Source organism: Lissotriton helveticus, chromosome 4_1 (genome assembly GCF_964261635.1).
Source record: "Lissotriton helveticus chromosome 4_1, aLisHel1.1, whole genome shotgun sequence".
NCBI lineage: Eukaryota > Metazoa > Chordata > Amphibia > Caudata > Salamandridae > Lissotriton > Lissotriton helveticus.
Window position 1 is genome coordinate 251,849,512 of NC_136063.1, and position 1,153,433 is coordinate 253,002,944.

General features: G+C 45.2%; 3 protein-coding genes across 7 annotated transcripts in view; 1 reads left to right on the forward strand and 2 right to left on the reverse strand.

Annotated features, from left to right (window-relative positions):
* Positions 1 to 60,315: 60,315 nt before the first annotated feature.
* Positions 60,316 to 885,516, reverse strand: TG (thyroglobulin). The gene is made up of 48 exons (XM_078686739.1): positions 885,401 to 885,516; positions 883,973 to 884,081; positions 876,158 to 876,255; positions 871,309 to 871,512; positions 867,005 to 867,164; positions 720,945 to 721,051; positions 717,910 to 718,053; positions 714,661 to 714,846; positions 704,624 to 705,721; positions 702,632 to 703,219; positions 682,859 to 683,101; positions 670,028 to 670,168; positions 656,781 to 656,858; positions 656,096 to 656,208; positions 652,887 to 652,998; positions 650,902 to 651,108; positions 636,979 to 637,188; positions 633,784 to 633,938; positions 632,656 to 632,812; positions 621,027 to 621,242; positions 600,442 to 600,591; positions 590,873 to 591,043; positions 585,278 to 585,397; positions 584,047 to 584,162; positions 581,437 to 581,545; positions 566,644 to 566,841; positions 546,716 to 546,883; positions 524,642 to 524,761; positions 517,790 to 517,870; positions 517,459 to 517,596; positions 492,819 to 492,995; positions 483,833 to 483,944; positions 479,391 to 479,470; positions 476,250 to 476,390; positions 464,888 to 464,953; positions 390,300 to 390,434; positions 389,907 to 390,071; positions 382,236 to 382,455; positions 349,514 to 349,604; positions 338,036 to 338,195; positions 315,989 to 316,182; positions 157,828 to 157,992; positions 153,381 to 153,548; positions 139,516 to 139,697; positions 134,060 to 134,167; positions 67,461 to 67,601; positions 66,005 to 66,195; positions 60,316 to 60,779 (listed from the first exon to the last, which is right to left on the reverse strand). The coding sequence occupies exons 1-48, from the start codon at positions 885,483 to 885,485 to the stop codon at positions 60,658 to 60,660; spliced, it is 8,400 nt and encodes a 2,799-aa protein (XP_078542865.1). The 5' UTR covers positions 885,486 to 885,516; the 3' UTR covers positions 60,316 to 60,657.
* SLA (Src like adaptor) lies at positions 208,865 to 300,381 on the forward strand. Of its 2 annotated transcripts, none has more exons than XM_078686737.1 (8): positions 208,865 to 209,199; positions 247,992 to 248,080; positions 267,655 to 267,754; positions 289,437 to 289,523; positions 293,379 to 293,482; positions 294,538 to 294,669; positions 298,709 to 298,841; positions 298,939 to 300,381. In XM_078686737.1, exons 1-8 carry the CDS (start codon positions 209,141 to 209,143, stop codon positions 299,168 to 299,170), a joined length of 936 nt encoding a protein of 311 aa, XP_078542863.1. In that variant the 5' UTR covers positions 208,865 to 209,140; the 3' UTR covers positions 299,171 to 300,381. The 2 variants fall into 2 exon arrangements, with proteins under 2 accessions (XP_078542863.1, XP_078542864.1); XM_078686738.1 differs by having other exon boundaries at positions 208,999 to 209,199; positions 293,379 to 293,473.
* Positions 885,517 to 970,524: 85,008 nt separating the features above from the next.
* The window catches only part of PHF20L1 (PHD finger protein 20 like 1), an 813,558-nt gene continuing 630,649 nt past the window's right edge, over positions 970,525 to 1,153,433 (reverse strand). For all 4 annotated transcript variants that reach the window (XM_078686744.1, XM_078686740.1, XM_078686743.1 and 1 more), the window contains 4 exons: positions 1,144,770 to 1,144,965; positions 1,057,820 to 1,058,192; positions 1,019,641 to 1,019,803; positions 970,525 to 970,810 (listed from right to left, as the gene is read on the reverse strand). In XM_078686744.1, the coding sequence (XP_078542870.1) occupies positions 970,668 to 970,810; positions 1,019,641 to 1,019,803; positions 1,057,820 to 1,058,192; positions 1,144,770 to 1,144,965 (875 nt within the window). In that variant the 3' untranslated portion in view covers positions 970,525 to 970,667. The remainder of the gene's footprint in view (positions 970,811 to 1,019,640; positions 1,019,804 to 1,057,819; positions 1,058,193 to 1,144,769; positions 1,144,966 to 1,153,433) is intronic.

A 1,153,433-nucleotide genomic window follows, 5' to 3' on the forward strand; every position in this document is an offset into this window, starting at 1 on the left:
GGGGTGGGGGTCTCTGGGACGGCCCTGAAGTGGTTTGCGTCCTTTTTGGATGGCCGGACGTTTGAGGTGTGGGAAGGCCACGAGAAATCATCATCGGTCCCTCTCCAGTGTGGTGTGCCACAGGGCTCATCGTTGAGCCCTACCTTATTTAACATTTATATGGCCCCCCTGGAGAGTGTGATACTGCCCCTGGGTATCAAGATTATCAGCTATGCTGATGATACCCAGCTGGTGGTAGGGCTTCCCCAGTCGGCTTACCATCCCGACCGGCTGCACACGTGTTTGGTTAAGATCTTCACGTGGATGTGTAGCTCAGCACTCAAGCTTAACGGCTCCAAAACGGAACTGATGATGTTGGGGAATTCCCCTCCCTCCTTATCTCCGAGCAGCTGGCCTAGCTGCCTGGGAGCGGCTCCCACCCCCAAACAGGAGATCAAGAGCTTGGGGGTGTGGTTGGAGCAGGACCTTTCTTTTAAGACACACACTAAAAAGACCGCAGGCGTGTGCTTTGGGCAGCTCCGATCAGCCCGGAAGATCCTACCTCTCCTCCCAGTGGCCTCTAGGAGGTTACTCATCCAGGGGCTTATCATCTCTCGGCTGGACTTTAGTAACGCGTTGTTTCTGGGGGCTACAGAGTCCACCCTAAATAAACTGCAGCAAGTGCAGAATGCGGCCGCTAGGCTCCTGATGGATCTTCCCAGGCGTCAGTCTGCCCGACCTGCGCTGAAGGCGCTGCACTGGCTCCCTGTTAGGGAGAGGGTGAAATTCAAGGCACTCTGTATGGCCCATAAAATCTTGCAGGGGAAAGGTCCACCTATCCTACGGGACATGGTTCAATCATATAAGGCTTCCCGTTCCCTCCGCTCAGACCATCAACATCTGCTGCAGGTCATGAGGGTAAGGAAGGTAAGAACTGGTGGCAGAAGATTTTCCATCAACGTGGCCATCTTGTGGAACTCCCTTCCTCTGCACTTGCGCTGGGAATCAAGCTTCTTACGCTTTCGCAAGCTGTTAAAAACCAATCTGTTTCCTGCTTAATTCCTGTGTTGTGTGTCATGGCGTCTCTTTCTGGATAAGCGCGGGGATGCCCAAGGGTAACCAGGCGCGGTATAAAACTCCTTAATAATAATAATAATAATAATAAAGTGGAAAGAGAAGCAATGATGAGTGACAGGGCCGTAAAACCATAGGAGATGGATTTGGAATAGAGAGAGGAAGATTTAGAGACAAGTCATATAGTAAAAATAGGGGCAGACATTTGAGAGGAGCAGAGGGGTGAACAACCCAAATCAGATGCAAACAGGGAAGGGTAGAACTGAGGTCAAAGGTGAATAGTGTGGATAGGAGACAGCGGAACAGGATAGAAGATGCATGGACCGTTTACATCTTGCTTCCAGCTTGAGCTATTCCTTTATTCAGGGTTTGCTTGCCCCAGTTGGTTCGCGCCAGTCTAATCTTACAGGTAATTCTGTCTGGTTTGTGGTCTCTGTTTATGCCTGGTACACAGATGTTATAATGTATTCTGAGTTTCCAGACGATGATTCAAGCCCTCTTTTTGAACCATGCTGTGTACACTGCTCGAGTCATGGAAATATTACACAAATGGGCATTCTCGTTCATTTTGGAGAGGAATACCAATTTAAATTTTTTTTACATGTGCAAGTAAAAGATCAGTTACTACCTAATTGTTGTGGAGAGAGTGATTTAGCGAACTATAATTGTGTTCAGTTATAATTGCGTTGAAATGCTTTCCAATTTTATGAGAGGCTTGCGCCGCCCCAGCGTCACTTTTTACTAAGCTCAGGTGACGCAAGCTTCTCAATCATATCTAAAAGGCCACACACCTGGCTTTGCATGGCCTCATAGGTATGGAGTAAGACAAAGCTGTGCAAGTTGTTACAGTGACTTACTCTGCGCCAGGGAGGCGTTGTATGGGCATTACAATGTGTTTTCCCACACAACACCCACGGATTTTGATGCGGACCCATATTTACTTAATCATGTGAACCTGGGTCAGCGCCAAAACTTTACGTCTTCCCAGAGCAGACATAAGGAGAAGAATGTTTTCTTTCTTTTTTTTCTTTATTTCTTTATTTCGGTTAGAACAACCATGAAAGAAACAATACAATAAGTTTATACATTCATCATAAAATAAAATAGGGTGCCAATAAAAAATGAGCTTGGGACAACATACTTAAAATAGCTACCCAATTAGGGATTAACTTTCAGGGACACATAATTTGTCGAAGTAGGAAGTCTTACAGACACAATATAAATTCATATGTCGAGGTAGTACATATTTTAAAAAAGATAAATAAGTACATCGAGTAAATCTAAAAAAACTTAAAAGATACCAGAAACTAGTAGATTAAAAAATATACGGTAAACAAGTATCAGATCATAGCAGTCTGGAAACATTATGCAGGGAAGAGTTAAAACTTAGATATAAAAAGTGACTTTAGTACACGACCCTTTTTGCTTGGCCTATTGCAAATCAATAAATTAAATTCAAAACCCGATCATGTCCTATTATACAATCGGGGATTGAGGCAACAAGGCCCGCACTCAACCAACTATGGGGATAATCAAAGACTGATTATGGTGCACAGAACTGGAAGTTCAACTCCCCTAAACTTCCTAAGTTCAAGGAACCATTAACTCATCAATCAACACATAGTGGTTCAGCACCCAACATTATATCAATCAAATATTCTTCTATTAAGTAGGAGTTCAGCAAAAGCACTTTGGATAGTGTGATACAAATTACACGTTTCCTTTATGCAAAACACCAATTGGACATTTTTAGTTTATGATCCTTTATTCTTTTATCTTCATAGTCATTAAAGAACCATAGCCAAAGCCTTTCATCCTCTCGGACTTCTTCAGGCTACAACAACATACATAAATAATTATTTAATTTTCAATATTTACAAGACAATAAAACAAAACATAAAACGCAGCTTGTTCAATTCTAACATGACATAATTGCTACACAACATTTATTCTTGTGAATAATAAATCCTCATAATGCCCACACGTGAAAAAAGAGAAATGCAAAACAAAAGCACCTTATATTGAACTAGCTGAACTCATTTGACAGTAACATTTCCACCAATACATTATAACTTCAGTGGTTTCGTTTATCTTTGGTGCCTAGATTTCTTTGCCCTCACTTCGCATTCCAACCAATTTATTTGTATATTTGGTTTAATTTTTGCTAATTTTTGGGAGATAGAGCTGAATATATACCCAATGTCATATGTAAAAAACCTTTACCTCTCAATTAGATTTTCTCAATTTGACTACAAGGTATGTCCTGTTAGTTCTTCTATCCATGGCCATTTGGTTTTATCCTACAAAAGGTTTTTGAAAAGATATATAAGTAACAAAACCAGGGGGGTGGTAATAGATAATTCTGTTACAGTATGCTCTTTTGACCTTTAGATCTGTAGAATGCAGGATTATTTATAATTCATACCTCTCAGATTGAGGTGCGTCCGCATAATAGTTAGTCATGAAATAGTGATTATAAGAGATATAAAAATGTAATCATCTAAAATGTCCAGAATGAGCTTTCCACTCCAGTCGGTGGCTTCCTATGGTTCCAGGACCGACAACCAAAATTGCCATTCAGTGATTAGGAAGTATTTTACTAGTCTAAAACAAGTAAACACTTATTTATAATTTTCTAAACAAGTTCCATTTGAGTCAAACTCTTTGGAACAAATTTTGTTTCACAGCCCTATTGCGTCAAATGGTAACATAAACTTCTTTCAACACCCATTGATAAAGAAGAAATGACAAAAAAATACAAAGAACCGTTATGAGTAAGAATGCTGCATAATATCACAAAGGGACAATTTTCCATGTGCTGTTACTTTCAATCAAGACAGCAAAGTACATTGCTCAAATACTTTGAACTTGTCATAGTTGATCTCAAAAGCATAAATAAACAGGCACCATCTATAAAAGTACCATAAAATTATATATCTAATTGAAAATTTAAAACAATCTAATATTGCCACGATATTAGCAGTAATATATATGCATCGCCACTGGCAATAATGCGCAGTACTAAAGTGCAAGTGCTCCTACTGTAAATTGTGTTTATGGATTGGTGTTTCCATGATCAGCTTATTTGATTTACTCTTAAGTCCCTAGCACAGTGCACTGTGTGTGCCCAGGGCATGTAAACCAAATGCTGCTAGTGGGCGTACAGCACTGATTGAACCACTCACACCAACAGACTTTAGAAGGGTTCTCAGACATGCCAATGCGGTGCCTGCACCCAGATTTTACTGCCATGTCCACCTGGCATGTGCACCTTCCTGCCAGGCACTAACTTCCCCTTTTCTCACATATAAGACACCCATAAGGATGGCCCAAGGTACCCCTGTAGGCAGGGTGCAGTGGGAGGGAAAGGTAGGACATGTACTGGTGCATTTCGTTTTCACTTTTGAAAGTCTATACCTCCCATAGGTTAACATAGGAGCTGCTTTGTAACACTTTTACAAATGTAGCTTGCCAGGGGAAGCTGATTGAAAAGTAAATGTAAAATGTAAATGTAATTGAGCTTATATAGCGCACAGCTACCCGCAGTGGGTGTCCCGGCGCTTGCTTAGGGAACCCTTCCTGGTATTCCCCTGTGAGATAGCAGGGTATCCACAAGGTGAAAGTCAGGCATCCCGCCGCGAGGGGCCTTTGTGGAGATTAAGCAAGCTATTGCCCAGAGTTGCAGAGTGTGAACCCGTGAGTCGAGGAGGCACCGGGGCGAGAATTATCGAGTCCGTGGAATTTTTAGCCCAAGACCCGCCGAGGCGGAGAGTTGAACCCTGGTCCAGGACCGAACTCAGCTTCCGGGTCTGCTGCCTCTAACCCCTCAGCCACACTTCTCCACGTGGAGTTTGGTATGCCTGAACCCAGGAACTAAAAGTGCATCTTTCAGTAAAGATGATTTTTATATTATATGTTTGGAAATATTCCTTTAGGATTACCATTAGCCACCTGGAGCATTTACAAAAGCACTGTGGTGCTGCATAGGAAATAGATGTATAAACATCTACAACGGGACCTAGCTGGGCTACTCTGAACCACTTCCACCACTCAAGGTTGGAAGATACCTGAGCCACTCCTCTTAGTATCATTCCCCAATGACTTTCCAGACCCTCTGGAATACACCTAAAGGTCTGCCTCCAATGTGAGTTCCCTGGGGTCAGAGAACTCACTCTCCAACAGGTGTTGTCATAGCTCTGGAAAACAGGGACATACAATATGCTCTCCCACAACTGGACCACGCAGCCCCCCACAGGGTTAACCAAACTATCCCTCACCTCACCATCCAGTGCCTCGCGCACGTACTCCACACCACTCGCCTGAGATTGACAAGACAGTATCTGACTGTCTGTGTCATTCAACCCACACTCTCCGGTCCTGGGAAGGTTGATTCTGGTCCAGGGAAGACATGGTTTGGCAGTTCGGGCTGGACTGTTCCCATGAGGCACAGGGTTAGACTGATTTGCATATGGCCATTTCTGAACTGGTGTGGCGGAGTGAGGTAAAGAACGGTGATGGATTAAACCCAGATCAGTTGACTGAGGGTGAATGTTTGTATTGTCAACGCTCCGTCCATCACCACCTTTGGTTTTTCTTTGTTCGCCCTAAGTTGGCGGGGTATGGTCAGACGTGAGTCCCTTGCTCACTTTGCCACTGGAGTCAAGCAAGCCCGGCTGAAGACGGCTGTAATGCCAGAAAACGGTCCTGGGGAGCTTGATTCCGGTCCAGGGAAGACATGGCTTGGCAGTTCGGACTGGACTGTTCCCATGAGGCACAGGGTCAGACTGATTTGCATATGGCCATGTCTGAACTGGGGTGGCGGAGTGAGCTAAAGAACGGTGATGGATTAAACCCAGATCAGTTGACTGGGGGTGAGTGTTTGTATTGTCAACGCTCCGTCCATCACCACCTTTGGTTTTTCTTTGTTCGCCCTCAGTTGGCAGGGTATGCTCAGACATGAGTCCCTTGCTCACTTTGCCACTGGAGTCAAGCAAGCCCAGCTGAAGACGGCTGTAATGCTGGAAACCGGTCCTGGGAAGCTTGATTCCGGTCCAGGGAAGACATGGCTTGGCAGTTCGGGCTGGACTGTTCCCATGAGGCACAGGGTCAGACTGATTTGCATATGGCCATGTCTGAACTGGGGTGGAGGAGTGAGCTAAAGAACGGTGATTGATTAAACCCAGATCAGTTGACTGGGGGTGAGTGTTTGTATTGTCAACGCTCCGTCCATCACCACCTTTGGTTTTTCTTTGTTCGCCCTTGGTTGGCAGGGTATGCTCAGACGTGAGTCCCTTGCTCACTTTGCCACTGGAGTCAAGCAAGCCCGGCAGAAGACGGCTGTAATGCCAGAAACCGGTCCTGGGAAGCTTGATTCTGGTCCAGGGAAGACATGGCTTGGCAGTTCGGGCTGGACTGTTCCCATGAGACACAGGGTCAGACTGATTTGCATATGGCCATGTCTGAACTGGGGTGGCGGAGTGAGCTAAAGAACGGTGATGGATTAAACCCAGCTCAGTTGACTTGGGGTGAGTGTTTATATTGTCAACGCTCCGTCCATCACCACCTTTGGTTTTTCTCTCTCCTATGATAATTGCCTGCATCTTCCAAATATTCTGGTCCCTATGAGCTCAACAAAAAAGATCCATCAGAGGATCTAAATGCCATGCTAATGGTGGGTAACAGATGAAAATATAATCTGAATAGGGTGTATTAGAAAATGGGCTCAATGTTGTTAGATTATTTTATGTAGTAAGAACATTTTTGTGAGTTTTCTGCTGCAACACATGCTTCCAAGAAGATCTTTCTGGTATGGATGTGCATGGCACAGAAAACAGGCAATTATGGGATGGGGCCTGGTTTCTCCAGCTATCGACGGGGCTGAATCCTGTGCACGCATTGGATTTCGAGAGGGGATGTGAAGGCAAGCCTCATCACTTTGGGGATAAATTCCAGCAGGAACCCACAAGTGTAGGTTCCCTTCATCTTCTCCGGAATGCCGTTTAATGAGGCATTATCACGGAAGGAGCGGTATTCAGGGTCAATTCGTTTCTGTTGGATTCGTCATATGTCCTATTGAGAGGCCTCAAGAGATGCCACTTCCCCTCTTTCAGTGAGAGGCATTGATGTAGAGCAGCCAAAGTAGAGTGGAAGAGCCCCATATCTGTTTTAATAATCCTCACATTCTTGGGTAAGATGAGCGATCTTTGTGTCCATTGCAGTGAGGTGGTATACAGCCTTTACAACAAAACTTTTACAACAAACTACCATTACAACGCAACTTTTACAACGCAAACCATTACAATGCATAGTGCTGGGGGGCACTCTAGGATAGGGATTAGGTTTAATGTACTATTCAACACCTTCCCTACTATCCACGAGGACTGGAGTTGGAATAGTAAATTAAACTATTCACTATCCAGCGCCCAAAAGCATTATGCGTTGTAATGGTATGCGTTGTAAAACTTACGATGTAAAGGTAAGCGTTGTAAAAGTATGCGTTGTAACGTCATACATCCCAGTGAGGTGGGTACCTATGGAGGTGAGTTCTTTTAAGACGGAGTCCAACGGATCCTCCAATGGTGAGGACGGGAGAGGCTGAGCTTCAGTTGTAGGAGCTTTGGCTCTGCCAATGGCCGCCATAAAAATAAGTTATCACGAAGGCTTGCCGGATGCAATTCTTTGATAGAGTGGGATGTGTAGCCATAGAGGTACCAGAGAGGAGGAACAAGGGGAGGGAGGGTCACTGACTCTGGTAAGGCAATTACAATCAAGAGAATTATCAGAAGACCACAGAGGCACTCATCAGTAGGGTTAGCCCCGGGCCCTACCTCCATCAAATGGTGGCAGGCAAGTATGAAACAGTGGTCAGTATACAGGCTGTGGGATGGGGGCAGGTCCCTGCAATTTTGCCAAAGTCAAGGAAACTGGAGTCTCCAGGAGGGGCCCCAGGGGAGGGCCACTAGGGAAGGCCGCTGAGCAGGGTAGAAGACTGCCCCACCAATGGTCCGCTGAATGTCCCTCTCTCAAGGCCCAGAGTCTACGTGCACTTCCAATGGGGCAAGGTCCATCAGAAGCGGAAAAAAATTGGATACTGCCTAGCAGAGGCCTGGGTACCTCGGGTCTCAAGTCCACGATCACCTGTAGGCACTCACTGGATGCCTGTGGGGAGCGTGGGCGAATACGGGTGTCAGCAAATAATTGGATTGTGGAGGAGGCAACTAGCCTCATCAAATGCGGACTGAGGTCCTGGCAGGGAAGGTAGAGCACTTGGTCCATGCTGTTGGTAGCTGCAAGATGACTCAAAGAATGGGTCGGTAAAGGCAAAGTCAAATTGGTGGTCTTGTTGCAGCGGGGCATCCCCAAATTAGTGGAACAGGACAGTGAAGGCCACAGAAGGAAAGAAGGTTGGGCTCTAGTCCAGGCAGGTATAGAGGGCGAAGTGTCAGCAGTTCAGCAGCGTCAAGGCCCCTGGCTCTGGGAAATTGAACCGCAGACCAGGCCAAGCAGGAGAAGAGCAACTGTTGGGTCAGGCATGAATTTTAGTGCAGGTCGCTGGAAGAAAATGTGCGAGGCCGCCGAGGAGATGGCAACTCTACTTACTGACATGTAGCGTGTGCATATGCCCTTTGGCAGCTCCCAGGTAGAAGCGCGGAGGAGTAGATGTCTTGGGCCAGGAGAAGGGAGTGCCAGGAATGGTGCCCCGTAGCTACGCAGTGCCCAATCTGCCTGAGTAGAGTGGCTGGGCCATGCGAGGCATCAGTGGTCGTCAGGCAAGCCTTGCATAGAGACCACTGGAGAAGGCCATATAGTGCTCGACTTGCGCCACCAGCAGCGCCAAGACTGTCTAGTCTAGCAAGGGCAGAAGAGTGGTCACCCCAGACAGGGTCATGGTTTGCTCTGGGGGGTGAAAATGGGGCCCCCACCAATCTGAAAGGGCCGAGACATCAGGTAAGGTAAAAGATTCCCTGTGGTGGAGGAGCTAAGGGGAGAGTGGCCATCCTAGGCAGTGGTGAGACTCCGCCCTCAGTGCCATACCTTACTTGATGTGGCTTACTTCTGCTTTCACTGTTTCACACAACGTAGCAACTTTGCTTGGTGCCTGATGTTGCATGAAACATTAGTAAACAAGCGCCTTTATGTAAATAGCAAATTTGTTCGGGTTGGACTGTTCCCATGAGGCACAGGGTCAGACTGATTTGCATATGGCCATGTCTGAACTGGGGTGGCGGAGTGAGCTAAAGAACGGTGATGGATTAAACCCAGATCAGTTGACTGGGGGTGAGTGTTTGTATTGTCAACGCTCCGTCCATCACCACCTTTGGTTTTTCTTTGTTCGCCCTAAGTTGGCAGGGTATGCTCAGACGTGAGTCCCTTGCTCACTTTGCCACTGGAGTCAAGCAAGCCCGGCTGAAGACGGCTGTAATGCCAGAAACCGGTCCTGGGAAGCTTGATTCCGGTCCAGGGAAGGCATGGCTTGGCAGTTCGGGCTGGACTGTTCCCATGAGGCACAGGGTCAGACTAATTTGCATATGGCCATGTCTGAACTGGGGTGGCAGAGTGAGCTAAAGAACGGTGATGGATTAAACTCAGATCAGTTTACTGGGGGTGAGTGTTTGTATTGTCAACGCTCCGTCCATCACCACCTTTGGTTTTTCTTTATGTAAATAAAGCATTTATTTTATCAATCAATCAATCAGTCATTTGTTAAACGCACTACATACCCGTAAGGGTCTCAAGGCGCTTGGGGGTGAGGTGAGGGCCGCTACTGATCAAACAGCCAGGTTTTTAGTATCCTGCTGAAGCTCAGCAGGTCTTGGCTCTGTCGTAGGCTCAGTGGGAGGGTGTTCCATGTCTTGGCGGCAAGGTGGGAGAAGGATCTCCCGCCGGTGGTTGTTCTTCGGATGCGCGGGGCGGTGGCGAGTGAGAGGTCGGCGGAGCATAGCTGGCGGTTGGGGGTGTAGAAGGAGAGCCGTCTGTTGAGGTAGGCTGGGCCGGTCTTGTGGAGTGCCTTGTGTGCGTGGATGAGGAGCTTGAAGGATATCCTCTTGTTGATGGGGAGCCATTGCAGGTTTCTCAGGTGGGGGCTGATGTGGCCATGTCGTGGTACATCGAGGATCAGTCGTGCTGAGGCATTTTGGAGGCCTTGTAGTCGATTGATGAGCTTGGGCGGGGCTCCTGCGTAGAGGGTGTTTCCGTAGTCGAGTCTGCTGCTGACGAGGGCCTAGGTGACTGTCTTTCTTGTACCTGTCGGGATCCATCTGTAGATCTTGTGGATCATGCAGAGGGTGTTGAAGCAGGAGGAGGAGACGGCGTTGACTTGCTTGGTCATTGAGACCGTTGAGTCGAGGATGATTCCCAGGTTGCGTGTGTGGTCGGTGGGGGTCGGGGCTGCCCCCAGTGCCGTTGGCCACCAGGAGTCATCCCAGGCTGACGGCTTGGAGCCGAGGATGAGGACCTCCGTCTTGTCCGAGTTCAGCTTCAGACGGCTGATCGTCATCCATTCGGCGACAGCATTCATTGCTTTATGGAATTTGGCTTTGGCGGTAATGGGGTCCTTGGTGAGGGAGAGGATCAGTTGAGTTTCGTTGGCGTAGGAGATTATGTTGAGGTCGTGCTGTCGGGCGACGTGTGCGAGCGGGGCCATGTAAATGTTGAACAGTGTCGGGTTGAGGGAGGATCCTTGGGGTACGCCGCAGATGATCTCAGAGGCTTCAGAACCGAACGGGGAAGGCAGACACACTGGGTTCTGCCGGAGAGGAAGGAGGTGGTCCATTCCAGAGCCTTGTCTCGGATCCCTGCGGTGTGGAGGCGTGCGTGTAGTGTGCGGTGGCAGACGGTGTCAACTGCTGCAGTCTCCCCGTTGTCTAGCAGGGTTCTGATTTCGCCGGTGGCGGCGATGAGGGTGGGGTCTCGGTGCTGTGGTTGCTGCGGAACCCTGACTGGGAAGTGTCCAGGATTCTGTTCTCTTCGTGGTATCGGTTTAGCTGTCTGTTAACGATTTTCTCGATGACCTTGGCCAGGAAGGGGAGCAGAGAGAAGGGTCGGAATTTCTTGAGGTCTCTTGGGTCTGCCTTGGGTTTTTTGAGTAGGGCGTTGATCTCGGCGTGTTTCCAGGTCTCTGGGAAGGTCGCGGTCACAAGGGAGAGATTGATGAGGTTGCGTAGGTGGGGTGTGATGGAGCTGCTTGGTTTGTTGAAGACGTGGTGCGGGAATGGGTCTGACGGAAAGCCAGAGTGGATTGTGCTCATGGTCTTGATGGTGTCATCGATGTTCACGCTGCTCCAGGTTAGCAAGGGGACGTGGTCGATAGTGTGCAGAGGGTCTGTTGTGTTGCTGTTTGTTGGGGCTGTCTGGGTGTTGAAGCTGTCGTGTATGTCTGCTATCTTGCGGTGGAAGAAGGTGGCGAGGGAGTCGCACAGGGCTTGCGACAGCGGGATGTCGTTCGTGTTGGAGCTGGGGTTGGAGAGTTCCTTCACGATGTTGAAGAGCTCCTTGCTGTCGTGTGCATTGTTGTCGAGGTGGTCTTTGAAGGAGGTCTTCTTGGCAACCCTGATGAGGTGGTGGTGGTTGCGGACGGCGTACTTGTGTGCTGCGTGGCTGTCCGGAGTTTGTTCACTGTGCTATTTCTTCTCTAGTTTCCTGCAGGCTTGCTTGGAATCTAGGAGTTCTGGGGTGAACCAGCTGGCCCTCCTGCTGGTGTCTCTGTGGGGGGTTTCTTCAGCAGGGTGAGGTTGTTGGTGCAGTCCTCAATCCAGCATCTGAGGTTGTTGGCAGCAACATTGGTGTTGGAGGGTTCGGTGGGTGGGCTGAGAGTGAGGTTTGCATGTAGTTGGTCTTCGGTGATTTTGCTCGAGCGGCGGAGGGGGATCTGTTGGGTGTGGTGGTGTGTGGTGGGTTTCTGGAAGGTGAAGTGGATGCAGCGGTGGTCGGTCCAGAGGAGTTCGGTGGTGTGGCTGATGGAGAAGTGCGAGCTTGAGGAGAAGACGTGGTCGAGCGTGTGGCCAGCGGAGTGGGTGGGCTATTTTGATGAGTTGCCTCAGTCCAAGGTTGGCGAGGTTGTCGATCAGGGTGGTGGAGTTGCTGTCGTTGTTGTTCTCAATGTGAAAGTTCATGTCTTGATGAAGGATGTAGTCGGTGGAGGTCAGGGCGTGTGTGCTGATGAAGTCGGCAATGGAGTCGCTGAACTGGGGGCAGGGTCCGGGGGTCGGTAGACGAGGGTGCCTCTGAGGGTGGAGTTGGGGTCTGTGCGGATCTGGAAATGCATGTGTTCGGCGGTGCTGAGTGCATCGTCGGTGCTAGTCGAGACCCTGATGCTGTTCTTGTGGACTATGGCGATTCCTCCTCCGACTACGTTGGTGCGGTCTCTGCGGGTGATCTTGTAGCCGTCTGGGATGGCTATGGCGTTGTCAGGTGCGGAGGAGTTTTTCAACCAAGTCTCTGTCAGGAAGGCGACGTCCGGGGAGGTTGTGTTGAGCAGGTCCCAGAGCTCGACGGTGTGTTTGCATGCGGAGCGGGTATTCAGTAGTATGCATCGGAGGTGGTTGAGGTCATTCTTGGCGGGTGGTTCGTCGGCTCTGTGGCTGGTGTAGCAGCAGTTCCGGCAGGTGAAAGGACCGTGTGTGCGTTTCAGGGGGGCCTTGAAGCAGTTGTCAGTCCATCCGGGGTTGAGAGCGTGCAGAGTGCTGGCGTCGTAGTGGCGGTGGTCATCATGGCGGGTGCGGGGGCCAGGGGTTCTGGCATTGGCGTGGTCCAGGCGCGGACAGGCATGACCGCGCAGCGGCCGGCATGTATGGGGAGGTGGGAGTGAGAAGCAGCTGGGAGGCGGGGTCAGCGAATGGGCATTCAAGGGGGCGGAGCCGCAGGAGACGCAGCGGCGGGGGTGGTGAGGGGCGATGAAGGAAACAGAAGGCAAAAGGGCATAACAATTGAGGGGGAAACGAGTGGCACAGAGGGCAGAAAGGTCACAAAAAGGTCACAAGAATACATGGGAAACGAGTGGCACAGAAGGCAAAAAGGTCACAAGAAGGGCAAAAAGCTCACACAAAACGGGGGGATATGAGTGGCACAGAAGGCAGAAAGGTCCCAAGAAAGGGCAGAAAGGTCACGAAAAATGGGGGGTAACGAGTGGCACAGAGGCAGAGAGGTCCCAGGAAAGGGCAGAAGGTCACAATAAAAATGGGGGAAACGAGTGGCACAGAGGGCACAAAGTCACAAGAAAGGGCAGGAAGGTCACAGAAATACAGGGGCAGCTAAGCAACAGAAGGCAAAAACGGGCAGCGAGACACGGGCCGCGAGGGGAGCAGAAGGAAAAACCGGAGAGAGAGACACAGGGGCAGCGAGGGGAGCAGAAGGGAAACCGGGCAGAGAGACACGGGGGCAGCGAGGGGAACAGAGGGAGAGAACGGGCACAGACCACGTGGCAGCGGGGGAGACAGACAACAGCAGTCACAGACACAACAATGAAAATGCAGTCACTACAACGGGAGCAATGAAAGAAAATACAGGCAATACAATGGAGGATGAGCAACCCTACGGCCTACCACTGGCCACCAGGGATGTTGCGCAGGTGGTAGCCTGTGGGTGGAGGAGGGCCTCGAACTTCCACAGCAGCAGCAGCTGGGCAGGGAGGCACACGCGGTGCTGTGCAGAGGGGGAGCGACCTACTTGGTGGGGCCAAGGGTCTCTCTCCTCACCACGCAGCGGCCGGCCTATATGGGGAGATGGGAGGGAGGAGCAGCTGGGAGGTGGGAGGTGGGAGCAGCAAATGGGCAGTCAAGGGGGCGGGCCGCAGGGGACGCAGCAGCGAGGGGTGGTGAAGGAAACAGAAGGCAAAAGGGCACAACAATTGAGGGGGAAACGAGTGGCACAGAGGCAGAAAGGTCCCAGGAAAGGGCAGAAAAGGTCACAAAAAAAGTGGGGAAATGAGTGGCACAGAGACAGAAAGGTCCCAAGAAAGGGCAGAAAAGGTCACAAAAATGGTGGGAAACAAGTGGCACAGATGCACAAAGGTCCCATGAAAGGGCAGAAAGGTCACAAAAAACTAGAGGAAACGAGTGGCACAGAGGCAGAAAGGTCCTAGGAAAGGACCAAAAAGGTCACAAAAAACGTGGGGAAACGAGTGGCACAGAGGCAAAAAGGTCCCTAGAAAGGGCAGAAAAGGTCACAAAAACGGGGGGAAACGAGCGGCACAGATGCACAAAGGTCCCAAGAAAGGGCAGAAAGGTCGCATAAAATGAGGAGAAATGAGTGGCACAGAGGCAGAAAGGTCCCAAGAAAGGGCAGAAAAGGTCACAAAAAAATGGGGGGAAACGAGTGGCACAGAGGCAGAAAGGTCCCAAGAAAGGGCAGAAAAGGTCACAAAAAACGGGGGGGAAACGAGTGGCACAGATGCACAAAGGTCATAAGTAGGGCAGAAAAGGTCACAAAAAACGGGGGAAACGAGTGGCACAGAGGCAGAAAGGTCCCTAGAAAGGGCAGAAAGGTCACAAAAAACGGGGGGAAATGAGTGGCACAGAGGCTGAAAGGTCCCAAGAAAGGGCAGAAAAGGTCACAAGAAAGGGCAGAAAGGTCACGAAAAACGGGGGGAAAAGAGTGGCACATATGCACAAAGGTCCCAAGAAAGGGCATTAAAGTCACAAAAAAACAGGGGGGAAACGAGTGGCACAGAGGCAGAAAGGTCCCAAGAAAGGGCGGAAAAATCACAAAAAACGGGGGGATACGAGTGGCACAGAGGCACAAAGGTCACAAGAAAGGGCAGAAAGGTCACAAAAACAGGGGGAAAGGAGTGACACAGATGCACAAAGGTCACAAGAAAGGGCAGAAAGGTTACAGAAATGCAGGGGCAGCTAAGCAACAGAAGGCAAAAACAGGCAGAGAGACACGGGGCCGTGAGGGGAGCAGAAGGGAAACCGGGCAGAGAGGCACGGGGCAGCGAGGGGAACAGAGGGAGAGAAGGGGCACAGACCACGTACAGGCAGCGGGGGAGACAGACAACAGCAGTCACAGACACAACAATGAAAATGCAGTGACTACAACGGGATCAATGAAAGAAAATACAGGCAATACAATGGAGGATGAGCAAACCTACGGCCTACCACTGGCCACCAGGAATGAGGCGCAGGTGGTAGCCTGCGGGTGGAGGAGGGCCTCGAACTTCCTCAGCAGCGGCAGCTGGGCAGGGAGGCAGAGGCGGTGCTGTGCGGAGGGGGAGCGACCTACCTGGTGGGGTCAAGGGTCGCTCCCTTTCACTTTTTGTTAAGTTTGGTTAACTAGGTAAAGGTGAAAGCCAGCCTACTATGAGAGCACTAAGCAGATGGATGTGTATGATTATACAATACGCTAATGTGAAAGCAGATGTGTTTCTTCTGGGGCAGATTTATGCAATCTCTACCCTTCAAATGTCTACATCATGAGATGAAATTAAAGGAGTGTCACTTTAGGATATTTGTTGTGCAATCACTTGGGCAGTTTCCAGTGCTTTTGGTAAATATTATAAGCTGGTATTTAGGAGGGCCCAAGAACAGCGAATTTTGGTCCTGCAGCATTGAGTGCTATAAAAACAAACTATTCAATGTTTCTGAATAAAATGTGTTTCAGTACACCATATGTAAGTATTTTTCATTTAATATAAAGTTAGGAACTTGGCAGCCCATGGTGAGGGTGTAGTATATTTAAAAAATAAGACTTTTCTATTAAGTTTTACATGTCTTAGTAGTAAATTCCAATTGGGAAGAGCTGGAACCCCAAGTTTGTTGTCTCTAGAATCACAATTTAAAATCCTAACTAATGGTGGAGTTAGATTTTAAATTGCAATTCTGAAAATGCCGCTTTTAGAAAGTTGTATGACATTGTTCTGCATTCTGTCCATCAATTGTTCTTTTTGCATTTATCATCCCGACTGGGACTGGTATGCCCAGACATGGATCCTTGCGCTCTCCATGCCACTGGAGTCAAGCTATCCTGGCTGATTAGGGGTGAAACCCGAAACCGGTCCTAGGATGCTTGTTTCCAGTCCAGGGAGGACCTGGCCTGGCAGTTCGAGCTGGACTGTTCCCATTGGGTGCAAGGTCAAGACTTATTTGCGTATGGCTGGGTTCCAACTGGAATGACATGGGGAGCAAAATATTGATGGATTTAGGCCCAGATATCTGTACTGGGGTGAATCTATGACATTGCTCTGCATTCTGTCCATCAATTGTTATTTTTGCATTTATCACCCCGAGTGCGACAGGTATGCCCAGACGAGGGACCCGTGCTCTCCATGCCACTGGAGTTAAGCTATCCTGGCTAATGAGGGTGAAACCCCAAAACCAGTCCTAGGGTGCTTATTTCCAATCCAGGGTGGACCTGGGCTGGCAGTTCGGGCTGGACTGTTCCCATTGGGCGCAGGGTCAAGACTTATTTGCTTATGGCTGGTCAAACTGGAATGGCATGGGGAGCAAAAGATGATGGATTTAGGCCCAGATCTTTGTACTGTGGTGAATGCATGATATTGTTCTGCATTCTGCCCATCAATTGTTCTTTTTACTTTTAGAAAGTTGGCATTTTCTTACTTTAGCCATTTAGTGCCTTCTGCCTGTCTCTCGATACACATCTGGGGTGGGTGACAGCTGGGCTTTGTGCATTCCCTCTAGACAATCACACGCAGAGGGAGCTTAGGTGTGACTGATGGGCCATCACATCCTGATGGGCCATCCTGGGCAGGATGGAAGGGAAGAGCTGGCACTTCCACCTAAATAGGATGTGTCCTCCCCCTACACAAAGAGTTGCATACCCCCTGTAGTGAGTCTGTCTGGAGCCTTTCCTTGGAGTCTACCCCACTTCAAAGGCACAACTGTGTATAAGTACTAGACTTCTGACACCACCAACTCAGTACCCTTCTGGACCCATGAAGACTCTGCCAGGAAGAACTGCTGTGCTGCTGAAGGACTGCCACTCTGCTGGACTGCTACTATGCTGGACTGTTGCCTTGCTGAGGTACCCTGCTGACTGCTGTTCTCCTGCCTGATTGAGAAGGACTTGACCTGCATCACTGGCTCCAAGGGCCTGCTGGCTTGCCTCCTGTTCTAAGTTTAAGGACCATCAAGACTTCAACTGATCCTGCTATAGCACCTGGACTTATTTGCTGCAGGTCTGGCCCTGCCAAGTGGTGCCATCTCAGTCCTGGGTCCTTTGAAGTGGGTATAAAGTGTTGCTTTAAGCAGAACCCATGCATCCTCTTCAAAAACCACTGCCTTTTTTCGACTTTTCGGGAGTCAGAACCAGTGCATGAAGCTGACCCGGCACATCGCCATACAGGCAATTTGATGTTACACAACTGTCTAAAACTTGAATTCATCCAAAACCAAAGTACTTCTTTTCGGTAACAGCTCATCAATCTAGACAGACAGTTGGTGGCCCTCCAAACTGGGCCTTTGCCAACCCCGTCAAATAAAGTACAAAATGTTGGCGTACTATTCTATACCAATTTGTCATTTGACGCTCAAATTAACCACACTACTTATGCTTGCTTCTTTATTCTTACAGTTCTGAGAAAAATACTTAGTCTAATATCTTTTGATTTGGAAAAAAACACTAGTCACTGCACTATTTCATCTAGGCTAGACTACTGTAATGCATTGTTCACTAGTATCCACAAGCTCCAGCTGGCACACAACGCAGCAGCTCGGGTACTTCTGGGGATTACGAGATTTGCCTCCACATCTGATGCCCTGACTAAACTGCACTGGCTGCCAGTTTCTAAAGCCTTATGCATAGCATTTAAATCATTGCATGGACTAGGGCTGGAGCAGATGTCACGGTATCTGAAGCCATACATCCCGGCTAGATCATTTAGTTCAGCGGATTGCGGGAACCTTGTCACCCCTAAGTTGCGACAAGTCAAATGGGGGGCAAAAGCTTCACTCATACCATGACCAGACTCTGGAACTCCATGCCAACAATAATGAAAAGAGAAACTAAGTTGGTAAAATTCACAAAGGGTCTAAAGACTTGGCTTTTTAGAGGGTGAGTCTAAGCTAACTCTATACAATTCGATACTTCTGAAGGTAGCACCTAGACACTTCCAGGTATATGTAGGGCTCAATAAATGCCTCATTTCCTGGCTGTGGTGCCACGTGTGAAAAAAGCTCACATCGGAGGTCGTTCCTTTGGACTGCGGGCACCACAGTTGTGGAACTCTCTGCCGCTGACACTCCGGGGCGCCACCAGCCTACTCGCTTTTAGGAAGGGTCTAAAGACCTGGTTGTTTACTTTATAGGCCTTGTTTCCTTCTTTCACTGAACTTCCCTTTTTTGTTTTATTGCCGTGTTATGTTATTTCACCGTAGGTCTCGCTGCTAAAGCGCCGGGATACTCTTTTTGAGTCGCCGCGCGCTATACAAAAATAAATTTAACATAACATAACATTTAATTTAATTTGATAGAATGGTTAACACTAACAGAAAGGAACATACACAGAAAAGACTAAAACAAATCACAAGCAGGGCGAAACATACACACATGCAAAGTGAACATACATGCTCATACACACAAACAGGTTGAGAGTAGAAACGTACATAGAGGCACACACAATCACGCTCACATATCAACATTATACAGAGAAGAGGACAGCATCCACGTAATCCCTCTCATGCACATAAACATGCATATCTCACCCGACACAACTATAAGCTAGATCAGTCGTCGGAGCACTGTAAACGGGCACCTCCATAATAACACAATGGAAAATCATCCACTGTGGTGTACAGCAGGAGTCATAAGAATGTGCACAACACACAGCTCCCCTGGCACGACATATGCAGACATGTATGCACTGGATACCGGCTAATTAACTAACCCCTAAGATTACAAGTTTACAAACACCTCAAACAGTACTGCGGGGTAGAAAGAGGGAACTGTGAATTCAAGCCCACCTTGAAACGCGCTTAGATGAGTGGACTTTTAAAATACATTGGGATAATAATACTGCATTAAAACTGCACATTGTTACTCCAATGATCTGACTATACAGAGACAGCATGTTCACTTGAACGGAGCTCCTTGAAAAAGGTAGAGTTTTGAAGGAACTTGTTTTGCGTGATTACGCTATTTGGTGAACACATGTAGAATTGCACAAAGACGTGTGTATGTGTTTATTTAATGTATGATCACATAGGGCCTGATTCACAGAATGAATTTAAGACTAAATCCTAAACTTACTACTATTTGGTATTCACAGAGTGAACTTACTACTTTCGGGATTCACAGAATGAACTTTTTTCTTTCGGTATTCACAGAATAGATTTAAGACTACTAACTTTACGTCCGCACTCGGGGTGGAAATTCCGTCCCGGAGGCGGAACTTCCGGCATGGGGCGGAGCTTGCGGCCCGGAGGCAGAGCTTTCGTCCCGGAGGCGGAGCTTGCGGCCCAGAGGTTGAGATTTCAGCCATGGCTAAATCCCCACATCCGAGCCGGAACCTCTGCCTCCAAACCACAAGCACCGCCTCCGGGCCAGAAGCTCCACCTACAGGCTGCAAGCTCCGCCCCCATGTCGGAAACTCCGCCTCCGGGCCGAAATTTCCGGCCCGAGTGCGGACGTAAAGTTAGTAGTTTTAAATCTATTCTGTGAATCCCGAAAGTAGTAAGTTCAATCTGTGAATCCCAAAAGTAGTAAGTTCACTCTGTGAATCCCGAAAGTAGTAAGTGTATTCTGTGAATACCAAATAGTAGTAAGTTTAGGATTTAGTCTTAAGTTCATTCTGTGAATCGGGCCCTTATTGCTTAACCCCTTTCACGGAAATGCTTTTGTGAGTAACCACCAAAAGCTGTGCGTGAGGCGTTGCCAGTGTATGGGGTTAATTGCCAGGATATGGCACTAAGACACCGCAAAACACATTGGAAAATGTCCAAGCATTTTCTTTTAAATAACTTTGTATCATGCATGAATACAATGAAGGGGCTCTTTGAAACTGAGGGGTATATTATAAAAAATGTCAGAGCATGGTGCTTCACCAAATTTGGTAACACCGTGCTCCAACATTTTTAAAACGCAGGTATGCACTATATTTACCAAAATACGATACACCCCTGCATTTCCCCTACCCCTGATGCTAAAAAAGCTGCCAAGCGCCAGCGAAGCCACCCTTGCGCCAAATTGCAAGGGTGCTTCAGAGGCAATTGCTTATATGCAAGAAGAGACCCCTTCCTGCACACAAACAATCAAAAATGCAGCACGCATGGAAAATGGAAAAAACAAAGAGAAATTTATTATTTCTCCTCGTATCGTCATTCGAAGACTGGCCTATGTTTTTGGTGCAGCCCCAGCCTTGTAAATCTGGGGCAGCTTCAAAAAGAAATGGGTGTTGTGATGGAACGCCCACTACAACACCCATTGCCTGCCCCTTTGCCGCAGCAGACTGTGGCAGACAGGGGCATATTTACAATGTGGCATTTAGCCACATTAAGTGGCTTAATGCCACCTTGTAAATATGTGAAATGGCGCTACGCCACTGGAGCATCAGTAAAATTGACGCTCCAGTGGCGAAAGGGGCTTGTAAATATGCCCGTACATTTCTCTGTGCCAGGCATGGTTTGTTTATTGGGCTCCTGTGGCTGGCGCAGGGGCTGTGAAAGAAGCAGTACACACTGTGCAGGGTGTTATTCTGCCAATCATTAAACCAGGGGGGCAGCCCATGTCCACGGCTCTATTTACATCAAACCTGAGTCAGCATGTTTTCATTTTGCCTCTTTTCAGTGCATTTACGCCGACCTCTAATCCACACAGAACCAAATAAATCTCGTATATCTGTTTCTTTTTGGGGGGAGGGTCGCCAGTGGAGGAAGTGCATGATAAGCACTGTTTAGCACACATTGTTTACCCAGGGAAACAAGAGCTTTTCGTTTCTTCTTTCTTTCCCTCTTTCTGCCTTCCTTGCCTTCGTTCTGTCTTTCTAGCCTTATTTCTTTCCTTCCTTCCCTCTTTCTTTCTTCTTTCTTTCCTTCTTTCTTTCATGCCTTCTTTCTTTCTTCTTATCCTATTCTCTTTTCCTTACTTTTTTCTCTTTTCTTTCTTTCTTTCCTTCTTTCTTTCTTTCTTTCCTTCTTTCTTTTTTCTTGCTTCCTTTCTTTCCTTCCTACTTTCATTCTTTCCTTCTTTGCCTTCTTTTTTTCTTTCCTTATTTCATTCGTTCCTTCTTTTAAAAAGGCAAGAGGCTGGCAGTCACTGGTGTAACCACTGACTTTTTTAGGTCAATGTTGGGTAAGACCTTTTGATTTCACTACTTTCTTTATTTGCTTCCTTTATTCTTACCTTCTTCCTATCTTCTTTGCCTTCTTTCTTCAGTTCTTTTTTCTTTCATGACTTCTTTCTTTCCTTTTTTTTTATTTATCTTACTTTGCTTCTTAACTACTTTTTTCCTTCTTTCCTTCTCTGTTTTTCTTTCTTTCTATTTTTAAGACAAGAGGCTGGCACCCAATTGCAATAACGATTGGATTTTTTTGATCTATGTTAGCAAAAATCTTTTGATTTCGCTAAAATTATGTGTATGACATAGTTATTTATACAGGTTTTCAGCCACACATCTTCCATTTGTCTGTGGATGTGTCATTCACATTGTAATTCCACCCTCTCCAGCATGCGTTGCGGAGCAATGTGTCAGCCCACTTCAGCCATTGTTTGCCTTCACTATGAGTTACGGCATGCTGCCCATTCACAACAGCAGCATACCATAATTCATCCACACACAAAGAAGTTCCCTACAGTGCCAGGGAGTACCATGTTAATGTGTGCATTTTTTATACCAAATAGCATTGTTGCCTTTCACCAATGTTTTTCTTTAGATTAATGAGGACCCTGCAGCTTCCCAATCAATAAAGTTTTGCAAAAATCATGACAAAACAAAACAAGAATTGCCAAAAGTTTGGCGGCTAACGCTAAAGCTATTGGCTTTGTCAATGGTTGTTGTGGTTAATATTGCAGAACGAGGGGAGTTATGGGGGAAGCATTAGCCAAACAGGGGTGGACTAGAAGTATAAACATAAAGGAAATACTTTTAAGAGCATCTTGCCAAATCTGTCGCCGAGTGAAGACCCTCACTCATGTGTAAGAACTGAGATCTGGCAGTCTAGTAATGATGTAATGAGCATTAGTTGTAAGTCATGTAACCACATGCACCACGTTTGCACATGGACAGCATAGCCTTCCCAGTCCCTGATATATTTTTTTATTTATTTTACAGGTTTTATATAGCGCTGGCTAGACCCGGAGGTATCAGAGCGCTTTACATGAACATCAGATCATAGTTACAGGTTACATCTTTACAAAGGTTACACAGTTCTTAGAGCATGGCAACATAGTTACTTGTAAGGTCGAGATAAACAATAAGCACAAATCTGTAAGGGGAAAAGCAGGCAAGGGGAGAGATTCAGGGGAGGGGGGTAGGAGCAGGGGAAGTAGACAGATAACGACAGCGGGAAAGAGGAGGGGAGGGTGAGAGACACAGCATGGGAAGAGGAGGGGAAGGGTGACGGGGACACAAACTGGTAGACGAGTCAAAGCAACGTCCAAAGTCCAGTAAGCTGTGATCCCAGAGGAAGTGGTATCAGTTCCCCATCTCTGTTGCGAGAGGCTCCCTTTACGCAGTGGACTCTCTCAGAGGGGTCTCTGAGACTCCAAGGCCTACATACTGGATCCTTCCCTAAAAAGGAGAGAGGGAGTGCTTTGGCAAGGGGTGCCATACCATGCCTCAAATGTGAGTGGCTCCCTTGGCGCAGTGGACTCTCTGAGCAGGTTCGCTTAGACTCCAGAGTATAAATATTGGATCTTTCCCCAACAAGGGGAGAAGGAGTGCTTAGTCAAAGGGCACAAAGGACAGGGGGCTAGGCAGAGTAGCAGGCAAGGGGAGGGATTCAGGGGAGAGGGGATCTGAGCTAGGGAAGTAGACAAAGAAAGAAAGATTACTAAATGGGAGCATATTTAATTAATGAGTTTTGTATAGCGATGGCTAGACCCAAAGGAATCAGAGCGCTTTACATGAGGAATAATAATGTTGTAATTTACATCAGTTAAAAGTTAGATAAGTATCAAGAATAGCATTTAAAGAACATAGGGGACAAGGTGGATGGAGCACAGAAGGGTGAGGGGATAGGGTAAAGGGGTAGGAGGAAGATAGTACGTAGAGACAAGGGGAAAATCTGCCCAAGGTTCGGCTGGGTAGGTGACGGCAGGGGGGAAGTCCACAACCAATCTCCTCTTTTAGCTATCTGGTAGCTCCACCGGGCATCAGCCAAATCACTTGGTCTCCACAGTCTGGGGTAAGTTCCACAGATTCAAGCCCTGATATGTAAGCAGGTTAGGGGATAGGTTCAAGGCCTCCTCAGGATTTTAATCTTGTCTGAGGGGGTATCTTACATTCATTTTGTATAAAACTATTGGCGCTCGGTAACCTTTGGTCTCCTACACACCTTGCTATGAGGAAAACCTAGTGGCACTATTGAGCATGGCCAGCTCCAAACTTTCCAAAAGAATAAGCAGGGAAGCAGAAAGAGCACTGACAGGTTTCAGGTGTGGTCTGATGTGCGCAACTCTCCACTTTCCATTACCTTGCATGCTTTTCAATCAGGCAGCGGCATATCAACCTGAACGCTGCTCGAAGGCCCTATTGGACGTGAGGAGTAGAAGGACATTGTGGAACTGGACAGTAACGGCAGCTCACTACCAACATTGACTCGAGCGTTGCCTTTGTCCATTTTAAAAGATCATAGGAATACATGATGCACTCTAATGAAGTCAAACAATAAGACACGTGATACAAGGTGAGGTGGGTATGTTTAAACACAATACCGTCAAATGTAACGCTAAAAAGTATCTCCATTTCCTGTTCTTGGTCTGTGTCATTCCCATTCATTTACCAATCTCCCTTTTCCTCTGCCACAGCACACTTGTCAACTTGGACAATCAGGAACTTCCATGTGATCTGGCCCTTGTGTAACAGCTGTGTCGAGTAGTGTGTGTATCTCAGCCTTGCAACCAGGCCTCTGTGAACCTGCCCCTTGTATTTGCACCAGAAATCTATACAGTATTATCTGTAAAGATGCCATTGAACTCTTCAAGTATTGCAGGCTAAATGCTGAAAATGCTGGTCGTTCTGTTATTACATAGCCATAAACTGAAAATGTACCTTACACTTCTTTCCCATTACCATTGGCCGTTAGACACACGACGCTGTTCAGTATGGCACAGTAAATCTTAGAAGACTTTGTAACCTTATCTCCCAGATGTACCTACGATGCATTCAACTAACTCCCCATGAGACTCAACACACTGGTCCTGTCCACTGTTTCTCCATGAACTTCTTATTTCGAGGTGGAAAACCAATCTTTCTAACTGTAACATGTTTTATTATGTCATATTGGTTCCCATCTGATCTATATTTGTGAGGAAGGTAAGGATAGAGTTTACAAAGTCCCTTTTGCGTTCACGTATGCCTTGTGAGTGACACAATCACCTGGTGCTACCTGAAACCCAAACGGACGTTGATGACACGTAGATTCTCCCATCTGTGTGGAAAAAATATTCTAATCAGCATCCCAACCAATGCGACGTTTCAGAATGTCACATTCTTACTTACAGTCATGGAAGCAATAGAGAATATTGTACAGACAATAACAGAGGTTTGACTTCTTTAGTAGTGGACATTCCAGCCCTAAAATTCCTTTCCATCTACCCAGGTATCAGAGTCAAGAGCCAGTCCTGATAACCCTGGTACAGTCACAGTTAGTTCCACTTCACATGCTGCGCTGGTGTTTTTCTCTCCTAAAAATGAAATCTCTCATGGTGACAATATAGTCACAGGATCACAATTTTGGGGGGAATAAGGGCTATATAAATAACTTGGGAGAATGGTGTGGTTTAGCTCTCTTTAATAGCTCCGCTATGCATTGGGGGTATTTTCATACTTTATTGTAGGCATTTGACCATTGGCCTATTTTTGTTACTCCGTAGTCTGGCAGGAGGCCAGCAACAAAGGTAAACCACATTTAAAGTTCTCCCTCCAGCCTCGGCGCGCAGTTTGTCTGTCTGCTTCTGTAATATGCTCCATTAATGCTGCTGCTGAGGGAGGAGATGTCCGAACATCCTTAAATCATACAGACCTGCACCGGAGTAAACAAGCGCGAGGCCTCCGTCACAGGCACTGGATGTCATTAGGAATAAACCAAGCTTACAGGGGGGGATTAGGGTCACCCAGGGTTCGACGAGGCTCTTTTCCATGGAAAAGATTAAAACAGATGAATGCGCGTCTAGCAGTTTTAACGCGGCGTTTGCCCAGACTGACGACGTTTTAATAGAAAATCTCTGTTCGCCTTAAATGTCCCCTTTGCAAAATGGCCGTTCTAATAAAAGGAGCAAACACGGGGCAAGCTTTTATAGCTTTAGCGTGCCTGGGATTTTCAGCGCCTCTGCGCCAAAATGTCGGAATAATAAAAATGGACTGTACTTGCATCACAATAATTTAAAACGTTTACCTTTTGCTTTGTATGAGAAAAAAATGTCTGAAAAGGGTAGACACAATTGCTCTACAATTCATTTGTTTTAAGATTATCTGTCCCTGGAAAGCTCTGTTCTTATACTTTGTTCATCCGGTTCTAATCCTTTTATCCTAGGTCCTGGTGAGGCTCCGATTTATTTTGATGGCCGCATTAGACAAAACTCTGGACTTACATAGAGTCTTAAAGGGGTTTCCAAATGCTCTCTGTCAGATGGATAGACAAACAGAAGCTGCTGTGGAAGTTATAAACAGGACCTATCATGTCTTATCCTATCATAAATAGAGGTTGGCATAAGAGTTGAAATAAATTGGCGGAAATCTCAAACTGAAAGGGCTGCATTTGCTCATTGTCAGGGGGCACTGGGCAGTTCTACATATTCAAATAGAAAAAAACCACATCGAAATAGCCCATACGGATCATTTTACCCGCCTCTTAAGTGAAGCAGAAGTTGCATCATATTTGCTTCCCCATGAAATTGATTTGTATTCCTATGAAATTTCACAGGATGTGACATCATGCAACCTTTCACCCACATGACATGCCATTGTCCATTATTTGGAAGCAATCTTTGTTGTAAAATTGATAACAGACACAGCTAACCAGGCACTAGCATTTGCTGAAGATGTGCTCACTCAAATATCAGTATTTAGATTCGCCAAATCGCAGGTCACTCTACAAGGGCTGTAAAGAGAAAAATACATAAAAATGGCTTTCCCAGAAAACCATTAGGATGCATAACAAAAACAAAATGGCATAACACATTGAGAAGAAAGAAAAATTCGAATCCCATCTACAGGTTAATCCATCATAGTGAAATAGTGTACTGGCCTATTTTAGATCCTTAAGTCATCAGCAGCAAAGCGTTTACATTTTCGGAGAAACCTATTGACCTCATTTAGAAAGGAAGCTAGGTGGCACAATAAATCTGATTATGTACCTCTCTGTTCATTTTATCCACAGTGACCTGCTGCAAGTGAAACCCTGCATTAGTGTGTCGCAGTAATGCTAATCACACATTAATTGACTAATCGACTAGGGGCTCTGCTATAGCACCCAATGCCTGAAGAGGTCCTCTTAGTCCCCTGCAGCATAAGGGTGTAATTATTCGAGAACCAAGCCTGCTACTCAGATGGTAATCAGGTAATACTCACTGGTGAACAACATGAAAGCACACACCGTAAAATTGCAAATCTGGTGTGATGGTTACTTTCCCCCCTCCCTACTTTTTTTTATTGCCAGCATATGCATACAACTGCTAACATAGGAAAACATACCACTATCTATTTGTGCTCCATATAATTGTAATACATATATTCATTGCATTACATTTGCTCTGAAAAACCAACCATTGCAAATAGTATATTATGTGTTATGTGTTTTTATTTTTATTAAAGAAGGATGTCGCAACATTTAAAACGTCCTTCACACCAGACAGAAAAGGATTACATATGTGTGCTAAAAACATATACAGTTGTGTCAAGGAAGGGACAATTAAAGCCAACTGAATGTCTTGGATTAGTACATGCCCTTCACGGTCAGAACGCACATAGGCAACCCAACTCAACACTATTTAAAAAGTCAATAATTATCACTTACTCTTAAGGTTAGTATGTAAGATCTGGGTGAAGCCCTGAAGATTCCTATGTTGAATTGCTCTTTGAATTCTAAAGGTAGCTTGCTCCAGGTGGAATGGACCCTCTGTTGAATTACATAACTACTTCATTTGACTTTGAGCTTTGGAGTCACAGACATGAGAGGTAAGCATAGGATCCTGGAGGCAGAAAAGGTGAAAAGCACCTGAAGTAGAAGGGCCATAAACCTTGCTCTTTGCCACATCCGATCACGAATCTAGTGAAAAGGAATGCGCGTTCAGGACATAAAGGAAGGACTGCTTCATGTTGAAACATTGAGGGCTACAAGAAATATGACTACCTTTTCTAAGACCATGTCAGTGCTGTGGAATATTTAAAGTCCATTGTTACAGAGAGAAGGGATGCTGAAGGAGGCCTGAGGTGTGGAGTAGAGAAGATGGAGAGATGATGGCTTCTATAAGAACTCGAGGGGTGTCTGTCATTTCAGGATGGCCTGGCCACACATTAACAGGTGCACCGTGCACATGAGAAGTCACATTGCTAATTTTCTGTTCTCTTCCGCCTAAAGCAGGCTCTGGTACAGACCCTTTTGTTAGGTATGCCAAGAGTTCACTGAGTTGTTGCACATAACCATTAAGGACGCTTCTAAGTGGGACAGCCTCCTAAAATTGGCATGATTTCTTTAGGGTTTTTGTTTGGAATTGTATGTTGCCTTTTGATAACTTCGAAGCACTGACAAGTATGGACATTTTATTTGATTATTGGTAGGGGAGGTTAGCAGCCAATCAGATTATAAACTGGGTTGTAGTTGAGGATTTGCAAAGGGTGGGAGGAGGGCACTTATCGGGTGTTGCTGTAAGATTCACAAATGTTGACAATTTTTGAATTTGACGAACATTATAAGGATTAACAATGTTGCTGAGACGAGTGTGGATTGCTATTTTAGGCATTAAGGTTGGCCAGTTCATGATAGATATTAAATACATTTTGGATTGATTGGGTGACTCATTAATCTGTTTGCCAAACGTGTACCAATTATTGTTATTCTTGTATAAATAAAACAGTAAACACATAGCGGCACATCAGTATGGTGGCAGACTTTGTCCGCCCGCCATATCAGAGGGAAATGGGACCGCCCCCCATCGGTGCGGGGGTCCCGTTAGTGGTATTAGGATGCGCCCGCCACAGTGGAGGGCGCATCCTGCATTCCTAACATTGTGGCGGGCAGTGCACTCAGCACCGCCCGCCTCAATGCCAGGAACGCATGTTGTGCATGGAACTGCTGGGGGGTACCATAGGTACCCCCCATGTGCACCCCGACCCCCCAGAGTCCCTGGGAGCCTGCAACGGGCCCCCAATGTCAAACAACGCCTGCCTTTCCGTGGCGGCAACGCCGCCACAGAAAGGCAGGCGATGTTTGAAAGGCATGTCCCAGCCTGCATAGTAATATGGATGGCGGTGTCTACCAGACACCACCATATAAACTGCTTTTCCACCCGGTTGGCAATCGGGCGGATTGCCTACCGGCGGAATATCGTTGGATGGTCTTCCCATCCGCCGGGGTCCTCCCTGCCATGGTAATGTGGCAGGAGGAAATCAGTAGCGGGCAAAGGTTTTTGGCGGGCGGATCACCACCGCCATACGGGCGGTGGTTATCCGTCCGTTATCCTAATGTGCCCCATAGTAACCAAAAATGTTACATAATAATCAATCAAAACAAACACAAGGAGATGATGGACGGAGTGCTGAAACTTTTCAGACACTCACCCCCTGTCACAGATATGGGTTGAATCAATTATCATTCTTTAGCTTACTTTGCCACCTCAGTTCAGACCCAGCCGTATGCAAATCAGTCTTATGGTAACACCTCTCTTCAGCCAGGCTAGCTTGAATCAAGGGGCAAAGTGAGCAAGGGGGTAAAACCCCTTCAGTCAGGCTAGCTTGAATCCAGTGGCAAAGAGAGCAAGGGGATATAACCCAGATCTGTGACTGGGGGTGAGTGTCTGAAAAGTTTCAGTGCTCCGTCCATCATCTCCTTGTGTTTGCTTTGTTCGCCCTAATTTGGCATGGTGTGCCCAGACGTGATGAGGACTGTTAGTCCAAAACCGGTCCCAGGATGCTTGTTTCCAGTACAAGACATGACTTGGCAGTTTGAGCTGGACTGTTCCCATGAGGCACAGGGTCAAGACTGATTTGCATATAACTGGGTCTGAACTGGGGTAGGCGAAGTGAGCTAAAGAACGATGATGGATTCAATCCAGATCTGTGACTGGGGGTGAGCGTCTGAAAAGTTTCAGTGCTCCGTCCATCATCTCCTTGTGTTTACATAATAATCAATGCCACTCTATGAAATTCAGTCAGAAAAAGGCTGTGTAGTTATGGGTATTTTATTGGGAGAAAAGCTAAAGTGAGACTGAGCTTCTCAGCTCATGAATTGCCCTGTCCGCCTTCTACTGCACACTATCCATCTCACTTTCACAAAAAAAATTGATTTGATTGTTAGGAATATTAAATGGTGGTATTAAGACTCTTCCGACTATCCCTAAGTCACCTTTTTATATCAATTAATAACAGACAATTTTTTCAAAATAAATGACTACTCTTCAAAATAAATAATTGAACACTTAGTTGTAGAAAGGTAGGGCCGAATTCGACCAAGAACCCTTCAGTATTTGCCCGGCGTTAGCCGCCTCTCATACCATTCGAGATTACCAAACAAAGAGGCAGGCGCTGGAGACAGAAGGCAGGAAACAGGAGTTTATTCCGACGGAGCAGAACACGTCAAATCAGACAACAGGGTATCTTCTCGAGGTGCTCTAGACGCATCCTTGAGGCCTGGCCTCTTATACACAGGTTTATTGCTTTATTACATGAAACACATTCTTGTCAATACTTTAATGTACGGAAAGACATCCTCGGAATCCCCGCTTCACCCCTGTTCCCACACATATTTACAGTAGAGTTCCCACCTCAACCTCAGCATGTGGTGGTTGTCGCGCAGCTGGACATTCCGCTGGGAACGGGAAAGTGAGCGATCGGTCGGATCTGGAGGTGTGAGGGTATTGATTAACCACCGCTCCTTTGATGTGAGAGGAGGTCCTACTGTAGGGGGCAATAAACTGCATCTGTCGGGCTAGGTGATGACCAGGGATCAGGCTGGACAATCGGGCAGGGAGGAAGAGGTTATCAAAAGGGCCTGTTCTTTGAATGAGATGAAAGAACGAGGGGGTTCAGCACGGGATGTGGCTTGGAGACAGGGTCGCGCTAGAGGTGCGCTTATGGCCCAAGCAGGAGAAACCGGGGGCTGTCGGGGCGCGGGGGAATGCTTGCGAGGCTGGGGAGTGAAGGGGAGAGACGCGCAGGCTATTGGCAGTGGGCAGAGAGGTCGTGACACACAAAATGGCTGCCACCTACGTTCGCGATGGGGCCTAAAAGGGACAAGATGGCGCGGCTACTGTTTCTTGATTGTCGCTTTACTTTCAACAGTGGCTGTGGTGAACATAAATGAACGCCGCTTATGTATACCGATTTTAGTCATTTTCCACAGTCCCCAGTTTTTATCATAAGTTAGTTCATTTCTGTTTATGTCTGAGGTAAGGACGTACAAGCTGACATCTAGTTATACTAATAAGGGAAGCATGTGGCTGGGCTATCTATTGAGGTCTTTGGTAGCCCATATGCCTTACGGGCAGATGGAAATAATCCTGCTATCAATGTTGACAGAATCGTACATAACCACATGTAGTCAATGCGATAGGCGAGGAGGCAGTGCATACAAGATTACATTAGCAGTGTCATATGTTAGACCTTGGACACGGGGACATTATTTAGATGATGTAGGAAATTCATTTGAATACAAACATGATGTCATACAAAAATGTTCTGGTAGAATAAGGGCTATTATCACTTGAGGTCTGGACTCCATGGGGATCGAAACTAGACAGTATGCTCATGTGCATAACTGGTGTTCTACAATCATCATGATACAGAGTTAACGCTTTCTTAGTTATCCATGTACAGTTGAAAGTGACCGATGTAAGGTTTCGAAAGCTCAATTGGGTGATAATCAATACAAGTGGTTGGGAGAGGAATTCAACTTAATACCAGGGACAGTCAAGGGGTGGCAATGTTCAAAAAGGGTTCATCTGTCCAGTGTCTTTTTACAGCGAGCCATGACTGGTAGGCTCTCATTGTTTTTCTTCTTTCGTTGGCACTGTTGAGCACCGGCGGTGGAGCTATGCGTCCAGCTCTACTTCAGATCTCGCGTTGCAGGGTGTGGCCATTCTTTGCTCTTTGGACCACAATCCTGTGTTTGTCCTGTTCCCTAACTAACCTATCATAGGTACCTTAGGCGGGGTACCCGCATTCCGTTCTTCCTTCGTGACAAACCCTATTCTATCTTTTGTGCTGTCTTTCTTCTCAGAGTCAAGTTAAAAAAATTCCATATGAAAAAAGGGGGGTGATGGGGGCGTGCTTTGGGAGGCCGAGGGAAGAGAGGGTGGAGTGGGATCAGATCTGAAACGGACCAAGGAGGGCAGAAATTTCAAGCAAGTGGGCCAATCAATCGGGCACAATGGGCTGGGACTTCCGGCACGAGCTCATCAATGTGCAGGGGCTTCTGGGCGGCCCTTCTTTCCTTCACTTTCCACGCTGAGAACGGTGCCTTGTCCCGCAACTCTTTGCTCTGTGGCTCCACCTTGGTCGAGGTCATAGATATTCCCCTATCTGCAGCTAGGCTGTGCGTCACATCCGGCCCCTCTCCTCCGACGGCTGCACGTTATCCTTAAATGAGTATAAAAAAAACAGGTTTTTTTTTTAGAGGGTTGGCAGGGGAAGACGTTTACACACTTTTAATTTCTCTCCCAACCCCAAGTAGTTGGGGAAACGTTCATTGGTCACGATAGGGTGGATGCTTAGTAATCCTTACATCGGTGTATGGTGTTAACCCATGCATCATTGCTGTAGTGCAGGTCGGCAAGCATTTTTTATTTTCAAACAACATGTCTGTCTGGCGTTTTACTCTTGTTATATTTGCGAACGTGGCAAGAAGTCTGACATCTAAAAATTACATAGTTTATCGAATTCAAACCGGCTCCTTCAGTACAGACTCGCGTTTGTCTAAAGCAAATCCTGTTGAGCTATCTGTTTCTTCAAGGTCTGTTAATTTATAAAAATGTGAAATGCTGTTATCATGGGACTATAGCTACAGCCTTTAAGATTTTCTGGGACGGTTGGTACAGAACTGGGACCATTCTGGAGGAACGGGGACGTATCGGACATTCTATGTTTGTACAATGGGCGGTGGTAATCTGAACGATGAGGGTGGTGTTACCAAAGTACTTAAGACAAAAGCCACTGACATATAGTTCCCTTTTAAGGGTCAGATTAGGGGACATCAGTCGTCTCACCTGTCCTCTCTTTCTCAGCCAATTAAGTTCCATCATTTTACAGAAAGGAGAGGTAGTAATATGGATAAATATGATTGTTTTGTTTCTGTCAATTTGTTCAAACACTGTCGTGTCTAAAGCCAATTATACCTGTACCGGCGAGGTACAGTGTCGTCATCATTTAAAAAAAAAAAAAAAATTTCACAAGGGAGCAAGGGAGCCCTCAGAGGGAGAGAGCGTCGTGCGTACCAAATAGGCTATTAGTACACGTACAACATAAAAAGAGAGAGAGAGAGAGAGGTGTATAATAATAGGCTATTCAGTGCACACACATATAGATCAGTACGGGTCAGTTTCACGTATAAAACACAAGCTGAGGGAAAACATAAATTCATAGTTTACGTATACACAAATACCAGATAGGGTGCGACAGTACATACATCAAGTACGAAAACTTAAGATAAAACAGAGGGCTATTTTGGCGAAAGAGCCTTTTCATGCGTGTTGCATATTTTCAGTACTCCATTTAATTCATTTGGGGGTCGAGCTCTTCGTTCTCCTTCCTTCCTAATAGCAGACAATTTCTGTTGGTAACCTCGCTTCAATAAATACTTACTCCTTTTAATTGGTCGGACACTGGTCCAGTCGTGCTTATACTCACGGTGGGGTCTTCCAACATCTAACAAATGACGATCCAAGTTGAGGTAAAGGAGGGGTGTCTGTCGGATGTGCGATGGTGCAATTCTGTCTTTTCTATGAGGATGGAAGAAGAGGGGGTGAATCTAAAACATGACAATATCCCTAATTTCTGGGCTGAGGGGGGGGTTTTGGATGAACCCCAACCCGGGGTATCCTTAACTTTTCTCATCTAGTCCACACATTAAGTTGACTCACTGGTGCGCGTCATTTAGGGCGTTCATTTGGGATATCGGTTGGGGTTGGGTTCGTCGTACTGATATAGGCCTTCGAGTTTCTGGCATAGGCCACTCCCCCAGTCGATAGCTCCAGAGAGAGTCGTTCCTAAGTAAGGAAAGTGCTATATCTTTATTCGTTTTTCACATGCAGGTACCATGTTCGGGCTTAATTTTCCTATCCCATTGACCGTTCGATCAACACCTTAGTCATACAAAAAAAAGCATTCGTTCGTCAACCCAGATGTGCGCCACACATAAGCATTCATACGACACTAATCGGGGCCCACGCGCACATTCACACCATACATTTCTTCTTCTTTCTGCGTGGAACACGGTGCATTCTGGGTCTTCTCCATACTTCAGCTGAAATTCCGATATTAACCTGTAGAGAAAGAAAAAAGGGGGGGGTGCGACAGTGTTCAAAGCACATCAGCGCGCAAAAACACGAAAATGTTTTTACCTACCACGTACCTAACTTATCTTCTTTGGGATGCAGTACCTTGCCTCTCGGCCTTGAAGCCCAGAGGAACTGGTCTATTGTCCTATTCATAGATATATCTAAATATCAGGATCTTTTACCTATTGTTTATGCTGCAGAAATGTAAAACACGACAGATCCTGACTATTCCTTTCGCATTATTTCTATGCACCATGTCTTTCTAATTTTTCATGACCAAAATTGCTTCATTTATCTTGTCCCTTTCTTTATTCGAGAACCTACCAATCTAAGTGACTGTTATGAGGCTAGTTCCATATATTTATTTGTGAGGATGTCAGCATTCAAATACGGGCCTCCAACCATGTAGGCCAGCCACGGGGCAGACGGGAAACGCATGAGGTAAGGAGACATTACACTGTAGTATAGAAGTAAGCAAAGGACGAGCCATTTAATTGAAAAACTAAACGCGACTAACGGTTGCAGGACCGGTGAAGGTTTATTTTATAGTTGGGAATATAACAGGATCAGTTACAATAAAATTGTCCATATGTACACCAAGGGCATGTATCATTAGTAACATCATTTCGGAGCTTTAATAATACAAAAATGACAAAGAAAACACATCGATAGGGTTGTTCGTATGTTCAGTCTGCACCCTTTTCCGCCCGCCACGTGTACAAAGACCGCATACATATCCCATAACATCAAGGTTTAGGCAACTGTGCCTGGACAGGTGGTGCTAGATTCTTTCCCCTGTCTTACTCCGGAGACTTTCAAGATTTTGGCTCTTCGAGTCAAATCTGGGTCGCCGGCAGACCCACTCAAGCCAGTAATGTTTAGAGACTTGACACTCTCTCACCCGGTCCGCGATTTGATTAATATCTCGCTTACATCTGGCCGGGTGCCTTCGAAGTGGAAGCAGGCAGTAGTAATGCCCATTTTAAAGAAGCCATCTCTCGACCCTAGTAAATCGGAGAACTATCGTCCCATCTCACTTCTCCCGTGGCCAGCCAAACTCGCGGAGAGGCATGTTAACATCGCCCTCACTGACCATCTGTCGCGTACCAACGTTCTGGATGATACGCAGAACGGTTTCCGAGCTGGCCACAGTACGGAGACAGCTCTCCTGTTTATGGTCGAGCATTTGAGGGCAGTGCTTGATGCAGGTCAAACGGCGGCGCTTGTTTTGTTAGATCTGAGCGCCGCCTTTGACACTGTCTCGCATGACATCCTCCTGCAGCGCCTTGAGGAGGCAGGTGTGACTGGTACTGCACTTCAGTGGTTCCGTTCGTTCCTAGCGGATCGTTCCTTCTGTGTGGCTGCCCCGCCCTACCAGTCCAAATTCCATCCCCTGTCGTTTGGGGTCCCGCAGGGTTCCTCGCTGAGTCCCACGTTGTTCAATCTCTACGTGAGGCCGCTGGCTGAGGTTATGAAGCTCTGCGGTTTGACTATGGTGTCATACGCAGATGACACCCAGCTAGCACCCAGCTAGCGGTCACGATCAGCGGGGACCCCGAGGTGGAGGCCCCCCGATTCAGGGACGGACTTCGGGCGGTGGCCAGTTGGATGACGTCCAACTGTCTCCAACTGAACGCCAATAAAACAGAGGTGATGGTCTTCAGCAAGCGGACGGATCTCTGGGGAGATACCTGGTGGCCTTCTGAGTTGGGTCCCACCCCCACTCCGGTTTCGGAGATCAAAAATCTGGGGGTGTGGTTGGACCCCTCACTCAGCTTTGTTGGTCATACCAAAAGGATGGCAGCCTCCTGCTTTGGCATTCTGCGTAATCTGAGACCTGCACTCAAATATTTTGATGCCGCAACCCGCCAACTTGTGGTTCAGGCAACGATATTGGCTCGGCTAGACTATGCCAGCTCCCTTTTCATAGGGCTAAATCAGGCCGAGCTGACTCGTCTCCAGCGAGTGCAAAACGCAGCAGCCAGAGCAGTTGTAGGCCTCCCTAGGTTCTGCTCGGTCTCTCGCACCCTGCGTGCTCTCCACTGGCTGCCGATCAGGCAGCGGATTCATTTTAAGGTGCTTGGTTTGGCTTTTAAAATCCTAAAAGGCCCGTCTGCTCCCATATTGCAGAATCTTCTGCGCCCATATATCCCAGGCCGTTCCCTTCGCTCCTCGGATCACGAATTGGCAGCAGCTCCACGCTTCAATCGTAGTCGAGCTGGGGGACGTTCCTTCAAGGTGCGGGCAGTAGCTCTGTGGAACGCATTGCCTCGCGAAATTCGGACCCTTGCCGACCTGCTTTCTTTTCGCAAGGCCGTTAAGACTCTCCTGTTTCCTTAGCCCTGTTAAAAACTCGAATTTTTAAATAAATCTGCTCCTTGGTTATGTTGTGTGGCTACCTTGTCGGGCGCCGGGACGCTCCTTCGCTGGAGCAGCTGAGCGCATTACAAATACCATTAACATAACATAACATAACATAACTAGAACGTCATAAGGAATTGCGAGTCCCACCCATACTGGCGCCATTTTGGTCGAGGCCGGGCGGGCCCAGAGCATAGTCCGAATGCCTCCAATAACAAGTGGTCGGACCAGAATCCCTCTCGGTAGTTCAAAAGATTCCGTTAGTGCCAGCAGAGAGGGCAGGCGGCGTGGACTGCGGCTTAAAGGCGAGGAAGGCAAAATCTTCCCTTCCGGGTCACGCTGAGGTCCCACCGGAGCTGATCGAGTTGGCAGTCTACAGTGTCTCTTAGTAATTCAGACAAAAGGCCGGTGTCAGCATGAGAGCACCACCATCTTGTGACAACGCTGTGGCCACTCCGGAGAGCGGGACAGCAGGTGTATCCCTCCACAGATACGTTGAATCAGTCTTTCCTTCGACACCAGATGTGGATAAGGTGGCGGTCGCCCGGGGCAGTGGCATATCCATGGGGGATAATCGAGCAACAGTGGCGGTGGCCCCCACCGGAAGCCTGCGGGAGTCGAGGGCCAGTGACTTTCGTAGAATTTTTAAAACTGAGAGGGCGTCTTCAAGAGTGGGGCTCATGCCCGAGCAGGCAAGCATCCGAGTTCCAAGGTAGCCCAGAGCCATTCTAATGGACCAGGCCCAAATCCGGGGTGTCGGCCGCCATTTTGAGCGTTCCGCAGCAGCAGCCGCTCTTCACCCCGTCCACCAGAGCGGGTCCCCCCGGTCATCCAACCGAGTGGAACGCCAATGGCAGTCCTGGTGCAGCCGTCCGGCAGGTGAAACGTTAAGGGTCGCCCCACTGCAGCTGGCTGGCGAGTGAAACGCTAAGGGTCGCCCCACTGCAGCTGGCTGGCGAGTGAAACGCTAAGGGTCGCCCTGCTGCAGCTGAGGAACCTCCCCCCTGGGGAGGTGGGGGAGGCCCGTTCGCGTCGCCGCCCCCCCAGGGCACCCCACGCCATCTCTTGGCGCAGCATTATAGGATGGCTGGACCAGGCCTTGGCGCGTTGGGTAGCCTCCGGCCTATTCGCTCAACGGGCCGCCACCGACGCTACCTCGCCGGCTGATGGCTTTTGTAGACTTTTTTATAGCCCAAAACCTACTAAAAAGTAGGTCAAAGTAGCCCAACATTGAAGGCGGGACAGGAACAGCGTCAAGCAGACAGCAAATGCATTTGGGTTTGTTGTTGCAGCCGTTGCCATGTAAATAGTTGTTTAATAAAAAGTTTTAAATAGTTGTTTAATAAAAAGTTTTAACATGTTACTTTGCTGGAGTGTTGTATATATTTATAATATTTGCATAGGGTTTTGTCGTTGTTTGGGCGAGGGTGGGCGGTGGAGCCGAGCTGTCTTGCAGCCATCATGGCGTCGAGCTCGATTCTTCTCACTAGTTTCATATTTCTCGTGAGGGGTTGTTCCTAATGTTTCTATTTTAGCGAGGTCAAAAAGAGATCCCATCAGTGGCCTACTGATTTTGTTCGATTCCTTTTGTTTTCCCTAATGATTTTTCTGTTATAGTTTGCTAGCACGATACAGCGGCTAATCCGCATTTTTATATATATGTCCTTTTTATTAGGGGTGTCCTCCGGTGGAGCCGGATGATCTACCTCTAATAAACGGTCCGGGCTGAACCAACTACCAACAAACGGGGCAAAGATAGGCATGACGGGTTACAAAGGGGACAAAAGTCTGCACTACCTATCCTTCACTATTCACAAAGACTAAACAGAGCATGGCGACCATGTGCTTATTTGTAAATAGAGAATAACCCAAAGAGAACCAATTCCGAACGATCAATGTTCGGTCAAACAATCAATCAAATGAGGGATAAAAATAGGCACGACGTATTACAATGGGGGCAAAAGCCTGCGTTACCTATCCTTCACTATTCACAAGGACTAAACAGAGTTTTGCGACTCTGTGCTTATTTGTAAATAGAGAATGATCCAAAGAGAACCAATTCCAAAAACAGTAAATGCTTGGATAACAATCAATCAAATGGAGAGGGAAGTAGGCACGACGGATTACAACGGGGGCAAAGGCCTGCGTTACCTACCCTTCACTATCTGCAAAGACTAAACAGAGTATGGCGACTCTGTGCTTGTTTGCAAATAGAGAATCTCTCAGAAACAATCAAATGAGTAATACTAGTATTTTCAAACAATCAAAACAATCAATTCGCAATTCGTCGTGTTTACACGACCTTACCCGGACCGCATGGACAGTTTCTCGTCTTCCGCTTCCAGCTCCTGATAGTCCTCTATTCTCCGTAATTGTTGTGGCACTCCTGATGGTTCCCAGTCAGGACCGTAGATCACTCAAGAGAGGTCTGCTCGGAACCGGTGAAGTTCGGATGATCGGCTGCCAGACGAGGGTCTATCGGGCAGGTGCACTTCCTGATCGTTGCAGTCATTCACTCTGTCGTTGGGACCTCTCTCACTGGATCCACGCGTCGCTGATGGGCCTCACGTTTGGGACGCCAATTGTAGAAAGGTAGGGCCAAATTCGACCAAGAACCCTTCAGTATTTGCCCGGCGTTAGCCGCCTCTCATACCATTCGAGATTACCAAACAAAGAGGCAGGCGCTGGAGACAGAAGGCAGGAAACAGGAGTTTATTCCGACGGAGCAGAACACGTCAAATCAGACAACATGGTATCTTCTCGAGGTGCTCTAGACGCATCCTTGAGGCCTGGCCTCTTATACACAGGTTTATTGCTTTATTACATGAAACACATTCTTGTCAATACTTTAATGTACGGAAAGACATCCTCGGAATCCCGCTTCACCCCTGTTCCCACACATATTTACAGTAGAGTTCCCACCTCAACCTCAGCATGTGGTGGTTGTCGCGCAGCTGGACATTCCGCTGGGAACGGGAAAGTGAGCGATCGGTCGGATCTGGAGGTGTGAGGGTATTGATTAACCACCGCTCCTTTGATGTGAGACGAGGTCCTACTGTAGGGGGCAATAAACTGCATCTGTCGGGCTAGGTGTTGACCAGGGATCAGGCTGGACAATCGGGCAGGGAGGAAGAGGTTATCAAAAGGGCCTGTTCTTTGAATGAGATGAAAGAGCGAGGGGGTTCAGCACGGGATGTGGCTTGGAGACAGGGTCGCGCTAGAGGTGCGCTTATGGCCCAAGCAGGAGAAACCGGGGGCTGTCGGGCGCGGGGGAATGCTTGCGAGGCTGGGGAGTGAGGGGGAGAGACGCGCAGGCTATTGGCAGTGGGCAGAGAGGTCATGACACACAAAATGGCTGCCACCTACGTTCGCGATGGGGCCTAAAAGGGACACGATGGCGCGGCTACTGTTTCTTGATTGTCGCTTTACTTGCAACAGTGGCTGTGGTGAACATAAATGAACGCCGCTTATGTATACCGATTTTAGTCATTTTCCACATAGTGATATTTCACAGAGAATGTTTGTTTAAACTCTATTTCCTGGACCAGAAATATCAGTATTAGAGCAAAAGGACCGTGATACAGTCAAATTAGACTTTAAGCAGGTGCCCACCCAACGTCGTATTTATTTATTTGTTTTATTTTATTTACAAAGAACAGCCATCATCCCCATAGGGATTTCCCTGTGCTAGATCACACACCCAGAGGCTCCGCAAAGTCAATGCTACTTGAGAGTGTAAAGCCAGGTCTTCAAGTTCTTACAAAGTGCAAGGAGATCCCCCTTGAGGTCATTTCCACAGGTAGGGAATTCCAATGTTGTGTCGCTAGGGGACCAAACGAGCCGCCACCCATTCTGTCTTTCCTGATTTGTGTACTGCGGATCAAGGTTGGATGAGAAGAGAGCAACACTCCAGTGGGTTTATAAAAAGCCACTTTGCCATGCAGTGTTGTGGGCCCTAACTCATGTAGCAGAGTAGTTTAAACCTGACTCTTTCACAAACTGGAAGTTAGTGCTGCTGATTGAGGCAGGCTGATGCTGAGCTTCATTTGGGGTAATTACAGATCAGTCTGACTAACTTGTTCTGCATGACCTGCAGATGGCTAAACAAATAATCAGCCATCCCTAAATATAGGGCATTGCCATAATCTAGTCTGCTCAGAATGATAATTGTTCTGCGCCAGGCTATAAGGATGCATCTAAATAGCTTCCTCAGCATGCAAAAGTCCAAAACGTCTCCCACATACCATGTTAACCTGATCTTGCATCGCAAGAGAGTCATCTAACACGAATGCCAGATTCTTGCCAGCTCTTTTGTGTTTCGGGCCCACACCAAGAGAAGTGCCATTCTACACTTTATTAGCCCCTCCAAACAGCAGGATGTCAGTTTTCTCTGTGTTCAGCTGCAGACCATGTGATCACATCCAGCTAGCTACGCCAGAGAGACAGACATCATCATTTAACCCATGAACATTGGTTTTGAAAGAACAAAAATCCATTGTTGTGTTTGTCTTATAGAGAAGATCAGGTAACTCCTTATAATCTCTTCTTATGGTCTCTTGTCTGTATCGCGTGTATTATCACCCAGAATAGTACCACATCCATGTAGAATGAGTTACCAGTTTAGTGGTTTACGTACCAGTTTAATAAAGCTGCAATCATCACTGTAGATAACAAGAGATTCAAATTGGGTCAAATAAAAATGGCATGGCTGGATGCCAATGTGGCACCCATGGACATGCCACCAACTCACCAGAAGAATTGCTATTTGACTTTGTAGTGTGTTTATTGTAAGTGTACCTCCAATGTACAGCATTACAAACACTATGCGTGTTTCATTGAACTATTCTGAATTCCTGAGAGACCGCTCCACTGCTGTAACAGTTGACATATAAAGGAGAGTGGTGTAGATGTTGTGCCACTCACCTGACTGTTGTCTGCAGAGATGATAATGGACCTCCTATCTCTCCTAGGATGGCATCTGATCAAGGATTTGTAACTGTGAATCAACTGCCGCCCCAGAGGGGAAGGAGGTTGGGACAAAATAACAAACAGAGACACTTGCGTGCCTTCGAGCTCAGCTACTGTCTTCTTGGAGTCGCACGTACAAATCTTCTCAGTTCTGGAGAGCGTCATCATGATATGTAGGTAATGTAGTGTTCTTTGAGCATACTGCAAATATAAGTAGAGAGGTTATTATGCAAATGCTTAGTTGTGAAATATTCCCTCCTGCCTTTGACATGTGTTCTAACAGTCACTTACACGATAATGGATCTATTGCTGCATAGAACTTCCAATATTCAGCTGTTACCCTTGGAGTTTTGGCACTCCCAGCAGAAGCTATACGGTGTTTTCACATCACACACTAAGGTGCACCTTGTTTGTTCAACACTACGTACAAGGTGTGCAAGAGTGGGCTTTTGAAACCACAGTCTACATCACAAGAAAGGATGGCATCTAAGAATGTCAGTGGGCGCTCATACCAAGTGCTCAGTATGCACGTTAAATAATACCCACAATGTCTATATGTGCAAGAGTTGTCTGTTTTCTGATTTTCAGCATCATAAAACAAAAAGTCAGCCCAAATATCCCCACAGTCATTTGCCTATGGTTGAGCCCGAATATCCCCATAGTCATGTGCCTATGAGTCAGCCCAAATATCCCCATAGTCATGATGAGTCAGCATGAAGGCCCTGGGAGATGTTACTGTTTGTACTTCGGTGTGTCATAACGCAATGGCTTTCCAAGAACATTGTCAAGCCTCCTGGGCAATGAGTCCCATAAACAGCCAGGGAGGTATTGGGATGTGTGCTTGATCCTGTAAGCCTCCCACACCCAAGGTATAGGAGGAGTGAGAACACGAGGAGGTCGGGGCATGACAGTAGAGGTGTTGTATATCAAAAGTTTCAGTTCTGGGGGAGGAGCTACGCTACGAATCAAGATGGCCGCGTAAGCTCCCGGCTCCGCTGACCTCTGCCAGCAGCTCGATTATCCTGTCTTCAATCCTGACCTTACACCTGATTTTCTTGTTTATGAAGGTCTACTGCTTCTAAAGGTGCAATCCCGAGATTTCTACCTCATCGGCTGATGAAGATACGCCGTGTTTCCATTCTCGGCCTAACAACGTGTGGAAGCCGGGGCCTCGATTTCTAGACTATCCGGGTCAGAGTTGAACAACATCGGCCGTGAGACCTGGACTGAGCCCGGTCTCCCGAAGAGTGCCTGAATTGTTGACTTTTTGTGACGATCCTTTGAACGATCTACACCGAGGACACACCAGCGTGCCACGCCGGCTGCTGTGGTGGGGGTCCGGTGCCCGGAGACCCTGCTGCCCTCCCGGGGTCGACGGGCTGGGGCCCTCTCTGACGGCGAAGGTGTGTTCTGTAAGACGAGGAGCGCCCATTACTTGATATCAGATTTGCGTGGCCTGCGACTCCGGAGCAGCCGGCCTCCGGGGTTCAAGTCCGGCTCTGTCGCCTATTGAGAGGGGATGGAGCAGACGGAAGGCGCGCCATCGCTGCAGGCCGTTGTGGCTGCCATTGGGGCGCTCCATTCGCACACAGTCGCTGTGTTCCGGACACTGATGGTGAAAGTGGACGGTATCCTGGAACCTGAGGACGACACCTCGATTGGTTTCCAGCTAGAGATGGTACCAGCGGTGCATTGCACATCAGAGGTCGAGGTCCCCGTGCATAACCCGGAGTTCATGAACCTTGACGGTCCCCTATTACCGACAAGCCAGCCCGTGCTTCTCGCTAGAGTCTCTTGCCTGATCCTGCTGCCGCCTAACGCATCTATAGACGGTCTTCCATGTGGCTACGAGTTCCTTGGTGATGGTTTGGGATACTCGCTGTTTTTGGACACCTTTCCTCGTTCGAGCCGTGAATTTTATCCTGTATTCGATCCTCCTGTGCTGACAAGAACTTTTGTGGACGCTTTGCCTTTTCCTTCAAAATGGCGGCTCGAGTGGCAAAGACTCTTATGACGGACCGTACTGGCCAGGGCTGAACTTTATCGCTGGGTTCCGATAAAATACCTTTTAGCGATGCCGGGGTTGTGCCTATATTGTGACGAGAATTGGGTGGTTGTTGTTTATCCTCCCCTGACTGGTTTGCATAATTGCTTAATATTGATTTTACCATGTCTCGGGGTGGTCGCTGTTGGCGGGGGGTACGGGAGACCGGGAGTGTGTTTGCTTTCTCCTCCTCCGCTTTCTCTTTTCCCTTCCTTTAGGGTAGTTCTTGGGCGACAGGCACGCTGCTAGTGGGGTTAGGCCGTAGCCATTGCAGGGGTGCAGGGTGGGGGGTTAGGGGTGGGGTTTTTTATTTTGCCTTCTTTTGTTCTATGGCCCCTTTTGTCTTTTCTTTTTCCTTCTACGAGAGATGGGCTGTTTATTTTTCACGAATCCTTTATTGTCCGGGTGTCTTCGCTGGCTTAATTATCCTGTAACATTGTGGACGAGGTCACGCGGGTGGGATTGCTTTGATTGCTTAATAGATTGCTTATTTCCTATTTCCGTTATGTGTACCCGTGATGGGCCTTTTACTTCTTACAGTGATTATTGTTTGTATATTTCCCCCGCCTGGCCCTGTTCTGTATTTTACTGCGAAACACCTGATATCTGTATTGCCTGCTCTTGTCTTACTGTTAAAATAAAAAAAAATAAAAAAAAAAAAGTTTCAGTTCTTGGGTTAGAATCTAGATATAATGATGTTCAGAACCTGTATAAAATCTGTTGAACATTAGTGAATGTTAATTACCAATTTGTGATAAAAGAAATCCGTGAAATTGGACTTTGGTTCTACATTAGACCTATTCCTGATCCTCTAGGCCATTCATATGGAGGATAAGTATTTGTGTGCATTTTCAGAACAATATAGAGCCATGGTGTTCTATAATTACATTCTATTAAAAAGAATGACCCTTCTTTTTGTGATCCAGTGGTTGCATTGGGTTTTCTTGAGCAGAAAATTGATCAGATCGTCTTCTCCCCATGGGTTATTTTTTGTAGCTGTCCAGGTAACTGTACAATCTGTAAAGTTCACCCAAGTGTAAGTCTTATGTAGGATAAATGTTGCCCTGCCTTCATTTTTGGACTTCATAATAACAATAGGATTGTCATTGAAAGTCGTTATGAATACGCTACCTATGGATGATAATTTCTGTAGAGCTTGATAGGTTCTGATCTTAGTTCATTTTGATGCCATTTTTGTAGCCTGGTACTTGATGACAGTTTTATCAACCATTCTTTAAAACAGCTAAAGGTACACTGGATTGTAGAATCTCTTTGCTTTCTATTGTTTCAGTTAGCAGCTCTTCTGATAGTTCTTTCATATTAATTTAGCAATACAAGGTTGGTAATTAGGCTCTATGTATTTCAAAACTCTATATAATAATAGCGGGTTGAAACTGTGTAGTTAATGCAGCTGTAGCTGTATATGTTCCCAGAAATTCCATCATGAACACCCCATGAAGCACTGTGAGGATCGGTTTCTTTTTCAACATAGAAAAAATGTCCTAATCATTAACCTAAATATTTACTCTGGCTAATTCACTATCATTTACTAATGATGGTGCTGGCCTGATATTTCTGCTTTTAAGCATCACTAAAACGGCAAGTAATTACTCTCAATAATAGTAGAAGTAGAAGCTTAAGCTGATAAATTGTGTCTAGAATGGATCCTGCATTGTGGAATGGTTCTTGTATAAGTCATCCTGTTTTTCACTGAGAGTAGGTCTTAAACTCCCAGTCAAGGAGGTAGCCAGAAAATTATAGTACCCCCACTTTGATCCAAACCTTGAATGCCATTGGTGGGTGAAGTGAGTATGCCCTACCCATTCTAGATTAGGGCCTTTCATCCCACCATCCATACATCTTTCTCTCCAAACTTTAAGCTTTTCAAGCATCCATCTTTCTATCCATCTCTTCATGCTTCTATCAATCCATCATTTCAGCATTCCATCCATACTTCCTTTACCTTTCTGTCTATCCACCCTTTCATCATTATACACTTCCATTCATACTTCTATCCTTCCGTACACGCTTCAAGCCATTCATCCATCCTTTTCCCATTCATACATTGTTAGACCTGTTAGCCTTAGGGTGATCTCCCCCAAACATTTTGCCTTACTTATCCTGTTTTTGATTAATTAATTTGTGTTGGCTTAAGGACTCTGCACACTTTACCACTGTTAACCAGTGCTAAAGTGCTTGTGTTCTCTCTTTTACACATGGTGAAATTGTCTTACCCCCAACTGGCACATTTAATTTACTTGTAAACTCTGGGGCAGGGTGCAGTGTATTTAAAATTTGAACATGTACATTTAAATTTTTGATGTCCTGATAGCGAAAATCTCTTAAATTCATTTTTCACTATTACAAGGCCAACTTCTCCTATAGGATAATATAATGTTACTGTTAGACCTGCGAGCCATATGGTGGTCTTCCCTTAAACGTTTTGCCTTCCTCCTTCATTTTCGCTCATCTCATTTTTGCTGGTCTTAGGACTCTGTGCACTTTACCACTTCTAGCCAGTGCTAAAGCGCATGTGCTCACTCCTTAAATCATGGTAACATTGGCTTATCCCCAATTAGCATATTTAATTTACTTACAAGTCCCTAGTAAGTTGGTACTACATGTGCCCAGGCCTGTGGGCCTGTATCAGTTATTGTTCCACCCACCTGAGTAGCTCTTTTAAACATGTCTCGGCCTGCTATTGCAGCCTGTGCAGTGTTAAACTGACATTTTGACCTGTCAAAATAAACCTTTTACCAGGCCCAAACCTTCCTTTTAATACATAGAGGTCAACCCTAAGGTAGGCCCTGAACAGCCCAAAGGGCAGGTGCAATGTATTTAAAAAGTAAGATATTTAGTTTTAAGTATTATATGTACTGATATTGAACAACTCTTAAATTCATTTTTCACTATTCAAGGCCTACTTACCATATAGGATAACATTGGAGTTACCTTATTACATTTAATAAGCTGTCTTTTCCAAAGGGTTACAGGTAACCAGTTTATGTTTGGGATCTTTGGAAGTGTAACAAAAAATCCTCTCTTACGATAAAGTCCGATTTTAAGTTACAATTTTGAAAATGGCACTTTTAGAATGTTCGCATTTTCCTGCGTTAGCAATTTAGTGTTTGCAGCGTCAGTCTCTGGGTCACATGGCTGGGTGTAGTTGACAGTTGGACTTTGTGTATTCCTCCTGGACAGCCTCACATAATAGAGAGCTTAGGTGTGCCTGATGGGCCTTCACTGGCAGGATGGAGGGTAGAGTTGGGCACAGCGCTAATTATACCTAAATAGGCTGTGTCCTGCCTCCACATAAAGGGCTGCATACTCCCTATAGTTAGTCTGGATCCATGGCAGAGGCGGCAGGAAACCTGTGCACTTCAAAGGGAAACCTCTAGAAGCTTCTCCACTTCAAAGGAGGCACTTGGTATAAATATTGGACCTCAGACAGCAACTACTCAGTACATTTTGGAACCTGTGGAGACTTACTTCCAGGAAAAGAACGGCTGTGCTGCTTTAAGGACTGCCACCCTGCTGGACTGCTGCTCTTTTGTACTGCTTCTTTGCTGGACTGCTGCCTTTCTGGATTGCTGCCCTGCTGCCCTACTGCCTGAGTAAGAGGAATTAAACCCAGGACTCCCAGAGTGACTCCAAAGGCTAGTCTGCTGGCCTCATGTTCACAGCCACAGGGACATAACAGGCCCCAACCATCTGAACCAACACCCAGATCTAGCTGGAGCAAGCCCCTGACCCCCAAGTGTTGCTCTCAGGTTCTGGGCCATTGGTGTGGCGTCAGATTGGCTGAATTAAAGCTTTTGGGCTCTTCATGACCATTTGTTGGTGCCAAAACCTTGTCACTTGCACAGCCTACCATCGCGAAGTTCCATCAGCTGACCCATCATACTACAGCAAAAACAGCTCACGGGGAGCGTCACCGCAAAGCACCAATCTGACCAATCGTGACAATAATAGAATCTTCATGCTATAGCAACGCCAGACTACAAGGACAGGCATGCACTTTGCACTACATCAATGACCGATCGAGATGCTTCCCTACTACTTGCTGCCCCATCCACCGTGAACAGGACTCTGCACAGGACTGAGAAGGTAACATGTCAGCGGGACTAACCTGGTCCCTATATCCATACCAATCGTGGTCAGCCTGAACTTGTGATTTCTCCTAGAGTCGCACAACCAGATAACAGTGAGTGCCGCTTTGGTGTTTTGGCACTATTTTCACCTAAATCTTTCAGCTATAATTACATATCTCAGGTCCTACTGATTGGATTGTTGTCCTTTGTATGTCAAATGAATTAACTTAATTTCATTATTTTTCTAAATTTGTGTGGGATTTGTTTTGTGGGGTGTTTACATTTTATTGCTATTTGAAGTGCTGCATAAATACTTTACACATTGCCTCTAAGACCAAACTGCTCTGTGCTGAGCTACCAGACGGTTGAGCACAGATTAATTTGAAGTTTGGTTGTGACTTGACCCTGACAATAACTGCGGTTGCTGCTTGAGAAGATTTTCATTCCCCTCAACCTTTAAGTAAATTTATTAGAGTTACCTTATTACTTTTAATAAATGATACCTTCCAATTGGGAGCACAGAATTCTAATTTAAAACCCTCTTTAAAGATAAAGTTGATTCTAAGTCACAAATCTAAAAATGTCACTTTTAGGAAGTTGGCATTTTCTTGTCCCAACCATTTAGTGTCTGCAGCCTGTATACTGGTCATATGACTAGGTGTAGCTGGTAACTGCCTTTGTGTATTACTCGCAGACAGTGAGACAAAAGGGGAATAGGTAGTGTTGGAAGGATGAGCCCTCTCGGAATTGATAGACTGGAGGAGTTATCACCCACCACACTTACACATTACAAAGGCTCTGTCTTAGCAGACACGCAAAGGATTTCACACTAGTCTTTTGTGCCTCCAGATAAGCTGGGCAAGGGCAGGGAGGTAGGAAATTGCAAACACCTTTGGGGTGGAAACCTTCTCCTACCTAAAATCTGGAAGCAAGTATACATATTAGACCATCAGACTCAACTCTTCAGAACCCCCTGGATCTGTAGAAGCCTCTGTGGTAGGCTGCTCTGTTGCAAGAAGGACTGCTACTCTTCTGGCCTGCATCCTGAGTGAAAAGGACCGGACCTACATATTGAACCCAGGACCTCCAGAGTGACTCCAAGGGCTAGTTGACCAGCCTCCTGATCAGAGCCTCAAGGACAGAAAAGGCTCCAACCACCTTGAGCCAAGCACCTGGACTCTGTCTGATGTGAGTCTTGCCCCCAAGTGGTGTCACCCATGTCCTGGACACTTAGAAGTGGGCATGAAGATGCTCATCCTCCCCAGCTGTTGTCCAGGCAGAACCAATGCAGCGAGACACATTGCCTCACATACTCACTTCTCTGCTGTTCATCCCACACACCGGACCTCATAGTTCTTTGGAACAGCCTCTGCATGATGCAGCCTGGATACAGGGCCTCACATCATTGCCCCGCAGCTCCTAGGAGCCACTGCTACGTGATGCAGGACCTCGCATCCCAGCCTCGAATCACGGCTGCATGACGCATCCTCGACGCGGGGCCTTGCAGCTCTCCACAACCAGTGTCATCTCCTTTAGGCTAGTCCTGTCATGTATACCCCTTTTATCATACATTGTCCCATCCACGCAACAATAACAGTTCTGAACAAGTGATCTTTTACCTAGTGGCTTGCTCCTGTCTCTTCGATTCCAGCTCTTGGTATTTCATCCTAATCCCTGTACCTGACATACATAAACATTTCCTTAGGCACGGCATAATTACTCTGTATGAGGGTCACCGTTTTTTTCTTCCATCCTGGCCAACAGCCAGCTGTGCATGATCAAATTTGGAAAAACATTTATGATTGATTTCAAAACAGTTATGACTGTTTTCAAAACATATTGATTCTAGAAGAAACCCTGGAGCGACCACTCTAGTATTTAAGACCTTATTCATCCCTGCAAATTAGAGGAGAATTCCTTCCAAGCTGACACGGGGTCCTGCATGCTGAATCTTCGACACACAGTGGTCTGACATGCCTTGGGGGATGTCATCCATCAGGTGAGGGGGATGGTTTTTTTCCCTGGGGGATTCTTGGCTACATATACACGCATATACATGCTACACATACATATTTAGGCTAGGTACATTTAGGCAAAATACTTAGGAATATGCAAAACTACTGTTTTTATCTAAACTCTATGGGGCAGATATACAAGAAAGTGATGCATCTCTAGAGATGTGTCACTTTCCCTGCGCCACCATGCAAAACCCTTGCGTCACCATGGATGCGCCGTATTTACAATACGGCGCACCATGGCGCAAGGATTGACAGATGCGTCAGAAATTCTGACTCATCTGTTGACAGAAAAGTCACACATTGCTGGAGTCGTGTTGCAAATGCGACGCGGCTCCAGCAATGCTCAGGGGTGCCCTATGCCTAACGCGCTGGGTCTCTCCTTACGCCTGCTTCAAGCAGGCGCAGGGTTTTGACGCCGCATGGACGTAAAAGTGACTCAGTGAAATCTTGTAGATTTCACTGCGTCACTTCTACGAGGTGTTCCTGTGACGGAACGCCCACCCTGCGCCGAAACGCCCACATGAAACCTAACGCAGGTTTCATGTGGCGCAGGGCTTTACAACGTGACGCTTCTCCCTAGATGCGTCATGTTGTAAATAAGGCGCAATGTGGCGCATGGTTTATGCCACCGCTGCGTCACAGAAGTGATGCAACGGCAGCGTAAATGTGTCGCAAGGGGCTTGTAAATCTGCCCCTATATGTTCATCTTATTAGCACTATGGTAGAAATGTATCTACTTTTTACTATATTAGTACTTGCGATTTCTTTCATATGCTTCTATTTCCTGATTGTCGCAGCAAATATGTGTAACACAAGACTGATGCTGGACCACTAAATACTTATTGAATAGTCCTAATCGCCCTCCTGTGTATTTCCTGAGAATAAAAGCAAGCACAAGTGACTGAGCTGAAAGTACTGTACTGTTTTCCACGATCCCTGAGGAATCAGGGTTGTCATGTTCAGTGGTTGCCAGAAACTACCTACACCACTGTAAGGTGGGTAGTGGCACTGTAGAGCTAGCTGGTCTAACGGCTGACATAACCTGTGGGGGTGGCCGGAAGCTTTTGGGACACTAATCCCTCAGTTTAGGTCATCCAAAACGTGCAGATCCTGTGGATTCTTAGGAACCACACAAAACCAGGATTCAAGGTACTTTTTTCAGTGGGCCCAACTTGATCCCTGTATCTGGCCCGAACTCCATCGCAGTTGGCCTCAAATAGTGACTTTGTCCTGGCCCGGTGCTTTGTGCTTTTAAGCACTATTTCTACTTAAATCATTAAAATTGCATATCTCCAATTCTACTGATTGGATCTTTGCAGTTTTGGTCTCAAATTATTTATTTAATATAACTACATATTTCTAAATTGTTATGGGATTTTTATTGTGTTGTGTTTTCTCTTTATCACTATTTGGAGTGATGCATAAATATTTTATACATTGCCTCCAAGTTAAGCCTGAATGCTCTTGTGCCAAGCTATCTGAGGTGTAAGCACAGGTTAATGTGGGGTTTGCTTGTGTTTCACCCTGACCAGTAATGTGGTTGCTGCTTGAGTAGGGTTTCAACCCCTCAACCATAACCCAATTCCTACATACATACATTAATTTTCATCCATTCATAATTTCACCCTCCTTTTTTTCAATCCACCCATCCATCCAGACTTTCATTCATCCATCCAGCCATCCATCAATGCCATTCTATTTCACTGATTCATGCAATTGTTGTTTTACACTACATCCATCAGTCCTTTCACCATTCCATTAATATTTTAATGCTTTGGTTGTTTCTTCTTGTCACAGTTCCATTTTCTTTCCAAATGTCCTTCGTTTCACTCCTTCTTTCAGCCCCCCTCTCACAGACACTCATTAGCAGAGTCAGTGTAAAGTGGGCTTTAGTGCAAGAAAAGGAAATGGGCACCCAGCTGCTATTTGAGTCATAAAATATGATACACAGGCTTCCGTATGCCCCTCGGGCCTCTGGGTCCTGGTGCCCCTGCACACCTTTTATCTCTCTTTCTATCATCATTTCAATTTTTGATCTTCCTGTACTATGACCAGCATCACATACCTGACCTCTGTTATGGTTTTCCCCTACTTTGGCTTTTTAAGAGCTTTTCTCTGCAGAACTGCAGGCAGAACAGGTTTATAAATGATTATAAGTGTCAACATCACACTGCTTAACCTGTGAAAGCTGGGGGTTCACAACACCACTGCTCCCAGTACATTTTCATTACAGATTTGTGGGTGGTATACTACCCATAGTACACTCCTACTGCAAATATACTCCTCAGCAATAGGCCTTAACCAAGAGGGAGGGGAAGGGGTAAAAGCCCATGAAATCATCTTGTTGCAGGGAGGAGTCACAGAACTATGCTTGGGATCATATGACCCTAGTAGGAAGGGACTGAGTCATCCTATCACCTGAGTACCAATGAGCCCGGGACCGACTAGTTGTAGTGTCTCACTTGCCTTCCTACTCACTCATAGAGCAACAAGTGATTAGACAACCCTGAACACAACACTCCTGACCCCCTCAGGAATCGTGGTTACAGGACACACCCTTTCGCTCTCACACTCGTACTAGTCCACAATAGTTCTGACAGAGACACGGGGAAAGTTTAAAATGTTTATTTTAACTATTGTGCTCTATTATGCGGTATACATGCCACAACAAGTAGAAAAATACACAAATACTGTTAGCATAGCAAGTAGCCAGTAAATCATAAATGGAGCAGTCGTTATAAACGACAGTGTACCCTAACCTCCCTCCCTTTCTACGGAAGCAAAATAATTATATATCAGAAGATCTCTAGGTGTTAGCAGCAGACCCCGTACCTTGGTATACACAGATAAAAGTTCTATATCTTAGGTGCTGTCATGATCTTTTCCCTGGAAAGGTCCCTCTCCAAGAAGGCACTTACTCATTTCCTAAAACTCCTAAACTGAGAAAAATCCTAACTTTAAGACTTTCGGTATTCACAGAAGGCATTTAGGAGTCCTAAAGTTAGGACTCCTAACTTTACTACTTCTAAACTGAGAAAAATCCTAACTTTAAGACTTTCGGTATTCACAGAGGCATTTAGGAGTCCTAAAGTTAGGACTCCTAACTTCTGTGAATACCGAAATGAGTAAGTGCCTTCTGTGAATACCAAAATGAGTAAGTGCCTTCTGTGAATACCAAAATGGTAGTAAGTTTAGGGTTTTGTCATAAGTTAGTTCTGTGAATCGGGCCCCCTGACTTTGCTGACACTGAATCTTAATTTTCCCAACCTATGTGTCTTTGTTATCAGGCAATGCGTCGCTTGAATAGCTCAGAGGGGGCAATCTCAATGCAATTACAATTGTGTAGGACGGTCCATATGCATTTATGTTTTTTTAAATATTTGCATTGCACACATTAAAATCAAGAGCATCACATATCCTTGCAATGCAGGATGGGCATGTTTCTGCACCATTGCATTCCCTATTTATACAAACTTTCTTCTTAACCAAGGCAGGGTCCTAAACTTTCCCTACAGGCCATTAACTCTCATTCCCACCTTTTAGTAGCTAAAGAAACACTTACAGACAGCACATATGTTATGTTAAATGATCCTGGTAAAACTCTCAGGGGCAGATTAATACATTATTCACCCAACGCAGTGAGCCACCTAGCTGCCCTGCACTGCGTAACAGGGAAAGGGCAGGAAGGTGCAGTATTTATAATTATTCGGCTCATTCTTGTCCTTTCCTAGCGCTACTGCTCTTTTGACTAACTAGCACCAATGCAGGCACCCTTGAGTCATGTTGCAAGTGTGCCTGCATTCTAGGCAGGAATGTTTTGTGCAGGAAGGGACACCGTGCAACACAAAACCAATCCTCAGAGGCATTTTCCTCTTTCTAAGATGCTGCAACATGCAGAACACTTAGAAAGGAAGCGATGAGGAGAAAGAAAGATATTTCTCCTTGTTGTGCATCTGGTGGGGAGGAGAACAATTCTGACAAATTTTCAGGTCTACCAACATTGGTAAGTCTGAGAATGTGTCAGAATCCATGAGGGGATTCCAGGGAGCACCCAGGCACCAACCATGGAATGGCTCCTTGTTGCAGAGTAATGCAAGGCAGCGATTTGTGCTGCCTTGCATTACTCTAAATGTATCAAGCCAGGCAAGGTGGCCTTGTGTGGCTTGATAAATCTCATTTAGGTTTTGCGTCACCCTTGTGTCCCCTTGCTTGAAACCCTGATAAATATGCCCCTCAGTATCTAACAAACTGATTGTACAATGTATCTCATGATAACAATCCAAATGGGTACAAAATAATGTAAGAAAGTTCCACAAACAGATGTACCTGAGCACTATCATCCCTGAAGTCACTACTCTGACCGGGATTGTCAGAGCAAAGAACAGCAAAATGGCCTGAATAACTTGACCATCACATGAACAACGGTTATGATTGAGTTGCTTATTAAGCACACACAAAGGTGATTATTTATGTACATAGAACTTGTGATTTGAAAGAGGAAACATGAGATAATTTAGAGAGTAGCATTTACCTAACTAGAGAGAAATTGTGAGTTGGGGACCATAGTCAATTTTAGGTTCTCTGTCATACTCTTATGTTCGGCCACGTTTCCATGGATAGAACGGCTGTCTTGGAAATCCTGCTATCTGTCACCTTGGCCTAGGATGTGAAATAATATTCGCATATGAGTTGCTTTTCTTTGGTCACCGTGTGTTGGCTTCACTTTTTTTGAGTTTAACCCTCCTCTACAGCATGGCCCAAGTACTTGTATCCTTCCGCTGCTCAGGCTTTCAGAGCTACTTTTTTCTTTTGTTGAAGCACTCCATAAAAGAGCATGTGGTTACAGGTTGTACTTGTATCCCCCTCCGTGTTGTTGCTTGCCCAACCCACCATCAGTTTTGTTGCTTTCTCCCAACCACCGCTATTGTTGTTGTTGCCCCACCCACCGTGAGTGTTTTGCTTGCCCCCTCCCGCCCACCCTGTCTGTGTTTTGCTCATAGACATTGACTGGCCTCTACCTTTATCCCTGTTCAATCATTAACCCTGAGCCTCCGCAGTCCAGAGATGCCCTACTGAGCATTCTAGACACTGTAGAACAAACAAACCCATTATAGCTCGAGATAAATAGGTTGTATTGGCGTTCGCCAATATGTATGCAATACACATGCTTCTGAGATCTGTGTAATAACATACAGGTCACCAGTTAAAATGCCAGTACTTAGTCAAGTGGATTAATGTGCACTACAGGCTCAAGTACCAGTGGATAGGTAATGCATCTGCGACAACAGAGTCCATACTCTCGAGAGAAGTGCTCCGTTTGGTTGAGCAGTTGCACTCATCAAAGTAGTGTCCTTTGAAAGTGGTGGACTGCAGCTTGTCACCTTTGATGTTGAAAGTCCTGTTGTTGCTGCCCCTTTCTGCCCTCCAAGATGTTGCTTGCCTTCACCCACTCTATGTGTAGTTGCTTGCACCCTCCAAACCTCTGTTGTTTCGTGCCACCTCCTGCCCTTCATCTTGTTGCTTGCCCCTACTTGTCATGTTGTTGCTTGCCCCTCTCACCCTTTATTTTGTTGCTTGCCCCCTCCCACTCTCTTTGTTATTCTTTGCTCCATTCTGCCCCCTCTCAACCTCAGTGCTTTTGGTTGTCTCTTCCGCTGTTCAAGTTGCCCCCACCCGCCTTATTTAACAAAAACAAAAGTGCTATTATGTTTCAGATATGCACCCATCTGAACTGCCATTGTTGCTTCTTGCCCGCAGACCCGATCATAAGAAAAAAAGGTATTACGACACGGACATAGCTGGCTGCATAATAGCACCTTCTTCCACCACACCCTACGTGTTGCCGGTCCTCAATCCCTCTGTGACGCCTCCCGCCCTATTCTCCAGCCAACAATGAAAAATGCACTATGATGTCATGACGCGGCCAGCACTGGCCATGCCACCACCTTTTTTTTACCTTTAAATCATTCCACATAGCAGCTGCACTGCTGTACAATATGAGATAAAACATTGACCAAGCCAATAGCTTTCTGGTAAGCAAGACCGACTCGCTTTCCCAGAGCTTGTTATTTTGTTATATTTAAGCATCCCTGCTTCACTAGTGCTAGCACCATGCAGCTTGTTGGAGTCTATGCGATTTATAAATATAAAAGCAAGGGAGCATATTTACAATCCCCTATCACCACCACAGCGTCACTTTGAGTGACGATGTGATAGCAATAGGGGCCTCGCCTTATTTTCAAAGCAACATTAAACCACTTAACGTGGCTTAACGCTGATTTGTAAATAAGGCACCCTTTCACGCTGTAGTCAGCGTGAAAGGGGAGGGCAATGGGTGTTGCCGTGGGCGTTCCACCGCAACACCCATTGATTTTGATGCTGCCTCCTATTTACAAGAGCAGCGTAAATAGGAGGCAACAACAAAATTAAGACCAGGGAAAACCTGGTTTTAAACAGGCAAAACGAGTAGAAATGCTTTTCTTCTCCTTGTTTTTGCTGTTTCCATAGGTGCTGCCTTGTGCAGTACACAAAGAAACAGCAAATTGCCTATGATTGTTTAAGTGCAGGAAGGTCTCTCTTCCTGTACATAAACAATCATTTTTAAAAATAAATGCTGTTTTCCATGTTCTATGTGTGCTGTATTAAGCTGCAAATGCAAAAACAACAGTTGATGGACAGAATGCAGAACAATGTCATACATTCACCCCAGTACAGAGATCTGGGCCTAAATCCATCGTTTTTTTGCTCACCATGCCATTCCAGTATGAACCCAGTCATATGCAAATCAGTCTTGACCCTGTGCCCCATGAGAACAGTCCAGCCTGAACTGCCAAGCCAGGTCCTCCCTGGACTGGAAACAAGCATCCTAGGACCGGTTTCGAGCTTTCAGCCCTCATCAGCCAGGATAGATTGATTCCAGTGGCATGGAGAGCACGGGACTCACGGCTGAGCATACCCATCCCACTTGGGGTGATAAATGCAAAAACAACAGTTGATGGACAGAATGCAGAACAGTGTCATACATTCACCCCAGTACAGAGATATGGGCCTGAATCCATCGTTGTTTTGCTCACCATGCCATTCCAGTTTGAACCCAGCCATATGCAAATCAGTCTTGACCATGTGCCCCATGAGAACAGTCCAGCCTGAACTGCCAAGCCAGGTCCTCCTTGCACTGGAAACAAGCATCCTAGGACCGGTTTCGGGCTTTCAGCCCTCATCAGCCAGGATAGATTGATTCCAGTGGCATGGAGAGCACGGGACTCACGTCTGAGCATACCCGTTCCACTCGGGGTGACAAATGCCAAAACAACAAATGATGGACAGAATGCAGAACAATGTCATACATTCACCCCAGTACAGAGATCTGGGCCAAAAGCCATTGTTTTTTTGTGCAACATTCCGTCCATCATCTTGTGTGTTTTGCTGTTCACCCTATGTGGGAAGGGTATGCCCAGACGTGGGTCCCTTGCTCACTAAGCCACTGGAGTCAAGCTATCCTGGCTGAAGACGGCTGATAGCCAGAAACCGGTCCTAGGATGCTTGATTCCGGATCAGGAAAGACATGGCTTGGCAGTTCAGGTTGGACTGTTCCCATGAGGCACAGGATCAAGGCTGATTTGCATATGGCCATGTCTTAACTGGGGTGGCTTGGTGATCAAAATAACAATGTATTAATCCCAGATCTGTGACTGGGGGTGAATGTTTTGCCATTGTGCAACGTTCTGTCCATCATCCTGTGTGTTTTGCTGTTCACCCTATGTGGGAAGGGTATGCCCAGACGTGGGTCCCTTGCTCACTAAGCCACTGAAGTCAAGCTATCCTGTCTGAAGATGGCTGATAGCCAGAAACCGGTCCTAGGATGCTTGATTCCGGTCCAGGAAAGACGTGGCTTGGCAGTTCGGGCTGGACTCTTCCCATAAGGCACAGGGTCAAGACTGATTTGCATATGGCCATGTCTGAACTGGGGTGGCTTGGTGAGCAAAATAACGATGGATTAAACCCAGATCTGTGAATGGGGGTGAATGTTTTGCCATTGTGCAACATTCCGTCCATCATCTTGTGTGTTTTGATGTTCACCCTATGTGGGAAGGGTATGCCCAGACGTGGGTCCCTCGCTCACTAAGCCACTGAAGTCAAGCTATCCTGGCTGAAGACGGCTGATAGCCAGAAACCGGTCCTAGGATGCTTGATTCCGGTCCAGGAAAGACATGGCTTGGCAGTTCAGGCTGGACTGTTCCCATGAGGCACAGGGTCAAAACTGATTTGCATATGGCCATGTCTGAACTGGGGTGGCTTGTTGAGCAAAATAACAATGGATTAAACCCAGATCTGTGACTGAGGGTGAATGTTTTGCCATTGTGCAACATTCCGTCCATCATCTTGTGTGTTTTGCTGTTCACCCTATGTGGGAAGGGTATGCCCAGACGTGGGTTCCTTGCTCACTAAGCCACTGGAGTCAACCTATCCTGGCTGACGACGGCTGATAGCCAGAATCCAGGCCGAGGATGCTTGATTCCGGTCCAGGAAAGACATGGCTTGGCAGTTCGGGCTGAACTGTTCCCATGAGGCACAGGGTCAAGACTGATTTGCATATGGCCATGTCTGAACTGAGGTGGCTTGAGGAGCAAAATAACGATGGATTAGACCCAGATCTGTGACTGGGGGGGAATGTTTTGCCATTGTGCAACACTCCATCCATCATCTTGTGTGCTTTGCTGTTCACCCTATGTAGGAAGGGTATGCCCAGACGTGGGTCCCTTGCTCACTAAGCCACTGGAGTCAAGCTATCCTGGCTGAAGACAGCTGATAGCCAGAAACCGGTCCTAGGATGCTTTATTCCGGTCCAGGAAAGACATGGCTTGGCAGTTCGGGTTGGACTGTTCCCATGAGGCACAGGGTCAAGACTGATTTGCATACGGCCATGTCTGAACTTGGTGAGCAAAATAACAATGGATTAAACCCAGATCTGTGACTGGGGGTGAATGTTTTGCCATTGTGCAACATTCTGTCCATCATCTTGTGTGTTTTGCTGTATTAAGCTTCAAACATAGAAGTTACAAAACAGCATTTAAAGATTGTTTATGAGCAGGAAGGGGGATCCTCCTGCACATAAACAGTCTTCCCCTCATCTCAGGCATCCTAGCATTCAGGGCCGGACTGGCCATAGTGGGCACCGGCCAATCCCCCGGTGCGCCGCACGGGTGAGGGACGGTTTTGGGCCCCTGGGGGCCGTTTTTATGACAGGGCCGTTTTTGCAGCATAGCTGCAAAATCGGGCCTGTACCTAAATCGGCCGGCAAAGAGCTCGGCGGCACCTCCAACCCCCCCGAGTGGGTGGGGGGGGGGCGAGCACTTTGCCAGGGCAGGTTGTGGTTCCCAGTCCAGCCCTGCTTGCATTGGTGCTGGGCAGCTAAAGTTAGCGCCAGCTCAGGATGGAACGCAGGGCTGCACCATATTCTCGTAAATAGCCTGTGTTTCGAAAGTGATGAAGCATATCGTTAGCCTTCTTGGCTTAACTGCATGCTTCGCCACTTTATTGTAAATATGCCCCAAGGTGTGTCACGTAGGTACTATGCTCCAAAATGTACACCACACAACCAGATTTGACTGAAGAGTGCATCATGTACAGTCCCTAGGACTGTTTTTAAAGTAATTTTCAGCAGCTCATTTGAAAGCCGTTTCAAGATATTCTGAGTTAAGGGAAGACCTGCTCAGCCAAGCAGCTTAAAAGGCAAAGGTCATTTTTCAGTAGGGGTGTGCGAAGTCTGCGTAATCTCCTTTTGCATAATTTTCACATTTCTGCAAATTTTGAGAAATTACGTGCAATTGCATTAAATAGATACCTGTCATTTTGCACTATATTTCAACGCGAAATGTGTCCTTATGTCAATTTTTCATAGGAGGACTAATTTCACACTGGCGAAATAGCAAAAGCACTGCGAACAACAGCCATTGCTGGGGTAGCCATGCGCTATACAAGATTCCTTAACATAACATAACATAACATTTGAATTCTGTTCCTATGCTATTTTATGAACCCATGGGTGTAATGGAGTAATTTGGGGAATTTCACTTCACAAGTGTGATGCGAAATTCCTGAAATTATGCAAACTACATCGGCATAATTTACATTTCGCCCAGGGCTATTTTTCAGCTGCATAACTATATAGGAAGAAATACATATCACAATGTCTCAGGGGCTGTCTAAGAGCAGCGCGTTGCAAGAAAACGTGGAGGTACCGACAAAATGGTTACAATTCTTTCTCCCTGTCACACTTGAACATTCTGCTGTCTGCCTGCACCCTGGTGATGTGTCTGCCATACACATGTGAACAGTTCCCTGGAGGGTTTATCGAGAGGTTCTTGTTTCTGGGGGGCATATTATCAAGGCGGGCGATAAGAGATTATCACCGCTTTAGAGGCCTTTTTCGGCCGCTAAGCGGCGATAATTCTATCGCCCTATTAGCAAGCTGTCGCTAACAGCAGTTAGCGACAGCTTGTAGGGGATAGCAAGTGGTTTGGGGCCCGCATTGCATGTGGCTAATGACATGCAAAGTGGGCGTACCCAACCTGTTAGCGACTGAAAGCAGTCGCTAACATAGCTATCGCATATTATCAACGCAGGCATAGCGATGGAAATATTCGCGCTAAGCGCAAATATCTCCAAAACCTAATGCCTGCTCAGACCAGTTCTTAGCCATTATATCCAATGGGAGGTGGATATTCTGGCTAAGTCCCCATTGGCGATAATGCGTGAATAGATATTCACGCATTTCGCGGCTAACGCCGGAAATGTTATCGCATTTGAGATAAACGTTGCTAATAGCACGTTATCTCTGCGATAAAATCCGGCGATGCTTGGCGATAAAAAAAATGTTGCTAAGCCTATTTAGCGATAAATGTCGCTAGTTGTTGATAATATGCGCCCCGGTTCCCAACCACTTCATACAAAGACAGCAGCAACAGGATTTATTCATTTATTGACAAATCGGTTTGCAGTGAAAATAACAGCCATACAAATTTCCCAATGTGCACACGTTTATATATTTTCACTTATTATGTTGTACAGAAGCTTTTAAACACTGTCCACAGCTCGAAACGCAGAAGCATTGTTCGGCCGACTTGTTAGCAGAAAAAGTAATACACATGTACAATTTTAGGAACAAAAAACTTTAAAATAATAAAATATTTCATTTAAGAAGAAAATTGACCAACTGAATAAGGCACATTTGATAGTATCACTAACAAGACGTTCTTTTGCTCAGCCCTTTGATGAGAAAACATGACGGTGGTATCGAGTGTGCATTAATTGTAAGCATCAGCTCCTTTCATTGGCGGGCTCTGTGTAACTTGAGCAAAGGGGCTTGAGCCATTTACTGTGTCCTTGAGACTCGATTCTGTAGATTGTTCTAAAGGTAATTTTGCACCTGAAAAGAAAAAGAAGCATTAGCAAAGGCAACAGGTCTGGCTTGCATTTTGAGTCTTGACTCAATTATTTAAAAAAAAAATGCTCCCTGCAATGAAAAAACAAAACACGGATGCTGTGTAATGTGCATCTATGAGAACAAGTATTTATCGTGCGATGATTTTGAGATGTAAGATAGCCCCCCTTGAATTGAAATCAATGCTCTCTATAGGAAGCGAAATGATATACCAAACAACCAATAAATTGAAGTAAGAGAGTTATACTCTCTGGGTGGAACCAAAGTGCACTCTATTTATATTTTAAAGAATTTGCAACAAGTGCAAGCACACCAAAAGAGACCTAAACATCAGTAAATGGGGGTGCACTCAGATAGATACATTGCAATGGTAACTGAAAACAAAACTTTCCAGGAAGTATGACACAAACGTTTTTGAAGTTGACACCAGTATTGGCAGTGTCATGTAAATAGATTTGTTTTGCATGATATGTATTTGCCAATGACAAAGCCTATTGGCACTATTTTAATTTGTTGTGCAGAAAGATTTGCAATGAAATACCACTAGCAACAATGAAAAACACATTATATGCTTCAAAAGGTGCTTCAATCAAGTTCTGCACAATATACGGCTGCCATACCACAGCAGGTTTCTTAAGCCTACAAATTTAAATAACACCACCACAAATCTGTGTACTTGATAAGGGCAATCCCACTGGCAAATCCAGATATCGCAGACAGAAATCTGTATGAATGGAAAATCCAGTACCACTGACATCTGTACTCTGAAATTCTAGTGGTAGTACTGTATTTAGCTTCTTATGTCAGTGCTGTGCAGTATCATGCAACGTTTTTCATTGAATAACAAAATACAAATTTCTCTCCCATGGAAGACCTCTTCTGAACCCCTATAAAGTTCCTTTTCCCACCCTGGGGTAGTTCACTGGCTCTCCAAGCAAACCGCCCTTTGCTACTAACATCTCAGCCACCCATTCCCCCCATGTGTACATAGATTAACAGTTGCAAAAGGTTTTGTGAATGGGGCCAAGAGAACCCGACTGTTAGTTGCCAGCCAAGCACCAAGGGCAGACACTTTACTTCAGATCTAGGGTTAGGAATCGCAATCCTACATTGCAGCTCCAGCCTATGTGAACTGCTCAGCAGCCTAAGCGATGCAGCTGGTCTGATTACTCATGCTATAAAAGCAAAAGGCATTTAGCTTTTGTGTACTTTCACTAGCTTGCTTAATATGACTGCTTTCAAAACTTTTTATACTAACACACACGACGTACAAATTAGTGGTCCGAGTGTAAGCGAAAAAAGAGAGACAAGACAAGAGAGCACTTCGCTGATAGGATAAGAATCCTCACTCATCCGAAGGTGACATGCTTCATCATAAGCTCCTCACACTGGGACAGCAAGGTACCCAGGTGCATATTATCAAGGAACGGCGTTAAAATTATCACCGGTTGAGCGGCAGAAAACGGCCGCTAAAGCGGCGATAATGGGCTTGATAATATGCCCTTGTGAATTCCCATAGAAGCCCATGTTCTGGGCTAAAGCGGCGATAATTTCAACACCGTTCCTTGATATTATGCCCCCCAGTGTGGGCTATAGGTCCCCAAAGAGCAAAGGGGAGGAGGGAGGTGTTCTGTTTTTAAGATGAGCAATGTAGATGTATGAAAGTGAGGGGCAAAGTGCAAAAATAGTATGGATAAAACAATCTCATGGTGGGCGAAAATGGTCCTTTATTCTAGTGCCCCCATTGGATAGAGTTAAAAACTGAGTATACAGGGGTAAATACCCCATTTAATTGGGCAACATGCCAGGAAAGACTCAATAAAGTGTAATGGCATTCGTAAGGACCAAAAGATATATGTTACTCTGCTATTTTGTTTTCATAAAAGAATTTTAAGTACCAGCCATACATTCGACTTAGCAATTATGTGTGTGGCCGCGTCACAGCCGTAGGGTCCACGTATCTTGAGACTCTGCTCTCCTTCATCAGTCCCCAACTAAATACAGAGCTTCTCAGCTTCTGTATCCCGTTCCGTGTATGGGGCTGGCAGAGAAAAACTTTTTGACATCCTGTAAGTGTAAGTTTTCAAAAAAGAATCTTGAAAAAATCATTTTGTTTACTGTTTGTGCGGTGTCATCTTCTGTGATGTTATTGAGGGTGAAAAGACGTAGTGTCACATGCATTACTACTTGACTTTAGTGTACAAGTACGGAGGAAGTTAGAAGGAAACGTAGCGATGGATGTCAATGGGAGAATTAATCAATCTTAACTAATGGTCATTGTTGGACTTGGCCTTTTTTGCAGGGTCATCCCTAAACTTTTTGCCTTTCTCCCCGCCTTATTTCCGACATGATCTTGGTGGTTTTAGGCCTCTGGGCACCGTGGTCCAGTGTAAAGTGTGTGCGCTCCTTGTGTTACATTGCTGAGATTGCCCTGCCCACCCATAGGAATGCATTGAGGATTCTCTGATCAGTGTTTGTCAGTGGTAATTCCTGGTATGGGAGGAGCAGTGTGGTCAAATCTGGCATGTATGAAATTGGAATAATAAAAGCTGCGCAATGGTGTGCGCATTTTTATTGTGACTATTTGGGAAATCCAACTTTTAGAAGTTGGCATTTCTGTGTGGTATGTGTCTGCCTGCCTGATGTAAATTGCATGTCTGGCTTGTGAGTGACAGCGGCTGGGAGGTGTGTGTGGCTCCAGGAGGGGCAGGGTGAGTCAGCACTAGGATGAATGGGACATCTGGGTTGGGAGTAGTGGGAGGAGTAATCCCCTGACTCTTAATAGGACTGTGCTCAGCCTGTACAATGCTGGCTCCGCCCCCTCTGGTGTGTCAGATCACCTAGCCCCCACCTGACAAAGGGGAAGAGGAGCTTGGAAATCATAGTGCTCCAAATCCCCCCTGAGCCAGTTGCATCTGGTTCACCAAGCCCTGCACTACAGACAAAGAGATTATGTAGTATAAATATAGGGGCTGTGACCCCATGAGTTGGTTCTCTTCCATGATGCTGGTGTGCTGTTCCTGACTCCTGTTGGGGCGTGCTGCTGCTGCTGGGGCCCAGGAGGAACTGCCACGAGGGCTTGCCTCTCTGGGCCCTGCATTGCCCCCTTGATCTCCAGGACCTTAAAGGACTTTTTGACTGCTTCTAGCGCCTCGTGAGCGCTGTGGTTTGTTTTCTAATTCCCCCAGGGAAGGGGAGAGCGTATGGGCTGCGCAGTGCTGAGCTGCAGCCCTTTAAGAGGGAATCCCCAGCGTAGGGATTGCCCCGTGATGCCAAGAGGAGCGGGTGCCCACCCCACATATTTGTTGCAGAGCGGAAGCCTACCGCTCTTTATGGATGCTTAAAAATTGCGGCTGCCCACCCCGCATTATGGTGCCTTTTTGCGGGTGCCCATCCCGCAGTCTAGAGAGAAATCACTGCACGGCCTGAGCCGCCAAGAAGAGAGTGCAGAAGACAGTAAGTCAGGCACCAGCGCCTGACTGTGGGCGGGGCCTGTCAGAGGAAGTGCAGCCGAAATCGAGGGAAAGCTTGGCTGCGTGCAGAGAGGAGGACGGGTGCAGGGAGCAGAAGCCAGGCGGGAGTCCACCCCGCGCTGGACGGTGCTAAGAGGAGAAGGAGGCGAGGCCCCTGGGAGCAGCGCCAGTCAGGGCACACTGCCGTTACCCTTCCCAGCGGCATCAGAGGAGCCGAGAGCCCTGAGGTGTAGAGAGGAGTGCAGAGTTCCACTGAGAGCTGTGAGCTGTGAGTGGGGCTGGAATCAATTGAGGTGCATTCCGAGGCACATTGTCAGTGCCTGAGCGGTCCCGCCGTTGTGGGCCTCTCCTACGTTGGGCACGGTTGTTTTCAAGAGACCATGTGGCTCCAACGAGGGGGCAAGTTTAATTAAGTAGAGCCCTACAGTGGGGCTCAAGGGGTGCCGCGGAGCCCAGGGTGATGCCAAAGCTGCTCCACCAGACAGTGGGCAGCTGCAACGTGATGTTTATTTTGTTGTGAAGTCCCTGAGTGGGACAGAGGAGGCACAGTGGTGCCAGGCCCCTTTACTTTCTTCCCACCTGCGCCGCCTCACTGCGGGCAGCTGCAACGTTTTGGGCAAATTGTCTAGACAGTGCTTAATCTTTGCTAAGAAAAGTACTTTATGAAAAACACAATAATACACAAGTACAGGGACAGTGATGCGGGAAAACCCTAATCAACTATGGGAGAGCAGACAGGTAATGTTCACAGTGATTGTTTAATTCGGCTTTTGTCTAGAAAGTCAAGTCTGTGGTGAGTCCATAAGACTCTGGTGCCCACGATTGTGTCTGAAGTGCTCTGAAGGCAGATCCACAGCTCCTCCAGAACTCTGTAGACTTTACAGGTCATGTCTCCTTGCCTGGCTAGAAAGCCGGTTATCATCTGCGAGGTGGCACCCAGGCTGTGAGAAGTCCTGGAACACTGACTTGGGGTTTGAGTCTCCTTCCTGGGGGAAAGGCTGCTTCAGTGCTCTACTATAAGATTGTAAAGTTAACAACTCACAGATAAAGCAGCACCTCGTGCCACGCGCGTGTGTGTTTATAGATATCTGGGCTCGGATTTAGCACGGCAGGCTTCATAAATAAATATTTGTTCTGGACTGCAGAGGTATTTCTTCCACCTCAATCTTGTTAGGCACGCCTTATATAAACGACAGGGCGAAAGAAATGGGGAAATTGCACTAATACATGAAGATGTACCTAATGTTATACCTAATGAGTTCTATCTCTTATGCAGGTCTTAGCATACCTTGCATTACCTTCCCAGTCAACCACATTGTCTTTGGTGCATAAAGATCTTGAAAGGTGCAGGAGATCAAAAAATAAAAAGAACATATTGCTCATTTTTAATTTACACTAATAAAAATTTACAACTCCCACTTCCTTAAGTGCACATTTTGTTGATTGCTATGATCTTCCTTGTGCCAGAGAGTAGCTGTTCCTGCATTTCAAACAGGTAAGAGTTTAAAAAAACAAATAAGCCTTAGGATATAACCCCAAAGATTAACTGATGGTATTTTAAGGCTCTGAAATGACTAACTTAGTATTTCATTTTGTGTGACAATCCCGGAGACCTGTTGACTACTATATCTGCACATTTTAGAAGCTACATTGATATCATACCCTCCACCATGTAAGTGTGGATCACCAGAACAGGATCCATTGAAACCCTCTGTGAAAGACTAGGCTACAACTTACTAGTTGATGCCTTTAGCGCTGGGATGTACTTGTTCCAGAAGGAACAATCGGCCTTCTTCAGCCCTTTGTGATTTTCCAAGGATGCAGTGAATTCTTTGTAGTTGTCTCCATCACTGTGCGAGAGGTACATGGGCCATGGTGGTAAGTTGCTGGTGGCTTTTCGTGAGAAGTCGAAAGAGTAGTTTGGATTCCTAAAGAAAGACAACCGACAGTCAGGTCCTAATACCCATGAGTATTCAAAGAAGAGTAAGAGAATACTGCACAAGGAAAATACACCTCCATATGGCACAACAATTTAAGCTGTATGGATTTTGAACACTGTGAAAACCAAACAAAAACACTGGGTTTGCACACCTGCAGATGTTTATACCGCAAGGAAAATTGCTATTTCTCTTCAAATACAAATGAATAAGGTAAGCAACATTTCACTCAACCTTTAACGTTGATACACTTTTTTTTTCTTGTAACATAGAGCAGTTGTATCCAATGTAGGTCGAGAGGGACTTGATCCATGTCAGACTGTCATGATATCCACATTAGGTAGATTCACATACAACTCTTAGCGGAAATTATTTACATGTTATCCTAAGCATCTGGCATAGAATTGGTCTTTTTGACGCTACATAGCAGAACCCTGGTCAGTAGTGAATCCAAGCCCCGGGCACCAACATTGACCACTAATAATAACAAGTTATTTGTATGTTCAGCACATATAATCAATTTGCTGTTAGCAGCAAATTATAGAAGTAAAGTCATTTATAATAAAAAATTAATTAATTATTCTTTTCCCCGAATTTGAATATTTCTTAAGCACAAGGAAAAAGAAGTAGTTATGCATATGCTCAAATCAACTTTAGCTCAAAAAGACAATAATCACCTCTGTTCAATTAACTTACAATTTCTAGGCAGCATGTAAGAGTCAGACCAGATACAGTGCTTCATTAAGAACAGCAGCCTTGTGTAGTAATTTACATTTTTTCAAGTCAATCAAGATTTTCGCAGTCCATTACTTAAGGCCTGATTTAGATTTCGGCGGATGGGTTATTTGGTCAGAACGGTGATGAATATCCCATCCGCCGAAATATAAATCCCATACTATCCTATGGGATTTACATTTCAGCACACAGGATATCCAGCATCGTTGTGATGGAGTAACTTGTCCGCCGAAATCTAAATCAGGCCCTAAATCTGTGTCAACCGATTTCAGTGGGAGCCATTCAGGCTTTCAGGATAGCCATAATGAAAATGCCTGAGAAACAATTACATAAAGTGTATTTCAATGGAGATTGGTTGCATACTTGTTGATGTATCTGAAAACCAAAATTGATTTTACTGTACGGTTGATCTCTGGGTCCACCCGTAGTTGATGAAGCAATCCAATGTTATTTCATGAAAGACATTTCAATTTGTGTTAACCAAATGTCCAGAGGCAGACACTGAAGACATTTTTACATACCCAGACTTTACAAAATTTGCAGCGTATTGCATGATCTTTAGGGAAAGTCTTTTTTCTTCTTCTGTAAATTGCCTCTTATACTGCGGGCGTAGTGGGAGGCCAAGTATGAAGACCACGTCCTCTGGAAGCTCCAAGCCAAAACTGGGAAAAAAAAAAGAAAGGCACACTGAGTGTCTGCTGTGTTTTCAGCACATTTGTGCTGATCAAACTCGAACCTATCAAATATAATCTTCAAATTTAATTGCACCATCCCAAGGAGACATAGCAATCACTACAGATTTATTTTCCAGTTTTATGTAGCGTAAACTCGACCTTGAGCGCTGTACATTAGCACCAGTTGCATTACACGAAGTCAAATTCGTGGATCAGTAGCCAAACAATTAGGCAAACTGAGACCATCACATTCCATTGTGTGGCCTAGTAGCAAAGCACATGACTTGCTTTGTGGACAAGGGCAATTGCAAAGAAAACACCAAATGCATGGATTCAAATCCGACTGGAAATGAGGGCACAGACTGATTCCACATGCAGGGATTGGATTTAATTAGAAACGCAGAAAAAAGGATTCACATGTTCTGCACTGGCATGTGTTTTTGTACAGTACATGAAATGTACGTTTGAAACACATGTACATCACAACAAGAAGTAGTATCATACATACTGGCTATTAAACTATCAGTTATTGATTTTGCAAATGTAAAAGAAAGTGGCCATACCCCTCACTATTCTCTCATAAATGAGAATGTTTTTCTGAACTGTAAATTGACCACTCAGCAGGGGTCTACTTGGATCTCTATTCTGGGGGTCTTGATAGATCAAGGAGACCTTTGAAACCTTGAACAGTGTCGGGATCTGAGTGACTCTTTTGTAGGTCTCAGGTTCCTCTATGACCACACGCCTACTGGGAAAGCACATTGAGGGTCGAGGTACTTGGACTCTAATAATTAGGAGGTGGTGCACTAGAGCAGAGAAAGGACCCCAATGATTGTCACTGTCCAGTTAGCGTCATCAGTATCAGTAGCATCTGCTCCTCATCCTCTTCTACTTGCTTACATTTATATAATGATCACCCGTACGACTGGGCACTGAAACCACATTATTATCTTCGATACTTAAAGTACATAATGAAGAGTCAATCGTTGAGTAATTGACTGCCACGATGCAATATAACTGTACCAAAACAGTTCTTTGAAGGGGTCCTGCTTTCTTAGTATTAGAAACAACACGCCCCTGCACATTAAACTAGCCTCTAATCAACAATTGACACCTCACTCAACTTGGACCGAGTGTCATTTGGATTGCAATAATACCCCCGTTATACCTCAATGTGCAGCAGTTGAATTATGTAGTTAACTATCCACAAGAATTGGGTCTGAAAAAGTTCAAGCAGACAAAAAAGCACCAAATGGATTGCTTGAAAAGTTGGAGTCATTAATTCCCAAGGATCAATATATATTTACTTCTACCTGAGAGCTAAATATTTCTCCACTCCCAGCCCACTTTACTTCCAGTGGTAAGTCTCATGGCTCTTGCAATTGACGACATATTGAGCAATGCAAGTTGGTCATATTACCATCAGTCATCTTTTCATCATTCCCTCTCTCTTTCATCTACAATGCCAGTGACGTCTTTCATGACCCATTGCCCTGACCACCTACTGTCAGTGGACTGAACTTTGAGGGTGCTAACTTGTGCCTTCAGCTTATCTGATCCAAATAGTAAGTTTAAAAAATCAGCATCACTTACCCCTGTGCCTCGTCGGTAACAACACAGACAGACATAAGCCAAAGCATCCCTGCAAAACCGTCTCCTCGTCACAAAACCTGCCCCCACCACTCCAAAACCACCCCTACCCTTCCAGCCTCCCAGGCAAATGCCCGATGCCCGCAATGGCCAGTCCAGCCCTTTAACCCTTGGCCAGGAAGGTGCTACTAATGTCCGTCTACCTCATGATTACAAGAACTGAGAGGCATATTATCAAGGACAGGTGTTAAAATTATCGCTGTTTTATCGGCAGGAAACTGCTGATAAAATGGCGATAATGGGCTTGATAATACGCCCTTGTTAATTCCCACAGAAGCCCATGTTAACACAAGAACATGGGCTTCTATGGGAATTAACAAGGGAGTATTATCAAGCCCATTATCGCTGTTTTATCGGGGGTTTCCTGCCGATAAAATGGCGATAATTTTAACACCGGTCTTTGATAATATGCTCCTGAGTTTGGCCCTAAAAACCACAAAATACAGGCTACATCAGTGGCAAATATTATCATGCATTGAGTTAATTTGTTCAGTCTTTCATGCAGTCTTTGCATTTGTGTAATCCTGCTTCGATTCTGCAGTGTTTGGCCGGATTGATTTACTAAGTTGAATTAATGGCAAGAATTAATATTGTTTTTCCAGGATGCTCTCTTCAATCAATCATTCAGGGTTCTTACAGAGAGAGACTATTCACCTGTGAAGGTCTCAAGGCACTGAGTGGGGGTGAGAGGGTCTGCGGTTCAGTTGAAGAGCACATAGGTGCTCTCTTAAAAATGAGGATGAGTTACTATTACGCTATTTCTGCTGGCGAAATGCATTTTTTCCAGGAATGCATGAACACTAGGCGTTCTGAAAGACAAGTTTTTGTGCCTTGGAAAATTTGTGACATGTGCCACATTAGCATAAAGATTTTGGTTTGTACACCAAAAGTTATCAAAAAATGTAAATTCTGGCTGTTTTTGCCAGAGTCTAACAAAGAAATAGACCTCTGTTTGTGGGATAACTAGGCCTGGGCGGAAAATTCCGTTCCGCTCGCAGAATTTGGGTAATTTGGCTTTCTGCGGAGAACGCAGAATAGGCAAAAATTCTGCGATCCGCGACCGTGAAATTTTTTGCTCGGTTGCTTTTTTTTAAAATGTGCGTTCGCCAGATATTCTCCCCCCCCTCCCTGAGCACGCAAACAGTGTACGCGAACAGGAAAAAAGCATCGCTATCGGGCGGAACAAGCAATTCCGCGTGTTCGCGGAACTCTGTGTGCTTGCGGAGATTTTTTACCGTTTCGCAGAGCTTTGTGTAGCGCGACTCCGCAAATTCCACCCATCCCTACGGATAACTCACAGGACTCATACGTCACCGTGCTTGATTGATCCACCATTTTAAACCCCTTTAATTTTGGCTGGATCCAGACATTCCCCCTGGAGGACTCCACCAGCTCCACTCAAGTTCTTCACAGGGTCCAACAAAACTTCCCCCTCATGGTTCCTGCTGAATAGTATCCTGGACTGTACTCATTTTGAAATGAAAGCGATTGCCCACATTGGTAGTCGCAAGAGGAGGTAATAAATGAGGGAGGCTACACCTATGCACTCAAGTTAGTTTTTTAATTTCGCTAATGACAATTTTCTGTTTCTGGGCATGGATGTTACCTAATTGAAAATACCTTACACCCCAGAGTTGACAAAAAATAACATTTTTAACAACTTTTCATGAGAAGAACGCAATTTGCCTTGTGTTTGCTCACAGTCACTATACTATCTACATTCGGAGTATTTTTATTACAGTGTTCTCTTGACTCTGTAATTATTTATAAGGGAATGTCGAAAAATGCATGCCAAACCCTAAAACAGGTGATTATCTGTGTCAAAGAGACCACTTCATGTTTCTTGTGCACTAGACTGTTTTGCTATTATGACGTACTCACAGCAAGCCAGGACAGTGCGGTATATCTTCCAAGAATTCCTCAAACCTGGTCAGATTAAGGCCTCTGCAATATGTCATTTTCTGCATTATTTCTAGTATTGAATTCTTGCCTGAACTTGAAACTTGTAAAATTGTCAGCACGCTTGTTAGGAGCTCACCAATAATTAATCAAGGACATTTTAAAGTTTGAGTATTTGAAGGAAAAATGTGGAATACAGTTTAGCGTTCCACTTTTGATAATATAGTAAAGCACACTGTCATAGAGAATACTCGGCTGCCCACTGTGTAAAAGGGCCAAGTAACTCAAGCTTAATGCTTAAGGAAACAACAGATCCACATTTTGCAATGAATCTTAGGGGTACATGTACTAACAATTTGTGGCAGGTTTGTGTCACAAAGATGACAAACTAGCACAAATTGTTGAATTTGGTTTTACTTTCCAGTGCAGAATTATATGTAAGCTGGAAAGTTGCCTTAAAGTAACGCTAAACTATGCATCTTGGGTGCATCCTTCCTATAAATCCATCCATGGTTTTTAAATATTATCTAAGTATAGTATTTTGTACAAAACCCTATGCTACAGATCACTCACACACCTTTGCACTAGGGTGCTAGGCCATGTGTCTGGCACAAAGCAAGCTCAAAGGCCATCAACGCAAGCCAGAGCGACCTCTGGCGGCAGATCAATCGCCCACCTCGCCGCCAAGACCTGGAACACCCTCCCCATCCACCTACGACAGACCCAAGACCTGCTGACCTTCAGAAGACTCCTCAAGACATGGCTTTTCGAGCAGTAGCAGCATTCCCCACCCCCCAGCGCCTTGAGACCCTCACGGGTAAGTAGTGCACTTTACAAATGCTATGATTGATTGATTGATTGAGTCACACATTTTTCTCAACCGGGCATTTCCCCCTTTGGAGCAGTAGTTAATTTGTAAAAAAAACATAAGTGCAATCGTCAGGAGGCAGCTTGTGCCAGCCCATTTCTCCTGTTAGCTCTACCTAAAATAGAGCCAACTACTAACCATAAAAATTGGGGGATGATGTGGCATAATGGCCAGAGCTGCTCACTTCAGAAGACTCCTCATGACCTGGCTTTTCGAGCAGTAGCAGCATTTTCCACCCCCCAGCGCCTTGAGACCTTCACGGGTAAGTAGTGTGCTTTACAAATGCTATGACTGATTGATTGAGCCACACATTTTTCTCCACCGGGCATTTCCCCCTTTGGAGCAGTAGTTAATTTGTAAAAAAACCATAAGTGCAATCGTCAAGAGGCAGCTTGTGCCAGCCCATTTCTCCTATTAGCACTAACTAAAACAGAACCAACTACTAACCATAAAAATTGGAGGAAGATGTGGCGTAATGGCCAGAGCTGCTGACTTCAGACGACTCCTCAAGGCCTGGCTTTTCGAGCAGTAGCAGCATTCCCCACCCTCCAGCGCCTTGAGACCTTCACGGGTAAGTAGTGCGATTGATTGATTGATTGATTGATTGAGCCACACATTTTTCTCCACCGGACGTTTCCCCCTTTGGAGCAGTAGTTAATTTGTAAAAAACATAAGTGCAATCGTCAGGAGGCAGCTTGTGCCAGCCCATTTCTCCTGTTAGCACTACCTAAAACGGAACCAACTACTAACCATAAAAATTGGGGGATGATGTGGCGTAATGGCCAGAGCTGCTGACCAGAATTGGGGAACCAGGTTCGAATCTCAGCGTTGGCTCAACATCCTGTGATTTTGGGCAAATCACTTCATCTCCCTATAAATGAAGGTGTCCTTAACTAGTGCTCATGGAAAGCGTCAGTGCTGATGATTAAATGCCGGTGCTGATCACTGGAAACCACCAGCTCAAATTAAGCACTGCGTTGGAGGCTGGTTTTGAAAGCCAGAGGGTGCTCCAGGTGCCTCTGTCACTTTCCTCAGGTTCCTGAGGTTAATTGCAGCAGGTACAAGGAGCTTCAGGAGAGACAGATCAAGGGAGGGGGACAAGAGAAAGAAAGCGATCATTTAGGGAGAAGAAAATTAATTGATGGAACAAGAGCTTAAACAAGGAAACAAAGGGAGCGGGCTGGTTTGAGTATTTTTTGCTAGGGCGACTTTTGGTTCCCAGTCCGCCCTGGCCGGTGCTCGGGAATAAAGAAACAATACCCTACTGCAGTAGATATGGCTCTGTTCTGCTCTCTCCCTTTCATGCAAAGCAGAGCACCATTTTTGGTTGCTGCTCCGCTCGAAATTTTGATAAAGTTACCTCTTCGGGGCCGATTCCGATCCTTCTGGAAAGCATTCTGACCGAATCGGTTCCGGAATGCTTTCGGAACGACTCAGATCGGGGGGTCTGACCGAAAAATTTGGATGCATCCGGATTCTTCCAGATACGAGTCGGTAGGACTCCAATTGACTTCTATGGGAGCCTGTGTTCCGAATGAGAACACAGGCTCCCGTTAGAGAAAGGGGTGGCTGGGGAAAAGCGTGCACCCTTTAGCGGGCACCCCATGGTGCCTGCCACACTGTGCATGTATGGGTACGGGGGACTCATGAGTACCCCCACGAGCCCGATTCGGAGGGCCTGTGGGAAGGGGGGCTTGCTATGGGCCCCCAAAGACCAATTCTAGCAGCAGATCAGTTTGGGAGAAACCGAATCGGAATAGCTGTCCAAATCAGTCACCATACTTCCTCGCTCGGAAAACCGAGTCCATAGAGCTGTATGATTTGGCTCCGAAAGGCGCGACATGTCTGAATGCCTTTCAGAACTGATTCAGACAGCCCTCACGGTTTCCAGGCCTCGGTCATTGGGAAGTGTGTCCGATTCGGTTGGAAACAAGGGTTCCAAATCGGATTCGGCAAACATGAATCCGATTCGGAGCGCTTCTGAGTGGCATCGGAATCGACACCTTAATTGTTAATTTGTTCTGCAAGTGAACTGTATCCGCATGTGTCCCTTTGTTGGTGAGTTCGTTTACACAGTATGCCTCACAAACTGAACGTTATCTCACCCTTTTATCAATTTAAAAAGGATGATCAGTAGAATGTGCTATACAACGATTGAACCGGTGCATGTTACATGTAGATCTTTTTAAGCAGGCACTAAAATCCACTAAGGATTTCTCGGGTTGCTCAAAAAATAGTAATTAAAAAGTAAACCAACTCCAAACTATTATATCCTTTACCAATAAAGAATAATTTGAATGCAATAGTACAAATACAATCTAGTTCGAAAGTAAGTGCGTAAAGTGATTATCCTCTATGTAGTACATAAATGCCCATGCAGTCTCCTTCCAAAGGTAATGGGAGTTCTACGTTGTAATAAAAGGCATAGATCTCTTAGCTTACTGTAAGTACCTTGCCTCATTACATTCAATTGGAAAGTGACACACATCAATGATATCAAAAGAATAGGTTTTTCTCACAAGCTGCACATGAAGACTTATACGGTGCTTTCAAAAGTAAATATTTATATGTATGCTATATCTGGAGCAAAAACTCATGTTTGTTCTCTAAATATACCAAGGGGCACTGATTTCTGAATATAGTTGCATATATTTCTACGGTGCTTTAGCCCATTTCTTTTTGCAAACTATCCTGATTTGAGAAGAAAAAAAAACAGAAATACAATGCGAAAAAGTGCATTATGACCCACGACTGGCAGTGCCACTGCAAACGCACACTGAAAAACATTTGAGTCACAGGGCAGAGAGGATGGCAAAGAGGCATACCCCGTTTCTTGAGCATTTAAGTTTTTTCCTGTTAGGTCAAATTAAAAGAATAAAGATATGCTTTTTAAAGTGATCGTGGTGGAGGTCACATAGCAACACAATCTCAAATTGCACAAGGTGTGGTCTTGAACCTCACTACATGGCTGATCAGTCTGTAATCTTGAAGGTAAATGTGTAAGGTCTTCTTGGGCACATCCTTCATGTACTTTGCTCTTGCACCAACATTTTAATTGATTAAATCTGGCATTTTTGTTTAAGAAGTGTGAGTTATTCTGATGCCGTAGCCTGCCATAAAGATACAGCAATTTTTAGTAATCATCCCTTGTTTTATTGTGTCACCATATCATAATCTTTTTTAGACGTTTTCTTTGTTCTCAAATTAAAGCTCAATGTGAATGTAGGCTTACATAAAGATGCAAATAAAATGCTACACTACTATTGTCACAATATTATTCTGTCTTGAACACTCCTTGAAAACATGATCAAATTGTGATCCTCTATAGTCGTAGCATCTTTCCTGTTTATGAAATGTGTCCTAACATCATTATCTGCAGTGACTGCTGACAAAAAAGACGCTAGCATTTCTGGTGTCTTTAGTACTGGTTTCATGTATAATTAAGGATGTATGATGTTACAATGCATGCTTTTACCACGCATGCTGTTACAACGCAGTTTTTACAACGCATACCATTACAACGCATAGCGCTTTGGGGTGCTGGATAGTGAATAGTTTAATTTACTATTCCAACTCCAGTCCCCGTGGACACTAGGGAAGGTGTTGGATAGTAAATTAAATCTATTCCCTATCCTAGAGCGCCCCCCAGCGCAATGCGTTGTAATGGTTTTCGTTGTAAAACCTGCGTTGTAATATCACTGTATGGTAAAAGTTGCGTTGTAAAGGATGTTTCCCATAATTAATATGGTGAATAAGTGGGATAAATGTGGCTAAAGTATGTGCAGTTTGCATTCTCTATGACAGCTTGAACATACAGTCATTAACAGAGGTTTTACTTTTTCTTTTATTTCTTTTTATTTGCTTTTGTGAGTAAAGGTTGACAGGCAGGCACAAAGGCTTTCTAAAAGATGCAACAAATTTACTGGACTTTTATGTATGTTACGGTACTATTGCTCCTTTATTCTTTTGTCATATGTAGTCTTTGAGAATGTGTATAAATTGGGGCCATTGTCAGTGCCGTCTTTAATATATTCGAAATTATATAAACCTGCCATCGGTACCTGGAAGCATGCCCGAATGGACATTTGCTCACTAATGTTGACTCTATTGCCAATTTCCACGATAATTAATATGCAGAATCAACAATTAGTTTGCATAAAAACTATTACAAATGAATGTCATTCTGGATTAGCTAACATCTTTACACTACTTAATACATACCAAATGTACCACTTTCATCTTGCAAAAAAGTCTCATTTGCTAACATGTGTACACATACATCTTTGCCTCATTGTGCAATGCCATATCTAACCACCCATTCTTTCATAATACTTTTCCATTAACTTTCACTAGCTACAACTTTCTTTTTAAATTGTTTCTTTTACTCATAAAGCAATGCATACTGATTTTTCTCCCAAATGACCCAAAACTGTCAAAACAAAAAAAAACAATATGCTTCCTTACAAAAACTCTGTTTACAGTATGCTTACAGTTATCAAAGACAAAGCAAATTAGTATCCATACGTAAATGTTTAAAATGTTAATTCCATAGGTTTTTCATACATCAGCAACTACTTTGCTGCTTGTGCCACCACTATTGTTGGCCACAAAAAACAACACCTCTGTTCATGCACATTGTTAGCGGATTTTGAAATTATTTTGGCCACCTTGAGTGTGGAAGGGTATGCTCAGACATGAGTCCCTTGCTCACTGCACCATCAGGATTCAAGCAAGCCGGGCCGAAGACGGCTGTAATGCCAGAAACCGGTCCCCGGAAGCTTGTTTCCTTTCCAGTGAAGAATTGGCTTGGTAGTTTGGTCTGCCCTGTTCCCATGATGCACTGGGCCAGGGACAGACTAATTTGCATATAGTCAGGTTCTGAACTGGAATGGTGCAGTGAGCTAAAAAACGGTGATGGATCAAGCCCTGATCTGTTGACTGGGTAGGAGTGTTCTGATTAACTCAGATACTATGTCCATCACCACCCCCTTTTTGACATTATTTTGGCCACCATGAGTGTGGAAGGGTATGCTCAGACATGAGTCCCTTGCTCACTGCACCATCAGGATTCAAGCAAGCCGGGCCGAAGACGGCTGTAATGCCAGAAACCGGTCCCCGGAAGCTTGTTTCCTTTCCAGTGAAGAATTGGCTTGGTTGTTTGGTCTGCCCTGTTCCCATGATGCACTGGGCCAGGGACAGACTAATTTGCATGTAGCCAGGTTCTGAACTGGGATGGTGCAGTGAGCTAAAAATCGGTGATGGATCAAGCCCTGATCTGTTGACTGGGTAGGAGTGTTCTGATTAACTCAGATACTCTGTCCATCACCACCCCCTTTTTGATATTATTTTGGCCACCATGAGTGTGGAAGGGTATGCTCAGACATGAGTCCCTTGCTCACTGCACCATCAGGATTCAAGCAGGCCGGGCCGAAGACGGCTGTAATGCCAGAAACCGGTCCCCGGAAGCTTGTTTCCTTTCCAGTGAAGAATTGGCTTGGTAGTTTGGTCTGCCCTGTTCCCATGATGCACTGGGCCAGGGACAGACTAATTTGCATATAGCCAGGTTCTGAACTGGGATGGTGCAGTGAGCTAAAAAACGGTGATGGATCAAGCCCTGATCTGTTGACTGGGTAGGAGTGTTCTGATTAACTCAGATACTCTGTCCATCACCACCCCCTTTTTGTAATTATTTTGGCCACCATGAGTGTGGAAGGGTATGCTCAGACATGAGTCCCTTGCTCCCTGCACCATCAGGATTCACGCAAGCCGGGCTGAAGACGGCTGTAATGCCAGAAACCGGTCCCCGGAAGCTTGTTTCCTTTCCAGTGAAGAATTGGCTTGGTAGTTTGGTCTGCCCTGTTCCCATGATGCACTGGGCAAGGGACAGACTAATTTGCATACAGCCAGGTTCTGAACTGGGATGGTGCAGTGAGCTAAAAAACGGTGATGGATCAAGCCCTGATCTGTTGGCTGGGTAGGAGTGTTCTGATTAACTCAGATACTCTGTCCATCACCACCCCCTTTTTGAAATTATTTTGGCCACCATGAGTGTGGAAGGGTATGCTCAGACATGAGTCCCTTGCTCACTGCACCATCAGGATTCAAGCAAGCCGGGCCGAAGACGGCTGTAATGCCAGAAACCGGTCCCCGGAAGCTTATTTCCTTTCCGGTGAAGAATTGGCTTGGTAGTTTGGTCTGCCCTGTTCCCATGATGCACTGGGCCAGGGACAGACTAATTTGCATATAGCCAGGTTCTGAACTGGGATGGTGCAGTGAGCTAAAAAACGTTGATGGATCAAGCCCTGATCTGTTGACTGGGTAGGAGTGTTCTGATTAACTCAGATACTCTGACCATCACCACCCCCTTTTTGAAATTATTTTGGCCACCATGAGTGTGGAAGGGTATGCTCAGACATGAGTCCCTTGCTCACTGCACCATCTGGATTCAAGCAAGCCGGGCCGAAGACGGCTGTAATGCCAGAAACCGGTCCCCGGATGCTTGTTTCCTTTCCAGTGAAGAATTGGCTTGGTAGTTTGGCCTGCCCTGTTCCCATGATGCACTGGGCCAGGGATAGACTAATTTGCATATAGCCAGGTTCTGAACTGGGATGGTGCAGTGAGCTAAAGAACGGTGATGGATCAAGCCCTGATCTGTTGACTGGGTAGGAGTGTTCTGATTAACTCAGATACTCTGTCCATCACCACCCCCTTTTTGAAATTATTTTGGCCACCATGAGTGTGGAAGGGTATGCTCAGACATGAGTCCCTTGCTCACTGCACCATCAGGATTCAAGCAAGCCGGGCCGAAGACAGCTGTAATGCCAGAAACCGGTCCCCGGAAGCTTGTTTCCTTTCCAGTGAAGAATTGGCTTGGTAGTTTGGTCTACCCTGTTCCCATGATGCACTGGGCCAGGGACAGACTAATTTGCATATAGCTAGGTTCTGAAGTGGGATGGTGCAGTGAGCTAAAAAACGGTGGTGGATCAAGCCCTGATCTGTTGACTGGGTAGGAGTGTTCTGATTAACTCAGATACTCTGTCCATCACCACCCCCGTTTTGTAATTATTTTGGCCACCATGAGTGTGGAAGGGTATGCTCAGACATGAGTCCCTTGCTCACTGCACCATCAGGATTCAAGCAAGCCGGGCCGAAGACGGCTGTAATGCCAGAAACCGGTCCCCGGAAGCTTGTTTCCTTTCCAGTGAAGAATTGGCTTGGTAGTTTGGTCTGCCCTGTTCCCATGATGCACTGGGCCAAGGACAGACTAATTTGCATATAGCCAGGTTCTGAACTGGGATGGTGCAGTGAGCTAAAAAACGGTGATGGATCAAACCCTGATCTGTTGACTGGGTAGGAGTGTTCTGATTAACTCAGATACTCTGTCCATCACCAACCCCTTTTTGAAATTATTTTGGCCACCATGAGTGTGGAAGGGTATGCTCAGACATGAGTCCCTTGCTCACTGCACCATCAGGATTCAAGCAAGCCGGGCCGAAGACGGCTGTAATGCCAGAAACCGGTCCCCGGAAGCTTGTTTCCTTTCCAGTGAAGAATTGGCTTGGTAGTTTGGTCTGCCCTGTTCCCATGATGCACTGGGCCAGGGACAGACTAATTTGCATATAGCCAGGTTCTGAACTGGGTTGGTGCAGTGAGCTAAAAAACGGTGATGGATCAAGCCCTGATCTGTTGACTGGGTAGGAGTGTTCTGATTAACTCAGATACTCTGTCCATCACCACCCCCTTTTTGAAATTACATTGAATTTAACTAGCACATACTTCATTCACTGTTTTGGGTACCACAATTCCATAATAAAGTGGACAGTCCAAACGTTCTCGCATTTCAGTGAAACATCTAACACGGAGGTCACACAAAAGTATATACTATGTAATATTTTACAATGTAAGCTTCTTAAGTTCACCACTAACAACGTAATCTTAATCTTTTAATTTATTTTCATAACTTGTGTGACGATACAGCTTAGCAAAGCTAAGCTGCTGAAATGTGAGGGTTTTTTGGTGAAACATGTATAATTTTCCCAAATTACATGTATTGCATGAAACACATTTTGCTGTAGTTTGAGTCATTATTTTCCATAAAGGCATACCTCACACAGAGAAGTCACACAAGATACCCGCAAGGACTAGTGAAAAAAATCCCTTGGTTAAGGAGAAAATGTTTCTTAGTTCCCCATGGGAAAATATTACTTGAAATGCAATATTTTGTGAAACAGCAGTAACTGGGCACGTTTCATACTGGAAATTGAGGAATTACAAAAGTTTGGCACACAGGTATTTAAATTGCAGTTTGTCCAGCGAAGGGACTGTACTCCTAACTTACATGTTGCAACATATGTTGATTTATAATGACATCTAGGCCAGCTGGGGTAAACGTACACAAACATCTAACTATGACCAACTACTTCCTCTAAAAATAACACGTGCCCAGTGGCTTTGCCAATGCTTTTTATACCTTATAACCTGCCTCTGACTTTCCGAGACGGCATTGATTGTTTTTACTACGAGTCCCAGTGCCTGCAGGTATCTCGGGTCTCGTGTGTGGCATCAGTCCACTCCTCTCTCGGTACATGTCATTGTCTCCTCATTAAACCTCATATCAGGCTGGTTGAGTCTTTGCAAAGCTTTGGAGATGGGGCCATAAACCATACAGGGAAAGATTGTGCTGTCAACCCTAAAGAAAGACAGAGAGATTGCCGTGCAGGCAGCCAGGCAGACAATGACAGACAGACAGACAGACAGACAGACAGACAGACAGACAGATAGATAGACAGACAGACAGACAGACAGACAGATAGATAGATAGATAGATGCCCACAGCCAGGTTGCTAGACAGAAAAGAAGTGTTGAACCACTGAAAAATAATAGGATAATAAAACCATTTTATTATCATTTTAGTTTTCTAACCTTATTGCCAGCCAAGGTTAGGGAGAAGGCAGAGGCGGGGCCACAATGACATGCATCACGTTTGCAGTAATGTGGAGTGGTAGACACTTAAGGTCTTAGGCGGCCAAACAGACACGCACACTTGGTTTCTCCAACCCAAGTGTGTTGTACAGCCGGGTTGGAGAAAAGCTGCAGGCTCCCTGTGCCTGAGCGAGAATTAAACTAGCCCGCTCAGGCCAATCCAGGCGCTGCTCTCATGATCAGTAGAGCATGGGAACAGCATATGGAATGGGTGGGGGGCCTGTGCGGTGAAGCCCGTCTACTTCTGGGACAAGAGGGGCTACAAGGTGGCCAGGAGCGGAGCGGCAGGTAGGTTTTAAAAAAAAGTTTGTTTTAAAAATCAAGGCCCCCTTGTACCACTTTACTATAGTGGCAGCCACTACTGGGAATAGTGGCTGCTACATCACATATCAGGCATGTGTAGTTCTTTGACAATTTAGAGTGACCCTGATTTAATGAAATATGTAAAACTCACTGCTGTCGCACATTATGACTATGTAAGTCATCAGGTTATGTCTGTTTGGGTTATTTAATAAAGTTCACTTCTCCATCCCTAAACCTGCCATAAGGTAGGACTCCTGCTAACCATAGTCAGGAGTGCCTGGCATTTACTAAAATACATCTACATTCTGCATCTGTTTTTTAAGGCCTAGGTTGGTGTAGTTCACGTGTTATGCAAGCACCTGCAGACCTTGTGGTGCATAGGGCCCCAATGCAGCCTAAGACCTATGCATTTTTTGTGCCATCACCAGTGGCATGACAAAACCTTCAAAGTACATGGAGGGGCCCCCCACGCTCTGGACCCAGCTAGTAGCTCTCATGCCAGGGTCACGCTGCCTGTGCACAATGCTGGACGAAACCCCCTGGCGCTCAGGCCCCCCGCACCCAGCAGGGGCAGAGAGAGGCAATGTTACGCCACAGGCCGTCACCACATTCTGCGGAGGGAGCCCATCATTTTAAGTTGAGCTCGGCTGGAGGAAGAACCTTTTCCGACCTCGCGGCAAAGGCCTGGAACTCCCTGCATCTACACCTCAGGCAATTACCATCACTGACCCAATTCAGGGAGGACCTCAAGACCTGGCTCTTTGACTGAACCACAGACTCCCCCCCCCACACACCACTGCACCTTGAGACCCTAACGGGTGAGTATTCGTGCTTTACAAGAAACCTGATTGCTCATGTAAACAAGATAAGGTCCTAACCAGCATCACTAATGTCTAGGGTGGCCGTCCGCTGATGTTACCGCTGCAATAGGAAGGATGCAACCCTTCATCTTCATCTTCCTAATCCTCCTCGTTCACAGACACAACCAGTGCCTATGTTACCTTACAGCACAAAGGTACAGTGGATGCCATGAAGGAGGCGTGAAGGTACAGCAATTCTTCTTCTTTCATCAGTCCAAAGAACAGTGATAGACTGGATTGAAGAGCAAAACCAGGAAAAAATGTGTTACTAGGCACATTATGATTTAAACCACATTAGTTATGGCTTCCACAGGCAGAAGTCAGTAAATATATGTTTCAGCTTCAAATTAATGCCAAAGCGAACTCTGGAAGGATCCAGGGAGTGCCAGAAGGATACATTTTAAATTACCTTCATGCAAGGCACTTAGATGCCACAAGCACACTACATTTACAGCCGCTTGCTTTACGCATACCAGGGGCTTGAACACTACTACTGAGATAGATGATTCTTCAATCATCAGCATGGGACAGTGCATACCCAGGCAATGTACCCAATCTCAAATTTCTCGGGCATTGGACTAAGCGATGAGGAAGGTGAATGTTCAATCAATCAATCAATCAGAGCATTTGTATAGCGCACTACTCACCCGGAGGGTCTCAAGGCGCTGGGGGGGAGGGGATCCGCTACTGCTCGAACAGCCAGGTCTTGAGCTGCTTCCTGAAGGCGAGGTGGTCCTGGGTCAGGCGGAGGTGGATCGGAAGGGAGTTCCAAGTCTTGGCGGCCAGGTAGGAGAAGAACCTTCCTCCAGTGGTGGCTCTTCGGATGCGGGGGACGGCGGCGAGGGCGTGGCTGGTCGATCGAAGCTGGCGTTTGGGAGCGTAGAAGTTGAGGCGGCTGTTGAGGTATCCTGGTCCTTGGTTGTGTAGGGCTTTGTGTGCATGGGTGAGGAGCCGGAAGGTGATTCTCTTGTTGACCGGGAGCCAGTGCAGGTCTCTCAGGTGTCCGGAGATGTGGCTGCGGCGGGGGATGTCCAGGATTAGTCGTGCTGAGGTGTTCTGGATCCGCTGGAGTCTTTTCTGGAGTTTGGCGGTGGTTCCGGCGTAGAGGGAGTTGCCGTAGTCCAGACGGCTGGTGACGAGGGCCTGGGTGACCGTCTTCCTGGTCTCGGTGGGGATCCATCGGAAGATCTTGCGTAGCATGCGCAGGATGTTGAAGCACGACGAGGAGACGGCGTTGACTTGTCTGGTCATGGAGAGGGAGGAGTCCAGGATGAAGCCCAGGTTGCGTGCGTGGTCAGTTGGTTTGGGTGCGCTGCCCAGGGCGTGGGGCCACCAGGAGTCGTCCCAGGCGGAGGGTGAGGGTCCCAGGATGAGGACTTCCGTCTTGTCTGAGTTCAGTTTCAGGCGGCTGTTCGACATCCATTTGGCTACGTCTGTCATCCCTTCGTGCAGGTTGGCTCTGGCGGTGGCGGGGTCGTTAGTGAGGGAGAGGATCAGCTGGGTGTCGTCGGCGTAGGAGATGATGTTGAGGTTGTGCTGGCGTGCGATGGCTGCGAGGGGGCTCATGTAGACGTTGAAGAGTGTTGGACTGAGCGAGGAGCCTTGAGGGACGCCGCAGATGACTTCGGTGGCTTCCGATCTGAACGGAGGGAGGCGGACTCTCTGTGTCCTTCCGGCGAGGAAGGAGGTGATCCACTCCAGTGCCTTCTCCTGGATTCCGACGTTGCTGAGGCGCTGTACTAGGGTACGGTGGCAGACAGTGTCGAAGGCCGCGGAGAGGTCCAGGAGGATGAGGGCCGCTGTTTCTCCGTTGTCAAGCAGGGCTCGGATGTCATCTGTAGCTGCGATCAAGGCGGTCTCGGTGCTGTGGTTGGCCCGGAAGCCAGACTGCGAGAGGTCGAGGGAGCCGTTCGTCTCGAGGAAGGGGGCCAGTTGCTTGTTGACGGTCTTCTCGATGACTTTAGCCGGGAACGGGAGCAGCGAGATGGGGCGGTAGTTCTTGAGGTCGGTGGGGTCGGCTGATGGTTTCTTGAGTAGAGCGCTGAGTTCGGCATGCTTCCAGCTCTCCGGGAAGGCAGCGGTGTCGAAGGAGGTGTTGATGATGTCCCGCAGGTGGGGTGCGATGACAGCGTCGGCCTTGTTGAAGACGTGGTGAGGGCAGGGGTCTGTTGGGGATCCGGAGTGGATGGAGTTCATCGTGCGGATGGTGTCTTCGGTGCTGATCGGGGTCCAGGCGCGGAGGGTGGTGGTGGGGGGCGGTGGTTCGGTCGTGGCGTGCGTCGGTTGAGTGCTGAAGCTGTTGTGTATGTCCGCGATTTTGTTGTGGAAGTAGGAGGCGAGGGAGTTGCAGAGGTCTTGCGAAGGGGTGATGTCGTTGTTTCCGGCGTTGGGGTTGAAGAGCTCCTTCACGATGTTGAAGAGTTCCTTGCTGTTGTGTGCGTTGTTGTCCAGTCGTTCCTTGAATGCGGTTTTCTTGGTGGCGTGGATCAGCTGGTGGTGTTTTCGGGTGGCGATCTTGAGGGCAGTCTTGTTGTCCGGTGTTGGGTCTTTGCGCCAGGTTTTCTTGAGTGCTCTGCAGTTCTTCTTGGAGCTCTTGAGTTCGTCGTTAAACCATGGGGCTTTCTTGCTTCCGGGTCTACTCGGCGGGGTCTTCAGCGGGGCGAGGTCGTCTGCGCAGTCGCTGATCCATTTCGTGAGGTTGGTTGCTGCTTGGCTGGGGTTCGTAGTGCTGGTGGGAGGGTTCTTGCTCAGGGAAGTAGCGAGCTGGTCTGCAGTGATCTTGTTCCAGCTTCTGCGGGGAGCCTGTTGCTGGTGATGGTGGAGCGTGGTTTTTCTGTAGCTGAAGTGGACGCAGCTGTGGTCCGTCCAGTTGAGTTCCGTGGTGTGGCTGAAGGCGATGTCCTTGCTGGAAGAGAAGATCGGGTCGAGTGTGTGTCCGGCGTAGTGGGTGGGGGTGGTCACCAGTTGCTTCAGTCCGAGGTTGGCGAGGTTGTCCAGCAGGGTGGTGGTGTTGCGGTCGTTGTTGTTCTCCAGATGGAAGTTGAGGTCCCCGAGGAGGATGTAGTCAGCGGAGGGGAGGGCGTGCGGGCTGATGAAGTCGGCGATGTCTTCGCTGAATTGTGTGCGGGGTCCCGGGGGACGGTAGATCAGGGTACCTCTGAGGGTGGTCTTGGGGTTGACGTGGATCTGGAAGTGCAGGTGTTCGGCGGGTGCGAGGGTGTCGTCGGTGTCGGTCGTGATGCGGATGGTGTTCCTGTGGATGATGGCGATGCCTCCTCCGGTCTGGTTGGCGCGGTCCCTCCGGATGATCTTGTAGCCGTCCGGGATGGCGATGGCGATGTCGGGCGCTGAGGAGGCGTTCATCCAGGTTTCCGTGAGGAAGGCGACGTCTGGGTCTGTGGTGTCGAGCAGGTTCCAGAGCTCGACGGCGTGTCTGTGGACGGAGCGGGTGTTGAGCAGGATGCACTTCAGGTGGTTGCTGTTGCTGCTCGTCGAGGTCTTGAGCACTGCCAGAGTGGAGCCGGTCCGGTTGCAGGTGAACTTGCAGGCGTTGCAGATGAAGGGTCCGTGGGTGCGTCTCGGTGTGGCTCGGTAGCAACCCGGGGTTCGGCCGCTGTTGAGAGCGATGAGTTCGGTGGCGTCGTAGGTCCGTCTGGTCGGCATCCGGCGGTGGGGGCCAGGGGTCCTGGCACTGGGCGCGGTCCAGGCGCGGACGGGCGCAGACGGGCTTACCTTTGGCGCACCTTCGGCGCTCATTCGGTGCTCCCACTGCGCGTGTCCGCTGCGCGGTCGCTGGGGGGGCGACATAAGAGGGGAGCCGGGAGGGCGGGTCAGCTGGGAGGCGGGGTCGCGTCCACCAATCGTATGGCGAGGGGGCGAGGCCGCCGGCAGGAAGCGGCGGGAAAACGGGATCGGTTTGAGCGGGCGGCCCTGCGGCGGCTGGGGCGCTGCGCTCGGCGTTGGTGAAGGTCTGGCACAGCAGGGGTCTCTGGAGCAGGAGCGCGGAGGAGCGAGGGGGCAACCAGGCCAGAGGCGCGGTTAATTCAGACATGGCCAAATGCACAGAATCACTCAGCCTTCTGCTCCTGAAAATTGCCTGAATCAATCAGAGTCCCGCCCCATTATACACTCATTACCAAATTTACTCAAAGACCTAGCACTGAATAATGTCCTTGCCTAGTTCATTCCTTCCTCCCTCCTCATGGGCCGGCCCCTCGCTCATGTCCAGTGAGTTGTGCTTTGAGCCAGTCTATTCAACCCTATTCTCAAAATGATGACACTGAAGATTCTGAGTTTCACTGGGCGCTTTCTTCTTGAACTCATCCAGATTAGCTAAAAACTCTGCTCCTGATAATATCCAGATTGTGCTCCTGAAACCAACCTTTGTCAATGAGAGCGCTGTCCCGATACTCTCCAGAGTCACTGCAAATACCCATCAGATGTACTCAAACCTCTGCCTTTGGAGCATATTCTCTCTATGGTCACACTCCCCATTTTTGACCTGGATCTCGTTTCCAGAGAAATTTGCCTTCTGCCTCCTACCTTCCACTGCCTCCCTTTCAGGCACTGACTCTTCATTTGTTTGTTGCTATTGCTGATTCCTTCTATCTGTTTCACTCCCTCGGTATTAGTTAGTAATACCAGACTTCACATACTTCCTCAGTGATCACTGGTGTCCAACGAGCAAGTAGCCAGTGCGTTAAAACACAATGAACACTCTCCACCACCCATGCTCAGCTCCTAAGGGCGCTGACTCAGCATCTCATCCTTGGAATGTTCATAGAGTGAGCACCGTTCGAAAACCACAACATCTGTTATTTACATTGAAGACATGTTGCAAGTCTGGGGAGAAATCACTGTATTTATCACTGTCTGACTTTATATGTGTAGCCCTCTGCTTTATCCGCCTCTGTGTTTTTTTTCTGTTGCATTCTATGTTTTCTGTTTTGTTCTTCTAGATCCAGTGGCCCTTAAACATGTCTTTCTCCTTCCGACCTACTATTTGTTTTTAAGTTCCCCCTTTGTTGCTCTTTAGTTCAGGAATTGAATTCTAATCCCATCTACTCCATTTTATTTGACTGTGGGATTCTGACTTTTTCCTGCAAATCAAAGCCCCCCTCAGTGTCTGTGAGAAGCAGAATGAACGGTTTTTCTCAGTCAAGAGATGAATCACTCCTATGCTTCCCTGTTGCAGGGGCGGCCTTAGGCATGTGCAAGCTGTGCACCTGCACAGGGCCGCCAAACCCCAGGGGCCACCACGCCAATATATATCCTTAATATAATAATCCTCTGAGGATGGATACATATTTGCATGGCGGCCCCTGGCAGGGATTTGGCGGCCTCCGGCTCTGTTCCACTTCCAAACACCCTGACCCCCCTCTCCTTCACTGGCCTCCGCGCCTGCGTTCCCCCGGGGGCCCCTACCTACGCTCCCTGCCCAGGGCCACCAATAGCCTAGAGCCGCCCCTGCCTGTTGGCTCCTCTGCTGCCCTTCGGTGGACATTTCTACGTGACATTGTACAACCTAAGATGTTAAGTAACAGCACACATGACTCCATCTATGCCCCAGACTCTGTGCACCCCTCCGTGCTTTAGCATAACATGGGTATTTGTAAAGTGCACGTTCACCCAAGGGTATCTTGGCAGTGAATAACAGATGTTTATTGTTACCCAACTCAATAGTACTCATGTTATTGACCTCAGAAGGATGATAGGCTGAGTGGACCCACCAGGATTTGAACCTCTGCCCATGAGGTCGAACACAGGCCCTTACAGTGGATGTATTAGTCCACTGAGCCACCAGACCGGCACCTCAAGTTCTGACCACTATGCTTACACTTCAGCATCGAATCTCACAGACTTCACCTAAAGGATCCCATACCGGTCAAACTGCATCATCAATCAATCAACCACGCACTTGAAGGGCACCCAGGAACCCAGTGCAAGTCAGAGAGCTTTGCAAACTCATCAAGGGTAGGATGCGTTATCTAGCTACTTTCTGAACCCATAATGCACTTCGGGCCACTCACATAGTGTAAAAAGGCAATGAAACACAATATAAAGATTCCATTCACAATGCTTCACTGTGCACCTCTTCCCACTATTTCCCATCTTTGCTTGTTTCTTTTCCCACTTGTCTGCTTATGTGCATTCTGTCTAACAGAGACTCTGGCTGGCCTTGCTTAAAGCAGTCAAATGCCACTGCCCGTTCTCAGTTCTTTTGAGAAACATCTTCAAGGGCTCTGTGAAGGCCAGGTCAACTAAGACAACTAGCCTCTGACCCTGGCCTTTATCTCCTCTTCTCCACAGTGGCACCGGAGTCTGCTGTTAGGAAATACTTCTGTGTTCCCAACAAGGTTCTCTAATGTATCATCAGCAGTGGGTGAGCTGAGCTCAGCATCATTGCATCCACTTCCGGTTACTGTTCATATATTTCTTGTTCTCTTTTGTGGACTGGCTTGCTGTTGTTTTTATGTATCTGACCTTTTGTTGCTTCAGAAATGTTAACTGTTTGTTTCTTTTAACTGTATTTTAATATGCTGCTTCCATTTTGAGAATTTTCCTAATTTATTATTCCCCCTTGCATCGTATCAAAGGGGTTCTATATGGTCCTTCCACAACATTATTGATGCATACAAAATTCCCGATATGAATAACTGTTGCAGTAATATCCTCACTGATTAACACAGCCACTGAGTTCTGTATGCCTGTTAAGTATTATGATGGAGTAAAGCTAATTTGTACCATTCTTAATGTCTCATTGCTCAGTAAAGTGAACCGGATGGAAATACAGCGCCCATCTGTGGCTTGAGTAACATTAGCAAGATCTCTTTATCCTAGTGTTTCAACACATCATTTGGGAATAATCCTTGTCCTGATGAAAGTCCAAGCAAATATTATGTAGACTGAAACCTGTCAACAATATTTCAATTGACTACAAATTGTGCAGAATGCATACCCACACTGTGCAGAAATTATGTGGATGCTTTGAATTGCATTCAACAAGGAGTCCCCTCACTAACCATCACTACACGTCTAGTTATCTGGTTTATAATTGCGTGAGTGAGCATGAAGTGCTTACACCACAAAGGAGAGGGTTTGTCATCTGCTGATATATGCACATTAATGCCAATATTGATACCATGTTAGGAAATGTTACACTTTTGAAATAAGTAATTGGCGTTTGCAAGCAGAGTGAGGTATGTTTAGAATCCCCCCAACAGTTGGTATGAGCAGTAGGTACTGTTGTTTTGAAACTAGCACATTTTTGCATTTGCCAATAGTATTTGAGAATTAAAATGTATTTTGCAAGGTCAACAATACTTTAGTCTTTCTCTTCTAGGGAGGCTCTGCAGTTGGGGCGTAGAACGTGTATGGTAAAGTACAGGTAATCACTAAAAAAGTTTATTTAATTAAAAAAAATATTTCCAAGCTTAATATTAATGTACATTAATTGTATATATTTATTGTACATTTATAACAAAATATAAAATGCTTCAGCACTATAACTTTATTTTTAAAAGTGATGTATAGAATTATTCATAGGTAATTTAATTTTTTTGAAAAAAGTTACATTCCATTTTACATTAAAAGAAAGGTTAATAAAATATGTTATAATTAAATATTAGATATGTACTATTTTTATATATTTGTCAACATTCTATTACATTTATTTATATTTTTACCATTAAAGAATACTTTAACTTCTTAACCGCGGCGCAAATTCTGCCGCGGTGTGGGAGTTCTATTAGGTGGGCAGGGCTGCGTCGGCCAACGGACGTGCACACCACTACCGGCCACGCAACGGGTTAACATTATTTCCTATGGGTTTTTTTTTAAAGTCCCTACCTCCATTATTTTCTATGGGATGGTGTTGCAGTACTAGTGGCTGGCCATATGTACCAAGTTGAACTTACTGCTACTTTGTCAGTAGTAACTGACGCTCATAAATCTGAGTCCATCTTTTTCAGGGGGACACTTTTTAAGTAACTTTACACTAGGATTATGCGAATAGCTCAAAAGTAGTGAACTTACTCAAAAGTGTAAAGTACTCAAAAGTGTAAGTTACTTTTTTGAATCAGCCTCAATATGTCTGTCTCAAATAGGTTTAGAGTCTATTCATTAGTATTAATATATGCCAATGGGACTACCGTTATAAGTATTCACTCTTTGGGACACCCTCTTTCTTAGCCGCATAATTCATTTGAGGGGAGAGCATATAACACCTTATAGTTCCTGCTCTTCATTTGTTTACAATCTATTTCTCAACGCTCCTTATTTTTCAGACTTTGATTTCCAAAATTTTTTTTTATTTTTGTTTTCAACCCAGACAGAAAAATTCGGCTCGTACTATTCACCTTCTAATGCACATTACAAAGCACAAAGCTTCAAAAAAAGGCAAGCGAATTATTTGCAACATTATGGAAACATCAGTCATTGTGGAACAGGTGCTATCATTCAAACGCACTAATCCTGGTGGTATTTTGACAGCCTCTGTTTCTGGCTTAAAGGATTATCACTTACACATGTAAACAGGAGGTTTTACTAGAATACTTTGAAAAGTCAACCATGTGTCTACCATGTGTTTAACCCTGTCACAAATCACCCCACATTCTTTCTATTAAGCTTTAAATTGAGAGGTTAAATCTTGTGAAATAAGCTCCTGAGTCTCTGTGGAATAAAGAGCAGGAATAAAGAGCAGGAATAAAGAGCAGGATGATTTAGTGTTGGACTTGCAGCCCGTCCAAGTCACATAGGATCAGGTATAAGTTGGGAGTCAGTTAGTTTGTGTTTGGCCCACTGCTTGACATTTCTGCTTGTTCAGAGTTGCATCATTCCTATCTATTTATCGAAAAAGTAATAATACCAGCTATTTCTGTCACACATATCTTGATAGCAGCACAAACTGCTTCCCTGTCTAAAACTGCAATGGTAAGAACTGAGGACATTAAGCAAAACGTTCGAAACTGTTTTACGATCGCAAAGCTTGTGATCCGCAAAATCACTGGCCTTGTGACCGCAAAACAGCAAGTCACAATACTTTGAGAGTCAGAAATATGTTTTTGACTTGCCAAGTACACTTTAGGACTCAGTGCGACTTAGAAGGCGGGGGCATTAAAGGGGCAGTCACATTCCGATTGGCAATGCAACTTATCAGTGGTTTGGACAGTGATTGTGGTCACACAATAATGGCAGGTGTTGGACTTGGCCCTTTTTGCACGGTCATCCCAGAACTTTTTGCCTTCCTCCTGTATTTTTTCTGACCTGTTGTTAGTGGTTTTATGACTCTGGGCACTTCATCACCGCTGATCAGAGCTAAAGTGCATGAGCTCTCTCTTGTAAACTTGGTAAGATTGGTCTCCACCTGTTTGGCATATTTAATTTACCTATCAGTCTCTTGTACAATGGTATCCAATATACCCAGGGCCAGTAAATTAAATGCTACTGGTGGGCTTGCAGTGCTGCTTGCAGCACCCACTGAAGTAGCATTTCAAACCTGTCTCAGGCCTCTGCCACTGCAGGGCCTATGTGTGCACTTTACTGCCGTTGTGACATGGCATATCAGTCACCCCTAAGGTAGGCCCTAGCTAGCCCTATGGGCAGGGTGCAGTGTAGGTAAGCGGTAGGACATGTGCCTTAACTGTGTGGCATGTCCTGGTAGTGACAAACAGCCTATTTGGTTTCTCACTGCTGTGAGGCTGCCCTCTCATAGGGATGCATTGGCGATTCCCTGCTATGTGCTTCAGTGGTAATTCCTGACATGAGAGGGGTAGTACAACCATGTTTGATGTGTTTGGAATAGTAGTGATAAATCCTGCTTATTGGTGAAAGCAGATTTATTATTACTATTTTAGAAATGCCACTTTTAAAACTTGGCATTTCTGTGTGCTATGTGCCTTTGTGCCCAGCCTGATGTGAATTGATCATCTGGTTCTGACTGACTGGGGAGAGGGGATGCACATTCACTCCAGCAAGTCCCTGGGGGGTGAGGTGTGTCCTGCCTTGCCTGGGTGACTCAGTGCTAGGCTGAATAGACCTTGGCTGAATTTAGAATAGCTGGAGGGGTATTCCCTTGCACCTGAATAGGACTGATCTGCAATTGGAGTGGTGGGAGGAGTATCACCTGCAGCTGAATAGGTAAATGCATTTTTACTTGACCCGAAACAAAGACATTTTGAACTATAAGTAAAGGGGCTGTGACCCCAAGAGAAAAAGAAGAAACTGATTGGGACTGGTGATGAGGTGCTGTTGGGCTGGGAGAAGAAACCGCCATGTGGACTTGCTTGGTGTGATGATCTGGGGCTGCTGGGCTACTGGAAGGACTGCAACCTTATTGAATAACCCTGATGTGCTGGCCTGCTGGCCTACGCCCTACTCCTTGATCGTGCTCCAAGTGTACCCAGGGAGCATCGTTATCCCCTACCTCTGCCAGTCAGCGTGTGGTGAAGCACTGCTCAGCTGCGGTGATTAGTATCTCTCGCATTTGGGAGCTCCTCACTCTGGTTAATGGAGCCCGAGGCGAGGGCTGGCTCTGCTCTCTGATCAGTGGGTGCGGAGAACTTAATTTTTTCGGGCTCGGAAGCGCTGTGCCTACATGACAGCAGATACTGCACGGTTGGGGCTTGAATTTTTTTTTGGGGAGCCCGAGATGTGGGCACACTCTCCGAGAATAGCGGGCCAGAGGTGTGCATTCGCGCTGTGAGGAGATGCCGCAGATCCGAGGTCCGGAAGAAGGGAATTGCCCAGAAGGTGTGGCCAGGCAGCCAAAGGGTTTACTCGCTAATAGCTGGGGACACGTCGGCATTATCAGCCGCCCCAGCCACGGAGAGCTGTGTGGCTGCGTCCAGCCCAGGGATACAGTGCCACCCGAGGTAGTCTGGTAGGGAGGTGAGTGCCTGCAGGACTGGCATGTCCCGAGCCGTGCTGTCTTGGGCGAGGCAGCTGGAGACCAGTCGAGATCTCAGGAGCGCCCTTTGGAGGATGCGGGCCGCACTGTTCTTTTGCTGCCCCAAGGGGCCTCTTGCAGATCCCACTCAGGTGCTTTCATAGCACCGAAGTGATTCCTGCATTTCCCGGCGTAGATAGGCCAGGTACCTGCCCTCGTTGTGCTTTGTGCGGCTGGCCTGGGCCTGCGACACCTCTGGCTGCACTTGGGGTGGATTTGGAGGCCTCGTGCTCAGCTTCTGCAGACTGGATGGGAAGGAAGCATCTACGGAGGTCCCGGTCCGGCTGAGGCTGTTACAAACACCAGGCAGGTTAGTGTTGGGGTGTGTTAGAAATGGGATTTGTGATTGGCTAGGGAAAGTGCCTAAGCCAGGCAGAAACCACCACTCTAGTCAGGACAAGGGAGTTACACACTGAAAATAACACCTGCTCACGCCCTTGGTAGCTTGGTAGAGGAGTCAAGCTTATCCCAGAGGCAATGTGTAAAGCATTTGGACAACACACTCACACAGCAGTGACATACTAGGCACATCACATAAGAAAATCCACAAAAGGTTATATCAAAAATAGCTTTTGTATTACTCATAAAACACATTAGAACGCAATCACAAATATACACTGTGCCCCCTGGCACTGGGTGTTACTTTACAGGCAAGGATTATATACACTACAGGGCCAATTGGGCCACTGTCATAACCATTAGAACACCCAAGTAGTGAAAGTAAAAACAACCAGTAACTACTGGCAAACTTTGCACTGAGCATAAACACTTTAGGCATTACAACCTAACATCACTTAGTACAGCATATTAGATAAACATTAAAAACACATTATGCCTCTCTTAGGTCTCTACCTAATCAGCAGGGCACAGTAATCACTTATTATAAGCACACCTTCCACCACAGCATACACACATAATGCATAGACCTCCTAACAGTACTTGGCAGAAATGCAGGGTAACATCGCCACATTGTATGCCCCTCTTAGGCAGAATCATTACACACAATAGGCTCCATGTCCTGGAGAGCCCACTGGCTTCCAAATGGCAGCCCCAGCACTTCTGCGCTCTCTACTTGGACTGCGTGGCAAGTCTGTGGAGGGCCTTTCCTCCGCCAAGGCTCGCAAACTGGCCCCCTGTCTCTGGAAGGTCTATGCCCTACAGCCTCCTCTAGGCGATGGACACCTCCGTTGCGGGTATCCACTAAGGAACACGGTACTGTACCCCAAAGAAATGCCTCCAACATCTGGTAGGGCTGCAGCTGCCCGCATCCATGCGGTGAGCTTCAAACAAAGATGTGGGAAGTGCGTTGGTGCTACAAAAGCCCCTGGGTGAAGTCCTCCAATGGCACCTCGGTCATGGTCACAACAGTACTGCCCACACCCTTGAAAGGGCACTCGGTCCCCCAGACACTCACCCGCTCACACTGGGGCAGTCTTAAAGAACCCAGGAGATTCAGTTGTCGGCCCCACGCCTCCAGCAGCAAGACTTCCAACGGGGTCCCCGCCCATGATCAGCCTCGTTCGGCACGGCACAGTGGCGGTGGGACCCAGAGTGAAGTGCCCGTCTGCATCATCTCCTCCGGACTGCAGCCACGCTTGTAGCCACGTGGGGCTCTCCTCATCTCCCGGGAGCCCTGCCCACAACCAGGCAACTGCTGCCTGACTTCCGGTCTCCTCTTGTGGCCCGAAAATACGGAGCAAAGTCTCCATCGGGTCTTGGTCCTTTTTTCAGCACGATCTCCTCCGGCTCCTCACAGGACACTGAAGACGGTTAGGGCTGAACGCACTGTCGACACCCCGGAGCACCCACCAGGGGTTCACCACAACAGTGCTCCGCTCGTGTTGCCTATTTTAAAAAGGAGATCCCATAGGTAGGGTGGGATGGAAGGTTCTGTTGCACCCCAGAGCACTTCAGGGCCTAAGACAAAAATCAATCGCTTCGCCTGCCTCCCCCGCCAAGGCGCAACCAGGGAGCAGGCAGCACTTTTCTCTAGGGATCAGACCAGGGTATAGCTGGCACAGGCAGACCAGCACGTAGGGTCTCCTCAGCGGAGCAGCAGTCCCTTCAGCTGCCAAGTAGAGCAGCAGGTTTGTCCCCCAGCGGCGGTTCCTCCTGGCCCTCCAGCAGCCTGCCGGCCGCAAGTTCCCAGAAAACACCAAGCACACTTTTCATGGGGTCACAGCCCCAATATTTATATGGCAAAATGTCTTTGTTCTACCCCCGGCACAGGGCTCTGTGCCCGGTCTAAACCAGTTCTGGGGGCACTGAGAAACATCTTTTCGGTGCACAAACACCCTCCTTTGTCAGTGTAGGCTCTGGCCCCAGACACCACGAAGGGGGAGGAACCAGCATTGTGGAAGGCAGGCATAGTCCTCTTCAGGGTCAGGTGCTACTCTTCACACTACTCCAAAAGCAGATTGACCTATTCAGCCTAGCGCTGACTCACTCAGCCCCTCTGGAGACACTGCACTACCCCAGCCCCTGTCACTCCAGAGCTAGACATGCAACACACAACAGGCAGGCACAAAGACACATAGCACACAGAAATGCCCACTTCTAAAAGTGGCATTTATAAAATAGTGATATTACATCAGCCAACACCATTACACAGCATTTATTACCACTATTCCAAACATACCAAATTTGACCACTCTACTCACCTTGTGTCAGGAATTATCACTGAAACACATATCAAGGAATCTCCAATGCATTCCTATGAGAGGGCAGCCTCACAGTAGTGAGAAACCAATATGGGAGACTTTTGTTTGCTGACCGGGAGCAGCGGAAACACCGGCCGACACCGCCAAGACACTTTTGCCCACGCTGGAGCGCTGACAATCCTATTGGACCCTGCGGGACGCTACCACCACCCGTACCGCCGCTCCGGGACCACGAATCCCGGCTGCCTCTGCGGTGGCGCGCATCATTCACGTGACTTCTGCGCCAGGAGGGGCTACAAAGCCACTGACCCCTCGGTGGAGCGGGGAGACTTTTGTTTGCTGACCGGGAGCAGCGGAAACACCGTCCGACACCGGCAGGACACTTTTGCCCACGCTGGAGCGCTGACAATCCTATTGGACCCTGCGGGACGCTACCACCACCCACGCCGCCACTCCGGGACCACGAATCCCGGCTGCCTCTGCGGCGGCACGCATCACTGACGCGACTTCTGCGCCAGGAGGGGCTACAAAGCCACTGACCCCTCGGTGGAGCGGGGGAGACTTTTGTTTGCTGACCGTGAGCAGCGGAAACACCGGCCGACACCGCCAATATGGCTGCTTGTCACTACCAGGACATGCCGAACAGTTAAGGCACATGTCCTGCCTTTTACCTACAGTGTACCCTGACCATAGGTTAGCTAGGGCCTACCTTAGGGGTGACGGATATGTAGTTAAAGGGGAGTCACAGACGTGGCAAACACCACTTTATGTGTCACATCACAGTGGCAGAAAACTACACATGCAGGCCCTGCAACGGCAGAGGCCTGAGACAGGTTTGAAATGCTACTTTGGTGGGTGGCACAAGTGGCGCTTTAAGCCCACCAGTAGCATTTAATTTACTGGCTCTGGGTATCTGAGATACCACTTAACAAGGGACTGATAGGTAAATTAAATACGCCAAACAGGTGTAGACTAATCTTACCACGTTTACCATAGAGAGCACAGGCACTTTACACTGGACAGCAGTAATAAAGTGCCCAGAGTCCTAAAACCACCAGCACCTGGTCAGAAAAATACCAGGAGGAAGGCAAAAAGTTCAGGGATGACCCTGCAAAAAGGGCCAAGTCCAACAGGGCGAATGGCCCTGGGTGCTGGTATATGACTGCCAGAGCAACATGAATTACGGCCCCATATGCCCTGAGGATCTCATGAAGTGGGTATTACATTGTCGGGGCTGCACCCTATGTACCGTAATGGTGACCTGCATATACCTAAGAGGTGCATGAGGTGTTTATGCAATGTGCACTGCTGCAAGTGTGTACTATGGTGCACTGTTGCGAATGTTTAGGAATAATGTGCTGTGCTAAGTGCAATCCTACCAGTAAGTACTGGGTAGCCTAACTGTAATGTTTATGACAATGGCCCGATTGGCCAAGTGATTTCTGTAAATCCCTGTATTTGTAAGTTATGACAAGTGCCTAGTGGCACGGCAATACATTTTTTATTGTGTTCTAATGTTTTTTTATGGATAACACGAAGGGTATTTTTACATAACTTTGTGTGGAGTTTTTTTTGTGGTGTGCCTAGTGTGTCACTGCTGTGTGTGTGTGTGTTGCTCAAACGCTTTACAAATTGCCTCTGGGATAAGCCTAACTGATCTGCCAAGCTACCAAGGGGGTGAGCAGGGGTTATCTTTGGTGTGAAACTCCCTTGCCCTGAATAGAGTGGGCAGATAGTAACCAACAAATAACAGATATACAATATGGGTTCAGGGAGGGAAGGTCAACCACGGATCAGTGCCTGAACCTATACCTCTTGATTGCAAAGTACACTATAGCCAGCAAGGAGGCGGTCTATCTAGGGTTCATGGATCTCTCCGCGGCTTTTGATCACGTAAATAGGGAGAAACTATGGGCCCTGATGATAGACCTAGGGGTGGAACAAGATCTAGTTGATATCCTCAAGGCCCTACACTGGAATACATATGCGTCTGTCCGCTACAACCAAGATGGAAGTAAGACCCTACCATTTCCATGCACGAGCGGAGTGCGGCAGGGCTGTATTTTAGCTCCATTTCGGTTCTCTTTGTATATCAACAACCTGGACAGGGAAGTATGTAAACTTGGAGTGGATTCCCCCCAAATAGGCTCCCGCCCAATCCCCGTCCTGCTTTACGCAGATGAGGCGGTGCTGTTAGCTCGAACACCGTCAGGGCTCCAGAGGTTGATTGATGGATTCGTAAGTTTTATGGCCGCACTTGATCTGTCAGCAAATCTGGACAAGTCATATGTTATGTTAGCGGGGGCAAGACCAAATAAGAAATTTGCTTACAAGATAGGCCCCCATAAAATAGGCCTGGTCCAGTCCTTTTCTTACCTAGGTGTACTATTCGATGGGCTCCTAAAGTTTAAATCCCTGGTGGATAAACATGCTGCAAAACTGGTGGCCTCGACAGGGGCTATAATGGGCTATGGGAGAAGACTGGGTAAATGGTCCCCGGACCAAGTGATCAATTTGTACAGATCAATATGCTGCGCTAAAGCAGCCTATGGGTCGGAAGTTTGGGCTTTGCAAAAACATACCAGGTCCAGGCAGAAGAAAATACGTTTTTTAGAAGGATCTTGCCTGAATCGTGACAAAGGGAGCTCCATCCCATGGATAAAATATGTAAAAGACACCTTAGAGGCCATTGGATGTAAGAACTTTTTCACCGTGCCTGAAGCCCTTAACGCCCAGAATAAGACAATGGTCAAGAAACTGTTTGGCGAATGGACAACCATGAGTAGGGCGGCTACAGAAGCGCGTAAATCCACGGTTGTGTCCTACAGATCATTGAAAATGGAAAGTGGAATGGAACCCTATCTATCAGTGATTCACAATGCACAAGATCGATTTTACATGACCCGCCTCAGGTTCAATATGTTGCATCATTTATTGTCTGTTCCCTCTGGTTTTACTTTAACGGTGGAGCAGAAGAGTACCTGCGGCTGCGACAATAGGTCTCCGCAGGATACCCTTCACTTTGTATTGTTATGCTAATTTTACTCATCTCCCAGGCTTAAGTTCCTAGTGGGAATTTTGAAATAAGCAAAATTTAAACATGCCAAGGCAGCCCTATTGTTTTTGCAGAAGGCCACAGATGCTTACACACTGTCTTGTATATTGAGTTTTATTAAGGTGGCAATGAGATTAAGGAATATGAGAGAGATAAGTGAGTGTAATGCCCTGTAAACAGAGACTGGATAACAGGAAATCTCCAATATGTTTGAATGTAATGGTTTTTATTTTTTTAATGTGGTTTTTAAATGTTTTAATGTACTTTTATGGTATCTTTTGAAGTGCCGAATAAAGATATTTGATACTGATACTACTACTAACACTGAGTGGTTGGTTCGGCCTGGCTTAGGTGCATACCCGAACCAACCTGAAACCCCATTTCTAACAACAGGTCATCACTTATGAAAGCAAGTGGTCTTTATTTGCATTGTGGCAGCTGTCTTTGAATCACAGCTTCCTTTTTGTGAAATACCATTGGCAGCATCGGAGGAGCAGGCAGTGGTCCAGGGGAAGCTGCTTACCCCACCCCCCGTTTCCATCCACAGAACTTCTATATTTGGTAAGTCCAGTCTCTGACTATATTAAGGTGAAGGTGCTGAAATAAAAAGGTAGGTATTCTGCAAAAGCAAATGGGTTGGGTGAAGACTGCTATTCCCAATGAGCCTCGAAAGAAAACCTACTTCACAAATATTCATAAGGCAGCACCTGTCCTTTTTTGACTGGATGTGACTGGCAAGTCTGTGCTGCAACTAAGTTGAAGATCAGTCACAGTGCAAATAAAGTTCAGGTCACCAAGCAGTCACTTTACATCATCTAACATCAAGTCCCATATTTGGTCAAACTTCAGACACCTTAGCAGGAAGATTGCCTGCATAGCAGACGTTCTGACTTTGTAAGTCTAGTGGTTAGAAATGGGATGTCAAGGGAGTGCTGCCAGACTGGGGTTTGAGGCAAAAGAAAAAAGCTTGAAACAACAATTTGATATGCCTCTAACACTACAGACCTCCAAATTACAAGTGCAATTGTTGAAAAAGGGGAAGTATGAAGTGATAAGGAAGGTTATGCATTACTTTGAAAAGGCCAATTCCAGAGGCTGAAGATGTCCTTGAAATATGTAGTAAGTCTTGTTGAACTGACAGCTATCTACGCCTGGTAGCAACTGCCAATCACAGAGGGTCCCACATAAACTCTATTCCAACAGAAGATAGAACTCCCATAAGGTTGGACAGAAGCCAACATATTTTCCATCCTTAAACAATCATCTCCTGCAGGCTATGAGCACCAGGACAAACTTAAGTGTATGACACGGAACTCCAAAAAGGGCCCAAAATATCTAGGGCCTGTTTGTTCAATGGCACAGCTAGACCCACCACAGGAGTCACTGAGGAAAGACAGTCACTTGCATCTTGTCGTTCAGAACACACAACAACACACTCTTTGGCATTGAGTTCAACTGCCTTGTCCACCCCCGGCCACCAGAAATCTTCTTTCAACCTACGCTTCATGGAGCGGGTCGCAGCATGATCTTCATGAGCAAGTTTTAATACCCTGCTACGCAGTCCTTCAAAATTGACTAAAGACCAACCACATCTAAGAATTCTATTGACCACTGTTATATGAGAAGGTCGTTCAGGAAGCAAGTTATGCCATCAATTCATTTCCACAGGTTGTTCGTCATCCGTTGTATAACAGAAGACGCAGACACCGGCCCAAATGGCATGTGAACAGAGTGGAATGCTCCCTATAGAGTTACGAATGATGTGAGGTGTCTGGAATCCTCAAACAGCTCAATCTGATGGTAGAAGGCATATACTTCAAGGAAAGTGAAAACACTGCCTCTTGAGCAAGCCCAGCATTTAATTTATGTTGGCAATCAACTCAAATATTGCAACTCAGTTTTGCAGATGCACATATGGGGCTAAGTCTATCAATATTTTATGTCAATGTTGAGCCATGCAAGGGGACGCAGGGCAACACAAAACCTAGATTCAGATTTACCAAACTACACAAGGACACCCTGCATGGCTTGAAAACTCTGGTGTAGAGTTACACTGCATAGTGGGGGGTGTTACATTGGTGGAGTGTGGGTGTTGCCACCCATATACCTATGTATTCTGACACATTCCCAGATTTACCAGCATTAGTAGACCTGGGAATGCAACAGAATTGTATTCCTTACCACCAGAGGAGCAACTAGGAGAAATATCTTTATTTCTTCTTGTTGTTTCCTCTTTCTGAGTGTACTGCATTAAATCCCCTCTTACATTTAGAGGTATCTTACGCATGTTGTGCACAAGTGGTGTGGCATTGTTTTTCAGAACTGTATGGTGCTAGAACACTCTTAGGTTGCCCAAATTGTCACATAAACCCCAGGATATTCTTCTACTTGCTATCACAGGCCAATCTGTCCAACCCCAATGTATGTCTGTTTTGATATAACATGGTCCGGATGCTTAGGAGACAGTATCATGTCAATGTCACCTTGCTCATCCCACTCCAGCACACTGGACCCACTCCTAGCTACATATATCACACCTTTGTCCATATTCTCCTCAAATTGTAACTCAGCCTCCAATTTACCAATAACATATACCTTCTTTCCTACATAAGCAAAAATTTAGAGTTTCAACTCCTCGATTCACACTTGACAAAATTTCTTACCCCCGATAAGAGTAAACTGCAACCCAGAGTGTGCCATAACCTTGAACAACCTGCCCATATCTACACAGTACAACAGGGTGGTTTCCTTTTTCTCTTTATCTCCACAAATGCTATCTCAACCACAGCATCCTACTCCATCTCAGGATTAGATAATACAGCAACAAAACTCTCTCCATCTTCTTGTCCTGCATTATCAATCACTCTAACGGTGTGATTAGCACGCCACTAGTTACACACATTAGATTTGCACACATGCACAACATGCCCTCTTTTGCTACACTTGAATCATACCTAATTTTGGACTAGGCATGTACTGCCACACTGGAAGCATACAAGGAGGCATATTTATCAACTATCTCCACAGTATTGCCTTCTTCACTAGTGCATACTTTAACCACCTTTAATGGAAAAATATTTTAAAATACATCTACCTTCAGGACCTAAGTTGTATATGAGAAAGGCCTTTTTGTTCTTCGAGGTGAAAATGCCCTAGTCAGTGGCATCAAAGTCCCCCTCAAATGCCTCTCACAAGTTCAATGGGATTGCCAAAAAAGGAGGAGGTGATGTGCTATTTTCCATGGTGCATATGTGGTAAGGTTCAACACAATGAATCCAAAAATAAGAACAAGATTGCTCTAACACATCATATTCATCAACATCAATTGGTGAGTTGTTGCACTTAAGTATATGTACACCCTTCTTTGGCAGTTGTAGTAAGCCACCACAGTAATTACTTTATAGAAGTCAAAGGTGTTGCCTGTCATAGTGGAATGATGTCATATGATGAAAGGAACAAAATTCACTGAACATGCGTGTCTGTCACAGTGTAGTAATAGCTGAGCAGAACAGGAGATCATAAATTGAAGCAAATACCAACTTCCACTATTTGACTACAGTCAAAGTACTTTTGTGGTGAGATAGGCTGTTAAAAAGAAGCAAACTCCTTTAAAGTCAATGGGTAATTACCAAGAATTTAAGATGGCGGCTACATTGATATAGCACTTCACTTTAATTTTGTAAGGCGCTGGACAAGGCCAGACTGTGAACAGCAACCAGCCCTGGCAGTGTGCTCAACCGGCCCCAGGAGTTGGGAGGGGGATTTGGGGGTGTGCTAATGAGAAGCACCACTCCTGCTTTTGTTTATAAGGGCCGATATCGCAGCATTGCTGCAAAACTGGCTCCCAGTAACAAAACCGCCCCCATGGGTCCAAAACCGGCCCCCACCCTTCCGGCCCACAGGGAAAACGCCTGGTCCCCGCTACAGCCGTTCCGGCCCTGGAGCTTGTACTGCGTGAAACACAGAATGCAAGAATATGTGTTTCACTGTGCCACTCATAGTGTTGTCACATGTCACCAGGGGCAATGGTGTTTATGCTATGATAAAACATTGAGTCTTAGTTTCAGGGGCGATTGAATTTGTGTGAGTGTGGAACACACAACTTGCATTCCACTTTGGCCATGACAAAGGTTGTGAAAGGTGCCAAAGCAAGCAGAAATGTGTTTAGCCAATATGCAACGAGGGCTGAAAATAAAACATTTTTGCAACTGGGAACAAATGGTGGAACCTTGGTGGAGAAAACATCAGCATGAGTAAGCAGGGCAACACAGGAGGCGATCGTTGGAAACGTCAATCACAGGAAGACACGGCAGGGAGGGGACTCACTGGAGCTCAACTCATCACCTTTACAAAATATCAATATCAGAGACTGAAGTTGTCCTTGAGGTATTTATTAAGTGTTGTACAGCCGTCAGATATCCACTGCTGGCACCACTACCAACCACAGAACCTCCATTACATCTCCCCAATCATAACAGTGCACAACATAGAATCCCTATCTGCTGTGAACAGATTCCCACACACTTCCATATTTCACAAAGAGTACGAGAGAGAATATTCATCACCTCAAAATATATATTTCCAGGAAAAAAGCTCAATCTGCTCATGCTGCTCTGCAGAAAATCTGCAGGAGTAAATTTGGAGGAGTAGGCCTGGAAATGTACAATTTATGTAGATTTGGATGCAAAAACCTGGATATTCTTAGGAATCCCTGATTGTCAGAAATAGAGCACCTTTGCCAATAATCAGAATTTCATTCCCAGGTATATTCCACTACGCAAAGGTCATCATCATTGTCACCCTAAATTAAACCACTGCCTTTCTTTATTCATAAACACGACAAAATAAACAATGCATGTTATCTTCTTGTTTAGGCAAATCATATTATATTCGGCCAATACAAATCTATCATTTGCACCAGAACAACCCAAAGTATTATTATTATTGTGCCATTTTAGTTTGTTCCCTATTAAGATATTCCTCTTTATACTTAATGCCTTTGAGTGGTGCAATAACATAAAGGAAGTTGCTCAGAAAATTTGCAATGTTCAGAAGACTGACAAAGTTCATAAAAACCAAGAGGAGTGTAGTATGTCTCACTTACATTACCACTATAATCACTGAAATACATGTTTCAAAAGGAAAAAGTGAAGACCTGATATTTTCTCATTTAACATGTGTCCACTATTTTTTGGCCAAGATCATATTTGGATATAGTTACTTTAAAGATATTATGGAATTTTCACATGAATTGAAAATAATCTATCTCACACTTTTTCTCTTCACTTAGTACACTCTAAGCAACTTCATCGATCTGTATCAAAATGTAAGCCTCTGACACATCTTTTCGGGCTCCTTACAGATGCAAAATGTTTCAGATGTGTATTCCTGAGCTTTCTTAGCTTAATATGATCTCAAGTACATGCATGTGATGTATGTTTGTTTTCCCCCAAACCTTTTGCCTGCCTACCTGCTCTTTTTGCTGTATCTTTTTGTTGGCCTAAGGACTCTGAGCATTTTATCACTGCTGACCAGTGCTAAGGTGCATGTGATTCCCTCCTAAACATGGCGACATTGGTGTATACATGATTGGCATATTTATTTTACTTGTAAGTCCCTTGTACAGTGGTATACCATATACCAAGGGACTGTAAATTAAATGCTACTATTAAATGCTACTAGTGGACCTGCAGCACTGATTGTGCCTCCTACCCCAGTAGCCTTTCAATCCTGTCTCAGGCTTGTCAATGCAGGGCCTGGGTGTGCAATTTACTGCCACTTCGACTTGGCAGTTAAAACTACATATATCAACACAATACCCTCAGTAATAACTAGGGGAGGTAACTAAAGGCTAAGGGGTCTCTAGGGTGAGCTGGCCTCCAAATATACTATACACACACTGTTGTAGCTTGCATAAAGTTATAATCACTTACATTTGATTACTGTGTCCTATCCTAAATAGCACAACTTGATAGGAGTGCTGGGCATATTGTGACTGGCTTTCCTCACACACCACCATGTGTCATGTTTCATCATAGGCAGCTCTCACTCTATAAACACTGGTTTGATAGAGAGCAGGCCTAGACCTGAAGAAAGGGAGGCACTTCTAATCATTAAAGTGGGGGCCCGCGCAAATAGTGAGTTAAAAAACAGTGTAGTACCCCAATGTGCATTTATTAGTAGGTATATATGGGCTTTGGGGAATGGAGGAACTATTACCCCATCACCACCTTTACCGTCGTCAACATGTTTCTGCCTTTGGCTCTAATGAGTCCACGGCATTCTTCAGGACAAGAGTTGGGCTCCTGGTTTACAATATGGTATTAGATATTGCGACCTATGTCTGCCTCTTAGCTAACGTTTTGATTCTAAGATACCCCGTGATTTGATGGTCGTCGGGGAGAAGGAGTGGACGTACTTAGGTGTACAGCGAGAGATCACTTTGAAGCAAGTGTGACTACAGGGGTCCATGAACACTCGTCCCATGGGGCAAGAGTAAAAGGACTGGGCCTATTTCACATGAACCCAGAGTGACTCCAAGAGCTTGCTGGCTTTCCCCCTGTTCTAAAGTCTCAGGGCCATCAAAGACTTCCTTCAACTCTGCAACAGCACTTGGACTCTGCAATCAGTCCTGGGCCCTTGAAAGGTGATTTCTGCTGCCCATAACCTTCATCGGCGCAGTGAAGACTTCGGAACCAACGCATTGCTCCATGATGCTGATGCAGGAGTCAATCGACAACATCACTCCGATGGACTGTGCAGCTCGACAACGACAGAATAGGATGCAGCACCTGCATCGTAAAGGGCGTTCATCAACAAAGCATTCATCGTCTGCACGGATTGGAACAGATGAGTCGAGTCTTCGACATCGACACTTGCTCCATCCAAGGTACTTTTTCAGTGGGACCTGCATGAGTCCTGTAGCTAGCCTGCCTTCCATCGCAGTAGGGCTGAACTTTGGATTTACTCTGGTCCAGCACGACCTCAAGGAACCCCTATGTGCCATTTGCTTCTAAGCACTACTTTTTGTTTTATTCTTTGAAAATTGATAACTAGTTCTACTTATTGGATCTTTGTTGTTTTGGTCTTGTTTTACTTATAGACATATAATCGATTTATCTAACCCTGTATGGAGTATTTTTGTGGTGTTTTCATTGTATGACTATGTGTGTGTGTGTGTGTGTGTGTGTGTGTGTGTGTGTGTGTGTGTGTGTGTGTGCGTGAAAGATAAAAGTATGTAGTTTGTCCACTTGGTTTGTCTGCACGCATGCATAGACAGGAGTTTCAGTGACAGAATGTGCTTTCAATCCACAGATCTTCAATTATTTTCCACTGGGAGCCTGCTCTGAAGCGCAATCAGTCTTTTCCAATGTCTTGTTTTCAGAGGTCACCTCTAACAATGCTGTAGCTGGTAGCGCAAGGCACCTCAGCATCACTCAGCACTAGTGCAGTTCCACCTGAGCACCACCTGAATATCACTTAGCACCAGCACAGCACCTTCTCAGCATTACTCCGCACAACCTCAGCAACACTCAGCATTAACTCACCATTACTCAGCACCAGCACAGCACCACCCGGTCACCACCTCTGCATCACTCAACACCAGCACAGCACAACTTTAGCAAAACCTCAGTACCACCACAGCATCGGTGCAGCTCCACCTCAGCACCAGTTTATCAGTGCAACAACACCTGAGCACCAGTGGCAGAACCACTTCAGCACCAGTCACCATCACTCAGCACCACTGCAGCAGCACAACCGCAGCACCACCTGAGCACCAGCGCAGCGCCACCTCATCACCAGTGCAGCACCACCTCTGCACCAGCACATCACCACCTCATTACCAGCATAGCACCACCACCTCAGCATCAGTACAGCACCACTTCAGCACCGGTCAGCATCACTTAACACCACTTCAGAAGCACCATCACAGCAGCACATGAGCATCACTCAGTAGCCCCTGAGCACCACCACAGCACCTTCTCATCCACAGCTCCACCTCAGCAGCAGCACAACACCACGTCTACACCAGTGCAGCACCACCTCAGCATCAGTGCAGCACCACCACCTCAGTATCAGTGCAGCATCAGTGCACCATCACAGCATCACTCAGCACCACCACAGCACCAGTGCAGAATCTCCTCAGCATCACTCAACACAACCGCAGCACCCCCACAGCACCACCTCACCATCAGCAAAGCACCACCTTCACTTCAGTGCACCACCACCAGCGCAGCACCAACTCAGCACCAACGCAGACCTGCCACAGCATCAGCGTAGCACCACTCAGCACCAGAGCAGCACCAGGGCAGCACCAACTTTGCATTACTCAGCAGCACCTGCGCACCAGCATAGCAACACCTGAGCACCACCAAAGCATTACTTAGCATCACTTGAGCACCAGCTCAACACAAGCACACCACCACATCAGTACCAGTGTAGCACCACCTCAGCACCAGTGTAGCATTACCTCAACACCACTACAACACCACCTCAGCATCAGCCCAACATCACTTGAGCATCAGCACAGCACCACCTCAGCATCAGCGCAGCACCACCTCAGCACCAGCAGAGCACCACCTCAACATCACTCAGCACCACCTCAGCCCCAGCGCAGCACCACCTCAGCACAACTTCACCTGTGAAGTTCCCCAGCATCATTTCAGTGTCTGAGAGACCAGCAGACTAGTGGTATGCGGCAGACTTGGCTATTTAAGACTATGCATTCAGTTAGTTATTGTGACGTGTGTAGCTGAGCAGTGATGTTATTATATCTAGTAAGATTCTAATTTAAGTCACCTTCAGGTAAACACATATTAATCAAATCTACATTGATTAAAGTATCTTAGAGTAAACTTGAAAACTAGTTTGTAGGTAAAGCAACGTGGCAACATTTGCTCTACTACATAACACATTGCAAAAGCCAATAGCTCTGGCTAAACACTTACAAGGTCCCAAAGGCGAGACCTATTGGCTATCCCAAAGCTTGTTTATAAATGTGAGGGGGGCTGTGAAGAAAGTGGTTCATTTTATGTGTGATTGTTAGAACTCATCGTGTAATAAACTCACCAACCCCTGTCAGGTACAGTCAGGTTGGTTTAAAAAACTCTAAGCTCAGTCCTGGGTAGCTGTGGCTCAGAGCAGTCAGGCTTTAGCAAAGGAACAAATGTAAAGTATTTAGAAGTACCAAAACAGTTAAGTTAGAAAACGCAAGACAATAAAAACCTGACACCAATTTACAAAAATTGGTTGTCATTTTATTTTTAAATAGACGCCTCAATGACAAAAATCCACCAGAGGGTTCGCACAATAAATCATTGCAATCTACTGCAACTCACAGTTTAGGGTTAGCCACAACAAGTAACTTGAAAATGTCTATAAAGGTACTCTTTACTGGCCAACTCCAGCAGGGAGACAACAGCATCCAGTAACTCACTGTCAACGCAGTCTCCAGTCCATTTCCAGGCTCTATGGATGTACCGCCATAGACTTCAATGGAAGGTCCTGATACAAGGGATACACAATGCTGAAGATGCTCAAGGATGCTGAGGAAGCTGAGCCGGTGCCAGGGGTTTTCCTGGAGCCACCCCTCAATATACGGTCCTGGTGAGCCGATTTTGGCCTCAGAGGTCAATGTTCCTCAAAGTCTGGGTGAATTCCAGCCACAAAAACTGTTTCCACTGGTCAATTGTTCTCCAGTTACAGCAAAAGCAGTGGTTCCCTTTAACTGGCAGTCGTTTCCTTGCTAGGCAACCAAGTGGAACTCCAACGACTCTCCCAGCTCCAGCACACTTGACTACAACTTTTGAGGATTGGACTCGGTCTCCAAAACTACACTTCATGATCAGTGGCAGTCAGGCGTTCTTGGCTACCAACTCACCAAGCCAGGCTTCTTCAGCTTTCATGGCCCTTTGGATGTAACAAGAATTCAGCCAATTGACTGTTGGGGTCAGCTTCTCTGCGGTTCAGGGACAACTTTTGCTCGAGTGGGACACCACAGGCAGAGTCCTCGCTTTGCTAGCTAAAGGTGCAGCAGATGAGTTACAGTCTTTGGTGCAGGCTGGGCCCAGTGAACAACAGGGCAGTCCTACTTTGGTCCTCTCTCCAGTACAAACATTATCCGAGGTATGGTTGCCAGGGGTGCCCCTTTTATGCCCGGGTATTGCTCTCAGGGGAATGCGGTGACTACTAGCCAATGGGCTACCTGGTGTCCTCCCACCTAGTTTGCAGTAATTGTTCTTTTCTTGTTAATTGTTATTATTCAGAAACACAGTCATTACGTAGTATGCAAATATTATGCATCAGCAAGGTATATTTTGGTAATAGGTTTCTGTGACATGGGGCTTGGCTGGACTTGTATTTGCCTTGCATCATATAGGCAACCTTAACAATCCCTTGTAGTTATTTTTGACTTGTATTTGCCTTGCATCACATAGGCAACCTTAACAATCCCTTGTAGTTATTTTAGATATTGACTACTGCTGAGCAATATGAAGTAGTTTGTTGTTTGGGACATTCTCAAATATTGCTCTTTACCAACATATATATGTTGATGTTTGTGTTTGTTGCAAATTTGCCTTTTTTGCACTCTCTCCCCTAATTTGTTGCCTTTCATGGACTATACCTTATGCTGTTATTATGACAGTGTAATGCGACAATTGCACTCATTCACAGTGCATGTGCTCTGTCCCTAAAACTATACTTTTAAATTTGCTACACCTAGGTGGATTACTTATTTCCATCAAGGCCGTGGTAAGTTAGCCAATACATGTATCATCGGCTTGACAGTTATATGTCAAATGGGGGCTGTAGAGGGTTTTACACCTCCTTCATATGTGAGAAAACTGTATGACTCCAGAAAGCAACATGGTGGTCTAGCTGGTATGCAGTTTAAAAGCACTGCAGTGGCATGTGGCAGGAAAAAGTGCCCTTATGGGTCCCTTGTACAACCACAAAGCTGGATGCTTAGCACATAAAGTGGTACATGCTAGATAATAAGAAGTATGCACCCACAGGGAACAATTACAAAAAGCTGGTTGGCACTGTATAAGTGAAGCTGTGAATTTCTTAACAACTTGGAAAAAGCCAGCTGTCAATCAAAGTGATAAAAGTTATTTTCAACTTATTTTTAAAATTGAGCATTGAGGGTGAAAGTAGAATTTGATAAAGTTACTGGAAAAGTAACTTTGAAAATGTATACTTAGAGCTACTGGAGAGGAAACTAGTTTAGAATTGGTTGGCCCAGTAGTGCTAATTCAGAAGCTGAATAAACATACCATTCTGGCTGTTAATGAGACTCCTCCTAGAGGGCAATGGGCTTGCTGTGGGAGCAAGCAGATGGTGTTGACAGTGGCCAATTAGAGTGGATTATTTGGCAACACAACGGAAAGCTTTCACATGTCTTTCTTTTTTAAAGTGGAGATACCAAATGGGGATCGCAGGAAATGAGAATAAGGAGAGAAGGTGGTCTAATTGCTAGGGCGTTTGAACTTGGAGCTGGTGTTCAGGGTATGGGTATGGGTTTGTGGGTATGAGCAGGCTGATTCTGTTTGAGTTGGGGGTTGGGGTTTGACGTTTTCATAGAATACTGAGATCTTGTCATGGAAGAAGTCCTCTAGGGTGTCACGCATTTCTTGGGAGGAGGCGATGCCGTTATTGGCGGCTATGGGGTTGGAGAACTCTTTTATGATGGCGAAGTTCTTTTTGTTGCAGTTGGTGCTGGCTTCTATGCGGTCTGCTAGGTTGTTCTTCTTTCTTTGTTTCAGGAGGCAGTATTGGAATATTAGTGATGTATGTAAGATAGTGAGAGTGAAACTGATGATTCTGCCCAAAGGGGCTTTCTGATACTTGATGTGTCTGTCTTAGCAGGCCACAAGACCAATAACATGCTCAATTGAATTAATGATTGCCACTTTTAAAGTTTTGTCTTTAGCCTTCCTGGACCACACCTGACCAATAAAAATATTAGAAATGCTCAGGTTTCTCCCAGCAACAAACAAATATGAAGGGTGTGGCAATTTTCATAAAAACATCTAAAACAGGAAACACATTCCAGTTTAAAAAGACTCACACTGACAGCGATCACCGTGTAACTGATCACCGTCACATTCTTAAAAATGAAGCTGACTAGCTGTCCTCAAAATACATGGTCTCTGGTGTAAAAAAATATTGTTTGCTCATCTTTCCTTCAGGTGCCTAGTTATATTCAAGGCATGCAGATCTTGGGGTGCTGACCTTAATGTGTGACATTGGACCCAGACACTGACAGGTACTCACCTTGCAAATGTTTTGCCAGACTTCCATCTTCTTTTTACAGAGCTTGGATGCTTTAAACCTAATCGATGGCTGGAGATCCCAGCAATCAGAGTAAAGAGATTTTAACTTTGCCTCAAATGTCCACAATATGTATTCTCACATTTACTGCCTCCCACTTATTGCGCCTCTTGACATGACCAACCTTTTCTCCTCAACAGGGCATCAGATTATTTCACATGATGCTCCGGTGTCTGTGTTATCAGGTGACCTAGAGGAGAAGCCCTTTTAATTGGACCAATGTAAAAACAAGGTAGCATTTTGTGTTGAGGTCTGGAAAGAAAACATTGGCGAAACACTAGATCATTACCTTGCAGAGAATGTCATGAAGGGTAGGCCGGGAAGCAAGATTTGGAATGCAGCCAAGATAATAGACTCAACTTTTTCACCATTGAAGTCTGCTAGAGACCCTGAAAAGCTGTGGCTCATAGCTTTACTAGCATTGCTAGATTTTGCTAGAGGTTTTTTTGTACGATGTTGTGCCCGCACTAATTTCCTCTGTCAATCAGACTTCATAACAAACAGACAAGCTGCTGATAATGTCAGAACTTTCCTCAGTAAGTCCAGCAAGGGTCTGAGTCATGACAGAAGCCAATCCTGTTTGGATGTTCTTCCTAACTCTCCAGTGAGAGTGTACAATTGTCGTACTTCTGACATAGATTTGATGCACCCGCTTTTTCTATTGAGCAAAAAATGCTGTTGTCTGGCTGCCCATGGATGGAGGTCTCTAGTGCAAAACATGTCAAAGTCTCTTGTTCAACAAGACTTGGGTGTGGGGGGGGGCAAATGTTGGTCTGTACAATTATCAAATATTACCTTATTTTCAGAGCAGAGCTAAGAGCAAATTACTTCACAGAGGATAGCCAAAATTGTTGAACCAAAAAGGGGGGCGGGTTAATAGACTTAGAGGCTGATTCATAAACTGCATTTTGTAGCATTTAAAGTAGCAATTCACAAACCTGCAGGTGTATGGGAAGATTCTCACGCATGTAATTTTAGTAGCTGGAGGTAAATGTGGGGAGACCAGGGGTAATGACTGGAAAATGGGGAATATTTTATTCTAAATTGGAGGGGGTGAGGGAGGAGAAAGGAAGGGTTTAAGGAGGGAGTGACACCCATTCCTGCAAAAGTAAGCCCATTGCTATTCATATACTGCACTTCTACAACTGCTAGAAGGACCCAAAGCAGTCCTAGATGTACTCCATCTCAGACCCGGATTAAATCCAGCACCACAAATGGCCATCCACTGGTACAACAGCACCCTCTCTTACAAAATAACGGAGGCAGGGACTTAACATAGAATGCATTGGAAATGATGTTCAAATAAACTCATTTATTGTAATTTTTTTAAATTAATATAAATTGAACTACTGTTGAAAAATATTTAAATACTAAATACATATTATTTTATGGTAAATTATTTTAATAACCGTTTTAACTTAAAAAGAACAGTAACTTTAAAAAAATGAAATAAAACTATTAATTCAAAGCATAACTTTTTAAATTAACATGTAATAAACAAATATGGTATTCTTCAGGTGGGACTTTTTTAATACCACTTTAAAAAACATTTTTAGTTAATTTAACATATTTAAATAAAGAAATATATAATTCATTTTGTCCCAGAAATAAAATATATCTATAAAATTAATTTACATTAATATTTAACGTAAAAATATGTTTACAATTTTCTAAAGTTTAATAAACTTTTGCCAGTTTTTAACAGTTTCTCATATTCTTTACCCCACTGCAACGGAGAGCTCCATCTATGTGTGAAAAGTTACTAGTTGTAATTTTACACTCATAAATGTGGCTCCACCCCCAGTATCAAAGTGGTAGAGACAGGTAAGCCTACACTTTGTAGTAAAGTTATACTCAGCAATGGTAAACAGTCTAAAGTAGCACATTTACTACAAGGTGTAGAGTAAGTTTATGACAGCAGATTTACTCACGTAAATTTAGCTTTGTGAATAGACCCTAAAGTTCTCTAAAAGAAAAACAGCCAACATATCTTTCGCATCTGATGAAAAAGGACACAGACGCACTCTGATCTCTGCCATACAAAATTAATTCTAGGTCTTAGATCTTAGCAGGTCCTGTGCAATTATGTCTCTTCCTTTTTCCTGCTTTCTGAGAAATTCGTTGGTCCTTAATGGAAATCTTTGTTGCACAATCAATGTAAGAAAACATATAATGTATTAGTCATAATGAATGCACAAAAAGCCCAACTATAATTTAATGTACTTTTGTCTCTTCCCAAGCTGCCAAATAGTTGTCAAGAAATAACAAATGTGCATTATTTGGCTGGAAAGTTTGAAATGACAGAAATAAAAGAAACTGCTCCTGAGAAAGAATGTGTGCAATGGAGCCAAGTACATAGTATATTATATTAAAGAGCCTCATATTGAGGTGATGGAGGGAAAATTAATTTTGAAGTGAAGTGCAGCCCTCTGAAGTTTATTTTCTTTGTCGTTAATCAATATTAAGTATCCTTTAGGGAGAAGCTGTAGTGATCTTAGATATATTAATATTATAATTCATTTGTATTATATATATATATATATATATATATATATATGTGTGTGTGTGCGCATGTGTTTGTATAAATGTGTTTTTTTCTATAGCACCCACATGTTGCCTCGTGGTTGCTGCACAACTCTTGTCCTTAAAGTCGGTCCATCATTATTATCTGATTCAGGTAAGGTATGGTGTGTCTTTTGAGATAATATTCTTGCTCCAAGACAAAGCTTGCTTTGTTTTCCACAAAATTAGGTAGCAGTGAGGAGTGTGTAAGTTCACGTTTTGAGTGTTTTGTTCATCACACCAGTGAACAGATGTTTATGTGCGTATGTGCGTATATATGTATGTATACTGTATTTTTATAGTACAAACCTAGCTGCAAGCTAGCATGCATTATACCGGGTCAAAGACAAGCATGAAGCCAATGAGTGATTGGGGAGTTAGCTGGGTAGGAGAAAGTTAATGCACTGTAATGTAGAGTTCTTTAAAGAGGTGAGCCTACAACTTTTTCTAAACTGGAGCAGTGTTTGGGTGGTCCTAATAATTCAAGGATGTTCTTCCAGACACTGGAATAGATGGAAAAGGACCCTTGTCTTCCTTTGAATTTTCTACACATCATAGATTGTAGTCTGATGGAATCCTGGATACGGGTGTGGCGAGAGCCACAAGAAATGGAAAGTCTGTCTGAAAAATAATAGAGGTTTGAGGTCGTAATGGCTTTGTAAAAGATACTGCTGTTTTTGAAGTTGGAGGGGGCCAGAAAGGGGAGCCATCATGATAGGGGTGATGTGAATTTGGTAGGGCTGACAGTGACTTATGTGGTAAGGGTTGCAGCTGACTCTGGGAGTTATACCACAGTGTTTGGATGGGTCCCAAACTCCGTCTGTTCTGGGTAGGGGTTCATAATACTGTAGCTATGATCACTGAGGCCTCACTTGATTTGTTCTAAACTTATGGAATAGATAAACCTACATCAGAGTATCTTAAACTGTTCCATGATCTGAGTTTAATAACGTCACTTTGACATTCACAGGAGATGGGCTAGTGATGAGGTTCAGATAGTTGAGGAATGGCACTCTAATAAGGACCACTGCATGCAAGCCAAGAAATGTATTAATGAGGAAAGGGGTTGCATAAGAAATTTGGGGAAGTTGGGAACCACTGGATGAGAACCCTTGGAAAGTCAAAGGTGGGTCTTTTAATTTCTCCCGTGATCCCCACCTCCTGCCTCCCTTCATTAGTCCCTTTCTCATCCGGATACATTCTTTCCTGTACGCATCAACTCCTATTTTATATGGCTGGCAGCATGTGTTTCCTTTTTATGTACAGATTGTGTGGAGGTGGATTGCAACGTTTTTACTCACAGACTACCTGCTGCCTACTGTGGCACATTTGCAAATAAGTATTTCAATAGTTGTTCTCTATTTGTTCAACAATGTCTATAGCCCTTGTCAGCTTTCATGTATTTCGTGTTTGACTTTTATTTGCTGTTGTTTTAAAACAAAAGAACAAAATACATAAAACTGTTTAAAAAAATACTGTGTGTTTTTTCCCACATTTTTCTGTTGTGAAAGCTCCGACATTCGAGTAAAGCACAGTCACTGTGTGTCAGTACAATCAAACATGACTTGGTTTATTTGAAGAATGTGGTCTTAAACTGTATCGATAAAATAAAAGGTAATTAGAGAACATATGTCCTAAGTAAATGTATTTCTTATGACAGCTAGTATTTTAATAGGTCTAGCATTGGATCCATTTCGGTCACAACAGCTGCTACTTGGTGCAGGTATTTTGGTCCCCATATTCCACAACTCATTGATCATCTTGCAAAGTACCTTTAATGTGATCCTGAATTTGAAAAGCAGCCAAAGGAGTGTGTTAAGTTTGGGTGTGATTAAAAAATCCTTTTTATCAGATCACAGGTCAGTTTGGCTATTGCACTATGTTGATTCATATTAGTACAAAAGCAGTGTGGATCACTTTGCGGTAGTCTAACCACACCAGAATGAGAAACATTTTGTAAATGTCACATGTTCATTTTGGAGAATAGAATGACTTTTTACAGCACTGGTAGAGAAAAATAGAATCTACTTCATGGGAAAAGGAGAGATTTGTATCGAAGACAGCACCGAGGTTTCTCACATTCGTGGTAGGGGTTGCTTTCAGTTGTAAGAATTTATCACCAACCTGTTGGTGGTGTGCTTTTTCTGTCCTTTCCTGCTCTAAAATCACTGAGTTATAAGCCCAAATGCAGATATTCTATTTTCTTATTTAAGTTTCCAGCTCCACACCATTGACTGAATCAAATCTCTGACTCACGTGGGTACACATTTACATTCTAAGTGATGTCACCCAATGTGTTTGGTTAGTTGGCACATATACATGTTGAATAGTAAGGGTCATAGTTGTTAATCCAGGACAGTAACTCCATGACGTATTCTCCATCTGGAAGACTCGACTAGCTCAATCCCGAGCATAGGCCCCTGTTCAAAGTAAAACACTGAGAACCAAATTTACTATCCTTTCACACAGGGCAGTAAAGCAATTTGCTGAACTGTGTGAAAAGGCAAGAGCAGAAATGCACTCTATCTACTAAGATATAGAGCACTTTTGCTTTTTTTTCATAGTGCTAGCACACTACATGCAGCTTAGCACCAATGTAGGCACCTTTGCACATGTATAACGGGCAGGATTGCTTTCTCTCTGAAATATATTTTGTGTCGGGCTGCTTTAACAAAGGGATGTAATGCTGACGTAAAATGTTAGTAAATCTAGGCCTGAATCCGCTCCACAACATCCCAAGGTTTTCTTCCGCTATCTCAGCCATTTTTGATGGGTATTATGGCCTACTTTGTCTTTTGATGCGTAAAGTTTGAGTTACATCAGGGTTGCGTGATAATCATCATCTATGGTGATGAGAAGCCATCTTGTTCGTTTGTTCTAATGATCTATCTCAATTACATGAAGCTTGATTGGTGGTTGCCGGGTGATTGTTTTGTTTCACATAGTCTTGAAGCTGACTTGTGACTTCTCAACCAGCATTATGTGTGTATGGAAGAGCGTGCTCTGCCATTTGTATTACAAATCGTATTAGACGAGTGTCTCATCAGAAAATGAATATATAAATATCAGTGGTGACTCAAGTCTAAATCTGAATATCAAGGTTCGCAGGTAATATTCAAAGGACATCTGCATATTTCAAACTTCATCATCCGAATATGGATGAATAATTGGCAGCTGATCTAGATTAGAAACGCTATCATTGTCCTAATTCTCTGTTTACTTTGGATACATTTTCCACAATTTCCACCAGTGTAGATCTCAAACTGAGCAGCAAAATATCAATCTGTAGGAATATGGATTTTAAACTCAGTATCAAGGAAACAACCCATTGCAGGGCTCAAACGCCCTATGGCTGACACAGATTTCATTTGATAGTCAAAATAGTTATGATTTGTGTTAAACATTATATACAATAAAAATGCTTTTACCTGCATTTTTAAAAATAAATTATACTTTTAATCTGATTATTATTTCCCCACTGCTCCCTACTTTTAGGTTGTAATGGCGTGGAAAAGCGTTGTGTGCTATTTTTATTTTTTTAAAGTACATTTTATTTGCTTTCTTGGACGCTGTTTATGTTATATTTTTTAATATGTTTTTTTTTTTCGGAAGAACCACCTCTATGCCATCCATTTGCTTTATCCAGCATGTGCTTGTGAACTTGGTGTTTTTTGTACAGTTTACAGCTTTTGTTCATAGGTAGTGTCTACCTGTCCTGTGACTGTAGGTGGTACACCGAGCGTTAAGACCTTCGTGACGTCCACGGCTAGACTCAGCGGAAGAGATATAATACTAGCATTTCAATGACAGAACATTAACTGTCCAGCGAGACACCGACGAAAAGTTAAACCAAGAAAAATAGTCACGCCACAATTAAATCTAACATTTTAGCTTAAACAAAACAGTCAAAACCAGGATCAAATGAAAAACTAAGCATGAAAAACCACGTATACTGTTTTATAAAAAGTTCGGGAATTTCATCGGCTGGTCAAATTTGGCTACTCGCTTACACACATGTAAAATCTTCATGTATGTAGTATATAAATCACGAACTAGCGCAGAGCGGCCATGAACTATACTTTTCCTCACAGTTTGTCTTAAGTGTTTTTATACGTGACAATTTCTTTTTCTCACGTTAACACTTTTTTTGCTAAGGTATCCTTCAGTTTCACCATGGCCTGTGTTTGTTTGTGGTTTCCCACATCCTTCCTTTTCTATTTTCAGGCCTTCTTACTTTAGAGTTGTACATTTGCAGCTCCAGTATGAGCTTAAAACATTTAACGTTTTCTTTTTATGTGTTTTTTGGCCCTGCTGGTTGTATGACTTATGCACTCACAGTGAGGCAGGCCTTTCGGTTTAACAGGGGTTCTATTAATAAATATTAATATTCATTAAAAAAAATTCAAAGGGTGACGGTGCTGGATATTGGATACAAATCTACCTACGTCACAGGCACGGTGTAAAGCCAAGAGCGAAGCAATGATTGCGATGCAACAAATATGGGGCCATTTTAGTTTTTTGTCTTAACATCATAAGCAGTGTATGCACTGGTGAGCAATGTAATAAAGCATAAATGTTTGCATGGGAGTATTGAAATAGACTCTACGTATGTCCCCTTTTACAGAGAAGGAATAATAAATGTTTTACATTTGCCACTGGTGCATGTTTTGTATGTCTGTCTGTTCGCTCTGGCTGCCTTCTATTCAATGAGACTCTGGGAAGTAATTATGCATTTGAATAAAAAAATTCAACATATGCTTAGTGCCTGTTTATAACTTTGGCAGTTTGGGCTGCCCCTCCGCCGCCTCGCTCCCACACAGCTAAAGTCCACGGCTGCTCACCAGATTACGAGTATTCTCATTGTCTGACGGGCAGTCCTTTGGCGGTTACACGGCCGTGCCTTTGAAAAGGGCACCACAGTGGGAGCACAAAATCCCATGCCGAGTTTTTGCCGTGCAGGAAAGGAAGTGTATGCACACAGTGGGGCACAACATGTGCCCCCCTGCATGCATCCTCATGCAGGGGGGTCAGTGAGTGCTCAGACGTGAGTCCCTTGCTCACTATGCCACTGGATTCAAGCAAGCCGGGCTGAAGACGGCTGAAATGCCAGAAACCGGTCCTCGGAAGCTTGTTTCCGGTCCAGGGAAGGCATGGCTTGGCAGTTCGGGCTGGACTGTTCCCTTGAGGCACAGGGTCAGACTGATTTGCATATGGCCATGTCTGAACTGGGGTGGCAGAGTGGGCTAAAGAACGGTGATGGATTAAACCCAGATCTGTTGACTGGGTGTGAGTGTTTGATTGGTTCAGATGCTCAGTCCATCACCACCCCCTTTTGTACCGCTTTGTTCGCCATAAGTTGGCAGGGTATGCTCAGACGTGAGTCCCTTGCTCACTATGCCACTGGATTCAAGCAAGCCGGGCTGAAGACGGCTGAAATGCCAGAAACCGGTCCTTGGAAGCTTGTTTCCGGTCCAGGGAAGGCATGGCTTGGCAGTTCGGGCTGGACTGGTCCCATGAGGCACAGGGTCAGACTGATTTGCATATGGCCATGTCTGAACTGGGGTGGCAGAGTGGGCTAAAGAATGGTGATGGATTAAACCCAGATCTGTTGACTGGGTGTGAGTGTTTGATTGGTTCAGATGCTCCGTCCATCACCACCCCCTTTTGTACCCCCTGCAAGCATCCTCATGGCATGAGGCGCCAGGGCCAGTCCTAGGATTTCTGTTCCAAGGAGGACCTGGCTTGGCAGTTCAGACTGGACTGTTCCCATGAGGAGCAGGGTCAAGACTGATTTGCATGTGGCTGGGTCTAAACTGGGGTGGCATGAAGATCAAAAGAACAATGGATTTAACCCAGATCTCATGACTGGGGGTGAATGTTTGATTTGTTCTGCATTCCTTCCAACATTTGTGTGTCTTTTGCTTCCACACCCTAAGTGTGCCTTATATACCCAGACGTGCATCCTGGGTTCACTGTGACAGTGGATTCAAGCTAGCCTGGCTAATGGGGGGTGACACCCCGAAACGGATCCCAAGATGCTTGTTTCTGATACAGGGAGTGCCTGGCTTGGCAATTCGGCTAGACTGTTCCAATGAGGAGCGGGTCAAGACTGATTTACATGTGGCTGGGTCTAAACTGGGGTGGCCTGGTGAGCAAAAGAAGGATGGATTTAATTCAGATCTCTTGACTGGGGGTGAATGTTTAATTTGTTCCGCATTCCGTCCATCATTTGTGTATCATTTGCTTTCTCGCCCTAAGTGCTCTGGGTATGCTAAGACTTGGGTCCCGGGCTCACTGTGCCACTGTATTCAAGCTAACCTGGCTTATATGGGGTGAGTCCCCTAAACCGGTCTCAGGATGCTTGTTTCTGGTCCATGGAGAACCTGGCTTAGTAGTTTGGGGTGGACTGTTCCCATGAGAAGCAGGTTCGCTACTGATTTACATATGGCTAGGTCCAAACTGGGGTGGCATGATAAGAAGAAAGATGGATGTAACCCAGATCTGTTGACTGGGGATGAATGTTTGATTTGTTCCTCATTCCTTCCTTTATTTGTGTGTCTTTTGCTTAACTTTATTAACACAGGTGAAGCATTCAAATGCATTACCAAAATGTATTAACAGTAAAGATTAGAAATTGATACCCATGTACACTAATGTTCAGTTTAAACATGAAGGCATGTATTCTTTGTACATGTTCTTCACTTAAATTTCATGTTACATTCTCATTTATTCTTAAAGCTACACGTGCACATGTATAATCATATATGTGAAGTGCATAGTAAATGAACTAAAGTTAGCCTGACTACAGGCCTCAAATTAAATGCATTTTGCTTTGCCGGCATGTTCTAATTTTCTGTACAGTTTTATTATTATGATTCTTGTTAGTCACAGAAAGGCTTATTGTCTGTATTAGACTGCTGATAGAGAGGCTTGGATGGAAACTTGGAAATGAATGTGGAGAGTTAATATTGAAAAGGACCTGCTGTTCATCATGTATCAGGATGGAGAGATGTTCAAGGTTGAGAGCCGTAGTTTCAGTTCAATGTAATGAGAAACTGAAGCCATGTTGCAAATGCACTAGAGTAATGATTTTGATTGCTCCCTGGTGGTGTGAACAGAGAGAAGGACGTTTCTGACTCTCTGGTTACTTTCCAATTGGTGTTTTCATAGTTAGAGTCAGAGCAGATTCCCTTTAAACTTTGAGATGTACAGACCTCTCAGCTTGCCTTATTCTTGCAAGTGTGAAGCTTTATGCTGAACACTTATTTTCTTTTCCCACAACTTCTACTGACATCTGATCATGCTGATAATTGCATGAGTGTTCTATGTTTAGGAGAGAGAAGGGAAGTTTCTTTATGGAACACCTGTTTGCTTTAAGCTGTTTCTATACCTTTATGGTTATTGCAATACAACACTCTATTCTGTTGTGCAATAAATTTATTGAGATGTTTCAGCTTCCCTATTGTACTGCTTCAACTAACTGAAATTGCTCCTGGTTTGCCTATATACTCGATTGATTGGTAAACCAAAATAAACCCCTTTAACTATATTTAGCGACTCTTGGTCCTCATTGTGGAGTCTCATTCGCTTCACAAATCAGAAATGTATCATTCATGTTTTCTCCCTCTCAATGCTTCATGTCAACCAACAAAGGTCCATATGACCAATAGGATAAAATATTTGATGATCTGACTCACTTACTAAATTATTCTAGAATGGACTCACCAAAACGTAAGGAGTATTGCCATCATGTTCCCTTTGACCCCTATAGACTTCAGAAGGCCGACCCTGGTCCAAAAATCCCCACAACGACCTCTATTCTGTTGGTGGGGGTAGGGTAAAGCGAGGAAGTGGAAAAATCTTTGTAGGAGTCTCTGAGCCCTGATTAACCTCTGATCCCTGACCACTGCATTCATGACTTTGAAGCTGTAGGCAGGAATTGGAGCGCTAGAAACTCTTTCTGTATGTGTCAATTCCTTACAATGCAATAAGGTATAGAAACTCCTCCTTACCCAGAAGTACGATTATTAATAGTTTTTCCAAGCAATGATGTATGGAGATTATATCCATGTCCAACCTGCAAAGAAACGTGTTGCACACATTTGCATTAAGAAAGGCGAATTCATTCTAGACTGCTTATTCACAGATATGTATGCATATGTGTGCTGCAGCAGGTGCCTTTTTAGGTTGAGTATCATGTATACCATGGGTTGTGAAGCCTACGAGCCAGAAGGCAAAGGGGCTTATTTAGAGATGGGCAGTAAAGCGAAACACCCTAAAAATTGGTGCCGTCTTTGACCAGCATACTTTTGGTTTCGCCACCTAATATTGAGGTGGGGAGGCTGCACAGTTTCTAATGCCCAAGCAACAGTCAGCTTTGCTGTCAGAAACACCCTGCTGGTGGGCTAGTGGCCACAGTATCAATGTCTCAACCGTTTCAGAAGGCTCACACTCTTTAGGGAGGACCTTTTGGATGCTGTCTTTTCACTTACGCAACTGCTATGCAAAGCTCAAAATATGGATGACCGGGTGTTGAGTAGCCACTGATGGTCAAATTCCACAAAATCAACTGTGTGAAGGATTTCATCTCCACAGAGAGGAATTGCTTAACCTGGAAACACAGATACTTAGTGGGCAACCGGTCAGTTATGCACAGTGAGTTATCACTAAGGGCTTCCAAACTCATTGGTGAGTTAGAGGGCACTGAGACAATTGCATGCTGCCACACAGACACTGGTCTATATTCCATGACTCAGACTATTGTGACTTCAAGTGAAAATCATTGTTACCAGCCCAACTTCTATGTGGGTGCAAAAAGAAACAAGGGAAAACTCGCATGACCAGTTGTTTGCTTCTATTTACTTTTCACTGCCCAGAAGAAGTACAGAAGATTACTGTGACAGTTTGCCACTCAAGGAAAGTTGAGGCACCCCCGCCTCGATACTTTTAGCATATTATTCTCAAATCAAACTCTCTCTCATAAGGCGATTGAGAGAGAGTTTGATTTGAGTATAATATGATTAAGTATATTTTTTCTCATGCTAGTGTGTGTCTGACTTTCTGTAGATCCATGAATACACCTTTGCAATTTCACCCTGTCGTCCATGGGATGCAGTGCATAAACTATGGGGCTCATTTAGATACCCTTAAGAAGGCCAAGATGAGTCTGGTGTAGCAGAGGCAATATATCTGCCATCCCAGCTGCAGCCCACCCTCGGTAACTAGGCTTCCCTGACCTACTGGCAGGGCATTTTGGGCAAAAGAGCTTTCACAAACACAGTGAGAGCACTTTTGGTGAAAGTGCTCATTGCTGACCTACCTGTCATTTCATGGCAAACCACTTGGCATTTTCCTTGTCTTCCAAAGAAAAACCCCAAAAGTAGGAGTGTGTATTTTGAACAACAAAAAATCAATCTGCCTGATATGATGGGAGTGTTCTCCCAGCACCTGTGGGACTTTGTTGGCTTTTCCATGCAACATACCACCATGCAGTGCAAAAACAGTTGATGACCACAACATTGTTAAGCCCTCCCTAAATAGGTCAGGCTTCTGGTATAATTTCACCAGTGTTTGAAAAGTTGCACTACTGGATAGCGATCCCCAGAATTTAGTGGTACAAGAATATCAAAGAGAGAATATTGAGGGACAATATATATATATATATCTCCAAAGAACATGTATTAGAAGTTAGGTATAGAAAATCTAGACTTGCGCACCCGTTTTTTATTTGTAGACATTTTGTCCACGATATTGGCTTCTATCAATATTAAGGTGTCAATATTCAGGATGCACCTAGCTGGTGGGCATTCTTTTCCTGTACGCAGATGCACATTTGGGAAAAGAGTGGTTTCCGCATATTTACATGAGCTGGTGAAAAACAATAGGAGATATCTTGACTAGGGGAGAATGTTTTGATTTGTTCAGCATTCCGTTCATCAATTGTGTGTCTATAACCTATTTAGACCTGCTGACCTGAATTTCAGGGCCAGAACCCATTCTGCCTAGATAAGGTACCCAACACTATGTCCCAGAATGCACCACTATATGTGCCTAACCCATGTCCACACTGAGACCTCACAAGCACATACACTCTACTCATGCATCCAACACCAACAACCTCATCTACCTACTACATTATACAAACCTCTAACAAAACATAATCTTCAAGTCATGTTTATCAATGCGCACACCACAATCACTTATGTCCCGACAGCCCTCACACTCACCACAACCTAGGAACTCTCTTCATCACAAAGACCTGGCTCACACCCTGGACTACAAGCATTCTAGACATGCTGTCCCCCAACAGGCCGCAGCATCCAACTAAAAGATTGAACATACAAAACTGAAGGGGGACTCACATTCATGTTATGTTATGTTAACAAAATTTATAACGCGCACAGCTACTGATGAGTGTCCCGGCGCGAAAACCAGTTAGAAAGAAACGGAAGAGTGTTCTTAGGCAAACAGTAGACTTTTGAATCTTTTTTTGAACATGGAAGGGTCTTTAATACTGCGTAGTTCAAGGGGGAGAGAATTCCATGCTTCAGCCGCTTTGAAGGATAGAGAACTCCCTCCAATCCTTGTCCGCCGAAAGCGAGGAATCGATGCTAGGCACTGTGATTCAGAAAGCAGTCAGAAAGCAGATGCCTTCGTGGAATATAAAAACTAAACAACTTCCTTAGATAAAGAGGCCCTCAATAGTAGAGAGCTGAATGGGCCATTGTAAGAGCCTTAACTTTCACTCTTTGGGCCACAGGAAGCCAGTGCAAATCCTGCAGATGTTGTTTAACGCTGGACCAGCCCGGAATACCCATCAAGGCTCGTGCCGCAGTATTCTGGATGACCTGGAGTTTCTTAAGCTGGTATCCTGGTAGGCCAATATAAAGTGCATTGGCATAGTCTAGGAGGCTAAGAATCAGGGCACGCATGACCATCTCTCTAGCGGGCCTAGGTAATAGGGGAAGAAACTTCTTGAGAGACTTCAATGTACCAAAACGTTGGCAGGCAAGTGTTTTTTACATGTGTGAGGAACCAAAGGTTTTCCTCAAACCAGACACCCAGGTTCTTAACTGCCTGTCCCGAGGTGCTAGGGAGTGAATATTCTGGGGGCCAAAGTGCTTCCCTGAACTGTGGGGGAAAAGATCAGAATAAAAGAATTTCTGACTTGTCTTCATTACATTTTAACTGGACGGCTGTGAGCCATTTGAAGACAGCTGACAAACAATTTTTGGCTTTCGTTGGGGAGGTATCTGAATCCTTCCAAGTGAAGAGAAGCTGGGTGTCATCTGCATATGTGATGATCTTTGCTCCCAGCTCCTCTGCCAGATAGACCAAAGGGGTGACATATATATTAAAAAGGAGGGGACTCAGGGTAGAGCCCTGAGGAACACTAGTGGTCACCATTTGTGGGTTAGATAAAAAAGGAGGTAGCCACACTTGTTGAGATCTATCGGCCAGGAATGACTTAATCCAGTCCCTTGCAGGGCCGATAACAGGGGGTGAGGCACCGCATCGAAGGCGGCAGAGAGGTCCAATAAAATTAGAGCCGTTCTCCTGCCCTTGTCCAAGCACTCTCTAAAGGCTTCTACTATTTCCACAAGCGCCGTTTCTGTGCTATAAGTAGCTCTAAACCCTGACTGAGTGGGATGTAATGGTCCTGAGTTCTCTAAGACTTTTGGCTATATTAATAGAAGCGTAGTATCCTTTCTGCGCATTTCTAAGTGCAATCTTCGCAAGGGGCAGTAGGCCACTCTTTTTACAACATTTTTTTTGCTCTTTGAGCTCCATTGAGAACCATGGTTTTGATGGAGAAACTCTAGCTTGTTTTACAGCACCAAGCAGAGCTAACTGTTCCTCTGCCTGTGAAATCCACCCTCTTGAAATTTTTCACCGCTTCCTTCAAGCTAATAGGAGGAGGCAGCTAGGAATCTATCAACAATGAGCGCAAGGCTGAGGGATCAATTTTGTGTGGGCTTCCCCTGGACTTGTTTGCTCAAAGCATTAGGCGCCTGAGAGTTCTAAGAGAATCTGATCAAAAAGTGATCAGACCAGGTTACTTGAAGGGGTTCAGAAGTACAAATGGGAAAGTTAGAGCAGATCAAATCTAACATGTGCATTTACCCATTGAGTAAGTTGGGCGATGTTCAAGGAGTCATAAAGCTCCTTGGTGTCCCTCCCCTCCAAGCAATCGGTATGGATGTTAAAATCACTGAGGAGAAGAAACTTAGAAAAATGCAATGCGTAAAATGCGGCAAGATAATAATGGAGAAGTCAAGAGCTTCGCCTCCTCCAACTGTGAAGACCTCGCCCCTCCGGAGAGCCCACTTTTCTCTAAACACAACGGTAACACACCCCGCCCCCCTTCCTATTTTACTATCGGCCCTGGAGATCTTATATCCCCTTGGAATAGCGAACTCAATAGTAGGGTTAGAGAACTCATTGAACCAAGTTTCTGTAATAAAAAGTAGGTCCAATTGTTCGTCTGAGAGCAATTCAAATATTTCCTGGGTGTGTTTCACCACAAAATGTTAATTGATCGGTGCAGCCTGGATGGTGTGCTCTATTGAGGGGTTGGCTGTTCTGGGACCCTGAAATTTGGGATTGGTCCCATTTGTGTGTAGATGGAAATTACAAGTATCACAATTAAGATACTGATTATCTTTAATAGCCCATCCACCTACACACTTACCACCACAATAGCGCAGAGCATGCAGATCCTTGTAGCTGTAGATAGGACCAGAGCCGGTCACCTCTGCAGGCAAACCGGCTGCAAGGCTGGCGCTGGACGCTCCCGGGATGCGGAAGGGCGCAGACGGGCTTGCCTTAGGTGCGACTTCGATGTGCCAGCGGCGCGTCTGCTCAGCGCGCCTATTTCAGAGCATTCCCCGGTGGAAACTAGAGTGCTGCCTGCCAAAGACGGCGGCCTCTATTGTCGATCTGAGCCCACCCGGAAGAGTAGTAGTTCAAGTTCAAGTTCGAGCATTTATATAGCGCACTACTCACCCAGAGGGTCTCAAGGCGCTTGGGGAGGGGGTTCATTATTGGTCGAATAGCCAGGTTTTAAGTTCTTTTCTGAATGAGATGTGGTTTTGAGTAAGGCGGAGGTGAAAGGGGAGTGAGTTCCAGGTCTTGGCAGCCAGGAAGGAGAAGGATCTGCCACCCATGGTGGATTTTCGGATGCGCGGGACTGTGGCGAGGGCTTGATTGGACGATCTTAGTTGGCGGGTGGGTTTGTAGAAGGATAGTCGAGTGTTGAGGCATTCGGGTCCTAGGTTGTAGAGGGCCTTGTGTGCGTGGGTGAGAAGACGGAACGTAATTCTTTTGTTGACGGGAAGCCAGTGGAGGCCCTTTAGGTGTCCGGTGATGTGATCTCGGCGAGGGATGTCCAATATGAGTCTCGCTGATGAGTTTTGGATGCGTTGGAGTTTTTTCTGTAATTTTGCTGTGAATTCCGGCGTACAGAGTGTTACCATAATCCAGCCGACTCGTGACCAGTGCGTGGGTCACAGTCTTTCTTGTTTCGAGGGGGATCCAGCGGAAGATCTTTTTGAGGATGCGAAGTACGTTGAAGCAGGAGGATGAGACTGCATTAACTTGTCTGGACATCGAGAGAGAGGAGTCTAGGATGAAGCCAAGGTTACGTGCGTGGTCTGTGGAGGTGGGTGCTGTGCCCAGAGCAGAAGGCCACCAAGAGTCGTCCCAGGCAGAGGGTGAGGATCCTAGGATGAGCACTTCAGTTTTGTCTGAATTGAGTTTTAGGCGGCTCTGTTTCATCCATTCGGCTACTTCTTTCATGCCTTCGTGAAGATTGGTTTTGGCGGTGTTCGGGTCTTTGGTGAGGGAAAGGATTAATTGGGTGTCGTCGGTGTAAGAGATGATGTTGAGGTTGTGTTGGCGTGCGATGGATGCGAGTGGGCTCATGTAAACGTTGAAGAGGGTGGGACTGAGTGATGACCCTTGTGGTACTCCACATATGACTTCTGTGGCTTCTGAGTTGAATGGGGGAAGTCGGACTCTTTGAGTTCTCCCGGCGAGGAACGAGATGATCCAGTCCAAGGCTTTTCCTCGTATGCCGATGTTGCTGAGGCGTTGTATAAGGGTGCTGTGGCAGACCGTGTCGAAAGCGGCGGAGAGGTTGAGTAGAATGAGGGCCGCAGTTTCTCCGTTATCCAGTAGTGTTCGGATGTCGTCTGTCGCTGCAATGAGGGCAGTTTCGGTGCTGTGTTTGGCTCGAAATCCGGATTGAGATGGATCGAGGGAGTTGTTGGATTCAAGGAAGGCGGCGAGCTGGCTGTTGACGGCTTTTTCAATGACTTTGGCGGGGAAAGGGAGGAGGGATATGGGTCGGTAGTTTTTAAGTTCAGAGGGGTCTGCTGTGGGTTTCTTCAAGAGGGCGCTGAGTTCGGCGTGTTTCCAGCTTTCTGGAAAGGTGGCAGAGTTGAACGAGCAGTTGATGACATCACGAAGATGGGGTGCGATGATGTAGTCAGCTTTGTTGAAGATGTGGTGGGAGCAGGGGTCGGTTGGCGAGCCAGAATGGATTGAATTCATAATGCGGATGGTGTCTTCAGTGGTTATTGTGTTCCAGGCGCTAAGGTAGTTAGTTGGCGGAGTGGGATCAGAGGGGTGTGGGGAGGGTTGATCGTTGGGAGTGTTCTCGAAGCTGTTGTGGATGTCAGCGATTTTGTTGTAGAAGAAGGAGGATAACGCGTCGCAGAGGTCTTGGGAGGGGGTGATGTCGTTAGATGCTGCGGTGGGGTTGGTGAATTCTTTGACGATGTTAAAAAGTTCCTTGCTGCTGTGGGTGTTGTTGTCGAGACGATCCTTGAGTGCTGATTTCTTAGCGGATCGGATCAGTTGGTGGTGGTTGCGGGTGGCTGCCTTGAGGGTGGCCATGTTGTCGGTGGTTGTGTTTTTTCTCCATGTTTTCTCCAGGGTGTGGCATAGTTTCTTGGATTTTTTGAGATCATCATTGAACCAGGAAGCCTTTTTGCTGGCTGATTTGATTTGGTACTTTTTCAGGGGTGCTAATTCGTCAGCACTGTGGGTGATCCATTGCTTGAGATCGGTGGCCGCTTGGTTAGGGTCTAATGAGAGGGTGGGAGGATTTTGGTTGAGTGATGAGAGGAGTTGGTCGGAGGTGATTTTGTTCCAGTTTCTCCGAGGAATGGGTTGTGGGCGGATGTGGGTCAGGGTGGTTTTGTAGCTGAAGTGAACACAGCTGTGGTCCGTCCAATGGAGAGCTGTGGTGCGATCGAAGGAAATGTGCTTGCTGGAGGGAAGATAGGGTCGAGCGTGTGTCCGGCTACATGAGTGGGGGTGTCAACAAGTTGATTGAGTCCGAGATTGGCCAGGTTATCCAGAAGGGTGGAGGTGTTGCTGTCGTGTTTGTTTTCAAGGTGGAAGTTGAGGTCTCCCAGCAGAATGTAGTTCTCGGAGGTGAGGGCATGTGGGCTGACGAAGTCGGTGATGTCATCGCTGAATTGAGTGCGGGTTCCTGGAGGTCTGTAGATGAGGGTGCCTCTAAGTGTGGTCCTGGGGTCGGTGTGGATCTGAAAGTGGAGATGTTCGGCGGTTGCAAGATTGTCGTCCGAGCTGGTCGTGATTTTGATGGTGTTCCTATGGATGATGGCGATGCCTCCTCCTGTTTGGTTGGAGCGGTCTTTGCGGATGATCTTGTAGCCGTCCGGTATGGATATGGCGATGTCGGGTGCTGGTGATGTGTTCATCCATGTTTCTGTAAGGAAGGCGATGTCCGGTGACGCAGTGTCGAGTAGGTCCCAGAGTTCGGTAGCGTGTTTGTGGACCAAGCGGGTGTTAAGCAGGATGCAATTCAGGCGGTTAGAGTCGGAGTTGTGTTTGGAGGACGTGGGTTTGGTGAGGGTCCTGAAGCAGTTGAATTTGCAGGAGAGGCAGGCGAATGGGCCGTGAGTGCGTCCTGGGGTAGCTTCGCAGCATAATGGTGTACGTCCGGGGTTGAGGGCGAGGAGAGTAGCGGCATCGTATGTGAATTTAGGGTGTTGGGGGCTGTCGCGGTCCAGGCGCGGATGGGCGTAGACGGGCTTACCTTTCGCGCACCTTCGGCGCGCATGGGGCGCGACCGCTGCGCATGAATGCTGCGCGAAAACGCATCTGTCATATGCGGATAGTGGAAGGGGAGGGGTGAGGGAGGGTCAGCTGGGAGACGGGGTGGAGGTCAGGGGAAGGAGGCAGGACAACAACAAGCAAAATGGCAGCAAGCAGGCAATGTCCAAACAACACTGGGGCCCAATGTAAGCTAGCGCGATCTGAGCGGCGTAGGCGCAAATACAATTTACAATTACAGGCACAAATACAATTTCAGGCAGCACAGCACAAGAACTGCTGTTGCACAAGCGCACCTAGGCAGTCGGGCGTGACGATCTAAATGGCCTCGGCAGTTTCAAACAGTAATGCGCAGCAGGCGGGGCAATCTAGCGCTACGAGCTAGCTGGATGAGTCTTTGATTATGCAGGCTACAAGTCACTTTAGAGTACTCCTCTAAAGTGACTTGTACATGAAATAGCGCAGATAGCAGATGTCTGCTCAATTTAAAGTGGTTTTCGTTTTCCACTTTTCCACAATTTAGAAGTACAAATTCAGAAGTCAATTTGTAAAATAGCAGCAATGACGAAAATGGTAACAATTATAACAAGGCTAAAAATACAGTGTGGTGATTCATACGCAAGTCATGATGGCACTGCACATGCAACAACACCATGACAAATAAGAAGCTTTTCTGCCAATTTCCTCTCTCAGCCTATAGGACACCCTCCTTTCATATAATCTGCAGACCACCGAGACACTAAAAGCACTTCATGTTAGAACTAATGGACCTTTCCACCTTCGCGTCCATTCAACCCTTATATCTAACCTTCCTCTGAGACTTTAATCTACCTGGTTACTCCATCACCAAAATTATTTTGGAAGCCTTCAACATTCTACTTAACACCTAGGAATAAAATCATACATCACCAACTTCCAATTAAACCCACCTCCCTTTTGTTGAAAAAGTCTTTGAGAAGGTAATTGCCACCCAGATACAGGACACATCAGCAATATTAACCTGATTCAAGACTACCAACTAGTCAGTACAAAAACAGCATAGCCGCAAGTGGTTGATGATGACTGCCTCTTCAGCAACAAAATCAATCCCTCTATAGTTCAGATTTAGGGGCCTCCACCCCTTCCTTTTTTAATATTTTCCCTGGTGTCTAATGGGTTTTCTGTCCCCGAGCCGGGTAAAACATATCATTCTGCCCACCAAGGGTAAACCCCCAAACTGCGGCCCGAGGGAGATCAGAAAGACTATTGGAGATATTTTGTATGGGGGCATGGCCCAATGCCAGGGCAAGCCACCACCACCATTTTTCTTATTCATATTCACTCTCATCTGGTGGGCTTTCTGCCCCTCAAAACCCACTTTCCAGTGGAGAAGCAGATGCTTGTGCCTGGGAGGCCACTCCCAAGATCTAGTGGGTGGATCCCTGATTGGGGATTGTGGTCCTGTGGCAAACTCCAAGGGAGGACCCACTAGGGAGAGAAATTGCTGAAAAGGGGACCTTGTCTCCTTCCCAGCTGTACCTCTCCCACTTGGATCCCTGCTTGGGGGCTAACATATGCCTCCCGAGCACCGATCAAAGTGAAACCAATTTAAGCCAGTGGCGCAGACTGGTTTCACTTTCAATCAATGTGACATCAGCGTGATATGTGTCTCAGTGATTGACATGTCTTTTTTATCTCTGGATGCAGGGGAATATTTACCCTTGCATCCCAACATTAATATTGAAAAGAAAATCCTTCTGGTGTGAGCACCAGAAAGTTTCTTTTAAGCAATGCGGTGTTCACGGCCACCACACTAGAAAGATCCTCTGCATTTAAGTGGTTAAATATAATCCTGTTAACCCCTTCGACGCTCATGACGAGCTGGGCTCGTCATGGCGTAGCCTCCTCGCACGCTCATGACGAGCCCAGCCTGTCACGTAAAGTGCGCTTTTTAAAAACCCTGCGTACGGGCGGAATTCCGCCCGCACGCATGCGGTTAAGGAGCTCTATCTCTAAGTTCACTACTACATATCACTCTACCCCACCCATGTGACCTCTGGGCTAGCGCCTTTTTCGGTGCTCTGTTGATTGCTAGGTTTGTACTTTGGAGTTACCAAAACATACTTACATAATAGATGCAATGAACTGTACTACATGACATTTAGTCTGGTTTTAACCAATGAGACAGCCCAGCACAGCAATAACAACTGAAAATGAATGGCGAAAGCAATCACGGTGTGCTGATTCATGTTTAAATGTTATCACCCAATGACACAGTAGAGAAAAGCGTTTTCCTAAAATGTCTAAAAGAGTGGATAGGAATGTCTAGCACCATGTTTGACTGGTTCTAATAATTCCTCCACAATCATAGTCAACTGACTAGGCTCAGCCTGGTAAATCACTCAGAGGACAGCTCTCGTCTGGTGAAAGTGATGAGGACTGTCCTTGAAATTGATAGGTCACCCTTGCTATTTAAAATATAGATGTACCTTCAGCGTCACTCAACTGGCCAACATATTAGACAATTTTAGACGTATGCAAACATTTTCCCATGTTCAGATGTTAATGTTAATGTCTGGAATTTTTAGAGTGCACTGTTACCGAACTGTGCCCTGGCGGTAACCTAAGATCAAACCGGCGAACAGAAATCATTACCAATAATCGGATCTGCTAAAAAGCCAGATTTTCAACTCTCGTCTAAATTCAAGGAGGGAAGTGGCTGAACGGATAGATAATGGAAGTTTATTCCAAATGGTAATGGTGCCCAAATAGAAACTTCTGCCACCCCCGATTGTTCTTTTAAATCTTGGTACCCTCAAAGTTCTAGAATTGGAAGATCTAAGTCACCTAGTGGGAGAGTACCATCTGTACTGAGCTAAGTCTTGAGGACCCAAATGTGCCAAGCCTTGTACCCAAAGTACAAAGCTTTGAGCTTTGAATTGGATCCTCTCCTTCACAAGTAACCTGTGACCACTGACCAAAAATTTTTTGGGAGTACGAGTAAGGACTCTCGCAGCTGTATTCTGCAAACCCTGAAGTACCCTGACGTTTTCTCAAATGTTGGGCCTGCATATTAAGATAAAGACCATTGCAATAATCTAATCTGGCCAATAACAAAGTTGATATAACCAGTTTTTGATAGTATATCGAGATAAAAGGAAGGATCTTTTTATTTTTTCTTAAAACGAAAAAGGTGGCCGAAGTAAGAGCGTTGACCTGTTTAGCAAAGGTACGCCTATTGTCCACAATTACCCCAATATTTTTGGCCTTTTCAACTGGTTTCGGTAAATCACCTAAATTTGTTGTCCACCCCTCCGGGGTCCAAAAGGAAGGGTTGTTACCAAAAAGGACCACCTTCCATTTTATTCTAATTCATTTTTAGACTATTCGAGCTCATCCATAAACGTATGGCTGACATACACTAGTCAGATCAGAGTGAAATACCCCAGACAGTTTGTGGTGTTGTTGTGACTCACTCAAGAGGGTCACACCAGCACCAGAAACGTCCTGGACCACATCTGTTATTGAATATAAGAGAGTTTCTTGAACCTTGCTGGAAAAAAAACCAATCCTGGTGCTGATCAGCAGAGATTGATACTCATGACAAACACATCAGTCAACTCAGACAACACATTATTAATCACCTGCCAGCAGAAGTGCAAGAGGTTAAATATTGAGGCAAGTAATTAGAATAGAAGAGACAAACTCTGAATAGCTCTCACACTGCGAGAGCACAACCAAAGAAACTCATTATTGATACATTTCTGAAAACTGAACTTGTCAAGCAACTTGTGACTAACAGGTTGAGTTTTAAAATGCATTAACCAAATACAGCCACACTGACAATACTTCCTCAGAGTGGCCAGACTCAGGGAGCTTTTAAGCCAAAACACAGTGAGTAATAAAAATTAGATTGAATCCATCACACATATATGGACAGTTAGAAACTGTAACAGCTGCTTCTGCAAAGCCATCAATCATTGTTACTAACTCCTTCCATTCTGAGACAATGGCTTATCTCATAGCAGTTCTCAGTGCTGAATATAATATAGGGATACATCTTCCCACCTAGCCTGTTGTGTGTGCCGTTCAAATGTAGTATTAGTACAAATAATTAATTAGGACAAACAGCAATTTGAATTGGACATTAGGCAAAATATTGGTGCTAAATGCAACAACAACATAGCTAAAACAAGTTGTTAATACATAACAGTCATTATTTGAGCCAATGCTTTCAATTCCCAGTTAAAGGGCAGCACCTTACCTGCTCTGAAGAGCACTCTCGGGCACATAGTACATGAACGTATTACCCCTGTTCGTCTCAGCCCAGTGCCTGACCATATTTATCGCAGGGCAGATAACAAAATGATCTCTAAACAGAAAGAAAAATAAATTGTTACTCATTAATTCTCCCGGAGAAGCATCATACCAATACAATAGTTGACAGTGCTTACTAATAATTGATTGTATGGTTTGTCTGACGCAATAAGGTCAAATTATGATTATGATAAAAAATATTGATCATCATCATGCAATTTCTCAAATATGAAGGGTAACTTTGTCTCCTCACATCTGACCACAACAAAAGGCATACGATTGGGCAACAATGCTGAAACATGTGGGGATCCATAGCATATTTTGTGGGAACGCAGCTGATATCTGGGACCAGTAAGACCATTTGTACCAGAGAGGCCCCTTGCATCAGCTTCATGCAACAAGTGACAATGACAATTTATGACAAACGAGCACATTAGGTAAATAAGCAAGGCTAGAATGAGAGTGGTGTGCTCTGTCACAATGATCCTCATTTCTAATAGATTGTATTTGCCACGAACTTGAAACTAAGAACCTGAATACGATCTAGGACAATGGGATACTCAGTAGCTATTGTGACGGATATTCCGCCCGCTGTATTACAAGTTCAATAGGATATAATGATATTGTAATTTGGAGGACGGGATATCTCTCAAGTTTTTGACTGAGTAATCCTGTCCGCCAAGACAGAAACCAGGCCCTCAATTTGGCTTCTTCATTTTTTTGACCATAAACCAGATTCTTCAAATCCATGCAGGCTACAATACAGTGGGGACTGGTAATTCTGTGAAGTGGTAATACCATGGTATTATCTTTTTGACTTTGGTTGTCCCCAGAGAAACAGGGAACTACAGTGAAGTCAGTTTCTGCACCCAATTCCCCAATACTCATATGGTGCTGTTTCCCGCTAGGACATCACAGCACCTATTTGCCGCTAAAATGTCGGAGACTGAACCAGTGGAGAGTCATATTTTCCATCTACTAGTAATATTGATTTGGCCGATACTTTATGTTACCAAAGTGACTGGGCCGAACTCAGCAAGATGTTTTCTGTGATAATTGGCTTTATCATCTCAAAGAGTCTACCTTTAAAGCAGTCCATTCCTAAAGCAAGTAAGACCGATTCTAGGATCATGTTTTAGATTACAAAACAGTAATCTTTGACCATTCATGTTCAACTGCATTGCACAAGGCAAGAGTGTGGACATTTTGCTTGCATCATTTATGAAGAGCAAGTTTCTAAATGTGTTACACATTTTAAAATTGACAAAGCCATTGTAAGCACACACTGTTTCACCTGTGAAAGGTACATTTGTTGTAGCCACAGGCTCAGATTTCTTCTTAAAGTAATTTTAATCGTAAGCTGTATTTATCTAAAATATTTCCGAAGAAGTTGCAAAGCCAAAGGAGTTTCTTATGTGAAGGTTACTCCTGGCCAAATTACACTCTGTCCCTGAGGTGACCATGGTTTTGGCCAGATTGACTGAACACTGCAATTAATTAGTTTTGTGCCCACTGTAGTTTATGACAAGCCATGGTTACAGCTAATTGAGCACACTGGCACATCATTGTGGCTATCAGGAAAAATTACCGAAGAATTATCCAGTAGAGTAGACAGCCTGGACGCTTTTTTAAAATAGTTTGCAGACGTCCATTAGCCGTATGTCCTGGCTGATGTTAGAAAGGGTGCAGATCTGGATAAAGGTACCTAGTGTCTCCCAGAGCAGGTTAATTTCTCAGACAAAATATTCAGCAGGCAAAAATCTACAGTATCCTCTTGTCACTAACTGTGTCTAACTTTTGTGAGGTATGTGGTGTGATGGGGATACAAACAAGCGGGTCTGTTTCTCAACCCTGACTGTCTTTTCAGTCAACATGTTTCGACACTCAAAGAAGATAAGGCACTTTCATCAGGACAGCTTTCTAAACTGTTAAAGGAGATAACAATCAGAACGTGTACTCTGCCAGAACAGATATTGTAAAGTTAAACAACAACGGACCTTCTGATAAATATTTTAATCTTGAGAAATAGGAGGTAAGAATAAATTGAGACCAGAGAACAGCCCCGACCTACACAATTAGAAACCCTGCCACCACTGTCTCTTCTCGCACATTTATACCCCATTACACCACATACCCAACAAAAGTTCAACAGAACCATGTGGATAACAAGTGCTAGATGGGAACCCAAATATAAACATGCCACATTAGGGGGGTGAGGGTTCATCATTCTGTAAGCAAATGCTGTCCCTGACTTACTTAAAGGTACTGGCTCTAGACTAACTTACTTAGTTGAAATCTTTTGTGCTTGAAGGTTTTGTAAATGTCTCCATATTTTTCATGTGTGTCTTCTTAAGGAGGTAATGTGCTTTTCCTCTCATTCACATGTGCTAGTTGTACCCATGACTGGTATGTACAGATCAAAGTTACCCCTATTGATGTCTCCATTGGGGACCATTATAGTGGCCTTGAGTCAATCGGTGCAGTTGTGATGTATATGGGTTTGTGATTGTGTAATTGAATAATTGTGTGCATCAGAGTCTTCTGGTTCCTTGAACCATCTGCGTCCTGCAAGTTACTCATGAGCTCTTTCAAAGCTATGGTGTCCGTTTGAATATTTTTTTTACTGAATATGTGATGTTTTGTGGTCTTAAAGGGTAGCTGCTGAAACCATTTTCGAGTCCTGTAAACATGGAAGTAACACCCAGAAGTCCCCTAGTTTGTAACATGGAAGAGTTTTCCTTCTTTTCCATTTGTTCTTAGATACTGGTAAAGCTAATGAAGGTGACTATATAACTGGTGTGTTTGATGCAGAAATGCATTCCATTTAAGGCACCCCAAAAAGGACTTCCCAGAATTTGTGTTCCTCCAGACCTAGATGGTTTGCTGCTGATGGAATACAACCTTGTTTTTGAATTAAGGTATTGCACTGTAAGTGCTTAAATCATTTAAGGCAGATCAACTGCTGAAAAGCTGATCTTTGAAAATCAGCAAAAACCATGAAATGTACCAAACGAAATTGCAAGTCAATGTGACAATAACTTTGAGAACAAAAAAACAGAAAGATTGTGATGTGCATGATTGTCAAAATACTTTGTAGTATTAAAGGGTGGGGTCAACACTTGAATATTATAAATGCTGAATATGTCTTTTATGAGCATAACCACACCTCCTCTTCAAGAAAAGAAGTGGCACCCAGAGGGAAACTAGAGAGTCGTTGGCCCAGAACCCAACCTGACAGTCACCTTAATCATGCAATAATACATTCATATTATAGGTGAAGGGCATATACCCAATGTCATTCTTTTGGTAGATCCACAGCACACATGGGATAACACCGGATAGATCTTCGATAGAGAATCAGTAATGCATGTGCGGTGTTGTGTAGACTAGTTTGGAGTGCCAAAAGCTTGTTGAATGGAGATGATTGTGTAAGGGCCTATGGACTGACTTTTCCTGTTAGCCAACATCTGCTTGATCTTGCCTTTCTTCTCCTACTGGCATATTAATACAGTTATGTTTGTAATTGCCTCCTTGTTCTCCCTCTCTGTGCCTAGATGGGGGTGTTTAATTCCTCATTCGGTCTCTGTGCGCTACCTCTTTCTTGGTGACTGGGGGCCTTTATGGGTGTAGCAGAAAGCATATGCATTAGGGCATATTGTGGCACGTGTGTCAAAATGGTGCTACTGAAATTGTTTCCACAGGTATACTGCACATGCCTACTTTTCTCCTCTCCTTCGTGTCTTCTTGGTAGACCATGTCCCCAGGTTTGTTCTGTGTGCTCCTTCCCCTCTTATCTGTTATTGTTAGGTTGTGTGCTGTCTCAATGGATGGCTCATAAAGGTTCTGGTCTTGAAAGCCTTTGCCTTCTCATTCAGGTATGAGTGGGGCACCTTTGTGTGAGTGATGGTGTGTATGCCTGTGATACGCAGTTCAGTGTAGTTGGGTTAGCTGATGGCCCTGGTATCCTAACCTTTTCGTGTGTCTTTGCTGGAATTGTGCCTCGCCATGTTTGTTTTCTTGGAGTTTCATAACTCCCTAGATATGTATGAGACTGGAGGTCCTCCCCATTGATGTTGCTTCGGGTAATTATTTCTTGTAGGCAAATGTGGGTGTCATTGGTGAATATCTAAAGAGTAATTTTATAACAATAACATGAATACCCTACTCTTGAATCTAACATTGCGTGTGCTATAGGGCCATGTCATATTTATAATAGATAATAACGCTTGTATCTGTGCAGTCGCAGAACAATGTACACAACTGGCCCCTCTTAGAAGTATGTTCTAGTGTCCAGAGTCAATGCACGAATCGCTGGTTGTTTTTAGAAGTTTCGAGGAATGAGAAGAGGTCTGAAGGAAATTCCCAGTGGCTTCTGAAAGAGATGCTGGAGCCATGTGGTGGTATCAAGGCCCCAAGTGGCCCTTGGGCTTTAAAGACCGGCCTCTGATGGGCTCCAGCCCACCTGGGAAATGGGCAAGGGAACAAGTGACTACTGTCCCTCTGATAATGACAGGCCCACGCCTGAAGCTCTCTAAAAATAAGCAACTGAGTGAGGCAGGGACAGAAAGCGAGACACGAGGCGCCAGGGCTAGCACTTTCACATGCCTGTAGCATTACTCGCCTTTGAACAGGTCAGTAATGCTGGGTATTCCCCATTATAGCTCTTCTAACACAGATTCAGGTGAAGGCCAATAACTAGTGTTATTATTAAATGTGTGTCTAGAATGTTTCTATTGCAGGTAATGTATAGCAAATGTTACTGAGGAAACGGGAACCAACACAAAGGAAGAGCCTATTCCTATGCTGCACTTTTATGACAACTTTACATTTAGTTTCGGCCCGTGTCCCCGCGCACCCTCAAGCTGCCTCCTCACCCAGCCTTCGGAAGCCATTTTCCGCCACGTCGTAGGCGCTGGCTGTGCAGACCACATATGATGGCGGCACCCGGGCCTCACTCCAACTCCCTCGCGCTAGCAGGGCCTGTCAGCTACAGTGTGTCTTGAAGAACTATTTAGGATGGCTCCGTGCCTTCTGTACTCCACAGGTTGCCAAAGTCAACGCAGCACGCAGCTGTGGAGGGCCCAGGCCAGGTGCTGCGCGAGACACCAGCCCACGTGCTAAAAAAAAACACTGAACTCTGGACACAGACTCTTCAATCCATCACCCCGGTGCTTTGACTGAAACTGACCTGAAGACGGAGTGCATTTCCACGCGAGGACAAAAACAGGCAATTTCTGGGTTGTATGAAAATTAAACGCTTCCGGTTTTGGCGGGTGTTCTACCTGCCAACCACAGCACTTATATCCTCTCAGGAGGAAACGATTAATTAATTTACCATGTGAGTGTGGGGATCGGGCTGCAGAGCGGCGTCGCCACCTCTGGCCCCGTGCCCGGGCTCCTTACCGTGTGGAGTTTTCCAGAGCCCTGGAAAACACGGAATAGTCGTCGCTGGAGTGCTCCAGGGAATAGTACCAGACGGCGGCGTCTCTGACCAGCGGGTTCAGGCTCTCTCCCCCCAGGGAGTTCTGCAGGGCCTGGTAGAAGGCGGTCTTGCTCTCCCCTCTCCCTTGGCTCTCTTCGAATTTCTGCAGAGCACAAACAAATTATTGCATGTTTAGAGAGGCATCGAAATTCCAGAGCAATGTAGTAATTTGTGGTTAAGAAAAATACACATATGAGAAAAAGCAGCTGTTTGTGTTTATACAGTAGCTGCAAGGAGATGAGCTACTGGAAACATCTGACATAATACTTTTGTTAACACCTTCCTCTGCGTTTAGGGAACACATTATCTTGAGTTTTCGCTCTTTCTGCACTTGCAAATACATCCTGACCCTTGTGCAAGGAACCTTAAGTAGATACAAAAGGCATTTACTCCATTTGAGGGTTCATGCCGTTCATTTTCAAGGTTTGAATTATTGTTCCAAAAATAATTTCAAATGGCGCCAATTCACCAAATGCTGGGGGACGGAGGTGAGTTTATGCACCTTTTGACCTCAAATGACATAAGAGGGTCACCCTTACCCCACTTTTAGACCCTGAACAGACAAGTTGACAACTTACAGAATGTGTTGTGGCTGACATAAGAGAGGAACCTAAAGAAAGTAGACACTTCTCTAGGAGCCATGGTTACTTCCTCTTCCTGGCACTGCCTTCATGAACCCTGAAAACAACCGAAGAAAGGGCAGGGCCAGGGCAAATTATAGGCAGCTGCTGATATCACTGACTTCCCAAATTTTACAACAATATGGCACCTTGTAGATCATCCAGTCTAGATATTTTTGTTTAAAATGAGATACACATGGCAACAACTACCAGCTTCCTAGGAAAAAAACAGTACCGGATGTGATAATCATGCATGCAAATGGGGCGCTTGAGTGTGCTTCTATGCCTTTTTCCTTGGGTTTATGCAGCTCTCAGACATGCCATCAAACCTTTAAAGGGTTTCTATACTGGAGATTCCTGTTTTAATGATCCTTTTCTTATAACTATGGGGCTCATTAGGATGGCCGAAGGCCCGCCACCGCCAACCATGCGGTGGCGGGCCCTCCGCCATCTGGCTGGCAATTTCCCACGCCACATAACGATGGTGATGGGAATCGTTCTGCAAGCATGGCAGGTGCAAAGACCGCCCGCTACGCTTTCGCCACAGCCAATCATCACGATTGCCTGGCGGAATGGACAGATGGATGTGAATGGTTGCGATGCCTAGCAGACACTGTCCGCCAGATCGCAATGCTGGCCTCAGCCAGCCTTTCCATGGCGGGGGAACTGCCATGGAAAGGCTGGCGGAGAATGGATTTGGGGGCCCGTTGCGGGACCCTCTCTGTGGGGGGGGGAGGGTGTTTGTGCACTGGGGAGAATCCATGGTACCCCCCTGCATTTCCCTGCACAAAGTGGCAGACACCACATGGTATATACAAAGGTTGTCGTGTTGTTCCTCATGAAAGAGAAAGGTATAGATACAGTCTATAGTGCAAGTTGGATTAGAACAGGGTAGCCAGATGGTCACCCTGGGAATCCATTTTGTTGGATTTTAATGCCCTCACACACCCTTTCAGGTGTCATGCTTCATCATTTGGACCTGCTCCTCGTTGGGTCGGCGGTGCAATACCCAACTGGCAACACCTCATAGAGGGGCTCTTTAGCGGAGATCTTTTTCCAACTGCCGTATGGATGAAGTGCGGGTATGGGGCCAGAATTCAGGGTAGACGTGATTATGTAAATTAAAATAAAGCTAGTGTTACCAGGAATGCTTTATTCAGAAGGGACACTGCTTTAGTTAAAAACGATTTCCTAGAGGAGAGCAGTGGAAAGTGATGTTTCCCGCTCTCGTCTGGAATATATTACAGTCCGGTCAACATGTTTCTCGCTACTCTAAAATTTGTTGAGCGATTCTTCAGGACCAGAAGGGGACTAATTAGCAAGTATCTAGAGATGTATGTAACTGTCTACACTGTTACCACGAAGTATGGTGTATGTAAGCTCGTTTGGCTACCACACTGGTGGGTGAAGGGGAGAACAATATTACATTACCCTTCTTCAGTTGTGATTGTTAATACCTAAAGTTAAAAACAATCAGACAACGACAGTGTCCAGCGGGTAAAGCTTCAGGGAGATCTTCCACCACAATGTTGGTGAATACCTGAGCTTCGTTACAAGCACCTACCCATCGCCGCTGGAACCGGGTGGAGCACATGGTGCCTGCCACGTAGTGCAGGGAAATACACTACGTGTCAATTTCGCATTGCGAACTGTGCTGCAGCCAGCAGCATCGTCTGCAATGTGAAGGGCCCTGGATGCGCCTGCCATAGTGGTGGGCGCATCGTAATTAGCTTAGCGGGACCGTCACCTTACTAACGGGTGGTCCCAAGCACCGCAACGATGGAGGGCAGACTCAGGTCCGCCCGCCATCGTAATTGGCCCCTAAGGACGGGGATTATATGACCCATCAATAGTGCCCATAACATTTGTTAAAATCAATTTCTTGCCTTCAATCCAGAATCCCCAGTAGACCTATAGTGCTTGGCCTCCATACCTGAATACCCAGAAATCATCTTGGAGTTCATAGTCCTTCTAAGATATCTGAAGTGTTCCTCAATCAGCCTCTAAATTCAGTATATGATGTTGGTTGATATCCCTCGTTCTCTCCTTCCTCTGCATGGGCCTTTCTTACCCTACCTACAATATCCAGCTTCATTTTCTCAATTGTGATCGCTGCTCAGATTTGCCAATATACATTTCCTGTGTCTGCCTGTTGTGCTCTGATCTCCATCCTAACTAGGTATGCACTCAGGAGTCCGGGGAAAACATATTCATGTACAGAGTTTCATGCATATGCCCCACCAGGCGGGAGACACTACAATAAATTCTAGCACACCTTTCTGTGCTTTTGCTCACAAATAGTCGAATTTATTTATTTATTTTGAAGGTTTTATATATAGCACGAACAAGACTCTTGCGGGTATCAGAGCGCTTTATATGTCATATTAGAAACAAGTATAAGCATAAGAACATACAATTAGAGGTGAATTAGATATATGTTGCTCAAAAGTACAAACTAGTAATTACAATATGGTGCTCAATAAGACAGACTAATAATTAGAATACAGTAATAACTAAGTAATTCATGTGAATTTAGCCATGAGAATCGCTTTCACTTCTTTTTTGAAGGAGGCAGTGGAGGGGTTCATTCTATTTTCTGTGGGCACAGCATTCCAGATCCTGGGAGCCATTCCAGAGAAGGATCGGTTATAAGTTTGTTCTTGGCAAAGCGGTTTCAGTAGAAGATTCTTGGAGCTTCTGGAGGCTCTATTCCCAGCATAAAGTACCAGTTTCTGAGCAAGGTAGCTCGGAGTATTGTTGTGTAAGGCCTTGTGCGTCATACAGGCGATCTTCAATTAATGTTGTTTTGTTGACTGCAGGCCCAAACCAGACCTGACCAAGTTATGTCTGGCTTTGGTGCGGTGTGGGTCAAGCTTGGGGGATTATTTTGAAAGTTGTGGGTCAGATGTTTAGCATAGGATTCCTTAGGATCTGCTGGTAGAGGATGACTTATGTCCTGTTTCCGTGATTGCTGAGGGGTGATGCCATCAACTCTAATCCTTATGTTATTGTGAAGGTGTTTCTTTTGGGGGTGTCATATACCCTGTTTGCAGATAGTTTAGCGTTCTTTGAAGCTTACATAACACATTGGTGGGGAGATCTCCGGAACTGCTTTCGCCATAATTGATACGCAACAAGTCCGTGCACAGAGGAGCAATTCAGTTGTTATCAAGAGAAAGATCATGCGAAGAGAGCAAATGTGGAAAACACATTTTTAGACACATTGTTAATTGGTGGGATCCATGACAACTCTGAGGGCGAAGAGAACTGTGGCTGAGTTTCAAGTCACAAGGTGGTGGAGGGTGTACTTTAGGAGTTAAAAAGGGAAGGACATGATGTGAATGGAACATTGACTTTTAGGTGTCTTGTCCTTGCGGCCCAGATATTTGGAGTTTCTGTTTTTTCTAACTCTGTGGGCTCTGTCTTTAGGGGGGATAACGTAGCAGGAGAGGGTGGCTCATTTCATATTCAATGGGATTAGCCCATTTATTCTTTATTGTGTTTTTTCAGGATGTGATCCTACGACACGTTGTCTGAAAGAAAGTGGGAATAACTTCACTTGAGGAATGTTGTGACACAGTAAAGTGACCTTATCCTAAGTAAAAATAAAGAATGCAAACAGCATGCCAATTTGTATTTCCTCTATATGGGGTTGATCATAAATATGAAAGCTTTGGAATGGAGTAGCAGTGAGCTATAATCACTGATATAGGCCCATTGCTATCAATATTTCTATTGCCATAATTTGCATCCTCTTGCTAAATAGCCCAAGCCTCCTAGATATATGGATTGCACAGAGGAATTATACCTTACATCCTCGTCTGTCTTCCTCGCCACAGTAATTATACAATGAGCTTTTGCTTCCCACAGAAACTCCCAAAAGTTTGCATACTAGCATCCGATCCCTCCAATATGGCTGACTTCCTCTTCCTCCTCTAGGGAGGAAGCAAATCCACAGCACATCCTGTTTTTTGATTTCTGAGAAACCTTGAGTGGTGATTCTGCAATCCACTATGCAGGTAAGCGTTATGGGGCTGAGGTCTGGCTGTAGGCAACTTATTTGTGCCCAGCAGATCGAAGTCTGGCACTAACAGACCCTGGTCTAGTATTTGTTGTTGTTTTACCTGGTTTATGATGGTCTCATGAGGGAGCTGTTCCCGCTGCGTTGTTGACGTGCATGACCCCAAGTGTTTCCAGTTACCCAATTGAGGTCCTGATAAGCGGACCCGAGAGGGCTTGTGTGCGTCCCCGCCCCGCTTTCTACGAACCTCGATAGCTCAGTTTAGGTCTGAGGTCGGTGGTAGCATCTCTGGCGTCCTCAGGTCGCTGGTTAATTTCTGGCTCAAAGGAGTAGTGTACCTGCGAATACCAGGTGCTGTAGGCTTATTAGGCCCGGTATCTTCATTGTTGGACTGTGGATCCCAGCGGGTGCACGCAGATCAGTTGGGGGCTCTCTGCTTGAGAAATTGCACTCTGGCTCATTGTGCCCGTTTGAAGGGGAGAGGTCTGGCTATGGTTTACTCTTTTATACCCAACAGTTGGTGTTCTAGCGGTAGCAGCCCCTGCACTGGTATTTATGGCTTTTCTTGATTTGTAGCAGGTTCATGTTGGTGTTGTTACCACTGATTTGTTATTCACACATGGCCCAATGTATTTCCCATTACATGTTTGCGGTCGGGCTGATCGGTCCTGAGGCACTTGTGTTTGTTCCAGCCCCACTATGACTAGTGCAGTGTGTTAATTGCCGGGTGCTCTGCTTGGGCAAATGAAGGCTGACTGACTAGTTCTGTGTCCAGTTGACGGATGGGAGCATGGTGATTGATTGGAGGCGCTCTGCATGTGCAGGCGCATGTGAGTTATTTGCATGTCTGTATACACGCTCTCTATTGTTTGATGACCTCTCCAAGGGGCACAGAGGCTCTCTGCTTGCAGTAGCTTTTTATCAGTTGCTTATGGGCTAATGGGGTGACTCCTATGAAGACCCATCATTTGGTAGGTATGTGCCCAGTCCAAATTTTACAGTGGTCCTCTGATACATTGGGATGTACATGTCTTTTCCTGATGTGGTTTTACAGGAGTATGTGGATTCTTTACCAATACTTTTGTCATGTTCCATTGCCCCTGCTGCTCCATTCCTCTTTACAGATGGTGCTTGAGAGTGTTGAGTGGGAGATGGACATAGGTGTTTGTTTCTGTGGAGGCCACCACAGATCCTGTTGTTATTGGGGTGGATGTGGCGGTTATGTGTTCTTTTGTCGATTAGCACAGCAGCCTATTCTTCTTCTTCTATTCTGTCTCCACTGTAATACTCTGATCCCTGGTGGTGCTGATGGAAAAGGATGTGGGCTTCTCTCCTGCCCTTGCCTTGTTGTAAAGCAGGTTTGGCTGTTGTCTAAGAATTTCTATGACTCCCTGGGTGCAGCTCCATCCTCTGCGGGGTCGCCCATTGTGATTAGGCACCAGTGATGGTTTAGTTCACGGTAGTCTGCTGCGTCCCAGGGGCGTTATTGGTTCCCTTTCCTTTCTATGGGGTTGGGTTGTTAGGGAAACCCCTTGGTGGTTGTGTTCGAGTGGGCAGCTGTGTTTCGCATGCTGATGGCCCCAGTTATGGCTGTGAGGCAGTCACTTTTTGCCTATGTGAGGGCCTTTGGTGCTACCGGCCGGGAAAGCCCATTCAACCTTTTTGTGGTAGGAGGGCGAGGCCGGAGTCCCCCTGCTGCTAACAAATCCAGGTTCGGCATGCAGCTGCCAGCTATTGGACCACCTGAAACCCTGACTTTGTGTCAGTGGTTGTCACCCAGATAATAGGTTCGGAATATTCTTGTTTCCATTGTTTTGGGCCGACATTATGGCAGCTCAGTGGGTGAGTCATGTGGTGAGGGGAGCGTTCCTGATTGGTTTGTGGTTTCCCCCACATATTTTAAGGACTCTCCTTGTCCATTGGAGAGCAAGTTGCCGCGGGTTTTCATGGATGGAATTCAGTTGATCCGCTGACGGGGCTCTCATTCCTGGCCATCCTTCTCTAGTAGGAGGGGAGGTATGTTCTCTTCTCTTTCAGGTGGATTGACATTCCAGTGTTCTCTGTCCTGTGGGGATTTGCAACCCTTTATACCTCATGTGTAGTTCGAGATGCTGTCTCTTCTTGCCATGGGTTGGGGATTATGCTCTTCCTTATCTGTATGCCTTGCTGATCTGTGCTTCTTTTTCGACTGCAGCATGCAGGTCTAAGTGGTCTGCAATGCGCTATAGGTTCATGGTATCTTGGTGTTCATCAGGTGCTCTTGGCTGGTCCGGATGCAGGTTTTGACTGTCATTGGGGTGCTTATCAAGTCATTTGGTCAGGTTGGTTTTCCTATCGGTGGACCGTGTGATATCCTTGGTGATGGGGGTTCAAGGGTGGCTTGCCCAGTGGTGTCACCCAGTGACTCATTGGCTATAGCGCAGGGCTTTTGTCTGCTTCCCTTATGGTGCCTCGGTGGGCACATCTCCGTATATGTCCATTGCTCAGGGGTGTCCTTTCCAACTGGTTGCCAAGTTCTCTGGCTTGCACTCCGGCTTCTCCGGTGATGCCGCTGGTGTGGGGGGTTTGGGGTGGTGGCTGGACGAGCTGATGATTCCTTTCTCTACGCTTCATGCTCAGTGTGAGGCTCTTGGGGCATTTGGGTGTCCTTTTTTTGGCTCTCTGGAGCCCCTTGTGTCCTGCTTTTTGGACTCTTTTGGGCATATGGTGGCGGTGTCTCCTTGGGTTTTGACTTTGGTATTCTGTGCCTTGCAGAGGGTGCAGTTTGTTCCTCTGGAGTCAGTTGGCCTGTAGTTCATGGCTCAGGCTCTTGAGGTGGTATTTTTTGTAGCCTGTATGCCCGTACGTGTTGGTGTGTTGGGTTCCCTTTCAGTGGTCAGATCCTTTTTTTTGTGTGTTTCTGGCTGCTGGGTCAGTCTTTGTTCTGATGGTTGCCTCTTATATCCACAGGTATGCATTGGTTGTCCTCTCTGTTTTTTTGTCTTGAACCTCTCTCTGGGGTCAAGGTTTTGTTCTATCTGTTGGGTGTGTTTCAGGTGTTGTTGATGTACCTATCCCGGATGGTGCAGTTCTGGTGCTAGTTGGTTTCTTTGTGCCTTTTGGCTCGGTGTGGAATGGGTTGATACCCTTAGACTCCACTCTTGGTGTGTGGATTATACGGTCTCTTCTGTTGGGCTTCTGATTCCCTGTGCAGTCTGGGAAGGTCTGCTGAATCTGTGGTTGCTGCTTGGACTGCATTCGAAGGGGAGTCTATGGTGGGGGTGTGGCAGTCCAATATTGCAGTCGCATAATCAACACTCTCCTGGACCCTGGACTGAAATCCTGATCAACTCCCCCACAATCCTGGGCGATCGGGGCTGAGGCGCCGGCGCATCATCCAGTGTACAGAGGTCTACGGAGCGGTTTCTGTGCATTGTGGCACCCAACCGCTGCAGCAACCTGTGATTGGCTCTCTGCAGCCCAGAGTGGGAAACTGTTGCTGACCAATGCAGATGGCCGCATGAAGGATGGGACTGCGGCCCTGGCTGGAATGCCCCACTGCAACCTGCCCCTGGGGGCAAGGTACTGAACCGCTGAGAATGGAAGCTGGCACGGAGGATGATTGAGGCCCAGCGACTGGGGAGATCGGGCCAGAGAGTAGAACCACTTACCCCTCAGTTTCTGCCGCAACAAAGAGGTACTGAGACGGGCCCTCTCTCTCTTTGGTAAAATCATCTGTGGCTCTGGCCGACAACACTGACGCTGCAGAGAGGCCTGAGAGAGGCAGCCTATTGCCGGGAATTCCCCTGCAGTGTGGTTGTGGGCCTGACTGGGGCCGCTAAAGGGGGATCCGGTGAGAGGATCAATTGTAGAGACGGTGTAGTGCCGACCCCCTTGGGCAGGACTGTAATACTCCTGCTTTTTGAGAATATAACCACAGCACTCTCAGTGTGGCCCAATCTTACGAAGCAGCACTGGTCTGATTTGAAGCACACGAGAAGGCCTCCAGCCCTGGGACTAATAGACTGCTCCTTGTAAATCATTGGGGGCGTTGCCTGAGAGGTGGTTCTGTCTGCCTTCACGTTACCTTGCTGCGTACCTCGGCATCTCGGCAGATGTTGGGAGTAATGCCCACTAGGTTGCCTAATCTACAGTCCTGCAGGAACCCCACACTGGATGGTTGGTAATAACAATCCCCACATAAACTCCCACCCTGGACATTTTTGGCAGCCACCACCTGCTGGGTCTCAATGGGAGGGCCGCCTGGCTGCTGACTCTACTGTATGCTGGGTGACTTACTGGTCAGCGCCACCACCGCGGGGGCCGGGTCTAGACCTTCGGACAGAGACGCTGATTGAGGGCTGATCTTCTGGAACTACCATAGCCTTACCAGGCTGCCCGACCCCGTGCTGAACTTCAGTGGCTACTATCTCAGATCTCCCAAATAAAGGCCATTCAAGGGTACTACTCTAATGGCCTGTGCGGAGCTGAGCCAATCAGTGGTGACAGATCTCAGGTTTACCTTGTTTGCAGTCTTTTTTCACTGCAGCTATACAGTGGAGAAAGCCTGACCTCAACCAAGGGGGTGCACAAAACCCAGGTCGGGGACACCCATGACGAGAGTCCACTCTCACTCCAAACCATCAAAGGCCTCTCTCACCCACTCAATTTGTCCAGTCCCCAACTGGACAAATTGGATATGATCTTTCAAAGGATCCGTGAGTTCAGATTGGCCATTGTACAACAGCTGAGGGTGATCACTACTGAGCTTATCCTGCTAAAGAACAACCACTGCAAATTAGCGGCTAGAGTTAAAGCTAATGAGGCAGTATTGGAGGCGATGGCTCGTAGCTCCAAAGAACATTCGGTCCAGCTTTCGCAGCTACGCCACCAGGTAGAACTACTTCAGGCTTGTGTGGAAGATGCTGAGGGGACGTCCTGACAGAATAACCTGTGCATATTGGGCCTCCCTGAGGAAACAGAGGCCCTTGCATGACTCTCTCCATAGAAGACTGGCTTAAATCAGCGGTGTTCCCCTCAGAACTCTCAGATCTATTCACAGTGAAGAGGGGGAACCGTGTACCTTCCAGAAAGCCAGTCCCTGGCGCAAATGCACGTCCAATCATAGCAAAAATTCATAACTTCAGGGACCGAGACCTGCTCTTACAGGCTACCCGTGCCACACGCCCCATATTGGTCAACAACACCGAAGTCTTCATATTTCCTGACGATACCATGGTGGTGCAGCGCAAACGCTCTTCATTTCAGGACGTTAAAACCCACCCTACATTTGCACTTCTTTTCCTGGCTAAATTGAAGGTACTTCAGGGTCAATGCTCCCACTTCTTCAATACTCCCAAGAGTGCTTGGGACTGGTTGGAGCAGCAATTCCCAAATTCCTTGGGGGTGGGGGGTTCGGAGCACACAGGGAACCGCCGAAGTCACATCCCGCCCCACGCAGACATAGAAGAGCACTTGTCATGCAGGAGAGCCTCAGCAGAGCACCCTCCCCACCGCAGGCCCTGGAGGGTCGAAAGGAAGCGCTGCGCTCTGCATCCACATTGCGCACAACCCATCTGCCCAACAGTTCCAGTTCCTCACAAACTAAAGCATCGGACTCTGGGGGAAGTATGGCTCTGTTCCCTGTTGGCGTCCCCTCAACCAACTAATGATGAAGTCTCATGCACCCCCAACTGCATGCACCCTCAATTAAGACAGGACCATGCAAAATGTTTTTTTGGGGGGGATGGTTAGGGAGTTCGTTTTCTGGATTGGGAAAGGTTCTTGCACTTGGTAGCAGCACATATTTGTCTACAATATCTGACTAATGTTGTAACTCTGTAGATTGATTTGTTTTATTGCACAATGCTGTATACACAAACTTGCATCGATGAAACAGGATTGTAAGAATGAAAGTTACAGATAATGCAATGTCGATAAACGAAATACCAATAAAATATGTTTTATAAAGAGGGGGATGGGATCTATGCTGGGTGTCTGTGTTGCAGCCATGTGGGTGACTCCTCCTACCTTATGATCCTCTTTCAGTTGGAGGATGGTTGGGGTGCCTCTATGTTGTTTGCTACTTCTGTATTACATTCTAGTTTGTTGTAGTGTATATGTGTGGGATTACATTTTACTCTTTTGTGTTGGAGTGCCGTCTGCAATTTCTTCCATTGGTTTATGTTTTAACTGTGTTCTTGCTTTGGTATTTGCTCATTGTGTAATTACTGTGGCGAGGAATACGGAAAAGGAGGCAATGCCCTGGTTACAAACCGGTAATCTTTAGTACTCTGAGTCCTAGTCTTCCTTACCACAGTATAGTTTCCCATCCTTTCATACCCTGCTGTGTATGGCTTCATGTTTTTTGTTGTGGCTTTGAAGACATGAAGTGCTGTTCTAGACTGACCGAAAAATACATGCAATTAACAGCATTTCAAATCTCTGCTATGTTTCCGGCCAAATCCTCATTATATGCAAATGTTGCCGTTTTTTATGTTAAGATTTTTGCAAATAGTTGTGAGAATACAGATGCGTAGCTGGCTTCATGTTTCCATGATTACCTATATGGCTTTGTTAAGGCCAAGTTCCTATTTTGCCTTAATGGTTCCATCTTGCGGATGTTCGACATGCTGAGGCACACCACTTTTGGACAATCTGTTTTTCGTTCTAATAACATCTTTCTTCAGAATGCGATTCGCAATTTGAGCCTGCTGTTGGAATGTTTTCAGGAACGACTGGCGGATGACCATAAGATATTTAGAGATCTCTGTGCCTTCAGAGGAGCCGCAGCTCCTCTGCAGGCATTGTAGCTTTTCTAAACACCAGCCATGTTTTATGTGGCTGCTCAACAAAGGTTTTTGCTAGTTTTAGTCTGAATTAGTTTTTGAAAAACAAAACAACAAATGGCTGTGACACCCCTGGAGTCTTCTCCAGGGTGTGGGGGGTATTTTTCTTTTTTTCTTTTCTAGACCATCAGGCTTTTACTGGCAGTCCAGCACAGGAAAAAAAGAACACCAGAAGGTCGATCCTAAAGGTGAAGATGGTCTTAGGTACTTTGACTGACTTCCCAACGGGGGTCTTCCAATGGAAACATTATGGTTCGACCAACTCTAAATAGAGCAAGTGAATTGACAGTTTGGTGGACAGAGTACTCTTGCATGTTTGTGGCAGTGTGCCCTGTCCCCCAAACTCCAAATAAGACCCTTAATCAAACATGAGTCTTGCCATGGTCTAATGTCTACATGTTCACACTAATTTACAGGAGGTGGCTGTCTGAAAATGCCCCTTTTTGAATAGTCACCTCCAGTTGTTTAATGAATAGACTTTGCACTTTGGGACACTACTGTTTAGTGCCCATCGTATGTACGATGACCCTTAACGCAGGTAGAAATTAGCTAATCCTTGTTTGGCTTATATAGCTCTCCTATAAGGGCATAGTACATTGTGTGGAAACTAAAGTCAGCATCATCTGGTCTATTGGTCATGTTTTGTTGTGTTTAATGCTATTGTAACAAGTACTTGTAGCCATTTTGGCATTTATGAGATGTGATTTTCTTTAATTTGATAACTGATAAGGCATATTAGCTCATCTGGAAACAGAGCAAAGCTCTGTTCAAGTGAGGATACTTCAAAAATACTGTTGAAAACTTTCCTGGGATTGATCTCTTCTTAAATCCCTGACGACATATCCAGTTATATTATGCTCTTCGAATGGTGAATAGAAGCAAGTAAGACAAAGGGCATGATTTTGAGTTTGATGGATTGGGTACTGCGCCCTAAACATGATGGTTATCCCAACAGCCTTATTACACATGCATTATATTCTATGACACTTCTAATGAGTGGGACAAGATATCCGTCACGTTAGTAACAGAGTAATTTGTCCAACCAACTCTAAATCAGGCCCAATGTTCCAAACAGCGCTTAAACACAGTTTGGGGAAAATCTTCTTCACGGGGGTACTATGGGTACAGAATAATGTCTTCTAATTTCTGGTTCAAAAGATATAAGAACGTCGATTTGAAGAACCCTTTAATCTCTAGAATTCTATAAGCCATATGCTGGGTAGGAAGGTCATTCCCAGTGAAGTTCAGAAGCTCCATTAAAAACATGTTTACTACAAACACATAAAACTTTCTGGACAAACTCGACTTCTAGGGAAGTTACATACTGTTGTTGATTTTTGGCCTTTCTTGCTGTATACTGTGCAAAATGCTTTGAATGTTTATTGTACTTCACCATACTCACATGACTCTTGAGAGACAACACTAAAAAGAACATTGCATTTCTCACTCCTCATTCATCAACTCATACACCTGCTATTAGCCCTGTCCTTGGGACTGTCAGATGTCACATTTACAACAACTGCACTGGCTAGATTTGGGTAATCCCAGGAACCTACCAGTTCTGGACAGCCTTTGTAATTGCTAAGATTACCTGTCTTAGCATGCACAAGCAATCTTCTGAAAATAAGAAGTTCTAGGGACACAGCAAATGGAATCCCCAGTACTACAGTAATACTGAGGGGTGCTTGTGCAACCTATTGGTGGCAATGCCAGAGATTACCAACTTTTGCTGGAGTACGGTGGTGAATGTGTGTCAGGGTTTGGTAAGACTGGTGGAGCTGCACCCAGTTGACGGAATGGGACACTAATGCAAAATTAATGGAACTACCCCCCACCAACACTCTACTTCACTATGCACGCAAGCTGCTACACTATTCCAACAAGGAGAGGCATCAAATGGAACTACCACCTGATTAGAGGAATTCCTGCTTTCGCTCCACCTTCCATTTAGGGGTCTGGTGGTGGAAAACAACACCACCCCACACCATATTAAAATAAAAGTGGTGCAAGTTCCATCTGGAAGTGTGATTTTTTTCACATGTATAAAATATCAGGTGGGTAGGAGCTGGTATGTCGCCGCTCTAATGTAGTAACTAATAATAACAATATAAAACATGAATAAAAATCCAAAATAAATATTGGCTCCTAATAACAGATGCTACTCTCGCCAATGTATTTAACCTCAGAAAGAGGAACATTCAAACTGCCCTTACTAGGATTCCAAGCTCTAATGTGTTGGCTGGGATGTACAGTAGACCCCCCATTCAGCTAATCTGTCTCACTAGATCAGGGACAGAACACAACAATGTCAGACTTACTTTAATAGCCTTAGCTCTTCTGATCAGGCCATCCTGAGCTGCACTTCCAATAAGTAAATCGATCTTCCTTGTTGCTGACCGTAGCAATGTGCTAGATGGGGGCTCCCGGATATAAACGCCATCCACAACGGGGCCCCACGATTGGAATGGTCCATTCTTGGCTAATAGCTGTGTTAGGAAAAGGAGTAATAGTAAAATTAATTATTATACATGTTTGTGACTCTACCTTTAAACAGTGGTGTGTTCAATACACCGTTTGTATGCATTGTTGGAAACACAAATTACCCATTTTTGCTATGAGATCTGGGGAAAGACCAAGTGCAGTGGGTTCTGGGGACCCAGAGGCCAGTAGGGGGGCACAGACCCTACTGCACAAGGCCAGGTCCCATGCAAAGAAGTGTCTAGCTTTGGCTTTAGAATTACGATGAATGGAAGTTATGATTCTTTATTGTGAAGAGAAAGCAGTGATTTTTATTAAAAAATAACATTGTAATTTCACAAATTAAATTCAGTTTTAAGGGTTGTGCTGTTGCGATGCAAAACCTTCTGCAATTAACTGCTGCTGCCCTAATACAAGATATCGCGATGACATCACAAATAACAACATCTACAACATCAATGACGAGGAAAGTGAGTTGTTGACAAAACCAAGTCTTGACCCGGAATGTACTAGGCATAGCCAATTGATGACTATAAACGGATTCTGGGAAAGTGCTGATGGGCATTTGGATAGAAAATAAAGCACTCAGAACTTTCTAAATCTGTTCCTTCATTGGGCACTGTTGCTTGTACATCCACTCCTGGGCTGTACTTAGGAATAATTTATACATAACTTTGAGTTACAGTAAAGATTTTATGAACAAGTCATACAAATAAACAGCAACTCGACAGAACACACAAATGTAATAATAAGTTATCCACATTTGGACATTGAGATGGATACAAAGATCACTGTTATGATTTGCACTTAATCCAGAGCAATGACAATAGAAACAGAATAAAAAAGGTTTCATTACACGGACCAGACAGAGGATTCATTCAGACACACAAGGCGGAAGTCATTTGTGAAAGTGTACATTGTAGAGCTGTTCTTGGGTCAGAAAACACCTCATGTAGCCCAGCATCTCAGATGTCCCATTGTTGTTGGCAACTAGTAGAGTTTTCATAGGCAATCAAGAAGAGTTCTACCACTGTTTTCTCTTGCCTAAGATGTTAATCAATTTACTATGTGTAGGATATTTCTTTAACAATATCTCTCTGTTGTTACTGTAGAATCACATAAATCAGTCAATCAATTTTATTTTTAAGTGATAATATAAGTAGTTCATTTATTTCTTTATATTCAAGAATTTTTTAATAATGTAAAAAGAAGTTTGCATATGAGGATAAAATAGATAACTTCCCTATCAGAATGGATAGATTGAGTCCAATAACTATTTGGTGCAGTCTTATTTGTTAGGACATGACATGCGTATACTTAGCATAAATGGGTTAAAGTACTGACTCGGCAGACATATTCAAGCTATGGTGTCAAGTAGCTTGCAGAACCCTGATCATGATGCCAGGAATGCCCGTCAATTCACCACTTACTAAACATCATTTAATTCATGTTACTAATGCCTGGTTCCTTTATTGTACTAGATAAAGATGGGAGTATGACTGGTGATTAAGTGTTGAGAGTGAGAGGTTGAGTGATTCATTAAACCGGTTCTAGTTGGCTTGCTTGAGCTATGATTAATGGTGTCTATCATCTCGAATATGGTGTTACTGACTGTTGAAATCCCCTTTTGTCTAGATTTTACTATTACAACTAAATCTAACCTTTAAGACTGCACAGAACCCTTAAGTTCCTGTTGTTGAAGAGTAGAAGTGAAGCCTCAATACACTATTGTTGCAGCACAGCATGCATTTCCCTTCGTCCATCTTTCGTAGCAGTTTGATAATGCCTGGAGGCTAACAGACATAGGTCTTCAGCTATCTTCTCCATCCCATGGGTGAGTAAGAAATCACTCCTTAGTGAGCTCAGTTTGCCTCCAATTTGTAGCTGAATTTAGACTCTTCTTACGACTGGCCTGGGAACAGCTTTAGTTGTTTGCCAGCCTCATATAATCCAAAAAATGTATAAGTAAAATATAGATACACATACATCGAAGGTCAACCCTATCATCCATTCTTCTATTTAACTGTTATTCATATTTTGCTTCCACCCACCAGAGCATAGAGATTTGGGTAGTGGATCAGCCTACTTCGGCTATCAACTCCCTGGCACTATGAGTAACGGCAATGTGCTCAATCACGTGTGCATGCTCACCTTAAAAGTAGTAAAACATCAGCACCAGGGCGAGTGAGCTAATAACTTATTTCCTATTTGTTCCAGTTCTGTATGATTTTTATTATTTTTAGTAAAAAAAAAGATGTCTTTGTCTTAAGGTAGCAGTAATTTAAAACCAAGAATGATTTTTCTTTGTGTCAATTTGTATCCTCTGATGTGCATTAAAAATGAAAGGGTTTAAGTACCCCTCCTGCTAAAAAGAACCTATAGTTTTCTATTACAATTACAGTGACAGTAAATGTATTTTATAATGAAAGTGACAGGAAATATATTTTTGAATGTAAAAATTCTCTTGTATGCATATGGCCGCCGCATTTAGGTAGCTACCACATATAGGTAGCTGCATTTTTTCTTCTTCTTTTTACTTTGCGGTATAGTCTTGCAACAAAAAAATAAAAGAAATTGAACTAGCATATAAAAGGCAGACCTATTGTATAGCCAGTGCTTTTTATCTCTGTGCTAGTAGCTTTTGCAAGTTATAGTAATCAAAAGGGCACCACAAGCAACTCTGTGCTCTGTTCACTGCTTTTAAAAATCATAGAGTATATTATGAATATCAGTAACATGTTATGGGGCTTGAGGAGGCACTATCATACCCTCCATGGCGGATCCTAAGGAGATCAAGCCACAGCTAAAGCTTGGGGCTCTTAAACTCTTTTAGAATGAAGTGGCAGTGTACCCTCCTTCATATGCCCTTTCCAGTTCCTATCCACACTTCTCCTTAAGGTGGCTTTTAAAATGGAAGATGGGGTGATTGGCTAGAGCGAGGGGGATTCTGTTAGCAGAACAGACCAGACACACCGACTAGGATACCGACCTAGAACACCGGTCCTCAGTGGAGCTGCTGCTTCTCCTGGTATGTAGTCTGTCTGCTCTGCTTGTTAGGTTTAGTGGTGTCGGCAGTCTCTCATCAACACTTCAACCAGTCTGTGGTTGTTCACTGTATCTTGCTACCTTGTTTATCGGCTTATGGGCAGCTGGGACCCCTCACAATCACAAGTGTTCAGGGGTTCCAGCAGTCAACCCACATCGGCACCTTCTTCCGCATGCAAGGCTATCTCCCTGCACACACTTGAGTATATAGTGTGCACCACCACACGCCGCTTCCACTCTGAGGACAGTGTTACAGCAAAACTACGCAAAAATTGACACATACTAAATGTACTCTTTGGAAGGCATGTCTGAAGCTGTTCAACAAAATTAAGGACAAATATGCATTCCATTTGACATTTTGTTTTGTTACGCAATAGCTACATTTACTAGCCAAATTTCCCCAAATATATACGTATTGCATTAATCAAAATAACTGGGCAGGTTTTACTTGATGTAACCTTGTGAGCAAATAGCATGTAGTAATTTATTTGCGCTTGGGTAAATAACACAAGTACATTTCTTGTCTTTGCAAATGTCCCTCAACCTGGAATTCCCATTTTTGTACAAACCGGATTTTGCACTCAAAAATTGTGCACCTCTTAGTTTTACCCAGCACTTGAAGCAGAGGGCACATTCATATTGTGTTCCACGTGTCTTCAAATTGCTTTTAAACATTGATAGACATGTGTACAGCAACATCATGTCCATATAGTCTTGTAATGTTTGCGTAAATGTTGTGTTATGGTTATGGAATCGCATCTGATTACTAGTACTATACCTACTGGCTTTGCCAAATCTTGTTTTGCAAGAAGCGATAAATCAACCTTCTGGGTTGTACTCAAAGTTTTTTTTCAAGAAAAGGGTGAATTCACAAACGCCACTTGCCAGTCCAGATGTCTAGACTCCTCTCCTGAGTACAGAACCATATGCAAGTAGTTTGAAACCTTAGTGCACTCTCAGAGGGTAGCCATGCACAAACTCAGCAGGCTGTGGAAAGCAGCAGCTGGTTTACATTGAGGAAGGAGGGCATCTGCCCACACGTCTTCTTTCGAGGGAGGGGAGATGGGCAAAGTAGAAGGAGGGGAAAAAACTGTCGGGAGAATTACAAACCCCTGCCACCTTGGCAGACATAGCCCACAGAAGACTCAAAACTAACTAGCTAACTAGTTGTGCATTTCCTACCTTGAGAATTGTCATGCTCATGAAACTAGTAAAGAGTTGAAATGAGAAGTAAGAACAAACCTTGGTCTGAGCAACATTGAGGGCATCTGCAGGCACACCACGCAGACAGGATACCACATCTTCATTATCGGTGAGAGGGCAGCCGACGTCACTGGCCACAAGTGACGCGAGTTCGCGGGCGCTCTTCTTGCTAATGACAGCCACAGGAGAAAAGGCAGATCCTCCCTAGATTGAAGAGACAGCATGAATGATTGAATGCACTAGGTTTGGGGATATTCATTGAGCAAAATGAACTCTTTTTTAAAATTAATTATATGCCACCATTTAATGAAATATAATAAAGCAGGGTGTGCAAAGGTCCCTTCATTCTGCCACTTTCTACTGGCTCACGTCACATAATTGAACACGGTTGGGGAGCAACCCAGTACATATTACTGAGGTAAGGAAGTGCTAAACTACCCACAAATAGCCTTAATGCCTGCTTTCTGTAACAGGAAGCAGTGGTACATCAAAGGCCGCCTAACACCTTATGTGTAGTTGGGGTCGTAGAGCAAAGAACCAATCTGCAAAAAGTGTTTGCAAATTGCACATTGACTTTTTACAAATTGATTGTAAATTTAAAAATTGACCTGTGTACTAATAGCTTAGTGCACAAAATCACCATTCTGAGTGGATTGCAATTAGAACTACTTCTTCAATATTCATGAGGTAGGTCGTAAATTGCAAGTCACTCTGATTGGATGCTATCACAGGAATGGTGGCCTGCTGGGATCATCAAACCACCATGTCTATGATCACATTTCAATATTTTTACAAATTCAGCCCATTTACCTTGTAGGAAACAGGTCTACATTTAAGAGAAAAAAAATACTTTTTTTTAACAAAGTCTACTTAAGAAATGGCAGTAGTCTCCTGGATCATTGCCCACTTCCAAACAAACTTTGTTTTTAACTTTCATAAAGGTAAACAAGTTCCCACTCCCCCTTTGCAAATGGGCTACTACCTCCTTTGAAGAGTCAATAACCAGTGCTTTGAGACTGAAATTATGATTTCAAACAATTGACACATGGTATTCCGCTGACAAGCAATTCGGAAGGGATGCCCTAAACACACTGCTCCTATATTATATTGCAATTCATTCCCATTTCTAAACCCATTTAGCAATTTAGTAAGCTTGTACCAAATCGTAAAATTGGTTTACTGTATTTTTAAAAGCCATTTAGCAGTGGCAAACTCTGTGATTTAGCACTCCTAAATGACTTTGTATATCTGCCCCCCTGGTCTGCTATGAATATGTTCAGCACTACAGAGTTATTTCACCAAGATTACTAAGATCTTTAGCGGGATTAAAATACCATATACAAATCAAATGACGGCGCACAGGACGCGTAAATATATACATACTGACTATCATTACACAGATTAAACATCGTTATTCATCATTTTGTGTTATATTACAACCTAATAAGTTATCTTCTTTAGAAAAAGATAAAAAGTCCATTCTCCAGTCTTTCTACAATTTGCAACTTATAGTTAACATTACAAACATCATTCAAAGCCAGCGATGGAGAAGCCTATCCTCTGGGCTCTCATCTCTCTTGTGTGGGGTAGGTTAACTGTACTTCTGACTGTCTAAATATCCAACATCTAGGACCTATATCTGCCCTCTCTGTTTGGACAGAATGATGAGAGGCAATACATATTAGAACAGTATTGAGTCAATGAATAATACAAATTCTTTCACAGGTTCTGTTTGTTGTGCATTGCAGATTCTTTATTTCTTATATTCTTTTCACAGTTTGGTATAGCCAACGCGTTTCTCCCTAGAAAGGGCTTTTTCAGGCATTAGTGTAGATGATATAGAACGTAATCAATTCTGTTATCTTAGTTGCATCTGGCGTTTCCAAGTCTGTAAATTCTTAAAATTCGGATTAGTCTTCCCCTGTGTACAGTCCAACGTAAACTAAGTTGTACCAAACTGCTACAGTACATTCTGACATTGCTACAGTAGGGTGACAGCTTGGGACAAAAGACCAACCAGCATGTAGCTTTACCAATGGCTTGGTTCATGCAACATTACAATGGCTTATGGAATTTGTTAGGGCTAGGTTATTTTCTTGGTGTCATGCTTTAAATACCCTTGTGTCTGAGTGTCATGGGCTCAGTCAGTCCGCACTTGCCTCATTTGAGGTCTAGTCATAGCTCCACAGAGAACATAAAATCTGTTCTACATTTTCCAAATTTGTATAATTTGCACAACACATTTGGCTGCTGGGAAGTGATATTTATAAGGCTCGGATGTTGTAATTAGCCACACTGCATATATGTCAGCTGAATGAAAAACGGAGAGATGTTGCACAATCTTAAAAATGTAGACTTTTAGAGTTCATTGTCTTCAGAGTTGCTTCATAAATGCCAAATTAACTTTCTGATCAACTGGGTCACGAGTCACAAAGCCATTTAGGTGTATAATTATGCCTTACATACGAATATATCTGGATTTACGGCAGTAAAATATTCACAAAAGGGGACCTCACACATGGACTTCGAATCACCAAAATACCAGGGGCAGCAAGTGACATCACATACCATTTGACCTTAATGACTTTCCAGAAAGTGACAACATATGACCCTTGACACTGATTGTTCCAGGAAATCATTTCACATTAACTTACCTTGATGACATCACGATAACTAAAATCACTGAAGTTCCATAATAACTGCATAATTAATGTAACAACACAACACAGACAAACGCCTGTTTAAAATAACACCTATAATGTAGTGCTGACTTTATCTTTCAATGTTCTTTGGCATAATATGTTCTCCGAAATGTAGTTTGCGAGCGGAAGGAGTAAGCCAGACATCTTCTTGGGGGTTTCACACCCCTACAAAGTTTCGAAAAGATATGTATCTAATAGTGCATTTTAAAGCACAATTTTCACAGAAATTTGCTAAAATGCAATTGACTTTAAATACACATTCATTGCCAAGCTTTTGAAACCTGACACACCTCAGGAATTGACCCAATTGTTTCAAAATGTGCTATGGATCCCCCAACATGCCAAATATTGTCTCCATTGTGCCAAGGCCCGCATTCTGTCATGTGGCCTCATGTGCCATGGATGGCCCCAATATGCCAGTGCTGGACTGTTTCCATTTATACTGTCCATGTGCCAAAGGAGACCCTAATTTTATACATTCCCTCTGTACGCCAGGAGCAAATTGTTGTCATTGTTGCCATCCTCCCATATGTCAGGTTGTCTTCCGTAGTGCCAAGAATTACCTCCAATGTGATAGTACCAATGTAGATGCCCATATGACAAGAATTTCCTCAAGTATGCCAGAATTTTTCCACAAGTGCCCCATATGCAATAATTACCTCTAGTATGCCACTACCAGTATTTTACCATGGGTGCCCATTAGGCCAAGAATTCCTGCCAGTGGCAGTATTTCATTGGTGTCTGTCAAGTTAAGAACTGCTTCAAGAATGCTAGCGCTAGTATTTTCCATGGATGCTTCGGTAAGACAACGTTTTGCTTAAGTATGACAGACCCAATGACAGACTCACAACACCACATTCTCACTCACGTTCTATAACACTCTTTTACTCTCATTCATATTCTTTCTCACACATTCTCACTCACTACCTGTGACTCTCACATCCTTTTACTCACACACATTCTTACATTGACACACATAACGCAACTAGACACTCATGCTCACAAATACAGATGCCCTCTCTCGCATAAACACACTCTCACCTCCAATCAGACCCACAACATTAATTTAAAAATAATTTAACTTATCTCAGCTGGAACCAAAAGACCTTTTCCACCTAATTGTGCTCCTGTTTTATTAACCGAGTAGTGGTATAATAAAACATTACCTGAAAGCAAAGACTGTGCAACTCCCCCTGTGTTTTGCAACACTGATTTTGCCACTGCTGACGCCATGGCTCACAAAATCAGTTCCAAGCAACACGAGGGGCTTCCCAGAATACACTAGTGACTAGACTGGGTGGCGCAGTGTTAACAAACCTTGCTCCCATCCTGTGCCTTGAATATCTGGCCTGTCTGCCAGGCTCTCCGAGGCCTTCCCATCCATTCTCGATGCTCTCATAGGATTCTTAGGCTAATCCCCATTCAGCCATATCTCTTTCCCATTGGCAGCAGAGCCAACGTAAAGCTGTACGGCGCTTTGCCAGCGCGGACCCCAATGTTGCAAATTTATGGCCAAACCTACCCTTCTTGTACATATGAATAATCCCAAGCAGACAGTGTTTAACTGAGGTTGATGCCTGTCATCCACCATAATCCTATCACCCCTTCCTCTCAGTACTCCACTGTAGTCCCACAATCCAAGGTCCTATGAATATATGAAGCTTCTTGGCACCCACACCTCAGGCAAACAGAGGGCCTTTCAGGATATTGGGGCATATTATCAAGGGATTTATCTCCGCTTTTTTGGCTTTAAAAGCCAAGAAAGCAGAGATACAATTATCTCCCTATCAGCAACAGGGTGCTAACACGCAAATTCGCATGTTAGCACCCTTTTTCTCTACGCTTCCCCTTGCATCTCTAATGAGATGCAAAGGGGGCGTTCCAGAGAAAACTAATAGGAGAAATGTTGTTAAGCGACATTTCTCCTATTATCAAGGATTTCACTAACCCTGTTAGTGATAAAAAAGCCGCGCTAACCGCCATGATATCCTATGGAAGGTGGATATCATGGCTAAGTTTGTGAGCCCCTATCATCAAGCTAACGCCAAACTTCGAGAGATTATCGTTGGTTCTCCAGCGATAATCTCTCATTTGGCAGTTAGCGCGAGGATTTTTATCACTTCTGAGATAAACCTTGCTAATAGCAAGTTATCTGTGCGATAATTTCCGGCGATGCTTAGCGTTACAAAATGTGTTGCTAAGCATCATTAGCGATAAATAGGGCTAATCGTTGGTAATATGCCCCATGGTTTTATGTTTCAATGGTATTAATCATGCAAAGTTAAGGAAATTAATGTATATTAACATGAAGGTTGCACCAAAAGATTCACATTCAATGTAGCAGTAGTCAACTTCCACAGCCCGTCAGTATTGCCTAGCTATCAGAGGTATCCTTTTGGTATCAAATTTCAGGGCCTCTATACAATTGGGAGACCTGCCCAAGTCCCCATCCCAGTTCTAAGATTAACTCAAGAGTATATGAAAGCTAGGTGCACTCCAATATTCTGTCAAGAACTTCCTTGCTGTCTTGGCAAGTTTAGCATCTTGTAGGAACTGCCTAGGTCTAACTCCCAACTCCTACTGTATATATGGAAAGAAAATAAAAGCCTCTTGCAGTAAGAGATCTTCCAGGATGACACACCTGCCTTCCCTCCCTTGAGCAATAGACAAATCTTGACTTGTATGTCTGAATGGTTGTAGTACTCAGAAATCCACTGCCCTGAGGACTGGCAGTCATCCAAGAACTCTCTTTGTTGCTGTCTCCCAGGGTTGTCCAGCCTGCCTCACAATATATAGATTGTGTGGGTGTATAATACCCCCTCCATATGTAGATCGAGCCCCTTGGTTCCTTGGAACTGATTTTGCGAGCCCTGGCATCAGCCATGGTAAAGTCAGTGTTGCACAGCCTTTGCTTTCTGTTATTTTTTTATTATACTACTATTTGTGTAAATGGGTTAAGGTGCCCCCGGAGGCAGAGGCTAATCTTTAAATATCTAAAGCTTTCAACTGCCCAAGTCTGTATGTTGCAAGAGACCCACCTGAGCTTCGAGGAAAGTAGCGTAATTTTCTCCAAGGTTCCTTGGGTTAAAAGCTTTAGTGCTTCACATCAGACATCTCAAAGTAGAGGGGTGGCAATTTTAATTAAACAAGGAGTTCCGTGCACTATAAAAAACCACAATCGGACTCCACGGGAAGGTGGTTGGTAGCCCAATTGGCATTTGAGAACGCAGACTTAATATGTGCCTCTTTTTATGGCCCCAACATGGACGATCCGACCTACATATATAAATTACAATCAGCATTGATATTGGAATCTCCGCCCTATGTTATCGGGGGGAACTTCAATGTTCTGTCGGATCCGTTAAAAGACAGATCCAATTTGAGTCATTATGTAGGAGCAGTTAAGATATGTCGAGCACTACTGAACATGATACACGATATGGATTTGATTGATCTATGGAGGGCCCAAAAAGGTGACCAACAGGGCTTTACTTTCTATAGCAAAAAGCATGGTCACTCCTCAAAGATTGACTATGTCTTTTCAGACAGAACCTTAACAGATAACCTAGGGAGGATATCAGTTCTCCCGAGTCCCCTCTCCGACCATGCACCTCTACAATTTATATATCAGAGTAAAGAGGTGCAGCGGCAGCCATCAAGATGGACTCTCAATAGGGCCAAGCTTTTAGATTCTGAGGTCATTGAGGCAGTGCAGGCCCCCTCTCTGGAATTTTTTTCATTGAATATGGGCTCCACGACATCGGATGTTATATGGAATGCATATAAGGCCTGGTTAAGGAGGAAACTTCACGGAATAATCTGTTTTAAGAACAAGGTTGAAGCGGAGGCATTAAAGGGTGTTGAGGGAAAGATAGACAAACTGGAGAAAGAAAGAAATGGATTAAGTAACAGGGAGTCGGAGCGGCTTTCACAAGTCTTGAAGGATTTGGATGAGGCAAGATCAGAATATAGAGGGAAGTTAGATGCCAAATGTAGAGCGCAGTGGAACACCAGAAAGATGCAGCATTTTGAATATGGGGAGAAGGCAGGCGCCCTTTTGGCCTGGAAAGCGAGAATTGATCGCTCTAGAAATGATATAAAAGAACTAACCATCAATGCTAGCGGGGTCACCTCAAGCAGGATTGAGGATATGCAGTCCTGTCTCCTTTCCATTTTTTCGGAACTGTATAGAGAGGATCTTGCACCTCTACCGAGTGTTATCCAGTCATTCCTGAGGAATAAACATCTCCCCTCCCAGTCGGAAGAAAGTAAGAACGAATTAGACGCCCCCTTTACTTTAAAGGAGATAGCCGATCAAATCAAAAAGTCCAAGAACAAAAAAGCTGCAGGCTCGGACTCACTTCCGAGTGAAATTTATAAGTATAAGCTCCTTAAAGAGGAGTTGATAACTGCAATGGGGGTCACCTTTAACTCGGTCTATTGTTTAGCCGGAAAGGTGCCCAACCTGAAAGGAGGCAACAATCGTTCTGATCTTAAAAACTAGTAAGGACCCTAAAAAGGCAGACTCCTACCGTCCAATCTCCCTGCTGAACGCCGATTATAAGATCTTTATGGGCATATTTGCCGGGAGATTGGCAAAATTGATTCCGAAGTTAATACACCCGGAGCAGAAAGGGTTTGTTGCAGGGAGACATATTCAGGAGCAGACGCAGCTCTTAATAGGTAATATAGATCTGGCCATTCAGAGGACTGAACCCTTGGCCTTAGTCGCTCTAGACGCGGCCAAGGCTTTTGACAGAGTCTGTTGGGTGTACCTTTGGGAGGTTCTGAAGGTACTGGGGTTTGGTTCCATCTTTATACAAACCTTGCAGAACTTTTATCAGGGTGCCTCCGCCCGAATCCTGCTAAATGGGCTACTTACACCGAGCTTTAATATCCAGAGAGGGACCAGGCAGGGTTGTCCGATCTCGCCCCTTTTATTTAATATATATATGGAACCATTGGCACAGGCGATGAGATTGGACGATCTAATTCATCCCTTTAGATCTGAACAATATAGTTCTAAAATAGCCCTTTATGCCGATGACCTAATATTATACACGAGTGACCCCGAGGTGGCGATCCCGAGGGTAGAGGAGCTTACGGGTGAATTTGGGTCCTTATCTGGGTATTTAGTCAATAAAACAAAGACAGAGGTGATGTGCTGGAATTTGGAGTGGTCAGGAAGAGTCAGCGCAGAGCTGAGATATCTGGGGATTTATATCGTAAAGGACTTGGAGAAAATACCTCAGATAAATCTCAATAGGGTCATTAAAGAAATAGATGGCCTCTTTAGTAGATGGAGGAACCTTCCCTTAACCATTTATGGAAAAAACAATTTGGTAAAGATGGTCATTCTTCCCAAGCTGTCTTACTTATTTTCCTCCATACCATTAACATTCATGAAAAAAAGCTTAAGTAAGGTACAGAGCAAGATTGGAAGCTTTGTGTGGGGAGAAAAAGGGGTCAGATTGGCGTGGGAAAAACATAGACGCAGATTAAAGAAAGGCGGGCTAGCCCTTCCTGATGTGAGGTTATTTGCAGCAGCATTCCAGTTTAAAAGCATCCGGATGCTACTTGTTAAACCAGAGGAGTCAGCTTGGGGCAGGCTGTTAGGAGAAATGGCGAGAGCGGAAGGAGGAGGAGATGGTGAGGCTTTTCTATATAAGTTTGGGTCGCCAAAATGTTTTAAGCGGGTACGTCTGAAGGTTTTGAGGGCGGCCTTGGAGCTATGGTATAGGCTCAGATGCAGCTGGGGCATAGGATACTATTCGGACAGAGCCCCGGTTTGGGATGCACCCGGAACACTGGGATGCCTCAGAGACAGTTTGGCGGTGCCTATAAGAAGGGCGGGCATCACTATCTGGGCCGAGCTTGTAGACTCTGGGGGGATACACCCATGGGAATACCTGAGAGCAAAGATTGGGCCAGGTTTCTCTAGATTTAAATATCTACAGTTGGTGTCATGGAACGACGCAGAAAAGGGGGAAGTCAGTGGGAATGGAGAGATTGAAGGGCTGTGGCAATCTATCCTCCCAATTAAGAAGGAAATCTCAGTGTGGTATAATAACCTGTTGGAGGAAAAAGATACTGCTGACAACGGGGGAAGATGGCGGCTGGGTAGGACGCCCAGCCGGAGAGCTCCCGACTCCGTGATTCCTCTGACATGAGGTATCGTAGCGGAGCCTGTTAAAGCACCACACGCATGAAGATAAGGTAACGACAGACAAGCGGAAAAGCAAAAAAAAAGGATTTCTTACTGTTTGCACAAACCACGGGATGGTTTCTTATCTGGTATCGGCATCGGCAGTAGAGTGCAGAGTCTCGGGAGGAGAGTCGTGCTCACATCGCGGCATGCTGGGGGAGGCAGAGCCACAAACTCCGGAGAAGAGACGCTGTTCTGGTCTTTGGGCAGCCGCTGCGAGAGCAAGGACATGCTGCTGCCGGGCCTCCAGGAGACTGAGGTATCAGTTCCGGGGCGCGAGCGGCAGAGTAAGCGGCAGAGTAAGCGGCAAATTCTGCCCAAGCTTCGAAGGGAAATGCGGAAGTAAAAACTTGTATCGAACGCCTAGAATTTTGGAGTTTGGCTTAACCGGCACGGAGGGAGTGTCATATCTACAAGGTAACAGCGGTCAGGGCAGGAAGAAAGGAGAAGAGTGCAATGAAATAAAAGCCCTATTTTCTATATCAGGACTCGAGGAGTGGCTGTCGAACATCGAAATTGAAGCAGGTAATTTAAAGAGAGACAAGTGGGCATTGTTTGAATCCATACGCTTAATTACCACAAACATCACAAATATCTCCCAAAACTTGCACATTAAAATCCTGAGACTTAACACAGATAAACAGCATATGAGTGACTCATTAAGAGCAACAAAGGAGGGTGGTAAAAAGGACTGCTGTGAACTGGAGGAAAGCCCCCCTCAAGAAAAATTAGCAGAAGCAAAGATCCAGGGAGGGCGATCCTCAGAAGTACAGAGGAAACAGGTTATATCATCATATAGCTTGCGGAACAGGAATTTTTTGAAGCAAGAGCAATACCCTAAGGGCATATCTCCAAGGGAGATCAAAAAAAGGCACAGAAAATTGGCCAGGGAGAGCGCCAAGACAGCTCCTGAAGGTGGGTTAATCACCTCCAAGGGAAAAACAGTTTCCTCGTTGAAAGCCAAAATAAAAGTGACACCTTCACTAAGAACCTACTTCAAAGTTCAACAGCAACAGGGCTCATATACAGAAGATCAGGCCTATATGCAGGCACAGTCCTCTACAGAAGGCCCCTCACTTTTGAGGGAAAAAGGAGATACTCTCTCCCCAAGCGTAGTAATACCACCCTCTCTTTTGGTGAGCCCACAGACAGTGCTGGAACCTGAAAAAGTGGCCCCAGATAGTACAAAAAAAGGAACAAAAATAAGAACAAAAGCAAGGTTGAAACAAAGTGTTTGGAGGACATCTGGAAGACTAACAAGGAAAGCAAGTTGGAAGAAGTAGTTAACCCTCAAAAAGTACTCATGGCGGAGGGGGGTGAAAAGGAGATCACCGTCGAAATAACACACGAGACTACAGATGACGAGGAAAGATTACAAGGGGGCAAAAATAATCCCAAAAAAACCACACAGACGAATTCCTAGAAAAAATATGTACAGAAATGAGGGAAAAATTTTCAATCTCAGAGGCTAAACAAGATAAAATTCAGGAAGTCTGTGAGAAGTTGGACAATAAGCTAAATGCACTGGGTGACAGAGTGATGGCGGTAGAAAGTGAAGTTGTCGCCCTGGATAAAAGGGTGGAAAAGAACCGGAAAGAAATAAATTCCCTGAGGCAAGAGAGTAAGATAATGAATGAAAAGATGGAGTCACTGGAAAACCAGGCAAGAAAGAACAATATCAGGATTTTGAATGTTCCGGAAAATCAAGAGGGAACAGACATGAAGAAGTATGTGGTAGCACTACTGGCAGAATATTTCCCTTGGGCCGACGAGGCATTGCTAGAAGAAGATATACAGAGAGCACATAGAGACCCATTTGGGAAAAACAAAGAGAGGAAAACACCGAGGAAAATACTTGTTAACTTCAAAACTTACGTGCTAAAAGACAAAATTTTGGGAGAGGCATTGAAAAAAGGTAACTTTAATAAAGATAACTGGACCTTCAAAATAAGATCGGATATGTCGAAGGCCTCCCAAACCAGGCAATGGGAACTAGGAAATTTAATGTCAGAGCTTCAGCAGTTGGGTGCTACGGTACAGATGAAATTCCCACCATCACTTAGGATAATGTGGCGGATCAAAATGAGAAACATGAAAGATCCGGAAGAGGTTAAATCTCTCATTGAACTAATGCGGGATCAAACAAGGTCAGAAGAACCATTGAGCTAACGAGAAATCCTTTGCAAACATAATATTGGACACATTTTAAAAGTATAACGGTGTAAGGCTAATAATAACTTTCTTTATGTAAAAAGTCAAGAATCACGGGATAGGGAGTCACGAAGGGTTACGAAGATAACCGAAGGAAAAGAAGAAGGAGGCTTTCCCGGGGAGGGCAACATACAAACACAAAAAAGAAAATATAAAAACATCACAAAAAAGAGAAAGGGTGGGGAGCAAAATAGGGGGGAAAAAAATAATCCTCATACGCTGGAGTAAAAGTAAAAACAAAACTGAGTTTCATTTCATAAACAATGACATAAGCTATGTGCAGAAGTGGGAAAGTGTCAGAAGGAACAGAATGAATGGGGAGCATAAGTAGAGACATCAAAATACTCTCTTGGAATGTAAATGGACTGAGGACGAAGAGTAGAAGGAATAAAATCTTAGAGTATATTAGAACATCAGAAAGCGAAATAATAATATTGCAAGAAACGCATCTCCTGAAAGAAGAATGGGCTCAAATAACAAAGACCCTAGGCTGGGTAGACACATATGTTTGCACCACACAACAATGTAATAACACAGGAATTGCGATAATTATAAAAAAATCACTGAAAGCTGTCGTGGACTCAGTAGAAGTGGACAATAAAGGAAGATGGGCGATTGCCAGAGTAAAGATTGAAAATAATCCTCTCACGATTGCAGGATATTATGGCCCAAACTTAGATGATGCAGATCCCTTACGAAAACTTTATTCGCAGTTATTATTAGCCACTTCACCGATAATACTGGGAGGCGGTTTTAATTTAGTAATGGATCCCAGATTAGACAGGTCACCACCAGGGAGACAGGCAAATCTGCCAAAAATGAGAGAGTGGATTGGCTTTTATAAAAGAGATCTAGAGCTGGTTGACATCTGGAGGGATAAAGGAGAAACTAAGCAACCTTTCACTTTGTACAATAAAAAATTGGGACACAGGTCGAGGATCGACTATTTTCTTACCGACCGAGATCTGTCAGGAAGTATAAAAAGTGCAGCCCACCTCCCAGCCCATATATCAGATCACTCGGCTGTACAACTAACTCTACAGGTTAGAACAACAGGAATGATAAGGAGATTTACAGTAGAGAGGGCTATATTACAAGACCAGCAGATTGTAAAAGAATTGGAAATCGAAACAACAAACTTCTTTGAACTTAACAAAACAGGCACCACAAAACAGATAACTTGGGACGCGTATAAAGCCGTGTTAAGGGGGAAGTTGCTGAGTCTAGGGGCTTATAAAAACAAGAAATTAAAGCAAGAGATCACAGATCTGGAAACTAACATCAACACTATAGATACTGTAATATTAAGGGAACAAGATACGAGTAGAAAAGAAGAATTATTGCAAGAAAGACCACATAAGAGAGAAAAACTAGAAGGCATCTTGGAAGAAAGAGTGCGAAAAAAGTGGGAGTCAAGCAAGCTAGCAAAACATGAATATGGGGAGGGATGTGGAAAGTGGCTGGCGTGGAAACTTAAAACAGACCTAGCCAGAAATAAAGTAAGGAGTATACACCAGGAAGGTCAAACAGTCCAAAGCACTGATGAAGACATAATCAGGCAAGAATTCAGGAATTTTTTTGAGGAACTATATACGGAAGATACAAATCCGCAAGAAACCCTGATCAACACCTATCTTGAGGATGTTCCATCCTCAGCACTAACGGAAGAAGACAAGAGAGAACTAAATAAGGAGATACTAGCAAGTGAAGTAGAGGAGGCTATTAAGAGTTTGAAGAAAGGGAAGGCAGCAGGCCCTGATGCTTTACCAAACGAGTTTTACATGGAATTAAGAGACACCCTGCTCCCACATATCACGGATCTGGCAAACTTGATCCTCAAGCAAGAAGGTAGTATACCAGATTCCTGGAACGACGCGATAATCACCATCATCCTAAAACCTGGTAAGGACCCTGCTAGATGCGAATCATATCGTCCGATATCGCTGCTAAACTCGGATTATAAAATCTTCACTAAAGTCATGGCAGCACGGTTAGGAAAAAGATTGCCGCAACTTATAAACCTGGACCAAAAAGGATTTATCAAGGGGAGACAACTGCATGAAGTCACACAAGAGCTTCTGACTGCAATAAACATAGCCACGCAAAAGAAAGCCCCTCTTACCATACTTACTGTCGATGCCGCAAAGGCATTCGACAGAGTTAACTGGGCCTTTTTAGAAAAAGTTATGATTAGAAACAACATTGGCCAGCCCTTCATGCATGTTGTGAAACAAATATATAAGACACCAAGATCCAAAATTTTAATCAATGGCAGTCTCACAGATGATGTAAAGATAGGCAGAGGAACGAGGCAGGGGTGTCCCCTCTCGCCTCTGCTCTTCAATCTATATATTGAACCGCATGCAAATAATCTAAGAAATGCTAAAGGAATCACTCCATTTAAGTATCAAACTTGGGAGAAGAAAATAGCATTATATGCGGATGACCTAATGATTTTTACGGACGATTATCCTAAAGCCAAGGAAACGATTGAAGAAACCATAAGGGCATTTGGGAAGGTCTCTGGTTATCTGGTAAATCATACAAAAACGGAAATTATGACCTGGAACACTCAGTTTAAAAGCCCAAACCTTAAGAAAGAAATAAGATATTTAGGAATCTTAGTGAATCATGATCTAGAGAAGATTCCGCAGCGTAACCTAAATAAGGTAGCAGGAGAGGTGAGAAAGCTGCTTAAGGTATGGTCCATCTTACCACTAAGTTTGATAGGAAGATCCAACATCATCAAGATGTCAATTGTACCAAAGTTCACATTCCTTTTTAATACAATTCCTCTGGAATTTGGAAAATCATTGTTAAAAACAACACAGAGGGAAATCACAAGTTTCATATGGGCCTCGAAGGGCACAAGGATGTCATGGAGAAAAGTTAGGAGGGGGAAGCAAGATGGAGGACTTGCTAGCCCAGATTTGGTAGAGTATCACAGAGCGTTTCATTTCAAAAACATCCGAGTGCTATTAAAAAGTCATCAAAACTATCCAAGGCACCTACAAGTAACGACAGAATCAGTTGACCACTTCTTATTTAAATTCGGACATCCCAAGTATTTCAAAAAAAATAAAACTGAAGATCTTAAGGGAGGCAGCAAAAATGTGGGTACAAATCAGAGTAACTTTAAACATCCCTTACTATAGCGAAATGGCCCCCATCTGGGGTTCACCGGGAACTCCAGAATGCCTAAAAGACTCATTGGCAACTACTTTGAAACTAGCAAACATCAACTACTGGGGACAGCTATTAAACGGTTCAACTCTGAATACATGGTCAGAACTTCAAAAGATGACTAAAAATTTAATTTCCAAATTTAAATACTATCAAATCTTAAGTTGGTCTAAAACAATACCCACATATAACAAAGAAAATGAAAAATTAGAAAAAGAAATGGTAAGGATTACACCGATATCTAAAGAAGTGGCAAAGTGGTACTGGGCGTTAATAACTGCTGGAGATAGAAACACGAGTATAGAAGGTCAAATCTGGGGGAAAGACTTACTAACAACTGACTTGGACTTAATTTGGGAAAAGTCAGTGGGGAAATGTTGGTCGACTCTTAAATCTGCGGCACTGAAAAGAAACCATCTATATACCGTCGAGCTTATTGGACGCCAAAAAAGTTATCCAAATTTAAAAACGCAGGAGCAAAGAAATGCCCGAAATGTGGGGAAGAAAAGGCAGACGACATTCACATGTTTAGAAACTGCCCCCTACTAAAAGAATTTTGGAATGAAGTTGGTAAGACCTTGAGCATAATCATGAACAAACAAATAACTGTAAGTACTACCCTTACTCTTTTTGGGATCGAAGATACAGCAGATGGAGGGGGTCTAAAACAATGTCAAGAAAATCTACTCTTTGTGTTAATTGTACTTGCAAGGAGGGAGATTTGCATTAAATGGGTTGGATCTTCCCCCCCAACACATGGAGAGTGGATGAACTCGGCTGTAAGGATTAATAAACTAGATAGAAAGGGAAACATCTGTAAGAGATGTAAGTATTGGGAAAGTTTTGAAAACCACCTAAATCCTAATACAGGGTAAAAACATCGGTCCTATGATTAATGCGAAACAACTTCTGGCGAACAAGTATGGTACTTGTTGAGTAGCCAAAGTGGCTAGCTCCCTCCGTTTCGAAACCAGAGTTTACATTATGTGACGGCCTAAGGGTACTCCTCTAAAGATCATCGAGAAGATGATAAACTCCCCAGACAAGAGAGACCAAGGGGCAGAATCGGAAAAGAACAAAAAACTAGAGGCAGACACCTGAAACTCCGAACACATAGAGCTTCGCAATATGAGGACAAAAGAATAAAAAAATAAAAATAAAATAATAATAACCTGTTGGAAGCTGAAGATCTTGAGGTCCCCCTTTTAGCTGCAGCATGGACCGAAACTCCCCTTGGGCCATCAATAGAGTCCTTATATGAGCCCTCTTTAAATGTTTTGTATAAATATGTTAAGCCTGCTTGTTTGCAAAAAAAAATCATTTTTTCGTTATCAACAGGCTCTACTATACTCCCGCTAAGATCACCAAGTTCGTCCCGGAGCCACTCCCTAAATGTCCAAGATGTCTGCTACCCCTAGCTAACGGCTGACATGTCTTTCTAGAGTGTCCAGTACTGGCAACATTTTGGACAGAGGTGGGCGACACTATCCGAGATATTCTTAACACCACTATAGATATCAACATGTCATTGGTATTTTTTGGAGATGATGGCCGACTCAGCCAGACCCTCTCTCAGAAAAACAGAGGTTTATTAATCTACTTGGTATTACTGGCCCGAAGGGAAATTTGTAAGAGGTGGAAAGACCCCTTACCACCAAAAAGGGAGGATTGGCTCAAGGCCTCATTCGCCATGGCTCGTCTAGACTACGAGAGCACAGAAGATAAGCCATTAAACATCTGGTATCCTTTTGTGTGCTGGGGCCAAAATTTAAGATTAATATAATTGGTCTAATGATTACACCAAGCTCCCTCACAAAAAGAGATTGGTCGGACGACTCAAGCGAGTGCGGTAAGTCGGAGGGGCCACATATCGTAAGAGCAGCTTCGTAAAACCCGCAGAGGCTTGATAGGTGAGATGAGGACCAAAAAAAAACTCAAAATGACCAAACTACTATTTGTGTAATAAAACAGGAGCACAATTAGTTGAAAACGGTCCTTTGGTGCCAGCTGAGATAAGTAAAATTCCTTTTAAATTAATGTTAAGGGTGTGCTTAGAGGTGAGAGTGTGTTTTTGCGAGAGAGGCCATGTGTATATGTGAGCATGAGTGTCTAGTTGCGTTATGTGTGTCAGTGTAAGAATGTGTGAGTGAAAGGATGTGAGAGTAACAGGTAGTGAGTGAAAATGTGTGACAAAGAATACGAATGAGAGTAAAAGAGTGTTATGGAGTGTGAGTGAGACTGTGGTGTTGTGAGTCTGTCATTGGCCCTGTCATACTTGAGCAAAACGTTGTCTTACCGAAGCATCCATGGCAAAACACTAGTGCTAGCATTCTTGAAGCAATTCTTAACTTGACAGACACCAATGACAAAATACTTGCACTGGCAGGAATTCTTGACCTAATGGGCACCCATGGTAAAATACTGGTAGTGGCATACTAGAGGTAATTATTGCATATGGGGCACTTGTGGACAAATGCTGGCATACTTGAGGAAATTCTTGTCATATTTACATTTATGACAAAATGTTGGTATTATCACATTGGAGGTAATTATTGACACTAAGGAAGACAACATGGCATATGGGAGGATGGCACCAATGACAACAATTTGCTCCTGGCGTACAGAGGGACTTTATAAAATTAGGGTCTCCTCTGGCACATGGACAGCATAAATGAATACAGTCCAGCACTGGCATATTGGGGCCATCCATGGCACATGGGGCACACATGACAGAATGCGTGCCTTGGCACAATGGAGATAATTTTTGGCATGTTGGGGGACCCATTGCACATTTTGTAATAAATGGGGTCAATTCCTGGGGGGTGTCAGGTTTCAATAACTTGGCAATGAATGTGTATTAAAAGTCAATGGCATTTTAGCAAATTTCTGTGAAAATTGTGCTTTAAAATGCACTATTAGATACATTTCTTTTAAACATTTTCTAGGGGTGTGAAACCCCCAAGAAGATGTCTGGCTTACTCGTTCCGCTCGCAAACTACATATCGGGGAACATATTATGCCAAAGAACATTGAAACATAAAGTCAGCACTACATTATAGGTGTTATTTTAAACAGACGATTGTCTGTGTTGTGTTGTTACATTAATTATGCAGTTATTCTGGAACTTCAGTGATTTTAGTTATTGTGATGTCATCAAGGTAAGTTAATGTGAAATGATTTCCTGGAAAAATCAGGGTCAAGGCACATATGTTGTCATTTTCTGGAAAGTCATTAGGGTCAAAGGGTATTTGATGTCACTTTTGCTGCCCCAGGCATTTTGGTTAATCGACGTCCATGTGTGAGGTCGCCTTTTGTGAATATTTTACTGCCGTAAATCAAGATATTTTCGTATGTAAGGCATAATTACACACCTAAATGGCTTTGTGACTCGTGAGCCAGTTCATCATAAAGTTCATTTGGCATTTATGAAGCAACTCTGAAGACAATGAAATCTGAAAGACTACATTTTTGAGATTGTGCAACATCTGCTCTGTTTTCATTCAGCTGACATATATACAGTGTGGCTCATTACAACATCCGAGCCTTATAAATATCACTTCCCAGCAGCCAAATGTGTTGTGCAAATTATACGAGTTTGGAAAATGTAGAACAGAGTTGATGTTCTCGGTGGAGCTAAAATGAGGCAAGCGCGGACTGACTGAGCCCTTGGCACTCAGACACAAGGGTGTTTAGAGCATTACACCAAGAAAATAACCTAGCCCTAACAAATTCCATAGGGCCAATGTTGCATGAACCAAGTCATTGTCAAAGCTATATGCTGGTTATTCTGTTGTTCCAAGCTGTCACCCACTGTAGCAATGCAAGAACCCTCATGGTACTAATGTACAAATAAGGGCATTGCTTGGCATGGAGAACATATGAGGATCAAACACATTATGAGATATAATCCTAGTGATCCGACGACGGGCGAGTTTTTGAAAATGTCAAATTCTATGTATCTACAAATGGCATTGTTGAATGTAGAGCAGCACCAACATGCCACATTTTGCTTTGGAGCGCGCTGAGCCAACAGCAAACACAATTCAGGGATCCAAGGATCATGATATGATGTATCCACCATTGCAAGCAGCCATCAGCACGGACTACTGTGGTTGCCACCCTATGGAGTTGTCCTTTTCAATGACGAGGTTCCTGAGTCAACTCCATTGAAATGTAGAGCACTCGATTGGTCCCTGATTGGACTTTTGCAGCTCTATGAATATAACAGATGTGCTTTGCTTTTTTCAATTTATTTTACATAAGCAGATTAATGCAGCGAAGGATTGCTCGCCAGTTGTACCATATATAGTGCACGTAGCTTGCCAAGTGCCATTTTAACTATGCATTCTGGTAATCGCAGCCCACCTTTTGTCTCATAAACAAAACAATCTACAAGCACAGAATTGAATGAAACAAAAGGACTGAATAGGTTACTTGTCTGACATGGTCAATTTGGAACTCCTATATGTTACGGTTGTTTTTCTAAATCCCAATCTAGCTAACCAGTGGCATACTGGTCAGATGTTCCCATGTCCTTTAGGATTCAGTGCGTGGCGCATATGATGGACAGATCTGGTCTTGCACCACTTGGTTCAGAACAACCTGTGGGAGGTAAGCCAGAGCCTCTCCATTCAAGGAGACGTTTGGTGGGGTCTGAGAGAGGCTGTTATGGCTTTATTTTGGTTGTGGCGCTTTTCTTGCGAAGTAAATTGTGTGTATTTCACCTACAGTTTATTTTGGTTTGTTAAAGCATTGTAAGCCAAAATATAGTAGTCTCAGAAAACTCGGTATCAAATACAAAAACTCAGCAAAATATGTATAACAGCGCCAACTAGAGCTAAATGTGAGCTGAAAAGAAAAAGGTAACTTTAATAGAATTAATCGAGATTTGATCTAAGCACCTTGACCTACGTCTGAAAAGAGTAGGTTGTAGGCATCTAACTAGTGGCTTAGGTTGGAGAAGAGACTGCAAAGGTGGTGCATGGGTGTTTGCTAACCATGCCCCTGCTTGAAGAGGTGGGAGAGTCAGTGTGGTATCAAAGGTGGACTGGGAGTAAGTTCACACAGATGATCCCTGTGCATGGAGGATGCACAAATATCTCTATCGGAATGACCCGAGAGACAGTAGATTGAGAAGTGCAGATTGTTGGCTTATGGCTGGGTATTAGGGCTCAAACGGCTTGTAAATGTAAATGTAGTTGAGCTTATATAGCGCACAGCTACCCGCAGTGGGTGTCCCGGCGCTTGCTTAGGGAACCCTTCCTGGTATTCCCCTGTGAGATAGCAGGGTATCCACAAGGTGAAAGTCAGGCATCCCGCCGCAAGGGGCCGTTGTGGAGATTAAGCAAGCTATTGCCCAGAGTCGCAGAGTGTGAACCCGTGAGTCGAGGAGGCACCGGGGCGAGAATTATCGAATCCGTGGAATTTTTAGCCCAAGACCCGCCGAGGCGGGGAATTGAACCCTGGTCCAGGACCGATCTCAGCTTCCGGGTCTGCTGCCTCTAACCCCTGAGCCACACTTCTCCTTGGCTTGACCAAGTTGACTTTTTATTGACCATGTAATGCTTAATGGACTATACAGAGGGATTCCATAATTGTTCTTTCGTTTGCGGGGCACCACTGATGGGACATCAGAACCCATTGAGATATGAACATTGTGAATACAAGAGAAGCAGCATTAATCTGGACTCTTTGAACTTTTGTGATTGATTTATTGGAAAGGTCCATATAGAGGCTGTTGCAGTGATCAAGGCAGGAGATAACCACTGCAAGAATCATAGACATTTTCTGCGGGAGGTAAGTAAAAAAGTGGAAGAACATCTCTTAGCAATCATAGGTGTAGAAAGCTGGTGTACTGATGACATTTGTCTGGGGCGAGATCGTGAGTTTGTTGTGAAGCAACAAAGGGAGGTTGCACGCTTTTACAGCTGACTGTAAGGGAAAGCTTAGGGCCTTGGCTCAAGCAAAAGGTAGTTGAACAAGACTAAGAGTCCCCTGGAGCAAGAGTTCTGTTCTCTCTTTATTTATGCATAAACTGTTTAAGACATCCAACAGTGGATGTGGGAAAGATCCTCAGATACACTGGATAGGTTGCTGGTGATGTCTTCTATGTAGCATTAACTGTGTGTCGTCAGCATGCATTGTGAGATCCATTTGCATAGTAATACAGGATACTGGTATAAGAGAAAATGTAGATGTTGAATATTGTTGGTGAAAGTGTGAATCCTCAATGTGCTCCACTGGTGATGTTTCAGGATCTTGAAAAATACACCCCTTTAACCCGGTGGGTACAATTTGGCACAAAGGGAGGAAAACAAGGAGAGGACTGTTGTACTGATGCCTACTGAATTTTTCAGATTATCAAGATAGAACTCGGTGTCAGTGGTGTGAATTGCACTGAGAGATCCGTCATAATCAGGAAACAGAGTTTGTCTTGGTCCCCTGTGTGAAGTACTTCCATCCAAACATTTTGGTGCCCAGTCTAAATCCTGCTGATGAGATTATTTGATTCCAGATGAAAAGAGAGTTGGCTTCCAATACCTTAGCAACATTGTCTGGAGATATACCTGTAATATATAAAATTATCTGGGTCTGCTGTAGAATTCTTTGGAATGGGAGCGATTGTATGATGCTTTAGAACTTATGATATGGTCCTGTAATAGTGGGAAAAATTGATCAATGTGGTGATTACTGGCATCGGTGCTGAGAGACCCAAATTGACTTTACCATTAAAAGCATCCAATATTTTTGACAATAGGATTTTTCTCATGCCATCTTCTGTGGTTGATGTAAACTCAGCAAATTTGTGTTCAGGAGTGATCTACGGTTAGACCTCTTGAAGCAGAGGGCCAGATAAAAAGATGCCATTCCTTAGAGGTTCGGTTTCGTTGATGAATTATAGGAATTTGTCACAAAGATTATTTGATGGTACGATGTGATAGGAAGATGGATTGGGGGTCACCATTACCCAAAAATACAAAATTGTACTTTATTTGAGTTGTCATTCTCTGTGACACATGCTTGAAAATATTTCTTCTTTGGTTTTCCTCCATGCTAATTTGCAGCATCTGAAGTGACCTCTATTTGTGATGCAAATAGATAGTAATTTAGTTTTGTTCTAGAATTTTTCTAGAGCGCTGACTTGATAGAGGTTATGTGTAAAACATGTGTGGATTTTCAATGGGTTCTTTTTGCATGCGGAGTGCGGAGCAAAAGTATGTTGTTTAGAGGTTACATTTAAGATATCATCTGGGGACTCCAAATGGAGATCAGGTGCTTCAAGAAGCAAGCAATTGAGAGAAATCATCAGGGTGCAAGTTATGGGCGCATTTGTTCTTTACTGAGATCATTTTCAATATTTAAGTAAATTATGCTGTGATTACACTATGACAGCTGAAAGACACTCAGTAAGCAGAAATAGGACATAGTGTGGAACAGGCAGCCTTATCAGTAACTGGACTATTTAAATGGTGCAACACATCTACAACTATTTGCCTCAACCCTTGATTCTCATTTTTAGCTTCAGTTATGATTTTCTGAATATCCTGTAACATTTTTCCTAATTGACTAATGTGAAATCACTGGCATCTATGACACCCAAGAGGTCAGTTAGTGTGGATTTACGAAAAAGTCAGTAATTATGATCAGTACATTAAGTCTACTACCAGGATGCTATGCATTGCAGCTGAGATTTGAGACCTTCGTCACCTGAGCACCCATAATCCATATGTAGTACAAGAGTTCCACAGGGAATGTGAAATGGGAAGAGAACCAGCGGTCTGATCATGGCTACTGAAAGTGTTTGATGACACTGCACTACACCACCCAAATGGTATGCATCTTTTATCATGCATCCTTTACCACGTTTGACCCTTACCAAGCAGTATTTTCCACACAGGTAACCGTGTACTGTAGGGGTTTACCTATACCATGCATCCTTTACCACTCTGTACTTTAACAAACAAGCTTTTATTATAAAATAACATCATTTTATGGTTTTTTTTTAAGGGTATAGGTGCGGGTAGAGGTAAAGGGTGGCATGGGTGATTTTAGGATTTAAGGGTGGGAAGAGGTAAAGGAAGATTAGTAGGGTTAAGTGGTAGGTAGAAGTAAAGGGAGGGTAAAGGTGATTTGAGGGTAAGGGGTGGGGAGAGGTAAAGGGCGGTAAGGGTGATTTGAGGATTAAGGGGTGGGTAGAGGTAAAGGCAGGTAAGGTTGATTTTAGTGTTTAGAGGTGGGAAGGCGTAAAGAGAGGTTTAAGGAAAAGAGTGGTTTTGCGGGTCCCCCAAAACACCTTACTTTTTTAGTGCGGATTTTTCCCAGTGGCGCTCACCACTAGGTAGTTACAGGTAGGACCTGGTTTCCATAGGCAAAGCATTTTTGGTTGGCTAATAACTTTGGCACCATTTGATGAATCTTCACACACATTTTTATTTTTATTTCATCCACCTCAGCTGCTTCCCCGAAAGTTCTGGGGTGATCCATCAGGCTGGGGGGGGGGGGAGAAAAATCAGGAGACCCAAAACATGTTTACCCCATGCCATTTTCCATATGATACCGCAAAAAGGGCAGAACACAATTACCAAATTGTTTAGAATGCTAGATCTTGTTCCAGAAAGACTGTTTTTTATGATTTGGTGTAAATACAGTTACTAGTTTTTGAGAAATGAAGGGTAAAAATATTTGTATATTTCTCACCGCAGAGGATCCGTGGAGTCAACAGCTGCCACCACATCAACAAAGAAGTGGCGGAAGCTGTTTTAGGACTCGGGGACTGGGTGCTCTGCCCTGCAAAAATCGAAACAACATAGAGGTGGACTGGGCAGGGATACCCTGCCTCTGTAAGCCTGATGGGGAGGGGGGTTACTGGGCCCAAAAACATAATTTCATTTTTTATTAGCCCTGCAGATCTACAGATTTGCGGTGCTGATCAACAAAAAAGTGTGTTCCTGCCTTTTTTAAATAGATTTGACTGGGGTGGTCCAGGGCGAAGCCGCTTATTTTTTTATTTGGGGAGGGAAATCATCCGCTGTGCTGCATTATCTTTTAATAGGAAGGGTTAGCAGCCCCCCTCCCCGAGCAATCTTCAGGCCCGACGACCCCATCCTCCAGGTTATCATTACATTTTACAGGGAGCAATGCTTGCTGGCCCCACAGGCTATTAGGAGGCCACTGGGACCCCTCTGTAAGCCTCTCCCCAAATAAAATAAAAAAAACCTGTAAATGTAAATGTAGTTGAGCTAAATGTAGTTGAGCTTATATAGCGCACAGCTACCCGCAGTGGGTTTCCCGGCGCTTGCTTAGGGAACCCGTCCTGGTATTCCCCTGTGAGATAGCAGGGTATCCACAAGGTGAAAGTCAGGCATCCCGCCGCGAGGGGCCGTTGTGGAGATTAAGCAAGCTATTGCCCAGAGTCGCAGAGTGTGAACCCGTGAGTCGAGGAGGCACCGGGGCGAGAATTATCGAGTCCGTGGAATTTTTAGCCCAAGACCCGCCGAGGCGGGGAATTGAACCCTGGTCCAGGACCGATCTCAGCTTCCGGGTCTGCTGCCTCTAACCACTGAGCCACACTTCTCCACAATGTGGATGTGGATGTGAAATGAGCAGAGTACCCACTTATTTCACATTCACTGCTCTACCTGGGAAGCACCGTATAGTGCCCTGCAAGGATTTTTTTAAATATATTTTTTAGAACCAGGTAGGACCCTTGGCACCACAAAGCATTTTTTTTTTATTGTGGAGGGCTGCAGGGAGTGCAACAGCCTCCCAGCAACATTCGAAAGTAACATAGTAAGTCTCCTGGGTCATTGAATTCATTACCCCAGTAGAGCTTACCACATTACTTTAAAGCATTGGTCATGAACAACCAATTTCTTACCATATTACATTACTCATGACATGCTCTATAGCATAATTCATAGCATCACTGTTGCATGTGAAATGGCATAACTGATTACAGCACTGTGTATGGCGGGGGCATGACTTATAGATGCTTTAAGGCATAAGTTGCAGTTATTTAAGTGCTTTTGTTAATTTAAACAGTATGTTCACCACATTATAACCACATTATAACATCCCGTTAACCTTTTCTTTTTTCATTGAACACGTATATGTATAAGATGACATCCCTGAATTGACTGAGTACTACAAAACGTTGCAAATGTCAAAACATTTTAATAATCGCGTGGTGAAAGAATAAATGGAATGACATGGTAACATCTGATATTCAACCTGAATGCGACAATACAAGAAGTTTTATGTATCTTCTTATAAGAAATCTTTATTACTAATAAACAACGTTATCACCTCACACAGAATTTCTCAACTGTTTCATTATGAACAACTTTAATAAATGTGTATTCATTGATTCAGTTGCACAACCTTCATTACATAAATACCTATTAGTAGAGGTTCCAACTTATGCCTTTGGATATGTATTTGTGGCCTGTTCATATGTTGTTTCAATATATAAATCACTCTTATTCAAAGCTCTTCATTTGTATCATTTCTAGACTGTGTCTCTTCTATCCTGTTGCATCATAAGGCTGCATCGAAAGAATATAATTCTTAACCATCAAATTGTATCATACATTGATCTTCAGAAATGATGCACCAGGTAAGTAAGAATATCCTAATGCATCGCATATTCTGCTCCACGTAGCTTTAGCAAGAAGTCCCTTTGCCGAGTGGCAAACTCCTATGATGAATACCGATTTTCAAAGTTTCAGTCGACTAAAGCTGCCACTAGAAGTACTCCTTGTAAACCACCATTACACTGCTGGACAACTCATTATGTCCTAGTTTACTAAAGTGTTCTACCTCTAATGAATGGGATTCCACCAATGCAGCTCTCAAATGCAGGTAAAAGGAGCTGGCCGATTCAGGGCTTGTGGACGCAAGTGCATTGACTGTTCCATACATCTGACCACAACAGTTAAGGGTAAACTGCACATAGTGTTTTATAAATACTTGTCACAGAACGGACAGAATGTTGTTTTAATGTGAGGATATTCTTGGCGTACTTTCAAAGGCCGAAACAGTGACCGCTTGGTTGTGCTGCGACATTGCCTAGTAGAAGAAGCCTACAGCATCCTATTCTTCAAAGGTATTTTGGCTGTAAGAATTGGATGGATCAATTGCACAAACATTACAGTCGCCAATAAAGGCAATGGAGAGTATTGAGTGAGATGTAAGAATCAAGAAGGAAACGTGGTGAAGCACTTCTTAGGAGGCGGTAGATCACTCCACAAATACATGATGTGGTTAGGCTGGTGACCATCTTGGAAAGCACATATTCAAAGAATACAAAGGGAGGGTTAATTAAATCTTTTGCTGGAATTGAGCTGTAGTGAATCAAGGAAACCCCACCACCTCTACCATACTTTCTGTCCTTACTGAGTATGTTGCAATTGGAATGGAGGAGACATTCTATATCTGGTATGGGGAAACCATTGAACCATGTTTCAGTGAGGGCAGCAAATTGGAAGAGTGATGTATGATGAAATCATGGATGTCATACATTTTTCACCACTTTATCTGTGCTGAGGTGGGCACTGTTTTAGGTACTGATAGGTATTTAAGACCCTAGGATTTTTTAGAAGGAAAGGTGGAGGAGGTGGTATTAGATGTTTACTGGAAGTAGGTTTAGGGGAGTTATGTGTAGGATGAGTTTTGGAATATGCTGGCAATAGACCAGAGGGAAGGAGAGGTGAGGGTGTCATCTGTCACTGTCAGAAAGAAGCTTTCTGATGCCGGAAGAGAATTAGGGCAAGGTAATTTCTTTTAGCTTATAAAAGGTGCATTGAAATTTATGAATATTGGGCTGATTGTTGTGAATCATTATTTTTCCATCATTGTAAATATTTTTAGTGAGCAAGTAGTGTGTGTTTTGTGACATAACAAGCTCCATGCCAGGAGTGCATGTAAGTTACAAAGTCTTCACACAAGTAGTACGCTTGTCATAGTTGGACACAAAATTTGTTTACTGACCTGCCTTACAGTCAGATGACAGAAGAATTGAAAGGATCAGTGAGATTATGGTGTTGGCTATATGATCAGACAGATGATATGTTGGGCCTTAGCAAAACTGGCATCTCGAGGTCCGACTGGGGCTAATGATAATTTAGCAGGTGACCCTGAGGTCCTGAGGTGTGCCAATGAGTTGTGTAGTAGTGATGAATTCTATTTTAGTAGGGCTCCGCAGTGAACCATATTTCAAAGCATTAGAGGAGATGTGAGAGAGGCTTTTGATCTTTAAAGGTGGGTCCTGAAGTGTTTAAGGCAACTTCATGCAGATCATTAGTGATGAGATACTGACACATGATTGAGAGGTGGTCATGTAATAATAGATATGGTGATTAAAATTTGCAAGGCAGAACATAATATGCATTGATAACGTTGTATTCAGTAATGTTAAATATCAAGCCTCCACCTAAAATTACCAATAAGATCACTTTTCAGTAAATTAAGAACCTATTTCTGTTGATTTCCAATAGGGCCATCAATCAGAGACATAGGAGTTGGTGAGATGAAGTCCAAGGTATAGCAGGTGATGTAGCTAGCTTATGGCGATACATGGGGGCAACGTAGCCAGCCACCAAAGGAATCGGTGAAGCATGATGGTATGGACTTGGTCAGTATCCCTGGACAGAGTATGAAGCATTCTTAGGGCTACTAATGGCTTCAATAAAATACTGCACAATGCAGAACTGGTTACAATGCAGAGGATGTCCAAAAACAGCATCTGGCACATTAGGGTGGGTGTGAGGAGGGGAATGGGGGGGTTTCATAGGCACTGGGCTCCATATGGCCTGGTGTGATCCAGAGTCTCCTCACATGCTCCCAACACCTTTGGACAACCATTGGCAAATGATAGTGCCCAGACTGATCCTCTTGTCCAGCATAGGCAGCGTGCGCAGCTTAACATCCAGCATCCTGGAGCATTGTAGGTAGGGCACTGAAGGATGGCCGGGAATACTGCACAAGAAACCCAAGAGGCACGAGCATCACTGCCGTCAGGATACTTCAGAGACTCTGGTGATCTCTGTGAAGTCAGTCTCAGTCCCTCTGCTATCTGTTTTGCAGTGAGTTGCATTGGCAAAGCTGCTCCAACAACAGCAATGCTTTCATACAAAATTAAAGAACTGCCAGACAACTTTACAGTAAGTGCCATCATGAATGCAATCACCACACATAAGTTGTGGTGCTCTAAACTGAGTTCTGGTGCTGATCCCTGGCAAAATTAAGCAAAGCCCAAACATCACTTTAAAACTCTTGCCACATTTAATGGCCCAGATTAACAAATAAATCACCCAGTGCATCACAGCAATTGAAGTTGCTTCTGTATATTGTTTGAATGAGAGAGAACAGGACTGTTCTATAGATAAAACTATATGCTGCTGTTCTTCTCTCTCGATGCACTGGCTCACTTCATTCTGCTATGCACTAATGAAGACATCCTTACATTACAGTGAAAGGCTGGTGACATTATGGTCAGCATAGTTTTTGAGCAGGAATGAGTCCCCTCCATCACAAACAATGCTAAAAGGCAATTTGTATGTGTGCTGTAGAATGTAGCAGACATTTGAAAAAGAAAAAACGTGGAGAACTAATTTTATTTCACCTCGTTATGCCAGCCTCCGGGAGGTGGATGATTTTGGCACAAATCCATATGTACAAGTCTTTGTAGAAATTGATGTGCATCAAAATCAACGAGTGACTGCACCTTGGAGTGCCATGCACCATCCATGGAACGCCTCCTTGTAATGCAAGGCCGCATATTATGTGGTCTTGCCTCACCATGTATTACAATCCAACACTAATACAAATTGTGATTTGCGTTAGACACTTTGGGGCAGATTTACAAGAGAGTGACGCATCTATAGAGATGCGTCACTTTCCTTACGCCACCCTAATAAATGCTTGCGCCACCATGGATGCGCCATTGGCGGAAGGATTGACAAGTGTTTCCAAAATTCGGACGCATCAGTTGGGGCCAAAGTCACGCAATGCTGGAGTCGTGTCGCAAGCACGACGCAACTCCATTAATGCATTTTCTGGCCTATTTCCACTACACTGTGTCACTACTTACGCCTGCTTTGAGCAGGCATAAGGTTTTGACGCAGTGGCGTCCTAGAAGTGACGCAGTGAAATCTTGTAGATTTCACTGCGTCACTTTTACGAGTCTTTCTTGCATGGGAATGCCCCCCTGCATACATTATACCGGACGCAGGTACAATGTGATGCAGAGCTTTACAACATGACGCATCTCCCTAGATGCATCACGTTGTAAATAGGGTGCATTGTTTGCGCCGCCGTTGCGTCAAAAAAAGTGAAGCAAGGGCGGCACAAAGAGGCGCAAGGGGATTGTAAATCTGCCCCTAAGTTTGGGGTCTGTGCTAAAAAAGTAACACAAACCTGACGCAAAGTGTTTGTAAATCAGTGCCTCAATGTTTGCATAACAATTAGCAATATGAAAATGAAATAACAACCTCATAACACTATTCTTTTATGTACATTGCTACAATGTGCTACAAAGGGCACTAGATTATGCATTCCATTAGGTTTCTCAAAACAAGCCTCGTCAGCAAATATAAATACAATAAGTTCAAATCCATCATCAAGACAAGTCCCACCCAAACAAGGCTCATACCCAGAGCAGCCACGTGAGCAGGCAGTGTCAGGCCACTCCAGTTGTAAACCAGTACCGTTTGGGCCAGTGTGCATCATCTTCAATATGTAAACCTTTGCTCATTTCTTTCCAATCACTGTGGTATAATGTATGCATTTTCTGATTCAAAACATAGCGAGGCACTTCAGTCTTCACGTTCTAAACTCTACAAACCTTCCATTAGTTAGTACTGTGTGTGGTTGTCTGAATATTATCATGTTTGTCAAGGTATTATTATAAAACACAACTGAATACATTAGGGTGTATTTTGATTACCATTCTGTAATGGCATCATATTGTCTCGCCCTTTTTAAAATAACATGTTATTGTGCCAGAGTTACTGCTGCTGCATCTCATTACTGCCTGATTGTACTGTAATTTGGTGCCTATTATCAACCACAGTTCATTCTCCTAGATCATAGGTTTCAAAGGTGTGTGTGTCTAGTTCACAACAAATGACACACCTAGTAATGTGATGCATGTAGGATGCTTTGTGTATTCTTACACAAGAACCTAATATGGAAAAATAAAAACATTGCCAATAAGCTAAAGAGTACAAGCATAGCCTCCAGGAAAATGTGATGAAAGAATAACACTTTTTAAAAACATTTTCTCACTAAACCTATATGAAATTTAACAAAAGAACCCAGTTCGTGAAGGGCTTGGAAACAGGAAGAATATTGCTTCTGTTGAGTTGCTCTTTTTTTTAGAAGATATGCAGCATTTATGTATGGGTATGGGAATGCCTAAGTTTATTAGAAAAAAACGACTGGAAAGTTACAATAGTTGTGCATTTCAGTGAGTATAGGCATGCAATAAAAGTATGCATTTGCAAACACCACCTCGGAAAAATTCAACATGAGTAAATGTTGCATTTTCACTACTACTTCCCAAAAGGGAAAATATGTTTTAATTCTGAGAAAGATCTAATACTTTACCAAAACTACATATAAGTGCATGTTATTTTCCCAATCCTACTCTAAAACGGACTTGTTCGCTAACAATAAAATATTTATCATTTAAAGCGATGCTAATAAATCTAAACTGTTCCTATCTGTGCAAAATAATGAGGGGCAGTTCTTCCTTTTAAAAGCCAATGGCCTCATTTATGAAAAGTGACGCATCGCTGCATGAAAACAGCGATGTGTCACTTTTCACTGCGCCCTCCTTGCGACACCAATGATGTGTCATATTTACAGTATGACGCATCATGGCGCAAGGAGTTACAGATACGTCAGTATTTCTGACGTATCTGTAGGCGCAAAAGTGTGTCACAAAAGTGACGCAACTCCAGCAATGTGTCCTTTCACATGGGGCAAGCCCCATGTGAAAGGACCTGCGTCAGTCTTACGCCTGCTTTGAGGCAGGCGTAAGAAATTGATGCATTTGCATCCTAGAAGTGGGCAGAGAAATCCAATAGATTTCACTGCGTCACTTCTATGACCTTTTCTTGCGTCAAAACGCCCCCCCTGCATACATTATACCTGGCGCAGGTATAATGTAGCGCAGGGGTTTACAAAGTGACGCATCTACCTAGATGCGTCACTTTGTAAATATGGTGCAACAAGACACATTTTTTACGCTGCTGGTGCGTCAAAAAAAGTGACGCACCGGCGGCGTAAAATTGACGCACGGACTCATAAATGAGGCCCCAAGTACATTGAACTGGAAGTGTTAAGTGAGATCACTAAGGTGCTACATTACTTGAGAAATGTTACTGAGCCTCCTTTTGTAGGATAAAGAATTGTTGTCAACATTCCCAGTTAAAACTTTAACAATTGCATTAGTGCCCAGATTATTATGTTTGCTAAGCGGCGGCTTCCCAAAATAAAGCCACCACTTTCACTGTATCAGAAAAATATATCCTGAGCTAAACAAGTACATCAGCAAAAGCAAACAAGTTCCAAAAGATGAGCAATCTTCATATCTTCTTTTATTTCAAGTTTTATTCTTCAAAAGACACACAAGCCGCCGCCAACACGTGTTTCATCTTGGTCTGATTAGCCATAGACTTCTTCAGGGCTATAGCTAGGATTCGTATGTTAACTTGACGCAAAGCTCTCCAAAATTCATGAGAGCGTAAAGAGAAGTTATTTCTTCGAAGGCTCCTAACTCAGTGTAGATATTAAATGTCCAATCTTTTTCTCTGTAGTCATCCCCCGAAAACCTTTAAGTATAGGATCGAAAAGTACAAGGAGAGTGAACCGTGTCACGCCACGGTTCACTCTCCTTGTACTTTTCGATCCTATTACACTCGTAATCCGACGGGCGGGTGCACCAAAGGGTTGGCGGTCTTCCTGGGACCGCTGTCGTTGAGGTCCCAGTGGAAGACCGCCAAACTTGTAATAAGGCCCTTAGAAGGTATTTATCTACATGGAAACTATTTTCTCATTGGAGGAACAAAAAAAATGTCAACTAAAGTATATTTTCACATAATGAATTTTCAAATTGCTTCAAATTGTTGAAGTATATTTTTAACTCGTGCAGACGGACAGCTTTAGCTGTCTGGAGAGAGTTCATATCATCATACAATACACAACATTCACATACTTATACAAACAGCCCCTTTTAGCCATTGGCCGTTGGCTACAGATGTTCAAGTGGCTTTAGCACTGGCTTTAGGTGCTGTCCATCAGTGTCAGTCAGCCGTGGTCTCTGCAGGTAACAATGGTGAGGCAGTGAGGCCGCGTGGGTGGGGGATTTTGTGGGACGATGCAGTGAGAAAATTGTTTATTTCATTAATTTGCCCTCTGCAGCGTCCCTCGAAATCCCCAACCCACGCGGCCCCACCACTGTTACCTGCACGGACAGTGGCTGGTGTCAGTATCAGCCCACAGCATTTTGTGAATGTGAACTACTTTAAAAAGCACTTCCTACATACATTGCCATTGATTCATTTTCTAACCTTTATATTTTTTTTATGCTAGGGAGCTAAAGGCCATTTTAGAAGAGTGAGCTATAAAGCACTGGCAGAGTCAGTACTAAAGCCCTCGCCTCTAATAGGCGTGACTTATTGGCTTTGCCAATGCTTGTTTTATATATGAGCGTATTCCAGGAAATCAGTGACTGATGTAGATCACCATCAATATTCGTAGCATTTCAGACATAGAATTAATCCAAAATGAGTACTTTTCTACCTTTAAATTGTGTCCAGTGGAAAGGCCTAACGTGATAGGCTGCAAAAGTACCTCCAGTACAGGTAACACTGCCAGGCCTCCAACAGGTGGGATGTAAACAGAAGGAGTCAGGATGTTATTTTAAGATTTTATTACATTGTACAGTCAAAGTTCATAAAAACATATCCCCTCCATCGAGTTCACGATTAATAATATCAAATTAAGAAGCAGAGGGTACATGTGGGGAGTGTGCCACACGTTTGAGACAGTCTCACTGATTTTAACTCTCACACACATTCCGGTCAGGATGCGAACACCCAACAAATTGTCAAACCTGTGTCTAAAGCAGGTGTTTTTTTGACAGACGCCGACAAGTAATTAGCCGTTTCCAATAAGAGATGATTCTTTAATAGGATTAAAGCTCTGTATTTAAAGATTTGGTAGCGCCTGACCCGCAGGCCTTGTTTACGTTGAAATTATAGCTCCTTAATCTTCTTATGGAGCTATTAGTGTTCAGCCCACGATTATGTGTCTACCTTCGACAACATTGGTGGGAGTAAAATGGGGGCGCAGCATTAGAAGAGACATTTTTCTCGTAGGCGGCGAGATACTGATGTTTACAGCGTGGGCCAGACGGGAAGCATTTTAAATTAAGCAATTTTTCGTAAGTATTCTAAACCGATTGTCTGAAAGTTACTGTAAAAAATAAAACTCCCGAAAGAGGGATACATTTTTTTTATTGTCAACGCTAAATGTATTTTTAGAGTTATGATCTTTTAAAAAAATAGTTTGCAGAAAAAAATGGCTGAGCTTTACAAATCGATAATACATGCCAACAGGCAGAAGTCTCACACTCCATTCAAATATGTCTCCTGTTACATCGTTCTCTCCCCTTTACCACCATCTAAACATCTGTTATTCAGCGCCAAGAAACCCTCGGGTGCACGTGCGCTTTACAAATATACGTTATGTTATCTCAATCACCGCCCGCACCCTTCTACCATCAAATCCGATATGGAAAGGAAACGCTTCTGACATTTGCACTGGTGTCAACCTCAGATACTCGCTTTCACAACAGCCTTGAAGGTCACTGAAAGCGCCAGTAGCTAAAAAAACATGTTTATATATTTGGGAGGTTAAATAGGCAATCTTTGCGTCCAGACTTGCTGCAGCGCTTAGAAACACAGGAACGAGGAGCTTGCACAGACTCATTCGACTTTCAAAGTCCCTTTCAGCAGTTGGCTACTGTGGTTCAAACGACTTCAGCCATTGGCTTTAGAGGCTGTCCATCACCGTCAGTATCAGCCCACAGCATTTTGCTTCTGTGAACTACTTTAGGCTTAAGGCTTTGACTTTCAAAAGGTATCGAAGTCCAGCATCCCAGGGGGTGGCGTACGGAAGAATGCCCACTTCAGGCAGCACACGTATCACTCATAAAAAATATTAAGTACAAACAGTGTTATTGTTTAGAAAAAACGTATACAACTTTTAGCATTAAGGTAATATTCTCATTAAGATGTTTTATGGCATTAACAATTCTAAAACCAAGAAGATACACACAGCCTGATTCATCAAGCCGAAATCGGCTCGCAAAGGGCCAGATTCTGAGAATCTGGCCCTTTGCGAGCGCTATTTTTGCATTTGGGATTCATCATCCCAAATGCAAAAATCGGTAATAGTGATTACGCTATTTTGCGAGCAATTACATTTAAGGAATCTCTATTTGAGATTCCTTAAATGCAATTCATCATCCATTTAAAAATTGCGAATTCGCAATTTCGGCCCGCTATTTACCGCGAGGTCAAACCTCGTGGTAAATAGCGAAAACTTAGAAAAATGCTTTTAAAAGCATTTTTCTAAGTTGCATGTTGCACACACACATGTCCTGTGGACATGTGTGTGCGCAACACCTGTCTCAATTTGCATTTAAGGGGTGCTACAGGGTGTCCTTTGGACACCCCTGGCACCCTTTAAATCGCTATCTTATTTGCGATTAGCTAATTGCTAATTGCAAATAAGGAATACTCCCCATTCATTCCTATGGGCCTTTTGGCCCATAGGAATGAATGGGGAGTTATTCCTTATTTGCGATTAGCAATTTGCTAATCGCAAATAAGGAATGTGTAGGAATCGCAATTCTTTTTGCGATTCCTACATGAATCCCGTTTTGCGAGTCTGTAATAGCGATTCCTTATGAATCGCTATTATAGACTCGCAAAACGGGTCTTTGATGAATCAGGCTGACAGTTCCCCAAAGGAAGGATGGGGTGGTAGTTTAAGCATACCAAGCAAAAGAGGAAGAGGGGAAATTCCCCTTTCGGAACTAAAACCCTCACACACCCAGCAAGCTAGGTGTCATGCTTCATCATCTGGGTTTTGCTCCTCGTCAGACTGGCGCTGCATTGTCTGACGGGCACCCATGAAGGGGCTCTCTGTCGGAGATCTTTTGTTCCTGCCAGTTGGTGCATGTGGATATGAGGGTTCTAGGTGAGGTGTAGACGTGGAAAGTGAGTGAAGGTTAAAAAAGATTAGGTAATCCACGAAGCATTTTAATGGTGTGGTTTACTACCTCAGTAAAGACAGTGAAGGAAAAAATTACACACTGGTGCAATAATCCAGTGGTGTATTTTCTACCTAGTGGTCGACATGTTTCATCCTCTAATCGTAATTCAACAGGACCTAGAAAATAAGAACTGTGCTACACAAAGCGGAAGGGGCAGTAGTACCATCCACTGGAAACTTATGGGCAGGCCACAGGGTCCTGCTTTCTCCTGTGTAATGGCACCTTAGTGGTAGGTACCTGTCCGCTGAGAGGGCTACACCAAACACACCTACCCCACACGAGGTTCGGCGGCGGTGGGTAGGTGTGTTTGGTGTAGCCCGCTCAGCAGACAGGTACCTACCACTAAGGTGCCATTACACGGGAGAAGACCGTTGAAGCCCACTAGTGACCTTAGTAGGGTCTCACTAGAAAAAGCAGGACCCTGTGGCCTGCCCATAAGTTTCCAGTGGAAGGTAGTATTGCCCCTTCCGCTTTGTGTAGCACAGTTCTTATTTTCTAGTTCCTGATGAATTGCGATTAGAGCATGAAACATGTCGACCACTAGGTAGAAAATACACCACTGAATCATTGCACCTGTGTGTAAATTTTCCTTCACTGTCCTTACTGAGGTAGTTAACCACACCATTAAAATGCCTCGTGGATTACCTAATCTTTTTTAACCTTCACTCACTTTTCACGTCTACACCTCACCTAGAACCCTCATACCCACATGCACCAACTGGCAGAAACAAAAGATCTCCGACAAAGAGCCCCTTCATGGGTGCCCGTCAGACATTGCAGCGCCAGTCTGACGAGGAGCAAAACACAGATGATGAAGCATGACACCTAGCTTGCTGGGTGTGTGAGGGTTTTAGTTCCGAAAGGGGAATTTCCCCTCTTCCTCTTTTGCTTGGTTTGCTTAAACCACCACCCCATCCTTCCTTTGGGGAACTGTGTATGTTCTTGGTTTAACATAGTATCAGGGCTTATACACTGGACCCCGTTAAAAATAGCCCACCTCGGTTCCCCTCCTTCTGTTGATATTAACAATTCTTACACATGTGTTTCTCTGTAACAGGGGAGAGGATGTGACCTAAAGGCTAGAGCAGTCGACCTCAAATCTGGGAAACCAGGTTCTAGTCGTTCAGCATCCTTTGATTCTGGCAAATCACTTAATCTCTTCGTGCCTAACAAAAACAAGCATTTGCAATGCAATAGGTCTAGCGGTACTAAAGTTTGAGCTATTGGCATTGCTAAATAATTCAACACCAATAGGTCAAACTTTAATCTAAGCTGCAACGTCTTTCATTCCTTCCTGGAAGATGAGTCTGGTGGTTTCAGGAGAGGAAGAGCTGGGTATCGTCGGCGTAAGATACTATGTTGAGTCCATGCTGTCTGACGATGCCGCCGAGGGGGGCCATGTAGATGTTGAAGAGCCTGGGACTGAGCGATGATCCTTGGGGTACTCCATAGTTGATCTCTGTGGGTTCAGAGAGGAAAGACAGGAGTCTGATCCTTTGTGTTCTGCCATCGAGGAATGAGCGGAGTCAGTCGAGGGTAGTTCCCTGCATGCCGGCGTCATGGAGTCTGGCTGCGAGAGCACAGTGGGAGACGGTGTTGAAGGCTACAGAGAGGTCTAGCAGGATGAGGGCCACGGTGTGGCCTTTGGTCAAGGAGTGTGCGGATGTCATCTGTGGCAGCGAGGAGGGTAGCCTCGGTGATGTGGTTACTGTGAAATCCGGACTGCCAATTAGAGACCCCCATTTCTAACACTTATCACGTAAGTTCTATAAAATGTAGACGTAAAATTATTGCATACACATCTAGGGTTTGTCTAGCACTGTTGTCTACGGCCTGTGACTGTGAAATCTTCATGATAATTAATCTGCCCAACCTGCCTCTTCTGAGTAAATTATGTCATTACATTTGACTAAGAATCAACTTGCAAGCAGCAGAATGGAGAGTGAAGTGGCAAAAGATACTTTGTAAATTTAAAAAAAGGATAGGCCACATGACATAGCATAACCAGAAATTTGTTTGTCGCCTAGAGCATTTTTGCCAAATATTAGAATAATTATGCTGGAAATTCGGCTTTTTTGCTTCAAATTTTTCACAGTCTCTCAGGGAGGGTGAACTTCAGCACATTTGGAGAGGATATTGCTTGCTTAGCACCCCACTCCGGGACTGGAACATTTTATTTAGTGCATATTCAGAAACTCTAGATTTTGGATCAATTTGTGGGCAATAGTCTGTAAAATGCACATTTGGCCTTGTGTTTTTTAAATTCCCTCCATCCCTCATGAAGCCAGGCTTACTCTAGCTCACGCACATTTAGAGAGCTATATGCATCCCTTGATTCCAAAGTTCACCAGCTGCCGCTGCTTCAAAGCAAAGCCCTGGAAATGAGATCATTGAAAGGTGTAATAAAGTTAGACATAATTGCGTATTTCGAAACTAACGAGGGAACGATTGACTCATATGCCTCATTGCTGGAGTATCAAAAGCGTGCCCTGCATGTGGGGTTAGGCAATCCTTGTCTAACAGGATATCTAGATTAGAGGGAGGCTCTGGTGCACTAAAGAGGGTGACAATTTGACTATGAGAGTCAAAGTATGGGAGATTTTAGCCAATAAACTGAAGCAAATATAAAGTTTGGACCGTCAAGGAAAGCATGACTGTAGCCACCACTACATGTGAAAGGAGACATTGCAGAATGCATGTTAGTCCAGCTGGTAAACAGCTTGTAAATAGATTTTTTTAAAGCCATCGGGGAAAAAGAGAGACCCTTAGTGGTAGAACAAATAAACAAAAAGACAAAGATGTGAAATTTGTCTAGGGAACTGGAGGCCCAGAACATTTCTGAGTTTTTGCTACTCTTTCTCGAGAAAAATAGATGAAATTATTGTATTATTCACAAATCTGGGGTGCAAAAATAGGAACATTTATCGGGTCTAAGTATAACCTACCTGGCAGTGTATAAATTAGGCTGGCTGGTATTACCTCCTGGGATTATGCAAGAACTGGAAAGAGGCCATGCCTATCTGTTTCACAAATGCAAACTGTGTTTTGCATGCTATGCAAAGCTCTTATGACGCCCACTTGGCCAAGCACTCACTACATAAAGACAATACAATGAATACATGAATAAGCTGTGTTTGCATGCTGCTTGCCAATGACCTTCTGTATCTGGGCTTCTGTTATCTAAAACAGAACTGACTTCCTGGTCTGCAGATCTCGCTAGCCAGGGAATTAAGGAAGTTAAGGTTTGTGTTTTTCTTTAGAATTTCAGCATGATTGTGAAATGTTCCAGCATGGTGTGCTATACATGTAGGTGTTTCCTATGTTATCATTATTTTAATGTAACATAGGTAACACCTCATATGTTTTACAACGGATTCTGCTTTTCTCCTAATGGGTCAGCCTTTTAGGAGAATAGTGATAGACAGCCACCTCATGTTTTAATGTTTCAGTTTAAGATTTTAAGAGCCGCTGCGAGTAACTGTCAAAACTAAACCACGCTACACAGACTCTTTTCTCCTATCAGCCATCAGTGCCGATAACAGTACAATGTGCAGACATCTGGGCTTCAGGAAACTGCCCCTATTTCACAAACCATAGCAGGTCCCATGTCTAGAGCGTGTAGAACTGTGTACAGTGTTAATGGCCTGAACACGAGAACATTGAGTGTTTCCTTCATTGATTGTAGTGTCCCTGATGCAGAGCCATGTCTGCTATGAAGATAGGCCTTGCAAAGCGAAAACCTCATGCATGACCTTTGAACTACTCCCATCTCGCACACTATTTTACCCTTTTAAAAATTACTCCATTGCTGCATTTACACGTCTATGAAAAGAGGGGTGGCCACCACTAACCCTTATCAAATGGCCAATAGTCGCAATGTCTCGAAGAACACCCATGGCAGGGATAAAACCACCTCAGCACCCTGTCCATGCTACACAAGGATCAGACCACCTCAGCACCCTGTCTGTGTTACATAGAACTGTATTATGCCCAGCACAGTGAACCTTACAGCATCTGACACTTGTCCATTTCTCGCAGAACTGACCTTTGGCACCGTGACCTGAGAACAACAGCAGTGCTGCTTGCCTTCAGAGGACACACGGACACTAGACATAGCATGGCTCTTTGCTTCAGTGGTCTAAGTATACCTCCCACTCTACTGATTGGTAATATCACTCACTAGCGCCAAGACGCTTCGGCATGTACACGCTTTAGAAAAAATTTACTTACCTACTTTAGCCATACAGACATGATATTTCAGTAAACAACATGAGTGCGAGTTCATGTTTGCATCATGCAGTATATACCCGCACAGGGTCACAGGTTAATGACAGGTTTGTCATCAGCTGTATAATGCTCGTCTTTTTTATTCGTTATGTTAATGTTAACTGGATTTGTCAAGCGCAGCTGCTACCCTAAGGTGTCCTGGCGCTATGCTGAGGTCTTCCCGTGGAATGTCAGAGTGGGAGTAGCAGGTTAGTTGTTAAAGAGCCATGTTTTTAGGGACTTCCTGAAGGCCAACAAATTTGTCATGCTTCTAAGATATAGGGGAAGCTTGTTCCAGGCCTTTGCTGCATTGGTGATGAAACGTCTGCCCCCCATTTTGCTTTTTTTATACTTGGTGTTGTTACCAGCTTGGCCACGGATGAACGGAGTGTTCTTTTAGGTATATACCAGCGGAATTGTTGCTTTAAAAAATCAGAACCAGATCCTTGCAGGGCCTTCAACACCAGGCAGAGTGCCTTAAATTGGGTGCGTTTTTTGACTGGAAGCCAGTGGAGTTTTTTTATAGATGGAGAAATAGATGCATACTTGGGGATACCTGTAAGGATTTCGCCGCAGCATTCTGCACCATTTGCAATTTATGCATGGAGCCTTCTTGCAACTTAAGGTATAGACCTTTGCAGTAGTCCAGCCTGGACAAAACCAGGGCTGAAACTACTATTTGTTGTGCAGCTTTCGGAAGTAGGGGGATTATTTTCCTACAGGTTCTAAGAATGAGTGAGGTGCTTGAGGTCACTGCGTTGATCTGGTTCTTTAAAGCCTAAAGTGTAATCAATCCAGATTCTCAAATTCTTCACCTTTTTGGTGGGGGGTGGTAAAGGGCTAAGTACAGAAGGCCAGCAGTTTGGGGTCCAAAAGGAGGTGTTGTTGCCAAACAGTGCCACCTCCGTTTTGCTGGAATTGAGCTTTAAGCAGTTCTGGTGTCATCCACTCACTCACTGTATGCATACAGTTCTGCAGCCTCGAAGCAGTGTCACATTGTTTATTGGGTCGAATATTGACCACAATTTGGGTATCGTCCGCGTATGATGTGAGATTAAACCCAAAAGTCTCAACAAGCGGGGCAAGTGAGGAAACATAAATGTTAAAAAGTGTGGGGCTAAGAGAGGATCCCTGGGGAACCCCGCAAGGTAGGGTGAAAGCTTCCGCCTCAAATCTATCTAGTTTAACCATTTGAGTTCTGTTAGAAAGAAAGGATTTGAGAAGCGCTTGTGCCGTATGTTTGACGCCTATTTCTTCCAAGCGGTCCACCAGCAGGGTGTGGTGGACCGTGTCAAATGCCGCCGAGAGATCCAGCATGATCAGGGTGGCACTTCCTTCCTGATCGAGAATGACCCTGATCTCTTCCGTGGATTTGATGAGTGCCGTTTCCATACTGTGCCCTTCTCTAAACCCATATTGGGTGGGGTTTAGTGTCTCGGATTGAATGAGGAATTGGTTAAACTGGGCATTCATGTTTTTTTCAATAAACTTCGCTGGAAGGGGCAGTCTGGATATGGGTCTGAAACTGTTTGGATCCTTGGCGTCTAAGTTTTTTTAAAAGGGGGAGGATAGCAACCTGTTTCCAGTCCTTTGGGTAGTATCCTTCCTTGTACATAGTATTAAAAATCGATGTGAGTTTACTTGCCACTGTCATAGCAGCAAGTTTTACAGTTTCAATCGGGCAGGGATCGAGAGGAGAGCCTGACTTTGCCTGGATAAGGATTTTAAAGGTGTCTTCATTTGTAAGGGGGTTAAAAGAATTCAAAATTGTGTTGTTTTTAGGGTCTTTAGTATACTTAAAAACTGTGGAAGATGAGTTACTATATGACAAGTTTGAGAAAGCTGAAAAAATGACATTAACTTTATCAAAAAAGAACTTTGCTATGTTGTTGCACAGGTCTTGACTAGTGGGGGTGGGTGCAGTAACAGGATGAGCTAATGATTTAACAATTTTAAACAGGGTTTTAGGTTGGTTATTTGCCTCCTGAAAGTTTGTTGTGAAATATTTTAGATTAGTACTGTGAAGTAGCTGTTTGTACTGGGCAAGCCCCTGTTTATGAACTTTTTTCTTTTCTTCATTATAGTCCTTCCTCCACCACCTTTCCTGATGCTTGCAAGCCAGCTTTTGGTCCTTAAGTTCGCGGGAGTACCAGGGAGCTGAGGGGCGCTGTCTGTGGATGCGTACTTTTTTCATGGGGGCTAATTTGTTTCCTGCTTTAGTTAACCAATTAGTCTAGCAGTTTGTTGCCTGGTCAAGGTTTGAAGGAAGCGGAAAGTTGTTATCAGCAAGAAATTTGTTTAGATCTTCTGCCTCAATGTTTTTGAATGTCCTAGTTTCGAGGTATCTTTTGTGGGGTTTGTGGATTGCGAGGTTATGTGGGTTTTAACCACACGATGCACCCAGAAGGCACAGCCTAGCAGTTGGGGGCAAAACATAAAATGATGCGTCTAGGCAGTGACAAAATCGTGATTCAGGATGGATAAAAAGTGGCGCCCTGTTGTCCGACTATAACCCTACTTTGGTCTTCAGCCAGTCCTAAAATCATTGGTGTGAGCAGTATGAAACATAAGCTTCCTGCCTGTGAGATGTGGGTTGTTGAGACAGTTGGAATAGAAGGAGATAGTTCCTTGTTTCCAAAGGAGAAATATGGCAGCCCAGGGTTCTTTACACTTCCTCGGGTAAAACTTGTGAAGGTACTACCAGCCCAAATTTCCGTGAACAGCCTAAGGTGTTCCATTTTAATATTGGGGCGAAGCCCTTCTCACTGCTGTAACATTTTTTAAATTGAAGTTTGTGCTCTTTTATTATAGGCAGGACTTACAGGGCTATAGGAATGAAAATGTATTGTGAAATGATGGAAACATTACAAAATATGTTTGTCTTTGGCTGGAGTGGTATCAAATAATGCCCTGTTGCAGGACAAGGCCACACCAACCCTGTGTCCTTATCTGTCTCTTTTTTAGAACCTATTCAGGGCCTGATTATGAGTCAGGTGGAGTGGAATTACCTTTTAGACTTCCATCCATCTGACCATGAGTGTTCCAGTGTTCCAAACCGGCGCTGCCCGCTGGGCAGGCTCTTGGCCGGAGTTCTTTTCTGGTTGCCGTCGTGAAGCTAGGTGTTATGAGGGAGCTTGTGTGTGGTGCATAGAAGTGAAAGAAAGAGTTTTGTGATTTAAAAATAGCTATGAGGAACTCCAAGGGTAATTTTAGTCTCTGGGTACACACAAGTTCCCTCTTAACACCTAGCTTCACGATGGCAACCAGAAAAGAAGTCTGTTGGGCATTGCAGCGCCGGCCCAACGATGAGCTGCCCTATTATGAAGCATGATCCCCCTTGGGGTGTGTGAGGGCCCTTGCTCTTTATAGGAGCACTCCCAGTGCGACTATGCACTCTCTTTCTAGCACCTGGACTACACATACAAATCTCCTTTTGCTCCCTTTTCTTTCATACCCCCCCAGGAACAGCATACTCCTGTGTTTTGTACTTTTGATTAGGGCCCGTATGCTGGACCCCCCAAGCCCTTGTCCCTCACCGTGCGATTGATATTCCCACATCTGATATTCCTGAGGTCTGGCGATCCAGAACTCAGGAATATCAGATGTGATAACATCAATCACACAAGGAGGGACAAGGGCTTGGGAGGTCCAGCATACGGGCGGTAATTCCAGCCGCTCAAATCTCACAAGGCCTTGACTGAAGCAGAGCCGAGTCCCGCCTCCTGATGTTTTATTCTGTCTGAGGGAGCACTCAGTGCTCCACTGTGCCGAATCTTTTCTGTTCCTTCCGGTCCCTCCTCCCCCATCCAATTCCACACAGAAGCCCCACATACATTTGCCACCTGCTTAGTGCCCGTGGCAAATTTATGTGCTAAACCCTAAAGAACTTGGAATTCTGTGTTGTATCCTGGTAGGTAAATCTGGTTCCATAGTTTCCCTAGGGTAATTACCTGTGCTTCATTTCATAATTGCAGGGTACTGTGCAACTCATAATCAGGCCCTGTGTCTTCATGAACCTACATTTCCTAAAGGTGCTATGATAAAGGTAAATATTGTAGGCAGCCAATAAATATATGTGGGTACCCTACTGAAACTTTAGCAACACACTTGAGGCACCAGGTGATATAAACTGGAATCCAAAGAACATGAGATGGGGACATTGGCTCTTCCACATCTACTATTTTTAGTTTTGTATATTTGCGCTCCTTAAAGCCCCCTGGCAACTGGGAGCGGGGTGCACATTTTCCAGGGGTCAAAGGGGCTTACTGCGATAAGGCTTACCTTGTCATGTGTGATTCTGGCCTAGAGGTGGTGGCATATATTGTTTTTGTGCTTATAAATAGTCAGGGCCACTGGAATTATGCATAAATGAAGGCCCAAATTATGTGGCATGAAAAGGAAAATTATGGGGCATAATGCTGCACATTCTTTGATAGCATTATTTGATTATGTTGTTCTTTTTACACTTTTTACCACTATCTAGGCATTGGTTGCACCTCATTAGTACTAATTCAATATAATCATAAGCAACAGAAAGGGGACCAGTCAAGCTTTGCAAAGGGCCTTTCACTGTGTAGCAACTCATATCACTGCGTTTATAGTTACTTTGTAAACTATTTGAGCTAGAAACATTTTTTTTGTTAAAATCTGCTGATTATGGAGCATATATGATGGATTGTGTGGCAAATGCAGCAAGTCTATAACTGTGCAAAAATGCTGGGGCTGCAAAATCGCATAATTGCTGTGGCCCTGCAAATAGTGTATATTTAAGGATAGTACTATTCATGTATGGTAGATGAATGGACCTACATTCGCAAATGTTATGCTATTTTTATTGAGAAAACTAAACAACGCCATTGTGATGAGGAATCTCAATGAAAGATCCACACATGTAGTCTGTTTTCACGTGCCTTCTTTCCTCGCTGTAGTAAACTAAGTAAATATTCTGGCTCTATTATTCTGTTCAGGTAAATTGTTCAACCTGCATAACCCTCCACTGATATTTAAATGTTTAGGGTTATCCGATTTCAAACTCCCTGCACTGCTCATCCACTAACCCAGTAAGACCTTGTGATTCAGAAATGAAACAATGTACAACAGAGAGGTGTGTGGAGCACCTACTTGCACAAACAATAATTTCTATTGCATAATGTACTTTAGTCATAAATTGTATTGAATAATTTCATATGAAAAAACATCTAAACATATATAAAATCCTTTATCACATTTATACACCCATAAACCATTGTAATCCTACAATTTGTTCACTGCTATCTCATTGGTACCACACTGCCCATCCAACAATTGAAAAGTTATTTCTTATCCTCGAACAATTATAATGTCTACTTGTATCATCATTACAAATACCGAATTATTTGGAATTGTAATGAAACTCATGATCATAGTTGAAACCTATAGGTAAAATATTTTTAAAGAGAAGAGTAGGGTTTTATAAAATTTATATTTTACTCAACCAATACTTTAATATAAACTTTTTTTTTTAGCGTGTGAAGTAACATGACAATATGGGCAGCGCTAAATTGTGTAGCGTAACAAGCCTGCCTACGTGTCCACCTTTGCTCACAGCACCTCTTCATCTGCTATGTCTAGACAGAGAGCTGCTTATGAGGGTGGCAGATGGGGTCAGGTAAGATTTGGAAGACATCTGCTACCTGCTGTCATACAAGTGTACCATGGGCCCAAGTACAAGCGAGGAAAATGGACCCCACACCTCATAGGATGCCCGATGAGGAGCATGCCCTATGATGAAGCACGACACCCAGCCGGGTTTGTGAGGGCCCTACTTCCCAAATTGGGAGACACTCTGTCTCTACCATAGTGTCAGGGTAGTATACCGACCCAGCCTCTTCATCTTCTCTTATTTTCTCTCCAAAGAACTGCATACCATTTCTGCTTACTAGAATAAAGCCACAATTGAGGTGTGGTGGATTCCTCCAGCCCCAAAGCTCCAGTGCCACAGCACCTGCACCTCTATTGATAGCTACGCCCCTGAGCCTACCCTTACAGATTCAACATCCACCTGAGAACTGATCCTAGACATTAGCAGCAGCCTTTAATCTCCCACAGTGCTTAATCTCTCAAGGAAAATGTTGTTCTTCTCACAATGCCCTAATCATCAGCAACAGATGGGCTCATCTGAGGGCACTGCAGCCTCATTGGTTGGAATTGAGCCCCCTCTAGGAAGAATTCTTGTGAAAAAAACATTGTTAGCGGAAGTAGTCTTCCCCTGGAAGCCTGTTGGATGATTGCTTTCCTGATTTGAAGAAAAGTCCAGGAAAAGAAGGAATTTAGTAGGGCGAGGCAGCAAGCTGTGGCCGAGGCAGCACTGGATGTAAATCTTGGTGAAGCTGTCGACAATGGTGGGAAAAAGCTCAGAGCCGGAGAAGCTGGAGATCACTGTCATCAATGGAGAGCCTGTTGCCATCGACCCGGTGAAGATTTTTACCTTTTTAGACAAGATTTTTTAAGTCGAAAACCTCTAGTGGGACGGAGCTGGCCTTAAGCAGCAGGCCAGTCCTCTGAAGGTCCAAGACTTTCCTTCTGAAATATTACGCATGTCCAGGAGTGTACTCAAAAGTTGTTCTGATAGTTCAATTTTTATACCTGGTATCACCCTTTGAGGTGAGTGAATCTTCCAGGCTACCTCCACATCTGGTTCTGGAAAGTTTCTTCCTTCCCCTACCAAGGCTCCAAGAAGTCTGAGGTGACAAAGACTAGTCAGGGTCCTTTGTAAATGTCCTGGAAGCAGCCCTTTGAAGTCTAAGTGGAACAGGGAACAGTTACGCTCCAGCAATCCTGGTAGGATGACACATCCTGACCTTGTCCCCTTTTATCTCACTGTCTGCGAGGGAATACACTACACCCAACAGCTAAGCAATTCATGTTCATGTACCCAGGACACTGGCAGCAGGCACCAAATGGTTGGGACAAGAAAATCCCAACTTTTTTAAAAGTGGCATTTTCAGAAGTGTAACTTGAACAATGACTTTAATATTAAAACGCATTTTAAATTACAATTAATTTGAGTCGAAACATGACACTTTTACTTGTTCTCAATCAAAAGTTAGCACATATTAAATGTAGTAAGCTACCCCAATGTTATCCTATGGGAGAGGTAGACCTTAGAGTAGTGAAAACCAATCTAAGAATTTGTAACCACCAGGAAAATTAAAATAAAAAATATATGTTGCACCTTTTCTATTTAATGCACCCTACCCTGGGCACTGTTGAGGGCCTACCTTAGGGGTGACTTGTATGTGTTAAAAGGAAGGTATACATCTGTCAAAAGGTTTATTTTGCCAGGTTGAATTGGCAGTTAAAGGACTGCACAGCAGGCTGTAATGGAAGGCATGAGACATGTTTTACAACGCTATTTTAGTGGGTGGCACAGTGAGTGCTGCAGGCCCAATTGTAATATTTAATGTATAGTCCATGAGTGCAGGTAGTACCATTCACAAGAAGCTTCCAAGTAAGTTAAATGAGCCAGTTAAGTGTAGTCCAATTTTACCATGTTTGCACTAACTAGCTGCACTAAAGTGCACAGTCATAAAAGCCAACAAAAACGGTTCAGCAAAGGAGGGGAGTGACTACAAAATGTATGGGGGTGACCCTGCAGAGAGAGCCAAGTCCAACATAAACCAAGCAACAACTTCCTCTCGTACAGTGAAGATAGTGTGCTTCCCAAAGAGGAAGTCAGCAATACTAAAATAGTAGCCTTTGGTCAGCCCTTCCTAGTATCATTATTTGAAACTTTCTGTGTCCATGTTCACTTGAATCCATTTCAAAGAGGTATGTGATCTGTTCCTTAGGAGACTAACGAGCAGAAAAAAACATCACCATTTTCACTATAGCCATGCCAACCGTGGGACACTTAACAAAATTTTGTAGCACGCCCTGCATCACATTTTGCGATGCAGGGAGCGCAACAAAATTCGTTTTATTAATTTAATTGTTTACTTACCTGCAATCATCCATATTCCTGTGTTTACCACCCCCCACTCTGCCCCACCCCCGCCTCGCCTGTCTGCCCCACGGAACTCCCTCCACGGGCCGCGGCTGCTGGCTACCCGAAACCATGTGAACTTCTTCCACAAATTAATCATCTGTCTGCTAGATGACTTAAGCGTAGAGGCTCTGGGAATGACATAGAGTGGTTGCGTTTCTCTAGGTTCTATGGTTCAGTGGTATAAGGATTTACTAGTCCAACTCATTATCTAAATCCTCAGTCATTTCTTGAAGGTGGTCTAGCAGCTATATGAAAAGAAGATCTATTTGGAGGGACTAGCACTGTGCAGGACTTTTACTTGCGAGAAGCGCAGGTACTTCATTGTGAGTACCCATCACCTTGCTACGAGTACATCACAAAATCTGCAAGCAATCATTGTCACTGACATGATAATACTCGGAAAGGAACCTAGCTTTGAAAAGCTATCTACTTTAATGTCAATAACCATACATCAAAGCGCTGCATCTATCTACCGAAGCTATACGCACTATCGACTAAAGTTTGATTACTTATGTATCAACATGATGCTCAAAACACGTCAGGTACATCACATTCCTTACCTAAAACTTTAGGTGCATTACAGCCCAAATCCAGGGGCGTAGCTATTATTGGGGTTATATGTGGGGTACACACTTACGTAAACGTTATGATATAACTGGCCCAATATAGCAAAATAACTCATTTTTTAGGTTTCCTCTATTACACCGTTACCTCTATCGATTTATAGTTTTATCAAGTATGGCACAAAATACTGATTGCTCTAGCCTAAAGCAATACACACAATCCTGAGAAGAAATGCTGTAACTCGAAACCAGGTAAAATATCTGGGTTACATTACTGGTGGTGGATTTATATAGGCACGAAAAAACATACACCACCTTCTACAAAAATTATGTTGGTTCCTTTCTAGGCTTGTTTGATTAATCAAGAAGGTTGATTACCCACAGGTTCTCTCAAATTCCCCATCACTCCAAGCGTTTTCAAAATAATGAACTCAATCCGGTGAACGAAGGAATAAATACATTTTCTTTTAACATTCATAAGGGGTGAGTGGCCCGCATACAAATGGGCTAACATGTCCTTTGAGGTGTCAGTAAAATTTCAATGTCCTGCAACTGGATTTCAGTTGCAGAACATTGCTACATACCTTATTGAATTGCTATTCGGAAGGCACACTGAAAGAATTCCTCTTCCAAACAGCGAATAGTTATGGGTTTCTAAACTAATTTAGCAATTTGGTAACATATTACAGAATCATAAAATGTGTTTAGTATGTGATTTTGCGAATCGTAGGCTTTGCGACCACAAACTGACTTTATACATCAGACTTTTCATTACCACAGATGATACTGTACGTAAACGTTGCATGTAATTACCCTCAGTACCTCATTCTCTGTATTTCCTATGTTGGCGAGCATTTTAGGTAAGTCATTACATGGCCCCCTAGCTGATGCAGGATTGTAGTCCTGCTTCTATGTTTGTGTAAAGTCCCGGTATTTGTTTTTCAAATTCTTGTCACCCTCCCCAGTTCGGATTCCACTGTGGCCCTCCCTATGCATCCCACCCCTGCTCCCAATATCTCCACAAAACACTTGCCCTTAGCAGAGCTTTGTTGATCCCTGATATATACTCCTGTCAGTGCCAGACTACTCCTGACCTTGAGACAGCGCCAGGACGCTGAGTTCTACTTCTCGTTTTGCACTTGCATGCGAGAGGCGGGTGTTGAGTCTCATCTAGAGGGAGCCACCACTTCTCCAAGCCAGGTTGAGCAGCGAGAAAGCTCTGAAGCTGGATGGGGAAATACCCCAAAATGGTTGCATCTAGATAGCACTGGAAGAGGAAGTGGGTAGAGCCAGCTGAAAAGTAGTAACTCCGCACTTCTTTCTGTGGTAAGAAGGAGTCCAGATTCTTATTTCCTGGCTACTCAACACACTGTGCTGTTCCTGGCTACTGTGTTGAGTAGCCAGGAAATAGGAATGTTGAGCTTTTACGAAACCCGCTTTTACGAGAATTGAGAAGGGAACAAGGGCTGGAGACATCAAGAACGAGGAGGGACAGGTGAGCGGTAGAGAAATCACTCTGTGTATTTAAAATACCCTTAAGTCCTCATTTACGAAGCCCCTTGAGTCACTTTTGCGCCATCTGAATGTCACTTTTTGACGTTCCGATGGTGCAATGTGCCATGGCGTATTTACAAGAACTTGTAAAGCCACTTTGCGTGGCTTTTAATGACCTTGTAAATATGTGCCCCTTTCATGCAGAACACTGAGTGTAGGGGCGTTCCATGGGTATTGCTGTGGGTGTTTCCAAACCACATCCATGGAATCGGAAGCATTTCCAGATTTACGAGAAATCGTAAACCTGAGAATGCGTCAGATTCTAACACCACCCCAAGCCAGCCACGGTCGGCAGTAGGAGTTCCTGCAGGACGGTGACGTGGGGAGGGGGAGGGGCAGGATGGGGGGGTAGTAATGTATGGATTACGGAGTTTAACAGGTAAGTAAACATATAAATAAATAAAACGTATTTCGTTGCATGCACTGCATCACCAAATGCGATGCAGTGCGTGCAATGAAATTCGTTTTATTTATTTATATGTTTACTTACCTGTTAAACTCCGTAAACCATACATTACTACCCCCCTACCCACGTCACTGCCCTGCAGGAACTCCTACTGCCGACCGTGGCTGCTCCAAGCGTTTCTTCCTGTTTCTATGTGTGCTGCATTCTGCAGCACATAGAAAGAGGAAATCGCCTAAAATTATTAATATTGTGCAGAAAGGTTTCCCTTCCTGCACAAAATCAATCAGTCCCGCAATGCAAGCACCCTTGCACTATGGTGCAAGGGTGCCTGCATTGTGCGCCAGCACAGGGGAAAAGGGCAGAAATGCACCGTATCCTATTCCTGTCCTTTTCATTTGATGCAGGGCAGTGCATCAAGATTCCTTGTGGTGCTGCCTTGCACCGAAATCCCCAAAATATTATTTTTGTGTTGTCTTTTATTTTGACCTTCGAGTAGATTCCTACTCCATGCAATAAGAACACGGAGATCTGGTCCAGGACAAGGCAAGACCAAGCTGACATCCACCCATGCTTCAACCCAAGAAGGTCTTTACAAGTCACCTGTTCTTTTTCTGCCTCTTACATCGGTACTCATTCCAGACCTGCCTGGCCATCCTGCTTGGAAGACTGCCCCACCAGTACCCTTTAGAAGATACTATTTGTGATGTGTGTTCCTGTGTCTGCAAACTACTTCCCTCATGTGGTGGCTTGGGCCCTAGGCCCTCACGCCACTAGAATAATGACATGGAGGCATAGCTGTAGTAACTGGAAGTGGCCCAAGGCACGCGTGCCCATCCCCTTTTATTTGCATGGTCAACTGACCGGTGATACCTGTTATGGATGGATGTAAGTGCGGGAGCCAGCCCTTGGGGAGTGGCTGGTTACATGTCACATTTATTGGAACACTAGAACGTGTCCCGCAGAACACTAGAACGTGTTACACCTTGTTGCTGTCACATTTATCGGAATATTAGAACAGTCCCGCATGACACTACACCTTGTTGCTGTCACATTTATTGGCACACTAGAACGTGTCCCGCAGAACACTAGAACGTGTCCCACCTTGTTGCTGTCACATTTATTGGAAGACTAGAACATGTCCCACGGGACACCACACCTTGTTGCTGTCCCATTTATTGGATGACTATAATGTGCCCCGCAGGACACAACACCTTGTTGCTGTCCCATTTATTGGATGACTAGAACGTGTCCCGCAGAACACTAGAACGTGTCCCACCTTGTTGCTGTCACATTTATTGGAAGACTAGAACGTGTCCCACAGGAGACCACACCTTGTTCCTGTCCCATTTATTGGATGACTAGAACGTGTCCCGCAGGACACTACACCTTGTTGCTGTCCCATTTATTGGATGACTAGAACGTGTTCCGCAGGACACTACACCTTGTTGCTGTCCCATTTATTGGAAGACTAGAACGAGTCCCGCAGGACACTACACCTTGTTGCTGTCCCATTTATTGGAAGACTAAACGAGTCCCGCAGGACACTACACCTTGTTGCTGTCGCTATTCCTTCCTTTTAGGCAGGTCTGCTAAAAGCATTCCACTATATCTCTACATTATTCCGTTATTCCACAGAGAGGCTGCAGTTATGCTGCAGGCATAGAACGCAAACAGTAGCAGCACAGCCGGAAGAGGTAAAACAGGAACCTCGTCTTTAGCAAGCATGCGAAAAGTTCCTTGTTCTAATACAGGAAGTGGGTGACCGGTTTGGCAACTGCCGTTCTACATCAGTGCAGGAACTGCACAACAAAGTGCCCTGATGCTGGCGCGCCACAGTGCTGCCTCGCGCTGCCGCCTGCGCCCTTGGACGACGAGACCTTGGGACTGTGATGCCAGGGTCTGCCCTTGAACCAGGAGGAGGCAGGAGGTTGTTTTTTTCACATCTGAGGTAAGGCTTCTCGCGTGCCCTGCTTCACACTGCTGCTCGGAGTTCACAACAAACAAAAGTCACGGAAAAGGGGATATGCAAACCCATGAATAAAAGAGAATTCGCGGCATCACACGTGCGGGGGGAGAGTGGAGTGAGCGGTCGGTGAGGGGGGGGGGGGGGTATGGAAGAGGGGGCTCGTTGACTTATTGCTGAGTTTAGCTGAATTTGTATTATCGGGGAGTTCAACCTGTCAGCGCTGCACTGACAGTGCCTGGCACTGATCTGCTGCGCCTTTTAAATGCATTACAATAAACGAACACACATTGTGAATGCTCACAGCCGGATGCTCACTGTTAGTAAATGGGGAGGGGGCGCATAATCTTATTTAATTACGAGTCAAGGCAAACACACGTTTAGCCAAAACGAGGACCCGTGGCTCTGACAGAATCTCTCAGACCGAAAATGATAATTGTTTTATGTAAATGGAAAAAGAAGTGATCACCAAAGGGCTGTTGGTTTCCATTCTTAGCTTATCGATACAAGACTTGCTGGGATAAACACAGCTAGCAGTGAGAATAATGCATATTATAAAACATATATAAAACATACTCATGAATATTATGTGCCAGTAGGCTGAAGTGTACAAAAGACGCAATGGAGATGCCGTCTGTGGGATGTACATTCAGATGCGTGAGCACCTTGGACCACGTCACATAAAGCGAGCAGTGGGGATGCTGGGGCAGTCTCCGCCTCAGCTGTGGGCTGGGGGTGTCTGGGGCAGCGCTCTTTTGCCACCTCAAACGTTGGTATGTGGGTACTTGTTGCAGGTGCTGCTTTTGGTGGCAGTGTATTTACATTTAGTGACATAGCTAAAATAAACAACAAAACCTTCCACAATATCATACAAAGAGTGATATAACGTCACAGCTAGAACATAACAGGACATATCACGACTGAAAACAGTCAAAATAAAATACAACTGCAGAACAAACCAACAAAATCACATTGCAGCAATTATACGCAGCTACACTAAAAAAAGACAACATCACCACCTCAACAAAATGTCACACAGCAAATATACACAAATGTTCTTGTCACACATTACCAGTGCCAGAATCCTGTTATCATATGTTGATGAAAAGTGTTTCTACCAAGCACTGCCTTCACTCACCGCCAAGGACATACAATTAAGCCAGTCAAAAATGTTTTGTGGCACAGCCCTGGAGTTACCCTCTGGGAAACAAATCAGTTTACCTACATCTCTAACTTGGCACTTCCATCAAGAACAAAATGATTCCCCAGGGGCATCTGGATTCAAAGTAAAATACGAAATTCACAAGAACAATTCGTCAAAGTCTCAATATGATCAAATAGACTTATGAAATTAATTAAAAGCTATAATGATAGAGTTGGCAAGCTTGGTAAAAATACTGCTTAAACCTAACAGCCCCTTTTATTGTACAAATCCTTATTGCCCAAACCACACGGTTCACAGAAAAGGGGAAAATAATGTATTTCTACCTATCCAAAATAAGGACAGAGGAACATGAAAGGCATAGTAGGCTCCACAGTAAGCATCCTACAATTAATTACAAGCGGTCTGCAGTTTGAGGAGGAGGAGTAAAGCGGGAGTATGTCTCAACTATCAAGTCAGTCAGTTGCTGATGGACTCGGGTATCTTTAGTCAGGAGTGTCTCTCTGCACCCTGAGAACATGTCCACCAGAAGCGGTCTTAAGCTGTCTCGTCTCTGCTGTACCGCTCCCTGGCGCGCACTCACACCAGCGAGGAGTTACTTTCCTTGGAAACGGAACAAGAGAACGAAGGTCTGAAAAGGGAGAACGAAATGAAAACGAAGACAGGAGAAAGAGATTGCAAGAGTGGGATAAGGAAGGAAGAAAGAGGCAGGGGATGGAATGAGATTTAGGCAGCCTTTGTATCTGGCGTCCCCAGCACGCGGCAGTGCCAATGGTGGCTCATAAGTAAGACTCTGGGTCCCTGCACTAAATAATATTATCATTATGATTGACAAAATAAGCACAGAAAATGTTTCAATATCCTTTAAAATCTCTGGCACAAATAGGGCACATGGGCCTATCCACACACAAAATCTAATAAAGTTCGGGGAACAACAGTCTTTTTTATCACTTGTGCAATTATGTCCCCAAATGTTAATGTTTGTCATTTGATGGAACATATTGCCAAAGTCCCAGAAACGTTTTAAAGAATCTATCTCTTTTTTATGCACAGTAATGAAATCCATTTAACCCCATTTCCAGCTTGTATCGAGAGCAGCAGCCCTGCATCTTGTCTTATGAGTGCTTAAAATCCTATGAGCTAGTTTCCCGCCAACACATCTTATACCAATATACTTGCATTCAGTAACTCAAACATCATGCAGCAGCGCAGTACCATAGTGTTGACTGTGTAGAGAGTGGTAAATTATGTGGCAATAAACATCACCTCTTTTTATTAATAACAGCTCTGTGTATACGTTTCCCAGATATCATATTTACCATGTATTAGTCTCACCAGGAGGTACCTAAGGGTGCAGAGCGAGGAACATAAGAAGAGAGGCAACATGTTTGTCACTCTCCTAAAATGTGGGCGTCCTGCTGAAATATCTGCAACTTTGATAACTTTGTGATGTGTACATTAATTGTTGTCAACAGTGGAAAATGATTAAGACTGAATCGTTCTTTTCACTCTACTTGAATTACACTGAAATGTATTTTTTTTTTTTGCTTCATGCTTCATGGGGGCAAAACAGTGCTTAATTTGTAAAAGAATAGGTGCTGGGTCCCAAAATGTTGCCAAGAAGCCAGCGTTCGGCACTAGTGAAAGCGGGGTGATGAATACAATGGTGCGCAGTCTTGATTCCACCTCATGCCTTATTAATTCACCACCATTCTGAAACTTTTACTAATCTTTTTAGTTGTTTTCTACCCCTTGCTCCCTCCCTTGGTCGATGTTTCCCTCTCGTTGTCTTTGTGTGTTTCCTTGCTCTGTGTCAAAGCCTGATGAGAAAACATAAATTCCGGTCACCAAAAATGAGATCCGGCGGCCCCCCTGCAACCACCGGCTCACATTAAGCACTGCAAAAGCCCTTGAACCAAGTCCATCAAATGGTGATGTTTACACTCTCTGGACAGTAATGTTAATACATGTTTAGCGATAGTATTAAACAGCTAATCATGTGACTTTTTATAAAGTGAATGGTTCTGCATCATACCCAGTGCGCGCCAATTTTAATAAAAAAAATTGCGTTAACTGTAGAAACATTTTTTTCTGTAAAAATGTCAATTTATGTAGCATATGTCACATTAGCTGACTTGTGCGTCACAGCCATTTTTACGCCGAAAAAGCGGTGGCCGCACTATCGTGTATTTGCAGCTGACGGACTTATATAATCAATAAAATAAGTGCACAGAGTTACAGGTGACCCCCTCCGCCCCCCATTGAAAGCACAACAAACCAAGAATTTCTTGCGTAAGTGAGGCAAATGCTTGGAGATTGTAGGATTTCTTTCTATGAAAACACATTTCCCACGATGTTCGTTCCAAGGAGTTTTGGTCATTTCTAAATCCTGCACTTGCAGATTTCACCAAATTAAGTTTCTGAGATGTTACACTTCCGATGTAATTAGTATCAGCTAAATGTATTTTTATTTATTTATAGTGATTCATTTTATGGAAGTTTGAAAGTTCGATTAATGACATTTCCAGAAAACTGGATACGCTTACATTTTATAGTCCAATAACTCGGTTTGCCAGACTCCAGCCTTTCAAACAGAATTATTCTAGCTAGCACTGTCTGTTTACAAAACCAGAAAATGAAATTCTGTGACCACAAACAGGGTCAAAACACTGTTACTCATAATGAGTCTCACTGCAAGTGAGTGGGGATTACTACAGCTGGATATTACTCATAATTTGGGAAATTACAATTCCTAGGTGTGGGAATTCCTCTAGATGTTTTGCTGGCTCAGATGGGCAATATCTGAGGAAGTGCAGTAGCTGAAGCCTCGTCAGGTCCCCAAGCCATGATGAACAGACAACAAAAGTGAGGTGACAGTCCAATGAAATTCCAACACTTTCTTCCATTTATTTTCCAAGTTTAAGCCATGATTCATCCATTTTGAACAGTACATATTTGTATTCCAGTATTTCCTCTAAAAGTTCAACGAGTGCCTGTCCAGGCTTTACTTAAGAACACGTGGTGATTCACCATTCCTTATGATACAACGTCCATGAGGTAAACCCAATGGTTTTCGGGCAAAACTGCCCTTCCTCAGGGGTAACTATGATAAAAAGAATCACATGAGAGCCTTAAATAACCAGCTCTTAAACACACATCCTGTTACAGAGGAAAACATCCTTTACAACGCAACTTTTACCACGCAGTGCTTTTACATCGCAACTTTTACAACGCAAACCATTACAACGCATTGCGCTGGGGGGCGCTCTAGGATAGGGAATAGATTTAATTTACTATCCAACACCTTCCCTACTATCCACGGGGACTGGAGTTGGAATAGTAAATTAAACTATTCACTATCCAGCACCCCTAAGCACTATGCGTTGTAAAGGCATGTGTTGTAAAAACTGCGTTGTAAAGGCATGCGTGGTAAAAGCATGCGTTGTAATGTCATACATCCTGTTACAGAATAAGAACTCACAAATGTGTGCCCTTATCTGCAACTGCAGCCAGACTGTTTTAAAGACCCCCAAAAGAGAGTCGGTGCAAAAAGGCCTGACGCGCACGCATTGGTTACTGGTGAGGCAAATAATTACATTTAAGGCTCTAATGATTACCCAGGGAGCCTTGTACAAAAAGGCCCATTGTATATTCAGAAGAGAATAAACAAATACACACTGCTGAGAACACACTGCTTTGAGCACTTCGCGCTACAAGTCACAATCCCCTGTGTGTCCCCAGGATACACAAGGCGAGAGCAGGTGGGAGGTCTTTGCCTTTAAGGCTGCTGCTCTATGGAACTCCCTGCCCGAGCATCTTCGGGGCATAACTTCCAAAACTATTTTTAAATCAAATTTGAAAACCTGTTTGTTTACAGAAGTATAGAGATTGTTTTTGGGAGAGGGCAATTGTTATTGTTCTCAGCTTCTCTACATGCTTTAGCACCGGGATGCTTCCTGTGGGGGCAGCTGTTTGCGCTTTACAAACTTTTTTCATTCATTCTCTGGTGCAGTATCCCACCTACTCCCAAACAAAGTTGGACCCAAATGTCAAGAGGACCAACAGAGTTATCTCCTTGAAGCTGAAAGCTCAGTGCTCGAAGCCCAAATCCCAGATGACAACATCAGCAGCAGGACATTTTACCAAAATATTGTCTACATTTAAAGTTATTCTATCATCCAAGTTTTCATCCCACCTAAAACCTCTAATAAGTGCACCTCATGTCATCCTGCAGGCTAGTGGCTCTAGCGGCAATGTAAAAAGTAATGAAGACTAGCATACATGTCTTGTACATCTCAATAGTTGAAAGTGATGTGATAAAACCCCAGACACCCTGACTTTGGCTACTATAGTTCATTTTTTGTACACTTAGGTTGACTTGATTACAGGAATAGAATCTTTAATAATTCCATTGTGTTAGACCTGTCAGCCTTAGGGTGGTCTTCCCCCCAACATTTTGCCTTCCTTCTCCACTTTTTCTGACCTCATTTTTGCTGGTGTTAGGACTCTAGGCACTTTATCACTGACGACCATTGCTAATGTGCTTGTGCTCTCTCCTCTAAACACAGTAATAATGACTTATTCCCCAAGTGGCATATTTAATTTACTTATACCTTCCCAGTAAAGTGGTACTACATGTGCCCATGGCCTGTAAATTTAATGCTTATTGTTGGCCTGCAGTACTGAATGTGCCACCCACTTAATTAGCACTTTAAACATGTCTCAGGCTTCCCATTGCGGAACCTGTGTTTGCAGTTTTAAACTGCCATGTGGGCCTGGCAAAATAAACATTTGGCCAGGACCAAACCTTTTTTTAATGCATATAAGTCACCCCTAAGGAAGGCCCTGGACAGCCCAGAGGGTACAGTGCAAAGTATTTATAAAGTAGAACATGTACTTTTAAATTTTACATGTCCTGCTAGTGAAAAACTCCCAAATTTGTTTTTCAGTACTGCAAGGCCAATCTCTCCCAAAGGATAACATGTTAGTTGCCTTATTCCATTTCATAAGTGTAATTTTCAAATGGGAAGAGATAATCGGTTCATGTTGGGTGTCTCTGGAACCACAATTTAAAATCCTAACTTATGATGAAGTCGGATTTTAAATTGTAATTCTGAAAATGCCACTTTAAGAAAGTTTACATTTTCTGTCATTAGCCTATTGGTGCCTACAGCCTGTGTCTTGTCACATGACTAGGTGGAGTTGACAGATGGGGTTTGTGTATTCATTCTAATCAGCCACACACAATGGGAGCTTAGGTGTGGCTGGATGGGCTATCACTGGCAGGATGGGAGGGAGGAGCTTAACCCAGCATCACACCAAAATAGGTTTTGTCTGGTATTCACATAAAGGGCCTAATTGTTATTATTATTATTATTCAGATTTATAGAGCGCATGAGCGTCCCAGTGCTACGCTACAATGCGGTAACAAGGAGCACAGTAGAAACTGGTTTAGGTGCCAGAGTTTAAAAAGAGCCAAGTTTTGAGTTTCCTGCAGAAGATTGAGAGTAAACAACATGATCTAAGCTCGGCCGGGAGAGATTACCATAACTTTGGACATAAGAAAAGAAAAGTCTTGGACTCCTTGTCTAGCTCTCTTAACTCTAGAAACTACTATGATATCCAAGTTACTTGATCGTAGGGAACAGCTGGGAGTGTATGGCAGTAGGAGGGAAAAGAGTTCGACAGGCATCTGTGTACAAAACACAGTGCCTTAAATTGGATACAACATTCAACAGGGACCCACCGCAGCTCGCAAAGCAGGCTCGCAGTAGAGTAGAACTTAGGGGGATGAAGTAAAAGTCTTGCTGCTCCGTTCTTCACTATATGAAATCGTCCAAGCAGATTCTTTGTTACTCCAAGATACAAGATATTTCTGTAATCAAGCCTCGAAATCACCAAGTCTTGAATAACAGTTAATTGGGCCGAAAACGAAAGACACCCAAATATTTTTCTGATTCATCACTAAATGCTGACACAAGTAGCGGCCACTTTAGAGATTTGATGACTCATAGACAGAATTGAGACGCTGAGATTTTTGACTACTGGGACAGGGGCGGGTTTGGTGCTCATCACCTCCAGCTCAAAAATGCGGGGCCAGAGACGGGGAAGGTTTTCCAAAACATGTACCTCAGTATTGTCTCCATTTAACTTCAAAGAATTAGAATTCATCCAGGAGCAGACTTGAGAAAGAGAACTATTCATTGTTACTGCGCTCTGATTTTCCTGAGAGGACAGGGAGACAACGATCTGGGTGCCATCACCATAGGATAGAAGTGTAAAGCCATGTGTTCCACCACGCCTGCAAGTGGCCTTACATATCTAATGACCCTGCACTGTCACTTCAGCCAGCTTGGACCCAGGACAGGGGAATCAGGGAATTCTGTGCAATTCAAACCCACTGTCTAGAAGCTTCTCCCACCTTCCAGAACCAGGGCACCAGGGTATAAAAGATGGACTTCAGACATCACCACTTCAGCATACCTCTGGACCTGTGGATACTCCAACAGAAAGAAGGACTGCTGTGCTACTGAAGGGCTCCTACTTTGTTGTGTGACCTGCTGTCTGCTGACCTCCTGCCTAGGTGAAAACGACTGGGCCTGCATCTCTCGAACCCAGAACCCAGAGTGACTCCAAGGACTAGTTGGCTAGCCTCTTGATCAGAAGTCTCATGGACATAACAGGCTTCTAACCACCGTGCATCTGCACCTGGACTCTGCCATCTGTGAGTCTGCCCTGCCAAGTGGTGCAACCCCAGTTGTTGACCCTTGGAAGTTGAGCTGAGGCACTTTACCAGCCTGTGTTTCCAGCAGAATCAACCCATATCCTTGGCTTCACAACACAAACTCAAGCAGAACCGACGAATTGCCACCACTGCATGGATCAATCAATCAATCAGTCAATACATTTATAAAGCGCACTACTCACCAGGTAGGAGAATGATCTTCTTTCGGTGGTGGCTCTGCGTATCTGTGGTATGGATGAGACCCTTTGCAAAGACTAGCATCACTGCCACAACAGCACAGCCTTCTGAACCACCACTTTACAAGGCTTCCCTGGGGCTGGCCCTTGCATCTCTCGGCAAAGGCAGCCATGACGAAGGAGGTCTCAAAGCTATTCACAACCGACGCATCGCCTGACTACATGTCGCATCCCTGAGAACCGGACGACACATTGCATATTCCGTTGATGGGATCCTCAATGCCGACGCAACAGAACCTCGCATCGAAGCCTCGCTATATCTCAGAATCGATGCATAGTGGGGGCTGCATGTCGCATCTTTGACATGGATCCACACAATTATATTTAACTTTGATTATTATGGGGTGTTTGCAGGTGCTCAAATCAAATTGTGTTTAATTAATTTAGTACATTATTTGATCTACATTGTGACCTCGTGTGCCTCTACCACTCAGCCCGAACCACGAATGCGTCTTAACCATGCATTCCTTTACCACTCATGCCTTTACCATGCAATTTGATGGTAAACGCATAAATGGTAAGGGGGGTATGCATGGCTAGGGTCGCCACTACTCCGAGACTCCTACCCCCAGCCCTAAGCCCTAAATTACAAACCCTTCCCCTGTCCTGAGTCCTAAAATCCTGCCCCTTAACATACACTACCCCGAAACCCCCACCCCTGTGCTGTCCCTAAAAGGACCCCAACCCTTCCACTGCCCTGAGGCCTAAATCCTAACCCCTAATTAAAAATATTACCCGACCCCCCTGAGCCCTAAAAACTACCTACCCTCTCCTAGCCCTAAAAACTACCCCAACTACCCATTCCCCTCCCTCTGCTCTGAGGCCTAAACCCCTGCTCCTTAATATACAATACCCCAACCCCCCCAACCTGTGCTGTCCCTAAAACTATCCCAACCCCTCCCACTGCCCTGAGGCCTAAAACACTAACCCTAATTAAAAAAAACTACCCGACCCTCCCCAAGCCCAAAATGCTACCCTGCCCTTCCAGCACTCAAATACAACACCGTCCCTTACGAACTACCCCCCAAAACCTGGGCCCAGATCCACTTACCACACTGCATCCTCTGGCTCCTTTGTCGGCATCCAATCCTTCCTGCCTCCGCCCGGCATGCAGCAGCAGTTAGACAGCGCAATGCCTTAACCACGCATATGCGTGGTTAAGGCATGTGCATAGTTAAGGCAAGCGTGGTAGCGCTTGCGTGGTTGGAACACAGGTGGCTCTGCCCGTGTTGTTCAGACTGGTTCCCTTAATTTCAACATCATGCCACTTCTTCTATCACAACATCAGAGTAAAAAGTCAGGAGCTGTCATTAGGATAAAGTGATGTCACTTCCTGTGATGTCCCAGAGCATCGAAGGACACATGATGTCACTTCCACTACCCCTAGCATTATGGTGATTTGACGCCTATGGAACAGAGGTTGTATTTCCAGGTAACAAGTGCAAGAGAATGGAAGGATTCACTTCTGTAGGCAACGGATGATCAGGTGGTGTTTTCATTTGCTTTGGAAGACCTGATATAATTGAGCGTCCTTGTTTTCAGAAGACAGGCCACTCCAGAACATGAGAGGCATTTCCAGAGAATGAGAGAGATAGAGTTGGGCTTTTCTTGAACCAGAGTGTTTTGAGTTGGAGAGCTGATTTGTATTTGAGATGTATTTTCCATTTGAGTAATATTTCTAGGTAAAGATGTAAATTAGTGAGAAGTCAGTTCTATTACTCTTGAATTGGTATGTAAAACGTTTGCACTTCTTTCTTTGAATTTGTCTTTTGTGTTGAAATGCTTGCTGATCAGAGTATATGTAGATATTGCTAGGCTGATTTTATTATAGACTAATGCATTAACATGCTTTGATTATTTTTACTAAACCTTGGTCAAATGTTGAATACCCCCTAAAAGTGGGTCTAGGATATTTCTAGGATATTTTTGTTCTCGCTTTCTGGTCATTTTCTGGTAATGGTACAGTGGTAGTTCAGTTAAAGTGGCATTAAGGGGGGAATCTATGGCCTACATGCATGGAATATGACTGCAGTTAGAGCGGGACCTCACCTTCTAGAAGATAGGCAGGCGGGCTGGGACCGGGCACTGACCGGGACCCTAGTGTCTGCCAGCATCTGACGCAGATGAGACACTTGGCACAACTCGAGAAATAATCCCACACCCAATATAGACAAAAAGTATTTAGGGAAGGTGATAAGGCAGTCAGAAGTGTGGCATGGCTGTTAAAAAGAGGTAGGCCACAGTCCCATATTCTTTCACTGCGCAAGAGCATGGGGGGTTATGGTGCCTTACGACCAGATAAATGCCTCCTAATTGGAATATCTGCAGGAAAGCATCTCTTAGATACCACTGGAAGGTACAGATGTTCTGGAGGAGAATCTCCAGACTGCTACTCTGTCCAGGCTGGTCCAGGAGCATCAAACATTCATGAAAGCCCATCCTAGAGTTGGAAGAGCTAAATGAAGCACTGGTGGATTTGAAGCTTGGGGAGACCCCAGGGACTGATGGCCTTCGCGGAATTGTATGCTGCTGTTGGTCATACTCAAAAAATTATTAAAAGTGTACAGGGTGGTGAGAGAAAGAGTAGTTACCACAGACTATGAGACAGGCAACGATAGAGATGCTACCTAAAGAAGGGGAAGATCCTGCGGAGCTCTCTTCTTATAGACCCGTGTCAATGCTTAACATGAACCTTAAACAACTGTGTAAGTTGTTGCCCAACAGACTGCTGCGTGTGGTCCAGGCACAGATACACTCAGATCAAACTGGGTTTATCATGAAGAGGAGCACCATTTTCAACCTTTGGTGTTTGAATCATTATGCTTATACTGGCCACCTCCATGGATAGTTACGCGGGGGCAACCCTCGATACTGAGAGGGCATTCGACACAGTAGGGTGGCAATATATGTGATCTGTCCAGCGACATATGGGGTTCGGCCCCAATTTTATTCACTGTCTCCGGCCATTCTTATACATGCGGCCAGTGGCACGGAGGGGCACTAGTGCGGAATTTTGGACTCTTGGGAAATGAGGCAGGAGAAGACGCAGGGCTGTCCTTTGTCCCCAAAACCTTGGCATTGGCAGTAGAACCACTGGCATACGTCTGGAAACTAGGCTGCATGAATGTGTACACCAATTATGGACAAATATATGGTTGAAAATATGGTGGGCTGGTCCAGTGGTGGGGCGGGCTTTTGAGAATCACAACTGAAAGGAATTGTAAAGTATTGATAAGTGGATTGGGTGAAGGTGTAACATTGTTTTGCTATGTGTTTTTCTTGGAAAATTCTAATAAACAAATCTTTAAAAAATAATGCGGGTATTTACATCTACTGTGCATATCAAACTAGGTTTCTCAAACTCAGCAGTTTGTATAGCTGACGGCTAAAAGAAGGCTTTTAAAGGAAAATAGAACCCTCTTTATAAAGCTGAAATATCATACTTTGACATCTAGGAAGTATAATTCAACTGTTTTCAATCCCTGTAGAACTTTAGAGCATATTCTAAAGTTGGTAAACTAGGACATCACCTTTTTGTAGACCTGCATTTTGCTTAAGGACTGTCCCTGGCTTGTAACTGGGGCTCAGCCTAACCAATGAAATCTATTGCAATTTTATTGAATATAATGGAATTAAGCTTCAGTCTTATGGTGGTCACATTTAAGATGTGCAGATCAGTAGATGTCAGTATTCTTCTGCCTTTACAAGATATGTTTAACGTTTCTGGAGCCACAAGAATATGAAAATAATAGATTGTTTAGTCCTGCATACGTCATTTGACTTGACCCAGACTCTATGTGGTTTCCTCTTAGGTCTGAAGATTGCATAATGATCAAAGTCCTGTTGACACTAGCTACGTTGTCAGAGAAAATCGATATTGCCACATGCCTGTACCTTTACCACCAGCAGCGTTTTGCATCCAAATAATTTGGAAGGTTACGCAATGACATATTTTTCTACATCAGACGAACAAGAGCTTATTGTTTAAGATGCAAAAGCAGAACTGCCAAAGTACAATCCTCCTAACTTGGTGTGCAACCACAGTCACCACCCACAAACCCAGGCCTTTATTGCACTCAAAAACAGAAAACTGCCCAACAGAATATTTTGGAATGGTGGCTGGCTTTGTTCCCACATACAAAGGTCATTGACACCATCCCAACTGTTGCTTACATCAAACAAGCTTGTCATAGTGTGAGAAGGGTCCTAAAATCTGTGTGAACTCATAAGGAAAAAAATGGCCAGGACTGTAAAGCAATGCTGCTAAATGGTTCTGAAGCCTGCTGCAATCCAATATATTTTCGAATAGTGCTAATGTGATCACTAACATAGCTATTGTGTAAAATATAATTTACAAATTGAATCAATGTAAAGTTGGATAAGGAATTGTGATTCCACTTGTTTGTATCAATTATTGACCAGATGCATAATGTTCAGAAATGATTGTCACACTGTGCAGGTTTCCGTAGTAATCACACCCAAATTACCTGAAACAGCTTTCAATTGTCGAAGCCTGACTATTCATTTGAAAAAATAGATTTCTAAAATGGGTTTCCATTTTTGCTTTGTGAACTGGAATCTATCAAACCCATTTAATCACTGCGCCAATGGAATCGAGCTGCACCCGACTGAAGAGCCCCAATCATGGCAAAATCAGACTTGGGTTGCTTGTGTTCCAGTTCAGCGAGGACTTAGGCTTGCAGTAAGGGGCATAGTTTCTGGGGGTGTGGCGGGTGTGATAGTTGGGTATGGGGGGCCATGAGTCAGGTCTGCTACGGCTGTGTTGGTTTTTCTTCTTGTCTTAATTTCACTTAAGAGTTTTTAACTTATTCATATTTTGAAATTAAATATATAAAATGCCCGGTTTACCAAAAAGTAGCAAATTTGCACACACAGAAGTACTCCTCAAATGGATGCAAATTACACTACTTTTTTGGAATTCACAAACATTGGCAACAGTAGGCCTCGAAAGCTGCACCAGTGTCAGGTTTGCAGTATAGTAATGAAACCCCCAAAAGTAGATGCGATAAATGCTTTGAAATAGTCAAATCACTGGCAATTGCTTTGGGTGACATTCCAAAACATTGTTTTGGACCACTGGGTCATAGTAGACTGGGGAGGGGGCCTGATTTAGGGTTAGCAGATGGGGAAAGGCAGACAGGGTTGGATGACTTTACATCTCCCATCCTGTCTTTACTCCACCCACCAAATTTAGAAATGTCTATGCATTGGCATGAACCTCCATCATGTCAGTTCCTGTCAATGGAGGAAAAGTTTGATTGACTCCGTCAACATGATGCCCAGCCGTCAAACCTTTCCAAGATTTTGTATTTTTCAAACACAAACTCCCAAAGCAGGAGTTTGCTTAGAAAAATAAAAAAACAATCACCCACACACATTCTTCACTGCCAGAGTAGACCTGGGTAGACCTGGCAGTGAAGGACAGTAAAAATAAAGGTAATAAGAACTATTACTCGCTCAGAACAGAACTAAGAATCAGACCATCCACTCTAACTAGGCCTTACTCGATTGGGCCGTTGGAGGATGTTTTACACCAATGGTGTACAGTTTACTCTGTCACTGAAAACTTGCAGTCTGCCCAACTTAAAAACAGGTGAGTAGACCTTGAATTTGGTGAACAGGATACTCTGTTGCCATAGCAAGTGAGCACCTGCCAACCAAACACTAAATGAGCCCCTCATGCCCACGTAATGAGAATCTGTACTGGCCCAGCTCCTCTTGGGTACAGTCAATTCAAAACCTCAGTCACCTCAGCTATTCATCCGACAGCTCACTGCTTTTTTAGTTGGGAAATTTGAGATTCACCCCCACCCCGTCCCCCCTGAATTGCAATGACTAACCTATGCTCCTGCTGGTAGTTTGGGCTGGACTGTTCTCATTGGAGCAAGACTGACTAAATTACATGTGCCATTGAATTATGTTTCGTTGACATAAGAGTGGCCATTCCTATACATTTTGGGGCCGACCTCCCACCCCCCCCCCCCCCCACCAAAACACTTGGGCTGTCTCGCCGAGGGTCCTGTTTTGGGGTGGGTAAGGCTGCCATAAACACAACCCTTGACCCTCACAGTGACACCAAATTCAAAAAGAAGCATGTTTAATTGGCCAAATATCAATGAAGATGTCAAGGAAGATGCAAAGTTGATTTTGAAAAATGTGTAATGATGTGCCAAGAATGCTTTAATTGCCTGCAACACCTATAACGTCTGAGACGTTTTTGAGGGTGATTGTGCTGAAGAATATCATCCCACTAGGGTGGGTTGAGGCTTGCTTGCAACTCCATGAACATACCGGCTGTTCCTGCCAATACATTATAAACGGCCTGCTTGGCCTTTATTTATAAATGTGGCCGCTCCACCAGGAACAACGTGCCATCAGCCCATATATAAACTGGCCCCTCTGTCTTTTAGCTACTTCATGTTTGTATTTACGCCCCACCATTTCCAAAGTTTCCTGGCTCGCATTGCTTTTATATGCAGTCTCACTGTGTATGGCAATCACAAAGCACATTATGTCGAAAAGAATGAACAAATATGCTAAAATCGTTATTTATGTTATTTAAATATTTAAACAAGGGTAGAGCCAGAGGCGTAGCTAGAGCTTCTGGTGCCCAGGGCTATCCCCCAGATTGCTGCACATGGCAAGTAGCGGCGGGGAGGGGAGGATCTGGGGAAAAATTACTGCAAGCAGCAGGGGTGGATTGGCAGGGTTTAAGTTACGATGCCACTCTCTACTCCACTGCATAAGAAAGGGCGTGAAACTGCGGCGTAAGCATAGAGCAAACCTCGAAGGTCAAGTCTCAGTTGATGAAGACCAACCAGCACTAAAATGGTAACTAAACGCATAAGTAAATGTATCCCTTCCTCTTCTTTACACCACTCCATACTTAACTGCTACTACAAGACCACAGCTGTAAAACCACCCGCTAGACATCAAGCACAACACCAAAACAACTCCCACATAGATCACACTCTACACCCACACTTCACCAAATAACAACAGTATTTGGAAACATAAGCAAAGCTATAGCTATCTCCTTTTTGCTTCACTCCATGCATGTCATGTAAGAAAAAACCCTCAGTTCCTTATGCATGAAACCAATGTCACATAGGCCACACTATACACATTCATTCTCGAGAAGGCCACTGAAGTTGCACAGCGAGATAGCAGTACTTGAAGTGCAGGGCTCCCAGGCCTCCCTGATCCGTGGGTAGTTTCAATTTGGAAAGGAACGTGCTACTCTGCACCATTCATTATTTCAAATTAGATCCCCTAGCATGGCAACCAGCATGTGGAAGAGGCTCTTGGATCTGGGAATTGGTAAGTTTGAGAAACAGTACAGTGATCTTGACAGCATCACCATTTTAGTCAGGTATGCAACAGACCTATTATGTCTGCTAGGGTTTTTCACCCTCAAAATGGTTTTAAAAAGGAGGTTAAATAGTGCATTTTAAAACAACAAAAAAAACATAGGTTCTATAGGGGCGATGATTAAATATTCCAGTACTTTCAGGGTCTGCCTCAGCCCACTCAGTCACCCTCCTGTCAGCTTCAGAGGAAGCTGGTGATCTAAAGCAGACACTGGTGGCCTGACATGCACCCTGCAGTGTTTCTTAAAAAAATCATAGTACCACCAACACTGATAATGAAAATATAGAGAAAATATGAGCAGTGACCAGGGACAAAATATACCGACTTATAGGTGGCAGGGATTGACATTAATTGGTCCTAACAATTGCTTCTGCAGAAAATTAAAGTAGTCTCTAATTTGAATTAAAGTGCTGATGCCTCCAAGCAAGCAAAGCAAGTGAGCTGAATCCGCAATAGAACAGCTTTCTTGTCTCTTCCATCCATGCATCTATCTATTCATTCTTTCACCCTTCCACCCCCCCTACTGCCATCCACTATTTCACCTTTAGATTCTGTCATCCATTGATTCTTTCCTCCATCATTCAATATTTCCCCATTCTTTCCATCCATCCATCCATCCAATTTGCCATCCATCGATTATGCCATCCATCTGCCTATCCATACAGTCTAAAAACCAACCATCCACTCTGCCACCCATTGATCCATTCACTCTGCCATCCATTCTCTTTGCCATACATCCTCCACTCTGTTATCTTACCATCACCTCTGCCATTCATCGATCAACTGCCATTCTTTCATCAAGTCATTAACTCTTCCATTCATCCACTTGGCCATCCATCAGCCTACTCTGCCATCCATCCATCCTCCTATCCTCTCTTCCATCCTTCCATCAACCAAATCTGTCACTCACCCTCTCTGCCATCCACTCTGCCACTCATTCACCATCCATCCACTCTGCCACCCATCCATTCATCAACTCTTCTATCTATCCAACCACCCATCCGCTCTGCCATCAATCCATCCACTCTGCTATTCAACCAACCCACTCATCCACTCTGCCATGCATCAATCCCCTCTGCCATCCATCCATTCTGCCATCCATCCGCTCATCCATCCATCCATTTGTCCACTCTCCCATTCATCCCGCCATGCATTCATCAATCCATCCACTCTGCTATCCAATCATACATTCAGTCACATTGCCTTTAATCCATTCATGCTGCCATGCATCCATCCATTTACTTTGCCATGATTCATCCAATCTGCCAACCACCCCAGGGCCAGGATACACATTAAGTTCCACACCGGGTCCTTACCCCAATAGACTGGAGGGGGGGGGGGGGCGTTTCCCAGCACACCACTCTTGTGGAGTTCCTGTCGGATCCTGCATGGCCTTAGCAACATCTCTGGATCTTCGCTTAACAGATTCCCAACACAGCCCAGGAGCCAGCCTCGCCCCTGCTATTAAGCAACGGTGCCACAGACCATACACGCACCTCCCGGAGGAGCTCACAGGGAAGCCTCCAGGCCTGTATCGCTTTTTTGCCAGCTTAACCCCCTGCCTCAGACTCACGAGGGGGCTTGCACGGCTGGAGCAGCGCAACCAATGCACACTCCTGCAACCGACTGCCTCAGGCACCTCCTACGGCCGGCAGGACCTCACCCCTTCACCCAGGGGTGCCGAATACCCCACCTAAGCCACAGGGTCCTCAGGCCCGGGCCGCCATCCTGCCAGATTTGTGCGGCCTATCATCTCAGTCTCTCAGGATCTCTGCTACCGATGCACTGCCAGGGGGACACCGCACCTCCTCTTCTCGGGTCCGGGCAGACACCCGGGGCTTCGTTCAGACCTCTCACAGATCAGTCCATCACCGGAGCCGGACGGGAGCTCAGAAAAGCCCACATGCCATCTTTGCTCCTAACTAAAGCTTACCTGGGAATTCGGTGCTATTTCACTCTGGCCGATTCAAATCGCTAGGTCCTCCTTATGTAGGCAGCTTGGAGCAGTGGTGATCGGTCTCAAACTGAGACTGGTGTTTTTCGCCCAGCAGCACTGCTGAGACTTCGAGAGCGCATAGTGGTGGCACGTGAGCGTGCGCATGCGCATTACTGCTGCATTTAAACAGCACAGTGCGGGGGCTGGGCCAAAATGATGCCCACAGCCCTGGGACCAGGAGCGCTTGCACTTATATACACGTGACTTGTGCAGTGCTGCTCGACTATGTGCCCAAATAAATCCTGGGCTGCCACCACAGTGCCACGCAGCTGCCGCCGGCTGCCGGCCGCCTCCAAAATAGTGCCGCCTTGGGTGGACCACCCCCCCTAACTACGCCAGTGGGTATAGCTCAATCTTTTCAGTGCTCTGCTTCTTTTTGGCTCTGTTTGTGATATAGAAATACCATATGCATCTGTATACACACAAACACATGCATACTACATACGTACTGGAACCTAGTGGATTTTATGAAAAACTGGGATATTTCATTTGACATCCTGACCAGCAAACTCCTTGCTGGAGCCTTTAAATCTTCATTGTTGCATTAAAATAGGCTGTTTTTGCACACATATTCAGGCCTTAAGGACTATTGGCAACTTTGCTAATATGATCATCCCTCAGGCCTTCAACAACATGCTGTCATATAAAGCACTGCCATCCACCTTCTACGCAGGCACCATATCCTCTTCACCTGGACCTGTATTTTGTGATGGCGGAACCGCACAAAAGGCACTATGTACTAAATCCTCCCTTTACTCGGATTTATCTGTGGATCACTTTTGGCCCTGATTAGTGTTTCATGAAACAGTATAACACATCCCATCTCAAAACCCCATGGGAGTTGCCATCCTCATCACTCATGAACCAGCACCAAAACTATGGGCTCGCATTTAACGTTCAGCAACCAGTGACGGAAGGATCAATTAGGAATTTCAAGGTCCCAGGACATTGGTTCCTTTACACCATGATTCTATTGCCATCAGCGTAGATTATTTAAGCAGTACCCTGATATATGTAGAAACTCTGTGGCACATATATTGTAAAATCTCACAAGTACCCATTGTATCGCAAACTTGCTCCACAACTCTAGGGTTGTTTGCAACTCACAGTACTTCAGCGAAAGGACACCATCCATGTTAGATCAGTGAAAACAGGAGTCAACTGAGGAAGTAAATGAAGATATTTGCAGCGACCTGCACAATCTAGAAACATTTTTAAATAATACAGAATCTGCTAGTGAAAGGAGAGGTGTGCTATTGCACAAGGCCCAGCACTAACAAGAACTGACAGGCAATTGAATTGCAATAGAAGAACGGAACAATAGAACTTTCTCATCCGTTATTGTTGCAGTCAAGAAATAGTAAGTACAAATACCAATGAATAAAATGCATAGAGACGGGGAAGGTCTATGAGGAAAGCTGCCATGAAGGATTACTGGAAATGATGACCTTTCGCACATCATGATAATCCCTCAAACACCCTTTGGGTTCCTTTTAACTGCAGAGCAGCCGCCGCCCGTGCAGGTGAGAGCAGGGGGGCCGGGTAGGGGAGGGGGGGATTTCGACAGATGATGACGAGACAAAATTAATTATTTATTTAATTTCCCCTCCTAGTCGTCTGTCTAATCCCCTCCAGCCAACCCGGCCCCACCACTCTTACCTGCACAGGCCGCTCCTGCTGCAGAGACGTGTCTTCTTTTGGCTAACAAAACCCAATAGAGTTTGCAGCTGGAGGGGGAGGCACAGAGAGCGCACAGTCCTGACAGTGTTGTGTTCTCGTGTTGTGGAGAGATGTGTCCATTTACTGTGATATTCTGTCTCTCTGTTGTGTTATAATGGCAGTCCATTGCTTACACTTTGATGCTCCTACAACCCCCAGCAATAGCCCACCATTTTGCATCTCCAACAAACCTACTGATCCCTGTGTTGTTATATACAGCTTTGAGCCTCCGCTTCAGGTGTCTCAAATTAAGTTATATCCATTTTGGATTCAGGGAATTACCCAAAACTTGCAGGTGTTGATTCACACCTTAGATTAGATTGGGTCTTTACATTTGACTACTTGGGAATATGATTGGCTCTTCATGGTAGTTGTACAAAACTGGTCCTGCAGAGTGGTGTGTCATTGTCAGTCAGTCAAATACACTTTATTTGATTTGTTAAAATCATAAAAGTCATAAAAGATTTACATACATACATAAAAACGGATAATTCATATATTTACAAGCTCAGTACAAGGCCCTTATAAACAGATCACTGTAGTTAGTCAAGTTAGAATCAGCGTAGATAATACAGTTAGTTAAGGTAATACATTAGGTGGCACATTATTTATTTTAGTTCTAATTGCTGCCACTAGAAAACTGGCCACACAAAATATGATGCGGGTGCTACTCAACAACTGGAGATAGGTTAGTGCGGGCCTGACTTGAATAAAGCCGGCCTCTCTCAGGTTTGGTAACAAATATTTTTTCCTTATGACCGAATAAAACCCGCAAAACATGATAAAATGCATAGTATCTTGTTGGGAAAATTTATCACAGTTACAAGGTGGACCCACTTCTGGTTTGGTCCATGATTGGTAGCTACCCAGGGAAAGATGAATCAGGTTGAATCTAAATTTGGTCAATAAAAATCTATGAAAAGGTTTGGTTACGATTTTAAGATATGGCTCAAGTGAGGGGGGAAATTGATAGCATATAGTGCAATCTAACTGTAGGTTTCAACAATTCCTGCTCCTCACGAGCCAATCTAGCCCTATCTATGAAGTGCTTCTTAATCCAATTAACGTCCTCCCTCCTAATGCTAGATGGTGACAGAAAGAGTTCCGGGCGTCCTAGCAGTGAGAAAGCATTTCTCAGGTATTTCAGCCAGGGTATTTTTTTTTACGTGATCCAATGCCATGACATCAATCAAGATAGCGTGATTCAGAGTTAATTCTTGATTGAGCCATGTTTTTGCCCAGAATGTTAATGGGGCCAATTTCAGCCTGTCTGTAACGTAGTCCAGGCCCACCTCAGAGTGGATCGAAAAGGTAGGGGTGGACTGGGGAACAGACAAAAGGTATCTCAAAAACCCATTTTCCACTCTTTGTATCTTTTCGTGAGATACATAGCCCCATAACGGTGAGCCATATGTGGCAATTGGAATGCATTTGGTGTTATAAACTTTGTCATTGAATCATATTGTTTTGGCTACTTTTGGTTTTGTTGGAAGCTGGATTCCCATGTTAGCTCACCAGTCATTGAGGTCCACAAAGCCTTGGCACAATCAGCTACCCTATATGGATCAGAACTATGGAAAGCCACAAATTTAGCAAAAATGTAAAGTGGCAATGAACTGGCTTGAGAAAAGTTCACTAAAATTACCAAGAAGCATGCCTTCTGTGCCACTGGCTATTGATTTGAGGATCAGAAATGTTCTGTTGTGAGGTTGACTCCAATAATGTATTGGATTAGACTTTGAAGAACATTTCACTTTGATAGTATAATAATGTGCTGCAAGGGGTTTTGGCCATTATTAAGCTACATCCTCTGCCTTGGTTTTCCTACATATGCTAAATCCTGGATGGACCGGGTCATTTTTGAAATAACCAGTATTCTATAACATTCACATCGGGTAGTGCAACTAAAAAAGTCTATGGGATAGATATGTACAGAAGCAGGCTGCTGGATAGTACACAAGGCATCCTCACTAAGATATTGCTAAATTATAAATATTCCCCTTCAGTTTGAAATATATTTAGATAGTACTGACCCACAATTCACCAAACCTCGGTACTCCTTTGCACCTATTTAAAGAACACTACATCACAACGCAGTAACAGTCCACAAACCAGCTGTCTGTCCTATCAGCTGTTGACTTTATGCTCATCTTTGACCCTGTACATTGCTGACTTAGGATAGGTTCATGCTATAAACTACCACATAGATACATGCATATATTCTGTATTTGATAGAGGATTTTGCCCCAGTAATGTTACAACTAAGTGAGCTACTAATCAGCTGCTCTTGAAACAATGGGTCTGATTCACAAGGGTAAACGTACACTTTTGTGGACATTTACTACTTTTCTGTATTCAGAAACTACATGTGGAGCTTTACGGCTCTGCACTCCTTACATTTATGGGTGTGGAGTTCACTACACCCAAAGACCCCGCAATCCAGGAAGACCTCAGAAAGTCTGAGGTTGCATCAAAATCCATAGGTGGACGCATGGGATCACTCATGCTCCATCCATGGAACGCTGTTTCATCCTGCTTTCATTTCTTCTCTGTTCTTCTTTAGTGTTTGTCATTACTTGCTCAGCAGGCATCTATGATGTCACTTAGTGTTCCAATTGTGTAGGCTTGAAAGCAGGGACAGTTACATCTGAGGCTGAGCTGGAGGCCATCTGCTCCTGGTGGGGTTTCTATTACTGGATCTACTTTATTCTATTTTATCTACCTGACCTGAATCTTATCTTCAATAAACCTGATCTGTTTCATATACTGGACTTAAAGACTTCAATTTGTTACAAACGCATTCTCAACGCAGAGTAACCAAGGCATCCATTTGTGCACAGTGGCTTTGTGTGGATTAGTAAAACCCACTTAAGGGCTTCTTTCGCCTTGTATTGCTTTGCATGATGCAAGGACAATGGGAGTCCTTAGTAAATCTGCCCCTAAGTATCTGTTTTCCACTTCATTCTTCTCCTGAAGACTTATGAATGTTGACAGCTTATGCGTAGACACGTTGCCCTTTATGATTATTCCCATGCAGCAGCTGGCAATATTAATTGTTGCTGGCATTTTAGAACTATTATTTTGTCTACTTTAGGCGTCTGAAAGTATTGGTTGTTTGGTTGAAACTACTTAATTGATGATGTCACATTTGTTTGTTATCCATTTTAACTTTGTTTCGAATAAAGATTCATTGGAATGAATGATGTAAAATGCCCTAATAGTTTACTGGTGATTTTCCCATAAAATACATGGATTGGCCAAAGTGCTGAAAACCTTTTGTTTGGCCCTGATTGTACTAATCATCTTCCACGTTGTGTTACCCTGCTCACTGCAAGTCTTTTGGCATGTTTGGCAATCTGAATCCATATCTGTATCATTGCCTCCACAACATTTCGTGCAACCCTCTGCTCTCTTGTCAAGTCAAAAGCACCATTGTCATCATCCTTCACAGTGCCGCTGTGATTTTAATGCAAGCCACATGCCTCCACTAAAATCCACACTCACGTATGATACAGCATACTCTATAGAGGCAAACTATGCTTAGTGTCACTGTTCATATTGCTGGGCTCAGCTTCATCAACAGGGGAAATAGATGCATCTTCAATTCACGTTTATGCCTGCACTGAAAGAGTCAAATGTTATTTGGCGTCCATGTATAGGGAGAAAGATGGGAATAGCCACAGCATGGACTGGCTATGATAGAATCATATGGGCAGCATTAAGGTAGCCACAGATAGTACCTGGACAGGAAGTACCTGGAAGAGAACCTATGTCTGAGAATGCAACTCAGAATATGGTAAGTTAAGAACAAGTGTTCATGTATTGTTCATGTATTGTTACAAAATACTATAGTCCTCATTACAAGCGGCCTGTTTATCCTGTTTTGGCAGGTTACAAACAAAATAAATAATTTTGTATTAAGGCAAAATATATTTCCATCTGCAGTAATGGAACACAGGCACATACTGTCCTGCAGGAGTACGGTCAAACGTATGGGTATTCATTTGGAAACCACTGTGGCAACAATGCTTGAGATATGCTATTTTCCATTCCATATGGCTCTATAAAGTATCAACTCTTGATTCCATAGTAATACCGAAAGCCAGACTTATCATTGCCCCCAGTATGTGGGCCTATGACATTGTTTGAACCACAGTGGAGAACTGATAACTGCCTGAAAGATCACAAGGCAATTCATCCTGGTCCATGTTCCATTACTGACACTGCCTCAATTCATGTCTCTTGCAATATAATATCCCCTTGAGCAATCCCTCTCTGGTGCCAAGCCCACTTTCTTCAAGGTATCATCTTGCACAGGGAGTGGGTGCTCTTCCAGTCTGACATTCAAAGTACTGTTCTCATCATTCTCACCAGTGCCAATGTCACCATCATGCACGTCACTTGCACTATTAATATACTAACACCCTCATCCACTCACCACATACCTTCCCCAAAGGAAGTCATAGGTTAGTACTCACAAAGACAAACACATGTGAGCAAATATACATGCATTAGTTAGTTTAATTTTACACTTTGTAATATCTGCACTACTTTTCGCTATTCACCATGTACGAATATACATTTTCTACAAACTGTAGGCTTACAATAGCTCCAGCCCCTAAAACCAGACACACACCCTAATATACAAGTGTAAAGTTACTACTTATACATTTTTACATGTAAGGAGAGAGTTCCATCACCACGGGGCGAAGATCTCCCTATGGTAAAGTATAAGAAAAAGCTTAAAAGTAATTAAAGTAAAAAATAAATGTTGAGACATTTTATAAAGAAAATATTAATGTAAGTAAATGTAATATATTTCATTCAAATGTAGAAACAAAAAGAAAATGCCACCGTACTAAAAAGTTTATTTTAAATTAAATATATAATTTAAATATATTTCATTAAATTAAAAATTATTTATTAAAGATTTATTTTACAAAATAATTAATCTGAAGTAAAATGTTTATATTAATTATTATTAACATTATTAAATGTTGGGTATACAATTCATTTAAATTATTGTAATTAAGGTGTTTAAAAACAAATTTACATTTATTTTAACATATAAAAAAGTTATTAAAATAATTTGAAGTAAACTAATAATTATTTCTAATTTATATGTAGTTTATTTTACCATTTAATTAAATTGGCCATGTGTAGTATTGGAATTTTTCCAGGTCTGCACTTGAGTTCATCGACTTCTGCTTTTGGTCCTTTCAGCTGAAGTAACTTTAAAAGTACAGTTTGTGCATAGCAATAGGCTTCCTCTTTTGTGGGTGCATATCCATCCCTAAACCCTCAATATTTCTACCTAAACCCCTCCCCTTTAGTAAGTGTTCCCCATTTTTCAGCCACTCCCTCCATCCCTCCCACATGTACTACTAAATATAGGTGTACGTGTGCAGAGATCTATGCACAGAAAAGATCAGAGAGGCGGAGGCACAGACCTCCGCATGGAGGTATGTGAAGCATTTTGTAGTAGTTGAATAGGATATTGTAGTAGTACTAAATGTTTACAAAATGCAGTTTGTGAAATTATCTAAGCCCACAGTACTTTTTCCATCTTCATTGTCATATTGCATCATCCACTTCATACCTGAGTCCATGTACTACACTTGAGGAGACAACCAGGTAGCCTGGTTCTACTGTGAGGAGAGACAGATAGGCATTGTGTCCATGTACTCGATGTAACTGTTTTTATATCTGCAGTAGTGATGTGACAACAGAGAGCGCTTCTGGGGTGAAGGTGTAGGTCTACTACAAGGTTATTTGTGCCTGTAGAGCACGTGTTATCTCTAGCTATGGCCTCACTGATTTGTGCTATTATAGTTTCATTTTTTGCTCTGCAAGCATTTGCTGTGCTTTTGTTCTCTGGCACTTTGAGCTTGTCTGATTCACTGTCCAGAATATTTTATTACAAGGCAGTGTTTATTTGAATGTTAATGCATTTAAGTCTATTGCACTTCTGTTTAGTCTATTGAAATTCTTGATAATTAAAATTGCAGTTATAGAATGTTTTTCTCAAATGATGTATTGTTGGTGCTAATCTTTATAAATTTGGTGCTTGTGGAGGGGTGTATGATGTGTGTGTATTTACGAAGATGTATGAGCAAGTGAGTGTTTGTTTTAACTATGCACCTTAATAATTGTCTTCACCAATATTTTCCATGGACGTTGTAAGACTATTTGTCCTTAACTCCCACTAACACATTGTTTTCAAATTCTAATGATGTTCTTTTTTGCATTTTTGCCTCAACCACAATTACAGATTTCTTAACATCAGGTCCGGGAGTATAGAAATCAAAAACATGTACATTTTATATCAGAAAGCAAAGATAGTAACAATAATATAGTTGTTAGTTAAAATCCATAAGGATTTTGAATAGTCACCCAATTGACTTATTATTTTTATGAACTGGTCAATTACAAGAAAACTTACAAAATGTATTGTGGTAACAGTTTCAACTTACGTAATGGTAGGGCATACTTTCTTAAATAAAATAGAAGAGATGGTAACTTTAGTTACATGTATTTGTATATGTCAATCCTTCACTAAATACGTTTTAGACGGTACAGAAAAAAAGATATTGGAAAGCAATGTACTTTGAGCAAATAATGTTTCTTTGGTGCTGTTGACACATTTTATTTTGTATTACAATGATTTCATAAGCTAAGACAACAGTTATTACAATTAATTAGAACATCCGTGGGTACATGTACATGCCATCAAGTCTGAATATATTTCGGTTCAAATTTGAGAGCAAATTTATTTTGGAAAACAGGCAATGATGCACTAGTTGGAAGGATTTTTCATTACAGCATGATTTATTTATGGTATGGTCTCGATTAGAAACAATTTGCAAGAAAATGGTAAAAAAATGAATATGCAACATGAGAGCATTAAGTTTAAGAATGACTGAGATTACCTACTTGGATGATAAGATCCTTTATCGAAACCGAAAATGGCAAATACGTTTATACAAGAAAGTAATAGCAAGAAATAATGTATTACATTAGCCAAACTTACATCCAGAGGCATTAAGGACTTGACATGAAATTAAATCTGTATGTGTTAGAGTCAATTTTGGGGGCCACAAAGATGACAAGGGCTACTAGGCCACAGGTTTGCTGTTTGAGGTCTTTTGCCTCGGTTGTCCTTAGGTCCACCCTGCTATGGCTCTGCCAACTGTGTCAAGAGCACCCTTTCCACATTTGACTCTCAGAGTAGTGTGGGTGAACACTCAAATGCCTCTCAAGGAAGTAGAGTGGGGGGCTAGAGCACAGAACTCAAGTAATTTTCCATCCCAATGGTTATATTTTAGTTAAATAGAAAATACTTTAATCTTACAGCAAAACAAGATACTACATACTCCAAGGATTGTTCAGCTACAGGCTTGCCAACTCACCTATGAGTTATAGTAAAGTGCTATTAACTATCTCGGGCCTTCTCCTCCCTGTAGGAAGTTCCCAATGTCTATAGTAACTTAGACAAAGGCATTGATTAAACAGAGGTGTAGATCACTATTGATTATCCCAATTGGCAGTACATAGGTTTGTCTGAGTTTGTACTGGCAAAACTTTAAGGTTTAACAGCCGGTTTCACCTTTGCACAAATCAGGTAGTCTATCAGGGTAGATGAGTTCAGCTTCAGGTTACCTGTTCAACAGCTGATGGGGTCAATGAGCTCACACTCTTAGGGTCAGCATCAGCGAAGGGGGACCACGGACTGACCTGGGGCGTAACACAGGCCCCCGCAGCCCACGCTGTGCATGGGGGGGGGCACTAGCTCCAAGGGGCCCCCTCGGCACTGAACTCTGGCCCGGAGAGCTCCTGATTGAGCCCGAAGGGGCCCCCCCTAAGTACCGTGCAGGGAGGCCATCTCACTTTTCGTTACGCCAGTGGGATGGACGTCTCACTCCTCCCTTGACTACCAGTGTTGAACAGGACGTCAGGCCTCAGTGAGCACGTCTTCAGCTGTTGCAGCCTCCCAGTCATTGCACACAGACACTCATCTTCAGCAGTTATGGCTTCCAGGCCAGTGCAGATGAATGCTTGTCTTTTGCAGTTGAGACCTAAAGTTCAGTTAAGATAGATACTTATGTTCAGCGGTTGGAACCACCAGGAGGTTGAAGCAGCTCCTCACTGGTGAGAACCTCAGATAGGCAGTAGCAATATAGTCCTTTAGTGTTTTCGATGGAAATACTGGATGGCATTCTGATGGTTAGCTTCTTTACACAACTCACTACAACTACTGCACTGGGAGAACGGTGTCCAGCAATTTGCAGAGTTCAGGTGATGACCCCTCACTTCTGGAAGATTGGCTGTCATAAAGACATCAGCCCTACTCATACAGTAATCTGTTGGTACTCTGTGGTGCAGTTTCTTATTTGGCCAAGAAGATCTTGGAACTGGAACAAAATGGTGTGTCTTGGGTCCCAGTTGTATACTAATCGTCTAGTAAGAGGATGTGGAACTGCTGTCTATGATTTCATGGGCGGTTTGTGTTATTTCTGTTTCAAATTTAATTTTCGGGCTGCCTTGAAAATACAGCCTTTGTACAAGGTGATGACTCTCACAGCCAGTAGCATTTATGCTGATCCCGAGCAGAAATACCCAAAATGAAGGCAAAATGAAGTGTAAAATCTCTGCACTTGACAGACAGCAGCCTTCCTAAAGCACTAAGCTGGGACAAACAAAAAGACACCCCTGCCTAGAAACCTTTTCACCTTGAACACAAGAAACTGCAGTTCGACCTCTCACCTCTTCAGTCTACCAAATGGCACTACTCAGTAAGAAATAATCAGCAGTCTTTTGCTAACAAGGACCCCATTGATTTTCTAAGGGTAGCTCTGTCTCCATCCTCCCTCACTTCCAAATCTAGGTCTTCGCCCTCTAGTCACAGGAATGCAGTTAAATACACGTCTAATGTCGGAAAGCTGTATCCACTATCCCTTCTGTGCCAGGCCTAACATGGGGCCATTCAAAATGGATCCCACTGGTCAAAGTACTCAGACTCTTACCATACAGAGTCCTACTACCACACATATACTGCCCACCCACTGCACATACATGCACTCGACATGAACATGGAAAGTCAGTGCAAGGGTCTGAGGCTCACAACAAGTCAACCACACTCTAATCTGACACAGAAAAAGGTCTGCTGAACGATTCACTAAACTCGGTACACTATCACCAATGCTTTTTGTGACTACCGCAGGGCATGGACAGTAGTCCCATGCCAGCTAGAAGGGTGCATCTTGTGCCCCTTCAGGTCACTGAACAGGTAATGGACCTCCCATTACTATGAACAGGACTAGGTATCTGTGCACTTGCTAGTTCATCCAGGTTACAGATCCACACAAAACATCAATATACCAGTGGCATATGCAGTTTGGCACTCAGAACAGGGGGTACACTCCTGATTACCATCATGGGACATTGCCGTCCCAACAATATGTGACAAGAAACATGTGGCTGCATTGGTGTTACCTAAAGAATTAGGTGGCAAAAAGCAAACAATCATAAGAAAAAAGGTAGGTATTGTTATAAACGAAAGAGAAGGAATCACAACAGGTATTCGTCTCAACATATTCAGCTCATGCAAAGGAAAAGAAAATGTTCACCCAGAAACAGTGGACGATACAGGAAGTAGTAATGGTGATGCCCATGAAAAAAAGCAGGAACGTGAGAACGAAGGCATTAGTAAGTAAACTGAGAAGTGGGACTTATACATGTCTAAATTGTTCTAATTGTTCAAATGTAATGAAGGTATGTGTATACACACACAGAGGAACACAATACATTAAAAGACTATTCAACATGGGAAACAGGCAATGGCATATATTACTGTCCTAGTGGGAAAGAATATGTAGGGATAATAGAACGTAAGACCCAGTTAAGATGGACAGACCATGATCATACGATGAGAAGAAAAAGTAAGAATGACACATTAGCTGCATCTTTCGTGGAGACGGAATATAATAGACAGCAAATGAGATGTCAAGTGTTAGTGATCGTACCAAGGCATGAACATGGGTAAGACAGAGAGAGGCTCCTACTCCTGCAGGGGTTTCTCAGGCTTTAAAGATCAGTTGTAATGATCCCAAAAGGTTGCAATGACAGATTAGATTTAAAATGCTACTTGCAGGAGTTAGAAAAGAATACACCTAAAATAGAATCAGAAGTAATACTTGTGGTAGAAAGGAATTAAATGCCCCTATGTAATGTATTTAACACTTGTTTTACATGATCTTTCAATAGTGAGATTGGTGTCTTGATGGCAGAAAAAATGAATCAGTAAGTATGATTTGATGTAAGGAAAGTAACTGAAAGTTGAAAAGATTATGTGGCATTTAGTTTGCTATATTAAGAAGATGAATAAATTATGGGTGTTAGAACTTTCAACCTTAGGGTGGACTTCCCCCAAACACTTAGCCTGCTTATCTCCACTTTTTGCTTTATCTGCTTGTTGACAGTAGGACTCTAAGCACTTTACCACTGACGTCCAGTGCTAAAGGGCATGTGCTTCTCACCTAAACATGGCAACATTGATGTGTACACAATTGACATATTTAGTTTACTTGTAAGTCTCTTGTAAAGTGGCATACCATCTACGCAGGGCCTGTAATCTAAATGCTACTAGTAAACATCCAGCACTGATTGTGCCATCCACACAAAAAGCCTTTCAAACCTGTCTCAGGCCTGCCATTGCAAGGCCTGTGCATGCAGTTTACTGCAACTTCGACTTGCATATAAAACCATTTGCCAAGTCTTAAACTCCCATTTTTATTACATATAAGTAACCCCTTAGTGGGCCCTGGGTACCCCTAAGGGCAGCGTGCTATGTAACTAAAAGGTAGGACAGTACTCTTAAGTTTTACATGTCCTGGAAGTGACAAGCAGCTAACTGTGTTTTTCACTACTGCGAGGCCTACTGCTCTCAGAGGCTAGCATTGGGAATTCCTTAAAACAATTCCTGCTCAGAAAGGAGTAGCTGCATAATGTTTTATTTAGATGCCACTTGTAGAAAGTGGTTATTTCTCTGCTCTTACTGCTCTGTGTTTGTTACAGCCTGTCTCCAATACAAGTCTGAGGTGGGTGACTTACACACCTTGTGCATTCCCTCGATACAGCCCTAACATTGGAAGGGTGGGTGTGAAAGAGAACTCATTTGGATTCTGCTAGCTCTCCCTGGGCCGGAAGAAAGGGGAGCTGACACTTGCACCTGAATAGGCAGTGTCCTGTTTCCCACACAAAGGACTGATTGCACCCTACTTATAGTGTGGAGCCACGACTGAAAAGAAAGAAGGACATGTGCACGTCAAGGGCCTGCTTTGAAGTCATCCCCACTTCAAAGGCACAACTGGGTATAAATACTGGGGCTCTGACCCTACCAAGCAGTACACTAATGGACCTGTGAAGAACTCTGGCTGGAGTAAAGACTGCTGTGCCACAAGAATTGCCAATTGCTTGACTGAGTCTCTAGAAGAACTGTTTTTCAGCTTTGCTGTGCTGCCCTGCTGCCTGCTGAGGACAAGAACTGAACCCAGCTCACTTGAACCCAGCGTGAGTCCAAGGGCTTGCTTGCCTGCCTCCTATTCTGAAGTCTCAGGTCCATCAAAGACTTCCTTCAACTCTACATCAACACCTGGACTCTGCCATCTGTGAGTTCTGCCCTGTCAAGTGGTGACAATCCAGTCCTGGGCCCATAAAAGTGATTTCTTCTGTCCAGAACCATCAAAATCGCCACAGTGATGAGTTTGCACTGATCGGAACTGACAAATTGCCCTTCAACTGCGTGCTGGGGCCAATCAAAGACATCTCTTCAATGGACTGCATGGCTCAACGACGGTGGACACCACAGCTCGAAAACGATGACACAGTGCCTGCAAAGGGGTTTGTTGGCACAGATCAGAACCAATACATTAATTCTTGAATGTAGACACTTGCTCCGTCTAAAGTACTTTTTCAGGGAACATGCGTGAGTCCTGTAGCTGCCTGCTCTCCATCACGGTCAGCATGAACTTTGCTTTTACCCCGGTCCAGTGTAACTTCAAATAACCTCTAAGCTCTATTTACTTCTAAGCACTACTTTTTGATTTATTCTTTAAAAATTAATAACTTGGGTTCTACTCATTGGATGTCTGTCATTTTCATCTTGTTTTACTCATAAAAATAGCTATTTTTCTAATCCTGTGTGAAGTAATTTTGTGGTGTTTTCATTGTGTTGCTGTGTACTTTACACATTTCTTTAGATAAGCTTCAGTGCTCTGTGCTAAGCTACAAGTTTGTGTGATCACAGGTTATATTTTAGTGTGTATCTAGCTTACCTTGACTAGCATGGTGGTTCCTGCTTGGGCAGGGTGCAAACCCCAAGTTCTGTCACTGGACTTTATTTCTTTGCCGCCACGACCATGAATCAGCCATCCCGAAGAAAGGCGATTTTGCACAATGCATTGAGATTGTATAAGTCTAACACTGATTAGTTTAAAAAATCACAAAAAAGTAAGTGAATTTGGTGAAGTGACATTGCGTTGAAATATGAATGTTGAAAGGAAAAAAGGGAATACATTTTCATTGAAAAAGTGTACCACAGCTCGGTGCAAAGTATAAACCAGCAGATGATATTCTGAATTGGCTAGATATTGAAAAAGGCTTATGTGGTTGCTTGAAAAAAAAAATTGAAAAAATTATATATAAGTTTTGGAACATTGAGGAGTTTCACATTAAATAACAAATATTTAATATGTAGATCACACACACACTAAATGGAAGACTATTTGCAGCACCTCAGGAAATAGCAATAGTATCACGAGGGCAGGGGTCTAGCCCTAATCTCTTGACATCAAATAGGAGACTGCAGACTGACAAAGGGTGAAATAGTGGATTTAGCTTGTTATGTCACCTTTAAATAAAAGGGCACTTTGCCTCTGATAGAATTTTGGTGAATCTTTGGCTGAGAAGAGGTTCCTGCCCTGAGTAAAAGAACAAATATAAAAGGGAAACACATGATAACATGTTAATAAAAAGGCTATCAGATCCCCTTCCAATCTACAAATAGAATAATTAGGTTCACTGAAAAATGTCAATATCTTAAAGAGTCTCAGACAGACATTCTATCCCTTATAATGGAGCATAAGTCCATTATTTTAACTGGGAAAACATTGAGGAAAAAAAGTGCCCGTTCAGAAAGTACCTTTTTTATCTCACTTCTTCATCCCCTTATCCATACATGTGAGAGGGCTAAGCATGCTCACATGTAATCCTATGGAGGCAAAAGTGAGAATTGGAGATATGGGAATACCAATAAGTAATTCAGCCATTCTACGAATCAGTTAAGTGCCTACTAGCAAAGTTATAAAGTTGAATACTAGTTCCAGTTTTCACACATCACAAACATGTGCAACCATACACTTCTCAATGTGCCCCACATGTCCCAGAGTAAAAAACTGAAAGCTTTGCATTAAAACAGAAAACAGGCATGGCTATTTCAAGATAAATGACCATTTACAATGACATGCACTTATACTTGACATGCTAAGATATTTTTGCACACCAGCTCCCCAACAAGATCTCTCTGAAGTTAACCCTGTTAACCGCACACACTGTTCTAAATTTGGCTGATGGAAACATTTGCTGCAGACTTCATATCCACTTCCTCGTTTGTGGCATCACTGCCCGGCCCAGATAAATTGACATACATTTCACACTTCTGAGAATAGACTATTATCAACAGTAACGCTAAAAAGAAAACTCTCTAGAACTTTAATGAAGGCTCTGAGACGGGAGATGTTTTGGGAAAACTGTAAAGCTTAAATTGAAAAGCAGTACTAAATGCGTTTTCCTCCTCCTCTGGTTCATAATATAATTCCTATCCCAGTGGAATCCAAACGACCACCTTCTGTCATATCCTCATTTGCAAGAGAGGCTAAGTAGACAAAGGCATGTTTCTTGTATGCATATATTTCTTTGTTTGATTATCGGGCTGTCCAACACACTGCTGGCACGCCAGGGGCAGCTGGTCTCCCACCATGCCACCCTATGCCAGCTTACTGTAGACTATCAAACATAACAGGTCAAACATGGACAACGTGTGAGACAGTCTGAAGGTTCTGTCATTTTTTTGTTCCTTCTTCTTGAAAAGGTTCAAAAATGAAAGGGTGAGTGCTGCTGTGTCTAGGCACATTAACTCCTTTTTGTACCAGAAAAATAGTTGATGGAAAGAGCCGTACTTTTTCAAATATATGAACATCAAATGATGTCCTCTGGCTTCCTAATGTCTATAATCTAACTACACACAAAGCTTAATTTGAAGTGTCAGTTGGGATTTTGGGTTGCGGTGAGATCACACTCCACCAGGAGTTTGATATATATGATTCATGATGCCTTAGAAATGCTCTTCATTATGTACCACGGAAATGTCCTATCCCACCTTCTGTCAGAGGGAGGATACGGCATGATATTTATGGGCACTGAACCAGAACTCAGACTAAAGTCATGCACAACGAGAGCCCAAAGTGCTCACTCAGCAGCAGACAGAGTGCGAGGTATCTCTTCGTTAGTAGGGGGAAGGCACTCTTAGTAAAATAAAATTAAAAGTTCAGACCGAGAAATATTAAATAACAAAGACTCTAATTAGCTAAAAAGTAAGATATCAGAGCCACTACTTAAAATAGGAAAAATGAGCCCATTATATTGTTTAAAACCTTTGGGAAGGAATACAGGTGAGAGACATACCATACAAAATGGTCTCCGCTGTGAGGTGCCATTGGGTAAACAACTTTAAATAGTGACCAAGACCAATCACCCGGGATCTGTGAGTGGTAATAGCTCCAAATTGCTGTCTATCTGTGGCATGCTTTCAGAAATATTTTTTTTGATGCTGTCTTGGGAAAATGGCAAAATATCCTAAAACAATCATAGTAACCCACTTAGTGCACCAACACAAAGGGGCCGATTATGATAGAGGATTTTCCGCCTCCTCCGGGCCGGCGGAAGCCACCGCCGGCCCGGAGGAGGCGGAAAATCCTCTGCGGAGTCACCAAAGACCCACCGCCGCATTACGATGGCTGGTGGGTCTTGGATTCTGTCCGCTGCTTTTCCGCCGCGGTCGGATTACAACCGCGGCGGAAAAGCTCTCCTTTGGCTGGCAGTGTCTATCAGACACCGCCAGCCAAATTAGGAAGCATTAGTAAACATGCTTTTCTGCGGCGGTTTTTCCGCCGTGGAAAAGCATGTGTACTTTTGCTTTTGGGGGCCCGTTGCTGGCCCCCAGGGCGTAGGCGGGTGGGGGGTGCACATGGGGGGTACCTATGGTACCCCCCAGCATTTACATGCACAAAGCGGCAGGCACCGCGCGGTGCCTGCCGCTTTGTGCATGTAAATGTTACACATGCACTTTTAACATTGCGGCGGGTGCTGCTTGAAGCAGCACCCGCCGCAATGTTAAATATCCAGGATGTGACCGCCGGGGTGGCGGTCACATCCTGATTTGCACGGAGGGACCTCCGCAGTCCATGCGGACGGTCCCTCCACCTCTGGGATGGCGGACGGACGCAAGTCCGTCCGCCATCCTAATCGGCCCCATTATGTGTAAAAATTCAGTTGACAGGGTGTGTTTGTTGCACCGTCAGTAAAGCTCTCCCACTAGCAAATCTGTATAAGGTAATCATTCATTTCAATCTTTATTTCGATCGATTAAGATCATAAAAGAAATACAAACAGATTTTCAATGACAGTGCAGATGAAATACAATAAACATCATTAAAAAGCATTCCAAAAGCAGATTTTAAAATCATTTACCATATGTTACAATTAAAAATCATCAGTGCAATTCTTTTATCCCGCATCTACCTCATCTTTAAAAGGCGGGAGCGGATGTGCCACATCGCAGTTAAACATTTTGCTACAGAAAAGACAGTCATAGGTGAAAGATCCGTCTTTAAAATTCTATATGCAGGAAAGTATCGGGTGAAGCCTAGATTTTTAAGAAGGGGGAGAAGCCAGTATTTCCTCGATCTTTGGTAAGCCTCACAAAAAAATATAATATGCAATTCATCTTCCAAATTATGTGAGCATGACGGGCACTGTTCGCCAAAAGGAGACTGGGCCCAGTGGTTTGTGAATGCCCCAATAGGAAGTGTACCATAACGCCATTGCAGAAATAATTTTCTAGTAAGGACGGAAGCAATGCTATCTAGCACACATTCAAGTTGGTATAAGTCTTTGGATTTGATAAACAAATCTGTCAAAGACCCCTCCCGTATGTTCCCCTTTGAAACTGATAGCTTCAGTTCGAAAAAATCCCTCGTAAGGTGTTTGCGTGGGATCCTACTACATGCATTACCTGGATCTAGCCATAATTCAGGTCGGCCCAATGTCTCACATGTTTGTTTAATGAACCTGAGCCATGGGATTTGTCTTGATTTAGATAGACCAAGAATCTCCTGAAGCTCGTTCCTATTGTTCGTAAGTTCCGGTGTGCACCAGATACGGCGCCAGAAGATTATTGGTCTTAATCCCAGCTCCTCCGAGATGGGTCTAAGACCCAAATCAAGTCTCAGCGGAAGAAGCGGGGTGCTTACAAGTAATGCCGCCAACTGTCTAATAAATTTATTTTCGGTGGTTTGGAGATTTTGGACGGTAGTATGACCCCACAATTCCCCTCCGTATAGCACTGCCCCTCTGGCCTGCATTTTATAAATTTCGAAGGCGGCACCAAGTGGTTTATAGGTCGACCCGCTTGCCATCCTACAGATGCCACCCGTTAGCTGGGCCAATTTCATGTTAGCGTTGTTCCGATGCACATCCCACGTCATGTCCTGATTAATGGTTACACCCAGATATTCGAAGGTGAATACCCTCTCTAATCTTAGTGAACCTATAGTAGGGTTGGGGCGTGTTGAGGGAGGGGGGTTGAGGATCATATATTTGGTTTTTGTAGCATTGATCTCAAACCCCCGCTCGACACAGAAGGCTGAGAACCCATCCAGGACCCTTTGTATTCCCATTGGGGACTTGGACAGCAGCAGGGTGTCGTCCAAAAACATAATAGCGGGCACCCTATATTTGTTTTGATGCTGTCTTGGGAAAATGGCAAAATATCCTAAAACAATCATAGTAACCCACTTAGTGCACCAACACAAAATGTGTAAAAATTCAGTTGACAGGGTGTGTTTGTTGTACCGTCAGTAAAGCTCTCCCACTAGCAAATCTGTATAAGGTAATCACTATTGATAAGTCGGTAAATCCACCCTTTAGGGAGCAAGACTTCTACACCGCCACATACTGATGTGATCTTGACCAGGAAGGAATATTTTCCAGGCATATAAAATAACTATGATTGACCATGCAGTATGGAAGCAGGGGGACACCATAACCACCTCTATGTAAGTGCAAATGAAAGTGCTGGTTTGAATCAAAATATATTTCAGAAACGATTGTGTCATAATAACCTTTTGTTAATCTACACTTTGATGTGCTGGTTGCTGAATGCGTCCTTGTTAATATGGTTGAAATAAAGACTCTGATTGTGGAGGTATGCTATAAAATTTGGAAATGATTACATTTCCCCATAACTAAATTCTACAACCTTACTGATATGATAAATGGAACAAAATGGGGACATCTTTCTCTCTCTCTCTCTCTCTCTCTGACCAAGGAGGACATCGACAAACTGGAGATGGCTCCTCCATATTACAATCTTCCGTCCTCTCTGTCCCAATAGGTGCTGACACACAGAAGCTGCATCAGATTTGTATTTATTGATAGGCTGTCATAATACATTTTCTGCTGCAGATACAGCCATGTTCACACACCAAAGACGCCATGTTTTTCCTTTACATTTGTTCGTGAACAAATGATTGCCAAATCATTAAAATAAAAATATACTATATACAAACACAATTAGTGTCACCAACAAAGTGTAAATAAAAAATATATATAAACCAACTTAATTTCGGTACATCGAATATCAGATGAATACCGGGTGCTACTACATTACATGATTTCACGGGGGAATCAATTTAACATTGAATCGCAATGCAGAGTAAGCAAAAATTGCATTGAAATCTCTGGCATAAAAACTATTTCATCAATCTATGAAAATCAATCAAAGTGGGACATAATTTCATCCCTTTTGCTATTCCAGTCTGAACAGATGAGCACCCATCTAATCAACATCTCACTGCCACATGGTGGTGTATCCGCCTATGTACCTGATGCATAGTGCTTACTACATATACCAGGGCACCAAGGCAGGTCAATACATACACAGCATAATCAGTTTTACAATCGTATGCCCCTAATACTTTCATGGGTTTCTTCTCTAGTGGGGTTGAAGAACTCAGTTTTATTCAGCCGCGGGCGATCCATTGGGGCTGAGGGGCCACGCCCCTCCACCTTTTGCCCCTCATGAACAGTGTCTGTCAGGCTGAAGAAAAGTCAGCCTGACAGACACTGTTCCTTTTCAGGTCAAGAAGCCAGCAGCCAGATATACACTAAATGGGCAGGCTCCTGGCTGCCTGAGCTGAACTTTGCTGGGCTGAGACAGTCACAGCTCCTTTGAGAGTGATCTCCTCAACTCAGCAAAGGACCTCGAGGCCCTCCCCTCAGTGACGAGGGTTAGCATCACTGATTGCCTCACACCTGGGTGCTTCAGTTTTAAGCCCTGAAGCACCCAGGGTCCAGTGTCAATCAGTAGCACCTCATCACAGAGTGGGGTGGGGTCAGCAGTCTCACTGACCCCATCCCACTCTGTGATGACATTCGGACTGATGCCTTTCCCCCTTGGCTGACCGTAGGCCAGCCAATGGGACCTCCAAGGCAGAGAAGCAGGTAAGTGTGTATTTAAAAAAATGAATAGTTGGATGATATAGTCGACGTTTCGGTCTTCTATCGTGCAAATCCTTTAGACCATCTTCAGGACAAACTTAATCCGCATTATAACAATGACCCCTGTTATCTTCAGTTCTCAGCCCATTCAGAATACGATCTCCAATTAGTCTCTTTTTAGGCCTATTGTCATCCTAGTAGTTTTGAGTCAATTTGCTTAGTAAAGCTGATAAAGATCCTGGCAGTAATCCTCTCAGTATGCGAATTTCAGGGGTCATTGTTATAATGCGGATTAAGTTTGTCCTTATGATGGTCTAAAGGATTTGCACGATAGAAGACCGAAACGTCGACTATATCATCCAACTCCTTATGTATTAATTTACATCAAGTGACTGTTTTATTTAGTGAAAATATTGGTCACTTTTTTTTTATTTTATTAGGAGAGGATTTTGACATTAGTTCTCGAAATAAAAATAAAACTTATGGCCTTGGTTTGTTGCACCAGGTGCACTCATGTACTATTTCCATGCAAAATGCAATTATTCTGCAACTAACGGACAATGTCAGATGCCCTTTCCACCTTTTATGAAACTTCCGAAAAAAAGTATCCAGTGTGTAACCTGGAGGTAACAGTGTATGACTACATTACCACATGAATTGACTAAGTTGCACTTGTTTTGCTTCCTGTCATAGATCAGTAAAGTTCGGCAAAAAAGAAGACATGGGAAATGTTACAAAGACTCCTACTGCACCGACAGAAACAAGTGAACCTTACCAGGAGGGTGAGTATGCACTCATTTATTACTATGCGGTTCGGTTGTACAGTGAGTATTATCTAGGAAGGAAGACAGCAATGGTGACTAGTGAAAAAGAGTCTGTTTTCCTTCCAGACAGAACCCTTCACACCCTTGGTTTATAAATATATCCACTTGTCGTACCTGCAACCTATGCATTACTTTTATCATGCCTATCTCCATTTCGAAGCTCTACACCTTTCTCCACCACTGGAAGGAGATGCAGATGCAATGCAGAAAAATCTTCTGGTTCCGTCCTAAAAATATTCCCATTCTCACTCTGTCATTTTCTTATCTAGACTCTTGAGTCTTGATCCTGTCTCCTCTGGTTTCTCGGCCCATGTTCTTGCTCCATTTTGGCCAAACTTCAGGGCTGCGTTAGTTTCAAAGCACAGGAATGCGACATATTTACAACAATATATTGCATCTCTGTGTTTCCCCCTGCGCTGGCGCACAAACTGCTGCCATGCGCCAGTGCATGCACCATAGGGCAAGGATGCCTGCGTAGTGGGGAGAACCTTCCTGCACAAAAACAATCAATTGAGGTGATTGTGTCTTCCAATGTATGCTGCAGCACGCATTGAAAGAGGAAAAAAACGAGAAGAAATGAAAACATTTCTCCTTGTTGCACCGTAGCATTGTGACGCATTTCCAGATTTATGATTTCTCATAAATCTGGAATGCATCAGCGGACATGGGTTCTGCTTGGGAACACCCACAGCAACAACCATGTCATGCCCCTAACACGCAGCGTTTGTTGCGTGAACAGGGATGATAATTACACGCACAGGTAAAGTCATGGAGGGTGACTTTACCTGTTCTTTTAAATATCACTTAGCAGGCTGCGCCATCGGTGCGTCACGCAACGTTATTCATCGGCGGCGCTTGTAAATCTGCCCCTTCGTCTCCTGTATTTGTGTTTTCTTCTCTTGGATGCCTATTATCCAGATCCTGTCTTCCCTCTTTTCAACAGCTACCTTTCCATTCTCCTCTCCTGTTTCTTTTCCTGTGTTTTGTCTTTAAATGTGCCCAATATCTTGCCACCACCTGGTGTTTCCTCTCTTGTCTCTGTCTGCATATCAACCACGTACTTCCACTCTGCTTCCTAGCTTCGTCTTGTTCCTAATTGCCCCCAACCCTCCACTTCACAATTTTTCCTTCACTTTCTCACTTCTTGCTTCCACACACTGGAGTTCCCTTGCCCTCTGTGCTCGTTGCACCTGCCACTTTAACTTTCTTTCATATCCTCAGTGAATAACATCTTTCCTCTGTTTCCTTCTCTTAACCATTAAGATGATGCATTGTATCAGTTCTTTCAGAGCTTTTCCAGGCGGTAGAAATGTCATAAGTGCATGTTTGCATAAGTTAAGTCCGGCGAAAGTGCTCTATACATTTTACAAAATAAAAATGAAACTGTACCCCACTATCTCCTATGAAGTCATAGACCCCCTGTCTATGACTTAAAAGAAGGAGGGGTTTAAAAATAAAAAAAATGAAAAAGAATGAGGAAAAACACCTGCATCTAATTTTATTTTTGCTGATGAGAAAGCAAACTCTGCAGAAAAACGTTTTATGAAAATTAGATGCAGGGCCTAAGGAACCCATAAATTCTGCCAATGATGCATTTATTGATTTGCCACTTCACAGACATGCTTTAAGTTCAAGACAAGATCAGAATTGCTTCAAGTATTGCCATAGCCTAGCATGTATCACGGATGCCTCATTCTGGTGTACTCTCACGCAAACTTTGTTTTCCATCACGCAGACGGCAATGGAAAGTGACTGAGTCACTCAAGCGTGAAGGATCAACACCAGCTTTCTAGAGTTCATGACACGCACGAGCGGCCAGCAGTACACGGTGCAATGCCCACACGCTGCGTCACGTGATTGTGGACAGTGAGGAAGCCGCTCATGGTGTGATATGTTAGTTCTCACCCGCCACTCACACTTCAATCACCAAACATGTTCCCACGTCGGAAAGCCGAAGCGTGGAGTCGAGAACAATGTATAAACTGTTGCATTTTGTCTCATTAATGGAGGAATGGTCTTTGACTTGAGGCAGGCTGCATTAAAGGTTCTAGGGCTGGTCCCTTTGGGGCCCAACGGAGGGGGGGGAGCAGCACCGACCACAGACTCGCTTATATGGTGTGACAAAGGCCACTTTATTGGAAGCAGGTGCACCTTACACAAACAAAAACCCTTGGCCTGTGCCGTACAAAACTAAATATATAATTTTCCTAATAACCCCCCACCCCATCCCTAAAATGGTTCCCCCAGATAACAAACATGAATACAATTTGCAAACTTCAACTTGCCTCCCTACCTAGATAATACCTTGTTGAACTTAACCCCCGATAATCAAACCAGACCTCCTAAGATTCCCCCATAACTTAGAAGAACCACCCCAACGACTTAACAGCACACCAGAACCTGTTCCAGCGACACGAAAGAAACCCTCATACAAAAAACACTCCTGATGCACCGGCTCCCAAGAAAACCCTTCCAAAAACCCACCTCACACCAAAAACCCTCTTACCTATCAACCGGAAAACCCCCCCAAAAGCCACCAAAAAACCCCAAAAAGCAAAAAAGGGGAGGGAGGGAGGGAAAATTAATTGGAAACACCACAAAACTCCCCCGCCCGGCTACCGTGTCACTGCCACAGAAATGGTGGCCTGTGACGTAAAATGGCCGGCTTTAACTCCACCAGCCCAACAGCCAGCCCAACATAGCCCAACCCAAGCCCAACAACCACCAACAACCCAAAACCAGCCCTCCTGCGGCGCTGCCCAATTTCCCCCCTTCCCCTGGCCCCAAAACCCCCCTGGGGGCAGCAAGGCAAGCTGCTCCATTGTGTAGAGTGAAGCGGAATAAGATGAACTGCACCATATTTACAAATGCAGGGCCTCATTTATGAGGTTTTACCGCAGGCCTTCCTGCTGCGCTGCTCTACGGTAAAAGAAAAGGGCAGGAATGTGCTGTATCTATAAGATACTGCCCATTCCTGTTCTTTTCCCCAGCGCCGGCACAAAATGGGAAGCCGTGTGCCAATGCAGGCACCATCACTCCATGGTGCAAGGGTGCCTGCGTTGCAGGGATGATTATTTCTGTGCATGAATGGAAACCTTCCTGCACACAAACAATCAGAAGATGTTTTTTCCTCTTTCTATGTGTGCTTCAGAATACAGCACACACAGAAAAAGAAAAAACGAGGAGAAATAAAGATATTTCTCCTCGTTGTGCCTCCCTTATGCCCTGGGGAGGCGTACGTAAGTTTTAGTCGCTGCCTCAGATTCACGATGTCTCAGAAATCTGGGGCAGTGTCAAAAAGCAATGGCTGTTCCAATCCTGGGAAACCTCCCAGCAACACCCATTACACGCCCCTTTAACGCAGAAAACTGCGTTAAAGGGAACCATATTTGCAAGGCAGCATTAAGCCAAAACTAGCATTGGCATAGCCAATAGGTCTCGCCTTTGGGACCTTTTAAGTGTTTAGCAATGCTGTACATTATCCCCCACTGGCATGCCCACATACTCTTAGCATTTTTTAATAATTGTATACGTTTTTTTCTTCTTTTTTTAAAGTCGATATGACAAAGGAGAAGGTTTGGCATAACGGCCACAGCAGCCAACTTTGGACCGGAGGGGACCAGGTTGGAGCCTCCTCGGCTCAACATCCTGTGAAATCATTGTTATCTCCCTATGACCCCCTGCCAAAACAAGTAAAGCTATTTACATATAAATGTAAAGTAAATGAGCCAAGACTGGCAGCCAGCAGGGTGTCAGGTTTTGCACCACTATGCTATAATTAGGGGCAATATTTAATTAAGAAGGTGACGTTTTGAATGGTGATGATTGTATATACATCACTGCTGCTTTCGCTTCTCTGCCTCTTCTGGTCTGACACCAAGCAGCGAGGAGGCTGGCAGCCGTTTTGCTACATTAGCTCTAAAGAAATCAAACTACGTGACCTGCCAACAAGGCATTGAATAAACGGAGTAACAAATTCCCACCTGAACGTAGCCCGTCCCTAGGTGCCTCTGAAAAACTCAGGTCCGGCGGGTGGCCAATGTCCAGTTTGCCGCAAGGTTTGCATTTTATTCAACTCGATAACCCATATGCAAACAGCCTACGTCAAGGTATGCAAATGGGTGAGGAAATAAAACCTGGCCTCTCGAGTGGAGTTAAAGAATAAACACCTCATTCTGCTCGAGGGAACGGAGCAAAGTCACAGAATGGGAAACACTGACCACACGACGACCCCGTACATGTCATCAAAGGAGGCGGGCACTGATAATAAATAAACGAAGGCACGCGGTGAATCTGGGGCAGCATTCGATTAATTTTTAGTTGGGCCTTACCTTTAAAGAAGGAGATTAATTGTATGCAACTCAGGGAAAATGCAACACAAAAGGAGCAGTCTACGCGAGCTACAAAGGAATGTACCATATGCACAGAGAATATGCAAGGCCCAGGGCAGGCATGTTTTACCCTCACTGGACCTTTTTAGGAAGGTGCGCATTGAGGGCCAGATTTACTACCTGTTCATGCAGGGCAACTTGCTGCACTGCATTGCATATAAGGGAGATAGCAAAACAGCTGCATATGTAGCGCACTTCTGCTCACTAATAGCGCTGGTGCACCTGCAGCCTAGCGCCAACGCAGGCACTCTAGCACTATGGTGCAAAGGGGCCTGCATTATGGGCAGGATTGCTTTTGTGCGGGAAGGGGCACCTTACTGCACAAAAACAATCCTTAGAGGCATATTCTGCAGATGCTGCATACATAGAAGGAGGAAGTGAAAAATGACACAACCCCGATGCAAAATGTTAGTAAATGTGTGTCTGAGTCTCTAGCCTCAACAAGTCAGGGGGTGTAGGTTTGGACATACTAACTGTATCTCAGGAGACTCAACTGAGAACAATTAATGTGATAGTAATGCTCACTATTGCACCACGGAAAAGGGCAGAATGGTGTTTTTGGCTTTGAGGACTTTACTATGTAGAAATGAAGATTCAAACCATTCTATGACATTACACTGCCGGAAGGTAACAGCCGCATGAGGGGGCATATTAGCAAGGGCTGGCAATATAATTATTGCCGCTTTCGCGTCAGTTTTTGGGCAAAAAACGGCGATAATTATATCGCAATATCATCAAAGACACGCTAGCGCGTGTTTCCTTGATGTAGAGCCCGTTTTTTCACAGCCTCGCCTTGCATCTCTAATGAGATGCAAAGAAGGCGTGGCTGTGAAAACAACACATGTTAATATCGTGATGGCAGCTTTGAGATATTAACAAGGAGGTGTAGCGAGATAAAAAAATCGGGCTACCTCACCCTTAACTCAGAAATTTAACATCTGTTAAATTCCTGACTAAGGCATACTTAATGGGAGATGGATTATGCTGATATGACCAAAGGGTCGTATCAGCAATGTTATCGCTGTTTTTAATGGAGCATCGCTGGAAACCAGCGATGTTCCATTGAAAACACCGCTATCGCTGAAATATTATCGCCATAGAGCTATATGTTGAAAATACAGCGTTATCATGCCAATAATGGTCAGCGATAGCCAGCGATAATATTTCTATCGCTATGTACGGCCAGCAATAATTATCGCTGGCCGTTGATAATATACCCACAGTACGCTGATGACGTTCCCACAGCGTCTTTGCAGCAAGCGTGCCCTCTACTCATACAAAATGTCTGCCACCTGTCCAGTTTCTCTTGTTCTGGATGAACATGGCCGGGAGACTGCCTCGATCAATGTAGGTGGGCTGCGTAGCTATGGAAACTGGCCACACCACAGAAATGAAGACAGGGCTTGCTCTGCAGCCCTTCCTCATGGGGCTGGTTGTGTCATCTGCCCCCCACCTTACGTGTATTTTTTTGTTTAATTAGGATGTCCCTTCTTCCCTCCACTTTCTTTCACTAAGGTGTTTGCACGCATCTTTCTTCTTCACAGTGCACGCCCTGGAGGCCTCTGCTTCACCTGGTTCCTTTTCTATTCTTAATAATGGACTACCTGCATCCTCGCTTAGTCCCTCGTACTGTTTCGAATACTAGGGGCTCTATTCCTGAAATAAGTAAAAGGTACAGGGGGAGATTTACATCCACACCTGAATGTAATTTTATGTTTTTTTTCTTCTATTCAAAAAAACTCTCAGTAATACATCTCAGAGTTACACCAGGAACAGGTTACTAGCCATGTCACTGGGGATATCATGTGACATCTTCCAAGGACTGCTATTCCCCTTTGCAGAACTCTACACAGCACCGACTTCCACACAGGGGAAATGCAGTAGACCAAGCAAATCCTAACTTGTTTTTCTTTTTTATTCATGAGAAAAACAGTTTCCCTGTGGAAAAAATCCTACACCCCCACATTCAATAGCATGCGTTCAGAAAATGAGATGCTTCTGAGCAGGCACTGACAGGGGCTGGGCGTATAGCGTCTCAACATCTGAAGGGTGTTCAGATGTTGAGATGCTATACGCCCCGCCCCTGGAAGGCTTTGAGGCTCAATGCCATGAGTGCAGTCTTTGGGGTTCATCCCTTCCCATCCTGGAAGTGGATTCAGCCCATTCCCTGACTAGAATCACTTTACAGCAAGTTCCATGGTGGGAAATGAGTGTTTGGGAATGCCCACAAACATACATGTGAGCGTTCCCACCCTTACGAGGTAACCGTGACTTGGACATGACGATCCCATCCCATAAGCGTTGTTTAGGACTGTGAATTTCTCAGCAGTTATGGCAGTATTAAATCCATGCAATGCTTAATTTGAGCTGGTGGTTTCCAGTGCTTAGCACCGGCACTTAATCATCAACACCGGCGCTTTTCGTGAGCACCAGTTGATGACACATTCACTTATGGTAGACACAGGGAGATTAAGTGATTTGCCCACAATCTTAGGATGTTGAGCCGACGCAGAGACTCGAACCTGATTCCCCAGCTTCAAAGTCAGCAGCTCTGGACATTATGCCACATACTATCCCCACTTTCATGGTTAGTAGTTAGTTTTGATTTAGGCGGCGCTAACAGGAGAAATGGGCTGGTGCAAGCTGCCTCCTGACGAGAGCCCCGGCACTTATCCAAGTATGCCTGCCAGGAACCCTACGTACGGTTAGAGCTGAAAGTACCTTCCTGAACATAGCCATAGGTGCTTGAGTAAAGCAACATAAGCAGAGAAGGCAGGAGAATTCGAGGGTTGTGTGTCCAGGAGAATAAGCTGGAGTAAATGTAAATGTAAATGTGCTGGACTTGTAAAGCGCACAGCTGCCCGTGAGCGTCCCGGCGCTTGCTTAGGGAACCCGTCCTGGTATTCCCCTGTGAGAAACCCCGGCAGGGTGTCCACAAGGTGAAAGCCAGGCATCCCACCGCGAGGGGCCGTAGTGGAGATTAAGCAAGCTATTGCCCAGAGTCGCAGAGTGTGACCCCGTGAGTTGAGTAGGCACCAGAGCGAGAATTGTCGAGTCCGTGGAATTTTTAGCCCGTGACCCGCCGAGGCGGGGAATCGAACCCTGGTCCACGGTCGATCTCAGCTTCTGGGTCTGCCGCCTCTAACCACTGAGCCACGCTTCTCCACTCAGAAGGTGACTGTGGAATGTCTGCATGATGATTGGCCAACTCACTTCATAATACAGATATGTAGAAGATGTTACACCGCTTACCATGGCTTCTGATTTCAGCTATTTACAGTATGTGGTGTCTATCTTCTTTTTCACCGTGTTTTTTTTTTTTGTTTGAATATCTTTTATTGCATTTTTACATTTATATTGTATAACGCAGTAGCAAACGTACACTGTGTTTACATCATGAAAAGAAGCAGGAGAAAAGAACTCAAGGTTGCACAGAAGGACATGTGTTGGCAGCAACAGTTCGTCGCATTGCCATAGCTTGCCGTTCAACAGTTGTTAATCGGTTATACAGTTATAATTATTTACATCTTGAAAAAAAGGAAAAGAAGAAAAAGGAGGTGCAAGCAGCCTAGCAAGGGGTATGATTACACGGAAATATTAAAGAAAGCTTCATACAAGTGAAAGCAATACCCCTGCCACAATCGTGCCAGTCGGCCGCTGAGTACTTTCGTGAAATCAAAGGGTGAACAGGACTCATAATATCACGGTCTCCCCAGCTGCATAGTCCACTCAGGCCAATAATGTCCACATAAGGGGAGTACCTTCATCATCACATTACTTAAGTAAAAAAAAAAAAGGATCAGGCAGCCCTTCGCCAAGTCAGGGCATCAATACAGTTAGGCCTGTACCTCCTACCAAAATAGTGGGTCTTAAATATAAGCACAGTTGTAGTTCGATATTCAAATCATTTTATTTGCTAATTCAAGAACTGCAAAACAGGAACATGCTAAAGCAAAACTATGTGAGAATGCAAAAGGAAAGGAAAAAAATGTAAACCAGTGATAAGGAAACGAGAAAAAGGGAAGAAAGAAACGTGAAGAACAGAAGATGGTTGATTGTGCGTGTTGCGCTATCGTGCGTGTGGATCATCCGGGGGGAGAGAAAGAAAAGGGGGAGACGAGGGCCGGGGGAGGAAAGGGCACCCTCATCGCGCCCAATATTGTTGTCATACACCAAAACACCACTAAGGGAGGTGTATCTAAGCCAGTCCTTGTTGGAGGCATGCGCGGTGAAAAGCAGCTAGGGTGTCGCCCCAGGCCTGGGATATGGGATACGCGCGAAGCCCCGCCGTTTCCTCCCTGTGTAGGACCACGCTTTCAGCTCTCGCCCAGTTATCGAAGGAGTCGCGCCATTGTGTCATATGAGGAGGATCGCTGCCCTTCCAGCGCTTGGTAATAAGCCGTTTCGCTGTTATGAAACCGAGGTCGCAGAACCTATTAGGGACTCGGGTCAGTTTTGTCTGTTTGCAGAGGCCTAATAAGCATGCTTCCCATGTGCATTGTAAATCCCCACCCACACTCGCAGCCAGTAAGGCTGCTACCGCGCGCCAGTAAGCATGTAGCGAGGGACAGGACCAGAGCATGTGTAAAAAGCCAGCGTCAACCAGCCCGCATCTCGGGCATGCCGATGTGGCAAGTCCAAAATATCGGTTAATCTTGTCCGGGGATAAATATGCGCGGTGCACAATGTAATATTGGATAATCTTAAAACGGGAATTACGTGGAACATGGACGGCGCTAGCTAGCACCATTGCCCATTCCTTGTCTGTCCAGACCCGGCCTCTGTCTGTCGCCCATCTGTCTCTCAAGCGCTGGGTGGGAAGTTGAGTGTGAAGCAGTAGGGCCTGCGCCAGCCAATGGACCACATGAGACCCTCTCCCCATCACATGCATGTACTGCACTAGCAAGTGGGTTGGCGGTTCATCTGAAAGATCGCCCCAGGCCCGTGTCAGTGTGCGTATTATTGCTGCATGAGTAAGAAATTGTCCTGTAGGGAGGCCCGTGTCGGCGACCAGCGCCTCGAACGGGCTTAATGCCCCCTCCGTAAACAGGTCACCAACCGTATCTCCCTCAGCTTGTACCCAACTAATCAGCGCCGCCTCCGTGAATACTCCACCCTCCCTGGGCGTCCCTAGTAGAGGCAAGTTCGGGGCATATGGTTTCGTGGATTTGGTGAGCTTCAGGCTCCTCATATAACACCTTCGTGCTACTGCCAGGTGCAGCTGATCTGGGCAGCGGACCTTAGCTAAAGGGTGAAACATTGCTTGTACCTGTGCAAGCGTCTGTATCGTGGCGTCTGTAGCCGTGTCTCCCAGGTTTGTCCCTCTCAACCAGTAGGTCACCCATTGCAGCTGCGCAGCTAGGTAGTAGAGCTCCTGATTAGGAACTGCCAATCCCCCAGCCTCCGGGGACGCATAAAGTGTCCTCAAAGCCACTCTGGGTCATCCCGCGCTCCAGATCAACCTCCGAGTTAGGGTCTCCAGCTCGCGGAATATGCGCGCGGGAACATAGACCGGGAGATTGGCGTAAAAATACAACAATTTGGGCAGTGCTATCATTTTCGTTAACGTTATTCGACTGGGCACATTCAGAGGGAGCGTCTGCCAGAACTTCATCTGCGCCCGCAGGGAGGAGATTGCTCTTGTCAGATTGCCTTCTAAAACATTAGTGTGGTCGCGGTACACCCGTATCCCCAAATAGCGGAACGTGTCTGTGTACCAGACAAGCTGTTCATCCTGGACCTTGATAGCATATTCGGGTGTGGCATCACTGAATGCGTATATGCCGGATTTAGTCCAGTTGACCCTGAGTCCTGACATTTCCCCAAAGGTACGAAAGATGGCAGTGAGAGCCGGCGGAAAATGAGTAAAATCCCATATGTATAGCAATAGGTCGTCAGCATATAGCGACACCGCATGTATGCCATCCGCTAAGGGAATGCCCCACTCCTCGCCAGAGGCTCGCAGCAGCACCGCCAAGGGTTCCATCATCAGTGAAAAAGTTCAAGGAGACAAGGGGCATCCTTGCCGGGTTCCTCTGTGCACCCTGATAGGGTCAGAAAACAGCTTGCCCATGCGGACCCTGACAGTGGGTCGCTTATACAGAAGCTCTACCATGTTGATGTAATCGTCCCCCAATCCGTATTTCTGCAGCACCGACATTAAGTAAGGCCATTCCACAGAGTCAAATGCCTTCTCCAGGTCAAGCACCCGACACCCAGAGCGTGGCCATTGGTTTATGGCAACGCTCTGCACCCTAAATAACCGGCGGATGTTGTATGAAGTGCTGCGGGTTGGGACAAAGCAGCTCCCCTTCTATGCGTTTCTGCATGCCAGCCTGTGTGCCTAGGCAGTGGCCCCAGGCGACGACCTCAAAGGCATCCCATTCGAGTTGCGGATTAGAGGCAGTACCGGTATTCTCCTCGAAGTACTGCAAAATGTGGGCTGAGAGCGCCTCACGGAAAAGGGCATCCAAGAGCAGATCAGGCTGTAGCCTCCAAGTGGCTATCGGAGGGGGGGGACATTCCCATCTCAAGTCAAGGACATGCGGATTATGATCCGAGTGAGTACGACCCATGTAGTACGTGTCTGCGACATGGGGGAGGAGGTCGCTGGTCAGCATAAATCTGTCTAGTCTGACATGTATTGTGTGCGCACCTGAATAATAGGAATAAACCTTGGTGTGAGGGTTCCGGTGTCGCCAGACATCATGTAAATCCCACTGTGTTGCCCAGCTCGTGAGTGCTCTCGCGGCCACCCTTACCGGCGCGCTAGCTAAAGGTGGGAAGGAGCGGTCAAGGGTTATATCCAAAACACAGTTGTAGTCTCCCCCTAGCTACAGGGGCATTCCATGCCAGGGTGCCAGCACTGTCGACAGTCGTGTAAAAAAAGCGCCCTGTTCAGTGTTGGGGGCATAAAGGAAAGCAAGGACCACCAGGCGGCCGTCCAATTTGCCGTGCACCACCACATATCTGCCCTCCGGATCCACCCTGCAATGTAAAAGTGCAAATGGGACGCCAGGACGTATTATTACCAAGACCAGCGCGCCTCTTGCATATGCAGAATATCCTGTAGCGTACACCTGTCCCCTCCATCTACGATATAGCTTCTGAGTCTCAGGGCCGGTCAAATAGGTTTCCTACAATAGGGCTATGTGTGTGTGTGATGTCTTTTGAGGTAGGAATAAATTTGGTAGCGCCATGACGGTGTGTGCATCCCGCGCACGTTCAACGTGCATACTCTGATCTCAGCCATAACACCTCCAAGAACTCCCCACCCCCCATCCCCTCGCCCATCCCCCATCAGCAGTCCACACATCCCCCCATCAAATGGTACTTCCACAATCATCTTTGAAAAGCAAACACGCACCGTGTAATCAAGTAAAGGAACAGCAGATACTGAGAAGATATCAACCATCACTGTTAACAAACTTAATGAAATTACAATACCAAAAGGTCGACAGCGGAACTTATTGTCGTCCAAACACATTGATGTGCTAATACAGTCTGTATTCCAGGGGAGGCCACTAAGCACTCGGACTGACCATTACAGGTGTGGTATATGAACCGTTGGAGAGTGCCCCCTCCTCTACAGGCGTCCTGCAGTAGCCAGACCCAACCCGGCCAGTTCTCATGTGGGCAAAGGACCAGGGCCCACCTGGGACAGTGTCAAATTATCGGGCACAGCTCAGGAGTGAGGCAGTTCACATCTTACACCCCCAAGGGCAGAGTCCCTCCCAGTGTCGGAGCGTCTCAAACACCTGACAGGGCCAAGACATTCCCATCGTCTTTGCTCCTATGTTACTCACTGCGCCAGTATAGTGGAAGACAGAAACTCAGTCTCGATATGAAGCTCCACCATCAACGCCCCATGGGCGTCCCTCAATGATCGGGTCAAACAGGGCAATACTGGCCGACAGATGCGGTCCGGACATACCCGACAGCTCGTTCCCACATCAGTTGAGCAGGTCAGCAGTTTGCGGAGTGACAACCGGCAGATCCATCGACACCTGCGAGTCCGGTATGCCATAAAGATGCTCATCGTCACTGGGCATCTCCCGTGTGCCATCCTCCAAGGCGGCGTCCTCACCCAAGGAACCACTGATCTCCGCCACCATCTGAAGGGCCTCCAGCTGCTCGTTGCGGACAAGGTCGGCCGGGGGGGCTCACCTCCGCTCCTCCGTTTCGTCGCCCCGTCGATGTGGATCTGTGTCTACGGCGGCGTCGGTACCCCCGGGGACGCCGCAAGGGTGACGCCAATGCTGAAGCCCCAGAGTCCGCTCCCACTCCAGAGTTCAGCCATGCTTCTACCACCTCAGGGGTATTAAAGAAATGGGTCTTATCCTGGGCAACCACGTGCAGCCGTGCCGGGAAGAGCAAGGAGTATTTCAAGGTCAGCTGGCGGAGCCGTTGTTTTACCGCCAGGAAAGAGTGTCGCTGGCGCTGCACTTGGACCGTATAGTCCGGGAAGAGCATGATTTTTGCATTCTCAACCCATATCTCCGACAATTTCCTGGATTCTCGCAGAATGGCATCACGGTCCCGGTAGTTCAATATGCGGATGAGCATGGGCCTGGGGTTGGAGCCCGCCGGTGGCGGACGAGTCGGCACTCGGTGTGCCCGCTCCACTACAAAATATGGTGAAAGTGTGTCCTCCAGAAGCAGGCCACGTAACCAAGTCTCCATATGCTGTTCGGGCTCTCTGCCTTCCCATTTCTCTGGAAGGCCCACAACATGGTCGTTATTTCGTCGCGCTCTCCCTTCCGCATCCTCCGCGCGATCTTCCAGGAATTCAACTCGATTAACAAGGTCCTGCACATGTTTGTCTGTTTGCGTGATCTTAGGCGTAATGTCCTTCACGGTAGCTTCCAGGGCGGAGGTGCGGTCCGCCAGCTTCCTGTGGTCGGCTCGCAGGTGCGTCAGGTCTATGGCGACACTGTCAATTTTCGTCTCGAGGGAGGTGCGGGTCAGCTGCACCGACTCCTCTAACCGTTCCATCGGAGCCAGCATCGCGTCTAACTTGGAGGCCCTCTGTTCTTGGTCTACCGATTTCGGCGCCTTCTCCATTTTTCCCTTGACCTGGGTGCCTCCGGCGCCAGCCCTTGTTCTAGCTCCCCCAGACATGGGCAGCGCAGCCGTCGTTGCAGCGTGTATGTGGCCAAAGGCGTTCCCAGGTTCCAGGGGATGTGGTTCGCCTCGCCCCCAGGACCAGCGCACGTAGGAGTCACTGAACAATTGCGCCGTCCATATGCGTAGCGAGGAAGTGGCGATAACACCAGGGTCGGGAGCGAATATGGATACTCTCTTTCAGCGCGGCCAACGCCTTCCGGGCGGTCCAAGCACGTAGATCTTGCTAACTTCCGAAGTATCAAGAGGGCTCTAGGTGCCACGGACCTCAGCCAAACTCTCCTCTGGTATGGACAGCTGTGGGACCCTCAAGCTGCCCCGAGCAATGGGGCTCTGCAAATGGCGCCCGCGCCCAGGTCCCACTCTTCAGGGCGCAGTCTCTCCACCTCTAGGGGAATGTGCCCATCAGTCCCAGAGGCTGCACCTCAGCAGCGTCAGAAGGGGAGAGGAGCGGACCACCGAACCCCGATCCGTCCCCAGGGGGGGCTGCCACTCGTGGGTCTCCAAGCAGGGGCCCAGGGATGCGAGGCCCCGACCGCGCCACCACTTCTCAGGGGGGAGTCGTGCGGGGGGAGGGCGCCTGATGTCCGCTGCAAAGGGGGCACGCACCCCAATCGGCGCCCAGGTGTCCGGCGCCCTATGTCCGCCGTGAAATCGCCCCAAGTACAGCCAGACTCGGGGCCTCTATGTCAAGGCCGCACGGCCGCAGTCCATCCCCGGCCTCGCGTGGTCCCGGAGGCTGGCAGTGAGATCCGGCAGATGAGACAGGCAACTTGTTCTCCAGCGGGAGCAGCCAACTATCGTTTCCGTGGCCCCAGCTGCCATGCTGACATGTACGGCTTCCCCACGGAGCTTCGCTCCAGGTTTGGGTCCGTACAGGAGAAATGTGGAGGAGTATGGGCCCGCAGAGGGGGAGCTCAGTGCGGAGCTTCACTCAAACACGTCCGCTGCCATTGCGTGCTTAGCCACGCCCCCCTTCTTTTTCAACGTGTTAACCTACATTATCTATTTACGTGTTTTATTTCACTTTTTTGTCTTCTAAGATCACATTCTACTGACCATTACTTCGCAGGTGCTTTCAGCCACGTACATAGCTGCCAAGGTTTCAGATTGCTATGTGTGACATTTTCAAAATATCGGTGTAATTATGAGTGACATTTCAACGACTAGGAGTGACACTTTCTCGCAAGCAAAATCAAGCAATGAAGATGTGGGAAACATGTAAATATCAGAAATTACACCCATTTGAGCAAAAAGATACTCCAAGAACAGCTTAAAAGTGCTGCAAAGCACCAGAAATGGTCTCTGTCCACATGGGACCTGGCACAACCGGAAGGATGGATGTGTGAGGCACCAACATGAACAAGTTACCCACTGAGCCATCTCAGTTGCCTAAGTGTCATGCCTAAGTGTCACACTGTGTCAGCGGACACATGCACAGACAGACTTGCCTCGCACCATTCTGCATTATCTTCACAGGCTGATGCCGGTGCAATAATCTCCCATTCAACATAGATGATAGTTTATGGCTGTCAGAAATCTGTTTTAAATTACCTTCGGCAGTTTCGAGAAATAAACTACACATGGATGGCACAGAAACACACACTTGGTCACAGCTATTATCATTCTTTTAGCACTAAAGTCACAGGGACAGTGGCAGTGCATACCATGCTGTTACATGCTGTTTTGAACATGTCCGGTTTTCAACATGCTGTAGAATATAGGCTGTTCATAAAGACATCACATGACATTCACTGCAGACTATGTATGTATACATTTCTAAAAGGTGGAGGTAAAGGGATGAGAAGGAAGAAGAGGACAAATTGAAGGAGGGAGAGGAGAGCGAGACAAGGAGGGAGACAATGGAAGTAGGGAGAGGGGTAAGAGGGGAGGAGGTAGACAAAAGGAGGAGAGAGGGAGAGAGTAAAAATAAGAAGGGGTATAGGTGAGATTGGCGGAGAGAGAGGGATGGCCAAAGTAGAAATGGAAGTGGAAATGCAAATGTGAGGCACTTGACATGGCTATAGCAGCAAGTAAATATAGCCATTCGTGCACTGGCCAGCTCAGTTGAATTAGAGAGAAGATCTCAGTTTTGGAATGGAAAACTGATGTGCTCTGCTGCGAATTACTATACTGTTCCTTGGAAGCTGGAGAGCGCCATGCACCTTTCGAGTACAGTGATAAGTAGTGTCAGTGGGCCCCCAAATGTGAGTCATTCAATGCGAGTTCCATCTCTTGCCTGAGGGTCCTCGTCTTTATGTGCCCCATAGGTTCCACTGTGCATTCTAACCTAGTACACGCATGCTAGGATAAACGAAATACTTCTGGACATTGAGGTTGCCAGGGAGTGGTGAGCAGTAATTGTTCAGGGGCGATAAGTAATCCTTTATATGTTTGCTTTGTGCTCTACATTTAAAGTGACAGTAGGCAGCTTGAGTTTCAGACTCTTCTCCGAGTCGGTGGAAATTGCTCAAACACTGAGCTCTTTCCCAGTTTCTGAGAGATGATTCCAAGATTACCGGACCATAGAAAGCCGATTCTTTCGAAAAGCATGCTGCAATGCATGCATAAAAAAAACTTGACAGTTCAAGGGTAATCCCGCCTGGGGCACGAGGCGCCACTGATAGAGGAATGCTGAGGACCATGGTGTGTGCTTATTCTTGCTCACAGGATCTCCATGCCCCATCTGCATACCTATATTGTATATCCTCTTTCCCACGTAAAATGGTTCACTTTTTATGTGCTCTAAAGAGAGGCTTCGATGCCCTTCATGTAACCTGCCTGGCCATCTTGTTGCGCTGCGGGCCTCTGTGTCGGAGGATCATGCGGTCCGACCCGGGCTATTAATTGCATAACACCCTCACGATTTCTTTCAGAGACCCTGTTGCCGGCAAAAAATACCTGTTTGAGTCGTTAACGCCCCCGCCCCCCACACACACACATGATGAGAGCAGACAGAGACAAACTGTGCGCCCTGCCTGGCAAAACACCCACCACCCGTCGTGGTAATGGTTCTAGCTGAAGACAAACACTCTCAGTTTCGTTTTCATACTGGTGCTCAATACCTCTGAAGGAAGACTCACAGAGCAGCCCTGCTGCTCGGCCTGCAGATTAAATTGACGAAATACATGCAGATTATATCATTTTGCAGATAAACCTCACACTCAGACAGGATGAAGAGCCAGAGCAGCGGAGACTTTCTGAACACCTACGTAATGCGAATATCAAAATCCACAGGAGAATTTGGGAACGGGTTTCGAAACTATAGTATTTTTTGCATAAATAAAAAATATCGAGTAAAAAGCCGTAATCTCCACCTGCTTCTCATGAGGCATGCGCGTGGCATGCTCCTGGGAGGACAATCCCACACCCATAACTGTGCAAACACTTCACATGATACCGTAGGTGCTGCTGTGTGACAGTGCCTCACCTTCAGGCTGGCTGGCCTACCGGTACCCAATTTCTTTGAAAACTACTGTTGCCTCATTCGCAGCCTCTTTCTGCCTTTTTTATAAACGCATGTCACGGGGGAGGCAAGCGGCTACAAAGAAGTTACCGGCTGCTCAGAGCTCTTGCCAAGTGTCACTTTTCTCTTGTAACATTATACTTTGTTGTTACCTCCTACATTTTGTTTGCTTTAGACACTTGCACGAGTGCCACCATTGCCTATGTAACGTTTGTTCTTGTGCTGTTGAATGTGTCTGCTATTTATTGCAGTATTATCTATTCCTTCTACCTGTGTACTCTTTTGTAACATGCACACGTCGTCGTGACGTCACTTTTCCCTTGTAACACACTTTGCTACCTCGTACATTTTGCTTCAGATTGCACACATTGCCGCGTTTCTTCTTTGTGTTTGAGTGCTTGCTGTCTGCCATTTAGAACAGTTCATAGGCTCTACTAACTTTACACGTTTTTATTATACTTGTTGCACGCATGCCACTTTTTCCTCTTGTAAAGCACCGCGTTTCACGGTTTGCTTTTGTTTGCTGACGATTCTGTCACTTTATTTTGCCTCATGTAATAAATTAACGTACGTTTTGCTTTTGTGTAATATGTTGTAGTATTGTAATGTTACGTTCTCCTCATGTCAGAGTCACTCAGTACTGTTCCTATTCTTCTGTGAAGCGCTGACGGCGCCCCGGGGTAAAGGTCCGCGCTAAATGCATAACATTAAATAAAATAAAACCATTTTGAACACCCGGCTGACACTTACTTAGTTGGTCTGAGCTGCTGCTGCCCACGGCCACCCAGCCACGAATCAATTTATCGGTCACGGTCCACTACTCACTAGACTGTCCGTCGGGCTGGGCTCCGGCTGGGCTGTGCTGCCGCCACGGGGGACACCGCCGCCGGGCCCTCGCAGTTTTCTTTCCTGGTGGCGGCCAGAGCGGTGTCCTGTTGGCGGCCGGCTCGGGCTCAGCTGAGCTGCCTGCCACAGTGGTGGTGACCAAGGTGCGCTGCAGACCCTGCAGCTGTGTTTTAGCGGGGGGGCTGCTGCACAGAGGGCCGCCGCGCCGGCGGGTGGCCATGCTTGAGAGTCACTCAGGACTCATGCGCGCTGCAACCTGCCTGCACTGACTCTCTCACCCGCCGCTTCTGAACTTCCTGCAGGCTGCTTCCTCCGGACGTTACGGCCCATCCCAGGCCGGCACATCCGGATCCTGGCGCCCTGTTGCGCCACCTCACCGTGATTGACAGCTCTGTATCGACTCTGAGCTCAGCGGGCAGGCCAGGCGCCGGGCCGGCCCCTGACTGAAATGATCGCTGTCTAGATTCCAGGGCAACGGAAGAGAGATACATTGTAGCGCGGCGGCGCCGCTCACTAGCTCAGAGAGCTCAGCTGCTGCAGTGTCTGTCTGGTTTCTGTTTAGGCTGCGCACACAGAGTCGGGCAAAGCAGCAGCATAATAAACTCTCAGAACTGTAGAGCCCGGGCCCACAGCTGCTGGCGGTGCGCTGGCACAGGTGACGTCGGTGGCCAAAATGCGTGACAAATTCATTCAGTGCGGGGATGTGGATCACCGCACTGAAATGCGTGAGTGTCACGGCTGTTGCGTGACGCTTGGCAGGACTGCACGTAGATGTCTGAACATTGCCTACAAATTCTTGCTTCACCCTAAAAATAAGTCTGTACCACTGGCGTAGGCGCTTCCCAATGTTTATAATCTCCCACAAAATATTTTTAGGGGAAACAATAAAATAATGTTCAAAACATTCTTTTGAGTTTCTTCCGCATTAGCAAAAGGAATAGCCAACTTAGTAAACAACTGTAGAAGCAAACGATTATCTTTCCTGATTCCTGAATCTGTTCAAATGCGCACTTTACTAAACAATATATACACATATATGGTTTTAAACTCAGGGTTAAAAAACGCCGGGTGCTTCCAACTACACCTGTACATGACGTTGTGACCGCCTTTGGACTGTACCTCATGCTCTGGTTTTGCAGTTGTATAACCCACTCTTTTTTAGTGGTGCAGAAATGAAGCAACTTCATTTTGCATCATTTTCGCATCTTGTGTAATATGGCCATGAATTATATTATTTCCCTTTTGAACAAAATAATAATGCTGTTGTACTTTCTTCATGCTTTTGTAATATTAGAGAAAATAGCCTTACTCGGCTATTCAGATGAGAATTTTATATTAGGCCTGGATGAAGGCAAATGCGAATGGGGACAACAGATACCAGCATCCCACATTTCTCTCCCCACGCACAGCTGGATCTTATAAGTAGGCCCGAAGAAGCGTGTTAGTGACTAAAAATATCCCCCCAGCTTACCTGCCATGGAGTACTCTCGATGCACCTACCAATGCTTTAAAAACTATTATTTCATTTTGTGGGGAGAAAATGCCTTTAGGAAACTGATTGTGCTCGAGCAAGTGAATGGTGTGCATGCCCTTTTCTGCACTCTCTTATTAGAGGCTTACTGACTCATTGATGTGGCAACCAAGTTCATAAGGATGCTGGATAGGTGTTCAAAGGAAACCTTCCCATTTCTGTTTTCTTTTCTTAGAACAAGAGAATGAATTCCTCGCTGTCCTCTGTGACTATCCTACCCCAGATGTGAGCCAACCAGTATTCAATTTTGGGGAAAAGCTTCGCGTCATATCTAAGTAAGTTGTGCCCTTTGTTATTTAATATTTGTTTGTGATGGAAGGTCTGTAAAGTGAGTGAGTGTCAAGGGCGCCCAGGCCCTAATACAAGCAAGTGAGTGCCCTCCCACCCCATAGTTTGTAGTGAAAAACAGCCACTAACTGTGAAGTGGACCACCTCCCACTACTGGGCCCTTGTGTCACTGCACCTGCTACGCTATTGATAGCTACACTCCTGATTCTTTATCTGAAAACAATCCAAATTCTTATATCTCTCTGCCCTACTGGTTAAAAGGCAAACGTATGTTGTAATACCATATAGAGATCTTATTGCATTAAAAAACCAATAAAGTTATTGATCAGGCACCAGGCGTCAATGGGAAACATTCTGGATAAAACAGAGACCGGGCTTCTTGACCATATGCGCATTCTGCTGGAATCTTCCATTGTGGTGAGGATCATGTATCAAGAGGCTGGGCCAGTCAGAGGCCCAGGTCCCAATTACTTGTTACACAAATTGCCCCACAGCTGTCTGTGTGATCCCTTCTGTAATAGGTGTTGGCAGGAGCCAAATTAGCACCCACAGAATGTAATGTGGGCATTATCTCTTTTGCATGGAGGCGTGGTCCCTTACAGATGAAGTTGTGCTATTGTCTGAGCGCCTTCTCCATGTCACTAATGCATGTGCACAAGCATGATGGTCCAGGAGCAAGGCCTTACATCTATGCCCCCAGGATGTGGCACATTTGTAGTACACCATTTAGGAGGGAGCTTAGAGGGTCAGAGCAAGCCAAGAGGGACCACCATGGGGATTTCAAGCATACTTCCAGAGAGAGGACAAAGTGTCGCAAAGCAGAGACAAACAGTGGCTGCACTTCAGGGTAAAGGCGCCATGTAACCCAGCCCGTGAGTGTAGTGGGTGCGGTCTGTGACTACCCTCGCTCCCATTGGTGCATTCAGTGCCCGCATTAAAGGTCAGAAGTTCACCTGCACTAAAACACAGAGGGGAAATGCACCACAGATCATGGTTCAGTTCTGAGTTCTCTCAAAAGTAAACACTAGCTCCCTAATTTGGGGCGAGAGCAGAAGTTAAAGCGGGAGTGTTGAAACCTTCGCTTCCTGTTTCACTGCAGACATAGGACGGTGTGACTGTGACTGAAATCCCAGCTCCCACTCCACTCATTGTGAGTCCCTGGGATCCAGTGTGCTCTCTTCTCAAGCATCCATGTGGGGCACAATGAGCGAACATTATCGTCAAGGTACTTCACAGTAAGTGTACGGCCCCAAGGGCGTTTCTCCTGTGCATATTTAACAGGTCACAGGCACATAGGCAAAGGCGTCTGAATGATGCCACATCCTTTGCAATTGAAGCAGCATCTCTTTGCATTGCACAGGCACTACCCTACTCATGTAGGGTCGACAGCATGATGTGTTGGGTAAAGAAAATCCACAGTTGGTTTAATATTGGTTGCAGCACAGTTTTCAGTAGTTGTTCCAAAGTTAACAAACATGGAAGGAGCAGCAATAGATAACGGACGTCGGAACACTTGGGAGTCTATTATGATGGCAGGCGGACATCGCCTCAGGAAATTGGACTGCCCACTAAGGGTGCGGCGGTCCTGCATGGGCAATTAGGATGTACCCACCACACTGGCAGGCGCATCCCGCATTTTTTGCATTGCGGTGGGCGGTGCTGTCAGCAGCACCCGCCGCAATACAAAAAAGGCATGTGTGCATTTGGAACCATTTGTGCAGAAAGTATAGAGGGTGCGGACATCTTGGGAGTCAAGCTCTGTTCTGCCACCAATTGCCTGGCGATACTCATCGTCTATCGCCCCCCTAGAACTCCCCCAGCCTTTCTCGAGCCTTTTTTGTGACTGGTCCACGACCTTCGCACAAGGTATGAGGGTCTTGTGGTAATGGGAGATTTCAATATCCACTGGGAGGAGTCCACTAAAGACGCAACGTCCAAACAGTTAGAAGAGGCTATGACCGCGCTAGAACTAACCCATATAGTGACAGGCCCAACACACAAGAAAGGTCACACATTGGATCTGATTTGGACCTCAGTCCCGGTGCTGAGCCCTGTCACTATCTCGCCTTGCATATGGTCGGATCATCACCTGCTGCAGGGTAGATTAGCATTCCCGGGGCAAGGAGGAATCCCCACCGCCGAGTGGCGGGTGGTGAGAAGGTGGAATTCAATCGATACTCTATTATCTACATTAGAGAAACCCTCCCACCTTAACAGACTACCAGAGGATGACGTTGAGAGGGCCAGCCTCAAACTATCACTAAAACTGAAAAATGCCATTGAGGCAGTGGCACCTGCACGAAGGGTAAAATTCGGGGACAAAGGAAAAGGGGCCCCCTGGTTCAATGATGCCCTGAGACTCCTGAAACGCTCCCTGCGCCAGAGCGAGAGAGCTTGGCGAAAAGGGTATGATCCTAATTCCCAAGATTTGTATGCAAAAAAGCTCACCACTTACAAACAAGCTATTAGGACTAGGAAAGGTGAGTTTTACGAAAGCAGAATTGCGACAGCACCCAATCCCCAGAAAGAAATTTTCAACGTCCTTACAGAACTGAGAAAAAAGAAGGAACAGCCCCCCTCCTTCACGCAAGAAGACTGCCATAAATTCCAGTCATTCTTCACCACCAAGATATCTGACCTCCTGACAGAAATCGAGACCACCCCTAGACTGGACTGCCCGGGAATCACTCAAATACATACCCCCACAGTCATCCAGCCCCTAACTTCACTACCCTTACTCACCAAAGAAACTCTGGAAAGAGTGATGAGTCAAGTCAAATCAGGCTCACCGGCTGACCCATGCCCTCCGAGGATCTACAAACAAGCCTGGCCAGGACTGGAGGATGACATACTATCGCTCCTAAACAGTTCCCTCACTTCCGGACAGGTCCCTTCTAACCTTAAGGAAGCCCGATTGATTCCTCTCTTAAAAAGGCAGGGGCTGATACCAAGATCTTGAAAAACTATAGGCCCATTTCACAACTTCCTTTTTTGGCCAAAATACTGGAGCAGCATGTGCTGCCCAGCCTCTCTCACCACCTTGAGAACAATTCCTTGCTGGAACCCAACCAGGCCGGTTTTAGGGCCCACAATAGCACAGAATTGGTCATGCTTTCCGTGCTAGATGACCTGCGACTTAAAGCAGATAAAAAAGACACTTGTGCCCTGGTGCTGCTTGACCTCTCCGCGGCATTTGATACGGTCAATCATGACCTACTACTGTCGCGGATGTGGGACTTCGGTATCCAGGGCACGGCTCGTGCCTGGCTGACCTCGTTCCTCGGTGAACGGGTTCAGAGAGTACAACTGGATGACCTGGTATCAGAGGCAGCAAGGATCACATGTGGAGTCCCACAGGGCTCGGCCCTGTCACCCTTGATGTTTAATGCATATCTGCAGCCCCTCATCTCATCATTGAATCAGATGGACTGCAGTATATACAACTACGCTGATGACACACAGATCATCATTCAAATTGGTAACACTCCAACAGCAGATCAAAAATTGCAAAACATCTTAAAATTTACCGTCAATTGGATGACGGCAAATTCATTAAAGATTAATCCTGATAAGACTGAGGTGCTTGCAATTACGACATCATCTAGCCCTTGGAGTGACCTCTTATGGCCCACTGAATTAGGAAACCCCCCAGTACCGGCAGAAACAGTTAAAAGCCTAGGCATAGTTGTAGATGCCAACCTCACTATGTCAGCCCAGGTCTCAGCTGTAGTGGGCACTTGTGTGGGCCTAATGAGACAACTGCGCAAACTGTCTCCCATCCTGACGGCGGACACTCTCAGGAGAGCAGTATCAGCATTAATCCTGGCACGGCTGGACTACGGCAACGTCATGTATGTCGGTACTCCGCAAAAGCTAATGAACAGACTTCAGATTGTCATGAACAACGCGGCCAGACTCATTTTCAATAAACCAAGAAGGACCCATGCCACCCCCCTTCTTCGCAAACTTCATTGGCTGCCAGTAAATCAACAGGCCAAGTTTAAGGGCCTATGCATTACGCATAAAGCCTTATATGGGCAAGCCCCTAAATACATTAAGGAACGTCTTGTCCCGTATGCCCCTAGCAGGAACTTACGATCAGCAGAGGCCGCACTATTGATCTGCCCACGGTTCAAACTGTCCTCTTTAGGAGGACGCACGTTCTCCTACACAATCCCCAGTGCATGGAATAAACTGCCAGAGAACCTGCGCAAAGAAACAAGTCTGTTGCCCTTCAGGAAAAAGCTAAAAAACGTGCTGTTCCAGGAGGCATGGGGTACCATCTAGCTTGCTCCCCTAACAACTCTGTGTCCACTCTCCGCTACGCGCTTAGAGACCCCTGGGTGATAAGGCGCTCTACAAATCAAAAATACAAATACAAAAAATACAAATTTGCATGCACAACGTGGCAGGCACCGTGCGGTGCCTGCTAGGTCGCCCATGCAAATGTAGGAGGTACCCCCCATGTGGCCCTCCCCACCCCCCCAACATCCTGGGGGCCCACAAAAGGCCCCCAACTAAGGAAAATGCATGCGTTGCCGCCACGGAAAGTCTGCTTTCCGCTGCCATCATAATATGGATGGCGGTGTCTAGCAGACACAGCCACCATATTCAACCCTTTTACACCCCGTCGACTAGTTGACCGGGCGGAAAAGCGACGGCAGGTCTTCCCGTCCGCCGTGGTCCCCCCGCCATCATAATATGGCGGGGGGATATGGGAGGCGGGCGGGGTATGATGTGGCACGGATTGTCACCACCAAGCGGGCGGTGGCGATCCGCCCGACATAATAATAGACCCCTAAGAGTCAACTGTCATTATTAGAGTGTGTACCGAGGGCAATGGTAGAATGCATTATGCTAAATTTTCATTTACGGTAGTTCCAAAAACTTAAATTAAAACATGATTATGAAATGAGAGGTAAATCTATCATTCAAGAGTAATATTCTGCTTTGGAAGTAATTAATTGATAATGACTAAGGGCCTGATTTCGATTTCGATGGATGGATTACTCAGTCACAACAGTGACGGATACCCATCCGCCAAAATATAAATCTCATAGGATACAATGGATTTTATATTTGGACGGACAGGATACCCATCATTGTTGTGAAGGAGTAACCCGTCCACCGACATCTAAATCTGGCCCTAACTCTAAGATTTTAGTCAATAGCAAAAGTATATTCTTCCTTGGCATTATGATCTGTATAATTACTTATTTAGATGCATGCATAATCATAGATATTTACTAGGGTATGACAAATTAATAATTACATTTTTGAGGCAATTTTGTATATATATGTATACAGTGATTTCAACATTCTAGATTATTTTACGGGCAATTGGTAAAGCATAAACCAACTGAACTTTAGACATATGTGGAGCAAGTTATAAGCCAACCAAGAAGGTATCTTTCTAACTTCACCATTTTATAAAAAGAAAATCCTTTATAGATCCACACAAATGTACAGGAACTGTGCAAGCTCTGGTGCTCATGTCAATTGATGGCGGCAATGCATTACTGTCAGGCCAACCCCTCTCTTCACTGGTACCCCTAAAAACCACAATGCATGTTGCTACTTGGCTCTTCTAATGAGTAAACAAAGCTACATCAGATCACTCCTATTCTAAAGGATATACACTGGCTATCCTTGAAGCAGGGGTAATGTTTCCTGTAATATGTACACGTCCACCTACCTGGGTCTACCATCATATCTGAATAGCGAATTACACACTGTTAGAAAGTCTAGCAAGATCAGGAGCAAACATTCACTTTTTCCTCAAACCTACAAATTAAAAAAATACAAGAAACAATCAACCAGGCAACCTCTTGCTTAGTACCAAGGCGCCAAAACATCCTAGCTGAACTATTAAGATTGGTACCAGTCCACATGCATTACTTGGAAATCCTGTCAATTATTCTCTTCAAGATTCTACAAATATCCACCTATCATTGATCCCTCCTTCCTACTCAACAAGCTCAAATAGACAGATGAGAGCTCTGGACTGGGTTGGGAGCACGGCCCCCCTGCATGTACTTCGCAGGGGGGGCCCTCATAGTACAACAAATGAAAGATCCTGGGTTACATTTTGGGAGACCCAGGAAGTAGAACGAGGAGGTAGAGGAATTGCCCCAGACAGATTTGTGGAGTCCTGCATTCCTGTGAAAGCCGGGTGGAACATACACTGGAGGAAGGAGAACCAGGCTCTTCAGTTCACTTCAAAGGGTGCTTTCTGATTCAAAGAGAGGCTGTGGCAAAGGACCTGGCTACATCTCAGGAAGGAGATGGGGCAGATAAGGGAATTATAAAGAGCAGGGCTTGGACCCCGTGGTAACCTTCTGATATATTAGATTTGGATTTGGAGTCGCTCCTGCTTTTTGGAAGAAGGGCAATACAGAGGAGGGGCTCTTCAAAAAGAAGCAGGCATCAAATGCAAAAGTCAAAGACTCAGACCACAAATTACATTTGGTGTTTAGAAATGGACTATAAGAAGGGGAACTCAATGCCCCTCAAAATTGTCATCTGTCAGGTTGTTTGTCGAGGAGGAGAAGATCTGCAAGACTCCTGCCTGTGACCAGGATTGGGGTCTAATTTCTGCCAGTATCCCAGCAGGGTGAGGAGACATCATCCAGGGAAATCCAAGACCATAAGCCCCTGGAGCTTGGAGCACCAGTGCCTGCCTGTTTTCCATGATCAGTGTGCCCTGTGGGGAAGAAGAGATCTCTTGGAGGGAGCGACCCTCAGTGTTGGATTCTGGCGAGTGATTTCCTGTCGGGAGGTATGAGGGAAATGCTGCTGCATGCATCTGGTTCTCACCCCTGTGCAGATTCAGGTTGGCACTCCTGCGTGCCAGAGGGTATAGCCATGAAGTTAGTCGTAGTTGCGGTTATAAATCTGTTGTAAGTATGCAGAGTAAATATGTCATATACTAGAGGTGGCTGCTGTGAAGTTGGCTTCACTGTGTTCCAGCCATAGCCCGTGCATGGAGTAAAGTTGGCAACCCCTTACGGCAGAGAGGACAGGCCTGAAGATTGCATGACTGCTTTGTCGATTGGGCCATCACCCTTGTGTGGAATAAAGTTGGTTACCACGTATGCCAGAGGGAACCACCGTGAAGAACAAGGAATGTTGCCTGGTTCCGCCGTTGTCAAGAGGAGAGGATGCTGTGGTGACCTGTGCGAGCCATGGTCTTGATTGGAACCCGAGCGATTGTCTCTCCTATCTATGAGAGGGATCAGAGAAAGTTACTGTCTCATTGGCGGAAGGCAGAAGGCCCTGGGGGAACGTGTTCTGCTGCAAAGCGCTTCTGGCACTGGATTACTTTTGACTTTAGAAGACTTGGAGTGAAACTAGTGAGACTCAGACTACTAGTGGGGCTTAACCTACTAGTGGGGCTTAACCTTAATGTCACCTTAGTGGGGCTTAACCTGAATGCCACCTATAGTGAATGGGAATAACCACTACAGTTTGAGACAGGGAAGTGGGGCTTAGGGACCTGCCTATAGGACACTAGTGCCCTGACCTCAGGAGACTGTGGGGCCAGATGTACGTAAGTAGTAGTTTGCGATTACCAAATAGCGAATTTTTGCAATTCTCTATTTGGTAATCACAAACACCCATGTACAAATGTGTGGTTTACACATATTGCGATTCCTACTGTGTGGCTAATAGACCTACCTCATTAGGAATTGCAAAAATCACACGGATGGTGGCCTGCTGGGGTCAGCAGACCACCATGTCTGTGGTTGCTTCTAAATAAAGCAATCTTTTTTTTTAATGCGTTTAAAAAAAAAGAAAGGTTTTCTTTACAGTTTTTAAGAGTAGTCTGGTCCTAAAAAATGTTTTAACAAACATTGACAAAGGGGAAGCGCTATTACAAGTATGTCGTACATATGTTTCAATGTATGTGATGTATACCACGAGTCATGCTTCAAAGCAATGGAGCACTCTACACTATTGAGGTCTCACAGTGAGGAGTGCAAATGAAGAGGGAAGGAGGGAGCAGGTACACAGTGTGAAGGGCTTTGGTTTACAGTGGAGAAGGGAGGGTGCTGGGTGACTCCTACAAAGATGATCAGGGCAGCAGTGATAAAAACAGATACTGATGCTATATGCAGATAGACTAAAATAGCACGTCTGCCACATCTGATATTTTGCTTTTAAATAGAGAGTTTCTGTGCTTCGATCAGCAGATGTTATCCATCCTCACCAAACACTGAAGAAAGCTAAGTTGTCTTCCTGCTGAGATGGCATAAAGTATTATTTTGGCAACAATTAAATTGAGATCACAAAATGTACAAGGGGGCAAGAATGTGAGGTGGTGTCTAGTTTGTATTGTGGCAATTGTGTGAAAGTGCCAATGTCAATAAGAGCCTGTGAACTATATATTTGACCCTGCATTAACGTTTTTAGCACGTTGTAAAGAGCAGCATCAACATTTGCTGCGGTGCATTGTTCAAAGAAGATAAGGCACAGTCATCTCTACAAATATCAGCTTCTGCTAGTGTCATCAGGGGGACTGGTGCACAAACAGGCTGCCTTGGGAGGCGCACAGCCTCGCAGGGTGGGCCAGAGGTGATTGTGCGCTGTCTACCAAGTGTGCCCTGTGGGGTGGAAGCGAGGTCCAATGGAGGATCTGGAAGTAGATCTCTGTAGCGGGGTGTGAGGAGACGGCTGCCTCACTGGTTGGGTCGTCCCCTTGTGCAGATTCAAGTCACTGCCCCATATGCCAGAGGGCTCCGGCCGTGGAGTTGGCATTAGCCTGTGCGCAATTAGCAGCACTTTTGTCAAATAAATGTGCCTTTTAGGCAACAGTTTGCACTTGAACTGAACTGTGCACATTTCATTTCAGAGTATTGTGATCATGCCCACTCTTCTGTATCTAAAATGTACCATGGTGAGTAAATGTGCACTATACACCACAGCCTAGATTTACAAGTCTTTGTGCAGGCACCAACGTGATGCGAAGCAGGTCACAGTGGCACTTGCTATTTACTATCTATCTCAAAAGGACTTTTCTATTGGGAGGGTGAATTTTTCACAGTGCAGAAACCTCTTCAGTCTACTAAGAGAGCCAGATGCGCCTTTGCATCAATATATAACGCCCACTGGAATCAGGCGTAAACAAGTAGAAATGTTTTCAATTCTCTAAAGAAACAGAACATTGCATGTGTGCTGCAATGAACAACACACCTCCAATGTGTGTGAGCCTTCTGAGTTGTCTCTTCATCAGAGTTAGTAATGGAAGGGCATTCCTTCAATACAAATCCTTGATCTTGGCAAACAGGCAGGTACTTGTGCTCTAGGGGTAGGTGGTTTTGGATTTCCCCGGTGAATGCCCCTTCACATAGCTAAGAGACTGGCAGACCTTAGCCACAAATCCTGGTCACAGGCAGAAGTCTTGCAGAGCTTCTCCTCCGTGACAAACAGCCCGATTGGATGCTTGATAGTAGAGAATTTTGAGGGCCCTGAATTCCCCTTCGTATAGTTCATTTCCAGACAACAAATGTAATTTAGAGTTTAAGTCTTTGAAGTTTGCGTTGGGGGTCGGCTTCCTTTTGAAGTGCTCCACTCTTACCCTTCCTCCAAAATGCAGTCTGTCACAGCAGGAGCGACTACAAATCTGATGCATCAAAAGATTACCCCGGGGTCGAAGACCTGCTCTTTATGATTCCCTTGTCAGCCACATCTCCTTCCTGATGTGAAGCCACACCCCTTTCCACTGACTTCTCCCTGAATCAAAAAGCACCATTTCAAGTGCACTGAAGACTCTGTCTCTTCTTCCTCCAGTGTATGTTCCACCCGGCACTCAGGAATGCAGCACTCCACAAATCTGTCTGGGGGATTTTCTCTACCTCCTCATGCTCCTCCCTGGGTCTCCCAAAATGGAACACAGCGTCTTCCTTTTATTGTAGTATTCGCAGGCGCACAGATACATGGTGCATATATGCAACCATATACTTGCTGCACAGCCCTACATACTAACTTGATGCATGCTAAGTGTGAGTTAAGCACACAGCAGTGGAACTTTAACTGAATGAGTCTGTAGGTCCCACTTCAGCGACAAAGGTAAAAAGGCCTGTTAACTCTTGCTGAAAACTATACAGTATGCTACCACCACCAAGGCTGTGCTACCTAACTCCTGGCAATGGCATTATCCTTTCACTACTATAGGAGTAGCTTGCATTTTTACCCCTCTCTCCCTGTCCAACAAGACCAATGTCTGTGAGACAGGACTATGTGATGGATCTATGTCTGCAAATGACAGCAAAAATCAGCACCAGGGGTCCAGATATCCTTGCAGCTGGGGCAATAAGGGCAGGGGTGCACGTCCATCACCATGCGAGGGACTTTTTTGTCCCAACACATGCAAACAACTGGTGCACAAGTGCCATAGAATGTGCCATCAGGGAATATCGGAAGGGGTAGAAGGCAGGAAGTCACACATGAAGAAACTCCTAATTAGCCTTTACCGTGCATCGGGCGGCCCCGGCCGTCTGACGTCACGGTGGGCGTGTGCGGAGGGCGGCCGGGGACCGTCCGAACTGCGAATGTGTGGAATTCCTCCACACCGCGGGGTAATTACGGCTGCAGCGAATCAGTTAAAAAACAGGCAGAGAGGGGCAATCAAAAGAAGTGCTGTTGAGGAGGTAATAGGCTATACAAACATTGAGGTGGGATACTATGTGTATGCTCATCTATGCTTGCTTCCACAACCAATCTTTTGCTCTGCACTCTTTTGAGTGCTTCTTTTAATAATCCTAAGGCAGGAAAAAAGGAATGACTAGACCAGCATGTATAGGATCAAGCCATGCTGGATGAAAAGAGGGAGGATGTAGATTATTTGAGGGATGGCTTGTAGAGTCTCCCCACACATAGCTTAAAGCCAAGACTTTTATAATCACATGATTAATGTGGAATATGACAGTCATGGTGTACTTTCTTAGGATAGGTTTCTCTTGAGTACGTCAGAGCAGACAGGGGTAGCATTATGTATTTTGTGTTGGTATTTTTGCAATAAAAGTGAAAGTGCTCAAGAGGGCATTAAATGCTTGTGGCTTCAGCTCTTATACCCTCAATACAAGTTCACAGGTAAATTCTGACCACTGTGCAAAGAGGAGTTTGCACAAAGATCAGTTTTATGAATTATGTGATAATTATCATACTAATGTAGTTTTCCCCTGATAGATTCCTCCAGGTCACACCTTTTGAAATGTATAAATGGGAAATGTCCCCAAAATATAAAAACAGACAATTTGATGTGTTAAATACAAATTTTGTAATGTATTCATACTTTCCAAGATGAAAACACACAGTAGAAAGTATCTGCCATAACTACTAACCAATTCGCCCAATGGTAATGGGGTTTACTGGGTCTGGTGAGTACATTATTTAATTAAGCACACTTTAGGTCTTGGTCTAATAGGTGCATATACCAATGGAAGGATGAGTAGTGATGAGCTGGCATATGTTTTCTACTTAATTCTGATTTAGGCCCTGATTACAAGTCTGGCGGTGTGGGAGCAGACTGCCACACCACAGCCTGCTCCCACACCACTAAACCCGACTGCCGCCAACCTACCAGATTGCAAGTAATTTTGTTTTCTGGCAGGCGAGCGGTGATGTGGTCCTGTGGTGGTGCAGTATAAACGCTCATTCCATCAAATGCCATTGATAAAGTGCCTGGTTACAGCGATGGTGTGTCCACGCACTAGGATCGTGGCCTCATAAAAAAGAAGAGCGCTATCAAGAAGGATACAGAATGAGAATAAGGACATTGAAGCCAGGATTAAGCTGCAAATAACCAGGTTTTCAATTGTTTGCGAAAGGTGTGTTCCACGGATTCAGATCGCAGCATTAAGGGCAGGGTGTTTCATATATTTGCTTCAAGAAAGCTAAATGAGCAGGCTCCCATTCTCGACTTTATGAATTTTGGCATGGAGGGTTCCACTTGATCTGAGGTTGCTAGAAGGAGTGTAAGGAAAAATAAGGGATCGGAGATAGCTAGGGCTCTTGGTCCACCAGATTTTATGGCAGCAGCACAGAACCTTATAGCCTTATAAATAGTTCTCTTCTGAATAGGTAACCAATGGAGGGTGTTCAAAGCCTTAGAGGCAGAAGATCTCCTAGGGAGATTAAGAACTAAACGCGACACCGCATCCTGAATGCGTTGACGTTTGGTAAGACTTCCTTTGGCTGCTCCTAATTACAGGATGTTGCCATAGTCTAATTATGATGTGACCAAGACATGAACAATAGTTTTTCTGGCTGCTATGGGGAGGAGATCGATAAGTTTCCTTAGAACTTTATGGATTCCAAAACACTTGCCAGCGACTCTCCTAATTTGGTTATCGAAGGAGAGTTTCGAGTCAAACCAGACCCTCAAATTTTTTGTTTCTGTTTTAGGGGTGAGGGATTCAGGCCACCAAACTGAGGTCCAGATAGAGGGAAATTGCCCTACTTTCAGTACCTTCGCCTTACTGCTATTACGTTTCAGACAATGGTTGGCCATCCATGTAGCTAGCTCTTCTAGGCATAGGGAAAAACAATAGGCCGAAGCCTCAGTGTCCTGAGATAAGGTGACAATTAGCTGTGTATCATCAGCATAGGACACAATTGTTACATTGTGTCTTTACACAATGTCTGGAAGTGAGCCAATATAGAGATTGAACAGGGTAGGGCTTATAATAGAGCTCTGGGCAACTCCTTGCTTAAGGGGAAAGCTTTCTAACAGAAAAGGATTCTGAGAGACCTGGAAGCTACACTCAAGAAAAAAAGACCATAGCCAGCACAAAGCGTGACTTCCAACACCGCATTTTTTTTATACGGTGTCAAAGGCCGAGCTTAAGTCCCGTAGGACTAGTGCAGCTGTTGGTCCAACGTCAGCACACTTTCTTAGAGTTTCAGAAGCTAGCAAGAGAGCAGATTCCATAGAATGCGAGGCTCTAAAATCTGACTGAGTTGGATGATATAGGTCATTTGTGGTGATATATGTAGTTAGTTGACTGTTCACCACTTTCTTAGAGATTTTAGCAAATAGCAGTAGCAAGGAGATGGGGCGTAGGTTATCAAGTGCTGTGTGGCCAGCAGAAGGTTTCTTCTGGAGTGAAAGGACAATAACCTGCTTCCACTTCAGGGGGACCTCGCCAGCATGGAAAGAGACTGTGAGGAGTTGTTGAATGTAAGGGATTATAGTGTTCATCCCTTGCAACAAAACCATCGGTGTGGCAGGGTCCTATGAGGATCCTGACTTGATGCCTGCCGCTATGTTCTTCAGCTCATCCAGGTTAGGAGCCAAGAATTCCTTAAAACCGTTCACTCTAACTGGTTCAGCTGGGAGGGCATCAAAATTGATGGAACCACGTGCCTCTGGTGGAAAGGTGTCATAGATGGTAGCTACTTTGGACGCAAAGAAATGAGCAATCTTATTACAATTCTCCACCAATGCTGGAGTGGACGCTGTAGTTCGGTCCAATGACGAGAGTGATTTGAGGATAGAGAATAATTCTTTGCATGAGTTATACACAGTTTCTATTTTTTCAGTGTAGAAGTTACACCTAGTTCTCCTAAGAAGCGCGTGATACTTTGATACCCATTGTGCGCCTTATAACTCCACTGCTGCAGGATTGCCAATGGACGTTCCTGCACAGAATGGACTGAGCAGTCTATTCTGTGCAGGAACAGGGGTGCATGCAAGAAGGGGGGCACCACATATGCCCCCCTGCATGCAACCGCATGTTCAGGGACATAAGGGGTCCCTGTTGGGCCCCCTTTGTCTTCACACCACCAGCCTTTTAAATGGCGGGCTCACCTTTATGAAAAGGCTGGCGGTTAGAAAACTTGTAATATGCATGGCAGTTCGGCATCGGCATCGGCACCGCCATGCATATTCCTTCACCAGACCACAGCGCCACTGCCAGGGATCGCGGATCCCTGGCGGTTGTGGCGGTCCTAAAGCGATCTGACTTCTGTACTCGTAATACGGCAGTTGGACCGTTGGTGTGGCGGTCCATGACAGCCACCGCACCTCCACCCCGAGTTTGGCAGTCCGATGGACTTCCAAACTGGTAATCAGGCCCTAAGTCTCCACTACATTTGTGATATATTGTAATATAAATTATAACCTCTGTTAAGTTATGTTCTTAACAAAAGGACTCTCCAAGGTTTACAAGAACACCACTGAGGTATAGCAGGACGGTAAGCGAGCCTTAGCGCTATTACAAGTATGTCGTACATATGTTTTAATGTATGTGATGTATAGCATGAGCCATGCTTCAAAGCAATGGAGCACTCTACACTATTGAGGTCTCACAGTGAGGAGTGCAAATGCAGAGGGAAGTAGGGAGCAGGTACACAGTGTGAAGGGCTTTGGTTTACAGTGGAGAAGGGAGAGGGCTGGGTGACCCCTCAAAGGGAGTCAGGGCAGCCGTGATAAAAACAGATACTGATGCTAAATGCAGATGCTGGTAGACTAAAATAGCACGTCTGCCACATCTGATATTTTGCTTTTAGATGGAGAGCTTCTGATAGTGCTTACTTTGCTTCGAGCAGCAGATGTTATACATCCTCACCAATCACTGAAGAAAGCTAAGTTGTCTTCCTGCTGAGATGGCATAAGGTATCATTTTGGCAAAAATGAAATTGAGATCAGCAAATGTACAAGGGGGCAAGAATGTGAGGTGGTGTCTAGTTTGCATTGTGGCAATTGTGTGCAAGTGGCAATGACAAAAGGAGCCTGTGAAACATATATTCGGCCCAGCATCAACTGTTTATCACAATCTAAAGAGCAGCATCAACATTTGCTGCGGTGCATTGTTCAAAGAAGATAAGCCACACAGTCATCTCTACAAAGATCAGCTTCTGCTAGTGTCATCAGAGGGACTGATGCACAAACAGGCTGCCTTGGGAGGCGCACAACCTCGCAACGTGGTGGAGAGGTGATTGTGCGTTGTTTACCAAGGATTTGTGTTGGAGGACTGCCCTTCCATTACTAACTCTGATGTAGAGACAACTCAGAAGGCTCACACACATTGGAGGTGTGTTGTTCATTGCAGCACACCTGCAATGTTCTGTTTCTTTAGAGAATTGAAAACATTTCTACTTGTTTACGCCTGATTCCAGTGGGTGTTATATATTGATGCAAAGGCGCATCTGGCTCTCTTAGTAAATTGTGCTTTCCTTCAAAATCTATGAGTGTTTGCATTGAACCACCCCCACTAATGTCCATGTAATGTCATTTTAATGCAAAGTAGTGTAAAGAGGTTTCTGCACTGTGAAAAGTTCACCTTCCCAATGGAAAAGACCTTTTGAGATGGATAGTAAATAGCAAGCGCCACTGTGATAAAAAGAGATACTGATGCTAAATGCAGACGCTGATGGACTAAAATAGCATGTTTGCCAAATCTGATATTTTGCTTTTAGATAGAGAGCTTCTGATAGTTCTTACTTTGCTTCGAGCAGCAGATGTTACTCATCCTCACCAATCACTGAACAAAACTAAGTTGTGTTGTTGCTGAGATGGCATAAAGTATCATTCTGTCAAAAACGAATTTGAGATCACAAAATCTACAGAGGTGCAAGAATGTGAGTTGCCTGCAGAAAGCCATGTAAATCTAGGCTGTGGTGTATAGTGCACACTTGCTCACCATGGTACATTTTAGAAAACAGAAGAGTGGACAGGACCATGATACTCGGCAATTAACTGGGTACAGCTCAGTTCAAGTTCAAACTGTTGCCTGAAAGACAAATGTGTTCGACGAAGTACTGCTAATTGCACACAGGCTACGGCCCGAGTAGCATGGCAGTGTGCTAACTCCATGGTGGAACCCTCTGGCATACAGGGCCGCTGACTTGAATCTGGACAAGGGCGACGGCACAATCAGTGCAGCAGCCGTCTCCTCACACTGCGCTACAGTAATCTATTTCTAGGGTCCTCCACTAGACCTAGCTCCCTCTAAGAGCTCTCCTCTTCCTCACAGGGCACACCGGTCTTGGCAAACAGGCAGACACTGGTGCTCCAGTGGTAGGTGGTTCCCCTTTGATGGGAATAGTTACAGACAGAAGCGTGTTAAGTACTTGTAAAGAGAAGCAAAGCAGTAGGGTGAAATGCTGCTCTGTGTTTGCTACTGAAGTCTGTCAAGTAGATACAAGAATGCATGCACTGGAGAGATAAAGTATTTTTTCTACAAATCGGGCACGCTAGCCAAGTCTATCCATTTTTTAGGTCTGGTGTTAGCAAGCCCTTTTGATTTTACTACAATCATGTGTATAACATATTTACTGATAGGAGCTTTCTTCCAGCCCTCTTCATCCCTGATATTGTGTTAGTCTCATCTTTTTTTCCACCCACGACAGCACATAGCATTGGCAATAGGTCGTCCCACGTTAGCCATTGGTTAACTTTACTGTGAGTGATGGCATTCCGCTCTTTCAGAAGAAGCACACCCACACTGAAAGTAGTCCCTTAGTCTGCCAAGGACCACTATGGCCACTATGGCAATGTGTGGCAACACTTTTCCTTTTACACAATGTTTTTCTTAGATTGACAAGGACCCATCACCTTCCCCAATAATAACGTTTTCCAAAAAACAAGACAAAATAAAACAAGCATAGAAAAGGAAAGACTGGTAGGCAACCCCAGGCCTACTGGCTTTGCCAGTGAAATGAGTGAAATCAGTCTACAAAAAACGCCCAGTTTTTCTCTAAGGCAAACTAGAGCTTCAGGGAGGATGCATTACGTGTAATTTTTTTTAAAGACAGGCTGAAATACCTTCCTAATATAACCCCTCGCACTAAACTCTCCAAAAGCCAGTAGCCCTGGACAAACTTAATGTAATCTTTTCACATGGTAAGTGCAGTGGTCTGGCATGTCTATTTCATGAGCGTGTCCTGAGCAATATTAGAACACTGGAATGGTTAGCGCTCCATTAAGAACAATGGAGTGCTCCGGGCTTCTAATGGCCGGTAGAAGCCCGGAGCAGCAACATACCAATATTTGTTCATAGCTTTTGCTGTGAACAAAGACGTCACGGAAATCGAGGGGATTTCAACCCACTCGGGCTCCTTGAGACAATTGTTTTACTATTTAGAACATTCTTACCTCTAGGGGCGGAATGTTCTAATAGCCTTCGTAACGGGCTCTACTGGCCATTTAAAGGCCTGCTCCCTTGTTAGAGGCCAAGCTGAAAGGCCGGTAAAGCTACGCCGGGCTCTAAAGCCATATTAAAGACCACAATAAGTAACTCATGACCGTAAAGAAGTGGTCATATATTTGTAATACTTTAAAGACATTTATGCACTCTAAATGCATCGTTAAAGTGTGTTTCCTCTGCATGCACATCACCTCAACATAGACTCCCATGTTCAAGCGTCGTGTTACAGTTTTTGATATAGTTTTGACTGATCGACGAGGCACCCAGAGCGTACCTATAGACATCTACGCAGTGTTTCCACAGTGGGTGCTCTGAATACTCTAGTGGTCCATTGTGGCCCAAAAGGATTTAAAATCTCAGACCACAAAGACAGAGCGGAAATTGTTCACTGCTGTTAATGACGTACTAAGAATGTGAGGTGGTGAGTGAGTAAAGCAACCGAACAAGCTGAGTAAACTGGTGAGTTAATGTCCTGAACATGTCAGCCACACTAGTACAGTGCAACTGCCAACTCCCCAACATTCAAATCGTTATAACCTCACATGAAGGTTCCAGGATTGAACCTGATGACAGAAAGACAGCAGCAACACAAAGAGAGGGACACAACATTTCTCCCTCCTTAACACAGTTATGACATGTAAAGAGAGAAAGAACCATAACAGATTTAGAGTGGGAATAAAAACTTGAAAAAAACACAATATTGAAAACATAAACACTGTAAGTAGTTATCCACTGATATATTCATCAAGATACACTGGTCTTATATGCAAACTAGTACTTGTTCGATCTGACATAACATACTGTATTTGAAAATGATATATCACAGTTTTCCTTTGGAACATTGCACAACCTCTTCCTGCACAAACCATCATCAGTCTTGACAGCATCTTTAAACATCTTCCCCACCCTTTTACCTCTGATGTACTTGGACCACAGGCCACATCCCGCACAATTCCTCAATTCAGGAAGGACGTCAAGATCTGGCTCTTTGACTGAACTGGCTCTTCGTCTGAACTGCAGACCCCACCCCCAACACCTAGAGACCCAAACGGGTGATTAGCCGCTCTCTATAAGAACCCTGATTGATTGATTTATTGATTGACACAAACCTGTGCACCTTTGACCTTTTGTTTGTCAAAATACTGTGTTCTTTTGTGTTGCAAATTGAACTTGCTTTCTCTCCAGTCTCCCTTACCATTTAACTTCACACCTTTTTCCTAACTCATCCACCCTGGACCCAGAGCAGTATTGGGTGCTCTCCGTTTAAAAAACTCAAAATGGGTTTTATTAGTGGTAAAATGAGTAGTAATATGATAGGAAGTGAATCTCTGTTGAAGTTCTTTTTTCCAATCTAGAGTATTACTTCTGGCTAACTGGATACACTTCTTCAATGTTCTTTCAATTCAGCCGAGTTAGTTTCTGGGTGACTAATTGAACTTTTCTTGTGAAGAATACATAAGGACGTATTATAGGCTTCAATCTAATTGCAACAGAATTGGGGGCTGTATTCGGAGAAAATGACAGTGGAAACACGTTCTCATTTAAACACTTCTTCCAAAAATGTCATAATCCCTACACACAGGAAACCTCCCCCCCCCATCTTGAATACAAATCATGCAACACAATAAGATAGGGAGTTTGATGTTCACTCCTTATAGGTCCAATTATGTCTATGGCAACTTCCTCCCATGGGTGATTAGGAAGTTCCCTTACAAACCATAGGCATGGGCCCTTTCTGCAGGGTCATCCCCAAACATTTTGCCTTCACCCTCCTCCTGTATTCAGAACCCAATTTTGTTGGCTCTTAGGACTCTGAGCACTTTACCACTGCTAACCAGTGCTAAAGTGCCTGTGCTCTCTCCTTTAAACGTGGTGGAATTGGCTTTAACCAAATTGGCACATTTAATTCACGTGTAAATCCCTAGTAAAGTGGTACTATATGTACCCAGGGCCTGTAAATTAAAGTGCTACTAGTGGGCCTGCAGCACTCATTGTGCCACCCATTTAGGTAGCCCTTTAAACATCTCTCATGCCTGCCATTGCAGCCTGTGTGTGCAGCTTCAAACTGCCAGGTCAGCCTGTCAAAATAAAGCTTTTGAAGGCGCAAACCTTCCTTTTTAATACATAAGTGTCTCCCTAGCATAACCCCTGTACAGCTCAGAGGGTAGGGTGCAGTGTATTTAAAAAGTTGGACATGTACTTTTATGTTTGACAAGTCCTGGTAGTGAAAAACTCCTAATTTTGTTTTTCACTACTGCAAGGTCTACCTCTCTCATAGGATAACATTGGGTTACCTTATTACATTTAATACGTGATCAATTGCGAGCAGGTAGACAGGTTGAGTTTGGGGTCTAAAGAATTGGGAGTAAAAGTTCTCTTCAATGGTAGAGTGGGATTTTTAGTCCCACTTCTGAAAATGGCACTTTTAGAAAACTTGCATTTTCTTGTCCTAACAATTTGGTGCTGGCAGCCTGTTCATGACTAGGTGTAGCTAGCAGTTGGTCCTTGTGTATTGTTCCCAGACAGTGAGACAAAGGGAAGCTAGGTGTTGGCAGGATGGGCCACTCTGAGTTAATGAGGGGGAAAAGCTGTCACCTGCAACAATTGCACTTCACAAAGGCTCCGCCTGAACATTCTAACAAAGGTTTTGGCACTGGTCCTTTGTGACCCCAGAAAAGCTGTGGCCAGGACAGGAAGGAAAGTGATGCCTGACACCTCTGGGGAGTGGAAACCTCTGGAAGCTTCTCAAATGTCAAAGTGGGCTCTGCCAGGAAGGACTGCTGTGCTGCTGAAAGGATTGCCACTCTGCCTGACTGCAGGCCAGAAGAACTGCTATCCTGCTGCCCTCTTGACTAGGTGAGAAAGACTGAACCCGCATCTCTACATACAACGTGAAGCTCAAATAATGACCGTCCGCGATGCCTGATTAGATCGTCATGCTACAGCAATGACTGTCCACAATTCTTGGCCTGCTCCTTGAGCTAAAGCGACAACCATCTGCAATGCTCTCCCTGCTCCTCGAGGCCACCTCCACCTTAAACGTGACTCTGTGCAGAGAGTTAGTTCCAGGTGTGAGATGTTCTACTGTATTGTGATACTTGTGTAGCACTTTCCTAACCTGCCTGAGATTCATAAAGTGCAGTCTAGTGGTAGAGTAAAAGACTACTCCATTGTGCTGACTGGTATAGTCTAATTCTTTATTTTTTTTGTGTGACCTATTAGAGAAGTACTTTGGTGTTGTGCATGAGGTTTGGAGGAGCCCTAAAAGATTTCGGAGCAAACTTGGAGTATGCTAAATCATGGCATATAGAAGACGCAAGTGTCAGGGTTAGCATGTGCGTACCATAATTACCTTGTCAAATTGATAATTTTCTTGGAAACGGGTAAGCTAATATAATAACAAGACTGTGTCAATCCTGAATCGCTGAAAGGTACAACCGAGAAAGTTAGAATGCACCATTGATCACTGAGACTGAAGAACCTAGTCATAAACAACAATTGCATAATCCAGGGATAGCCGGAAACATCACAGTAGTGCATCTATGGATCCTATCCAGAAACAGAGATGGAGCCTCCTTCGGAGAAGCAGAACCATGCTAATAATGGGACATTGGGGTCCATTTAGGAACAGACATGGAACAACTAAGGACAGTCAGAGATGCTTAAGTACTTGGTCTATGAAAAATATTTAGATGTAGAGCTAGCAAAACCCAAGAACTGACAAAGGGCATCACATTAGTGGGTCTGTGGGGTTCACCAAGAAGTGGAGCTTGTGCTTACCAAGGACAACCACATACATCTCAGAAGTGGAGCTCAAGGTTCAAATGGAAGCATACAAGCATAACAGCAGAAAGAGCAGCATTGGGTCTGTATGGTCCATCCAGAAGCAGAGATAGTGCAATTCAAGGAAAACCACATACACTACAGTAGACGGGGCAAAGGCACAGCCCCAGGATTGGGTGCTACTGGGGAACTGATGCGAGGAGATTATAAAATGTAGACGTGTGGAGAGATGTGGTAGCTAGAGTTAAGATGAGAGAAGAAGAGGGCAGAGAGGATGGGAAAAGAGTGATAATTACCCAAATATTAAAATGTTAGGCAACTGAGGTCCTACTTCTATTAGAGACCGGCAATAGCGGAAGAGGAACTAGAGATACCACAGAGTGCAATTTCACCCTGCTGTGATTTACCCTCACTGAACATGAATTCTGCAGGGTAGAATGAAGAAATGACAAAGTAATAATACCATACACTGTCCCTTGTTCTGAGTTGCAACCCTCAGAATGCTGCTGTTGACTAGTATTACATGGTAAGTGTGTTCATGGAAAAAATGAGAGGTCAGTGTGATATTTGTGCACATTAACTGCGACGCAAATTGGGTTCTACACCCAATTTAGCATAACCACGTTACTCAATGTGCAGGGCAGGGTGCTTGTGCTTTTTGCTTTTACTCTCTTGGTGTGTTTTCAATCTGTTAGCATCATTCATGATAGAAATTCTCATTCTGTTCACCCTACAGTGAGGGAGGCTGGTGGAGAGTGATTTCCCTAAACACAGGTCGAGAAAACTATATTCCCTCACAATACGTAGCAAAGGTTTACCATGGGTGAGTACTCTGTATGCATTCTGTAACCATCTAACGATGTTTAATATACTGAACCTGGTCTTGAACATGCTATGTTTAGGAATCCCACTTGACATATTTAACAAATTATTTCCCATAATTGACAAACATTGCTGTAGAAAGGCATATAAACTAGAAACAAATATAAAATATTTGTAAGTGCAGGTCCTTAAGCCCACCACCATGATGCACTCTCAAAGATGAATACCATGAATGGCACCGGATGAGGAACAAATATAGTAATATCAGCAGAGGCATGGCTGTTTCCTGAACAGTTTAACAGTATACCTGATGCATATGATATGATATGAGTCACTTAAGGGTCTATTCACAATAAAATATCGAATAAGTGCTTTCAATCTCATTTTGCACCTGGATTAACAACACTTCTTCTGTGATCTTCAGTTTAGGAATTTCCAGCAATCTCAGGGAAAATGCCAATTCTCCTTGCCATGCTCCATTTACAATTTAAATCAACAAGGACAGGGTTCTCTTCTTGAATCATTTGCTCCATGGAGTCTAGGTGGCTCATGACAAGCAGCCATTGTATCAAGCACTCTGGTCTGCTGTATAGTATTCCATCTCACTTGGCCAATCCTTGATTATTTTGCTAAAAAACCTGATTTGGACCCTATCAAGATCAGCCCCCTCTTGAACCCACTACGGTTACCACAATCACTTTGCTGCTCAGTATTTTGATAATTTATACACGTTCCATCACCTCACAAACAAACAAAACTGAAATGTTATTATAGATCAAACAAATAGCATAAAGATCACGTTGAAATGGTTACCAGCACTCTGGAACAGTTTCACTTCTAACCTAAAATACTGGCGTCATACATGTATTACTTGACTCATATCTGTCCATCGCACAAGAAATAAATGTTGTTGTAAAAGATTCAACTTCCAGTGATCATAGTCCCACAAGGTTCATTTCAACCGCTCCTTCAAAAAACACATTAAGTACATTTTGTCATTAATTGTCATAAGCAGAATAAACTCATAACCCCATATAAACACTAGCCTGGGTCTTGGGCAAGCCATGATCAATAAACGTTAGCGGACATATGCAAAACCAGTCCAGCTCAAAGACCAGTAACACACACAGGAATGTCTCTTTGGCCAATTCAAAGTTCACCCAAAGATCAAATGTACAAAAAACGGAAACGTGGTACTGATCCTTGGAAACACAGGATCCTAAGCCATGCAAGCACAGCCACGCTACTAATTCTTCTGAAATTTACAGAAGGCAAAGCTGTTCAGTAAATCATATGATTGTTATTCGAGAATCCAAGGAAACAACAAGAAATGCCAGAAAGAAGGATTCTTGCTTATGAAGAACAATTCCTCACATATCAGAAGTTTTCTCCATACTCCAGCTACTCATGACCTTCTATCCAGAATCCAAGCGTATTTGCTTCAAACTATTTACTGAGTTGTTTGCTACAGTCAAGTTACTAATCAGCTACATTAACTTTAACCTCTTCGGTGGTCATGACGAGCACAGCTCGTCATGAGTCACACTGGAGCTGTGCTCATGATGAGTTGGGCTCGTCATAACGACTCTGCGCCGGCCACGCGCGATTGATTCCCCGCCTGTGCGGGCGAATTAATCAGTGGGCGGGGTTGTGACAAAGCTCCACTGTGACTCATAATGAGCTGGTCTCGTCATGAGCACCGCGGCACCCTGCTCAGCCCCCTCATCCCCCTGCACCGTGGGGGAATTAGCCCCGCAGGGAAGGGGTTAATGTGTAGCCTACTGTAGCCCAAATGTTGTCACCGACATTTTCTCTTTTCATTTATTATATCAAGTGTGCAAATAACTTTCCAAAAATGATGATACATTGTTCTATTACCCATAATAATGACAAATAAATAAACATAAAAGTATTGACCAAGCACTTTGTGACAATAAATATATATAATTCACCAGAGAATAATAAAAAACTAAAATAGATACTATGGTGATACACATTATGCATGCTAAAAACAATAAAGGCAGAGTATAAAATGTTTGATTCATATGTCAAGGATGAGTACTTGGCTAGCAATATGCATGAAAATCCTGCCTAAAGAATTATTATTATATCATTTTAAGGCCAGATGAAAGAAAAACAATATGAAAGACAATGTTATGTCAGGAGAAGCTACAGTGCCACAGAGAGAAATTCAAAAGCAAGACTCTCATCTTGATGGATATCAGGTATAGCTAGCTAGATAATATATTTGCTTCTGACTACCCGGATCCTTCCAGAGATCTTAAGTTTGGTGGCCAAATTAGGGGTGATGTTAGGACAAAGAAAGTGTGCGAAATTAAAAAAGCATGTCCACAGGATCACATTTTATGTCCCTTGAATTATTAAATCTATCAACTACAATGGTTCCCTAGAATTGCTTGTATTACTAAATATCGACTTCCAGAATATCGACCTACATAAATATTGTGGAAAGAATATTGAGGGCCAAAATATCGAAAAAGTAAGTTCATATAGGGAAGTATAGATGTACTAGTCCTAATTCAATATCTATATCCCTTAAAGACATATGTCGGCAAGTCGGATATGTGTGGAGTTTGGTACAAAATGTCTCCACTTATGTACCTGTCAATATTATGGATCTGGCATTTTGCCCACAATTTTCTGTGCCATTACTATTCTGATTTTGATATTCAGGGTGTACACCCTAAGATTAATTAGTAATATAATGTAAAATTTCACAATGGCCTGTGAGTGACATTTCTAAAGATATGTAGGTGGGGTTAAAAGCCAGTATCCCTACTCTTTGCAAACGTACCCATAACACAAATCACTGTGAGACACAGAAAAAGAAATAAAAAGAATATCCATTTTGGAAGGCTTGTGATTTTGAAAATGACAAAACTTATCATCAAACACACAAGATAGACACTGGGACAAGTCAAAGAGCATACCAACAAATACCTTATTTTTTCTTTTTGCTCAGGTCGTACATGTTTATTTTCAGATCTCACTCTGGGAAAATGTTAGGACTACCAAGCTCAGAAAATTCACCTGTTTAGAGAAAGCATAGTAGTGGAGGGATTGGTGGCAACGTTCTACAGAAATTCTGCTTTGGTAGTTGGCTCCATGATCCTCTATTGTTCAGGGAGTGCCGCCATCTTGATGGAATTCCCTTCACTGTAGGCTATAAGGAACACCTCTATGGTTTTGGGGTGCTTCCTAACCATTTAGACAAGAGGGCTTAGTGAGGTACAGCTTATTTTCAGGAATGCTGCTTTTAAAAATCTTGTTAGAATGCTTTTAAAAATGTCCACACCTATTCTGCATTGTAAATAATATCAAGATAATTGATGAAGTGGGAGTCTGTACGGCCTGTTCGAAGCATTTATGTGTCTGCCTGCTCCACCTTTAATGAACAATTTTAGTTCACTGTTTCCCCCTGATGAACATTTATGATAAAGGAAATGTTTTCCTACAGCTACCTTTTTGAAATAATTTCTGATTATTTAATTTGCTCAGATAATGATATAATGTTTCATCCATGCACCATATTTTGCAACTTTATAGACTTTTATCTAAATTTGGCTTGGACCTGCAACATCTTCCTGTGTTAACTACATTGCTCTGTGGTTGTGTACTTTGACAAATAGCCTCATGAATTTCCCTAAGGAATTTCAAAATCTAGATCCTTACGAAACACCAAGGAACCCTGTGTATGTTGAATCTCTCACTGTGCACTGGCCCCTGAACCATTCATTAGCCAACAAAACAGTTTCTCAAACTAGCCATTTTATTTTAATCTAATCGCCGATTTTCAACCTTTATTGGCCTAATAAATGTCACTGTTTCTGTGCAGATGGTTATTTGAAGGTGTTAGCCGACAGAAAGCAGAGGAACTTCTGCAGCTTCCGGAGACCAAGATGGGCTGTTACATGATTCGACAAAGTGAAAGTAAGAAAGGTGAGGGGGGTAAGACTTCATTTTTACAATAATTGATAAGGTCAGTGCACTTACTTTTTTTGGGAACCTATGACCGTCATGAGAACAGTGAGCCATCTAAACGAAGTTACATGCCACTACATTTTTTGGACATACAATTGCACACCACATTAAAAAATAAGAAAGCATCAGTTCAAAAATGATCCTGGCACAAATAATATTTGTGCATCTCATTGAGCATGTATCTGCACTCAATTTTTAAATCTGTGTGATAAAATGGTGACAAATATGCGCATACATTTTTGTCGACCTTAATTCCCTTGCACACTGTTTTGCAAGTTTGGTTACCTACTAAGGGCCTGATTACAAAGTCGCCATGGCCTCAAGACCGACCGACCTCTCGTCGGCTTTCCCCACACAGCCATTACAATGAGACCACACATGGTGCAGTCGCATACTCCCATTTCTCTATGGGAGCTTGTGCTAAGGCCGTAAAATGGCCATAGCACAAGCTCCCATGGAGAAATGGGACATTCTGTTAATCCCTGGACGGTGTGGCAGGCTTAAGTGCCTGCCACACAGTCCAGGGATTAACAGAGGAGCACCATAGATGCCCCCTTGGCCCAAACTGGAGGCCGGGTAAGATTGAGGTATTTGCTAGGAGCCCCCAAAGTCGCTTTCCAACATGCTTCTCATGTCGGAAAGCCCGACATGGAAAGCTTGTTGGAAACCCGACGGAGGAAACGCCACCCTCAGGGTTTACGTTGGAGCCTCCGACTGGCCGTTTTCAATTCCGACCTCCTACATTGTTATTACGTGGTCGGAATTGAAACCAGAGATGTTGGTCGGAGATTTTCTGACTGACATCATAATAGGCCCCAAAGTGTCTGATCAAAAGAAGGGTGTGCACAATTTGTGCTCAGCCCCTAATGCAAGTACTAAACCATTCACTCTCAGTATCAAATGCTGTTTAAAAAAGATAGACCTTTTTCACTGTTGTACATCTTCTATCTGTCCCTAGTGAATTGTGAATATTTTCATTCGCCTAGTGCCTCAACATTTACCACTTTCTGCAGGTCTGTATTCTTTATCGGTGCGGCACAGACAAGTGAAGCACTACCGCATCTTCCGCCTCCCAAACAACTGGTACTACATCTCACCGCGGCTCACCTTCCAGTGCCTTGAGCACCTAGTCAATCACTATTCTGGTAGGTGTACAGTAGCTCTACTTAAATGAGTATGATTGGGAGCTGTAGTTGGTTATTGGATTGATACTGTATTGTGATGTAGTGTTCATTAAAGAAGTGTGTCCTCAACTGTATTCTAAATTGGAGCAGCATTAGGGTGCCCCTTTTGGATAGAATGATGTTGTTCCTGATCATGTTGATGGAAAAGAGCTATTGTATTTCTTTTCTTTTTGAACATTTCTTTATTGGGATTTATTTTTCATACAAAATATATTGCAAGTACATCCTCATAGGTCTCTGACCTCTCTGGTATAGAGGGGAAAGGAAGGAAAAGGAAGAACACAAGAAAAAAGGTAATAAGTGAGGGGATCTCTCAAGCAGATAACCCAATAACTATGGTAAATTGGTGTCCAGCACCCCACCCAGTCCCTTTTAGGCTGACAAATTGGTCAACAACATCCACTCGGCCTCCTCCCTCTCCACCTGCAGTGTGTACACAGGTCCACCTCTAGTCAGAATCCTTACTACTTTTGGTCAGGATCGGGTATATAAAGTGTATGTATTATCAGCCATAAAGGAAGGTGATGATTGCCATGGCACTTTACAATATCTTATACTGTCTATTGTTATTTTCAGTGGTCAGTTGCCCCTGAGTGCACACTTTCACCCCAACATTTGCACATGAGGTTGTGAAAGGAATGTGCTGGGGTAGATATGATTTCTATTGGGCATCCTGCTTATGAGTGATGGGAGAGCATGTGGGTGTTTGTAATTGCGATCAGGACACTCCTCCCTGTGTGTAATGTTCTTTGTGCAGACTTGTGCCATAGAGTCTAGCGTCCCCCTCTTCTTGCTCCTAAATGTCTTCTAATGGAAGGCAGAACTATGGCGAAGCTCATGACCGGGTTAGGGGAGAGGAATGCATCAGAAGTTACCATTCAGTGAGTAGGAAGAATAGACTTCTAAAGGAATGGAATTGTTGGAGTCGATATTGTGCCTTGCATATGCTTCATTCATAGGTGCCCAGTTGGAACAGTTCAGTCATCCATTCCAGGTCAGTGGGAAGGCTCAAGGAGTGCCAATGACGAAGCATACATATCTTCGCCATCAGGAGTGCCGTTGACATCCACTGTCTCTTTGGAGAGGTGGCGTCCTCACAATCTGTTGTGTTGTGTAATGCATTTCTTTTCATTTTTTACACTACTTCTTACCAGTTCTATGGTTATCTGGCTGTGGGTGGGCCCAAAGCCACCAGAGATGGTCTACACAATAAGCAGAGGTAACGGTTATGATGGTTTTCTAAATGAAGCAGCTGGTTTTGTTGATGGTGTGGGTCAGTAAGGAGAGCCATATGAGTTAAAAAAGGATTGGGGTGAAGTGATCATATTTCTTCCAGGCCCCGTTGGATGTATTGAAGCATTTAGGATGCTCTTAGGCAGTGCCAGTGTAGAAGACAATGGAGCAGGATGTTACCACATTCAGATGCGAGAATAAAAGAACTTGAACAGAAATTCAGAAGTCGCTTTCTAGGAGTTTCACTCACTTTAGAAGAGAAAGCCGGTACCAGGATGTCTTTGACGGGTTTTTTGTGTTTTAGAGGCACGGTTAGTTTCCAAGGTGATTCCAAGTGACCTGGCATTCGGTGAAATTTGGGGTTAGAATCCATCAAGGTTCATGTCACTGAGCCAGGTTAATTTTATTTATTGTCTGTTATTATTGGCAAATAATAGGAACTCTGTGCGCTTTACAAATACACAAGTTGTGTTATGTTACGATAGGCGCTGGACATACAGGTCTGGATAAGGTGAAGGCAGTGTTGAGGCATTGGATGTCTGGAGTAGAGGAGACTTTCAGGTAAAGTTGTGTATCATCGGCATACTAGTGAATCTAGATGCAATTTTCTGTGAGTAGAGCCCTTAGGAGCTCCATCCTTGTGCCGTAAAACTAGTCTTTCATCATAATTGTCCCGGGCTGAGGGACATATTTACAAAGAGTTCATGCAACACAGTGCAGCAAGTAAAGTTGCTGTGCTGTGCTGCCAATGCAGTCACCCTTGTACCATAGTGCAAGGGAGTCTGCATTGTGCTCAGCATCCTTTAATGCATTTCCTCTTTGTATGTGTGCTGTATAATGCAGCACACATGCAAAGAGTTCAGAAACAGGGAGAAATTAAAATGTTCTAGTTTATTACACTGCCTCGGGGAGGCGCAGGATATTGGCGCTAATCCTTGTCTACAGTTCTTTGTAGGTAGGCATTTTCATCAAAACCTGTGTTTGTGGTTATATGGCAATGCCTATGCACCACCCAAGGAATGTCCCTGTGACACCGGTAACAAACACCCAGGGGCACAAAACCAGCCGTCACCATGGCGGACCACCAGGGAAACGCCCGGTGCCTGCTACGGCCAGTCCTGCCCTGGGTCGAACCTAACCTGAATTGAGAAAATCTTCCCAAAACGTTTGATATTGCAAGTGTTGTGACTAGTAGGGCTGCACATTGTTCAAAAGTTTACAAAAACTTCACTTGTGGGTGAAAAAAAACCCTTCCAAGATGTTTATGACACATGTTTTTGTGACTAACTTTTACTACTTAAAATATTGTTTTGCTTACATTTATTTATGCAGAACATAGTTTAATTTTCCTGACAATTTAAGCTACGCGAAGTTCACGAGGCTTGAAAAGTTTTAAAGAATCTGTGCTTGGACAGGGGAAGTTATGAAACTGGGCAGGCATATGTAATTGAAATAAAAGTGGGCCATTATGTTTAGCTATAGTCACTGGTGTTAGAAAAGCTTAGTATAGTTGTGAAGTTTTAGAGAATGGCCTTGCAAGTTCCTGATCCTAAGTCATGAGTTTCCCAAAGTATTTATAATGCACATATCAACTGTACTCAATCTGCCAAGAAGAGCAGGATGGGGTTTTATTGAGAATTCTCCCAGAAAATGAGGTGGCCATTGAAAGATAATTTGAATGCAAGGTGGTAAGTGACCGCCATTAAATGAAGATTGAAGGTATTCCAGAATAAGGGAGCTCGGAAGGCTGGAATCTTGAGATTGAAGAGATGGGTCTGAGATTGATAAGAAAGACCTGCTTTTATTAATGCATGTGTCAACTCAAGCAATGTGAACTGAGAGCCAGCTTACCTCAAGCTGATAGGAGAAGGCTGAGCTGGAACATGGAAGGCTGAATAGAGTGTGGATGGCAAAGCTTGCAACCTTATCAAGGAACAGGAAAAGGAGTCTTAGAGACTAAGTAAAGACTTTTACAATAATCTACTTTCATTACAAGAGAATTAATGTTGTGTTTATTCTTGAAAGTAGGCTGTAGCTATGTAATAATCACAGTGGGCATCTGGGTATTCCACCGATGTTAGTTGCTCACTGGACACTAATGAGGTGGGATGTGTTGGCACTTACTTTTAGTTATGAATAAAGTACACCTCCAACAATATATTGCCTGGATTCTTGCAACAATTATTAAATGCCTAGGAAGACTGAATTGTGGCATGGATATATATGTTAGAAATGTTAAGAAAGATGAAACATGCATTAAAAGTGTTTTGACTAAAGTTGAGTGGAATGTGTATGACGCTGCTGAAGAGGGTTCTTGCCTGAGAAGAAGGGAGTTATGAGGTCACAAGAAAGGAAGAAGGCAAAGGGCAGTGAAGGCGAAGCAGTGGACGAATGGAAATAGTTGGCTTTTCCTGAAAGGAGTGAAGACTTATTGAATGCTCAATTGCTGCAAAGCAGACAGTAATATTCCCTGTAAAGGAGAGTAAATGAAAGCGAAAAATATTGAGCTATGTGTAGAGGAGTATGGGTTGACCGTAAAGCTCCCGTTTTGGTTAAACAGCCACCGTTTGAACTGAAGCCTACGGGTTTGCATTAATTGGGATATATACCGGACCAAAATAATCTATTTACTTGAGTTCAAGGAGGTAGTGGCCCAGTCTAAGAAAGGATACTTTGTTTTAACTAAAAATCTTGATAAACCATGTTGCCATGTAACAGCGTGGTCACTGTTGGGAATAACAACAGTATCCTTATTTGCGTCTTTCAGAGATGGCAGATGGCCTGTGCTGTGTACTTACTACCCCGTGTCTCACTCAATGCACCGTCAATAGAGAAGCACAACCCCAAGTGGAGCCTGTGGTGATGCGACGAAATCAGTTTAATTGGAGGAGTACAAAACAGTGAGTATTATACCATCCAGCAAGCACTACTGTCCTCTTTGTGGCCACATGTGTGTACTTGACAGCAAGTGTTTAACTGCTAACAACTATTTTCTAGGCCTCAGCTGAATCAGGAAGAACAAAGACTCTCTGTTGAACATAATGATCCCCTCCTCAGCTATGGCCTCAGACAAAGCATTGCCTCATACATGTTACTAGTGGGAGAGAACAACCCATCCAATTCCAAAAACAAGAAAAAGGGACGGCAAAGTCAAGTGATATCTGAGGCACACAATCGAAGAAGTATCAGATCGCAGTATTACGAAGAAGAAGATCTGCAATCGCCTTAGCGCAATCGAAGCTAGTGTGATAACAGAGACACACATTCTAATGGAGAAGGACTAATGAAGAATTACGGACACAATGTGAAAGATTTGTTTAGACGATGAACTGGATGACACCTGACCAAATCACAAACTGTGGAACCTGCAGGGTTTTGACCTTCTGAGAACTTTTCAGAAAGTACTGTTTATAAAATGCACAATTTTTCAAAACATGGTTGGTCACTAAGGGGCTGAGATCAGGAATTACAGGAAGAATTCAAGACCATACACTCTGATTATAAGTAGGATGGATTTAGGATATGGGATAACAGATGGCTGGTATTTACAGTTCCACCCAGAATCTCTGTACCTAAATCCAACTATTCTGAGGTAATCTCCATGGAATGGAGAATAATTTGGACCTATTTTTTCCAGGTGAACATCTGCAAGGAATTCACAATTCTGTGGGGATTAACCTACACATGTTCCACCTGCTCTTAACAGGTGAAAAAGAAAGGTTAGGGAGGGGCTGGTGCTGATGCTGGCAAGGGTTGGTGGTATGAAGGTCTAGGGGAGTAGGTGGTCAACACAGGGAGAATTACATGCACCGTATGTGCATTGGGAGTGGGCCAACAAAAGGACTACACTAGAAGCCCAAGACTAAAGCAATTTTACCAACTGAACTGCCTGACTGGTATCGGGGAAGGTGTTCCAGTACAATGCAAATCCAGTTGCAGGACAGAGCAGTATCCCACTATAGTTGGGCTGAGCGGTGTCCCACTGGGGGATAACGCTCTGCTCAACCTGTAATTGGGGCCAATGTTTGGACTCTATTTTTTGCTTCTTTTTCTGTATCCACCTGGTTGGATTATTTGCCTTTTTTAAAGGCAGATGCTGTAGATAGGGAATGTTCCTACATGATATGATGATGCAGAATATTCACCACACCCCATACAGCACTCTGTCAATATAGCGAAATGTGTAGCAGTCAACCAGAAAGGGAGGAACAAAAGTACAGGCCTATATTGGAAGTTCCTTTAAGGTCTGTACAAAATTAGCATACCACTGTCACACTGTACAGGTCACAAAATAGTGGAATGACTGAGTAAAAATAATGTTCATGTATATTCCTATAATTGTCTTAAATATATATGAAACTTTAATGTATTTCTTTGAAAATATGAATAAAAAAATTAAAACGTTAGACATAAATCCAATAAAATATGTTTTTGATGGGAGAGTAGAGCAAAAGTTAAAATATTTATAGTAAAGAGCAAGATATTTTATTTGTGTATAATGTATATATTCTCTTTAAGTAAACTTCTGAAGTGTCCATCCTAGTACAGATCCTGTCTACATCATGGTTGTTGCTTCCCTAGACCAGTGAATACTTAACAAGGCATTGTCACCAGTGCTATTAATAATGGGACTCAGCTGTTACCACTCTGTAGCTGATTAGACATCAAAAAGAATGCCCCAACCCTAGTATCTTGATAAAGAAGAATCTATCGGATGGAGACCAAGTGCAACTTCATGAAACTTGGTACGGTACTTTTATTTATACCAATTTTTCTTATTTTTTAAATTATTTTTTCAAAGGGATTTTATCTTTTAGCAAAAAAGAACACAATTACACATTTATACAATATTTATACAATATTTGCAATTCTAGCAACAAGACAATAAATCAAAGTAATATCACAATAACACAAGACAATATATACACAATATACACTTTCATCATTGTTTTGAAAATGAATTTAATGAATAAAGAAAACAAAGCAATGTGAACTCAAGAGCAAGGACGAAATTCCACCGTCTTTAACTTAATCATTCAATGATATAACTTGCTCTTGTGGATGTGCCGACGCGTTTCAGGTTCGAATGCATAGTTTTCGAACCCTCATCAGGGCTTTGTTATTCGTCTGTGTGAAACACAAAACAATAATAAAATTTTGGTGAAAGCCTGTACACCTCAATAAACTGCCTCCTGTTACATGTTCTGATTCGAGAGAAATTACCTGTATTTTTTTCAAGCAGGGTATCTTTTCATCTACACATGGGGACGTTGCTTCAAGCTTTTAATTCTGAAGCAAATAAAATATTGGTCATGTACCTGAGTTCTAGCAGAGTCCCAAACACCAGTGTAGCGGACATATGGTTTATTTACCTAGCTGCACAACGTCAGAAGTCTCGTGGAGAGAGGGGATTGTAGCTGTCGGGCTGACCTAATCGAAACAGAAAAGAGCGATTAAATTTGCTGTTTGTTTACATTATTCATGGCGAATTGCCAAGGTTTATTCGTTAAATTCATTTTCAAAACAATGATGAAAGAGTATATTGTGTATATATTGTCTTGTGTTATTGTGATATTACTTTGATTTATTGTCTTGTTGCTAGAATTGCAAATATTGTATAAATATTGTATAAATGTGTAATTGTGTTCTTTTTTGCTAAAAGATAAAATCCCTTTGAAAAAAGAATTTAAAAAATAAGAATAATTGGTATAAATAAAAGTACCGTACCAAGTTTCATGAAGTTGCACTTGGTCTCCATCCGATAGATTCTTCTTTATCAAGATACGAGGGTTGGGGCATTCTTTTCGATGTCTAATATTGTATCTGGTCCAGCTCCTCCCTCAGTCCCATTAAGGACCTAACTCCTTTGTTTCCACTCTGTAGCTGATGACATAGACATCTTAAGAGTGTAGCTATGGTTTGTAGATTATGGTAAGAATACTGTTTCTCTACTCATAAGTGCTCTCTTCAGTTTGTCTCAATGAAGGAATCTCCGGTCCACATGTTTCTTTCAACACATTTAGAGAATTGCATCTGGACAGGGGCTATTGTGGGATTCACAGCTAATGCTGGGTCACCTGTTAAAGCTTTGTTGCCTCAGCACCTATCCATCACAGCCTGAAATGACTACCAGTGTGGCTGACATCCCAAGTAAGTTTGTCTTATTGTGTCAAAATACATCTCCTTGCTTAGTCCATGGTCACTGTCTGTCATAGGCAATATGATCCCAAAGTACCACTTGGGATTTATCAACTGTGTGTAAGTGACTACAGCTTCTCCAAAGTGGCTTCTAATGACCACTGATCTGGAGGCGCCCCAGGATGTATCTAGTGTGTCTTTAGGTTGTTCACGCATGCCATAACCCTCATTGTACTTCCCTGTCTGTATATATTGTTTTTTTTGTTGTTGTAATGATGCTTCAATACATTTTATTTATGTCTTAGTGACCTCAGCGTATGAATGAATAAGATTGGCAATTTACAATATGTAAGCAGCTCACTCACCAGCCTCTTCGGTATGCTGATGACAACTAGCACCTTGAAGGTGTTTGGCACAATATGAATTTAAATGATACAACACACATTCTACAGAGCACACCTACCACATGACCACATGGTTCTGTATTAGATACAGTTCCCCAAGGTGCAATGGGCATATGCGCCTGCTTTCTGCTCCCCGGGGCACTTTGGTATTACAAAAGGGGCTGCAAATGCTTGTGCCGCCTCTTCTGTAATACAGCCATCCCAGCGCACTTACAGTGCCGATGTTCTCTTAAGGGGCTGTGGCCTTATTTGCATAGGGGTATGGCAGCATGCAAATGAGGAAAACAATATACTTCTGCACCCTCAACACATTATGGACGAGGCGCAGACTGAGGCCCAACGGACTTCAGGAGGTGCACTCACTGTGCACCACAAAGAAGAGTGAACCCTGAGGTAACCCTCCTGAGGAGGGGAAGTAAGTCCCATGGATGCCTCCGGCATCCACCTGCAGGTGGGTGCAGTCACTCACTGCACTCGCCTGCAAGAGAATCCTTGTTAACCCTTAGAAATACAGGGGGTACCACCTTAACAGTGAAATACATAGTGGTTGCTTAAAGCAGCTTCCTTGCCTTTCACTAATGCACTGTCCCCATGGGAGGCCCAAGTTTGCGACTGTTATCGCACAGTGCACCTGTTTAAAGGTGCACAATGGAGCAAACAGGAAGAGTGCACTTATTATATAATAGCAGCCCAGATAACATTATTGAGTAGCACAAAGAACAACAAGCAAAAACTGATTTCTGCACACCAAAGAATGGGCATCATTTTTTTAACATTTCCAATATTCCACTTAGAAGTGTCTAAAAGTCTCTTGAAGGGTGGATAAATGTCTTTATTATGCTAGGATGGCATACAATTGTATTGTATGTTAGTATTTTTCTGGTTAGTTTTGTATCAGTGAAACATCTTGTACCTTAGAATACACAGGAAAGCCAGGCTAATAGGAGTCATGCTCTGATGTGGTCCTAACACTACTAATTCTGAAGATGCAGTATTACTCCTTGGACCGGGATAATAACTTGCTTTAATGTTACCAAGGGATGTTTTGTAAAGTGCATAGATATTACCACATCTGTGCTAGTGGTGACATGCCACAGTTTGCAATGCTGTATGTTAGACCAGGTATCCTTGGTGTGGTTTCCCCAGTCTTTTTACCTATACCTTCTGTGTTTTTACTGTGTGCTGGACTGTGTTTTTGTTGGTTTAGATCTGGGCACTTTACTACTGCTGATCAGTGTCGAAGTGCAAGTGCTCCCTGTGTAAATTGTGATTCTGTTTGGTTATCCATGATTGGCAGATTTGACTTACTGGTAAGTTCCAAATAGAGTGCACTATGTGTGCCGAGGGTCTTCAAATCAAATGCTACTATCGGGCCTGCAGCAGTGGTTGTGTCACCCACATGGGTAGCTCTGTAAACTTGACTCAGGCCTGCCATTGCAGTGTCAATGAGTGCAGTTTTTACCTGCCATTTCGACCTGGCAAGTGCATCCACTTGCTAGGCCCTAACCTTCCCTTTTACTACATGAAAGACACCCCTAAGTAACATTTTACAAGTGTAGCTTCCAATTGGGAACAGCTAGAGATTTGGAGTTTGCGTTCTCTGAGCTCATAATTTAAAAACACATCTTTTAGTAAAGGTGGTTTTTAAATTGTGTGTTTGAAAATGCCACTTTTAGAAAGTGGCCATTTTCTTGTTTAACCATCCTTGTGCCTCTGCCTGCCTGTGGAATCAACATATGACAGGGGCCTGTCTGTGCATTCACTCTAGACAGTCACACAAAGAGAGTTGAGGAGTGCCCTGCATATGCTGATGGCAAATCACCAGTCTGAAGGGCCTTCTGAGCTAGAGTGGTGCGAGGAGCTGTCACCTTCACCTGAATAGTGCTGTGCCTGTCCTCTCACAATGCGGTCTCCACCCCCCTGGAATGTGGATGGTGCCAAAGCCAGAAAAGGCAGGAACTTGTAAACTGCAAAGACTTCAAGGGCCAAAATGGGTACAAATATTGGATCTAAAACACCAGACTTTTGATGCTTCTGTCTGTGGGCAATGGAAAGGACTGAACTTTTACTTTGGTGTATCATGCTTGAGAATATTTTCCAAGGGCTTAAAGTAGAGTTTGCCTCCTGTTAAGAAGTCTCAGGGACACAAGAATTCACCTGCAGCATCCTTGAGCTCAACTGCTGGGAGTTCCGACCTGCCTTGGTGCATCAAAAAGACATCAAAATCGACGCATTGCCCTTCCAGTGCCTGTTTTTCTGACACAGTGACACCGCGCAGGAGAGATTTCCATGCACCACTGTCATGTGGCCGAAAAAATTGACGCAGCGCCTGTCAGTGGCTGATGAAATCACCGCAACCCAACTTCAGTGCACAGTGTGTCCGAAGTCAGAGACCCCTGCACTGACTCAGACGCAGGTCCTGCTGTGCCGGTGAAAGAATCAACACATTGCGGGACCGCAGCTGAAGAAATTGATGCAGCTACTGTTTGTCAGCGCTGCATAGACCTCCAGCGTGCCTGGATTTCCATGCGTCACACCGTGCACCAAGTTATTCTGACACAGCACCTGCAGACCAGAGCCATCTTGAAATAGATGCATCACTTCCCCCTACAGTCCAGATGCATCACTTCTCCTGCGTGCAGCACAACTGTCGTATCGCCTCCCCAAGGACACAGGAACCAACACATCGCTGTGCTTTCCAGCGCTTGCCTCCTCTTCAGCTGTTTTGCCTTGTGGATTTTAGCGCATTTAAGGTACTTCGTGTAAAAAATCACGCATTCAGAGTGTTCTATGAACAGAATTGCTTAAAACTTTAAAAAGTCACATTTTGTGTTGTGTATGTTGGATTTTAGTCGTTTTGGTCTTGTTTGGTTTACATAAAGATACTTTATTTTTCTAAACTGGTGTGGTGTCCATTTATAGGGTTTTCACTATGTTACTGTGTGTTATGTACAAATACTTTACACATTGCGTTTGAGATAAGCCTCACTGCTTGTGTCAAGCTACGAAGGGGGTGAGAAGGGATTATCTAGGTGCGTAACTCCCCTTTCCTTGACTAGAAGGAAGGGTTCCTACTTGGACAAGGTTTATACCACTGTCCACTAGAGACCCCCCATTTCTAACACTGTAATGCTGTATTATCACAAAGGTCATATTTGTTGCTACATGACTATTGGCCATATGTATGAAGCTCAAATGGGTTCGCAAACGCCGAAATTCACAGAATTTCGGCGTTTGCGATCTCATTTTCGCGAAATAGTATGTATGTAGCAAATTTGAGTGCAAAATAAGGAATCGCAAATTTGCAATTCCTTATTTTGCGATTGCATTTAAGGAATCGCAAATTTGCAATTCCTTAAATGCAATGTATGAAGCACCCAAGTTGTGCGACTTCTCATTAAGAAGGTGGTAATTTGCGATTTCTTTCACAAAAGCACTTTTTTGCATTTGTGAAGGTGCCATGTGGCGCACATACATACCCTTAGGGCAGGTATATGCACCATATACGCACACATGTGAATTTCAGGGGTGCATCAGGGTGTCCTGACACCCTTGCACCCTTGAAATTATTCTCAATTTGCGATTCTCAAATTGCGAATCGCAAATTGAGAATAACTTCACATTCTTTCCTATGGGCCTCCTGGCCCATAGAAATGAATGGGAAATTATTCCTTATTTGCGATTCGCATTTTGCTAATCGCAATTAAGGAATTTTAAGAAATCGCTAAAAAATGTGAATTTCTACATACATACCAATATGCAAATCTCAAATAGCGATTTCTAAAAAATCGCTATTTGAGATTTGCAAATCTGGATGTTGATATATCTGCCCCTATAGGTCCACTGCAATGGGACAATGCAATCAATGTGCAGCAGTGCTGCACAGCCATACCTTTCCTTCAGCACTCTTAATAAAGGCCATTTCCCACAGTGTTTAGCTGACTTCAAGAATGAAGCTACTGGTGACAGGCTTTCATCTATGAAAAAGCAGCACATGCAGGGGCGTAGCTATCAATGGTGCAGGAGGTGCAGTGATACCAGGGCCCGTAGACCCGAGGGATCTGCTGAACTTCTACTACTGCAGTTTTTACAACCCAAGCAGCAGACAGGGGCCTGTTATTCTTGCTTGCACTATGGTAAATTTGTAACGCCGCTAAGCACAGAACATTGCCGTGTTTTGTTAGTTGAGCGGGATTGAAAGTCAAGGATTGTCAGGGCTCAGTCGTGTTCTGGAAAGTGAGGACACCAGTCGGGATGCTGCTCAGATTCAAGTGCTGAGAGTTTGATTCTAGAACGCGTTCACAGCCTAGCCTTGAAATCCACTCAGTTCAACGTCTTTATTCGAATATTTCATCATAAAAGACTTCCATAAAACACAGTATATCAGAAAAATAAAATATGATATATACAAATCACAATACTATCGCACTAAAGCAAAATGTGACAATTGAAAATCCACTCATTTTGGGGGAAGTGGTATATCCTGACAAGAATCCATGTTGGAATCCCCTTGACAAAAGGCACCTGCCAAAGTAGGCTTATTGCATTTATAAGTTCTGAACAGGGTTCTTTTTTCTTTTCTTTGTTTCTCACAGAAAGTCATGGCTATTATGAAGGCATTTGTTAAGTGGTGTATCTAGAGCTTTTGCCGCCTGGGGTGGTACCTGAGTTTGCCGCCCCTCATACACACCAAAAATGCTATAGTGGCTCTGACTGGAGCACTGGTCCACGGACTGCCGTAAGTGCATAAGCAGTGGATGGCTCCCCTGTGACAAATGGAGGCAGCCGGCAGTAGGCCGGTGCGACTTGTTAGCTCGTTCGGAGGTGGCTGCCTGATCACTGGCTCCCTCTCTTGCATTGCCTGCACGCCAGCCAGCCTCCTGTCACATGCCAAATCATTTGCATGCCACTCCCCTCAGCGCTGTCCCATATTTGGCTACCACTCCTCCTGCCTCACCACAGACACACCGCTTTTCAGGGGGTGGTGCCAATCACCTCACATGAAGTGCCGTCCCCCCAAAAAAAGTGTCACCCTGGGCTGACCGGCCCCTCTGCCCCCCTCCCCTAGCTACACCACTGCATTTGTTGAATCCCACCTGGATTGTGATACTTCAATTTAAATGGGCACGCCTAGAATGGGACATTAGAGGACTTAAGCATATTCAGAATACAGCTGCTAGAACTTTGTTAGGTCTTAACAAACGTTAATGTTTCAGACGCATTGTGGCAGCTCTATACGCTTTCTTTTGTGCACTTTATATACACCCAAAACAACCTTAAGATCAATGGGCCAAAGTCCCCAAATTCAGGCTGTTGAAATGCTGTGGCGACTCTTTCTGAGCACTAGGAGTTTTGGTCTGTTCTGTTAAGCATCCATTTGGATACTGGCCACTAAAAAAAAAAAAAATAAAGAGTAAAAACGTGGCTGTTTTCACTATAATTTATTATTATCATTTGCTTGTTCACGGTCTGTTCTGTAGCACCAAGATACCTATTTAGGCTGTATATATGCACTTTATACAATAACCCATGAATTAATAACTAAATAATGACTGTGGTGGAAGAAATTCCACTGGTGGATTCTTCTCTGGATTCACCTACAAATCAGAAGGATTTCCCATTGCTACCCACCTCTCGGCCATTCCCAATGTAGATTGTTGTTGCAAAATTACTGAACTGAAGAGATGCAGGGGGTGGATTTGCAAAGAAGTTCCAGTGAGTGAACCCCTGACTCGCGCACTGTTTGGTTCCAATATGAGTCATATGAACACTGGACCGCATACATTTCACAACTCAACCTTTTTTTAAGTATTTATGTGTACATCACTTTATATGCTTCAAGAAACTTTTTTTGCACAAAAGTGCAGGCTCGCGTCGTTTGATTGAGTTATACCACAAACTATTAAAACGGACTTCGATTCTTAAAATATGGTCCTAAATACAGACCGTCTTATCGCAGTCCAGCCTATAGGAACACAATATATTGGTCACTGGTTTGATGTTCAGCACAAAAGATAATTATGGGTGGAAAATTCTAGAACAGGTCACATATGACAGCGGCCCCTTTCTGCATCAAAGAACTTCCTTTCGAGTGATGTTTGGTGTTTTGCAAAGCAGCATTGTATTAATCAGAACACGTTATCTGATGGTCTTGCACGCTATGCCTTCTGTACTTTATCTGCCACTTCTGTGACCCGTGGGGGTGGGGTGTAATTTGTGTGGCAGGCTACACTGTGAAGGGGGGCATTGTAGCATTCGAAAACTGACATTCCTGACTGTATAGCCATGCACAGCATTACCTTTGTACCCGACTGGTTCTTCCCTTGTTCACTGGGCTATTGGTTTAGATGAATTTTTAGAAGGATAGCCATGAAAGCATTAGTTAAAAGAGCTTAGCTACTAAACAAGAGGGCGGCTCATTGCATTGCCATCAATGTACACATTTTGATGATTGCTTATAAGATGGAGTTGGGTCACACTGTTAATGGATGCATGTATAGCATCTATTTTCTATATGTCTCTTCTAATTGCATGGCCACCTGGAAGTACACATTCAGTAAGCCTTGTTTCCTCCTCGCTGGTTTGTTAGCTGGACACTAAATCAGCATTTATACATTGTTGCAAATCTCGACTATGCGTGCTCCTTGAGAGCCGCCATCTTGAAGAAGCCAGGAGTGAACAGCACAAGATACACTTCACAACAAAGTTATTCCATTATAACAGAAGCATTGGAGGGCTAACTCTCTTTATGTGTCAAGCTGCTTGTAGAGTTGCGGCCTAGTGTTTATGCTACGCGGTGACGTAGCGTGAACTGCGGCCATCTTAGGTTCGCGCCGGGAAAGCGCGAGTCGGGTGCCGGAGCTGCTAGAAGGCAGCAGCATGCTCGGCGCTCTCTGTGGAGCGATATATATTATAATAAAATAGCGTTACAATCCACAACGGTGTCCTGTCATCATTGCAGGCAGTACCATCACTACACTGCTCACCACAGAAAGTAGAATTTGAAGTTGCTGTCAATGTACTAAATTCAACAGCGACCTGCACTCAAACACTTCCCGTGCTTAGTTTGTCAACAAAGAGTCTCCGGTCCGAAATCTTTCTTAGGAGCAGCCACCTTGTTTTCAAAAGCCAGAGGTAAAGCAAGCTAGAGCTGCCAAATCTTGACTCCACCTCATGTCTCTTTTTCCCACCACCCTGCACTTCGTGCATCTGGCATCACTCTCTCAGGCTCTTTTTCAAACATTCTTTTTCCTTTTGTCAATCTTTTCCTTTTTTTCTATTCTGCTTTTTTGCTCCATCTTGTGACTTTCTCTCTTGCTCTGGGTCAAAGTCTGATGATGAAAAATTAGTTCTGGACACGAAAACGAGATCTGATGCCCACCAACATGCAGGTTGTAATGCAGCCTGCGTGGAGAACAGGGAAAGTGCGCATGACTGTATCCTCCTCCCCTGCTCTTCAGCCCTGCCCAGCTCCTCCCACAAAGCTGCCGCAGCAGGAGGAAAAAAGAAAATTGTAATTACATTATGTTATTATCATTTTAATCTTTCCTTTATTTTCCTGCTTGAAGGCAGTGGGGCGACGCTCCTTCGCCTAAGGGGAGGAGCCGCCATTGTATTTCATCATCCTTATTTTCCCACTTTTCTGCCTTTCTCAGTTTTGTTCTGCCTCAAAGTCTAAAGAGGATAAATAAGACTCAGCACCCAAAAATCCAACTGCAACCACCGGCATAAATTCAGCCGCAGGTCCTCTGCTACGGAGGAGGAGCGACAACCACCCTGCCAGCACCCTCAAAAACTTAAATAATAAAACGGTAATAAAACAGGTTTAAAACCCGATTTATTATCACTTTATTTTTCTAGTGCTGAGTCTTTGGGGTGGGGCCAGGGTGATGACAGGCAGGAGGGGGAGTGGTGGGCACTGTCTTCACTGCACATGTAGGTTTGGCCAGCCATCTGAGGACGGCCACACCCACATGTCCAGTGAAGCTCTCTCCAACCCCAGCTGCATTGCTGGGTTGAAGAGAGCAGGCCCAGTCTCCCAGTCTGTCTGGGAGCGCAAATCATCGGCGCTCAGGCCAATCCTGAAGCTGCTCTCATGCATGAGAGCAGCTTCAGCATTGGCCGCAGGGCAGTCTGAGAGCCTGTGCCTGCCTGCAGTGGAGAGGAACATGATCATGGCAGTTTTTTTTTTGTCTCAGTTGCCCTCCACCTACCCCCCTGACTCCCTCCTGTGCCCCTTTTCCCTGACATGAGTCGCTCCTGCATAAATTAAGTTCTGTACCCTCCCCTTAAATTAATGAGCACTCTCTCAGTTACTTACTTTCTCTTCCTGACTTCCAAAGTCTTATGTCAACATATTGCATTATAATATTGTTCTAATAAAAAATTATATTTTATAAATTGAATGCAGCATAAACTCTACTGTATATCTCGTGTTATATACTTTTAATTGTACATCGCTCTGACACCACCTGGGACTGGACACCTTACAAAATGAGTTTAAAGAAAATAAACTTTAAACCATGGGTTTCTTCTGGCATATTAAACTTCAGGGCTAGTGTGTTTAATTACATTTTTTTTTTTTTTTTTTTTTTTTTATTTCTGTATTTTTTATTGAAAATAAAGAGCATATTTACATGGTACTGGGTGGAGAACACATGGGGAAAGAGAAAGAAGAAAAACGCACCGGGGGGGGGGATTTTTTTTTAATCTGAATTGTAGCATTTGTTTCCCCACTTTTTGCCTTGCTTTTACTATTGTTCAGAATCATAACTAATTGAAAGCTTGAGAGTTTTTGGTTGTTTAAGCCCATAATTATATGTATACCTCGGGTTAATGGGACCTATTTTTCCTTCGTGCTCACGTTGAACGCTGCTAAACATTCTGGGAATAGCGAATGAAAAAGGCGTTGCGTCGCACATTTCCCCAAAGATGCAGCACCTATCTGAGTTAACCGTCATACTTGAGACAAAATATACTTCATAGCAAATATGCAACATTTGATCGCTCTTTATATCAGCAGTACTAAAATATAACATATTTTTTTCATGGATGCACCATAATCCACCTGAGTCGAAAAAACCATGTTTGCACAAAGTGCCTGTTGCAACAGTCACTAGCATTTGTTATACTAAAAAGTTCCTCTATATTTATTTTCCACATTAAATAACTCAATAAATAAAGAGCTGTGAGTAAAGAGCTGTGAGTAAAAATCTTCTGCTGGCTGGTCAATTCTTTCAATGGAGTCAACAGCTAACACACCCAAATCCAATTACCAAATGCATGTGTCAATGCTCATCAGGATATTCCAGCGATACATGGGTTTGAATTGACCAGAAACATTACGTGGTCCTCAACTAAGGTTCAACTTTCTGCACTTGAAAACAGATTCAAACTTGTGTGTAATGTGCGACTAGACCCACAAACGTCAATGTGCATGTCTAATGGCTATAGTAGAAAGGTTTTTAGAGCTGAGTTTGCCAAGCCGCACTGATGCTCAGGAGGGACAGGTGTTGATGATAGCTGCATGAGGAGAAAGCGTCAGCCACTGCTCCGGGTAGCTGGTAAGCCACACCACAGACTGCATGCTAATCCAGCTGCTAAAGCAGGCACCAGCAGTCAGCAGCAAGGATGACTCCAATAATGCCCTAGAGCAGATCCCAGCAGCCACAAGGCCCTGGGCATTGATAGGTGGCCCAGTGTCGAAGCAGAAGGAGGCGCAGACGGAGGTGCTTACAGGGCCGGACTGGGAACCGAAACCGGCCCTGGCAAAGTGCTCGGCCGGCCCCCCCTCCCCGGGGGGGGGGAGGGAGTTGGGGGTGCGACCGCGCTCTTTGCCAGGGCCGGTTTTCGGCCGTTTTCGTTACAGAGCCGTCTGTAACAAAAACGGCCCCCTGGGGCCCAAAACCGGCCCCCACCCATGCGGCCGACCGGGGGATTGCCCGGTGCCCGCAACGGCCAGTCCGGGCCTGGGTGCTTACCCAAAACTTGGCCTTCGAAGGTGGTTGAGAGAATGGGTGGTGCTGGATCATGGTTCATGGTGGCTGTGCTGCTAAACTCGACTTTAAGAACAAAATGATCTGTAGACTCATTCATATCCTACACTTGTCAGCAAAAAGGTCGGTGCTCTGCTGATGTCAGCCATAAAAAACACATGGCTGCCATAAGATGCAAAAGTAGAAAAAATCCTGATGTCATAAGTGTAACGATTCAACTCTCAACTAAAAATAGTGAGACTAAAATTCTGTTGTAGTTGAGACAAATACACACAAAATTAGACAGGAAGCCAACAAATCATAAAAAAGGGAGAAAAAAGGCAGCAAAATATCAACTATCGGATGACTCAATGTATAGGTTTAAGTACTGGTAATATTCTGCCTGGCACACCTCTACAGCTGTCTGTAGCCAGACCTAAAGTGGTTGTCGGCTAGATGATCCACATTCTGGTGTCGCGGCTTCATTAAAAGCCTGGGTTCCATGTCTAAAGGAGTGAGGCGGGACGGTGGTGGGAGGGTTCCTTCAGGAATTTATGTCACACCATAAGACCGTTGGGTCTGCCAAGTGATTCAAGCTGTATTGTTGGACCTTTTCCCTGTGCATCATTTGCATGAGACGAGGCGTGATTTATGTAGATACCTGCCAGAAATATCATCTTAAATGAATGTCTGTTTTTGCACCCACAACTGAAAATCAGACATGCAACTTTTGCATAAAGCATTTAAGCAAAACAAAAATGTTCTTTCCAATGTGATGAGATGGAGAAAGCTACAAATAAGGGTGAGCAAAACACTCTGCTTTCAATCAAACAACATTTTGAGAACATGGAAAGTGTGGTATATCTTTACATTTGGTCAATGTGTTCGTAATTAAATGTTGTACATTTGAATCACTGTGGGCCTAATGTATAAAGAGTCCCAGGCAATAATTAGAAATGTGCTTCCTCCTGGACTTTCGCATTCCAGAATTACCGATACTCCTGGCATCAGTAAAAATTTGGATCAGGGGTACCGCAATACAATTACTGAAGTACTTGTGAGTCCCACAGTATTTGCAATGCCTCTAGGCCTCTTATGGAAGGGAGAACAACATGTGTAAATCGTTATTAATGATTATTAATATACCAATTTCTTCATCGCAGGCTTCACCTTAAGGATTTTTGTCCATGTAAACCAATTCAATGATAGCACATGATATATGTTTGAAGGGAACTCCTGTTGCTGGCCAGAGAGGTGTTGAGACCCCCCTCTTGATGTGGGTCTATTTTCAGGTGCATAGGTAGAAAAACTAATTCTGGGTGGATTTCTCGCATCCACCGAATTCTAAACTGGCGGATGTCGCACCACCCTACTTAGAGTGTATTTGCGTACACACTCCAAATAGGGAAGGTGTACACATCCACCAAACTTAAAATATCCCTGAGGTTACTTTCTTCCAGAGCCTCTGCACTTATCACAAGTTGAGGCCAAATGTAGTATCAAAGGTCCTATCAGTGTTCATGGCTGGTGCGGATGTAGGAGGGGAGTACTATATTGAGAATGGAGTCTCGTGGCTTCGTGTGACCCCTGCAGGGCTCTCCAAATGTAAATATATATATTTATCTGACATGGCATCAACAATATACATCTTTGAAAGCATTTACAGGTGTTTTTTTCTTTCATCTGACACTGAGAATTGGTGGGAGCCATCAATGGCACAATATCCCGCCCTGAAGATGTTCTTAACATTTAGTGGACAACCCAGCGAATCAGCTAGGATGCGAATTGGTAAGAGTAAATATTAATTTTATTACACTTGAATACATGTTGACGAAACATGCCCTATTATTATGGGTAAAATCATGTTAATATATTCTTAGTGGAGTGGAAATAAAATACATTATTTAGTAAAGAGGACACTGTAGGGGATTCTCCTGCTTTCTAACATGTACGTTTTAAATGTGTTTATGTATGTAAGTACAGCACGAACAAAGCCAGGGGTTATGAGGAATGTACAGAGAAAAAGAATACAAAGAGAAAATGTTTCCCAGGTGGAGGAGGCTTGTGGTTTCTGAAAATGCAGAGTATTTCCTTTGGAGCGCTCTCCAATCCCTCAATATTACAAACTACCTCTAATAAATGAAAATCATCCCAAGCTTCTAACAGATATTCTTGGTGTAAAAATAGTGATTGCCTCAAACCTATCAACATTAGTGGGCCATGCATTCGGGAAAACACATAGTGACCGCACCAGAGCATCAGACAAGGCAGCATTTCTAGCGGTATTCTCATTAAAACATTTAGCGATTTGATATATTTTGGAAATGCAACCATCTTGTTTCCAAATAGCAGCATATTTTTTTTAAGCAATATCATTTTAATTTAAGCAAATTGCATATTATGCACACTTTCATTTTTATTAAATAATCTTAATCCCCTAAAAGAAAAGCGTGTAAATTTCAGGAAAAAAACATTAAATTATCCTCAATATACTATTTTTAATTTTTAGTAAAAAGATGCTTGGTCACCAAACATAAGATTGTCATTTCCATCAAGAACTACCTCAAATGATCCTGATTAAGCCTGAGATGTCTGCATAAAGACATCATCATACCATTTGAACTGCTGCCTGAGTCTTAGCAGTATCTTTCCTGTGGTGGACTTAGTAATGTGATCTTTACACTTGCACTTCTATATCATACTTACATAAATAACTCTTACAGTGTACTCCTTGCCATGCGCGGAGTTGAGATTTCAAGATTGTTGCAAGTGTTTTGGAGTAGGCAGGCAATAAACCTGTAGAAGGCCTTAATACCTGACCAGTTGAGTTAGTTGCTGGGCAAGACCAGCTTGTTCTAAAGCAACTGCTCAAGACAGGAAGTGGACACGAAAAACTAAGAAACCGCAGTCGACTGTAGAAAATCAAGCACATGGATGTTGGTACACTTAAGATGTAAGGCAAGCATAAGTGGGCATGGTGTTACTTGACAGTAGGGAAAGCATCAAAAGACCCGTTACTCATTGAGTGGTGCAACTATAACGCAGTCTGTAGGAAAGCAAGACTCACATGCTCTTTAAGTGAATTTAGATTTTGAAGGATACTCTTTGTGATGTACAACACGCTGCACAAGAAGCTGAACAGATCCTTCGATCAGAATTAACTCCCTCAATGTACACATTTTTTACCTATAGCGCTCCCTTCTTTTAAAATAAGCTTCACATTTATCAAAGTATTTGCATAAAATGATCTATGAATCATTACTTGTGAATTTTAGTAGCAAAACGTATTCACAACCTACAGGATCACAATCACAGTTAACTGTGTGGAGCATGTGTCAAGAACATCTACAGAATCCTGGTCACCACTGACTCCTTGGGCGCAACTATTCCTTTGAATTCATTATAGGCCACACAGTCACTAGTGGAATCTAAGGAGTATACCATACAAAGATTTGGCTTGGGAAATTGAACATGACCTCAGACAGCGTGCCCTCTTCAGAGCGCAGCATGCTGGGAAATAAATGGGCTTACCATCAGCACGGCTCTTTGGAAGAGGTTTGTATCTGTTCTTAGTACATGAAGGCTGGCAATGTCCGCTCCACCACGTTCTGCAGACAGGGTCACCATGGAAGGGTCACCTCCAAAACTGGCAATGTTTCTTTGGACCCATTTTAGCGCTGCCGCCTGATCGAGCAGGCCCCAATTTCCACTTGGCAGACCAGAGTCTAGGAGTAAAGGAAATGCGCAAAATTATAGAAAAACATTAAATGTAGACGTTTGTAAGTAAGGCAAATCTGCTTCATTTTTACATACAGTTGTGGATCCTTCTCACACTGACATACCAAAACACATAGGACTTGAATCACAAAAGGCCTCCACACTCGTGGAGGAGGCCCCACAGTCGTGGGGGAGTCTCCGCACTCAGGTCGGAATCTCTGCAATGAGAATTCTACAATGATGTAGCTTAAATGGGCTGTTTGTTTCTGGTCCGCAACAGCCCACTGGACCAAAAAGCAGCTCACACTCTAGCTCTTTCAAGCTGGCCCATCTGACAGTGCCAGACAGCATGAAAGTCCAGTTTAAAACTGGCCATAGTAAGCAACAGTCCATCCAGAGAACGTCTGCACAAGTGTAGTCTTTGAACTGAGCTTGCAATGATGACAATTCATTAACTAGCTCGAGAATCACTTGCCAACTAGCCCGAGAATCAGTTAGATGGGTGTCATGTGTGTCGGCGTAGAATTTTAAACCATAGGCATGGATAAGGATGGCCAGAGAGGAGGCACAGATGCTTAAAAAGGGTAGGGCTTATAGCAGAGACCCGTAGAACCTGCAGGGATCCTTTTAAGATAACACGGATGGAGTGAATTAGTTCCACCTTGAGAGTTATTTATTAAGGAAGATTAAAACCATCTCAAGGCAAAGCCAAAGTCTTCTAAACTAGCTAGCTGCAGAGTGGTCCAAAGGAATCAAGGCGGCTTCTCCTTCAGCATCAGGTAGCATGCAGGTGTCATGAATGGCAGATACCGGGGCAGATTCGGTGCTCTATGAAGGCAGAGGCTTTGGTACTAAGAAGCTAAAATAGTTATGATTCTCTGTATGTAGAGGGCTATTGATTTACGACACAATACGGTGATTTTTAGCAGCAGAGGGTAGTTTTGAGATAGGTTTATAATAAGAATATTTGAATGGTCCCAAGACCCAGATTCAGGGAAAGGATGCATTGGAAAAACCTCAAACAATGAGTGGTTATGAGTTGAGCATCAGCTTCATGTGCACTCACGTTCGTCACATCTCTTCAGTCCACAGTCCCTCTAGTCCACAATCCAATCACCTCTCAGCACTACTGGTCCCCAGAGATGGTAGCAGTCTGACCGCCATCCTATGTTGAGTTGCTTCCTTATTGGAGGTTACTCTAGCCGCTGCCTCTGCAGTTGATAGTGGGGGGCATGCCCGACAGAGCCAGAGCATACATTACAATCACAGCATAGCACACACTCTGCTACTTGCCAGCTTGAGTCCTGGGGCCACAGGGAAGGAAGGAGTAGCCCAGGAAATGCTTGGTGATGGGCAATCAAAAACCCAAGATTTGGTGGGTAGACAAAACACACACTAGACAGGTGGATGGCCTCCCCCATCGAAGCCCATCATATTGAATCAATGACTGATAATGAGATGCTGCTAAGTCGGGTGTATCTGTGAAAGCACTGCGCGAGAAGAAAAAAAGGCACGTACTGTAATTCGATTTCTTTTTATATATGACAAGTAAGTGGAGTAGTGTGGCTCACTGGTTAGAGGCAGCAGGCCTGAGAGCAGAAGTCAGCCCGGGACCAGGGTTCAATTCCCGACGTGGCAGGGTCGTGGACCTTGGTCAGCGGACTTGATAATTCTCGCTTCGGTGCTTACTCTAATCAGGGGTTCCACTCGGCAACTCTGGGCATTAGCTTGCCTAATCTCCACAACGGCCCCACCAATTCCGGGGATGCCTGGCTCCACCTTGGGGACTCCCAGCAAGGGACCATCCCACAGGGAAAGCCAGGACGGGTTCCCCAGAGTTATACAGCGCCGGGACGCCCCGTTGCTGGGGCAGCTGTGCGCTTTACAAGTATACTACATTTACATTTACATTTGAGTCATAAGATTCTTCCCCTTGCAAATAAAGGCTTACAAAGCAATGTGCGACATTTTACAGGGACTTTATTAAAGCAGGGCACCATCAAAACCTCAGCCCCATGCTACCAGAAATAATCACGTCTACATTACCTACAGAAGCCTCTACAATCTAAAAGTAAACTTGCAATGAAGAGCTATAGGCAAATTGACCACACTCAAAATGCCCATCGATTTAGAATCCATGGCTTAGGGCCGATGCCTAAGATTGGTTTGTTTCCAGTTAGAACATTTCTATGGTTTTCTACCCTAACCTACTATTGCACGATAGCATCACACGACCTGGGCTAATTAATAAAGGATGATTCGTGAATTAGGACAACAGATTCTTTTTAATGACTACCCGCTTGACTGTTTGCATTGATCACCTGCAGATATACAGGATATTTTGATTTGCTTACATGGCTTGTATTTTTTTCTTTCTAACCCTATCCCCCTGGCGCTCTGATGCGAATTTATTTGGGGACACAGCACCTCACAAAAATAAAAAATAAATATTTAAGCAAATACCTAGTTCCGATATTATTTAGTGTTTGTACTTTTGGCAAGCCACACTAAGAGTGAAGCCAACGAGGACATTCATGGTACATTATACAGCTGCTTATAAATATTCCCTCTGCTCCGCCCTTCCTGCCATGAAGGAACCAGATGTAGACAGTGACCACAAAAACCCATATTTAAAGCCCATTCTATGAAGTAAACATACAGTAAGGTTTAATTGGTTCCGCACAGCAGAATCAGAGAGGATTACATGTAAGACATACAATTGGTTTACACTAGGGGTGTGCACACACGAGTAGCAGCTGGAAAAAAATAACCTTGTACTGAGCAAAAGGGTGCTGCTGAAGGATGTCCCTCGTGAGCCTGCAGGCTCTGAAAAGTAAGACGATCAACTTAGGAACAAAATGATATAAACTTTGCACTACATTTATACTGCTCACCAACGCAAACACAGCATTTCTGCATGCACATCACTAACATAGACAATTGCACCAATAACTGGTGTCCATATTACATGTTGCCACTGGTATTTGGGTGCAAACATTGAATTTTTAAGGACCAGTTGAATCACATGTTGGGACACTTTACACTGTGGGTAGTTAAAGGAATGTAACCCAAGTTAGGTGGTGCCTTTTGATAATTTGAGCCCTGGTTTGAAGATGGATGAAAATTAAAAGAATTGCAGCCATTCAGGGGCATATGTATGAAGGTTTTGCTTCACCCTTGCACCAGACGCAAAACCTAAGTCAGAGTAAATTCAGAGTAGCGCAACACAGAGCAAACCGCTATGTTGCGTTACTGTGTCCCAGGGAGGCATTCCATGGGTGGACCATGGGTGTTCCCACACATCCACCCATGGATTTTAACGCATTCCCAGATTTACCATTACTGGCAAAGCTGGGAATGTGTCAAAATGTTACGCCTCCCCAGGGGAGCACCGAGGTGAAATATCTTTATTTCTCCTTGTTTTTTCCTCCTTCTATGTGTGCTGCATTCTGAAGCACACATAGGAAGAGGAAAATGTCACAGAGGATTGTTTTGTGCAGGAAGGTGTTCCTTCCTGCGCAAAAATAATCTTGCTCACAACGTAGGCACCCTGCAGATTTGTGTAGAATTGGCGCTAGGCAGCCAAAAGGGCTTAAGCACAAGAAAAAGGCAGGAATGTGTCACATTATGTTAAATGTGGCACATGTGTACCATTTCCATTTCATGCCCCTACTTTGTAACCAGGGCATGCACCTACGGCAAATATGCACACATTTATGCATGCATACACGCTATTAATCATGCACATTACCACACATACATATGTGCGCATACCCGAACGTGCATAGACAGACTAGCATACACAGTCACACATAAAAAATTGGGGATAATGTTACCCAGTGGATCTGGATGTGCAAAGCAATACAAAAAAAACATTGGAATGTTAGTTATAAAAGGAAGATTTTATATAAAATTATGACTTTTGAAACTGGCGCAGCATTTCAATCAGTGGCAGCTCCACTGCTAAGGCGGAGGAGCGTCACCCCACTGCTCAAAAGGGAAAATAACATGATAAGAACTTACCGTTATTATCATTTTATTTTTCCTATTGAAGTGGCGCACGGGGCGGGGCTGACTAGAGCGGGGAGAGGAGTGGTATGCACTCTTCAGTGCGCATGACAGTCCTGTGCACTTTACATCTTCCCCACCAGGCTTGCTTTACACAGATTAAGTATAGTGCCCAGTTTCCATTGATCTTTCCACACAAGTACATTCACTCCTTTTTCAGCCATATACAATTTTATCTGAGATTTCCTTCCTTTAAATTCTAATTCAACTGAAATATAACAAATTATATAAATGGTAGTACCATCAAAGCTCTCAGCAATAATGTCTGAGGCTCTCAATTTATTAACATCCAACACATCTCTAAACCTTTCTAAGAAATACTTCTTGGTGCTGATGGTCCATGGAGAACCTGAATCGGCAATAAGTTCCAATTCAATAACACTTTAACCGTGTACTTAGGCAGCCCATAAGGCAACAGGTCAGCACAACAACCAAGGGATTTCAATGGTGGTTCCTCCAGGCAGCAATGCAGTTTCTTCTGAAAAGGTACAGTCTGTACAGCCAGCAGCGTCTGGTTAAAAGTCCCAAGCAGTGTCTAAAATCATGGGGTCACATCCCTGTACCTATACTCATGAAGTCTTTACTCTGGGGGGCACTTCAAACAACGTTTAGAAGTGCACAAGACCCCCATTCAATCCCCAGCCCTGGCTCCTGACACACTACCAGGGAGCGGAGACAGCATTGTGAAAGGTAGGCATAGCCCTATTTAGGTGCAGGTGACAACTCCATCCACCACTCTAAATGCATACCAAGCCTATTCAGCACAACTATGAGTCACGCAGGAAAGGAAGGACACAGCTCAACTCCCCTTGTGACTGTATAGAGTTAATGTACATCCCCTGCTCCGGTCAGTCTAAACCAGACGTTGAATACGAATCTATGACATAATATCGACAGACAGAATATACCCCCAGATTCATCAAAGTCATGTTTTGCGAGTCCTTAATAGCAAATTTTAAGGATTCGCTATTAAAGACTCGCAAAACGGGATGCATGTAGAAATCGCAAAATTTGTAGCGATTTCTACTGTATCCCTATTTGCGATTCGCTAATTGCTAATCGCAAATAAGGAATGGCTTTCCCATTCATTCCTATGGGCCTAAAGGCCAGCGACAAGGGCTCAACACAAAACGTGACCAAAAAACAAAAAAGCATCCAGTGAGTAACCCCAATCACTCTATCACACGCTCTCAAGAATTATTGAAAAACTTGATACCAGATCTAGAACCAATGCTAACATTTACCCCGAATATGAGTCAAAGGGCCTGCATGACATTCTAAACAGAGGAAACTTACTGAAATTATTTGGACTTGTTCCCGAGCTTAGAGGTATAACCTCTCAAGACCTTGTCTCAGTTGTGTTCGGCCAAAAAACAGATCATACAAACATCGAAGTTTCGGTTAAAACCTGGGCTACCAAGGAGATAGCCGCTAGAATCTTTGAAAACAAAGGATCATTCGAACACTGGGGAATTATCATCACACAACATACACGCAAGAGATATCCCTTCCCGCTTGTAAAAAGTTTGCAGAATACAAGCAATGAGGACAGAACTAACCATAAGCAAACCTCGTGTCTTCATGGTGCCCTCTCGGCTACACTAGCCCAAGAGAACTGTGGTAATGATATATTCCAAAAGCAATCTTGTTCAGGCGGGTCCAAAACCCAGGACTGGTCATGGATCCCGTTAACCTTGAATCAAAAGTACACCTAAGAAAAATGTACTTTTAAATCAAAGTACACGGCCAAATCTTGTATTCAAGGACGGGGTCAAAATGCCTAAAATAGGCATCTGCAGTTGGAATATTCATGGATTTAGTAGTATGGATCAAGACAGTGATACTCAATTGTTTTTTAACAAACATGACATTCTACTACTACAAGAGACCTGGAATCTGGTATACCCTGCCATTCCTGGCTTCACCGAATATCACATCCTTGCCGAGAGAACATCCAAGTTTGGGCACCCCAGTGGTGGGTTATCCACTTACATCTCGCAGAAATACAATTGGGAGCCGGAAAAACAGGACGTGGGACTAAACTGGGTGCAGGTAACCAAGATCTCTATAAAACCCCGGCACCAATTGTTATTAATAAACATTTACATTCACCCTGATCGAATGAAAAAAAAGAGAAACTGGCCGTGCTTGCTGAACTTATAAAAACACTCCAGAAATCAAATTCCCAAAGTTTGCTGATTCTATCAGGCGACTTTAATTTAAACCTAAATGAGGACGATTTACATACTCACATCTTTAGACAAAACACCCGGGCTGCGCCCAACTCATCAATCTCAAAACAACTGACTACGTTGGGATTAACTATCTTAAAGTCTGAAACAGTAGGCGGATTGACAACAGCTCCCACATACATGAGTGGCAAGGTTTTGTCAACGATCGACTTTACCTTAATCAGTAACAAACTGATCGACTTAATGGAGGGCTATGAAATAGTAATGCGATCTGAAAGTGACCACTTTCCTCAAATTATTTGGATCAACTTAGGGGTGCCGGAGTCTACCCAACTAACTGCTCGCTCTGCTCATACAGAGAAATTCAATTTACGAAGACTGTGTTGGAGGGGTTGCGGAACCAAAGCCATCCACGAAACCGCAAGCGCCTTCTTTGCTCTACATGAAAATGAACAAAGAGAAGATCCGGTTTCAACTTGGGAAAATCTGTTAGAGAACCTGTCCATTCAACACTCGGTACCCCTTGCCTCGCATCAAGTCCCACTAGTTTTACGGGAACCATGGTTTAATAATAAACTAAGACAGGAAAAGAGAAAATTAGCCCAGGTGCAACGGAAGGCAATAAGGAGTAACATCGAGCGCTCCTCACTAACCTACTCCCTTGTTAGGAGTATGAGAAAAAAGTATCGTAAAATGGTGTGGAAAGCCAAGAACAAACAGAAGGAAGAAATGTGGGCGAAATTGCTAGTAGCCAGTAAGAAGCGCAACACAAGGGACTTCTGGGGTATTTTTAACAAATTAAACAACGCAGAAGTAATATCCCAGGATCCCGGCATTAGCAAACAAAGCTGGGAAGACCATGTCAAAAAGCTCTATTTCAAAATGGACGAATCTCTTTCTGAAAATTATTGTTGCTCTAATCCCACCACGAATTCAATCCACCTGAAAGGAGCAGTAGAAAACTCAACAAATAACCGAGATATAGGAAGGCTCAATGACCTGCCGATACAGTCTGACTCTTTTTCCAGCGACAGAGTCAAAAGGTTTATTAACAAACTTAAAACAGAAGGGGCACCAGGACCCAACGGTCTTCCTAATGCAGTATTTAAATATAACGCTGATTTTTGGGCCCTCCAGCTGTCTGTCCTGTTTAACCAAGTTTTTGTCCGTAAGCAGCAGCCTCCATCATGGAATGGTAATATCATCCACCCCATTTTTAAAAAGGGGGACAGGAGACTGCCACAGAACTATCGTCTAATATCTTTGATAGACGTGGAAGCCAAACTATACGCATCCTGCATTCTGGAGGAAATACAGGAATGGGTGGATAATAACAATCTAATCCCCAGTTATCAACCAGGTTTTCGAAAAGGGACAGGAACAACAACAAATCTCACAGCCCTAGCACTCCTGATAGAAAGAGCCAAAACAAAGAACAGCCGGTTATACGGCTGCTTTATCGACATCAGAGCCGCCTTTGACCGAGTTAGTAGGGGGAGATTTTGGGCAAAACTCAAGAAGTGGGTGCTGTCAACAAACCTTCTCAACTCTAATGCTCCTCTACACGGACACTTGAGCAAGGGTCGAACAAGGACAGGGCACAAGTCTCACGTCAAAAATTCCAACTGAAGACGGACTGAAACAGGGCTGTGTCCTGGCTCCTTGCTTATTTAATCTATACCTCGCCGATCTAGGGAAAAAACTTGGTCAAGTTGTAAGTCATGCTCCGAACCTCTGCAACACCCCAATGCCAATTATTCAGTTTGCAGACGACATTGTCCTTTTAAGCCAAACTCCAATCGGGCTGCAAAGGTTGATAAATGCTCTACAACTCTACTTAGATGAAGAACATCTGGAACTTAATAGAGACAAGACAAAAGTAATACGTCTTGTAGAGCGAAAATCAATTAAATACAATTGGACATGTAACCACCTTGCAATAGGGGAACAACCGCACTATCGGTATCTGGGGGTCACCATCGGCAAAGATAATTAAAAAAAACAACACTCTGCGGTGTTAAAAGCTAAGTCCCAGACGTTAATCTATGGATACAGGCGTCTCTTGCAAAAACTGGATGGTCCAAATTATACCCATCTTTTAAAAGTAATGGCCGCTCAGGTTTTACCCACATTATCGTATGGGCTGGTAACATGGCTTGGAGGGGAGATCGGTCTACTAAATACTCTACAAAACAACATTTATAAAGAAGTATTCAAACTGCCTAAATGCTCCTCACCAGCGCAGGTGAGATTAGAATTCGGGCTTCAGAATCAAATCTTCAGGGCCAAGTCAACATTTGTTAAATTGTGCCACATACTTCGTGCCCCCGACCCAGACACTCTAAATAATCTTTGTTGGCAAGCAATTAATACAGATCCCACTCAGCCCTGGGCCATTCATTTGGAGAAATGCCTTGTGGACTTTGATCTGCAAGTAACATGGAATAAAAAAGTTGATCAAGCCAGTTTCTGCAAAATAGTAAATTCTATTGCTAAAAGGAAGTCTGTTCTAGAAGACAAACAAACATTGTCCCATCGACGTCATGCCTGGTCAGTCATTTCTTCTTACTCACTCCAACAACCTCAGGCCTATTTGGCAACCCATTTTAGCCACTATTTATAAAAATACCTTATCAACCTCTGTATGGGCCTTCACGAATCTAAGGATTTACTACCTTCCTGGAAACCCCCAGATGATTGCCCAAAATGTTGACTCTGCGGATATCATACTGAATCTCTAGTTCATTTGTTTTGTGTATGTCCATCCCTTATGGTATCTAGAAGACGCTTTATACGGGACATATTGAACAACCTGAAAATAAGAACATGTCGCCAGGCCGTTATTTTCTGGCTGGGAGGTTCATCTCCAATCCTGACCTGTCGGGGTCCCAAATTTATGATGGAAATTAGAAAGTAGCTACAGGCCTCCCAGTGATCATTTTACATATTGCCTTGCCCCTACCCTCTTTGCTAGTGAACCCCTGCCCACTCTATAAATCCTTATCCTGTAAGAGGGGGCGGGTCTCGAGTAGAGCTCTAGTTTTACCTCTTTTTAAACTGTTATCTTCTTGTTTTTTATAATGTAACCTGCGTTGCAAACACTGGTTAGTCTTACCTTTCTTATTGTAAGGATTTTTATTAATTCAACAATAAAAATATTTTGTATTTGTATTTGTAAATTTGAATGGGGAGTCATTCCTCACTTGGGATTCGCAATTAGCGAATCGCAAATAAGGAAGCAATTTCAAGGGTGCCAGGGTGTCCAAAGGACACCCTGTTGCACCCCTGAAATGGTAATGTACACTGGTGTTGCGCACACACATGTTCCAAGGACATGTGTGTGTAACATGCAACTTAGAAAAATGCACTAAAGTGCATTTATCTAAGTTTTTGCTATTTACCACGTAGTCAGACTTCGCGGTAAATAGCGGCCCAGATTACGAATTCGCAATTTTTAAATGGTTCATGCATTGCATTTAAGGAATCTCTAATTGAGATTCCTTAAATGCAAATAATCGCAATGTAGCGATTTCTAAAATTGCGATTTTTGCATTTGGGATGATGCATCCCAAATGCAAAAATACCACTCGCAAAGGGCCAGATTCTCAGAATCTGGCCCTTTGCGAGCGGATTTTGGTTTGATGAATCTGGCCCTTAGACATACAAAAATATCGACACAAAAATATCGACATCAAAAATATCGGAGTTCTATCTTCATAAAGGTAAGTACAAAAATATCGAAAAAAAATATCGTAGTACAAAAATATCGAAGTTAAAAATATCGGTTTTTTAAATGTATTAATAATAATGTAAAAAGTATTTAAAAATACATATAATTTAACAAATTATAAATATAAACATTAAAACATATAAAAAATAATAACTAATACATATACATTTAAAATAAATTAAAAACTCTACATATAAATTAATATATATACTTACTCCACATATTGCAACAGTAGGAAAAGCGTTGGATAGCGTAGGGGTAAAAATTACTATTCCCACTCCAGAGAGTGCAGCAGTAGGGAAAGTTTTGGATAGCGTAGGGGTAAAAATTACTATTCCCACTCCAGAGAATGCAACAGTAGGGAAAGCGTTGGATAGCGTAGGGGTAAAAATGACTATTCCTACTCCAAAGGGTGCAACAGTAGGGAAAGCGTTGGATAGCGTAGGGGTAAAAATTACTATTCCCACTCCAAAGGGTGCAACAGTAGGGAAAGCGTTGGATAGCGTAGGGGTAAAAATGACTATTCCCACTTCAGAGGGTGCAACAGTAGGGAAAGCGTTGGATAGCGTAGGGGTAAAAATTACTATTCCCACTCCAGAGGGTGCAACAGTAGGGAAAGCTTTGGATAGCGTAGGGGTAAAAATTACTATTCCCACTCCAAAGGGTGCAACAGTAGGGAAAGTGTTGGATAGCGTAGGGGTAAAAATTACTATTCCCACTCCAGAGGGTGCAACAGTAGGGAAAGCGTTGGATAGCGTATGGGTAAAAATTACTATTCCCACTCCAAAGGGTGCAACAGTAGGGAAAGCGTTGGATAGCGTAGGGGTAAAAATTACTTCCCACACTACTCCCCCTTTAACACACAACACACTACACATACAAAAAAAACACAATTAGTATAAATATCAATTAATCAATTAATAACAATTAATATTATTAAATTGATGTAATCATAAATTGGCTAATTAACTCATATTAATTACCAATTAATTAACAATAAATACCAATAAATAAATACAATCTCTTTAATTAATTTAATTTAATTATGTCACACCCTATTCCCCTATAGACACACAACCTACTACACATAAATAAATCACATAAAAAATGTAATTGTCATTTAATCCCTTAATAATAATTAATTACCAATTAATTATTAATTAACAATAACAAAAAATAAAAGATATTAGGACATTAACTCTAATTAATTGTATTAAATAATTAATAATAATTAATTACCAATTAATTATTAATTAACAATAACAAAACATAATACACATTACTACATTAACTCTAATTAATTTAATTAACTAATTAATGATAATTCATTACCAATTAATTATTAATTAACAATAACAAAAATAATAAATACTACTACATTAACTCTAATTAATTCAATTAGCTAATAATAATAATTAATTACCAATTCATTATTAATTAATAATTATTTATTAATCAAAAATATTTAGAAAAATATGAATTAGTTAATTATAATTAAATTACTTCCCACCCTATTCCCCTATAAACCCTCAACCCGCTCTGATACTAAAACGCAAAATGTAAACAAAATTACTAATTTCTAAACATACATTAAAAAACATGTTTAACAAACATATAAACAACATAATAAAATACATAACACTAAACAAAATTTCGATATTAGAAACATACATACCTTAATATCGATATTCTGTCTATCGATATTATTGCACATTGATATTCTATACCATCGAAATTAAAACATCAATATTATTGTATATCGATATTTTAATTTCGATATTTTGTCTCTCTACCGTTGAATACACAACCAGGCATGGCACAAAGAGTCATAAGCACACAGAAATGTCCACTTCTAAAAATGGCATTTCTCAAATAGTAATAACAAATCCGCTTTCACCAATAAGCAGGATTTATTGCTACTATTTCAAACACGGCCACGCTACCCCTTTCATATCAGAAATAATAACTGAATACCCAATGCAAACCTATAAGAGGAGCAGCCTCACTGTATTGAGAAACCAAATAGGCTGTTTGTCACTACCAGGACATGCCACACAACAAAAGCACATGTCCTACCTTTTACCTACATAGCACCCTGCCCATAGGGCTACCTAGGGCCTATCTTATGAGTGACCAATATATAGTAAAAGGGGAGCTTCAGACTTGGCAAACACTTTAAATGCCACGTCCCAGGCTCAGTAAACTACGCAAGCAGGCCCTGCAGTGGCAGAGGTCTGATAAAGGTTTGAAAGGCTACTTCGGTGGGTGGTGCACGCAACGCTGCAGACCCACCAGTAACATTTAATTTACAGGCCCTGGATACATGTGTTACCATTGTACAAGGACTAATAGGTAAATTAAATATGCCAAACAGGTGTAGACCAATATTACCAAGTTTACCAGAGAGATTAGCAGTGGTAAAGTGCCCAGAGTAATAAAACCAGCAACAAACAGGATAGAAAAACTACAGGAGGAAGGCAAAAGGTTTTGGGATAACCCTATAACAAGGGCCAGGTCCAACAGGGCCTACCCTAGGGGTGACCTTTAAGTATTAAAAAGGAAGGCTTAGGCCTGGCAAAAGGTTTATCTTGCAAGGTTGAAAAGGCAGTGTAAAACTGCACACACAGTCTGCAATGGCAAGCCTGGTACATGTTTAAAAAGGCTACATATTGGAGTGGCACAATAAGTGCTGTAGGCCCATTAGTCGCATTCAATTTACAGGGCCTGAATACATGTAGTACCACTTTACTAGGGACTTATTAGTAAACTAAAAATGTCAATTGGCCATAGCCCAACTCTACCATGCCTAAAGGAGAGAACACAAGAACTTTATCAATGGTTAGAAGTGGTAAAGTGTGTAGAGTCCCAAGGCCAACAAAAATGAGATCAGCAAAAAAATGGAGGCGCAATACAAAAGGTTTGGGAGAAGACTATCCTAATGCTGACAGGTCTAATACTGTCTATTAGTGACACCTCATTACAGGGTAGAGTGGGGTCAGCAAATCTCACTGACTTCATCCATCTCTGTGAGGAGCTAGAGAAGGTCCTCTTCTCATGGCTGACCCATGACAAAATCAGCTATTGACAGCAGGTGGAGGGATCTTCAGTCCCTTCCTTCCCAAAGCCTTCAGCAAACATGGAGGCATTCCTGCTTCTCTCTCTGCCAACTGAAGTTTCTGCCGCACCCCAATAAGTGCTTCTTGAATGTTGGACACTTTCATGCATGTATAAATGTATAGGCATCTTTGCTTACATGCTGTGAATGGGTCTGTGTGTGTGTATGTGATTGTGAATGGCAGGTGTATGTGTGCACACTTGTGAATGGATGGGTGTGAGTGTGCATGTGGTTGGATGGGTGTGTGTGTGCATGTGGTTGGGTGGGTGTGGGTATGTGCTTTTGTGAGTGGATGGGTGGAGGAGAGTGTGTGTGTGTGTTTGAGTGCCCACTCCCTAGTTGTGCACATTACGGGCTGCAACTGACAACAAACCTGACCTGTGGAAAGGGTAGGATGTAGGGGGTGCAGTGCCTACCCCAGCTCTAGTCTAGTATTTGGCATCATGTTATTGCAGAGGTAAATGTTATATGAAATGGTCCCTGAACAAATGTCTAGGTTTTGACCAGTTTAGGTAGAGGGAAATTGGCCAGGGCTTACTACTTGGATAGCTATTATCTTGCGACGGCTGCTCTTCTGTAGAAGTGCTATACATGGCCAGTTGCTCTCACTGAGTGAGTAGATCCACTACTGTAATTTGAAAGACAAAGTATTTGATATTTGATATTTGAGGGGTATTTGTAGAGCGCAACGTTCGCTCCGGAGGGAGCATCTTGGCGCTAAGAAACCTAAATGAACCAGTCCGGGGGGTTAGATGGAAGCTTTGGAGTACTCGGCCGGAAGATTAAAAATCCATGTTTTTAGAAGCTTTCTGAAGGGTTTTTCCTGGGTTTGTTGTCTGAGAGTTTTAGGGAGTTTGTTCCAGGCTTTAGATGCAAGGAAGCTGAGGGTTTTCTCACCCTTCGTTTTCAGATTGTATTTCGGGAGAAAGATGAGGTTGTCATCGGTTGAACGAAGGTGACGGCTGGGCGCGTAGTGGGGAAAACGCCTGGTGAGGTATTTGGGGCCTGTTTTGTTATAGGCGCGGAAGGCTATAATCAGGATTTTAAAGAGAATCCTTTTGTGAAGGGGGAGCCAGTGAAGTGAGTGAAGCGCTGCAGAGATGGAGGATCTGCGGGGTAAGCCCAGGACGAGACGGGCAGCTGTGTGAAGTACACTCTGCAATTTAAGGAGGGTGCTCTTTTTGACTCCTGCAAGCATGCCGTTGCAGTAATCCAGTCGCGAGATTATGAGTGCGACTGTCACCGTCTTTCTGGCATTGATGGGGAGAAAGTCGAAAAACTTTCTGAGGGATCTGATCGTTCCGAAGCATTTGCCTGCGATGGTTCTGGCATGCTGGTCAAAGGAGAGTTCAGAGTCGAAGATTACGCCGAGGTTCCTGGCTGATGACACCGTCTGGGGGGGGGCAACAGAATTATCTGGCCACCATAGTGCTGGACAGAAAGAGACATTTGTGCCAATCGGGAGGATCTCTGTTTTGCTTGAGTTGCATTTCAGATGGTTGTTGTCCATCCATCGAAATACTTCGGTCAGACAGTGTTTAAGGTTGAGTTCAGCTTTGGTAGATAGTTTGTCAAGTGGCACAATGAGTTGTGTATCATCGGCATACGAAGTGACAGGTATGCCGAATGATTCTATCAGATTAAGGAGGGGAATGAGGTATACATTAAAAAGGAGGGGGCTTAGGATAGAGCCTTGCGGGACACCTGAGGGGACAAGTTTGTTTTTGGAGTGGAATGGGCCCAGCGTGACGGTTTGGGAACGGTCCGAGAGAAAAGACGTAATCCAGGATAGGGCGGTGTCGGAGATACCAATGTCCCTGAGTCTACTAATGAGAATGGTGTGGGAGACGGTGTCAAACGCCGCCGTTAGGTCGAGAAGGATTAGGATGCAATTCTTTCTCTGATCTTGTAGAGTTTTTATGGTGTCGGACAGTTCAATGAGAGTGGTTTCTGTCGAGTGTTTGGGGCGGAATCCGGATTGTTGGGGATGGAGAAGGTTGTTATCATCCAGGTAACGTTTCAGCTCGTTATGGACTAGGTGTTCCGTAATTTTACCCAAGGCCGGGAGTAGCGTAATTGGGCGGAAGTTGGTGAGATCCGTCAAGGGTTTATTTGCTTTCTTCATCAGGGGTTTGACGATCCCTTTTTTCCAACGGTTGGGTACTGATCCTGAGCTAAGTGAAGAGTTGATTAGGCTGTTGATGGTCGGGTTGACCTCATCAATAAGTTGATGAAGTATCATGGGGGGACAAGGGTCAGACGGGGCACCAGATTTGCAGGCCAGGATGGCTTTTTTCGACTGCTCAAGAGTGACAGGGGAGAAATGGCATAGTGCAGGGCCTGGGGGGACCAGTGGAGGGGACACTGGGGGGGCAATGGGGGGGGGGGGGAATTGATTTGGAGCGAGGCGATCTTTTCCTCGAAGTAATCAGAAATTTGATCGCAAAATTTCTGGGAAGGGGGAATTTCAGGCTGGAGTACCTTTGGATGCGTGAATGATTTAACGATCGAAAACAGAACTTTTTGATTTTGGCCTGCGTTTTTTATGGCATTGACATAGTGGTTTTTTTTTGCCAGTTTGATTTCCGAGAGGTAGTTTTTCCTTGTAGCAATATAGGAGGAACGGTTAGTAGCCTCGTATGTCTTCCGCCATTTTCTTTCTGCTTTTTTACATAGCAGATGCGTTTTTGCAAGGTCTGGTGTGAACCAGGGGGCATTAATTTTAGTTTTGGTTTTGCGCCGGGAAGTGCAGGGGCGTGAAGGCGGAATTCTGGATTTAATTTCTTGAGTAATCCATTTTTGGAAAAGATCGGCATCAGTGTCGACATTGCCGGAGAGGGTGGGAACTTGAGTTAGCATTGAAGGATTGAGAGCAATGTTATCCTGGACCTTTTTCCAATTGATATGATTATCAGGGTTTAAGGCCACTTTGTCACGATTGGGTAGGATTTTGTTCAGGATATGGAATGGGATCAGGGAGTGATCAGACCAAATCTGGGGCAGAGGGGAAAGGGTGATCAAGGAAGGGGAATTAGAGCAGACGCCATCAAGGGTATGACCTAGAGAGTGGGTGGGTGAGGTGATGAGTTGCCTAAAGTTGAACATCTCGAGAGTTTGTAAGAAATTGATGGTATGGGTATCTGTTTTCGATTCTAGATGGAGGTTAAAATCACCAAGGAGGGTGAAGAAAGGGTATCTAAGGGAGAGTTGTCCTAAGGAATCGTACAGAGAGTCGAGAAACTCAGATGCATTGCCAGGTGGGCGGTAGATAAGTCCGCCAGAGAACGAAGTGTGTTCGTTCAGTTTTATAGAGAAACCTAGTCCTTCAGTATGTTTCAAAGGCTCTAGACTAAAGGTGTGGCAGTGGAAGGAATCTTTAAGGATAATTGCAACACCTCCGCCTCGGCCCTTGGCTCTATCTTCCCGAAAGATGGAGTAGCCCAGGGGAAGAGCAACAGCAATATCAGGGTTACTATCTGCTGTAAGCCATGTCTCAGTTATCATGAGGCAGTCGAGGTCGGACTCCAAGATGAGGTCGTGTATGTCTTGATTGTGCTTGCACATGGAGCGAGCGTTGATCAGGCCACCTTTGAAGGAGGGTAGAGGGGCTTGAAGTAAATTGGCAGATGGGACAGCTGAGTGGAGCTCAGCGGACCAGTGGCAGAGTTTGCAACTGAGAAGGCCTGGAAGTGCGGTTGGATCAAGTAAGCATGGACAATGCCTAGAGGGCTGTAGTTGAAGAAGATCGCTGGGTTGGTAGGAGATGCGGGAAGTGAGTTGGGCAGAGTTTCCTGCGCCTGTCGCGGTCTTGGCGCGGACGGGCGCAGACGGGCTTGCCTTAGGCGCGCCTTCGGCGCGCAAACGGCGCTCCCGCTGCGCGTCCTATGAATGCACATTTGTAGGGCGGGTGAGGGGGCGTGGCCTCCAAGGGGGCGGAGTTAGCACGCACGCCGCTGGTGATGGCGGCAGCAGGCAAGGACCTGAGAAAGCGCGAGCAGCTTTTGAATCAGCTGAGCGCTAAGGTAAGAGCGAGCGCTAAGTTGTGCTTCGTATCCACACTTCTCAGCAGGATTGCAAAACGTTCAATCAGAGAACACCAGTACTTCCAGCAGCAAACAGGTACTCTGGGACAGTGAGCACCTGCACTGCTATATTGCCATTTCGAGTATTGTTCAAGAATGGTAGTTGATTAGGCCAGAATCTGGTTGGGGCATGTCTGCCAACATTTCCAGTATAAAGGCCAACCTGATAGTAGATGCCGTAGACCTAAACCTGGAAGGAGTATGGACCAGTCCATCTTGGTCATCATACACCATCCAGGCGTTAGGGTTCACCAGTATTGGGCTAAGGTTGACCTTGTTCAACTTATATAATGTAGGGACTACAAAAGGAAATAATCCTACATTACAGGAATTAGACTATAGACTCCATCAGGAGCTAGCCCACAGAAAAGGGGCCTTAGAAACCACTATATTAGTAATGGGTGATTTTAATTGTCATTTGTGTCCAACCCTGTTCCCCTTGAACGCAGATTGGTCCCGATGTCCCATTGAGAGGGGCCCACATTTTGAACATTCTCCAGAGGGAACAGCCCTTAGTAATCTCCTAAAGACCCATGACCTGGAACATACTATCGATCTGGTTTGCCTGGAGGAAGATGGGTCCCTTATTCCAACTTTCAAAGGGAGAGGATTCTTCTCTTATATAGATTATATTATGGCGTCCAGGCAGGCAAAAATTTGGATTGGCTCAGTGGGGATCGACTGGAGCGCATTTAGCAACCATAATCCTCTAACCTTAAAACTTATACAGCAGGGCCGACCCAAGATATGCTCACAGGTGGATAGTGAGGTGAGGGTAACTGATCAGGGAAGGCGGCTCAGATAGTCGAAAACTGATGATGAGGCATTCTATAAAGAATTAATGGTAAAGGAGAAAGTACAGATTGATGAATGCCTATATCCCATGAGAGAGCGGAGCAACTTGGTCAGGGCGTTTAGGTCAGTGACTAAACTGGTAGATGGCCTATTGAAGACAAAAGCACCCGTGAGAAAAAGTATGCAGCCGAGATGGTTCGATAGTAAGTGCTCGCGAGCCCTGAGAGACCTAAAATTTAGTTTAAAATCTAACCCCAGGGATAATTTAGGAATAGTTCAGTGTAGACGGACATATAAACATGCACTGAAACAAAGAAAGATCACTCTTCAAACTGAAGCATGGGCAGATCTAAGGGAGGCTGGAGAAAGAAGGGACATGACATAATTCTGGAGGATTATCAATAATCCATGTTTTCAGGATAGTAATACCCCTGGGACTGGGACAAATATCTTACCAGAACAGTGGGTATCACATTTTGAGGGATTGTACAATCATAACCAGGATATAGAGCTGAAGAGGGGGTGGGTTGAACTACAGGGCCCAGTTATTGAGTTTTCTCTAGCAGAAATAACAGAGGGGATTCAGGGCCTTACCCATAATAAAGCCCCAGGCCCTGATGGCTCATCACCCGACCTCTACCTGAGTAACATAGATTTGTGGGCCCCTATTCTCACAAGAGTCTTAAATGCGGCCGTCAAGTATGGTCTACCTCGCTCATGGTCTACTGCAATTATTGTTCCCATCTTCAATAAGGGCAATAGGGACAATCCCCAATGCTATAGACCAATTTTCCTGATTGATGTCTCAGTCAAAATCTTGGGTCGGGTAATCTTGCAGCGGCTCATGGAATGGACAGAAGACCACCACATAATTATGGATATCCAGTATGGCTTTAGGATAGGGAGGTCCACAAGTGACCAATGCCTCAATCTCTATTTGCTGGTTGCAAAATACACTAAAGCCAGCAATGAAGCTATGTATTCGGGGTTCATGGACCTAGCAGCTGCTTTCGACCATGTTAACAGGAAAAAGCTATGGGTCTTGATGAGGCATATGGGAATTGACCCAGGTCTGATCAACATCCTTAGAGAGTTGCATCGGGACACCACAGCCAAAGTCGGCTATAATACGGAGGGGGGGAACACAGAACCATTCCCTTGTACTAGCGGAGTGAGACAGGGCTGCATTCTTGCCCCTTTCTTGTTCTCGCTTTTCATTAACAACCTAGAGCAGGCCTTGATCGCTTTAAATATAGATTGCCCAAGAGTAGAAACGCATCATATACCGGTGCTTTTATACGCGGATGCCGCGGTCCTGCTTGCCCGCACTCCAAGGGGCTTGCAATGCCTAATCGATGGTTTTGTTAAATTTATGGACACCTTGGACCTGTCGGTGAACCTGAGCAAGTCCTTCGTGATGTTGGCTGGAACTAAACCTTGTAGGAAGTTCTCATATAAAATAGGGAATCACATACTAGAAAAGGTGCAGTCTTTCTCTTACCTGGGGTTGCTATTTGATGGAGTACTGAAATTTAGATTCTTAGTGGAGGAGCGCTGCACAAAACTAATATCCTCAAATGGCGCTATAGCAAATTTTGGCCGAAGGTTGGGTCGCTGGTCCCTGGAACAGGTCATGATCCTTTATAGCTCTATAGGCTGCTCGAAAGTTACGTACGGATCAGAAGTAAGGGGTTACGTTAATGTTGAGCAATTGCAACTGGAGGAAAATAAATATATGCAAAGGATCTTAAAAGTCCCCCAGAGTACCCCAGCTGTAATTGTGCATAGTGAACTGGGGAGACCTTTCATTGAGGACCAGGTCAAGCTAAGACCCATTATGGCATGGCTAAAAATCTGGGTAAACCCTGAAGCAGACTTAAGCAGACACATTTTGAGAGACTGTCTGCACAGGGACAAAGGGTTACAAATTCCATGGCTCAAGTATATCAAGGTCACTTTGGAGGGTATAGATCGGAAGGATCTCTTCATTAACCTCAGTACAATTTCACACCCTGACAAATTGAAAATCAAAAGATTGTTGTCTGATCAGTTTTCCACACGTAGAACAGAAAGGGAAATGACCAAACACTCAGTAGGTGTCCACAGTCTTAGAAAGAATAACGAGAGCATGGAGCCATACCTGTATTTGATGCATAACGCACAGGATAGGTTTTTAATGACTCGATTTAGACTCAATTTATTATCACATATACTGGCTGATCCGTCAGGTTTTACATTGACAATTGAGCAGAAGGGTGCCTGCGGCTGCGACAATCGGTCTCCGCAGGACACCCTTCATTTTGTACTTTGTGCCCCTTTTATAAGTATCCTAGGCGTAAATTTCTGGTGGACATTTTAAAACAGGAGAAGTTTTGTCATGCCAAAACCGCCTTACTTTTTCTGCAAAGAGCAAACGATCCATGGACACTTTGTTGTATTATGAATTTCATCAAGGTTGCTGTGAGGTTAAGAAATACAAGAGGAGAGGGCTAACCACTGGACCACTAAAGAACATACTTTTTATCTAGATTTTATATGTAACTCAAGATGCTGTTCAGATGCAATTTAATTCTATTTTAAACTTTGTATATATATGTACTTTTATGATGTTTTTTAATCATCGAATAAAGAATTGCTGAACTGAACTGAAAGACAAAGTATCCACACTTCTCAGCAGGATTGCAAAACGTTCAATCAGAGAACACCAGCACTTCCAGCAGCAAACAGGTACTCTGGGACAGTGAGCACCTGCACTGCTATATTGCCATTTCGAGTATTGTTCAATAATGGTAGTTGATTGGGCCAGAATCTGGTTGGGGCATGTCTGCCAACATTTCCAGTATAAAGGCCAACCTGATGGTAGATGCTGTAAAATATAGATAGAACCAGTGAGTCTCTTGCAAAGAGTCCTCCTCTTCTGATGTGGTGCAGGAAGGGTTGAGCACTAATGTTATTCAGAGGTCAACAGGTGTTGCAATTGCTTCCCTCTACTCCTGTTTGTAACCCTCGTTGACTCCTTTGTGATTGCTGAGATTAATCACATTTTTAGAAGTCTAGCTACATAAAGATCATTATAGGCTGCCATGGTCACAAAAGGACATTGACAAGAAAATAGAAAACCACTCATGGTAACACAGCTTCTCATCTGTGAAAATGCTGGTGAATAGGCCTTAAGACCATGGGCGAGTGAACAGTACCCACTAGGGCATGCCTACGGCCGGACCCATACCCGACAATGAGAGTGGTGGTCACTTGAACCTCACTTTTGGAAGCAGTCCCACATGCTGGAGATAGAAATAAGAGATTGGTGTTGTTTGCATCGACACGGGGCAGGAAGCAGGAGGAGCCATCCTGCACACCTCCTATGAGAGGAAGATGGCATGCCTTCAAAGCTGAGGATGCCCCTGCTTAAGCTAGCTGACATGTTTTCGTTAAACCAGAGAATAGCCAAGACGGAGTGAACACTCACCCTCAGAGCATGAATGACCACATATGGGCTGGGGCTGCATCGAAAGTAGATTCTATGTACCATCGCCTCCAAACATAATTTTTATAGCGTCTATACACCATACGTTAACATCAAGGATAAAGTGTAGAAATTTCACGAAGAAGACAAAAGTAGTGGGAGATAGAGACAATTGGCAAAACACTCGAACCAGATAGTAAGATGACTTAAGATAATATTGATAACAAAGATGTGGGGAACAAGTAAATACCTAATGGATTTTTGTAGGAAGAGGGCACACAAGTATAACATTTTGCAGAAATTAGGGAAGACTGTGAGGGAAAAGTTAATATTTTTTTATTAAAACCTGCAGATTCATCTCTCCCTGTTGCCTTACAAATGGGACATTTGCAGAATTAATAGGTGAGACTTACCTGTGGTAAGAAAACCGAAGATTCCAACCCTGTAGCTTGCAGTGACGACAATAATATCTCCCACAGCCGCTAGGTATGATCCATCCACCATTGCTTGCACTTTGCCGCTATAGTCACTAGGACTGTTGTGGAAGAAGACCAGAACTGGTGCATTTCTGACCTGCAAGTAGCAAATGCAAATTACTTCATAATAAAAAGATAATGCTATGAAAATGTTGTATTTTAATCCCAGTGATCAATTCTTGAGGGACACCTACAAGAACACAGATGAGGCTATTCATTGGCCAGATTGGGCAAAAATGTTTAAGACCCTTAGTAGTGTGGAGAAGAATTCCAGTGTGGAATTTTCTTGCACACAATTATATTTTGGAAGTTGTTTCCGCTCCCAGATTTTTCAGGTGCAGGATTTTCCCAGTTGAAACTTTAGGCGTGCACAATCACTTTCAGAAATGGCTGAAAGGCAGTCCGATCAGTTTCTTGTCCACCACCCAACCCTCAGCCAAGGTATTTTCCGCTGCTAGGCGGCATCTTCCCCATTCCTTCTACCCATCTTTCCCAACACCCTCCCATCCTCACCCCTCCTCCCACAAAGGGGAACTCACAGAGCAGATGGTAAATGTCTGCATTAAACCCCACTGAATTTTTTATTTCACGAGGAATGCCATCTGGAAAAACAATTGCCCATAGATAGCCCCCTTTCTCTGGGGTGCAACTCATAAGTGAAGGAATCCCAAGTGGAGATGCTGGCTGTTATTGGCAACTCCAGGCGTCCAGAATGTCCTCAAGGATTTCAGATAACTCATTAATGTTGCGTGGAGTCAAATTAAAATTATATCCCAATTTATTTTTCAGGCCAATGTGAATTTGCATTAGTACATTTAGACAATAATGAAGGTAAGCTGTTCATTTCAGTGCACCCGTTCCTGCTTTCTATTTTTTTTTATCATTGCTGCGTAGCACCCGCGAAAAGTCAGTTTTTAAACAAACCAGTACTTATTAGTCCAGTGTGTAGAGAGCCACCCGGCCTCTAAACAACATTGTATCCGATACACACACACGCATGCCTTCACCCTCGGGACGGGCACGCCCCGAGGTATATAATAAAAGCGTGGAAGACCGCTCGGGGTCTTTCCGGCATACCCTCCAGCTAGTGTGTGTGTCCAGTCATTGCATTACTTATACCACGTGCGAGGCCCTGACCTCGCGCACTACACTGGCGACGAGGCCGGTTCCGCCCCCGCGCGTGCCTGGCTGCCTGCTGGAGCTGCTCGCTCCTTACCTGCTGCCGACTACCTGCTGCGGCTGCCTGGTGTCATCTCTGGCCGCGGAGCTCGTCCGCCGGCCTGCTGCCTTCGCTCGACGTCGGCTCCCGCCCGCGCGCCTCCTGTGACGGAGCGTGTTCAGCCGGCGGGAGCTGCCTGGTGAGTGCACAGCCCCGCGGCCCTGTCTGGCCCCCTGCGCTATGAGCTCTGCTGCCTGGGGGCTCGCCCCCCCCCCGATCTGCACGTAGCGCGAGCGCGCTTCACGAGGCATGCTGCCCCGGCGGGGGAGGGGCGAAGTGGGGAGACGCTGCACATCAGCCCCGAGGCCCGACCACGCGGAGCCTCCAACGCCTACCCTGCCCTCCGCCCTCACACGCTGCATTCTACGCTACGGGGACAGCCTGCTCAGGGCCTGCAAACAAGCACTGGCTAAGCCAACTGCTGCCCTACCTTGGAAATAAGTTCAAGGCGGTTGAACAACCACAGTCCACGCCCACATCACCAGAGGACGTCAGTGAGTGTCCATCTGCCCACACGGTGTGCTGGACGCCCGCGCAGGCACCAACCCTGCCCCATACCGAACAGCGCGGCCTGCGCAAGAGGGGAGTGAACCCAGGGAGGGGTCACCAGCATGAACGACGACGTCACGGGAGGCGCGCCCACAGCGCCTGCCACGAATGCCGCAGTGCCAGGGCCCGCAGGCCCACCTCAACGTCGCGACGCCGACACGCACGTGGTCAGTCATGCCCATACCGGGGTGGCCCCCATTCCACCGTTTAGCGAGACTGCAGACCCCGCAACTGCGGCGCCGCGATGGAAGGCGTGGCTGGGGCGTCTAAACTTGTACTTTAGAGGGACCCGAGAAACCGATGACACCGTGAAGAGATCGCTATTGATCCTCTATGGAGGCCCGGAAATATACGACCTCTTCGAGTCTCTCCCGAACACCGGAGAGGATGATGACTACGACGCGGTGGCCGCGCTGAATACCCACTTTGACCCCCAAGTGAACACCGACTATGAGAAGTTCAAATTTAAGCGGGCGTGGCAGACCGAGACCGAATCCGTGGACATGTACTACGCAAGGCTGCGCCGGCTGGCCAGCAGCTGCCCATTCGCCGACCCGCGTGAAGAAATCAGAGACCAAATCATTGTGGGGTGTAGGTCGAAACTACTCAGAAAGCTCATCCTCAGGCAACCGGGAATCACGTTGGACGCCATTCTTGTCCTCGCTCGCTCCCACGAACTGTCAGACTCAAGAGCGGATGAAATGGAGATGGCGCTCCGGTCCCCCATGGCCCCGCAGGCCGCGCCCAAAATGGCGCCCATCAAGGAGGAAACCGTCGACGCGATACAAAGAAGGCCATCGGGCGGAAGAGCACGACAGTGGCAACCCCGGGATACTCAATGTGCATACTGCGGTGGGGACCACGCAGCGACCGCCGTGTGCAACGCAAAAGGCAAGACCTGCTCGAAGTGTGGCAGGCTCAATCACTTTGCCGCCGTGTGCCAAGGAGGAAGATACAGGCCCAATGCACAGAGATCACGAGGCGGATATGGGCCTCGGTCGATGACTTCAAGGGTAAGACAACTATCACTAGAGCCAGAACACCCACCTCCGGACACGCATGCCCAAGACCGAAGGCCGCATTATGAAGATGAGGAGGATGACGAAGTGTTTGTAATATCGTACGTCAGCCGGATTTCCACCCGGAAGAGGCCACCCCCCATGTGCACGATATCCGTGGAAGGCTCAGAAATCAGAGCACTCATTGACACTGGAGCCTCCGTGAATGTCATGGACTCTGACCAGTATGACCAAATGTCGCCTAGACTCACACTTACCCCGTCGAGCGCCCGAATATACACCTATGGGGGCACAGAACCCCTGCCGCTGCGCGGCGTCATTAGCACCACCATCAGCAATGGAGAGTACACCACAGAGGCCCGGTTCCACATAACCGAAGGAAAGAAAGGAACATTGCTCAGCTGCAACACAGCGGAAGATCTGGGATTGGTTTTCTTCGCCAACCAGGTCCATCAATCACACGCCGACAACATGTTAGAAGAATTCCCTACTCTCTTTAGTGGCCTTGGGAAGCTCAAAGGCAAGAAAGTCAAACTGCACATAGACACCTCCATTCGTCCTGTCGCGCTGCAACACCGAAGAGTACCGTTTAACCTCTGTCCTCAGGTGGAAGAGGAGCTAAAGAGGCTCGAAGACCTCGAAGTCATCGAGAAGGTGTCGGGACCGACTCCATGGGTGTCCCCACTGGTGGTAGCCCCCAAACCCAAACAGCCTGGTGCCATCAGGCTGTGCGTCGACATGAGACTGCCGAACGCTGCCGTGAAAAGGGAGCGTCACATCACGCCTACCATGGATGACATCGTCGCCGACCTCAATGGGGCGAAGTGGTTCTCCAAACTTGACCTCAATGCGGGATATCACCAGTTGGAACTTGAACAAAGCAGCCGATATATCACGACTTTTTCCACTCATGTCGGGCTCCGCCGGTACAAGAGGTTAAGCTTCGGAGTGTCATCATCGCCCGAGGTGTTTCAGAACGCTATTAAGGAAGTTCTATCTGGGCTGAGCGGGGTCATCAACTTGAGCGATGACATTCTCATCTACTCAAACACACTGGAGGAACACCACGCCCATCTCAGGGCCACCCTACAGAGGCTACAAGAGCACGGACTAACCCTCCACCGAGCAAAGTGCTCATTCTATCAAGAAGCCGTGGACTTCTTTGGCTACCGGTTCACGCGCGAGGGGCTCCGAATAGACCCGAAAAAGGCAGAAGCTATCCAGAATGCCAGCACGCCCAGGAACTCTTCCGAAGTAAGAAGCTTCCTCGGGATGGCCACGTACTGTGGCCGATTCATACCCAACTTAGCTGATCTGGCTGAGCCCCTCCGCACACTCACAAGACAGGATCAGGAGTGGGAATGGACATGCGCGGCGAACCAAGCCTTCCAGGAAATCAAGGCGAGCCTTCTGGACAAGGCCACGATGGCCTACTTCCAACCGCGCAGGAAAACCGAACTGGTCGTAGACGCCAGCCCGGTAGGCCTTGGCGCAGTCCTGCTACAGGAATATGGCCGGGACGAGTGGAAGCCCGTGGCGTACGCGAGCAAGGCCCTCACAGACACCGAAATGCGGTACACTCAAATCGAGCGAGAGGCGTTAGCCATCAAGTGGGCCTGCCACCATTTTCACTTATACCTCTGCGGCCAGCCCTTCACCATCGTAACCGACCACAAGCCGCTCTTACCACTGTTCACCGGATCCTCCAGACTCGCTCCCCCGCGAATTGAACGATGGGCAGTCCAGCTACAAGGTTACAACTTCACCCTGGTCTTTCGGCCGGGCGCCCACAATCCAGCAGACTATCTGTCCAGACACCCAGATGTAACCAGGAAAGCAATCCCGCTGGCAGATGGGCAAGTCGTGGAAGAATTTGTCCACATGGTGTCCATGGCTGCTTGCCCAGAGACACTCACCCTGCCGGAGCTAGGGGAGGCCACCGCTGACGATGAGACGCTGACCCGAGTCAAGAAAGCCCTGGAGAACGGAAGCTGGACTCGGTTTCTGGATGGATCCCAAGGACTTCGACCGGAAGTAAGCCACGCCCGACAACAGCTATGGCAGATCCGCCATGAGTTGAGCATCGGAGATGAAGGAATCATACTGCGAGGACATCTCATTGTGGTGCCCGCGAGCCTCCAGCAACACATACTCAAGATAGCCCACGCGGGCCACCAAGGGACGGCCAAAACGAAAGCCCGATTGCGCAACAAAGTATGGTTTCCAGCCATGGATCGCATGGTGGACGAAATGGTGCGGTCCTGTCACGCCTGCACCATTACAGGGTCAGACCCAGCTCTGGCCCCAGTCATCACTGAAGAAGCGGCGACAACACCCTGGACTCAACTGAGCATAGACTTCGGGAGCTTCCCGGATGGTCGACACACGTTGGTTGTAGTTGACTCCTTTTCGAAATTCCCTGTCGTGGAATTGCTCTCCTCCACAGCATTCGGACACGTCAAGAAAGCGCTGGACCATATCTTTGCCACAATGGGACTCCCAGAGGAAGTGAAATCGGACAATGGGCCGCCTTTTCAAGGGAGAGAATTCCAAGCATATCTGGAAGGACTGCGAATAAAACACCGGAGAATCACACCGTTGTGGCTGCAAGCGAATGGCGAAGTGGAGAGACTCATGCGGACTCTCAATAGGGCACTCCGCATCGCTGTCAACGACGGCAAGGACCCAGAGGCGCGTTAGATCAATTCCTGAGTGCATACCGACAGACTCCACATAGTACCACACAATGTGCACCCGCACATGTCCTGTTCAAGAGGGCCCCAAGAGGTAACATCCCCACGTCTTCTACTTGGACCCCGGAAGAGAGAGACAGTGCTGCAATCCAGTCGAGGAGAACAGTCACAAATTAGAAAGCAAGCGAGGGGAGACATGCCAGACATCCTGGATTACAGGAAGGAGATACCGTGGTGGTGCAAGATCGCCACCCAGGATGGAAATTCAGAACCCCGTTTGAACCGGAAAGATGGACCGTTGAGAAGATTCGGGGAACGATGGTGACTGCCCGTCTCGGCCAACAGACTGTCACCCGCAACGTGTCCTGCTTCAAAAGACTAGGGAGGCCGGATGGTGTTCCCAGAGACGCTGATGAAACAGTCGATGCCGACTCAGGCTGTCAGGACGATTTAAGACCCGGGAACCACAATTCAGTGCCCCCCCCCGAACCATGACAGGCCAAGCGAAGACGGGCGTCAACTCATCAGGCCCCGAAGTGAGGAATCTGAGCATACACCTTCCGCCCGGGACGACGAAACAACCCCGGCCGAGGCTGTTGGATCTCCTGTCCGGCACAACCACAGGTATCACCTGCGGCCCAATCCTGGGCCCAGCCAAAGACTCCGAGACTTTGTGTGGACTTCCCCTTAGCTATGTGTAGGAGCAGTCTGTAAGATTAACTAAATTGAAGGAGGGATGTAGAGAGCCACCCGGCCTCTAAACAACATTGTATCCGATACACACACACGCATGCCTTCACCCTCGGGACGGGCACGCCCCGAGGTATATAATAAAAGCGCGGAAGACCGCTCGGGGTCTTTCCGGCATACCCTCCAGCTAGTGTGTGTGTCCAGTCATTGCATTACTTATACCACGTGCGAGGCCCTGACCTCGCGCACTACACAATGAAAGCAGCTCCTATCAATTTTTTCCCCGCACCCTGCCTGTCCTGCCTCGTTTCTTCCTGCAGTTTGCTTAAACACGCTCTTAGATCTGTGCTCCTTCTTTTGTCTGTGTTTATCCTCCATTTTCTAGAGGTGCGTTGGCCTTCTCTCACAAGCACTTGTTTACGTCATGCCCCCTCCCATTTATCCTACTTATTTTCTGCGTTAACTGTGTTGTGATTGACTGAATGAGTCCACTGTGTTTTTTCAAATGTTTACTCAGGGGACAAGACTACAGTGTGTTTGTCCTCTTTCTAAGAAATCTGCTGGCGGCACACATACATTACAGCCCTTGAACTCAGATCGCCGTGACCATCAGCACTGATGTGACGTCATACTGCTCTCTTTACAGATGCTTTGCTGATGTCTAAGGTGATTCTGACAGGTCAAACATTGAAATGTTCCAATGGACATGCCTCCGACAGAGTAGGGTGACCAACCGTCCGTAAATTTCACGGACAGTCCGTAATTTCGGCCGTCTGTCCGTTGTCCTTGAAGTATTCTTTAACGGACGCCATTTGTCCATAATTTTAACCACCCACCTCCCGTCTTGACTCCGATGCTGCTGAGGTCGGGTGTAACAGACTCCGATGCTGCACCAAAGCTCAGATACCCAGCAGCATTGGAGAGTCCAATTGTCCTGAAGTTTTGTCCTGAATTTTGACCTCCTGTCCTGAATTTTTACACTCACCGTCCTGAATTTGCGCAAATGCCAGTTGGTCACCCTATCCTACGACAGAGAGCACCATAGGCCAAGGCAACGGAACAGAGGGGGGTGTTCAATGTCTGGGAGCGCATTTAGGAAGGACAAAGCTGCAGTTTGGAACCGCCTCCATATTTCAATGAAGGGGGGTGAGCCTCTGAAGAAAGTACAGGGATCCTCAGCTGGAGGGCGCAGTAATTAACTGCACCCAAATTCAGGGGGACGCCTGGTGGGGTCCTAGGACACCCATCCCTCTCTCCCACGGAGCGCCCTCGGGGTGAGCAGGGTGCATGTGTCCTATCTTCTATGTGGTACCCAATCAGTGACCTCCTAACAGCTTATTTACCACTGCCCACACGTCTGTAATAGGGTGCAGGCACAATGGTAAAGGGTCCCCTCATCTGCATAGTCCACAGCCCCATCCAAATGAGGGAACTACCCTATTGAGAGCATGCAGATTATGCACCAGGGCAACCAAATAGCTATAGCACATGAGCCGTGCAAGCATCTGTGACCCCTTCTGAAATAGGAAAGTGCCTTAGTGGTGCAGACAACACATGCACGCCTGGACCACTTTTGATAATGCAGCCCTTGTTCTCCATTGTATTTGCTACAGAAAAAAAAGATTTTCAAAAATAAGCCTTGGACAAATTGTTCCTGTGCTTGCAGGTTTTTGGATTTATATACAAAATAAGCAAGCTCGAAGATGTGGTTCTTGATTCCCTAACGGCCTTTATCCAGTCTGGAGGTCCACACTATAGATGTGTGTGTCAAATCATATTACTGCTTGCAAGAATTATCCTCCCCTTTAGCCTGAAGAGTTCTCTATAAAATTACTCTGATATTTGGAGAAACAATACAACATTTTAGGAATTCACAAGGATTCTCTGGAGTGCAGCTGGGATTGTTCGGCTGTGGTAGGTTTAAAACAAGCATTAGCATAGCCAATAGGTCTCGTGTCTGGGACCTTATAAGTGTTTAGCAACGCAACAGTTGATGTTGTTGCACCAGGGATATTGTGCTGCATAACTAAATACTTATAAGGTCCCAAATGTGAGACCTATTGGCCATGCCAATGCTTGTTCCTCTTGGCTTTTATATGGACACTGGATTTGTTTGCACAATTTATTGTAAAGCTAAAGCTGGTGCGTATGACTAGCTCGCACACAAAGTGTAAATAACCTGAGTGTATTTCACACGTTGATTTATTTCGAATTTATTGAAGACTAAGAAAAAAGCTGACGCTCATCTATCAAGCACTGGCGTTGCCAATAGGTCTCGCAGTAGGAAAGTTGGAGCTATTACAATTGCAAATAACAATGCCTTTTATTTTTGTTTTCATTTTAAAAACATAAAGGGCTTTCTCATTTACAAAACCAATAGCTCCAACTTTCCTACTGCGAGACCTATTGTGCACTGCACAGTGTGGGTGAAAGTGGCACTGCGTGTGTGTGAGTGGCTTTGAGTGAGTGGCGTTGCGTGTGTGAGTGGCATTGCGTGTGTGAGTGCCGTTGCATGTGTGAGTGGCGTTGCATGTGTGAGTGGCGTTGCGTGTGTGAGTGGCGTTGTGTGAGTGGCGTTGCGTGTGTGAGTGGCATTGCATGTGTGAGTGGCGTTGCATGTGTGAGTGGCGTTGCATGTGTGAGTGGCGTTGCGTGTGTGAGTGGCGTTGCGTGTGTGAGTGGTGTTGCGTGTGTGAGTGGCGTTGTGTGTGTGAGTGGCGTTGCGTGTGTGAGTGGCGTTGCGTGGATGAGTGGCGTTGCGTGGATGAGTGGCGTTGCGTGGATGAGTGGGGTTGCGTGGATGAGTTGCGTTGCGTGTGTGAGTGGTGTTGTTTGGGTGAGTGGCGTTGCGTGGGTGAGTGTGGTGTTGCGTGGATGATAGCGGGCTTGCGTGGGTGTGAGTGGCGTTGCGTGTCTGTAAGTGTTGCTGTGTGGGTGAAAGTGGCACAGAGCCTTTGATGTGGCCACTTACTGATTAGCATTATTAAAATCTGCATGAAAATGTATTTTATTATTACTATTAATTCTTTGCCAAGCACTCATCACTGATCTGGGCAGCAGTCAAAGTGCATAAATAAAAGGAAGTGAACTCTGATCCTGGGGGATTTTGGTAGATGTTTACGACATACACAATACAACGCACATACCTTAAATGGAAAATATAAATGCAACTTACCTTTATCTGTCGGGAAAAAAAATTGGGTAGGAAAACTATTTTGGTTAATGCAATCACTTTAGGCCCCTGCATGCTACAAGCGGGGACGCATTTTTAGTTTGAAGAATGTGATAAGCTGAAGGAGGAGGGGGTGCGAGGGATGAGGGAACACGGCCTGGGGGAAGCTGGCTGGGGAGGGGGAGGAGAAATGCAAGGAAGTTAGGGGAGGAGAAGCCGAGAAGCCGCAGAGCGCATGCTGGGCGAAGCCCTTTGATGTGCTGTGCGGCAAATGGAGGGACGCTGATGCGCGTTCATGTTTGAACACGTGGTTCACATGAACTGCATGAAAACGCCAGCAAAAAGCTGGTGGTTTCATGAGCATTTTGAGCACTTGAATTCTCGTTCCTCAATGCGCTTGCGTGCATTTAAGGTCACAAGACCTAAAAATAACCACATGACTAGCAGTCTACATATCCACATGCAGAAATGTCTCGGGAAAGTGCGTTTAAACTTAAAACTGTTTTTTAGCTTTTTTCTCCCTGAGAAATATTTTTCTCTGCGGAAAAGAAACTACTGACATTGACGGGAGCAACTTCACAAGCATTTCTGTAGTGGGACGTTGTTGGTGGATACCCACACACTTGGGGACTGTGGGTGTTCACATCTTTGAAATGTGGATACGCATTGGAAAGCCCACAAACTCACCCCAGCAGTAGATTTACTCAATTTGAAATTATACCAAAGTCACAGAGCTTCTCTGTGAGCAAATCCCATGTACCAGGGCACCATTTATGTTTATGTTAATTAGAACTGGGGTCTTCCCATCACAAATAATATTCTGTACGCACCTGAATTTTGCTATGGTGCACAAATACTTTTTTTGAATCATGCTATGAGTCTGTACCATACTGCATCCCAATATTGGTTGTGGTCTGGATTACCTTGAAAGGTATATCGAGCGGTCACAACATTGTGACAAAATATCACGGCAGTAAGTGTACATAGGGAGGTATACTTGTATTATTCGTAACTCCACATCTATCTACCCAGAAAATACATACATCATCAAGGTATGTAGCTGTGGAGTTAGGAATAGAAAGTCTGGACATACTTGAATTTACATATTTTGATCCTCAATATTCTGGTCATGATTTTGTGAGCACTTTATATTCCTTCTGTGATATTGGACTCACCTCGCCAGTGTTGCTTTTTCCTGCACCAGGTGCTAGGAAATTTTGTCCCCTGGACAATTAAACATGATGATCTCACCTTCAAGAATCTGACTGCTTTCCTATTTCTGTCAATTATGGGGGAATAGCCACAGACAAACACCCAGTAGTGGAACAAATGCCTGTGCCTCTTTGCACCGAGACTACAGCAATCCTTTGGTGAGCAGGTCCATGCTATCCCTATTTAAAAAATTCCCCGATGATGATTGTCTCATTTCAAGCCTTATTAGTGACACGGACACAGAGGGTTGTGTGACGGAACCATGTATGCCATTACCACACATGCCGGTTCAACACGGTCTTAACCATGCAAGTCTTACCCACACATATGGCTTTACCACGCATGCCTTTACAACGAAATATGCATTGTTAAGGCATGTAGGTTATGTGACGGAATCACGCATGCCATTACCTTATATGCCGGTTCAACACTGTCTTATCCATGCAAGTCTTAACCATGCATATGCTTTTATCACGCATGCTTTTACAACGAAATATGCCATGAGTGCATACAGGTGAATAGTACATAGGAGGATTCCGTGCCACATCAATATCTAGGACACAGAAGCCCACAACTACCTGATGGTGGACACTCTCTGCTGGAAGATGCAAGGACTCTGTTGAGTGAAGGTCAAACAAACTCTGAACACAGGCGTAGCAGACTCTTTCTCCTCCTCTTATTAGAGTCACACGTTCTTAGAACAGCGTCCACATTTAGAAAAGTGTATTTCGTGCCATAGGGCCATGCTTAAAACATTGATGGAGAGAGACCAAAGGAAGTGATGGTGACATATGAGGCTTCATGAACAACATTACATATATGTTTAGATTCAAACACGGATATTCATAATTCAGAACTTACTGCGGTAGGAGCGTAGATATTCAAGTATAAACAATCTTCACTAACAGATGAATATTGAGCCTTCCCATCACCTGGTTGCCAACACGTGGCTCTGAAAAAGAAGCAGAAGTGCATATGTATATTAGAAAACAGGTTGAAGAACCAATGGTTGCTTTAAGTGGAATTGTTGTCACTGTATACAATACAGTTTTTACTCATACAAGCGTTTAGGGGATTATTTAGCAGATTTAATTAATGCTCATATGTTTCAACGCCCAATCCATGAAGATGCTTTCCAGTCACCTGATTTAACCAGTCGAGCAATACTGAAAGAATTACATTGGCTGTCACTAAATGTAGTAGGTGGCTAGTTGTGGCTGTTACCTGGCAATGTCGAATGACATTCTATCCTTGAATTTTCAATAATAATTGTTAAACAATTTTATATATACATATAGACCGTCCTATTTTTTTATCCTGTGATGCACTGCGGGTGTGCTAAATTAATAAATCTTTAAACTCTTACCTCTGGAGTGGTGCTGTGTACTATATATACACACACCTTTATTGAAAAGAAATGTCGTGTAAAGTCATGTTCTGTGATGTCACCAGGGTTTAATGATACTTCATGTCACTCCACTACTTTCATTGGTTTGTTCAAAGTATGGTACTTGGCAGCATGTCTCTCCATGTCATAGAAAGGGCAGATTCAGAGTCATAGAAACATTGGAAGGTGTTGCATGCAAGGGCCACCAGAGTGAGGCCGTCTTGCCTACGTCCCAGTCACCTCATAACACAGAAACTATGTAGGCCCTAAATCCGGTCTTGCTTTTTTAGTAGAATGCTCTCCTATTATTAGGTCCAGGAGCTTTCTAAATATAACGAGGGAGAGATTTACAGAAATTTTCTAGTAGAAAGTGACGCAAACTGGTGTAAAATGTTTATTTGGGAATTCATTTCCAGAGCAAAACTTGCACTGGAAAGATGGCTGAGAGTGATATAAATAAGTGCTTTGCGCTGCCGTGAATTACTTTGCATCAAGGTGGTGTTCCATGTGCGTTCCCATGCAACTACCCATGGTTTTTAAGCAATGTCCTGTCTTCTAACAACGGCAGACAAGGCTTTGTGCCAGTAAATATCTCTTTGAGACTGATATTAAAAAAGAGACATATTTTATTTTTCCAAAGCTTTCAGACTTTGGATGTGCGCAACTCTGTACAGCACACGTCCAAAGTGGTAAAAAAAATTAAAGTTTATTGCGGTAAAATCTTTTGTACTGGAAGGCTACCTTTCCACTATAATACAAGGCATGGCACATACTCTGCAAATATGTGTATGAGTGTGGTACTAGGCAGCTTGATTGTGCATCAGCACAACGGATAAAGCATGAAATTACCATATGTAGGTAGATATGGTGCAGTCCTGATCTCTTCCCTCTCACTCGATGCAGCACAGCAACTTTAGTAACTTGAGCAACTAAAGCTGCTGTGCTGAGTGAGGTTTTAGTAAATCTACATCTAAGTGTCTTGGACTCCACCATGCTCAGGACAGGGTCTCCTCTCTGCACTTATGGTTCCTCACCTGAGGTTTGGAGGATGGGCCTTCGCTAAAGCTTCCGTTCCGTAGCGCCTGGGTGGCAGTCCGTTCATGGCATTTTAATTTTTTCTTTTGCAGTTTTATATAGAGTGAACTTGACCCGCAGGTATTGGAGTGCTTTAAATGAGCACCAGTTACATTACACAAGGACACATTCATCTTTGGTAGGCACAGGGAGATTAAGGGCCAGATGTACGACCCACCAATTTGCGACTGGCTAATTAGGATGCACAACAGTGTCTGAGACACTGTTTGCGATTTCCAATGGGATGGCATATTGCATGCCTCATGCATAATAATGAGGCTGTCGCTGGGGTAAGCAGACCTCCATGTCTGGGACTGCTTTTAAATAAAGCAGGTTTTTGTTGCCTGTTTTCCTAAAAGAAAAACGGAATGCATTAAAAAAAATTACAATAAAACTTTTTTATTCATTTTTTAAGGGCTGATAGTTGTCCCTGGGACCACTGCCTGACATTAAAAAATATTTGCGGATGAATTCCCAAAGGGGAGGGGGCCCCTGGGGCTCCCTTCACATTTGCGAGTGCTTCTGAGAAGGGTGGTAAACTGTGAATGTTTTGCGAGCGCAATTGCAGTCGCAAAGCATTCATACATACCTTTTGAAGTCGCTATTAGGAAGGTACGGCCTTGGATCGCCCCTTCCTAATAGCGAGTCGCTAATCCTATTTTGCGATTCACCAAATCAATTTGCGACTCGCAAAATGAGATTAGTACATGGGCCACAGGTTTTTTTGCGGACGCAAATGGGTCTAAAACCCATTTGCGCACACAAAAAACTGTCGCACATCTGGCCCTAAGTGATTTGCCCAGACTTACAGGCTAATGATCCGACTACAAGACTAGAACCTGGTTCCCCAGTTCCAAAGTTGGCAGCTCTGGCATTTAGGCCACATCCTCACCCCTCTTTGCATTTGAAAAGACTAGTTTCTCCTTCCACCCTTTACATGGATTATTTCTCAGGCTTTGTCTTAATGGCTGCAGTTTAACACATGCATTTCTCTTCTGGATTACTATGATGTATATTATATGGGGAATAATGGTTTAATATAACTTTAATTAGCCACAATGTATAATGTGACTAAATGGACTCATTTTCTAATCTGAGACCCACTTTTCATGGATGCTGCCCGGATCTATGTATTTTGCCTTTCGGTTGGATTCCTTTCTGGGTTTGTTCTTATGCCTAAACTGGGAGCAAGGATTTAACTGAAGGAAAACACAGTTGGCGTTGGTGGAAACCTAGTTAGCTCAACTCATCTCATGTCAGGGCTAAGTCATCTAGTGAGAATTGAGTAAATCAAGGGGGCATTCTAACTCTGACGTTTGTTTGAAATACGTTCAGTACATCGTTTAAGTCCAATGCATGAAACTGCTTGCCATGCATTGGGATGCATCACATTCATCTAATCCAGAACGCTGTATTTATTTATTTTATTAGTGTATTGCTTGATTCACCCAAGGGAGCATCTTTGTGGTCAAAGATACACGTCTGAACATGCCAGACAGAGAAGATCTAGTGCATGGGCGATCAGGAGAAATATATAAGAAAAAAATAAGGACTTCCTGAAAGACAGGGGACTACGATGGTCGCGTAGTTGGTAGGTGTTCCATAGATTTGACCTAGATGTCCTAAGGACTGACCCACAGTTTGTTTCTGGTTTAGTGCAGAACATGAAGCAAGAGGAAAGTGTTGGAAGGAAGAGCCCTGGAGAGACGTATCTGGCATACTAGCCCTCAGTACATGGAAACGCTTGTGCATAAAGCACAGGACCTAAACCGCATCCATGATTCCTAAGTTCCTACCCTTCTACTTATTATGAAGTTCTGAATATGCTCCAGTTTGGAAAGGGCAGCGTTAAAAGGGTCAAGTTATAGACTTTTACAGTAGTCTATACCAGACAGAAGGCAAGCTTTGGACGACAAGATGTGGATCATCCCCATCCTGTGCAGTGCATAAACCAGAGAGGAGACATGGTGCAGGTCTGCGCATTCAGAGATAGCTCCTCCTTAAGAAGGCCTCAGGGTTAAGGTGGACCTCTATGGGAGGATGGCCAGGTGGTGTAATACCAGCAGTGTTTATTTCTTCAGTTTTATTTCCATTGTGTTGTAAAAACTTGTTCCTCATCCTCTGTTGGATGCTGCGTAAGCATCCATTTAGATCGCATAGGAAGCCTGAGGCCTCTTCATCAAGGGCACGGGGCCTGATTTACAAAGGTAACTTGCACTTTTGTGTAAATTGGCTGTTTTTCAGTATTCACAAACTACGATTTAATAGTAACTTGACAAATGTGGAGACCCCGCAGTCGGGGAGTGTTAGAACCGGGGGTCTCTGGTAGGCTAAGGCTGACGCCAAAGCCAGGCAGAAACCACCATTCTAGTCAGGGCAAGGAAGTCACACGCCAAGATAACCCCTGCTCACCCTCTAGGTAGCTTGGCACGAGCAGTCTAGGCTAAACTCGGAGGCGATGTGTAAAGCATTTGCGCCAGCGCACCACAGCAACAACATACTAAGCACACCACAAAAGAGACTCCACACAAGGTTATATTAAAATAACTTTTGTATTGTCAAAACATATCAGATAGAAATCACACATGTACATTGTGCCAACTGGCACGGCAATATTCACAAGGGATTATTTACAAGACAGGGCCACATGGGCCACTGTCAGAATCCACACTTTGCAGATATAGAAATACTTGTCAGAAATTAGAATAAAAGTATATAAAATCACTGTAACACAAAGTAAAAGTTATAGATCACATCCAGTAACTACTGGGAACAGGTAAGTACCTCCTACACAACCCTAACCACCTTAGGTGAATGTCACGCCGGGGACCAGGACCTCACTAGGACCACCTGTACTAAAAAGAACAACCACCTAAGTATCACACAGCATTTATGGGTCTAAGAAAGAACACATTACCCATGATGCATAAATATACATTCAGAGGAGTAGTAAAGAGAAACACATAATGTATAAACTTACACATTCAGCGGTGTTAAGAAGAAAGCACCTGATGCAATAAAAATACATTCAGAGGTACCATAACAATACAGTAGCGCAAAAGTCACATGATGTCTAAAAACATTCAGAGGTGCAGGAATAAAAACCATACAATGGCGCACAAACTCACATAAGCCACCACCTGTGGCAGTCCCTAGGCCAACTGGCCTTGTTGGGGCAAAGATGCCCTGAGTCTCAATGTCAGGGCGTGCTGCCATGCAGCGTCAGTCTCAGCATAAGCCTAAACGTAGCAGGTGCCCACTACTTGCTGGGCACCTGGGAATCACACAAAACCTAAACGGTGCAGCTGCCCACTAATTGCTGGACAGCTGTGACAGGCCGGGCACCACTGTGCCCCCTCTGTCCCACACAGGGACTCTCTCCAATTGCGCCTAAACGGTGCAGCTGCCCACTAATTGCTGGGCAGCTGGAGAATCATCAACACTGCGCCAGGGCCCTCACAGACCCTCAGGCGCAAACTGCGCCACGCTGGAGCCCCACAGGTTCAACAAACATCTAGGTCCACGTTGGAGCCACACAGGCTCTGGCATTACTCTTGCCCAACGTTGGAGCCACACAGGCTCTGGGCATCACATGCCCCACATGTAGCCACACAGGCTCTGCACCCACGGTGGGGCGCCCCACTGCCATTTGGGGCCGCCCTTTCTCAGTGCCTTGAAGCGGCACCAACATACAGCCGTGCGGGCCCTCAGGAGCCCCTCGCGGGCTCTGCAACCACGGTGGGGCGACCCACTGCCATTCGGGGCCGCCCTTCACTCAGTGCCTCGGCCGGCACCACACGGAGCTTCCCCCCCCCCCGCAGCCCTTCACTCACCGGCTCTCCCCTTTGCTCTCGCCGGTCTTCGGTGCGGCGGGGGCGGGCGCGTCGGCATCTGAGGAGCTCCTGCTCCTCGCAGACTCTCCTCGCTTTGCCCGGTCCCCCGTCTCGGGACCGGGACTCAGGGTGGAGCGAGCAAGGCTCCCGGCAGCAGTCCCTTCTCGCGGGGGTGAAGGCGGGGCTCTCCCGACCGCATGGGAGCCTCGCTACTCCCGCGCCGGACTTCTCCCTCTCTGCAGGGCTCCCTCGGCACACGGGAGCCCTGCCAACCGGCCGCCTCGTCTCCTCGGGGCTCCCTCAGCCGAGAGGAGCCCCGTGAACGGCCGCCATCTTCCGCCCTTCTCCTTTCTTCTTCCCCGGGCTGCGGGGGCGGGCACTTCCGGCCAGCCTCGCTAGGATTGGCCGGCTGGCCAACCGCTTCCGGGTCGCCGCGGGCAGCGCAGCGGCCCTTCTCCTTAGGCAGGCAGGCGGGGGCTGATTCCTCTTACGGCCAACAATTAAACAGCGCTCTCAGCGCTGGGGGGAAACAAAGCGCGCCAAAGCGCTTTGAACACAGCTAGAGCGCTCCCCGGCGCCGAAGGAGATTTAAAGCGCTCCATGCGCTAAAGGGCAAAACCACGCGCCCAAAAGTACAAATAAAGCGCTATCAGCGCTCAGAATCCACATACAGCGCTAGAACCCAAAATAAAGCACCCTTTAGCGCTAGAGCTCCATCCACAGCGCTCCCAGCGCTAGAACAGCAGGCAGAGCGCTTCCAGGCTCTCAGGGGGAAGCACAGCACCTCCAGGTGCTAGAAATACCACTCCAGCGCTCTTCACAGTAAAATTCAGCCTCTCCATGCTGCAACGGTCCCAGAGCTTCCCAGGGGGGGCAAAGCCAAGTCCCCCCATCAGCCCAGGCAGGGCAGAGGGGTCCCCCAGGAGTCCAGGAATCCAGGCATCCAGGGGCTGGGCAGCGCCCACCCCTGGTATATTCAAGTCAGCCTCAAGAGCAAAAACAAGAACCTTTTGGAAGAGGACACAGCCCCTTCTTATACACAGAAAAGCCTTTTAAGTCCTTTGAAGTCTTTGTGCACGTCGGCCCTGAGCCCTGGGTGTTTCTGGTTTCTCTCTCCTGTCAGCCTCAGGTCAGAGGTGACAGTGGGCCATCAGGAGGGAGAGCCAGCATGGTGGGCAGGCAGACACAGCCCGGCACCATCTCCTCCCGCCTCCCTGATAGCAGATGTGGCCTTTCATCCTTGGGATGGCTCCGACCCCCTCCGGGGCCCGCAGCCCCTGTCCCACTCAAACCAGACAGTAAATTCACAAGCAGGCCCAGGCACTCCTGGGCCAGGCTCATCACCCAATCACGTGCCAGCAGACTCACCACACAAATATGCCAACTTCTAAAAGTGGCGCTTCTGGACTAGACACAGCCATGCCGCATATACCATTATGCAGCACTCATTCTCACGAGTTCATACATATCAAACTCGACCCTGCACTCCCCACGCATCAGGAATCTACCATGGGCATACATATTCCCCATTCATTCCTATGGGAGGGCAGGCCACTTACCACACATACACAGAGAGCACACGCACTTTACACTGTACCACAGTGAAAAAGTGCGCAGAGGCCTAAAATCACCAATCCAGGTTCCAGAAACAGGCTAGGAAAAAGCAAAAAGTCTCGGGGTGAACTTGCCCAAAGGACCGGGTCCAACACGACCCCCTTCCAGCCAAAACGCAGGGTAGACCAATCACACCACTGATGGACTTCACTGCTTTGGGCGACAAAACCACGGACACGGGCCTGCACGGCAGGGACACCTTCCAGTTTTTCGCCACTCTGAACCCACATAGATTTCCCTCAACAAAAGCTCTCTGGCACAACTAGGATACCCCACGGGTACACACTAGTCATCCACAGCCAGGACCAGGCCCTAGGCCATCCAAATATCACAGGTCCTAACCAATCCACAGAGTGGGGGCAGTAGCCCCTGGCACACAATAGCCAATCTCCACTCTCTCAGGGTAGCTACACTACCACTGATCCAACAACCTAGGGACCACACCCTCAGGTTGACCGGAGGTCACGGCAAGAATGCCCCATCCTACCTCTACTCCACCAATGTTAGAACTGGGGGTCTCTAGTTGGCAGAGGTAAGTACCTTAGACCAAGTAGGGACCCTTGCTTCTAGTCGGGGTGAAGGAATAACCCTCACAGGGAAGCACTCACCAGAACACAACTCTCCTACCAGATCAGGACCTCACTCCGTCACTGGTCTACCACCTGGAAACTATTCCACTTCTGAGGTACAAAGCACACAGCACAGTCCCTCTTCAAGCAGGTGGGGGGGCACAGCACACAGCAAAGCCCCCTTTCCTCTACCTTAGTGGAAACAACAAACTGCAGGTGGGCCCCAGAACACACAGCAAGGGCAGCCCCCTCAGTCTCTTCAGCTGATCCAATTTGGTAGAGATTCCTCTTGACCTAGAAGTTTCCTAATCTCCCAACCTAGGATCTAAACCCTCAGGTTGCACCGGGGTCAGAAGTACACCGTCCTTCTGCACCCCCTTCCAGTTCCGTTATTACAGGCCCAGTATGTCTCAGGCTAGACAGAGCACACGCCAGCAGCGTATCAGCAACACACTTTCCTCCAGTACTCCCTAACACAGTGGGATTCTCAGTATGTCTCAGGCTAGACAGAGCACACGCCAGCAGCGTATCAGCAACACACTTTCCTCCCCCCGGGGTCAGAAGTAAGGACACCGTCCCTCTGCACCCCCCTCCAGAGTTCTGCACCCTCCCACCTTGGAGCGGTACCCCTGGAAGCCAACACCAGGTCAGGGCACTGATTACAGATGCCCTTCCCTCCAGGTCAGGCTGAACCTGAACCTGGCCTCCCCCCTCCTCGGGGAACAATCTCCAGAGGCCCCAGAAAATGGTCAAGCACTCTAGACGGTCAAATGCCCAGCGAACCAGGACTTCTACACCCTCCACTTAGGAGCGGTACTGCCCCACACCAGGACCGCCGGAGTTCTGATTACAGACACTACCCGTCCTCTAGACACAGGAAGCTCCTCCTCAAATGACTTGTAAGTACAGCCTAGGCCCCTGACCTGGAGCTCCCTTAGGGAACCCTCCAGGCCCTGAGACAGGGTTTCGGGCCAACGTGGGACACACCGTCCCACACTCACTCCGCCTCCACTTGAGACAGGGCGTGAGCCCCTACACCCCTACCATACTAATGGGACCTAGCTGGGCTACACATGAACCTCTTCACCTACACAGGATCATCAGATACACAAGCCACTACTTTTAGAATCACTCTCTAATGCCTTGGCAAGACATCTAGCCCACCGCCAGACATCCACCTTCTTGTCCAATGCCTCTGCAGGACCTCCTGCACACCACCAGAGGTATACCTCACATGCAAGCTCCTTAAAAAAAAAAACTCACACCAACTCCTCCAGTTCAAGACACCACTCATCCACACACTCCCCCTCCAGACTGGTGAGACAGTTCCTCACTGCCTCTGACTCTCAACCTGTCACCCTCTTACTGAGCACCAGGCACCATACTCTGGGAACTGGGAATGGGAATTCACGCACTGGACATATTTAAGCTGCCACCACTGGATCCTACCATACTGGGGAATCCAGACACACACACTACACTCAGGGAATAACCACCCTCCTGAGCAAGCAATTTCTCCTCCACACTCCCTCTCTTCCATCTACCCACACAGGGACAGGAACAGGAATTGGACACTGGACCCAGCAAGGGATTCCTAATCTATGGGAACCTCCCCTCTCTACTGGCGTCCCGCCCTGTCATTTTCTCTCATCTGCCACTAAACATAAAGCGCAGGAACACCATCTGAAAATGACACTCTTGAGGAAAAACAACATCAAAAACAATAATCCCAAACATGTGACTATCTGAAAAATGCAGAGTTTTGTAATGTAGCCAGTTGTCGCTATGGCACTGCGCAAACACAAGTCCAAATCCGCACCGCTGACCCACCAATGTTAGAACCGGGGGTCTCTGGTAGGCTAAGGCTGACGCCAAAGCCAGGCAGAAACCACCATTCTAGTCAGGGCAAGGAAGTCACACGCCAAGATAACCCCTGCTCACCCTCTAGGTAGCTTGGCACGAGCAGTCTAGGCTAAACTCGGAGGCGATGTGTAAAGCATTTGCGCCAGCGCACAACAGCAACAACATACTAGGCACACCACAAAAGAGACTCCACACAAGGTTATATTAAAATAACTTTTGTATTGTCAAAACATATCAGATAGAAATCACACATGTACATTGTGCCAACTGGCACGGCAATATTCACAAGGGATTATTTACAAGACAGGGCCACATGGGCCACTGTCAGAATCAACACTTTGCAGATATAGAAATACTTGTCAGAAATTAGAATAAAAGTATATAAAATCACTGTAACACAAAGTAACAGTTATAGATCACATCCAGTAACTACTGGGAACAGGTAAGTACCTCCTACGCAACCCTAACCACCTTAGGTGAATGTCACGCCGGGGACCAGGACCTCACTAGGACCACCTGTACTAAAAAGAACAACCACCTAAGTATCACACAGCATTTAGGGGTCTAAGAAAGAACACATTACCCATGATGCATAAATATACATTCAGAGGAGTAGTAAAGAGAAACACATAATGTATAAACCTACACATTCAGCGGTGTTAAGAAGAAAGCACCTGATGCAATAAAAATACATTCAGAGGTACCATAACAATACAGTAGCGCAAAAGTCACATGATGTCTAAAAACATTCAGAGGTGCAGGAATAAAAACCATACAATGGCGCACAAACTCACATAAGCCACCACCTGTGGCAGTCCCTAGGCCAACTGGCCTTGTTGGGGCAAAGATGCCCTGAGTCTCAATGTCAGGGCGTGCTGCCATGCAGCGTCAGTCTCAGCATAAGCCTAAACGTAGCAGGTGCCCACTTGCTGGGCACCTGGGAATCACACAAAACCTAAACGGTGCAGCTGCCCACTAATTGCTGGACAGCTGTGACAGGCCGGGCACCACTGTGCCCCCTCTGTCCCACACAGGGACTCTCTCTCCAATTGAGCCTAAACGGTGCAGCTGCCCACTAATTGCTGGGCAGCTGGAGAATCATCAACACTGCGCCAGGGCCCTCACTGACCCTCAGGCGCAAACTGCGCCACGCTGGAGCCCCACAGGTTCTACAAACATCTAGGTCCACGTTGGAGCCACACAGGCTCTGGCATTACTCGTGCCCAACGTTGGAGTCACACAGGCTCTGGGCATCACATGCCCCACATGTAGCCACACAGGCTCTGCACCCACGGTGGGGCGCCCCACTGCCATTCGGGGCCGCCCTTTCTCAGTGCCTTGAAGCGGCACCAACATACAGCCGTGCGGGCCCTCAGGAGCCCCTCGCGGGCTCTGCAACCACGGTGGGGCGACCCACTGCCATTCGGGCCACCCTTCACTCAGTGCCTCGGCCGGCACCACACGGAGCTTCCCCCCCCGCAGCCCTTCACTCACCGGCTCTCCCCTTTGCTCTCGCCGGTCTTCGGTGCGGCGGGGGCGGGCGCGTTGGCATCTGAGGAGCTCCTGCTCCTCGCAGACTCTCCTCGCTTTGCCCGGTCCCCCGTCTCGGGACCGGGACTCAGGGTGAAGCGAGCAAGGCTCCCGGCAGCAGTCCCTTCTCGCGGGGGTGAAGGCGGGGCTCTCCCGACCGCATGGGAGCCTCGCTACTCCGCGCCGGACTTCTCCCTCTCTGCAGGGCTCCCTCGGCACACGGGAGCCCTGCCAACCGGCTGCCTCGTCTCCTCGGGGCTCCCTCAGCCGAGAGGAGCCCCGCGAACGGCCGCCATCTCCCGCCCTTCTCCTTTCTTCTTCCCCGGGCTGCGGGGGCGGGCACTTCCGGCCGGCCGCGCTAGGATTGGCCGGCTGGCCAACCGCTTCCAGGTCGCTGCGGGCAGCGCAGCGGCCCTTCTCCTTAGGCAGGCAGGCGGGGGCTGATTCCTCTTACGGCCAACAATTAAACAGCGCACTCAGCGCTGGGGGGAAACAAAGCGCGCCAAAGCGCTTTGAACACAGCTAGAGCGCTCCCCGGCGCCGAAGGAGATTTAAAGCGCTCCATGCGCTAAAGGGCAAAACCACGCACCCAAAAGTACAAATAAAGCGCTATCAGCGCTCAGAATCCACATACAGCGCTAGAACACAGTGAAAAAGTGAGCAGAGGCCTAAAATCACCAATCCAGGTTCCAGAAACAGGCTAGGAAAAAGCAAAAAGTCTCGGGGTGAACCTGCCCGAAGGACCGGGTCCAACAGGGAGCAAATCTCCGCACATAAAAAGACAGGACCGGCCTTTCCTAGCATGAGTTATCCGTCCCGATTGCAGAGTTTCCACAGAGTTTCCACAGTTTGTGAATACTGTGAAAGAGTAAACACAAATCTCAGTCACCAGTGTATGTTGGTACCAAACTTACAAAATAAGTAATCAATTGTGCATAAAGCAAAAATTAAAAAGAATGGATGAGAGCAAATAGCCCTGCGGCCCTTAAAAGTGCAAGAGTTGAAACAAGAAAGGGATAGAGTTTGATAATGTTCCTCCATAAATTTGGAGAATGATGAAGCCTCTGTCCTCCTTATTCAAGCCTCAGGAAGCATGGAATTCAGATTTGAATGGTACACCTTATGGAGAGTCACTTTCAATTTAACAGTGGCCAAGATTAGCTTAGTCTTGGTACCTCTGCATGGATGGACACTCACCTGCTAGGGATACTGACCCTGGAAGCCGCCAATTTCACTAGCACCCTCGGGGATTGCATGCTAAAGCCTTTCACATTCTGAGAAAGCTGCTTGCCAACAACTCCTTAGAGGATTTTGCCTAGGGTGAAAAGGATGGTAATTGGACTTTAGTTGTCCATAGTCATACTAACAAGTGGCTCCTTCTCAGAAAGGGACTGGTGATGCCCCTTTCAGTTCCATTGGGACCATTCCTGATGACGAAGAGAGATATCTCATTAAACCTTGAGTTACTGCCAGGTGCTCACAGTTTGAGCACAGAGGCTGGACATGAATCCTCCAGAGGTCCCAACTTTATGTTCGGCAAGCCTCACAGTAGTTCCTCTAGAGACGACGCAAAGCAGGACCAGCGTCAACTGGTGATAGTAAAGATGGTGGCTGATTGCTGACCACATGAGTTATCTGAATGCACTACTACACATTTTGAATGTTTTCAATAAAGTACGTTGAAAGTTCCTCAAAAATCTTTTGAGATACTATTGTGCCTATTGAGTTAACAAACTTCCCTTGCAGGGTATCTTAAGGTCATCTATGTGTAGAATAAAGTCATAGAAAATGAAGGCCTTGGCAGACTACAGTACAGTCATTCTAACTATTGCCCTTAAAGCCTACAGCTTGCATCTAGAAGACTATATGTTAACATTAAAGAGAAAGTAACTTCTGAGAAGGAACTACAAAGAAATATTTCAGGGTAAAATTTACCCTTATCGTGACACAACCTAGACGATAGAGACAGCGTTCCCAGGCAATGGAAGTGTATTGCGTGTAAACCAGTTGCTTGAAGGTGGAGATTCAGACACTGAACTGATGAACAATCTGTTAGCAAAGGGGCTGCTGATTAGCTCTTCGTGAGCACTGCCATTTGTTACATGGTAGGGTTGAAGGGTGGGGCTGTAGTTTCTTGTGTTTAAGATGAAGATGTTTCTGGCTCAGGGCTGCCCTTTTGTCTAAACCTGATTACTGCTGCAGAGAGACTGTTGATAGCCAGGCCCAGAAACCTTACACTTCATTGTGTCCATGTTGAGATGCTTAAGTTTGGTGACAGTCCCTGTGCTACTGGCTGTAAGAAACATCACTTCACACAAAGACTTTGAAAATGTGTATTATGTTGGGACTTTAACTGCTCCACTGGGTTCCAGTTTTAAGTTCTTCACAACCAAGGAGGGGGGTGCCCTGTAGAGTAATGGAAGTATTGATGTGTGACTAGGGCTGGTGTCTGTCTGACACCCAGTCTATCAGGGGTCAGAGGCCATCACCTGAGGTCCATGTCTGCCTGCTGAAAGAAGGAAGATATCTGCCTGGCCTTGAAGGGGGAGAGACTGTCCAGCAAACAAATTTTGTTGCGTGCACTGCATCACCAAATGCGATGCAGTGCGCGCAACGAAATTCATTTTATTTATTTATATGTTTACTTACCTGTTAAACTCCGTAATCCATACATTACAACACCCCACCCTGCCCCTGCCCACGTCACCGCGCTGCAGGAACTCCTACTGCCGACCGCGGCTGTCTCATAATCAGGCTCAATACCTAGGGTATAAGAGCAGGTTGGTTCAGAAATAAATTACTGAGACATTGACAGCAAAAAGTTATTTTTCTGGGAAAAGGATAAGTCGGTGTTACAAGGATCCATCCTTGGTCTGTACTCTTCAATCTGTTCATGCATAATTTCTTTCTCGAGATGGAAGTAGTATCCAAATGTGGCTGCGTGAGTGTGTGACTATTGTTAGGTAGAAACATCTCACTTTTCTGGTACGTGCATTGCACTGGTGCCAAATAGAATGCTCACAGTTCATTGTTTCAGAATCCTTCTCTTTAAATTACAATAACTTTACGCAGCTTAATACTACTTATTACACTGAATTATAGTAACGTGATTTACAGGACCTAGAAATGAAGTTCTTTATAAAAACAAGTGTTTCTTCTTCTTCTATTATGATTGTGCTCCCACTTGAACACATTGTTCATCCAAGAACAGTTTCTTTGTACCCTGACTATTTTACTCCAAAAAGCACATTGTTCATTCACTGTCCATTTCCACATTTATAGAATTGTATTATTAAATGTATTTAATTCTTAAAGCATCACACGATAAACCACCCGCATCTAAATGTTGCAGGAATATGTTCCGCTTTGTTCGCCATAAGTTGGCAGGGTATGCTCAGACGTGAGTCCCTTTCTCACTTTGCCACTGGATTCAAGCAAGCCTGGCTGAAGAAGGCTAAAATGCCAGAAACTGGTCCTAGGAAGCTTGTTTCCGGTCCAGGGAAAGCATGGCTTGGCAGTTCGGGCTGTACTGTTCCCATGAGGCACAGGATCAGACTGATTTGCATATGGCCATGTCTGAATTGGGGTGGCAGAGTGGGCTAAAGAACGATGATGGATTAAACCCAGATCTGTTGACTGGGTGTGTGTTTGATTGGTTCAGATGCTCCGTCCATTTCCACCCCCTTTTGTACCGCTTTGTTCGCCATAAGTTGGCAGGGTATGCTCAGACGTGAGTCCCTTGCTCACTTTGCCACTGAATTCACGCAAGCCTGGCTGAAGAAGGCTGAAATGCCAGAAACCGGTCCTAGAAAGCTTGTTTCCAGCCCAGGGAAGGCATGGCTTGGCAGTTCGGGCTGGACTGTTCCCATGAGGCACAGGATTGGTCTGATTTGCATATGCCATGTCTGAATTGGGGTGGCAGAGTGGGCTAAAGAACGGTGATGGATTAAACCCAGATCTGTTGACTGGGTGTGAGTGTTTGATTGGTTCAGATGCTCCGTCCATCACCACCCCGTTTTGTACCGCTTTGTTCGCCATAAGTTGGCAGGGTATGCTCATACGTGAGTCCCTTGCTCACTTTGCCACTGAGTTCAAGCAAGCCTGGCTGAAGAAGGCTGAAATGCCAGAAACCGGTCCTAGAAAGCTTGTTTCCAGTCCAGGGAAAGCATGGATTGGCAGTTTGGGCTGGACTGTTCCCATGAGGCACAGGGTCAGGCTGATTTGCATATGGCCATGTCTGAATTGGGGTGGCAGAGTGGGCTAAATAACGGTGAGGATTAAACCCAGATCTGTTGACTGGGTGTGAGTGTTTGATTGGTTCAGATGATCCTTCCATCACCACCCCCTTTTGTACCGCTTTGTTCGCCATAAGTTGGCAGGGTATGCTCAGACGTGAGTCCCTTGCTCACTTTGCCACTGGATTCAAGCGAGCCTGGCTGAAGATGGCTGAAATGCCAGAAACCAGTCCTAGGAAGCTTGTTTCCGGTCCAGGGAAGGCATGGCTTGGCAGTTCGGGCTGAACTGTTCCCATGAGGCACAGGGTCAGACTAATTTGAATATGACCATGTCTGAACTGGGGTGGCAGAGTGGGCTAAAGAACGGTGATGGATTAAACCCAGATCTGTTAACTGGGTGCGAGTGTTTGATTGGTTCAGATGCTCTGTCCATCACCACCCCCTTTTGTACCGCAGGAATATGTTTGGCACTGAAGAAGGAACGTGTGGTTTACTGATGCCAAGAAGTCTAAAAGTGCTTTAGCACTTACATATCCTCCTACCATGTCTGGCATATCATTATGAATTAACACCTTCAGAATAATAATAAAGGGTTTGCAAATAAGGCAAGTAGCATATTGTTTTAGCTAGAAAAACATATGTCTGTCTGCGCTGTGGCATTGCCATAGTAAGATCAATACAACATTGACCAACACAGCAACATTTTCTCAATAGATTTTCATTCCTTTTCAGAAGCCCAGAACCAGGTTACTCTTCTCTCAGATACAACCCTAGATAAATTCCATACACTGATGGCCTCATTTGTGGCAGTTAGGTGTAGGGCAGCGCAAACAAAGCACCTTACTGCGCTGCCCTACGCCAAAGTGAAAGGGCAATAATGCACAGTATTTAAACAATACTGTGCATTCTTGTCCTTTTTCCCTGGCTGGGGCCGTTTTGGCAGCCTAACGCGAATGCAGAAACACATGCACCATGGTGCAAGGGTGCCTCCGTTGCAGGCAGGATTGTTTTTGTGCAGGAAGGTACACCTTATTGTACAAATACAAATCTATGAGGCGTTTTCCTCTTTGCATGGAAAGAGGAGAAAATTAAGAGAAATAAACATATTCTACTCATTACACCTCACCTCAGGAGGCGTAAAAATGTGCTGCTTCCCCAGGTTAATATCACTGGAACACCTTAAGGGCGCAGAGTAAGGTGAAGCAGTGATCTGCCCTCCATTGACTTACTCATGATTTATGAGGCAGCTCAAAGCCACTGCATTCTCCCTCCTCTGGTTGACTTAGCTGAAATACTGATTGACAGGAAAAATAGCCAGGCTTATCAGGATGTACTAACAGACTTACTAGCTGGGATAATGTAGATGCTGGCTAATGTTAGTGAGATTAAGGCTGACTAGCCTGAAATTCTTAATGATATATTTGTGTTATTGGCTGACGTAGCTGATATTCGGGGTAAATTAACTGATCTCCAAGCATAGGAAATTAGGTCCCAGAAGACTTAACATAGATCCTTTCTACCAACTGAAATTGTGTTTGATATAATTGTCTTGAATGACTCAACCAGGGCTCTGGATGACTTAACTTCATAAGGCTAATTTAACTTCTGGCTGATTTAGATTAAGTCCTGACAAATTCTAGCACTGATGTTGTATGTATTGGTATTTGCACATCGTGAATTCAGCTGAAAAGCAATGAAGTGGTGGACAGGCGGTGTAGGCCCCGAGAATTGATTTTTGATCATTCACAACATATGGGGAAAGTTTAGTTCTTATTGTGAAGGGATCTTGGGTGCTCCAAAACAGAGATGTTTTAAGTCATGGCCAAAAGTGGGCAAAATGTCCAAGGTCCCCAGATTCCGAGGGGCCCTTTTGGGAAAGTGACTGACACAGTAAGAAGGCTCTCTTTACTCTTTCTCTATTTCAAACTCCCTAACTCTACATCTGACCCTGTCTCTCTCTACCTCACCAATCTGATTCCAAGCTAGTATTTCTTTAAGCTACCTATCTGTTGCTCTTTCATCTCTCTCACCCAAAGCTTGTTTACCCCTCTTTTGCAATCTTCCTTCTTCTACCTCCCTCAATGTACTCTTTCTTCTCTCTATTTGCCTGTCTTTCTACTTCATGGCTCAACCAGGACACTAATCCACCCATTGTGTTGTGTTATTTGCAAGAGAGCAGGGCACCCCGCTGGGTGCAGGCACCTCAGTGCTGATTGACCTGTGCATTTAATGTACTTCTTATCTGGTGCTAGGTGACGCAAAGAGGGGTATTACTGGCACAGTGAGTGATATGCACTGTAAGTAATATCATTGTCAACATATTGTACTTAAGTAAAAGTGCTCTGTCAGGCACATGTATAATAAACATATGCTTTAGCACCTTTCTCTTCTGTATGGCTCTGTTTCTAAAGAGTTAACAAATAAATCACTATTGTTTGGAACCATAAGGGCTTGAATTAGCTTTGAATGGGCAATAAATGTAAAGTTGATCCAAACCCGGGGCCCCAAAGTATGTCTTGCCCAGGGCCCCAAAATTCCTGAAGATGTTCCTGCTCTGAAAAGGTTCTTCAGTTCTATTCTGTATATATTATATATATATATAATATAATATATATAATATTCTATTCTAAAATGCCCTCTCTCCCCATTTCTTTTTAATCTTGCCCTGGAACCTTTCTTATCCAGAATACGTCAAAACCCGAACATTCATGGCTTCCCTCTTACTCACTCGCAAGTTAAGTTGGCTGCCTACGCAGATGACATTTTACTTTTCATTTCGAATCCGTCTGTCTCCATCCCAGCTTTCCTCGCTGAAGTTCATACCTATTCCCATCTCTCTGGTTATAAGCTCAATAGCGATAAATGTGAGATCTTACCTCTCACCAAATTCACCTTTAAACCCGATTTTGCTGCATCTACTTTCACTTGGAGTCCATCTCATATCAAATACCTCGGATTGCACATTACTCCTTCTGTTTCAGATACTATTTCGTTATGCCTTACTAAATGTACCCAAAAGCTCACTGACCTTACTTCTAGATGGCACCCCCTATACCTTTCTTGGTGGGGCCGTCTCGACACCATTAAGATGATGCTCTCCCCAATCGTCCTTTACACCATCTCTAATTTACCGATTTCCATTCCTGTCAAATTTTTCACTAAAATTCATTCCACACTCTCCTTATTTTTATGGTCCGGAAAGAAACCGCGTATGTCCTTATCGCGCCTACGTCTCCCCAAATCGGAGGGCGGAGTTAACTTTCCAAATTTTCCTGCTTATCATAAAGCATTCCTCCTCAAACAGGCTGCCGTTTGGCTTACAGATCCTGTTCACCCTCTTCCTCTCTGGGCTGAACTTGAGCGCCTTTCTCTCTCTCCTTTCTCTTTTGCTGAGTATCTAGCCTTTTCTCGCAAGCCCCAATTCCTGTCCACTCCAATTCACAAATATACTGCGAAATTACGTTTAGCCATTACTCCGGCTCCTCCCTCTTCTACTACAGAACTTCTCGCCACCACGATTTGGTATAACAACAGCATTCTTATCAAATTGAAACCCTTTTATTGGAAAACCTGGCGGCAGCGTGGCTTAATCTGGGTCTCCCAACTTTTCACTGGATTTGTCTTCACCCCTTTCCCAATTCTTAGTCGACTCTTCTCCCTCCCTGCCTCCTTTCTTCACAAATACATCCTACTCAAAAATGCAGTTATGTCTGCATACGAATCTCTTTCTCACTCTACCTCGATTGTGCCCTCTTCTACTCCCGTTTCTTCTCTGCACATCCAACTCCGCTCCAATCCCTCACCGTCATCCATATACCATTCCTTTCACAATCCTCCGTCACCCAGACCTAAATCCAAAGTTGAAGAGCAATGGGAAGCTGATCTTACTGTCTCATGGCCCACATCCCTATGGGATAAAATATGGACTAAGCTTCGCAAGTCCTCAAGAGCAGCCTCTCTCACGCAAACACTTTTTTTCCTGTACAATCGACTTCTTTACACGCCATCTCTTCTCCACCAACGTTTTCCCCTGACTCCGGATCTTTGCTGGTCTTGTTCTGCCCCTCACGCCACACTTTTTCATATGCTTTTCACGTGTCCTCTCACGCATGCTTTCTGGACTAAAGTCTGGAATCAAATCAATTCTATCTTCCAAACCTCCATCCCCTTTTCTATCACTGACATTTTCCTTGGCTCACTTTCCTCCTCTTGGATTGATGTTGAAGCAAATGTTCATATTGTTGATTTATTATTGGCTGTTGCGTTTCAGCAAATTACTGTTAACTGGAAAGATTCTAAGGGCATTACTTTTAAAGCTTGGTGGTTCAATGTATGTTATAATCACAGACTGGACACTGCATTTGTTCATCCCACTACCCTAGCCCCGAAAAGACTCGCGTTATGGCTCCCCATCACCCTTTACCTGGATGCTTGTGCCAAACGCTCCTTTCCTCTACCCCTCATTCAGCAAGAAGTTTTGAAACCCCCATGAATGACCTTTTGTTCCTTTTCTTTTCATTCATGTTTATTTATTCGCATATTTGTGCGCTGATTGTCATGTTATGTAGCTTCAATGACTGTAATTTTTAAAGTTTTAGCCTCATTGCTATTTCCTTTCCCTTTTTCTTTTCCCTCTCTTCCCTTCCTTTTCTGCCCCTTCCACTTTTTTATCTTATTATACTTTTTATGGTGTTCTTGTTTATTATCCATACTATTCCTGATGTTCTTTCTTTATCTTTTGTAATGCCATTGCTTGTTTATCTTAATAAACTTCTCTTTGAACTAAAAAAAAAAAAATGTATTTGTCCAGCATTTATGTTTGTTCACCATATATTTTTTATATTTGCCCATTCTGATATCAGTCTGCTCAGACCCGAAGTGAACTACTGCATGTGCTCGTATGAATTTGGGGCTCAGAAAGCCTGAGGGCCTTTGAGAAAAAGAGAGAAGCGTGAGAGTTTTAGTGCCACCAAAGAATAGAATGATTGTGGAGTCATCAATCTGATTTTATTGTAGGCAAACAGAAAGGAGTTTATGCAGGAATAGCAGATATATATGAATATATGTATTCACTTAGAAACCCAAAGGTTGCAAGTAGGTTATAGTTAGGAAAGAACACTTAAAAAAAACTTGGAAATTCACTGGAAAAAACAAAGGTTACAGGAACATTATATTTAGGCTCAAATTTCACTCATACAAAACCATTGAAATTCAGCAGTTAGAGTTACCTAAGCTAACTATAACATATGCTCCCGCAATGCACTGCTTATGTCCATACATATTACATCACTCATGACATGGTCAGTGACATCACTTATGACATCATTGATGACATCTCAAATGGCATCACTGATTACATCACTGTGAAAGTGGATCTTTTCTAAATGTTTATGAGTGTTAAAAATATATACTAAAGTACCACAAAAGTTAAATTAGTATATTTCTGTACTAATGAGTAATTACATTTATTAGCATAGATTATGGGAGTGGCTGTGTGACAGTATGTATCCTCGTGTCAGTGGGTGTCTGGGTGCCTGTATGGGTGTGTGAGTGGCTGTATGGATGCATACATGGGTGTGTGTGAATAGAAGTGTGGTTGACCTAGTGGGTGTGTGAATGGATGTATGGGTGGGTGAGTGGGTGTGTCAGTGAATGTGTGGGTGAGTGAATGTGTAGGTGAATTTGTTTATGAGTGAGTGACTGGGTGTGTAAGTAGCTGTATGGGTAAAAGAGTGGCTGTATAAGGGGGTGTTTGGTTAAGTGAGTTGGTGTGGAAGTGGCTGTACTGGCGAGTGAGTGTTTGTGTGCATGGCTATATGGGTGAGTGAACGGGTGTTTAAGTGGTTGTATGCATGTGTGAATTGGCATGTAAGGGGTTGTGTGGGTGGGTGAGCAATTGTGTGAGGGCTTGTATGGGTGAGTGGCTGTGTTGAGACACTGTATGGTTGTGAGTGTCTATAAGAGTGAATAAGTGAGTGTGTGAGTAGTTGTATGGGTGAGTGTGTGGCTGTGTGAGTTGCTGTATAGGGGAGTGAGTGGCTGTATGAGTGAGTGGGTGAGTTAGTCGCTGTATGGATGAGTGAGTGCGTGTGTGTGTGTGAGTATCTGTATGGGTGAGCGACTGCATGAGTGAGTGGATATGAGAGTAGTTGTAAGGGTCTGTGAATGGATATGTGAGTGGTTGTGTAGATGTGAGAGTGGGTGTATGAGATGATGTATGGAGGTGTGAGTGGATGCCCAAGTGTTTCTGTGGATGATGTCATCAGTGATGTCACTGACCATGTCATGAGTAATGTAATATGTGAGGTCATAAGCAGTACATTGTAAGGGAGTAAGTTATAGTTAGCTCAGATAATTATAACTGCTCAATTTCACTAGTTTTGTACGAGTGAAATTTGAGCCTAACTATAACATCCCTGCAGCCTTTGTTTTTTTCTGTGAATTTCAAAGCTTTGTTTGATTCTATCTCCTAACTATATCATCCCTGTAACCTTTGGTTTGTTCAGTGAACGTCTACATTTTTTAAAAATGTTGTTTCCTGACTATAACGTCCCTGTAACCTTTGGTTTATTACGTGAATTTCTAAGGTTATTTAAATTTTATTTCCTACCTGTAACCTTTGAGATTGTGTATGTGAGTGTGTGCATGAGTGTCTCAGTTGGTGTGTGAGTGACTGTGTGAGTGTCTAAATGGGTGTGTCAGTGTTTGTGAGGGTTGGGAGTGGCAGCATAAGTGTCTCACTGGGTGTGTGAGTGGGTGTGTGAATGTCTGAGGGGGGTCAAAGAGTGGGTGTGAAAGTGTCTAAGTGGGTTTGCGAGTGCCTCTATGAGTCAGTCTGTGAGTGAGTGCATGAGTGTCTGAGTGAGTCTGTAGGTGAGTGTGTTAGTCTCTGAGTGGGTCTGTATGTGGGTCCGTTTGTCTCTGAGTGGGTCTGTAAGTGGGTGCATGAGTGTCTGAGTGGGTATGTGAGTGGGTGTACATGTCTGAGTGGGTCTGTGAATGGGTACATGAGTGTCGGAATGGGTCTGTGAATGGCTGTGTAAATGGCTGTATAGATGTATGGGTCTGTGAGTGGGTACATGAGTGTCTGAGTGTATCTGTGAGTGGTCGTGTGAGTGAGTGTATACATTTCTATGTGGGTATGTCAGCTGTGTGAGTGACTCAGCCACAAAGGAACCACACCTGACCTTTTATCCAACAAGGGTCCACAGTTTTGCACAAAACATCTACCCAAGTGGAGTACTTTCTATTGGTAAATTACTAAGTGCTACCTCCTTGGGTAAATGTCCAGTACATATTCTACACTACAGCTGCGTAATGGAGCACAAGGAAATGTCACCAGTGACCCAGTGTGCGTTTTGGCACTGTGATTGTTCCTGGTGTGTATTTATCCAGAAATATGATATAACATGAATACTACTATATAGAAGACAACAAGACTACACAGAGGTAAATCTCCACAAGACAAGGGTCTTTCCTCTTAACTATATGAAGTAAATGCTTCTTTCTTCAGAAGAGATGTCCTCATATCCCTCTGCATTTAGAACTCTTCACTGGGAAATGTGCCGAGGGCCGCTGATTAAGCTATCCATCATCCAGGCAAAAGGCATACCATTAAGGTGGGCGGGGCCAAACAGGCCAAGCTTCCAAGTGATTTGTACATTTCCATACTCATAGTAATTTAAAGGGAGAACCATGGATTCTCACCAGGAGGACAGCACCACAAAGAACCCACCTGTCACAGTCACATACATGGAACTCTCCAATAGATCACTGATGCATTCACTTTAACAAAGTATTTCAGATCCTTTTTCAATATGGAATTGCAGAAACACACTTGCTCTGTCTTCCCCAAGCCCAGGAATTAGAATCATTGTCAATTACAGAAGTGGAGCTTCGATGGGGGCACCTGCTATGTTTTTCTTTGTAAGTGCATACCGTTGAGACTTAATTTCTGTGAAGTGAGTATTAGGGCCAAAATGGCCTGCCAAAATGGGGGAAGGGGGCTGTGCGGCCCCTGCCCTTGAGCTGATTTCGGCCCATGGGACCCCATCTTCTGGGGTCTGTCCATAATTCAACAGGGAAGGGGACTCGCGCAGCCCCACTCCCTGGGATGATTTTGGCCTCAGTGGTCCCATTCCCCGGGGCCCAGCCATGTTTCACTGGGTGCCCTGGAGTCAGCTAGAGCACCCAGTGTGCATTTTGAAGACTGCAGAGGGAGCCTCTAGTCCCCTGCTGTTCCAGCTGGCTCCCTGCCTCCTTGGGAGCTGGCAGTGCTCCTGCATGCACAGAGCTGCTGGAAATGCAGCTCCCTACATGCAAGACCAATAGCTTCATCTCTTTCCCTGCCTGCTTGTCTGTGGGCACGTAAAGAGATGAAAACTCCTCTTCAAGCAAGCAGAGCGTTTGCTCTAACTTTGCAGGAGCTGTCACAGCTCCTGCCAAGTCCAAGCAAACAGCTATGTCACAGGGGTGGGCACCATGTGACATAGCTGGAGCCAGTCCCCCTCCTTCTCTATGCACAGGTCGTCCCAGGGAGGTGGTGGTCCCAGGGGCCGTATATGTTCCAAGAGGGGGGTTGCACAGCCCCCCTACCAGTATTATATATTTTAAAGGACCGTGGGAGGTGGTGGGTCCTGTGGCCCCCATAAATTGTTTAATTTTGTGCCCTGGGGAGGTGGTGGTACCCAGGGCTTCTCTGAAGCTCAGGAGGGGGACCATCCAGCCCCCCATTCTAACAAATAAAGCCATGTAGAGTTGGTGGTTTCCAGGGCCCAAAGGGCCTTAGGAGGGGGGCCCCATGCACCCCCCCTTCCTATTATAAAAAAAAGCAACCCCAGTTTCTGACCCACCTGGGGCTCTTTTCAAAACAAACACCGGGGACCACACTTGTTTTTTTTTAATTCACATTGATATTCAAAATTATCATATTGAAATGCTTTTTCCCCTGCCAGGATCCCTCTGGTGCCCCAGGACTAATGCTAGGCGGTAAGGGTATTCGTATTTTCCTTGCCCCCTTTTAATTTTTTTGTGTTTTGTTTTGGGACTCAGCTGAAGCTGAGTCCCAAGATGGCTGCCAACACTTCCTGGTCAAAGTGTTGGCAGCCAATCAGAGCTCTGCAGATCTCTACACGCCCTTGTCATTATTCGCGTAGGCTTCGTAGTCGTAGATATACAAATTTGGATTTCTTTTAACTACTAAATGGATTTACACCAAAGACCATCTGCATAATCTGCGGGCCAAAAGCTACATTTCTGCCAAATTTGGTATAATTCCATCCAGTGATTCGGGCTGCTGGCAGGTCTAAAGACTCTATAGGAATTAACATGGAAAACACACTTTTTGACCCCATCTTTTTCTTCGCCCCTGCTTGATGGATCACCCGAAACTTTCTGTGCACAATTAGAATGTCCAGCGTACTTCTTGGGGAAAGTTTGTGATGATTAGTCAAATGACCCCAAAGTCAAAAAATGTTTTTCCTATGGAAACATGGTCCTTTTATCATTTTGACACATCAAGTACCCACAAATAGTTTTTCAAATGACAAAAGAAAGGGAGTAACAAATGGATTTTGGCCATTCCCTCCCTTGCGAAACACTAGAGAATGTATCAATGATCTGCAGTGGTTGCAATGAAATGAAAGTTTACTAACTGTTCTTGTCAGTGTAAAGTGGGATCTCTCTGTGAGGGGCAGCTTCTCCTGAGTAACATGAAGCAGTAGGAATGGGGAGGACGACCACACTGGTCCATGTACTACTGCTCCTACAAAAGTCCCTTTGTGATGGGCCATTTATTAGGGAATTGTGACCCCAAGCCTTTATTGGAGTGTGGTTGCAAACCAGGGATATTGTAAATGAAAATGCAGGGATAATGCAGAGATCTGCCCCATCTCTGCATTTGAAGTCATTCACAAGGATTTACATATGTAATCTAAAGAACATATAGGAATAAGGATTTTTACAAATGCTTATGAATTGTTTCTTTGTACTGTGCAGATTAGTATACCTGGCACAGTGCGATGAATTGACCGGCTCATCATAGAAAATAAAACAAACACACCACTGGGAGGCAACCTGGACAGTGCCTGGCCAATGGTACATTCTGACCAATAATTGCAGTTGAATTAAGTCTATAATGTAGCTGTGAAAATGGTTCTTCAAACTACAGGTCAAAAAAGTAGATTCAACATTAAAAAAATTATACTGTAGGAAGGAAGGGTTAGAAATATGAGACATTCAAATTTTTGAAAGGTATACCCAAGATGCAAAAAAGAAATGTATATTCCAAATATTAGAGGCTATTGGCTGAAACCAGGCCAAAGAAATGTGCTCATCGGCAAAATAGGTACATATATTTTTAGAAAATGGTAGTGGAAGCACAAACACAAGAAACAGATTTCATAATTGCTGAAAAATATTCGGAGGCTACTTCCCTCCTTAATGTTTAGTCAAGTCGTAAACAGTTATAACATATTTATATCACATATTTGAATGACAGTAGGTAGTTTTACACATTTTTGTACAACATGCAGTCTGGACATTATTGCAAGATCTTTACTCGAATGTACCCAGCATTTAGCTAACCAGGGGACACATAAGCTCGATTCTTAACATCCTGGATGTTGTCTTGGGGTAAAAACAAAATAGATCACCTACTTAGATTCCTAGCACTTTGGGCCGTGAAGAAGGAGTCTCAGTTTATGAAACAAATCGCGTTGGATGCTTTGGATGCTGTTAAATCAGTTGATGTAAAGGAAATCAACCATACTAACTCAAAGGACCCTTACCAAGACTTTACTTCAGAAGGCTACCTTGGTGTAATCAGCATGTTTTTGTCATACCCCAGTTAAACAGAGTGTTCCTTTCTCATCACTTTGTATAGTTTTCAAAATGTGCCTTAGTTAATTTGATCTCACCAATATAATGCTATTGTAGTATAGCAAAAATGTGGATTGAGAAGATTTTTCAATATTTTATGGTCACTATACTTTTGTCATCAGGATACCTGAAAGGAGTGACATTATTTTTGTACTGTCCCACCATTAAAGCAGCTTAAGGTATCTCAGCAGACTATTGTTTACCACAAACGTCCTACATAATCTACATATAAAGAAGGACTTTTGGTCAGTAGGCTTCATCCATGGGTCTGTTAAATTGTCATTTATATTCTGTTTCCACCCACCAGAGCATACCGCATGGGGCAATGGGTCAGCCCTCTTTACCCATTCGCCCCCTTCCAATTAAATGATTGAACAAAGCTTTTGCACATTTTTAACATTCGCTTTAAAAGAGTTCCTTTCCTTCAGTCACAAAGGGCAACATGTACGAACCATTTTTGTTGTGGCAAATAGCCTGATTCGCAGAATCGAGGTAGGTCGATTTGCGACCCATTTGGAATCGCTATTGAAATCTATTAAGTTACATTACGAATGCCTATTTCCTAATTGCAATTCACTAAGGATTGCAATTAGGAAATCGCAGTTCCGAAGTTTTGTATATGTGGCCCAAAGCTCTTTTACAGAGTTAGCAATTTATTTATTTTTGCTTATTAGTTTTAAATATTGGTGCTCCAGTTATGCACTGATTTACTTCATATGTCCTTTTAAAGGTTGGAGTTATAATGAATTTCTAAGACATTTTAGCAGACTGCAATGTGAGTGCTTTGTTGAGTGATATTTCTACACTTCACCTTTATAATAAGTAATGGTAAAATGTATGACACAACTGAAATGCTTTAAAAAAAATCTCTAATAATTTTTTTAATGTAACAATATTATTGTCCGCACATTGTGGCCACATTTATGTGGCTACGTTTTGTTTTCTTTTTATTTTTGTGGCATATGCTGAATTAAGCAAAAAGTAGCCATTGTACCTCAATGCCAAGGCCAGACATATGCGCTTTGTCACTGCTTGTTCTTGTTGGTTTAGCTAGGATTAGGAATCTGTGTGCTATGACACTACCATTAAATGTAATAACACGTGTCCTTTCTCCTTAAACATATACTATAAATTGGTTACACACATGTGGCTTATTTAACTTTCTATTTAGACTAGGGTAGCCTTCTGTGTATATTTAAATTACCCACATATATGAGCAATATATATGGCTATAGAAAAAAACATTTTTCCAGAGTAGACTACAATTTCAAAACCACTGCAGTGAGGCACGGCTAGGAAAAGTGCTTTACACTGTTAAAAAAACATATTTCTACAAACTTGCTAGGTCACTCTTAAGAAGCAGAGTGCTAAAGTGAAAGGAAATGATACTAACTATTAAAGGAAAGTGTGTCTCAATAATGTAATGTTGCCAAAAATGGTTTGTCACATGTCCAGTTAAATTTCCATGAACAGGTCTACTTTTATTAAACGTTGTTTTTTACAGCTCAGCCTAAGAAATTTTTTTAAAGCTTGCTTAAAAGGTCTTTTTTCACTATTTGCTAAGAAAGCACATTCAGTGGTTAACCTAGGTTTTGATAAAGGCATTGGGAAAGTGTTTTTAACAAAGTGCTTTGAGCTGCCTGAAAATAAACTAAACCAGTTCCACCGGCCTTCTTTTCTCCCTGCATCTGTAATTACCATCCTAATAAGCCCTGTACTACTGGGCTCCTGAAGCACAGCCCAGGCACTTCTAAGAGCAGATAAGTGTTGTTGCGTAAACAATTAATTCCTTAGCAGGGATGAGTCTTTGAGTGGGTGCAGCTACAGATGGCAACAGAAAGGACTGCCGAAGCTGCCTCCTTTTTCGAGTGGAGCTACAAAATGGAGACCCAAGTTACAGAAACCTATTCAAGTCCAGGTGTCTCACAGGCATTTATCTCTGACCACAGTGGACAGAACGTTGCTCTTACACTAGGAGGGTTGGGGGAGGGGTTTCCCACTTCTAGGGAGATGGACCTGAAGGGGACCAGGCTCTTCCTTTATTTATTTATTTTATTTTTATTTAATGTGATTTTCTATAGCGCAAACTTTACCCGAAAGTGTCAGAGCGCTTTACATAAGAACCAGTTGCGATACATAAGGACTTAGGATTACATGCGTTACATAAAAGATACAAACAGGAAAAAAAATGTAAAAGTATACATTGTAAAGTCACACAAGGAAGAGATACGAACAGAAAAAAAAATGCAAATGTACAAATAGTAAAGTCACTCAAGGAGGAGATACAAATGGATAAACTCTAAGCGCCACATAGGAATTGTAGAGAGTACAATTGACTACTACATATACTAGTGATCAGAGCTATCTCTATATACATAAATATACAAATAGTAGATTGGAAGGGAGTAGGGAGGGTGGGGGTATACAAGGGTATGGAGACAAGGCAAAGAAGAAAAGGGAAGAAACATTTGAGGATCGTCAAGGGGGAAACGAGGGAAAAGGGTAAAGGACGAGGGAACAAACAAGATGGCGGACCAGGGTCAAGAGAAAAAACGGCCGAGAGCAGCAGCAAAATGGCGGCCAGGAAAAAAGAAGCGAGTATGACCCAAAAGTGCCAGGAGAAGTCCAGGGGGGGGGGTGCAAAGTTAAAAATTCTAAGTCAGGAAGGGAGAGGGGGCATGTGGGCTCGGAACCACTGGAGCAACGCCGAAAAACCATCTGCTGGTCGTGGCTCCCGCACCCTCATACCTGGGGAAAGTTCACTGGGGTCCCCAACGTCGATGACGGGGCAAGGCAAAATCCAGGAAGATTGACTGCATGGGGAGGCAGCAGGTGGCGGGCAGCCAGGGGGGGGCACATCAGCAAAGACGTCTCGCTGTACCGGGAGGAGGGGAGAACATGCCACAAAGCCGTCCCACATCATCTGGGGCCATATGAAGGAGCCGTAGCAATGCTGAAGCTGGATGGGCACAGGAGGAGGCACAGGAGAAGGGCACAGGAGGAGGGCAAGCTCTTCAAGCGATGCTTTGGCAGCAGCCGATCACAAGCTTGAAAGTCCGACCAGGGAGTCATTGGCACTGATGTCCCGAAGGCGCCACCATTTTGGGGTCAGGCGAGCCGCTGGGTAGAGCAGACTGGAACGCATCTCTGGAGAGAGCAGCGAGGGCGCCCCGTTCGTCGAGATGGGGCCCGGCTCACCTCTAGTGCTGGTGTAAAATGGGAGGCCAAGGTCCTCAGGTGGCAACCTCCGCTGGCACCACAGGATCCGGTGAACAAAGCCACCCGGGAGCCTCCATTTTACCTCACAGGCACGGGATCCCTCCGAGGTTGCTTCAGGGACGATTCTGCGTCTCATGAAGCATTGTAAGCACTCTCCAGCGGTGCGCTACACCTTCCCCTGCCGAGAAGTGCTGGAAACAGCCCCCGAGAATGTTTACATTAAGTTAACATGCTTGAAAAGGAGGTTTGTTTTTGGTGGGAATTCTGCTAAGATTGGGCATGGTGAATAACCAAATCACTGGCTAGAACTGAGGATAACAATAGCGTCCATGTCTTCATCTTGACCTGAACCCTTGAAGAAGAAAATAAATCTGCTTGACTTCTGGCAAAGACGACTGAAGGATTTCTGACTCTGTTGGCTCCCAGAGACTGGACCTGCCTCCAAAAGTCATTTAGCTAGCCTCCTGCCCACTGCTGCAGGGACACAAAAGGCACAAAGGTTTTATTTTCCAAAAATGATCCAGCTGGTAAGTTCTGGGTGGAAGCTGCAGGACACCTTGAGAGATTCCGGCCCAGAGAGAAACCTAGGGCTTAGATGTATATCCTGGGACACCTCAAACAAATAATTCAATTTCCAAAAGTAAATTCTCTGAAAGTGTCAAATTTGTACAACATATTTAAGTGAACTGGACTACATGACACTGTTATATGGTTTCTATTTATTAATTTACATCTAAATTAATTTAAATCAAATAATTCCATTTCTGACAGATTACGCTGTTACACAAGACATCAACAGACAAAGAGTACCTATAATTTATGACTATTTTTTACAACTGCACAGTGTTGTGAATAAATACTTTTAAATACTGTTGATAAATCAACTATGAGTAGAATTCACAAAAGTGTCTAAATTGTATTACTTTTCATAAAAAGCCAAATATCATTAAATATAAAGACATCATGTAAAAAATGTGATTATGACGAAACCTAAATGTGTATTTTAGAAAGGACTGTGTGATAAATGTAGGTGTGGACAAGTCTTTTGTGCTTCATACAATGTATGTATTATCATTTTTTTTTCATTTTCAATCTTTATTTCGATTGATTTAGATCATAAAAGAAATACAAACAATTTCCAGTATAAAATCCAGTTGGTATGGTTAAAAAGCGTACAATGAACCTTTTTAAAATCATTTGGTATATATTATAATTACAAATCATCAATACAGTTCATTTATCCCAAATCTACCTCATATTTCAAAAAGCGGGAGCGAGTGTGCCACATCGCAGTTAAAAATTTTGCTACCGCAAACACTGTCGGAGGTGAGAGATCCGTCTTTAAAATTCTATAAGCAGGGAGATATTGGGTAAAGCCTACGTTTTTAAGAAGGGGGGCAAGCCAGTATCTCCTAGATCTTTGGTATGCTTTACAGAAAAAAATAATGTGCAATTCGTCTTCCCGGTGGTGTGAGCATGACGGGCACTGTTCTCTATTTAGTAACTGGGCCCAGCAATTTGTAAATGCCCTAATTGGGAGTGTGCCATAGCGCCATTGCATAAATAGTTTTCAGGTAAGGACAGGAGAAATACCGTCTAGCACACACTCAAGATGGTACAAATCTTTAGATTTAATAAACAGATCTGTCAGGGACCCATCCCTTGTATTCCCCTTTGTGGCCGATAGCTTCAGCTCCTAGAAATCCCCTATTATCAGATCGCCTATTTGGAGATCCAATACATGTACAGAGGCTTAATCAGCATAATAAAGTGTTGCTGACTCCCAGTCAAGCTATCAATAAAGTTTATTATTTTCTGACTTGTGACCCCAAACCAAAGGTGAGGATCTATTAGAAGGGTGAGAGATAATAAAGATGCCTACATGGTTACCATATTGAAAAGTGATGTGATTCCCAAACCGAGCTCCATCTCCAGGGCTTAGTTTGTAAAATGAAAAACAAGTGTCAGGGACCTCCTTAGGAGGCCACTGCAGCTTGCACGACATATTGTCCCTGCCAGCGCTGCCAATGACTGTAACAACACAACTACAAACAATCCCGCTCTTACAAGTGTGACAATTCAGACTATTTCAGGGCCCTAAAGCTATAAGAATGGCTTGGGCAGCAAAATAGTCATTTGCAATGTATATTGAATTAACTGGTGTTGTGGTCATCTCTAAATTAACCAAACGGCGCCACCTTGTGGTATACTGTCACAAGCACCGGTGTTGAGAATTAAGTGCTGGTGCCGAGCACCGAAAACCACCGGGACAAATTAAGCACAGCACCTCTCTCCTGCACTTCCATTAAGTACCTCTTACCCCTTCCAACAACATCCTCGTCCAGCACTAATATTCTTCTACTCTTCATCTTACACTTATCCCAAAATGCATCTGAAGGTGTGCCATATAAGAGTGCTTTGTGCAGACACTGTGCGCATGAATACAAGATACTCTGCAGACCATGTTGATTGCTTGCTTAGGGTGGTTCCTGGAGACTCCCAGAAGGGTGTGCGCAATCTGTGATCTTCGGGCCCTCAGAGACCAGGTAGAAGAGTGCACATTTAAACATACAAGTAGCAAAACCACAGATACAGTGAAAACCTGTGCACATGCAGGGCCAAGCTGGCTGTTCTGCCACTCTGTGCCAGTGGTCTGCAGGGGGCTGCTTCCCTGTGGACGGGAGGGGTGGGGGGGCTGCTTCTCAGTAGGGTGGGCTGCTTGACCTAACCATGCCTAAACATACCCCCATGGCCCCATTCTAGTTATGGGTTCCTGTAGGATAGGGCTGGCTAGAAGGTTTTTGCCAAGGATAATTTTGATTTCCAGTCTAGTCGTTCATTCGTGCATTATCAGCTTGGCTCATATTTACAAGAGTGTCATAGCTCCCAGGGAGGGTCTCAGTGTCTCAGTAGCAGTCTGCAGTTGCTGGGCCCTCATAATAAATAAATAAATGCCCAAAATATATAATGTTTTAATAGGGAGAAAGATAGGGGGTGGAATAGGGAGCATCGTGGTAGAGGAGGGCTAGTAAAATAGAGTAAAAAGCAAAGATAAGTAGAATGTAAAGTAAATAAAATTAAAAAACTGTAACAGGAAGGAGGATTAATGGCACTAGCAGTTTGATAGCGGGGCTTAATACTCATCCAATATAAGAAATCAAACATATGAAAAAAAGACAACAGAGGCATCTATATGTTATAATATCTGTACACCTTACTGTTATGGGTACTCAGTTCTATCTAGTTAACTAACCAGTTATTTTGCTAGAGTTGGGAAAGCAGGAGACACAACCTCTGAATCCACAAAGCATCTCATTCAGTCATAACATGAGCTCCATCTACAACCTGGAGTATTCAAGTGGTACCCTGTGGCTGTCTTACCGAGGGGCAGTCGCATTCCAGGATTCCGTCCAATTGTAGGGCTCGGGAGAGCTGAAGCGCTTCTCAGCAGTTGGAGCCGCAGCGTATGGGATGCCCAGGAACTGACGGATACTCTTCCATTCGGGACCAATCTGGACAGCTTGGGATTTTCCTAAAACAGTCCCATGTGAAGCAATAAAGGCTGAAGTTGCAATGGACTCAGAGCTGCTTACTGACAGATCTGTTTGAAATAAGAACATTTTGGAGAGTTAAGGTCTGACATGTTGTGACAGGTAAGCCTTCAAAAAAGGGCATAATGGATGAGATTTTGCCAAAAAGCTAATGTCAACAAACTAATACACCAGTCTCAGGTTGCCCAATCTACCAGTATCATTTAAGAGCTTGTAATGGGTTGTTTCATTGTTTTCAATTATCATCAGTCAGTGAAGTACAGATTTGTATGGGACATAATATCTTCTGAGCAGTATGGAAACAACTGAGTATATATCGTTGTGTATACTGTGGAGAGATGGAACGATGCCCTAATCCACTCTTTGAAATGTATACATTTTCCATTTGATCAAAATCATTTGCTGATTTGCACCGACCTTAGATACGAAAAGGATACACAGATCTTTTTAATAAAAAAAGTAGCAAATCAACTCTGTTCGGTCATAGTCTGAAGGACATGTTCTCCCAGAAACACCATAACAAGCTGATGTTTAACGCTGGAACAAATGAAATCATAGTATATGTAGGCAACATCCGCCCTTTCCATAGGAATTTGGACCACTCTATTAAGAAACTTGCTTCTCTCTCATAAGAAATCTGTAGAACAAGCCTCCAAATTCGCAAGCACAGTTAGCTAAAAGTATATTATACCTAATCATGGGCACAACAGTGATGTTTCAAATTCATAGACTTCATCACAGGGAAGAATTCTGCCACAGTATGTTTTCAGTTTTATATAGCACACACTTGGCCCAGAGGAACTGTAGCGTTTACGAGAGAACCAGATACACTACTCGTGTTTGTAGGCACTTGGAGATTAACTGATTTGCCCAGAATGAAAGGATGTTGATCCAATCCCAGGATTCAAACCTCGGGCCAATTTCAACACTCTTTCATGCAACGCAGTGCAAAACAGCAGCAAGACAGCTTGCTGCACTGTGTGAAAGGAGAGGGCAGGAATGCACCATAATCTAGCAAAGCAATACATGGTGCATTCCTGTCCTCTGGCTGCGCTGGTGCACTGCAGTCTAGCACCAGCGCAGGCACTCTTGCGCCATGGAGCACGGCTCCCTGCGTTACAGGTAGGATTGTTTTTGTACAGGGAGGGACACCTAGCTGCACCAAATCAATCCTTAGAGGAATGCAGCTAACATAGAAAGGAAACAACGAGGACAAATAAAGATATTTCTCCTCGCTGCGGCTCTGGTGGGAAGGCGTACAATTCTGACGCATTCTCAGGGTTACCAATGTTTGTAAATCTAGGAATGCTTCAGGATACATGGGTGGATGTGTTGGAACACCACACTCTACCCATGTAACGCTCTCACCATGCAGAGTAATGCAAGGCAGCAACTTGGGCACCCTTGCGTTACTCCAAATTTACCAAGCCATGCAAGGTGTTCTTTCATGGCAAATCTCAATATAGGTTTTGCATCACTCTTCGTCCCCTTGCATGGTGCAAGGGGAACACAAAACCTTAAAAAATCTGGACCCTGGTTCCTCAACTCTAAAGTGGTCAGCTCTAGCTGCTAGGTCACATCTCCTTCTCGAGTTTAAATATTTTGTTGCACTTATATTTGCTCACAATATTGACTACCATCAAATCGATAAGGTAAGTAAAACTCAAACTAACAATAGTAACTCCATACCACGTTATAGGTTCCTACCTTGACCATTTAATCGATAGGTGATAGTTGGCAGTGGAGTCAATCCGTATACAGTGCAATGCGTTTGACCTCAATGTTGTCCTGTAGAACATTTTGAGCCTGTCCAATTGTGTCTAGGCGGATTGTTGAGACCCACACAAGTTTGTTAGTTAGGGCTGCAGGTTTTAATGAGATTCTCCCTTGTACAAGTAACAAATGCAGTCTTTCCAAGAATGGCTGGTTTGCTTTCACTTTGATATGTAAATGACCACCCGAACTGCAGCAGTCTTTCAATTAACTCTAGGCACCACTAGGTTGAGGTTATCTCAGTAATAAATTATCTCTTAATAAAGTCCTCATTTATGCTCAATGGACCTGATCAACAAGCCTTGCCTGGAATATCACACTAAGAGACACCCAGGATGTGCATCCCTTTAAAAATTACCCCAAATGGCAATGTTGATGTCCTACCATGCACAAAAGAAGCATGCAGGGTTCAAGCACAGCATGGGGAACCTGTCACTCGTCTGACTCATCAATGGGCTTTCCGTTAAATTAGAGGTGAAGAAACCCATCCCATCCACCTTGCCTGATGCCACACGCTCCGCGCTCTTAGCCTGGAGGGCGGCTTAAAGACACACCCAGTGGACACACACAAACTCACCCAGCACACGCCTCTATGGCATGGTACGTGGCTCAGGGAGGTCAGTGGGATACAGGCGTTTCGAGCGTGGGATCTAATAGGGATCTCCCAGCTCGGTGATGTGTGGGCAGGCGGCCACATGCGCTCCCTTAAAAACCTTCAGTCCAGATACTCCCTGCACCCATCCCAATTCTATAAATATTTACAACTCAGACACGCCCTCCACGTACACATACCGGCTGCTACAAGGATCCCTGAATACAGTCCGCCTGAAGCGCAGACAATGCTAGGCGATTTGGGGAAGGAGGGTATTTCCCGCATCTACCGGACACTGTTCCACAACACCCAACCTCACTGGACCACCTCAGGAACCAATGGGAGGAGTGGATAGGTCCTCTGGACAAGGAGGATTGGCGGGATGCCCTCATGTCACCCAGATTGATCACCACTTCCGCTAAACTCCGCTTGATCCAATTATACTATTTGCATGCCGCCTACTTAACTCTGAAACGCCTACACCGAGCTGGCCTCTCCCCATCCGCCTCGTGTGCGAGATGCGGTTAAGAACCGGCCGACTTCTTCCACATGGTGTGGGCGTGTCCACAATTGGCTCAAATCTGGGGTGAGATCAAAAGTGAGCTGACCGAGGTCCAGGGGTGGGAGGTCCCTCATGATCCACGTCACTCCCTTCTCTGGATTACAGGCGGGCTAGACGGGTCCAGAAATGCGAAACTATTCTACACCTCCTGGAAGCTTCCCACACCACCAGGTTCTGTGAAATGGCGAAGGGGGGTGGATTGCTGTGTGCCGCAGAAGAAACCCTTGTATGAGGCACAGGCGTGTCCTAAGAAATACCGGAGGGTCTGGGGCAAATGGCTGGGAGCCGTGGTATAGCTTGCACTTTGTACAGGACGTTTGTATCTACTGCTGCATGGCGGGTTAAAAGTGATGTATTTGCTCTTTACGTGTCTCGCAACACTACTGGTACTACCTAATGTCGTATTGCTGGTGCATGTTTTTCCTTTTTGTAAAGCAATAAAAGTGGTTATCAAAAAAAAAAAAAGAGGTGAAGAAAAAATTGAGAGACCCACCATTCTTGAGTGTAGTGGAAGGACAATGTGTGATTTGACCACCTCGGATCAAATCTTTCAAGGTCTGACTGTATCACATTGTGGTAATGTTAGATATTGGCCAATTTAAGAATATCGCTTTAATACTGTACTGTAAGCTTGAAAATTGGACCAAGAGGGATAAAACATGATATACGTGAAGGGACCATCATCCATATTGTTATGTCTGGCAAGCTTCCACTTTGCACCTAGATCATATCAAGCTGTTCAAATCCCTGACCCGTTTCCTAAGTACAATTTCTCCCCATATCCTCTCCTTTTCAGCCATTAATTTCTATACACTCAGTACTCCCCTCATGAGTTGCCATTTCCGGGGGGTTGGCGACTTGGCGGCCGTAAAAAGTTAGCCTCAGAAGAGGTTCCATTTGTTCATCCGCAGCAACAGTATGCTGTAGTTTGGGGTAAAATCGTGCCAAATCCCTCTATCATGCCACTACAGTAGTTTAGGGGCCATATTTAGAGTTTGTCGGACAGAATACTCCATCAAAATGTGAAGGATATCCCATCCATAGTATTACAAGTGCTATAGGCTTTAATGCACTTGTAATACGGTGGCCGGGACATCCGTCATGTCTGTGACAGGGTAACCAATTCACCAAACTCCAAATCAGGTCCTTAATGCCTGATTTAGAGTTTGGTAGAGAGAATGGAGTACCATTCCCACTAATCTGAAGGTCTGCCCACCTCATTTACAGACAGATGGAACTTCATTATGTCGACTGAGGAGACTACTTTGTCTCCACCAATGACATAAACCTCCAACAGCAAGATGGAGTAAGTGCTGTCAGAGATAAGACAATTTGTCTGCCCACCCAAATTAGAGTTGGCAAACACTTGGCCAATTTTCAACATCTGTGACAGTAAAAGCCAGTGAAAACTGCAAAGAGCCCCCCTTGTCATGGTTCGGATGACACTGACTGGCAGTGACGCTGAAACGCATAGCGATCGGAGGATCCCAATTAAATTGGGGCTTCTGGTTAACACAATTTTTATCTTGGTGAGCAGACTATGGGCATCATATTCCGACAAACCCCAGCATTGAAGGCTAGACACAGCTTGGAAGTGCTTATGCCAAATGGCATGGCTTGTCCTGAGGAGACCCACTGGTTTTAGGGTGTGGGTATAACTGTTGACATTGGATTAAGTATTGCCAGTTTACATAGGATTTAAGACATAAATTAATCTGTGGATATTCCTATTGTATATATGTATCATATTTTATTGTTCACACCACTGCACCTATGAGCACCGTGCTGTCTACACATTTGCAATTTATGAAGCACCTATTGGGAGAATAAATACTAGAAATCATTGTAGACATTAAGGCAGCAGTGTTTCCTATCTTCATATCAACTTATTAATGAAACCCACAGAACTGTTGTGTCCATTCTACTTATGAATGAAACCCACTGAACTGTTGTGTCTATTCTAATATATCCCAGGGTTCTATTTATGAGCAAAAGGCTTTGGTACTGTGTATCTTATTATCTTCACATGACATGGGAGGCATTGTTATTTTTACTTTCCAAGACAAAATCCTACTTTGTGTTCTTGTTTTGGAAAATAATTAAAAAAACATTGTTCATTTGTCGTGTGCTCCATCATGTTGACGGACCCATTATTTAAACTTACAATGCATTCATAGGAATGGAGTACCATCGACACTGTGGATCCTACCAATGCTAGAGATGTCTGCTGGGCTGCTGAATATCTCAGAACTGTTCAGACAAGGACTCCGTAAGGGAGACGTGTGGTTTACTGCATCGCCTGACAGAGTAAACCCCCATCCGCAAACTCTAAATTAGCTTGTTGGTCTCTGATCTAGTGTTTGGTAATGTGAACTGTTCTCCTACCCCAACAAATAGCTACTCTTCTCTTAGCTATTTGTAGGTAATTGCAAAAAATCACCTTGTGGATGTTGGAACCTCTGCATATAACACCTCTCTATTAGGGATATGAGCCACGAAGGTCTGTCCCTATAGTCTTCTTGAAAGGATTGTATAACTAATACCGTACAATACTGGCTGAGGCAGTAGAAACAGAATCTCAAAATCTCTAACACAGAGAAACAACAGTTTAGGAAATAGCGGACAAGGGATAACAGAACATGGGACAAGAAAATAAGAGAATTGGGCTAAGAAGAGGGCTGATCTTTCCCAATTATAGGGTGACATGCCAGCTCTGTAAGCTCAGGAAACAGCACCTCAGACAAGAATCGAAAGATACACAAACTAAATAGAAAAGTTCTTAAACACACCCACATAGATCAATGTAAGACCACAAAACAATTCACTCACTGCGAGATTGTTGAGAGTCCAAGAGCAATGGAAAATCACAGCCATTGTTGATATGAATTATGTAGATGGTTGCATGACCCATACCCATTCCACAAAGGGATAACCAATATCACCGTTAGCAACGACGTGTTAGGTTGGAAGGCTGGAAGGTCGAAAGATCCGCCCTGCCAACTTCACAAACGCACTATTGCCAAAATTCTCCACCAGCAAACCACCCACACATGGATCTAGGAAGGTTGTTTGCCCCATGTGACCACTTCCTTTCTCTCTCCTACAGGGTATTGCTACATCAGGAAATGCCACAATTGCAGACATTAGTCTGCCCAGGAGTCTAAAGCACCTGGCACCAAGGAAGTGAAGCATGCTGGGACAGCACCAACATAACATGGCGACACACAGACAGCACAATAAGGTACAGGAGAGGAGATGCCAAAGACTAACATTAGAAGTAAAAGGGTGGAGAAGGTGTATTACTACCACAGAGCACGAGTGACAAAAAAGTGTGCAGTAAACTATTTCAAGAAGTGCTTTTATACTGAAGCATGAGAACAGAAGTGATGAAATAAGCATGGGTAAAGTTGAGAGCATGTACTTCTTGTGTGCCATGAAAAGGCACGAAACGAGCAGAGCAGATTAAAATAGTCGAACTTAAATCACGGTGTTTTAAAAATACCTTTATAGAAACAGGCACCTAACTCAATAGGCCACAACATTACCATAGAACATGCAGACATTGACACACATGTCACATCCCAACTACAAAGCACTAGCTTGACATGACTTCAATCTTCAGCTAGTTTAACACTTTGATGGAAGGCCACAGCACCAGCCCCTCAAAGAGACGTCATTGATAACCCCACACCCAGACAAGGGCAGCGGTGGACACATGGACATTAAGAGAGAGATCACCCAATCACTAAAGAAACCACAACAGGTGCACTAAAAACATAACATAACATGCGTATTTGTAAAGCACACGTTCACCTGGGGGCATCTTGGCGCTGAATAACAGATGTTTATTATTATCCAACTCACTGGTACTCATTTTATCGACCTCAGAAGGATGAAAGGCTGAGTGGACCCGCCAGGATTTGAACCTGTGACAACGAAGTTGAACACAGGTCCCTGCAGTGGATGTATTAGTCCACTGAGCCACCAGACCCGGTTAAAAACACACCACACCACGACTGACTCACTCTCTCAATCCCAGAGAACACTCCATTGGCTGTACAGGCATGCACGTGTGGGTAGAGACTTACAGTCATGTGACACAACCTTCATGTGAGCACCCTCGCTTCTGGCCCACCCAGCCACCAGCGCTGTCAACGTTCCCAGGTGCGTGACTAGCTGTTCAAACCAGGTGCTTTCTTTGCATTATGAAGCTGGTAGATGTGTTTATCTCGTTATATAACCAGGACTGCAAGTCTTAGAATTCAAAGAGAAAGCCTGGAGTGGGGCGGCTAATCACCAATGAAAATGGGAAACTTGGTAGCTATGTGTACATACTGTGGTAAGAAATAGGGGCGGCCGCACTATTCAAAAGCTTCTAAAATAAACCCACATTGTCTTGGGTGATTAAAATAAGTTGATAAAAATGGTAGTTGATACTCCATTTTGAACCTTCTGGTGAATCTGATTTTGTTCCATCCAGAAATGTCAAGGTCAGACAAAGGGCACTGTTCAGACTGATTCGCTTTTGCTGGGGCTCCAGAGCAGGAGAGGGGTGTGTAAGAGACCAGCCTTACCTTGCCTCCTATAGATATAGGCAGCTGGCTCCTTAACCAACAGCTGACAATGGTGGCCTTCCAGGTTGTGCGTACAGGTCTGCGTCTCCGGGTAAAAAACACATCTCACAGCTGAGGGCAGCACATCAAGCGTAGTTACAACACAGGAGTAGTTTTGGGAACACACTGAGAAAAAGAGAATAATGAAAGCAATGTTGAAAGTAATAGAAATTTAGGAGGAGAGGTGTGTGGAAATCTAAGTTTGGACAAGTCACACATTTTATGAGATTTCACAACATTTCTTTGTCGAGAGTCAAATTCAACTCACAGGCACAACACAACAGTCATAAAACATGTTCCGGTATAAAACGCATATGTAACTAAAACCAACAAATGAGAAATTGTAATATTTACCTGATAAACAGTAATTTCTGGCAGCGATAAATTCACTGGGCTGATTTAGGCTGATGTGTGCAATGTCAAAGTTTAGAAGAGATGCATCAACAAGAGTGGATGAGGAATCCAGGCGCTTCCAGGCATCTAGAGGCACTATAAGAAAAACAGTCATTTCAGACCAGCATTACTTACAAACGAAACACAGCAGAATTGCAAGGCATGGCGAATCTGGCTTCACAGAAAAACTGAACTTCAGTCATTCAAGGACATGAAATAACACTTCAGATATTAGTTCTGGCTAGACAATGCAGCTGCCTGAAGACCTATTGCTAACAATTCTTTGAAAGGAGTGGTATTGGCAATTTGTTTCATCATTCCACCCTCCAGGAAGTGCTTCAGTTGAAATGTGAGTGGGGCAATTTTACATCTGAAAAGTGCGCGCTGTCACCATGTTGTTCGTCACATTCAATTGTTTATCCAACAAGCATCCTATTCAGAAAGTAATAGCATTGGTTACTTTTTTCCTCAACATTGGGAAAGACAATGAGGCGGGAATTAATATGAGAAACAGCATTTGTGAAAGCCAAATCTACAATGTTTCTTTATACGATATTTATTGATGTTTTAAATCATTTCCAGAGTGCCTATAATTTGATGAAGTGTTGAACAGAGATTATAATCCATATCTCACAGTTCCAAAGTCACTAACTTGGCACATCTAGAAGTGGAACATAAACTGGATGTAACTAGGCCCCAGATTCATCATTGTAATGTTTTGTGAGTCCTTAATAGCGATTATTAAGGAATCTCTATTAAAGACTCGCAAAACGGCATTCATGTAGAAATCGCAAAAAAATTGCGATTTCTACAGCTTCCTTATTTGCGATTAGCAAATTGCTAATCGCAAATAAGGAATGACTCCCCATTCATTCCTATGCTAATCGCAAATAAGGAATGACTCCCCATTCATTCCTATGGGCCTAGGCCCATAGGAATGAATGGGGAGTCATTCCTTATTTGCGATTAGCAATTTGCTAATCGCAAATAAGGATGCAATTTCAAGGGTGCCAGGGGTGTCCAAAGGACACCCTGTAGCACCCCTCAAATGAAAATATAGACTGATGTTGCGCACACACATGTCCAAAGGACATGTGTGTGTGTAACATACAACTTAGAAAAATGCACTAAAGTGCATTTTTTCTAAGTTTTCGCTTTTTACCACGAAGTCAGACTTCGCGGTAAATAGCGGCCAAAAATTGCGAATTCGCAACTCTAAATTGGTTCATGAATTGCATTTAAGGAATCTCAAATAGAGATTCCTTAAATGCAATTCCTCGCAATATAGCGATTTCGCAATTTGCGATTTTTGCATTTGGGGTGATGAATCCCAAATGCAAAAATTGCGCTCGCAAAGGGCCAGATTCTCAGAATCTGGCCCTTTGCGAGCCGAATTTACTTTGATGAATCTAGCTGTAGGCATCTTCATGGTCAAAACAAAATAAACTCTATATTAAGAAAAGAGGTTGTAAATCTAATTTAAGCAGGCCGAGGTCTGCATCTGTTGCCCCCATACATAAACACAGGCAGTGCCTTGGGGACAGAATATTGGCCACTGATAACTATACAATGATGTAGTACCGTTGGATTGCTATTTTTGTACTGCGACAAAAGTACTAATCTCGCAAAAGACCCTTCGGTAGGATTCGGAGGAATACATTGTACGTAGTGATGAGGTCGGATTCCTTGTGTGCATCCTCCTGATTGGCTGAGAATGCACACAGGTAGTAAGGGAGTCTGTAAACGAAGCAGATCTCCACCACTGCATTAGTATTCACAGAAAGAAGTGACTGCAGCACTTGGGAGAGGGACTGCATGGACAACAAAAACTGCACTTGTGTAAAGGACATCAGAGAAAGCATGAAGCGATCATGGGGACTCAGTGGCGTAATGAAATTTGAGCGGGGGGTGGGGTCCCTTTAAAGGGCATGCAGGGGGCCCAGTCTGGAGAGCTCAGGCCAGGGACCCACTAGTGCCTGCGGGGACCCCGGAGCTCGGCCAATCCCCCCCGCACCGCAGGGGCTTTTGTTACACCACTGCGGTAACTCCTGTGCCCTGACCCCCGATGCCCACAGCTCTATTCACCAAGTGGAGCTGTCACTCAAGACAACTTCTGCTCTGGGATTTGAGAGGAATCCTTTTCAAAAGTCCGGGGCCAATCAAGAGTTTATAGCTGGAACTGAGGCTGCAAACCATTCGTACACACCCTTGTGAGTTGCAGAGAACGGGTGAGGGGGGATACATTCATGACGCCATTTCTCTGAAAATCACAAGGAGTCGCAATCTGGGGGTTGCAAATTGCAAATCTACTCATAGAACACGTTTAATCAATTGTGTTTTTTTTTAAATTCTCTTAGGTTGCAATTATTTGCACCGTGGACTGTAATATACCAGGCTCTTATCGGGTGCAGACTCCAAACTGTGATATACCAGGCTCTTAGTCGGTGCACACACCAGACTGTAATATGCCAGGCTCTTAGTCGATCCAGACTACAGACTGTGATATACCAGGCTCTTATCGGGTGCAGACTCCAGACTGTGATATACCAGCCTCTTAGTTGGGTGCAGACTCCAGACTCTGATATACCAGACTCTTATCGGGTGCAGACTCCAGACTGTGATATGCCAGGCTCTTAGGGGCCTATTACGATTGCGGTTTTTCCGCATCCTCCGGGCCGGCGGAAGCCACCGCCGGCCCGGAGGACGCGGAAAAACGGCAGCGGACTCACCAAAGACCCACCGCCACATTAGGATGGCTGGTGGGTCCTGGTTTCCGTTCGCAGCTTTTCCGCCGCGGTTGTCTTACAACCGCGGCAGAAAAGCTCTAATATGGTGGCGGTGTCTCTCAGACACCGCCAGCCATATTAGGATGGGTTTAAAAAAATGCTTTTCCGCTGCGGGTTTTCCGCCCTGGAAAAGCATGTGGAACTTCACTGCGGGGGCCCGTTGCGGGCCCCCTGGGTGAAGGGGGTGTGGGGGTGTACATGGGGGGTACCTATGGTACCCCCCTGCATTTGTATGCAGAAATCGGCAGGCACCGCACAGTGCCTGCCGCTTTCTGCATACAAATGCAATGTATGCATTTTTACCATTGCGGCAGGTGCAGCTTGGAGCCGCACCCGCCGCAATGGTAAAAATAGAGGATGTGACCGCCAGGGTGGCGGTCACATCCTAATTGGACAGGAGGGAACTCCGCAGGCCATGTGGAGGTTCCCTCCTCTTCTATGGTTGCGGACGGACTCAAGTCTGTCCGCGATCATAATGGGCCCCTTAGTCGGGTGCAGACTCCAGACTCTAATATACCAGACTCTAATCGGGTGCAGACTCCAGATTGTGATATACCAGCCTCTTAGTCGGGTGCAGAATCCAGTCTGTGATATACCATACTCTTATCGGGTGCAGACTCCAGACTGTGATATACCAGGCTCTCATCGGGTGCTGACTCCATACTGTGATATACCAGACTCTTATCGGGTGCAGACTCCAGACTGTGGTATACCAGCCGCTTAGTCGGGTGCAGACTCCAGACTGTGATATACCAGACTCTTATCGGGTGCAGACTCCAAACTGATATATAGCAGGCTTTTATTCGGGTGCAGACTCCAGACTGTGATATACCAGCCTCTTAGTCGGGTGCAGACTCTAGACTGTGATATACCAGCCTCTTAGTCGGGTGCAGACTCCAGACTGTGATATACCAGCCTCTTAGTCGGGTGCAGACTCCAGACTGTGATATACTAGCCTCTTATCGGGTGCAGACTCCAGACTGTGATATACCAGGTTCTTAGTCGGGTGCAGACTCCAGGCTGTGATATACCAGGCTCTTATTGGGTGCAGGCACCAGACTGTGATATACGAGGCTCTTAGTCGGGTGCAGACTCCAGATTGTGATATACCAGGCTCTTATTGGGTGCAGACTCCAGACTGTGATATAGCAGGCTCTTATCGGGTGCAGACTCCAGACTGTGATATGCCAGGCTCTTATTGAGTGCAGACACCAGACTGTAATATACCAGGCTCTTATCAAGTGCAGACTTCAGTCTGATATATGCCTCTATAGTCCATACGGCCTCTGCAGAAACCGGGTAACTGTTCTCGAGGGGAAAAGCTGTGGCGGGTATAAACGCCGCGTTCACGAATCCTGCTGCTCGAGTGACACTCGGCGTTAACCTCAGCAGATGGGGCATAACCCACTGAGCTCTTTTATGTTGATATCGTTTCTCCTCACAGGTTCCTCAGGAACATATGAAGGATTTTAGAGGCCTTGGGCCAAACATGTTTGGGGGGGCCCCTGTTCGGGACAATTTTGAAATGATGATTCAATTTCAGGTCTTTCATGCCCTCTTTGGCCAAGTCACTCCTTAGCATTCTAAATGTGTTTACATCTAATATTTGGAGATAGTGATGTGTGTTTTCAATATTGCAACCCAGCAGCAGCTCACTAATATTACTGGAAATAATCTCTGTAACACTTTCCTATTTCTCAAATGTGAGGTCCTGTTTTGATCTAAAAGAAACTTTTATATGGATGTTACATGAAACATAAACAGAACATTTCTTTGCAAAATGTCTGTAATAGACTCACAAATCACTCACATTAAGACTAAATTAAAAGAAAGCAGTATTTAAAATAATCTGTTTAAGAATTATTCAAGGGCATCAGGCAAGACTCTCTGCAGAGCAGAGCTTGCTCTATCTAGGGCCCCCTGAATGGATGGGGCCCTGGGTCACAGCCCACTTTGACACTGCCTTAAAACGTCTCTACCCCGCTGGAGGTTGATATATTCATACTTTAGGAGGTTTTATGTAGACGCGAAGCCATTTATCGATATGAAATTGACCAAATAACGTCGGCGAGTTATACAGATTTGTCAAGGCGGGAAAAACCACCGAGAAGTCTGTCTGAAATGTAAGTGCCTGTCTATACTTGGTGACACCTTGGAACCCACGCTAAAGATGTTGGGTCACTGTCGGGCTTCAACGTCAGTATGAGAATATTTTCAAGAAGTACCAATAGCTCGATGATTTAACTCTCAGGTTATTCCCGTCTGCCTTCAGGCATGCTGCTCGTATATATTAGAAAGTGTGGAGAACTGTTGCTGGTGCGGGAGTCGCTGAATGGACCTCCTTCTGCAAGGCTAAAGCATAACAAGGCTCACGATGGACGCAACATCAGGCATCGTGCTTTTTATTTAAACCTTCTGAGACCGCAACAGGGAAAACCACCTACAAGGCTGACGCACAGCTCACAATTAAACACACCGATAGTGCTGTTTTTTCAAAGGTTACAGGGGCATATTATCAAGCCCAATTTCGCCACTTTAGTAGCCCTTTTCGGCCGAAAAGCGGCGATACAAATATCGCTCTATTATCAAGAACATGCTCACGCGTGTTTCCTTGAGTAAGCAGCCGTCTTTTCTCCACTTTGCATGTCAGCGATTATGATCGCTAATGACATGCAAAGTGGGCGTTCCTCACAGAACAACATGGGTAAACATCGCTAAAACTACATCGCAATATTTACAAGGATTACCCAGACCCGCGAATCAATGATCAAAGTCACACTAAGGCCCCTTTATCGCAAGATTTTAACTCCTGCTATTAATACGACTTAGCCATCTGTAACATGGGAGGTGGATCTGAGGGCTAAGTCCACACCTGCCTATTATCAAGGTTTACATTATCACAGTTCATTTTTCGCTGCTTTTTTCACGCTAATGCATGTTATCACCCTCTATCGCTGGATTTCACATCGCCTGGGTGAAAAGCGTTAATAATATGTTGCTAACCCGGCGCTGAAATCCAGCGATAGACGCGATAATGAAAATCGCGCTATGCACGATTTGCAATAATTATCGCATGTGCTTGATAATATGCCCCACAGTGTCACATTGAGATGCCAGTGATAAAAATAGCCCGTCTTCTTCTGTCATGCAGTTTTTTTTTTTTTTTTATTTTTTTTTTTATTGTTGCAAGCAGAGAAATAGTGTACATTGTGATATCATTGTCAGTGCCGCCTCAATATTCGGCTGCATCCGACCATTATCGCAACTTTTCTTTTTTATAACATAACGTTCAACTGTAAGGTCATAGATTGGCAGGTAAGTAGCAGTGTGCATATAGAGTATCACTTCCCATTGTATCAACCTATCAGTTAAGGCCTATTGATCCACAGGTAGTACATTCATCCTCCATGTCCGGAGGGCAAGGGAAACTCTGTACCCTCCCGCTGCGCTTGTATCTCCCTCCTTCTTCCCACACCTATCCCATATCCCCTTCCTCATCCGAACTGTCTACATCTTCCTCCTCTGGCAACGGTTCACAAATTTCCCCTCGATATGTGTTCCATGGCATCCATATCTTGTTCCATTTACGGGGGCTGACTCTCTGCTGGTATACCGCCCGCTCCGTCACCATTAGCATGTCCATGTTTCTGCACCATTGCGTCAAGGTCGGTGTCTCTGAGGCCCCCCACTTCTGAGCTATGTCTCGCTTTGCTAGCATCAGTCCGATGACCACCCATTGCCGCCCCTGTGGAGTCAGGTTGTTCGGGCCCCAGACATTCAGCAGACAGATTCTAGGGTCAGGTGTGAATGGGAGCTGCAGAGTCCGGGCAATAGTACGTGTTACCCTCCTCCAGTATTCTACCATGCTGGGACATGTCCATAGGGTGTGAAACAGTGTGCCCTCCTCCCCACAATTTCTCAGACAGTATGGGTGATTCGCCCTCTGGATTTTATGTAGGGTGGTGCGTGTGTAGTACACCCGGTGTAATATTTTGAATTGCACTAAGCGGAATCTCATCGAGATACCAGCTTCTTTAGGCGACGCTAGCGCCTCATTCCAATTTGTCTCGTCCAAGTCCCCGAGCTCCTCCTCCCATGTATTCTTCAGTTTCTGTAATGGGTCAGGCAAGTTGTTCACCAGCTTGCGATACGTGAGGGAGGTGGCGCTGGAATCCATGTAGTCTGTAAGGAGTCGGTCCTCTAAAGGAGCCGATTCCGGGACTTTAGTGCCCGGTGCAATGGCAGCCATTAGAGCATGCCTGATCTGTATGTATCGGTATGTTTCGGTATCGCCCAGCTCATATTGGTCTTTCAGGGTCGTGAACGGAATGACTTCATCTCTCAACCACATGTCTCCCACCGTGGAGATCCCTATATTGTCCCATTGGGTAAAGCCCTTACTGTGTCGTAGATTGCCCAGGGCCTTGGAGTCCCACAGAGGTGTAAGCCGTGTGATCACACCCTCCCAGTGTAGACGTCTTTGAGCCTTGTGCCATAGCGTGACGGTGTGCTTAGTAGGGCCTATTAGTTTCGCCATTAACCCTTTGTTGTAGAGCGGGGCCAGAAGGGTAGTGGTGCCTAGCTGCCTCCTGTCAGCCAGGTAAGCCGGGTCATTCTGTGGTGCATGTAACCATTGGTTAATCACCTTGAGGTGTGCCGCCCAATAATATAGTTCCAGGTTCGGGAGCGCAATACCTCCACTGTACCAGTCTCTATGCAACTTCGCTTGAGCGATCCTGGCCGGTCTGTCTCCCCACAGCAGGCCTGACAGCTGCCCTGATACCTGCCTAAAGAAGGACGGCGGGACTATCGCGGGTGTATTTTCCAAGACGTAAAGAAAACGGGGCAACGCCATCATCTTGAAGAGCGCCGCCCTTCCCAATAACGTTAATGGGAGGGTCTTCCAGTGTCGGACATCCGCTTTTAGTCTGTCCAGCAGTGGCTTCAAGTTCCGTTCCCAAAAGGCCACGTGGTCCTGGGAGATTTGGATCCCCAAGTACCTGAAGGAGACGGTCTCCAGTAACAGAGGACAATCACCGTGCAAGTGCGGCGGTGTCCCATGCAACATGTAGAGCACTGATTTCGCCCAATTGATTTTATATCCTGAGGCTACACCATGTCGTTCACACAGCGCCAGCAATACCGGAAGTCCCTCTGCCGGGTCAGTCAGGTACACCAGCATATCGTCGGCGTATAGTGACACTCTATCTTCCCAATCGCCACCCCAATCTATTCCTCGCAGTAGCCGGGTGGTTCTAATGATCGTGGCTAACGGCTCCAGCACTAAGGCAAACAGTAGCGGCGAGAGCGGGCAGCCTTGTCTCGTGCCCCTTGCTATCGGAATGTCTCTTGAGATGTGACCATTCGCCGTCACTCGCGCCACCGGGTCGCTGTACAATAACTTGATCCACGCTACAAACTTCGGGCCAAAGCCCATATGTTGTAGGACCGCAAAGAGATACCGCCACTCCACCAAATCAAACGCCATTTTGGCGTCCAGCGAGAGGATCGCTGTAGGTTCAGTCAATAATGGGGCTCTTGCCAGCACTCCGTGCAGGCGGCGGAGATTCATCGCCGTACTTCTATGAGGCATGAACCCCGACTGGTCCGGGTGTATCAGATGAGTTAGGTGCGGCTACAACCGGGTGGCCAGTAGTTTCGCCAGTATTTTACTTTCGGCGTTGAGGAGGGAGATCGGTCGATAGGAACCGCAGTCCTCAGGCGGCTTGCCAGGCTTTGGGATAGCCACGATGGTCGCCATGCGCTGGTCAAGCGGTAGCTGTCCCTTATCCAGACTCTCTACGAACATGTGAAGCATGGGTGGAGCTAATGTCTCCGACATGGCCTTGTACCATTCAATCGGAATCCCATTGGGGCCTAGGGCTTTTCCTGAGTGTAGCGCTGCGATGGCCAATTGCAGTTCTTCAGTAGTGAGGTCTGCCTCCAGTTCTGCCATCATGTCCTGAGACAGTGCACGGGTGGGCACTCCCGCCAGAGCCGTCTCCGCCATTTCCCGCGTCACGTCTATTTCAGGGGCATACACAGTTTGAAAATGATCTACGAGCAGTTCGGTTATCAGTGAGGGGCGAGTGTGCATTCCCCCTTGCGGGTCCCTCAGTCGCAGAATCGACCTCTGCCCCTCCCGTTTCCTTTCCAGCCACGCTAGGAGTTTGCTGGCCTTATCCCCTATATCATATATTCTGTGCGCTGTGGCCGTCATATTTTCTACCACCCTTTGGCGTAAAAAGTCAGTATGGCGTCGCTGGCACAATTGAAGTGCGTGCAGCGTGGTACTTGTCGGAGTAGCCATGTGATCGTCGTTGGCCTTAGTGAGTTCGTCCTCTAGATGTATCAGTTCTTGTTTTTGAGTGCGTTTATGCCTCGTTATGGCGGAAATCGCTTGTCCCCGGAGCACCGTTTTGTATGCCTCCCAGAGGATTGAGGGAGAGGAGACAGAGCCTTCGTTCTCCGCGAGGTAACTTCTGGTAGCTGTCTTAAGTGTTTTGGTCACCTGGGGTACTTTAAGATACCCCGGGTATATCGGGTAAATGCGATTTCGGGACCGTTCCGGGTTAGAAAGAGTCAGCGTCAACGGGGAGTGATCCGAGACACCTCTCGGTCCAATCCGTACGTCCTCGACCGTCAGGAGTCCGTGGCCTAACGCCAGGAAGTAGTCGATCCTTGAGAGACTATTATGGACCGCAGAGTGGTAAGTGTATTGCTGGGCTGTCGGGTGGAAGCTTCTCCAAAGGTCTTTCAGACCCTGTGCTTCGAGGAAGTCATTCAGTCGGGACGGTCCGGGAGCCTGAGCTCTTACCGGGAATCTATCCAAGGTATTGTGTGTCACTGCATTAAAATCCCCTCCCACTATGAGATCCCCTTCCGGGAGGTCCAGCAGAAATTTCCCTAGGTCAGGGAGTGCGACTGCATGCAGAGCCGGCGGTATATACACCGATACCACATTCAGTGGCCTCCCCTCCCATTGTCCAAGAGCAGCTGCAAAGCGCCCCTGCGTGTCCACTCTCGTGTTCTGAACTATGTATCTGGAGGATCGGTGCATTAGGATCCCTGTACCACGAGACCCCCTAGTAAATTCCGAGTGAGCAATCATGCGGTAACCTTTTCTGTTGAGGGCTCGTGTGGCAGTGCCCGCTAGGTGTGTTTCTTGTAGCAGAACTAGGGCCGGGCCCAGTCTCTTTATACTTTGCAACACTAGGCCTCTCTTGATCTTATCCCCCAGGCCCCTCACATTCCATGACAAAAGTTGTAAAGGTGCCACTGGTCCCGATCCCGGGTCCGCCCCCCCTACGTCATTTCGAGTAGTGTGCGCCATAGCTTCTGCGGTGAATAGTGTTTATGCGTCATCGTGAAAATAGTGTGGGAAAGTGCCTGGAGCCTGCCATGTTGTGTACGTGTGCTTTGCCAATCCAAGTCTGACCTATGAAACAGCCTAAAAAACATACAAACCTCCCTACCCCCAACTCCCCCCCTCCCTGCCCCCCTGCTACACGGACTCAGAACTGCCCGCCCCCTAAACTCAGCAGAGTGCCTAACCCGAACCCAAAACACAGTACTTGCTCGTTGGGGTGAAGGACTCTCCGGAGTCTGTGGTCCTCCAACATTTCCGCGGAGGTCCTCCGCCCAGTGTCCTTGGCGGCCCACCCAGTCACAGTTTTAGTTAGTCTGCCATTGTAGACCTGGGAAGTCATTGTTCTTCTTCGTCTTCACGTTCTTGGACCTCGCTCAGGGGTGGATGCTGTGTCGAGTCTCCCTCAGAGGCCTGTGAGCTCGGTCGCATGCCATTATTGCGGTGCTTGTTCGGTCTGTTAGAACGGCGAGGTGGGCCCGTTGGTCTCCAGCCCTCCAGCCAGTCTCGTGTCGCCTCCGGAGTATCGAAGAACCACGTTTTATTGTCCGCCACTACCCTCAGTTTGGCCGGGAAGAGCATTGCGTACGGAAGTTCCCTCGCTCTAAGTTCTTTTTTCACTTCAAAGAATGTCCTCCTCCTGCGGGCAACCTCAGCCGTGTAGTCCGGAAAGAATGCTAGTGTGGAGTTTTGGACTTTAATTGGGGGTGAGTTTCTTGCCGCTTGCAGAATCGCGTCCCTGTCCCTAAAATTGAAGAGGCGGGCAATGATCGGTCGTGGAGCTACTCCCGTTTTCGGGCGACCCCCTGGGACTCGGTGTGCTCTTTCAACCGAGAAAAAGGCGGAGAGACCCTTGGGCTTAAGTTCTTGCTGGATCAGCTCCTCCACATACAGGTCCATCACCCCAGTGTCTTCCGATTCCGGAACCCCTATTATGCAGATGTTGTTACGTCTCGAGCGCCCTTCCTGCTCGTCCAGCTTCTCACGTAGGTCTTTGTTTTCTTTCGAGATCCGCTCCATACTGATTTGCAGTTCTGAGACATCCTCCACTAACGACTTGGTTACAAACTCCATCGAGTTCACTTTTTCGGCCATTTTGTGGAAGTCCGCTCTTATCAGTGTGATTTCCGTTGAGATCGACCCCACTGTCGTCTGAACCTGCGCCAGGGCTCGCATCACGTCCTCCAGGGTTGCTTTCTTCCCTCCTGCCGAGTCTACTGTTTGGCTTGCCTGCGACTTCGCGTCTGTCGGGGAGGACGCCGTCTTGTCAAACGCATATTTTTCAAGTCTTGACTGCGTGTTGCCGCCCTTCGGGCCTTTTCCCGCCATCCCAGCCTCTGCCGCAGCGGTGATAAATAGGCGAACGGTGGCCGTGCACGACGCGTCCAGGGAGCCGATTCCAGCTGGGGGTGTGTCCGGCGTGTGCCTGCTGTTTCCAAGATAGTAAGGATATTGGTCTTCCTTCTACCTGTCCGGAATCCGACAGGCGTTATTTATGGTACCTCCCGCTCGCCATGTGTAGACTGTCGGTGGGACCCACGGCCCTGGCCCTATCACAGTGTGGCTCGCTCGGGATTTTCCCCTTCCCCGTCAACCTGGCGCAGTTGCACTCCGGTCCGGTGTTTCTGGCCGTTTCTCCACTCAGCCTGCTCTCACACCGAGTTCTCACTCCGCAACCGTCGAGCGGTGCGGCCCCCGGCAGGTCCCGTCCCCAGCTGGGTCCGCTGTCGGCCTCTTTATGAAGGTGTCCACCTTCCAGTGTAGTAGCCGGGAGAACAGTGCCCCTCAGCAGCCCCTCTCGGCGGTGACTCCACCTGCGATGCGGCTCACTCCCCCACTGGGCTAGGAACAGATGGCGTGTGTAGTCCGTGGGGTGCGGGGACCCTGACCTTGGGGTCCGCACCAGGGCTCGGTGTTTGGGTTACGGTGAATGGGCCGGAGACGTGCCCTGGCGCATTACAGAATGTCCCTGCGCCGCTGTTGTAAGGTACAGTGCACCCCCGTTCCAGGTGACCCGTGATCCGGGCAGGGACCCCAATCTGCCCCCACGCTGTCTGCAGGGCGCCGCGCCAGGACAGGTGCCTCACACGTAGCTCCGCGCCCCTGGTGTATAGGTGCCTGGGTCTAAGATGGCGGGTCCGAGTCCCGATGTGGCTGGGTCTTCCGCCTCCGCACCGCGATCTGGGAAGGTCCCTGGCGTGCGTCGGGTCACAACGGACATCAGCCAGTCTCCCGGCCACACATACCTGAGTCTCAGTGCCGTCGGACACTCCCCGCAGTCGGAGCTCCACCACCAGCGGTCACTTCCGGTGCCTGCACGCCCAGACCACAGCACTTCCTGTCGGGTCCCGGATCACACCACCTCCCTGCTTCTGCTCCGCTCCGTGGCCCGAGCGGGTCGAACGGCGATCTTCACTTCCCTCAGGCGGATTCTCTCCGTTGTTTTCGCCGGGTGTGCCGCCCGGTCCTGGGCTTCGATACCTTCCCTCTGGGAATCTGTAGTCGACGGATTATTGATCGGATTTGCGAGGAGGCCACTCTACCTTCGGAGCTCTCCCTCTACGCTGCCGCCATCTCCGGCTGCTAGCCACGCCCCCTCCTGTCATGCAGTTTTGTGGTGAAATAAATGAAGGCTGTCTAACACTAAATGACAGCTACCGTCCAAAACACCTGTGTCCTGTGCTGTCATCAGCACCCACCCGCACAGCATCTGGGGTATGGGCACTTTAGCAATAAATTGTTTCTACAGAGCTATAAACAGTGCACATCTTGTACACCCCCATGTCCAGAGTGCCATTCCTGCACTCTCTGTGCGCCCTCTACTTACAGTTTCCCAGGTGTCTTCTTTTACTCCCAGGTTCATAACTGCTTGTACCCCCGAGCATTCCCTGCTCATGGCTTCACTGGTACAGCCCCTCCAATGCCTGGCCCTGTATACCCAAACTGTTGGCCTGTCTCGGTGCCTCATTGGCTGCCCACAAGTTTACACCGATCTGCCTCCTTGGGATGCCCATCTGCTCTTTCATGCCACTGCCAGCATATTTCTCCTGGCACAGTGCACCTTTCAGCCACTCGCACCTCAATGCCATGTAATCCATTGATGATACCACACCGCGAGGCTCTTCACTTTTGTGCCCAAATGTATGCCCCAGCACCCCTGACACTCCTCCATCTCTCTGCCCCTGTCTGTGGCTCCTGAATCACCTTCTTTGAGTTAAGTGCTTCTCCTTACTCCTTTCTCTTCCACGTAGTTCCTTATCCTGTGTATCTTATGTGACTCCTTGCACTTTGGAGCCTCCTGCCCATGTGCCACACCATGCAAATAAAGCCACCAGTCTTGTGACACACTGTCACACTTGTTACTCAAAACAAGAGGAACACGCATGCATGTAGAGCGAACAGCAGTCTGGTTGCACAGACATATTGGGGACATGTTAAAAGCTTACCTATTATGTATCCCCTCCACTGCTCTCCATTGGCTTTGTGTTTTTAACTTTAACAAGCCTCTTGCACCACTTTTGCGTCACTTTTAACATGGGAAAAGTGACACAAAAGTAGCACAAGGGGCTTGTAAATCTGCCCCTCTGTACTTGCAAGGGCCACATGTGTCATCACATATATCATATATTTGTTTACTCTGAGGAGCTAATTTTTTGCACTTCATGCAATATTGTCTCATAATACATTTTAAAGGGATTTTCATATTGTATTGTAGCATTAATATAGTGCTTCATACTCCTACTCGAGGATGGACTGGCAGCAGCCCTGAAAATGTGTTCATGCCAACCCTCCTTTATAGTCAGTGATTATTGAGTTTCAGGTCGACCACCCCCAGGAGGATTTAGGCAGAGGGGGAGCATTCTGTATAACTGTGTTGAGACTGGCCTGTCCCCTGCATGGTAAACAAGTGTGTATGCCTGGCCTGAGTGACCGACCGCATGCTAAACTAGTTTTTAGACTTTTTGTTGGCCCAGCTGACATGCTAATCTAGCATGTTCGCTGAAGGCCTAGGCCTGTCCATGGTGATTCCAAGGTCCAGACCTTGTTCTGTAACTTGTAGAGACACACTAAGCATGCCCCTTTCATTGACATGTTTTCACAAAGACAAGGGAACCCGAAAGGTATGTCATAGGGACCTTGGGCAGTATCAATTTACAAAAAACAGTGGTCCCTACATGTGGACAAGATAACATACAAAAAACAATAATCATACACCTGATAAGTAGTATGTCTTTTGTCCAGCCAGACAAGAAAATGTATTTTAAATGTTCTGGTTGATAAAGTGAATTTTAAGAACCAAAAAAGATAACAAGTGGGCACAGCCGTGACCCACAACAATCAAGACAAAACAACAAGGAAATGGCCAAAAGGGCAAAGCGAAAATCTGTCTCCCACCGTTAACAGGCCATTCAAAATGTGGGAATTGCATTTATTGTGACTCCACCATTGAAGGAAAGTCTTTTGAATATGGCACTATTAAATTTGACCGCAGATACTTTTCCAACTGTAACTCTGCGAATTTGGTATATGCAATTCTCTGTCCCTGCATGCTTATCTATATAGGGCAGACGAGTCAAAAAGTAAAACTAAGAATCGGCCAACATCGAAGCAGGATCCGGTGTAACACAGCCAATGCACCACTTGTGGAACATTTCTAGGAAAAAGGCCACAGCGAGGAAGAATTACTTTGAACAGTTGTTTTTATCATCAAACCACCTCCCAGAGGAGCGTACCTTTCCCAATTGCTCAATAAAGAGGAACTGCTTTGGATTTTAAAAACTGACAGTATCAGAAAAGGCCTCAACGGCCTTGAAGACTGGACCTCCTTATTGTAATCTTTCTTATATGTCATTATGTTAATGAAAACCGTTTTTAGAAAGTCACCTGTTGCCCTTAGTGCATGCTGCACTATTAGTCTCACACAATCACAATGATCTTTTCACCACTCCAAAATGGCCGCCTCACTGCTGCACATTCTCCACCAGATACCAAGTCACAGTAAGTCCCTCATCGGTTTCCATGGACCATGTGGCTTGAAAAGCCTGTTCCTCTGGCTGACCGGAAGATCGATCCCATCGGACTGCCGTATTCGCCATAGCGCTCCGGCCATCACAAGTAAGTGACTCTCGCCATTTGGTAATTAAGCAAGGAGCAATCTGATACACTGCATCGCAGGTATCTAACTCTCCTACCCCGCTCCATTTGTTTAGATTGAGCCATCACGCTCCTTTCCTGGCAAATCCATACAAACCTGATGGAAGCCCTGGACTTGATGTGAAAGGTAAATATGTCCTACCCCCTCACTCCGGCACTCCGCCTAAGATAGACGACCGGAATCACTAACCCCACGCCTTTTTTTCCTCAGAAAGCACATCTATCAGCATTTACTCATCAGTATTCCTGAACCTACGAAGAAACCAACATGTAGGTAACTCGGTTCTTTCTCCTGCCACCGCCCACGATTATTGTCACATCCAGAGACCTATTCACATTATTTCTTCACGTCATTCACGACCCAGCCATGCAATTGCCTTAGACTTATTTCCATTCGATCACCAGAAAGACCGCTTAGTCATAAAGCCAATATTGATTAAATTATTTCTACCTCACATCCCATTGATCTCAATAGATACTTTGAACTCATGGTTATATTACTATCCCCTTCACTCGCCGATTACCCGCTCCGTCCAACTACACGCCTGCCTGAACACCTCCTAGGTCACAATCTTCACCTCTTCACTCGCCGCAATTCTCAAGTCACTCTTTTTTTTTAAAAACTGTCTCCAACATGCCTAAACTGATATATATTTCCTGTTTTTCCTTCGCCCTTGCCTCCCATTTCCTTCATGTAAAGTAATGCGATAATAGGCATTGTGTTAATAACTGTTGTACAAAACAATAATGTTGATAATTCTTGTCCTGATGATGATGTCACAAATGTAAAAAGGCATCGAAACGTCGTCGACTAAAAAACCCCATATGCAATATGATAATGCTATATTATTTGATGCAATGGTATGGTTATGTTTAAGAGATTGAGTCTGTAGCACTGACCACAAGTATACAGACAGATTTTCGCTTTGCCCTTTTGGCCATTTCCTTGTTGTTTTGGCTTGATTGTTGTGGGTCACGGCTGTGCCCACTTGTTATCTTTTTTGGTTCTTAAAATTCACTTTATCAACCAGAACATTTAAAATAAATTTTCTTGTCCGGCTGGACAAAAGACATACTACTTATCAGGTGTTTTTTGTATGTTACCTTGTCCACATGTAGGGACCACTGTTTTTTGTAAAAAAAAAAAAAAAAATCCTTTCATTGAGATGGCACTACTGGCTATGGCCCGAGTTGTAGTGGGAGGCGGTGATCTCAGCATACCGATACTTTTGTGGATTGATAAAACAAATCAGACCTTTTTTCTGGTTCATGACGAATGCGGCCAACCTACCACACTCATGTAAAGTAATGCTCAAATGTGGCACTCAGACTCTTGTGTTGACATTCCATGTGCATGTTGAGTCTGTTTATGTACAGTGTGGGTGGTAGCAAGACTCAGTGTTATGGTGAAAGTTATATTGCTGGAACCATTGAAATCTGTTTTAGAGAGTCCTTGGTTTGACATGGCACAAGATGGAGGGAGGGGTACAGCTTACCCAGTCAGCAGAAGGGTTTTGTTTGCATTCCTGCAGCTGAAGATAAGCGACCCAGAGGCTCAACTAAGGGAGGATGGAGACAGGGCTACCCTATGAAATTCTATGAGATCTTTTATCCAGGGATTGCTGATTTTCCTTCCTGAGCACTGCCATGTGGGTGGATGGTAGGGAAGAGGAAGTGAGTCAGCAGATGTTTTTCTGTTGAGAGTGAGGATTTTTTAGGCAGATTTTCACTTTTGTCTTTCCCTCATTGCAACTTCAGGAAGGATTATGACAACCATTGTCCGAGTCTTTACACATCATTGTGCCATGTTTTGGGATACCCCTGCTCAGAGCCAGCATCATCACTACCTGTTGTAAGAGCCATCACCTTTCACAAAGGCAGTGTCCATACTGTAGCCAGAAAATTACATTTGAAAAGAAACTGGTCAAAAGTAGTTTTAGGACTTAAGATAGTGGATGAACCACCCCTGTCTAGAACCACCCCACAGATTATTTAAAGAGTTGCTGTGATCTAGGGCTGGTGCTTGCATGACAGCCAGTCTTCTAGAGTGAGGGAACATCATCTGAAGTATCACAGCATTGCTGTAGGAGTTGTGGGTCTGTCTAGCACCTAGAAGCCTGCCTGATCAGAGAGGAAAGGAGAGTGTCTGGCCTTAGAGAGCACAGACTATCCCGCAGGAGAAGCCCAGTTGTGTTTCTGGGGTGTGCAGCATCTAAAAGATGTCGCGAGCTAAGAGGATAACACAGCCTTCCTCTGTGGTGCATGCAACAAACTGTGTGACGTAACAACAACTCCCTAAGTACCAGTGTGCTGTCCGACCTTGCCAAGTATGCAACCAATCTTTACAGTGCTGCAACGTGCAGTGGAACAAGACATCATCATCTCTGTAGGGGAGAAACCCATAACAGCTTGGACGATAAACTGCAAAAGACAGGTGACTGCTGACAAATGCCTGCCATGCTGCTTTGTTTAGCTATGAGATCCAAGCAGCAGGGGCTGCCATCCCGACCCTGTGCCTACTGGTGGAGATGTCACCCATATGACCAGAGCTAAGCCACATTCTCATGTATAGGTAAACACAATGTCGTGCTAAGAACTTGGGAAACTGTGTTTACTCAGAAACTGCACGTTGAAAGCAAAATTATTGCCAATATAAACTCGTTTGCAAGATACAAACCGAATTGACTTATAGGTCCCAGAATTTAGTGATTACTCTCTGAGGCGAAGTAGTGAACTTGCACCTCTGCTGATTCTACCCCAGGAGATTGCCTTTCCTGCTAGGTCACTGAAGAAGTTTGGAAACTGCACCCCTGTAGAAGAATGGCGTAGAGAGGTAAGAACTGTCACCACCCCACTAGGGCAGTATGAGAGCTGTATGGTTTGTTTTGGGCCCGTGGCATTCTAGAACCATGTAGCCGAACTCCCATCACGATGAGTTGCGTTTTATTTTGGTATGCTACTTATGCGCTTCTCTTTTTCTAAGACAAATATTAGACTGGACAGTATGCTATTATGCCTGTTGTTTCACTGTTGAGTTCCGACTCTATCCCTCACACTACCTTCTTTAGAAAACTTTGTTTGCTCTCCCTCCCTACCCTGAGAGTCAAGTGTGGAAAGGTGCACTTGGCTCAGTTTGCAGAGCGACAGTAGGGCACACCCCAGGGCACCAGAGGCAAAAGATCGCAACCATCACAGTCCTGTCCCTGTTGCCCCTGCCGGCGCCTGCTCTGTGGTCCCCCAAACAGGGCCTGACCAACAAGAACATTGTGTGCATTCCCCAAGGCTGGATGCCAGGCTGGATGGGTGATGATGCTTCTGTCCATCTGCCCCCTGGTCCTCAGCCAACTGCGGATTTTCTCAGGGGCAAAGCATTCGTATCCATACCCGGGGCACTAAAGAGCATTTTGGGATGAGTAGCATGCTACCACGCGGTGTAGTTCACAATGATGGCAAAGTGTTCTGTGTATTGTCATCCTATGCTGGAAGTGGTTGGTGTCATGCAGGAGGGACCAGAAAGGTGGCCGTATCTGGTCTTTGGGAGGGGTGTGAGAGATAGATGCACAAATTTACATTATCACACACCATAGTCAATCTCCAATTTTGAGCATATTGTAGGGGTTAGAGAATTTAAGGGTGTGCATTTGACAAAGTCTTTCCTATTTATTTTCATTTAACTTAATAGTGACAGAGCCACACGGCCATAAGCGCACTGTGTACAAAATATCCTTTTTTGCAATCAATGTCTCAGCTGTGGAAAGCCGTGTGGAATTCAACGAAATCATTCATTGTAATGTGATTTAGTATTAGCATTACTTTAATGATCAGTGTCTGAAACCACAACCAAACAGCAGCTCGACAAACGAGTGAGGCGTTTATAATTCATGTCAGTGTTTTAACTATTTCCAGGTGAGTGTCATCGTTAATGATATATTTAGGAATCGTTCTCGGAATATACACCCAAGTTCTGGCGGAAATACCACTTATAAATAGGTTCTACTGGTTCCAGTTGTTGTTACGAGATTTTGGAAACCGGATACATATTTAAACGTGCAGCATCAAAAAATCAGAGATAATTTAGGTAGCTTTCCTTGTGGTGGTTAAATGCCACGCAACCAACATTCCCTTGTTGTCGTTTTAGTTTACAACCACATTTGGATGCATGGTTACGTCATCTTTTGGAAGGGATCTCGGGAGCATGCAGTGAATGCTATGTTTAGGTTTGCCACCCTAGGAATTTGCTGAACTGGATCCATTTGCAGAATATCTATTTTTAGTCTAAAGCAGTATGTATCTGTCAGAAAAAACATGGGAGGTTCTCTAACTGAACTCTAAACATCGCAGCTGGAACTGACCAACAAAATTAAACATCAATAAAAAATTCCAACTGGAAATAGAAAAACAATGACGTTTTCTCTGAAACAGTTACCCTGGTGGAGTGTGAATGACAGGATTATGTGGCAGAACAAGCTAAGCATCAGTGTTCCTCTCTTTGTACTTGTCTTTGACCATGTAAAACGCTCCCTTGCCTTTTGACTAGGTGTGCACTATAGAAATACCATATACATGCATATATACATACTTCAAATATGCATGTTGCCTTTTTATTCATACACCACCATTGTCCTTGAAAGTACACTGTAGTACTGTTGGGAGGATAAATAGCTATTCACAGTTGTAGTCCCATATGTAATTGGCACTACAAATTGTTCTGCACCCATTGCAGTTGAATAAAATATACATTTTTCACTTTGGAAATAAGAGAAAACCTAGCAAACAACAATTTACCCTAAAACCAGACTTGAAAATATGCGGCCGCACAGTACAAACACCCAATTTCATGGTATCATCTTCAGATGGAATAAAAATGCTACTTCTCCTTTGTCTGCCTGCACACTTGTTCTTGACAGTATGTCGTACCACAGAGTGGCGTAGAGACTTAGGGCCTGATTTAGAGTTTGGTGGACAGGGTACTTTGTCTGCCCACCTTATTCTGAGTCCAGCCGACCATCAGTTAACTGACAGTAGTGGCCCACTGACTCGGATAGAGTAAGTGCTGTCGAAGCATGGGCATCAGACTGCCCACCTTATCTAGAGCTGACAGTTTATTGCAATTGTTTCCTATCCATCACTCCAAGGTAAAACCTGGTGGTCACAAACATTAAACAATCATTGGTAAAGCCAGTAGGTCTCACCTATTGAAGAGCTATTGGCTTTGGCAATGTGTTTTTGCCATGTTGTACACCAGTGTGGTTGTTGTTTAGCATGGCTAAATGTTAGTTGCGTGGAGTGTCCTAGAGTGGAATGGAGTATCATAGACTGGATTTGTTGGAGTAGAGTGTCGGTGAGTGGAGAGGTGGGAGTAGAGTGTCGTAGAGTTAAGTAGAGGGGAGTAGAGGTCAGTGGTTCAGTGGCAGAGAGTGTCGTAGAGTGCAGTGTCATACAGGGCATTGGCGTATAGTGGAGTGGCGTAGAATGGAGTGGTGCAGACTGGCATAGGGTGGAGTGGCATAAGTGGAGTGGCATAGAGTTGAGTGCCATAGAGTAGAGTGGGGTGGAATAGCTCGGAGTGGGTTAGAGTGGATTGAGATAGTGGGGTTGATTGGATTAGAGTAGACTGGGATGGACTGCATTGGGGTAGAGTGGGTTAGACTGAGTAGAGTGGGATGGATTGGAGTGGGTTGACTGGATGGGGTGGATTGGAGTGGAGTGGATTGAAATGGGGTGAGGTGGATTGGGCTGGGGTGGACGCCCGCAGTTCAAAGCCCCGAAAAATGAGCTGGAAAACCAGTATTTACAGTGGTCTTCAACTCTTTTTCCCTGCCATCATGTGATATTGGCTCCTCACCGTGTGACCATGTGATGGGAGCCGATATCTTGTGTCACTTGGTGGCACTGTTTGATTTGGCAGGTATACCGTTTGTGCACAACTAAACAGTTACATGCATGTGGGTGTTCATTCTCAGCACCAATAGAAGCCCGTCCTCTGCCAAAGTGGCAGCACAGTCTGAAGGGAGGTGGGTGGGTTCGGTAACAAAAAAAATTATGCTAAAATAACTTACCCAAAAGCCGCAGCTGCCAGCCACATTGAGCTCTTCAAGTCCTCTTCTTCTGGGCACAGGCTCCCAGACTGCACTGCGGCCAATCCTGACGCTGCATGAAAGCAGCATCAGGATTGGCCTGAGGGCTGTCAACTTGCGCTCCTTGTTAGACTGGGGGCCTGTTCCTGCTATCACAAGCCTCAGCAACGAAGCTGAGGCTAGAGAGAGCTTCAGTGCGCATGACGGTTTGGCCTGCCTGAAACGGCCGCCCAGTCCGTCATGTGCACTGTAACAGTTGCCACCACTCCCCCACCAGCAGTGTCATCCCCCTGTACTCACCCACAAGACTCGTCAGAGTCCTGGGGGAGGGCACAGGGGGATTAAAATAAAACGATAACAAAACAGTTTAAACCCCATCTTATTTGATCGTGCTGGCGAGGGGGGGGCGGCGAGCTTCAGCCCTAATGGAGGGGCCACCGCTGCTTGGCATGGTCGAATACCTACTCTGTGAATGGCAGCAGCAAATCAGTGTCCAAAGAGGGAATGAGGAGAGAGCACCCCATAAATTGTGTGGGTGTCGGAGAAGGGAATTTCCGCAGGGAAAAATGTTTCATGTGGACATAAAAAAAAAAAAAAATCAAGTGCAGCTGCACTACAGGGTTTTGTTAATGCTTAGCAGGAAACTGATGTGAGTACATTTCTGACTTTCTTTTTGATTCAGGTCCATAGTTTACTACTACAGACAGTATAACACACTGAAGCGGCATTTACACCGTTCTTTTCACCGAGCAAAAAACTGGAGAAAATAAGCATACCATATTTAAGGAAGAAAACCCTGATAGGACCCATGTGATAGGCTATATTTAAGATGGGCCGACTGTGCCAAAATGCACTGAGAGATGGAATTTATCTTAATTATAGTTCAATGCGGCACATTCATTGCATATCTTGTGCTGTGAAATGGTTTCTTTACTGCAGAGGTGGTTTCTGTCGTCCAGCTGTTCAGACGTGGTTATTTCAGGCTCTAGGGAATGTTTTTTTGCTTCGATGATTTTAGATGAGCGAAAGCCACAGCAGTCTATGGCATTCGTCTATATGCTGTGTCAGCTATTTCCTTGTACACTTGTCACTCTACAGGGAGGTGAACATTTAGCTAACTGCGCCCTTATATTCACGGCTCTGGCTTCTAGCAAAACAACTTGTTTAAATGCTAATGACAGTCATGCTCATTTTTATTGATGAGTGGGTGTATCTTAATTTCTCTGCATCTTTGTGCCTTTGCATAGAGTGTGGCGGGAGGAGACTGACGACTCCTCCCACTACCAGGTTGGTCTCCCTGGTTTATTCTCGCCTCACTCCCACCACATCTGAAGGGGGAGACGGATTTAGAACTAAGCAGAAGAAGGTAGAAGAGAGTGGTAGGAAAACTACTGCCTTGCCATACCAATTTCGCATTTGCAACGCCCCTTTCTACTAACCTCTAGTCTCGTCACCCCTCCCTAGCCACATATGTACAGCAGATCCTATATATTGAAGCCATGCTGACAGGAAATACGGAATGCTGAGTTAATGTCAACATTATCTAGTGCACTTTGAGGTAAACCTGATTCATCCCAGACTAATAGGGGTGTCTTGGAATTATAGCAATTTAACCTCCTGGAAATGACATAATAGGTTGCTACCACCAGCTGCAGAAGGGGCGCTTTTGTTACATTTTCGGCGTAGCCATAGCCAACAATATCAAATTAAATGTCAAATTAAAGCACAGGGTGTAACAGGCGGGCTGTGACTGCACATCAGCAGCCGATGGAAACTAGTATCACCAAAATGAGGGAGCGGACACAATTTCAAGTAGAATCATGTTTGTGGAACATTGTACAAATCTGGAATGATATCCTGAATAAAATCAGAGCCAAATAATGAGAAACAGGGTTCTAAATTTACAGTGGTACTGAAGTCCCAGTTCTGCCATTATGTAGCTTATGTATGTATATATGTAAGCATGTTTTGGATTTTTACATAGTATGAGCCTGACTAGGGAACAACGGAGCAGTGTACATTACATTGGGATTTGTACCTTTGTTTACATTAAATGGGGATCACACTTAGTGAAGAGAGCCATCTTGCAGACATTCAATCAAATATTGTGGAAAAGCTATGACCTGTTTCTGTTTCTGTTCATTAAATCAACTCATTACATTTTTTTTAAATGGTTTCAACATGACAAGAGCGTACAGGACAGCCTACCTATTTGTTTGGTGAAGATTAAAATATTAACACTTACTCAGACGAAAGGCTAGGGTACTGTGATATGCAACGTCTATACATACCACCATCTAGCACTTCTATCACTAGAACACCCTCCCTCAGGCTTCCATCTTAAAATCCATAATGATGCCCTAGCTAAGTACTAACAAGGAGCTACCGATAGAGGTGGTTCCTCACAACATTCAGGTTGGCTGGAATACCAGTTTGTAATTGATATTTGCAGCCAGAGGTAAAATCTCGCTACGACGCTACTGCAGAAGAGAAAAACACTACTCAGAGTTCAGATGCTTTTCACTGGGTTACTGATAAATTTACAAACAATTATATCAATTGTATGATCAACAGATAAATTAATCATAACACAAAATAATGCCAGAAAATGGTAGAAATGAACAAGCTACTGAAATTAGAAGACCAAAAGAATGGTAATAACTGGTAGGTTCACAACAGAGAGATGTTTTTTTTTCAGTGGGCTATTATTCTGAAACGATGTATTTAGTGGTTGATTAATTTCTATCTATTTAAATGTATATATATATATATATATGCAAAAACACCATCGACACTCTAGCGACACTCTAGATCTGCTCACCTCAAATGTCAGACATTTGAGGTGCGCAGATCTAGAGTGTCGCTGGTTTGAGAGTGCTCTAACAGGAGCTGTTTTCCACCTAAACTTGAGAACTACCCAGAGTTCTCACCTTCTTTTTTACATAATTTATGCGTCACTCTATGCCTGAAAGTGTTTTGTTTTGACTTATACTGGGTGCTCCCTTGTGCCTGGACAAAGCTATACCTCTCTGAAGAGCTCTAATTAGAGCGAAACACTGTGTTAGGGGTTGCTTTTACTCATTTCAGGTTGGCTTGAGTTGGTATTTTATCATTTCAAAGCTGTAATACTGTACCTGGAGTGATAAATGGCTTTTGTCATTTTACAGCTCGGCAAGGACAGCACTGTGTTAGTCTTATGCTTAAAGGCGTTGCTGTAGAAATGGCAAAAGACTTTGTCCTTTTCTATCTCGGCTTGGATGGCACTGTGCTAATCCTATGCTTAAAGACTTTGATAGAAAAACAGACATTTGAGGTGAGCAGTTCTAGAGTGTCGCTGGTTTTGAGAGTGCTCTAACAGGAGCTGCTTTCCACCTGAACCTGAGAACTACTGGGAGTTCTCACCTTCTATTTTGCATAATTTATGCGTCACTCTATGCCTGAAAGTGTTTTGTTTTGAAATATATATATATATATATATATATATATATATATATATATATATATATATATATATATATATCCAAGCCATAGCAGAACCCTCATGGAAAAGAAGCCTCACGAAGGTAACTTTGGCACCCTTCTTTATTAAAAGTAACAGCCTGCCAGCAGGATAGTTCATGCAACCTTCATATAGGGATTAAAGAGCCAGACGCGTTTCAGGAAATCGTGTTCCTTTCTTCAGTGGCGTGAAGGGCAAGTGTCAGCTGCGGGCGCTTGGTGAAGAGTACTCGGTAAAACATCACCTGCTTATGTAGGCGTGGCCAAAGGCCTTCTGGGTGATGTAGTCCTCTTCTAGTCATACCGCTGTGGGCGCGCCTGCATGCCAACACTGAGTAAAGCCAGTCTTTGGAAAGTAAAAATGAAGCCGCCTGCTCGGCTTTGCGTGCTGTTACTTGGGGCTGGAGCTGGAATCCTCTGCAAGACCCTTCGCTCACACCTTCGCTCCATAAATGAAAACACCGGTCGGTGCTTCCAGGATCTGCTGGGGCGACAGGCTTCTCCTCCGCGACCGGGACGGCCGCATATTATCCAAGCCATAGCAGAACCCTCATGGAAAAGAAGCCTCACGAAGGTAACTTTGGCACCCTTCTTTATTAAAAGTAACAGCCTGCCAGCAGGATAGTTCATGCAACCTTCATATAGGGATTAAAGAGCCAGACGCGTTTCAGGAAATCGTGTTCCTTTCTTCAGTGGCGTGAAGGGCAAGTGTCAGCTGCGGGCGCTTGGTGAAGAGTACTCGGTAAAACATCACCTGCTTATGTAGGCGTGGCCAAAGGCCTTCTGGGTGATGTAGTCCTCTTCTAGTCATACCGCTGTGGGCGCGCCTGCATGCCAACACTGAGTAAAGCCAGTCTTTGGAAAGTAAAAATGAAGCCGCCTGCTCGGCTTTGCGTGCTGTTACTTGGGGCTGGAGCTGGAATCCTCTGCAAGACCCTTCGCTCACACCATCGCTCCATAAATGAAAACACCGGTCGGTGCTTCCAGGATCCGCTGGGGCGACAGGCTTCTCCTCCGCGACCGGGACGGCCGCATATTATCCAAGCCATAGCAGAACCCTCATGGAAAAGAAGCCTCACGAAGGTAACTTTGGCACCCTTCTTTATTAAAAGTAACAGCCTGCCAGCAGGATAGTTCATGCAACCTTCATATAGGGATTAAAGAGCCAGACGCGTTTCAGGAAATCGTGTTCCTTTCTTCAGTGGCGTGAAGGGCAAGTGTCAGCTGCGGGCGCTTGGTGAAGAGTACTCGGTAAAACATCACCTGCTTATGTAGGCGTGGCCAAAGGCCTTCTGGGTGATGTAGTCCTCTTCTAGTCATACCGCTGTGGGCGCGCCTGCATGCCAACACTGAGTAAAGCCAGTCTTTGGAAAGTAAAAATGTAGCCGCCTGCTCGGCTTTGCGTGCTGTTACTTGGGGCTGGAGCTGGAATCCTCTGCAAGACCCTTCGCTCACACCTTCGCTCCATAAATGAAAACACCGGTCGGTGCTTCCAGGATCCGCTGGGGCGACAGGCTTCTCCTCCGCGACCGGGACGGCCGCATATTATCCAAGCCATAGCAGAACCCTCATGGAAAAGAAGCCTCACGAAGGTAACTTTGGCACCCTTCTTTATTAAAAGTAACAGCCTGCCAGCAGGATAGTTCATGCAACCTTCATATAGGGATTAAAGAGCCAGACGCGTTTCAGGAAATCGTGTTCCTTTCTTCAGTGGCGTGAAGGGCAAGTGTCAGCTGCGGGCGCTTGGTGAAGAGTACTCGGTAAAACATCACCTGCTTATGTAGGCGTGGCCAAAGGCCTTCTGGGTGATGTAGTCCTCTTCTAGTCATACCGCTGTGGGCGCGCCTGCATGCCAACACTGAGTAAAGCCAGTCTTTGGAAAGTAAAAATGAAGCCGCCTGCTCGGCTTTGCGTGCTGTTACTTGGGGCTGGAGCTGGAATCCTCTGCAAGACCCTTCGCTCACACCTTCGCTCCATAAATGAAAACACCGGTCGGTGCTTCCAGGATCCGCTGGGGCGACAGGCTTCTCCTCCGCGACCGGGACGGCCGCATATTATCCAAGCCATAGCAGAACCCTCATGGAAAAGAAGCCTCACGAAGGTAACTTTGGCACCCTTCTTTATTAAAAGTAACAGCCTGCCAGCAGGATAGTTCATGCAACCTTTATATAGGGATTAAAGAGCCAGACGCGTTTCAGGAAATCGTGTTCCTTTCTTCAGTGGCGTGAAGGGCAAGTGTCAGCTGCGGGCGCTTGGTGAAGAGTACTCGGTAAAACATCACCTGCTTATGTAGGCGTGGCCAAAGGCCTTCTGGGTGATGTAGTCCTCTTCTAGTCATACCGCTGTGGGCGCGCCTGCATGCCAACACTGAGTAAAGCCAGTCTTTGGAAAGTAAAAATGAAGCCGCCTGCTCGGCTTTGCGTGCTGTTACTTGGGGCTGGAGCTGGAATCCTCTGCAAGACCCTTCGCTCACACCTTCGCTCCATAAATGAAAACACCGGTCGGTGCTTCCAGGATCCGCTGGGGCGACAGGCTTCTCCTCCGCGACCGGGACGGCTGCATATTATCCAAGCCATAGCAGAACCCTCATGGAAAAGAAGCCTCACGAAGGTAACTTTGGCACCCTTCTTTATTAAAAGTAACAGCCTGCCAGCAGGATAGTTCATGCAACCTTCATATAGGGATTAAAGAGCCAGACGCGTTTCAGGAAATCGTGTTCCTTTCTTCAGTGGCGTGAAGGGCAAGTGTCAGCTGCGGGCGCTTGGTGAAGAGTACTCGGTAAAACATCACCTGCTTATGTAGGCGTGGCCAAAGGCCTTCTGGGTGATGTAGTCCTCTTCTAGTCATACCGCTGTGGGCGCGCCTGCATGCCAACACTGAGTAAAGCCAGTCTTTCGAAAGTAAAAATGAAGCCGCCTGCTCGGCTTTGCGTGCTGTTACTTGGGGCTGGAGCTGGAATCCTCTGCAAGACCCTTCGCTCACACCTTCGCTCCATAAATGAAAACACCGGTCGCTGCTTCCAGGATCCGCTGGGGCGACAGGCTTCTCCTCCGCGACCGGGACGGCCGCATATTATCCAAGCCATAGCAGAACCCTCATGGAAAAGAAGCCTCACGAAGGTAACTTTGGCACCCTTCTTTATTAAAAGTAACAGCCTGCCAGCAGGATAGTTCATGCAACCTTCATATAGGGATTAAAGAGCCAGACGCGTTTCAGGAAATCGTGTTCCTTTCTTCAGTGGCGTGAAGGGCAAGTGTCAGCTGCGGGCGCTTGGTGAAGAGTACTCGGTAAAACATCACCTGCTTATGTAGGCGTGGCCAAAGGCCTTCTGGGTGATGTAGTCCTCTTCTAGTCATACCGCTGTGGGCGCGCCTGCATGCCAACACTGAGTAAAGCCAGTCTTTGGAAAGTAAAAATGTAGCCGCCTGCTCGGCTTTGCGTGCTGTTACTTGGGGCTGGAGCTGGAATCCTCTGCAAGACCCTTCGCTCACACCTTCGCTCCATAAATGAAAACACCGGTCGGTGCTTCCAGGATCCGCTGGGGCGACAGGCTTCTCCTCCGCGACCGGGACGGCCGCATATTATCCAAGCCATAGCAGAACCCTCATGGAAAAGAAGCCTCACGAAGGTAACTTTGGCACCCTTCTTTATTAAAAGTAACAGCCTGCCAGCAGGATAGTTCATGCAACCTTCATATAGGGATTAAAGAGCCAGACGCGTTTCAGGAAATCGTGTTCCTTTCTTCAGTGGCGTGAAGGGCAAGTGTCAGCTGCGGGCGCTTGGTGAAGAGTACTCGGTAAAACATCACCTGCTTATGTAGGCGTGGCCAAAGGCCTTCTGGGTGATGTAGTCCTCTTCTAGTCATACCGCTGTGGGCGCGCCTGCATGCCAACACTGAGTAAAGCCAGTCTTTGGAAAGTAAAAATGAAGCCGCCTGCTCGGCTTTGCGTGCTGTTACTTGGGGCTGGAGCTGGAATCCTCTGCAAGACCCTTCGCTCACACCTTCGCTCCATAAATGAAAACACCGGTCGGTGCTTCCAGGATCCGCTGGGGCGACAGGCTTCTCCTCCGCGACCGGGACGGCCGCATATTATCCAAGCCATAGCAGAACCCTCATGGAAAAGAAGCCTCACGAAGGTAACTTTGGCACCCTTCTTTATTAAAAGTAACAGCCTGCCAGCAGGATAGTTCATGCAACCTTTATATAGGGATTAAAGAGCCAGACGCGTTTCAGGAAATCGTGTTCCTTTCTTCAGTGGCGTGAAGGGCAAGTGTCAGCTGCGGGCGCTTGGTGAAGAGTACTCGGTAAAACATCACCTGCTTATGTAGGCGTGGCCAAAGGCCTTCTGGGTGATGTAGTCCTCTTCTAGTCATACCGCTGTGGGCGCGCCTGCATGCCAACACTGAGTAAAGCCAGTCTTTGGAAAGTAAAAATGAAGCCGCCTGCTCGGCTTTGCGTGCTGTTACTTGGGGCTGGAGCTGGAATCCTCTGCAAGACCCTTCGCTCACACCTTCGCTCCATAAATGAAAACACCGGTCGGTGCTTCCAGGATCCGCTGGGGCGACAGGCTTCTCCTCCGCGACCGGGACGGCTGCATATTATCCAAGCCATAGCAGAACCCTCATGGAAAAGAAGCCTCACGAAGGTAACTTTGGCACCCTTCTTTATTAAAAGTAACAGCCTGCCAGCAGGATAGTTCATGCAACCTTCATATAGGGATTAAAGAGCCAGACGCGTTTCAGGAAATCGTGTTCCTTTCTTCAGTGGCGTGAAGGGCAAGTGTCAGCTGCGGGCGCTTGGTGAAGAGTACTCGGTAAAACATCACCTGCTTATGTAGGCGTGGCCAAAGGCCTTCTGGGTGATGTAGTCCTCTTCTAGTCATACCGCTGTGGGCGCGCCTGCATGCCAACACTGAGTAAAGCCAGTCTTTCGAAAGTAAAAATGAAGCCGCCTGCTCGGCTTTGCGTGCTGTTACTTGGGGCTGGAGCTGGAATCCTCTGCAAGACCCTTCGCTCACACCTTCGCTCCATAAATGAAAACACCGGTCGCTGCTTCCAGGATCCGCTGGGGCGACAGGCTTCTCCTCCGCGACCGGGACGGCCGCATATTATCCAAGCCATAGCAGAACCCTCATGGAAAAGAAGCCTCACGAAGGTAACTTTGGCACCCTTCTTTATTAAAAGTAACAGCCTGCCAGCAGGATAGTTCATGCAACCTTCATATAGGGATTAAAGAGCCAGACGCGTTTCAGGAAATCGTGTTCCTTTCTTCAGTGGCGTGAAGGGCAAGTGTCAGCTGCGGGCGCTTGGTGAAGAGTACTCGGTAAAACATCACCTGCTTTTGTAGGCGTGGCCAAAGGCCTTCTGGGTGATGTAGTCCTCTTCTAGTCATACCGCTGTGGGCGCGCCTGCATGCCAACACTGAGTAAAGCCAGTCTTTGGAAAGTAAAAATGAAGCCGCCTGCTCGGCTTTGCGTGCTGTTACTTGGGGCTGGAGCTGGAATCCTCTGCAAGACCCTTCTCTCACACCTTCGCTCCATAAATGAAAACACCGGTCGGTGCTTCCAGGATCCGCTGGGGCGACAGGCTTCTCCTCCGCGACCGGGACGGCCGCATATTATCCAAGCCATAGCAGAACCCTCATGGAAAAGAAGCCTCACGAAGGTAACTTTGGCACCCTTCTTTATTAAAAGTAACAGCCTGCCAGCAGGATAGTTCATGCAACCTTTATATAGGGATTAAAGAGCCAGACGCGTTTCAGGAAATCGTGTTCCTTTCTTCAGTGGCGTGAAGGGCAAGTGTCAGCTGCGGGCGCTTGGTGAAGAGTACTCGGTAAAACATCACCTGCTTATGTAGGCGTGGCCAAAGGCCTTCTGGGTGATGTAGTCCTCTTCTAGTCATACCGCTGTGGGCGCGCCTGCATGCCAACACTGAGTAAAGCCAGTCTTTGAAAAGTAAAAATGAAGCCGCCTGCTCGGCTTTGCGTGCTGTTACTTGGGGCTGGAGCTGGAATCCTCTGCAAGACAGGCTTCTCCTCCGCGACCGGGACGGCCGCATATTATCCAAGCCATAGCAGAACCCTCATGGAAAAGAAGCCTCACGAAGGTAACTTTGGCACCCTTCTTTATTAAAAGTAACAGCCTGCCAGCAGGATAGTTCATGCAACCTTCATATAGGGATTAAAGAGGAGGAGAAGCCTGTCGCCCCAGCGGATCCTGGAAGCACCGACCGGTGTTTTCATTTATGGAACGAAGGTGTGAGCGAAGGGTCTTGCAGAGGATTCCAGCTCCAGCCCCAAGTAACAGCACGCAAAGCCGAGCAGGCGGCTTCATTTTTACTTTCCAAAGACTGGCTTTACTCAGTGTTGGCATGCAGGCGCGTCCACAGCGGTATGACTAGAAGAGGACTACATCACCCAGAAGGCCTTTGGCCACGCCTACATAAGCAGGTGATGTTTTACCGAGTACTCTTCACCAAGCGCCCGCAGCTGACACTTGCCCTTCACGCCACTGAAGAAAGGAACACGATTTCCTGAAACGCGTCTGGCTCTTTAATCCCTATATGAAGGTTGCATGAACTATCCTGCTGGCAGGCTGTTACTTTTAATAAAGAAGGGTGCCAAAGTTACCTTCGTGAGGCTTCTTTTCCATGAGGGTTCTGCTATGGCTTGGATAATATGCGGCCGTCCCGGTCGCGGAGGAGAAGCCTGTCGCCCCAGCAGATCCTGGAAGCACCGACCGGTGTTTTCATTTATGGAGCGAAGGTGTGAGCGAAGGGTCTTGCAGAGGATTCCAGCTCCAGCCCCAAGTAACAGCACGCAAAGCCGAGCAGGCGGCTTCATTTTTACTTTCCAAAGACTGGCTTTACTCAGTGTTGGCATGCAGGCGCGCCCACAGCGGTATGACTAGAAGAGGACTACATCACCCAGAAGGCCTTTGGCCACGCCTACATAAGCAGGTGATGTTTTACCGAGTACTCTTCACCAAGCGCCCGCAGCTGACACTTGCCCTTCACGCCACTGAAGAAAGGAACACGATTTCCTGAAACGCGTCTGGCTCTTTAATCCCTATATGAAGGTTGCATGAACTATCCTGCTGGCAGGCTGTTACTTTTAATAAAGAAGGGTGCCAAAGTTACCTTCGTGAGGCTTCTTTTCCATGAGGGTTCTGCTATGGCTTGGATAATATGCGGCCGTCTCGGTCGCGGAGGAGAAGCCTGTCGCCCCAGCGGATTCTGGAAGCACCGACCGGTGTTTTCATTTATGGAGCGAAGGTGTGAGCGAAGGGTCTTGCAGAGGATTCCAGCTCCAGCCCCAAGTAACAGCACGCAAAGCCGAGCAGGCGGCTTCATTTTTACTTTCCAAAGACTGGCTTTACTCAGTGTTGGCATGCAGGCGTGCCCACAGCGGTATGACTAGAAGAGGACTACATCACCCAGAAGGCCTTTGGCCACGCCTACATAAGCAGGTGATGTTTTACCAAGTACTCTTCACCAAGCGCCCGCAGCTGACACTTGCCCTTCACGCCACTGAAGAAAGGAACACGATTTCCTGAAACGCGTCTGGCTCTTTAATCCCTATATGAAGGTTGCATGAACTATCCTGCTGGCAGGCTGTTACTTTTAATAAAGAAGGGTGCCAAAGTTACCTTCGTGAGGCTTCTTTTCCATGAGGGTTCTGCTATGGCTTGGATAATATGCGGCCGTCCTGGTCGCGGAGGAGAAGCCTGTCGCCCCAGCGGATCCTGGAAGCACCGACCGGTGTTTTCATTTATGGAGCGAAGGTGTGAGCGAAGGGTTTTGCAGAGGATTCCAGCTCCAGCCCCAAGTAACAGCACGCAAAGCCGAGCAGGCGGCTTCATTTTTACTTTCCAAAGACTGGCTTTACTCAGTGTTGGCATGCAGGCGCGCCCACAGCGGTATGACTAGAAGAGGACTACATCACCCAGAAGGCCTTTGGCCACGCCTACATAAGCAGGTGATGTTTTACCGAGTACTCTTCACCAAGCGCCCGCAGCTGACACTTGCCCTTCACGCCACTGAAGAAAGGAACACGATTTCCTGAAACGCGTCTGGCTCTTTAATCCCTATATGAAGGTTGCATGAACTATCCTGCTGGCAGGCTGTTACTTTTAATAAAGAAGGGTGCCAAAGTTACCTTCGTGAGGCTTCTTTTCCATGAGGGTTCTGCTATGGCTTGGATAATATGCGGCCGTCCCGGTCGCGGAGGAGAAGCCTGTCGCCCCAGCGGATCCTGGAAGCACCGACCGGTGTTTTCATTTATGGAGCGAAGGTGTGAGCGAAGGGTCTTGCAGAGGATTCCAGCTCCAGCCCCAAGTAACAGCACGCAAAGCCGAGCAGGCGGCTTCATTTTTACTTTCCAAAGACTGGCTTTACTCAGTGTTGGCATGCAGGCGCGCCCACAGCGGTATGACTAGAAGAGGACTACATCACCCAGAAGGCCTTTGGCCACGCCTACATAAGCAGGTGATGTTTTACCGAGTACTCTTCACCAAGCGCCCGCAGCTGACACTTGCCCTTCACGCCACTGAAGAAAGGAACACGATTTCCTGAAACGCGTCTGGCTCTTTAATCCCTATATGAAGGTTGCATGAACTATCCTGCTGGCAGGCTGTTACTTTTAATAAAGAAGGGTGCCAAAGTTACCTTCGTGAGGCTTCTTTTCCACAAGGGTTCTGCTATGGCTTGGATATATATATATATATATATATATATATTCACATATTTATTACCTACTGGTGGTCACCTGTAGGCAGTTATATTTAGCACCTAGTTTTCATAGGAAAAACATTTTTTGGTTTGCTTATAACTTTGGCACCATTTGACAAATCTTCTTGAAATGTTTCCAAACCAAGTGGCCTGGTGTGTCTAGTTCTGCATGGAATGTTTCTGAGTGACCCGTCAAGCGGGGGTCAAAAATGTGCATTTCCCATGCAATTTCTCATAGGGATTTTGAACAAGACTACAGCCCGAACTGCTGGAAGGAATTACACCAAATTTGGCAGAGAGTAAGCTATTGGTCCAGAAACAGCCTTTTTGTGATTTGGTGTAAATACATTCAGTAGTTGCGGACTTATTAGAGGAAAAACAAAATTGTATATCTAGGGACGCTCCCCGAATCCATGAAGTCACGCGCCACCAGCAATGCAGTTATTAGTTGACCACAACCTGATCGGGAGGTTGTGGCCACCATTTTAAGTATTAGGAAATAGTCCCCGGGTCTATAAATGAATCTGCAAAATGATTAAAGGGATCAGGATAGAGGTTCCCTGACCCCAAGGGTGTGTTAAGAGAAGTGTCTGAGGGACCTATGTTTGGTAAAAAATTGAGTTATATCAGGTTTATTTTTCCACTGCAGGAACCTGCGGATCCCCCACAAGGCATAGCCCCCTGTATAAATCTGCAACGGATCCGCGAATTTTGATGCACTTTGAGAAAAAAAAACACTTTCAGTCACCCATACACGTAATCTCACATCCATTTACAGACCCGCATAGGCAGTCCTGCATCAACTCAAAGAGCCATGTAGGCACTCTCAGACTCATTCACAGGCCCACATAGGCACTTACACATCCACTCATAGACCTATGCAAGCATTGACCAATGCAGGTACTCACAGACCCACTCAACTACCCATGTAGGGTACTCACATACCCACACAGGGACTTGCACACCCCACAACGACACACACACCCACTCACATACTCACAGACCCACACAGACATTCACACATCCACTCACAGATCCACATAGGCCATTACAAATCCATTAACAGACTCACACAGGCACTCGCACACCCACACACAGACCCACACAGACACTCACAGACCGACTTAGTTACTGACACACCCACTCATAGACCCACATAGACACTCACACACCAACTCACAGACCCATGCAGGCACTCACAGACCCACTCACATCCCCATGTAGGCACTTTCACACCCACTCACAGACCCACACAGGAACTCACATACCAACTCAGTTCTATGCTACCCACACATGCACTCTCAAACTTTTTAAAACCACTGACAGAACCACACAGGCACTCCACTGACTGAGCCACGCCAGCACTCACATGCCCACTCAGAAATGCATGCAGGCACTGATAGACCTACTCACACACCCACAGTTACTCACAGACGTATGCAGGTACTCACATACCCACTAGCAGTACAATATGTTCTCATATACCCAGCTGCAAGTCGATATAGCTATTCACACACCATCTCAGACACCGGTACAGCCACTCACAAACCCACTGACACACCAACACAGCAACTCACACACCCACTCACACACCTATACAGTCACTATCACATCCACTCACACACTAATACAGCTACTTACACACCCACTCTCACACCCATACAGCCACTCACACACCGGTACACCCAATCACACACCAATACAGCAACTCACACAACCATACAGCCACTCACACACCCATACAGTCACTCACATACACACTCATATACCCACTCACAGACCCATACAACCACTTACACACCCACATAAGCACTCACACACTCACTTACAGACCATACAGCCACTTGTGCACCACTTCTCAAAGGTTACAGGTTACAGTTAGGACATACAATTTACAAAAGCCTTCAAAATTCACTAACAAAAACGTTATAGTTAGGAAATAACATTAGAAAACATAGAAGTTCACTGAAAACACCAAAGCTTACAGGGATGTTATAGGTAGGCTCAGATTTCACGCACACAAAACCATAGAAATTCAGCAGTTGCAGTTATGGTTACCTAAGCTAACTATAGCGTACGCCCCGGCAATGCACTGCTTATGACCAAACATATTACATTTCACATGACATGGTTAGTGAAGTCACTCATGACATCACTGATGACATCTCAAATGACATCAGAGGTAATACATTACAGTAGGAATACTGTTACTGCAATTGTGAAGTGTCATATAACTCGATTTAGAGATGTTGATCCTGCAATGGGGAAAACCTGAGTTATTATTGTGATTACAGTTTTTCTCAGTTTATGAGTGCAGTGTTACCACCTGCCATTCGCCAGCAGTAACCTTACATAGTATTTAAGTGCTCGAAAGTGGCATTATATGATTACCGCATTATTGATAATATAAGGGAATGGCATAGGCATGTGGTAACACCAATGTCATATGTTTCTAACATAAATGTGATATTCTAAATAAGGCTACAAGTACCATTTATCAGACACTGTCAGGTTAATGAAGGGTAATGTGGAAAAGAAATATATGTAATTGTGCTGGCAAACGTTTTCCCTACAAGAAATTCCAGTTCACCATTTAGAACTGGGTTCTGGAACCAATTAGAAGTATATTGGCTTTGAGAAATGGGGGCAGAGTGTGGCTTGGTAAATCTCATTTAACCCCTTCGGCGCTGATGACAAGCTCAGCTCGTCATCAGTTGAGCCGCTCGCACGCGGATTTTTTTGAAAAAAGCCGCGTAGCGCGAAAATCGCCGCAGCGCGCATGCGGTTAAGTTTTGCTCCACCCTGGTGTTCCCTTGCATGGGCCACACAAAACCTTAATAAATATGCCCCCCAATTTCCAAACACAAAAATGCAAGGATGATGTTTTGGACTAATCAAAAAGTGGTTCATTTTTACTTCGAATATGGACAGGTACGTTCTGGCAATTTGCCATTGTCTAGATATTTTAAACAACTAACACACTCTGTTGCTAAATCATAAATTCATACTACAAGCACGTTTAACATTGTGCTTGCTATTACATTGAATTATGAACATTATTCCCTGAAGCCTGCAATGATAAATTCATCCAGCTATCAATTTGTGGCTCGTTGCCAAGAACCACATTCCATAAACTCTTTTGGACACGAATATCTGTGCAGTATCTGTAGCACTGTAAAATGTTGAACACAGCAGCACTAGACGCATACATTGCCGTATAGTCATTATTATGCATGAGTTGTTAAAGCATGCCAGGCTGAAAGTACTGGTGCTGGGAGAAAGGCAGTGCAGACCATGCCCCCACCAATCTTCCAAAGTCTTGACTGATCAGACGGTCAGGAACTTGACTTCTTTATAGTAGTTTAATCATGAACTCTGGAATTGAGGTCATCAGACAGCAAACCAGAGGTTAGGTAACCTTCAAGTTCCTCATACCTCCCAACAGTCTCTGTAGCCTTGAGGATCCTCATACCGCTCAACACTCCCTGTAGCTTTGAGGTTCCTCATACCTCCCAACTGTTTCTTGGGGCACAACATTAGGCCTGATGGATTTCAGTGTGGTTTACATCACAGTTAGAGATGCTTAAGCACTTTAATTTCATTACATTACAATTTGTTGATGACAAATATGAAGTTGAAAGTTACAATCAAGAGTGATCAGTTTCCACGATGCAGTTTGTTTAAAAGGAATCCGGTCCAAAAGCTGTATGATGTTGGATGTCCAGACATAAAGTCTGCCCATTCGCCAAGTTGAAGCACCAGTCACAACGAAGCTGCTGCTAGTCCTACGCAGGATGTCATGATGTTCTATGCTGCGGTGAACAAAGAGGGTCATCCTAGGATCCAGCAAAGTGGCATTCCACTTATATGCAATGTCATAGTGAGTACCACTAGGACAATCTAGGCAGATATGGAAAAGTTAGCTTTACCCATTTTGACAATATGCAGCAGAAGGATGTCACTAGCAGCAGGATGCACGGCATCAACAGAAACCTATTAATAGCATCCTTAAATAAAATTCCAGAGTCTTTTGATTAAAGCCACGCCCTTCTTCTAAAACAAATGTGAATTTAAAGGTAATGGGCCAGGGCATGATAGTCAATGCACCAAACAAGGTGACCACGGGAAGGAATTTCTAAGACTGACTGATCTCACATTCAGACCCACATCCAACGTGTTAGAAAAATAAATTCCCCCAAAAATTGAATATCTTCAAAGAGGAGACTCAGTGTGCTCCCCGTCTCGGACTAAAGGCCTGACCAATTGAGTGACAGCAATATTGTCCAACTGATAAAGTGTGGATTTTTCAATGGGTTCGTCATGTAGAATCTTTCCCAATTCAGATGCTGTGTAGTGGACTGCAACACTGTCCTCCGGCAGTAGCTTGGGTAGGTCAACCATAGGTGGACAGTCCCAGAGAAAACCAGGTGTGTCTACTTCACCCAAGCAGTGGCAGTGACACGGAAACAAAAGTTTTCCACATTCTATTCCTCTTTCCCAGGGAAGATTTACACAATAGGATGTGTTTCCCACAGCCAATAAATACAGCACCCTGGGGAAATGTTATTGAGTGAGTTTGTTCAACTCTTAATTAGGCCACATGTCTCTGAGCTGAGATCTCAAACTCAAATATATCATAATAACAAGGAATAAAGCAAGTTCTCTATGCAGACTTTGGTGCCATGATGTCAAATCCTTGGAGCCTAATGGTAACTAGTATTTCCTACTTCTTACAAACACAGCATCAGCCAGAGCTAACAGCAGCTACTGTCCTTGTAAAAGAAAATCAGGCGAATGATCGAATTGTGTGTGTCACCACTCATTCGACCATGAACGAACGCATAAGGCAAATCATCAATGCCAATTGGCATATTTTGAATTGCAATCCGTCTTCTAAGTCTGCCCTAATAAAACCCCTATTTGCGCACAGGAGAAACAGGAATTTGAAAGATAAAATAGTTCATTCTAAGTTCAACTTCAAACAACTGAATGGTAATCAGACCCAAAGATCACTATTAGCAAATCTACCAGTACGGGGCACAGTTCCATGCTCCTCTTGCAAATCTTGTAAGAATATCATAGGCGGCGAGACGTTCACCCACAATGGTTCTACTTTTAAAGCCAATGATCTGTGGAATTGTAAAACCACCAATGTGGTCTATTTCATCAGTTGCCCGTGTGGTATGGGCTATGTTGGTGAGACGTGTAGGTCTCACCAAACACGTCTCACTGAACATAGATCAGCCATCAAAACCCAGAAACTAAACGCACCACTAGTGAAGCATTTTCTGGATTTACAACATAAACCGGAAGATGTACACTGGCGCATCCTGGAAAAGATTAAAACCCCAGATAGCGGGGGGGAGGAGCCTAGCTCGCGACCGTGATGGCCGCGCTTTAGCTCGGCTCCGTTCGCCCGCCTGTGTTTTCACACTTATCCTGTTGTTATCCTGCCCCGGGAAGCCCCTTTTGCTGTGTGCTGGTGCTACAACGCTCTGCAGGCACTTACCTCTTGCTCCGGTTGTCCTGGCTGCTGTGGTTCCGGTGCAGTGCCTCCCCGATTGTCTTGGGGAGTGGAGGGCGGACTGGCCTGGATCTTCTTCCCGGCTCCCGGGCCGGACAGAGCCTGCGGATCTCCCCTTCGGGGCGCTGTGGAGGTGGTCGGAAGCCCGTTGTTCGTGTGGGCCGGAGGTCCTTACTGGCCGCATCCCGTTGGAGGGAGACCTATGTTGGAGGCGCTGCCTTCCGTTGTCGGAGCTCCTTGTGTGTCCGGCTTGCTCTCCCATTGTTCTCCGGTCCGGCCATTTTGATTTTACCGCCCGGGCTCGGAGAACGGGACCGGCGGCGTTGGGCGGCCGGCGCACCCCTTTCTTCTGGTGGCCCTCCTTCCTGCCTGGGGTGCTCTGTTGCCGGTCGGCGGGACTTCCCTTGCCTTGCTGCCGCCCCGGCGGAGTTTGTCGACCGAGCGGCCTTGTTGGACTCTCAAAATGGCGGCCGGCCCCGGGTGTCCTGGCCGGGCCTGGGCGAGCGCTGGGGGCCCGCCGCATGACCCGGGTGCCGGACACTGTAAAGGTTTTTCTACACTTAATGAGATCCTGGACGCCTTGCTCTCCTGGCTACTCTGTACAACCGCGACTGTTATGGCTTCGGAGGTGGTTCCTCACGACGGGCCTCTGGGGCCCCCACGGCTGACTGCGACTTCGACGCCGCGGGGTGCGGCTGGAATTATCCTGGCGGGATTGGCTCCGGTCACGACCGCGTCTGCGGATGTGTGGGACTTAATGGCGCCTCCTCCTCCTGCGCTCTCTCCTTTTTCTCGGGCCCGGGAGCTGGATCTTGTTTGGCCTGACCTTCATGACTCTCCCGCTTCCTTTCGGCCGCCGCTGCCCGGCGATGTCTCCTGTTCTGGCCCAGATGGGTCGGTTTCTCTGGACATATCCTTGGACTTGTGCCTGCATCGTTTGCTCCACTTAGTGACTTTCCTGGATCTTCCGTGTCTCATTTCCCGTTCCTTTTCTGGACTGCCGTCGGATCTTCCTGCTGTCTGTCTCCTGTTCTTCGTGGCCTGGTCCTCGCTGGATCGGGAAGTTTCCACTTTGGACAAACAAGGACAGGGCTGATGTATGCCTGAGTCTGTGTGCGGTAGTCTTGCACTGATTTGGAGGGTCAACATGTCCCGGTATGGTTCTGTATGACTGGCTAGTGCTCCTGGACTTTACCCGATGATTTTTGGCTTCCCGGGTACCTGGTTCTTCATTCAGGCGGGTGATGGGGTACGTTTACTTCTGTCTCCCGGCCCTCCCCCGTATATGTGTGTGTGTGTGTCTCCCATCCCCTGTTCCCCTCCCTTCCTTCCCATTTTTGTCTTTTGATTCCGACTTCACTTTGCTCCGCTATATTTCGGGTTCTATTTAGGGCGACAGGCACGCTGCCGGGGGGTTGGCCGTAGCCTTCTGCAGGGGTGCAGGGTGGGCTTTCGGGGTGGGGTGCGGGGGTCTGTCTGCATTGGGGGGTCTTTTTCCTCCCTTATTTTCCCTTTTTTTTGTTCTATGGCTCTTGTGTGTTCACTTTTTCGGGACTCCGTTTCCGCCTGTGTCCCCCTGGGGAGTTTCTGTGACCTTTGTAATCCGGTGGGTGTCTGATTGTGGCTCGCTGGGTTATTCGGTATCGATTTTTGATACGTTGCTGGCCGGATTCTATTATCCTGTTTTATCTCCTGGGGGTGCATGGTTTGGTGGGAGTCCCTTCTTTTATCCCTTTTTCTCTCTCCTTTTTTCCTCCTTTATGAGGGTCCTTTTATTTCTGTCGGGGTGCGTTTCGTATTGTTTTTACACTGCGGGCCCTTTGATCATGCCTCCTCACTTTGGGTGGGGGCGGTGATGGATGGGCGCGGTTTGATTATTGCCATTCTCGTTTCCTTATATTCTGAATTTGTTTCTATTTTGGATAGCGATGTTTGTATGGCTTCTTTTCATTCTGTGTTCCTAAGATGGCGGCTTGCCGTGGCCCCTCCTCCCTGGTTGTTTCCTACATGGCCCGTTGTTATTCTGTACCCCGCCCCGCATTAGAAAATTAACCTTTTATTATCCTGTTCTTTCTGATTGCTCGATGTCTTTTATTGTTTTACCTGTGCTCCTGATATCGTATCCTGTAAAGAACGTATTTTCGGTTGTTAAGTTTTCTACCATGTGGTGGCCAGCCCTGGTGGGTTGTAGGCCCGTATTTGTGAGCTTCATTGTACAATAAAGGTTTTATAAAAAAAAAAAAAAAAAAAAAAAAAAAACCCCAGATAGCAAAGGAGGATGCGCCATCCGAAAAAAACGTGAAGTTTTTTGGATTTTTGTTCTGGACACACACAAAAGGGGATTAAATAATGAAATTCCTTGGGAGAACGCCATCTGTCTCTAAAAAGAAGTACTATTCTAGTTGGTAGTTCATACGATCATTCCCCCTGTGTCAGAATCTCTGTATCAATCAGAATATTTCTTCTAAAGTAAAAATGCACCATTTATCTTGTAAGTCCAACATGGCGCTCTTTTCATCACCTGTTAACATTCCCTAGTGCACTGCGAGGAAGATATACATCCCTTCGGAATATAATAGGAGTGTTGAAACCGATCTTACAATTCGGAAACTATCCTCTTTTTGTTGTTGGACATACGTTCCGTGTAGCTTTTCTCCCGTATCTTTAACTTTGAGACATGTCTCCTTTAAGCAGAGGCTCTGACGAACTGACCATTCAGCATAGGTAATCGTGTTACACGTATTTAAGAAAGGGCGGAGTAGCTTGCTAAGCTAATCACCTTTTCCAACGGCTGCGGGACGCCAACAGACACGTCGATTGTGGCGCCCGCAGGTTGATGTTAACGTTCGTCTTACGACATTCTCGGTAAGCAATCAGCACCCCCCTTTTTGTAATTTTACTTTAGATTAGTGCAATTTTATCATCCCGAATCCTTTGAGTAACTGCAGGTTTATTTTATTTATTTTTGCCTGTAGTATCGAAGACATCGTTAAGGGACGCGAGCAAATATCTTGAATGCGGTTCCCCGTTATTTTAATATCATCTGTCTATCCATATATTTTTGGTAAGTCCTGCCGCTTTTATCTGCAACATTGTATCGACAAATTTCCATCATTTTCGTATCCGCGTTCAGGCGGCTCTCACGCGCCGCGCTCCTCCCTCTCCTTTCCCCCCCCCCCCTTCTCCCACCGTTCCCGTACTTACACGGTAACAGTGCAGTTACTATCAAATAACCCTGATAAATGTAAGTAACTGCAGGCTTGTTCACTTCTTGCCTGCAGCCTTGAAGAAATTGTCAAGGGACACGAGCGTCAGTTCTGAAAGTAGCCGTCCCGTTTTGGTATTAGCAACTACCCTGTTGCACATAATTGGTAAGTCTCGCTGCTTTCATCCGGCGACATTGCAGTGACGATTCAAATTACTTCCGTACCCATCAATGATTAATCGTTTGGCTTTTTATTTTGAATTCTAGTACTGAAGACTATTGGAGGCTCCATCATGTACTAAGTTATACGTATCCATTTTTTTATCCATATTAGGTAAGATTCTTTACATCTGTAGCCTGATACTAAATTGTTGGAACTATACATAGAAGAGCCTTGAATGTTCCATATAATTTTTTGTCGTTTAGTATTTCGGCTTGATGGTTGGTTACAATGATAAGCACCTGAGTCATTCTACCATTCTCAAGACTGAGAACGGGTCTTTCTGCGTGGTCCCTTTATCATTTGGAATCACACGTGCATCCAGGTTCTTGGTAAGAAAACTATGCTCAATATTTATTAGAGCTTGACATGTATTGATATGAAACAATCTCAGTTTCTAGAGTAAAGAATTACTGATAGAGAGGAATCCTCTAGATGTGGAGGCACTAAAGTAAACCAAAATTATATAGAAACTCCTGATAGTTTGGAGGACCTTTTTTGTCTTCTCTATTTGCATATGTGTTGTTGGTTTCCAACATTAGTTTTATTACAATAATTGATAAAATAGGCAATACCATACCTGCATACCTGTACTAAAAATCTTTGATACCAACCGATAAATACAGTATCTGGAACTGCTATGTGTTTCTAATAGCCATGTTCTTATCACTCCAGATTACAAGTTGTGTCTAGTGAGATGTGATTCCACCCAGACGATAGGAATTTAAAAAGACTACACTTCCATTGGGTCTTGAGACATTGATATTTGGAATTCAGAGTGAACACTTATCCCGTGTTCCCACTGGCCAGGTATGAATAGAACAGCATATACATGCTCATAGTTTTTCACTCTGTCATTATGAGTAATATGATTCCATTGAACTAGGTTCACTAAATGGGGGGGCAATATTTTAGAGGTCAGACTATCTTATCTGTGTAGTATCTGGCCCTTCCCTATAAACACCATACCACTGCTCAAATATAAAAATTTATAGTTTGTACCTTATGTAGCAATATGGTTTAGCTAGATAAGTAGGGAGGTTTTGATGTGTAAGCACAGACATAAGCACAGTTACATGTACATATATTGAGATATTCACAATAGGCGAGTGGAATTCTCTTGTGTATGATTTTAATTTGTTTTATATGTTTTCCAGATTTTTACGTGGCTCCTGAAGAAGGCGTTCTTGTTAAAACGCCGAAACGCGCGTCGATGACTATATTTGTCTGCCACTGTTTTATGAATTTTTATTTAATTGTGTTATAAATATTTTTCATTTGTAATTCATTGATTGTCCATTTAAATTATTGGTGGTTATGTGTCTGAATTAAAATGTTTTTATTATGAGTATGTACACGTATAAATAAATACAATGTTGTACTTTTTAATTGGTTGTTGTGCTTTGCATATGTTTTTCTCTCCCTGGTTATATTACATTTCGTGTTTTTTCTTACACTGGCTACTGTCCTTGTAGACATCAGTCATGTAACTCTACAATGTTATCATAGTAATGTGCCTGAGAAATCCTCAATAATCCACTGAGGTTATACAAAACAAACCCAGTGAGGCCCAGAGGTATTTGGGCCTTCTGGGATGATAGGGCCTGGAAACTGTTGGAAGGCATTTATACAGAACACATGTCGTCCTTTCCTGTAGGATTCCTAGAATTACCATATTTTTCATATTTCCTAGTCTTAATCTTTGTATCTCTTGAAAGTAATACATTTTAATTGATGTATCTTGGTGAGGTTTTAGAACCCAGGCCCTTGATTAAAAATATTGACATATTTTCAATAAGCTAATGATAGTAACATGCATCCTTGCATACAGTGCAGGCACTATACATGAACATGTCAGATTCCAATTCCGGATATTATTGTTGGCCCAAAACCCTTTACAAGTTGGAGTGTTGGTCAGTAATAAAGAAACTGCTGAGTGTTTGAACATATTGATATTTAGAGAACAGGATCTTGACTGGTCATCCATAAAGAACCATGACAATAGAAGACAGTGTACTTTGAGCCCAATCTACAAGTTTGCAATGGGATCAAAAGCTCCTGAAAGAAGTCAAAATTTCTGGGTGGAACTGCAGGGGACAATGAGGAAGTATCAGCAAGGTCGAGCACATTATGACTTAGTTCCCCTGTAATTTATTATTTCAACCTCAGCTTCACACTTGTAATCCCTGATAACTTTGTACCCCGAATGTTACCAGTACCCATGACACAGGAAGCTCTGTAGGGGGAGCACATCTTTCAAGTAACACATTTGCTTCCTACAGATGTATGTTTTTATAAAGAAGTTGATATGATATGCCCAAAACCACTCATTCCTAGTCTAGTGCCAAGGTCGGCATTTGAACCCTCAACCTCGAGTCAGCAGCGTAGCCACTAAGCCACATGGACGTTTTTAGGTCGAGCCTTGACAGCGCTTGCGCTGTCGCTTAGCGACCTTTTGTAGACGCTTTGTGGAGTTCTAACTCTACCCATTATTTGACTTTGCTTTTCATTTGTCTATGTCATTGCAATTTAAAAATCTTTGCTTGCTAGTGGTCTGTTGGGCCTCTTTGTCCCTCCTTTTTCTCTTCCGTTCCTCTCAGGGAGCAGAGACTAAGTACTGTCTCATTACGCTATGGTTATTTATCTGTTCTTTGAGGACTCTTTTTTTCTTTGTTGCCTGCTATGTTAGTGTTTGCCTGTGTTCAGCTTCCGCACCAAAGCTGCTTACATTTAAATATAGTATTCCTCCCTCCCACCTCCTCTTAATGCCACAGTTGTGTTAGTGCTGCCTCCCAAGCCGTGCCTCCCGCTCTGTTTTATTTCTTTTAGCCTTTTTGCAATCTTGGATGTCACCAGTTAGGCCGGCTTTTTTAGGTAGATATGCATTTGGTTTTGGGCTTACTTTTAAGGGGGATTGAACTCATTTTTTGTTGTTTCTTCCTTTTCTTGTACTGTTGTGGACAAATGTAGTGAGCTGTATGTAAGCGTCAGTATTACAGAGTGATAAAAGAAGGACTATTATGGCTGATGTTTGCTGTCATTCTAAGACATTCCAGGGGCCACCACAAAATCGTTTTGCTCAACCCAATTTTCACTCACATTTTGAACTGTTACAAATATAAACATAATAAAGCTGCGTTCTTGTTCGCTGTAAAATAGATATATTTTATATTAAGCGGTTAGGTTTACGATGTATCGTAATAATATGGTGCAAAAATATCTGCACATTTATACCATGTTAAAGACGGGCAAGAAACGTTTATGGTTTTCACAATGGTACTCTTATTTGAACTGTAGCTGTTTATTTAGCTTTTGTACACAGCAATAGCGTCACACCAATATGACTACTGAGTTTATGCAGAGCACAGGGATGCTTGCTCTTTTGGAAGTATTTCCTTGGTTGAGGGTTGCTTAGTGTGTTGACGCCAGCGACCCAGAGCAGTAGGTATCCCTCATTCTACCTTGACAAATTCTAAACAGCAGTGAGAAGTGCTCTGTACGGGGTAAGATGGGGGATATGCGGCTATCTTTCAGAGGCCAGGCATAGTTAATTCAGCCATGGCCTCAGCGAGAGGGGCTGACACTGCCTCCAATGCCTCTTCGGATGAGGATACAGCAAAGGGAGGCGAAGGAGGCACTGCCAAACCTTCTGGGTCCTACCACTGGCATCCCCTGTACAACTGGCAGGGTACCTACATAGTGGGCAAGGATCACACGGCACAGCGCATCCTGGTGCACAAGTTCATGTTGGCTGCTGGCAGTGCTGTTTTTGAGGCCATGTTCAATTTGGGCATGGTCACCAGCTCCGCCGAGATCGAGATGCCTGATGTGGAGCCAGCTCTCTTCCTTGCAATACTCACAAGCTAAATTTTCTGAGATAAGAAGGGAGGGCCATGCTGCTGACTGCCAAGCCAGGCCGGGGGAGGATGCTATATCCATAGAGCCCATGTCGGCCTCATATACCGCCCGGTGAACCACATGTAACTGCCCCAATGAGCCGCACTTCAAAACCTTAAATGGGCATGCATGAAAACCTACCGGTGGCATTTAGGAGGCAAATCAAGGTTCAAAATAGTCTTGATGAAAGGGCTTTGAATACATACATTTTAGCAGTACAATAGAGCATGAATGAAACGGTTCTCTGGTTTGTTTATTAGAGAACTGATGTGGGCTGGAATTAGACCTTGACCTGGCTTCTGAGCTGATAAGGCTGTAGTTATTAATGTAGGAGACTTTGCAAGTGTGCTGCCGGGGTGAAGTATGGAATTACGTCCAGTCTGTTAGTCACAAAAATGACTTTGTTTTACACGTATAGTAATTTAGTGGCCTCCTCTTTTCTTTGTTTTATCTAACATAGATTTTATGTAGTTTTTGCCACAGAATGATTAGCTTTTGGGTTAGTGTCTGCACTGTTTTGTAGTACATTGCTGTATGCTGCTGAAAGATTCACGTGCTCTTCATACAGCATCAAGTTAATATTTGTACGGTAGCCAGTCATTAAACTGAACCTCACTGGGTGAGAGATTTGCCCTGATAATTTTACTTGATTCACTCCCAGCTTGTAGGCAACTTATCAAATGTTGAGTAAGACGTTCTTGTTATCCATCCGAGTGGGGTCCTTATGACTGGTAGCCTTGTTCACTATCAACATTGCACTGTTTCAGGCAGTGAGGACAGAATTGCAATCTGTCCGCACTGTTCCCCATTAGCACTTTATAATGTCTGCACCCGTATTGCCCTCTCATCTATGAAGGTATCCAAGTGCTCTGCTTGAAGACCTTCCTGGGCGCTACCAATGCAGAATGTGCACTGGTGGCTCTGCACACGGTCAGTCAATCCGTCACACAAGCAGGACTATCAGCTCTGCACTCCTGGTGTCAGGAGTTTATAGAGTCCAGAGTATAATATAATATTAACACACCTGAACACAAAATGCCATTTCCCTTCAACATACTGTTTACTATCTACTACCCCAAAGCAAATATGCAGTAACAAAGCAATGGCTCTGCACCCACATATTAAAGGTTAGACCTATTGACTTTGCCTGTGTTTTTTTTATGAGACTATGCTTGGATTAGATTTTGCAAATTAATTTTGACCCCCCACTGTGTGATAATTTACCACTGAGACAAGAATAGACGTTGTTTTTCATTTTTAGTGCAGCAATATTATCAGAAACTAACTGCATGAATTGGGGTATTGAGAGAGCAAATAGAAACAATTGTGGCATTTCTTGCTAAAAAGTGGACTGAGGTACCGGTATTATACACCCAAGATGGAACAGAGGCATGTTAGTTTTTAATGGTGATGAAAGATGATTTTTGTATGTCATTTTGTATTGTGGACCAAGGTTAATTTAAGGAGCAGATCCCTATAAATTAACTTTGGTCCACAATACAAAATGACCTGCTCTCCCCTTCTTTTTCTCTTTCTCACACACTCTCTCTGCTCCTCCGTCTAGAGTTAATTCACAACTTCGTGCACAAACTACCTAGCCCTCTCTATCTTCCTTTCTATCTATTCTGTGCAGCTTTCACCCCATCTGGTCACCATGCTACATAATTCCACTAAACAGATACATTACACACCACACAATGCCACCCCACAAAATTTCACAACAATTCCAATTCAACCCACATAATTCCACTCTAAACCATTTACACCCACTCCACTCCAGAACCATAACATATGGGTACAACTCCAGTAGCATTAACTCTAGCGGATGCGAGACCGGTTGCATTGCAAAAGCCTGTTACCCAAGTTGGTATCGTGACTCAAATAGCATGCCTGTCCCCAGGGGCCGAAGGACGCGCACACCACAAACACCTTTTTAAATTTCCACCAGCTGACTAGAACGAGAATATGCCACTTCCTGTAACCTACAATTGCTATAATTAGAATGCCATGTCTGCCACTTACTTCCAGCAAAGATGTTATTTCGGGCTTCTAGAAGGGTTAGCACGCTAACACGCAAACGTGACGTGCACGCTCGAATGTTCTCGAAGATGCCGCTTCCAACCCAGAGTAGCAATAATGAAACCAGATGTTTATTGCGAGTTGTAGCCATTATTGTTATATATAATATGTGCCCGGCAAAGAACGCAGTGGATAAAGCAGGACCCCACTCTGAGGGGAAGGGATCTTGAAAACAGACTTTGTTTGTGTGCAGTGCAGACCAATCGTCTCCATAAATGTACAGATTCAGACGAGCACGAGGAGGTGTTTATCAGTGTCTGCTGTGAGCCTCTCTCTTTATGTCAATGACTGGGGAATCCGCACTCACGAGAAGAGTGTGCCCGGGGTGTTCCTTGTTTCACATCAGGATGGGCTGAAATATACAGGTGATAACTAGCCATAATTGATCCGTTCTCCCGCCAAGGCACCATCCCAAGCTGACACTGTATTTTGCAAAATAGTTCAAAATCTCCTAAGTACAAAATAAGGTTTTAATTACATATATATATATTACTTTGCAGTGGGCATTACATTACAGGTAGGTTAAAGTGACATTTATACATATATTTATGTATATATATTTTTGATATACGTGTGTGTGTGTGTGTGTGATTCTGCGGACGCACTTTTTTCACACAATTATGGATTTTGCCATATACATTAGCAATATTTTTTTTCCACCTATAAGCACATTTTTTATTTTGCAAGTAAATTTTACGTTTTCAGATTGGGCAAATATTTGTTTAAGCAGACAAAGCGCTTTAAAGTCCGAGTAATAAAGTAAAATAGATATGACCAAAACGTAGACAGATGTAAGCTCTTGAATACTACAAGTAGAACACTTTAGAGATGCATTATTGGATGGTGAGGCAGATAACCGTGTAAACAGTGTCATACGTGGGAAGGGGGAGATTAATTGTCCAAGAAAAAAAGTGCAGATCCAGGGCAGATTTTGAGAAAATGAGTTCTCAGAGTGGGGCAAAGGAAGGGTTAAGTTTTATTAGGATACAGTGGTGAAGAAATCAAGGCCAGAAATGGTGTGGATGCGGATGGCGAGGGTAGAGTGGAGCAAAAAAAATGACATTATTCAAATGATCTGTTGTGGTTGGAGTAGTTATGGAGGATGAGGGTTTTGTTGGTCTGTTTTCCAATGCAGAGAGAGTGAAAACTCATCAGAACCATACAGGATATTATTCTATATTCGTGGGGTGAAGCCAGATAATTAAGGGGCAATGATGGATTTAAAAGTGGTGCAGGCAGGAAGAATAGGCCATAAATGTTAATCCTTTTAGTGATTTAAATACTGGAGCAATATGATACATTTTCCTAAAGATGGAGATAAGTCTGTGTACTGTGTCCAGAACTCCTTTTATGGGAGAAAGTTGATGAGTTGAGTTTATTAATCCAGTCTGAATATAACCCATGACAAGTAATGCTTGCTTTTGGGTCCTCTTAAAGGATTTGCGTTGTCTCAGTTCCAGATGTACTCTAATCACCATTGCTTTTATATGTAGATCTATTCGTTTTATTGTCTAAAGTGAAGGACAGTGGTTTTGCCCTATGGAAGATCCTAGAGCACAGTGCAGTATTTATGAGGTTCCCACACCATTTTTATACTACAAGTCCCATTATAAGTAAACCAGCAATTGGAGGTGGATACCGGGACTGAAGATATGGAAACCCGTTGGTCTCTCCACCCCAGGTATCTGCCATTATGCTTTTTTGGACCCTGAATCTGAGAAAAGATGTGGGACATGGATTGAGTTTCACATTTCAATTTCACATATTTTCCTTGATTCCAGGCCCATTTCCGTGCACAATTTCCTCCTGATTTCAGCAGGAAGAAAATATGGGAGGAAACTCATTATGTTGTACTGGGTGCTTTGCTACATGAAGTAAAACTTGTAATTACCCAGCATTATTCATGGCAAATATTTCTGAAGATAAAAACAACTTCCTCAATTATTGTTTGTGTTAAAGACATATCTCAGTGGCCTGATAATGCCTGCGATTCTTCTTTTTCTTAGAAGGAGGAGGGGTGCGGGGAAAAGCTGTAGAAGTTAACCACAGCATGGAAGAAGCATGTCTGCGTTAAGAACACATTGTGCTGTTGACAGCCCCATAAAGAAAACCCTGGTCACTTTGCATCCTACCCCAAGCACATTAACTAGTCTGTGTCATAATCCAGAAAAGAACATATTGCCCTGTTTGCACAATTCATCAGTAAAACATTTATTTCAGCTATTAAAAAAGTACAGCAATAAATTCCCCGATTAGCACAACAGCCATATCACATAATGTCCATTTCTCACAATCCCAAAGTTGAGCATGCTCCCCTATGTCTTGTTATTACGTCAGCTGGGGGCCAGGGAACAGGTCCAGGCTGCAATGCAGTCCTTTTCCAAACAGACTTTATTTCTGGATGGTAAAATCGAATCCACCGTTCAGGCACCTGAAAAATCGAACCCCTCATAGTTGTGCGGGAAGATCGAACCCCTCATAGTTGTGCCGGAAGGAATTTCACCTGGATTGCTTTGAAGGTGACCCAACCTGTGTAATCAATAAACTTGCGGCAACATTTTGCTCCCAAGAGCTGCCAGTGTCATTTATTATATACAATGCTTGATGTTATAAGCTTGCTTTGTACCCACAGCCTCCACTGACTTGTAGTAGGAATGCTATGGGCTGAAAGAAGACCCCAGGGTGCTGAGATCACAGCATTATGTAGTCATGGTCGGTGATGAGACAGAGTGTCGAGTTTTAAATATCGACTGGCAGAAATATCGAGTCACAAATATCATGAGTGAGAAATATCGACAGCAAGAATATTGTGGTCAAGAATATCGACTTAAGGTAAGTAATATCCATTTAAAAAATACTGAAGTATTTAATATAGTTTGCAAAAATATAGTTCTTGAAAATATCGATTTATTTATTAGTTATGTTTTTTAGTATATATTTTAAATGTTTGTGATGTATTATTTTGTGCAGGATTTTTTTAATATCTGTGTTACATTTTTAGTAGTTATACATTTTTATTTGTTTGAATTTTGTTTTTTTTAGTTCCGTAGCAGGTTGTGGGTTTATAGGGGAATAGGGCTGGAAGTAATTTTATTATAGTAAATTAATGATTATTTGTTATTTATTAATATTTATTTAATTGAGATGTTATAGTGAAAGTGTGTAAATTAATGTATTATTAGATGATTAATAATCGGTTGTTAATTAATATTAATTATTGGTAATTAATTATGGTAATTGTGTAATTAATTTTAGGTGTGTGTTTTTGGGTTTATAGGGGTAAAGCGTGGCAAGTAATTTAATACTTTGCTTATTAATAACTATTTGTTAATTGTAATTAATTAATGTAATTACAAACTAATGGTAATCGTGCAATTAATTTTAGGCGACTTGTGGTGTTTATAGGTGTAAAGTGTGGGAAGTCATTTGTGCTTAATTAATTAATATATAGTTGTTAATGGTAATTATTGGATATTTATTTGGGGTTTTTTGTGTGTTGTTTTTACTTTTAAAGGGGTAAAGGGTGGGTATTAAATACATTTTACTTACTTTATAATTAGTTAATAGTAATAGTTTGTAATTTTAAAATGAGTTTTAATTGTGTAATTTATTATTTTACAGTTCAATTTAGGTGTGTGTTGTGAGGATTATAGGGTTAAAGTGTGGGTAGTTAACTAATTGTTATTAATTATTTCTTTATTACTAATACTTCTTAATTGATAATTATGTTAATTATGGAAGTATATTTTTTTCAAAATTTAGAAGTGTGTTGTGATTTCTGTGGTGTTATAGGGTAGGAAATAAAATAAATACATTTAGGTAATAATGTTTTTGTTTGTAAATATTTTCTAGTTTAAAATATTCATTTTTGGAAATGTAATTGCAAATGTATTTTATATAATTGTAGGTATTTGTTATATGTAATTAATATTATAATACGTTTCTTTTTATATATGAAATATATTGGTATTTTAATTTTTAACATATGTATACATGGAGAAGTGTGGCTCACTGGTTAGAGGAGGCAGACCTGGAAGCAGAGGTCAGCCCGGGACCAGGGTTCAATTCCCGGCTCGGCGGGGTCTTGAGTCCTAAAATGTCCATGGACTCGACAATTCTCGCTCCGGTGCCTACTCGATTCACGGGTTCACACTCTGCGACTCTGGGCAATAGCTTGCTTAATCTCCACAACGGCCCCTCGTGGCGGGATGCCTGGCTTTCACCTTGCGGATACCCTGCCGGGGTTATCTCACAGGGGAATACCAGGACGGGTTCCTAAGCAAGCGCTTAGAAACCGCTTGGTGATTTGCGCTATATAAATTCCTGTACATTTACATTTACATATACATTATTTATTAATTTATTATTATAATATTATTTTTAGATTTTTAAATATTTATTTTGTTATTATTTTTTGACTGACTGGAGTGTGAATAGTAACTTTATCCCTTTGCTATCCAACACTTTCCCTATTGTTGCACTAACTGGAGTTGAAATGGTACATTTCATCCCTCTGCTATCCAACACTTACCCTACTGTTTACTCACTGGAGTGGGATTAGTAATTTTTACCCCTTCACTATTGAACACTTTCCCTACTGTTGTACTCATTGGAGTTGGAATAGTAATTTCTACCTCTCCGCTATCCAACACTTTCCTACTGGTGCAGTGACTGGAGTTGGAATAGTAAACTTAAACACTGTGTCAGGGGTTGCTTTTACTCATTTCAGGCTGGCTTGGTTGGTATTTTACCAACTCAAAGCTGTAATACTGTGCCTGGAGTGGTAAATGGCTTTTGTCGTTTTACAGCTCGGCATGGACAACACTGTGCTAATCCTATGCTTAAAGACCTTGATAGAAAAGCAGACATTTGAGGTGAACAAATCTAGAGTGTCACTGGTGTTGAGAGTGCTCTAACAGGAGTTGCTTTCCAGCTAAATTTGAGAACTACTCAGAGTTCTCTGCTTCATATATATATATATATATATATATATATATATATATATATATGTATAAATTATTATGTTTGTCTGTTTATCTTTTTAATTAAGTTTCTATGTTATATTTTGGTAAAATGTATATTAAATTTAATTTATGTTGTTAACATTCATTTTATATAGTATAGGAGTCGATATTTTTGTAGTCTATATTTTTTCATCGATATTTTTTACATCAATGTTTGAGTCATCGATGTTGTGTCAGTGAACCGTCATGGTCATCACCCAGACATCGGTATTTAATGATGCCCGATGCAACAACCTGGTGTTTTCAATTGTTACGGTGGACCGTTTTGTGGAAGGAGCCTGGACACACAGTCAAAGTCTATTGTTCAGAACTAATCCAGATTATAGTTGCAGTAGTGATTTCTGGGGGGGTTGGAGGGCGCAAACAGGAAGATTATCTTGTGATCAGGGACCAAGTCATTAGTGTAGTTGCTGAATAGGCATGCGGCAAAGCTCCTTCACATTATGGTGTTGCCAAGGGTACTAATCTTGCACTATTTAAAGTTGAAGAACACGCTCTCAGCCCTTTTTAGGTCAAGCCTAGTGTCAGTGTGTAAGCGCTGCTCTGGGAGACTTGTTGTGGAGTATGTAATAGAAGCTCTGCCCACTCTCCGCCCATGTTTGTCATTGACTTGGGTCCTTGTCCTTTGTAAATGCTGGCTTCTGATTCGTAAATTGACTTGCTAGTCCCTCCTTTGAACCACCTTGACTTCATTTGTAACCTTCCATGGTGACTAGCTCTTTTATTTCGGTTGTTACATGGGATGTTTTTTTTTAATCTGTAAGCACTCTTTTCTTTATTGAGTTTCTCTTACTTGCAGGAACGACGTGCTTGGCTACATTCAGCGCACCATGCCCACTTTCTGCCCGCTTTATGCCATGCTTGCCCGCCCCACCACTGTTCCGAGATCGCTGTTTCTTATATATTTTTTTGCACGCGGCCACCCACCATTTCCTTTCGTTTTCATTACTTTTGCTACAATCTCGGCACCAGCGCGGGTGCCACGATTAAATCAAAAGTTTGATGCGATCGTGGCACCCGTGCCTGGACCGAGATTGTAACAAAAGTAATGAAAATGAACGGAAATGGCGGGCAGCCGATTTCAGCTTGTAAAAAAATAGGAAACAAGTATTTGCAATGCAATAGGTCTCGCATTTACGTAAGTTTAAGCTAATAGCATTGTAAATGACAATGGCTTTTATTTATGTTTTGAAAACCAAAACATAAATAAAAGGCATTGTCATTTACAATGCCAATGGCTCAAAGTCACCTAAATGCAAGACCTATTGGCTTGCAAATGCTTGTTGTACAAGGTATCAACTGATTGTGGATGCTCTCTCCAATTTAAACTGCGCACTTTGAGGGAGTTAGCTTCAGATGAGGATGCCAGAATGCTGAACTTTCTGCCACCCTCACTTTTTCTTAGCACTGTCCTTCATAACCAGCAAGACTTTTGTAGGTCTGAGGTGGGGTCTTAAACATAAAAGAGTGTGGTTCAGAAAGATTGGGTGCTGAGTGCAGTGGCTTTCAGTAAAGCTTCAGGTCGGTTCCTGTTATGTGCTCATCTAATGGGTATGAGTGGGTGGCTGGCAGTCAGGCTGCTTCATATTTCATAACAGAAGCAACTACAAAAGCTGACTTACCTACATGACTTCTTCCCAGAAGGATGGGTGTGGGATGGGCTAGGTTCAGGAAAGTAACTCAGGCAAGAGATAGGAAATGTTGTTTCCCATATTAGATGGTAAAGTTGACATCTGCCAGTGCTAGGTACATTGTTTTATGATGCACTATTATTTCAGCTCATGTACACATTGACATTCATTGTGGGTCTCACAGAGAGTGACGTAACGGGGTCAGCGGAAGACCGGTTGAGTTTTACGATCCAAAATTCCCAAAATAGGCTTGTCAAGGCAAGGATTATGGATCACACCACAGGCCAATTTGAGGGGGCAGAGGTGCATGTTAAGCTAGACCATGGTGGTTGAATGGGGATGGTGTGTATAGATGAACATTTAGGACCGGTTGTTTTTACTTAAGTTTGGAATAGCTAAGCTTCATATTGGGCATTTCAGCTTAATGGTTGCTGGTGGCAGCCCACAATCAGGCGGATACGTTTTCAGCAGCCAATTGGTTGCCTTTGGCGACATAAACGGTGTCACCTGATTGCATTAACTATTTTAGAGGTCCAGATGACACCTGATGTGGCATTACATGTTATGATTTTGGGGAATTGTGGGCTAGCAAAGTTTTGGGGATTCTGGTTCAATGGTGATGGGTAAAAAATCCCTCTATTCACCTGTACGTGACTGAATGGTTGTGCCTAAATTCCACTTACCTTGTCAATGAGCTAGGACATTTTTTTAAAAAGTGAGGTATTTTCAGTGGCACAAGGATAGAGCTAATATCTTTTAAATTCAGTAAACTTAACATTATAATCAACATCAATTAATAGCCCACCATAAATGAACAAGTTGCCTTTAATAGTACAGGAATTCCTAACTCTGTGGTTGTTCCCATAGAATGTCAAATCTTTCTAGTTTCTGAGTGACTGACTGAGTGTGTGCAGTTACAGGTACTCAACGGTAGGTCAGGTTGATCCATGGGTGCAACATGCCTCAATTTGTCACAACAGATTTGGGTGACGGACCATTCAGTTGCTGCTTTCTACAGGACAGCAATAATCAGCAATGCCCCCTTTCCCTTTTTATTTTTTATTTATTTATTTATTTAATGCATTTTTATAAAGCGCGGACTTTACCCGAAGGTGGTAGAGCACTGTACAATAGAACCCGTTACGTTACATGAGAGAACTGTTGTAGGAATAGAGCAAACAAAAATAGCATGAGCAGTCTGTATAAGCAAAAGTAAGAATAAATATGACAACGGTGCATGCCAGGCTGTTGATAAAATTCTCGACACAGATGTGTTCGGAGTCTGGAATTGCAGCCTGCAGGTAAAACCTACGTGGGTGGGTCCTCTTGTGCTGTTGATGCCACGTCACATTAGCAGCACAAGAGTGGAAGTGATACTGCTTCCTTCTGAAGAACCAACTCCCCTCTTGATATAAAAGAAAAAGTCTCAAACATATACCCCTTATGAAAATATAAGGAAAACAGTGGAATGAAGACCATTCGCTGCTTCTCACACAATGATTGGCCATCTCCCTGTCCAGACATCACCTGCCACCATTCAATCAAGTGAGGGTGATAAACACACAAGAGAAGTGAATTTAATAGTTTCTCTAGTGCTCATTTTTGTACTTCATCAGGGCCTTAAGTGGGAAGAAAAAGTGGGTGGTCTCTAAAAGGGTCATGGCTTATGAAGAATAACTAGGTATCCATTCCGAAAGGCATGGCTTGTATGATTTGGGAAGAGGCTTAAAACAAGGAACTAAAATCCTGTGTTTCACATAGTTCTACCGCCCGACCAGTAAGTTGGTGCGTCTCTGTGAACTTTGTTATTGCACCCAGACATATCACATCGCAATGGACATGCACCTATAAAAAGCCAAACATATTGGCTTTGCCAATGCTTGTTAGCAGTATCAGATAAAAGAGTAAAACAAAGATTGATGTCTCGTAGCCATATATCGAAACTATGATCCATGCGCAAACTAGTACAAAAAAACCCTACGTCGAGGAAACCTAGTTTACTTTCTCATAACCTACACAATAAAGTTAGATGTTATATCTGTACGATTCAAACGTTGTCCTTTTTCCAGTCAGCATCAGTATTATCTGAAAAAACACAGCTGTTGCTAACTTTGAGCGTGCGGGTGGTCGCATAAAAAGACAGGTTTAGAGCACCAAACATTATGGCAGCTCACCCGGCTGCAGAAGGCGAACTTTATAATTATATGTTGAGTAAATGCCAAGAAATGTTTTCTTCCTGATATGAATATGCATGCCTCCAGGCAAGGTGGGCTCTGTGCAATCTAAGCACAACAAACCTGAGGTGCATTCACATGTTAGCATCACACAGCTCCCTGCAGGGCAGGTGTGCAACGATCAAACAAGTGATAAGTCACATTAAGAGAAACGCAAAACTACTGTTTTTAAGCTGAAAAAGACATTGTTCCATGAAAAAAAGCTGTGTTTATATGTGGATTTATCCAATGATATATTTTGGCATGCAACTCAGTATTTGTGATGAGGATAAATTACTCTTGTGCCTGGTGATAATAGTTAAGGGATAAGGTGGCATATCGAGAAAGTCATGTGCAAAGTTTTCTATATCACTGTACTAAAGAGAAAATGACTCCTTTATGCAAATGAAGGCTCCGTACTACCCAACTCGATTTGTAAAAATAAATATGTGCCAGGGCTCTCAACAGGAGACCACTGCAGCTTGCACCACACATTGCCCCTGTGATGCTGCCAATGATAGTAACAGCACAACTACTAACCATCACACTCCTACAAGTGTGACAATTGGGCCTATTTCAGTCCTCTAAAGCTGTAAGAATGGCTTGGGCAGCAGATAATATTATTTTTTAATGTACAATGATTTAATAATTACCTGTTATTGTGGTCATCTCCAAATTAGACAGACATCACCACCTTGTGGCGGGAGACAGCCTTTACAACAAAACTGTTACAACGCATGCCTTTACATCGCATGTCGTTGCAACGCAAAAGGTGGGCAGTAGTGGGTAAAAGGTGTTGGATTTAACTCCACTTCCCTACTGTTGCACACACTGGAGTTGGAATAGATAATGAATCTATTCCAACTTCCAGCGCCCCCGACAGAAAGTCGGAGTAAAAGTTTGCGTTCCAATGGCATTCGATGTATTAGCATGCGTTGTAACGTTACCTTTTCCCCTTTGGCAGACTGTCACAAGCGCTGGTGTTGACAATTAAGTGCCGGTGCCAAGCACTGTAAAGCACCAACTCAAATTAAGCACTGCTTGTACCATAGAGCAAGGGTAGCTGCATTGTAAGAAGGATTGTTATTGTGCAGGAAGGGGCTCCTTCCTGCACAGAAACAATCCTCTTTCTACTTCTATGTGTGCTGCCTTTTGCAGCAAACATAGAAAGAGGAAAAAATACGAGAAATAAACACATTTCTCATCTTTACACCTCACCTGGGAAGGCATGGGTTTTTGGCACATTCCCAGATCTACAACGTCTGGTAAATCTGGGAATGTGTCAAAATCCATGTATGTTACATGGGAACACCCACACTGCAAGGGCGAGATTTTGATCGATACCTTATCACTATTGATCTAAACCCCGATCTGGTCGACTGAACCTTTGTTGCCTGTCATTGAAGGAAGAAAGTGCCTCTGTTACCAAGCTAGTTCACCCAATAAAGGACCCCGCTCCAAAAGATCACAAACAACTTCTAGCTTTCAAAAGTTTATTGTAAGGATAGGATAAGCTGCAAATACAGGCATCTCAGAATGAGATTCACGAGATACACAGGTCCAACTACATACATGTGCTCTCTGAAAGCCCTCAGACGAGCAACGGAAATTACTAACACAAGTTCTAAGAATAATAAAGCTATCAGCATTGACGCATATCTCTCCTTCATTTAAGTTGGAGGAATACACACAGGTTAGGCTGTCCCTACCCTGCTCTAGATGGTATCCCTACTTAACCAAGTCTCAACCTAACAAAGGTGTCAGCAGTGAATGACCCCCAAGGGAAGTCACTCACTCTAAGTCTCTTGGTGAAAACCTATAGTTCTCCAGTCATGACCCCTCTCTGCCTACCCATCCGCTCTCTAAAGGGTCCTCAGGCATCTGCTCTAACTCCACCCAGGGGTGCTGTCCCTAATACAAAACAGTCAACAACATTTGAGACGCCCCTCATGAGACGCCCCTCACGTGGTGTAGCTTCTGGCTTTTTCCATGCTGCTTTGTATTGGGCCTCATACGTTGGAGTTGACCTTGCTTCTCAGACTCTTCTCCGGCCCGCTGATACCCCTTAAACATTCCGGAACCCTCCTCCATGTCTGGGCCGTCTACTGAACAGACCTCTATTCATATTATTTATAATCGGATCCTCCCTTTCTCTTGCAGACAGACATCTGCAGCCAAGAACCCAACTCTCATAGACTTCCAAAAAGGTTCGCAACATTTCTTGGCCCAGACATGTACGTGTAAACCAACGTTAAACATTTCAGGCCTACAACATTTCTCATAATGATTATAGCATTCAACTTCTTCATTAATTAAAGCATGTTAATACTCTTATTCTATTATTCAGTAAACACATCTATAAATCATGGCCCATTAATGCAATGACCAAAACATTAGTTCAATCTATGTCGTGAAAAGAAACACCTTCCCCTTCCCTTCTAGCTCTGGCCCTGAGGCCTACCACATTCTGCGTTTAACCACATGCCATCTTACATTTTAGCAGCTACACGACATGGATTCAGGAATAATCACATCTAATAAAATCATATAGTGTCACACATTTCTGTATTAGTTCCACTTCTACTTAAATCTCTACATTAGCTATACATTCAGAATATAATTGCAGATACTATTAGCACTCATGGCATTTCTCCTCATGATTTGTGCTTACTACAGGTAAGTGTGATGCACTCATACATTTAGGTCAGTTTGCGCTCTCTCAGTTCCCCCCTTTGATGACCTCTCGGGGTCATCACTAACATTTAAACTGCAGTTATTGCTAGCATAACTTGTCTCTGCGTTTCCAGAGCCCTCAGACTCCTGTACTGATTATCTTGTATGGCAGCCAATCTCTGCAGCTGCTCTCTTTGGGCCCTTTCTGACCTTCTTGCTCTGTACCATTTGAATACCCTTACCAATCCCCACAATATGATCCCACAGATCAATATTATGATGATAGGTTTTAGTATATACCACACAAAGCTTTTGCCTAAGGCGGAGATCCACCCTCCAACTTCACTCATTCCGTGGCCCACCTTTTCCCAGACATTTTCTCTACTCAAGTCTTCGATCTCCTTGTGAATATCAGTTATGTTCCTAATAACTTTCCCACGGGGCTTCGAATTGTCTGGAATGAAAGTACAACATTCCTGGACCTTCAAAGCCTTACAGACTCCGCCCTCTTTTGCTAGTAGGACGTCTAACGCAAGACGGTTCTGAAGAACCATAGCCCTTATCGATTGCATCTCTCCTTCTACCAGCATTAAGGACTGAGCAGTGCTGGCAGACAACCTGTCGACGACTGTTGCCAGTCGTCTAATCTTAACATCATTAAGGATTACTCCCAAAAGAGGGAACATAGCTCCAAAGACATCTCCAACCATTTCTGCATCTCCTATATCTCTCCTTCCCCTCGATGATGTCTTGCCCTCAATGATCACTAAGTCTTGTGCATGATATATTTTGGGGAAGACAATTGCTAGGTAACATGATCCATACCAGTTGTCAGGTAGTCTCACGTAGGCATTTCTTCCACATACAAAATACACATTTGGAATCACTTGCATTCCCTTCAGGAAATCTTTAGTATAGTACTCTATATTGAAAGCATGTTCACAGTCGACTTCTCCCACGTATACATTTTCATAATACGTTTTGGCTCGGTGAAGACATAGCTTTCCTCTCTGCGTCTTATCTAAAGCTATTGGACCACTACTACCCTTTCTCTTGTGTGCCTTCTCTTCCTCGGTCCAATCTGTTTTCCATTGTCCTGATTTTTTCAAAATCTTTTGTCTCCTGTAACGATCATCCACCTGCCCTATGAACTTCTTCTCGACTTCTGACACTTTGCATGTCAGGTTATTTCTACGGGCATGTGAAGTATCTAAGGTAATCCAAGGAATGAAGAACTTGGCCAGTCTGTCTTCACTCTTCCAGTAGTCCCATTTGTTCATCTGCTTATAATTTGGGACTTCTGGCAACACTGAATCATAGTTGGAGAAATAGTATTCAAAACTATCTCTCTCATAAAATATACTAAGCAATAAGCTACATGTAATGCCATATGTCAGCGGGAGGTGATGATATCTAATGCCTTCATCTACAGACGCCGGCAACTGCATGCAGACGTAACAGTCCTTAACCTCCATGGCATCCACGTATTCATATAAGAGTTTGGCATAAGCATTTGACCTAAAGTCTCCTTGGGACTCATCTACGTGTAACCTGCGGGCTTCTGCAGCTAATAACGCTTTCTCTTGAGTGTTTTCCCTTTTCTCACCAGCAACAGGGGGTGTAAGCGTTTCTACAGATTTCACATCAGTTACCTTCGCCTCTTCCTCATGTCCCTTTACATAAGAAATTGTTACCACTAAAGCTATTAATATTATCACTCCTACTATTAGTGTACCTATTATACATTTAGCTCTGCGGTTCTGGGTGCCGGCTTCCATTTCGTCAGACAATATAGCTCTCTCTTATCTTGGCACAAAGTTCCTTTCTTCTCGTTCCTTTACAGTCTCTTTTTACTCCTTTTGTCTTTAGAATCCACACAACTGGAAGCTGACAACCTTTTTCGCAAAAGTCCTTTAACAGTTCAATAAAGACAACCCTAGCCCTTCTCCATCAACTCAAGGGAAGTTCCCTAATATTCTCTGCTTCTTGGGCGCTAGGTAATCTTCTTTTTCTGCTTGCTTTATTTACAAAGTCCTTTAAGCATCTACTATCAGGTTTGTGCCTGCAGCTTCGATAGCAAAGTTCAGTATTTCCAAACGAAGATTGTGCTCTTCATGGGCTGTTATCGTTGTACCAAAGTCGGGGAATTGCAATTCTGAAAGAAACATGTGTTTTAACTTGCTGAGACGGGGAGGTCTGGGGAGCATGAATGTTAGTGACCCTTCTTGTTCGACTCCGGGTACCAACAGTCGTATTTCCACGGTGACGATGGGCTCAGAACTGGACACCACCACCGCTCGAATCCTCCCTGTCTCCTGTTTCAAAGACATTTGTCGCCAGATATGTCCACTCAGGGGTGGAGTATCTTCTGCTAGGCACACGCACTCTTCTTGACCTTCTTCGGTCTGGTGCTTCAGCGCCCTGAGCACCTTCTTCCGGGTCTGAGTCTTCTGATATCGGAGGAAGGGTTATCTCTGGAGTTGACCTCAAGCTAGAGCTCCTTCTTTGCGGCCAATTAGCTTCTCCACGTGCCCTTCTACTCCTTCTCCTTCTTGTCTGTTCTCGCTCTCTGTCAGACCTGTCAGTGTCTGACTCGTACTCCCAGCTACTTTCTCCTTCTGTAGCGTCGTCTGTTTCGCTGTTGTACTGACCGTCCTCAGCTTGGTCAGACTCGTTCCCTGCTTCCGCTGGCACCTCTTCAGCTTGGCTAGCCCCCTCTATGGCTTCTCGGTCCTCTGCTGGACGTCTATCCGAGAGAGGAGCTGTTTCTTCCCGAGGTGCTGGAACCCTTCGCGTATGTGATGCGTGGATCCAATTGGGCAGGCCTCCCACCTTCACAGCCGTATTCGCGATCAGGATGATCTGGAAGGGCCCACGCCAACGAACATCCAAGCAGCTTCTTCTCACATGTTTTTTCACCAGGACCCAGTCCCCAGGATACAGGTCATGGCACGGGCCCTGGCACGATGGAACCTCGGCAGCCTGCACCTGAAGGGACACAGAATGAATGGCGTCAGACAGCCCCTTACAATAGTCCAGGATCATATCATCTGTGATATTTAACAGTGCAGTAGTTGGGACAGATGGCAGCCTCATTGCTCTCCCCATTAACACCTCATGTGGTGACAACCCCGTTCTTCTGTCTGGGGTACTACGAAGGCTCATGAGGACCAATGGCAGGGCGTCAGGCCAACTCAGGGTCGTTGAGGAGCACACTTTTGCAATTCGGGCTTTGATCGTGCCATTGATCTGCTCCACAATTCCTGAGGCTTCTGGTCGGTAACTGCAATGCAATTTCTGATCTATGTTCAGAGCCGCACAAATCATCTTCACAAGCTCGCTGTTGAAATGCGTTCCCCTATCTGATTCCAAAGAGGCCGGCACCCCGAAGCGCGGAATGAGTTCCCTAAGCAGTAACTTGGCCACTGTGAGGGTGTCGCACCTACGTGTAGGGTATGCCTCAACCCACCTGGAGAATACACAAACAACCACCAGGACATAGCGGAGGCGGTTGCACCTCGGCATTTCAATGAAATCTATCTGCATTCGATTGAATGGACCTCCAGACCTTCCTATGTGACTCAGTGCAACTGGTGTTCTTTTCCCTACGTTCAGCTGCTGACAGGTCACACAACGCTGGCACACTGCTTCTGCTGCTATTCTAAACTTAGGATTGTACCAGGTCTGTCTAAACACTCTCAGCATAGCGTCTCTCCCTAGGTGTACGGGACCATGTATGTGTCTGGCCATTGGGCTCACCATCTCATTGGGCAACACTGCTCTGCCGTCTGCTGAGACCCAAAAATGGGACTCACCCACTACACATCCTGCCTTTTCCCATGTTTCTTTTTCAAAATCAGGAGCATTTTCTTGCATGTTTGCCAGTTCGTCCCAAGTATCAACAGTTTCCAATATCATGGCTAATTCGGTCCTTACATTTATTCCGCCCACTTCCACCTCTGTGAAAGAGTACCCTTGTTCTGCGCAATACCGCGCGACTTCGTCGGCATATCTATTGCCTTTCGAAACGAAGTCCTCATTTCTGGTATGTGCGGTGCACTTTACAACTGCGATACCTGCTGGACATTGCAACGCCTCTAACAACAGGCGCACAAACTCTCCATTGCGAATGGGAGAGCCTGAAGAGGTCATGAACCCTCTTTGAGACCATAACTGCCCGTAATCATGAACCACCCCATAACCATATTGGCTGTCGGTGTATATGGTGACTCGAATTTGATTGCTTGCCAAGCAAGCACGTGTCAAGGCAATAATCTCGGCTACCTGAGCGGAGTGTACTCCTTCCAGGCACCCAGCTTCCACAACTCCAGTAATTGTACAAACAGCGTAAGCTGCTCTCAACTGCCCAACTTCGTCTCTTACACATGAGCCATCGACAAAGAAAATTTCATCTGGGTCAGTCAGTGGCTCATCTACGATGTCGGGTCTGGGTTTGGTGCATAGTTCAGTCACATCGAGGCAGTCATGGTCTGTACATTCATCATCATCCTCGATATCATTTGGGAGTGGCATCAAGGTGGCAGGGTTCAAAACAGAGCATCTCTTGAGGGTCACATTCTCTGCAGCAAGAATAACTTGCTCATAGCGCGTGAGCCTGCTGTTGGTCAGATGCTGTGTTTTGGTCCTGGTCATCAACAGTTCAACAGAATGGGGCACGCACACCTCTAACGGGTGCCCCATGACGATATTTTCACATCTCTCAATGCTGACACCCGTTGCAGCAACGGATTTGAGACATCCGGGCAACGCTGCGGCTACTGGGTCTAAAGTAGCCGAGAAATAAGCAACTGGTCTACGGGCATTCCCATGGATTTGGACTAACACAGACAACGCGCAACCTTCTCTCTCACAACAGTAAAGCAAAAATGGTTTATTGTAATCAGGCATTCCCAATGCCGGAGCACGACACAGGTCCTCTCGCAGCTGTAGGAATGCCATCAAACAGTCTTTGTCCCATGGTACCGGATCGCTCACCTCCTTATGCGTCAGTTTTTGCAAGGGCTTTGCTTTCAGTGAAAAGTTCGCGATCCACTGTCGGCAATAACCCACCATCCCTAGGAACATCCTGACCTCTCTCTGTGTCTTAGGCGCATTCATTTTCATGATCACCTCTATCCTGTCTGGTGACACCTTTCGTTTGCCTTTCTCTATTCTGTGTCCCAAGTACTGCACTTCTGTCAGGCAGTACTGCAACTTTCCCGGGGACACCTTGTGCCCATTGGCAGCTAGGTGATTTAACAAAGCAATGGAGTCCTCCCTGCAAGCTTCTTCTGTTTCTGACGCCACGAGGAGGTCGTCTATGTACTGGACCAGAACTGACTTCTGGGGCAGCACTAGACTTTCAAGATTTTTCTTCAAAAGCTGGTTAAAGATCGATGGGCTCTCTGTATACCCCTGAGGAATACGACACCATGTTAGAACGCGACCTTCCAGCTTAAATGCGAAAAGAAAATGGCTTTCTTCGTCCAGAGGGATCGAAAAGAAAGCCTGACAAAGATCAATCACAGTGAACCACTCAGCTTGGAATGGAATCTGAAACAGTATCACTGATGGATTCGGTACCACTGGACAACACGAAACGACTATGTTATTAATCTTTCGAAGGTCCTGCACTATCCGAAATTTCCCATTTGGTTTCTGCAGACCCATAATCGGGGAGTTGCATGGACTACCCACGATTTCTTTCAGTATTCCCTGTTTAATCATGGACTCGATCACGGGCTTTATGCCTGCAATCGTTTCTGGAGTCAATTTATATTGGGGTGTTCTTGGGAACTCAGCATGCGGTTTCACTACAATTTTCACTGGGTCCACCCCTTTGACCAATCCAATCTCTTCCCCAGTGAAGTCCCATACTTCTGGTGCCACTGTCTCTCTCAAGTCCCAGGGGAGCTCATCTACTGTCAAAGTAGGGTACAGCTCCACGCATATTCTTGAGTTTGCAACTTTGAAGTCTGCGTCATCATCATTGGTCAATACCTCCACTCCCTGAGGTGTACAGTATATTGTACAATTCAATTTACACAACAGGTCTCTGCCTAGCAGACACACAGGACTTGAATCGCAAACCACAAACTGGTGCTCATCGCTGTACTTCCCTATTTTCACCTGTACTGGTTCTGTCAATTGGCTGGTTATTCTCCTGTTTGCGACCCCCACCACTTGTATGGTCTCTCCAGACATGGGCAGGTCTGGAACTGCAGCTGATCTGATCGTGGACCTAGTGGCTCCTGTGTCCACCAGAAATGTCGTGGGGCACCCTGCTACTTCTGCTTCGACATAGGGTCCCCTCTGGTCCACCTCCAAGGCTGCCCCGAGGGTGCAGTCTTCTCTTTCCACTCTCTGTCCGGTTAATGGGTCCACATAATAGCACTCTTCTCCTTCTACAAACAGGGGCATCTGTCTATAGGTCTTACCCATAGTCCCTACTCGAGGAGGTTGCGGGAACTGGGCTCGGGGAGGAGCCCCCCCCCCTTTGAGCACCTTTCCCTGGTATGGCGTCACCCCTCTTGTAGGCGCGCTCTGGACCTCTTCCTCCTCTATCTCTTGTTCTCCTATCTCTACATTGTAGGGACACTCGCGTTTCCAATGCCCCACCTCGTTACACTGGTGGCACCTAGTCGTTTTCTTCAAGGCAGCTATGTCTAATCTGGGTCTAAAGGTGGAACTCTCCTCATTGCCCTTGTTCTGACTGTACTGCTTCTTTCCTCCTGTACCTATTCCTTGCTGCTGTTGCTGCTGTCCCCCCTTTCCTGCTGCCTGCATCTGTACCACCATCAACTTTTCTTTTAGTTTCCTAGCCTTGGAGTCTATCTCATCACAGCAGTACCTGGCATACCTCAGTATTTCGTCTAGGGGTTTATTTTGCCAACAAATCGAGTGTTGCTGAATCATTAAACTAATATCCGGTCTCAGTCCCAGGACGAACTTGGACACAAATTGCCCTATGTCTTTTGGATCCATTACATCCAAGCCGCTATACTGTTTAAACGCCTTCAGCAATCTCTCATAATATTCGTGGACTGTCTCTTTGGGTTCCTGTCTGGTTCGGTCTATTTTGACCCAATCTATGTCTTGCATAGGCACTTTCTCTTTCAGCCAAGTCATCACTCTCTCGAATTTTGCCATCACAATCTCGGACGGCCCATTAGTCTTAGCATCTCTCTCTGGCTCCGTTGTGGGCCACTCAGCGCTAACCTTGCATGCTGTCCACAGATCTCCTGGTACTACAATGTCAAACAGCGTGTTCAGATCTATCCATAGGACCTTTGAGATTTTTACAAATCTCTCAACTTGCTTGTACCACTCCACTGGGCTTTCCCGCAATTTGGGGAAGGAGGTGGTAAAAGCAGCTAAATCTCCCCTACTCCAAGGGACATGCACATAATTCCCATTTGCGACTTCACGCAAAGGGTATGCTTCTATTCCCTGCAGCCTTCCTGGTGTCGTACCAAGCGTGCTTCTCCTGACGGTCCCTTTCTTGGACCACCTCTCTTCCCACTTATCTAGTGCCCTCCATGTCCTTATTCCCGTGATCAGTTCCCTTATGTGCGTTTTCAGCCCAATCGTTCTCCTCTCATCTAGGTCTCGATCTGTATAATGTAGCCTGTGGTTACCCTGTAATGCTTTGGTTCTTGACAGGTCCACCATATATTTGCCTGCTAGTTCGACTAACTTCTCATGGATTGCTCTCGCTTTTCGAGTGATGTCCTTTGCCATATACAGTATTTCATCCTGCTCATACATTTCCATTCTTTCTAAAGGCAGGGTACCATCTATCATGTCATCCAGGTCTGACCTTAAGCTGGCGACATCGAGTCTCTTAGCTTTTATCTCAGCTCGCAATATGTCTTTCGAAGGGGGCTCACTGGTCTCCCTACCATCCCAACTCCGAGCTCTACGTTTGGGCTCGGGAGAGTTAATGAGTGCTCTCCCTTGCTCCCATCTCTCCAGGTCCCATGCTCGGCCATCCGATCTTGGAAGGTGATGGAACACGGGCCTGTTACCCCCACTCTTGCTCTGCCCACTCTCTTCTTCTTTTCTCCTTTCGCCGTACGCCTCTCTGTTATTTTCCCTCTGGTCGCTACTCTCCCTTTGCCTAGTATCGCTCAGTATCCGATACGATCCTTCCTGGTTCCCCATATTCCCTGGGCTGCGCTCATTTCCGTCATCACAGGGACTATGGTGCGACCTCTCACAACTCCCATTCAGTTCTCTGGTGCCGGGCACACAGTGTGGACACTTAAAGCTGTTTCTGTACTCTTGCGCTCTCCTCTCCCCTTCACTGAGTATTGGGCACGCCACCCCTCCACTCCCGGGGCCCCCGTTTTCCAGGTCTGTTCTATCTCCACTCCGGGCCCAATGGGTGACTCCCCTACTATCTCTCTCTCTACAGTCCCACTCCGGGCTGCTCTCCCCAGCCCCGCAGTGAGTCCGAGCTCTGCTGTCCTGACTTTCCCTTTCAGCTTCTGCAGCTATGATGCTCTTGTGAGCCTCCACTGCCTCATCCCACTTCTTCATGTACTCATTTAGCTCTTGAAAGGATTTTCGTCCAGTTCCCCTCAGATCCGCTGGCCATCTAGGGCCCCCAGGATCCCCTCCTGGGTCCCCTGCTGTGTGCATCGGGGTGCTCCACTCTCTCGGTATCGGCATCTGACTTGGGGAATTGATCGTATCGTTCCTCCTTGCCGTCTCTGCTCTTTCTCTGTCCTTCCGTACCCGTTCTTCCCCTCTTGCTCTCTCTTGGTCATATATCGATATTATAGGACCTATGGTAACAGGTACCTGTAGTGCATCTGGTAATCCGTAGGATGTGGCGCACTCCGTTTCCGGCGCTCTTTGTACCACAAACCTCCCGACTACCTGTTGCACCTGACTAGGCTGGGACAGCTCTTTCTTTGCCTCGGGATCCCACTCTGAACTGGGAAGCGGTCCATGCTCTCCTGCATTGCCCCCCTTTTCTCTTTCACTATGCTCGACCTCTCCCCCTGCTCTATTATACGGGGGTGGCCTGTCTGTCAGTAATCTGTTTATCAGGCTGTCCTCTGTTTCGCTCTCATCATCTTCTTCTAGGGGGCTTTTATTACCGGGCACCTCTAACACTGGGTACAGTTTATTTACTTCCATGTTATGCACTCTCCATCTTTTAGCATCCGCATCCCACCTGGCATCCTGCACTGCCCTTACCGATCGTTTCACCCTTTCTTGTCGTCTGTTCATATTCTTTTCATGCGCTGCCCTAATCCATGCATCAAGAGCTTCAAACTGGGTCGGTCTAGGCAAGGGTCTCATTGAGGTCATGACTGATTTTAATCGATGTAACACCTCTAATCTGAACGTCCCGTACTTCGGGAACGTCAGTTCCTCATTTCCTTCCGTAATCTTACTCCACTCTGATATCCAAAGGATCGTATGCAGCCCAACATTCACTGCCATGTAACGAGCCGGCGTACCCTCCGGCGGGGCTTCTTCCCCCTCATACGATCCCCGCTTCTCTTTTTTAAACGCCGCTCTCAACCATTTAAAACACTTCATAATTATGCGCACAATATCCAGCCTCGCTACTCTGTTTACTTCCTGATGACAATCCACCAATCCTGTCGCGGCTTTGCTAACTTGGCCTATCGCAGCGCGGTCTTTCTCCGGTCGGCCAATCACAGAGCGACACTTTCTGACGTCTTTGCTAGCTGGCCTATCACAGCGCGGTCTTTCTCCGGTCAGCCAATCACTGCGCGACACTTCCTGACGTCACTTTTCTCCGCTTCGCAGCAGCACCCCTCCTTTCTCAACTCGTCTCCCGGTCATGCATGCGTCCCATTCATACACCGAAAAATGACTACTTCCGACCAAGCGGTCACTTCCCTCGACTGTACGTCCACAGTCTATATGTAATTGTCAACACAACTGACGAAATGTCTATCGTCTCTCTGATAGGTTGCTTACACACACAGTAACCTCCGACCAGCGTCCGTTACTCACGCACTCACTCTTACGTTCCCCCTATCTCGGTCTTTCGGGTGATCAATGGTACCTCATGACCCCCTTCACACTATTTGACAATTACTCTGGGTGTCCGATACACCCGAACCACTTAAGCTCTCCTTGAACTTAAGATTTCCACCGGTTGCGCGCGCTCACAACCTGTTCCACAGTCACTCTACAGACATTCAACTCCGCCAGACATTACAACATAGATACAATACAAAAACACCGCAATCTAACACGCATGACCCTTTATACTCACTCTCGACCGATACTGCTGCTTTTTCTGTCTCACGTCATCCGGATCTTCTTCAGCGGGCGGTTCTTCCGATCATCGATTTCTAGGGGCCTTGGGGTAAGCTAACCTGGCCTAGGTCACCGTCCTCAAGAAGGCAACCATCCTCTATAGCTACCAACTGCAAGGGCGAGATTTTGATCGATACCTTATCACTATTGATCTAAACCCCGATCTGGTCGACTGAACCTTTGTTGCCTGTCATTGAAGGAAGAAAGTGCCTCTGTTACCAAGCTAGTTCACCCAATAAAGGACCCCGCTCCAAAAGATCACAAACAACTTCTAGCTTTCAAAAGTTTATTGTAAGGATAGGATAAGCTGCAAATACAGGCATCTCAGAATGAGATTCACGAGATACACAGGTCCAACTACATACATGTGCTCTCTGAAAGCCCTCAGACGAGCAACGGAAATTACTAACACAAGTTCTAAGAATAATAAAGCTATCAGCATTGACGCATATCTCTCCTTCATTTAAGTTGGAGGAATACACACAGGTTAGGCTGTCCCTACCCTGCTCTAGATGGTATCCCTACTTAACCAAGTCTCAACCTAACAAAGGTGTCAGCAGTGAATGACCCCCAAGGGAAGTCACTCACTCTAAGTCTCTTGGTGAAAACCTATAGTTCTCCAGTCATGACCCCTCTCTGCCTACCCATCCGCTCTCTAAAGGGTCCTCAGGCATCTGCTCTAACTCCACCCAGGGGTGCTGTCCCTAATACAAAACAGTCAACAACATTTGAGACGCCCCTCATGAGACGCCCCTCACGTGGTGTAGCTTCTGGCTTTTTCCATGCTGCTTTGTATTGGGCCTCATACGTTGGAGTTGACCTTGCTTCTCAGACTCTTCTCCGGCCCGCTGATACCCCTTAAACATTCCGGAACCCTCCTCCATGTCTGGGCCGTCTACTGAACAGACCTCTATTCATATTATTTATAATCGGATCCTCCCTTTCTCTTGCAGACAGACATCTGCAGCCAAGAACCCAACTCTCATAGACTTCCAAAAAGGTTCGCAACATTTCTTGGCCCAGACATGTACGTGTAAACCAACGTTAAACATTTCAGGCCTACAACATTTCTCATAATGATTATAGCATTCAACTTCTTCATTAATTAAAGCATGTTAATACTCTTATTCTATTATTCAGTAAACACATCTATAAATCATGGCCCATTAATGCAATGACCAAAACATTAGTTCAATCTATGTCGTGAAAAGAAACACCTTCCCCTTCCCTTCTAGCTCTGGCCCTGAGGCCTACCACATTCTGCGTTTAACCACATGCCATCTTACATTTTAGCAGCTACACGACATGGATTCAGGAATAATCACATCTAATAAAATCATATAGTGTCACACATTTCTGTATTAGTTCCACTTCTACTTAAATCTCTACATTAGCTATACATTCAGAATATAATTGCAGATACTATTAGCACTCATGGCATTTCTCCTCATGATTTGTGCTTACTACAGGTAAGTGTGATGCACTCATACATTTAGGTCAGTTTGCGCTCTCTCACAGCGCAGAAGGACTCTGGGAGGCACCGACGGACAGAGCGGTGCTCCTCTTACCTGAGCTGCAGCCAGGTGGGGTGAAGCATTATCCCCACACCAAATAGCGATGTGGAGGATTTATTAACAAAAAGAAACCTGGAATCAACAGGTGATATAATTATTTTTATTCTCACTACTTGTGCAGTAGCAAACATTCTGGTCCTGATGAAAGCAGTGGCGTAACGGCCACTTTTGCTGAAACATGTTTACCTCTATTGCAAAACACATATTATGTTAAATCTGTTGGTATGTTACACTTCTTTTAAAATTTGGAGGAACTGAGAGAATTATTAAAGTTCACTCTCTACTCAGTCTTATCCAATTTTAACACTTCACACACTCACTTTTTGCACTGCTATTCAGTTACGCACACTAAAATACAAGTTTTGGTATCACCAAGTCACCTATACATTCATCAATGGTCTAGGTCCAGCCACATCTTTTAGGCTGTGGACATTTTCTCCTGGGTGTTAAGGAGAACCCATATGATGTAAAAGGGTGGTTCAGAGTGGCAACTGATGGGAATTTTTCCCATATCCTTGAGATTTGTCTTTATTATTAGTTCACAACATATATAGACACGTATTGGTTTATATTCACTTCGTCAGTAATTAGTTGTGTCTTGGACGGTTCATGTAGTCGAGTTCCTTGTATCTGACCCCTAGACTCTCTTTGTTTTCAACACCCACACAATGCCCATTTAAAAGCATCCCTGGGGTTATGCAACGTAGGGAATTGCGTTGCATTGCATTACTCGAGATAACGCAGCGATTTTAGCTGCGCTGCATTACTCGAAATTTATGATGCCACTCAGGCCATACAAGGTGAACTTGCGTGGCTTCATAAATCTTGTTTTTAATTTGAGTCCCTCTTGCACCACGTTGTTGCGTGGTGCATGAGTAAACATAAAAGGGCTTGCAAATATACCCCACTTTTTGGAGCTGCAACTGTGTCCTAGAGCCACTTGATCATAACACCACCTGCCTTGGAATGGGTGTCTTCCATCATCAGTCACCGACGCAGCACCACTTAGAGTAATCAGTTATCATAATAAGTAACTCTTGGAAAGATGTATGACCATTGAATTTTGCATTTCATAAACTGCGACAGATTGCAACTCGCAATTTGCGAGTGGCAAAATTCAATGTCCAACAGTGTCTCAGACCCTATTTGGGATTTCCAATAGGGTTGCAAATTGCATGCCTCATGAAAATTAATGAGGCTGTTTCAATTTGCAACCCCATTGGGATGGTGGCCCACTGGGGTCAGCAGACCACAATGTCTGGGACTTCTTTGTCAATAAAGCAGTTTTTAAAAAAAGATGCAGCCGGTTTCCTTAGAGGAAAACGGGATGCATTTAAAAGTGAAAAATGAAACTTTTCAGTATCATTTTTTAAAGGCAGGCAGTGGTCCGTGGGACCACTGCCTGCACTTAAAAATTATTTGCGCAACCATTTACAAAGAGGAAGGCGCCCCCTGGGGACCCCTTCCCGTTTGCGAGTGGCTTACCACCCTTCTGAGAAGGGTGGTAAACTGCAAGTGTTTTGCGTCTGCAACACAATCATACATGGGGTATGAACTCGCTACTAGGAAGGGATGCTCTTGGCACGCCCCTTGCTAATAGCGAGTCGCTCACCATATTTTGCGAGTTGCTAACAGGTTACTGACTCGCAAAACAGAGTTAGTACATTGGGCTGACCTTTTTAGCAGTCGCAACGGGGCCGAAGTCTCCTTTGCGACCGCAAAAAACAGTCGTACATCAGGCCCCCTGTGCCTTATAATGCGCATATGTCACTTATATTTTTTATGTTGTGGTAAAATTAATAAAAAAATAACTAAATCAACTTGGCATATATCCAAAATCTGCAATTTTCTAGTAGACATGTACCTATAATAATAATAATAATAATATAATAATAATAATAATCCACATTTGTAAAGCGCACAATCACCCGTAAGGGTCTCTAGGCGCTGGGGGCCGTCGGGAAGATTAAGCAAGCTATTGCCCAGAGTCACATAGTGCTGGGCTAACCTGCCGCCGGAGCCGGGGATCGAACCCTGATCCCCAGATTCCAGCGTCAGTCGCCCTGGCCGCGGCGCCACACCTCTCCCTGGCGTGACAGCCCACACCCTCCTGGAGAAGGTCTGACTCTGTACATTAGGCGTGGGGATGAACACTTTTTCCTGGGCTGCATTTAGCTCCCAGTCAACAAATGAGCTTCAATGGGGTAAGATGGGGAGGGGATGCGTCGCGTTGGCGCTGCACTTTGGTTGAGGAGTCTGGTCAGGAGTGGATACAGTATTGACAGGAGTGGGAGGGGCTGTGAGAGCCTTTCTACAGCGGGGCAGAAATGCCTTAAAAGGGGGGGTGGAGATATCCGATAATTAGAGGAAGTTGGAATACTCACAAATTGTGCTGAGGGTTTATTTGGGGGGGTCAGAGAGATATCATTGGAAGAGCAGTGTTTGGAGTTTGTTACTAAAGGTGGTAAGGATTATGAGTCTGAAGCACAGGGGCTGACGTATCTGAACACAATATATATCATACATACACACCAGGGTTGATTCTGAGAGTGAGATGAAGAACTTATATTTTTTTACTTTTTCTCCTTCTTACCTCTCTCAGGCACGTAATGTGGGAGGACAGGCGGGCAGACGCTTGAATCCTTGCTCTGCTGAATCTCTACAAACAACAAAAGGTGAACATAAATCACACACAGTACAGTAGATACGTGACATTGTCTTGTTTACTAAGAGTGTTTCCATGGAGAGAGGAAAGCACAATCGTCTCCTAACCTTAAATGGAAAAGATACATAATGTAGGGACATTAATATTGTAAGAGTCAGAAAGCATGTTGAGTTGCGCGTTACAAGCATTTTACAAAAATAGAAAATGTCCGTCAGCTTTGCGTTTTCCGGGTAAGTACTTAGGGGCCGATATAGAGTTTGGTGCAGAGGGTTTTCTGTTGCAAAGGTGATAGAGAACCATCACCGCCAAACTGACGTCTGACATACTTAAGGGTGGACCCTGACATAGTTAAGGGTGGACCTAGGTATGTCAGGATTGACGAGTACTCAATCTCCGTCACTGACATACTCCTCCGATGACCCATCAGATAAAGGACCATCGCAGGGGTGGCCATTCAACCGCCAACCAATTTAGAGTGGGTGGTCAAATGGGCAGTTTTTACTCTCAATTACTGCTGTGAAAAACGTGGTAGTAAGAGACAGTAAAATGTTTAAATGACCCCCACACCATGGGAGAAAATGTTTGACAGAGCCGTCCGTCAAACTTTAACACATTAGAAGGACCAGGCATGACAACAGTTCCTGTCACTGACCCCGCATCCTTCGCTTTTAAAATTGATGTTAGAATTTTAAAATCCCTGCACTTACCTGGATTGATCGTTTTAAAATTGATGTACTCATTTTGAATCACTCTTTGTAAATTATTGAAGCACCAGCGCCTGACAGGGCTCAGAGGGGCTCCCACGGCATCATCTGCTGTCTTTGCCCATTACTCAAGCCTGCCCGCCCCGGTCCGACTCGGTAGCCTATACCGTTGAGCGGAGGGCGGGGCAGGCAAGAGCAAGACACGCCCAGGAAGGCGAGCGGTTAGCGCTGAAGCTCTCCACTCCACAGGGCTATATAGCCCTCGTCGGCCCCAGCGCGCAGCGGTTGCGCGCAGCGGGGCGCCGTAGCCAGCGCCGAAGACAAGCCAAAGACCTGCCCGTCTGCGCCCTTCCGCGACAGGACGGGGCCAGGGGCCGGAGGTTATGGCGATACTCTCAGACGCACGACTAACCTATTCATCACAGGTACTATTAAATATCCTACACCACCTACCTATGGAATGTCCTAACAGGGTGGAGGACAGTTTAGAGGGTCCATTCACATGCCGCCATTGTAAATCTCAATTTGAGGCTCTCGCTGGGCCCAGATACATCTCTGATTCTCTCCCTGAACATTGCGTACTAGGAAACGGCATATTGCCTTACAATCCAATCCCTATAAATAAAAAGGCTACCAATACTCCTTTGAAAAATAAAAATCTGTTATGTAACATCAGATCACTGCCTAAACATGCCATAGAAGTATGGGATCTGATTTCCTCTGAGGAACCAGACCTGTGCTTCCTGACAGAAACATGGCTAAAACCTTATTCAGTCCCTGCTATAACGCTGAGAATTCCAACGGGCTACAAAATCGTTAGGCTGGATCGTCCCATAAAAATTGGAGGTGGGATAGCGATTGTACATAAGTAGGAAATTAACGTTACTGTGCTGGTTGAGATGTGCACCCCTGAATTAGAACTTATGATTTTTTAAATTCATTTCTCATCTAAAATGAGTAGAAAGGGAGCATTAATTTACCGCCCCCCCGGTCCATGCTCTAATATATCTGTAGCACTGATGGAAGCACTAGCACCCCATATACACGATAACTCTGATTTCCCACTGCTAGGTGACTTTAACGTCCACAGTGAGTTAGACAACAGTACCGAGGTACAGACATTCATGGCAGACCTCAACTCACTGGGTCTAAAACAGGTCAACACTGGGCCCACTCATCAGGCATGACATACGCTAGACTTAGTTCTAACCAACTCCCTACAGGTCGAGTGTACCCCCCCCTACCCAGTTGAATGGACAGACCATTTTATTATTGAATTTTATACCCCTATTCCTGCCTCGCATAATAAGGGACACATTGCCATATCAAGTAAAAGAAGACCTTGGCATAAATTGGCCCAGCAAGATTTAATAAAAAATTTGTAGCACCGACACTTAGCAGTAGTGAGAGCATTGAAAACGCCTTAAACAATTACGAAGATACGCTACTTACAACCATAGATGGGATCATTCCTCTAAAAACTTTTAAACCCAGACCTGCACATAAACAGGAAATCTGGTTTTCAGAAGACCTCAGACTGCTCAAAAAAGTTACAAGAAAACTAGAAAAGAAATGGAGAGCTTCCCACCAAAACAGAGACAAACAACTGTATAAAAGTTCCCTGACAGCATACCATAAAGCTATTCGCCTGGCGCGAAAAGACCATATAGCATCACAATTACTGGCAGCTGGTAACAACCCCAAAGCATTATATCAGATCTTACAGACTTTTACAAAACCTATAGCTTGCGAAAGCCCGTAAGTGGCATCACAGCAATTATGCGACAATATTTCTCAGTATTTTACTCAAAAAATTGATGCTATTTACGACAAAATCATACATTCACACCAGACCAATAGCAATGATAATGCCCCTATTTTAAATACTGAAATACAACCTCCAGCCATGCATTCCCTCTCTGCATTTCCCCCTATCTCGATTGAGGATGTATTAGCACTTATTTCCCAGATAAAGAGTGGGTGCCCGATGGTCACCATCCCTGCACGTATTATGCCCACTTTGGCAACAGATCTGGGACCTGCTATACAGAGGCTGATAAACCTCTCGCTAAGTACAGAGCAGGTTCCGCAAGGATGGAAAAAGGCATTGGTTAAGCCACTCAGGAAAAACACCACAATTCCCTGGAACGAGCAAGCCAACCTCAGACCGATATCTTTGCTTCCTTTTCTGGGCAAAATCATTGAAAAACATGTAAATAGAAACCTGTCTAGATATATTGAATCCGCAGGAGTGTTGGACCATTCACAATCGGGCTTCAGGCCCAAACATAGCACTGAGACCGCCCTGATGTCAGTCGCAGATGATCTACATATGTACTAGGATGTGGGGCCTCTTCGTTATCCTGGTACTACTGGATCTGCCTGCGGCATTTGACACCGTATCTCATTCCATTCTGACGGGCAGGCTAGCTAACAACGGCCTGAAGCACGAAGCCCTGGCATGGTTGAGGAGCTTTCTAACAAATTGCACCAAGCAAGTAACTATGGGTGCATATCGGTCAGAGGAAGTTGAAATCTCTAAGGGGGTGCCACAGGGCTCATGTTTGAGCCCAACGCTTTTTAACATATATGTGGCACCCCTGGCTAACATCATGAGAACGTATGGATTCGTCCCGATATCCTACGCGGATGATAACGCAACTCCTCTTTCCTCTTAAGATCTTTACGCCCGAGGTCAGGAACTCCTTCTCTCAGGGCATGAAAGCAGTGGCACACTGGATGTCTTCCAACTACTTACAGTGTAATGTTGGAAAGACAGAAGTCATGTTGTTTGGTGAGATAAAACTACTCTGGACTCCGGACTGGTGGCCACAAGATCTAGGCTCAGTACCCAAGCCTAAACAAACAGTCAAGAATCTGGGAGTTCGACTAGATCAGGAACTCACTCTCAAACAACATGGCAACCAAGTGGTGGGAGCCTACTTCCATGTAATTAGCATGTTGCGCAAAATGTTCCCCCTTTTACCAGATGCAACTAGGAGGACGCTGGTGCAAGCTCTAGTCCTGAGCCGACTAGATTATTGCAATGGCCTGCTACTATCTGCTAACGAGGGAGTCACAACAAGACTTCAGGTGGTCCAGAACACGGCTGCTCGCTTAGTTCTGAACGCCCCTCCTCGCACGCCTTCAAAACCTCTATTGACAAAACTACATTGGTTATCTGTCAAACAGAGGGCCAAGTTCAAGGTATGCTGCACCATACTTAAAAGCCTCAACGGTACGGGCCCTGCATACTTGTCCACCAAATTTGTCCCCTATATACCCTCTCGGTCACTTAGGTCAAGCAAACAAGGCCTTCTTTGTGTACCTAGAGCAAAGAAGGCAAGACACGGAAGTAAGGCACTTTCAGTGGCAGGGCCCTCCCTTTGGAATAGTCTCCCAAAATCTCTCAGGCTATGTGAAGAACACTTTCCTTTTAGAAAAATGCTGAAGACTTTCTTGTTCCATCACTAGAATAGCTGCTAGACTAGCTCTTCCCCTAAACCTTTCTGGTAGAAGCCAAAGGCGCGGAGATACTCCCTCGGGAGTCGAAGCCAGCGCGGTATAAACCTGCAATAAATAAATAAAAATAAAGGTTGTCTGCTAAGCCAGTGGACAACTCTAAATTCTGAGTATGGGAACTCTGTCAGAGAGATAGAGTATTTTAGTCCTTTGGCCCTGATAGAGTACAATTGGTACTCTAAAAGAGGGAAGTTAGAAAATGGAAGTATGTAAGAGTCATCAGCAGCTTTAAAGAGCTGTCCAAAATAGATTTAAATAAAAAACGTCATGATCACGCTGTTAAACTGAAAGAATGAATACATTTACATGGAGCAACACTGTAAGGTGAAATATCACGCAACGCTTATATTTTGGAGAAGTTGATGTATGAAGAAGTCAGAATAGATGGGGATTGAATTGTTATTAAATGTGAGGAAAAGTGTGAGAAATCAGCTTTCCATAGGTTCTCTAAATTAATTAGTGTTAGCAGGGTATATTGTATTCTTTATTGTTAGAAACATAAGAGATATTTTTTCTCCTGCACATTGAACAACACGCTGCCCCCTTTTTAACAAGTTATGGCGTACATATTTCCAGAATGAACTACTGCCACACATCGAAGTACAAAATCAACCACACTGTTTCCTACTGGATAAAAATCGATTACATTTTATCCATTCCATATGTCGACTAATAACACCGTGCAGAGAAACACAGCTGACTGTTCTTCTCAAATGGATCTTGCCACAAGTCAGAGATGTATCTTTGTGCATTCCCTGAACAGAGGAACACGCAATGCCGGTGCTACTGATACACAATAAACTACCCTGACCGCCCGTTTCTCTGCTAGATGACATTATCCCACCAGTAGCGTTGCAAGTATTCCATCGGTCCTGATGCAAAGCACAGAAAATGGCTCCTTTGACTGCTCTTGAGTTAGAGAAACACAGTAATTGGCATGGTTTAATGGGTCGCTCACGGATCTGGGCCCTGGTGCCACTGCACCTTCTGCCCCATTGGCAGGTACACCACTGCAATCTACAGGGCTGTATTAGACATGAAGTCCTGAGATTCAGTGAGTAGGCCTCTTTGATAGAGAATCCATAATTTGTATGAAAAAAATGCATGGGCCTAAAGTTTATATTAGAAAACCATCACCGGCACTGCTGAATGTTTATGATATTTCAACAATTGTGTCTTCAGGTCACACACTTGCCATTCTTTTTTACTTATGTTGTATGCAGGTATGCTCACAACTCATATACCTGAAATATCCATGGGTCTACACAACTATTCTATACAAAGCAAAGTCTGCAGAAAAAACACACACCACTGAGACACCGCCGTAACTAATAAGAAAGAAGTAAAAAGTGCGGAAAAATATTAACTAATTTTCCGGATTCCCATCACTCACCAAGATGGTGACATGCTTCATCATCTGGGTCTCCTTTTGGTAGTCACACTAGTGACCCTAACGGCTACAACCCTGTCATAGTGAAGGGGAGTGCGAGGATGTTTTAATATGACACCTAACAGATGAGAGTAGTAGAGTGTATGGGAACTGAGTGCAGTGCATAAGTGAAGAGTGAAGATTAAAATTAAGTTATGAGAGACAACAACTGTATTATAGTCTCTCACAATTCAAATTAAAAACAGTGCAAGAAAGACAGTCTTAGCAAATAGCTGTCTTAGAAATTGTTTGGTAAAGTGGTCATCATGTTTCAGCACAGTCAGACAGCGTTCTGTCTAGTGCTTTCATCAGGACCCACCTAGTAATGCTACTACAAAATGTGAAACCAAAGTGAAAACTAATTATATTCAACAATAGTACATATTAACCCCTTCGGTGCTCATGACGGAACGGTTCCGTCATGAGCGTCGGTTGGCCTGTTCTCATGACGGAACCGTTCCGTCATGAGTCCATAGGTTCTTTAGAACCTTCAGCACTGCAGCGGAATTCGCGCAGCGCTGAAGGGGTTAAATGGTTGGCAACGATACAACCAAACCACCTTTTTGTAGGTATGTACACTTCTTCCTTAGCAATCACCGATTATATTAATGGCATCTTGACATTGCAAGGAAGCTGCCTCACCTCACCTGGCAACTGCTCAGGACAAAAGGGAGGCACCGCTCTCTCCGTCGGTACCTCAACGGCTCAGCTGACCGCCCCAAGGTACCGACGGAGAGAGCGGTGCCTCCCTTTTGTCCTGAGCAGTTGCCAGGTGAGGTGAGGCAGCCTCCTTGCAATGTCAAGACCCCATTAATATAATCGGTGATTGCTAAGGAAGAAGTGTACATACCTACAAAGAGGTGATTTGGTTGTATCGTTGCCAACCATTTAATCTGTACTATTGTTGAATATAATTAGTTTTTACTTTGGTTTCACATTTTGCAGTAGCATTACTAGGTGGGTCCTGACGAAAGCACTAGACAGAACGCTATCTGACTGTGCTGAAACATGTTGACCACTTTACCAAAAATGTTCTAAGACAGCTATTTGCTAAGACTGTCTTTCTTGCACTGTTTTTAATTTGAATTGTGAGAGACAATAATAAAGTTGTGGTCTCTCATAACTCTAATTTAATCTTCACTCTTCACCTATGCACTGCACTCAGTTCCTATACACTCTACTACTCTCATCTGTTAGGTGTCATATTAAAACATCCTCGGGCTCCCATTCACTATGACAGGGTTTTAGCCCTTAGGGTCACTAGTGTGACTACAAAAAGGAGACCCAGATGATGAAGCATGTCATTATCTTGGTGAGTGATGGGAATCCGGAAAAGTAGTTATTATTTTTCCGCACTTTTTACTTCTTTCTTATTAGTTGCGGTGGTGTCTCAGTGGTGTGTGTTTTTTCTGCAGACTTTGCTGTGTATAGAGTAGTTGTGTAGACCCATGGATATTTCATGTATATGAGTATTGTAAATTGGGGCAGAGTATCCAGGCTGGTCTTTAAAGCTTGCCTCAGACCCTCCATAAATCTCTTGTTCTTTTTGGTATGCTCACAACACCGAGTCATGGCCAATAGTTTGCATCACAGTGCTCTGCAGATGAAGAGAAGAGATGTTCTAGGTTTGGACCGAAATCACAGAACAAATATCCATAAATACTGGACTCAAATATTCCCATTGCAGATAAGGAGTTATAAAGCATGTGTATAGATGAGAAATACTCTCATGTGGTCAGGCATCACCCAGTAACTCAGGGTGGGTACTCTTTGAGAATATGTTTTGCCTAGCTGCACCTATGGTCATTCAGCAAAAAGATATAATCACGCAGATATCTACCCTCTAAGACAAGAAAGAGGGGAAATATGAAAAATAAATCTCTTCAAATCTCACCCCCTTTGATGTCCAGGGCATGGGCAGATCTGAAAGGGAGCACCAGCCCAGGTGTCCTTTGCAAAAACATCCAAGACTTCACAATTTCAATATCCTCCCCTTAATTCATCCTAATCTTTTCCACAATATGATGAGGAGATTGCAACTGAGCTAGGCCTTAGCCTCAGGGAAGCAGACATATACAGACCTGGGACTTATGTCATATATATTCCTCTCAATATTTGGGCAAGTATTGCTAGTCAGTTTCTATGGTTGTGAGGTCGGAGGACAATTATGCAGATATTTGATCAAATATGGAGAACCCAGCCAAGACTCTAACAAGTGAGGCATTTAACGATCAGATGGCTTCAGCCCTGTATTTTGGGGCAGTTCGCAGACAAATTAATTTCAGAGATTGGAGAGAGGTAGCAACAAATAGCCTGTTTTAGGCAGCTTTTTCAATGACCCAGAAGGTTAAGGAACAGTTTGAAACATTCTGTAAATATGTCAAGAATAATATGCATGCCCGATCCTTCAAAGAATGCTCAACACGTGAGAATAACTAGAAGCATTCCTTTCCCAAGCAATTTGCAAACCACCATCCAATGAGGATCATTTCCAGACCAGAACATTGCAAGGGGAGAGTATGAAATTAAGTTACTGGTTCAGGGTGATGAAACCCTACTTAAGCAGCAACCACAACCTCTGTCTGAGTGAACCACAAGCAAACCCCAAATTAACCTGTGCTCAGCCCTGTGGTAGCTTGGCACAAAAGCAATCAAGCTTAACTTAGAGGCAATGTGTAAAGTGTTTATGCAACACTTTATACAGTAATAAACTGAAAACATAGAACAAGAAAAATCCCACATCAATTTAGAAGCATAGAGTAACATTTTATAAATTATTTGAGACCCAGATGACAAGAATTCAATCAGCAGGGATATGCAATTTTAAAGATTTAAGTAAATTAGTGCCTAGAAGCACAAAGCACCAGCGGTTCTGAACAAGCAGCAGGGCTATGGTGCGGAGTCCTACATCCTTGAGAGAATGCAGTCAAAAGACCAATGCTGAGGATGCATGATGAAGCCATGGTTCTAAAGAAGCTCTAGGGCTGGGAGGAGAATCCTGCGTTGTCAAGGATGCTGTCGATGAGGGGCCTGCGATGGATAAGTCATTCAGCTGCAGTTCTGAGGAAGCTGCAGGCTGTGAAGTGAGGTCCTACGTTGGGGATGCACAGCTCAGAGGAAGTTACAAAATAAGTGCAAGGAGATGAGCTGCACTGCATTGGTTCTGCTGACAGAAACACAGCTGGGCTAGCACAACTTTTTTAGGCCCACTTCAAAGGGTCCATGACTGGGGTGGCACCACTTGGAGGTAAGAGTCACAGCAGATAGAGTCCACATGCTGAGTCCAATGTGGTTGGCGTCTTTTTTGTCCCCGAGGCACTGGTCAGGAGGCCAGGCATTTAGCCCTTGGAGTAACTCTGGTGGTCCTGAGTCAAGATACAGGTCCAGTCCTTTCTTTCAGGCAGCAGGGTAATAGAGTATCAGTCCTTCTTGCAGAGCACCACAGCAGTCCTTCTGAGACTTCCACCGGTCCAGAGGCATACTGAAGAGTTGGGTATGAGGGTCCATTGTTTATACGAGATGCTCACTTCGAAGTAGGAGAAGGCTCTGAAAGTTTCTACTACCAGAGGTGTTTGGAATTTCCTGCCTCCCCGCTCTGTCCCTATCTTGTCTGGGCAGACCCTTCATGATGTTCAAGTGTGGTAGTTAACAGTGCCTCCCCCTCATCAAGTCAGAGATGGCCTATCCTGCCAATACCTTTACTCCTTTGTCTTACTGTCTGGGAGCAATACACAAAGACCACCTACCAGGTCCCCCTAGTCATGTGACCCAGGATGCAGGTTCCAAATGGTTAGGATAAGAAAATGTCTACTCTTCTAAAACTGCCATTTTCAGAATTCTGACTTAAAATTCAACTTTACCATTATAGAGTGTTTTAAATTGCAATTCTTTAGACACCAAACCTGATATTCCTTCTTTCTCCCAATTGCAAGTTAGCACTTATTAAATGTAATAAGGGAACACAATGTTATCCTAAGGGAGAGGTGGGGCTTGCCGTAGTGAAAATCGAGTGTAAAGGTTTTTCACAACCAGGACATAAAAAAGTTAAAAGTACATGTCCAACTTTATAAATACACTGCATACTTCCCTATGGGCTGTTTAGAGACTACCATAGGGGTCACATATATGTAATAAAAAAGAATGTCTAGGGCCGGCAAAATATTTATTTTGCCAGTTTGAAACTGCCATCACAGAGTGCAGCTGCAGGTCTGAGATATGTTTAACCACTTGGCTGCTAAGGGGTGTGCATGTAGGTCCATTGACTTTCCATTGAAATCAATGGGCCCTACATGACGAGTTACCCTTGTCATTAGCACTGAAGGGGTTAAAAGGCTACTTAAGTGGGTGGCACTCTCAGTGCTGCAGACCCAGCAGTAGCATTTAATTAACAGGTCCTGGGTACATGTAGTACCACTTAGAAGTAAATTAAATGTGTCAATTGTGTGGAAGCTAATTTCACCATATTTAATGGAGAGAGCACAAGCCCTTTAGCACCGGTTAGCAGGGGTAAAGTGCACAAAGTCCGAAATGCCAACAGAAATGGGTTCAGGAAACAGGACTGTGAAGTCTAAAATATTTGGAATGACCCTGCTGGAAGGCCACGTTCAACAGGGAGACAAGCAGCATCATTCTGGGTTGGTGGGAAAGTCTTAGCAACTCTGAAGACTTATCGATTCCTGCAATTCTGGTGAGAATCTCCAGCAGTAGAACAGAGGTCATAGCCTCCCCTCACTTGGCCTGTTGGTGGGCAACATGCTGCCCTAATATTGATGGCCATAGTAACTAATGGCTTACATAAATCCAGTGAAAAATTACAATGTAAGTGTAACTGATTCATAAGTTCATTTCTAAATATCTAGGGGTGTTTGAATCCATTCACTAATATACATACTAGGACTGCAATGCCCTCAGACCCAGCATTAGAAGCAATCTTTAAGCCAGGGTCTACATCAAAATACCGTAAGCATGTTATCTTGATGAAATTGTCTCAATTGATATTCAAGGCTTTTACTTTATCAATTATTTTAAATACTCCGACCATCAATTAATTTTCAGTGTAATCATATATGAGCAAACTTTAAGCAAACGTTATACTTGACAAAAGTTCCATGGTGAAGATAATCAGCCCAAGGACTCTTGCCTCTTGAGAAGGAATTAAAAATGTTGAAATATTTTAAGTGTTTCTTTAAAGATGCCTGTAAAGCTGCTCTTTAGTCACTTGATTAAACATTATACTGGAAATGTACCACTGTACCCTATTCTGAAATATTTCAAGTGTTCCTTTAAACGTGCAAGTAAAACAACTCTAAGTCCATTTCTTAAACACTGTCCTGGAAATGAACCATTTGACTCTTTTTTTAATACAAATTTCTCAGGGGGAGAGACTCCTCAAATCCCCCTTTAGACAATCATGCATGCTCGCTTGCTGCGCTCATTCGCCGAGGCTTATTTAGGATTGGACCCCCACCCATTAGAGTGCCCCAAATCCGTCCAAAGACTTTGGATATCCGTGATGTATGGGAGTTTCAGGGGCCCGACACTACATTCTGCAGGGATGACCTATCATTTTGCATTACACCACTGTCCTAAATCGATTATTGTCTGCCTTAAAGTACGTCTAGTATGGAACGCTTACCAGGTTTCTGAAACCAGCCAAATGGAGCAGATAGTTTGCCTGAATCAGAGTCGCATTCTGTAGCACGCCAAGATCCCTCAACTTCCTCGCTGCAGGTCTGAATTCCCAGGCTGCTGAGCATCAAGCAGAGCACTGTATCACCTATAAAAGGTATGCAAACTTTAATTTTCAGTATTGATATTAGTCCCATTGTTTTGTTAGAGCAAACAGTATAAACACATAAGATATTAGACCACCGATAACAATAATCAATAATTTACTGTTATGTATAATGTAGAAACTATACAAAAAAATATATAATTGTTAGAACATTGATAATGGGAAATTACAGTGCACATTCTTGAGGATTTTCTGATGCAGCTGATAGAGCGTGATGGTGCTCTAAAATTGCAGGGGTGCATCATAATCATGGATAGTCTGCACCCGCATATATTTTTGTGTTGTATTAACCTGTGGTTATTAGAACATGGTGTATAATGATGTGATGTTAAAGGATAGAAATGTATTTGTGCTATACAAAGGGAAATGAAATGACCTTCATAACTGAAAGTGTAATCTTGAGTATGCTACAATTGCTTAACGAAAAGTTTCTGTGTAATGAAATGTATTTTAGTTTAAATGTGCACTAAAATGAAGATTGCACGAAGAAATAATGTGAAGTGCTTAATGCGTATTAATTATAGATGCTGTAGTGCAAGGTATTATTAACTTGAGTGTATAATTTGAGATGTAAAAGGCCTAAATTAAATGTTCACGTTGAAATGTGAAAGGCCTATTCGTTTATTCTTACGTTGGCCAAACTGTGTAGGCCCAAAAATGTATTTTTCCTGGTGTGCTCTCACATTTAGACGTAGTCAGCTAATTTTATGTGTATGCAAGGATTTTTTGTTTCCACGTTTCGGTTGCAGGTGGAAGAAGCTGTCTTTGGGAATCGGTGTTCTTTCTCACTGAGGAGGCCTGGGAATCAAGGTCAACATAATCCATATGGAGAAGACGGTGGAAAACTACCTACGAAAGGTGTCTGATAGTGAGGTGATCTGTGGGCGTGTTTTACATTTTTGCATTTTGTATTAGGGAAAGCGCCCGAGGAAGGAGAGGCAGAAGGAGAAAGAGTGAGGTTCAGAGAGGTAGAAGAAGATAGGTTGAGTTAGGAAGGGGTAGAGGACTGATTTGGGAAGAGCATCTTAGAACAAACTCTTTAGCTTTAGTCATCTGATTCCCATTGTGAATGTGTTTCTTAGGAAGTCTTCACAAGCTGACACCTTTTAATGACTTAGTCTGGGAAAGTAGGGACGTCACCTTAGAAATAGTGTGGGGATAGTCTAATGTTTTTTTTCCCTTTATAGAGACAGATGAAGTCTGACTTAAATGTTGGAGCAGTCCTTGCTTATGTTTTATTTTTGGAATTGTTTAGTCTCCTCATGATCTACCGGAGCAGATTAATCAATTGATTCGGTTTTGTATTAGGTTCTATGTATTTCGACAACCTCGTCTTGAGGTGCTTGTATATTCAGTTGTTTTTGACATCGTAATGAACCCCCCTGAACTGAAGTTGGAGTCAGTGGTCTTGAGTCCTGATTCGTTTTGGAAAAGTTAATTTGTGATGTCTTATTTCTCCCCTTTACACTTCTCAGCAGGTAAAAAGAGACATCGACCTAAGGTTCCATGTAAATTTCTGTAGTGGAACCCAGCCTTATCACAGCCATTCTTAACCTGGGGTTCACAGACCTACTTAGAGGATCTTCAACTGTTTAGAAAATTAAATAATATTTACATAATAATAAAGTATACAAGCATAGAAAAGCTAAGTCTACAGGTATTTGAAAGTATAGGCTAAAAATAAAATTGGTATCCATATCTTGATGTTTGAGAAGAGTGAAAGGACAGCCAATGGAATCTAGCATGGATGATTGGCAGCCTCAATTGAAGCACTGGTAAACACTGACAAAAAAAGAGATTGCATTAGGGAGCGAAAGAGCAAAGGATATGCTACGGTCTGGCATATCTCATCATCTCTTAAAAATAAAACTACATTTTGTTTTGTTTTCAAATAAAAATTTTGTTTTGGATTTTTTTGTAAATTAAATAAAATATTTAATCATTGTGTATTTGTTTGATAAATAATTGATTCCGTATTTCTGTGCATTGTTTTGAGGTTTAAATCGTAGAAATTGCTTAGGCAGGGGACCCCATTCTTCAAGTAGTGATTCAGTGGTGGTCCACAGAAGTTGAAACGTTAAGAACCACTGCTCAAATGCATAATTATATTAAGGTCTATAACTGCTAAACGTGTTGACATTTTTAGGGCTTCTTCTGTACACAAAAACATGATCACAAAGTTCGGAAATACAGATCATGCTTCAAGGAATCAGGATTTGCTGATATCCGCAAATTCACATTTCCGTAAGACACGTGGATGAAATGAGGACTCATGTATGTAAACCCCTGTGCAGGGCACTGTTACGGTGTCAATTTCATGTTTCCTCGACACCTCCGTATTGCATCCCAGTTTCTATAATCTAGTGTCAAACAGATTCTTCATACACACTATCATTTTCCGTATATCACCTCATATCCAAAATGCTCCTTCTGCGATGCAAATGGTTTGCGTACAACTCTTCGCTGTGCTACATCACAAACATAAAAACAATAGAAGTCCAAACGTTCCTCAAACTCTTCAGCAATGTTTGTGATGGTAGAAACCCATCAGTCTAATTTGATCTAATATGCTAGCTTTCATGCTCTACCGAAGAACCTCTGCATGTAAATATTTTGTAGTTTGATTAAGCGACACTTCACCCATCTGGTTTACAGATAGCACATCCACAATTATGCCCTATTGCTGCTGTAAATAAAGTATGTAGAAATTATCAGATTCCTTGTAAGGTTCATTGTGTTACAATTCTTACTTCAATGGACAACATCTTTAAGGGGCCCTCCCTGACTAGTGTATGTGGGTCTTAAGGTAACAGGCTCAGTTCAACACATAATAAATTATTATAGCCCAATCCAGACTTCAGAAAATTTTTCTTTATGGTTTGGTCTCCAAGCTGCCACAAGCCATAATCAGGTTTCTAGCAAATATAGAACTCCTAAGCACATTAACTTGGGAGTGACATAAGAAGTATGAAACCACCGTACCTGGGGATCCGGGAAAAGGCAAAAATCCAAATCCTTTGCAACACACATCGGCATCACAGTGACGCTCGCAATCAAAGAATCTGAGAAGAGAAGGAGAAACAAACTAAAGGTGAATATACAGTCATCAGCAACGATCAGGGTGCCTTTGACACATGTTCGTACAATAACAGGATCAGTATGGCCACTGGTCTAGAGTATTCCCATGCGGATTTAGATCTTTGGTATCTGTTCCTAGAAAGTCCCTCTTGATTCAGGACAATAGGGTATTTCCCAAAACCGCATAAGCTTTATATCCACCAAGATCTAAGAGTTGGGCAATATGAAACCTCTGACCACAGAGACTAGGACTTAGATGACAAACTAGAAGAAACAGCATAGGGAAAAAAAAACTACAGTGGAATTAACTCAAAACTCCACTTCCAGTGCAGATAATTTGAAAGACAGTCCTTTTCGTGAGCAAGTACATCCTAAGGGTTTGCTGGTATGTGTTCTGGTGAACACATTACAGGCTAAAGTAATAGAACATTGATTAGCAGTTCAGATATCTTTATCATCTTTGACTTCTTGTTTTTTCAAGACTCACCAGGGCAGTTGTGATACACCATGTACAGGCTGTTTCATCCAAAGGAAAAGACTTATGTTCCGTCAAGAACAACATAAAGGGAACAAATCCACTTCAGGTGACAAAGATACTAATCTTTCCTACTTTTGTCACCTTAGAGATCCCTGTCCAAAAGACCTTTCTTTAATTCCCCTCCACTTGTTTGGACTTTCCAAGCTGGTGATTGGTAGCAATGCAGAATCTATGTTACTGAAATGTGTACTTTCAGGGACCAGATGAACTGTGCATCTGACAATGCCACTGCTAAGGAAGAACCTACGTACTGCTGGGCACAGTAACAAAACCACGTCAAGAGGCAGGCTAGATGCTCTGTCAAGAAAGATGTAATTGTTTGAGGAGAAGATCAAACATTTGAGATATCAGTTATTTCCAAGCGGTGCAAGACCCAGAGGACTTGGTGAACCTCTGAGCCTTTAACATTAAATCATTCTGGTTTCTGGCACTTTGGTCACCACTCGCACAGTGGAGGTTCCTGGGGTGCTGGCATCACCTACATGATATCTGCTGTACTCCACATCCCTCTGCACATGAACAGGGATGTCAACCATCAGCACCACATTAATATCCATATGGTTATTGTTGCTCCACAACAATAACCCAATGGATTGGTGACTACCCGTTGTGCCATTCCAGATCTGGATCTTATCAGAGTGCCATAGATCTAGCTACATCCGAGTAGTAGGCATAGTAGATTACCGGGGACTTTGGAAACTTCTGCACTGGATCCATCCATATTTTTCATTTGGGAGTGTGTCAAGGGCTATCCTTCCTCGCATATCTATAATTTTGGGATTATGGCCCACAACTCCTTCCTTCACCCATGGATCATAAAGACTACGGAATGGCACATTTGACACTATATCTTTTGATTGTTGACATCCACATCTAGGCTGCACTAATTTCCGGTGTATGGAATAGTAAGCATGGGAAGGATGAACACCCTGTTCTTAAAGACAATTACTGGAGGATATTGAGTCCAGACCTCCTCAATTGACCTACACAATCAGTTTCTGAGTGTGCTTTCAAACTCTGTTGATGAGGGAAGTTGACGTGACATCCTACATCCATTCTGAGGCATGTGACCCAAGGAGGTGATTGTGCTGTGTATATTAATTGCTGTGTAGGGGCCATAGTAAAGGTAATTGTGAATCTAGTGATGGCAGTGCTGACAATGCACTTCAGTGTGCCAAAGTGGAAGAGTGTGGAAATGTATGGAAGAGAAAGGGTGAGTTCTGCAAGTAGTATGATAGTGAATTATAGCAAGAGTAAATAGTCCTGAGAAGGCAAAATGATTACGCAGGAGCTACCTTCTACAGCAAAGTGAATGAGTTACCCATTGAGGATGAACATGGCACACTTTCAATTGAAATTTGAGGAATATGATTGGATCAGTGGATACGGCACAATTGGCATGAATCACAAAAAAGGTTTCTAGAAAATTTAAGGTTCTTGAAGGAATGGTGGGCAGGGATGGATGCCTCATATGAGTAAAATTAGCTATGGTGTGTGGGAGAAGGTAGGAGCTGACTTTGGAGATCATGTGAACTGCACTGGCAAAAGTGAAAGAATTGATTTTGTCCTGGTGGGTGATTGTCACAACACATTGGTAGAGGTTGAATTTTCTTTTAGAGTTCACCACCAGAAGGATACAGAAGTGATTAAAATAATCTTTCCAAAGCAATTGTGTCTGGCAATTCTGTGCATTTGTTTTCTTGTTTTCTTAAAAAATTCAATTTTTGTTAGAAATTGTGTATTAATCACCTTGTCACTTTATACAAACTAGTAGTAAGTGGACAGAGAGAATGAATCGTGTGTTCGTTCAAATGGTATATGTGAGTGGTAGTAGGGTCACAGATGCAAGGCTAGTTGTGCACATAGGATGACCAATACTGTCCTTGACATGAATATCGTCAGGTTGGTGAGCAGAGGAATAGCGGGCGAATAGGCCATATTAGAATGAGTATAACATTTAGAATTAGAGACGTGGAGGACGAGCAAAGGAACAGATTAAGGCTTAAAATGCAAAAACGGTGGTTACTGAGGACATAATCTTAGAAGCTCACGATTTAGTTATGATCAAGTAAGCGAGGTTCAGGAATGAGATGGCGTAGTTCTCAGAGCCTTATTTTGTGAAGGAGAAATTGAGCAATTGTGTCACTCGTACAAGGGCAGGATTGGAATTTAAGCAAGTGTCTGTATGAAATGAAAGAGGAAGCAACAATTTAGACAATCGGTCGAAAATCAAGGGGAGAAGAATGAAACCAGGTTTGGTACGTAGTTTTGATGGTGTTGAGTGGCATAGGAGTAGGAGACCGTTGGTAACTATTCTGGAATACGACTGCTGGTAAATATTCATGAATAAACCTTATATTCAAGTCTTGTGTATTTTTATTTCTGTATAATGTGTCTTTGTTTGTGTACAAATAATTATTTGGATGTTTTTTGGCCTTGTGACATATACAAAACCAAGCCAAACAATTGGAATAAGCAGGTTCGCCGTAAGCCCACTCTCAGAGCACTCCATTGGCTCTCGGAGGAGGCTATGCTCAGATTCAAAGTTCTATGAACAATGCACAAACTGTTCAAGAACAAGGTCCAATATATTTTCAGTGCCGTATTTGATGCTCCAACCAAGAGCTTCCATCCAGCCAACTCTAGGACCACTTAATAGACAAAGTTCAAAAGTCTGAAACTCAGGAGCACAGGAAGAAGAGCTCTATAAGTACATGAACAACGTATCTGCTCGTGCCCACTGCCCGCCACCACCCATAAGAGCATGGTCAAATGATATACTTTTTAGGATACTGTCGATTGCTCAGTGAGTCATATAGGGCTCAGGTCGAAAGATTACCGGGCACAGTAAGGCCTCATGCTGGATGAGTGAGCCTTTAGTGTGCGGGTCTAATCAAATGTTCACGACAATACCTGCATCTACCCCGTACCATACTAGGTCATTAAGTCTACGCCATACACCAGCACTGCCAACCTTGGGCTGACTGCCTGATTTCAGGTAATTATGGACCCTGGCTTGTGTTGTGAACTTTTTACCTACAAGCCATTGATTTCAGGTGTGTCATTCTAATTAGTTCAATGGAAGCAAACCAGGAATACAGCCACGAGAATGCATCAGATTAAAACACAAGGAAACAATATTCTGGATGACCTGGATGGAGAGCACCCGAACCAAATTTGTACCGCCTCTTGAGCATTGATAGGGCCTAATATCGAGCAGAATCTAATAGTGTGCCTTAATTCTGATGTTCCCTGTTTATTTATCTAGGGTAGCTGGTATGTGACTTGAAAGCTTGTTGACAACAATAATTACAACTTAACTTGTCCATATAATTATGCATTTGTTCTGAAGTTGTGATGTTTGGATATTAAATACATTTGTGTTGAATATCCTTTTATGTGAATGTGAAAACGACCAGACACATGTTACTCCTAGTACAGAACTCGTAGGTCAGTCCCTACGGCCTCTTGTCTCCTAGGATGCCTGGCCCTATAAAGTGACCAATGGGCAGCTTTTTGGTGCAATGGAAAGCACCCCAATAAACCAATATCTTTAACCTTACCCGTTTATGTTACATTTATTTTTAGGGGAAGTCTAAGTATTTAAGTGAATTGCAAATGCGAGGTCTTCACTAGACGATGTATTGTGCACGACCATCGGTGCAAAATAGACACACTACGGCTAAAAGGGAAGGAAATGATGGAGATAAAACCAGACACGCAGACAGGCAAGGCAGACAGACTTTCAGATCAAAAGACGATGTGAAACAAATACTGATACAAACGTAGTTTTTTTTTTGTACATTACCCGTTCGAAACAGATTTTCCAGAAATAGTAATTTTGTTTATTGCAGAAATTCCTGTTAACTTCCGGAAGGGCAACCGACTGTAAAAGTTCTTAGCGGTTTCTTCCAAGACGACTAGAGGCAAAAAAAGAGAGGACAGTTTACCAGTTAAGTTTGGCTCAACATTTAAAAACACTTTTACAGCAGTGCAATAGCCTAGTTGCTACATCCCTACTTCCTAATGAGATCATTTAAGAAGAATGATAATATCGAAATATCATATTGATATTGTGAGTGAAATAGTCCGATCTCAATAAAAAAGGAAGGGATTACAGAGGAGGGCTCGACTATGGGTAAACATATATACAGTACACACGACAATAAAGTGAAAAGAAAAGAAAAAACTTGAAAGGCAATTTCTAACTATTTTTCAACGAGGAATTCTCACCAGCAAGACAAGAAACATTTTAATGGATGGAAAAAACAAAGGGAATATATTCACGCAAAAGGGAGAACATATGGTGGAGTAGCTACCACATTTACTGATACCATTCATTCTGTCATTCATTCATTAAAAGGCCCAAAATTCCATGCTGATCTGGAAACAAAACACTTTTGGTTGGAAGGGACCAAGGTAGTTTCCACAGGTGCAGACACCATTGTGCTGTCAGACATCTATCAGAGGCAATGGGAAAGGGGAAAGAGGTTCCACTAATCGGCATCTGCGCTTATTTGTCAACACCAGAATTTAGGACAGTCTGCCACATGGTGGCGCTGTGTGCATAATTCAGAGATGACCAGAACAACAGTTAATTATTAATTCAATATGTTACAAATTACTATTATCTGCCGCCCAAGCCATTCTTTTAGCTTTAGGGGTCTGAAGTTGTCTGAATTGTCACCCTTGTAGTAGAGTGATAGTAGTTGTGTTGTTACTATCACTCGCAGTATGGCAGGGGCAGTGTGTGGTGCAAACTGCAGTGGCAACGTGACAAGAGCCCTGGCACTTATTGTTTTACAAATTAAGCACCGGAAGCAGGCCTGAATAACACCCATTCAGTCACCTTAAAATTATATACTTTTCACCCCGCACAACAAGACCCTCGCGAAATCATTTCATGAATCCACTGTTTTAAACTATTAATGGAATGTTTGTGAGATTAACATAATGTACTTCATTTAAGCATCTCACTCTCAGGAGGCAGCACAACGCAAACATTTTCCTAACAAATTCTAAAGCGGTACCGCACATTCCTAATTAAAAGTACTAGGCACTATAGAACGTCACATAATCTATTCCAGGTCCAGTGTAATTGAACATCTCATGGAATCTCTCAAAATGAGCCAAATCCTCTCCTCAAACAACAAAACCAAAAAAAGCCCAAAATGAACTTTGTTAAGTGTAAATTATGGGTTTTGTTTGCTCATAACACAGCAATGTGTGTTTAAAAAACCTCAGAAGTTTCCCTTAACAACAGTTACAGTGAAGGCATGGTTACAAAATAAAAATTCCCTCACAAGGGCCACCTACAATTAGCTATATAAACCAAAATGTGCACCCCTGCCATGCAAACCAAAACTCGCGGACCAAATTCTCTGCTCATGGCATCACAACATTTATATCAATAAATAACAGAACCCAACACGAAGAACAACATTTATAAAAAATAAAAGCTATGGTGTTTTCAGATGTATCCATAGTGATGTCATTCATAATGTCAATGCTAAGGTAACAGTGATGTCATTGATGTCATTTGTGTTGTCATCTCTCACATGTGTCAGATAATGAGTGGTACATTTGATTGGGGAGATTGCCCACCTGTGAGGTCCTCCGTGTGCTCTTCTGCCTGGCCTACAGCCTCCTCTGTCCCATAGCCATCAGCCCCCCAGTGTGCCATCCTGCCTCGCCTCTGCAGCTCCTGTGTGGCAAACCCTGCTTTATGTACCTCTGGTCCCCTACAGCCCTTCTATGTCCCCCTATAGCCCTGCAACACTGGTTGTCCGCACTACCCCTATTGTGATTCTGTATGTCCCCATTCCTGAAAGGCTGCCATTCCATAAACATTTGGTGGGGAAAAAAATCATTTAGAAATCACATTATATGGGTGACTGAAAAACAAATTTGGAACCCCCTTAAAGCGTTTGCACCAAATTTTGCATGCTCTTGTATCTCTCCCAAAAAATATCTCCAAGCTTAGTGCAGATTGGTTAAAGGGGAGAAAATGTGTTAAGGCTGCAAAATTGGGTTTCCACTGGAGTGGGGTGTGACACAAATTTGCCTCTGTGTACATATATTGTTATATATTTGCCATCTCTTGAGTCTGAGAAAGTACGCCTCCATTGGTTTTGTGGTTTATGATGTAACTAGAACCCCTTGATGCCAATACACAACTTAATTACTCCATTACCCATTATGTACCTCATGATGCATATGTAGATGTGTTTGTGTGTGTGTAGACGCTGGCTTCACGGAATTAAATTTGAATTTGCACCAGCATTTCTTTGGGTCGGCTCTTTGTTGTACAGGATCTCTTCGAGCAACAACTTGTGGAATATATATATATATATATATATATATATATACTAGCAGCCCGTCCCGACGTTGTCCGGGAGCAATTAGGCTTCAGGGCCCCCACCCGGCCCGACGTTGTCCGTGGATCCCACGGAGCCTTTCTCCATATATTGCAGTATTATACCTCTATGTTTACTTTGTACGCTTTTGTAACCTGCACACGTCACTTTTTCCTCCTGTAATGCAGTATTATACATCTGTTTACTTTGTACGCTTTTGTAACCTGCACACGTCACTTTTTCCTCCTGTAATGCACCGTTTGGCTCACTTTTGTAATGCACCGTTTGCTTCCTCTTGTATTTTGTTGGCTCATGATTGTCATTTTTGCTTGATTTAAAGTAACGTTTGCTTACTTTATACGCTTTTGTAACCTGCACACGTCACTTTTTCCTCCTGTAATGCACCGTTTGGCTCACTTTTGTAATGCACCGTTTGCTTCCTCTTTTATTTTGTTGGCTCACGATTGTCATTTTTGCTTCATTTAATGTAACGTTTGCTTTTGTATTTTGCCGCCGCTCACCGCTCCTAAATAAATAAATAAATAACCTACCTCATCCGCCGCTCACCGCTCCTCCCCGCCTGTCCGCCGCTCCTCACCGCCTGTCCGCCGCTCCTCACCGCCTGTCCACCGCTCCTCACTGCCTGTCCACCGCTCCTCACCGCCTTCCCGTGGCTCCTCACCGCTCCTCCCCGCCTGTGCGCCGCTCCTCCCCGCGCTCATGTCCACCGGTCCTCTTCGCGCTCCTGTACGCCGCTCCTCCCCGCGCTCCTAACGTCAGCACGCACGTCGCGGTCGGTGCTTCTTCCAAGGGACTACTTTTTTTTGGGGGTACATTTTTGGAAATTCCGTATATTTATTAAGTTTATATAGCCTAAGTCCATCTGCACACCCTGACGATTACAACGATGTATCAGTTGTGTGGATTGGCGCTGTGGTTCCCGAGTTTACCCGCCTCAAAGGTTCAAAGTTCTTCCTTTATAATAGTAGTATAGATATATATATTTTATATATATATATATATATATATATATATATATATATATATATATATATATATATATATATATATACACACACATTTGTTTGTGTGTGTGTATATATATATATGAAGAGAAGCAAATGGAGCTTCGAAACGCGTCGGGCAGATCCTGTACGGAGCGGCGTCTACGAGTGGATCCCCGTCCTCACCTATACATAAACCAAGCTGCTGTTCGCGTGCTACTCAAAGGTGGACACCTTCGAGCATTGATTTATACACGGCCGTCCAGCCGCGGAGTATGCACCACCCCGGTACCCTGGGGGTCACTAAAGTGAAGCAGCAGTCGTACTTGGAATCGAGGACGGGCCCACTTGTGGAGTCCATACAGGACTTGATTGTGTGGTTCCCGGACCACACTTCCCAGAATGCACAGTCTCATTTGAGCCTCCCATCGGTGGGTGTGTTATATATAAAATGGAGAAGTGGGTCGGCGGTTGCGCACACTGCTTCCGTTAAAGCCCCTGAAGAGAAGCAAATGGAGCTTCGAAACGCGTCGGGCAGATCCCGTATGGAGCGGCATCTACGAATGGATCCCCGTCCTCACCTATACATAAACCAAGCTGCTGTTCGCGTGCTACTCAAAGGTGGACACCTTCGAGCATTGATATATATATATATATATATATATACACTGGTTACAGAGACGTTATAGTTAGGTTCACGTTTTAACCACACAAAACCATAGAAATTCAGCAGTTCTAGTTATACTTATAGTTATACTTATGTTAAGAAACTATAACTCGTGACTTAAAGTTACTTAACGGCTCCAGTTATAGTTTCTTCAGATAAGTATAACTATAAGTATAACTATAAATGCTGAATTTCTATGGTTTTGTGTGTGCAAAATAAAAATCTAACTAAAACCTCTCTGTAACCTTTGTTTTTATTCTGTGAATTTCATTTTTTTAACATAACGTAATATGAGTGAATGAATACATTTGAATGAATTTAGGATTTATAGAGCATCTGGTTATTCCAATGGAGTGTTCCCACTCTAAGTGGTAGCCGCGTTTCCGGGTCAGAAATAGTCAGAAACAAGTAGGCCCCAATGCTCCTTCTAACTCTGCCTAAAGAGCCAGGTCTACAGGTTTTTGCGGAAACTTACCTCAGACTGTTCAACTCTTAGGTTGAATGGCATTGAGTTCCATAGCTTGGCTGCACGGAGACCAAAGGAACAACCCCTCCAATCGTGCACGACCCAGTCTTGGAATCACTGCCAGATCTGTTTCCCCAGATCTAAGTACTCTGGAAGGGGTGTAAGCATTGATCAAGGGGAAGAGATAACTGGTACCCCTCCGATTCATTATCCTGTGTGTAAAACACACAGCTTTAAATGAGATTCTGTATTTAACAGGAAGCCAGTGAAGTTCAGCCAAACCGGAGCTAATGGTGGTCCATTTCAAAATTCTTAATAGCATCTGGGCTGCTGCATTCTGTACTCTTTGAAGCATTGTCAGTCTGCCTGTAGAAATCCCTAAGTAGAGCACATTGCAGTAGTCAAGCCGAGACACCAGCAAGGCCTGTGTTACCGCTTTTTGCGCGGAGTCCGGTATTAGCCTTAAAAACATCCTGACAGCCTCACCACCCCAAAAGAGGTGCCCACTGTGGCCCTGATCTGACTTTCAAATGATAGCTGAGCATCAAAGAGGATGTCTAGATTTTTCACTTTAAGTTTTGGAATATGGGGTGGGGCCCAGATCAGCATGCCACCACGCCGAAGACCAGATAGAGGGCTGTTTCCCAACCACCAGCACCTCTGTTTTATCTGCATTTAACTTCAGGCTGCTGCCCTGCATCCATGTGGCTAGGTCAGCGAGACATGATTTAAAATTTACTGCAGCTCTGTCGGCATCATTAGCTAGTTTGATAACTAGCTGAGTGTTATCAGCATATGAAACCATTCTCACTCCATGGGCCTCGATAACGTCAGCCAGTGGGCGGAGATATTAGTTAAAAAGAGTAGGGCTAAGTGACGATCCCTGGGGCACTCCCCGCTGTCAGAGGTATATGGCTTCTGAGTTACCTGTAAAGAGAGCTGAAGGAGAAAATCTGTAATCCAGTCAAAAGCTCTACCCTTTATGCCCTGTGTCCACAATCATTACAGTTGCACAGTGTGCAAGACTGTATCAAACACTGCGCTAAGATCCAGATTGATGGGAGCTCCAGTTTTCCCCTTGTTGGCCACCCTGCCTAGCATCTCTGAGGCCAGAAGCAAGGCAGATTCTGTACTATACCTTGGCCTGAAACCCGATTGAGTCTCATGAAGGAGATTGCTCTCTGTGATGAACTCCATCAGTTGGGAACTGACATGCTTTTTAGCCAGTTTTGCCAGGAAAGGAAGCAGAGAGATAGGGTGAAAATTCTCTGGTTTACAAGAGTCAAGAGATGTTTTTTTTAAGGAGCGGAATCACCATTGCGTGTTTACACTCAGCCGGAAGGAGGTCAGCGTCAAATGACATATTAAGCACTGAACATAATCTGGGAGCAAGTGCCGTTAGCCCATTTCAAAATAGCCGGAGACACAGGGTTTAGTGGGGAGCCAGATTTGTTTTTTGCCACAAGGGAGAATAGATTTTCCACTGAGATGCTCTCCATCTTGAAGGAGCCAACTGGGAAGGGATAGGAATTCCTAATTGAAGAAAGGAGGCCGTGATTCTTAGCAGTTTCAGGGAAAGAAGCATATAGCGATGAGAGATTTTATCAGAGAAGTGGGCAATCTCATTACAACTGCTCATACTAGGTGCCCTGACCGCAAATACCGTGTCCAGGGATGTAAAGATTTAACAATTCTAAAGTTCTTTCGAGGAGCATTCTTAGCCTCATCAATCTTTTATGTGTCAAATACAGTGAGAGCCACCCTAATTTTCTTATGGTATTCCTTTAGCATAAGCAGGTAAGTCTCTTTGTCTAGGGAACAGTAGTTTTTCTGCCAATTTCGTTATAGATACCTGCATAATTTTTTAGTTTGTGAGAGGTCCTCCATGAACGATCGTGCCGAAGGTCTGGAACGAGAGAAATTTTGCGTTTTTCGAAGCGCTATCGGATCTAATGCTTCCTATAACCATGCCGACAGCGGCATGTTGGCGGTTTTCTAGGTATGGAGGAGGATAGTGATTGGACCAAGCAATAGTAATTGGGGAAGCAACTTTCACGAAAGCAGGATTAGCAAAAATGGTGTCAAGAATGTGCCCTGAGTATGTGTGGGTTCTTGTACCAACTGTTGGAGCTGAAACGACTTTAAGTCCTCCATTTGGTCTACACCAGAGAGTGAGGTTCGATCATCAAAATGTAGGTTAAGGTCTCCTAAAATTAGGAAATTCGAATGCTGCAAAGCAAAGGCCAGAGTAGTATCAAGTAAGGTTGAAGTCAAGGAAACAGCAGCTCCAGAAGGCCTATAAATCAGCAGGCCATTGTGAGAAGAGCGGCCTGTGATGGTTAGGGAGAAAAAAGGCTGCGTATTCGATAAATTGCAGTGCAGCTGTTGTTTGTATATCACTGCCAGTCGGTCTGCCCTCCCCTGAGGTCTATCCAACCTAGTACCAAGCCCGTAAGAATGGCATCTAAACTGTCCGGAGAGATCTGAGCATGAAGCCAAGTTTCCACCAGGAAGAGAGCAGTCATCTGTCTAGCCACTATAAGGTTGGCAATTTCAAATCTATGCTTGGGAAGGGAGCAACAATTTAGTAGGAAATATTGGGCAGCCTTCGAGCCACACAAAGATCTTGAAAGACTCGGGCATAGCACATAGGAACACCCAGAGCATGTACTTTGCCCCATATCAACCTTTACCGAGTGCTGACTCATAGTTCAGGGAGTGTAACTCGTCTGATGAAATTTGCACCAAACCTGGGGTAAAAGAGTCAGGGTGTCTGGCCCCTGGCACCATCCAGCCGCAGATGGTCCATGAAGTAAGTTCCATTAGTGTGTAGACTAGCGTTTTCACTGAAAACAATACGAAGAGACCAGGGAACTAATATATCCTTTTTTCAACAGTATTTATATAACGAGACAACAAAGTGAATGTGATAGAATAACACGTGAGTGAAGATGGTTGTTGTATTTAATTTTTTGTCACCGAGCACACTCGGGGCTGCACCATGGTTTGATCATGAATGGTCACTTGTTTTATTGTATATACATGATTTTGTTTGACATATGGTTTACAGACCTTTTGAACAGTATCTAGTGTTTGTCCCAGATTAAGGGCTTGTCAGCCCGAAATGCATTGGACTGAATAAGTGATTATTCTCATTGAATGCAACGTACTATACAAATGTACTGCATGAAAGAAATATGAACTTATGACCATAAAATAAGATCATTTTTGTGCAAAAATTGCTTATGAACTTTTATTTACACTCATTTGGAGTTTTTCAACCACATAAGAGTGAGCGCCAGGGGATGCTACCAACATCTGTTGGAATCACAGTTTTAGATGTTCCTAATCGACGTCCATGACGAGAGACGCCACCCGGGCGTCAACCTCATACCTTGAGAACATTATAAAACCATTTGTATGAAATTTGTTTTAATAAATCCGAGCTGTGCAACTCTCCATTACTTTAGGTTACCATTGGTGCATCAGCGGCACGCCCGCTGCGCTCGTCTGCTGCGCTGATATATAAATACCACACGTTTAATACAACCACCGCTGCGCACTGCCTTTGGCCGTGCTCAGTTAGGTGGGCCACAGGGCCTTTGGACCAAAAAAAATCTATTTGCTATTTTTTTTACTTAGAGGGATCCTGCACAGGCTCCTGTATGGGGTTAGGATGCCTCTACCCTGCCCCCCTATTTTATTTTATGTCTGACTGAGAAACAAAATGTCAGCCGCAACTTTCCTTTCAGGTTGCGGCCAGACTATCAGTTAGGAAACTTTACTTATGTTTGGTATACAAACACTACTTAAACTACTCAAACAATAGAAATTCTAAAGTTATAGTTATCTCTGCAATTCATGATTTCTGCACCACTTACACACTTATTTATATCTTCTTTGCGCTAAACACACTTTAAACTAAACTACCGTAACAAATTCAAAAGTTATACTTATCTGTTAAATGTATCATTTACGTAGCACTTTTCAAATTACTATTAGACATGCTAATAACTTACATTTATACCCACGCACCACCTTTATATTATTATCACTTGCGCACCTCCGTACACAGTCTTGTCACCTCCCTTGCCATGCTACATTATCTATAATTCGCCACTGTACCAGCATTGTGTTCTAGTAAATAATATAAGTTCATATTTCATAAGTGTTTTAATTAATGCAACTTGCCCATCACTGACCACTACCCTCAGCTGTGACGTTATTTTACTCTTTTAAATATTATTTGAAGCCAATACTTCAGATATTCATGCAGCGTAGAGAAACGTAATTAAACTCACCCTTTTTCTTATACAGAAGCTGTGGTTTCTGAGATAGCACAACATTGCAGTTTTCATGGATTGCATTAGTAGAGTTATCACAGACATAGGCCTGTGAATAGAGGGTACACGTGAAGTACAGATTGGAAGTGTCCGTCAGATCTGCCAATTGGCAAACAGCAGCTTCATCCGCACAGCCTACAAAGAAGAACAACAGTTGTACATAGTTAGGCAATGTTGATGGCTGTGTGTGCAAAATATCAGTTTAATTTAATCCACAAAAATCACAAAAGAACTCCAATTCGCTGTTCTACGTATATGAAAAAAGCCATCCCGCCAAAAATATTATAGATATATTTTCTAACTGAAGGTTGTTCTATTTCTGCTACTGCGAAAGAAATCCCAAAATAATTTAGACTTTTGTATAACATAAATATGGGAGGAGCATTTCATATTGTATATTGCTTTCGTCAATAGTTCATTCTGGAGGGCCTCTCTGCTTTCTGTGCAATAATTGTGACAACATAGATGTTAGAAAATGTAATTCTGCTGCAGACATGTTTCTAGCTACCTATATTACCAGAGAGGCAGAGAGAGAAGATTAATGAGACTATCACATATCCACTCGTACATCAACTTAGCCTACAGAAAGGTGATGCAACCTTGTGAGTTTATTTGTATATTTTCACACCTGTACAACAAGTTACAAAGGACTTAAAACACTAACCTTCACAGGCCCCGGTTACGAGTCCCATGGTACTGGTGGGGTTTGAAAAGTGGCACCCACAAACAATAGCATGTGGTGACACCATGCCACTGCCATGCAATTGAGTTAAACCCCAAGAGAATGGAGAATAATCGTGTGCATTTTTCATTACCCAGGGGAATTCTGAATTATTTGGGATTTACTACACCCAATTACTAGGAGGTGGTAACCATGTACTGGAGGTCTTTGCAAGGAGTAGGACGTGTAGGTGGACAGGGAAAGGGAGGACGTTGCCTGCAAGGGAACGCATTACATGATTCCCCATGCCTTGGAAGGGGTCTATTGCAGCCCATTCCCAAGTTGATTTTACTGATTACATCTTTCCACCGGGAATATTGGTTTGTGTGTATCACACCTGGAAAATCTGGTGCTGGAACACCGGTGCACTTATAATGGAGCAGGGTGAAATTCTACCCTGCAATTCTTCCCTGTTCAACTTGTTACCAGGTCCATAGCATAGCACGCTTCCTTATAGTGTTTGCCTATCCAGCGCTCAGTTACATCCTGTCATATGCTAATACGACGTCTACATTTGGGGGTTGTAATCCTACCCACTACTGGGATCACTTTTCTTGTAATCTTTACATAGGTGTCCCTTTTCACAGAGGCATCCTGGTTATTTCCTATCCCTATTGATTTGATATCAATCTGAGGAGATCTTTTATTGTACCTTTTTATGAAATCGCTAAATTTTAATCAATGTAGGCCTGCGTTTTTGTACTTACAACTACTTCCTGATTTGTTTACATGTGTGGTGCTAGCAAGGTTTCTTAAGGCAGTGTTAGCTAGAAGAAAATCATGTTTTGCTGTATGTTAAATTATGATTTTTTTTAAATAATATTACTGTTTTTGGATCTTATAATATACTGTTGAGATGTGCGCTTTTATGATACACCATGTGAATCGAATGAAGATGAATTAGATTACCTTGTACCTATCAATAACAGCATAAGGGTGAGCAAGTAAAACCTTTACTCATGCCTCCCTATCACATTATTAAAAACAAAGAAGGTTGAATGACGGTCTCTTCATGTTTAGCTGTGTACATTATTTATGAGAATAATTTGTCAAAACAGAGTCAGGCATATTCGTCAGTACATAAGGTGTCTGTTAATCTTACAGTGCGACGCTACCCCTATTCCAGCCGGATCCTGTATAGAGTCTGGGGCTGTTCATTCCAGGGTTACCAGCGGAGACCATGGTTTCACCATATTAGAGAGCCCATGTGACCTGGTGTGCCTTCAGAGGCCCACACCTCAACCAGATCTAAGGTGATAGCTAATCAGTATCCTTTTCCAAGCTTCCACAACACACAAATCGGAGCTAATCCCAGAAGGTAGCCAAAGTCTCTAAAATATATTTGTAGCATGTTATAGCTCCAAACTTCACCTTGCGATAGAAGGTGAGAGAATTACGATAAAAAAAACAAAATAGTTAACAGATAAAGGGCTAGATGTAGGTAAGTTGTATTTACCGATTCATAAATACCGAATTTTACCGATTCGGTATTTATGAATCGGTAAATATGAAGGGGGGAGATATAGGTATTTCCAGATGTGGAAATACCGATTCGGTAATATTCGGTATTTACCGATTCGGTAAATACCGAATCGGTATTTCCTATTGATTCCTATGAGCTGTGAAGCTCATAGGAATCAATGGGAAATACCGAATCGGTAATTACCGAATCGGTAAATACCGAATTCTGCAAGGGTGCAGGGGGTGTCACTTTGACACCCTCTGGCACCCCAAAAATAGGCATGTGCGCCATGTGGCACACAGACATGCCCTAAGGGCATGTCTGTCTGTCAAATGGCTAGGTGTGCATGCACACATGTGCATGCACACCTGAGTTCGGTATTTTAACACCCAATTGGATTGGGTGGTAAAATACCGAATTTGTAGGGCCTTTGGGACTCAGAAGAGTCCCACCTACATCTGGGATTTACAGAATCGGTAAAAATACCGATTCGGTATTTTACAGAATCGGTAAATTTACAGAATCGGTAAATTTACCGATTCTGTAAAATTATGCCCCTACATGCCAATTCTTAAATACCGGTCGGTAACGGCCGAAATCGGCTGTTACCGACCGGTATTTTGGCTCCTACATCTGGCCCAAAGATTTTAATTTAAAGACATAGGACTATAAAAAAATAGCAAACATGTATGAAATAGATATTACTAAAGTATCACTGGTAGGGATTGAAGCAACCACGAGAAAAATATATTCAACCGGTTTTGGGATAGGATGCTCTAATAAGGGGTTTATTTTAGGGGGCTCATTAAAATCTATGTTAATTAGTAATAGATTGAAAGTTCTTCTAAGGCCTGATCATGATGATGTTGCAAAACACAGGTCACATTTAATGGGACTGATGTAGTAAGCAGTTGCTTTGTCAAATGCACATTCACAAAAGGTCACACAACTTCTTGCCTTAATATTATGTTTGAGGTACAAGGCATTTTGCAAACCATAGTGAATGCGGCAAATCTCAGAATGGAGTCCTGAAAAAGACAGCAGACATCCATTCCTACATAAGCATCTCCTGCATGTCATAATTACTTTGCTTTAAAAAATTAACAAGGATTACATTGGACGGTAGCAAGTAGTGGTGCCATAGACAATTGTCTTCTTCCCAAGGCCCCACATACACCATTCAAGGTGGAAACTGCCCTGCATCTTCCACTTTGCAATGGGTTACCACCCATTGTCTGGAGTTGGTAACATATCAGGGATTTGTGACTGCAAGTATAGTTACAAACCATTGATGCATATCATTGTGACTCTAAGTGAGGAAGGAGATTCACTCTTTCATGCCCCCTCATCTTTGTCATTCAGAATAAGTCTCAAAGTACCTTTATTACATTGTTATTGGTGCTTTTATGGTCACCAAGTCTGTGATTTTGTGAATTGCAGGGTTTGCAGGCAAAGGCACATCGTAAATCAGGGCTTAAGTTGTGTACTTCAGGTTTGGTGGATGACGAATGAAGTGGCAGGAGAGATTCACAATGGAGAATTTGGAGGACTTTAGAAGTGCAGGGGTTTTTAACTCTTATTATGGAATTTTGAACTTATGTGTTGGTTGATTTAAATAAGGAATCTACATTATGCTGTCAGTCATGAGTTATTGGTTATCAGATATTGGTGTGGGTATGAGTTTAATATAATCAATTAGCTATCTTGTAATTGTTCTGTGTTTTGGAAAACTGGATTACTTTTTGCTTTGTTGGCTTCTATTTAAGGGAGCCCATCTCTAGTGTAAAACAATTTTCTCGTGAATACATTCCACTAGGAGCTGCACCCTCCCCCTCACCCCCACGCAGAGCCTTGAGACCCTCACGGGTGAGTAGCACGCTTTATAAATCCCTGATTGATTGATTGACTAGGTAATGTCATTACTTTTTCATAGGATTCTATCTCTTGGCAGTAATAATAATAATAATACTGTATTTTATAAAGCGCGAGCGGCTACCTTCGGAGGAAGTGTCCCAGAGCTAAAGTAAGAAGGTACCATTCCAACCTTGGCAGCAAAAAGAAGGTAGCATTATTACACTCAGGAAGTAACAGGAAGACTTATCTAAAATGATTGGTTGAAAAGGAAATTTGTATGCCTTCCCATAACTGAAAGAGAATGATAACTTTTCCTAAGTTTGAGAAGAGAGTTCCAAAGGTACATGGCAAAGTCAGAGAATGAGTGACCTCCGGTTGTGGTTGTCCTAATAGTGTGAGGTGTATTAGCAGCAAATTGTGATAACACCATTGGAAAAGCTACGCTAATCCTACCATGTCATTGGTAAAAGGTTAAATGAAGTTTGATAGAGAGAAAGGAGCAGAACTAATGGCAGGAGTGTTTCATTTATATGCTATATTATATTACCATTGCTTTACATAGGGCACATATTTTATTGATGTGGACTTACTCAGGTATGTGTTTCTCTGGCCTGGAGTCTGTATTGTGGGATGGAGTACCTAAGTCTCTGCTTGTTGGTGTCTACCTTCATATATCTCTCATCTTTTCTGTGACTCCATATATCTGACCCTGATCATGTTTACCTGGGCCCATATCTCTCAGTGTCAATGTGCAAGTACCTCTCAGTATCTATATCCCTGTTTGTCCTTGTTTCCCAGTAACTCAGGTTCATGCCCTGTGTCAGGTTATCTAATATCTTTATGCCCAAATTTCTCCCTTCTTCTATGTCTTCCCATCTAAGCAAAGAGGTTCAGGACAGAATATATATATAGTGAGCAAGGCGGACTTGTCCGCCGAAACTCGTCTGGTCGTTTTTCTTGTCAATAAATACCCTTGATTAAGAATCCCACGGAGTCGGTGCCTGCTTTCTGAAAGGAATGAATACCGGATTGTATCCATATATATATCCTGGCAGAATATTGCATGCTGGGACCAGTAGTTCCTATCCACTTTGGAAAACCCGAGCAGGTGACACTGATTACGGCTAGGGGGTGGAGCTAATCTGAGTATTCACCTGAGCGTGGTGGGGCCGAACTGTTGAGAGGCGCTTTCATCTCCCGTATTACACGCTGGGCGCTGAGGAGGCCACACGGCCGAAATGCATACGCCCGCCCGCGACACTGTGCTTGTGCTGCATTAAAGATTCTCCGCTGTATTCCCCCCAAGTGGCCTCAGACTCTTCTTTTGGAAGGTGATTGGACATATTTTGCACTACCTTGCCAGTGTAGTGGTACTGGGGCCCCTGCACCTTTGCTGGCTTGATCATACTGGCTGCGATGTGCTCCGGCGCATCTTTCCTTTGTTTCCGAGGCTTCGGACAGCATCAAGCCCACCACTGCACACAGGAGGAAGAGACGCGGTGGCAGAGTCACTGAACTCTGCTCTGGACTCGGCGCACTGCCGCACGGGTCCCCGTGGAGTAACGTACCTGGATGTGATGGTTGTGCAGTAACGGGGGGCACAAGGAGGTCTTTGGCTGTGGCCGGCAGTGCGGGTCACGAGGAGTTTTGCTGCCCTACAGTCCTGCCATACCCGCTGACACTTGACCATCCTGGCAGAATATTGCATGCTGGGACCAGTAGTTCCTATCCACTTTGGAAAACCCGAGCAGGTGACACTGATTACGGCTAGGGGGTGGAGCTAATCTGAGTATTCACCTGAGCGTGGTGGGGCATAACTGTTGAGAGGCGCTTTCATCTCCCGTATTACACGCTGGGCGCTGAGGAGGCCACACGGCCGAAATGCATACGCCCGCCCGCGACACTGTGCTTGTGCTGCATTAAAGATTCTCCGCTGTATTCCCCCCAAGTGGCCTCAGACTCTTCTTTTGGAAGGTGATTGGACATATATATATATATATATATATATATATATATATATATATATATATATATATATACTGTCACGATTTATTGACAATGTATAATTTTCAATACCTTCACATTGGATCTACACCATTCCAATATGGCGCCTATATTGGCGCAAGAGGGTTGAGTCCTATGTCAGTGTCATTGATTTTTCTAAAACTTTATTTAACATGCTGTGTTGCTGGTCACAAATGACACTCTGACGAAGGCTCACGCCGGAACGCGTCTTGTGCTTTTTCCCTGTAAAATAAATCACCGTGCATCCCTTTCCCTTGAGTGCTGCTGATCTTTTCTTTTGACCCGAGAGAAGTGTGAGCGCAATATATACCTATACTATTACCTCAACAAAGATTTACCTCATCCAACAGCACATAACAAAATGTTGATCGAAATGACCAAAATGTGCTTGGAACAGAATTTTTTCATTTTCAATGGCATAATACATCATCAGATAAGGGGTGTGGCAATGGGGGCCTGCTTCTCACCCAGCTACGCGTGTTTACACGTTGGGCTGTGGGAGGAGCAGGTCCTTGCCACCCAGCACCATGAACTCGTGTGCAACAACATTGCCCTATACCTTCGTTACATTGACGATGTTTTTATTATTTGGAGAGGCAATCAGGACAGTGCCAGGGCCTTTGTTAATTTGATCAATGTGAACAATGTTAATCTCAACTTTACTGCCAAACTAAGTTCTGAATTGATTTGTTTTTTGGATGTGGAGATATTTGTGAGAGATTCTGCCCTGAACACTCGGCTTTATCGAAAGCCCAGTGCTGGCAACACTATATTGCATTCCAACAGTCAACATCCTGCCCATCTGATTCGAAGCATTCCTTTCGGGGAAATGCTCCGAATCCGGCGGATTTGCAGCACTGATGCCGAATGTGCAATTGCACAGGAGGCATGTAAAGTACGTTTCCTTGAAAGGGGCTATTCCTCAGAAATTGTCATGAAAGCCATCAGACGCTCTAACTCAATAAGCAGGCAGGAGGCATTAATCCCCAAATCCAAGAGAGTTAATATGGTGGATCTAACAACAGATAAGGGACAAATGAGTTCTCCACGACTCATCCTAGCATTTAATCGACAACATGGTGCATTACGTAAAATCGTAAACAAGAATTGGAACTTGGTCCGTAGTGACCCTGTAATTGGTCACAAAATAGGTACCAAACCCATCTTGACTTTTAGGAAGTCCCCTTCCATGTCCAAATCCTTGGTGAGTAACACCTTAGAGCTCAAGGTCTCTACTACTTGGGGGGCATTGAAGAAGGGCTTTAAAACATGCCCTCAATGCAAAGCCTGCCGACAGGGTATCAACAGAACCCACTTCCAAAGCCCCTTTCAACAACATCCTACTGCCATCACAAAATGGCTTAACTGTAAAACCGAGTTCGCCATTTATGTGTTGGAATGCCCTTGTGGGCTCCAATATGTGGGCAGCACTAAGCTGCCCGCTCACAGGCGCATACTTCAACACATAAGGGCAATAACGGGGCATGACCAGAACTATCCGGTTGCCAGGCATTTTCAGGAGAAACATCTGGGTATCCCTGACAAATTCCAATTTTTCCTAATTGACTGTGTTGAGCCCTCAAGGAGGGGAGGTGACCGTGAGGCCAAACTCCGCCTCCTTGAGATGCGATACATCTTGGAGCTCAACACCAAGAACCCCAATGGCCTCAATGACAGAGAGGATCTTTACACCTGCCTTTAGGATTTTTTGGAGTTTCCTATTATTAAGACCTGTCCGGATGCAGTAATTTTCATTGATCCCATTATATTCTGTTTCTGTATTCTATATTTTACAATTTGGGACACTGTGGCATATGTTTTTAACATTTGAGACTTTTTTAATTGTAAGCACTTTACTGATATTTGCACTATTTTTTCTCGCACTTTTGGCTATTTAAGTCTTCTTGATGTGACTTGCCCACTTGGGCCTTACTTCTGAGATTCAGTTCCATAAGACATTGGACAAACGCTGCTATCATTTATTTAGGAGCTATTTTCAAAGGGGTTCTACATGAATAGGGAGAAATAACTCACTGGTTATACATAGATAATATTAATTGTCATGTAAATACTTTGTTTGTTCTTTCATCATGTTATTTTGCCCGACTAATATGCTCTTTTTCCATGAATTCTGTGATATTGGATTTTATGGATTGTGCTTCTGCCAGTTATATATTTGTTTCATTGTAAACATTGCTTTGGCTAGGTTGCACGTTAGCGGCGTTTTCACTATATAGTATTTTGTCCATGTCCATGACTGAATTATATTGCACTGTCACTTTAAATAGCCTCACAAACCATGTGTAGTTTGTCATGTGATCAAGCCTCCCTGGAGGCGAAACGCGTCATGGCGGCAGCGCTGGCTTCACTGGATTAAATCTTACTTTGCACCAGCATTCTTTGGGTCGGCTCTTTGTTGTATATTACTGGAGGTGCACGTTTGTCCACCGGGAGCAACAACTTGTGGAATATATATATATATATATATATATATATATATCAAATCACTTTCTCCTCCGTTACGAGTAGACCACAAGGGACACAGCGAGACTTCAGCAGTTATTTATTGGGAACATAGGCATGACCGGTTTCGGCGGATTGCCTTTCTCAAATGCCACAGTCCATTTGAGTAATGCGAACACCCACTCCAAAGTTGTAAAGTGCAGGCTCCTCCTTCCAAGTGGCAAGTGGGCTCACCTGCGCTGGACTACTCTCTGCTCGCATCGATCCCAGGGACTACCAGTCCCATAATACAGCGTGCTGGAAGTTCAGTGCAGTGTAGTGGGGTATCACAAATTGTTTTTAAATGTTGCAGCTGAAGTCCCATACTTTCTGCCACGAGCCTCTGAAGCATCAAATCTGAAGGCGCAGGTACGTTAGCAGCGTTTCTCTGCACGATCTCCGCCTGTTGTAATCAGCTGCTTGATTATGCCTCAGGGGATGCAGTGGCGGGTCATGGAAGATCCGACTCCTCGGTAACCTCACAAAACTTCCCATGTTTCCATGACCTCTAAGCGAAAGGGTCCCTCGTGCGCGCCACAGGGAACGCGCTAAACACCAAATCACTTTCTCCTCCGTTACGAGTAGACCACAATGGACACAGCGAGACTTCAGCAGTTATTTATTGGGAACATAGGCATGACCGGTTTCGGCGGATTGCCTTTCTCAAATGCCACAGTCCGTTTGAGTAATGCGAACACCCACTCCAAAGTTGTAAAGTGAAGGCTCCTCCTTCCAAGTGCGCTCACCTGCGCTGGACTACTCTCTGCTCGCATCGATCCCAGGGACTACCAGTCCCATAATACAGCGTGCTGGAAGTTCAGTGCAGTGTAGTGGGGTATCACAAATTGTTTTTAAATGTTGCAGCTGAAGTCCCATACTTTCTGCCACGAGCCTCTGAAGCAGCAAATCTGAAGGCGCAGGTACGTTAGCAGCGTTTCTCTGCACGATCTCCGCCTGTTGTAATCAGCTGCTTGATTATGCCTCAGGGGATGCAGTGGCGGGTCATGGAAGATCCGACTCCTCGGTAACCTCACAAAACTTCCCATGTTTCCATGACCTCTAAGCGAAAGGGTCCCTCGTGCGCGCCACAGGGAACGCGCTAAACACCAAATCACTTTCTCCTCCGTTACGAGTAGACCACAAGGGACACAGCGAGACTTCAGCAGTTATTTATTGGGAACATAGGCATGACCGGTTTCGGCGGATTGCCTTTCTCAAATGCCACAGTCCGTTTGAGTAATGCGAACACCCACTCCAAAGTTGTAAAGTGCAGGCTCCTCCTTCCAAGTGGCAAGTGGGCTCACCTGCGCTGGACTACTCTCTGCTCGCATCGATCCCAGGGACTACCAGTCCCATAATACAGCGTGCTGGAAGTTCAGTGCAGTGTAGTGGGGTATCACAAATTGTTTTTAAATGTTGCAGCTGAAGTCCCATACTTTCTGCCACGAGCCTCTGAAGCAGCAAATCTGAAGGCGCAGGTACGTTTATTTATTTATTTATTTATTTAGAAAGTTTTATATAGCGCGAATGTGACCCTTGGGTATCAGAGCGCTTCACATAATATATGAACAGGAGGTATGTTAGAAATACAGAATACATATACATGAGGTAGATTAGACAAACCATTCACATAGCGTTACCTAAAGGGAATGAAGGTAGGTAGTTATAGTTCCATACATTAGGTGTAACCTACTGCTACAATTCACCTAGCATTGTCTTACTGGACTATGGTAAGTTATTTATACTTTACATAACTAGGCGTATCATATTGATATGAGGTAGATGCGGTTAGTGCTAACACCAGGATAGCATAATGCTAAAATTTTCAACCTGTGTCTGTCCCCAAGTTGACAAAAAGTTTATAACTTTTCTCCAATATCCTGTTAAATTCAATGCTGAGTTCCTGAGTAGACCATACTGTCTTGGCTTTGATTATGCAACTTCATCTAGTTCTCTCTGTGCTCTAGCCTCTGGGTCGTTACTGCTTACTGGACATTGTTTCTAGTTTCCATTCGATGCTCCGTGTGGGCCCTTTCCGATGCAGTGACGTTGAGGTCCGTACTTGACTATGTCAGGAACTTGTTCATTAGGAAGCTCTTAGCTTCCTTTTTGAATGTAATAATGTTAGTAATTTTTCTGATCTTCGGAGGGAGTGAGTTCCATACTCTGGGGGCTGCCCCAGCGAACGCTCTGTCATAGGTTTTCTTTTTCCTGAATATGGGTGGCCTCAATAGCAGCTCCTTGGCACTTCTGGCAGGTCTGCAACCTCCCGATATCTCAATCTTCTGGGCCAGGTAACTCGGTGTTTTGTAGTGGAGTGCTTTGTGTGTGATACATGCCATTTTAAATTGGATTCTCGCTTCATATGGAAGCCAGTTTAACGCTTTTAGGTGAGGTGAAATATGGTCGAACTTCCTCGATCCGGTGATGAGCCTTGCCGCTGCATTGAGGCATGCTTTTAGCGGTGCCGTGGACATTTTTGGTAGACCTACCAAGGTTGTACATCCGTATTCAATCCTTGAGATAACTAAGGATTGAATTGCTAGTTTGAGGTCTGCCGATGAGATGAACGGTTTCATTTTCCTTAAGTAGTTCAAGTGAAAGCGCGCACTTTTTGCCATTATTTTGATGTGTGTTTTCATGTCTAGATTCTTATCCAAGGTGACTCCTAACGATTTGGCTGAGTCCACCAGCGTAGGGGTGCAGTTTAGTGCTGTGATCATTTTGGTCCACTCTATCGTCTCTGAATTGATCTTAGGTGGTGAAATTAATAGGAATTCAGTTTTTTGAGCATTCAGTTTCAGGTGATTACTGGTTAACCAAACATTGTCTTACTTAACGCTTCATTGATTAACTTGATGTCTTCTAGAGATGCTACTTTGATGTAGATCTGCGTGTCATCCGCGTGTCATCCGCGTACATGTGATAGGATATGTTTGCGTCTTGGAGGATTTCTGTCAGAGGTTCAACGTATAGGTTAAAGAGTGAGGGAGATAAGGTAGATCCGTGAGGGACCCCGATCGAGTTTGGACAAGAGGGGGATAAAGATTGGTTGACCAGGAATCTTTGTGATCTGTTCTGAAGGAAGGATTCAAACCATTTCAGTACCAGACCTGATATTCCCATCCTTTTGTGTAGCCTGTCTAGTAGTTTCTCATGATTTACCGTGTCAAACGCTGATGATAAGTCTAGAAGGACCAGTAGACATGTTCTATTAAGATCTAGGGCCTGTAAGGCGTCATCCGCGATATGTAGGATCGCTGTTTCCGTGCTGTGTCCTGTTCTGAATCCTGATTGGCAGTTGTCCAATAGTCTGAAGTTTGTGATGTGTTGGCTTAGTTGATTTTGTACGCATTTTTCGATTAACTTGGCCAGTAATGGAATATTGGTGACTGGGCGAAAGTTATTCGGATCTGCTGGGTCCGCTGTTGGTTTCTTGATGATCGGTGTCACTTGGCCTGCTTTCAGGCATTCAGGAAGGACCCCTTGCGATAGCGATGCATTTATTATTTTTGTCCATATTGGGATGATGACGTGATTGATATTTTGTAAACATTTGGTGGGGAGTGGATCATTGAAGTGGTTATTTGGTTTGATGTCCTCTAGTGTTTTGGCGATGGTATTCTGATCATACGTTTTGAAGGTGTCCCAGTGTGCTTTGTTTTTAGTTTCCTCAAGGTCGTTTGTCTGAATGTTATTGTGTAGACTGTGTGGTTGGATGAGTAGATTGTCCGCTTCAGCTTTGAGCTCTGTGTCCAATGTGATGGCCTTGTCGGTGAAAAAATTAGCGAATACTTCACAGCTCAGAAGGGTTTTAGTGGATTCTTGGGCTGATTTTGCCGATTTGTTGGATTGTTGCTTTAGGACCTCGAATAGTTTCCTTGGTCTGTTTTTGGCGTTATCCAATTCTGATCTAATATATTCCTTTTTAGACTTCAGGATCTTTTTGTTGTATTCCTTCCTTATTTTCCTTAATGATTTCAGCTCTGGAGTTGCCGGGTTTTGTCTCCATTTCCTTTCGGCCATTCTCAGTTTCCGTCTATCCTCGTTCAGATCTTCATTAAACCATGGGTTTTTGTCCTTTTCCGACACTCTTTTTAACTTTAGTGGCATAGTGGTGTTAACTAAGTTTGTGACTGTTGTGTTGAAGTGGTCTATTAGGTCATTCACGTTCTGCATGTCCTTTGGTAACTTGAGATCTTTCTCACATTCTTCTACTAATCGTTCGATATTCGACTCTTTAGTCTCCCGTGTCCACTTCTTGAGTTTAGTAGGCTGCTTAGTCTTTCCCCTTTTCAGCGTTGGCATTAGGAAGGTTATGACGTGGTGATCCGACCAGTCGCATGGCATAACTGATTGTAACTGTATGATATTGCTTCTTGAAAGTATCCAATCAATAATTCCTCCTTTCGAGTGTGTTGGTTGTGTGCATGCTTGGGTAAGGTTTAACTCAGTCAGGAAGTCCTTCAGAGTGTTGATCAGTTTGTCCTTATTGTCGTTCCAGTGTAAGTTAAAATCACCTAGGAATATGTTGTTAGAGTGGGTGTTAGAATTTTCCGTGATAATCTCCATTAACTGGTCTATAAAGGTAGCATTATTTCCTGGGGGATGATAGATGACATGCAGGATGCAACTTTGAATGCCTGTAGATCGAACATTAAGGCCTAGGTATTCAAAGCCTTCCATAGGGTCGGATTGAATTTGGTTGATTTCTATATCAGATCGGTGGATGCAGGCTATCCCTCCCCCAATCTTTATTGGTCTGTCCAGTCTTACTATGTTATACTGGGGGGGCACTAACAGGTCTATGCATGGTGATGATGATTCCGAGAGCCAGGTTTCAGTTAGGATAGCTATATCGATTTCCTGGTTAATGATAAGAGCAGCAACGTCTGATGCATGCTTTACAGCTGACCTGCAGTTGAGCAACATGCATTTCACTGGTTTTCTTGCATTATTAGATTCCTGTTCACTCAGGTTCGTGGATATATGGACTTGCTGCAGGTTGTTGAAGTCTAGTTTCCTTCCATTTTGTTTGGATATTCTGTTAGCATCAATCGGAACAGTTTTAATTATCTCCCCTCTACTGTGTTCTTCGGGTTCGTAACTTCGGGTTCGGGTTCGTACGTTAGCAGCGTTTCTCTGCACGATCTCCGCCTGTTGTAATCAGCTGCTTGATTATGCCTCAGGGGATGCAGTGGCGGGTCATGGAAGATCCGACTCCTCGGTAACCTCACAAAACTTCCCATGTTTCCATGACCTCTAAGCGAAAGGGTCCCTCGTGCGCGCCACAGGGAACGCGCTAAACACCAAATCACTTTCTCCTCCGTTACGAGTAGACCACAAGGGACACAGCGAGACTTCAGCAGTTATTTATTGGGAACATAGGCATGACCGGTTTCGGCGGATTGCCTTTCTCAAATGCCACAGTCCGTTTGAGTAATGCGAACACCCACTCCAAAGTTGTAAAGTGCAGGCTCCTCCTTCCAAGTGGCAAGTGGGCTCACCTGCGCTGGACTACTCTCTGCTCGCATCGATCCCAGGGACTACCAGTCCCATAATACAGCGTGCTGTATATATATATATCCAAGCAATTCCTCAAACCTCCACACACCGTGGCGAAAGAAGGGGACGGACCCCACGGCTTCAGGCAAGATGTTTTTTTATTTGAAACCTTTCAAGCGACGCGTTTCGAGTAGCAAGTACTCTTGATCACACACCTGATTTAACGGTCAGCTTGCTTTTTTAATGCTGTGTTTCCCTGACCCCTCCTAGGGGCCACACCTCCTAAAGTGCATCACATGATCTGATTCATGAACATAGAGATAGTGCTCATTGCAGATGGAATATGCTGAACGACCTCTCGCGTTGAATTGAAGTTTACAAAATGTACTGTAAAAATGCATATATCTAAATGGAACAAATTGCATTATATTCACTTAAAATGGCTGTCCCATAATTGTATAATGTTGTAAAATCACATTAAAAAAATAGTTTTTTCCCTTATTTGCAAAATTGCACAAATTTCAATGACATCCATCTTTCACAAATATCTTAACTGCAGGAATACAGATACCAACAAGTATATAAAATGACTAGTGCTATATTTTGCGAAATGACAATACCTTCAATATATTGCTTATCATCCTTCTACACAATTATCATATATTTATATATCTCGCAGGCTACTACGGCTCGATATATTACATTTGATGTATGTTGAAAATGGAAAGGCGCACACTTTTTAGGAAAAGTGATGGGTGAGGAATATAAATACTGGGTCCGAGATGCTGATGGGATTCTCCTCATGTCATGTATTCATCCCAATTGAGAGAAGGTGCAAAGGCAATGAGAAAGTGAAAATGTCCCCTTCTTGTACACATTTGTTGCTAATCAGCCCTTTGGGTCCCTAGGGAATAGAAGGAGCACTTAGAGTTGGGCCTATAATATATACCTTGTATAGGACTTGTAGTAGAGAGGATTGGAGGAGTATTTACATTTTGACTGAGCCACTATCTTTGTTTATGTTCTCTAGACAGAAAAGAATAATCGTTGTGTAAGCATGAACTCCAGGTTCCTGCTCGTTGAAGGGTCTAAATGATATCATAGATTGGAAAATGGCGCTCAGGTTATCTAAATCTGAAGTGGAAAATCCCCATTGTTGTCTTTTACCCAAGTACTGTTCTACGGATTGGAATTAGAACACATTAGAACAAATGCTGAAGGTGTTGGGGTGTAGTAATTTATGGTCATTATGCAATTATTCATGAAGAGGTTAAGTTTAGGAACCTCGTTAATCAATATTTTGCGTTTTCTTTATTTTTCTTTCTTTTGAGCTACCACTCCACCTTTAGTTTACCATGGAAAGGCAAGCAAAATAATTGTGTACGTTGTTGGATATCATTTATTACCGATATGGTTTGTGGGATGCTTCGTAAGGTATGGATAGATACTTGGTTATCTTAACTTTTGCTGATACAAGCGGAGATTGTCATCTGTGTAAGGATTCAGTTTGAAGTGGGTATCTACAATTCAAAACTTGCCACCTGGTGTTAGTCCCTGCTCAGGTCTGAGTCATAAGATTTTGTGACTTCTAAATGTTGTCTTCTGTCATTTCCTGGAGAGTAGGTAGTTTGGCTAGGTTACCGTGGCTGACATAGAGAGCACTTCAAAACCTATGGGCTATACCACATTGGTCAGCCACTTGAACAATGATGGGAGGATAATCTGCCGTGGCTAATCAGAGTCTGTCTGTAACGAGGAGACATCTCTTTATTTACCCTAGCCTTTTCCTCTATGTTATTTCCTCTACGTGTGCTGCATTCTGCAGCACACATAGGAGGAAAATGCCTCCATGGATTGGTTTAACAATCCTGCCTACAACGCAGACACCCTTGCACCATGGCATGAGCTGCCAAAACGGTGTCAGCGCAGGGGGAAAGGACAGGAATGCATTGTATTGGATGAATACGGTGCATTTCTTTCCCCTTCACTTTGACGTAGGGCAGCGCAGTAAGCTGACTTGCTGCGCTGCCCTATGCCAAAACCCCATAAATTAGGCTCTAAATGTATATATTTTATGTTTTTGCAGGTAGTTTTCTTGCGGCTTAATTAAACCCCCTATAATGTAGAGTGTATCAAATATACTATTTCCTCAAATGCAAGCTTAGGGTTGATTTATTTACCTCTCCATGAAAATGATTGGATGAATTCCAGGTGAACCAATGTTCTAATTTTATGTTTAATGCCCAGGTACTTACTGGTGTAGGGGCTGCTCTTGTTACAGGTTGTATGATAGATTCCACTAGCATTATCTTTGATGGTTAACAATCAGAATGAAATAACGCATGAATTCATAGCATTAACCATGACTGATAGGGAATTGCTTCCATGTGTGTGGCAAACAACCAGGAACAAGCAAATGTTCTTTTGAGCAGCGTAGAGTACTACTAATGTAAACCAGAACAGATGAACAATAGGCTGCAAGTCATTACGAATCAGATCACCTTTATCAAGCTTTTAAAATATTTCTGACTAGGAAACCCGAGAACATATCGTATTTAATTTATTATGCTTTAGAAAGCATTTTATAACGTACCACACATCCTCTTGGATGCTTTATGGGCAGGAAGTAGAAACTCGTTAAACTTTTTGTGCCTGTGCCCAATAATTTCAATAGCAGACATGGCTTTCGTGCTCTTTTCGGTGGGCTGTTTTGGGATTATATATCAGAATATTGGGTACAAATATATCATATGACATAAATGTTGCGACCTAAAAATCTTTTACAAAAACATAGTTCAATTTTATGACGATTTTCTATTTTTAACTCTAATATTTATGTAGATGATATTTAGGACACAATATTTATGTCATGTAATATTCTGACAATGATGTACAGGTACCACACTTGTGTGGTTTAGACTCATGTGAATGTTTTACATATACATCTGGTACTCCTTAAAAAAATAGCGGGAAAAGAATACCTAAGGGCTCATATTTGAGAGTCTAATTGGAATCTTGCAAGAGCTCTCCTAGGAAACACAGTAAGACAGGGATAGGACTGTATGATACCCAATTAGCATTCAAAAACAGTGAGGGTGTCTTATATTTGCTTTCCTTCATGATTTCCTTATGCATAGCTGCCAAGGGTTCAGATTCCCATGTGACATTTTCATAATTTCACTGTTAATATAAGCAGCTGCGGTTCATACAGGTAACAGCGGTGGGGCGATGGGGCTAGGTGAGGGGCTATTTCGAGGGCCACCGTCCAGGGGAAATTAAATAAATTAAAAAAAAATGTTCCCTTTGCATCAGCCCCAGAAATCCACCCTCACCCGGCACCACCGATGTTACCTGCACGGACGGCGGCTGATTATAAGTGACATTTCAACGAGTATGAGTGGCACTTTCCCACGAGCAAAATTAAGCAATGAAGACGAAGACGAGGGAAACATATAAATGTCACAAATTACAACGATTTGCGCAATGAAAACCTCTACACCAGATCCTCAGTGCACCCCGCTTCCCTCTGTTGTCTGTTGCAAGGGGTGAAATGTCTGGCAGGCAATAGTGCACTGTGTGAGGTGGACATCAATGAAGTTTGAATGGGAGCTTCTGAAGGCTGCGAAAGGGCCATAGGCAGCGGAAATGTGCACACTCCCCTTTAAGACAAGGACAGTTCTGCCAAGTACCATGCATCAGGTGTAAGACTAACGTATTTGAGTGTGGTGCTCCGCATCAAGGCACTGAAATGCATTGTCACGCATATCTGCATTTGTCTCAGCTATCACTGAAGGGCTGCAAACTGAGGTACTTGGCAGGACTGCTAGCTGAGCGCTAAGGTGCTGGCAGGCTCATAGTGCTACAATGTATCTTCATCGTGATTTGCGTCGTGGATCTCTGGGTCGGACAGCCTGATGTCAAGGCCGAGTAGTGCCCAGTAGCTCCTCATATAGCCGGAGCCCAGTCAGGTTGTTTGATACATCAAGTGTGGCCAGGGCATTGCGGGGGGACGTCACGTTCTGACTCCTGCTGCCAGAATGCCGCGGGGAGTGTGAGAAAGCCAGGCAAGTGGCTCACTGGTTTGCGGGTGTCGCAGGCTGCAATCATCATGGTGCTCCGCTCACAGCGCTGCTGTCTGCTGCTGACTCTAGTGCTTAGACTGGCCTGCCGACGGTAGGTTTATCTTATGGCCACCGCCCAGCGAATTAAATAATGCCGAGCCCAGCTGAGGAGGAGTGCAGTGCTGAACATCGTCAGAGTCATGATTGACCAACCGTCACTCTCACAGACCAGTTACAGCAGCCGCCCGGACAGCCAGGACTCACAGGGACAGGCCAAAGCCTGGACTAATGCAGGTGCAGGCGGCAAACCGACATGATTGCCGCAGGGGTGGCTCGAGGCCTGCCTGAGCCTGGCAGCCTGCTGCAGAGAGTTCAGACGACAGTCAGTCATGCAGCGCTGCTTGGCTGAAGATCAGCAAGAACAGTTAGTAAGTAGTTACCACTTGCCACCTACCGAGAATCTGTCAGTGTGTGTTAATTATATTTCCAATGAGCGCGTGACCAGGTAGCTGCCGCTGCCTGCAGTCTGAGTCAGTGGGTGCTCACATCGACATAGGTGGATCCGCACCAAATAACTGTTCATGATGTTGTTGGGGCCCTGGCCTGTTACAGTGCTGTTGAGCCGTCTTGGTCATATCAGTCACTTGTGTCAAAGAAATAGAGGCCTGAGGGTGCTCTCCAGATTGATTTTGCCAGCAGGGAGGGGTAGTGCACCACATTGACTGGCAATCTGTTTAGTGTTTTCTGCCGGACTGCATGGCAACAATAGGCATCAGTGTGTTGTTGCAGTTGGGCCCTCACACAACCTGTTAGGACCGGGTCCAATGTGTAGTAGAAAGGCCTGGCCTGGAGTGATGCTAAGCTGCACAATTTTTGTGTCCCTATGTTTTGGTGTGACTTCGCTGTGCCTTTCTACCCTGTGTCTGCATTAAGTCGTAGTGGCAGTCTGCCCATGTCTTTTTGCCCCCTGTCTATCTCTCTAAATGCCACTGTCTGTAAATACACGTCTGTTACTGTATCTGTGTCCTGGTGTCAGTCAATCCTAGGGCACAAGTGGGGGGACTAACCAGGTTAGGCAGTATGCAAGTAAAATCATGATGCGTGCCATCACAGCGCTTGATGTCACGACGCATGACATTGCACCTGATATCACATGAAGTGACCTCACTGGAAGTGACATCACAAAAAGTGACATCAGATATTAAGACTGAAACACATATATTTATCAGGTATGTAATGAGTACATTTAAGAGAATTATGAGATTTAACAAATTAGATTTGGCACTGGGGTTGTGTCAAAAAAGTGGCGCAATCCCGATGCAAAATCTAGGCATCAACTAACACATTATTTTTTTTAACCCTGCCATAAAGAAAATGGCAACAAGGAGAAGTATGGTAGTAGATTTATTATGCTTAATTGGTTGCAAAATCTACGTTTTTTAATATTTGGTTGGGTTAAGGCATCTGCTGTGAAGGTGCCCAGTAATTCTCAGGGAATGTAATAATGGTGAGATAACTCTGGTGGTTATTGCACTTGCTTGAAAGATCTGTGTTTTGTGAAGTCCCAGATTCTAATCAAAGTAGTAGAGAAGGTAAATGTGTCTCCTGCAAAGCACATCATCTAACTCGCAGATGACAGATGTTTATTTTATGAAGCTAGTAAAGTGGGTAAATGCTTAGATCCTTTTGTTGCGTGTAACAAGAGGGAGAGAGAGGACTAGATAGCTAGTCCGAGTCCCCGAGGGTTTATATGTGATTAAACAAAGAGGACTAGCTTAAGTTGACCAAAGTGTTGCAGTACTCTAATTAGTTCTGTCACGGGCACCTTGTTGGTCTATTCATGAAGCCCTCACCCACCAACCTAGTTGGTGGCATGCTTCATCATCGGGCCCACCCAGTGACACCTAGTATGTCCCGGGTGTGCTACAACGCCTCATTACAGCGGAGCTGGTATATTGCTGAGAGTGCAGTGAGTGAGGTTGAGTGAGTTGTGATTTAAAACGGCTTGGTGGTGGTCCCAGTACCCGAGGGTAAATTAAATTTTAATAACTGGGCTGTCACCAGCAGTTAAAAGTAAGGCTACAGGACGCGTGAGGGTGGCGAGTTACTGCCCCCTGCGTCCTTCAGATGGTCGACATGTTTCAGCCAGTGCCTTAGAGTATTCTGGCTTTCCTCAGGACCGTTTTTTAAAAAGGTGTAGTGAAATAAAACAGACTTAGTGTTGTGGTACAGACTATGTGATACACTCACTAAGGCGTTTTTCTATATGTGAGAGGGGGATTCCCTTCTCATGCATACGCTTTGGGTTATTAGCCAAGGCTTCCTGGAGGGAAGCGGTAAGGGGATGACCAGTCTTTCTGGTCAGTGCCTGCCTTGTACCTGCTGTCCCGCCGTCGTACTACCGGAGGACGACGGCGGGACAACAGGTACAAGGCAGGCACTGACCAGAAAGACTGGTCATCCCCTTACCGCTTCCCTCCAGGAAGCCTTGGCTAATAACCCAAAGCGTATGCATGAGAAGAGAATCCCCCTCTCACATATAGAAAAACGCCTTAGTGAGTGTATCACATAGTCTGTACCACAACACTAAGTCTGTTTTATTTCACTACACCTTTTTAAAAAACGGTCCTGAGGAAAGCCAGAATACTCTAAGGCACTGGCTGAAACATGTCGATTATCTGAAGGACGCAGGGGGCAGTAACTCGCCACCCTCACGCGTCCTGTAGCCTTACTTTTAACCGCTGGTGACGGCCTAGTTATTAAAATTTAATTTACCCTCGGGTACTGGGACCACCACCAAGCCGTTTTAAATCACAACTCACTCAACCTCACTCACTGCACTCTCAGCAATATACCAGCTCTGCTGTAATCAGGCGTCGTAGCACACCCGGGACATACTAGGTGTCACTGGGTGGGCCCGATGATGAAGCATGCCACCAACTAGGTTGGTGGGTGAGGGCTTCATGAATACACCAACAAGGTGCCCGTGACAGAACTAATTAGAGTACTGCAACACTTTGGTCAACTTAAGCTAGTCCTCTTTGTTTAATCACATAGATCCTTTTGTTACCTGCAGTTCAAAAATTTTAACCTTTCTAATAGACCACAGTGAGGTATGAAGGACATGTGACTCCTACACCTTGTAACCCCCACTGGCTCATATAACTCATCTTGTACATTGATTTACACATATACATGATTTATTGTCAATTTATAATGTGTATGTTACGTAAAGAGCTCTGACACCCTGCAATGGGTTGCATAGCGCTATAAAAGAAATAAAATAGTGCTATTGAAATTGTTATTTATGTAAATACTCGAACAGACCAACACATCTGACATTCTTACAGTGCATGCATCTCTTATACAAAGGGACTGAAAAAAGGCAAAAGCATTTTTTTTTTATTTATAAAGTTTTATATAGCGCAAACTAGATCCCGAAGGATATCAGAGTAAGGTAACAGATCACAACATGAATCAATTGGGGAATCTAAGAGGCATTGAATTAAATAGTGCACACATAACAGATCCTTTATAAACCTGGGGTACCGAAGAATGGGCTAGACGATGAAAACTTAATGACATAAGGGGAGCAAATACAATAATAATAAACAGGATTAATAACCAAGACTGTAGTTTTGTCCGATGTCATAGAGCTGACAATAGCCCCTCCTGTTAAGGTAAGAACTTTTCATGAGGAATCTTTTTGCTTCAAGTTTGAAAGCAACCTTGGAAGAGATTCTATGAATTTCCCGTGAAAGAGAGTTCCAAATTTTTGGTGCAGAGCCAGAGAAGGCTGGTTGGCATGTTCTCTTTTTGTGGAAGATTTGAGGTTTCAAGAGGAGGGAATTAGCACTCCTTGACGGTCTACCACCTCCGGATAGTTCTAGCTTTTGCGCAAGGTAGTTGGGGGTTTTGAAGCGGAGGGCTTTGTGCGATAGGCAGGCAATCTTCAGTTGAATTCTAGCTTCGTAGGGCAGCCAGTTTAGGGATTTTAAGACCGGGGAGATGTGGGCATTTTGCTTCGTGCCTGTAATAAATCTGGCTGCCGTGTTCAGTGAAGCCTTTAGGGGTACAAAGTGTATTTGGGGAGGCCACATAGCGTAGCACTGCCATAGTCAAGACGCAACACTACGCCCACTCCGTGGGCGTAGCGAAGTCCTTCGACCAGGGTTACTGAGAACCACCTCCTGCGAAACACCTCTAAAACAGAATTCCTCCTCATTTCTCCCCCGAACCATACTCCTAAAATCGATCTCTGGATGAACCAAGCTAACCACCTTCTGAGAACACTCAGGAATCTAAAACCTTTCCTACCTCAAGCAGATTTCAAGCAAGTGGTCCAAGCGCTTATTTTGCTGCGTCTTGACTATGGCAGTGCTACGCTATGTGGCCTCCCCAAATACACTTTGCTCCCCCTAAAGGCTTCACTGAACACGGCAGCCAGATTGATTACGGGCACGAAGCGAAATGCCCACATCTCCCCGGTCTTATGTGCTTTTTATTTACTTTTCTTTTAGTATTTACACAAATTAGGTATGTAGGGGAGGGGGGCAGGCGGCGCATAGTGGGGCTACGCGAAGTGCGTAGTTGGGCGTAGTTTCTCGCCCACTTTGCGTAGCTTCGCGTAGCCCTATTACGCATACTACGCCCACCCTTAGTTCTCAGTCAACCAGTTTTGGGTAGTCAATAGGGTGGAGTTGAGTGACGTGATGTCATCCGGGGAGAAGATTTTCAGATAGAGTTGGGTGTCATCTGCATACATATGGAAGCGAATGCCCCTAGATTTTAGAACATTAGCTAATGGTTCCAAGAACAAATTAAAGAGAATGGGAGATAAGGAGGACCCTTGGGGAACCCCCATGGTGACTGGGGATGTCTGGGAGAGTGAGTGGTTCGCTTTAACTCCTTGGGACCTGTGCAGCAGGAAGAACGAAAACCAATGCAGCACCTGACCAGAGAGGCCCATTCTATGCTCCAGAATGACTAGGTTGTTTTCATGATTGACAGTATCAAATGCGGAGAATAGGTCGAGTAGGGTAAGGAGGCAGGATTAATTTCGATCAAGCATTATTAAGATGTCATCCGTTACATGAGTGAGAGCCGATTCAGTGCTGTGCCCACTACAAAAGCCAGATTGGTGTTGGTCCACGAGATGGAAATTTTCGATGTGCCCACATAGTTGTGACTGGAAGCATTTTTCAAGGATTTTGGCTAGTGTGGGAATGCTGGAGATAGGTCGGAAGTTGTTAAGATTTGTACTGTCAGATGTAGGATTTTAGGTCTCGCTGAAAGCCATCCCGTTAGGGATACTTTGGCACGATTAAAGTAAGGTCTATCAAAAGTGCACCCAAAGGCGGATTGCCTACAGTGCATGTGAGCCAGGCACGTGCACATCTCACACCATTTGTTATCAGCTTGTGAGCCTCTGCATCAGATTTCAAAGAAATCCGCTCCCCCGCAACCCCCCCACCTCCCGAAGATCTTAGATGTGCTCCCGGTAGCTGCCAGGAAAACCCTGGTCCACGCACTTGTCACCTCTCACTTGAACTACGGGAATGCACTCTATATTGGCGCCAGTAAAAAGAGCATGCAAAGATTACAATACATCAAAAACGCAGCTGCCCGCCTAGTCCTGATGCTTCCCTGGAGAGCCTCGTCCAAAAATGCCCGAACTACTCTCCACTGGCTCCCAGTAAAGGAAAGAATTATTTTCAAGACCCCATGTATCAGTCAGCAATTCTTGATGGGGAAGGGCCCGAACTACCTTTACAACCTACTGTCCCCCTATACTCCTACCAGGGCCTTACGTTCTTGGGGTTCAGGGCAGGTTCAGGTCCCAGTTATAAAAATAATGAGAATGAGGGCTGATCCTTCCGCTACCTGGCTGCTAAACAGTGGAACCTGCTTCCCCTGGAGCTTCGGATGGAACAATCGGAAAAAACCTTTTGGAAAAAGCTGAAGACATGGCTTTTTCAGTCATAGAGCTTCTTTGGTTTCTGCCTGGTCTCGCATCTCATGTAGCAACCTCTGGCCGCAGCGCAGGTACACACTAATTAGTGTAACCAGGCTTTATTATTATTATATACAGCTGGAGCCAGCGGTGACAATCCTAGGCTTTACTGCCCAGCTCCCTAGATTCGTGCGCAGACTAACCTGTGAAGAGATAAGAAGCTGTGTGCCTTTGTTCCCCCTCTGTGGCATTTACATGTAAGTGTGAGGTTCCAGGCCGTCTCCAGTCAGACTTGAAACTCCAAACCTCGCCTGCCGCCTAAAGGCTGTCTTTAGTATTACATGATAATGGTCCGGCCATTATTTTCTTCTCCTCCCTAACACATATCCTAAATTGTGGATTTAGTTTGCAGAGGCTGTCAGATGTATGAATACACCGTCAGCTAAAACTCTATTGTGGAATTGTCTTGATAAATCAAATTAGAGCAGCAAAAGGAGTATTTTAAGAGTGCTTACGTGTAAGGCACCAAAGGCCCGCCTGTTTGGCGGAGTGTGCGTGCTTGAAGAGCCGGTACTGCTGCTGGGGCAAGGCGCGCTTTGGTTCCACCAGTATTTCACTATTCTCCACCAACTCGAAGAGCTGCGTTGCAGAATCTGACACAAAAAATGAAAGATGTTTAAACGAATTTCAACGATATTAAACATTTTGCTATTTGTTTCTTTACTTTAGGCCCAATATGGAAGTAATCTGAACTTAAAGAGCCACCTTATAAATCGTCCAAACATAGATGCCAGTGACACACGCGCAGGTGATTGTGCACAAGAAAGGAAAGGCTAAAGGAAGTACCTGGCAATGAGGTGTCATTCTGTGATTGGACAGCAAGGATTCCGCACTGGGATGGCGTGGGGCGGCTCGCGACGTTTGAGTCTGGAGATAAAAAAAAAGACACAAAATCAAAATTAGCAAAGAAAAAATACCAGTTTAGGTGCAGTAAAGAACAGTTTCAGGAGACACGCAAGAGTGTTGCTTCCCAGAAAAAAGGATACCTTGGTTGTCAGGTCACCGGGAGACCGGAAGTTCAGCTAGTGCTATATTTGTTATGTAACGCTTTTGAGCATAATTCAGAGAGATCCTTCAGTGTCATGGCTGACAGAGCAAAAAAGGTGCCAATCAAGTGCCAGCTAAAGCAGATCCGAATGCAGATTTTTCTAACTAGAGGGCATCCACCCAACGATGCACTGACATTTTCCTGAAATTTAAGTGGTATTCAACTGGCTGTAATAGATACGTTACAGCTTTGACTGCACCATTCTTTGCACTGGCGAATAGTCTATTTTTGAACCCACGTTTGTGATGGCTCACTGCAAAATGTAATTTTAATCTGATTCGGATCTCATTTTTACACTGATCAGCAATTGCTGTCATTTTTTTTTGGGGGGGACATATATCGTCACTGTAAAATTGCCAAGTCATCAATGCAGTGCGTCTAAGCTATATGGAGAAGTGTGGCTCAATGGTTAGAGCGGCAGACCCTGATGCAGAGGTCTGGCCCGGGACCAGGGTTCAATTCCCGCCGTGGCGGGTCTTGGGCTCAATTTCCTCGGACCTGATAATTCTCACCTCGGTGCCTATTCTAATCATGGGTCCCACTCTGCAACTCTGGTCAATAGCTTGCTTAATCTCCACAACGGCCCCAACAGCGCTGGGATGCCTGGCTTCACCTTGGGGGTGCCCAGGAGTGGACATTTCACAGGGAAAAGCCAGGAAGGGTTCCACAGCGATATGCGTTACAGCACCAGGACACCCATGGGTATTAGTGCGCTTTACAAGTACAAATTACATTTATATTTACATTACATTTACATATAGCTACAGTTCTTTGTGTATATGACTTTGCTGCATCTAAACTGCATTAGCAGTATCAAAAAGAACTGGCGCAAACCAGCACGTCATACAGTGATGGAAAGCCCCTCAGCTCAGTGCAATGTTGTCTATTTGAGTTTGCCTGGTCATTTCAGATAAACATAGGGCCAGATGTATGACCGAATTTTGCGGTCGCAAAGGGGATTAGCCCCTTTGCGACAGCAAAAAATGTCAGACCAATGTACCAACCCTATTTTGCGAGTCTCTAATCAATTAGCAACTCGCAAAATTGGGTTACCGACTCGCTATGAGGAAGAGGAGTGCCAAGGGCGTCCCTTTCTAATAGCGACTCCAACACCCATGTTAGAATGTTTTGAGACCAAAATTACAGAATTGTTGTCTCTAACGACATATGGTCAACAGATAACCTTGGTCGTATGCAGGACTGTCTTAGTCCCAAACTTAAAACTTAGGTTGGTAGTCTTGTATTTTGCTGTGATGAATCACGTTTGCCACAAACCTAATCAAAAAAATTCCTGGGAAGCAGATGTCAAGCAGATGATGTCACATGATGGGTCAATGAGCTGTACTAATGAATTTCCAAATATTGGGCACCGTCATGTGTTAAAGGGAAACCCTAATTGATATTTCTGTCTCTCTCTCACTCTCCAGGGGAAATGCAATCTTTTGATACAGGATTACAACATTTATCACTTACAGAATATGTCTGGAGCCTAATCGATTAGAAGTAAGATTTCCATAATGAAATAAGATCTGAGCACTTGGAAAAGTAGGCATAGGTTAATACTGAGCATCTGATATTAAGATACCTTTCCAACTGTATTCATGGTTCTTTGCAATAACAATGAAGTTGGCATCTCCTTCTGAACACCTTGAGATATTCTTGGAGGCGCTGTTGCCGGGTTTTTAATACATATTTTTAAACAGGCAGCTACTTTAATTGCTTTCGCTTTTCATTAATGCTGTTGTAGTGAATATTTTAAAATATTCTTCATGTATTTTTCATTTAATATTATGTATTTATGAAATATGTGACATTAATTAAGATGGTTTAATGATGATGATTAGTGTATATATATGTTGTTTTCATGTACGGCAAACCTAGTCAAATAAGCAGCGGAGCGCTGTACAGGGTCAAAGCGTGAAAACGGGGGAACCCAATACACCCTTGGAGTTTCTCTACGGGTGAGTCTAATTAGATCACAAACCCAAATTTTCAATTGAAACAATCAATAAATGAGTAAGAAAAGCACAAACACAGGAGTATATTTTATTGAATATACAAAAATATTTATATGTATGGATCAAATTAAAAAGGGAGTACAAATGAACAATGAATTCAGCAATAAATCATGAAAGAGGTAAAGTACAATTAATCCTTCAATTCATGAGTAAAACATCTATTCCAGTAGAATCACAAATGACATATCTCCTAGTGAAAATAATGGTCAGTTGAAAACATTAAGGGGTCCATTAGGATGGCGGGAGGGCCTTGCCCGCCCGCCACTCTATCGGAAAACGGGACCGCCCGCCTGAAGGGCGGGGGTCCTGGGGGTGCCATTAGGATGTGCCCGCCACAGTGGCGGGCACATCCTGTATTCTCAGCATTGTGGCGGGCGGTACTCTCTGCACCGCCCGCCACAATGCTGACAATACATCACAGCATTTTCATTTCCAAAGCGGCAGGCACCGCGGGGTGCCTGCCGCTTTGGAAATGAAAATGAAAGGGGGTACCACAGGTACCCCCCGTGTGCACCCCCCCCACTCACATTCACTCTGGGGGCCCGCAGGGGGCCCCCAGAGTGAAGACCGCCTGCCTTTCAATGCCGCCACGGAAAGGCATTGCACTCTTGCCATTTTAATATGGCTGGCGGTGTTTCATAGACACTGCCACCATATTCAACATTTTCCGCTTCGGCCGCAAGGCGACCGGGGCGGAAAAGTGGCGGGCGGTGTTTTCTTCCGCCGTGGTCCCCCCTGCCATACTAATATGGTGAGGGGGAATTCAGGGAAGGATGTCTGGCGGCGGCAATCCGCCCGACATCCTAATGGGCCCCTAAGTGTTTCGGAAGTAGATGGTAGAGTCGACGTTTCGATCTTAAGTGGCGTCAGTCCGTCGGACCATCTTCAGGACATTAGATATTGCATTTAAAAAAAACTTATCTGGCTGAATGGACTCAACACGATTAAATCCTTTTTGTGGGAGTAAGTTTCACACCGCTTATATCAATAGCGGAGCTATCACTGATTTACAGATCAAGGTTGTTGCTATCGGACTGACGCCAGCACTCGAATAACGTATTGACTGATAGTCACTGTCAAGATATTGTAACTGGAGGTTGTTTGACTTCCCTGTGAAAGTGCCGCCACCGTGCTGGACTGACCTTGATCTGTAGAAGTGTCAAAGTGCAAGTGCTCCCTGTATAAAGTGTTATGGTAATTGGTTGTCCATAATTGGTATGTTTGTCTTACTAGTAAAGTCTCTAGTAAAGTGCACTATGTGTGCCAGGGCTGGTAATGCAAATGCTACTAATGGGCTTGTAGCACTAACTGTGCAACCCACACAAGTTGTTCTAAGAAGAGATCTCAGGCCTGCCACTGCAGTGCCTGCAAGCAGTTTGTTAACTGCCTTATTGTCCTGGCAAGTGCACCCACTTGCCAGGCCTTACCTTCCCTTTTTATGCACATCAGACACCCCTATAGTAGGCCCATGGACCCCCCTGGGCAGGGTGCAGTGTATGTGAAAGGTAGGACATATATTAAGGGGTGTACCATGCTCTAACAGTGAAATACTGCCAAATCCGTTTTTTACTGTTGCAAGGCCATCTTGCCCATAGGACAGAATGGGGAATGCTGTGTCCCATGTTTCTAGCATATCTTCCCATAGGCATAAGATGGAGGGATCGAGCTTAGTGTGCCTGGACTTAGAATTCAATAACACATCTTTTATGAAGATGGTTTTTGAATTGTGTGTTTAAAACTACGCTTTTAGAAGCGGCTGGTTTCTTGTCTTAAACCATCCGGCGTGCCTCTATCTGGTTGTATGTTGCCTGCCTGGATTTGGATGTGACAGGGTCTGGGAAGTGTCCTGACCCCAGGGAGGAGTAAGTGAGACATCAACAGGCTGGCCTGCGCTTGATGTGGGAGGAGGAGTAGCCACCTGGATGTGAAGAGGGCTGTGTTGTTGCCACCAGTGGATGGCTCCACCTCCTGCTGAGAGTCTGGGCCCAGACCCCGACTATCAAAGGAGGGGGGTGTGCACTGTCAGGAAGACACCCAGGTCTTTTTTGGACCGAGCCCCCTGAAAACAAAGACTTCAAAGGCATTTAGGGTTAAGAGCTTAAACCCCTGAACTCAAGACTGAAATCAATACTGAAAAAGGATTGAAACTACTTTGTGTTCAAGAGGAACCTCTGTCAAAGAGGAACAGCTGAAGAGACTGAAGAGAAGGACTGCCCTTGCTGTGTGTTCTGGGGCTAGCCTGCAGTTTTCTGATTTGACTAAGGAGAGAACAATGGGCTTTGCTGTGTGCTGTGATCCCCTGCTTGAGAGGACTTTGCTGTGTGTTGTGTCCTGAAGTGATTTGTCTCCAAGGGCCCGAGGAGAGCTGGTACCCTGTTGTGGAAACTTAGGAGCATACAAGTTTCCAAGTGTGTCTCAGCAACGCTGTGCGTGTGTGCTTTTGCACACCTGAGACTGCCGTGTGGTCCGTGGTACTGGTTACGAGGTACCCCGGACCGCATTGCCCCCACAGTGTGAAACATCGTCCACGCTGCTGCATTGCTGTTTGTGGCCCGAGTGACATCGTTACTGAAGCTGTGAGTAAACATCGCCGCCGCCGGCCTGAGAAGGACTTTTTGAAGCTAAGGAAGCTACAAGGTGAAAGGGATTGTGATCGTTGTTAGTCGAATGGAATCTGCGCAAGATCATCAACAAAGGAAAAGGCAGTGCCGTAATCCATCCGGCTACAGCGTCGCCTAGCAACAGTGCCACAACGTGATCTGGATTGTCCAGCAGGACGTCCGACGAGCGGAGAGAGAGAGCGAGGCAACGCACCCCCCCCAGGTAAGGCTTGTACTCCGGTCGGGAGCCGCAAGCGTGTGGGGCCTGGGGAGGCGTGCAGGAGGAGTACAGGAGTGCTCTGATCTCACTCCCGCTGCACCGCGTTAGACACGCTGAGTCCTTGAGCGGCCCGTACCTGCCCAGCAGTACCGGGGATGCCCCTTTAAGCTTACGACTGTTGTCTCTGCTATTGGGGCCTAGTCGTGCCCGAGTTGACCACGCAGATTGGCCTACCGCATTATTCTTGCAGTACAAACTGCCTGATTTTTGCATTACGAACCGCATTATTCTTGCTTTACGAACTGCCTGATTCTTGCATTACGAACCGCATTATTCTTGCATTACGAACTGCCTGATTCTTGCATTAAGGACTGTCTTATTACTACATTACGAACTGCATAGCATTGCATTAGTACCGCAAGAACCTAGAAGTGATTGCTGGCCTAATAACCAGACAAATGAAATATTAAAAATAAGCATATGTTGGATTTCCATCGTTTGGTCTCATCGTATTCCTTTTTATAAAGATACAGCTATTTTTATGAAACCAGTGTGGTGTCCATTTCTGATGTTATCACTGTGTTACTGGGAGTGTGGTTGCAAATCCTTTACACATTGCCTTGGCGATAAGCCTGGCTGCTCATGCCAAGCTACCAGGGGGTGAGCAGGGGTAATCTAAGGGTGTGTCCCTCCTTACCCTGACTAGAAGGAAGGGTCCCTATTTGGACTAAGGTACCTACCTCAGCCAACTAGCAATCCCCAGTTCTAACAGTATGGTACTGTGCATCTAATATGAATTCAAGAGTCATCTTGCATTAAGGCACCTAATTACAATGCGCTTACAAGTAACTCCACTTGTAAACATGTGAATGTACACTGTAAATATGTACATATCTATTGTGCAGTGTGCTGTCCAATATAGGCCCAATTACATGCAGACCTCTGTCACCACCTACTATTGCACCCTGGTTTCAGTAACCTTGTTTCAGTAGGACCTCACACACCAAACTGTGCACAACATGTCATTTCATATCACTTCTACTACAAAAAAAGCTTTGGCAATGCCAATAGGTTTGGTTTGCATCTTCAGTCCTGACTAAAACATAAAAAACAGCTGCATCGAAAAATATATATATATATATTGTTGTTTGTTAAAAAAAATATATGTATCTGTAAGATAAATAATTGAATGTGCCATAATTTGGTTTCCTTTTGGGATGTAAACTAGTCCTTGCTGCATTTCAAAGCACACACATCGGAGGCAGGATATTAAATAAAAAATCAAATAATATGCGGTGGGAGGGTCCTTCTCTGAATGCCCATGGTATGTGTCAGTTAATAAATTGGTAACAATAGGTTAGCCAGACCTAACAATGTCTCTACTACTACTTTGAGGGTGAGATGTGCATAATCAGAAATCTCCAAATTTCTCAGTATTTCAGTTTGGGAAACAGGTAATGTTTATTACACTAGTACATAGGATTTTACTCAGGGTGTTGTCAATGTGCTGAAATTCTGGAAGTTCCTTTGACAACCTAATGCATTCTCGGTGTCGTAGTCTTGGTTGTCTTCAACTAACCAGTTACACTAAAGCTCCTGGTAAGAATTAATGCAGCACAAAAGACCAGGACTCAGTCGGGAGTGATATGACCATATGGAGCGAGAGGCGAGACAGGCTTGCCCGTTCTTTAATGCTAGTAAATCAAAGCACTCCCTTACTTAAAGCATGTAACACCTCAATGGAAAACTCACCCCTCCACAGATAGACTGACTGAAAACTGGTGAAGGACCTCTGGATCTCCTCTTTGGTCTCAGCGCTGAGCGTTGTACTGTACTCCACCGACTTTATGCTTTGTGACAACAACGAGTAGGCTGCAGAACAAAATTAATTTTTAGCACATATGCGATCAGTCATGGTACAATTACTTACTTTCATCACATGCAAGTTCTCTCCATCATTTAAACGCTTCTGATTTTCAGTATCAGAAACTTGCACAACACTCATAAATAGTCGTGAATTGGTTTCGTACACCAATATATTGAGCCTACTGAACTTCAGCTGGATTCACAAATATTTTGCTGTAATTGTGATTTACTCTTGTAGCACTCCTGGCTTACTACTGAATTACAGGACCCCATCTGGCTTATTGTTGGCTTACTCCTAGAAGTCAGTGGTAAACCAGCAGGGAAAATAGTCTTTCCAATGCAGGCATTATCATGTAATGCCTTTATCATGCTTCATTTTCCACACATTCTTTTACAACGCAATGACTCAACCACGCATATACCTTTACCATGCATATACCTTTACCACACCTATACCTTTACCACGCATGCCTTTACTATGCAATGTAAGTATATTTAAGGTAGGTATGTGTATACGTATGTGTGTATACATGTATATGTGTGTGTCTATAAAGATATATATATAAATTAGGATTTAAGGGTCGGTAAGGTTATGGAAAAGTAAGGGTTTTTTAAGAATTTAGGGGCAGGTAGGAGCATACAGAGGTAAGGGTATTTTTAAGGGTCAGGAGTATAGGAGTGGGTAGGGGTACAGGATGGTAAGGGCATTTTAGGGTTTAGGGATGGGTAGGAGTATAGGGTGGTAAGGATGCTCTTAGAGTTTAGGGTTGGGCAGAGGTATGGGGTGGTAAGGGTATTTTTGGGCCTTAGTGGTGGGTATAGGGTGGATAAGAGCATTCTTGGGGCTTAGGGGTGGGTAGGGTACTGAGTGTTCAAAAAGGCCAAAAAAGTTGAATATATATTTTCCACATACATATTACATGAGACCAGGTTAACATCTGATTATAAAATTGTCTACAGTATCCGAAAAAATGCAAACTTCTATAAATTAAATTCATTCCTGTGTTATTGAGAGCTATCTGCATCTGGACAACACCCAAAATGAGACCATAATGGCCCATCTGAGGGAACATTTCCCTTCCCTTGGCCACAGGAACCCTCTGACATTGTGAAACATCTTAGGCATTCAACTGATCCGGAAATTGTCGTTTCCGATCACAACTATTAAACTAAGAACACACTTCAACCTAGGACACTTAAAAGGCTTCGACCACTCCTTACCAAATGATCACCTGCATCCCACTGCCTTCGGGGATGGACCGGTCATCATTGACTGTGCTCAGGAGCCCATATAACTTGCGATGAAGTAGGAAAGCAGTGGTGGACTCTCAGCCACCATGACATGAATCATTCCTGTTACCACTGGCTCTCTTCATGGGTCACACAATCCCATTCTTATGCATCTCAAAAGTAGCCTCAGGGCGCTATATGCTGCTTTGTAAAGCCACAACAGAAACCAGGAAATGTAATACCTTCCCAACAGCGCAGATTTTTAGTCTTTCAAGCTCTGTTTGGGTCTCTTGAGCATTTGCATTCTTTACTGCCCTCTCCAAGAATACTCAATGTTCAGCATATTCAATTCCTATGTGTTATTTACAAATGCATTAAGTAATAAAGTCACTATTATTGATACATGTTCTCATATCAGGAAACTGGCGTTAGGAATAATTGCAACATTAATGAGATATTTCAGCTGTAAAAAATACTACTCATCACAGAATAAGGAATGCCACTTGGTCACTTTACCACAGAGAGTACAGGTACAGGTGGCACTTAAAGCATCACTGCTGCTGCCCAGGGCATTTCTCTGGGTAGTCCCCAAAATATGAACAAAGAACACCAGAAAGAGGTATATTTAATAGCCGACTATTACACTAGCCCTCTTTTCTGTCTTATTAAGGGTGATACCATTAGCAGCTTCTGTAACATTAGCCATTACTATGCACCCACACAAAGGGCCAAACTCTCGTTTTTTGGAAGTGAATGACAAGTTGGGAGGTTTTACCGGAATTACTGGGCACAGTAAAGCCTGGACATAATTCCACCGGTCACACGCATTTGGAACACGTGTTGGGTAACATATGCATAAAAAAAATGCGAATACTCTACACCCGGTAAGTTATTGCCCATTCCAGGCCAAAAAACATATAAATACATGGTGATGGTAGGGTGATCCCATAGGGAAGAGGTAATATCAAGTGCAAGTATACAAAACCAATCTCCTTTGACCCCTGTACCCAGCAACCATTGAGTAATTTGGGGCGCTTTACAGGTGTAAGGAAGACTTGCTGCACTCCAGAGAACAGGATCACATTTAGACTAGTGAAATTGTGGCTGCATATTGGCTGCTTATTGGCTGGCTTTACTATCATTGCTATGGTATGACAGGGCATAACAGTGCTCAGTACTGCTCTGCGCGACTTGAGGAATACTACCACAAAATCGTAATGATCAGCTTTTTTGCGTATTATTTAAGTAGGAAATGTAAATATTTTGAGCATAGCTATTCATACATACTATTCAATAACATTATTTAAAATGTATTAAGTGTCTCTTATTGTCGACCATCAGTATTGCCAGTCACCCAGCTTCTAAGACCAGCAGAACCTCTGTAGGCCAACGCCCACATTTATACACTGGCACACCTTGGCAAAATAAAAGCAAAGTATGAGAGGATGACGAGAGACCTGCATCCAGCACCAGTTCTCAGAAGCTACCACCTGGAGTTATCAAGAAGACAAGCCCCGAGGCCATAGACTCCGATCCCTCTGGGGGTAATTGATCTCTTGGTGTAAATGTCTCACAAAACAGGAAACGTCGTAAAACGCAATGATTATTGAAAGGGAATTTGTCGAAGTAAAACAAAACTCAGGAAAAACATTTTGACAAGATCAGACAAAAGAAAAGTGAGTACCGAGGGAAAGACTGCATTTCTTATTTGGCAATCAAACATGAAACCATAGACAGACGCGCAGCTGCAAAAACACACGTGTTGTCCACAGTGTAAAATGAAGACAACATGATTTTGTAAAACAGACACCAATCCAGTATGCCTAATGCAAAAACAAGTCAAAGAACAATCAGTTGTATTGCTTGACCTGTCAGAGACTTTTATTCAGGTGGTACCTATTGGCTCAAAATGGCTGTGCCCTGGAATCTGGAGGCAGGAATCCCTAGCACTGAATATCATGAGCACAATATCGAATGTAAGTATAGATCTTCTATACCTGACTCCCCATGTATGTCTCTTGACGATATGTCTGTATCTTCACAGTGCATAGATGTGGAGTTAAGAGTAGCAAATCTATGCATCCCTATATGCACTTACTTTCAATATCTTGTCTTTGGCTATGATATTAGTGTATCTCGATATTCCTAGCCTCGATATCCTGTAGTACAATCTTCAAAATGAATATGATGAGGACAAGTCTTCCAGAGTAGTGTCAATAAAGCATGCTGACCTGATCCCACATGCTTACCTTACACTTTCAACAATTCTGCTTACAGGATTTTTAAATATTGAACATGTTTAAGTTTTAATTTCTGAAAACTGATTTCCGTCAGTAAAACGGGGTATACTAGACTCTGAAATGTTTCTTTTATATCTCTTCACATCTTTGGCATCTCTGCAATGGCTGCTAGCAAGTCTGGGTTGGGCTGCATGTCACTTCAGGAAGGCACAACTCTCCCAGGACACCAGATCCTGGGAGACCCACGTCATTGATAACTCATATGACTAACATAGGAGGAACTATTTTGTATTTCATGGCAATGTTTAGTATTTACTGCTAGTTGTTGAGCTTTCACGTGTCCAATTCCCAAAGGATACTTGCATTCCCACAATTTCTCCTTTTGCTTTGCTTCAGAGGTAGCATTTGTGAGGAAGGACTGAGATAGGCTGTAAATACTATTGGGTAGGAGTGATAGGTACCCCTCGCCATTTGTAGTGCCTTGTGTAAAAGCCCTAGTGCCCTCTAGTACAGGGAGTATCCTCCCGACAAAGTGACACCCTTGCCCTATTTGAGCATTAATGATCACCCCCTGAGGGCCTGCCATTCTGAGCGCCTCGTTGACATACCTGAGTAACATGCCAGGCGCACTGGTGCGTTGCGCGTCATTTTACGAGCATTACTCCAGGCAGCTTGAACAGCGTTCTAATGTAACTGGTCGCAGTGTTCGGTAATTGAACAATGGTGGCCTTCATGAGTTAGATGTACCTTGGCAGGTGATGGAGTGTCTGACAAAAGCATCACATTTAATAGTAGGATGTTTTGTCCCACAGACATTATAATGGTTTTTTAACTGGCATGAAAACAAATGTTGGCATAATGTCGAGGCTTAGAGTTCAAATTTGTTGTATTTCCTCTGGCACAGCATTTTTGCTTTCTTTTCCCTTTTCCACACATGGTGTTTTGTTGTGCATCCAATGCATTGGATTTTGTTACAGGAATATGCAGGAGAAATATTGCCCCTGGGGTCAAATACAAATTTCTAAGTGCCGAAATATTGAATAGGTTCCCATTCTGAACTGTTTTAAAATGGTTGACTTTAAGCTAATATGTTTGGAAATAAGTCCTAGAAAGTACAGCCCTTAATAAGCAGTCCCTATACTACTTCTACGGGTACAATATCCCCAAGACCATAATGGGAAGGGCCAGGCGTCCTCTGTCCTCGTGCGCTCAGTGTAATGCGGGATTAATAGAAATTATTTTGCAAGAGCTTCTTTTGATTCCAAATCACCTGTACTCAGGCATTAAAAATAAATAAAGAGAGCCATGATGTTAGCAAACAGCTGTTATTTACCTTGCTTGAAAAGCCAGTTACTCAATTCCCTATGTAAATGATTTGTACTTTAACATGAACATTTAAGCAGGAATTAAAATCAGAGGTGGATACCAGAAAAAATGTAAAACTTCAACTGTTGTGGAGAGCCTGTAAACCACCAATCGTCTGTTTCCACGCTGCTTCAGGTTTTTATTACTTGTATCAATAGAGAAAGACACTTTCAAGTAGGGTATTGGAAAAGCGAATAGCTTTAATGTGACAATGTATGCAAACAATAACATGCAGACATTAAGTTTCCAAAACTACAGCACATTAAAGCCAGATGGGGTTTGCCAATGTTTGGATGAGATGGTCGAAATAGTGGTGATTGTGGTTAAGAATTGGTAGTGATATTGGCAATATTGTTGGTGGTACTGGTGGTGGTACTGGTACTGCAGTGGTGATGTGGTTGGTATTGGTGGTGGTATTGATGATACAAGCGCTGTGGCATTTGTGATATTCGTGGTGGCACTGGTGGTCATGGTACTGGTGGTGGTATTGTGCTGGTAGTGGTTGTCTTATTTATGGTGGTATTGCTAGAGGTGTATTGGTAGTGATGGCGTTTGTAGCGGTACTGTTAGTAGTGGTAATGTTAGTGGTGGTGGTAATATTGGAGGTGGTGGTATTGATGATGGTGTCGGTAGTATTGTCGACGTGGAAATGGTTGTGTATTACTGGTGGTACTGGTATTAATATTATCAGTGGTGATACTGATGGTATGGATCTTGATGGTGGTGCTACCCGTTACATTGGTGGTGGTGGTATTGTGGTTGTGTTGCTAGTATTGGTAATTGTGTAGAAAAAATCCTTTAAGGAGCTATTATTCAGTTAGGCCTCAGCCTAATATTACATGATATTGGTGATCATATGGCATTGGTGGTGGTGTGTTATTGGTCGTACTTATGGTAGTATGGGATTGGTTGTTGCGTTAGTTTTGTGGTAGTAGTATTGGCTGTATTTGTTTTAGCAGTGGCTGTACTGATGGGGGTTGCAATTGCATTGGTAGTGGTATTGATGGCAGTGTTAATGTTGGTGGTGGTATTGGTGGTATGTGTATTGGTGGTGGTGCCAATTTTCCCAAATAGAAACCAATGCAAGACTGTAATCAAGAGTAGGCCCAGGGAAACTCTTGAGAGTTATTACTGTGCCTCCTTCAAATCTGTCACTCAGGAGAGGTGGGTGCAATCTGCTGCATTAAACGAGCCATCCCTGGGGAGCAGCATCAGTGACAAAGTATGGCTAGAGCCGGAGCATTGATGGACTGTAGTAATCTTCTGCAATATACTTTTAAAGTTAAGGATACTGTATGGATCTGCGTGGATTACATTCTGGATTGCCCCAATGGAGAGTCTAACACAGACCAGAGGCCTGGATCTTTTATTTAAATTGGTGTTTTACAGTGCATTTGGCATTTAGGACTTTCAGAAGGTGGAAGAATGCAGGTGGTGACTGGGCCTATTGTTGTGGAACTTAATGAAACATTGAGGCTGTCTGACAGAATAATTCTTCTGTAACAAAATGCAATTTTTGTGTCCCTTGTTCTCGTTGTGCAATTCTCAATTATATGTCATTAACTCGGCGCCCTTTCTGAGAGGCCAAGATTTATTATGGTTTAGTCTAGTTTTGAGGCAGCTATCATCAGTGTTACTGCCAGTTTAATTATAGGTGCTAATTTGAAAGATTCATGGCATCTAATTTAGAACTAAGAAGGTGCTATCCCCACTAAGGATCTGAGTAAACTAGCTCTCGCTGATTAAAGTCCAATCCAAGATGGATCAGCCACAGCTAACATAATGTAGGTATTCCTGTTCATATTTCATTCTTACCAGTTAAAGCCTGTGAAACAAAACTTCAACTTTAAGTGGCCTTGTTTGTAAAGAAGGACGCTCATTTGTATTCCCAGCACTATGCAATGGAGAAAGGCTCGTGGATGGCATCAACCTAGGTTGTATGGATCACCTGCCAGGGTGAAACAACTCCTATGGCAGATATCTGATGAGGGTCAACGTGATTCTAAAAAGCTATTTAAATTCATTCTGAATTTGTTTTTACTCATTAGCATCGGCTACATCTTGAGTAATATTATTTAATATTCATGAAGGGTCACTTTTTCTCGCCCCACTTCTATTGCCAATTTCAAGTAGAACTGAAACTCTATCCTATATCCTATCCTAAACTATATCTAGACCACCCAACCCTAATCCATCGACTGGGAGAGATCGGACTAAAGGGTACAGCCCTGAAATGGTTAGAATCCTTTTTATCAGGACGCTCCTTTCAGGTGCGGGAAAATGACAGCTGCTCATCCATCTTCCCCCTCCGGTGCGGAGTACCACAGGGCTCATCCTTGAGCCCCACGTTGTTTAACGTGTACATGGCCCCACTGGAGAAGAGGGTCAGTTCGTTCGGCGTGTCAATTATCAACTACGCCGACGATACTCAGCTGGTCGTAACCCTCTCACATCCCCACCACGCCCCATCGGATCTCCACAGCTGCCTCTCCAAGGTCCACCGATGGATGAACCTCTCTTCACTCAAACTGAATGGGTCCAAGACCGAGATCCTCTTGATGGGCCACAAGGGGCTCTCTTTACCATCTCACCTTTGGCCTAGCTGCCTAGGTGATCCTCCATCACCCAAGGAAGAGGTCAAGAGCCTTGGTGTATGGATTGAGAAGGATATGAGCTTTAGAACCCAGGCTAAAAAAACGGCGGGGACATGTTTTGGGCTACTCAGAGCCTGCAGGAAGGTTTTCCCCCTGCTCCCTGAGACTGCAAGGGTCTAATCCTGGCAAGGTTAGACTACTGTAACCCCATTTACTTGGGAGCCCCTGAAGCCACCTTGAACTCACTACAAAAAGTCCAAAACGCCGCTGCCCGTCTACTCACGGGCACACCAGGAAGATCTTCCGACAGGCCGGCTCTCAAATCCCTCCACTGGCTCCCAGTCAGAGAAAGGGTCGTCTTCAAGGCCCTCTGCCTGGCCCACAAAACCATCAATAATAACGGTCCCCCCCTTCTTAAAGAATTTCTAATCCCATACAAAGCGGAGAGAGACCTCCGGTCCGGTGCAGAAAATCTTATCATAGTCCCGAGAGTCAGAAAAGCCAAGACCGGTGGCCGTCGCTTTTCGGTTCACACGGCAAAACATTGGAACCAGTTACCACGAAAACTTAGGACAGAACTGAACTACCTCCAGTTCAGAAAAACCTTAAAAACCCTCCTTTTCCCGCAGACATAAGCTCACCATACAGCTGAAATCCTTGGAGAATCAGGTCAGCGCTGGGATGCTCTCTGAGTTACTACGCGCTTTACAAAACCATTAAATAAATAAATAAATATCCACCACCCAGAGAGGGAGCACTTTAACACTTCTTAACCATAATCCAATCAGGTAAGCGAGCATGGCCTGCGTGTAAGACGAAAACATGTCCCAACTAGCAGAAGCTTATCAAGAAGACATGTCCCAAACCTGACCACGCTGATTCCACCAATAGCAGCAGCTCTTTTGGTGTTCATATCTCGTGATACATGAACCATCTCATGACCTCCATGAAAAGCATTTTTTTGAAGAACAATCAAAACTCATTCAAAGAAACCAAAGATCAAATCTAACTTATTTTGTCAAAAATAAACACAGAGGAGAAAATATCTGGGATAAATATGCATTTGTTTTTTGGCAGTCAAACATAGAAACTTGACCCACTCGCACCTAGAACATGACATGTTGAAGCAATCAGGAGTAATGTCTACTGCGATAAATGAAGGGGAAATTATTTCTTAAAACACACACCACATTAGGATTTAGAAAATATGTATTTTTTAAGTTACTTGAGATGCGGTTAGCACACTGGTTCATGCTGCAAAAGTCTCTTTACAAGACATTTTCTGCTGGAATCAGGTTTCTATAAATTATGCCACACTGTATGGCATGAAAAATGCTAAAACAATTCCACATTTTGCACAATAAAAAAATTGGGAAATACACAAGATTAGACCAACAGAACGAAAAAAAAAACGTGGGGGCAGACTTTACTGTGGAAAAAAGCAGGTAAAACATGTATCAACTGTATTGTTTTACATGATTGGCAATGTTACATTCCTATAGTCATGTGAATGTAATTGCTGATGTACACAGTACATAAAACAGGACAAGCTTTCCAGAATTCCCAACATACAGCATGTAGAAATATCTCAACATATTTATCTTCTATTTAAACCAATCCCTCTAACACATATCTTAAGTGCTAAACCATTTTCTGTTATGATATAAAGACTAGCTCACTAACATCTGTGTTTTGTACAAGATTCGTAGTAATGGTTGCCAGCAAGTCTGACCCATTAAATCTATACAGCAACCCATACATAAAATCCCAGTAGGAACGAGGTAACTGGGTAACCATGTATGCCATGCTACGGTACTTTTTGAGTAATACTGGGGGCAGTTTTAGTTTATGAGAAAAGTCTCAGATTTTGCACGGAATCTCACTGTCTAGAAAGGTTCTGCTCCCCACTGTGTGTTTGTATGTTATTTCTGGGGTGCTTTGATTCTGAAGTGAAATTGTTCCACAAGGACTGCAGGTGTGTAATCTATTACAAGGAGTGTTCCTTTTCTACTGTACATTCTGGAAGATATTTTTACATTGTTTGCTTTACTGAAATACTTAGGTTGACAATGCTGTCAACAAAGCCTGCTAAAATGTCAACATCAGATGATGTCTACAGGCTGCATTGCTTACATTGTAACCTTTAGACTTGGTGCAAAGGGTAACAACTGCAGCTTTCTTCACCAGATCTGCCAATTTCCATTTTCCATCACCCCCATACGTTTCCCTCTTTATTTACATTCAGTTTAAGTAGACCCTAATTTAAGAGATCACTCAAAAACAACTACAGCGCTCCCCAGGGGCACACTTCGAAGACCATCACGAACAAAGGGGGTAACCCTCCTCAACCCCAGGTTCTAGCTAGTGGGGTTTGCAATGGTTTTGCACTTAACCAGTGATTCCGAATGATCCCCCATCCTCCACTCAAGTAAAGTAAAAACCAGCCACTGCCCATAATGGGGACCCATTTTGTTGTTTCATTTGTGTATGTGTAAAGGTGGTTCCTAAATACAGGGATGGGGGCGTGGCATGATGCCCGTGGAAGATGGCGACGCCTTAAGGAGACTCCTTGGGGCAGCGCAGACCGACCGCATTATAGAGTCATTTCAAGAGACATGGTAAGGAGCTCCTAACGGCGGAAGCTATGCTGTCACAGTGGCTATCTTTTACGGACACTTTTTTAAACGCACAACCTGTTTTCCCACATTTTGAACTTCTGCTTCAAGATGCGCTGACCGCGGCCACCATCTTAGGCGTGAAGTCTCCTCGTTCCTCTGTTGCCTAAGTGAAAACATTCAGCGGTTCCTGTCTCCATGCATACTCCATTATGTGGTGTTTTCCACTGAAACTGTACTACAGAGAAGGGTAGCCTCTACAGCTGTTGTTCTTTTTTTGACCTTGTGGCTCGACCCTCTTTTACAGAAATACTTGCATCAGGGCAATATTAACTACAACCGCTATTGTGACTGATTTGATTCTTTTATGATAACATAGTCATGTAAGGAGATTTAAAACAGTATTCCTTTCTTTTTTTTCTACTTCCTGCAAATTTAGTTGTGAGGCTTTTTATATCACTCATCTCTGATGAAAGGATGGCTTCCCTTTTAAACTAGTGAGGGGATTTCCCCGTAATTCTTTTCCTTTCATTTTTCAGGAGAAGGAGCGTATACTTTTGATACACTGATAAAACTGTTTCCATTGTGGCTTCTTTTTCTGAGGGTGCACATTTCTATTCCTTAACATAGTTGAGATTTACTATCCTATTTTCCACTACTTTATATGGGAAGACTGAAAAAATTGGGTCCCCCGGCATCACGCTTTACGAAGTTCTTCATTACAAATTCTAGGATCTTCACAGAACTTTCCAAAATGGAGGACACTTTGATGTCTCCTTCTAAAGGCTCTTCAACCTCAAGCTCTACCCCTCTTGCTACAGGAAAGGCTACTACAAAACACCTGAAAAAGTATCCTCCTTCTCCACCAAAGCCATCTTCTCCTGTCTACTTAGAAATGTTGCTGGAGGAGATACATGCTCTTCGTCCTTTTATGGAAGAAACAACTACCAAGTTGCAGTTTCTAGCAGACAACTAGTCTCAGTTGACTGACATAACAGTGGAACATAACTTTATCTTCAGTTAGCCCAAAAGAAGATATGCTAACGCTCTTCAATCTCAGGTCTCTTCACTTCAGCAGCAGGTCGAAGACCTTGAAAATCGGACCAGAAGAAATAATCTTCATATCTATGGTCTGCCAGAAGGTTCAGAGAGCTCTGACCCCCTTTCTTTCTTCAAGTCCTTCCTTCCTAAATTGCTACATCTACCAGAAGAAACACTGCTTAACATTCAACGTGCTCACAAACTTGGCCGTCAACAGACCAGTGTGTCTAATTCACAGAGCCCAAGAGGAGTCATCCTTTATTTTCTCGAATACACGGATCTGCTCAAAGTTCTCCTAGCAGTCAAATCAATTCAGCGTGTTTATGGCCGGGCTCCACTTTTTTTGCTGAAGACTATGCCAGAGCCACAGTGAAAAGACACAAAGAATTTCTCAATATGAGACTTGATTTACGTTCTTTGGGGGCCCGTTAAAGACTCTTTCATCCCTGTCTCTTTAAGTTCACCTATAAGAACAAAACCACAACATATGAAGATCCAGTCAAATTGCAGAGCTTCATTAATTCCTTTATATCAGAATCCATGGATTTCTCTGGAGCCTCAACATTCAGAACATCTAATGTTAACAAACTTTCATAGTAGTATTTTTTCTTCAGAACTTTGATGTGTAGTTTACTAGTTTTACGCTGTTTGTTACCTTATATGTCAACAGTTTATTATGTCTCTTTTTTGTTTTATACTAACTGCCTTTTCTCCTCATTTGCAGGGTTCCTGATGTCTGTGCCTGCTCTGTACCCTTTATTTTATTTATTTGCAAGCTTATACCGCGCTGGGAATCGACTCCCTGGGGAGTATCTCCGTGCCTTTGGCAACAACAGAAAGCAAATAGCCCAGTCATGTGTAAATAATGTTCCACAGTATCAATAGTTAAATAAAAAAGTTTTTAATTTTTTCCTGAAAGGAAGATGTTCCCTGCAAGCTCTGATTTCCAATGGAAGTTCATTCCAAAGTTTCGGGCCAGCCACTGACAGAGCTCTACCACCTTGGCGTGTTTTCCAGAATCTGGGGACACATAGTAGTTCATGGTCTCCCGATCTCAGAGTTCTTGCGGGAATATATGGGATGAATTTGTCTGTTAGGACCTCCGGGCCACTACCAGACAGGCACTTGTGGATAGTGCAACAGATTTTAAACAGCACTCTCTGTTTTATGGTGAGCCAGTGGAGTTTTTTAAGAAGCGGTTTTGAAGTGGTCCTGGCCGGGGCATTAAGAACAAGGCGGGCAGCCGTGTTCTGCACAACTTGAAGTCTAGCGATGACACCTTCATTGGCGGCTAGCAGCAGACCGTTGCAGTAGTCCAGTCTACTCAGCACGAGTGACTGAACTAAAGTTTTTCTGGTGGAGTCAGGTAGCATGGGGAACACCCTACGGAGAAGACTAATAACATGAAAACAGGAGCCTACTACATAAGTAGCGTGATGTTTTAAAGTAAGCTCCTGATCCAGTTTGACTCCCAGATCTTTCACTACCATTTTTGGCTCTGGGACTGGGCCAAGATCACAGGGCCACCAGTCCGGAGTCCATGGTCGTTTTGCTTCCCCAAAGAGCATCACCTCCGTCTTGGAGACATTGCACTGAAGGAGATTTGCTGCCATCCAGTGTGCCACTTCTTTCATCCCTTGAGCAAAGGAGTGGCGCACTTCAGGAGTCAAGATTTTAAAGGGAAAGAGGAGTTGTGTGTCGTCTGCATACGATACAGGGATAAACCCGTGGGATCTAACGATGTTAGCTAGGGGTGCCCTAACTGATGTGACATGGTCCCTCCTTGTCCTCCGTTCCATTGAGTTTGAGCGTGCCATCTCTTCCATGTGGTTTTATTTCCCTCACTCTCTAATGGTACTCCTAGGAATGTTATACCTTTCTTGTCTTCGCATCTTTGTCTTCCTCTCCTCTTTTTTCTCTTTGTCCTATTTCCCTCCTTGTCTTCTGTTCTACTTTTTCCTCGTCTCTAGGTTCAATGTTTCATATTTATATTTGTATTCACTCTTTTAATCTCTTAAGTATTGTTTTTATTATTTTCTTATATGGTTGGGCTGATATAAGGTTTGTCTTTTGCTTCTTGATAGTTTTCCTAGAACATTGTCTTTTTTCTTTCTCGTTGTTATTTCCATGTCAATGAAGATGATCTTGTGTAACGTCAGAGGTTTGGATTCTCCCAATAAAAGAAAACACATTTTATCATATTTGTCTAAGTTGGAGGCTGATATAGCTCTTATACAGGAGTCTCATCTCACAGCAAATGAATCCTTGAAACTGGAAAGGGGTTGGGTAAGGAAAGTCTTTTTCTCACCAGGTGCTGGCAAACAAAATGGGGTATTAAGTCTTTGTCGTGAATCGCTTTCTGTTACATTTCTTTCTCAGATCTCCAATGTTGATGGAAGATGGTTGTATACCAATTTGATGATTAGGAATGTTCCAGTTTCTTTGTTCAATATTTACACTCCCACTGCTGGAGACTCTTCTTCTTGGACGTATTTTTCTCAAAAAAGTTCACATTGCTTTGATGATAATTTCATCCTTGCAAGTGACTGCAATCAAGTTGCAGATCTTTTCATAGATCGCAACTCGCTAGTCTCCTTTACATCACATAACACCCGTAAATTATTTGTTCAAACTATTCAACAATATAAGCTTATTGATGCTTGGAGACTTTGCAATCCCACCCTAATCCTACTATTCTCCGGCTCATCAGACCCAATCACTAATAGACTATTTTATATATCACACAATATCTCCCAAACTTTAATATCTGATCATACCCCCATCTCTATTCAATTGGATATTTTGCAAAAACTCAAAGTGCCTAAGATGTGGCATTTTAATAATGCACTCCTCTTAGATACAAAGTTTAACTCCTCTTTTGTCTCCTTCTCTAATGAATATTTTCCTTTAATCAGACCGATCCCTTACTATTATCCATTATTTGGGATGTATTTAAAAAACTGCTAGAGATTTTATTATTGGCTTGGTTTCCCAAAAATGCAACACTTCACATAAACTAACCAACGACCTTTCAGCTGAGATAAAAAGCTTGGAGCATTCCTACTATTTTTCGAAATCGAAAAGATTGTTTATCTGAACTTATTAGTTCAAAGTTTACATTTCATATGGAATCAATGAACAATGCCTAACTTTATTTGATAACATCTAGTGAAAAGTTCTGTGGTGGCCAAAACAAAGCTAGTAAAATCTTAGCAAACTATTTGAAAGATAAACATAACAAGCTTAATATTGAATCTATTGTGGATGAGCAAAAAACATTGAGGTTGAAGATGAAAGATTCTGAAATTTTAAACAAATTTCTTCTTTTTTATAAATCATTATACACACCAGAAATTCTGGCCTCAGAGCTTCACATGTCTCTGTTCCTTTCAGGCACTCAACAATCTTCTGATACTCAAATAGAATTCACCTCTTTAGAATCTGATATATCACAACAGGAACTCCTTACTGCTTTACAAACACTAAATAAAGACAAAGCTTCAGTTCAGATGGTTTAACCTTGGAGTTCTTCACACATTTCACACAACTACTTCTTCCCAAACTGCATACACTCTTAGAATTTTTTTTTCACTCAGGTGAATCCTCTTTCTCGTTTTTGGATGCCCCAATTTGCCATATTCCTAAGAGGAGAACAATTTAAAATACTGCAAAAACTATAGGACTACCCCACTGGTCAATATAGATTACAACACTTTTGTAAGTCTTTGGCCATGTGTTTGGAGTCCTATCTCTTCAATTACTAGGCGCGGAACAAACCGGATTTGTTAACGGTCGCCTTATCTCAGATAACACTCTCCTGTTTTTGATAGTTTGTCAAAATCCTCCCACTTACCTTACTCCCTACCAGCAGTGGTCTTAAATGCGGAAAAAGCATTTGACCAAGTTGATTGGTCTTATCTTTTTCAAACACTTAAATAGGTCGGTTTTGGCCCAAAAATGATATCCTTGATTTTGGTTCTTTACTCTAATCCAAGGGCAACCGTATGTGTAAATGGCAACACATCCCCATATTTTGGTCTAGGCAGGAGTGTTCGTCGAGGTTGTCCTTTGTCCCCGTTCCTTTTTAATTTAGCTTTTGAACCTTTTTTGTCTAGAATCCATCAGAATCAAGACATACCTGGATTTGGCGTCAAAAACAAATTAAATTGGGGGCATATGCCGATGATGTATTATTATTTATTTCACAACCTCAGTCCTCTTTGCCTGCCTTTTAACAAGAGGGTGAGCTCTTTGCTTCTGTTTACGGGTACAAACTGAATAAAGATAAATGTGAAATACTGCCTTTGACCACATATACTTTCAATGATGATTTTACTACCTCATACATACTTGGAATCCTCATCATATAAAATACTTAAGATTATATTTTACTCCCCCAATCCCAGCAGCACTTTTTCTGTGTAAGGACAAGTGTATATAGAGAATTTCCACATTAACTACCAAATGGTACCCCTGGTACCTCTCACGGTGAGGCTGTTTAGACACCATCAGGATGATGCTAACTCCCATAATTTTATATACAATTTATAATATTCCAGTACCCATTCCCTTAAAATTCTTTAAAAAGATAAATTCTGTATTATTATCATTTTTATGGAACAATAAAAGGTCTCGCATGTCATTACTAAAATTAACATCCACAAAGTTAGAAGGTGGCGTTAACTGATTTTCCCACTTATCAAAAATCGTTTTTACTCCACCAATCCTTGAGATGACTCTCTGAATCTTCTTTGGATTGTCCTTTGTGGGTGGACTTTGAACCATCTTATTTATTTCCTTTTCCATTTCAAGAATATTTATCTTTCACCCGCGAACCACAATCTATATCTTCTCCTATCCTTAAATATACATGCAAAATTTTAGAGTCTGGTTCATCAATACCTCCTACAGATTCAGTCTCTTTTCTCATAATAAGTTTGTACTGATTCGCATCAAACCCTTTTATTGAAAATCTTGGAGACACAAGGGCTTAATTTGGGTACACCAACTTTTTCTTCAAGATGAAGTCATATCCTTCTCACAGGCTAGTTTGCTTTTTGACCTACCTCCCTCTTTTCAGTCTAAACATACTCTTCTGAAACAGGCTCTTTACATTGCGTATGCTACATTTTTATCTTGCAACCCTCCTGCCCCATACTCTGTCAACAGTTTACACACTCTGCTTCACATTTGTCCTAAAGCTTCTACTATTTACACTCATCTTCATACCTCAAATACTGCTAGAAAAAAAACTAAGGTAGAATTATCTTGGGAAAGGGATTTAGAGGTGGACTGGCCGACTCTTCTGTGGAACAAAATATGGACTAAACTCAGTAGGTCCTCTAGAGCAGCAAATACTGCACAAACAGTCTTTTTTAAATTTACAATAGACTTCTATTATGTCCGGTTGCCTTAAATAAAAGACATTCCTGATACCTGCTGGACATGTTCCTCTTCATCCGCTGATTCAAATCATTTACTTTTTGCATGTGTACAATTTCTGGAAAAGTGTTTGGTTCTCAAATTAACTTAATTTTTGGTTCCAAAATCCCGTTCTCCATCGTTCACTTATTTTTGGGAAGTTTATCTCCTACTTGGAATAATTGTACTTCTAATATAAAGATTGTAGACTTATTGTTAGCAGTTGCCTTTCAGCAAATTACCAAAAACTAGAAAGATTTTACCAAACTAGCCTTCTAAGCCTGGTGGCAGGCAGTATGTCATAATCATAGATTGGATACAGCTTTTGTACACCCTACTCATATTGCTATAAAACACCTGAACTTATGGTCACCTGTTATAGTGTTCATAGATCCCAGTGCCAAACGCTCTTTCTCCCAAACCCTATTCAACAAGAAGTTTCTCAACCTCTGTGACTTTCCTCATTTTAGTGACATCATATTTTATTTCTGTTAATATCATTAATGTATTTTTTATAACAAATGTAATATCTCATTGATTATACTAAATTAATTCTCATTTTCTTTTCTTTCTCTTTTTCTTTCTCTCTTTGCTTTCTTAAACCATCCCAACCAGGCTAACCTGATATTTTTACCCAACTATTCTACTTCAATGCTTAATTCCTATCTATATGATTATTTATCGCTTCAGTGTATTATGTATTTCTATTTCATGCTCTTTCAATAAACTTACTTTAAGTGAAAATAAATACAGGGATGATTATGAGCTGAATGCTGATCGCAAATACCAGATTGAATGAGGGCAAGCAGTGATTGCAATCCCATAGAACACCCCTCTGTGCAAATGGTGAAGAGTGGAGGATGGATTCTGGCTAAAAAATATAAACAGAGTCCGTGCATTTCCTGCTTCTTCTTCTACTAATGCAGGAACTCGGTGGGAGGGAAAACATATTGTTTCCGGTCACAGAACCCCTCCTTCAAGTATTACATGTAGCTGTCAGTTCCGGCAGGTTTAGAGTTCGACGATTCCACTCTTTTAGCAACACATTCTCTTTCCCTGAAGTGAGAGCCCTATTCCTGCCTGGTTGGCAGAGATTTTACAGCTGGAGAGTTCTCTGTGCTCGGTAGTGGGTTGTCATTGACCGTGAATATAAGCTGGAGCTCCACTCCAGTACATCAAAGAGCTAATAATACCTGACTGGACCCTGCCTTGGTACTTTCTGGACATCTGAGGTAATATTTGCCCAGTTGCAGAATGCTACAACTGTGCGTACACCCCTGCAATAGTCCTGTCACCTGCCACACATCTGACGTCCTGCCTGCATAGATGACCCAGCAAAACATAGCTGTCAATTGAATCTGAACGAGATATCCCAGAAGTCCTACCTTTCCCTCACCTGAGATTGGAGGATGAGTGCAGTGAGTCTCCTGGATCATGTACTCTGGCTGGTAAGCAGCTCCCCTGGACATGGCAACTTCTGGATTAGTTTGCTGGATCCATCAACCTTGCCCATCCAGATACCCTCTGGCAAATGTGACCAGGGCATTGGAGAGAGATGTCGCAACAGCAGGAGGTCCCCAGAATGGCTGTTCCCAGATCCAGCATTCGGATGACCTGGGATCTGGCCAGATCCAGAGATTGAGGATTGCACATGTGAGGTCTTTTTGGTGGTCATTTGTCCTTGTTGGCTCAACCACTATTTAAATCCGAGGGGCACATTCCATCTTGCTACTGCACCTACAAGATTCAGCCTATATAGCACTGGAACTGCTCACCTATTGACCGTAGCACCTTTTAATTTTGGTATCAGGGTTTATTGTCCTTACAAGACCCTAAACCTAAAACCTGACTTGCTTGGCATTTAGGGGATTTCTTGGCAGAAACATACAGTTAAATACCTATAGTCATTTAATGATTTGGGTTACCACAGTGCTTGGTTAGCTAAGCCAAGAGCCCCTGGGTAACTCAGGTTGGAATATTTTTCAGCTGCGAAGAGTGAATTTCGAGATATTATTAAAGCAAGCTCTGAAACCCAGAGTTGCCCTTAAAAACTGAACCACGAATTTTGTGTCCAAGATATACAGATTTCTATCTAGTATTGTGCAGATTAATCAAAGTAAGGATCAAATGTAAATTGATCGTGTTTGTAATAGGCTTGTTTTGCAAAAGTTACTGTCAGGAGTTTAGAGGTTTGGTAGGCCGAGTAGACATTGCCCCATCTGGATTAGTATCACTACAAAGGTACTCCAGGCGCACCACTACTGGAACTCAATTTAGGATACATCAGCACTTTGGACGGCGCCAGAGCTATATATTGTTATATTATCTTGTATGGTAACAGTTGCCTATTGTTTCCTATGACAGAGAACTGCAGTCCTTATATTTTGTGAATATAATATTTGGAGGCTGTAATTTAATAGTATGTGGTTTATGATTTGTGATTTCTTGTTGTCCTTTACACTGTGTGATCACTTTTAAAGTGCTATAAAGTTATAGGCCATTTTTTAACCCTATTTATACATTCCATCTTCATGGTATTTTTTTTCTGCATCTACCAACACCTTTCACACTAGCTCATAGTAGTCCTTTACTGTTTACTCCAAAGAGTCTGGGAAGGTTTGAGGGCCTAGCTATAAGTCTCAGACCAAATGGCCAGCGTCCTGCACAGTAGGAAATACATTCAATCTCACCTTTGATATGGATAGGTGATATATGAAGAACTTCAAGAATGTGATGAAAATCTTGGCACCTACGTTCTAATACCAGCTTCAGTACTTGAACAAAAATCAAAAGATTCTGGGAAAAACACCTAATTTCCACTGTGGCTCAAATTGTGACTATCGGAAAGTGTAGATCATCTTGAAAGGTCCTCCAACCCTCCATTTATATATACGGCTCAGTTCCTCCTTTACACATGCCAATACATATGCTTAAAGGTGCAGTCAACACAACGGGGAAACAATTAAAAATGTGTCCATCGATGTGACCTCCAGCCTAACACACGTTATTTAAGAACCAATGTTAATTTTTCTCAATGCTGTTCAGTTTAAGTGCGATAAAATCAATAATAGGGCATTTTATGTGCACAGTGCAACTCAATATTGTGTGAGCACTTAATGGGAGTGGATTTGGCTGGTAACCTCTAGCAATCAAAGAAACGGTGTGACAAATGTTATAATTATATATCATAGCTTCAGTTTTCAATTACCTACAAGGTATTCAGCTCCAGAAATATATACCTATATGAGGCTTTATTATATCTGTGATTCATTCTTGAGCATCCTTCAAAACTTGCATGCTATGATCCCATGACAACATAGGTGGCAGCATGTACAACTTGTGGCACTCTATCCTTTGCTCTGTTTCCTTTGTTAAGGCCCGGTGAAGCACAATACAGAAAGTGGGGTTTTGTCAGCTTCTTTTTGAGCCATTAGTTTGTGTGGGCCAGCTTCCATCTGACCCTCATTCTATTGGCCGTTATGTGGATTCATCCGTGGCCTAGAGGGAACTTTTCCTGCAATGGCGGAGGTGAATTTCTTTCAGCACATGATGAGGACTATTTGGTAATATAGACACCATTATGAAAAGAAGACTTTTAATTATAAAAGCCACGCATTCTGCAATATAACAAAATGCTTACTTCAAATATTATCTTAAATAAATATGTTAATGCTCTATAACTTATGCCTCATGTTTATTTATTTATTTATGAAGCTTTATATAGCGTGAACTTGATCCCGAAGGATATCAGAGCGCTTTACAATTTGAGAAGGAACTAGAACAGCATATACTTTTAAAGAAACTCTTTTGTATTCACAAAGGAACAAAAAAATAAAAAAATATAATTATTTAAACAGAACACCTGACAAATATTTTAGATCATTTATTTTAGATCATTAGATCTTTTATATTCTTTTCTTGTCCATTTAAGCAGTTTTTCTTATTTCAATGGTATTCCTAGACTGCCTGCAGCATTTCCACAAACCTAAAATGGGCAGCATATTCTACTTGAGGGCAAAATGTGCAACTCTTTCATGCTTTCCTTTTTATATAAGTTCTACAATTTGTTTATAGACTACTTACAGAGGAAAGAGTAAGGCTTTAAATTTGAGGCAAACATTAGCGAGCAGAGCTTCTTTACTGAATAGTTCACATGCATTGTAGAAGTCCAATAATAACGTTTCATTTTATGCGCATGTGTATCATAATTATAAAAAAAATTATAAAGTAGTGCTCCGCATAATACTGCCAGTTTAAAGTGCAGCTAATCTCATGCAGGCAGCAGGCAGTGTTGTTTGTACTTGGAGCATTCAACATGCTGCAGTATGTGTATGCATAAAGAAATGCACTCATATCGCTATTTCGTATTAAGCATTTATTAGCCCCAGAAAATCGAGGCCACTGTCATGTTTCCAAGGTAGTTGCTCTATTTCCTGTCATTTTAATAAAAACTTGTTTTTGTGAAGAACTTCCTCGTGCACTTGTGGCTTTCATAAGCACTGTAAATAAGACTAAACGGTAGCATGAGTTTACACCAGGAATGTTTGGCTGCTCAAGATGTCCCACACCACCCTGTTCTACAGTGTTTCTCAAAAGGACCCACACCACCCTGTGCTTCGGTTCTTCTCAAGATGCCCAACACCACCTTGTGCTACTGTTTCTCAAGATGTCCCACACCACCCTGCGCTACAGTGTTTCTCAAGATGTCCCACACCACCCTGCGCTATAGTACTTCTCAAGATGTCTCACACCTTCCTGCGCTACAGTGTTTCTCAAGATGCCCCACACCACCCTGCGCTACAGTTTCTTAAAAGGACCCACACCACCCTGCGCTACAGTGTTTCTCAAGATGTACCACACCACCCTGCGCTATAGTACTTCTCAAGATGTCTCACACCTTCCTGCGCTACAGTGTTTCTCAAGATGCCCCACCATACCCTGCGCTACAGTGTTTCTCAAGATGTCCTACACCACCCTGCGCTACAATACTTCTCAAGATGTCTCACACCTTCCTGCGCTACAGTGTTCCTCAAGATATCCCACACCATCCAGTGCCACAGTACTACTCAAGATGTCTCCCACCTTTCTGCGCTACAGTGGTTCTCAAGATGCACCACACCACCCTGTGCTACAATACTTCTCAAGATGTCCCACACCTTCCTGCGCTACAGTGTTTCTCAAGATGTCCCACACCATCCAGTGCTTCAGTACTTCTCAAGATGTCTCACACCTTCCTGCGCTACAGTGTTTCTCACGATGCCCCACACCACTCTGTGCTACAGTGTTTCTCAAGATGTCCCAGACCACCCTGTGCTTCACTTCTCCTCAAGATGTCCCACACCACCCTGTGCTTCACTTCTCCTCAAGATGCCCCACACCATCCTGTGCTACAGGGTTTCACTAGATGTCCTACACCACCTTGTGCTTCAGTGGAAACACATTTCATGGACTTACTTCCCGTGAACTCCTGTCCTCCCAGGCTGAATGAAAATTGCTTCCGCTCTTTGTTCGATTTCACGCCTTTGCACACTCCATCACCACCAAGTTTTGATGTTTTTGTCCAGTCGTTTCCATTGCAGAGAAGCACGTCCGGTGAGCTCATTAGCCCACAAAGGATGGAACCTACATTAAAAAAGATAAACCAAGTGTAATTAACAGCTTATACTTTTCGCCAAAGACATTAAAAAAACACTGCTAATAGTGGCCATCCATCGCAATCTTTCTTTGCTAGTTTTATGAATATCCTTGTAATCCCACACCTGCAAGCCTTTGGTGAGAACCATTTACAATTTAAGTTGTTTAAAGGTGATAATAGAGTTTTTTCTGAGGAACTCATTAACACACATGGGTCAATGGATGAAGGACTCGGATGATGGGGTCTTTCTGGACCTACTGTTTTCAAATGGTTTAAACTATAAGGCAGGGCCAATTAAACAGGTCTTGGAAGAGCATCCAACATGGCCATCAATGCGTGCATGTCCCTTTGTTTCCCAATAAGGCTAATAAACACAAAAAGCGAGACTGAGCATCAGGAAAGGGCTATGACATGGGCAAAATGAAAAATTGTCAGCAGTCATGATCAATTTATTTCAATGATTGACCATACTAAGATTTCTAAGTATAAATAAAATAAGGAAACAATGAAGAACACTGAGCCCTGCCTAGGTACCATTAGCAACTGGAGGAATAATGAAAAGGAGATGAATTGCAGACACAATCATATTTTTGTTAAATGACCGAACTCAACCGGACTGAAAGATAATACTGTGATTCTCATAGCACATAGAAGCTATAATAATCATATTCTTTTGTTTTTTACTATGTGTTTAATTTTAGTGCTCCATATTGCACTTCTGCTGTTTCTAAGTGCTGTAAATAAGAACTTTTACTATTAACCAATTTAATGGCAACCAGGTTACCAACGGTGGAAGGATGAAAGTTGTGTCAGCTACATACAATACTTCTTCCGCGATGCTCAGATGCCGCAGCCGAGTTTTATCGGACTGTGTGGTTGTGCTCATTGATCCAGAACTACTGGTCTCTCGTAGTATGGGAGTTGTCAGGTGTGCTGGACTGGGAGGTGCCACTTTCACCCTTAATGCTGCTGCTTGGTGTTTTGGAGAGGCCTGGGGCATTGAGGCCAGCTAGCAGATTGGGCGCTTTTGGGAACAGCTACAATGGTGGCAAAGAGAGACATTGCAGCCCATGGAAGGCTTCTGCTCCCTCTACGTTGTCACAGTGACGACATGATGTGGATTGGTGTGCGTAAAAAGAGAAGCATCTGTTTGAGGTCCGGGGATGCCCTTCTAAACACGAACGTATTTGAGGGAAGTGGTTGGGCCCATGGAATAGCCTTATATTTCCTGGCATTGCATAAATATGTCTCCTTCCTCCATGATGCTCCGCCTTGCCTATTTGTCCTGTGCATTATCTGAAGTATTATATTACTTGTCAACTGAATACGTTACCTATATGCAAAATTCAATAAAGTTGTTTTTCAAAAATATATATATATACTTCTCCTGTATCTAATATTTTTCGAGATCTTTGGCTGTTGTTATTATATGATATATTTCATTTACCATCTTATGAAACTGAAGAAAATAACTACAATTATCAGGACTATGAATCTGAGAGGAGCTCATTATACACCGTTTCCATGTTGTCTCCGCGCTTTAATGTGCTGGCGTTCAGGCACGTGTAAGATCCTGGCCTAGTCACAAATCATGCAAAACATCTGCCCCTCAAATCTGCCTCCACAAGACAAGGGATCTCCGAAAGCTGGAAACAGATGTTGACTTGGTGCCTTCTGCCAAAGCAATCACATAAGAACAGGGACACAATGTCTTACTATCAGAAGATGAGGGCTGACGTGCCAAGAACGTACACAGAAACGTTTGATACGGTTTTAAAGGGGAAAATAGCTTCATATGCGGGACAGAAAATTGATAATTTAAACATTTTTAGCAGCCCACAAACATCCGGGAGTTTGTCCTTAAAGCCCGTTGTTCCTAATAATTTCTTCCATTCTGCTTTCTACCATTCTATAAGATCCCACATGGTTTATGTCAGTTATAAAAAACAACAATGAGATTAAACTGATACCTTTTGATTTATTGTGGTCTTCTCAGGATGCAATACTGACCACCAATCAACATCTAGATATTACAGACAATCAACATGCCAGCATCTTTACATTACAGACAATAAGCATTACAGCATCTATATATTACAGACAATAAGCCTGACTATATCCATTTATCTACTGATAAACTGGGTACAAAACTCACTGTAAAATTGAAGTTAAATGAAAGCTAGGGTTGACATGGGTGTTAAAAGTGGCTACAGCAATAACTGCAGAAATACTTCACATTAATGAGGTAAGGTAATGCCTTGACCTTGTCACCCACCCCACCTTATGTTCTCACTGCCATGCCCCAAGAGTGGATCAAACTTATTAAGGGAGGGCAATTTTATTAAGGGTTCCAAAACATGATTTCTATCGAGGATGGTGTCAGCTTTAACGACAGAAGCATGGTATGCCTTTGCAATAAATAGAATCCTTGTAATACATCTAATATTCATATAAAGCACCTACGTATATGGCTTATTGATGTATTTATTGCTAAGCAATCAAAGCAGTGGTAGCCATCTCAAGGAGCTTTTCAGGTTAAGGATGTTATGTGGGGTTTTGTTGGTCTCCGAGTCAACTGTGGTAGAGTGCCATACATGGACGATAACAAAGTAATTCTAAAACTTTCCTCATGGGGGAAAAGTTTTCTCAGCACAGTTCAGCTTGTGGTCCTGGACAGACGTAAGATCCAAGAGTCAAAGCAGTTTTCATGTTCCTAAAGCAGACTGGATAATTACTGGAGGCAGGGCTTTTTCAGTGGCCGAACCACTCAATGGACTACCCTCCCACCTGCCATACGTCTAGAGCCAAATCTGCTTACAATTTAGAAAGCCTTAGAAATCCGGCTGTATCCGTAGAAATAGTGGCCGTAAAGATCTGTTCTGCTGTCTTAGGGCCACCGTGCCTTCCCGGGGAGCAATGCTTTACAACCACCTTAAAAGTAATAAAATAAAGTCAAGTTGTGGGATTTCCAAATCTTGTGCGAGACTTCCTGGCTGATGACAGCAGATCACTGGTGAAAAGAGGCGCCAGTGCACCAGCTGATGGGTCTTAGGCTACTGGCACGCCTGCTGCCCCCTCTCTACCTGCAGGGTGGAGTTCAAGATTCTTTGAGTTCTGCTCAGATATAGGCTAATAGGAAATGGTGTGTGTTCAGTCCTCTCAAGACCTTGAGGAAGTTTCATGAACATCTGAGGTGCGCGGACTGGATTTGCCAAAGTGTACAGCAAAGTGTGAGCCGGGCTGCCTTCTGTGTATATTTATCATCAACACGTAGTTTTTTATGCCTCACTTTAGGAGACAGGATAAGTCTATTATTGCTTTCTTTTCTTCACTTAATTGTGATTTGGACTAATCCATACATTCTAACTAATACCTTTTTTCCCTTATTTGTTCTGTTTATTTGACTTCAGAACTTGCAAATGTATCTATTGTATTGGATACATATGCATTTATAATTTCCTTCTTTAATTCCTTTGTATGAAGTCAGGATGCTAAAGAAAGTGTTCTTTGTGGAAGGACGGATTTACAACATTTACCGCACATATTCCATGTTCATGTGTATTTGTATGACTTGCAAACATACTTGTGAACGTCCAAAGTACTATTAAGACCTATGTTTCGGGTTATCCACAGTATAACAGGCGTATTTGAGACCATCCTGGGCACAAGCGCTGACACGTATTGCACTCTGGGGAGACGACCAACCCTGGAGTTTATTCAAAGGCATATGGGGATTCTTGGATTTTGCGCATAGTATTTGTCAATTTAACCAAAAACCTGAGTAATTTTGTTATCCTTTTAGAAACATAGTTAGACACCACCAGAGGGGTCGGGCTGCCCAATGCATGGGATGAAAATGCCCCGTGGTGTAGTCAACAGGCCGGTCATTAGCCTGCGCGTGAAGTCTGTGCTTGTATTGTACGCATGAACCACCCCAGAACATTATCTAACGTCGCTTCTCAACAAGTATCTGCAACATAAATCATAACAGAACGACAGTAATGCAAAAGTTGTCAGCAAAGAGCTCACTTCACATCTCCAGTATCAATATGCTTTGTGATGCCATGGACGCGTGGAGTGACCTCAGATCCTTTAATCCCTATTTGGCGGCATCTGCCTGAACCCGGATTACTGTGGACGTCATAGTGTGGCCCTGGGTGTGTAACACGATTCACTTGGAAAGCTTATAGTACAGTATTTTTTCGACTTCCAAACATTGTGGGTTAGGAAATACAGATGTATTTCCCTCTATCCCACATGATGAATTGCAGGGCATTCTGTAGACGGTTTAATTAGTTGAGGAATTAAATATCTTCCTTTCATCCATATTTTTTCCATAAATCAACAAACCAGCACAATGGAAAATGCAGAGTGATACTACTGCTCTCGTGGCATATGCTTTTCATTGTCCTGGAAAGGAAGGTAGCCAACAATTAAGTATTTTAATAAATCAGGATGTTTATCTTGGTAAATAAGAACCAGGCCACTAGCTAGGTAGGTTTCCAAGATATTGTAGTGGACTAAAATGACAGGCGGTCTAGGGCTTGACAATGTAATATGTATTCTAAAGCAGCACCTTTCATTGCCATACGTACTCATATCATAGGTACCACGCATACCGGCGTCATGAACATGGGGCAGCCCGCTCACATCAAAAAGGTATGGCATAACATACTCCATCTCTATCAATGGCTGAATTTTAGGCAGTACTTCTAATTTGGAAAGACTCAGTAGAAAGGAAAACTGTATAGAATAACATGCTGCCTCTGTTCATATTGTTTATGTTCTCTTCATTCTTTATTTCCACAATTGTGACATTTGGTACCATAATCCTGCATATAGTCTGCGCTAGATTGGCACCTAAAAAGCTCATACTTATACTAGGCCCAATCTCTTGTGTGTGTACTCTCTTCTGGAAAAGGGTGAGGAAAACAGAAGAAACTACCTGTGGTCTCTTGCAGGTAAATTCATTGCTAACATGGACTCCTTCCAGAGAAGGTTGGGAGAGATTTATGGGACTCACTCTAACTTGTAATTTGGTAGACCTGCATTGCATGGGGCTCAGAAGATTGTACTGAGCCAGGACTGGGCCGGTACGCAACATTCGGAATCCTATCTAATCTAAAATGAAACAGACGGAAGAATTGCAGTAGAGGTGATGATAGTCAGAGAAAGGTGATTGAGACTGGTACGTGACTATACATCAGTCTGGGCATGTAAAGTTTCATCCACACGCAATAGTTGTCGCGCTGCTAAGGCCTGGCATGATTGGTGAGATGGCTTGATCATCAGCCGGGGGGAAACTAATGAGAAAAGGTGAGTAAAATGGGCATCTGGCTTTACACATATTTAGTCATATCTGCATACAGAAATGTATGTATATGTAAACAAGTGTAAATACAACAAAGAGTGCATTTGTACTGGGGCTGTGATAATGTGACCTGCTTGGGAACTTTGGGTTTGTTAAGAGAAGACTTAAGTTCTCTTTGTCACATGGATTACCTGTGTTATGTGATTGGAATATGCTAAGCTGGAGTTGAGCGTGCCTGGGGCATTCCAGGGTAAGTCAATAAGGCATGCATCTACCCATTTGATGGAGAAAGGAGTCATGTCGCTGAGGACGCACAGGCAGTTTGAGAGTCTAAGCAGATGTCCAGAGGTCTGTCTTCCAGCACTCCTTGAAGTTTGGTGACAGGGATGCCTTGACGTTTAGTACTAGAACCCTGAATTCTCTTACCAGTTAGGCATGTAAGATAATTGAGGCAATGATACTGGTGTTGTGATATCTGTAATGATCCAAGCCCCGCAAGAGCAGGACCTGGAGCCTGGCCCAGAAGGACTCACCAAAAATGTATCACTCTTTGGCCAGGCGGGCCTGAGGGCTTAAATAAACGGGCAAGGATCGCTCGAGGTCATTCCGCCCATACACACTAACCGGTGTGTGCATGTCACTTTATGTTGTCCGAGAAACCCTTTCAGAACTCTAAGGAGTATTAAACGTCATCGACAACGTACTAATACATTCGTCAACCATTGAAGAACATTACCACCACCTTCAAGCAACTTTGCAACGGCTCTCTGATCACCGAGTAACTCTCCACAAAGACAAATGTTAATTTTTTCAGAATTCAATCATATTCTTCAGATATGTCTTCAGCTAGGACGGAGTACAAGTGGACTCACGTAAATCGCATGCCATACAACAAGCTCCAGCGCCAACCACAGTGTCAGAAGTGTAGAGTTTTCTAGGAATGGTCATGTACTGTGGGCGGTTCATACCCAGCCTAGCCAAGGTAGCAGAGCCCCTGCGGACCGCCGAGCTGATAGTAGACACCAGCCCCGTGGGTCTTGGGGCAGTTGTCATGCAAGAAACAGAACCAGGCAAGTGGGAGCCCCTCGCATTCGGGAGTAAAGTCCTCACACCAACCGAAGCATGATGCTCCCAAATTGAACGAGAAGCGTTGGTGATTTAATGGACCTGTAACCATTTCCACTTGTATGTCAGCGGGCACCCATTCAGAGTCATGACCGACCATCAACCACTAGTCCCGTTATTTAGAGGCACACCCCATATCCTCCGCCGAGGATTGAATGATGGGCAATACAGCTGCAACACTACCAGATGAAGATTGTATATCGGCCCGTGGTGAAAAATCCTGCAGATTTTCTCTTGTGACACCTACCAGATCCACTGGGAGAAGATAGCAACAGCGAAGCAAAGACTGAAGAATATGTTGATATGGTTTCCCAATGGGCATGCCCCGCGCTCTCACCCTTGAAGAAATTAAAACAGCCTCCAGGAGCAGCCCGGTTGTAACCAAAGTGATGGACTCCCTGCAGAAAGGGTCCTGGGAAGATTTCTTGAACGACGCAAACAACTGGAGCGGACTAGACAGGGAACGGCTCGAGAAGCTTTGGAGAGTGTGAGACAAACTAAGCGCAGTGGCAGAAGGCATAGTTCTGAGAGGATCCCGAATCATGATCCCGGAAAACCTCCAAGTGAGCGCAATAGCCCTCACCCACGAGGGGCATCAAGGGACAGTGCGGATGAAGTCACGCATGAGGAAAAAAGTGTGGTTCCCCGGGTTAGAAGCAGCAGCGGACACCTTGGTACAAAATTTTCGCCCCTGTCAGCTCACAAGCATCCAAGAATTGCCTGCCCCTGTGCTAACCGAGGTGCCTGCCAAAACCCCATTGTCGTGGGTAACCCTTGACTTTGGAAGCTTCCCCGCCGGAAGAGTGACCGCCGTACTCACTGATAGCTACTCCAAAAACCCAATAGTCGAGGTGCTTGTATCTACTTCATTCGCACACCTGCTACCAGTTCTAGAAAGGACATTTGCACTTTTCGGTCTGCCACGCGAACTCAAAACAGACAAAGGACCCCCTTTTCAAGGCGGAGAGTTCAAAGACTTGCTCACGTCACTGGGAGTGCGTCATCATCGAATTACACCCCAATGGCTCCAAGACATTGGCAAAGCAGAGCGTTTTATGCTCACGTTGTACAAGATCCTATGGCGAGAATACCGCAGTACTACTCACTGCACACCCCAGAGGTCCCCTTGCTACCTGATGTGTGCCGGACACTTGAAGGACACCATCCCTGTAGCTGAAAGTTGGGTCCAGGAACCGTATGAACCAGCAAACACCCAAACTCGACGGGCTAAGAACAATGATTGGGCCAGTCAACGACAGAGGGCGAGTGCCAGGATCATTGCACCTAGGAGCTCATTCTTAATCCGAAACCGACGCACTGGTGGAAAGTTTAGACCGACCTACGAACCAGGGCCTTGGACTGTCGTAAGAATGAATGGAACGGCAATCACTGCCCAACGTGGCACTGAGATGGTCACCCGGCCCGAGGAAACTGACCCCGGAGATTCAGAAACCAGAGATGCATTGGCCAGAGAAGCACCCTCTCTCGGTGCAGGAGAGCAAAGCATGGCAGTCCCCCAAATCAGTGACAAACGTCCTTGAAAGAGATGAGAACTTGATCACATCATCACCACGAAGCCCGCAGCTAAGCCAATGATCCAGCCAACGGCTTTACGACCTGAGGTCGAACCTAGCTCCCAGTCAGAGGTTCAAAGACTTTATTTGTTGATTAGTTGTTGTCATGTTTTGAATACCAACTTGGGAAGGGATGTAATGACCCAAGTCCTGCAACAGCAGCACCGGAAGGGCTCACCAACAATGTATTACTCTCTGGCCAGGGCTGAAATAAACGGGCAAGGATTACTCGAGGTCCTTCCGCTCATACCCACTAACTGGTGTGTGGGTGTAACTTTATTCCAGGTCGTCACCAGGCCTGTGCACTCCAGAGACGCCGTAACAATATCATCTTGTGGTTTGATTGTAGGACTGGAGTTGGAACAATAACATGCAACTGCGCAAAAGCTAATGTAATTGTGAGAACATTTGTATGTTGCTGCTAGGTGACTAACTAGGTGCTAGTTATACAGGGTTCTGTGGCAGGCGAGATGAAAACAAACAGGTCAGGAGTTTTGCCTTAAAGCTGTCAACATAAGTTACCAGTTTTAATAATTAAGTAGTGCATGCCACAGCTGTGCTCCAATATAGGCTATTCTCCATGTACAAATGTGAGCAAAAGTAAGTGCATGACCACGAGTGTTATGGTCTGACTTGACAGCGCAGGTGTCGCCAGAGAATCATGTGAGAATCACCCGGAGAGAGGGGCTTTAGCTCCACCCACATGTTGGACCCTAGGAGAACGTTTTTAGAGGTCAAAACTTGTGTGCTTGAATCACAAATTGTTCACCTTTCACACAGCTTTGATCATTTTGTTTATTTGTCTAGCTGTCTGAGCTTGAACTTCCAGGGGTACACACATGACATTAGTGTGTTAGATAACAAGACTTACACCAATATCATTATACAGGTCTTTGCTCCCAAACAAATACATATCCTTTACCAGGCTAGCTAATTGTAATGCTTCACATTACCATACAACATTCCTTTAAAGCTAGATCTATTGACATTGCCAATGCATGTTTCATTTATGGCCAGCAGAAGCCTCACTATAGGTTAGTCAACCAATTCAATTCAAAAAGTCTTTATTACGATTGTTCATCTTAAAAGACATATAAACACACATTTTATCTTGAACACCATAAAACCTTATATTAAATACACATTTATAATACAATGTATAAATACCTATAATAGCAATTTAATATAGCGTATACAAAGACTTTCAATATAATAAGTAATTTAAAAGGCAGAAGCTATCAATTCATATGCTCGCCAGCTAACAAGATCCCACTGTTTTTCTCCCGTATAGCCCAGGACCAGCTCAAAAATGTGGCAACCCCTATGACTATGATGTCATTGCACCCAGTTTTCAGTAGCCTTTTGGCACATAGGGCTGAACTGGTTCCCAGGGATCTGCACAGTGGCTTAAGCCACATAGTTTGCGGTTGTTGATAAGCAGGGCAAACGTAAAGGAGATGGCCAATATTCTCGATATGCTCGGGACAAAACGGGCATTTATCTCCTATACCTGTTGCCCACTTGCTTGTGAACTTCCTTAATGGGAGACACTCAACTCGAAACTGATGGTAAAGCTTGTGATCTCTCGGTTTCATTATTAGATCCCAATAGCTTTTCATACTAGGTACGTCTTTAAACTCACAGAAATCACTAGTCAGGGTAGAGCTGGACAGAGATGAGTACCTCATCTCTTTAATAAAATTCCAGTAAGCTGCTTTATAGATTGCTTTAGTTGGAAATTCAACAGTCTCAGGACTATCCCACAGGTCCCTCATCCCCATATTAGTAAGTAAGGTTTTAATACTAGTGAACCATGAGATTTTATTAGAGCCTTCCAGTCCCCTAACTTCTATCAGTCCCTTAGCAAATAGAGATAATTCGGGAGTTATCCAGAGCCTTCTCCAGAAGGCCAGCATTCTATAGCGTGCAATATCCTCTATGGCGTGGCAGCCAAGGTCAAGCAAGAGGGGGGTCCGTGGGGTTGATTTCGGGTGACCCACAATTGATCTTAAAAATTTGCTCTGGGCAAGTGCTAGAGTGTACAAGTTAGTGGCTCCCCAAATCTCTGCCCCATAGAGTATTGCCGGAATTATTTTGGTGGAATACATTTTAACCACAGGGGCTATAGGCTTGGTATATGACTGCATATGTTCCTTAATTAGTGCGCCCACTAATTGTGAATGTTTGAGTGCCATTAACTTCAGTTGAGGTGACCAACTCAGTCTATCACCAAACTTCAGTTGAGGTGACCAACTTCAGTTGAGGTGACCATTTTTTCTTTAGACACACAGTCAGTGGAACTTAATTTTAGCTTAACCGAAAGCCAGTGAAGTTATTTTGCACCCTTTTGCTATATGATTGCTGTGCATTAGGCCAGTTGAACTATTTACGCATATGTTCTTGATTTAATGCAAATTGATTAAATGTTTCGTGCTGATTAGCAGATATAATGCATTGACACACAATTGACAATGATTCTCATAGCTGTTAGCTGAGGACAGCTGGAACCACCTCAATATTTTGTTTTACACGTGAAAGCTATAACATGATTTTCCTGTTTAGGAGGCTGATTTGCTGGGTTTTTATCAATGAGGACACTATGTGTTTCACGATTGATAATGTCATGATTTGCTGTCCAAACAGATTAGGAAAAGTTGGTGATGAATCAACTGTGTGTTCAAAGGAATATAAGCTTCAACTATGCCCCATTTATGTAAAGTCATCTGTAAGTCATTCAAGATTCGGCTTGTGAAAAGCACTCTGGTAGGTAGTTAAAATGATCATGAACCCTACCTATTTTCAACCTTACCTTGGAAACCTCCCCATATAACTGGCATTCCAGCGCATGATTGTGGTGACACCCAGTAGGGTTTGCTGTATTTAAAGAACAAGCAGGGGCAATAAGGGTAACCACATTGGCACACTAGAATTCAGAGATTTGAGAAAAAAAATTTGCAGTCCAACTGTTAGGACACCATCCCAAACAAAGGAGAAAAACAGTGAAAAGCTTCGCTATAAAACAAGAAAGCATCAGACGTAGTAAACAGGTAAACTATGGATGGTTACACCAAAAGCAGTTGACAGGCTGAGTATTTTTGCGTTATAATATTTATTTTTATTTATTTATTTTTACCATTTGTTAAGCGCGCTGTTACCGGGCGGTGTCCTGGCGCTGAAACGATACATTATCTCCAAGAGGCAGAGAAAGTTACTGGAGGTTAAAAAGCCATGTTTTGATATTTTTCCTGAAGGTCAGGAGATCATTGCTTTGTTTTAGGGCGAGAGGCAATTCATTCCAGATGTTAGATGCTCCGTGGAAGAAGCTACGGCCTCCCCAACGGGCTTTCGTAATACGGTTAGTCATGACCAGGCTTTTATTAGCAGATCTTAGTTGTCGCCCTGGTTTGTACAGTTGAAGGTGTTCTTGAAGGAAGGATGGACCTATTCCATTTACTGCCTTGAATACCATACAAAGAGCCTTAAACATGATACGTTTCCGTATTGGAAGCCAGTGTAGATTTTTTAATTCCTGAGTTACCGATGCAAACTTAGGTAGACCAGTAATCAGTCGGGCTGCAGCATTTTGTAGCGTTTGCAATTTATTCAGAACTCCCTGCTGGGCCTCCAGATACATGCTATTGCAGTAGTCAAGGCGAGACAGCACAAGTGCTGTCACCACCGTTTTCCTGCTATCACTGGAGAGGAAAGGAAGGATTTTCCTAATAGTTTTTATTATCCAGTGAATGGAGGATGATAAGGCATTAGCCTGTGCTTTAAAGGAGAGTTGAGAGTCAATAATTACCCCCAGGTTTTTTACTGTAGTGGCTGGAATGGGTAGGGCTCCCATTTCGTGAGGCCACCAGTCAGAGGTCCAGAGATTGGTCACATTTCCAAAGAGAAGAACCTCAGTTTTAGAGGAGTTCAATTTAAGACAGTTCTTAGCCATCCATGAACTTACTGCCATCATGCAGTCCTGGAATCTGGCCGCAATTCCTTCCTCTCGCCCCGGGAGCAGAGATACCACAATTTGAGTATCATCTGCATATGATGTTAATTCGAAGCCAAACGACCGAATCACCGGGGCGAGGGAGGTAACATAAACATTAAATAGGGTAGGGCTCAGGGAGGAGCCCTGAGGAACCCCTCCTGGAAGGGTAAAAGGGCTCGATTCAAAATCTCCCATGGCCACCACTTGTATCCTGTCTGCTAGAAAGGATTTCAGCATGGTCAATGCGACTCCTTGGATTCCGCAGCCCTCAAGACGGTCCAATAGAATGTCATGGTGGACCGTATCAAAGGCTGCGGATAGGTCCAGGAGCACCAGGACTGCCCGTCCTCCAGCATCCATCACTTTCCTGATCTCCTCAGTGGATTTAATGAGGACGGACTCGGTGCTGTGACCTTCCCTAAACCCATGTTGAGCAGGGTCCAGGCCCCCAGAGGATCGGAGGAAGTCACAGAGCTGAACGTTCATGATCCTTTCAACAAGCTTGGCCGCTAGAGGGAGTCTAGATATGGGTCGATAGCTACTAGGGTCATAAATGTCTAGATTGGATTTTTTCAGCAAAGGAGCTATTGAAACTTGTTTCCAGCATAGTGGATATGCTCCCTCTTTGAACATTTTATTGAACACATCTGCTAGCAAGACAGATATAGGGGCGGCTGCCAGATGAGCCACTGAGACTGGGCAGGGATCCCGGGGGAGCCAGATTTGGTTCTCAGTAGTAGTTTTTTAACTACTTCTGTTGTAACTGGCCGGAATTCCCTGAATTCCAAACTATGTGGGTTTGTTGGCGTAGTCGTATGTGCTCCCTCGGTAAGAGTGAGACCCACAAGAGGTTCAAGGGCTGTGAAGATTTGCTCCACTTTATTTAGAAAGTACTTGGCGAGGGTCTCGCAGAGCTCCAGGCTGGGGGGGATAGTGACAGAATTTGGGGTGGACAAAGTGGTCACCGTCTGGAAAAGTTCTTTGGAGGAGTTTTTAGCTCCCTCAATTCTAGCAGAGAAATATTCAATTTTTGCTTTTTTGATCATTTCTTTGTATATCTTTTGGCTTGATTTGAGTTTTTGTTTATCTGCATGTGAGTATTCGGTACGCCATTGGCGTTCGAGTTTTTTGCAAGATACTTTGTAATCTCTTAATTCCACGGTGAACCAAGGGGCAGATGGTATTGTGCGAGTTGGACGAGATAGTTTGGGCTTAACTAGAGATGTGCATGCATCTTTTATCCAGATAGTGTATCTCTCCGTAGCCTCGTTTACATCAACCGATGGGGTAAAGGTAGAGGCTGCCAGACATTCCTCCAATGCTTTCCCATCCAATTCCCTCCATGGCATATAGAGCTTGGCAGGTTTCCTTTCCTTCCTTGCTCTAACTGGCTCAGACGGTTGAATTTTAAAAAGGACTGCTGAATGATCTGTCCATGCTAAAGGCTCCGCATGGCTAAACTTAAGGTCAGGGTTATTTGTAAAGATCCCATCTAGCGTATGTCCCTTTATATGTGTGGAATCCCTTACCATCTGAGTTAGTCCTGCCGTCAGCATGGAGTCTACCAGAATTGCCGTCTGAGGGTCTCAGTTTTCCTCTGGGTGAAAGTTAAAGTCACCCAGAATAGTGAATGATTTGGTGCAGAGGGCTTCTTCCAAGTAAGTACCTATTTCTACGAGAAATGAGGCTTTAGGACCAGGAGGTCTGTATAAGAGGCAACCTTGGAAAGTGTTATGGTTAGAGATAGAAAGTTTAAATCCTAGTACCTCCGTTAACTGGCAGTTCAGTAACTGAAATGTGCCATGGATCGAGGCGTGGTAGATAATGGCTATCCCACCTCCCCTTTGACCGGGTCTGTCCTGTACCCGACAGCAGTACCCCGTTGGAGTGGCCATAACTAGGTCTGGCCCTGAGGCCGCATCAGTCCAGGTCTCCGTGATAAATACGATTTTAGCCTTCTTTTCTAGGATCAGGTCGGCACATTCAGAACTGTGTTTAACCAGTGATCTGGCATTAATGAGGAGGCAATTAATTATGTTTTCTTCTCTAACGTTTTTTATCTGGTAGGGGTTACTTAGATCTTTAATAGGTGTCCATAAGATAGCAGGTAGGCGAGCATGACATGTTAGACATACCTTGGACGTATCAGGCATATCATTCATACAGCATTTAGTAAGTTATCCTAAACGTCTATGGGGTCTACCGTAGCATCACTGCAAGGGCAGAAGCTCTATTGGAAAAAAGATGCCAACATTTCCCACATGATCCTGAAGCTGATCAGTGGCAAAAGATTCTAGGATTTTTACTCATCACCGGCAACTCATCAGAGGGTATAATGTAACTTTTAAGTTAGATTTTGTTCAATGAGATAGGCTATGTATTTGTTTAAAGCGTTTGGCAGTCTTTGCACGGTGCCCAAAAAGTTTTACATCCTTTGCAAAATGTTCTGTTTACTAGTTTAATCAGTTTAGTGGTACTGCGTTTTGAGTTTCATTTTCTTTTTATGCAGCATAATAAGATGCTTGGTACTTCTTGTTTACATTTCTCAATAAATTGCCTACTGATTGGTTTCAATGCTTTTCACAGCTATGATCCATGCACTTCTGCATGTTTGAGTGACACCGTAGCTAGGTGCGTTATAAATATGTGCTATTATTTTCCTGGCAGGCATATATCATCAGGAAGCAAAGAATCGGATAGGAAAAGAGATGAAGATCAAAAGGTAATGTTTGGATTTCTTATTAGAAATCTCAGTATTTAAATTTTCGTTTCCTTGTCTCTATATTTATGATCCATCTTTCATTCCAAAGCTCTTCTCCAAATGTCTTCTTAGGTAATTACCTTGGAAGGGTTGAGGTTCCGGGCTCCTTTTATGGGCAACTGCCTGTGCAGGAAAGTAGTTTAAGGGGTAGAGGTTTGTTTAAAATTTCAAAAAATGTAGCTACAAAGACTTTATAATTTTCCAGTGATCGTCGTCTCCGATTAATCCTTACCACGAGCCACTTCCCGGGACACTCCTTGGAGTCGCTGTGCACGGTATAAGATGCTTTCATTCATTCATTCACTTATTAGCTATATTTGTTTTATGTAACCTTAAGAGGTAACTACTGGAATAAGAATGGAAGAATAAAAATAAGGAATGTTAGAGCTAGGGAATCCAACTGATAAGAGATATGCGATCATGATAAGTCAGGGAAGACAGGCACTGGAAAAACGTAAAGACTATGCAGGGCATGGAGAATATGAGGACAAAAAGGGCGAGTAATCTACTTTTTGATCGAAAAGAATGCAAACCAACGGGGGGGAGGGGGGATACACGTTGAAAGCTAGATTAATTCCATGATTACCAGAAAACAGTAGCAGGGATGCACAACAGTTTTGATCTACGATGCACTTTAGAATTAAAACAATAACATCCATTGCTCTGCAAATACAATTTATGTTATTTCCCTATCGGGTCTAGAATACTATTATAGATTAAGAAGTTTCCTGACAATTCTAATAACTATCCAAAAATGGCTATGTGTGCATGCATCAGAGAAGTTGCAGCGATGAGTTATTTGAGGAGATCTGCCATTTTACTTCCATAACAATGACACAAAAAATCCTGATGTCAACATGGTGAGAAAATAGTATTTTTGCATGTTTGCTTTACAGTACTAAACTCCAGCCCTCACTGTTTACACTTCACAAAGAAATCCTGAGTCTCAGATTCATTTTCAAAATATCAATCTACTCTTCCAGTTTTTCAGAAAGAAAAATGCTCAAATATTAACTGTCCTGTGAAACGTGGGTAATTGCAGAATAGATTGATTTCCGTTTTATGTCCGGCTTGACAGCTCAGCTTTCTTCTATATATTGTTAACAATTCTTTAAATTGTGCATGTTACATTAAGTGGGCTTAGCTAAACCCAGAGGAGTATTACATGAGCACCTGACGTTATTATTGGCTGTTCCTTCCAGATAGTGCTTTCATTGGGATAAAAACAGACTCAATCCCTATTGCCTTCTCTTTTCCTATTAGGAATTAGGCAATAAGAGGGCCAATGGAACAGGCATTATTGCGCTAAGGAGCACATGTACATGCAATGCACGTAATTAGCATCTGCATGCATCGGCACATTAAGGCCCGATCTCTTGGCATTGCCACTGCTTGTTCATGTAGGAATTTATTCCAACAATACACTGTATGTCGACACATTTCTACCCACTGTACTGCAGGAAAAAACACATCTAGATAATGCTGAATATCCCCTGCTCACTCTAAACGAAGCACACTGATCGAAAGCATACTGCAATTATTTGCAGAACAATAGTTTATAAAGAATTAAAGCAGATAATAAATAATAGCAACACCCTGCTTGCTTATATGACTATAATCCTCCAAATCCTGTCTTTTTAAGATCTTCGTTCATAACAGAAATCACTTTTTTCGGACTGTGATATGTTGTCAAAATTAAAAAGAGAAATCTTGTTTCTCACTCGTCTGAATAATGGTGTGTGAAACTTATAAATTGGCAGCCTTTGGCTGAGTTTTTTTACAATCTTGCAGAAAACAACACTATTGTCCTTCATCTTGCAACCTTGCACCGCCTGCAAATGTGGAATATTTGACTGAAAGCAGGTGCACTAAGTGGCTACAGATTCCAACTTTCAACAACCATATGTCAAACCCCTAGCCTTCCTGTTAGATAGGACTGTGCTTGAGGGACAAATGGGAGAGATCCAAAGTATTGAACCCATCTGCATACCCTCCACGCTATTACACGCTGATCTCAATGCATGCCGGGGATCACTTGGTGTCTTCCACTCAGATGTAAAAAGGAAGCCATGTGACTGGGTTAGATAGGTCAGTATCTCAACATCAATGTTGAACAAGCTGGGCGACAGGGTGGAGACCTGCCAGGGACCAGATGTAAATTATTTCTTGCCACGCCAAAAACGAAGACACCCCCCCAAGCTTTATCGGTAAGACAAGATTTAAAGCATAGGAGAACAACCCCCTTAGGTGAGGTTTAATAGCCTGCAAGAAATCCATTAGCATTCTATGATCGACAGTAAGTAATAGCGCGGAAAGATTTAACGTAACCAGAGTACTGACATGGGTGCTCTCTAGTAACTTGTACTATTATGTGTCACTATTTGGGCAAAGGCTTCCTGAAAAGAATCCAATTAATAATAATCCAGAGCAAAAATCTTAGCTGTCCCTCTACAGTAGATTTAAGATATATTTTGCTGCCAGAAGCAGCAGATCACACACCCAAAGGACTCATAGACTGTAAAGGGAGATTGAGGCTGGGTTTAGTGAGGTGGTAGATGTAAAAGAGGCTACAGAGAATGGTCTCATTAGCCATGAGCAGTTGAGCTTGGCAGTGGACGGTGGTCACCTTGTGAGAAGATGTGACGCGAGCCTTCAGATGTGTTATGCTTAGGAGTAAAATAAAGTGGAAGATTGAAGTGGATGGCACTTTATGAGATGCTGGTCATTTAGACGCACTCAGAAATCTATGTGCAGCGAAGTGCAGTGGTGTGTACTGTCCAGAGACATGTGGGTGAAATGAAAAGTGAATACTGTTGTTAGAAATTGGCTTACTGGCTGACTGGGGTATGAGTCCTGGTCAAGCAGCAGCCACCATCCTAGTTAAAGTAAAGCCACTGCGAGTTTGCTAAAGCCTCCCTCCATTCCATAACTTTTTCACCCCATCCATCAATCTGGACTGGAAGCAATCATATGCAAATCAAACCTGTTCCTGCTCCAACAGAATGCTCACTAGTCTGGGGTTGCGTCTGGGATTGCTTCTGCATCTGTCTAGAGGGCACCTTGCCTAGCAGTTTGTGCCAGACTGTTCCTATTGAACGAAGATCAGATCTGGGTTGCATGTGGTTGGTCTCTGTAATGGCATAGCATAATATAGAATGGAGTGACTGTCTTCTTGGTGCTCCTTTTAGCAGGCAGCCCCTTCTCCTGTCAAAACTCCTTGAGCTGAGCAACAGTGTAGTTCTCCAGGTTGATAAGCTCAAACTTCATCTTTGCAGGTGAGGTCACAGACACAAACAGTCAGGTAGAGTAGGAAAGAATATAAAACAAACTTAAATTGTCTCAGATCTGGGTAGGTAGTGTACACCAAATCACTGTATGACACTGCTCAAACACAAGTTGCATCCTCATCGCTGATCACCAATGTTAGAAGTTGGGTTACTGGTTGACTGGACTGTAAGCCCTGGACAAGCAGCAACCACAATCCTTAACTTAGAGGCAATGTGTAAACTATTTGTGCAGCACTTCAAACAATAAAACAGTGGAAAAACTACAAAATGACAAAAATCCAATTAGTAGGATCTGAGTTATAAATATTTAAAACTGTAAAATAGCGACTAAAAGCATAAAGCTCCAAACGCAGCTAGCTGGTTGCAAGGGACGGGGTCAAAGTCTGAAGTTCAGGCTCTCTGCGATGGAGTGCAGGTTGGATACAGTCCCAGTTTAGTCCCGCTGAAGTTTACCTCCTCGTGTTTTGTGCCAAGAGTCCCATTCGTATTGAAGAGGGTTACAAGGAGCAAGAAGAGCATCACGGGTGGCAGTCGGTGTTGTGCTAAGAACAGACCAGGCATCGCAGACAGGCAAGTTGGAGCTTCCCGCTGGCAGTCACCTGCAGGCTGCCTACGCTGCGGAGATGGACTGGCAGAGTCTTGCACACAATTTTGTTGATATCAACGTGGTCTCAGAGCGAACGGGCCCGTTTGCAATTGTGGAAAGCCCAAAAGCTTGATGTCAAGCCACACCAAGGGTCCAGGACCTGTTTGCCACAAACCAATGGTGCAGTCGACGCACTCCCCCTCCCCATGGCGACTCTCTGGAGGGTGGACATGGTGTCTATTTGACCAGCTTTCAGTCATTCCCCTGCAGGTGGGTGCAGTTTCACCACACTCACTTGCAGGGTGATCTCTGTCCCACTTGAAAGTGCCGGCCAAATACCACCTACATATAGATAGATGGGTCAGCTGCTCCAATTAGCAGGTCCATCTTTCACTAATGTGCTGCCGAGTGACAAGCACACATTCACCCCCGGGCTATATGAAAAAAGAGCAAAGAGCCCTGTGAGATATTCTGTTTTAGGATAGGTTTAGGTAGATTAAACAAATTATATATCCTGCTATCAACCCCAGTAAACATATTTTTCCTTTATTTTCATAATAAAAATGGAATTTATTTGCATGCATTATAGACGCTGAGTCAAAACCCCATTTAATTAACAATTCAGGCTCACACAAATGCTCCAGGAAACTTCTAGTGTTGCAGGCTTTTATACACAAAACATCACTGTTATACTTTATTCATCATACAGCCACCCTGTAGCTTGTTCATTCCAAAATCAAGGTGGACACTATGTAGGTGGCTATGCAATCTCTCCTGGTGGGTGGCAGGAGCCAATGTAAAGGTTACATTTTGGTATGCGTGGTGGTACTGTGATATTTCTTTTACTTACTTCTTTATTCCAATGTTGTCCTTTATCTTACTGAAGATTAGCATTAATGAAATATGTTAACCCCTTCAGCGCTGATGACAAAGCCAGCTCGTCATGGGCGTTACCTGCGCTACGCGGATGACGAGCTGGCTTTGTCACGTTACGCGCAATTTTCAAATTTCAGCGCACAGCGGGAAAACCCGCTAGCGGGGTAGAGGTTAATAACATATGGCAAATGGGGTGCATGGCTACAAACAATAACTACAAATTTAAAAAAACATCTAACCTCCATTGAGTATGATCTGGCTCAATATGAAGCCATCGCAGCAGGAGTCGTGTTCACAGGTCTGGCGACAAAACAAGTGAGCGTCCGTCAAAGTTGTGCCAGCGGCGGAGAAAGCCAAGGTATTGTAGACCCCAGAACGGGAGTTCTTAAAGTCAGTCTTCTCAAAGGTCTTAAGACCAGAGGTGGTAAATTGATGTCCTAGGAGGAGAGATGGATATACATATGAATACTGTGGCACTGAGGTCAACTCTGCCAGATTTGCAGTACATAGATGAACAAGGCTACAGAGGGATACTTTAATTGAGATGATAGAGGAAGACGTTGGGGGAGATGATCAAGACAACAAACACAATTACTTATTTAGGGAGACCACAAATAGTGCTGCAGATTCACAGAGTGAATCAGATGATGAGTGACCATGCAAAGTTATTGAGAGGAGGAGTGAGACCCACCAGCGAAACATAACTCAGCAGTAGACTTACCAAAAGGTGCAGAACTGGAATACACCAAATGTACTGTTATGCAAGACAAGGAAATAATTCACTGAGAGGTTGTGATAGCAAGCATTGAAGGTATTAGGCCTTACGTTCAATGTTAGTGTGCCCTGGTGCATTAGTGCAATGAGACTATGGGCCAGATGTACAAAGCTTTTTGTCACAGAATCAGCCTGTTTGCGAATGATAAAAGACATTTTTCGATGTCCAAAGGCCCAATTTGCGATGCAATAACTTATTACTGAATCACAAATTGGGCATGCAATTCAGTATTAGGAATGCACACGTTTAAGGCATCCCTTCATAATACCGAATCGTAGTGGAATTTGTGAATGTTTTGTGACCAAAATGCGCTTTTTACCACTTACTCCAAGTAGGAGGTAATCCATTCGCAAATGGCAATGGTTCCCCAAGAGACCCCTTCACCTTTTGTAACTTTTGTAAAAACTTTTGCGCAAAAAATGAAAAGATTATTTTTTTCTTTTTGAAATGCATTTGGGTTTCCTTTAAGGATTAAAAAAAAAACATTGCTTTATTGAAAAGCAATCACATACGTGTTGGTCTGCTGACCCGAGCAGGTCACCATCCCTATGATTTTTGTGATTCCCAATGAGCCATAAACCAAATCCTATCTCATGAATATTAACAAGGAAGGTTTATTTGCGACCCACTGGTAACCGCAAAATGTGTCAAAGAAACATCTGTACATCGGTGTTTGAGATTACCAAACAGCGAATCACAAACATTCACTATTTGGTAATCGTAAATGATTACCAACGTACATCTCGCACCAAAATCAGGAGGATGCAAAGAGAGGTTGCTGGTGTTAAACAAGTCCTTTGCGAGGGGGGGGCGGTGGATGAGAGTGGTGAAGGAATGGATCAGAGTACTGAGGAAGATGTTCTGGCTCAGGCTGCAGACCACAATCCATCACTGTTTTCAAGATTCAGGGAAGGACACTAATCCTACTATAACCTCACTTGAAAGAGGAGGGTGAGGGAAAAGCAGAAACCAAAATTGTCTAACCCCAAGCACACCACAGTGACACGAAGGCAGACTGACCCGGCATGCCCACCATCGCCGGTCATTGATCCTTGGGACAGTGGGTGCCTCAGTGATCTTTTGGATGACAAACTACGCATGGTCTATGACAGGCTTGTTGCCATTGAGGAGAGTTCAAGTAAATTGGTAAAACCAGGGAAGGGAGGCCCTTTAAGTTTACGGAAGACTCAACATCCTAGAGTTACCGGTATAAACTCCTCATCAAACCCTATAATATCTGCTCCGCAACCCACAGCCATTAATAGGGAAAGTAGGGAAAGTGATGGTGCTGACATTCAGAACTTGGCTATAACTCATGAAGTAGCTCCCAACTTGATAACTCGGGCAGGGGCCTCAGCCCCCCCTGATACAATTAAAAATTCAGCCAGATAGAAATCACATAAGATCGGATTCTCTTCCAGCGATTGACCTTCCCCCTGACTCCTGCCATTATCTAATTGTTTTAGCCAATGTACCAATTTTGCCTGCTGGCTCCTCTGAATCAACATGGGCACTTAAGAACAAAGTGATATATTAGTTGAGTCATATGGTGAGCCGCCAGTGGGACTTCCATAATGAGATCCTATTGGTATGCCAATAAACAACTGTTAGACCTTCGTGTCGACCCTGACATGATTTGTACTTTGCTGCACCCCCTTTCTATGGATAGTGCATCTGGAAATTGCAATAAATGTGGGTTTACATTGACCCCTTCAACCCTTAAAAGACAGCCTGTCTTTAATAACTCCACGTATACCAACAGACGTGAGACTAACAGTACTGCTAGGAATTCTTTCCCTAAGGATGTAGAATTTACTTTTTTTAGTGTTAAATGTCGCTCACTTCCAAAACATAAAGCGGATATATTTGACCTTTTAAATAATGATCACCCAGACGCCATCTTTGTAACGGAAACATGGCACCACGAAAGCTCAGGCCCCAATGTAGCGGCTGCGCTTCCTGATGGCTATTCTATAGTTAGAAGAGACCGTGAAGGTAAAACAGGTGGTGGGTTGGCTATAATTTTTAAAAATCAGTATAAGTGCAAATTTGATAAGCTAACCTGGAAAGATAGTGAGGCTATGCCATTCAAACTTGCCCTCAGTTTACCTTCTCAGGAATACTACTTTATCGCCCACCAGGCCCTGTTGGCCTGTGGGCCTCTACGCTCCCTGATTCGGTCACTCCCCATTTACTCAGTGCAGCTAACTTTACTATTTTAGGTGACTTAAATATTCATTTTGCCCTGCTAGCATATCTATAATTTCTGATCTAGCGGCTATGAATTGTGTGCTGACTAACTCAGGTCCGACTCATGAAGCAGGACATTTATTAGATCTAGTTTTTTCAAATATACTCAGCTTGCGCTGCATTTCGACCCTCCCTGTCATCTGGTCTGATCATTTCATAGTTGTCTTTAGGGTTACGGTAGAGCAGATTAATCAAACTTTACCCAATTTGGGGAATAAACGTAATTCTAGAAATTGGAGTAAACTTGACAGGGATCTTTTTAACCATCATTTAATGGATACCATGCCCGCCATCAATCAGATCTCTATGACCGATTTGGGGACTATTATGAACTGGATTTCTAATTCTGTTAATATTTGCCTCCATCTTTCCTCCCAGAAAGTAAAAAATCATCGTCCTCCGGCTCCCTGGTTCTCATCTACTTTACACAAAGTGAAGAGTAGGTGTAAAGCATTAGAGAGACACTGGAGAAGAGATTATGCCTCAGAATCTAAAGTGATATATAAACAGTCAATCAGAGATTATCATTCTCTCTGTAATACTGCGCGGGCCGAGTATGTAAGTACTACTATTTCTAATGCTCAAAACTGCCCTAAAGTCCTGTTTAACTTGGTTAAGGAACTCTCTGGTGCTGTTTGTCAAGCTCCACAACTAATTCTATTAGAATCGTAATGTGAGGAGCTTGCGATATTGTTTCTTGATAAAGTGGAGCAGATCTATTCTAGATTAAATAGCTCTATGACTTCTACTCTACAACAATGCATGGCCACTACTGTTTTATCTAATCCTGGAATTCAGTCAGAGGTTCAGGAGGAGACCAGTATAAATAAACTTGAACAATGGACTCCGTTTGACACAATCTCTTTTAATCATATTTGAAAAAGTATTAAATCAGGTTCCCCTCGGGACCCGCTTCCTATTACTATACTGCAAAAAATGGACTTTACAATTTATTAAGGAGCTACTTAATGCTTCCTTACGCAAAGCCCTGATTCTTCCTGAATGGAAGCATGCAAAGGTTTTTCCGCTGTTAAAGAAACCCAATGCTGACCCAGCACAATTATCCAACTTTCGACCCATTTCCCTGCTCCTAATTTTCTCCAAGTTACTGGAGAAACATGTGAATTCGTAACTAACTCACTATGTGGAAACCCACAAGCTCTTACACCCATCTCAATCAGGGTTTAGAGAATGGTACTCCACAGAAATCACACTTCTGGGAGTTAGTGAAATGTTGCGTAGTCGTTTGGATGTTGGCGACACTGTGGCGCTCATATTGTTAGATCTGAGCGCTGCATTTGACATGGTGTCCCATACCGTGCTCTTGCAAACACTCTGATCCATTGGGGTGACTGGAGTTGCCTTGAAATGGCTGGAAAATTTCTTGTCTGATCGCACGTTTCAGGTTTCTTCCTTGAAAGCAGTCTCTAAAATCCATGCCACCCCCTATGGGGTGCCACAGGGTTTGATTCTTAGCCCCTTATTGTTTAACATTTATGTTAAACCATTGGCTGACATTGCTGAGGAGGCAGGACTGTCAATTTTTTCCTACGCTGACGACACTCAAAAACTCTTCTCCCTTTCTGCTAAAGGAGCTTCTAGGCCCTCTTCTCTTCGAGATGGGCTGAGTAAAATCATGCAGTGGATGCAAGTTAATTCACTTAAGCTCAATGGGGAGAAGACAGAGGTGCTCATCGTAGGGAAAAACAAAGAGCTCTGGGGCCTCCAACATTGGCCCCCTGAATTGGGTTCCACTCCTCAGCCTACTAAACAAACCTGTAATTTGGGATTCATAATAGATGATCATCTCTCGATGAGGCCTCAAGCCATAAAGGTGGCTGCAACATGCTTCTCCATACTTAGATGGCTCAAAAAGATTTTATGGATGTTGTCGGACTCCACAAAAAGAACGGTAATCCAGGCTTTGGTCACCTCTCACCTGGATTACGGCAACATCCTTTTTCTTGGAGTCAATAAGGAGGTGATTCATGAGTTGCAAATTGTCCAAAATTCTGCTGCTCGCCTGCTCTGCCAGTTTCCTAAATTTACATCTGTCTCTAGTTCCTTGCGTGATCTCCACTGGTTGAAAGTGGAGACTTGCATTAAATTCAAGACCTTAACTTATATGTATAAGACTAAAATAGGTAAGGCCCCTCAATATCTGAGATCCATGGCTCAATTGTATGTCCCTCCTTGTCCTCTCCGCTCAGCCAATCAGATAAAATTTGTGGTCCCAAGATATAGATTATCCAGGGTAGGTGGTCGATCCTTTTCTTATTTGGGTCCTACTTTGTGGAATTCTCTCCCTCTGCCTTTGAGCAATGGGCCTAGCTTTGTGCACTTTCGTAGGATGTTAAAAACCTGGATTTTTAATCAATAGGTTTCCATCTCTCATTGGTTCTCAGACCTTCTTCAGGCGGCTCCGGGAAACCCTTGGGTAGCTGAGCGCCTTATAAAATAAATAACATAACATATGCCATGTGGGGGGCATTGGGCCTTTGAAAATTCAATAACCAGGTGGTACCATAATTATAGAACAATTGGGCTCAAGCTCCAAATTAATTCTGATCTTTCTCTTACAAACAGATTTATGGCCCTTTCTGGCTCAATACATAATGATTGACTTTACATAGAGGAGCGTGGCTGTGTTGCGGTTGTAGCAGACTTTAAGGCCAGTATTCATCTGCCGCATATCCCCTTATGTGGTCAAGGCATGCAGTTTTTATCCTGGAACTTTGCAGGTATTCGCCAGAAACATTAAAATGAGGATTTGTTGGAATTTATTCAGAACATTGATATAGCATGTTGCCAGATGACTTGGGCTTTTGATTCTATTGCTATAAATGGGTTTAAGTCCTATTGTGTTGATGCAACCCCGTCAGCTGCTGGTAGAGGAAAGGTGGGATGGGCAATTTTTGTTTCATGTACCATCAGAAACCTGAATGCCAAAGTCTTAGTATCCAGATCATGTTACCACATTTTAAACCTCTGTTCACCAAAATTGTTTAATATAGTCCTAATAAACTTTTATTTTATTTTCTTCTCTACACAACTCATAGGTATCATACAAGAGCTGTGGAAGTCAGTTTCAAACTTTGTGCATACACGGGAAAATTATGTCTCAATTGTCTGGGCGGGCAATTTTAACATCACTAAGGGGCAGATGTATCAAAGCAATTTTTAGTCGCAAACGCTGCGATTCGCAAAAAAGCAGCATTTGCGACTAAAAATTTGATAAACGGTATGTATGAAGGAAATTGCATAGCAAAATTAAGGAATCGCAAAATTTTCGATTCCTTAATTTTGCGTAAGCATTTAAGGAATCGCAAATTGCGATTCCTTAAATGCTATGCATCAAGCATTCAATTCTTGTGATTTCTCCTTAAGAAATCGCAAATTACCACCAACTTCAAGTTGGTGGTAATTTGCGATTTCTTTCACAAATGCACTTTTTGGCATTTATGAAGGTGCCATATGGTGCACATACATGCCCTTAGGGAATGTATGTGCGCCATATGCGCACACATGTACTTTTCAGGGGTGCATCAGGGTGTCCTTATGACACCCTTGCATCCTTGAAATTATTCTCAATTTGCGATTCTCAAATTGCGAATCGCAAATTGAGAATAACTTCACATTCATTCCTATGGGCCTCCTGGCCCATAGAAATGAATGGGAAATTATCCCTTAATTGCGATTAGCAATTTGCTAATCGCAATTAAGGAATTTTAAGAAATCGCAAAAAAAAATTGCGATATTTTTATATACATACCATTTTGCAATTTTCAAATAGCGATTCTCAAAAAATCGCTATTTGAGAATCGCAAATAGGTATTTTGATACATCTGCCCCTAAATGTACTCATGGTGGGAATCACATTTGCGGGTTTTCTAACAATCAAGGTTATGACCCCAGCCACTATGTAAAGCTTTAAATCAGATACTTTTCTTCAGATGTTCAGGGACAGGGCAATACAAACCCTGCGACTTTTATAGGAAGAGGCAAGAGTAGCACAATACATGTTGTTCTTCTATTGATGGATTTGGCACAGAATCTCGTTAGTCATGAGGTGAGCCCCTTTTCTCAGTGATTACAACCCAATTATGTTATGGTTTTGAAGCACTCTTCATTCTAGTACACTAGGCATGACTCAGACACTTGTTAGTCACTCTGCCATTAAAGGGGTTAGATTAAACAAATCAAATATGGTTTTTTAACGAGCTGGTCACTAAAGCCTCCAATGACATTTTCTGCTGTCTGTCATCTGACGCTGACCCTAATAAAATCCGGAACATCTTTATAGGAATGTGTGGGTTCATTTCACGCAGTCTTTACACATACAAACACCAAAAGAGCGCATAGCTCATTCATAGTTCAGTCTGGAGTGTACTGTAGCGCTCAAAGCCCTAAAAAAGGCTACGAACAGGACCCCACTTAATACTGATGTCATCAGACAAGCGAGAAATATTTATAAGCGAGCCATTGAGAAAAGGAAACAAGACAATAGAGCTAAGGCATGAGTGGTCCTGGGAAAAGTGTTTTTTTAAAGGATAATATACTCTTCTGGGTAATAGTAAATCACCCTTTCTTCTCGGAAAGTCTAGCTGCCAATATTGAATGTCATATCTCAGAGCAGGAATCGATTGACCATTTTCTCCTCATTTTTAATCCAAATAATGAGGTGGTGCCATAAAGATCCTGGAGTACATCCCCAGCACATTAATGAGCACTGATTATTTTATCTCGTAGATTTAGCACCTGAAACTAGAGCTAATTTGAGTGCCACTAGTAGATAGGTACCAGGGTCTGACAGGTTCCAATAGATTTGTTTAAACACAATATAGATGTCTAGTCTGCATTAGTTACAAATGTTCTGAGAGCAGCAGTCAGGGGTGACCTCATTGATTCCTGGAAAGAAGCTCTCCTACTACTAATTTACAAAGTAGATGAACGGAATTTACCCGCATGTTATCGTCCGATCTCATTAAAAGATTCCACAGCAAAGATTTTAGGGCGGGTAGATTGGAGAAGTGGACAGAGGCCAGTTCTTTATTTTCAGCAGTGCAATATGGCTTCCGACCCTGTTTAGGGACTATGGAGCAAGCTCTCAACCTATTCCAGATTCTGGGGAAATGCGACAAAGCCAGCAGAGGTGCCTTGCATATGGCTTTGATGTGCTTCTTATTCTGTCCTTGTGACTCAGTAGACAGTGGGAACTGATGAAGCGGGCGGGGGTCAATCCAATTTTGTTGGACCTAGTAAGGCGCTTGCATTGGGATACAACAACAGAAGCTTGTTACACACAGTATGATGATTGTACGCACCCAATAAAGGTTGCTGAAGAGATTAGGCAGGGGTGTATACTAGCCCCCTTCCTGATTTTATTTTATATTAATTCTCTTGATACCTTCCTACGGTCCTGTACTAAAAATGTACCAAGAATTGTCCCCCATGCAGTCCCGCTGCTCCTCTACGAAGACGATGAGGTTCTTTTAGCACAGCCAATGGCATTTACAAACTTTTAAATGGTTTTAATAATTTCATGTCATAAATAAATTTCAAAATAAATCTGCAAAAATCATGTTTAATGACTTGTGGACTTAAATGTACAAAGTCCCAAAACTTTTATATTGATTGAAAAAGTACCTTCTTTCAATTAAGTAGATATCCTTTTGGATGTTAATGGGGCGTTGGATAACCAAAGAATGCAAAAATTGGGGGCAGCCTTTCACACGATCTGTAGATTTATCAAAATGTTAGGCCACAGGCAAATTTAGGAGGTGCTCCAGCTCTAAAGGAGCAAGTGTGTTCCAGTTGGCACATATGGAGCAGGAGTCTGGGTGTCACGCTCACCCAGCAAAATTACAGGTAGCTGGAAAGAAATTTTGATGTATGCTTTCAGCCATTCCTAAATTTACCTCGAGCTTTAATTTGCATTTGGAATTCGGAATGGGCTTTCTGGAGGTTCAAGCCTCTATTATTGTGGCTGAAGTTATGGAGTAGTCCTCAGGCAGGATTTTCAAGACAGATGTTGGAGGGTTGCCTAAACCTATACAATATGATCGCCATTCAATAGCGGACATATGTTAAAAATACTTTTTAACATCTTGGGATGTAGGGCCACACGTACGACTCATTCATTTTCTGTGTTCCTAATTGCAACGTTTTGCGACTCGCAATTAGGCAGCCGCAAAATGAGATGTACTAATGTGTCTCAGACACATTTAGCAAGTCCTAATGGGGTCGCAATCGACTTACCTCATCAATATTCATGAGGTAGGTCATAATTTGCAACCCATTGGGAATCCCTAAAAACACAGGGATGGTAGCCTGCTAGGGAAAGCAGACCACCATGTCTGTGTTTGCTTTTAAATGAAGCAACTTTTTTTTAAATGCAGCCTGTTTTCCTTAAAGGAAAACGGGCTGCGTTTCAAAAGGAAAAATGAAAAGTTTCAGTTTCATTTTTTAGGAGTATGCAGTGGTCTGCAGGACCACTGCCCTGCTCTTGAAAAACGTTTTTGCAACCGTTCACAAATGGACAGGGTCCCCTGGGGGCCCCTTCCTGTTTGCGACTGGCTTACCACATACTTTAAGTAGGTTGTAAACTGCGAATGTTTTGCAACTACATTTCGGTCACAAAACATTCATACATCCCCCTGTGACTTGCTATTAGGAAGGGACGCCCTTGACATGCCACTTTCTAATACCGATTTGCAGACCCTATTTTGCAAGATGGTAATAGGTTACTAACCCACAAAAAAACGGTTACTGCATGTCAAAAGGCTATTTAGCGGTCACTAACTTCCACTCTAGTTGCAACATCTAAAAACTTTTGTTCATGTAACCCATAGTCACCTCTTTGAGTCGCCTGAAAGTATTGATTCACAAACTAAAGAAATGGTTAAAAGAAGTTCTGAATAACATAGAGAGGAAATTAGAATAGTGAGGTCTCTCGACATGGGCTCAGTTATTAGTTACATGCAAATTTGTACTACCTCAGGCATGGAACCTTATTTATCTTGGATTACTAATTATGAGAACAGAGTTTATTTGACCAGGTTGAGACTGAATATGGCCCACTTTTCAGTGGCCTTCCGTCCAGGTGGTACTTGGTTTGCCTCTCATCCACGCTGTCCATCTGAGGCTACCACCGCCCAATCTACCCTGCGCTTTATGCTTTTTCGCACTTTGTATTGCAGAGAGCATTTCTTATGTCTAAATCTTCAGCACAAGCACTTTATTTCTTATAGAGATAGGCTGATTTATTTGCAAAGCTTAGCTTCGCCTGAAATTGGTTCTGCTGAACTTAGTTATATTCTTGCTGCTATGAAGATAAGTAAAACTTATGCATCTTAATTGAACTATATGGAGATCTTATATCATGGCATTATAAAATGATCCTTATTAATTTATGTTTAATTGTATGATTGCTATGATTGTTGTGTAATATATTTTATTCTGTGTGCTTTTATGGCCACATTAATTTAAAGACACTTTGACTAAACTTTTAACAGGTGGAGTCGCCGGGTGATACACCCCAGATCCAGGGAATTACTGTGGATATTGCAATTCTGATTCAATTTACACTACAGGATGTAACCAGGATTATTGGGCACCTCAAAATCAGGACCAAAGTGGTCATCAGGGAAGCACAATACATTGTTAGGAAGGGGAAGTTAATGAAAAGCCTGTTTCATTCTATGGCCCTTGCAAAAGGCTACTGGGGGCAGACAGAGGGTGTCACTGAAACATTAGTGTACTATCTACAGGTTTAAGGTGGATACATTTGGAAGTTAAAAATCAACATGTTACTGAGCTCCAGGCCCTATGATGTGCTAGTTGTAAATAGCGATGAGCCAAATGTGCTCGGCTATTTGAAATTTACTGAGTGAGGGCCAACAATGTGGCTGAAACTGTACCACTTTTAGAGGAATCATTGAAATTGGGCTTGGTAAAGATAAAGAAAACATATGAATTGTATATTACACTCCTACCCTTAGATTATTATTTATTAAATTGCAGACTAACGGCCCGGCTACTGATATGGTGATTATCCTGCCTATGTTAGCCCCAGTTCTATGCTTCTACCATGAAGCTGGAATCACAGAGTAAATAACAAACTATCCTTTTCCTTTGGAGAAATACACGTAATACTTAGAGTATGCCCCTTTTCACAATATTTTTCTGCAAAGATGAGAAGCTTTCTAGCTAATGTACTTGCTCTCTCCATCATACCATCTACTAGGAAAAAAACATTGTTGAGCCTTTTCTCCTACGCGATGTATATAGTCATTTGCAGTGAACACATGTATTTTAATTGTATTCAAATCCCTTGTATGAGAAACTCTGGATGCAGTTAATGAGGCCAAATATTAGATCATAGGTAGTAGAAAGGTTTCAGGGACCAGAAGTGGATGCTATTGGTGAAGAATGGGAGAACAGTTTACACCACACATATTGGGACCATTTTGGCTTTTAAGGTAGACAGATTTACTATCTCAGACACTAGAATAGGAATTACTTTGCCCAGAACCACAGAATGTTTGATCGAGTACCAAAGCCAGAATTAGAATCATGGTCTCTAGGTTAGAAGTACAAAACATAAGTCACTACACAAACCTTGGCGGGTGAAAGAGATGAGTATACAAGTTAGTGAATAAGTAACACAGCTCTGTGGCAAAGGCTGCAAGCCCCTTTGGGACTGTGGGTGAAAGGGACCTGGAACCTCAAAGAGCCTCCTCTCCAATCAATCTTCATTTCACAGTCCAAAGTATTTCGTTTATCTCACATCCACAGATAGACAGCGTCTAACCTTTAGATGAATTGAGTGCAGTTAGCCAAATTTGTTATGCAGATCACTGCATGCATTACACCACTAATCTGTGTGTGAAGTAGTCTTAAGAAACAGAAACTATAATCACTTACGAAATTGGACATAGATCTGCTAATTTCTTGCCAATGTCTAGTCCTCACGCAAGCATGTCTCCAAAAAGGAGTGTCGAATGACCTACCCAATGTAGGTTCTTTCAACTGTCCCTGCCTCCTAGTAACTATATGGCTTCTCTTTCAGGAATGAATATATCTATATATATAGTTCTGAAACTGAGAAATGGTGTAGAGAGAATTAAAGAAAGTAATAGCGGGACAAAGGGATGCAGGAAGACAATGATCAAAGGAGGTCTGGAACGGGGTAGGACGAGAAAGTAAAGTCAGAGAGAAGAAAGAACAAGGAAGAAACAGGAGGGATTGAGATAACCACCTGTTTGACCTGTCAGCCCTTTGGGTGGTCCCTCCGCTTATTTATTTATTTTTGTTCCCTTTTTGCCCCTCAATTCCTTTCATTTTTATGTCCACTGGAATTTTTAGGTGTTGTCCTGGGGGTTAGGTACTCCTTGACCCTATAGTTCCTCATAGGCCTTGAAATCCCTCCTTTTCTAGGGCAAGTTTAGCTACACAAAATGGTGGCCAGTAACTGTCACAACGGATTACCTCAGGGACTGGCCCATAGACTTATATGGGGGATCTAGAACCTTCTGGCCTGTTCTGGACACTTGGAACTAGGGGTATAAAAAGGCCAACTGTAGGGCGGCCATTTTAGACACAGAGAGAGTACAGTGAGGAGTGGGGTTAGTCAGGAGTTAAGGCTTCTAGGTGGGGAGGGTGGCACACTAAGGAAAGGTTTGACAGTCTTCGGGCCTGCTATCCTCCTTTGCTGACGTCCCCCCTACCGGATGACCTAGCCCTGTCTTCATCCTTTACCCCGGGTCCAGCGTCCTCTTGTGTACCCCCTCAGAAAGGAGCTTTAATCCAGCCCTAGTGGGTGAAGACCCATGAGCCGGGAGTTGGAGGGTGCGAGAAGTTGCCACGATAGGGGCCTAAGTCCTTGCCTTAATTCTTCCCCTCCTGGCTGCCAACCAGAACCCTGAAGGGACTACCCTGAGACTGTACTTCTAAGCCTACTATTGTAGTTGCATCGCAGAAGTTTCATCAAGACTGACCCCGGGCTGTGTAGCGCTTCTCGCGCTTGGTTGAACTCACCGCCACTCGATCAACAGCTGCTGGGGTAGTGCGCAGTCTGAGCCTGCCTGTTCTGTGAGGCGACCGGCATCGCCGTGAAGTGTGAGAGCTGCTTCCACGATGGTTGCCTGGTAACAGAGGCCCAGCAAAGCTCCGCCCGACGATCCAGGAAGAGGCGAGTCGCCAGAAGGTGAGGGGCGGACAGTGAGGGGGCCGGGCCTAATCGGAGCACTTCCCGAGTTAACAAGTGGAGGGAGAGAGTCGTGGAAGAAGGGGAGGGAAGTCCAGAATCGACCCCCCCCCGACAGGGAATCAGTGCGGGATCAGCCTCCGAAGTCCTACGGACGACGCAGAAACGATAACGGAAGTCCGAGACTCTGTCAAGTGCGCTGCATGTACTGCGGGGAATATCTGTCAGACCTACCATCATTAACGTAAGCGGGGATTGTGAGGTGGAGGGAGGGACTCGGTACACCATAACTTTTGCCAGGCTGGTTCTCTGAGCAGTTGTCTGGCCCTGTGGAAATCGTGACTGGAGTGCCTGAAAAACAAACCCAACCGATCTACAGCACGATCGGCTGGTAAAATTACGGCAAGGGAGTGTACAGTTATTTATTGCAATCATAAGCGAAGCCACAAGCCAGGGATAGATTGAGAACATGGTTGCTTGATGCAGGAAATAGATAACCAAGCCTGACGAGGAACAGGAACCCCACATTGATGTTGGAAATTGAGTCCTATTTACCTTAAGTGAAAGTGAATACAGTCCACTTAAAGATTGTTTACTTCAAAGTATGGGCCTGATTTCCTGAGACACATGTTATATGGAACCAATGCTTAGATAATTTATCGTTTTGACCTATCTTTATCATTCTAGGCAGTCAAAAGTGGAATAACTGCAGGGCTGCTTCTGGATCTTGTATTTCTCTCATGTGTGATGCAAATGTGTGCTTTAACAGAAATGTAATTCCTACACCTGTCTGCTCATGACTGTTATGATTATTTATGGTCAGCTAATTTAATTAGATCTTATGCTGTTTTTATGAAGTAACAAAAGAATGTAAATTATTGGCAATGTATAATATGTAAATTTATAAAACGGTGAAGCAACTGAAAATCTAATTGAAAGGAAAGATAAAGCTTTCCACTTTTTCGAAAACTGGTGTAGTGTCATTTTTGAATGGATGGACGCTGAGTTACTGTAAGGGTGTGACGCAAGCTTAACACTTTTGCCTTTGGATTAGATCTTTCCACTCTGTGCCAGGCTACCCTATGTGGACTGGTAACCCCAGGTCTAACACCACCACCGAGAGAAGAAGCAGAAAAGATAGATTTTAGAAGAAAGGGTGGAAGCGACAAATGTAGAGGAGTAGTGGAAGATATAGAGATCAAAAGGGTGGATACTAGAAAAGAACTGTGTGTTCGGTGGAAACTGCTGGACCATGATCCAGCGTGAGGAAAGTTTGGGTAAGTAGAGATTGGAAGAGCCATTACAACAAACCAAAGAAATGGATGTTGGAGAACAATTCAAATCAAGGATAGCAAAGAAACTGACAGATACATTTCTATTGGTTTGCACGTAAAGCACGTAATGCAAGAGGGAGAACATCCCAAGTTCTGGATAGTAACCGACAACGTCTTGTGGTATAACTAAGTGGAGACTCTGACAAATACACAAAGTGGTGGTAAAGCCTTGGAGAAAGGGTAACAGTGTCTGGATTGAAAAGAAAAGTGTCCATTGGGTTATTTTATAGTGAAATCAAGAGGGCCTTTAGACCCAGAATTAAGGAGCTTTAACCAACAAAAGGACAGAGCAGCACTGTTGGAGGGGGAGATCCTGGAAGGGAAATGTCTCACAAGGAGAGTACACAATGCATGTTGCATATTTTAACTGCATCTTTAGAGTCGTCTATTAGGATGGTGGGTTAGGTAAACTGATCTTGGACAGGTTTCCACGTAAGTATTGTTGATACTAATACTGCCCACTTACCCTTTTTCCGGAATGCGGTTATCTTGTCAGTGTCACTCCTTTTCACCTTAAGCAGACAGCGGACGAATTCAAAAGCCATGGAAGCAGAATTTCCTAAAATGTTTTGCCCCTGAAAAATACATTATCAAATTAAATTAATAGTACACTTGGCATTGTAAGGATAACATCTGTGACCTGTGAAAAGAGTTTTTTCGTGAAAGGTGCATTTATTCACAGACACACTAACTCTTTGTAAGAGAACATCAAAGACAAAATCCTTTAAATAGAAACAACTCAAGGGTCATAATATAGCTAAACAGAATCGATGCTTGACCAGTATGAAGGAATTTAGTGTTGGGGGGGTCATAAATGGGACAGTAACCAATATTTGTGGAGATAACAACAACAGGATGTTTTTTACAGGGAGAGGATTATGTTTGGTTTGCAGCGACTCCAGACAAAGGTGTGCATTAAGTGCAATCTTTTTTTTATTTTTATCTTTTTATTGAAAATTAAATAAACAAACAAGGCAATAAACACGATACAGTAGGATATCTGTCCGAATGGGGAGGGAAAAGGCAATACAATAAGGTATACAAACAATATCAGGGGAGGGAAGCAGGGGAGAGAAGAGATCAAACAAAATATGCATGATATAATACAAGGAATGGCAGGTCAGGGGGAAAGTTGAACTTCAAGAGTATCCACAATTAAGTGCAATCTTGAATGGTGATTGGGAGTATATAGCCCTAACCTTCAGGCCCTCATTACAATTGGCGGTATACCACCGGAAGCAGTAACTCCAGTAACCCCAAGTGGATTTCCGCCCCTTGCAATTGAGTGGCTCTGAGTCTCTGGGTCCTGAATTACCATTCCGCAAACTCTGAATTTGGCAATCCTTGGCCTGCATACAATGAACCCAGGCATCCCTGGCCTTGAAGGCACTGGGGCGGGACTCCAGATGCGCTCTCGATGAATCCACTACAGTGATAGGGTCTGCAGGCAGAAGCACTGCCTGGCGCAGCCCAACCATAGAGCCTACAATGAGCCCCCTAGTCAGGACTCGATGATCCCGATTCTAGGGACATAACTCGGAATAAATGACACTTGGTGCAAGGATATCAGACCGAAAGTAGATTTTAGCCCCTGGTATTCCCTCATCAAATTCTGAATAACCTGTAATAATAGCCTAAGTGTAAGCGCATTGTAGTGTAGCAACCACCAAGGTGGAAGGAGGAAAAGTTAGATTTTGCACAGGTAGGTTTGGAAACAATGAGGAGGTGAAGGTTGGCAGTGTGCAGTGTATGGGGAGGTCAGGAGAGAATTTCAGCTTTTAATAATAAGTTGAGGTACTTATGTCCTACTGCTACTGGCTGAGGGAAAACCAGTCAGCAGTATCTTGAAAAGCTAAGTGATAGTTTTCTTAAGAGGTAGAAGGTGTAGGTCGGGAGGGTGACAGGCAAACCATGCAGTTATCTACCTCACCCTGACAAGTGAGTTTTTGAGGAAGGTTGTTATGTGGAATTGAAGGCCTTGGGTGGATTTTTCTGATTTTGAGAAGCTGATATCTGAAGGCAGTGGCGGTAATAGATGTGCATTTCAGTGCTGAATAGCAATCGCAGGGCTTGAACATATGTAAATGTAAATGTATTTGAGCTTGTAAAGCGCACTGCTACCCGTCCGTAGGTTTCCTGGCGCTGTATAACTCTGGGGAACCCGTCCTAGCTTTCCCTGTGGGATGGTCCCTGCTGGGAGTCCCCAAGGTGGAGCCAGGCATCCCCGGAATTGATGGGGCCGTTGTGGAGATTAGGCAAGCTAATGCCCAGAGTTGCCGAGTGGAACCACTGATTAGAGTAAGCACCGAAGCGAGAATTATCGAGCCCGCTGACCCAAGTCCACGACCCTGCCGCGTCGGGAATTGAACCCTGGTCCCGGGCCGACTTTTGCTCCCGGGTCTGCCGCCTCTAACCAGTAGCCACACTACTCCAACATAGGGGGAGGAGCAAGGACATCAGATGAAAATAACGTCACTGGAGATGTAGAAAAGGGATAAAGGTTAAAAAAGGCCAGAGGGATCCCAGAGCCATTAAGGGACTGACAACAATGAGAAAGTTACAGGTTCATGAATGGAATTGGGTTTGGGAAGGGCAATTGTGGGTGTAAATCAGTAGTAGTAGAAGCCGCCAAACTACAGATAGCGCCACTCTGGCAGAAAGCACATATTTCAAAAACATTAACCCTGGGGATGCCCCCACTAGGTGGGGGTGGACAAGGACTGGGACAAGTGCCATACAACGGAATGATCAAACTTTACAGGTAAGAGAAATGAGAGGCCCGGAGAGGTGGGCTGATCATTTACAGTCTGAGTCACAAAAGCCCACGAGTCCCCCTTCAGACCTTATCCTAAGTTCTGTGGAATCTTTCGATCTTCCAGACACCTTTCTTGAGAGAAAGGGATTTGAATAAGTCTTAATTTGATAAATCTCTTCAATAATAGGGCCCTGCAAAACCACCACAAATCCACAAATCATATACACTTGAGGCACCTTCATGGTTAATTCTCACTTTCTATTGTCCTTTATTGCTCCACATTCAGAGGTTTCGCTGAAATCCAAAATAATGAATACTTACCTTTTCTGAGGTGCTGCAGTTGAAGTTAGTCTGTGCACTTCGGTACTGCTCACACAGCACCTCAGTACCTTTCATAGACACAGTGAAGTACTCGCAAGACTCTTCTTCTGCGCAATCTGAAAGAAGCCACAGCTAAAGGTCAGCAAATGTTCACTTTAGTAGGCAAAATCAGTGCCATGCACTTATTGCACGTCCATCCTTGACAGCTGTTTGGATCATCATCATCCAAAGACAGGAGGTAAATAATCACAAGTGTAAATGCACTCCTACAATTTGTGACAACTTTACAACGTTGGGCTATTCACCATTTCCAAGTGTAAAGTTACTACAAAGTGTAGCCAAAGTGTGTACAAGTCTCTATGCATACAACGGAGGGTAGAGCCAAACAATTGTATAGCTGAGTAACTCTCACAAATTGGCAGTGTTCTCCATCACCGGCGTTCTGTCTTTGGTGAAGTATGGGAAAATTAGGAAAGCATATTAAATAATAAAACTATATTACAACATTATTTTTATGTTAAAAATGAATGTAATCAAATCAATATATTTATTTTAAATGAAGGCCACAATAAAAACGTGTACTCTACTAATTGCTTGCATTTTTATTAAAAATGTAATAAATGTAAATGTATTAAATTTCAATAATTTTAAAAAAATGGATGGAAAACAATTCCACCTGTTGTTTTAAGAAGAATTTATTATAGCAGAGAAGTAGGAGTACAAAGACCACCAACCTACATCAGGCAGCCCCCACTCCAATTGCCCCACTTGGAAGCTTGGTACAGAATACATAGGACACACTTTGGATTACTGATGATATAGGTACCAAGCAACAGAAGGCAGCTAACGTAAATTGTCATAAAGTCCGAACATTTGTGAAGGATGCATGAGAGCTTTAAAGTAGATGCAGGGTGATACACAAGAGCTACAGGTAATAACTGTGATTAAATCCACTGGGAAAAAAATAGTTCACTCAAATGGGCATACATCACCATTCTATGGGAAAACCATAAGTGCACATTTAATTAAACTTAGTTGACTTGATGACATAAAATAATTAATAAACTATATGAACCATCAATGTATTATTATTCACACACACACAGTTCTACTTTACATTTTGTATAAATTACACCTTGTTTCCCTACTCACAGGGAACCAGCACCATAGCATCTACTCAGGATGCCCCAATTCTGCCATTTTTCTGCCCCACCTTATAATATCCACTTACTTGAGAAGCAAGAAACAAAGTTTACATTGCCTCCGACTGAGGGGTCCGATTGCATAATCCCTTCGACCGCTTCACTGAAGATCATTTTGGATTCAGGGACAGCCTCAAACTTTCTCATCACTAAGCAAAAGAAATTAGGTGATTTAAAATGGAATCTATATTCATTTGACACCTCCACTCTTTACCACTGATGATTCCAAGAGGAAGAGTGCCGTAAAACAAAGCCCAATAGCAAACTTTAAAAAAGCCCTTATGCACATAAGCAAAAGACAGTTTATATTTTGACTCTTTGCAAGTCATGCCTTCCCCATTTTGGTAAAATAGACAGAAAAGTGAAGAAACATAATAACTGGGATTACCAGAAGCAAGACATCACAATGTGAAAAAAATCACACACTGTTACAAATGGGAGATCGGACACACCAACATTTGAAATGAATTGCTCAATTTTATAAATGCATATGGGTGAGTAAGTGACAGTATTAATGTAGCGCCTACCACCCCATGGGGTCTTTTGGTGCTGGTCTAAAATAGTAGAGCCTTCATCCTTTTCTTTGAAGCATGATCTCTACCTGTAAGGAGTTCCAAAGTAGGGAATCACCACACTTTGAGACTGGATTTGTGGACCAGTAAATTGAATTGGGTCATGCTGCACTGAACACTTGCCATATGATTTTAGAGGCCAGGTAGTTTAGTTGAATTCCCGTATGGCCAGACCCAAGTCCAGGTGCGAAAAGAGGAGGGTTATTCGTGGGGCTAGCTACCACACCATGTAAAAAAGCCATAGTTACTGAAACGTCAACCAAAAGACATCCAAGACTTGGGGAGAAAGGAATCTCTTTCACAGAGAGCTATGACGCCTTGTGGTGAAAGCCAAAGATCCCTGTAAGCCACAAAGTCGATCCACCTACTTTCAATCAACACCATCACCATAGGGATACGGAAAGTGAGGCCAATGTTTGAGGTAGGCAAGACAGCTCATGTGACAGCAGAGATGAAAATAATACAACCTTGCCATGCTTTGCAGCAGCAAGACCAGATCGACACAGTCTGGACAGAAAAGGCTGGCTCCAGGAAGAATGCTATTGTATTCTGGACATAAGGAAGAGAACGCCCCACATACTCAGGGAGTAGCACTGATGCCAACGCCAGCTGGCAACAGGGCTCTGATTGGAAGGTAACCATCGTTCCAGAATCATCACAGTGACCTTCCGCACAAATCAAAATAGGATCAACATGAATTTTATCCAGTGCGATACACCTACAAATGACAGCAAAGAGGAAAAAGAAAAGAACAGTTTCACAACAAACTTTAGTCTATCCTGGAGAAATGCCTTGAGAGATACATCCCCATTCTGATGGGGGACCTCAATGCAAAGATTGGATGTGACAACACTGTGTACAAAGAAGTCATTGGCAGCCATGGCCTCTGCAACATGGACAAGACTGGTGAAAGGCTTGCAGATCTCTGTGCCCTGAACAGTCTGGTGATAGGAGGTATTATATTCCCACACAAAAGATTGCACAGAGCAATGTGGGTGTCACCAGACCATTCAACAGGGAATCAGATTGACCATGCCTGCATTGCCAAGAATTTCTGGAGATCCTTGCAGGATGTGAGAGTGATGAGAGGAGCGGACGTGGCATCTGACCATCACCTTGTCATGGTAAGGTTAAAGCTGAAAAAAGCATGGATGGAACTGACAAACCAATGCCAGTGAAATGACACCAACTTCTGCAAAGATGGCCAGAATACTCAGTCACCCTCAGTAACGAGTTTCAAGTCCTGCAACAACTAGAGGATAAAAGAGGGCCTGTAGAAAGCCAGTGGAAGAAGATCAAAGAAACAGTGACATCAACTTGCCAAGAGGTACTGGGTCCAAAGAAACACCAGCATAAAGAGTGGATCTCCACCGAGACTCTCTATAAAATCCAAGAGAGCAAGGAAAAGAAAGGTGCAGTCCTCACCAGCCAAACGAGAGCAGAAAAATCAACAAATCTAGGCGAATACACCACAACCACCATGCAAACAAAGAGACGCTTCAGAGCAGGAAAGCAAAGATTAATTGATGGTTTTGCCACAGTAGCCCGGGAAGCAGCAAGACCTTGGAATCTTGAAAGAACTGTACAAAATAACAAGGAAACTCTCAGCAGATATAGCAAGCCAGAAAGACCTGTTAACGGAAAAACTGGGAAGACAATCAGGGGTAAAGAAAGCCAACAATGAAGATGGGTGGAGCACTTTGAAGAACTGCTGAACAGGCCTAAGTCTCCACCAGACATACAGCCAGCTGAGAAGAACTTGCCAATCCACTGCAGCAGACCAACCAAGGAAGAAATATGGCAAGCCATCAAACATATGATAATTGGAAAGACAGCAGGACCTGACAACATTCCAGCAGAGGCACTGAAGGCAACAATTGAAAAATCAGTAGACATGCTCTACCCCATATTTTGAAGGATTTGGGATGAGGAAAAGATGCCATCAGACGGGAAGAAGATATATCTGTTCAAGATCCCCAAGAAAGGTAACCTGAGTAACTGCACAAACTACAGAGGGATGACACTACTATCAACCCAAGACAAAGTGTTCAACAGAGTGATCCTGAACAGAATATCCTCTAATTCTCATGCTAGTATGGGTACCCACAATTTCGGAGATGTGCAAATAACCACTGCTTCTAAACTCTATTTCATTCCCATTTCGGAAATGCATAGGTTTCCTTGTTACGTATTTTTCAATGTTCATATTTTACCAAATTAATTGCTAAATACCCGGTACACAATGAAAAACCATTGCAAGGCGCAGCTCAGTTATTGGCTCTGAGTATCTCGGGTTCTTGTTGATTGTACACGTCCTATATATACCTGCAACCAGAAGGTTCCAGCAGACATAAAGATATATTGCTTTTAGAATTTGCCATACTTAGAAGAAGTTACAGGTGAAAACAGCTGTTTTTTTCAACTCAATTTTAATATTTTTTTATTTCTATAGAAAAACCTTGAAGAATCTACTCAAATGACCCTTTGCTGAATTTAGTGCACTTTTCGAAAAAGTATAGCTTTCTGGGATCCATTAGTGTTTTCACACCCATTTCTACCTTTAACTGGAAAGAGGTGAAAGCATAAAAAATAGGAAAAATATGCTAAATGCCAAAACATCTAGCACCACAAACCCTTTGTTGATACCATTTGCAGGGAAAAAACCAGACGCTTTCTTCTGCAGCATTTTTTTCCCATTTTTCAGTAAGGAACTTAGCTGTATTTTTGCTAAAATTCTCAGTCCCCTCCAGGGGAATCCACAAACCCGGGGTACCTTTAGAATTCTCAGGATGTTGGTAGAAAAGGACACAAATTTGACATGGATACCTTATGTGGGCACAACGTTACAGGGGCCTAAGAGCAAACTACCCCAAATAGCCCAAAAAAGGCATGTTACAGGGGCGGAGGGGAGGCCTAGCAACGAAGCGGTTAAACCAATGACATGGGCCGACCATGGTAAGGAGGCCATCGATATAGGCATAACACTAGATGGTCTGAGCAAAACATTGAGTGAAACAGGGTGAAGAGACAGATTCCTTACCATATAAAAGAGTTATCCCACATCAATTATGTCTACACTACCTCAATCTTTCGCTTTCCATTATCAAAAACCTTTTGTTTCTGTATTTCTCTCAAGAAACCTTAGCTGGGCCCTCCTATAAATGTTAGTGTTGTGTAATTCTCTTCTAGTCTTTCACCCAAACCTTTCTGAAAGCCTAGAGTACTTGCAATTCTCTCTCCCACACTGCACTTACATGATGAAGGAGTTCAGATCCACTTTCTAATCTTCAAACTTCAGGAGTGTGGCAGAGGCCACAGAAGATCCACTATTCTTTTTCTATTTACACCACCTTTCTCTCTGCATTCAAATATATATTAGCCTCTAATTTATTTTATTTTATTTATTTATTTTGAAAGTTTTGTATAGCGCGAACAAGATCTTTACAGATATCAGAGCGCTTCACATAGGAAAGGGGAGCATGAGGGAACATAGTCAAACAGGTAAGTAAAAAATGATACTAGTACAAACACGTGGCAACCAGGAGAATCACATAAGGCATTAATACATATAATGGTAATAATAATAACCTCTATGGTTTTGGCAAACTCTACTCTGAGGACTGAATACATAATGTCCACCTGTAACCGCCTCTCTTGATTAATGTGCAGTCTAGGATATGTACTGAAATTCAGACGATGAAAATTGCAACCAACTTTAAATTCAAGTGGTGAAAAACATAATTCCAGCTTCTGCTCTTAGGAATAAATCTAATTTCACATGTACAAACCGCCCTACCGAAATCATGCTAAATTCCAGCTTTGAATAACTTTTTCTGGAGCATTGTAAAGTTCAATCTTAAGCATCACAAAACCAATCTTTGACTACCCCTGAGGTGCAACAAGCACACATGTCTGCTTTTTGGATAGCCCTCTGGTCACTTTGCTGTTACAGACAGGGTTGCATATGCTTGAGAAGTTCCTTCTGTGATAAAGATGAGTCTGGTGCCGCAATTTAAAGGGGGGTTCCCTAATTTGCATAGGGATGAGACTCTGTGAAAATGAAGAAACACTGCAACTGAGCATGTGCTCTATTATAAACATGGTAGTGGAAGCAAGGAGAAGGTTAGGGTGTGGTCTGACTGGGTGCCACAAAGAGGTGGTGCAGGTAGTGTGCCCCCCTTCCCAAGGATACCCCTTGGAAGCAAGAATGAAAATCCTATGAACCTCCCCTAAGCTATAACTCTGCATGCAGATGCAGTCACTCATTGCACCCAACACACCCCATCCAAATGCAGGCCTGGTTGCCTGCACACTGAAAGACACACTGGCTGCTTCAAACAGCTGGTCCACCTTTCAGTGATGCCCCCAGTGTAGGTGTGAGTTCATAGCTGAACTGTGGTAGTGTATTCATGGTGTAGGGCGCACTGACCCAGTCTACACCTAACTATTTGAGACTAAGGGAGTGCGCCCTATATACAATATGACACAGAAGTTCCCTTTTGCTCCCACCACCCCACTGTGGTGGGAGCAAAATCTTGACACTTCTGAATGATCAGAGATGGTTTAACTCTTTTCTACAAAACCTTTACTGCGGGCAATCATTTAACACTCTTTGTCAGTTTAATGTATAGAGTTAGGTGTCCTTTATGGATGTGAGAGTAAGTAGAGCAGAGCCAGGGGCCAGCAGCAGGTCATGTTCTCTAACAGCAAAGTGATATTCTTCATATAAAGGAACAAAATATGCATACATCAAGAGAAACTGCTGTTTATGTGTTGCATTCAGTATTCTAGATAGTTAAGGAAATCATACATATTCTGAATGCACAAAATATTTAAACCTACTGCATTGTTGCTTAGAATAGCCCTTCTACAACTAGCCAGAAGAGCAACTTGTATGAGCAATAGAATAAATTAAAAGTGGGAGCCACATCAACCCTGTAAGTGTGGTCTTTCAGTAAAGAAACCCCAGCAATGCATATTTGTGCCTCTGACACTCTAGACTAACACAGTGGTCCACACTGCTAGAATTCACAGAAATGAAGAGATACATACACAAGCATTGTGCATCACTAAGCAGGCCTTCTGTTTCTGTCCACGCCAGTCTTTCGCCGGTATCACTCGCACAGAAATACGCCTTTGTGACATCATCTTGCTGGGCCGGCATATACTGACCATCTTCGTCACATTTTAGGCTAATCTTGTTCATTTGGCAGCCAGTGAGGCCTGTATAAAAAATACTCATTTAGATAGAACCTCTTACATGAACTGCACACCACATTTTCTACTGCACCCTTATTTCACGATAGTGCACCCTTCAAAGTCAAATCGTTTGCCACATTTTTAACGGTTGGCTAGCAGTATGAAAATATAATGATGGAATACATGATGGTATGGCCATTGTTTCTTTTAAAAGCCTCATTATAGCAATGTCAATGGCCTTGCTTTGCACATATCCCCAAACCTCTATTCCAAGTTGGCCTGGACCTTTAGTAGAAGTGTTGACAGACTGGCTCATGAGGGCTAGGATGTTCTTGGTGCAGAGCAGTGGAATGACTGAACAAATTCATCTTGAGACCCATCAATAGGAACAGGAAAGCTCAGACCACTAGTTCTACCTATAGCATTCATTTAGCTTTTTCTATGTATTAATCACCAGCTATTGTATCCCAATATTTAGTCATGCTTGAGAGAATATTAAGCAGAGTCTTGTAGGCAACCAAGTAACACTGTCATCTACAAATAATCAGAAGGCTTTCATAACTCAAACTGGGCAAAAATGTAGGACTGTATTAAGACTTTGTGTTGTTTCTCCAGGTCTAGGACTATCTGTCTGGCGTGTGTGGGTGATCAGGAGCTCCAGGAGTCAGAGCTTTACCAACTGGACACTTACCAAAGAACTTCCCCAGGAATGACACATCAGTAAAATACAATGTTAGCTAAATCAAAGATGCCACACAAGGTCTTCCTCAGCAAAGTAAGATATATTCAATAATCAAATTTGGTTCACCGGTCTGTTTCCAGAGACGTGTTAAGGCGTAAGTACGAAAACACCGGCTATTTGGGCAGCTGTGCCATCTCTGTCACTATTCCCTGGCCCTAAAAGTTCCCCTATCTCTTTGGCAACAGTTTATGATGTGCCCTGATGGCGAAGACACATCTGTAGTTTCCCCACCCTGTAGTCACAAGGGGGTAGACTTTCTTGACTCCCTATGTATAAGTCTTGGTTGGTGTCAATTATTTTTGGGGCGCATTAGCTGCACCTATTGAAAATACCTACCCGCCTCCCCATTTAAGTCTAGTTTAAGGCAGCCTGTGGTCCTTTTATCTTTGTTTACTTTTTGTTTTTTTGAGATATTTACGATCATTATGTGGCTATTTTTTGCAGTTAAGAAGAGCACCAATTGCACATCCATTAAGAAAGAGACTTAAATATTTTAACAATATAGATTTCAATAGTTGCACCTTGGATGCAGAGTGTCCAGACACTGGCAGTGCACCTGCCATTAGGGTCATGGTTCGCTATTTACTAAATGTTTTATATTAAAATGGTGAATGCAAGCTGGAGGATGGATTCTGCCCACACAAGTTCAGGCCAACACTCCTTTAAAAGTTAACTCCTATCGTCACAGCGAACACTCTTTCTACTCCTGAGATTTTAACCTATAAACCATTAAAATCAGATATGTTAGTTTAAGTAGTTCAATGCAGGAAATCAAGACTACCACAACCAGAATGCCTTGGCTTGTCATTTAAACGCGCACTATTGGACACAGAGTCCATGATGATGTGGAATGAGGTGGGCTCCCTGCCCCCTACTACTTTTTCCTCTGCTATTTCTTTGATTCCAGGGCTATATGGTGGGTCTGCCTAAGGTTATTTCCTGCCAGAACAAGACTCAGGAAGGTGTTTCTTATGATCTAGGTATAGGCAGTGGCCACTGCAATGCATTGTTGAAAGGCAGTTTTCGTAGAAATAGCTCTGAGAGTGGAAGCTTTGCTCCATCTAACGTCGAAACAAGATGTTTTTTTTTGTGGAGTTTTATATAGCGCTAACTAGACCCGGAGGTATCAGAGCGCTTTACGTTAGCACCAGTTACGTGACTGTAACAGGGTTGGGACGGGTGGCCGGGTCGACTGGTGGACACCTGATGATGCCTCCCCTTCTACCCTACAGTCGGAGTCACCGAGGGATGAATGGAAACCACGCCAAGGAAAATACGAGGAAACATCTGCAGGTTCCTTTAACTGGGCGGACATCGACGGAGACGAGGCCATGCCTACCACTGACGTGGACGCATCGGGATGGTTGAAAACAGGGGAAGCCCTGTATGCGGCGTGTGACGTCACCGACGGCTCGAGAGGACAAGGCGAGGAGAATCCTACGAAGGAGAACGAAGAGGACGATAGGACCGGTTTACCGGATTGCGGAGGAGAGCCAGGAGGCCAACGACCCTGTGTTCCGCCGTGCCACACTCCCGAGGGAGGAGTGTGGCTTGCTCAGGTACAGCGGCGTTGGGCGGCTTGGGTGGGGAGAAAGAGTGCTCCCAGTACCTAGTATAAGTTCCCCGTTCGTGCCTCTCCTTGGTGTGTTTTCCCGATACCTGTTACCCGCAACCCCTCCTTCTACCCTTCCTCCTTCCTTCCTCACCTCGCTCCTGTTCCCTGAAGCACTAGTCACGAGTGTGCCTGTTCGACTGCACGTTCACACCGGTGTCCCATCACTAGCACAGGGTTCCCCTGGGGAGACTCTGTATCAGATTGGCAACTAACGGCCTCCCTCTTGTCCGTTTTCTTCCCCATCTTGGCTCCACCATCGCTACACCGGGGAAGGCGGTCCCGAGAGAACATCACGTGTCCGGAACTCTGGAGAAAGAAGGCCTAAACACGGATAACCGGGAGTTCGCTAAAGAAAGACTTACTTACAGGACAAGACGCACAATCAAAATAAAGCCCAGTCTAATCCGATACTCTGGTCAGCCTCTTCCTGTTGCGGCGCCTGTTCTACCTCTAGCAAGTGTCCCCAGCCCCTCGCCCCAGGTTACAGTGGTGTCAGAAGTGGGATCTCTCCCCTCCGTACCAGACACAGCCATGGAACAGGTGGTGCAGCAGTTGATAGAGGGACAGCAAAAACTGGAATGGGCCATAGGCCAACAGATGTCAACTGCAGACGCAGACCGCGACCTGTTTAAAAACACGATTTCAGCGCAAATCGAGGGCTTGCAAAAAGTAGTACAAAGCGCCAACGTCCCTGTACCAACGGAGAGACGGGCATTTGGGCCACATCCCTCGGGGATGCAACTTCAGAAGTATGTGCAAGGGGAAGATCCCGACGCTTTTCTCCTTAACTTTGAGCGTGCAGCAAGAGCGTGTGGGTGGCCTGAAGACAAATGGCCCTTCTTTCTTGCACCCTTGTTGTCTGGTGAGGCACAAGCCGCCTACCAAGTGGCTAATCATGCTGGGATAACACCATATGGAACAATCAAAGCGGTAATCCTGGACCACTTGGGCTTAGACACAGAGGCCTACAGACTGCGATTTCGAAAAGAAAAGGGGGTCGCTGGGGAACACCCAAAGACATTATATCTAAAACTGAAGATGGCAGCCGATAAATGGCTGAAACCAGAGAGTAGGAGTAAAGAAGAGATAATGACCAGCATCTATTTAGAACAGTTTATGGAGGCCTTGCCATACGGCACTCAACGGTGGCTCAGACAGCATTCAGGCCTTACGGCTGAACAAGCGATTGAGATGGCTTCCAATTACAACAGGGCACTGCCCCGTGCCTTTCCTTGGGAAACGGACAAGGGACCCAAAGGACCCCCAGGAATAGCAAAGCAAGACAGAAAACCAAAGCAGACCCCCGAAATGATAAAACCCAGACCGATTCGCCCTGAACTGCCTACCATAAGGGGTCCGCAATGTTTCGATTGCGGAGAGTGGGGACATATCGCCAGAATGTGTCCACGGAAAAGACCAACCGAAGAACCCATGGAGGTTGGATACATTCCAAGGGCCGTGATGTACACCGCGGAGATGGGTCTGTCTTTTTATGTAAGGGTACAAGTGAACAGCAAGTGTGTGAAAGCCCTGTTAGATTCTGGTTGCAAACAATCAGTTATTAAGAAGCAGTTGGTCTTACCCTCTCAGCTCGGCCATAACATGGTAGTACACATCAGATGTGTACACGGAGACGTGAAACCGTATCCTGTGGCTCACCTGACCCTTAGGCCCTTGGGGGAAGACCCTTGTGTAGTAAAGGTAGGAGTAGTGGAAACGCTACCTGAGGACCTGATTCTAGGGGTAGACAACCCTGACTTCCTGAGTCTCTTCCGGAAAAATATAGAACAGGCACCAGCAGCTTACTTAACCACAGACCCCTGGGAGTTAGATCGGGGTTTTAAGTTCGCCCAGATAAACGATCCATCCCTTCTGAACGCATGGGAGGCAGCCCATGTAGCCGAGGCAATACCAAATCAAGGGTATCCCAGGTTCAGAATTATCAACGACCTCTTGTACAGAGAAGGGAAGGCAGGTGATTCTCCACAATTAGTTGTTCCACAAGACTTTAGGGACCAAATCTTGTTTTATGCCCATACACATCTAACGGCAGGGCATAGTGGGGCTGAAAAGACTTTACAAAACATCACCAGACTCTTCTTCTGGCCTGGTATTTACAAAACAGCAGAAGTATACTGCCGACAGTGCGAGGTATGCCAGAAAAAGAACATGACTAGACCACCTGCAGTGCCCCTCCAACCCTTGCCAGTCATAGGCAATCCCTTCGAGAGGGTAGGAATGGACCTTATTGGTCCCCTACCTCGCACCACCAGGGGACACACTTATGCCCTAGTAATTGTCGATTACAATACTCGGTTCCCTGAAGCCTTTGCCCTCAGTGCACCTACAACAAGAAACGTGGCCGACAAATTAATTGAGCTGTTCTCACGAGTAGGGTTCCCCAGGGAAATCCTCACAGACCAGGGAACCCCTTTTGTTTCCAAACTGATGAAGGAGGTATGCCAAACATTGGAACTAAAACATATTCGTACCTCAGCATACCACCCCCAAACAGATGGCTTGGTTGAGCGATACAACCGCACTCTCAAGACCACTTTGAAAAAAATGTTGACTGCCGAGAATAAAGACTGGGACAAGTTGTTGCCCCTAGCACTCTACGTATTGAGGGCCCAAGTACAGAGCAGCCTAGGGTATTCCCCGTTCGAACTACTCTACGGACGTCAGCCCAGATCTCTCCTGGAAATCACAAAGGAAGCATGGGAGAAAGAAGAGGCGGCTGAACAAAGGTCCCTGTTAGAGTATACCAGACAGCTAAAATCAAGGCTGGGCAAATTGAGGGACCTGGCGTACTCCAACTTGGAGAAATCACAGGAGAAACAGAGACACCAGTATGATAAGGGCAAGAAGTGGAGGACCCTAAACCAAGGGGATTGGGCTTTGGTGCTTCTTCCGTCATCCACCCAGAAATTCAGGAGTGAATGGAAGGGGCCCTATAAAATAGTAGAGACCATAGGCAAAACTACTTACAGGGTACAAGTCACCCCTGGACGACAACAAACCTTCCATATAAATATGTTAAAGAAGGGGATAGGGCCCCCACCCAAATCCGCTAACCTAACAGTGCCATCAGGAGAGGAAGGTACCACACTAGACGAGTTACCAGTTAACCCCGAATTGACAGAGTTGGAAATGAAGGAACTCAGACAAAAGCTACAACAGTTCTCTCCAATGTTCTCAGACATTCCAGGATGTACCCATCTAGCCGAGCATTGCATAGAGACCGAACCCGGTAAGGTGGTCAATCAAAGAGCCTACCGTATACCGGCCGCCAGGAGAGCTGACGTGAAAAAAGAGGTTAAGGACATGCTTAAGCTAGGGGTTATCCGTCCCTCAAAGAGCAACTGGGCCTCGCCTATTGTGATGGTCCCTAAACCGGACGGGTCCACCCGGTTTTGTATGGACTTTCGGGCGTTAAATGCGATATCCTCCTTCGATGCATTTCCAATACCCAGAGTAGACGAGCTGATCGAGAGGATAGGTGAAGCTAAATACATCACCACCCTAGACCTGACTAAAGGCTACTGGCAGGTACCACTGCGTGAAAAAGATAGACACAAAACAGCGTTTTCCACCGATGATGGGCTGTTTGAGTTCACGGTATTACCTTTCGGGCTTCACGGAGCCCCTGCTACGTTCCAGAGACTAATGAATATGGTGTTGGCCCCTCACAACGGATACAGCTCGGTGTACTTGGATGACATCGTCATCTTTAGTACCACATGGGAAGACCACCTGGAACACATAGTCCTCATTTTAAAGGCCCTACAAAAAGCAGGCCTGCACATAAACTCAAAGAAGTCAAGGGCGGCTTTTTCCAAGGTGAAATATCTGGGGTTCATGTTAGGGGAAGGGGTTATCGCTCCTCAAGAAGAGAAGATAAAAGCAATCACTAGCACCCCGTTTCCGTCCACAAAGAAAGAACTTCGGGCATTTTTAGGGCTGATAGGGTATTATAGGAGGTTCATCCTGAATTTTGCAGATCTGGCCGCTCCTTTGACAGATCTCCTTAAAAACAACAACAAAAACAGCATCGGGAAATACCCATCCCCAGAAGCCTGCAAGGCTTTCGAAGCCCTAAAACAAGCCATCACCTCAAGCCCGGTGCTGATTCCCCCGGACTTTGACAAACCCTTCTCTCTAGCAACAGATGCCTCGGATACTGGAATCGGAGCAGTTTTGTCGCAGTCTGGCGAGGATGGGTTGGAACACCCCGTCCTCTTTATAAGCCGTAAACTACACCAAAGGGAATGTAAATACCCTACAGTGGAGAAGGAATGCTTCGCGATCCGCTGGGCTGTCGACAAGATGCGATATTACCTTGAAGGAAAAACGTTCACTCTATACTCAGACCACGCTCCCCTGCAATGGATGCAGAGAAACATGACTCAGAACGCCAGGGTACTCAGGTGGTTTTTGTTTCTTCAGCCTTTTGCGTTCCAGATAGTACACAGAAAAGGGACTGAGAACGGCAACGCTGATTACCTGTCGAGGGTGCCCCTTCTCCCCGACCGGGAGAATCCAAGGGGGGAGGAGTGTAACAGGGTTGGGACGGGTGGCCGGGTCGACTGGTGGACACCTGATGATGCCTCCCCTTCTACCCTACAGTCGGAGTCACCGAGGGATGAATGGAAACCACGCCAAGGAAAATACGAGGAAACATCTGCAGGTTCCTTTAACTGGGCGGACATCGACGGAGACGAGGCCACGCCTACCACTGACGTGGACGCATCGGGATGGTTGAAAACAGGGGAAGCCCTGTATGCGGCGTGTGACGTCACCGACGGCTCGAGAGGACAAGGCGAGGAGAATCCTACGAAGGAGAACGAAGAGGACGATAGGACCGGTTTACCGGATTGCGGAGGAGAGCCAGGAGGCCAACGACCCTGTGTTCCGCCGTGCCACACTCCCGAGGGAGGAGTGTGGCTTGCTCAGGTACGGCGGCGTTGGGCGGCTTGGGTGGGGAGAAAGAGTGCTCCCAGTACCTAGTATAAGTTCCCCGTTCGTGCCTCTCCTTGGTGTGTTTTCCCGATACCTGTTACCCGCAACCCCTCCTTCTACCCTTCCTCCTTCCTTCCTCACCTCGCTCCTGTTCCCTGAAGCACTAGTCACGAGTGTGCCTGTTCGACTGCACGTTCACACCGGTGTCCCATCACTAGCACGGGGTTCCCCTGGGGAGACTCTGTATCAGATTGGCAACTAACGGCCTCCCTCTTGTCCGTTTTCTTCCCCATCTTGGCTCCACCATCGCTACACCGGGGAAGGCGGTCCCGAGAGAACATCACGTGTCCGGAACTCTGGAGAAAGAAGGCCTAAACACGGATAACCGGGAGTTCGCTAAAGAAAGACTTACTTACAGGACAAGACGCACAATCAAAATAAAGCCCAGTCTAATCCGATACTCTGGTCAGCCTCTTCCTGTTGCGGCGCCTGTTCCACCTCTAGCAAGTGTCCCCAGCCCCTCGCCCCAGGTTACAGTGACATAGGGACGCATTCATTTTTTGTTGGCACGGGGAGATTAAGTGATTCGCCCAGAATCACAGAATGTTGAGCGTCCCTGCCGAAACTCGAACCCGGTTCCCCAGCTCCGAGGTTGACCGCCCTAGCCATTAGGCCATATTCTACAAATATTAATCGCCACAAGATCCCAGTGCCACGCACAAGACTGGGTGTGGTTGTTCAGAAAAAACAATAAGTCGAAAGGCCACAATAAATTCTACAGTAAATAAATAGGGCCATTTTGGCTTGATGCCAAGATAAATGTAGTAACAGTTAAATTATCTCTAGCGCCTCCCTTAGCACTTTACCCTGTTTTTCCCATCTCAAACATTGGACTAGTGGTAAAAAAACATGTTTTTATTTTACTTTTTAAAAATATACATAGAGGAGATTACTGAGGAGTCTTTCTCTCTCATCAAATGTTGCTGGCTTGAATCCTTGGAAGCGCTTCTATTGCACTGTATGAAGGAGTCATTCAGTCACATTTAATGCTTTATCGCGTACATGCCTTCAGAGCAGAAGGCAATATTCCTATTCATTGGCAGCATCTACTTCCTCACATGCTGCCCACAAATAAGCAAATAGCACATGTTATGTCTCACTATAAGGCATGCACGGTAACCAAGCTTCATCTTTATGTTCTTCACGTAATCCACTTCTATGGTGGTACAAATAGTAGTATTTGCTCTGCCTCTGTACTAGTCCCTCATCGCTGTCTAAGACTCTCCACACTTCTACACCAACTATGCAGCATGTTGCTTACCACCTTTTGCCAGAGATTTCTCTCCACAGGCCTTGGCAAGCAGAATGGCTGCACTTGTAAGTTTTTTTCTCCTTGGGTGGAGCACCACCAATTATCTCCTTTCTGGTGCAGTTGTCTTCGGGGCAAATATGTTATCTCCACATGGGCTCTCATCATTACTATATTTAAGTCAGAACAACTGGCTTTGCCAATGCGTTTTCTATATATTGCCCCTGACCTGTTACCTCATGGATCCATTCCACTAGTCTCAGGTTCCAGGTAAATGTAAATGCAGAATCAATGCTTCTTAATCTTAATGCAGCCCTATTTTATATGTAGCCAGGAACAATGTAAAGAGGTAAACATCTGTTGTTACATTCAATTCACACTTCGACCACTGTGTTTAGGCCTAATTTTAGAGCCCTACTCATGTAGTCTCATCTAATCCAACATGAACCAGTCTGCTCCAACCCATTAGTGGTGCTATAATAAATGCCTGTATGCTCCAGCTCGACTAAGAGCACATCCTTCCACCTCCCCAACAACATTACTTCTTGGCACCAAGCAATGCATACACCTCTGAGTTGATAGGGTTGGGTAAACATGAACTTCTTTCCTTAGACCACTTTCATTGCCATCACAGTCTATGGATGGGCAAATCCTGAAGGCCCAGCAGCAGCATCTCACCAGGCTTCAGGGAATTGCCCAGGTCATTCTCATTGCTGGTATCCTGGGATGCTTGTCAGGTATTTAGAATGTCTTTGCATTATTTCGCTATTGTTGCCTAAGTCATAAATAATACTCACAGTAAGATTCTTTGTAGGCGCCCACGGTGATGGTACTCTTGTCTGAAGGGCACATGGTGCAGGCCACACTTCCGGCTCGCTCTTGGTAGAAACCACGGGGACATGGAAGGCACGCCTCATCTTGGAAGTAACTTCCAGGAGGACAAGGAACTGCAAATAAAGGAAATAATGCCATCAAACCAGGACCCAGCTTCATCTTTACTTTTTCTGAAGCAAGATGTCCAGAATCTACTCCCTGGTGCTCACTGATCTTTGGAATGTACATGCACAGAAACCTGAGCATTATCGTACACACTACTCTCACGTCTCAGCACCATACAAACACCACATGCACACCAATAGGTTTCTAAAGTGCTTGTAACAGTTGCAAGTAAGGTTTCCTTTTTCAGGGAGAATGATTAGACCACAGAATAGGCTCCTATAAGCTTTTGGACCAATTCCCAAAGCTTTTTTTGTGTGCAGCTGGGTCTTACTCCAGCCTTATATGTGACTTACATAGGAATGTGCACGATTAAGGTATGCTTACTCACAGAAAAGAAAGTTCTATTATTACGAAGCATTTATTGATGAATAAGCAGAGCTTATTTCTGGAAATTCACAGTTGAATCACACTTACGTCTCGACTAGTTTACAGCAACTCACAAAAATGCTTAGAGTGCTTTTGGAATTACTGAATTCCCTAGAAGTAAAACGTAAGAGCGGTGAGGTGGGCGGGGTGGGGGTCGGGCAAGTCAACATACAAAGGGATCAGTAAAAATAAATTAATAAAAAACAAAATCACTAACCTTGCGATCGACGCATTGCTGAGTCGGCGATGCGGCGAGCGCAAGGTAAGTGTTTTTTAGAAAAATGTTATTTAACTTATCTCCTTTGTATGTCGATTACGTGACCCTGTAAAGTTGTGATGTGCACAAATAAAGACTGTGTAGCCAAGTATAGTGAACGTCTCTTTTATTTACTTAAATTCCCTAAAGAGCGCCGAGTCGAACTGTCCTCGTTGCCGGCTTTCGCGCCTCTGATACATGCTGCGCGCGCAGCCGCCAAGATGGCCGCCGCACGTCACGTCACGGCGTGACGTGCAACAACTAGTGCGCAACACTACATATCTCCCCTTTTTTCAAACAAGGAACATTTAACTTACAGTCTGCTGTCCATCTCAAAGTCCCGAAACCTTGCCGGTCTCACCACGGTTCTCCCTCTCCGGGTTACCTTGGCTGGGGTTGACGTCTTCTCTTTCTCCTGGTTCTCTGTTCCAATCCTTCCCTCTATCAGCGCTGCCGCGCTCCCATCAGTTCTCCTCACTTCCCTTTCCATCACAGCTTCTTGGCTACCTTCGGGGATTCCTCTCCGCCTGCTGCTCGCCTCTTCTCTCCTGCAACTCTACACTGGGTGGTACCTGCTCCTCGTTGGGTTCTTCTATGTCCTCCAAATCTGCTCCTCCTTGATGCCATCGTAAATCCTTGTTGCATCTGGCCATGCGGTCTTGGGACCAGACATTCCCATCACTCAGCAAGGCCGCTCTGTTGTACACCTCTTTAACTTGCATGGGTTTACTGTATTTACTGTCTCCCTTCCTCTGCAACGTTGCCAACTTTACTCGCACCCACTCGCCTTGTTCCAGCTCCGTGCTTTTCACATTTCTGCGGTTGTTGTAGTAGTTGGCATAGATGGTCTGTGCACTTTCCAAGTTGGCCCGTACCACTGCAGGGGACCACTCACTCGTTATGGTGTTTTCCTTCCACACCCGGTTGTCGCGAGTAAATGGTTCTCGGCCTCTCAGTATCTGGAAGGGGCTGTACCCCGTTCCGGTGGGGGTAATCCTGTACGCCCACACCGTGTGCCATATCTCCTTTTCCCAGTCTTTGTTGCTGGTGATCGCCGACTGCACTGCTCCCATCACTACTCTATTGAATCGTTCCACCAGCCCATTGCCGGCCGGATGGTAGATCGACGTGCGCTTGGTAATGATTCCATTCCTCTGCATGAAGTTGTTCCACTTGTCCGAGGTAAATTGGGGGCCATTATCACTCAGGATGGATTTAGGGATGCCCTCTCTCACAAAAGTGTCCGACAGGAACTTCAATATGTTCTCAGTATCCATTGCTTCGTCTATCTTCACCTCAGGCCATTTTGAGTATCTATCTATAATGACACACACATATTTTTGGACACCATGACCATCGAGGATCGGACCCAAAATGTCTATTGACAATTCTTTCCCCGGATTTTGTGGGGGGTCGAATTTTCCTAATGCTGGGCGCAAGGGTTTGAGCGTCTTGTCTGCTCCCTGGCACTGTATACACTCTCTGACATGTCTCTCCGCCCTCAGGTCCATTCCTGGCCACCAGTATTCTTGCTTGGTCCTTAGGTTCATTTTTCCGATTCCAAATGACCCTCATGTAGTATGTTCAGTAGCCTTGGAATGATGCCTTCCGGGGGGATGACTTTATCTCCTCTGTATACAAATATCCCTTGGTCGTCCATCAATAACTCTTCTCTGACCTCATGGTATGGTTTTAGGTTCCTGTCCGTTCGTCTCTTGTCCAGCCAACCATTGACAATGTATAGCTTCACCTCCTGTATGGTGTGGTCTCCTTCATAGGCTTCTCTCCACTCCTGATTGCAGATGACTCTCTCTTGGTCCTCTGTGAGTGCTACCATCTCCTCCTTTCCTCCTTGGTCTTCTTCTCCTAGTTCCATGGCTGCCGCTCTGCTTAGGTAGTCTGCTACTCTGTTCCGATTCCCCGGAATGTGCTCCACGTCGTATCTGAATTCAAGCAATTTCAAGGTCATCTTCGAGATCCTGGGCGTGGCACTGGCATGTCCACTGGATGTTAACACCTTCAGTAAGGGCTTGTGATCAGTCCTCAACAGGAATCGTGTGCCCCATAAAAACTGCCTGAATCTTGTCATTGCCCACACAACAGCCAACATTTCCTTTTCTATGACACTATATTTCTTTTCAGTATCATTCAATGCGCGGGACGCGAAGCTGATTGTTTCTACTTTTCCTTGTCCCCGATCTTGCGTTAGTACCGTGCCCAGCCCCTTGTTGCTGGCGTCGGTCGTGAGTATCGTTACTCCCTGAGGGTCGTATCCCTGGGTGGCACAGCACCTGCCACGTCCTTCTTGATGGTTTAAAATTCACTCTGAGCTTCCTCAGTCCACTGGAACACTGAGCTCTCCCTTGTCAGCATCCTCATGTGGTGAGTCTTTGAGGCGAAGTGCTGCACAAATTTTCCATATTATTCCGCCATACCCAAAAATGACCTGACCTCCTCTTTATTGGTGGGTGGCGGTGCCTCAGTAATTGCTTTTACGTTTTCTGTTTTCGGTGTGATTCCTTGTACCCCTATCTCATGGCCTAAATAGGTTACTGACTCCATGCCCAGCCGGCATTTGGTCCAATCGGCTGTGAGGCCTTTGACTTCCAGGGTCTTCAGCACCTTGTTGAGTTTTGCGTCGTGGTCCATTTTGTCTCGCCCCATTACCAGGATGTCATCCTGGAAATATTGGATGCCGTCCATTTCCCTGAACAACTGGTGCATCAGCTTCTGAAACACCGCTGCCGCTGAGGCAAGTCCAAACGGCATGCGGCGGAACTGGTAACATCCAAACGGGGTGATGAATGATGTTAATTTCCTGCTGTCAGGGTGCAATACGATTTGATGGTAAGCCGAGGTCAGCTCGATGGTGGAGTACCACTTGACTCCTCGGGTTTTTGCCAACATTTCTTCGATTCTCGGTAGCGGGAACTTCTCCACCACGATGTTTTTGTTCAGCTCTCTCAAGTCAACACGCAGCCTGACCTTACCACTGGGCTTCATGACCACCACCAATGGCGCAAGCCATTCTGCGCACGTGATAGATTCGATAATTCCTTTCTTTTCCAAGTCCTGTAGTTCTTCTTGAACCGCTTCCCTCACCGCTAAGGGTACGTTCCTCGCCTTGTGGGCCACTGGTACAGCTCCGTATTTCAGCACTATCTTGTGTAGGAATTTCTCCATCTTGCCCACTGTACCCCCGAATACTTTGGGGAATTCATCTTTCCACCTGGTCAGGTCCGGCCACGTCTCTGGTTCTGTGAGAAGTATTTGTTCTTTTCCGCCGGGATCTAGTTTGATGCCCAGGTCACCTTGATCCAGCCATCCCAGTACTGACGAACCTTTCTCTGATACATACAGCTTGCAAAATGCAGATCGGCCTCTGAACTTGAACTGTAATGGTCGGAATCCAGCCATCGGTATGCGGTCTCCATTGTACGTGACTGGTCGGATGTCCAGTTTCTCCAGTTCTGGGCCTAAGTGTGGTTTGAAGATCTCGTCCCAAACTGCTCTCTGGACGATGGTGTAGGGCGAGCCTGTATCTGCCACTACGCTGATCGGTACTCCTCCGATCGTCATCTCTAGTACTGGTTTGGTTGTCCTTTTCCCGTGCACACTCAGCACCTGGTCGTATATACACAGTACGGTAGCGACTTCTTCCTCTGTGCTTCCCTCCTGGTCTTCATGATCATGGTAAGCATGGGCGTAAAATCCGTTACGCTCGCGGATTTTTCGTATTTTCGGTAAATCCGCAATCCGCGAACTCTCGCGGATGTGGCGAAAATACGCAAATCCGTGCGAAGCGGATTTTTTGCTTGTGTTCGCACTGCTCGCGGGCCGCGGCGCGGGCAGCAACAATCTCGCACTCGCGAAAGTACAAAAATTACAATTGGGGGCGGAAACGGAAATACGTCACGCAAACAAAATGGCGGCGCCCATACTCAACCTTGGGGTAACTCGCACGAGTTTGCGGCTTCCACGGTCGAGTTCGCACGACGCCGCGCCTCGCGAATAGGGCGAAATTACCGAAAAACGAGTTTTGCAAAAGCAAAACCAACGAGCAGGTGCAAAAGTTCGAGCTCATCATTTGTAACCATTTACCTGTAGTGCTTCCTGAAGGGCCCCTCCAGAATCCGGTTGCCTACTTGCAACTATTGTGTGACCCTGCTCTGACAGTCACAGAATAGTTACAAGTATGCCATTGCATCCTGTTATTGCAACAAAAAGGAAAGGGAGCAGACAAGCAGGTGCCAGCCTTCATTAATGTCAGTTGGGGCAGGGCAGGTGGTGTTGTTTGCAAAACTTAGTGCAGGTGTGCTTGGCTTTGCCACAATAATGTACACTCACTAGTCAATCAGAGGGTGCTGTGATGACACCGAGGGTGGCATGGGTGTGCCAGCCAGAGGGTGGCATGGGTGAACCAGAGTGCCAGTGTTGACAGAGGATGGCAGTGCTTTGCTTTGCCCCAATAATGTACACTGGTGAACCAGAGGGTGCTGTGATGACACAGAGGGTGACATGGGTGAGCCAGAGGATGGCATGGGTGACCAAAGAGAGTCATGCTTCATCATCGGGCCCACCACAGTGACACCGAATGTGTCCCGGGTGTGCTGCGACTCCAGATTACTGAGGAGCTGGTATGCTTACTGAGTGTGCAGTGATAGTGAGAATGAACGTGAAAAGTTAAAAGCTATACAGGTGGTCCCAGTTCCCGAGGGTGAAAGGTAAATTTTAATATCTGGGCCCCTGTTAGCAAGATAAAAAGGCTTGTGGACGATGTGGAGTGTATTAAGAGCTCCTACGTCCTTGGTGGTCTACATGTTTCAGCCAGGCCTTTTGGTTAAAACTGGCTTTCCTCAGGACCAATGAGTATGTGTGGGTGACAATAAACTATATTAAGTGACAGTGTGTGATAAAAAGTGTCGCACTCGCTAAGGTGCTGTACGTGTTAGAGGGGGATTCCCTCTGCTTTACTGTACATAGAACATAGAGACAATACAGACATACAAGGGAGAACCAGTGAGAATGGTATTTTAGAAAACACAACTTTTGGCCGACTTCTAGTGTGCGTGAGCGACCTAGAGCGGCAGATAACGTGGCCATGAGCGTCTTACATGGCTGTAGTGAAATATGGCGGTAAAGTTTTAAAACGTAGTGGCGGTGGTGGGCTACACAGCGAAACAAGCATAGCGTGAGGTACAGGTAAGTATGGTACATAATTCCTCACACTTGCTACTTGCTGTTAAAGCCTCATGGGTCACTTGGCAGGGAGGGGAAGAAGACCCTGAACAATGTAAAAGGCCAAAGTTAGGATAGTACCTGTGGAGAGAAAATGCTGCTTACCCAGAGCGTCGTGAAGAGATCACTCGTTTACTCACGGTAATTCCGATCAGCGTGCTCCTGCGACCTATCGTCCTGCTCCAGTGTCCCGAGTGAGATTGCATGGCTCAGGCACGGGCTTATATAGCTGGTTCAATTGATTGCACCTGGAAATGAGAGAGGAGGGTGCGGTCGCGCTGGCTCTGAGTGCGCGTGTGTGAGGAGACAGTGCCACACGCGTCGCGCATGCGCGGAGGTCAGCGCGGCGCACGCGTGTATTGCAGACACCTACACACTGCGCATGCGCATTAGAGATGATATGATTAAAGGCTAAAGGACCGAATAATAATGGTCCGTGATGGGTTAAAAGATAATAAAAAGCAACTGTTAACAAATTAAAAAGGGGCAAAGAGGCAAATACAGAGTTGGGACAGACCACGAGGCCAAGCGTGGACAGGGATACAGACTAATTGTTGTGAGCAGACAGGGAATGTTTATTTGGATAAAGCATTCCACGGAATGGAATCATTAAGCCCCTCTATGTGGGTAGAAAGGCGATAAATCCAGCGTTGCTCTTTGGAAAGTAGTATTTTCTCATCGCAGTTGGATGGTGCGAATTGTTCAATGACTGTCCAGGAGAAGTCATTTGGAGTGTGATTTTGGGTGATGAAGTGTTGGGTCAGTTTGCTGATGTTTTTTCCACAGCGCATTGTACTTCTATGTTCAGTCATCCTGGTTCTGACTTTCCTGGTGGTCATACCGATGTATCTCAAACCACAATGACAGGTGATCAAGTATATTAAGTTGGATGAGTTACAGTTGGTAAATTGTCGTTGTGTCCAGGTTTTTCCATTTTCCAAAGATAATGTTTTGGAAGGGGTGGTCAGGTGGCAGACGCTGCAATTGTAACATGGTTGATGGCCTGTTAATTCGGGTAGCCCCCATGCATTCAGAATTGTCTGGCCTGTTTGTTGTTTCTTTCTGGGTCTGGTGGATACCAGTTGGTCTTTCAGATTTTGGGCTCTTTTATATGCAAACCGAGGGGGATCCCAGTTCCTGGTGCCTGAATTGATGATCTTCCAGTTCTTGCGGATTATGTTTGAGACCTGGTTTGAGGCGGTATTGTAGGTAGTGACACATGTCATAGTGGGCGTTTCTTGTGGTTTGACAAATGTTTCCAAAAGAGCCTCTCTGTTCTGGTTGCGAGCTCTCTTGCATGATTTGGAAATGATTCTGGATGGATAACCCCGGTCTTCCAACTTGTGAACCAAGGCTTTTGACTGGTGTTTAAAATCCTGGAGGTTGCTGCAGTTCCGTCGTATACGCAGAAACTGCCCAAATGGTAAATTCTCCCTCAGAGGTCTGGGGTGGAAACTGTCAAAACGCAGCAACGAGTTCCTGGATGTCGGTTTGTAGTGAGTGGTTGTTGTTAGGCCTCCCTGATCAGGTCTTATATTGAGGTCTAGAAATGCTAGTTCAGTTGGGCTGCTGGTGCAGGTGAACTTCAGAAACGGGTCAAGGTTGTTGATCCAAGTTAGGAAGTCTTTTAGTGTTTCCTCATTACCCTCCCAGACAATGAAAATGTCGTCGATATATCGACGCCAAATTGTGATGTTAGCTGAGTAGGGGTTCGTGGGGGCTTCGATGTTCGTCTGTTCGAAATGGTGGACGTATAGCCCTGCCACGCTCGGGGCAAAGACACTCCCCATAGAGGTCCCATTGGTTTGTAGGAAGAATGTGTCTTCATATTCGAAGTAATTCTCTTTCAATGCTAATGAGGCGCAGTCCAAGATGAAGTGACGTGGGGTGCGATGTTGCCAATCGATCTCCATCAGGACATCATGGAGTACCTTCAGTGTGGCGTCTTGGGGGAGGCTCGTATATAAGCTCTCAATATCCAGTCCGACCAGGAGATGTTTATCTGGATCGAAGCTGACATCTTTGATGATGTTGAGGAGATGTTTCGAGTCCTGGATGTAGGATCGAGTTTTCTGAACTAGCGGGTTGAGGTAGTGATCACAGAACCGTGATAGCGGTTCTAGAAGGGATTTGATGCCTGACACTATGGGTCTTCCTGGTGGTGGGGTGACCCCTTTATGCACTTTGGGCATGATGTAGAAATAGGGTACTTTTGCGTCATGTGTGTTCAGATATTCAGCTTCTTGCTTCGAGATGTAGTCTGCGTCAGAAGCCTCTTGCACAAGTTCTGTGATCTTTTTCTGTAAGTCTTTAGAGGGGTCTCTCTGCAGTTTTCTGTAGTTGCGAGTGTCGCTTAAAAGTCTGCGGCATTCGGTGTCGTAGTCTCTTTTGTTCATGATGACTATCCCCCCTCCTTTATCCGCTGGTTTGATGATGCGGGTGGGGTCATTTTGAAGTTTTTTGACGATTTCCCTGTCTCGAAAGGAGAGGTTATTGAAATGGTTTTGGGGTTGTAATCTCTCGACCTCTGAGTATACTGCTAACTCAAAGGTACTGATCTCCACTGGCACAGTGGCAGGTGGCGGGGTGAAGTTGGATTTAGGTTTCAGGCCAGTTTCATTAATGAACTCTGTGTCATTGGGTTTCTCCTTATTTTCGAAAAACGCTTTTAACCTCAGTTTTCTGAAAAACTCGGTCAGTTCGACATGGAGTTTGAAAGTATCTAGTCTGGTGGTAGGAACGAACGACAGTCCTTTATTAAGGACGCTGGTTTCCTCATTAGTGAGGGGTGTGTCAGAAAGGTTGAACACTAGAGTGCTAGTATTCGCTGGTGCAGTTATTTGCTGGGACCTGCTTGCTCCTTGGCTTTGTTCCTTGTGTTGGCACTCACTGGGTCCTCTTCTGTTGTCCACTGTGCTGGTTGTGGTGCCCACTGTACTTGTTGGGGGGGATTCCTTCTCTTGCCGCGGGGTCTGCGGCCTTGGCCTAAAAAAGGATATCTTTGGTTTGGGTTGTTTTGATAATACGGCACTTGGCCAGGAGGGTATAGTGGTGGGTATCCATAGTATGGAGGCATGGGACCAAATGGTGGTGGTCCGAAATTTTGAAATTGTGGAGGGCCTTGCCAAGGTTGTGCCCGTTGTTTACCTCCACGGCCTCTCCCTCTGGCTTTGTAGGATCCATTGCTGGAACCACTAGATATGGAGCTGTTGTCTCCCGAGCTATCAGTGTTCTGGCCTTTTGTGGGTGCAGTATATCCGTCATCAGCATAAGGATAGGTTTTTAAATAGCTGAAATTTTTGAGGTCCTTCTCGAATTTCTTTATCTTGGTTTGAGTTAGGTACTCTTTATAATCGTTCATCTCACGATTCTGATCTTCCAGTTTCTTTTTGTATCCTGTCAAAGTGGTTTTGAAATGGGTTTCGGTAGCCTGGATCTCAATTATGACTGCGTCTGATAGACGTTTAGCAGTTTTTATTATCAGGATGAGCCAGTCCCTGGTGCAGTGCCAGGCTATCTGTGCCCAGTCTTTTCTGAAAGTTACATCGTCGAGGAATATTCTTGGTGCGTTGGTGACAAGTAGGCCTTTGGGCGCTGTGTTGGTTCTAAGGTATTGTGCGAGGATAACACCGTGTAGAATAGTGCGTATCCTGTTTCGCTTTTTCTCAGTGAGAGTGTCCCAGTCTGTAGTTTGCGCTATTGTAGTTGCTGTGTTAAAATCTGCCAAGAGCGAGGGGTCGTCGAGGATTTCAGTAACGTCATCCTCAGTGAAGGTTAGGCCTGTATTCTGTGCCATCTTGTATCGGTAAGGTGTCTCTCGCAGCTGTGCGCTGCCAATTATCAGCAAATCAAAAGGGAGAGAGAGGACTAGGTAAGCTAGTCCGGGTCCCCTGATTATATGTAGAAATATCAATATAGGACTAGCTAGGTTGTGTTAGTGAGACTCAGGAGGTACATCTGTGGGCAAACCATTAGGTTTGGTCATGAAGCCCTCACACACCAACCTAGTTGGTGTCATGCTTCATCATCGGGCCCACCACAGTGACACCGAATGTGTCCCGGGTGTGCTGCGACTCCAGATTACTGAGGAGCTGGTATGCTTACTGAGTGTGCAGTGATAGTGAGAATGAACGTGAAAAGTTAAAAGCTATACAGGTGGTCCCAGTTCCCGAGGGTGAAAGGTAAATTTTAATATCTGGGCCCCTGTTAGCAAGATAAAAAGGCTTGTGGACGATGTGGAGTGTATTAAGAGCTCCTACGTCCTTGGTGGTCTACATGTTTCAGCCAGGCCTTTTGGTTAAAACTGGCTTTCCTCAGGACCAATGAGTATGTGTGGGTGACAATAAACTATATTAAGTGACAGTGTGTGATAAAAAGTGTCGCACTCGCTCTTTTGGAAACATTTGTCAAACCACAAGAAACGCCCACTATGACATGTGTCACTACCTACAATACCGCCTCAAACCAGGTCTCAAACATAATCCGCAAGAACTGGAAGATCATCAATTCAGGCACCAGGAACTGGGATCCCCCTCGGTTTGCACATAAAAGAGCCCAAAATCTGAAAGACCAACTGGTATCCACCAGACCCAGAAAGAAACAACAAACAGGCCAGACAATTCTGAATGCATGGGGGCTACCCGAATTAACAGGCCATCAACCATGTTACAATTGCAGCGTCTGCCACCTGACCACCCCTTCCAAAACATTATCTTTGGAAAATGGAAAAACCTGGACACAACGACAATTTACCAACTGTAACTCATCCAACTTAATATACTTGATCACCTGTCATTGTGGTTTGAGATACATCGGTATGACCACCAGGAAAGTCAGAACCAGGATGACTGAACATAGAAGTACAATGCGCTGTGGAAAAAACATCAGCAAACTGACCCAACACTTCATCACCCAAAATCACACTCCAAATGACTTCTCCTGGACAGTCATTGAACAATTCGCACCATCCAACTGCGATGAGAAAATACTACTTTCCAAAGAGCAACGCTGGATTTATCGCCTTTCTACCCACATAGAGGGGCTTAATGATTCCATTCCGTGGAATGCTTTATCCAAATAAACATTCCCTGTCTGCTCACAACAATTAGTCTGTATCCCTGTCCACGCTTGGCCTCGTGGTCTGTCCCAACTCTGTATTTGCCTCTTTGCCCCTTTTTAATTTGTTAACAGTTGCTTTTTATTATCTTTTAACCCATCACGGACCATTATTATTCGGTCCTTTAGCCTTTAATCATATCATCTCTAATGCGCATGCGCAGTGTGTAGGTGTCTGCAATACACGCGTGCGCCGCGCTGACCTCCGCGCATGCGCGACGCGTGTGGCACTGTCTCCTCACACACGCGCACTCAGAGCCAGCGCGACCGCACCCTCCTCTCTCATTTCCAGGTGCAATCAATTGAACCAGCTATATAAGCCCGTGCCTGAGCCATGCAATCTCACTCGGGACACTGGAGCAGGACGATAGGTCGCAGGAGCACGCTGATCGGAATTACCGTGAGTAAACGAGTGATCTCTTCACGACGCTCTGGGTAAGCAGCATTTTCTCTCCACAGGTACTATCCTAACTTTGGCCTTTTACATTGTTCAGGGTCTTCTTCCCCTCCCTGCCAAGTGACCCATGAGGCTTTAACAGCAAGTAGCAAGTGTGAGGAATTATGTACCATACTTACCTGTACCTCACGCTATGCTTGTTTCGCTGTGTAGCCCACCACCGCCACTACGTTTTAAAACTTTACCGCCATATTTCACTACAGCCATGTAAGACGCTCATGGCCACGTTATCTGCCGCTCTAGGTCGCTCACGCACACTAGAAGTCGGCCAAAAGTTGTGTTTTCTAAAATACCATTCTCACTGGTTCTCCCTTGTATGTCTGTATTGTCTCTATGTTCTATGTACAGTAAAGCAGAGGGAATCCCCCTCTAACACGTACAGCACCTTAGCGAGTGCGACACTTTTTATCACACACTGTCACTTAATATAGTTTATTGTCACCCACACATACTCATTGGTCCTGAGGAAAGCCAGTTTTAACCAAAAGGCCTGGCTGAAACATGTAGACCACCAAGGACGTAGGAGCTCTTAATACACTCCACATCGTCCACAAGCCTTTTTATCTTGCTAACAGGGGCCCAGATATTAAAATTTACCTTTCACCCTCGGGAACTGGGACCACCTGTATAGCTTTTAACTTTTCACGTTCATTCTCACTATCACTGCACACTCAGTAAGCATACCAGCTCCTCAGTAATCTGGAGTCGCAGCACACCCGGGACACATTCGGTGTCACTGTGGTGGGCCCGATGATGAAGCATGACACCAACTAGGTTGGTGTGTGAGGGCTTCATGACCAAACCTAATGGTTTGCCCACAGATGTACCTCCTGAGTCTCACTAACACAACCTAGCTAGTCCTATATTGATATTTCTACATATAATCAGGGGACCCGGACTAGCTTACCTAGTCCTCTCTCTCCCTTTTGATTTGCTGACCAAAGAGAGTGCCAGTGGTGACAGAGGGTGGCAGTGATGAAGAAAGCCTTGCAAACAGGCTGGGCACGTAGAAACAACAAGTTCGCAAAACTGGCGACCCGACAAGTAAGTTCGCAATTTGCAAAATTGTACAAAACCCTCGCGAACTTGCAGAAACCCGTGCGAACACACCCCCCCCAAAAAAATGCGCAAATCCGCGAGAATTCACGGATTTTGCGTATTTTCGCAATCCGCAAATCCGCAAATCCGCAAATTCACGGATTGCGAATCCGCAAAATCCGCCCATGCTTAGATCATGGTCGATGTATTTCACCATGCTTTTGGCTGTCTTTCTCCAGCACACCTTCTCATAATGGCCGATTATGCCGCAGTACATACATTTGGCCCTGATCGCCGGGCATTTCCTGTCATGTGCTTCGTGGGACCAGCTACCGCATCTGTAGCACGCTCTCTTGTTGTTCCCGGTTTGTTTTCCTGGCAGCCCAGGGTTGCCTCGCCATCTCTGTGGACCTTTCGAGGAGAAGCTTTTGTATTTCTGGTCTCTGCGCGGCTCGTCATCGTCCACCTTGTTCACCATGGGACTGGGTGTAGTTTCCTTCTTTGCCGCGTCAGCACACCTGCGTGCCAATTCTGCCCTTTTTACAATGACCATTACCTCCTTCAGCGTGGTCTCTCCGCTGGCCCACAGTTTGTCTTGTACATTCGTGCTCGTGGTGTGCATCACAATTTGATCTTTTATGAACTCATCTTCCCATGCGTCATATTTACATGTGGCTGCCAGTTTCTTCAGGGCCGCCACATACTCTTCCACCGATTCTCCTGGACGCTGTTTCCTCTCTTGGAAATTGAATCTGTCCACTGATACGCATACTGCCGGTCGGTAGTGTTCGTTCAGGTCATCAATGGCATGGGCATACACATCGCCGTCTGTGCTTCCTCTCTCTTTGGGTACCAGACTTTTGTAAATCCTGAGTCCTTCCGGGCCTAAATTGAGCAGTAGGATGCGCTTTTTCCTTTTGGCATTGAATTTTTCCTCATTTTCATCTTCTAGGGCTTCTATGAAATTGTCTATATACTCCCTCCAATCTTCCCACTTCATGAGTGGTTCTCCTGGTTTGGGCAGGAATTGGACTGGCGCCATGGCGTATCCTGCTTGCGCACTCATCCTCTCACTTTTGACGGTGGGTGATGTGTTCCCTTGGCTTCTGGGACTACCCGGGGTATTGTCTGGCTCCTGTTTACCAGCCTGTAACTGGAGTTTATCTGCGTCAGCTCCCTCACCCTCTTTTAAGGTAGCCAGCGCGGTTTCTCTTCTCGGGTGACCTGTAGACTTGACGCGCTCGCTTTTGCTTCCGCCTGGGTTCTGTCTGTCCCTTTTCCGTGGCTATTTACCCTGTGGGGTGGCTTTGGGCTCCGCCGCGCTCTTTAAGGTCTGGTTCCTCGTGTGGTAGCTTGTTCACCCTTCACAATTGACTCGAGGCCGCCTGGCCTCACTGTCCCACTCCTTACTTTGTGCGTGGGTTCACTGATGTGCTGATATATCCTTCGGTGTGTCATATCCTCTTTTTTTTTCTTGTTGGCTGGTTACTCTGGAGCAGGGGTTCAGCATCTCATCCTTGTCGCCATTGTAAAGTTGTGATGTGCACAAATAAAGACTGTGTAGCCAAGTATAGTGAACGTCTCTTTTATTTACTTAAATTCCCTAAAGAGCGCTGAGCCGAACTGTCCTCGTTGCCGGCTTTCGCGCCTCTGATACACGCTGCGTGCGCAGCCGCCAAGATGGCCGCCGCACATCACGTCACGTCACGGCGTGACGTGCAACAATTAGTGCGCAACACTACAGACCCCACCCCGCTCTGCCGCTACTGAGTAAAAAGACTTGCACTATGTATACTTACTCTGTCACGCTTTCGTCTGACTCTTGCTATTTAAGACTGATACATAAATAAACAAGTACATAAAACCTCTATGTTGTTTCAGCATACATGGGGGTCTCTTCCCTTAGTTTCTAATGCAATGGGGAGACTCATATTCTTTTACCTCTCGAGTATCTCTCCTCAAGTACCTAAGCATATACTTCATACTTCAAAGGTCATACGCTTGACCTAATTTTCTCTACGGTGCCGATTAAGGTGTCCCTCCCGCTGCCGGTTCTATGGTCTGATCACTTTTTAATAAATTTTGTTTTATTATTTGAGTGCCAGACTAGCCATAGAACTCACAAAGACAGGTTTCGTCAATCAAGAGCCTTTCACTTAGTGACAGCTGATATGCTCGCTGATGCACTCTGTCAACATCCTTGTACTATGACAGGGAATCTAGAAGCCGACCTGTCGTCAGTTCAGGACTGGCTTCAGGCAAGATTTGAGGAGCTTGCCCCTCGGAAGCCAGCAAGGATAGCTCCCTGCCAGGACTCCGCTCCTTGGTTTACCTCCACTTTACGGAAAATGCGCCAAGACTGCAAAAAGGCGGAAAGACTCTGGCGGCGCAAGTACGATCCTGTGGAGAAAATCAAGTACAGGGATGCTATAAAATCTTATCATAAACAGATTGCTGAAGCCAAAAAGATCCATTTTGAGCATAGAATAGATCAAGCTGACAATACGAGCCGGGAATTATTCAGAATTGTGAAGGAATTCGTGGATCCGGCTGCTGGCGCCCGTGTACACTCCCATACAGAGGAGTGGATCAGGCAGCTTGCTGACTTCTTTGTTGCTAAGATCATAAAGATTCAGGATTCATTTCCCGGGGTGGGGCCCCTGAAGGATGTTGTGACCTTGGGGTGCGATCAGAAGCTTCTGTCATCTGTAGAAGCAGAGTCCGGGCCCACTCTATCGGCCTTTCCCCTGTTGTCCTGTGAAACCTCATTTGAGCTGCTTTCCCGGTTGAAATCAGGATCCCCTTTGGATGCTTGCCCGGCTAAATGCCTGGGCAATGTGGCTTCAACTGTAAACAGCTTGCTGAACCCCCTGCTTAATATGTCTCTGAGCTCCGGGGTGGTTCCTAGAGAGTGGAAGCATGCTCTTATTCTCCCGCTGATCAAAAAACCTTTGCTTGACCCCTTGCAGCTGGCCAATTATAGACCAATCTCCCTCCTCCCTGCTCTGGCGAAGGTGGCGGAGAAGCATGTTCAGCACACTCTTACCACCTTTATCGAGAACAACGAACTGCTGCATGACTCCCAATCTGGCTTCCGTGCCAATTATAGCACGGAGACAGCTCTTGTGGAGGTGACCGACGCCATCAGGGAGACGCTTGATCATGGGGGAAAGGCTATGTTGGTCCTGCTGGACCTGTCGGCGGCATTCTACACCGTCCCACACGCAGGTCTCCTTTTAAGACTCAGGGAGATAGAACTGCGGGGGACGGTGTTGGATTGGTTTCAATCCTTCTTAGCCGACCGCCGACAGGTGATCTGGGCTCCACCGTTCTCCGCGGAAATGCCTTCGCTAGAGGTGGGGGTGCCTCAAGGGTCTACCCTGAGCCCCACCATTTTTAACATCTATATGGCCCCTTTGGCGAAGGTCGCGGAGGCATTTGGAGCCCGGGTCATTTCATACGCTGACGACACCCAGCTCCTGTTCACGTGCAGGAAGGGAGAGGTTTTTGACGGCGGTAGAATTAAAGACTGTCTGAGTGCAGTCTTTACGTGGTATCAGCACCAGAGCCTGAAATGCAACTCGGATAAGTCCGAGTTGCTCTTTTTTGGCTGTGCCCCTGACCCTGGTTGGAAGTCGTGGTGGCCCCCGGACATGTTTCCTCCTGAGAAACCGTCCTCCCAAGTAAAAAATCTGGGAGTTGTGTTTGACGACGATCTTTCCTTTCGTCCACACATTACGGGCTTAGCGGGGAAATGCTTCGGCATCCTCAAGATGCTGAGGAAATTTCTCCCACTGCTCTCCCTACAATACCGTAAGAACATTGTTCAAGCGCTTGTGGGATCGCGTCTGGACTATGCTAACGCACTTTTTGCAGGACTGCCTAAATATCTTGTGTCCAGATTGCAAATTGTTCAAAATTTGGCGGCCAGAGCAATTTTTGGCCTACCGAGGAGAGTCAGCGCCTCCTTGTTGCGGGTCAGGTTGCATTGGCTTCCAATCCCTAGCAGAGTCAGGTTCAAAATTCTTACGCTGGCGTTTAAAGCCCTCCACTCTACTGGCCCCGATTACCTCAGGAAGCGTATTGCTTTCTATGTTCCACGGAAGAAATTGAGATCAGCTGATTTGGCTAAAGTCGAGGTGCCAGTGATCAAACGAGTGCGGATGGGAGGTCGGTCTTTTCAGTTTATGGCAGCCCGTTTCTGGAATGAGCTCCCTCTTTCTCTACGCAATACTAATAATCTTCTGGCCTTTAGGAGGGAGTTGAAGACCGTTCTCTTCTCTGTATAACCAGTGTGCCTATAGTGTATCCGCCTCTGGGTGTTCTGGGTTCTGTTCAGGCCTCTTTGCTAAAGCGCCGGGACACCCTTTCGGGGTAGCCGTGCGCTCAAAAAAGTGCGGTTGTAACATAACATCCTCCTGCCCTTCACCTGTACTGCGTCACCCTGTTACTGCCTGCAGATTTCTGTGTGTACACTCTCCATCCTGCCACCTGCTCAACGTCAGCTGCACCCTCTGAATTCTTTATTTCTTTCTGCCTTTTTCTGTACCCCCTTGTCCTGTTACTTTCTCCCCCTCACTATGTGCTCCTTCTACCCTATCTCTCCATCAGCCCATTGTCCCCTTACTTCTCTACATTGCCTCCTTACTTATTTACATTGCCCATTGTCCACTTATTTCTTTACATCGCCCAATGTCCCCTTACTTCTTTACATTGCCCAATGTCCCCTTACTTCTTTACATTGCCCATTGTCACCTTACTTCTTTACATTGCCCATTGTCCCCTTACTTCTGCACACTGCCCATTGTCCCTTCACTTCTTTACATTGCCAATTTTCCCCTTACTTATGCACATTGTAAACTGGTCCCTTACATCTGCACATTGCCCATTGTCCCATTAAACCAGAACGTTGTCCACAGTCCCTATACTTCTGCACATGTGACTCAGAAGGAGGAGCTCAGGTCAAGTACTTGAGTACTGTGCTCCAACTGAGTGCCTCACTCTTTGGGGGCACAGCCTTCAAGGGAAGCATCCTCTTGAAAACCCATCTTTGTTTTTGAAGCACCAGTGGTACAATGCGTTGTGATGGTATGCGTGGTGTTGACTTGTGGGGTAACATCATATATTCATAAGTATAATGTTTACTGCGCAGCCTGCTATAGAAGCATCCATATATTCTTCTCTAACTGGACACAGAATGGAGGACAATCTGCTGCAGATGTTGGAAGAAGTGCAAGGGAATATATGTAAGAACATGCATAAAGGGCAATTGACACAAGCAGAAGGTGGAGATGCTGTGGAAGAGCAAACTGGTTGTGATTGGAAGCATGCAGGTGGGCAATGTGCAGAAGTATGGTGACTGTGGACAATATTCTGGTTTAATGGGACAATGGGCATTGTGCAGATGTAAGGGACCAGTTTACAATGTGCATAAGTAAGGGGACAATGGGCAATGTAAAAAAGTAAGGGGACAATAGGCAATGTAAAGAAGGTATATATGATGGTACCCCGCAAGTCAACACCACGCATAGCATCACAACGCATTGTACCACTTGTGCTTCAAAAACAAAGATGGGTTTTCAAGAGGATGCTTCCCCTGAAGGCTGTGCCCCCAAAGAGTGAGGCACTCAGGTGGAGCACAGTACTCAAGTACTTAACCTGAGGTCCTCCTTCTGAGTCACTGCTCCAGGGCACTCTCAAGTGTGTTATTCTACCAAGGTAAGTAGCTTCAGGAGAGATTTTGTACTTTATGAGCTCTTAAGGTTCGTTACCGATGAGTGAAGCCTGGGAATATTAATATGTCCTTGTGCTTACTGAGGGTCTGAAAACATCAACAGGAAAAACATATTTTGAAAAACAGACAGCCATAATCTCGAGCTTACACACACAAACTCTTACAAATCTTTCGACCTCTATTTAATTATTAAATCCAGAAAAACTCACTTTCCACATTTATTTATTTATTTATTTTTTAACTATTCTGACCCCAGTCCTTGTATATTTGGGGACACGCAGTCAATACTGAAATAAGGTGTATGTTTATTTGGAGATACTTATTTAAAGTCAAGATTTTGGCTATATCAGGTTTTGCAGAGTTAGTTTTGGCAAAAGATGTTTTTCTACTTTGTTTCCACATACTGAAGTAAAAGAGAGATGAGGTACCTAATGCCAGTTTTTCATCAATACATCAACAAGAAGTATAAAGACAGTGGTGGCTTCGCCGCTTTGGTGGAGGAGCGTTGCCCAACTGCTTTCAAGCAGTGCGAGAAGAGGAAATATAAAATGATAATGACTTTTAGTTATTATCATTCTATGTTTGTGCTGCTTTGCGGACGGGCGGGTGTGTGGGGCTGCTTTGCACTTGGAGCAGGGCCGGGAGAAGTGGTTTGCCTACTCCTAATTGCGCAATGGCTGTTTGGTCGGCCCTCTCTTGCCACCCAAACCAGTCATGCGCACTTTCCTGTTCTCCGTGGAGGCTTCATTACAATCTGCAAGAAGAACATGCCCAGGCCCCCATTCACTGGCTGAGCATCAAACCAGGACGCTCAAAACCAATCACAACGATGCCTTGCCGCATTGCGATTGGTCAGGGGAGCCTGTGTTCCTACCAATCCCAATGTTGTTTATTTTTTTATTATGCACATCCTCGCTTTACTCCCGGACCCTTTGATTTATTTACTTTGTTAGCACATCAATATCTTAATTACTGACCTGTTATTTTCAAGGCCAAAGCGTATCATAAAAAAGTCACCATCCATTCAGGAGTTGCCTTTGCATGTTAATTTCTTTTAGCTTGCTGTTATATTATTTTGGATTTACATCTTTTTCCTGTGGCTCGCAGGCTTTTGTTAAGAACCCTCAAGGCCCTTCTTCAAATCTACTATGTGATATTTTGCTCTGTATGTCTTTTAAGTTCACCACTTACAACTGGCACCAACCTCATCTTCTGCCATGATAATACGACACTTTTCTTTGACGGTATGAAGTCATTCTTCTAATGCATTCTGCTCAGCAAGGAGGCCCTTTTTAAAGTAATACGGTTATTATTGTTATTTTTTTATTATTAAGGAAAACAGCAACAGGCATAGAAAATACTCATCTATGACCAAAAGGAGTGCCTAATTAAAAGCATAAAGTATTCCCATTAACAGTGCTGCGGATTTTAAGTGAGATGTTTAAAAACTGATTTATTACTGTAAAAAGTTCAGAGGAGCTAACTGTAACTTGCGCCCATGCCATGCACTGCTTATGACCTCACATATTACATCACTCATGTTCAATGACATCAGAGATGGCATACTTAACCTAGTTGCCATGCATAGCATACCTAACCTACCATACCTATCCTAACTAGCTTACCCTACCAACACTACCTCAACCTCTGTAGGCCTTTAAGAAACAGTCAAAGAAGCAGCTGTCTATATCAGGAAAGGGCTGATTGCACCTTTTGAAGGGTGAGAAAAAGCGAACATCATTGCTTCTATAAAAACAGTGAGACCTATTTGCTCTGCCAATGCTTGTTATTTTAGAAAAAGAAAACAAATCCAACTAAGGGCCCAATTTGAAGTTTGGCTGGATTGTTACTCTGTCACAAATGTGGTGGCTATCCCATCAGCCTTATTGCAGGTGCATCATCTCCTATTATACTTGTGAAGAGGCGTTCTTAATATCTGTCACGTTTGTGATGGAGTAACCCTCCTACAAATTATTAATCAGGCCCTAAGTATCTCTGTTTCACTCTGATGTCTAACGGTCATTAAACTGTGGGGTAAATAGATGGAAATCCTTTCAGTGTAAATAGAATATTTTTAACAGACCAGTAAATAATTGATCTCTTAAGATTGCTTTGAGGTCTTAGTTGTGTTGTGTTACTTATGGATCTGCTCTGAGTCGGTTTTCTACATAAAACATACCGCATCCTGTAGGCTTTCTTCGAATGTCGTACATTTTTCGGAACCCTTTCATGCATCCCAGTTGAATCAAAGGAGAGAGATTGAAATCGGCATCTTGAGGAAAGTCTATGGTCACATCTGCAGGCAACTGCTTGGAATCCACATTAAGAAGGTAGTCACCACTCCTGATCATAGCCACAAAGCGACCAGCAAGACCATCACCCGCAACTGCATTCTCTGTAAGAAAGCGATCAACTTAATGACTTTTCAATGAGCTAGAATGAAAAGAGTATATATTAGAACTAGATTAAATGAAATAGCATTTATTGGTAGTTTGTCTTCTTGTACATCATTTAACTCTTTTGATATCACTGGGACCGTCCTACATGAACAATGAACAATGAGGTTCAAGAGTAGTAAGAGTGTATTACTGATGAAAGATTTTTCTTCATAAAATAGTCTACAATACATATATGCTAAACTACTACAAAGTAATAAAATTAAAGTATAAAATATTAATTAGCAGTAACACAATAGGTAATATCAAAAATGTTAAAAGTATACCAACGAGTTATAGTATTTAATTATTGCGGATGCTTGCATATTGTTATATTTCCATTTCTGTTACTTGAGAGAAGTAGCAGGCATAAGAAATGAATTGAAGGTCAGGGGGTAAATTAGCAACAATTGTGTAGGATGGTAAACCTAGCCTGATATTTCTCAGCAGGACCAATGTTTCTATTCAGTTCAAGGTTAGTCTGAAAAGTTCAGGATTCAAGAGTTATTTGAAATTCATGTGGTCAAATCTAGCTCTTAACTTTGGCACAAGGACATACCACACATGCCACAAGGAAAACGTCCTTCAGGCCAAAGCCGGACTCCCACTGTGCCTTTACAGCGCCGGCAAAAGAACAAAGACGTCTTTAGTATGCATTCGTTCAGCACCCAAGTCGTTATAAAGACTTGCCCTAGGTGGCGTATTGGTGGAATGGTGTTGGATTTAAAGTCCAACACCTTCCTTACTGTTGTCCATACCGGAGATGTAACAGTAAATTAACCTATTTCAAAATCCAGCGCCCCCCTAAGGCAAGTCATTATAACGACTTGCGTGCCAAATGAATGCGTACTTTCAGCTTGATTCCGGCTTGCGGAAAACCATCACACATTCATGTCACACACCTACAGATCTGCCACTGTGGTCAGTCCTCTTAAGAGAATCATCAGTTGATCTGATAAGCAGACGTTGAGTGTAGCTATCTGATAGGGATATAGAATGGTGTAACATTTACAGGGTTGCAGAACCTTTGCTTCAGTACACTTGAATGATACACAAGGCCTAAACTTTGATACTGACATGTATCAAACCCACCATAATGAACTGGCTGAATTTTGATGCAGAAAATCCAGGGCTCCAATTCTGTCTGGTTTGCATGTGCAATAGTTTGCCAATTACAGAATTTGCCACTGCAATAAGGAATAGCCAAACGGACCCTTAGAATACCTGTCCTTTTCAGGTGGTTTTGCCATGATTCCACAGAAAAATCTGTTGACATTTACATAAAGAAATATCAGTAGGGAGGCTGATGGTTGGTGGCGGGTGAAGCAGAGTCATGTCAGGGAAGGCCAGGGAAGATATGGTGAGTCCAGGAGGAGCAGTTATGCTCCCATATGTGTGCCCAGGATCCTCAAGGCTGTGCTTTTGGCGTCTGTATGGATACCTACGATCCTTGTTCTGTCTGCAGCAAGGTATTTACATCGTGGAATCGAATCCTTTGCAGAAGTGGAGCTTTTTCTCACGAACGCTGCCTGACTTTAAAATGGCGGTTCAGGCGCTCTGTGAATAACAAACCTCATGTACGCCTGAAACTGATTAGCGTAACTTTTATTCTTTTTTGATGTTAGCTTCTCGGAATCCCATCTGGGTTCCAGCTTTTATTGGGGTGTCGTTACTTCGCCAGTTATGTATGGGTTGACTCAGACTTGGTTGCTGCCTGACACTGTGATGGCGGCACTTGTTATCATGCGCTGATCATTATTCCGATGGAACTATGCTACGCAAGGAAAGGGGGTCACGAGAATCCTGCTGAGCATCCTAGATGCAAGCAATGTGAGGATCCTAAAGACTGTGTTTCTTGGTCTGTTTTTGCGGTTGTCCGTTTGACTGACCACAACCTGCTTTATTTCATCATGGCCGCTCGGAGCTGAGGCTCCGTGTCGTCCCTTCCCCTCGGCTTCCCGAGCAGGCATCCCACAGCGCCTTTTTCACACCTAGAACAGCAATCTTGCTGCCGGAATGCAGGCAGATCACTGGAAGATTCCTGCCATCTTTATCTGATCTGGCATTGTGGAGAATTGAACCTTGATGTTTTCGCCTGTGAAGAGGCTAAGATGGCGCCTTTAGAACGGAGTGATCTTGCCCTGTGCCAGGGCATCTGCACCCGTGAGGCCACCGGCCTCCGTTTCGACGAGCTAATCAACTCCCCCTCCCCGGGGCCACATCTTAAGCTGTGGGCCACTCACTTTGGCGACTAGCAGCAGGAAGGGCTGGGCACCGAGAGTGATCACCGTGTCGTACAGTGATGAGAGCTCCGCCTGATCCGAAAATGGCGGCCGTCTCTCTCCCTTGTTGCCACCACACGACAATACTCTCCTCCATAAGAGACTAGCGGACACTGACCCTGTCCTCTAGCTGCTCCATTGTTCTTCAATCTCCTCCCCTCGAACAGATAATATTGGGGATGGCTGTATGTGACGCGAATGTGAATTGTCCCCTGCCTGACCCCAAGATGGCTGCCACAGTGGTCCCCTCCACGTTGTTTTACTTCCCTGGGACAATAATTGGACATTGACCAGACCTTGAACCTATCCCCTAACCTGTTTACACATTAGGACTTTGAACCTGCAGAATTTACCCCAGACTGTGGAGATCGAGCGATTTAACTGATGCCCGGTGGAGCTACCTGATAGCTAAAGAGGAGATTGGTTGTGGACCCCCCCTGCCGTCACCTACCCAGCCGGTCTTTGGGCAGATTTTCTCCTCGTCTCTACGTCCTATCTTCCTCCTACCACTTTACCCTATCCCCTTATCCTTCCTTGCTCCATTCACATTATCCCCTATGTTATTTAAAACCTTTTCTTGATACTTATGTAACTTTTAACGGATGTAAATTGCAACTTTATTGTTCCTCATGTAAAGCGCTCTGATTCCTACGGGTCTAGCCAGCGCTATATAATAACTCATTAAATAAATATGTTCCCATTCAGTACTCTTACTCTCTTTGTCTACTTCCCTAGCTCCTATCCCCTCTCCCCCGAATCTCTCCCCTTGCTTGCTACTCTGCCTAGCCCATTGTCCTTTGTGCCCTTTGACTAAGCACTCCTTCTCCCCTTGTTGGGGAAAGATCCAATATTTATACTCTGGAGTCTCAGCGAACCCGCTGAGAGAGTCCACTGCGCCAAGGGAGCCACTCACAGCTGATGTATGGTATGGCACCCCTTGCCAAAGCACTCCCTCTCCCCTTTTTTGGGAAGGATCCAGTATGTAGGCCTTGGAGTCTCAGAGACCCCTCTGAGAGAGTCCACTGCATAAAGGGAGCCTCTCGCAACAGAGATAGGGAAGTGATACCACCTCCCCTGGGATCACAGCTTACTGGACTTTGCTTTGACTCATCTACCGGTTTGTGTCCCCGTCGCCCTTCCCCTCCTCTTTCCATGCTGCGTCTCTCACCCTCCCCTTCTCTTTCCAGCCTTCATTATCTGTCTACTTCCCCTGCTCCTACCCCCCTCCCCCTGAATCTCTCCCCTTGCCTGCTCTTCCCCTTACGTATTTGTGCTTATTGTTTATCTCGACCTTACAAGTAACTATGTTGCCATGCTCTAAGAACTGTGTAACCTTTGTAACGATGTAACCTGTAACTTTGATCTAATACTTATGTAAAGTGCTCGGATACCTTCGGGTCTAGCCAGCGCTATATAAAACCTTTAAAATAAAATATGGTTGTTCTAGCTCATCGGGGCTTGAGGTTAAGAGGTACATTCAGCCCCTGGCTATGAAAGTGGCCCATGTCTTCCTCCTTTTGTGGGGCACTCGGCATTGCAGCTGTAAGCTCTTAGGTAAAAATCATTTTGCAACAAGAGTGTAATTTGGCAACATTTTAATGGAATTTTGTGAAATTTCCTGAGAAATTGTTACACTATTTTGTACACCCTTGTGGAGCTTGTCAGTGGGTTTCTTGGGTAGAACACATTAGATGATATTGCAATTGTCATAGTGTGCCAAGAAGAGGCCTTTGAGATTCTATTTTAAGAATAAAGGAGTAGAATTTTGCAGAGAAGGAAGAACCGCATGTCCTGACTCTTTTAACGGCTTTGATTTATGAGGCAAAGGCAAGGTTGGAGTGTCAGAAGGCATGGGACAGTACTGAAAGGAGGAATGCATTGACCATGTTGGTTAGGTCCTTCACCAGAGGACATGGCAGGTGAGCATGGTGCAGAAGAAGTGTGTCATGTTATTGTTTGGGGAGAGCCAGGGTTAGGACCTCAGTGGGTTTCAGGGCTTTGATTGAGATCAAGGTGGATTGTAAAAGCAGCGTTTGGCAAGTTTGGCAGGTTTGGCATTGCCCGTGGAATGGTGAAATTTGGCAAATATGCATGCATGGAAAATAAGATAAGGAAGTCAGTAAGGTATTGTTAGGTATTGAAAAACACCTTGGTTTGGAATAAAAGTGTGTAATGTAGCATTATTTATGACTCTTTTGATGGCTTTGTCTAAGCCCCTCCTTCTCTTTTTCAGCAAATTCTGTCTTCTTCGACTGAGCCTTACACATTTTTGGGTAAAGGGTTTATTTGGCATTTCAGTGCTAAGAGTGAACCATCTGTTGGTGGATATGATGCTCAGCCTACTTTTTTTTAGTGTTAGCGGAGGCTAGGAAGTCTAGATGAATACCTAGGCTGAGGTTTGCCACAGTGAGCAAGGAGTACTTTGTTGCTGGTTGATTGACATTGATTTTGGCGATTGCATAGGATGGCTCAAATACCTCAGTGTTTATATTTCTAAATGATCTGGGGAAATGTGTGGGGGGGGGTTGTTTCCGTTCTGATTTGTAAGTACGGTTTGAGAGGATGACAGAGATGAAGGAATGATCTGAGCATTCAAGTGGTTGCATGGTTGTATTAAAAAAATGAAACAAACAAAAACAAACTTTTTTAAACAAGTTGTTAGCATGTTTCAGTATTGTGAACACATGGACAATGATATGTTTCAACACAGTCTTCCCCCTCTGCTTCTCATGGGTGACCGTGGGTTACAAGTGATTGTAAATCAAAATGTACTTTGTAATAAGTAACAATTTAAGCCAATCACATAGTTCATATTCAGTTTATGGGTCTGATTCACAAAGCTGTATTAAAATGACGATCTTATTTTTGAACCTACATCCAAGAGCAGTTTTACCGATTTTTGCAATTCCCCAATCCCGATTGGATCTGCATGGAACGCTGCGCTTGCCTCAGTTTTTCCAGGTTTAGAATCCATTCACCTGTGGAGAAGACTCTGTGACAGAGAACTCCACACAATGGGAATATTGACCCCTTTATCAATGCACCTTTTGGAACCATACTTGGCTATCAGACCGTTTCTATGCCGGAAAGAAGAATGGTAGGAGTTTGTGAACGCCCATAACCACACCAGTTTGTGGGCATTCACACACTTCCAAAGTAAACCACACCTTGAAATACCCAGGATCACCTACAATCAAAACTCTTGAGTGTGATTTATGGCAACAAAGAGCTCCACACTCATGGCGGAAATCTCCACGAGGGGCTATGAAGAGCTCCACACTCATGGTGGAAATCTCCAAGAGGGGCTACGAAGAGCTCCACACTCAAGGTGGAAATCTCCACGAGGGGCTATGAAGAGCTCCACACTCATGGCGGAAATCTCCACGAGGGGCTATGAAGAGCTCCACACTCATGGCGGAAATCTCCACGAGGGGCTACGAAGAGCTCCACACTCATGGTGGAAATCTCCAAGAGGGGCTACGAAGAGCTCCACACTCAAGGTGGAAATCTCCAAAATCAATGCCAAAGCACAATGCATGAAGGGAGAGGAAGTGGCACAGCGGGCAGGGCTGGCGACTCGGGAGGCGGTATCCGGGTTCACGTGTCGGCATCGGCTCAACATCCAGTGATTCTGGGAAAATCATTTAATCTCCCCGTGCCCTTGGACAGCAGCTGGATACACTCATGAGTGACAAGGCGTGCTATATAAATCTACAAATTATTAAATTACTTTTATTACTATTATTATTATGATTAATGCATCAAAATTACATTGCAAGTAACAAACATCTTTGTGACACACAATATCAACACTGCAAAATGTGTGTATCTCATGAAGAACAGGTGCAGCGAAGGGGATTTCATGTATTTCTTTTCAAAATGAGTTAATGATTTGAAACTGCATTTGCATCATGAATATTGAGGAGGCAGAAGGTCTGTATATCTTTGTGGTCAGCCTCTGCATTGTGCTGAATTGATACTTAGAGGCATGCACAGAAAACTGGCCAGGTTGTACTGCAGGAACTGCGTAAACACAACACTGTGATGTGGCATGGCCAATGACACTTTTGGCCTACCACTTGCTTAGTGTCAAGGGGCACATCCTGCTATGGCTGCTCTTTCATGACTAATTAGGTTGTTTCATCATCTATATTGATGCATTTATTGATACGATGGAGCATTTCACGGTAAATGACCTTACAAGCAGAACAGGCAGGGGTGGCTAAAGCCAATCCCCAGTGCCGGATTAAACCCTGTGGAGGCTCCTCGGCAGTCGAAATTTCGGGGCCCCCTTCGCAAATTATCTCCTAATACTCAATGCACAGGATTGTTTTACAAACTGACAGCTGCCAGAAGATGATCTTATAAGAGACAAACTGTTATGTGAATCTGAGTTCTCCGGTTTATGAACTTTAAGTTGTTAATGGATACATTACATTAATACAGTATTTTCTCTATGCAGTCTTTAATGTAAAGTTTCCTTTCTTTGAGTTGAATCATTTTTTTCTATCTTTTGGAAACATTGAAGAAAGCTTGATTGTGATGTTCTTGCAGGATAGAATCAATATTACTGCCACTGTGGAACACCTAACACACCTCTGCGAAAGGCAAAGTTTCCTGACTTTGCACGACAAGTCATCATTTTGCATACCCCTGCATTTGATGTAAACACAGTCTCCGTTTGGGGAAGTGTTTGTTTAGATGCATGTAACTGTTCATACGATGTTAAACTGTATCACAAATCACTAGATAGCTGGTACCTCTCGCTGATCCAGACGTTCACCCATATATAAGTCACCAAATGCATTCACTCCAATACTTCTGAAATAGGATCAGTGTTAGCAAACTATTACCCAGCTCAATTATGCCACATGATACATGGAGCTTCATTCGCAAATAGCAAGAGAAAATATGTATTAGTCAATAGAATAATTGTTTTTCACATCTTTTTCTGCTTCACCACCGTCCTATTTCCAATCCATTCAAAACTAGAAAAATAATATTATCAATTATTTGCATTTGTTCATCTTAGATATGAACAGCATCTCATTTTAAAGGCTAATTGAAAGCATGGGGATTTTGCTTTCTCATAAACACCATGTTCAAATTAGCAAAGAATGTGACTAACAAAAACAGTTTAGCATCTGAAAATAATTAATGCATCTTCACTAGCACTTTTTCGACTCCAGTGGCTGCCAAGAATGATAGAATTAAAAATTAAATAGGGGACTCACACAATTAAGAATTTTACTATTTATTTTCTATACTCAATCGATTTGACAAATATTATATGATTCATTCATGTAATAATCTTATTAGTCTGTATCTTCTTAGCCGATCAAAACGTATTTATTTTACCTGTATTGCTGCACCAGAAACCACAGCCAATGGTTTATAATGAAATCTGAGACAGAAATGTTTGGGCTTACATCGCCCAATTTACAAAATATTGTACAAAATTAATAGATTTCTGGGGATTTTTTTGCATGGCCTTATTTGTGACTTCAGTAACGTCTCTGTATGCAATTACATATATATGTTTCTAAGCTATATTCCTTTGACTTCACATAGATTTTAAATAAGTAGGATTTTTCCGCAGGGCTGGACTGGGAACCCAAAGCAACGCTGGGAGGGTTTGTTAGACTGCATAGCGAGCAAACACAACGAGCGAACATGACCACTACAAGTAGGGCTGGGAGGTGTTCTCTCCCGAAGAAAATTGGGGAAAAAATAGGTGCATTCTACAACAGAATTATTCAATTGTACTAGCTTTTAAAGCATAGTAAATGATGTATTTACAGTGCACCAGGATACGACAATCCTTGATGGGTTTTTTCGATGATTCCCTCACTATCACCATCCAACAGGACATTTCATCTCTCCATAGCCCCTCTCTCAAGTGTATTTCATTTGTTTTATGGCCCTTCTCATACCAGTGTAGGGTGTCGGAGCACTTTACATCAAATACAAACACAATGAGTCATTTGTGTGTCAATCAGTGAATAGAAAATGTTACATAAGACAAAGGTGACGACTAGGTGTAGGATCAACATGTCAGCCATACTGGTAGGCATTGTTTAAGAGTGGTTGGTCTGAAGAAGCACACACTCAGGATTCAGAACACAACACAGTAGTTAGGGTTGGCTTTACTAATATGAATTCATGTCTAGCCAAAGAAAACCATTTTGACCAACATTAGGATAATGAAAGACTGGGAAAAAAATATGACTTTGTAACCTGTACTTCGCAGTTTGCATGCAGCTCTTTGATGGTAGTTCATAGCTCACTATGCTAGATTAAAGTTGAGATTTATGCATTGCACAGTAACAAAAGGATCTTTAGGAGATGCAGTACCCTACTGAGCTATGCACACAAAATGCTATTCTGTGACCTGCATGCCACACGTTATTTGCAGCCGACATATTAACCCTCTGTGCTGCCTCTGATGAGTCAAAACTGCCACTAGATAAAACTCTGATCTCCAGTACGTGCATTAAACACCAGAGTTGTCTTGACACTTTTATTGTTGCCTGAAAAGTGCTGGATATACAAGGAACTCTACGGCAGGTGCTTTTAACTGTTACACCGCTACATAACCCCAGTAACAAAACCAGCCCTTCCACCCTCCAGGGGAAATGCCTGATGCCCAGTACGGCCAGTCCGGTCTTGTTTTTCGGTCATTCTGTATCTTTGTGTCAAACCTACTACAACCTCTAAGTAAGCAGTAAGGGATTTCCCCTATCACTGCCGAGGTAAAAGTCCAAAGAGAGTAACTGGTTACTCCAACTGGACCTCAATAGTACCTATGGGTCGACAGCATCAAGGTAATTGGCTGTACCCTCCACAGGTATTTCCTAGAAAGCAGTGGTTGCCCCACAACCTGGAAAACCGGCTTCAAATCTTCGCCTTGATTACGGGTGTTCCAGAGGGGTTGCAGATAATTATTATACTTAAGATTTGTTTTTTATTGGGAGAGATAAACAATGTTTATTATGAGGTTTGCCTAAAAAACAAACATAACAAGTGGGTTTCCAAACATTCTGTGCCAAAATCTGCATATGCTTGTATTGCCAAGGAATTTTCCAGTGGTACATATCAGCAGGTTTGAACTGCAGATATGTACCTGGGGTTAATTGCAATTACTGAGTACGGCTAACTCTATACAATTTACTGTTCCAATCCCTGCAAAAACAGAAGTTTGCACCACGGTCAAAACGATCCAACCGGCATGTTGTCAGGGTCCCAGACTCTTGAGAAAATTTAGGTCACTTGTTTAGCTGAACTACATGTGAAATTAGAGGTGAATTGCGATTAATCTTTACAAAATGCTCTTGCAACAATTTTTAAAGAAGCACTGACAAGCCAAAAGGTCTGGTGTTGGCTGCCAGCCTTTAAGCTTTAAATGATTGCTTTGTTTTCTCATGGGTTTTGTAAAACCTTATTGCTAGAGGAGCTGCCAGGCCCTCACCAATATAAAAAGAAAAATTACATAAAAACTAAACATTATTTTTTTTCAAAAGGCACACATTGCCATTGTAATACCTAGCAACGAAAGTAACTACTTTGTGCACAGATGCGCTCCTTTTGAAAGGGCAGAATGCCATCAGTCACAGTGAAGTTAGCCAGCGGTTCAAGTGGCCTGACCTATTTGTCCCATGCTGTATGTTGCAGTGGGCGGAAGAAAAATGTGAATGGCACAGCAATAGACCAATGGATGAAGAGGGCTGGATGAAAACCTGTACATTTACATATATACATGTATATAATTTTAGTACAATCAAAAGACCTTGGCTAATGCACGACCTAAAAATGGGCGACAGATATATTGTTCTGCTAACCCTCAATTTGGCTTTTAAAAATCAATATAAATCTAAATTAAAATGGAAGTCAGCAGCAGGTTAACTTTACTATAGATCAGTGTTTCCCAGGTCGGGAACTGAGCTTGATGGGTCGCGAAAGTCCAGCAATAAATAAAGATGCCATTTAATTCTGTCTTTATCTTCCCACATTTGCTGCACTTCAAAGACAGAGGTCAATTGCTACTTATTTTTTTAACATGGGGATTGGTGTTTACAAACTGTTCTCACTTTAAGGTCAGAAAAAGGGAAAGTAAAGTAGATTATGTGACATTTTTGCTGGAATACAGGAGAATGAAAGGAACGGCTGTAGGATGTCATTGGTTTTGTAACACACAACATGTAAATACCTGTGCATGAACTGTACACATGTATCAGTTAGGAAAACAAAAATGAAGCACATTGTTTTGTAATTCTGCAGTCTGATGAAAACAAAGAAGTTAATAGGATCAAAACAAACCAAGACATTTTACTTGGAGATGATCAAATGATAACTAGTCACTGAAATCCGATTTCCACACACTATCATTTGTATGCAATATAGGTTTTTTCGAGTAAAACTATGTCTGTGCAAATTAAGTGCCCATTTCAATGGAAAATGCGCTGTCTGGGATGTATGTCGTTACTACGCATGCTTTTACAACGCATGCCTTTACCACGCAACTTTTACAACGCAAGCCGTTACAACGACTTGCGTTGGGGGGCGCTGGATAGTGAATAGTTTAATTTACTATTCCAACTCCAGTCCCCGTGGATAGTAGGGAAGGTTTTGGATAGTAAATTAAACTATTCCCTATCCTACAGCGCCCCCCAGCGCAAGTGGTTGTAACAACATGCGTTGTAAAAGTTGCGTGGTAAAGGTAGTGCGTGGTAAAAGTTGCGTTGTAAACGCTGTTTACCGCTGTCGGTAAATGACAGTGTGACATTAAAGCTAGTTAGGTCGTAAATGTTTGTTTTTGTAAAAAGTGGATAGTGGTTCTGAAACGTTTGGTAAGAACTGCTATAGACAGCCAACACAGAGCATAGGTAGTTGCTGTTTAGGTTCTAAGCTCCACATTTAAGCTACTGAGCATTTATCTGAGATCCATTTATCTCTACAACTAGAGTTTTTTGCATTAGCTATCTGCCTAGAAAGTTTTGGTTAGTTCCCATTAATAGTAATGCCTGACTTCTGATAGCAATATTAAGTGCATTGGGAAGGAAAATGGCAGGAGAAGAAAATAATACTTTCTCACCAATATCATGTAGATCTGGTAGGGCTGCCGTCGGAATATCTTCAAGCTGAGCTCGCCATGTAACATTCACGATCAGTCTTTCAGATCCAAGACACTCGACAGATATTGAAGACTCATCACAAACTGGAATGACTTTGGTGCTTCCCAAAGAAGTGACCTGGAACCAGAAGACCACTCGTCACATCATTAAAGTCAAATAAATGAGTTCACGCATATTACATTGAAACATTTTTACTACTGCGTTTACAGTGCTATAGGAAGCCAATATGAAAGCATTTCACTGACCGATGTGCCACACTGGACCTGTTATTCAATAAGCCTTAAAACTGATGTACCACTGCTTTGGCATGTAACACTTTATGCACAACTTACTGCATGTAAAACTGTTCTCAGGATATCAGAAGTGGAAATGGGGTTATATGCATGTATGCGTGTATGTGTTGGTATTTGTAGTGCATGATCTAAGTTCAAGAGCAGTAGGGTTCTGCATGGGGTCATGACCACTCAAAATATACAATTACTGGGGGAAGTCAAGGGTAGACTGTTGGTCAGAGAAGTGGTCCTTGAAGAGGCTGCTGTTGATCTGATGAAGGATATGGATGCTGGGCTCCAATGACATGATTGCTGTCTGAATGCTTAATATGTAAACAAAAATGTAAGGGCCAACGTTTTTCTCAGGGGCCCCGTCAGTCTCGCCAAATGCTGTGGCTGAAGAACATCAAGGCTGGAACTGATTATACCACCCTCTTTCTTCCACTACCCTGCACTTCCTGTTTCTTTATCTCACTTTGACAGGTTATTTTCCATCCCTGGGTCACTATTTTCCTTATTTTCCCTTTCTCCTTCTATTGCCCTTTTCTCCCTTTCTCTCTTGCTCAAAAGCTGATCATGAAAAATAAGCTTCAGACCACAAAAATGGGTGCGGGTGCACACCACCTGCTAGCACCAGTCCTCCTATGGGAGAGAAGGCAGCACTACGGCAACCCATAATGTAGTCTGTTTTATCTAAGTCATTGGTATCCAGGCCATGCATCTTTCTCCATTTAAAATCAGTAACTTCCATGGAAAAAAAGTACAGCAGGTGGAGTTTTGCAATTTTTTTCCCATCTTCTCACACATGTGAAATACCTTGATATGGCAAAGTCCGCGGGCTTTCAGGTCATCGAGCACAAAGGTCTGGAACGCCTGCAGTAGTCCTGAGTATCCAGAGTTGCAGGCCTTGGTAGCAGGTAGCAGGAGCTGAAAGTTTGTTTGAACTTTGACTGTTTGATGCAACTGGAGTTCTGGTGAAAGAAAAATCTTCTTCAAATCAACAAGAATTGTAATCAAATAATAAACACTCTGTCCCCTCATAACAAAAGTCCGCTCTGTATTTTTAAAATGTATTAGTAACCTCAGTGGATCACTCACACGCTCACTCACCGACACATCAAGTGATGGTTTTACCAGTGAGAAGTGATAATTTGACTAACAATAGTTAATATGTATTGATTTAATAGGCATTTCAGAACTAAAACAGGCATTATGTAGTTGATAACAGCAGCACCACTTAGGATTAAGAGCTTTGGAAGCAAATTGTTGGTGGATCTGAAGAAGGGGAAAGTCTTGCAGAACCCCGTATGATCACTCTGGAGCTGTCGGAGCTCCTTGCGTATATCCTTATTTACAGTATGACGGAGAGCCCACGGGTCTACCAGGGCTCTGAAAGGATGTACTTCGCCGAGCTGGCGGAAGACCAACCACCTTACTTAGAGATCTCTGCCCGGCAGGTGGAGTTCTTTGTGCCTTCAGGAAGCCACCAATGAGGCACCTCTGCTGAAGGCACTGAAACTTTGCCGAGCGGGTGCCATGTTTAATCTTGCAACTCAGTAAAGCTTTTAGGTTTTCAAAAATAAACTCCAAAAGTGGAAGTTAGTCACTGACAAGAAAACAAATGGCCCTAACATACTGGGAGCTTCCCCCTAGTGTCTGGAGGTTCTGTCTTTGGTTTCCTCTTCATGACCACCAGGCAATCTTCAGTGGAGCAGGAAAAAGTATGTTGGAACTTCTGCCCTAAATAGGCAGCTGGTCAGAGGTACTTAGACCAATAGTCCAATCTCCGATGGGCAGTCAGTCAGAGGTTTCTGCCGACAGAGACAGCATAAAGTTCTTTACTCAGAAACACAGTAGTTCCGCTGACTCTCAATAAAATGAAATATCGCTTTTGATGGAGTACCCTGTCTACCAAACTCTAAATCAGTGCCTTGGGATCAAGGATTGAAAATTCGGAAGAACTTGACTTGCCACTGTGTATTGACTGTTTAACTGTATTACACTATATGCAGCAAAATTGGAAACAACACCATGCATCTATTCCTCCAGATGTAGAGCGGTACAAAGCCTATAAGGAAACAACAAGCCCAATTTCAGGTGATTAACACATTCCATTCTCAAGAACACCAACAGGAAAGGCCCCAATCTCTTTCATTGAAATATTGCTTATAGCTAACACCACTTCAATTGACCTTATACCTTTCTACTGGTTAAAAGGGTGGCATTTTATCTTTCTGCAGGAAATTGAGCACAAGACTGTTTTAGTCAGTATTATAGGCTACTAACTACAAGTTAAAAAAGATTAGATTAACAATGCTGGGAGGTGCATGGTCACTGACCCTGCATGCTATTGGATGTCAGAGCTGTTGATCTCTGAGGCATAATGCTGTTGCAGTTTTACTACATGACGTGTTTTACTGCACATTTCAATGCACCTTTTAGCATTGTGCTTGGCATATTCATCAAAAGCAGGGTTATAAAGGAAGCTCTGAAATGCAGTAACGGTATAATTGAACGGTGTGTTTGTCAAGTAATTAAAACAACTGGTAAATGCTGCCTTATCTGAAATAATTTCAAGAACATCTTGGCTTCAGCATGCCCACTAGGGCATTCAATAAACGCCCATATCATGCACCTGTATCCTTTCTTCCTACATTAAATGTGCTGTTCTTTCAAATATAGAGAGTATATTTAAAAGCTTTATTGTTTTATGCATACCTTCCTATCCGGTGCCAAGGTGTTATTTATCAGACTCAAATTTTAAAATGAAATCTCCAGCAACATATCAACATATACACCAGGCACAATGCAATCAATTTCAGCAGATACACTGAGGAAGGAATCATAATGCATTTTGGACTGGTGCCTTTACATGTCCTTGGTGCAAAGTAAGGCAGCTCTGGTGCAACCACCATTGACAACAGTATTATGAAAGCAGATTTCTGCAGGTGGTTACATGTCACAATGATGAATGTGCATATTTGTTGTGCCGCAGTTAGTTGTGGCGATGAAGTGCTGCATGGTTTTTGGGTTGTTGTGTTTTTGTCCTGTATTACTGCACTGTGTTGTTGTACTGTGGTTGTTGTGTACCATTATGCTTTGACAGTTTTGTTGTGTTATGCCCTGTTAGCCAGCTCACCCACTATTTAAGACACCAGTCAGCCCAAATCTATGGCAGAGAGCGGTTTTAAATTAGTATTTCCAGTGCTCGCTTTAAGGGATAAGGCTGTGAAAATCAATTTCAGCTACTACTGATTGTTTGAATTAAATTACAAGTGTTACAAACAGTTTACAGGGGCTAGCTACGTATACCAGGATCTATGGGTTCTGTTGATGACACACAGCCCTCTGATCCTCCCATTGATAACATACAAACATCTGGAGACCATCGCCCAGTCTGGCCATGCGAGGACATCAGGGGGTGTCATATTCAATATGTTATACAAATGTTGGCCCGGTGTGTGGTTATAATTATCTCAGACTAAGAAAACGTGCATCAATGGTACAGTTCAGCTGCTTCCAATCAATTTAACGTCATAAAGAGGTGTTAGCCCAAGACTTCAAGCTGAGAGATTTTAATTTCAAATGCATTTTGTGCGATAATGAGGAACATGTTAGTTGATAGAAGTTATATGTTGGAATTCTCATCAACCCTTCAGCATTTTTTAGACACATTGACAAGAATCAATTATGATCCATTAGAACAATTGTTCAGACAGGAAGGGTTTAGAAAAGTTTGGTTCACAGACTGCCATGGGCCAAATAACCACTGAATATGTAACTTGTATGTGGATATTCTAAAATCCTGGCCCACATTTACCAGGACTACTAGTATTGGTAATTCCATAATGTGCATATCCTGGGCCACTCCTAAAGGGTGCCTGAAACGCGAGCTATAGTTAGAGGTTTTACCTGGTAACTCTCAACCCTACAGAGCTGTGTAACAATTATACATAAATCTCTTGAAAGACTATTGGGCAGCATTGTTTCTAGCCTTCTTTCAGTACTTACTCTGGCATGCCTTTGGGTGTGGGGGTTGTGAAACCCACTGACGTGTCTCCAAGTCACACTGGTATGATATGTCAGCCAACGCATTCTCATATCCTTCGTGACACAGTAGTTGGCACTGGTGTACTTGCTTCCCACCGACTGATAACACCTCACAGAAAAGAGCACCGTTATCCTGATCCAAGGGACCGAAGGAGGTCGCACATTGCGGACCTGCAAGAAATAGCATCACAGGGTTATTATACTATGTCGCATTATACAAGATAACCTTGGCAAACGACTGAAACACTAAACACACTGGCATAAAGCATTTCAGGCGGGAATAAAGAAAATCAGTTTGTATATTAAAGTTCTCACCATTTCACAAAGTGAGATATGGTGCAGTTGGGTGGGAAACAAAGAAAATTTCTGAAACAAGCACAACGCATATCAACTGAGAACATATAAAATGAACACAAAGGCAGGCGCCTTATAAAAACCATATACAGTCAATGATACACCCATTCTACATATATAACAACGAATCAGCAAGGCAACCAGGTTTCTGTAACCACACACCAGCCCTCATACAAACATCCATACCAACAGTGTAAAACGTTCAACTCATGATCTTCAACACACACTTACCATAACTGACATCTTCTCACAGCACAGCCTAGACACACTCTTAGCAACAGAGACATGACACACACCAACTTCCATAAACAACATACACATTCTCATATCTCAAATCGTACACCTCATTACATGCTCCTCCCTTCTCTACGCCCAATCAACAATCCTCAGAGATTTTAACACAAGTGACTAAATCACTAAAACAAAAAAAGTGTCTCTATGAACTCCTCAACTTCAGAACATCAAGCACTACATCACCAAACCTACTCACTGCAAAAGGAACATGATCAACCTCAACCTCAACCACACCAATGCATCAAGGTCAATCAAAAAGAGAGAAGTACTGCTCCTTCAAGGGCTCCCGCACAGATGTCCTCCAAGATGAACTCATAAACGTTTTCGAACTCCCTCCAGCACACATCAGATGTCTATATACTGTTTGACGTAAACAGACCTACCCTGACAAACCATGTGAACATGTGAAAAGGAGATCCTCAAAACCCAAATCATAAGCTCCACGACACATTCAAGACTCATCAGGAGGCTAATGTATGTCTTCACACCCTCTGATTTAAATTTTTCAACATTAGAGGTGCAGAAGCTAAGTCAAAGGCCCCCGCAATCAAGCATGACCAGAAAAAAAAAACGACTTCATCCCTGCAATGCAGCCATGTAGCAAGATCCCTCTCAGTGGCTCTGTGTGAGCTTTGCCCACACCTTGCGCCTAGGAGTATGAAGCCAGGTAGGAGAGGCTCTGCTGCCCAACGCTGGACAAGAGTGCCAGTGGCGTTCCATGACGCAACTCCAAGGAAATTATTTGACAATGCCTCTTCAGCCAGCCAGGTAAGAGATGGCATGTGTGCAGGTGACCTCCAGTAGGACTGGAGCACCCAATTCAATAGAAAATAAAAAACATAGGCTTAAATATAAACAAACACAACAAAAAGAAAATACATTAGAAACTGATACTCAATGATCTGGGGTACCAGAACAAAAACCAGAGTTAGGATGGGAACCCGCCCAAAGGCAATTGGGCATGTTATGTCATGTGTATGTTATGTTATGTTATGTTATGTTATGTTATGTTAGCATGGATTATCCCTCCTTAAACCCCTGCCCACCGCACCCACCCAGCCAGCCAGCCCACCACATGTCATCCAAGGCAAGGAGAAGATTTCCACCTGAGTTTTCCATGAAGGAGAAAGAGGGTGCCCTGGAGTGGCAGGACACCCACAGCAAACAAGTTAATAAGGTGTATGGCGTTAAACTAAGCCCATGTGTTGTGGGCTCAGGAATGATCGCTAGGCCGTCAGTATCAACATAAGTAAAATATGAATACTTAAGGCTGTAGGTCTTGCTTTAGACTTTTGAAAAACTTATATCTATGCACAACACTTCAGAGGCACCAGGAACACACTATTAGCTAGATTCATCAAGCTTAATTGCGCTCGCAAAGGGCCAGATTCTGAGAATCTGGCCCTTTGCGAGTGCAATTTTTGCATTTGGGATTCATCATCCCAAATGCAAAATTCGCTATTAAAGAATTCGCACATTTGCGAGGAATTGCATTTAAGGAATCTCTATTTGAGATTCCTTAAATGCAATTCATGAACCATTTTGAAATTGCGAAATCGCAATTTAGGACCGCTATTTACCACGAAGTCAAAATCAGTGTAAATTCACATTTCAGGGGTGCTACAGGGTGTCCTTTGGACACCCCTGCACCCTTGAAATCGCATCCTTATTTGCGATTAGCAAATTGCTAATCGCAAATAAGGAATAATTCCCCATTCATTCCTATGGGCCTAATTGCTAATCGCAAATAAGGAATGTGTAGGAATCGCAATTTATTTAGCAATTACTAATATGAATCCCGTTTTGCAAGTCCTTAATAGCGATTCCTTATGAAGCGCTATTAAAGACTTGCAAAACGGCCCTTTCATGAATCTGGCAGTTAATCGGGTTAGTGGCCACCTGCAATATTTCTTTAGTATAGGTAATTCCCACCCTTGTGATTCTGCAATGCTAATTTTTAAGACAATTCAATTTACAATTGCAACTAAGAATCTGTAAAAAGTTTTAATTTTGTGAATAATATTTAGTTGTGAGTGCATTAAGGCATTTTTACTTTTTAAAGATAAAGGACGGACTATACAATGTTTTATTTACTGTCATTCTATGTGTGCATGGCTGAATTCTCAGACTTGCACTGCTCAGCCATTAGTTCAGAAGTCAGATTTGAGGGTCTGCTGTACAGAGACCTCAAAACAGTAGAGGTGAAGGGCCCCTATTGCAACAATTGGGGCTCAGTAACTTCTGATTGCCCTGGGACCTCCAGACCCAGATTTTCCTCACCCCGCTTCACTGTCATGCCTTAATTTTAGAGCCACTTACTGATAAATCCAGCAAATATACATATACTCGTATTTTGTTTTTATTCATAATTACAGTTCATAGACCTTTGCAGTCTCCAAAATGTTAGTGGAAAGTAGAGTTGAAAACCGTCAGAGGCATGCTTCTTCTGTTTGTTTCCACAATATATATTTAATTCTACATTTGTTCCATATATGCTCCATGCTCTTAGGTGCTTGTGAGAGAAGGAGACAGATGTCATGGAGCGGATGTCAATAAGAATTAGAAAAGGTAGGTGTCAGCTTTCTCCTGAATGCGAGAGTTGAGTAGGTGTTGTTTGATTTGTTAAAAATACGAGGGTCACAGGGAGACGCCTGTCTCTTCGGGTCTTGCAGTTAGTCTTAGGAGGTCGTGAGGAGTATTTATGTATGGAGTGGTTTATCTCTTTATGCTGGTTTGTAGGTATGTGGGAGCACAACTTTTCAGCCTATGTTGATAAGGCAGAGTACTTTGAAGGGGGTCTGTCTTTGACTATTTGAGGAGGTGTCTAGGCCCCAGCTCCTGCTTACCAGAGCCCTTTCGAGCCCAGCCTCGATGCGACATCTCGTTCTTGTACTCCCTCTTCGCTCTCCCTCTGCCCCCTCCTCTAACCCTTCTCATTGTCCTTTTCTCTATTTGTGTCTATTTAACACTATTCACTCTCTCTCTCTCTCTCTCTCTCTTGGGCCTCTTTGTGTCCGTTTTTCACTTTCTCTTTCTGGCCTCTTTCTGCATGTTCTCCCACTTTCCTCTCTCTCTCTTGGACCTCCCTTGAGCCCGTTTTTCCATTTTCCAGTCTTTTGCTTTGTGCCTATCTGTGCCCCATTTTTAGGTTTCGCCTCGCCGAAAGCTGCGCAAGCAGACTTTCGTGCAAGGCGAAAACTTTTGTTTACCAGTATGGACAAAGGTCCCGCCTCTCTGTTCCATTGGCTAGCTCCATAAATGGAGGCTAGCCATTGGAAGAGAGAGGCGTCCGTCATTCTGCGAGGCGACTCGTGGGCGTTCCTGAGATTTTTTTGCTCGTCCATGTTTCTTTTGGTCATTCCGCAGCCGACCGCTGCCGGAGGAAGTCCAGGTCCAGGTGAGCACCCCCCTCCCGCTGTCCGTGCCTTTCCCGCCCCCCTCCCGCTGTCCGTGCCTTTCCCGCCCCCCTCCCGCTGTCCGTGCCTTTCCCGCCCCCTCCCGCTGTCCGTGCCTTTCCCGCCCCCCTCCCGCTGTTCGTGCCTTTCCTGCCCTCCCTCCCGCTGTCGGTGCCTTTCCTTGTTTATATTTGCAGATGGAACAAGAGAGAGTGGTCACATTTACTGTTAGTGCACACAACGCTAATGCAGCCCCCCTCCCCTGCCCTCCCACAATCAACACAACCTACACAATATTATTCACAATTGTACCCATTCATATTTTCACGGTCCTTTCCATATCAATCCTGGCTTTGCGCTGTTCCTTCCAAGCAGGGGGTGCAAACAGAAACACGAAGCTGTCCTTTAAAGTGTGGGTATGCGTGTTCCTCGCGGTATAGAGAAGAACTTTCCAACACAAAGCTATGAGTCCCGCCAAGTACACAAAACAAGTTGTGTGGTGCTCCAAGTAACACGGCTGCTGTTTTTTAAATGCACGTGTAAAATGTCATATATGCCCCTTGCGACGTTGCCGCCTTCCCCGACCTGTATTCTTTTTGGCACCAAAGAGCGGCGGTTTTAGAGTTTTAAGACTCGTGTCATAAAAACATCCACAAAGAGCTCACATTGTAGATGAAAATACAATACGCTCTTGCAAACTCGAGAAATGCACATTGTTCCCTTTGCGGTATTGTGAAAGGCAAGTGGTGCCTTTTCCAAGGAGGCACAAAACTGAGCCCTTCCAGCTCATTAGCACGCGCTGCTTCGGTTTAGGGCAAAGCCTTAAAGTTGGGAAGGAAATGGTGGGGGGCAGGGAGGACAAAGGGGGCACCTTCCACTCATTGAGGCTAGCGCAGCACACCCCCTTAGCAGGTTGCTGTGCCGTTTCTTAAGCGGGGGCGCAAAGCGGTCTGAGGTTGAGCAGATGTTGCCTTTGTTTAAAGGGACAGTAATTAAGGGCAGGGTGGACACACGTTTGAAAAGCGTGACCTATTTTCCCTTGATCCTCCCCCCTCATTTCATCTGCTCCTTCCATGAACAAGCGGCTGTGGGAATTGTCTGGCCCTGGTAAACCTGCGGACGGGGATGAGTGTGTTTTGAAATGAACCACGATACATATGGGATTGTCGGCAATTTAAAGGTGAAATAACGTGATGTGGTCACATTCCTTCCTGCCTTTCAAGTCAACACACTGCATGCTGGGACATGTAGGAAAGCAAAACTACAGGATCTGCAATGCAAACTACTTTGCCTACATAGGCTGGTCTAGCTAAGGGTGTAAGACGTGCCCACGGCCCTCCTGCAGGGCGGCACATGGTTTGTGGTGGTTGCAACAGTTCTATGACTACACTCTTTCTGAGCCTGTCACGGTTACTGGCCTGTCTGTTCTGCCGCTGTGAAATGCTGGGGTGTGTCTCTGCCTGCTCTGCCATTGTGAACTTCTGGGAGTGTGCGCATATCCCCCCTGTTTCTGCAACCTTCTAGGAGCGTGCCTGTCTGTTCTATACTGTAAAATGATGGGCGCGAAGCTGCTTGCTCTACTTACATGTACTGCTGTGAGGATTACCTGCCTGCTGTATCTCCGTGATTTGTTGAAACGAGTGCCTCTCTGTTCTACCTATGCGACCGGCTGGGAGGTGTGTTTGCCTGTTCTATATCGGGACTCCTAGGAGACATGCCTAACTGCTCAGATATGTGCCTGCCTGCTCTATCTCTGTGAACTAATAGCATGGGAGGCTAGTCTGTCTTGTTTCCTGATGGACACTGTTTCTGTATCCCAAGGGCCGTGTACATCCCGATGTGCTGCAAAATAAGTTTGAATCCCAGCTGTGGTGCAAATTGTGTACTAAGGGGTTTTGTGCGTGCCTGGGCGTGTGTGCGCATCTGTGTGTGTTTGCCTGTGTATTTGAAAGCATCTTTGTGTGTGTGTATGTGTGTGTGTGTTTGCCTGTGTATGTGAAAGCATCTGAGTCTGGGGATGTGTGCGTCCCTATGTGTGTGTGTGCCTATATATGTGTACGCATCTGAGTGTGAGTGCATGCCCGTGCAATGGAGGAGCTGAAAGCCAAGGCGCAGGACTTCTCGCCCGCCCTGGCTCCTTCTTCCAGTGTCCTCGGTCTCCTCAGCTTCTTGGGTAACCTGATGGGTGACTCTAACTTCACAATCCTGCACTGTGCACTGGAAGTGCTCAACCTGTTGGTGCTGAACCTTGGGCAAAGCACTGGACAGTACGTGCGTCCCGTCATCTCCGCCACGGTCAAAGTCTTGGGGGACAACAAGGCAGTCATCAGGCAGGAGTACATGAAGACCTACATGAAGCTAATGAAAGTCGTAGGACCACAGGAGGTGCTCTGCCTATTGCTGGAGCATGTGAAGCACAAGCAATCCCGAGTCAGGGAGGAGGTTGTGAACATCACAATTGCAGCTCTGCTCACCTACCCAAGTGAAGATTTCAACCTGCCTCAACTCTCCCGGGACATAGCCCCCTGTCTTGTGGATATTAAACGAAAGGTACACCATGCAGCGCTGGAGGCATTTGCTGTGCTGGCCTCGTCCATGGGTTCAGATAAAGCCAGCCTCTTCAAGGCCGTGGATATTGTGGAACTTAATGAGGAGGGGGATGGAGTGATGCATGCAGTCCAGGCAAGGCTAGCCAGAAAAACCCTTCCCAAACTTGATGCACAAGGTCTAGTAGACTATGCCACCCCTCTACCAACCTCTGCTCATGGAAGAGGTGCTCACATTCTTCAAGGAGCGGACTCAGACTGGCTTCTGTCAGGATGTAGGACTCAGAGTGCGCACACTCCCAGCGGTGACAGTGCCCTCAGGCGTCATGGATCCTACAATGACCTACTGCTCCTGGCTGATCCCACCGTTGGTGCCAGGAGGGTTTTAAGCGCAGGTAAAGGGAAAAACAAACTGCCTTGGGAGAATGATTCCGCTCCAGTAGTGGGAGTTCAAGTGAAGGATTCCCTATATTGTATTGTATTGTATTGTATTGTATGTTAGATTTCTATAGCGCCTTATCACCCAGGGGTCTCTAAGCGCTATATGCCAAGGAGCTTCAAAAGGTAACTGTGATTTCTTTCATTATTTAGTTTTAATGTATTCTATATTCGATGTTTTGAGCCTACTTTCAGAACTAGAAGCTGCTAACGGAGAGGCTTGTTTATCTGTGAGCACCAACTCTTCATATTTTAACATTAGAGATGCCAACACAAATTGCAGTGCCTCTTTGTCGTAAACCCAAGGCAGTGCTACCACTCATGCTGTTAAAGATTCTGCATGTCTGGGCTGGCTACTTTCTAGCTCTGATCGTTTTACGTGTGACTGGTGGCAAAGCAGCTAAATTGTGCATACAAAATCCACAGCAGGTGACTCATACTGCTCCTCATCACAGACCAAAAATAAAATATCCATATTGATTAACATGCATCTATTTACATTTTGTAGCAAATGTTTTAAATGTGAAAATAGCATACTGGAAACCTTCTCTGTATACCTGGGCCCACATCCGTGTGTGCCTGCTTAGAAACCACACTACTGTGTTGCGTTAATTAGCACGGTGCGCCGGGAAACAAAATAACCGGGTGTCACACTTCAGCTGCTGCCTCTTTTGAATAGACTGTTTGCATGATTTATGTCAACATTTATCGCAGTTAGCTTTTGCTCTGGATGGGTGTGTGTGGCTCTGGGTGGGTGTGTGTGGCTCTGGGTGGGTGTGTGTGGCTCTGGGTGTGTGTGTGTGTGGCTCTGGGTGTGTGTGTGGTAGTAATTGCTGTCTGCTGAGCTCGTCCGTAGGGTACAATAGCGAGAGATTAAGCTAATGGCAATGTAAATGACAATGCCATTTATTTATCTGTTTTCAAAACCAACACATAAATAAAAATGTTGTCATTTACAATGCCAATAGCTCTAACTTTTCCAAAGGCGAAACCATTGCATTGTAAATGCTTGTTTTTCTTCTTTGTGCCGTTTTCCTTCTTTGTGACTCGAGCTTTCTCAAACTTTCCCGCATCCCCCCACACCTTACCTGTATCTCCATCAGAGACATTGTCCCACGTCCTGCACCCTGCCTCCTGTAACTTTTTTCCTCCCCGTTCCTTACCTGCATCTCCATTGCATGCCTTCTTCTGCCTCCTGCGCCCCTGCCTTTCCTATCCCCACCCTCCGCCCCCTGGGCTCCACCCTTGCACGACCTACTTAATGGCAACCACAAGGCGAATACATAGCTGCAGCACTGCTGGCTTGCCAAGGGCAAGCCCACCTGCGCCCTGCCGCACCAGGACCGCATTTATCACCACGAACCCTGGTCCGACTGAATGCTGCCACTGCACAGCCTCCAGCTTGCATGCTCTTAACACCAGAAGTCGCCACGTCAGCTGCTTCCACGCCTCACCTCGCTCCACAGTAGGACCTTTCTCATGCATTTACTGCCATTTCATCTGTACCAACACACACTCCCCCCATTCAACACACGCCTCACCCCGCCTGGCATGCATGCTGCTCAACACCAGATCTCTCAACAAACACGCTACCGAGTCTGGGACACCATCGAGATGTCCTGGCAGAGACCTATCTAAAACCCACATCGACACCCAACATCGCCACAGTCATCCCACCGGGTTACAAGATCTACCACCAGGACAGACCGTGCAGACCAAGAAGAGGTCTCGCCGTTATCCATAAGGACTCCATCACCTGCACCACCTCCACTGGAATACATGCACTTTTGACTTCAGACCAGCAACCACACCTCCATCAAAGGCACCATAGCCTACCGACCACCCAGACCACGTGTCACCTACAGCAATCTCCTCACAGACTTTATCCCCCTGTCACAATCAGCTTGAATGATTTAATCTTACTTAGTGACCTCAACTTCCATCTTGACAACTGAAAAGATCCCCACCCCACAGACCTACTTGAGAGCCTCAGGATCCTAGGACTCACCCAGATTGTCCAGGGCCTCACCACAATGCGGTATACCCCCTTGACCCTATATTTACAGCCAGCAACAGGATCAAGTTCAGCCACCTCACTCCGCTCACCTGGTCTGGCCACTCCATTCCAAATCCCCTCCACTAAGACTACCTACAATCTCAGATGTGGCTGGAACAAGATACATGACAGAGACAAGATGAACACCCTCACTGCCTACCAACCAAACCTCACTGGTGACCTGCATGCCGACATCAAAGCTTTCAACAACTGCATCTCTACCAGTGCAGACACCCTGCTTCCCTCCCTCCAAAGAACGTCAGACACTCAATAACAAACACATGTGCCAGCTGGTACACTGAAGACCTTAGAAACTCCAAACGACTCCGCAAACAGATGGAAAGAAAATGGAGAACCAGTTGTAACACCATCGCAAGAAACTCTTACAAATTCGGTCTCAGGTAATACCACACCCAAGAAAATGAGGAAAGAAAAATAGTCCTAGCTGTCAGACTGGAATACAGCTCCAACAACTGCAAAGAACTCTTCAACATTGTCAAAAAAAAATTCCAACCCCCTCAGCCGCCACCAACTCCCCTCACCCCTTTGGAAGACCTCTGCGACACCCTCTCCAGTTTCTTTGACACCAAAATCCTCAACATCTAAAGCAATTTTGACCCCCAAAACAAGACACAAGAACTTGTCGGTACCCACCTCCACCATGTCGGACCACCAGATCACAAACTGGAAACCCCTCACCCCAAGGGAACTGCTTAAACAACGCACTCTGGGGGCCCCACCAATCCCTGCCGCCAACATATCTTCAACCTTGGAGGAACTCTGATCAGCTCCCACCTAACTATCATCATTAACACCTCCATTCAAAGTGGAACCTTCCTGGACAACTGGAAATAGGCAGAAATCATACTTCTCCTGAAATCCCCTCTGCAGACCCAAAAGAGCTCAGCAACTACCGACCCATTTCACTATTGGCCTTCCCATCCAAAGTCGTGGAGAATGCTATCAACAACATTTCAACCACATTGAACACCACCACCTAAGGACATATTACAGTATGAATTACGCAACAAAGATAGCATGGGAACCGGTCTCATTGCAGCAGCGGATGACTTCCAAACCATCATGGATAAAGAAGAAACCGCCACATTCAAACTACTCTGCCTCTACGAAGCCTCCGACACTGTTACCGACAGTACCCTTATCACTAGACTCCACAACTCCGGAACACATGGTACCACTCTAAACCAGCTAGCCTCCTTCCTCTCCAATTGGACCCAAAGAATCAGGCTATCGCCCCACTCCTCCAAACCCAACAGCCTCATCTGTGGAGTCCCTCAAGGTTCACCACTGAGCCCTACCCTCTTCAACATCTACATGGCACCATTCACCCACGTCATATTATCCCACAGAATCAACATTGCATCCTACACAGATGACAAGCAGCCCATCTCCGTCTTCACAGACAACAACTACACCACTGGGACGAACTACAACACCTGCATGTCTCACATAGCTAACTGGATGAAACAGAACTGCCTAAAGCTCAACACATATAAAACTGACGTCCTGATCTTCGGCAACAAGAGGTCTCCATGGGACTCGTCCTGGTGCCAACAAACCTTGGACCCATGCCCACCCCAAACGACCACACCAAAAACCTCAGTGTCATTGTGGATGAAAAACGCACAATGACCAAACAAGTGAAGGCAGTCACCTCCATATGCTTCTTCACCCTACGGATGCTCGACAAAATATTACACTGGCTCCCCCCAACATCAGATGCATGTTCACTCAGGTCCTCATCACCAGCAGACTGGACTATGGCAAAGCACTCTACACTGGCATCACAAATCAACTCCTACAAAGACTCCAGACCACCCAGAACACTGCTGCCACACTCATAAACAACATCCCTGCAACGCACACCTCAGAGAGCTACACTTGCCACCAATCCAGAAACAATACTAATTCAAAGTGCTCACCCATGCATACAAAGGTCTCCACAAAGTTGGACCTGCCTACCTCAACCACCATCTCATCCTCCACCAACCCACCAGGCAACTGGACTCAGTCTCTGGTCTCCTCATATTCATACCCCACATGTGCAGGAGGACGCTCCTTTTCCTACATTGCAGCCGCATCCTGGAATGACCTTCCATACTACAACAGGATTTCCTCCTCCCTTCTCGAATTCCACAAGAAACTGAAGACCTGGCTATTCGACAAGAAGCATGATCCGCCTACCCACCTACTCCAACACCTGGATACCCCATGGGTGATAAGGGCCATCTACAAATCCTCATAACATAACATAATGTGATGTTTTAGGTTGTGCTTGGCCAAAATATGTCAAGAGAAATCAAAACATTCCACTAGAAGTACACCTGATGTGCAAAAAGCAATTGTCATGTTATCCCGAATTTCGCCATTACACTAGATAGAAAGACTCCTCCTGATCTGGGAGTTCACATTGGTCATTGATAGGTTTCACTTTCTGACTCGGGGTATCCTACATCTGAAGAAAATCAAACAATGCCATGTTTTCGAAATTAGATTAATCTAGTGAGATAGTGAGGTACCACTGCCATGAAACTTGCTCTCCTTATTCTTGGAAATACCCTTGGACCCGGAAGATATTTTTATTATTTTGTCGTTTTCTAAAACTGCTAACAAGGACTTAAAAGTTGTCAGTGCACTGTTCATTGGCGTAAAGAGCAGACAATACACTTTAGGACTAGAGGTTTGTAGTTACAGAAACCATCAGCAGTTGCATAATGAAATGCAAACTTTCGAGCACATTGAACATTATAAATGCCCAAGGGTATATATTCGCCTGAGTTTTATTTAGCGTGAACTTGACCCAAAGGTATCAGGTATCCGATCACTTTACATGCACACTGGTTGCATTACATAAGTACACATTTATTTTTGTTAGGCACGGGGAGACTAAGGGCCAGATGTAGGTCGGTCGGTAACGGCCGAAAATCGGTATTTTCGGCCGTTACCGACCGGTATGTAAGAATTGGTATGTAGGGGCATTATTTTACAGAATCGGTAAATTTACCGATTCGGTAAATTTACCGATTCTGTATAATACCGAATCGGTATTTTTACCGATTCGGTAAATCCCAGATGTAGGTGGGACTCTTCCGAGTCCCAAAGGCCCTACAAATTCGGTATTTTACCACACAATCCAATTGGGTGTTAAAATACCGAATTCAGGTGTGCATGCACATGTGTGCATGCACACCTAGCCATGTGACAGACAGACATGCCCTTAGGGCATGTCTGTGTGCCACATGGCGCACATGCCTATTTTTGGGGTGCCAGAGGGTGTCAAAGTGACACCCCCTGCACCTTTGCAAAATTCGGTATTTACCGATTCTGTAATTACAGAATCGGTATTTCCCATTGATTCCTATGGGCTTCACAGCCCATAGGAATCAATAGGGAATACCGATTCGGTATTTACCGAATCGGTAAATACCGAATTCTAACGATTCGGTATTTCAACATCTGGAAATACCTACATCTCCCCCCTTCATATTTACCGACTCTTAAATACCGAATCGGTAAAATTCGGTATTTAAGAGTCGGTAAATATGAATTAACTACATCTGGCCCTAAGTGATTTGTCCAGAATCACAGGATGTTGAGCGTCGTTGCCGAGACTCAAACTCGGTTCCCCAGATTTGAGGTTCACCGCCCTAGTACAAAAATTGGCATGAATTTGACAATATCACAGAATGGCTCAATCATGACACTTCAAGTGAAAGAAGTCAATCCTTCTTCGTTTGTGGGTTTGTCAAAAGTGAGAGGGCCGCAGAGAATATCAGAATTATTGTGTAACGGACCGCATTGGTAGGACTGTCATGTTAGTTGAGGTGTGGCTGAGAATGGGACAGATTCAAAATGTATGTATGGGTTTGGAGAAAGGTGATGTAGTCATAGTAATGAAAGCAGCAATATTTTGATGTAGAAGTAGTCATTGCAGCAATAGTAGTGACAACACTCCTTATAGTTGTACTGGTCCTACTAGTTGTAGTAGTACTAACAAGACTACATGCGTAAGTATTCATAGTATCAATAGCAGTAGTATCTGTAGCAATGGCAGTGCTAATAGAATAATGCAGTAGTGATAGTTGTGATAGTTCTAGTAGTGAATATAGTAATAGTAGTAAAAGGAATGCCAGTAGAAGTAATCATAGTAACAATAGCCAAAAATACTATCAGTATCAGTTGCAATAATAGTAGTATATAGAAGTAGTAGTGCTTACCGCAGAAATAGTAGCAATAGTTCTAGTAGTGTTTATACTTGTAGTTGTAAAAGTAATATCAATGGAAAATGGCATTGTAGCAATAACAGAATTAACATCATTATCAGTAATATTCGTGATTGTAGTAACAACATTAGAGGGTAAGATGCAGCATGCCTAATCTGGGCATCAGTCATGAAATTCCTGGACAAATTGTATAACATTTTATCCAAATGCGATGACTGTACTGCAGATGAATCTTAGTTTCGTATTTTATCATTATTGTTTTACTGAATTAAAAGTAAATCCATATGTTTATAGCACTCGCAAAATTGTGTATTATGAATTGCTATAGAATCATCTAGTGCGATGATTAGAGTAGTTTATACATTCTGTATTTTCTCAGGCCCGCGTTTTGCTTCTTCTAACCATCATTGTGTTTTTTTATGCTTAATGATTTTATTTCAGGCTGCAATACAAATGTAGTAGACTCGAATATGAATCTGTACATCCAAAAATGAGAGCAGCATCGACCCTGGAGTTGTTCCACTCTTAGAACTCATGTTTTCGTCGCCATTACTCACGCTCGCAGGCAGGTTTCCTCCCTCCAGTGGCATTGACTCGTGTCCCAGGGGCCTCCTCTCCATTCTTAAAGACACAGAAGCAGCTCTCCTGCCCCTGCTCGCATTGCACGGGGGTGAAGCGGCCGTCCTCGCTGCAGGCAGGTATGTATCCGAGACCCACCTCCTGTGCCCGTGCTTCAGCCTGAGATGCGGCGCACAAACCGGGGCCTAAAAGGGCAAAAGATTGCACACAGCAGCAAGAAAGATTTCAATATATTATTAATCGGCTGTAACTCCCTGGTGTGCGCTATAAATCATCTGACACTCTAAATTAATTTATGATGCTTCAAACACTGTCAAAATGTCATCTAGAAGGCTGAAGAATGCTTACACATAAAATGTGTTCGATGCATAACAGATAGCAAGAACCGTACATCAAATAAAGCATTCCCCAGTGTAGGGGCAAGAAGACAAAAAATATATAAATCAGGAGGGACACAAGGAAGAAGGGGAAAATCAAGCTGGACTGAGTGGCAGAACGAAGGGAGAGAGAAGGTGCAAAGAGGTGAACAAGAGAAGTAAGTTACGGAAGGGCCTGACCAGGGACACATTTGAAGACAATGGATGAAATGGGGACCTACAGATGGAAAAAAAGCATTTGAAGACAACGCATTACAAGTAGAATTGTGGATGGAAAGAGAAAAATAGGCAGAGAAAAGATATAAGGTCGGGAGATAGTCAAGCAGTGTAGTAAAGTTTAAAGGTAAGATGGATAGCAGAATAAAAAGGCAAGCAAATAAGCTGGAAGGGCAATAAGCCGGAAGGAACCTTAGTAAACCTGGGATAGAATAAGATTGAGAATAAGAATTCTGGAACTGGGAATGTCAGAAGTGATCAGTTGTTGTAAAGATGACACATATGACAACAACGGGAGTGAGAAAGAGTGAGAAGATGAGAGGATAAATTGTAGGTAGAGGAATAAAGAGAAAGATGCAAGTGGGGAAGATAGAGGAGTGATGAGGGAAAGAATGAAGCAACTGTTTTTGAGGAGTTGTGGGGCACTGTGAGAAAGGACATGTTTGGGAGGACACCCAAGAGTTTATTGCTGAAAGACCAAAGAAAATGGTATCATGAAGAAAGGAGGTGAAAGAAAAGTGAGATGAAGAGATAAAGTCAAGTGCTGCAGAGTAAAGTTGGTATGGAAGGTTGAAAGACCAGATGATCCCTCCGAGTGCAGTAGCATAGATGGAAAAGAGAACTGGGTCCACGATCAACTCTTTAGGTACTCATAAAGAAGGGAAAGAGAGGGAGAAGAGGAAGTGGCCTTAGATGCAGAGTATGTGCGATCAGCCAGATAGAAGAACCATGCAAGAGTCATGCCACAGATGCAGAAAGACACTCCATGTAAGGGTTCATTTGAGCCGGTGGAAATCACCGCCACTCATGTTTGGGGACCAGCACATATTTTTCCTCGTCAAACATTGAATTAGAGCAAGAGGATGAAAAAAACACAAAGGGGAAAGAAGGAGGAAGAGAATGACGGAAAAAACATCACACAGTGAGAAAGCAGGAACCTATGTACAGTAGGGAAGGTGTTGGATGGTAAATTATACTATTCCTTGTCCTAGAGCGCCATCCACCGCAAGTCGTTGTAACGACTTGCGTTGTAAAAACCGCAATGTAATGACATCGCGATGTAATCCTCGCGTTGTAAACTACAACGCAACACTCAATTAAGTGTATCTAGAGTAGTTTGTTATACTCATGTGACTCACATCCCGCACATTGTGAAGTGCAATGACTACGCGCACATGCGGGGTCGCAACAAAACTTTAGGGCCACCCCTTGCAAAATACATACATACCTAGTCAGAAGCACAATGCTGGCAGGGGCACCAGAAGGGGCTATTGTTACACCACTGCGCATATGGTACACAGCGCTATGCAAGAACTAATAAACATTCACTCTGGGCTCTGTTGCATTTCAATATACTGAGCACAACTTACATGCAGCACTGCTGTTTGATTGGCTGTCCAGCTGCTGGATTATTTTCCCTGTGATAGGATTTACACACCAGGTGCCTGCACCAGAGAGTTGCTGCACAGCATACTCGCCAGTCTGAAATAAGACAAAACAGAACCAGCTGAAGATATGTCGTTGATATCTAAATAGTAAAGACCAGTAGTAATAAAAAAGGACTTGTGGTGGGTATAGCAAAAGAGATCATCAAAACTTAAGATTTATAGTAGGCAGAGATCAAATTTTAAAAAACGAATTTTGTTACAGCAAATTACTTTTTTAGAATAATTTCTTTTAATATATTGGCATCTTAAATCGCTATACAATTCGAACCTTTTGCAACATGTTGCATATTTTACATAGGACTGTTGTGTATTACTTTTGTTAAAAAATCATCATCAACTTAGTTGTGTTCAATAAACATTCCTAAAGTAGTCATTAGTTAGTAGTGTCAGAATTTCGGTCCCCTTTCTATCCCCCTTTTTTGTTAGGTTGAAGGAGGGAAAGTATTATGTTTCTATTCTGTATTAGTTAAATCAAAGTCACACTTAAACCTTTACATATACAGGAACATGGCCTGAAGATTAAGAATGAAATGTGTGATGATTGATTTTTCCTGTAAAATAGTCCCTTATGCATTGAAATGCAAGTATTCCAGAGGAATTATACCTCAAACTTCAAATAGCATGGGGTGAGAGAATCTTAATCTTCTGGGTGGGGGGAACACATGCATATTTTAAACAATTAGTAACAATATGTTTTCCAGACAGTTGCTCTGTAAAGCCAGATCTAAGAATCAGTCAATCGCCACTTGTAGAGCAAGTCTCATCACTCATGAGGGTATCCAGGCACTGTGCTGCTGGCCTGGTCCACGACCCAGGTCTTGAGATTCTTCCTGAAGTCCGCCAGGGAAGGAGATGTTCAGAGGGGGAGGGCATTCATGGACTTGGCGGTGAGTTGGGAGAAAATGCGACCCCCACTGTGGCCATGGCAGATGCACGGAGTCTGTGCCAGGTCGAGGGAGGCGGAGTGAAGGTATCTGGACGGTTGGTAAAACTTCAGGCGGTGGTTCAGTTATGCTGATCCTTGGTCGTGGAGGGCTTTATAGGCATGTGGCATCTTTTCTGGATGGAGAGCCAGTGGAGGTGATGTGGGTCCTTTTGGGCAGGTTCAGGCCACAGAGTTCTGAATCCTTCTGGAGCTGTGTCATGAGTTCGCTGGAGGTTACTGTGTACAATGCATTTCCATATTCCAGACGGCTGGTGATAAGGGCTTGCGTGACTTTTTTCCTGGTGCTTGTGGGGAGCCATTTGAAGATTCTTCAGAGCATGCAGAGAGTATGGAATCAGTCCATGGAGACCGTGTTGATCTTTCGTTTCATGGTGAGTTTGCTTCCAAGATGATTCCAAGTTTGCAGGTTTTGAGCGTTGGGGCGGGTCTGAGTTCCACACCCTGAGGTGTCATTCCAGAGGGAGGTATGGTTGCCGAAAATCAGCCTTCGGTCTTGTCTGTGCTGAGCTTCAGGCAGTTGTCCTTCAACCAGGTGGTGACGTTTTTCATGCAGTTGTGGAAGTTGATTTTCATTGTGATGGTGTCTGCTGAGAGTGAGAGGACGAGCTGGGTGTCATCATTGTAGGAAATTATGTTGATGCCATGGGTTCTGAGGATGTCAGCTAGCAGCGTCATGCAGATGTTGAACAGGGTGAGGCAGAGGAATGAAACTTGCCACTGTGGTAACATGGCAATTTCAGGGGTGCATCAGGGTGTCCTTTTGGCACCCCTTGAAATTGCATGCGTAATTTGTGACTACCTATTTGCACTCACAAATTGCACATGCAAATCCCACTCATTCCTATGGGATGAATGGGAAGCAATTCCTTAATTGCCAGTCACAATTCAGGAATGTGTAGGAATCGCAATTTTTGTTTGCGATTCCTACATGCATAAGCAATTGTGATTCCTAAATTGCGATTTCTTAAAAAATCGCAATTTAGGAATCACAATTACAAAGTTTGATGCATGTGGCCCTTGATGCTTTACCTATGAGGCAATTCACCTGAACAAACTTGAATACCTGCCTCAATAACTCCAGACCTTAGACAGAAGACCTGCTCAACTAGACACCCCCAAATTTAGAAAATATCCCCACTAAAGCAACATTCTTCAGGACATTCATCAAAGACATGGAAAGCTCTCATAGTACGCATTAGACAGGCCCCGTCAATCTCCGGCTTTAAAAGGGACCTCAAACAACACTTTCCCGAAAACATTACATGAGCTACACGTGTTACCTAGATTTCATTATCCAAAACTACATACTGCTTGGCTATCTTATACTTCACATCCTATTGATAATGTAAATTGCTTTATCTCCACGAGTACTTTGTATCACTGTCTTATTTTTGTAAAGTTTTCTGTATACCTGTGCCCAGAGTCTTGATGCACTATCTAAAAAAAAAGAAATTATGAAGAATCAATAGCATTGGATATCATTTGCTGATTTGCTCAGTATACAGTGGGTATCGTCTGGGTATCGTCTGAATTGTCCTGAATCTTTTTTATCCAGGACAAGGGTCTCTTAAGTCCAGTCCTGGATGCCGGGACAAGCTCAACCTTTTATTATCCTATAAGATATGCATTCGGCCCAGATTGATCTAGGGACACAAACTTTGGGTCACTCGCGTGGTTGAGGAGTCATTCTTGTATAGACAATCTAAATGTTTGCTTATAAGATATCCTGCAAAAGTAAATCTAGCTTGTCCTCAAGTGACCGACTGGTTAGGAGTCATAAAATGTCCTTGGGAAGGAGATGAAAGGTCTTTACTTCTAAGTGAACCAGCGAATATGATACTCATACCTCTGAGACCAATGTAAGGGTTTAAACCCTGAAGATAAAAACTAATACAACTAAAAGTAATTTTTTCAAGGTTCTCCAACAGGTTTCATCCTACTTGCTTTACCACAGTTACAATAGCAATAAAATTGGGTTATTTAGGGGAAATCGTAGGAATTCTTGTCCTCCAACCGATTACAGTACCTTCTCATAATCAAGAATCAAAATTAATGAAGGATTTCAATGATCATGAAACTTTTTCTTGTTGGTTTGAAAAATTAATATAGAAAATTAAAAAAAGGCAGCAATCTCGTAATTCTGATGGTAAAAAGAAAATGAAAAGAGATAGTAAATATGATTCACCTCGAGGCAGGTTGGGATGAAAGGGGCCACCGGTGTGTCCGAGAGTTTGGATTCACTTTGTTTCCAGCTGGAGATTAAGGCGTTGGCACGAGACTGCTGGCATGGAGTTTTACCTTAAAAAAATAAATAGCAATGTATATGTTATGGGAATAAAAGTATGGATTAAACAATTTCCACTGCTGTTTGCAGTAGGAAAGAAATATTTTCAGCGACCCTTCTAGCACACTATGCAAAACTTTGTTATAAGTGAAGGCATAAGCAGAAAATGTTGGTATTGTAGAATTGGCTGCTGAAAGGCGGTGTTTTCCTCTGCAAATGTTGTTACATTTAAACTGCTTTCTTAGCTTGCCAATTGCTTGAAATATATTTTGTGTAGAGTCATTGATCATTGCATTTGCTGGGATTGTAGGCATCCTGCAGATTATTTAAAACATTTACAGATTAAAAAATGTTTGAGAACAAACTTGCAATTGGTTATAACGTCAACTTCCAAGTTCTGCAATTATCTAAAAAGTGTATCTCACCAGCTGGTTGCTCCAATTCTCATCTCAAATTAGTGACATTTTACCACGCACTGCATTTACCCATCACCTTGCTCACTGGATACTACTCATCAATTGTACAACATAGATGGCTGACTGAAAAGGCCACGTATGATATAGACGAAGAAGAAAAGTAAACTTACACTGAGGGAGACGTGATGCACGTGCCTGCAGGGAGCCGGTGATGTACTGTCCCTTTTCGTCAACACACCAGCAGTGACCTTGACAAGAACAAGAAAGCAAGTTAAACCTTTAGCCTCAGTTATCTACCAGGAAACAAGAGATGCTAGCCCCCAAATATTCTGCCAGAGGGGTGACTGGATAGTTACTGCAGCCTCCCAGGATAAGGGAAGTCTCAGTGCCTTATCTGCAAAGACCTTAAGATGTAAATACTGTTTTTGACTACTGAGGCTTCATCTACCATAACTTCCATCAAGATAGTTATAGGTACAGTTGTTAAAATGGCTGGTGTGTGCACTTCTGCGTGATCCGCAAGGGAGGTGGAGGCTTCTCTATCCACCTTGGAGTGGAGGCACTTCAGGGAGAAAGACTCAGGCAGAAAAGCCACCACTGCCAGTGCTTAATGTGTGCTGGTGTTTGCCTGAGCTGAGCACCGGCACTTATTTGTAAACACCAGCGTGCATTTATGAGAATCCACCACTTGGTGGCACCATGTGTGTATTATTTAGCAGAGTTAATTAGTGAAGAATTACTTAACATAACTTAAAAACATGACAAAACTAGGAATCAATCCTAGAGTTTAAAATAAAGTGACATGGGGTAGAGCCAGTTGCAGTGGACCCATGTGACCTTGGGCCCTGACATTTAATTTTTAACAATCTTAGAACTGCAATGGATATCACTGCCAGCAGGATGTCTGCCACCAAATGTGGGCATTAAAAAGGCACCCTCAAAGGAAGGAGAGACATTGCTTGTGTTCATATACATGCTCCCAAAGACGCTCATAACATTGCCAGGACCCTCTACATATCTCTCCATGAAGGTCCATCGCTGTCTCCATGATGGTCTCTCATGGAGTTAACTCTGACCAAAATAAACATAGGACCCCTAACCAGGCCAACTGACCCACCGCCATGTCTGGTGGAATTGACTCCATGCTTATGTGCAGCCAATGGCGAAGTCGGAGGAGCCTCTGCTTGTGGTCCACCCCCCACCTGCATTACACTAATTATTAGACCTATATTGATGGAGGTGCAGCAGGACAATATGTGAGGTTTTACAAACTTTTTCTAAAAGAGGCCTTTAGAATAGAAAGGAACGAAATAGATTGAAAAGTGTATTTCAGAGAGAGTTGAAACAGTCACAATCCAATCATCATGTGTAAGATAAGTGATATATTACTTCTCGGTTTCCCGGGTGCCGGGAAACCCTTGTTGGGTAGCTGAGCGCCTTATAAATCCAACAAATTAAATTTAAATTAAATTGGACAGCCATACGAAATGACATGCCTTGATGGCAATTTCATGACTATGGAATGGACTCAACAAGCTTCCTTGGTAGTGATGTAATGCAGGAAGGTTAATGTGTATGCTCTGAGAGCCCCTGTGCATTTGCTTAACCACATCGATGCTATGCATTTTCCCGCTGTGTGCTGGAAACAACAAAAACACATGTTACATGACGAGCTGGGCTCGTCATCAGCGTAGCAGGAGGCTACCTCATGACGAGCCCAGCTCGTCATGAGTGTGGAAGGGGTTAACTTACATGAATAAATAAATATACACTCAAGCTTCTGGCCACCTCACCCACAGCCACATAGTTAAGTAAGAGGGGTGGGTAGGTGATAGGAACATCATGCATCCTTAGCCAAAGACCTGTTTTCATTGCCCTACGCAAAGACAGCCATGGAAGAACTCCAGAAGAGAGCCTTTTCAGTGAATAAGTTAGAGAACCCAGACTCAGAGATAAATCCAGGTGGAGTCATCCACACAGGAGATCAATGCTGTGGCGAGATAGAAGTGGGGGAGAAAGAGATTCAAAGAGGAGAGACATACAAAGGGAGACAGAAAAGGGGAGAGAGAGCAAGACAGAAAGTCAGAGTGGGAGAGAAGGGGGTTTAGGAAGGCAGGGGAAAGGCATACAGTCAGAGAAAGAGAGGGCGGGGGCTACAGAGAAGACATAATGAGACAGCAACCCCCTAGCAATGGGACAAATTATTTTTGCAGCAGAATGTTTTGGCGAGACATTCCCTGAAACACAGGGCCTAAACCTGCTAGTGAATGAAGCAGAACTAAGGTACACATCCCACCTGGTAACCCAGATACCAAGGCAAAGCACTACAAATTTACAACAGAATGCTAAATATCAACGACACCCTGGAAGAACATCTAGGGCCACTTGTATCAAAAATCCATTTTGCATTCCTTAAACAGTAAATTTTTTAGGTAATCGCTATTTAAAGAATGCAAAATGGCATGTACGAAAATAACAATTACCTAATAACGATTCCAAAAGATTTGCAATCGCAATTAGGAAATCGCTATTAGGTAATACTACTCCATTCGTTCCTATGAGCCTAAGGCCCATAGGTGTGGATGGTTTTGCATTACATAATTGGTAATCACATATTTAGTAATGCAATACCAAGGGTGCCCGCGGCCTAAGGCCCCCCTGAAGCACCCAAAAAATAAAAGTGCACATATAAAGCGCACACTGGACCAGGGGCATCTGTGCATTACATGACACTTTGAAAAATGCATTTTTTAGCATTTTTCCAAATCTGCACAAGGTTACCATCAACTTGGAGGCCATGGTATAGCATTTCCTAAATGCACACTGTGCATTTAGAAAATGCTTGCTACATGTGCTTAGGGAATAACAAATTGCAATTCCCTATTTGTAATCGCAAATATAGGTAATCACGGGCCAAATGGGTTCGCAAACGCCGAAATTCAGAATTTGGGTGCAAAATAAGGAGTCGCAAAATTTGCCATTCCTTATTTTGCGATTGCATTTAAGGAATCGCAAATTTTGCGATTCCTTAAATGCAATGTATTAAGCAAAAAAAATTCCAAAATGCCCTTAAGGAATCGCAAATTAACACCAACTTCTAGTTGGTGGTAAGTTGCGATTTACTTGAAAAATGCACATTTCAGCATTTTTCAAAGTGCCATGTGATGCACATACATGCCCTTAGGGCATGTATGTGCACCACATGTGCACCCATACTTATTTCAGGGGTGCAACAGGGTGTCCTATGGACACCCCTGCACCCTTGAAATTATTCTTAATTTGCGATTAGCAAATTGTGAATCGCAAATTGAGAATAAATTGCCATTTCTTCCTATGGGCCAGGAGGCCCATAGAAATGAATGGGAAAGTATTCCTTAATTGCGAATTTGCAATTTGCGAATTCGCAATTAAGGAATATCAAGAAATCGCTAAAATTTTGCGATTTTCTTGATACATACCAATTAGCGATTCTGAAATAGCGATTTCTTAAAAATCGCTATTACAGAATCGCTAATTGGTATCTTGATACATATGGCCCCACAATTTTTGTGATTACCTAAAATTGCGACCACAAAGCATTTCATACATCTTGAAAGGCTATTTTGCATTTGCAAGCGGCCGAAATTACCAATTCGCACCATTTACGAATGCAAAATTGTTTAATACATGTGGCCCCTACTCACAGGCACAGTGCAGGATCACCGACCCCAGACTTGGCATTGAAGCAGGAAGCACAGATCCACAGGGCTGTAGCTGTCAATAGTTTGACAGGTGCAGTGGCAGCAGGACCCAGGTTTCAAATGCTCTCGCCAACCCAATCAAGGCTGTATTTTCCTACATAAAGGGCCGCTTTCGTTTCTGGCATTAGAGCCCCCAACACCCCAGGGGCGTGGCTTGGACGCCGGAGAGAATGGCGGCGTAGCTCTGACCTCCTCCAGGCGACTGCTCCTTTAACGGTCACCAAGGGCTGCTATCTGACCCCACAGCTCCTGGAAAGCGAAGGATTCGACTCTCGGGGTCTTTCTGCAACATGCCCTGAATTTTGAACCAATTTCGAGCACGGAATGCTGAAGTAGCAGAACCGCCCGCTCTGGCCGCTGTAAACTGAAAAGCGGGACGGAGACTGATACCGGGCACAGCAGCGCGGCTCTCCGGGGCACCAGGTCCGCTCTCCGCGGTCGGTAAGGGAGCCTAAGGAGACCAGAAATGGACCCCCTAGCCAGCGGTGTGATCAGCGACATGGTCAACCCCCGGAACCGTGAGTAGAAAGAAATGCTTCTGGCCGCATTTTAACCGACCAACACGAAGGGGAATAAAAGGCGCGAAACACCGGCAGTGCACACGGCGGTCTGATCGGGCTCCCGACTGCGACTGCGACTGCGACCTGGAAAAAGCTCAGCGATCCCATTTGCCACAATCTGCGCAGTCTGTGAACAATAACACTAATTGTTGGGGTAAACTGGGCTATTGTGCTATTGACTTGGCTATGTTTGCTCAGTGTCTCTAAAGGTCCGTGAGCAACAGCGTGACATCTGACGCGCTTCAACAAAATGGCGGCGAGCAGAATGCTGTATCTGGCTTAATGCGCAAACAACACAGGAGAAAGCCCTCATAATGTATATTTTCAATCATAAAACACAGCGCACATAAAATACAGCGCACATGTGCATTCTGTAATCTACACGGTCTCCTCTCCACGTTAAGGCACACTGATGAGCTGTCTAAAAAACGGAAGTACAGAATTTATAACTTTAAGTAAGCAGCCTGAAATGGTGGTTTCCCCGGCGCGCCTGCCGATGCGCTGATATTGCAGCTAGGTCATCCTGCTACTGGCTTCATCTGTTGGCTTCATCTGTTGCTCTGCTCAGTGTTGTGAGGCTGTGTATATGATTTGGTCATATGAAGTGGAGTAAAACGTCTGAAAATTCTACATGCTGCAAGTAAGTGAAGTGTCAGTGAAGTGAAAGCTCCGTGCAGCGTTGGATAGAGAGCAAGACCATATGACAAACTAGAGGGGGGAAGATTGCTACTGCTGTAATTACCCTCGCGAATTGTTATTTACAAGGACATTTACAAGGAGTGATATTTCAAATCATACAAAATAGCGACGCAAGACGAGTGCTTTAAAAGGAAAGCAACACATAAGTTGGTAATGCATGCATAGCGCTCTACTGTAAAATCAACTTCAAAACGGGTGAAGTGTATAATCTGCTGCCCTGCACGATCAAACAGAGATTGCTTTTCAGCTTTTCGGTGCTACATGCCTGGGAAACATCAAGGCATCTACACAACCCATCGCCTCACGCATCTAAAGTATGGGAGACAAGGAAAATGGTACAGCTTCTAAACGCCTGAAATCTAACCCACCGACACCGATCAAAGGGAACAAAGGGAGCAAAAAAATGGAGGAAGCTATGGAAACAATCTTAAGCAGGCTAGAAGAAGTCAGAGACTTGGCCAAGTCCACCAAAGATGAGGTTGTTGCTGTCCGCCAAGATATTAAAGACATTAACTCAAGACTAACGGAGACTGAAGCCAGGATAAGCAAACTGGAAGACTTTGAAAATAAGACATGTGGAGCTATCAATAATCTTTCCTTATGCTCTGACCATCTAGTGAGGAAGGTTGCGGAGTTGGAGGACAGAAACAGGAGGGGGAACCTAAGAATTTTTGGTATGCCGGAGAAGTCGGAGGAAAAACATGACTCATGCATACCCTTCCTTGAGGAGTGGTTCACACAGGCCACAAATCTAACCTTCACTCAACCTCTGGAGTTTGACAGAGCACACAGAGTGCCAGGACGAATCTCAAAGGACCAAAAAGGCCCAAGAGCAATTGTGTGCAAGCCACTGAGGTACCAACACACAGAACAGATACTCACCTTTGCTCGCAAAAACAACCACGTGCTATGGAAGGGCCAGAAGATCTTCATCTCACAGGACTTCAGTAAGGAAACAATGGAGATCAGGAAAGCCTTCCTTGCATTGAGACCCCAACTAAAATCACTTGGTCACCTGTATGGCTTTATTGGTCCAACAAAGTTTAGAGTAACTATACAAGGCGTGTCTCATGTGTTCTCAGACCCGCGAAAACTGCGACAGCTCCTGTTCGACCGTGGAGATGGCAATATGGAAGTCTCCCCTCCAGCTCAACAAGGAGCCTCTGCTTCTGGCCTAGGATAAACTATGGGTTGGAGATCTTGTACTGCCACTCTCAGAATCCAGGATCCTTGTAACAGTGCCTAGCCGTACTGGATCTGCTAGGAGGGTCTCCTCCTTAGACTTGTTACCTAGTTGGTGAACGCAACTGGGTGGTGGCCGATAATGACATGATAATGTACTCTGTACCCTTGGGCCGTTGAATCAACTGATTCAGGACCTATATTAGAACGATCCCTTGAACGATCGCATGAATCCTTAACTTGGATGCTCTTTCATTAAAACCCACATCATTATGGTGCTATCCATGCTACCATACCCACGATACCATACCTACATCACTATGATATCATGATATCATACTGCCATGATATATTGCTCGCGTCCCTTATGGACCTCGAATAGGCGCTATGCTATACTGTTCTACTATACTGTTGACGCTATGTTGACGCTATGCTGTACTGTTGACAAGTTGACATGTAGTACTCCTACCTGTTATCGAATGCGCTTACGATGTTTCTGTTGCAGGCACTGATATATCTGATCACGATACTGAAGCCATTGCAGTGACTTTCCAGTGATTAACGTTCTGAAACGTTCTGAAACCATAGTTTGATTATTGCTTATTGTTGCCCACGCAATTGGGCTGTGTTTTTCTCTCAGAATTGGGTTGCAGCCCATAAAATTGCTAGTTAGGAGTAAGTTGCTTGGAGGCGGCCGCTTGGTCGTCACTCCCGAGTCGCCATGTTCTGTTGTTTCTACTATTGGGGAGGGAGGGGTGGGCTGGGGGTGAGAGAGGGGGGAGGAGGGCGGTTGACAGGGGTGATGGGGGGGCTTGTTTTGATATTTTGCTTATGGTTTTGTTTAGTTATGTCCATCTTGCATACTAGCTTGCATCCAATGTACCACATTACGTTCCGAAGCTTATACTCTGTCCTTCTGTTTCCTGAATACTATGTTGGCCGCACATTGTACGTGTTAAAAGATGCTGCTGACTTTTTAAGGGGTTTGAGACTGCTTCCACGACCTAATACTTATGCATACACATGTACTGTGACACGATATTGCTGGCTCCTGCTATAGATACTCCCATAGGGACGACAATTATAGCTAACCTTAAAATACTTTCACTGAACGTGAAAGGGCTTAACCAGCCGGTTAAACGCCAAAAGACACTTGACTATCTACGAAGGCAGCGTGGAGATATAGCCTTACTGCAGGAAACAAAATTAGAAGCAAAGCAATTTCACACACTACGTAATAAGTATTATACTGAAGTGGTGGGCTCTGAGGCAGTCTCAAAGAAGAATGGTGTGGTGATACTAGTGGCCAAGAATGCAAATGTGGAAATAGTCTCTAGTGCAACAGATACGAAAGGCAGATGGGTCTCAGCGAGACTACTCAAGGATGACACTGAATTCTTTGTCACAAATATCTATGCCCCAAATACACATGATCCGTCCTTCTGAGTAGGCCTAACGAAGCAGATAAACTTCATCCCCGACACGGCTGTCCATATTCTGGCGGGCGACTTCAATCTCCCATACGACCCAATACTAGATAGAGACTCTAAATGCGTCTTCCGCCCGGGAAGGGCCCATAAGGCGTTCATGAAACTATGCAATAGATTTCACATGGTGGACACGTGGCGTTTGATGCATCCTGATGACAGAGACTACTCATTCTATTCCCCACCACATGACTCGTTTTCGAGAATCGACTACATACTCATTTCCAACAACGCGGTGGCAAGAGTTGAGGACGCGGACATTGCTCCCAGATTAGTCTCTGATCACTCCTGCATCTCACTTACGTTGTCTAATATTAAACTGACCACCCGTCAATCTATGTGGCGATTCAATGACACCATTATTAATGACACAAAACACAAAGAAACCCTTGACACTGCCATTAAAGACTTATAAAAATATCGTCTGCAATTAATAAGAACCGCACTGCAGCCCTATTGAAACTGGAGGAAGACATTTCAAAACTCCAACACACATACTTGAGGAATAGAAACCCTGAGGTCCTAACTGAACTGTCCAATCAGAAATACACCTATAATAAACTTATTAGCGAAAAGGCGGGAGTTTGGCTAGACAGGAGGAAGCGTTTCAAAATCTGTGACTCGAACAAAGCGGGGAAAGGACTAGCGGCTTATCTTACATTTAAAATTCAAAAGAATACCATAGCATCCTTGCTTGATGAAAAGGGGAATCCTAACTCTGATCCCACTAAGATTGCGAATATCTTCAAGGGCTTCTACGAGAAACTCTATGCTAAGAACATGCAAGTAGACAACGAAAAAATGAAGAAATACCTCTCCAAATGCACACTCCCAACGCCTACGGCCGCAGAAAGAGACTCCTTGAATGAGCCGATCTCTGAGTCGGAGGTTATTAGCGCGATCAAATCCCTCAAAAAGGGGAAAGCCCCTGGACCTGACGGCTATACAGCCCAATTTTATAAAACCTTTGCCCATATTCTTTCAACTCCTCTCCTAGAGGTCTTCCACGAAATTAGCAATACAGGTAAAGTTACGGGGACTATGGCAGAGGCTGTAATTGCGGTAATACCCAAAGAAGGTAAAGACCACAAACTCCCCAAAAACTACAGGCCTATATCACTGATACATTTAGATTGCAAGCTCCTAGCATCAATTTTAGCAAATCGCATTCAAAAAGTCCTGCCGTCTCTAATACATCCCTCGCAAGCGGGTTTTCTGAAGAACAGGCTCTCGAGCGATAACACGAGAATCCTGGCTCATGTCATTGAAAAAGCGAAACTCTTATCCACACCTACCGTCGCCATTACGCTAGACGCTGAAAAGGCGTTTGACAAGGTAGATTGGGCTTACTTAAACGCTGTACTACATAAATTTGACCTGGGCCCCGTATTTACTAAATTAGTCATGTCCCTATATGCCTGCCCCTCTGCTAGAGTACGAGCTGGCGGCGCTTTTTCCTCCCTATTTGGTCTAGAACAGGGCACTAGACAGGGATGTCCATTATCCCCGTCCTTATTCCTCCTGGCTATTGAGCCTTTTCTATACTACATAAGGGAAAACCCTGACATCGCTGGAATCCCGTTCGCTGATTGTACCATCAAACTCACGGCTTACGCAGATGACGTGTTGGTTATGAGTGAACAAGCTGACAAAGCTATCCCAGCGCTAATGTCCACAATAGATGAATTCTCAGTTGTCTTTGGATACTCCTTGAACAAGGATAAAACTGAGGTGAAGTCATTAAATAACCTATGTGATAAAACAATCCTGGGCGACTCCGGGCTTACCTGGCAGTCGAAGAGTTTTAAATATTTAGGACTGGAATTTGAAAAGGACTTGATATCCACCTTAAAGATTAATGAAGAGCTGCTCTATAAAAAAATACAAAAGCTGTTAGACGGCTGGTCTCCTAAATTCCTTTCGTGGTGGGGTAGGGCAGAAACACTAAAGATGATGATCAGTCCTATGGTAAATTACATGGCATGTATGCTCCCCATGACCTTCACGGAAGACTTCTTACATAAAATTGAGAAATTGATCTCGGGTTTCTTGTGGAAAGGGAAGAAACCGAGAATTGCCATGAAAAAACTGCAACTCCCAAAGCTTAAAGGGGGATTAGGATTACCAAATTTCAGAAACTACCAGTCCGCCTTTCTCTGCAAACAGGGAACCTCCTGGTTTATCGAAGACCCTGTCTACGTGCCCTTATGGGTCAATATTGAAAAATCCTTAATAGGCAAAGCCCCGCTCTACGCTGTCCTAACAATGGACCTCGCACACCTCACGAACTCTAAATACATCATGCTCAATACCAAGAGAGCACTTCTGCGGATAGATCGCGTTCATGCCTCTGGTCAACAAATCCACAACTCCTCCTCTGCGTCTTTATGGCATAACCCGTCTATTAAAATTGGCGGATCACCCATCATATGGGACCATTGGTCTGATAAAGGTATTAACGTGGTCTCTGACCTATACGAAAATAATATACCGCTGCCATTCTCGACTCTACAGGCTAGACACTCCCTGCTACCGATTGACTTTTATGCCTTCTTAAAGCTAAAGTCAGCCTTATCCACTAGAACATTCAAGCTAGTGACGCCTTGGCTAAAAGCTATGCTACCACACTTTCAATCCTCTGGACATTTTGTCTCAAAAATATATAAACTACTCGCACCAACAGCCAACAAGTCTATGAGGCGCAATGAGGTAAAATGGGAATCAGAAACAAACAACACTGGAATAAGTATAGACTGGGTCAGGATACATGCATCAGCACTCACACACAAGGTATCACCGATACTATCACAGACCAAATATATGATTATTAACAGGGCGTTTTGGACCCCACAGAGGCTATTTAAGGTTGGCCTGCGGGACACACCGAAGTGCTGGAACTGCTCCTCTGGTATTGGTGACCTTCCACACATGTTGTTCAATTGCCCCATGCTTCACACCTTCTGGACAAAAATCTTTGGCTACATTGGACGCACGTTTGACATACATCCCACAAGGGAATTCATCTACATTCTCCTAGGAGCCTTAGATCCATCACTAAAGGGGGACCATGACCGACAGCTCTTGGACCTTCTACTTACATTAGCATGTAAGGTGATCCTATGCAATTGGAAATCAACAGGTGAGGTCTCCTTCAATGCATGGAAGGAGTGGCTGTCCTGCATTAGGGGCACTGACAATCCCGCTTTACACTCATCACCATGGCAGGTCACCAACAAAAAACTATGGTCTTCATTGGACCAGGCCTCCTTCACCTTTGACCCACCATGAAGCTCTAAATGATGAGGTCTTTACTCAGTAAACTTTAGGGTGCATGCTGCATGAACTGTAATGAATATATCTTGTGCTCACAGACTTGACAATCCTATAACCATAAAACAGGAACAATGAAGTGTAAAAGGTACTATATGACTTGATTTAGACGGAGGGCTTTATGGAACTATATACAAATGTGAGTATGCAATGTTGGTACTTTATTTTTCTTTTATGTTTATGTACACGTATTGTTTTATGTATATTCCATGTCTGATTGCGGTATCTTTGTAACATGACTGTAACCCTTCTGATGCCTTCTTGCCGCTATCACTTCTGCTACCATTTATGTTATTTTTCAATAAAAAATATGATTTGAACTAAAAAAAAAAAAGAGCCCCCAACACCCTTACTGCATCTCTACAAAGTCGGACATGGACATCACAGCCAGGCAGGCTCTGTCAACAATATGGCCTGGACTTAGGAGAAAACTAGAAACTCTTCCTATTCGGGCGGGGGGGGGGGGCTGATGTGACTAGAAATTAACATCTACTATAGGGTTTTATTCCGCAGTATCGCGGTTTTGAGAGGGTGTGAATACGATTAAATGTTCAGCAAAAAAGGCAGAAAAGACAGCAGAACATGCCTGATGTCCCACTCTCAAAAACTGTCGAAACATCTGTGGATGAAATAAGCTTCGGCAACACTTTTGTCCTCAAAGTACAATTTAAGAGTGTTTATTTGTAGTGAGCGAGGGGAAGGAAGAAAGAAGGAAGAGGAGGGAGAGAGTATTTGGCGAAGAGATCCATAGAGGAAAGTAGGGGAGGAATAAGGGGCTGCATAAGAGAGAGTGATAGAGAAAGATGTTTTACCGAGAACTGGAGTCAGGGAGTCAGGGAGAGAGAAGCGGCCCAATAGAACAAGTGAGTGAGAGAAGATAGGTGAGAAAAAGAAAGTAAGGCAGCAAGAGAGACGAGAGAGTGTAGAGGAAAAGGAGGGAGAGAGAGAAAAACAGATAGAGAGGTGGTATAATGAGTACTAGAGAGCATGAAATAGAGAGATCAAAAAGCAGAGAGACAAGAGGACATATTTACATCGAAGTGGCGGACCGCGACGTTAGCCTCCTTAGCTTAACGCAGCGCCCGCCACTTTAGAAAAGTAGAGCTGCACCATATTTACAACAATATGGAGCAACCAGGGCTGGATTGGCCGTAGCGGGCAATGAGCATTTCCCCAGGTGGGAGGCCGGGTGAAGGCCGGTTTTAATCCTCTGTGGGCAGTTTTTGTTCCCGGGGTCCTGCAATATTGTCCACCCAGCAACAAAAGCGGCACAAAGCTTTCCACTAGGATCCAGGCACCCCCCAGAGGGCAAGCTCTTTGCCAGGGCCACTTTAGGTTCCCAGTCCAGCCCTGTTGCATTTCCCCCTGCTCTGGCACTAAAGTTAGCAGCCAAGCGCCAACGCAGGCACCCTTGCACCTTAGCGTGTCTACGTTGAGGGGAGAATCTCTGTCTTTATCACGCAGTCTTTTTACCCGCAGGGAATCACAACGCGGTCGTTACAACGACTGCGTTGTGATTCCGCATACTATTACTCCGCAAGTCGGAACAACGACTTGCGGAGGGGTGGCGCTGGATGTTGGAATAGTATAATTTACTATTCCAACTCCAGTCTGTGCGGACACTAGGGAAGGTGTTGGATTTTAAATCCTACACCTCCCCCCACCGCAAGTTGTTGTTCTGACTTGCGGAGTAATGGTATGCGGAATCACAACGCAGTCGTTGTAACGACTACTTTGTGATTCCCTTTCGGGGAAAAAGTTTTGTGGTAAACGTTGTTTACCTTGAGGGGAAGATTGTTTACCTTCCTGCACATAAACCATCTTTAAATGGAGTTTTGTAACTTTTATTGTGTTGCTTAGTGCAGCACACATAGAAGTTGCAAATTGTCATTTTTTTTATTGTTTATGTGCAGGAAGGATAACCTTCCTGCACATAAACAATTAATGGCAATTTGTTGTTTCTATGTGTGCTGCACAATGCAGCACACATGGAAACAGAAAAAAACAAAGAGAAATAAAGCATGTCTCTTTGTTTCTTCTGTTTAAGACCAGGTTTTACCTAGTTTCAATTTTGGCACTGGCTCCTATTCATGCTGCCCTTGTAAATAGGGGGCAGCATCAAAATCAGTAGGTGGTGTGGTGAAACGCCCACCGCAACAACCACTGCCCACCCCTTTCATGCTAAGCATAGTGTGAAAGGGGTCCTTATTTCAAACGCAGTGTTAAGCCACGTTAAGTGGCTTAATGCAGCCTTGTAAATAGGGCGTGGCCCATATCACCATTTCAACATGTGGTGGCGATAGGGGTTTCTAAATATGCCCGAAAGTGAGCGTAAGAGACAGTGAGCGCATGCAAGAGAAAGCAGGAGTCACAGGTGCCATCGAAACAGTGGACACAACTTTGAAAATGCAATACTTACCAGTACTCTTGTAGCACTGCACTGGCTCCCAGTGTCCCAGTCCGTCGCACTTAGGAATGTAGGGTTGAAACCCAAAGAGTGTTGTCTCTCCAAACGCAGCAGGCCTAGAAGCTGAGTACCTCCTCCAGTAGAAGTGCAAAGCTAAAGTAGACAAGAATATTAATGTCCCACATCTGTCAGTACCATGGACCAACTCAGCTGTCTGCATGAGATATGACAATGGCCTATAAAGACTCCTGTAATACCGGTCACAATAATAGCAGGCCTTGTAAGCTTCTAATATCACAGTGTTGTGGTGCTGTGATCACCTTGTGTTACCACATAAACCAATAGACTATCACCCATGAGACTGTGAAAGGCTGGGTGAGCAAGGGAATTGAATCTGCCACATGCGAATAATATCTTCTCAACAGCAATCAGTGAGCTAGTAATGGGCAGCATAAAATTATTAGAGCATCGGAGTCGGCTGTCTTGGGCTTTACCGGTTGCTAAGGCCAAAAAGGAGATGTAGGACCTTTAACCCGTTTCATGCGCCGCCGATTTTGCGGAAATGCGGCACTTCCGTAAAATGGGCGGGGCCGCGTCGGCCATTTGCCAACGGCAGCACTGGGCAGGTAGTGTTAGAACATTCTGCCCTCAAGTGACAGAATGTTCTAATAGTCTTATAGCTCTTCGTAGCAGGGCTATACCGGCTATTAAAGTCCCTCTCCCTTGTTAAAGGCCCGAGCCAAGGAGAGGGCCTTTAATAGCCAGTATAGCCCTCTACGGCGGGCTATAAGGCTATATTATAACCCTGGGCAGAAGGGCTATAATGACATATAAACAAACATTCCACCCACTGAGGCTACACTGTTCTAAATTTAAAAGGGAGAATACTTGATGCTTTGCTGTTTGTTATTGCATATTTGTTCCTTTTCTGACATACTGTTAATTAACTTACCTTTTGAAACTTAAAAAGGGAGAAACAGAAAGACAAACATTGGGATGGTGGAGCTCACTAGGACATTCCAGCCATTATTGGCCCTGAGCCATTCATTGTCTTCAATGGAGCTCCCAACATTTCAATGTTCTAACCTTATTATTGACGACTTGTGCAGGGCACGTTCACCCTAAGTGTGACTTGGAACAACATTACACAACGTGAAGACCACAAGGAACTATCTGACACGTATCTGGTTAAACAGGATAGATGCATTCTTCTTGAGGACAGGCCATGGGTTACTGACACTAAATTTAAATTTTCATCTGGTGAATGAAATAGGACACGAGAATCCTGCTAGGTGCCTATTAGTCGAGCCACACTGAGTTACTGGCGGGGAGCAATCATTTTGCTAAAGTGACCACCTGTTTGCCATGGCGAGGTTAGTACATTAAGGATTAAACCCACCCTAAATACATGGATTTCGATGTTAATGATGAAGGTTCATTAATGTCATGCTGGCGCAAGCCATACAAGTGTGTTCCATAAGTGATCGACTTAGGTGATGGAGTAGCATGATAATGATGTGGGTGTGCGACGGAGGTGCCACATGCACATGTATGATGGAGGTTCTGTTCGAGGTTGTACATTGGAGGTGCCATACGTGGATGTATGATGGAGGTGAAGCACGTGGATGTCTGAAGGAGTTGCCAGATACAGAAGTATGTCTGCAAAGGGTGAGTGACCGAATAAACCCTTGCGGGCTTGGGCAAAAAGTATATTTAAAGAGATGTGCCAGCAGCTGACTTTATTTGAATAATTGAAGAATTGAATTTAAGGCCACAGTGAGAAGTGACTGAATCAATTACTCACACAAAAATCAATTAGTGGCTGCAATTTTTGATTTACAATTAAAGCAAAACATGAATCATGTTACCACACTAACAATATGAATAAACACAAAGAGATGAATAAACACAAAAACTAGGATTTTAGTCAAAGGGTTATTATTTTCTTTGCAATGAATAAAAAGGGTACTGAAAAATGCATTTGGGATAAAGGAGGAGCATCTTATATACGCCTACCATAAATCACCAAAAATGTCAAGTCTGCTAAGTATTAATAAAACAATGATTTCAAATCAACAAGATATATGAAAATCAATGCATATAAATGAAAATCAAGCAGAATTAGACTTTGTAGTCGACGTTTCGGTCTTTGGGGATGATTTCATAAGACCATCATCAGGACTTCATTATAAGCATTTAAGGGTGGTGACCCTGAAAAGGAAATGCAGAAAACACTGCCTAGCCGTCAGTGTAGATGGTCGAGGATTGTTCGACAGGATACTATATTGCAATTGAGTCCAGGCCTTAAAAACGTATTCAGGCACTTTTGTAGATGATATTTGGGTCGAATTGTTGAAGATCCCAATATTAACTGCTGGTTTAATTCCAGGCGGCGTATGTGATATTTGCACGATTAGGGCAATTGCCTGAAACGGCACGGCTCGCGTTTTGCAGCATCAAACAAACAGCAATCTGTATGCAGAAGTATGGCAAAAGTGCAGTACGTGGATCTTTTATGGGGGTGCTACAATTGGATGTATGATGGAGGTAAGGCATGCAGATGTTGAATGGCGATGAGGCATGCAGATGTTTGAATGAGATTGTGCATGAGGATGTATGATGGAGGTGCCTCATTCTGATGTATGATGAGGTACCACATTTGGATGTTTGATGTTAACATAGATGCTTTTCGGTGCTGTGTTGTTATATTAATTATGCCGTTATTATGAACCTTCAACGATTTCAATTATTGTGATATCATCATGGTTGAGGTGATGTGACATGACTTCCTTGAAAACAAATCAGGGTCAAGGGCAATATAACATCACTTTCTGTGATGTCATTAAGAGCAAATGGCATGTGCTATCACTTCCCCTACATCTGGCATGTTGGTCAATTGACACAAATGCTATTGCACTGTGTCTGAGTTATTATTACCAGACATAATCAAATCGTGCTTTTTCCAGGTTTTCCTGTGGTCACATGGACGGGAGCTCATTTGTTTCTTTGTCAACCACCAGTATTATTGGATTACCATAGGGGAGCAAAATAAGTTGGAGTGTCCCAAGCTGGAAGATAGTGTGCCTATAAAGTTTGTAAAGATAGGAGAGCGGGGACCTTAATACAGCCTTATAGCCCACCGTAGCGGGCTATACCGGCCATTAAAGGCCCCCTCCAGGGTTAAAGGCCTGAGCCAAAGGCGAGGGCCTTTAACAAGGAAGCAAGACTTAATGGCGGGTATAGCCCAGCTACAAAGGGCAATAAGGCTATTAGAACATTCTGCCACTAGAGGGTAGAATGTTCTAACAAATAAAATTAAGGCCTCTCGGTGCCCGAGGGGGTTTAAATTCCATCGAGCTCCGAGAAGTCTTTGTTAAACAACATTGGAATGTTGCATTGGGGGCTTTTACCTTCCCGTTGAAGCACAAAGCACTTCATTGTATTCAATGGAGTGCTCCACATTCCAATGTTCTAATAATGTATATGGAGCAGGAGCAGCGACGGAGGAACTTGTTATGAGAACCATGTGATAATACTGCACCTGGAACTAATGGTACTGGGGCTACGGTAATGACCGCTGAAATATTACTGCACCATTACAAGTTCTGGTCTTGTAAATGTCTGTGCACCCACGACACAGATTCTTTACTCTTTCTGAGGACTTTTCTCCAGTTACATTCAATCTGCCTTTCACACAGGAATGTGTCTGAGGACATCAAAAAAGGTTTTCCTACAACACTCATAATCTCAGTCAACCGCATACTCCTATTAGCAGCCAAATCTGGATTTGTGAGACTCTTTAATGAGGATTTTTGAACACGTTTTTTCCAGTAGCTCAAGGGTATAAATGACTCAGAATGTCTTTGTTAAGAAAAAACAAACATTGGCTGCTACAAGGAAAGTCAGACTGCAGATACAAAATCTTGCATGTACTTCAATAAATGTAGCTGCACTTAAAGACTACACAACTTGATAGGATGCTGTTGTAGGTCTGTGATGTGTGTTATGGAAAGCAATAAAATTAGTTGAAAAAGTCATCCTTCCTGCTCGACATCCAAGCTGAGAGACACTCTCAGGACAGCATCTAAAAAGGAGCCCCTGGCAACGTCAACATGGGCGGTCGAATGCTTGGTGCAAAATCTGTGCAAATCTTTTGCACCAATATGATTGTTTGTCTAACAGGAAATGAATCAAACAGTATATGCACCAGACCAGGCATGGCACAGAGTAGTTCACACTATTTCTTGCTGCTTATGTAATAAGAGGAGACAAAATATATTTTCGGCACATTTCAAATGCGAAAAGTGAGAGTTATGCTATGTGTATTTGTATAGCGCAGAACTCCCCCAAGAGGGTATCCTGGCACTGAAACAGGAGATGTATGGACCGAGCCAGGGTCAGCCAGGTGAAAAGGGAGCCCTTCAGTTTCATAGGGAATTCAAAACTGTGGCGGAGCCTTTGATGTGAAAGGCCAGAGTATTCCAGCCTATAGGAGTGAGGTAGGGAAAGGCAAAGCCGTTGGATCTGGTTCTGCGTATGCTGGAAGAGTGTGCGAGTAGGAGTCCATCTGAGTGGAGGTGTCTTGTAAGTTTGTGGATGCTTACGTGGTTGTTGAGGTACTTAGGGCCAATGTTGTGTAAGGCATTGTGTGTTATACAACACACTCCAAACCGTGGCTGACCACTGGTTCAGCACCTCAATCCTTATTAGACAAAAGTATAAGTCCTGTGCATATAATTTCCGAAACCCATCGCAGTTGGGCTCCACTGGAATCCAGACGAGAATTTTTTCGATAGTGGAATGTGCACCAGGTAAAAGAAGTCCACAAGCTTATAATGGAGACCTTTAAATATATTTTATTCTTCTTAGTAAAACATGCAGTCAGACATCAGCCAACGCGTTTCGTTCATACACTTTTGCCGGACGTACCTGCCGTATACGGTTGGAAGACTCTCCGGACCATCGTGGCTGGAGTCGATATACTTGAACGCTTATTGAAGGGCTTCTTGTTGAGATACTGTGGAATACTTACGTTATTTCCTGGGATCGGTTGGTTGACTTAACCTACATAGTCCTAATGAAGTTCCTTTGTAAGGAACAAAACGCGTTGCCGATGTCTGACTGCATGTTGTACTAAGAAGAATAAAAGATATTTAAAGGACTCCCTTATAAGCTTGTGGACTTCTTTTTCCTGGTGCTCCTTCAACTATCGAAAAAATAAGGCATTGTGTGTGTGCAAGTGGAGGTTGAAGAGCGGCCGTTCGTAGACTTTTAGCCACTGGGGCTCTTTGAGGTGGGGTTGATGTGAGCAATGGGTGAGAGTTTGTGGGTGACCCTGACAGCACCAAAGAGTTTGGTATGGTCCGCCGTCTTTTAATCAGTTGAGCGTTGATTCCAGCATAGAGTGTGTTGCCAAAGTACAGCTGGCTGGTGATGAGGGCTTTGGTGATGATTCTGTGAGTGTTGGTGGAGAGCTGTTTGAAGATCTTTTTGAGAATCTTGAGTGTGTGGAAGCAGGAGACTGAGGCTGCATTCACTTGTCTGGTCATGGTGAGTTGGTTGTAGATAACTAGTCCGAGTTTCTTTGCCTGGGTTGCTGGGAGGCGTATGGGCTTGAGTTCAGCGGGAAACCTGGTGGAGTCCCAGAACCAGGTGCCTTTCCCAAGGATTACTACTTTCGTATTGTCTGTGTTGAACTTGAGGCAATTGGTTTTTATCCACCTGACAACTTTGGTCATGCATCTTGTATGGTTGAGACTAAATTACTTTGTTCTTTTTTTTAAAATAGTCAGCAAAAAAATGGTACAAAAAATATTACTCTAATTTTGCTTTTGAAGAATTTTTCATGGATTCTGGTTATGTTTCTGGTCTTGTTATGGTTATGTTTATAACTTATTAAAATTACTCATTACCAATAGAGTATTACATATAGTTCTTCAAGCTGCAGCATGTACTGAGTCACTGTGGACATTTTGGTATTACATTTTATAAATGGATTTGCACAGTTTGCACCAGTGCAATGTTTCTGTAATGTGATCCAGTGAAGCCTTGTACATAATACATGTGGGGGGAGGGGTGTGTGACTGAGGGTAACTATTGTTTCCTGATCATTACCTGTTCTAGAACAATGTTCAAGGATTGTATTGTGATAACCAGTAAGAGGATCAGTGCAAGAAAACATTTACATATAAAATGTGCAAAGGACAACTTGGTTTGATTTTTGGGGGTGGGGTAGACAATTTCCGTGTAATTTAAGATTAAGTTAGCAGCATAGGATCCAGAGGCCGTAACGTGGCAATGACTATTGCTAATTGTATATGTCATGTATATGATAGAGAGAACTCCAGAGGCGGAAAGCCGGGAGCAACGAACACTTTTTTAAAAATTGTATTTTGCTGTGTATTCTTGTGTATTTTAACTCACCCTCCTGGCAATACTCTCGCTACCACTTCCCCCGCACAGCCGATCTAAACGCTGTCGCGGGCCGCCATACTTCGCCTCGTCATTCTGGGGAAGCCTGGTCAGGCCACGCCCCCTCCACTACGGGCCCCGCCCCCTCCGCCTTAAAACGCGCCAGATCACAAGCGCTGGCAGATAGAGAGAACTCCTGAGGCGGAAAGCCGGGAGCAACGAACACTTTTTTTAAAATTGTATTTTGCTGTGTATTCTTGTGTATTTTAACTCACCCTCCTGGCAATACTCTCGCTACCACTTCCCCCGCACAGCCGATCTAAACGCTGTCGTGGGCCGCCATACTTCGCCTCATCATTCTGGGGAAGCCTGGTCAGGCCACGCCCCCTCCACTACGGGCCACGCCCCCTCCGCCTTAAAACGCGCCAGATCACAAGCACTGGCAGATAGAGAGAACTCCTGAGGCGGAAAGCCGGGAGCAACAAACACTTTTTTAAAAATTGGATTTTGCTGTGTATTCTTGTGTATTTTAACTCACCCTCCTGGCAATACTCTCGCTACCACTTCCCCCGCACAGCCGATCTAAACGCTGTCGCGGGCAGCCATACTTCGCCACGTCATTCTGGGGAAGCCTGGTCAGGCCACGCCCCCTCCACTACGGGCCACGCCCCCTCCGCCTTAAAACGCGCCAGATCACAAGCGCTGGCAGATAGAGAGAACTCCTGAGGCGGAAAGCCGGGAGCAACGAACACTTTTTTAAAAATTGTATTTTGCTGTGTATTCTTGTGTATTTTAACTCACCCTCCTGGCAATACTCTCGCTACCACTTCCCCCGCACTGCCGATCTAAACGCTGTCGCGGGCCGCCATACTTCGCCTCGTCATTCTGGGGAAGCCTGGTCAGGCCACGCCCCCTCCACTACGGGCCACGCCCCTTCCTGTTTCTCTCCTACATAAATCATGTGCCTCCCACGTGGGTGCAGCGGGCGCACCGGCGGCGCGCCAAAGGCAAGCCCGTCTGCGCCCGTCCGCGCCAGGACGGGCCTGTGGGCAGGCCACCCTGCCCACCCCATTAGATGCTCACCCCAAGCACTTAGAGACCTTCAGAACACTGCCATCTCGCCATCTCCCACGGCATTGCAACGCATCTCCTCTGCTGGCCTCATGTGCCCCAACCAACCCCTCCTCGACGGTTGCCTACATCCAGCCACACCGATTAGTAATACCACGTCCATCAGGGTTTTATACCTGAACACCCGCTCGCTAGTGAAGCACTCTGAGGATATTTTCGTCTTGCTATCCAGTTCGAACCCCGACATGCTTCTACTCACAGAAACGTGGCTTAATTCAGAATCCCTGCCAGATATTCTGGCGGCCCTCCCCCCCGACTATTATATTCTCCACGCCGACCGCCCTGGCGACCGGCCTGGGGGTGGGGTAGCGGCCATCATTTCCAAACGCCTAAACTCCATCTCCTCCTACTCTCTCCCCCTCCCTGAGGTGGAGAACCTACTCATCAATGTGCAAACGGATACCGGTCCCCTCACTCTTCTTCTGTTATATCGACCCCCACACTCCATGCCATCTTTTTCCACCATCATGAGCGAACAACTGTCCTCCCTCCTCACACTGCACTCCCACCTTGCTATCTTTGGCGACCTAAACTATTGGTTTGGTGATACCAACGCCGGCCCCCATGCTACTGAGTTCTTTGAGACTCTTGAAAATCTGAATCTCGTTCAACATGTCTCTCAACCCACTCACATCAAGGGACATGTTCTGGACCAGATCTGGACCTGCAACCTGGAGCTGTCCCCACCAGACATACTTCCGTGTGCCTGGTCTGATCACCATCTGTTGGACACCACCATCACGGTTGCCGGTCAGACCCCTGCCCCTCTGATGGCCGGCGGCCTCTCTCGCAAATGGAGCTCATACGACTCCCAGGGCTTCCTCACCGCCCTGGCCGACTCCTGCCCGGCGATTCTTGACCCCACTGACATCGACGGGTTAGAACAAGATACGGCCTCCTGGCTTGAGTCGGCCAGTGCTAACATACAAGGGGGCCCCCTGTAATCAATACGGGCAGACGTCAGGGGAAGAAAGTACTTAACTAGCAGGAGAAGCCTACCCTACTAATTTAGACAATGGCCCAACATAGGTCCCAACAAGATAGACAACCCATAACACGGAGCTTACCTAAGGGTTGAAGAGCAGTCACACGGCACACAAATAGGTTTATGAAAAAGAGTAAAAAAAATTATTTTCTTTTTTATACATGTTTTATATATTCTTAATCAGAACAATTTTTTTTAATGAGCAAGATATAATGTTCTGGTACATGATCAGTAGACTTAAAAACATCCTAATAATACATATTCAACATTGTCACCCCACAGAACATCACACGCTCCACATCCTCTCAGCTGAACGTGTGTCTTGGATCCTGTGAACAACAATCTGGCAATTGGCCACTAAGATCTTCCAAGACCCTTCTACTGATTGTACCATCTTAGGGATTCCGTTGAGGAACGTGTTACTGTTTTGTTGACTTGTGATTGGATGAGAGTGAATGAATGATGTGAGAGGATGTGGAATAAGAATATATAAAACATGTATAAAAAAGAAAATAATTTTTTTTACTCTTTTTCATAAACCTATTTGTGTGCCGTGTGACTGCTCTTCAACCCTTAGGTAAGCTCCGTGTTATGGGTTGTCTATCTTGTTGGGACCTATGTTGGGCCATTGTCTAAATTAGTAGGGTAGGTGTTAAATCCAGTCTTCAATGATAAGTAGGGAGGAGACTGGTGTAGATTAGAGGTTCTTTATTGAAGATCCTTCACAGCAAACACAAAGCACGTCAGCCATAAACAGGAGTCAGCCAGCAACTGACAAGAGATAGAACTTCCAGTTTAGAACCCAGTAAACATTCTAGGCATTAGAGACAAGTGGAAGAGAAAGAAGGCTTATCACTACAAACCATAGATACCACAGTAGGCTTCTCCTGCTAGTTGAGTCGGCCAGTGACCTGTTTGCCCCCTTAGTCAAATTCCCCTGTACCAGACACCGGAATTCTCATAGGTGGTTCTCCGACGACCGTAAAGCCCGGAAACTAAAAACACGTCAGTTGGAACGCACCTGGAGACATGACTACTCTGACTCAGCCAAACAACCCTATCTGACTGCTCGCAAAGATTTTAAAACAGCTATCCGTTTAGCAAAAATGGAACACTTCTCCAACAGGATCTCCCTGGCAGTCGATAAATCTAAGGAGGTGTTCAGAGTCCTGAACGAGCTAACTTCCGACGACAGAACCCTCCCAGCCCAGACCCCCACTCAGGAGGCCTGTGACACCCTGAACTCCTTTTTCCTAGAAAAAATCTCCACAATCAAAAAATCCATCCCTCCACTTCTCAACTGTCACTACCGGATAATTCTTTTAACAACCCCTTAACCTTCACTTCCTTTCCTATTCTAGATTCCTCCTCCCTGGCGGAACTAGCTACTCGCGTAAAATCTGGATCCCCGAACGACTGCTGTCCACCATCCGTCCTGTGGAGCATATGCCTCAACTTACCTGATAGTATTTTACACCTACTTAATAGCTCCCTCAGCAGTGGTATCTGCCCCTCCTCCTTCAAGGAGGCCATCCTGGTACCCCTCCTAAAAAAACCTGGTGCGGATATGGCGGAGCCGTCGAATTACCGCCCCATTTCCCTCCTCCCCTATTTTTCTAAACTTATGGAGGCCCACGTCACTCGCTGCCTGTCAAGCTTCATAGAATCTTCCTGCTATCTTCAACCGACTCAGGCAGGCTTCAGACCTGCCCATTCCACTGAAGCCGTTATCCTGGCGGTCCTTGACACACTCAGGAGTAACGCGGACGCGGCAACCCCCCAAGCCCTCGTCCTACTGGATTTGTCTGCCGCGTTCGACACGGTGGATCATAACATCCTTCTCCACCGTGTCGAGCAGGCGGGCATCCAGGGCGTTGCTCTTGAGTGGGTCAGGTCCTTCCTCACGGGAAGAACACAGGCGGTTCGCTTAGGCCCTTACACTGCCAAAAAAACCCTCACATCCTGTGGTGTCCCTCAGGGCTCTTCCCTTTCCCCGCTCCTCTTTAATCTTTATCTTCGGCCACTCATCCAGTCACTTTTGAAATGGGATATCGTCACCTATAACTATGCTGACGACTTACAAATCATCTTCTCCCTTAACTCACCACATGCCATTAAAACCTTTCACGGAGCCATGACCCACATCCAACTCTGGATGAAACAGAACCAACTGAAGCTGAACCCCGATAAACTGAGCTCCTTCTTCCTGGACTCAGTCACATCTACTGGGGCCCACAGTTCTGGCCTCCAGAGTTCGGCTCCCCCCCCGTCCCAGCAAAAACAGTAAAGAGTCTGGGCGTCATTATAGACACCGAGCTGTCTCTCAGGGTTCAAGTTGGAGCGGTGGTCTCCTCTTGTATGTATCAACTTCGGAGGATCCGCAAAGTTCGCCATTTTCTTCCCCTGGCGGCACTCACCCAAACTGTCATTTCGCTGGTACTCTCCCGTCTGGATTTTTCCAACGCCATCTACCACGGCTTGCCACAATTTTTGATCCAACGCCTCCAAGTAGTCCAGAATCAGGCGGCTCGCCTGATTCATGGAGCTCCCAGATGGCAATCAGCTAAACCTCTGCTTATGAGCCTCCATTGGCTCCCAGTTGATCGGAGGGCCGCCTTCAAGGTGGCTTGCCTCACCTTCAAAGCACTTCAGTGCCCTAGCCCCGCTTTTCTAAAATCCCTCATTCACCCTCACTGTCCTACACGCAATCTCCGATCTGCCCACCGCGACTTGCTGACCACCCCTAAGAGCAAAACCAAGAGATTCGGCGGCCGCCGGTTCTCTTATCTAGCTTCTGCGCTCTGGAACCTCCTCCCCCTTCCGATCAAATCTTGCTCTTCCCTTCTGAATCTCAGAAAAATGTTAAAAACCCACCTTTTTCCCACCCTTACTTAAGATCCTGCTATTCATGCTCCCCCCTCATTTTGTTCTGTTTAACAGCGCCAGGAAGCTTCGGTGTCAGCGCGCTTTATAAGCTACACTTAATATAACATAACATAACATGTAATTGCAACCCCTGTTACAAAGGGATTACTATACTGTGCAGTACGTTTGAAGTTTCCTCTCCCACTCAAATAGTGATACAGCCCAACATGGCTGACACCTCTAGCACTCCATTTTGTTTTTTAGCAACTGGAGAGTACATGACGCCCTATTTAAGATGCAAACAATGGAAGCCGCGCAGACAGAGGGAGGCAGCGCAGACAGAGGGATGGCTGCCAAACAAAAGCAGCTTTGTGTAAAAGGAGGCAGAAGAGATGGCCCAAGCATTCTGCGACAGCTTTATATTTATATTTCTTGGTAACTATAGATTTCTGTAGGAACCTTAGCTTTATATGAGGTGACACAGTATGTTTTTTCACTTTTACTTTTATTGTACACATGTGGAGGCTGTTATTAGTTTACTGCAAAAACAGCATGCCAGTGAATGCAACACAGGTTTTTTTCTTTTAGAACCAACTGGCTCGGTTGACAGCTTTCTACACAACTTGAAAGTTGTTGCACACCATGTCGTTATGCCTTATATGAGACAGCAAAGGAAGCAACATTCCCACTCCCTACTGTGGCTACAAATTCGGTGGCAGTATGTGTCTGTTTTTCCAGTATAAGAAAATGACTCAACTTTTGTGGATTTCAAGAATTTGCAGAATACATTTCCTAAAGTATGACATTATTAGGACATTACAAGTGTATATAAATCAGAATCTAGGCCCTATTACATATGGGCAGCACACTGCTGCTCTGCCTCATGGCATCCCCTTAATTAAGTACAAGGGCCACAGACCAGGACTGTGTACCTGGTACAAAAAATACTTGCTGTTCCAAGTCGCGCATTAATGAAAAGTGGACACTGTTTGAATTCCCCCAGTCTGTCTTTCATTGCAGGCGGCAAACCCAGCTTCAGTTTCAAGTGGGGGCAGATTGTGTACACCACATAATCTGCCCTCCGCTTGAAACTGACTGCACTTGCTTACAGTGGATGCCTGGTTGGTTTCTGGGACCCCAGTGCTCCCTTACTGAGGGGCACCATTGGGGGCGCACTGACTGCTCTCTACTTCATATGTGTCACACAATCAGTGAACCTGCTGACAGCTTATTTGCCTGTGGAGTCAAAGGAATTCCCTCATTTGCTTATCTCCAATACTTATTATTGAGTCTCCACTTGGGTTTATGTCTACTCACATGTAAGAGAAGGGGAGCAGATTAGTTTGCATGCAGTTCTCTAGTACCAAAGTGTCTTGGTGGTGCAAAAAGTGGGGGCACATACCCAGCGTCCCACTCCCGGGTACTATATGTAATATGGCCCCAGGACTTACTTGATTGCGCCGCAAGTCGAAGAGAATAGTCGTCTGTGGTCAGAAGCCGCTCCGAGAAGGGTGTGCCGGATCTGAAGGTGTCAGCGGAGCGAAACAGTTCCTTGTCAGTCAGTCTGACCCCGCTCGCCAGGAGGAAACTGTGTCCAAAAGCAAAGTGCGAACTGTTGGAAGCAGCGACAAGCTGCTCCGCCTCCTCCACAAACAGCATGGCGCGCTGTCTGACGCGCTCACAGGGCCCAGGACCTGCAGGAACAAAGAAAGAGTCATTATCTACAGCAGCATCTTCTCTGCTGAACACCACCCAGGCACAGGCCTTCACCATGAACAAGTACAAAGTTGTATGTTACCTCTGAGCAAAAAGTAAAAAACAAAGACAATCATATTGAAAAGTGAAACTGTTAAAATCACAATATAAAGCATTGCTCGACCTACTCAAACACGTTCTGACTTGAGAAGACAAAAATATGAACCATCTCCGCAGTGCACCTACCTGTGCAAAACTACATTTACGCTTACCCCACAATCCCTGTCCAATCGTTCATAGATCTCAAAGTTAAATATATCTCAATCCATTCATGTCGAGTCAAAAAACATCTTATGCTATCCTGTTTATTGTACAAAGCTAATTTTATTGATTGTCACAAACATATATTTATTGCCTTCTTGTCTTTTCAAATGACTACTTTCTTTAAGTCCTGATTTTTGCAATATATTACAAATCTTTTGAAATATTCTCCCATTGATCGAAAACCCCCTTCACTCGCTTGCTCACAAAACATTAGAGCTCGAATACTCATTCTAATCTCTCATTCATATTCATACATCCGTATTCAGTCTTTCTCACAAACATATTTACAGCTATACAAAAAAATGACAAGGATGCTATGTCCTAGTGAGTCACCCATCGTTGACTGATTTGAGCTACAATTGTAATCAATTCAGCCCCCTCTCACTGTTTGGGTACATAATTCAACTATTTGTCTCCTTTGGAGACCAAAATGATTGACTTCATTAATACTTCAAAACAGTGCAGACGCGTGTTTCGGTGTGAGACTAAGAGTAGTCATACACCTTCTTCAGGGCATACTAGGATTCCAGTAAATCGCAAAACTATGCATATATAAAAAAAAATATGGGGTTGGGGTTTCAAGGCACACCTTGAGTGGATAAACTTCAAAGAATAGGGGGATGAAGGCCAGAGCTTCGGGCTGGTCTCTTAATGTCAATCAAGTCCTGTTAGTATGAAGGACATGGACCTACCCAACTCCTCAGTGCTTCAAATAATTTAAAAAAAGAGGCCATATAGCTGAGATTTTTCAGAAGTTGAAAAAGAGAAACTATCTCTGCACTACTTTTGCTCCTTGTGTACTAGGGGACGCTTACCTGCCCTTTGTTTGGACCGGACTGCTGCTACTTCCCTTCACGACTTCTGCCCTTGAGGAAACCAACAGCAACTCGCCGGACCCGCTTCGCGGGTCCCGCAGCGCGGCTGAGAACAGCGGGAGCTGCTGCTGGGAGAGGGGCGGTCACCTGTGCTAGGGCTTGGGGCGTGGTGTTGCTGGCAGGGCTGCGAGCACGGTAGCAGGGGCTCAATCACCCAGGAGTCCCTGCGAGCCCAATCTGCTCCACCTGGGCTGCTCTCCCTGCAGGCCCTGCCTCCCTCCAGCCCCCCCCCCCCGCCCACGGACTAAAAACCAGGCTGCAGGACTTGTTGGTGGGACGCTTACCTGCCCTTTGTTTGGACCGGACTGCTGCTACTTCCCTTCACGACTTCTGCCCTTGAGGAAACCAACAGCAACTCGCCGGACCCGCTTCGCGGGTCCCGCAGCGCGGCTGAGAACAGCGGGAGCTGCTGCTGGGAGAGGGGCGGTCACCTGTGCTAGGGCTTGGGGCGTGGTGTTGCTGGCAGGGCTGCGAGCACGGTAGCAGGGGCTCAATCACCCAGGAGTCCCTGCGAGCCCAATCTGCTCCACCTGGGCTGCTCTCCCTGCAGGCCCTGCCTCCCTCCAGCCCCCCCCCCCCCGCCCACGGACTAAAAACCAGGCTGCAGGACTTGTTGGTGGGACGCTTACCTGCCCTTTGTTTGGACCGGACTGCTGCTACTTCCCTTCACGACTTCTGCCCTTGAGGAAACCAACAGCAACTCGCCGGACCCGCTTCGCGGGTCCCGCAGCGCGGCTGAGAACAGCGGGAGCTGCTGCTGGGAGAGGGGCGGTCACCTGTGCTAGGGCTAGGGGCGTGGTGTTGCTAGCAGGGCTGCGAGCACGGTAGCAGGGACTCAATCACCCAGGAGTCCCTGCGAGCCCAATCTGCTCCACCTGGGCTGCTCTCCCTGCTGGCCCCGCCCCCCCGCCCACGGACTAAAAACCAGGCTGCAGGACTTGTTGGTGGGACGCTTACTTGCCCTTTGTTTGGACCGGACTGCTGCTACTTCCCTTCACGACTTCTGCCCTTGAGGAAACCAACAGCAACTCGCCGGACCCGCTTCGCGGGTCCCGCAGCGCGGCTGAGAACAGCGGGAGCTGCTGCTGGGAGAGGGGCGGTCACCTATGCTAGGGCTTGGGGCGTGGTGTTGCTGGCAGGGCTGCGAGCACGGTAGCAGGGACTCAATCACCCAGGAGTCCCTGCGAGCCCAATCTGCTCCACCTGGGCTGCTCTCCCTGCTGGCCCCGCCCCCCCGCCCACGGATTAAAAACCAGGCTGCAGGACTTGTTGGTGGGACGCTTACCTGCCCTTTGTTTGGACCGGACTGCTGCTACTTCCCTTCACGACTTCTGCCCTTGAGGAAACCAACAGCAACTCGCCGGACCCGCTTTGCGGGTCCCGCAGCGCGGCTGAGAACAGCGGGAGCTGCTGCTGGGAGAGGGGCGGTCACCTGTGCTAAGGCTTGGGGCGTGGTGTTGCTGGCAGGGCTGGGAGCACGGTAGCAGGGACTCAATCACCCAGGAGTCCCTGCGAGCCCAATCTGCTCCACCTGGGCTGCTCTCCCTGCTGGCCCCGCCCCCCCACCCATCACTCCCCTCTCCTGCTATTTTAGAAGGCTGTACTCCCGCTGCGCGGGAGCGTCCTGGGAGAAGCCCGGGACAAGGGCGGGCCGTTTGAGGCCGTTAGAGAACGGTAGAGACCGGACCGGGCCACCCCTCTTGGCTCCTTCATTGTATTTCCAATCCTTGTCCTGTTCCCACTAGCCCTTGACGAACTCAAGGTACAGGTACAATGTCTGTGCGCGAATGTAGAACCAGGGCAGCTAAAGGGAAGAAACTGAATGGGACACTCGATGATTTTATAACTAGGACTAACACTGCTATTGATGTGGAAATCAATAAAATGCAGCAGAGAGTCTCTATGGAACTTGATGCAGCTAGAAGAATATCCCAGGAGCTGTCCTTGGTGAGGAAATCATCTCTAGGTCATTTTGCCTCAGCCAAAACTCCCGACCGTCGGGTGGGCCCTGTTCCTATTCTGACGCAGGCAGTTGTCCATCAGGTATCGGCCTCCCCACTCTCAGCCCCTATGGTGGGGCTACCCCTTTCATCAACCTCCAACCATAGTCCTTCCTTGGGTGGGGTGGTGCCAGTAAAGGGGGCCCCAATGGAGATATCCCCTAATCCTAAGGGGGAGGATGGGAGGAATCCCTTCACAATCAAAGAGGGTGCCGTCCAAAAACGTAAGCGCAACACTACATCTGCCTTCTCTAGGAAGAAGGCGAAGGTTGCAAAGGCTCAGATCTTCACGGGTGCTAATCCTACAGTAGGGGGGGTGGCCGCCATACCCCTCCATTTATCCCCCCAAGTACCACCACCTACGGGGTATAACAGCCCCATTGCTGCAGAAACTAGTCGGGTAGCTTCAGTGGGGGACCACGATCTAGTAATAAAAGGTGAGAATGATGGGGTTCCTGTATGTGTGATAGAGGGAAGAGATGTGGAATTTTTAACGATTGTCTGGGAAATGCTAAAAAAACTTCTAACCCCCCTGGAAGTCAGACTATCGCGTATAGAAAACCAGCTGCTTGAGACAGAAAAGAGCATCTTAACCCTAGCAACTCTTAGTATAGTTGATAATAAACCGAATAGCACACTTGGTGTAACTCATCCTACACCAACAACCACAGCTATCCCACCTATGGTTCCTGTGACCAAACCTATTCCCAAACCCCGATCCAAGGCTGCCATAAGTAATACCATTAATGCTATAGCGGAGTTACCTAATCAACTGCCTGTACAACCTGCCTTAGTCCCGAAAGTCACGGCAGCCTCGAGGGCTAAAGAACCTAAGATCTATTATCCGAAGACACAGGGGGTAAAACCTAAGGAGAAACAGCGTGGGGGCTACATTGATCTCCCCCCGGATGTTGGGCCCTATGTAGTGGTGCTAACAGGAGTTCCGGAAATTGCATATCACCAGCAGGAAAACTTCGGGTCATTGGGAAACAAGGTAATACACTGGCTAAACGAAAACAGGCCGTTACCCATCCACCTGAGAAGTAAAATTCTTATGGTGCGAAGGGTACCATGGATAGGCACCTCGCACAAATCAATTGCAGGTGATTGTATAATTATCTCTTTTGATGACCCCAATACAGTACATCATATATGCACATGGAACGATTATGGGGGGAATTCGACCATAGTAGCTAGACCCCTAACCTATTTTTATCCCCCGCTATCACGCTCCAAAAACGGGGGGAATTGGCCTACGGTTAAAAACCATCTATGGGGTGGCCCAGCAGATTGTTGGCAGGGCACTCAAGGCAGGTGGAATGGGGCACCCACCTATAACAGATTTGGCTGTCTTGAGGATGTCGACTGACTCACTGGCAAGGTACCCTGTACAACTTCTTCAGAGGACTCACCTTCCCCTTCACCGTGCCCTGTCTCTGTGCTACCCATATGCATCCCTGATAATTGTAATTTATCGGAAAATAGGGCTTTGCCCAACGAGGGTAGAGTTGCCGAATCTCGACTAATTGAAATAGTCCCTGAGTCCTTTGACGATAAATTAGGCCAGGTAGACCCAGTTCACCATAATGCCAAGGGCAATCTCCTCTTTAGGGAGTCATTTGGAACAGGCAGGCTACTGTTAGAGGGATCGTTTTCCCCAGAGCTACCCCCATCCGAAGTGGCCATTCGAGGTGAGGGACCTCATGCCAGCAGCCATACTCTACCGCCGCCGTTGATTACGGGGGGGAGCTTCTATGCTCCCCCGTGGCGGTCTCTGGAAGGGAAATTGTATCTCTGACCCCGGCTGAGGCCTCTAGTATTGCCCCTAGCATTGTCTTTGCCCCTCCCATAAATGACCAGGTACGGGGCCTAGAGGGAATTGGTGGCGAAGGACTGAAGGTGCTTAGCTGGAACATAGCAGGCCTTGCGCGGAATATAGACATACCCGATTGGAACACATTTGTTGAACCCTTCGGGTTGTGCCTATTCCAGGAAACCTGGTGTCTAGAACCATACCATAAGGTGGGTTTCACCACCTACTTTGTTCCTGCGATACAATCTCCGTGAGGGAAAGGCCGTCCCTCTGGTGGCCTACTAATTTGGGCTAGTATCTCGCTGGGTGGAGAAGTGTGGCTCACTGGTTAGAGCAGGCAGACCCTGAAGCAGAGGTCAGACCCGGGACCAGGGTTCAATTCCCGACGCGGCAGGGTCTTGAGCTCAAATGTCCATGGACTCGATAATTCTCGCTTCGGTGCCTGACCTAATCATGGGTTCACACTCTGCAACTCTGGGCATTAAGCTTGCTTAATCTCCACAACGGCCCCCCTGCGGCGGGATGCCTGGCTTTCACCTTGGGGATGCCCTGTAGGGGCTATCTCACAGGGAAAAGCCAGGACGGGTTCCCAAGGCAAGCGCTGAGATACCCCTTCGGGGGTCGATTCAGGCGCTATATAAGAAACATAATAATAATAATAATAATAATAATATTAGGCATATTGCCAATAAATCACCTGACCTACAGAGAATTTCAGTTAGAGGGCCACATGGGGGGAGGAGGCTTGACATTTTTAACATCTATGTTAGAGGGGAAAGGGGCGGGTCCTCCACACTGTCTCTTACGGTCATCGAGGAGGGTCTTAGTTCTTGTGCGTCCGACGCCCTTGTTATACTAGCAGGGGATTTCAACTGCACATTTGAAACCCTGGCTAGCGAAGATGTATTGGGTACCTGGGAGGATGATGCCAGGAGAGGCATTCCACCCCTCTCACTGGCCCTCATTAGAAGCTGATCCCAAAATGCCATCGATCTTAATGCACTCTGCCTGGAACACGGCCTTAGGGCCACTAATGGTAGATCTAATTCAGATCAGTCAGGAGCTCATACGTTTAATAGAGTGGGTCATTCCTCGCGAATTGACTTCATCCTATTGAACTACAGCCTCTGGGCACACTTAATCGACATGGAGGTCCTCCAGTCTTCTGTCAGTGACCATAATCCTCTACTCCTGTCCCTGTCTTCCCTCTGGACGGGTGTGTCTCCAGCCCCAACCCCTCATGTCTGGAAATTAACGCATGAAGTAATCCCTTCTAATTGTGCCAGACGCCTCTAAAATGGAATACCTTTGTGGTAAATGAGGATAAGATCCGGGGTGCCAAATCTATAATGTCCAACACCGCGATCCGGTGGGACTCCTTAGGAGCCATTGATCTTGAGGTTCCTAACCTGTTCTCTGAAATGACTATTGCGTTAGGTGAACTGTTTGTGGTTTACTCTTCAGGCTCAAGGGGCAGCGGAAATGGTAGACCCATGCGTAACGCGGGTTGGTTTTCACACGCCTGCAGTATTGCCAAAAGGGAGCTGATCAGGGCGGTAAAAGCTAAGGATGGGCCCCAGATTAGCTTTGCTAGGCGTAACTATAGAAAGACCTTAATAAAGGCAAGGGCTGAGCATGAGATCTTATTTTGGCAGGACCTATTGGCAGCTAGTCTTAGGAAGGACTTCAAAGGCTTTTGGGGCCTAATAAGAACTAAGGACAAACCCACGGACTCGCTCATAACATGTAACATAACTGAGGGAGTATGGTTCGACCATTTTTCCAAGCTTTATGCAGCGGCCGAGGGCCCTGAGCATACCGAGGTGGGTCAGCATGCCCCGGGTAAATTAGAGCCCAGTGAGGACTTCCTATTTACTAGCAAAGAAGTAGAAGGGGCGATTAAGCGCCTGGTCCCCAACAAGGCGGAGGGCCCCGACGGCCTTCCAGGGGACCTGCTTCGTGTCAACCTAGTCGAGTGGGGGAGACTTATTGCCTCCGTAATGAATGCTGGCTTGGCTGGTGCGGCCTTACCAGATTCATGGAAGGGTGCAGAGGTCGTCCCTATCTTTAAGAAAGGAAGTCGGGACGACCCAGCCAATTACCGTCCTATTAGCCTCCTGGATTCCTCGCAGAAGGTGGCAGGCAAAGTCGTCCTAGGAAGAATTACGCAGTGGGTCGAAGAGAACAATATTCTATCAGACTTCCAAGCCGGGTTTCAGAACTGGCACGGGGACGATCGAGCAAGCATTCCGGTTGCTGATGCTTTACTGGAAAGTGGTTGTACTGGGCAAAGGCAGCCTGTACCTTGCATTTATAGATCTAAGGACTGCCTTCGACCTGGTCCCACGCAATCAGCTCTGGAGTGTTCTCGATGCGCTAGGCATTCCCCCTTACCTTCTGGATATGCCGATAAGATTCCACGCAGACAACTTTGCACAGATCAGGTGGGGTGTCCAGGGACAAAAAACATCGCGAATTCCTGTAAATAGAGGTGTCCGCCAGGGCTGTGTTTTGGCCCCCACTCTGTTCTCATTATATGTTAACGGAGTGGTGGAGCATCTGCTACAACATCCAGCAGACGCACCATCCCTGGCGGGCAAGAAAATACCTACCCTCTTATTTGCAGACGATACCCTCCTGATCTCTAAGTCACCAGTGGGCCTGCAGAGTCTCTTAAACAGCTTTAAGACCTTCTGCGATTCAAGAGGTCTAGCCATAAACACGGGGAAGACAAAGTTCCTGGTCTTAAACCCCCCGAAGAAATCAGTCAAACCGCCCACCCTTGACTTAGTCCCACTCGAGAGGGTTAAGGAGTTCGACTATCTTGGCATTCGTCTCTGCGACTCCATGAGTTGGAAATTCCATCTCCAAAAAATGCTACTGTCCCATAAGAGAGTGACGGGTGCCCTTCTCAAGGAACATCGGGGCTCCTCCTATAAACCAATTGCACCGGTTCTTGATATTTATAGGGCACGAGGCGTCAGTGCAGCTCTCTATGGGGCAGAACTATGGGGTGTGCAGAACGTCGACCAGCTGACCCGCTCTGAAAGCAAATTCCACAAAGATCTAATGGCCCTCCCTTACAGCACCCCAACTCTTCCTCTTCTCCTAGATATGGGCACTCGCCCTATTAGTGATCAAGTGAGGCTGCGCCCACTCCTTTTATGGGCTCGTATCCGGAGAGCCCCTGAATTGTCCAGCTATGCTGATGGCCTAAAAGAGATTCTTGCATTGACTGGCTGGGCTAAGATTCAGTGGCTAAAGGAAGTTAAATGCCTTTTAATAGATCTGGGCCTTGAGGTCGACTGGATTAATAGATCTGCCCCGCCAAAGTCAATTCTGAAAAAACTATTTTGGTCCTGGGTGGTCGAGGGCAGAAAGAGGAATGTTAATTTGTGCAGGTCAACGGTAGAATTTCTCTTGGTAAAAGATGTGCACTTCCGTGAGCCATATCTGGATTTTATCACAGTCCCTGGGGATAGGGCCCTCTGTTTTAAATTCAGGGTAGGCGTTCTTCCAGTGGGAACTGTGACTGCCAATTGGAAGGTCCCGGCGCAGACCTCCCCTTTTTGCCCTTGTTGTTTGGACAGATTAGAGACAGTTCCCCATTTATTGTTTGAATGCCCGGCCTACGCAGTCCCCCGTAGCAGATGGCTGAAGCCACTCTGTAGAGAATTTGGGACTAGGTCATATAAGGAGGCCTTAAGAATTCTTAAAACGGACCCTCGCACCCTGTTTGCTAGTGGATTAGCTAAGTTTTTAGGCTGGGCATGGCGCATTAGATTTAACAGACTTTCCTACCTTGTCTGAGAGTATTTTAGACTGTTTTTACACATGTAAAGTTGCACAGAGCTTATGTAATTTTAATGTGTGTTGTTTTTTACTGTTTGTTAATGTATATGTATTGCTTTTTATGATATCAACAATATCGAAATAAAGCTATTTACAACAACAACAACTAGGGCATTTTGTAGATTGTATTTGCACCACGATAAACAAGGCATACATTGGTTGGACCAAAAAAAAAGTTTTTTATTCACAGAATGAGAAGCAGAGAAAGTATATATTCTCTTCTTTTCAAATGTGAATTATGAGAGTATGCTTGAGGCGCAGTCACTTTACTTAATTTGTATTCCCCAAGCAGCAGCAACAATCCATAATTCGTTTTCATTGTTTTTGAAAGGTTCATTATGGGATTAGATATTTCCCTGTGTATCTTTATCGTATTATAATGAATATCAAACCTTATGTCACGTATGGGGTTATATCTTGTACCCATTGGTCATGCACATTTGCCCATCACTGAAAATGAGTGCAGCCAACACAGCTGCTAGGGAGGTGCAGAATGTAGACCACTCGGACAGTGTACATTATCCCCCTTCCTTTGTAGGGGGGTTTGAGGACATCAAAGCATCCCTAACCCCTTTCCATCACACCAGTGCTTGAAATGAGCAGGTGCTTTCCGGTACTGAGTATCTGCACTTCTTCCAGATGAAAGAGAGAGTACCTGCACTTCTCTGCAAAGTCGCAGAATATTTAATGGGAGAGTACGGGCACTTCGTAGGAGCTGTACTTGCATACTTCCTTCTAAAGCCCTTCAGCTCACACCCTTATAAAGTAAGCATGTTGAAGATTCCTTGTACAGTGCTTGACTGCACCACTGCGGTGGAACAATCTGGCCACATGCCTCTAAGCATCTGCACCCACCTATCGAGCCCTAAATGCACCCCTCCTTTCATGGCCCCAGAGGACACCCTAAAACGTAAAGAGGGCGCAGGACATGTCACAGGGCGTGGGGGCGGTGAGACTGTTGTTCTCTCAGGGTGTGCAATGCACCATGTTGCATGCGGAACCCCACAATAGAATTGCATATTGTACCTCACCTGTTACAAGAAACATTAGTGTGTGTTATGCAGTACTTACTTTAAGTTGGTGGTGGCTTGTGGGAAACTGGACTTTATTTTAGGGTACCAGGACAGTCCCCTACTGTCAGAGTACAATTAGACAGAACTGAAATATATGGTTCTGTTATTCCACTCGCCCCACCTTGTGGCCCTATTACAAACTGCAGCGAGTTGTGCCAAAGGGAAAGTATTACCATGCATAGGAAGCTTCATATATTGTGACAAAAAAGGTATTGTGCCTTCACGTGCTCTGAATTCATCCACAACCAAAGTACCACTTTAGTCACAATATATAGAGGATCCTATAAATAATCGGACTGTAACAGTGGTGAAAGTAGGTCATGCCAGTGAAGCAAGTGGGAAGTGGGTCACCTAAGAAAAACTTTGGCCATATGTACTTTTTTTTCAACAAATGAAGCACTGGAGTGTTATGCCTTCACGTGCAGCTGAACAGCAGCAGTAAATCAAAGAGAAATTCTTTATACATGTGATGATGAAAAAAATACAGGAAGTGTTGATGGAGTAAGGAGGCTGCCTTAAACATCCGTAAAGAGCACGAGTCTTTCCTGGCGCCCATGGAGCACTGATCACCTTGAATGACTGCCTTTGGGAAAGTTCTCTTTTCCCTAGATTTACTACTTCTATACTCACAGCTAGAGGCATGTGTACATTGATGGAAAGAAGTGAACTGGAAGTTATCCAAAAAGCAGGGTTCACAGAGAGATTGATAGGTTTGGGCTCAATCTGCAAGACCCTGTTGCCCCACCTGTACTTTATCTACTTTCACATATTTACCTTGTGGGGTTGATCAGCAGGTTTGAGCTGTGCCAAGTTATGTTCATTGGTTATTTGTAGTAAAGTGTCAACTGGTATGTCCAGCACTGGATGCATTATTTCAGACGCCTCATTGACTTACCCATGAGGCAGAGGTTTTAAACTCTATATTTTGTGCCATTGTCAGCCAGTGGAAGGCCCTCAGATTGAGCCGAAGTCCTTTCGTTCAAGAACCACAATCAAAATGGCTGTCTGTTTTGGTCCTTTTACAGAGCTGTAAGATGGCGGATTTCTTATATTTGGGCCTATTACGATGTCAGTCGGAGTTTCCTCCGACCGACACCGTAGCGGAAATAGGACTGACACACCTCCGGTCGGCGATCCTGCTGCCTAATTATGATGCGACCTCACATTGTGCAGTCACATTCTCCCATTTCTCTATGGGAACTTGTGTTATGGCTGTTAAATGGCTGTAACAGAAGGCCCATAAAGAAATGGGAGATTGTGTTAATCCCTGCACCCCGTGGCTGTAACCTCAAGATGCCTGCCAAAAGGTGCGGGGATTAACAGGGGGGAACCATAGGTGCCACCTCAGCCCCCCACACAGAGGCCATAAGGGAAAGGGGGACCTGCAGGGTTTCCATGTCAAAAAGGCCGGCATGGAAACCCTACCGGAAACTGTGCTTCGTAATCCGGATGACGTAAACTGCCGTCCATAGGAATACCGGGCCAGTTCCGATTGGCCAACGGGCTCCTTGAGCCAGTTTCATTCTGACTGGCTGTACCGCAATCAGCCAGTCAGAATTGAAACCAACAGTGCCAGTCGTAAAGCCTACGATCTAAGGTCCAGTTCAGGTTCATGACGGGGCATGAAAAATAAAATGGTCATAAATTGCCATTTTATTTTTCATCTTGGGGACTTTTAAGTGGGGCGACGCTCCTCTGCTTCAACGGAGGAGCCGCCCCTGTATTTGATTCCCCACTGAATAGGTAACTATAAGATCAACTAGTGGTGTTACCACTATACCTTGTACTAGTAATACTGTGTGTGGTGATTGCATCCCACAATAATGGGCCACTCGTACGGAGGGCCAAAGCATGAGTTCTTTGCCAATCAAAAAGTGGAGTATAATTGAACAAATACACCATATGCTTCCGATAACACGATTTTTGCACAAACCAACAAGAGCCAAGGCCAAGCCAAGGCCAGCCAAGGCTGCCATCATATCTGCTTAACTATGTAGCCTCCGTGATACAAATGCTGCAATTATGAATTCAATAACTGTCAACACTTAAACCTGAATTCCACCAACACATAGACATGAATCACACTGGGAATTCTAAAACACGCAAAAAAGCATATTTTACTCACTCACAATTAAAAAAATGTAAAACTGACACTGTATATCACAATATAAAGTTGTTTAACTTGGGCAAAGTTAAGAAGAGAGCAGAAATGTGTCACTTGGAATCCTACTAAGCAAACAAACCAGAAATGGAATGGTATCAATCTCTACAATTGAGCACACCTGCCACATTTAATATCAAAATGCACAGAGCGGCTTGCACCTTGGGGCACTTAACCTCTTCCATGCTCATGACGAGCTGAGCTCGTCATGAGCCACGGCGCTCCGGTGCTCGCTCGTCATGAGCTGTGGAACGCTCACACACGGGGATAATTCCCCTGCTGTGCTGAGCGTTCCACGGCAGGTAATGCACCTGTGACGAGCTGAGCTCGTCATGAGCATGTGGGCGCCGTGCGTGCCCCCCTCCACCTCAGCACAGCGGGAAATTAACCCCCGCAGCGAAGGGGTTAACTGCAACAACCACAAAGGCAGAACCAATGCAACCTACCCCCCTGATTCAAATATACAAACCGCATGCCATTGACTACCTTGCTAAAGAGAATGTAAGAGAACATCTACACATCATGGAAAAGCAGGTCTGCCTGACTGCATACTCATGCCAGTGCTTTATTTGTACAGTAAAAAGAAAAGCACCAGGGCCCTTGTCAGGAGGTCCCTGCAGGTTTCACCATCCATTGCCCCTAACAGCACTGCCAATGACAGTATCAACACAACTACTCACCACACACTCCTACAAGGATGACCGTTCAGAATATTTCAGGCCCCCAAAGCTACGAGAATGACGTAGGTGGCAGGTATTAGTCATTTTAATGTATGTAGAGTTAATAAACATCTGTTGTTGTGCTCATCTCTAAACTAGAAAACATCACCCCCATGTGGCAGACTCTCTGAAGTGCTAGTGTTGACAATTAAGTGCCGACACCGAGCACCGGAAACCTCTGGCTCAACTTAAGCGCTGCGTACAACCCCTCTGGAGGAGGAAGATAATTGTATACAAGAGCAATATCACTACACCAACATATTTGCTTCTGGTGTGCTCCACAGATGCAGTTACTCGGCAGTCATTTCTTGGGGAGTTAGTCTAAATGGCATTGTCTTCTGTGGTAGTGGAAACTTCCAATTGTAATCTCATGGGTTATATTGTGGGGTGTTCTTGCTCATGGTCAGACTGGGGAAGAAAATAGGCCCGTGCACCATAATAAAATTGGCTTTCATTAGTGAATTAGAAAGCTACAAATGGGCCCTTGTTTGCAAATTAGGGCAGTTTTAAACTTGTAAACACTCTGTAAATGTGTTTACAAAGTACGAAAGAATGCATGGATCTGACCTGGCCACATGCACTGTTTGTTTTAATATCTGGGTAATCAACAGTAAAAAAAGGGAAACAACCATTACAACGCAACTTTTACAACGCACTACCATTACAACAAAACTTTTACAACGCAAAAACCATTACAACGCATGTATTTACAACGCATGTTTTTACAACGCAGGTACCTTTACAACGCATACCATTACAACGTAAGTATTGGTAAGTATATAATTATATTTTAAATTTTATATGTTTGGGTTTTTTTAAAGGGTATTTTTAGGGTTCAGGGTCAGTTTTCAGTTTTTGGGTAAAGGGGCATTTTTAGGGTTCAGGGTCAGTTTTCAGTTTTTGGGTAAAGGGGCATTTTTAGGGTTCAGGGTCAGTTTTCAGTTTTTGGGTAAAGGGGTATTTTTAGGGTTCAGGGTCAGTTTTCAGTTTTTGGGTAAAGGGGCATTTTTAGGGTTCAGGGTCAGTTTTCAGTTTTTGGGTAAAGGGGCATTTTTAGGGTTCAGGGTCAGTTTTCAGTTTTTGGGTAAAGGGGTATTTTTAGGGTTCAGGGTCAGTTTTCAGTTTGTGGGTAAAGGGGCATTTTTAGGGTTCAGGGTCAGTTTTCAGTTTTTGGGTAAAGGGGCATTTTTAGGGTTCAGGGTCAGTTTTTAGTTTTTGGGTAAAGGGGTATTTTTAGGGTTCAGGGTCAGTTTTCAGTTTTTTGGTAAAGGGGTATTTTTAGGGTTCAGGGTCAGTTTGGGGTTTTTGGGTAAAGGGGTATTTTTAGGGTTCAGGGTCAGTTTTGGGTTTTTGGGGTACAGGGGTATTTTTAGGGTTCAGGGTCAGTTTGGGGTTTTTGGGTACAGGGGTATTTTTAGGGTTCAGGGTCAGTTTTGGGTTTTTGGGGTACTGGGGTATAAGGTAAAAATAAAATACATTTAAATTTAAATTAAATCAATTAAATAAAATTAAATTAAATTAAATTAAATTAAATTAAATTAAAAAAAATAATATATACTTACCAATACTTACGTTGTAATGGTATGCGTTGTAAAGGTACCTGCGTTGTAAAAACATGCGTTGTAAATACATGCGTTGTAAAAGTTTTTGCGTTGTAAAAAATTTGTTGTAATGGCATGCGTTGTAAAAGTATGAGTTGTAACGTCATACATCCGTAAAAAAAGGCCCAGCAGACTGTAAAACAGACCAACAAATAGCTAGGGCCACACCCTGATTTGTCAGATCAGCCCATCCGACTCAGGCTGCTTAGGCCCAAAGGAATTATGCGGCAGAGGAGGACCAAATTATGTGGAAGGGTTGACTAACTTATGTGGCAAGAAAAGGCAAATTATGCGTCATAATGCGGCACATTGTGACAGCATTAATTCATTAATTTGTCATTTTTATACCTGTAACAGTGTCTGAGAAAAGAGTTCATCCCATTAGTATCAATGTAGAACCCCAATTACAGCAATCAACAACCAAAAGATGACCAGGCAACATTTGTAGAAAGCCTTGTGGTGCACAGGAACTCGAGTCACCATATTTTTTTGTAACGTTTCATCTAGAATCACCACTCTTTTTGGTTAAAATCTTCAGATTATACAGCAGACGATGGAGTACGTGGCAAATGTGGCAAATCCATAACTATGCAATAATCGCCGCAGAATCTCATAAGTCCAGTCGCCCCGCCTGTAGGTTGGTCTCACCCTGTTCTTGGTTAACATTGTGTGTGAATGCTCTGCAAGCTGGCCTTTGTGTACTCTGAGTGATGAAGCTTCTGCCTCCTTGTTGACTCTTGGAGTACCATTTTAAACTGGGTGTTTGCTGCTCCTATGCATCCGTCACTAACTATGCTGTTTAATGAGGCATGAACATGATATGATGCCAAGGCATTTGTAGTACTGGAGAGAAAAAAAGAACTTCACCCATACTAAGCCCTTTTGGACAGAGAAGTATGCATCCTACTTAAATTGTTGACGACAAGCATCACTAGTTGTCTGCTGGCTGTAGTTGTGCAGAGTAAGGCAAATTCATTTGTATAGGTCTGTCTGCAGTTTGATTGGCTTACAGGTGTCCTTTATGGCAATTTTGGGTTCCAGTGTGATTGATGTAAATCTGGAAGGTGTGCAGCTCCTAGTGTTTCATAGCATGAAAGCACACAGTCAATCATGTTAGGATGTAGTTGAGATGCTGATTCCACTGTATTGGCTCTGATGTGACTCTGCTTCATCCCAGCTTGGAGTGCTCTCCTGTTAAGAGGTAGGTAGGCTTTAGGCTTGGTCACCATACTTTTGTGAAGGCAGTTGGGTTCTCTATTCTCATGCCACTTGAAGCACAGTTTGAACTCCATCCTGTTGTCTTTTTGAGGCTCAGTAGAGTTGCTTGGCAGCTTCTTTGTAATCGAGGATGTAGGTAATGATTACAGTAGGTTCAGAGACTGTATCTAAATGACAAGTTGGCTCATATCCATATGACAAGTTCAGCCATGTAGAGGGGACTTTTGACCATTATAGTTTATGAACAGTGCAAAAGACCTCACATTTAACCCTGGAATCTACAGGGTACTAATGGAGTGCTTTAACAGTGCATTTGGTGTGGTCTTAGTTATGACGGTTAAAAAACGCAGTCTGGCTACCAGGGCCCAAGTACTTCAGAGCTTAGCAATGACTTTTTGTGGAGACCATAAAAGAAAAGGCAGTGTTTGAGTTGTTTTAGGATGAGGGCTCTCAGCAGCATAAGTCTGTAGTACGTGTATGGAAGTTGGAGGATTTTTTTAAAGAAGAGATAATTGCAGGTTCACACCTTTTGCTCCTGCTTCAACTCAGAAGATACACAGATATACAAGGGTGACTCTGTACTATATTTACGGGGGGGCGAGGGGGGTCATCCGTCATCACTATATTAAATGGACATCAACAGGAAGGCCATCCTTAATGGAAGAGGATGTCTCACACACATAATAGCCAAAGAGAGCCAGTCAAACAGTAGTGTATCAGGTTCAGTGTCTCTAAATACTCGGATCTCAAGTCTGCAACCATTTATGCACAGGAAGCCTTCTTCACATGGTGGAACTTATGGTCGAGGCATGAAGTTATGTTCTTTGGAATCTTTAGATCATTTTACAAGCAGGAAGACATTTGAGTGTCTTAAGTGTACATTTGGAAGTTCACGTAGGAATGCAAGCGGCTGAGCCAGTGGGTGGATATAAATATTGAAAAGAAGTCACAAGACGGATGATGAAGAACGCCACAAGACAATGAGCGTGTGCATGACTCTCATTGCCCGATCCGAACGCCTTAGGTTCATTTGGTAAGAAATCAGTGGAACCATTGCAGTGAAAGTACAGAAATGTCTATCCAATGTTAGAGCATTACCAGCAGGATTGAAGGGTCTAAGGTTCATAGGTGCAATTTTCTTGTTATGGCCAAAGGAAGAAGATGCTCTTCCCTCATATTGGCCAAGCTGGATTTGGAACCCTTCAAAGGGTGGAACTCAGATTGATGGCAGGGGAGAAAGTAGTTCATTTTTGCATACTCTTTGCAGTTCTCATCACTTTCTTTACCATGACTTTGCAGAGGAAAGGGAGTTAGAAAACGCCAGCAGTTGTCCTAGATTCAGAAGAATAGTGAAGATCACTTGTTTTAGAAGATCCAGATTTGTAAAGGAGAAAAGGAAGTTCTTGATCGGGTGGGAGAGAATTTTTTAAAGCATGTAGGTGAGCACAGATAGAGAGAAGAATTGGACACCTATTGATTCGATGACCAGAGGTTTAGAATCTCAGCAGATTCCATCGGTATGAAGGAGGACTGTAGTGGAGGAGGTGAAATGAGGGTGTAGTTGTGCTCTTCCACGGTGCTGATGATGGATTTGATGATTATGGCATTTAGAACTAAAAAAACTCAAGTTATTTCCAATGATGTTGGGATATGCAGTGATCACTTTTTAGGGCATCCATATTGTACAGTTCCTCATTGATATAAAAAAATGTGCTCATGTCATTGGTGCCTCATTTATTCATTATCCAAGACAAGCCTTTATTGTCTATCATGATGGCTTTGAGATGACCTTTCCTGTGTCTTTTGTTGCAAGTGCATCTTCAGGTGTAGAATGATTTCAGAGAATTCATCCAAGAAAATGGGGTGGCGGCAGAAAACGGATGTGTTGGAAGGACTGTTTGGAATCATGTGCAGTGTATGGCGATTCACTTAAAATATAGGAACTCAGTGCTGAGAAACTACAAAGCAGGACATAAGGTAAAGTGCATTTATAAAGTGTACATTCACTTTGAGGGATTTTGGCACTCAATAGCAGATGATACCCAATGTAACCGTACTTATTTTATCGAACGAGGCAGGATGAAAGGATGATTGGATCTTCCAGAATTAAAACTTGTGATCATGAGGTCAAACACAGATCCTGCAGTGAAATCATGAGTCTAGTGCATGAACAGACCTGAAAGAGCAGCTCTGTCTTGTAGGTTAGTACTATTACCTCTCTCCCTCGTTTATATTCCTTATTCTGCAGGAAATTGTAGTGGCCCGAAAGGAGGAAGTGGGTCTTGCTTTGTCTCCAAACCATGACACAGTGAGGCCAACTATATGGCATTTGGAGTCTGTCAAAAGGTCCCGGAGGACCTGGTTGTCATGAGTCAAGACAGATTGGTGTTCATTAGGCCAAGCATGAGGTAAAGGACAGGACTTGAAGCATGTCTAGATCAGCCATATCATTTCAATTAGGTGCCGAGAGTTCTTTCTGGAGTATGAAGAAGGCAGTGTGTGTGGAGATGCAGATGCTCGATTGGGGTTGTACGGAAGGTGACATAGGATGACAAGGTAAATCAGTTGTAAACTGGAGGGTGGAAATCCTTTGCAGGTTTCAGAGGCTCTTGAGGTAGCAGAGTGGCACTAGGCGAGGCAGTAGCTGAAGGCGATGTTGGTGAATAGTAGTGAAAGTTAAGGAGTATGGTGAGTAGCCTACAACTTATTGTATGAAGTGGAAGTGTGAAAGAGGTGAAAAAGTATATCTAATGATGCTCATTTTGATCTTTTTGAGGCAATGGGAGATCTTGTTGAAGGGCACCTGGTTCCCATCATTTGCTTAGGCCATGATGGTACTAATACCACAAGTGTTGTTTGTAATTTCCTGGGGTCACTGTGGGACATGAATGCATTCAGACTGTGGTCACTGTGGATTTTGTGAATGAATGTTTATAATGAGTTTGATTTGGAAGGTATTACACTATTCGTTCGGGCTGGATGCAAAGCAGAGGATGTTGATCTTGGTGACTTGTTTCCTGAGGCTAGTATAGACATCAACAATGAAGGGTTATGGTGTCTCTTCTGTTTGCTTAGGTTGTTCAAGTATTTCACGTTTGCACCTGTGATGCATTAGTTGTACACTGAAGCATGTATGAAGTGTGCCTATGCCGCAGCAGTAGCGCTGTGTGTTTCAGAGTAAGGGGCACAATCTAGTGTCCAAAAAGGTCTTACTGTATTGATGCTAACTGGATGAATCTGCAATGAACATCTCTTAGAGAAGTCCTGCAACTCTTGTTTCATTAGAACAGATGTCTGTTTTAATGATTTGTCACATAAGATGCCTCATGCGGATTACTGAAGGCAAAATACGGAATGTGGTGTTAGACATCCTTGCACATATTATTCTTGGTATCCCTGTAGATGATACACTCTTTTTTTTTCACGATTCTTTGACAGCTGTCACACATAAAAGAATGAGAACCTGGTACCAGTTCTCCTCTAAAGAAAGTGAAACTGTTTCTTCCAGAAAGCAACGTCAGAACTGCTTTGAAGACTCTCGCATTTGGACGGGGGTAACACTCTGCTCCATGGACTCCCAGACTCCACACTGGCCCCCCTGAGCGGGCATCCTACATGAAGCTGCACTTCTCATCAAGGTCCATAAGAAACATCACCCCTTCCCAACAGAACTATATTGTTTCTCTGTGATGGTCTGGACCATCTTCAAAACCGGCTAATTAGCCACAAAGCCACCATGACTAGTATCCCTGCTATGTATATACATGCATACATTCATATATACATAAATACATACATACATACATACATGCAAAGAAAGGATGGGTGTTTTGGCAGATAACAATAACAGGATATAGATCAACCAAATAAAATGTCAACTCAATTCTACTTACATTTTGGAATTTTGTTGATCTCAGCTCTTGTTCCTTGAATTTCTATTCCATCTTCATCAACACACCAGCAATTACGAAGCTCAAAGTGACCATAGGGTAGATTAAAATCATTGTAGGATCCTGGGTAACGGGACAAACCGCTGCTCAAAAGCCTCCAGAATATATAAGGGTTCAATAAAATGTTATTGGTTTCAGATGTGAAGTTGCCTTCCAACACACCTGAAGGAATGCTGTCAAACGTGGCGTACTTGGAAAATAGTGGGAAAACATTCTGATGGCCCGCGCTGTAGAGCCGGCTAACAAATACGGCAAAATCCTTTGCCGACGTCTTTTTATACTCCATAATTTCATTGATAATGTCCATGAGAGGCACATCTTTGCCTGCATTGTTCTGTGTGACCCATGCTTGATACCACTCAAAGACCTGCTCAGTGGGGCCATTGCACTGCACTGCTCTCCATCCTCCACCAGCCTTGCACTGTGGGATATACACACTGGAGAACTGAGGCAGGGTGGCAGGGCTGGATAACAACACCTGCACCATCTGCAGGAAGGACTGGCCTGCTGTCAGCTGGCAGGAACTGGGACCTAAAAAAAGAGTACACTAATATTTGTACATATCACACACATATGAACAGATCATGCATACACACTGTCTTCCTTATTATGTTCTCCCTTCCATTCTAAGCCATTTAGGACTCCATTATTTCACTGGGACGTTTGTAGAATGTCTTGCCTGGTTTGTTCTAGTTGCTTTAGCTATCACCAAACCCCATCCTTTCAAACGTGTCACAAGGCAATTTAGCAGAATATGCACATTTTGATTCACTCTAAGAATTTTTTTTTTTTTTACATATTCTAACTTCACACGACTATAAATTAGCACAGATGGCAGTGAAGATGTTATCCTGCCACCTGGTCACCACTATCAGAGCACTTATTGCAGTTGGTTTGGCTACATAATCACCATCATCACGGTAAGCTAATGTGACCACATTGATATTCGCTCTGTTCCACTAGCCCGAGTGGACATCACAATATTTCAACTAAGTAGATTTTAGGGCTGTCCTTTATGATAGTCATGGTGTATCTAATGACTATGATCTAGTTTCTTCTGGCTACTTGATGTCCTAACAGTGGCTTCCTGTCCACCAGTCAACCCTCTCTAAGTGATTTGCTGGGCAGAAAGGCAGTAATTTGGGGCCATTCATGTGCTCTGCCTCTTTATGTTCACAGTACTGAAGGCACTACTCTTCAACTTCTTGTTCTGTAGTCACTCTAACCATAGATGATTGAATCATAACATTACATACATCACAGCATGTTCCAGTATACAATAAGAGATAATTAGCAAATTTGACCACTGAGGCGCAGCACCACGTCTCACTTCATGTCATGCATACCCACTTATTTTATTAGTAGTGGCCAATCACCCACAAGGATCCAAAGATGCTCACTTCTGTCACTTATGCTCTTCTTTGCATATCTGGAATCCCCTGGATCGAATCCAAAACACTAAAACCAACTTGCAACACTCAGATTCACATTTGATTTATTACGAAACACCACAGAAAGCACATAACGACCTGCTAGTGCTGAATGTTTAATCAAGGAGCTACCACTTCATCCTCAAAGTAGGGCACAATATCCACAACTTATTTTGAGACATGGGACAACATCTTTGAAAACGCACCCTAAAGACAGGAGTGCTCAAGCACACACTGACTGCATGAAAGGTGATGGGAGGATGCATGCAATAAGCCTAACCACTGACAATCACTTGGGAAGCATTCCAACCCATCATTCTTTTGCCCACCATGCCATCTCAGATATGACCCAGCCATATGCAAATCAATCTTGACCCTGCTCCAAACTGTAACTGAGATTGCTATATATGCATGTCTTCCTATATCATAGTAATATACCAATCTGAATTAGGTTGAGTTGTTAGTGGCGGTACTACACCAGCTTGTGTCTCGTGCATTAACTCACATTGATACAGCTCTCCAGCAGGACTTTCTGTTCCTGGAAGCGATCTACCCTCCAGATCAACACAGAAGCATTTTTTCCCGACGCATTGCACTGGGAGGAATGCACCATCCGATGTGCAAGAGGGGACAAACAATTCAGAATTTGCTGGTTGGCTTTTCTTTATGCTATTCAGCCTATCTCTTGTCTTCTCACATTCAGTTGGGCATCTTGGTTGTTTGCCAAGGGTCTTTGACCCAGGGATTTCATTTCCTGATACATCGACACACCAGCATTCCCCTGCGAGGCACTGGACTTCCTCATATCTTCCATCATTGGTACAGGTTGGCACAAAGATTTCTGATGAAGCATCATCATCACATTCTTGTGACTCTAGAACCGCGTTGATGACATCCGTTAAATCCACATCGATGCTGTCAGGGACAGAAGTGACATGCTCCATAAGTGTTAAGAACTCCTTCTGTTCTAGAAGTGAGGAGAGAGCCGTGAGCATTTTCTGGTTTTCTTGTAAGTTCACTTTGCGTCCAAAATTGTCAGAGATAGACTGATCCAAATTAAATGACTCTTTTGAGAACCCAAGCGACTCTTTCGTTAAATAAGAATTGTCTTCTGGCGAAAAGAGTTTAGCAAGCTCTACAAAATTTCCCCCACTATACATTCCTTGTAGACCAACCTGCTCAAAAAATTGACTAAAGTTTAATTTTCCCCTTTGGCCAAGGGAGCCTGTAAAGTTGAACCGACTGAGATTTTTCAAGAACTTCCCTCCAAACAGATTTTGCTGCAATCTTTGTGGACTGGAGGTCAACCGAAGAGCAGTTTTACCCAATTTTCTAGATGGAAACAACCCCTGGATTGCTTCAGAGAGCACAGGGACAATCTTAGACTGGTTTAATTCTTGTCTTTGACCAACATAAGACAGGAGTCCAGATGTTACAAACAGCTCCTGAAGATAAGAAGAGCAGTGTTTTGGGCTGGTTTCTTGTGACTGTGAGATCCTGTTCTGCTCCTTGAACAGACTATGTTGCCTGAAGTATCCAACAGGACCATAAAAGAGCCTTGAAAGGGCTTGACGTCGTTTGAAAATGCAGCCTTGTCCTTCACCTAAAAAAGAAAAATCAAAATTAAATGACTAGAAAATCTCCAAAACATTATGCTATGCAGTGAAATAAGAGAGCCAGTATTTTAATAAAATAACTGTTAATATATCAACATCACAAACTAAATTCCTCTCAAACCATTTGCTTGATATTTGGTATTATTATCCAGTTCAAAGATACTTATACGCTCCAGTTCAAAAAGATGGAAGACTTAGTCTGACGGCATCAGAAAACATGTGATCTTGTGGTATCTGGTCTAACGCTCTGCAACTAACAGACATTTTAACTCTCCCAAATGTTGTGCACTCCAGACAAAGCAATGCTGCTTATTTTGGACTGAAACGGTACAGACTCTATTATTGGGTCCAAAAAGACAGAACACTGTCCAAAGCTTGTAAAGCCCTTTTATCTAGACTGTTACTTGCAGGTGGATTTGACCAGACATATTGAAGGTATTTCAAGTTTGCAGGATGACGTCAATCAAAACAAGAGTTATTGATCTGCGAAGCACCAAGGAGTCAATCTGTAAAAGGGAAATTCTTCAATGATTTTCAGCATAACCATGCTTCATCCTGTTCGTGATCTAACACAGCCAAGAATACTACAAATGAAGTTATTACAAAACCAGAGATGTGTGGAAGTAAACAAAAAAAATGTATTGTTAATAACTAACACGTATGTTTCTCTATAGTTTACATGCCCTGTTAGTAGCACATGTTACTATTATACAATGTATTTCTCTTTATGTTTGAATGAATGAATGAATGCCTAGCAGAAGGTTCTAGGTCAGAGGCTGAAACCCTAAAAAGCATACTCATATCTTCATGGCAAAAAACCTGAATCTCGTTACAAAAAGCCGTTTTATGACCAGTGAGGGGACATAGAAATATCAAGATATAGGATACAGTCTCCCTAATCAAATATTCATCACAAAAAGGTATCCTACAACATGTGATCAACAAGGATTCCAATTGGAATCAAAAGTGAAAACAACGGAAAGCAACCCATGGCAAACCACTGTAGGGTTTGTTAAAAACCCTCGCCCACTCTATTAGTGGCATGCTTCATCATCGTGTCTCGTCCTGGACCCTAAAGACCAGGATGGGTCAAACATTTTTCAGGGAGCACTTAAGATATTGGTTTAACCAGGGTCTACTGGGAGAGAAAAAAGCTTATGAACACCCAGGTATCCCTTTAATAGCAGGTGGCCATGATATAGGTAAATACAGATGTGGGATGTGGACAGGGTACAATGACCCTACACCCTTTCTAGTGTCACTTAAACCCGGGTGAAACAATATCATGAGAGGTCCCTAAAAAATGGGGACCAGAATGAGTCCTGATGATGAAGCAAGCCACACCATTAGAGGCTTCCCTTGGCTCCCTGCCATTGTTTTCAGAGCTGTATACCTCAAAGGGTGATGAAGAACTATAATTGAGATGGAGGATAATAGCATCTGTTAATTGAAAGTTTTTACAGGCCATACATATATTCATAATTAATATTTTGGCAAAAATGAGGTATGAGACCATTCTGAAGGCTTTGCCTGCTGAAAGCTATCCTAACAGCGAAGATTTGGAACAGTGTTATTTACTAATTTAATGTCAATTTTGTGTTCCATGACCTACTTCTTTAATGTTTTGAATGTAAATATATTACATGAAATCAGTGGTTGAAGTGTGCAGGTTCTATTGATCTATTGGGAACGACATTCCCAATTTTATTTTTATTTTACAAAAACAATTCCCATCATTTTTGCTAAAAAAACACAGCTGTTCCTGGACATTTACTGACGACCTTAAGATGCCTCAGGCTGAAAGAGAAGGCAGGGGGTCTTCTGTAGTGTAAAGCCAAGGGAGAGATAGGATAGACAACACAAAAAGGAACAAGCCTTCTAGCAACATGTTTTATTTTAACAATAAATGTATTTGCACATTTTGCAGGAGCCAATCCTGCACTGTGTGTAACGTTCACAACCTTAATATCATCTCAAAAACATCGTTGGACACAAACATTGTTTGAAAAATGTTGTCATGTCAAGAATATTGTGAGACAGTTAGGAATATTGTTTAAGTGGTTAATAACTTTTTTTATATAGTTACATTTATTACTGTTTTTGTTTATGTTTTCTTACTTTTAGTGTTACAAATTATAATTTTAGTTGTAATTATATTTCATGGTTTAGTTTTAATAAAATGGATTCACGAATATATATATATCTTTTTTAATGTATTTATTAAATTGGCAAGTTGTTAGGTTAGTAGCACAGTGAGGTGGGATTTTTTTTAATATACATTTTATAATTGTTTATAAATAGTTTATTTACTCTAAACTTTGTAATTTGTATTTGGTAATTACATTTTTTTATTACATAAATGAATTCATTGTTTTAAATATGTTTTATATTCTTTGACTGTATTTTGTTTTAGTATTTTTATATAATTCATTTTATAGTACTGTTATTGTTTTTAGTTAATGTGTACTATCATCATTTTGTTTCTTGTTTTATTTGTATTTGTTTTTAGGGGTGTTAGGTTTTTAGGGAAGGAGGGTGGCAAGAATGTTAGTTATATATATTTTAATGATTTTAATTAGTAAACCCTTTTAATATTATTTTATTTATAATCTTTTTTAGTCTTGTAAGCCTACATTTTATGTATGTACATTAATTATATAATATTAGGAACATTATATCATTTTGAAATATTTGCTGAAATATACTTTTATGTTCATTATTTATCAATATATATATATTTTAAATTTCGGAGCGTGAATAGTAAATGTAATCCCTCAAAAACCCAACACTTTCCTTGTCGTTTCTTACGTTTTAGGGACAGCATTAGTTTAGCATTAGTTGCATGTGAGATAAAGCTATATTAAGTATTTTGACAGGCACTTGGATCAGAGGAACAGTCTGTCCGCTGCTATGATTGATTTCTATTGGGACAGGAATGCCTCCTTCATGGTATACGGGTATGCACCCCTTCCCTGAATGCCCAACTGTGTGTGTCTCTGGTATTCTGACTTTTACTTCAGCCTTGGTATCCTGCTAATACATACAGCCTGTGCACAAAGGTGTAGGCTTTTCCCTGACAATTGGAGGTTCAAGACCTGTCCTGTGACCTGGAGAGACGCACCAGGCGTACCCTCAGAGTGCAGAGAGACTCATTGTCACTGCCCTGGGCTTTACACATAAGGTGGCAGTGACACCACATCATGTTGTATGATTTCATTTATAGTTGATCAGGCATGTTTCCCTGTGTTGATTTTGAATATGGCTACTGACTCTAATGTGAGGTTCTGCAGTTACTTGAATACCCAGAACCCTGCTCTGGCACCCTCTGTGTTTGTGGACTGTGTCTTTAGTATGCGTGTAGTACTTAGTAGAAGGACTCTGTGTGTATGAGTTTGAAGAATGAAAACCAGTGAAATCCATGTTAGATGCCCCTGATAAAGATTGGCACAAGGGGGAGGAGTCTGAGCTTCCCCTCATACAGTAAACAAGTGTATTTCTTATAGATCATCTGAACACGCATGTATCTTTCACTTAAAACACATGCATTATAATTTATATGTATTTATCTAATGGTGAAAGGCCCATGAAATATCTGCAAAATATTCGGCGATTTTTGTATGGAGGTGTCAGGCCCCACCCACAAACACCCTGCCTCTGGCCCATTGCACCCAGAATCACAGTCCAAAGCATGTTTTCCTCAGCACTTCAAGATGATCCGCATACCATTACCATTGACTCTGGAGTAATTCACTAAACACCGAGATGGTGTTACAACAGTGACGTAAATATAAAAGATATTACATTCCTTTCCCTCTACTTTCTTGCCAGCTTCTAATGCCCTCTGAAGGCTGTGCCACCAAGTGGAAGGCCACCCATAATTCCACGTGCATATTCCCTCTAAGTATTGGCTGCTTTTTAATTACTTCCAAGTCATTTTCAAATACGTAAATCGGCATTCCGTGGGATTATAAAATGAATCCCACTATGTTACTTCTCAGAGCCTGATACTTTACTTGTCGCAGTGTATGCTACTTAGGGTGCATCCTACCCGTCCAGTCTCCGTTTCCTCTTAGGAAACAGTGCTTTGACTCATATAGAGTGTCGGTGCTTAATTTGAGCCAGTGGTTGCAGCTGAGGCCCACTGGCGTTCATTTTTGGGGACCAGCACTTACTTTTCCTCATAAGACTTTCAACCAGAGCAAGAAAAGAGGAAAGCACAAAAGGGGGAAAGGAAGACGGAAAATCAGTGACAAAGGGAGGGATGAAAAAGACCGCGCAAAAGTGAGATAAAGGGTGGGGAGTGTTTTCTGGTGGATGAAACAAGCATGAGGTGGAATGAAGACACCACTGCCTTTGTTCTCAGGCTATTCAGCACCCCTGATATTTGTAACGATGGATGTGGGCTTCTGCGCAATACTTTGGGCCCCGACACTCACTGTTTTACAAATTAAGCACTGCTTATATCTACAAAGCCCACGAAAGGATTTTCACTAAACTTATGAGGGCAGTAAGTGATGTGCCCCCTCAGTGTGAGTGAGACGGAGGAGTCGAGTCAGTGGCCCGGATTGGCTCTGTGGACCAAGACGACACAATCGGCATGTTGAATTACACATTTAAATATCCCCATTTCTTCCTGCACAGCAGAATTGCATGCCAAATGCAACCGTCTTGGTGATGTGATTGGGGGTACAATTCTATTAATCGTGTCATAAATGAAAAGATTGAACAGTTTCCATCCACATGATCACTAGTCGTTCTCTAAAGTGCCCCCTTCTTCCTTCTCCTCTCAAGCCCATAAACAAACAATTGTTGCATTCTTTATTTTTCTCTCACTCTCCTTCTGACGTGTTCTAATTTTCTCCTCGTAGGCCCCACACACTAGGACTCCCCAAACCTTACTCTCTTTTTCCATTTCGATTTCCTGCTCTCCTTTCTTCTTTTTCTTTTCCCCAACACATTTACCTCACTACCGTTTTCCCCATCGATCTGTTCCTATCAGTCTTTATCGCTCTCCTTTAGATACCTGTCTTCAGAACGTTTTCCCGAGGGATGCAAGCCCACGGGCGATCAGCTACAGGTGTATTTATATTGTCCTTCCTTTGTTTCTACAGCACTGCATAAGGCACACACACCTTGCCCCTCCTCGAACACCAGCGGCATCCCGGAGGGAAACAGCCTTTACAACGAATCCTTAACAACGAGGGACCTGAACCACGAGTTCTTTAACCACTAATGCATTTACAACGACCTGTTTCAACCACGATTTATTTGGTAAGTTATATTAACATATAGAGATATATGTTAACTTAACTTAAATTACGATGCGCCTGCAGGGGACAGGTGTTTGAGGGCCATCAGCTTCCCCGGGGACCCACAGTACGGCAGCATTTACTGGATTTAACGCATCATTTTGTTGAACTTCAGCTGTGAGTACTGTATGAAATGCAGTGTGATTTAAAAACTATCCACATACATTAAAGTCTTTGCGATCTACGGTGTTTTCCTTAACTGTATGCGTATGAACATGTGTGCTTATACACGCGTCTACTGAAGGGAGCTTGCGGCATTACCTTCTCGGTGGCACGTTGAGTTTCCCTGAAATTTCGCAGCAGTGACTTTGGCACTGCTTCAAGCAGGGCCGGACTGGGGACTTGCGTGTACTGAACGAAATTCGTTTTGCTTTAATTATTTCGAAGCACACGCAGGTCTCCAACAACGAAATCAGCCCCCACCGCAGTGAATAAGCCCCCAGCTTGGCAGCATTCCAAAACGCCCGGTAGTCAGTCCGGCCCTGGCTTTAACCCGTGCAACAGTAAAGGGTAAAATGTGCTGCATTGTATAATACGGCCCCAGGGATGCGCAGGAAGCATCCATAGAGGTCTGAGGCCTGTGGGGGCTTTCTTAGGGCATAGCTACCCCATTTGCACCATGGTGCACCGTAAACAGGTACGCCAGGTGCAAATAGGGAAAGTGCGCCCAATTACATTGTACGTGCTGCACCACGAGCAGCCACAAATTTGTGCTGCCCTGGGGCACAGCATTCAAGTGAAAAACTGAGGAGCTTTGAAGCAGCTGCGTCTGCAACCCTTTCTGTAATACCAAAGTGACCACGGGGTGCGTACAGCAGGAGCACATGCCCGTTGCGTCTCCGGGGCACTTTCCATAATACGGCTCCTGGGGTGCTTAAGGTTCTAATGACCTACGGGTTCATGGTGTAGGTACTTAGCTGAGGATCCTGGTAGAACCTGGGACTCATCTATGAAGGTAGAAGGGTAGAGGTGCCTTCAAGGGAATTTGTTTACATCAACTTAAGTTATTTCAACCAAACTTAGAGGGATAAGTAAATAAACCCTATGTGGATTCAATCTTTCTATGAATACTACAACTCACATAACATTAAACAAATCAAAACTACATCAAAATACAAGGACTGACAAGGTGTATAGACAAAAGGTTTTTATCACAAAATAATTGAATCAATATATACAGTAAAACAAAGGTCTGAAGGTCTATAGATAATAAAAAAATATATAACACAACAGAACCTAAGAACACCTATCCGATACAGTACAATAAATGATACAAAAGGAAGAGGTGAAGGTCGACGTTTCGGTCTCTTTAGAAAATACTTTTTGAGACCATCTTCAGGACTGGAGTCAATAAAAACTGTCTAATGACCAACCGTAACCTTAATTTAGGTCAGGGACAGTTGAATTAATTCAAGAGGACGAACATCAAAGCGATTAGGGATCTCAAAGTCTTAAGTCGACTAACGGGGCTGAGCAGACTCAGATGTCGTGCATTTGTATATTTCTTAATCCAAACCAAAATTGGGATCAATTCTGCACGTATTACGAAGAATTAATCTTACTGTAGCGCGTGTCAGATCTAGCACAGTGTGATTTCAGGCTAGAGAAACAACCGTCTCAGCGTGAGTACAGGTCTCCGTTCTAATGCGTGCCTTAGCGTTTCTCAGTTCACGAATAAACCTCACTCCAAGCTTGATAGAGATCAAACCAAACTCTGACTTTCATCTTTGTGAGAGGAAGACCTTTTTTCATCACTTAGCAATGGCAAGTGTTGTAGCTTCAGCTAGTGCACCCCCACCACCACCACCACCTCCTAGGAAGAGAGGAACACCTCCTTAGGTAATCCTCAATCAAGAGGAGGAAGAAGAGGAAGAAGAGGAAGAGGAGCAAGTGGAGAGGCAGTTTTTGGAAGAAGAGCCTAGGACGTCCCGTGTCAAAGAGAGTTTCATTTGGCAATTTTTTAAATATCCCCGGGGCCAAAAAAAACTGAATGCCCGGTATGTAACTTGCCTTATATGCAAGAAAGATCTGTCCAGAGGGACAAATAAAAAATACAGTTATGGCAATTATACGATGCATCGCCATATGGAGAGGTGGCACCCTATCAACTACAGTGCTGCGCAGCTACGTGACATGCAGGACAACCCCCGTCCTGTGGCCCGAAGATCAAATGTGGAGGAAGTGACGGGACCAGAGGCGAGGGAAATGGTCCCAAATATACAGATGAGGTTCGGGACAATCAAACATGTGTGCGCGCGTTGCGGTCAGTTGTTTGCTACAGAGAAAGTAGCATCAATTTAATCAACTTAGCAATTGATAATCATGATTGTCCGAAACGCCCCAGAGAACAAATTCTTTTTTTTTTGTTGCTCCTGTTGAGCCCTTTACAATGAATCGTTTTCGTTCCCCCCCCCGAAAAAACAAAAAAAAATATAAAACCGTTCAAAAAATACATAAAAAGTAAAAAATGTTCAGAAAAATAATAAAAAAATATAAAACTACAAAAATAACCCATATAGGACGCTGATGTGGATCCGCGTTTATTAAATAACGTGCCTCGATCTCTATCTGTGCTAGATCTGACACGCGCTACAGTAAGATTAATTCTTCGTAATACGTGCAGAATTGATCCCAATTTTGGTTTGGATTAAGAAATATACAAATGCACGACATCTGAGTCTGCTCAGCCCCGTTAGTCGACTTAAGACTTTGAGATCCCTAATCGCTTTGATGTTCGTCCTCTTGAATTAATTCAACTGTCCCTGACCTAAATTAAGGTTACGGTTGGTCATTATACAGTTTTTATTGACTCCAGTCCTGAAGATGGTCTCAAAAAGTATTTTCTAAAGAGACCGAAACGTCGACCTTCACCTCTTCCTTTTGTATCATTTATTGTACTGTATCGGATAGGTGTTCTTAGGTTCTGTTGTGTTATATATTTTTTTATTATCTATAGACCTTCAGACCTTTGTTTTACTGTATATATTGATTCAATTATTTTGTGATAAAAACCTTTTGTCTATACACCTTGTCAGTCCTTGTATTTTGATGTAGTTTTGATTTGTTTAATGTTATGTGAGTTGTAGTATTCATAGAAAGATTGAATCCACATAGGGTTTATTTACTTATCCCTCTAAGTTTGGTTGAAATAACTTAAGTTGATGTAAACAAATTCCCTTGAAGGCACCTCTACCCTTCTATCATTATCTCCCAAGCCCTCAAGGGTATTCTGGGTCGCTCACTGTGTTTAATCCTCATCTATGAAGGGTCATCCACAGGGGTGGTTGTAGATTGACCGGGTGGACAGAAATGGGCTTGCTTAAAGTGGCTTGTTTTGTTGCCTGAAAGCTGGACATGAGATGTTTTTCTTTTTTCAAAAACAGCCAAAACAACAGCTCCACTAATGCAATCTGAATGTCAGCATTTATGATGGAGTAGTCACCAGTCTCCCTGTTATGAGCAACTAACCTTTAGAGTTTCTTTTGGGTGCAAGTGTGAGGGAGTGGTCATACAGGTGGTTGTGTTTGTGGGTTTGCAACTTGAGTGACATTCAAGGCTTAAAGAAAAGTACACAGATCAATATAAAGTCAGTGATAAGCCTGGCTTATAACACATACCGCAGCTCGGGGACTCGCCGGCTCTCCTGGTTCCATAGATTTCCCTCCCTTTGGCATCCACACACCAGCATTGCCCTCCACGCTGGCACTGCACCGGCCGATACTCCCCACGGTCATCACATGATGGCACAAAGACATCCCCAGACTCGGTCGCCGTGAACCGCTCGAGCTCACATTTAGATGGACCTGCAGGAAACATGCACAATTACTGAGTGTGTTATCACCAGTGAGAGAAGATGAAGGTAAAAGACACAACCAGTGCACACATGGCGTCTTTCTACAGCAACAGCAATTTTAATTCCAATTATAACATGCTAATAAGAGCAGGCACCGCTGTCACATAGTTCCAAGCACATTATGGTATGTTACATGATGTTACTTCATGTTCATCAAAAGGTGCAGGCTATTCTAAATGAAGACATCAGGGTGCACTCAGAGTGTTGCAATGGTCATGACATTTTTTTCAGTTGGCACTTGGGATCCTCAGTGATTCACAGAATCCACTGGAGCCATTATATCAACAAGGTAATAAAGTACTACTTACTCACCTATGTAATGTGCCCATTTTTGGGCCTGGCCTTTTTTGCAGGGTTATACCCAAACCTATTGCCTTATTCCTCCTATTTTTCTGACCCGCTTTTTGTTGGCTTTAGGACCCTGGGCACTTTACCACTGCTAAACAGTGCTAAAGTGCATTTGCTCTCATCTACAGCATGGTATGATTGGGTTACACCTATTTGGCATATTTAATTTGTCTTGTAAGTCCCTTGTAAAGTGGTATCCCATATACCCAGGGCTTGTAAATTAATTGCCAATAGTGGACCTGTAGTGCTGCCTGTGCCACCCACAGACGTAGCCTTTCAAACCTGTCTCAGGCCTTCAACACACAGTTTACTGCCACAATGACTTGCCATTTAAAACGATGTGCAAAACCTTTATAAAAAACTCCCCTTTTACTACATATAGGCCACCCCTAAAGTAGATCATAGGTAGCCCTATGTGCAGGGTGCTGGTGCTGTGTGAGTAAAAGGTAGGACAGGTGGCTTTATTGTGTGGCAGGTTGTGGTAGGGACAAACAGCTTATTTGGTTTCTCACTACTGTGAGGCCTACTCCTCTCATAGGCTAGCATTAGGAATTCCCTTATATAGGCTTAAGTGGTAAATCCTCATCTAAAAGGAGTAGCGTTGCCATGTTTGGTATGTTTGGAATAGTGGTGATAAATCCTGCTTACTGGTGTAGTTGGATTTTTTATTACAATTTAGAAATGCCACTTTCAGAAAGTCTGCATTTCTCTGTGCTTATAACTCTTTCTGCTTTGCAGCTTGCCTCCAAACCATGTCTAGGACAGGTTGACAGCTACACTTTGTGCATACTTTCCAGACAGCTATCACACAGGAACGGTTGGGTGCGACAGGGTTACATCTTGAATACGGATAATCTTTCTGGTCTGGGAGAGAAGGATTGGGGAGCACTTACATTTGTATAGGCTGTGTCCTGCCCTTACACAATAGCTGATTAACCCCCGACTGATGTCTGGAGCTGACCCCATAATTTTAGACAATGTGTGGGCTTCTAACCAGATGCTTGGCTCTACATGCAGCACCAGAGGACTGCTTTGCTGCCAGGAGGACCGCCATTTGGACTACTTTGCTTTGTTGTGCTGATATACTTGCCCGCTGGGCAGCTGCAAAAACTGCCACTTTGCTAGAGGAAAGTAGTGAGCTGAACCACTGCCTTCCTGCCCTTTGTGGCCCCAGTGCACTCCAGGGATGGGTGTGCTGGCCCCCTTCCTGCTCAGTTAAGGATCTGTGAAGGATCAGCGCTGCATTTGGTTAAAGACAGTAGCAGCTGGTCTGCGTGCAAAGTGGCGGGCTGGGGGTTGATGAAGGTCCACAGGGAGGTGGAGGGTATGACAACGAATAAAACATTTGAAAAAATAGGGGGAAAAATAACTTACCCGACACTCTTGTGCTCTACCGTGTCCTTGCTGCAGCACAAAGGCTCTCTGAATCCCCTCCGGCTAATCCTGACACTGCTCTCATGCTTGAAAGCAGTATCAGGGTTGGCTTGAGCGCCACAAATTTGAGCTCCTAGAGAGTCTGGGAGCCTGCGCTTGGTGTATTCAACCCAGCAATGCAGCTGGGTTGGAGACAGCTCACTGTGCATGTCGGTATGGCTGTCCTGAGATGGCCTGCTAAACCAACCAATGCACAGAGTGCAGTGCCCACCACTCCCTCTCATGACTGCACTGCCCCAGCGATTGGCCCGCACCCAAGACTCGCCATGTTCTACATGTCACTGGAGTCAAGCTATCCTGGCTGATATGGGGTGTAACTCCAAAACCGGCCCTAGAATGCTTGGTTCCAGTCCAGGGAGGACCAGGCCTGGCAGTTCGGGCTGGACTGTTCCTATTGGGCACAGGGTCAAGACTGATTTGCATATGGCTGGGTACAAACTGGAATGGCATGGTGAGCAAATAAACAGTAGATTTAGGCCCAGATTGTTGTACTGGGCTGAATGTATGACATTGTTCTGCATTCTGTCCATCTATGGTTCCTTTTTCTCTATATATTTATGGCATTATTTTATGATATATGTACCTATGATGATTTCTCGTGATTTTTTCACCATTGGTGATGTTTGGTAACTTATGCACTTTTTTCTCTAACCAAACTATAGCATTTCATGCTCAGCCCGCGTTGTAAAGGCCGTTTTCCGGATTGGTGGGCTAAAGTCTTCATACTTAAGTACTGAATCTTGATCACTTTTGTTAAAGCAAACACAATAAGCATTGCCAAACCCAGCAGGCCTGGCTTTACAGTGTCAATGCATGTAAATACAGTCATTCTTAAATCGTGTTTACATGCGTGCCATTTACAAATGCTGTTTATCAAATAAACACCTGCCCTACTGGCTTTTCCAAACAATGCTGGGGAAAAGTATCAAGGACTGTTTTCTGCATATAATGCATGTAGAAGATACAGAAATGAAGTTGACTGTGTGATGATTAAGTGTACTTTCAAGATGTAAAACAGTCTCTAATGTTTTCCAATTGAAGACCCTTCATGGAAGGTGGAACAATACATCAAACAGCCAATAGCATTAAGTGAGAGAGTATTACTGCTCTGTGTGGAGCCACGTAAAGAATTGATACAATATCTACTGCAGGCAGCTTCATTGCCAATCCAGATATACTAATGTGCTTCTGCTTTTGGAAGTGCTGACACACATGTAATCCTTATACTTACACCTAAATCTGCCGGAGATGATCAGCTGCACTCCCAGGAACCGTCTCTGCAGAATGCGGTACATGATGGTGTCAGTGAAGGAATGGGCGGGATCCAGCCCTGCAGCAACGGTATCATAGACTTCATCCAATAGGAGCTCCAGACCTATGGGAGACAGACACATCACTACAAATGCTTGAAGAAGACCTCTTATAAAAGGCCTCCTTTAAAAATGCAGTATTCTTTGGGGGTATTTTCTTCAGTTTCACTTTGATTGCACATTATTGTCCCCCCGGTGTAACCATCTATTTTTTGGAATGAGGAACACTCTGCAATTCCGGTGCTGAAGCTAATGGCCCAATACACAGTTCACAAAGGTATTTGTGCATTGCAGAGAAACTTAAAGTGTGCAAATGCGGTAAATACCATCATCCACCAGGACACCCTCATGTCATATTAACATTTAAAATTCTACAAGCATGATAGAATTTTCACAAAGTGTATTGGTTTCTATGCAATATAGCACGCACCCTCCCATAAACACTCACTGTAATTACATATGTACCCTCGTGTCGGCAATAGGTTATTGGGGGGGATGTTGAACCTAACTTTAAGTACTATTTTGTGATAAGAGCTCATGGTCAGAGGCATATACACAATACTCTGAAATGTATTTCCATAAGTTCACAACTATGTATATCAGTAGAGCAATAAAGTCACATACATGTAGAGCTCACTCATTCTGTCATGTCCTTTAGGCTACTCCTGTCATATATGCCCCATTTCTACATACATTGTCCCATCCACACAACACCTGTTCTGAACCGGTGACCTTTTACCTAGTAGCTTGCTCCTGTCTCTTCGTATTCTATCATAATCCCTGTACCTGACTTACATAAACATGTCCTCTGGCACTGCATAATTATTCTGTATAAGGTCCCACTTTTATCATGCCCACTGTGCATGATTGCATTGTTTTAGAAAAACATTCATGATTGTTTTACAAATATTTATGATTGTTTTCTAAACATATTAATTCTAGAAGAAACCCTGGAAAGACCACTCCGCTGCCAGTGCAGGGTATTTCTTAACCACACTGATGGACACTTTCTTTTTCACCAGGCCACCTTCTTTTGTGTCTCTCTATGCTTTAGCTCAGATTTACAAAGATTTTGCATCGGGGTTGCAACACTTTTTTGATGCATCCCATCGCAAAATCCTTTTTTGGTATTTACAAAGCCATACAAATGTTAATTTGTGTGGCTTTGTAAGAAAAAGTAATGTTGCGCATTGAGCTGCCTTGTGTTACTTCGTTCCAGGTAGGCATTACATGGGTGGTGCAGGGTCGTTTCTGTGCACCCATCCATAGACTCTTGTGAAAACCCATATTCACAAATAGTTGTAGACATAGGTTTGCATGAAAATGGTGAGACTGCCTGAGGCTGGCATAATGAGGAGAAATATTTTTGTTTCTCCTTGTTATTTTGTAATGTGGTCGAAGGCCTGCTTTGCACGCATGTTATGTTAGCATGGTTTATTAGAAGTTTAAACGCCATTTTACCTTTTGCCGCTTTTGCACACGACACTGCATTTAGCTGTTTTTGTAAGTTAGCCTTTTGAAGGTCCACACATGAGAAAAGGTTTATTTTCGACATCTCTAGATTTACATTGTGCCCCTAGTGTGCACAGTGAGTGCTGAAGCCGTCAAGGATATCATAACATGGTAGCTGTTGTTCGACATGATCGGCTAACGTTTATAGACACAACAATTTGGCAGCTGTGAGCCAACTGAGATTCTGGCGCCCTTATTTTTCCACAGTTGCCATGATTTCACACACTTGGAAGATTTCTGTTTCCAGGGATGCAGAGAGCTTATGCTGATCCAGATGTGATTTACTCTTACTGAGTGGAAAGGTAATGGGATTCCCCAAACAAGCCTAAGAGACCTTCTTTAGTTTATAATACATAGTTCCTATATAGGGAGGGTGTTAAAACTAGGCGCTAAAAGACTTGTTTTCACCATCATTGTAATATGATTTCTGCTTTTGTATTATATGGAATTGTAACAATGCTGACCATATTATTTCTAATCATATGTCTGCTTATGTTGGCTAAGATACTGCATATTAGATCACGTTGTTAAAATAAATATTTTAACCATACCCGTGTCTCTAATTTACTCCTGTTGTGGACTGTTATGAGAGTATAATGAAAGAGGGTCATCACTTCCCACCATTCCTGAGATGGTCCTAAGTCGCATGTTCTGGGTTGTCTAATCATTGGTTACTTTGCTACAGGACGAAGAGCTAATTTGACACTGATGCTAGCTGGTTGGGGTTTTTCTAGGTACTGAGGTGAGTTTCTGGAACACCACAATTCAGTGATGTCCTGGGTCTCTGTGCGCAGTTCTGTGTAAGAACTGGATCCTTGCAACAATTTCCTCTGTGCATGTGTCTGCATTCTTTACGTGTGCTGCATTGTGCATCACACAAGCAAAGAGAAAATAGACTCAAAGGATAGTTTTGTGTAGGAAAGTAGAGATCCTGCACACAAACTATCCTGACCACAACACAGACACCCTTGCACTGTGGCGCAAGCGTGCCTCCGTTGGTGCGAGGCAACCACAAGTGCTCAAGCTCATGGAGAGAGCAGAACTGTGACATTTCTTTGAATATATGGCACAGTATTGCTCTCTCCAGGTGACACAATATAAAGCATCAACTTTGCTTTGTAAATATCCCTCATGATAACCACATTATGACTATAACAAATTATTTCAGCCGTTGATTCTTCCCTTTTGTTATCAGGCTTAACATTTGATTCGCTATTGACTTTAATATTTTTGGCATACTGCCATCATTCCCAGCATAGACGTGCTTAGTTGTTCTAAATATGATATATTGAATGATTTCCGAATTTGTAAGCATGGAACTTTATACAAATTTTTAAGGTGATTTTTTTATTGAGACTGTGCAAAGAAAGCATTTTATCTACAGATGGTCCCCAACAAGCTGCCAGCGAGGGTAGGTATATTCATGATTCCAGGATCCACTCACCGGTGCCTTCCAGCTCTCGTCCTAGGCTATCTACACAGTAGCAGTATCCTGAGACCTCTGGGAACATTTTCCTGAAAGAGCTGAATGACTGGAATATGCCTGGAAACCTAGAAGAAAAGAAACAATATACCATATCAAGTGTAGTTGTGACCTGTGTTTGCACCATCTTCCTATTGTAACACTTAACAAATTATCAGTCCCACCATATACACAGTAGCAGATGTGGCCAATGACGTTGAAAGAAACTGAGAAATCTCTCTCTTGGTACGTGTTCTTCTAGCCGCCTTCGATACCATTGGCCACCAAGCCCTGCTAGTGACTTCCTTCTCTTACATGGGCTCCTCCAACACTTTCTCCACTGGATCATGTAACTGCTCTGAGAAAGAGATAGATTTGTACACTTGGCCTGAGAGGTCCCGAGGGCTCCACACTGGCAAAGATGCTTTACAATCTACGCATTGAATCACTGGCCCAGCAAGACATCTCGGTTGAAGAGGATGAGGTTAGACTACAAAGATACTGCCCAGCATCATCCGCCCACAATTCCTGCCTTGAAGCCTGACTAGCCACCATATAAAAACCTAAATGCCCCCTTCCTTGTAAGGGAAACCTAACCACAATTATGGCTCTTAAATATGTATATGAGCCCACCCCGTCTCTGTGCCAAGTCACTAGGGGCCAGATGTAGGTCGGTCGGTAACGGCCGAAAATCGGTATTTTTGGCCATTACCGAGCGGTATTGAGCAATCGGTATGTAGGTGATAGAAATTGGTCCAAATCGGTAAATTTACCAAATCGGAAAATTTACCGAATCGGTAAAAAACCGAATCGGAAAATTTTACCGATTTTGAAAATGTACCGAATCGGTAAAAAACCGATTCGGAATATTTACCGAATCGAAAAAATTACCAATTTGGTAAAAGTACCGAATCGGTAAAATAGGAAAAATCGAAGAATGAGATGTAGGTAAGCTCTGAAATACCGAATTTGCTTCAAATTCGGTATTTAAGAGTCGGTATTTACCATGGATTCAAATCAGGTGGTAACCAGGTGCAGCCTATAAAAATGGACCCAAAATGCAATGCTGTTTGCACAATGGCGGCATTTTATGTCATCGCAAGATGGCTACGGCTACAGGAGGAAGGAGAGAGGGAATGGCTGAGACAGGAGCAGGTCTACAGGCAGAGGGTAACCCTGTTCATGCTCACAGAGGCAGAGATACTGCAGAGGTACAGGTTGGATCCAGACACCATCTTGGAACTAATCAGGGACCTCCAACCACTGTTGCAGCACACTACCCCAAGGGCACATGCAATTCCACCCCATATACAGGTGCTGTGCAGCCTCCACCTGCTTGCGTCAGGGAAGCTACCAGAGCGTGGTAGCTGTGGCGGGTGGGGTGACCCAGAGCAGCCTCTCAAGGTTTTTTCACAAATTCCTTGACGCCATGTTGCAGAGGATGGAGCATTACATTTCTTTTCCTGCCACCCATGCTGAACTGGTTCAAACCAAATCTGACTTCTACCAGATGGCTAGATTTCCCCATTTCATCGGCTGCATTGATGGCACGCATATCCCCATTTGTCCCCCTGCTGCCACGGAATATATCTACAGGAATAGGAAGTCAACGCACACCATCAATGTGCAGGTGATTTGCAATGCAAAGTGCGCCATCACTGACCTAGTGGCAAAATACCCTGGGAGTACCCACGACTCCTACATATTTCAAAACAGCGGCATCTATGCACGGCTGACTGCAGGGGAATTTGGTGAAGGATACCTCCTAGGTGAGACACAGAGTCAGACCCCCATCATACCAATTGCAGTAAGAAGTACATGTATGCATGTGAGTAATGTATTCCCTTTTCATTCCAGGAGACAGTGCATATGCCCTCCGCTCATTCATACTGACCCCCTACCTCAACCCCTCAACACCCAGGCAGAGGAGGTATAACCGGGCCCACAAAAGCACAAGGAATGTAGTAGAACGGACCTTTGGCATATGGAAAAGCAGATTCAGATGCTTGCACAAGAGTGGAGGTGCAAGGCAGTATACCCCCATCACCTGCTGTAAGATAATTGCTGCCTGTGCCATGTTGCACAACCTTGCTGTGAAGAAGGGCACTGAGGTGGAGTTGTCAGACTACGAGGATCATGATGACGACAATGCTGTGCCAGAAACCCAACCTGCTGGAGTGTCAACACCAAGTGATGGCAGATACAGACGTGAGGAGATTACAGACAACTATTTCTGAGTGAGTAAAGAGACACAGACAGGTTGTGAATGTGAAAAACGATTTTTAATGTCGCCACAACGTTCATGCACTGATGTGGAACAAAAAATAAGTATTGGAACGTGGGGACTGCTAATGTCCCAGGTTGCCTCACCCACACTGTCAATGTCATTTGCGGCCGCGCTTCGCAGAGCCACTGGGGTGTTGCTCACTCCCTTCAGCATGGCCTGCAGGCTCAGCTGAGCGCCTGGTGCTCCGGCGTGGCTCAACAACTGCGCTAGCCGGGCTGCTGCGGCTGCTGCTGTCGTCTGCCTCAGCCACGTCCAGGGTAGGATTCACAGCAGTATGGGAGATGATCATGGCCTCCAGGGCACTGGTGATCCTGCCCATGCCCCTGGTTACCTCCGCGGTGTTCTGCGTGAGGCTCTCCTGCATGTTGGCGCCCCTACGGCATAGCTGGGATGTTGCCGTGGCCAGCCGGTTCATAGCCCTGTAGTGCACACGCGCATCCCTGCGCCTTGTGTGCTCCAGGGTATCCATTTTTGCGCACAGCTGGTTGATGGCGGTGGTCATGTGAAGCATTCCAGATGCAATGTCACTGTTGGTCTTTGCAACCCCCCTGTTGGTTTCCACTAAATCACTGATGCCCTTGGCCATGTCTCCCATTTGCTGATTTAGGATTCGAAATTGGCGGTGGCAGGCCTGAATCGATTTCCCCTGCATGCGCTGGATGCGCACCATGCTCCCCTCAAGGCCACGGGACACAGTGCCCTCTCCAGGTGGACCTGCACTGCTGGGAGTGCGTTGGCGGCTGCGAGTGCTGCTGGACTGATGGGTGCACACCTGTGCAGTAGGAGTGACTACTATGGTTGCTGGAGCCTCACCCTCACCTCCCGCCATGACTCTCAGTGGGGCCACATTTCTCCTCCTGGCTGGTGAGGTAGCAGGTGTTGTCAGGGACCGTGATGGGGAGTTCTCAGGTGAGAACACCAATGGGGGGGATTGGGAAAGGTGTGGGGAGTGGGCAAACACAAGGGGACGAACAGTGTCATCCTCATGGGAGATGGCAGTGGCGTCTTCTTCCTCCTGCGAGGCTTCTGCGGTGCTTGGCCCTGCCTCAACACTCTCCTCCCTCGCTGGTGCAGTTCCTTGTGATGCAGATGGTCCACTGCCTGATGTTGGCCCTAGGTATAAAGAAGCGTATGTACACTGAGTGCTATTGTCTTACAGTCACTACAATAAATGCATTGCACATTTCACTTTCATTACTCTGATCGGCTTTCAATGCCTTGCTGTTTTCTGTGCACTTACATGTGGTCCTACATTTGCTGACTACATTTCCCATAATGCATTGCTCATGTATAGTGCTAGCAGTACTGGACTGGGGTTGGCCTGTACACAAAGGCTAAGGGGAAGCAGTTTGCTTTGGGGTGTCATGCTGCGCACGCCTCTTACCTTTTCTAGTAGCTCTGGCTGAGCTGTCCACATCTCCTACTCCCACAACACTGTCAGGCTCGATGGTTGAGGCCACCAGTTCCTCAAGGTCAGTTAGGGGGGGCGCTGGGTTCCTGCCTCCACCGGTCACACCAGCCTGTTTGTGGATCTCTGCCATTTTTTTTTGGGTGAGGCTCCTGAGGTCGTAAAATCTTTTCTTCAGGTCCTCTTGGCTCCTGCTGGTCACACCCACAGCATTCACCTTCTCCCCTATGGCAAGCCACAGTTTTCTTTTGGCTGACTCTGGTACTGTGAGGGACAGCCTGCCAAAAAGCTGTTTGTGGACCCTCACCACTTCCTCCACCAGTACCTGCAGCTCCATGCTGCTGAACTTTAATTTTCGTTTTCTTTCAGCCTTCTGGCTCTCTGTGCTGCTTGCCATTATTACTCTCTTACACTGCAAACAAATCTCTCCCTGCTGCTCTGTCTCTCTGCTCAGCTCTGACTGCCTCTCCAGAACCTTCTAATGAGTTGCAGCTGCCTGGGTTGACACTCCCTGGTAGGGTGGGGGAGGGTGGTGGCACCTGATTGGCTGTTTCCATTGCTTTCACCTTTACTTGCTTGACGATTCGGGATTTACCGATTCGGTATTTACCGATTCGGTATTTTCAATGCATTCCTATGGGCCTTTTGGCCCATAGGGTTGTATGGCCATTACCGATTCGGTATTTGCCGATTCGGTAATTACAGAAAGTCCGTTACCGACTTTTACCGATTCGGTAAAAAATACCGATTTTTTACCTACATCTCATTTACCGATTTTTGAATACCGAATCGGTAAAATTCGGTATTTAAAAATCGGTAAATGACATTTACCTACATCTGGGCCTTGGTTGTCACATAGATCGCACCTACAGTGCCACAGATATGGCATGATCGGGCAACCTTAAAGAACACACCTAGACTAGCAAAGTCTGATACTAGCAAAGTGCACAGTGTCACTAGAAGCGTGCGATGGCACCATAAGAGGATGAACTGCACTAGCAGACCATGAATTGAAAGTACCAGGGTATGCACAGAAGCTAGCAGAGCATGAACTGAAACTAGCAAAGTATGCACTGAGGTTAGTAGAGTATAGACTGACACTTGTAGAGTATGCACCTATAACAAAAGAATATGTGATATGCATTGCACTGTTTTCGGGGGGGGAGGGTTGCATTGGTTTGGCACCAGCAGAGTATGCAGAATAAAGTATGACAACATCAGGATAATCAATGACACTAGTAGAGTATGCAATAATATTACCAGAGTAAGCATTGACAATAGCGACGAATGCACTTTTAATAATAGGTAATTCAATGGCACTAAAGCAAATGCCCTGCACTGGCAGAGCATGCACTAAAACTAGCAGAGCATGTGCTGATATTAGTAGAGTATGTAGTGATAGCAAAATAATATGTCACAGTTGCAAAGTATTCATTGAACTGTTTTTGTTTTCTATTGTTTTCACAATAGCAGATTATGCATTGACACTAGCAGAGTATGCAACAACACTAGCAGAGTATGCAACCACAATAGGAGAGTATGCAACAACACTAGTAGAGTATGCAATGACAGTAGCAGAGTATGCAATGACACTAGTAGAGTACGCACTGACACTAGTAGTGTACACGCTGACACTAGCAGAGTATGTGCTGACAGTAGCAGTGTATGTGCTGACACTAGTAGAGTATGCAATAACACAAGCAGAGTATGCGCTGACACTAGCAGAGTATGCACTGACATTAGCAGAGTATGTGCTGACACCAACAGAGTATATGCTGACACTAGTAGAGTATGCAATAACACAAGCAGAGTGTGTGCTGACACTAGCAGAGTATGCGCTGACACTAGCAGAGTATACAATGACACTAGCAGAGTATGCAATGACACTAGCAGAGTATGCACTGACACTAGCAGAGTAAGCAATTACAGTAGCAGAGTATGTGCTGACACACAGAGTATGTGCTGACACTAGCAGAGTAGGCAATAACATTAGTAGAGTATGCAACTACACTAGCAGTGTATGCAATGTCACTAGCAGACTATGTGCTGACTCTAGCAGAGTATGCACTGACACTAGCAGAGTATGCACTGACTCTAGCAGAGTATGAAATGACACTAGCTGAGTATGCAATGACACTAGCAGAGTATGCAATGACACTAGCAGAGTATGTGCTGACACTAGCCAAGTATGCCCTGACAAAAGCAGAGTATGCAATGACACTAGCAGAGTATGCAATGACACTAGTAGAGTACACACTGACACTAGTAGTGTACATGCTGACACTGGCAGAGCATGTGCTGGCACTAGCAGAGTATGTGCTGACACTAGCAGAGTATGTGCTGACACTAGCAGAGTATGCACGAACACTAGCAGAGTATGCAATGACACTAGCAGAGTATGCAATAACACAAGCAGAGTATGTGCTGCCACTAGCAGAGTATGTGTTGCTACTAGCAGAGTATGGAATGACAATAGCAGAGTATGCACTGACACTAGTCGAGTATGCAATGACACTAGCAGAGAATGCGCTGACACTAGCAGAGTATGTGCTGACACTAGCAGAGTATGTGCTGACACTAGCAGAGTAGGCAATGACATTAGTAGAGTATGCAACTATACTAGCAGTGTAGGCAATGTCACTAGCAGACTATGTGCTGACTCTAGCAGAGATTGCACTGACACTAGCAGAGTATATGCTGACACCAGCAGAGTATGTGCTGACACTAGTAGAGTATGCAATAACACTAGCAAAGTATGCACTGACTCTGCTAGAGTCAGTGCATACTCTGCTAGAGTATGCAATGACACCAACAGAGTATGTGCTGACAATAGAAGAGTATGTGCTGACACTAGCAGAGTATGCAATTACACTACCAGTGTATACAATGCCACCAGTAGAGTATTCACTGACACTAGCAGAGTATGCAATAACACTAGCAGTGTATGCAATGTTACTAGTAGGGTATGCACTGACACTAGCCGAGTATGCGCTGACACTAGCCGAGTATGCGCTGACAAAAGCAGAGTATGCACTGACACTAGCAGACTATGCAATTACACTAGTAGAGTACACGCTGACAGCCGCGGTCAGTAGTGGGAGTACCTGCTAGGCAGTGACGTGGGGAGGGGGAGGGGCTGGGTGGGGGGTAGTAAACTATGGATTACGGAAGTTTACAGGTAAGTAAACATATAAATATATAAAACGAATTTCGTTGTATGCACTACATCCCCAAATGCGATGCAGTTCATGAAACGAAATTCGTTTTATTTGTGTATATGTTTACTTACCTGTAAACCTCTGTAATCCATAGTTTACTACCCCTCACCCAGCCCCTCCCCCTCCCCAAGTCACCACCCGGCAGGTTCTCCCACTACTGACCGCGGCTGCAGGCTGACACTATTAGAGCATGTGCTAACACAAGCAGAGTATGCCATGGCACTAGCAGAGTATGCAATAACACTAGCAGAGTATGCAATAACACTAGCAGAGTATGCAATAACACTAGCAGAGTATGCAATAACAATAGCAGAGTATGCAATAACACTAGCAGAGTATGCAATAACAATAGCAGAGTATGCAACAACACTAGCAGAGTATGCAATAACACTAGCAGAGTATGCAATAACACTAGCAGAGTATGCAATAACAATAGCAGAGTATGCAATAACACTAGCAGAGTATGCAATAACAATAGCAGAGTATGCAATAACAATAGCAGAGTATGCAATAACACTAGCAGAGTATGCAATAACAATAGCAGAGTATGCAATAACACTAGCAGAGTATGCAATAACACTAGCAGAGTATGCAATAACACTAGCAGAGTATGCAATAACAATAGCAGAGTATGCAATAAAACTAGCAGAGTATGCAATAACACTAGCAGAGTATGCAATAACAATAGCAGAGTATGCAATAACAATAGCAGAGTTTGCAATAACACTAGCAGAGTATGCAATAACAATAGCAGAGTTTGCAATAACACTAGCAGAGTTTGCAATGACACTAGCAGAGATAACACTGATGCTCCCAGAGAAAGTAATACTGAGAATGCAGTGCACTAACAAAAAAAGATGCGCACAAGCAAGCACTCTCTGACACAAAGGATACACTCACACCAGGGGACCAGCCTAGCGCCACTGGGACACAACGGTGTATTGAAAAATAATGGAAATAACGAAAAGGAAGGTTTAGCCGTTTTTGCAAAAAAACATCTTTAATTAAAAGAGTTATCCCTTAGTCTTAATATTAATGATGCAGCTGGTGCAGTACTCAGTAAGAACCCAAACAGAACATTTGCTGTCGGTCTACAGATCACCTCGTACAGACCCCACGTTCGGTGATATTTTTTAGATGGAATGGCTACTCTGGCAAATAAATACAGCCTTCCAGTGATGTCATCTCGGTGGAAGGCCATATCAGTTACTTTGATGGCACGGAGTCACTTCCGCTTCCGAGGGCAATTTCTGCAACCCCTTGGTCAACTAAGAAAAGAACGGTTTCAGATAGCTTCGATAGTGTTACCGAGCGCAGGAGAAGAAGAAATTAGAGATTTTTTTTCAACTATTGAATAAAAGTGTTTTGGAAAGTATTTATGTAATTGCCTCCAAGCCCGAAGTTGAACCTCGTGCACCAATGAACATTCTAGAGGTCATTTTCAAGAGGTCATTTCCTGCCACCCTTCGGAGCGCGTTGGTGGAAACTGTGGGCCTAAACATAATGTACTTGCTAAGTAATGTCCTTGGCAGACATGGCTGCATGCCTTGTTAATGAATATTTTGCGTAATGCAGATTATCAGGTGACAAAGCTGTGAGAGACTCATTCTTATTGGATAATGGAACATTATTAAATCACAAGCCTCAGAGTTGATTTAAAAAGGCGTGTATAGTCAGTTAAAACCGTCATTTAGAGAATTCTGATGGGTCAATCTGTGGACAAATTCCTATATTTGTTGTTAGAGGCTCACATGTCTTGGGGTAACATTTTTATTTCCGTACACATGGCTGTCTCCAAGTTTGTAAGGCGTACATCAACGAAACAAATGAACCCCCACTGCCTTCTCGAACCAAACATTTTCTTAAATACCGAGAGATTAAAAGTGCAACTTGAGGGTTTGCTACATGAGGCAATATCAAGAAAGAATTAAAAAAACACATTTTTTTCGCTGGGTAGAGGGGAAGTGTAGATTAACTATAGGAACCCAAAGGAAGGAAGGGATACTATGCAAGGGACAGCCAATTGAAAGTCCTAAATATATATTTTACAGTATCTATCAATTGCTCATTTACTTTGTTGAATAGAGTCTGGCAGGAGTTTATATCTTTACAAAGAGGCTGCCGGATGCTCCCTTCTTAAGGAAGAGTGTTCCCTACTTTAACAGGAGGCTGCCATATGTCCGCCTATTTAAGAAAAGAGCTTATTTCTTTAAAAAGAGAGTGCCGGTTGCTCCCTTCTATAATAAAAGGCTGTAGGCGTCGGCTTATTTAAGAGGAGGCTACCGGGTATTTCCTTACTTAAGAAGAGGCTGCTGTGTGTTCGCTTATTTATAAAGAGGCTGGTGGGTTTTTCTTTATTAAAGAAGAGGTTGCTGGGTGTCTGCTTATTTAGGAGGAGGCTGCCGGGTGTTTCCTTACTTAAGAAGAGGCCGGTGGGTGTCCGCTTATTTAAGAGGAGGCTGGCGGGTGTTTCCCTACTTACGAGGAGGCCGCTGAGCGTCCGCTTATGTAGGAGGAGGCTGCTGGGTATTTCCTTACTTAAGAGGAGGCTGCTGGGTGTTTCCTTACTTAAGGAGAGGCCGCCGGGTGTCCGAATATTTAAGAGGAGGCTGGCGGGTGTTTCCCTACTTAAGAAGAGGCCGCTGAGCATCCGCTTATGTAGGAGGAGGCTGCCGGGTATTTCCTTACTTAAGAGGAGGCCGCCGGGTGTCGGCTTATTTAAGAGGAGGCTGCTTGGTGTTTCCTTACTTAAGAAGAGCCTTCTAGGCGTCAGCTTATTTAGGATGAGGCTGCTGGGTTATTTCTTACATAAGAAGAGGCTGCTAGGTGTCAGCATATTTAGGAGGAGGCTGGCGGGTGTTTCCTTACTTAAGAAGAGGCCGCTGGGCTTCCAAATATTTGATAGGAGGCTGCCGGGTGTTTTCTTACGTAAGAAGAGGCTACCGGGTGTCCGCTTATTTAAAAGGAGACTGCTGGGTGTTTCATTATTTAAGAAGAGGCCGCTCAGCGTCCAGTGATTTAAGAGAAGGCTGCCGGGTATTTCCTTACTTAAGAGGAGGTTGCTGTGTGTTTGCTTAATTTAGAAGAGGCTGCTGGGTGTTTCTTTATTAAAGAAGAGGCTGCTGGGTGTTTCCTTATTTAAGAGGAGGCTGCCAGGTGTTTCCTTACTTAAGAACATGATGCTGGGCTTCCGCTTATTTGATAGGAGCCTGCTGGGTGTTTTCTTACTTAAGAAGAGGCCGCTGGGTGTCTGCTTATTTACGAGGAGGCTGCTGGGTGTTTTTATAGTGAAGAAGAGACTGCAGGATGTCTGCTTATTGAAGAAGAGGCTGCTGAATGTTTGCTTGTTTAAGAAGTGCCTGTGTCTGTAAAAGCGGCTGTCGGGTGTCCGCTTATTGAAGACGAGGCTGCAGGGTAGTTTGTGTCTTTAGGAAGAGGCTGCAGGTAGGTCCATTCTATAAGAAGAGGCAGCCAGGTGTCCGCTTATTGAAGGGGAGGCGACATGGTGTTTGTGTCTTCATAAAGAGGCTGCCGGGTGCGCCCTTCTATAAGAAGAGGCTGTTGGATGTTCCCTACTTTAACAGGGGGCTGCGATGTGTAAGCTTATTTAAGAAGAGGCTGCAGGGTATTTGTAATTTTAAAAAGAGGCTGGCAGGTGTCCGCTTATTTGAGAGGCGGCTGCAGGGTGTTTGTATCTTTAAAAAGAGGCTGCCGGGTGCGCCCTTCTATAAGAAGAGGCTGCCGGGTGTCCGCATATTTAAGAGGAGGCTGCAGGGTGTTTGTGTCTTTAAATAGAGGCTGCCGGGTGCGCCCTTCTATAAGAGAAGGCCGTCGGGTGTCCGCATATTTAAGAGGAGACTGCAGGATGTTTGTATCTTTAAAAAGAGGCTGCCGGTAGCTCCCTTCTATAAGAAGAGGCTGCCGGGTGTCCGCATATTTAAGAGGAGGCTACAGGGTGTTTGTATCTTTAAAAAGAGGCTGCCGGGTGCGCCCTTCTATAAGAAGAGGCTGCCAGGTGTCCGCATATTAGGGAGGAGGCTACAGGGTGTTTGTATCTTTAAAAAGAGGCTGCCGGGTGCGACCTTCTATAAGAAGAGGCTGCCGGGTGTCCGCATATTTAAGAGGAGGCTACAGGGTGTTTGTATCTTTAAAAAGAGGCTGCCGGGTGCGCCCTTCTATAAGAAGAGGCTGCCGGGTGTCCGCATATTTAAGAGGAGGCTACAGGGTGTTTGTATCTTTAAAAAGAGGCTGCCGGGTGCGCCCTTCTATAAGAAGAGGCTGCCGGGTGTCCGCATATTTAAGAGGAGGCTACAGGGTGTTTGTATCTTTAAAAAAGAGGCTGCCGGGTGCGCCCTTCTATAAGAAGAGGCTGCCGGGTGTCCGCATATTTAAGAGGAGGCTACAGGGTGTTTGTATCTTTAAAAAAGAGGCTTCCGGGTGCGCCCTTCTATAAGAAGAGGCTGCCGGGTGTCCGCATATTTAAGAGGAGGCTACAGGGTGTTTGTATCTTTAAAAAGAGCCTGCCAGGGGCGCCCTTCTATAAGAAGAGGCTGCCGGGTGTCCGCATATTTAAGAGGAGGCTACAGGGTGTTTGTATCTTTAAAAAGAGGCTACCGGGTGCGCCCTTCTATAAGAAGAGGCTGCGGGTGTCCGCATATTTAAGAGGAGGCTACAGGGTGTTTGTATCTTTAAAAAGAGGCTGCCAGGTGCGCCCTTCTATAAGAAGAGGCTGCCGGGTGTCCGCATATTTAAGAGGAGGCTACAGGGTGTTTGTATCTTTAAAAAGAGGCTGCCGGTTGCTCCCTTCTATAAGAAGAGGCTGCCGGGTGTCCGCATATTTAAGAGGAGGCTACAGGCTGTTGGTATCTTTAAAAAGAGACTGCCGGGTGCGCCCTTCTATAAGAAGAGTTTGCCGGGTGTCCGCATATTTAAGAGGAGGCTACAGGGTGTTTGTATCTTTAAAAAGAGGCTGCCGGGTGCGCCTTCTATAAGAAGAGGCTGCCGGGTGTCCGCATATTTAAGAGGAGGCTACAGGGTGTTTGTATCTTTAAAAAGAGGCTGCAAGGTGCGCCCTTCTATAAGAAGAGGCTGCCGGGTGTCCGCATATTTAAGAGGAGGCTACAGGGTGTTTGTGTCTTTAAAAAGAGGCTGCCGGGTGCGCCCTTCTATAAGAAGAGGCTGCCGGGTGTCCGCATATTTAAGAGGAGGCTACAGGGTGTTTGTATCTTTAAAAAGAGGCTACCGGGTGCGCCCTTCTGTAAGAAGAGGCTGCCGGATGTCCGCATATTTAAGAGGAGGCTACAGGGTGTTTGTATCTTTAAAAAGAGGCTACAGGGTGCGCCCTTCTGTAAGAAGAGGCTGCTGGGTGTCTGCATATTTAAGAGGAGGCTGCAGGGTGTTTGGTATCTTTAAAAAGAGGCTGCCGGGTGCGCCCTTCTATAAGAAGAGGCTGCCGGGTGTCCGCATATTTAAGAAGAGGCTGCAGGGTGTTTGTATCTTTAAAAAGAGGCTGCCGGGTGCGCCCTTCTATAAGAAGAGGCTGCCGGGTGTCCGCATATTTAAGAGGAGGCTACAGGCTGTTGGTATCTTTAAAAAGAGACTGCCGGGTGCGCCCTTCTATAAGAAGAGTTTGCCGGGTGTCCGCATATTTAAGAGGAGGCTACAGGGTGTTTGTATCTTTAAAAAGAGGCTGCCGGGTGCACCCTTCTATAAGAAGAGGCTGCCGGGTGTCCGCATATTTAAGAGGAGGCTACAGGGTGTTTGTATCTTTAAAAAGAGGCTACCGGGTGCGCCCTTCTGTAAGAAGAGGCTGCCGGGTGTCCGCATATTTAAGAGGAGGCTACAGGGTGTTTGTATCTTTAAAAAGAGGCTACCGGGTGCGCCCTTCTGTAAGAAGAGGCTGCTGGGTGTCTGCATATTTAAGAGGAGGCTGCAGGGTGTTTGGTATCTTTAAAAAGAGGCTGCCGGGTGCGCCCTTCTATAAGAAGAGGCTGCCGGGTGTCCGCATATTTAAGAAGAGGCTGCAGGGTGTTTGTATCTTTAAAAAGAGGCTGCCGGGTGCGCCCTTCTATAAGAAGAGGCTTCCGGGTGTCCGCATATTTAAGAGGAGGCTACAGGGTGTTTGTATCTTTAAAAAGAGGCTGCCGGGTGCGCCCTTCTATAGGAAGAGGCTGCCGGGTGTCCGCATATTTAAGAGGAGGCTACAGGGTGTTTGTATCTTTAAAAAGAGGCTGCCGGTTGCTCCCTTCTATAAGAAGAGGCTGCCGGGTGTCCGCATATTTAAGAGGAGGCTACAGGCTGTTGGTATCTTTAAAAAGAGGTTGCCGGGTGCGCCCTTCTATAAGAAGAGTTTGCCGGGTGTCCGCATATTTAAGAGGAGGCTACAGGGTGTTTGTATCTTTAAAAAGAGGCTGCCGGGTGCGCCTTCTATAAGAAGAGGCTGCCGGGTGTCCGCATATTTAAAAGGAGGCTACAGGGTGTTTGTATCTTTAAAAAGAGGCTGCCGGATGCGCCCTTCTATAAGAAGAGTTTGCCGGGTGTCCGCATATTTAAGAGGAGGCTACAGGGTGTTTGTATCTTTAAAAAGAGGCTGCCGGGTGCGCCTTCTATAAGAAGAGGCTGCCGGGTGTCCGCATATTTAAGAGGAGGCTACAGGGTGTTTGTATCTTTAAAAAGAGGCTGCCGGATGCGCCCTTCTATAAGAAGAGGCTGCCGGGTGTCCGCATATTTAAGAGGAGGCTGCAGGATGTTTGTATCTTTAAAAAGAGGCTGCTGGTTGCTCCCTTCTATAAGCAGAGGCTGTTGGATGTTCCCTACTTTAACAGGAGGCTGCCATGTGTACTCTTTTTTTGCGATGTGTACTCTTTTTTAAGAAGAGGCTGCAGGGTATTTGTAATTTTAAAAAGAGGCTGGCAGGTGTCCGCTTATTTGAGAGGAGGCTGCAGGGTGTTTGTATCTTAAAAAAGAGGCTGCTGGTTACTCCCATCTATAAGCAGAGGCTGCAAGATGTTTGTGTGTTTATAGGAATGCTGCCTTCTTTACGAAGTGTCTACTCGTTGTCTGCTTGATTAAAGAAGAGTCTGCTGGGTGCCCGCGTATTTAAGGAGAGTCTGCTGGGTGTGCGCTTATTTAAGAAGAGTCTGCAGGGTGTTTGCTTTGTTAATTTGAGTATGCCAGGTGTTTGAGTCCTTGAAAAGTGGCTGGTGGTGGTTCCTCACTTGTTATAGAGGAGGCTGACGGGTTTCCGCTTGTTTAAGAGGACCCTGCTGGGTGGTTCCTTTTATAAGAAGGGGCTGCTGGATGTCTGCTTATTTAAGAGGAGGCTGCTGGGTGTTTCCTTATTTAAGAAGAAGCTGCTGGGTGTTCTCTTTACAATATCTCTTATTGTACCCGCCCCCTCCATTAGTAGTTTAGGAAGACGACTGGGGTCCACCCAAGAGCCATGTCTCCCAACTCGGTTCTGTGTTCAGCCATTGTGCAGCCTGTTGTAATTGGGCGGCATAGTAATAGAGGTCCAAACATGGGACCTCCAATCCGCCCGCTGAATAAGGCTTGGGTAATGTAGCCAAGGCTACTTTACTATGCCCCCTGGCCCTTAGGAGTGAGGTAAGGAGCGAGTCTAGCTGTCGATTGGGCCAACGCATTATTGAGTAAGTATAGACATCTGGACAGGAGTACTATCTTAGAGTTGGCTAATCTGCCCATCAGGGACAGGAGGAGAGTATTCTAGAAGGCCGCCAAGTTTTTGAGAGAGTCAAGCCCTCTACCCATATTATAGTGCAGTTGTGCTCTGGTGTGGGCTACCTGTATTCCCAGGTATCTAAACTATACCAGTTCCCAAAGCAAACCCCAGGAGGGGATATGTTCAGCCGGAGTCCCAACCAGGGAGCCAAGAGAGAATATCAGAGATTTGGTCTGGTTAATTTGGAGTCCTGATACGTCTCCGAATTCCTCCAGGGGATGCAGTAGCACTGGCATTGCAATTCGGGGTAAAGAGACATAAAATAATGCATCATATGCATACTTTGAAATGGTATGGTGTATGTCTCTCAATTGTATACTGCAGTGATGCAGACGCAGTTGCTGTTGTGCTATAATCGTCAATGTCTCTATCACCAGGGCGAACAGGAGTGGGGAGAGTGAACACCCCTGTTGGGTCCCCCGGCCCATTGTCCACGTCTTTGAGTAAACCTGTCCCATGTGTACCCTGGCAACAGGGTCCGTGTATAGCAATTTAATCCAACCTCGACATTAAGGTCGAAATCCTGCTACCTGCAGTATCTCCAACAAATAGCCCCAGTCCACTGTATCGAACGCTTACCCTAAGTGAATGAAGACCAGTGCCATCTCGCCATCATGACCCTGTACCTCAAGGAGCACAAGTGCCAGTCCCAGACCTCCTCTGGGTGATCAAAGAAATTAGCCTTCCCTTGGCACAGTACCTTTAGTCGCATCAGGTATAACAACATATACTGCAGGTGTAATGTTCTCAGTTTTTGTTTAGTTGTGTTAAAGGGATAGGGCCTCTCTTGCACGTGCTTTATGCAGTCTGGATACATAGACTTGTGGTCTGTTACTGAACTGAGGGACATGGTGTTCCCGTACTGCAAGTAATATACAGTCTCTATCACTGTAATTGAGAATTTTGGCAACGAGGGCCCTGCTAGGGCGCCTGATGGCACTGAAGGAACAAAGGCTCTGTGGGTTCCCTACATGGCAAAACATTTTGTGACAGTCCTGGTGGTTTCAGTTCCCTCTGCACCCAGTTCTCCAGGAATTTATACGGTGACGTGCCCTAGACTTTCTCCGGAAATCCCAGCACGCTTACGTTACTCCGACCAGAGCGATGCTCAGCATCCTCCACCTGACGCTCCAATTCTGCTGTTGCCATGGTCATCTGGGCCACTTGCTGTTTCAGGACCGTGACTTCTCTCTGGAGGTCTGTGTTGCTACTCTCAGCTGTCTCAACCTTGTCCGTTGCCTTTCTCTGGTCCACCTGCAGAAGTTTTACATCGATGGATACTGCCGCTATCTTCGTTTTTAATGCCGTGCTGGAGCTGTGGATAGCTGCCAGATGTTCTGCTCATGATGACTCTGGAATCTGGCTCTCCGCAATATCCTCCCCCTCTGTGACGGGCACGTTTCTGTGGCTGTTGGCGCGCTGTAGTATATTGCGTAATGGTATTGGTGGAGTGCAAATGTGGAGCTCTGTCTTTGCCCATTATTTTATTTTAGTCAATGGTGACCAGGCCACTTTCTGAATGGTGCGGTCATATAAGGGAAGAATTTGCCCAAAAAGTACTTCCACCATGGGGACTCCTGCTTTCAATACAGCCTCAGTATGCTTTTGGGGAGGTCTGCATTGGCTTAACGTAGTGCTGGCATACTTAGGGGTTGTCTTACCAGGCTCAATGATATGCAAACGCGGAATTACTGCTCTTGTGTGCTTGCATTGGAATCCAGAGTCCCGTCCGCTCACTAGACTGTCAACCCAGCAGGGCAAAGGTAGCTGATTCGCTCCTTTCCTCAGCCACTACATCTAGATGTGTATGTTAGGGGACTGGGTCCTGCCAAGGCCTATAGATCTAGGCTGTGGATCCCTCGCGCCACTACAAAGGTCTGGGGCTGTCAATTCATTGCAAAAAAGCAGCTTCAGGGTCAGGGGCTTTCCAGGACCTGCAATGTTTCGTGGATCACTGGACTTTGTAGCGTCATGAGGTTGAGGTCCCTCTGTATGCTCTGTCAAGGGGCAATAGTCCTGCAGCCAAGAGGCTGGGCGCCACATGATACTGCTGCTGCTGGAACACCTGGTCCCCCAGTCAATGTGCTGGGCCCCAAGAGAATGTTCCGGCACTCCGGTTCACACTCAGACATGCCTCTGGAGGCCACCGCATCTACAGCACTGTCACTGACTCATCGCAGTTGCTCACAACGCAGAATGTGCAGGTACCTTGGGCTCTGGGCCATCACGGGGTTTGGTCGTTAAGGCCACGGGATGATATTGCTGGATCCCGTAGGGGGAACCACTCCCACCATCCGCAGGCGTCAGGTTCCCGTGGAGCCCCTCACCTTCTTCCATTCACCAGGGCTCTGCCTACAAGTCAGTGGCCGCCACTCGCAGGACCCAGGGTCAGCTAGATGCCCAGTTGGGTCTAACTGCTCCCCATCACAGGCCGCCAGGGAGGACGTTTGTCATGGGTGCCGGCACTCGACCCTCCGCTGCAGCTGGGGGCCATCCACTGCTGTCCTGTACTGCCAAGCCGGGTTCGAGTATCTGGGGGCCACCACACGCAACGGGTCCCTTTCGGTCACTGCCGGGTCCGGTGATGGCCCTTCGCTGTTGTGTTGCCGGTCCCTAGGCGCTCAGTTCGGAGGGGCAGCACACCAAGCACGGTTCTGCCTCACCTCAATGTCGGTAGAGGGAGGAGGGAAGGACCAGTAGTCAGTTCATCCCAACAGGCAGGGCCGGATTTAGGGTAGTGTGGCCGGTGCAGCTGCACTGGGTGCTGACCCGTGGAGGGGGCACTGTACTTAGCAATAACTCATGATTGAAGAGATGAAGAGTCCTTTTGCCTGGTGGTAGTGAGAGAATCCAAGGAGGTGGTCATGGGGTGTGTGGGGTGCGCCAAAAATGATTGTTGCACCGGGCGCTACCAGCGCTAAAGCCGGCCCTGCCAACAGGTCCCGGTCAATCATGGTGCTGTGCGTATCGACCTGGAGTTACAGAGACAGGCATCCACTCATCAGGCAGCTCTGCACATGGCACCATGAGCTCTGCTCCCAACTAGGCCCTGCCAGGCCTCTGGCAACGATACGTATTTGCTGGCAGTGGGGGCCGATCCAGTCCTGGTTACCCCTCAACAGGCATGCAGAGGGTACCCACAAGTATTTTCCTATGGTATGCACAGTGAGGATTCAGGATGATTAAGGATTTTGTTGTGGCCCGCCGCGAGCTTTGGGCTTACGTCCTGTCGACCATGTTGCTAAGCGACCCCCTCAACCCACCCAGTATATATACTTAGTCTTAGTGCTAAGAATACTGGAGTATGTGTGAAAACCCAAAACAACCCCACATTTTCAGAAGCTATAGGGGAAGTCTTTACTCCACTCTGAAAAATATTTTGAATGTGGAGGGAAATAAAGTTTTAACGTGGAAATTGGCATTTTCGACAGACTTGATGTGTATTAGCTGCACTGTGGGCAATCTGCAGACTTACCTCTTCAAGAGGTATTGAACATGTATATTTCCAAGCATACTCGTGACGTTATTGTTTCACTCCTTCAAAACATACGTATATCTTTATTTGTATAAGCTTCATTTTCTCAGCGACGCAGAGGACGAAATAACCCGTATTGAATAAAGGCTTTTACAAGTAGTATATTCTCTTTATAAAGGAGGCGTCTTGAGCCAGATATCCTCGGCCCTTTCAATCAACCCATGCTCCCACCCCTCCCTTTCCGAGTACCGCCATGATGTCTTGTGCAAAGACTTAAGCCACATTTCCGACTTGAAAGACAACCTGCAGTTGGCATCTTACGTGCTTGCGTACTATTGTCTTACCCATGAGCTGGCGCTGGGCTAAAAAAAAGTACTGATTGTTGTTTTTATTGCAAATAAACTTTTAAAGAAAGGTCTGGCAGTTAACCGGAAGTGAGTAGCTGCCATTACACCAGGGTGTGTCTTCTGTAATAAAGGGTTTGTGGGAACGTTGAATTGGGCAGACCTTGTGACCCGGCTGAGAATGTACGTAAATGCCAAGAAGCACTTGCTCTCCACCTGCCTACTGCTCTTCAGTGGTTATTCTTTGCTTAAAGTACCATAATCCTTTCAGGCCACTTGTAAGTTAATTGAAACCCACGATGTTTACAATGCGTACCAGCCTTCTTTCCTGCAACGTCACACCCATGAATTAAGCACTTACCACAAAACCACATAAGTTGTGAAAACTGGAAGGCTGACATGTCTGGCCTCGCTTCTGTTAGACCATAGCATTCGAATAGAATAGATGGAAAGCACAAAAATCCTGCTTGAATAAGATGTTGGATTTGTTCTACTATTTTGGGACTTTTAACCACAGCAGGCTTTTACAGCCACTTCTACTGAATGTCTTTCTTCACTAGCTTTCTGCAATGAGAGTGCCTCTCAGCCAGTACTTGCCTTTTAGCTATCAGCACTAAGCATTCTGGGGCTTGTAGTTCCCCCATTTTATACTATGTATGAGCCCATAGCTCACCTCAATTGTATTCGTGCCTGCTTACTTTGCATATTGCTGCGTCCAAATTGGGGTGGCGTAGTGGGCAAAAGAACGATGGATTTAACCCAGATCTTTTGATTGGGGGAGAATGTTTGCATTGTCAGCATTCCGTCCTACATTTGTTTGCTGTAACACTTTTCGCCCTAAGTGGGATGGGTATGCCCAGACGTGGGTCCCTTGCTCCCTCTGCCACTGGATTCAAGATAGCCTGGCTGATGAAGGATGACATACCGTGAAAACGGTCCCAAGATGCTTGTTTCCGGTCCAGGGAAGACCTGGCCTGGCAGTTCGGTATGGACTGTTCCCATGAGGCACAGGGTCAAGTCTGATTTGCATATATCTGGTTCCAAACTGGGGTGGCGTAGTGGGCAATTGACTGGGGGAGAATGTTTGCATTGTCAGCAATCCATCCATCATTTGTTTGCTGTAACATGCTTCCTTGATAGCCTGTACTAGGAGATACCAGTATCCTGTGATCACTTTTGTGTTTGTGGGAGCTATTACAGCCATGTCCTCCAGGTGGTAAATGCAAATGAATGCATTAAAGGCAACAACATGTAAGAAATGGTTTTAAATACAGTCAGTTTGAATTATTCCCCAATCTTTAGCCCCAATCTGTGAATGAGGAGCAAATACACCAGGACCCATGTTACAGTAAGAGCCCCAGGGGCACAACAGATATCTTACAACCCCAGGCCACTCTGGTATTCGAAAAGGGGCCACGGCTGCTTGCATGGCCTCTTCTATAATACAAATAGTGCAGGGGCATATTTTGCACCAGCGTGATCACAAGGGGCCATTCCCTCACTTGCAGGAGGCATGGCTCCATGCAAATGGGGAAACATTTACCTCCCTGACAGTGCTATTTTCACAGGCGCAGAGTCAAATGGACCGCCAGGAGGCGCAATGGCTGTGCACCACACAGAGGAGAGGATGTGTTATTCAGGTCAAAGCTGGTGACTTTAGAACTGGGGAACCTAGTAAGAGTCGCTGCGTCGGCTCAACATTCTGTGATTCTGGGAAAATCCCGTAATCTCCATGTGCCTAAGAAAATAAAAATGAGTCTGACCTTGTGTAATCTAACTGGCACCATATAAAGCACTCCAATGCCTTTGGTTCGAGTTTGTGCTATATCAAACTGCAAAAATAAATAAAATAGAAGAGGAGTAGTCGAGTCAGTGAAGTTACCAATGGAGCCGATCAAAAGGGGGAATGTGTGTCCAAGAGCCCCCACCACTCATCCCGCTGCAAGTGGGTGCAAACCACACACTGCATCCACTTGGGGGGAGGGTGGGAGTTCTCTGCATCCCTTTAAACTGAAGTCTGGGTCGCCACCTTCACAGTGAAAGGTATATTGATGGCTTTAAATAGCGGTCCGTCATTCACTAATGCACAGCTCCAATGGCAGGTGCACGTTCATTGTAATAGGGTGCACTGTCCCAGTCTGCACTTACCACACTCATTTCAGCCCAGAACAGAGCAGTGCGTCCTATTTGTAGTGTGCTGGATTAGGATCACATTGCGCAAATACCATTTGTTCCAGGAAGATTTTGGGCCTGATTTTACTGTCCCAATCTAAATTACTTCATTCATTTTGCTGGCTGAAAAAAACAGCACTGACAACAGGGCTGACAGTAAGTTACCTATATGATTTAGAGCTGGCAGACAGCTCCAATACACTAATATTGCTCATGCGATACATATGTTACTGTTCTTTGTAATGCTGGGGTCATTTAATAAATCCCTCTGAATATTTGGTTGTATTATTGTGCTGGAAAATAAAATCTGGGAGCTTGTGGAGATGCACCTGTGCGCCTGTGAGAGGACCTGAGACCTGAAAGTGTTGTGGCAGCCTGCTCAGCAACCCCAGAGTAAATTTATTTTTATCTCTACTGATGACGGATGATATCCAGAAACACGTGTCTAGGGATTTACAGCACTAACCTGCACCAACTTTGGTGGAATACTCCCGGAAATATTCAAGTACGCATGTTATATGAACTGCATTTACCATAATGCTAAGGGGCGAACTGTGCTGGGGGTGAAGCAGTGTGCTCCCACCCCTTCCTTTTTGAAAAGTCTCCTTTGAGCCATTGAGCTGATGAGCTTGTGGAGGTGCACCTGTGCACCTGTGAGAGGTACTGAGACCTGAAAGTATTCTGGCAAACTTTTCCATATTTTATTGAAATTCCGCATGACAATTCTTCCTTGCAGTGAGGATTCATGGAAACCCACAATGTAATGCAACAAATACCTGCGCTAAGGGGCGCAAGTGAGTACTGTGGAGAACTGCTGCCTGATCTCTAAAGACTCTCAGTGGCTTTTCACACCTGCTCACAGCCAGGATATCCCCCCAGGTAGTAGTGCGCTCTACATATCTGCATGGAGAACAGCCATAAAAACGCGGGGATTACCCCGCACTGCCTTTACAACGCGGGGTTACAACGAAAGTCGTTACAACGGCTTTTGCTGGAGGGCGCTGTTGGGTAGGGAATAGTTTAATTTTCTATCCAACACCTTCCCTACTGTCAACGTGGGCTGGAGTTGGAATAGAAAATTAAACTATTCCACTATCCAGCGCCCTCCAGCAGGGTAAAAGCCCGCATTGTATTGACATACAACCATCTGCATAACATAACATATAATGACAATTGTCCTCATACATTAAGCAAACCATAGTGTTACTGCAGCTGTGTGACCTTCGTTTTCATTGGTTGCACACTGAAACATGTACGCAGAGCCCGCCTATGTACTCTGCATCACCCTGGTTCATAGCACCAGCAAGTTCACTAGCTATTTCCTGATATATGATCACTGTCTATTTATATTATTTGCTTTCCAAAACAGAGCATAACATCTTCAGCGACTTCAGGGCACTTTTTTAATACATGACTAAAGAGCAGTGCTTAATTTGTAAATGAAATAAGTGCTGAGGCCCTCGTTAGGAGGCCACTGCAGCTTGCACCACCCATTGGCCCTGCCATGCTGCCAATGACAGTACCAGCACAAGTACTAACCATCACAGTCCTACAAGTGTGACAGTTCAGACTATTACAGGCCCCAAAGCTATATTTATGGATTGGGCATGAAGTATTAGTTGTTTTCAAGGCATAATGAATGAATAAATAAGTGTTGTCCTGCTCATTTGTAAATTACACAAACTGTGCCACCGGAAACCACTGGCTCAAACAGGGGCGTCGTGAACCCCCCTCTTTGGCAGCTACAGCGGGGCTGGGGTTCTGCATGGGCCACTTTGCCTCGTCAGTCTGTGACCCAGCAGACCACAGCACGTGGAGCCTCAAAAGAAGAGCAAGCAGCAGCAAGGAAGAACAAAAATTGTGTAAATAGAAAAGCGAATGATGAAAGGAATGTTGGAATGGAAGGAAGGGTGAAAGTAAGGAAGGATGAATGAATGAGTAGGTGGTTGAATGAATCAGTGGTTGAATGAATCAGTGGTTGAATGAGTGGGTAGATGGATTAGTGGGTGAAAGGCTGATTGAATGGATAGTTGGACAGGCATGGATGGGTGGGTGGGTGGCAGAGTAGATGGATGGAGGGATGGATGGATGGATAGGTGGATGTACAGGTGAAAGGATGCCAGAGTAAAGGGATGAATCGGTGAAAGGATGAATAAATGGTTGGCAGAATGGATGGATTGGTGGATGGCTGAGTGGATGTACGTATAATGGACGGATGTATGGTAGAGTGGATGGATGGAGGCAAGTGTGGATAGATGGAAGGATGTATTGCATAATGGATGGATGGCAGAGTGGATGAATGGATGGATAGATGGATTGAAGGCAGAGTGGTTGGCGGTATCAATGGATGGAAGATTAAATGGATGGAATAGGGAAAGATTGAATGATAGATCAAACAGTGAATGGATGACAGAATGTGTAATAGTGGATGTCGGCAGGGGGATGGAAGGGTGAAAGAATGAATGGATAGATGCTTGGAATGAAGAGATAAGCAAGCTTTTCTAGGGAGGGTTGGGGATCACTTGCTTTGCTTGTTTGTTGCCATCAGATCTGTAGTACAAAGTGGGGGGTATTTTAATGTTCTGGCTATTCCCTTGGACTCAAATTAAGCACTGTAAAGGAGTACACATCATACCTGTCCATGTAAGGATGAACATTTCTTGAATGCAGCAGGAGGTGGTGAGTGCTTGCTGGTCATCATGCAGCATACTGGCTGAATAGTCCCTTGATGACCCCATGGTCTAAGAGCTTGCACATTCTGGTACATTTTCCTACAGGAGCTTGTATGGCAGATGGAAATTGGCCGCAGCACAAGCTCTCATAGAGAAATCTGAGTTACTGTAAATCCCTGCACCGTGCACATAAAGGGAGTAGGTTTAATCATGGGAGGTTGATGCTTTGCTTTCTACTGGTATTCATTTCTGTTTTTCTCCATCTCTATTTAAACTGTTTCTAGGATTTTGGCTTGTGCTTTTTCCAGAATCTCTGGGTTTGCGTACATGACAACTTGTAGCAATGCTAAAAATGGAAGCACTCCTAAGCACATTGCAGGCCCTCCAGAACAATGCAGCCTTATTATTTTGATAAAAACACGCAAAGTGATGTTTTCCAGTATCAAATACCCTGACTATTTGCTTCCTGACACGTTTAATAGGCACGTCCGACATTAATCTTAAAATGGTAGAAGCTAAAGCATGTGAACTTTGGTACACAGTTATGGATAATAATAAAACGTTAATAAAAAGTTAATTACCTTTGGTTGTTGTTCACGTTTTAATAATACCCTATTAATATTTCAACTTTTGTACAATTCAATCGTGCCCAGTCTGCCTTTTGTTCACTATCCCGGTCTGGTATTTCCATACATTGAGATAAAGCCATATTTGGAATTCCTCATATATAGCCTACACACCAATTCGCGCTCCCAGCTGAAATATTTCTAACCGTAGGGGTCTGACCTAGTACTCAAACTCGTCAGAAATTGCGAATTGGCAACGTGTTGCACAGCTCTCACTGTTGCATTCCCCTCTTCCTCTGCACCTAGATATTACTGCCTGATTGAAAGAAATACTGTTCGGAACACAATGGGCGAGATTATGATGTTGGTCGGAGTTGCCTCTGACAGATATCTCTGCAGTTCCGGAACCAACCGACCTCGATCGTTGGTCCGAAACCGCAATTATATGATGCAACCGCACATGGAGTTCCTGTAAATCCCTGCACCGTGTGGCAGGCACCACTTGGTGCCTGCCACACGGTGCAGGGAGTTACAGAGGAGGTGCCCCCTGGCCTACCACCGTAGGCTACGGAGAGAAGGAGACCATGCTAGTGGCCCCCATAGTCGCGTTCCAGCAGGCTTTCCATATCTGAAAGCCCGACATGGAAAGCCTGTCGGAAACCAACATTATAATCCCAACAGTGGAAACGCTGTCCGTAAGGGATTATGTGGCAGTTCTGACAGGCCGATGGACTCCTTGAGCCTGTCCGAAGCCAGCCGCATTGACTGGCCGGTTTAGATTCTAACCGCCATAATCGTAAGGCAGCGTCAGACTTCAAACCAAGGATGTCAGTCAAAATGCCTCCAACGAGCAGTCGGAGGCTTACAGACCAACATCCTAATTAAGCCAAATATGTCTTCTATTCTACGGCCTAGAGTGCTGCGCCTACTTCAAGACTCTTTGATGTGCTGCAGTTGGTTCACTTTCTTAGATTGGAAATTTGAATGCAGAACTCAAATGGAATATGTCCAAGGCATCAAAAGGAGACTGGTAATAATATTAAATTAAACACAGTTCGCGAGGCACATTTAGAAAGAGGCTGAGAGGTGCTAACAAGTCAGTCCAGTGGGAGTCAGTGTTGTCTGGTTGTCCAGACACACCAACGCACAGAGGAAGCTGAAAAATGCGACACTGAAGGAAGGTTAATGTGTATAACATGAATACAAAAAACAAAAAATTCATGAGAAAGGGATCAATGCAACTAAGAAAAAGGAAAGTGAGGGAGCCAAAGGAAACTCCCACAGAACAGCAACAATGAAACCAGTATCTGTGCATGGAATGTCACTGAAGTAAGAAAATCTGACACATCATCAAGTGACCTTGGGAAAGGTTCGTGAAATATGAGTTGGGCACAATCCTTTTATCCATGCAGAAAAGCAGAAACACCTACAAAACATATGCGTTGTATGGATGACAGAGAAGAATAATGATGTCATGCAAAGCATACTCGAAATGCAGGCTCAAATTAGAGCTACCTCGTATTCAAACAAGCATTGGCAATGCTAATAAATCTTGCTTAGGAATCAACTGCCTTTTTTGTCACTGATGGGTTTGGGCACTCAATAAGTCCCTGCCTCTGATCTTTGCCCTCATGCATCCATTAAGTGACTTTTTCTTGCATACACAATAAAACACACACAAGCTCAACAACATATGCACGATAAATTAAAAGAATGCAAGTAGAAAAAGTAACCTCCAGGTCCTGCGAATAGAAAATGGCATGTCAGGATCATCCTATACTAGGTTATCAACCACACAAGAGGCTGAATGGTTCTCACTTCTAAGAATCCACAGAAGCGCCATGTTTATTTTTTGTGTTTCCATAGGAAAACACAACTTCATTTGTATTTTTTATGCCGTTTTATACTGCACGAACTCCACTCGAAGGTACTGGAGCGCTTTTCATGAACAACCGTTACATTACACATTGACTTCGTTTTTTTCGGCATCTTTGGCAGAAAACAAACAACTTAATGATCTCTATTTTCTGCAGCGCATTTATTTATCATAAATGAATTACTACGAAAACAGAGCCCAACCTAAATTAGATGCAAATACCATACTATATCAGTACCGTATTGTAACTCAATTTGAATTCGTCATTAAACAAGCACTAAGCTCCCTCTTCAAAGTTTTTTTCTTTGTTGCATGATTATTAAAATCATTGAAACTCACATCACAGCAAGAATTGCCAATTCATATAAATAAAGCAAGTCATAAAAAGCATAACTAAAAGACAGCAGGTTAGAAGCATGTGGCCAACCCACTTTTCAATTAAAGTGCAAGTGCTCATTGCCATCAAGTTCGGCCTATATTAGCAGCTACAAAACTAACGGAAGCAAAATATATATCATGAATGACTAAAGAAAACACTAACAGATGTACACAAGGCCACATGACTAAATCCCTTGAGAGTGTAAATCCTAATCCAGTGCTTGCATCAAAATCATATTAAATACCCAAATCTCCCCCGCAGACAGTGAAAGTGCAGTTACTATTCAAGTTTGGAGCCTACAGCTGTAAACCGGTGGATCCGCTGCTGGAATTGATCCTCCTAATTCATTTACAAAACCTGCTGTGTTAATTAGCAACACAATAGCTCCCATCCTTGCGAGGACAGTAAATAATGATATCAAGATCATATTAAATACAGTCATGTCTACTCAAAGTAGTCAAAGTGCAGGTGCTCTTCGCGTCAACAACTGTATATGCAAAGAGTGGTTTGCAACGGCGACAGCCAATATAGAGAGCAGTATAACTGAGGATTTAAAGAAACTGCCCATTGTGGTGCATTGAAGTGCCACCTAAACAATGATTTGGTGCAGCTTGCAAATTAGCGTTGAACGGCCCACTGGCTCCTTGGCGCCCTGGCGTACAACATTATTTGTTTATAAAGCGCGCAGCGACCCCAACGGGGCATCCCGGCGCTGAAACTTTGACGACAGGAGGCATTGCGACGAGGAACTAAACTAGGAGGAAAAGAGATGAGTTTTCAGGGATTTGCGGAATGCTGGTTCATTGCTGTAGCGCCTTCATGAAATTGAAAAATCTTGGACTTGGTTGACATGACTCTACTTTCAGACGTTCTTCGACTGCTGCTTTCCAAGATCTGGGGCCAGATGTAGGTAAATTTCAGGTTTACCGACTGGTATTGAGCCATTTGGTATGTAGGGGAGGATTCGGTAAATAACTAATCGGTATTTACCGATTCGGTTTTTACCGAATCATCATTTACCGAGTCAGTATTTACCAAATCGGTAAAGGACATGTAGGAAGCACTTTAAAGAGTGCTCCTGTGCTTTAAGGATTCGTTATTTACCACCAACTAATAGTTGGTGGTAAATAACAAATACCTTTAAAAATGCAAATTTGAGCATTTTCAACTGTGCCATGTGACAGACATACATACCCTTAGGGCATGTATGTGTGCCACATGTGCACACAAGCACTATTCAGGGGTGCAACAGGGTGTCAAAGTGACACCCTGCCACCCTTGACCCTTTCCCTATTTTACCGAATCTGTATTTACCGATTCGGTAATTGCCATTCATTCCTATGGGCATGAATGGCAATTACCGAATCGGTAAATACCGAATCCTAACGATTTGGTCATTTTTACCGAATAATTACCTACATAGGATTTACCGATTCTAAAATACCGAATCGGTAAAATTCGGTATTTTAGAATCTGTAAATCCTATTTACGGACCTATAGCCCCTAATGTTCAGTTTTCTAAAAATAGGTGCAAGCCAAGAATGTCTAGGGTAGGAAAGAAAGGAGCATAGGCAAAGGACGTGGGAGAGAGGCTACCTCGTAGATCGACACCCCCTGCAGAAAACATCCTGCCCACCTGCGAGTCGACCATATTTATATCAAGCCAGGCCTAGTTAAACAATCATCAAATAGAGAAGTAGCCAATTTGACCATTCGGATTTTTCAACCTTAACCATTTGAGCTTGGAGCGCCTACCAAGGGCATCATGGCCCAGGTATTAATAACGATGTCCTGCGTGATTAGATCCAAGGTTGTGCAAGGGGCGCAAGCTCTAGTCGTGTCTTGGGTGGTCACTGGTGCAGGCATAGAAAAATACGAGGATCGACATACAGTGAAGAGATATATGCCAGCCATCCGGATGATGGGATGTTAAATAATTCTCTTTTAGGCTGGCTCTCTGACAGTTTATTTAGAATTTTTGGGAGTCTTTAAATTTCATTCCTTGGAGAACAGCCAGCCATTGAGAGTACTTCGCCTGCCACGCCGATACTTTTTCGTAGAGTATTAAGTTCCTCCTTCAAGGCTGTATTTGTTTTAACCTTGGGTTCAGCTCTTATACTTCTGTTCAGGTGTCTTTTTAACAGTAAAAGATCATGGGCCAGATGCACAACCCTAAATTGCATGCACAAACAGGTTTGCGACTCGTTTGCGCATGCAAAATGGCCCAGGGCCATGTACAATTCCTAAATAGGTGTTCCCTTCATAATAGTGTCCACAACTCAATGTATGAATGTTTTGTGACCGCAACTGCAGTCGCAAAACACTCGCAAATTACCACCCTCTTCAAGAGTGGTAATGCAGTTGCAATTTGGAAGGGGTCCCTAGGGGACCTCTTCCACTTTGTGACTGCATCTAAAAATATTTTTTAAGGGCAGGCAGTGGTCCCAGGTCTTGTTCTATGCTGATCTCTTGTGGACTGTCTAGAAGTTTCAAATATTGACGGATATTTAGTTCTAATTGGTTCGACGATCCTTATTCCCCATTGTTCAAGCTTTGTAAATCTGCATAAATTCAGTGGCCAATGCTTTTATCAGAAATATGGATTTCATTTAGTTAATCTTTTAGCACCGCAGTGAAGGCTATGCAATCTATATCATCAGAGGTTATATTCCTCAGGCTTGAGTTTGCTGCAAATACTTTTAGGTAGTTTACTCTATTCAGTATTTCTTCTCTGCCATGTAATATATATATATTCGGATATAGTATGATGCTGGTTGAGCTGTCCCTTCAGTATTGACTGGTCTGGTCCTCAGATTGCAATCTAAAGGGTCTACGGTGTCCCCCAAACAACTGTTTTGGGGGATTGTCGAACCCGGCCAATGCTGCCTGTTACCAGGGGAGGTGAGCTGTGTAGGCAGATTTTCCAATGGCTTTGCCACTGGAGGGGTGCTGCCATCACCCACAGCATTCACAGTTGAATAAGTATGTCTGAGTTAAAGGTGGTCCAGACAGATCCGCAAGATGATTGGCGCGATGGCCTAGCCCCAGTGAGAGGCGCCATAGGATCCTCGTATGTTCGTATGAGCTCATCTGCATCTGATGGTAAAATAAAGTAGACCCATTGCTCGGTTTGTGAAGCCTGCGTAGACTGCGCTTGCTGTGACTGGAAGGATGCATGTTTCCTAGTACTGAAGAAACAGAAGGCTTAGTTGTCATAATGTTCGCAGGGTTGATGGAAAGCTCCACAGTATTAGCCAGATTGATTGGCTGCTCCACATCCTATAGTTTGTGCAGATGCTTGTAGGGAGGAGACAAGGCATTGGAGGTACTATGACTATTATTTGTTGTATTTTTAAGATCCAAACTAATATTATTGTTTTCACATGATGGCCCTGATTTGAAGCAAAAAGTTGTTTTGTTGTTTAGTTTTGCCCTCCAATTCCCTGGACTCCAACCATCTTAATTCTCATCCTAAAAACAATGCCGCATGGCTTAACTTCCAACCTGTCACTGAAAGAGACGTCTTTAACATCATTACCAAACTCAAGCCTTTCTCCCACACCAAAGACCCTCTCCCCTCCATACTTGTCCAAAACCTCAAACACATCATCACCCCTTCCTGGACCTCTATCATCAACAGCTCCCTTGCCACCGGCTGTGTCCCCACTTCATTGCAACTAGGCCAAATTACCCCCATTATAAAAAATCCCTTGGCAGACACAAACGACCTCAATAACCTTCGTCCCATCTCCAACCTTCCTCTTCTTTCTAAAGCCCTGGAAAAATGTGTCCTTCTCCAACTAGATAAACAAATTGAACATTTTAATTTACTTGACCCCCTCCAATCTGGCTTTAGGAAAGGATGTAAATTGCAAAAAACACAGTTGATGGACAGAATGTAGAACAATGTCATACATTCACCCCAGTACAAATATCTGGGCCTAAATCCATCGTTTTTTTGCACTCCACACCACCCTGGGTTAGACACTGGCTATATGCAAATCAGCTCTGACCCTGTGCCTCATGGGAACAGTCCAGTCCGAACTACCAAGCCATGTCTTTCCCAGACCGGAATCAAGCATCCAAGGACCGGTTTCTGGCTATCAGCCTTCATTCAGCCTGGATAGCTTGACTCCAGTGGTGTGCAGAGCCTGGGACTCACGTCTGAGCATACCCAGCCCACTCGGGGTGAAAATTGCAAAAAACACAGTTGATGGACAGAATGTAGAACAATGTCATACATTCACCCCAATACAAATATCTGGGCCTAAATCCATCATGTTTCTGCACTCTACACCACCCTGGGTTAGACACTGGCTATATGCAAATCAGCTCTGACCCTGTGCCTCATGGGAACAGTCCAGTCCGAACTACCAAGCCATGTCTTTCCCAGACCGGAATCAAGCATCCAAGGACCGGTTTCTGGCTATCAGCCTTCATTCAGCCTGGATAGCTTGACTCCAGTGGTGTGGAGAGCCTGGGACTCACGTCTGAGCATACCCAGCCCACTCGGGGTGAAAAGTGCAAAAAACACAGTTGATGGACAGAATGTAGAACAATGTCATACATTCACCCCAGTACAAATATCTGGGCCTAAATCCATCATTTGTTTGCACTCCACACCACCCTGGGTTAGACACTGGCTATATGCAAATCAGCTCTGACCCTGTGCCTCATGGGAACAGTCCAGTCTGAACTACCAAGCTATGTCTTTCCCAGACCGGAATCAAGCATCCAAGGACCGGTTTCTGGGTATCAGCCTTCATTCAGCCTGGATAGCTTGACTCCAGTGGTGTGGAGAGCCTGGGACTCACGTCTGAGCATACCCAGCCCACTCGGGGTGAAAATTGCAAAAAACACAGTTGATGGACAGAATGTAGAACAATGTCATACATTCACCCCAGTACAAATATCTGGGCCTAAATCCATCGTTTGTTTGCACTCCACACCACCCTGGGTTAGACACTGGCTATATGCAAATCAGCTCTGACCCTGTGCCTCATGGGAACAGTCCAGTCCGAACTACCAAGCCATGTCTTTCCCAGACCGGAATCAAGCATTCAAGGACCGGTTTCTGGGTATCAGCCTTCATTCAGCCTGGATAGCTTGACTCCAGTGGTGTGGATAGCCTGGGACTCACGTCTGAGCATACCCAGCCCACTCGGGGTGAAAATTGCAAAAAACACAGTTGATGGACAGAATGTAGAACAATGTCATACATTCACCCCAGTACAAATATCTGGGCCTAAATCCATCGTTTTTTTGCACTCCACACCACCCTGGGTTAGACACTGGCTATATGCAAATCAGCTCTGACCCTGTGCCTCATGGGAACAGTCCAGTCCGAACTACCAAGCCATGTCTTTCCCAGACCGGAATCAAGCATCCAAGGACCGGTTTCTGGCTATCAGCCTTCATTCAGCCTGGATAGCTTGACTCCAGTGGTGTGGAGAGCCTGGGACTCACGTCTGAGCATACCCAGCCCACTCGGGGTGAAAATTGCAAAAAACACAGTTGATGGACAGAATGTAGAACAATGTCATACATTCACCCCAGTACAAATACCTGGGCCTAAATCCATCATGTTTCTGCACTCTACACCACCCTGGGTTAGACACTGGCTATATGCAAATCAGCTCTGACCCTGTGCCTCATGGGAACAGTCCAGTCCGAACTACCAAGCCATGTCTTTCCCAGACCGGAATCAAGCATCCAAGGACCGGTTTCTGGCTATCAGCCTTCATTCAGCCTGGATAGCTTGACTCCAGTGGTGTGGAGAGCCTGGGACTCACGTCTGAGCATACCCAGCCCACTCGGGGTGAAAAGTGCAAAAAACACAGTTGATGGAAAGAATGTAGAACAATGTCATACATTCACCCCAGTACAAATATCTGGGCCTAAATCCATCATTTTTTTGCACTCCACACCACCCTGGGTTAGACACTGGCTATATGCAAATCAGCTCTGACCCTGTGCCTCATGGGAACAGTCCAGTCTGAACTACCAAGCTATGTCTTTCCCAGGCCGAATCAAGCATCCAAAGACCGGTTTCTGGGTATCAGCCTTCATTCAGCCTGGATAGCTTGACTCCAGTGGTGTGGAGAGCCTGGGACTCACGTCTGAGCATACCCAGCCCACTCGGGGTGAAAATTGCAAAAAATACAGTTGATGGACAGAATGTAGAACAATGTCATACATTCACCCCAGTACAAATATCTGGGCCTAAATCCATCGTTTGTTTGCACTCCACACCACCCTGGGTTAGACACTGGCTATATGCAAATCAGCTCTGACCCTGTGCCTCATGGGAACAGTCCAGTCCGAACTACCAAGCCATGTCTTTCCCAGACCGGAATCAAGCATTCAAGGACCGGTTTCTGGGTATCAGCCTTCATTCAGCCTGGATAGCTTGACTCCAGTGGTGTGGAGAGCCTGGGACTCACGTCTGAGCATACCCAGCCCACTCGGGGTGAAAATTGCAAAAAACACAGTTGATGGACAGAATGTAGAACAATGTCATACATTCACCCCAGTACAAATATCTGGGCCTAAATCCATTGTTTGTTTGCACTCCACACCACCCTGGGTTAGACACTGGCTATATGCAAATCAGCTCTGACCCTGTGCCTCATGGGAACAGTCCAGTCCGAACTACCAAGCCATGTCTTTCCCAGACCGGAATCAAGCATCCAAGGACCGGTTTCTGGCTAACAGCCTTCATTCAGCCTGGATAGCTTGACTCCAGTGGTGTGGGGGCCGCCATAAGTGTGGCAGGGTATGCTCAGACGTGAGTCCCTTGCTCACTTTGCCACTGGATTCATGCAAGCCGGGCTGAAGACGGCTGGAATGCCAGAAACCGGTCCTTGGAAGCTTGTTTCCGGTCCAGGGAAGACATGGCTTGGCAGTTCTGGCTGGACTGTTCCCATGAGGCACAGGGTCAGACTGATTTGCATATAGCCATGTCTGAACTGGGGTGGCAGAGTGGGCTAAAGAACGGTGATGGATTAAACCCAGATCTTTTGACTGGGTGTGAGTGTTTGATTGATTAAGTTGCTCCGTCCATCACCACCCCCTTTTGTACCGCTTTTGGCCGCCATAAGTGTGGCAGGGTATGCTCAGACGTGAGTCCCTTGCTCACTTTTCCACTGGATTCAAGCAAGCCGGGCTGAAGACGGCTGGAATGCCAGAAACCGGTCCTCGGAAGCTTGTTTCCGGTCCAGGGAAGACATGGCTTTGCAGTTCGGGCTGGACTGTTCCCATGAGGCACAGGGTCAGACTGATTTGCATATAGGCATGTCTGAACTGGGGTGGCAGAGTGGGCTAAAGAACGGTGATGGAATAATCCCAGATGTTTTGACTGGGTGTGAGTGTTTGATTGATTCAGATGCTCCGTCCATCACCACCCCCTTTTGTCCAGCTTTAGGAAAGGATGCAGCACTGAAACCGCCATGCTAAACATTGTTGACGACATCCACCACTCACTTGACAATGGCGAATCTAGCCTTCTGATCCCCCTTGATCTCTCTGCAGCGTTCGATACTGTTAACCACTCTTCTCTACTCAATGCTCTTAGAGATCGATTCGGACTGAACGGTACGACACACAAATGGTTCGTCTCATACCTACAACACCGTTCTCAACAAATCAAAATTCAAAATTGCCTATCTAACCCTACCCCCATCTCCTTAGGAGTTCAGCAAGGATCCACCCTCTCTCCCTCTCTCTTTAACCTTTTCATGGAACCACTCACACGCATTCTTAAACAAGCCGGGATCAACTACCATCCTTACGCCGACGACACCCAAATCTATTATAAGATTAAAACTCATGCTGACATCCTTCACCTCAACAACACTCTCATCAAGATTCAAGCCTGGTTCCACATTAACCACCTCAAACTCAACCTTAAAAAAACTGAAATTATTCTTTTTTCCCCAAAAAATAACAAGCTCCCCATTCAGAACTGGATCTCTGACCTTAATGCCCTCAACTGCTCCTTATCTTTGTCCTCTTCAGTCAAATCACTAGGGATCTCCATTGACAATCTCCTTACACTCAAGACACACATCAACAACTCTGCCAAAGGAGCCCTCTTCACTCTCCGCCACCTTAAGAAAATCAAGCCCTTCATCCCGATCGATGATTTCAAACTAGCAGTACAATCCCTTGTCCTTTCTCGCATCGACTATGGTAATGCCATTCTCACCGGAACTCCCAAGATCCACCTAGCACCTCTCAAATCTGTGCTTCACCTTGCAGCTAGTCTTACCACTGACTGCAAGCGTTTCGACCACATCTCCCCTGCCCTTAAAACCCTTAAATGGCTCCCCATTGAAGGTGGGTCCACTTACAAAACAGCCTGCATTACACATAAAATTCTCCATCAAAACACACCGACCTACCTCGCTAACAAACTCACTAAAGCCGGTTGCTCCCGTTCCCTGAGAAGTACTAACACCCTCCTTCTTATCCCCCCCTTCTAAAAAAGAAAACCACCCAGTCACGTTCCTTTTCTGGCAACGCTCCTTGCATTTGGAATGCCCTTCCAACTGACCTTCGCTGCAAACCTTCCTACTCTAGCTTCAAAAAAGAACTCAAACTACATCTCAATAAATACAGGGGACCCTAATCCCTATCTGTTCTCTTCCACTGGCCATTCCTGTCCTACCCTATTAGCATCCGCCCTCTCTCTATCATCCTTACTCGCCCTTCCTTCTCGTCACTTCCCCTCAAACCCCCCCACCCTACTTCTCCCCCTCCCTCCCATATTTTTGATTATCACTTCTTCCACATTCTGATATGCTTACTTCCCATATTTATTGTTTTGTAATCTGTTAGGCTGAGACTTATAGGTTATACATATACATTGATGCTTTGTGTATTCTCTGTCTTATTGACCCTCCTGTCTCAAAAATGTAAAGCGCTCTGATACCCCTGGGTTCAGCCAGCGCTATAGAAAACCTCTACAATAAATAAATAAATACAAATGAGGAGGGGCGACTCCTCCGTTAGAGCAGAGGAGCGTCATCCCGTCAAGTAAAATGCCCCCAAAAGCCCCTTGATGAAAAATAAAATGGTAATAAAGTTAATTGCAGGACAGGGCGGGGCTCGTGGTGTGGTAGCAGCAGGGAGGAGGGTGGGCTGCCTGGGCACTTTTCAAAGTGCGCATGCCCCTTTAGCCGGCCATCTTGTGATGGCCAGCCAGACATGTGCACTTCGAAAGCTCTAACAGCTGGGTTAGAGCAAGTGCAGGGCTCCAGTATCCTCAGGACTGACGAGAGAGGCAACTCCCTCCAATCCTGGCGCTTCTCTCATGCTGCTAAGAGCAGTCCGAGGATTAGTTTAGGCAGTTGGCTGGGGCCCGCGCTGAACATCGGACAGCAGCAGGAGGAGGACATGCTGCAAGGAAGAGGCCGTGTCATCTATGTAAGGTAAGTGGATATCATTTTTTATTATTTTATTTGCAGTGCGTGCGATAGTGCACAACTACCCACCACCCATTTGCCTGCCTTACCGCTCCCCGTACATGCCAGCCGCTACTGGGGATAAATCCACTGTTTTTTTGACTTTTCATTAAATTTTCTTACTCGGTTTTTATTCTTTCTTGACATAATTGGGGAATTTTGAGACTGTACACTGTTTGTTTTTGCATGGTTAGTCGACTTAAGCAAGACAGAAAATGCTTCCATATTATTCCCTTGTTGTGTTTGTTTATTCGTTCTGGAGATAACAGCTGAAGCTATCAGCCCTTCCTGGGCCTGAGAGATCATTTGAGCCTGATTGGTTACTGTGATAGATGTTTGAAGTGTTTCAGGGCCTGTACCTTCCTCAACTTGGGCTTTTGTAGATTTGAAGTGTTTCAGGGCCTGTACCTTCCTCAACTTGGGCTTTTGTAGATTTGAAGTGTTTCAGGGCCTGTACCTTCCTCAACTTGGGCTTTTGTAGATAACCTGAGGGAATAGTGGCCAGTTTGTTTATTTTGGACATTCCTCTTCAGATCAGTTGTTAAAGATGACATGATCACTGGGAGCTCTGCCAAAGAGATGAATGCAGAAACACGTTGCCTCATTATCCGACGTTGATCGATGCACTCGGGCAATTAATGAATTTAGGTTATCTAATTTATAATCAATGACTTTGACTGCTTACTTAAGTACCAATCTTAGACACTACTGCACACCAAGACTTTTGAGATCACGTGATAAAGCACTGTTAATCCAAATCATTCCGTGTTACGGGGGCCTATTTGGGCGGCAGGTCCTTTTCTTATTTGGATCCTTTATATTGGAACAAGCTATATCAGGATCTCTGCGGATCATTTTCATTTTAGGGAATTACTCACGACAATTTTGTTCTCAGCTCGCTGTGCTCGCTGCCCTGTCGCCTGGTTGCACCGAGATACCCTTCAGGGTGATTCAAGCGCGTTGTAAATTACATTAACATAACATTTAATCTGCCATATGTTTCAAGATTTTTATTTCAACGTAGAGTTTGTCTGCATGCAACACAACCAGTCTCCCTATTGAAGAGATGGATTTTCCCCTAATCTCCACCAAGGTATTATCTTCTCGAGAGCACTTGCTCGATGATTGGGCTTCATGTGGATTGGCTAGCAGCTGATGGAGAGGTCATTTTTACTAGAGTTGGATTGATTCCGGGTCTTCTAGTGGTGCACTGACTTTTGCAAGCAGGTACTTCTCGGTCATCATTGAGGCCTGCGATGACGCACCCTAAAGGTGGTGAAGATATAACCTGCTCGACAGGAGAGACTGGAGACACGCATGCATTGATAACCTTCACTATCGGAAATAATGGTACCTTATTCACCACCTTTGTGTCCAGGGCAGGATTCTGAGATTTCCCAAGTTGCCTCACTGACCCCAGAAGATGGTCATGCGTCTTTCTCTTGATGGCATTGTATGCTTAACTCCAAAGGCAGGGAATACCTCCCAGTGTCTTCTGACCCTGGGTCCACTGCAGAGGCCCTAGGGTTGTCCGGTGTCTGTCTCAGGAAAATCCCCCTCACAGCTGGAATGTTCAGTCAGCCACATTGGATTCCTCAACGTGTTTGACTTCTCCATACTGGAGCCGAATACTGGGCGTTTGCTTAATGGAAATGTAACAGCCTATGCTAGGCAGGCATTTTCCTTCAACATCATCATGAATGTAATTTATCACAGTTTTACCCACTGAGCTAGCAGGAGCTTGAACATCTTTGATCCTGAAATCAGCATATTTGAGCTGAAGCTCCAACCTCTATCAAGCCTAGGACATTCAGACTTCAAGATACCCACACCAATAATTGATACTACCACGAGGGACATTATAAGCTAGCTCTCCCACCACATGTAAATGTGAAGTAAATCACAGTCATTCAGAATGTACATAAACCCCACTTATCTGCTAAGAATTTGCATTATGGGCATATCCTGACCAAATGACTAACTTTGTTATTGTTATTTGGGAGTTAGGATACTTTAACCCCTCCAATATATGTCTTAATACTGTTTCCATAAATGTATATACCTTTTGGTTTTGTTTCCTTAAATGTATATAGGTTAGACCTGGCATGGATTCCCCCTAACTTCTTGCTTTCAGACCTCCTGTTTTTTCTGACCATGTTTGCTGGCCTTAGGACTCTGTACACCTTACCACTACTATCAGTACTTAAGTGCTTGCACTCTTCCCTTAAAACATGGTAACATTGGCCAATACCCAATTGGCATATTTAATTTATTTACTTTCAAGTCCCTAGTATAGTGGCACTGCATGTACCCAGGGCCTGTAAATTCAAGGCTACTAGCCCTGCTGCACTGGTTGTGCCACCCAGTCAAGTAGTCCTTTACTCATGTCTCCGACCTACCATTGCAGAGCCTGTGTATGCAGTTTAAACTGCCATTTTGACCTGGCACACTAAACCTTTTGCCAGGCCAGAGGGCAGGGTGCAATGTATTTAAAAGCAGGACATGTACTTGTACGTTTTACATGTCCTGGTAGTGAAACACTCTTAAATTTGTTTTTTCATTATTTCAATACCTATATCTCCCATAGGATAACCAGTTCATGTTTGGTGTCTCTGGAATTACAATTTAAAATCCTATCGTATGATTTAGTCTGGGTTTTAAATTGCAATTCTGAAAATGACACTTTTAGAAAGTTGCATTTTCTTGCCTTAGTCACTTGGTGTATGCAGCCTGTCTCTGGGTCACATGACTGGGCGTAGCGGAGAGTTGGACTTTGTGTATTCCTCTTAGATAACCACATACAATTGGGAGCTTATGGATGGGCCAGCATTGGCTGGATAGTCCATCATTGGCAGGATGGGTGGGAGGAGCTGGGCCCACCCAACTTACACTCAAATAGGTTGTGTCCTCTCTCTACTCACAGGGCTGCATACTCCTTGTAGTTAGACTGGAGCCAGGGCCAAGAAGGCAGGACATCTGTGCACCTCAAAGGCATGCCTCTAGAAGTTTCTCCCCTCTTCAAAGTCACAGCTGTGTATAAAAGAAGGACCCCAGACACCAACTCTTTAGTGCACTTCTCGACCTGTGGATTCTCTGCCAGGAAGGACTGCTGGACTGCTACAAGGACAGCCGCTCTGCTGCCCTGCTGTGCTGACCTGCTGCTTTCTTGCCTGGGGAAGAAGAACTGGACCTGCCACTTCATTTTGAACCCAGGACCCCCTCAGTGACTCCAAGTGCTAGTCTGCTGGCCTCCTGATCTGAGCCTTAGGGACATAAAAGGCACCCCAAACAGCCCATGGACCCAGCTGCAGTGAATTCCTGACCCCTAAGTGGTGCCCCTCAGGTCCTGGACCCTTGGTGTGGCTCAGCGCTTTTAAAATCAAGCTTTCGGGTCTTCGCAACCGCAAACGGGCCTGATCGCACTGAGACCGCACTACTTGCACAGAAATCCAGCATGAGCTGCGCCTGCCCATCTCTGCACAGCAGTATCAACAGCCCAAGGGGGACCACCAACATGAAGCTCCAGCCGCCCATCCGCGGCGCCCGACCTGCTCTTCATGCCACGCAGACAACCGCCTGCGAAATTCTCCTTGCTGCCTTCAACCCTCTCCAAAGCGAACGGGACTCTTGACACAAAACTTGAGAAGGTAAAACTGCAGCGGGACTAATCAGGAACTGTATCTGACCGGAACTCCATCATGCTCGGTCTGAACTTTTGACTTTGACCCAGTCCAGTGCAACCAGATAAATGATGTTGGCGCTTTCTGCTTTTAGAAGTTATTTTACACTTTATTCTTTAAAAATTCAAAACCCCAGTTCTCCTGTTGGATATTTGTCATTTCGGTCCTGTTTTATTTATTAAATTAAGCTCTCTATCTCTAACCTGGTGTGGGATCTTTTTGTGTGGTGTTTTCACTGCTTAAAGTGTTGCACAAATACTTTATACATCGCCTCTAAGTTAAGCTCAACTGCTTTGTGCCAAGCTACCAGAGGTTTGAGCGCAGGCTAATTTGGGGTTTGCTTGTGCCTTACCCTGACTCAGATTGTGGTTGCTGCTTGATCAGGGCTCACACCCCTGTCAACCAGAAACCCAACTTCTCACAATATATCTCTTGTTTTTGTTTCATTGAATGTATTTTATGTTCTTTAAATAAGATAAAAACCTTAAAGTTCTCTATATCTGAAATGTATTTTTCTTTGATTGGGATTTTACATATAACACCGGGCACTTTTCTCTGAGGACTCCCTTCTTCCTCTGACTTACCTATCAAAGGTTGGAAAGGAACATTTAGAGAAACCTGTTATTTGATGGGAACTAGACTGGTAGATATTCCCCTGCTAGCACTTATGGTATCATTATCTAAACCCCAATAGTCAAATACTGTCAACCTTGTGAAATGTATCCGGTAGAGGGTGTGGCCAAAAAGCCAAATTGTGCCATATCCAGTAGGAGACAACAAATGAAGTCATACTGGGGCCACATCGTGAATACATTGAAAGTGGCAGCACAATCTCAGTTGTGTATGGATTCTGTAGGTTCATTGTATGGTACTGTAAGGTGTCTGTTTGCCACTATGTAAGATAGAGGGGTTACAGTCTTGGTGTGACCATTGAGTGAACGTTCACACTGCCTAAACACAAAGACCCACAGCACTGTAAGGCAGACCTATAGCAAATTGGTAGTTACATATGTTCATCAAATCAAACCAGAGAGTTAATAAAAAAGTCCACACCAAATGTAAATAAAATGAGTTATAGAATGAATCATTCAGAAAAACTGAAAATAATAGGCCAACAGCTGTCTGCAGTCTAAGACCTCACTTGCACCATGTAGGAAAATCAGGAAACTGGATTCCTAATTTGTGAACCAATTGCCTAGAAACAGAAGTTACCGAGGAGGTAGGAACAGCTCTTCCATGCAGAGAAGACTTCCTCTCTTATTTAGTTTCATATCTTGATCTGAGGAAAGAGGTTTAGAATGACTTGAAGGTAAATCCTGACATATTTTTGCTTAGACATTTCACTCTAACCTACATCAGTTTGTACACGCTGCCCATCTACTTTTTCTCTGGTATGATGCCAATCCTGCCCTGGAAAGGTGCATTGTGACAACACGATCTACCAAGTCCCTTTGCTAGGGAGAAATTAATCAGTTTGGAATTTCTATAAAGTGAGGCAGAGTTCTCCCCATATGTTAAATATTCACCTCACTCCATTTGTAAAACCTAAGATAGCCTTCCCAAAAAATGAAAGGCATGTTCCCACCTCACTGAGAAATCAAACTACAAGAACCTTTCAGTGCAGTCTATGAATGTGAGTGTGATGTTTCTGAAAAGAAAATGGAGTATGTGGAAAAGGTCTTTCAACAAGTCCCTGGAACAGGCAAACTAATCCTTAGCAACTGCCTTTATGCAGGGAAGAATTCACATTCTGACACAGATTTCAAAAGTCAACATGTAAACTGATATTTATAACGCCTCATTTGATGTGTGTATTTCAGACAATAATTAACTGTGATCGCTCTCTAAATTTATATAAATTAAAGACATATATATTTAAAAAATCAAAGGTTAAAGCTCAGTTATAGTTAGTAGAACTATTTTCCCTATCCAAATCAAGCTTAAATAGACAAACTTTTAAAATTCTAAAGTTATAGTTAAAACTTTCATTTACAATGTGTCCACCACCTTCAAATTATTATAATTAGCACACCTTGTTACAAACTCTTTTTAGCTCCCTAACCAGACAACACTAACTATAACTCGCCACGCTACCATGCACTGTCTTGTGACAAATTATGTAATTTGAGAAGTTATGTGTTGTTATGAATGCTATGATTCAACAAGCTATAAGTGATATAGTATGCAAGGGCACAACAAGTGAATGGAAAAAGGATGAGTTCTAGTTAATGTAGTGTGGTGAGTGAGATGACAAGACTGTGTTTGGAGGTGTGCAACTTATAGTAAAATGAGGGTGGTGCATAACAAATCGAAGATATAATTATAACTTTACAATTTTTATTGTTTGTGTATATTACGTTGGGTTTGTATATCAAGAAACCATAAGGTATTTCTAACTATAAATTATCCTTAACCTTTATTTTTGTCATTGCTTGTTAATGTTTTTTAATTTTTTATAAAAACGGGTTTCAAATCACAGTGTGGAGTGTCATTCATTGGAGTGTCGTAAAGTGGAGTGTAGTACAGTACAGTGAAGAAGTATGTCATAGAGTCTAGTGTCGTAGAGTGGTGTATTGTAGAGTGGAATAGAGTAGAGTCATGTAGAGTGCAGTGACGTAGCATACAGAGGAGTAAAGTTTTTGACATTGGAGTGGCGGGTGCATTATATTGTGGAGTAGCGTAGAGTGGAGCGGCATCCTGTACAGTGTAGTAGGGTGACGAACAGAAGAGAAAAGTGTTGTACAGTGGAGTGTTGTCGACTGTAGTGTCATGAATAGGAGTGTGGTGGAGTAGAGTGTCATCAAGCAGAGTGTCGCAGAGTTGCATAGAGTGCAGCAGAGTGTTGTAGAGTGTAATGGCATGGTAAACAGACATAATATCGACTACAAAATATCGAATGGACATAATATCGAGTCCAAAATATAGGCTGGACAAAATATCGAATGGACAGAATGTAGACATCAAAAATATCGTTTCGAATGTTAAAAATATAGAAAGTCAAAATATCGAAGTATATAATATAGGTTATTAAAATTATCGAATTTTAAATAATATCGAAAAAAAATTAGTGTTTGTTATGTTATTATATGTGTGAAAAGTGTGTATTTATGTTCTAATTAATTTTGATTAATGACTTTTGTTTTTTTAATTTTTGCGTAATTTAATTCTGTAGCGGGTTGTGGGTTTATAGGGGAATAGGGTGGGAAGTAATTTAATTATAATTAATTAAATATGTAAATTTATATATTGGTATTAATTTTTAATTAATTGTTAATTTATATTTGTAATTAATTAAATTTGAATTGGCAATTAATGTTAATTAATTGATTAATTGCTAATTATGTTAATTTTACTAATTTATTTTCTGTAGCGGGTTGTGGGTTTATAGGGGAATTGGGTGGGAAGTAATTTATTTATAATTAATTAAATACGTAAAAATATTTATTGGTATTTTTTTAGAATTAATTAGTAATTAATTTTTTATGGGTAATTAATTAAATTTTGTTTGCCAATTAACTTTATTTAATTGATTAATTGCTAATTATGTTAAGTTTACTAATTTATTTTCTGTAGCGGGTTGTGAGTTTATAGGGGAATAGGGTGGGAAGTAATTTATTCATAATTAATTAAATAATTCAAGTTATTTATTTGTATTTAATTTGAATTAATTGTTAATTAATTTTTAATTAATTAATTGTTAATTTGTAAATAATTTGAATAGGTAACTAATAGTAACAATTAATTGTAATTTGTAATTTTAATTGATTAATTATTATACTATATTAAATTGGTAATTACTTATAATTAATTTTTGATAGATATTAATTTATATTTTTTTACATAATATAAGAAGTATTTACTACTGTTGCACTCATTGGAGTGGGAATAGTAATTTTTACCCCTACGCTATCCAACGCTTTCCCTACTATTGCACTCACTGGAGTGGGAAGAGTAATTTTTACCCCTACGCTATCCAACGCTTTCCCTACTGTTGCACCCACTGGAGTGGGAATAGTAATTTTTACCTCTATGCTATCCAACGCTTTCCCTACTGTTGCACTCTTCGGAGTGGGAATAGTAATTTTTACCCCTACGCTATCCAACGCTTTCCCTACTGTTGCACCCACTGGAATGGGAATAGTAATTTTTACCCCTACGCTATCCAACGCTTTCCCTACTGTTGCACTCACTGGAGTGGGAATAGTAATTTTTACCCCTACGCTATCCAACATTTTCCCTACTGTTGCACTCTTTGGAGTGGGAATAGTAATTTTTACCCCTACGCTATCCAACGCTCTCCCTACTGTTGCACTCACTGGAGTGGGAATAGTAATTTTAACCCCTACGCTATCCAACGCTTTCCCTACTGTTGCACCCACTGGAGTGGGAATAGTAATTTTTACCTCTACGCTATCCAACTCTTTCCCTACTGTTGCACTCTTTGGAGTGAGAATAGTAATTTTTACCCCTACGCTATCTAACGCTTTCCCTACTGTTGCACCCACTGGAGTGGGAATAGTAATTTTTACCCCTACGCTATCCTCCGCTTTCCCTACTGTTGCACTCACTGGAGTGGGAATAGTAATTTTTACCCCAACGCTATCCAACGTTTTCCCTACTGTTGCACTCTTTGGAGTGGGATTAGTAATTTTTACATCTACGCTATCCAACGCTTTCCCTACTGTTGCACTCTTTGGAGTGGGAATAGTATTTTTTACCCCTACGCTATCCAACGCTCTCACTACTGCTGCACTCTTTGGAGTTGGAATAGTAATTTTTACCCCTACGCTATCCAACGCTTTCCCTACTGTTGCACTCTTTGGAGTGGGAATAGTAATTTTTACCCCTACGCTATCCAACGCTTTCCCTACTGTTGCACCCGCTGGAGTGGGAATAGTAATTTTTACCCCTACGCTATCCAACGCTTTCCCTACTGTTGCACTTACTGAAGTGGGAATAGTAATTTTTACCCCTACGCTATCCAACGCTTTCCCTACAGTTGCACTCTCTGGAGTGGGAATAGTAATTTTTACACTTCCGCTATCCTACGGTAATAATATTGGATATTATTTAATTATATTATGTTACTATATATATATATATGTTTTAACAAAAAACGTTTCCACCCTGAAACCCTCAAGAGAAGTATCCCGTATGGGGAACTATTAAGAATGCGGAGAAATTGCTCAGAAGACAAAGAAATGGAGAAAAACTTTAAAGACACCAAGAAGAGATTCGAGCAACGTGGTTATAAATACCAGGACATTCACCAGGGAGAAGTGAAGGCCAGGACAAAAACTAGAGCAGAAATTCTGTTACCCAAACCATCAAGTACCGCCCCGGGCAAAGAACCAACTAAGGCAGAGCCCCCAAGAATGATCATCACCTACAGTAAGGAATGCTATAAAATCCGCAAAATACTAAATAAGTATTGGCACCTAATACAGAAAGATCCTGATATAGGCAGAAACGTTGGAGAGAGACCTTCAATAACTTACAGAAGACCTCCAAACTTAGCCAATCATTTGGTGCATAGCCATTACGAAGAGAGGAAACAGACCGACTGGCTCACCGAGAAAAAGAAAGGATTCATCTGATGCAATACCTGCAAAGCATGTAAGATAGGAAAGAATATGAAAACAATCAATGATCCAAAAGGCAAGACGTTTACCATAAGAGAACACATCACGTGTGAAACAAGTTTTGTAGTGTATATGCTACAATGCTACTGTGGAAAACAATACATTGGCAGTACCACATGTACCCTAAAGAAAAGAATGTTGGAGCATATTCGTGCAATTCAAAATAAAGACTCCACGTATGCCATGGCCAAACATCTAATGACCCATACAAACAAAACATGGAAAGATACTCATTTCTTTGGGTTGACCACGGTAAAACAACATGAACGTGGTGGTAACAGGAAGCAAAATCTAAGAAGAATGGAATCAAGATTGATAATACGCTTCAAAACGAGACAGCCGATGGGATTGAACGAAAATGAGGAACTTTATTTCCATCTCTGAAAAATGGAAAAATGAACAAACGTTGCTCTGAGTAAATTGCCAAAAAGGAGATCTGAAACAATAAAACACCTATTTGCCACTATCAAACAACCATTGAAAAGAACAATTTGCTTTCTGAAATCAATGCACATGCACATCTAAGTGTCTGTAGATATGGCAGTGTGAAGGGCACTCAGCCCGAGGAAACAGCATCAGACTGCACAGCCTAACTGATGACCACATGGCCCTAACGAGAATGAACAATGTAATCGCCTGTGCAGTTCAGTACACTGCCATGACACCTTTTCCTCGTGCAATAAAGTTGAACATTGGGCACTTAGCCCAAAATTGAAACGCATGTAAACGTTAAACAATGCAAACATGTTAAAAATGTAGAAATGTAGATAACAATGCATAATGAATGCTAAACTGCATGTCCCATAATGCACCAGGATAAGCATCAAAAGCTATATAATTGTAAGTGAAGTAGGACAACTGTGAACACTGCCGTGAAAAGGAACCATCTGGTTCGAAACGCGTAGGCTTCTAACAGTGTCTGAAATAAACCTTTAATTTAATTCTGAAGTGCGGAGTGCTGGTCTTCTGTTCGTGAAAAATAATTCACGGGATCCGGTCCTGGTCCCGAACCCAGCACCAACCTGTGGAGTTCCCTCTGCGACAGGATCAATCGTGAAAAAAATGTTTTAACAAATATGATTGTAATTTTTTTTTATAACTTTCATTAATTATTTAATTATTATAAGGTAATTTAAGTATTTTTAAGTATATTTTAGTAATTAACTTTTAATATTAATTTAATTTAACATTGTTTTTCATAAAGTCGATATTTTTATAAACTATATTTTTGTCAACGATATTTTTTACTCGATATTTTTGTACTTACCTGTTTGTAGATACAAAGTCGATATTCTGTCTGTCGATATTTTGTCGCCGATATTTTTGATAGTCGATATTATGTCCCTCGATATTATGTCAGTGATCCGTAATGGCATAGAGTGTAGTTCACTGGAGTAGAGTGTCATACAGTTCAGTGTTGTCAAGCACAGTGTTGTCTGGTAGAGTGGCAGAGAGTCTCGTACAGTGTAGTGGTGTACAGTGGAGTTTCATTATTTGTGAGAAAACATTGCATTGTAGACTGGTGAGTTATATTTAGTGACTGGTTAGCGAGCTGAAAAGAGTGTGTAACAAGGTGTGGTATTTATAATAAATTGAAGGTCGTGGATAAATGGTAAATTAAAGTTATAACTTTACAATTTTTAATGTTTGTGTAGTTTAAGCTTTGATTTTATAAGGAAAAAAGTTTTCCTGACTATAACTAAGTTTTAATTTTTGTTTTTTCCATTGAATGTAATTTTTTTTATTTATTTATTTTTTGTTACCGGTAGAGTGGAGGAGAGTGTTGTAAAGTCTATTGTCATAGAGTGGAGACTTGAAGACTGGAATAGAGTGCGGTAGAGAGGAGTGTAGTGGTGCATCGTGCAGTGTAGTAAAGTGTTATAAAGTATAGTGGCATATTGTCTCATATAGTGGAGTCACGTATTGTAGACTAGAGGAGCAGGTTTTTACAGTGGAGTGTCATGTCAAATGGTAGAGTAGGGTATCATAGACTATCATAGAGGGGACTAGAGTGTTTTAGAGGGGACTAGAGTGTTTTAGAGGGGAGTAGAGTGTTTTAGAGTAGAGTAGGGTGAAGTAGAGTGTTATAGAATGGTGTATCATCAAGTGGAGTGTCATAGAGGACAGTGGAGGAGAGTGTCATAGAGACAAGTACAGTGTCACATAGTGGTGTGATGTATCATAGAGAGAAGTTGGGTGGCATGTCATTACATGTCATACAGTGTAGTACAGTGGCCTAGAGTGGATGGGAATAGAGTGAAGTAGAGTGGTATAGAGTGTAGTATAATGTTGTAGAGTGGTGTTGCATACAGTGGAGTACTGTCGGACAGTGGAGGGGCGTAGACCTGAGGATGGTACAGTGGCATAGAGTGGGGTAAGGTTTAGTACATGGAGTATAGTGGAGTACACTGGAGTGGGGTAGTGTAGAGTGGAGTGGTGTGGTGTGTCATAGAGTGGAGTGTGAAAAGCGTGTCAAAGACTATAGTGGCATGGAGCGCAGAAGAGTCGAGTAGCATAGCATTCGTTTGAGTAAAGTGTTTTACAGTATAGTGCAGTTCCGTATCATACAGTATTCGAAAGTGATGTAGACTATAGTAGAGTAGAGTGGCATACAGTCTAGTTGAGTTTTGTGGAGTGATTAACAGTACAGTTTTGTAGAGTGTAGTAGAGTGGATTGGCATACAGTGTTATAGAGTTCAATGGCATAGAGTGTTGTCGAGTGGAGTGGCGCAAAGTGGAGCAGTGGAGCAAAGTGGAGTACTGCCAGAGTAGAGTGGAGTAAAGTGTGGTGCAGTGGCATACAAAGGGTTGTGCACAGTGTCATAGTAGACTAGAGTATCGAAGAGCATCATAACCTGAAGTAGCATACAGTGCAGTACTGTTTTGTACAGTGGACTGGACAGCTATAGACAGGCGTATACTGTCAGAGAGTGGCATGCAGTGTAGTAGAGTCAAGTTGCATAGAGTACAGTAGTGTGTCAAACAGAGAGCTGTGCAGAGTGGATTGTTGTATAGTAGCGTAGAGCGGGGTAAAGTCTTGTTCAGAGGAGTAGAGTCAAGTAAAGTGGTGTAAATTAGGGTGGAGTAAAGTACAATAGAGAGCATTGGTGTGATGTAGAGGAAAGTGGCGTGTAGTGGTGTAGTGTAGGTAGCAAACTGTTGTACATTGGAGTAGGGTCTCGTACAGTAGCGTGGAATGCTGTGTCGAACAGAAAAAAGTGTTGAATAGTGGAATAGAGTATTGTACAATGGAGTATACAAGCATAGGGTGGAGTAGAGAGTCGGATAGTGCAGTGTACAGGGATAGAGTGGAGTAGAATATCATAGAGTGTCATAAGGTGTGGTAGATTTTTATATTTTGGAGTTATTTAGAGTGGAGGAGAGTGTCATACAGTGGCGTGTCGTACAGAAATATACCAGGCTGCATAGCTAAAGTTTCAGGATTACTAACTGAACAACTAAAAGATGCATTTATGGTCACATGATTATGTAAACCAATAAGCAAATACATACCATATAATATAATAGATAAAAACAAAGAAATCCCATTAAATATGATTGCCACTCTGTAGTTATAGCTAGGGTTTCCAGAGATAGGAATTTCTCAGATTTTAGCTCCCATTTGACAAATCACCACAAAACTTTCCAGATCTATATCCTTTTCTACATTTTGAGATGTCCCTACATGAAATACAAAAGTCTATGTAAAATGCATTGGAGTGCAAGTGTGTTTTGGGGCCCTCCTTTTTTCTTTGCATCCTGTTGACCAAATGTCCCCAAACTTTCAATCCTTCACCAAAGCAACGGGTGTAATAGGCCTGCAAAGTTTTGCTAAGATTCATCAAACAGATGCAAAGTTAAGGGACAGAAATCTGAGGAATTCCTATCTCTGGTAACGCTTACTATAACTACAGAGTGACAGTGGCCACTTTGTGATAGATATAGGTATATATGCATAAACACATCTAGTGGTAATTATGCATTTAGAGTATGTTATATAGGAGAACAATTTAGCAGACTGACTGCTTTATGTACCAGTTAAATGAAAATTTGAATATTAATGGAGACAGGGAAAGGTATCACCACTGTCACTGTTGTGGGTGCATAAAAGGCGTGAGACACCTGAGACATGGAAAAGAAGCCAGTCTTGGTCAGAGATACATCTTTAAAGTACATTAATGCATGACACTTGTGACTGACTAGGTGATCAAGAATCACTCACTCCACTCATAGAACAGCCTCTCCGTGTCCTGGAACCGAATGACTAATTGCCCTATAAGCATTAAATCAATCAATCAATCTAACCAAGGATCAAGTGTAAAGAATCTATGACATTTAAGGAAGAAGAAAATAGTTTGTTTCATGCTGACAAAAGCAGATTAAAGAAAAGCTGGCTGGGTCAGGTTTACAGTGTTTACTAGTCATCTTTTGTACGAATTAAATCATAATACTCCAAAAGTGCTTTCGACCTTTTAAGTTTGAACATTGGTTCCTAATAAATAAACACTGTAAACATGTCCAGAGTGATTTCCCCAAAAGTACACTATTTCACAGTTTGCAAATACCAGATTTTTGAAATTCTAGCTAAAGCAAGAGATGGAAACATTCATGAAAATTGTGCAAAATACATTTAAGTGAATGTAAATGTTTGTATTTTATATAGCGCACTTCTACCCGGAGGCCTCGTAGCGCTGTATTCATACCACTGCGGAACCCATCCTGGCTTTCCTGTGAAATGTCCACTCCTGGGCACCCCCAAGGTGAAGCCAGGCATCCACAGCGCTGCTGGGGCCGTTGTGGAGATTAAGCAAGCTATTGCCCAGTCACAGAGTGGGACCCATGATTAGACTAGGCACCGAGGCGAGAATTATCAGGTCCGGGGAAATTGAGCCCAAGACCCGCCGAGGGAATCGAACCCTGGTCCCGGTCCCGACCCCTGCATCAGAGTCTGCCGCTCTAACCATTGAGCCACACTTCTCCACATTTATATGTTGTAAAACCTTTGAGTTCTTCCCACTGGATTGACACAGTGGGTAATTCGATGCCCTGCGTATTTAGTCAAACCTGACTAAGCATTAAGATTTGATTGTCCTCTATTCTGGGAAAAGCTCAGGGCTCAGTGAAGCTTGAAGTGAAGCAATCAGGCTCCTATCCAACAGGAAGGACAAAAGCCTACGCCTCTCTTACTTTGAACTTGAGCCTGGTTTCAGTCATTTAGCACTCAGGCTAGAGCATCCGTAGAGAGAGGATCATCTCGTCTGTGACTATCTTCATTTTATAATAAAACATCCAATCAGTTCAAGAAAGAAGGAGAACTGAAGCGGGTTTGTCAGTCCCCGATGTGACATTCTAGACTGAGCACAACATCAGCAGCCCACTGCCTTGCCTGCAGCAGAGAAGGATCTGGGGAGAACAGCACATGCTTTTTCCAGTAGGTCCATCTCCTGGTTGAGGTAGTAAGGTGTAGAACCAGAACATGCCCCCGCTGTTGTGGGCCAGGTCTAGGTTTTATTGCCCCAAGCCGGGAAATGCATCAAGGGGTTGATTAGTGAAGGCAGGGGCGGCTTCTACGCAATGGTGGAGGAGCGTCGCCCCACTGACTCAGAGCCAGCAGCTGAAAAATAAAACTATATTGTATTATTGTTTTATTTTTTATAGCTGTTGGCTGAGCCAGCGTGTGTAGGGAGGGGCGGGCTGGGGCCATGGAGGAGGGAGGAGGACTGGTTTGTGCCGGCCAAACAGACATGCACATTTAGGTTTCTCCACCCGGCTGTATTCTACAGCTGGGTGGAGAAATGGCACAGACTCACTGTGCCTGAGTGGAGCATCTAAGCAGTCTGCTCGGGCCAATCCCGCCACTAGCTTCTGGATTGGATGGGGAGTCTGTCCCATGGACTGCCGGGAGAAGCGGAAGAACGGAGGAGCACCGGAGTGCGAGGCAGACACAGGGTCAGGTAGGTTTTAAAATTGATGTCATTTTTTTTAATTCAACACTCCCCTGCCACTGCTGCTGCCCTGCTGCCTTGCCACTGTCTATTGGTAGGAGCCGCGACTAAGTGAAGGTACTCTACTTTTCAAATGAAACAGGTGCAGGTACATGAATTTACATGAGTTCATGCCAGCAGGCTCCTGAGGAAGGCCTCGAGATGACCTAGTAAACCGTGGGAACCGGTTAGCACTGCCCTTGTTCTCATACCGGAAGTTCCCCAGGACTCCTTCGCTGTTTTGACTGTCTCTTCGAGCAGAGTGGATTTATTTTTGGAAAGCTTTTTAATATCGTCAACGTTAATCTCGCCTTTCGGTGGTAGCCTTGCAGTGATTTTTTAGCTTACTCCGAATTCCTCTGATAGCTCTACTTTGCAATGTGTGCAGCCAGAACACTTTGTCTTTCTAAAGCCAGCATCATGCTTCTACGACCTGCAGCTGCGGCTGATTTAACGTTTACGTGTTCCTACCTTCAAAGTTAAATTGATGCTGCTTGAGGTCATAATTTTTAAGCATCTAAACCATATTTTTTTTTATAAATTCGACTGACAGATTTAAGAGCTGTTGGAGCATCCATCGCTAAATACATCTTTCAAAACTTGTGACAATGCACTGCATATTATTCAGGATAATCGGGATTGTAGAGCTTAGCAGTGGACTCCAAGAAGACTCAAAGCTGTGATGGAAAAAGGAGAAATGTAGGAAAAAACCTTATATTCTTTAATCATGAAATACTAGGTGCAGAATATTTGGTATAAAAGCATGCCAAAAACCTAAACATTCCTAACTTTATCACTTGACACTATGTGTCTTCACCACTACTTCACACTGGTACTCCAACCACTACATCACACCACAGCCTGTCTAGCCAACATCACTCTTGCCACTGTTTCACACTATTGTGAGAAGTGTGGCTCACTGGTTAGAGGAGGCAGACCTGGAAGCAGAGGTCAGCCCGGGACCAGGGTTCAATTCCCAGCTCGGCGGGGTCTTGAGTCCTAAAATGTCCATGGACTCGACAATTCTCGCTCCGGTGCCTACTCAATTCACGGGTTTACACTCTGCGACTCTGGGCAATAGCTTGCTTAATCTCCACAACGGCCCCTCGTGGCGGGATGCCTCGCTTTCATCCTGCGGATACCCTGCCGGGGTTATCTCACAGGGGAATACCAGGACGGGTTCCCTAAGCAAGCGCTTAGAAACCGCTCGGTGATTTGCGCTATATAAATTCCTGTACATTTACATTTAAGTCCATACTCACTTCATGCCACCACTTCACACCACTTTTCTGACCAATTTCTGACTGCCATTCTTGGCATAACTTCATACTTCTACTACCACAGCACCTCACACCACCATTTCCACTGCACATTCACTACTACTCCAACACCATCCGTCCCACCACTTCTCCACCATGCATTGACTGGGAAGCTCAGGTACTGCAGTGCTCTATGTAAGCGTTCCGAATCAAGCTATTCCCTTAACATTATCATATCATGCCACCACTCACTATCACTTTTCATGGCCACTCTTCACATGATCTTGACCACCGCTCCCACCAGCAATCTCTCCACTACTTCATAACATTACTTTCACCCTTTGGACAAAGGGCCACGTTTATCAAATTGTAAAGCAGCACAGCTAGTCACCTTGCTGCGCTATGCTTCGTTATAAGGAAAGGGCAGAAATGTACCATATTTATGACAATACAGCACATTCCTACCTTTTTCCAATGCTAGTGCACAATATGCGGCCTCGCGCCAATGCAAACACTCTTGCACCCTGATGCAAGGACACAAAAACAATCCCCTGAGGCATTTTCCTCTTTCTATGTGTTCTGCAGGATGCAACACACAAAGAGGAAATTACCGTAGTTTGGTAAGTGTCAGCATTTTGGCGCATTACTAGGTCTACCAGTAATTGTAAAATCTAGGAATGTGTCAAAATGCATGGGTTTTGCATGGTAACACCCATGCACCACTCCTGCAACAGTTCCCTGTGGCATATTAATGCAACACAGTGATTTGTGCTGCTTTGCGTTTCTCTGGATTTATTAAGCCACTTAGGGCCATGCAATGGGGCCTTGTGTTGCTTGATAAATCACATCTTAGGGGTTGGGTAGCTTTTACACCACATTAGATGGTACAAAAGCAACACAACCGCTTGATAAATATGGCCATCAATCCATGGTCACTTATAGCATCATTCACAACAACCTCGAACAAGTACTCCAAACTCCACTTTACACCACCAGCTTTGCACCATCACCACTTTGCATTGCAAAGTCAAAAAAGCACTCTTACCACATGACCATTCACACCACCACTCATTCCGACACTTCAATCCACTACACAGAACACCACTTCTCACTACTACATCACATGACAACGTAACACATCTTCAAAACAATGTCTACCTCCACTTTACACTATTTCCCACTACCACTTTTACCATCACTCCCAGATGCCCATTGCACTACCCCACAGATAATCCCACCAGCTCTCTCCATCACCACTCATCCTCAAACCAGTGCTTCTCATCTCTTCTCCTATCATCACTTCTCACAACCATCAATGTGAGAACTCTCAACGCCATACCATTCTACACTGCCATGTAACTCTGCAGCCCCTCCACCTTAACAACAAACAAAAGCAATGACAGCCACTCAAAACACCAACCGAAGGGCACTCAGCCTCAGTTATACCTTCATGAGCAAACTCCATCCTGCAAGGAAACAAGGTACTCAACTAGACCCCTCTTCAGCATCAACCCCCTGTCAGCAGCCATTAAGCAATCATAGAAAAAGTGTGTCTACTAAGCCGAAAAACTTCGCACAAGCAACAACATATCCTGGCAAATAGTCTTTAGAAGGAGTACCATGGCATTACATTTCTACAACTACAAAATAATAAGTTGCATACACAAAGATTCCTTCCTGAACAGACAAGAGGTGAGAAAATGTCTGCGGCAGAGGTAGGTACCTTTTCCCAAATAGAGACCCTTGCTTCTAGTCAGGGTAAGGGACGTGGTAGTGAGCGTCGGGAGAGGGACAGTGGGAGTTGTAGTCCCCCTCAGCTGGATCACGACAAGGCGCGGTGGTTGGTGCAGTTGCCCTGGAACTGTTAGGGCAGAGCAGGTAGGTCCGGTGTCACCAGGGTTTCATGGGTGCCCCACGTCGCGGGAACCCACGAATGATTTTAAGGCTCCTCCTGGCGCTTCTGCTCTGACGCGGTGGTGTGTGTCGGGAGAGGGACAGTGGTAGTTGCAGGCCTCCTCAGCTGGATGGCGGCAAGGCGCGGTGGTTGGTGCAGTCCCCCCGGGACTGTTAGGGCAGAGCAGGTAGGTCCGGTGTCACAAGGGCTTCACAGGCGTCCAGCGCCGCCGAGCCCACAAATGATTTTAAGGCGCCTTCTGGCGCCTCTGCTCTGACGTGGTGGTGAGCGTCGGGAGAGGGACAGTGGGAGTCGTAGTCCCCCTCAGCTGGATGGCGGCAAGGCGCGGTGGTTGGTGCACTCCCCCCGGGACTGTTAGGGCAGAGCAGGTAAGTCTGGTGTCACCAGGGCTTCACGGGTGTCCAGCGCCGCCGGAGCCCACAAATGTTTTAAGGCGTCTCCTGGCACTTCTGCTCTGACACGGTGGTGAGCGTCGGGAGAGGGACAGTGGGAGTTGTAGTCCCCCTCAGATGGATGGCGGCAAGGCGTGGTGGTTGGTGCAGTCCCCCCGGGACTGTTAGGGCAGAGCAGGTAGGTCCGGTGTCACCAGGGCTTCACGGGCCTCCCCCATCTATTGAGGGGTTCCATTGCAATGCATAGGGGACTATTTTACATCTTAAAGGTACTGTTAGAAATGGGATTCTCTAGTTGGCAGAGGTAGGTACCTTTTTCCCAAATAGGGACCCTTGCTTCTAGTCAGGGTAAGGGAAATTCACACTTTAGATAACCCCTGCTCACTCCCCTGTTAGCTTGGCACAAGCGGACAGGCGTATCACAAAGGCAATGTGTAAAGTATATGTACTCAACACACACAGTAATACAGTGATAACACCACAAATGGACACCACATCAGTTTAGAAAAATAAAGTATCTCTATCTAAACTCAACAAGACTAAAATGACATACATGTAGCAAAATAGTAATTTCAAGAATAAAGCTTGTAGAAAACAAATAGCTCTACCTGAGGCTATTGTGACGTCATGACAGCAATAAGTCCAAAGTGCGGCACCAACAGTGAGGTGCACGGAGTCACACAGACACCCAAACAAACATTACCTTTGGATAACATAGTCTATGACGATGCACTGTGTCGTGGAGGTGAGGCGTGGTGTCCGCAAGGAGGCGACGTCGGTTGTGTCAGCGGTGAGGCATTGGTTCCGGGGAGGGCACGACGTCGGTGAATTTGTGGAGTCACGCTCGGCAGCTATTGGTGCTGCGATAACAGGATGCAGGCGCTGGCGATGATGGAGTCGGTGCCAGTGCTGGCATCAGGAAATGTTGATAACAGCAGGCTTTGGCAGGCATTAAAGGGGGTCGGAACTGCGGTGCAGGCTGTGCGATGCATCGTGCACTTTATGAGCGGTACCCCTGGCCTCTGTGTAGGTCGGGGCGCCGCTGACGGTGTCGGAGACAATTTTTCTTACTTCTCTTAGGTTTCCTCCGGCTCCCAACAACAGGAACAACCTCCAGAGGCCCAAAACTGGAAAAGGCAACTCCTTGCATGTAATAACTTTCATCAATAGAGTTCAGGAAAGCTGGGGCTGAAGTCTTAGTGTCTCAGAGACTTCAGAACAGGAGGCCAGCACACACAGGCCCCTGGAGATTCTTCTTCAAGAAGGTTCAGAGCAAAGTTCCAGTCTTTGTCCATTTATTGGCAGAAACAGCAACTGCAGGCCAACCACACACAACACACCACAAAGGGGCAGTATTCCTCCTCACAGCTCTCCAGCTCTTTTCCTTGGCAAAGGTTCTGCTTGAGTCCAGAAGTGATCTAAAGTTATGTGGTTTAAGGTCCATTACTTATACTCAATTTTTTCTTTCTTCTCTTTGTGCAAGGGTCTCTGAGTCCAGTCCAAACCAGTTCTGTCCTCACTGGTGCAGTATGGCCACAGTGGGTGGAGACAGCATTGTGCAAGGGAAACAGGTCCTATTCGGGTGCAAGGGAAACTCCTCCCACTACTCTAAATGCAGCCTAGGTCTATTCAGCTGAGCTCTGAGTCATCAATGAAGGCCCAGGTATACCTAACACCCCCAGTGCCTGTCTACAGTGAATGCACATCCCCGGCCCCTTTCACTCCAAAACCAGACAGTCAATCCTCAAATAGGCAGAGGCACACAGAATGGTTAAAAATGAAAAATGCCTACTTCCTAAAAATTGCATTTTCAAACACATAATTTAAAAACCATCTTCCCTAAAAGATGTATTATTATTAACGTTTGAGTTCAGAGAGCCTAAACTTTATTTTTCTATCTTGTCCAAATAGAAACTTATACTTGTAAGATGTTACAAAGTACCTCCCATTGTATCCTATGGGACAGACAGCCTTTCAATAGTGAAAAAAGAAATTGGCAGTATTTCACTATCAGGACATGTCACACATACCAGTACATGTCCTAACTTTCACATACGCTGCACCCTGCCCAGGGGGGTACCTTGAGTCTACCATAGGGGTGCCTTACATGCACGAAAAGGGATGGTTAGGGACCGGCAAGTGGGTGCACAAGCCAGGTCAACATGGCAATTCACAACTGCACACAGACACTTCAGTGGCAGGTCTGATATACCTTTTCAGGGCTGCTCATGCAGCTGGCACAATCAGTGCTGATGGCCCACTAAAAAGATTTGATTTACAGGCCCTAGCATACTCATGCACTTTACTAGGGACTTACCAGCCAATCACATATGGCAATCAGGGAGAACCAACTTTCATAACAATTTACACAGGGAGCATTTGCACGTTGACACTGCTCAGCAGTGGTAAAGGGCCCCAGGCATCTAAGCCAGCAAAAACTAAATCCAGCACAGCATAAAAAATACAGAAGGTAGAATCAAAAAGTCAGGGGGAACCATGCCAAAGATGCCAAGCCTAACAGGTACTCTGAATCATCACACAAGAAATTATTTATCTCATAGATGCATTGTATACTTAAATCAATTATCTTTTTCACTACAGGAGAGTTTTTTATTGTATTAGTTAGGACTCAAAATACAAACAAGACCTATTGGCTTTGCCAGTGATGGTTTATTTAGTGGGTACTGGTGACAACAGTGGTGGTGGGTAATGGTGACATTGGTGGCATTTGTTTTCACTCCAAACATAGCTGGCTCTAATGGTCATTAAAGGCTTGAGCCGAAGACAACGGCCTTTAACAAGGGAGTGGGCCTTTAATGGTCGGTAGAGCCTGCTACGGAGGGCTCTAAGGCTATTAGAACATTCCACCGCAAGAGGGCAGAATGTTCTAATTTGTAAAACAAAGGCCTCACGGAGCCTGAGGGAGTTGAATTCCCCCCAGGCTCTGTAAGGCCTTTGTTCACTGCTGGTACTGTGAACAAAGGCCTGACAGAGCCTGAGGGGAATTCAACTCCCTCAGGCTCCGTGAGGCCTTTGTTTTACATTGAAATGTTGCTGCTCTGGGCTTCTACTGGCCATTAGAACATCGGAGCACTCCATCGTCTTCAAAGGATCGCTCAACATTCCAATGTTCGAATCTGGAACAAAGTCCTCACTTCTTGAACACTTTTCCTCTAGCTGTTTTGCACATTGTAAATACCAAGAATCATATTACATAAGAAAGGAAGAAGAAGAGGGAGCAGGTGAGTGAGTTGCGGGGGGGAAGACCCAGCAGAAAGAAGGGTGAAGACACTAACGAGCAGCAGGTGTGGGCAAACACTAGATGGTAGCAGCCGAACAGGGATGTGAAACTAAACTACAGTGGACAGTGTAGGGCCACATATTCTCTGACAAGTAGCAAAGAATCATGGAATAGTATGTAATTAATGTGGAAAGGAAATAGAGCCGAAGAGGAGTGATTGCAACATACAAAAAACTTAGAAATTCACTGAAAAAGCACTAATGTTTAAAAAGAAATTAAAAGAGTTAAATTCCCCATTTATACATACCTGACATAAGTATAACTTGCACCATTGTGATGCTCTGCTTATGATCTCACATGTTACATAACTGATGACATCTGAAATCAGTGGCAGTGTAAGCTATACTTACATCAGTTTCGCATAGCTGGTGAAGTTCACCTTTTTCTGGTTTTTACATGGTAGTGCTTTTTCACTAAGTTTTTAAGGTTTATTTTGTTTTTTAAATTAGTTGAAATCTTACTACCTTCCTCATGTCTCATGTGTAACTCCATTTGCACCTTTGTTTTTTACAGTGGATTTTGCGCAAATTGTACTCAACACCAGACTCCTTCCATTCAAATTCAATATTATAAAATGTAGCATCGCAAGCCACCTAAACTTCATGGTTCACAATTCTGATCGTGGACACCAAAAACAAGATGAAAACAAGAGCAACATAGTGGGAATCGGAAATACAGCGAATCAGTAACCTGATGCAACGGTAAGGAACAGTGCCTCAGAATTTGGGAAAGAAGATGATATCTGCTCAGTGATGTTCAAAATCATTACTCCTGGACACATAATGTTCCCAAATACTCCACACAGATAAACAAGCATTTGCAATGAAATATGTTTCGGATTTACATGAGTTTAAGCTATTGGCATTGTGAATGACAATGCATTTTATTTATGCTTATTTATGTAAATAAAATTAATTTTGTTGTGCGCGCTGCTTCACCAAATGCGATGCAGCGCGCGCAATGAAATCATTTATTGATTTGTTTGTGTACTCACATCTGTGCGGCCGTATTCTGGAGTTTACTACCCCTCACCCTGCCCCTCCCCCGCCCCACGTCAGCACCCGGCAGCACTCCCACCACGGGCCGCTACTGCTCGGCACTATGGTCCAAGAGCCATGAAGATACATCGCCTATAATAACCAGTCATCTAGAGAGTGAAGAAAAGCATCTGGGTCTCTCCGGTGTATCCTAAAGCAAAGTCTTGAGTATCCAATGGTCTGAGTGTGCTTGAAGGGGAAGAACAACCCGGAATCACATGGGCGATAATTTAGTACATTGAATAAATATACTATCTAAACACAGCACTAGGAAAAATATACCCCTACTCCACCCCCCGAACTGCACCCACTGTTTCGCAGTTGAGTGTTTTGTTTTAAACAAGTAAAATTCCATTGTGTTCCTGGCAAATCTTTTCACGCAATGAAAGACCTGCTGTGATTGTGCTAATTAATTCCAACCCATATTATAATTTTCCTTGTTGCGCAAACACAGGCTCAGTAAAACAGGATATCTACTGAGGGTTTTATTTCTTTAGGCTGTATACACTTCAGGGTTTTTCCCGGGTATTTATGCGGTACCACAATGGGCATCAATGATATTTGGGGTTTTCAACCTTATGAATTAATATTGTTAAGGCTCTCCATTCCTACATCTGTGAAGACGCAAAATCTGTCTCAAAACCACAGGAGATTGAGGTTGCACACTCTTATAATCAATTTCAGGTACTGGTCCTATTCACCTGGGTCAAATGCTCAAGCAATAGAGTCACAGCGTAAAAAAGAAAACTCTACTGGGGAAGACATTACACCCTAGGTGACCTACCTGAGCTTACCAGCTGGTGGCAGGTTGAGGGTGGGCCACTACGAAGAGATTCTGCTAAGTGCAGAAAGAGTGTCCCACTCTTGAGGGCTTGCGGTGGAGGGTCTCAGGCTTTGCAGCAGATGAAGACTCTGGGGATCACTTGATCTACTGGGAGAATGTTCTCCTTTATAGCTAGCCTAAGGTTCCTGGTATTGGGGCAGCTAGTTTGCTGGTGGTACTTTAGTGTTACTAGACCTTCCTACTGGCAGGACATGTCAGGCAAGACAAGACTTGTGTCGGTCTTGTCTCCCACTTCTATTGGCCCTGAATAAAGACAGTCTCAGATGCATTCGACAGGACCTGTCCCACCTTCCAGGCTAGTGAGAAATCAGGGAAAAAGCAAAAAGCTCATCTGGTTCCACTACCCATCGTTTGAAAGGGTTGGCATTGACGTCATTGGACCATGGGAACTCATTACAGCCTTAAGTAAAAGGTTTGACCATGCCACCCGCTACTCTGAGGTCAGTGGTGGCACCTGGTGGCTAGAGCTCTGATGGCGATCTTTACCCATGTTGGGTTCACAAGGAGGTAGTATCTGACAGATGCACTAACTTCATGTCCGTGTACATGAAGTCCATGTGGGATAAGTGTGGTGTAACTTATTAGTCCACCACATCCTTTCACCTCTCATCTTCTTGTGGAGAGATTTAAAAAGACTTTGAAAGGCATGATAATGGACCTACTTGAGCACATGAGGCGTAAGTGGGAATTCCTCTTGTCATGTCTTCTCTTTGCCTACAGGGAGGTGCCACAGAACAGAGCAGTGTTCAGCCCCTTTGAACTCCTCTATGGCCACCCTGTTCGGGGAACTCTGTGTTTTGTCAAGGAGGGGTTGGAGAAAGCTCCCTAGAACCTTTTCCCCTCACCCCCATGATGTGGTCAGCTACATGCTGGCCCTCTGTAACCAGATTCATTTCTTTTGGAAGAAGGCTAAAAGCAATTTAGAGTCCAGCCAGTAATCTATGAAAATCTGGTATAACCAGAAGGCCACTCCGGTGGAGTTTCAGCCTGGACAGAAGGTGTGGGTCAGGGAACTAGTAGAACCCAGGGCTCTGCAGGACTGCTGGAGTGGACCTTACGAAGTCAAGCAATGCAATGGAGAGACGACCTACTAGGTGGACCTCCAGACCTCTAAAACCCCTTAAGGGTGCTCCATGTAAACAGAATAAAGCCTAATTTGGGATGTCTGAAGTGAGCATGCTCCTTGTGACAGATGAGGGAGTGGAAGATGAGAGTGAACCTCTCCCTGACCTCCTCTCTACACAGGAACACGATTGGTCATTGGAGGGTGTCCACCTCTCTTCCACCCTGACCCCAGAACAGCAGAGGGATTGTTACAAGTTCTTGTGACAGTTACCTCACTCACCCCTGGGCTCACACATCTGTGCATCCCCGATGTTGACACTGGGGACAGCCCCCCTGTAAAGAACACAATTTTCAGGTTGTCAGACAGGGTGAGAGCCAGCATCAAGGAGGAAGCCTCCAAGACGTTAGCCTTTGGGGTGATTGATAGTCCCTGGACCAGCCTGTAGTGTTGGTTCACAAGGCTGTGCCACGGGCAAGACACCAGAACTCCAATTCTGCGTAGACTACAGAGGACTCAATTCAGTCACCAGAACTGATGCACACGCTGCCAAGTTCCTTAGTACCTTTGATGTGACGTCAGGGTACTGGCAGATCGCTCGGACTGACAGGGCCCAAGGAGGTCCGCATTTTCTACACCAGAGGGCCACTTCCAGTTTCAAGTGATGCCCTTTGGATTGAAAAATGCCCCTGCTGCCTTCCAACGGATGGTTAACAGGGAACTGGCAGATAAGAAGACATTGTTGTCTACAGTACCAGCTGGGAGGAACAACTGCATCACCTCCAGGAGGTGCTGCAGGCCCTGCTACACGCTACCCTGGCCATCAAGGCCAGTAAGAACCAGGTTGGGCAGGGTTCTTGGTGCATTTGGGGCACCTGACAGTTGGAGGCAAGGTGCAGCCCCTCCAGGCCAAGAATGAAACTATCATGTCCTGGCAACCACCTAAAACGCAAACAGAAGTGAGAGCCTTCCAAGGTCTCACTGGCTATCACAGGAGATTTGTTAAGGGTTATTGCACCACTGTTGGACCCTTAACCGAGCTGACTTCGAAGAAGCAGCCCAGATTGATGGTCTTGCCAGAAAGCCTTTGACTCTCAAAGAAGCCTGGTGCTCAGGGCCCCTGAATTCTCCAAGGAATTGATCATACAAATGTACGCTTCAGAACATGGCACAGGGGCAGTCTTAGCACAGCTGAATGAGTAGGGCATAGACCAACCGATAGCTTTCCTTAGTAGGAGCTACTTCCACAGGATCAGAGGTGGAGTGGCATTGAAATAGAAGCTTTTGCTGTGGTCAGAGCACTGAACAAGATGAGAACATACCTGTTAGGGAATCATTCCTGGTTCAGACAGAACACAGCCCCCCCAGATGGCTCATTCAGATAAGGGGTGAAAATCCCAAACTGTTGAGGTGGTCTGTCTCCCTACAAGGAATGGACTTTAGGGTGGAGTAGTATCACCCACGGACTGACCATGCCAATACTGATAGTCTCTCCAGATTCTTACGCTTTAGTGAAGAGAACTCCCAAGGGGTGGGGTAGCTCTCCCCACCTTCAGCTGGGGGGACACATGTTGGACCTGACAGCCTTCGGGAGGTCTTCCCCCAACTTTTTGCCTGTCTCCCTCCACTTTTCTGACCTCGTTTTTGCTGGCTTTAGGACTTTGTGCACTTTACTACAGCTAACCAGTGCTAAAGAGCGTGTGCTCTCTCCAATTAACATGGTAACATTGGCTTATACCCAAATTGGCATGTTTAATTTACTTATATGTCCCTAGTAAAGCAGTGGCGGCGGGTAAGTTTAGGAGGGAGTGAGGTGGATGGGACACACATACACACACACACATACACATTCACAGCCATGCATTCACATGCGCGCACACGCAAACAACCACACCCTTTCACAACACTCATTACCAAACATTCGTACATACATGCACGCACCAAATATTAATTTTTAAAAAACACACACACTTACCTGCATCTCAGTCTTGGAAGTCCTAGAGGCGTTGGGACTCCTTCCTTGCCTCACTGGCTGACCTAAGGCAGGAGTCCCAATGACATCACGGAGTGGCATGGGGTCAGTGAGACTGCTGACCCCACCCCACTCTGCGATATAGTGTAACTGATTAACACTCGACCCTGGGTGCTTCAGTCTTAAAACTGAAGCACCCAGGTGAGAGGCCATCACTTAGGAGAGGGCCTCAGGGACCTTTGCTGAGCTGAGGAGGTCACACCCATACGAGCTGTGGTTTCCTCAGGACAGAAACGTTTAGCTCAGGCAGCCAGGAGCCTGCACATTTAGCACATGTCTGGGTCCTGGCTGCCTGACCTGAAAACGAACAGTGTCTGTCAGGCTGACTTTTGTTCAGCCTGACAGACAATGTTCATGCGGGGCAAAAGGTGGAGGGTGTGGCCGCTCAGCCCCAATGGTTCAGCCATGGCTGCCGTAAAGTGCACTACATGTGCCCTGAGCCTGTAAATTAAACAGTACTAGTAGGCCTTCAGCACTGATTGTGCCACCCACTTTAGTAATCCTCTGACCATGGCACAGGCTTGCCATTGCAGTGCCTGTATGTGCAGTTTACATTGCCTTTTTGGCCTGGCAAGGTATACTTTTTGATAGACCTAAACCTTCCCTTTTTTACATATACGTAGGCCCTGTATGACACACCGGTCAGGATGCAATGTATTTAAAAGGCAGGACATGTACTTTTAAATTTGACATGTATTGATAGTTTTTCACTACTGCAAGGCCTATCGCTCCCAGAGGATAACACTTGGATTACGTTATTATATCTTTTAGGTGTAATTCCCAAGTGTGGCGAGATAGATATTTCAAGTTTGGTGTCACTGGACTCACAATTTAGAATCACAACATATGGTGAAGTTAGATTTTAAATTACAGGTTAGCAAATGCCACTTTTAGAAAGTTGGCATTTACTTACTTTGGCAATTTGGTGCCTGCTACCTGTCTCTGTTAAGTCTGGGTTGAGTGAACACCGGGCTTTGTGTATTCCCGTAAGACAGCCACACACAAAGGGGGTTTAGGTGTGTCTTGTGGGGCCTTCCCGGGAGATGGCAGGGAGGAGCTGGGAACAGCCTCACACTTACACCTGAGTAGGCTATCCCCAGTCCACACACAAAGGGCTGCATGCCCCACTGTAGTGAGTCTGGAGCCAGGGCTGGATGAGAGGACCTCTGTGCACCTCAAAGCTTCCTTTGAAGGCTCCCCCACTTCAAAGGCAAAGCTGGGTATAAGTACTGGACCTCTGACACCATGACTTTAGTACACTTCTGGACCGGTGAAGACTCTGCCACGAAGAACTGCTGAGCTGCTGAACAGATTGACACTCTGCTGGACTGCAGCTTTGCGGAACTCTTGACTTGCTGAGCTGCCCTCCTGCCTGCTGTTCTCCTGCCTGGGTGAGAAGGACTGGATATGCATCACCACTTGAACCCAGAGTGACTCCTTTAGCTTGCTGGCTTGCATCCTGTTCTAAGTCTCAGGAACATCAAAGACCTCAACTCATCCTGCTACAGCACCCAAACGTCACTTGCTGCAAGTCTTGCCCAGCCAAGTGGTGCCATCCCAGTCCTGGGCCCTTGGAAGTGGGTGTAAAGTACTGCTTCAAACAGAACCCATGCATCCTCATTGTAAACGACACACCTTCGCCTTTGCGTGAGTCGGAACCAGTGCACCCTTGTCATTGCATGGAGCAGATCCAGCGCATCGCTTTCGGAACCAACTCATTGCCTTCGGAATCAATGCATTGCCTACTGCGGGAGCAACAGCCACACATCACATTCGGGACCAGTGCTTCGCACTCAGAACCGACGCATTGCCGCAGTTACATGGAGAAAATCGATCCATCTCACCCAAGGCATGGCTCAACACCAATGCATCGCTTAGGGTGCACCGCACATCTACGACAACGCATCCCGTATCAAGATACTTTGGTTCAGCCAGCCCAAGTGAGTCCCTGTATCCGGCCCGTGCTCGGCCTGAACTTTTGACTTTGCCCTGCTCCAGTGCGACCAGATATCCTATTTAAGCGATTTTTGCTTCTAATTACTGCTTTACATTTATTCTTTAAAAATGTGTATCTCGACTTCTACTTGTTGCATTTTTGTCGCTGTGGTCTTGTTTTATTTCTAAAATTATTTTGTATTGCTTTAACCTGGTTTGGAGTCTTTGTGGTATTCTCACTGTGTTACTGTTTGAAGTGTTCCACAAATACTTTGCACATTGCCTCTTAAGTTAACCCTGACTGCTTTGGCCCAAGCAACCAGAGGTTGAGCATTGGATAATTTAGGGTGTGTTGTGACTTACCCGGACTACAATTGAGCTTCATGCTTGGACAGGGTGCATACCTCTGTCAACCAGAAACCCAATTTCTAATAAACACTACCAATTCACTTGTTATAGTTACCTGTAGCTTTTAATGGACATTTATGTTTATAAGAATGATGGTTTCTAGATAGAGGATGTCTGCTATCTATAGAACAATTCGATCTGCCATTCCTCATACACTTCTGTTGTTTGTTTCCAGGATTATCGGGAGGGTAAACACACGTTTCCTGAGGAGTAGTCCTTTGTAATGTGTACCTCCCCAGCGGCACTCTGGAGATATGTCTTTCCCAGACTTCTCTCTAAGGAGGGACATTCTGCCCCACCCTAGATGACTGGATCTCTTGAATGAAGAGGGTGCACCAGCACTGACCAAGTCAAGTCAAGTCAAGTCAGAATTTATATAGCGCACTACATACCCATAGGGTCTCAAGGCGCTTGAGGAAGGGGGGGAGGTTTACTTATCGAATATCCATGTTTTAAGTTGTTTTCTGAAGGCTAGGTGGTTTTGAGTAAGGCGGAGGTGGATGGGAAGGGAATTCCAGGTCTTGGCCGCCAAGTAGGAGAAGGATCTTCCTCCCATGGTGGCTTTGTGGATGCGCGGAACAGCGGCGATGGCTTGGTTGGACGAACGCAGCTGGCGGGTGGGGGTGTAAAAGGAAAGGCGCGTGTTGAGACAATCAGGTCCAAGTTCGTATAGGGCTTTGTGTGTGTGGGTGAGGAGACGGAACGTTATTCTCTTGTTGACGGGGAGCCAGTGAAGGTCTTTCAGGTGAGCGGAAATGTGGTCTGTGCGGGGGATGTCGAGTATGAGTCTGGCTGAAGCATTTTGGATGCGTTGGAGTTTTTTCTGTAGTTTCGCGGTGGAACCGGCGTAAAGGGTGTTTCCGTAGTCCAGACGGCTTGTAACCAGTGCGTGGGTGACCGTTTTTCTTGTTTCGGTGGGGATCCAGTGAAATGTTTTTTTGAGCATGCGTAGGATGTTGAAGCATGAGGATGAGACGGCGTTAACTTGTCTGGTCATCGAGAGTGAGGAGTCCAGGATGATGCCCAGGTTCCGTGCGTGGTCCGTCGGTATGGGGGCTTTTCCTAGGGCCGTTGGCCACCAAGAGTCGTCCCAGGCGGAAGGGGATGAGCCTAAGATGAGGACTTCCGTTTTGTCCGAGTTCAGTTTCAGACGGCTGTGCTTCATCCACTCGGCTACTTCTTTCATCCCTTCGTGTAGGTTGGTTTTGGCGGGGGTTGGGTCTTTGGTGAGTGAGAGGATCAGCTGAGTGTCATCAGCGTAGGAGATGATGTTGAGGTTGTGTTGACGTGCGATGATTGCGAGGGGGCTCATGTAGACGTTGAAGAGGGTGGGGCTGAGTGATGATCCTTGCGGGACGCCGCAGATGACTTCGGAGGCCTCTGACTTAAAAGGGGGGAGGCGGACTCTCTGAGTTCTTCCAGCGAGGAACGAAATGATCCAGTCCAATGCTTTTTCTTGAATTCCGATGTTTCTGAGGCGTTGTATCAGGGTGCTATGGCAGACTGTGTCGAAGGCAGCGGAGAGGTCAAGGAGGATAAGGGCGACTGTGTCTCCGTTGTCCAGTAGTGTTCGAATGTCGTCTGTTGCTGCGATGAGAGCGGTCTCGGTGCTGTGTTTGGCTCGGAAGCCAGACTGTGAGGAGTCGAGTGATTTGTTGGTTTCCAGGAAGGTGGCGAGCTGATTGTTAATGGCTTTCTCAATGACTTTGGCAGGGAATGGGAGGAGCGAGATGGGGCGGTAGTTTTTGAGTTCGGTGGGGTCAGCTGTGGGTTTCTTCAGAAGGGCGCTGAGTTCGGCGTGTTTCCAGCTTTCTGGGAATGTGGTGGAGTTAAGGGAGTAGTTGATGACATCTCGGAGATGGGGTGCGATAATGGAGTCTGCTTTGTTGAAGATGTGATGGGGACATGGGTCTGTAGGGGATCCTGAGTGGATGGAGTTCATCAGGCGAATGGTCTCTTCTGTGGTGATTGGGTTCCATTCGGAAAGGATATTCGGAGGAGGTAGCGGTTCGAAGGTGAGTGGGGTGGACTGGTTTACAGGTTGGTTGTCAAAGCTGTTATGGATGTCGGCGATTTTGTTATGAAAGAATGAGGCAAGGGAGTCGCAGAGGACTTGAGAGGGGGTGATGTCGTTAGAGCTGGCGGTGGGGTTGGTGAATTCTTTGATGATGTTGAAAAGTTCCTTGCTGTTGTGGGCGTTGTTGTCTAGTCGGTCTTTGAGTGCTGATTTCTTGGCTGTCCGGATTAGTTGGTGGTGTTTGCGGGTGGCGTTTTTGAAGGCGGCTTGCGTGATAGTGTTTGGGTCTGTTTTCCAAGTTTTCTCAAGGGAACGACAGAGCTTCTTGGATTTCTTAAGGTCATCGTTGAACCAGGGGGCGTTCATGCTTCCTTGCTTGATTTGATGTTTTTTCAAGGGTGCTAATTTGTCGGCGGTTTGGGTTAACCATTGTGTGAGGTTGATGGCGGCTTGGTTAGGGTTCGTAGAATAGGCAGGGGGTTTTTGAAGAAGCGATGTTGAGATCTGGTCGATGGTGATTTTGTTCCAATTTCTTCGCAGAGTTGGTTGAGGGTGGTTGTGGATCGAGGTCTTATTGTAAATAAAGTGGATGCAGCTGTGGTCCGTCCAGTGGAGGGGTGTGGTATGAGTGAAGGAGATATGCTTGCTGGAAGTGAAGATAGGGTCGAGTGTGTGTCCTGCATAGTGTGTGGGGGTGTTAACAAGTTGTTTGAGTCCGAGATTGGCGAGATTGTCCAGAAGGGTGGTGGTGTTACTGTCGTTGCTCTTTTCCAGATGGAAATTGAGGTCTCCCAGTAGAATGTATTCTTCCGAAGGGAGGGCTTGTGGGGTGATAAAGTCAGTGATGTCTTCGCTGAATTTTGTACGGGTTCCTGGTGGCCTGTAGAGGAGGGTGCCCCTAAGTGTTGTCTTGGGGTCGGTGTGGATCTGGAAGTGAAGGTGTTCGGCGATAGCGAGGTTGTCATCTGAGCTGGTTGAGACGCGGATGGTGTTCTTGTGGACGATGGCGATGCCTCCTCCTGTTTGGATGGGGCGGTCTTTACGGATGATCTTGTAGCCGTCCGGGATGGCTATGGTGATGTCTGGAGCTGAAGAGGCATTCATCCAGGTTTCTGTTAGGAAGGCGATGTCCGGAGAAATGGTGTCGAGTAGATTCCAAAGGTCGATGGCGTGTTTGTGAACCGAGCGGGTGTTGAGAAGGATGCATTTGAGGTGGTTGGTGTTGGCTCTCTGTTTGGTGTTTGCGGATTTGGTTTGGGACTTGACGCAGGTGAATTTGCAGGAGTGGCAGGTGAAGGGTCCATGGGTGTGTCCTGGTGCTGCTTGGGCGCAGTTAGTGAGTCGGCCGGGGTTGAGTGCAAAGAGGGAGGAGGCGTCGTATGTAATGCGGGGAGGATGGGTGAAGCGGGGACCAGGGGGTCTGGCTCTGGGCGCGGTCCAGGCGCGGACGGGCGTAAACGGGCTTACCTTTGGCGCACCTTCGGCGCGACTGGGGCGCGATCGCTGCGAGTGAACGCTGCGCGGTAAGGCATCTGTCATATGTAGGTGTTGGGTGGGGAGGGGCGAGGCAGGGTCAGCTGGGAGGCGGGCGCGGGGTGGAGCTACGGCCTAGTAAGCACAAACAACAACAAAATGGCTGCAGGTAGGGGAAGACGAAACTGGGTGAGCCTGGGGGGTAAATAGAGGCACAATCGAGTAAAGATAGAAATACTTTCCTATCAACAGTGCGCAGCCCTAACAGCACAATACCAAAGTGTCAAGAATGCAAAGTGCAAATATCACACGAAATGGAAAAATAAACGAGCAGTGCAGGCAGCGCCAGAAATGCGGGGGAAGGTCGCGCTGTGGATTCTGCTTCAATGCGCTACGATACCGCTGCTCAGCAATCAGCTATCAGGCGCTCTGATATCTCGAAACCACCAAGCCTTGGGAGCGTGGGGGGGAGCGACCTCTTCCTAAGCAGGTCAGGAGAGTCACGGCGTGGGAATGGAGAGGCAGGTTTGTGGCTATCTGTGGGAGGCAGGGTCAGCTGGGAGGCGGGCGCGGGGTGGAGCTACGGCCTAGTAAGCACAAACAACAACAAAATGGCTGCAGGTAGGGGAAGACGAAACTGGGTGAGCCTGGGGGTAAATAGAGGCACAATCGAGTAAAGATAGAAATACTTTCCTATCAACAGTGCGCAGCCCCAACAGCACAATACAAAAGTGTCAAGAATGCAAAGTGCAAATATCACACGAAATGGAAAAATAAACGAGCAGTGCAGGCAGCGCCAGAAATGCGGGGGAAGGTCGCGCTGTGGATTCTGCTTCAATGCGCTACGATACCGCTGCTCAGCAATCAGCTATCAGGCGCTCTGATATCTCGAAACCACCAAGCCTTGGGAGCGTGGGGGGGAGCGACCTCTTCCTAAGCAGGTCAGGAGAGTCACCAACAGTGGATTAGTGACCCACAGAAAGAGTTTTAAAGTATGACCTGGAGATTTCCTCCAGCTTGCTTCACACATCAGGACCTGGACCTGCGAGGACACTGCTGCTGGAGCTGGGCCCAGGATGGAGAATTGAATGCTGCCAGCTGAAGCATGCTGTTTTCTCTGTCCTAATAATACTGCGGACAATGTCTGCGCAGAAGCCCGCAGCTACCCCAAAGACTCCAGAGATGAGGACATAGCACCTTGAAGCTCTCTCTCTCTCTCTACCCACAGCAGAGGCAGTTAACGAGCTGCTCCAAAACATTACTGCTACAAGTTGCTAAGCTGCGCTGTGACTCGGCCTGGCTCTAGGGCGGTGCGATCGGTGCCACCACACCGGGCACTGACTTGGGGTGGGGGTGCGTTGTTTGTAAGTATATTTCCATTTAAAAGCACCTGCTGCCCGAGTTCCCTGCTTCCAGCAATTTTCAGCCATCAATAAAAACGTCAAGGTCACTCCAGTGATTAATATTCATGCTGGAGAGAGATGGGAGATTTGTTTAGTGGACGTTTTAGCTCATCCTAAGGTAGTGCAGTGGGCGAATATGCCTGTTGCAAAGAGTGTGTACCATGCAGATCACAAGGTGCATATAATGTAAATAGGCCAGTGGGTTACTGCTTGTGTCCCAGGTGTCCTTTAGTTACTTGCAGTTTATAAGTTTAAATCCTAATATAGCACAGTGAGCTATTGACTGTCATCAAAGTGCTGCATGCAAACTCCAAGATCTATATTAGAGCTATATGTCTTTTAGCCCTGTCTTTCATTAGCCTAAACTTGCAAAAAGGGTTCATTTGGGTAGGAATCAATTCTTAATTATTAAAGAGAACCCCTAACTATGATGAATGTTTTAAATTCTGAATTTGGGCTTTTCCAGACCAAGGCCTCTTAAACTATACTGCCTACCAGTATAGATGACATGTGATTTACACACATATGGGTGTCTCTGTGCCAATGTGTGTGTGTGTGAGAGATTTAAAGTGCTCTGACACCCTACACTAGTATGAGTGGCACTATTAAACTAAATCAGTCAGAGAGAGTGGTTATGGATACTTGAGAGGCACTGTTTAAGGGTGCTAGATGTGGTCATTGGGGGGGCGCCAACAAACAATGTTGCACCGGGCGCCACCAGTGCTAAAGTCGACCCTGCTGCCTGGTGAGCACCTCTCTCCCTGCACCATCTTATATCATATTCTGTTCTTCAGCTGGCTATTGTGGGCCAACACCCGGTAAACTGGCCATCTGGGCAGAGCAGGAGAGGGGTCTGTGCATTCTGAGCAAAGCGCTTCAAGCCCCTTTGCTTGCACCCTTCTCTTTAGGCCAAACCTGGGTCTACTTCCCTTCATCATCAAGGCTAAGTCCTTCTGAGCGCCAAGAGGCCGATGTGGAGCTTCTAGTACTGTCGAGTAAGAGAGTCAACTCTATGTTTGGTGACCGACAGGGCTTTAAGTGGGCCGGGTCTTACTGGTGCTGAGCACCAGCAGTTTTTTAAAGGGGGCCTCGAAACGGGTCTCTATCGGGCTCTGTTTTGTGCCCTGGCACAGGCGGTCCATTTTTTTCCAGACTGCAGTGACTGCAGGCACATCAATGTGCATGTGCTTACACTGCTCACTTCTCACTAGTGGAGAAGTTATAGCATGACATCATGCCAAGTGAGCATTGTAGGGGAAGGGAAATCCTTTAAAGAGTCATTTTCTCTCTGGATTTCCCTTCTCTTTTTGAAACTTAGGAGCAGCAACATCTTTAACCCCTTGCATGCTGCCGCGATTCTGCGCCTGTGCGGCAAAATCGCGAGTGGGCGGGTTTATGGCGGCCCCCAGCCGTCATCAGCACATGAGCGCCGTAGTGCATGACGGATGGGGGCCATCATCAGCATGCAAGGGGTTAAGTGGAAGCTTTTTCAATATTATATACAACAAAACATAGTTATTATTTGTCTTATGCAACTTGCCTAAGGCAAGCCCGTCTGCGCCCGTCCGCGTCCGGCCGGGGCCAGGGGTCAGAACACCTGGTCCAAAGAGGAGATATTCTGCCTTAGAACTGCAATCCCTAGCCACAGGTAAGCATGCACTTAATAACAATGCCATAGCTAAATTGAGAACTGAAAACATTCTGAGGCACACTGGGACAGTTAACCAGACTAGCCTGGGGCCAGCACCTCATAACAGTATCAGGCCGGGGTACCCTCCTGGTTTAAAAATAACAGTCTTAAATATGAGATCTCTACAGAAACATCATTTGGAGATTTGTACGCTTCTCCAGGAGGGGGATATTGATATACTGGAACTCACGGAAACTTGGTTGAGCGACACATCCGTCCCGGATATCATCGCTGCCCTTCTAAGCGATTTCGATGCCCTGTGGCACAACAGGCAAGATAACAGGAAAGGAGGGGGTGTAGCGATCCTTTTTAACACCAGGATCATGGCCAGCAAGATAATAGCTGAGAGCATAGACAACACAGATATGCTAGGAGTTAAAATCTCCTTTAAATCCTCCTGCCTCCTTCTCCTGGTAGCCTACCGCCCCCCGGTGGCAACCCCTGGGTTCAACAACCACTTCCCAGAGACCGTGTCTGATCTCAGTACACGGTACCAGCGACTTGTGGTGGTTGGAGACTTTAACCACCACTGGGAAAAAAGCCCAAGAGAGCCGCATGCCAACAGCTTGACATGGCAATGTCCTCTATGGGGCTCCATCAACTGGTGGATTGCCCAACCCATATTAAAGGGCACATTTTAGACTTGGTCTGGTCCTCTAACCGTCGGGATAGGCTAACGAATATTCGGCCCTGCGCCTTGTTGGACCATTCGCTGATCTCGTGCTGGGTGCCAATGGATAGCCCACTTCCACAAACTCCCCATGAGTGGAGGAAAGTGTAGAGCTGGAATAAAATTCAGGCAGATAACTTAGTGGGTACTCTACAGAGGCTACCCTCACCCAAATTTGCGGAAGGTAACATTGACTTAGAAAGCAGAACTTTCACTAACATCTTACAAACTGCTATTGATCAGGTAGCTCCAGAACGTAGCAAAAGAATTAGACATAAAGGTAAGGGGGCCCACTGGTTTAATGAGCAGTTGAGGGAAAGGAAGCAAAGCCTCTGTCAAGCCGAGAGATGGTGGTGGAAAGCTTATGACCCCGTTGAATTAACAACCTATACATTTCTACTCATACTTTACAAAAAATCCATCATATCCAGGAAAGCTGAGTACTATACAGCACGAATCACCAATGCGCCAAATATACAAAAAGAGACTTTCAAGATCTTGAAAGAACTCGCAAAAAGTCAGATGCAAACCTCGCAGTAGCACCCACTGACTGCAATGCTTTACAGTTCTTTTTCCTCCAGAAAGTAGCAGACATCCTCCTTGAGATTGGAAACACCCGCTCTACCATGAGCTCCCTGGAATTGGCCACTCCCCTACCCCTGACCGGTCATCTTGTCACTAGTTTACCTCAACTAGATTCTAGGGCTTTAATACTCCTGGCAAATGGCACCAAGTCAGGCTCTCCTGCCGACCCTCGCCCACCACGGATCTTCAGGAGGGCACAACCTGCCTTGGAAAGTCAGATTCTCTCCCTCCTGAATAACTCCTTGGCGACTGGCCAGGTCCCTGTACACCTGAAGGAGGCTAGAGTTATTCCTCTATAAAAAAAACAGGGGCAGGCAGGTCCGTATTTAAGAATTACAGGCCTATCTCCCAGCTCCCTTTCCTGGCAAAGGTTGTGGAGAAACATGTCTTGAAGACCATTTCAGCTTTCATGGAGGAACACAAGCTACTCCAATCTCGCCAGGCAGGTTTTAGAACCCATCACAGCATGGAGGGAGTTATGCTATCTGTCCTGGACGAACTCAGGATTAAGGCTGACCATAAAACATCGAGCACCCTGATTTTATTAGACCTGTCAGCGGCGTTCAATACGGTCTGCAACACTAAATTACTGACCCGGATAGCGGACTTGGGAATTCGGGGCAAGTCCATAAATGGTTAGAATCCTTTTTATCAGTACGAGCGCAGAGGATCCAACTGGGCCAGCAGGTATCAGAAAAGGGCAACATTTCTTGTGGGGTCCTTCAAGGCTACGCATTATCCCCACTCCTCTTTAATATATACCTACAGCCTCTGGTGGCCGCGCTAGCCAAAATGGACTGCCGAGTATTCAACTACGCGGATGACACCTAACTCATCCTAAGGATTGATGATTCGGCCCATGCCCAACAGTCAGCCCTGAGCATACTCAGGTTTACAGTTAACTGGATGACTTCTAATTCCTTGAAAATCAATCCAGACAAAACTGAAGTCCTAGCTATCTCAACTAAAAACAACCCCTGGAGCGATCAGTTCTGGCCCCAGGAGCTGGGGGTCACCCCTAACCCAGCACCCGTTGTGAAAACACTGGCCATTAAGGTCGACTCTGAGCTCTCTATGATCTATCAAGTTAATTCTGTGGTCAGAACATGTATAGGTCTTTTAAGACAGCTGGGGAAACTGGCCCCTCTTCTTTCAGTCTCGTCAATGACAACGATAGTATCAGCAGCTATTGTTTCGAGACTTGACTATAGTAACGTGCTTTGTGTCGGGCTACCCCAGAATCTTACTAACGAACTGCAGGTAGTGTTGAATGTTGCAGCCAGGTTCATCTTCAGGCTGCCCAGAAGAACTCATGCCACTCCCTTGCTGAGTAAGCTGCACTGGTTGCCCATTAAGCAAAGAGTGAAGTTTAAGGGGCTGTGCATTACCCACAAAGCTCTATACGGACACGCCCCAGCGTACATAAAAGAACGCATACTCAAATATGTGCCAGGGCGCATGCTGCGCTAAGCGGAAGCTGGTCGGTTGACCTGCCCACGTTTTAACACCACATCCAAAGGAGGGGGAGAGCGTTTTCGGTTGTTCTGCCACAACTTTGGAATCAGTTGCCTGTTAATCTCCAGAAAGAACCCAGACTTCTCCCCTTCCGGAAACAACTAAAAACTCTTCTCTTCAGGGAAGCATTAGATCGGGGTTAAAATCCTCTTTCAGTACCTGGAGACCGTCCCGCCTTTGACTGTTGTTTCTCCTCTTTCCAAGGGCTAAGAGACCTGTCGGTCTACATGCGCTATACAAGAGCAAATTAACCCCTTCCATGCACATGACGAGCTCAGCTCGTCATGAGTCATAGTGGAGCTGTGCTCATGACGAGATGAGCTCGTCATAACGGCCGCGGCTAATTCTCCGCCTGTGTGTGAAAATTAGTCAGTGGGCGGGTCTGTGACGAGCCCAGCTCGTCATGACTACAGCTCCTCTGTGAGTCATGACGAGCTGGGCTCGTCACGAGCACAGCGACGCCGTTGACCCCCCCCCCCCCCCCCCCCCCCACACACACACCGTGGGAGGAATTACCCCTGCAGCAAAGGGGTTAATACAACATAACATTAACTTAACATTGCTTATGCTTTGTTTATGTATTTCTGGTTGTGAATCGCCAGTTACTTTCTTGTAATATGTAACTCCATTGCGGAGGTGGGACTGCGGCCGTCTATTTTGCACTGTGTTCACGCAACCAATCGTTACGTAACTACATTTTTGTAGTATTGTGCTTTCCGCTTGTAAAATTTGCCGTTATATCGTGAAAAGTATAAAATGCGTATAGTCATTGCCTTTTTTTACTAGTCCATTGCATTTCATCACTTTTATTAGTTATCCACCTGTATTGTATTTTGGGTACTTCAAGTCGGTTTAGTTCCTATAGAGCTTTAAGAGTTATTATTAAACTTCTGTGTACTACACAAATCTGGCTGTGCATTTCCATCTTTATTGCAAATTGAGATACAAAATCTTGCACGATATATAGACTCTCGCTCCATCGTCACCCGTTCTGTGCTATCCAATGACTGATCTCAGCGTCTGCCGGGAGAGTCGTGGGGGGTCAGAGGGGAGAGAACTTTCCATCACAGGCCGAGTACCAGGGTCCGGGGGTCGAAGACCGACCTTGCAGTCGCACCATTCTTTAGACTCTGGTGGCCCTTGCAGCTGTGTGAGGCGCGCGGAAAAGCCTGACTCCGGGATCTGGGGCAGGGCTGCCATCCTGGGTTATTAGCTCGAGTTATGTGGCACACCACAAACAATAAATACAGCGAAAAAAAAGCGCCACTTATGTGCTTTGGACGCCCTTTAGAATACTGCCAGCCATTCTGATCATGGTTCATATTTAAATCCACCCGAATGTCTGCGATAAACATATGTAGCATTATCTCCAGTCTGGCTAATTGCGGCTCTTGACTGTCTGTCATCCAGTCTGTTGATGTGCTGCGTAACGTGTAGTATGCTTCCCTCTAGTGGCAGAAGCGCTAACTGTTGCTGCATGTTTTACTAACTTCAGCCAACTATGATTATTGCCACTGTCTGTGTGCAAGGCAATGTACAATGACACCGGAGATAAAATACTAGACAGGAATTCATGCGCCCGCCTTTGTGACTAAGTATTATGAATTTGAAGTTAATAAGAACAGACATAAACAAGTATTAGCATAGCCAATAGGTCTCGCTTTTGGTCTAGCCAGAGGTATTGACTTTCCCTATGTCCTTAAGCAATGTTGTAGACCAGAGTGGGTGCTGTCCAACATGCTGAAAAGTTATTATAAGAAAAAATTATAAGTATTTTTTAACCTCATATATAACCAATAGGACAGTATTTGTTCAGTGTCTTTACAGCTTGAAACATTAATTTTGTTCAGTCATTTGTGAACTGTATTTCAATACCCCAGCTGTGCAATAATGCACACTTGTTGGTTCCTCTCTGTGGTTGAGTTGCACTATAGGTAGAATGTACTATCTTCAAAATGTCTCATGGCTACGAAGAATTGGCTACATTTAAATGTTATGGGCTGATTTGTAATTCTCTCTGCTTTCAGTGAAGCGTCTTTCACCGACTGGTGCCATTGGCCCTCTCCCCCCCTTGCCCCCCCCAGCGCCTTGAGGCCCTAGCGGGTAAGGAGCGCGCTTTATAAATCTGATTGATTGATTGAAAGGGAAAATGTTTTGGGGGGCTGCCTAATGAGTAGATATGCTGAACCTCTTCTTTCTGACTCCTGGAGTCACTGCTAGAAGACAAATGTAAACTAGCCAATCGGTCCCATGCCTGGTTGGTTCTTCAATCTTACACAACAGCAAGACCAGCCGAATACTTAAATACAGCATATTCTTTTCATTTAAAACGAAAGCTAATGGCAACTCAGGGTGGGCTGCTGTCAAGCCCGGCCCACCAACCAACCTGGAAATATAGTGGCCCCAGGACATGTGCTTATACGGTGCAGCAGTGCAAGATTTTATTCATTTGATATGTTTATATCCCTTTTTGAAAGATGCTTGGGTTTTATTATTAAAAAAAGTTTTTAATCCAAGAGGCATCCGTTTTGAAGATCAGCTATTATTAAGGATCTTGATCCAACAGACCCAGGGCTGCTCTAGGGCAGTGCAACCGGTGCCACCGCACCGGGTGCTGACTTCTCATGGGGGCACCTGCTTGCTAGTTTATATTGTGCTTTAAAGCACCTGCTGCCGCATTTCTGGCCTTCAACAATATTCAGACAACAATTAAACTGTCAAGAAAGCTCCGATAATTAATGTTCTTCCTGGCGAGATCGGAGTTTTGTCTAGTAGAAGTTTCGACTTGTGGAAGATTTGATTAATGGTAAGGTAGCGCACAGGTTAATGTGCCTGCTGCAAAGAACATGTACCATGCAGATCACAACGTGAATATAATGTAAACAGGTCAGTGGGTTACTGCGTTTTCAGACCTCCTGTTGTTAGTTGCACTTTATAGTGAGCTATTAACTGTCCTCAAAGGACTGTGTGCAGACGTCAATGTATAGATTAGAGCGTATGGATTTTTCCCACAGACTTTAATTATTCTAATGTTGCAAAAAGGGTTCATTTTGGATCCAAATCAGTTCTTGTTATTAAAGAGAGCCCCAATCCATAGTGTTACATTTTAAATTCAGAGTTTGTGCTTCTCCAGACCAAGTACTCTTCAACAATACTGCCCACCTGTATGGATGACATGTGAATCCACCCTTTGTTGGCCTCTGTCTTATATAGCATTTCCTACACACTGATCTACATACCTATCATTGATAGTCTCTGTGTAATGTGTGTGTTATGTAAAGTGCTCCGACACCCTTCACTTTTACAAGTGACGCTATAAAATTAATTAAATGCATCTGAGAGAGAGTGGTTATGGAGACCTTTAACGGGTGGTAGGGAGGGAATCTGTGGCGGAGGTGGTCATTGGGGGCGGGCGCCAAAAAACATTGTCGCACTGGGCGCCACCGGTGCTAAAGCCGGCCCTGAACAGACCCTCAAATGAACTGCAAAATGATTACATTTCTGATGCTTTGTGAAAAAGCAATACAGTAGGGGGGAAGCATAGTTCCCTGTGATGGATGATAATTGTCTGTATAATCTTGCCTGATGGTCCCTCACTTATAATGTAATTGAATACCATGAATAATTGTCTGCTAATTCATTTATACACTGGCACCGTGTAATCGAGCCTGTGATGATCACTGTCTACGTAATTTCCCCTGATGGTTACACAGCTGTAATGTACATGAATACCATGCATTATAGTCTGGTTAATTTGTTTTTACACTGGAACCCTGTAGTTGAGCCAAATGTTACAAAAGTAATCTGCTTGTATGGATTTTAAAGATACTAAAGCACTTTAGACGGAGGATAGGTGTGATCGCAGCAACTGACATAGTAAAACACTCTTCCTTTGTTTGTTTTGAAAACTACACCGAACCTTGTTTATATGTAATATTAACTGTCTTTTGAAATATTGTTATGGTTTTTATTAACTTAAACAATAAAGTATGCATAGACTCCTGAGTCCATTCCAAATCACACTGATACCTGGGTGAAGTACACATATACAAAACAATCAAGTGCTCTAGGTTTGCCATCAGAGGTGATATGCCTAGTAATTGAAGGCACTTAACCAATGACATGCTGGTGGTGTACAGAAACTTAAATGAATAAATACCTCATGAGTCTCCAGGCAAACACACTTTTCAATCAATGGATAGACATAGCAATAAAGGGGACTGCAAAGCAGGAGCCAATAAAACTGCCACTGCAGTCTACCTGTCATTCGCGTGCTTCAGGCTCCACCTGCTAGCTCTGACATGGTCCCTAGGTGTCTGAGCAGATATTTGCTTCACAAAGTCCTTGGTAACCATACATTTGAAAAAATACTATTTTACTTATTTGGCTGGTACTCTATACTTGCCTAATGCAACCTCAAAGTGATGGAAAAGGTGGCAGGAGATGTGGGAGAGAAGGACCTAGGGGAACTAAAAGAAGGGACAGAATAGAGAGGACAAGGTAGTTCTGTGTTCTAGCTAATTACCTCAAGATTAAGCAGAATAGGCTTCAAATTGAATCTATTATTAGTGCCAATCAAATACCAAAACATAAAGATTCCGAAATCCTTCAAGAATTTGTACACTTTTATGATTCTCTCTATACACCAGAGAATATACCCTCGGATACAGCTATACTTCAATATTTCTCTAATATCCAGAAACGTGATATTCCCCATTCCAGTCTAGATATTTTGGAAACAGACATTACACAAGTGGAATTGCTAAATGCACTGATGACTCTTAAAAAAGATAAAGCCCCGGGTCCTGACGGATTTACAGTTTAATTTCTTTTAACATTTTGCTCAACTGCTTATCCCATACTTACGCACTCTAATTTCCTCCATCTCCTCATGCAACTCATTAGGTTCATTTTTAGAAGCCTTAATATACCTAATACCGAAAGATGGTAAGGATTCCAGATATTGCAAAAATTATAGGCCCATTTAGTTAGTTAATGTAGATTATAAAAAAAAATCGAAAACATTAGCACTACAATTAAACCACACTTTCCTTTGTTGCTGGGTAAGGAACAATCAGGATTTGTCAAAGGTCGGAATATCACTGACAACACAAGATTATTCTTTGGCATTTTATCCAGGATGTCTCATCACTCAGAGTCACTGGCTGCAATTGCCCTCGACGCGTAGAAAGCCTTCAATAGCGTTTCATGGCCATTTATTTTTCATGCCCTCAAATGGTTTGGATTTGGCCCAAAAATTATCTCCCTGATTGCTTTACTTTATTCAGACCCCAAGGCGGCTATCTCTACAAATGGTCTTATATCTTCCAATTTCACTCTTAAAAGAGGAGTTCACCAAGGTTGCCCTTTGTCCCTTTTTCTTTTTAACCTAGCATTAGAATATTTTCGATCTAGAATTCAACAACATCATTCTCTTATGGGTTTTACATCCGAATGCCAAAATATCAAATTAGCAGCATATGCAGACGATATATACATTTTCCTTCCTCGCCCACATTCTTCAATCCTGCATTTTAACAAGAGGTTGAAGCTTGGTGTTGGCTTAGTGTCTGGATACAAACAAAATACTGACAAATGTGGTGTTATGCCTCTAACCAAATATACGTTCAAAGAAGACTTTTAGTTATCCAATTTTGCATGGAACTCCAAGCACATACAGTATCTTGGATTATGGTTCTGTCCCTCCATAGTAACATCCATTTCTCTCAATTTAAATAAATGTATTGATAAATTAAAAACACTCATTGCAAGATGGCATCTGATCCACCTTTCTTGGAGGGGACGTTTAGACACCATTAAAATAATGTTTACCCCTATAATGCTCTATACCATTTCCAATATACCACTATCTACACCAGCCAAATTTTTTCATAAGATCAATTCTACACTAACATCGTTTTTCTGGAAGAACAAAAAACCAAGAATGGCACTGCAAAAATGAACACAACCAAAATAAGAAGGAGGTGTCAATTTCCCAATTTTTCCAATTATCATAAAGCATTTCAATTGAAACATTTATCAAATTGGATCTCTGACCAATCATCTAGTAGGCCATTATGGGTTGACCTTGAAGCTTCATTTATATCACCTTTTTCATTTCAGGAATAATTTTCTTTTACTCGCAAACCTCGCAAACCGCAAAAAAGCTATACACATGTAACCAAACACTCATGTAAATGATTACAAGCCACTCTTCCTCTGGTCCCACAGGATTTTGACACTTTTCTCAAATCCACAATCTGGCATAAAAAAATTATACTAATCAAAAATAAACATATATACTGGAAAGAATGGATAAATAAAGGCTTAATCTGGGTACACCAATTGTTTGACCAAGGCACGCTCCTTCAGTTTTCATGGGTACAAGATTTCTATCACCTACCTGCTTCCTTTCAGCATACATTTTCATTCTGCGAACTGCGATATTTGAAACCTGTATACAGTTTTCACATACGTCCTCTTCAACAGCCCAGACAGATAATACTTGGGATAGTTTCCTTCAAATACTTCCTAAATCCTCTACTATCTACTCACGTTTAGCTTTAGGGACAAATCTAAAATTGAACTTTCCTGGGAGATTGACCTAGACATTGACTGGCCTGTCTATGTATGGAACAGAATATGGCTAAAAATTTGGAAATCATCAAGAGCGGCTAGCACAACACAAACAATTTTCCAGGTTACTCTTTATACCTGCACATATACATAAGATACATACTGCTACTCCCGGTACAAGCTGGACTTGTTCCAAGATAATGCTAACTTAGAACGTATGTTATTTACATGCCCATATGTATTCAAGTTTTAGGAGCGGGTTTGGTCTCAAATTAATACCATGGTCCATACTACAACTCCCCTTTCTTTCCTTAATATTTTCTTAGGTAGTTTGTCCTCCGGTTTGAAGAAAAAATAGTTCCACAAGCAAATCATAGATCTGCTATTAGCAGTTGCTTTTCAACAGATAACAAAGAAATGGAAGGACACCTCTAACTATCATTTCTCGCCTGGTGGTATGCTGTTTGTCACAATCATAGATTAGACACAACTCTTGTACATCCAATCTCGCTTGCCACAAACGATTGCAGCTATGGTCTCCTGTCGTACAATTTCTCGTTAATTGATAGTGCAAAGAAACCCTTTATACCCCAACCTTTGCTACAAGAAGTTACTAAGCCTCCTTGACTTCCTTCATACTGTATTGACATTGCTTAATATTTAATATTTCAGCAATATTTAAATGATATTACATTGATATAATTTCACATTTTCCTTTTGCTTTATGTTAAATTAACATGAACCAGACTTTATTTGCTTTTAGGTATACAAATTTTTCAATGTATTTTCTTTTTCAATTCTAATGTAACTATGTATCATCAATATCCCATGCTTCCTTTCCTTCACCTATGTAATTTTTATTGATTATTCGTACAAAGTATTGTTAATTGATTGTTTTTCTGAAATAAACTTACTCTTGGAACTTAAAAAAAAAAATCAAGGGGGTAACCAGAGATTGTTAGCGGCGGCCTGAGCCTGTGGAAAGACCTGTCCAGCTAAATTCCCACTACCGGTCACTGATGCATGGCAGTTCGAGACCAATTGCCCAGCTGGTCCATGAATGAAACTTCATCCCCCTCTCTCTTTACTCTTCTACCACAAATGCAATCTATGTCTTGCTTGTATTTTGCATATAATACAAAGATATAAATATGCCTCACATGATTGTTGTATGAGATGTTTCATAAACCTCTACTGGATACTGTCAAGAAAAGAACAGCTGGCAAGCCACAGCCCCGAAAAGCAAGGTCCTGACCGCTGTTACCCTGTGATACCTGAATCTCATCTGGCAATCAGAAATAAGCAGTCCGGCACCAACCACATACAACTGGTCCAAATTGACACCTAAAAGTGACGAAATATGGCTGCGTGTGCAACACAAGCCTAAAAAAAGACCCCCCCCCCCCCACCACCAAAAACCGGGGCAGTTTCCAGGGAAGGAATAGGAGCAGTGTGCAAGGAGGACAGGCAGAGTAAGGGGCATGAGAACCAGCAGTGTGAAGGAAATGGTTGGGCGGAATTTGCATAGAGGGGCTCAGTAAGGGGCAAGCAGTGGCACAGATAGGAAGCAGGTAGAGAGATGGGAAGGGCGAGGACAAGGAGAAAGTTTGGATCAGTGTACCGGGAAAGGAAACAGCCAGGTGTTGTGGATAATAAGGAAATGTGTATTGATTATGCCGGGGGAAGGGTAGGTTATGGTGTGCAGTGAAGGAACGAGGAATTGTTGAAGAGAAACGTACAGGTAACATTTTAAAAGGCCAGTAGAGTGTACAGTGCATGGAGATTGAGGTGGAGCAGTGTCAAAGGAGGGTACAATGTGCAGCGGAGGGGTGATGGAGTGTATATAGAAAAAGATGCCTGAGGCAGGGTGGGGGTGCCGAGGAAGGGTCCACTCATTAGGTTGCACCTAGGCTGCGCGCATGCGCTGCTCTAGGAGATGACCTTTTGGAATTGGTCTGCCCTTTTCAAGCACTATCCACCATGAGGAGTGAGCAGCGGCGCGCAGCAGCCATCTGTTTCCAATTAGAGTGGCTGAGCGCGCTTGTTCCTTTTGCTCCATCTCTCTTGCATGTAACTGCTCCATCTCGATCCTCTTTTCACTCTTGCTTTAATGCCTTTGAGCTCTTTTTACTCTTGCCATTCATCTACTCATTTCCTACATTTTTCTATCCCCTCTGAGCCTCTTTTCACTTTTTTCACTCTTGCCTTTCGTTTTCTTTTTCGCCCTTCTGCATCTCCGCTTTCACCTGATGTTGTGCCAGTTTCTGTGCCTTCTTAGCTATCTACACCTCTTTCTTCCATTCAGGCCTTCTGTTGTGCTCCCCACATCTCCCTACACATTTCCCCACCTCCTTCCTTCTTATGTTCAGAGTTGTGCTCAGCATTTTGAACTCAATTTGCGTGTTGATCGTATTGTTTCCTCAGTAGCCCAATTTTGGGTAGACCATTTTCTTTCAGACATTCCATTGTACTGTTAAACAGCCCTGAACTGCAACTGCCTCCCATTCCCTTTTAATTTGTCCAAAGTCACAACAAAAAAAGCTGATACTTTTCATTAGGTTTAAATGCGACCTAGCTTAAAATACTAAGTTTAGCAAACGAGAGACACGCTGCCTTTTTTTGTGCCACTAAGCGCATGCGAATAGGAAAACAGCTCCTCTTTCTCTTGTTTGCTAAACTGCTACAATATTTTATTCTACATCATGTTTGTGGTTTATTAAAAAGTATGTACTCAATTATTCAAACTTTGTCATTCATCGCTGAATTTATGCAAATTAAAGGCTGTGTCCTTTCCAATTGTTTTTAGGGGCATCTGAAAATGTGTGTCTTTTCGTTTAAATTTATGTAATGAAATTAAAAATGCTGCGTTTATAGGTATACTGTTATATAATTACTGTGTAGTAATTATATAACTATTCAATCCGTGGCAGCACAGCTCCCAGGATAATGTGCTGCATCGCTAAACACTTATAAGGTCCCAAAGGCGAGACTAATTGGCTATGCCAATGTTTGTTTTTTAGATGTGACTGAGTGAGGGTTTTACTGTGCAGGTAGAGAAGAGGGGTGCGGTGTGTAGAGAGAATGATGGGGAGCATTGCACATGGCGGGGTAGTGTTTAGAGACGTGGGGGCATAGTAGGCCATTTTGTGCAGGGAAGAGAGCAGGCTAATGGCCGTCTGCATGGTTTGTGAGGGGGGTGAAATCAGTTGCTATAGAGTGGATGTGCACCCGTGCACATGGAACGGAAGTTGTGGAAGAACAGTGCTTGGAGGAACAGAGTAGGTGGGTCATCCAGCTCACAGCAGGGCTGCAGCACTATTGTAAACAGAGGGGAAGGTGTACGCAAAGCGGACTCAGACCACAACATCTGAATAACGAAGACATGCACACTTAGAATCACAGATAGCAGGCAACTAATACAATGTGTATGAAGCATATTAAGCAGCAGCATGCTCTTCAAACTAACCAGGCAGAACAGTGCAGCAATACAAAAATAAATAAATATGTACATACATAAGATAAGCTTGTAGAGCATGCTGCCGAGAGGCGTCCAATCCTTGGAGTCATGCTCTCTCCTCAGAGCTCCCTGCGCACACCTCCTCCACCCTTCCTGCCAAGGTATAAATCAACCAGCAACCAATCACTGTGTATTTAGTGCTGGATTAGCATAAGGCATTGTAGAGGAAACCCAGAAAGTACCAAGTTGAATTATGAGCATGGGGAAGCGGTGGCTAAAGAAACAGGAATCCAAGCATAATGGCTGCAGGCATGTTTCATAAGGACAGTCTCTCACAAAGTACTGCTATTAAGAAAACTGCATGCTTTCAGAGCCCTTACACACACCAATGTGCACACTGTGCAAAATAGTACGCCCCTGGACAATACTGGGGGAATAACAACCTTTCATTAAGAGCCTCATATTGCGCAAACACAGCATTTATTTTTAAAGTGACTAAAGTGAGCTGTGACCTGTAGGAAGAAACAGAAGCAATGGCACGTGGGAGGGGTCTGCTTCGGAAAGCCAACAAAGACAACATTCCAAACATACGAGCTGAGGTAATCTAAAAAAATAGTGCGCCGTAACTAGCTAAAATGTCATGAAGCAAAATAACACATGCAACAGGGCCCTTTGCCATGGGAGGGAACAACACATCAAAAGGAGGGACAAAAGGCCACTATTTACCACTGAAAATAGAGGAATTTGGGAAGGCACACAAAACAACCAATGAAAAGCGATGGGTGTGGTGAAAGCCCATAGAGTAGATACGGCATATTTTAAAGAGACAGCACATGCACTGCCTAGGCGAGACCTAAAAATGCATGTAATGGTGGGCAGTAACAGAATAGTGACCTATCAACAGCACCCTTTTGAAGAGCGGGAGAGGCCTCCTTCCTGGCGGCAGTTTGAAACTAATATCTGGTGCAAAAATAAAATTGCAGTAAATTAGTAGCAATTTTTAGTCAGGTGAAAACAAATGTAAAAAATATATGAAAAGCACCCTCTGAGCAGTTTTAAACTGTCAATTCGACTTTGCAAAACAAACCGTTTCCCAAGCCTAAAACTCTCTTTTTAATAAAGATACATCACCCCTACGGTTGGTCTTAAACAGCCCACAGAACAGTGTGCATTGTATTTAAAAAGCTGGACAGGTACTTTTAGGCTTTACATGTCCTGTAGTGAAAACTAAAAACATTTTTCACTACTGTGAGGCCTACCTCTTCCACAGGGGTTACCTGATTACATTTAACAAGTGATAACTTTAGTTTGAGAGCAGGTAGACATGTCATGTTTGGGATCTACAAAATTGACATTTAAAAAGGTAAAGTCAGATTTTAGGTTTCAGTTTTGAAAAAAACACTTTTAGAAAGTTGGCATTTTCCTGTCCTAACGATTTGGTGCCTGCAGACTGTTTCCTGGGTCACATGCCTAGGTGTAGATGGCATTTGGCCTTTGTGTTAACCCCCCGGACAGCCACACAATAGAGAGCCTGGATGTTGCCAGGATGTGCCATCCAATGTTACCACTTTTGCTTCTTTACCTGTTTCCCTTGTGTATTGTTACTACTGTCTCCTCCTTTTCCAGTGAGTTCCTTCCCCTTAATGAAGTTTCATCGCCGGCAGGTGAGAAGGGAGGCGGTATATAAGTCCCTCCCTTCCATAGATCCGGTGCTTGGCTTTATTGCTTTTCATTGTTCCAGGCCCCGAGAGAACGCTGGTGCGTTTTCACTCTGTGTTTACCCGGAGATCCCGACTTGATTCCTTCCCCAACCCCCCCCTTTTCTGTTTAAAGAAACGAGCATAAACCCTCTCTTCTCACAGCTGTTATGTGAGACGAAGAGTAAACGCCCTTGGAATTGGAAGCTGTTTTGAGCATCACGAGTGGTGTGCGCGATGGGGCAGGAGCTGCTTAAGGCAATCCTTAACCGCTGAAGGAAATCCTCAACCGCGGCCGTTGCCGCTTGAACAACGAACGCGGCAGAAGCCACTGGTAAAAAGACCACGGCTCCAGCCGCTTATGGTAATCCTCAACCACGGCCGTTGCCGCGTGAAGAACGAATGCGGCAGAAGCCGCTGGTGAATTTAACGCGGCAGGAGCCGCTTATGGAAATCCTCAACCGCGGCCGTTGCCGCTTGAACAACGTACGCGGCAGAAACCTCGGGTGAAAACAGAAGCCGTTTTCAGGAAAGACCGCGGCACATGCCGCCCCACAAAAAAAACTAACGCCGTTTTTTCCTTTGGACGTTGGTGAATTAACACGGCCTCAGTTGCAGCATGGTAGGCCGAGGAATTGCATATAAAAGGTGAAGGAATAGTTCTTTCTTCACGTACCGTTAATCCTCCAGCTGTAACTTTGATTGTTTTTGGGTATCTAGGAGCCAGCTGCACATACTTTAACTTTGTGGTGGAACAAACTCTCTCCTGCCGGAAGGCAGTATTGTTCATTCTTGTCCATCTGGCCCCTCGCAGCCGATTAGGAGCTTCCGCGGGGTTCATCCAAACTTAGCCGCCATCTTGGGGGTAGCATTCGGGTTGCGGTGCAGTAGCCTGGCCCCTCCCGCCCTCACCTGCTCATAAGTCGCGTTTGGGATCTCGCGCTTTGCTTAGTCAGCTTGCACTTCCTGAGGCGGAAAGCCGGGAAAGCTAGTGGGCTCATTTTATTATTGCTACTGTTTAAAAAATGTTATTACCTGCAGTCACTCTTAGTCGAGTCTGCCCACCTCCCTATTCCATCTGGCCCCTCGCAGCCGATTAGGAGCTGCCGCGGGGTTCATCCAAACTTAGCCGCCATCTTGGGGGTAGCATTCGGGTTGCGGTGCAGTAGCCTGGCCCCTCCTGCCCTCACCTGCTCAGAAGTCGCGTTTGGGATCTCGCGCTTTGCTTAGTCAGCTTGCACTTCCTGAGGCGGAAAGCCGGGAAAGCTAGTGGGCTCATTTTATTATTGCTACTTTTTAAGAACTATTATTACCTGCAGTCACTCTTAGTCAAGTCTGCCCACCTCCCTATTCCATCTGACCCCTCGCAGCCGATTAGGAGCTGCCGCGGGGTTCATCCAAACTTAGCCGCCATCTTGGGGGTAGCATTCGGGTTGCGGTGCAGTAGCCTGGCCCGTCCCGCCCTCACCTGCTCATAAGTCGCGTTTGGGATCTCGCGCTTTGCTTAGTCAGCTTGCACTTCCTGAGGCGGAAAGCCGGGAAAGCTAGTGGGCTCATTTTATTATTGCTACTTTTTAAAAACTGTTATTACCTGCAGTCACTCTTAGTCGAGTCTGCCCACCTCCCTATTCCATCTGGCCCCTCGCAGCCGATTAGGAGCTGCCGCGGGGTTCATCCAAACTTAGCCACCATCTTGGGGGTAGCATTCGGGTTGCGGTGCAGTAGCCTGGCCCCTCCCGCCCTCACCTGCTCATAAGTCGCGTTTGGGATCTCGTGCTTTGCTTAGTCAGCTTGCACTTCTTGAGGCGGAAAGCCGGGAAAGCTAGTGGGCTCATTTTATTATTGCTACTTTTTAAAAACTGTTATTACCTGCAGTCACTCTTAGTCGAGTCTGCCCACCTCCCTATTCCATCTGGCCCCTCGCAGCCGATTAGGAGCTGCCACGGGGTTCATCCAAACTTAGCCGCCATCTTGGGGGTAGCACTCGGGTTGCGGTGCAGTAGCCTGGCCCCTCCCACCCTCACCTGCTTAACATGGCCATCATCCCTCGGCCGGGTAGCGGACGAGCGCAGCGGGCGCGCCGGGGCGTGCCAAAGGCAAGCACGTCTGCCCCCGTTCGCGACCATTCCGCGGCCGGGGCCAGAGATGCTGCCCGATTCAACACCATTAGCAAGATAACATATAGCCAGTGGGAATTATTCTCCCTTAAACCTGCTGGGCACTCCCATACCCTGCTGTATTCACCCGACACCATGACTGTGGACTATTCGTGTAAGGCCTGTGGTTTTTCGTGGGACAAGAACCATTCCAGGTTTACACAATCTTTATCGCATACCCTGCCCGTGCCTCATGGCCCCGAAGTGATATTAACCCTCACTGCCGCTTCAATAAACTGCCGTTCACTGGTAAAACATTCATTTGACATCTCCCAGTCTCTTAGTGACAATGACTGGGACCTATTATTCCTGACAGAAACCTGGCTCAGTGAGGAGACCAATCCTGCTTTGTCCCTGGCCATCCCTGTTGGCTACAGCATCTTATACGCCAATCGTCAGAATGGCAAACACGGAGGTGGGGTCGGCATTATATATAAATCTAAATGGACAATCACGTCGCCCCACTATGAACAAATTGATTGTATTGAGGCCCTCCCCTTCTGCATTAAACTATCTGCGTCTATCTCTTGCTCTGGCCTTCTGATATATCGACCGCCTAATTCTAGCCCCTCACATTTACCTACCATAACGGATTATATTCTTCAAGCGAGCACGCGATATGCCAACTTTACACTACTAAGGGACCTGAATCTTCATGCAGAAGATGCTACCTGCCCTCTTAGTTCAAATTTTGTTTCCACATTGGCAGGCTGTGGTCTGATTCAACTAGTCACTCTCCCCACTCACAAAGCCGGCCATATGTTAGATCTTATTTGTTCTAATCTTCCTGACATCTCGGTCAAGGAACCTAGACCAGTAATATGGTCGGACCACTATTTCATTCCTTTTGTCATCCATATGTCCCATCATGACAGACCCTTTCTACCTGCTAAGGAATTTGGCAGAAATTGGAGTAAAATCTCCCTGGAATCCTTGCATGATTATTTCACCACTTCTAACCCCCCTTTGTCCTCTGATCTCAATTTGCGCATTTCTCACTTCAACGAGTGGGTGACCAAAGCTGTTGATCTATTGGCCCCTCTTCGACCTATTAAAACTTATAGATTTGCTCCAGCGGCCCCCTGGTATTAGGAGGAGCTGAGAAAAAAAACGTCTGCATTAGAACGTTGCTGGAGACTGACTTTCTCGACAGAAAGTAAATTAAAGTACCGGACAGCTCTCAAAGAATATCGTAAATTGATTATAGCCCATAAAAGAAGCTATCTATCTGAAAGAATTAACAAAGCTAGTAATTCTTCTAGAGAAATATTTAACACTGTTAAATCCTTTACTGATCCGCAGGCCTTGAATCGCCGACCGCCAGTATCTCAGTCCCTCTGTACCCATCTCTCCGAGTTCTTCGAAGAGAAAATCGCTCTTATTTATGCCTCCTTCCCCAATTCCGATTGTTCTGATAAACAGGAAGAACAGCCAGCTAATTCTACCATGGCTTGGGGGATTTCTTGGAAATATCGGAGGATCTCTCCCTTCAGGAATTACCTAAATGTAAATCTGGATTTCATAACGATCCGTGGCCGGCAAAAAGTCTAGCAGCACTTTTAAACCCCTACCTCAATTCCATTTGGAATGCCTCTCTGAGATCGGGCATCTATCCAGAGGCGTGGAAACATGCTCTTCTAGTACCTATACTGAAGAAGGCCAATGCTGACCCAGAGATCCCGGGAAATTACAGGCCTATTTCCCTACTCCCTGCCCCGGCCAAGATTCTAGAAAGGCTCGCGCACCAATAGCTTGCCAGCTTTTTAGATTCCAATGGCCATTTACACAACTCCCAACATGGATTCCGGCCTGGATACAGCACGGAGTCGGCCCTTATTGAAATGGCCGACTCCGTGCGGTGGACATTGGATAGGGGATCGAGGGCGGTGCTAGTGTTGCTGAATCTTTCGGCAGCATTCGACACCGTCTCTCACCTGATCCTCCTGAAACAACTCAGATCCATTGGCATCCAGGGCACGGTCCTTAACTGGATTGCATCTTTTTTGTCTGACCGTAAACAACAAGTTTACACTCCTCCATACACCTCTTCTACTAGGCCACTTAAATGGGGTGTTCCGCAGGGCTCCTCGTTGAGTCCGCATCTTTTTAATGTCTATTTTTCTCCCCTGGCTGAATTAATATCTCAGACGGGAATCAAGATGACATCCTATGCCGATGATATTCAGCTTCTTACAATGAGCCATCCCTGATCACCTTCGACCCTTTAAAAACTTGTCTTAGGAATATTGCGAAGTGGATCGATCTCAATTTTTTGAGACTCAACGCACGCAAGACCGAGGTTCTTTTTTTTAATCAACCTTCCCCCTTGGACTCAAACTTCTGGTGGCCAGTAGACCTGAGTCCCACTCCCTTCCCCAAGGAATCGGTCAGAAACCTGGGTGTCAGATGGGACAAGTGCCTGTCCTTTCATAATCAAGTTCACACAGTCTCGGCCGCTTGCTTTTGCAAAATTAAAATGATTAAAAAATTCATCAATTATTTGCCCAGTAACACCAGAAAAACAGTAGTCCAGGCTCTCATAACATCGCACTTGGACTACGCTAACGGATTGTACCTGGGCCTGTCAGCAGGACTGTGCCACAGACTCCAGATAGTTCAAAATGCCGTGGCCCAGTTAGTTTGCGGCATCTCACTTAGATAACACATTTCCCCGTATTTGCGGAAATTACACTGGCTCCCCATCCTTAAAAGGATTGAGTTTAAAGCCATGACTCTGGCATTCCGGACCACAAAAGGCCTTGGATCAGCCTACCTTACATTGAGTCTTCGCCCATACTGTAACGCCAGAGTTCTCCGCTCTAATACCAAACTGCTACTAGTCATCTCCAGATTCAAAAAAGCTTGAATGGGAGGCAAAACTTTCCAAGTGTGTGCCACCAACCGATTGAATAAACTCCCGTTCTCTCTCCGTATGATCCAGTCGGAACTTGCATTCCGCAGATCCCTTAAAACCTTTCTTTTCTGCTAGGATCCTTTTTCTTGTTCCAACCGGCTATCTGAGCTTTAGCGCCGGGACACCCCGTTGGGGTAGCTGCGCGCTTTAAAATACACAAATAAATAAATACATGGTTTTTGCTTACTTTTGTTGATCTCTCTTCACCGAGGCGCGCGGCAGGAGCCGGCGGCACATCCTCCCACGCCTGACATTGCTTTTTATTTTTGTTCTTAGAGGCGCACGGCAGGAGCCGGCAGCACCGCCTCTCACGTCCGATATTCCAAGACTTTTGGTTGTTGGAGTTTTTTCTGCTTTGGGCCAATGGAATCGCAGGACATATATCCAAGACGCAAAACTTTCTTTTAGGGTAAGAAGATAATTTATGTCTTATGTGTCTTATATATGTTAAGAACAGTTCTCGTTGAGGTCCCTGAAGGTCTAGATAATTATCTCTTGCTTTTCTGTTTTTCAGGACCTACTGAAGGTCACCCCCCAGAAGCCCAGTGATTCCTTCTCCTTTTGGCCAACATACCTCGCTCAGACATTCCACCTAGAGTCATCCCTTACCTTCTAACAACACCTTGTGAGCGAGATAAACTCTCCCCCTTCCCCTGGAAATCAATCGCCCAGACAGTTGAGATCTGTGTGGAGGATTGGTTTGGAGGTGAGAGAGGAGGCTCTAGTCATTCCTGCGGTACCTGGTTTTCAGGTGAGTGTGGTTTGTGACAGAAAGGCAAGCCCACGATATTTATACCGCCCGAGCGACGATGGATCCTGAGAGACTTAATGAGAGTCAGCTATCCGCGGACTCCTCTTCACTTCCCTCAGCTCAGGACTTAGCAAGTGCATTATTGACACTGCAACATGAGGTTCAGGGCCTACGACAAGAAAACCTTTTTTTGAAGTAGAACTGCAGGCTAGGCAGGTACATAATACTTGCCCAGGAGCTACCCCTAAAGGACATTGTTCTGTTTTACAACCAGCCACTTTCCATTACGAAAAGACAGTAGCAGAAGGGGGGCCACACCCATGAGCATCACTGTAGTAACCCCGGTCCATGTACCCTTGGCTAATCCAGAGCGGTTTAACGGGGAATGCAGTAAATATCGCAGTTTTATGAACCAATGTTATTTACAGTACTGCGTTTCCTGATGACACAGCTAAGGTGGCGTTTGTTATTTCCTACCTTATGGGAGTAGTCACAAATTGGTCGATCCCCTTAGTGGCCTCATACGATCTGCTATTACATAACTTTCCCGCTTTTCAAGAACAAATGAGAAGACTGTTCGACAAACATACATTCATGCAGGCCAGCGATACAGGACTACTGAATCTCCGAGAGGGAAACAATTCCTTGCTCTCGTATGTCACTGATTTCAATCGTCTCATGGCCAGACTCGATGGCCACATGAAAAACAAACCTCCCTATTTTATAAGGGGTTGAACAATGAACTCAAGGACTTTTTGTCCTTGATTGTCGAGCCCCCAGAGGAATGTACCGAATTCATAGATTTGGTAGTTAAATTGGACCACAGACTCCGAGAAAGACATGGTGAAAAAGGAAGGGGAATATCCCACGAGTATCACAGTATAGAAATCCCAAGAAAGAGGAACAGAGACTAAGCACTGTAGAACCTATGCAGATAGGAGGAGTTAGGGGTTCTTTCACGAGAGAGGAAAAACACAAAAGACGTAGTCTCAACTTATGTCTGTATTGCAAAAAGGGAGGTCATTTCGCACGAGAATGTCCTGTGCGCCCTAAAACTGGAGGGCCCCGAAAGATAGTGGCATTGGCATGGAAAAGACAAGATGGCTCTGTAGTCAGAGTGCCTAAACATTTTACCATCAGTGTAACTCTGATCTTATCCAGTAGCAAGCGAGTGACCCTTTCGGTCTTATTGGATTCTGGGTCTAAAGGAAACTTCTGGGACAATAGATTATCCTCATCGTTAGGAGTCTTTTGTATACAGAAAGACGAACCTGAAGCGGTCAGAGCCGTAGATGGGTCGGCATTGTCCTCAGGTTTCATCATGAGACAGACGGCGCCGTTGACCTTGGTTTGTGACAATGGACATTCGGAAGAAGTCACTTTTGATCTTATAGACACTCCATCCTTTGGGGTAACCCTTGGGGTATCCTGGTTGCAAAAACATAACCCCAAGATAGACTGGGTACGAAGAACTGTGACTCTAGATTCTCAATATTGCATTCAGAACTGTTACCGAGAGGCCATCGATTGGGCTTCTCCGTTAATTTGTACTTCTTGTAGCGTTCAAAAGTTGGACCGCCTTCCCCTTTGCTATGGCCAATATTCTGATGTATTTGATGAGGTTAAAGCCACGGTACTGCCTCCTCATCGCGACTTTGATTGTCGCATTGATTTAGAATCCGGAAGCATATTACCGTGCAGTCGCATTTATGCCATGTCAGAACCCGAGACTACTTATTTCAAAGAATATTTGGATAATATGTTGCAATGCGGTTTTATCAGGCATTCCACCTCACCCGTCTCGTCTCCCCTCTTTTTTATAGCGAAGCGAGAAGGAGGTCTTCACGCCTGTATTGATTATAGGTCACTCAACAAAATCGCCATAAAAAACAAGTACCCGTTACCCCTCATTCCCATATTATTGGATCAAATCAAAGACGCCACAGTGTTCACAAAAATCGATTTGCGAGGAGCATACCACCTCATAAGGGTACGGAACGGCGATGAGTGGAAAACGGCGTTCCGGACCAAATTCGGGCTGTTTGAATATTGTGTGATGCCGTTCGGGCTATGCAATGCCCCTGCGGCATTCCAATTCTTCATTAATGAGATTTTTCGGGATTTTCTTGATCACTTTTTGATCGTCCACATAGACGATATACTGATCTTTTCAAAGAATTATAAAGAACACACAGAACACGTCAAGTGTTACAACGGTTAAGAGAACATCACCTTTTCTTTAAACTAGAGAAATGCACCTTTCATGTTGATACGGTTGACTTTCTGGGCTTTGTAATTTCTGCTAATGGAATCAAGATGGATAAAAAGAAGATTGAGGCTATCCTGTCCTGGCCTAGTCCTACCAGTGTTAAAGACATACATTCATTGCTAGGATTCGCAAACTTCTATCGGAGGTTTATTATACATTTTTCGGACCTAGTTATCCCCATAACCAGATTGGTTAAAAAGGGAGTGCCTTTTGGGTGGTCTTCAGAAGCACAGAAAGCTTTTGATACCTTAAAAAAGGCATTCACTACGGCATCCATATCCTACTCTCCTGTATTTTGTAGAAGCAGATGTTTCGAAATACGCAGTAGGAGGTGTCCTTTGTCAAAGAGATAGTACCGGTCAGATGCATCCTATTGCCTTCTTTTCCAAGAAGTTACTGCCAGCAGAACAGAACTACACATTGGCAGAGAGAGAACTTCTGGCTATTCGGAAAGCATTCCAAGAATGGAGGCACTATCTTTGGGGGGCTAAACATCCCATCACGATCTATTCTGATCATAAGAACTTGGAATTCTTCCGTACAGCTAGAGCCTTGACCCCTAGACAAATGCGTTGGGTCTCTTTCTCTAATGAGTTCGATTTTGTATTTACATATAGACCTGCAGCAAAACAAGTAAAAGCCGATGCTTTATCGCACTTATGTGTAACACCCCCTTGCAAGAAAACGGACTCTGAACTTGGAGCCTTCATACCCCCTGGTAGAATCCTCGGGTATGTCTTGTTTGATCAGTTTTGTCGGGAGTTGGAAGAACAGTTAAAAGAAATTGATTTGTCCCCCTGGTTGGGAAACCCAGAGTGTCACATGATAGGGGGTCTGCTATATCATGGAGAACAATTATACGTTCCGGAAATATTAAGAGAACAGGTATTACAATGGGTACATTCTTCCACATTGGTTAGCCACCCTGGCATTACTAAAAACTAATGATATCTGCAATAGGTGGTTTTGGTGAGAAAATATGGCAAAGGATGTCGAGAGTTATGTTTCATCTTGTCCCGTTTGTGCCACACAGAAAACCCCACGTACTATCCCAGAAGGGTTATTGCACCCTCTTCCCGTTCCCCCTTATCCTTGGCATACAGTGAGCATGGATTTTATCACCGACCTCCCTCCAGAGGAACGGGTTAACACCATACTCGTTATCGTAGATTCATTTACCAAACAGCGCATTTTGTGCCCCTATCCAAAATCCCTAATGCTAGTGAGTTAGTAGCTGTTTTTATACATAATGTGATCAGGTTACATGGAATTCCCTCAGTGCTTGTGTCAGACAGAGGCCCCCAGTTTGTTTCTAAATTTTGGCACGAAATAGGCTCCGCCCTACACATGGATCTCCGTCTGTCTTCAGCGTATCATCGGCAAACTGATGGACAGACGGAGAGAGTGAATTAGACCATGAAAGACTTTTTACGCTGTTTACTAACGACTTTGACAAGTAATTGGGTAAAAGCATTACCGATCGCAGAGTTTGCGTATAATAACAGTACCCACTCTGCTTTAGGGATGTCTCCTTTCTATTGCTCTATGGGTTTTCATCCCCAAGCAGTTCCCATACAACCCACACTAAAGGTCCCGGCTGTAGATACTTTGTGTGCTGACTTGAAGGGAATTTGGAAGGCCGCCTATTCTCAACTAAAGGTGACAAAAAATAAGATGAAAAAGGCCGCAGACAAACATAGGCGCCCGGCACCTGATTATGTCATAGGAGAAAAAGTATGGCTGTCCTCACAAAACCTGAAGTTACCGGGTCCCAAAAAGTTACAACCCCGTTATGTAGGTCCATTCGCAATAACGCAAATTATCAATCCCTTTGCCATCAAACTATCCTTGCCAGATGAGTATAGAATACATCCTGTCTTCCATACGTCTCTTTTGAAGCCTTTCACTTCCTTTGCCCATTCCATGGTACCACCTCCTCCTGTATTAATCAATAATCAGGAGGAATACGAGGTGAATCGTATTCTGGATTCACGTAGACGAGGAGAGAAATTGTACTATCTAGTGGATTGGAAAGGGTACCCTCCGGAGGAGCGTTCTTGGGACTCTGCAGAAGACGTCCATGCTCCTCTATCGGTTCGAAGGTTCCATGCTAGTCACCCCACGAAGCCTCGCCCTGTAAGAAGAGCCTTGAGGGGGAAGTAATGTTACCACTTTTGCTTCTTTCCCTGTTTCCCTTGTGTATTGTTTCTACTGTCTCCTCCTTTTTTCAGTGAGTCCCTTCCCCTTAATGAAGTTTTATGGCCGGCAGGTGAGAAGGGAAGAGGTATATAAGTCCCTCCCTTCCATAGATCCGGTGCTTGGCTTTATTGCTTTTCATTGTTCCAGGCCCCGAGAGAACGCTGGTGCGTTTTCACTCCGTGTTTACCCGGAGATTCCGACTTGATTCCTTCCCCAACCCCCACCCCCCCTTTTCTGTTTAAGGAAACGAGCATAAACCCTCTCTTCTCACAGCTGTCATGTGAGACGAAGAGTAAACGCCCTTGGAATTGGAAGCTGTTTTGAGCTTCACAAGTGGTGTGTGCGACGCGGCAGGAGCCGCTTAAGGAAATCCTCAACCGCGGCCGTTGCCGCTTGAACAACGAACGCGGCAGAAGCCGCTGGTGAAAAGACCGCGGCTCCAGCCGCTTATGGTAATCCTCAACCGCGGCCATTGCCACTTGAAGAACGAACGTGGCAGAAGTCGCTGGTGAATTTAACGCGGCAGGAGCCGCTTATGGAAATCCTCAAGCGTGGCCGTTGGCGCTTGAACAACGAGCGCGGAAGAAGCCTCGGGTGAAAACACTGCGGCAGAAGTCGTTTTCAGTAAAGATCGCAGCAGATGCCGCCCCACAAAAAATACTAACGACATTTTTAGGTTTCGCCTGGCGTCCGCTGCGCAGCAGCATTCGCGCAGGCGAAATCTAATGTTAGAACAGTATGGGGGACTTGAACCCGCCCCTTCTTCCATTGGCTACCTCCATAAATGGAGGATAGCCATTGGAAGAGATTGGCTGTTAATCACTCTTTCCACGTCGGAACGCGATTCGGGGGCGTTTCTCTGTCTTTTTTTAATTCCCGCCCCTTGTTGCCGTGTGTCCCGGGCCGCGCTGTGATTGGCTGCCGACCCGGGACACCCCGTGACGTCATTCCCCGGGCTGCGCTGTGATTGGCTGCCGGCCCGGGACCTGACTTGTTAGAACTTGTGTCCTAATTGTCACTGACCCAAAAGTACTGTCTAATCAAATATTCAAACGGCATTCATACACAATATTTGCAAGCTGGACACTGGGACATTATACAGTAATATTTCATCATTGTTCACCTCTTAAAATCCATGAATCCATTATGCAAAGACCTCGAGTAGTGGAATCAGGCTAGATAAGGCCTGATGGTCAGAGCTGCAGTTCAAGAGATTCGGGAAGCAGGCTTTAGTCCTAGCGTTCAACATCCTGTGTTTCTGGGCAATCACTTCACTTCCCTGTACCTAAAAACATATATGAAAACTCCTTTCTGTAATGTAACAGGCGACTCGCGTAAAGCGCTCCAATGCCCTATACTAGGGTAGATCGCGCTGCATAAAAATCAAACATAAAGAGGAACCTCACCCTGTGCCTTCTGGGCTGGAACCTGTAGGTCACGTTAATTTCAATTATAATTGCTGCATGATGCGCGCTAGAATACGGATACAGAGAACTGAGGACTTCTGATTAGGACTTGAAATGATTGATATGATACTGTGGAAAAGTAAATTTTGCCATGTTCTGTGTCCCTACGCCTCATCCATCATATGTTATGTGTGCATGACCAATATGCATATGTTATTCCCCATGTCTGATTACTGACGCAATTATAGTTGTGTCCACCTCTGGTATGTCATTTTCCAGTCCTCGTGAATAATACGAATATCAGGCCTATGTAAAGTTATGTTGCCACGTTTCTCAGTGTGCACGTTATTCCATTATAAAGTCCCCGTTTCTAGGCCTCAACAGGGCCCGGACCACAGATTCAGCTCCTGTCTCCTGAAAGCCTCGCTGAGGAGCGATACAGCCCCCACCTGTATCCTCGACCTTTCACTTACTTCCTGCCTCGCAGTGCCCGGTGCAGCTTGGCTCTGCCTCTGAGTCTGCCAAAAGTATGTTATAGTTCCAGTTATCAGTTCAGTCCTCCTCTTCTGCATTCCTAAGCTACTGAACTGCATCAATAGTTTCCGTCATTGTCTAGCCTATTCGGCTCCACGTTAGAGAAATACTGTATTAATGGTCATTTAATATTCTTCATCACGCACTACATGTAGAATAATGCATGGTCCAGTCTTAGAATCAAGTTAGCTTTTCCCCTCCTGACTCTTAGTTTATATCAACATGTTCCCTAAACATCAGATACTAGATAGGGTTTAGGTACATGTCGCTCCGACCCTCCAGACTCTAGTCTCTGCTCCTAGCACAGAGTTCGTAGCCCCAGCTTCTCCTAGTAACACGTCATTGCCCGTTTTCGCGCACCATTAGGTTAGAGGTCCCGGCTCCTTAGGTAGCCCCCTCCTATGTTTCCGCCCATTCATGACATATTCTGTTACGTTTGCATCACATGTCTATGTATACTCCCAGTTACACCTCTTTTTACTGTTATCTTTCGCGACTGCTATGCGTCACGCCTCCTGCTCCACCCACTGTTACGCCTACTGCAATATAATGCTATGTGTTTGCGCTATGTATATAAGTCAATGTATTGTTATTAAAAGTTAGCGCGCTCATCCCAGACCAAGCCCCAGCAGCTGCTGGGTCATCCTATGCAGGTTGTCCTGATCCTGTCCTTATGCTGTAATAAACCTGCAGAAACTCCTACTACCTCGAATCTTGACTCTTATTTTATTGAGCTATCTGTTATTCATTCATTCATCCAAAAATAGATCCGGTATTATTTATTTATATACCACATAATGGCGCCCGAATAGGGACTTGCCCTTTCCCCACGCGTCGGTGAAGCCACGCCGACCCCCTGACCCTCTGCAGCCGTGACGGAACCATACCGGCCACGTGCAGATATTTCTGCTTCAAGTATCCCTCAGGCCCACGGAGGAGACGGAGGAGGCGGTCCAGCATCCGAACGAGACGGTGGAGGAACGCGGCGAGTCCCGACCAGAGCCCAAGCCGAGAGTCCAAGGTCCGAGGTATCCGGAGGCCCACCCGTAACTGAAGTCCGAAGTCCGAAGTTCGTCGTCGTAGCAGTCCAGTCCCGTCCGAGGCTTTCCGTTCCGTGCTGCCCGGTGAGTACCATTGCTGGGGTAGTATCTAGACAGGACCAATCTGAATTGACTCCTGGTCCGTGGGTTGGTGGTGCCCAGACTCACAAACGAAGTGTTCACCTAGGTGGATACGGGTCTTGATGCGTCCCTTTGTGGGACCGGTATGTTCCGTACTGTTACAGCAGTGCATCCAGTAACTCTAGTCTGTTCCGTTCTCGAGAAAATCTGTTCTGTTTCTGTTTTCAGTATTTTCAGGTAATATTCTGTTCGAACTGTTATGTTATGATATTGTTTAATATAATTCCAATGTCGTGGTATGCCTGAATTGTTTTCCCACTTGTTATTGTTCTTCGTGTATTGTATTGTGTTCCGATTTAAGTTTACAATGCCGCTCTTTTCAAGATTACGTCAGTTAAAAACTAGAAAGGGTCTGTTAGAGGAAGCAGTTCCTGTCCCGCCTAGGGACAGTCCAGGTCATTTTATGTATCAGAAACATGGCATAAGCGCCATAATGTATCTAGATTTATGGGTAGAGTATACCAAACAGTTAGAAGAAAAGTATAGATGGCCCGTATCGGGTACATGGGATGCCGAATGTATCATGCGAGTAGAAGAAGCATTATGGAAAAAGAAAGCCAGACAGTCACAGAAAGATGCCATCGAGTTATGGCGCAAGGAAGCTCATAGAAGAACGGAAAAGGAAGTCAGAAAGTCAGAGTTAAGTAGAGAATCCCAGGAACGAGCCCAAGAAAGAGAATTAATCGAGATAGGTGAACAAGTCAAAACCGAACAGTCAGACAGACAGAGGCATGCCCTAATTAAGGGTATGTATCCTCTCCTTGCCGAAGGTTTGCCAAAAGCGACCCCAGAGGCATCCAGTAATTTCCCGCCGCCATTAGTTCCGACCAAGCTACGTCACAAACAGACCGCAGCTGATATTTTTATTTCGTCCTATTTGGACGACACAGTCCCCGAATATGCAAATCCTGTTCGCGCTCCGCCAGTCCCTGTAAATCAGGCACTTCCTGCTCCTCCAGACACCGGGGTGCCCTTAACAGCTCCCCCGGCCCAGTCCGCCATACAAGTCCAGCCCACGTTACAATTACCGACTCTGCCAGGACGAAGAATGTCAGTCGACGATTCCAGTTTAGGGGCCGCGGGAGGAGGTCTTCCTCAAACCCCGCCGCCACACAAGCGTTTATCAGCACTCGAATTACATGCTCAAGCATCACAGCGTACTCCTAAAAGTAATAAGTCTGTCACAGAAATCAGACAAGCCCTTGGCGAATGTGTCTATGATCCAGTCCCAGGCGAGTATAATATGGTTTTATATTCCGTACGTGTAAGGAGAGTGACCGAGTATCTAGTCACCTTACCGAATATGAAAGAAGATCTAGACAGAATATATCGTTTCATCCGTACAGGGGATGATCCAGAAAGTATTGGCGAGATTATGTCTCAAAGGAAAGCCGAGATCCAGCTCATGATATTAAAGTTCCTGATCAATTGTCTAATAAGAGAACAAGATTATCCGTCTAAAGATCCCGCCGAAATGAGAATCCTGACAAGGTGGAGTGATAATATAGCCGAGGGTAAGCACAAGACCGTCGGTGCCATGGAGAGTATGTACAAGAAAATTCGTAAAGAAATAATAAGGTTACACGAACAGCGTAAAGCAGCACAAGTAAGCGAGAAAGAAAGTATCTCTGATCCTGAAGAAGAGGACGAGAATCCCGTCAGAATAGCGTATGTAGGAAAATCTAGATTTCCAGATCGCCATTTACGCCTAGAACACAAGTCTATTTTTCATCATCCAGCACCAGAACAAGGTTCCCTAGAACAAGTATTTCAAGTTACCGATCACATTCTGAAATCACGAGTCGGTTACAGTGAATTAAGTACTATGCATGAACAAGAACTAGCCCGATCAGCAGTCCGATGGATTACTGATTCTACCACTTTTCCAGACGAAATAGTGGCACAAATGTTTCTGAAATTGCCCCCAGCCGAGCAACGACTGGTGGGTATGTATATGATTCAGCACCTCATTACTCTGTATGAGGGTCAACATTCTGACCCAGGCCCGTTACACGATGTCCTGAACGAGTTACTCCAGTATAGATGGAGAGGTCTAGGTACCGATTTAATTAGTGTCATTCTAGAACAGCGCCACAAATATAGAACGTTTCTGAACCCGCATTTCGTTCATGTCTCACCCCCAGAAAATAAATCATTCTACATAGACAGACAGAATCCGTTACGAGAAGTCCACCCAGTCCAAGGGGCGGGTGGCGTAATGCAACGAGTGTTTGTATACACTCCAATATCAAAGATGGAACTTCTTGAAATGAAGAAATTAATTCCCTGTCATGACAAAGATCCAGCAGGGTTCCATAGAGAATTAAAAGACATGCTCCGTATGGGAGAATACACTTACCCAGATATCATTAAAATGTTAAAGGTCCTGTTACCCGCAGGGGTATATGAAAAGTTAAAAGAAAAAGAATGGGAGGTGGGAGAGAAAAAGATCGATTGGACAGCTCTAGAAGCTGAAGACAAGGCACGAGTACCAGGTACCGGTCTTGGAGATAAATGTAAAGAATTACCAGAATTATTGATTCAAGTTTTACCCAGATTATTGACAACGAGAAAAGAAGACTGGGATGCAATCTCAGCCTGTAAACAGAAACAAGATGAAGATATTAGTGATTTTTATTCTAGATTTGAGAAATGTTTCAGTATTAACAGTGGTCTCAAGACAAGTAGTGAGTCATACCCTCACCTTTTCGTTACCAAATTAGTCGAGAATTCAAGTCCACAAATTAAAAATCGAGTTTTGAAAGTCGAAAGCACCTGGCAAGCTAATACCCCGTCCCAGATGCTCCAGATGCTCCAGTATCACCAGAATAGAATCAGAGAAGAGCAAGAACACGAGAGAAAACGTATGAAAGACACGAAAATGAAAGTGCTAGTTGCACAATCTGTTCCTCAAGACAGTCAGAAGAGGGGTCCGAATCAAGCCAGTCATCCTGCAGCTCCCGTTAAAGGGAACTGCAATTATTGTAAACAGCCAGGTCATTTTATAAACGAGTGTGCAGTTCTGAAACATAACATAGCTACTGGTAAGACTAAAGAAAGACCACGTCCGCCTAGACAAGAACAAGTTTCACAGACTCCTCAGTCACAGAATGCACCACAGACAGTTACAGCACCGCAGCCTATTGCTGCAACACAGCACGTTACATCGCAGATGTACCAGTATGCACAGTCTGAGTATCCAGAATATCAGCCATATTCATGAAACAGCCTAGAGAGGGAGGTAGGCTTGCCTCTCATCGAGATACCTGTAGATCAAGAAGGTCCCTATGTTCACAGTCAAGTATTAGGGAAAGACAGAAAGTTTTTGATCGATACAGGGGCAAGTAGGACCACAATTAGTCATGCCGAAGTTCCAGGGGCTCCGCTCTCAGGCTCAAGAAATGTTTCCCTTGGATTTTCAGGAAAGCCAATAGTTAACGAGATATCGAAGCCAGTTATTCTAGAAGTAGGTCCATTGTCCCGTACTACTGATCTGTTACTTACTAAGTCATGTCCAGAAAACCTATTAGGCATTAAGACACTGAAAGAGTTAGGTGCAGTTATTTGCTGTTCCCCAGAGGGAATACGTCTGTTCCTACGTGACTTTAAGGGTCACTATGTATTACGAGATTTTGATTCAAGATTGTCTAATGTTCCGCAGCATCTATGGGCGCAAGGTCCAACTGATGTAGGTTACATGCAAATCACACCCCATCGTGTGACTCTCAAACCAGGTGTAGTGTTACCCCGAATCAGACAGTACAGATTGCCACCCGAGGCTGTAGCAGCCTTATCCAAAATTATTGACGAGCTCATGGCTCAAGGAGTAGTTGTAGAAACTGACTCCAATGTATGTAATTCTCCGATCATTCCAGTCATGAAACGTACTGATCCGAATGCACCCCCAGTATATCGATTAGTGATTGATTTACGAGAGCTTAACAAATGTATTATTCCTCAGTACCCAGTTGTCCCAGACATCTCATCCCTGTTAACAGCCATTGATTCCGAAGCCATGTTTTTCACTGTCATAGACCTCAAGAATGCATTTTTCAGTGTTCCAATTCATCCAGACAGCCAGTTTCTTTTCGGATTTTGTTTAAATGGAAGGAGCTATATGTTTACACGCGCTCCTCAAGGTTTCACAGAAAGTCCTAGTATTTACAGTCAAGCACTCAAGAGACAATTAGACAACATTCACATGCCAACTGACACTGCCCTGCTCCAGTATGTCGATGATCTACTGATCACAGCCCGTTCTGAACGTGCCTGCGAGCGAGCATCCCTTACAGTCCTGTATTTTCTAGCCGAGATGGGGCACAAGGTGTCACCTTCGAAGCTTCAATTCTGTGTCCAGCAAGTGGTATACTTAGGACACTTGCTGTCCAAGAGGGGTAGGCAGTTGACACCAGACCGTATCCAGTTAATAGCGAGTCTTCCCCAGCCCAGAACCCAGAAGGAGGTACGTGCCTTTATCGGCCTTACTTCTTATTGTAGACAATGGATTCCCCAGTATGCATTTCTAGCCAAGCCACTGATACAGTTAACGACACAGGAGGCAGCCGTATCGACTGTCCTCCCTTGGACATCTGAACATACACTTAGTTTCAACGAGTTAAAGAAAGCCCTATGTCAAGCTCCAGTTCTAGCTACACCGAACTACAGTAAGCCTTTTACACTTTTCGTTACTGAACGCGAAGGTACAGCATTATCTGTTCTCACACAAGATCAAGCAGGACAATACAAGCCCTGTGCTTATTTTTCGAGCACATTAGATCCAGTCGCCCAGGCGTTGCCTGCGTGCCTCAAGTCAGTTGCAGCCACAGCACTAGCTATCAGACAAAGTGATTCCATAGTTCTAGGACATTCCCTGACAGTACAAGTTCCACATTCAGTGGAAGTTCTTTTAAACCGAACACAAACACAGCACTTGACAATTGCACGTTTAACAGGTTATGAATTGACACTGTTCCAGCCACACATAGAAATTAGACGCTGCAACGTCCTGAATCCTGCTACACTGTTACCATCAGTTAGTTCAAATCCTGACCCACATGATTGTGTGGAAGTAGTCAACATTACGACAAAGCCAAGACAAGACCTGACAGACATTCCGTTATCAGATCCCGACCTGACACTTTATGTGGATGGTTCATGTATGAGAACTAGTACAGGAGAACTAGTCGCCGCGTATGCAGTGACTACTGACACCGAAGTTATTGAAACACACCGTATTGATACCCTGTCCGCTCAAGCAGCAGAGCTGGTTGCTCTGACACAAGCCTGTATACACGCCAAGAACCTGAAAGTTAATGTTTACACAGATTCACGTTACGCATTCGGAGTTGTACACGACTTCGGAGTGCTCTGGCAGGAGAGAGGTTTCATGACTTCTCATGGAACCAAGATTCAGCATGGTCTCCTTATTCAAGCCCTGTTAGATGCCATACATTTACCGACCTCCATTGCTATCATGAAGTGCAAAGCACATACGAAAGTTACTGACATTATTTCCCAAGGTAATGATCTAGCAGATCGCACAGCCAAGCTTACAGCACAGACTCCAGGCATTCCAGGTAACATGACACATACTCCAGATCCGATTACATGTATGACAGTTAAGGACCCTACACAAGATGTCATAGATATCCAGTTACATGCTACTCCCGATGAAATCAAGAAATGGTCCGAACAAGGAGGGGTCCAGACAGATCAAGGATGGTTAACGAAGGGTAGAGCCACATGGTTTCTCCCCGATTCTATGGTTCAAGTCATTATCAATACCGCACATAGTCCAGCCCATTTAGGAGAAAAAGCTATGTTAGACAGTATCCAGAACATTTGGTTCAACAAGCATTTACGAGCTGCAGCCAAGCAGAAAGTCCGCACCTGTATGATATGTTGTCAGTTTAATCCAGGTAAAAGTGTCCCGGTGGAACAAGGTGGTTTCCAGCCCCCTGACCACCCTTTTGAGGTCCTCCAGATGGATTATATTCAGATGGAGCGATGTCGAGGTTTCAAGTATGTCCTTGTAGTTGTATGCGCTTTGTCCAGGTGGACAGAAGCATATCCAGTCCCAGATTACACAGCCGCGACCACTGCCAAGCAGTTGGTTCGTGAATTCTTCCCTAGATATGGACTCCCTAGAGTCGTATATTCTGATAACGGCCAGCCATTCTCATCTGAACTGATGAAGCACGTTTCCCTTTTGTTAGGGTACCAGTGGAAGTTCCATTGTGTACGCCATCCTGAAGCAGCCGGTCTGGTCGAGAGACATAATCAGACTCTGAAAATCCGTATTGCCAAAGTCTGTAAAGAAAAAGGTGTGGACTGGCTAGTAGCTCTGCCAGTCGCCCTGTTTTATATGCGCATGGTCGCACATTCCAGATCAGGTCTGTCCCCGTATGAGGTCGTATTCGGCCGCCCCCCTAACATGTGGGGTACTCCTAGACCCCGAAGTATTACCGATGTTTCATGTAATATGTTGACAGATTACCTAGCTTCCTTGATGTCTGCCCTCAACTCATGTCGTTCACAGGTTGCTGCCGCATTTCCAGACAATACCGAGGTGGCACCGCACGAGATCGTTCCAGGCTCCTTGGTGATGATCAGAAATTTTGACAGATCAAGTCCGCTGGAACCACGTTGGAAGGAGCCACGTCAGGTCCTCCTCACCACCCGTACAGCCGTCAAGTTGGAAGGCAGAAAAGGATGGATCCACCTGTCTCATGTTAAACTTTTTAAAGGACTGAAATCCGTTTCTAAAAACATTTCCCAGGATTTGAAACATTGCCCGAATATTGCTCTTAAGGACTGTCCCGCACAAGACATTATTACAACCCCTCCCTTGTTAGAGAAAACTCCGCAGCAGGAGTATAAGTTAAAGCTCAGGTCTAGTAAAATAAGTCAGTCAGTTTGATTGTATAAGTCCTCCCCTAGGTGAAACGGTTAGACTGTTTCTGACATGTATAAAATAGACCCCCATAGTGAGAGAGTCAGTCGAAGTTCAATCAGATGTATCATTTTTCTGAGTTTCATATTATTCATCAGCATAATGATTTCCTGCACCAGCTATGCGTTCTATCTGTATTTTCCAGTTCCTCATGTAAATATGTCTGCTAATGCTACAGTAGAGCACACGTTTAGTGATCTGCCTCCTCACGAATATTCTTACCGCCTCGCTATGCGCAACAACACATTTATCCGTATGTTACATTATTCACACCAGACCAGCAATGCCACTAATTGTTGGGTGTGTGGTCGACTCCCCCCTTTCCAGACACCGAAGGGAGTTCTGCCACTGTTTCCTTATCCATTCTCACACAATGGTTCGTGTGGAGCATGGTCCACGTTAACGTCATCCTCAACAGATATGTCTTTCCTTAACAGTACATGTTTCTCAGACAAGCAAGGTTTCCCCCACAGAACAGGTTTAGATCTAGAAAATGAAGTATATAATTTAGGTAATTATTCGTCGAATTTCATGGTCCTGAATGTTCAGTCTGATACTACTCCAGACTTACCTGCTATTTCAGTACTACCTGTCAAAGGCGAATTATGTGTCCGTAATTATGGTTCCGTACATGTAGGTCATAGTGAATGTACTACTGTTATCCAGTATAGTGACAGTGGGAAATCTGTTTTCAAAGCTTCACGTCATTCTTATTTTATTTGTGGTCAGACCGCATATGTCCGTCTGCCCCTCGATTCGGAGGGAACCTGTTACATTGCCTTCCTACTGCCACCTGTTTTTCTAGCCCCATCTGATTATCACAGAAACACACATCTAGTACACATTAGACATAGAAGGGAGTCCCCAATTGTCGATTATACTGAAACTACTCTAGAACAGTATACAGATTTCAATAAAGGTTTCTTCTTCTTTGTAGGACCTGTCCAGAATAGTAAACTGATCCGTAGGTTAACAAGAACCCTTGAAGCTGTAGTAAATGAGACTGCCTCTGCTCTAGGTAACCTAACCGAAGAACAATCTGCTATGAGATTTGTCGTTTTGCAAAATCGTCTCGTCCTTGACGTCATACTGGCCGATAGGGGCGGGGCCTGTAGAGTCATCGGATCTAGTTGCTGCATTTTCATTCCAAATAACGCGCCGTCTGTTTATTCAGCTATAACCAGACTCCATAAAATTGCCCATCTGTTACACCAAGATCCAGGCACCTGGACATGGTCCGGTTGGTTCTGGAATATAATTTCCGCATGGGGATGGAAGGTCCTGTCCTTTCTAGGTATTGCAGTAGCGATCATATTTAGCTGCTGCCTCTGTATACAATGTGGCCCTGCGATTTGCAGCATGTGTGCTACCTCTTGTATTCCTAGTCCCAAGCCCCGTTCTAAATCCCGTTCCAGGATAATTCGAGACGAGCAAATGGTACTGTATGAAATGATAGACGGTATCATGAAAATTGATGTTTCCTGATGGAAACGTAGTGACAAGGAGGGAATGTGGAAAAGTAAATTTTGCCATGTTCTGTGTCCCTACGCCTCATCCATCATATGTTATGTGTGCATGACCAATATGCATATGTTATTCCCCATGTCTGATTACTGACGCAATTATAGTTGTGTCCACCTCTGGTATGTCATTTTCCAGTCCTCGTGAATAATACGAATATCAGGCCTATGTAAAGTTATGTTGCCACGTTTCTCAGTGTGCACGTTATTCCATTATAAAGTCCCCGTTTCTAGGCCTCAACAGGGCCCGGACCACAGATTCAGCTCCTGTCTCCTGAAAGCCTCGCTGAGGAGCGATACAGCCCCCACCTGTATCCTCGACCTTTCACTTACTTCCTGCCTCGCAGTGCCCGGTGCAGCTTGGCTCTGCCTCTGAGTCTGCCAAAAGTATGTTATAGTTCCAGTTATCAGTTCAGTCCTCCTCTTCTGCATTCCTAAGCTACTGAACTGCATCAATAGTTTCCGTCATTGTCTAGCCTATTCGGCTCCACGTTAGAGAAATACTGTATTAATGGTCATTTAATATTCTTCATCACGCACTACATGTAGAATAATGCATGGTCCAGTCTTAGAATCAAGTTAGCTTTTCCCCACCTGACTCTTAGTTTATATCAACATGTTCCCTAAACATCAGATACTAGATAGGGTTTAGGTACATGTCGCTCCGACCCTCCAGACTCTAGTCTCTGCTCCTAGCACAGAGTTCGTAGCCCCAGCTTCTCCTAGTAACACGTCATTGCCCGTTTTCGCGCACCATTAGGTTAGAGGTCCCGGCTCCTTAGGTAGCCCCCTCCTATGTTTCCGCCCATTCATGACATATTCTGTTACGTTTGCATCACATGTCTATGTATACTCCCAGTTACACCTCTTTTTACTGTTATCTTTCGCGACTGCTATGCGTCACGCCTCCTGCTCCACCCACTGTTACGCCTACTGCAATATAATGCTATGTGTTTGCGCTATGTATATAAGTCAATGTATTGTTATTAAAAGTTAGCGCGCTCATCCCAGACCAAGCCCCAGCAGCTGCTGGGTCATCCTATGCAGGTTGTCCTGATCCTGTCCTTATGCTGTAATAAACCTGCAGAAACTCCTACTACCTCGAATCTTGACTCTTATTTTATTGAGCTATCTGTTATTCATTCATTCATCCAAAAATAGATCCGGTATTATTTATTTATATACCACAATACCTCTTCCGGTTTTCATTGCGAGGAAATAGAAACTCCGCCCTTAGTCAACGGGTCCAAAGCAAAGCACAGGAGAATAAACTAACCATGGGGCATGTTTCAGCCAAATCAGGCAGTCACTAATTAACGAGCGGCCCAGATCAACTTGAGTCACGCCCAGTCACACTCGTAGCCACGCCCACTGACACCTGGAGACACGCTTCTGCAGCTGTAACGCTCCCGTTTACAGATGTTCACACGCCACTGTCTTGCTGCAGGCACTCCCAATTACAGATGGAGACACGCCCCTCCAGAGAGACCACGCCCTTCTCCTCTGTAGACACTCCCACCTCTGTTGGATCCAGCCCCGGGACGCCCGAAGAACAGGCAAAGACACGCTCTCTTTACAGACAGCAAGAAACGAAACTTTTATATAGGAACATGGCGGCAAACAAACTGCTGAAAGAGGAAGTCTCCTGCTCCATATGCCTGGAATATTTCACAGACCCCGTGGCTGCGGACTGTGGGCATGCCTTCTGTCTGTCCTGTATCACTCGGTACTGGGAAGGGTTGGGGACAGACTTCCCCTGCCCTGAGTGCAGACAAACCAATAAGAACAAAATATTACGGCCCGTCAGACAGCTGGGAAACATAGTGGAACTGTTGAAACATCTGCACACCCCGAGTGCGACGGTCCATGGGGAGAACCTGTGCAGAGAACACGAAGAGAAGTTGAAACTGAGAGAGCGCAAACTGATCTAAATGTATGAGTGCATCACACTTACCTGTAGTAAGCACAAATCATGAGGAGAAATGCCATGAGTGCTAGTAGTATCTGTAATTATATTCTGAATGTATAGCTAATGTAGAGATTTAAGTAGAAGTGGAACTAATACAGAAATGTGTGACACTATATGATTTTATTAGATGTGATTATTCCTGAATTCATGTCGTGTAGCTGCTAAAATGTAAGATGGCATGTGGTAAAACGCAGAATGTGGTAGGCCTCAGGGCCAAAGCTAGAAGGTGTTTCTTTTCACGACATAGATTGCAATAATGTTTTGGCCATTGCATTAATGGGCCATGATTTATAGATGTGTTTACTGAATAATAGAATAAGAGTATTAACATGCTTTAATTAATGAAGAAGTTGAATGCTATAATCATTATGAGAAATGCTGTAGGCCTGAATTATTTTTAAACATTGATTTACACGTACATGTCTGGGCTGAGAAATGTTGCAAACCTTTTTGGAAGTCTATGAGAGTTGGGTTCTTGGCCGCAGATGTCTGTCTGCAAGGGAAAGGGAGGATCCGATTATAAATAATATGAATAGAGGTCTGTTCAGTAGACGGCCCAGACATGGAGGAGGGTTCTGGAATGTTTAAGGGGTATCAGCGGGTCAGAGAAGAGTCTGAGAAGCAAGGTCAACTCCAACGTATGAGGCCCAATACAAAGCAGCATGGAAAAAGCCAGAAGCTACACCACGTGAGAGGCGTCTCATGAGGGGCGTCTCAAATGTTGTTGACTGTTTTGTATTAGGGACAGCACCCCTGGGTGGAGTTAGAGCAGATACCTGAGGACCCTTTAGAGAGCGGATGGGTAGGCAGAGAGGGGTCATGACTGGAGAACTATAGGTTTTCACCAAGAGACTTAGAGTGAGTGACTTCCCTTGGGGGTCATTCACTGCTGACACCTTTGTTAGGTTGGGATTTGGTTAAGTAGGGATACCATCTAGAGCAGGGTAGGGACAGCCTAACCTGTGTGTTTTCCTCCAACTTAAATGAAGGAGAGATATGCGTCAATGCTGATAGCTTTATTATTCTTAGAACTTGTGTTAGTGATTTCCGTTGCTCGTCTGAGGGCTTTCAGAGAGCACATGTATGTAATTGGACCTGTGTATCTCGTGAATCTCATTCTGAGATGCCTGTATTTGCAGCTTATCATATCTTTACAATAAACTTTTGAAAGCTAGAAGTTGTTTGTGATCTTTTGGGAGCAGAGTCCTTTATTGGGTGAACTAACTTGCTAATGGATGCACTTTCTTCCTCAAAGACAGGCAACAAAGGTTCAGTCGACCAGATCGAGGTTTAGGTCAATAGTGATAAGGTATCGATCAAAATCTCGCCCTTCCAGTTGGTAGCTATAGAGGATGGTTGCCTTCTTGAGGACGGTGACCTAGGCCAGGTTAGCTTACCCCAAGGCCCCTAGAAATCGATGATCGGAAGAACCGCCCGCTGAAGAAGATCCGGATGACGTGAGACAGAAAAAGCAGCAGTATCGGTCGAGAGTGAGTATAAAGGGTCATGCGTGTTAGATTGCGGTGTTTTTGTATTGTATCTATGTTGTAATGTCTGGCGGAGTTGAATGTCTGTAGAGTGACTGTGGAACAGGTTGTGAGCGCGCGCAACCGGTGGAAATCTTAAGTTCAAGGAGAGCTTAAGTGGTTCGGGTGTATCGGACACCCAGAGTAATTGTCAAATAGTGTGAAGGGGGTCATGAGGTACCATTGATCACCCGAAAGACCGAGATAGGGGGAACGTAAGAGTGAGTGCGTGAGTAACGGACGCTGGTCGGAAGTTACTGTGTGTGTAAGCAACCTATCAGAGAGACGATAGACATTTCGTCAGTTGTGTTGACAATTACATATAGACTGTGGACGTACAGTCGAGGGAAGTGACCGCTTGGTCGGAAGTAGTCATTTTTCGGTGTATGAATGGGACGCATGCATGACCGGGAGACGAGTTGAGAAAGGAGGGGTGCTGCTGCGAAGCGGAGAAAAGTGACGTCAGGAAGTGTCGCGACGTGATTGGCCGACAGGAGAAAGACCGCGCTGTGATAGGCCAGCTAGCAAAGACGTCAGAAGGTGTCGCGACGTGATTGGCCGACCGGAGAAAGACCGCGCTGCGATAGGCCAAGTTAGCAAAACCGCGACAGGATTGGTGGATCGTCATCAGGAAGTAAACAGAGTAGCGAGGCTGGATATTGTGCGCATAATTATGAAGTGTTTTAAATGGCTGAGAGCGGTGTTTAAAAAAGAGAAGCGGGGATCGTATGAAGGGGAAGAAGCCCCGCCGGAGGGTACGCCAGCTCGTTACATGGCAGTGAATGTTGGGTTGCATACGATCCTTTGGATATCGGAGTGGAGTAAGATTACTGAAGGAAATGAGGAACTGACGTTCCCGAAGTACGGGACGTTCAGATTAGAGGTGTTACATCGATTAAAATCAGTCATGACCTCAATGAGACCCTTGCCTAGACCGACCCAGTTTGAAGCCCTTGATGCATGGATTAGGGCAGCGCATGAAAAGAATATGAACAGACGACAAGAAAGGGTGAAACGATCGGTAAGGGCAGTGCAGGATGCCAGGTGGGATGCGGATGCTAAAAGATGGAGAGTGCATAACATGGAAGTAAATAAACTATACCCGGTGTTAGAGGTGCCCGTAAATAAAAGCCCCCTAGAAGAAGATGATGAGAGCGAAACAGAGGACAGCCTGATAAACAGATTGTTGACAGACAGGCCACCCCCGTATAACAGAGCAGGGGGAGAGGTCGAGCATAGTGAAGGAGAAAAGGGGGGCAATGCAGGAGAGCATAGACCGCTTCCCAGTTCAGAGTGGGATCCTGAGGCAAAGAAAGAGCTGTCCCAGCCTAGTCAGGTGCAACAGGTAGTCGGGAGGTTTGTGGTACAAAGAGCGCCGGAAACGGAGTGCGCCACATCCTACGGATTACCAGATGCACTACAGGTACCTGTTACCATAGGTCCTATAATATCGATATATGACCAAGAGAGAGCAAGAGGGGAAGAACGGGTACGGAAGGACAGAGAAAGAGCAGAGACGGCAAGGAGGAACGATACGATCAATTCCCCAAGTCAGATGCCGATACCGAGAGAGTGGAGCACCCCGATGCACACAGCAGGGGACCCAGGAGGGGATCCTGGGGGCCCTAGATGGCCAGTGGATCTGAGGGGATCTGGACGAAAATCCTTTCAAGAGCTAAATGAGTACATGAAGAAGTGGGATGAGGCAGTGGAGGCTCACAAGAGCATCATAGCTGCAGAAGCTGAAAGGGAAAGTCAGGACAGCAGAGCTCGGACTCACTGCGGGGCTGGGGAGAGCAGCCCGGAGTGGGACTGTAGAGAGAGAGATAGTAGGGGAGTCACCCATTGGGCCCGGAGTGGGAATAGAACAGATCTGGAAAACGGGGGCCCCGGGAGTGAAGGGGTGGCGTGCCCAATACTCAGTGAAGGGGAGAGGAGAGCGCAAGAGTACAGAAACAGCTTTAAGTGTCCACACTGTGTGCCCGGCACCAGAGAACAGAATGGGAGTTGTGAGAGGTCGCACCATAGTCCCTGTGATGACGGAAATGAGCGCAGCCCAGGGAATATGGGGAACCAGGAAGGAGCGTATCGGATACTGAGCGATACTAGGCAAAGGGAGAGTAGCGACCAGAGGGAAAATAACAGAGAGGCGTACGGTGAAAGGAGAGAAGCAGAAGAGAGTGGGCAGAGCAAGAGTGGGGGTAACAGGCCCGTGTTCCATCACCTTCCAAGATCGGATGGCCGAGCATGGGACCTGGAGAGATGGGAGCAAGGGAGAGTACTCATTAACTCTCCCGAGCCCAAACGTAGAGCTCGAAGTTGGGATGGTAGGGAGACCAGTGAGCCCCCTTCGAAAGACATATTGCGAGCTGAGATAAAAGCTAAGAGACTCGATGTCGCCAGCTTAAGGTCAGACCTGGATGACATGATAGATGGTACCCTGCCTTTAGAAAGAATGGAAATGTATGAGCAGGATGAAATACTGTATATGGCAAAGGATATCACTCGAAAGGCGAGAGCAATCCATGAGAAGTTAGTCGAACTAGCAGGCAAATATATGGTGGATCTGTCAAGAACCAAAGCATTACAGGGTAACCACAGGCTACATTACACAGATCGAGACCTAGATGAGAGGAGAACGATTGGGCTGAAAACGCATATAAGGGAACTGATCACTGGAATAAGGACATGGAGGGCACTAGATAAGTGGGAAGAAAGGTGGTCCAAGAAAGGGACCGGCAGGAGAAGCACGCTTGGGACGACACCAGGAAGGCTGCAGGGAATAGAAGCATACCCTTTGCGTGAAGTCGCCAATGGGAACTATGTGCATGTCCCTTGGAGTAGGGGAGATTTAGCTGCTTTTACCACCTCCTTCCCCAAATTGCGGGAAAACCCAGTGGAGTGGTACAAGCAAGTCGAGAGATTTGTAAAAATCTCAAAGGTCCTATGGATAGATCTGAACACGCTGTTCGACATTGTAGTACCAGGAGATCTGTGGACAGCATGCAAGGTTAGCGCTGAGTGGCCCACAACGGAGCCAGAGAGAGATGCTAAGACTAATGGGCCGTCCGAGATTGTGATGGCAAAATTCGAGAGAGTGATGAATTGGCTGAAAGAGAAAGTGCCAATGCAAGACATAGATTGGGTCAGAATAGACCGAACCAGACAGGAACCCAAAGAGACCGTCCACGAATATTACGAGAGATTGCTGAAGGCGTTTAAACAGTATAGCGGCCTGGATGTAATGGATCCAAAAGACATAGGGCAATTCGTGTCCAAGTTCGTCCTGGGACTGAGACCGGATATTAGTTTAATGATTCAGCAACACTCGATTTGTTGGCAAAGTAAACCCCTAGACGAAATACTGAGGTATGCCAGGTACTGCTGTGATGAGATAGACTCCAAGGCTAAGAAACTAAAAGAAAAGTTGATGGTGGTACAGATGCAGGCAGCAGGAAAGGGGGGACAGCAGCAACAGCAGCAAGGAACAGGTACAGGAGGAAAGAAGCAGTACAGTCAGAACAAGGGCAATGAGGAGAGTTCCACCTTTAGACCCAGATTAGACATAGCTGCCTTGAAGAAAACGACTAGGTGCCACCAGTGTAACGAGGTGGGGCATTGGAAACGCGAGTGTCCCTACAATGTAGAGATAGGAGAGCAAGAGATAGAGGAGGAAGAGGTCCAGAGCGCGCCTACAAGAGGGGGGACGCCATACCAGGGAAAGGTGCTAAAAGGGGGGGGGGCTCCTCCCCGAGCCCAGTTCCCGCAACCTCCTCGAGTAGGGACCATGGGTAAGACCTATAGACAGATGCCCCTGTTTGTAGAAGGAGAAGAGTGCTATTATGTGGACCCATTAACCGGACAGAGAGTGGAAAGAGAAGACTGCACCCTCGGGGCAGCCTTGGAGGTGGACCAGAGGGGACCCTATGTCGAAGCAGAAGTAGCAGGGTGCCCCACGACATTTCTGGTGGACACAGGAGCCACTAGGTCCACGATCAGATCAGCTGCAGTTCCAGACCTGCCCATGTCTGGAGAGACCATACAAGTGGTGGGGGTCGCAAACAGGAGAATAACCAGCCAATTGACAGAACCAGTACAGGTGAAAATAGGGAAGTACAGCGATGAGCACCAGTTTGTGGTTTGCGATTCAAGTCCTGTGTGTCTGCTAGGAAGAGACCTGTTGTGTAAACTGAATTGTACTATATACTGTACACCTCAGGGAGTGGAGGTATTGACCAATGATGATGATGCAGACTTCAAAGTTGCAAACTCAAGAATATGCGTGGAGCTGTACCCTACTTTAACAGTAGATGAGCTCCCCTGGGACTTGAGAGAGACAGTGGCACCAGAAGTATGGGATTTCACTGGGGAAGAGATAGGATTGGTCAAAGGGGTGGACCCAGTGAAAATTGTAGTGAAACCGCATGCTGAGTTCCCAAGAACACCCCAATATAAATTGACTCCAGAAACGATTGCAGGCATAAAGCCCGTGATCGAGTCCATGATTAAACAGGGAATACTGAAAGAAATCGTGGGTAGTCCATGCAACTCCCCGATTATGGGTCTGCAGAAACCAAATGGGAAATTTCGGATAGTACAGGACCTTCGAAAGATTAATAACATAGTCGTTTCGTGTTGTCCAGTGGTACCGAATCCATCAGTGATACTGTTTCAGATTCCATTCCAAGCTGAGTGGTTCACTGTGATTGATCTTTGTCAGGCTTTCTTTTCGATCCCTTTGGACGAAGAAAGCCATTTTCTTTTCGCATTTAAGCTGGAAAATCGCGTCCTAACATGGTGTCGTATCCCTCAGGGGTATACAGAGAGCCCATCGATCTTTAACCAGCTTTTGAAGAAAAATCTTGAAAGTCTAGTGCTGCCCCAGAAGTCAGTTCTGGTCCAGTACATAGACGACCTCCTTGTGGCGTCAGAAACAGAAGAAGCTTGCAGGGAGGACTCTATTGCTTTGTTAAATCACCTAGCTGCAAATGGGCACAAGGTGTCCCCGGGAAAGTTGCAGTACTGCCTGACAGAAGTGCAGTACTTAGGACACCGAATAGAGAAAGGCAAACGAAAGGTGTCACCAGACAGGATAGAGGCGATCATGAAAATGAATGCGCCTAAGACACAGAGAGAGGTCAGGATGTTCCTAGGGATGGTGGGTTATTGCCGACAGTGGATCGCGAACTTTTCACTGAAAGCAAAGCCCTTGCAAAAACTGACGCACAAGGAGGTGAGCGATCCGGTACCATGGGACAAAGACTGTTTGATGGCATTCCTACAGCTGCGAGAGGACCTGTGTCGTGCTCCGGCATTGGGAATGCCTGATTACAATAAACCATTTTTTCTTTACTGTTGTGAGAGAGAAGGTTGCGCGTTGTCTGTGTTAGTCCAAATCCATGGGAATGCCCGTAGACCAGTTGCTTATTTCTCGGCTACTTTAGACCCAGTAGCCGCAGCGTTGCCCGGATGTCTCAAATCCGTTGCTGCAACGGGTGTCAGCATTGAGAGATGTGAAAATATCGTCATGGGGCACCCGTTAGAGGTGTGCGTGCCCCATTCTGTTGAACTGTTGATGACCAGGACCAAAACACAGCATCTGACCAACAGCAGGCTCACGCGCTATGAGCAAGTTATTCTTGCTGCAGAGAATGTGACCCTCAAGAGATGCTCTGTTTTGAACCCTGCCACATTGATGCCACTCCCAAATGATATCGAGGATGATGATGAATGTACAGACCATGACTGCCTCGATGTGACTGAACTATGCACCAAACCCAGACCCGACATCGTAGATGAGCCACTGACTGACCCAGATGAAATTTTCTTTGTCGATGGCTCATGTGTAAGAGACGAAGTTGGGCAGTTGAGAGCAGCTTATGCTGTTTGTACAATTACTGGAGTTGTAGAAGCTGGGTGCCTGGAAGGAGTACACTCCGCTCAGGTAGCCGAGATTATTGCCTTGACACGTGCTTGCTTGGCAAGCAATCAAATTCGAGTCACCATATACACCGACAGCCAATATGGTTATGGGGTGGTTCATGATTACGGGCAGTTATGGTCTCAAAGAGGGTTCATGACCTCTTCAGGCTCTCCCATTCGCAATGGAGAGTTTGTGCGCCTGTTGTTAGAGGCGTTGCAATGCCCAGCAGGTATCGCAGTTGTAAAGTGCACCGCACATACCAGAAATGAGGACTTCGTTTCGAAAGGCAATAGATATGCTGATGAAGTTGCGCGGTATTGCGCAGAACAAGGGTACTCTTTCACAGAGGTGGAAGTGGGTGGAATAAATGTAAGAACTGAATTAGCCATGATATTGGAAACTGTTGATACTTGGGATGAACTGTCAAACATGCAAGAAAATGCTCCTGATTTTGAAAAAGAAACATGGGAAAAGGCAGGATGTGTAATGGGTGAGTCCCATTTTTGGGTCTCAGCAGATGGCAGAGCAGTGTTGCCCAATGAGATGGTGAGTCCAATGGCCAGACTCATACATGGTCCTGTACACCTAGGGAGAGACGCTATGCTGAGAGTGTTTAGACAGACTTGGTACAATCCTAAGTTTAGAATAGCAGCAGAAGCAGTGTGCCAGCGTTGTGTGACCTGTCAGCAGCTGAACGTAGGGAAAAGAACACCAGTTGCACTGAGTCACATAGGAAGGTCTGGAGGTCCATTCAATCGAATGCAGATAGATTTCATTGAAATGCCGAGATGCAACCGCCTCCGCTATGTCCTGGTGGTTGTTTGTGTGTTCTCCAGATGGGTTGAGGCATACCCTACACGTAGGTGCGACACCCTCACAGTGGCTAAGTTACTGCTTAGGGAACTCATTCCGCGCTTCGGGGTGCCGGCCTCTTTGGAATCAGATAGGGGAACACATTTCAACAGCGAGCTTGTGAAGATGATTTGTGCAGCTCTAAATATCGATCAAAAGTTGCATTGTAGTTACCGACCAGAAGCCTCAGGAATTGTGGAGCAGATCAATGGCACGATCAAAGCCCGAATTGCCAAGGTGTGCTCCTCAACTACCCTGAGTTGGCCTGACGCCCTGCCATTGGTTCTCATGAGCCTTCGTAGTACCCCAGACAGAAGAACGGGGTTGTCACCCCATGAGGTGTTAATGGGGAGAGCAATGAGGCTGCCATCTGTCCCAACTACTGCACTGTTAAATATCACAGATGATATGATCCTGGACTATTGTAAGGGGCTGTCTGACGCCATTCGTTCTGTGTCCCTTCAGGTGCAGGCTGCCGAGGTTCCATCGTGCCAGGGCCCGTGCCATGACCTGTATCCTGGGGACTGGGTCCTGGTGAAAAAACATGTGAGAAGAAGCTGCTTGGATGTTCGTTGGCGTGGGCCCTTCCAGATCATCTTGATTGCGAATACGGCTGTGAAGGTGGGAGGCCTGCCCAATTGGATCCACGCGTCACATACGCGAAGGGTTCCAGCACCTCGGGAAGAAACAGCTCCTCTCTCGGATAGACGTCCAGCAGAGGACCGAGAAGCCATAGAGGGGGCTAGCCAAGCTGAAGAGGTGCCAGCGGAAGCAGGGAACGAGTCTGACCAAGCTGAGGACGGTCAGTACAACAGCGAAACAGACGACGCTACAGAAGGAGAAAGTAGCTGGGAGTACGAGTCAGACACTGACAGGTCTGACAGAGAGCGAGAACAGACAAGAAGGAGAAGGAGTAGAAGGGCACGTGGAGAAGCTAATTGGCCGCAAAGAAGGAGTTCTAGCCTGAGGTCAACTCCAGAGGTAACCCTTCCTCCGATATCAGAAGACTCAGACCCGGAAGAAGGTGCTCAGGGCGCTGAAGCACCGGACCGAAGAAGGTCAAGAAGAGTGCGTGTGCCTAACAGAAGATACTCCACACCTGAGTGGACATATCTGGCGACAAATGTCTTTGAAGCAGGAGACAGGGAGGATTCGAGCGGTGGTGGTGTCCAGTTCTGAGCCCATCGTCACCGTGGAAATACGACTGTTGGTACCCGGAGTCGAACAAGAAGGGTCACTAACATTCATGCTCCCCAGACCTCCCCGCCTCAGCAAGTTAAAACACATGTTTCTTTCAGAATTGCAATTCCCCGACTTTGGTACAACGATAACAGCACATGAAGAGCACAATCTTCGTTTGGAAATATTGAACTTTGCTATCGAAGCTGCAGGTACAAACTTGATAGTAGATTGTTAAAGGACTTTGTAAATAAAGCGAGCAGAAACAAAGAAGATTACCTAGCGCCCAGGAAGCAGAGAATATTAGGGAACTTCCCTTGAGTTGATGGAGAAGGGCTAGGGTTGTCTTTATTGAACTGTTAAAGGACTTTTGCGAAGAAGGTTGTCAGCTTCCAGTTGTGTGGATTCTAAAGACGAAAGGAAAAAAAAAAAAAAAAAAAAAGAGACTGTAAAGGAACGAGAAGAAAAGAACTTTTTGCTAAGATAAGAGAGAGCCATATTGTCTGACGAAATGGAAGCCGGCACCCAGAACCGCAGAGCTAAATGTATAATAGGTACACTAATAGTAGGAGTGATAATATTAATAGCTTTAGTGGTAACAATTTCTTATGTAAAGGGACATGAGGAAGAGGCGAAGGTAACTGATGTGAAATCTGTAGAAACGCTTACACCTACTGTTGCTGGTGAGAAAAGGGAAAACATTCAAGAGAAAGCGTTATTAGCTGCAGAAGCCCGCAGGTTACACGTAGATGAGTCCCAAGGAGACTTTAGGTCAAATGCTTATGCTAAACTCTTATATGAATACGTGGATGCCATGGAGGTTAAGGACTGTTACGTCTGCATGCAGTTGCCGGCGTCTGTAGATGAAGGCATTAGATACCATCACCTCCCGCTGACATATGGCATTACATGTAGCTTATTGCTTAGTATATTTTATGAGAGAGATAGTTTTGAATACTATTTCTCCAACTATGATTCAGTGTTGCCAGAAGTCCCAAATTATAAGCAGATGAACAAATGGGACTACTGGAAGAGTGAAGACAGATTGGCCAAATTCTTCATTCCTTGGATTACCTTAGATACTTCACATGCCCGTAGAAATAACCTGACATGCAAGGTGTCAGAAGTCGAGAAGAAGTTCATAGGGCAGGTGGATGATCGTTACAGGAGACAAAAGATTTTGAAAAAATCAGGACAATGGAAAACAGATTGGACCGAGGAAGAGAAGGCACACAAGAGAAAGGGTAGTAGTGGTCCAATAGCTTTAGATAAGACGCAGAGAGGAAAGCTATGTCTTCACCGAGCCAAAACGTATTATGAAAATGTATACGTGGGAGAAGTCGACTGTGAACATGCTTTCAATATAGAGTACTATACTAAGGATTTCCTGAAGGGAATGCAAGTGATTCCAAATGTGTATTTTGTATGTGGAAGAAATGCTTACGTGAGACTACCTGACAACTGGTATGGATCATGTTACCTAGCAATTGTCTTCCCCAAAATATATCATGCACAAGACTTAGTGATCATCGAGGGCAAGACATCATCGAGGGGAAGGAGAGATGTAGGAGATGCAGAAATGGTTGGAGATGTCTTTGGAGCTATGTTCCCTCTTTTGGGAGTAATCCTTAATGATGTTAAAATTAGACGACTGGCAACAGTTGTCGACAGGTTGTCTGCCAGCACTGCTCAGTCCTTAATGCTGGTAGAAGGAGAGATGCAATCGATAAGGGCTATGGTTCTTCAGAACCGTCTTGCGTTAGATGTCCTACTAGCAAAAGAGGGCGGAGTCTGTAAGGCTTTGAAGGTCCAGGAATGTTGTACTTACATTCCAGACAATTCAAAGCCCCTTGAGAAAGTTATTAGGAACATAACTAATATTCACAAGGAGATCGAAGACTTGAGTAGAGAAAATGTCTGGGAAAAGGTGGGTCACGGAATGAGTGAAGTTGGAGGGTGGATTTCCACCTTAGGCAAAAGCTTTGTGTGGTATATACTAAAACCTATCATCATAATATTGATCTGTGGGATTATATTGTGGGGATTGGTGAGGGTATTCAAATGGTACAGAGCAAGAAGGTCAGAAAGAGCCCAAAGAGAGCAGCTGCAGAGATTGGCTGCCATACAAGATAATCAGTACAGGAGTCTGAGGGCTCTGGAAGCGCAGAGACAAATTATGCCAGCAATAACTGCAGTTTAAATGTTAGTGATGACCCCGAGAGGTCATCAAAGGGGGGAACTGAGAGAGCGCAAACTGATCTAAATGTATGAGTGCATCACACTTACCTGTAGTAAGCACAAATCATGAGGAGAAATGCCATGAGTGCTAGTAGTATCTGTAATTATATTCTGAATGTATAGCTAATGTAGAGATTTAAGTAGAAGTGGAACTAATACAGAAATGTGTGACACTATATGATTTTATTAGATGTGATTATTCCTGAATTCATGTCGTGTAGCTGCTAAAATGTAAGATGGCATGTGGTAAAACGCAGAATGTGGTAGGCCTCAGGGCCAAAGCTAGAAGGTGTTTCTTTTCACGACATAGATTGCAATAATGTTTTGGCCATTGCATTAATGGGCCATGATTTATAGATGTGTTTACTGAATAATAGAATAAGAGTATTAACATGCTTTAATTAATGAAGAAGTTGAATGCTATAATCATTATGAGAAATGCTGTAGGCCTGAATTATTTTTAAACATTGATTTACACGTACATGTCTGGGCTGAGAAATGTTGCAAACCTTTTTGGAAGTCTATGAGAGTTGGGTTCTTGGCCGCAGATGTCTGTCTGCAAGGGAAAGGGAGGATCCGATTATAAATAATATGAATAGAGGTCTGTTCAGTAGACGGCCCAGACATGGAGGAGGGTTCTGGAATGTTTAAGGGGTATCAGCGGGTCGGAGAAGAGTCTGAGAAGCAAGGTCAACTCCAACGTATGAGGCCCAATACAAAGCAGCATGGAAAAAGCCAGAAGCTACACCACGTGAGAGGCGTCTCATGAGGGGCGTCTCAAATGTTGTTGACTGTTTTGTATTAGGGACAGCACCCCTGGGTGGAGTTAGAGCAGATACCTGAGGACCCTTTAGAGAGCGGATGGGTAGGCAGAGAGGGGTCATGACTGGAGAACTATAGGTTTTCACCAAGAGACTTAGAGTGAGTGACTTCCCTTGGGGGTCATTCACTGCTGACACCTTTGTTAGGTTGGGATTTGGTTAAGTAGGGATACCATCTAGAGCAGGGTAGGGACAGCCTAACCTGTGTGTTTTCCTCCAACTTAAATGAAGGAGAGATATGCGTCAATGCTGATAGCTTTATTATTCTTAGAACTTGTGTTAGTGATTTCCGTTGCTCGTCTGAGGGCTTTCAGAGAGCACATGTATGTAATTGGACCTGTGTATCTCGTGAATCTCATTCTGAGATGCCTGTATTTGCAGCTTATCATATCTTTACAATAAACTTTTGAAAGCTAGAAGTTGTTTGTGATCTTTTGGGAGCAGAGTCCTTTATTGGGTGAACTAACTTGCTAATGGATGCACTTTCTTCCTCAAAGACAGGCAACAAAGGTTCAGTCGACCAGATCGAGGTTTAGGTCAATAGTGATAAGGTATCGATCAAAATCTCGCCCTTCCAAAACTGTTCTGTGAAGATGACCAGGAGCCCATCTGTTTGATCTGTCGAGAGTCCAAAGACCACAAGGCTCACTCCGTTCTACCCATGCAAGAGGCAGCCCAGGAGTACAATGTGAGTAAAATCCAGATGTGTGATATGCACAAAAAGATCTGAATGAAAAATGAAAGTGGAACCCTTGTGACCGGCGCAGTAACAATCATTCCATGAGAACCTTTATTGGGGGAACTTGCAACCCGTTTAACAATGAGAGTGACGTTCTTCAGTTTGCCAATCATTATATCCTATTACTTGTTAATTAACTATACCTGACATTTAGGGGCAGCCTCTTTTCTCTTTCAAGTACTGGCCTAGGAGCGGTAGTGTAAAAAACGCAATTGCAAAATAGGCCTTTGGACAGGGAGGATAATATTCGTATGGCTCCTGTGTCCCAGCACAGAGCGCACATTTAACGCACATACAGACGTGTCCTGCAACAGTTTGCATTCGATGTCCCACCGGCGGCCCTGCTCTTTATTGGAACAATGTTTGCACCTTTTAGATCTCACGCTGATGCGCGCCAGACGTAGTTCTGCCAGTGAAATGCTATGCGCGTTGCATTCTGGTACATGTAGTTTGAATTTGGAAACGTTCTACTACAAGTCACAGCATGCGTCGGATAATACCAGCAATGGCTGCCACCTTGAGAACTGTGTACCAGGTGCTCATGCAGGAGGGGGCTGACTCCAGTCAGTGTCCTGCTCACTCACCTTGCTGAGAAGCCTCCGCCCCCGGGCTTCCCTGGCTCACAGAATGCCCTGCTCAGATGATCATCTACAGGCGTTAAATAGTGAGCTCTGTTGATGCACGCGGACCGTCGCGGTAAGAAGTTGGTGCTCCAGCCGGATAGACGCTCTATGGAGAGGCCGCTGCTTCCCACGAGAGAAAGTGCCCGCTGGCCGCCTTCTGGGATGACCGGGGCAGACCTGCCATGTGCATCTGGGTCCTGGAGGATGCTCCAGGGGCACAGTCACTGGAAGGCCCCTTCAGCTCCATAAATCCATCAGCTACAGGCTGTGTCCTGCTTTTTCCATGTGGTTGTGTCATGCAAACCTTGTGTATTGTCTGTTACACCTGCTCGCTTGATGTGAAAATCTTGATGCAGTCAATTCTGACTGTCCCCCCGTGTTAGCTACTAGTTACTGGCATGGAGTACTATTGGCACGCTAAAAAACGAGTACAACCGACTCTGCCTTTCTACTCCAGCGGCTTTTAAAATTCTCAAACTGTCCTCATTGCAGGGGGATTTAAAGTGTGGGTCTGAAAAGGGGTTGGTTCCTTTTGTATGATAAGCAACTCACTTGTAAGGGGCAGCGTGGGACTGGCCAGCATGGCATTCTGGGCTGGCAGTGGTCTGACGGGTCGGTGTGGGCTTTCTTTTGGCTGCTGTGGTCTGATTTCTGGGCTACTGGGATGGTGTTTGCTATTGACGTCTCTGATACTACTACAAACATTGCCTGAGGCAAGGACACATGTATGCAGTCTACTGTACCTTGTAAAACCCTTAGACAGCTTGTCATTATCGTGCAATACTTCCCTCGTTTGCAGATGTGAGCTACTTCTTAACTATGCATTCACGTATGGTTAAAACACTCATTCAGATATTCACATGAAGGCAAAATAATTCTCTAATCGCCAACATGAGGCTAGAACAGCCATTCCCAAATAAGTGACTGTTTCCCCAACAGTCGCATTAAAGATTGTCGTTCACCAAACATTCATACAGCACTCATATGCATTCGACCGGTCACATGCTACAGAAACGTTTACAATAAATGCACACGTTGCCAGGATAGCAATTCACTGTATACTATAAAACAATATTTATTGTCCTGGCGGAGTTTCTTGAGCAAGATCGAGATCTCCCTATAAATACTCATTCGGGCAACAGAACAGAATATGGAAGCTTTGGTTGCTAATCATGAAGTTCAAATGACTACTAAGTCACACAAACAAGAATTTGCAATGCAATAGGTCTCGCAGTTACACATGTTAAAGCTATTGGCATTGTAAATGACTGCCTTTTATTTATGTTTTTAAAACGAAAACAATTATAAAAGGCATTGTTATTTAAAATGTGAATAGCTCAAACTCGCGTAAATGCGAAACCTATTGCATTGCAAATGCTTGTTTCCTTTGGCCGTTGGTGAAATAACACTGCCTCAGTTGCAGCGTGGTAGGACGAGGAATTGCATATAAAAGGTGCAGGAATAGTTCTTTCTTCACGTACCGTTAATCCTCCAGCTGTAACTTTGATTGTTTTTGGGTATCTAGGAGCCAGCTGCACATACTTTAACTTTGTGTTGGAACAAACTCTCTTGTGCCGGAAGGCAGTATTGTTCGTTCTTGTTTTTGATTACTTTTGTTGTTCTCTCTTCACCGAGGCGCACGGCAGGAGCCAGCGGCACCGCCTCCCATGCCTGATATTCCTTTTTATTTTTGTTCTTAGAGGCGCACAGCAGGAGCCGGCAGCACCGCCTCCCACGCTCGATATTCCTAGACTTTTGGTTGTTGGAGTTTTTTCTGATTTGGGACAACGGAATCGCAGGACATATATCCACAACGCAAAACTTGCTTTTAGGATAAGAAGATAATTTATGTCTTATGTGTCTTTTATATGTTAAGAGCAGTTCGCGTTGAGGTCCCTGAAGATCTAGATAATTATCTCTTGCTTTTCTGTTTTTCAGGACCTACTGAAGGTCATCACCCAGAAGCCCTGTGATTCCTTCTCCTTTTGGCCAACATACCTCCCTCAGCCATCCAACCTAGAGTCATCCCTTACCTTCTAACAACACCTCGTGAGCGAAGTAAACTCTCCCCCTTCTCCTAGAAATCAATCGCCCAGACATTTGAGATCTGTGTGGAGGATTGGTTTGGAGGTGAGAGGGGGGGCTCTCGTCATTCCTGCGGTACCTGGTTTTCAGGTGAGTGTGGTTTGTGACATCCAAGGCAGTATGGGGGGGCGTAATTGTGCACAGCCCAACTTGCAGTTGAAAGACACTGCCTCAGTTCAAAAAAAACTTCACACCTGTCTATTGTTCCTGAATCAGACTGGGAACAGGGCAGGGAGACAGGAAATTCCAGACCCTCTCTTCAGTTCACTTCTGGACCTGCAGAAGGACTCTCAGAGGACTGCCATTCTGCTTGGGGCATGCAGTGTATACTTTAGAGGGCTGCCCAGCAAGAGGGCTGCCTTGCTGCCTAAACCCTGCCCTGTGCCCTCAGAGGACTGTCCAGCTGTTTGAGTCCTGCTTTCCTGTTTAAACATATGACTTCAGTAGTGATTCAAAGAGCCTGATGACTGGCCTCCTGGTCAGAGCCTCAGGGACAGAAAAGGCTCTGACCATCTTGAAACCACATCTAGACCATATCTGAATAAGTTCTTACCCTCCAAATGGTGGCCTGCCAGTCTTGGACCTTGGACTCTGGACTTATATAATTTTCTACTAAAAAGTGCTCTGAGAACCAAGAAGAGACCGGGACCTCCCTGTTCACCGATCCACCCAAGGTGCATCTTCGGTCGGCCTGACTCTGTAGCAGCTCCCGCTACATTTTTCACTGCATCAGCAAAGCCTCTTTCAGCTGCTCCTCGCAGAGAGGTTATCTGGCCTCGTGGACCCCTCATTGTCTACAGCCTGCAGCTTCATCCCTCTAAAGATTTTTGAACTTCCAAAAAAGAGACTAAGTCGGAACATAGAAATCTTCACCAGTGGCTCCCTAATTAATGATGATGCCTCTTCCTCGGACACCACCAACTGCCTTGCCCCAGTGAGCTTTACCTTTTTCTTTTAAAATTCCTCAAAGTCTGAAGGTAACTGCAGACTGGGCCTAATCCACTTTAAGTATCCGATCAGCGCTCCATCGCGGTCAACCATAACTTTAGACTTTCCCCCAGTCTTGTGCAACTAGATGTCCACACTTGGCGCTTTGATCTATTTCGAACATTTTTGTTTTACTTTAAACTTAATAAATTCATACCTCTTGTTCAACTGATTGGATTTTTGTCAGTTTGGTGTCACAATGTATCCAAATGTACTCTATTTTTCTAAATTGGTGTGAGATTTTTCTTGTGTTGTGTTTTCACTTTCTTACTGTTTAAGTAGGTATCCAAACATCTCTACACACCCGCTCTCACCACCCACACACATACCGCACCCCTCACCAAGAAAAAACTCAAGACCCACACTCCCTCTCACCACAAACCCACCCTTTTTCTTGGCACCAAAATGTCACAACTGGTCGAAATTAAGAAAAGCTGAAACCAGAAATTCCCACGTTTGGTTTGGAAGTCCAAAGTTTTATTTTTGCCAATGTGTTCCAAAACAAGGTTTTTATTTCTGTTAAAACTTTGTATAAGTTGTGTTAATGTATGTGTTATGTGCATGCAATGGTTTTTATTAATCATGCATAATAAACTTGCTTACCTACTTGCTCACACACCGACCCGGAACAACAACGCTCGCTCATATGCAAGCTCCGCAATACATTTTCACTCGGCAAGCTCTCCACCGAAGTTTGGGACCTCCTCAAGTCCATTAACCCAGACCTCCTCTTCCCCACCAAACCCTGGCTCAACCCCACATCGGCGCCGGACAGCGTTGCAGCCATCCCTACTGCATTCAAATCCTGCACCAGGACCGACACCATAAACCAGAAGGAGGACACACCATCAAGTGTACTTCTTACACTGAACCAGAAACCGCTTTTATAGAACATATGGACTTCAAGCTTTAGACAGACAGTAAAACCACTATCAAAGGCATGGTAACCTACCAGCCCTCAGGACCTTACAACCACTTCCGTAACTTCCGCACCAACCTCACCAAACCCCTCGCCATTGGCAACAAAGATTTCATACTCCTAGGCAATCTTAACTTTCATCTCGAGGACCTCACAGACTCCAATTTCAAGGACTTTATAGAAAGTCCACAGAACATCTGCCTCAACCACCTCATACAAGGCACTAACCACGTCGCTGGACACACCCTGGACTCCATTGTTTCCTCCGGAAAGAAGGTTAAAGTCAGACCCTTTACTCCACTACTCCACTCACATGGACGGACTACTCCACCATTCACTTCCACATAACTGGCGCACAAACCCGTTCTATAGAGTCTAGCAACACCCCAACCCACTGCTGGAAGAAAGTTACAGAAATGGAATTGCTCAATGTCCTTCAACTAAACCACCCAGATCCTGCAAATGACAAAAACAACTTCAACAACTGGATCACCCCCTGTGCCAATACCCTGGTGCCCCTGAAAGACACCAAACGCAAAATATCCAGCAAACAAGCTAAGTGGTACAACGCTGACTTCAGAGAATCCAAGAGAGTTTGCAAACAACTCAAAATAAAACGGAGAACTATCCGAGGAACCACTGCAATAGGTGCGTAAACCAGTCAGCACTCACTCTTCCTAATGAACTCCTAGAAGCAATTTTCACTTAAGTCATTGCATTACTTAGTTGAAAGATAGTTGTCTTCCAATTTTCCTGTAAACAGATGACATTAATATCATTGTTTTTTAAAAACAATACCCCCCCCCCCCCCGGTTTAGTTGCTAATAGATATCATCAATATTGCTTGTACAAATTAACAGTTTTTGAGGTACTGACAATGTGCTACTGCTACCGAATTGTAGCAAAAAAAGGTCCACGGCACCTTCAAACAATGATAATAGCCAACAATCCCAGCAGGAACCTGAGATCCGAACAGGCACTAGTAAGTGTACCAAGAATAAGTAAGGCTACGATGGGTGGTCAGTCTTTTAGATACCTGGCAGCTAAGCACTGGAACTCATTACCGGTTGACATAAGAACAGAACCCTGTAAAGCCACCTTCCGTAAAAAGCTGAAGACATGGCTTTTTCCACCGGTAAATTAGAATAGACTCCTGAGACCTCTTGATACATGCCAGGGGCTGAGTGTTAAATGCTTTACTTTCAACCTTCTGACAGTCTGCTTCTAGCGCAGGGACACACACCGGCGGTGTAACCATGCGGTCTACAATGGATAAATAAATAATTAATTAATTAAACATATATCTTAGTCAAGAGAAGACTTCGGGCCAGTTGGTTTAACCACCTAAAGTGACTGCACCCGCCAGCTGCCTGATGACCTTGGACTGGCTGCAAGTCTATGGTGACTACACTAATAACTTTTCCTAGCATACTTTGCAATGTTTCACGTCCATTTTTGTTCCCAGGGCAACAGACAAGAGCCTTTGCTTTTACGCTTCAAAGTCATCCTCAAATAAATATGGCCAGTGTCTAAGTAGTGTTTGAGCCAATGAAGAAATAGCAATGTCACTAGCAACAGAATTAGGCTCATTAATGCAAACTCAGATCACGCCTTCAGACTCCTTGTTGATAATATGTGGATCCGGTGGTACCTTCCAAGATCCTTGAAATAGAGGATAAACATGTGTCTTTATATCTGAAGTGCCAGGAGGCGCAGTCCAAGCACCTTTATGAGCCTTGCACCATTGCGTAACGACCTTCAGTGCTAATCAGTCCCTCAGGGCTCCACATGCATGTATGCATCCTTTATATGTTATGCATGCATGTAAGCATCATGTGCTCCACATGCATGTCAGACTTTCTGATTAAAGTGCTCTGCGCCACAGAAGATGCACTTTATTCATCCAGGCAAGAGCTCCAGTTTTCAGAGAAAAGCTTATTTGAGGTCAGAGATTTATAGCAGTAAAGGGAAACCCATTCATTACAGACGTCCTCAATGAATTCTGCATAATGCACACTGTTGGGGTGATGCCTTCTGTGGAACCAACCATCTCCTCCACAGTAATCAGAGAAGGCCAAGTATTGGCTTTGAAAGGGCGAGATTTTGATCGATACCTCATCACTATTGATCCAAACCTCGATCTGGTCGACTGAACCTTTGTTGCCTGTCTTGGAGGATGAAAGTGCCCCTGTACCAAACCAGTTCACCCAATAAAGGACTCTGCTCCCAAAGATCACAAACAACTTCTAGCTTTCAAAAGTTTATTGTAAAGATATGATAAGCTGCAAATACAGGCATCTCAGAATGAGATTCACGAGATACACAGGTCCAATTACATACATGTGCTCTCGGAAAGCCCTCAGACGAGCAACGGAAATCACTAACACAAGTTCTAAGAATAATAAAGCTATCAGCATTGACGCATATCTCTCCTTCATTTAAGTTGGAGGAAAACGCACAGGTTAGGCTGTCCCTACCCTGCTCTAGATGGTATCCCTACTTATCCAAATCCCAACCTAACAAAGGTGTCAGCAGTGAATGACCCCCAAGGGAAGTCACTCACTCTAAGTCTCTTGGTGAAAACCTATAGTTCTCCAGTCATGACCCCTCTCTGCCTACCCATCCGCTCTCTAACGGGTCCTCAGGTATCTGCTCTAACTCCACCCAGGGGTGCTGTCCCTAATACAAAACAGTCAACAACATTTGAGACGCCCCTCGCAAGACGCCTCTCACGTGGTGTAGCTTCTGGCTTTTTCCATGCTGCTTTGTGTTGGGCCTCATACGTTAGAGTTGACCTTGCTTCTCAGACTCTTCTCCGGCCCGCTGATACCCCTTAAACATTCCGGAACCCTCCTCCATGTCTGGGCCGTCTACTGAACAGACCTCTATTCATTCATTTATAATTGGATCCCCCCTTTCCTTGCAGACAGACATCTGCAGCCAAGAACCCAACTCTCATAGACTTCCAAAAAGGCTTGCAACATTTCTTGGCCCAGACATGTACGTGTAAATCAATGTCAAAACATTTCAGGCCTACAATATTTCTCATCATGATTATAGCCTTCAACTTCTTCATTAATTAAAGCATGTTAATACTCTTATTCTATTATTCAGTAAACATCTCTATAAATCATGGCCCATTTAATGCAATGACCAAAACATTAATACAATCTATGTCGTGAAAAGAAACACCTTCCCTTTTAGCTCTGGCCCTGAGGCCTACCACATTCTGCGTTTAACCACATACCATCTTATATTTTAACAGCTACACGACATGGATTCAGAAATAATCACATCTACTAAAATCATATAGTGTCACACATTTCTGTATTAGTTCCACTTCTACTTAAATCTCTACATTAGCTATACATTCAGAATATAATTACAGATACTATTAGCACTCATGGCATTTCTCCTCATGATTTGTGCTTACTACAGGTAAGTGTGATGTACTCATACATTTAGGTCAGTTTGCGCTCTCTCAGTTCCCCCCTTTGATGACCTCTCGGGGTCATCACTAACATTTAAACTGCAGTTATTGGTAGCATAACTTGTCTCTGCGCTTCCAGAGCCCTCAGACTCCTGTACTGATTATCTTGTATGGCAGCCAATCTCTGCAGCTGTTCTCTTTGGGCCCTTTCTGACCTTCTTGCTCTGTACCATTTGAATACCCTCACCAATCCCCACAATATGATCCCACAGATCAATATTATGATGACAGGTTTTAGTATATACCACACAAAGCTTTTGCCTAAGGTGGAAATCCACCCTCCAACTGCACTCATTCCGTGGCCCACCTTTTCCCAGACATTTTCTCTACTCAAATCTTCGATCTCTTTGTGAATATCCGTTATGTTCCTAATAACTTTTTCAAGGGGTTTTGAATTGTCTGGAATGTAAGTGCAGCATTCCTGGACCTTCAAAGCCTTACAGACTCCGCCCTCTTTTGCTAGTAGGACATCTAACGCAAGACGGTTCTGAAGAACCATAGCCCTTATCGATTGCATCTCTCCTTCTACCAGCATTAAGGACTGAGCAGTGCTGGCAGACAACCTGTCGACGACTGTTGCCAGCCGTCTAATTTTAACATCATTAAGGATTACTCCCAAAAGAGGGAACATAGCTCCAAAGACATCTCCAACCATTTCTGCATCTCCTACACCTCTCCTTCCCCTCGAAGATGTCTTGCCCTCAATGATCACTAAGTCTTGTGCATGATATATTTTGGGGAAGACAATTGCTAAGTAACATGATCCATACCAGTTGTCAGGTAGTCTCACATAGGCATTTCTTCCACATACAAAATACACATTTGGAATCACTTGCATTCCTTTCAGGAAATCCTTAGTATAGTACTCTATATTGAAAGCATGTTCACAGTCAACTTCTCCCACGTATACATTTTCATAATACGTTTTGGCTCGGTGAAGACATAGCTTTCCTCTCTGCGTTTTATCTAAAGCTATTGGACCACTACTACCCTTTCTCTTGTGTGCCTTCTCTTCCTCGGTCCAATCTGTTTTCCATTGTCCTGATTTTTTCAAAATCTTTTGTCTCCTGTAACGATCATCCACCTGCCCTATGAACTTCTTCTCGACTTCTGACACCTTGCATGTCAGGTTATTCCTACGGGCATGTGAAGTATCTAAGGTAATCCAAGGAATGAAGAACTTGGCCAATCTGTCTTCACTCTTCCAGTAGTCCCATTTGTTCATCTGCTTATAATTTGGGACTTCTGGCAACACTGAATCATAATTGGAGAAATAGTATTCGAAACTATCTCTCTCATAAAATATACTAAGCAATAAGCTACATGTAATGCCATATGTCAGCGGGAGGTGATGGTATCTAATGCCTTCATCTACAGACGCCGGCAACTGCATGCAGACGTAACAATCCTTAACCTCCATGGCATCCACGTATTCATATAAGAGTTTAGCATAAGCATTTGACCTAAAGTCTCCTTGGGACTCATCTACGTGTAACCTGCGGGCTTCTGCAGCTAATAACGCTTTCTCTTGAGTGTTTTCCCTTTTCTCACCAGCAACAGTAGGTGTAAGCGTTTCTACAGAATTCACATCAGTTACCTTTGCCTCTTCCTCATGTCCCTTTACATAAGAAATTGTTACCACTAAAGCTATTAATATTATCACTCCTACTATTAGTGTACCTATTATACATTTAGCTCTGCGGTTCTGGGTGCCGGCCTCCATTTCGTCAGACAATATGGCTCTCTCTTATCTTAGCAAAAAGTTCTTTTCCTCTCGTTCCTTTATAGTCTCTTTTTAATCCTTTTGTCTTTAGAATCCACACAACTGGAAGCTGACAACCTTCTTCGCAAAAGTCCTTTAACAGTTCAATAAAGACAACCCTAGCCCTTCTCCATCAACTCAAGGGACGTTCCCTAAAATTCTCTGCTTCCTGGGCGCTAGGTAATCTTCTTTTTCTGTTCACTTTATTTACAAAGTCCTTTAACAGTCTACTATCAAGCCTGTTCCTGCAGCTTCGATAGCAAAGTTCAGTATTTCCAAACGAAGATTGTGCTCTTCATGTGCTGTTATCGTTGTACCAAAATCGGGGAATTGCAATTCTGAGAGAAACATGTGTTTTAACTTGCTGAGGCGGGGAGGTCTGGGGAGCATGAATGTTAGTGACCCTTCTTGTTCGACTCCGGGTACCAACAGTCGTATTTCCACGGTGACAATGGGCTCAGAACTGGACACCACCACCGCTCGGATCCTCCCTGTCTCCGGTTTCACAGACATTTGTCGCCAGATATGTCCACTCAGGTGTGGAGTATCTTCTGTTAGGCACACGCACTCTTCTTGACCTTCTTCGGTCGGGTGCTTCAGCGCCCTGAGCACCTTCTTCCGGGTCTGAGTCTTCTGATATCGGAGGAAGGGTTACCTCTGGAGTTGACCTCAGGCTAGAGCTCCTTCTTTGCGGCCAATTAGCTTCTCCACGTGCCCTTCTACTCCTTCTTCTTGTCTGTTCTCGCTCCCGGTCAGACCTGTCAGTGTCTGACTCGTACTCCCAGCTACTTTCTCCTTCTGTAGCGTCGTCTGTTTCGCTGTTGTACTGACCGTCCTCAGCTTGGTCAGACTCGTTCCCTGCTTCCGCTGGCACCTCTACAGCTTGGCTAGCCCCCTCTATGGCTTCTCGGTCCTCTTCTGGACGTCTATCCGAGAGAGGAGCTGTTTCTTCCCGAGGTGCTGGAACCCTTCGCGTATGTGACGCGTGGATCCAATTGGGCAGGCCTCCCACCTTCACAGCTGTGTTCGTGATCAGGATGATCTGGAAGGGCCCACGCCAACGAATATCCAAGCAGCTTCTTCTCACATGTTTTTTCACCAGGACCCAGTCCCCAGGGTACAGGTCATGGCACGGGCCCTGGCACGATGGAACCTCGGCAGCCTGCACCTGAAGGGACACAGAACGAATGGCGTCAGACAGCCCCTTACAATAGTCCAGGATCATATCATCTGTGATATTTAACAGTGCAGTAGTTGGGACAGATGGCAGCCTCATTGCTCTCCCCATTAACACCTCATGTGGTGACAACCCCGTTCTTCTGTCTGGGGTACTACGAAGGCTCATGAGGACCAATGGCAGGGCGTCAGGCCAACTCAGGGTCGTTGAGGAACAAACTTTGGCTATTCTGGCCTTGATCGTGCCATTGATCTGCTCCACAATTCCTGAGGCTTCTGGTCGGTAACTGCAATGCAACTTCTGATCGATATTCAGAGCTGCACAAATCATTTTCACAAGCTCGCTGTTAAAATGTGTTCCCCTATCTGATTCCAAAAAGGCCGGCACCCCGAAGCGCGGAATGAGTTCCCTAAGCAGTAACTTGGCCACTGTGAGGGTGTCGCACCTACGTGTAGGGTATGCCTCAACCCATCTGGAGAACACACAAACAACCACCAAGACATAGCGGAGGCGGTTGCACCTTGGCATTTCAATGAAATCTATCTGCATTCGATTGAATGGACCTCCAGACCTTCCTATGTGGCTCAGTGCAACTGGTGTTCTTTTTCCTACGTTCAGCTGCTGACAGGTCACACAACGCTGGCACACTGCTTCTGCTGCTATTCTAAACTTAGGATTGTACCAAGTCTGTCTAAACACTCTCAGCATAGCATCTCTCCCTAAGCGTACGGGACCATGTATGAGTCTAGCCATTGGACTCACCATCTCATTGGGCAACACTGCTCTGCCGTCTGCTGAGACCCAAAAATGGGACTCACCCATTACACATCCTGCCTTTTCCCATGTTTCTTTTTCAATATCAGGAGCATTTTCTTGCATGTTTGACAGTTCATCCCAAGTATCAACAGTTTCCAGTATCATGGCTAATTCAGTCCTTACATTTATTCCACCCACTTCCACCTCTGTGAAAGAGTACCCTTGTTCCGCGCAATACCGCGCAACTTCATCAGCATATCTATTGCCTTTTGAAACGAAGTCCTCATGTCTGGTATGTGCGGTGCACTTTACAACTGCGATACCTGCTGGGCATTGCAACGCCTCTAACAACAGGCGCACAAACTCTCCATTGCGAATGGGAGAGCCTGAAGAGGTCATGAACCCTCTTTGAGACCATAACTGCCCGTAATCATGAACTACCCCATAACCATATTGGCTGTCGGTGTATATGGTGACTCGAATTTGATTGCTTGCCAAGCAAGCACGTGTCAAGGCAATAATCTCGGCTACCTGAGCGGAGTGTACTCCTTCCAGGCACCCAGCTTCCACAACTCCAGTAATTGTACAAACAGCATAAGCTGCTCTCAACTGCCCAACTTCATCTCTTACACATGAGCCATCGACAAAGAAAATTTCGTCTGGGTCGGTCAGTGGCTCATCTACGATGTCGGGTCTGGGTTTGGTGCATAGTTCAGTCACATCAAGGCAGTCATGGTCTGTACATTCATCATCATCCTCGATATCATTTGGGAGTGGCATCAAGGTAGCAGGGTTCAAAACAGAGCATCTCTTGAGGGTCACATTCTCTGCAGCAAGAATAACTTGCTCATATCGCGTGAGCCTGCTGTTGGTCAGATGCTGTGTTTTGGTCCTGGTCATCAACAGTTCAACAGAATGGGGCACGCACACCTCTAACGGGTGCCCCATGACGATATTTTCACATCTCTCAATGCTGACACCCGTTGCAGCAACGGATTTGAGACATCCGGGCAACGCTGCGGCTACTGGGTCTAAAGTAGCCGAGAAATAAGCAACTGGTCTACGGGCATTCCCATGGATTTGGACTAACACAGACAACGCGCAACCTTCTCTCTCACAACAGTAAAGAAAAAATGGTTTATTGTAATCAGGCATTCCCAATGCCGGAGCACGACACAGGTCCTCTCGCAGCTGTAGGAATGCCATCAAACAGTCTTTGTCCCATGGTACCGGATCGCTCACCTCCTTGTGCGTCAGTTTTTGCAAGGGCTTTGCTTTCAGTGAAAAGTTCACGATCCACTGTCGGCAATAACCCACCATCCCTAGGAACATCCTGACCTCTCTCTGTGTCTTAGGCGCATTCATTTTCATGATCGCCTCTATCCTGTCTGGTGACACCTTTCGTTTGCCTTTCTCTATTCTGTGTCCCAAGTACTGCACTTCTGTCAGGCAGTACTGCAATTTCCCCGGGGACACCTTGTGCCCATTGGCAGCTAGGTGATTTAACAAAGCAATGGAGTCCTCCCTGCAAGCTTCTTCTGTTTCTGACGCCACGAGGAGGTCGTCTATGTATTGGACCAGAACTGACTTCTGGGGCAGCACTAGACTTTCAAGATTTTTCTTCAAAAGCTGGTTAAAGATCGATGGGCTCTCTGTATACCCCTGAGGGATACGACACCATGTTAGGACGCGATTTTCCAGCTTAAATGCGAAAAGAAAATGGCTTTCTTCGTCCAGAGGGATCGAAAAGAAAGCCTGACAAAGATCGATCACAGTGAACCACTCAGCTTGGAATGGAATCTGAAACAGTATCACTGATGGATTCGGTACCACTGGACAACACGAAACGACTATGTTATTAATCTTTCGAAGGTCCTGTACTATCCGAAATTTCCCATTTGGTTTCTGCAGACCCATAATCGGGGAGTTGCATGGACTACCCACGATTTCTTTCAGTATTCCCTGTTTAATCATGGACTCAATCACGGGTTTTATGCCTGCAATCGTTTCTGGAGTCAATTTATATTGGGGTGTTCTTGGGAACTCAGCATGCGGTTTCACTACAATTTTCACTGGGTCCACCCCTTTGACCAATCCAATCTCTTCCCCAGTGAAATCCCATACTTCTGGTGCCACTGTCTCTCTCAAGTCCCAGGGGAGCTCATCTACTGTCAAAGTAGGGTACAGCTCCACGCATATTCTTGAGTTTGCAACTTTGAAATCTGCGTCATCATCATTGGTCAATACCTCCACTCCCTGAGGTGTACAGTATATAGTACAATTCAATTTACACAACAGGTCTCTCCCTAGCAGACACACAGGACTTGAATCGCAAACCACAAACTGGTGCTCATCGCTGTACTTCCCTATTTTCACCTGTACCGGTTCTGTCAATTGGCTGGTTATTCTCCTGTTTGCGACCCCCACCACCTGTATGGTCTCTCCAGACATGGGCAGGTCTGGAACTGCAGCTGATCTGATCGTGGATCTAGTGGCTCCTGTGTCCACCAGAAATGTCGTAGGGCACCCTGCTACTTCTGCTTCCACATAGGGTCCCCTCTGGTCCACCTCCAAGGCTGCCCCGAGGGTGCAGTCTTCTCTTTCCACTCTCTGTCCGGTTAATGGGTCCACATAATAGCACTCTTCCCCTTCTACAAACAGGGGCATTTGTCTATAGGTCTTACCCATAGTCCCTACTCGAGGAGGTTGCGGGAACTGGGCTCGGGGAGGAGCCCCCCCCCCTTTGAGCACCTTTCCTTGGTATGGCGTCACCCCTCTTGTAGGCGCGCTCTGGACCTCTTCCTCCTCTATCTCTTGCTCTCCTATCTCTACATTGTAGGGGCACTCGCGTTTCCAATGCCCCACCTCGTTACACTGGTGGCACCTAGTCGTCTTCTTCAAGGCAGCTATGTCTAATCTGGGTCTAAAGGTGGAACTCTCCTCATTGCCCTTGTTCTGACTGTACTGCTTCTTTCCTCCTGTACCTGTTCCTTGCTGCTGTTGCTGTTGTCCCCCCTTCCCTGCTGCCTGCATCTGTACCACCATCAACTTTTCTTTTAGTTTCTTAGCCTTGGAGTCTATCTCATCACAGCAATACCTGGCATATCTCAGTATTTCGTCTAGGGGTTTACTTTGCCAACAAATCGAGTGTTGCTGAATCATTAAACTAATATCCGGTCTCAGTCCCAGGACGAACTTGGACACAAATTGCCCTATGTCTTTTGGATCCATTACATCCAAGCCGCTATACTGTTTAAACGCCTTCAGCAATCTCTCGTAATATTCGTGGACTGTCTCTTTGGGTTCCTGTCTTGTTCGGTCTATTCTGACCCAATCTATGTCTTGCATTGGCACTTTCTCTTTCAGCCAAGTCATCACTCTCTCGAATTTTGCCATCACAATCTCGGACGGCCCATTAGTCTTAGCATCTCTCTCTGGCTCCGTTGTGGGCCACTCAGCGCTAACCTTGCATGCTGTCCACAGATCTCCTGGTACTACAATGTCAAACAGCGTGTTCAGATCTATCCATAGGACCTTTGAGATTTTTACAAATCTCTCCACTTGCTTGTACCACTCCACTGGGTTTTCCCGCAATTTGGGGAAGGAGGTGGTAAAAGCAGCTAAATCTCCCCTACTCCAAGGGACATGTACATAGTTCCCATTTGCGACTTCACGCAAAGGGTAAGCTTCTATTCCCTGCTGTCCTCCTGGTGTCATACCAAGCGTGCTTCTCCTGCCGGTCCCTTTCTTGGACCACCTCTCTTCCCACTTATCTAGTGCCCTCCATGTCCTTATTCCAGCGATCAGTTCCCTTATGTGCGTTTTCAGCCCAATCGTTCTCCTCTCATCTAGGTCTCGATCTGTATAATGTAGCCTGTGGTTACCCTGTAATGCTTTGGTTCTTGACAAGTCCACCATATATTTGCCTGCTAGTTCGACTAACTTCTCATGGACTGCTCTCGCTTTTCGAGTAATGTCCTTTGCCATATACAGTATTTCATCCTGTTCATACATTTCCATTCTTTCTAAAGGCAGGGTACCATCTATCATGTCATCCAGGTCTGACCTTAAACTGGCGACATCGAGTCTCTTGGCTTTTATCTCAGCTCGCAATATGTCTTTCGAAGGGGGCTCACTGGTCTCCCTACCATCCCAACTTCGAGCTCTACGTTTGGGCTCGGGAGAGTTAATGGGTGCCCTCCCTTGCTCCCATCTCTCCAGGTCCCATGCTCGGCCATCCGATCTTGGAAGGTGATGGAACACGGGCCTGTTACCCCTACTCTTGCTCTGCCCACTCTCTTCTTCTTCTCTCCTCTCACCGCACACCTCTCTGTTATTTTCCCTCTGGTCTCTACTCTCTCTTTGCCTAGTATCGCTCAGTATCTGATACGATCCTTCCTGGTTCCCCATATTCCCTGGGCTGCGCTCATTTCCGTCATCACAGGGACTATGGTGCGACCTCTCACAACTCCCATTCAGTTCTCTGGTGCCGGGCACACAGTGTGGACACTTAAAGCTGTTTCTGTACTCTTGCGCTCTCCTCTCCCCTTCACTGAGTATTGGGCACGCCACCCCTCCACTCCCGGGGCCCCCGTTTTCCAAATCTATTCTATTCCCACTCCGGGCCCAATGGGTGACTCCCCTACTATCTCTCTCTCTACAGTCCCACTCCGGGCTGCTCTCCCCAGCCCCGCAGTGAGTCCGAGCTCGGCTGTCCTGACTTTCCCTTTCAGCTTCCGCAGCTATGATGCTCTTTTGAGCCTTCACTGCCTCATCCCACTGCTTCATGTACTCATTTAGCTCTTGAAAGGATTTTCGTCCAGATCCCCTCAGATCCACTGGCCATCTAGGGCCCCCAGGATCTCCTCCTGGGTCCCCTGCTGTGTGCATCGGGGTGCTCCACTCTCTCGGTATCGGCATCTGACTTGGGGAATTGATCGTATCGTTCCTTCTTGCCTTCTCTGCTCTTTCTCTGTCCTTCCGTACCCGTTCTTCCCCTCTTGCTCTCTCTTGGTCATATATCGATATTATAGGACCTATGGTAACAGGTACCTGTAGTGCATCTGGTAATGCGTAGGATGTGGCGCTCTCCGTTTCCGGCGCTCTTTGTACCACAAACCTCCCGACTACCTGTTGCACCTGACTAGGCTGGGACAGCTCTTTCTTTGCCTCAGGATCCCACTCTGAACTGGGAAGCGGTCTATGCTCTCCTGCATTGCCCCCCTTTTCTCCTTCTGTATGCTCGACCTCTCCCCCTGCTCTATTATACGGGGGTGGCCTGTCTGTCAATAATCTGTTTATCAGGCTGTCCTCTGTTTCGCTCTCATCATCTTCTTCTAGGGGGCTTTTATTTACGGGCACCTCTAACACTGGGTACAGTTTATTTACTTCCATGTTATGCACTCTCCATCTTTTAGCATCCGCATCCCACCTGGCATCCTGCACTGCCCTTACCGATCGTTTCACCCTTTCTTGTCGTCTGTTCATATTCTTTTCATGCGCTGCCCTAATCCATGCTTCAAGAGCTTCAAACTGGGTCGGTCTAGGCAAGGGTCTCATTGAGGTCATGACTGATTTTAATCGATGTAACACCTCTAATCTGAACGTCCCGTACTTCGGGAACGTCAGTTCCTCATTTCCTTCAGTAATCTTACTCCACTCTGATATCCAAAGGATCGTATGCAGCCCAACATTCACTGCCATGTAACGAGCTGGCGTACCCTCCGGCGGGGCTTCTTCCCCTTCATACGATCCCCGCTTCTCTTTTTTAAACACCGCTCTCAGCCATTTAAAACACTTCATAATTATGCGCACAATATCCAGCCTCGCTACTCTGTTTACTTCCTGATGACAATCCACCAATCCTGTCGCGGCTTTGCTAACTTGGCCTATCGCAGCGCGGTCTTTCTCCGGTCGGCCAATCACGTCGCGACCCTGTCTGACGTCTTTGCTAGCTGGCCTATCACAGCGCGGTCTTTCTCCGGTCGGCCAATCACGTCGCGACACTTTCTGACGTCACTTTTCTCCGCTTCGCAGCAGCACCCCTCCTTTCTCAACTCGTCTCCCGGTTATGCATGCGTCCCATTCATACACCGAAAAATGACTACTTCCGACCAAGCGGTCACTTCTCTCGACTGTACGTCCACAGTCTATATGTAATTGTCAACACAACTGACGAAATGTCTATCGTCTCTCTGATAGGTTGCTTACACACACAGTAACTTCCGACCAGCGTCCGTTACTCACGCACTCACTCTTACGGTCCCCCTATCTCGGTCTTTCGGGTGATCAATGGTACCTCATGACCCCCTTCACACTAGTTAACAATTACTCTGGGTGTCCGATACACCCGAACCACTTAAGCTCTCCTTGAACTTAAGATTTCCACCGGTTGCGCGCGCTCACAACCTGTTCCACAGTCACTCTACAGACATTCAACTCCGCCAGACATTACAACATAGATACAATACAAAACACCGCAATCTAACACGCATAACCCTTTATACTCACTCTCGACCGATACTGCTGCTTTTTCTGTCTCACGTCATCCGGATCTTCTTCGGCGGGCGGTTCTTCCGATCATCGGTCTCTAGGGGCCTTGGGGTAAGCTAACCTGGCCTAGGTCACCGTCCTCAAGAAGGCAACCATCCTCCATAGCTACCAACTGAAAGGGCGAGATTTTGATCGATACCTCATCACTATTGATCCAAACCTCGATCTGGTCGACTGAACCTTTGTTGCCTGTCTTGGAGGATGAAAGTGCCCCTGTACCAAACCAGTTCACCCAATAAAGGACTCTGCTCCCAAAGATCACAAACAACTTCTAGCTTTCAAAAGTTTATTGTAAAGATATGATAAGCTGCAAATACAGGCATCTCAGAATGAGATTCACGAGATACACAGGTCCAATTACATACATGTGCTCTCGGAAAGCCCTCAGACGAGCAACGGAAATCACTAACACAAGTTCTAAGAATAATAAAGCTATCAGCATTGACGCATATCTCTCCTTCATTTAAGTTGGAGGAAAACGCACAGGTTAGGCTGTCCCTACCCTGCTCTAGATGGTATCCCTACTTATCCAAATCCCAACCTAACAAAGGTGTCAGCAGTGAATGACCCCCAAGGGAAGTCACTCACTCTAAGTCTCTTGGTGAAAACCTATAGTTCTCCAGTCATGACCCCTCTCTGCCTACCCATCCGCTCTCTAACGGGTCCTCAGGTATCTGCTCTAACTCCACCCAGGGGTGCTGTCCCTAATACAAAACAGTCAACAACATTTGAGACGCCCCTCGCAAGACGCCTCTCACGTGGTGTAGCTTCTGGCTTTTTCCATGCTGCTTTGTGTTGGGCCTCATACGTTAGAGTTGACCTTGCTTCTCAGACTCTTCTCCGGCCCGCTGATACCCCTTAAACATTCCGGAACCCTCCTCCATGTCTGGGCCGTCTACTGAACAGACCTCTATTCATTCATTTATAATTGGATCCCCCCTTTCCTTGCAGACAGACATCTGCAGCCAAGAACCCAACTCTCATAGACTTCCAAAAAGGCTTGCAACATTTCTTGGCCCAGACATGTACGTGTAAATCAATGTCAAAACATTTCAGGCCTACAATATTTCTCATCATGATTATAGCATTCAACTTCTTCATTAATTAAAGCATGTTAATACTCTTATTCTATTATTCAGTAAACATCTCTATAAATCATGGCCCATTTAATGCAATGACCAAAACATTAATACAATCTATGTCGTGAAAAGAAACACCTTCCCTTTTAGCTCTGGCCCTGAGGCCTACCACATTCTGCGTTTAACCACATACCATCTTATATTTTAACAGCTACACGACATGGATTCAGAAATAATCACATCTACTAAAATCATATAGTGTCACACATTTCTGTATTAGTTCCACTTCTACTTAAATCTCTACATTAGCTATACATTCAGAATATAATTACAGATACTATTAGCACTCATGGCATTTCTCCTCATGATTTGTGCTTACTACAGGTAAGTGTGATGTACTCATACATTTAGGTCAGTTTGCGCTCTCTCAGCTTTTCCTGTGCACCCAGTTGGGATGCTCTCCTGGAATGTAAATTTCAGGGCTTTCTATTTCCTACCTCTGCTCAGCACTCTGAAGTGACCTTGGAGAGCCGTAGTGGTATATTAAACCCCAAGATAAATTAATGAGGAATAGTGGAAAAAAGAAACATAAATGTGAATCTTGTCTTTTGAATGCACTATTATTATGGGCCCTGTGCAATAACTGGAACTATGAGGGCTGTGATAACTTTATCTGTACTTGCATTCAATTCCAGCCACATTGTACTGACGCACTATGCAAAATGTGTAAATGAAAATTGTAAAACATGTCTCAGTTGTTCACAAAATATAATCAAGAGGTAATAGACACTCATTTTGCCTTAAATTTGTAGCACCATTGTATTTATAACCTAGGAAGACTTTTGCTCTGAAACATTGTTGTTTGCAGTTGTTTATTTCCTGCCTCTAATGTCTGGGAGATGCTGCAGAAAATTAAATGATTTCTGGGGTCGGGGGGGGAAATCTTAGAAATGTTTTTATATAGTGGTCATCAATTCAAACAATTAAACTTAGTCAAATACATTGATCCTTTACCTTTTACAATATACCAGAACACTACCTGTTAAAAAAACTATGGGGTAGGTGTATCAAGCCTTTTGCGATTCGCAAAGGCCAAAATTCTGCGAAGTTCGGCCTTTGCGAATCGCAAAAGGCTTTTTTGCATTTTTTGAAATGTATTAAAAAATCGCAAAATAAGGAATCGCAAAAATGTGCGATTCCTTATTTTGCTTAAGCATTTAAGGAATCGCAAATTTTGCGCTTCCTTAAATGCGATGTATGTGTGTTTTAGAAATTGCGAATTTGTAGTTGGTGGTAATTTGCGATTTCATTTAAAAATGCCCTATTTGGCATTTGTGAAGGTGGCATGTATGTGCGCCATATGCACACACATGTAAATTTCAGGGGTACAGCAGGGTGTCTTTGAGACACCCCTGCACCCTTGAAATTATTCTCAATTTGCGAATTCGCAAATTGCGATTCGCAAATTAAGAAATATTTTGCAATCTATCCTATGGGCCTCCTGGCCCATAGAAATGCATGGGAAATTATTCCTTAATTGCGAATTCGCAAATTGCGAATTCGCAAATAAGGAAGACTAAGAAATCGCTAAAAAATAGCGATTTTCTACATACATTCCATTTTGCGATTTCTAAATAGCGATTCCTTAAAAATCGCTATTTAGAAATCGCAAAAGGAAATCTTGATACATCTACCCCTATCTGTTCTAGTTTTAGTTCCATTGACAAAATCTCCCTAAAGCTCCGAAGGATTTTATATGTAACTCACTAACTATGGTGAGGAAGAAAGCTGGAGTATATTCTTATCTGGCTGCAGAGGATATTGTCGTCCTCAGGTTAGTTTACCTGCCCATTGGCCTGGCTAAGCCCTGGGACATATATGGAAAAAGTATCTTGCAATTATTCTTGGTTCTAAGTTTCATTTGAACCCCACAGATATCCCACAGACACCCACAGATATCTATAATGTTCTCAATAGCAAAGCCGTCACGCATGTCAGCTGCCCAATAAAGTATTATAAACCTTTCATAAAGCTTTTCCCACTGTATTTCAGAAAATATCAAATTCACCTTCTGTGTCGCAGGTGACCAACTATTTTATATATAATTGATGATAATCATGGGCTCACCTGGCCACCAGCTTTTGAATATCAATGTAATTGACGTTGATTATGCTGCAAGTTCAATGCCACAGAAATGTCTGTTCGCAGAAAATCTGCCGCTTTATTGATTGATTGTTAAAAAGTGGAGGTCTCCATGAGTTGTGTATCATTCAAGTTGAGCTATCAACAAGCTTAGAATTTTTTTTTCAAAATCTTAAAACCTGATTTAAACTTTTGTGGGTGGCGTAAAGCCAGTCAGGGTGATCGAGGACTTGACGCCTGGCACCCTGTCTTTACTCTACTTGCCAAATTTAGATTTCACTGCCTTGCGGTGAACTCTATGGGTTTGTATGAGCCTCCGTCATGGCGGTTTAGACACAGTCATTTAAAAGTTTGGAATGCATCCATCACTGGTGACGGGCTCGAACGCCAAACTTTTAAGGATTTTCCTTTTCCAAAAACAAACTCTCAAAGTGGAGTTTGTTTTTGGAAAAGTAAATACTAAAGGCCCCAACACTATGGGAGCTTTTGCCCATGGTGTGAAGGACTTTATTTTATTTTTACTGTCACTCACAGTGCACAGTTAGAAAAAAAGGCCATCTAACTGCTAGTCTAAATGGGGCGGACTGTCGTTTGGCTTACCTCCGATAGCCTGTACTATCTCAGGCTGTCGGAAGAAGGTTCATGCTGGTAGAGTACATTTTACTACATCGGTCTACACCTGCCAGTCCACCTGACTCAAAATTCTGCTGGCAGATCAAGAGAGTGTGGCAAGCAGGGTGTTCCGTCACCACTGGAGCTCTAAATCAGTGCCTTAGTTTTTTCATACATATACTGCTCATGCTTATAAGCCTTTTTAGCAGGTCATACCTTCACCCCCCCATCTATACTTCATGGTGGTCTGCATTGGCAACCGTTAGATGATTGCTTCTGGTGAACCACCCTCTAGACCTGGGAGCAGATCATGCCAGTAGTATTCTCGCACCACCAATAACATCCCCCCTAGGTAACAATCTACATCAGCCACCTAACCTCCACAGAACACTGCTAACTGGTCTGAAGGTGACCTGCTGGTGCTCAAAGTACTCTTGCAGAAAGAGCTATCAGCTTACTGTTACTGCTCAAATTATTCTCATACAGACAAATATAGGACCAGTCTCTTATAACTCTCCCTCTATTTACACTGTTCAAGATAATTTACTTTACCGGTTGAAGTTGTGGACAAGATCAAAGACCATCATGTCTGAGGTGTTCACAAACTTGCACTGGACAGGCAGAAAGTCCCCTTCAGCCGCGCATTGTGGGGGAGTCTTTTCGCCAACACCGTGGAGAACACGACGATCGCGGACCTCACAGCTCCCGGGGCCTAGGAGAAAATGTCAGTTTTGGGTTGCATTACTACCATCAGATCACACAATGGACTGGGACAACCAAACAACAGAAGAATTCACATTTCCCTCCATTCCTTCAATGGCAGAGAGAAGAACAAGGCTGGTTGGAGAGCGGGAGTCTGCAATTTGTTTTTACAATTTTTTAAAATATTATTTTAGAATTGTGACTGCGAATTATTGAACAACTTGCATTGATTAGTGAACTAGATTAATTTTGTAGAACTCTTTGGCTGAAATAAAGCCAAATAAAGTTTGATGATGATAGAGAAACCACAAGGAATGTAATTCAATACATAATTAAATCATGTTATGTCATGTTATGTTATGTTATGCCATTTGTTGATTTGTATACCTCACCTGTGAGGGTATCCAGGCACTAAATCATCTATATCAATATCAACAATGAGCAACCTATTTTCCTCTAGACTGAAAAAAGCAATCAACTACTCGGTCTACAAATTCTAATAATCGTGTATGATATACAATTAACTGCAACACTACAAACTATCCATCGGCGCCACAAAGGTGAGTATGCTCTTGCACCAAATATCCATAGTTATACGGTTATCAGAGTCCATGGCCACAACTTCTATCAAATTTATCAGTGGTGGCTGGCAGGGGCACAAAATATATATATTTTTAAAGAAACTACTTGTCTACTCACAGCCGCCTCAGTCTCTCCTCCATTGCTGATGAGTCTCAGAAGCACCCAAGCTCCTCTACAGGGAGCTAGTGCATGTTCCTCACTAGGCTATGTATTACAACCTGGTGAGGAATATGCAAAGTGCGCATGACGGTCTGGCCGCCCCAAGATGGCAGGCCAAGCAGTCATGTGCTCTTAGTGTGCATGAACCACTCCACCCCCTGGTACCCCAGTCCCGCCCGCCCTGCTCTAACCAAGCCCCACAGCAAAAAAAAAAAAAAAGATAAAAAAAGTTGTTATTATCATTTTATTTTACTGAGAGCAGTGGGGCAACGCTCCTTCGCCTTAGCAGAGGAGCCGCCCCTGACTTCCAACAACTTGTCAATGATTGGGGGCAGTATCCAGTGATGGCCCTTAGAACAGTGAAAAGACTGATTTATACTTAGCCAAATTAGTTCTAAAGAAGTAAGATCAACCAGATTGTCGGTGCCCAAATATGATTAGATCAATCCATAATCAGACCTCCCAAACGGTACCAACAAACTGGGAGGGAGAAAGAAGTCACCCAACTTTGGAAACATTCAAGGAGGCTGCAAATACCACCAAAGAGAGGATACTTCGTGGTATATTTAAAAAACAAAAATCTATATAAGCTCAAATGTTTTTCCATGAGTTCTCTCCACTGTTCTCTTTGTGATCAAGGTATTTTCGTATGCCTGATAATACCCATCTACGTATCTTCCCAGTACTTACTCATTATTCATTTGAAATGCATATGTAGTGATCCACATTTCACAATTCACTCTTTTTTTATCTAAATGACTTGCTGTATATTATTTAAAACCTTCTGTAATTCACTCCCATACACGCACATATGTGATGCCCAAAATTCTGCCAAAATATTTTGGGTATAGTTGGACTAGAGCCACTTAGAATGGTGACAGAGTTTCACCAGCCTTTCTGTTCATTCCACCTTCGATGCAGGGTTATACGAGCCCTGGTTGGAGAGCACAAGTGTGGCATTGTGCTCTCATGTTCCTAGCGCTGGGACATCTTTTTAGGTAGCCAAGCGCTTTATAAGTTACATATAATAATAATATTCAACTTCTTTTCACTGGGACAGCCAAATGCCATTCCCACCTGGATCATGCATTAGTCACCTCGATACATCATATTTTCATAATATGCTGTGAGTATTTTAATAATTCTAGAGCCATACTGTGGCAGATAGTGCTTGATATCTAAGGATGATCTTCTTCCTGTTTAATCATTCTGGTCTTTGGCAGAAGGAAGGAGGGGTTTCCTGGACTCTGTTGGGTTGGATTCCTTCCAGAGTTCCATGGAACCTGTACTCATGGTCTGATAAGACCCTCTGACAGTCATGGATTGGGAGAAGCTTTGACATGTTAGGAGCATTTGAGCGTTGGATCCAGGTTGACTTTAGATTAGTGGAGAGAATGGCCACCTATGCAGGAATGTGTCAACCTGCAATAGAGTGCTTTGTGTGTCAGCACATAAGTAATGAGGGCTTGGGTTGGGAGCCAATTGGAATGTTGCATCAGCATTGTGCATCGCATGTTTTTTTTTCTTTTTGAACATTTTCTAATCCGTGATCAATTTGAGTGAAAGACAAATGAATAGGAGATCACAGTAGTCGAGATATGTTATGCTAGAGTTGCTACAGTTTCTAAGAACGGTTTTAACATCAACATCTGAATGTACCTTGGACCCAAATTTACCAAGGGCTTGCATTGCCGTTGCATTGCCGTTGCATCACGCAAAGTGACGCCAGCCCTTAACTGAGATACACTAGGCCACACATGTTACCTGCTGCACCCCTTCAAAAAGCTGTGTGACCCATTACCTGCCTCCTGTCCATTCAGTATGGATGCCAAACACAAAGAGCCTCATTAGCTTTAAAACGTTACTGACTGTTTCCAAACACCAGCTAACAATATTCCCTCACTTACCCAATGGCCCCCAGCCAAGACTGTAGATCATGCTATGGACAATATCAAGGCTGAGGAGTATCTCTGTATTCAGCAATGACCAAGCACCCACACTTCAACATCAGCCACTACTTATTTGCCCGGCCACACGGTCATGCGCACTTTGCATATTCCTCACCAGGTTGTAATACACAGCCTAGTGGGGAACATGCACAGGGGAACCTGGGTGCTTCCGGGACTCATCAGCAATAGAGGAGAGATTGAGGTGGCTGCAAGTAGGTAAGTAGTTTTCTACTGGCAAATGTGTTCTTTCCCATGACACTGTTAATTTACCAAGGGCTTACCTTGCCATTGCATCACGCAAGGCGACGCAACATTTCATGCTTTTCACAAGCGGTGACATTAATATCTGTCTACTGGATCATATCTTCAACGCGTCATGCTCTGTTTGCCCAACTGATCACATCACCCCTTGTGTGTAATGTTATGCAACAGATCATGAGTTGCATCGCATCAAATGACAAGCATATTCCATCCACCTCCTTTAGAACCTCAAGCAATTGTTTTACCTTTTCGAATATATCATGAACGTAGACATAATGGTCTTGGAGAACAATTGGATCTACATTCTTGTTGGTTCATACTTACTCTGGCTCATTCTAATGATGGTTCCACGGCTGTTTGTCTAGTTGTTTATCAATCTGTTCTTAAATCCAGGTTTTCTTAAAGTGCACTAAAACTCATGGGCCTCTCACTGGTCCCTAATTGGCAGGATCTGATTTAGGCATCCTCTTATGACTGGTTAAATTTCACATATTATTGATCCACAGCCAATGTGAGCACCGTACTTTACAACCAGCATTTAATCGCCATGTAAGTAGGAAGTGCATCTAGAGGTCACTCAAAATCAGACAGTAAATGCTACACAGAGAGTTTTACTGTATCCCACTCATTTGTGCATGTGGTCAACAGAACTGCTGTGTGGGAATGTCTCTGCAGAGTGGGCAAGACATGTTGTGGTCTCTCCCAGGCGGTGGGAATTTATAAGGACCAAAATGTTGGAGAGGACACTTTCTCCATGGACCACACCTATTCTACAGGGAGTGAGTCTATGGGACCTAGCCCCTAATTGCTTGTACTTTTTTGTTTAAATGTGTAGACTTATATAGCGTGGTTTATTACCCAGGAGGGTATCCAGGCGCTGTCCATGGGCACGGGGAGATTAAGTGATTTGCCCATAATCACGGATTTGTTGAGCCGACGCCAAGACTTGAACACTGATCACCAGCTCCTGAGTGGGCAGCTCTGACCGCTGCACCACATCCTCTCCCCTCTGTACCAGCATTCAGAATAGTAGCAGCGCAAGGTGCTGTGTTTTCACTCCACCGCAGTTTCTTCATTCGTGACAGTTAGCCTCAGTTTGCAGCCGTTTCCAAAAGCACAGTCTATAGTGAACCAGGAACTCCCACACCCTCATTCCCCCAAAACATACAATGTTAGGTAAGAATATTAAATGTTAAGACTTACAATGTGTTATTTTTCCTGGCTGTCTTGTTCCATAGATCTCCATTCCTTCTGAATCCACACACCAGCATTGCTTCATTTCGAGGTCACACTGCACGCGGTTGTACTCTCCGGACTCACTGCACTGTGGTATGTAGGTGGTGGTAGTTCTGTTGATGTAACCACTCACTAAGATCTGCTGCTTTTGTAGCTGGCAAAATGACAAGCCTAGAAGGAAAATGTAAAGTTACATCCCAAACAATGAATGTGACATTTTGAAGATAATATTACTTTTCATAAGAGAGGAGGACAAAAAGGTATTCATGTGTAAGTGAGCGCTTACAGAATGCCACATACAGATATAGTGCTACACTGATTGATAATGTCATGGCTGGGTTTGCTATCTGATTTATGTAAGTACTGAATTTATCTCAAATGATGCATAAATTGAATTGTTAAATAATTCACATCAAATTTTGTGCCAATGTAGAAACAAATTAAAGACTCTAAAGACCACCCATATTTTTTGATGCACGTAGAAACACCCTGCCGCCAGATTGGATTCATGCTACTTCTACAGAGTGTGTGAATGGTAGTTTCTTTGAAGCATCACCTCTTTGACCACCCTAGGCTTGAGACCGTGAATGGCGACTCGAGTTACTGTGGTTGACCAAGAGTAAGCTATAAAGATATCACATATGGTGGGGACGGTGAATTTGTTCTTTTTCCACAAAACTATTTTGCAAGAAGGAGAGAACGGCCAAAATCAGAAGGGGAAATAGTACAAGTATCAAATACCCCAGAGCAACAAGCTCGAAGGTTGATGGGATAGATAACAAGGCTGTGTGAAGATCGAAGAAAACAATTAATGAATCACTTTCTGTAATTCCCTTTTCCACCTCAACTAGGTCCCAGTGCAGCCAGTCTGCAGTCGAAGGGCTAGGACATTTCTTTCCCAAGTTATTTTATAGCACATTTTGTGTCTCTGTGAAATAGAATGTTAACCATCATGAGAAAACTAGCCTTGCGGTTCGGGCTGGACTGTTCCCATTGGGCACAGGGTCAAGACTGATTTGCATATGGCTGGGTTCAAACTGGAAGGGCATGGGGAGCAAAGGATTGATGGATTTAGGCCCAGATCTCTGTACTGGGGTAAATGTTTGACATTGTTCTGCATTTTGTCCATCAATTGTTGTTTTTGCATTTGGCACCCAGAGTGGGACAATAATGCCCAGACGTGGGTCTTGTGCTCTCCATTCCATTGGAGTCAAGCTATCTTGGCTGAAAAGGGGTGCAACCCTGAAACCGGTCCTAGGATGCTTGTTTCCAGTTCAGGGAGGACCTGGCCTGGCAGTTCGGGCCAGACTGTTCCCATTGGCTGGGTTCAAAGGGAGGACTTGGCCTGCAGTTCGAGCCTGACTGATTTGTTAACGACTGGGTTCAAACTGAAATGGTATGGTGAGCAAAAAATGATGGATTTTGGTCCAGATCTCTGTACTGGGGTGAATGTATGCAAACACAAGGAGATGATGGACAGTGTGCTAAAACTTTTCAAACCTTCACCCTCAGTCACAGATCTGGGTTGAATCCATCATGTTGTTGGGCTAACAGCCCTCTTCAGCCAGGCTAGCTAACCCGAAACCAGTCCTAGGGTGCTTGTTTCCAGTCCAGGGAGGACCTGGCCTGGCAGTTTGGGCTGGACTGTTCCCATTGGGCGCAGGGTCAAGACCGATTTGCATAGGGCTGGGTTCAAACTAGAATGGCATGGAGAGCAAAGAAAACAATGGATTTAGGGCTAGATCTCTGTGCTGGGGTGAATGTATGACAATGTTCTGAATTCTGTCCATCAATTGTTTGCATCATGAGAAAGGGTGACCATCAGCCTTCTGGCATAAACATATGCCAATAGGCACGGTTCATGCCAGATACCACATGGAAACTACTTAAGGGGTAAATAGCGCAGTTAATCTAAACACACACAAGGGACCAGATTAGGGCAGTGGCGGCTCCTCCGCTAGGGCGGAGGAGCATCACACCACTGCTTTGCAGCAGTGAACTTAAGGAAACACAAAATGATAATAACTCATATTATTATCATTTTATGTTTACTTCTGCTGCAGCTTTGCATTTGGGGCGAGGCTGCTATGATGGCAGAGGAGCAGGGGAGGAGTGGTTTGCCCACTCGTAAGTGCCCCTCAGGCCAGCCAAACATTCATGCGCACTTTGCATCTTCTCCATGCAGGCTGCATTACAGCCGTCATGGAGAACATGCCCAGGCCCCCATTTCCTGACTGAGCACCAATCCACGGCGCTCAGACCAATCACAACGCTGCTTTGCAGTGTTGTGATTGGCTATCGGGAGGCTGGAAGTCGGGTGCTTCCTGCTGCTTCCTGCATCCTGCTATGGGACCGGAGTCAGGCAGCAGAGGACGGAGAAGTAGCGGCGGCCTGCTGGCCGTCACAGGAAAGTGGTTTTTAAAACTTTTTTTTGTTACGTAACACAATGATTCGTTTACACGTTGCATTGACAACACCACTGCAGAGGTGTCTGCGGTAGAATTTATAGTTTCTCACATGATAGAATGTTTACTAATGTCCAAAGAAATACCTTTGAAATGTTTGTCCTTGTAAGTGTCTTCATTAAATAGAAATGTATTATTTAGAAATAATCATTTGATGTTGATTACTAAGGTGACTGACATGTAACACCAAACATATATGCTTCACTACAACTAAAAGGTTTTACAGTTATAACGCGTGCTATACTGCAAGGATGAACATTAATGATACATGTTTGTACTTTCAAACATACTTCTCAGTCATGCTTATTATTGTGCAATTTGCTTATTCACTTTGTGCCAATATGAAATGAATTAAAAGTATTAAAGAAATATATTTGTTAATATGTATATGTGTGCATGCATATGAATGCGCACTATTTAATTAAATGTCTTAAGTTAGGATTCACACTAAAGGCCTGCATTTCTACTTTCTGCATTTTATAAAGCCATTCTACTGTTATTTCTGCTGACTTGATTTCTTGCAGGTGTTTATGAGTTTTGCTAGTTTAGAATAGATACATTTCTTGTAACGGCAATAGATAGATCATCTGAGAAAGGAATTTTGACAGTGAGCACACGAGAACTGAATTATTGGCAATGGACTGACTATTCAACGTTGACATGAGTATGGGAAAGATGTGCCATTCCAAAGTCCAGTGTGGGATTTATCTCTGCTGTGCAGTCGGCCACATGGAATTGTAGCAGGAACAATGACAGGATGACGAGGTGACATGGTGGGTGTCACCTACTGACTTGTGGACAATAACCTATTCACAGCTGTTAGGACTAGAGGCAGATCGACACAAACCCTGCTTCAGCACTGCCCCATATCCCTTGCAGATCGCTTTTGACTCTTTTGCAGACTTCTTTGCTGAACCCTAGGACTCATGTTTGAACCCCTATACCCATGATTCCCTACTATCTCTTTGAGAAGACTTTTGACTGAGCTTCTTACTTGCTAATCCTTGCTGTACTCAGCCAACCTTACCTTGTCCCTGGTTCTGAAAGGGACTCTTTGATTTCTGAAACTCTCTTAATTAACTGAACCGATGTTATCCTTTTGGACTGTGCTTGGGTTATTTAGCTTGCTAATGCATGGAAAAGATAACTTAGGATTGTTTTCTGAACAGCAGATATGTTGTTAACTTATATAGCACTCACTGAGTTACTTGTTATGTCTAATTCTGGTTTGCCCAAATTTCTTCAGGAGACATGGTCTCCCTGTTTTAAACTTATAACTCTACAGTATAGTTTTAACCGCATGCGTGCGGGCGGAATTCCGCCCGTACGCTGAGATTTTAAAAAGCGCATGTTACGTGACGAGCTGGGCTCGTCATGAGCGTGCGAGGAGGCTACCTCATGACGAGCCCAGCTCGTCATCAGCGTCGAAGGGGTTAAGAGTTATATATTTGAACATGATTAATATTTTGTAATAAACACCCGTGAACTTGGCTACCGATTACTCTCTTCATTATGTAGGCAATTGGTTGCATTGTTAATTGTATTAAATTGATCGAACATGAAATGTTAACTCTCTTTCCCCTCAGTGCGGCTTATAAAATATCCATTGAAGGACCAAGATAGAAAGTAAGTATGGATAAAGAGATCTAGTAAAGGTGATAAAAACGAGAGAAAAGATTGTGGGCCCAGAAACGCTTGATCACTAGTATACCTGGAAGTGAGTCAAAAGGCTACGTCTTCCCAGCTGAGGCGTAACCAGGAGAAATATCTTAATTTCTCCTGGTTATTTCATCTCTGTATGTGTGCTGCATTCTGCAGCTCGTGTAGAACGAGATAATTGCTTTAGAGGATTGTTTTGTGCAGGAAGGTATACCTTCCTGAACAAAAGCAATCCTGCCAGCAACGCATACACCCTTGCACCATGGTGCAAGAGTGCCTGCGCTGGGGCAAGACGGCACTCAGGGGCAGATTTATGAAGGCCTTGCGCCGCCGGTGCGTCACTTTTTCCCATGTTAAAAATGACGCACCGGCGGCGCAAGGCCTTCATAAATCTGCCCCTCAGTGCGCAGGAATACCTTAGTAGATATAGCGCCTTCTTGCCCTCTCTATTGGACTCAGGGCGGCGCCGGAAGCTGTATTGCTGCTTTGTGTTTTGCTAAATCTTTGTTATTCGTTCCTTGGTTGTTATATGCACTTAGTCAAGCTCCACCTGTGCTCAAATAGTGATGTTTCCACCAAATATATTTCCAATGCTACTTGCCCGTTTGCCATTTTCCTAGCTTGCATTAGGGCCGATGGCGCCCTTACCACCCCACTGGCACTTTCTATGCTTTAACCTTGTTGCTACTTACAGACCACTGGGGAGCCGATCTTCTTGCTGTCGGGGATCTCAGCGCCGTGGGTGTCCACGCACCAGCACGACCCTCCATCTCTGCTGCACTGCATGTTTCTGAAAGAGCAAAGGGTGTTTTACTGAGTAAACATGGAACTATCAGTGCCTAACTAGTGGAAGAATAAAACTGTCACAGGTGAGCATACTTGGTTTCTCTTTGAGATACCCAAAAGCATCACAATCAATCTTGCAAGGATGTTTTAGTGGCAATCCATTTTTGCTGACTCGTTTTTGTATAGTTCACCAGCACACACTATCTCACAAACTGCTTTCTGGTGACTGCTGCTTACACAAAACCTGCCGGGGGCTGCTGTGCAAAGGGTGCTTTATCTAGAACTGATTAATGCTGTACTCCTAACCTTTTATTTTTGTATTTATTTATTTTTCAAACACATCCGGCTGTTTGCCGCCGAAATTCTGAGACATATCTTGGATTTAATTTTTTACTAACAGGAGAGACCCTCTCTTCCTTCAACATTACACTTTAACCTTTACCCCATTTTACCATAACCTTATTTTTCAATATTAAAAATAGATTCCCTTACACAGGTCCTTCAAATGTCTCTTTGATTCCCCAGGTCTTTCTCAATTTTGTTTTCGAGTTTGTTGCACTGAGATGTTTCTATCTGAAGGCGATAGGTTCAAAAACACACAGTGACCCATGGGATTGGCCTGGGGCATCCTGTACTGCAGATGTTGTCCTCACCCTCAAGAGCTGCTCTGCCGCCTGTTTGACAGTTTTCGATTCTATGATATTACAAAGGCAGTAGCATAGTAATGCTCTGGACGCGCAGGAAATGTCATGTTCTGCGTCTGCTCTTGCAGGGTACGTATTACAATTATGGCTCCTGGTTTTATGGTACTTCTTGTTTGGACATTGCTATCTCCAATTATCCCATAATCTTGTTTGCTCTTTTTATCTCTACTTATGCATTTTTATTTTGTGCTTTGTAAAAAATAAACCTGAAACTACTATTCGCCAAAATGTATTTACGGAAAAAAGGACACTTGCAATCGGAAGTCTCATGGGTTTCAATGCATAAAAAGCCATATATAATGCATCACTCACATGCAATACACCCACAACATTACAAGTTTAGTACAAGGCACCTCTGCAACTGTGTACAGCTGTTGGTCAGCTGTGGCTCCTCCGCTAAGGTGGAAGAGCGTCACCTACTGCTCTCCGATCAGTGCAAAGGAAAAATAAAATGATAATAACAGTACATTACAATCATTGTATTTTTAGTCTGGAGCTTGCAGCCAGGTTAGGGCGGGGTGGGTGGGGCTCGGCTTGTACGACTTCAGAGAGAGGAGGAGTGGTTTGTGCACCATAAGTGCATATGACGGTTTGGCCAGCCATCTTGGGCAGGCCAAACTGTCATGCGCACTTAGCATGTTCTCAACTGGGCTGTATTGCATAGCCTGGTTGGAGAGCATGCACAGCTCCCACTTCCTGACTGAGCGCCGAACCACGATGCTCAAACCAATCATGATGCTGCTGTCATGCTGGTGATAGCAACGTGGGGAATGGCTAAGGGAGTCTGAGAGCCTGGGTGCTGCTGGGAGGCAGGAAAACAACGAGGATGGAGGAGAGGCAGTGGCAGGCAACCAGCAGGTAAGTCTTCTTTCTTTTTTAACCCCCCTCTGCCACCATTGCCTACCAGCCGCCACTCCTGTTGGCCTAGCACTCATGATACACAGTATCAAAGATACTCAAAAGAAGACCGCTTTCCCATATCTCTCCATATGCAAAAATAAATACAGAGGAAATAGATGGGTTTTTATATGTGTTTGTATGTGAAAATCGGTAAAAACAGAAAACTGTGAGTCTTTATTATAATATGCTGCTGCATTAAGTAATTGATGCAAGTAGCACCATCACTGACAAAACATGGTGGTGCAAGGGTGCCTGTGTTGCATGCAGGATTGTTTGTGTGCAGGAAAGGACACAATCCGGCCCAAAAACTTGAGATAGATTAGCTATTTAGGCTTGGAATATGAAAACATCAATGGCCACGTACACTATCTCATGGGGGGACCATAGCACCTGACACCAGGGTGCTGGTGAGAGGCGGACAGACTCACATTGCACACGCCGCTGCTGGGGCCCATACGCTGATTGTTCCTCCCACCGCCGTTGCCATCCACCTGCACGGCCGCCGGAGAGGTGAACTACAGCTCCCAGCAGGCCGAGCGGCACACTTCCGGTTTCTGTGCGACTAGAGGCGCTGAAAGAGAGGAGGCTCCCTCCACGTTGCGGGTCACGCGTGGGACCACGCCGGGCTATGCCCGGGCAAAGGGCGGGCCCTCTTAGGCCCTCAGAGGACATTAGAGGTCGGGCGGGCCACCCCCCTAAGACTTGCTATATGAGGTGAGCTCGGGAAAAGTTATTATGGGGAAATGTAACACCAGTCCTACTATGCTTGTTCCTGTAGATCCCCCTGCCTTGCCTCCCTCCTTTGAAAGCTTACTGGAGAACGCCCTCGATATGGTCACAAATGAAATTGCTAATACTGAAAGGAGGATGTCATTGGGCTGCACTACCAGCCACTTGCAGTCTTCACAAGTAAACCCCATTAATACTTTACCGCTTTCACCGGTGATTACTGTTTTGAAGCCTACTGCCCAGGCTGCTCCGTTGGAAGCACTGCCTGGGGCCAGTAGCCCAGTTATTTTTATTGACTCCCAGCCTGACTCCGCTGTACAGACTGTCATTGCCTCCCCGCCTCCAAGCAACAAGACTGTCGACGGAAAAAGGAAAAGGGGCCCCTTGAAATCTACAGTAAATAAGAGGAAGCAACCTTCCCGTAATAAGAACCAACCAACCCCCCAGAGTATGTGGACCAGAGGGAAGCACCAACAATCTGGGGCCGACACAGTCAATACGGAAAACTTTCAACTTGTAGAAGTGGCCGCTCCCCCAACTGTCTTAATAGAAGACCATAATTCAGTATGCACACAGACTGAGTTTTTAACTGAAAGTATCATTCAATCTAAGCCTAACGGGAATCTGATTGATACAATTGCTGATACTATTTTTAAACAACTGGAAAGTCAATTGATCAAACAATTTAATACTGTTTTTAAAAGACTTGATAAATTAGAAAATCTCGTAAAAAAAGAAGATGCAAAAAGGAAAGGGGTGATTAGTCTTGATCAAATGAGGGGTGATCGCCTTTTGAAAGATGTAGGGTCTGTTAGTAAGGCTATTACGTGTGGTGGGCCTAATACCAGCAGGAATTTAACATCTAAAGGTGGGCCCAAAACTACTAGCAGCACACCAACACCTGACACTGCACCCATATGCGACACTGTAGTGCAAATTCAGCCTGCCACAAAGGCCAAGCCCACTCCTTCCGTAGTAGCTGGCCCTTCCCACACCACTACTATAGTTAGCAATAAACAGAAGGATGGCCCTACCATAACTACTGTGAAACCTTTGGCCCCGAGCAGCAGCAACTGCGGTAAGGGTCAATCGGTTGTTAGCAGACCTATAAAATATCAGGAACCCGCCCTTCATTTGCCCCCTGATGCCTACCCATACGTTTTAGTACTGGCAGGCGCTCCACCGCTTAGGGATGGACAAGGTGAGTCCTGGGTTCAGCTGAACAACAAGTGTATCGACTGGCTGACCAAACATAAAGGGGTAGGGCATGACATCTCAAATGAAATTTTATCTGCCCGCCGGGTGGGCTGGGTTGGCCCCTTATGTAAAAATTTGAACGGGGACTGTATTGTTATCAATTTTAGGCACCCTGGCACTGCTAAATTTATACTTAACAACAACAATATTTACCCGGTCCTTCTACTGTCGTCACTCCATTGCCTTTGAGTTACTTCTATAGGCCCCCACAAAGAACATTCCGCCAAACCCCACCGCCTTTCCCACTTTACAATAGATACACTGCACTAGCTGAAATGGGCAGTCTGGACTGACCATCAGCTATTACATCTGACACTGCAGTCAGTGATTTCACTAATACGCATGACTCAGTAGGAAATCCGTTAATCTGTCCTATTGCAATATTGCCCAATTCACCCAGAAGGCCCCGGGCATCATCTGATCCTATAACAGATGTCCAGGGTTTAAATCCCCCCCCCCGCCCCCCCCCATACTGTCAGATGATCTGTCTATCTTGAGCTGGAATATTGCAGGTCTCAACGCGAAAATGAAAATTAAGGCCTGGTCTGAATGGGTAACTAATTTCGATGTCCTAATGTTGCAGGAAATCTGGTGCACGAGTTCTCTACTTATTGAAGGATACAGTTGCCATAACCTGATTGTACCTTCCCCGCCTATGGGTCGTCCCAGCGGGGGTTTATCCATTTGGGTTAAAATCACTGCTGCAGCTAAAATTGAACCATTGCAGACAAACAACAAAAATTTCATGGCTTAGACATATACCGGCAGGATAAAGTTATGCCTTATCAACTTTTATAATACCTATTTCACGACTCACCCCAACATCAACTTTTTAAGATTGTTTAATTTTATCGATGAAGTTGTGGATGGCCAGAAATATGGTAGGTTTGATGGCATTTGCATAGGAGGTGATTTTAATGCACATATCCACCCCAGAACACCACCCTGCAAAAGAGGAGACAAATTACTCGATCTGCTAGCCACACGTGATCTTGTCGATGTAATGGAGAATATAGTTATTGGCGTGGATAACGTACCTGTTCCCACCTACATTGGACGTGGGAGCTCAACCACCATAGACTATATATTCATGTCTTCCCTTCTCGAGGATCTTTTATTAAAATCAGAGATTGTCAGAACTGCATATAGCGACCACTGTCCAATTCTAATTTGTCTCAAATCAATTAAAAAACATGGGAAGACAGGAGAAATTGGGGCAAAAAACCTAATGGCATCGACAGATAGGCTAAGGGTGGTCTGGAAGGGGATAGACAACCAGGGCGTTTTAACTCGAGTTATTAAAAAACAACCCACACTAGCCCTGGTTTGCCTATCAACTGACAGTTCTGGGCTTGATATTGTTAAATCATTTTGTGAATTATGTATGGCCATAAAAAAGGAAATTTCCAAACCTATACGAGCTCACAAAAACGTTAATCCAAGGTGGTTCGACATCTCATGCTCCAAAGCCAACCAGGAACTTAGGGCCGCTCTCACAGCTGAACCGCGCGATGTGTCCCTGGTAAGGACTCTGAGATCTAGATACAAATATACCTTAAGAATCAGATCTGAAGAGCTAATAAAAGACCACTGGGACTCTCTTGTTCGTACAGCAGCTTTAAAAGAAGTAGCCGGTGTTTGGAGGGAGGTTAAAAATCTAAGATCATTGGGCTCTAACATCACCCCTATAAATTGTAACATAACAGGGGATGTGTGGGTTGCCCATTTTTCTAAGATCTATGATGCTTCTGGCAACCACACAGAAACCGTTTTTTCAGCTAGGCCCTTGATCATTACGTTGTTGGAGGTGGAGGATGCTATTTGAGAAAGTGCTGGGAACAAAGCACCGGGACCCGATGGTTTATCCATCGACCAAATCAAATCTGAACCAGACTTTTGGGCACCCCTGCTATGCAATGTTTTTAACAATCTATCCTATACCCCTGTCCCGGCAACATGGTCTAGCAGCACCATTGTGCCAATTTTCAAAAAAGGCGACAGACTTGATCCTGGTTGCTACCGCCCAATATCTTTAATTGATAACACACTAAAGGTCCTAGGCAGGGTCCTTTTTAACAGAATCAGAACTTGGGCGGAGGAAAATACCATTCTACATCCGTGCCAGCTAGGTTTCAGAAGTAAAGTTGGTACGGTGGAACAATGCCTAAATTTAAACCTGCTTATGGCTAAATACACAATTGCTAAAAAATCCCCTTTATATTTTGCGTTTATGGATTTAAGTTCTGCTTTTGATTTTGTAAATCGCTCCCGTTTATGGTCAGTCCTTTTGAATTATGGTTTAGATGAATCCTTAGTTTATTTTTTGGCCCATCTTCATAGCAATTTGAAAGCCCGCGTTCGCATTAACATTGACGGGGAAGTTTCTAATGATATTTTAATTGGCAGGGGGGTCAGACAGGGTTGTGTCTTGGCCCCCCTGCTTTTTATCTTGTACATAAATTAATTGAGTAATTCTTTGAGCAATTTAACTAATGATGTTCCACAAGTAAATGGTAAACCCGTCCCCGCACTTCTTTATGCGGATGATGCGGTCCTTATGGGCCGCACACCCAATGCATTACGTATTTTAATTTCTGGCTTTGTCACATATATGGCAGACTTGGGCCTATGTACTAACTTCAAGAAATCATTTATAATGACATGTGGCCCAAAAAGTTATAAAATAACCCAGATTCTATCAGGGGATAACATCTTAAAAAGCACTTGCACTTTTCCCTATCTTGGCCTGTTGTTCTCCAACACCGGATCCTGGCAGCCTCATGTTGCTCAGGGAAGGAATAAATTGGGTAGAGCTATAAACTCTATAATCTCCCTCCGCCAACCCATCCAGGCAGATGTGATCACATCATTGTTACAAATTTATAGAACACAATGTTTACCCACAGGAACCTATATGCTGAGGTGTGGGGCTATTCGAATTGCACTCAACTACAGACTGAAGAAAATAGATTCTGTCGAAAGGTTTTGGGGGGGGTCATTACAGCCCCGACCTATGTGTGTCAGAGGGAATTAAACCTCCATTATATAGAGGATTTTATAAGATCCAGACCTGCCCTTTTTTGGATAAAAATTTGGAGGAACTCTGCTGCCTCTTTGTCCCGTGACATCATTTCAGATTGTTTAAAATGCGAGAGGGCCAATCTTATACCATGGCTTAAGGCTGTGAAACAAAGCTTATTAAGCGTGGGGCCGGGGCACCTTTTTACCTCCCCCCAATCGATTGATTGTACGCACAAGAATTCAATAAAAAGGGCTTTGTATGATTTTTATCGTAAAGAGAGGGAAAAGTGCGATTTTGCAAAAACATCTACAATAAGGTATATTTCCCTTATGGAGCCATGTGACAAGCCACATGCCTTGCCCCAGGGTTATCTCCGTAAAAAGTTAGGTAGGTGGAACAGGAGCCTGTTATTTCGGTTCAGGGACGGAAGCATTATAAACCTACTTTGCTTCCCGCTAGGCTTCAATAAACATGTGGAAAATCTAAGCTGTCCCTGTAACCTTGGTGGTAAACAAAGTCTGCTCCACTTTACCTTCTTTTGTGGTTTTTATAGAATGCATACTAGGCACTATTTAATACCGTACCGTAGAAAAAATGCTTTAATGGATTTTAAATTAGCTTTTAAAGACTTATTGATGTTAAAGACCGATGAAGCAACATTTAGAGTGAGCTGCTTCCTCAAAGCAGTTGTCCGTCCCGCGCTTCTTTGCTCATTGACTGAGAAATTTGCACTATGCGTTTTTTGCACATTGTACATTTGCACTAGCGGTTGCTTCTTTGCACAGGTTAAAGCCATCCATTGCCATGAATTTGTACCATTGTAGGCTGTAATTGGTTTTTATTCTATTTTTAATGACTGTGTTATTATTTTTAATGACTGTGTTATTATTTTTACTGTGTCTGTCATGTACTTTTATGGATGTTTTACAATCCGAATAAAGATCTTTTGACTTTGACTTGATGAAAACATCAATGGCCACGTACACTATCTCAGGGTGGGTTGAGAAGACCTGAAGAAGGATCACTGGAAAAAGGCAGAAAATTGTGGAGAAACGTGTTAAACAGTGTATTCCTGGTCACTGTATTGATGTTTGCTGTATACACATTACCTGTAGGCACCATCTTCTGAGCACTGTGGGACATAGTCTGATCCTTTCGTCAGAGCCTTCTCTCTCTCCAGCTCACATGGACGCAAGGGTTGCAACTCCAATTCATACTCTGTAGTCACAGAAAAAAACACATTTATTGAATCCATCCAGTCAGCTCAGTAACATTCGTACATTTCACTTAAATGTGCAATATTGATATGAACTGAGCTGAGGGGCCCTGCAAATCAAACTTTGAGAAACAGCCAGAATGGCAGACAAGAGAGGAATGGAAGATAGAAAAGTAGTGACAAAGGCACAAAGCAGGATGGAATAGAAACTGCAAGAATGAGCTAAAGAGACAGGCTGCGTAAGGTGGTGGAAGAAAGAGGCAACCTTGTTATTGGGCAACACTGGGTTTCAGCATTGCCGGAGGTGGGATTCTAAGATAAAACCCTTTTTTAACAAACAAAGCATGGCCTGTGAGTGGGACACATACATTCGACTCTTTCTTTTTAACATTTGCATTACTTCAGGGTGACAGTATAGTTTACAATTCTTATTACTGGACTGATTGCTAAAATTTAACAAACATGCCATCAATAACCTACAACCATGCAAAAGTAGGTTATTATGTTCAAATTCATCACTTGGCAATATTAATCGTGGTCATAGTCAGTTTGCATAAATACAAGCAACACATAATTTCACTTACTCATACCTGCCAACTTACAAACAAGTTTCACCGTCTCAGGAGGGGGCATGGTCTCTTACAGAGAGCGACCTAAGAGGCACTCTGCCCCTCACCAAACCTCCACCCCTTCCTTCCAGAAAAAAAAACCATAGCATTATAGAGGCTGTCACAGATGTCCTGGGGTGTTTTTACACCTCTTAATGGACATCCACTGCTTACTGCTGCTAGCTGAAGTCGTGAAGCTGAAGTCGTGTGACACACGGTGCCACCGTGTGAGTTGGCAGGTCTGCTTACTGTATGTGTAATCTAGGTAACGTATTGACTGATACTCTAGGAGCGGATTCTGTCCTGTATTATACTAGGATGTAAGCACTGCGTGCTTAATCTGTGTGTGGTGGGCACCAGCACCTAGTTTTGGAGATTTCAGGCATGTTTTTTTATCCTCAGACTTTGACCCAGAGCAGGCGAGAGTAAGACAGAACAAGGAGAAAGAAGGAGAAAGATAGGAAAATAGAGAAAAAGAAGGAGTGAAAACGCACCTGCAAGAGTGAAATAGAGAGGCGGGAAGTGGTGGTGGTGGAAGAAAGAGCCAGGAGGCAGCCTTGGTATTCAGCAGTCCCGGCATCGGACCGTGCCAGGGGCAGACGCATAGGAAACCCTTTAAACCGCTGCACTTATTCTGTTGTTTCCAAGCATTGGATGCAAGTCAATGGAACACACAAAACAAGAAATATTGAAGCTTAAATAGATATACTTACCAGATATTTTAGCCGCAGTGACAGCGACGAGGCACAGGAAGGCAGTGACGCGGTAGGGGCCCATCGCTATCCCCTCTGGAGTCATTCAGACCCCCTTCTTGTGACGAGGCTTGGAGCTGATGCGGGCCTCGTGCTCGGTCCGGAGGCGCCTTTTATACTCTTGCTTGTTTGAAGAGAGTCGCTCTCGCGCTATATGACTGAGCGCTCAACGAGCTGATGACGCACCTTAATGTTCTAAGACATCTTGAAATCACTCATCCACATTAACCTTGAAATAACTTCAAGTCAGTGCCTTTTTTTGAGCAGGCAGGCTACAGCCAATGCCCACAAGGCCTTTAGATACCACTGGGCATACATTTATGATATCTCATGTGGCTGAAACATTTTGTTTCCAGATTCTGAGAATCTTGTAAATAAACAACTTTTTAAAAACATCTTTTCTAATTTATTTACCATTTTTTGGGGGATTATACATTTATTCAATATTCTCTTTATACCTTTAATCTTTTCTTTTGGTGCACATGCACGCAAAACTATTAAAGATGCTGGGATATACTTGCATATGTATATGTGATACACACGGGCACTCATATGGGAAATTTTCCTGATTTATTCATTGGTATGACTCATGGGCAACCCCTAGAGGTGCGGTTAATGATTTCACACATTGTATTATTCAAATGTATTTGTATTCTCAGAGCTTTTATATCTTTCTATCTTTGGGTATTATCCAAACATACAAAATATGGCTCTCCTGACGAAGGCCTGTGAGCCGAAACATGCAAAGAGATATCTTGTTAGAGTATCATTTCACTCCTCTTGCATTTCATCCATTAACTGTCAATAATATTTGGCTATTGAAATGTGTGTCATATGCCATATCTTGATCTATTTAAGAAAACATGTTTGAATGATTATCTTTCAGATTAGGACTTGTATATTAATATGAAAAAAGCTATAAATAACGTGGAACTCTATTTCTTGGTTATCCAGTGCAACCTATGAGTGTGTATGGGTTATGACAGCTGGGGTTGACTGTACTGGTTTGTTTTCAGAGCTGTATTTTTTAGACATATTTATGCGTATATTATGTGTGGATATATTTTTGAATATTGTTAATAAAATAATGTTGTCTTTTTTCTAACCTCTATGTATAAGTAAAGAGAGTGGTTGCCTGAGGACTTACATTACAGTTATTGGTTTCTCTGCCTCAGGGACTCTCCATTAGTTCAGGGGGTCCCCTTTACATATGCATTTAATAATCAACTTGTACCGATCCGGTGCTCCTCTCTACAGAGTGACTGCATGATAGGCCAGCTGAGTGTTTGGCTCCTTCCTACAGACTGAATGTGCCTGTGTGCAAAGAGTGAGTGAATGAGTCAATTTGTATGTGTACGCAGAGTGACTGCATAACTGACCTGCAGTCTGTTTGGCTTCTTTCTACAGAGTGAATATGCTTGTGTGCAGAGGGAGAGTGCATGATTGACCAGCTCGCTGTTTGACTTCTTTCTAACTATTGAATGTACACAGTGTACACAGAGTGAGTGTATGACTGGCCAGCTGGGTGTTTGGCTCCTCTTTACAAAGTGAAAGTGCATGTGAGCACATAGTGAGTGCATAATTGGCCAATTGGGTGTTTGACTCTCCTATGCACAAATGAATGTTCATGTAAGCACAGAGCGAGTGTATGATTGGCCAGCTAGGTATTTTTCCTGTTTTCTACAGCGTGAATGTTCATGAGTGCATTGGTGAATGTGTATGTGGCCACAGAGTGAGTGTGTAATTGGCCAATTGTGTATGGCTTCTTTCTACAGAGTGAATATGTATGTGTGCACAGAGTGAGTGTATGATTGGCCAGCTGGGTATTTCAGTGCACCTAACATCTGCTGGGGTCTAAATGTTCTGGAGTTTTATAAGAGAGACTGTGTTGGAGAGCCTTAGAATAGTGCTCAGAATCCTTCAGGACAGCTCTCTTTAGAAGACCCCATATGGGAAGTTTTGGACTTGGCCATTTTTGCAGGGTTATCCCAAAACTTTTTGCTTCTTCCTCCTATTTTTTCCCGACCTGTTGTTGTTGGTTTTAGGACTCTGGGCACTTTACCACTGCTAATCAGTGCTAAAGTGCATATGCTTGTTGTGTAAACTGTGAACATGATTGGTTATCCATGATTGGCATATTTGATTTACTGGTAAGCCCGGGCCTGTAAATCAAATGCTACTATGCGACCTGCAGCACTGATTGTGCCACCCACATGAGTAGCCCTGAAAAAGTATCTGCAGTGTCTGTGCGCAGTTTGTTAACCGCCATGTCGACCTGGCAAGTGCACCCACTTGCCAGGCCCTAACATTCCCTTTTTTTACATGTAAGGCACCCGATAGTAGGCCCAAGGTACGCCCCTGGGTAGGGTGCAGTGTATGTGAAAGGTAGGATATGTGCTGGTGTGTGTGACATGTCATGATAGTGAAATACTGCCCATTTCATTGTTCTCCATTGAAAGGCTATCTTGCACCATAGTATAACATGGGAGTTAATTTGTAACATCTTATAAATATAATTTCCCATTAGGACAAGATAGGAAGATAATGTTTAGTATATCTGATCTCAGAATATAAAGATGCATCTTTTAGTAAAGAAGATTTTTATATTATGTGTTTGAAAATACCACTTTTAGAAACTGGGTATTTTCTTGCTTAGCCATCCTGTGTGTTTCTGCTGGTTTGTGGATTGACTGTCTGGTTTTTGAATGACAGGGGCTAGGGATATGCATTCTCTCAGACGGCCACTGGGTGGTTTGGGGGAGGGAGAAGTGTGTCCTTCCTTTCCTGGATGAGTCAGGGCAGGGCTGAATAGACCTGGGCTGCATTTAGAGTAGGGAGAGGAGATTTCTTTCACACCTGAATGGGCCTGGTCTGCCTAGGACAGTGCTCTCTCCACCTCCTGCCGGGCAGCTGCACCAGAGAGGACAGAACTGGTTTTGGCTGAGCAACGAGCTTCTCTGCTACCAGAGAACAAAGTAATTTGTGCTATAAATAGTGGGAAATGGATCCCTGAACTTTAGATTACTTTTGGAATTCAAGAGGAACCTTTGCCAAGGAGAAGAGCTGGAGAAACTGGAGGAGGAGTACTGCCCCTTTGATGTGTGCTGTCTGGGGTTGGCCTGCAGTAGCTCTTTCTGCCTAGGAAAGGACAAGGACTTTGCTGTGTCCCCCTCTTGAGGAAGATCTCCAAGGGCTTGAGTAGAGCTTGTCTCCTGTTCTACAGTCTCAGGAACACAAAGCCTTCACCCCCAGCTCCGCTGAACTTCCTTGCTGGGAGTTCTGATCTGCCAAGAGGTGCCTGTGACTGTGTTGGGCCTCTAGAGGTTATTCCTGCTGTTGGGAGCTGGAAAAGCAATGCAACTACAAGAAAATGAACGCATCGCTCTTTTTGCGGCAGTTTACCTGATGCAGCACCGCGGTGCAAGAAGAATCACCATGTATCGCTGCGCCACTGCCAAAACCTACGCAGTGCCTGTCACCGCTGCAAGAACCGAAGCATCAAGGGATCGCGGCTGGAGAAACCGAACGCAGCACCACTTGACACCACCACATCGATCACTGACGCATCCCGGATTTTCATGTATCGTACCTGTGCGACAAGTTTTCCAGATGCATCACCCGCAGACCAGAATCATTTTGGAGTTGACGCGCAACTCCCCCCCCACAGAACGGACACGATGCTGCGTGCAGCAGTACTGTCGCATCGCCTCCCCATGGTCTCCGCAGGACCCGACTCATCTCTTTGTGTTCTGGACGCTTCCCATCTCTGCGGCTGTTTCGACTTGTGAATTTTGTCATGAGAAATCACTCATCCAGTGTTTCCTATGGACCCAGTTGTTTAAAACCTCTTTAAAGTCATATTCTTAATACTTTTATGTTGGAATTTTGTTGTTTTGGTCTTGTTGAGTTTTGATAAAGATACTTCAGTCAGTAATTCTTTATTCGATGATTAAAAAACATCATAAAAGTACAAATATATACAGAGTTAAAAAATAGAATTAAATTACATCTGAGCAACATCTCGAATTACCAATAAAAACAGGTAAATATCCATACATAAAAAAACACTTGATTAGCTGTCTCCTCTTGTATTTCGTAGCCTCACAGCAATCCTCATAAAGTTCATAATACAGCAGAGTGTCCATGGATCATTTGCTCTTTGCAGGTAGAGTAAGGCCGTTTTGGCATGTCTGAACTTTTCTTTTTTTTAAATTTCCACCAAATATTTATACCTAGGGTACTTAAAAAAAGGGCACAAAAGTACAAAATGAAGGGTGTCCTGCGGAGACCTATTGTTTCAGCCGCAGGCACCCTTGTGCGCAATTGTCGGTGTGAAACCTACGGGATAAAGATACTTTATTTTTCTAAACTGGTGTAGTGTTACCAAGCCACCCCGAAGCGCACCCATGTCCCTTCACCTGCCAAGCCTGCAAATTCACCTGCCTCCGTACCTGCACCCCACCCACCAAACACAGCAACGACAACAACAACCACCTCAAGTGCATCCTGCTCAACACCCACTCCGTCCACAAACACGCCGTCGAACTCTGGGAACTCCTCAACGCAACAGCTCCAGACGTCGCCTTCCTCACGGAAACCTGGATGAACACCTTCTCGGCCCCCGACATCGCCATAGCCATCCCGGACGGCTACAAAATCACCCGGAAGGACCGCGTCAACAAAACCGGAGGAGGAGTCGCCATCATCTAAAGGAACACCATCAGCGTCATGACCAATGCCGAAGACACACTCACCGACGCCGAACACCTACACTTCCAGATCCACACCGACCCCCAGACCACCCTCAGAGGAACCCTCATCTACCGACCCCCGGGCCCACGAACACAATTCAGCGAAACCATCGCCGACTTCATCAGCCCGCGCGCCCTAGCTCTCCAGAGTACATCCTCCTAGGGGACCTGAACTTCCACCTGGAGAAAAACAACGACAGCAACACCACCACCCTGCTCGCCAACCTCGCCAACCTCGCCAACCTCGGACTCAAGCAACTGGTGGACACGCCCACCCACCTCGCCGGCCACACACTCGACCCCATCTTTTCCACCAGCAACCACGTCTCCTTCAGCCACTCCTCCGGACTACACTGGACCGACCACAGCTGCATCCACTTCACCTTCAAAAAGACCACCTCCCACCACCAGACACCACAGATCCCCCGCTGATGCTGGAGCAAAGTCACCACAGACCAACTGACCTCATCGCTGAGCCAGAACCCACCTGCCGACACCCCCGACACCAACGACGCAGCGCACAACCGCGCACAGTGGATCACCAACTGCGCCGACGACCTCGCTCCTCTGAAGAAACCCCCAGGCAAGACTAGGAACAGAAAAACCGCATGGTTCACAGACGCCCTCAAAATCGCAAAGAAATCGTGCAGAACCCTCGAAAAAGCCTGGCGCCACAAGCGGACACAAGAAAACATGACAGACCTCAAGAGCGCAACCCGCGAATACCACCAGATGATCCACACCACCAAAAGGACATCATTCAAAGAGCGGCTGGACAACAATGCCCACAACAGCAAGGAACTCTTCCGCATCGTCAAAGAGCTCTCCAATCCCAGCGCCAGCAACAACGACATCTCACCGTCACAAGACCTCTGCAACTCCCTCGCCACATTCTTCCACCACAAGATCACAGACATACACGACAGCTTTGGACCCCAGACCCCGCCCCCAACCATCAAACCAACGACCCCACCTCCAGCCTCAACGCATGGACCCCCATCAGCACCGAAGACACCACCCGCGTCATGAACAGCATCCACTCCGGCTCCCCCTCCGACCCATGCCCTCATCATAGCTTCAACAAAGCCGACACCATCATCGCACCCCACCTCCGGGACGTCATTAACAACTCCCTCACGTCAGCCACATTCCCTGAAAGCTGGAAACACGCAGAAATCAACGCCCTACTAAAGAAACCAACAGCGGACCCCAAAGACCTCAAGAACTTCCACCCCATCTCTATCCTCCCCTTCCCGGCTAAAGTCATCGAGAAGACCGTCAACAAACAGCTGACAGCATTCCTCGAAGAAAACAACTCGCTCGACCCATCCCAGTCCGGATTCCAAGCCAACCACAGCACCGAGACCGCCCTCATCGCAGCCACTGATGACATCAGGACCCTGATGGACAATGGAGAGGCAGCCGCCCTCATCCTCCTCGACCTCTCGGCAGCCTTTGACACCGTCTGCCACCGCACCCTAATAACCCGCCTCTACAACACTGGGATCCAAGGAAAGGCCCTAGTCTGGATCACATCGCTCCTCTCCGACAGAACCCAGAGAGTCCGCCTCCCACCCTTCCGCTCCGAGGCCTCCAAGATCATCTGCAGCGTACCCCAGGGCTCCTCACTCAGCCCTACCCTCTTCAACATCTAAATGAGCCCCCTTGCCACCATCGCACGCAAAATCAACATCAACATAATCTCTTATGCCGACGACACCCAACTAATACTCTCCCTCACCAAAGACCCCCTCACCGCCAAAGCCAACTTCCAGGACGGAATGAAAGATGTCGCAGAATGGATGAAGCTCAGCCGTCTGAAGCACAACTCGGACAAGACGGAAGTCCTCATCCTCGGACAATCCCCATCTGCCTGGGACGACTCCTGTTTTTTTTTTTTTTTTTGGTCCTCATCTCACCTTTCAAGCCTCTGCGGGTCTTATGAAGCCGCCTTCTCAATCTGTCTCCCCCACGGCTTACCGCACTCGCTTGGGTCATCCGACCTACCTCTTCTTTTTGGAAGAGGCCATGGTGTAATCATAAGACCAAGGATGTTTACAGTAATCTTAGCGTCTTACCCCAGCACACGAGGGGATGCCATATGTTTGTTACCTTGTCCTTCACGCCCTCGTACTCTAACCGTGACATGGTGAATACACCTTTGAGCCAGTCTTCCCTTTGGGGGGGGAGGGGGTCCTTCCACCTCTTGCACACCTCCCTTCTAGCCAGCAATATCAGATACAATAATAAACCCCTATCTTTCTGAGAAAGGGTCTGGCTGAGGCATCCATCATCTCCCAAAAACACCAAAGACATGTTGATTTCTATACTGGTTTTGAAAATGTCTCGTATGTTATCTCCCACCTCAGCCCAAAATTTTACAAGTGCTGGACATTCATGGAAAATGTGCATATCGTCTGCAAGGAGTGTCGCACACCTAGGGCATTTGGGGGTGGGGTGTGGGGCGAACTTTGCAATTTTTGCGGGGGTGTAGTAAAGTCTATTTATAACAAAAAAAATTGGGTTTTTTTAAGCAAGCGAGCTTGACGTATCTGTACATAATCTTTAGAGACGGTTCATATAAGGAGTCTATTTGCGGCCCAAGTGGGGTATCTGTCCAAACTGCAGAGAAGGGGGGTACCACTTGATCCTCAACCTCCAGCAAGCTGTTATACCATATGGATACTTCTTTATTTAGTGGTCGGTTAGCGCTCAACAGGTCTTCAATATCTCTGTTTCCTCCGGTCTCCCCCTTTTCTGCCTCGTACCATGATGTTAACTGCATATATTTAAATCTTGAGAGTCCTGGCCCGATCTTTACCCTTAGGTACTCCCATGAATGGACCCCCCCGGCATCCAGCAGTTCAGACCAGTTTGTAATACCTGTCCTTCTTATTGGCAACGCCAAACTGTCCTTCAAACAGTCCGGTGTACCTGGTGCATCCCATACAGGGGCATTCTCAGAATGGTACCCAATGCCCCAGGTGCGCCTAAGCCTATACCATAACTCCAGGGCTGCCCTCAGAACCTTCAGCCGCACCCTCTTGAAGAACCTCGGTGACCCAAACTTGTACAAAAGCGCCGCACCTTCTCCTCCTCCTTCCACCCGCACCATTTCCCCCAATAGCCTCCCCCAGGCTGATTCCCCCGGTTTCAACAGAAGCATCCGAATGCTTTTAAAGTGGAAAGCTGCCGCATACAGCCTTACATCCGGAAGGGCTAACCCGCCCTTTTTTAGTCTGCGCCTTAGTTTTTTCCATGCCAAACGGACCCCTTTGTTACCCCAAATAAAACTCCCGATTTTGCTCTGTATTTTCATTAAGCTATTGCTCGCAAATGTTAATGGGATTGAAGAAAAAAGATAAGACAACTTAGGTAAAAGACCTGATTTTAAAACCTGGCAAGGATCCAAAAAAGGCTGATTCCTACCGTCCAATCTCCCTGCTAAATGCAGATTATAAGATATTTATGGGTATTTTAGCAGGGAGATTGGCTAAATTAACACCAAATTTGATACACCCGGATCAGAAAGGGCTCGTTGTAGGGAGATACATCCAGGAACAAACGCAGCTCCTGATTGGCAACATGGACCTGGCCATTCAGAGGACAGAGCCCTTGGCCGTGGTCGCTGTCGACGCGGCCAAGGCTTTCGATAGAGTCTGCTGGACATATTTATGGGAGGTTCTGAGAGTCATGGGGTTTGGTCCAGTCTTTATACAAACTCTCCAAAATTGCTACCAAGGTGCCACTGCTCGAATACTTCTAAATGGGGCCCTGACGGAGAGTTTTAATATTCAGAGGGGAACTAGGCAGGGGTGCCCGATATCACCCCTCCTGTTTAACCTATATGTGGAACCATTAACACAGATGCTCAGATTGGATGACTCAATAATTCCATTTAGATCAGAACAATACAGCTCAAAAATCGCCCTATACACCGACGATCTGATACTGTATACGGGGGACCCTGAGACAGCTATCCCAAGGGCGGAAGAGTGTATGAGTGAGTTCGGATTGCTCTCTGGGTTTCTTGTCAACAAAACAAAAACAGAGGTGATGTGCTGGAATGCGGAGTGGTCAGGAAGAGTGAGTGTGGAGATGAAATACTTGGGGATCCATATCGTAAAAGATCTCGATAAGATACCCGAGCTAAATCTTAAGAGGGTGGTGAGAGAAATGGATAGTCTGTTTAACAGATGGAGCAATCTTCCCCTGACTATTTATGGAAAAACAAACCTGGTAAAGGGGACGACTCCTGGTGGCCCACGACGCTGGGCACCGCACCGATGCCCATGGACCACGCACACAACCTGGGATTCATCCTGGACTCCTCCCTCACGATGACCAAGCAAGTCAACGCAGTCTCGTCCTCATGTTTCAACACCCTGCGCATGCTCCGAAAGATCTTCCGGTGGATCCCCACCAAAACCAGAAAGACAGTCACCCAGGCCCTCGACACCAGATCACTGGACTACGGCAACGCCCTGTACGCAGGAACCACAGCCAAACTTCAGAAACGCCTTCAACGCATACAGAATGCCTCCGCACGACTCATCCTCGACATCCCTCGCCACAGCCACATATCTGCCCACCTGAGAAACCTGCACTGGCTCCCCGTCAGCAAGAGGATCACGTTCAGGCTGCTCACCCACGCATACAAAGCGCTCCATGACTCGGACCCCGAATACCGCAACAACCGCCTGTCGTTCTACACTCCCACCCACCAGCTCCGCTCCACCAGCCTCGCCTTCGCCACCGTCCCTCGGATTCGCAGAACCACCACCGGAGGAAGATAGTTCTCCTACCTGGCAGCCAAGACATGGAACTCCCTCCCCGCACACCTACGACTGACCCAGGACCATCTCACCTTCAGGAAACAACTCAAGACCTGGCTATTTGAGCAGTAGCGGCACCCCCGCCCCCCTCCCTTCAGCGCCTTGAGACCCTCACGGGTGAGTAGCGTGCTTTACAAATTGATTGATTGATTGATAGTGTTCATTTGTGGTGTTATCACTGTATTACTGTGTGTTTTGAGTACAAATACTTACACATTGCCTTTGGGATAAGTCTGTCTGCTTGTACCAAGCAATCCAGGGGGTGAGCAGGGGTTATCTAAAGTGCGTATCCCCCTTACCCTGACTAGAAGCCAGGGTCCCTATTTGGACAAAGGTACCTACCTCTGGCAACTAGAGACTCCCATTTCTAACAGGAAGGGTGCCCCAGAATGAGAAAGGGCAGGGCACATTTGTAAAAGTTGCAGCATGGGACGCTGGTGGGGAGCCAGATTCCTCAAACAAAATGATAGATGGAGTGGTCTTAAATCTATGTTGACTAAGCGCTTTTCAGTCCACTAGAAACACAGTAAGTAGGTCCAACCACTAAACCAGGGGTGGACCTTGCACAAGAAAGTCACATACCTAAAGCCTGAGTTGCTTCTTGTTACCAGCTGTGTTGGTCATCCAAGATGTGGGCATAGCTAAGCTCCTGACCTATGAGTCTTTTCAGCCTAATCATCCTCAGCAAGGGTTTACAACGTAGGTCTTGGGCAACTTCATGGCCATGTCTGAACTGGAGTGGCGGAGTGAGCTAAAGAATGATGATGGATTAAACCCAGATCAGTTGACTGGGGCGTGTGCTTGCAATGTTGAACACTCCGTCCATCATCCCCTTTGGTTTTGCTTTGTTAGCTCTAAGTTGGCAGGGTATGCCCAGACGTGGGTCCCTTGCTCACTTTGCCACTAGATTCAAGCTAGCCTGGCTGATGATGGCTGATTAGCCAGAAACCGGTCCCAGGATGCTTGTTTCCAGTCCAGGGAAGACATGGCTTGGCAGTTCGGGCTGGATTGTTTCCATGAGGCACAGGGTGAGACTGATTTGCATATGGCCATGTCTGAACTGGGGTGGCGGAGTGAGCTAAAAAATGATGATGGATTAAACCCAGATCAGTTGACTGGGCGTGAGTGCTTGCAATGTTCAACACTCCATCCATCACCCCCTTTGGTTTTGAGATGTTCAGAGTAACCCATGACTATATAAAATATTTCTATTTAGATTCAGTGTATGTAGGTTGATTATATGCGGACATCCTGAAAATCAGGAATGAATTCTGCCCTCCTATACCGATGTTTCATACCCCTGTTCTAGAAGTTGCATAAAGGAAACAAGCATTGGCAAAGCCAATAGATCTGGTTTTGGAAGTCAGCCTTGTGGCTTTGTCAATGCAAATGTAGGTATAGTTGTACATCTTTTTGACTGCTGCTTTTTTATATGCCATGTTGTGTTTTTGAACTGCATTTATAAACAAGGCTCTCAGTGTTCTGTTTCTTCTGATTTTTACAGATAAATACAGACAGGAAACCATCTATTTTCCTATCTGAGTCAACAGCTGTGCAAATTGATAGGTAGAGGAGGTAAAAAATGAAACAGATTCTAAATGAAGCTTAAATAACTGCAAAAATACAGCTGTTTAAGCTGTTCTACAATGCAAATGGCTTCAAATGACTGTATTTTACTCTAAATGGCCAAACCCCATTAGGCATTGAAACATGAGTAAACATTTGTTGGTTAAACAAATGTGGAGCTATACCCGTTGCAGCTTAAATTTTTACAACAAGTACAAAAAAAGATGGATACATACAGATAAAATGACGAACAAACAATTATGGAGAAATAGAGGCAGAAATGTTCAAAGCATAAATACCATAAAACCAGGAGCCATATTAATAATGTATGTTATACCCAGATGTGCCTCCCGTGTCTGTGAGGACCAAGGCCTTGTTTTAATCTTGGAACTTGTGAGAAAGTTCAAATCTTGTTAGCTCAGCAGAGAAGTCTCCAGTCTATATCTTTCACTCAAGGTTCTTTCAACTACTTTTTCATCAGATCATTTTACCTAGAGTTTCCTGTTGTACAGTGCTTGGCTTCTTTCCCTGGCCAGCACTCTAGAACCCTTCATAAGTTCTGTGTTCTGGAGCGCTCCTTCGCCCTGTTGGCAGTTGGAGCTCGGGTTGGACTGGGGACTGACCTACCTACATCTGTGCTGCAATAAAGCTCAAGCTTTACTTACCTCATTGTGGAGCCTTCCTCATTTACAACACTTGGCGACTTGGACTTGTGGAGTGTCCAACCCCTTCTTCTCCACGTATTGCTGCAGCTACAAGAAACTCCTACAGAGCGGTAGACTCAGAATCCCCTCAAGAACCCCGTGTGCACAGCGAGGAACGAGGACGCAGACGACTGCTTGGAAAGAAAAAACTTGATTTATTCAGGAATCTTGCCTTCGGAGGACTTCTGGTTCACTAAGCCACGTCACCGCAACTGACTATTATCACGGTGAGTCGCTTAGCAACACGCGTCAGCAACACTACACCATACAAGCGTCACCAGAAGACTAACGCTTAGCAACGAGCGTTAGCAACGCAACACGCGCCAGCAGCGGCAGCGTCATTGAAGCGCAAATCCTGACAGTGTCTGCGCAGGCTCTAACGGCATAACGCAGACAACGGAAGTTACTGCTTGACAACCGGAAGCTGCGTCATTGAAACGCAAGCTAAAGCATCACTGGAACGCATCGCTACAGCGAACCTGCGTCTTTGAAGATAGATCTCGTTCAGAAGCGGAAAATTTTAGCGCATATACCCTCGCTATAGTAACCACTGCAAACGTCTTACACACGACGTTTTCGGACATTTTGCCTTGATTTAGATATTTTGGTTCTCCACAGATACGCTCCTGTTTGAGCGCTAAGCATCTACTTATTGCTGATATTGGCTCTTCACCCCAGTTCTCCTTCATCATAAACGTAAGCCTATACTATAAAAAAAAAAAAAAAAAAAAATTTTTCTGGTTAAATTTGGAGTGTTTACGTGTTTACTATTTGTGTAGTCAGTGAACATGGCCCAAGCTATCAATGTCGCCCTACCTCCTCAATTTTTATCAGAGCCTGGCATACCTCAGATAGCTTGGGAAGACTGGATAGTAATGTTTTATAATTACATTGAAGCACTAGACGGCGAAGATTATTCACCCAAACGGAAAAAAGCATTACTCATGACCACATTGGGTAAAGAAGGGCAACGTTTATTTAGGTATTTGCCTCAAGTACTACCTGTAGGGTCACAAGCTGACTTTGACGAATTTAAGGAAGCAATAGCAAGATTGGAGACCCGTTTTGGCAAGGAGGAAAACCTTATTCTCCAAAGATTTAAATTTTATAAAAATAAACAATTGCCTGAGGAGAGCATTGATGAATTCGTAGCGAGATTGCGAGAGTTATCTATCAAATGTAACTTTGGCCAGATGGCTGACGAACTAATCAGAGACCAGCTAGTCGTTCAAGCCAATAATAGAAAAGTACAAGAACGTTTATGGGCGGCAAAGAATCCAAGTTTAAAAGATGCCATAGAGCTTGCTAAGATTGTAGAAGAAAGCGAAAAGTGTATGAAGGAACTGCAGAAAGGTAGTTTGGAGACCAAAGTAGCAGAAATTTCTCATAAGAGTATACATAGCGAAAATAGTGACGACGAAGCTACTACCATCGCAATTGTTAGAAAGAAGGGTTATGTCCTTCAGAAAAAGAACACACAACAATCTTACTTTACCAAGAATAATCAAAAGATTTGTTCTAGGTGTGGTAGTTTTTCCCATCCCTCTGATGGTAAATTTTGCTTTGCAAATAACAAGGAATGTCTAAAGTGTGGTAAGACTGGACATTTCGCAAAAATGTGTAGGAACAAGAACAATTCAAGAGTTACAGTTGTGAACGAAAGTGATGAATTGAGACGTGATGTCAACAAAACCCTAGTCCTGACTGACACAGTGTGTGCGTGTGATAACCAGAGAAGTAATCCATATAAAGATGAATTTGGTATAGATGGAAAAGTGATTACACTCATGGTAGATACAGGTTCAAAATGGACTATAATTCCCAATTCCCTGATGAAAAGTGTGTGGGGCGAAAGAGTGTTGAAAAAGTGTGACATTTTTCCATCTGGATACCAGGGGGAGAAAATCGATATACTGGGTTTTTTCGAAACTGAAATTAGTTTCAAAGGAAGATTGGCATGTGGTAAGATTTACATATCTGCTGATGGTCCGGCAATCTTAGGCCGTCACCAACAATATGATCTGCACATAGTGGTTGATCCTAGATCCGATAATCCCATCGCTATTGTTGAAACCCCATCCATAGAGGTCATTTTAACTAAATATAAAAATGTTTTTAGAGATGAGTTGGGTGAACTCATTGGGTATTCGCATCGTATAGTCCTCAAGGACGGCAGCTCACCCGTACAGCACAAAGTAAGGAGAGTGCCCTTTGCCCTACGAGATGAGGTCAAAGCTACTATTGAAGAGATGCTTCAAGGGGGAATCATCGAACCCGTCGAGGCGTCTCCTTGGGTTTCGCCCGTTGTGATCTCGCAGAAACCGGACAACAAGATCAGGTTCTGTGTGGATCTTCGTTCCCTTAACAAGTGTGTAGTAGCAGATGTGTTCCCTCTACCCAACATAGGAGAATTGGTATCAACTCTCAAAGGGGCAAAGTTCTTCAGTAAGTTAGACCTCAAACATGCCTATCATCAAATTTGTTTGGACGAAAGCTCCAAACATTTAACTGCGTTCATCACCAGTGAGGGCACATTTCAATTCACCAGGCTACCCTTTGGGCTAGTTTCAGCTGCTAGTGTGTTCCAGAGACTCGTTTCTGAAGTCTTCAAAGGTCTTGATAAGGTACTATATTTTCAAGACGATATCTTGATTTATGGTAATTCCCTACAAGAGCACAACAAAATTTTACAGGATGTGTTAATCAGAGTGGATGAGGCTGGTTTGACTCTAAGAAAGGAAAAATGTGCTTTTCTCTTAAGAGAAATTGAGTACCTAGGATTTAGCTTATCTGAAGAAGGTATTAAACCTAAGAAAAATTTACTAGAAGCCATTGAGTTGGCACCCTCCCCAGTTGACAAGGATCAGCTTCGCTCTTTTATGGGTTTGATCGAGTTTTACTCGAAATTCGTAAGAGACTTCTCATCCAAGACTGCTTCCCTGAGATCCTTACTCAAAAAAGGTGTAAAATTTAATTGGACCTCTGAACATGAGTCCTGTTTTAGATTCATCAAAGGAGAACTCAAATCGGCCAATGTGCTCACTCCTTTTGACACTGCTCGACCCTCCATTCTCATGGTTGATGCCAGTGCCATTGGTCTTGGTGCAGTCCTCTTACAAAGGCATGGTAGTGCTGAAAAAACCATTGCTTTCGCGTCTAGACCCCTGTCCTCCTCTGAGTCTAACTACTCGGTAATTGAGCGTGAAGCTCTTGCCGCGGTCTGGGGAACAAGCTACTTTCGAACATATCTATGGGGTTACAAGTTTGTTCTACGTACAGACCATAAGCCCTTGCTAAATGTGTTAGCTCCTGGTGGGGCTGGCAAGGGTTCCCCGAGATTGGCGAGACTGGCTTCCCGTTTGCAGGATTATCAGTGTGAGATCGAATTTGTTCATGGGTGGAGGAATGTCCAAGCAGATTGTTTGTCCAGACTTCCCATTCCTTCCACTGATTCTGACTCGGTACTCCCGTCAGATGATCTTGCGGTTGCAGTGATGGAGGATGTTTTGTCAGTGAGCGGTGGTTCATTTTCTCGTGATGAATGGTCCAAAGGCATGGCTGAGGATTTAACCTTGAAGGCTGTCATCAGGCTTGTGTCCAATGGTACTAGGAGGGAAAGTACTGTTAGTCCTTCAATCAGACCCTTCCTAAAAATCTTGGATGAATTCTCTTTGGAGGGTAAAGATGTTTTGATGCGAGGTGACCGTTTTGTCCCTCCCTTTTCACTAAGGAAAAGGATCTTAGACTTGGCTCATGAAGGGCACTTGGGTCAAAGTTTGACCCAACGCCGCGTCAAACTGAACTTTTGGTGGCCCTCTATCGACAACGATGCAGTGGATTGTGTTACAAAGTGTAGTTTCTGCAAGGAGGGGGAGAAACGCCTCAAGGTATTGGGCTCTCAGTCCTCGCAAAAAATTGCTTTTGAAAATACTCCCTGGCATAGTGTTTGCATTGATTTCATAGGACCTATGAATGAACTACCTATTGATTATCGTTTTGCAATTGTTTTAATTGATTGCTTCTCCAAGTGGCTGTGTGTTCAGTTCGTAAAGGAAATCACCACTGATGCCACCATTAAGTTTTTGAAAAGCACTTTTATCAATGAGGGGTACCCTTCTGTTCTCATTTCAGATAATGGGACTCAACTCACGTCTTTGAAGATGACTAACTTTGTGAATGAGTGTGGTATCAGACATCAGAAGACCAGTCTTTACAATCCACAGGGCAATGGCATATGCGAAAGGGTGAATCGCCTTGTCAAGGGTATAATTCAGATGTTTGTTGAATCTGGCTGTTTCTCTACAGAGCGTGTCCAGGAATTAGTCTGGGCTTACCGCTCCACACCCCATAAGAGTGGTGAAAAGTCTCCCTTTGAACTTATGCGTGGTCGCGCGCCCGTAGGCAAATTGACCCCTGCATGGCTAAAAAGTTCTAATGGCAATGTCCCTTTAATTCATGACAGCATTCCCTTGCCCATTTCCGTTGGTGACCTGGTTAAGGTTAAGCCAGGCAGATTTGCCAAAGGTCTCAGTAAATTTAGGGGGCCCTACAAAGTCAAGAGGGTTTTCCCTCACTTTATTGTTCTGACTAATGGTGAAAGTTGGAATTACCGGAGGGTGGCCCTCTACCAGAAACGCCAAGACTGTTCTTCTGATGGCCTGCTCCCGGCTCATAATGATGGTTGTAATGGATACTTACTGTCGTCTGGTAACTCTACCCTGCCCATGCCGTTGCCGACTGAACGGGGGGAGGTGGGTGGTGGTGATGCTTCTACCTCTTTGTGTACTTCTGCTTCACTTGTTTCTGCTTCCGTTCCTGCTCCTTTCTCCTCTCCCTTGGCTGACGTTGGTTTAAGGAGCTCCCGATCTCGTCGCCCTCCCACATACTTGAATGACTATGTACATTAGGATGTTTTCTTTTATGTGTTTGCTTTCCTTGCAACGAGGGGAGATATGTTGTACAGTGCTTGGCTTCTTTCCCTGGCCAGCACTCTAGAACCCTTCATAAGTTCTGTGTTCTGGAGCGCTCCTTCGCCCTGTTGGCAGTTGGAGCTCGGGTTGGACTGGGGACTGACCTACCTACATCTGTGCTGCAATAAAGCTCAAGCTTTACTTACCTCATTGTGGAGCCTTCCTCATTTACAACATTTCCCTTTTAACCATTTCTCTCCTTCTTTCCCCCATGTGAAGAAAATGTATGAAAGTAATGCTTTTTCTATGTCTGTTTGTAGTATATGCTCAATAACTCTGAGGTTTATTTTGTAATTACTAATTTGTTTGCTTTTTGTTAGTAAACATGTTCCAGACTTCAAGTAGGCTGAAAAAGTGATGTTATTTAAAATCAACGCTAGTTTAGTTCTGTCATGTTTTTTGCAAATATTGATAGTTCTGGAAAAAATGGGCCATTGTTAATCTAAAAAAAAAAAGTCTAAAAGTAGAATTGTTTGGGGTTTAAAAAATTCACACTCTGCCATGGTCGTTCTTGGCACTGAACACCTTTGTGTGTAGATGTGCTCCTGCAATAGGGCAGAATGCAGTCACTCACAGCAACATCAGTCAATGGCTGAGGTGGGCTGACACATTGCCCCTAGGAGTATAGATATAATACATACAATGTGAGCAAAATCAAAAGTTTTTGGCTAACCCCAGGCCTAAAAATGGAAGGGTCTCTCTCTGATGGACCCACCGACTCACTGTAAATAAAATCCTTCACATTCCCCTAGGCCATAGAGGTATTTCATCCTAGGGAAGCCCGAGAGGCAACGAGAAACAAGCATCCAATATGATTACTAGCTTAGGGAATAAAAGTGCTAACCTGCTACCACACTCCAAAATCCCTATGTATGAATAGGAGCTGTTATGTCATGAGACTGTGTGCAGGACCCTTGTTGTTGTGAGCGGACTCAATAGAGGAAATACGTAACTTTTATGGAGGTGTTAAGGTGTGGTTATTAATGGCTATGATGTAATCAGAGAACAGAGTGAGATTGTGTGCTGAGAAATAAGGATGTACAATCCAGACCTCTGTGTGTGGCGTATTTATTTGTATGCTCCCGTGCTGGGGAGGACACTATAAGAGCCTGTACAATACTCATGAACGTGAACCCTGTGTAAGTATGCAGATCCAAATCACTTGCATGGACAGCAACCTTTACATTCCTGATCCTATATGTATGTTTGCAATCAACACCCATGTGATAAACCTCCCAATGAAATGAGTCTGGCAAACTGAATTAATTCAGCTCACTGGGGAATTCCTGCAATTCCTGGACTGTCAGAAAACTAAAATCTGTAAGGCCCCAGAACAGGAATTCCACTTCTGGTCTACACCAGAAGTTGTGCTACACTCAGTCATTCTTAGGGACTCAGAACCCTGGTCCTCCTCTGGTAGGCATCCTTTATTCCACTTCTTCCTCACTGATGACGGTTTCCCTACCTGTGTGACACCGAGGCATTGCAGAGCATGACAGGTGAAGGTGGGAAAATGAGAAACAAAGATTGCAGGAGGGGGTTGGGTGGGCCAATAACAACAGGTCTGTCACAGGTACTTGTGGGATCCTGGCAAACTAAAGTATTGGGATTCCCCTTACCCCTCCCCCTCCACCAGCATGGAGGCATATTGTGCCCCCAGGTACTCTGTCACTTTCACATTAGATCAAACATTTCCCATATGGATCCCAGAGAAGACCTAAGGGATATTAGTACAAATATACAGGATTAGGGATATTAATACAAATATATGGGATCCCGTATATTTTTATTAATATCCCTTAGGTCGTCTCTATTGACAATACAGACACAGAAGTATTCTCAGGAAAATGGAATTACCCCACAAAGAGGATACAGGCGTTTCTCACTTAAACTCTATATGGGACATGTTTGCTCAGTGATGCAGCACACGGGCTGTGAAGCAAGCCTAACGACTCAAGACAGTGAAAGATTTGGACGGATACTTTTTCACTTCGTGCAAGGCTTTGAATATTAGACTGGTGATTGGGAAAATACCTGCTAAGAGAAACTCTAGAATAACGCATTTGAGCCCTGACGAAGCTGGTGGGTTTGTTTATACCAGGGCAAAACGCGTTGGCATAAGGGATTGGAGTTGAGAGAATAAAAAGAAACAATGATCATCAAGAGCCCGATGGGTTGTTGTTATTTTGATATGAATCTTGACATTATTTTGATACATTGTTCAATCGTAAGGTTGTTTGTAGGGAAGTAGGGTGTTCTCTTCTCTCAATTGGTCTGTAAGCACCCAAATGAGCTATATTGTGGACATTCAAATAAGTGTGATTTCTATATGAGCGCATGTGAACCATACTCGTAATTTCTCTGCACGTTTCTAGACACCAGCAGAAGAAAAGGCGCCACTGCTGTTATAATGGATTGAGACTTACATTACATTAGCAACAGACCGAACCTCCGACCAAAAAACTGGGGGCAGCTAACGATAGATTAGAAATGCCTTGGACACTGGATATCTCCAAGGGCATGCAACATTATTGCCAGGAAAGGGGGGAGGCGTGTGGGGGGGGGGGGCTACCAATCATCAAGTGTTATTCCGAAGAACAGACCAAGGTTAATTTGAAGATTTCAGTATGTGCAATTTAGAGATGGGCCACATGAAGTGAATTTCATTATGCAAATATCTGTCAATGAGTAATCCTTTCACCCTAGTCTAGTCGAGTCAAATTTTCAAATGTTCTAATTTCACATTTTATAGTAATGCATAATTCATTAAATCTTTGCATATAAAAAAACAGTTCTTCCCAGAGCAGTTGTCAGGCTAAAAGAAAGAATATAGTACAAGATTTCAAAAGATACAATTTTAGTAAACAATAAAAGTTAGTCAAGTACTAAAATGTGCTTCTGAGACCTTAAGATTTTGTTCCGCTCTTGGTGACGGCAATTTCGATGCGCATCGAGGAGACTAAAGCAAGAGATGATGGCCTGCATGCAAGAAGGAATGCTCCTATCAATAAAGGGCTCTTTAATAGGGCGTTTCTGTCCGTTAGGAGGGTGGGACGGATATATACAATAGATGGACCATGTCTTCCACATCTGACCACATAAGGAGAAGTAGCTTGGCACTCCTGATGGTAGCCGGGCAAAGTGTGGTAGAGGGCGATCCAATGAATTTGCTCTTTAGATGCAGAGCCCAGCCTGCCTTCAGGTATTTCTGTGGTTTAAGGATTTTGTAGTCATTTAATGTCATCCACCCGTGTGATATTTTTTTGCAAGGGCAACCTTGTCTTCAATTGCCTCTTTGAAGCAATTTATTGCATTTTTAAAGACTGCAGGAGAGATATTAAGATCCTATAGTGAACGTGCTCCCAGAGTATTGATGGCAGATTCTAAATATATCCTGGGTGGGGCGTTTGATTTCTTGACAATTCTAGCCACAAAGTATTGTTTAGAGTATTGTCACCTGACTATTTCAATTCCCGCCAAGTTTTGGGGTAAGCCCCCTTTCCTGCAATTACCTGTTTTATATGTAAAAACTCCATCCACATGTTGGCAGGAGAGGCACTGATTGGCAGGCTGAAAAGATGCCTATAGTTTTATGAAATTATTGTATCGTGGACTGCTGAGTCCGGCCTATGGAGGGCTTCACTGCCAAATTTTATTGTTGGTTATAGTTTAGCAGTGCCAACCTTTAGCAATGCTTCAAAATTGGGGCCATTCATATCTCTTTTTAATGTTTGGAAAGCAACAGTCTGGGTATTACTTTTTTTGTTGTAACTCCTGCTTGTGTGGTAGAAAGGTGCCTTTATCATCAAATAGGACACCTAAAAATGTATATTCACTCATGTGCTCCACCTGGTGATCATGCAGGTATCTATGTGAGTTATTCCTTTTTAGGTCTCGCCTAGGTAGTGCATGCACTGTCTATTTTGAGACTTGTTGTATCTACAATGTGGGCTACAAGCATGTCCCATCTTTTCCATTGGTTCCTGTTACTGCCTTTCGGAAATGCCTGCTTTAGTTTGGTAAATATGCTTAATTAGTCCCACCTTTTGGTGTTTCTGACCCTCCCAGGAGACTGCCCCTCTTACATGTGGTCTTACTCTTTTTTATTTATGTTCCTTTGTGCGCACTTTTGTTTGGCTTGCCTTGGCTTGTGTATCACCACGGTGCTTGCTTCACGGATGGTGTGCTTGCATTCTCCAAACAATAACGTGTGTAAACAAACTTTCTTGTGTTGCACGGCGTCTGCTTCACGGATGAGCACCGCGCTTCTTGTTTAATTTCTTATGTATGTTTCACCATCACGCAGAGGCTGTGCCGTGTCAGCTTCTCTTGAGCTCTGGTTTCTCTACCTTTCTGCTCATTATGTTTTCCGCGAGCGCCAGGAAGCAGCTTTAGGTTAAGGCTGATGCAGCCACTCCCTTCCCTGGATTACTTTTTCCCCATCATTGCTGTTTTATAATAGCAGGATTTCAGCAGTGTTCAATAAACAAGTTATCTCCGCTGGAAAAATCTAGTGGGAGACACAGTTTGCGGTTGTCTCACATCTCAGTAATCAAGCGAGTGGTAAGTCTGCCTCAGTGTTTATACATAATTTTCACCATACCATAACCCCTACCGGTTTGCTGTTTCAGCCGCCCCACTACCCCCTCCATTTTGTCTGCGTTCTTTGTAGTGCTATCTCCCTTTTGTGTGTGTTTGTTTGCAGTCCACAAAGAGGGAAGAGGGGAGACTGAGGAAACTGCAGCAGGTCAGTGACTGCAGGAGCCAGTTGCAGGGGCTACTTCTAGGGTCACACTCACAGAATGTCACACCAGAGCTCATCCAACATTGCTTCTCCATACACACATCCTTCTCGGGTGAGTGCACAACATCCACATCACAATACACCACCCACATGCACACCAGCAACACACACTGCCCACATGCATGCCGCCAAAACACACCATATAACAACACACCACTACATTCCAGACCATGCCACTGCCCCCACGTCACTGCACTAAGCACAACTTAGACACTAGGTTTGCAGTACGGGGCATTAATTTACAAACTACTATTATCAGGTGGCGGTGAGGGTTCAAATTTCATTAGCAGAAACACCGGACTACATATCCCTGAACGCATTGGTTGCCGCCCTGGGCACCGCACCCAAACCGACAGACCATGCACGAAACCTGGGCTTCATCCTGGACTCCTCCCTCTCCATGACCAGGCAAGTCAACAGCGTCTCCTCGGCGTGCTTCAACATCCTACGCATGCTACGAAAGATCTTTTGGTGGATCCCCTCAGAGACCAGGAAGACCGTCACCCAGGCCCTCGTCACCAGCCGACTGGACTACGGCAACGCCCTCTACGCCGGGACCACCGCCAAGCTCCAGAAGAGACTCCAGCGGATCCAAAACGCCTCAGCCAGACTCATCCTCGACATCCCACGATCCAGCCACATCTCCGGTCATCTGAGAGACCTTCACTGGCTCCCCATCAACAAGAGAATCACCTTCCGCCTCCTCACCCACGCACACAAAGCCCTACACGACCAAGGCCCGAGCTACCTCAACAGCCGAGTCAACTTCTACGCTCCCAAACGCCACCTCCGATCAGCCAACCACGCCCTCGCCGCCGTCCCCCGCATCCGAAGAGCGACTACAGGAGGAAGGTCCTTCTCCTACCTGGCCGCCAAGACCTGGAACTCCCTCCCGTCCGACCTGCGCCTGACCCAAGACCACCTCTCCTTCAGGAAGAAGCTGAAGACCTGGCTGTTCGAGCAGTAGCGGCACCCCCCCCTCCCCAGCGCCTTGAGACCCTACGGGTATGTAGCGCGCTTTATAAGTGTCACTGATTGATTGATTGGTTAAATGAAAGCACTTGACTGAAAAGATAATATTCCGGGTGGCATTGAGCTGCGCTACAGCTTTTAACATTTTCGAAAAACAATACGGTACAGTGTATTTCCGAAACACAGCTCAACACATCGCTTTACATTGCTGCACACTATCAACAAGAGTACAATGCACAGTAGAATAAAAGGTAAATCACAACATTTCATATGAGGCAGCATATCGCTGTGTATCTCAATCACCACCAGGGCATACCACACACAAATGTCACACTGCTCGCTAAAATGAAAGCATTTCACTGTATACCTCAGCACACCATTTGTTCACACTTCAACACAAGGCCAAAATCACCTCCCTCCATGGCAGCTGAGGCCTACCTCCCACCCCATCACCCCCCTGCTCCTCTCCTGGCTCATATGCACACCTTGAATAGCTCCTCCGTCCGCCCCTCCCCAGTTCTTGCACTTCAGTGCACAGCTCTTCCAGGTTCAGGCTTTAAATACTTGCACATATATGTAACATACGTATTACTATTGACAGACTCTCAACACCTCCAGCAGAACAAGTATGTGTATACAGAATTAAAATGGGCTCCTTTGAATTCCCAGCTCGTCCTGACCACAGGTTAATCAGATGTTCATCACTGTGTTTGCTGAAGCATTTATGATCAATCAATCAATCAACCACATTTGTAGAGCGCGCTACATACCCGTGAGGGTCTCAAGGCGCTGGGGGGAGGGCCGCTACTGATCGAACAGCCAGGTCTTGAGTAGCCTCCTGAAGGTTAGCAGGTCTTGGGTCTGTCATAGGTTCAGTGGGCGGGTGTTCCAGGTCTTGGCGACGAGGTGGGAGAAGGACCTCCCACCGGTGGTTGTTCTTCGGATGCGCAGGATGGTGGCGAGTGCGAGGTCAGCGGAGCGGAGCTGGCGGTTGGGGGTGTAGGAGGAAAGTCGTTTGTTGAGGTAGGCTGGGTGTGGATGAGGAGCTTGGAGGATATCCTCTAGTTGACGGGCAGACAGTGCAGGTTTCTCAGGTGGGGGATGATGTGGCCGTGGCATGGTACTTCCAGGATCAGTCGTGCCGTGGCATTTTGGATGCGTTGAAGTCGTTTGATGAGCTTGGTCGGGGCACCCGCGTAGATGGCGTTTCTGTAGTCGAGTCTGCTGCTGACGAGGGCCTGGGTGACTGTTTTTCTTGTATCTGTCGGGTATAACGCGTATTACAAGTAACCCTGGGCGGGCGGCTACGCTCCGTGCACGGAGTGTGCGTAGTGCCGGCTTCTACGCATTTTGCGTAGCAGGCGTAGAATCCGGCACTACGCACGCTCCGCAGACGGAGCGTAGCTGGCCGCCACCCGCCTCCCTCCCGCCCTCCCTAAATACTTTAAATTAATAGTGTAAAAGAATTAAAAGGCACTTACCTTACCCGCCGCTGCCTGCCGCGTCCCCGGGGCTCGCTATCTTCATTGCTTCCGTCTTGTGTATCTAATGCGCATGCGCGAGCGGCCGCGCATGCGCATTTCTCACGAGAAATGCGCATGCGCGGTCGCCCGCGCATGCGCATTAGTACACAAGACGGCAGCCATGAAGATAGCGAGCCCCGGGGACGCGGCGGGCAGCGGCGGGCAAGGTAAGTGCCTTTTAATTCTTTTCCACTTTTAATTTAAAGTATTTAGGGAGGGCGGGAGGGAGGCCTGCGGTGCATAGTGGGGCTACGCGGAGTGCGGAGGTGGGCGTAGTTTCTCGCCCACTTCACGTAGCTCCGCGAAGCCCCACTACGCCCAGGGTTAATTACAAGTCATTTACCGTCGCCCATTTCATAGAGTTACTTTCCACTGAGCTTTTATTTTTTATTCTTTCATTTTTTATTTTAAAAAGTTTTGTATAGCGCGAACAAGACCCAATCGGGTACATAACCAGGTCGACAGAGAAAACGGGGCGACAATAGGGGCAGTGTTAAGTATTCACCGTGATGTAGGGCCATTCCTAATCTAATTTTTAATTACACTTTGGTCCCAATGGTGATATGCTTCCACTTTATTGCATAATTGACACTAAAAAGCTGTAAATCTTGGCTCTGCTTCCCTCCTCAGAGGAGCCTAATCCATATTTTCACCATTAGGTGAGGAGTGCCGGTCCGTTGGGGCCGCTCTGTGATGCTTTCGTCCTGGAGCATTAGGGCTGCAGCCTCCCTCAGTGGGGTGTTGCTGTCAAGTACATTAATACCAACTGGGGGCCAAATCACAGGAACTCGCTCAGTCAGTTCACTGTGTCATGTATGTCCATTCCAATCACGCGCAGCTTGACATGGAGCCTTCCGAGGCCCTCTCAGCTCTGGAGCATGCATTGGTATGCAGACCTGAAATACGAATGGGAGAGGAAGCCTCATGCACGGTGAGAGTTCAGAAAGAGGCCCTAGCTGCCTTTCCATACACCCTGCCACCATGCCCCGTCTTCTCGATCAGGCTCTGTTTGAGGCTCATCATAGCTGCATCATGTAATCTTCATGACCACATGGAACAGCGTGGTTGAGGTAGTGGCTCCTTTCTCATACAGTCAGTTTCATTTCGGAATGTTGCTTTAACTGACATGGAATTCTTTGGAAATGTGTTTTTAATATGCAGGCTAGACTACCATGCTATGGTAAGTGCATACAAGTTTATAGTATTTTTCGCACTTTCTAGTAAATGAGATCACTTCTTTTTTTAAAGGGGGTGGGTGAACTGAGGGTGAATGGTCTGCGCTGCACAGCTGAGAATAGTGTGGGAGGTTTCAGAAGGGGCGGGATGGTGGACGCTGGTGTTCAGTTCTTGGGGAACCGATCAGGTTAACTTGTAGAGGGTTACTGACTGGTTATGTGCATTTCTTTTTCATAATACGGATGTTGCTCTCATGCTTAAATATAGTGTTGCATTATGTTGACACAGATTACTAAACACATACGTGCTTGTACTTTTAGATGCCCACGAAGAAGGGAATCAATTCCCGAAATGCATTGGGCTGTTAAAATAAAAACATGGCACGTGGATCCCACCTTTGACTCCTAAGCCTTTATGAACATCAATGCGAAATATTTTCTGAATAAAATGTAAGTAAGTAAGTATTTATTTGTTAATTAATAAAAATCATTACAATTAAGAAGAGATAAAAACCAACCGAGTAAAACAAACATATACAGTGGTAAATGACCATTCCATCAAAACATTCATACATTACGCAAATAATTAAAATACATCAGTCTTACTAAAATGCCTTATAGTTGCCCCAAAAACTATTATAGCAAATGAATTGAATTAATAGACAAGAATGAAGATGCAAACTAAAGGTGAAATTTAATGGTGAAAAATGGACACGGTGGATAAATAATATGAATTTGATTTATTGGATTTGGATTATAAGGCTGTGCAGCTTGGTGAAACCCAGTTGGTTCCTACGTCCTTTCTCATACAGGCATCCTTATGAGTATGGGACAGGGCCCCATAGGATGAACTCCCCATCCTCCCATCGAGGGGCATTGGTGGACTATTTCTGATGGCACGCCTTCTGCACTGATGGCCTTTTTAGCTTCCTCCTGCAGCATGGACACTGCCTAGCTCACCAGTCATCACAAAGGGCTTCATTGATCCTTTATTCAATAGAAAGGTTTTCCATACTACCCATATATCTGCCTCAAAGACTGATGGCGGCCTTCTACTCTCCACTATGCCATCTCAAAAGAGATACAGGTGCCTTACAACCAGCACTACCGTGTGTGCCGACCTTGTAGACAGGTCAGTCACCTCTTTCCCTAATTCTCTGCTGTTTACATGATTGTTTGAAAAGGAGTCTCTAGTTGGCTATGGTTTGCGCCCTGTCCAAGTAGGGACCCTCACTCTAGTCAGAGTAATGGAGTCACACAGCTAAGATAACCCCTGCTCAGCGCGGGTACACACTGTTCCTAGTGTAACCAGGCGCTATACAAGATGTTTTTATTATTATTATTATTACCCCTAGAGTAGCCTGACAAAAGTAGTCAGGCTTATTTCAGAGGCAATGTGTAAAGCGTTTTTACATACACACAGTAACACAGTTAAAATACTACAAAAAGAGTCCACACCAGTTTAGAAAACTAGCCAATATTTACCTGAATAAATCAAGACCAAAATGACAAACATCCAATTTACACAAGTCACAATATCACTTTTAAAAGATTAAGCAAGTCTAGTCCATAGAAATCAAAGGATGCATTTCTTTAAGCACAAAGTACCTAAGATGCGTCAAAAATAAAAGACAAAGCAGGCGCAGGGGAGACGAGGCACCGGAGAAGTAAAGCAATTCATCGGTTCCTTACTCCCAGAAGAGGTGATGCATCAGTTCCTTAGTGCTAGGCAGGGGAGGTGGCGCGTTGGTTCCTTACTGTCAGTAGAGGTGATGCGTCAGTTCCTTACTGGAATTGGAGGTGATGCGTCGATCTCTGGACACGTGGCCTCGGTTCCTTACAGTTGGGCTGCATCGATGGAGAGACGTCCTCGAGGGACGATGCTTTGAAAATCCAGATGTGCTGCGTCTATGGCGATGCAAGCACTGCATCAATTCCGCAGTCGCGAAACAGGCGATGCGTTGATTCTTCAGCTGTGAAGCAGGGAAGTCAGAGCAGGTGCCATGGACGTCGGTGACAGTGCTCGGGACTCAGGCTGTGTTGCATTGTTAGACACAGGAGGCAAGCACACACAAGCCCTTGGAGAACCTTAGAAAGCAGGATACAGAAACATAGTACAGTCTTTCACTCCCAGGACAGAAGCAGCAAGCAGCAGACCAGCGCAACAAAACAACAGGCAGAATGGCAGTCCCTTCTAAAGCATCCAGCTGTTCTTCCTTGCAGAATGTCCTCAGTCAAGAAGTGTTCGAATTTTGGGGTGTTAGAGGTCCAATACTTTTACCCATTTCTGCCTTTGAAGTAAGCAAACTTCAAAGGAAAGTCGTTGTAGCGCGCAAGACCCTGCCTGTCCCTGACTTGTCTCCAGACACAATACAGGGGGATGGAGACAGCTTTGTGTGAGCACAGGGACGGCCCTATTCAGGCGTCAGAGACAACTCCTCCCACCACTCTAGCTCAGGAAGGCCCATCAGACTGGTGATTGCCCATCAGGATATGCAAGGCACACCTCAGCTCCCTTTGTGTGAATGTCTAGAGTGAATGCATAAGAGCCCAACTGTCAGCCAACCCAGACGTGGATTCTACAGACAGGCAAAGGCACAGAATGTTTAAGCAAGAAAATACCCACTTTCTAAAAGTGGTATTTTCAAACACACAATTTAAAAAACAAATTCACCAAAAGATGTGTTTTACAATTTTAAGTTCAGATCAGCAAACTCCAAATCTCCATCCGCCCCCAATGAGAAATTAAAATTAAATCATATTTCAAGGCAATCCTAATGTTAGCCTATGGGCCAGATAGGCCTTGCAACAGTGAAAAATAATTAAAATTAGCCGAATTTCACCATTAGGATGTGTAAAACACAACAGTACATGTCCTACCTTTTGAATACACTGCACTCTTACCATGGGGCTACCTTGGGCCCACCTTTGGGGTGCCTTACATGTAATAAAAGTGAAGGTTTCGGCCCAGCAAGTGGGTGCCCTTGCCAGGTCGAAATGGCAGTTTAAAATTGCACTCACAGACACTACAGTGGCAGATCTGAGACATGTTTGCAGGGCTACTCGTGGGTGGCACAATCAGTGCTGCAGGCCCACTAGTAGCATTTGATTTACAAGACCTGGGCACACCTGATGTACTTTACCAGGGACTTACTAGTAAGTCAAATATGCCAATCATGGATAACACAATCACCAATACAATTTAGACAGAGAGCATATGCGCTTTAGTCCTGGTAAGCATTGGTAAAGTGCCCAGAGTCCTAAAACCAACAGGTCACAAAAAAATAGGAGGAAGAAGCAAAAACGTTTTGAGGATAACCTTGCAAAAAGAGCCTGGTCCAACAGAGATAATTGGTTCCTATACTCCTTCAACACCAAAAATGGGTAGAATTGGACTTTCAAGCACTGCTCACACGAGTCCTCCTCCCACCAGCTAGGACAGTTAGATGACTGGGTGCAGGCAATCATGCCGCTTCATTAAAGATCACCATCAATTGACCTTACTCCAGGATGAAAACAAAGAAGATGAACAGTCAGTCACTAACAGCATGACCCCGTTACCAAACTTGCAATCCACCGTCTTCTGCAGCTGCAGAGGAAGTCACATCTAAAAATTGCTCAGTCCACTCTGTGGCCTACTCTGAAATACTTGCCTTCAGCCATGACAGAAAAAATGTGATTCATGTATTTCTGTTCTTCCAGTCTGGATGCCACTTCAGTGCTACCCTTTCAGCAGATGTTGATGTAACTGGTTCAAACCAACACCGTAAAGCTGAAGGTAACCTTTATATCAAGCCAAACAAAAAATGTATTTTGTCAAGAGCCTTTGCTTAGAAGTTTTGACGTGGAAGATTGTCACTTAGGTTGCATAAACAGGGGTAACCCTGCATTCATGGGCCTTAGGCATGAGCATAATTTCCATGCATGTGAGTCATGTCCCATAGTGTCAATATTACTACTCAGGATTTTTCATCAGAGGCAACTGGGACATAAAGCCCACAGAGTGGCCACCTGCAACCCTTGCCTGGTGAACTCACATCCACCTCCTCTGATGTCCTTGGTTCAGCATCTCCATCATCCTCATCCCATCACATAACTCTATATCACCAAAGACCTCTAGATCTGCATTCATAATGTTGTGCACAGTCACAGTTTGTTAGATCTATTGTGGGTTTTTCCAGGACCCCCTTCTGGATGCTGCCTTCTTGTTGGACATTGGGGACCTGGCTTTCACCACAGGAGCTTCCTGCCCAGGTCTTAAGAGTACCATCGTTGTGATGTGTCCATAGCTCTTTGAGCCTGTCTTACACCACATGTTCTCATTAGCAAACTAGCCAAGTGTAGATGTTTCGCCCTTTCGACGGCAGTTTATTCAGTAGTGTAGTGTAGTTCCTATATTCCCAATAGGCTCTGCGCATTGGAATAATATATACTGCAGATTAGACATAGGACTAAGGTCTACTAGGTCTCTACCGAATATATTAGACTTAATTATGTGTGTGCCAGCTAGCTCAGAGGTAACTAGAAACTTTCTCGAAAGTACAAGAAGGGATTCGTTTCTGACAACCATATAACATGACAACTTTGTTTCCCAAGAATAAGAAATCAATCTTCAGAGTCGTGGAAACAATAGATAACTATTTTACTCAGTCAATTGTGTATACTTAGTTTCACCAGAGTTGCTGAGAAATTAGAGAGACGGGCGTTTTCAATAAAAGGTATTTATTGAACAGTCTTCTATCTCAAGCATGAGAAATGTACTGCTACAATAGTAATGCTGGTTATAAAGTACAAGGCATATAATACAAACAGTAGTATAAAGTAGTACTGTAAAAGCATGATATGGTTTCTAAGCCATAAGTTGCTTTAAATAGATAAAATGCATAAAATACATACAATGATAAATGAGATGGCTAAAAGTACTCAACTGGTGCTTCTAAAATACGCCTACCCCGGTGTACCTGACCTAAGCCTAGCACAAGGGAAGAAATAAGTTTTAGGAGTGGTTTTAAGTTTAGTATTCTTTGCCTAGAATCTGCCAAGAGTCTAATCAAGAATTCTCTAAGGGTCTAATCAGCTCCGTACCTTGGTTTAGAATGAAGGAGGTCTTGTATCTCTCTCTCAGGACTCGATCTCCCAGATACCCTCAAGGGTAAGCTGGAAACACTGGAGCTGAATTTCTCGGCAAGAGAAGAAATAGCATCTCTCAGTGCGTCTGCTGGAGGGTCGGCTTCCTTCGGCACTTGCTGCTGCAGGGCGTCGGGCAAGTAGTTAGTCGATCTGCTCCAAGAACCACCATGTGTTAGTTTGGGCAAATGTAGGCATATTTATACCATGAAGGGCCGAGTTTAACGCATGATTGGACTTAATAACGTCACTCAAAGGTTCATTTCCTAGAAAACTTCAGGATTTCTTGGATAACCTAATATTCAAGCAGGGGGAAGATCCTAGCTGCTGAAGGTCGGTTTCTCCAAGAAATCGTTGTGAATTCTCGGAACTTAGTGAAAGTAGCCTTGCCGTATTTGGGCTGTAAGGCTCAGGCCAAATATGGTAATGATTTCTATGCCTATATAAGGATAGAGCAAAGTATACCTATATAAGGGCATGAATCGGGAAAAGTTACACTAGGGTCCTAGATTCGTTTACAACACCCACTCCACGATCTTAAGTTCAATAAGACTAGACCTATAAGCACTGAGCAATTCTAAAGTAAGTGTTTCACAATCCCACCCAAAATACAAATTTGCATTTGAAAAGGCTTGTTCATATGAAAAAACGAAAGTGAAAGTACACTGTATGAGCTGATAAGAAAGCATACCTTCAGATATTTACAAAGCAAATGAAAATATACATTCATGAAATGTCTCTTAAGACTGTACAGAAAGGAAACATTAAATCGAGACCATTCCATAGCATTTAATTTCTAGACCATTGTATTATGATGGCTAGGCCAAAATATTGTCAGTAGGAAGTTCTATAAAGAAATCTTGTTCTCTATGAATAGTTCTACTTCAAGCAGAATACCCTGTGCCAAAAATTCTTTTTTTCTAATTTTGGAAAGAGTTCAAAGTTGCATTTGTAGAAAGGTTTTTAAGCTGGAGGGTTTGTTTTGAAAAATGAAGGACGCATTTTAGAGTTCAGGGAACCCTGTGTCAATATTATCAAAAGTTATTCTCAGAGTCAGGAGAAAACATCAGATCATCGAGGCTGGCAAAAAAGCCGTCAACCATAGTAGGCGAAAGTGGAACCACTTGATCAAGCAGATCAAATGTGCATAGGTGTGGATCATTGCAGTCAGCGTAGGAAGCAATAGCAACGTCAGCAGTCGATGTTACCTGTATGCCTGTAGTTTCTCATACCTCACCCGTAGTTAAACTTGCCGGTGAGATCTCAATGAATGCCGTCATCAGAATTGGCAGCCGTTGGGGGCAACACGATGCATGAGCCGTTACAGGACCTAGCAAGGTGTCAACATCCGATGGCAGTACTGATGGAAGTGTGAGACAGATGTCTAACACGCATTCTTCTCCACAAAGCAGGCATCGCAGAACAGGTAAGATGCAATCTTGCCAGATTGGTCTGAACGAAAGAAACCATGTGGTGTTCAGGTCCCTTAAACGTGCCAAGCCGAGAATCTGTGTAATCCGCTCACGATACCTCATTGCACGGAGGGCTTCTTCCATGGACATCTGGGTATCGTTGTTTGCCGGACTTGCCATATCGAAGCAGGAGAAATAAAAATAGTATCCCAGCTACGAGTCCCAAGATGAGAGGTAGTCCGCCGAACACAGAGTGTACGAAATTTGGAAAAATTCCTAGGACTGCTTCAAAAGGTGCTAACAGTCCCGAAAAAATTGTCTTAAATACATGTGCGATTCCGCTGGTATCGGACATGTTTAAGATTTGGCTCAACATTTCCACAAAATGCGTAGGACAATTTGTTGATAAAAGGGCATGTATCTCTGCCGAAGTCCTTGCGACCTGCAGATCATACATTTCCTAGACGAGGTCAGTGGCACAGTTTTTTGCAAAAGAATGGCTTTCATTCTGCTTGAAGTATCAATCCGTATAGAAGAGATATTCAGTGAAGGCCATAACGCCGTCCCTCTGTCTGACTTGCTCCTCGGATACAATACTTGCATACAACAAGTAACCCTGGAGGACACACTAACGAGATAAAGTTTTCCTGGCAACATGCCACAGCAGCTGTGATCATTCAGTAAAATGTAGCTGCCATTGGATAGCTGTCTGAAAATTGGTTCTATCACTGTGAAGGGAGTACCGTGCAGGTAGCATGAAAGGTTATTTGCAGAACCATCGCAGGCTCCATGTAAATTAGTACCTTGGCATAAAAGTGTACCACTTAGTGAATTTTTACAATTATTACCACTAAGGATTACCTCTGTTCCCCTATTCCAACATTTGTGTGTGTAAGGTAAAGTCCAGGTTGACTTAATGTATTCTTTACCCAACCTTTCATACAGGCCCGCTGGTATATGCTCTAGACAATACTGAAATTGGAAAATCGTCACTGGTATTGTTATGGTACCATGAATTATCTATTCTGTGACAGGTTTCTCAGAAACTGTCAATGGCAATCTTTCCAGTTTTTCAATGTTCAGCAACGTATAGTCTGCTCCTTTTTGTGCCAAAGAGATTTGTTTATCTGTAAGGTTAAATACAGAAAACAATGACGTTGTGTTGATTAGACGCCGAGGCACGTAGCCTGAACGCAGATTTTGTAACGTCCAGCCTAACTGCATGATAGAACGTAATTGGGACTGGCCATGTTGTAGCATTAGCAAGTCCTGCTCTATTATGTTAATAGCAGAAGATACAATGCTGTCCAATGAATAAATTCTGGAGGACAGAGTCGTTAACCCATTGTCCACTACAGAGAGACTTTTCTCTAAATTAATACGATCAATTTCTCGTATTTTTTCTGCAGTTTCCATTTGCGTTACTTTCCAAGCTTCGTTGTACCCAGCGTATGTACCGGCGTATATGAAACATTTTTGACGTGGTTTGCAAAGTCCCAGTAAGAAATCTCGCAAATCATTACCTTCTTTAAGTAAAGATAAGTGTTGCTTAATTTCCGAAAGTGTAGATGTCTTTAGCCATTCAAGGCATAGCTTCCCTACACTATAAGTAGTTACTATCCCTGGATGTTTTCTCTGGGAGTATCTTGGATCTGGCCTGTTCATTTTGAAACCCTGTGTTTTGTTCAGGAATCTATCTCGACAGGTATTAGTGTCTGTGGGCCAGATTAACCATTTTTTCCAGTCAGGATCAATTCTGTTTTGTTTTAAAATGTGTGATACGTCCAAGTCCTTTTCAGCATTGTTATTACTGTCAAGTATGGGATTAGGTATAGACGGTTTGTTTAAATCTTTTATCTTAGCAATGCCAAGACAAGATGTTTGTTGAACAGTGTCATTTAAGAACATTATTTGTTCTGGTATTATGCAGGCTCTGAATAATGCTTCTAAACCTTGCACCTGCCAATCTTTTCTTTTTTTTTTTTTAAAACCTTTATTCGTACAGAAAGGATATACAAGGCTGGGCCTACAACCGATCTGGCCGGCCACAACATGTTAAAGCAGTCAAAAATTCCAAAATAGTAGTCACAGAATCAGAGTAAAATTGTACATTCAATATAGTCGCTAAAAGAGAGGGGGAAGTATGAGGATCTATACGGCCAGCAATCAGGAGTAATATAGGTTAATTTTATAATATAACGATAGGGCGTATGGCAGGCTCAGCGAGAACAAAACAATATCCGGATACCCCGCACAAATCATTAACAGCCAAAGGATAAAGGGCAGCAATATAGAAATGGCAGTACTATACACATCGGTAGAAGGACAGACGTAGGAAGCACAAATCAATATGCAATCAATAATAACTTGGCGTACCCACCACCAAATAGCACTTGGATATAGAACAGGGGGGCCGGAATAGTAATATCATTAAAACTAGCCCGCCATACTAACCTGGGAAGAAAAAGAAAAGGGGAGGGGAGGAAGAGGGAAAAGGAAAGGAAAGAAGGAAAAAAAACACAGATTAAAAGAAGAGGAATGCCGCGTCGGAACAAGCTCCCCATAGCAAGGAACACACATAGGAACAGGGGAATTGCAACGATGAGGGCATGGGAGTCGCATCGGAAGCAGCAGAACTTTAAGAAGAGGAACAGCGACGTCACATATCCCACCCAATCATACCACGGGAGGCAAAGGATAGACGCGGCACCCCCATAAAGAGATACAAAAGGGCCATAGAACTGAAGAAAATAAAACAACAAAAAAGACCCAACCCACCCAGCACCCCTGCAGAAGGCTACGGCCTATCCTCCAAACAGCGCGCCTGTCGCCCTAAACCAGAACCCGAAATATAGTGGAGATAAGAGAGAAAAGAAACAGAAGACAAAAAAAGATACGGAAACAAGATAATAAATAGGAGGGAGGAGCATGAGATCAAAAATAAATACGGTCGGCTACAGCCCTCCACCCAACCATACACTACAGTACATGTGTACCAGAATGATATAGACTCGAACACGATAAAACTTTCAGAGAGGTTTCTCATAGCACTATGAATATGGGCAACTCCGCCATGAATTGGTATACCAATAATCTTTCGGGGGCCATGCATCTCACCCCAATCCCTTCTTCACTGCATTTACCACCCACCAAATAACAGCCTGAAGCGTGCAATACGATGCGAGGCAAGCACACAAATGAAAAAGAATACGATACAGATGCTGGTCAGAAAGGTCAATGAAAAAGCAAGTGAATAAAAATTCAAGTAAGCAATCCAAATATATCAGCAATAGCAACAGGGGCAATAAAAAACAGGAGTGCAGTCTCGTCGTTCGAAAAGGCGGGAGTATACTGGCAAAATAGAAACAAGACCTCATCAAGGTAAAAACAAGCAGCAGTCCGCTATCTTTCTCAGGCACCCGGGGATGATCGGGCCCTCGCACAGTGTCTAAGTCTCCAGTTTCCGAACATCGAACAGGAGGTTCTGAAGTCGCTGATGTACAAATCAGTTGGTGGATAGCAGCACCATATTTTGGAGCCATCGAGGGGGGTGAGGCAATGGTATCACCGAGGCAAGAGGGGACCTTGAAGGAGCGTCCACCCAAGATGGCGGTGGATCGGGAGAAGACCCCAGGAGCACCGGGGGCCAAGGTCGCGTGTAAAGATCTCAAGGCAGCAAGAACGTCGCCGATCGTAGGCTCACGTCCACATGGCCATCCTTCCACTCAATCTAGCAACCGGAGATCGCCATCAGGAGGAAATCCACAGTTCCAAACTGCGGCAGCCATTTTGTAAATTCAACCCCTTCTTCACTCTCCGCCACCCCCGGAGCAGTCCACAGATGTAGGCCTTTACAGATGTCTGGGGGGCCCCGGCAATGACCACCGCGGTGCAGAAAAGAGAGCCCCACCAAGCGGAAGGGTGCCTATGATCGAGCCGGCGCTCCTCAGAAGTATAGCTCGAGCGCGAGGGTCCAGGGTCGATGAACGGAGCGGCGGCGGGGAAACCCCTTTACACGGTTAGTCCATGGAGCACCACGCCCCGCACCAGCCTCACGGCCGTCAAGGCAGGCCCGGTTCAGGATCACCGGGGATTTCTCACAGTGGCTCTCTCTCGTGGTGCAGTCTCTCGGCCGGGGCCAACAGGCGCCACAACGCCAGGCCGGATCCAATAGGCGAAGCCCCGGTCTCAGCTTCACAAAGGCCCCGGTTCCTGCGAGAGGGCACAACTCCGGATCCTCCGCAAGTCGGAGCCTCCAGGTCAGACGGTGAGTGGGAGCGAAGTGTTGCGTTTCTCTTTCTTCGAAAATGTATCGTCTCTGGGCAGGATATGTAGCAGGATATGTGAGTCAGTCCAGAGGGCTGACGGAGCCGAGCTACAAGGCGACCATTTCGCTCGCGAGCTTGGCTCCTCCCCCCTGCCAATCTTTTCAACCCCAGATGGTCTTCGTCTCAATGTTGTTGTTCCAAAAGTCAAAACTCAATGTAGACATTTGAGCATAAAAGTTTGCAGAATAAAGTTGTTTAGTGTTGGTCAACATTGTTTTCATTCCGGTCTTATTTTTATTTTTAAAATAAAACGTATCTGGATTGGTAACATTATACCCTGAGAAGTATTGAAATTTCACATAAAATGTTTTCGAGCTGCCTTTTGCTGGCGTTGAACAATGTTCCCATTGATTGTAAGTAAAAACATGTCTAGGGTTAGCAGATTTATGCAAATAATGATGACCATACTGATTAAAACAATACATTTGTTCATAATCTGATGAACCTTGTGAGTATTCATGTTCTGTGAATTTTGCTGACATTTCTAAATCAGACATCATGTTATTAACAGCTTCAAAGTCCCAATCATCACTGAACATGCTGGGTGATGCAAAGTTACTTAAAGAAAACTTGAATTGGTGTAGAATCTTCAGCAGTTCCACCGGGCCATAAATGTCATAGTCAGTAGTGTCCCATGCTGTACCACCAGGTATAGGTACGGCTGTGATTTTTACTGATGACAGGTCTCTTTTTTCACTATGAGATGATTTGTGAGGTGTCAGGACTAAGTTGATTTTCTGACTTGCTGTGTCCCTAGAACTATATTTTCCATCTATCATCCTTCCCAAGCTTAACACAAGTATGAGCCAGAGCAGGAGAAAAAATGCACCTAACCCAATTCAAAGTTCAACCCATGGTGAAAGCAGATATGTTTTTCCAAGTTGATGAAAGAGTTCTGTTAACTTTTCTTTGTATGTTTTTATTTTTCCTGGCATTTCTTCAATTTCACTGAGATCCTCTGAAAAAGTATCAAAGTTTATAAAATAGCCAGAAGCAGTTCTGTCAATTGTTGGGATAGCTTCAGGATTATTCGAAGTCACTGGAGCCTTTTCTCTTTTTACCACATCAATGTAGTCAGATATCACATCATTGTAGAATGGTGTGTCTTGGCGAACTGTTATTTGGGTATCCAGAGGCATAAGTTCCATCGCTTTGTTGCATAGGGTTGTATGTCTAAACAACTACTGCCTAAATCACGATTGCCTTAACCACGAAAGCCTAACCACGATATATTTTTAACCACTACCTTTTTAAGCACGACTTCCTAAACCACGAAATTAAACATCTCGTGTTTGGCCATTAGATGGCACTATTCTACTTGCAATACTTCTTGTGTGAACCAATTTAAAAAAAAAAAAATCTAAATGTTCTATCTTTTTATGCTTTGACAACACATACCATTATTTATTTATTTTTAATTTATCCTTTTTTGGGGGGGTGACCCACCTTTTTTGGGGGGGAGACCCCCCACACCCCCCCTAATCTTCCCTTAATTATGAGGAGTGACGTTATACAGGACACGTTATACTTCGTTGTTCAGCCGTTCGTTGTTCCGGCCGACGTTGTTCATCAGTGTTCGTTATTCTCTCCTCGTTGTTCAGGTGAGTCGTGGTTAAATCATCGTGGTTTAGGATGTTTCCCGTTGCATAGTCCTTCTTTTCTTACTGCAGGTTTATCAAATGTGATAAGTCTTTCAGTTTGAACCTCTTAGATTGTAGCAAGATTTGGACGCCTGCTACTTCTCGGGAGTCCACTGGGCCTACTACTTATTATTGGCCACATATTTGTGGTTTGACCAGGTCGATTGACACAACTCTGTTCTCCCTTTTACCAGCAAGTGGCGGTAGTACTACTGATCTTGTTCCGTGGATTGCCAAGACAGGTACGGCTTTTCTGTAAGAAGGCCCAAATTCCTTCTTTACCGCAATTTTCTCTCTGACTAGATCCCCAATCTTTGGAATCCAGACAGGTCTTGCTGGGACAGGTGGTTTTCCCTCAGTGGTCGTTTGTTTCTGTATTGTATTACTCAGACTTCTTCTTGTTTCATTTAAGTCCTGTAAAACAGCCAAACGTTCTTTGATATCAAAGGGTTTTTGTTCTACCACTGAAGTCTATCGAGGTCCCCGATAATCATTCTAGTACCAAACATTAGTTCATACGGAGTGACTCCACTCAGAGAATTTCTTGGCAGATTATTAAGACTACGTTGGACACTTATTAGATGTTTGATCCACCCGTCACCCGAACCTAATACCTTGGCCGTTATGGATTGCTTTATGTCACGTTTTTTTCTTTCCACTACCGCATTTCCCTCGGGATGGAAGGGTCTAGAATACCACAATGCAACGCCCAAGCTGACCCTGGCCTCCTTGTAAGCCCTAGAGCTGAACGCAGGACCCTGGTCAGAATGTAGTGTGCCAATTGTGTATGTGCCGATAAAGACTCGCAAATCCTTTATAACAGTTCTGGCGTTAGCCGAGCGCTGGGGCCACATCCAAATGAATCTTTTCCTAGTAGTTGTGGGACCGCATTCGTCTATTGTGACTTTTGCGTGTAGGTAGTCTAATGCTGTCTAACAATGGTATCTGAATTGGGCTGGCTACACTGTAGTCAGGTGACTGGTGGTCATCAATGCCATGATAACTGTAACAGGCATCACAGTTTATTCCAAATTCGTAAGCTTTGACTCTCATTTCTGGCCACCAGTACATCTCTTCTAATTCTTTTAAAGATTCCAAGATCCCATGGTGTCTCAGACCCTCTCCCATATGAGCTTCTTGAACTAAGTAAGCTCTCCGCTTCCTGTTTGGAATCACTCTTTCCCCCACTCCAGGGATTCGAGCAAAAGGAACGGAGTTTGCATCAATTATGTATGTATACTTGAGTGGATAGTTCGGAGGTAACGCTGCATGATTACCTTCTATTGAGGCTTTTACTGCTAATATGGTTTCACCATCTATTGCTCTTGTCGAGCCTTTTATTGTAGCATTGACAGCTTGCATTATTTTGCTGTCTATTTTTGTTTTTGACCGAGTAATCGCAGCCACGGAAGCCGTTTGCACAGCTGCCTTTGCGGCTTCATCAGCCAATGAATTACCTGCAACGTGAACGCCATCACGCTGATGACTCAGTGTATGGATCACGTGAGTCTTTTGTAGTTCTTTCTGTAAAAGAACTACTTGTTCCCAAAGCATTTTATGCTTAATTGTGCCACCTTTTGCGTCTTTGAAACCGTTTTGAACCCAGTTCTGCAGATACTCATTGTAAGATTGTACGCAGTAATACGAATCGCACACTATTAGTGTGGGGAATTCGCGATCGGTATTCTCAAGCGCCATCTTGAAAGCCTGTAGTTCAGCTCGCTGAGCTGTACAGTCCCCGAGTGATTGAGTTTTTGTGACCATGGGTCTGAATTTGCCTTCGCGCCAGCGACCTTTAACAATCGCGCACGCAGCACTATAGGCTTGTTTACCCCCAATAGCGGGCTGTGCTGATCCGTCTGTATAGATTATACATCTGTAATGTGCCAGAGGCAGAATTTCAGTTGGCAGAGGACATTCATATTCGTATTGAAGAAATTCTTGTGTCTTTAAATTAGCGTCAACATGGTATTCAACGTCTGTTGCAGCAAGAGAGTTAACCCATTGAATCCATTTCGGATGTAAAGCTTTTGCATTCGGAATGCTAGCTCTTGTCACTGCCTCTAAGGCAGGTACAGGTGTAACGATCATTATACGTTTACCCTGTGCGAGAGCTCTCTCTTTTGCTACTGCAGTTTGAACCGCTGTCAGAATTTTTTCTGTTGATGAGAATTTCATTTCAGCTTGTGTGTACAAGTGTGATTTGTAAGCGATTGGTACCTTTTCACCTTCATTAAAGGTCAGGTATGTGAATCTGCATTTTCCTGGGATGACACGGATCACTAGATTGTGAACGTTTTTGCGTGCCTGTAACTGTTTTTTAGCTATCATGTCTGTTTGGACTGAACGCAGAATTTCTGTGTGTGCTTGAGTCCAATTAGTTGGTTTGAAATCTGGTTTGATTAGTTCATAGAGAGGTTTAACCTTCTCTGCATATTTCAAAACGTAAGTTCTACCGAAATTCAGGAAACCTAGAATTGACTGTCGGTTTTTCAGTGTTTTTGGAGGTTGAAGCAGCGCATACTTCTCTAGAAAGTTTGCTGCCAGGCTTTTGCCTTCACTTGATAACTCGTACCCTAAAAATAGGACATTGAGGTGGGCAATTCGTGATTTCTTAAAATTGAATTTATACCCTTCAGAACTAAGCAAACCCAAGTATTATGGTGTTCACTCTTTTCAAGTGTACTTCCAAGTCGTCATCTGTAAGATAGATGTCATCGACATAAGATAATGCCTCATCGTCGTACATTTGTAGTAACTCTGTGACTCTAGCTGAAAATAACCCCAGACTATTCTTGAATCCCTGGGGGAGACGGCAACATTGTTTTTGTGTCCCCAAGATTGAGAAAGAGGTCAGGTGTCTGCTTTCTGGTGCAATGTTTTGATAGAAAATCCCATTTGAAATGTCCAATGTGGTTTTATAATTTTTGCGCAGGATGTTATTCATCAGTGCAGCACTATGTGCATTTTGTACTGCGAATGTTTTACAACAGGAGTTTAGGTGTCTGTAATCCAAAACTACACAATATGTATTGTCTGGTTTGGAGACAGGAAACAAAGGATTGTTCATAGATGAGGGGCATGTTTCAATCACCCCTTGATATTCAAGTTGATTTACAATCTCCCCGACTTGTTTTTTAACTTCCTGTTTAACAGGGTACTGTCTCTGAGCAGTAGGTTGGTTTTTTAACTGTATTTTGTGGTGAGGAGAGTCCTCATCCCATCCTACGTGATTTTTATATAATGCTGGAGCTTGAGCTACAGCCCATTTCCTTGCATATGTATATTTTTTATGAATTGGAATGTGATTTGAGAAGGCTGGCAATCATTTCCTCGCCGTGTGGGCACTCCCTAACAACAACAGGTGGCCAGTCTTTTTCAGCTAGAAGTATGTCATAACCCTTGGAAAGCTTGTCCCAAAAGAGAGCTTTTATTTTTCTAGTTATGTCCCCCTCCATTCGGAGTGTTATTTCATATAACTTGTGGGGTGTACTAACCCTGGTGTCGGCAGTTTCAACTTGAATGTATTCATTCAAGTCCACTGTCTCCAGATGATCCATCAGGATCTTGCGAGCTATGGTCACTTCTGCTGCGCTGTCTTGCATTGTCTGAGCCCATTCCCGGTACTTGAGTTGTGTACTCAGAATCCTCGGCATGTTTAATTTTTATGCTTGCTACCTTCTTTTTTGGAAATTGAGATTTTTTATTTTGGTGAATGGGTTCTTTGTCTTTGGACTTGACGCGTTCTTCTTTGTGTTCTGATCGTCCTCTTCTTTTTGATTTCTGCGAAGAAGTCTGAAAAGATCAAGAGGGACGTGTGTCATTATCTTGATATCTATCAGGTTTTCTTAATGTATCCCTATTTCTAAGGTTATATCTTTTTTCAGAGGGCTCCCGTTTGGGAGACTTACCTCCCCTTTCAGGAGACATAACTCTCCTTTGGGTAGACCTTCCTCTGGACTGAGAACGCTTCTCTCTGGGAAGTGTCTGTTTATTGTTTTCCCACTTCTTTTTAGGAGTAGTGAGATTGTTTTCAATAAAAACTTTTTCTGGATTTTCCGTTAATTGTGGTTTTAGTGGTTTCCCACCCAAACTTTCTCTACCTAATTCTTCATAGGATTTTTCAATGATTCTGGCAAGCTCATATGGTTGCTCAGTGATGTCTGTTTCTTTTAATTTCTGGTGGATTGCCACTGATGTTGCTTCACCTCTAATGTTGGCTAGTAGTATAGCTGATACCTGTTTGAAATCTTTCAGTAATTTCATACCTAGATTTAAAGCTGGTTCTGGACCGTATTCATTTTGAATCTGTCTTAAAACATCTGGTATTAACGCCATGGATGGAACACCATGTGTTTTTGTGTAGATTGAAGCAAAGACTGTGCCCTAAGTGTCACAATCCTCTACGTGTGGTGCAATCCCCATAGGTAAACAGATTGTCAGAATCCTGTGTTTCTCATGAGGGGTACTATCAGGAAATACTGCCTCTATTTGAGTAATTTTTTGTGCTAACCAAAACGGAATTTGTTCCCTTTTGGCAGGTAACTTTCCAATGACCGATTGTATAGTCTGTGGTGTTATTTTATTTGTGTTCCCCTGGTGAGGAGTGTGCTGTGGAATTCTTACAGCTGGTTGGACTGTTAATGTCCACATGATATATTGGACCAATTGTCTGTGTATTTTAATAGACTGTTTTAGCTGTGCTAACAATTCTACATCTGACATCCTTTCAATGTCTGGATGTGGTGTATAGCTTGCTAGTACCGGCCATGTAGCTCCAGGTCTACCTAGTGGACCGAGCCTCGTAATGCGATTTTCATGTTTTAGGGCACCTTTAAACCAGAGCTCATGCTCTTGGTAAGTTAATGGAATTTCAATTTCTTCGAAAGGAACGTATTCCGTTGGAGGTTCTTCTGCTTTGTAGTAGTGGAACTTTCGTGTTCCTGCATTTGCTGCTGGAAACTGAATCCATGAATAGAATACCTCTGTCTGCCGATATTCATGTGCCTCTATGACAAAGATTAATCTGCCTCCTCTTGCTGATACTCCATTATTTATCAGTTTGTAAGTTATACTTTTCCTTACATTTACCAAGAGCAGTATAGCATCCCTGTCATTTTCTAGTATTTCAGCGTCATCTAAGATCATTTGAGCTGCTGCTGCAGCTAATTCTTCGTCACTATTCATTATTTGACCGAAGAGTTTTTGCAGAACAAGTTTCAAGGAAACAAAGATTAGGTGCACAATATTTTGGAACACTGTATCCTTCAACGTTGTACAAATCAAAAACTAATACATAGGATTTTTCGTCCTACTCAGTTTTGGCGGATATTATCCTTTCACCCACTCCAGACGTCTTTTGGAGTTTTTACGGGAGAAAGGGGTCTGTGTGAAAAGCACGACTGAGTTACTCTAGTATCTAGCGTTAAATTATCACCTTACCAAACGTTGGGCGCCATGTAGTGTAGTTCCTATATTCCCAATTGGCTCTGCGCATTGGAATAATATATACTGCACTTTAGACGTAGGACTAAGGTCTACTAGGTCTCTACCGAGTATATTAGACTTAATTATGTGTGTGCCAGCTAGCTCAGAGGTCACTAGAAACTTTCTCGAAAGTACAAGAAGGGATTAGTTTCTGACAACCATATAACATGACAACTTTGTTTCCCAAGAATAAGAAATCAATCTTCAGAGTCGCCGAAACAATAGATAACTATTTTACTCAGTCAATCGTGTATACTTAGTTTCACCAGAGTTGCTGAGAAATTAGAGAGACCGGAGTTTTCAATAAAAGGTATTTATTGAACAGCCTATCTCAAGCATGAGAAATGTACTGCTACAATAGTAATGCTGGTTATAAAGTACAAGGCATATAATACAAACAGTATTATAAAGTAGTACTGTAAAAGCATGATATGGTTTCTAAGCCATAAGTTGCTTTAAATAGATAAAATGCATAAAATACATACAATGATAAAAGAGATGGCTAAAAGTACTCAACTGATGCTTCTAAAATACGCCTACCCCGGTGTACCTGACCTAAGCCTAGCACAAGAGAAGAAATACGTTTTAGGAGTGGTTTTAAGTTTAGCATTCTTTGCCTAGAATCTGCCAAGAGTCTAATCAAGAATTCTCGAAGGGTCTAATCAGCTCCGTACCTTGGTTTAGAATGAAGGAGGTCTTGTATCTCTCTCCCAGGACTCGATCTCCCAGATACCCGCAAGGGAGAGCTGGAAACACTGGAGCTGGATTTCTCGGCAAGAGAAGAAACAGCATCTCTCAGTGCGTCTGCTGGAGGGTCGGCTTCCTTCGACACTTGCTGCTGCAGGGCGTCGGGCAAGTAGTTAGTCGATCTGCTCCAAGAACCACCTTGTGTTAGTTTGGGCAAATGTAGGCATATTTATACCATGAAGGTGCAGAGTTTGGCGCATGATTGGACTTAATAACGTCACTCAAAGGTTCATTTCCTAGAAAACTCCAGGATTTCTTGGATAACTTAATATTCAAGCAGGGGTAAGATCCTAGCTGCTGAAGGTGGGTTTCTCCTAGAAATCGTTGTGAATTCTCGGAACTTAGTGGAAGTAGCCTTGCCGTATTTGGGCTGTAAGGCTCAGGCCAAATATGGTAATGATTTCTATGCCTATATTAGTGTAGAGCAAAGTATACCTATATAAGGGCATGAATCGGGAAAAGTTACACTAGGGTCCTAGATTAGTTTACAACAGTAGTATAAATGAGCACAGAAACATAATTACAATTGGGGGATTCCTTCTATGGATCATCAAGAGCCTTCCCAGCTGTTGCAGTCAAGGAATATAAAATGCTCTACATTATGTATTTCATTATTTCTTTATTAATTCATCTAAATAGATGGATGATCAAATAATTTTGCAGACAGGCAGGAAGAAGTTGCCAGTATTGCAAGGACAAAAAAAAGAGAAGACATTTTTAAATGCATTCATTTGTTTTCAATAGGGTCGTTCAGTCATACATAATGTCTTCCTGGTTATATAGAAGGTGACACAAATGCTGACAACACTTTTTAATTATAACTTTTTTATATGCTGCACAGCGTCCACACTGCTCTACAAAATAGATTAAAGACATTGGCAAAGCCAATAACACTGGTTAAACACTTATAAGGTCCCAAAGGGGAGACCTATTGCCCAGGGTAATGCTTGTTCTGGTTTTTTTAATCACACTTATATTGTTTATTTGTGATTGATAGTCATGTAGTTTTTTTTGTTGCATATCTTGGGAGTTCATCAATGAGAGGCTGCAGGCCAACTTGCGTTTGATTTATCAGTATGAAATTGTCCGCATATAACAAGTTTGAAATGTGTTGGCATCCTAATTGGGTGGATGAGAGTTAACTGCGTCAAATGCCTGTGGTAAATCAGCAGAACACAGGTTAATTAGGTACAGATTTTTTTTTTTTTGTTTTTTTTTTTGACAACAAAAAGAGAGGTAGGGAGAGGTACGAACACTCTTAGTCCCCAGGAATTAACAGAAGAAACAACAAAAGAGTGTCCCTTTAAAAGGGATGGGAATATGCACGGAGCACAAGGAATCAACAAAGGCCCATTTGGTTTGTTTATAAAGCCCTCACTCACCGACCTGGTCGGTGACTTGCTTCATCATCGGGCCCCACCGGGTGTGACCGAATGTCACCCCGGTGTGCTGCAACGCCAGAATTACTGCGGAGCTGGTCTTGTGAGGAAGGAGGGCTATGTGATAGGTGACGTGAATAGTGTCAGAGGTGGTGGTTTAAAATTGTCTTGGATGTATCAAAAATTATTTAATAGGTGATCATCAAGGACAAGGTTTAAGAAATGTGGTGGTGAACAAGGCCAACTAATTGGATGGTCTTGTACCAATAACATTACGTGAAAATGTGGTTGGTCAACATGTTTCAGCCGATATGGTATATTGACCTGGCATTCGTCAGGACCTAGAGTGTAAACCCCGGCGGTCTAGGCACGCTAAGGCCCATCCGACCGTGGGCCGTGAAAGTGAAAAATTGTGTCTGTGAAGTAAAACCGAGGGGAGCGCTACACCAGCCAAGGGCGGGGAGCAAACAGCCTCCAGTCTCTAGTTAAAGAGACGAAAAATTAAAACTTCACAGGGGGTGGTATTACACCCCATAGACCACGGGAGGGGGGGACAGCGCTTTTTGGCACATCGCCCACTACGCCAGTCTCCCGCCGATAAACCTGGTCGGCCCTCGGAACCGGGTCTCGCCGTCACTTTCACGGCCCACGGTCGGATGGGCCTTAGCGTGCCTAGACCGCCGGGGTTTACACTCTAGGTCCTGACGAATGCCAGGTCAATATACCATATCGGCTGAAACATGTTGACCAACCACATTTTCACGTAATGTTATTGGTACAAGACCATCCAATTAGTTGGCCTTGTTCACCACCACATTTCTTAAACCTTGTCCTTGATGATCACCTATTAAATAATTTTTGATACATCCAAGACAATTTTAAACCACCACCTCTGACACTATTCACGTCACCTATCACATAGCCCTCCTTCCTCACAAGACCAGCTCCGCAGTAATTCTGGCGTTGCAGCACACCGGGGTGACATTCGGTCACACCCGGTGGGGCCCGATGATGAAGCAAGTCACCGACCAGGTCGGTGAGTGAGGGCTTTATAAACAAACCAAATGGGCCTTTGTTGATTCCTTGTGCTCCGTGCATATTCCCATCCCTTTTAAAGGGACACTCTTTTGTTGTTTCTTCTAATTAGGTACAGAGCCAAAACACACCCTTGTTTTAATCCCTGCTATTTATGTATCTTTCTTGAAAGTGTGGTGCCATCAAAACTCTTTATTCATACTCACGTTTCTGAGTAAAGAAGTTGTATTGCTTTTAGTAACATGGGCAAGATACACAAGTATGAGAACGTCGCCCAGAGAAGGTTACACCGGATGCAGTCAAAAACTGACTTGAAGTCAATATAACAAAAATGAAGTGGTTTATGATTCAATTTCATCTTACTGAATTAAGATGGAAAGAGAGAAACTTTCTAGGCTTTACCAAAACCTAGAAATGTATGTTGTTTGAGTAGGGAGAGAAGGAGCAAGTACCAGTGTTTGCGACCAAGATGAGAGGGAATGCATTCACCGCATTCAGATCGGTGGGTCTTGAGAACCGCTAAGAGTTGTGATATGGCAGAGTGGAGAGAGCAAGTAGATGAATAAAGTCTAACATTTTCTTGGAGGTTGTGAGAATCGGGAAAGGCACAATGACAGACAGAAAGAACTTTACATTAGGCATGCTTGGCTATGGGTAGCCAAGGCAGTTTAGGCAACAGGTGAGAGGTTGGAAAAATGGGGCAGGTTGAAAATAGGATGTGCTACCGCATTCCAGACTTGTTGCATTTGGAAGGTAAAGTACTATGGAAATTCAAGGAAGAAAAAGTTGTGGTAGTCTAGATGGGACAGGATAATAGGCTGGATCAGTGTTTCTCAGGTTAAAGGGGAGAAGTGGCAACGTTTTCCTGAGAAGAGGGATGAAATAGAAGTGGCAGAAATATGAGAAATAGGTCAAGAGAAAGAGCGAGAAGAACCAAGAGGAACACCAAGGTTTCAAGCGATGTAAGAAGGGATAACAGTTAGGTGACCAGGTGGAATGAGGGCAGCCAACTAACAGGACTTCGGTTTTCTCTGAATAGAGTTTAAGCTAACTGGTGTGCATCCATTTAGTTACTGTAGAGAGAAAAAGCCTAAAATTGTCACTTCAGAGTTGGGAGTTACTGTCCAGTCTGAGAATGATATGAGTATTATAGACATATAACATGAGTTGTAGACCGAAGGACTTGATGAGATGGGCCAGAAGAGGGACCTAGATGTTGAAAAAAGTGAAGTTCTGAGATGAGCAATGTGTGGTGCGTTAGGAAAGAGGTTTTCAATTATAAAGGTAGGGAGGAGGTGGACGACCTGTGTCCGATCCAAAAGAAATGAGGAATTCCTATCTAAAATTTGTCTTTGAATTCTAACCTGCCAAAGACGATGGATAAAGTAGGGGATGAGAACCCATATCTAATACATCAGACAAGTGTAGAAGACTCAGAGGAGAGCTGCTGACTTGACCCAGTATGATCTGAAGATCGTCCACAAGAATGGCAGTTTCTGTACCATGGTGAGTACACAAACACTATTGGGAACGGTCCAATACATAGTGAGATTCAAAGTATGAGGAAAATGGGCATTGTGCTTTTCCAAAATCTTGGACAGGTAGCGAAATGAGTATGCAGTTAGAAGAAATGCTACTGTGGCTTTTTTCAGAAGGATTACTAATTGGGAAGACTTCCAGACAGAAGGAACAGTAGCGGATGAAATAGGTGCGTGATGGAAGAAATTAGATATTCTGATGATCTGAAAGAGCTAATGGGTAGAAAGGAAATTGATATCTTGATATCTATTCCACCTCCTGTGTGTCACAATGGTCCATATGAAGGAGGACTTTTAAGCTGGGTGGAACTGGAAAAGCGAGTTCAAGGGTGGAACCGTTGGATAACCACGTTTCCATAAACTTGTTATCTGATGGAAACTCCTTGATATAAATATTATTGTCTTCTCTTCTTTAGCTTCATCGTGCATTAAGACTGCCTTAAGACCAGCTGTGCTGGCATCTGTTACTATGATACACTTCACTCAGGGATCAAAACTTTATAAGATGGGATCTTTCTTCAACCTTCCTTTTCTATTTTCAAAGTCCTGCCTGCATTGTTTGTCCCATTTAAACTGTCTTAATTTTTAAAAAAGCCTCTCAAACGTTTAGCTCTGCTGCTGAAATTTGGTATACATTTACTATAGGTATAGGAAACTTGACTAATAGCCTGATTTAGAGTTTAGTAGATGGGTTTCTCCATCACAAATGTGGCAGATATCTCATCTGCTATATTACAAGTGCCATAGGATATAGTGGACTTGGAATAAGGTGGATGGGGCACCCGCGATATTTGCGACAGGTTAACCTGTATGCCAAACTCTAAATCAGTTTCCTAGTCTCTGGTGTCTGCATGTCATGAATAGCTTTCAAGAGCTCTTCCATTGGTGTATTCCTTCATGGGAAAACCTATTTGCCAGGTAATGTATCTTGATCTTGTTAAATCTGCACTTTCCACAATTAAGGTTAACAAATTAATCTAGTCAATACTTACCTCAGTCGATCATTGTGTTCCTTCTCATTGAGTTCATATATCAGTATATCATCCTGATGGATCTGTGCCTATGATACCTTCCAAAAGTTTCCCCTTTGCCCTTTAAAAAACCGACTGGAATTAAGCCAAACATTCTGAAAAATCTAAACGTACTACAGGGAGTGGCAAATGCATTTATGTCAGTAGATCTTTATGTAACCTTATATGCGGAGTCAAGTGTTGAGAAAAAGTTTGCACCACTTAGCATGGTCATCATTTGTGTAATGCTGAAAAGCAGAAACTTGTTTACCATTATGCAACTGTTCAGTTATAGTAAGAGTATGCCAAACCATACCTTTCCTCTCAGAGGCACTGGAACAATTTTAAAGTGGAGTTGCTGCCATCAGTACTACATCACTGGAGTCATAGGGACTGAAAAATCCAAACATCACACAAAGAACAAGTGTAGCAAATGCGCCCCATTCATTCAGCAGGAGAGTGCTAAGAGTGTGATATGTACCCGGTTGTACATTTTGGAGCACATTGTCACAAATATATAACTAAAGCATGGTGTGATAGCACACAGTGTTTTTACAGACAGTACAATCCATGTAGATGACCACTGGATTTACACAGACATTAAGATTTACAAATAACATTATGCAGCACACAAATGATCATATGGAAATTAGGTTTCAGTGAATATTTATTATTTGCGCATCAACAAGGGTCTCACTTTGATTTGATCCTATTTAAAAAATGATTTCCATCACACTTTAGAAATAAAAAAAGAATGTGCTTCTTATGTGATTTCCTAACTGGTGATATATTTTGAAATATTTGTACAGTTCAAGTTTTCTTTTCACACTCAGAAAGATTGTCACATAGTTCCCAGTACAAAATCCTCTCACTTTACAGTCAGAGAAAGAAAAGTAAACATTAATCTCCATGTTAAAAGAATAAGCATCAATTTGTCAGAAGACAGAGCCTGACATTTGACCTCTATGACTAGATCAAATTTAAGGACTTCTTTATTGCTCATTCAACCTCTTTTCTCGAGCATGTTCATTTTAGGGGGAGCTGCAGCACCCCAACGTCCAGTGCCTATGTCTCCTCCTGGTTTTCTTGCTCTTACTACTGGGGCCAACCATTCAGTGGTTTCCACAACCTCTATTCCCCAGGGCTCAATTGGTCTTTATAATTTCTTTGTAACTGCCTTCCTAACTGTGGTGGGTACATTTATTGCCTTGCTCACCTTCACGTGAGTACTCTTTTTCAACCATATTTTATGCACAAAACCTTTTAAACACCCCCGTTGGGTGCTGAACACCTATGAAATTCCTTCTCAAACTTAATTTCACAACCTGTTTTGCTTGAAACTTCAGAAAATCCTATTTCATTCAGCATTACGGGGAGCACTGGGCTCTAAGATTATACTCAAATCTTTTTGAAGAAACCAACTAATGGCGAAGTCACCAGTGATAAACACACACACGTTTTCCCAAAAGTGTACCATCCTTCTTACTCTCTACACCTGGTACCATCCCCTAGAATCTTGAATACTTCTTATCCATACCTAATAGGTGTAATGTCTGGTTTATGTAACGTTTCCCTTACGTTAATCTTATCATAGCAGATTTCTTTGGAGAGTAATCTCACCCCAGAGTGAAACAACAATTCTAAATTTTTTTCTTCTATCTTTAAATTATCCAGTTATTCTGAACTCACATTATTTACTTTTGTATAGTGTTAGATCTGGGGGTCTCTAGTTGGCACATGTTGGCACTTGTGACAAATAGGGATCCTTGCTTCTTCAGGGTAAGGGGGATACACTCTTTGGATAACCCCTGCTCACCCCCTTGGTAGCTTGGCACGAGCAGACAGGCTTATCAAAGGCAATGTGTAAAGTATTTGTACCAACACTCACAGTAACACAGTGAAAACACCACAAACTGACTCCACAACAGTTTAGAAAAAAAAAGGTATTTAATCTAAACTACACAAGACCAAAACGACAAAAATCCAACATACACAGTTCAAGAATATGGTTTCAAAAGAGTTCTCAAGGTTGCGTTAAAATAATCCACAGTTGCGTCACGTTTTAGCCAACGGTACCTTTAGATGCGACAAAAGTTCCAAGTGAAAGCTGCAGCGTGTAAAAGCAAGCAATGCGTCACTCCTGAAACCCTGGGGAGGCAATGCGACAACCCAGCTGGACGTAGCGGGCATGTTGCGGTGACTCAGGTCTGTATGGGGAGGGATGCGATACCTTGCGTTGATTCCAGTGAGCAGGTTTCGGTGGAAGCGGCTCGCAAAAGGTACGATGCGACGATCTTCGGGGCAGCGAAGATCTCTGGTGCAGCAACGATGCGCGGCTCAGCGTCGATCTTCTCCTCTCGCGGCCCCTCGATGCGATGGCTCTGCGACGACTCTCGCAGCAACTTGATGCGGTCCGCAAGCAAGCGGTGCGACGATCTCACCCAGTGACGACAGGCTCTGCGACGATACTCGCAGCAATGGTCATCTTCCCTCACCGGACTGGTGCATTCCGCAAGCGAAGGATGCGGCGACTCTGGCAGCGGCAATAGGCGCTACAACTATCTCGGCCTTCGCGGCGGCGGGAAATTCCTCGCACTGTCGGGGATGCACCCCGCAAGCGAGCGATGCGTGAAACTTTGCAGGAAGTCTTTAGTATCTTGATTTCCATCTTCCCAACAACAGGTACAACTTCCAGAGGCACCACACCTGGGACAAGCACTCTAGGAAGGACAGAACTCTCTCAGAAGAGTTCATGGAAGCTGAGGGTGAAGTCCTTTTGTTCCTGGGTCTTCTTAACAGGGAACCAGCTCTTCTCAGGCCCTTGGAGATTCCTTCAAGCAAGGGGGCACAGCACAAAGCAAAGTCCTTCCCCTCTCCTTGACAGCAAAGCAACTGCAGGTCAGTCCACAAGCACACAGCAGGACAGTCTTCCTTCAGTCTTCCAGCTTTCTCCTTGGCAGAGGTTCCTTCTTGGTTCCAGGATGATCTATCTGTAGTCAGGGGTCTTGTACTTATACCCCTAAAAGTCTTTGTTCCCTTTTTGCAGGAGGGCTCTGAGCCCAGTCTCAACCAGTTCTGGGTGTTCTTTGAGCACTTTGTTTTCCTGGCCTCTCCTTTCCTTTCAGAGAGAGGGGCAAAGTCGTCAGCCACCCAGCAGGAGGCGGAGCCAGCATTGTGGAAGGCAGGCACAGCCCTATTCAGGCCCACGTGCTATCCCTTCCCACCACTCAAGATGCAGATGCAGTCATTCAGCCTGGGGCTGACTCATCCAGCCTCCTGGGGGCTCCCCAGCCTCTGTCACTCACAAACTAGACAGTCAATTCACAAACCAGCCAAGGCACACAGAAAGATCAGACAAGAGAACAGCTACTTTCTAAAAGTGCTGTTCTCAAACACAGGATTTAAAAACTACCTTTCCTGAAAGATGTGTTATTAAATACTGAGTTCAGGGATACCAGACTTTTATGTCCTATCTTGCTCCTATGGGAAGATGTGCTAGTAGCCACTGGAGCCAGCATTCCCAATGATAGCCTATGGGCAAGATAGCCTCACTATAGTGAAAAACGAAGATGGCTGTAATTCACTACCAGAGAATGTCACCCGCACTAGTACATGCTCTACCTTTCACATACACTGCACCCTACCCAAGGGGGTACCTTGGGCCTTCCATAGGGGTGGACAAAATTATTTACAACAAGGGGTGGTGATGGACAGAGTCTCTGAATTAAGCAGAGTACTCTCACCCAGTCAAGAGATCAGGGCTAGATCCAACACCGTTTTTTAGCTCATTGCACCATCCCAGTTTCAGAACCTGGCTGTATGCAAATTAGTCTGTCCCTGGCCCAGTGCATCATGGGAACAGGGCAGACCAGACTACAAAAGCCAATTCTTACACTGGGAAGGAAACAAGCTTCCGGGGACCGGTTTCTGCCATTTCAGGCGTCTTCGGCCCGGCTTGCTTGAATCCTGATGGTGCAATGAGCAAGGGACTCACATCTGAGTATACCCTTCCACGCTTAGGGTGGACAAAATTATTTACAACAAGGGGTGGTGATGGACAGAGTCTCTGAATTAAGCAGAGTACTCTCACCCAGTCAAGAGATCAGGGCTAGATCCAACACCGTTTTTTAGCTCATTGCACCATCCCAGTTTCAGAACCTGGCTGTATGCAAATTAGTCTGTCCCTGGCCCAGTGCATCATGGGAACAGGGCAGACCAGACTACAAAAGCCAATTCTTACACTGGGAAGGAAACAAGCTTCCGGGGACCGGTTTCTGCCATTTCAGGCGTCTTCGGCCCGGCTTGCTTGAATCCTGATGGTGCAATGAGCAAGGGACTCACATCTGAGTATACCCTTCCACGCTTAGGGTGGACAAAATTATTTACAACAAGGGGTGGTGATGGACAGAGTCTCTGAATTAAGCAGAGTACTCTCACCCAGTCAAGAGATCAGGGCTAGATCCAACACCGTTTTTTAGCTCATTGCACCATCCCAGTTTCAGAACCTGGCTGTATGCAAATTAGTGTGTCCCTGGCCCAGTGCATCATGGGAACAGGGCAGACCAGACTACAAAAGCCAATTCTTACACTGGGAAGGAAACAAGCTTCCGGGGACCGGTTTCTGCCATTTCAGGCGTCTTCGGCCCGGCTTGCTTGAATCCTGATGGTGCAATGAGCAAGGGACTCACATCTGAGTATACCCTTCCACGCTTAGGGTGGACAAAATTATTTACAACAAGGGGTGGTGATGGACAGAGTCTCTGAATTAAGCAGAGTACTCTCACTCAGTCAAGAGATCAGGGCTAGATCCAACACCGTTTTTTAGCTCATTGCACCATCCCAGTTTCAGAACCTGGCTGTATGCAAATTAGTCTGTCCCTGGCCCAGTGCATCATGGGAACAGGGCAGACCAGACTACAAAAGCCAATTCTTACACTGGGAAGGAAACAAGCTTCCGGGGACCGGTTTCTGCCATTTCAGGCGTCTTCGGCCCGGCTTGCTTGAATCCTGATGGTGCAATGAGCAAGGGACTCACATCTGAGTATACCCTTCCACGCTTAGGGTGGACAAAATTATTTACAACAAGGGGTGGTGATGGACAGAGTCATCCATAGGGGTGGCCAATGTGTACAGAAAGGGAAGGGTTAGACCTGGTCAGTGGGGACCGAGTGACAAAGTAAAAAGTCTCGGAATCAAGATTGACAATGAGCTGTCAATGGCCAGTCAGATCTCCTCAGTAGTAGGGATGTGTACTGGCTTGATCAGACAGTTCCGAACGTTGGCCCCTCTCCTTTCCTTTTCCGCACTCCGTATGGTAGTCTCTGCCACCATCGTTTCGAGGCTAGATTATGGAAACGCCCTTTATCTAGGCCTACCTAAAATCTTGATTAACAGATTGCAGGTGGTCCTGAATGACGCGGCGCGTCTGATCTTCAAGTTACCTAGAAGATCCCATGCCTCTTCTTTACTACTCAAGCTACATTGGCTCCCCATTGAACAGAGGGTGGAGTTTAAGAGCCTTTGCACAGCCCATAAGGCCATCTATGGGCAAGCACCTGCGTACATTAAAGAGCGCTTGGAGCTGTACATCCCCAAGCGAGTCTTGCGGTCTGCTGAATCCCAGCTTCTGGTTTGCCCTCCGTATAAGTTAAAAACCAAAGGAGGTAGGTCTTTCTCTGTTCTGGTTCCGCAGATCTGGAACAATCTACTACCAGAATCACTTCGGAAAGAAGCGAATCTCCTGCGTTTTAGGAAGTTGTTAAAAACCTTTTTATTCAGGGAGGTACTTGATCCAGCTAAATAAATCTTATTATATGCCCCTGCCTCTTTTCTGCCCTCATGCACGGTTGTTTGTTGTCTGGTTTGAGCGCCTAGAGACCTGTAGGTGAGTTGGCGCTATAAAAGACTAAGTTAACAAAAACAACAATAACAATAACAATAACAGGTTGACATGGTGTTTCACAGACTGCACACAGGCACTGCGGTGGCAGGCCTGAGACATCATTTTAGGGCTACTCATGTGGGTGGCACAATCAGTGCTGCAGGTCCACTAGTAGCATTTGAATCACCAGTACTGGCACACTCAGTGCACTTTACTAGGGACTTCTTGGCAATATAACTATGCCAATCATGGATAACCAATTATGATCACAATTTACACAGGGAGCACTTGCACTTTGACACTGATCAGCAGTGGCAAAGTGCCCAAAAGCATCTAAACCAGCAAAAACGAAAACCAGCACAGCGTCAAAAATACAGGAGGCAAAGGCAAAAAGACAGGGGAAACCACGCCAAAGATGCCAGGTCTAACATATAGGTTTTCTTACTTTTACAATTTTTCACAAAGTGCCTTTTACATTCACATTGCTTACATGAGACCATCCATGCTGAACACTCTTTGTTGATGGCCATGTGGACTATGGCTGCACACTAAAGAGCGTCCTTGAAATGAATGTGACCGACCACCAGATATATTTAAATTCAACTGCCTGCATGCTTTTTTAATGTCCATTATCGATTTTATCCCATCTACACAGACAAAACAGTATTCTATTTTTTGGCAACTAACACCACCTCTCTGAGGGTAGAGCCATCCTGCTGCCACAATTCATCTCTTGCTTTTGCTATGTTATGCACTAACACTAAGTGATATCTTATTTTTTATTTCACATAGTACCCAAGCTTGCAGGATGAGACTGATTTTCTAAAATCTGCTAAATACACTTCACCTGACTCCACACGTTTTTGTATTCTTTTTCAAAGTTGAACCTTTCTAAAATGGTGCTAACTTTTGTCAAATAATTCAAATCTAATTTCTTTATGTACATCTCATATTCTTAGATGCACTGGCATCCTCTACAGAATGCTCAGGAAGATAAAACATGTCTTGTCCTTCTGGACCTAAAAAATGTAAAAGTAAGGATTCCCTTCTGCACTGAAGGCTTAGTGTGCAAACACCTTCTATTTTAATACTTGTTTACCCAGAAAAGAGAGTAAATGTTGTCTTTGTGCATGTTGACAGAGGCGTACACTAATCAATTGACAAGACAAGCAAACTAACTTCCATCACAACAAAGCCACACAGAATACCGACTACCAGTACCTGCTGTGGTACCTGAGTTTTTAGCTTATCACCCTGGTACTTCCATTGAAAAATGAAGCACAGCACCGTTGAACTCAACCAGGTTATACTTGGTAGATGCAGGATATTGGACTTGGTCCCTAAAAGTTTGCAATATCTACCAATAGTAAAATATGACCTGACAAACTTGCTCCAGAGGTCATTTACAAATAGAGTTTAGCGGAATGAATGAATATAAAATATCCTTTGGTCAATGAAAAAATGTATACTGTTTCTGGTGTTGTATGTTATTCAATGCTACTCACGCTGCAGTGATCGATTTTTCAGCCACCAGTCTATTTTCTTTCTCCATTTTTGATTTTATTTATCTCATGCAATTTTTGTTCCACTAAGACGTATGTCGGAGTACATTCAACAAAATAAAATTGACGTGCTTATCTGCGATAGCTGCCAATGTGATTCTCACCATCAAAATGCGTGCAGTACAATACAATGCAGCCCTGTGCCTTCAAGCGCAAATTGATGAATTAGCTAATGTCCAGCGCCCTGCAATCATGCTCACGAAGGGGCAGATTTACAAGCCCCCTGCGCCACCACTACGTCCCTTTTCATGACGTACTGGTGGCGCAGGTGGCTCCTCCATATTTACAAGGAGAGGAAAAGCCACCCTGCGTGACTTTTTCTCTTTACAAGTTATTATTTGCATCGACCTGAAGCACCATGCTTACCCACCCCTCAGCCTCCTTCATCTCCCGATACGAGGCTGACAGGTGAGGAAAATATAATTCAACCCATTGTCATGGAAACATTACGGATTTGGCACATTTGCACAATATAGACAAAGCGTGCCAAATCCGCAGTACTGCCGTGTGCATGTGTACTGCTCCGGACTTGGTGCACCGGAGAGCAATCGTGACATTTTAGTGTTGCAGATTTTGCACAAAACTGCAGCACTGTTATTGCGGTTCCTTGGAATTGCCACATATTCCGACAGCAGCGTGGGGTTTTCCACACGGTTCTAGGTTCCCCTGCAGAACAATCTGAGTCGTCATATGATGAAGTTTTTCAGGTATGGTCTCGACTAGCCACAAGACTATGCGGTGTTCGTTGTGTGACGTAAAGGCTGGGCACTGAGTTTAAATGCATTAGGACACGAATGGTCCTGTTAAATAGTTGGACGTCATTTGTCGAGCTGGAAGTGCTTGCTTTTATGACGCAAGAGCTGGGAACATTAACTGTACTATTTACTAACCTCTTAGGACGGTCCAGCCGACTAGCACAATGTTCTGGGGAGAGCTCCCATCAGTGCAATGTTCGTGTGGTGACAATGTTTGACTGTTACATTATAATGCAGTCTTTAATAGATTTGCAACAATATTGTGCAGTAATCCGACGTTATTACTCTCGTCTTGTTTTTCACTTGAGCAGCGCGCGCCCCCATTTTCTTGGTCACCTCCCCCCTCCAATAACCCTCATTATTTTCTCGATCCTAATGAGTACCAGGCCTTGGGGTTAATGTATGCAGATTAGCGCCGCCCGAGGCAGGTGGGCGCTGTATATCTGTGATTAAAACCACACGTGATGACAGCAATATTAATCACTGTCATCGAGAGGGAGGTCGATACCCATATGGACCATACCATTGTAATGGGGGCGTCAAAAACACACAACGCTGCATTGGAAACAGAGATCTTAGACCCCACCCCTCCCCACTCCACCCCGTACCCCACCTAGTTATCAGTACTAGGAGGGCACCGGAGCGTACCCACAAAGAACAGACGGTACCAAACGTTATCACTTCTCCTCCTTCTCTTACGGGGGGCACAGATGGTAGATCCCGATTTATTAAGCGGGGAGACATATTTAGTAGGGCGAGAGTGGGGGTGTGGGCGATGGCTGTCAGCTCTCCGCAGAAATTGAATATATGTATATTTTCTATGTTGACGACGCCTGTGTGTCACAGGCCGTAATACAAGCAAGCCCCCCCCCCCCACCAAACCTACTTGGGTCCTATCAAAACACAGATATAACTGGGAAGGCATTAGGCCACTCACACGCCTATCACCTGGTGATAATGTACCTGCTGCGCTATCCATTGCTGCCCCTCTGTGCCCCCTGGCTGTGCTTGCTCCCCTGCCCCCTGGTTGTGCTTGCTCCCCTGCCCCCTGGCTGTGCTTGCTCCCCTGCCCGCTTGCTCCCCTGCCCTCTGGCTGTGCTTGCTACCCTGTCCCCTGGCTGTGCTTGCTCGCCTGCCCCCTGGCTGTGCTTGCTCTCCTGCCCCCTGGCTGTGCTTGCTCCCCTGCCCCCTGGCTGTGCTTGCTCCCATGCCCCCTGGCTCTGCTTGCTCCCATGCCCCCTGGCTCTGCTTGCTCCCATGCCCCCTGGCTGTGCTTGCTCCCCTGCCCCCTGGCCGTGCTTGCTCTCCTGCCCCCTCGCTGTGCTTGCTCTCCTGCCCCCTCGCTGTGCTTGCTTTCCTGCCCCCTCGCTGTGCTTGCTTTCCTGCCCCCTCGTTGTGAGTGTTTTTTCTGGCCTCTGTTCCCTGTGTGTGGCTCTGTGTGTGTGTGGCTCTGTGGCTCTGTGTGTGTGTGTGCGCGTGTGTGGCAGTGTGTGTGTGTGTCTCTGTGTGTCTGTGTCTCTGTGTGTGTGTGTGTGTGTGGCTGTGTGTGTGTGTGTGGCTGTGTGTGTGTGTGTATGGCTCTGTGTGTGTGGCTCTGTGTGTGTGTGGCTCTGTGTGTGTGGCTCTATGTGTGTGTGTGGCTCTGTGTGTGTGTGTGTGTGGCTCTGTGTGTGTTTGTGGCTCTGTGTGTGTGTGTGGCTATGTGTGTGTGTGGCTATGTGTGTGTATGGCTCGTGTGTGTGTGTGGCTCTGTGTGTGTGTGTGGCTCTGTGTGTGTGTGTGGCTCTGTGTGTGTGGCTCTGTGTGTGTGTGTGGGGCTCTGTGTGTGTGTGTGGCTCTGTGTGTGTGTCTGTGTGTGTGTGTGTGTGTGTGGCTCTGTGTGTGTGTGGGGATCTATGTGTGTCTGGGGCTCTGTGTGTGTGGGGGGCTCTGTCTGGGGCTCTGTGTGTGTGTGGGGCTCTGTGTGTGTGTGGGGCTCTGTGTGTGTGTGTGTGGGGCGCTGTGTGTGTGTGTGGGGCGCTGTGTGTGTGCGTGGGCCCCTGTGTGTGTGCGTGGGCCCCTGTGTGTGTGTTGGGCTCTGTGTGTGTGTTGGGCTCTGTGTGTCTGTGTGTGTGTGTGTGGCTCTGTGTGTGTGTGTGGTTCTGTGTGTGTGGCTCTGTGTGTGTGTGTGTGGTTCTGTGTGTGTGTGGCTCTGTGTGTGTATGTGGCTCCGTGTGTGTCTCTCTGTGTGTGTGTGGGTGTGTGTGTGTGGGTGGCTCTGTGTGGGTGGCTCTGTCTGTGTGTGTGTGGGTGGCTCTGTGTGTGTGTGTGTGGGTGGCTCTGTGTGGGTGGCTCTGTGTGAATGACTCTGTGTTGGCGGCTCTGTATGTGTGTGTGTGGGTGGCTTTGTGTGGGTGGCTCTGTGAGGGTGCAAATGCAATAGGTCTCGCATTAGCGAGCGATTAAGCTATTGGCATTGTAAATGACAATGCCATTTATTTATGTTTTAAAAACAAAAACAAATAAAAATAATGTCATGAGCAATGCCAATAGCTCTAACTTTAACAATGCCGAGACCATTGCATTGTAAATGCTTGTTTCCTCTTTCAATGCATGCTGGATTCCACAGCACACATTGAGAGAGGAAAAAGCCTCTTGTGGGTTTTTTTGTGCAAGAAGGTGCCCCTTCCTCCACAAAAACAATCTCCCCATGGCGCAGGCATCTTTGCACCATGGTGCAAGTGTGCCAGCGCCGGCGCATGGCTGCAGTTTGTGCGCCAGCACAGGGGAAGCACAGAGATGCAACATATTCTTGTAAATATGTCGCATCTCTGTGCTTTCCAAACTAACGTAGCACGGCACAGCAAAATGACTTGCTGCACCGTGCTGCGTTACTTTGTTGTAAATCTGCCCCGAAGTCTATATGCACTTCCAAATGTTGCAGTCAAACCCGAGTGAAGGCGTTCACGCACTTGGGGAGTGAAGCAGTTGAGACCATGTAAATCAAAAGAAGCAAAGTAAAGGTAACCTACTTCTCACCCTGATTAAAACAGGTTTCATCAGTCAGTCAGTCAGAATACTTTATTTCGATAAATCAATATCATAAAAAGACAATGGAACTATACAAAGTATACAATTAAATACATTCTTTACAGAATAAAAACAGGATCATAAGCCAGTTAAAAAATGTCCGGAGATGTTTCATAAAATGAAGATTTCATAGATTAAAAACACAATAAATAGAATAAGAACATTAACCCGTTAGGTTGCCCTCCCTGTCACTTTTTAGAGTACAGACAACATACATATTTACCTCCAAATTCATTTATGTACAATTAGTCAGACAGTTTTTCCTATTTCTAGTCCTTACAGCACCCACCAGAAAACTTGCAACGTGAAAAATTATCCTAGGGGACTGTAATAATTGCAAGTACAAGAGGGCAGGCTTGACCTGCAAAAAAACCCCTCCTTAAGTATTGGGACCAAGAATTTCATCCTTAATTCCGTGTAGTGACTACAGAACATCAAAAAGTGCAATGTGTTCTGAGTGAAAAAGTTGTCACAGGAACACGGCAATGCCTTTTCGGGGGTACTCCAAGAAGGGAACGGTCCTAAGTTCAAATGTATCAAATTAAAACGGAAGCGGATTAGGAGAAGCCTATGAAAAGGACGGTTTACCACATTAAGGTAGGTTTCAGGACCACATGGGCTGGCAATAATGAGGTTAGCCCTTACAGTAGGTTTTTTTAGTTTGCGTTCCTCTCTCTCCAGAGACAGCAAATCTGCCATTGCTCCCTTAATTAGAGCAATGTCCTTCGGTCTTATTGACTCTGGTGAGGAGAAAAGCTCCGGTCTCCCAAGTTTAAACAGGCTGTTTTTAATGTAAGTCAGCCACTCACTCTTACTATAGTTTTCTAGTAGGAGACAATCTTTCATGATAATATGGTTCAGGGAGATTTCCTGGTTCATCCAGGTCTTCAACCAGCATATTACAGGAGCCATTCTTATCATGTCAGAAATAAAGCCTGCCCCTAGTTCAGAATGGATAGTGTATGAGGGCGTGGACTGTGGCACTGATAGGACAGATCTCATAAATTTATTTTCAGTCACCTGTAAACAATCTGGGGAACTATAGCCCCATATTGAACTACCATATGTGGCTACAGCGAGGCATTTTGCTTTATAGATCTTCATTAGTGCTACTATAGGCCTAACCCCGAGTTTTTTCGAAAAACGCTGGAGTGCAGAGGTAGTTCTTGCAAAGGAGAGGTTTCTATTTTTAAGCTGCGGACCCCAATTCCCTCTCTCATCGAATGCAATCCCCAAGTAAGGGAATGTGGGCACCCTACTAAGTTCTTCTTTGCAACAGAAAAAAGTTTTAGACTGCTTTTTCCTAGAGCACTTCCCCATGATCATGATTTGGGACTTCTTTACATTTATTTTAAGGTCCAAGGATCCCATAAAATTCCCAAATACGTCCAAAAGCCGCTGTAATCCAACCCCTGTCCGTGAAAGAAGGACAGCGTCATTCGCGTAGAGGAGAACTGGGATACCCAGTTCCCCTATACGCGGTATGTCTAGGGTAGCCTCCTTTAGTGCAGGTTCTAGGGCATTTATGTATACCGTATAAAGAAGGGGGGCCAGGATGTACCCTTGCCTAACCCCCCTTTCCGAATTAAAATGGCTAGTACAGCGCCCCTCAGCAGTAACCCTGACGGAGGCCAGGTTTAATCTTTACAACATAATGCCATCGGAATGGTTCCCAATACATAGAATATCAGATTGGTGATTACTTCCTCTCATATAATAGAAAGTTACACCTTGGTTGGTCCATGTTGAAGGTTACACCTTTAAACATACAGAGAAAATACAAAAGAACATTTGTGGCTTCACAAAGAATGCTCACTTTATCCTGAAATCAAGTATTCCACCTAATAAATTCTCTGTACCAACATTCAAAGTTACTCCGTAAATAATTTCTGAATAGCACTTTGCAATATGTTTTGTAGTGCTACAAAATGCAATACAATGTGTAGTTTGTGAATGAAGCTGTAGGCCTCTGGCAAGGATAAGGACATGTTAGTGAATGTAAAACAGTTGGGAGTTTGAGAGGAATACTTAACAGGGCTACTAACTGTTCCAGTTATTGTGGGCCATGGTAACTGAAGCTCTGACTCTAATTTTGAGGCGAACATGCAGAAACATGGGACAAATGCAGTACACACAGTTGAGTTGTATGCTGATGACCATTTGATAAAGATTTGTGACTCAAGGAGGTTCTACTCGTTCTCAAAGAAGTGGCGTAATTTGACCTACTGCTTGGATCAACAGGAAATAATGTACCGTCCTCCCATGCAAGCATAGTTGAGTAGGAGTACAGGAGAATTGCCATATCTTGCCATGTAGACAGATATACTTTAAATATTCGAAAATAAAAATATATCACATCCTACAGGACTAGACCAATCACAATGCCAGATGAAACCTCTGTAGAGGAAGGGTTTCATGTAAAAATAAAATCATAACTCTATTTTTCTTAGGCAGACAGCAGAGCGGCAGCAGTTTAATTCTTACAGATAGACCATTGTGGTAATACATACATCAGCAATAATCATCTACGCACATCATCAAATATACAGAATAACAATTGGTAGATCGTGTGTTCCGCCCTCCCCCCACGGAGTAACTCCTCTTCCAGCTTAGTGGTTGCCTGAACGGGTGGACACATCATCCTTCTGTTATTATTTCAGTTTCCCCAATGTGTGACCACTTATGGGGGCAACCCCTGCTCTCAGAGACAACCCGCTCTGCTTGCATACACCAATCCATATCCTCCTCCCATTCCCTAAGGTTTGATCTAAAATTGGAGCCCCACTTTCTTGCTAAATTGTGCTTTGCGACCATGAGGCCGATTGTGACCCATATTCTTCCTCCTCTAGTAAGATCTGTTGTTCCCCATATTTTAAACAGGCCCAATCGGGGGTGATGTCAATATTTCAGTCAGAACCGACTCCACCCGAGATTTAACTTCCCTCCAATAATTCTGGGACAGTCCCACAAAATATGGAAGAAGGTGCCCTTGCATTCGCAGCCCCTGATACAATGTGGTGAGGTTCTTTTTCCCATTTATACAAGATTGGTGCAGGTATAATATGTTCTATACTGGATTTTCAGTTGGACCAGTCGGAAACGGGAACGTATAGCCACTTCTTTTGGAGACGCAGTCGCATCCAACCATTCCTCGTCATCTAAGGGTCCTAGGTCTCCCCACCCCCCATTTCTCTCTGTGTTTCATTACATTCTCAGGGGAATTATTTAATATTTTCTGATATGTTAAGAAGATTGCCTTCTTTGGCATGTAATCATCGAGTAATCGGTCTTTTAGTGGGGATGATTCAGGCAGGTCCTCTGTTTGTGGGATTGCTCGCTTCAATGCATGATTTATTTGGTGGTAATGGAATATTTCTGTGGGTACTAACTCGTGCTCCGGGCTGTAATACAGTAAAAGTATTTACACCTTTGCTAATCCACGTCACCCACCTGTGAAAGGTCTATGAGGTCACATTTATCAAAACCCTGGTATCTCGCCAGTCGGCCTAAATGTATCGCGTCCCATAGAGGACACGATACAGGAGGTAATTCTGTCACACCCTCCTAATGCCGTCAATTTCATGTTCCACATTTTGATTGTTACCGAAATGGGGATATGAGGTGGCATGTTGCATCTTCCTCCCCCATATATCGCCTTTTGTTATCCTCCTGTTGCTATATTATCCCGGTCCATTCGGTAAGTTGGGTCGTCCGGCGACCCTTGCACCCAGTGGTTGACCACTGTTAGTTGTGCGGCCCAGCAATAATATTGCAAGGTCGGGAGGACAATACCGCGAATATACCAGCTCCTTGTAACTTTGTGTAAAGCTATTTTTGGCGCTTTCCCATCCCACAACAGTGCTCTAACTGTTGCTTCTATAGCTGGTTTCATGTAAATTTTGATTACATTGCGGTTTCTGGTCATTTGCCACATGGTGCTTGTAAAATGGTGCTCATAATCAAAGCTTATATGTGTTTTGGAAGTCATGTGTTCTTTGGAAGTCCTTTTTGATAGAGCTGGACAATTTGCTTGGTGGAGTGGGAAGGGTGGGTGCCTGCAGTTCTAAGGATGCTCCAGTTGCCCTATAAATACAGTGATCTGAACCTTTCTGATCTAGAGACTATTGTACAGTGGCAGTAAAACGGTCCATTGAGAAAAACACAGTAAATGCTGTGCTAGAAAGAAATGAGAGAGAGCAAAGCACCACTTGTTGTTATGGTGACTTGGACAGTTTAAACATGGGTTGGTATTGGAGGTTGCCCTTGTAACAGCATGTTCCATTTATGCGGGATAGTTGGCTTTACAGTGGCTCTGTATACAAATATGATGTAATGGATAGCGAGAGAAACAACAGACATATCCCTTTGTAGGTTTCCTGCCTTTTATGGAAGCACCGGTGTCTGCCTAAGGCTTAATTTCTGAAATACTATTGACTATCAAAAATAACTAGAGTCATATGAGGACATTTTACCAGCGGTACTCGTGAAGTTTTTTTTCATATATTAAATGTTTGCATTGACACAACATAACACAAATGTTATTTGTAGAAGAGAAATATTGCTTATTCACATGTAGATGAATATAGTTAACGTAGGCCTGAATTTTAAAATGGCTGACGCTGGTTGACATCTTTGCTAAGTGACAAATGAATTTTAATTTTTAAGCAATCTGGAGTCCTAATTGCTGAACACAATGTTCTTTTTCCTTCATTCCCCTGTGAAGAAATGTTTTCTTTTATTTGTGATAATCACAGAATGGTTTAATGAATAGTGCAATCAAAAGGACACCTGCAGTGTGCAGCTTTGGCCCTAAATGGTATCCTCTGACAGATAGTTTTGTTTGGTGGATAGCAGAGTTCGAAGCTTGTTAGAAAGAAAACCTTGAGAATCTGTCAAGTATGTTTTAACCTGATTGGTCAGTCTCATGAGAACTATGTGTAGGTGTGTAACATGTTAGAGTGTGTGCTTCTTTTATTATAGTGCCGAGCTGAATTGAGCAGGTCAGAGACTTAGAATCAGTATAGAGCGGAGCAGGATATTGAGTGGTCTCCCAAGAGAGAGGACTGCCTTTCCTTTATTCTCTCCTTCAGCCGACCCCATGATGGATTATCCTCTGATGTACATGACTGTGATATCATTTGAGTTGCAAATTAATCGAAGTACACACATTTTGATTGTTAATTGATGTTAACCTGGTTTCTGCCTTCTGTAAACCATCAACTTTTAATAAACCTTCATGGTTTAAAACTAAATTATTCTCTGTCTTTTTTGTGGAGCTCAATGTGCTTCACGTATTGATTTGTTGACCAGACTCAGTTTTGGAACTCGATCCATCTCCTAGCGCTTTATGGTCCCCGAAACTAGTACATAAAAAAGCGCTAATAGTACCAAAACCTTACTAGTCCTGTTTATTTAAGGTGGCCAGTATGATATTGGATACCTAGGCTGGAATCGTAACAATAAAAGGTTACATTTTGATCCGCACATGCAGAATGTTATCATCCCGCGTTGTTGTAAGTCCACTATTTTCCCTGTACATAAAACATATGCATGTAATATGACACACGCATCTGCTACAACACTTCACCCACAATGTTTAATGTCTGATGCTCTTAGTTTTACAACTTCCAATCATTTTGTTAGTAAATGTACGTACATGTGATATTACAAATGCAAAATATAAGCTTGCTACTTCGAGTTCTTAGTAAAACTTTATGAATTGAGTTGGACAACATGCTTGGTGAATAGAACAGCAGCCACACATTTTAAACACCTAAAAGCAAGGACACACCCATGCACATACTTAATATCAGATTTGCAGCTTTGACCCTCTTCCTTTCAACACCACCAGGTCTGGGGCATAAATCAGGAAATTGATGCAGCATCAATGAAGAGGAAGAGAAACTTCACTGAGAAGACACTGTGGTCTGCAGTGTGGTGCACCACTATGGTGAACATTTCGGCCTGGCTTCAGTCACTTTCAGTGACACCATGAATGCCATAGGGGTGGAAGGAGCACCAGGATGGAAGGAAAAGAAGAAAGGCATGATGAGAAAAGGTACATGAAGGAGATGTGCACTGGGCTAAAGGTAACACACAATGGATAGAGTGGAGCTGGAGGTCATGTGAGACACAGCCCAGGTAGCAGTGTACCAGCGACGTCACTACCCACATGATGCACTGACTATCTCTTCCAGAAGTGACCATGGAAAGGCTAGGCAAGGACTATACCAATATGCATCTCTTCGCCAATGTGCGACCAACACAATGTTAATTCATTACAACAGCATGTTTATTACCATTTTGTCATAGTTCCATAAGTCACTATTCTTGGAAAGAATGCAATTCCCAAGGCACCCTGTGATTTAAAGCACTGTGTCTGTCACTACAAATGTAGTATGGTCATCCAATAACTGGATACCGCTAAACAGTATCCAACAATCTTCCTGGGCCTTTTCTCCTACTGAGCGATACAAAAGGGGATGATGGACGGAGCGTTTGAACAAATCAAACACTCACCCCCAGTCAACTGATCTGGGTTTAATCCATCACCATTCTTTAGCCCACTCAACCACCCCAGTTCAGACATGGCCATATGCAAATCAGTCTGACCCTGTGCCTCATGGGAACAGTCCAGCCCGAACTGCCAAGCCATGTCTTCACTGGACCGGAAATAAGCATCCTGGGACCGGTTTCGGATTCATAATCCTCATCAGCCAGGCAATCTTGAATCCAGTGGCCAAGTGAGCAAGGGACTCACGTCTGAGCATACCCTGCCACACTTAGGGCGAACAAAGCGATACAAAAGGGGATGATGGACGGAGCGTTTGAACAAATCAAACACTCACCTACTGAAGCAGCACCCCTTGCCCAGTTCCAATCCTTGTGGACCTACATTGCAATCTGCAACCATAGAGTAACCCTTGGTGGCCCAGCCTGGTAGGCGTCATGGCACCCCCCCACCCAATCATGCCTCTCACTATAACCCATAGCCTCACTCTAATCAGTTTCATGGACCATGTCACTCATCTCTAAATATTTTTACCATCTCTTTTGGTACATGTGATTCCCACTTATTTAACTAAGCCTGCAATATTTCTTACAGCATCTGTGGGAGAACAATCCGACATGCATGCTCCTTCAACCAGTGGAGTCCTTAAGAGACTTGTGCCATCCCATTGGCATGGACGTTAGTCGCCCAGCCACTGAACACATCTATCACAGATCTAATGTGTCATGTGTACCATGCTTCACCTCACACACTGCACACAATTACGCCACATGTCCCAATACACATCACTGCTATCCGAGACTGAATGATAACTTTAAAAAAAATTTAACCACAACAAACATGGGGACAGATTTACAAGCCCCTTGTGCCACTTTTGCGTCACTTTTCCCATGTTAAAAGTGACGCAAAAGTGGTGCAAGTGCCTTGTAAATCTGCCCCATGGTTTTGTCCATTTCCCTAATGTTTAAACGTGACGTTTCACAGACGCATTAGAAGTGGGATGATTCCTACAAGTTGGTGCCACCCCCATTCGATGCTTTGGAAAGGCATAAAGTGTCTTTGTATTTGTGGCTCAACGTTATGTACTGATGTTAACCTGTAGTATTGGTGGGTTCCTTTAAGACGCCCACTGCCAACTCCAGGCACATTACTAAACTCACCGCCAGCTTCCAACAAGCACCCTGAGGGCTTGAGTTAAAATCCGTACGAGTAACTTAAAAATAATAAATGGGAAGGAAAGGGGAGTTGTGTCAAAGAAGCATAGTGGACAACGTACGATGATAGTGAATAGTAAATATATATAAAAAAAAAGGAAAGAGAGGCCATAATCCTTGCCAGGGTGGATAGCTTGGGAACGAAAGAACAAAAGCCGAACAATAAAGGGTAATGCATAAAAGCGACAGTTTGGTGGATATAGAGGCTTGTTGCTGGTATCGCCATTCGGGGACAGAGAAGGGAGGCTTGGATGACAATCTCTTGGATATTAAGGTAGGCTCCCGCTGGTGTTCCCCCTCTTTACCCACATTATGTCCTAAAGTTGCCGTTACCCACCCCTGGGCCATCGGGCAACCTCATTTAGCCAGTGGTTGGTACTGCTGCTCTATCATTCTTAGTCCTGTTGGGAAACAACCAAGAAAACAAATGTTTTGTGATCAGGCATCATGTTCAGGTGCGCTCCCAGTACAACTGAATCTGTCAAATAGTCACATTGTAAGCTTACACTATGTCACATGTTCATTCATATACACTTCTCATCACATTGTGTCACTTTAGCGACATTTATTGTGGACGTGCTCGACACCTTTTGCCATGCATCTCGTTATACTTTGTCCATGGATTATATCAAAAAATGTAGCGTGTTACTGTGTGTACTTGGGAAAATATATGTATGGAAGTATTCTATAGTTGAAGAGAATATGAAAGAAGAAAACAGCTTTTCATTATGATAATCATGGTTGTGATCTGATCTACATACCCACGGTTCGCCTCTTTTAAACTTGGTGTAAACCCTGCTCTGATTCACACTGTTTCGGCGTGTGTGGTCTCGCCTCAGACTTCCTACTGGACTTGTATTGTCGCACATTGCACACTCCAGGGTACAAAGATCCGCGCACATGTCTCTGGCCGAACATTTCTCATTGATAATGATCTGTGTGCGATATCTCCATTCAAGCCATCCTGTCCATTTCAAACCTGGTCACTGCGAATGTGACCTCTCATGCACACGTTTCATCAAGCATATACCATGCTTCACTGACTGACACAGCTCTTCCTCCTGGCATGAAGTGACATTAAGATGCATCCCACTGTTAGAAAATCCTTTTTCACTCTGTGACTCCTAAAGTAAGAGGAATCAGCATCTTGCTGTTGTTCATGCCGCTCAAGTCGGCCAGGACACCTACAAACCTCTCCACACAGTGGGAATCTAACCTTTTTCACCAGAGGGAACCTCCATTTTAGATCCAGGGTCTTGAGTGTGGACCACTGGCTCAAGCTCTTCCAGCAGTTTCTCACCTGGGAGCCATGTTGGTTGGCGACCTTCACTGCAGCACATCACCCGGTGATGTCCTGCCAGATGCCCAGGATGGCGTGAATAGACTTCCCTGGATGGATAGTATATTGATCGCAATGATCAGAAACATGTGCTACCTGTAAACTGTACAATAAAGATTATTAAACTACATTCTGGTGACCTGCCCACGATCTTTGGGGGGAAAAACAAAAAGGAACTATTGAGACCTGGATGCTGTAGAATTAGCCTTAGTCTTACTAATAAATGCTACTGCGCAAAATCATGATACATAATAGTGTGGCTGCCTATATGTGAAGGAGACATAATCGTCTACAAAATGGAGGTTTGGTCATGTCTTAAGCTTTCATACCGAAGCCAGTCTGTGCTTACAGATTACTGAAGCCACATTTGAAAGGGCCCTTATATGTTACAATGTGGGGCTTGGCTTTGCTCCTATACGAATTGTAAAAAACAAGGTATCATACAATAACGGCAATGAAAGTAGGGATGATACAGGTTAATGTGTGATTGGCGCTCTTGTTCACAACCTACAATGTGTCTCTCTAGTGCTATATTAGTCTATTAAACACAGTGACCTCCAAAGGGTGATTGATGGCATAATGCTTGAGCCAAGGGTCCTCATTGGCGCACCCTTCCCCATAGGTAGGGGAGCTCATGGCTTGGAGACAATACATATGGCTGGAAGCAATACACATTGTGAATCGCACGGCAGGCCAGCATAATCCTGGAAAGCACTTAGAAGAACATTGCAGTCTAGAAGTGTTTGCACAGATCCAATCTTGGGAACATGATGCCCCACGCTTGTATGTGGGCTCTGCTGTGCTACAGTGATTGGCTGATAAAGGGATATCAGAAGATACAGGGCAAGAGGTTGGGTAAACTCATCGGTTGAGAAGGGATACACTGACATGAATCAGTTGCAAAGGGCAAAATGTGTATGTCGTTTTAAACACGCACCACTCTGTGTGCTCATGTGCATTTGTAGCACGTGTGTGAATAGTATAGTTCTGCAGATTTTCATACAGCATGTCAACATGCATATGGCAGCTACTTACCAAGAACCTACATGTCTCCAAAGTCACTGGAATGCAGGTGTGATGCAAGTGAACACTGGTGAATGGTGACGCTGTCAGGAGTCACACCAGGAACATTAGCAACGACATGCGAGAGGCAACACCTGGCATCAATGGCAGCTTGCAGACTTATCAAGTGACAGCAGTTTGGCATGTGGCTCAGATGTGCTGCCTGCTGGTGTGGTTGGCATGCAACATGCTTACAGTCGACAGCGCCACACACGTGGGAAACAGGGTGTAGCATAACACTGCTATGCTACACGATGCATGTGGTTCCGCTCGTTGATGTCCTTCTACATGCACTGTTGTAGGTCTCAGAAGACCGTGTTAGGCACTTGGATTACCTGGGCTTTGGGATGCCTCTTTTAATATTCAAATATTAGTTATCATGGAGCCCAGAATTAAGAGTGTGGGTAATCACAATCTTTATGAACTACAAGAGGAAAAAGTGGAGCGAAATAGCAGTAGAATTTCTAAACACCACGACGAGAGATTTCTTAAAAAGGATATCTCGTTCTTCCAGTGCCATGCACAATCAGCGAGTACCTCCTCTTGGTATCACCAACCATTCAGGTGAGTAGAGGGCTCCCATGGAAGCAGTTAGTGGGGAGAAGGACTTTTTAATAGTTTTTGTAGAAAGAAAATCGAAATCCACACAGGTAGGGTTCCTACCTATACTCCTGTTTGTGTGTATTGCTAACAGGACCATAGATTGCATGGTTATCCCTCAGAAAAGGTGTGACAAAGTTAAAAATAGTGGCTTCTTTTTAGGGTCACACTGCAGTCCTGATGAATGCTTCTGGACTAAGCTTCACAGAGGGCAGACACATATCGACTCACGCAGGGTCTGCATTACACAGACCTTTTGGGAATTCTATACATTACGCAAAGAAGCAGCAAAAAATAACAATTATCCGGCTAATGACCTCTTCCTATGCATCAGTTCTGTCGCCTCGAAAACACGTCTGTTAGCAACACGTTATTTTCATCTCCAATGTAAAAACAAAACAGCTCCACTGAATTATAAAATAAAATTCTCATTTTCACCTCTCGTTTTATAAAATAAAATAAAAAAAAGCGCCACTGGTCAAAATACAGGTTGTATACAAGCAACATCGATAGGAACTATTCATGCAGGTATATATATATTTTTTTTAAAAGCAAAGCAAACGAGAACTAGAAATAAATTCACCACGTCGTGTGAATGTTTTGATGTGTTTGCAAGCGGTCTCTTGAGTTTGGCATGCCTGAATGGATTATTTTGAAAGTACAAATGTTAAGAGGCCTCACCTCAGTGACTTTCCAGCATCACGATGACTTGCACAAAGCTTTGTTTCACAGAATGTGCTTAAAAACGAATGATTTTCCTGTCTGCTGAAGTGCAAGCGGATTTTATACATCTGTGGACGTGAGACCAGAGGTGCAGGACAAAGGAGGCCGATGATGTGAAGGACGAACTGAACAAAGACCAGAAAATATTAGTGGTATGCAGGGCACAGGTCCTAAAAAAAAAGGGTGGGGGATTACCAAGTTAGGCAGTATGCAAGTGACATCATGGCACGTGAGATCAAAGCGCATGAAGTCACTGCGAGTTACTGCACGTGGCATCACAGCACCGGAAGTGACATAGCTAGAAGTGATATTAAGACCTCATATTTTTAGCAGGTCTATCATGATAACATTTAAGCACATTTCAAGATTTAGCAAAATAGATTTTGCATCAGGTTGTGTGAAAAGTGTTGCAACCTGATGCAAAACCTGGGCCTCAACTAAATATATATATATATATATATATATATATATATATATATATATATAATAAACTCTGCCGCCAACGACTCCTTCGCCGCAGCCGAACATCTCCACTTCCAGATTCACACCGACCCAAAGACGACCCTCAGAGGCACCCTCGTCTACAGACCCCCGGGACCACGCACACAATTCAGCGAAGACATCACAGACTTCATCAGCCCGCACGCCCTCCCCTCCGCTGACTACATCCTCCTAGGGCACCTCAACTTCCACCTGGAGAACAACAAGGACCGCAACACCACCGCCCTGCTGGAAAACCTCGCCAACCTCGGACTCAAGCAACTAATCAACACCCCCACCCACTACGCCGGCCACACGCTTGATCCCGTCTTCTCTTCCAGCAAGTACATCGCCTTCAGCCACGCCACCGGACTCCACTGGACCGACCACAGCTGCGTCCACTTCAGCTTCAAAAGAACCACGACCCACCACCACCCGCAATAGGTACCTCACAGGAATTGGAGCAAGATCACCGCGGACCAGCTCACCACCTCCCTCAGCCAAAGCCCACCCGCCACCACAACGGACCCCAACGAAGCAGCCCGCAACTTCACACAGTGGCTGACCGCCTGCGCCGACGACCTTGCGCCACTAAAGAACCCTCCCAGCAGACCCAGAAGCAAGAAGGCATCCTGGTTCACCGACGAACTCAAGGACTCCAAGAAGACCTGCCGCACCCTCGAGAAAGCCTGGCTCCTCAACCGGACCACCGACAACATGACCGCCCTCAAACACGCTACCCGCAAGCACCACCAGCTCATCCGCACCACCAAGAAGAAATCCATGAAGGAACGACTGGACAACAACGCCCACGACAGCAAGGAACTCTTCACCATCGTCAAGGAGTTCCCCAACCCCAGCACCGGCACCAACGACATCACTCCGTCACAAGACCTCTGCGACTCCCTCGCCTCGTTCTTCCACCGCAAGATCACCGACATCCACAACAGCTTCGGCGCACCACCCACGCACCCAACCGTTGAACCCACGCCCCCCACCGCCACCCTTCGCACCTGGATCACGGTGACCACCGAAGACACAACCCGCACGATGAACACCATCCACTCCGGATCACCAACCAACCCCTGCCCACACCACGTCTTCAACAAGGCCGACTCCACCATCGCACACCAACTCCGGAAGATCATCAACACCTCCTTCAACACCGCCACCTTCCCGGAGAGCTGGAAGCACGCCAAGCTCAGCGCCCTCCTGAAGAAACCCACAGCGGACCCCACCGACCTCAAAAACTTCCGCCCCATCTCGCTCCTCCCTTTTCCTGCTAAAGTCATCGAGAAGATCGTCAACAGACAGCTGACCGCCTTCCTCGAGACGAACGGATCCCTCGACCCCTCGCAGTCCGGCTTCAGAGCCAACCACAGCACCGAGATCGCCCTCATCGCAGCCACCGATGACATCCGGACCCTGCTCGACAAGGGGGAAACAGTGGCCCTCATCCTCCTGGACCTCTCCGCTGCGTTCGACACTGTCTGCCACCGCACCCTAGTCCAACGCCTCAGCAACATCGGTATCCAAGAGAAGGCACTGGAGTGGATCATCTCGTTCCTCGCTGGAAGAACACAAAGAGTCCGCCTCCCCCCGTTTCGCTCCGAGGCCACCGAAGTCATCTGCGGCGTCCCGCAAGGATCTTCACTCAGCCCCACCCTCTTCAACGTCTACATGAGGCCTCTTGCAGCCATCGCACGCCAGCACAACCTCAACATCATCTCTTACGCCGACGACACCCAGCTGATCCTCTCCCTCACCAGAGACCCCGACGCCGCCAGAACCTGCCTACACGAAGGGATGAAAGACGTCGCCGAGTGGATGAAGGACAGCCGCCTGAAACTGAACTCGGACAAGACGGAAGTCCTCATCCTGGGATCTTCGCCCTCCGCCTGGGACGACTCCTGGTGGCCCCCAGCCCTGGGCACCACACCCAAGCCAACCGACCACGCACGCAACCTGGGCTTCATCCTGGACTCCTCCCTCTCGATGACCAGACAAGTCAACGCCGTCTCCTCATCGTGCTTCAACACCCTACGTATGCTTCGCAAGATCTTCCGCTGGATCCCGACCGAGACCAGGAAGACTGTCACCCAGGCACTCGTCACCAGCCGACTGGACTACGGAAACGCCCTCTACGCCGGAACCACAGCCAAGCTACAGAAAAGACTCCAGCGCATCCAGAACGCCTCCGCCAGACTCATCCTGGATGTTCCCCGACGCAGCCACATCTCCAACCACCTGAGGGACCTGCACTGGCTCCCCGTCGACAAGAGGATCACGTTCCGGCTCCTCACCCACGCACACAAGTCTCTCCACGACCTGGGCCCCAAGTACCTCAACGACCGCCTGACCTTCTACACGCCCACCCGCCAGCTACGTTCTACCAGCCTCGCCCTCGCAGCCGTACCACGCATCCGAAGAGCCACCGTCGGAGGAAGATCCTTCTCTTACCTGGCTGCCAAGACATGGAACTCCCTCCCCATCCACCTTCGGCTAACCCAGGACCATCACGCCTTCAGGAAACAACTCAAGACCTGGCTGTTCGAGCAGTAGCATACCCCCTCCCCCAAGCGCCTTGAGACCCTCCCGGGTGAGTAGTCCGCTATACAAATGGATTGATTGATTGATTGATTGATTGCCGCAAAGAAATTTCCAATAAGGAAAAACATGGCCATATATCTGTTCTGCTTAGTTGGTTGCAAAGTCCTCATTTTAAAATATCTTCTGGGGTTCAGGCACATGCTGCAGAGATCTTTGTGCGCCCAGGGAATAATAATAATATAGGTACGATAACTCAGCTGGTTAACACTTTTGCTGGAGAGTTCTGTGTTTTTCTATATTCCGATTTAAATCAAAGTAGTATAGAACGTGAATATATCACATGCAAAGCACATCATGTAACATGCAGATGACAGATGTTTAGTGTATGCAGATAGGTGAATTGGTTACTGTTTTTGACAGAGTTCCTTTGATCACTTGCGGTTCATAAATTGTAGTTCTTCTAATACAGCAGAGTAAGCTATGAAGGACATGTGATGCCTACATCTTGTAATCCTCAGTGTCTTATGTAACACATCTTGTACATTGTTTTACACACATATGATTTAATGTCAATATATAGGGTATGGTACATAAAGCGCTCTGTCACCCTGCACTGGGATGAATAGCGTTATAAAAGAAATGAAACAGTGGTATACAGAGACTGAACAAAACCAAAAGCATGCATTTCTTAAGTACCTGTGAAGCTGTGTGCCTTTTTTGCTTTCCCTCCAGTGTATTTGCTTCAAAGTGTAAGGCTCTAGACCACACCCAGCCCTGATCATAGTGAGACAAAATAACGCCTGATGGCCCCTTAACTTCGGCTTTTACCTTTGGCCGAGCTGGACGTGAAAATAAAAAAGCCCTTTCTCCCACCACCCCCATCCCTATCAGCATGTTTCTGCTTGGAGCGAAAGCAGAAAGAGTGCAGGGGCTGCTGAATGTGTCCTGGTGTCTGAAAATTGCACTGGGATAAGTCAGTGGGGTCCAATGTCTTGGTAGGGTGGACGGTGTCTACCCAGTGAAGAGAGTGGGTGGACACCATCTACCTCCGACTTGTGCAGCTGGTGATATGTAAGGTCAGGTATCACAGCACTGTAATATGAATGCAGAGGGAGGTGTGTTTAGGATAAGCATTTCATTGACAAAAGACAAGTCTGATGCCTGGGGTAATGCAAAGGTAAGGCATCTGCGGCTAGAAGTCCCTATCAGAGGTTTCGCTGTTGTCAGAAAGCATGTAGGTTTGGGAAGGACTGAGGCCTAGTTCTGCATGTTGTCCACCAGTGCTCCACCATTCAGTTTTTTTAATTACGAAATTTTATTGATTTTATTCTGCTTAAAACTGAGCAACTCAGAGCACAGAACATATAGAACCTTATTTCAGTCCAATAGTTTCCACCCTCTACGGAGATTCAACACAAGCTGAAATTGACGCACCAATAGCCCCGTATTTTCTATACCTTTGGGATCAGTCTCTGGCGAGTACGTTTTTTCTTCCACTTTGTTTCATTTCCCTAAATCAGCCCCAAAAAGGCGGCACTAATTCCACTCTCCAAAATCTGGCAAAACCTTGTTTTGCTAATCCAGTTCCAAATCCCACCAGAGCCCAACCACCACCCATTGTTTAGGCCAGGTAGCCACCCACAGATGCATTTCTAATGTCAACCTCTTGTCACACATCTGAGCGCCGACCTCCAGCTTTGAACTACCAATTTCATTTCCTCCGGAAGGAATGCGGGTACAGGATTTCCATGTATGTCGAGTCATTATGCCCCCCCACAAAGCCAATCATTTTAGGTCTATTATGTGGGAGGCCCAATTGTAGAGCTTAATATCCACCATTCCCAAGCCCCAATAAAAACGGACGGTACGCATGTGTGTTCCAATGCTTGGAATTCGAGTGGCCCGCCTAGATGAAGGAAGGTGCTTTCGATATATTCAAAACCATTTAGACGGGGAGGAGAGGGCTACGTTTTGCATGGCGTATAAAAGCCTGGGGAGTATGATCATTTTATATAGTGCTACACAGCCCAGCATGTTTAAGAGCAGGTCTGACCAACTGGCCAGCTCCCTGTGGGCCCTTTCCATGAACGGCTTAAAACTAAGGCTTCAATGGCCACATGGCCCTCCATGGGTATTTCAAACGTTAGGTGGATAGAGTGAGATAGGGCATCCAATCTACCTCGCCTGGGTTGCCCCACATTGGAATAAATGTGGGTTTTGTATAGTTTAATTTTAGGAATCAGGTTTTGTTGCAGAAGTTGAGCATGTGCATTAAAAGAGGGTCAATGTTTTATGAGTTGCTCATGTTGGGGAGGACATTGCCTACGTTACGACCCTCCCCGCTCTCCTTCCCAGTATCCTTATTGACATCTAACCCATACCATGAGGGATTCCATTGCACTGGAAATAAGAAGGGTAAGAGGGCACCCCTGTCTGGTGCTCTTGCCAATTGAATGGGGGGGGGGGGGATAAGGGGGGAAATTGGAAAGAATTCCATTGACGTTCACTTGGGCACTTGGTTGGGCATAAACGATTTTAACGTATGATTGAAATCTAGGAGCAAGCCTCATCTGTGTCAACACTCAAAAAAGGAAGGACCCTTCTAATGAGTCAAGCACTTTCTCGAAGTCGATGCGAAGGTCTAAGGGCTCCCCAGTGGCCAGGACCAGTGTTATGGCTACATGGAGCCTGCGTATGGAATGTCTGGTAGAACGGGCTGGCGGGCTCCACCATTCTTGCAACCATCACTGATTTTGGAGATAGGCTGGCACTTTTATGAGGGGGAAATCCTACAGATTCTTCTGGTAATTCTCCTGTTTTCGAAGAGCAGCAGAGTAACCCGTTACACCACGGAAGGACACATCTCTAAGCGGGAAAAGAACAAGTGGTCCCTGAAAGCACTGTGGCTGCAAGTGCTTTGTGGCTGCCACTGGAGGCACGGTCTGACCTCACTACACAGTAAGGCATGTTTATAGATGAAGAGATGAGCAAGGGCACAAAAGTCAGTCTGATATGTCAGGATATTTATTTCTCATGACGACATCAGAATGAAAAGCCACCTGGTTTTCGCTCATGTGGGCCCCACATCATAAAATGTGGATTCCGGTTATGTCCTCATCCATAGGCCGTGCAATGTAATTTCCAGCACTGTCAAAGCTATGCTTATTAGGGGGTTTCAACTTGCAAAATTTCACTGGTTTTTGCTCACAGTATGCTGGTAAGTATGCTGCACCGGCTGGACAGATCGAGCCAACGTGGAACCGAGCAAGGCCCCGCAGTCAGGCAGTAATATGTGAGGCGCTAATGCAGCGGCAGAAACATGGACATTTATTGATAAATGAGACCAAGGCGGTTTGCACCGTGAAGCACTGGCCAGAGAGTCTGGAAGGAATGGAAAAGAGTTTGTATGAGTTAGATCATGTATCCAGCTCTGATAGTCCTTTTACTCGAGGAATCTTTGTGCTTTCCTTCGTGACCTGTTTTGTGGTATGGCTTTGGGGACCAGCGCCGACCACGCCAAGTCTGGCACCGAAAGAGGAGGTTATGGTGGTGCCGGCCATGACATAGCTGATGGTGCAGTGTACTGGTTTGATGGCTGGAGGTCATGGCATTAGTTCAGGCAGTCTGGATCTGAGCAGTGTCAGGACCAGAGGCCTGAACAGCAGGAAGCCGTATGGCACCATCGAGCCTGCAGGCTCACCACATATCACTGACACTCTGGAAAAGGTGGCATACATGGCATTAAGGAATGCCAGTGGGTCAGTACCTGGAAATTCCAGAAGAGTTGATGTTGATTTTTCCGAGAATGTAAATGGTGGAGACTGGAGAGGCTCCGGCATCGCACCCAGTAGAGAGGCTGGCGTGGGGCCACTTGGAGAAGTTTGGGCTGGCTCCATGATAACCAACATGGGCTCCAAGGTAGAAGATTGTGTGGAAATTGGATGGCGTCTGTGCAACTTACTCTTATGGTTTTTGTGCTTATTGTGTTTTCTGCATTTTGCACCTGAAGAATTTATAGAAGAGGATCTGGATCCAGGATTAGACTGACAACGACTTTGCCTGTCGTCTTTGGTGTGAGCCATAACAAGCCTGGCCTAACGCACCGTGATGGCCTTAGGGTGCATGCTCCGACAGAATTCACAGGAGCGTGATCCGAACCGAGCGCCAGAGACAAATAGAGGGGCGTGGGGGGTCAATAAAAGTCATCTGTCCTTCATACAGCTTAAAACCTGTGCCCTTGGTGGCTACATAGTACGGCACTAAATTATTTTCTCTGTGAGGAATCGACAGCGAAGGCGTAGAAAAAAGGGAACCGACATAGCTGCATCAGAGTGGGTGCTTGTTGTTCCAAGTTCTCTTTGACCAAAGAAGGGAGTACTTTAATGACTGCTGTGCAACCAGAACTGGTGTCTGCCAGACAGCCAGCTTCCCAGTGGTGAGGGGACATTACCAGGATTGTTCAATTGCTTAAGAGTTGTAACCCTGACCTGAAGCACCTGGAAACCAACCTGCCTGTCAGAAAAGGAGCCTACAAACCCCGCAGGAAGTGTCTGTCCAAAGAGTGCAAATAGCAGCCAGAACCTGGCAGCGTAGGTCTCAGACTAAATAAGACTGCAGAGAGCGCTCTGAGAGCCCTAGGAGTGTTGGCGCAGTCTCTAAATGAATCTGGTTTCAAGGAGGAATTGCGGATTGACGGCAGACCACACTGCCATGCAAGCAGACAGATCACTGCATGTAAATCAAGAAATGTGCCCACTGTGGATGTTGCAACCAATGCAGAGCTCTGCCATAGAAAATGTAGCCGCGGAAAACTATGAACTGTGACTGTAGTGAACAGCGCTACCAGAAGCAATAAGTGTGCCAGCGACGGTAGCCAACACTTCACGTTTAAAGAACATTTTGGTGCTGACATAACACCGCTGAGACCAATGTCAAAGTGGTGGCACATCTGCTGTTAATTGCAGTGTGACCCAGAAGTATGGCAGATGCCTCTTGAGGAGCCCCAGGGACACCCAATACCTACATGAGCCAAAGGACACAAGACAGCATCTTCCACTGCACCATACTGCTGCGGCAGGCCTGGCTTGCAGCCTGCAAGTCGTATCCTAAAAGCAGGGGCGATCAGACATATGGTACCGGTTTCCTGAAAACAGCCGAAAGGGAAGAGAGACCTGCATTATGGTGAGACAGTACCAAGAGGTCTTTACTGAACTGAGCACACCATTATTGAAATTTGGATCTGAACTGGGGTTTTGATTCATGAGGCACAAAACTAACCTAAAAGTGGACCTGCTTGGATTAACACAAGGAGGGACACCCAGGAGAAGAGGAAGGGGAGAGCAGTATCCAAGGCAGCAGTGTTTTCATTTTTATCTGCTGATAATATTTGTGTGATATTATGTTTCCAGTATGTGCACTGGCGTACGTTTCTTATAAAAGTAAAATAATGGGATAGACATTCAGTGATTGTGTGGCTGTGTGGGTGCTAAATTCTGAGTTTGTGTCCATCCACATTAGCTCCCTAAGAAGCCTGTAACTGCTTGACATTACTCTCATCTGGAGTCAAATGCTGAGGGGGGTACTAGGTCCAGTTTGTAGAGCCATAGTAAGACGGATCCTGGGACATCAGAGCCAAATGATCACAGCTCCCGTGGCTGAGTCCCAGGAGCCCCTGCTTCCTCCTTGGCCTACTACATGAACGGGATCCAATATCCAGCCAGCACCACAGGGCTTGAGCTGCTCTTGGGAGATCTCAAAGCAGTCTGTCAAGTCATCCCTGTGCCGGGCCCACTCGAAACATAGGCTCTACTGGACCATTTGCAGAGGTCACCAAGCTTAGAGAACATGCAGAATGCATGAGGTGAGCAAGTTTGAAAGGGCTGGAAGAACAACTCTCTTTCAAAACACCAGGATCATAGCTTGAATGTCCCAAACTCGTGGGAAAAGCAGTAGTATCCATCTCTGCCATGATGATGAAGAGAGATTGAGAGGGATGATGAAAAACCCCAGGTTGAAGAGCAGGGAGATTTAGTCTTGCAGGTGTCCAACACCAGCTGTGCAAGTCTACATTCACCAGCCAGTTATTGAGGTATGGGAAATGTAATGATGAAGATGTGCCGTAACTAAACATCACGTTCATAAAGACTCAAGGAGCGGATGTCAGACCAAACAGAATTGATAGTGGGTGCAGGCCACCACAAAGTACAAGTGCCTCCTGTGCGACTGCTGGATCGATACATGAAAGTATGCATTCTGCAGGTATTGAGACATTCTCCAGTCTTCCAGCACCACTGCCAAGAGGACCGGCGTGAGGGAAAGCATTTCAGATTTCTCCTTCATAAGCAATGTATTCTGAAACCAAAGGAACAGAATGAAACAGAGGCTACTGTCTTTCTTGGGTAAAAGAAAGTAGCTGGAGAAGGCCTGTAGGGGGATTCCGCCCCATCACCCGCTGAGCCTTGCACTTGAATATGATGAAAATGGTATTTGTCTTTGGCAAACTCACTACATTTTGTAAAGAAACCAAAGTCAGTGCTGGTGGTGGCAGTGAAGGTGCTGGGGTGACCACAAAGTCTTTAGAAGGCAAAGAAGCTTGGCTAGCAATAGAATGCATCAAGTGAAGGCTAGGTCGGGTCTACCAGCGTTAGGTATTGAGACACCAGCTGAAGTCCAGTCAGAGTCGAATCTGGAACTAAATGCATCTTCATTAGGAGTGGCTCCAAAGTAAGATTTTGAGCCAAGAGTCAGGGAATGACACGGTCGACTCGAAGACCTACCCTTTAATTGGGAGCCGCACGGTATAGCCTATAAGTCTCTTTCGTGGTACTTCTGTTCTTCCTGGCTGACTTCTCCTTGTCCTTGGAAGTGATCGGCTTCCTGAACTTGCATAAGTCAAGCCAGCGCAGGACTAGGATGACTTCAGTGTTCGAAGAGCTTTACCCTCCAGTCCTTAATGGCTTTTGCATGAGGCCACGATTCTCACATAATCTGGAGTAATTTTTTAGCCCAGGCATTACAGACCCATGTTGTGAGGGGCAGAGAGTGACATTTGTGTGTAGTCTGAGCAGAGTAACTCTGGATCCATGTCAAAGGGAGCAGGTGGAAACTGATGTCACTGTATGTCAGGTATTTGTAAACAACCCAAACGATAAATATGAAAAATTGAACACTGAGGAGGGGACGAAAGGGCAATAGAAAACACATCACAGGGGACAGAGTCTTCATGGGTTGGGTCCCAGCCACTACAGGGCCGGGATTTGACTTCCAGGTCAGATGAGACCGAGCCTATAAAGGTTCAGCTGACCCAGAAACTACTGCCCAGCAACAACTGTTGTTTCAACTCCTTCGCCTTTCGCACCAATTCATATTTTGCTCTCTCACTCTTATATTCCATTTAGGTACCCCAATATAGGCTCAGGTAACTTCACCTATATTCTCCCCTACAGTACATAAACACAACGGTTCTTGGAGACTGACCTTTTACCTAGATACGACACTGCACACAAAACACAGGATTTCCCTAGTAGCAGCCTCCTACATTATGCATGAGGATTCTTTAAAACTCTGCAGGGCTCATCTCCTGCATAATAGCTGTGTATAAAGTTAATTTCCGACGTCATCCTAAGTCGGACACTGGCACGGCACAGCAAGGTAGAACCCCCAGGGAGACCTTTGGGTATAAAAACATCACATCTTGCTGAGACAGAGAGAGGAGATCAGGACTTATATCCCAACACACTGACGCAAAATGCTGAAGCACCTTGCATGCAGATTCTCCAGCTCGCAGTGGTCTGACATCCCTTGTGGGGTGTCCAACCCGAAACCAGGACGGGGTCCCACAGTTTCTCACTTCAGGTAATAGGGGTTGACTCTATCCTAGAGCAATTCTTGGCTTGACACCTACATACATGATAGGTACATCTAGTTAAGGTAGTATCGTAGGAGTACACATTTTATGGTCATTGTATGGTCATGTATTTTATATACTTGCCTGTATTAATGATTATCTCAGATTGGTAGAAATCTATCATTCTTTTACTTTCTTACTGCGATTAGTAATTTTTATCTGCTACTGTCTGATGATCATTACAGCACATATATTCTACACTAGAATAACGACCAGTCAATAAATACTTATTGAAAATGTCCCTACTGTTTATTCTGTGCATCTCTCTTAGACTAAGTGAGCACGAGTGACTGACCAAAAAGTAGTACACTGTTTGCACGATCCTGAGGGATCAGGGGTGTCATGTTCGATAGCTGTCAAGAACTATTCTCTGCTTGGTAAGAGGAGTTTCTAGTGGCAATGTGAGCTAGCTGGTATACAGGCTAACATATCCGGTGGGGGCGTCTGGAATCAGTCTGGACACCAAGCCAGTAGTGTATGTTGTCTAAACGCGCAGATCCTGTATAGGTTTTATAGGAAGTGCACATCACCTTTTTTGTTTTTTTCTTGTCCGCTTCCTGGGTCTCCCGTAGTTTCCCCTTACTGATTTCTGTGTCCTTGTTTAACCAGTTTATTGCACCCTAGCTTTAGACCCCCTAATGAGTATCTAGCACAATCTGGGTTCCCAGTGCAGTTGAGCCATTCCCAACTTCAATTCTCTAGCAGGGTTCAAGGCTTGCCAGGAGGTAAGTTACAGTGTAGTTTTTTGCTTCACAAAGTAAGCCCTTGTTTTATACCACACACTTCCCCCCAGTCTGCTAAAATGACGGTCTTTCACCTTCCCATGCTCCATTTTCTCTTTCTAAAAGGTTTATCGCCACTATTCTGAGTTGCATCCAGGAAGAGGGTTAAGCTCCAAGAGGAGAAGGTGGGATTGACCATGATGTTCCATGATTAGAGATCCATGAGTTGTGACAGTGCGTTGGGGTGGAGAATGATACTGCTCAATGTCATACGCAGGTTGGTCCCTGATCTAAGTTGGAGCTAAGATGCTGCCTATCAGTGCTGGAAAGCCATTTTAACTTAACTGATCCAGTTTGGAAGACATTTAGGATGTGAGGAACCTGCAGATAGAAGCATCCATCAAAAGCAGAACTATGCAGAATAAACGTAATGCACCATTTAGCAGACAGTAGCTCACAGTAAACAGTGTTGGCAAATGTAAACATTTTTAAAATGCAGTACTTGTTACTTCAGTCAGAGATAAAATCAAGAGGGATTCTATGCAAAATATTTTTTATACAAATGACTAGATAGAGCCGAGACATAAAATGTTCAAGTATTTTAATGTTATCAGTCAAATAGCCTCCTTTTAACAGTCATTTATACAAATTCCAAAATCCTGTACATACATTATTTTCCATTTTTAGAAACAGTCGTTTTAAAAGGTAACATTTAATATGTTAACCACAGGTATTTTTAGTATGTTGTAATAAAACTAGACATGTGTACATATAAACATGTATATTATTTATATTTATTTATATATATATATATGTATATATACATATTACGCACTGGTGCAGTGACAGTCTGTGTGAGCACTACAGTAGAGGAGGAACAGGGCTCAATACCAGAAAGAGCTAATGCAGCAACAAAGTTGCCTTTGGTTTCTACATTGTGTGCAATCATGACTGAGGCTTTAGTTTTGTTTAAAAAAAAACAATTCTACAATATATTTCTTTCTAGTGGTTTTACAGTTCACAGTCCGTTTTGCTGATCGACAATCCTCAGCCCTGCTGAAGTTGTTTGTATGTTTGAAAAAGCAAACCATCGGTGATGCTACTCACAAGGAAAATAACCTTAGTCCTGAATAGTGCCTCTTAAAACGTTTTCTGAAGACTTCTTTTTCTTAAGTAAAATTATCTTGTCTGGCACAGCAACAAATTTTGACAATTACTGAGAAATTGAGAAATACTCCAACTCCAATCAAAGAAGCATATTTGGCACATTTTGTGGCTAGCATGCACACCATCTATTAAAAAAATGCACACCTAACGTGCCACACTGCAAAGATGTTCAAGCCGTTTATTCCCGGGCGCCCCGGCTTTGACACAGACCTCTATAAGAGGACACTGGCATTCTCAGTTGTCTAAATGACAACATATGGAAAAGAAAATAACGGATACTTGCATATGAAACATTCAACGCACAAACCGCAGATGGCAAGCATCTCTTCAATGCTGTTTAATCAGTAGTAATTCAATCTCATGAAGAAACTTCTTTCTACGGATTCAAGCCATACATTTGTAGAGGGCAAATCGCTTGACACTTCAACAACGTCAGTGTATAAATGTATGATGATAGGCAGATAATTGTTTGTTGATATGTTACGAATGTTTCATGTTCAAGTGTAGACCTGATGCAAGCTTTCACGTCCAATGACTGATTAAATCATGTGTGTTACACTTTCCTTTCCATGGCGACATGCCAACAATGTGATGGCACAAAAATATGTAATTTAAATTTCCTATTATCTCTCAAGAAAATCTTAAATCTTCTTAATAGTCCGTATTGCCAAGGTTCCCCTTTCGTCATACAGTGCAGAAAGGTGCTATTTGCTGAACTTTTCCCATGTCTGTTAAGAGTTGTTTAATTCTACGCTTCAGTTGAGGCAGTCTTGCAAGGGGGTCCGGTGGTTCCAGTTCACCTGTGAAATCTAACCAGCTTTCGAGAACTGAAAAACAAGAAGGATAATTATTAAGAGGCAAAAATAACATTGAATACATACACGAGCGAGCGTACAGAGAGCACTAGGAACCGTGCCCCCCGCTGCAGCCAGAGAACACCAAACCAGTCTTTTTGCTTAACCTCTAGAGGTCTTAAACCAGAACGTTACAGACATTTTCCATTAAAAGGAAGGGAGAATTAAATTAACGGCATGAGAAAGAAACATGCTACTTACCTTTAATAACTGTTGAACTGAACTGGGAAATGCTACTTACCTGAAAGAATCTGCTTGACGCTTGCATTGTTGTATGAAATTGGTGCAACATTCAACAAGCATTTGCAATGCAATAGGTCTCGCATTAGGAAAGATTGAGCTATTGGTATTGTAAATGACACATTTTTTATGTATGTGTTGGTTTTGGAAATAGCGAAATTAATAGCTTTGTCATTTACAATGCCAATAGTTATAACTTTCACAAATGTGGCACCTATAGCATTTGTAATGCAATATGTGTTTTATTTACGTGACTTAGATATATTGATATTACAAATAACAATGGCTTTTAATTTTTTTAAAATAATTAATACTTAAATAAAAGTTATTGTAATTCATAATGGCAATAGCTTAAAGTTTTGTAAATAACTTTTGTGAAGATTATGTTCAGTGTATTTTATTGCTATGAAAATCCAAGAACAGAAGTGAAATATTAACATCTTTTTGTGACATTTGTAATAAAACTTGAAACATTGAGAGAACATATTTAAACCAGTTGTTGTTTGCACACTGGGTAAAATAGGCCTGGAATGTCAGTGTGGCACATCCTAACACCAGCACACACATTGTGATAGAGGAGACTTATTATCTTTGCACTGCCGAAAGTACATAAAGCGCATTGAAGAAGGTGGTACGGATTTCAAAACGGGAAGATGGACAAGAGAAAACAATGCGACAGACAGCGGTACTGTGCATGCATCTTCTATACCTTAAATGCATGATAATGCACACACCGGGACAGGTCTCATGGAAATGTTGGTGTTTTTTTTAGCGTTTTATATAGCGCAAACTTGACTCAAAGGTATAGAGTATCAGAGCGCTTTACACAAGCACCAGTAACGTTACAAGGACGGGGTGAAAGGAGGGTGAAGAGGCAGGCGGCTGTGCGGGGATGTGCGGGAGGGGGCAGTGCAGAGGCTGTGCGGGGGGGGGGCAGTGCAGGGGCAGTGGGGGGGGCAGTGCAGGGGGCAGTGGGGGGCTGTGCAGGGGGCAGTGCAGAGGCTGTGCGGGGGGCTGTGCAGGGCGCTGTTCAGGGGCTGTGTGAGGGGCAGTGCGGGGGGGGCAGTGCGGGGGGCAGTGCAGGGGCTGTGCGGGGGGCAGTGCAGGGCCTGTGCGGGGGGCAGTGCAGGGCCTGTGTGAGGGGCAGTGCGGGGGGCAGTGCAGGGGCTGTGCGGGGGCTGTGCGGGGGCTGTGCGGGGGGCAGTGCGGGGGCAGTGCGGGGGGGGCTGTGCAGGGGCTGTGCAGGGGCTGTGTGGGGGGCAGTGCGGGGGGCAGTGCAGGGGCTGTGCGGGGGGGGGGCATGAATGAACAGATGAGCCCACGGGTTGACAGATACACCACCTGCACAAGCTAGATCATCAGAGAGCTGAACACACACACAGATGAAGACAGGTAATCACTGTGAAGGTGCGACTCACGGAAACAGACACAATAAACAGACCATTTTCTAGACGTGAAAAGGAAACAGAGGCACATGGAGACACGCACAACACAAGAGCAAGCAGGTAAGTGTGAGTGACAGAGAAATGCTGCTGCAAACGGACCCAGCGCCACAGAGATATACTTTAAGCACACAGCAGACAATAGAAGTAAAAACCAGTGCGCACTGACAGATACATTAAAACAGACACAGTGACTCACAGCGATACACACAGACACCAAGACTGGAGAAGCATGGCTACTGATGAGATTGCTTAAGGGAGGTCTTAAATTAAAGTCGCTGTTACTTGCGTTTGCTCTGCCTGCGATGCACACACACCTTTTGTTACACACAAGGCGCAGCTCTACCAAGAGAGGAGGGTGAGGAGAACGTAGTGTAATACAGCTGTATCAGCGCCACATCAGCATGTACATGTGTGCTGAGAGCCCCAAAGCTGGTATGTGCTTGGAGGGTGGGAGGAGGGCTCCTAATGTCAAGCGGAAAGACTAAATAAACAAAGTAACAACCAGCCCTGCACTGCTCCGGGCAGGACTTCAGAGGACTCACCTGAACGCGGCGCCGCTCGCTGTCACCGGGGTCCCGCTGCTGGGGGGCTGCTGTGTGCGGGCCCCGCTGCTCAGCTCCCGTCGCAGCTCTGCCCGCAGCTGGAGGTAGCCCCCGAGGGTGACGAGGTGCAGCGCCAGAGATAGCGCCAGGAAGCCCAGCAGCAGCCGTCCTTCGCCGGCTGGGAGCCTCGGGGGCGGGTCGGGGGGTCATGGCACCAGGAAGCAGGGGGGCTCTCCGGGATCTGCTTCAACCAGCAGCTACTGCCCCATGTCGCAGAGCCGTGGAGACACTGCTGGGAGAGCCTGGGTGCCGGGACGCCAGGGGGTGGGAGAGATAGGGAGAGGGGAGGAGACCGCAGGGAGGAGCTAAGGGAGGGACGTGAAGTTAAGAGGGTGGGGCACTGCTGGAGCCGAGGACGGGGCAGCAGCGACTTCCTGCAGAGGAAAGTTAGCAGCTAGGACGGGAAACGACACCGAAGAGATAGAGGAGCACCGCGGCCCACGAGACAGAGAGCGGAGCATGGAGAGGCAGGTAGGGAAAGGACCTGGATAGAGCCTTAGGCAGAGGGAGGACAGTAAACTACAGAAGGGGAGGCGAGAGACGCCGAGGGAAGGATGCAGGCGAGAGAGACGCTGAGGGATGGGGACACGAGAGAGGCGGAGGGAAGGGGACACGAGAGAAGCGGAGGGAAATAAACCGGAAAGACACTAACGCGGCATGGATGCGAGGCACTGCAGCCAGTTTCACTTTCATTCATTGAAGAGCGCGCACCAGGCAGGGGATGTGCACGGCGCCGGCTGGGCGTGCGCGCTCACGAGGTCAAATCTCGGCCTGAAGCGCGTGGCAGTTCCTTGTCCTTCATTCCCCCGAGTCAGCTAGCTACAAGTCTCCACCTGGACGCATCCTTTGGATGCGAATTCCAGGCTCGACCTAAAAAGGAGTGTTCTCCATCAACACCCGCCAGACGAGTCGCCCTTCCATGACCTGACCCTTTAGCTTGATTTGGTTCTGGATGGTAGACTGCTCAGCACTGTGAAACCAGCCAAACACCTCACGGACCCCCTTCCTGCCAACGCTGTCAAAGACCTTACCCCGTCGCTCCTCCCACTCTGGACTAAAATTATCAACAGCTCACTTCAACAAGGGACCATCCCCGACTCCCTCAAAGTTGGACAAGTCACACCTCTACTAAAGAAACCTACAGCCGACCCCTCTGATCTAAATAATTACCGTCCCATTACCAATATTCCGACTCTTGCCAAATTGCTGGAAAAATGCGCACAAACTCAATTGACTAGACACATTAATCAGTTTGATCTACTCAACCCTCATCAATCAGGCTTCAGAGCGGACCACAGTACAGAAACTGCTATGACTCACATAATTGACGCCACCCTCCAAATGCTGGATCAAAACGATACCTGCCTCCTTATCCTTCTTGATCTCTCTTCTGCATTTGACACCGTCAAACATGAGAACTTACTCGAGCTCTTAAACACAAGAATGGGTATATCTGGAACTGTGCTCAAGTGGTTCACGTCCTTTCTACACAACAGAACGCAGAAATTCAAGAGTAACAACTTGATGTCTTCTCCAATACCGGTATCGCTAGGCGTCCCACAAGGATCCTCCCTATCCCCAACTTTGTTTAACCTAGTGATGGAACCTCTCACCACCTTTCTACAAGCATCCAATGTTCAATTCCACATGTACGCCGATGACACCCAACTTTATCTCAAATTACAATCACCCAAAGACATTATGCTCTTGAATTCAACGATCAGAAGCACCCAATCATGGCTGGCCGCTAATCATCTCAACCTCAATGCTCTTAAAACAGAGTTCCTCTTGATCTCAATTCCTGCGAAGATCACTACCACTCAAATCTGGCTTAAACACCTAACCGCACTACTCAATGTTCATCCCACCATCGTGGACTCAGCAAAATCTCTAGGCATAACACTTGACACCAACCTCAACATGCAGGAACACATCAACAAAGCAACTAAGGGGCGAACTACCAGATTAATACCTTAAGGAAACTCAAACCCTTCCTTCCAGCCAAAGACTTCCAAACTGCGGTACAAGCTCTAGTCATCCCTCGAATAGATTACGGCAGCATCGCCCTTTGCGCTCTCCCCCTAACTACCACGGCACCCATAAGAGCTTCTCTAAACGCCGCAGCGAGACTCATCACCGGATCAAAAAAACACTCACATTTCTCCTGACCTGAGAGCCCTGAACTGGCTGCCTTTTGAAGCCAGAATACATCTGAAAATCGCCTGCATCACGCACAAGGCTGTCCACCTGAGCTCACCCGGATATCTCGCCCAGAAGCTGACGATTTCCAGAGGCTCTAGAAACACTAGAGGCACAAACAATCTCCTGCTAAAGCCCCAAAGATTCCGCAAGGAAAAAACGTATAAACGCTCCTTCTCAGGAATGGCACCCAGGATCTGGAACTTACTCCCCCCTGAAATCCGGCTCATCTCCTCTACCATACTTTTTAAGAAAGAAGTAAAAGCTATCCTCATGGCTAAATACACTTGAATTATTACTGGGGATGATTTTACAGACACTGTACCATTCAGTTCTACTGATCTTTTCTGCATTTTTGTATGACTCGTGTTATTGACCTGCCTGAGTGTTTACGCTATCAATTATTTGTACTTGTTTCATTATTGATGTATCTGGCTGACTACATGTACCTTCCCCACCCCTATTGTTATTTACTCACACGCTGTTCCTTTCGTCTGTAAAGCGCTCTGATATCTGCAAAGATCTTGTTCGCGCTATATAAAACTTTCAAAATAAATAAATAAATGATATAATCTATGTCCTCAAAGTACCCGATCCAGCAGTGTCAACATTCTTTTCATACAGAGCGCTCAATAACATGTACGAACCCCATAGCAGAGAAAAGCTGTATCATGAGACACTTTGAAATATTAAAGTTTGTTTTTCTTCTAACAAGTGCTTTTGGTTCAAACTAAATGGCAGACGTGTGCACAGCATGTGGCCTAGAGTAGAAGATGATGCAAACAGTTTTACATACTGTGTGCTGATATGAAAGTCCTCTAAGCGACTGAATACACAAGTTACTTACCTTCGGTAATGACTTTTCAGGTAAAGACTGCAGCAAAAAGATCGAAAGCTTGGAATCTACATCGAAGAACTTGGAAAGGGGGGAACTGTCGTCAGCATGCAGGGGTGGTACCTACACACAGCTCGGTGTTGTCACCTGCAGAGTCAGGATGAGCACTCTGAAGTACAATAAGTGAAGAACGCAAACATTTAAACACAATAGAAAAGTGTACGCTATTTTATAAGATAGTCTGTAATTAAATCTATATTGCACACAAGGGACCGAGTATGAAGACACACACAATTAGTATAAATAAGAAATGTTTGAAGAGCACACCAGGAATGATGCATGCATTTTTGTGGTAAGCTAAATGCTGTTAGGCCCAGCTATCCCTGAGAGAGAATTATTTTAATACATAATGGAGCCCAAGTTCCAGACGGTTATTTGGGCAAGCCCTTACATTTCCATGTGGTGTCTAACTACAGCACCTATAAGTGCACAGGAGCGATTGCTGAAAAAACTTTTTTTTTTTGTAACCTCTATTTATCAGTTTTCGTGGAACATACACAGTCACAGTGGTTACAATCATACCAGATACATTCATTTGACAAGTTAATAGGTACATTGTCCGAGGCTAAGGGTCTGAACAAATTGAAAATGCAAGTGTGCTCTTTCTCGCTGCAGCTATATAAAGGCTGTACAAAGTCACATATTTGAAATCTCAGGGTAACAAGACCAGTATTACAGATGAACCTAAAGAGCATCCTCCAATAACCATGTCTTTACATCGGTAGGATCACGTAACATCATACAGTTAAGAGAATTAGTGACGTGCCTTCAGCATCGCCAGGAGATAGAATCATTAGAGTGTTTTACCTATAACCGATCACCCTGGATGTCATCCTCTGACCCCTCCTGTGGTGCTGTATTGCTCATCAGATACAGCTGCAGAGGACCCCAGATATCTTTCGGCTTGTTCCGGACCGGTAGGAGATCGTCATAGATATTGTGTTGATCCTGACAGTAGACTACATCATCTAACCATTCCTTAAACTTCGGGGCTCTTCCCCTACCCCAACGGCATGCAACCCTCCTTTTGGCAAGCAGTAGAGCAGTGTCCACAAATCTTCTAATGGGCTTAGGTATATTCAGTGTATATCCCAACAACATAATCAGCGGGTCCCTATCCATTACCCCCTCCGTCATAATTTGTAATGCTTCGTGTACCTGAGACCAGTAGCTATACACACCCGGACACTCCCATGCCAGATGAATGAATCCCGCCCTCTCCGCATGGCATCTAGCACATCTATCATCATCTGCCAACCGGAATCGCAGCTTACGAACCGGGGTTGTAGTGTATGATTTTGAGCCTACAACTAGAGGATATATTGGCTGTGAGAGTACAACAATAATTCCATTGATCTTCAGTAATTTCCTTGCCTATATCCAAACCCCACTGCTGACGCGCTGCACCGTCCAGCCCCACGCGTTGTAGCCTGATATTATACAATCTAGAAACAAGATGGCGGCCATCCGACAGCAACATAGCGTGTAGCGGTAACACTACTTCCGGTTCATTCGGAAATCGTATCAGCACTTCCTTCAGCCCCTGACGCAATCTGATGTAGTAGAATACCTCTAGGGGGGTTGGTTGCAGTCCCTGGAACAATTGCTCCCTAGTACGAAATTGCCCGTTGAGGAACAAATCTCCCCACGTGGCAACCTTAATACGTCTACACATTAGTTGAAACCCCGTCTCTTGCAGTAGCGATAATTGGGGATGATATATGAGTGGCATTACTGGGGAATACATCAGCGAAGTTTGAAGGATCCTCGCTAATCTATGCCACGCATCAATCGTGCATGTCACCGTAGTGGCTGGTGTTTCTATAACTGCCACCGTACCCTGAATCATCCCGCTGAGAGGAAGAGGACGTGCGATCCAATCCTCTGCCGCCAGTTGTGGCATAAAAGGTGTAGGATTCATCCAATGGTACGCATACTGCGCCTGAGCGCTTATGTAATAGATCTCGAAATCTGGCCCATCAAAGCCTCCCTTCTCGTAGGGCTGAGTCAGAATTGACCACCGTACCCGTGGTTGTTTACCCCCCCCAAAATAACCGAAGGAGTTCCGATCGTAGCCTAGTAAAAAAATATGCACCAGGATAATAAGGGATATTTTGAAATAAATAAAGAAAGCGAGTTAGCACCACCATTTTTATGAGTGACGCTCTTCCCGCCATAGACAAAGGCAGCGACTTCCACCGTGAGACATTGTCGGACAATTTAGTAATGGCAACACCATAATTAAGTCTAAGTGTCTCCTCCTTATTTAGAGATATAACAATACCCAAATAGCGTAGATCAGTGTCGCACCATTCAAGTGGGTAGTCCAACTGGAATCTTGTAACTGCACATGTAAGCGGAAAAAATTGTGATTTCTTCCAGTTAATAAGCACGCCCGATATCCCTCCAAAGACTATGAACTCACGCAAAATTGGGTTACGGTTGAGTTGCGGTTCTTTGACATATAATGTAATATCGTCCGCATATAGTGATACCCCTATCTGGCGCTGGAAACAATTGAAAGCACTATCCCTATGCAGTTGACGAATGCGGCATGCTAAAGGTTCTATTGCTATAGCAAATAGCAACGGGGAGAAGAGGGCACCCCTGCCTGGTACCTCTCGTTATGGGCATCTGAGGTGATAGCACTCCATTAATCAGCACTCTCGCAACTGGCTTGGTATAGAGCAGTTCCATCCATTCCACAAATATCTTGGGGAACCCCATCCTATGCAGTACAGCAAAAAGGTACTTCCATTCCACGGAGTCGAACGCTTTAGTCGCATCGAGAAATAGGGCAGCAACTGGGATCTCGGGGGCTATGGTAGGGATTAGAGAGAACAACGTACGAAGATTATGAGTCGTGGCCCGTCCGGGTACAAAGCCAGCCTGGTCCGGCAGTACTATCTTAGTCATAATCAAAGACAGACCTGTCGCCAAGACTTTAGCAAGTATCTTTGCGTCACAATTGATAAGAGACAGCGGTCGATATGAATCAGTGTCCACCGGGTCTTTGCCTGGTTTCAACAGGGAAGTTATCACTACCTCCCTCATCGATCCCGGCAATTCCCCAACTTCCAAAGACTCCTCAAATACTTCCTTTAGGACTGGTGCCATAACATCAATGTACCATTTATAGAATTCGGCAGGCAGTCCATCTAGTCCCGCCGCCTTGCCGTTAGACAGCAACATAATCGCCTCCCTTATCTCGTCCAATTCAAGTGGCGCGCCGAGGAACATCCTATGGACATCACTTAACCAACACAACGCTATATCATCTAGGAAACTCCCTAAGTCTATGTCGTCAGTCTGTTGTGAGGTATAAAGCTTCCCATAGTGCGCCAGGAATTCCTCCTGTATCCCCTGTGCATTCTGACAGCACTTGCCCTCTGGTGTAATGATCTCCAGTATATTAGTACTGAACCGCGGCTTCCTTGTGAGTGCTGCCAGTACTTTTCCCGGTCTGTCCCCTTCACAGTATTTACGCGCTGTCCAGTGTTTCCCCATATATCTAACTTCTCTAGCTGCCTCTTCCTCATACTCATACTCTGAAAGCTTGTCCCTAAAGCGCTTATGTACCCCTGGGTCTCCACCTCTCGTCATCTCAATTTCCAGCTCTTTCCGTTCTCTGTCTAACTTCCCTATTGTTCTTTTGATGTCCCTCAGAACCCCGCAGCTTTTGGATATACAGAAACCACGCATCGTTACTTTAAACGCCTCCCACACCATTTCCACACTGTTTACCGATCCCTTGTTTCTGGGGAAGAATGCCTCTATTTCTTCTCCCAACTCAGTTTTGAACACCGTATCCAGTAATACGGAGGGGAAAAGTCGCCATGGGGGCCGTAGTTTGTCATGCCCCGGCATAGCCAACTGCAGCAACACTGGGCAATGATCCGAGTACGTCCTCGACAGATGTGTCACTCGGCCTATACCCATGGTCAATCCTCGGGACACAAAGCAATAATCAAGCCGAGCCCAGGTATTGCCCCAGAGTGTCGTGAAGAATTCCGGGGTGTCTACATTTGGTGCATAGCAACTCACTAATACAACCGTATCAGTACCCAATCTGCCCCACAATATCACATAGCGTCCTTGAGGGTCCATGATCTCCCCTAACAGATGCAAGTGGAGTGATTTCTTGACAAGCACTGCAGTCCCCCTTGCATAAGTTGAATATGACGCAAACTTCCTAATCACCGCCCACTTACTTGCAAATTTGGGTTCAGAGCGCGGGCGTAGATGGGTTTCCTGCAACAAGGCTATTTGCACATTATGCCTGTCTAAATAAGCAATCACATTCCTACCCTTCCTGGCGTCATTGAGGCCCCGCACATTCCAAGATAATATTGATACTTTACTCAACCCTGTATCAGCCATAATCCGTGGCAAGGACTGAAATTGAAATTAAAATATTTATAAAGCGCACATACACCACGCGGTTTCTTGGCGCTAGGACACTGGACCAAGGGGGGAGTGAGGAGCCAGACGACTAGCATGGGAAAGCCTGTGTGAACAAAAAAGTTTTTAAGGATTTACGAAATTCTGAGTAGTGGGTGGAGAATCTGAGGGAGGGGGGAAGGGCATTCCAAAAGGTAGGGGCCAACGTAAAAAATTTTGCACCACCTAACCTCTTTTTCTTAAAACGAGGGACAACCAAAAGGGATTGTGAGGAGGATCGAAGTTCTCTGCTAGGGCAATATGCCTTGATCTCAGAGGAGATAAAGTGAGGGGCAGTCCCTGCCCTAGCCTGGAAGGTGATACAATCCATTTTGAACAAGGCACGCTCCCGGACAGGCAACCAGTGCAGGGCTTTAAGCAGCGGCGTAACATGGTGGGACTTGGACAGATTGTAGACGAGTCGAGCCGCCTGATTCTGCACCAGTTGGAGTCTCCGAAGCTGGTAAGCAGGGAGACCATTATACAAGGCGTTGCCATAGTACAAGCGGGAGATCACCATCGCAGACAGAATGAGTTTGAGGGCACCAAAGGAAAAGAACCGAGACACCTTACGAATAGTGCGAAGAGTAAGAAAACAGGAGGAAACAACAAAACTAATCTGGGAGTGCAGTGTGAGGTGCGCGTTAAGTTTAATCCCTAAAGTTTTAACCGAGGAAGAAGGAATAGGGGGGGGACCCAGGAGAGAAGGCCAAAAAAGAGGGGACCAGGGACTGGAGGAGCCTCCCGTCAGCACCAACTCGGTTTTGTCGGGGTTAAGCTTCAGATGGTTAAAGCTCATCCAGTCCCTAATAAACAACAGAATAGTGTGAACGTTGTGAATGGAATCTGGGGAGGAAGATAAATTAAAAACCAGTTGGAGATCATTGGCATAATTATAGATGGTAACGTCCATCTGCTGAAGTGCAAAGATAAGAGGGGAGATATACAAATTAAACAATAGGGGAGACAGAGAAGAACCTTGTGGCACTCCGCAGTGGACCAACTGAGGAGAAGCAGAGAAGCCGCCCAAACGGACGGCCTGGGTGCGGTCCTTTAAGAAGGATGCTAGCCAGGCCAGGGCGGACCCCCTGATGCCAGCCGCCTCGACACGGGAAAGAAGAATGGAATGATCCACCGCGTCGAAAGCGGCGGATAAATCAAGGAGGACCAAAGCCTGGGACCGGCCAGCATCCATGCCCTCCCTGAGATCGTCCATCACAGAAAGAACAACAGACTCAGTGGAGTGCGCCGGACGAAACCCAGCCTGACAAGAGGCTAGGCAGCCGTTGTCCTCCACAAAAGTACTGAGCGTCTTAGTGATGTGACGCTCCAGAATTTTGGCCAGGAAGGGAAGGAGGGAAATAGGGCGATAATTAACAAGTGAAGATGGATCAGAACCGGGTTTTTTTAAAATAGGGATGATAGTTACCGATTTGTGTGACTGGGGAACAGTACCATGAAGCAGAGAGTTATTAAGAAAAGTAAGCGGAGGGGAAGGACAGGCAGAATAGATTTGTTTTCAAATGTGTGCGGGGCAGATGTCAGAGGGAGAACCCGACTTAGCCTTAGAGACAAGAGACAGGAAAGCTTCCGTAGTCAGGGGGGGAAATATTCAAGGTACATCTGAGAAGAGAAGGGCTGTGGATCCGAATATGAAGGAGAAGGAGGAACAACATTGGACTTAATGGTTAAGATTTTGTCTGAGAAGTAGCCATTAAGTGAATCACAAAGAGTCTGGGAAGGGGAGGGTTTGAGGGTTACTCTATCAGAGAATGCCAGATCTTGTACAATAGAGAATATTTCTCTAGGCTGGTTTTCAGCGAGTATGATTTTCGAAGAAAAGTACTCGGTCTTGGCAAGAAGGATCGATTTCTTGTATTGGTTCAGTAGAGTTATGTACTGATTTTTTAAGGTGGAGCAATAAGTACGTCGCCAGGCGCGCTCCGCTTGTCTGAGAGACAGTTTTTCCTCTTTTAGTGCGGTAGTGAACCACCTATTGGCGTCGTAATTGCGCCTGGCGGAGACTCGTCTGAGAGGGGCAACCTGATCACAACCTCTACTGAGCCAGTTGTTTAAGGATTCCATTTGACAGTGGATTGGGAGGTCTTGAAAATTGGGGCAGGAGGCAGAAAGAGAAGAGCAGAGGGAAGGAACGTCCACATGAGTCCAATTCCAGGACTGTGCGAAGAGCCGCACCACTAAGTCTAGACTTCAGCCCGTTTTTACCACAACCTAACTGACAATGAATTCTGAATCGCACTCGCCACCACACTGTACTGTAACCGTCTCCCATTCCCCCCCCCACCCACTGACAGCCCCCAACCATGTCAGGCATTCTCCACCCCCCTCACCCACCTCTGCCCAATACAGACATCAACACTCCCACGAATCTTATGCCATCTTACAAAAGCTAAAGTTAGCACAGTCTGCACGTACTCCCCTACTCCCGGACAGACTCCAGTTACGTCAGCCCATCCCCCCGTACCTCCAACCCTAGTACCACTGAACAATTGGGGATAAAAGGCATACTGCACCTCCCTTCTCCTGTTAGCATCGAGATTCAGGGCAGTCCTAGCTCCATCAAGTAAGCCTCTGGCAACAAAGAATACTAACATCACCACCAGGTAATTCCCCACTCCGCCCCCCACCCACTGAAGCATCCCCAACTTGCCAGCATCTCCATCCCACCCCCCTCCCTCCACTGTCAGCAAACAACCCAACAGCCGCAGTGTAAACAACATTGTGTATGGGGTACTCCCTCTCAGGGACATTAGAGGTACACACATTACCACCCCCTGCTCCTCGCCCTACGTCCTGAACCACCCTCTTAGGGCCTCACGAGGTGAGGGGATGGTGCCTGGCATACATTACCACCCATTGTCCAATACCCGTCCATGGTATATTCGATCATTCCCTGTGTCAACCCTCCGCCGGGACCTCTCCGCAGGCCTCACAAAGGAGCCCTCCAGCATCGAAACAACTTCCAGACTGTCAGGACATTGTCTCACTGTTCGTCAGGCAGATTTTGATCCTCTCCGTCGCCTACATCATCGTCTCTATGGTGTACATCACGCTCACGCCTCAATTTCTTCAGGAAGTCTTCCACCTGCTGAGGATTTAGGAAAAAATGTTGTTTCGCCTGATGGGTCACCCTGAGCTTCGCTGGGTACAATAGTGCATAATCAATTATTAACGCACGCACTTTCTTCTTAACATCCAGAAATTTGCGTCGCTGTTCCTGCACAATAGGCGTGAAGTCCGGGTATATGGAAAAACTAACGCCGTTGCACGACATTTTCTGGGTGTTCCGTGCTGCACGTAGCGCTGTATCCCTGTCACGATAATTTAGGAGCCTTGCAATTATCGGTCGAGGCGGAGCACCAGGTTTAGGCTGCGGGCCCAAGGAGCGGTGTGCTCTCTCGACTATGAACTGTTTGGAGAAGGCCTCTGCACCGATCGCCGTCTGAAGGATTCTCTCCACATACTGCTCCATCCGGCCTGTATTGGTAGATTCCGGCACGCCAACCACGCGAATGTTATTGCGTCTGCTGCGCGCCTCCAACTCCTCATTCTTTGCAGCAATGACTCTGAGGATATTGTCCACCCTTGAGAGTCTGGTGGCGTGGGATGCAGTGGTATCCTCACTATCCGATATACGTCTCTCCGCTTCAGTAAGACGCTCCTCGTGAACGTCCATCTTCTGCGCAATTGCATCCATCTGGAAGACAGCCGATCCACCTTGTCCACCACTGTAGCGAATCCCTGCTTCATTTCTTGGAGTATCATTGCATGTCCGGGGCACCCGAACTGGAACCTTCTCCCGCTGTTGACGGGCCGGGAGCCCCTCCATTGTCCGGTGTCGTACGTGCCGCCTTTCTTATCGCCGAAGCTGAGTCAAAGGATAGTTTGGGCTGTTTATTGTCTTGTCGACCCATCATCGACTGTGAAGGGAGCGCACCTCCTCTGAAGATGTCACCCCCACCCTGGTGCCACTGGACAGACAGGGGCCGTTGTATAGGGGCTGGTCCAATGGCCCGGGACGTGTCGTCGCGTGCGTCGCCTGTTCCCCAGGTCTCACAAGTGTCCGTAATCGCCTATCTCACAGTCCAGTAACCCCTGCCAGGGTAGGCGAGCCGTACTCTCTCTCCTCAGACCAATACAGCAATTTATTAGACAGCTAGCATGTCCCCAACAGCTACAACCGAAAGCCGATGTAGAGAGAAACTGGGTTGGCACGACGTAATCCACCTCACTCCACTAGCAGGCGCAGTAGGCAGCTTTGAAGGCCCGGTCCCAGCGGATCGCCAAGGGCACGCAAACACTCCAGTACTTGTGCCAACGAGGAACACACACTGCAGCACAGGAATTATTCTAGGCCTTAAATAGAGTCCGTGTGCCAATATATCCGCAGCGCACGTGTACCCTGTCAGAGCGTGGGCTAGAACAGCCAGCCCGCCACCAGAAGGCGATCCCAGTCCGGTGAGGTGGCAGCCCCAGCCCAGTATAGTGCAAGTACCTGAAATTACCGTCCAGTGCAAGCCATCTGCGCAGCACACACCGTGCATCTCGACGTGACTCTACATGTGTGGTCAGAACCCCAGTAGCATAGCGCGGGGTGTCAATCCACCAGCAATCCAATCGTGCTCAAGCCTCTGCTATGTCCATATATGCTGCCAAGCACTGGGCCCGTTTATGCCTCAATCTCCCCTCGTGGCACAATGGCCGATTCTCCGGCAGGGACAGATGCACCTCAGGGTCAGTTCTGTGCTCCACCTTCGCACTCAAGTAGCCCCCAGGCCTGGTCAGATGTCGAGCCGATCAACCAGCTCCCTCCCGCTGCCGGCGCTGCCGTTTCGGATCCTTCCTGATATTTCCGGCGTCGCACCACTCCGCCTGCGAGCCCCCAGCAGCTCCCAGGCCAGTGCCCTCGCTTCTGCCGGTAAGCCGCCCCGGCCCGCTCCACTCTCCAGTACCTCCACGAAGGTCACAGGTGCAGCCCCCCGAGCCTGGAGTGCCGCGCAGCGTGCCTCACCTTCCTTATGCCTCATGGCGCAGCTGTTGTCAGCGGTAATGGCAGAAAATCCGCAGCACGACACGATCTTCTTACCGCAGTACGGTCACCTCGGAAGCCCGGCAGCAGGACAATCGAGCACTCCTCGCGGGTCGGCATCCAAAAGCTCCGTCTCGGCTCCGTGTCGTTCACCGCACTGCCACGGCCTCAGGAACAGAGCCCACTCTCTCAGTACCGCCCAACAGAGGCCTGTCTGCCTCGTGGCCACACCACCCTTGCGTAGGGACCAGTCCCTGGCCGCGCCGACAGGCGGTCTTCGCCCTCGCTCCCGGGCAAACACTCCGGCGCCGGTATCTCGGGAGCCCAAGGTCCGTGTTCTCCCAAATCTCGACCGCAGGTGCACACAGGGATCCTCTGCAATCGTGCCGATTTTTATCTGGTTTGGAGGTGATATAGAGGGATAATTAACGGATATGCAGCTCAGGCTGCAGGAGCCTCACAGAAGTGCGGCCATACTGCGTGTGCGCCCTCTAGCGCCCCATTGCTGAAAAAACTTCAGCACCCAATCCGATGTTCTGCACTTATTACCTGAGAGTGTATCCAGGTGCTTGGGCAGGTGTGTGGGTTTGTGGTCCCCAAGGTGCTTATACCAAATAACCAAGTCTTCAGCTTCTTGCGGAGCTCAAAACGTGAGGAGTATGCTCTAATGTTTTGAGAGAGATCATTCCTTGTCTTGCGCAGCTCCAGTTTTGCTTTTACGGGGAATGTATGTAAGTGAGAATGAGGCATAACGTAGGTGTCGGTTGGGTTTGTGAAAGTGTATGCAGCTGTTCAGATATTCTGATCCTGTATTGTGTAGGGATTTGTTTGTGTGCACTACTAGATGTGATTCATCTGTTTTGTTTTTGTTTTCTTTTTGACGCAGTATTCTAAATACTGGGAGACACCCAAAGAGTTTAAATATTCAGAGTAAGGGTGGCTACTACACTTCAGCATAGGCTATGCAGTTACTCATGGTAGTTCAGAGGCACATACGTTTGTACTCCTGTGGATAGACGGCCTACTGTCTCTATCTACTAAAAGAGCCATCCTACCCCCATTAACTTTACTGGTGAGTACTGGGGAGTAAAGGGGAAGGGATATGTGATTCATGTTTGACCTTGTGAATGATGAGACTCATTTGGACCCTGGATGAGTAAAGAAGTGGATTTTTGTTTACTCTATAATGGCTGGATGGCTAAGACCATCTCTGATGTACCAGCCTATACTAAGGCATGTAACAGATGGAACGTGGATGATATCACAGCCTATGTTTTTGTCTTAGTAAGAATTTCTCTGCCCACAGTGAAACTTACCCTCCTTTAAAGTGTGATCACAATATTTGTCTTCTTCCATGGTTAAGGGAAGAGGTGCTGAATGTTTGTGACCTCAAACACATAGATCACCAGAAACTGGTTCAGCTGGGGACTTTGTTCTCCAAAAGCTAGCAAGCTCTACCTGTTCTACTCAACTGAAGAGCCCCAATTTTTCAATGTTACATGCAGACTCTCAGACTGACTCCATGAACAAGTCTTTGCTACAAGAAAGGAAAAGCACTGTTCCACTCAACCAAAACTTTGTTAATTATCACCACCATCGTCTTGACACTCAGGAGTTTTGCAATTTAGTGTAGGAGAGAGGACAGCATGACCTGGACTCAAACCTTTGTATGGCTGCCATTGCCCTTCTGGATTGAGTGTAAGGGGAAGCCTACAAATTGGCCTTGATGCTGTGACCTATGGATAAACAAGAAACTTAGAGGCCTACATAAGGATCTGGACAGCATCTGCAAGGAGGAATCAAACTCATGTTTAGGTGAACCTTGACAAGGCCCAGATGTTGGGAAAACTTAAGTGCGGAAGCGTCAATGGACTGGGGTTTCACAAGATCATCGCTGCCCAGTGGCATAGGAGAAGCAACAAGCAGAAGAAAATCACCTGGGTTGTAACAATAAATAATTGCCTGTTATTTTAAGGGTGAGCCTGTATTGTTCAACTCTCTGCATATCAAAGAGCACTGTTATCACTCTCACCAGCACCCGAAGGCAATCACCCATGAAACTTCAGAATGACCCATCCAGAAGGTGGCCACACTGAAACCAGAACAGTTTGAAGAATCTTTCTAGTCCTTACGGTTCATGGTATATCTACTGTTGAAGACCTGATGAAACCTAACCCTAGACAGACCAGTTCCCAGATGATAAATAAATAAACCTTGAACTTTGCCCAGAGAGAGAAACTGCTGAATACACCAGTGGTCACTACTGAATACCGGGTGTTATAAGGGAGTTCCACGGACTTCACTCAGTAGGGGCTTCGCACAGGTGGTGGCTTTTTGGGTCATCCAGTTTGTGGTGCCGACTTATTTTTTACTATGGTTCATGTAAGGCCTAGGTTTTTCAATGGAACAATAGGATAGAATTAATTAAAAGAGCCCATTTGAACCCGTAGCCCAGCCTTGATATAATAGCTGGAGTGCATTTAATAGAAACTGCGAGTTGCCCAAATTTAACTTCGAATGTGGTTGCCGGAGAGGCCTCACTGGAGAGTCACAAATTCATGCTCTTAGGTACATATAGAGGGCAGAAGAGCCTAAGACACACTCAGATTAACTTGGGAACAATACCACTGCAGTTTGCTTCTTCTGAACCTCTCCCTTGACTGGACTCAGCGGTTGGGCTAACACTCCTCAGGCAGAGAGCTCTGGCTGGACAAGTCACCCCCCCCCCTCCCAGTGGAAAGGCCTCTCATGTTTCAGGCAGACACACAACTCACCAGTATGTTGTACAGGATATCTCCTTACCTGCAGGAGACTGACTATCAGCAATAACAGCTGTCCAAGTACTCTGCACAGAATGCCCATTTTTGATCAGTCAAGAAACGTGCAAATACAAGAAGCTTGAAGTGGAAATGTTTGGGTCCCACTCTGATACTTGGTTTTGAGGCAGGGCACTTTGTAAAATCCAAGAACCTGTATGGTGCAGTTCCTTTTCAAATTTAATTTTCTGGTTGCAGCCTAGACACAGTCTCCGTAAAAGGTGATTGCTTTCTCAGCAGGATGCGGCTGGCTCCACTTAAGTAGGACTACCCATAACATCAACACAATAAGTGTGAATTTTTGCATAGGGCTAGCATTGGCCTGTCTGGTTTGGCCACTCACAGGGAAGAGAAAAGGACCCGCCCCTCCTACAAACTTATTTTCCTTTAACTGCATCTGGTGACTCACCCTTATTCCCCTACCATCAACAAAATGTCAGTGCTCAGGAAGGTCTAATCAGCAATCAATGCTAAAAATGTTAACATGGAATTTCTAAAGGCAACAATGCCTCTCATCCTACCACAGTTCAGTGTCTAGGTCTAGAGCCTTCAGATCAGGAATACAGTACACAGACAATGTACTTCCACTATCTGGGGAGCCTGTATCAAAACCTCTTTCTTGTGCAAAGTCAAACCACGGCAATCCATCATGGATATCACTAGCTTCAACACTCTGAAAGAACATGGTTTCCTGCTACTGTGCACTACAGATAAGCACTCAACATATACTGGGATGCCAGCGCAAGGTCTACACATGGCAAGTAAGCAGGACTTTGCATTAGTGAGGCTGTAGGCATTACGCTCTCACTTGGAACTGGTAAAAAAAAGACCTGACCCACGCCATAGATTCAAAACCAGTATTCTGCCACCCCTAGTCACAGTAGAGAGTATGCTTTTGGCACCGATCCTGACCTCAGAGCCAATCACCTGGGGCGTATGGTCATTACCGGGACTGGGCCTCAAAGCAAACACATCAATGTTGGTTTAGGTAGGTTTAAGGGGGAAAATGGGATTAACTTTTTCATTCTGTCAGGGTACTGTCAGCAGGGTTACACTCAATGTTACAATTCCAGGACACTCCTGTCCCAACACTTGGGATCTTTTATCCACGAGAAATATAATTTCAGAAGGTAACTTTTTCTTTTAAGGGTTACATCTTCCCACGTATTTTTCACCTTATGAATGAGTCCCAAAACAATATCTCCCTATGAGGTGGGACTAAGTAATGGCAGTTAATCAAGGAAGTCATGCAACACAGCTCAGGCAAAGTATCTGTCCCTGCATGGTTTCCAAAAATATGCAAGGATGACCATATAGTTGCATAGCAGCTTGTAGCAATCAGGATGCAGCTGGAAAAAGCCATGGAAAGTGTCATGGCATTGAAGGAATGCGCACAGATTCCCTCTGGCAGATACTGATACACGGGATGACAGTGTCAAATACTGCATTTGGTCACCGCCTTGTCCTTTTTAGGTCCAGCGGAGCATGTAAACAACTAGTCATCACTCTGTCCCGTCACTAAATTGACACTGTGCATCTGGGGCTCGGCATATGCAGTTGTTCCTCTCCTTAACCGCATATTCTTCATTTTGAAGAGATATCAAAGCAATACCTAGATGGAGTCTCTTACAGGGGGGAGGCAGAGACACCAGTAAAGTGACAGTTTAACCAACGCTGAACAGTGTCACTACTTTGGAAAGAAAGGATGCCCTAGTCCGCACACACGTTTGTCTGGGTAAAAGGTGGATTGTATAAGACGTGTTGACAGTTTGAGTGTAGTCCTTTCAAAATACGCAAATTAAATAATGAGGTGTGGTCTGGCAAGTAAAAAATGTCTGAAACAGCTGACCCTTTAACCATGCCCAAAGCAAAGTCTTGCAGGGTGAGAATAAACCACAAAAAGTCAGACAACTTGGCCTGGAGGGGGTCAATGTAGGGTGTGCTGAACCAAGGCACACATTTTTCCCAATGGCAATCATATACAGTTTTTGTCGAGGGACGTTTAGCTGCCAAGATGACATCAACCACCTCCGGAGGAAGGTCAAAGGTGTTTAGCTGTTTCAACTTCAACTCCAAGCATGCAAGTGGATATTGCGAAGGCAAAGATGTAAGACCCTGTCTTGTTGTTGCAATATAAGATCCTCGTAGAGGGACAGATGCTCATGCCAAGTGTTCTGGAAACTATGCTCTCAGTGCCAAATCCAGGGCTACATGGATGACTTCTTGGAGGGGGGGAAGAGAAAGAGAGAGAAAGAGAGAGAGAAAGAGAGAGAGAGAGAAAGAGAGAAAGAGAGAAAGAGAGAGAGAGAGAAAGAGAGAGAGAGAGAGAGAGAGAGAAAGAGAGAAAGAGAGAAAGAGAGAAAGAGAAAGAGAGATCCCCTTGATGTTTGCTCCACTAAGATTTCAGCTCCCGCTGCAGGGCAAGCATATGCCACCTGGTGTGCATGATCAGCAAGATGCAGGAGGCCCTCAGTCCCAGTCAACCTCACTGAAATCTAGGTCAGAGGATGAGAGATTGGAATAATCTCAGAACGAGTAAGGTGAGACTTTGGCATGTTGATAGTGAACCCTAAAGAAGTCAGGAATCTGTAGGCCATTGTCTGTAGGTGGGTGATGACTGCCTGTGGTGAGCCAGCCTTCAGCACCCAGTCAGTCGTCAAGGTAGAGAAGACCGGGACCCCTGATCTCTAAAAATATGTTGCATCACCATCGCTTTTGGGAACCGTGAGCCTGCCGAATGAGGATGTAAAAAAGTGTCATGCACAAATCATAAAGAAAGGACCTATTAATAATCTTTTCATTCTTAACAACATTGGTGGAATAAGAGTCACTTCTATTGTACGGATTTGTTTGGTTTAAAAATTGGCAGCCATTATCTATGAATTTAGTTCATTTGCATCAGATCACAGAGGAACAGAGCATACATATTCACACCGGACTGGGAAAGAACAGTATTTACGCACCACTTGGATTAGCTGCTCCATTTCATCTTAACATATAAACTTGGTTAGTTGCCTTTTTGCCATTACATCTAGGCTCAGATTGCCCATGCCCTTTCTGGTTATGTTTGAGGTCACTTGACTTACTCTTAATGTCATCTGTCTGTTTCTTTTAGAGATCTTCTTGACTCTTGATTCTCTCTGCATATAGGAAGATTAATCTACCATTCAAATAATAACTTTTGGGTATAGGGTAATTAGGTTTACTTTCTCTGCGTCCCTGTAACTTAGAGTTATGGATAATACAATTTGCATTATAACAAGTGCAGCTGTTTAGCTGCTGACTTCTCGGTTCTTTTGGGCAAGTATGTTTTTCTAATAAGATCACAGACCCAAATACACAATGGATCTTCTACCTTTTGACTTTTCAGGATCACATATGGAAATTGTATCTTGGTGGTGGTTTTATGGAAGATCAATAAATTCACAAATGTACGTCTTTTCCATTTTTTGAACTGTTCACGCAGTATTCTGAGGCCACTGGTCAAGGTTGTGACACAAAGCTGTTTTTTAAACATTTCCTTTAACCAATTTTAATAAAGAACTGTTTTTATGGTTTTTTTCTTTTTCATGTAGCATTTTATTAGCCTTGATGAAGTCCCAAGCTGGGACGGAAGACAGGTCGCCTGAAAACATCTAGGAAGCATCATTATCAGCACATCTGTAGTTACTGTTGAATAATTTGAATTGTGCAACAAGTAGTAGCACAATTGTTCCAATATTGCTTGCTTTTCTGTGATGTACAAGTTACTTCCCTAACGATGTATCTGGTAGAGACTATTCTAGCCGCAGATTCCTTAATGTAGAATTATCCCCGGGCGTGAGACGGGATCCGGAATTGTTTTTGCCACAGCATCTCTGCGCGCCGGGGGGACGGCACCACGTGACTCAGCCCTGACGTTGTCCGTGTACGTGACGTCAGCGAGGTCACATAAGTCCCACCCCGTCGCGCTGACATCAGTTTTCATCTGAGAACATTTATGCGCCACAATGCAGAACCATCAGAAACAAAACTGTGAGAGCATGAAACAGTGTGCGAAAAAATCTGTGAAAAATGTCATGACAGACGACAGAAAGTCTACAACCACAATCTATAACAGTGAAGGAGCCACAAGCCGGGAACAGATGAGGAACAACAAGGCACATCGAGACAACACCATCAAGGAGTATTGTAATGTAAATGTAAATGTGTTTGTATTTATATAGCGCCTTCTACCCTGAGGTCTCGTAGCGCTGTATTCATACCGCTGTGGAACCCTTCCTGGCTTTCCTGTGAAATGCCCACTCCTGGGCACCCCCAAGGTGAAGCCAGGCATCCAAGCGCTGCTGGGGCCGTTGTGGAGATTAAGCAAGCTTTTGCCCAGAGTCACAGAGTGGGACCCATGATTAGACTAGGCACCGAGGCGAGAATTATCAGGTCCGGGGAGATTGAGTCCAAGGCCGCCGAGGCGGGAATTGAATCCTGGTCCCGGGCCAGACCTCTGCATCAGGGTCTGCCGCTCTAACCATTGAGCCACGCTTCTCCACTTGTATTGTATCCCCTGCACAGAGCTAAAGGGGCTGAGGCACAGCCAAGAGACCCCCAACCCAGAGGACCGCGGAGGAGTCCGAAACCTGAAGCGATGAAAAAAAAGATAATGACGAACAGGCCCCACAATGAAATAACCAGGATGTAGGGATGCAGAAGTACACATGAACCTACCATTCAATCACTAGAAAGGAAAGATCGGAACACAAACAGAACAAAGCACCCTGCGAGGGAGAAAGCGAAAGAGGGCACTTTGCAGAAGACAAGCCACCCGGAGGGAGGCGAGTGCAGAAGACCAAACTGAAGGTCCTTGCAGAACAGGGAGGAAGGGCGGGCCGTGAAGGAATCTGCGGCTACAATCGTCAATACCAGATACATCTTACCAAAGGTAAGTAACTTGTACATCTGATAGAGACTACTAGCCGCAGATTCCTTAACATAGAATAGATACCCTAGCCATACCCAGAGGGGAGGAGGATGTGCGAGAGAACCTCACCAGCTTGGAAGAACACAGGGCCCCTACAGGGGATGTGTCATGGGGACAGGAAGGACGGTCCAGCCCCCAGCAAGCAGTAGTAAATAAGAAAAGGGAGAAGGGGAGGCCAGAAAACCACAAACCTACCCGAGGGGCAAAGGGCGACCGCCAGAAAACCCGGAGGAACAGACAGCACCAAGTGAGTACCAAAGGATGAAAAGAACCAGCGCAAAATCCAAGGAGAAGAGGTGGAAAAACAGGAGAACACCCACAGCAAAGGGGATAGCTGAACGACCATCAGTCCTGAGCCAGGGGACAAGGCAGGAACGACCCCACAGTCGAGAAGCGCAGACGTGAGAAGGAAGACACCGTTGCGCAAGGCTCCAGCAGAGCAAGGGACAGGAGCCATGGGTACTCGCCGAGGGCCATGGAGGTGGACCATAACGACCATACATGCGCAGCCGGCAGCTGATACATACTATGAAGTAGTCTGCCCAGAACAGGCCGAGCGCAAAGCAAAGACAGAGGCAAGAGGACCCCAGAACAAGCCCCAGACAAGGACTGTCCCAGAGGCACAACCTGACCCACGAAAGAAGTGGGACCAGCCAGAAGATAAAGAGGAGAAAATGTAGTACAAGCCTACAGCAGTCAACCGGAACGCAGGAGAACACCAGGAATATCCTAGCTTCCCTGGAACACAGGACAGAGGACCAGGCCAAAGCGTCAGATAACAAGGTGAAAACACCACGACACGACACCGTGGAGGACATGACAAAACCGGTCTGGCGCTCCAGAGGCTGAAGAGGGAAGGCAAAATGCACAGAAGCAGATACCCCACAGGGACAAGGACAAAGTGCTCGACAGGTAAGCCCTGTAGACAAAGGTTAGAAACACCATCGGATACTGAGCAGGACAAAACCTGGAACAGTGCAAGCTGCACTGAGGCGGAAGAAAAAAAGACTGCAGCAAGCGGTATACAGTGATGCCAGAAAAGGCGAGGAACCAAAAGACATCCACACCCGCCCAGCTTAGTACAGAGCTATACAATAGCCTACAAGTACCCCAGCTAGGGTATGACACGTCCCAAAACAAAACATGGTAACACCTCTTAGGGAAGAACTCGCAGCAGAGGCCAAGAACATTAAGGACCTGTGGGTAGCACCCCAGACATCTTACCAATCAGCCAAAAAATACACAGATGGTCCAACCTGAGGACCTATACGGCTTAACAGCCAAAAAACGCACCCATCACAAAAGTCAAAGGACTGTACCAGTAGCCAACAGGACAGAGGGGCCAACTTAAGGACCCTGAAGGCATTCCAAGCCACACAGAACACACAGACGGGTCAACCGAAACACTAGGCCCAAAGAGAAAAGGTGGGATAAACGCCTCCCATAAGGCACCTGAGGACCGACAACCCGAAGCTTACGGAGGGGGAGGAGGAGGAAGCAGCCCCGCAAGGAGCTGTTAAATGGCGGAGTCCGCGTGGATGTTAAATAGAAGAATTCCATCAAAAGGCAGGTCAACAAGATGCTCCCGAACATTCTCCGGAAAAACGCTATCCTGCAACCAAGCATGGCGGCGGAGGGCACAGAACTCGCCATAGTGCGGCAGAGAGAATCAGAAACATCCATGGCCGAATGGAGAATAAATGCAGCCAACTCCCGACCATCCAGCTCATGATGCTGCAGATCAGCGCAGACACCTTAATGGGAGGTGCGAGACAGAAGGGACTCCACGGAATCCCAAAGGCCGGAGGTAGCCCTGGCGAACACACAAAGTGTATTGAGCGCGTGCAAAGCAGCACAAGTGGAAGCGAAGATATTACGCCCCCAGGAGTCCAACCACCGAGCCTTCCATGACGGAGGGAGCAACACTGAAGGCAAGGAAGGAAAAGCAGGCTGCAGGACAGGGCCCTGGGCAGAAGGGTGGAAAGAAAGGCAGACGGGATCATGCAGAGCAGGACGGTGGCGGTGGAGAAGCGGCTGAGGCACCGGATCTCCCGTAGTGGAACGCCCCCATGCTCCCAGAAGAGAGTTGTGGAGCGAAGCTTCAAAGGGAAGAAGACGCTCCCCTCCACCAAAGCCCTGGTGGAGAACCTCCAACAAATGGACCGGACGGGGTTGCCCAGTTGCAAAATGCCAGCGACCGTGGAAATGGGCCGGACAAAGGCTGCACTCACCTCCGTAGGGCGTCGTGGGGGAGAGAGCAACTCTTCTGTGGGTGAAGGCTGCAAACTAAGCCGCCCGTCCCCGAGCCCAGCCGGAGGAAGAAACGGCTAACGCCTGTAGGATGGAAGACCCATGGACGAATGAGGGCCATGAGGCGTCTCCGGAGAAGGCGGAGAAGTCTGCTAGGCATCCAACAGCGAGGTGCGGAAGAGAGGGTCCGGCGGCTGAGGCCGCGGAAACGGAGTAGAGCCCACCCTGGAAGTCGCCGGGGAATAAGCAACGGTGCGGCGTCCAGTCTCCAGTGAAGAGGAGACAAGGAGATGACAAACCTCCGGAGTGGAAGGGACATCCGAAGAGTCGACGACCCGACGCCGTGGAGTCCGTCATGGGCACCGGTGTGTCCTCGATCGACGCCGAGGTGAACACCAGGGGTGCTGAGTGGATCTCCACCACCACGTGCCTTACAGGAGAAAGGGGCGGGGTCGGGGCCGGAGCGGCTAATGAACGGCGCTGACTCTACCTCCGATGATGCAGCCGCCTGCGTAGAGGGCCAAGAGGGACTCGCGGAGGCGCACCGGGTCCTGGCCTCCACCAGCAGCGACGCCAGGGAGGAAAGCCATCGGCGCCGGAAATACGTCGGCTCGGCCTCCGGCAAGACAGCCGCCTGCCCAGAGGACTGAGGGTGACTCTGGGACAAACAGTCAGTCCCGGCGACCTCCTACGACACCACAAGGAACCCGCAGGGTTTTGCGGCGAGGCAGGGGCGCCGTGGGTCGAAGAGGGGAACACCGTAGGGCTGCACCTCGACGACACCAGATCTCCAAAACCTGAAGCCGAACGAGTGGCCGCCAGGGGCGGAGCCGCCGGCGAGTCTGCGGAAGGCCCGAGCATGGCGAGGGATATGCGGACGTCTCAGGAAGAGGAGGGGGGGCCAAAGAAGCCTGCAGAGCCATAGCGTAGGCCTTCATTTGGGCCCTAGTCGTCCAAGGAAACGGCGCACGTCCAGAGAGGAACCTGCGCCCTCCGCAGAAGGAGGGCAAGGCCTCGGTGAAAAGCTGCAGGACGTACCGGTGGGAAAACGGCATCCGTGGGGCCTCGGTGAAGGATGATGTCTTAGTCGGAATTGGCGGTTTCTGGACCCTTCCAAGGTAAGGGATGGACGCTGTGACGATGCCGATCTGGACAAGCGGGCCGAAAGCAACTTCATAAGGCACTCCCGCCAGGACTTCGGCTTGAGATCCTGACATGCGTCGCAGTCCGTAGAATCATGGTGCTCACCCAAACACCACATACAGATAGGATGAGGGTCAGTCGCCGACATCTGATGAAGAGGTACACTACTTGAAACCCGAAGGCATTTATCACCTGTTCCCAACACAAGACGTTAAAGAAGGCCTGAAAACAGGTCAAGGAAACACATTCCGGATCCGCGTTGCAAGCGGAAAAGAAGGAAAACTGATGTCAGCGCACCGGGGTGGGACTTATGTGACCTCTCTGACATCACGTACGCGGACGTCAGGGCGGAGTCACGTGGTGCGTCACCCAGCGCTCAGAGATGCTATGGCAAAAATAATTCCGGATCCAGTCACGCCTGGGGATAATTCTACGTTAATGAATCTGCGGCTAGAAGTCTCTGTCAGATACTAAGATTAAGTGAATATATAGAGTTCTGAATTATTTTGTGTGTGTTTGACTATATTGTTCAATGAAAAGAAGATTTATTGGTTGTTGTCTTGGATAACATTTTCCCTTATAAACCGGATTTAGAATTTTGAGATAAACATGTCTCGAAAAGAGATGAAAGGGTGCTGTGGAAAGGAAGATGGAAAAAAAACTAACGGACGTCAGTGAGTGGGAGTCGTGCTCTGCATATCATTTTCAGAGCAGAACAGCATCACGGCGGAGCTGCACAGCACCAATGGGTGGCACGCACAGATAATAAAAAGATTTCAGATCCAGTCTGACGCATGGGGAAGTATTCAGAAGGTGAGAAATCTGTGAGACCTTTCTGGTCACCTGACTCCAATGACAAGACTGATTTACATTTAGTAACTTTCTTTTTGGTGGATACTTCATCTAATTTCGGACTGCTCACCTCAGAATACTCCCCAGACTAGATCTGGAAACTTTCTCAGATGTGTGTCGCTAGGTGGCACTGGGCTGCTCCATACTACTCCAGAAGTGACACCCTGCTTGCTGTCAGCAGTTTCATGTTGAACTCTTTCTGTGCCCTCAGACGTGAATAATGAAACACTGGTTGGTTCCAGTGTGCAGATAAATTTAGGACCGATTTAGATGTTAAAAAGGGCCACTCCACAGAATGGGTAGGTAGGTGGGTGGGGAGGAATCTACCATAAAGTGTGTATCTGAAGCTAACTAGTTAGTCAGTGTGTAGTAGATCTTCATGCAGAGGACTACCAACCTTGACATGGTCCTCTTCGACAACGCCTTTCATTTCTTCACCCTTAGAGAAGCGCACAAAAAGGAGACTGTACAGCTGGTGCTCCTTGGTACAATCAATGTAAACCGTTTAAATCCCTTTTGGGGTACAGCAGTGAAGAACTCTGGCAAGATGATGGATTGCCCACTGCGGCAGAGTCACAACTTAAGGCAAGAAGGCCACCCATGTCCTCAGCAACAGTTTGTCTGGCAAAACTGTGGTGTAGGGTGATTACACGGACCTGGAATTCACTCACGTGATGAGCTGAAGTGATCACAATGAGCAAGACCATCATTAGAATTGTTTGGGAGGAAATATGTGTTCAAACCTTTAATAAACTGCCTCACTACAGGCGATTTAAACAAGGACGGTCGGTTCAGTAAAAGTAGGAAGACTGAAAAAGCTGACAAACTTTAAAAAGTGCCCACTGAAAGGACTTGCTGTGACTAAGACAAATTGAATAGGAGAACAGCCAAGAGTTTGACTTGTAAGGGGCGGGTCTTGTAAACTTCACACCAGGCCACAACCCTGCCGAAATGCCTGGCTTAAACTGACTTTGTAGAAAAGCGAGTAAAACAGCCACCACTTCCTGCGACAGATCAAACACAACAAACTGTGCCTCTCGATCTCCATGGAATGGAGGCGTGCATTACACAGGTTTGGGTGAAGGACTCTGCTCTGCTGCTGCAACAGGGTATACTCTCAAAATTGGAGGATAATCAGAGGTCAAATGGTTTTGCACAGAACTTCCGGGTACTACACCCTCCTGGCCCAATCTGGTACCAGTAGAATGACTTGAGCTCGGTTGTTCCAGATATTTTTCAGAACTTGGGACAGGAGAGTCAGAGAAAGGAAGTTCCTTGGTTGATTCTCGCCAGACTATCTCCTACCAAGTGTCTTTGTGGAAACTCACAAAAGCTTTGACACTACAAGTTCTGGGTGGTGGCAAAAAGATCTAGTCAGGGTTCTCGCCACTGTAGGAAGATGCCTTGCACCACCTCAGGATGCATACTCTATTCATGGTTCGCAAGATGCCTCAGGCTTAGGTTGTCGCCCCCAGGTACAGAAAGATAACGGCAGGTGGTTGGCGTTCAGAGGAGTTTCCTGACGCTCTAGCCAGCTACAAAGGCAGAGAGCCTCCTGGTTCAGGACCCAAGACCCCACTCCACTCTACCCTGCTTGTTGCAGTACCACATGGTGGAGGTGTTGTCCATGAGAACCTGCATCTTCCTCCCTTTGATGCTAACAGCAAGGTCAACACCAGATAAATGGACCGCAACTCCAACCAACAGATATGGAGCTGGGCTTCCGCAGGAAGCCATTAGTCCCCTTGTCTCCCCCTCCATAGACATCCTCACTAACCTAGCAGTGGAGCATTCGCCATCGCCATCAGCTTTGGATGGGGAAGGGAGATGTGCCTGACAGAACCAACTGTTTACAACTAGCTACCACTGCAGACGGCGAGCCGCCTTTTCTGAAATCTAGATGGCATGTTAGTTTTCCTTGGTGTTGGACGCACTGGAAATTCAAGTTCCTCTGCAGAGTCCACATGTGCCACCTGGTGCAGTTGACCAGGAATTTGCAGGAGAGTAAGAGGACAAGAAGACTGAGAACTGCTCTTAGCCAAATCCAGGACAGAGAATTAAGATCATAGCACAAACGTCCCAGACTTGGTGCGGTGGACAGAAGACCCTTACTTGCTCTGTGTTTAGACTAACCCCAATGAATGTCAACCTCTGTGAAGGAGTCAGGTGCGGACAAAGGGGAGCACTGGAAATTCTCCTCACCAATCTTGAATCTTAGGTAATGTCCATGAGACTGCAGAAAGGTATATGAAAATACACATCCTGCACATCCAAAGACACGATCCAGTCTCCTAGGTCCAGAGTGTCCAAGATCCAAGCCAACATGAACATTTCAATTTGTTCTCGATTGTCCAATAAAGCTCGGAGGCCTCTGTCCTTTTTCGGCACAAGTAAAGGGCAAGAATAACAACCTCAAGCAAAAGCCCCTTCTGCAGCACAATAGAGAGGTGTTCCTCTGAAAGTCAATCGGATGGAGGGGGGGGGAGGGCATGTGGCAGATCAAACAGAAAAGGTAGGGCATAGCTACTCTGAATCATTAGGTATGACCCATTTTTCGTGCATGAAGGATTGCGATCCTTTAAAGAAATATTGGATCCTACACCCTCCCAGGAAGGGTCAGTCGGTGCCTAGAAGTACCCACCGGTAGTAACCTGACTGGAGGCACCTATAGATCCCTGGGGCCCGAAGGTGCACAATAGAGAGCTGGAACAGCGCAAAATATTTACAGCAAGGCTTCCTTTGAAGAACTTGATTTGCTTTGGCATTGCGATGGACAGGGACACTCAAGGCCCTCCAGGGTCAGCTGGGGAATCGGTGTAGATCTTCGAAACACCGAAGGTGACCAGTTAACATCGTGATTCCTTCACACCGCCTCTGTGGATATGGAGTGGCGCAATGAGTTTGAGACCCGCTTTGCATTAGGTCTGCATTTATACTTCGTTTTGGACTTTCTGGAGGACTTTTAACATGAGGCAGACCTCTTGTGAGAACAGCTGAAGGAGACCGATAGGACTGACAGGAAGGTCTCGACGACTCCTTAAGTTTGGAGACATAGCTTCATCTCCAGGATCACCTCTGGGTGCACTTGTCACATAACTTCAAGTTGTGTCTCGAGCCCACTCCGTCACTTCTAGAGCTGTATGGAGCTACTCTGCAACACCTAGTGGCGTGCAGGAGCATTGCTGGAAAACGCTTCCGTATCCAATCTTGCCCCTGGGGGGTATTCTAATGTGAGGAATCTACAGTTAAAAGTATGCGTCAAAATAAGTCCTCAAGTAGAGGGTTGTGCTGATTGTAGATTGGGTTCTTAGGCAATGGACATATTTCTTTACACTGGACACAGAATTATTCCTTGACTCTGTTGGGAAACAAATCAGTATTGACAAAGTAAAACTCACATTATTGTATCGATAGCAATCCTTCCCCATCATTCATCCCCTTTAGAACAAAATAGATCGGAAGCACTCTAAAGTTGCTGCCCAACTCCAATAGGAAATCAGTGGCCATAGGGCCAAAAGTATAAATAAATAAATAATTTGAACCTAGTGAGATGGAGGTGTGAAGCACCTGGGTTGTCCGCTGCAGGGAAAGCGAGCATGAGTCATTGGTTATTTTAATTGCAAATGTGCAATTTACTTATCTGTTAATACAATTGTAAGTGGAACATCATTAACAGGTTTGCATACATCCTTTCAGACTTGGCAAATCAAGGAACAGTACAACAGGAAAATGTGGCTTTTTGCATGAAACTTTCCTTTTTACTCACTCTTACTGGCACGCCTACCTACTTTTCCTCTCCCTTTTATAACCACTACAGACGTACTAGTAAACCAGACTGGCTACATTTTTACTGTTCATGCTATGATATGTTCCTTTTACTTACTTTCACCCACCATATCATATCAACATCTCCTAGCAGGTCAAGACCCTTAAATCACAGCATTAAAGGGACAGGGGTCTGTGCCCTGAATCCTTCCTCTCCATCGACAATGTGCAGCACTGCTATTTCCTATCCTTCACTACAGTCACACAATATACTGTTATCCTTTAGCAGCCTAAGACCCTGAAATACTAGTGACAAGTGGACATGGTCTTGAGTCCAAGCTATGGTCGGACCAATAGAAGGCTCCACTTTAACAGTAACCTAACCAATCCAGGTTTAATTTTACAGTACAGCCAAGGCCAACTTCCCATCCTCAGTAAGCATGTTTTAACACCATAAAAAGTGATTTAGGAAAATAGTTATAACCCTACTATTTCCATTATTCAAATCCAAAATCTCCATACAACTCGCATTTAATGTTATGCATACTCCTTACCACACGACCAATATAACTCTGATAACCCGTATGTTGGCTTTCATCTTACATCCAAAAGCAGTCTATGACAAATTTTAAAACCACAAACTATCTTTTCAGTCTCACCTATAAGGTCATGGTGCACATGCACCAAGAACTCACATTCACACTTGTTCACACTGTGGGAGATATTCCTTTGTGTCTTCTTTTTACAGTCAGCAATATAATTCTCTGAATTATTATACTCTATGGAAATGTTACTTAAAGTCCACACTATAAAGGCCAAAGTATTTTTCCTCCTTAAAGAAAATTACTCATTAAGATAAGTTTGAGCAATTCCCTTAGAACAAAAGGGTAAGCCTTGCTTTAAAACTCTTTGGATTCTGGATTCCATCCCAGCTTACGGCTCCGTAAGAAACGTTTCAGGATCTTGAGAAGAATAAAGGGTGAAAGGGTGTCTTTATGTATGCACTATTCAGCCAGTCTCAAGCTTTCCCTCTCCCTTCTTCTAATAGTTCTCCGTAACCTCTGTAGTTCTTGGTACCCAACTTGTCTGAGAAGAGCCTGTGTATTTCAGCAAGCCCCTTTCATTGAAATCTGATGTTTCCCCTTTTGATCTATTCTTCCCTCTTTACATACTTTTATCTGGGTGACAGGCCCTACTCTATACCTCAAAAATGAGGTAGGACGCATTCTGATTGAGCCTGCTATATACAAAAGGTTAACTGTTCTGAAACAGGGCAGGAAGCCATACCCCCTGTATAAACTGACTCCTTCCTGGTTGGCCTTTGTAGTTGCTGCATACCTTCCCACCAGTTTGGCATTTGCCATCCATTACCTGTCAGCCAGTGCCACCACTGCAAAACCCTGCACCAGCTCCTTCTCCCAGCATCGCCACAGTACCAACCACGACAGCCGACAAGGTGTGTACTGCAGCCTAAAGTTCAGACTGCACTCTTCACATTTACACAATGGTGGGGAGACTCTCTGACAGAGTTGCAGCTCTGCACCACACTGGGGTAAGTAAGAGTTTGCCTTTTTGACAGTCATTCTCAAACAGCACACCACAAATGGACCTCTTGCACCACACACAGCTAAGGAAATATAGTTGGAGAAGTGCATCCATATCAATCGCAATCTCACAAACTACATCCTAAAAGAAACAAATTAAACATTCAGGCAAGCATTGAATCATAAGACATCTGGCTTGTGATGTGTGAATTAAAAAGCATTATATTCTGGCAATGCAAAGGACAATTGATGCTAAATGACAGAGAAAAATGGAAATTCCTTAGGCATACTAAACCATACACCTAAAACATGATACTCCCTCACTTAACTCTCACATAACTTACTCAAAGCATTTCAAATCCAAACACTGCACAAATTCCAAGGCAACTGCATATAATCAAACACCCACAAAAAACACAAACCATGCATCCTTCTGTCTCATGAATGGCTTCCCAGATCAGCATGAAAGCATAGTAACTTCTGATTACCACAAGGCCTGTAGACAAGGCCTCCGAGAACTCACTAAAACACCTTTTGCACCTGAAACATCATTTTCGATGAAGCAGCTTGGTTCCAAGCCTGACACAGCAGATCTAGCGCTGCAGAGATTATGCCGAGTACATTTGTGAGGAATTCTTTATAAGGGTTCTTCAGGAGGAGGAACCTATTACAAGCATCCTTTCTTTTTACACCTGAATCAAGTTTGGTCTAATTTTTACAATAAGAAGGGTAGGGAATTTACATCATTGTATGCCCTGGAAATATTGTTTGGGGTCGAGGACAAGTCTTCTGGTTTATTATGTCCCCTAGCCAAGTAGACCCAACTCTATGCAGCACAAACCCTTTTCTGCCAGGTACAGTGCCATAATATGGCTGTTGGAAAGAGGATTGCATTAGGCAAGATATTTATCCAAAAGTATAAGATTACCAAACTTGTATATAAATGATGTGTTAATGCAAATACTTTACTGTTCTGGTCCGAGCACTCAGGAAAACAATTTGAGCTCATCTGGCTCTACTGACCATGGTTCCAAATAATTTTGTAATATAAATGACAAATCTGGTAGGGAAGGGTCTAAGGAGTATTTAAAGACCAGCCTAGGTAGAACTCCTCACAATCATTATATTCATAACACAAGAACCTAGGGGTCTAACAAGAGGAAAAGGGGCCTCTATATCAAACAAACAAATAACTGGATGTCTGGATTAGTACAACCAGGTTAAGTCAAGACTCACTAGTTCAGACATGAAAGGCACAAGAGTAAACATTCAGGATTCACATCAAAAGAATTGTATGATCAATGTTATCATTTGGTCATCCTTCCAGGGTGAATGAGTTTCTAACACAATCACTATTAGTTTACTCTTGTGCCTTTCATGTCTGAACTAGTGAGTCTTGACTTAACCTGGTTGTACTAATCCAGACATCCAGTTATTTGTTTGTTTGATTATAGAGGCCCCTTTCCTCTTGTTAGACCCCTAGGTTCTTGTTCAAATAATTTTGTACATGTTTGCAAAATATAACTATCTGTAGCTGTTTATAATGCTCCCACAATAATCCTTAATAGTTTGCAAATAGATGCAGAAGGATGAAAGCAAGATTGGAGACCGAGTTCAAAAAATAAAAAAAAACATTTGCAACTTGAAACAAGCATTTGCAATGCAATAGATCTCGCATTAGGAAAGTTTGAGCTATTGGTATTGTAAATGACACATTTTGTATTTATGTGTTGGTTTTCAAAATAGCTAAATTAATAGCTTTGTCATTTACAATTCAAATAGTTTTAACTTTCGCAATTGCGACACCTATAGCATTTGTAATGCAATACGTGTTGTATTTACGTGACTTAGATGTATTGATATTACAAATAACAATGGCTTTTATTTTTTTTAAATAATTAATACTTAAATAAAAGTTGATGTAATTTATAATGACAATAGCTTAAACTATTGTAAATAACTTTTGTGAAGATTATGTTCAGTGTATTTTATTGTGACGAAAATACAAGAACAGAAGTGAAATATTAACATCATTTTGTGACATTTGTAATACAGCTTGAAACATTGAGAGAACATATTTGAACCAGTTGTTGTTGAATGGTTGCACAGATTTATGCTGTGGTGGCGCTGAGTGATGTTGTGGTGGCGAAAAGTGATGCTGTGGCGTTCAGTGATGCTGTGGTAGCGCATAGTGATGTTGTTGTGCCCCTGAGTGATACTGTGGTGGCGATGCGATAGATAGTGAATGTGATAGATAGATAGATAGAGGGGCAGGGCGATAAAGAGAGGGAGGGCGATAGATAGAGGGAGGGCGATAGATAGAGGGAGGGCAATAGATAGAGGGAGGGCGATAGATAGATAGAGGGAGGGCGATAGAGGGAGGGCGATAGAGGGAGGGCGATAGAGGGAGGGCGATAGAGGGAGGGCGATAGAGGGAGGGCGATAGAGGGAGGGAGATAGAGGGAGGGCGATAGAGGGAGGGCAATAGATAGAGGGAGGGAGGGTGATAGAGAGAGAGAGGGCAATAGATAGATAGAGGGAGGGCGATAGATAGATAGAGGGAGGGCGATAGAGGGAGGGCGATAGATAGAGGGAGGGCGATAGAGAGAGAGAGGGCGATAGATAGATAGAGGGAGGGCGAGAGATAGAGGGAGGGCGAGAGATAGAGGGAGGGCGAGAGATAGAGGGAGGGCGATAGATAGAGGGAGGGCGATAGATAGAGGGAGGGCGATAGATAGAGAGAGGGAGGGAGGGCGATAGATGCATAGAGGGAGGGCGGGCGATAGATGCATAGAGGGAGGGCGATAGATAGATAGAGGGAGGGCGATAAATAGAGGGAGGGCGAGAGATAGAGGGAGGGCGAGAGATAGAGGGAGGGCGAGAGATAGAGGGAGGGCGAGAGATAGAGGGAGGGCGATAGATAGAGGGAGGGCGATAGATAGAGGGAGGGCGATAGATAGATAGAGGGAGGGAGGGCGATAGATAGATAGAGGGAGGGCGATAGATAGATAGAGGGAGGGCGATAGATAGATAGAGGGAGGGCGAGAGATAGAGGGAGGGCGATAGATAGAGGGAGGGCGATAGATAGAGGGAGGGCGATAGATAGAGGGAGGGCGATAGATAGATAGAGGGAGGGAGGGCGATAGATAGATAGAGGGAGGGAGGGCGATAGATAGATAGAGGGAGGGCGATAGATAGATAGAGGGAGGGCGATAGATAGATAGAGGGAGGGCGATAGATAGATAGATAGAGGGAGGGAGGGCGATAGATAGAGGGAGGGAGGTCGATAGCTAGATAGAGGGAGGGCGATAGAGGGAGGGCGAGAGATAGATAGAGGGAGGGCGAGAGATAGAGGGAGGGCGATAGATAGAGGGAGGGCGATAGATAGATAGAGGGCGATAGATAGATAGAGGGCGATAGATAGATAGAGGGCGATAGATAGATAGAGGGCGATAGATAGATAGAGGGAGGGAGGGCGATAGATAGAGGGAGGGCGATAGATAGATAGAGGGAGGGAGGTCGATAGCTAGATAGAGGGAGGGCGATAGATAGATAGAGGGCGATAGATAGATAGAGGGAGGGAGGGCGATAGATAGATAGAGGGAGGGCGATAGATAGATAGAGGGAGGGCGATAGATAGATAGAGGGAGGGCGATAGATAGATAGAGGGCGATAGATAGATAGAGGGAGGGAGGGCGATAGATAGATAGAGGGAGGGAGGGCGATAGATAGATAGAGGGAGGGCGATAGATAGATAGAGGGAGGGCGATAGATAGATAGAGGGAGGGCGATAGATAGATAGAGGGCGATAGATAGATAGAGGGAGGGAGGGCGATAGATAGATAGAGGGAGGGAGGGCGATAGATAGATAGAGGGAGGGCGATAGATAGATAGAGGGAGGGCGATAGATAGATAGAGGGAGGGAGGGCGATAGATAGATAGAGGGAGGGAGGGCGATAGATAGAGGGAGGGCGATAGATAGATAGAGGGAGGGCGATAGATAGATAGAGGGAGGGAGGGCGATAGATAGATAGAGGGAGGGCGATAGATAGATAGAGGGAGGGCGATAGATAGATAGAGGGAGGGCGATAGATAGAGGGAGGGCGATAGATAGAGGGAGGGCGATAGAGGGAGGGCGATAGATAGAGGGAGGGCGATAGATAGAGGGAGGGCGATAGATAGATAGAGGGAGGGAGGGCGATAGAGGGAGGGAGGGCGATAGATAGATAGAGGGAGGGAGGGCGATAGAGGGAGGGAGGGCGATAGATAGAGGGAGGGAGGGCGATAGATAGAGGGAGGGCGATAGATAGAGGGAGGGAGGGCGATAGATAGAGGGCGATAGATAGATAGATAGAGGGCGATAGATAGATAGAGGGGGGCGATAGAGGGGGGGCGATAGAGGGAGGGCGATAGAGGGAGGGCGATAGAGGGAGGGCGATAGAGGGAGGGCGATAGAGGGAGGGCGATAGAGGGAGGGCGATAGAGGGAGGGCGATAGAGGGAGGGCGATAGAGGGAGGGCGATAGAGGGTGGGCGATAGAGGGTGGGCGATAGAGGGTGGGCGATAGAGGGAGGGTGATAGATGGAGGGCGATAGATAGAGGGAGGGAGGGCGATAGATAGAGGGAGGGAGGGCGATAGATAGAGGGAGGGAGGGCGATAGATAGAGGGAGGGAGGGCGATAGATAGAGGGAGGGAGGGCGATAGATAGAGTGAGAGCGGTAGAGTGAGAGCGGTAGAGTGAGGGCGGTAGAGTGGTAGAGTGAGGGCGGTAGAGTGAGGGCGGTAGAGTGAGGGCGTGACGGCGGTAGAGTGGTAGAGTGAGGGCGGTGGCGTGAGGGCAGTAGAGTGAGGGCAGTAGAGTGGTAGAGTGAGGGCGGGAGGGAGGTAGAGTGAGGGCGGTAGAGTGAGGGTGTGAGGGCGGTAGAGTAAGGGCGGTAGAGTGATAGAGGGAGGGCAGTAGAGGGAGGGCAGTAGAGTGGTAGAGTGAGGGCAGTAGAGTGAGGGCGTGAGGGTGGTAGAGTGGTAGAGTGGGGGCGGTATAGAGAGGGCGGTAGAGTGCTACTGTTAAACTGTTAAATGTTGTAAGAAACCGTGGCGAAGAAATCTAGAGTCGATGCCTAACCACCGTCCTTCTCACAGAAATAGCATGTTTTATGTACTTTCCAACTCACGTGGATAGCGGGAACACATATTTGAAAGGTTGCTTCTGCAATAAAAGAGAAACGATTTGTTTCCCACTCAGCCACGTCAAAACATGCAAACAAGTCCCCTAGAACCACGTGGACCTGTGCAAGAACAACAATTTGATGTGGGAGGTGAGGGAGCCGGCATGGTAACAAGCACACATTGATGCATGTGAAAACACACTCACGTGCACCGTCCGCAGAGGTGATTTATTTGAATACCATCCAGCTTTCTCTATTGAAAAGCGCTCTGATGCCCACGGACTGAGTCCGCGTTACATACAGTCACAAAATAAATAAACTAAATAAATGCGTGGCATGAACATGGCAAGGAGGCCTTATAGCGCCTCCAGGTGACTGATGCAATAGGCGCACAGTGAAATGGGCAACCACAGAGGTTATTGAAGACTACACAACCAACTCTCAAATATCAGAGCAGCTTTACACGTCGTGAGTTTGGAGGGAACCAGAGGAGGTAAAATAAAAGGTGTTAGTGTGTGTGTGGGGATACTGTAAGCAAAGGTAAAGGGGGGTGGTGAAGCAACAGAGAATGATTCGTCATGTGTTTGCAGCAGACGATTATCTATAGAAATTACTCCTGCGCCATCTAAAGGGCATCTGTCCATCAGAATACATGAATTACTCCTGCGCCTTCAAAACGGGGCTCTGTGCACCAGGATACTTTACTCCTGCACCAATAGACAGGTTCTGTTCCTTAAGATACTTTACTCCCGCACCATCTAACAGGCTATTAAGAGTTAGGAATTTGGTAGGGAGGAAAGGGTATTTAAAGGTGGGCACTGGGCATAAGGCCCTCTTTCTCCGGGAATTTTGTCAGGAGAAGAGGTGCGTCGGCTACAGTGCGAGGTGAGGGAGAGGAGGGGGGGAAGAATGGGGGTGGGGAACAGTAGGTCTTGGGAGGGATGAGATTGCGTTAACCAGGGAGAGAGAATAGAAGAGATGCGTGGGGCATCCGGCATTGTAGGCTGATGGACCGGGGGTACTGAGGGCATGCAGGGGGGGGGCAGCGCGCAGCACAGTGCCATCAAATGGGGGGGGGGGCGTTTGTCGCCTCACTCAGGCACAGGATAGGATAGGCAGGTGGGACGAGGGGGGGAAGGTTGTCAGTCCTCCGCCCTCGAAGTGACTGGTGGTCGGGTTGCAACTCGCACAATGAGAGGATTCAAGGAGACACAGGTGTCCTGGGTAAGCAGTGCGAGGCCCAGTCTTAATTCACAGAGAGAGTCAGTTGCATATAAAGAGTGAAACCGCAACAAGAGCCTGCATGAGGGTTTTAAGATTCACAATCAAAGCGCAAGGCAGCAAGTAGTCCAGACTGTGTGAACGTGCCAGATTTGCAGAGAATGCGCAAATTTGCAAGGCGTCAGAGGCACAACAAGAGTGAAGGAAACAGGGCGATCAGAAGGAAAAGAATAGGGGAAGAATTGTGGGTTTTGGGTAATCGGGAGTCCAAGTGGTGCATAAGAAGGTGCGAGATGAGGTGTGATGGGGAAGGGGGTGGCACAGGGTGGACACGATCGGGTGGCGTTGGAATGTGGGGGGGGGGCGTTGTCAATTAAAGTCAGGTATGAGCCAATACTGGGAAGCATAATAGCAACAGGAGGCAGAGGTGGGTGCCATTCTTGCAAGGGTGGGGGATTCCTTTGCACGTGGGGGGAGGCAGGCACCGGTGGGTGGGGGGGGGGGGAGGTGGTATCGTCGCCTTGGAGTGCTTTTTTAGCTCCAACCTGCACGCATAAGGAGAGGATTCAGGGAGCTGCTGGTGTCCCTTGTGCAGCGGTCAGAGGCCCAATCTTCATGTCCTAGGCCTTTCATCCTTCTAAGGCCCGTAAGACCGGTTGCAGTTCCGGGTCGGCCATGGTACCCACGGGCGGCCGGGAGGCGGAGGGTCGAGAACGGTCGGGGTAGGGCAGAAAGGGTGCTATGGCGGGAGAAGTGCGGGGAGGGCCAAGGGTTGTTTGTGCGGGTGGCACAGAGCAGTGGTCGCCTTCCAATGTTGCAGGGTATGGCACCTGGGGGGAAAAGGGGGAGACAGTTGGGGCTGAGAGTAGATGCAGTTCCGCTGAGGTGGGGGAGGTTGGTGGTTTAAGGTGTGGGTGCCGTGGAACATTAGAGGGGTGGCGGAGATTTGTGCTGCAGCCTAGTCATGCAGGGGGTTTGCGGCTGGGCCGTCAGGATTGATGGGCGCGCAGGGATGTGGTGTGGAGTATTGGAGGATAAAGAGCGGTACATAAGTGCAGGGGATGGTGGGGTGTGGCTACACCCAATGTTTGGCCCGGGTGCCATCTTACGGGCCCAGCAGTAGCAAGCATGCGGGACGGCATTGCCCCCAGCTCGAGGTTCGTTCGGCAGTGGGAGTAGAGCAAGGTGCGGGAGATGGTGTGGGTTAATGGTGGAGCTGGGGTGTTGGCCTGGTCGTGGAGGTTTGCAATTTGTGGGGGGCATGCTGGGCACGGAGGGAGACAGGATTGCATGAGATATGTGTGGTGAGATGCACATCCTGGTCTTGGAGCGGGGTTGGGCATGCAATGGGATCGGTCTGGCATGGTTGGGTTGGTTCCATAGGGTAGGTGCCGGTGTGTTGCGGTGAAGTGGGGGGGGGGGGGCTGCTGCGGGAGCCTCGGCTTGATAGTAGTGTATTTGGTGGTTGGATGCAGGAGCGGAGGGGCCCTGGGTTCAGAACTGCCGACGTTGGAGCAAGGGAATAACGTTTAGATCTTGGCGTGGCTCAACAACATCGAGTGATCTGGGGCAGAGTATTAATCACCCACAGTATTGAAAAAGAGGAATTCGGTCTGAAGTGACAAAGGCACGGGGCAGAGTGTTTGCGGTCCCACGTGGAGTATGGGTGCCACCTGACGGACCTTTTAGCGGCACCGCGAGCGAGGAGGGGGCGGGGGTTCAGGTGCAAATTTGGGTGGATGGGGAGGATCGCATGGCAGGGTGAGGACGCGCAAGGGGGATGGGTACAGGGAGAGGCCTTTAAGGGGGATTTTTTCCCAGACTGCGGGAGGCTCAATGGAGGTGAAGGAATGCTGGGGGGCGGGGGTCATGGGTTGGGAGCACGATGGGGTGAAAGCAAGGAAGGAGGGTCGGGGTTTCAGGGCGAAGGGACAAGCATAGTGTGCAAGGCTGGGTAATCCTAAAGCAAGCACATATACGCTGAATAGGGTTGGACTAACAGCGCGCCGCGGGGGGCACCAAGTTAGGTAGCTAAGAAGGAGGCAGCGACGGGTCTTTTTACAGGATAGAGGAGGGAGGAGACCGAGTTGGGGGATGAGGCCGTCCAAGAGAAAGCTGAGCAAGTTTCAGTATGGATTTTCCCTTGGACAGCCGGAAGCAGCTGCTGCAGCTGGGATGGAGCGCAGACAATACGAAGCGGATTGAAGCTGCAGTTTTGCGTCCCTGGCGCTCGGCGAAGAAACTGCAGTTTTGTTGTTGCTGTCCTTGGGTGATGGTAACGTTGTTACCTGGCGGGACAGCGTGTCGGGAGAACCGCGAGTGCCGACGTGCAGTGCATCACTGCCTTGGTTGGGCCACGTCCGCGCACACGTACTAGGAGAGCTGTAAGTGGAGCCGTCAAGGAGCTGGTCACAGGAGTCGGTGTCAGCCCGGCGCACACAATGTGCACTCAGCCCCGGCATATGGTGGGACTTATCCCTGGACCCGAGCAGCGGGAAGGAGGGGGTCGATGGAGCTGACGTACAGTGATGCAGTACAGGCCAGGTGGCGCATATTGGGGTCTACACTTGGATCTGAGTTGCAAAAGGAAGGGCGCAGCTTACGTCCCCGTGACGCAGGCCTGGGCTAACGAACAAGTTACTTACCTTCGGTAACGCTTTTTCTGGTAGATACAATATCTGCCTGTGGATTCCTCACCTTGTGAATATCCCCTTGCGTCAGCAACATTCGGAAATTCTTTTCGTAGCTTCGCGCCGACGTGGACTTGGACATCATAGAGGCACGGCATCGCTCGCGACTCGGCTGAAGTCACAGACGCCTAAAATAGGCCCACGCCGGCGTGATGACATCAGTTCCGCCCTTTTTTCCGTGCCTTCGAGGCACACGGACGGACCAATGACAGTAGACATACACACAGTATACGCAGTATAGATATCAAGGTAACACACACAGTGTGAAGCAAATGCAAAAAAACATTTGAAATAAATAACTCCTTGACAATAAAATAAATACATTATAGAAACTCTGGCGAAGAAGAGTGGACAACGGGGAGGCGGGTGGGTCAGTGAGGAATCCACAGGCAGATATTGTATCTACCAGAAAAAGCGTTACCGAAGGTAAGTAACTTGTTCTTCTGATAGATACATCTGCCGTGTGGATTCCTCGCCTTGTGAATAGAGTCCCACAGCAATCCCCACTCCGGGAGGAGGGTGTCCACTCTTCTAGACCAGGAAATCCTGGAGAACAGAGCGAGCAAAGTGACCGTCCCTCCTCACCTCGGAATCCAAGCAGTAATGCTTCGTGAAAGTGTGGAGGGAAGACCAAGTTTCCGCCCTACAAATATCCTCTACAGGAACACCTCTAGCCAATGCAGAGGTTGACGACTTAGCTCTAGTAGAATGAGCCCTTATACCCTCTGGAGGTTCCTTACCGGCCAAAGAGTAGCAGATCTTTATACAGAGGACGATCCATCTTGATAAAGTTCTTTTATGGACCGCTCTTCCTCTCTTGCAGCCAGAAAAGCCAATGAAGAGCTAGTCATCCAACCGACAGTCTTTAGTTCTGTCCAAGTAAAAAGACACCGCCCTCCTGGGGTCCAGACGGTGTAATCTCTCCTCCTCCTTGGAAATGTGTGGGGGAGGATAAAAGCTAGGAAGGGTAACAGATTGACCAAGGTGGAAAGGAGTTACCACCTTAGGCAGAAAAGCAGCCCTGGTCCTAAGAACCATTCGATCAGCATGAATGGACAAGAAAGGGGGCTTGGAACTAAGAGCTTGAAGCTCACTTACCCTCCTTGTCGAGGTTATCGCAACGAGGAAAACCGTCTTAAGAGTCAAAAGCCTCATAGGACATTTGTGAAGAGGCTCAAAGGTAGCACCCATCAGAAAGGTCAACACAAGATTTAAGTCCCACTGAGGCACAATAAAAGGAGTAGGAGGGAACTTATTCGTGAGGCCCTTCAAAAACCTTAAAACCACAGGAGATTTAAAAAGACAAGGCTGGTGAGGCAAGCAGAGAAATGCCGACAGCGCTGAAAGATAGCCCTTCACTGTGGCAACAGCAAGCCCCTGTTGCGCCAGAGAAAGGGCAAACTGGAGAACATCAGACAAATGGGCTCTCAAAGGGTCTATAGATTTCTCTCCACACCAAGTAACAAATTTAGACCACCTATAAGAATAGATGGACTTAGTGGAGTCACGCCTGGCTGACAAGATGACATCCACCAGATCAGGTGGGAGAGAAAAAGAACTCCGGTTGCCCCGTTCAATCTCCAGGCATGAAGGCGTAAGGTCTGGAGGTGGGTGTGTAGAACCTGCCCCTCCATCTGGGAGAGGAGCTCTGCCCTGTGAGGGAGACGGAGCGGCGGGTGAGAGGAGAGGTGGAGAAGGTCTGAGTACCACACCCTTCTTGGCCACTCCGGGGCAATCAATATAACTTGGGCCCGGTCTTGGCGAATTTTCCTCAGAATCCGAGGAATCAAAGGTATGGGAGGAAACACGTAAAGGAGTTGCGAGCTCCAACTCAACTGAAACGCGTCCCCCAAGGCTCCTTGCATCGGATACTGGAGACTGCAGAATGACGGGCAGTGAGCATTCTCTTGAGTGGCAAAAAGGTCCACCTGAGGAGTTCCCCCACGTCCGAAAGACGTGGCGAACTACCTCCGGATGAAGCCTCCACTCGTGGTCGGCAGAGAACTGCCGACAGACTGTCTGCACGAACGTTCTGAACTCCGGCTAGATGATTTGCCATCAGACAAATCTGATGGTTCTGAACCGAGGACCAGAGACGCAGAGCCTCTCTGCAGAGACACTGCGACCCCACTCCTCCCTGCTTGTTGATGTACCACATCGCGTCGTGTTGTCCGTCAGGACCTGAACCGACTAACCGCGAAGGGAAGGGAGGAAGGCCTTGAGCGCCAGACGTATCGCCCGCAACTCTAGAAGGTTGCTATGAAGCAACCTTTCCTCTGGAGACCAAAGACCCTTGACCTCCAGATCCCCCAGATGAGCACCCCACCCTAGAGTGGATGCATCCGTTATTACCATGGCCACTGATGGAGGAAGTTGAAAAGGCTTTCCTTGCGACATATTGCCTTCCACGCTCCACCAAGACAGATCCGCCGCAGCTTCTCTGGAGATCCTCACTGACTCCCTGAGATCTCCGTTGTGCTGATACCACTGCCTGCGGAGGCACCACTGGAGTGCCCTCATGTGCCAGCGTGCATGGTTGACCAATAGAATGCAAGAAGCTATCAGACCGAGCAGGCGAAGGACCTTCAGGACTGGAACAACCGCTCCATTGAAGAATAAAGGAATCATTTCCTGTATGTCGCGAATCCTTTGAGGAGGAGGGAATGCACGACATACAGTAGTGTCCAGTACCGCACCTATGAACAGGTTGCGCTGGGAGGGCACCAGGTGTGACTTGGGTACATTTATCGAAAAACCCAACCTTTGCAACAAATGAGTTGTCTCTTGCAGATGATGGAGCACCTTCTCTGGCGACTCCGCTTTGATCAGCCAGTCGTCCAGATACGGGAATATAGGAATCCCCGACCTCCTGAGATGTGCTGCCACCACTGCCATCACCTTGGTGAAGACTTGAGGCGCAGTAGTAAGACCAAACGGAAGGACCGCAAACTGGTAGTGTTGCGACCCAACCGTAAAACGGAGATACTTTCTGTGCGACTTCAAGATGGGAATATGAAAATACGCATCCTGCAAGTCGATCGACACCATCCAGTCCTCTTCCAGCAGCGCTTGAAGAACCTGTGCAAGAGTGAGCATCTTGAACTTTTCCTGTTTCAGGTAAAGGTTCAAGATCCTGAGATCCAGGATTGGCCGTAACCTGCCATCCTTCTTGGGGATCAGGAAATATCGGGAGTAGCACCCCTGACCCCTTTCCTGCTCTGGAACCACCTCTATCGCACCTTTTCTGAACAGTGCTAGGACTTCTTCAAGCAGGAGAAGCAGGTGGTCCTCCGAACAATAACCCTGGCAAGGAGGGTAATTTGGGGGAAACTCCCGAAAGGGAAGAGCATACCCATTTCCTACGAGATTGAGAACCCAAAGATCCGATGTTATCAATTCCCAATCTAGTAGGAAATGGGTAAGCCGGCCCCCCACTAGGCCCACATGATCCGGAATGGCGGATCTAGGGCTGCTTTGCTGCGTTGGCAGGGGGCTGGGAAGGGGAAGAGGAGGAGGAGGAGGCTTGACGGCCTCGAGAACGGCCTCTTTGCTTGCCCCTATAAGACCTGTACAGCGTGTTCTGCTGCTGCTGTGGCTGCTTCTGCGTAGATTTGTAGGATCGAAAGGAAGACCTCGTAAATCCTCTAGTACGCCTTCCAAAAGTTCCCCTGGTCTGAAGGCCCAATGACTTGGCTGTCGCTCTGCTGTCCTTAAAACATTCTAAAGCAGCGTCTGCTTTCTTGCCAAACAAGCTAGATCCATCGAAAGGGAGATCCAACAATGTAAATTGGACATCTGAAGAAAACTCACTAGATTTCAGACATGCAGCTCTCCTCGTAGCTACAGAAGAGCCCATGATCCTTGCCACAGAGTCCGCCGTGTCTAACCCACTCTGAATCACCTGCCTTGCTGCAGCCTGAGTACCAGAGATAACTTCTTTGAAGTCTTCTCCATCCTCCCCAGGTAATTTGGGTACCAACTGTTTAACAGTATCCATAAGGGCGTGAACATAACGACCCATCAGGCAGGTCGCATTTGTGGACTTCAGGGCCATACTAGCAGAGGAAAAAATCTTTTTAGCAGCCTGATCCTGCTTTCTCGACTCCTTTTCAGCTGGAACTTGAGGAAAAGCTCCTGTAGATCGTTTGGAACAGGCAGCCTGTACCACCAAACTCTCAGGCAGAGGGTGAGTGGATAAAAATTCTGGGTCTTCTGGAGCAGTCCTGTACCTTCTGGCAACAGCTCTAGACACAGTTGGAGTTGATAAAGGTTTCTTCCAAACCTCTAAAATAGGATCTCTAAGGGCATCATTAAAGGGCAGCAGTGGTTCAGTCACCGATGAGGGAGAGTGAAGAACCTCCGTGAGTAGATTTGACTTGAACTCAGCAGAAGGTAAAGCAATGTTCAACAAACTTGCTGCTTTTTTAATTACAACGTGGTAAGGAGCCACATCTTTAGAGGGTTCGTCTGATACTGAAACCAAATCCCACTCAGGGGACAGTTCAAGACCACTGGCCACCGAAAGATCCTCATAAGGGTCATCAGGATCCTGCAGCTCACCCTCCTCCAAATACTCCTCCCGAAAACTCTCTCTTCCATCAGCCTCTGAGCTTCACACCTCGACCTGTGCTTCACTTTCGAAGCCGTCGGATCCACTGCCGACTCCGCCGAAGCCGAGCCCGACGAGGAAGACTTCCACAACATCGTTCGGGATCCGGCATCAGAGAAGATGGAACCGGCGTCGAAGGATTCGGTGTCGTCGACTTCGGCGTCGATGGCTTCGGTGTCGAAGGCTTCGCCGGTGTCGGAAGATGCCAATGCGGCGCCGGAGCCGGCATAAAGGGCATATAAGGCGCAGGGGCATCGGTTTGGGGGACACCCAGACCAAATGCCATCGGACCCGTGGGACCAACAGGCATCCCAGAGGGGTACATAGCCCTGGAGTAGATACCATACATCGCATTTAAAAAATGCGTCAGATCCTGACCTGGAGTCGGAAAGGTTGGATACGAACTCCCAGGTGGATCTCGAGGGCGCGGAGTCGATACGACGTCGACCTCCTCTTCAGGCTGGTGCACCGGAGTCGACAGACCTTCGGGCAACGGAGCCTCTCCCTCTCCAACTGTCTCCCCCTCACCTTCATCCTCCCGATCCGGAGAATGGGATGGCTCCGGAGATGGATTCGCTGTCTGCTTCGGCGAACCAGGCGAATTCGCATGCGATGCCGCGCCTCCGGCGTCATGTTCTTCCGAAGTCGAAGACACCACTTCTTTCTCTACCAGCTTCACCTGCGACTTCAGCTTAGAAACCGAGTCTTTCTTTGAACGATGTCGGGATTCATGAGATCTTTTCCTATGCTTCCTTTTTTAAGACCTCGAAGCATGGGCCGAGGACGAATCCGAACGCGACCTCGAGTGAGATCTTGACCTCGAGCGTCGAGTCCGCGATCTCGATTTCTTCTTCTCCTTACTTCCTTTAAGCTTTGCAACAATAAGCTTAGCTTCTCTCTCCCGGAGGGCCTTAGGAGTCATCTTCTTCCAGGATCGGCAGTCTTCGACGTCGTGGTCGGAGCTAAGACAATACAAACAGCATTCATGCGGATCCGTAATGGACATAGTCTTGCCGCATTCCCCACAGGCCGTAAAACCTGTCTTCTTCGAAGACATGATGAAAGAGGAGATAAAGGAATACTAACAATGCAAAGTAACAAAGTTACAGTGAAAGCTACGGACGATCCCTAGAAAACCGTTAGCGTCGACGACGCGGAAAAAAGGGAACTGATATTATCACGCCGGCGTGGGCCTATTATAGGCGTCGATGACGTCAGCGGAGTCGCGAGCGATGCCGTGCCTCTATGATGTCCAAGTCCACGTCGGCGCGAAGCTACCAAAAGAATTTCCGAATGTTGCTGACGCAAGGGGATATTCACAAGGTGAGGAATCCACACGGCAGATGTATCTATCAGAAAATATGATTTTGTAGCTTCCAATTAAAACAAGCTCTCAGCATTGCGTGGCGCGGGAGCGGATTCCTTTGAAGTCTGATGGGGGTGGGCGGGGAGTGGGGGAGCGGCTTCCTTTGAAGTCTGATGCAGAGGCTCAGACAAATGGTGTGGGATGTGGCTGGCAATGGTGTGGGTGTACGATGTGCACACGCCTGGTTCACATGAACTGTACGCGATCCGCAGCTAGGTAGACTTTTCGGACCGCTTTCTATAATCTCGCCTATTCAATCCCTACGGGATAGAATAGGAGAGACCTAAAAAGTATGATGTTTGCAGACAGTTCTGATGAACGTTTGTAATTTGCTTGCTTTCAAAACCTAGGGGGTCATTAGGATTGCGGTTTTTCCGCATCCTCCGGGCGGTGGAAGTGTCCGCCGGCCCTTAGGAAGCGGAAAAACCGCTGCGGAGTCTTCAAAGACCCCCTCCAGATTAGGATGGCTGGGGGGTCAGGAAGACCGTCCACAGCTTTTCCGCCGCGGTCGCGGCGGAAAAGCTCTAACATACCTGGCGGTGTCTATCAGACACCGCCAGGCATATTAGGATGTCTGCATTTCAATGCCTTTCCACAGCGGCATTTCCGCCGTGGAAAGGCATACGGACTTTTGTTTGGGGGCCCGTTGCGGGCCCCCAGGGGTGAAGGGGACGTGGGGGTGCACATTGGGGGTACCTATGGTACCCCCCTGCTTTGCGTGCACAAAGCGGCAGGCACCGCGCAAATGCACTGCTGTCATTTTTAACATTGCGGCGGGTGCTGCTTCAAGCAGCACCCGCCGCAATGTTAAAAATACAGGATGTGACCGCCAGGGTGGCGGTCACATCCTAATTTGCACTGAGGGACCGCCGCTGCCCCTGCGGACGGTCCCTCCTACTCTGGGGTGGCGGACGGACGCAGGTCCGTTCCCATCCTAATGAGCACCCTAATTTCTCAACAAATATTTGCAACTGGAAAAACAGATTAAGGTTACAGCCAGTTTTGCAACCCTATGGTGCATTTATCTAAGGCATAATTTAATAAAACAATTTTGATACATGCCAATATAAAAAAAAAAAGTAATATTGGGTAATTAACATAAAAGGGGCAACATATAAAAATTCAATTTTTGCATGGGCAAATGTCCAACATATATTTGCTCATGCAAAAATCTGAAGACTAAGTGCAAATATTAAACCTTTTTTCCTCTCAGGGGAAAGATTTTACCCCAAGGAGAAACTACTTTCCGTACACTTCACCTGTTTTTTACTTTAAGGAGGGGTGGGGGTCGCATCTGATCCTGAAAAACTTTGTTAGGAGTAAACTAATGACCTTTTCCAGGAAGTGGGGAGGAAATACTGTTTAGTGTAAACGGCTGGCTCAGGCCATTGAACTTTAATGAAGATCCCAATGCTTAAATAACCAAACAAAACATGCCAAAATAACCTAAGAACAGCTATTCCGTATTAAACTTATTATAATACTTATATTGTATTAATAGTAATTGCAACAAGAAAGGCAGAACTGAGATAACATTGTGCTTAATTAGTATTTACCATCAACTTCTTTCTCAATGAGGTCCATCCTGCTGGTTATTTCATTCTGAACATTCTCCACATGTGTCAGGAGATTTAGCTGCCACTGAAGACGAGAGTCCACTTGGTCATCAGTTTCTCTATTTTCACTTAGAATGAACACTGTATTCTTTTCTGAGGCAGTCTTTTCCAAGTATTAAAAAACAAAAATATGTGTTAGTGCACAAGCAATATTTTACAAATATAACTTTATAATTCTTACAGACTGAAGGTGTTTTGCTGAAAGGAGCATAGTCCTAGTTATTGTCAAGCCTATGCGCACTGCTCTCTAAAAGAAGTTTATGCAAATATCCCACAGCCAAAAGTGCCATAAGAAGCCAAACCAAAGAACTGCAGAAGGCTAAGGAGAGGATTGTACTCTTCTTACTGTGCCACAATGGAATCCCTGTAAGGGCTCCCACACTAAAATATAGTGCAAAGCAGCAAGAGCGTCTGCCAAGAGGGGTAGATCTCTCTGACATTTTAAGCATTTTTTCAGGCCCCAGGAAAGATATATTGCTTATTTTCAGCTAATTCAAACACTTGTCATCTCAAACAATATTAAATGATATGCTAAATGTTCACATTACCTGGTGTACATCAGCTAAATCGTACCAAAATAAAGGTTGAAAAAGCAATGATAGTTTTTTGCTTTTGAGCTCAAATCTAGATATTCTTTTTTGTCTTGCAACAACATTTTTTATGAAAGCCAGTGTTTAACCAGCCTTCTGCCCCCTTTGTAGGAAAAAGACAAGTGAAGGATAACTTGGTGGATGCTTGGTGGACTAGTGCATACTATTACAATAAAACATGTTCACATATCACTTAAAAGGACAGCTTTAGTTGCTGGATTCTGTAATCACAAATATGTACTAATTCACTACTGGTATTCTTGCATAAACAGTGAAAATTAAGGATTGCTCACATCATTTTCATCATTCAGTAGGTTAAAAAAAATTATAACTGTTCCCCTGCCTTTTACCTCTTTGAAGCTTTAAATGTGTGTATTTCTTTGGCTAGACGGTTACTTTCAAATTTGTTGGGTAATGTAGGAAACTGGGTTATTGTTGCAATAGTCCCCCCACTTTATGCCTCGTATTTGATACAACTTTGACTGGGGCACTCCAGTAGCAGTTTTCTTTTCCCAAAACAAGGTAACTGGCCAATTAATCCCTAATTGGCCCGAGCTTCAGCACATCTGTAAGTCCCTAGTAATTGATGCACAAGTTACTACTTGTGTAACAATATATCTGTAAGAGACATTAGTTAGTGATAGATTCCTTACCTTAGAATATCCCCAGGCGTTAGACTGGATCCGGAAATTTTTGCGTAGCAGTACCCTTGCGCGTCGGTAGGCGTCGTCTGCGGCTCCGCGTCCGTCGTGGGCGCCGTGATGACGTCGTCGGAGTACTTAAACACCGCCTCCGCGTGCTGACGTCAGTTCTTAGACACAGCTTTTCCGCGCCAGAAGCGCCGAGCCATGTTAAAAACCAACACTGGTGCCATTGAAACTAGGGCCCTGAAAGGGGATGACCTTAACCCTAGATATCGGTTCGCAGAACGCGGAGAATGGGTGGGTCGGTAAGGAATCTATCACTAACTAATGTCTCTTACAGAGATATCGTTACACAAGTAGTAACTTGTGCATCTGAAAGAGACACGTTAGTGATAGATTCCTTACCTTAGAATAGATACCCCAGCAATACCAACCCCGGTGGTGGGTCTGCGAACCAATAATCACACCAGAAAGTCCTGGAGGACGGAACGGCCAAATAAGCCATCCCTCCGGACTTGACTGTCCAGGCAGTAGTGTCTTGCAAACGTGTGCAGCGAGGCCCACGTAGCTGCCTGGCAAATGTCCTGCAAGGGCACTCCTCATTCCACCCGGCCCAGGGCAGTTGTAGTCGCCGTGGCCCGGGTGGAATGAGCCCGCAATCCAACAGGGGGCTCCTTTTTAGCCAAGGAGTACCATGCGTGGATACACAAGATGATCCACAGAGAGATGGTCCGCTTGTGCACCGCTTTTCCCTTCTTTGCGCCCACGTAACCAACAAAGAGTTGGTCATCCACCCGGAACTGGCGTGTGCGATCCAAGTAGAATGAAAGCGCACGTTTTGGGTCTAGACGGTGGAGCCGCTCTTCCTCTTTAGAGGGATGCGGTGGCGGACAGAAGGTGGGCAAGGTGATAGACTGCCCGATATGGAAGGCCGTGACAACCTTGGGCAGGAAAGATGGCTTAGTACGCAACACAACCTTGTCCGGATGGACAGAAAGGAAAGGGGGTGTACATGAAAGAGCCTCGAGCTCACTCACTCTCCTGGCAGAGGTGATGGCAACCAGGAAAGCAGTCTTCAAAGTAAGAAGACGGAGAGGACAGTTGTGAAGTGGCTCAAAGGGAGCGCACATCAGAAACGTAAGAACCAGGTTCAAGTCCCACTGAGGCATCACAAACGGAACAGGAGGGAACATGTGTGTGATGCCCTTTAGAAAACGAGTTACAATAGGGGACTTGAACAAAGAAGGTTGATCAGGCAGCCTTAGGAAGGCTGAAAGGGCAGAAAGGTAGCCCTTGATAGTGCCCAGAGCAGAGCCCTGCTGGGCAAGAGAAAGAAGGAAGAGAAGAACCTCAGAAAGAGGGGCAGCAAGAGGATCCACAGCCTTTGCTGTGCACCATGCCACAAATCTGTTCCACCTGCAGGCTTATACCGAATTTGTGGAGGGACGCCTGGCTGCCAGAATGACATTACAGACTTCAGGAGGCAAGTCAAATGGCCTCAACTGTCGCCGCTCAATCTCCAAGCATGGAGGTGGAGACTGGACAGGTTCGGGTGGAGGACCGTCCCCTGCTGCTGCGACAGAAGGTCCTCCTGAAGAGGCAGACGAACCGGTGGATCGACTGACATACTGAGTAGCTCTGGATACCAGTACCTTCGTGCCCAGTCCGGAGCCACAAGGATCACTTGGGCCCGGTCGCGCTTGAGCTTCTTCAGCACTCTGGGCAGAAGTGGTATAGGCGGAAAGGCGTACAATAGACCGCAACTCCACTCGCGACGAAAAGCATCTCCGAGCGAGTGCCGCCTTGGAAATTCCAACTCGCAGAACTGATGACATTGCGCGTTCTCTTCGGTGGCGAATAGATCTAACCAAGGCTCTCCCCACTGCTGAAAGAGGCCTTGCGCCTCGTCCAAGTTCAGACGCCATTCGTGATCCATCATGCACCGACGGCTGAGTTTGTCCGCCCTGGCATTCAGAGAACGTGCCAGGTGTTGAACCACCAGGGTCACGCCCTGATGTTCCAGCCACTGCCAGAGGCGCAGAGCCTCCTGGCAAAGGGTCCACGACCCCACCCCGCCCTGTTTGTTGCAGTACCACATGGTGGTGGTGTTGTCCGTGAACACCTGCACTACACTCCCCCGAACACAGGGGAGGAATGCCTTCAGTGCTAGACGAATCGCCCGCAGCTCCAAAAGGTTGATATGGAGCCAAGACTCCGCCGGAGACCAGAGGCCTCTGATCTCCGCCTCTCCCATCTGGCCTCCCCAGCCCTGGAGGGACGCGTCCGTCACAACTACGTGCTCCGGTTGGGGAAAGGAGAGGGATCTGCCGCTAACCCAATCGCGGTCCGTGAGCCACCACTGCAGCTGTCTCGCAGTGCCCTCCGAGATCAGGACATGGTCGGATAGGTTGCCCTGATGCTGAGCCCACTGAAACTTCAGGTCCCACTGCAGAACCCGCATCCGCCACCGGGCGTGATGCACCAGAAGGATGCAGGAGGCCATCAGCCCCAGAAGCCGCAGCGTCAACCTGACCGAGACTCGGGACAAAGGCTGAAATAGTGGAATCAGAGCCTGAATGTCCCGAACCCGCTGTTCGGGAGGATAAACCCGAAACTGCGCCGAGTCGTGAACCGCTCCGATGAAGAAGAGCTTCTGAGAGGGGAACAGGTGTGACTTCGGCACATTGATGGAAAACCCCAGCAAGTGCAGGAGGTTTGCCGTCATCTGGAGGTGGCTGACGACTGTTTGGGGCGAGCCCGCTTTCAACAACCAGTCGTCGAGGTAGGGGAAGACTGAAACCCCTAACCTGCGCAGATGAGCTGCGACCACACCCATCACCTTCGTGAACACCCGTGGGGCGCTTGTAAGGCCGAAGGGGAGCACGGTAAACTGAAAGTGCTCGTGGCCTACCGTGAACCGCAGGTAACGCCGGTGGGCCTGCAGGACGGGGAGGTGGAAATAAGCGTCCTGCAAGTCCAACTCTACCATGCAGTCTCCTGGGTCTAGGGCAGCTAAGACCTGAGCCAGTGTCAGCATTTTGAACTTCTCCTTCCGGAGGAAGCCGTTGAAGTTCCGTAGATCCAAGATAGGGCGTAGGCCCCCTTTGCCCTTCTTGGGTACCAGAAAGTAGTGGAAGTAGCAACCACACTCTACTTCTGGCCCAGGAACGCGCTCGATGGCCCCCTTGGCCAAGAGGGCCGTAACTTCCTCCTGCAGAAGTCGCAAAGGATCCCCTGATACACGGAGGTTCTGCGGTGGCATGGCTGGAGGGGTCGCCTCGAAGGGGAGGGAGTAGCCCCTGTGACGATTTGCAGCAACCACCTGTCCGACGTGACAGTGCGCCAGTGGAGGAGGTGATGGCAAACCCTGCCCCCCACTGGCGACACATGGGCCTGAACGCACGGAGTAGGAGGGTTTTGAGGCGGATGCTGCGGGGGAAGGTGTGGACTGTCCTCGCCGTTGACCCCTACCGCCACCACGGTGGTTTCCACGGCCGCCACCGCGTTGGGTATTACCCTGCGGCGCGTGGCTGGCAGCACGTGTGGGTACACCCCTTCCTTGGCCACGAAAGGGGCGAAAAGCAGCCGTTTGCTGGCGCGGGGCCGAGAGCCCCAAGGACTTGGCCGTAGCCCTGGAGTCCTTAAAATGCTCAAGCTCATGGTCTGCCTTGTCGCCAAAAAGGCGACGGCCATCAAAAGGCATGTCCATGAGTGTATTCTGGACATCTGCCGAGAAGTTGGCGGACCTCAACCAGGCGTGGCGACGAATGGCCACCGTCGTTGCTGTAGGAAGGTAGATCCCTGAATATGGTTGCCCCCAACTTTTTGCCTGGTGTTTTGCTGGTTTTCTGACTTAGTTGACCTGGGGCCCTGCTATTCAGGACCCCAGGCCTACTGCTCTCTCTGTAAAATGGATTCCATGTACCTTAGGTACATATCTAATTGGATACTGAGTCACCTTATCAGTCCCTGTACAGAGTACCTTAGGTGCCCAGGGCATAGGTGTACCCAGGGCCTACCAGGGGCTGCAGCATGTATTATGCCACCCCTGGCTGGCCATCCAAATCTGACACAACTGGCTGCACGACAGCTGGGGCAAGGTGGTGTAATCACCCTTTGCTGTAGATATAGTATTCCTATATCTAAACCTAAATGGACACACAGATCTCCTATCAGTCACTCCTATGGCAGGCCTTAACAATCCTGAAGGCAGAGTGCTTGGAATCGTGTGAGATAGTGCTCTGGCATGAGCTGAGCCTGTCTGCGGCTTTCGGGATCCATCCCTTAGCCGTTTCCATGATATCGCATACCATATACTCTTAAGTGCATTATAATCCTCGCGGTTATATGCCAACTCTGGTATCGCTTTATCAAAACATGTCGAGTAAGGTGTCATACGAATTGGAATACTAACCCCTCGCCAATTCTGGCGACGGGGTTAGCATTCCACCCTTCTAGAGGGACACGACATGTATGTAACCTGTAACCCCGGTTAAAGTCAGACAGAGCCTTAGCTCCACAAGATGGATGCTGCCACCGAGACACAAGTCTGCCCTCCTGCTGCTGGGAGTCCTCCCAGCCCAGGAGGCAAGGACAAAGGGTTTCCTGCCAGGGGCGGTGCCAGCACCGTCCCAGACAGGATTTTGTGTATTCTAGGTAGGCAGGGCTTTAGAGGAAGGTGACTGCAAGTGGCACCCCGGTGCTCACTGTGCATAGGCCGGCTTGAACCAGTTCCAGGGGCACTCCAGCCCCTGATCTGGGGAAAGCCCGCCAAAGGAGAGGGGTGTAACCACCCCCCTCCTAGTCCCACCCATAGGGCAGGACTTAGTCGCGTGCCAGCCCCTTTTTGCAGGATAAAGGTAGGAACTGGCCCCCTTCCAAATTAGATCATCTTTGAATCCTGAAACTACTTTCCACGAAAGGAACTCAAGACTTCTTCCCAAGATTCTCCCTTGTGACTAAGGAATAGTCACCCTGCAGCAGCAGGCACCAACCAAGCATCGCGGTTTGTTGCCAGTCTCTCCTTCGGATCAAGACTGCTCCAGCACGACGAGAACCGGCTTCCCTGGCACCTCTGACCTCAACCTACATCATCAGCCCAGCTGTGATCCTTGGGTGCGACGAGACCTCGAGGGACCGGCCATCTTCAGAACTGCACGACGCTTGTCCAGCACGACCGCTGAGTGACCCTCGACTGAGTGCTTTGGGGTAAGAGAAGCCCCGACCCTGAGCAGCTCCAGCACCGAAGTTCAGCCCCCCTGCATCCACGAGATCTGCGTTGGGCCCTTCTGCTTTTTGCTGCTCACCGCGTTGTCCAGGTCGCTTGCCCGTTGGCTAGTGGCCCTCTCACGACGCTCCACGACGACAACTACTGCTGGTCTGGTTGCTCCAGACTAGCCCTTGCTCCCCCCCAAAAGAGGAGCACCCTGGACCCTCCTGGTCCACTCAAGACGCCATTTTAGGTCCACCGCGTGGGCCTTGCATTTGCCAAGACTTGTTGCCCAATCCTGGGTCCAGCGACGTCGACAGCAAGTACCTTTGTGGGACAGCTCGCACCTCCATCCTGGTCGCCGACAACGCCTCCTGGTCCGAGAGACTGCAGAGCCCAGCAGCGCCCACTCACCTGGCTGAGGTGACTTCGTCCGGTGCCATCCTGGTGCCCACTCAAATCACTGGCTAGTGATTCAGAACTTGGTCCCCTCTGCTTACAGGTTTCTTCTTCCCTGATCCAGGCTTGGATCACCACGAACTCCTTCACTGGCCGCCTGCCAGCAACTTCTTTCTTCAGGCTCCTGGATCTTCAACGAGGGTTTCCGACGCAACTTCAACCCTATGCAGCCGCAGCCCCTGGGCTAGGTAACCTGAGTACTCCGGTGCTCCAGCATAGTCCAACACCCTAAGTGTTCGGATCCACTCGCGTTTTCGACCCACCTAGTCGGGTTCGCCCGAGAACAGTAACTTTGCAACTGCTAGCCTCCATAGACTTTTTCCCGCCTTACGCGTGAGAGTTCCCACTCTGCACACGACGTCCACAGGCCTCCTGCATCTAATCCCAGTGTTTAGAATTGTAGGCCTAGCGATTCCTGAGTCTAGAAAAGTATTACTTACCTGCTAGCAAGTTCGCATTCCACTTACTGAGTATATGGTTTTTCGTGCCCCTTGGGCATTCGTGTAAATTGTGCGACTTAAAGTATTTTCTTAAGAGTTTTGTTGTGTGCTTAGCTCCCTGTCTCATAAAGAGCCAGGGTAGTCTTGTTATAAATAAATACACTTTATTTTTGATAACAACTTGTGTGGTGTCCTTTCACTTGGTGTTCAAGGGGTAATGTGATGGTAAAACAGCTGGCTTAACACGCCCTCTAGAGTCTTAGCCTTAGCCTGCTCGTATCCATGCTACTAGGATAGCTGGTCTATCAGGTTGACTTACAACCAATCATCAATAAGGGTTGTTTGGACTGATACATAGTGTTCACTAGAATAGAGAGCACTGCATATCAGGCCAACTTCTCACAGTTGCCATCGCTCTACCTAGTGAGTCGGTGGTATCCAGTCCACACCGGATAGAATAACGTGCCGCATCTCGGCCTTCCACAAGGGCTTGGCCGAGTTTAGCCCGTACCTCCAACGGGCATTCTGGCAGCACGTCCGCGACCGTATCTCACAGGGAGTGGGTGTAGCGGCCCAAGAGGCAGGCGGTGTTGGAAGACCGCAGTACCAGACTTAGGGAGGAGAATACCTTCTCGCCGTATTGCTCAAACCTCTTGGATTCCCTGTCAGGCGGAGCTGACGGGAATGTGGTCTGGGAATTGGAGGGCCTGGATCACCAGGCTCTCAGGGGTGGGGTGGGTGGACAGGAAACAAGTGTCGCCCGGGGCCGGGCGGTGGCGTCTGGCCACGTTCCTATCTACAGGCCAACCTGTAGCGGGCCTGGACCAAGTGCCCACAAGAACGTCAGTCAAGGCCTCATTAAACGGCAGCAGAGGCTCAGCCGAGCTTGACTGCCGTTTAAGGACCTCAGTGAGGAGGTTAGTCCTCACGGCCGCGACGGGGAGCTCAACCCGCCCTCGTCAGCACCACACGGTAGGTAGCCCCCTCCTCCGTAGCCACGGTAGGAGGGGAGACAAAACCAGTGACTGGCAAAGTGTCCAAATCACTGGCATCCCTAAGTCCACCTGTCCAGTCCTCCTGGGACTGACACTCCCGTGTCAGAGGGTCCTCAGACCCCTCCCAATACTCCTCATCACCCATCTCCTGGTACTCAGGGGGATCAAATGATGGGGCCGGTTCATGGAAAGTGAACTCTCCGAACGTCGTCGAAAGCGGCGCCGTTCCGGCGCCGGCACCGGATCAAGGGAGGCATCGGGGACAGCGCCACCCGAAGATCCGGAACCGGATCCAGTGGGGGCCTGCGGCGCCAGCGGCGCCCAAGCACCCGACGGCGTCTGGGCCGAAGCACCCGACCCGCTAGGGCCCCCAGACGGGTCCGCTGGGCCCGAAGGCGCCGGGGGAGTGAGGGACCTCATGGCCATGAGGAACCGCTCGATCTCCTCTGGCGTCGCGCGCGGCCCAGGGACCAGAGGGTATGGGGCCGGATGCGACGCCAGCGACTCAGACGGAGCCGCATGGGCGGTGCCACCTGAACCCCCCGGCCGCGTCGCGCGAGCATCGGGGGGAGTCGGAAGAGCGATGACGTCTCTTCGACTTCTTGTGCTTACCTGACTACTTCGACCCTGAGGAGTGATGTCGACTCCCGGAGCTCCGATGGCTCCGCTCCTGCGACCGGTCCCTCGACCTCCATCCAGACCGGGACCATTCCTGGCGCGGGGCCGACTGCCGGAGTTCGAGTCGCTTGCAGGACCGCTCCCGCCTAGCTTTCGAAGACAGGCCTTGTCGTCGTGGTCGACGCCGAGACAGTGGAGACACCGACGGTGAGGGTCGGTGACAGACATCAGTCGGTCGCAGTTCTCACAGGGTTTAAAACCTGGCATCCCTATCTGCACCGTCCGGAGTCGAAGACTCGAAAAAAGAAACGATCAAAAAGGATCAAAAAGTGTAGTCAAAAAAGACTAAGGTACCACTTTTTCCGGATCTGCGCTGCTTGCGCGGAAAAAAGAAGAACTGACGTCAGCACGCGGAGGCGGCGTCTAAGTACTCCGACGACGTCATCACGGCGCCCACGACGCCGACGACTGACGCGGAGCCGCAGACGACGCCTACGGACGCGCAAGGGTACTAATACGCAAACATTTCCGGATCCAGTCTGACGCCTGGGGATATTCTAAGGTAAGGAATCTATCACTAACATGTCTCTTTCAGATACCCTTAGTACTTAGGCCGTAGACCTTAAACTCATGTTGACTGCCACTGCAGGATGCGTGATAAGGTGTTCTAAAAAGTGATAACACGACATGGAACACACCCTGTATGCCATGCACGTAACCCTGCATGTAATATTTGTAAGTCACCCCTACAGCAGGATTTACAGCCCTAAGGCAGGGTGCATTATAATACATGTGAGGACATAGCTGCATGAGCAGATATGCACCTGTGCTGGCCAGTTCAATTGCTGAGAGTACACATTCTAGTCTGTTCTTTTCTTGGGAACTGTATAGTGCATGGCTACCCAATGGGCCTTCCAACACTGGTAAACCTCAGCTCTTTGTGTTTGATGTTTGTTATATTCTAGAATAGATCGGCTTTGAGTTGCTTCTTGAAGCTCACTTCAGAGCGGTTTAACCTGATGTGGACAGGCACAGTTTGGAGGCTAGAAATGTGAGAGAACTTCCCCTACTTCTTACTTTCTTGACTTCAGATGTAATTTGTGCTGTGTGTTATAGTTCAACACAAAGTGAGTTACAAGACGTTGGGTGAGCGAGGGGCCTTTTTTATGAATGGTCCAATAGACCAAACATATTTGAAGTGCATCCTCTTTTGGATTGGTAGCCAGTGAAGCGCGGCCAGAGTGGGGATTGCATCTGTTCCATTTAGAAACACTGAAAAGTATATGAGCCACCACATTCTGTACTACTGTCATGTAGTTTCCACCAATCAGTAGGAACTGCACGTTTTGCGACTGACAAACTTAGGATGGTGCCAGACTGATTCCATGCACCCCCGTAGGATATGTTACCCTTGGAGCAGCTAGCTTGCAGTGGCACTGTTAGCCCCCCTAAACCTGAAGAGGGAGCAAACAATTTCGGCAACCACTGAACATGACCACTCTGTTTCCTCAGGAACCGTGGTGACAGACTTAGAACTATCACTCAGTCACTCGTGCATTTTTTCGCGGAGAAATATACAAAGAATACACAGAGGGGCGCTTTCAATATTTATTGAACCGTAGGGACTCTTGTATAAAATATATGGGCTGCGATGATTAATAGACCAAAGCTGATGAAAGTTATGAGTGTCAATACAGAGAATAAAACAAAGAGTTCCACCATCTTGTTAATACAGGTTATATATGCATACATAAAAAAAGATTACAACAATTGAGCGTACCCCTATGATGCTAACCCTAACTTATGTGTCTAGGTGTGAATGTATGGTCTGCCAAGAAAACCCTCTTCTGAACCCTTTTACCTAGTTTGTAAGAGTGTATGACCTCCGTCTTGGTCACAAATTGGACACCCCTAACTGAGATGTCATTCAGCTGCTAGGTGAAGGCTTCAGCATGCAGGGTCCCCTTGGCAGGCAGGCAGACTATAGGCACTGTCCTTCTTACAGGGTACTCTGGTATTGGACGGTAGGCTCACTTTAGGTGCTTTTAGTCCTCATACGAGACTCTGGTCTAGGCAGGCAGGCTGGTGGCTCCTGGCAAGTAGTCTTGAGGTATGTCCCTTCACCCAGCAGGGGAGACTGGAAGTCCTTGATCCCCAATCCTGGCTCCTGCAGCAAGAAGCCTTGCCGATCTTCCCTTTACTCATGAGACAGTGCTGTTCAACAAACTATGAGACATATGCTCTCACCTTTATAGTGCAAATCCAGACACGTGATTAAATGTCTGCCCTTTGAAATTTGTGTTGGGGGTGTCTGCTCCTTTGAAGTGCTCGCTTCTCTGCACTGCCCTTTGGGAAAGGGACAGTCTGCCACAGTAGGAGTTGCTCCAATTCTGAGTGACCCACAACACAGGTCACGGGAGTAAGAAGGGCTCATCTATGGCTGTCAGCCTCCACTAAATTACACACCAATAAGGTTCAAAGGACTAAGCCTATCTCTATCCGATTCCCTGGTAGTGCCAACCTTATCAGTCCCACAATCTCCCTGACTACCAGCTCAGGCCCAACTAACTAGTAACACATCCTGGCATGAAAAAGATCTTTTATGTGCACAGAGGATGATCTACTCCAGTTGTTCTTAACCTGTCGCCCAGCGAGCCTATTCAGCCTATTCAGGGGGTCTGAGACTGCTTAGAAAATCAAATTAAATTAACAGGTTAATAACGTGCATATAAATAAAGATGCGAACTGTACAATTGAAAATTTAATTCTGTGAATGTGAAGCAATTTGAAATTGGAGGCCAAAAATTTATTTAGTACTTTCTAATACGAGCACTTAGTGAATTAAGTAAAATATTTCATCCTAAGTATGTATATATTTTGTGATGAATGCTAGTCTATTATTTATGTATACGTTTGCGGTTCAAATTACTGAAGGCCGGGGTCCCTGGCTTCCAGTAATTACTCAATGGGGGTTACCGGATTCCAATAATGATTACAGTGGGGGTCCCTGGGTTTCAGTAACAATGAGGGGGGTCCACACAAGTCATAAGATTAAGAACCACGGCTCTACTCCTCTCCTTTCAGTATGTGTGACCCACTGTATCACCTGTTTGGGGGTTGCAGTCCTCGCCTCTCCAGCCTCTGCAGGTCCTGTGCTTTCAAAACGGAACACACAGGCATCCATATTATGTACCACCAACAAGCAAAATCTATTGCTACATAATTGATTATGAAGATAACAACCACCAAGGAAAAAACAGGCATTTTTGGCATTTAGAAACTCTAGATAAAGAAGGCTACATTTCTTTGTTTAGTGTTCTGGGATTTAAGTTTGTTCATTTGAGCAATCCAGCGAACTATTTAGCACATTAGTTAAAACAAACCTGAAAAATTCCCCATATTTTTCATTATATTTTCATGGTGCAATAAGTTAGTGATGAAGAGGTTGCAGCAATATGTAGCCCTGAATGTGCTAAGAACAGTTTGAATGGGTGCACAAAATTATCAAAGTGGTGCATGTGTTTTTAAAATCAAACACCATTTTTTCCCTTTTTTAAGAGAGCTCTGGCATGAGAGTGCACAAACATCTTAACAGTGAAAAAGATTAAGGCTGACATGGATGGAAAGTGGTGGGAGTTGTATTTTTTTTTTACGTTTTACCCATTTGTTTTTTTTTTGTTTTGCATGAATTTTAATACGGTAATGTGCTGTGACTGCATGAGCAGATAATGTATGAGCCTTGCAACGTTCCATAGTGGGAGTTTGCCAAAGAAAGCTACAGAGGCCTCTTTTTATGGGCTGGTTGTGCTTGCGAAATACTTGACTTTGTGAATGTATAACAAACCTGAATCCAATGTGTAATCCACTCGGCTATTCCCCCTTTAGAAATTGATTCCACAAGATATGTGGGTGCTAAGGAGAGAAATAGCTTTGTCCTGGGTGATGGCCAGATGCTGCCTATGAAGTATGCAAATGCTTGTTTAACATCCAGTGAATGCTGTGCTCTTTCTGTCCGGCTTGTAGGGTTTTGAAAGGATGTTGGGAGTGCAATTATTTAATCAGGATGAGAAGTGGATACAACCTTTAGAATGAATCATGTATGTGAGCAGACAACTGCTTGGTGGACCTGAATGAAAAGCCATTCCACTGATAGCAGTTTGCGTTTGTTAACTCTGCACAAGGAATTCACTGCTACTAGAGATGAAACGGTCCATGCTTAGGGAATATTAGTGCAGTGGTACTACAGGAGGACCATAAGTCTTGTTAGGACAATGTTAAGTTCCCAAGTATGCACCTGGCGTGCTGTAGGTGAGATTACTTCTTTATCCTCCCACGAAGGCATCAATGACTGGAATTTTCCAAACAGAAATGGGGTGTCTGTTTTGTAACTAGGCAGCTAGTGTTAGCAAGCATAAATGAAAAGAAGTTTGGGCTAATTATACTTCCTTAAGAAAATAAATCTATAACACTATGTGGGATGGTGTTTCAATGACTGCACGTGCAATCGTTCATTCACCGTAATGAATAAAGTCTATCCAGCTTGCCACATGGCAGGCTCATGTTTCATGTGGTGTGCTTCCTCAATACATATTCTTAGATGGTAAGTTAAGGTATCCAAATTCTGCGACTTCAGGATTAAAATGCTAGGTAGAGTAAATGTGGTTTAAGACAGTAAGTTGGGGGATTGCCAACACGTTTGAACAAACCCTGAGGTTGCATTGTGGCTGTATTTACATCACCAGCAACTGAAAGTACCATACCGGGTAGAGCCGTGGTGATGCAACTATTATCAATTATAGCACCTTGGCACAAGTTTCTCACCACAATTGGAATTGGTGATAGAGGTGGAAAACTGTATACAAACATCTGTTACCAGTTTCCACCGAGCATTCCCTTGTTACTGTGAGCACATTTTTTGTAAGTATTTCCATATGTGCGCACCAACTGGTATGTCAAGCACTCTTGCAAAGGATAAATCTGCATATGTGAAGCAGAAGCTAACTATGCACAAGCCATCATACCGAACAATTTATCACCACTATCAGAAACTGTGCCACCTGGAAAACTGGAATCAGTCTCTCAATTGCAGTAAACAAATTAGTTTTCGGAGTGTTGCTCCCAGGCAATCCTGGGCCTGCAGTAGTTACAGACTTTCTGGTATGGATGGTGAACCCTAACTGATGAAGTCTCTTTTGTGAGTGAAATGGGAAAAGGCTGAGAGGTATTTTCATTCATTTCGACAGCCAATCATCTTGCTATGGGTGAACATGAATTCCCGGTTAGCAGAAATAAGCCCCCATCAAGGCATGAGAGTTGAAAAATACTACTGGTGGAGATTTCATACTGAATAAGTAAAACATGAATTATTCATGCTCTGCTCCTACTGTTATGTATTCACTTGGGCCCCAGCAACACCACCCTTTTAGGCTAACATTTAAAGTTAACATCTTTCTTGAACATTGACACTTAACGCATATTTACTTGAGCGCCCATATGAGATAATTTTCTCTGAAATGGCTTTGCTTATATTTGCAATTCTTCGTAGGCATATTATCAGCGCCTTGGACATTACATTCCGTAAGAGGGCTAAGTTTACTGTGCAAAATGTTGATGTTTGTTATTGTCCGCTCAGTGACAGCTCTGCAAAGATAGAATCCATAATGGCGACCTGACTCTGGGGCTTCAGCATGGTAACATGGGTGAAGTTTACTATATGAACAACATCACTTCTTTGTTTAGACATACAAGCATTTTGCACCGCTGAATCCTGTTTACCTCCTGGGAAGGATGGTGCCCAGCTCTACACCAATTTGGGCTCCCAGGTGAAACATACCCACAGGTAACTGGCTAATTTAGATCACTCCAAGGAATTCTGGCACATTCGCCCACCATAGGCACACTAGGATAGGGTGTGCTAGGTGGGAGCATAAGCATAATGTTACTTACCGAGTCAGCATCTGTTCTTGGCATGCAGAGCTGTAGATTCATATGCTGTGCATAGCCCGCCATCTAGTGTTGGGTCCGGATGTTTGCACTTTGTTTTTCTTCGAATAAGTCTTTTCCAGTCACAAGGTAGGTGAATCCTCCTTTCGGTGATAGTGCGCGTGGGCATCAACTCCATTGTTACATGGTTTCCCAGTAGAGGGTGAGAATGGAGTAATAGTAAAGAATAGAGATGTCCATGTGTATGTATGTAAACTAATAGAGGACTACAGCAGATACAGGTATCCAGGGAGGTGGGTGGGCGCATGTGAATCTACTGTCCTACATGTTAAAGAACAGATGCTTATTGGGAAGGTAACATTATCCGTTTGAGGCATGTGAGCTGTAGATCACATGCTGTGCATAGACTATCTACAGTATCCTCCCATAGCGGTGGCTAACCTGTAGGTGTTGGTGTTGCCTGAAATAGGGTTTTAAGTACTGCTTGACTCACATTGGCTTGTTGTCCCACTAACACATCACGCGATAGTGTTTAGTGAATGTGCGCGGTGTAGACCATGTTGCAGCTTTGCAAATGTCCACCATGGGAATGTTTCCCAAGCAAGCCAGAGTGGCTCCTATCTTACGAGTGGAATGTGCCCTAGGGGCTACAGTTAGAGTTCTCTTTGCTTTCGCATTGCAAGTTTGAATGCACTTAACAATCCACCTGCCAATATCTGATTTGGAGATAGGATTGCCCTTGTGTGGTGGCGCAAAAACAACAAAAATTTGTTTTGTTTTACTAAAGGATTTTGTTTTTACAATGTAGTACAAAAGTGCTCTTCTGACATCTAAGGTGTGTAGAGCTCGTTCTGCAACTGAATCAGGTTGAAGCAAGAATATAGATAATTCTAGCAACTGATTTATGTGAAATGCAAAAATGTCACCCATTAATCTTGTGTGGACTATGTTAAGATTCCACACTAGAGCAGGTGGGAGTCTTGGTTGTATGACTCCTTTTGGTCCTTCCATGAAAGCTTTGATTATGGGTACTCTAAACAACGAAAAATGCTGTCTATTTTAAGGATATGCAGCTATTGCTGCTAGGTGTAGTCTAATGGAAGTGTAAGCCAACGCTGACTGTTGCAAGTATAACAGATAACAGATGATGTTTTGTATGGAAGCATCAAGGGGGTTGATATGATTGTTACCGCAATACATAACAAATCGTTTCCACTTAGCTGCATAACAGGCTCTTGTGGTAGGCCTTCTAGCCTCCCTAATGATAGTCATGCATTCTGGTTGAAGGTTCAAGTAACCAAACTCTAAGACTTCAGGAACCAGATCGCGAGGTTCATCAGTTTGGGATCTGAGTGTCCGATTTCTCCATGGCTCTGTGTGAGGAGACTGGAGGTTAAATGCAGTTTTGATGCGGGACCAGAGACAGCTCCAACAGGGTTGTGAACCAAGGTTGACGTGTCCATGTGGGAGCTATCAGGATTAGTGTGAGAGATGTTTGCCTGAGCTTCTGAATCACAAATGGAATGAGTGGGAGAGGAGGAAAAGTGTGGGCAATATCCATGACCAGTTCATCCATAGTGCATTGCTCTTGGATTTGAAAGTATGGAAGGAGTACCTGAGGGTGAAGTTCCCACTCGTGTATTTGCAGTCTCTGCCTGCTGAGGAGATCTGCAATTTGGTTGTTCACTCCTGGGAGGCGTCTTGGGCTAAGTGGGACAGTTGGAGAGAATGTGCCCCCCCCGTTTTTTATGTAATACATAGCGGTCATGTCTGTATGAACCAAGACCGCTTTGCCCTCCAAGTGAGTCTGAAACGCCTTAAGAACTAGAAAGATTGCAAGCAACTCTCAATAATTTATGTGGAGCAACTTCAGCTGTTGGCTCCACAGGCCTTGCACTGTGTGTTGTCGGAGATGAGCTCCCCAGCCAGTGAGGGACCCGTACGTTGTCAGTACTATCTGTGGAACCAGGTCTATGAAAGGCCTTCCTTTTGACAAATTTTGTGTGTTCCACAACTGCAGAGAGCAACGAGTACGGCCGCTTACCAACACTAGATTGGTTAATAGACCCTGTGACTGGTTCAACTGACTGGCTAAGCATTCTTGAAGTGGATGCCTGTGCAGCCTGGCATGGGGGATGATTATGATGCAAGATGCCATCATTTCCAGCAGTTGCATATAAACCCGAGCTGGAAGCAATGATTGGGTTGAAACTGGAGAACTAAAGTCTGAATATTGCGAATTCTGGCTGTGCTGGGAAACACCAGAGCATTTCAAGTATCCAGTGTGGCTCCTAGGTAGTCCTGAGAATTGGTTGGTTGGAGATGTGATTTTATTACATTGATTGTGAACCATAGTTGATGTAGTCAGTGAATTGTTCTGAAAGTGTGCTGAAGACATTCCTGGTATGTGCGGGCTTTGATGAGCCAGTCGTCCAAGTATGGTAAGACATGGATGTTTTGTCTTCTCAGTTGAACAGCTACTACCACCAGACACTTTGTGAAGACTGTAGGGGCAGTAGTGACTCAGAACGGGAGTACCTTGAACTGGAAGTGTCGACCCGCTACCACAAACCTGAGGAATTTGCAGAGAGGTGTTGAATTGTAATATGAAAATAGGCATCTTTTAAATCTAGAGTAGACAGAAAGTCGCCTTTCTGCATAAGAGGTAGTGTCATATAGATACTGCTTACCTATATACCGTGTTAAGTTAGCATGAGCTTAGTAAAGTGTTTAAACGCCATTTTTCCTTTTTGCTGATTTTGCACACGACATGTAATTGTTATTATAGCTTTCAACCTAGAAGAGCGTTGTGATTTACAGGAGAATAATATGTTATTGCTCTGATATCAGCTTTGTTTGGTAACATATGTCTGCACAGTGAGTGCTGAAGTTTCCCAGGATAACACGACACAGTGTTGTTGTAAGGTCTGATCTTCGCACCTTTCTAGACATAACATGAATGCAGCTGCTGCCACAACTGGCTTTACGCGCGTTTTATATTGCTTTGCTGAGGGTACACGTAAAACACACTTGATGGTGCTTCGCATGCAGAGAGCTGGTGGAAGATGATGTGATCCTCTGCCACTGAGATTTTGAGGTATGGGCCCGCCCTGCTAAAACCCAAAGAGACCTTAATAGATAATAATATACTATGCTAGTTAGGGAGGGTGAGAATTAGGTGTTGCAAACTCCTATTCATTTCAGCATATTAGCATGCTGTCACCTTTCGCATTTTATGGACTATTAACTATGCTGATAACTTTGCTTGTGATAATATGTTTGCTTGTATTATCTAAGATACTGCGTTTGAGAACCCTGCATTAGTAAATAAATATTTGAAATGTGCACGTGTCCTCGTTTACTCCACGTTCTGGTTTGAAATGATTGCATAACGAAAGAGTGTTCATATGTTCCACGATGCCTGAGGTATTCTAAGTTCATGTTCGGGTCTGTCTAAACATTGGGAAGTTATACTGACCAATGAGACACTGTAGCTAGCTCGGTAAGGGGATTTTGGGTACTGAGGTGAGTTTTGGGGCAACCTAATTCACTGAGGTTCCGAATCTCTATGCACAGTTCTGTAGGAGAACGGAATTCCCGCTACATGGCGCCCAACATTGATGGTCTTATATCATGACACTCGAGTAGTATATCATTCAATCCTTAACCCCTTCGCTATCGTTTCCGGAAAACGGTGGTGTCGGACAAAACCTACCTATTTTTGAAATAGGTCTTTTCAAGCTTGAATCTTTCTAAACGGTTTCCTTGAATTACTACCCAGTTGTGCTACAAAGTTTACTTTGTGTTTCTAACTTCCTGTGCAGTCATGGACCAACCAGTGGACATTCCGCAGCATAGTTGCATTGCGGTACGCAATCATATGCAGACTTACCAAGTACCCTTGGAAGGCTTGGCTGTGATTTTGGTGGTGAGTGCGGATGCTGCTTACCCTTACAAACTGTTTTATTCGTGGGTGACGTTTCCGGCTGTGGACGCGAATTCAGGAGTGTTCCACAATTACACTCCCTCTCCTGTGCCGAATGAATATACTCCGTACAGGGCACTGAAAGTACCTATTGATCATTGGCAGCACCGCGTTTGGTTTGGTGGCGCCCTACCCCATTCTTTAACCGCTCCGAGGTTAGGTCCTTTGTCCATTCCAGGCGCAAATTGGCCTGTTTTGGCTGGCTTTACTCATCATCCTCAACACAGCAATTGTGCCTTGGCGGAGGTTCGTAGACTACATGTAGTTTCTATTGCCGTGATACGTGCCTTAGTGCAATACATAGGTCGTCATCTCCCGGGTGGGCCCCCGGGGGGTCCGGCTCTTCCTGCGGGACAGGGCGGTTTGAAGCTCAGTCCTGTGATGGTCAATGCTGTAATGGGTAAGCTTCCCCAGGAAAAGGATGATTTTCCTTTCTGGCTTGACGAAAAATTTGACCAGCTGGAAGCAGTATTTCCTAATACAACTCCTGGTGATAAACATAGGATCTTAACGATTAGTTTGCCGAAGGATTTGGCCCCTGAACTCGTTGACTGAGACCTGGGGAAAAACATTTGCGGCGGTCTATGCGAGGTGTTATGGCATTCCGTCTATGGCTGTCCTGCCTACGGTCATTAAACGTGTTCAAGATGATCACGGACCGAAAGCTGCGGTTGAATTGGGTATGTGCCTGTGTGGCTCCTTTGAAATAGTTTGCGATCTCATTCTTGCTAATGTCAGGGGGGATGCAGTGAACTTTCAGGTGGCTAATGCTTTGGCGGCAATTCCCGATGCCGAGAAACCCCAACAGTTGGCGAGGATTGTTGTGGCTGTTTATAAAACAGTGGGTCGCAATAGCAAGGGTCTGAAGCCTTTTTCTGTCAAAGAGAAGGAGCAACCCCAAGGGCAGACTTCTGAAACAGAGAGTCAGCCCAAGTCCAAAAAACAAAATTGGCCTAAAAAACAGAAACAGGGAAAGCAACAGCAGACACAGGAATCTCGTTTTGCATCTCCGATGCCTGCGCAAACAGAACGCGTTTATGACTTGCGCGATCGTGCGACGATTAAATCACCTGATCGACTTCAAGTTTCTGATCAACGCTCTCCTCGTTCCTTTCAGGACTCATCGGCCCCAAAGACCGGTGGTGGAGGAGGCGGAAGGGGTCAGGGTGGTCAGCAAGGACGTGACCAGCCCCGCCAGACAGACGGTGCAGGACGGCTCAACGCTGAAGAGACCGCAGTTTGCCAAGAAGAAAGTCGCGGCTTTGACAGCGCATCGATATGCCACAGATAGTGAGAACGCGGCTTCAGAATCTGACTTGGGCTCTGACCTTGCTGGACAGCGCGGCGGAGATTACCATAGTGAGAGAGGTCCTGCGTCCACTACTGAAGGTGACAGCGACTGACATCTATGTTGTGATAGAAACAGCTGATACAAGAGTTGCTCCCCCTGATAGACTTTATGAAATTGTCCTGTTAATCGAAGGTGACATACAACGTACCGTAAAAGGGGTGTTTTGGGAAAATCTTTTGTCTACTTATGACATTTTGCTTTCGGAGGCTGACTGGCCCCCACCTTTTGTTCTCGCAGCACCGCGAGGGGAGGAGGTAATCCTCCCCAGTTTCGCATACACAGTCTCGAAAGAGCATGCGCTGCATTTTGCAGAAGAGTGGGCTAAGGCACTAGCGCCGGCTCTGTACCGCAACCAATGTGGTTGGGATAAATTGTCCCCATGCCACGAGATTCCTTTACGGTCTCAGCCGCAGCCTCAACCTCAATATCCTATTCGGCGTGAAGCCAAATCTTCCGTCGCGGCGATCCTTGAACAATTGGAATATCAAGGTGTGATTGAAACATGTGTGTCACCAATGAATAACCCTCTTTTCACTGTGACCAAGCCTGACGGTTCATATCGTTTGGTATTGGATTACCGGCATTTAAACCCGCATTGCCGTAACTGTGCAGTACAGAATACGCACGGCTCTGCTTTAGTGAATAGTCTTGTGCGTAAGCGTTTTAAGACCACGCTTGACATTTCTAATGGTTTTTATGCCCACCGATTAGATGGTCTTAGTTCCCAATGGACCAGCTTTACTTGCGGCGGTGTCCAAAAACAATTTCGGCGTCTCCCGATGGGCTATCAGAATAGTCCTGGGATTTTTACTGCACGCATAGTCTCTCTTTTGGAGAGAATCGACGCAGATGCATGCTCGTATGTGGATGACATATATCTCACAGACGACGAACTTTGGGAGCATCTGTGTCGAGTAAACAGCATAATTTGTAACTTTGCAGACATGGGTTACAAGTTTAACTTTGCAAAATCGCACATTGCAGAGTACACAGTGTTGTTCCTGGGCTATCAGCTCAACAATGAAGGTAGAGGTTTAGCTCCTCACTTCCTGGAGAAATGCGCACAACTGCGCGCTCCGACAACACTGAAAAAATTACAGTCTTTACTGGGTTTCTTGAATTTCGGAAGGACATACATTCCGGATTATGCCCAGCGTATCAAGCCTTTGTATGCTTTGATACAACCAACTTTTACCAAATCATGCTGGCTGCCTGAGCACTCCGCCATTTTGCAATGCTTGCAGGCTGATCTGCTCGCTTCTAAATTCTTACTGACTCGTGATAACCACACCAACCTGGTGATGAGAATAATCCCTGGGACGGTGGGTTTCACGTACCTTACTTTTAATGAAGGAGACACAGTACCTATTGCCTACAAGTCGCACTTGTACACTTCGGCTGAAATGCGATTTTCCACTGTGGAGAAAGTTTTAACGGCTGTGCAGATGGCGATTCTTAAAGAACGTGCCCTGTCACAGGGAAAACGCATGTTGGTTGTTACCCCGTGTCCTGCCTTGGAGGCAGTTACGAAAGCCAGTGTACCAAACTCTAAAGCTTTGCACCCTCGGTGGAGTCAATGGGCTGCATCCTTGACATCTCAGGATGTCACGTTTATTTTTGACGCCACGTTACGGTCGCAGGAGTACTTACAGTATGAATTCGTTCATCCGGCTCCTTTAGCAATGCGACCTTTGGAGGATTTCCATTTCATCATTTACACTGATGGTTCGGCGTAGGTTGCGCATGGCTCTAAACACGCCTACATTTCCGCATGCGCCATTGTGGTCGGTGCCATGGTGAACGATGAGTTCAAGTCCAGAGTAGTGCACACGCAGACTCTAGGGGACTGCACCGCACAATTGGCAGAGCTTCGTGCTCTCTTACTCGCGTTGGAGTACGCAGATCCTAGTGCAGGGCTCGATGAATCATAAAAAATGCTCTAGACCTGCAGGTCTAGAAAACTACAAAATCTTCTCGACCTAAATTAAATGAACTTGACCTCAAACTCTGAAAACTTAGCAAATGTGACAAGTTAACAAGATTTAAAAGCATTTTTATTGTTCATTTACTTTGTGAGCAATAAAGATGCCTTTAAATCTTCCTATCTTGTCACATTTCCTCTGCTTTCAGAGGCAGAGGTCAAGTGTCAAGTTTGTATTCCTACTCGCCAGAAAGGGCGAGTAGGACCTAAAAATAGCTCGTCCTTAATCAATCTCACTCGCAAATGCGAGCGGTCGAGTGAATTTGTCGAGCCCTGTAGTGTGACGACTCTTATTGTGAGTGATTCCTATTACTGTGTCCAGTCTTACAATGAGAACTTGATCTTTTGGATTCAGAATGACTTTCGTGATTCCAAGGGTAGCACAATAAAACATAAATTGATCTGGGTTCGAGTGGCTGAGCTCAAAGAGCAGTTGCCCCTCGTGTTTGTGATTCATACTCTGGCCATCAGCGTGTTGGAGTCCACGCTGTCGGTAACTCGCTTGCTGATGAGGCAGCGAAATCAGCGGTATCTACATATTTAGCTGCAGCAGTTACACGGTCCAAAAGTAAGATTGATAGTGACATCTTGGCGGCAGTTGCTGCCACTGAGAAGGGAGGTAAACATCCTACGGGGTTCCCTTCGAAGTACACATACCACTTAAGTCCCGATAAGGTTCCTTTTGTGAAAATTCCTGAAGTTGGAGAACGTTTGATTCCCAACTCGGATCGCAGGGCTAGCTTGATTACAGCGGCGCATGAAGGTGTGGCGTCTGCGCATGCGGGCGTCTCGGCCACTGAAGCTCAATTACAACAACGTTTCTGGTGGCGGGGACTGTACAAACAGACGCGCGACTATGTCCTTCAATGTGACATTTGCCAGCAGATTAAACCTTCGACTGCTGCGCGTCCGCCACAGACACAGTTGTACATATCTAATAAACTGCTAGGTTGTGTTTATTTAGATCACTGCGGTCCTTTTTCTTCTGATACTGCGTATAAGTACATCTTAGTAGCAGTTGATTCATGCACACGCTTTGTGTGGGTATGGCCCCATCGCAGCGCTGATTCACGGACTGTCATAAGAGATTTGCATGTCTTTGTAGGGATTTTTGCCTGTGGCACCTTCCATTCGGATCAGGGTCCGGCTTTCGCCTCTAAGGCGTATAAGGATGCCATGATTTCGATGGGGTTCCAAGTCAAGTTTTCGTCTCCCTACAGACCTGAGGGTAACAGTGTAGTTGAGCGAATGAACCGTGATTTAAAGCAATCTTTGACAGCACGAGTTATAGGCACTGCAGAAACTGGCTGGCCCACCTCAATGGCGTGCAGCGTGCTCTTCATAATCTCCCTAGAAGGTCTCTGGGTGGGCGGACCCCATACGAAATGCTCTTTGGTATCAAGATGTTTGTCCCGGACCTTGATGGTCTAGACGGCGTGTCCCGCGCCACACCCTTTGACGTAGATGAACATTTCAATGTTTTACAGGATCGACAAAAGACCAGAGACAGTCTTGCACAGGAACATTTGCCCTCCACGTCGGATGATGCGTTGCAGATCCCGGTAGTTGGCTGGCTACCCCAAGTTGGAGAACTGGTTCGAGAGAAGATCGATAACAAGAAAGAATTTGGTCCTTCATATCGAGCTCCGGTTCCTGTGCTAGGAGTGAAGGGCACAAGAACAGTCATATTACCTCCACTACCTGGTCGTAAGGAAAACAGGTTTATCTCTATTGATAATGTCAAGATACGCAGAGTGGCCGATTCTTCCTAGTATGACTCCGGCGGTCTCCTGTCCTTCGATTGCGAGACATTCTGTTTTGGCCTCTTCTTCTAATCCTGTGCCTGAGGTGGCCCTCGAGATGCCTGCCATTTCCAGTCCTTTATTAAGTACTTTACCAATTGATCACATTGATGAACTTGATTACACTTACCCAACTGACTTATCAATGCCAGATTTGCAAACACGTTTGGCCACGGAATCCAGGTTCTCTTTTGACTCTGTTTCCTAAAATTCAAAAAAGCCCTCACGTTTTGCGATTTATGCCACGTTATTTAAAAAATATTTTTTGATCCCCCCATGGACATATATTTGGCTGGTACTTTTTTCAATTGACCTTTTTATGTCTATTGGTTTTGTGTTTTATTTTTTTCGTGTTATCGATGGCCACTATGTCGAGGAAAGAACATGCATTCGGCATCTTAATGGAACTTTGGCCCCCCTTTCCTCGTCTCACTCAGCACACCGACTGAAGAGAGACTCGCATTTTGTTAACATCACTGCTTGGCCTGTTCTTGATGGGATTGTGTGGGATGCGGTTAAGTTTCAGATACATGGCCGTACTGAAGTGGTTAATGTCCCAAATGTGCTCAGAGTTAACATGGGAGATGTGGTGAAACAAAACATACGTTCTGATGATTGGGATGTTTAGGCCGTAGAAACATTATTTTCTGATTTGAAATATTATGCTGCCTTTGATGCTGAAGATTTATACTTAGATTCTGCTAATTATGGTGAATTATTTTGCTTCCAACATTTTGGCAATCATTATCTGCATAAATCAAATTCCAGAAGGGAGACTGTAAATTACACTCAGTGGGAGCATTGCCCGGCCCCTTCAAAAGGCAGTTCGAGTACTTTTTTGAAAAAGTACACTTATTTTACCGACTTTAATTAGTCCAATCCCGAGTCTGTTTATTTAAAAATGACACAGAAGCCCATGTCCAAGGTTAGACTTACTGATACCAAATTGTTGTATTCTAAGTCCTTTCTAGACGAATTGGCTGTTAAGGGCTACGAGCTATGGAAGGAAACCATTAACCTTAAATCAGTTTGGGGTTCTAAAATTGGCAGGTACAAGGCACTGAGGCTTTGCACCGAGCATGTCTCATCCCGAATCATATGTTGTTTTTGAATTCTAGTATTTCACAGACTACATGCTTTGGATTGGCTACTTCTAAAAAATTAAATGTACCTATTGTCCCTAATGTAGAAGAATATTCCGGTTGGAATAATGTTACACGGTTTTCAATTAATGAATTGCAGGCCTTATTGCAAAATGCGTCCTTTAACATTTCCAGTTTAGATCCAAAAGGTTGGCTGATGTGGCACAGAAGTTATGATTCATGCCAACATCGTTTTCTGGGTTTAGCTGATGGGTTTACACATGTTAGGCCTGATCCCCGCTTTGATACGGACCATTCTGTCACCACTTATTCAGTAGGAAAATTGTGTCAGAATTGGCTGAAACATTCTACCTTGGCTGCAGTCAAGCTGCATCTATCAAAGCTCACTGATGATGTGGATCTAAACGATTTCATTAAAGGCCCGGCAAGTGGTAGATCTAAAAGAATGATATATGCGATTTACAATGAAATCTGGAAGACTTCACAAATTGAGGCAGCTACACTCCTTAGAGCTATTGATCAAGCTAATTTAGAAAAGGTACTGGCAGTTGTGGACAACAGTATTAACATGCTTTCTTCCCGCATTTACACGTTAAATAACATTGTGTCTTCTGTTGTTGATATTGTGCAAGATGAGGTGTCTGTATTATACCATGGACAGAATCAATTGCGTTCTATTATGCAATTTGCTTGGACCCTACAAACCCTTAAGTCGGGGCGGGTGCCTTGGTCATACATGAATGTGTCCTCTCTTTTTGCCCCTTTTAATTTGACTGACAAGCAGCGCTTACTTTCAATGCGAGATGCATCGTTTTCCATGTTACACATTGAGAGATTGGAGACTTTACCATTCTCTGTGGCAGAGGCCAATGCTGCGACGTGGCTTATCCACAGGTCAATTACATTACCATTTGCTTTGTATAAATTTACCAATTGTATGCGCTATATTGCGATAGGTAGATATGAACCACTGGGAAGTTCATTTCCCCATGAGGTATGGTTGGTCTCTTCCATTCACTTATCGTTGCCTGAAAGACGAGAAGGAGGATTATCTTAAAGGGGAGGAGTGCACTGAAACCCCGGATCATTCTTTAATTTGTAGACACATTCAGTTGCACGGTTCTTGTAACCAGGACCGGACAAATTTAGCCTGTGTTTTGAAAGGCACTCCAGTTCCCGCAATCGTTCCTACTTTCACATTACTGGCGAATGGCAGTTATTTACTTTTAAATAACGAAGACTGTTGTGGGTTAATTAGAGGTGTCGCCTATGTGGTAACCGTATCAGAACGGGTGGTGTGTTGCAAAAACGTTCTGTATCCTCCTACACATGGGAATTCAGATGTTTCCATCTCGCCGCGTATCCCAACTTTGAAAGCAGAGTTCAATGGTATGAGTAGAATAAGAGCCCTTTTGTCTCAGAAAGAGGTGGCCCTGAGTTCGGCTCGAGAAACATTCGTCCTTCACATAGCTAACACGCGCACAGAGGTGCAAGCGCTGTTAAATACTGATTTGCCATTGCATTTCAGCAAGCTGGTCCATCAAATCTTTAATGCCTCCTCCACTTCTGGCCTGGCACATTTTTTAAAAATAGTTAGCAGTGGTTTCGTGACTTCTTTTGAGAAAATATTTGAGGTCGTCCCTGCTTTCTTCCACAGTATATTTTCGAGCCGGTTTGGTGGCTTTCCGGTTTTGCTGGTGCTGGCTGCAGGCGTCCTGGTGATCTTTTGTTTTATTAAAAATGGATGCCCGTCCTGTGTTAGAAGCCGCACAGCCCCACCTGGCACTGTTTCGCAACCGGATGCTTGAATACTATGGCACGCTGCCGCTTGCGACTTTAAGCACGGCATTTGGATTATCTTTTCGATTTTCCTATTTTACATGTGTCCAGCCGGTGTTTCATTGCCTGAGCTGCGATTTCGACTGGGCCCTTGATTTGTGTCTCTGCAAGACGGTATCTCCTGACGTCGATTTTAATCACCTGATGAGTTCCGTAGTAACTCACGAGTTGGTTTGTTCTGGCGAAAGGATTATGGCCTTGGCAGCGATGCATGTACTAATGGGTCAATGGAATTTACTTGCAGCGGCGCAATATTTCTTGGCACAGAGCTATGTTGAGAACCCACTGAGTTGTCCTCTGATGATGCTAGAGGCTCCGGTGCTGGAGGAGCACGTATGTTCTTTCCCACTAATGAATTGGATGGCTGAACTGTTTTCGGATGATGACAGTGATTTCATGCTGAAGGCTGTTGCTGCATATTTTGCCTATTCAGTCCTGTCCTAAAAAGACTTTCGAAACTTTTATGATGGCCCTTTCATATTTACAGAATTTTGGAACGTTTTTGTGTACGAAATTATACACACCCACACCTATTGACTTGAGTTATAGTGTATTATGTATTGACTTGGTTGAGAATTTTTACTTACCATCTATAAGAGATTTTTCACCGGATATTACAAATTGAGCTGACTAGTTAATATTGAACTCTGTTTTCAAGATGTGTCCTTATTCTGGTCTTGAATTTCGCGTTACATGGCGCTACATGGCTACATTCCTTATTTTGTCCGTGCTCGGATCATTGGGGGGGTGTCATATAGATACTGCTTACCTATATACCGTGTTAAGTTAGCATGAGCTTAGTAAAGTGTTTAAACGCCATTTTTCCTTTTTGCTGCTTTTGCACACGACACATAATTGTTATTATAGCTTTCAACCTAGAAGAGCGTTGTGATTTACAGGAGAATAATATGTTATTGCTCTGATATCAGCTTTGTTTGGTAACATATGTCTGCACAGTGAGTGCTGAAGTTTCACAGGATAACTCGACACAGTGTTGTTGTAAGGTCTGATCTTCGCACCTTTCTAGACATAACATGAATGCAGCTGCTGCCAAAACTGGCTTTACACGCGTTTTATATTGCTTTGCTGAGGGTACACGTAAAACACACTTGATGGTGCTTCGCATGCAGAGAGCTGGTGGAAGATGATGTGATCCTCTGCCACTGAGATTTTGAGGTATGGGCCAGCCCTGCTAAAATCCAAAGAGACCTTCATAGATAATAATATACTATGCAAGTTAGGAAGGGTGAGAATTAGGTGTTGCAAACTCCTATTCATTTCAGCATATTAGCATGCTGTCACCTTTCGCATTTTATGGACTATTAACTATGCTGATAACTTTGCTTGTGATAATATGTTTGCTTGTATTATCTAAGATACTGCGTTTGAGAACCCTGCATTAGTAAATAAATATTTCAAATGTGCACATGTCCTCGTTTACTCCACGTTCTGGTTTGAAATGTTTGCATAAAGAAAGAGTGTTCATGTGTTCCACGATGCCTGAGGTATTCTAAGTTCATGTTCTGATCTGTCTAAACATTGGGAATTTATACTGACCAATGAGACACTGTAGCTAGCTCAGTAAGGGGATTTTGGGTACTGAGGTGAGTTTTGGGGCACCCTAATTCACCGAGGTTCCGAATCTCTATGCACAGTTCTGTAGGAGAACGGAATTCCCGCTACAGTAGTACTTGTTGAAGTGTTACCATGTGGTACGGGCTCTATAGCCCCTTTTAGAATGAAAGACTGCACTTCTTGTTTGAGGAGGTTTAGGGTATCTGGTGAAAGTTTGTGTTGCTTTGGTGAAATGTTTGGAGGAGTGTTGATGAACACCAGGCAATAACCAGAATGCATAATTTGTAGTACCCAATTTTCTGTTACTTACTGCCAGATTGGTAGAAAATCTGAAAGTCTTCCCCCGACAGGTGTTAAGTGGTCCGGGGAAGTGTAGGCAAGTCACTGTTTTGTATTGGAGGGGGAGGTGCGTTTATTTCAACCCCTACCCCGTTTGACGTTATCTCTGTAACCCCCCCTAAAGTAACCCCTAGAGGGAGAGGGTTGGTTAATGCCCTTGTAGGTAGAGGTGGTCTATGAGGAAGTATTTGTGGAGCCTCTGCGGTAGAAAGTGCCCCATTAGGCCCACCACACTACGTGCTACACTGCCTCTGCTGATACAGGACTAGGCTGGGGTCTGACAGAGCTTGTTGTGTCTCCCGTCCGCTCGCTCTAGCCAGTCCAGAGCGCCCAGCTTGGTGGACCTGTTACGATGACGCATCCGGGACAAGGCAGGGGGTGCCATCGTCAGGAAGTGCCTCCTACCCAGTCTGCTGTGACCGGGTGGACCGAGCCCACCTCAGCGGTGCTTCTTCGCCGCCTCGGTCTTTGGCCTTTTTGACGAGATAAGGCGGTTGCATGGAGTGATGTGAGCCACCGTCCCATAATCTGGGACCAGCACAATGGTTTTATTTCATTGATTTGCTGTGTCACCGACCTGACTTGACTCGAGATAGGGCGCGACCATCATCTACACTGCGGACGCAGTCTTTCCTATGAGCAGGTTGGCTCTTTATGTTGCTGTCAATCGCGGCCCCTGCTTAAACTTCTTCTGGGGTTTGCTTCTGTTCTCTGCAGGTCCTGATTGGCATGGCCCAGTGCATCTGTTTAGGCACGGGTGCCCTGTGACGATCACGTTGTTTAACTCCCCTGGCTAGGGATGCCTTTTCAGTGATTGTTGGCTTAGCAGGAAGAGCTTCTCACCTAGCTCCTAGGGTCTGTGTCTCTGTTTGCCCCCTCACCGGAGCTTCCCTGAGGTCTCCATTTCTAATACCTGGGGCCTCAATTTCAGAATCCCTACTAGCCTCTAAAGCCCTTCCTAAGGATGGCGGTCTCAGGAAAGCTGATATGGAAGAAGGACTATTCCCACTGCAGCTCCTCTCAAATTGAGAATTAAAATGGCTCTATATCTTTCCCAGGAAAGCTGTAATGGTAAAAGACTATTTGACTCTGCAGTCCACGTAAAACAGTTAATAATATAATGACTATCTACTCTGCAGTTCCCTTTAAGAGATGCTCATATCTTTGGCCTCCCAGAGCTCTATGGGGATAGTAAAAGACTTCCAATAACGCATATCTGATCTTTGATATCACAATTTTGGTCATTTCGGAATAATCTCTGCCTACACCGTCTCTCACACATGCTTTCTTCTGCATTATCAGTTCAGCCTCATTTTCCTCCACTCGACCTACTCCTCTTATATCACTAGACTATGGTTTTATCCGGGCATTAGTCCTATCATATCACCCTCACATATTGATTCCTATTCCATCTCTGTCCCCCACCTCTCAACCACAGTCATTACCCCCCACTCCCCATCTTCTTGTTCTATCAGGTGCCTGGCTAGTTGGGTGCTGCCTCATCTCATCCTTTCCCTTAGTTCCCTAGGATGTTCCCTCACCTTCCACCTTCTCTGAGCCTCCGGAACCATCTTCTTGCACTCCTCATTTTTGTAACTCCTTTCCTGTGACACTGCACTCACAAGTAACTTAGCAATTACACTTTTATGTCCACCTTCCTCCAGCTCCACTAAGGTCAATACGGATACCAACTTATCCACAGCCTCACTCTCGCACCTGGAGCCTACAGACCTTCATGTATATAAAATCATGAATCCTCACAACTTTTCTAAGAACACAGCTAAACACTTTAAATATCGACTCCTTATTTCACACCCAGAAACCCTTTCTGCATAAAAAGAGGAGATTTAATCTGTGATCTTATCTTCTATACCCAAAGACGCGCCCAATGGAGAAGCGCTCTATATTCACTATTCACAATCACCACATCCAAACAAAACTTCCCATGGTCTAAGAATCACGGTGGCCCACTCACCAGCCTATACATTTGAAGCTACTATCTCCCTCTATAATAATGGGACTATCAATATCCAATCCTCTGCTCACAACATTGACCTGTTCTCTGACTTTTTCCCCATCATAAAAAAACTCTGAACTACACGAAATACGCCCCTTCAGAAACCATCCAACCCCCTCTGTCAATCCCTTGATCTCTCACCCCACGTCCATCCCCAACCTAGATGGCCTTCCTGTCCCTTCCCTCTCCATCCCCCACACATCTAATGATATCTGCTTACCTGACACTAACCCATCATCTCCTTCTACTGGGTCTGAGCAGCCCACTATCATGCGCCAAACCGTCCCTCACTCCCACTGCTCTACTAGAGTAGCTAGCCCTGAGATACACACCTCTGACGATCTCATAATTACCCCTTCCTTACCCCTGACCTATCACAACTCTAGCAATGGGTCCAAAGCCCTCATCATAGACTCATCTTCCTCACAGTCTGGCCTGAACTTCCAACCTCTGATATTAGTCAGAACCCTCACTCGCCAGTGTCCTCATATAGCCACTTAATGTGCCCTCCTTTCTTGCCGGTCAAAAGTCTCTCCTCTCATAACCCTTCCTCGCCTCAGTTGGCTCGCACTGGCCAACCTCTTCCCATGACTATTCCTTTGAAACCCCCCACCACACAACTTTCTGACTCAAGTCTCTGCTCCTCACACCTACTCCTCTCTCGGTACCAAGTTGGAGGAGATCACCCTGGCCATCCTACAACTCAAGTCTGGCATTAAAGAACAAGTTGCTTACCTTCGGTAACGCTATATCTGTAAGAAGTATTAGCTATAGATTCCTTCCATTAGAATTCCCCCCAGGAATCAGACTGGATCCGGAAAGTTTATTTTCTTCTCGTCAGCAGTACCTCTGCGCGTCGGGAGGTGGAGACGGTCGCCTCCGCGTTCGTCGTTGGCGCGGGATAATGATGCGGCAGCTACTTAAACGCCACCCCCGCACGTTGACGTCAGTTCTGTACACGACTTTCCGCGCCAGAAATGCAGAGCCATGCAAGACACTGACCACTGGTGCACAAAACTAGGGCCCTGAAAGGATGTCATTAACCCTAAAAATCAGTTCGCAGAACGGGGAGGATGGTTGGGGTGGTAAGAAATCTATAACTAACTAATGTTTCTTACAGACATATCGTTACCAAAGGTAAGTAACTTGTTCATCTGAAAGAAACACGTTAGTTATAGATTCCTTACCTTAGTATAGATACCCCAGCAACACCAAACCTGGTGGTGGGTCTGCGAACCAAGATCACACCAGAGTTCTGGAGAACAGAACGGCCAAAGAAGCAGTCTCTCAGGTCTTGACTGTTAAGGCAGTAGTGTTTGTTAAATGTGTGCAACGAAGCCCACGTAGCTGCCTGACAAATGTTATTCAGAGGAACTCCATGTCCCAAAGCAGTAGTTGCTGCCGTCGCCCTGGTGGAATGGGCGCGCAGTCCCACTGTAGGCTCCTTCTTTGCCAGAGAATAACCGGCTTTGTTACACAAGACAACCCATCAGACTTCTGTACGGCCCGCCCTTTCTTTGCGCCCACTTACCCAACAAAGAGCTGATCATCCACCTGAAACTGTTTGGTGCGATCCAACTAAAAGGAAAGCGCACGTTTTGGGTCTGGACGGTGGAGCCTCTCTTCCTCTTTCGAAGTATGCGGAGGCGGAAAAAAGGTGGGAAAAGTGATAGTCTGCTCAATGTGGAAGGCAGGGACAACCTTTGGCAGGAAGGATGGACGAGTCCAGACGACAACATTGTACGGATGCACAGAGAGAAAAGGAGGCTTAGAAGAAATCGCCTGGAGCTCACTCACCCGTCTGGCAGAAGTGATGGCCACCAGGAACGCAGTTTTGAGAGTCAAGAGCCTTAACGGCCAGTTGTTAAGCAGGTCAAAGGGAGCGCACATTAACCCCTTCCACGCTGATGACGAGCTCAGCTCGTCATGAGGTACACCTCTCGTACGCTCATGACAAGCTGAGCTCGTCATGTAACGCGGTATTTACAAAACTTCAGCGCACAACGGGAAAACCGCTAGCGCTGATGCGGTTAAACAAGTTAAAACCAGGTTCAAGTCCCACTGAGGCAAAATTAAAGGAATAGGACAAAAAAAGGAGTTATACCTTTCAAGAAATGATTAACAACCGTGGACTTGAAAAGGGAAGGCTGATCTGGAACCGAAAGATAGCCCTTGATAGTGACCAGAGCAGAGCCCTACTGGGCTAAAGAAAGAAGAAACAAGAGAACCTCAGAAAGAGGGGCAGAAAGGGGATCAACAGCCTTTGCTGTGCTCCATGCCACAAACTTGTTTCACCGGGAGGCGTATACCGTCTTAGTGGAGGGACGCCTGGCTGTCAAGAATACATCACAGACTTCAGGAGGCTTGTCGAAAGACGTCAACTGTCGCCACTCAATCTCCACGCAAGGAGGTGGAGGCTGGACAGGTTTGGGTGTAGGACCGTCCGCTGTTGCTGCGACAGAAGATCCTCCTGAAGAGGCAGGCGAATCGGAGGATAAATGGCCATGTTGAGCAGCTCGGGATACCAGACTCTCCGTGCACAATCTGGAGCCACAAGGATGACTTGGGGCCAGGTGGCGCCTGATCTTCTTCAGCACTCTGGGCAGAAGTGGTATAGACAGAAAGACGTACAACAGACCGCAACTCCACTAGCAATGAAAAGCGTCGTCCAGTGAGTGCCGGCTTGGAAATTCCCATGCACAGAATTTCTGACATTGCGCGTTCTCTTATGTGGCGCATAGATCTAACCAAGGCTCTCCCCAATGTTGAAAGAAACCTTGCACCACCTCCGAGTGAAGATGCCATTCCTGATCCACCATGCACCTGCGGTCCTCCGCCCTTGCAATCAGGGAAACTGCCAGGTGTTGAACCACCAGGGTCATGACCTGATGTTCCAGCCATGTCCAGAGGCAGAGGGCCTCTTGACATAGGGTTCCGCCCTGTTTGTTGCAGTACCACATGGCGGTGGTGTTGTCCGTGAACACCTGCACTACTCTTCCCCGGAAAGACAGAAGGAATGTTTTCAGTGCAAGATGAATCGCCTGGCGCTCCAGAAGGTTGATGTGGAGCCCGGACTCTGCCGGAGACCAGAGGCCTCTGATCTCCGCCTTTCCCATGTGGCCGCCCAATCCCACAAGGGACGCATCGGTCACCACTGTGTGGTCTGGCTGGGGAAGGGAGAGGGAGAGGGATCTGCGGTTGAAGCAATCCTGGTTCGTGAGCCACCACTGCAATTGACGTGCAGTGCCCACCGAGATCTGGACGCAATCGGACAGATTCCCCTGATGCTGCGCCCACTGGAACGTCAGGTCCCGCTGCAGAGCCCACATATGCCACCTGGCATAATCGACCAGCAGGATGCAGGAGGCCATGAGGCCCAGCAGCCTCAGTGTCATTCTAACTGAACCCTGTGATAGAGGCTGAAAGATCGGAATCATAGCCTGACCCCTTAATGCCTGAAAGCGGCTGAAAGATCGGAATCATAGCCTGACCCCTTAATGCCTGAAAGCACACCAAAGGGAACAGGCTGCTCAAATATGAGGTGCATGGCCTCATAGAATTCTCGGAGTTGGGCAGGGTCGCACCAGCTATATTAAGCTCCAGGAGGTGTGGAGACGGCCCAGGTGAAGGCTTAACTGCAGAGCCAGGCCTCGAGTGGCGACGCTCCCTCGTCCGATGACTTCACCAGATGGGGTGAAGTCTAACTCTTACTCTTTTTTTTGTGGAACTTACAAAAACGCACTGATGACTTTGACTTTGATGAAGATCAATGACTCTGCGACCAATCCCGGGACCTTCCTCTGGACCGGGATCGAGACCGTTGCACATCGAGCGGCAAGGAGCTTGAGGGATCGCTCCCTTAAGGTCTTGCCATGCATGGCATAACAACTGACGCATGTCTTAGCATTGTGGTCGAGCTTCAGGCACCAGAGACCGAGGTGCAGGTCCGTCACAGGCATTTGCATGTGACAGGCACCACAGGGATGGAAGTCAGTGGTTTTTCATGGACATTCCAGCCATACCAGCAGACAGATAAAAAAAAAAAACACTTCGACCAATGGTCGAAAAAGACTCAAATAAATGAGTGGGGGTAGCTCTCTTCTGATTCGCACTGAGTGATTACGAAAGAAAAGAACTAACGTGAGCGCACTGGGATGGCGCCTCTATAGGCGACACGTATGTCACTTTTGGCGTGCACGATGCCACGTGGAGCCAAATGACGCTAACTACTGGCACACAGAGGTACTACTCCTGAAACAAATTCCAAATCCAGTCTGATGCCTGGGGTAATCTGCGGTTAGAAATGGACAGTGCTCGTGTAACAAACAAAAATCTTCTTTGACCCACAAGTTATACAAGGTTTTGAGAAAGCGTTTTGATTTTTAATGAGTTTCAGTGAAGTTCTCATAAAAACTCTCCCTTGGCACATCCTAACAGAAAGAGGGAAGGAATTAACGCTCACTTACTGCAAAAGTTTAAGGGTGAATAAAGCATTTTTTGAACTGAGCTCTAGAGAATTCTATTTAATCAGATGTGCAGTAGAATAAGAGCTATGCAAGACTCTGCAGGTGCGGAGAGCTCGCTCTACACCTCACTTGCTAGAATTTGGGTCACACCATGAAGTGGATAGGCTGCATACCGAACATGGTTTAATGTTTTTCTTAACACTGTTCTTTAACAGTTACTATTGTGAAGTAGCTGTCTGATGAGGGCAAATACTTCAGAGATGTAAATTTAGGAAAGATCCAGTGCTGAAGAACTTAAACGTCTCTTTTTGCATGGGTGAACTTGAAAGCACTTTTTTTTTTTTAGAAACTTTGGCTGGACACAGTTTAATGGCTGGCAAGCTGTATCTGACTTTCTAATTTATACTATAAACTAGAGACAACATTTAGTACTCATTATTATTCCTGGTATTTCAAGCGTCCAAAAAGATTAACTTGGCAACCCTATTGGAGTACGATAGTATTGGTCTTCTGGGAAGAAGGTAGAGGCTCTATTAAGTAGACCTCCACATTATGGGAACAAGGACATCCCTGAAGGTGAATTTAAAGATAAACAGTGAGGAGAGAAGTACTTTATTACAGCAGATGGGGAGCTATTCCAAAAGTAAAACATGAATGGCTGATTGAGGGGTGAGAACAACAATGTATTATGATTCTTTGAACACATTTCTGTAGGCCGAGCTCTTAAGGAGATGAACTGCTCAGAGACATCACACAGTTGGCTCCAAATTGAATGATCCAAAGCAAAGCTGCTAGCTGTAGATTTTATGTGTATAGTCAATAGGTATGACTATTTGGAGGGAACATAAGCAGTCAATAGAGCCAAGTGGGGAGGGAAGAGACCCAAGCAATATCGACTGAAAGAAACACTAACAGGAGCTGTTGGTTGTGTTTCGGGCATCAAGGAGATTTTTCCAACAGTTCAGGGCCCAATCTAATGCCTTGTTTTCACCACCGAAGGCAAAATCGAGAAAAGTGATAAAAACAGACTACATTTATATCATTATTTTAATAGGAAAAGGAAAACAGAAAAGTGTTATTTTTAGGTCTGTTCTTAAGGCTCCAGGGCCATCACAGGATACGGAGCTGTACATGAAGGCTCCAATTTTCTGATGTGAAGGCAATGGAGCAGCTTCTTGACCAAGTGTGCTTATCTTTTCAGAGCAGTTAGCTGGGAAGACCTTGTGGCTCCTGTCCTATAGGTAGGCCCATCTAGTCAGACAGGCCTTGACTTTCTTCTGCATATCAAAAGTGCTCAGGGCAGGTGCACAACAGAGGCAGGACGATTTTTTCCTCTCCATAGTTCTAGCAGCAAGACAGTTCTGAAAGTTTTCCAGACTTCAGCCCAGTTGGACGGGATAGTGGAAATTACGCAGAGATTAACCTTCTTGCTCCTTAATGTCTACTATCCGGGTGAACAGCATCTACTCTGTAGTGAAATGAATGCTGAACATAGTACTTGCCTCCTAAACCAGTATATTTAACTTTGATGGCCAATTCCAGGCAACTAGGGAGGCTTCATTTTTTAAATATCAAGGTGCTCCTAAAATGCAGGAGGAGGAGGTTGTTTGAGGCATTTTCCTTGCTCCTGTAGCCCAAGGATGCAGACTCCCTGTTCAGCAGTCACTCCAGAAACCAGCTACGCTAGATCAGTTGTAGGAGGAAATTTCTGCCTGGTGAGGGCATTACGCTGGGGGGATGCTGACACAGGCAGGAAAAGAGCGAGGCTCTGATTTACTTTAACATGAAAATATCTGCGAAATCAAAGAGCTGGGTCAGAGGTTATAGCCCCTTACTCAATAAGCTCTCTGGCATCAGAGCAGAATTCAGAAAATGCATACATTTGGAAGCCATGCCCTTCAAAATGGAGACAAACATCCTGTGAATACACACATGCAGAGCCTAGTTCATTCAAACATATGAAAGACACAAGACAACAATTCACAATGGTCACACTCTATACATGTCTCAGACACAAAGGAAATAAAGCATGTCCAGTTATGGGGTACTGAAGAGATTTTTACAATGGGGACCAAGTGGGCAGTTCCCCAGCAGGAGTAGTTAAATATGTCTGTGCTCATTAATACCCATTACACTGCCATCATTGTCAGTCTTGCTGGGTAGATGAGGTAAAAGTTACACTCACAAAAGCAGTGCGCACTCCGAGTTCCATTGACAAAAACCAGATGCATTGTCTCAGGTGAGTTTAAACCGGAGAACTGTCAGTGCGCTTATAAGGATTGACAAGAGCGCTGAGGAAATATGTACACTGCTGTACAGAAGTGTACAAAGGCAGGACATGACTGCTTAAGAACCTTGCTACAATATGTAAATAAAACCTTTCTAAGCAGGGTAAGATGAACCATTAAATGGTGGTCCACTCTGTGTCTCATTGAACACATCGGTAGCATGAACAGGGTAACTATTTTGAAGTGTTGAGGGGGGTTTTGCTTTGGCATGACCTAGTAGTATGTCTTATTAAAGACTTTGGGTCATGCCAGTGAAGGCAGTACTGAAAGACTGTAGATCAATTGACATGATTAGAGTAAACTGCTAAGTTAAATGGTGAAATTGGGAAACATTAAAACAATCTTTCTGAACTACAACATCTTTGCATAAGGTTTATACTCTAATACACTACTAGTTGGTCAAATTAATACCTTCGTAAATCAGCCAAATACAATACATTTTGCTACACGATTCAAAGTCACAAGCAGGACTCACCAATTCACCCAGACCATCTTTTTTTAAAGAATACTTTGAAATATTTCCAATGGCAGACTGAATAATTTGGTCATCTTCATCTAAACTGCTGGCATCATCATCATCCTCAGAGCTCATTTGACTCTTAACAGATGTGTGCTGCTGGCTAAAACTTTGTGGTTTTTGGTAACTATGCTCGCTTGTGATATAGTTTTCCTCCATTTTCTGGGATAAGCTTGTGGTTTCTTTAGTGCATGGCCCATGAGGTGTCCTTCCGGGAAAAATGCCAGAGTCCTGGGGAGTCACTGTTTTCTCAACTCCAAGAGTGAAATGGTCGTGCGATTTATTTTTCCCAGGACACGCCCAGAGATGAAGGTCAGGATGTTGTTTATTCCTTCGGTGAAGAAAAAAAATAACAGCTTCAGTGTGAAATCAATGTGAGATACATTTCTACATTAATAAAATATTGGCCAGTGATCAGTTTTCAACCAACCATGCACAAAATCAAACTGCATCATTTATTCTGGGCCTGCCCCTAGATATCTGTATGCGTTTAAGTACAAGGAACAGTTAGTGGAACTCAGCCAACAGAAATCAGTTAAAATCACTGTAAAACTCCCCTTAAAGCTCTCCATATAGCATCATGTAATACAGAGTAGTAAACATTTGCATGTAACAAAGATTCTCTATTGACGGTAGTGATCATAAATTTAAATGCTTTAATTACTCTTAGTCGTACAGCTGGGAAGCCTAAAAAAACACAATAAATCAGCAGTGCCGGAAAGTACTCACAATAGTTATCTCCGTCCATTACCCACTTCCTGTTGCAATTATCACACAGCTAATGAGATGGTAGGTTATGAGCTCTACTGACCTTAGAATCCACCATAGTTCACACATAAATCTTGCTAGCAGTGAAAAGACCACTACTGGAGGACTGTGACGGGGGCAAGCAACTTTACTCATCATCATGGGATCTTTCACATATTACAATGCTTGAATAACAATCAAGTGGTAGCAGAACAAAAAGCAGAGACACGATGGCAGGTCACCGTAAACTGCCTGTCCACTCAAATCTCTGATCTAGACTTAAAGTCCAGTTCTACGTGTCTTATAAAGGGATAACTGTTCTGTGAAACCAAAAGGGGATGATGGACGGAGTGTTGAACATTGCAAGCACTCACCCTCAATCAAAGAATCTAGGTTTAATCCATCATCATTCTTTAGCTCACTCCGCCACCCCAGTTCAGACATGCCCATATGCAAATTAGTCTGACCCTGTGCCTCATGGGAACAGTCCAGCCCGAACTGCCAAGCCATGTCTTCCCTGGACCGGAAACAAGCATCCTGGGACCAGTTTCTGGTTAATCAGCTGTCATCAGCCAGTCTAGCTTGAATCCAGTGCTAAAGTGAGCAAGGAACCCACGTCTGGGCATACCTTGCCAACTTAGGGCGAACAAAGCAAAACCAAAGGGGATGATTGACGGAGTGTTGAACATTGCAAGCACTCACCCCCAGTCAACTGATCTGAGTTTAATCCATCATCATTCTTTAGCTCACTCCGCCAAATCAGTTCAGACATGGCCATATGCAAATCAGTCTGACCCTGTGCCTCATGGGAACAGTCCAGCCCGAACTGCCAAGCCATGCCTTCCCTGTACCGGAAACAAGCATCCTGGGACCGGTTTCTGGCTAATCGGCCATCATCATGTCTGCCTTCTTTCCCAATTCTTAGGGAGAAATTAGACCTAGGTCTACCAAATGCTGATGTAACTTTTCATTCATGCAAGTATATGTTCCTTCATAAACAAATTGTAAAGTCCAGTAAAGTCATGCACATTGTGTCCAGTTAACCAACAATCCAGTGTCTTTACTGAGTAGTCTACAAAATTAATCCAGAACTGGTTCAGGGTTTTGTGAGCCCCCTGAATCTAATTCTGTACTCCTCAGTGGTGAGTACAAATTCCTCAATCAGAGTTCTCTTCATGAGGTCATAGGACCCTGCATCTGGCATAGAGCGGATCGGTAAGCCTGTCTCTTACCAGAGAACAGTTCCAACAGGAGTGCCCCCCGGAGGGGTTTCTTCAACTTTCTCAGGTCACAAGCCCTCTCAAAGGCTATGAACCATTTGGTGATGTCATCACCCTCCTCAAATTTAGGGACAATCCCTTTTGGGATTTTAGGATCATAAGATTGCTCTTTACCCTTATTATTTGTATTTCTGCCACCATTGATGGGTGCTAAACCCATCTCTTTCCTTTCTTTTTCCAGAGCCAGGAGTCTGGACTCTAGTTCCAATCTTTCGGCCAGCCTTGCTAAAAAGCTGTCCTCCTCATAGTGGCTGCCCCCAATGTCTTCATCAGTGCCTGGTGGCCTCCAGGTCTCCAGGGGTTGAAGCTTGGAGTCAAGGGTACAAGGACCCTCTCTTCCCTAGGAAGTGTTGGCGGTGGGTACCTATCTCCATCCTCCTCACCTCCTTCCCCTTCTGGTTGGTCATCACCCTTCTCAGAAGGGTGGGCCTTAGTACACTCAGCCAATAGCTCCTGGAGCCTTTGTTTGGTTGGTTGCTGGCCCATGGCTATGTTTTTAATTTTACATAGGGACCTTAACTCCTGAAAGGACAGGTGAACGTGAGGGGTGAGGTTGAGCTCCTCAACCATGTCCTATATGTTATCATGGTTATATTCACTAATAGCTGGGTTCTTTTGAGACATTCCAACAGAAAGTTCTAACCCCCCTACCCTTGACTATAGTGACTTTTTAATTCTAAAGGGTCTTAAGCAAGGCCCTAACAAGACTTTAAGTTGGTTGGAAAAAAAATGCCAATATATAAAAAAATCACAATTCTAAAGGCAATTTAAGAGTTCTGTTGTGTGATCAGATGGTAACCAAGTAGTCCAACAAATGCAAGTTTGTATCCCACCGCTGATCCACCAAAGTAAGACACTGCCTCTATATATACTGCACCAAAGTGAGGTACAGTTTGTATTGACTCCAAGGGTCTCCAAAAGTTTGGCAGAGGTTAAAGTTAGATAGAACCTCACTCTCTAAAGTGGTAGCTTGGTCGAGCAGTAAGGCAGCATCTGTGGCAGCGTAAAGCATTTGATGTACACACTCAGTCAGCAAATGGACTCCCACACAGGAACTGAACTCTAGGCCAATTGCTTTGTATAAAAAAAGTATACTGTTATTTTATTTCTAGAACCAAGCAAGCCTGGTACAGGTAAGCATAAAAATAATTTTCAGTAGTAAATTACTTGAATGAACACAGTTCAAAATAGCAGCGTAACTTGTACTGGTTTTGGTTACAGATTTAAGTAAGCAGTTTGCAACGCATTGCAGGTATAGTATATTCGAATGAATCGGCTTTTTAAGTAAAATGCAGTTAATTACTTTTCAAATTACTTTTGCTAACAGAGGACTGGATCCTAGATTCAGCCCTCTGACATTTCCTTAAAACAGGTGAGTAAATGATTTTTAAAGAATATTATTGTATTTCAAAAGTTGACACTTAAAACCTTTTTCGCATAGAATCACCAATGTTATCCTATGAGAGGAAATTCACTTAGCAGGTACGTTAGGTTATCGATACTTTTCCTTACTCAGTGCTGGATCCTAGATTCAGCACTGGGACATTTCCTGAAAACAGCTGAGAAAATGCGTTTTGGTTATTAGGCTGATTTTTAATGAATATTTGTAGTTTTCATAGGTCTACACAAACTTTTCGGGAGAAAACATGTCAATGTTATTCTATGAGGAAAATTAGGTTATAGTTTTCCAGGTAGGTAATCGGTCTTTGGCGTTCGGGTACTGGAGTTAGACTCAGGCGTTTCCCAGGGTCAGTGATGCACTGTTGTTGCACCCTCAGCGGCACTCGAGCGGCCGGTGCAGATTGTTGAGACCCAATGTTATCCTATGTAGGATAGTGGGGCTCCGGTTGGAGGCGGCTGGCAAGCAGGCCACAGGGTTGTGGGAGCAAAGCTCCTAGGGTTAAGCTCAGGGCAAGTTGGGGACTAGGTTAGCACAAATGGGGCACCTTCAGCGGCGCTAAGGCAGCCGGGTGCATGGTGCGGTTTTGAGGTCGGGTGCCCTGTTGATTTCAATGGAGATTTTCCGGGATAAAGAAACACTGCAGGCTCGGGGACGAGGATCTTCCTGGAGCGAGAACACTTCGAGGGGTAAGTAGGGATGTAGAGGGTTAGTCAGGCATTGCTGGGTTGGGCACACAAGGTCGCGGGGGCGTCGGGTGCAGGGGTGCCTTGGGACATCGGATTTTCTTACCCGCTCAGGTCGCAGTAGGGGGGGGATCCTCTGCATTGAGGCTGCAGGCATCGTCTGGAGGCTTGAGGTAGGTCAGGGCTCGCCGGATCTTGGGTCAGGATCGCCAGGGGGGGCGTGTGGAGGAGGGACCTCCTCGTGGTGATTGTTCACTCAAACAAGGGCCGGGCTCGGCTTGTGCAGAGTGGGCTGGATTCGCAGTTCCTGGCTGGTACTAGAAGCTGCAGTTCAAACACGTCCGGTGTTCAAGGGAGAAACAGCTTGGAAAGTGGATGCAGGCAGGTCCTCCGGGGTTTTGAGGTTGCTGGCTGCTGGACATGCCGGGGTTTCGCAGGAGCAGGTTTGAGGGGGGACAGGCCTGTGGGGCTGGGGCCAAGAAAGTGGGCGTCGTCCTCTTGTTGGCTACGCACGGGTTCTCGTCCTTCATTTCTTGTGGTTGCTGGATCTGAGGAAGGAAGGTTCAGGGTGCCCCTAAATACTAAATTTAGGGGCGTTACAGGTAGGTAAAGGTCAGGGACCAATGGGTCCCTTACCTGGGGTGGGCCACTCTCCAGTGGGAGGGGGGCAGGAGCTTGTCCCTGGTTGGCTGGGCCCCCCCTCATCCCCGAGATGGTGGCGACTCCAGTTTGTGCTTCACCTCGCCTCCCCCACCTTAGGGGTGGAGTTGGCAGCGGAGGGTACACCTTTCTTCCTCACTTTGTTTTGCCCGTCGGGTCTCCCGCCCGGGAGGTAGAACCAGTGGGGACCATTTGCTGAGTACAGCAAGAGTTCGGGAGAGGCTCACATAGGCATTATGCCTTTAAAGCTTCTCCTTCGTGAACCCCACCCATCCTGGGGGAAGACGCTTGGCACCTCGTCCCAGGCTGTGCATTGTTTCAGGCCCCCGAAAGAGGCAAGCTCTTGACCCAGGGGTCCAGAAACACGGCTGGTGGTGGCAGCCTTAGCAGCCACTCAGTCAGGTCACGGGGAGTTGGTCGAGCTTCAGGGGGCATCTCTAAGATGCCCTCTATCGTGCATTTTACATTAAATCACACACTAGCGTCAGTATGGGTTTAATGTGCTGAGAAGTTTGATACCAAACTTTTCAGTCTTCAGTGTAGCCATTATGGTGCTGTGGAGTTCGTAATGACAACCTCCCAGCACTATATACTCTTACTGGCAACACTGCACTTACAGGGCCCAGGAATAGACTTGGGCAGTGTAGGGGTATAGAGCTCATGCACCTTTACCCTCACCACTGGCATAGGGCACCCAGCTAGAGGGGTGACTGATGAATGTCAGGGCAGTGGTTTGTGAGCATGGCACACAGGGATGTTCTCGGAAACCCGGAAGTACGCTGAAGATTAAACGCGACGCGTTAACTTTCACCTGAATAATCCTAAAGACAAGCAAAACTGATTACAAGACAAGATTTTAATAAGGTGTACAGTTACCACGACATCGCCGAGTGAAACAATTCACGATACACTAATATAGGCCCCTGAAGAAGGGACATCGGTCCCGAAATGCATCGGGCCAACTATTTCAACTATCGCCGAATGATTCATAATGTCTGTATGAATGTCAATACAATGCATTAGAAAATGTGTTTCTTGCAATGAAATGATGATAATGAATGTCCAAATTTTAAACTGGTTATTAATTTAATAACAAGAATAATAAGATTCAAATAAATGTGAAAATCACATGATAACAAATTGTCAGTTTGAAACAAATGGTTCTTTAATATCAAGAAGAGGAGGAAAAAAGTATAATTGTGCTGTGCGTTTGGCACGGTTGTGATATTTTATCACTAACCATATTTGTTAAATAACACAGGGATGTTTGCCATGTTGCCTCTTTGTTTTGTTCTGCACCCAGTCACACAGCCTGCAAAGGCAGTGTGTGTGCGTCAGGGTACAGGGCCTCTAAGGGTGGCACAATAAGTGCTGCAGCCCTTAGGGGCCTTCTCTAGTCACAGTGCCCTGGGTACCTATGGTACCATTTACCAGGGGCTGAGAGGTGGCCAGAGAGGCCATTTGGGTTTAGGCTTCAATGCAGTTTTTAGGGAAGGAACACAGGCCCTAGGTACCCGATTGGCAGGGGCCCAGGCACACTCAGTCAAAGCACATCAGCAATTCAGCAAAAAGTGGGGGCATACCATGCAAAAAAGAGGGTACTTTCTCACATCTGTTTATGCCAATATCAATTTCCCCCAAAGCTGTTTTTGAAAGGCTTTTAAGGCTAGGAAAATGGTCTTCAATTCTAGAAAGTTGATGTGCTGTGAGGCATCCTGGTTCTTCCAGACTCCCCTTACTGAGTTTGTTCATGTGTGCCCCCCATCCCCTCTGGGATTTGGCTGTGTGAAATGTCTTCCATGTAGTATATATGCTTTGTTCCACCACGCTATCGCTTCCTCTACTTTCTACGGGTCAACCACAAGATCTTCCCAACTCTCTGTTGATGGTGACCATGGATTCTGTAACCATTCCTGAAATGGTCTCAAGTGAAACCTTATGTATGGTAAAACGGAATGCAAGAAGCCATAATTCCCAGCAGCTTCCCCACCGTCCTCACTGTCACTACTCTCCCCTTCCGGAAGAGTTGTGCCTACTTCAGAAGAGCCATTGTTCTCTTTTCGCTTGGGAAAACTTTCCCTTGTATTGAAGTTTATCTTGCACCCAAGAAAACTTTATCCTGCTGTGGTTCGGGTGAAGAGATTCCCAGTTGAAACAGCATTGTTATCACCAGTTGCAAGTGCTATTTGCTTTTTTTGTATGAATTTGCTCTTACCAGCGAGTCGACAAGATAGGGATAGACGAGTATTCCCTGCCTCTGCAGGTATGGCACCACTGTTGCTAGGCACTTTGAGAATACTCCTAGTGCTGACTTTATTCCAAAGGCCAGTACTTTGAACTGGTAGTGTTGTTTGTTTACGGTAAGTCTGACGATTTGTTTGTGACTTGCATTCATGGGAATGTGTAAGTAAGCTACTTTTAAATATATTATGGCCATATAATCCCCCAGTTGTATTTGCAATATTACCTCCTGCAGTGTAGTCATCTTGAACTTTTGAGTTCTTATGAATTTGTTTAAAAACATGAGGTCTAGAATTGGTCTGAGCGACCCATCTTCTTTTGGTATTAAGATGTAAGTTTCCCTTGTTTCTTTCCAGCCTTGGCACTAACTCTATAGCCTATTTTGCCTGCATCTCCTCTATTTCCTTGAGCAGGCAGGTTGTTTCTTGTTTTGAAATCAACTTTCTTCTTGGATCTTTGCTTGGAGTTACCTTGTTTGATTCTACGTAATATCTAAACTGTATTAATTTTAGTACCCATTTGTCTTTGGTGATATTCTTCCACTCTTGAGGACATTTCTTAATCTGTCTCCTACTTGCGTTGAGTGTAGGAGTTATTGTGTTTGAAAACTTGTTTTTTTTACAACAAATTTTATGGATTTTCCATAGTGCCAAATGGGCGAAGCCCGACAAGCATCAAACATGTGAAAGACATATTGAAAAATTGCAAGGCACCATATAACATCCCCTATGAAGGTCTGCGGAATATCAGACCAAAACTCCCTTCCCTCTCCCCCCAGCCACGCACCATACACCTTATATACATCATGATATGAACATAATGCAAACTTGCTCTTCTACCCTTGTGCAACACCATTACCTTAAACCGGTGAGTTGCTTACTATCAGCCTGTCGATGGGGTCTCGGGATACCGGAGGCCCCACGAGGGACACGTCGATGCCTCGATATGTGGCCCAGCCTGCCCAAATCTTCTTGTGCTTTTGCGGACAGCCTCATGCCTGAAACACTGCAACTTCGGCCGACAGGCATCTATCCATTGCTTTTTTCCCCAAGTACCTATACTGGGTGGGGATGTTGCCTTCCAGTGCTGTGCAATGTCGTGCTAAGCTAGTGTGAGACCTAAGAACAATAGATGTCGTTTATATCCATTCCCCCCTATGTCCTCTGTGATGTGCAGGAGAATCAGCCTAGGGTCTGCTGGAATGTGCCATGCTAACAGCGGCCACAAACAGGACCATATACCCGACCAGAAGTCATGCAGTGCCACACAGCTCCACATAGTATGGAGAAACGACCCCTCCTCCGAATCGCAACAGAGGCACGCGGGGAACCGGAGAGGCCCCCATCCTACAGAAGCGTAGACGTGTATAGTATATCCTATGAAGATACTTAAACTGGATCAGTCGGTATCGGGTGGAGTCAGCGGAATATATCCGGGACATCTTGCACTCTAGGATGTTTGCGGAGTGTCCTTTGTGAATGCTGAGGAGTCACATGCTTGCTGCCGCCACCTCCTTCTGTGGAATTCCTCTTCTGAGTGGACGTCCACGAAAGGACTGTTTTCCTTGTTGATACTGCTAGTCTTGTGATTGCCGTTGCTGTCCTGACTAGTTACCTCCTTGAAACGACTGTTGGTATGTTTGGTGAGATGTACCTGCCTGGATGGAGCTACTTCCTGTAAGTCATCATGATGGTATTGATACACTGTGCATGTTACCTCTGAACTGCAGAGCCCCTACTGACTTTGCAGTCTCATTATCCTTCTTCAATTGACTCAGGGTCTTGTCCATCGCACTCCCGAATAGCTGTTCTCCATTGAAGGGTGCATTTAGTACATTAGCTTGCACCTCTGGGTTAAAACCTGAGAATCTAAGCCAGGCATTTCGTCTCTCCGTGATCCCTATCATAATACTATCCTTCACCAGGTGAGCTGCCCTCTTTTGGTACTGCTCCAGAAGAGGTTTCATCACCTCCCCTATTTTTTCCCAATGTTGGTAGGCATGGCGCTTGAGCAGTGCAGTGGAGTTTGCAATGTACTACTGGATTGAAACACTCCTTTCCACCTTTCATCCTATGAGGCCCATTATTTTGCTCTCCTGATCTGGAGGAGGTCCTGTGGTGCTTGTGACATTGGCTCTTTTACTGAATGAGTCGGGAAAGTCCTTTTATATAACTTGGGTCCTTAAAATAATGTTTGTATTTCTACTCTGCCGTGAGTGCAATCGCCTTACATGTAGCTGGTTTTTTGAAGACCCCTTTTCCATGATCTAAGACACTTTGGAGCATTGGCATAAATTGGCTTCTTGATTGTGCTGGCAGGAGAGTTTCGAGCAGAAAACATGCTTATTGATTTTTTTCTCATCCAGCTGTACTCCAGATTTCTCTGCTGCCTTCTTTATAACCTGATTATAGAAACCAATGTCATCAGGTGGTGATGGTTATGTGTCTACTCCTTCCTCTGGTGAGTCTGTTTCCAGATCTTGCCAATCTAATACCTGGTATTCCAAAGCCTCAGAACACTGGAAGACCCCTTTTCCATGATCTAAGACACTTTGGAGCATTGGCATAAATTGGCTTCTTGATTGTGCTGGCAGGAGAGTTTCGAGCAGAAAACATGCTTATTGATTTTTTTCTCATCCAGCTGTACTCCAGATTTCTCTCCTGCCTTCTTTATAACCTGATTATAGAAACCAATGTCATCAGGTGGTGATGGTTATGTGTCTACTCCTTCCTCTGGTGAGTCTGTTTCCAGATCTTGCCAATCTAATACCTGGCATTCCAAAGCCTCAGAACACTGGAAAACGTGTTCTTTCTACTCCTCTTCGAAGATTTCTTGCTCTTCTGGATGCTCAGGAGTTAGAGGTGGCTCTAGGTCCTCGAGGTCTTCATCCCTTTCCTCTTACAAAGTCGAGGACTTGCAAGGGATTTGAAATTTTTAATGATTTTGGTTGAAGTCTTTCTTTCTTTGTAGGATATTGGCCATTTCGGCTTTGAATCGTCTCCTCTTCTTTTCAATTTCGGCCTCTTGCTGTTGGTTGTTGATATCTTTGTGTATTTGTTTTGTCGACAAATAAGAAGACGTGTTCACCCAACTGTGTTGTTCCGCCTTTGACCTCCCCTGTTTAGACATCGATGCATCCTTTCCTTGACCATCCTTCAACGAATTGGAATTTTCAGGGGTCTCTACCGCTTTGGTGTCCTTTCTCAAGGATCCAAGAGTATTTTTTATCTTTGGACATGCTTGCGGTCATCAAGTGTTTTGATGCTGACGCAGTTTGAGCCTTCAGACTTTGCTTATCGTGTCTCGGTTACAGACTTCAGAAACACAGAGTCCCTTACCTCTGATTTCAACAACTTCTTGCCCCCTTGGTCAGCGTCCGTGATCTAGAGGTCTGCCTCCATGTCTCCTTCTGGACATTCGGCTACCTTCTCCTCCTTGTCGCTAGATAGGCCCAAATCTCGTAGAAACGGTGTGTGATGCTGTCCCTGAATTGTATGGTGAGCTTTTCTCTGTCGCGGTCTTCCCTTCAGAGTCTTTGGGGCAAGTACTGACAGGCGTAACAATCTTTGCTACGGGTATCTATCGGCAAGTAGAGGTTGCAGAACGGGTGCTGGTCCTTTTTTACAAATTTATGGTGGCAGTTTTTGCAAAACTGGAATGGTGTCTTCTCCATCACCGAGTACAGGGAACCCCCTGAATGAGCAGTTTCCTTATTTGTTGCTGAAAATTCTTTGCCCTTGTCCCAGAACTTCTCCGGTATCTTCCTTTGATGAATTTTCCGTTCTAGTGTAATTTCGGTGAAATATTCCCAGATACTCTGTAACTTTCTTCTTCAGGTTGCTGGAGATCCTCCTGCATGAATCCAGACCTAACAGAGGGAAAAAAGAACCTGAAGATGGCAACCAAAGGTGGGAGCTGAGGGAGGAGGCATGACAACATCACAAGGGGCATCAAATGGATTTACGTCGACACCAACAGCAAAAGACAAAAATAGTAGTAGGACAAAAGGTTTTTGGAGAAGATTCCGGACCCAACCACCACACGGCTGAATAATGCACAGCATGGGAATCCAGTAAAGATTCTCGCTACAAAACTTGCTTTCGCTCCGGACCAGACAAACAAGTTACTTACCTACGGTAACAATATATCTGTAAGAAACATTAGTTAGTTAGTTATAGATTCCTTACCTTAGAATTACCTCCAGGAGTCAGACTGGATCCGGAAAGTTTTTTTGTCAGCAGTACCTCAGAAGGTACTTTGCCGCGTGAGTCCACCTTTTCCTCGTCCACTCACGCCGAAAAGCGTTGACGTGCGAGTGCCGCCTTGGAAATTCCAACGCTCAGAATTGCTGACATTGCGCGTTCCCTTCGGTGGCGAATAGATCTAACCAAGGCTTTCCCCACTTTCTAAAGAGACCTTGCCCCACCTCAGAGTGAAGACGCCATTCATGATCCATCATGCACCTGCGGCTGAGTTCATCGGCCCTGGCGTTCAGGGAACCCGCCAGAAGTTGAACGACCAGGGATATTCCATTGTGTTCCAGGCCCTGTCCAGAGGCGGAGGGCCTTCTGAACTAGGGCCCACGACCCCACCCCGCCCTGTTTGTTGCAGTATCACATGGCGGTGGTGTTGTCCGTTAACACCTGCACCAGTTGTCCCCAGACAGAGGTCAGTAATGCCTTGAGTGCAAGACGGATCTCCGGGAGCTCCAGAATGTTGATATGGAGCCCGGGCTCTGCCGGAGACCAGAGGCCTCTGAACTACGCCTCTCCCATGTGGCCAGAAGGGATGCGTCCATCACCACTGTGTGTTCTGGCTGGGGAAGGGAAAGGGATCTGCTATTGACCCAATGCCCGGTCGTGAGCCACCACTGCAGTTGTTGTGCAGTGCCCTCCGAGTTCTGAATGCAATCGGACAGATTCCCCTGATGCTGCGCCCACTGCAGAGCCTGCATATGCCATCTGGCATAATCGACCAGCAGGATGCATGAGGCCATGAGACCCAACAGCCTCAGGGTCAGTCTGACCGAAACCCGGGATAGAGGCTGAAAGATCGGAATCATAGCCCAAATATCCCGGACTCGCTGTTCGATAGGATAGACCTGATACGGAGCCGTGTCCAGAACTGCTCCGATGAAGAGGAGCTTCTGAGAGGGAATTGGGTGTGACTTTGGCACACTGATGGAGAACTCCAGCGAATGCAAGAGATCGGCCGTAGTCTGGAGGTGGTAGACGAATGCCTGGGGCAAGCCCGCCTTCAACAACCAGTCGTCGTGTTAGGGGAAGACTGAAACCCCTGATCTGCGCAGATGACCTGCGACCACCGCCATCACTTTCGTGAACACCCGAGGGGCCCTAGTAAGGCAAAAAGGGAGCACAGTGAACTGAAAGTGCTCGTGGCCTACAGTGAACCGCAGGTAACACCAGTGGGCCGGCAGGACTGGGATATGGATGTAAGCGTCCTGCAAGTCCACCGCTACCATCCAGTCTTGCGGGTCTAGGGCAGACAAGACCTGAGCAAGTGTGAGCATCAAACTTTTCCTTCCGACGGATGCGATTGATGATCCAAAGGTCTAAGATAGGACGCAGGTCCTTGTCCTTCTTTGGAACCAGGAAGTAGTGGGAGTTACAACCACAACCTACTTCTGGCGTCAAAACGAGCTTGATGGCCCCCTTAGCCAAGAGGGCCGCAACTTGCTGCTGGCGAACTGCCAAGTGATCAACCGACAAGCGGTGGTACCGAGGTGGCATGGCTCGAGGGGTGGTCTCGAAGGGGCGGGATTAATCCTTTCAGACTATCTGCAAAAACCACCTGTCCAAAGTGATGATGCGCCAGTGGGGGAGGTGATTGCGAAGCCTGCCGCCCACAGGCGTATGATGGGCCTGAAACACCGGACTAGGGAGGTTTGGAGGCAGTGGTGGCAGGGGAGGTGGTGGACTGACCCGCCCGCTGGCCCCATGACCCACCTCGGCCGGTCCCACATCCGCGGCTGCACTGAGACTGTTGCTGCGCAGGCTTGTGGCTCTGAAACAAACGTGGTTGGGTGCCCCTTCCTTGGCCACAAAAGAAGTGAAAAGCAGAAGACGTAGGAGTGCGCATGGCTGAAAGGCCCAAGGACTTGGCCGTAGCCCGCGAGTCCTTAAAGCACTCCAACGCAGTATCTGCCTTGTTGCCAAAAAGACAAGTGCCATCAAAAGGCATGTCCATCAGAGTGTTCTGGACATCCCCTGAAAAGCCAGTCGTCCTCAGCCAGGCGTGATGGCGTAGTGCCACTGTTGTGGAAATCGCTCTGCCCAGTGACTCAGCAGTGTCAAGGCTACAACGAATCGTAAACTTGCCTGCATCCCTCCCTTCAGCAATAGCTTGGGAGAGCATTGTCCAGGCCTCATCTGGACACTGAGGCAGCACCTGCCCCACCTATCCCACACAGTGGGAATAACTGCCCAAGAAGCATGCGGTGTTCACAGACCGCAACCCTGAACTGCTGGAAGAGAAAATCTTCTTTCCAAATTGCTCCAGTTCTTTGGATTCCCTGTCCAGAGGTGCAGAAGGGAATGCGCTCGGGACAGAGAGGCTTGGACAATCAAGCTCTCAGGGGTAGGGTGTTTGGAGAGGAAAATGGGGTCGCCCGGGGCCGGGCGATGGTGTCGGGCCACAATCCTATCCACAGGAGCCCCTGTGTTGGGCCTGGACAAGGTGCCCAAAAGAACATCCGAAAGTGCATCATTAAAGGGCTGCAGTGGCTCCGCAGAGGAAGCCGCCTGCCGAAGCACTTCTGTCAGGAGGTTAGTCCTGACGGCTACTGTAGGGAGCTCGAGGTGGAGAGCCTCTGCTGCCCTACGCAACACCACTGAATAAGTACCACCCTCCTCTGTAGCCACGGTAGGAGACAGTGCGCCAGGTTCTGGCAAAAAATCCAGATCACCGGCGTCCTCCAAATCCTCTGCCCAGTCCGGGTCTAACTCGCATTGGGCTACGAAAGGGTCTTCAGACCCCTCCCAGCCCTCTCCGTTCTCCGTAAACTGCTGGGCAGGTGGGAAAGCGGGAGGAGGATGGAGAAAGGGATACAAATTCCCCATCGGCATCAGAATCGGCATTGATCGACACCGTCTCCATGTCAGGGTAGAAGCCGGGTATGAGGTCAACTGACATCAGCTGTGATCCATGCATGGATCCATGGGGGTCTCGCGGCGCCGTGGGCGTCGGGCCGGAGCCACCGATGAAGAAAGGCGAGGACCCGCAGCGCCGGCGGGGCCCGACGAGCCAGAGACAGGCCATGGCTGACAGAAATCCCCCAGCTGGGCCGGAGTCGCCGTCGGACCCAGGAAGAGTGGGTAGGCCGAAGGCTACACGTGAGCCGCAGGGGAGGCACCACCTGCACCCTGAGCCATGTCGCGTGACAGGCTAGGGGAAGGCGAAGAGCGACGTCGCTTCTTCGACTTCTTGTGCTTTGTCTTACCTGACACAGAGTGCGAAGATGGTGGCGGCGCCGCAACCGGTCCCTCGACCTCCCACGGGACTGGGACCTTGAACGGCGTGAAGTAACTTTTGGGGCCACTCCCACAAAGCTTTCGGAGCCATGGCCCAGCAGTCGGGACACGACGTGGGGTTGTTATCGCGCCGCAGGCAGTAGAGACACTCGCTGTGCAGGTCCGTCACCGACATCACGCGGGAACAAATCTCGCAAGATTTTAAACCAGGCATCCCTATACACCAGGAGTCAAAAGACTCAAAAAAGAAAGTCAAAAGTCCCAAAATACTCAGTCAAAAATGTACTGGGGGTACCGCTCTCTCCAGATCTGCGCTTGCTGGCGCGGAAAAATAAAGAACTGACATCAGCGAGCGAGGGGGGAGTCTAAGTAGCTGTCGTGACGTCATCCCTGCGATCCCGACGCCTACGACGGACACGGAGTCGCATAACGCCACCTTCCGACGCTCAGAGGTACTGCTGACAAACTGTCTGGATCCAGTCTGACACCTGGGGGTAATTCTAAGGTAAGGAATCTATCAGTAACGTGTCTCTTTCAGATAGTCTCTACCAGATAAGGCGTTACCGAAGGTAAGTAACTTGTTCATGTGCTAGAGACTTCTAGCTGCAGATTCCTTACCTTGGGATAGATACCATCTCTATGGACCTGACTGTTCAGGCCGTAAGATTTGTGTGAACATATACAATGAGTCCAAACGCTGCTTTCTGCCAGATATCCAGGACTGGAACGCCGTAAACTTATGCAGTAGTTGCAGGTTTAGCTCTGGTGGAATGAGCATGAAACCCCGCATGGGATTGCATCAAGGCCAGTGCATAGCGGATTTTGATGCACAGCAAAATCCCTCAGGAGATGGCCAGTTTCTGCACAGCCCGTCTTTTCTTCACTCAGACATACCCCACGAAGAGTTGATCATCCACCTGGAACTCTTTTGTGCAGTCAAGGTAGAACGACAATGCTCATTTTGGGTCCATGCGGTGAAGTCGCTTATCTTATCTACCTTGCAGGGATGAGGTGGAGTGTAAAATGTAGGCAGAGAGATGGTTTGGCCTAAGTGAAACAGAGAGTGACCACTTTTGTAAGAATGTAAGCTCTTGTACAAATCCAGTTGTCTGGGTAGATGTTAAGATAAGGAGGCTTGGATAACAAGAACTGAAGCTCACTGACCCCTTTGGCAAATGTTATTGCCACGAGATAGTGAACAATCGTGCAGAGGCTCAAAGGGAGCGCACATAAGGAAGGTGAGGACGAGATTGAGATCCCACTGGGACATAACGAGATAACGAAGGGAGGGGAAGGGAATGTATGCTGCAAACCTTTCGAAAACCTATATAAATTGGGTATTAGAAAAGGGAAGGTTGGTCAGGCAACGAAAGAAAAGCAGACATTTCAGATAGATAACCCAGAGCAGAGCCCTGCTGGACAAAGGAAAGAACAAACTGGAGAACCTGAGAAAGTGTGAAGAAAGGGGATCAACGTCTCTTTCTGAACACCATGCTATAAACTTAACTCAATGGCAGGCATAAACCGTCTTAGCAGAGGGATGCCTGGTTGCCAAGATAACGCTACAGATTTTGGGCAGAAGGTCGAAAGCTGTCCAATGTCACCACTCCATCTCCATGGAAGAATGCGGAGCGTTGACAATTTTGGGTAGTGAACCCTTTCCTGCTGCTGCAACAGAACATCCTCCTAAAGGGGCAGCCTGATCAGAGGACCGATGGACATGCCCAACAGTCCAGGAAAACAGATACCGTACCCAGTCCGAAGCCATGAGGATGACTTGGGCCTGGCCGGTCATCTTGAGAACTTCGTGTAGGAGCGGTATGGGCGGAAAGGCGTACAGGAGGCCTGAGATCCACCAGAGACGAGAATGTGAGAAAGTGGCTCTATATATACTGGACCAAAGTAAGGTACAGTGTGTATAGAGTCCACAATCCCCAGAGGTATAACAGAGGTTAAAGCCAGGTGTGACCTTACTCTCTAAAGTGGTAGCTTGGTCGAGCAGTAAGGCAGTACCAGAGGACAGTGTAAAGCATTTGTTGTACACAATCAGTCAGCAAAAGGTTTCACACACTCCAGGCCAATTGTTTTTCTATCAAAAGATATAGTTGTTTTATTTTTAGAACCAACAGGTATCAAAATATACTTTTCTCAATATGAGTGATCTCAGATGAATACTTTGCAGAAAGGCAATAAACTTTGTAAACACAATAGGTATAGGGGTTGCAGTAGGCAACAATTCTAAACACAATTTAACATTTAGCTCTATGGGTTTTTCTACATAAATGCAGTTGATTACTTTATAGATTACTTTGGTAATTCCAGGACTGGATCCTAGATTCAGTCTTGGGATCTAAGCCGAAAACAGTTTAGTAAAAACGTTTTGGTTATTGCAATGATTTTTAAGGAATAAAAAGGTATTTTAAGAGTTCACACTTAGAAACTATTCAACGAAAAACTGGCAATGTTATCCTATGGCAGGAAATTCAAGTCACAGGTAAAGTAGGTTCTCGTTACTTTTGTAATCCAGTACTGGGCTCCTAGGTCCAGCACTGGGTACTCTACCCTAGACAGGTAAGAAATGACGTTTCAGTAGTTGGTACGATTTTTAAGGAATATTTGTAATTTTCAAAAGTAGACACTTCGAAGAATTTTCAGAGAAAAGCAGTCAATGGTTTCCTATGGAAGAAAATTCAGTTAAGGGTAAGTATGGTTAAAATTACTTTTGCAGGTCAGTACTGGGCTGAAAAGTACAGTACTGGCTTCTCTCCTGATTCCAGGTGAGTATTTCAAAATTCGTTACTCGGATGATTTTATAGGAATATTTCAGAGTTTCAAAACTTCACACTTAGAAATTTTTTCGAGTCAAACCAGTCAATGTTATGCTATGGCAGGAAAGTGAGGTATCGGTTTCCAGGTGAGTACTCGACTGGTCAAGTTAAGGTTCTGGGCATAGACTCGAGAGTCCCCCAGGGTCAGGTAGGTACAGTTGGTACACCATCAGTGGCACAGGGGCAGCCAGGTGCAGAGGTAGTTAGGCCCAATGTTATCCAATAAGAGGCAGGGGGCCTTCGGTTGGTGGCAGCTGGCTAGCAGGCCACGTGGCTGTGGGAGCTGGGCTCCTGGTCACTTGCTCAGGGCAAATGGGGAAGTAGGGTGCACGGCCAGAGGCACTCGGGCGGCTGGGTGCAGGGTGTTTTTCAGCCTTTGGGAGACCAATGTTATTTAATGGGAAAGGTAAAAAGGGAACAAAGGCTGCAGGCACGGTGATTCTTCAGGTGCGACCACCACTTCGAGAGGTAAGTTGGGATCTTGGAGCAGAGGTAGGTACCCCAAAGGAAGGGCCAGGGAGTCGCAGGGGCCGGGTGCAGGGGTGTCTTTGGGCGTCGGGAAATCTTACCCTCGGCTGGTCGCGGTTGGGGGGGTCCCTGGTTCTGAGGCTGCAGGCTTAGTCTGGTTCGTTGAGGAGGGTCTTTGGGCACTAGACTTCGGGTCCCAGTCCCGGGGGGACGTCCTCGTGGTCTTGGATCACTCTAGCACGGGCCGGGCTCAGTGGGTGCAGAGTGGGATGGTCTAGAGGTTCCTGGCTGGCACCAGGGGTAGGGTTGTTTGAGCAGAGCCTCTGCTATGGGAGTCTCGGTCTTTAAGAGGGTCAAGGTAGGCAGGTCCTCCGGGTGTCCCAAGGTTGCTGTCCGCAGGAGTCGCCGGGTTTAGGCAGGTGTCAGGATCGACAGGCCGGTAGGGCTGGGGCAAAGTCAGTTGGTGTTGTCCTGTTGTTAGCAGCTGCACGGCAGGTCTTCTTCTTCTTGATCTTCTTTCTTCTTTTCTTATCGGGATCTGAGGAAGGAAGGTTCAGGGAGCACCTAAATACTGAATTTATGGGCATTACAGGTAGGGCAATGGCAGGGACCAATAGGTCCCTGTCCTGGGGTGGATACACCCCCTAGCCTACTCCTCTCCTGTGGGAGGGGGGCAGGAGCCTAGCTGTGATTGGGCAGGGATCCCCATCTTCAAGATGGCCGGAGTCCGGGGTCGTGCTTCACCTTGTCTCCCCCACCTGAGGGGTGGGGTTGGCACAGGCTGGCACACCCCCCTTCCTGACGTAGGTTTTTCCGCCAATCTTCCCGCCAGAGTCCAGGTCAGGACTGGTGGGGGCGAGTTGCTGGGGGCCGCAAATGGTCTGGAGAAGCTCACAGAGGCGGCAGGCCTTTGAAGCTTCCCCCTGCCCATCCTGGGGGAGGAGATCTAGCACCTCGCCCAGGATGTGCATTGTTGCAGGCCCAGGAGAGTGGGGGGCTCTCCACCAAGGGGTCCAGCAACATGTCTGCTGTGTGGCAGCCTAGGCAGTCTCTCAGTCCAGACATGGATTGCAGGTTTAGGTTTTAGAGGGCATCTCTAAGATACCCTCTGGTGTATTTTACATTAAATCTTGCACTGGCATCAGTGCAGGTTTAATGTGCTGAGAAGTGTGATACCAAACTTCGCAGTCTTCAGTGCAGCCATTATGGTGCTGTGGAGTTCGTAATGACGACCTCCCAGCACCATATACTCTTAATGGCAGCACTGGCCCTGGGTACTGTAGGGGCACAGGGCTCATGCACCTGTGTCCACACCACTGGCATAGGGCACCCAGCTAGAGGGGTGACTTAGGTATGCCAGGGCAGTGGGTGTGTGGGCATGGCACACAGAGATGTGGGCCATGTCGACTCTCTGTTTAGTTCTGCACCTAGACACTCAGCCTGCAAAGGCAGTGTGTGGGTGTCAGGGTACAGGGCGCTTAAGGGTGGCACAATAAGTGCTGCAGCCCTTAGGGGTCTTCTCTGGACACCATGCCCTGGGTACCTAGGGTACCATTTACTAGGGGCTGATAGGTGGCCAGAGATGCCAATTGGGTTTTAGTTTCAATACAGTTTTAGGGAAGGAACACAGGCCCTGGGTACCTGGTTGGCAGGAGCCCAGGGTACACTCGGTCAAAGCACATCAGCAATTCAGAAAAAAGTGGGGGCATACCAATGCAAGAAAGATGGCACTTTCTCACCCCCCCGCCCCCTCCCACCCTCCCCTCACGAAGGTGATGATACTAACCTTGCCCTAGGGAGTCTTCATTGTCTAAGTGGAAGAACCTGGAAAGTCTATCTGAATTGGCATGGGCAGTCCCTGGTTGGTGTTCCACTTCAAAGTCCATTCCCTGTAGGGAGATGGACCATCTCAGTAGTTTTGGATTTTCCCTTTCATCTGCATCAGCCATCCGAGAGGTATGTGGTCAGTTTGAACCAGGAAGTGAGTTCCAAACAAGTAGGGCCTCAACTTCTTCAGGGACCAAACCATAGCAAAGGCCTCCCTCTCAATGGCACTCCAACGCTGCTCTCTGGGGAGTAGCCTCCTGCTTATAAAAGCAACAGGTTGGTCTTGGCCTTCCTCATTGATCTGGGACAAGACCGCTCCTATCCCCAGCTTTGAGGCATCAATCTGCACTATGAACTGCTTGGAGTAGTCTGGTGCTTTTAGAATGGGTGCTGAGCACATTGCTTCTTTCAAGGTGTCAAAAGCCTTTTGGCAGCTAACAGTCCAGTTTACTTTCTTGGGCATTTTCTTGGAGGTGAGTTCTGTGAGGGGAGTCACAATAGACCCATATCCCTTCACAAACTTCCTGTAGTATCCAGTCAAGCCAAGAAATGCCCTGACTTGGGTCTTGGTTTGTTGGAGTTGCCCAGTCCATGATACTCTGGATCTTGGGTTGTAAGGGTTGGACCTGGCCTCCACAAACAAGGTGGCCCAAGTATACCACAGTGTCCTTCCCTATCTGGCATTTGGATGCCTTGATAGTCAGTCCTGCAGAACCTTCCCAAGGTAGATCAGGTGATCCTGCCAAGTGGAGCTAAAGACAGCAAGATCATCAAGATAAGCCGCACTAAAGGAATCCAATCCAGTCAGGACTTGGTTCACCAACCTCTGGAAGGTGACAGGGGCTTTCTTCAACCCAAAAGGCATTACAGTAAACTGATAGTGCCCATCAGGTGTGGAGAATGCTGTTCTCTTTGGCTCCTGGGGCCATGCCAATCTGACAGTACCCTGCAGTTAAGTCTAAGGTACTGAGAAATGTGGCTGCCCCCAATTTATCTATCAACTCATCTGCTCTTGGAATGGGGTGAGCATCTGTCTAGGTGACAGAGTTGAGCCCTCTATAGTCCACACAGAACCTCATCTCTCTCTTTCCACCTTGTTGATGAGGCTTGGGGACCAGAACCACTGGGATAGCCCAGAGGCTCTCAGGGGTTTAATCACCCCTAGCTCCAGAATCTTGCTGACTTTAGCTTTAATGCTTTCCTTGACTTGGTCTTATTGTCGATAGAGTTTGTTTTTGACAAGGTTACTGTCACCAGTGTCCACTTCATGGGTACACCAGCTGGTCAGACCATGGGAAAAGAGACTAGCAAACTGCTGCAAGACTTGCTCGCAGTCAGCCTGCTGTTGGGTAGAGAGGGTGTCTGAAAAGACCACTCCATCTACTAACCCATCTTTTGGGCTGGAAGCGAGGAGATCGGGGAGAGGTTCACTCTCTGCTTCCTGTTCCTCATCAGTCACCATAAGCGTGGTGAGGTCAGCCCTGTCATTGTAGAGTTTAAGGCGGTTCACATGGATAATCGTTTTGGGTGTCCTACTTGTGCCCAGGTCCACTAGGTAAGTGACCTCACTATTTTTCTCCAGGATAGGGTAAGGGCCACTCCATCTGTCTTGGAGAGCCCTTGGTGCCACTGGCTCCAAAACCCACACCTGTTGCCCAGGTTGAAATTCAACCATGGCAGCTTTTTGGTCATACCAATGCTTCTGAAGCTCCTGGCTGGCCTCAAGATTCTTGGACGCCTTTTCCATATACTCAGCCATTCTGGACCTTAGGCCAAGCACATAGTCCACAATGTCTTGCTTGGGTTATTGGAAAGGCCTCTCCTAACCCTCTTTCACAATGCAAAGTGGTCCCCTCAGGATGACCAAACAGAAGTTCAAAGGGTGAAAATCCTACTCCCTTCTGTGGCACTTCCCTATAAGCGAAAAGCAGGCATGTCAACAGGACATCCCATCTCCTTTTGAGTTTTTCAGGGCTCCCATGATCATACCTTTCAATGTCTTGTTGAATCTCTCAACAAGGCCATTGGTTTGTGGGTGGTATGGGGTAGTAAACATGTACTGCACACCACACTCCGTCCACATGTGCTTCAGGTAAGCAGACATGAAGTTGGAACCTCTGTCTGAAACCACCTCCTTAGGAAACCCTACCCTGGGTGAAGACACCCAGGAGGGCCTTGGCTACTGCAGGAGCTGTAGTAACCCTAAGAGGAATTGCTTCACGGTACCTAGTAGCATGATCCACTACTACTAAAAGGAATTTGTTCCCTGAGGCTGTGGGAGGTTCAAGTGGACCCACAATGTCCACGCCCACCCTTTCAAAGGGTACCCCCACCACTGGAAGTGGTATCAGGGTGGCCTTTGGGTGGCCACCTGTCTTGCCACTGGCCTGACAGGTAACATAGGAGCCCACAAACTCCTTCACCTTTTTGGTGCATCTGGGGCCAGTAGAAGTGACTAACTAGCCTTTCCCAAGTTTTGTTCTGCCCCAGATGTCTAGCTAGGGGGGTGTCATGAGCTAAAGTTAGGAGGAAATCCCTGTACTTCTGTGGCAGCACCACCCTACTGGTAGCTCCAGGGGTAGGGTCTCTTGCCTCAGCATACAGTAATCCCTCTTCCCAATAAGCTCGGTGGGTACCACTGACATCTCCCTGTGCTTCTGAAACAGCTTGCTGCCTCAGGCTTTCGAAAGTGGGGCAGTCTCGCTGACCCTGGCACAGTTCTTCCCTAGTGGGCCCTCCTGGCCCCAGGAGTCCAACCTGGTAAGGCTCAAGCTCCATGGGCTTAGTTCCCTCTAGGGTTTCCAAGTCCTCTCCCCGAGGAGAGGGGTCCTGAGAGACTTGCTGTGTAGATGCTGGTCCCCCAGTCTTCTTGCTTTTTCTCTTGGTTGGTTGGGCCATACTTTCAGGCTCCAAACCTATTTGTTCACCCTTCTTTTTGCTCTGTGCTCTGGTTTGCACACACACCAGTCTAGGGATACCCAGCATGGCTGCATGGGTTATTTGCTCCACCTCAGCCCAGGCTGAGGTTTCCAGGTCATTTCCAAGCAGACAGTCAGCTGGTAATTGTGGGGAGACCACTATCGGTTTCAGGCCAGTAACCTCCCCCCGACCTAATGTCACCATAGCCATAGGGCGTTGAGTGGTAATACGGTCAGCATTGCTGACTGGGTACGTTTTCCCAATAAAGTATTGCTCTGGGTAAACCAGCATATCTTTCACCATAGTGATATTGGCACCTGTATCCCTCAGGGCTTCTACTCTAGTTCCATTAATGCAGGGGTATTGCAAATATTTTTTACAGTTGGGTGGCCAAACAGCTACATTGGCAAACTCCATTTCCCCCAAAGAGACTAGACTAGCTTGAGTGTATTCCCAGATTTGCTCTGGGCACTCCTCTGATCCCATCTGTAGACTCACTGTCCCTGGAGTAGCTGTACTGGGTGCCTTAGGGGCTTTATTGTAGGGGCATGTTTTGTCTAAAGTTAAATGTCCCAACTTCTTACAGTTGTTACAATAGGCCTTGTTAGGATCAAAGTTCTTCCCCCTATAGGGCTGAAGCACATAGGGAGTAGTTTGGGACCCACCCACCTGTACAGGTTTTTGGGGCCCTTTGGAAGACTCAGACTTTTTATCTTGGGTTTTCTCACCACCCTTCCCCTGGGGAGGTTTTGTAACCACTTTCTTTTGGTCACCCCCAGTGGTTGTCCTTGTCACCCTAGTCTTGACCCAATGGTCTGCCTTCTTTCCCAATTCTTGGGGAGAAATTAGACCTAGGTCTACCAAATGCTGATGCAACTTTTAATTTGTCCAATTACTCAAAATGTGTTCCTTCATAAACAAATTATAAAGTCCAGTAAAAGCATGAACATTGTGTCCAGTTAAAAAACCATCCAGTGTCTTTTCTGAGTAGTCTAGAAAAATCTATCAAGTATTGGGTCTGGGTTTTGTGAGCCCCCATGAACCTGATTCTATACTCCTCAGTAGGTAGCCCAAGTCCCTCAATCAGAATTTTCTTCATGAGGTCATAGGAGTCTGCATCAGGCCCAGAGAGGGTCAGAAGCCTGTCTCTGCAGTTACCAGAGAACAGTTCCCACAGGAGTGCACCACAGAGAGGTTTCTTTGATCTTCTGATATCACAAGCCCTCTCAAAGGCTGTGAACCACTTGGTGATATCATCACCTTCCTCAAATTTAGGGACAATCCCTTTGGGGATCTTAGGATCATAAGATTGCTCTTTATCCTTATTATTGGTATTACTGCCACCAGAGATGGGAGCTAAACTAATCTCTTTCCTTTCTTTTTCAGGAGCCTGGACTCTATATCTAATCTCTTGGCCAACTTTGCTAATAATTTGTCCTCTTCATTGGGGCTCCCCCCAATGTGTTCTCTGGGCCCCAGTCCACCTGTGTGGTTCCCAGGCTCCCAGAAGCGGACTCTTGAATTTAAGGGTGTACAAACCCTTACTTCCCTATAGATGGGGTGGGGGGAGAGGATGAGGGATTGGTATTATACTCAGCCAGGAGCTCCTGGAGCCCTTGTTTGGTTGGATGCAGGCCCATGACTATATTTTTAAGTTTGCATAGGGACCTCAATTCCTTGAAATTCAAGTGCAAGTAAGGTGTGAGGTCGAGCTCCTCAACCAGGTCCATCTTATCTCCACTAATAGCTGGGTTCTGTTGAGACATTCTAACCTGACAGTTCCAACCCTCTACCCTAACTATAGTGACTTTTTATTTTTCTAAAATTCTAATGTGACTTAAGCAAGGCCCTACCAGACTTTTAGTATTTTAGAAAAAACAATTTCAGAATTCTAAAGGCAATTTATGAGTTCTGTCGTGTGATCAGATGGTAAACAAGTAGTCCAACAAATGCAAGTTTGTATCCCACCGCTGATCCACCAATGTGAGAAAGTGGCTCTATATATACTGAACCAAAGTAAGGTACAGTGTGTACAGAGTCCACAATCCCCAGAAGTATAACAGAGGTTAAAGCCAGGTGTGACCTTACTCTCTAAAGTGGTAGCTTGGTCGAGCAGTAAGGCAGTACCAGAGGACAGTGTAAAGCATTTGTTGTACACAATCAGTCAGCTAAAGCTTTCACGCACTGAACTCCAGGCCAATTGTTTTTATATCAAAAGATATAGTTGTTTTATTTTTAGAACCAACAGGTATCAAAATATACTTTTCTCAATATGAGTGATCTCTGGTGAATACTTTGCAGAAAGGCAATAAACTTTGTAAACACAATACGTATAGGGGTTGCAGTAGGCAACAATTCTAAACACAATTTAACTTTGAGCTCAATGGGTTTTTCTACATAAATGCAGTTGATTACTTTATAGATTACTTTTGTAATCCCAGGACTGGATCCTAGATTCAGTCTTGGGGTCTAACTGAAAACAGTTTAGTAAAAACGTTTGGATTATTGCAATGATTTTTAAGGAATAAAAAGGTATTTTACAAGTTGACAGAAACTGTTCAATGAAAAACTGGCAATGTTATCCTATGGCAGGAAATTCAAGTCACAGGTAAAGTAGATTCTTGTTACTTTTGTAATCCAGTACTGGGCTCCTAGGTCCAGCACTGGGAACTCTACCCTAGACAGGTAAGCAATAACGTTTCAGTAGTTGGTACGATTTTTAAGGAATATTTGTAATTTTCAAAAGTAGACACTTCAAAGAATTTTCTGAGAAAAGCAGTCAGTGGTTTCCTATGGGAGAAAAGTACGGTTAAAATTACTTTTGCAGGTCAGTACTGGGCAAAAAAGTACAGTACTGGCTTCTCTCCTGATTCCAGGTGAGTATTTCAAAATTCGTTACTCGGATGATTTTATAGGAATATTTCAGAGTTTCAAAACTTCACACTTAGAAAATTTTTCGAGTCAAACCAGTCAATGTTATCCTATGGCAGGAAAGTGAGGTATCGGTTTCCAGGTGAGTACTCGACTGGTCAAGTTAAGGTTCTGGGCATAGACTCGGTGGTCCCCGAGGGTCAGGTAGGTACAGTTGGTACACCATCAGTGGCACAGGGGCAGCCAGGTGCAGAGGTAGTTAGGCCCAATGTTATCCAATAAGAGGCAGGGGGCCTTCGGTTGGTGGCAGCTGGCTAGCGGGCCACGTGGCTGTGGGAGCTGGGCTCCGGTCACTTGCTCAGGGCAAATGGAGAAGTAGGTTAGGACACAGGGTGCACGGCCAGAGACACTCGGGCGGCTGGATGCAGGGTGCTTTTGAGCCTTTGGGAGCCCAATGTTACTTAATGGGAAAGGTAAAAAGGGAACAAAGGCTGCAGGCTCAGGGACGGTAATTCTTCAGGTGCGACCACCACTTCGAGAGGTAAGTTGGGATCTTGAAGCAGAGGTAGGTACCCCAAAGGAAGGGCCAGGGAGTCGCAGGGCGCCGGGGTGTCTTTGGGCGTCTGGAAATCTTACCCTCGGCTGGTCGCGGTTGGGGGGGTCCCTGGTTCTGAGGCTGCAGGCTTAGTCTGGTTCGTCGAGGAGGGTCTTTGGGCACTAGACTTCGGGTCCCAGTCGCCAGGGGGACGTCCTCGTGGTCTTGGATCACTCAAGCACGGGCCGGGCTCGGCGGGTGCAGGGTGGGATGGTCTAGAGGTTCCTGGCTGGCACCAGGGGTAGGGTTGTTTGAGCAGAGCCTCTGCTATGGGAGTCTCGGTCTTTAAGAGGGTCAAGGTAGGCAGGTCCTCCGGGTGTCCCAAGGTTGCTGTCCGCAGGAGTCGCCAGGTTTAGGCAGGTGTCAGGATCGACAGGCCGGTAGGGCTGGGGCAAAGTCAGTTGGTGTCGTCCTGTTAGCAGCTGCACGGCAGGTCTTCTTCTTGATCTTCTTTCTTATTGGGATCTGAGGAAGGAAGGTTCAGGGAGCCACTAAATACTGAATTTAGGGGTGTTACAGGTAGGGCACGGGCAGGGACCAATAGGTCCCTGTTAGACCTGTCTGGCCTTTTGCATAGCCCCTCCTATTATTTATTTTGCCCCCTTTTTGCCCCTCATACCCTTTTCATCTTTTTGTGTCTACTAGATTTTTATGGTGTTGGCCTGGGGGATAGATGCTCTTTTTGGCCCTCATAGTTTTTCACCTTAGGCCTAGGTGCCTTTCCTGACAGGAATTCATTCAGATCTACAAAATGGTGGTTTTCAACTGTCACACCTGAGATCTGACCCATAGGATAGAATAGGGCATTCCAGAACCTTCTGGACCTCTGAGGGTCAGCCTATATAAGGCAGAATGCTGGGCAGCCATTTTGTCTTTTCAGAGTAGGCTAGCTGGAGTCAAGGCTGTAGCATAAGGCGGGGGTAGGATCATCAGAGGGTTGACCTCCCAGTGTAGGGACGCTCCTTACTGATTCACCACCCTTCTCCCCTTGTAGTTGCTGACCTGACCCTGCCTGAGGAAATCCTGGAGACCCTGGGCACCTGTTCTCATCCGGTCCCAGAGGAAAGAGTGGGTGAGGGAGGTTGTACTGGAGTGAAGCTCCATCCACTGCCCAGTGAGGAAAAGGGTCCTGGTGCAGATTAAAGGAGAGGGATTCCTGTGTGCCTTTATCAGTAGCCAAGAGAATTGAGAGAAAAGGAGGACTCATCAGGCATTTCAACCGAGCCCCCCCCTCCCTGTTGTTACCTGTGGTGTCGCTTCGCCTCATCAGTGGTAGTGGGGTTGTCCCGGTCGGGGGCTAGAACCGAGTGCCTGGCTCGGTGACGCCGAGTGAACTGGCCGCGTAGTGAAGGCTGCCCCCATCTCTCTGAGGCTGGTGACTGAGGCATTAGGATCGCGCTGTGGAATCTCACCCCTGCACTGCGCAGGCCCTGCTGAGTGAACACGGGTCCTGGAGCGTGGGCGAACCGGAGGAGGAGGTCCCGCGAAGCTGAGCAGACTCTGTCCTTGAGCCGCTAGTCACCCGCGCATGCCCGGACGAGCCGCTTCTCTCACGGAAGGCGGGGTTAGCTCCTGTGGAGGAAGCGGGCGTGAGGCGAGCATCGGCTCTTTTCCGCTTGTGTGCCCCTCTTTCCCCGCTCTAGCTTCAACACGGAGGAGCTGTTTTAGCGGGTGAGGAGGGTCGAGGGGCCGACAGGCCGTGCCAAGTGCCCTGGTGTGGTCCTTGTTCCCCCCCCGACGATCGGAGACTCAGGCCCGGTGGCCTCTGCATCGAGAAGTAAGGAGTGATTGAGAGGGGGAAGTTGAAGGCAGTAGATTTTCCCATAAAAAGGGCAGAGGAGCAGAAACTATCGGTTGGCCACACAAGGAGTGAGCTAAAGGGGGCAGAACCCTTCAAGACTTCCACAAGGGTCATCTTAGATCTGTTGTTAAATGCGGACTGTATAATATTGGTAAATAACCCTCCTTGAGACACCTCTAGAGGAGAGCTTGCACAGAATAAGTGGAGTGGGAAGTTCTAGCCATCTCTTCTTGGTGCCATAGGTGGTGGGGGGGGGGGGGGGGGGGGATGGTAATAACTTCTATTAGAGGATCCAAGTCTAGCTGAGCTTGTAAGGTGTGCAGGCACGGCGTCCCGAGAACCAATGTAATGTACTTTTATGCTGAAAAAGTTGAATTGTGAGATATCTTTGCAGCTTTGTGGAAATTGATAACTTTACTGTTCGAATGTATTGTAATGAATTGTGCTAACTAAGGATAAATAATAGAGAAGAGAACAAAGTAATATTTTTATAAAGCACACGTATTTTCATACAAAAGTTGGTGTAGTGTTCCTTTTTGAGTGGAATTGCTGTGAGTTACTGCTGGGTGGTATGCAACCTTTACACATGAGCCTCTATTAGAGACTGTCTTACCCTAGACCAGGCTACCCTAGGTGACCTGACAACTCTAGGTCCAACATATTGGTGGCAGCGGTGGGATGAAAACTGTGGTTGCGACTACTCTGCAGTAACTAAGTGTAATCCACTAACCTACACCTGGAGTTTTCTCCTGGCGGACTTCCTAATTTTTACTTTTGCTTTTTCCAAATTTATTCCTGGTGGTGGGGTGGAGGTAGCTTCAGGTTGCCCTTGTAACTCTATTCTTTTTGTGTGCTTGACATTGAATTGCCTTTAGCAAAATGGAATTTGCACTGGAAGAACTGGACACTTATTCAGTGGCCCAGCTAAAAGACTTCTGTCAACAAATGGGAGTGTTCTTTAAGCGTGGTGCCAAGAAGGGGGAACTCCAGACCAGTTTGAGGGCTTGGGTGGAAGCGCGCAGAGAAGGGAAGGAGGAGGATGAGGGGACGGTCATAGAGGTAGAGGGATTATTCCACCCTGAGGTGGGAAACCTACTCCCAGGACCAATGACCTCCTCTAGGGGGGGCAGTAGTGTCTCCGGGGGAAGCTTGACCGAAGCGGAACTCACAGACAGGAGGGAAAAGAGGCAACTGAAATGGAGTTGGCCAAGTTAGATCAGGGGAGGGAGGAACAGAGGATGACTCATGAGCTTAGACTAAAAGAGCTAGAACTCAAGGCTCTACAGTTAGGACTCACCAACTCTCCAAATGGTGGCAGCGAAACCAGAGAACCAACCAGGGAGTCCAGACCCTACCTGCCTAAGGATATAGTTGCCAGCTATAGTCATGGGGATGACATAGCTAAGTGGCTGGCTGCCTAGGAGGTCTCCTTAAGAGCCCATGGGATCCAGGAAAAGCACTGGGGGGGGTGGGTTGTATAAGTACATGCCTCCTACTGGTCGGGACACCTTGTTAGCCTTAGAACCGAAGGAGCAGACCAACTACCCCACCATGAAGTTAGCATTGATTAGAAAGTTTGGGCTAACCCCGGAAAAGTATCGCCAAAAGTTCAGGGGGAGCCACAAGTTAAGCACCCAGAACTGGGTGGATTTCCTGGATTATGCGAGGAAGGCATTGGAGGGCTGGGTACAGGGCAGTGAGGAGAGGGACTATGAGGGTTTGTATGACCTTTTTCTTAAAGAGCATCTACTCGAGAAATGTTTTCCCGAGCTGCGCCAGCACCTGGTGGAAAGCAAGCTGACCAACACCCGGAAGCTTGCAGAGGAGGCGGACATCTGGGCAAGTACCCGGGTGTCCTCAAAGGGGACTGGAGGGAATTCCCAAAAGGCCGGACAGGGCACCCCTCAGAAGAAGGAGGGGGGAGATAAAAAGCGGGAGTTCTCTAAAGGTCCCCAAAACACTTTCCAGGGAAAGGGAACAGGTTTCACCCCTAAGGCTAACCCGCCCAAAAACCCTCATCCTGGCCAAAGCCAGCAGCCAAGGGTTGTCCACTGCTTCGAGTGTGGTGGTGTTGGACATTATAAGGGAGATGTGAGATGTCAGATGCCCAAAGAGACCACCCCCTCCCACCGGAGGCAAAGCCCCGGGAGTAGCTAGTGTAGCGCTCCGGGAGGAGTTGCCCTTAGATAACGGGGGTGAGTGGGCGGGTGTCACCTTAGTGTCCCTGGGAGAACGGGAGATGGTTCCTAAGATCCAGGTGCCCCCAAATACTACCAAGTATGGGCAGTGGATCACCATCAATGGCCAGAGAGGGGAGGCTCAGAGATACAGGAGCCAGTATGACTATGGTGAGAAGTCATCTGGTGTCTCCAGAGCAGGTGATTCCCAATGTACTCCACCCCGCCGCGATGGCTGACGGCAGAATGGGCCACTACCCCGTGGCCGAGGTTCCCTTTGAGTGGGAAGGGGTTGCAGGTTCACTTCGAGTTGCCGTAAGCCCTGCCGTGCCAGTTGATTGTCTGCTGGAGAATGACATGGAGCACAATGCTTGGAGAGAGGTGGAATACCGGACGCATTCAAAGATGCTAGGTACACCTGACTGGGCCTGTGCGAGCACAAGGTCTGCGACTGCCCGGAGAGGGAGTTCGCCGGGGTTGGAGCCTGGAACAATGGCCCAACCCGCTGCCAAAAAGGGACAGACCCGAAGACAGGAGAAGCCTGCTTCGGCTTCCATACCCCATGTGACAGATCGGCCACCTGCGGTGGTGAACCAGGAGTCCGTGGAGGGGGGAAGTAGTTTCTATGGAGGACCTGCCCATCCCTGCTGAGTGGCATGTGGAGGGAGGGCCTACCAGAGAAGAGTTCTGTAAGGGCCAGAAGGAGTGCCCTACCCTTGAGGGACTGAGGCGACAGGCTGAAGCCCAGGCAGCAGGGGACGTTGCGGGACACTACCACATTTACTGGGAGGATGGACTCCTTTACAGTGAACCCAAGGTACCCTTACCTGGTTCATCAAGGGCCTTGGTAGTCCCGCAACGGTACCGAGCCTTTCTGCTGGAATTGGCTCATGCAATACCCTTGGCAGGACACTTAGGTCAGGACAAGACCTTTGCTCGGCTTGTCCCCCACTTTTACTGGCCTCAAATGAAAGTGACGTCTAACACCTACTGTCGGACATGTGTATCCTGCCAAGCCAGTGGGAAAACAGGGGTGAAGCTGAAAGCTCCCCTGGAACCACTTCCTGTCGTTAGCACCCCCTTTGAAAGGGTGGGCATCGACATTGTAGGGCCATTGGATCCACCAACAACAGCTGGTCACAGGTTTATCCTGGTTCTGGTGGATCATGCCACACGGTACCCAGAGGCAATTCCTCTGAGGACTGTCACTGCACCTGTGGTGGCCAGGGCCCTAATGGGGATCTTTACCCGAGTGGGTTTCCTCAAAGAAGTTGTGTCCGACAGGGGGACCAACTTTATGTCAGCGTACATGCGGGCAATGTGGAAGGAGTGTGGAGTGACCTACCGGTTCACCACTCCCTATCACCCCCAGTCCAATGGACTGGTAGAAAGGTTCAACAAGACCTTGAAGGGCATGATCAGAAGTCTGCCTGAAAGGCTGCGGAGGAAGTGGGACGTCCTCCTACCCTGTTTGCTATTTTCCTACAGGGAAGTGCCACAGAAGGGAGTGGGCTTCAGCCCCTTTGAGCTTCTGTATGGGAACCCTGTACGCGGGCCTCTCAGCCTGGTGAAGGATGGATGGGAAAAGTCTCCCAGGAAACCCCCCCAGGATGTGGTGAACTACATGCTGGCCTTCAGGAGCCAAATGGCGAAGTTGTGGAAGCAAGCTTCTGACAACTTGGAGGCCAGTCAGGCAGTAATGAAGGAGTGGTATGACCACAACGCTCACCCGGTGGAGTTGGAGCCTGGCCAGAAAGTGTGGGTGATGGAGCCTGGAGAGCTAAGTGCCCTCCAGGATCGCTGGACAGGCCCCTTTGAGGTGTTAGAGAAGAAGGGTAAGGCCACCTACTTGGTGGATCTAAAGACCCCTCGACAGCCCCTGCGGGTGCTGCATGCTAACCGCCTCAAACCCCACCACGAGAGGCCCGAGGTCATCTTAATGATGGTGACTGATGGGGGAGAGGAAGCGGAAAGCGAACCTCTCCCAGACTTGTTCTCGTCTCAAGAAAAGGATGGGTCAGTGGAGGGAGTGATTCTCTCTCCAACCCTAACTCCTGAACAGCGGGAGGACTGTCGCCAGATACTGGAGCAGTATTCTACGTTGTTCTCCCTTGTCCCGGGAAGGACTCACCTGTGTACCCATGATGTGGACACAGGGGACAGCCCACCAGTGAAGTCAAAGACCTACCGGCTGTCCGACAAGGTGAAGGCTAGCATCCATGATGAGGTTAGCAAGATGCTGGAGCTAGGAGTTATAGAACCTTCCAACAGCCCCTGGTCCAGTCCGGTGGTTCTAGTGCCAAAAGCCGCTCCACCAGGCACCACTCCAGAACTGAGATTCTGTGTGGATTATCGGGGACTGAACTCAGTTACAAAAACTGATGCTCATCCGATCCCTAGGGTGGATGAATTAATTGACCGGCTGGGAGTTGCCCAATATCTAAGTACCTTTGACCTCACTTCAGGGTACTGGCAGATCTCCCTGACAGAAGGAGCCAAGGAGAGGTCAGCCTTCTCCACGCCTGAGGGACACTACCAATTTTGTGTGATGCCCTTTGGGCTCAAGAATGCCCCTGCCACTTTTCAGCGGCTGGTGAATCAGGTCCTCTCCGGAATGGAGGGTTTCTCCGCTGCTTATCTGGATGACATTGCTGTCTTCAGCAGCAGTTGGGAGGACCATTTGCAACATTTGCAAGCAGTTCTCCAGGCCCTAAAACAAGCTGGATTGACAATCAAGGCCAGTAAATGTCAGATTGGGCAGGGGTCGGTTGTGTACCTAGGCCACTTGGTGGGTAGGGGAGCAGTGTAGCCCCTCCAGGCAAAGATTGAGGCCATCATGGCCTGGGAACCCCCCAAGACACAGACTGAGGTCCGAGCCTTCCTGGGCCTCACAGGTTACTACCGTCGCTTTGTGAAGGGGTATGGCACTATTGTAGCGCCCCTCACAGAGCTCACCTCTAAGAAACAACCTCGACGGGTAGTCTGGACTGAGGCTTGTCAGCAAGCCTTTGAGAAATTGAAGCAGGCAATGTGTGCAGCACCGGTCCTGAGGGCCCCAGACTTCTCCAAGGAGTTCATTGTCCAGACAGACGCATCAGAACATGGCATTGGGGCAGTGTTATCGCAACTCAATGAAGAGGGTCTGGATCAGCCTGTAGTCTTCCTGTCCAGGAGACTGCTTCCCCGGGAACAGAGGTGGAGTGCAATTGAACGGGAAGCTTTTGCGGTGGTGTGGGATCTGAAGAAGTTGCGGCCATACATGTTTGGCTCGCACTTCTTGGTTCAGACTGACCACCGACCCCTTCGTTGGCTGATGCAGATGAAGGGGGAAAATCCCAAGTTGTTGAGATGGTCCATCTCCCTACAGGGAATGGACTTCCGGGTGGAACATCGGCCTGGAGTGGACCACGCCAATGCAGACGGTCTCTCTAGGTATTTCCGCCTTAGTGATGAGGACTCCCAAGGGGTTGGGTAGCCCTCCCCACTTTCAGCTGGGGGAGACGCGTGTTAGACCTGTGTGGCCTTTTGCATAGCCCCTCCTATTATTTATTTATTTTGCCCCATTTTTGCCCCTCATACCCTTTTCATCTTTTTGTGTCCACTAGATTTTTATGGTGTTGGCCTGGGGGATAGATGCTCTTTTTGGCCCTCATAGTTTTTCACCTTAGGCGCCTTTCCTGACAGGAATTTATTCAGATCTACAAAATGGTGGTTTTCAACTGTCACAACTGTCACACCTGAGATCTGACCCATAGGATAGAATAGGGCATTCCAGAACCTTCTGGTCCCTTCTGGACCTCTGAGGGTCAGCCTATATAAGGCAGAATGCTGGGCAGCCATTTTGTCTTTTCAGACTAGGCAAGCTGGAGTCAAGGCTGTAGCATAAGGCTGGGGTAGGATCATCAGAGGGTTGACCTCCCAGTGTAGGGACGCTCCTTACTGATTCACCACCCTTATACCCTTGTAGTTGCTGACCTGACCCTGCCTGAGGAAATCCTGGAGACCCTGGGCACCTGTTCTCATCCGGTCCCAGAGGAAAGAGTGGGTGAGGGAGGTTGTACTGGAGTGAAGCTCCATCCACTGCCCAGTGAGGAAAAGGGTCCTGGTGCAGATTAAAGGAGAGGGATTCCTGTGTGCCTTTATCAGAAGCCAAGAGAATTGAGAGAAAAGGAGGACTCATCAGGCATTTCAACCGAGCCCCCCCCCCCTGTTGTTACCTGTGGTGTCGCTTCGCCTCATCAGTGGTAGTGGGGTTGTCCCGGTCGGGGGCTAGAACCGAGTCCCTGGCGCGGTGACGCCGAGTGAACTTGCCGCGTAGTGAAGGCTGCCCCCATCTCTCTGAGGCTGGTGACTGAGGCATTAGGATCGCGCTGTGGAATCTCACCCCTGCACTGCGCAGGCCCTGCTGAGTGAACGCGGGTCCTGGAGCGTGGGCGGAACCGGAGGAGGAGGTCCCGCGAAGCTGAGCAGACTCTGTCCTTGAGCCGCTAGTCACCCACGCATGCCCAGACGAGCCGCTTCTCTCACGGAAGGCGGAGTTAGCTCCTGTGGAGAAAGCGGGCGTGAGGCGAGCATCGGCTCTTCTCCGCTTGTGTGCCCCTCTTTCCCCGCTCTAGCTTCAACACGGAGGAGCTGTTTTAGCGGGTGAGGAGGGTCGAGGGGCCGACAGGCCGTGCCAAGTGCCCTGGTGTGGTCCTTGTTCCCCCCCCCGACGATCGGAGACTCAGGCCCAGTGGGCTCTGCATCGAGAAGTAAGGAGTGATTGAGAGGGGGAAGTTGAAGGCAGTAGATTGTCCCATAAAAAGGGCAGAGGAGCAGAAACTATTGGTTGGCCACACAAGGAGTGAGCTAAAGGGGGCAGAACCCTTCAAGACTTCCACAAGGGTCATCTTAGATCTGTTGTTAAATGCGGACTGTATAATAATGGTAAATAACCCTCCTTGAGACAGCTCTAGAGGAGAGCTTGCACAGAATAAGTGGAGTGGGAAGTTCTAGCCATCTCTTCTTGGTGCCATAGGTGGAGGGGGGGGGGGGAATGGTAATAACCTCTATTAGAGGATCCAAGTCTAGCTGAGCTTGTAAGGTGTGCAGACACGGCCCCCTGAGAACCAATGTAATGTACTTTTATGCTGAAAAAGTTGAATTGTGAGATATCTTTGCAGCTTTGTGGAAATTGATAACTTTACTGTTCGAATGTATTGTAATGAACTGTGCTAACTAAGGATAAATAATAGAGAAGAGAACAAAGTAATATTTTTATAAAGCACACGTATTTTCATACAAAAGTTGGTGTAGTGTTCCGTTTTGAGTGGAATTGCTGTGAGTTACTGCTGGGTGGTATGCAACCTTTACATATGAGCCTCTATTAGTGACTGTCTTACCCTAGGCCAGGCTACCCTAGGTGACCTGACAACTTTAGGTCCAACATATTGGTGTCTAGCGGTGGGATGAAAACTGTGGTTGCGACTACTCTGCAGTAACTATAATATATATATATATATATATATATATATATATATATATATATATATATATATATATATATAAAAATATAAAAAAAATAAAAATAAAAAAAACAATAACTAAGTGTAATCCACTAACCAATAGGTCCCTGTCCTGGGGTGGGTACACCCCCTAGCCTGCTCCTCTACTCTGGGAGGGGTACAGGAGCCTAGCTGTGATTGGGTAGGGCTCCCCATCTTCCAGGTGGCCGGAGCCCGGGGTCGTGCTTCACCTCGTCTCCCCCACCTGGGGGGTGGGGTTGGCACAGGCTGGCACCCCCCCCCTTCCTGACGTAGGTTTTCCCGCCAGTCTTTCCGCCAGAGTGGGGGTCAGGACTGGTGGGGGCCAGTTTCTGGGTACAGCAAATGGTCTGGAGAAGCTCACTGAGGCGACATTTTGGGGGAGGAGACCTAGCACCTCGCCCAGGTTGTGCATTGTTGCAGGCTCAGGAGAGCGGGGGGCTCTCCACCCAGGGGTCCAGCAACATGTCTGCTGTGTGGCAGCCTCTCAGTCCAGACGTGGATTGCACGTTTAGGTTTTAGGGGGCATCTCTAAGATGCCCTCTGGTGTATTTTACATTAAATCTTGCACTGGCATCAGTGCGGGTTTAATGTGCTGAGAAGTTTGATACCAAACTTCTCAGTCTTCAGTGCAGCCATTCTGGTGCTGTGGAGTTCGTAATGACGACCTCCCAGCACCATATACTCTTAATGGCAGCACTGCACTTACAGTGCCCAGGAATGGACCTGGGTACTGTAGGGGCACAGGGTTCATGCACCTGTACCACACGGCTGGCATAGGGCACCCAGCAAGAGGGGTGACTTAGGTATGCCAGGGCAGTGGGTGTGTGGGCATGGAACACAGAGATGTGGGCTGTGTCGAGTCTGTTTAGTTCTGCACATAGACACTCGGCCTGCAAAGGCAGTGTGTGGGTGTCGGGGTACGGTGTAGTGTAGTTCCTATCTTCACAATAGGCTCTGCGCATTGGAATAATACCTACAGCAGTAAAGGCCTAGGCCAGACGTTAACTAGGTCTACTACTGTCGATACTAGACTTAAGTTTTGGGTTTGCCAGCGTAGCTCAGAGTTCGCTAGAAACTTTCTAGAATGTTCAGGAAAGAATTAACTCCCCTGATTAGACAAGAAGGGATTTAGTTTCTGACAACCATAGAACATGACAACTTTGCTCTCCCCTAATCAAGAGTGTATCTCCAGAGTCGTGTGAGCACAAGGCAATTATTTTACTCAGTCAGTACGTGCATTCTTAGTCTCATCAGATTGTAGAGAAAAGGAAGAGACGGGCGTGTTCAATAAAAAGGTGTTATTTATTGATCAGTCTCTTTTCTCATACAAGAGAAATGGATCGATATTATTGCAATACTTATAGTTAAGTAAAGTGCATACATTAAAAGCAATAGTATACAATAATACGGTAAAAACATTGATATGGTTTCTGAGCCATATGATGTTAAAAATGATTAAAATATATTACATACACATATACATTTGACTAAACGTACTCAACTGGTGTTTCTAAATACGCCTACCCCGTGTACCTGACCTAAGTCTAATGCGTGGGCGGGAATAGAAAGTTACAGTTTAGTTTAAGTTTGGTTTTGCCAAGTGAATAACTAAAGAATTCTCTGTGAGGGGTTATTCAGTTCTGTACCTGGAAGTTAGGATGAAATGAGGAATGGTATCTCTTTCTCTGCTCTCGATATTCCAGGCCGCCTGCGAGGGCTGCCCGAAAGCGCCGGTGCTGGGTCTCTCGGCAGGAGATAGCAGCGCGTCTCTCAGCGCGTCAGGAAGGCGGGGCTGCTGCCAGCGGGGTCTGCTCTGCTCTTGGCTTCGGCAAGTATGGCTGCTCCGTCTCGTCACCACGCGTGCGTTTGCATAGGGCAAGATCGGCAATATTTATACCTTAAAGGTGGCGAGATTGACGTAAGGATGGACATAGATACGTCAATAAAGATGTCATACGACTTGCTCGTTAGCACATTCTTTTACTGAAGTTCTCTGTGAAATCAAAACAATGGCCGCACGGATTTTCCAGGTTGTCATAGGTTTGATTTGTTATGAGAACGTCGTATGCCTTATCAGGGGCTGGAGGAATGTCGCTTGTCTAATTAGATCTCAAGCGTTATGACCTAATCAGATAACACGTTCCTGTGCCGTAGTGTGACTGCGTCAGATAACGGTATCTGCATCATGGGGGCTTTTCTTGCCTCATGGGCTGACTGTTAGTTAACTTGATAGTTAGTTTAACCAGAATAGGGTCAGGAATAGGGGGATCGATTCAGAACCTATAGGAATACATGACACCCACTCCACGCTAACTATGGTCATATTTACTAATCTATGCATAGTATAACATAGTACAACATACTATAGAGTATAGTGTATACCTTACCACCCCAAAATACATAAATGCATTTTGAAACGTTCAAATATACTGAAAAATTGCAGTCATATGTATCGTATGCACTCAAGCTATGAATTAAATGCCAAAGTAAACACGCATTTGTATACATTATTGCTTATATGGTATATGAGAAATACACATGAAATGGCTCTTAATATGGCTATACAGAAAGAAAGTTCGAGACCATTTCATCACATAATAAAATATTTGTGAACATACCAGCGGGCAACTAAAGTTTATAAAGTATCTAAAAATAGAAATCTTAGTTCTCTAGGAATAGTTTCTTACTTTAAGCAGAAGATAAGTGTCCCGAAATTTTTTGTAAAAATTAATTTGGGGCTGCTAAAAAAATTGCTGTCCGTGAACTGGTGGGAAAAATTGTTCATGTGACTTTATTTTCAAAGTTGAAGGCCGAATTCAGGGAACGCCGTGTGCGAGCTTGCTCAAAAGTCTCTATTTCTGTTCTGGAGAGAACATCATATCATTAAGGCTTTCGAAAAAACTGTCAACAGCTTCATGGGAAAGTTCCACTAAGTCGGAAATAGGTGTAACCATGCATTCGTGCGCATGATTGTCTCCATTGACATTCTGATTCGCATTGCTGACAGAAGGTCGTACCTGATCGATGCTGCTTTCATCTTGAACTTCACTACTCTTCAATCGTAGTGGTGAAGATTCCACGAATGCCGTCAACAGGATTGGCAGCCTTTGAGGGCAGCACAAAGCGTGAACCTTGGTAGGAACCAACAATGTATCTGCATCCACTGGCGCATCCGATTGTAGCGTCAGACAGGTGTCTAACACGCATTCTTCTCCGCATAGCAGACACCTTAATACAGGTAAAACACACCTTTGCCACATTGGTCGAAATGATAGAAACCAAGTCATGTTCAGGTCTCTAAGCCGGGAGAGTCCCAGGATTTTTGATATCCGGTCCCGGTATCCAATGGCTAGGATCGTATCTTCCATTGTCGCGAGAGTTTGATCTGTGACATGGGTTGCCATAATGAAAAATAAGGACTAAAAATAGGATTCCTGCAATTAGTCCCAGGATCAGGGGAAGTCTGCCAAAAATCGAATGGACGAAATCTGGAAAAATACCCAGTATGGCTTTGAATGGTGTTAATGCCATCGAAAATACTGTCTTAAATACCTTTGAGACCCCAGTGGTATCAGAAATATTTAAGATTTCGCTCAGGATTTCCGCGAAATGTACGGGTGAATTAGTTGATAATAATGTATGTATCTCTGCAGTCGTCCTTGCGACTTGTAGATCATACGTTTCTTTTGATGACGTGAGCCTTGTAGGCGTCTGAAGAAGCACTGTTTTCATTCTGCTTAAAGTATCTATTCGAATAGAAGTAATTTTCAAATTGGGCCATGCCCTTGCCTCCCTGTCTGGAAAGGTGCTGGGGAACAAAGAACGTCCACAGCACTTGACCTTCGCAGTCGTAGTTACTAGATAAGGAGTCCGGGGCGTAAGACTACAACATCTGCGGTCTACAATAAGAATGTAACTCCCATTATAGAGTCTTTGAAAGAATGGTTCTATTTCAGTTGCAGGTGCGCCTTGCTGGTGACATGAAAGGTTGTATGAATTCCCTTCACAGGCTCCATGCAAACTAATTCCGTTACACAGAAGCGTGCCGCTTAGTGACATAGCACAATTGTTGCCACTAAGAAACACTTTCTGTCCTTTATTACTGACACATGCATGTGAAAATGGCAGGTTCCAAGTTGTTTTAAGGTACCCCTTTCCCAATTTCTCGTACATGCCAGCCTGTATATATTTTTGGCAGTATTGAAACCTGAAGGTTGAGATTGGAATATTTATGATTCCGTGTATTATCCATTCACTGACAGGTCGTTCTGACATTGTCATTGGTAATCTTTCTAGTTTTTCAATGCTCAAGATTGTATAATCAGCACCCTTTTGCGCCATACCGATTTGTCTATCAGTAAGGTTAAAGATTTGGAATAGTGACGTTGTGTTGATTAAACGCCAAGGCACATAGCCTGAACGAAGATTTTGTAACGTCCAGCCAAGCTGTACAATAGAACGCAATTGTGACTGACCATGTTGTAATAACAGTAAGTCTTGCGATAATATATCGATTGCTGAAGACACAATGCTGTCCAATAAAAAAATTCTGGAGGACAGAGTCATTAACCCATTGTCCACTACAGAAAGTGATTTTTCCAAATTAATACGGTCAATTTCCCGTATTCTCTCTGCTGTTTCAATTTGATTAACCTTCCAGGCCTCATTGTATGCTGCATATACAGTGGCTGCTATGAAACGCTTCTGACGTTGTTTGCGTGGTCCCAAAATGAAATCACGCAAGTCAGCACCATCAGTAAGTAAAGTTAGGTGTTGCTTAATTTCAGGCAGTGTGGAAGTTTGTAGCCATTGAAGGCATAATTTGCCCACACTGTAGGTTGTTATTATCCCTGGGTGATGTCTTTGGGGATATCTAGGGTCTGGCCTGGTCATTTTGAACCCCTGTGTTTTATTCAGGAATCTGTCTTGACAGTTATTTGTATCTGTGGGCCAGATCAACCATTGTTTCCAATCAGGATGTGTTCTGTTTTGGTTTAATATATGGTTTACGTCTATCTCTTCATCCGTATCAGAGCTATTGCTAAACATTGTTGGCTTTGGAATAGACGGTTTATTTAAATCTTTGATTTTGGCTAGGCCAAGACAGGTGGTTTGTTGAACAGTGTCATTTAAAAATATCATTTGTTCTGGGATCATGCAAGCTCTAAACAAAGCTTCTAAACCCTGTACTTGCCATTCTTTTGTACCCCAAACACTTTTCAAATCAACATTTTTGTCCCAATAATCAAATCCAAAAGTATTCATTTGTTCAAAAAATGAGTCTGAATATAACAATTTTGTGTTGGTTATCATGGTTTTCATCCCTGTCTTGTTTGATAATTTAAAATAAAATGTTTCAGTATTACTTGTGTTAAAACCTGAAAAATATGAATATTTGTCGTAAACGGTTCTTGAGCTCCCTTTTGGAGGTGTTGCACAATGTTCCCATTGATTATAATTTAACACATTTCTAGGTTGTGCAGATCTATGTAAAAAGTGATTACCATAGTGGTTATAGCAATACATACTGTCATAATTTGTAGAACCCTGCAAATAATCATGTTTGGTAAATTTAGCAGACATTACTAAATCAGACATCATGTTATTAATGCTTTCGAAGTCCCAATCATCAGCAAATGAGTTTGGTTTTACAAAGTCACTCAAGGAGATCTTAATTTGGTGTGGATATTTCAGGATTTCGACCGGACCATAAATTTCATAGTCAGTGTTGTCCCAGGCTACCCCACCAGGTATTGGATTGGCTGTGAAGTTGGCTGAAGAAAGTTCTCTTTTCTCGACGTGTGAAGATGTGTGTGGTTTGAGGATCAAGTTGATGTTCTGACTTGCTGTGTCCATTTTAGCATATTTTCCCTCAATGAAGCGTCCCAAAGTTAATACCATGATGAGCCAAAGTATGAGGATAAATGCACCAAAACCCACCCAAAATTCAATCCATGGAGAAATCAGATATGTTTCTTTCAGTTGTTTCAAAAGTTCTTTAGCCTTGCCTTTAAAAGTTTTTGATGATGGCTGTGTCTTTGATTCGCTGAAGCCCTCAGAGGAATCATCGAAGTTAATGAAGTAGCCGGATGCAGTTCTGTCAATTGTTCCAATTGGTTCAGGATTACTGTTTCTTGCATTTTCACTTGGTACTTCATTATAGATTGGTGTGTCTCTGCTAAATGTTTTTATTTGGGTTTTCAGAGGTCTGAGTTCTATTGCATTGTTGCATAGTCCTTGTTGTTCTTCTGTAGGCGTTTCGAATGTGATGAGCCTCTTCGTTAGGACCTCTGTACTGGTAGCAAACCTTGGTGTTCTGCTACTTATTGGGAGTCCACTTGGCCTACTGTTTGTTATCGGCCACATGTTGTGGTTTTACCAGGTCGATGGATACAACTCGGTTCTCCTTTTTACCAGCAAGTGGCAGTAGTACAACTGATCTTGTCCCGTTGACAGACAAGACAGGAACTGCTTTTCTGTAAGAAGGCCCAAATTCCTTCTTTACCGCGATCTTCTCCCTGACTAGATCCCCGACTTTTGGAATCCAGACAGGTCTTGCTGGGACAGGTGGTGATTCTTCAGTGGTTGTTGGCTGTTGTTTCAACTGTATGTTGCTCAGGTCTTTTCTTGTTTTGTTTAAGTCCTGCAAAATAGCCAAACGGTCTTTGACATCAAAGCTTTTTTCTTTAACCACTGAAGTCTGACTGTCGAGGTCAGAGATAATCATTCTAGTTCCAAATAATAATTCGTACGGACTGAATCCCTTCAGAGAATTTCTTGGCAAGTTATTTAGACTACGTTGGACACTTATTAGATGTTTGACCCACCCAGCTCCCGAACCTAATACCTTTGCCGTTATAGATTGCTTTATGTCACGGTTTTTTCTTTCAACAATTCCGTTCCCCTCAGGGTGAAATGGACAAGAGTACCGCAATTGCACGCCCATGCTGACCATGGCCTCCTTATAAGCCCGAGAGCTAAAAGCAGGACCATTGTCCGAATGCAGCATGCCAATTGCGTATGTGCCGATAAAGACTCGCAAATCTTTTATAACAGTTCTGGCGTCAGCCGTTCGCTGGGGCCACATCCATATGAATCTCGTGCATGAATCCACTGCGACCAAGATATATTTATAGTTACCATCCCTTTGTAAGGGACCGCAGTGGTCTAGATAAACACAGGCTAATGGTTTATCCGAGATTAGAAGGGGCGTCTGCGCTGGACGTCTCACCGTTGATACTTTCATTTTTTGACATATTTCACATTCTAGAACATAGTTCCTTGTTTGTCTTCTCATTTGTGGCCACCAGTATCTCTGTTTTAATAATGATACTGTGGCTGAGACGCCAGCATGGATAGAAGCAAGCCCTTCGTGTGCCGCTATTATTGGTCCTAACCTATGTTCCATGTTTGGAATTGCCCTATCCCCCACTCCAGGGATTCGAGCAAAAGGAACATTGTTTGCATCAGTTATGTATGAGTATTTTACTGGAAAGCCTTTAGGGAGTGGTTCTATCGAATCCTTTTCTGAAGCGCTGACAGCTTGTAATATTTCGCTGTCTATTTTTGTTTTTGACCGGGTGACGGCAGCTACGGAAGCCGTTTGCACAGCTGCCTTCGCGGCCTCATCAGCCAATGAATTCCCTGCAACGTGAACGCCATCACGTTGATGACTCAGCGTATGTATCACGTGAGTCTTTGGTAGTTCTTTTTGTAAAAGAGCTACTTGTTCCCAGAGCATTTTATGCTTGATTGTGCCACCTTTCGCATCCTTGAAACCGTTCTGAAGCCAGATCTGCAAGTATTCATTATAAGACTGAACGCAATAATACGAATCGCACACAATGAGTGTGGGGAATTCTCGATCGGTATTTTCAAGCGCCATCTTGAATGCTAGTATTTCAGCTCGCTGAGCTGTACAATCTCCTAGGGATTGTGTTTTAGTGAGGGTTGGTTTAAATTTCCCTTCGTGCCAACGACCTTTAACAATCGCGCACGCAGCACTGTAAGCTTGTTTACCCCCTACTGCGGGTTGTGCTGATCCGTCTGTATATATTATACAGCCGTAGTGATCTAGAGGCAGAATTTCGGTTGGCGGAGGACATTCAAATTCATATTGGAGAAATTCTTGTGTTTTTAAGTAAGGATCAAATTCGTACACCACGTCTGTTGCAGCAAGAGAGTTAGCCCATTGTATCCATCTCGGATGGAGTGCTTTAGCATTTGGAATGCTTGCCTTTGTTACCGCCTCTAAGGCTGGTATTGGTGTCACGATTACTATTCGTTTACCTTGTGCCAGGGCTCGTTCTTTTGCTATAGCTGTCTGTGTTGCTGTAAGAATTTTTTCCGTTGGGCTAAATTTCATTTCAGCCTTAGTGTACAAGTGTGATTTGAATGCAATTGGTACCTTTTCTCCCTCATTAGAGGTCAGGTATGTGAATCCGCATCTCCCTGGGATGACTCGAATCACAAGATTGCGTGTGTTATCACGTGTTTCTAATTTTGTTTTAATTAGCATGTCTGTTTGTAAGGATCTCAAAATTTCTGTGTGTGTTTGAGTCCAATTGGATCTTTTAAAGTCTGGTTTAATTAGATCATAAAGGGGTTTGACCCTTTCTGCGTAATTTGCAATGTATGTTCTTCCGAAATTTAGGAAGCCTAGAATCGACTGTAGGTTTTTTAGTGTTCTAGGTGCTTGGATTACGGCACATTTCTCTAGGAAATTGTCAGCCAGGCTTTTGCCTTCACTTGATAATTCATATCCTAAGAACAGGACTTTCAGATGGGCAATTCTGGATTTTTTAAAGTTGAATTTGTAACCCTCTGCTGCGAACCCAAGTATTATGGTGTTCACTCTTTTCAAGTGAGTCTCCAAGTCATCATCTGTTAAGTAAATGTCATCGACATAAGATAATGCTTCATCATCATATAGTTGTAGTAATTCTGTTACTCTCGCTGAGAATACCCCCGGGCTGTTCTTGTACCCCTGGGCTAACCGACAGAATTGTTTTTGAGTGCCATTTACCGAGAATGCAGTTAAATATCTGCTCTCCGGTGCTATGTTTTGACAAAAGAATCCATTGGAGATGTCCAAGGTTGTTTTGTATTTTTTGCGCACTATGTTATTCATTAGTGCAGCACTGTGTGAGTTTTGCACTGCAAAGGTTTTGCAACATGTGTTAAGGTGTCGGTAATCCAAAACTAGACGATATGAATTGTCTGGTTTGGAGACCGGAAACAAAGGATTGTTCATTTGTGAGGTGCAAGTTTCAATCACCCCCTGGTATTCTAGCTGATCTAGTATTTCATTTACCTGTTTTTTAGCTTCTTGCTTAATTGGGTACTGCCTTTGTGCAGTAGGTTGTGATTTTAACTGGATTTTGTGAGGAGGGGAGTCCTCATCCCATCCTACATGATTTTTATATAAAGCAGGTGCTAGAGCCACTGCCCACTTTCTGGCAAGTGTATATTTTTTATGAATCGGGATTTGATTCGAGAAGGCAGGCATAATTATTTCTTCGCCATGAGGGCACTCCCTAACAAACTCTGGTGGCCAGTCTTTTTCAGCTAGAAGGATATCATAGCCCTTGGAGAGATTATCCTAAAATAGTCCCCTTATTTTCCTAGTCTTATCTCCCTCTATACGTAATGTTATCCCGTATATCTTGTGGGGTTTTCTAACTCTGGTGTCTGCAGTTTCCACTTGAAGATATTCATTCGTGTCCACTGTCTCCAGATGATTCATAAGGACTTTGCGAGCTATGCTCACTTCTGCTGCGCTGTCTAGCATTGTCTGAGCCCACTCTCCGTTTTTCAGTTGTGTCCTCAGTATTCTCGGCATTGTTAACTACCTTGATACTGGCTACCTTCTTTTTTGGAAATTGTAATTTCTTTTTTAGCTGAGCAGGTTCCTTGTCTTTGGACTTGGCGTGCTCTTCTCTTTGTTCTGATCGTCCTCTTCTTTCCGATTTCTGCGAGGAATTCTGAAAAGATTGAGAGGGACGTGTATCAATGTCTTGATATCTATCAGGTTTTTTAATATTATCCCTATTTCTAAGGTTATATCTTTTCCCAGAGGGGTCACTCTGGGGTGACCTGTGTCTCTGGTTCTGAGATTTCTCCCTTCGCCTAGGAGACCTTCCTCGGGACTGGAATTTCTTTTCTTTTGGATTGGATTGTTTGTTTCCAGCCCAGTTCTTTTTTGGTGAATTATTAAAAAATATTTTTTCTGGACTTTCAGTCAGTTGCGGTTTTACTGGTATTCCCCCTAAACTATCTCTACCTAGTTCCTCATAGGATTTTTCTATGATTCTGGCAATTTCAGCTGGTTGGTCTGCTATATCTGTCTCTTTTAACCTTTGGCGGATCGCCACGTTTGCTGCTTCACCTTTTATGTTGGCTAATAATATAGCCGAGACCTGCTTGAAGTCTTTCAGTAATTTCATACCAAGAGTTAAAGCTGGTTCTGGATCGTATTCATCTTGAATTTGTTTTAGCACATCTGGTATTACCGAAATGGATGGAACACCGTGCGTTTTTGTGTAGATTGAAGCAAAGACTGTACCCCAAGTGTCACAGTCCTCTATGTGTGGTGCGATTCCCATTGGGAGACATATAGTCAGAATCCTGTGTTTTTCTAGCGGGGTGGTGTCAGGAAACACCACCTCTATTTGGGTGATTTTCTGTGCCAACCAGAATGGTATCTGTTCCCGTTTAGCCGGAACTTTACCTAGGCAGGATTGGATGTTCTGTGGTGTAATTTTATTTGTGTTCCCCTGGTGAGGGGTCAGCTGTGGAAGTTTAATCGCTGGCTGAATTGTTGAAGTCCGCATTACATACTGGACTAATTGTCTATGAATTTTTAGTAATTGTTTTAGCTGTATTAACAGCTCTCCTGTAGACATCCCTTCGATGTCTGGGTGTGGTGTGTATCCGGCTAAGACCGGCCATGTTGCTCCTGGTCTACCTAAAGGACCGAGCCTTGTAATGTGATTGTTATGTATTAGGGCGCCATCAAATAAGAGCAAATGCTCTTGGAATTTGAGTGGTACTTCCACCTCCTCGAAAGGAGTGTAAATGTCAGGTGGTACCTCTATTTTGTAATAGTGGAAGTACTTTGTTACAGCATTTGCTGCTGGAAAATGTATCCATGTATAGTATACCTCTGTCTGCCGATATTCGTGTGCCTCAATTACGAATATGACTGCCACCTCTAGGTGTCAGTCCATTTTCTATAAGTTTTAAGGTTATAGATCTCCTTTTGCTGACCGGAATGAGTATTATATCCGCGTCTGCATCCTGTAGTGCAGTATCTGCTGCTGCTATTTCAGCTGCTAATCTAACTGCCTCTCTTTCATCATCACTGTCTCCCATTTTACCGACAGGATGGTATTATGTTTGTTTGCAGATCAGGTTTCTAATGGAACAAAGATTAGATGCACAATATTTTGGAACTGTTTATCCTTCAACGTTGACTGTACCAAGAACCATACATAGGAGTTACCTCCTGCGAGGTTTTGGAGGATATTACCTTTCACCCACTCCAGACGTCTTTGGAGTATTTGGGAAAAGGGGTCTGAGTGAGAAAGCACGACTGAGTTACTCTAAATGTCAGTTTTATCGCCCTTTCCAAACGCGTTGGGCGCCATGTAGTGTAGTTCCTATCTTCCCAATAGGCTCTGCGCATTGGAATAATACCTACAGCAGTAAAGGCCTAGGCCAGACGTTAACTAGGTCTACTACTGTCGATACTAGACTTAAGTTTTGGGTTTGCCAGCGTAGCTCAGAGTTCGCTAGAAACTTTCTCGAATGTTCAGGAAAGAATTAACTCCCCTGATTAGACAAGAAGGGATTTAGTTTCTGACAACCATAGAACATGACAACTTTGCTCTCCCCTAATCAAGAGTGTATCTCCAGAGTCGTGTGAGCACAAGGCAATTATTTTACTCAGTCAGTACGTGCATTCTTAGTCTCATCAGATTGTAGAGAAAAGGAAGAGACGGGCGTGTTCAATAAAAAGGTGTTATTTATTGATCAGTCTCTTTTCTCATACAAGAGAAATGGATCGATATTATTGCAATACTTATAGTTAAGTAAAGTGCATACATTAAAAGCAATAGTATAAAATAATACTGTAAAAACATTGATATGGTTTCTGAGCCATATGATGTTAAAAATGATTAAAATATATTACATACACATATACATTTGACTAAACGTACTCAACTGGTGTTTCTAAATACGCCTACCCCGTGTACCTGACCTAAGTCTAATGCGTGGGCGGGAATAGAAAGTTACAGTTTAGTTTAAGTTTGGTTTTGCCAAGTGAATAACTAAAGAATTCTCTGTGAGGGGTTATTCAGTTCTGTACCTGGAAGTTAGGATGAAATGAGGAATGGTATCTCTTTCTCTGCTCTCGATATTCCAGGCCGCCTGCGAGGGCTGCCCGAAAGCGCCGGTGCTGGGTCTCTCGGCAGGAGATAGCAGCGCGTCTCTCAGCGCGTCAGGAAGGCGGGGCTGCTGCCAGCGGGGTCTGCTCTGCTCTTGGCTTCGGCAAGTATGGCTGCTCCGTCTCGTCACCACGCGTGCGTTTGCATAGGGCAAGATCGGCAATATTTATAGCTTAAAGGTGCCGAGATTGACGTAAGGATGGACATAGATACGTCAATAAAGATGTCATACGACTTGCTCGTTAGCACATTCTTTTACTGAAGTTCTCTGTGAAATCAAAACAATGGCCGCACGGATTTTCCAGGTTGTCATAGGTTTGATTTGTTATGAGAACGTCGTATGCCTTATCAGGGGCTGGAGGAATGTCGCTTGTCTAATTAGATCTCAAGCGTTATTACCTAATCAGATAACACGTTCCTGTGCCGTAGTGTGACTGCGTCAGATAACGGTATCTGCATCATGGGGGCTTTTCTTGCCTCATGGGCTGACTGTTAGTTAACTTGATAGTTAGTTTAACCAGAATAGGGTCAGGAATAGGGGGATCGATTCAGAACCTATAGGAATACATAACAACGGGGCCCCTAAGGGTGGCACAATAAGTGATGCAGCCCTTAGAAGTCTTCTCTGGTCACCATACCCTGGGTACCTAGGGTACCATTTACTAGGGGCTGATAGGTGGCCAGAGATGCCAATTGGGTTTTAGTTTCAATACAGTTTTAGGGAAGGAACACAGGCCCTGGGTACCTGGTTGGCAGGAGCCCAGGGTACACTCGGTCAAAGCACATCAGCAGTTCAGAAAAAAGTGGGGGCATACCAATGTAAGAAAGATGGCACTTTCTCACAAGAAGTATCTTAGAGTGAGAGCCGCCTTGGAAACGACAGCGCACAGAACTCCTGATATTGTGTGTCCTCGATGGTGGCAAACAGATCTACCTAAGGCTCTACCCATTGATGAAAGATCTTTCACCGCTTCTGAATGGAGACGCCATCTGTGATCTGCTAGGCACCTTTGGCTGAGTTGTGTCCGCTCCGTGTTCAGAGAACCCGCTAGACGTTGAACGAAAAGGGATATGCCCTGCTGTTCCAGCCATGCCCCAGAGACGCAGGACCTCCTGATATGGGTCCATGACCGCCCCATCCCAGTAGTGACGCAACAGTCATCACTGTTTGATATGGTTGGGAAAGGGAGAGCGGTCTTCTGCTTACCCAATCACGGTTCGTAGGCCACCTCTGCAGGACCTTTGCAGTTCCCTCTGAGATCTGGACCATGTCGGAGAGATTACCCTGATGCTGCGCCGACTGGAACTTCAGGTCCCACTGCAGAGTCCACATATGCCAACGGACATGCATCACACGCAGGATGCAGGAGGCTATGATGCCCAGCAGTCTCAGAGTCAGTCTCACCGAAATCCATACCAGGTTGAAACACCAGTATCATAGCCCGAATATCCTGGATTCGCTGTTCGGGAGGATAGGCCCGAAACTGCACGTTGTCCAGAATGGCTCTGATGAAAGGGAGTGTCTGGGCCCTCCCAGGTGTGACTTCGGCACATTGACAGTGAACCCCAGCAAATACAGGAGGTCCTCTGGAAGTGGGAGATGGCTGTAGGAAAGTGCTTCTTTTTGTCATGTTCACTCGCGTATGATTATCATTATTATATATATATATATATATATATATATATATATATATATATATATATATATATATATATATATATATATATAACGTATCATTACAAAAACTCGCGTCCGAGCATACCCTGCCAACTTATGGCGAACAAAGCGGTACAAAAGGGGGTGGTGATGGACGGAGCATCTGAACCAGTCAAACACTCACACCCAGTCAACAGATCTGGGTTTAATCCATCACTGTTCTTTAGCCCACTACGTCACCCCAGTTCAGACATGGCCATATGCAAATCAGTCTGACCCTGTGCCTCATGTGAACAGTCCAGCCAGAAGTGCCAAGCCATGCCTTCCCTGGACAGGAAACAAGATTCCTAGGACCGGTTTCTGGCATTTCAGCCATCTTCAGCCAGGACGCGAGTCCCTTGCTCACTTTGCCACTGGATTCAAGCAAGCCTGGCTGAAGACGTCTGAAATGCCAGAAACCGGTGCTAGGAAGCTTGTTTCTGGTCCAGGGAAGGCATGGCTTGGCAGTTCAGGCTGGACTGTTTCCATGAGGCACAGGGTCAGACTGATTTGCATATGGCCATGTCTGAACTGGGGTGGCAGAGTGGGCTAAAGAACGAAGATGGTGAAGGGGTCCTGGTTGCAGGGTAGACATCCCACCAGGTCCTCTCCAATCTAGCCATTTTCCAGTTGCAACTGGGCTACTAGTCGCCCGATGTTGTGGTCACAGGCCAATCCTTCCTGGGTCAATAACTTGCCTTTTGAGGGTCACAGCAACTCTCCGACAGCACTCCCGGGCTCAGCGAACTCTGATACAACTCAGTGCATCGTGTCTTGGTCCTTGGTGCTGTACAACAACGGTGGTAGTGGCTTGATGACTTTGGGCTACCAACACCCCAGCATGCTTCTTCAGCTGCTGTGTTGCTGTGCTGCAAACAGGAGGCCAGTAAGTTGGCCCTTGAAGTCTCTTGGCTTTGCTGGGCTCTGGAGACAACTTCTTCTTGAGCAGGACACAGCAGGCACATTCCCTTTCTTCGCCTGCCAGCAGGTGCAGTCTTCTTCGGTGCAGTCTCTCTTTGCTGGCCCCTCCGTGCAGCAGGGAAAGTCCTCCTTCGGTCTTTCTTCCAGACGGTTGAGATCTGAGTTCTGAAGCCCTATTTAGCTACAGAAAATGATCTCAGGATAGGATGCAGTTGGTAGCCAATGGGCTACATGCTTCCCCCTCTCCTGATGACCACTTCCTGGGAAGTGAGACTTCTGGCTATCCCAGGATGCATCATTCTGCCCACTCCCAAGATGTCGAGACCACTCTCTTGACACTCAGAGCTCCCTAGCCCACCCCAGAGGTGTGGCTACCAAGGGGGTACACTCCCCTGGAAAAACCGGGTTGACAACTTGCTTCTGCTCTCCTATTCCCAGCGCCAGCCTGTCTGCCTAAATAATAGAGTGCCCATCTCTTAAGTGTTACCTATTTCCCCTTCAAAGGTGGCTTCTCCTTTTAAGCTCACCTTTTGGGCTAACACCTGTGTGGTTTCCTTCAGAAGGGAGGTATCACCCCTCTCCCATGCAGGCCTCTATTGCGACCTTTGCTGGGAGTTGATAGCCCATCCCCCAAGGAGGGCAGAACACTGTGTGCAGGACTAGCCACATGTACATCAGTAAATGGGCACTGGAAACCTTGGGCAACTAAAGTGGCAACTTCTAAAGTTGCACTTTGCCCACCAGTTACATTAAGTTTGATTTAAACCTTAAATAGGATTTAATGCACCGATTCTTTTCATAGTAAGCAGTACCAACCTTAGTAGTCCCATTCAGATGGTAGCAGGGCTGGATGCCAGCCTGTAACTTTGTACTTCCCAATTATTCTACTAGACTTTCCAAAGTAAAAACGACAAGTAGGGCTTTTACAGCTGGAACATGTAAAAGCACAGGTTCCACTTTTTAACCTACAGCACTCTGCCTTAGGGTTTCTTAGGCCTGCCAGAGGGGTGTCTTAGATATATTGAAAAGGGAGGTTTGGGTGTGGCCATTACTTTAAATGGCAAAGTCGAGTTAACTGTTTTAAACTGCCATTCCAGTCTGCAATAGCAGACTGGGAGTCATTTTTACCTAATCGTACTTGTGTAGAAACAATTAGAGCAACAGTCCACAAGAGACCTCAACCTGAAGGCCGTAGGTACCCCTGGTACCATATTCTAGGGCCTTAGAAGTGAGTCTGGTTATGCCAACTGGGGACAAGCTAATTGAACATACACCAAATTTAAGGTTCAGGGCACATTAATGAGTCCTGTTTAGCATGGCTCAGGGCATTTTAGAGTCATTACACCAGTACCTATTAGTCACAAAAATGGGGGCAAACCTGCAAAAAGCCTGTTTTCTTACAAAAGATAGTGTTGTGGTGCAACTTAAATCATTAAATCATTCTAGAGCTGAATCAGTTTCCTCTCCAGACAACCAAATTATCAAAAGGCACAGCCATTAGCGACCCTTCCTTGCCTCCTGAATAATCTAAATCAGGCTTGCCTTTTAAGTGGTACAATAAAGGAAGGATGGCTGAGTGATAATTGCGCTGGGTTATGACAAAATCTGAGGTTACAATAAGGAAAGCTCCAAGGATAAGGTGATGGCCATCCACCATCAACCAAAGGTAAAGAAAAATCAATACCACGCCGGTTCTTGTTTCTCGTGTCGGATCACACCACGTCAGAGGTCACTTGGGGCTCTACTGTGACTCTGATATTTTTGCCTGAATCGTGATTTACTGAATCAAGAGTCTCCAGACCATATAATCCTGACAACACGCCCTATTAGACGCTGATATTACTTTCCTACAAACAATAACTCGTTAGTCTAGCAATAGCCCTGTAGAAGTCTGTGGTCTATGCCACCTAAGACGAAACACGTGTTGGCGGCTAGATTCTATTAAGAAGAACCACATCACAATAAATGAAGCATCTTCTTTGTGATTTATTCAAAGAACTGTATTGATTATTGCTATTAGCTCAGGATATATCTTGTTTTTGCCTTTTAAGTAAGACGCTGGTACCAATAACTTCATGTAAGCAGTCTGTAGGGTCCAAGATGGCTAGTACTACATACTTTGTAGAGTCCTGACCATCTTGTATCATTTACACCATCAAAGTCCTGCATACTTCTGGGATGGCAGGCAAGATTTTACTGGCCATGTTCTACAAAGAATAGGTGTACAACTGACTGAGAAGAACATTTTCTTTACAAAAGCATCAATCCGTTTCAGTACTATCTTGAACTTACTTGGTGGTTGCTGAACTACCAAACTTTCAGGTGTAGAATATTAAGTCAGAAAAACTTGGCCACTGATGCTCAGTTTATGTTGCCTGGGCACAAGTTGACTATCCAGAGAACCAGAACCTGACTGAGCCCATGTTGCCATCAAGGTGTCAGTAAGCTTCACTGAACGGCAAAAAGCTGGCTTGTTTGGAGCATCAGTTGTAAATTTACTTTTGCTTCAATAGGAGGCAACTGTATGTCAAAGACTTCAGCTGCCCTTCACATCACAACTACAAAAGAGGAATCTACTTCCATTGGCAGCCCATGTGGTGAATCAAGTCAGTCACACGATTGTGTGTAGTCCACTGGCATTGTATAAGTCCAAATATAAGCCATAGTCAGTGTAATGTGGTGGGAGTAAATTATCCACATCCTCATCATCAGTGTCACAGAAGAAGTCTAGGACTGGTGCCTGGCTCTGTAACTACTAGCTACTCTCCAGAAAGGAGAAGCATGGAGACACTGGTTTGTGTCAGAAGTGTATTTCTGGCCAAAAGTTGGTATTAGTGCCAGCAGGTAAGAAACTGGTGTGATACTTGTTGCTGATGTGGAAGTCTGAAACAGCATCAGTACAGGCATTGAGGGGCCAATCTGTATTGGGCTGGACCTACCAGCTGAAGTCAATCTGGGGGGACCTATCCGACTTCCACCAGCAGCATGCCTTCTTTGAAAGTCACTAATTGCTGAGGAGTAGACAAAAGCAAGAGGGATTTTGGGCACTTCAGGACCTGCTCGGGTTCGGGTGACACTGGAAGGGTATGATCGAGTTACTTACCTTCAGTAAGATTCTTTCTAATGGAACCTCTATCTAACCGCAGACTTTCACCTTTAGACAGGGTGCCACGCTGGATCTGGAAACTTTGAATAGCATGTCACTAGACGGCATTGTGAAGTACCATGATGACCTTGTTCCCCCCGGAAGTGGCAGAGAGGAGCCGCATTGGGTGCCATTGCTGTGTACTGAAGTCAGTTTCTTGATTGTCTCTTTCAATGCCCTCAGAAGCGGAGTACAAAACAATTGGAACTACCAGAGTGTAGATCTCTAGTTTTGGACCTTTCCGGCGGTAAAGAGAGACCATTCCACAGAGCAGGAACGTGGAAGGGTAGTCTAGAATCTGCACTTAAATAGAGGGTCCACCAAAAAGAGCCTAAGTACCTTGTTCTTTTGATGGGTACTTCTAACCACAGAGTTCTCCCCTTTAAAATAGATACATAAGTAATACATTCACAGGTGACAAGTAAAAAGTCCTGAAGAACTGAAGAGGTGAAATGTCATTCCTGTCTGACCTGGTCATCAAGGCAATAGGGCTTTCCAAACATGTGCACTGATGCTTACCTTGCAGCGTCGCAGATGTCAAGAACAGGGACTCCACTTGCCAATACAGTGGTAGCTGCCTTAGCCTAGGTGGAATGAACTCTAAGTCCTTCTGGAGGCTATTCTTTGGCCAATGTATAGCAGATCATATTTCAGAGGACTGTCCACCTCGAAAGAGTCCTTTCTGCACCACATTACCTTTCTTAGCTCTGGAGAACCCCATGAAAAGCGGATTATCCATCCTATGGTTTTTGGTGTGAATGACATAAAAAATCATGGCTCCTTTGAGGTCCAGTCGTTGGTTTCTCTCTGGGACAATAATGGATTGTCTAACTTGAAAAGGCATCAGGACTAAGCAAACCTGCCCTATTCATTAGCATCAGTTTGTCTGGAATAAAAGGTAGTATATGGCAGCTGCACAGAGGGAGCCAGGAGCTTATGGTGCGATGAGGAAGTTGGTTTTGAGAGTCAGTAGCCACAACAAACAGCTATGCATTGGCTTGCAGGTGGTACACATGAGAAACGTCAGGACCAAATTAAGATCCCACTGTGGCATCACAGTTGAAAATAGGTGTGGGAGCACACTGCTTCACCTCCCAACAGAGTCGCCCCTAAGCATCATGGTTGATGCAGTCCGACAAGCAAGTACACTTGCTAAGTCTTTAGAGTGTTTCACCAGGTGGGTGCAGATTAGTGCTGGCCATCTCTGGACACGTGTTTCTAGATTATTATCTGTCATCAGCAGAGATTAGGCATTATTTGGGGTTGCTGAACAGTCTGCCGTATCCTTGGAACGTAGTATTTCTCCGGGGCACGCAGGTGCCTCTCCACGAGCTCGTCAGCCCAAAGCGGCTCGAGGGAGCCTTTAGGTAGAAAATAGGTGTGGGAGCACACTGCTTCACCTTCCAGCAGAGTCGCCCCTAAGCATCATGGTTGATGCAGTCCGACAAGCGAGTACACTTGCATCACAGTTGGTTTGGGAGGAAGCAACTGTGTCAAACCTTTAATAAACCAAGCAAATATGAAAAAGTCAAAATAGAAGACAAAAAAAATCTTTAATAGTTCATTGGAAGACTTTGGTGGGCTAAAGATAAAACCAACAGGACATCCAGAAGTGTGGCTTGTAAGTGGTCTGTGTTGTGGAACCTACACCAGGCCACTAATTGTCCCAGTGCCCTGCGCAAATAGACTTTGAAGAGGAACACAAGGTAGTGAGGATAACATCCAAAACCACAAGAGGCAAACTGAAAGCAGTCAACGGTCACTGCCCAATCTCCAAACTTGAAGGTGTAGCTCGCACAAGTTTGAGTGCAGAATCCTGCCTTTTTGCTGTGACAGAAGATCTTCTCAGAGCAATTACTTCATTGGTTGACAGAAGCTCATGCCCAGACGTTCTGGGTACCACACTCTCCTGGACCAGTTCAGATCCATGATGATGTATGCACTGTTGTTCTTCTTTACAACTCGGGGCAGGAGCGGAAGTAGCGGAAATTAGTACAGGAGTCCACTGCTCTACTCTACTCTGAATGTATCTCACTGAGCGCGTTCTTTAAAACACTAACGTGCAGCAGTTTTGTAAAGAGCCAGTCTCAGCTCTTTCCACTGTCAGATGATGTCCTGCATCACCTAGGCATGCAACAGCCATTCGTGATTCATTACGGCATATCCAGCAGAGCCCATCTACACAGGTGTTTACAGATTCCACCGTTCATGATCAGGGTAATGCAATCACATTCCAGTCGATTCCTGCATCTCTTGGCACAGGACCCCATTCTACCCTGCTTGTTGCAGTACCACATGATGGGGTGAGGTCTGTGAGAACCTGGACTGGGCTTCCTTTGATAGACCAGGGGAAGGCCTTCAATAGTAGGTGATTGGCCCGCAGCTCCAGCAGATTTATGTAGAACAAGACTTTCACTGAAGTCCATGGACCTCTGATCTCAACCTCTCTCATATGACCTCCGCAAACCAGCAGACACACATCAGTCACCAATCTGAGTTCTGGAAGGGCAGTGGATTCTAGTCAGGTTGCAGACGAGCAGCCACAATGCAAGATCTTGTGTAGCTTCTCTTAAAAAATGGATGACATCTTCGCTTATACAGAACTGCCAGCTTGAAAGAGGGCCTCCCATGTCAACGGGGCTTTACGCCTGTTTTTGTCAATATTTTCCCATGCCAATTCCTCATGCATTGAATGTCTTTCGACTTATGGGAAGTTGTACTGTCTGTGTATGCGCTTCTTTGTCAATAAAAAGATTTAATACTAAAAATGGATGACATCTGAAAGGTTTCCTTGGTGCTGGGCCCAATGAGACTTTATATCTCATTGTAGAGCCCAAATAGGTCACCTGGACAGTTAGGATGCATGAGGTCAGCATGCCAAGTAGTCTCAGAGTTGCTTTTACCAGGACCCAGGCTGAAACATATGGATCATAACCCTAAAGTCATGGACTCGTTGCGAAAGAGGAAAGGTCCTAAAATACATTGTATCCAGAACAGAAGAGCTACTATAAAAAGACGCCTCCGCGAAGGAGTAAGGTGTGACCTTACCTTTTGACCCAGAATCCGTTTCACCGTCGTCTGGACGTGGTGCCCAACTGACTGTGGTGAGCCAACTTTCAACAGCTATTCGTCGAGACAGGGGAAAACTGGTATCCCCAACCTTCAAAGATGGGTTGTGACCACAGCCATCAATTTTATGAAACCCCTGGTACAGATAAGGACGAAGGGGAGCACAGCCTACTTTGAACAGCAGAGAACGTCTGTGGTAGTGCAGGACGGGTACATGAAAGTATGCATCCTGACGGTCTAAGGCAAACATCAAGTCTTCTTGAGCCAGGGCAGACCGAACTTTAGCTAATGTGAGTATTTTGAACCAGTCTTTCACCACGAATACATTTAAAGGGCAAAGATTTAAAACAGGACAAAAACCTCTGTCTTTCTTAGGCACAAGCAAATTGCAGGAGTAACAACCTTTCTCCACTTCCAAGGTGTGCACCCTCTCCATTGCCCTTTTTCTGCCAGTAAGGCCTCCACCTCTTGTAGCAAGATGGAGAGGTGAACCACTTAAAACTACTCTGATGTTGGAGGGAAATGTGGTGGGTCAGCCAGGAAGGGGAGTACATAACCCCATTGGATAATCTGCAGAACCCATCCGTCAGATGTGATGGATTGCCATCCTGTGAGAAAATGTCTGATCCTGCCTGACACAGGGTGGTTGTGCGCCCTTAGGGGCAAACTAAGGTGGTTTGAAAGCGGATGTTGCAGGTAGAGTGTTACTCCTGTTAACCTGCGTGAAATCAGATTAAACCTTGGTCACGAAAAGACTAGGGTGGTAGGGCCTGGTATTGCCTATTCCCAGGGCCACTGGATTTATGCAATTCTGTGGCCGCTTGTTCGCATTATTATAGATATGGCCCATACTCCATCTTAAGTCCCAGTGCCTAACAGCTGAGAGCAGGCCAGTCCTTCCTGCAGATGGCACAACTGCTGTTATACAGCCCTGCAACCCTGACTCAGTTCTCTAGCATGTATATCTCACAGGTGCAAGGCTGATGGAGGATAAAGGGCAGTGCAAGGGCCCCACCAACCAAGTCTTTGAATGGTAACAAGCTTGTGCCACCCAGAACAATGCAGGCAAAGATGTGCATCTCATGGACATTATCAACCAAATTATGAAGTGTAAAAAGACGGTGGCACAAGATTTTGCGGTATTTGTTGGCCTGCTCTACAGCGTGTGCCATCAGACTATTTTCCAGGTATTTTCCAAGTACTCCACACTTGACAGCATTCATTCAGGTGTGTTGGAAGACAACTTCACATCGAAAACAGATTACATTTTATTGAACCTTTATATATTCTGGAGGCTTTTGAATGACAGTGTGTCCCATCACCCATGATCCTACAGGGATTTTAATGTGCCCCTCGGTCACTCTGAGCTTCTAATTGCTGGTGAGTTGCTGAAGATGGAATAGAAGTTGGATCAACAAAATTCCAAAATTTAGTGGAATTGGATGGACTGATTTTAATTTGCTTTTTAGTTCATCTGCATCCACCTATTGGTATTTGCCAAAACATCTGGATGCTGGTCATCATGGCTTTGTGACTAATTCAGCTGGTTTTAAAGATAGTGCTGGCCATCAAAGAGAGCCAATATAGTTCTGTCTGGAGGGGTATGATGTTATGTTTCTTATGGACCTGGAAGAGAAGTGCAGAAGCATGTAGGATGCCTCTAAAGGTGCCAGTGTGGAGTCTGGGAGTCCACTGACAGAGTGTTACCACCGTCCAAATGAGAGTCTTCAAAGCAGTTTGGACGTTGCTTTCTGGAAGAAACAGTTTCATTTTCTTTATAAGAGAGAGCTGGTATCAGGCAGGCTTTCTTTTATGAATGAAAGCTGCGGGAAGCTGGCTCTGTATTTGATATTGCCACTAGGTGGTAATACCATGCACAGAGCCAGAGGTTGCCCAAAAGTCTACAGGGCTCAATGCAAAACCCAAAGCACTCTATTAGTAGTAGTTTGGGACAAGCAGCCTTAGGCCTAACACAGAGTAGTGTAAGACATTTATTTCACACATGTAATCAATAATAGACACACGACTCAAGAAGGCAATCCAGACCAATTTTACAAAATTATACTTTGTACTTTATTTTAAGACCCAGGTCTTTGTAGTAAGGTAAGTACGTTTTAAATTAAAATAACTTTTCACTTTATAAATTCGACACTTAGAAACTTTTTTACACTGTCCAATGTTATCCAATCAGGAAAACAATATTGCGGTTATACAGGTAAGTATTGCACTTACAATTCCAGTCTTCAGAGCCAAAAGTCAGTAAGGGCCAGGGGTCAGGTAAGTACCAAACCTGCACCACCAGCGGCACAGGGTTGAAAGAGGAAGACCAACGGCAGCTGAGATAAGTTAGGATGTAGGGGGTCAAAGGGACAGAGTCATTCAGCTCACTAAGGCCCAGGGGCTTCGGGTGCAGGGGTGCCTTTGGACTTCGAAGTCTTCTTACCGGAGCTACTTGCGGTCGGGGGGAACCTTTGAATTCATACTGCAGGCACTGTCATGGAGGATAGGAGAGGACAGCCATTGCTTTACACAAGGAGGTCAGGATCGCCGGGGAGACTAATGCACAGGGGAGCCACTCAGGCTGCGACCGTCTGGTGCAGAGTGGGCTGGGGATGCTGCTCCGCCTGGACCCAGAAACTTTGGAGTTGGTTTCTTCTGGACACATACGCTGTCCACTCCCAGAGGTTTTGGATGCCGGTGGTGTGAGACAGGTTGCAGGGTCGTCGAAGCAGGAGACAGGCCAGTAGGGCTAGGGCCAAGGCAGTTGTCGTCTTCTGGCTTCTGTTGCAGTGTGTCATCTTGTAATCCCGATGGCCTCGGGATCGGGTAACCCCACACCCTATGGCACCCACTACTCAAGGACGGAGAACAGACGATGCGTGATAATCGAACCAGCTATTTATTATAGGTATACAAGGTAAGGGTACGGCAGATGTTCCAACCGTCCTCTGCACAAATGCCAGTCCTGGCACTCACCAACAGAGGACACCGTGCTAAGTAATGGCCGACAAAGCCACTCGAGTATATACACTAGCTGGTTGTTGTCGTCCTCCGCACTCGTGTCAGACCTGACACACTCCAACGGAGGGCAATACGATATAAAGGATAACGAAAAGCCAGGAAAGTTCCTTCCACTCGATAATCCTCGAGCGGGGACTGGCAAAGGTAGTCGTGGACTTAGTCCCACGTGCTCGATAACCCTCGAGCGGGGATTGGCAGAAATCGGTGGAGTGTTGTCGTCCTCCGCACTCGTGTCAGTCCTGACACGCTCCAACGGAGGGCAAACGCTCTCCCACGCTCGGTAACCCTAGAGCGGGGACTGGCAAGGTCTATGGAGGGATGTAGTCTCAACCGCTTGATAACCCTCGAGCGGGGACTGACAAAGGTCTATGGAAGGATTAAGTCTCAACCGCTCGAATACCCTCGAGCGGGGACTGACAATGTCTATGGAAGGATTAAGTCTCAACCGCTCGATAACCCTCGAGCGGGGACTGGACAGGTTAACGACTGGGGCGGAACACGAACGCCCGTGGCTGGCAGGGACTGTTTGCGCGCGAGTTCTCCTTTTCCCGCACCAGCGTCCCGCGCTCGCGTATACAATCAATGGAATTACGAGGCTCACCTTCTCCGAAGCGTCGGAGTTGCGGTCTCGCATCTAAGAACCAAAATATCCGACGCGGACTGCTGGCGTCCCAACTGCCTTTATGGTGACGCCCTCCGCGTGTGTACCGCGCTAGGTCCTCTGGGTATTGTAGTTTGGATTGGATGGCCTCATGGGACTTGTGGTTCATAGTTCCGTGTTCGTCGTTACGGATTTCAGATAAGTGTCTTAACAGTACATCCCCCCTCCGTTAGGGGCCACCAGCAGGACCGGGCTTAGTCGGGTATCTCCTGTGGTAGGCCGCCACCAGCCGCGGCGCACATATACCGCCAACAGGTTCCCAGGACTCCTCCTCGGGACCGTAGCCTTTCCACGCCACGAGGTACCACAGCTTCCCCCGGTGCCAGCGCGAATCTCTGATACCCTTGACCTCATAGTCCCGCTCACCGTTCACCCATACCGGCTTCGGTGCGGGGGGTCTGAGCGCCCCCGACAGTTTAAGCAGGGATATGTGGAAAACGGGGTGGATGCGCAGGTTGCCTGGTAACTCCAGTCTCACGTTCACCGGACTGATGCACTCTTTTATACGGTACGGCCCGATGAAACGAGGATGAAAAACGCTGTGTTTGCGGAACTTCAGGTTCTTGGCGGACACCCATACATAATCCCCAGCCCGATATAGAGGGCCCTGCCTTCTTCTTTTATCCGCTGACACCTTGTATTGCCTCTTCGACTCCTCCAAACATCTCCTCGCGCTCACTGTTGTGTCCCGGATGTGAGCCACTCTTCTGGCGGTTTCAGGAATGCCCGACGTCGTCGCGGGGTGCGACAAGGGGAGGAACCTGGGGTGATGCCCGTAGTTGCCGTAGAATGGAGACACCTTCGTGGACGTATGCGTGGCGTTGTTATAAGCGACTTCTGCAAGCCACAACTTATCCACCCACTCCTCCGTGCCTTGGTCGACGAAGCAACGAAGGTATTGTTTCAACGTTTGGTTGAGGCGTTCCGTCTGGCCGTCAGTTTGCGGATGGTAGCTGGGGGACAACGCGGAGGTGACGTGCAACGACGAACACCAGGTTTTCCAGAACCGCGCCGCGAATTGCGATCCCCGATCCGACACAATGACGCGGGGGAGGCCGTGAGCCCTCACCACCTCCTTCAGCAGCATGACTGCCAACTGTCCAGCCGTGGGCACACCCTTACAGGCTATAAAGCGACCCATCTTGGTCAAGTAGTCTATGACCACTAGTATGGCTGTGTACCCTTTGTCCACTGGCAACCCAACCACGAAATCAAGGGAGATGCGGTCCCATGGCCTTGCTGGAGTCGGAAGCGGTTGCAGTGGTCCCTGGGGGCGTCTGTGATCCCATTTCATGGCGGCGCAGGTCGTGCATGCGGCTATCCAGCTCCTCACATCGGCCCTCACCGATGGCCACCAAAACTGTCACAGTACGTAGTCCACCGTTTTCTCCAATCCGAAGTGTCCCGCACTGGGCGATTCATGACACCATATGAAGGCTTGTTTCTGTAGGCGTGGGGTAGGTACCAATACCCGACTACCCTTCACCGGTATGCCATCCTTCACCCGCCAGTCCTCGTGCCTCTGTAGCCATGTCAACCATCGGACGGTGTTGACACCATTCTGTATGCCATGTAAGAATGCCCCCGGCTGGATAGCATTCACCACCGCACCCGGACTTATGATGGACTCAAAGGTAGGAAGAGGAGGTTCCTCTTCGGTGGTTTGTCTCGACAGCGCGTCCGCCTTCCTGTTTTCGGTACCCGGCCTATATGTGATGGTAAAGTGGAACCCGGAGAAGAACAACATCCAGCGTAGTTGCCGAGGAGACAGTTGTCGGGCCGCCGTCATGAACTGTAGATTCCGATGATCTGTGTACACCAACACCACGTGTTTGGCCCCCATCAGCAGATGCCTCCACTCGGCAAAGGCGTCCTTGATGGCCAGTAGCTCCTTTTCGGCGACATGATAGTTCCGTTCCGCCGTATTCAGCTTTCTGGACATAAACGCAACGGGATGTAGCGATCCTGTCACAGGGTCCTTTTGGGACAGAATAGCCCCAACCGCCGAATCCGATGCGTCCGCCTCTACCAGATACTGCTGTTCCGGGTCAGGGTGTGCAAGGACAGGAGCGGACACAAAGGCTTGCTTCAACGCACGGAACGCGTTCTCGGCCCCTTCCGACCACAGAAACGGTACAGATTTCTTCAATAGGTGCGTGATGGGAGTTACGAGCCTTGAGAACCCCTATATGAACCGGCGGTAAAAGTTGGCAAAGCCAAGAAAGCTCTGAACTTCCTTTATGTTCTTAGGGGCTGGCCATTCCGCCACCGCCTTCACCTTTCTCTCCGCCATAGTTTGTCCTTCGGGCTTAACATGACTCCTAGGAATTCTACGGTGGTCACATGGAAGTCGCATTTACTGAGCTTGCAGTATAGCGCGTTTTCCCGCAGAATCCTGAGTACCGAAGCCACGTGCCCCACATGCTCTTCCGTGTTGTCCGAGTAGATCAAGATGTCATCGATGTATACGACGACGTATACATATAATATGTCTCTAAGCACGTCGTTCAGGAAGAACTGAAACGCTGCAGGGGCGTTGCACAGCCCAAACGGCATTACTCTGTATTCAAACAGGCCAAACCTTGTTTTGAAAGCAGTCTTCCACTCGTCCCCGCAACGCATACAGACTAGATGGTAAGCCCCTTTCAGATCGAGTTTGGTGTATACACGTGCTGTTTTCACCTGTTCTAGGAGCACGTTTATGAGTGGCAGGGGGTATCTGTTCTTGATTGTAATGGCGTTGAGCGCCCTAAAGTCCACACAGGCGCGGAGTTCTCCATTGGCCTTAGGGATAAAAAACAGTGGCGAAGCCGCAGGAGAACGTGAAGGCCTGATAAACACGAGATGTAACATCTTATCCAGGTAGGCGCGAAGGTGGATGTTTTCGCCAGGTATCGTAGCCCCCGGGACCAGGTCGATTTGGCAATCATAGACCCTATGTGGTGGAAGCGGCTCTCCTTGGTCATCATCAAACACGTCTCTATAGAAGGAATAAGCCTCAGGGAGACTCACCTCTTTTTCCGCAGCGGTGGCCACTACCCACCCCGTGTTCTCCGCTTCCTTGCTTGACTCTCCCGACCATTGACAGGACCGAGAACAGAAAGGGGAGTTCATATGCAGTTCCTGTGTTTCCCAGTTGATTGCGGGGTTATGTTTTCTCAGCCACGGCAATCCCAAAATAATCCCATACTGCGGAGCACAGATGATCTTGAAGCCAACCACCTCCTTGTGTTGTGTCCCGTACACCACTTCAATGTCCCCTGTGTGGTGACTGATGGGTCCAGACACCAGCCTGCGCCCATCCACCGCGAAGACCTCCTCTGGGACCGCGCACCTCAGTAGGGCCATACCTATACGTTTTGCCTCCTTCTCATCCATAAACAGCCCTGTGGCCCCTGAGTCGACCATAGCTGAGACTGAAATCCAGGTGTTCCTGACCCTCAGATGTAACGGGATGTACAGGTGTCGGTTGCTCTCCGTTGTGTGCAGTTGGGCTGAAGGGATAAAGCCATGACTCCAGGAATCCCCTTCGTTGTTCCAGGAGCTCTTTAGTTTTCCGCCGTCATGTCCACTGACGCCGTGGACAAACGACCAGGGCGCGGACGTCCTGTTTTAGGCTTGACCGGACATTCACTGACGTAGTGTCCTTTCTTGCCGCAGTACAGGCAGAGCCCTTGTTTTCTTCGAGCCTCTTTCTCGGTAGCCGTAAGGCTGGCTCGTACCGCCCCGATGTCCATGGAGTCTGTATGCGCAGCCGTTGTCGCTTCAGAAGCGGATGCATGGCCCGCAGCAAGCGGGGCTTTCTCCTTTTTATATACACCCCCACGCCTTTCGCTAAGGCGGTGGTCTAGGCGAAGGGCCAGGCTGATTAGGTCTTCGCAGTGCATCGGTTGAGGGTCTATTTGCGCGATCACGTCCTTCAAGTCCTCGCTCAGTCCCTGATGAAAAAGCGCCGTTTGTTTGGCCGGGGGCATTTGTATTCCGCGACCAATCTTCTGAAAGCGTTCAGGTAATGGACAAGACCTGTTGTGCCTTGTTTTAGTTCCAATAACTCCCTGTCCGCGGTGTATGAATCCGCCCTCCGATCGAACACCTTTATGAACTCCTCTTGGAATTGTTCCCAATCGTACAAAAGCGGATCGTCCCTACTCACCAACGGTACAGCCCACTGAGCGGCGTTCCCCGCCAAGTAGGAGATCATGAATGCGACTCTCGCCTGGTTGGTGGGAAACGACTTGAGTATATACACTAGCTGGTTGTTGTCGTCCTCCGCACTCGTGTCAGACCTGACACGCTCCAACGGAGGGCAATACGATATAAAGGATAACGAAAAGCCAGGAAAGTTCCTTCCACTCGATAACCCTCGAGCGGGGACTGGCAAAGGTAGTCGTGGACTGAGTCCCACGCGCTCGATAACCCTCGAGCGGGGACTGGCAGAAATCGGTGGAGTGTTGTCGTCCTCCGCACTCGTGTCAGTCCTGACACGCTCCAACGGAGGGCAAAACGATATAACGGATAACGAAAAGCCAGGAAAGTTCCTTCCACTCGATAACCCTCGAGCGGGGACTGGCAAAGGTAGGTGTGGATTGAGTCCCCCACGCTCGATAACCCTCGAGCGGGGACTGGCAAGGTCTATGGAGGGATGTAGTCTCAACCGCTCAATAACCCTCGAGCGGGGACTGGCAAAGGTCTATGGAAGGATTAAGTCTCAACCGCTCGAATACCCTCGAGCGGGGACTGACAAGGTCTATGGAAGGATTAAGTCTCAACCGCTCGATAACCCTCGAGCGGGGACTGGACAGGTTAACGACTGGGGCGGAACACAAACGCCCGTGGCTGGCAGGGACTGTTTGCGCGCGAGTTCTCCTTTTCCCGCACCAGCGTCCCGCGCTCGCGTATACAATCAATGGAATTACGAGGCTCACCTTCTCCGAAGCGTCGGCGTTGCGGTCTCGCATCCAAGATTCAAAATATCTGACGCGGACTGCTGGCGTCCCGACTGCCTTTATGGTGACGCCCTCCGCGTGTGTACCGCGCTAGGTCCTCTGGGTATTGTAGTTTGGATTGGATGGCCTCATGGGACTTGTGGTTCATAGTTCCGTGTTCGTCGTTACGGATTTCAGATAAGTGTCTTAACACATCTTTCTTCTTAGGTCGTCAGAGATATGAGGGCCAGGTCTAAATGCTAAACGTAGGAGGCCTGCTAAGGGAGTAGCAGGTAGAGCCAATGGGCATCTTACCTGGGGTAACTACACCCTCTATAATGCCACCCTCCTGAGGGAGGGGGCATGGGTCTAGCTCTGATTGGAGGGGTTTGCCGTTCTTCAAGAAGGCGGGGACTGGAAAAAGTGCTTCTCCTCACTTCCCCCACCTTAGGGGTGGGGTTGGCAGAGTTGGGAACACCGACGATCTTTTAACATTTTCTGCTGGTTTGCCTGCCCAAGGTGGGGGTGGGTGGGGTTAAAACAGGATCTGCAATCGGCTGCTAGCAGCAGCAGCTGGGGGTCACATTACAAAGGAGGCAAGCCTTTGCAGCTTCCCTTCCTCGAGCATTGGCCCATCCTGGGGGAGGAGGCATGGTGCCTCTGCCCAGGTGTACATTGTTTCTGGTCCCAGAGCGCATGGGCTCTCTACCCAGGAGTTCAGAAACATGTCTGGTGGTGGCTGGATGCTTACAGCAGGTCAGAGCCCACACCAGGGTTGGTAGGGATTCAGGGGGCACCTCTGAGGGGGCCTATGTTTACATGGTACAATAAATCCCACACTGGGTTCAGTGTGGGGTTATTGAGGGAGATGTTTGGGACCAAAGACTCCTATATTCAACAGAAGCCCTCATAATGCTGTGGAAGGAATATGCTACTTACCAGTATGCATCTGTTCTTGGCATGTAGGGCTGCTGACATTCATATCTGTGCATAGATCGCCGCCTAGTGTTGGGTCCGGATGATTGCACATTGTTGTCCTGGAGGAGTCTTCGAAGTATCACGAGATAGGTGGCTCCTCCCTCGGACTACAGTGCGCATGGGCATCCTCTCCATCCTCAGATTGTTTTTCGCCATTGTGGCAGAGATGGAGTATAGTACAGTAAGAGATGTCCATGCAAAGAGTGAATGCTACAGCTGCGACAGGCACCGGGGAGGCGGGTGGGCGATATGAATGTCAGCAGCCCTACATGCCAAGAACAGATGCATACTGATAAGTAGCATATTTTGTTCGAGGCATGTGGGCTGCTGAATTCATATCTGTGCATAGAATGTATAGCAGTATCTCCCCTAGCGGTGGTTGCCCTTGCCAGCTGCAGCAGTCTGAAAAAGAGTTTTGAGAACTGCCTGTCCTACAGCAGCTTGCTGTTTGGAATGTACATCTACACAATAGTGTTTGGTAAATGTATGTATGGTTGACCATGTGGCTGCTCTACACATTTTGTGTAAAGGAATATTTCCTAGGAAAGCCATGGATGCCCCTAGTTTGCGTGTAGAATGCGCCCTAGGGGGAACTGTTAAGGTGCGTTTTGCCTTTAAATAACATATCTGAATGCACTTAACGATCCATCTGGCTATACCTGATTTTGAAATAGGGTTGCCTTTGTCTTGCGGCGAGAAAGCAACAAACAACTGTTTTGTCTTTCGAAATGCCTTAGTTCTATCTATATAGTATAGCAGAGCTCTCTTGACATCTAGAGTATGCAAGGCCCTTTCAGCTACTGTCTGTGGATTTTGAAAGAACACTGGCAGTTCTATTGTTTGATTTATATGAAAATGGGATACCACTTTTGGCATGAATTTAGGGTTTGTTCTGAGAACTACTCTATTTGCATGTACTTGAATGAATGGCTCTTGAATAGTTAGGGCTTGCAGCTCACTAGCTCTTCTACGTGAAGTAATGGCAATAAGGAAAGCCACCTTCCAAGTAAGAAATTGTAGTTCGCAGGAGTGTAGTGGTTCAAAAGGTGGTCCCATAAGTCTGGTTAAAACGATGTTTAGATTCCAGACTGGTGAAGGTGGGTGTTTTGGGGGAATAACTTTTAAGTCCCTCCATGAATGCTTTAATTGCTGGAACTCTAAACAGTGAAAGGTGTTGCCTGTTTTGGAGATATGCTGCTAAAGCAAGCCAAATGTATTCTGATGGATGAGTACGCTAAATTGCAACGTTGTAGGTGCAAGAGATAGCAAATGATGTTCTGTGTAGAAGCATCTAATGGGTTTATATCGTTGTTACTGCAGTAAATGATGAAACGTTTCCACTTTGCTGCATAACATGCCCTGGTAGTGGGTTATCTTGCCTCTTTGATAATATTCATGCAGTCTGGAGGCAAGTTCAGGTATCCAAATTCTAGAATTTCAGGAGCCAGATCGCCAGGTTCATCTGTTGCGGATCTGGGTGTTGGATTTCTCCATGGCTCTGAGTTAGAAGACTGGGTGTGAGTCGCAGTCTTTGATGAGGCACCACTGACAGTTCTAGGAACGTTGTGTACCATGGTTGCTTCGCCCATGTGGGAGCAACTAGGATTAGCGTCAGCGAATGTTGGCGCATTTTGCGCGTCACTAGCGGTATTAATGGAGCTGGGGGAAAAGCGTACGCTAATTTGCCTTACCAGTTCATCCATATCGCATTGCCCTGCGACTGCGGATGTGGGAACATGGCGGCAAAGTACTGGCATTTTGCGTTTTCGCTTGTGGCAAACAGATCTATCTCTGGTTGTCCCCACTGCCGGAAGAATGGTTGGAGCACATTGGGGTGAATCTCCCATTCGTGCATCTGTTGCCTGTGCCTGCTGAGCAGGTCGGCTATTTGATTGTCCTTGCCTGGGAGGTGTTCTGCCATGAGAAACATGTTCCTCTGAATGGCCCATTTCCACACACTCTGAGCTAGATGCGATAGCTGTGGGGAATGTGTTCCTCCCTGTTTTTGAATATAATACATAGCTGTCATGTTGTCCGTCCGGATCAACACAGTCTTGTTGCATAAGTGTTTCTTGAACGCTTTCAGTGCTAGAAAGACCGCCATCAACTCTAGTAGGTTGATGTGCATCTTCTTTTGTTGTGTAGTCCATAGACCCTGGACTGTGTAATGCAGGACATGGGCTCTCCAGCCTAGCAGGGATGCGTCCGCTGTCATCACTATTTGTGGGACGGGCTCCTGGAACAGTCGTCCTTTGCAAAGGTTTTGTGGATTCCACCAATGCAGAGAGTTCTATGCACGACTGGTCACCAACACTAGGTCTTTTAATTGTCCCTGAGCCTGGTTCCACTGCCTTGCTAGGCATTCCTGTAGTGGACGCATGTGTAGTCTGGCATGAGGGACTATGAATATGCACGAGGCCATCATGCCTATTAGTTGCATAAACACACGAGCTGGCAATGAGTGTTGTAGTTTGAACCTTTGGATTAACGTTTGCATTCCGTTGATCCATGCTGTGTTTGGATATGCCTTTGCTGCTAGTGTATCTACTGTCGCTCCCAGGTACTGTTGTACGTGGGAGGGTTATAGGTGTGACTTTGGGTAGTTCAGCGAGAAACCTAGACTGTGCAGGAGATGAATGGTGTTGGACATGTGGCTGGCACATTGCTGGGCCGATGGCGCTTGTATTAGCCAATCGTCCAGATATGGGTACACTTGAATGTGTTGTCTCCTGAGATGCGCCGCCACTGTCGCTAGGCATTTCGTGAACACCCGTGGAGCTGTTGTTACACCGAATGGTAGGACTTTGAACTGGTAGTGTTGTCCTTGAATTGTAAACCTGAGATACTTTCTGTGAGCAGGGTGTATTGGTATATGAAAGTATGCGTCTTTGAGGTCTAGAGTTGCTAGGAAGTCTCCCTGCCGCAGCAGTGGTAAGACTTGTTGCAGAGTGAGCATGTGAAAATGCTCTGATAAAATGTACTGGTTGAGGGGCCTGAGATCCAATATTGGTCTGAGAGACCCGTTCTTTTTGGGAATGAGGAGGTATAGTGAGTATACTCCTGTTCCTTTATGTTTGAATGGGACAGGTTCTATGGCCCCCTTTTGCAGCATACTGATGACCTCTTGCTGCAATAATGTTATATGTTCCTTTGACATTGGACGGTGTACGGGTGGTATGTTGGGTGGTGTTGATGTGAGTTCAAGGCAATAGCCATGTTGGATAATTTGCCTGACCCACTTGTCTGTAGTGATGTTTAGCCAGACTGGTAGGAACTGTTGTAGTCTTCCCTCGACCGGTGTTGTATGGTCTGGGGGTAGTTCCAATAAGTCACTGTTTGGTATTAGTGGAGGATCTATTGGCATTGCCTCCACGACCTCTGCCTTTGTTATTATTTCCTCGGTATCCACCACGATTTGTGTTTTTATTGTATGTGGATTGCGTATTACTTTTGTGTGTGGAGGATTGCTGCGATGTGTTACCTCGCGCTCCTCCTCTGTAGTTGGAGCGACGAAAGGAGCCTCTGTGTTGTTGGGACTGAAGAGCCACCATTGACTTTGCTGTCTCTGTGTCCTTTTTTATTTTGTCCAGAATTGAGTCAATTGCTGGATCAAACAAAAAATCTGGATTGATTGGCTGGTTAAGAATTGTGCCTTGGACCTCACTTTTAAATCCAGATATGCGAAGCCATGCGTGTCTCCTAAGCAGTACGCTTGTGTTGATAGATCTGGCAGCTGTGTCTGCGCGTCTAGAGCACACTTAATGGAGGCATTGGTGATGAGCTTTCCCTCCTGTATAAGTTCATCGGCCTGCTCTTTGAAAGGCTCAGGTAAGTGTTGGAGAAGTGCTTCTACACTGTCATAGTGCGCTCTGTCATATCTAGCCAAAAAGGCTTGAGTATTGGCAATTCACCATGAGTTTGCTGCGTGAGCAGCTACTCTCTTGCCTGATGCTTCTAAAATCTTCGACTCCTTATCAGGAGGTGGAGCCTCTCCAGTAGTTTGAGAATTAGCACGCTTTCGTGCGTTGGAGACCACCAATGAGTCTAAAGGCAGTTGTCCCCTGATGTAAGTAGGGTCTAGTGGTGCAGCCCTTTACATTTTCTCAATTCTAGGGTTGATGACACGGGCCCTAGCAGTGTCTTTGAATATGTCATTTGCGTGCTTTAGGACCCCTTTTAACATGGGAAGTTTTTTGACACTTTTTTCTGATGTTGCAAGCGTATCAAACAGAAAATCTTCCTCTATAGGATCTGAATGCATTTCTACATTATGGTAGAGCGCTGCTCTCTCTATTAATGAGTTGAATGCTACTGTGTCTTCTGTAGGTGATGGCTTAGCTGGGTATGCAGGTACGTCTGTAATGGCTTGAGCCTCATCAGGGTCTGGGTCATTCCCTCATGGCTGTGAGTTGGGGTCTACAGCTGGGTTTTGTGAATATCCATAATCCACATCTGTGTCATGATCTACATCTGGGTTGTAGTCAGAGCGTGTAGGTGAGTATGGTGCATATGGAGTAGTAGGCATAGCTGGAGAGATAGGCTCGAAAAGAATAGGAGAGGTTGCACAGTCTCTTTTCTTTTTGAGTGGAATAATAGAAAAGTCTTCAGCAGGAACTGGTCTTTTCTTCCTTTTGTGAACAGTTACTGTCCCAGTATTCGGGTCAATGTATAGTTTAGACTGATCTTCTGTAGAGGGGTCTGGATGGATGATCTCCTCTTCCACAGTCTTTTGCCTTGGCGCCAATGTTTTAGGTTTGACCTTCTTCGGTTCGATGCCTTTTTTTGGTTCGACCGGTTTCGGTGCCTGGATCTGCTTTTGAGGCTTTATGGGCAGTGTCTGTCCGACAGGTTTTGTCGGTCCAACATATTTCAAAGGTTGCATCACTTTTTTCGGAGCGACCGTTTTTGTTGGTTCGATAACCTTTATCGGGTGTCCTGACTTGTTTGGCTGTAGAGGTGTCCTCGGAGCCTGTGGCTTCGGCTCGATGCCCTTCTTTGGATCGATGGGCTTCGGCTCGACTGTTCTCGGTTGGTCTACTTTCGGTTTTGCTTTCGGTTCGACGACCGCCTTGGGCGTAGCCTTTTGCCTTCGTAGACAACCTTTTGTCCCTTTTCGGCTGTCGAACTGGATTTGTTCGAGTCGACGGCCCTTGGCTTCGAAGGTTTATATGTAACGCTGGCCTTCGGTTCGGCGCCCTTTGTTTTTATCACCTTCGGTTCGACGACGTTTGGTCCGAAGACTGTCGTATCGATCACTTTCGGTTTCGATTGAACCGGTCTTGGATTACGTGTCTCAGAAGACTTTTTGTATATTCTTAGCCGGGCTGTAGTGCGGGGCTATAGAATCAGTGTTTAGATCTTGGCTAAGGCCTGTTGGCGATGCCTCGACCTGAGTCTCTGATATTGGTGTAGTATCTGTGTGGGGCGGTGTACTCACGGTTCGCCCCCCGTTGTCATTGGAGTTGTCTTCGACAGCTACGATGTCTTGGTCGTATTCCTCGACGATTTGTTCTTCCTCGTCGATATAATATTCAGAGTCGTGCTCGGAGTCTTGATCCTCTTCTTGATCCGAGTCTTCGACGTCATCTAGTTCTTCCTCGTCGTCGAAGATATTCTCGGGCTCCGGTGCCGACCTCTGCATCTCTTGCCTCGCCGCCCGCCGATTCCGGATCGTCTTTTTGGACCGGAACTGGGCACAAGCTAGGCAATCGTCTTCATTATGATCTGGTGATAAACATTTGTTGCATACAGGATGCTTATCTGTATGCGGGAACTTTCAGTTGCACTGCGTGCAATATTTGAATGGACTTCGTTCCATCGACCGTCGGTCCACGTGGTGTCGAGAAGGCCTAACGGCCCGATTCGATGACCGGAGTGCAAGTAAATTGTGAAGAAAGTTTTTCGGTACCGATCGAAAACAATACCGACGAATTTGAAGGCCTTTTGGCCTTTTAGGACAGTTTATTTCGATTCCGAACTTGGAGTACAGGAAAATGCATCCGAACCCAATGGCGGAAAAAAACAATTGGAGGATGAAGAGGATGCCCATGCGCACTGTAGTCCACAATGTGCAAATCCGGACCCAAAACTAGGCGGCGATCTATGCACAGATATGAATTCAGCAGCCCACATGCCTCGAACCTTAAGTTGTCTAGTTCCCACCCCATGTACTCTCTATGGCTGCACTGGCACTTAATAATATGTGCAAGGATATCTCTTAATGAAACAAGAGTTGCAGGACTTCTCTAAGAGATGTTCATTGCAGATTCATCCAGTTAGCATCAATACAGTAAGACCTTTTTGGACACTAGATTGTGCCCCTTACTCTGAAACACACAGCGCTACTGCTGCGGCATAGGCACACTTCATACATGTTTCAGTGTACAACGAATGCATCACAAGTGCAAACGTGAAATACTTGAACAACCTAAGCAAACAGAAGAGACACCATAACCCTTCATTGTTGATGTCTATACTAGCCTCAGGAAACAAGTCACCAAGATCAACATCCTCTGCTTTGCATTCAACCCAAACGAATAGTGTAATACCTTCCAAATCAAACTCATTACAAACATTCATTCACAAAATCCACAGTGACCACAGTCTGAATGCATTCATGTCCCACAGTGACCCCAAGAAATTACAAACAAAACTTGTGGTATTAGCACCATCATGGCCTAAGAAAATGATAGGAACCAGGTGCCCTTCAACAAGATCTTCCATTGCTTCAAAAAGATCAAAATGAGCATCATTAGATATACTTTTTCACCTCTTTCACACTTCCACTTAATACAATAAGTTGTAGGCTACTCACCATACTCCTTACCTTTCACCACTATTCACCGACATCGCCTACAGCTACTGCCTCGCCTAGTGCCACTCTGCTACTTCAAGAGCCTCTGAAACCTGCAAAGGATTTCCACCCTCCAGTTTACAACTGATTTGCCTTGTCATCCTATGTCACCTTCTGTACAACCCCAATCGAGCATCTGCATCTCTAAACACACTGCCTTCTTCATACTCCAGAAAGAACTCTCGTCACCTAATTGAAATGATATGGCTGACCTAGACATGCTTCAAGTCCTTTACCTCATGCTTGGCCTAATGAACACCAATCTGTCTTGACTCATGACACCCAGGACCTCCAGGACCTTTTGACAGACTCCAAATGCCATATAGTTTGCCTCACTGTGTCATGGTTTGGAGACAAAGCAAGAACCACTTTTGGCATCCTCCTCCTTTCGGGCCAATCAAATCTTCCTGCAGAATAAGGCATATATGCGAGGGAGGGAGGCAGTAGTACTAACTTACAAGACAAAGCTGCGCTGTAAGGTCTGTTCATGCACTAGACTCATGATTTCATTGCAGGGATCTGTGTTTGACCTCATGATCACAAGTTTAAATCAGCTTTTAATCCTGCTGTGTTTGATACAATAAGAACAGTTAAGTTGGGCAACATCTGCTGTTCAGTGGCAAAATCCAGAAAAGAGAATTTACACTTCATAAATACACCTTACATTATATCCTACTTTATAGTTCCCAAACACTGTATTCCTATATTTCAAGTTAATCACTGTTATACTGGTCATCATTAGGTTGGACTTTCCCCCAAATGTTGTCCATGCTTAGCTCCTCTTTTTGTTGGCCTTAGGACTGAGCTCTTTACCATTGCTGACCATTGCTAAAGTGCATGTGCTTCTCTTCTAAACATGGTAACATTGATGTATACACTTTTTTTAATAACAAATTTTATTGTGGTTTTATTAATACAACACAGCCTAAAAGGCCTGCATATACATGTACATCAGGCATTCTGAAGTTCTGAGCGATACCAATGTCACATAAATTCAAAAACCAGGCACAGACCGAATACTAGTCCTTGAACCCCAACAGAATAAATGTCCACATTATTAATGTGATTACTAGCTGCGGGCTACTTTTGTGTCCAAGTCTATATGACCGTACCTCCATCTCTATAAGGGTTTCGGAGGGTTGTACAGATGGCAAATCAATACCCCTATATATTTTGCACACATCTTGCAGATTTTGTTATGCTTCTGGGAGCAGTCCATTGCCTGAAAGACATATCTCCATCCCCATACATCTGTCCATAGCCCACTTCCACCCATCCACTACGTGGGGTGGAGGCGACTGTTTTCCAATGTTGGGCGATATCCCGCTTAGCTTATGTCACTCCCGTAAACAGAGGGTGTTGTTTGTATCTATTGCCGCCTCTCGCTTCTGTGCTATGCAGGAGAAATAACTTAGGTTTGAGGGGGATCTGCCAGGACTGCACCCGAGCTAGACAAGAGGTCAGCCCGTGCCAGGTCAGCAGAACGGTACAGCTCCATACTGTGTGGAGGAAGGTCCCCTCCCCCTCTCCAGTGGATATTTGTGAGAGGAGATCACCCCTATTCGCCATAGGCAGCTCCTTGTGTAGTAGGCTCGATGCAGGTATTTAAATTGGATTAGGCAGTGATGTGAGGAGATAGCGGCACCCTGGGGTCCCACCAGGGCCACAGTCAAATCATCATCATTTAAGTTCTCAATGTCCCCCTCCCAGGTAGCCAGCAGTGCCCCCAGGGTGGTATGGCTGTGTGTAATCCGGGTTTGGTATAATGGTCTAATCTTATGAGAGCTGAGATTCCCCATCAACAGCCTGCCTTCTAATAGATACAACTCTGTTAGGTCTGTCAAGTCCTTTAGATACAGTGTTAGAGTGTGCATGAGTTGTAAACACTTACAATATTGGCTACGATGGAGCCAATACTTATCCTGCAACTATTGGAAGGATTTGAGCACTGTCCCCTTCATAATGTCCCCCATTGTGGACAAGCCAATATTGTCCCATGCACGGAACCCAGGTAGCGCCGCCACCTGCTGAATGAAGATTCCGTGCCACAGTGGGGTCTACTGAGTCAACTTCCCCCACCAGCCACCCCGCCAGATAGTCGACCGCCATAGTTGAATGACATCCTTGGCCGCTGGGGGTAGGTGGTCTATACCAGTATAACTACAGAGGAAGTCTAGCATTGGCGGCTACCCATTGCTTGTCTCTCTATGGGATATGCCAGGTCGGTCTGCTCACTATACCACCATTCAATGATGTTGAGTAGGTGGGAGGCGGAGTAATAAGCATACACATCTCCTGCGGCTATTCCCCCACAATAGGTAGACTGGACACAACTGCAGAGGGCTACTCTAATAGCGCCCCCCTCCCCACCCCCCAGGAAGCATTCATTTGTCGGAACCACGATTGTGGAATGCCATAGGGGATGTTCTGCAATAAGTGTTGCAGTAATGATACCATTCTAAAAAGGGCAGACCTCCTGAGTAATGACAAAGGCATGGGAGACACGGTTTCACCTCCTCTCGGAAACGGGACAGTAAAGGATTATTGTCATGCGTCAAGGAAATGGTCAGGTTAGAGGAGATATAAATTCCGAGTTACTGAAAACAGTCAATGGCCGGAGTCAATTGAGCTGGCCAAGTTCCTCTGCCTTGATCACCACAGACAGGAAATAGTACTGATTTCGACGGAGTATACACGTTTCACATATTTAGTTTACTTGTTAGTCCCTTGTAAAGTAGTATACCATATACCAAGGGTTTGTAAACCAAATTCTACTAGTAGGCTGGCTACACCAATTGTCCCCACCCACGCAAGAAGCCTTTCAAACCTGTCTCAGGCCTGCCATTGCAAGACCTGTGTGTGTAGTTTACTGACACTTCAACTTTGTATTTAAAACTATTTGCCAAGCCTTAAACTCTCCTTTTATTACACATAAGTCCCACCCTAAGGTAGGCCCCAGGTAGCCCACAGGGCAGGGTACTGTGTAAGTAAAAGGTATGCTGTGTACTGTTAAGCTCTGAATGTCCCGGTAGTGACAAACACCTAAATTCGTTTTTCACTACTGTGAGGCCCTCTCCTCTCATAGGTTTACATTGGGAATTCCTTAAAGCACTTTAAAGCTGTAATTCCTGATCGGAAAGTAGGAGCTACATCCTGTTTTATATCTTTGGAATGGTAATGATGAATACTTTTTAATGATAAAGCTGAATATAACCTTTCTGAAAGTTGACATTTTTCTTATCTTACTGGTCTGTGTGCCTGCAGCCTGTTTCCAATACACATCTGGGGTGGGTGACAGTTACACTTTGTGCATTACCTCTAGACAGCCACAAACACAGGAAGGTTAGGTATGTCTGGGTACTCATCTGCATTCTGATGGCTATTCCTGAGCCGGAAGAGACATGGAGCTGAGTCATATACTTAAATAGGCAGCGCCTGTTTCCTACACAAAAGGCTGATTACCCCCTACTGATAATCTGGAGCCAGGTCTCAGAAGAATGGACCGGAGTGCACTTGTTGGGAAGAATTGACCAGCGTTCACTTCAAACACCTTTCTTTGAAGTCACCCCCACTTCCCACTTCAAATGCACACTAGAGTACAATTACTGGGTCTCCGACCTTACTAAATCAGACACTTCTGGACCTACACCTGGACTTTGTCTGAAGAACTGATGAGCTGCATCAAGGACTGACACTCCACAGGACTGCCACCCTGACGGGCCTGCTTTAATCTTGTGCTGTGCTGCTGCCTGCTGCTCTCTGGCCCTGCTGAGGAGAGCAGTATCCTGCCTTGCAAATGAAGTGATCTCCAATGGAGTGTTGGCTGGCATTCTGTTGCTTGAGGCTCCGGGATATCAAAGTCTCTGCTCCTGCTAATAAGCCTTTTTCACTGGATGTGGACCCAGACACGTGTATCACGGAAATTGACGCATCTCCAGTCTGTGTGCAGCAGAACCAGCACATCGACCCTGTAGCGAAGTGGAACCCGGCGCATCACACTTGGAACTGCTGCATTGCGTCTGGAACCACCACTTCAGAGCCAACGCATTGCAGCCACTGCGTGGAGAAGATTGATGCATCATCCCTCCAGCATGGATTAACCTGGGGTGTCGTCTTCGGAACCATCGCACTCGGAAGTTCACTAAATGGACCCAGGCGCATCGCCGCCACCTCGAGAAGAAAATCGACACTGCCTCGAATGCGGGCCGGACACTGATGCATCCCAAGTCAGCACCCTGCATCTCGCTGTTGTGACCAGGATCAAGGTACCCTGTTCATCGGGCCTGTGTGGCTCTTGTCCCCAGCAACGCTTCATTGCGGTCGGCTTGAATTGTTGACTTTGCACCAGTCCAGCACGACCTCAAGTAACTCCTAAAGAGGCTATTGCTCCAAAGCTATTAGGTTTCTAAACCAAACCTGTGTGGACTCTTTCTGTGGTGATTTCGTTGTGTTACTGTGTGTTGGACAAATACTTCACAGATTGCCTCTTTACATAAGCCTGACTGCTCTGCGCCAAGCAACCAGAGGGTGAGCACGGGTTATCTTTCAGTGTGTATCTAGCTTACCCGGACTAGGTTTGTGGATCCTGTTTGTACAGGGTGCGTACTCTGACAAGCAGAAACCCAATTACTAACAATCGCCATACCCTAATCATGAATCCGAATAGTCCTTCCAACACAGTAGTTTTCCACTACCATCAGAACAAAACCGCATTTTTTTGGACGAAATCTCTTAGCTCATTTCACACCTAAAGATGCATCTGCTACAAAAGACACAGGGAAGGACATCACAAAGCCATTATGATAGACATAAAAGCTCACTTTACAAAATGAATACGAGGCACCGATCAGATTAAGGGAATTTATTATATCTGAGGAACTGTGCAAACCGGATGCCTTAAAAAGTGAACATTGCATATTCCAATATCACTGTATATAACTTGAGTTTTGGAGTCTTAATTGCCAAATCCATTGTCAACACCCTGGTAGACCGCCACTACACCCTCATCTTATCTACTCTACTACAGTCCTCCTTCATACAGATGGAACCTGCTGAGATTTTAAACCTCTGGTCATCAAATCAAAAGGTGTCCAATTCGTCTCTGTATCTGTGCTCACCTACATGCCTTAAAGAACTCTTCTCCCCTGATCAAGAACTCGCTTAGCTCTGTTACAATTCTGGGCCATCTGAAACATGCGATCTAATCTATTCTTCTAAAAAAAAACTTTCTTACCCAAAAATCCGGGCCAACTGCAGGCATATATCCTAACTCCCTTTGCCCTGCAAAGTCATGGTAAAGGAGATGAAAACTACACGAGTATGCAAAAATTAACTACTTTCTACACAGCTTTGAGGGGTTCCAAATCAAGCTTGGCCATTATGAGGGAAGAGCATCTTCTTCCTTTGGCCATAATAAGAAAAGTGCACGTTTGAACCTTAGACCCCCCAATCCTGCTGGTAATGCTCTAACATTGGACAGCCATGTCTGTACTTTCACTGAAATGGTTTCACTGATTTCTTATCAAATGAAGCTAAGACGTTAGGATCGGGAAATCAGTCATGCACACGCTCAGTCTTGTGAAGATCTTCATCATCCGTCTTGTGATTTCTTTTCAATATTTATATCCACCCTCAGGCTCAGCTGCTTGCATTCCTACGTGAACTTCCAAATGTACACTTAAGACACCCACATGTACTTCTGCTGGGAAAATGGTCCGAAGATTCCAAAGAACAACTTCATGCCTCGACCATATGTTCCACCAGATGAAGAAGGGCTTCCTGTGCATGAATGTTTGCAGATCAGAGTATTTAGGGACACTGAGCCCAATACACTACCATTTGACTGGCTCTCTTTGGCTTCTGAGTCGAAGCAGTGGCATAGGGTGTGAACATTCAATTATCTAGTCTTCAAATAAATTCTCTAACTTCCCTACACGGACTACATACTTATGCTGCTGAGAGCCCTCATCCTAGAACAACTCAAACACTGCATTATATTCTATGGTCTCCACAAAAAATCATTGCTAGGCTCTGAAGTATTTGGGCCCTGGTAGCCAGACTGCGTTTTAACTGTCATAACTAAGACCATACCAAATGCACTGTTAACCCCTTGGACGCTCATGACGAGCTCAGCTCGTCATGGAAATGCCATTCATTTCAATGGAAATTACATGGCAACGATGGAATAGGCCTTAGCATCCAAGTGGTTAAAGCACTCCATTAGTACCCTGTAGATTCCAGGGTTAAATGTGAGTTCTTTTGCACTGCACTGTTCATAAACTATAATGGTCAAAAGGCCCCTCTACATGGCTAAACTGGTCATGTGATCAAGTCCGGGTTTCCCGGACGAAACGCGTCATGTTGCCGTCCCCATCGATGGAATAAAGCACACCATTCACCTTGAACTCCTCGTCCTGTGGTCTGTGTCCGTTTGCTGTTTCTGGCACCTCAGGATTGTGAAAATATATATATATATATATATATATATATGAATCCCAAAGTGCCTGAAGCTTTTGAGAGGCACTCAACAGTTCTCCGCCCTGCCAGGCTTCTCTCTCAGCGCATTTCTCCCTCTTGCAATTAGCATACTTGCCCGACGCGTTTCAGGGAATAAATCCCCTCATCAGGGGCTGCCAACAGGAAACACTCGTTGAGGCATCCAGGATTTCACGGAACTTTATTGACACAAACCACATGATTGGCGCTTGCTGAGTTTCACACTCGCCTTCATTTCTGGGACTTGTAGTCCGTTTCAATGCCAGTCAATCATTTTTTCTTTTTAGTAAAGTCGTGTGTTTCAAGTAGGTTAAGGCAATTCTTTTCTTCGAGGTTCTGTGCGCTGTATATCTGAATAGGAGTTCTGTGCAATGCTTCCAAACAGTTTGGAAACACTCGCCTCACGTTGCTGTGAAGGGTTGTATTCCACGCAGGTGATGGTGCTCTCTCCACGGCACAGGCGGCCGTGCTGAAATGTGAATCCCAAAGTGCCTGAAGCTTTTGAGAGGCACTCAACAGTTCTCCGCCCTGCCAGGCTTCTCTCTCAGCGCATTTCTCCCTCTTGCAATTAGCATACTTGCCCGACGCGTTTCAGGGAATAAATCCCCTCATCAGGGGCTGCCAACAGGAAACACTCGTTGAGGCATCCAGGATTTCACGGAACTTTATTGACACAAATCACATGATTGGCGCTTGCTGAGTTTCACACTCGCCTTCATTTCTGGGACTTGTAGTCCGTTTCAATGCCAGTCAATCATTTTTTCTTTTTAGTAAAGTCGTGTGTTTCAAGTAGGTTAAGGCAATTCTTTTCTTCGAGGTTCTGTGCGCTGTATATCTGAATAGGAGTTCTGTGCAATGCTTCCAAACAGTTTGGAAACACTCGCCTCACGTTGCTGTGAAGGGTTGTATTCCACGCAGGTGATGGTGCTCTCTCCACGGCACAGGCGGCCGTGCTGAAATGTGAATCCCAAAGTGCCTGAAGCTTTTGAGAGGCACTCAACAGTTCTCCGCCCTGCCAGGCTTCTCTCTCAGCGCATTTCTCCCTCTTGCAATTAGCATACTTGCCCGACGCGTTTCAGGGAATAAATCCCCTCATCAGGGGCTGCCAACAGGAAACACTCGTTGAGGCATCCAGGATTTCACGGAACTTTATTGACACAAATCACATGATTGGCGCTTGCTGAGTTTCACACTCGCCTTCATTTCTGGGACTTGTAGTCCGTTTCAATGCCAGTCAATCATTTTTTCTTTTTAGTAAAGTCGTGTGTTTCAAGTAGGTTAAGGCAATTCTTTTCTTCGAGGTTCTGTGCGCTGTATATCTGAATAGGAGTTCTGTGCAATGCTTCCAAACAGTTTGGAAACACTCGCCTCACGTTGCTGTGAAGGGTTGTATTCCACGCAGGTGATGGTGCTCTCTCCACGGCACAGGCGGCCGTGCTGAAATGTGAATCCCAAAGTGCCTGAAGCTTTTGAGAGGCACTCAACAGTTCTCCGCCCTGCCAGGCTTCTCTCTCAGCGCATTTCTCCCTCTTGCAATTAGCATACTTGCCCGACGCGTGTGGAAACACTCGCCTCACGTTGCTGTGAAGGGTTGTATTCCACGCAGGTGAGGCGAGTGTTTCCAAACTGTTTGGAAGCATTGCACAGAACTCCTATTCAGAATTGCCTTATCATGTGATTTGTGTCAATAAAGTTCCGTGAAATCCTGGTATGCTAATTGCAAGAGGGAGAAATGCGCTGAGAGAGAAGCCTGGCAGGGCGGAGAACTGTTGAGTGCCTCTCAAAAGCTTCAGGCACTTTGGGATTCACATTTCAGCACGGCCGCCTGTGCCGTGGAGAGAGCACCATCACCTGCGTGGAATACAACCCTTCACAGCAACGTGAGGCGAGTGTTTCCAAACTGTTTGGAAGCATTGCACAGAACTCCTATTCAGATATACAGCGCACAGAACCTCGAAGAAAAGAATTGCCTTAACCTACTTGAAACACACGACTTGACTAAAAAGAAAAAATGATTGACTGGCATTGAAACGGACTACAAGTCCCAGAAATGAAGGCGAGTGTGAAACTCAGCAAGCGCCAATCATGTGATTTGTGTCAATAAAGTTCCGTGAAATCCTGGATGCCTCAACGAGTGTTTCCTGTTGGCAGCCCCTGATGAGGGGATTTATTCCCTGAAACGCGTCGGGCAAGTATGCTAATTGCAAGAGGGAGAAATGCGCTGAGAGAGAAGCCTGGCAGGGCGGAGAACTGTTGAGTGCCTCTCAAAAGCTTCAGGCACTTTGGGATTCACATTTCAGCACGGCCGCCTGTGCCGTGGAGAGAGCACCATCACCTGCGTGGAATACAACCCTTCACAGCAACGTGAGGCGAGTGTTTCCAAACTGTTTGGAAGCATTGCACAGAACTCCTATTCAGATATACAGCGCACAGAACCTCGAAGAAAAGAATTGCCTTAACCTACTTGAAACACACGACTTTACTAAAAAGAAAAAATGATTGACTGGCATTGAAACGGACTACAAGTCCCAGAAATGAAGGCGAGTGTGAAACTCAGCAAGCGCCAATCATGTGATTTGTGTCAATAAAGTTCCGTGAAATCCTGGATGCCTCAACGAGTGTTTCCTGTTGGCAGCCCCTGATGAGGGGATTTATTCCCTGAAACGCGTCGGGCAAGTATGCTAATTGCAAGAGGGAGAAATGCGCTGAGAGAGAAGCCTGGCAGGGCGGAGAACTGTTGAGTGCCTCTCAAAAGCTTCAGGCACTTTGGGATTCATATATATATATATATATATATATATATATATATATATATATATATGAGCCAACTTGTCATTTAGATACAGTCTCTGAACCTACAGTAATCACCTCCTACATCCTCGATTACAAAGAAGCTGCCAAGCAACTCTACTGAACCTCAAAAAGACAACAGGATGGAGTTCAAACTGTGCTTCAAGTGGCATGAGAATAGAGAATCCAACTGCCTTCACAAAAGTATGGTGACCAAGCCTAAAACCTACCTAACTCTTAACAGGAGAGCACACCAAGCTGGGATGAAGCAGAGTCACATCAGAGCCAATACAGTGGAATCTGCATCTCAACTACATCCTAACATGATTGACTGTGTGCTTTCATGCTATGAAACACTAGGAGCTGCACACCTTCCAGATTTACATTAATCACACTGGAACCCAAAATTGCCACAAATGACACCTGTACACCAATCAAACTGCAGACAGACTTATAAAAATGAATTTGCCTTACTCTGCACAACTACAGCCAGCAGACAACTAGTGAGGCTTGTCGTCAATAATTTAAGTAGGACGCATACTTCTCTGCCCAAAAATGTTTATAGCATGGATGTAGTTTTTTCCCCCCAGTAACTTCAAATGCCTTGGCATCATATCATGTCATGCCTCATAAGACAGCATAGTTAGTGACGCAAGCCTAGGAGCAGCAAACACCCAGTTTAAAATGGTACACCAAGAGACAACAAGCAGGCAGAAACGTCATCACTCAGTGTCTACAAAGACCAGCTTGCAGAGCATTCACACACAATGTTGACCAAGAACAGGGTGAGACCGACCTACAGGCTGTTTTATGAGATTCTGCAGCGATTTTCGCATAATTATGGGTTTGCCGCATTTGCCACGTACTCCATCATCTGTTTCATAATCTGCAGATTTAAACATAAAACAAATGTTTCTAGCTCAAACGCATCAAAAGTTACAAAAAATATGGCGACTCAGGTTCCTGCGCACCAGAAGGCTTTTTACAAATGTTGACTGATCAGCTGTCAGTTGTTTATTGCTATATTTGGGTGTTAAATTTATACTAATAAGGTGAACTCTTTTCTCAGGCAATGCTAACCGGTGTAGAAATGATAAAATAATGAATGAGTACAATCACAAAATGTGCTGCATTATGCCACATTTTTTGCCTTTTCTTCCTGCCTAATTTAGTCAACCCTGCCACATAATTTGGTCTCCCTCTGCCGCATAATTCCAGTGGCCCTGGCTATTCCACAGATCTCTGGGGTATCCTCAGAATGAGCAAAACTGATGAGGAAGCTGATGAGCAGGGGTGGAAAGCCCAAAGGAATGCATCATTGTTCTGCTTTCCTTAAAATGTTCGAGGGATGAGTCAGACCTTTTGCCAAATAGACATGCCCCATTGAAAGGCATAGGTAGTATCAAGGCCGTTCCTAATTACATTCTTGACTGTGTAAGGTCCATTCTGGATGGTTTAAACTAGAGGCCCAACACATGTCCAGGACTGCTGGAAATATCTTGCTGGCCATGTCCCAGACTGAATGCGTTAAACAGACCACACAGACCAATCTCAATGCCAAGCTAGCCAAAGCTAACATGTGCTTCCCAGATGCTTTAATCATATTGGACTCTCTCTCTGGAGGAACTGTGGGGAAGGAATCAGGATTTACTTTGCTGGTATTAGCATGGATCACCAAACTCTCAGCAGTAGGGTGCGGCATAAGAAAATCTGGTCCACCAGGCACTGTTCTGTGGTGACTGGCCACTTACCTGTTGGCATGGCCAAACCTTAGCCTAAGTGCCTATAAAGTTGCCAATCAGGGTTTCATTTAATGGAAGTAAGGACTCAGATGATGCTGGAACAGGGTGTCAAACCTGAAAATGAGAAATGAAGCATTCTCATCCGCTGGGTGTCCAAGTGGTGAAATCTACCCTGTATCAGGAAAAGTATCAATCTCACTGGCCTCATACTAATCCATGTGTACAGTATTGTCATTGTAATGTGGGAGTAAATCATCTCCCTCATTACAGTTTAACTCTGATTCGAGCCTCTGAAGAAGACTACATGGTTGAGGAAAGTTTTTATTTTTTTTTAATGAGTCCGAACATAAATGAACCGGGAGCGCTGGAGTGGATTCATAGAGCAAGCTTGGTAGGAGGTATAGACAGATACAGTTAGAGGATGCAGCCCAGAATCAGCAGGGGCTCAACCAATGGCTGTTTCAGGACCATTGTTTATGAAAAAGGAACCGGGACAAGTTTTAGACGAGGAGCAGAAGAATGCACTGGAGTCAGTGCCAAACCCGAGGTGGTATCGAGGGGCTCAGACAGGGTAAAGGGCAGACCACCAGCAATAGCCTGACTGGAGACCGCTGCAGATCCTTGTCGCCTGAAGGCACATCAGAGGGAGTCAGAAGTGTCTCAAAAATATATAGCATAGCCTCTTAAAGGTCTCAATCTGCTGGCCCATGCTCTCGACTTGGAGCAGAACTTGTGTGATGCCTGTGACTCCTTTTGTTGTTCTGCAACATACAGCTTTGCTTCACTGTTCGAGATCGCCTTCGAGTGTATGAGGTCACATTCTTTGTATGTTCTGAAGATGTTCCAAAAGTCTAAACACCAGAGCAGCCCTCATGTGGGTCAGTCACTGGCATCTGTTCCCAACAGTTGTGCCACAGTTTGAACCCTGTACTCTTCAATGGGAACATTGTTCCCCTTCACACATGAAAAAAAGAATATGAAAGGTTTCATCCACTAACAAAAAGTGGAGCAGATTGAGTATAAAGAAACTGACATTGTCGAGCAGGGGTTATGCTTACATGAGGCTCTGCTCAGTCACTTCTAGGGCAAAACAAGGTCAAGAGCACTATTTGTGAAAATGTACTAATCCAGATTGGCGCCTGGGGAATATTCTAAAGATAAGGAATCTGCAAGTTAGAAGTATACATCAGAACTTTAACTTCACGCCCTTGCACCTTCTCAACCGACTTTGAAAGCAGGATGCGACTCCAGAAGGCGTTCTTGAGCTTATGGCAGGACTTTTGAATTACTGGAAGACTTCAACCAGGAACTGGACTATTTGGGTAACTGCTTTGTGACCGTGAGCGGGCAAGAAATTTTAAGTGCGACATACAGCTACTCCACTTGTTCGCGCATCACCTTTGGGTGCATATGGGTGCACTTCTCACATGACTTCCATGTCCTGACCATAACCTAGGTATCACAAAAGCATGTTATGCAGGTCCGTGAAAGATATCTTCTTCCTGTACTCTCGACACACACATTGTCTCTAGCATACTATCATCATCGGGATTCAGAAGTCATCTGAAGACAGACAGTCTGAAGTGGAGCTCCGGATTCAAATGGATGTCAGTGCACAGTGGTGACTTCTATGTGCTCTCCGTTCTGTCACTTCCAGGTGGATATGAGTCACAGCAGAGCTACTCAGCCTCACCTCCTGGCACACATAAGCATTGTTGGAAAATGTCTGGAGATCCACTCTGGCACCTGGGAGTACTCTAAAGGTGAGGACTCTGGTTAGAAGTAATCATCAGAAATTATATTTTTATATCATTCTGATGGCTGCCACACAGAGTCTAGGCGCAATGTTGTGACCACCTTGAAGGTATACAGTACATTCCAAGATGATCATCTGTCACTTATACTTTGTCAATGCTTCCAAAAGAATTCTACAGAAATTGATAAAATCCATAACAGCAAAAGCACGTGATGTGTCGAACGTCTTCAGGGAAGGCAGAGGAGACTGAAGAACAGGGGGAGAAAAAAAGAGAAAGAGACACTGAACAGCCGCAGTGCTCAATTTCTGCAGGAGGGGGTGTGAGTGAGTGTACTAAAGTGGTAGTGAATAGGGAGAAAAATAAGAGGAGGACTAGGGAGGAGGTGCAGACAGAAAAAATGACTGGGAAAGACTAAGATAGGAGTAAGACATGTACTCCTGTTGAGTACAAAGGCTAAAATATTAAAGAAAAAAATCAAGAAAGCAAAACAATTCACAAGAATAAGGAGAAAACACATCAGATCTGGAGTGGGGGGGGGGGGGGAGGGGCACCCATTGCCCAATCTCGCACATGTTGATACATTGGTTACAATGTGGTCTGTGACAGACAGATATAGAGATCTGTTGCAAGAGAGTGAAAAAACATATGGCTACAATAACTGTACTGATTTGGAGGATGGTACGGTTAATCCTGCAGGGAAAATCGGGAAGACACTATGGTGATCAAGAAATTATGAACATGTTATAAATAATATTGAGAATCCAACACTAGAGATAGTAAATCCACTACCAGGCATGCATTGCAGGAATAATTTGATCATGGTGATTGCATGCAGTTCTCCCGAGCTATTTCAAATGTGTTCTACGTGCGATCAGTGTAAACTCCCACTTACTTCAGTATCTCAATCCTTAGTTGCAAACCATGAAGTATTTCAGTGACACCGTACACATCGGCAAGAAGGTGATGTGTCGAAACTATCTTTTTGGCATTTAGATGAGAGTAATTTTCGTTTAGAAATGATAATCCACACATTCGGCCATTATTTAACCAATCTTTATCGAAACGATACTTTGCACTCCATCTCTGACCTATGGACGAAAAGCATCAATCAGACTTTCCAATGGTGCAACACTCAGTGCTCATCAGCCAGTAATTTAAAAGTTAATTAAAAAAAAAAACTGTTTACTGCAAATATTGTACATTAAGTGTTAATGTGTCTGGTGGATGATCATTTCAGCCAACAAGGAAAACCATTTTCAAAATAATTCCAGGCAACAGGCGAAGATAGCAAACCTTTCCTCAGTTTGAGTATAGCTGTAAAATAAGCGAACATCTCAGCCATCTATTATTTCACACATCAGATTAAAAAAAAAACCTTAAGCGATATTGAATTGGGGGGATGATTGGGGACACTGATATTGGTTGCAGATACTCCAAGAGTGGGCATATGCTAAGACTATTTTTACAGGAAGAAAATATTGGAGGTCCATCTAAGATGAAATTTCTGGATGGCAAGATTACTGAAAACATGTACATTTAAATGCCAAAATATAACTGGGCAAATGTAAAATAACAGCAAGGAAAAGACACTTACCTGTAACAACAATTCTTTCTCAAAGACAATCCTCCAGATTCCTTAAAAAAACAATTCCTGGCAGAATGAGATACTAAAGCAAAAACAAAGGGAGTGATGATTAAGAATTCTATGAACATTTCCTTTACTAGGGCTTCAAAAAAGAACCTTTTCCTTCTCCTTCAAGGGTGTTCATTGATAGTAATACACCCTGAATAGACTAACAAGCACATTCCTTTAAAATTCTGTAGGAATAACACATTACCTTAAGAGTCTTTTAGGAGGTCTGACACACGTGGATATCAGCTCTGGATTCCCAATGAAGATAATGTCTCAAAGGTGCGAACTCCAGTTGACCGCCTGGTAGCGCTCTGGAGCTTACATCTGCTGTATTAACTACTGTTCCATCGGCTGGCATATACCGATTTTGTAGAGGGATGCCTGGCAGCCAAAATAACCTCACAGACTTCAGGAGGAAGGTCAAAAGCTGTCAACTGTCGCCGCTCAATCTCCACGCAAGGAGGCAGAGAGTTGACAGGTTCAGGTGGAGGACTTTGCCCTGCTGCCGAGACAGAAGATCCCCCCCGAAGAGGCAGCCTGACCGGAGGATCAATGCTCATGTCTAGAAACTCAGGAAACCAAACTCTCAGTGCCCAGTCCGGAGCCACAAGAATAACTTGTGCCCGGTCGCTCCTGATCTTCTGGTGCACTCTGGAAAGAAGTGGTATGGGCGGAAAGGTGCATAGGAGGCCTGAGCACCACTCGCAACGAAAAGTGTCGCCCAGTGAGTGACGCCTTGGAAACTCTAATGCGCAAAACAGCGGACACAGCGCTTTTTGTTCGGAGGCGAACAGGACTAACCACTGCTCTCCCCGCAGCTGAAAGAGAACATGTGCCACCCTCGGATGGAGACGCCATTCGTGATGCGCAAGGCACCTTTGGCTGAGCTTGACCGCCCTGGCGATCAAAGAACCGGCCAGGCATTGAACCATCAGGGAAATGCCCTGATGTTCCAGCCAAGTCCAGAAATGCAGGGCCTCTAGGAAAAGGGGCCACGACCCATTCCGTCCTGTTAGTTGCAATACCACATAGTGGTAGTGTTGTCTGAACACTTGAACAAGCCTTCCCTTTATTGACCGCAAAAAGGCATTTAGTGCCAGTCAATCACCCAAAGTTTCAGCAGGCCTTCTGATCTCCACCTCCCCGCAGATGGCCGCTTCAGCCCAGAAGGGATGCGTCCATAACTACTGTGAGATTTGGGTGGGGAAGGGAGAGGGATCTGCTGTTGAACCACTTGCGGTACATCAGCCACTACTGCAGATCTTTCGCAGTGCCCTCTGAAATGTGAACCAGGTTGGTGAGATTTCCTCAATGCTGTGCCCATTGTAACTTCAGATCCCACTGTAGAGCCCACATGTGCCACTGTGTATGGGTCACTAGCAGGATGCAGGAGCCCGTGAGGCCTAACAGCCTCAGAGTCCGTCTAACCGAAACATCGTTATCATAGACTTAATATCCTGGACTTGTTCGGGAGGATAGGCCCAAAACTGCACAGTGTCCAGAACCGACCCAATGAAAGGAAGCGACTGAGAGGGAGTCAGGAGTGACTTCAGCACGTGGTCAGTGAACCCCAGCGAATACAAGAGGTTCACCGTTGTCTGGAGATGGAAGACAACTGTTTGGGACGAGCCTGCCTTCAACAACCAGTTGTCAAGATAGAGGAAGACTGGAACCCCAGATCTCCACAGCAGGGGTACTATTATGAAAAATCTTCCGGATCCAGCGTGACGCCTGGAAGTTCAAAGGTAAGGAATCTGTGGCTAGATGTCTCTATCAGATATGGTTTTCATGCGTGGAGCGCGGTTGTAGCAGCATATTGTGTAAGTGAATTAGAATGACAGGCTATTGCCGGTTATACATTAAAGCACGCTTACAAGGCCCATTCATCTAACGTTCCACTAATCACGAGGAACCTGGAGACCTGAACTTGTATCCCGTGCAGTGTACGTTTGGGCTAGACATCAGTGTGCCACTCTTGAGTGATACAGCCTGCAGGGTACATTTTGTAAGCCCACAGCCTGGAACACAGTACAAGATAGAGGAGGAGCTGCTTTCTGCAGCAACATATGTGAATTTCTGGCATCTTCTAGATGGAATGGTGGGGAGCACCTGATGCGTTGGTGAGAAATAACGAGGTAGGCTTTCCTAAGAAATGCCAGGACCATTACCGATATGTTAGGCTCTAAATGACTAATAGCAACTGTTATTAGGTAAATGGCAAGGGAAACAGGGTGAGGCCTGCCCTCTTATTAGGGAAATAAGTCCTCTGAAGGAGCACAGATTCCGGTCTCTTGCTTATCACTGTAAGGAGGGGTCGTAAATATTTAGGTGCAGCCTGCTCTAATCTATTTATACTTCTGTGGTGGGTATACTCGGAGTGCTACACAGCCAAGGGTTGGAGTTGCACGGACTGCCCAGGCAAGGGACAAATACCTGGTGTCCTATCTGAAGGAGTAATTAAAGGACGATCCTGGGTGCCCAGATATCTTTCCTGTGAGCGAATCTGTGTCACTTCCGCCTGAATACATAGAGGGACAGGGCACTTATGTTGCTGCAGGGCCTCCTGAGGCACAGGAGAACTGGTGAGGCCCAGGATTCAGGCGGGACAGAGCGAGGTGGCCATGATAGTATAAATGAGGCCACGGCCTGCAGACAATCCTTCCTGAGCCTCTGCTGAAAAGCCACAAGAGGCAAGCTGACCCATCCTACGTTCCTGACTGCGGAGACTGGAGTGCAAGTGTGAGACACTGCAGCAGTGCCTTTGATGCCCATTTCAGCCAGGTGAGCCCGAGGACCTGGGCATGGAGGGGCTAGGTGGACCTGGCTACATTGGAGAAGGCCATGGCCTACTGGCACCTATCCCCAAGCCACAGCTGGCCGTAGTAAGTGCCTGTTCGCTTTCTCACTCAGTACAGGCTGTTGCCAGCAACAGCTCTTCGTGGACGCCCACCTACTTAAGTGATAACCGCATGCATACTGCCACCTGGGGATACGCATATACCATGATACAGAGGACCTCACTGATGGCAACCTTACCAGAGCCATTTCCTCCCTGCACCCTTAGATGACATTCTGGAGCAACTTGCCTCGAACGGTTCAAGGGTGACTATCTTGATCTATAATGGTAATGCTCCCCCGCCTACTTTACTTTTTCCATAACCTCCTAGTGCTTACCACATGGGACACCTGCAGGACTTCACAGGTAATGCTAGGAACCTTCATATGGAATAAAGGCAGGAGAAGGATGGCACTCAGGAAATTACAACTGCCCGTAGACAAGGGGAGGGGGTATTGGGAGTGCGCAAAATTTTGAACATTATTACCTGGCAGCACAGCTGCAGTAGCCTGAAAGATAGCTGGCGGGCCGCCTCACGGAGGAGATTAGTCCGTCGCCTGTATGCCGTGTACAGACCACGGTGGGCAATCTGTTAATCCCACAGACAGGTCTTACCTGGGAGTCGGCTGGTCTCCTGAGCACCACCTACATAAGCTAACGCAGAGGTTGCACCTGTTTCCGATCAACTCGTACTCAACAGCAATCAGCATAAGCCACATACAGCCATTATGTGCACTACTCTGATGTGAGGGAGTGGCAATCTGGATCACAGCCGGAGTGGAAACGCTGGGAGACCTGTTCCGTGAGGATGCCCTTCTTCCTTTTGATCAGCTGCAGGAAGAATACAACATTTTGGTGGGACATTTTCTTGCCTATGGCAGGCTGGTGGCAGCTGTGGGGCGCCTGTGGGGCATCATAAACTCGGAGTCAGAGCATCACCCACTTCTGCACACTCTACACATCATGATCAGCGATTGCAGACTTCTAACGTGGTTTGTGTGGGCTCTATCATACACCACTTCGGACCCTTGCAGGTCACACGTCAAAGTTGGGAGAGATTGGCCGAGTTCACTGCCAAGGAGTGGCAAAGGGCCCTAAACTAAGAGTGGAAGGTATCTCAAAATGCTATACAGTATATACAGCACATTATTCTCCATAGGGCATATCTCACTCCTACAAGCCTATATAAAATGTTTGGGTCTTCTCCACTGTGTCCCCGATATTGTGCACAGAATGCGGACATATCGCATACGCTCTGGAGCTGACCGCTATTCGCTGCTCTCAGGCAAGGAGTGGCAGAGGCACAGACAGAGGTGACCGGCCGGGAGGGGTTTCTCACCATGGAAGGTGCTACTGGGTACATTTAAAAGGAAACAAGCACACATGGTGACCAGCCGTCTCCTAAAATTGGCTGTCCTAATAGCCTGGTGATCCATAACGATGCACTGGAAGTCGCTCACCCTACTGTCCTTCCAGCACTGGTGTGCGGCAACCCTCAAGTGGGGTAGGACTGAAGCAGTGGCATGGCGGCAGGAGGAGATCCATGTGTTGCGCAGAGTCCCCTTTGCTGCCTCTTGGGACGGTCGGTTATATGATCTTCAAACGCTTAAGGATTCCCTGGTGTATTGGAGGAGACACCTCTTGTAACCTATTACAGCACAGCCGTACACTGCCAGCTAACAACATCCCTTATTCCCAGCACTGAACTCCGACAAACCTCTCTCTCCCTGGACTAAGGTGCTGCTTCTTCCCCCTTGGGCAATATCAAAGTGACCTGTGCTACTGAGAAGCGAACGGAGTTTCAACCGGACACACTGCCAGCACCTCTGTGACAGCCACACATTTTGTGGACATCACTATCCTGTGTCTACCAAAGTGATTTGACATGGGTTACTTCTCCCTGCTGTGATCTGTCATTTAATATTGTTATTAGTTTTTACTGATGCATAATGAATCAACTGCTTCTGTTCCAACTGTTGTCATTGTGGTGCTGTATGCTACACTTACCTGTTTCTAACTAAATGTTTTTTCTTTTTTGTAGGAGCACAATGTACTGCATCGAAAAATAATAAAAAATGGTAAAAAAAAAAAGGGTATTTTTTTAACCTGAGTTAAACAACCCCCCTGAAGTGAACCTCTTTGAAGTGGCTTATTCAGTACAAAGAGGCACATAATTGACAAACAAAGTTTGTGGTTTTCTTTAGAAAGAATCTTTCCTCTATTCTGACATCCAATATACGAAGACTTACTTTATGTGGAGAACAAGCACTTTGACAAAGGGTTATTATTAAAATTGAACTACCCTGGGAACGAAACCTGGATGAGCGCTCATGGTTCAAAAGAGCACGGTGTTCATATTTCACTAACTTTATGGGTCAAAATTATAACAAGCAAAACATAGGCTGTCACAGGAAAATCCATCCATTTCCCTCATGACAACTTGAATTGCTATGGTTTTCGACCTCTGGGGGCAATGGGAGACTGAAGAATGGCTCTCTCTGCATGGGGTTTTGCCCCTAAAACATGTTGTCCATTTTGGTAACTTCATTTGCATTTCTGTCTTTTGTTTAATTCCACTGCGAGTACACCTAAATGATATACTGTGAATTCCAATATATTTCTTACCACATTAACAGCCAAAATCTTTTATAGTCTGGTGCTGTCATGAAGAGCCACAACCTATACATTACTAACAGCCTCAAGATATAAATTAAAAGTGAAAGCAACAAATGATGGACGGAATGCTAAACAATGCAAACATTCACCCCCAATCATATGCAAGTCAGTCTTGACCTGTTCCTCATGGGAACAGTCCAGCCTGAATTGCGAAGCCGGGTACTCCTGAACCGGAAACAAGCATCCTGGGATTGGTTTCTGAGCATCACCCCTCATCAGCCATGCTAGCTGGAAACCAGTGATGCAGTGAGCACGGGACCGACATCTGGGCATACCCTTCCCACTTAGGGCGACAAAAGCAAATTAACAAATAATGGACGGAATGCTGAACAATGCAAACATTCACCCACAGTCGCAAAGATTTGGTGTCAATACATTGTTCTTTTGCTCGCCATGCCACCCCAGTTTGGACCCAGCCACATGCAAATCAGTCTTGCCCCTGTTCCTCATGGGAACAGTCCAGCCCGAATTGCCAAGTTAGGTCCTCCCTTGACTGGAAACAAGCATCTTGGGACCAGTTTAGGGGTAACAACCCTCATCAGCCAGGCAAGCTTGAATCCAGTGGTGCAGTGAGCACGGGCCCCACGTCTGGGAACACCCTTCCCACTAACTTTTTCATTGCCCCAAGTGGGAAGGGTATGCCCAGACTTACACTAAGTCAAAGTTTCCGCCATGGCCTTGTTAAAAGGTAGGAAATAGTCTGAAAAAGAAGTCCAAGGCTGCAAGATGTCAATAGGCTTGCCTTAGTTTCCATACATCAGTAACGGCTGGTCCAACACTAATGCTGCTCTGAAGATTCTTACCACGAAAGAGGCCCGTATCTCAATTGGGGATCCTAGTGGGGAATTCAACGCGGTCTCTCTGGGAAGTTTGTGGGCGAGTAGTATTTTGCGGATCTAAACATAAGCCAGCATCAATGTAATAAGGGGAGCGCAAATTCTCTGCTTCATCATTCACATTTTGAGCCTTTGGAATCTAGTGAGAACAAGGCAGCAAACCTTTCATAATACTAGAGTTGAGGGAGAGGCTGGTGTTCATCCAATGTCGGGGCTGCACCTTGGTAATCGTATAAGCCATAGGCCTCTGGGCAAGCCACTGCAGCCCAACAATGATAATACTTGGGCTGCAAAAAGATTCAGATCCAAGGGAAGTCCAGAACTTATAGGAGACTTGTGACAAATATGATATTGGCAGCCATACAGTTGCTAGCATAGAAGCGAAAAATAAAAGACGTAACAAACACTAAGGCGTAGGCCTGTAAACTGTACAATGCTGGCAATCAAAAAGTTGACTTGGAACAAGGGAGAAAAAAGTGGAAACTATTGGTTATTTGTTGTTAAGGAAACCAGTCCTAGACTGCCAGCAAAAGTCTTTAAGGCCTGTATGCACATAATTACAGGACAGTAAAGGGAAAAATGATGTTAGTCAGACATGTAAGATGCAATGATGAGGTGGTTCCTTCTGGACTTTGTCTGCACTTCTAGGACAATATCGGGGGCTGATCCTAAAATGGAGAGGGTGAGCGGTAGGGCTGTACCAAGTAATACATTTAAACTGTCTCTGTAATTAATACGACCTATACAGAGAACATATTCCTGGATGGTGTTTTAGAAGAAAGCGAAATTAATAAATTAACTTTGAAGAGAAAATAAAGCTCATCACTCTTCCAAGTTTCCTTTAAATGGGAGGGCTAAAGTAAAGTTTTGATACCAGAGGTCCCAGACAACTTGTGTCTTTGGGGACCATGACACTTCAACAGACATGGTTACTTGACATTCCCCTTGAAGTAAGCAATCTGCCAAACTTACCGAGATATGCCCCTGAAAAAATACATATATATATATATATAATGTAGTCCTTCGTAAAAACACTGGAGGTCTAAAAGACCATTTACTGGGGCAACCATTGAATAGTACATCAAAACAACTGTGAAGAAACAACAAAACTTTGCACTACCCCCTAGCGTGTGAGAGGAGAGTCACTAATGATAAAACTTTACAGGTTGTTACATCCCCAAAAAAAAGGCTGAACGACAATAGCCAATATATAGGTACTTTTGACACACGCTATGGGGCCAATACAATTCATGTATACATGTCTTGAAAAGCCAAGAAGGAAAAAGCGAACATTACATAGTGATCTACAGTATTGAGCATGTAACCTCCCTGCAAAATTGAAGGACTAAATCCAGAGCAATGTCCTCCTAAAGATAGACAACATTGCAGCGGTCAGGCACATCAATCGCCTCTAGGGACTCAATCCAAGCCACTGTCAGAACTAGCCAGAAGCTTTTGGGTGTATTGCCTAGAACATCATATCTCAGTCACAGTGGAATATATTCCAAGTGTGGACAATCAGGTAGCAGTAGATGGTAATCCCACCATCTGAGAGAACTCAGTCTTTGGAAGCTG

Coding starts and splice junctions, on each gene's coding strand:
- SLA (XM_078686737.1), top strand. CDS start 209,141: ATGCCAGGGTCTGCCCTTGAACCAGGAGGAGGCAGGAGGTTGTTTTTT. Junction 294,670..298,708: donor CCTAGTCAATCACTATTCTG/GTAGGTGTACAG, acceptor TGCGTCTTTCAG/AGATGGCAGATGGCCTGTGC. Junction 298,842..298,938: donor AATTGGAGGAGTACAAAACA/GTGAGTATTATA, acceptor ACTATTTTCTAG/GCCTCAGCTGAATCAGGAAG.
- TG (XM_078686739.1), bottom strand. CDS start 885,485: ATGACTCCAGAGGGGATAGCGATGGGCCCCTACCGCGTCACTGCCTTC. Junction 600,592..621,026: donor AAGAAAGCCTACAGGATGCG/GTATGTTTTATG, acceptor CTTTATTTGCAG/TTCCTTGTCCTCCTGGAAGT. Junction 316,183..338,035: donor CTTCGGTTTTCTTACCACAG/GTAAGTCTCACC, acceptor CTTTACTCCTAG/ACTCTGGTCTGCCAAGTGGA.